The sequence below is a fragment of the Hyperolius riggenbachi genome, chromosome 9 (genome assembly GCF_040937935.1).
Source record: "Hyperolius riggenbachi isolate aHypRig1 chromosome 9, aHypRig1.pri, whole genome shotgun sequence".
NCBI lineage: Eukaryota > Metazoa > Chordata > Amphibia > Anura > Hyperoliidae > Hyperolius > Hyperolius riggenbachi.
In genome coordinates, this window is record NC_090654.1 from 159613612 (window position 1) to 160767044 (window position 1153433).

The following is a 1153433-nucleotide window of genomic DNA, read 5'->3' on the forward strand; positions in this document are numbered from 1 at the left end:
GGAATGTCTTACAAAGTTTTGTTGTAGACAAAAGATTTGTAGATTCCTTATCAGTGGGTGAGCTAATGCTTTCATTAGAACTTTTTCTCTCCACGTCCCTTGGTTTTCAGTCTCTAATGAAAGGAAAAAAATCAACTTTTTTCCTGGAAGCCGCCCTCTAGACAAATCTTCCGCTCCAGGTAATTGCCTTATGTGCTGGTGCCTAGAGGCACCTCGGCTCTGGACATCCCACCAGTCGATTTGCACGAGTGGCAACCGGATAAAATGATGATTGGCCTACCACAGCAGCAAGGGCGACAGAGAATGACTAGATGGCAACCACTGACTGAATAATGTTCATCTCTCTCATCATAATTGTGTCCTGCTCTTAGAAACCACCTAATACGGATAAGTAAACCACTGGGGTACACTCGCCTAAAGGATTTGACCCCCTTTTGCCTTCAGAACTGCCTTAATTCTACGTGGCATTGATTCAACAAGGTGCTGAAAGCATTCTTGGAAATGTTGGCCCATATTGATAGGATAGCATCTTGCAGTTGATGGAGATTTGTGGGATGCACATCCAAGGCACGAAGCTCCTGTTCCATCACATCCTAAAGATGCTCTATTGAGTTGAGATCTGGTGACTGTGGGGGCCATTTTAGTACAGTGAACTCATTGTCATGTTCAAGAAACCAATTTGAAATTATTCGAGCTTTGTGACATAGTGCATTATCCTGCTGGAAGTAGCCCTCAGAGGATGGGTACATGGTGGTCATGATGGGATGGACATGGTCAGAAACAATGCTCAGGTAGCCAGTGGCATTTAAACGATGCCCAGTTGGCACTAAGGGGCCTAAAGTGTGCCAAGAAAACATACCCCACACCATTATACCACCACCACCATTCTGCACAGTGGTAACAAGGCATGATGGATCCATGTTCTCATTCTGTTTATGCCAAATTCTGACTCTATCGAGACTCATCAGACAAGGCAACATTTTTTCAGTCTTCAATTGTCCAATTTTGGTGAGCACGTGCAAATTGCAGCCTCTTTTTCCTATTTGTAGTGGAGATGAGTGGTACCCGGTGGGGTCTTCTGCTGTTGTAGCCCATCTGCCTTAAGGGAGAGTGTGTTGTGGCTTCACAAATGCTTTGCTGCATACCTCGGTTGTAACGAGTGGTTATTTCAGTCAACGTTGCTCTTCTATCAGCTTGAATCAGTCGGCCCATTCTCCTCTGACCTCTAGCATCAACAAGGCATTTTCGCCCACAGGACTGCCGCATACTGGATATTTTTCCCTTTTTACATCATTCTTTATAAACCCTAGAAATGTTTGTAAGTGAAAATCCCAGTATTTGGGCAGATTGTGAAATACTCAGACCGGCCCCTCTGGCACCAACAACCATGCCACGCTCAAAATTTCTTAAATCACCTTTCTTTCCCATTCTGACATTCAGTTTGGAGTTCAGGAGATTGTCTTGACCAGGATCACACCCCTAGATGCATTGAAGCAACTTCCATGTGATTGGTTGATTAGATGACTACATTAATGAGAAATTGAACAGGTGTTCCTAATAATCCTTTAGGTGAGTGTATATTGCATATGATGTTGTGCATAGGCACAGAGACAAGCTTTTATGGGTTCATATTTTTTCACTGTTCACTTTTGCTTCCTCTTTTTATGGATATCTGGATGCCCTGCCTGTGCTTTGTTTGGGTGGAGGGGATATGGGGGGAAATTACACTGCCTAATAAACACATGGGCTGATTAGATGAGACTTCTATTAGGAGACTGCAGTCTACTTATGGAGCCTTGTTCAGATATATCAGTGAATAATCTTTCCCCTTAACTCTATAATGGATATGGGACTGAAACTTTGATTTAACTGGTACTCTTTTACTGGCATACGTGATTGGAACACAACTGGAAGCTCTGCATGACATACCTATGGTGTAGAGGTTATGGACGCGGGTTTGCGAGCTTTAAAATCATCAGCGGTTAATGCTCGAGTCAAGAGATATCGATCTAGCTACTGCCAAGTATGGCCACACATACTTTTGTGGAAGTTCAGCTCTGTAGGGTGGCCCATTGATCTAACTATGCTGGTTCTATAATATTTATATAAGGAATGTACTTGTTAATAATAAAGTGCCACCGAGATCCGGGCAGAAGCTGTTACTTCCGGGTCTCAGCTGGACTTTGACCTCGGATTGTATTTTGACTACACTGCTGTGAATAAGCCTTGCTTGCTTCCTGGATACTCTTCTGTCTGCTATCTGGATTGTCCCTTACCTGGTTACCACTGACTCAGTGGCGTAGCAATGGGGATAGCAGCCATAGTGTTGCTATGGGGCTCCGCGGCAGCCCTACGTCACAGGGGGCCCGCAGCTACCTGAGTGGACTTTTTTTTGTTTATTTTTTTTTTGTTTATTTTTTTTTTCGCCGGCCAGCTGGGGCCCCCCTCCCTCACCTCGGCGCCCCCCCCCCCCCGCTTCACCTGGGGTCCCCCCTCCTTTAATCAGCAGCGAGAGTGCGGCATATACAGAAAGCTCCGGCGGGAGTAATCAGCCCCTAGAGGTTCAGCTGCCTCCGGGCTACGCTGTCTCCTCTGTATTGCTGCTCACACCACTTCCTGGTTTATTGCGAGCAGCAATACAGAGTAGACACCGTAGCCCGGGAGGCAGCTGAACCTCTAGCAGCTGATTACCCCGCCGGCGCTGGAGCTTCCTGTATATGCCGCTCTCTCGCCGCTGATGGAAGGAGGGGGGACCCCAGGTGGGGCAGGGGGATAGGAGTCAGGCCCCTACCCCACTAACTGCTCAGCTACCTCCGGTCCCACCCCGACTACCTAATTGCCCACCCGGCTACCCTCCCAACCGGCTACCTAACTGCCCACTACCTAAATGGCCAGCCTCCCACCCGGCTACCTAACTGGCCACCCTCCCACCCGGCTACCTAACATACCTAACTGGCCACCCTCCCACCCGGCTACCTAACTGGCCACCCTCCCACCTGGCTACCTAACTGGCCACCCTCCCACCCGGCTACCTAACTGCCCACTCTCCCACCCGGCTACCTAACTGCCCACTACCTAACTGGCCACCCTCCCACCTGGCTACCTAACTGGCCACCCTCCCACCCGGCTACCTAACTGGCCACACTCCCACCCAGCTACCTAACTGGCCACCCTCCCACCCGGCTACCTAACTGCCCACTCTCCCACCTGGCTACCTAACTGCACACTACCTAACTGGCCACCATCCCACCCGGCTTCCTAACTGCCCACCCTCCCACCCGGCTACCTAACTGCCCACCCTCCCACCCGGCTACCTAACTGCCCACTCTCCCACCCGGCTACCTAACTACCCACTCTCCCACCCGGCGACCTAACTGCCCACTACCTAACTGCCCACCCTCCCACCCGGCTACCTAACTGCCCACTCTCCCACCCGGCTACCTAACTGCCCACTACCTAACTGGCCACCCTTCCACCCGGCTACCTAACTGCCCACCCAGCTACCTAATTGCCCACCTGGCTACCTAACTGCTCACCATCCGACCCGGCTACCTAACTGCTCACCCTCCCACGCGGCTACCTAACTGCCCACCCTGCCACCCAGCTACCTAACTGCCTACCCTGCCACCCAGCTACATGACTGCCTACCCTGCCACCCAGCTACCTAGCTGCCAACCTGGCTACCTGCCTACCCTGCCACCCAGTTACCTGACTGCCCACCCGGCTACCTAACTGCCCACCTGGATACCTAACTGCGCACCCTCCCACCTGGATACCTAACTGCCCACCCTCCCACCCGGCTATCTAACTGCCCACCCTCCCACCCGGCTATCTAACTGCCCACCCTCCCACTGGGCTATCTAACTGCCCACCCAGCTACCTAGCTGCCCACCTGGCTATGTATCTGCCTACCCTGCCACCCAGCTACCTAACTGCCCACCCAGCTACCTAACTGCCTACCCTGCCACCCAGCTACCTATCTGCCTACCCTGCTACCTATCTGCCTACCCTGCCACCCAGCTACCTAGCTGCCCACCTGGCTACCTATCTGCCTACCCTGCCACCCAGCTACCTAACTGCCCACCCAGCTACCTACCTGCCCACCCTGCCACCCAGCTACCTAACTGCCCACCCAGCTACCTAACTGCCCACCCTGCCACCCAGCTACCTAACTCCCCACCCAGCTACCTAACTGCCCACCCTTCTACCTAACTTCCCACCCGGCTACCTAACTGCCCACCCATCTACCTATCTGCCTACCCTCCCACCCAGCTACCTAACTGCCTACCCAGTGCAGTGCCTGAACCGCAAATAGTGTGCCAGCCTGCCCAACCTCCCTTCCTCCAGGTAATTAATGTTAGCCCACTATAGACCTAACTACATATACTGTATTTTGTGGGGAAATCTGGCGATAATCTGATTGCATTTTGTGGGGAAATTTGGCGACAATCAGATTGCAGTTTGTGGGGAAATCTGCCAACAATCTGGTTGCATTTTGTGGGGAAATCTGCCGCCAATATGGTTGCATTTTGTTGGGAAATCTGCCGACAATCTGGTTGCATATTGTAGGGAAATCTGCCAACAATCTGGTTGCATATTGTAGGGAAATCTGCCAAAAAATCTGGTTGCATATTGTGTGGAAATCTGCCGACAATCTGGTTGTATTTTGTGGGGAAATCTACCGACAATCTGGTTGCATTTTGTGGGGAAATCTGCCGACAATCTGGTTGATTATTGTGTGGAAATCTGCCGCCAATCTGGTTGCATATTGTGTGGAAATCTGCCGACAATCTGGTTGCATATTGTGTGGAAATCTGCCGACAATCTGGTTGCATATTGTGTGGAAATCTGCCGACAATCTGGTTGCATTTTGTTGGGAAATCTGCCGACAATCTGGTCGCATATTGTGTGGAAATCTGCCGACAATCTGGTTGCATATTGTGTGGAAATCTGCCCACAATCTGGTTGCATATTGTGTTGAAATCTGCCCACAATCTGGTTGCATATTGTTGGGAAATCTGCCAACAATCTAGTTGCATTTTGTTGAGAAATCTGCCGACAATCTGGTTGCATATTGTAGGGAAGTCTGCCGACAATCTGGTTGCATTTTGTGGGGAAATCAGATTTCCCCACAAACTGTTTGGGTGGGAGGCCCGAGGTCCGTGGGGTTGGAAGGTCGTGGGGGGCAGCATAATTTTTTTTTGCTATGGGGCCCAGTCATTTCTAGCTACGCCCCTGCACTGACTTTCAACGCTGAGTGCTTCAGTTCCTCTGAGTCCAGGTAATGACCTATGTAATATCCTTGAACTGTTGAACTGTATATGTGATACTGTGGAACTGTGTTACTAGCCTCAGTAGTGACCTCTGGCGGTACTCTGGCTTTCTCATCCTCAGCCACTATATCATGCACCTCCAAGGCCTGGGTGTAACCAAAGTCAGGCAGGTGTTATTTCCTCACCTCCCGTTCAAGCGGAGACATGCCACATAGGGTGAAGAAGGTGATAGATTGGGGCATAGCGGCCGAAAGAAAACAGGAGATCTTCCAGGCATTACAATTTAGATATATGCTATACTAGCACTGTGTGTTTTGCTGTACTTATTATTTCATATTGGAATGTATATACTGTATAAGTGGCATGCTGATGTGTCTGACCCATACCCCGAGGTGATAATATTCGCCCCCATCACTGGGCACCCGAGTTGGGTTGTATATGAACACTAGAGATGGCCCGAACGGTTTGCATGCGAACGGTTCCAGGCAAACTTTCGGTGGTTCGCATTCGCCAGCGAACACAAACTTTTGCAGAAGTTCGATTCATCCCCATAGTGCGCCATTAGGGTCAACTTTGACCCTCTACATCACAGTCAGCAGGCACATTGTAGCCAATTAGGCTACACTCTCTCCTGGAGCCACTCCCCTGCTTATAAAAGGCAGGCAGCCCCGGGCTTTACACTCACTCGTGTGCCTGCATTACTTAAGCTGGCCATAAACTAGGCCGATTCCCCGCCGATCGACAGCAGATTCGATCACTGGGATCGAATCTGCTGTCAAATCGTTAACGTTACCGCTAAATTTCGATCTATTTCGTTCCGAAATAGATCGGTCCCATGCGGGAAATTACCTTCGATCGCCCGCGGGTAGCGATCGCGTCGCTAGCGGCGTTCGAGTGCCCGGCGACCGACGCAATACAGCTTGATACATTACCTGATCTGGCCGGTGCGTATCACCCTGGTCACCGCTGCTCCGTCTCCGCGCTGGGCTCCGGATCCAGCAGGCTTCGCTTCTTCCTGCCCCGGCAGGAAGTTTAAACAGTAGAGGGTTCTCTACTGTTTAAACTTCCCCCAGACAGTGAAGAAGTGAAGCATGCCGGACCCGGAGACCAGACCAGAGCGGAGAAGACAGCGGGGACCTGGGGAGTCGCGCCGGCAGAGCAGGTAGTGTATGCGGGGGCCCGGGGGAGTAGCGGCAGCACCACCACCACAGATTGTGAACGGTTTCAGGCTGAAATCGATTCACAATCTGTTTGCAGTAAAGGCAGCCATACGATCCCTCTCTGATCAGATTCGATCAGAGAGGGATCTATCTGTTGGTCGAATCGGATGGCAAATCGACCAGTGTATGGCTACCTTTAGTGTAGGGACAGCTGCTGGCAGACTCTCATAGGGAAAGATTAGTTAGTTAGCTTGCTCCTGGCTGATTGTTATTGCTAAAATACCACCCCTCAACAGCTCTTTTGAGAGCTAATGTTCTCCTTATGTGTTTTTATTTTGTGTTGCTCACTGACACTGACATTATACAGCCCTATCTGTTGCAGCTGGACCTTGGTAATTGCTATTACTGTGCCAGCCAGGCCCTGCCTAACTACCTATACTGGGGCACCTACCTATGCCTACCTAACTACTGGGGCACCTACTTACCTATATGGGGACACCTACCTATGCCTACCTACCTACACTAGGGCACCTACTTATGCCTACCTACCTATACTGGGTCTCCTACCTATGCCTAGCTAACTACTGGGGCACCTGCCTATGCCTATCTACCTATACTGGGACACCTACCTTTGCCTACCTACCTATACTGGGACTCTTACCTATGCCTAGCTAACTACTGGGGCACCTACCTATGCCTATCTACCTATACTGGGGCACCTACCTATGCCTACCTACCTATACTGGGACTTCTACCTATGCCTAGCTAACTACTGGGGCTCCTACCTATGCCTACCTACCTATACTAGTGCACCTATCTATGCCTACCTACCTATACTGGGACTCCTACCTATGCCTAGCTAACTACTGGGGCACCTACCTATGCCTATCTACCTATACTGGGGCACCTACCTATGCCTACCTACCTATACTGGGACTTCTACCTATGCCTAGCTAACTACTGGGGCTCCTACCTATGCCTACCTACCTATACTAGTGCACCTATCTATGCCTACCTACCTATACTAGGTCTCCTACATAATCCTAGCTAACTACTGGGGCACCTACCTATGCCTACCTACCTATACTGGGACTTCTACCTATGCCTAGCTAACTACTGGGGCTCCTACCTATGCCTACCTACCTATACTAGTGCACCTATATATGCCTACCTACCTATACTGGGTCTCCTACCTATGCCTAGCTAACTAGGCATAGGTAGGAGACCCAGGCACCTACCTATGCCTATCTACCTATACTGGGACTCCTACCTATGCCTACCTACCTATGCCCCCCTCCAATTGTTAGACCCCTTGAAACATATTTTCCATCACTTTTGTGGCCAGCATAACTGTTTCTAGTTTTCAAAGTCTGCATCCCCATTGAAGTCTATTGCGGTTCACGAAAGTTTGCGCAAACTGAACCTTTTGCGGAAGTTCGAACCTAAAATCGGAGGTTCGGGCTAATGGACATATCAGCGTGCTGCTTGTTGCCATCACCGCTGCGTGCTGCACCTCTTAGACCCCATTGTCTTCTGTCGGCGAGGGGTAATCCAGTAATTTCCTACCTAAAGGCCGTACTTATATGGAATGCACCATACACTCGTTCACATAAATAATTGGACACACAAATGATTTAGTTCTGATGATGCTTTGATATTGCATGCTCCAGTAATGAATATATAACTTAGCTCTGGTGAGAAACTACCATTTATTATGTGTGGGTCTTCTGCAATACATATTATAAATGAAAATGTGGATCTATGGTGCACACGCGCTGCGTGTGTAATGTTCTCTGTAGATACTTTATATTAAGAGGTCTTTGAGCCCAGAGAGAAACTTATATTCCCTTTGGTTATTATAACCTATATCCCGCTGAACCTATACCATTGTAATGTCAACTCTATGGACATCTTTTTCCTCCTCCCCTAGAAGGTGTGAGGCATCTTCCATTATTGCACAGAATCACTCCAGTGTGGTGTTACCCAATAAGCGAGACACAGGTTATATAGAAGGTGGTATATGCTCTTTTGTTACCAATTAAGATCAGACACAACTCAATTACTTAGAGTTATTTATTTATTTATTATTTATTTATTGTATTTATAAAGCGCCAACATATTACGCAGCGCTGGACAATAAATAGGGATACATACAATATTTAGGGGTGACATACAGCAAAATGACAATACCTGAATACAAGAAAGATCAGATCATGCAGCACAGTATGAGTACAAGGTAATGCTTAGTCAGTCACTGGATGGAGCATGGAGATTAGGCAAGTTAGGTTCACTCAGATGCCTAGCATGGGTTCACAGTAATGGAGGTGCATGATCAGGTTGGACACAAAAGGAGGAGGACCCTGCCCAAAGGCTTACAATCTAAAGGGAGAGGTAGGGACACGAGAGGTAGGAGACCAGAGTTCAGCTGTCAGTTTAGAGCAATTGTGAGGGGTAGTAGGCCAGAGTGAAAAGGTGAGTTTTGAGGTCTTTCTTGAAGATGTTGAAGGAGGGGGCTGCCCTAATGGGTGGAGGTAGGGAGTTCCATAGTGTTGGAGCAGCTCTTGAGAAGTCCTGGAGGCGTGCATGGGTCTGGGTGATGCGGGAGGCGGTTAGGCGAAGTTCATTGGAAGAGCGGAGTGAGCGGCTAGGTGTGTACCTCTGAGTAAGATCGGAAATGTAGGTTGGACAGGTTTTGTGCACAGGTTTGTAGGTCAGACACAGTATCTTGAATTTGATTCTGGACTCTGGACTGGATAGGAAGCCAGTGGAGGGATTCAAGGAGGGGATCCGCCATGGTGGAGCGATGGGAGCAGTGGATAATTCTGGCTGCTGCATTCATGATGGACTGCAGTGAGGCTGTTCGGGTCATAGGGAGACCAGACAGCAGGGCATTGCAGTAGTCAAGGCGGGAAATTATGAGGACATGGATGAGGAGTTTGGTGGTGGCAGAGGTCAGGAAAGGGCGAATTTTACAGATGTTACGAAGGTGGAAGTTGCAGGACTTTGTGAGGTTTTGGATGTGGGGAGTGAAGGAGAGTGCGGAGTCCAGGGTGACACCCAGACAGCGGGCTTGAGAGGTAGGGTGAATGGTAGTGTGGTTGACAGTGACATGCACATCTGGGAGGTTTATGGATGTCCGGGGTGGGAAGATCATAAATTCTGTTTTGTCTAGGTTTAGTTTCAGGAACCTAGCAGACATCCAGGAGGAGATGGCTGATAGACAGGAGGAGACCTTGGCCATGGTAGTGGTGGATATGTCAGGGGTGTGGAGGTAGATCTGGGTGTCATCTGCATACAGATGATAGTTAAAACCCATGGAGGAGATAGTTCAATAATTATGGGTGGGGGGTGCCTCTGCTGCACTACACGGCAGATCTTGGCGTCTAAATTCCCTCATAGGAGTATCCTGCTTACACAGGACAAAGTTCAGCCAATAGCATATGTTTTAGTGATTCTCTTCATGTTGAAGAATCTGTCTCTGTTCAGAATTGCTATAAATATTCATATCTTTGGTGCTGTTAATATAATTTCGGGGTTTATAATAGATGGGCTATCCTGGCAGTTTAGACAGTGAAGACATCATGACTAGTATGTAAGTCATGTCCATCAATGCTAAAGGCCTCAACATACCTGAAAAGAGAAGGATATTGCTTAGGGATATGTGGGTGCAGAGAGCACAAACTGTATTCATGATCCAAGAAACACACTTTTGAGATACAGACCATCCTGAAATTCGTGACAGACACTTCCCCATATCGTACTATGGCAATTCTCCGCGATCAAAATCTAAAGGGACTGCAATTATTATCAGTGACTTTCTTCCCTTTGTTAAAATAGAGACCAAATCCGACCCACAAGGTAGGTTCTCATCAAATGCTTAATTCAATACTAAAAGTACACTCTAGGCTAGGATCTATTTACGCACCAAATATTGATCAAGATAAATTCCTTCAGAGGGCTCTTTCTGAAATTGATTCCTTCGCTGAGGGAAGCATTATCTTTGGAGGTGATCTTAATGTGGCACTCACACCGAACCTAGATACTTCCCACAGGAAATCTAGCTTAGCGAATGCCAAATTAAAGAAATCAGTAGATGACAGACAATTAGTAGATGTCTGCAGAGTAACGCATCCAACTGTCAAAGACTACACTTACTACTCGGCAGTTCATGGAATATACACTAAAATAGATTACCTATTGGTGTAACATAATCTCCTCTCTGAACATATTTCCACAGATATAGGTTTGATGACGTATTCTGACCACGCTCCAGTGCACCTGACCCTTAACTGTAAATCCAAACGGGACAGGCCCTTTACGTGGAGACTAAATGTTTCTATGCTTCAAGAGAGTTCTACTAGTGAAAAGATAGCAGAACAACTCAGAGTATTTTGAGCTAAATGACAAAGAGGATGTGTCACCCTCTATCTTATCGGAAACTCACAAATGTGTGCTACAGGGATCCCTAATTAAGTTGGGCACACAAATAAAGAAGGAGAGGGGTGAAGCAATTACAAGACTTTCGGGAGAGATTTGCAGCCTGGAGCACAAACATAAACTGCAACCAACGCAAGCCGACCTGCTGACCTTGACTGATACCACAGAAAAACTGAATAAGTTGCTTCAGGACCAGGCCAAACAAGCTGCACATAGGCAACATGCCTTCAGGCCCGTTTCTAGGGCCGTGCGGCCCGTGCGGGCGCCCTGGGTGCCGAAGGAGTTGTGGACGCTGTAATGGAGGGGGGGAGCCGCAGCCACGGGGAGGACAGCCCGACCTCTCCCTCCCTTCCTCTCCGCGGGCCGCCCTCCGTGCTCCCCCCTCCGAGTGTGACTGCAGGGAAGGGAAGCGCTGTGTACAGAGCGCAACTTACCTCCCTGGTTCCAATTGCAGCCGGTCTCCTCTTCTCTTCATAGCCGCTGATACACACGCTGCTTCCTGTTTAGCCGGACGCAGCGTGTGTATCAGCGGCTGTGAGGAGAAGACAGAAGAGGAGACCGGTGGCGATTGGAACCAGGCGAGTGAGTTGCGCTCTGTACGCAGCGGTTCCCTTCCCTGCAGTCACACTCGGAGGGGGGAGCACAGAGGGCAGCCCGCGGAGAGGAAGGGAGGGAGAGGTCGGGCTGCCCTCCCCACGGCTGACTCCCCCCTCCATACTAGGGGGCAGCTACCTAATCTAACCTATACTGGGGGGCACCTACCTAATCTAACCTATACTGGGGGGCACCTACCTAATCTAACCACACGGGGGGGCACCTACCTAATCTAACCTATACTGGGGGGGCACCTACGTAATCTAACCATACTGGGGGGCACCTACCTAAACTAACCACACTGGGGGTGGGCACCTACCTAATCTAACCTATACTGGGGGGCACCTACCTAATCTAACCACACTGGGGGGCACCTACCTAATCTAACCACACTGGGGGGGCACCTACCTAATCTAACCTATACTGGGGGGGCACCTACCTAATCTAACCACACTGGGGGGCACCTACCTAATCTAACCACACTGGGGGGGACCTAACTAATCTAACCTATACTGGGGGGCACCTACCTAATCTAACCACACTGGGGGGCACCTACCTAATCTAACCACACTGGGGGGCACCTACCTAATCTAACCTATACTGGGGGCACCTACCTAATCTAACCACACGGGGGGGGGGCACCTACCTAATCTAACCTATACTGGGGGCACCTACGTAATCTAACCACACTGGGGGGCACCTACCTAATCTAACCACACTGGGGGAGGGGGCACCTACCTAATCTAACCTATACTGGGGGGCACCTACCTAATCTAACCACACTGGGGGGCACCTACCTAATCTAACCACACTGGTGGGGCACCTACCTAATCTGACCTATACTGGGGGGGGGGGGCACCTACCTAATCTAACCACACTGGGGGGCACCTACCTAACCTAACTTATACTGGGGGCACCTACCTAATCTAACCTATACTGGGGGGCACCTACCTAATCTAACCTATACTGGGGGCACCTACCTAATCTAACCTATACTGGAGGGCCCCTACCTATCTAACCTGTATTGGGGGAACCTACCTACCTAGCCTATACTGGTGGCAACTATACTGGCTACCTATATTGGAGGCACCTACCTAACTAACCTATACTTGGTCCACCTACCTATCTAACCTAGGCTGGGGACAACTACTCTGACTCCCTATATTAGAGGCACCCACTTAGCTAACCTGTACGGGGGGGAGCACCTGCCTATCTAACCTATACTGGGGGCAACTATACCGGCTACCTATACTGGAGGCACCTACCTGGCTAACCTATACTGGGGGCAACTATACTGGGGCACCTATGCCTCTCTACCTATACTATGCCCAGTGGCGTAGCTAAGGAGCTGTGGGCCCCAATGCAAGTTTTACATTGGGGCCCCTAAGCACTCTATACATAACAATAGATACGGTGCACCAAAACCTGCCAATTGCAACTACAGTGTCAGAGGTACAAGAAGGGGATGGGGAGCAGTTTGTTAATGATTATTAGTATTCAAAGTATCTATAGAAGTCATTATTATGAGTACAGGACCAATAGAGAGCTAATTCTGCAGTTGAGGGAGGGCCCCATGGGGCCCCTCTAGCCCAAGGGTCCTGATGCGGTCGCAACCTCTGAACCCCCTATTGCTACGCCCCTGACTATGCCTGACTACCTATACTGGGGGGACCTATAGCTGGCTACCTATACTGAGTGCAACTAGACCTGGCTAACCTATACTGCGGGCATGTGAACCTGGCTCCGCGGGGGCGCAATTTTAACACCCTCGCCCTGGGTGCATTTTAGCCTAGAAACTGCCCTGCATGCCTTCTACATGCATCGCAACAAATCAGGAAAACTTTTCATTCAGGCATTTAAGCAGCAACAACAGTGAACTTATACCCCCCTCCGAGTGTGACTGCAGGGAAGGGAAGCGCTGTGTACAGATTGCAACTTACCGCCCTGGTTCCAATTGCAGCCGGTCTCCTCTTCTCTTCATAGCCGCTGATACACACGCTGCTTCCTGTTTAGCCGGACGCAGCGTGTGTATCAGCGGCTGTGAGAAGAAGACAGAAGAGGAGACCGGTGGCGATTGGAACCAGGCAGGTGAGTTGCGCTCTGTACACAGCGGTTCCCTTCCCTGCAGTCACACTCGGAGGGGGGAGCACAGAGGGCAGCCCGCGGAGAGGAAGGGAGGGAGAGGTCGGGCTGCCCTCCCCACGGCTGACTCCCCCCTCCATACTGGGGGGCAGCTACCTAATCTAACCTATACTGGGGGGCACCTACCTAATCTAACCTATACTGGGGGGCACCTACCTAATCTAACCACACTGGGGGGCACCTACCTAATCTAACCACACTGGGGGGCAGCTACCTAATCTAACCTATACTGGGGGGCACCTACCTAATCTAACCTATACTGGGGGGCACCTACCTAATCTAACCACACGGGGGGGGGCACCTACCTAATCTAACCTATCTACAATCAGAGAAAGAACATGTGTGCATCAACCAAGTGAACCTGACAAATCTGGCTTTGCAAATTTGGCCTATTGGCTAATCACGAGACATTGCTCATGCAAATAAGCGTTTGCTTTCGCATGCCTAAATATGCAGGGTCAAAACCAAAGACCGCAAAACAATCGCCCTGCGGGAATTAGTTCATGCTATACAGCACTATCCAGGGGCGCCACGAGGAGGCTTCCCATTGCCCCCATACAACCAGGGGGCCGCGGGGGTCCCAGGCACTCTCACCGCCTGGAACCCACACAGCGGCACCCCGGAGGCGGAGGCTGGGGGGTGCAGGCGATCTCCCCAGCGTGGCCAGCGCCGGGCAGAGCCGCCCGCACTCACCTCCCAAGATTAAAAACAGGCACTTACCTCAACGTCCATTGCGTTCTGCTGTATGCGCATAACCTGGGCGCGACACATAAGGGGCGGACAGGCGCAAATAGCCTGCTCCAGGGCTCTCACCTCCTAAAACAAGCCACTCACTACCTGCCCTCAGAAAAAAGAAATGCAATGCTAACTACAATCAGAGAAAGAACATGTGTGCATCAACCAAGTGAACCTGACAAATCTGGCTTTGCAAATTTGGCCTATTGGCTAATCACGAGACATTGCTCATGCAAATAAGCGTTTGCTTTCGCATGCCTAAATATGCAGGGTCAAAACCAAAGACCGCAAAACAATCGCCCTGCGGGAATTAGTTCATGCTATACAGCACTATCCAGGGGCGCCACGAGGAGGCTTCCCATTGCCCCCATACAACCAGGGGGCCGCGGGGGTCCCAGGCACTCTCACCGCCTGGAACCCACACAGCGGCACCCCGGAGGCGGAGGCTGGGGGGTGCAGGCGATCTCCCCAGCGTGGCCAGCGCCGGGCAGAGCCGCCCGCACTCACCTCCCAAGATTAAAAACAGGCACTTACCTCAACGTCCATTGCGTTCTGCTGTATGCGCATAACCTGGGCGCGACACATAAGGGGCGGACAGGCGCAAATAGCCTGCTCCAGGGCTCTCACCTCCTAAAACAAGCCACTCACTACCTGCCCTCAGAAAAAAGAAATGCAATGCTAACTACAATCAGAGAAAGAACATGTGTGCATCAACCAAGTGAACCTGACAAATCTGGCTTTGCAAATTTGGCCTATTGGCTAATCACGAGACATTGCTCATGCAAATAAGCGTTTGCTTTCGCATGCCTAAATATGCAGGGTCAAAACCAAAGACCGCAAAACAATCGCCCTGCGGGAATTAGTTCATGCTATACAGCACTATCCAGGGGCGCCACGAGGAGGCTTCCCATTGCCCCCATACAACCAGGGGGCCGCGGGGGTCCCAGGCACTCTCACCGCCTGGAACCCACACAGCGGCACCCCGGAGGCGGAGGCTGGGGGGTGCAGGCGATCTCCCCAGCGTGGCCAGCGCCGGGCAGAGCCGCCCGCACTCACCTCCCAAGATTAAAAACAGGCACTTACCTCAACGTCCATTGCGTTCTGCTGTATGCGCATAACCTGGGCGCGACACATAAGGGGCGGACAGGCGCAAATAGCCTGCTCCAGGGCTCTCACCTCCTAAAACAAGCCACTCACTACCTGCCCTCAGAAAAAAGAAATGCAATGCTAACTACAATCAGAGAAAGAACATGTGTGCATCAACCAAGTGAACCTGACAAATCTGGCTTTGCAAATTTGGCCTATTGGCTAATCACGAGACATTGCTCATGCAAATAAGCGTTTGCTTTCGCATGCCTAAATATGCAGGGTCAAAACCAAAGACCGCAAAACAATCGCCCTGCGGGAATTAGTTCATGCTATACAGCACTATCCAGGGGCGCCACGAGGAGGCTTCCCATTGCCCCCATACAACCAGGGGGCCGCGGGGGTCCCAGGCACTCTCACCGCCTGGAACCCACACAGCGGCACCCCGGAGGCGGAGGCTGGGGGGTGCAGGCGATCTCCCCAGCGTGGCCAGCGCCGGGCAGAGCCGCCCGCACTCACCTCCCAAGATTAAAAACAGGCACTTACCTCAACGTCCATTGCGTTCTGCTGTATGCGCATAACCTGGGCGCGACACATAAGGGGCGGACAGGCGCAAATAGCCTGCTCCAGGGCTCTCACCTCCTAAAACAAGCCACTCACTACCTGCCCTCAGAAAAAAGAAATGCAATGCTAACTACAATCAGAGAAAGAACATGTGTGCATCAACCAAGTGAACCTGACAAATCTGGCTTTGCAAATTTGGCCTATTGGCTAATCACGAGACATTGCTCATGCAAATAAGCGTTTGCTTTCGCATGCCTAAATATGCAGGGTCAAAACCAAAGACCGCAAAACAATCGCCCTGCGGGAATTAGTTCATGCTATACAGCACTATCCAGGGGCGCCACGAGGAGGCTTCCCATTGCCCCCATACAACCAGGGGGCCGCGGGGGTCCCAGGCACTCTCACCGCCTGGAACCCACACAGCGGCACCCCGGAGGCGGAGGCTGGGGGGTGCAGGCGATCTCCCCAGCGTGGCCAGCGCCGGGCAGAGCCGCCCGCACTCACCTCCCAAGATTAAAAACAGGCACTTACCTCAACGTCCATTGCGTTCTGCTGTATGCGCATAACCTGGGCGCGACACATAAGGGGCGGACAGGCGCAAATAGCCTGCTCCAGGGCTCTCACCTCCTAAAACAAGCCACTCACTACCTGCCCTCAGAAAAAAGAAATGCAATGCTAACTACAATCAGAGAAAGAACATGTGTGCATCAACCAAGTGAACCTGACAAATCTGGCTTTGCAAATTTGGCCTATTGGCTAATCACGAGACATTGCTCATGCAAATAAGCGTTTGCTTTCGCATGCCTAAATATGCAGGGTCAAAACCAAAGACCGCAAAACAATCGCCCTGCGGGAATTAGTTCATGCTATACAGCACTATCCAGGGGCGCCACGAGGAGGCTTCCCATTGCCCCCATACAACCAGGGGGCCGCGGGGGTCCCAGGCACTCTCACCGCCTGGAACCCACACAGCGGCACCCCGGAGGCGGAGGCTGGGGGGTGCAGGCGATCTCCCCAGCGTGGCCAGCGCCGGGCAGAGCCGCCCGCACTCACCTCCCAAGATTAAAAACAGGCACTTACCTCAACGTCCATTGCGTTCTGCTGTATGCGCATAACCTGGGCGCGACACATAAGGGGCGGACAGGCGCAAATAGCCTGCTCCAGGGCTCTCACCTCCTAAAACAAGCCACTCACTACCTGCCCTCAGAAAAAAGAAATGCAATGCTAACTACAATCAGAGAAAGAACATGTGTGCATCAACCAAGTGAACCTGACAAATCTGGCTTTGCAAATTTGGCCTATTGGCTAATCACGAGACATTGCTCATGCAAATAAGCGTTTGCTTTCGCATGCCTAAATATGCAGGGTCAAAACCAAAGACCGCAAAACAATCGCCCTGCGGGAATTAGTTCATGCTATACAGCACTATCCAGGGGCGCCACGAGGAGGCTTCCCATTGCCCCCATACAACCAGGGGGCCGCGGGGGTCCCAGGCACTCTCACCGCCTGGAACCCACACAGCGGCACCCCGGAGGCGGAGGCTGGGGGGTGCAGGCGATCTCCCCAGCGTGGCCAGCGCCGGGCAGAGCCGCCCGCACTCACCTCCCAAGATTAAAAACAGGCACTTACCTCAACGTCCATTGCGTTCTGCTGTATGCGCATAACCTGGGCGCGACACATAAGGGGCGGACAGGCGCAAATAGCCTGCTCCAGGGCTCTCACCTCCTAAAACAAGCCACTCACTACCTGCCCTCAGAAAAAAGAAATGCAATGCTAACTACAATCAGAGAAAGAACATGTGTGCATCAACCAAGTGAACCTGACAAATCTGGCTTTGCAAATTTGGCCTATTGGCTAATCACGAGACATTGCTCATGCAAATAAGCGTTTGCTTTCGCATGCCTAAATATGCAGGGTCAAAACCAAAGACCGCAAAACAATTGCCCTGCGGGAATTAGTTCATGCTATACAGCACTATCCAGGGGCGCCACGAGGAGGCTTCCCATTGCCCCCATACAACCAGGGGGCCGCGGGGGTCCCAGGCACTCTCACCGCCTGGAACCCACACAGCGGCATGCAGGGCAAACCGCTTTGCGGCATTGGTTCAATGGACCCTGCATTAGTTGGCATGCGAAAGCAAATGCATATTTGCATGAGCATTGCCTCATGAATAGCCAATCAGGCCAAATTTGCTCAGCCAGTTGTGTCAGGTGTTCACTTGGTGTTTAATGCACACATTTAAATTCTCTGTGCAGCGATTTGTGAATTTCTTTCCCTTGGAGGCGGGTGGCGGATGGCTCATTCCAGGTAGTGTGAGTCCTGGAGTGGGCTGTCAGTGCCTGTCCTCCACCCCCCCTTGGAGTGCAGTGTGTGAGCCAGCCCTGAGCTCCAAAGCTCGGTGCGACCCATGCTTCATTCCTTTCCTTTTCAAATGTGTTGCACCCAAGCTATGCTCAGCAGCAGAACGCAATGGACGTCAAGGTAAGTGCCTGTTTTTAAATATTGGGAGGTGAAAGGTGCGGATGGCTCTCCCCGGCGCTGGCCACGCTTGGGGGGGCCGCCTGCGCCACCCAGCCTCCCCCCTCCGGGGTGCTGCTGTGGTTCCCAGGCAGTGAGAGCGCCTGGGACCCCGCGGTCCCCCGGTTGTATGGGGGCATTGGGAAGCCTCCCCGAGGCGCTCCTGGATAGTGCTGTATAGCATGAACTAATTCCCGCAGGGCAAACCGCTTTGCGGCATTGGTTCAATGGACCCTGCATTAGTTGGCATGCGAAAGCAAATGCATATTTGCATGAGCATTGCCTCATGAATAGCCAATCAGGCCAAATTTGCTCAGCCAGTTGTGTCAGGTGTTCACTTGGTGTTTAATGCACACATTTAAATTCTCTGTGCAGCGATTTGTGAATTTCTTTCCCTTGGAGGCGGGTGGCGGATGGCTCATTCCAGGTAGTGTGAGTCCTGGATAGTGTTGGGCGAACATCTAGATGTTCGGGTTCGGGCCGAACAGGCCGAACATGGCCGCGATGTTCGGGTGTTCGACCCGAACTCCGAACATAATGGAAGTCAATGGGGACCCGAACTTTTGTGCTTTGTAAAGCCTCCTTATATGCTACATACCCCAAATTTACAGGGTATGTGCACCTTGGGAGTGGGTACAAGAGGAAAAAAAAATTTAGCAAAAAGAGCTTATAGTTTTTGAGAAAATCGATTTTAAAGTTTCAAAGGGAAAACTGTCTTTTAAATGCGGGAAATGTCTGTTTTCTTTGCACAGGTAACATGCTTTTTGTCGGCATGCAGTCATAAATGTAATACATATAAGAGGTTCCAGGAAAAGGGACCGGTAATGCTAACCCAGCAGCAGCACACGTGATGGAACAGGAGGAGGGTGGCGCAGGAGGAGAAGGCCACGCTTTGAGACACAACAACCCAGGCCTTGCATGAGGACAAGAAGCGTGCGGATAGCATGCTTTGTACCACCATGCAGTCATAAATGTAATAAAGATAAGTGGTTCAATAAACAGGGACCACGCGGCAACGCTAACCCAGCAGCAGCACACGTGATGGAACAGGAGGAGGCGCAGGAGGAGAAGGCCACGCTTTGTGAGACACAACAACCCAGGCCTTGCATGAGGACAAAAAGCGTGCGGATAGCATGCTTTGTACCGCCATGTAGTCATAAATGTAATAAAGATAAGAGGTTCAATAAACAGGGACCACGCGGCAACGCTAACCCAGCAGCAGCAGCAGCAGCAGCACACGTGATGGAACAGGAGGAGGCGCAGGAGGAGAAGGCCACGCTTTGTGAGACACAACAACCCAGGCCTTGCATGAGGACAAAAAGCGTGCGGATAGCATGCTTTGTACCGCCATGTAGTCATAAATGTAATAAAGATAAGAGGTTCAATAAACAGGGACCACGCGGCAACGGTAACCCAGCAGCAGCAGCAGCACACGTGATGGAACAGGAGGAGGCGCAGGAGGAGAAGGCCACGCTTTGTGAGACACAACAACCCAGGCCTTGCATGAGGACAAAAAGCGTGCGGATATAGCAGCAATGCTTTTTGCCGCCATGCAGTCATAAATGTAATACAGATGAGAGGTTCAATAAACAGGGACCGGAAACGCTAAACCATCCCAGATGTTCATCGGTCATGTTACTTGGTTGGGGTCCAGGAGTGTTGCGTAGTCGTTTCCAATCCAGGATTGATTCATTTTAATTTGAGTCAGACGGTCTGCATTTTCTGTGGAGAGGCGGATACGCCGATCTGTGATGATGCCTCCGGCAGCACTGAAACAGCGTTCCGACATAACGCTGGCTGCCGGGCAAGCCAGCACCTCTATTGCGTACATTGCCAGTTCGTGCCAGGTGTCTAGCTTCATGCCCGGTTTCAGGTCCAGCGGTGCCAGCCACAAATCCGTCTGTTCCTTTATTCCCCTCCAAATTTCCTCCCCTGTGTGCTGCTTATCCCCAAGGCAGATCAGCTTCAGCAACGCTTGCTGACGCATGCCAACAGCTGTGCTGCACTGCTTCCACGATCCTACTGCTGCTGGTGCTGGGTTAGCATTTCCGGATGAGGTACAGCTTTGAGATGCGTTGGAGGAGAAGGAGTCAGAGAGGTAGGTGCTGCTGTTGTTATCCAGCTGTTTGCGGCGTGGGCAACACCCGCGCCGTAGCAGGTGAGGAATCGCTGCCAGGCTCCACAAGGTTCACCCAGTGCGCGGTAAGGGAGATGTATCGACCCTGGCCGAACGCACTCGTCCAGGTGTCAGTGGTGAGGTGAACCTTGCAGGCAACGGCATTCTTCAAGCTTCGGGTTATTTAGCTGACCACGTGCTCATGCAACTCAGGCACTGCAGAGCGCGCAAAGTGGTAGCGGCTGGGAACCACGTAACGTGGGATGGCCACTGACATCATGCCCTTGAAGCTGTTTGTCTCCACCACTCGATATGGCAGCATTTCGCAGGCCAGAAGCTTGGCTATGCTGGCTGGCTGTTACTGCCACGGCCCGGGGGTCATTTGCTGGCAATTTCCTCTTGTGCTCAAACATCTCAGAAACAGACAACTCAACCGTAGCGCTGCACACCGAAGGGCTGTTGGTTGTTGTGTTTGATGAACACTGGGAGACCTCAAGAGCACTAGTCCGGAAAGTGACAGTGTCAGCATCGTCTGATGTTTGTGAATGTTGTGAACCACGCAATGGCTGGGCTACTGCTGCTGCTGAGGCGGGTCTGGTGGTGAGTCTGGTGAACCCAAGGGAGGCAGTGTTGCTGGTGGTACCCTGTCCTGCCGCGTTTGCCCACAGAGTGGGATGTTTGGATAGAATGTGGCGGCTCATGCTGGTGGTGGAGAGGTTGTTAATACTTTTCCCCCTGCTCAGGCGGGTCTTGCACACCTTGCAAATCGCCATGGTAACATCCTCAGTGCAGTCTTCAAAGAAAGCCCAGACTTTAACTGGCTGAGGACTCGGACCTCGTGCGTGATGTGCTGGTGCTGCTTAACCCACTGCTGGACGCTTGAGAGGTCATCCAAGTAATTATCTGGTCCTGTTCTTTTGGATCTGTGAGGGTTGTTGTCCTGGACAACATGGGCAGTATTGAGTGGGTTTTCTTGGGTGCTCCCCTGTGGCCTGTACGTGAACCGTCAGGGGAAACACCTCTTCCCTTGCCCCTCCCTCTTTCACCGGATTTCTTCCTCATTTCACTTATCCTTAAAGTACACGCTGACTGGCAGCAGTACAGTGGCAGTACAGAAATGCTATACAGTGGTGGGTGAGCGGTGTACCACTATTGTCAGCAGTGACACAGAGCACAATGCTATACAGTGGCGGGTGAGCGGTGTACTACTGTTCCCAGCAGACACAGAGTGGAAGTAAACACAATGCTATATAGTGTGGCTGAGCCGTGTACACAGAGTGGCATTAAACACAATGCTATATAGTCTGCTATATAGTCACCCCGAACAGGGTGATGTTCTGCAGAACCCAAACAGTGGCAAACACTGTTCGCCCAACACTACTGGGAGGGAACGCAGATTTTAGTACCTAAACACACGATACAACATGTTTTCCGGGGTCGGACTCTGAGGCACATACAGATGGTCCCGATCATCATCCTCATCATACAACTCTTCTCCTGAGTCTGACCCACCCACCACCTCTGCCACCCCAACATCCCCAGACACAGACCCCTCATCGTCCTCAACATTAACTTGGGATGCTGGCCTGAGCCAGACCTCCTCCTCCACATCAGGCCCCATCATCTCCTCAATGGCAGCCCTCATTAATCGCTCTGGCGACGGACTGATGGACACAACGTTCTCCTCCGGGGAGGGCTGCTGCTGACCACTGGCTGCTGGGGTGGATGTTATAGCTTGCGTGGGGCGTTGGCTGTTGCTGTTGTTGGGAGTGCTGCTCACAGCGGAGGTCTCTGGGGAACTCATGTTGAGCTCATATAGTGGTTGACGGTGAGTGGAGTATTACTGATCCCAGCAATATACACACTGACTGGCAGAGTACGCAATGCTATATAGTGTGGCTGAGCGGTGTACACAGAGTGGCAGTAAACACAATGCTATATAGTCTGGCTGAGCGAGCGGTGTACTACTGTTCCCAGCAGAATCAGAGTGGCAGTAAACAATGGTATATAGTCTGGCTGAGCGGTGTACACAGAGTGTCAGTAAACAATGGTATATAGTCTGGCTGAGCGGTGTACACACAATGCTATATAGTCTGCTATATAGTGTCAGTAAACAATGGTATATAGTCTGGCTGAGCGAGCGGTGTACTACTGTTCCCAGCAGAATCAGAGTGGCAGTAAACAATGGTATATAGTCTGGCTGAGCGGTGTACACAGAGTGTCAGTAAACAATGGTATATAGTCTGGCTGAGCGAGCGGTGTACTACTGTTCCCAGCAGAATCAGAGTGGCAGTAAACAATGGTATATAGTCTGGCTGAGCGGTGTACACAGAGTGTCAGTAAACAATGGTATATAGTCTGGCTGAGCGGTGTACACAGAGTGTCAGTAAACAATGGCATATAGTCTGGCTGAGCGGTGTACACACAATGCTATATAGTCTGCTATATAGTGTCAGTAAACAATGGTATATAGTCTGGCTGAGCGAGCGGTGTACTACTGTTCCCAGCAGAATCAGAGTGGCAGTAAACAATGGTATATAGTCTGGCTGAGCGGTGTACACAGAGTGTCAGTAAACAATGGTATATAGTGTGGCTGAGTGGTGTACACAGAGTGTCAGTAAACAATGGTATATAGTCTGGCTGAGCGGTGTACACAGAGTGTCAGTAAACAATGGTATATAGTCTGGCTGAGCGAGCGGTGTACTACTGTTCCCAGCAGAATCAGAGTGGCAGTAAACAATGGTATATAGTCTGGCTGAGCGGTGTACACAGAGTGTCAGTAAACAATGGTATATAGTGTGGCTGAGTGGTGTACACAGAGTGTCAGTAAACAATGGTATATAGTCTGGCTGAGCGGTGTACACAGAGTGGCAGTAAACACAATGCTATATACTCTGGCTGAGCGAGCGGTGTACTACTGTTCCCAGCAGACACAGAACAGTAAACAGAATGCTATATAGTGTGGCTGAGCGAGCGGTGTACCACTATTCCCAGCAGACACAGAACAGTGAACAGAATGCTATATAGTGTGGCTGAGCGAGCGGTGTACCACTATTCCCAGCAGACACAGAGTGGCAGTAAACAGAATGCTATATAGTGTGGCTGAGCGAGGTACACAGAGTGGCAGTAAACAGAATGCTATATAGTGTGGCTGAGCAAGCGGTGTACTACTATTCCCAGCAGACACAGAGTGGCAGTAAACAGAATGCTATATAGTGTGGCTGAGCGAGGTACACAGAGTGGCAGTAAACAGAATGCTGAGCGAGCGGTGTACTACTATTCCCAGCAGCGACACACAATGACTGGGGGGGACCCTGGCTAGCGTGGCTGGAGCGCGAACTACCCTGCCTGCCTACCCAAAGCTAAACCCACAGACAAATGGCGGAGATATGACGTGGTTCGGGTATTTATTTACCCGAACCACGTGACAGTTCGGCCAATCAGAGCGCGTTCGGGTCCGAACCACGTGACCCGTTCGGCCAATCACAGCGCTAGCCGAACGTTCGGGGAACGTTCGGCCATGCGCTCTTAGTTCGGCCATATGGCCGAACGGTTTGGCCGAGCACCGTCAGGTGTTCGGCCGAACTCGAACATCACCCGAACAGGGTGATGTTCTGCAGAACCCGAACAGTGGCGAACACTGTTCGCCCAACACTAGTCCTGGAGTGGGCTGTCAGTGCCTGTCCTCCACCCCCCCTTGGAGTGCAGTGTGTGAGCCAGCCCTGAGCTCCAAAGCTCGGTGCGACCCATGCTTCATTCCTTTCCTTTTCAAATGTGTTGCACCCAAGCTATGCTCAGCAGCAGAACGCAATGGACGTCAAGGTAAGTGCCTGTTTTTAAATATTGGGAGGTGAAAGGTGCGGATGGCTCTCCCCGGCGCTGGCCACGCTTGGGGGGGCCGCCTGCGCCACCCAGCCTCCCCCCTCCGGGGTGCTGCTGTGGTTCCCAGGCAGTGAGAGCGCCTGGGACCCCGTGGTCCCCCGGTTGTATGGGGGCATTGGGAAGCCTCCCCGAGGCGCTCCTGGATAGTGCTGTATAGCATGAACTAATTCCCGCAGGGCAAACCGCTTTGCGGCATTGGTTCAATGGACCCTGCATTAGTTGGCATGCGAAAGCAAATGCATATTTGCATGAGCATTGCCTCATGAATAGCCAATCAGGCCAAATTTGCTCAGCCAGTTGTGTCAGGTGTTCACTTGGTGTTTAATGCACACATTTAAATTCTCTGTGCAGCGACTAATCTAACCTATACTGGGGGGCACCTACGTAATCTAACCACACTGGGGGGCACCTACCTAATCTAACCACACTGGGGGAGGGGGCACCTACCTAATCTAACCTATACTGGGGGGCACCTACCTAATCTAACCACACTGGGGGGCACCTACCTAATCTAACCACACTGGGGGGGCACCTACCTAATCTGACCTATACTGGGGGGGCACCTACCTAATCTAACCACACTGGGGGGCACCTACCTAATCTAACTTATACTGGGGGGCACCTACCTAATCTAACCTATACTGGGGGACACCTACCTAATCTAACCTATACTGGGGGCACCTACCTAATCTAACCTATACTGGAGGGCCCCTACCTATCTAACCTGTATTGGGGGAACTTACCTACCTAGCCTATACTGGTGGCAACTATACTGGCTACCTATATTGGAGGCACCTACCTAACTAACCTATACTTGGTCCACCTACCTATCTAACCTAGGCTGGGGACAACTATTCTGACTCCCTATATTAGAGGCACCCACTTAGCTAACCTGTACGGGGGGGAGCACCTGCCTATCTAACCTATACTGGGGGCAACTATACCGGCTACCTATACTGGAGGCACCTACCTGGCTAACCTATACTGGGGGCAACTATACTGGGGCACCTATGCCTCTCTACCTATACTATGCCCAGTGGCGTAGCTAAGGAGCTGTGGGCCCCAATGCAAGTTTTACATTCGGGCCCCTAAGCACTCTATACATAACAATAGATACGGTGCACCAAAACCTGCCAATTGCAACTACAGTGTCAGAAGTACAAGAAGGGGATGGGGAGCAGTTTGTTAATGATTATTAGTATTCAAAGTATCTATAGAAGTCATTATTATGAGTACAGGACCAATAGAGAGCTAATTCTGCAGTTGAGGGAGGGCCCCACGGGGCCCCTCTGGCCCAAGGGTCCTGATGCGGTCGCAACCTCTGCACCCCCTATTGCTACGCCCCTGACTATGCCCGACTACCTATACTGGGGGGACCTATAGCTGGCTACCTATACTGAGTGCAACTAGACCTGGCTAACCTATACTGCGGGCATGTATACCTGGCTCCGCGGGGGCGCAATTTTAACACCCTCGCCCTGGGTGCATTTTAGCCTAGAAACTGCCCTGCATGCCTTCTACATGCATCGCAACAAATCAGGAAAACTTTTCATTCAGGCATTTAAGCAGCAACAACAGTGAACTTATGTATCACACATAGTTGACCCTGCAGGTAGGAAACATATTAAAAGTGAACCCATTGCCCGTTCATTTAGGGACTTCTATCATAAATATATATAACCTGACACAATTGCCCAATAGTAAGTGCAAAGAACTTTGGCTTTCAGAGATTGAGGACTATATTGCTCAGTCAAGAATTCCAAAGCTGACAGATGATATTAAAGAGGCACCAAAGGTGCCTTTTAAGGAGATTGACTTCAGTGGTTCGCGTTCGCGGTGAACCATGAATTTTTTTCAAAAAAGTTTGTGTTCGCATTTTCCCATTTTAATGCTCGCCGACTTTAGCGGTTAATAGCAAAGTCCCCTTACATAGTAAAAACACCAATTTGCAGGGCAGTGACTATAAGAGTTGTCAATTTATCAAATAGCGCTGCAAAATTATATCAATATCAGGCCATACACTTGAAAGTTCAAACTTAAAAGAAAGTCTCTATGTATGCGCTTTTCTATGGGGTGTGGCAACTCCCTTCTGTAAAGTCTCTTTATGTAGATAGCGCTCCACAGCAATAATCGTTTAGAAGATGGGAGGTCCCCTTTAGGACCGCACTCACCCGCTCAGGTGGACCACTGTCAGACTGGTCATATACGTTTAGACGATCATCCACGTTGCAATCGATGGGATCCTCCGTCCGTTGTCCAGATGCTAGCGTCCCCACTATGATTAGATGGCTCCATCCATATGTAGATTTCCCCAGCGTTCCTCATGGAGGATAAGTGACCTCAGAGTACCTCACAGAGGAAATAAGTAGACCATCGCGTAATTCCGTAAAAAATATTTAACAAATTTATTGCTTAAAACATACTCACAAACATAAGTTTGGTACAGGCGTTTAGAGTGGGTAACGGGCTCTCCCCCGTGCCTCCCGGGTAAGGCCTATAGAGGTTGTCCGTGCCGCTTAAAATCCGCCGACCGTTCCTGCTCCGAGATGTTATTCCTGGTTATCCTGTGGCTCCACCCGACGCGTTTCGTCACACGCGTGACTCATCAGGGGCGTGAGTCACGCGTGTGACGAAATAAAAAAAAAACTATTTCATGCAGCCAACTGAAAGTTGGCTGCATGAAAGCCCACTAGAGGGCGCTCCGGAGGCGTTCTTCCGATCGCCTCCGGCGCCCAGAATAAACAAGGAAGGCCGCAATGAGCGGCCTTCCTTGTTTTGCTTACATCGTCGCCATAGCGACGAGCGGAGTGACGTCATCGACGTCAGCCGACGTCCTGACGTCAGCCGCCTCCGATCCAGCCCTTAGCGCTGGCCGGAACTTTTTGTTCCGGCTACGCTGGGCTCAGGCGGCTGGGGGGACCCTCTTTCGCCGCTGCTCACGGCGGATCGCCGCAGAGCGGCGGCGATCAGGCAGCACACGCGGCTGGCAAAGTGCCGGCTGCATGTGCTGCTTTTTATTTGACGAAAATCGGCCCAGCAGGGCCTGAGCGGCAGCCTCTGGCGGTGTTGGACGAGCTGAGCTCGTCCAGACCGCTCAGCAGGTTAATATTCCCAGTAATTTTGGTGTTTCTAGCTTTTAAAGGGATTTTGCTATTAACCGCTAAAGTGGGCGGACGTTTAATTTTCCCACGGTCAGAAGGAGAATTTTAAAATCGATTTTCTCAAAAACTATAAGGTCTTTTTGAAAATTTGTTTCCCTCTAGTAGTCACTGAAAAAACTCAGGTGTTAGACCCCTGGAAACATCTTTTTCATCCCTTTTCTGGCCAGCATAAATGTTTCTAGTTTTCAAAGTTCGCCTCCCCATTGAAGTCTATTGCGGTTCACAAAAGTTTGTACGAACCGAACTTTTGCGGAAGTTAGCGAACCGAAAAATCGAAGGTTCAGGCCATCTCTATCGACAGGTCATTGCTGGTATCAAATCAGGAAAGGCTCCTAGCCCGGATGGCTTCCCTGTCGAGTACTATAAAAAATTTGGAGGTCTGCTGGCCCCTTACCTATGCAAAATGATTAATGCTCTGGCTGCTTGGGGAGGGACAGTACAGTTACCCACCCAATCATTAGAGTCTCATATCACAGTGATAGCCAAACCACAAAAAGATCCAGCTGCCTGCGGCAGCTACCGCCCAATTTCACTCCTCAAATTAGACTTCAATTTTGTTTTGAAGGTCTTGGCTAACAGGTGTTATAATTTAAGTAGGCCTCAGTTACTTGGCCTGAGTTTTATGTAAAAGGCTTGTCCGCAGTGTATGCCTTTAAAATAGATAGAGGGTTGGTGATGCAGGCAGAGGCATCTCAGGGTCTGCGTGTAGCAGAAGATACACGCAGATACTGAGAACATGTTCCTAACAGAAGGCCATCGGCCACTCTGACCTCAACAGGAACAGAAAACATTGGCCATGTTTACTAAACATCCACGGTCCTGCATCTGGGTCAAGTGCCTCATTGATTATTAATCGAGTAGGCGGGTATGATGACACCACGAGTGGGTCCACCAATAGACTGATATAGGGGGTGGCGAAGATGATGTCATATTTAACTCTTTCCTAGTCGGTATTAAATCTGGAGCGAGCGATGGGGAACTCACTTCTGCTTCTTCCTTCTGCACTAGCTCGCAAGGCCGACTTGGACCTCTAAGCCTGTTATTCCTTTATGTAATCTGATATAATGTTTGCTGTACATAGTTAGTTTAGTGTAACGTAGGTAGGAAGAAGGTACCTGATAGACTTCGGTAGGGAGTCTAATCAAGAGCTTGTAATGCAACATGAAGATTTGCATAGCTAGGATATGATGACTGTATCTATCTGTCTTTCTGTGACTTGAATAAATAACGGAAACATTGGAGAAGCCTGAGAAAGTCTATTTCCTGTTTGCTGTGTGGAGAGTCAAGTGATCTCACAGTCTGTGAGACGATGGTGTCGAAGCAAGGTGATAAGAACAGTTTATAACAACAGGCTTGCAGAATATTATTATTATTATTTATTGTATTTATAAAGCGCCAACATATTACGCAGCGCTGGCATAGGTTAGTTAGTACATTGGGACTAGGTTGGCTTCATCCCGCAAAAAGAGGAATGAGACAACACTATTAGGGCATTGGACCTGCTTCTGCTTGCCTGGTCGAGTCATACCCCTTGCATGCTTCTGTCAACTGATGCTGAAAAGGCCTTCGACCAGGTGGGCTGGAGTTGAATGAAGTCAGTGTTAAAGAGGAGCTGTCAGCAATACTATCTCAGAAAAAAAACACATATATAAGTAGATAGATACTTACTCTACTTACATAACACATGTATTGCACTGTCCACATTTTGATTTTAGTGATTTTTCTATAGTAAAAAAAGAGAAAATCCTTCATAGTATTCTCCATTTTAACTGTGTCTATTTTGAAGCCAATCCTGATGTAATTTCCGCCCTTACTCTCCTCTGCCTGATTGTGTATGCATTGCCCGCCCTCCTCCCAGTCTTCAGACACTCCAACCCAGCTCTGCAGTAGAAAGGGCATTGGGAATCAGAAAGGAGCAGAGGTGTGGGAGGGGAAAACAGGAGGGAAAGTGACTTCAGCCAATCAGACTGCATTAGTTAAGTCTGAGGGAAAAGTAAAGAAGCAAAAAAAGACAACACAGCATGCCCTGCAACTTCCTTTGTGCGGCAGATGTACCAAATAAGAGCCACAGAAACTGGGGAATGTTGTTTTATTGATGAGAAAACAAAGAGTGATTTTTAACTTTTGGATTGCCTGGTTAGCATCCTTATTACTTGTTTACCAGATAAAAATAATGAAATAATGAATTGATTTTTGATTTTATGCCTGACAGTTACACTTTAAGACAGATCAATCTGGGAGAACGCATGACATGTATATCAGTGCACTGTGTACAAAACCCTCAGCAAGAACCAAAGTAAATGGTATATTATCAGACCCTTTGCAGATCACAAATGATACTGGACAGGGTTGCCCTTTATCCCCACTGATTTTTGCCTTGGCATTGGAGCCTTTCTTGTGCCATGTCAGGGATATCAGGGGTATTTAGGGCCTATCTGCAAGTGAAACTGTACATAAAGTGGCAGCATATGCCGACAACCTGCTGTTTGTCCTGACACAACCAGTTACGGCACTACCTAACTTGATTAAAGAATTTGAATGATTTGGGAAACTATCTGTTTTCAAAATAAACTTTGGCAAGTGTGAGGCCTTCAATGTGGGATTGCCCGCAATGGTAGTTGTCCTTCTTAAACATAACTTCCCATTTAGATGGAACGACAAAACATCAAATACTTAGTGGGTAGGGTGGAGGTGCCCAATGTATGTTCTATTTTGGTATTTTTAAATGCAAATAAAAAAATATATAATAAAAAAGAGGTAATTGCTTACCTCTCCAGAAGATATAGAAACCAGTTCAACTGGAAAAAAAAGTTTTTATTCAAAAAACAATCTGACAACGTGTTTCACGGGTCATGGCACGCTTCCTCGGGTCAATACAAAATGCCTAAAACAATATATATATATATATATATATATATATATATATATATATATATATATACCGTCTTTCCCCGAAAATAAGACAGTGTCTTATATTAATTTTTGCACCAAAAGATGTGCTAGGGCTTATTTTCAGGGGATGTCTTATATTTCTATGAACACACACGTTCCTGTGGTGTGTGTCCTCTTGCCTTCATCACTGTGACACCTCTTCCTCTGCTAGATCCATCTCTTGTGTGCCCCTGTGTCCCCTTGTACCTTTAGTGTCCCCTTGTATCCCCCTCTGTACCTGTGTCCTCCTCTACCCCCTGCCCTCCTGTGTCCCATGTCTACTTGCCCGCAAGACTATGGGCTCCAGTAATAACACAAATTTCCATATTTTTCCCCCTTACTGCCACTAGGGCTTACTTTCAGGGTAGGGCTTATATTTCGAGTAGGCTCAAAATTCCTACATACTTTATGTGCACTTCAGTTGCAACATTATGAATGCGTGTAATTAGAAGTAGTAATAACAACTCCACTTGGGATAATTATCTCTGCTGAGATTCAGAATTACCTCTCAGAAGCATGTAATAGATTGTAAATCCTAATTCAAAACAAGATTAGCATAACAAAATAATACAAATACTTTCTCCAACTTTAAGTAATATAATTTACATAATGGTTATTCACCATGCAACCCAACAGCCTAAAATATAACATCATATATCACCTTTATATAACCCTTATAAAAATGGTACATTTAAAAAGTTCCAATTTTAAAGCATTGCTGTGTGCAAATTTATGCAATTTTAAATATTAAAGTGCAGCCTATAACAGATAGCAGCACGATTATATCATGAAAACATTGATTGCAGCAAGTGCTGCTATGTGTCTGTAAAGGCAGAGCCAACATGTAAGCAAAGGATGACTCAACCCAAAGGCTACCATATGTAGGTCATTCCCACATCAAAATACACCATGCTTCCTAAAAGCTATAGATCCTTAATCCACTTTATAAATCCCCTGTAAAAATGGTGCATTTAAAACGTCTATGATATAAAACATAGCTGTGTGCAAATATATGCAATTGTAAACATCAAAGTGCCATATGCAAAAGATAGCAGCATGATTGCATCAAGAAAACACTGATTGCAGCTAATACTGCAAGGTGCCTGTGAGTGCAGAACCAGCATGTGAGCAAAGGAAGACTCAAAACACAAAACTACCAATGCAGGTAATTTCAACATCAAAATACACCATGTATCCAAAAAATATAAAATCATTATTAGTCGCTTTTATACATCCCCTATAAAAATTGTGTATTTAAAAGGTTTCTAATATAAAATGGTACCGTGTGCAAATGTATGCAATTTTAATTGTTAAAGTGCCACGTGCAAGAGATAGTAGCACAACTGCATCGAGAAAATAGATGTGTATTTACAAGGTTTCTAATATAAAACATTACTGTGTGCAAATATATGCAATTATAATAATAAAGTGCCATATGCAGAAAATTGCAGCATGATTGTATCAAGAGAATATAGAAAATGTGTATAAAAAATGTTTTTAATATAAAACATTACTATGTGCAGATATGTGCAATTTTAAACCTTAAAAAACTTTAAAATTCCAGATGCAAAAGATAGCAGCACGATTGCATCAGGAAAATATTGATTGCAGCTAATGCTGTTATGCGCCTTTAAATGCAGAGCCAGCATGTGAGCAGGGGAAGACTCAGCAGAAAGACCCCATATGTAGGTCTTTACTACATAAAAAAAAATTTTTTTTAGTGCAAGCTATAAGGCTGTGGAATGTGAAAATAAAGGTCTTACCTTGATAGCATAGGGGATAGAGTATAGGCGCCTCTAATGTCACTGCTCAGTAAAGCTTGTTCTTATATAAGGGTCTCTGGAGCTTGATTAGACATAGCTCTCCACCCAGCAACTCCAGAGACACATGGGGGCATGACATCATTGTCTAATTATAAAGTATGAAAACATTAGGTACAAGCATTGGGGGCCATTTTGGGTAAGAATTGTGTCTGCCGCTCTGTATAGCGATGGCCATATTCTAGAGGCATTTTTTATGTTCACATTTGTGGGGGCCAATCGGTAGAGTATTTGTTTCTTTTATTCTCTCAGTTTGAAATGCTCTTGGTTTGCTTGGCACTATTATGTTTTTGATCGTCTTAGCTCTTTTAAATGTACATGTGGGTCGGTCTCCAATGATAAATCTTAAAAATAGGTCTGCTCTAATTAGCTGCCAATGTTTATTTAAAATGGTTTTAATCCAATTATGATCTGAAGAGAATCAAATTGAATCAAATTGGGCAAAGGTAGTTTGTCTTCATCATGGGATTCAGTCAATCTTGGTATTATTATACCCTCCTGTTTCATGTTTCGTACTTTATTCTTTGCTCCTTGTATTAATTTCTTTAGGAATTTCTGTTGGGTAAATTTTGTTTGCAATGTTTTTGCTTGTATGTCATAGTTTTTAGTATCAGTACAGTTTTTCCTTATCCTACGGAATTGTCCAAAAAAAAGAATGTTCTCTCCATGGTTTATGGTGACAACTATTAAAGTGAATGTAGGAGTTGGAGTCAACTTTTTTTTTAAATAGTTCATACTTTTAAATGTGTGTTCTTCAATATATATAGTAATAAATATAAAAAGTTGACTTCTTTTGCATCCTGCTTATTGGTAACGCTTAACCCAAAGTGGTTGTTATTCAAATAATTGTTAAAATCTATAATAGTTTCTCCATTGCCCTTCCAAAAAAAAATCATGTCATCAATATATCTCCGATAAAATATAATACTTTTATAAAATGAGGTCTTTTCTGATAACAATCTTTCCTCGAAAAGTCCCGTAACTAGATTGGCATAACTAGGAGCAAAATTTGAACCCATTGCCGTGCCCCTGGTTTGTTTAAAAATCTGTTCATTAAAAGATAAAATATTATGTTTAAGAATAAAGTCTATAGCTTGGATTAAAAAGTTCTTCTGTTTTTCTGGAACTCCTGCATGGGTTGATAAAAAGTGTGAAACAGCTTCAATGCCTATGTTGTGACCAATATTAGAGTACAGGAAATAAACATTGAAAGTGGCCCACCTGTATTCTTCAGACCATTTGTAATCTTTCAGTAGTAATAATAGGTGGGCAGAATCTTTCAAACAGGCTGGCAATTCGAGGACATGTTTTTGTAGGCGTTTGTCAACCAGTTTGGATAGGTGTGAGGTAATGGAGGATATTCCTGCTATGATAGGTCTTCTGTAATGATCTGGGGTCGATTTCCACCGTCAGCGCACACCAAGTGCACTGAAGCAGATGGGAATCCCCACAATCAAAGAAGCAGAGTACCCAGTATATGATGCTATATTTGTAGAGAGGAATTCCAACCAGTAGGCGGAGCTGTGGAGTACAGAGGAACAAGTCCTCTGTACAGCCACAGATGCCAGATTGTAATTGCACGACCTGAAACAGTACTGGTCAATATAAACAAGGTAGCAACTCAAAAGAGAGCAAGAACTGAGACAGACTATTTGAATGTCTACCAATCTAGTCGCCACCCGGCGACGGTAGACATATCACAACAGAACAGACCATTACTATAAGAAACACAAGACTGAGCAAAGACAGAGCATGAATTGAGTAAAGGAAGACACAGCAATAACTACAATCTGAACGCCAAGGGAAATAACAAATGAACTAACTAAACGCGGTCACCGCACGTTATGCGCAATAGTGACAAGCGCGTTAATAGCATTGTCACCGCACGTTAAGCGCAACAGTGACAAAACATACCAACCCTGACTAACACGGAAAACAAAGACAAACAGATAGCGGGAATGCTTGCTAATCGGTTGCCTAACACCAGACAACAGCAAGCATTCATTCCAGACCAAACAGACGAAGGAGTAACCAGTAGCAACCGCTGCCAAGGTTATACTCCAGGACACAGACAAGCAAGATCCACAACCTCTAGAGCTAGGGTGAATGCGATCTAGGAACAGGACTGAGCGATTCACTATCAGCCACCGCAGGAGATAGTGCAATCGCAAGGACAGGACAAAACAAGACAAGACTAGGGAGTACAAATAATACACACAAAACTGACTGCACTAGTAGGAGTGCAAAATGCACTCCCCAAGAATTAACTACGCTAGAATATTTTAGCAACAAGATACCAAGAGGCTGAGGCTCTAAGATTAGTCTCACTAAACAGAAACTATGACGAGCCAGGAATTCTGGGAGGAAGTGACATTTATACTGAAAACCTTCAAAGGAAGCAGACAAGCATATTGCAAGATAAGTGGATGTAAATCAGTCGCTACAGCAGCAAGCCTCCCGAATCCTGCAAACTGACAAAAAGGCCTCTTTTCCCTAAACTGAACTATGCAACCTGCATAGGAAAACAACAAACTGTCCAGGGAATCAAGGCCAGCGGAGCGGATTCTGACATCTTCCTGGGGGGTTTTCTAAGGATTTAGGTATCTTTGGTAAAAAGTAAAAAAAAATGGCATGCTTGGATTTTTATTAAAAACATAGTCTTTCTCATCTTTAGAAAGAATTCCATCTTGATACGCCTCTTCTAAAATATATTTTAATTCCTCCTGGTATTCCTGTGTGACAGGATCTCATAGTATTTTTCATCTTGTAAGATACGTATAGCTTCCTCAAGGTACTGTTCTTTGTCTAAAGGACAATCCTTCCTCCTTTGTCAGCTGATCGAATGACAATATCTTTATCTTTTAGGTTCTTGATGGCCCTTCTTTCCATTTTGGTTAGATAATCTATTTTCGTTATTTGGGGTTCCATATTTCTGAACTCCTCCATCACTAGTACATAATATGTCTCGAGTTGAGATTCCCTATATGATAACGGGTAAAAGTTGGATTTGTTTTTTAATGTTGTATGGATGTATTTTTCCAATTCCAATTCTTCAGGGTTTATTATGACTGTAGGCATATCATCATTTGCTGTAATAATAGGTATTTTATCTTTTCTGTACTCTTCTTTGGCTTTCTTTATTTCCTTGATAGCAAAATACCTCTTTTATGTAAGTTTTCTTATGTAGTGGTTGAGGTATTCGCGAAGAATGTGGTGGAAATCAGAATCAGAATCAGAATCACTTTATTTCGCCAAGTACAGCAGGAGCTGTAATAGGAATTAGTTGTGGTTCACATGGCATAGACAGAGTATAAGAAAGACGCACAGCACATAAAATTAAAAATGCAGAATCAGTTCATATCGTCCATTTCACTGCTGTGCAAATACAGCCCTCTAAATAATAACAATAATAATAATAATGATGGTAATAATAATAAGGGTGCAGTTAGGAGCCCTGAGTTAATCTGGATAGGCCAGGCAGGCAGCAGCGGGGACCGGTTTGATCGACTCAGCTAGAGCGCGATGGTATGCGGGCCCGTCAGGGGGAGGTTGGAGTTCAGTAACCGGACAGCTTGGGGAAAGAAGGTGTTCTTCCGCCTGGTGGTTTTGGATGGTATGGTCCTGTAGCGCCAGCATACCAGACAACGACTGAGGAGCAGAGGATGGATTCAATAGTGGAAGTATAGAAGCTGGTCAGCAGCTCTCTGGGCAATAGACTAGATAAACTCCAAGCAAGAGAAATGTATTGGATTTTTAATTTAAGGACACTCATTCCTGAAGGACTGGGGTTTGTGAAAGCTTTACTCCCAGCTCAAATTCATTGGAAAACAATATGATTGCAGTGCAGTGAAAAATAAAAACAAGCTTTCAGTTTGCCAATCTTTGGTAGCATTGACTTCTGCTTAAAAATCTTTTAAGACTCCTGAAAAAGTATACTACATGGACCCCTAGCCAGAATTTATAATTTAGCTGGTGTTATGCCTCTGGAGATTCAGCTTTTAATGTGAAGCTCTGTTTGCAGCACTAACCTTGGCAAAATCTGCTGAAGGCCGAGGAACCATGCATAGTATGATAGCATCTTGTGTATTGAAGTGACTTTTTGGTATTTGGTATCATGTCTACCACTTCTAAACATATTTATGGTAAACATTACAGAGTAGTATAGTATACAGCAAACAAAGGCTCCAAAAGAATAAAATAGACTAAACAGCTTAAAATTGATCTATAGAGGAGGTAGTGGTGGACTTACCTCCTCCGTGTAGACACAAGGGACAGTTGATTTTGACAGTCAATAACATTTTATTTTACACACTCCAGAAATGGGTGCAACGCATTTCATAGGTGTGACCCTGCTTCATCATGCAATAAGGTAGGAGCATATAACTGCAATATCAGAGACAACAGTATACACTGTATGTATGGGAGAAACCTCCATAGTGGCATGACAGTATGTTAAGAGCATATAGTAAACAGGTATTTTCAAAACAATTTAGAGGTGGCAAATATATCGTGAACAACAGACCATCAGTACCCCTTCTCAAGTATAAGTGTCTACGCATGTGTGTGGATGTGTACACCGACCACACAATTGTGTGTGAGCGTGTGCACATATCTGCAAAAACATAAACCCATATATATATATATATATATATATATATATATATATATATATATATATATATACATATATATATATATATATATATATATATATATATATATATATATATAGATATAGATATATATACTGTATATATATATATATATATATATATATATATATATATATATATATATATATATATATATATATATATATATAAATATATATATATATACATACATACATACATGTAGTCCCCAGTTAACGGACGAGATGGGGACTGTAGATTCGTTCTTAACATGAATCTGTTCTAAAGTTGGAACGTAGTGTCATCTCCCCGGTACTTCCTCTGTGCCCCCCTCCCCCCATGTTTACAGTGTCCCCCTCTGTGTCACATCTGCCCTTTGTACCTGTTTGTACAAGTTTAAAAGCCATTTTTTCTTTGATTTTTTTTTTACGATTTTTTCAAAAATACAAGTCCAAATTGAAAAAAATGTTTTTTGACTTGTTCCCATGGAAACACAGAATCCATGCCGTTCGTATCTGCGGGTCGTTCGTAAGTCGGGCGTTCATAAGTCGGGCATTGTATGTATGTATGTATGTGTATATGTATATATATATATATATATATATATATATATATATATAGTGCTGCCCATAATTATACTTAAAGTTACTTTTATTCAACCAGCAAGTCATTTTTTTGACGGAAAATGACATACCGTAGGTGTCTCCCAAATGATAATACGATTTACATAAGGCATTTTTGTGGGGGAAAAAAGAAAAGAAAATTTCTCAGCTTTTATTTACATTTTAGTAAAAAGTGTCTATCCAGTCCAAAATGATTATACCCTTCTCAATAATCAAAAGAAAAGCCTTTATACAGCAATGAAATGCTTTCTATAATCACAGATACGCTTTTTGCATGTGTCCACAGGTATTTTTGCCCATTCAGCTTCAGCAATGAGCTCCAAATCTTTCAGGTTGCAGGGTCTTCTTGCCATCACCCTGGTCTTTAGCTTCCTCCACATATTCTGAATTGGATTAAAGTTAGGACTCTGGCTGGGCCACTCTAAAACATTAATGTTGTTCTATAGGTAATACAATTAGCGCTGGGTGAAACAGTTAGTAAGCTGCACGTTATATGGGGGAATCCCTTCAACCCCCAAAAAATGTAAAGACTAGTTCAATAATAACATGCGCTCAAAGGCCTCTCTGTCACTCCGGCTTGTTCCGGCGGCATACGCAGGTTCAGTCTGCAGCCACTTGTAAACAAAGACCCAGAAGCTGTGTGGTGACGTCACCCAAAGCGAGACGCTGGCCGGATCAGCTGATCATCTGAGCGGAAGTGCGGCGAGCGAGGTTTGAGTCCTGCAGACTGAACCTGCGTATGCCGCCGGAACAAGCCGGAGTGACAGAGAGGCAGCGAGCAGAGTGAAGGAGCACGTAAGGAGGTCAGAGCGGGGAGTCCTGTTACAGGAATATATCGTTGTGAACAGCGGCTGCTAATTCCCCATCCTAAAGGACACGTGAGTCTAATGGAACTGTAATTCATCAGAAGCACTGGCAACAGTGAGATTTCCGTTATAGAAGGAACTTTAAGGAAAATATTCTGACTGGATCAAGGGAAGAAAGCCATATAGAGGATTAATTGTCCTTTCCTATTTTTTAGAGGAATTTTTATACTGGTGAAATAGGATTGAATAGAGGGGCCCTCTATGGTGTGTATGTGAATGGCTGAATGAGTATTGAGTCACATATGGTGGATTATTGGAAATTGATGCTGTGTATTTTATGTTTTAACCATTGAATAAATAAGTGAAGTACATTAATGTTGTTGTCTGCTAACCATTTCTTCACTGCTTTTGCTGTGTGTTTTGGGTCATGCTGAAATGTCCACTGGTGCCCATGGCCAAGTTTCTCTGCAAGCTGCCTGATGTTGTCGTAGAGAATCTTCATGTATTGCTCTTTTTTACTGGTGTCCTTTACTGTGATTAGGTTCCCCGGTCCATTGGCTGAAAAACACACCCAAAGCATTAGATTCCCACCACCATGTCTGACAGTGGGGATGGTGTTCTTTAGGTTAAAGGCTTCTCCTTTTTTACGCCAAATGAAGGAAATGTCATTGTGACAAAAAAATTTAATTTTTTTTTCATCTGACCATAACACAGAAGACCAGAAGTCTTCTTCTTTGTCCAGATGAGCATTTGCAAAGGCCAAGCAAGCTTTTCTGTGCCATATCTGGAGAAGTGGCATCCTCCTTGGTCTGCATCCATGGAACCTAGCAGTTTGCAGTCTCCGTTGCATTGTCTGCCTTGAGAGATTGCCACCAGCAGAGCTCAGATTCACCAGGATGGCCTTAGTAGTGAACCTTGGATTATTTTTCACCTCTCTCACTTTCCTCCTGGCCAGCACAGGTGTCACTTTTGGCTTCCGACCACGTCCTCTGAGATATTCCACAGTGCGGAACATCTTGCATTTTTTTTAATAATACTTTGCACTGTAGCTACTGGAACTTGAACACATTTAGAAATGGCCTTGTAACCCTTTCCTGACTTCTAATTCTGAGGTATAGGTCTACTTCAGTTTAATTCAAAGCTGGATGGACAGGGTGGTGGGGACTATAATTTAACAATAACTCCATTTAACAATAATTGCAGAAAAAGGTCCAAAGTTCAAACACTTGATAATTGTATTTACATATTTTCATACAACAAAGCAGTTCTTTGATTTACCCAAACAGAAAGACTCAAATGACTTTGCAGAGCTTCCAGGTATAAGAAATTGAAATTAATTCTCCAAACATGGATGAAAAACACCTGGAAAATCTCCAAGAGAGCATAAATTAGATTGGAATGTCATTTTGTGGTTACATTGTTCCAGCCTTCAGGAGAATCTTCTCACCCTTACAGTCAGGATGTCTCTAGTTCATTTCCCCTTGCAAACTATTACGAAAAAGAGCCTGGCTTCAATTCAAACTAAGAAAACTTTGCTGATAGCAGTGTTGGGGGAAGTGCATAATTAATCAGTGGCTGCTACTCCTAAACATAAAGAACACCACATATCAATAACAGGAAACATTCTGAAAATGATCTGTAGATAGCAAGGAAAAGACTGAGGTGCTCTCAGTGTGTGTGTGTGATAATTGAGTAATTGAGTAAGGGGGGGTGAAGTCCTCATAATATCACATTAGATATGCCAGAGGAAACAGAGAAGATATAGAGCTCTCTACTAATCGGAAGGAGAACAGGGGATATTGGATAGTCTATTTTTAACAAGTTTTGGCTCCTGTTTATGTCCATTCTACTTATATTATGACTATATATATATATATATATATATATATACACACAGAGGGGCTGCAACACACAACAAACACAACCCTCTGTATGTATATATTTCTTGTGGGGACTAATTTTTCATTTCCAATGCTGCGTGCATGCTTTGTATAGTATTGCATAAAATTTGGTTTGTGCTGCTCATCCCCTGGTATATATTATTTTCCCCTGTGAGCGTGCATAACCACACCCATCTCTAGCACAGTTAAGCATATAAATGAGCGGAGCTCATAATTCAGTCAGCAGCTAGTCAAAGTTGAGGTGTTTTTAATTTCCTTTCTCCCATTTAGTTGACCATTGGGCTTTTGGCATGGTTCCCACTAGAACGCTGATAAAAACTAGCATTTTTTGCCTGCTTAGAGTAGGACTCACCAGATTGGGGACACTTTGGCGCAGCTGGTGAGCTTAAACGCATTAAAGCATAACGAAGAGCCCCTGCCACTGTTTTCCTGTTGTGTGCTGCAGCCCCTCTGTATTTATATATTTCTTATGGGGACTGGGGATCTCCAGTGCTGTGTGCCTGCTTTACATAGTATTGCAGAGAATTTGGTTCGTGCTGCTCATCCCCTGGTGTATATATATATTTCCCAGAACCTCTCAGGACAGCAACCCTGAGACTTGTCTCCATCCACTACTCACTGAACAGGAACTAGATTAACCCTCCTGGCGGTTAATTTTTTTTGCCATATAGGCAAAAATCCTTTTTTTTTTAATTTATTTTTTTGTTTCATGTAAAGCTACCAGAGTGGTAGCTACATGAAACACCACTAGAGGGCGCATGTGTCCCTCTAGTGCGATCGTCACCGGCATCAATGGCAAACAGGGGAACGCGTATATAACGCGCTCCCCTGTTTGGCTTCTCCTGTCGCCATGGTGACAATCGGAATGACGTCATGGACGTCAGCCGACGTCCTGACGTCAGATGCCTCTGATCCAGCCCATAGCGCTGCCCGGAACTCATTGGTCCGGGCAGCGCAGGGCTCTGGCAGGGGGGCCCTCTTGCGCCGCTGCGTGCTGGCGATCGCCGCAGAGCGGCGGCGATCAAGCTGTACGCGCGGCTAGCAAAGTGCTAGCTGCGCGTACAGCATTTTAAATGGAGCAAATCGCCCCACCAGGGGCTGAGATATCTTCCTGTGCACGACACATTCCATACAGGACTCGACCCTCCAAGGATGTAATATCCAATATTGCGTTTTATTCCATGATAGCGGATATAAAAGTATACAATAATAGCACGACGTTTCGGGCAGTGGCCCTTTCTCAAGTGCTTAAACTTCTGACATGATCATACAACATATATAGACATAAATAACACACCACACCCAAGGCACTGGGGGGCGGGCACATGCTTAAAAGATACTTAACCCTTTCCAGGGCAAAGAGTAGCTATACCTGTCAAAGGAAACATCTGAGACTATAGTCTTCATTGAGGCCATTGGGTGATTGTGTCCCTAGTTGCTCCATCCAAAAAGTTTCTCGTCTGAGGAGGGTGTTCCTATGGGGCCTACCTTCCTGGAATTTAACCACCTCCAATATCTGCCACCTGAGCTGACTGACATTATGTCTATGCTCAAAGAAATGACGTGCAAGGGGGGACACTCTATTGCTATCTAAATCACCTTCTCTAGCTTTCTTGAGTACCTGAATGTTGCTCTTGTGCTCATTGAGCCTGGTTTTGACTTCCCTAGTGGATTGCCCCACATATCCTAGGCCACAAGGGCACTTGATGTAATATACCACACCCTTAGTATCACATGTGGCGTAGTCTTTTAATGAGATGGGAACCCCTGTGCGTGGATGGTGTACTTCAGTCCCTTTAATAATATTATTACAATGTTGACAATGTAAACACGGGAATGTCCCCACCTTGGGTGGCCCCAAAAATCGTTGGGTCAACCCCACGGATTTACCGATATCAGATCTCACAAGGTGGTCCCTAAGGGATTTTTCCTTTCCTGTAAACAAATCTAGGTGGCGCTCTACAGATCGCAGCGACTTGGGGATCAGTCTCAATCACAGGCCAAAACTTCAATATCACGTCTCTTAACAGTGCTGATTCTCTACAATAGGTAGTAATAAAATACACCTCATCAGTTTGATCCTGCTCTGACATCCTATACTCCCTTAATGTTTCCCTGTCTAATTGTGATACCTCAGATGCTAACTCCTCACATCTCTTCCTGCTATATCCTCTTTTCACGAAATCCTCAGTGAGGAGCCGTGCCTGCTTCCGATACAACTCATCGGTGGAGGTAATCCTCCTAGCTCTTACATATTGGCTTTTCGGAAGTCCGTTCACTAATGGTTTAGGGTGACAGCTGCTGGCTAAAAGAAAGCCATTTTTATCTGTATCTTTTCTATATAAATCAGTTTCAAAACCGTGTTCACCTTTCCTAATTTCCACATCCAGAAAATGTATGCTGCGGTCACCATATTCCATCTTGAACTTAAAGTGGATCCGAGATGAACTTTTACTCATTGCATAATTGTGTTCCTTACATATAGTTTATAGGGCATTCCTCAAGCCAAATACTTGTTTTGTTTTGTTTTAATACCCTAATTTCCAATAAACTAAATAAGCCACACCCACAGCTTCTCCAGAGTGCCTTGGCGCTTGCAAGGGATTGTGGGATTTCAGTCTGGGCAGGTGAAAAAGGTGTTACTAGCTATAGATTTCAGAGGCAGAGTTTTCACAATCTGAGAGCTGCAGTGCAGATACAGATCAGTTGCCTTTGTAATGGAGGAGATAAGAGTGGAGTTTTCACAGAATATGCAGATTAGCATTCCTAGATACAGATAAGCTTGCCTGTGTGTGTGATTGTGTAATAATGACAAGCAGAAAACATGTCTGCTCCCATTGTATCACAGGAAAAAATATTAATATACTGTTGAAGCTGTTTGAAGATAGATTTGCTGTGTAAACTATCTAAACTTTAGATAAGATATATAGACAAGTCACTTGTTATGTTTAGTTTTTCATCTCGGATCCGCTTTAAGGGTGTTATGTTTCTGATTGAGAGCATGAAAAAACAAGCCCAGCTCACTCTCTGTCCCTGTCCAACCGAAAAATAAATCATCAATAAATCTACAGTATCCCCGGATGCCGCTGGGGGCCCCCACACCCAAAAAATGTGTGGCTTCGAAGTCAGACATGACAATATTAGCAACTGTAGGGGCATAAAGGGCCCCCATCGGCACCCCGAGGACCTGCAGATAAAAATCATCTCCAAACCTGAAGTATGAGTGCGACAAACTAAATTCAAGCAATGTCATAATATCTTCCTGCGCGGCATAGCCCGAGCTCAGCTCGGGCTTACCGCCAGGAAGGTTAAAATATTTGCATAATTGGCTAGGCAGGGAACACATATGCACAGCGTTCTGTTCTTACCCCATCAGTTGTTTTCCTGTCCAGCAGGATGCTAGATGAGGGCTATGGCTGGCCACTAGAGATGGCCCGAACGGTTCGCCGGCGAACGGTTCCAGGCAAACTTTGGGTGGTTCGTGTTCGCATGCGATCGCAAACTTTCCCGGAAGTTCGGTTCGCCCTCATAATGCTCCATTAGGGTCAACTTTGACCCTCTACATCACAGTCAGCAGCCACATTGCAGCCAATCAGGCTACACTCACTCCTGGAGCCACTCCTCCCCTTATATAAGGCAGGGAGCACCGGCCATTACACTCACTCGTGTGCCTGCTATAGTGAGAGAAGGGCAAGCTGCTGAAGACTGTTTCTCCTAGGGAAAGATTAGTTAGGCTCATGGCTTGTTAGCTTGCTCCTGGCAGATTCTTATTGCTATAATAGCACCCCACAACAGCTTTTTTGAGAGCTAATCTTGTTCTAATGATCTATTTTTTTTCTGTGTGTCCCACTGACACTTGTGTTGCTGTTGCATTATAGACAGCCTTGATAATTCATACTATGTGTGTGCCACTGCCTGGCCCAGCGCATTCAGTGACTATTCAGTGTGATAGGCAGCTGCACATTGTAATACCCATTACTGCATATACCTAGCTGTTGTGTTGAGTGAATCTACCTCATCACTGCATGTGCCTAGCTATTGTGTTGAGTGAACCCACCTCATCCCTGCACATACCTACCTTTTGTATTGAGTGAACCCACCTCACTGCATATGCCTACCTTTTGTGTTGAGTGAACCCACCTCCCTGCATATACCTACCTTTTGTGTTGAGTGAACCCACCTCATCACTGCATATACCTATCTTTTGTGTTGAGTGAACCCACCTCATCACTGCATATACCTACCTTTTGTGTTGAGTGAACCCACCTCATCACTGCATATACCTAGCTGATGTGTTGAGTGAACCTACCTCATCACTGCATATATCTACCTTTTGTGTTCAGTGAACCCACCTCATCACTGCATATACCTACCTTTTGTGTTGAGTGAACCCACCTCATCACTGCATATACCTACGTTTTGTGTTAAGTGAACCCACCTCATCACTGCATATACCTAGCTGTTGTGTTGAGTGAACCTACCTCATCACTGCATATATCTACCTGTTGTGTTGAGTGAACCCACCTCATCACTGCATATACCTACCGTTTGTGTTAAGTGAACCCACCTCATTACAACATATACCTAGCTGTTGTGTTCAGTGAACCCACCTCATCACTGCATATATCTACCTTTTGTCTTGAGTGAACCCACCTCATCACTCCATATACCTAGCTGTTGTGTTTAGTGAACCTACCTCATCACTGCATATATCTACCTGTTGCGTTGAGTGAACCCACCTCATCACTGCATATAACTAGCTGTTGTGTTAAGTGAACCCACCTCATCACTGCATATACCTACCTTTTGTGTTGAGTGAACCCACCTCATCACTCCATATACCTAGCTGCTCTGTTCAGTGAACCCATCTACCTATGTGAGTGAGTGCACGCAGTGTGATATACCACTCCGTGCATACCTGTTAACTGCTGCACCTGTGTGACTGCACTTTGTATTAGTCAAATCAGTGCATACCTTTCACTTCATCCCCCCCGATATGGACAAAATGGACAAAACAGGTAGCGGAAGAGGTAGAGGCAGACCCAGAGGAAGGCCACCTGGCACCGGCAGGTCTGTGCGAGATCGTGTTGATGTGATTTCATGCGGCCCCGGCCCAAAGTACAGTGCTCAGAAGAAGGCACGTCCCATCACCTCCCAAGATTGTTAGGACATGGTTGACTATTTAACACAGAACACCATCTTCCGCAACCACCAGCGCTACTACAAGCACCACATCTGCTGCATTTGACACTTCGCTGGAGTTATTTGGTGGTGAAATCACAGATTCACAGCCACTACTGCTACAACAAGATGAAGGCACTAAGCAAGTTACACCACCTCATATGTCTGAGTTAGGTGGCGACACTATGGACGTAGCGTGTGGGGAAGAGGTTGATGAAGTACCTGCTGTTGGTGCAGTTTTGGAGTTGTCTGAGGCAAGCGAAGCTGGGCAGGATGATTATGATGATTATGATGATACGGATCCCACGTATGTTCCCAATAGAGGAGATGAACAGGGGGACTGTTCAGAGGGGGACTCAGAGAGGAGTAGGAGGAGATGAGTTCCTGAAATAAGCAGGGGGAGCTCGTCCTCAGAAACAGCTGGTGGCAGTGTCCGGCGCCATGTATCGCCACCTATGGACAGCCAGCCAACATGCCCTTCAACGTCAGCTGCTGAGGCCACCATAGTGCCCACACCCCAGGGTGGCTCAGGGTTGTGTGGAAAGTTTTGATGTGTCTGCCTCAGATCGGAGTAAAGCCATCTGTTCTCTCTGTCTCCAAAAATTGAGCCGTGGAAAGGCCAACACTCACGTAGGGACGAAGGCACCTGGAGAAAAGGCACAAACTACAAAGGGAAGAGCACCTGAGCAAAAGCAGTACACAAAAGAAAAACATCCTCCTTCTCCTCTTCCTCCTTCAGGTGCAGCATCTTCAGCCGCTTTCTCCCTTGCCTGCTTTACATAGTATTGCAGAGAATTCGGTTCGTGCTGCTCTTCCCTGGTGTATATATATATATATATTTCCCAGAACCTCTCAGGACAGCAACCCTGAGACTTGTCTCCATCCACTACTCACTGAACAGGAACTAGATTAACCCTCCTGGCGGTTAATGGCAAACAGGGGAACGCGTATATAACGCGCTCCCCTGTTTGGCTTCTCCTGTCACCATGGTGACAATCGGCATAACGTCATGGACGTCAGCTGACGTCCTGACGTCAGATGCCTCCGATCCAGCCCATAGCGCTGCCCGGAACTCATTGGTCCTGGCAGCACAGGGCTCTGGCGGGGGGGCCCTCTTGCACCGCTGCGTGCGGGCGATCGCCGCAGAGCGGCGGCAATCAAGCTGTACGCGCGGCTAGCAAAGTGCTAGCTGCGCGTACAGAATTTTAAATGGAGCAAATCGCCCCACCAGGGGCTGAGATATCTTTCTGCGCGGCATAGCCCGAGCTCAGCTCGGGCTTACCGCCAGGAAGGTTAAAAGATTTGCATAATTGGCTAGGCAGGGAACACATATACACAGCGTTATGTCCTTACCCCGTCAGTTGTTTTCCTGTCCAGCAGGATGCTAGATGAGGGCTATGGCTGGCCACTAGAGATGGCCCGAACGGTTCGCCGGCGAACGGTTCCAGGCAAACTTTGGGTGGTTCGCGTTCGCATGCGATCGCAAACTTTCCCGGAAGTTCGGTTCGCCCTCATAATGCTCCATTAGGGTCAACTTTGACCTTCTACATCACAGTCAGCAGCCACATTGCAGACAATCAGGCTACACTCACTCCTGGAGCCACTCCTCCCCTTATATAAGGCAGGGAGTGCCGGCCATTACACTCACTCGTGTGCCTGCTTTAGTGAGAGAAGGGCAAGCTGCTGCAGACTGTTTCTCCTAGGGAAAGATTAGTTAGGCTCATGGCTTGTTAGCTTGCTCCTGGCTGATTCTTATTGCTATAATAGCACCCCACAACAGCTTTTTTGAGAGCTAATCTTGTTCTAATGATCTATTTTTTTTCTGTGTGTCCCACTGACACTTGTGTTGCTGTTGCATTATAGACAGCCTTGATAATTCATACTATGTGTGTGCCACTGCCTGGCTCAGCACATTCAGTGACTATTCAGTGTGATAGGCAGCTGCACATTGTAATACCCATTACTGCATATACCTAGCTGTTGTGTTGAGTGAATCTACCTCATCACTGCATGTGCCTAGCTATTGTGTTGAGTGAACCCACCTCATCCCTGCACATACCTACCTTTTGTATTGAGTGAACCCACCTCACTGCATATGCCTACCTTTTGTGTTGAGCGAACCCATCTCACTGCATATACCTACCTTTTATGTTGAGTGAACCTACCTCATCACTGCATATATCTACCTTTTGTGTTGAGTGAACCCACCTCATCACTGCATATACCTATCTTTTGTGTTGAGTGAACCCACCTCATCACTGCACATACCTAGCTGATGTGTTGAGTGAACCTACCTCATCACTGCATATATCTACCTGTTGTGTTGAGTGAACCTACCTCATCACTGCATATATCTACCTATTGTGTTCAGCGAACCCACCTCATCACTGCATATACCTACCTTTTGTGTTGAGTGAACCCACTTCACTGCATATACCTACCTTTTGTGTTGAGTGAACCCACCTCATCACTGCATATACCTATCTTTTGTTTTGAGTGAACCCACCTCATCACTGCATATACCTACCTTTTGTGTTGAGTGAACCCACCTCATCACTGCATATACCTAGCTGATGTGTTGAGTGAACCTACCTCATCACTGCATATATCTACCTTTTGTGTTCAGTGAACCCACCTCATCACTGCATATACCTACCTTTTGTGTTGAGTGAACCCACCTCATCACTGCATATAACTACGTTTTGTGTTAAGTGAACCCACCTCATCACTGCATATACCTAGCTGTTGTGTTGAGTGAACCCACCTCATCACTGCATATACCTACCTTTTGTGTTGAGTGAACCCACCTCATCACTGCATATACCTAGCTGTTGTATTGAGTGAACCTACCTCATCACTGCATATATCTACCTGTTGTGTTGAGTGAACCCACCTCATCACTGCATATACCTACCATTTGTGTTAAGTGAACCCACCTCATTACAACATATACCTAGCTGTTGTGTTAAGTGAACCCACCTCATCACTGCATATACCTAGCTGTTGTGTTGAGTGAACCCACCTCATCACTGCATATACCTACCTTTTGTGTTGAGTGAACCCACCTCATCACTGCATATACCTAGCTGTTGTGTTGAGTGAACCTACCTCATCACTGCATATCTCTACCTGTTGTGTTAAGTGAACCCACCTCATCACTGCATATACCTACCGTTTGTGTTAAGTGAACCCAACTCATTACAACATATACCTAGCTGTTGTGTTCAGTGAACCCACCTAATCATTGCATATACCTACGTTTTGTGTTAAGTAAACCCACCTCATCACTGCATATACCTAGCTGTTGTGTTGAGTGAACCCACCTCATCACTGCATATACCTAGCTGTTGTGTTGAGTGAACCTACCTCATCACTGCATATATCTACCTGTTGTGTTGAGTGAACCCACCTCATCACTGCATATACCTACCGTTTGTGTTAAGTGAACCCACCTCATTACAACATATACCTAGCTGTTGTGTTCAGTGAACCCACCTCATCACTGCATATACCTACGTTTTATGTTAAGTGAACCCACCTAATCACTGCATACACCTAGCTGTTGTGTTGAGTGAACCCACCTCATCACTGCATATACCTACCTTTTGTGTTGAGTGAACCCACCTCATCACTGCATATTCCTAGCTGTGGTGTTGAGTGAACCTACCTCATCACTGCATATATCTACCTGTTGTGTTGAGTGAACCCACCTCATCACTGCATATACCTACCGTTTGTGTTAAGTGAACCCACCTCATTACAACATATACCTAGCTGTTGTGTTCAGTGAACCCACCTCATCACTCCATATACCTAGCTGTTGTGTTTAGTGAACCTACCGCATCACTGCATATACCTACCTTTTGTGTTGAGTGAACCCACCTCATCACTGCATATACCTAGCTTTTGTGTTGAGTGAACCCACCTCGTCACTGCATATACCTATGTTTTGTGTTAAGTGAACCCACCTCATCACTGCATATACCTAGCTGTTGTGTGGAGTGAACCCACCTCATCACTGCATATACCTACCTTTTGTGTTGAGTGAACCCACCTCATCACTGCATATACCTAGCTGTTGTGTTGAGTGAACCTACCTCATCACTGCATATCTCTACCTGTAGTGTTGAGTGAACCCACCTCATCACTGCATATACCTACCGTTTGTGTTAAGTGAACCCACCTCATTACAACATATACCTAGCTGTTGTGTTCAGTGAACCCACCTCATCATTGCATATACCTACGTTTTGTGTTAAGTGAACCCACCTCATCACTGCATATACCTAGCTTTTGTGTTGAGTGAACCCACCTCATCACTGCATATACCTACCTTTTGTGTTGAGAGAACCCACCTCATCACTGCATATACCTAGCTGTTGTGTTGAGTGAACCTACCTCATCACTGCATATATCTACCTGTTGTGTTGAGTGAACCCACCTCATCACTGCATATACCTACCGTTTGTGTTAAGTGAACCCACCTCATTACAAAATATACCTAGCTGTTGTGTTCAGTGAACCCACCTCATCACTGCATATATCTACCTTTTGTGTTGAGTGAACCCACCTCATCACTCCATATACCTAGCCGTTGTGTTTAGTGAACCTACCTCATCACTGCATATATCTACCTGTTGTGTTGAGTGAACCCACCTCATCACTGCATATACCTACCGTTTGTGTTAAGTGAACCCACCTCATTACAACATATACCTAGCTGTTGTGTTCAGTGAACCCACCTCATCACTGCATATATCTACCTTTTGTGTTGAGTGAACCCACCTCATCACTCCATATACCTAGCTGCTGTGTTTAGTGAACCCATCTACCTACGTGAGTGAGTGCACGCAGTGTGATATACCACTCCGTGCATACCTGTTAACTGCTGCACCTGTGTGACTGCACTTTGTATTAGTCAAATCAGTGCATACCTTTCACTTCATCCCCCCCCCCCCCCCGATATGGACAAAATGGACAAAACAGGTAGCGGAAGAGGTAGAGGCAGACCCAGAGGAAGGCCACCTGGCACCAGCAGGTCTGTGCGAGATCGTGTTGATGTGATTTCATGCGGCCCTGGCCCAAAGTACAGTGCTCAGAAGAAGGCACGTCCCATCACCTCCCAAGATTGTTAGGACATGGCTGACTATTTAACACAGAACACCATCTTCCGCAACCACCAGCGCTACTACAAGCACCACATCTGCTGCATTTGACACTTCACTGGAGTTATTTGGTGGTGAAATCACAGATTCACAGCCACTACTGCTACAACAAGATGAAGGCGCTAAGCAAGTTACACCACCTCATATGTCTGAGTTAGGTGGCGACACTATGGACGTAGCGTGTGAGGAAGAGGTTGATGAAGTACCTGCTGTTGGTGCAGTTTTGGAGTTGTCTGAGGCAAGCGAAGCTGGGCAGGATGATTATGATGATTATGATGATACGCATCCCACGTATGTTCCTAATAGAGGAGGTGAACAGGGGGACTGTTCAGAGGGGGATTCAGAGAGGAGTAGGAGGAGATGAGTTCCTGAAATAAGCAGGGGGAGCTCGTCCTCAGAAACAGCTGGTGGCAGTGTCCGGCGTCATGTATCGCCACCTATGGACAGCCAGCCAACATGCCTTTCAACGTCAGCTGCTGAGGCCACCATAGTGCCCACACCCCAGGGTGGCTCAGCGGTGTGGAAAGTTTTGATGTGTCTGCCTCAGATCGGAGTAAAGCCATCTGTTCTCTCTGTCTCCAAAAATTGAGCCGTGGAAAGGCCAACACTCACGTAGGGATGAAGGCACCTGGAGAAAAGGCACGAACTGCAAAGGGAAGAGCACCTGAGCAAAAGCAGTACACAAAAGAAAAAACATCCTCCTTCTCCTCTTCCTCCTTCAGGTGCAGCATCTTCAGCCGCTTTCTCCCTTGCCTGCTTTACATAGTATTGCAGAGAATTTGGTTCGTGCTGCTCTTCCCCTGGTGTATATATATATTTCCCAGAACCTCTCAGGACAGCAACCCTGAGACTTGTCTCCATCCACTACTCACTGAACAGGAACTAGATCAACCCTCCTGGCGGTTAATTTTTTTTGCCATATAGGCAAAAATCCTTTTTTTTTTAAAAAAATTTTTTTGTTTCATGTAAAGCTACCAGAGTGGTAGCTACATGAAACACCACTAGAGGGCGCATGTGTCCCTCTAGTGCGATCATCTCCGGCATCAATGGCAAACAGGGGAACACGTATATATTGCGCTCCCCTGTTTGGCTTCTCCTGTCACCATGGTGACAATCGGAATGACGTCATGGACGTCAGCCGACGTCCTGACGTCAGATGCCTCCGATCCAGCCCATAGCGCTGCCTGGAACTCATTGGTCCGGGCAGCGCAGGGCTCTGGTGGGGGGGCCCTCTTTCGCCGCTGCGTGAGGGCGATCGCCGCAGAGCGGCGGCGATCAAGCTGTACGCGCGGCTAGCAAAGTGCTAGCTGCGCGTACAGCATTTTAAATGGAGCAAATCGCCCCACCAGGGGCTGAGATATTTTCCTGCGCGGCATAGCCCGAGCTCAGCTCGGGCTTACCGCCAGGAAGGTTAAAAGATTTGCATAATTGGCTAGGCAGGGAACACATATACACAGCGTTCTGTCCTTACCCCATCAGTTGTTTTCCTGTCCAGCAGGATGCTAGATGAGGGCTATGGCTGGCCACTAGAGATGGCCCGAACGGTTCGCCGGCGAACGGTTCCAGGCAAACTTTGGGTGGTTCGCGTTCGCATGCGATCGCAAACTTTCCCGGAAGTTCGGTTCGCCCTCATAAAGCTCCATTAGGGTCAACTTTGACCCTCTACATCACAGTCAGCAGCCACATTGCAGCCAATCAGGCTACACTCACTCCTGGAGCCACTCCTCCCCTTATATAAGGCAGGGAGCGCCGGCCATTACACTCACTCGTGTGCCTGCTATAGTGAGAGAAGGGCAAGCTGCTGCAGACTGTTTCTCCTAGGGAAAGATTAGTTAGGCTCATGGCTTGTTAGCTTGCTCCTGGCTGATTCTTATTGCTATAATAGCACCCCACAACAGCTTTTTTGAGAGTTAATCTTGTTCTAATGATCTATTTTTTTTCCTGTGTGTCCCACTGACACTTGTGTTGCTGTTGCATTATAGACAGCCTTGATAATTCATACTGTGTGTGTGCCACTGCCTGGCCCAGCGCATTCAGTGACTATTCAGTGTGATAGGCAGCTGCACATTGTAATACCCATTACTCCATATACCTAGCTGTTGTGTTGAGTGAATCTACCTCATCACTGCATGTGCCTAGCTATTGTGTTAAGTGAACCCACCTCATCCCTGCACATACCTACCTTTTGTGTTGAGTGAACCCACCTCACTGCATATGCCTACCTTTTGTGTTGCGTGAACCCATCTCACTGCATATACCTACCTTTTATGTTGAGTGAACCCACCTCATCACTGCATATATCTACCTTTTGTGTTGAGTGAACCCACCTCACTGCATATACCCAGGGGCGTAGCAATAGGGGGTGCAGAGGTAGCGACCGCATCGGGGCCCTTGGGCCAGAGGGGCCCCGAGGGGCCCTCCCTTAACTACAGAATTAGCTCTCTATTGGTCCTATGCTCATAATAATGACTTCTGTAGATACTTTGAATAGTGGTAATCATTAACAAACTGTTCCCCATCCCCTTCTTGCACCTCTGACACTGTAGTTGCCATTGGCAGATTTTGGTGCTCCGTATCAATTGTTATGTATAGAGTGCTTGGGGGGGCCCCATTGTAAAACTTGCATCGGGGCCCACAGCTCCTTAGCTACGCCACTGCATATACCTACCTTTTGTGTTGAGTGAACTCACCTCATCACTGCATATACCTATCTTTTGTGTTGAGTGAACCCACCTCATCACTGCATATACCTACCTTTTGTGTTGAGTGAACCCACCTCATCACTGCATATACCTAGCTGATGTGTTGAGTGAACCTACCTCATCACTGCATATATCTACCTATTGTGTTCAGTGAACCCACCTCATCACTGCATATACCTACCTTTTGTGTTGAGTGAACCCACATCATCACTGCACATACCTACCTTTTGTGTTGAGTGAACCCAGCTCATCACTGCATATACCTAGCTGTTGTGTTGAGTGAACCTTCCTCATCACTGCATATATCTACTTGTTGTGTTGAGTGAACCCACCTCATCACTGCATATACCTACCGTTTGTGTTAAGTGAACCCACCTCATTACAACATATACCTAGCTGTGGTGTTCAGTGAACCCACCTCATCACTGCATATATCTACATTTTGTGTTGAGTGAACCCACCTCATCACTCCATATACCTAGCTGTTGTGTTTAGTGAACCTACCTCATCACTGCATGTGCCTAGCTATTGTGTTGAGTGAACCCACCTCATCCCTGCACATACCTACCTTTTGTGTTGAGTGAACCCACCTCACTGCATATGCCTACCTTTTGTGTTGCGTGAACCCATCTCACTGCATATACCTACCTTTTATGTTGAGTGAACCCAACTCATCACTGCATATATCTACTTTTTGTGTTGAGTGAACCCACCTCACTGCATATACCTACCTTTTGTGTTGAGTGAACCCACCTCATCACTGCATATACCTATCTTTTGTGTTGAGTGAACCCACCTCATCACTGCATATACCTAGCTGATGTGTTGAGTGAACCTACCTCATCACTGGATATATCTACCTGTTGTGTTGAGTGAACCTACCTCATCACTGCATATATCTACCTATTGTGTTCAGTGAACCCACCTCATCACTGCATATACCTACCTTTTGTGTTGAGTGAACCCACCTCACTGCATATACCTACCTTTTGTGTTGAGTGAACCCACCTCATCACTGCATATACCTATCTTTTGTGTTGGGTGAACCCACCTCATCACTGCATATACCTAACTTTTGTGTTGAGTGAACCCACCTCATCACTGCATATACCTAGCCGATGTGTTGAGTGAACCTACCTCATCACTGCATATATCTACCTTTTGTGTTGAGTGAACCCACCTCATCACTGCATATACCTACCTTTTGTGTTGAGTGAACCCACCTCATCACTGCATATACCTAGCTGTTGTATTGAGTGAACCTACCTTATCACTGCATATATCTACCTGTTGTGTTGAGTGAACCCACCTCATCACTGCATATACCTACCGTTTGTGTTAAGTGAACCCACCTCATTACAACATATACCTAGCTGTTGTGTTCAGTGAACCCACCTCATCACTGCATATATCTACCTGTTGTGTTGAGTGAACCCACCTCATCACTGCATATACCTACCGTTTGTGTTAAGTGAACCCACCTCATTACAACATATACCTAGCTGTTGTGTTCAGTGAACCCACCTCATCACTGCATATACCTACGTTTTGTGTTAAGTGAACCCACCTCATCACTGCATATACCTAGCTGTTGTGTTGAGTGAACCCACCTCATCACTGCATATACCTACCTTTTGTGTTGAGTGAACCCACCTCATCACTGCATATACCTAGCTGTTGTGTTGAGTGAACCTACCTCATCACTGCATATCTCTACCTGTTGTGTTGAGTGAACCCACCTCATCACTGCATATACCTACCGTTTGTGTTAACTGAACCCACCTCATTACAACATATACCTAGCTGTTGTGTTCAGTGAACCCACCTCATCATTGCATATACCTACGTTTTGTGTTAAGTAAACCCACCTCATCACTGCATATACCTAGCTGTTGTGTTGAGTGAACCCACCTCATCACTGCATATACCTACCTTTTGTGTTGAGTGAACCCACCTCATCACTGCATATACCTAGCTGTTGTGTTGAGTGAACCTACCTCATCACTGCATATATCTACCTGTTGTGTTGAGTGAACCCACCTCATCACTGCATATACCTACCGTTTGTGTTAAGTGAACCCACCTCATTACAACATATACCTAGCTGTTGTGTTCAGTGAACCCACCTCATCACTGCATATACCTACGTTTTGTGTTAAGTGAACCCACCTAATCACTGCATATACCTAGCTGTTGTGTTGAGTGAACCCACCTCATCACTGCATATACCTACCTTTTGTGTTGAGTGAACCCACCTCATCACTGCATATTCCTAGCTGTGGTGTTGAGTGAACCTACCTCATCACTGCATATATCTACCTGTTGTGTTGAGTGAACCCACCTCATCACTGCATATACCTACCGTTTGTGTTAAGTGAACCCACCTCATTACAACATATACCTAGCTGTTGTGTTCAGTGAACCCACCTCATCACTGCATATATCTACCTTTTGTGTTGAGTGAACCCACCTCATCACTCCATATACCTAGCTGTTGTGTTTAGTGAACCTACCTCATCACTGCATATACCTACCTTTTGTGTTGAGTGAACCCACCTCATCACTGCATATACCTAGCTTTTGTGTTGAGTGAACCCACCTCGTCACTGCATATACCTATGTTTTGTGTTAAGTGAACCCACCTCATCACTGCATATACCTAGCTGTTGTGTTGAGTGAACCCACCTCATCACTGCATATACCTACCTTTTGTGTTGAGTGAACCCACCTCATCACTGCATATACCTAGCTGTTGTGTTGAGTGAACCTACCTCATCACTGCATATCTCTACCTGTAGTGTTGAGTGAACCCACCTCATCACTGCATATACCTACCGTTTGTGTTAAGTGAACCCACCTCATTACAACATATACCTAGCTGTTGTGTTCAGTGAACCCACCTCATCATTGCATATACCTACGTTTTGTGTTAAGTGAACCCACCTCATCACTGCATATACCTAGCTGTTGTGTTGAGTGAACCCACCTCATCACTGCATATACCTACCTTTTGTGTTGAGTGAACCCACCTCATCACTGCATATACCTACCTTTTGTGTTGAGTGAACCCACCTCATCACTGCATATACCTAGCTGTTGTGTTGAGTGAACCTACCTCATCACTGCATATATCTACCTGTTGTGTTGAGTGAACCCACCTCATCACTGCATATACCTACCGTTTGTGTTAAGTGAACCCACCTCATTACAACATATACCTAGCTGTTGTGTTCAGTGAACCCACCTCATCACTGCATATATCTACCTTTTGTGTTGAGTGAACCCACCTCATCACTCCATATACCTAGCTGCTGTGTTTAGTGAACCCATCTACCTACGTGAGTGAGTGCACGCAGTGTGATATACCACTCCGTGCATACCTGTTAACTGCTGCACCTGTGTGACTGCACTTTGTATTAGTCAAATACGTGCATACCTTTCACTTCATCCCCCCCCCGATATGGACAAAATGGACAAAACAGGTAGCGGAAGAGGTAGAGGCAGACCCAGAGGAAGGCCACCTGGCACCAGCAGGTCTGTGCGAGATCGTGTTGATGTGATTTCATGCGGCCCTGGCCCAAAGTACAGTGCTCAGAAGAAGGCACGTCCCATCACCTCCCTAGGTTGTTAGGACATGGTTGACTATTTAACACAGAACACCATCTTCCGCAACCACCAGCGCTACTACAAGCACCACATCTGCTGCATTTGACACTTCGCTGGAGTTATTTGGTGGTGAAATCACAGATTCACAGCCACTACTGCTACAACAAGATGAAGGCACTAAGCAAGTTACACCACCTCATATGTCTGAGTTAGGTGGCGACACTATGGACGTAGCGTGTGGGGAAGAGGTTGATGAAGTACCTGCTGTTGGTGCAGTTTTGGAGTTGTCTGAGGCAAGCGAAGCTGGGCAGGATGATTATGATGATTATGATGATACGGATCCCACATATGTTCCTAATAGAGGAGTTGAACAGGGGGACTGTTCAGAGGGGGATTCAGAGAGGAGTAGGAGGAGATGAGTTCCTGAAATAAGCAGGGGGAGCTCGTCCTCAGAAACAGCTGGTGGCAGTGTCCGGCGTCATGTATCGCCACCTATGGACAGCCAGCCAACATGCCTTTCAACGTCAGCTGCTGAGGCCACCATAGTGCCCACACCCCAGGGTGGCTCAGCGGTGTGGAAAGTTTTGATGTGTCTGCCTTAGATCGGAGTAAAGCCATCTGTTCTCTCTGTCTCCAAAAATTGAGCCGTGGAAAGGCCAACACTCACGTAGGGACGAAGGCACCTGGAGAAAAGGCACAAACTGCAAAGGGAAGAGCACCTGAGCAAAAGCAGTACACAAAAGAAAAAACATCCTCCTTCTCCTCTTCCTCCTTCAGGTGCAGCATCTTCAGCCGCTTTCTCCCTTGCCTGCTTTACATAGTATTGCAGAGAATTTGGTTCGTGCTGCTCTTCCCCTGGTGTATATATATATTTCCCAGAACCTCTCAGGACAGCAACCCTGAGACTTGTCTCCATCCACTACTCACTGAACAGGAACTAGATCAACCCTCCTGGCGGTTAATTTTTTTTGCCATATAGGCAAAAATCCTTTTTTAAAAAAAAAAATGTTTTTGTTTCATGTAAAGCTACCAGAGTGGTAGCTACATGAAACACCACTAGAGGGCGCATGTGTCCCTCTAGTGCGATCGTCGCCGGCATCAATGGCAAACAGGGGAACACGTATATATTGCGCTCCCCTGTTTGGCTTCTCCTGTCGCCATGGTGACAATCGGAATGACGTCATGGACGTCAGCCGACGTCCTGACGTCAGATGCCTCCGATCCAGCCCATAGCGCTGCCCGGAACTCATTGGTCCGGGCAGCGCAGGGCTCTGGTGGGGGGGCCCTCTTGCGCCGCTGCGTGAGGGCGATCGCCGCAGAGCGGCGGCGATCAAGCTGTACGCGCGGCTAGCAAAGTGCTAGCTGCGCGTACAGCATTTTAAATGGAGCAAATCGCCCCACCAGGGGCTGAGATATCTTCCTGCGCGGCATAGCCCGAGCTCAGCTCGGGCTTACCGCCAGGAAGGTTAAAAGATTTACATAATTGGCTAGGCAGGGAACACATATACACAGCGTTCTGTCCTTACCCCATCAGTTGTTTTCCTGTCCAGCAGGATGCTAGATGAGGGCTATGGCTGGCCACTAGAGATGGCCCGAACGGTTCGCCGGCGAACGGTTCCAGGCAAACTTTGGGTGGTTCGCGTTCGCATGCGATCGCAAACTTTCCCGGAAGTTCGGTTCGCCCTCATAATGCTTCATTAGGGTCAACTTTGACCCTCTACATCACAGTCAGCAGCCAAATTGCAGCCAATCAGGCTACACTCACTCCTGGAGCCACTCCTCCCCTTATATAAGGCAGGGAGCGCCGGCCATTACACTCACTCGTGTGCCTGCTATAGTGAGAGAAGGGCAAGCTGCTGCAGACTGTTTCTCCTAGGGAAAGATTAGTTAGGCTCATGGCTTGTTAGCTTGCTCCTGGCTGATTCTTATTGCTATAATAGCACCCCACAACAGCTTTTTTGAGAGTTAATCTTGTTCTAATGATCTATTTTTTTTTCTGTGTGTCCCACTGACACTTGTGTTGCTGTTGCATTATAGACAGCCTTCATAATTCATACTATGTGTGTGCCACTGCCTGGCCCAGCACATTCAGTAACTATTCAGTGTGATAGGCAGCTGCACATTGTAATACCCATTACTGCATATACCTAGCTGTTGTGTTGAGTGAATCTACCTCATCACTGCATGTGCCTAGCTATTGTGTTAAGTGAACCCACCTCATCTCTGCACATACCTACCTTTTGTGTTGAGTGAACCCACCTCACTGCATATGCCTACCTTTTGTGTTGCGTGAACCCATCTCACTGCATATACCTACCTTTTATGTTGAGTGAACCCACCTCATCACTGCATATATCTACCTTTTGTGTTGAGTGAACCCACCTCACTGCATATACCTACCTTTTGTGTTGAGTGAACCCACCTCATCACTGCATATACCTATCTTTTGTGTTGAGTGAACCCACCTCATCACTGCATATACCTACCTTTTGTGTTGAGTGAACCCACCTCATCACTGCTTATACCTACCTTTTGTGTTCAGTGAACCCACATCATCACTGCACATACCTACCTTTTGTGTTGAGTGAACCCAGCTCATCACTGCATATACCTAGCTGTTGTGTTGAGTGAACCCACCTCATCACTGCATATACCTACCGTTTGTGTTAAGTGAACCCACCTCATCACTCCATATACCTAGCTGTTGTGTTTAGTGAACCTACCTCATCACTGCATGTGCCTAGCTATTGTGTTGAGTGAACCCACCTCATCCCTGCACATACCTACCTTTTGTGTTGAGTGAACCCACCTCACTGCATATGCCTACCTTTTGTGTTGCGTGAACCCATCTCACTGCATATACCTACCTTTTATGTTGAGTGAACCCAACTCATCACTGCATATATCTACCTTTTGTGTTGAGTGAACCCACCTCACTGCATATACCTACCTTTTGTGTTGAGTGAACCCACCTCATCACTGCATATACCTATCTTTTGTTTTGAGTGAACCCACCTCATCACTGCATATACCTACCTTTTGTGTTGAGTGAACCCACCTCATCACTGCATATACCTAGCCGATGTGTTGAGTGAACCTACCTCATCACTGCATATATCTACCTGTTGTGTTGAGTGAACCTACCTCATCACTGCATATATCTACCTATTGTGTTCAGTGAACCCACCTCATCACTGCATATACCTACCTTTTGTGTTGAGTGAACCCACCTCACTGCATATACCTACCTTTTGTGTTGCGTGAACCCATCTCACTGCATATACCTACCTTTTATGTTGAGTGAACCCAACTCATCACTGCATATATCTACCTTTTGTGTTGAGTGAACCCACCTCACTGCATATACCTACCTTTTGTGTTGAGTGAACCCACCTCATCACTGCATATACCTATCTTTTGTGTTGGGTGAACCCACCTCATCACTGCATATACCTACCTTTTGTGTTGAGTGAACCCACCTCATCACTGCATATACCTAGCCGATGTGTTGAGTGAACCTACCTCATCACTGCATATATCTACCTTTTGTGTTGAGTGAACCCACCTCATCACTGCATATACCTACCTTTTGTGTTGAGTGAACCCACCTCATCACTGCATATACCTACGTTTTGTGTTAAGTGAACCCACCTCATCACTGCATATACCTAGCTGTTGTGTTGAGTGAACCCACATCATCACTGCATATACCTACCTTTTGTGTTGAGTGAACCCAACTCATCACTGCATATACCTAGCTGTTGTGTTGAGTGAACCTACCTCATCACTGCATATATCTACATGTTGTGTTGAGTGAACCCACCTCATCACTGCATATACCTACCGTTTGTGTTAAGTGAACCCACCTCATTACAACATATACCTAGCTGTTGTGTTCAGTGAACCCACCTCATCACTGCATATATCTACCTTTTGTGTTGAGTGAACCCACCTCATCACTCCATATACCTAGCTGTTGTGTTTAGTGAACCTACCTCATCACTGCATATACCTAGCTGTTGTGTTAAAGCGGAATATAACCCTGCATTTCAACTTTGCTCTAAAACATTATTTACAGTATATTATATGCAACCAGCATTTTTTTTTTTACTAGACCAGCATTGGAAGGGTTACACAGGGCTTTAAAGTCCCTAGAGATTTCTGCAGACGAATCCGAACTTGAGTTAGATACTTTTTGTTTACAAATATGTGTTTATTATGACTCATCTCTCTCACTGAGAAGGAGCTTGGAGGACAGCCAAAGAGATGTATCTATTGATAAACAGTTACATACTAACTAAATAGAATGTAACCATCTGAATGTCTGCACGGAACTTAAAACCTCTGTGTTTAACCCTTCCAATGCTGGTCTAGTAAAAAAAAAATGCTTTTTGCATATAATATGCTGTAAATAATGTTTTAGAGCAAAGTTGAAATGCAGGGTTATATTCCGCTTTAAGTGAACCCACCTCATCACTGCATATACCTACCTTTTGTGTTGAGTGAACACACCTCATCACCCCATATACCTAGCTGCTGTGTTCAGTGAACCCATCTACCTACGTGAGTGAGTGCACGCAGTGTGATATACCACTCCGTGCATACCTGTTTACTGCTGCACCTGTGTGACTGCACTTTGTATTAGTCAAATCAGTGCATACCTTTCACTTCATCCCCCCCGATATGGACAAAATGGACAAAACAGGTAGCGGAAGAGGTAGAGGCAGACCCAGAGGAAGGCCACCTGGCACCAGCAGGTCTGTGCGAGATCGTGTTGATGTGATTTCATGCGGCCCTGGCCCAAAGTACAGTGCTCAGAAGAAGGCACGTACCATCACCTCCCAAGATTGTTAGGACATGGTTGACTATTTAACACAGAACACCATCTTCCGCAACCACCAGCGCTACTACAAGCACCACATCTGCTGCATTTGACACTTCGCTGGAGTTATTTGGTGGTGAAAATACAGATTTACAGCCACTACTGCTACAACAAGATGAAGGCACTAAGCAAGTTACACCACCTCATATGTCTGAGTTAGGTGGCGACACTATGGACGTAGCGTGTGGGGAAGAGGTTGATGAAGTACCTGCTGTTGGTGCAGTTTTGGAGTTGTCTGAGGCAAGCGAAGCTGGGCAGGATGATTATGATGATTATGATGATACGGATCCCACGTATGTTCCCAATAGAGGAGATAAACAGGGGGACTGTTCAGAGGGGGACTCAGAGAGGAGTAGGAGGAGATGAGTTCCTGAAATAAGCAGGGGGAGCTCGTCCTCAGAAACAGCTGGTGGCAGTGTCCAGCGTCATGTATCGCCACCTATGGACAGCCAGCCAACATGCCCTTCAACGTCAGCTGCTGAGGCCACCATAGTGCCCACACCCCAGGGTGGCTCAGCGGTGTGGAAAGTTTTGATGTGTCTGCCTCAGATCGGAGTAAAGGCATCTGTTCTCTCTGTCTCCAAAAATTGAGCCGTGGAAAGGCTAACACTCACGTAGGGACGAAGGCACCTGTAGAAAAGGCACAAACTGCAAAGGGAAGAGCACCTGAGCAAAAGCAGTACACAAAAGAAAAAACATCCTCCTTCTCCTCTTCCTCCTTCAGGTGCAGCATCTTCAGCCGCTTTCTCCCTTGCACCTTCACAGCCACCCTCCTCCACTCCGCCTCTGCCCTTGAGCAGTTCCTGCTCCTCGGCCCACAGCAGCCAGGTGTCCGTGAAGGAAATCTTTGAGCGGAAGAAGCCAATTTCTGCCAGTCACCCCCCTTGCCCAGCGTCTGACAGCTGGCGTGGCGGAACTGTTAGCTCGCCAGCTGTTACCATACAAGCTGGTGGACTCTGAGGCTTTCCGTAAATTTGTGGCCATTGGGACACCCCAGTTTAAGATACCAGGCCGCAATTATTTCTCTAAAAAGGCGATACTCAAACTGTTCCGTGAAGTAGAGAGGCAAGTGGTGTCATCTCTGGTACACAGCGTTGGGTCAAGGGTCCACCTGACCACAGATGCCTGGTCTGCCAAGCACGTCAGGGCCGCTACATTACTTACACAGCCCATTGGGTCAACCTGGTGAACGATGGTAAGCAGGGAGTACGTGGCTGTGCAGCGGACCAACTTCTTGTGACACCACGGCTTTCAGGTAGGCCTCCTGCCACCTTCTCTCCTTCTCCGCCTACTCCTCCTGCTACATCCTCTTCGCTGTCGTCATCCTCCTCCTCCTTGGCTGAGTGGAAGTTCAACTCTACTGGTGCTGCCATCTCCTCTCCAGCTACACAGCCCCATCTCCCCAGAGCCTATGCTGCATGCCAGGTACAACAGTGTCACGCCATCTTAGACATCACGCCATCTTAGATATGCCTTGCCTCAAAGCGAAGAGTCACGCTGAAGCAGCTCTCCTGGCTACTCCTAACAAACAGGTGGATCAGTGGCTGACCCCGCACCAGCTGGAGATCGGCAACGTGGTGTGTGACAATGGCAGCAATCTCCTTTCCACTTTGAATTTGGGAAAGCTGACACATGTACCCTGCATGGCACATGTGTTGAATCTGGTCATTCATAGATTTGTGTCAAAGTACCCTGGCTTAGCGGACATCCTGAAGCAGGTCAGGAAGTTGTGTGGGCATTTCAGGCGGTCTTACACGGCCATGGCATGCTTTGCATTAAGCAGAGAAACAACTTGCCAGTGAGACGCTTGATATGTGATAGCCCGACTCACTGGAATTCGACCCTGCTCATGTTCTCTCGCCTACTAGAACAGGAGAAAGACGTCACCCAGTACCTGTACAATTACAGTAGAAGGACACAATCTGGGTTGATGGGGATGTTCTGGCCACCGAACTGGACACTGATGCGAAATGCATGCAGGCTCATGCAGCCGTTTGAGGAGGTGATCAACCTGGTGAGTCGCAGTGAAGGCATCATCAGCGACTTGATCCCCTTCGCTTACTTCCTGGAGCGTGCCGTGCGTAGAGTGGTGGATCAAGCTGTGGAGGAGCGTGAAGAGGAACAGTTACGGCAGGAAGCGTTGTGGGATCAATTCACGTCAGAACCAGATGTTTTCTCAACACCTGCAGCAGCACAGAGGGGGGAGGAGGAGGAAGAAGAGTCGTGTGGGAAAGAAGAGTCAGACTCGGATGATGAGGAAGGTGTTTCTTTGGAGGAGGAAGAGGTGGTGGCAGAAGAACAACCGCAGCAGGCATCGCAGGGGGCTTGTGCTATTAAATCCCGTGGTATTGTTCGTGGCTGGGGGGAGAAAGAGGACTTCCATGACGTCACTGAGGAAGAGCAAGAGGAGATGGATAGTACGTCTGGATCCAACTTTGTGCAGATGGAATCTTTCATGCTGTCCAGCCTGTTGAGGAACCCCCGTATAAAAAAACTCAAGGGGAATGAGCTATACTGGGTGGCCACGCTACTAGACCCTCGGTATAGGCACAAAGTGGCGGCCATGTTACCAACTCACCTCAAGGCAGAAAGGATGCAGCACATGCAGAACAAGCTGGCAACTATGCTTTACAATGCGTTTAAGGGTGATGTCACACCACAATGCAAAGGTACCACTGCCAGTAATACTCCTGTCCACGCAGGCAAGGACAGGACGCTCCAGCGATCTCATGGTGATGTCAGACATGTGGGCATTCTTTAGTACAATGCCTCGCCTTAGCCATTCTGGATGCACCCTCCACTAAAGCCTGGACTGGCAGGTAGCTGACTACCTGGCTTTAAGTTTGGATGTAGACACTGTGAGCAGCGATGATGAACCCTTGGACTACTGGGTGCGCAGGCTTGACCTGTGGCCAGAGCTGTCCCAATTTGCCATCCAACTTCTGTCTTGCCCTGCCGCAAGCGTCCTGTCAGAAAGGACCTTCAGCGCAGCTGGAGGCATTGTCACTGAGAAGAGAAGTCGCCTAAGTCACAAAAGTATTCAAGTGTTCAGTACCTCACCTTTATCAAAATGAATGAGGCATGGATCCCGGATGGCTACTGCCCGCCCCAAGACTAAGTCAGTCCCCACACACAGCATCTCTGACTGCACGCCATGTGACTGACTGCCTGCCCCAAGACTAAGTCGCTCCCCACACAGCATCTCTGCCCGCAGGCCACTTCACTGCCTTTTCCGCCACCACCAACAGGTGAATTCCTGAATTTTTAAGGCTATACTAATTTTTCTGGTGCGTGTACATGCCTGCCTAATTTTTCTGGCTGCACTGCAGCTGCAACAACAAAAAAAAGGCATGTACATGTGCCAAATTCCCCTTCGTGATCATTACCTTGCCGTGGTGAAGGGGCTTGCATATCACAATGAAGCAATGACCGCCGGCTATATGAGTGTCTCGGGGGGTGGCACACCAAAGATAATAAGGTCGTTGCTTCGTTGTGGTCAGACCAAATTTAATCAGCTGGACAGTCACTGTTCTGTCATTCAGCTACCTCAGCCCGGCGACCAGATGGGCTGGAAAGCCGCCATCACCTGCACTCTCGTCATGGTGCGCAGTAGTCCAGCATGGCTGTCACTACACAAACAGCTGTTTGCAGTGCGTTACACAGTGAATTTGGTGTGTCAGTGTGAAGCAGTACACTAATTACACTACCTGATTGATGTATACACATGCAAGATGTTTTAAAGCACTTTAGGCCTGCTATTTAGCATTCAATGTGATTTCTGCCCATAAAACGCTGCTTTGCATCAAATCCAGATTTTTCCCTGGGACTTTTGGCATGTATCCCACTCTGTCATGCCCCCCTCCAGGTGTTAGACCCCTTGAAACCTCTTTTATATCACTTTTCTGGCCAGCATAATTTTTGCTAGTTTTCCAAGTTTGCCTCCCTATTGAAGTCTATTGCGGTTCGCGAACGTTCGCACGAATCGAACATTTTGCGGAAGTTCGCGAACCCGGTTCGTGAACCGAAAATCAGAGGTTCAGGCCATCTCTAGTCTTGAAACAAGAGCCAACACTGCAAGTGTTGACTCTTTGCATAAATGTGATGTACTTGTTAATAAAAGCCTCAGGAAGCTAAAAAAAAAAGCCCTTGTTATCTCCTCTTCTTTCCCGCCCCCATATTCCTGCTCCTTGCTGATTGGCTGTTGGCAGTTCAGTGTGACACGAGGCTGAGAAGGGAAATGTAAACCACCTCACCCCTGTGCAGTAGCGGCTGAAATCAACCGCTTCTCTGCTCATATGAGTTTATTAAGCAAACTAGATATGACAGTGCAGTTATGCATGCACCGGTTAAAGCAGAAGAGAAAAAGAGTAAGGGAGAAAATGACACTAGGTGTGGCTTCAGTCAGAAGCAGTAAATATAGAAACTGCCTGGAACAGTTTTCTTTTTATTTACTAAATAAAATCCACTGAAATCGACACGTGGACAGTACAATATACTGTATATATATTAAGTAAGTAGAAGAACAAGTATTTACCTACTTATATATGTGTTTTTCTTTCCTGGGATAGTAGTCCTTCTCTAAGTCTGATGTTTCCTGCTGTGTGCCATTATTTTATATGTTACTATGCAATTGACATTTCTAAGGTGCATGACTTTACATTAATCTAGATTAAATTTCATCTGCCATCTGTCTGCCAATATAGCCAGGTTGTTGAGATCCTGTTGTAAAATGTCACTACTCTGCTTAGTGTTGTTAATTTTGCATAATTTTGTATTATCTACAAAGATGGCAACATTACTCTGTATTCCATCTGATAGATTATTAAAAAATAGATTGAAAAGGCTTTGACCCAGTACTTACCCTAGTGGACAAGGCCTCCATCAGGGCAGTACTAATAGTACTGTGCCGTATGGGGCCGAGACAATGGCAGTGCCACACTGGCCCCAGCTGGCAATTACCAATTACCACATGCTTCCATGGCACAACCATTTTAACCTCCTTTGCATTATGCCCGACACTATGTCGGGCATGCCGCTTCAGAGGTTTTGCTGGCCTCAGAAGTCCCCCGCTATAAAACTATTAGTTTCTATGGATGAATAGAGAACACCGGAGCTGTGTGGGGAGGTTGCGCCGATCGCTGGAACCTGGCTGGGTAATATATAAGCAGCTGGATCAGGGGGATCCTGGACAAACGGGGGGTTGTGCACACTTATAGTAGCTAGCCTAGTGCATCTTATTCATCCATAGAAACTAATAGTTTTATAGTGGGGGACTCAGGATAGCAAAACCTCCTGAGCGGCGTAATGCTCAGGAGGTTAAGCCATGGAATCTGTGCTAGGTCTAATCCTGTTGCATGCAACATGTTCAGAGACACACAGCAATGCATGGGGAATATGCGAAGGCGATTCCATCTCTACTGTGGCCCGCCTCCAACCACAAATCTACCAGCCCTGGACAAGTTTCTATTAAGCTGTGCTCCTGGGCCTATATTTGTTAGGCCCCACCCCAACCACACGCCTTTTAGACCCCACCCCCAGTCAAATGTCCATTAGGACTAGTACAGCACAGCGTCTATAAGGCCCTTCCCTTTTGCCACATGTGCATGCCAGGAGCCAAGGAGGGAGGAAGTATATGATCACTTTGTTTAATAAAGAATATATTGAAAGCCACTGACAGTGGGTCTTCTTTGGTGAAGTAAGTCCACACTTCCTTCCAAGTTTTATTAACTTATTTGTTTTTGTTTTGTTTTTTATACGGTTGGCACTTCTGTTAACTGTTTATTGACCATACATTATCCACCTTAACATTCATTGCTCTGAGCACTGCAATGTGAGAAGCTTCACTTCATGCATCATTGCTTTTTTTTTTTTTTCCGCTATGTATAAATAAATATGATTATCGAATTTATGATCATTTTCCCCAAAAAAATATTTATCACATTGATAATAATTATCCATTATTATTTTTTTTTTTTGGTCTTTGTCGTTACTTTTTAGTACCAGCTGTAGTTATTAATAACTTTGAAACTGATGACTGACTATCTGTATGTATTCCAACTGTCTCTATTTTAGCTACCATCCTCTGCTTCCCTCTAGTGGCCTAAATATGTAATTACTGTTTTACTAAAGGAAAATGCTGAATATGGATTATATAATAAAGTGCTTGGTAAACTCTGGGTTGTATGTTTTGTATGTCATGTGACAGCACACTTACACAAAATTGCATAAAAGAATGTTTGCACATCATCACTTCCAACACATGACAATAAAACAATGACAATAGGCAAAGCCATACCAAATACCTTCTATTGTAAAAAAATAAAAAAAATAAAATACAGGCAATGATGTACAGTACTTAAAAAAAAGGGAAAAACACACATATTAATACTTCAGCTAGCTTTGAGCCACCTTAAACTGTGTTTTGTTTATTAATTACCATATTTTTTAACATTTAAGTCACTTTATCTTCCCCAAACCTGGGGGGAAAAGTGGGTGCATCTTATATTCCAAAGATATGGTAACTAGTGGTGCAGATTGCACAGGGAAGCACTTACTGCATCCAGTGCTGCACTCCTCTTCTTCCCTTCTTATACTGCAGCTGCTGGCAATATAGCAGGACACTGTAGCCGACTGCTGATATACAGCTACAGCTCCGTACTTCCAGCTTCTGTACTTCTGGCATTATTGGTTGTTACTTTTACAGCAGCACACCTGGCGCTGGAGTCACACATGACATGGGGATACAGTAAAAAAACATAAATATGGAAGTAGGGAAGCAGGAAGTATGGAAAACCCGGAGACTTATAGCGGCAGGCGGCTGCAGTGTCCTGCTAAATCACCAGCAGCTGCAGGAGGCAAAGGAGAGAAGAGGAGCATGTCTACATAACCAGGACCAGAGTGAGGGGGAGAAGAGCACAGACAGTGGCATAGCTTGGGTATTTGGCAATACGTGCTGATAATTTACAGACATCCCCCCTTCACAAATAAAGAAAGGAGTGAGTGCATCATGCAAACCACACCATTGCAAAAATGGGTGTGCTTGTGGCCATGACATGACATGGTCGAAGCTAACTGTAGTGTAATGGTGTAACTATAAGGCAGTGCCCTGAGTTTCCTCCAAAGACAGTTAGGCAAAGCTACCCTAAAGGTAATTGGACAACGTTCCCCAAACACATAAGAAAGCACTGTTTTCCCCATGATGTGGTGAAATGGGAGATTTGCATCATGGATATGCAGAGGATAAATCTGCAGAAACTGCATGATGCTGTCATGTCAATGTGGACAAAAATCCAAATGCCATAAAGAATAAGGCAGTTTGAAAGGGATCAAACTCAGTACTACAAAGATGTACCAAAATATTTCAATCTTCCTGTAATTGTATTTTTCTGGGTTCATTTCTTAGCATACCATTTAGTAATCATGATCCCCCAAAATGCCGCAACAATAACCCCAAAGTAGCAAATGCAGTCACTATGGCCATCAAATAGATACAGCAAACATATATACTCCGACACAAGCAATGAGGCAAATGTTACCTCTGACACATGAAATGCAGCAAACATAACCACTGAGACCTGAAATGCAGCAAACAATACAGTACCCCCGACAATGCAATGAGGCAAATGTTACATCTGACACATGCAATGAGGCAATACATGAAATTCAGCAAACTTTACCTCCCACACATGCATTGAGGAAAACTTTACCCCCAACACATGAAATGCAACAAACATGAAATGCAGCAAACATTACCTCCCACACATGTTAAAATGCAGTAAACATTACCTTCCACACATGAATTACCCCACATATATGAAATGCAGAAAATGTTACCTCAGACATAATTGCATCAAACGTTCTTCCTTCTGGGTGCTGGTGGGGTGGGTGGAATGGAGCTGCTGGGTGGAGAAAGAGGGTGACATTGGGTGCTACTAGGAGGGTGACACTGACCCTCTTCCTGTGTTCCCTTACAGATGCAGAGTACTTGCACAGTGGCTGTGTTTTGTAAATCCCTCACCTCCTCCACGCATCTACTTTATGTTTCACATGACAGGAAGTAGAGAAGAGATGGCTGCAGTGCAGATGAGACGTGTAGGAGGCGAGGAATTCACAAAATAAGGCTTCTGTTCCAGTACTCTGCATCTGTGAGGTGACACAGGAGGGGGGCCCATGGAGAGGGAGGGAGGAATGATGTTGGCCCCCCTCCCCACATTCCCAGATTATGCACTGCATCAGAGGCTGGTGCTTCAATCATCTCTGTGGTTGCTGGCCGTGACCCCTTCCATGGTGACACCCCAGTGTGGGTCGCACTCCCTGCCCCCTCCCCCTTCAATGCCAATGAGTGCAGGGAGAGGATCAGGTTCAGTAGTATAGTGTTAGTGCATTAAAGTGTAGTATAGTGTAGTGTTAGTGCAATGCAGTGTAGTGTTTGTGCAGTGTAGCTTAGCTGGAGGGGCCACAGGGGTTAGTGTAACGCTGTGTAACTAACTAATGGGTGCTGCAGGGATTAGTGTAGTGTATCTGGACAGTGTAGCTTTGATAGAGTAGCTTAGAGACAGCTTGAGGGGAAAAGGTCCAAAAGACATCCCAACACTATAAATGCAACAGGTTTAGTATTTTTCCTCATTATTTTTTTGCCTCTAAACCTAAGTGTTTCTTATAGTCTGAAGTGTCTTATAGTCCAGAAAATATGTTATATTGCTTGATATAAACTAATTCCCTTCCTCTTCCTGGACACCCTGGCCTAATTCAATGTGTATCCTAGAATTATTAACTAGATCAGTACGGTCATGATCCTCTTTAGAGTTAGGCACCACGGGGTGTGGTGGTTAGGGTTAGGCACCACCAGGGGAGTGGTTAGGCTTAGGCACCACCAGGGGAGAGTTCTGTATGAGAGTAGGGTTGGGTTAAGCTGTATTGTTGAATTATGTAAAGATTTTTAACGTTAATATATTTTCATTATAAACTACCGTTTGTTTTAAGATGGTCTTTATCATTAATCAATTTCGTTAACAATGTTTATCATTATTGAGATTTCATTATCCACCGGCGTCATTTCGTTATCCAGACTTTTTTCCCGGCGCCCTTTTTTCATGCATGCGCCCCTGGTTTTAACCTTCTATATTTGTGAACAATAGCATTAAAGAAAGCGCAGAAATAGAAAGAAGGGGGGGGGGGGGAATCACACCACTAAATGTTAAAATAATTCAGCATCAATACTTATGCTATATTACCGAAAGCATTGGGACACCTGCCTCTTTATTACTGCTGCTGCTGCTGCTGCTGCTGCTACTACTACTACTACTACTACTAATATTACTACTAATAATATTTGTATAGCAATTTTCTCCTGTTGTACTCAAAGCTCTTGAGACAGAGCTGCAGCCACTAAGTGCACGCTCAGTAGTCCACCCTCCAGTGTTAGTGTTGAGTCTTGCTCAATGACTCCGTACTGAATATGTACTGGTTTTAGCCAGGATTTGAACCCAGGTTACCACTTTCTTAACCCTTTTCAATTTAATTTGCTGATCACCCATGCAACCCCCTTCCTGCAAGCACTTACTTTTACATGGCTGCATGGAGGAGACACTGAGTATTTGTGATTGCTACTGCTGGTGGGGTCCCCACCTCTGCACAGTAGTCCAAGGAGACAATATGTCCATCAGCAGGGGGCAGTCCTGGCACCAGCTTGCACACTGTACCTCTGTCCCGCATTGTATGCTCACCAGGAGAATACATAATTACACAGCACTGCGTAGTGCTGAAGGTGATCAAAATGTCGGAGTTAGTAAAACATTTTCATCTGAGTAGTGTAATGATCCGCTCAGCTGTCTGCACAGACAGACAGCTGTTTGACCATTCCTTAAGTCTGAGGGCTGCAGGTCTCTGGAAAAGAGACCTGTCTTTGCTTTGCAAGTTTCAGATTTGCTCTGCTGCTGAGGAATTTGCATACACTTGTCATGCAAATTGCCTAGCTGCCTCCTTTGAAGGCTGGCAGTATAAATACCATGTTCTCCCAGAATCCTTTGCTGGTCATTTTCATGGTTTGTTACTAATAAACTCTCCTAGTGTATCAGCCCTGTTTGTTTGTTAAAGTTTATCTGTTTTGCCTGTGTTGTCTCTGCTGCGATTGTCCTGTCGCCAGCGGCGGTCGACAGGAAATCGTTCTGTCTGTCTGGGGGTGCTAACCAGAGCAGCGGTTGCTACTGGTAGCCCCTTCTGTTTATCTGTCTAGATCACACTTGCCCTAGTGGTAGTGGCAGTGTCTCCTTCTGTATCTCTGCCTTTGGGGTGTTAACCAGAGTAGAGGTTGCTACTGGTAGCCCCTTCTGTTCATCTGTCTGGATCGCACTCGCCCTAGTGGTAGTGGCAGTGCCTCCTTCTGTATACCGCCTCAGGGGTGCTAACCAGAGCAGCGGTTGCTACTGGTAGCCCCATCTGTTTGTCTGTCTGGATCGCACTCTTTCTAGCGGTAGCAGCGGTGGTTCCTTCTGAACTCTGGGAGTGTAGGCCAGATCTGCGGTTGCTGCTGGCCGCTCCTCCTCTCTGTCTTGTTTGATACTATTTCGCGTTTGTCTGTCATTGGTTAGTTAGGGTGGCATGCTTATAACTGGGCGCCTAACGCGCGGTGATCGTGGAGAAACGCGTTCGCTGTTGCGAATGAGTGCGGTGTTCGCGTTTAGCTAGCATTTGTTATTTTCTTTATCTTCTCATAGTTGTTTGCTGTGCCTTTGCTACTCTCGTGCTCTGTTCTGTTCAACCTTGTGTTACTTCTGGCAATCGCCTATCTCTTGCGATTGCGTTCCCGCTTTGTTTTTTGCGAATGTGTGTTCGGCGTCACTGGGTGGCGACTAGATTGGGGAACACACATTTAGTCTGTCTCTGTGCTCTCTCTTTTGGAGGGCTATCGTGCCCTACTTTGCCTTTATCTGTACAATTCCCTTCTGGCATCTGTGGCTGTGCAGAGGCTGTGCTCGTCTGCACTCCACAGCTCCATCTGCTGGTGGGAATTGCCCTCTACCGGTGCATTGCACCTAACTTGGGTGCTATCTATTATACGCTTATGGAGGATTTCCGCTGTGTCAGCGCGCATCTTGTGCGCTGACCATGGATGTAGAAACCCGCAATCGTTACAAGTAGCCTTTACACCATGCCAGTCTAGATTCCATGGTGCCGAAGGCCTAAAATGTGCCCATATAGATGCAACGAGAGTGCCTCTGACGACAACAACATTTCTTCTTGTTGGCGTATGTTCTACATCAGAGCTGGAAGGGAATAATCCAATGTTGGACCAAATCCGAGTTATATAGAACAGGATTAATTAACTGACTTCAATATCAAGTTGGCCCACCGTTTGCAGCTATAACAGCTTTAAAGTGGAACTGAACTCTTTCACAGAACAGAAGGAAAACATGAAAAATGCACCCTGTATGTATTTAAAGAGTTTAGCCTGTATAGTTTCCCCTTATCTGTGTCTAATCACAAGTAATTTGATCTCTCCCCTGTGTCAGCTGACTGCCAATACAGATAAGACAGATAAGTTCATTTAAAAGCACAGAATGTTAACAATATGTCTGCTTCCATGAAAGCAGAAAGTAGAAACACTGAAGCTTTATTGTAGGATTTGTATCAGCTGTAACAACAAAATGTTCTTCTTTAAAGGTTGTTATGCTGTTGTGTATCTTTCAGAGCAGAGAGGAAGTTCTGAGTTCAAGTCCACTTTAACTCTACTGTAAAGGCTCCCCACAAAGTTTATGAGTGTGTTTATAGGAATTTGTGACCATCCTTTATGAGCAGATGAACATTTGTGAGGTTAGATACTGATGTTGGACTGTCTTCCAATCTTTGCTCTACTTGATCTCAAGGGTCTCCTTTTGGGATGCAGTCAGGGCTCTGTTCAGACCAGTCAAGTTCGTTTTAGGGTCACCTCAACTCCAGGCTTGTTCATCCATGTTTGTATGGACCTTGCTTTGTGCACTGTTGCACAGCCATGCATCAATAGGAAGGGACCATCCAAAATTGTTCCTGCAAAGTAAGGAGCTTGAAGTTGTCTAAAATGAGTAAACAAGTTATCACTTTATTACAAATCACAACAAGAATAAAGCACAAAATCACTATAGGGAAAAATGGGGGAAGACAATTAAAAACATCCCCTAAAACTAGGGGTGGGTGGCTGCAAAAATATGTACAGGATCTTCTCAAAAAATTAGCATATTGTGATAAAGTTCATTATTTTCTGTAATGTACTGATAAACATTAGACTTTCATATATTTTAGATTCAAATACACACAACTGAAGTAGTTGAAGTCTTTTATTGTTTTAATATTGATGATTTTGGCATACAGCTCATGAAAACCCACATTTCCTATCTCAAAAAATTAGCATATTTCATCCGACCAAGAAAAGAAACAATAAAAGGCTTGAACTACTTCAGTTGTGTGTATTTGAGTCTAAAATATATGAAAGTCTAATGTTTATCAGTACATTACAGAAAATAATGGACTTTATCGCAATATGCTAATTTTTTGAGAAGATCCTGTATATATGTTGAAAGTGCAGTTAGGGCACATAATAAATAACCATATAATCACTATAGTAGTGAATAATCCAATCCTCTCAAAGACTCTTATTATATACAACTGGTGAAGCAGAAAAATTGGGTTGCACGATTACAAGACTGCATAGAAAAATACAAAGCCTATACAAGCACGTGGCCACCAAAAATATCCAATTATAAAGTGCAAACCATATATATCATATGAAACAAAGTGCTGCTAGTGTAAACCAGGTAGGAAATCCAGTCAGGATGCACAGCGTCTATATGTGTCCATAAATCTTAAGTACAAGCTCCCTCTTCCATGTCTAAACTTCATGTACAGCGCATCCAGTTAAAAATGGCGCAGGGTGAAAAATGGCGCACCGTTCCACCGATAAATGTATCAAAAACGTTATTTACCATTTTAATGTAAATACATTAAAATGATAAATAATATTTTATGAATATGTGTATCAGCGGAACAGTGCGCCATTAAAAAAAAAGGGGGGGGGCTAGTTTTAGGCAGCGGGGTCAGCAGGGGAGAGAGGCAGCGGGACACTGGAGGGAGTAGGATTAGCTGGAGAGAGGATGTGTGCATATGCATACATTACCTAGTCCCGGCCGGTGATCGCTCCTTCACTTCCTAGTTAGTTTGCTGTAATCCTGCAGCCAGCCAATCACCAAGCGTGGACTGAAGCCACATGGTGATTGGCTGGCTGCAGGACTACAGCAAACTAACTGAAGAAGTGAAGGAGTGGAGCGAAGGAGCGATCCCCAGCCGGGACAAGGTAATGTATGCATATGCACACATCCTCCCTCCAGCTAATCCTACTACCTCCAGTGTCCCGCTGCCTCTCTCCCCCGCTGCCTAAAACTAGCCCCCTGCATTTTTTAAGTCTTATTATGCTATTTAGATTTATAAGTTTAATGCACACTGCCTGCACCATTTGTTAACACTTATAATGCTAAATAGCGTTATATAATTGAAGTCAATGAGGTGCCAATTGTATTCTCCCGGCGCTGTGTGCCAGTTTAATCTGATCCGTATACAGCAGCCCCTTTAGTTATATTCAGATCTCTTGAACAGCAGCACCTTATGTCCAATATGTTGCTCCTTATTTGCTCCTTCCATGTCCAGCCGCCCCTTGGCCAGCTGCACCCCAAGGCCCAGCCTTTGTGGGCTTTCTACAAATCTGGCCCTGACCTTAGAGCTAGGTATGATGGAATCTATGAGGGGAGGGGGCTTTTTATGGTGAGAGCCAAGAGACAGAAACACAAACAGTAAAAGTGCCCATACATCTAGCAATGTATGGGCAGATCGACCAAGAGAGAGATCTGTTGACTACCCATGCACTGCAGGCCAATTTCTGATTGATTTCAGTATGAAATCTCTTGGGAATCTGCCTTGTGATGTTCATCCGCCTCCTCCGCCGCTGTCCCCTCAAATGTTAATTTGACCCCTTGGATCCTGTGCATTAAAATCTCTCACCTGTCTGGCTGCCACAAGTCCAGCTGCATCTTCTTTCTCATTCACATACCACGTGCCTGCCGTGCATAGTGCATGGAATAAGATTTTATTTTATACTAACTACACAAAGCAATGCAGCACATTTTGCAGGTATTTCACCAGCTTCTTCAGGCAATTAACAGGAGTAACTGATTATGAGCGCTTAGCAGGCATGTGCACCCCTGTCACAGCCTCCAATTTTAAACAGTTTTCAGTGTATTTTATTCATCCTGGCACCTCTGTTTTTTCCTATTTACTATACAGATCTATATTGTAGCAGAGGCAGAAGTGGTACATTTGGTCAGTCGTTGGCCAATCAAAATTAGATGTGTGTACGCAACCTCAAACAAAATTTAAAATGTAATATGTTAAGTGGAGAAAAATCTTGTTTTATAATTGACTATGTATATAATTCCAAGACTCATGCATGATATCACTACAAAAAATAAAACAGCACTCCTAAACTGTCAGGAATTGTCTATCCCTGCTTTGGACTCAAAACTGCGTGTCCCTCTCTTCTCTTTAATTGTTTCTGATTTAAAGAGACTCTGTAACGTCAAAAAGATCCCCTGGGGGGTACTCACCTCGGGTGGGGGAAGCCTCCGGATCCTAATGAGGCTTCCCACGCCGTCCTCTGTCCCACGGGGGTTTCGCTGCAGCCCTCCGAACAGCCGGCGACAGAGCCGACTGTCAGTTCAATATTTACCTTTGCAGGCTCCAGCGGGGGCGCTGTGGCTGCTCTCGGCTCCGAACTACACGGAAATACCCGATCTCAGTCGGGTCCGCTCTACTGCGCAGGCGCCGGAAACTTGCGCCTGCGCAGTAGAGCAGACCCGACGGCGATCGGGTATTTCCGTGTAGTTCGGAGCCGACAGCCGTCAGAGCGCCTGCGCAGGAGCCAGCAAGGTAAATATTGACATCATTATTCTCGGAGGGCTGCAGCGAGACCCCTGAGGGACGGAGGACGCCGTGGGAAGCCTCATTAGGATCCGGAGGCTTCCCCCACCCGAGGTGAGTACCCCCCAGGGGATCTATTTATGTTACAGATCCTCTTTAAGTATTTTAGATATACCAATCTGCATACATTTATGTATATTTCAACTTAAAAGAAGCTTATATTGTACCAAATGTTATGTCTACCATCTAACTATTGTATTTCTCATTTTCAAATAGTGACTGATCAAAAGTGGTAATGATAGGAAGGATAAAAATGTTTTCTCATTTTGAAGTCTATGTGCTCTGCATTGGTGGAGGTGTTCATGGGTGTTTTGCTCAAGGTTTTTATATTAAAATGTTCCTCTCTCTTATCTCAGAATATTTTAAGGCATGCAAACATAAAGCTGTAAAATAATGACATGTGCAGAACCACTATGAATGTACTGCTTGAACAAACCACTGGATGTCTCTCTAACCTTTTGTAAACGGTGATCATTTGCACTCACGTTTCATTGATTTTCAAGACATAAGTGAAGTCAGTGAGCACTGACATTCTTTTTAACATTATGTACATAATGTATAGTATCCATATATTGCAACACCACTAACTTTAAAACACAATGGTATATAATTTTGTAATAATATCATGCATTTATATAGTACTGACATATATCACAGTGCTTTATAGACACCATAGCCATGTCAGATGTCCATTATAGGCTTTCACAATCTAATCCTTACCGTAGTCATAGTATAGTGTTTTTATTATACTCTAAGGCCAATTTTAGGGGAACCAGTTAACTTTACAGAATGCTTTTGCTATGGGAGAAGAGGGAAGGCCATACAAGGATGGAGACACCCTACAAACGCATACATTTGAAAAAGTTGTGAGTTAATTTAGGCACAACGTTAAAAACCAATATTACTAACAATAACAGTAAATAACAATTTAAGTGCAATGTTAACAACCATAACAAAAAACGGTAATTTAATTGTGGAATTACATTATCGGCAAATTTTCTGATAATGTAGAACTTAACTATAACCTAACTTCTACCTACTCTCACGCAGAACTCTCCTCTGGTGGTGCCTTACCTAAAGACCCCCCTGGAGGTGCCTAACCCTAATCCCCCCTCGTGGTGCCTAACCCCAAGACCCCCTAGTGGTGCCTAACCTTAACACCCCACCATCCCTGATAACAATAAAACAATACATTTTAATTTAATCGCATCTGTCCACTAACTAGCGTAACGGCTATCGATATTACTATAAATGACAATTGCGTCCATGTATTACAATCAATAACAATTACACCAATTTTTGGCTGCAACTTTTTTAACTGCTCCTATACAAACTTCCTACAGATAGTGTTCTGTCCCAGATTTGAATTTGGAACCCTATATGTAATAAATTACCCAGAATACAATTTGTTAAACTATTTAGCGTAACATAATTTAGTGCCATTATGCGTTTGGAAACCAGGCGTGCAGCTTTGACCAGCACCTGATTTATCATGATGCATATCAGGTGCAGGGTTGCCAACAGTTCATAAAATTACTGCTCAATTTGCCCTGTCCATTTTGTCTATATTTGTTTTTGATGTACCTGTGAATAAGAGCTTACCACTGCAGCAGCTAATCACTACTGCACATGTTCAGGAGAGAGACAGACAGTAGCTCCCACACTTTGACAGTCCCTATTCCTCCTTCCTTACCTAGCTGGGAGCCATAGGAAAGAAGAAAGCTCTGAGCGCTTCTCCCTAGCCATTGCCTGACCTGACTCTAATGCTGCTGGAGAGAGCAGAGGAACGGAGAAGAGGAATGAGGGGAACTGCATTGTATAGTAGGCTCCTTTTGGGGCCTGTGGAGTCACAAGGAGATTCAAATCTCCCTCTGGCAGAGCAAAATCTCAACTGATTGGCTGAAGCCTTGTTGTTAGGGCTAGGAAGGGTTGTTTTTGAGTGAGGTTTATCAATCAGCTGGCAGAACAGCTGATTGGCTGAAGGGTAAAAGGTTCGGCAGTTGTCAGGCAGTTTTAATGTTGAAGCAGCGAATAGGTGACAGGTGTAACAAACACGGAAGAGACAGCTGCGGTGAACAGCGATACCAGCGCAGCTGCCTTCATCTCCTTGCCTAGCGATCTGTCTGGTCCTCGGGCGTCTAGCACGCCGAGGACGGATTTGTCAGCAGCACATAAGGTTGCAATGTCGCGTGCGCGCGCGCATAGAAGCGACCTTTGTGCGGGGAGGAGGCGCGTCAGCTGACCGGCTGGTTGGCTGACATCAGAGGAGCCGCTCGCCGCTCCTCATTGGTTGATGAGAGGGGGTCTCCTCTGCTTCTTAAGCTTCTCTGAATCACTCACAACTTGTCTGCTGTTACGAATACTTCGTGTTAGCGCTCAGACCTTAGATAGATCCGGTGTGCTTTGATCCGGGAGGAAACCGGGGATTTCACACAGTGATAGGATTCTTTGATAGCCATAATCATAATTGAATATTGTATTATTTGTGTATGACTCTTGCTTGCTCTGACTATTCTTACTCTCAGTGATTCTGCACTTCTGCCCATCTGATCTTGTTGCTGACTCTGCCTGTTATAACCTTCTTGCCTCTGCCTTCTGACTTTGTACCGCATCTGCCAGTCTGTTGCCAACTCATTTAGTTTGACCACTCTACTCTCACCAGAGGGCCTTGGTCTCTGGTGAGGGGTTTTGTACTGTTAGTGCCCACCAGCTCCACTGGTGTGGCATAGCTAAATCTATCAGTACTACTGTTGCACCAAGCACGTACCTTGCTATCACATTAGCTGGTTGTATACTTGTATTATTGGTGATTCTGCAGATCATCATATAATCAGGTATATATCTGCATTATAGGTGATACTGCAGATCACCTAATAATGAGAATTCTGTTACTTGCTGACACCAATCGTTACAACAGGTAAGGTGTATAAAAAATGGGTCCGTAGCCACCTAACCTGTCAGTTTCCAGAGCGGCCATGGACAAGCTCCCACCCATCCCATATTAATTGAAACCTTGTTGTGGTCATTTTTTAACACAGATAAGTGGGGGTTTGTTGTAGAACAGTGTTTCTCAACATTTTATTGGTATGTACCCCTTATAAAACCCTGTACTCACCAAGTACCGAATCATCAGCAATCAACCCGGAGACAGCAGGAAGTTGCAGGAGGAGGAGAGGAAACGTGGCTGGCCTGGACGAGAGTTTTCCTCTAGTGAAGTCTGGTGATCATTTGACCATCTCTGTGCCCCCACCTCATCCCTGATATCTAGGAGACACGGCAAGCAGAAATCACCAGGAAAATGATGGAGCTGCTAACCGAAGAGGTCCATAACATCCACAGGATCAGGACGGTTACTGGCCATAGCTGTTCCCAGGGTCTCCGGGTTGATTGCTGATGATACGGCTTTTAAGCCTACGTTATACGCCTGCTACATTTTGTATCTAGTAAGTGCAAATTTGTCAGCGCATTGTTTTTATTTATTAAATGGTAATACACTACGGAGCGCCCCTCCGTCTCTTTTTTTCTCATTCTAATCCTAGTCCAGCTGTACAACCCAGCTTGGAGGAGCTGCTAGAGTGTATTACCTGCGATCTGTCTGGCGGACTGTGCAGCGCAAGATTGCCCATCTCTTGCTTACTCACCAAGTACCCCCTGGCATAGTAAATATTATCACAAGTACCCCTTAACAAATACATATTTAATCGTAGTACATGATAATTGGTTCTAAACAATTTCCAAGCATTGCTTTTTAATTAGAAAAAAATACTAATTTGGTGTTTATATAGAATTTATAATTTTCTAAAACTCTAAATTTGTTACTCTTGATCAAGTATCTCAAGCCTGAGTACCCCCTGGAACCATCAGAAGTACCCCCTGGGGTACGCGTACCATATGTTGAGAAACTAGGTTGTAGAAGACTGGTTTAAGATTTGTCTGGGCCATAATGGTCAGATGAGTAAGAGTATGTTGAAGATATGTATGTTTTTTAAAGTTGAAGTAAATTCTAATATAATGATGATCCGGCACCATCAGTAATTTGCTCTTTCACTTTAATGACAAGGTACTGGCATAGTTACAACGTTTCGGAGGACTAACCTCCTTTATCAAGTATTACCAGCATCTGAAGAAACACATAACATGTTGCAATATATATACAGCTTAATCTCAAAATTGGCCAATCAGCTTTGCAAAGTCGCAATTTAGCGACCAATCCCCTTCCGTCCGCCGCGCGGACCTTATGGGGAACTGCTACTTAATATGCACAAGCTTCTGCTCCAATAGCAGAGCACTTACGGACAGTCAGCCGTGCGACGCATGGGGGTGGGGCCCAGGCAGCCGCTCACAAACGCCGACCAATACGGGCGCATATCCCCAGATGACATCACATCAGGTACCGCCCCTAAGAAGAGCGGACCTGATGGGGGACAGCGCTCCGTAAGACGGAAGAAACTCCGCCTATGGGCAGCGTCATGTGACATGCGCGATGGTCGAACTAAGTCCGCCCATCCCACCGTCACCAGGCAACCATCCAGGCGTCCACAGCCAGCGCACACGGCGCTGTCTAACTCAGTTGCAGCACCATATGGCGGAAATCCATCTAAGGAAAAGAGAGAGTATATAATCACTACACCACAGATCAATATATAGCTCAGTGCTATTGGGCATCATATGCAGCAACGCAAAAATAAAATAAGAAAACAGCAAAATTAATAAATATTACTATATAAATGGTATCATATCATATTCCCTATTCATGCCTCTAGGTTCAAGTGTATCAAGTCTGCGTATCCAGATAGCCTCCCTATATAATAATTTTTTAATTCTATCACCCCCACGTCTAGGTGGCTGAACTTGCTCTAATATTTGGAACCTCAGCTGGCTAACAGAATGATTAGCATGACTAAAATGGCAAGGGACTGCCAATTCATTGGCATGATTTCTAATTGTGCTCTTATGTGCTGATAGTCTGATTTTCATGGGTTGTGTGGTCTGCCCAATATAGAGAAGACCACACGGACACTTTAATGCATAAACAACATAACGTGAGTTGCAATCGAACTGTCCACCGATCCCAAACCTAGCACCCGAATGGGGATGTGAAACATAGTCACCTTTAATAACACTATGGCAATGGACACAATTTAAACAGGAATAGGTGCCATTGGGTCGAGCCGACAGAGCACCCCCACCCCTCTGGGTGCCCATATCCGCCCGCACCAATTTATCCCGTAGTGTTGGGGCACGTTTGTATGACATCAGTGGACAGCTCTGAAACTCTTCAATATATGGAAAAGCAGTTTTAAGAATATTCCAATTGCTGCGTATGATGCCCGCCACTGCATCGCTATATACACTGTATTGACTCACAAATGGTACTCTCTTAGAGTTAGTTAGTCTACGACGAACATGTTGACTCCTATTTCTTCCCACATTGGTCCTAGCTCTACTAAGCACTCGTTGTGGATACTGTCTCTTAGCAAACCTGTCCTGCATCTCATCTAATCGTTGTTCTCTAAGTTGTTCATTTTCTACTATCCTACTAATTCTCTGAAACTGACTTACTGGAATAGAACGTTTAGTGGCCGCCGGGTGGAAGCTGTCAAAACACAATGTTGAATTGGTGTCCGTAGGTTTAATATAAAGGTCTGTGCCCAACCTACTCCCTGTGACACACACCATTGTATCCAAAAAGCTCACCTCCCGGCAATCACTATGTATAGTGAGTCTAATGGCTGGACATTGCTCATGAAGGTTATCAACAAATTGTTGTAGGCTCGAATGTGACCCCCTCCACACGCAAAAGACATCATCAATGAAACAAAGCCAACAAAGGGCATTGCTAGTAAATATCTCGCTAGTATAAACGAATGTCTCCTCACAAGTGTTCATGAAGATGTTAGCGTAGGAGGGGGCCACATTCGAGCCCATCGCTGTGCCCCTCAGCTGTAGGTAAAATTGGTCCTCAACCAGGAAATAATTACACGTCAATAACAATTGCAACAAATCACATAGAAATTTAACCTGCTTGTTATCAAAATCAGATGCACACCTAAGGACGGACTCGACTGCCTCTACACCCCCATCGTGAGGGATGGAGGTGTAGAGGCTCTCAACGTCCAATGTGACCAATAAAGCCCCCTCTGGAATATCAGGCAACTTCTTGATAGCATCAATGAATGTGGTCGTATCTCTCAGATATGATTTACCAGACACTTCGTAAGGTCGCAACACAACATCCAAATATCTAGCCATGGGAGAAAATATAGAGTCTATCCCGGCCACAATGGGCCGCCCCGGTGGCCGGGACAGACTCTTATGTATTTTAGGGCAGATGTAGAAGACGGGTATGATTGGACTAGGTTGAATAAGATATTCCTTAAGCTTAATGTCTATGATCTCATCATCAACTGCCTTCGTCAACAGTGTCAGGATCTTATCCTGGAACACCTTGGTCGGATCTTGTTCTAATCTAGCATAAGTTGTTGTATCTGACAGCAATCGATATACTTCATCCCTATAATCAACCAGGTCCATCACCACGACTGCTCCCCCTTTGTCCGCCTGCTTAATTATGATACTTTTATCACTGCTCAGTTCCTGTATAGCTCTCCTTTCTTCCACTGTAAGGTTGTGTTTGACTCGTATCGTTTTGTCCATAGCGGCCGTCTTCAAGAGTTCACTAATCTGATCATTAGTTTTTTTCATAAATTGATCAATTACCTGACATGAAGGGGGATTGAAGCGACTTTTGGTCCTCAGAGAGGTACCATATAGAGACAGTTGGTCACTTTCAGGTGCCTGACTCTGACTAAACATATGCATCTGGGGGCTACCAAAATAATACTTTAGACGTATGGTTCTATAGAACCTCTGCAGGTCTATATCTAGCTCAACCTGTTGGGGCCATGCTGTTGGGGCAAATGACAGTCCTTTCTCCAACAACGACTGCTGAGCAGTAGAAAGTTCCAATGACGAAATGTTAACTACTATGGTCTCCGCTACATGTTGCTGCGTCTGGGCTTCTGCTGTTGTGGCCGATGTCTTAAACGGTCCTTGATGTTTGTGCTTCCTACCCCTCTGCGTGTTCGTCTGCGCTTAGGGGGAGGTCTGATAATGATTGGGAATTTGATGCCAAAAAATCCGATGAATCTTCCACTGGTGGATTTCCACGATTGTCTGCCGGTTTAGGGAGTTGTGGTCTTTTGCGTTTGGTTATAGGCTTCTGCCATGGATATACATATCCTGTTGAATAATCTGTAGCATCTCATTGAAATTTTTCGCGTTTAATGATCTGCAGTTGTTTCTTATGAGCTTCAGTCTTATTAGCAAGTTCAACAGTGTATTTACCACAATCATCTGAACTCATGTTGTCCATCAGTTTACGTTTCAACTCAGTGATCTGGACATCCAACTTTGGTATTTCTTCCATTATACGATCAATTGTTAGGGTCATGGAGTCAAAGGAAGCTTTATTCCAGATTTTTGTCCACGTAAGGCAAAAATTTGTGTCATTAGGAAACATCAAAGGACTAACGTTAGATCTAATGTTGAGAAACTAGGTTGTAGAAGACTGGTTTAAGACTTGTCTGGGCCATAATGGTCAGATGAGTAAGAGTATGTTGAAGATATGTATGTTTTTTAAAGTTGAAGTAAATTCTAATAAAGTTTTAAATAAAATGAGTTTCTTAGTGGTAAATAGTTTATAACCATTAAAAAAGCCACGTCCATTATTGCCAGCTTGGAGTCACCGGCGTAACCACCAGGGATGGGGATGCGACCCCCTCAGCCGCAGTGAAGCACTGCCCCATTACAATTATTTTATAGTGAAACGCTGCCCCATTACAATTATTTGGTACCGGGGGGGGGGGGGGGCATCCAAATTTTCACAGGGGGGCCCAGTGATTTCTAGTTACGCCCCTGCTTGGAGTTTGTGTCTTTATTTATTAATAGTTAAGTAGATTATTGCTATTTGGGTAAAGTAAAGCATACATCCCCATGCATAAAAGCTTTATGGAGATGAAGATTTCATTTTTCAGCCCAACCTGGCACCGGCTCAGAGTGCCAAAACCACTGGTAAATGGTTTACTGACCATGGTATTACTGTGCTCAATTGGCCTGCCAACTCTCCTGACCTGAACCCCATAGAGAATCTGTGGGATATTGTGAAGAGAAGGTTGAGGAACGCAAGACCCAACACTCTGGATGAGCTTAAAGGGATACTGTAGGGGGGTCGGGGGAAAATTAGTTGAACTTACCCGGGGCTTCTAATGGTCCCCCGCAGACATCCTGTACCCACGGAGCCACTCACCGATGCTCCGGCCCCGCCTCCGGTTCACTTCTGGAATTTCAGACTTTAAAGTCTGAAAACCACTGCGCCTGCGCAGCTGCATCCTCGCTCCCGCTGATGTCACCAGGAGAGTATTGCACAAGCCCAGTATGGTCTTTGGTCTGCGCAGTACGCTCCTGGTGCCATCAGCGGGAGCGAGGACACGGCAATGCAGGCGCAGTGGTTTTCTGACTTTAAAGTCAGAAATTCTATAAGTGAACTGGAGGCGGGGCCGGAGCATCGGTGAGTGGCTGCGCGGGCACAGGATGTCTGCGGGGCACCATTAGAAGCGCCGGGTAACTTCAACTTATTTTCCCCCAACCCCCCTGCAGTATCCCTTTAAGGCCGCTATCGAAGCATCCTGGGCCTCCATAACACCTGAGCAATGCCACAGGATGATTGCCTCCATGCCACGCCGCATTGAAGCAGTCATTTCTGCAAAAGGAATCCGGACCAAGTATTGAGTGCATAACTGAACATAATTATTTGAAGGTTGACTTTTTTTGTCTTAAAAACACTTTTCTTTTATTGGTCGGATGAAATATGCTAATTTTTTTGAGATAGGAAATTTAGGTTTTCATGAGCTGTATGCCAAAATCATCAATAAGAAAAACAATAAAAGGCTTGAACTACTTCAGTTGTGTGTATTTGAATGTAAAATATATGAAAGTCTAATGTTTATCAGTACATTACAGAAAATAATGAAATTTATCACAATATACTAATTGTTTTAGAAGATCTTGTATATATTATTACTTCTAATTCATATATTTTATTCAATTGTTTTTGTCATGAATGTATTAAAATCAAAAATGTGTGTGTGTGTGGTACATTGGTTGCAAGAGTCTTCAATATTTATTGGAATATAAGACACTCCGGAATATAACATGCACCTAGGTTTAGAGGATAAAAATAAGGGGGAAAAGATACATTACACCTAGGTGCGTCCATGGTGAAGGAGTGTCTTGTGGCTCTTTCCTCCTCCCCAAGCTCTACTGTATCTAGGCTACACTAAAACCTTGCTACCTCACTAACTACCCTACAGTAACCCCCACTGCCCTATTAGCTACACCAACCCCCTGCCACCCCCACCAGCTCCATTAACCACATTAACCATTAATCAGCACTACTAATCACAGCTACATTAATATCGCTACACCAATCACAATCCGCAACAAAACTACAAGCAGATACAACAATATAAAGCCTTTAAGCCTATCATATTATTAGTGGGTTTGGTTATAGGAAATGGCAGTTGGTGCTGCCTGTTTTTTTCTTTTCTTGTCTGACAGCTGTAAAGATGATTATCTGCAGGCTCAAGGTGAATAAATCAACATGAATGAAATACACGGCAGATATCATTATGTTCTTATATTTTCTAACTCATCACTTTGCAATGTATTGATTTATTTTTCCCTCTACTTCTATCTTTTGGTAAACTTCCTCTTTAAGACACTTTCCACCTAGTCCCAGTAGCCTCTGATGAAGCCACAGCGTAATGTGTAAGGCAGACCTAATCAGGGGCTCTGTGGCAGCACTGTTAGTGATTTAGAATAAGCTGAGCTTTAAGGACCAAAGATCTTGGCTAGTCAGCTTATACACAAGTCAAAACACGTTGTAGTGCCCTGGGCATATCTAGTGCCCTGGGCCTTTCATCATGAGCGCCAGTGCAGGGCATCATAGGAAAGAGACTGTGACAGGCAAGCTAACGAGGAATCCTGGTGACGTAATTGGAAGCTCCACTGTGCACACCCTGCATATGCCTGAGAGGATGGGGGACACAGTCGGCACTTACAGGCCGGTTCAGTCTGGCAGGGGAGAAAGGAAAACATTGCACCACACTGCACACTGAAATTATGCCTGCACCATAATTCTAGCCACAAATGGGGGAGGAGGGACTCAGGGGAGCAGACACAGATGCTCTACATATGCCGGTGGCCACTCAGAGGCATACATATGAAATCGCCACCGGTAGACTTAGGCGCAGGATACAGCCAGTATATGGCTGATCCTGCTTCTGCACAAGTCTGGCCCGTGTTAATTACTATTCCCCCTCCAGACAGCTATGGATAGTGGGGAATGATATAATTTGGCTTCCAGCTATTGCTGGAGGCCGAATTATTGTGCTTTAAAAGCAACTCCGTCTTGTGACGGAGCCGACGTTACTCACTAAGCGCTGCTGTAGAAGCAATTCCTATTCTAGTCTATGGTGGCGCTGGCTGCGCCCAAATCTACCTGCGCTGAAAAGCACTGATCCAACTCAGACATGGACATACACAGCAACTCTGGTACCAATCAACTGAGGGTGATGAGACCGGGAACAGGTCAGAGTAGTGCCACATATAAAATGGGGAGAAAACAGGCTGTGCTTCATGTGATTCTGTTAAAAAAAACAGATTCTTGTTTATGGACAGTAGAAGAAATTACAGCACCAACATCTTCAAAAGACTATGTATTTCCCGATGCATGCAGATATACCTAGACGCAAAGTAAAGATCAGGATGTCCAGGCAGCTGTTTTGGGTTGCTATTCGCATTTGGGACCCCACTGCTTTTGTGTCCAATTGCCTGAAATAGAACTTGCATTGGGAAAGACTCAGGTTAGGGACAACTCATTGTGAAGAACAATGACTGGCCAGAGAAATAGGCTAGAACCAATGACAGAGAAGGGTTTCCTATTACAACGTTAAGCCTCTCAAGGAACTCCCAGGCTACTACTTTCCTACCCTCAGCTTATACTCGAGTCAATCAATTGGTCTTGTTTTAGAAGATAAAAGTTCGGGCCTCAGCCTATACTCAGGTTGGCTTACGGTATACACGAGTATGTATGGGTATGTACTTTTAAATATATTTAATTTACTGTACTTCCAGTACAGTTCAGATAAATTGTCTCCTGCCCCACAATCATTGTTTTTAAAGGACAAATGAAGTTAGAGGGATATGGAGGCTGCCATATTCTTTCCTTGTAAGCAATACCAGTTGATAGCTGATCCTCTACCTCTAATACATTTAGTCATAGACCCTGAACAAGCATATGCAGATCAGATGTTTCTGACATTATTGTCAGATCTGACAAGATTAGCAGCATGCTTGTTTCTGGTGTAATTCGGACGCTACTGCAGCCATATAGATCAGCAGGGTTGCCAGGCACCTGGTATTCTTTAAAAAAAAAAAAAATATGGCAACCTCCATAGCCCTATCTATTCAGTTGTCCTTTAAGGTTTTTTTTATGTGATTTTATGATTTATCGTATACAGTCTCAAAAAAAAAAAAAATCTTTGAAGCTTGGCGCTTTTGTTTTAATTAACCACTTGCCGACCGCCCACTGCACAGAGGCGGCCGGCAAGTGGATCCCGCAAGGACCGCCGCATGTACAATTGGCGGTGGTCCTTGTACGGGCATGGCGGAGCGATCGCATCATTCGTGACACGATCAGCCACCGGCGCCTGGCTCCGCCCCCTTCGCGCTGTAACCCGCCGGCCGTTCGGAAGCGCCGGCGGGTTACTAGCACCCGGATCGCCGCATACAAAGTGTATAATACTTTGTAATGTATACAAAGTGTATTATACAGACTGCCTCCTGCCCTGGTGGTCCCAGTGTTCGAGGGACCACCAGGGCAGGCTGCAGCCACCCTAGTCTGCACCCAAGCACACTGATTTTCATCACCCCCTGCCCCCTGATCGCCCACAGCACCCCTCAGGCCCCCCCTGCCCACCCCCCAGACCACTGTTTGCACCCAATCACCCCCCTAATCACCCATCAATCACTCCCTGTCACTATCTGTAAACACTATTTTTTTTTATTCCCTAAACTGCCACCTGCTCCCTCCTGATCACCCCCCCACCCCTCAGATTCTCCCCAGTCCCCCCCCAGACCCCACCCCCCCTGTGTACTGTATGCATCTATCACCTGTCAATCACCTGTCAATCACCTGTCAATCACCCATCAATCACCCATAAATCACCCCCTGTCATTGCCACCTATCAATCAGCCCTTAACCTGCCCCTTGCGGGCAATCTGATCACCCACCCACACCAATAGATCACCCGCAGATCCGACGTCAGATCACCTCCCAAGTGCAGTGTTTACATCTGTTCTCTACCCTAAACACGCACTAATTACCCATCAATCACCCATCAATCACCCCCTATCACCACCTGTCACTGTTACCCTTCAGATCAGACCCTAATCTGCCCCTTGCGGGCACCCAATCACCCGCCTACGCGCTCAGATTGCCCTCAGACCTCCCCTTATCAATTCGCCAGTGCATTATTTACATCTGTTCTTCCATGTAATAACCCACTAATCACCTGTCAATCACCGGTCAATCACGCATCAATCACCCCCTGTCACTGCCACCCATCAATCACCCCCTGTCACTGCCACCCATCAATCAGCCCCTAACCTGCCCCTTGCGGGCAATCTGATCACCCACCCACACCAATAGATCGCCCGCAGATCCGACGTCAGATCACCTCCCAAGTGCAGTGTTTACATCTGTTCTCTACTCTAAACTCCCACTAATTACCCATCAATCACCCATCAATCACCCCCTATCACCACCTGTCACTGTTACCCATCAGATTAGACCCTAATCTGCCCCTTGCGGGCACCCAATCACCCGCCTGCACATTCAGATTGCCCTCAGACCCCCCCCTTATCAATTCGCCAGTGCATTATTTACATTGTTCCTCCCTGTAATAACCCACTGATCACCTGTCAATCACCTGTCAATCACCCATTAATCACCCCTTGTCACTGCCACCCATCAATCACCCCCTGTCACTGCCACCCATCAATCAGCCCCTAACCTGCCCCTTGCAGGCAATCTGATCACCCACCCACACCAATAGATCGCCCGCAGATCCGACGTCAGATCACCTCCCAAGTGCAGTGTTTACATCTGTTCTCTACCCTAAACACCCACTAATTACCCATCAATCACCCCCTGTCACTGCTACCCATCAGATTAGACCCCTATCTGCCCCTAGGGCACTCAATCACCCGCCCACACCCTCAGAACGCCCTCAGACCCCAGCCCTGATCACCTCGCCAGTGCATTGCTTGCATCTATTCCCCCCTCTAATCACACCTTGAGACACCCATCAATAACCTCCTGTCACCCCCTAGCACACCTACCCATCAGATCAGGCCCTAATTTGCCCCGTGTGGGCTCCTGATCACTCGGCCAAACCCTCAGATCCCCCTCAGACCCCCTTCCGATCACCTCCCCAGTGCATTGATTGCATCTATTTCCCCCTCTAACCACCCCCTGAGACACCCATCAATCACCTCCTGTTACCCCCCTAGCACTCCTATCCATCAGATCAGGCTCAATACAACCTGTCATCTAAAAGGCCACCCTGCTTATGACCGGTTCCACAAAATTCGCCCCCTCATAGACCACCTGTCATCAAAATTTGCAGATGCTTATACCCCTGAACAGTCATTTTGAGACATTTGGTTTCCAGACTACTCACGGTTTTGGGCCCGTAAAATGCCAGGGCGGTATAGGAACCCCACAAGTGACCCCATTTTAGAAAAAAGACACCCCAAGGTATTCTGTTAGGTGTATGACGAGTTCATAGATTTTATTTTTTGTCAAAAGTTAGCGGAAATTGATTTTTATTGTTGTTTTTTTCACAAAGTGTCATTTTTCACTAACTTGTGACAAAAAATAAAATCTTCTATAAACTCACCATACACCTAACGGAATACCTTGGAGTGTCTTCTTTCTAAAATGGGGTCACTTGTGGGGTTACTATACTGCCCTGGCATTTTAGGGGCCCTAAACCGTGAGGAGTAGTCTAGAAAACAAATGCCTCAAAATTACCTGTGAATAGGACGTTGGGCCACTTAGCGCACCTAGGCTGCAAAAAAGTGTCACATGTGGTATCGCCGTACTCAGGAGAAGTAGTATAATGTGTTTTGGGGTGTATTTATACACATACCCATGCTGGGTGGGAGAAATATCTCTGTAAATGACAATTGTTTGATTTTTTTTACACACAATTGTCAAAAAATCAAACAATTGTCATTTACAGAGATATTTCTCCCACTCAGCATGGGTATGTGTAAAAATACACCACAAAACACATTATACTACTTCTCCTGAGTACAGCGATACCACATGTGTGGCACTTTTTTGCACCCTAACTGCGCTAAGGGGCCCAAAGTCCAATGAGTACCTTTAGGATTTCACAGGTCATTTTGCGACATTTGGTTTCAAGACTAGAGTTGGGCCGAACGGTTCACCTGCGAACGGTTCCATGCGAACTTCCGTGGTTCGCGTTCGCGTCCCGCAGGCGAACCTTTGCGGAAGTTCGGTTCGCCCCATAATGCACCATGGAGGGTCAACTTTGACCCTCTACATCACAGTCAGCAGGCACAGTGTAGCCAATTAGGCTACACTAGCCCCTGGAGCCCCACCCCCCTTATATAAGGCAGGCAGCGGCGGCCATTACGGTCACTCGTGTGCCTGCATTAGTGAGAGTAGGGCGAGCTGCTGCACACTCTCTCTCATAGGGAAAGATTAGTTAGGCTTAGCTTGTCCCTGGCTGCATACCTGTTCTGTGAACCCACCACTGCATACCTGTTCTGTGAACCCACCACTGCATACCTGTACTGTGAACCCACCACTGCATACCTGTACTGTGAACCCACCACTGCATACCTGTACTGTGAACCCACCACTGCATACCTGTTCTGTGAACCCACCACTGCATACCTGTACTGTGAACCCACCACTGCATACCTGTTCTGTGAACTCACCACTGCATACCTGTTCTGTGAACCCACCACTGCATACATGTACTGTGATCCCACCACTGCATACCTGTACTGTGAACCCACCACTGCATACCTGTTCTGTGAGCCCACCACTGCATACCTGTACTGTGAACCCACCACTGCATACCTGTTCTGTGAACCCACCACTGCATACCTGTACTGTGAACCCACCACTGCATACCTGTTCTGTGAACCCACCACTGCATACCTGTTCTGTGAACCCACCACTGCATACCTGTTCTGTGAACCCACCACGGCATACCTGTTCTGTGAACCCACCACTGCATACCTGTACTGTGAACCCACTACTGCATACCTGTACTGTGAACCCACCACTGCATACCTGTACTGTGAACCCACCACTGCATACCTGTTCTGTGAACCCACCACTGCATACCTGTACTGTGAACCCACCACTGCATACCTGTTCTGTGAACCCACCACTGCATACCTGTACTGTGAACCCACCACTGCATACCTGTTCAGTGAACCTGCCACTGCATACCTGTACTGTTCAGTGAACCCACCACTGTATACCTGTTCTGTTCAGTGAACCCGCCACTGCATACCTGTTCTGTTCAGTGAACCCGCCACTGTATACCTGTTCTGTTCAGTGAACCCGCCACTGCATACCTGTTCTGTTCAGTGAACCCACCACTGTATACCTGTTCTGTTCAGTGAACCCGCCACTGCATACCTGTTCTGTTCAGTGAACCCGCCACTGCATACCTGTTCTGTTCAGTGAACCCGCCACTGCATACCTGTTCTGTTCAGTGAACCCGCCACTGCATACCTGTTCTGTTCAGTGAACCCGCCACTGCATACCTGTTCTGTTCAGTGAACCCGCCACTGCATACCTGTTCTGTTCAGTGAACAGTTTGGTGTGTCAGTGTGAAGCAGTACCTTAATTACACTACCTGATTGATGTATACACATGCAAGATGTTTTAAAGCACTTTAGGCCTGTCATTTAGCATTCAATATGATTTCTGCCCTTAAAACGCTGCTTTGCGTCAAATCCAGCTTTTTCTTGGGGACTTTTGGCGTGTATCCCACTCCGCCATGCCCCCCTCCAGGTGTTAGACCCCTTGAAACATCTTTTCCATCACTTTTGTGGCCAGCATAAATTTTTTATTTTCAAAGTTCGCATCCCCATTGAAGTCTATTGCGGTTCGCGAACTTTAACGCGAACCGAACCTTCCGCGGAAGTTCGCGAACCCGGTTCGCGAACCTAAAATCGGAGGTTCGGCCCAACTCTTTTCAAGACTACTCCTCACGGTTTAGGGCCCCTAAAATGCCAGGGCAGTATAGGAACCCCACACATAACCCCATTCAAGAAAGAAGACACCCAAAGGTATTCCGTTAGGAGTATGGTGAGTTCATAGAAGATTTTATTTTTTGTCACAAATTAGCGGAAAATGACACTTTGTGAAAAAAAAAACAATTAAAATCAATTTCCGCTAACTTGCGACAATAACATAAAATCATAAAGGTACTCATTGGACTTTTGGCCCTTAGCGCAGTTAGGGTGCAAAAAAGTGCCACACATGTGGTATCGCCGTACTCAGGAAAAGTAGTATAATGTGTTTTGGGGTGTATTTTTACACATACCCATGCTGAGTGGGAGAAATATCTCTGTAAATGGACAATTGTGTGTAAAAAAAAATCAAACAATTGTCATTTATAGAGATATTTCTCCCACCCAGCATGGGTATGTGTAAAAATACACCCCAAAACACATTATACTACTTCTCCTGAGTACTGCAATACCACATGTGTGGCACTTGTTTGCAGCCTAACTGCGCTAAGGGGCCCAAAGTCCAATGAGCACCTTTAGGCTTTACAGGGGTGCTTACAAATTAGCACCCCCCAAAATGCCAGGACAGTAAACACACCCCACAAATGACCCCATTTTGGAAAGTAGACACTTCAAGGTATTCAGAGATGGGCATGGTGAGTCCGTGGCAGATTTCATTTTTTTATTTGTCACAAGTTAGCAGAAATGGAAACTTTTTTTTTCCTTGTCACAAACTGTCATTTTTGATTGTGACAAAAAATAATATCTTCTATGAACTCTCTATGCCTCTCAGTGAATACTTTGGGATGTCTTCTTTCCAAAATGGGGTCATTTGGGGGGTATTTATACTATCCTGGAATTCTAGCCCCTCATGAAACATGACAGGTGGCCAGAAAAGTCATAGATGCTACAAAATGGGAAAATTCACTTTTTGCACCATAGTTTGTAAACGCTATAACTTTTACCCAAACCAATAAATATAGGCTGAATGGGTTTTTTTTTTATCAAAAACATGTTTGTCCACATTTTTCATACTGCATGTATACAGAAATTTTACTTTATTTGAAAAATGTCAGCACAGAAAGTTAAAAAAATATTTTTTTTGCCAAAATTTATGTCTTTTTTGATGAATATAATAAAAAGTTAAAATCGCAGCAGCAATCAAATAGCACCAAAAGAAAGCTTTGTTAGTGACAAGAAAAGGAGACAAAATTCATTTAGGTGGTAGGTTGTATGAGCGAGCAATAAACCGTGAAAGCTGCAGTGGTCTGAATGGAAAAAAAGGGTCTGGTCCTTAAAGAGGAGCTGTTAGGTATAAGGTCTCAGAGAAAATAAACACATAGATCAGTAGCTAAAGATTGGCTGTACTTACATTACATATGCATTTCACTGTCCACGTTTGTACTTCACAGAATTTTTATATAGTATATGCAGAGATTGAAGCTCCTGACAGCTCATGGCAGGTTCCATGTTTTTCTGTCAAATGTGTCGTCATGTCCTGCCTGCTTCCTGATCACAGAAAAGCTCATACTGAATAACACAGTGTGCAGTGAATATTAATGAGCCATGTGGCTAGGAACAATAGCTGACTCCTGCAGTGTACTCGGCCCGGAGATTTATCAGTGCTACGCGCTGGACTGATTACAAGCTGCTGTAACGTCTCATTAGCAGCCGAGGGGAGGGCCCCAGAATGCTTTGCAGTATAGTATGCGGCTTGCGTCCTCTTAGGTCTAACAGCTTTTCTGATAAGCACACATCAAAGGTAACTGAGATTTTTATCTTCACTAATGGCTTTTTGGCTTCCTTCTAAACTGTTTAACACAGGAGAATAGAGGTTTAAATTAGCTTCTGCAGCCTGACAGTTACTCTTTAAGGGGGGTAAAGCCCGTGGTCCTCAAGTGGTTAAAGGACACACTACCCTTTTTTTTTATTTAGTTTCAATGTTTCTGAGGAACTATAACCCCGTCCTCTTTTTAACCTGTAAATCAGATCTGGGAAATAATAGACCTGCAAGCTTAACATCAGTTGTGTGCAAACTGTTTGAAGGGTTACTAAGATATGCTATACAAGACTTCATAGTAGAAAATAATCTTATTTCTCAGCATCAGCATGACTAACATGCTCAGCTTTTATGAGGTAGTGAATGCTTATGTGGATATTGGGAATGCTGTAGATGTGATATACTTGGACTTTGCAAAGGCCTTCAACACTGTTCCTCTCAAAAGTCTGGTGCAAAAGTTGAGGATGCAAGGACTAGGGAAGAGCATGTATGCATGGAACTGGCTAATGGAGAGAAAACAACTGGGTCCAGTGCTCTTCAATTTATTTATTAATGATCTAGAAGATGCAGTAGAAAGCAATGTTGCTATTTTTGCAGATGATACAAAATTGTGCAGAGTCATCAACTCTCAGGAAGATAGTGACATATTGCAACAGGATCTGGATAGGATGGCAATATGGGCACATAAATGGAAGACGAAATTTAATGTTGAAAAATGTAAAGTCTTGCATTTTGGTCAAACCAATGGTTTAGCACCATACAAAATAAACGGGATACAAATAGGGACATCAAACTTGGAGAAGGACTTAGGAGTACTCATCGACAACAAGTTAAATGATAGTATTTAATGCCAAGCCGCTGCAGCTAAAGCTAATAACATTTTGGGATGCATTAAAAGGGAAATAAAAACTCAAGATGCTTGCATAATATTCCCCGTGTTGAACTCTCTAGTAAGGCCACATCTGGAATATGGAATTCAGTTCCGGGCACCTCATTACAGGGAAGATATTGCAGTTTTAGAGCAGGTGCAGAGACGAGCAACAATACTGATATGAGGGATGGAAGGTCTAACTTACCAAGAAAGGTTAGATAAACTGGGTTTATTTAGTCTAGAGAAAAGACGCCTTAGAGGGGATGTAATTAACACGTATAAATACATCAGAGGGCAATATAAAAGCTTGGCGGATGAGCTTTTTGTCCCTAGGCCTTCACAAAGGACTAGAGGACATGATCTGTGCATGGAGGAAAAACGTTTTAGACATTTATTTAGGAAAGGGTTCTTTTTTTTTTTTAACACATTTTTATTGGACTGAAATATAAACAGTACAGTGAAAATGATCAACTAATCACATAGTGCAGGTAATCAAGATATTCCAGCAGTATATACTTGAAGGATATAACAGCGTTGTTTCTTAAAACAGTTAAACTGGTAGGTGGCACTACATGAAGATAATGGTCAGCCCATTTTTATATAATTTTTTCCTTTTAACTAGCCTGCACATAGCAAAGCCTCAACCTGAGGGAGCCATGGCAGGAAACCGTTAGGCTATTTCTAGCCTAATACCGCAGACGTCCTGATCTCCAAGCAAAAGCCCCTGGGAAGACCCAGATAAGACCAAGGCCCCAAATTCCAATAAAGGAATAAATAGATGTTGTTTTTACATCCCCCAAGTGACTTATGTAAAGGTAAGACGGGAGATAGACTGAATCTCAATCTCCTACATCAAATATACCCAGGTTTCCAGCTATACGTCCCAGTAGATACCATCTTGTCCATTTGAATGGTTGCATAATATTATTTAACTGCGTTCTTGGAACATATTTCTTAATAAATTGTCCCCAGAGTTTAAAGAATTTAGCAGTTGCCTTGGTCTTATGTTGCTCTGCATCAAACTTAGATATATACATTAAAGTGTGTAATGTATCCACCAGTTGTTTGTGGGATGGTGGAAGGGAGTGGACCCATTGGCTCATTATGCATTTTTTTGCAGCCACAAGAATAAAATGTTCTATAGGTTTAATATTTCTATCCGCCGTTGTTACTGAAGGGTTACTAGCGTGGAATAGGGCCTCCCAAAAAGTTAAGATTCTTTTCTTTGATGTAGTTATAGAACATATTTGTTCTACCCTTTTCCAAAAACATTGAATCTGGGGACATTTCCATAGTAGGTGGGCCAAATCTGGTAGATGTAAGTTGCATTTTGGGCAGCTAGTAAGATAGGTAGAGTTTGGAGGGAGGTGCTTGAAATTAAAAGCATAGTAGCCTTTTGTCATAATTTTCAACTGCATCTCCCTCCATGTCTCCCCCTTTACCACCCTTCTCATGTCTAACCAACCAAGCTCCATTGCTTTACTTAGTTCATCTATATCACATCCCAAGGAGTCTGCCCAAAACCTTAGATATGTTTTAGCTGGTGATTTGATCCTGAAGGAGCGCAAATCAGAGTATAGCTCAGATATGGACCTATGGTCCTTCAAATTGCCCAAAATTTTCCACAACCCCCTGTGATCTGGCATAGAAGACCCCCCCAGAGCATGAGAGACATAGGTTCTAATCTGATGGTGTAAAAAGTTTTGTGGGTCTGTCAACTTGAATCGGGTTTTTAGCAGATCAAAGTCAAGTATTTTCCCGTTGGGATCTATTACCTGAGACAATTGAGTTATACCCTTAATTTTCCATTCTGTTGCCATAGCATTCCATCTTCCTCCTGGGAAATCGGGAGACGACCAAAGAGGCGCAAGAGGGGATAAAAGGCCTGGGAGACCCAAAAATTTACGAAGTTCTCGCCAGGCGATACATGTATCTCGGAAAATTATATTGTTCTTAATATGCCAGGGGAGGTGTGCTAATTTAATATGTAGGACTCCAGCAAGAGACCATGGTTTAACCATTTCCTCTTCTAAATGGGTATTGGTAACTGATTGCTTATTTCCTAGCCAGTCTCTGACATGTCTTAAAATCGCTGCAAGATTGTAGGCTCGTATATTGGGAAAATTAACTCCTGACTTTTCTATAGGGTTTTGTAGTAATGCTAGAGGAATCCTTGCCTTCTTCCCTTGCCATAGGAATCTCTTGAACGCCCTCATCAGTCTTTGATTATCTTTGTGTTTAATCAGTAAAGGCAATGTTTGTATAGGATATAATAATCTCCCAAAGCTTATCATTTTTATGAGGTGGCTCCGGCCCAGTAGGGAAAGGGGTAATTTCTCCCAGCCCTGTAGCTCTAGTACAACCTTGTCTACTATGGGGGTTATGTTAAGTTTATATAATTGTGTGGGTTCTCTTGGAATTTTTATTCCCAAGTACTGAAAGTAGGTGCGGGCTATATAGATACCTAATGCATTAGCTTTTTCTGGGCCCCTACCAGTACTAATAGAGCCTGAGAGAAACATGATGACCGATTTGGATCTGTTAATGGACAAGCCTGATAATGTGCGAAAGTTATCTAGGAACTTAAAGACTCTGTCCAAATCATAGTCTGGATTGCCTAGATAGAGTAAGATGTCGTCTGCGAAGAGAGAGCATTTAATTTCCTGTGTACCAATGGATATACCCGTAAAAACTTGGCTGGATCTAAGGTACTCAGCCAGTGGCTCTATGGCCAGATTAAATAGGAGGGGTGAGAGGGGGCAGCCCTGTCTTGTCCCCCTTTTCAGAGGGAAAGTAGGTGAGGCTGTGGGTCCTATAACCAAACGGGCAATTGGGGAGGTATACATCAGGTGTACATAATCTAGAAAAGATCCACTGAACCCCATCCGCCGCATCACTAGGTCTAACCACTTCCAGTCTATACTATCAAAGGCCTTCTCGGCGTCCAGGGACAAAATCGCCCCTGAACCCCAAGAAGGCCCCACCAGCCTATGGTTCTCCAACACCGCAAGAACCTTTCTGATGTTCGTTACTGCTGCACGCCCACGTATGAATCCCACCTGTGAGGTTTTAATGATCCTAGGGAGAATATCCGCTAGGCGGTCAGCCAGGATTTTGGACAGAATTTTAAAGTCACAGTTTAAAAGAGAGATGGGGCGGTAGGAGCTGGGATCAAATAAATCCTTATCTTTTTTGGGTATCACCTTTATATAAGCTTCATTACTAGCTGGGGGGAATAGCTTCTTGTCTAAGATAAAATTGTAGAGGGACGTCAAGGTTGGTATTATTTCTGCTTTTAGGCTTTTATAAAACTCCATAGAATATCCATTAGGACCAGGGGCCTTACCATTATAGGAGTTTTTTCACCGACCGAAATGGGGGCATTCAAGATCTTCAACTCATCAGCTGTCAGCTTTGGGAGAGGAATTCCTTGTAGAAAAGCTTGGCCTTTTGCAATGTCAGTGGGTCTGTCTTCATAAAGTTTCAAATAGTATTTTTGAAATATTTTAGCTATTTGGTCAGGGTCTGTCTGGATTGTCCCTTGGCTGTCCTTTAAGTGGGTTATATGATAAATTTTGCGTTTGCCTCTGGCTATATTGGCCAAAAGCCAACCTGCCTTATTTCCGAATTTATAGAAAGTCCAATCCGTCTTTGATCTCCAGAAAGATGCATATCTCTTATAACTAAGATCAAATGCGGCTTTGGCATCTAACCATAACAGTCTTGTCTGTTCGTCCATGCGAGCTACATATTCTAAGTAGGATGTTCGCGCTAAGCTTGCCGTCTTAGTATAGTCATCTAGTGCCTTTTTCTTTCGGTACTTTATATATGAAATTATTTCCCCTCTTAACACCGCCTTGGCCGCCTCCCAATAAAGAATTCGGTCCCTGGAATGTTTCTCATTATTTCTAACATAGTCTAGCCACCAGAGTTTGATTTGCTCCAAAAAATCCTCATCTTGCAATAGTTGGCCCGGGAACCTCCATTGTCGAAAAGTAGGCTTTTGGAAAGGCGTCAGAGCAAGCTGCAAGATAATTGGAGCATGGTCAGATACAACCATGTCTGATATTTCAGTTGCTTTCACCATTTGCATAACTGAGACCGAGCCCAAGAATAGATCGATGCGGGAGAGAGACTGATGGGGTGGAGAGTAAAATGAAAAGTCTCTGTCCAAGGGATGAAGAAACCTCCAAAGATCTGTTAAATTGAGGGAATGGGCAAATGAGGATAAATTCTTATCATTTTCTAGGATTCTTACTTGTTTTTGCATAGCTGTAGTATGGCGTCTATCTTCCTTTGGGTTCAAAACTGAATTAAAGTCACCTCCTATCACATATGGTGTACAATGATCAATGTCAGCTATCAGGGGGGTAAGGTCAGATAAAAATCTCCTATTTGATTCATTCGGGCCATAGATATTAAAGACTATCAGTTGTTTTTACCTTGAAAGTCTAGGGTCAGTTTTACCCATCTTCCACCGACATTGTCTACTACTTGATCAAGTATTCGGCAGTGGAGGGATTTGTGGATTAATATTAAAGAGCCGGCTTTGCCATTAATTGCTGGAGCACCAATGACTTGGCCTACCCAGAGCTTTTGTAGGTACTTAAATTCATCTGAGGTCAGATGGGTCTCTTGAAGAAGAGCTATATCAGCCCTTAATTTATGCAAATGGCGAAGAACTTGAATTCTTTTCTCTCCCGTCCTCAATCCTTTAACATTCCAAGATATTAAACGGATTTCAAGGGGGATGAAATGAAAAAAAGAAAAATTTGTTAGTTTGAACTCTCATCGGTGAAGCCAGATGTGTCCCAGCCGAGCACATCCGCCTTCTTTCTGGTAGGGGCCTAAAGATCTTAAGGACGTCTGCGGTAAAAACAATAACACAATGATCTAACATAACACATAAAGAATAGACAGCTGGCACAGAAGGTATAACCTGATCTCCCAACTGACTTCCTTTTTTCCTCATGGCCATCACAGGAATATCCTTGTCTCTTAAAGTATATAAATGATGGTACTTATACAATTGTGGATATAGCCCATGATGTAAATAGAGGAGAGCTAGAAACAAAAGGCTTGATAGAGGAGTCATCTCCTCCTAGCTTATTCAACCAGACCTTTGAACCATAATTTAGCTCCGCTTCCCCGCCCAAGTGTATAGAAAGAGGGAGAGGGAGCCAAGAGGGGAAGAGAAAGAAAAAAGGGAAAAGGCTAAGGAGGGGAATAAAGTGAAAAAAGAAAAAGAAAGACATATCATAGCTGACTATTACATTCCCTCTGTACCTTAGTCCCCACTGTCACTCCCCCCTCCCTATGCCCTCCACCCCCACCCCCCTTTCCTCAATACTATTACCAGAAATATCACATAATATGGCCACCATGAGTTCCCCCCCCCCCCCCCCCCCCCGATGTTCAACTGTTAAAACATATAGCTAGTAGAAACCTGAAACTGGGAGGTCATAGATAACATATAATTTTCGTATAGAGGTGACGTTCAGGAGAAAATAAGTATGCTTAAAACATAATATAAACAAAATCCATTTAGGGGGATGAAGGTAAGGGCAGATGTCTCCTGAAGAGCCGAGATCTCTTAATCCATTCTCCGTGATTTGAGACAGGTTGGACCTTAGTCCATCCAAGAAAATGTTATAAAGGGGTAACTCACATATCCAAGAGATGGGGTAAACCAGTCAACGCGTAAGGTGATAGAAATAGAAACCTCATGTCCATTCGTTGGCCCCAGCATCTTGGAGGTCCTTCTCCTTCTCAGATTCCTGAGAGTCCTCCAATCTTGGGGTTTTCGATGCAGGCTCCTTACTAGGAGATCCCGGAGGGGATGGAGAGAAGTCGCCATGTTGCGGCGAGCCTTTAGACGAAGTTCTCTCTGTTTGTGGTGACGCAGCGTGAGCATCTCGTGCCGAGTCCGGGTGATCAGTGTCTAAGGTTTTTATATAGTCCATACTGTCAGCCGGGTTTGTGAATGATTGCATTGGTTCATCTGGGATATAGATCCTTAACACTGCCGGGTAGACTAGAGCAAAGCGGATATTTTTCCGGATAAGCAGCTGACACGAGGGAACAAACTCTTTCCTAGCCTTTGAAACCTCCACCGAATAGTCAGAGAACACTAGCAGTTTATGGACTTGGACTTTTAAAGCTTTCTTTGTTCGATAAGCCCTCAAAATTTTGGTTTTGTCAGTGAAATCCAAGTAGCGGGCAATAACTACTCGAGGGCGGTTAATATTTGGACGTATCGGGCCTAATCTATGCGCTCTTTCAACTTTGAGTGGGCCTACAAGGCCTAAGGCTTCTGGTATTAATATTGTGCATAGTTCCATTAGGTCGTCCGGCTTGTACGACTCAGGTAAGCCTACAAATTTTAAGTTGTTGCACCGGGACCTGTTCTCGAGGTCTTCGACCCGGTCCGCCAGTACATACTGCTGCTTGTCATGGAGATCAGACTTCTTTTTAAGTGAAGAGAAATCGTCTTCTAAAGCGCTGACCCGTTTCTGTGTATCATCTATCCGGCGAGAGTGTTGTTGCAGTTGGGCCGTAATCGGGGCGAGATGCGTGTGGAGGGATTTGGAAATAATGTCAGTCACATCTTGCTGTAAGTGCTGTGCTACCTCTGCAGCGAGTTGTTTATAGTCTATAACAAAGGGCCTACCCGAATCCTCGGCCTCCTTCACGCCGTCTGGTTCAACCACCGCCGCCATTTTAGATCTTGTTGTGGCGCCGGTTCTTGTCTTAGGCGTATCTTTGACTCGCGGTGCTTTGGCCACAAACTTGTCCATCCGGACTCTCGGGGTCCCTTCTGATGTCTCCCTCCAAGTTTTGAGGCTAGTCGGAGCGGGGTCTCCGCTCGGTTCAGCGTTTGGAATCTCGGGCGGGGAGCGGAGCTCGTTGTGACACGTCTCCTACATGAGGCGCCGGAACCGGAAGTAGGAAAGGGTTCTTTACAGTAAGAGTGATTAAGATGTGGAATGCATTGTCACAGGCCCCTGATCGAGGTCATGCCCATTTGTTACAGGGCCATGTCCATTCATTACAGGCACCGAAATTGGGCCGCAGCCCGGAGGGTACAGCCACTTAAACACTGGACGAGAATACTCTTCCAGGTAGACATTAGCGGTGCCTATCTGAACGAGAATACTCCGAGCAGTGCCTGTGGGTATGCCTTTAAGCATACCCACAACTAATTAATTATATCCTCACACCTACCGGCATGATGTTTGTAATTATATCCCCCTGGGTTCCTTGTATTTCATTGCATTGCACTGAATGGAGCTTGCGACACTGGGGAAAGTGTCATCCTGCATGCAATCCAAGATGGCGGTCGCTATTTCGAAAATAACAAAAACTAAAAGGCGTAGGGTGGCGGTTTATATATCATTGGAAAGAGGAGAAAGAGAGATTTAAAATGGTAGGCATCTTTCCATAGTTATTGCACTGCTTGGAGTCCCTTTAAGTGGTTAAGAATATTTTTTTCAGACTACCCAGCAAGCTCATGGTGAACCAGAACACATTGGAGTTTATATATTCAGCAATGATGCATGGTGGGAGACAACATAGGCTCACTCCAATCTGAATATTCACAAATACCTTGTGTTTTATGAAGGCAAACTTTTGTTTTTATTTAATTTTAACTCTTTGTGAAAATGGGTAAGGGGTACATCAGTATCCCTTTACTCATTTTACCCAGGGAAGATAAAGGGAAACCTAGATCCAGGCCTCTGTTTGCCACATTGGTCTCTTTTTTGAGCAATTGTGACTCACTCACATTATATACCACATAGAACAATAGATGTACAGAGGCGCCAACAGGATAAAAAGTGCTAAAATGTTTAAAACATTCGGGTGGCGGCAGTGGACCAGCCACTCAAAAATGGACTTGATGCTGTCACTTGAGAAACAAACAATGTATTCACATACTCCACGAACAATATCGCAAAACGTTTCACGGGCACAATCCCGCTTCATTAGGCATTCAACAATGGGAGTATTACACACGTGCAGGTCCAATACATGCTTGACGAATATTAACTTGTCCAGCTATAATCCAAGCAAAACTAAATTAGCTGTTATATCTAAAGGAATCACTTTTTTCCCATCAAAAGATTTGATGAAATCGAATTTTGTAGTGACGTGGAAGAATTTTTTGGGAGGATATGACTAAAGGAATTTTTTTTACAACAGACCTATTTATTCATCATCATATGAAGACACCAAACCTACGAATAGCAAAACCAAAAAGAGCAATGCTTTATATTTTGGATAAATCCAGCTATGTTCAAAGAGCAAACAGACAGCTTTCCAACAACACCTACTACAAAAGACTAGATATAAACCCCACGCTGCAATACACAAGGGAATTGAAGAATATGTTTAATGATCTTTCTTCAAAAACATCTAACATACTTACATTAATACCAGATAATCATAAAATAGGCACCTTCTACATCTTACTAAAAATACACAAAAAAGGAAACCCAGGTCAAGTCGACCTATCATCTCTGGTTTGGGGACACTAACAGGACAAAAAAATCTGGCTGAGTAGAAAACATTCCTAATATTCATAAAGTAGCTGCGCACTAAGATCCTAGCAAGTAGCAACCAGTCCTTCCACACAGCAAGTGGCAACAATGTAAACAAGGTGGTATTCCTCTTCCAAGAGAAAAGGCAGATAATCCAGTTCAGTGAGACACCACCACCACACCCCAAGCAGTGGCCACTCACCGTTAATAAATAACCCTCATTCAGATTGGTCTTCTTCAGCACCTATGGGGTCATCTGGCCGCCCCCTGCCATATAAGGATCTTAGTGTGCAGCTATTTTATGAATATTGTGAACTGGTTGATTGAAGTAGCGCACCACCTGAATTTAATCGCTCATTTATATATCAGCGCAGTATCTTTGGTGTTTTAGAAAACATTCTTAAACCCATTGCAAGGAATACAGCCAGCTACATCCAGGACACCACTGACCTTCTTAACAAATTGCCTGTCATGGGTCCGATTCCAAAGGGTACTATCCTGGCTACAATGGATGTTGAATCCCTTTAAACTAACATTCCACACAAGGACAGATTTGCAGCTTGCCAACATTTCCTTCAGCTGAATAATCTACCAACAGATCCCAAACTACAATGGGCCTGATTCACAAAGCGGTGCTAACAGTTAGCACACTGGTGAAAAGTCCTTTATCATGCCTAAACTCAGTTTAGGCATGATAAGTTTAGGTGTGATAAGTTTAGGTGTGATAAGTTTAGGCATGATAAGTTTAGGTGTGATAAGTTTAGGCATGATAAGTTTAAGCACCAACTGCGTTAGCACCGCATTGCACAGCTGATCAAAAGTTTTGCGCTAGCAAAGTCTGGTGCACTTCGCATAGTGTTTAATGGCGCTGCTTTGCGTGCGGGACTTTGCGTGCTATCTAAACGTATCTAAACTTAGCATGCCTAAACTTATCACACCTAAACTTATCACACCTAAACTGGCTTTTCACCAGAGTGGTGCAATGGTTATCATGCCTAAAGTCTCTAACTGGGTTAGCACCGCTTTGTGAATCGAGCCCTATGTATCAGGTATATACTAACTCATAACTATTTTTCATTTGGAATTGATATATATCTACAGACAATGGGTGGTGCTTTGGAAAGTAGGGTGTCACCCCAATATGCAAATGTATTTATGGCCAGATTGGAGGAAAACTTCCTTTCAACTTGTGAAATTAATCCATAGGCTTCCATCAGATTTATAGACGATATCGTATTAATCTGGACGGCATTACAGGAAAAATTAATCAGATTCCACAAAAACTTCTCAGAGCACCACCAGAACATCAAGTTAACTCTCAACTTTTCATCCTCCCATGTCAGTTTTCTGGATACCACAATTTATATACAAGATAGATTTTTACAAACATCCATATACCGTAAAGCAATGGACTAACACATTTACCTCAAGTGGAATAGTTTTCACCCAGAACACACCCAAAAAATATATTAATTACAGCCAGGCTCTGAGGTATAACCGAATATGTTCTAATTTAAAAGACACAGAGACAGACAACTTATGTCACTACATAATATATTCATATATCTGGGATATCATCCACAAATTGTTGATAATCAAATATACAGAGGAACTATTGAAGTACACCCCAAAGACTGAAAACAAGTCCCAATAGTGGTCACCTACTACTACAACCCAAAATTAAAAATACTGAGGAAGATATTGAAAGCCCTGCAACTGATACTTCAAAAAGACAAAAGCCTGAAGGACATTTTTCCTGATTTACCACTGCTTGCTTTCAGACAACCTACCAGTTTGAGACAAATGATTATCAGAAGTGCATTATCTACACCAGAAACTCCAGGCACATTACCCTGCAATAACATAAGGTGTGAAACCTGCCCTTAAATGTTGTGCATAAGCCAAATACGAATACCAAACTCACAGAAATATAATCAAATACCAGACCAATTTTCCTGTGAGTCATTCAAATATTTTTTATTCAAAGACAATAAAGGTAGAGTTAACAAACATTTCGGGGAGATATCCCAAAGAAATTACAACAGATCAGAATAAATTCCAACTCACACATCTCTACTAAAGTTTTTCTCCATACATTTTTTCCTTTTTACAGAGTCTCTCTTTTTTTTCCCCTTTTCCCCCTTTGTCTCCTTACAACTAACAAACATAACTAGGATATCAAGGTCCTACATAGCATGTTCTCAGTAGAAGCATATCGAAGGGTAAACAATACAGACTTCAAGAAATAACTTTTTGCAATGTCCATAAATCAGGACTGATATCATCAAAACCAAATAAAACTCAATAAACATAATGCAAACCAAAAAAGGAACAGCTTATCAAACCCCCACTAATATAGAGGGTACAGCCTGCTCCTAACATAACTGTTGATAGCTACAGCATTGCATCCTCCAATTTGTGTCATCCAATGTTGTATACATGATACTCTGCATGATATGCCCCTCAAAAGGAATCTATATAGGTGAAACAGGACAAAAACTGTACACTAGAATGAATCGTCACTGATTTAAAATTAATGAGGGTAAAATTGACACACCAGTGGCCCAACTCGTCCGTGAACCAGGACACAGCATGAAAGATCTCAAAGTACTTATTCTTAAGGGTAGCTTCAAAAATGAACAAGCAAGAAAGATTTCGGAGTACAAATTTATGAAAATGTTCAAGACATTAACAGAAAGTTTAAATTGTGGAATGGGATTCATGACTCCTTATGTATCATGATTGACTTGGCTTCATGATCTTTAGAAACCTGCTAGATTTCATGTATGCAGGCTCCAGCCTGCTGATCACCTGACATCTAACTGTTAAACAGTAACCAGCACAACTGCCATCTATGTGTTTACTATTTACCTGCACAAGTGTTTTACTTTCAGCTATTATTTGGAAATATTAGGAAAAGGGGGGGGGGGGGTGTTGCACATCCCTTAAAAACATGCTTAGGCATGCACCACCTCTATTAGGCTTAAAAAAAGCATGCCCTGCGTCCAAAACAAAAGCTACATTTATTAGGCTATGGGGGAACTATAGTTTGCATGCAAAGTATAATATACTGGACATGTAACAATTGGTGTAGCACACAGACGTCTGATTATTGGGTGATCTGCAGAATCACCAATAATACAGACTCTATACCTGATTATGTGGTGATCTGCAGTATCACCAATAACGCAAGTATAGAAGGCTGCGAACAGAGGTGTAACGTGTTTGGTGCAAAAGTAGATTAATTGGATCGATCTCACCAGAGACGCTGGTGAGTACTATCTGAAACAACAGTGCTAGACCTCACCAGGGGAGCTGGTGGGTACTAGCTGCAACAATAGTGCTAGCCCTCACCAGGGGAGCTGGTGGGTACTAGCTGCAACAACAGTAGTATAAATAATAGGTCTTTACCAGAGGAGCTGGTAAAGTACTAACAGCAAGAGTAACAACAAAGTTTGGCTAAACCTTACCAGAGGAGCTGGTAAGATACAACAGCACAAGCGACTGAATAGTTTAACTAGACCTTACCAGAGGAGCTGGTAAGGTACTATCAGTCACAGGAGCTGTATAACTTAAACTAACCTCACCAGAGGAGCTGGTGGGTATTTAATCAAAAGAGCACCTCACCAGTGGCAAGGGCCCACTGGTGAGTAGAGAGGTCAGACAGGCAAGATTTGGCAACTGAGAGGCAATTACAGTACAGAAACGTGAGGCAGAAGAATAGTGAGTTATCAGGCAGAGGTTCAGCAACTAAGGTCTGATAGGCAGAAGTACAGAATCGATAAGCAATAGCAAGGTCAGAGTACAGCCAGAATCATACACAGGCAATCAGCAATACAATATAACAATAGTCCTAGTCTTGTGTGAAATCCCTGGTTTCCTCCCAGATCAAAGCACACCGGATACTAGTCTAAGGTCTGAGCGCTAACACGAGTGTAACAGCAGACAAGTTGCCAATGACCAGTGAAGGCTTAAGAAGCCCGAAGAGAGCTCATAGCCGCGCCCCTTACCAATCAGCCAATCCGAGCGGCATGAGCCACCTCTGACATCAGCCGACCGGCAGGTCAGCTGACGCGCCTTCTTCCAGCATAAAGGTCCTGTCTCCGCGCGCGACCGCGCGATACAGCGACCCTATGAGCACGAGACAGTACCGTTCCCGGCGTGCTAGACGCCGACGGAACGGATGAGGCCTGTGAACAGGGAACAAAGGCGGGTGCGGGTATCCCCTGCATGTTAGCACCCGCCATAGTTGCAGATGTTACAGGACATTTGCACTTAGCTTAGGCCACTTGCCTGGAGGTTTACCTCACCGTGGTGCAAGTGTCCAGCATATTATACTTTGCATGCAAACTATAGTGGAACAGAGATGGCCCGAACCTCCGATTTTAGATTCGCGAACCTCCACAAGTGTTCGCGAACTTGCGAACTTCCACGAACCGCAATAGACTTCAATGGGGAGGCGAACTTTGAAAACTAGAAACATTTATGCGGGCCACAAAAGTGATGGAAAAGATGTTTCAAGGGGTGTAACATCTGAGTTTTTGCATGAATGAGTGGGATAGACGGCAAAAGTCCCTGGGAAAAAAATCTGGATTTGACGCAAAGCAGCGTTTTAAGGGCAGAAATCACATTGCATGTTAAATTTGAGGCCTAAAGTGCTTTAAACCATCTTGCATGTGTATACATCAATCAGGTAGTGTAATTAGTGTACTGCTTCACACTGACAGACCAAACTCACTGTGTAACGCACCGCAAACAGCTGTTTGTGTAGTGACGGTAACAAGGCAGTAAGGTAGCAAGGTAACAATCACGAAGGGGAATTGACACATGTACATGCCTTTTGTTTGGTTATTGCAGCTGCAGTGCAGCCAGAAAAATTAGGCAGGCATGTACACGTAGCAGAAAAATGATTATAGCTGCCGCTGTGTTAGAGGCAGAGCCCTTAACCATTACACTATCCAACCACTCAGCTGGTTAGTGTACCTTATCTGCACAAAGCTACTTAAAGGGGAACTATGGCTAAATTCTTCTTTATAAGTCCCTTTAACATAAATATTTGTATGTGCAGTATTGTTAATAGCATTTATTGTGGCTGTTCAAATTTTTTTTTTACTCTGGCACTACCCATTTATTGTCAAGGAGGCACGTCAGAAGATTTACCTTACTGACGCCAAATCAGCATAATCCATTGAGTGGTAGGAGGCATCTAACTGTGTTCTGTCTTGCCGTTTTTTTCCTCCCCCCTCTGGTTTGCTCAGCGAGGATTATTCCAACTGTAACTGCAGTTACTGAGCTACGTGTACAGCTGCAGCCACCGTACAACGCAGGACGAGATAAAGCAGAACACAGCAATAGCGAGCGTGTCTGCTAGTTGCCGCCGCTGTGTGCGCACTTGAAAAGACTAGAGCTGGTTACCACAGTAACGGGCAACAATAGGTGTCCGTTGCTGTGCCAGCTTCAAAGAAGGGGTCCTCAGCAGGCAGCTCTAGTCTTTTCAAGTGCGCACACAGCGGCGGCAACTAGCAGACACGCTCGCTATTGCTGTGTTCTGCTTTATCTCGTCCTGCGCTGTACGGTGGCTGCAGCTGTACACATAGCTCAGTAACTGCAGTTACAGTTGGAATAATCCTCGCTGAGCAAACCAGAGGGGGGAGGAAAAAACGGCAAGACAGAACACAGTTAGATGCCTCCTACCACTCAATGGATTATGCGGATTTGGCGTCAGTAAGGTAAATCTTCTGACGTGCCTCCTTGACAATTAATGGATAGTGCCAGAGTAAAAAAAAAATTTGAACAGTCACAATAAATGCCATTAACAATGCTGCACATACAAATATTTATGTTAAAGGGACTTATAAAGAAGAATTTAGCCATAGTGCCCCTTTAAAGAGGAATATAACCCTGCATTTCAACTTTGCTCTAAAATATTATTTACAGCATATTATATGCAAAAAGCATTTTTTTTTACTAGACCAGCATTGAAAGGGTTAAACGCAGACGTTTCAAGTTCCGTGGAGAGATATGCAGAAGTTCAGATTGTTACATTCTATGTATCTATTGATAAACAGTTACACACTCTTTGGCAGTCCTCCAAGCTCCTTCTCAGTCAGAGAGATGAGTCACATTCAACAATTAGATACATTTCTGTAAACAAAATGTATCTCTTTTCAGCTTCTGATGCGTCTGCAGAAATCTAAAGGAACTTTAAAGCCCTGTGTAACCCTTCCAATGCTGGTCTAGTAAAAAAAAAAAATGCTGGTTGCATATAATATACTGTAAATAACGTTTTAGAGCAAAGTTGAAATGCAGGGTTATATTCCGCTTTAAGGGGCACTAAGTTCAGATAAGGCACACTAACCTCAGATAAGGCACACTAACCTCAGATAAGGCACACTAACCTCAGATAAGGCACACCAACTCAGATAAGGCACACCAACTCAGATAAGGCACACTAACTCAGATAAGGCACACTAACTCAGATAAGGCACACTAACCTCAGATAAGGCACACTAACTCAGATAAGGCACACTAACCTCAGATAAGGCACACTTACCTCAGATAAGGTTAGTGCTGTAGTTTGTGCCCACTAAGTGATAAGGCACGCTAACCGGCTTAGTGCCGGTTAGTGAATCAAGGCCATTTGTGTTTTTGTTAGTTACCACAACTTTATGATGGGCAAGAAATTAGAACTTGCAATCACTGTGACTGGTCACTGTGTAATCTAGCATTTCAAGTTGTTTTGCTTAAAGGGGACCTAAACTGAGAGGGACATGGATGTTTCCTTTGAAACAATACCAGTTGCCTGGCAGTCCTGCTGATCTCTTTGGCTGCAATAGTGGCTGAATCACAGACCTGAAACAAGCATGCAGTTAATCCAGTCTGACTTCAGTCAGAGCACCTGATCTGCATGCTTGTTCAATGGCTGTGAAAGCATTAGAGACACACGATCAGCAGGAGAGTCAGGCAACTGGTATTCAGTTAAAAGGAAAAATCCATATCATTCTCAGTTTAGGTTCCCTTTAACAAATACTTTTGAACATCATTCATTGCAACGGCTTCAATTGCATCCTGTGTCTTGGTGAACTCTTACTGGTTTCCACCAACAGTGACTACAAATGGGTCACTATATGATCTGTCGTATCTCATTGTTCTTCAAACAACCAGAACCGTGTCTATCCATTATTGCTTTATCTTAGGAAATTGCTCTTGAAAATACTCTGTGGGACCAGAAGTTTACCATAAGAATGGATTTGTGACAATATTATTACCCAGAATAGTTCTATATAATATATTGTATGGAATAAGCATGGCAACACTTTTGATTAATACTGATCAATATTGCTATCCTACATGTGGAGTCTTGTTGATTTAAGAGAGTATTTTGGATCCCTTGTCCTTTTTTTATTTGCCTCTTGATTTTTTATTATATTGAGATTAATAATTTATATGATCTAAGTCTGTTCCTTTCATTTCTAATTAAACTCCAAACTGACCCTCCCACAGAGACTAATTCTTTATAATCATACCCTTCCGGAACTGAGATTCCCAAATATTTTCTAATGCAAATATACACCCCCCTCCCCCACAGCAATTTATAGCCACAAAAGTATTTCTTGAATAACTACACATTTGATCTAACAAATCTATTTCACTCATGAAAAAGCAATTTACAAAAGTTCATGGTATACAAGTTATACAAGATTTCTGAATCTGGTCCCACAAGTGAAAGAGACAGGAAAAAAAGTCATGTTACCTCTTGTATATAAAAGTATAAACCACTATTATTCTGTAATTGTTGCAATGCTGACTTTCTTCATGTTTGTGATTTTCTAAACACTTTAATGTTCAATTATTTCTAAAGAACTGTCAACTTCCTCTACCTCAGCTTGGGAACAAGTGATCAGCGTGATTCATGTCCCCTGCAAAAGAAATTAATTGTTTGCAAAAATCAGCTTAGCCATGGACTAGAATATATTGAGGGTGAAGCAGCACAGGCCTGTGGGACTGTGCCACAGCTGATCTGGTATGCTAGGCACACATCTGTATGCAAATAGTAGCAAACATAGCTAGGACACAATCCCCCTTTGCAAGAATTCTCTGTTCCTTTTTAAGAATGATTTGTTTGATGTTAATCTGTATATATAAATACTGGTATATAAACAAAAAAGGAGAAAAGATGAAGGTGCAATGTAATATTACATAGATTTTATTTATAATGTTTGTGTATGCGCCTGCTGAAAACACAATGTAGGCTTTAAGTAAAGAGAGTAAAAAAAGAAGTAGAGGAGAAAGAAATCTAAAATGGACAAGGGGACATTAAATGGCCAAAAGAGGCCCAATTGGCTATTTTGATAGATAGGGGGAGAGGTTGTTTGTGATTTGTAGCTGACTAATTTTTTCCCCTCTAAACAGGAGAATTTCCCTGTTCTCTGTATTTAGAAAATCCTCTTGCTGGGAGGCTGAACTTTCCCACAGAAACAAAGTGCAAATTGTTTTGTTCGACATTAATCTAGGTTTTAACAGTCACAATACAGGCCATTGCCAGTCTGCTCTACCATGCTTTCAGATATGATGCAAATGAAGCACTCCTCACAGCTGTGCTTGACAACAGGAAGTCTAAAGGAGCTTTTGGAACAAAGGAAGAAAAATGAGCCTTATTTATCCATTCGCGGAGCATGCTCCCCTTGCCTTTTGCATCATGTGGCTGATTTGTAGTCATGGAAATGGCTGCAATGCTTAGTACACACTGTTCCACTCCACAACAGGCAATGTTTTTCGTTAGCTTAATGTAGAAAAAAGGGGGTGATTTGCATAATCCATAATTGAGCAAATAGGCAAAGCAAAAGGAGAGTGTGATTTTTGGTAACGCCAATGGAAAACAACTTGTGTTTCAGGAATTCTATTCTTTGACTAAAAAAAGGACAGACAAAAATGTTAACTTGGAGCATTTGAAATATTGGATCGCTAATTAGGACATTTTATTATCTTTACTGCAAACTTGAGATGAGCAAACTAATTTAGGCAAACAAAGCTTTAACTGACTTTACAAATTCATTCCATTATCTTTAAACCTTTGGCAGTTTATACAAAATAAAATAAATCAAAATGGGAGGAGTCTGTAATGATTATTGAACTTACCGTAACTGTTTTAAGTGCAGATCTATGAACATCACTAGAGGCATCCAGGACAATCTCTGTGAAGTATTTTTGTAGTCATACATAGAACTTCAACAATCATGGCAATCACAGGGATCCTGCCCTTGTTGTTGTCCTCAGTTGGCACCACTGCTGGGTGGGATCTGTGACTTTGCCTGCAGTCTTGAGAACTGTGATTGACACAGCCTCCACTGCTCTTTTCCTGGTATATCAAAATTGCGCTCAGGATAGACCCTAAACCTTGCAAACATGGTTTGAGTTCTCTAATTGCTGTATCAACAATATATAAAAGTTCCGTAAAAAAAAACGCGCTCAAAGCCAGGGTGTAATTGAAACAGTTCATCGCAGTAGTCCAACACAGTTCAGTTCCCTTCACGTATGGTACACACTGTAGTTCAAGGCCACGTTGTTATCAAATATCACATCCAGGCTCACATGTCATATGCAAAGAGAAATAGAAAAAACATATAGTGTATAACTGCGATATTGGTCATTTCCAAAACCTCCCACCTGTATCACTGGCTGTCACCTTTAAACCAGCAACACCAGTGCCAGGACACCCCCCTTGTCCCCGCACTCACCCCGAATAGCTCCTGAATATCCGGATGCAAGAATGACAGCTCTGGGGGTCAGAAAGGTATAATCCACGGCTACGTTTCCGCTTACTCAAAGTGGAACTCTATAAAGTAGCAATCTCAGTGTCTCTAACTTTCTGCACTCCTCTAGTTGGGCCAGTACATCGTTCTACCAGCAGCAATCACAATGAACGCTAGCTCCTGATAGACTTGGCTGAAGCCGTCAAGCCGAGTCTATCAGGAGCTAGTGTTCACTGTGATCGCTGCTGGTAGAACGACGTGCTGGCCTGCCTAGAGGAGTGTAGAAGGTTAGAGACGCTGAGATTGCTACTTTTTATAGTTCCACTTGGAGTAAGTGGAAATGTAGCCGTGGATTATACCTTTCTGACCCCCAGAGCTGTCATTCTCGCCTCCTGATATTCAGGAGGTCTTCGGGGTGAGTGCGGGCACAAGGGGGGTGTCCTGGCACTGGTGTTGCTGGTTCAAAGGTGACAGATAAGGCACAATAACTCAGATAAGGCACACTAACCTCAGATAAGGCACACTAACTCAGATAAGGCACACTAATCTCAGAAAAGGCACACGAACCTTAGATAAGGCACACTAATCTCAGATAAGGTTAGCGCTGTAGTTTGTGCCCACTAAGCTTCAAGGGAAGGTTCAAGCAAAATAAAAAAATGAGTTTCACATACCTGGGGCTTCTACCAGCCCCATGCAGCCATCCTGTGCCCTCGTAGTCACTCACTGCTGCTCCAGTCCCCCGCTGGCAGCTTGCCAACCTCAGAGGTCGGCGGGACGCATTGCGTACATTTTTACACATTCCCGCTAGTGCAGGAACATTAACACATACATTTTTACGCGTTACTGGTTCAATGCGTACATTCTTTTATAAGATGGCCTGAACGGTTCGCCGGCGAACGGGAACCGGCGAACTTCTGTGGTTCGCGATCGCGGAGAACCGCAAACTTTTTCAGAAGTTCGGTCCGCCCCTATACTACATCATTAGGGTCAACTTTGACCCTCTACATCACAGTCAGCAGGCACATTGTAGCCAATCAGGCTACACTCCCTCCTGGAGCCCCACCCCCCTTATAAAAGGCAGGCAGCATCAGGCATTGGACTCACTCGTGTGCCTGCAGTAATTAGAGAAGGGAGAGCTGCTGCAGAGAGAGCTATAGGGAAAGCTTAGTTAGGCTCATGTAGGCTTGTTAGCTTGCTCCTTGCTGATTCTTATTGCTAAAAAAGCACCCCTCAACAGCTCTTTTGAGAGCTAATCTTCATCTTGTGATCTATTTTTTTATTTGTTTTTTGTGGCCCACTTGCATTATACACAGCCCTGTCAGTCAGTAGCAGCTGGCCTTTGGCCCCTTGGTGGTAATTCCTACTGTGCCACTGCCAGGCCCAGCACATTTAGTGACTACCTGTGTGTGTGACAGGCAGCTGCACATTTGTAATCCCAATCACTGCACCTGTTCACTGTTCAGTGCACCTACCTAGCTACCTACCTACATGAGCGCACGCATTGTTAATACCACCAGTCATTGCACCTGTTCATGGTACCTGTGTGTGTGTGTGTGTGTGTGTGTGTGTGTGTGTGTGTGTGTGTGTGTCAGCTGCACATTTGTAATACCAGTCACTGCAGTGCATACTTGTAACCTGATCAGTGGACCTACGTGACCGCAAGCAGTGTAATATACCACCAGTCACTGCACCTGTTCACGGTACCTGTGTGTGACAGCTGCACATTTGTAATACCAATCACTGCACCTGTTCACTGTTCAGTGCACCTACCTACCTACCTACGTGAGTGCACGCATTGTTAATACCACCAGTCATTGCACCTGTTCACGGTACCTGTGTGTGTGTGTGTGTGTGTGACAGCTGCACATTTGTAATACCAATCACTGCAGTGCATACCTGTAACCTGTTCAGTGCACCTATGTGACGGCAAGCAGTGTAATATACCACCAGTCACTGCACCTGTTCATGGTACCTGTGTGTGACAGCTGCAAACTTGTAATACCAATCCCTGCATGCCTGTTCACTGCATCTATGTGACCGCACGCTGTTTAGTATACCAGCCCGTGCATACCTGTTAACTGCACCTGTGTGACAGCTGCACATTGTATTGTAATACCAGTCACTGCATACCTTTCACTGCACCTGTGTGACTTCACATTGTATTAGTCAAGTCAATGCATACCTTTCACTTCATCCCCCCCGATATGGACAAAACAACAGGCAGACCCAGAGGCAGGCCACCTGGCAGGTCTGTTCGAGGTCGTGCTGATGTGATTTCATGTGGCCCTAGACCAAAGTACAGTGCTCAGAAGAAGGCATGTCCCATCAAGTCCCAAGATTTTCAGGACGTGGTTGAATATTTAACACAGAACACCTCATCTTCCGCAGCCACCAGTGCTACTCCAAATACCACATCCGCTACATTTGACACTTCGCAGGAGTTATTTGGTGGGGAAATCACTGATTCACAGCCATTATGCAGGCGCTAAGCCAGTTACACCACCTCATATGTCTGAGTTAGGCGACACTATGGACGTTACGTGTGAGGAGGAGGATGATGATGAAGTACCTGCTGTTGGTGCAGTTTTGGAGGTGTTTGATACAAGTGAAGCTGGGAAGAATGATTATGATGATTATGATGATACGGATGCCACGTGGGATCCTAAGAGACAAGATGACTAAGGGGACAGTTCAGAGGGGGAGTCAGAGAGGAGTAGGAGGAGACGAGTTGCTGAAAGAAGCAGGGGGAGCTCGTCGTCAGAAACAGCTGATGGCAGTGTCCGGCACCATGTATCGCCACCTATGGACAACCAACCAACACAGCCTTCAACGTTAGCTGCTGACGCTACCATAGTGCCCACACCCCAGGGGGGCTCAGCAGTGTGGATATTTTTTAGTGTGTATGCCAAAGATCAGAGCAATGCCATCTGTACTCTCTGCCACCAAAAATTTAGCCTTGGAAAGGCCAACACCCACGTAGGGACAACTGCCTTACGAAGGCACATGCAGAAAAGGCACAAACTGCAATGAAAAGAGCACTTGATCAAAAGCAGCACACAAAAGCAAAGCCACCCTCCTTCTCCTCTTCCTCCTTCAGGTGCATCATCTTCAGCCGCTTTCTCCCTTGCACCTTCACAATCACAGCCAACCTCCTCCACTCCACCTCTCACCTTGAGCGGCTCCTGCTCCTCTGCCCACAGCAGCAGCCAGGTGTACGTGAGGGAAATCTTTGAGCGGAAGAAGCCAATGTCTGCCAATTACCCCATTGCCCGGTGTCTGACAGCTGACTTGGCGGAATTGTTATCCCGCCAGCTGTTACCATACCAGGTGGTGGACTCTGAGGCCTTCCAAAAAATTGTGGCCATTGGGACACCGCAGTGGAAGATACCAGGCTGCAATTATTTCTCAAAAAAGGCGATACCCAAACTGTACCATGAAGTAGAAAGGCAAGTGGTATCATCTCTAGCACACAGAGCGTTGGGTCAAGAGTCCATCTGACCACGGATGCCTGGTCTGCCAAGCACGGTAAGGGCAGGTACATTACTTACACAGCCCAATTGGTCAACCTGGTGACCAATGGCAAACAGGGATTACTTGGCTGTGCAGCGGACCTAGTTGTGACACCTCCACGGCTTGCAGGCAGACCTGCTGCCACCTCCTCTCCTTATCCTCCTACTCCTCCTGCTACATCCTCTTCGCTGTCGTCCTCCTCCTCCTTGGCTGAGTGGAAGCGCAACTCTACTGGTGCTACCATCTCCTTTCCAGCTACACAACCCCAGTTCCCCAGGGCCTATGCTGCATGCCAGGTACGACGGTGTCACGCCATCTTAGACATGTCTTACCTCAAAGCGGAGAGTCACACTGGAACAGCTCTCCTGGCTGCTCTGAACAAACAGGTGGATCAGTGGCTGACCCCGCACCAACTGGAGATCGGCAATGTGGTGTGTGACAACGGCAGCAATCTCATTTCGACTTTGAATTTGGGAAAGTTGACACATGTACCCTGCATGGCACATGTGCTCAATCTCGTAATCCAGAGATTTGTGTGTAAGTACCCAGGCTTACAGGACGTCCTATAGCAGGCCAGGAAGTTGTGTGGGCATTTCAGGCAGTCTTACATGGCCATGGCACGCTTAGCCGATATTCAGCGGAGAAACAACTTGCCGGTGAGGCACTTGATTTGCGATAGCCCGACTCGCTGGAATTCGACCCTCCTGATGCTTGACCGCCTGCTACAACAGGAGAAAGCTGTCACCCAGTATCTCTACAACTACAGTAGAAGGACATTCTCTGGGGAGATGGGGATATTCTGGCCGAAGAACTGGACATTCACGCAAAATGCCTGCAGGCTCATGCGGCCATTTGAGGAAGTGACAAACATGGTGAGTCGCAGTGAAGGGGCCTTCAGCGACTTGATCACGTATGCCTTCTTCCTGGAGCGTGCCGTGCGTAGAGTAGTGGATCAAGCTGTGGATGAGCGTTAACAGGAACAGTTGCAGGAGGAAGCATTGTGGGATCAATTCTCATCAGAACTAGATGTTTTCTCAACACTTGCAGCAGCACAGAGGGGGAAGGAGGAAGAGTGTGGGGAAGAGGAGTCAGATGATGAGGGAGGTGTTTTTTTTTTTTTTGAGGAGGAAGCAGCAAAAGAACAACCGCAGCAGGCATCGCATGGGGCTTGTGCTGCTCAACGCTTCCGTGGTATTGTTCGTGGCCGGGGGGAGGAGGAGAACTTACCTAACATCACTGAGGTAGAGCAAGAGGAGTTTGATAGTACGTCTGGATCCAACTTTGTGCAGATGGCGTCTTTCATGCTGTCCAGCCTGTTGAGGGACCTCCGTATAAAAAAACTCAAGGGGAATGAGCTGTACTGGGTGGCCACGCTACTAGACCCTCGGTATAGGCACAAAGTGGCAGACATGTTACCAACTCCCCTGAAGGCAGAACGGATGCTGCACATGCAGAACAAGCTGGCAACTATGCTTTACAGTGCGTTTAAGGGTGATGTCACAGCACAATGGAATAAAGGTACCACTGCCAGTAAACCTTTTCCCATGTCCACGCAGGCAAGGACAGGACGCTCTAGTGATCTCATGGTGATATCGGACATGCGGACAATCTTTAGTCCAACGCCTCGCCTTAGCGCTTCCAGATCCACCCTCCACTAACGCCTCGATCGGCAGGTAGCCGACTTCCTGGCCTTAAAGAGACACTGAAGCGAGAATTATTCTCGCTTCAGAGCTCATAGTTAGCAGGGGCACGTGTGCCGCTGCTAAAACGCCGCTATCCCGCGGCTAAACGGGGGTCCCTTCACCCCCAACCCCCCCCGCAAAATTAACGACCAAATTGGTCGTAGATTTTGCTGCTGCTGGAGGCAGGGCTAACGGCTGCAGCCCTGCCTCACAGCGCGTCTATCAGCGGCGCATTGCCGCCTCTCCCCCGCCCCTCTCAGTGAAGGAAGTCTGAGAGGGGCGGGGGAGAGGCGGAGATACGGGCTGACAGACGCGCGTGGGGCAGGGCTGCGGCGGTTAGCCCTGCCCCAATGCGGAAGTGCTCCCCCGCTGCACGGAGGGGGATTTGGGGGTGAAGGGACCCCCGTTAAGCCGCGGGATAACGGCGTTTTAGCAGGGGCAAACATGCCCCTGCTATCTATGAGGTCTGAAGCGAGATTTATTCTCGCTTCAGACTCTCTTTAAGTGTGGATGTAGACACTGTGAGCAGCGATGAACCCCTGGACTACTGGGTGCGCAGGCTTGACCTGTGGCCAGAGCTGTCACAATTTGCCATCCAACTTCTGTCTTGCCCTGCCTCAATCGTCCTGCCAGAAAGGACCTTCAGCGCAGCTGGTGGCATTGTCACTGAGAAGAGAAGTCACCTAGGTCACAAAAGTGTTCAGTACCTCACCTTTATCAAAATGAATGAGGCATGGATCCCGGAGGGCTACTGCCCGCCCGAAGACTAAGTCAGTCCCCACACACAGCATCTATACCTGCACGCAGTGTGACTGGTTGCCTCCCCAAGACTAAGTCGGTCCCTACACAGCATCTCTGCCTGCAAATGGTACTAGGAGAAGAAACACAGAGACAACGGGAGCCCAAATTGTGCAGTATGTCACAGATGAATGGGTAGGTAAAGGTGTTCAAAAAAGGGAATACTCACAAAGGTGGTTTGCACACGGGGCAACCAACCACTCAAAGCAGGTGGAGTGTCTTATACCTGACTCCACTCAGGTATGCCAGCAATCCTGCAGATGGTCGCTCTCTTGTTCAAAAACCTCATGCACTCTAAAACTGTGAGGTGGTGTGGGTTCCACCTCTGGTTAGGTGTATGGGACTCCCCTCACCAACCCGTGGTGGGGAGGGGAGGATAACACAGAAGGGGGTAAACAGGCGCCCAATGAAGTATGAAAAGTTGAAAAACACACTTAAAACTAAAGCTTGAGGTGGTTTACCTCATAGAAGACAACTCACTTAGAGTAGAAAATATTTATTAACAAGCACAGGCAATGCGTGTCGTGGGATCTCACCCACTTCCTCAGGCCAAATAAAGTGCTAATGCATTCTAACAGCCGTGTTCGGGGTGCCTCTAGCCCTAGAGGCGACCCGAACACGGCTGTTAGATTGCATTAGCACTCTATTTGGCCTGAGGAAGTGGGTGAGATCCCACGAAGCGCGTTGCCTGTGCTTGTTGAGAAATATTTTCTACTCTAAGTGAGTTGTCTTCTATGAGGTAAGCCACCTCAAGCTTTAGTTTTAAGTGTGTTTTTCAACTTTTTATACTTCATTGGGAGCCTCTTTACCCCCTTCTATCTCTGCCTGCAGGCCACTTGACTGCCACCACCAACAGGGTCCACCAGGACTCCAGGCGGATTCCTGATTTTTTAAGGCCGCTGCTAGCAGCGGCCACTATAATAATTTTTGTGGTGCGTGTACATGCCTGCCTAATTTTTCTGGCTACACTGCAGCTGCAACAAAACAAAAGGGTTGCACATGTGTCAATTCCCCTTCGTGATCGTTACCTTGCCACGGTGAAGGGGCTTGCGTATCACAATGAAGCAATGACCGACCACCGGCTATATGAGTGTGTTGGGGTTGGGGGGCACACCTGACCCAAGAAGATAGATAATAAGGTCATTGCTTTATTGTGGACAGACCAAATTCGATCAGCCGAACACTCAGTCAGTTTTGTTCTGTCATTCAGCTACTTCAGCTCAACCTTGAAAACCGAAAATCGGAGGTTCAGGTAAAGATCCCCAACAAATAATGCAGCACTCGTCGCCACCCCCGTAGTTGGCACTCATATACTAAATTATAGCAAGCCCTGGCATAGCATCTTTAGATGTGCCGCCAGGGCTCTCTATTGGTTCTTTAATGGACCAATGGGAATCCTCCCTGACGAGTTAAGGAACTGTTAAGGGACCAATGGGAAGCCCAGGCAGCACATTTAAACATGCTCTGCTGGGGCTTACTATGCTTAAGTATAGCAGGCCCGGACCCACATTACTGCCGCTGGTACTGGCTGGGCCCCCCAACTGATTCATAGCACCCTCTAAAGCACCCGCCCTCCCACCACCCACAGAACACCTAACACCTAAAAAGCCTGCTGCACCTCTAGCACCCAACGCTCACCCCGACACTCTGCTGGGCTAGTGGAGAACCCCAGCAAGTACATCTTTGACTTTGCCACCCTTAAAAAGGAGGTATTCCTCTGCTTAGTGATATAACTAATGGGAGACCCCAAAGATTTAAAATTGCTCTCTTCCAGATTGCCCCCCCCCCCCCCCTATCATGGACCATATAGGCAGGTATAGCTAGAGGTGCTGGGCCTAACATGGTCTGGGCTCCAAATTCTGACTGTACCAACCTGCATCGTTGACACAGGGTTAAAAAAGCTTGAGAAGGGGGACCCCACAGCAAATACAGTATGTACTCATTGGCTTCTATATAGTTGGGGGCTGTCTTATTCGGTATATTCTTCTACTGTTCCATCTGCTCCTTACTATGCTGAGGTCTACTCACTCATTACTCTGTATCCATTTGGATTGGATTCTACCCGAAAACCAGATAAATCTCCTAAATCCATTTTTTGGATTGGAAAGTTTTTTTTGCATACTTTTGCATTTTGTGATTTATTTTTTTCTGTTTAATCATGTGATGTAATTGTATTATTCATGTGTGATGAGTATAAAGGTGTCACCTGTGTGAGGGGTGGTACTAGAGCTGGATTATCCACAAGGCATCATACAGAAGTACCAAATTCCCAGCATTCCCACATTGGCGTTTTCCACCTATCACAAGATTTAATACCCTCCATCTTCATCCCCCTTAATTATCCACAATAAAACAGTTTAAATCAAGTTCTATATTGTGCCCCTCAGGCTGTAAACACCCCATGCTATAGATCCACCTTGTCTCTCTTCTACATACCTGTCTCACTTTGTCGCAGTTGTGCTGAACTCTAAAATGCTCTGACACAATATGGCCTCTATTCATAAAGCATTCCTGCATGCGGTAATCCTCAAAATAGCTGACTTTACTGACCATTTAGCAAAGAGTCCATTCATAAAATCTGTTTCCGCATGAAAAGCTACAATTCCTGAGCTGTGCGGGAAATTACCGCCTTATGCGGTGATTATCACAATACATGTCACTAATGTCAATTCATAAAGATTAGAACAGGCGGAATGTGAACGGAGAATCCCCACTGTTTAGATAATGTGATAAGCCAGCGGATAATAGCCAAGCTAATAGCGACAGACCTCCCAGACAGCTGCAATAGAGCAGAGCAAAAAATGCATCCCGGAATACCAAGGCTGAGTTTTTTAACCCCTTGGGTACCTGTTTTCAGATAAATTTCACAACAGAAAGCCTGCATGTGTAACATTTCTTGAAGTTCTTCTAAGCTGTAGCAATTACATAGATTGTTTAGAAATACTAATAGACAGATTCAGCGCAGATTCAGAGTAAGGAGAGGCAGTTTAAAAAAAATGTACATGTAAAGGGATGCTGGGGCTGCCTCCTTTATAGTAACTCTGTCTCTGCACAGAGAAAATGTATCAACTTAGCCAGCACTGCTAGTGTAGTAAGGGAATTCCCCAACCTCTCATCGCAAGTGTAAACTTTTTTATGAATTAGCACACAAAAGTCTAAAATACCGATGCAGTGTTTTCCCTCCAAGATTTTTTTTCCGCATATGTTTTATGAATAGAGCCTAATGCCCCCTGAATCCCCTCTTAATGTTTCTAATGTGCTCCTGCACTCTTTTTTTCAGTGTTCTGGTGGTCCTCCCAATATACTGCTTTACACAGCTACACCAAACCATATATACAACTCCTATACTGTTACAAGTAATATTCTAAAAAATGTTTTTGAATTTACGTTTGTTAGTAAGCGATATAACTTCCCACATTCTGCACCCATTAGCCTCCTCACAAGCGGTACACCCTCGACATGGGAAGAAACCTTTCTGCCTCCAAAATGGTTCTATATTGGACTTTGGTCCCTCTACTAGGCTTGGTGCCAAGATTTGTTTCAAAATAGGGGCCCTTCTATATATATATATAAATACTGTGGGCGGTCAGGTAGAACTCTCTGTAGTGTCCTGTCTTTCTTCAACACTTGCCAATGCTTCTTTACAATGGCCTCCATCTGTCTATTTTGGTTAGAAAAAACAATTATAAATGGTATATTTATTTCCTGCCCCCCACCTTGTGTATCCCTTCTAAAGTGTTTCTATCCTTCTTCCCCACTTCAATCATTTCTCTATACAAGTCTTCTTCCTTATATCCCTTCTCTAAAAATCTTTCCACCTGTATATGTGATTGTGCCATATAGTCTTCTGTTCATGTACAATTTCTTCTAATTCGTGTGAATTGTCCCTTTGGTATGGCTTTCAACCATTGTGGATGATGGCAAGTGGATGTTGCCAGATATCCATTTCTGTCCGTACTTTTAAAATAATTCCTAGTGACAAACTTATCTACAACTTTTTTAATTTCAATATCCAAAAAATGAATACAGTGTTTACTACTCTCCATTGTCAGTGCGATATACAAATCATTATCAATAAGGTGCTCCATAAACGTGTCCAATTCCTCTTGTTCCCCATCCCATACTATGAAGAGATCGTCAATAAATCTCCTCCATATTGAGACCCCTTGACTCCGTGCATTTCCCAAAATCTGTGCTTCCCATCTCCCCATAAACAAATTAGTTAGTGACGGTGCAAATCCCGCCCCCATATCACATCCCCTTATTTGAACATAAAAAGATCCCCTATACCAAAAATAATTTCTCTTTGAAGCAAAATTCAATAATAATTTAATTATAAAGGCCACTTGTTGAGGGTTTAAGTCCCCTTCTCTATCCATAAAGGACCTAAATGTTTCTATGGCTGGTGCATGAGGTATGTTTGTATATAAACTTGCCACGTCTGCCGTTACCATAATACTATTTTCCTTTACTCTTTCTCCTTCCAATATCTGTAGCATGTGTGTTGTATCCTTCACAACCTGGGGTAATTTTTGAACCAAGGGCTGTAAAAAATAATCTAAATACTGGCCCAATCTATGGGTAATGGACCCTATTCCCCTAATAATTGGATGGCCAGGAGCGGCAGTGGTGCTCTTGTGTATTTTTGGAATCTGATATATAATTGGTATCCGTGGGGCTGTTGGTAAGAGGTATTCAAATTCTTCGTCATTCACAATTCTCTTGTCTAACCCCTTTCTTAATATGCTTCTAAATTCCTTGGATTGCTTTGTGGGATCCCCCCTCATTTTACTGTATGTATTGGTATCACCCACCAATCTATCCAACTCACTTCTGTACTGTTCCGCATTGAGCACCACTACCCCTCCCCCCTTGTCCGCCGTTCCCATCACCAGCCCCTTATCCTACAGCATTCCCTTAGCTATTTTTGTTACATCAACACTCTTTTTTACTTTTTCCAGATCTCTTTCTATCAATTTGTTAAACACCTCTATACAATTTCCATTTGAGTTGTCCTTAGGATTAAACGTTGACCTGTTTCTCATTCCGGTGTGTTGATATTGGTCCACTGGGTTAATTCTATTGGTAGATCCTTCTTTATTTAAAAAATACTTTTTATATTCAAGATCCTACTGTACTTCTGTAGATCTATATATGTCTGGAACTTAACAATAGATTTGTTTGGAGCATGTTTTAATCCCTTATCAAGTAATTTCATTTCATTGATCCCCTTCAGATAATAGATACCATAGAGGAAGGGATGGTATCTATTATCTGAAGGGGATCACCTGTACCAGGACCCTGAAGCACCGAGGTTCCTAGATTCATGCTTTCTCTGACCAGTCTAACAGTGGTCAGAGACGTCTAGTGAGTGTGTCTTCTACAAGGGTGTATCTGGTGGTGGACCTGAAAAGATTATTGATGATAGCAAGATACAAAAGGCTGAAAATATTTTAATTTTTAACTTTTGGACTGATGTGTTCAAGGACTTAAATAAGCAGATGTGCGCTGCAGTATTGTTGTTTGATATTTGAAGTGGTTATAGCCTAAGACCTGATTGAAGCACACTCTGGAAACGCATTTGGTTCTTAACAATGTTATTCTGCTGGATCGCTTTGATACTGATTAATAATAACTCATAGTCCCAATTTAAATCTTCAGAAGTGCATTTGACACCGGGTACTGTAGAAAGCTGGCTGCTGGCCAAAGATGACGATGGTCTTATACAGAGCCAGATTTAGAGCATAGGAGCCTATAGGCACAGAATTTCTTGCGCCCTAAGCTCCGCCTCTCAACACAGGCCACACCCCCAAGACACCCCCTTTTTGCTATGAAAGAAAACCATGCAAGGTAATGCTTAGGTGCCCATTGAAATGGCGGTATGATCAGGAAATTTAGGCACCCGTGGAGCCCAATAAATAGCAAGGGGGGTGGGGGGTTGTTTGGTGGCTGTCATGGTTAAGCATTAGGTAGGTTGTTTGCGTGAGGGAAGACTGTTATGGTTAGCATCATGTAGAATGTTCCCCAACCCTGTCCTCAAGGCCCACCAACAGTGTATGTTTTGTGGAAATCCACAGAGGTAGTTAATCAGCTCTGCAGAGACACTAATTACCTCACCTGTGCATGTTTGCGGTTTCCTGCAAAACATGCACTGTTGGTGGGCCCTGAGGACAGTGTTGGGGAACACCAATGTAGATTGTTTATGGGGGGGAGGGAGAGCGGTGGGTTTAGCCTCTGGGGGAGGGTTGTGTTCTGAGTAGGGTTAGGTTGAGCTATAGTAAAAGAACGGTATTTAACCAATATTATTTACAGTCCTTCTTTACATTTTAAAAGTATATATTGGTAAATTTACCAATATTCTACTATTGGCCTTCCTGGGCGCCCAAATTTTCAGGCACCCTTTTATTACTTACACCACATACACACAGAGATCAGAGAAACATACACAAAGGTCGCACCCACAGATCTCTCACACGGACACACAGATCACACGCAGACACACAGATCACATGCACAGTACAGACACACACAGTTCAAAGATATCACACGCACAGATCACGCACACACACACACACACACACACACACACACACACACACACACACACACACACACACACACACACACACACACACACACACACACACACACACACACACACACACACAGATCACAGACATGCACAGTTCACACGCACAGATCTCACACACAGATCACACGCAACACAGATCACAGACACGCACAGTTCAAAGATATCACACGCACAGATCTCACACACACTGATAACACGCATCACAGACACATGCAGATATCACACGCACACCAATCACACGCACAAATACCGATCACAGACACACACACTCACAGATCGAACACACACCATCACACGCATCATAAACACACACACACATACACACACACTGATCACATGCACAAATCGCACACGCACACAGACACTCACAGATCAATCACACACACCGATCACACGCACACACCGATCACACGCATCACAAACACACACACAGACCAATCACATGCACAGATCTCACACACACATACCGATCACAGACACACAGATCACAGACACCGATCTCACAGACACAGACACCGATCTCACACACACCGACACTGATCACACAGATCAGACACACTCTCCTTATCCCCACATGCACACACACAAAACAAAACCCTCACTCCCCCTCCCCCAAACAGCTAGCTAACTTTCATTGCAAGAAGTGAATGTACCGTCCACAGCAGAGTAACACTTTTTGTCTGCACTCCCAGCGCTGTCAGCAACCTCCCGGACCTCGAAACTGTGTGTGCCCTCGGCTTGACCCCTTCTCCCTCACAGTCGCAGGTGATGGATGGATGAAGAGGGAGAGGAGGGGGTTGGAGCTGACAGCCAACTCTGGCACCAGTAAGGAGAGTGAGAGCGCACTGGAATACACATGCTGGCTGGTGGCTGCTGTTTTGAACAGGACGAGGGAGAGTTTTTTGCCTACCTTCACCGGATTCGTCTCTCTCCCTCTCCTTTCAGGGTTCTGGGCACAGGCAGGGCACAGGCAGGCTTATTTCACTGGCAGGTAAGCGATGCCTTCCCCGCCCACGTGATTTCGGCAGCAGAGATTGCCTATGCACGCAGCTGCTGCTCTAGGCTTGTTGCAGCGCTGTGTGCACGCATGAATACAGGCAGCGGTGGGCGGAGACTGAGGGAGCGGATTGAGCGTGCAAGAGCTGCTGTCCTGCACACAAGCCACACATCACTGTATGTGTGGAGAGCGAGGCGGCTGCCGGATCCTGATAAAAGTGGGCGGGGCGAGTAGCGCGGTCATGGAGGATCGCACTTCAAAGCTTTTTAAACTTTAAAAGGACAATTAAATACCCGCCTTTTACTTAATCAGGCGCCTGTAGGCACGTGCCTAGAGTGCCTTATGGTAAATCCGGCCCTGGTCTTATATCTAACTTGTACTCTAACTTGATTGTCTACATGTGTTTGTCTCATCTGAGCAGATCCAGGGCATTATGGGAAGACTGGGGCGAAGTAAGAACACTGGAGGAATGGACTGATTTTGCAGATACGTATATGAAAACAGTCATTTGTTCAAGGGATAAATTGATTCAGATATGTTGGTTTCACCAGATTTATTTTACTCCAGTTAAAATTTCTAAATTCTCAAGTGGGGTTAGTGATGTATGTTGGAGATGTGGGCATAGCCCTGGTATCTTTACGCATATGACATGGGACTGTGGGGTAATTCAGGCTTTTTGGAACAGAATAAAATCTTTTATGAGCAATGCTCTGGGGCTTCCTATGATTCTCTCATATAAGGCTTATCTGTTGGGTATGATAGAGGATTAGCCTTTTAGCAAGCATAAACTGATACTTGTTAGACTACTGTTATTTTACGCCAAAAAAACTATCGCCATTGAATGGAAACAAACTGCGAAGCCTCCCATTAGCCTGTGGAAGAAACAAATCAATAGTGCCCTCCCTCTATTTAAATTAACATGGATGGCCAGGGGTTCTCTAAATAAATTCGACAAAATATGGAAAGTTTGGCTAGACACGTCGGAATCAACAGTTGATAACTTAGATATTAATCCACATGTTCTTGATACTATATAAACCTCTTCCTGGATAATGGGATGGTTCCATTTTCTAGTAATGATTTTTCTGACTTCTGCATGTACCTGAATGCCCAAGACATTCACCCCCACTATATGGACTAATACTATGTATTAGTTCTGCCTTTTGATTGACTTTGTCTGTATAATGTATCTCGCAATCTGTATACACAGTTATATAAAGTATATCACTATGCTATATACCCACTTTCCTGGAAGGGGCAGAGCTTTCAGCTGCAGCTCTGCCTCTCCTGACATCAATCGCCGCATGGATCGCCGCCTCTCCCCGCCCCTCTCTGTGAAGGAAGAGTGAGAGGGGCGGGCAGAGGCGGCGATGCGCCGCGATTGTGAAATTCCTTATGCGGCCCAGCCTCATCCTGACTTTGCCTCCTGCGGCCCCCAGGTAAATTGAGTTTGAGACCCCTGATTTAGACAAACTGCTCTACTAAAAAGCCTTTGGCTGGTAGCACACTTGTCTGTCAGTTTTCTGTGCGTGCTTTTCTCATGTATTTTTTACACACGTGTCTGTATGTGGGAAAATGCATGCATTTTTTTCACAGAAGCTACTTTAACTGGTATAGAAAATCCACACTATGCTTCACTGCTGTCAGGTTTTGTTTTGTTTTTCTGGATAGGAAAAACACCTTGAAGTGTGCATTGGCCTGCCATGTATTTACATTGGTTCTCAATTTTCCTGGGCAGAAAACACAGACAAGTGTGCTCCCAGTCTAGAGTTCTGTTTGTGATGTTTACAATTGGTTCCTCCTGTCATTGCTGAACTAATTATCCTTAGTTTAATCCTTAGTTTAATCAGCGAGTTTTACCTGAGCATGGCCATCGATTTTCCCATTCACTTCTATGGAAAATCGATCAGGAAATCGATCAAAATCAGATCGGACATGCTGAAAATAATTGATCTGGCAGAAAATCTGCCTGAAAATCTCATCGTGTTTACTAGGCATTACGTTTTGGCATTACCCGTTTTTGCAGATTGTCCTCAGTGCTTTTGAGTGTCTGTTCTCCATGGCCATAGCCAGGGTTTTCTTATGTGACCCACCTGTGAGACACTGGCTGGGAGAAATTTGGATCTGGTTATCTGGTTACCTCTACTGGGAGGGGGGGGGGGGGTCTTCTGGCTATACATAATGAGTGGATGAGCGAGTATCTGGCTACCTATAATGTGGAAATAGCAGCTTGCCTGAGTGGGAGGACGCCTGGCTACCTGTAAGGGAGGGTGTGGGGGGGGGGGGTCATCTGGCTACCTATACTGGGGGGGTGACAGCTGGCTATATATAGAGATAGCTCGGACTTCCGATTTTAAGTTCGCGAACCTCACGAACTTCCGCAAAAGTTTGCGAACCTGCAAGCTTTTCAAACCACAATAGACTTTAATGGGCAGGCGAACTTTCAAAACTTCAAACATTAATTCTGGCCACAAAAGTGATGGAAAATATGTTTCAAGGGGTCTAACACCTGGAGGGGACGGACTGGGATATACGCGAAAGTCCCGGGAAAATTATGGATTTGATGCAAAGCAGGGTTTTAAAGGACTTACGAGGCCAAAATCACTAAAAAAGTAAAGTACCTGCATGATGTTGAAATGCACAGAGGACGCCATCCGCACCCTTCGTGCACTTCGGCCGGGTCCCCTTAGTGAAATCGCCCCCTTTCCACTCGCAACCCCACAGGCCGGGTCAGGCTCTCCTGCCTCTCTAATATGGCCGCCGGAGCTGGCCGCGGCTGCGCAGTCCGCATTGCCGCGAGTGCGGCTGCGCAGCTCTAGGGCCAACCCCCCGAACCACGTACTGTAGCGTGGATCGGAGGGGAGGCCCTAGAGCTGCGCAGCCGCACTTGCGGCAATGCGGACTGCGCAGCCGCTTCCATATTAGGAGTGGCAGGAGAGCCCGACCCGGCCTGTGGGGTCGCAAGCGGCACGGGGGGCGATTTCACTAAGGAGACCAGGCGGAACTGCACGGAGGGCGCGGATGGCATCCTCCATGCATTTAAACATCATGCAGGTACTTTACTTTTTTAGTGATTTTGGCCTCATAAGTCCTTTAAGGGCAGAAATGAAATTGCATCATGCTAAATTGGAGCCATAAAGTGCTTTAAAACATTGTGCGTTTGTATACATCAATCAGGTAGTGTAATTAGTGTACTGCTTCACACTGACAGACCAAACTCAATGTGTAACGCACCGCAAACAGCTGTTTGTGTAGTGATGGCCGTGCTGGACTGGTGCGCACCATGGCGAGAGTGCAGGCATTGGCGGTTTTCAAGCCCATATGGTCGCCGGGCTGAGGTAGCTCAATGATAAAACAACAGTGACTGTCCAGCTAATCGAATTTGGTCTGTCCACAACGAAGCAACGACCTTATTAACTTGGGTGTGCCCCCAACACACTCATACAGCCGGCGGTCATTGCTTCATTGTGATACGCAAGCCCCTTCGCCGCGGCAAAGTAACGATCACGAAGGGGAATTGACACATGTACATGCCTTTTGTTTTGTTGTTGCAGCCCCAGTGCATACAGAAAAATTAGCAGGCATGTATACGCACCAGAAAAATGATTATTCTTTTTGTTCAGGAATCCACCTGGAGTCCTGGACCCTGTTGGTGGTGGCAGGCAGTCAAGTGGCTTTATGGCAGAGCCGGGACAAGGTTCGCCAGCACCAGAGGCAAAGATTCCAAAGTGCATCCCCCCCCCCTCTTCGCCGTATTCTGTGCTCAGAATCCACCACGCTAATTCCTAGACTCCGCCCCACCGGTATTATCGGCAATGTGACTCATCAGGGGCTTGGGAACATGTGCTGTTAGGGATTCTGCTCCTATCCATAAACATAAATGAATCCTACCAACCTAACTCACACACACTAATCATTTTGCATTACACAGAGAATGATGCATACATGTTAAATACATAGTTCAACATAAGCCGATAGATCAATCAATGTGCTACCATATCACATTGCATACCGACCTTGCAGTCCCCGCGGCTGTGCATCATATCCCACCCCTCTCATAGATCATAATGGCTGCAGATCTTACGATATTTATTGAATACATTCACGCTATTAGATGAGCAGGCATTCTATCCTAGCCCCTCACACACGATGCGCGCACACACACGCACATACATACAGTACACACACACACATATACATACATACATAAAGTACACACACACACACACGCACATACAGCACACACACACACTGTACACACACACACTAGCGTCGTGATGGGGGTGCGGGGGGTGCGAGCCGCACCAGGTGGGGTGACCCCAGCTGCTCTAGAGGGGGTGCGCTGTAATGGAAGGGAGAGCTGCAGCCGCGGGGAGGGCAGCCCTGGGAGAGGAAGGGAGGGAGAGGTCGGGCTGCCCTCCCCGCGGCTGCAGCTCTTCCTTCCATTACAGCGCAATCCCTCTAGGGCGGCTGGGGTCACCCCACCTGCTGCGGCTCGCACCCCCCACACCCCCATCATGTCGCTAGTGTGTGTGTGTACAGTGTGTGTGTGTGCTGTATGTGCGTGTGTGTGTGTACTGTATGTATGTATGTATATGTGTGTGTGTGTGTGTGTGTGTGTGTGTGTTTACAGTGTGTGTGTACTGTATGTATGCACATAAACAAAACAGAGGGAGCACCGTTTCCAAAGAAGAGTATGCAGCGTGCCCAAGGTCTCTCCCCAGTGCCTCCTGGGAAGTGCAGTCCAAATAAAACAGAAAGGACCGGCACCGCTGTCTTGTATCAAAGCTCTTTTAATAGCACCAAAGTGGCAGCAGTGACAGACTGCTGTTTCGGTTTACACCTTTATCAAACTGCTCAAAGCCATAAAAATTGTGACAAGACAAACACCTTTAAATACCCCCTTCCTGTATGGGAGGGGCCCCAGAGCAGACCTGAGAGGGAACTTCAATGGTAATATGCAAATATGCTCATGTTTCATGCACACTGAAAAAAAACGGAAAATTGAATACTTACCTATCGGTAATTTTCCTTTCCATATGTATCCATGGCATGCACAGTCGGGTCAGGTCCCGCCCACTTGACCCCCAGAGGACCAATGTTATAAATGTTTCCCACCAGCCCCCTCTCCCCAGTCTTCGTTACTCGAATCACCGAATCCAAGGGAGGGAGCCCTGTGCTGCCATGGATACATATGGAAAGGAAAATTACCGATAGGTAAGTATTCAATTTTCCGTTTTCCATCTGTCTCCATGGCATGCACAGTCGGGAGTTAACTAGAATAATACTCAGGGAGGGCCGAGGTGATATGCTGAACACACAATTTTAATGTAATTTAGGTAGCAGATAATACAGCAGAACCAAAATGTATTGTAGAGTTGGCTGCTGGATCCACTCTATAGTGTTTCATGAATGTATTAATCGAAGTCAAATTGGCGGCCTGACAGATTTTTTCTGCGGAAACTTTGTTCAATGCGGCCCATGATGCGGCTAGTCCTCGCGTCGAATGTGCCGTTATCTGTTGCGGAGGTGTTAGATTATTAGCCCTGTAGGATGCTTGTATCGTCTTCACCAACCAGCCTGCTATTGTCCTTGACGTAGCCGCCTGGCCCCTTCTGTAGCCTGCTGGTATGACAAAAAGTCTCTCCGTCATACGCAACTCTCTTGTCTTTTCAATGTAATTTTTTAATGTATTCCCTACGTCCAAGGGGTGCGGAGTAGCGTTAGTTTCCTCGTACAGTGTTGGCAAAGTCCACTCCTGATTAAAGTGGTACACTGAGGAGACTTTTGGTATGAAATGCTGTATGGGCCGGAGTACCACTCTGTCTGGGAAAAAGGTTATTGACGGTTCCTCCCAACCCAAGGCCTGCAATTCCGACACTCTTCTTGCCGAGGCTATCGCAACCAGAAAAACCGCCTTATATGTTAACTGTTGTAGTGTGGATTCTTCCGAAGGGAAGTAGGGAGTTCTTGAGAGAGTGTCTAAGACCAACGGTAAATTCCACTTGGGAAATATTGCTTTAACTGGTGGTCTCTCCTTCATCACCCCTCTGAGAAATTGTATTATGAGGGGCTGTAACGCCCACCTCTGATCGGTCAGTGCTGATAGCGCCGACACTTGTACCTTTAAAGAATGGTATCCCAGTCCTTTCTCCAATCCAGTCTGCAGGAAATGAAGGACGTGTGTTATCTGAGGCTCTAACGGATTGAATTGTAAGATCTCGGCAAACTCCTGAAATCTTGACCATATTCTTTGATATGATGAGTTCGTAGTTGGTTTTCGGGCCTTTAGGATGGTATCAATAACCGTAGTCGTACAACCTATTGCTTGCAACTTCCTCCTCTCAACCTCCATACTGCTAATTTTAAAGTAGCTGGATTGGGGTGATATATTGGACCCTGTGTGAGTAGATTGGCCCTCACCGGTAGTCGTATCGGATCTTGTAGCTTGAGGCTCCATAGGAGAGGAAACCAAGGTCTCCTTGGCCAGAACGGAATTACCGCTATTAAGGTTACTTGTTCCTCTACTAGCCTTAACAGTAGCCTGTGGATCAGTGGAACTGGAGGGAAGACATAGGCCATTGAAAAGTCCCAGGGAGCTGTCAGTGCATCCGTCGCTACTGCCCCCGATGATTGGTATCGAGACATGAATGTGTTGCATTTCCTGTTCTGTGCTGTCGCCATCAGATCTAATTGTGGACTTCCCATCTCCCTGCAGATCTCTCGGAATATCTCTGGGTCCAATGACCATTCGTTGTTGTCTATGGTGGTTCTGCTCAAAAAGTCTGCCGTCACATTCTCCCGGCCTGGTAGATATATGGCTGTCAGGCTGTTGAAGCAACGTTCTGCCAACTGAAATATTGGTGCCACCTCTCGCAATAGTGTCTTTGATCTGGTTCCCCCCTGTCTCCTTACATAGGCGACTGCTGTCCGGTTGTCCATCTGCAACGTCACATCTTTCTCTAATAAGTGAACTCTGAAGGTAGACAGTGCAAGGAACGCTGCCCTGATCTCCAATATGTTGGCAGACTCCTGGCCCTGCTGTTGTCTCCACAGTCCTTGGATTGTCTGATCCTCTAGGCAGGCACCCCAACCCCTCTGGCTGGCGTCGGTGGTAACTGTGCTCCTGGACCGTTGCTGGATACTTAACGGTGTTGATAGGTTTTGTTTTTCTGTCCACCAATATAGACTGTCTCTCATTAGCTTTGTTATTAGTATTATCTGTTTCGTATCTTTGGTGACCCATTGAGATAGGAACCCCAGTTGCCAAGGTCTCGTATGCCATTGGGCCCATCTCACCATGGGTATGGTGGACGTCATGGACCCCAACAGACTGAGACACTGTCTTGCCGTGGCACTTGAAGAGCAAATCATGTTCCTTGCTAGCGTCTGTATCCTCAGCTGTTTGTCTTCGGGTAAGCTTACCGTGTTGAGACCGGTCTGCAAACGTGCTCCTAGATATGTGATATCCGTGGTCGGCGTTAACTGACTTTTGGTGTAGTTGATTATCCATCCAAAGTTCTGCAACTCTGTGACAAGGGTCTGTCTGTGTTGAAGAATCGTTTCTCTGTCCTGATGTAGTAGTAACAGGTCGTCCAGATAGTGGTATAGTCTCAAATCCTTGAGTCTCATAACCTCCACTACTGCCAGTAAAACTTTCGTAAACGTCCTTGGGGCCGTGCATATTCCAAATGGGAGGCATCGAAACTGGAAATGACGATCTCCCACCGTGAATCTGAGGAATTTCTGAAACCGAGGATCTATTGGAATGTGGAGATAGGCGTCCTCTAGGTCTATCGAGAGTGCCCAATCTCCTACTAATACTACTTTTAGGATAGTCTGAAGTGTCTCCATCTTGAAATGCTCCAGTTTTATGAAGGAATTGAGTTTTCTCAGGTCCATTACTGGCCTGAGATCTCCTGTCTTTTTCCTTACAAAGAATAAGGCTGAATACACTCCTGATCCCCTCTCCTTCTGTGGAACTTCCACTATGGCTTGTTTGATTATTAGGCCTTCCACGTATTTGATTAGAGTTTCCCTCTTGTCCTGAGCAATTGGAATATTTGTCGCTCTGAAGATGTCGGGTGGTTGTCTTGAAAAAGTCCATCGATGGCCCCGTGTAATGGTCTGGATTACCCACCTGTCCTGTATTGATTCCGCCCAGACCTCCCTGAAAGCTTGGAGTCTTCCTCCTACTGGGACTGCCTGAGCGGGCCGTATATCAAAAGGACTTTTGACCGGTGGATGTCTGTGCTGCCTTCTTCTGTCTATTCAATCTCATCAGTGTTGACTGGGAGCTTTGCCAGCCTCTCTTGAAGTCTCTTCCCGGACGGTATGATCCTGTATTCCTAAATCTAGAAGGAAACGTACTTCTCTGGAATGGACCCTTCTTTGCTCTCCGATCCTGCGGGATGAGACCTGACTTGCCGCCGGTGACACGTCGGATTGCCGTGTCCATCTCGTCTCCGAACAGGTTTTTTCCATCATAAGGTATACGGCACCAATCCTGTTTCGAAGAGGAATCCGCAGACCACGCCTTCAGCCATAGGGCTCTTTTAGCTATTACGGAGTGCAACATTGATTTAGTAGAGTTTCTTATCACATCAACAGCAGCCTCTCCAACGAAATCCGCCGTCAGCTTGATGTCGTCTAAGGCCAAAATGATGGTGTCTCTGTCGGTGTCTGAATTGAGAGCTCCCTCGATATTGTCAATCCATACCCGTAGGGCCTCTGCTACCGATGTGAGTGCGATAGCTGGCTTACATGCACTTCCTGCTGATAAGTAAGATTTCTTAAATTCTGAGTCAATTTTTCGGTCCAGTGGGTCTTTAAATGAAGCAGCGTCTTCTCTTGGCAACGTAATGTGCTTGGCCAATCCCACTACCGATGCGTCCACTTTTGGCGGTTCGTCCAACGCCGTTAGGCTGGATTCCTCCATGGGATATAATTTATTAAGTCTATTGGAAGGGACTGTCTTTTTATCCACCTTCCTCCACTCTTCAAGTATAAGATCATGTATCGTCTTAAATAAAGGGAATGGTTTAACTGTTTTCTTCAAATGCGAATAATACTCGTGTTGGGATGAAGTACTAGCTTCTGACGGCTGTTCCTCCTGCCAGTCTAAGGCTTCTCTTATTGCCGCAATAAACGGTTGCACCAGATTGAAATTAAACCCCACGTCTGGCTGCTCTGGATCTGCGTCCTGAGGTTGTGAGGGACCTGGTTGTGAAGAGGTTGTCTCTGCTCGCGGTGGCGGTAAAGAAGCTATGTAGGTGTTCATTGATTCCTCTACCGCTTTCTTGATCATTACGGAAATGTCTTTTGGCTGTTCGGTCTCTCTTGCCATGGTATCAAAACAAGGCCGACACACTAGTTTCCCGGGCATAACCCGGTCTCCACAAGCCCAACATCCTCTTCTAGAAGAGCTTCTGTGGTAGTGATGCTCTCTACTCGAAGATCGACTGCGACGTCGTCTTTTAAACGATGACCGTCTGTGCGACCTCGATCTAGATCTGCTTCTGGAGCGTGACTGTCTTGAACTTCTCCGTGGGCGAGAATCTGCCCTTGGGTATGATGATCCGGTTGTCTCTGCTCGCGGTGGCGATCTCTCAGTGCGCCGCTCCTCCTGGTCTTCATTCGGGCTGAAAGGAGTAGAATAATTATTTTAAGCTTCGCCTCTGCTAAAAAACAAAAGATACATACCTGAATCGGTGGCTGAAATGGCCACTTACCTAATAATCTCTACCTGATCCTCAATAGGCACGTCCTGCTCCATTCTGCCAGCACCTGCTGCAGAGTAAAACACAACATAAGTAACTGGCAACACCATTAAGGGTGAAAGTAAATACTGCACTGTAACCACTCTACTTACATTGACTATAAGAGAAAGTCCTTTGCCTCCTGAAAGAGCTGCTGCTCGCGCTGACCTCAGAGAGAGAATGATCAGCGCTGAGCCTCCGAGCTCTCTCACTGAAATAGTCCGCCCTCCGCCCTGCACCAATCCCTGGCAGCAGCAAGGGCCGGACCTCCACCTACCAATCAGAATCCAGGAAGCGCCGACCGGAAGTGACACCCAGCGGTGGAACGCATAGTGGAGCGCACGCCGCCCGGCAAGTAGCTGGAGCAGGAAGCCAGTGACCTTTAGCCACCATTGAATCTAGCGAGCAGCCAACGGAGGATTTACCTCACCCAAGCCTCGCACGATCCGCGATCAGCAACGGATCCTCCCGAGCTTCGTGTCCTTTAGACTCCTGCGCTCGGGACTTCATACTGGCGAGGCATCCAGTATGGCAGGTAAGCGGTGCATTTCAGCATAACATCGGTCCTAGGATGAGGTGATGAGAGGACCAAAAAGACTGGGGAGAGGGGGCTGGTGGGAAACATTTATAACATTGGTCCTCTGGGGGTCAAGTGGGCGGGACCTGACCCGACTGTGCATGCCATGGAGACAGATGGAAAGTGTAATACCTGAATTAGCTTGTACACCACACCCCCAAGCTGGGATGGATGGATGATCACTTCCAAAAAAGGGAAACACTTTCTCCTCCTGTCCCTCCTCCAGCCAGCCACTCACAGCTGTGCAGGCAGTGCTCTGACAACTTCCAGGTCAACCCGGAAGTAGTCAACACATTATGGTCATTGGAGTGATCAGGTTGCAGTATTACCAAAAGTGGCCACAAGATGGCTCACAAAGGTCGGTGCGACATTAAAGTTGCACCCTGCAGTAAAAAATGAAAAGTTCAAGATTAAGCCACAAGATGTCAGTGTGTGCAAAAATTCTAATGCAGTCAATAATTCGCATAGACAATGAGTTTAAGTATATTTTAAAGGATACCACAGCCCAAAGGCTGTGGTAAAATCAAAGTTGCAATGTGGAGGGAAAGAAAGATACATACTTACCGCTTCCCTCGTTCCCTGCCGATGGGTCCCGCTCATCTGTTACAGCTCCCGGTACCGACCCGACTCTCCTGACCCTTCACCCGGACATACTGTGCTGCGCATGCGCAGTATGTCACTATACTCTTCGCTTCTGCCGTCGCATCGTGACGGCAGAAGTACGGACACTCCCCCGCCTCCTCCTCTCCCAGCGTGTGCGCTCCAATCTAAAGCTAGCGTGACATGCTAGCTGGAGTTCGCACTGGGACAATCGATGTGGAGAGAGCGGAGGGGGGAATAAGTTAAAAAAAAACACACTGCCGGCTGGAGGGAGCGAGTGAGTGGGCGGGCGAGTGGGCGGGCAGGCAGCGAGTGGGCGGCGAGCAGGCAGCGGCAGTACAGCCCAAGCATTCTGTACATAGATGCAATGACATCTATGGTACAGCAAGAAAATTATCCCCACATTTATCTCTGCATATGTGCATGTATATACATATACATGCACATATGCAGAGATAAATTAGAGTGACCAGACGTCCCGGATTGCCCGGGACACGTCCCGGATTCGGGGTCCGCTGTCCCAGGCTTAATGAGGTCCCGGGAAACGTCCCGCTTTCAGCAGCGGGACGTCCCGGCCTCGGGACTCTGGCCACTCTCTCCTCAATGAACTGGCAGCGGCGTCTATAGACGCCGTGCCAGTTCATTGCCCGCAGCCCCGCTCCAGCCTCCTCTTCCGGTGTCTGTTTCCGACACCGGCAGGCGAGCAGGGCTACGGCAAGATGGCTGCCGAAGCCCTGTACTGGAGACCTATTTGTGTCACTAGTACAGGGCTTCGGGCGCCATCTTGCCGTAGCCCTGTCAGCGCGGGAGAGAAGAGCAGGAGGAGGAAGACGGTCCCGGGACGGAGCAGCGCGCCAGAGGCCGGACACTTCTGCCAGGTGAGTAAATGCTTTCTTTTCCAGGTGAAATGTTTGCCCGCATTGTTTCTTTTCCAGGTGAAATGTTTGCCCGCATTGTTTCTTTTCAGGTGAAATGTTTGCCCGCATTGTTTCTTTTCCAGGTGAAATGTTTGCCCGCATTGTTTCTTTTCCAGGTGAAATGTTTGCCCGCATTGTTTCTTTTCCAGGTGAAATGTTTGCCCGCATTGTTTCTTTTCCAGGTGAAATGTTTGCCCGCATTGTTTCTTTTCTGGCGAAATGTTTGCCCGCAGTGCGTTTCTTTTCTGGCGAAATGTTTGCCGCATTGCGTTTCTTTTCTGGTGAAATGTTTGGCCGCAGTGCGTTTCTTTTCTGGTGAAATGTTTGCCCGCAGTGCGTTTCTTTTCTGGCGAAATGTTTGCCCGCATTGCGTTTCTTTTCTGGCGAAATGTTTGCCCGCAGTGCGTTTCTTTTCTGGCGAAATGTTTGCCCGCATTGCGTTTCTTTTCTGGTGAAATGTTTGGCCGCAGTGCGTTTCTTTTCTGGTGAAATGTTTGCCCGCAGTGCGTTTATTTTGTACTGACATGTTGCCCGCATTGCGTTTATTTTGTACTGACATGTTTGCCCGCATTGCATTTATTTTATACTGACATGTTGCCTATTGCGTTTATTTTCTGGTGTCCGGGGTAACTGTTACTGCATTTATTATTTAATGGTCATAGATGGCTATGTTTGCTGCTTTGTGGTTACGGTATACTATTAGCATCACACAGTTTCTGCACACCCATGATACAAAGTCTCGTTTGTCCACATCATGGCGTAAACACTGCTTTCTTATGCCTCGCTGTTACATCATTACGTTAGCTCCGCCCATACAATGTCATGGCCACGCCCATTTTTTCGGCGCCCCCCTCCCCCAGTCTTCGCCGCTGCGTGCTCCTCACTCCTTCCCACCGCCCCCCCCCCCACGCCCCCCCCACCCCCCACGCCCCCCCCGTCCCAGGTTGGACCCACAAAAATATGGTCACTCTAGATAAATGTGGGGATAATTTTCTTGCTGTACCATAGATGTCATTGCATCTATGTACAGAATGCTTGGGCTGTACTGCCGCTGCCTGCTCGCCGCCCACTCGCTGCCTGCCCGCCCACTCGCCCGCCCACTCACTCGCTCCCTCCCTCCAGCCGGCAGTGTGTTTTTTTTTAACTTATTCCCCCTCCGCTCTCTCCACATCGATTGTCCCAGTGCAAACTCCAGCTAGCATGTCACGCTAGCTTTAGATTGGAGCGCACACGCTGGGAGAGGAGGAGGCGGGGGAGTGTCCGTACTTCTGCCGTCACGATGCAACGGCAGAAGCGAAGAGTATAGTGACATACTGCGCATGCGCAGCACAGTATGTCCGGGTGAAGGGTCAGGAGAGTCGGGTCGGTACCGGGAGCTGTAACAGATGAGCGGGACCCATCGGCAGGGAACGAGGGAAGCGGTAAGTATGTATCTTTCTTTCCCTCCACATTGCAACTTTGATTTTACCACAGCCTTTGGGCTGTGGTATCCTTTAAGTGCGACTAAAACATCGCATCAAGAATACAAAAAGCAGTGTTGTTCTCCTACCTGGTTCGCTGAGGGTGAACATTAAAAGCAAAATCTGGAAAAAGAGCATAAAATAAACATATGAAAACGTGATTAACTCAGGAGGTTCTGATGTCACTAGATACAAAAACTAAGATCATATTCGCGGTTTAAACCACCCACTCCAAAAGTATTCAGTTTCCTGATCCAAAAGGCCTCCTTTTTAAGTAAGGCCTTGTCCCTATCCGAGCCCCTCCAAGTATCCGGGACCCCATCGATTGCCATTATGCGCAATTGTGACACTGCGTGTTTATGAAAATGAAAATGTTGCGCTACCGCCAAAGTACAATTCGGGTCGCGTATATTCGATTTATGCGACGAGAAACGCTCCTTAAGTTGCTGAGTGGTTTTGCCTACATAGCCAAAACCACATGGGCATTTAATCATATATACGACGTACCGAGAGTTACAATCGTATCGGCCACGTATTTTAAAGGGGACACCCGTTGAGGGATGGCAGAAAGTGTCCCCCCTTATAACATGTCCACACATGTGGCATGATAAACAAGGGTACATGCCCCTTCTGCCCGTGTCCCCAACAGGGCCCCCACTCCTAGTAATTTTGTCCCGAACTGTTGGTGCCCTTTTAAAGGACATCAACGGGGGATATCGTAGTTCTGGAATCGATGGGAATCCTTCACTCAAAATGTGCCAATGTTTGCGAATTGTACGTGCAATCATGTTACTGCAGGTATTATATGTGGATACGAAAGGTAACCTAAGGCTTCTCCTTCTACCTATTCTATCACGTTTCTCAGTTTGGAACGTATTTTCAGGGTAACCCCGGGCCCTAAACTTACTCCTCATTTCTTCCTGTCTCCTCTCCCTGACCTCAGTATCTGTGACAATGTCCGCCACTCTCTTAAGCTGCCCTAGTGGTATACTATCTCTGGTGCCGTCGGGGTGGAAACTCCTATAGTGCAACAGGGAGTTCCTATCAGTCTCTTTGACAAATAAATCCCTCTCGAAGTAACCATCTTGCAAAATGACTCGAGTGTCCAAAAAGGAGACACTACTGGGGTCACTATGCGTCGTAAACCGAATATAGGGGCAGGCACTGTGCAGTTGCGATACGAACTAATCCAGGCTCGAACGCGGGCCCCTCCACACGCAAAACATGTCGTCTATAAATTTCCACCAGCACAAAGCGTGCTGGCGGAAAAGACGATTATCATAGACAAATGCCTCCTCATGGAGGGCCATGTATAGATTTGTGTAGGAGGGGGCCACGTTCGAGCCCATTGCCGTGCCCCGCCTCTGCACAAAATACCTGCCCCAAACGTAAAATAGTTGCACTTGAGTACCACCTCCAACAGTCGCACCAGAAATTTCCTCTGCTCGTGTGAATAGTCAGTGCGGGTCATGATGAACCAGTCAATCGCCTCCACACCCCCATCATGCGGGATGGAGGTGTAGAGGCTCTCAACATCTAGTGTAACAAGTAGCACTCCCTCATCGACTTGACCAAGACCTCGTAATTTATCCAAAAACATCCTTGTATCACGAAGATACGATGGTACTTCATGTACAAGAGGCTGGAGCAGGCCATCCAGAAATTTAGCTATTGGTACAAATTGGTGCTACTTGTTACACTAGATGTTGAGAGCCTCTACACCTCCATCCCGCATGATGGGGGTGTGGAGGCGATTGACTGGTTCATCATGACCCGCACTGACTATTCACACTAGCAGAGGAAATTTCTGGTGCGACTGTTGGAGGTGGTACTCAAGTGCAACTATTTTACGTTTGGGGGCAGGTATTTTGTGCAGAGGCGGAGCACGGCAATGGGCTCGAACATGGCCCCCTCCTACGCAAATCTATACATGGCCCTCCATGAGGAGGCATTTGTCTATGATAATCGTCTTTTCCGCCAGCACACTTTGTGCTGGTGGAGATTTATAGACGACATATTTTGCGTGTGGAGGGGCCCGCGTTCGAGCCTGGATGAGTTCGTATCGCAACTGCACAGTGCCTGCCCCTATATTCGGTTTAGGACGCATAGTGACCCCAGTAGCAGTGGTGCTCAAATACCCCTTTTTAAAATTCGAGTTTGGTCGAATTCGAATAGTAAATTATTCGAGGTCAGTTGAATATTCGAGTCGAATAATTTTTACTATTCGATTCGACCTCGGAATTCGAGCTCACTATTCGAGTCGGTATTCGAGCTCATTATTCAAGCTGACTATTCGAATTGGCCTTAAATAGCTTCCAACACTTGTTTTGAGGGTGAATGATGCAAGAAACATCTTTTTTTCCAAGTAACAACAGCAAGTGATTATGTGGGGATGTTCCTTTAAAAAAAAATAGTGAAAAGAGAAGTTGTGTCCAGAATTTTGTTCAGTACTGTATATACTTCTTCTTCTTCTTTATCTTCTATCTTCTTCTTCTTCTATATCTTCTTCTTCTATATCTTCTTCTTCTATATCTTCTTCTATATCTTCTTCTTCTTCTATATTGTCTTCTTCTTCTTCTTCTTCATCTTCTTCTTCTTCATCTTCTTCATCTTCTTCATCATCATCTTCTTCATCTTCTTCATCATCATCTTCTTCTTCTTCATCTTCTTCATCTTCTTCTTCTTCATCTTCTTCTTCTTCATCTTCTTCTTCATCTTCTTCATCTTCTTCTTCTTCATCTTCTTCTTCATCTTCTTCATCTTCTTCTTCTTCTTCATCTTCTTCATCTTCTTCTTCTTCTTCTTCTTCATTTTCTTCATCTTCATCTTCTTCTTCTTCTCCTTCTTCTTCTTCTTCATCTTCTTCTTCTTCATCTTCTTCTTCTTCATCTTCTTCATTTTCTTCTATATCGTCTTCTTCTTCACTTATTTCTCTTTTCAATTTTTTTTTTTTAAGAAATGCAACTATTTTTGAGCGTAACAAATAGCTGGTGGCGCACGCATGTTGGAAGCGCCATTGTATGTGCTCCCTGGCAGTGGAAACACACAGACAGCAGGAGGTAAATTCAGCAGCAGGAGGAGGAGGATGAGTGTGTGGCAGCAGGCAGTCAATGAGGCAGGCAGCGTGACATAATAGCCCTGGTACCTAGCGGTGATACCAGGGCTGTAAATAAACACAACAGGAGGTCCCAGACAGCGGTCGTGCAGCCCACATCGTGTCCAATACACAACTGGGACAACACAGTTTTCAACCCGGGCACCTCAGAAAAATTAAACCTTTTTTTTTTTTTAATGGTTTTTTGGTTTTGTTTGTACAACCAATTACACAGATATATAGCTATTGTTTGACGTAATAGCTGGTGGCAGAAGAATGTAATTCTGTGTACCCTGGCAGTGGGAAACACAGACAGACAGCAGCAGTAGCAGGAGGAATGGAGGAGTAATGTGAGCAGCTATTGTTTGACGTAATAGCTGGTGGCAGTGTGGCAGCAGAAGGTAATTCTGTGTACCCTGGCAGTGGGAAACACAGACAGACAGCAGCAGCAGCAGGAGGAATGGAGGAGTAGTGTGAGTGTGGCAGCAGGCAGGCAGCGTGACATAATAGCCCTGGTACCTAGCGGTGATACCAGGGCTGTAAATAAACACAACAGGAGGTCCCAGACAGCGGTCGTGCAGCCCACATCGTGTCCAATACACAACTGGGACAACACAGTTTTCAACCCGGGCACCTCAGAAAAATTAAACCTTTTTTTTTTTTTTTTAATGGTTTTTTGGTTTTGTTTGTACAACCAATTACACAGATATATAGCTATTGTTTGACGTAATAGCTGGTGGCAGAGTGGCAGCAGAATGTAATTCTGTGTACCCTGGCAGTGGGAAACACAGACCGACAGCAGCAATAGCAGGAGGAATGGAGGAGTAATGTGAGCAGCTATTGTTTGACGTAATAGCTGGTGGCAGTGTGGCAGCAGAAGGTAATTCTGTGTACCCTGGCAGTGGGAAACACAGACAGACAGCAGCAGCAGGAGGAATGGAGGAGTAGTGTGAGTGTGGCAGCAGGCAGGCAGCGTGACATAATAGCCCTGGTACCTTGCGGTGATAACAGGGCTGTAAATAAACACAGCAGGCAGGAGGTCCCAGACAGCGGTCGTGCAGCCCACATCGTGTCCAATACACAACTGGGACAACACAGTTTTCAACCCGGGCACCTCAGAAAAATTAAACCCTTTTTTTTTTTTTTTAATGGTTTTTTGGTTTTGTTTGTACAACCAATTACACAGATATATAGCTATTGTTTGACGTAATAGCTGGTGGCAGAGTGGCAGCAGAATGTAATTCTGTGTACCCTGGCAGTGGGAAACACAGACAGACAGCAGCAGCAGCAGGAGGAATGGAGGAGTAATGTGAGCAGCTATTGTTTGACGTAATAGCTGGTGGCAGTGTGGCAGCAGAAGGTAATTCTGTGTACCCTGGCAGTGGGAAACACAGACAGACAGCAGCAGCAGGAGGAATGGAGGAGTAGTGTGAGTGTGGCAGCAGGCAGGCAGCGTGACATAATAGCCCTGGTACCTAGCGGTGATACCAGGGCTGTAAATAAACACAACAGGAGGTCCCAGACAGCGGTCGTGCAGCCCACATTGTGTCCAATACACAACTGGGACAACACAGTTTTCAACCCGGGCACCTCAGAAAAATTAAACCTTTTTTTTTTTTTTAATGTTTTTTTGGTTTTGTTTGTACAACCAATTACACAGATATATAGCTATTGTTTGACGTAATAGCTGGTGGCAGAGTGGCAGCAGAATGTAATTTTGTGTACCCTGGCAGTGGGAAACACAGACCGACAGCAGCAGTAGCAGGAGGAATGGAGGAGTAATGTGAGCAGCTATTGTTTGACGTAATAGCTGGTGGCAGTGTGGCAGCAGAAGGTAATTCTGTGTACCCTGGCAGTGGGAAACACAGACAGACAGCAGCAGCAGGAGGAATGGAGGAGTAGTGTGAGTGTGGCAGCAGGCAGGCAGCGTGACATAATAGCCCTGGTACCTAGCGGTGATACCAGGGCTGTAAATAAACACAACAGGAGGTCCCAGACAGCGGTCGTGCAGCCCACATCGTGTCCAATACACAACTGGGACAACACAGTTTTCAACCCGGGCACCTCAGAAAAATTAAACCTTTTTTTTTTTTAATGGTTTTTTGGTTTTGTTTGTACAACCAATTACACAGATATATAGCTATTGTTTGACGTAATAGCTGGTGGCAGAGTGGCAGCAGAATGTAATTTTGTGTACCCTGGCAGTGGGAAACACAGACCGACAGCAGCAGTAGCAGGAGGAGTGGAGGAGTAATGTGAGCAGCTATTGTTTGACGTAATAGCTGGTGGCAGTGTGGCAGCAGAAGGTAATTCTGTGTACCCTGGCAGTGGGAAACACAGACAGACAGCAGAAGGGCAGTACACAGCAGCCCACTGTAGGTGTAAAATGTGTGGCTGCAGGCGACGCAATAGTCAAACTGAACCAGGCTGGCTTAGTGAGCAGGAGCCAGGAGGTGGTAAAGGGTGGTAAGGCACATTAACGATGGTTCTTAGCCAGTTCATGTCCCCCTCTCGCCGACAACAGGGGCCAGGAACTCGCCTTCCACCCACGCCTGGTTCATCTTGAGAAACGTCAGTCTGTCCACAGACTTGTGAGACAGACGTGAGCGTTTCTCGGTGACCACGCCACCAGCTGCACTGAAGCAGCGCTCGGACAGCACGCTGGAAGGGGGGCAGGACAGCACTTCCAGGGCGTACTGCGCCAGCTCGCTCCAGATCTCCAGGCGCTTGACCCAATACTCCATGGGATCAACAGGGGCATCGCTGTCAAGCCCGCTGTAGGACCCCATGTAGTCAGCCACCATGCGGGTCAGGCGCTGGCTGTGACCGGAGGAGGATGCTGCTGCATCATGCACCTCCTCTCTAGTCACTGCTGCCGGAGCCTCTACAGTCCTGTAGAGCTCGTGGCTGAGAGACAGCAGGTCTGTGGGGCGCTTGCTGCTGGATGCAGGCACCTGCTGCTGCCTCTGTGCTGGCTGCTGGACAGTGGGGGTGGAAGGCTGGGGGAAGGCTTCCTCCAAGCGCTCAACAAGGGCCTGCTGCAAGCTCCTTATTTGTTGCGCTGGGTCTCCTCCTGCAGGTGGCAGGAACTGGCTCAACTTCCCCTTGAGGCGTGGGTCCAACATCATGCTGATCCAGATGTCCTCCCTCTGCTTCATCTGGATCACCCTGGGGTCCTTGCGCACGCCAGCATGTGCGCTGCCATTGGGAAGAGGCGGGCCACGTCTGCTGGCACATCGACGGCAGTGCTGTCCTCCTCATCCTCCTCCTCTGCCGCCTCATCCTCTCTCCACCCCCGCACCAACTCAGCTGCGCTGTGCTGATCCCCCTCATCAGCAGCAAGGTCAGGGACCTCCACCAAGTCCTCCTCCTCCTCCCCCTCAGAGGTGGACTGTGCAGCTGCTTGCCGCTCCTGCTGGTCCAAGGCTGCCGCTCCCTGTTCCAGCAAAGCATCGAGGGCCCTGTTCAGCAGACAAACCAGGGGCACCCACTCGCAGACCATAGCATGGTCCCTGCTCACCATGTTAGTGGCCTGCAGAAAGGGAGCCAGCACTAAGCACACCTGCTGCATGTGCCTCCAGTCATCATCGGGGACGATGGACGGGATGTTGCTGGTCTTGTCCCTTCTCCGAGCGGCGGAAACAGTGGCCAGGGCAAGGTACTGGTTGACAGCGTGCTTTTGTTCAACCAGACGCTCCAACATCGCCAGGGTGGAGTTCCAGCGAGTCGGAACGTCAAGGATCAGCCGATGGCGTGGCAGATCCAGCTCCTTTTGCACGTCTTCCAGGCTCGCACAGGCTGCAGCCGAGCGCCGGAAGTGACGCACAACATTCCTTGCCGTTTCCAGCAGTTCGCCCATCCCCTGGTAGGTGCGCAAGAACTTTTGCACCACCAGCTTCAGCACGTGGGCAAGACAGGGGATGTGGGTCAGGTTTCCCCTGTCTATTGCGGCAACCAGATTGGCCCCATTGTCGGCCACCACCTCTCCGACTCTGAGGCCTCTGGGGGTCAGCCAAATCCTCTCCTGCTCCTGGAGTTTGGCCAACACATGGGTTGCCGTCAGCTTGGTCTTCCCAAGGCTGACCAAGTGCAGCAGCGCTTGGCAGTGGCGGGCCTTCACGCTGCTGCTGAGGCGGGGGGTTTGGCCAGGTGTGCCGGAGGATGGCAGAGGATCGGAGGAACCTGCTGCAGTTCCCCTGACCCTGCGGGGGGGCACCACCCACTGTGTTGCTGTTGCTGTGCCCGCTGCTGCTCTCCCATCCTCACCCCCTTCCACCAAGCTGACCCAGTGGACAGTGAAAGACAGGTAGCGGCCTGTCCCGAAGCGGCTGCTCCAGGAGTCCATGGTGACGTGGACCCTTTCACCAACCGCGTGCTCCAGCCCTCGCTCCACATTGGCCATCACAAAGCGGTGCAGTGCAGGAATGGCCTTGCGGGCGAAGAAGTGTCTGCTGGGGAGCTGCCAGTCTGGGGCTGCACAAGCAAGCAGCGCCCGTATGTCGCTCCCCTCCTGCACGAGCGTGTACGACAGGAGTTGGGAGCACATGGCCCGTGCCAGCAAGCCGTTCAGCTGCCGCACGCGACGGCTGCTGGGAGGCAGAGCCCTAACCACCCCCTGGAAGGACTCGCTCAAAAGGCTCTGGCGTGGCCTTTTGCTGGCACGGGAATCAGCAGACACAGCAGAGGAGGCCACTGAGGACTGGCTGCCAGAACAGGCCTCAGTGTCGGCGGCAGGAGTTGCAGAGGGGGGAGGAGCAGTGCGTTTCCGCACTCCTGCTGGTGCTGCTGGAGGAGCAGGAGGGCGGGTGGCTGAAGGCTGTGCAGTGATGGGTGTGGTGCCACTGCCAGCACCAGATGCCTTCAGCCTCTGGAACTCCTCATGCTGGTGGAAATGTTTCGCAGCAAGGTGGTTGATGAGCGAGCTGGTGCTGAACTTTAAGGGGTCTGCACCTCTGCTCAACTTCCGCTGACAGTGGTTGCAAGTGGCGTACTTGCTGTACACTGTAGGCATGGTGAAAAAACGCCAGATTGGTGACAAAAACGACCCCCTACGGCATGGAACCGCTGCTGCCTGTCACCCTGTGGTGGTTGGGGGGGGGGGCTTGGGTGCGGCTGGTGGTGGTACTGACAGATGCTGCTGCTGCTGCTGAGCCTGAGACACCAGCAGGCTGTGGGACCTGCCTACTGCTGCCAATGCTTGCAATGATGCGCCTCCTTGCAAGGCCCACAAGCGCATCCTCCTCCTCCTCCTCAGAGCTGCTGAGGACGACATCCCCTGGAGGTGGTGGCACCCAGTCTCTGTCTGTCGCCGTGTCATCATCATCCTCCCCCTCCTGAAACATGTCCTGCTGGGATGATGACCCCCCAAACTCCTCTCCTGATGCATGGATGGGCTGCTTGACTGTCGCCACAGTCTTGCTGTCCAATCCCTCATCCCCCAAAGTGCCCATCAGCATCTCCTCCTCCAAATCGCCAACAACAGCAGACAATACCCTGATGGTGCCTGGGGTAAAAATACTGCTGAGTGACAGGTCGCCAACTTGTGACGGTGAACTGGCCTCCTCCCCAGGCCCTGCTGGGCGGCTGCTGCGAACAGGGGTGGTGGTGGTGGTGAGGGTGGAGGCCTCGGATGCAGAGCTGATGGCGGGCTGCTCATCCTCCGTCATCAGTTGCACCACAGTGTCTGCATCCTTTTCCTCAATGGGACGTTTCCGACCCGGCTGGAGGAAAATCGGACCAGGTGCTACACGCTGCTGCTGCTGTGTCTCTGCAGCGTGAGTTGCAGATGCTCCTGCTGGGTGGCGCCCAAGGCGTCCACGGCCAGTGGCTATGGGAGGAATGTTAGTCACTGACGCTGCTGCTGCTGCGGAACTGTGCATGGTGGCGCGGCCGCGGCTTGCCACAATGCTGCTCCCTCTCCTCCTGATTCCCTTGCTGCCCTTCCCCTTGCCCAAACCGCGCTGGCTGCCACTTCCAGACATCTTCGATGTTTTGGGCGTAAACACAAAAGTTTTTGAAAAGGGCGGGAGAAAAGTGGGGTACTTTAATGGGGTGGGTTGGTGGGTGAGGTGACTGAGTGAGTGTCCCGACTCCCTAGTACAGTAAGTAAGTAGTAACAGTCAGGAAGTACAACTAGCAGCAGTTACAATAATCAGTAGTAATCACAAGGAAATAGAGTGTGTGTACACTACAGACAGTGAGTGCACGCACGCGCAAACACGCGCAGGAGCTGGCCTATGAACAGAGAGTGAGTGAGTGTCCCTAGTACCGTAAGTAAGTAGTAACATTCAGGAAGTACAACTAGCAGCAGTTACAATAATCAGTAGTAATCACAAGGAAATAGAGTGTGTGTACACTACAGACAGTGAGTGCACGCACGCGCAAACACGCGCAGGAGCTGGCCTATGAACAGAGAGTGAGTGAGTGTCCCTAGTACCGTAAGTAAGTAGTAACAGTCAGGAAGTACAACTAGCAGCAGTTAAAATAATCAGTAGTAATCACAAGGAAATAGAGTGTGTGTACACTACAGACAGTGAGTGCACGCACGCGCAAACACGCGCAGGAGCTGGCCTATGAGCAGAGAGTGAGTGAGTGAGTGTCCCTAGTACAGTAAGTAAGTAGTAACAGTCAGGAAGTACAACTAGCAGCAGTTACAATAATCAGTAGTAATCACAAGGAAATAGAGTGTGTGTACACTACAGACAGTGAGTGCACGCACGCGCAAACACGCGCAGGAGCTGGCCTATGAACAGAGAGTGAGTGAGTGTCCCTAGTACCGTAAGTAAGTAGTAACAGTCAGGAAGTACAACTAGCAGCAGTTACAATAATCAGTAGTAATCACAAGGAAATAGAGTGTGTGTACACTACAGACAGTGAGTGCATGCACGCGCAAACACGCGCAGGAGCTGGCCTATGAACAGAGAGTGAGTGAGTGAGTGTCCCTAGTACAGTAAGTAAGTAGTAACAGTCAGGAAGTACAACTAGCAGCAGTTACAATAATCACTATCAGTAGTAATCACAAGGAAATAGAGTGTGTGTACACTACAGACAGTGAGTGCACGCACGCGCAAACACGCGCAGGAGCTGGCCTATGAACAGAGAGTGAGTGAGTGTCCCTAGTACAGTAAGTAAGTAGTAACAGTCAGGAAGTACAACTAGCAGCAGTTACAATAATCAGTAGTAATCACAAGGAAATAGAGTGTGTGTACACTACAGACAGTGAGTGCACGCACGCGCAAACACGCGCAGGAGCTGGCCTATGAACAGAGAGTGAGTGAGTGTCCCTAGTACCGTAAGTAAGTAGTAACAGTCAGGAAGTACAACTAGCAGCAGTTACAATAATCAGTAGTAATCACAAGGAAATAGAGCGTGTGTACACTACAGACAGTGAGTGCACGCACGCGCAAACACGCGCAGGAGCTGGCCTATGAACAGAGAGTGAGTGAGTGAGTGTCCCTAGTACAGTAAGTAAGTAGTAACAGTCAGGAAGTACAACTAGCAGCAGTTACAATAATCAGTAGTAATCACAAGGAAATAGAGTGTGTGTACACTACAGACAGTGAGTGCACGCACACGCAAACACGCGCAGGAGCTGGCCTATGAACAGAGAGTGAGTGAGTGTCCCTAGTACAGTAAGTAAGTAGTAACAGTCAGGAAGTACAACTAGCAGCAGTTACAATAATCACTATCAGTAGTAATCACAAGGAAATAGAGTGTGTGTACACTACAGACAGTGAGTGCACGCACGCGCAAACACGCGCAGGAGCTGGCCTATGAACAGTGACTGAGTGAGTGTCCCTACTACAGTAAGTAAGTAGTAACTGTCAGGAAGTAGAATTTACAATAATCAATCAGTAATCAGAAGGAAATAGAGTGTGTGTACAGTACACAGACAGTGAGTGCACACACACACGCAGGAGTCCGAGCTAGTAGCCTAGTATGAACAGTGACAGTGAGTGTCCTACTACAGTTACAGTAGTATATAACTACAATACAAAATACAATCACTAAGTAGTAAAGGGACAGCAGAAATACTGTCTAATACTGTCTAATACTGTCTAATACTAATGAGAAATAAACTAACAGAGGACAGGAGGACAGCTGCCCACACAGGCAGGCCCTGAGGCCTAAAGCTGTAAGCCTGCAGCAGCTGGCCTGTCTCTATGTAACACAAAAGCTACTAACTAAAATACAATGTCTATCTAACTAACAACAATATAGGTGTGTATAGGAGGTGTATGTGAGCAAAAACGCTAGGTAAATGACCACAATAAAGCTCTTGCTAAGCCAAAGCACAAAGGAGCAACTCTCTCTCTATGCAAGTCTCAGGCAAGGACGGAGAAACGGAACATGGCGGCCGCTATTTATAGGGTAGGGGCTGGCCAGGGTCCCCCTCTGTGATTGGCTGCCGTCAGAGGGCCTGGGAGCCCTCTGATTGGCTCTAAGGACATCAATCTGGGCTATGACGCTATTCGAGCTCGGTATTCGAGCTCGAATAGCGCCGTTTGCTCGAATAGCTCGAATAGTGAATGGGCTATTCGCGTTTACTCGAATAGCCCATTCGAATAGCTGCAGCTATTCGGAGCTCGAATACCGAGCTCGAATAGCTGAAAAAGAGCTCGAATATTCGAGCTACTCGAATATTCGAGCTCTGCTGAGCACCACTGCCCAGTAGTGTCTCCTTTTTGGACACTCGAGTCATTTTGCAAGATGGTCACTTCGATACGGATTTATTTGTCAAAGAGACTGATAGGAACTCCCTGTTGCACTATAGGAGTTTCCACCCTGACGGCACCAGAGATAGTATACCACTAGGGCAGCTTAAGAGAGTGGCGGACATTGTCACAGATACTGAGGTCAGGGAGAGGAGACAGGAAGAAATGAGGAGTAAGTTTAGGGCCCGGGGTTACCCTGAAAATACGTTCCAAACTGAGAAACGTGATAGAATAGGTAGAAGGAGAAGCCTTAGGTTACCTTTCATATCCACATATAATACCTGCAGTAACATGATTGCACGTACAAGTCGCAAACATTGGCACATTTTGAGTGAAGGATTCCCATCGATTCCAGAACTACGATATCCCCCGTTGATGTCCTTTAAAAGGGCACCAACAGTTCGGGACAAAATTACTAGGAGTGGGGGCCCTGTTGGGGACACGGGCAGAAGGGGCATGTACCCTTGTTTATCATGCCACATGTGTGGACATGTTATCAGGGGGGACACTTTCTGCCATCCCTCAACGGGTGTCCCCTTTAAAATACGTGGCCGATACGATTGTAACTCTCGGTACGTCGTATATATGATTAAATGCCCATGTGGTTTTGGCTATGTAGGCAAAACCACTCAGCGACTTAAGGAGCGTTTCTCGTCGCATAAATCGAATATACGCGACCCGAATTGCACTTTGGCGGTAGCGCAACATTTTCATTTGCATAAACACGCAGTGTCACAATTGCGCATAATGGCAATCGATGGGGTCCCGAATACTTGGAGGGGCTCGGATAGGGACAAGGCCTTACTTAAAAAGGAGGCCTTTTGGATCAGGAAACTGAATACTTTTGGAGTGGGTGGTTTAAACCGCGAATATGATCTTAGTTTTTGTATCTAGTGACATCAGAACCTCTTGAGTTAATCACGTTTTCATATGTTTATTTTATGCTCTTTTTCCAGATTTTGCTTTTAATGTTCACCCTCAGCGAACCAGGTAGGAGAACAACACTGCTTTTTGTATTCTTGATGCGACGTTTTTGTCGCACTTAAAATATACTTAGGGCTGGTGCACACCGAGCGGCTTTTTGGGCGTTTTCAGATCCGCTTGCGGCTGCGGATCTGCTTGGTCAATGTATCTCAATGGGGTGGTGCACACCAGAGCGGCAGGCGTTTTGAAGAAACGAAAAATGCCTGGGTGAGGCATTTTTTGGATTGCGGGTGCGTTTCTGCCTCAATGTTAAGTATAGGAAAAACGCAAACCGCTCTGAAAAACGGCACTTCAGAGCGGTTTGCCAGGCGTTTTTTGTTACAGTAGCTGTTCAGTAACAGCTTTACTGTAACAATACAGGAAATCTACTATACCAAAACCGCTAGACAAAACCGCAAAACGCTAGCTGAAACGCTACAGAAAAAGAAGAAAAAGCGTTTCAAAATCTGCTAGCATTTTGCGGATCTGCTAGCAGGTTTTGGTGTGCACCAGCCCTCAAACTCATTGTCTATGCAAATTATTGACTGCATTAGAATTTTTGCACACACTGACATCTTGTGGCTTAATCTTGAACTTTTCATTTTTTACTGCAGGGTGCAACTTTAATGTCGCACCGACCTTTAGTGAGCCATCTTGTGGCCACTTTTGGTAATACTGCAACCTGATCACTCCAATGACCATAATGTGTTGACTACTTCCGGGTTGACCTGGAAGTTGTCAGAGCACTGCCTGCACAGCTGTGAGTGGCTGGCTGGAGGAGGGACAGGAGGAGAAAGTGTTTCCCTTTTTTGGAAGTGATCATCCATCCATCCCAGCTTGGGGGTGTGGTGTACAAGCTAATTCAGGTATTACACTTTTTTTCAGTGTGCATGAAACATGAGCATATTTGCATATTACCATTGAAGTTCCCTCTCAGGTCCGCTCTGGGGCCCCTCCCATACAGGAAGGGGGTATTTAAAGGTGTTTGTCTTGTCACAATTTTTATGGCTTTGAGCAGTTTGATAAAGGTGTAAACCGAAACAGCAGTCTGTCACTGCTGCCACTTTGGTGCTAATAAAAGAGCTTTGATACAAGACAGCGGTGCCGGTCCTTTCTGTTTTATCTGTACTGTATGTATGTGCGTGTGTGTGCGTGCATCGTGCTCCCCCCTCACAACTGCAGAGAGCAATGCGTGCACAGGGAAGCCTGCACCAAACTACTCACCTACCTGGTTCCAATCGCCACTCACTAGCCGCCAGTCTCCTCTCTGCATAGACGCTGATATACATGCTGCTTCCGGCTAAACAGGAAGCAGCATGTGTATCAGCGTATGCAGAGAGGAGACTGGCGGCTAGTGAGCGGCGATTGGAACCAGGTAGATGAGTAGTTTGGTACAGGCTTCCCTGCGCACGCATTGCTCTCTGCAGTTGGGAGGGGGGAGCACGGAGGGCAGTCCTGGGAGAGGTCAGGCTGCCTTCCACACGGCTGAGGCTCACCCCTCCATTAGGGGGGGCACCTACCTAATACTGGGGGGCAGCTACCTATCTAACCTATACTGGGGGGCACCTATCTAATCTAACCTATACTGGGGGGCACCTATCTAATCTAACCTATACTGGGGGGCAGCTACCTATCTAACCTAATACTGGGGGGCAGCTACCTATCTAACCTATACTGGGGGGCAGCTACCTATCTAACTTATACTGGGGGGCAGCTACCTATCTAACCTATACTGGGGGGCAGCTACCTATCTAACCTATACTGGGGGAAACTACCTAATCTAACCTATAATGGGGGGCACCTACCTAATCTAACCTATACCGGGCAGCAGCTACCTATCTAACCTATACTGGGGGGCAGCTACCTATCTAACCTATACTGGGGGGCACCTACCTAATCTAACCTATACTGGGGGGTACCTACCTATCTAACCTATACTGGGGGGCAGCTACCTATCTAACCTATACTGGGGGCAGCTACCTATCTAACCTATAATGGGGGGCACCTACCTAATCTAACCTATACTGGGCAGCAGCTACCTATCTAACCTATACTGGGGGCCAGCTACCTATCTAACCTATACTGGTGGCACCTACCTAATCTAATCTATACTGGGGGGCAGCTACCTATCTAACCTTTGCTGGGGGGGACCTACCTAATCTAACCTATACTGTTGGCAGCTACCTATGTAATCTATACTGGGGCACCTACCTATCTAACCTGTATTAGGGGCACCTACCTACCTAGCTAGCCGATACTGGTGGCAACTATACTGGCTACCTATATTGGAGGCACCTACCTAACTAACCTATACTGGGGGCACCTACCTATCTAACCTATGCTGGGGCAACTATTCTGGCTACCTATATTAGCCCACTGCCTTACTGTTACAGTTACCCCCACCCATGTGATGTCATGTCCACACTCATTTTTTTGCCGCTGCACATTTTTTTTTTTTGGGGGGGGGGGGGTGTTGGTAAATTATCCACACCGGGTGTCAAACACCCTAGCTACGCCACTGCACGCACACACTGTGTACGCTGATATACATGCTTCTTCCGGCTAAACAGGAAGCAGCGTGAGTATCAGCGTATGCAGAGAGGAGACTGGCGGCGAATGAGCGGCGATTGGAACCAGGTAGGTGAGTAGTTTGCTACAGGCTTCCCTGCGCATGCATTGCTCTCTGCAGTTGGGAGGGGGGAGCACGGAGGGCAGCCCTGGGAGAGGTCGGGCTGCCCTCCCCGCGGCTCACCCCTCCATTAGGGGGGCACCTACCTAATACTGGGGGGCAGCTACCTATCTAACCTATACTGGGGGGCACCTACCTAATCTAACCTATACTGGGAGGCACCTACCTAATCTAACCTATACTGGGGGGCAGCTACCTATCTAACCTATACTGGGGGGCACCTACCTAATCTAACCTATACTGGGGGGAAGCTACCTATCTAACCTATACTGGGGGGCAGCTATCTATCTGACCTATACTTGGGGGCAGCTACCTATCTAACCTATACTGGGGGGCACCTACCTAATGTAACCTATACTGGGCAGCAGCTACCTAATCTAACCTATACTGGGGGGCAGCTACCTATCTAACCTATACTGGGGGCACCTACCTAATCTAACCTATACTGGGGGGCAGCTACCTATCTAACCTATACTGGGGGCAGCTACCTATATAACCTATAATGGGGGGCACCTACCTAATCTAACCTATACTGGGCAGCAGCTACCTAATCTAACCTATACTGGGGGGCAGCTACCTATCTAACCTATACTGGGGGCACCTACCTAATCTAACCTATACTCGGGGCCAGCTACCTATCTAACCTATACTGGGGGCACCTACCTAATCTAATCTATACTGGGGGCAGCTACCTATCTAACCTTTGCTGGGGGGGACCTACCTAATCTAACCTATACTGGGGGGCACCTACCTATCTAACCTATACTGGGGGGCAGCTACCTCTCTAACCTACTCTGGAAGCACCTACCAATCTAACCTATACTGTGGGCAGCTACCTATGTAATCTATACTGGGACACCTACCTATCTAACCTGTAATGGGGGCACCTACCTACCTAGCTAGCCGATACTGGTGGCAACTATACTGGCTACCTATATTGGAGGCACCTACCTAACTAACCTATACTGGGGGCACCTACCTTTCTAACCTATGCTGGGGGCAACTATTCTGGCTACCTATATGAGCACACTGCCTTACTGTTACAGTTACCCCCGCCCATGTGATGTCATGTCCACACTCATTTTTTTGCCGCTGCACACTTCGCTTTTGGGGGGGGGGGGGCGGTGTTGGTAAATTTCCAGACCAGACACCCTAGCTACGCCACTGCACACTCACACTGTATACACGCACACACACTCATACAGCACACACACACACACACACACACACACACACACACACACACACACACACACACACACACACACACACACACACACACACACACACACACACACACACACACACACACACACACACACACACACACACACACACACTGTACACACACGCTGTACACACACACACACACACACACACACACACACACACACACATACAGTACACACACACACTGTGTATACACGCACATACAGAGCACACACACACACACACACACACACACACACACACACACACACACACACACACACACACACACACACACACACACACAGTGCACACACACACATATAGTACAGACACACACACTGTATACACACACACACACACACACACTATACATCCACTGTACACACACACACACACATATGATGCATACACACACGCAAACAGTATACACACACATACACACTCTCTGTCTCTTTTTCAAAATCCCACCCCCCTCTTCCATACCTGCTTCCAGGCATCCATGTGACAAACAAAAGCTCTGTCCCTCTCCCCTCAGACATCCAAAGGCATGACGTGACGTTTTACTCACATTACTGCTCTCTTATTGAATACTATCAGGGGGGAAGCCTCCCCCTCCCCGTCCAGATCAGCCACAGCTCAAACGTGCAGCGTGCGTCTTGTAAACAGGCAACTCTACAGGAAGCCGGCACCACTTCCCTTACAACAAAGGCAGCTTCCTGCTGTTGCCTAGCAACACAATGCTATAGCCGTGCCTGTCATCACGCTGTTAATGGGCAGGCAGTGCGCTCTAGAAAGCTGACACAGAAACTAGGGGACAGGAAGAAGAAAGTACACAGCGGCAAGCGCCAGGCACGCGGGAGAGATCCCAGAGAAAGTTGTCAGGGTGGCAGGCAACCAGGAAAAGCGCAAAGCAATGCGGGCGAGCGTGCAGCAAGGAGAGCACACAGGAATGCGTCCTCACCCTACTGTGCCCCGAGGCTGGTGCCTGTCCAGCCTCTGCCTCGGCCCGTCCCTGCTTTATGGGGACTGACTTAGTCTTGGGGCAGGCAGTCACACGGCATGCAGGCAGAGATGCTGTGTGTGTGGGGACTGACTTAGTCTTCGGGCAGGCAGTAGCCCTCCGGGATCCATGCCTCATTCATTTTAAATAAAGGTGAGGTACTGAACACTTTTTTTTGGCGTACGTACAAAAAGGGCGCCCGGACAAAAAGGGCGCGGGGTGTAAACTCTAATTAATAATTAATCATTAATAGCGTTTATAAAAATAGTGTGCTATATTTCGTTTACAAATAATGTTTAACAAAATTATAAATCATGAAATAATGTTTATGAAATCGGAAATTGTGAAAACGTTAATCTTCCCTGTTTCAAAAGTTAAACTTATAATTACGTTTATTAAAAAAACAATAATATATGTTTAATTGTTATAATTGTATATTATTGTGAATAACCTTCATTTATGATTTGTTCTTATAATAAAATCTGAAAATATTCTTTATAACGATGATATAAATATAACTACGTTCGTAATAAGTGTTGTAAAACATTAGTAACTATTACTAAAATTTTACTAAAACTATACCTAAGCCTACTCTAACACAGAACCCTCCCTGTACCTATCCCTAACCCCTAGACCCCCCTGGTGGTGCCTAAACCTAAGACCCCCCTGGTGGTGCCTAAACCTAAGACCCCCCTGTTGGTGCCTAAACCTAAGACCCCCCTGGTGGTGCCTAAACCTAAGACCCCCCCTGGTGGTGCCTAAGCCTAAGACCCCCCTTGTGGTGCCTAAACCTAAGACCCCCCTGGTGGTGCCTAAACCTAAGACCCCCCTGGTGGTGCCTAAACCTAAGACCCCCCTGGTGGTGCCTAAACCTAAGACCCCTCCTGGTGGTGCCTAAACCTAAGACCCTCCTGGTGGTGCCTAAACCTAAGACCCCCCTGGTGGTGCCTAAACCTAAGACCCCCCTGGTGGTGCCTAAACCTAAGACCCCCCTGGTGGTGCCTAAACCTAAGACCCCCCTGTTGGTGCCTAAACCTAAGACCCCCCTGGTGGTGCCTAAACCTAAGACCTCCCTGGTGGTGCCTAAACATAAGACCCCCCTGGTGGTGCCTAAACCTAAGACCCCCCTGGTGGTGCCTAAACCTAAGACTAGGGGTGGGACGACGAATCCGGCGAATCCACGAATCCCTCGAATATTAGGAAATATTCGAGATTCGTGGATTCGAATCCCGACGCCATTTTCCACGATACGAATCCGCCGAATCCCGACGCCGCATTGCCGCAGATCCGCCGCTCGCACTCGTCCTCCTCCGACCTCATCCGACCCCCCCGCGCCTCCTCCGCTCGCCCCCCCTGCCCGCATCCACTCACCTATCCATAGCGGAGTGCAGAGCGGCAGACCTCTCGCTGACTTCCTGGTTACCCCTAGTGACCGGCTCTTACAATGACGTCATCAGTAAGAGCCGGTCCGGCCACTAGAGGGAACAGGGAAGTAACGAAGAGGTCTGCCGCTCTGCGCTCCACGGGAAAGGTGAGTAGATTATTATGCAGGGGTGAGCGGAGGAGGCACTGGGGAAGGAGGGGGCCATGGGGGGGTTGGCGGGGGAGGGGGGTTCTATCTACCTACCTACCTACCTACCGACCTAACACTATCCCTACCTACCTACAGGCCGCTATACCTACCTACCTACAGGCCGCTATACCTACTTACCTACAGGCCCCTATACCTACCTAAAGGCCCCTATACCTACCTACCTAAAGGCCCCTATACCTACCTACCTAATGGCCCCTATACCTAACTACCTACAGGCCACTATACCTACCTACCTAAAGGCCCCCTATACATACCTACCTACCTAAAGGCACCTATACCTACCTACCTACCGGACACTATACCTACCTTCCTACAGGCAACTATACCTACCTACAGACCACTATACCTACCTAGCTACCTACCGGCCACTATCCTTACCTACCTACAGGCTGCTATACCTACCTACCTACCTACCTACAGGCCGCTATACCCACCTACCTAAAGGCCCCCTATACCTACCTAAAGGCCCCCTATACGTACCTACCTACCTACCTAAAGGCCCCTATACCTACCTACCTACCTAAAGGCCCCTATACCTACCTACAGGCCACTATACCTACCTACAGGCCTCAATACCTACCTACCTACCTACAGGCCCCCTATACGTACCTACCTACCTACCTAAAGGCACCTATACCTGCCTACCTGCATACTTACCTATACTTAAGGCCCTATACCCTGCTACCTATACTGAATGTCCCTTTACCTACCTACCTACCTAAAGGCCCCTATACCTACCTACCTACATACCTACCTATACTTAAGGCCCTATACCCTGCTACCTATACTGAAGGTCCCTTTACCTACCTACCTACCTACACTGAAGGCACATGTACCTTACTACCTATACTGAAGGCCCCTATACCTAGCTACCTACCTATACTGAAGGCACATATACCCTGCTACCTATACTGAAGGCCCATATACCCTGCTACCTATACTGAAGGCCCATATACCCTGCTACCTATACTGAAGGCCCATATACCCTGCTACCTATACTGAAGGCCCATATACCCTGCTACCTATACTGAAGGCCCATATACCCTGCTACCTATACTGAAGGCCCATATACCCTGCTACCTATACTGAAGGCCCATATACCCTGCTACCTATACTGAAGGCCCATATACCCTGCTACCTATACTGAAGGCCCATATACCCTGCTACCTATACTGAAGGCCCATATACCCTGCTACCTATACTGAAGGCCCATAAACCCTGCTACCTATACTGAAGGCCCCTATACCTTGCTACCTATACTGAAAGCTACCAATATTGAAGGCACCCATACCTAGCTAGCTATACTGAAGGCATCTTTACCTCGCTACCTATGCCTGGGTACCTATACTGCGGGCAACTATACCACGGATCGCACAATTTTTATGTGCAGGATTCGTTAGATTCGGGATTCGAAAGGTTCGAGATATTCGAGAACCTTTTTAGATTCGGATCCGGATTCGGATTCGAAGAAATTGTGGATTCGTCCCATCCCTACCTAAGACCCCCCCTGGTGGTGCCTAAACCTAAGACCCCCCTTTATTATGTGGATAATAATGTTTTACTAATTGTGGATGCAAAAAATATATTGCAATTTACGTTACGTACTGATCGCTTTATTTTGTGAATAATAATGTTTTACAAACAGTAAGGAATAAAACTTTAAATAATGTTTTAATTAGTTAAATAAGATAAATATGTTTAGTATTTTTATAAACATTATTCGGCACGGGTTCATTTTATAAACCTAAATCACCACAAGCACACTTATAAATCATTAAAAATCTCCGATCGCCGTTTGTAAACGTTATTTATGTCCGGCGCCCTTTTTTCCTGCTCGGCGCCCATTAAACGTTATTTATTATGAGAGTGAATGGCGGCGCCCTTTTTGTCCACTAGCTGCCTGCGCCCTTTTTTCCCGCTTCCCTTTTTTTGACCTAGGCGACTTCTCGTCTCACTGACAATGACTCCATCTGTGCTGAAGGTCCTTTCTAGGACACTTGAGGCAGGGCAAGACAGAAGTTGGATGGCAAATTGTGACAGCTCTGGCCACAGGTCAAGCCTGCGCACCCAGTAGTCCAGGGGTTCATCGTCGATGGTTCTTTCTCTACCATTGTTAAAGAAAGTGTACGGCCAGGGAATCAGGGTTCAATTCTGGTCCGGAGTGGGAGCCTGAGAAACGGCTACCATCACACATCCAAGGAAGGCAGCAGGCACAGCACGCAAATCCCGACTTGGGGAGGTAGTGAAGAAAAATAACAATACAGGACTCTTTTGAGGCCCTGTATAATGATGAGTACACTTGAAATCCTTTAACAGGAATCTGTTATGGAAGGCAAGTCTGCCATTAATTCAACTGTGTGGTCAACTCTCTTTGGTACTTTCTGTACTATGGTGACCACGGGTAATGGCCGGGGAATAAGGGTTCGATTCCAGTCTGGAGTGGGAGCCTAAGAAACGGCTACCACCACACATCCAAGGAAGGACCCATTGTGCTGTATATATAAGTAATGTACCTGCCCTAACCGTGCTTTGCAGACCAGGCATCTGTGGTCAGATGGACCATTGACCCAACGATGTGTGCCAGAGATGACACCACTTGCCTTTAACGAGAATCTGTTATGGAGGGCAAGTCTGCCATCCATTCAAGTGAAAGGTATGCACTGACTCCCAGGTATAATACAATGTGCAGTGACAGATCACTGCATCTTATATGCCAAATACAGGGAGTCATCCTCTGCTTTCCCTGAATAAATGCTAGGAGAGGCAGAACGGCACACCTAATCCACCAGAGGCCGTGGCGATCAGAGACCTCTCCTTCACTGTTCCTCTAGTGCCAGCTTCTGCTGATGACGTGATCTGCAGAAGCCATGTCGTGATCAGCAGAAGCCAGCACTAGGGGAACAATGAGAGATAGAAGAGATCTCAGGGGGCTTTGATGGATTAGGTGAGCTGTGTTGCTGCTGCTGCTTTCATTTATTCAGGGGGAGTGGAGGAGGACACTGAGGAACAGGGGACACATTGGGGACAGAAGAGGACACATTGGGGACAGAAGGGGACAAATGGGGGATAGAAGGGGACACATGGGGACAGAAGGGAAAACAAGGGGGACACATGTGAGATACAGGAAGATACATGGGGACACAAGAGAAATACACGGGGACACAGGAGAACACATAGGGACACAGGAGGACAATTGAGGTACAAGGGGGCACAATTATTGGAGGGACCCTCCTGGACCATGGGCGCGCCAGTTTTTTAATATATTTTTCCCTTGTTTTTGCTCTCTAAACCTAGGTGAATCTTATAGTCCAGTGAGTCTAACATGCCAAAAAATACGGTAATTTTTTTTAAAGCAACTCCTGTAAGGAAACAGGAGATACAACCGACAGGCAAACACACTTTACACGTGTATAGGCGCAGCATGTTTTCGTTCACATATTACCCAGAGCTCCTCTTTAAGTTCATCACTTCTGTACTGTATATTTAAACAGTATACATTTCCCTTTAAAATGCAACGGGAGATCCACTAATAGGCTTTCCCTTTCACTGTTTATGCACCTTAATTTAATTTTAAGAATGAATAGTGCTGTGTGCAAAAAAATGTTGCTAAGTGCTTTACTTGTTATATTTTTATTTAACATCATACATAACACAACACAAGACAACTACCCCTGCAATGAGTTTTATGTCAAAAGCATGAGGTATGTAGAACTGATGCAGAAGGAGTTAATATTCCATGAAAAGCTCAGGGCTGCCTGTGTCCTGGGGATAACTGAGAATTAATATAACTTTAAGGATGAGTGTGTAGTGATTCCATCATGCCTGGCACATTTATGCATGCATGACTTATCAAAACATTTCCTTAAAGATTTGGGCTTCGCTACTGGCTTAGAATGTTAGAAGTCTGGAAGGGTTAGGGGAGGTCAAAAATAGCCCACTTGGAATACTGTGTGTCTCAAACTAGTCCTGGAAAATGATGTTATAAAATTCAAGAAAAGGAATACAAATGCATTAAATGCCTCTTCATTATTCATGAATTTACACAAGCTAAAAAAAGGTATTACATGAGATTCTTTGTATTTTTCTTTTCAGCATCTGATCTTAAGGCTGAAGTATGAAATGAACTGTTATTCCACACAATTGCACACATGAACGTTTTGTATTTAGATGGGGGTTTGACCAGAGCAAACACAAGGAATTGGGGCAATCAATATACTACAGGTAGCAAATAATGCAGCTATTTTTATTCTAGGTAAGAGCCAGAAGAAAAGAGGTCACAATTGTTTGAAAATGTCAGGCTTCCTGGGGTGTGAGATGGTGTCTGGCAGTAACACGTAGTGGATAGGCTTGCAGTTGACAATAGCGTCAGAGTTACACATTGCCAGAAATAACATGCTTTTATATTGTCATTTCTTACAGAGCAATGGTAGTCAAGTCCCCTTACTCATGAAAAGAAACACTCTTGTCTTATTCATCATCGCTGTTCAGAAGATGTTAAACATAGACATGCTGCAGAGCAATAGAAAAGCTTTCAAAATGCTGGAAGTGAAATGTGCTTATAAAGACTTGCCTTGAGGCCGGGGTTAAAGTATCATCTCCCTTATTTGTGAATGCCATTATGGATGGATAACATCCTACTGCGCCTGCGCAGTAAGCTCCTGATGACGTGCGCAGGAGCGAGCATGCGCGCTGCCACAGTCTAATCAGACGGCTGATTAGACCGGGACCGGCGGCGGGGAACAGAGGATCGCAGGAGGACGGCGTGGGACATTTCAGCTGCAGGGGGCTGATAGATGCCCCAGGTAAGTGGCGTTTTTTGTTTACTTAATTACTTAAGGACGCCTCACGCCAATGGGAGTGACCACAACGGCAGCCCCAGGACCGCCTAACACCAATTGGCGGCAAGTCCTGGGGCTGCAGTTTCCCAGGGAACAGCTGCACGCATGCGCGATCATTCCCTGCCGCTTCACGGAACGGAGTTCCGTGAATAGCCTGCTAGCCGCCGATCGCGGCTAGCAGGCTGCTTGTAAACGTAAGGGGAAAGAAATCCCCTTTGTTTACAAGCGTACAGCGCTGCCGGGGGACGCAGCACTGTACGAGATCGGCGATCCCTGGCCTCTGATTGGCCGGGGAGTGCCCTCCTCTAATAGGCTGATGCCTATGAGAGGCGGAACAGGACAGATCACCGTCCTGCTCCAAATTAGACGGAGGGGATGGAGGAAGGAGAGGGAGGGGGACGAGGAGAGAGAGAGCCTCGCTGAGGCATCTGAAAAAAAAAATTAACAAAGCCTGCAGCGATCGGACCCCTCCGGCGGCATGTCCCCTTAGGGACATAAAAAGGAGGTGAGTTCGATCGCTGGGCACCTAAGCTGGGCTGTGCAGGAGGCTGGTCTTTAGGGGGAGTTACCACTGCGGTCGTCAAGTGGTTAAACAGTCCACAGAACTCATTTAAAATATGACTGCCATAACAGGGCCATCGTAAGGAAACCAGGGGACCCGCAGCACTTTTGAGCGCAATGTAAAGATTAAGGAGGTTGGTAAAATTTCAAGTAGCCAATTTCATGTAAACAAAATTGGTAAATGTGGTGGTAAAAATATAAAGTGCATGGTAACCAATGCTCGGAGCCTTGCAAATAAAATAGACAAACTAGAGTTCATTCTGAATGACAAAGGCTATGACATTGTGGGAATAACCGAGACATGGATGGATGAAAGCCATGACTGGATAGCTAATTTAAAAGGATACAATGTGTTTAGGAAGGATAGAACAGGGAAAAAAGGTGGAGGGGTTGGTCTCTTTGTTAAGAATTCTCTTACAGCTGTCCTTAACGATGAGATGGAGGAAGATTGCGAAGATGTGGAGTCCGTTTGGGTAAATATTCATGGTAGAAATAAAAGTTGCCAATTGCTTATTGGGGTATGCTACAGGCCACCTCTTATTAATGAAGCTGCAGAACTGCGATTACTACAGCAGATTGAAAAAGCTGCAGGTAAAAATGAGGTCATAATTATGGGCGACTTCAACTTTCCAGACATTGACTGGAGTATTGAGGCTACCCATTCTGGTAAAAGCAGCAGATATCTGGCAGCACTACAGGACAATTACTTGACTCAAATGGTAACTGAACCAACTAGGGGGCATGCGTTACTGGATCTGATCATTTCTAATAGACCAGATAATGTATCAAATGTGCAGGTTCAAGAACATTTGGGAAATAGTGATCACAACATGATAACGTTTGATCTGGTGACTGATAGGCCACGGGGCAGCGGGACCACTAAAACTATGAATTTTAGAAAAGCAAAGTTCACTCAAATTAGGCAGGCACTAAGTTTGGTGAACTGGGATAATGTACTACAAGGGGAAGACACTGAAGGGAAATGGCAAGCTTTTAAACTTATACTCAATCAATACTGTAGTATGTATATCCCATATGGAAACAAAATGTCTAGGAATAAAAAAAGGCCTCTATGGATGAATAGAAAGGTTAAAGATAAAATAAAGAGGAAAAAGAATGCCTATAAGGTCTTAAAACAGGAGGGGACCGAGGCTGCACTAAGCAATTATAAGGAGTGCAATAAAAATTGTAAAAAAGAAATTAGGCAGGCAAAGATTGAAGCTGAAAAACAAATCGCTAAGGATATCAAATCTAACCCAAAAAAGTTTTACAAGTACATTAACTCTAAAACAAGAAAGGTTGACTGTATAGGACTCCTAAAGGATGAGGATGGGAACTCAATGGTGGATGACCAAGGTAAGGCAGAGTTATTAAATGCTTTCTTTGCTTCTGTCTTCACAAAAGAAACAGCACTGTTGCAAACTGCAGAGGCAGAAGAGTCTCAATCTTCTAACTGTAATATTAAATACTTAACGCAGGAAGAAGTGAAGGCAAGACTAAATAAATTAAAAATAGACAAAGCACCTGGCCCGGATGGCATGCATCCTCGGGTCCTAAGGAAATTAAGTTCAGTTATAGATAAACCCCTTTATCTTATCTTTTGTGACTCTCTTGCAACTGGCAGAGTCCCAGTGGATTGGCGTATAGCCCACGTTTTCCCATTATTTAAGAAGGGCAAAAAATCTGATCCAGGAAATTATAGACCTGTAAGTTTAACATCAGTTGTATGCAAACTATTTGAGGGGTTACTAAGAGATACTATACATGACTTCATAGTAGAAAATAATCTTATTTCTCAGCATCAACATGGGTTTACTAAAGACAGGTCCTGTTTGACTAACATGCTCAGCTTTTATGAGGTAGTGAATGCTAATATGGATATTGGGAATGCTGTAGATGTGATATACTTGGACTTTGCAAAGGCCTTCGACACTGTTCCCCACAAAAGTCTGGTGCAAAAGTTGAGGATGCAAGGACTGGGGAAGAGTCTGTGTTCATGGATAGGGAACTGGCTAATGGACAGAAAACAAAGAGTTGTGGTCAATGGATCGTACTCAAAATGGGAGACTGTTAGCAGTGGGGTCCCACAGGGGTCTGTTCTGGGTCCAGTGCTCTTCAATTTATTTATTAATGACCTAGTAGATGCAGTAGTGAGCAATGTTGCTATTTTTGCAGATGATACAAAATTGTGCAGAATCATCAACTCTCAGGAAGATAGTGTCATATTGCAACAGGACCTGGATAGGATGGCTATATGGGCACATACATGGCAGATGAAATTCAATGTTGACAAATGTAAGGTCATGCATTTTGGACGTACTAATGGTCTAGCACCATACAAAATAAATGGGATACAGTTGGGGACATCAAACGTGGAGAAGGACTTAGGAATACTCATTGACAACAAGTTAAATAATCGTACTCAATGCCAAGCAGCTGCAGCTAAAGCTAACAAAATTTTGGGATGCATTAAAAGGGAAATAAAAACTCGAGATGCTAGCATAATATTGCCCCTGTTTAACTCTCTAGTAAGGCCACATCTGGAATATGGAATTCAGTTCTGGGCACCACATTACAAAAAAGATATTGCAGTTTTAGAGCAGGTGCAGAGACGAGCAACAAAATTGATGCGTGGGATGGAAGGTCTCACTTATCGAGAAAGGTTAGATAAACTGGGGTTATTTAGTCTAGAGAAAAGACGCCTTAGAGGGGATCTAATTAACATGTATAAATACATCAGAGGGCAATATAATACCTTGGCGGATGAGCTTTTTGTCCCTAGGCCTTCTCAAAGGACTAGAGGACATGATCTGCGCATGGAGGAAAAACGTTTTAACCATTTATTTAGGAAAGGGTTCTTTACAGTAAGAGTGATTAAGATGTGGAATGCATTGCCACAGGAAGTCGTTATGGCAAACTCTATACCTGCATTTAAAGGGGGCTTAGATGCTTTCCTTGCGTTGAAAGACATCCATGGCTACAATTACTAGGTAATGCCTAATGATGTTGATCCAGGGATTTTATCTGATTGCCATCTGGAGTCGGGAAGGAATTTTTCCCTTTAGGGGCTAATTGGACCATGCCTTGTAAAGGTTTTTTCGCCTTCCTCTGGATCAACAGGGATATGTGAGGGAGCAGGCTGGTGTTGTACTTTATACTGGTTGAACTCGATGGACGTATGTCTTTTTTCAACCAAAATAACTATGTAACTATGTAACTATGTAACTATGCATATCACAGTTTGAATTTGATGTAGTCACAATAGATAACCAGGACCAGGTGAGCTGGACAAAATAATAGGCATTCATTAAATGTGTATGTAGCAAGGTTAAATGTTGTAGCCACTCATTTAATGTGTTTGACTTATTGTATGAGAGATAGTATGTCTCATTTATTATTGGGTCACAAGCAAGGATCATTGCTCTACATGGTACAAACACAGTTTCTCCTAGGGGGGAAAATACAATATGAAAATTTAAACTGAAAAAAAAGAGCCAACAAGTACAATTAAGGGTTGCAAGGGTTGTTCACGTTCCTCTGAATCAACAGGGATGTGCTGTACCTTATTTTCTGGTTTCAACCCAAATGGCTATGTAACTAATTAAAATATACTGTATACAAACATATAGTGTCTTCCTCTGTTTTGTCTCCAGTTAGTGTATCCTGTTGAAGTGTCTTCTGTTATAGTGCTCCTAGTTATAGTGCTACATTTTGTAATTCCATTCAAGTTTAAATCCTGGTTAGTGCCTTCCAGGCTTCCACTATAGGGTGCTGTTACACTGTTTTAGATTATACAGTATTTCCAACAGCTATATTATATTATATCATAAAGCCTCTAATCTCTGAATGAAAGCCTCTTGTAACCCCTTGCTACTCATGTAGGCTGGTATAGTCAGAATTCTGAGCCAGGACCAAGTGACATTCTGCACCCTGAGCTACACCAGCCCGCATGGTCCATGGTATGGGGGGCTCTAAATGAAAAGCTGCAATGTCTCCGCCTGTGGGCCTGTGGGCAGTGGCTATGGGCCCAGATGCAAGTTTTACATTGGGGCCCCCCGAGCACTCTATGCATAACAATTCTATAATGCTGGGGATCATACTTTCTGACCACAAATACACAACAACTGAACAATACACAATAATAAGAAAAATAACAAATGGCTCAACTAACGGATAAATATATGTTAGCAAGTCTGCATATATATTTATCAAGAACTAGCTAAAGCACAAGTAATAAGGTCGCATAGAACTACAATAACAGAACTATACAGAGTAACAAGCGTACTGACCACTATGACGGGTGGGGTATGAAATTGGAGGCAGACTTTTATGCTGGCATCAGCCAATGGATGCAGGTATTCAAATCTCCACACAGCTGAATGGTAATCACTCAATCCTGAGCTGGCTTGATTACCATTTGCTAGCTGGCTGTGAATGCAAAGGACCCCCATAATAAATACATGCAGTATTATGTAACAACATGCATGCAGGAAATCCAGGGCTATGTGGCCGCAGCTCAGCTGCAACAAGCAATTGGTGGAATGATGACAGCATCCTGAGCTGCCCAGAAATGCAGAGCGATTGCAAATGACAATGGGACCCATTGGAAATGCACAACAGAATGCAAGCATATAAGCCAGAACTGTCAGTTTGCAGCTCCACTGCAACGGACAGAATACGCTACAGGAGGGATCCTTACAAATTCATACCGCACTCCTAAACCTGCCAATGGCAACCACAGTGTCAGAGGTGCAAGAGGGGAATGGGGAGCAGTTTGTTAATGATTGCTACTATTCAAAGTATCTATAGAAGTGATTATTATGAGCACAGGACTAAGAGAGCTAATACTGTAGTTGAGGGAGGGACCTATGGGGCCCCTCCAGCCCAAGGGCACCGATGCAGTTACAATCTGCACCCCCTATTGCTACGCCCCTGCCTGTGGCTGTAGGCCCTGGGGGATTCATGTTGGAATTTGAGGGTCCCCTTTAACAAGAGCACCCCCAAACTTCCTCCCCCTCCCCAGGTGAAATGGGTGTAGGGGCACTGATGTACCCATTACTCAATTCAACATACAGTTAAAACAGAAATAAAAACATAACCATGAAAAAAAGTCCTCTTACTAATCTAAATTAACTTAGCTTTCTTTAATGATCCAATGTAATATTCTTGGAAGTGGTCCTGCACCAATATCCTCTAGTGCCAGGAGTTCCCCCTGATCACGACAAACTCCTGGCACTGAATGGGCAGAGGCAGCCTCTGCTTCTGTATTGCAGTGGCAGGGAACACAAAAATCAACTACAGGAACCCAAATTTTCAGCAGAACAGAGTCTGCCGGTGCCTATAGCGGCGTCATCAAGATGGCCACTGGCCATGTAAAGTCCAAGTACACTGTATCTATTTGCATTCACCATTCCTAAAAGTTTAATACATTGGCTAGACAAGACCCGTCTTTAGTAAAAATCATGCTGATTAACTGAAACCAGATTATTCTTTGCTATATAATTTTGTACCACATCCCATAGAATATCTACATATTGATTAAGGCCTGGTGCACACCAAGACCGGTTCTCAGCATTTTTTTAAACGCTTGCGGGGTGAAAACCGCTTGGCTAATGGATGTGAATGGGATGGTGCACACCAGAGCAGTTTGTTTTTTTCCCCAAAGGCAATCTCGCGGTCCTGCAACATTTTTGCGGATTTCTGATACATTTGTGCCTCAATGTAAAGTATAAGAAAGTGGATAATTGCTCTGAAATGCGCTAGAACAGAGCGATTTTCCAAGAATTTTTGTTACAGAAGCTGTTCAATTACAGACTTACTGTAACAAAATATAAAATCTGTTACACAAAAACGCTCCAAAAAATGCTAGGCATGTTTAGAAAATCATGCTAATCATGCCTAGAATCACTTTGAAAAACCGCTTCAAAAACCGCTTGCATTTGTGGATCTGCTAGCGTTTTTGGTATACACTGGCCCTAACTAAGGTTACAGGTCTATAATGTCCTGGCCCAAATGGCCACACCTCAGAACTATCTAGCTTCTATACAAGGCTTGAGACCTTGCTAGAGCTAATGTCAGCCGCATCAGCCAGGTACCCTTCAACATTGTTAAAAATTTGGCAATCATCCTTGCACTCTTCTTGGCTTAGTTGAGAACACAATTCATCATATTTAAACTGTAAAGAATTATAGAGGATGAGCATTTTTGGCTTATACTTAAATCTTCTGTGATGTAGGCCATCTTACTATCCATTCAGCACAATCAGGTAGGATAGCTTGTTTTATAACCCTTGGATGGAAAGCAGCTGTAATGAAGACCTGAACTGTGGCCTGAGTTAGCAGCTCCCAGTTCAGCTTTTTTTTCTTGTTGTACATGCTTATGTCTAAATAATTGACCTCTTCAACACTACTATGCACAGTAAGTTTAACAACTGTACACTTGCAAATAAGATGCTGTACACATTTTTTTAAGGCTCGATCGAGATTCCCACTTAGGGAAAATGCTGTATAATTTATCAAAACAAAGTATGTGAGATTCCAAAGTCTTGTAAGGGGTTTTTTTTGCCTTCCTCTGGGTCAACTGTAATATGTGAGGGTGCAGGAGAGAAAGGTACTTAATGTTTAATTTATTTATTTGTTTTTGTTATAATTATTATTCTGGTTGGGCTTAATAGACATATGTATTTTTTTGACTAAACTAAATATGTAACTACCTACCATTTTGTTTCTGATTTGTAAGATAATTCTCATGTAATACTACAGCCCCCACAGTCAACACAAACATTATCATATGCATCCAAGATGTTAAATTATGATTTTCTACTTTAGCCTTTTGGACGTAGCGCCTATGTCCACCTATGCATCTTGGACATAGGAGCTATGTCCATGGGAAAAAAAAACAAAAAACGCCATCACGGCCAATCGCTCCTGCACTCATACTCGCCACCGCACGTTAGCCCGGAGCTCCATTGATCTAGGTGCCCGTGTAAATGATGGCGGAATCAATGAGATGCCTGTGTCATTGTTTTGCTTGTAAGTTACACTTACATGCTTTACTTCCTGCTCACGTGCTAAAAGCAGCTACAGGAAGAAAAATGTATGGGGACATCTTGTGGCCAAATAGTAAAATTACACCTACATACACTTTTTTTAATAAACAGACCCAAACTTGCATTTAAAATTAAATCCTTCCCTCCCACACTCTCCAATAGTACCCAAATAAATATTTTGCATAAAAAAGACAATTTAAAAAAATGCATACATAGTTACCTTAGTGAGTGAACTTTTTTAATATGTATGTCAAGTGGGTAATAAAATATTGGCGCCATACATTGTGATAGGGACTTAATTTAAATGGTGTAATAACCGGGACAAATGGGCAAATAAAATACAAAGGTTTTAATTATGGTAGCATGTATTATGTTGAAACTATAATGGCCAAAAACTGAGAAATTATGATTTTTTTCAATTTTTTCTAAATATTCCCATTGAAAGTATACACAAGATTGAAGGAGCACCCTCCGCATAGGTTGGCATGCCCAGCCTCTTGCTCCTGTGTCCCCAGGAGCACACACAGGTATCTTCAAGGAAGAGTCGTCACCACCCAAGTAATTTATAGCTCTTTTAATATATAGGCTGATATGGCAGACTGCTGTTTCGGGCACTAAGCCCTTTTTCAAATTGCAATAGCCGTGACAAGTGAACAACATACAAGTGCACCTTTACATACACATCCCATAGGCTGTCAACCAATCAGACATGCCGTGGGTGGGGCTAAGAGGAGGACCTGATGGGGAACTGCAAAACTGAACAACAGCTTGTGCATAATGCTGTCTAATGGCAATGCATACGCCCACCTGTTGCACTATTGGCTGGATCTCTGACCCTCCTGTACTCTCACAATAACGCCATCTGGATGCATCTATACTTACACATAGCGCATCATTATTATTGCCATCTAGAGTTGGGAAGGATTTTTTTCCCCTTTTGGGGCTAATTGGACCATGCCAAGGATTTTTTGCTTTCCTCTGGATCAACAGGGATATGTGAGGGAGCAGGTTGGTGTTGTACTTTGTTCTCTGGTTGAACTCGATGGACGTATGTCTTTTTTTCAACCCAAATAACTATGTAACTATGTAAGTCTTTTTGGTTATCTGTCCCACGTTTCTGCATGTAGTACACCCACTTATTTTTCTTTTAAGGGTGTGTACTACATGCAGAAACGTGGGACTGCGATAGGATCCAATGTTGCCCCGTCCTATGCAAATTTATTTATGGGTCTCTTTGAGGAGGCATTTGTTTATACCAACAGTTTGTTCTGCCAACACGCGGTTTGTTGGTGGCGATGGACATCCCCAAGTCCAAGAATTTTGTTATCCACCCATTATGTCCTTCAAAAGAGCTCCCACATTGCGGGACAAATTGTTCCACAAAAGGGGCAATAGGGGAACAGTGACTAGATCAGGCATGCACCCCTGCTTAAATTGCCACATGTGTAACAGTGTAATTAGGGGTAGTAATTTCTGTCAATCTACAATGGGTACTTTTTCCATTCGGTGTCACTTCACTTGTGATTCCACATTTGTAGTGTACCTACTCAAATGTCCATGTGGTCTAGCCTATGTGGGCATGACCACACAGAGGCTGAAAGATAAAATCAGCTCACATAAGTCAGCTATTAGGTCCAAAAATTGCAATCAATCAGTGTCAGAACATTATTCTAGGCTTGGGCACGACGTGTCCCAACTTAGGGTCATTGTTATAGATGGGGTACCCAATAATTGGAGAGGCAATAAGGATAAGGAATTGTTAAGAAGGGAGGCTGTAATGATTGGGAAATTATTTCCGTGGTCAGCGCACAAGATGTGCACTGACACTGCGGAAGTACTCCACAAGCGTATAAAACGACAGAACCCAGCTTTGGTGCAATGCACCTGTAGAGGGAAATTCCCACCGGCAGATGGAGCTGTGGAGTGCAGAGGAACCAACCCTCTGCACTGCCACAGATGCCAGTTGGGAATTGTACGAGGTGAAGCTTATACAAGGCAAGATAGCCCTTGGAGAGAGAGAGTGAGCACAGGGACAGAATGTATGTGTCCACCAATCTAGTCGCCACCCGGCGACGGTGAACACACAACAGCGGAAACCAAGTGGGAACGCAATCGCAAGAGTGGCGATTGCCAACAGTGACACAAGACCGAGTAAGACAGAGCACACGTGTAGCAAGAAAGACACAGCAAATAACAATGATCAGAATGCCAAGGAAAATAACAAACGCACTCACTAAGCGTGGTCGCCGCACGAAAAGCGCAACAGCGACAAAGCACGCTAATGGCACGATCTCCGCACGGAAAACGCAACAGAGACAAAACACGCCGACCCAAACTAACCAATGTAACACGCAAAAGAATAGAGAACGCGAACGCTTGCTAAACGGTTACCTCACCGAGCCTACAGCAAGCGTTCGTTCCAGACAGGACAGACAGAAGGAGTAACCAGTAGCAACCGCAGCTCTGGCCTACACTCCCAGACAGAGTACTGAAGGAACCACCACCACTACCGCTAGGGCGGATGCAATCCAGACAGACAGACAGAACGATTTCCTGTCGACCGCCGCTGGCGACAAGACAATCGCAACAGATAGACAGTACAAGGCAATACAGATAATACAACCTGACTACGCTAGAAGGAATACAAGTGCAGTCCCAAGGAATTACTCTAAGATAATCTTAGCAAACAATTAGCAAAGGCTGAGACTCCGGGTAAGTTAGCAGGAACAAACCATCATGACCAGCAAGGGATTCTGGGAGGAAATGGTATTTATACTGCAAGCCATCAAAGGAAGCAGCTAAGCAATTTGCATGCCAAGTGTATGCAAATTCCTCAACAGAACAGCAGCTCAGCAAGTTGCAGTGTGAAGACAGGTCTCCTTACCAGGGACCTGCAGCACTCAGAGCTACAAAATGGTCAAAAAGCTGTCTGCCTGTGCAGACAGCAGAGCAGATCATTACAGAGGCATTTTGGATACGTAAATTGGGGACAATGGGATCTGGAGGACTTAACCGAGATTATGACTTGAATTTTTGTATATAGTGTCATTGTCATTTTTTGATGTAAGTACTGATTTATTTATTATCACATGACATTTTTCTAACTTTGCTCTTTTTATCTTTGCTCTTAGATCACTTTGGGGCTCAGCGGTGGACGTCTGATGGAGGTAGTATTTTTGATTTTTTTTTTGTGCATATTTACTGACTTTTGCACCTGTTTGTTTGTGCAGTCCCTGCTCGTATGGACTGGCTTTTTCTGTCCTCTATGCATTTTTTAGCCCTGCCATGCAACTTATACGTAGGTGCTATTATTATTTATTTTTGCTGTCAGTATTTTTATTTTGTTATGTTGCCTTGGCAACCATTGCCCGGCCTAAGCACTTTTCCATTGGCCAGGATCGTGTCTCAGTGACGTCATTGCACCTCCTGGACATCTGCTCCTCGCTGTGCGCTGGGTACTCTATGATCTCGCGATATTACGCAAGGGACGCATCACTATGTATGTATGCGGTGCGACGTTATAGTCGCACCTGGCGTGATGCTGGTGCTTAATAATGGTGCGCTATGCGGAAGTATAGATGCATCCAGACTGTATTATTGTGAGGGTACAGGAGGGTCAGAGATCCAGCCAATAGTGCAACAGGGCAACAGGTGGGCATATGCATTACTATTAGACAGCATTATGCACAAGCTGTTATTCAGTTTTGCAGTTCCCCATCAGGTCCTCCTCTTAGCCCCACCCACGGCATGTCTGATTGGTTGACAGCCTATGGGATGTGTATGTAAAGGTGCACTTGTATGTTGTTCACTTGTCACGGCTATTGCAATTTGAAAAAGGGCTTAGTGCCCGAAACAGCAGTCTGTCATTGCAGCCTATATATTAAAAGAGCTATAAATTACTTGGATGGTGCCGACTCTTCCTTGAAGATACCTGTGTGTGCTCCTGGGGACACAGGAGCAGGAGTCTGGGCATGCCAATCTTGTGTATACTTTCAATGGTAATATTTAGAAAAAAAAATGAAAAAAAAATCACAATTTCTCAGTTTTTGGCCGTTATAGTTTCAAAATAATACATGCTACCATAATTAAAATCCATGTATTTTTTTTTGCCCATTTGTCCCGGTTATTACACCATTTAAATTAAGTCCATATCACAATGTATCGCGCCAATATTTTATTTTGAAATAATTTTAAAAATTGCTGTAATATACCCACTTGACATACATATTAAAAAAGTTCACTCACTAAGGTAACTATGTATGCATTTTTTTTAATTGTCTTTTTTTATGCAAAATATTCATTTGGGTACCATTAAAAGAGCTATAAATTACTTGGGTGGTGCCAACTATTCCCATTGACATGCATTTACAATAAAATAATTCTTAGCAAAATGTACCACCCAAAGAAAGCTTAATTGTATGTATCACAGAAAACTGTTACCATTAGAGATGGCCTGAACTGTTCGCGCGGCGAATAGTTCATAGTGAACAATGCATGTTCGCGTTTACCCCCTCAGGCAAACACATGGCGTGTTCGACCTGCCCCCTATACATTATTATAGAGCCAAATTTTCACCCCTCTCCCCAGAGTCATCAGAAACATGGCAGCCAATAAGCAATCCCTCCCACTTGGACCCCCCACCTATCAGAAAGCCAGCACAGCAGACATTTTGCAGTCTGTATTTGGCTTCTGTGCTAGGCAGATCAGGGAGAATGTGCGGCAGAAAGCATTTGTTAGGCCTGTTCTCTGTGTCCCCTGTGGTGTTTCTTGCTGCTACAATACCAATTCACTATGTACATAACTAGCCTTCTAAAGGCTCTGTTTTGATCTTGTGATATTGATGTTCAGTGTGTGCACTTTAGCTGTTGCAGACAGGTGCAGTCAATGCTTAGTGCTACAGTAGTTCACGCTTCTGAGGGCTGTTTTTCTTTTTCTTGCTATTGTTATATTGTAATCCTGTGTATCCAGTGCACATGTTAGCTGTTAAAGACAGGTCTGCTGGTCCTAGTAGTACACCGTCCATAACCCAATAATTCTTCACCACCACTACTGGCATCTAGTATCCACTACTGCCCCCTGTATAAGACCTCAGTGCAGAATAAGTGTTTTTTTGGTCACTTACATGTCATTGAACTACCTCAGCCCAACCGTAGGGGCTAGAAAACCACGATCACCTGCACTCCTGCAAACGTGCGCACAAGCACAGCAGCCACTACACACCACTACACAAAGACTGCCACTGAGAGGACTAACATTTATGGCCTGAAGGTGTCAAGTAGTAAAAACAATGATTTGCTTACCTGATGTTATCACTAAAGCTTTTTGCTGTTAGAGATGTTGTGAACCCGCAGATTTTGGTTCGCGAACCAAGAAAGCGAACTTGCGAAAAAGGTTGCGAACCGGCGAACATCCTGAACCGCAATAGACTTAAATGGGCAGGTGAACTTTCAAAACTACAAACACTAATTCTGCCCACAAAAGTGATGGAAAAGATGTTTCAAGGGGTCTGGAGGGGGGCATGATGGAGTGGGATATACGCCAAAAGTCCCTAGGAAAATTATGGATTTGACGCGCAGCAGGGTTTTAAGGGTGGAAATCACATTGCATTGCTAATTTGGAGTCCTAAAGTGCTTTAACCACTTGAGGACCCACCCTTTACCCCCCCTTAAGGACCAGCGCTGTTTGATGGGATCTGTGCTGGGTGGGCTCTGCAGCCCCCAGCACAGATCAGAGGGCACGCAGAGCGATCAGATCGCCCCCCTTTTTTCCCCCCTATGGGGATGATGTGCAGGGGGGGTCTGATCGCTCCTGCTGGTGGCATGTTGCGGGGGGGGGCACCTCAAAGCCCCCCTCCGCGGCGACATTCCCTCCCCCTCCCTCTCCTACCTGTCCCCTCAGTGATCCGGGCTGCACAGGACGCTATCCGTCCTGTGCAGCCAGTGAAAGGACGTCCTCTGTCACATGGCAGCGATCCCCGGCCGCTGATTGGCCGGGGATCGCCGATCTGCCTTACGGCGCTGCTGCGCAGCAGCGCCGTACAATGTAAACAAAGCGGATTATTTCCGCTTGTGTTTACATTTAGCCTGCGAGCCGCCATCGGCGGCCCGCAGGCTATTCACGGAGCCCCCCGCCGTGATTTGACAGGAAGCAGCCGCTCGCGCGAGCGGCTGCTTCCTAATTAATCAGCCTGCAGCTGGCGACGCAGTACTGCGTCGCTGGTCCTGCAGCTGCCACTTTGCCGACGCACGGTATAAGCGTGCGGTCGGCAAGTGGTTAAAGCATCTTGTGTGTGTATACATCAGGTAGTGTAATTAGTGTACTGCTTCACACTGACAGACCAAACTCACTGCAAGCAGCTGTTTGTGTAGTGATGGCCGTGCTCGACTGGTGCGCACAATGGCGACAGTGCAGGCGGTTTTCAAGCCAATATGGTCGGGCTGAGGTAGCTCAATGACAGAACAACAGGCAGTCACACGGCGTGCAGGCAGAGATGCTGTGTGTGGGGACTGACTTAGTCTTCGGGCAGGCAGTAGCACTCCGGGATCCATGCCTCATTCATTTTGATAAAGGTGAGATACTGAACACTTTTTGGACCTAGGCGACTTCTCTTCTCACTGACAATGCCTCCAGCTGCGCTGAAGGTGCTTTCTGACAGGACGCTTGAGGCAGGGCAAGCCAGAAGTTGGATGGCAAATTGTGACAGCTCTGGCCACAGGTCAAGCCTGCGCACCCAGTAGTCCAGGGGTCCAGAGTGGGAGCCTGAGAAATGGGCACCACACATCTAAGGAAGGACCCAATGTGCTGTATAAGCAATGTACTTGCCCTGACCATGCTTTGCAGACCAGGCATCTGTGGTCAGATGGACCCTTGACCCAACACTGTGTGCCAGAGATGACACCACTTGCCTTTCAACATCACGGTACAGTTTGGGTATCACCTTTTTAGAAAATTAATTGCGGCCTGTATCTTCCACTGTGGTGTCCACTGTGGTATGGTAACAGCTGGTGAGCTAACAGTTCCACTAAGTCAGCTCTCAGATACCGGGCAAGGGGATGACTGGCAGACATTGGCTTCTTCCGCTCAAAGATTTCCTTAATGGACACCTGGCTGTTGGCAGAGGAGCAGGAATGGCTACCACCACACATCCAAGGAAGGCAGCAGGCACGGCACACAAGTCCCGACTCAGAGAGGTAGTGCTGAAAAATAACAATAAGGAGGACTCTTTCGAGGCCCTGCTGTATAATGATGAGACGAATACACTTGCCCAGATTTTCGATGAAGGATTTCAAGTCTGCCATCCATTCAAGTGAAAGGTATGCACTGACTGCCAGGTATAATATACAACGTGCAGTCACAGATGCAGTGAAAGGTATTCACTGACTGGATTAATACAGTGTGCAGTCACACAGGTGCAGTGAAAGGTATGCACCGACTGGTATATAAAACAGCATCCGGTCACACAGATGCAGTGAAAAGGTATGCACGGACTGGTATGTAAAACAGTGTGCTGTCACACAGATGCAGTGAAATGTATGCAGTGACTGCTATATAAAACAGCGTGCGTTCACACAGGTGCGGTGAAAGGTATGCATGGACTGGTATATAAAAGGGAGTGCGGCCGCTCACACAGGTGCAGTAAAAGGTATGCAGTGACTGGTATAATGCAGTGTGCAGTCACACAGATGCAGTGAAAGTTATGCAGTGACTGGTATTAGAATACAATGTGCAGCAGTCACACTAGGCACTGAATGTGCTGGGCCTGGCACAGTATAGCAATTAGCAAGGGCCAGCTGCGACAGACAGGGCTGTATATGCAGTGTCAGTGGGCCACAAAAAAAAAACACATCACAAGAACATTAGCTCTCAAAAGAGCTGTTTTTGGGTGCTTTTCACTAACAAATATCAGCAAGGAGCAAGCTAACAGACCTCCTAACTATTGCTTTCCCTATCTCTACAATGTCTCACCCTTCTCTCACTAATACAGCAGCACACAGAGTGAGAAAATGGCCGACGCTGCTGCTTTATTTAAGGGGGGTGAGGGGGGCTTCAGGAGGGAGTGCAGCTTGATTGGCTTCCATGTGTCTGCTGACTTTGATGTAGAGGGTCAAAGTTTAGCCCAATGATGTAGTATAGGGGGTGGGTCGAACCCACATAAAGTTCCCCACCCAATGCAAACGCGAACCCGTGTTGTTCGTGCGAAAAAGTATGCGTGCGAACCGTTCGGTACATCTTTATTTGCGGTTGTTTGCAGTGCGATAAACACGGCATTTCACCTGTCAGTGTGGACCGGGCATAATCCTTAAACTACCTTATCGCCGTGTATGCACACTAGACATTTTTAAGTACTTAATTCCACAAATTTAGGAATGTACTGTGATTTCTGTACACGACTCTGTATCAACTACGTAATTTATGCTGGGACTTTTGCCATGGATCCCCCTCCGGCATACCACAGTCCAGGTGTTAGGCCCCTTGAAACAACTTTTATATCACTTTTGTGGCCAGAAACAGTCCCTTTAGGTTTTAAAATTTGCCTGCCCATTGAAGTCTATGGCATTCATCAGATTCGCCTGTTCACAAACTTTTGCGGAAATTCTCGTTAGAGGGTCGCGAACTGAAAATTTCATGTTGGCTACATCGCTAGTCACCATTCACTTGTATAGAGAGGGATGCAAAGGTTTCTATCTGTCTTCCAGAAAGGAGATAAAAAACCCCATAAATACCGGTAGCCCTGTATAGTGTAGTATCTTATTAGAAGGTAAGATACAAAATAAAAGGAAATAAGAGGTACTCGCAAACCTAGGTTGCATATTCTGCAGCCATGGTAAATTGTTTGTGATTATGAAGGAAGCTTGTCTCCACTCAGGTGTGTGGCGACCTCTGTGGCTATACATGTCCACTCTCCAATTAAAAAAACAAAAACATTTGAATAATCAAGCCCTTATCACAATTGGCTCCCAAATGAAATAAAGACAAAATCAATGGGAGGGTAAAAAAAAAACCCAAAAGAATAAAATATAAAAAAACAGTTTAAAATGAGGGGTGGGTGGGGTGAGTCACTGTCGGGAGTGCAACAGCAGGCAGTAACTCACCTTTGCGGGATCTACACACTGCCTGTATCTGCTTACTCTTAGGCATTTGTTACGTTGTTAACAGTGCCCCCTGTGATGACATTATTCTTACATCAGATGGACACTGTTGCAAATGATAGGGACGCCTAGGAGAAAGAAGATAGAGGCAGCATGTGGATGCCGGAGAGGTGAGTTACTTCTGCCAGGAGTGGGGTGGACCTCTCTGGCTACTTATATACTTGGGAAATGGGCACTCTGGCTACCTATATACTGAAGGAGGAGAGGGAAGAGAGCACTCTGGCTATCTATTTACTGGGGAGATAAAGAGCACCCTAGCTACCTATATACTTTGGGAGCGGACACTCTGCCTATCTACATAATGTGGGAGGGGGAACTCTAGTGACCTATATGCTGTGGGAGGGGGCACGCAGGCTACCTATAAACTATGGGAGGAGGGACTCTGGTTACCTATATGAAGGGGGGTATCTGGTTAACTTTTTGAGATAGGTGAGGAGATATCTGGTTACCTATGGGGGGGGGGGGGCTACTTTCTATCTAGTTATATGGGTGGGGAGGGTGGACTTCATCCAGTCACCTAATACTATATTGGAGGTTGCCCTGCATACCATTACCAGATCATTACAGTGTGCTTAAGTCTAGGGGGAAGCATAATTTTTACACCCTTGGCCTAGGAGCTAAGTAGCCTAGAAACTACCCTGCGTACCTTAAAGTCTAACTGTCGGGCATAAAATCAAAAATGTATTCTTTATTTTTATCTGGTAAACAAGTAATAAGGATGCTAACCAGGCAATCCAAAAGTTAAAATCTCTATTACTTTTCTTGTTTATAAATGATCATTCCCCAGTTTACCTGACTCTTATTTGGTACGTTGCCGCAAAAAGGAAGTTGCAGGGCATGCTGGGTTGTCTTTTTTGCTTCTTTATTTCCCCTCAGACTTAACTAATGTACAGACGCAAAAAAGGACAACCCAGCATGCCCTGCAACTTCCTTTGTGCGGCAACGTACCAAATAAGAGTCAGGTAAACTGGGGAATGATCATTTATAAACAAGAAAAGTAATAGAGATTTTAACATTTGGATTGCCTGGTTAGCATCCTTATTACTTGTTTACCAGATAAAAATGAAGAATTGATTTTTGATTTTATGCTCGAAAGTTACACTTTAATGACGTACAACCATAAAGTATAGTTTACTGAAACACTTAGCCATGTATGCTAAACCTCCAAACACTTACACTGACCTGAGGAAGTGAGAGTGTACCCCTGAAATGCCTAATCTCAAGTGTTTCATTAAACTACCCCCCTTCCCCCATGTATGGTTGTATGTCATTGAGCTAAGCTACACTACACATTTTAGGGTGCCTCCTCCCTCCCATTAATTAATGTTCACTTGTACAACAACATCAAACCAAACATATTCTGTAAACCCTTAATATCTGCATACTGTTCATAACACTGGAAGTTATAAAAACACAAAGGAATAATTGTAATTTGTAGACACAAAAAAGGAAAATGCCATTTTCTGTAGTCCAATTTCTGGGTCATACATCTGGAGGGAAATTGCTTGTTTAAAATGTCAGTGCAATAACTTTCCCTAATATAAATAGGAACTTTCAATGTATTTGTCTGCATGCAGCTCCACTAAGCTTATGTAACAGCACCCAGCTTGCATTAATCATGCTAACAGTGGACCTCCAGATACAGTTTAATATTCCTATGAATTATCTTGGTGTACCTGCTTCTTATGTGCCTTGCAATAATAATAATAATAATAATAATAATAATAATAATAATAATTTTAAAACATTCAAACTAGAATGAAGAAAAAAAAGTATAATGTCATACAAAGAAATTCCTAACTTAACAGGATTTTGTTTTCCTCATTTACAAATGTAATACAGTGGTACCCATTCCCACCCTAAAGTCCACCAACCACATGCAGTCCCATTGTACTGAAAGTATGGTACCTTTCAAGTCAACAGACTCATACCACTCGTTGGCTACAATGTTTCCCACTCCTGAGACTTCGTACATCTTTTCAGTTACCTTCCTTAGCAATACTGTCTCCCTTAAAGTGGACCTAAATTCTGAGCTTCCTCACTGCTTTAAAAAAATAAGCTCCTGCATAGTAACCTTTAACGAAAATAATGTCTTCATTACACCTTTCCTATACAAGTCCTACAATAAGCCTGCAATGTTTACTTCCTGGTACCCTGGGATCACAGAAAGGGTTAACCTCAAGTGTTTACATAGTAGCCCAGAACAATGGTGCACAGCTAACAGCCCTGATTTGTGCTTTCTGATTCCTTGCAGATAAGGGGGGCTTAGACAGGTGGTTCTCTGTAAACACACACAGAGCCAATTTCTCAGAAACAATATGTGTTTAACCTGTCTGTTGTGCAAGAGTTTAGGTTCACTGTAAATGTGCCATGGGATTTTTTGCTTAGCACCTAACCCAAAGGCAGGTTCTATACTTTTTGCTGCCTGAAACCAACTTGTAAGGATGTGCCTCCAGGCCCGTGCATGGGGGGCTGGGGGCTCTGGGTGCTGAAGAATTCCCCTTTCTATGACTCACTAACCTAGGCCCTTCCAAGTAAGGGTGCAGAGAGCAAAAGCTTTCTGCGGTCTGCACAATTGTTCTAATGACTGCATCTGCTTAGCCACTGATAAGGAATCATCCAAAGTTTTTGTAGACTAGCATTTTTGTAGAGAGTCCCTATTCAGTGTGCAACAGGGTCTTGTGTACAGCGCCCTGCCCACAGCTTTTCCACCACCTTCCCAAGTTCTGCTCCATGCTAGGAGGACAGTGAGTGTAATAAGAAGCTGTGTCTGGGAGCCCAGCACACTTGTCTGTCGGTTTTTTGTGTGTGCGTTTTCTACACACCATGGGCTGGAGCTGCGTGCTTAATGAAAGAAGCAGAGCTCAGCACACGCTATGCTGTGGTAGTGCAAGTAGCATGCTCTGGTAACTTATGCACGCTCCTTGTAACTAATGCCCCTCTACTCATCCTGCCCTAAGCCCCGTCGGGTCCAGTGGCTTTATAGGACCTGATCCCCACACATTGATTGGCCCAGTCGGCTGCTTGTCAAGTGATGGGCAGCCTATTGGGCCAATCAAAACGCCGGGATCACGTCCTAGAAAGCCACTGGACATGTGTGCCTGTATATGTGAAAACACACGTTTTATTACAGAAGCCAATATAATTGATAGTGATGGGCCGAATATCAAGTTTTGGGTTCGCAAATTTCGAATCCGAATGTCCGCAAAATTTGCGAATCTGGTGAATCTGCAAATCTCCATAGACTTCAATGGCAAGTGAATGGCTGCCAACTTTAGCGGTTAATAGCAAAGCCCCCTTATGTGCTAGAAATACCAAATTTGCAGCGTATGCGGAGGGGGACAGTGAGTACAAGAGGAAAAAAATAAAAAAGACTTTAAAGTTTTTCAGAAAATAGATTTTAAAATTTCATAGGAAAAAAAGAATACATTTACAATAGCAATAAAAAGTATGTGAACCCTTTGAAATTGTATGGATTTCTGCACAAATTGGTCATAAAATGTGATCTGATCTTCATCTAAGTCACAACAATAGACAATGACAGTCTGCTTAAACTAATACCACACAAATAATTAAATGTTTTCATGTTTTAATTGAATACACCATGTAAACATTCACAGTGCAGGTGGAAAAGGTATGTGAACCCCTAGACTAATGACATCCCCAAGAGCTAATTAGAGTCAGGTGTTAGCCAGCTGGAGTCCAATCAATAAGATAAGATTGGGGGTGTTGGTTACAGCTGCCCTGCCCTATAAAAAGACACCAGTTTTGTTTTTTGTTTTTTCCCAAGAAGCATTTGCCTGATGTGAATGATGCCTCGCACAAAAAAGCTCTCAGAAGACCTACAATTAAAGGAGAACTGTAGTGAGAGGCATATGGACCCTGTCATATTTATTTCCTTTTAAGCAATACCAGTTGCCTGGCTAACCTGCAGATCCTTTGCTTCTAATACTTTTAGCCCTAGACCCTGAACAAGCATGCAGCAGATCAGATGTTTCTGACATTATTGTCAGATCTGACAAGATTAGCTGCATGCTTGTTTCTGGTGTGATTCACACTGCTGCAAGCAAATAGCTCAGCAGGGCTGCCAGGCAACTGGTATTGCTTAACCCCCTTGCCGGTCCAATTCCTGCGGCAAGGGGGCAGCAGAGCACTTTTTTATTTTATTTTTTAAATCATGTATTGAGCCCAGAGCTCGCTACATGATAGCCGCTGAGCAGCGGCATCTCCGCAGCCACTCCGATCGCCTCAGGCGATCAGAGTAAGCAGGAAATCCCGTGCAGAACGGGATTTCCTGCTGGGCTTCCCCGGTCGCCATGCCGACGGGGCGGGATGACGTCACCGACGTCATGGATGTCAGGACATCAGAGGGAATCCCGATCCACCCCTCAGCGCTGCCTGACACTGATTGGCCAGGCTGCGCAAGGGGGCTGGAGGGGGGGGGGCGTCGCGGAGCGGTGGGAAGCGGCGGATCGGTGGGTAGCGGCGGTGATCGGATGTTACAAGCAGCTAGCAAAGTGCTAGCTGCATGTAACAAAAAAAAATGCAAATCAGCCCAGCGGGGTCTGAGAAATCCTCTCGCGCAGGTTACCCCGAGCGGGAATGCAGTGCGGTGATGCAGCGTTTTAGGTAGGGCTAGCATGTTAAACACATTTTTTAAATAAAAAGATGATTTTTATGACACGTCAGTGTCTCTTTAAATAATGCCAGTTGCCTGGCAGCCCTGCTGATCTATTTGGCTGCAGTAGTGTTTGAATTGCACCAGAAACATGCATGCAAATAATGTCAGGTCTGACAATAATGTCACCTGATCTGCTGCATGCTTGTTTAGGGACTGTGTGGCTAAATATATTAGAGGCAGAGGATCGACAGGATAGCCAGGAAACTGGTATTGCTTAAAAGTAAATAAATATGGTAGCCGCCACATACCTCTCGCTACAGTTGTCCTTTAATGGCTTTGTGTTGATGTTATTGCACAGCAAATAACCTTACACTGTTAGAAAAGCTGCACACTGACTGCTTTACATAGAATCACAGTGTCATATCTTCAGTGCTGTCTGTTCCATGAAAAGATGAAATACAATATTTACAAAATAAGTAAGTGGCACACTCACTTTTGTGAGATGCTGTATGCCGGGGAGACATCCTTTCAACAGTGTAGAGGGGTGGGCTAAATTTATTGCTCTGCTTGGGGCCCTGCATGGTCTTAATCCGGCTCTGGGGCACCTATTCTAAGTCACCTATTTCTAGCTAACTTATACTGAGGCAACTTAAAGTGGATCCGAGAAAAACTTTTACTCAATGCATAGTTGTGTTCCTCTCATATAGTTTATAGGGCATTCCTCAAGCCAAATACTTTTTTGTTTGTTAGTTTTAATACTCAAATTTCCTATAAACTAAACAAACCTCGCCCTCAGCTGCTTTTGTGCCTTGGTACTCTTAGAGCCATGTAGCAAGGGCTTATGGGAGCTCCGTCTCGGCAGGAGGAGGAGGTGTTACTAGCCATACATTTCAGAGGCAGAGGGGAGAAGGTAGAAGGAGAGGGGATTGAGCTGAGGGCTGAAGATGCTATCAGCTTGCCTGTGTAATGTGACAAGCAGAACATGGCTGCTGTCATTGTATCACAGGAAGAAATAATCATATACAGTTGAAGCTGTTTGAGCTAGATTTGCTGTGCAAACTATCTAAATTTTAGATAAGATATATAGACAAGTTACTTGTTATACAGTAGTTAGTTTTTCACCTCGGATCCACTTTAACCTGGCTAACCTTGTAATGGGGGACTCCTGCACCTGACTAACACCTGTACCTGGCTAACCTATACTGGGGGATACCTGCAACTGGCTAACACCTGTACCTGGCGAACCTATACTGGGAGACACCTGTAACTGGCTAACCTAAACTGGGGACACTTAATATTGGCTAACCTATACTGGGGGGTTAAATACTGCAACCTTTACACCCTTGCCGTGGGAGCAATTTAGCCTAGAAATTGCCCTGATTGGAAGCTAAAGCTTAGCTTCCAATGCGCACTTCCCATAACGCACATGGGGGAGATGGGGGGTCTTATGCTCGAGTCAGCTTATACTCTCCATTGACGTGCTGATCCCTTGTCGTGTACCTCCCATAGTGACATTTTCCCCAGCGATTAGTGTTGATGACGCCAGGGTCATGCAGGGTCAAACTCATTTTTATTTGTATGGATTTCAATACAATAACATTCAGGGGATTCCGAAGACAGATGGGCACTGCACCTGGAGGTGACACAGGACAGGTAGCGCATAAATGCACACACAGGTGATACATTTATACACTAGGGGGCCCTAGCGCAACAATAGGGGAAGCAGCCCTGCCTCCGCTGGGGCCTGCTCATCGTCATTTTGGGGGGGCAGGAGGGGTCGCAGCATGACATGAGGGGAGAGCTTTGCCCATCAGCGGGGAGGGGGGACAGTAATTACCTCCATTCACCACGGAGGTTGCCGATCTGCAAGGGCTACACATTACTTCCTGTTTTGTTAAAATAGGAAGTAATCTGAAGCCCTTGCAGATCGGAGACCTCCGGTGGTGAATGGAGGTAATTATAGCTGCTGCTGCCGCCGGTGCTGCTGACACTTAGATATATGCAGGAGGGGAGCACAGAGGGGAAAGCCCGAGGTGAGGGAGGCCAGGGACTGTCCCCCCTCCCCGCTGATGTGCAAAGCTCTCCCCTCATGCTGCGACCCCTCCTGCCCCCCCAAAACAGCCATGAGCGGGCCCCAGGGTGGGGGGGGCCTGCTCAAATTCTTGCAGAGGGGCCCACGGACTTCATGCTGAAATCGATCCGGAATCGGCCTGCGATGTATGGGCAGCCGACAGATCTTTCTCTAAGAGAGAGAGAGATTTATCTTTTGTTCAAATCTGTCCATCATCGCTAGATGTATGGCTACCTTTACATTCGTATTACTGCAAGTTGAGCAGCTGCAGCTTAGCAGTGTAAATGAGAGAATTTGGGGAGTAATTCCTGAAATTAAGTTTGGAGTTTGTGTTTTAACCAGTTTCTGCTGGATTTCTGTGCAAAAAGTGATCCAATTAATTTTGATAACCTTTTTTCCTGTGACTTAACAAAATGTGTAAAGGAAGGGTCTAGTAAACATTTTGGGCCATATGCAATTCACTTTTTCAGCTGAGTTTTCTCCTAGGAGATTATTTTTCATCTTCGATTTAAGATAACTTTCCAGCACTTTTCAACTACAAAAGTACCAAAAAGTTGGTGAAAAAGTACTATCAAAATTATTTTGAGTATTTTCTTGCTTTCTGGTTGCTTAAAGAGTAACTGTCAGGCTGCAGAAGCTAATTTAAACCTCTAGTCTCCTGTGTTAAACAGTTTAGAAGGAAGCCAAAAAGACATTACTGAAGATAAAGATCTCTCTTACCTTTGATGTATGCTTATCAGCAAAGCTTAGAGCTAAGCAGGACGCAAGCCGCATAACATACTGCAAAGCATTCTGGGGCCCTCCCCTCGGCTGCTAAGGAGAAGACGGGATCAAGTTTCAGCAGCTTCTAAAACTCAGTCCAGCCACAGCACAGATAAATCTCGGGGCAGCGTACACTGCAGGAGTCCGCTATTGTTCCTAGCCACATGGCTCATTAATATTCACTGCAAACTAGTGTTATTCAGTATGAGCTGTTCTGTGATCAGAAGCAGGCAGGACATGACGACACATTTGGCTTCACAAACATGGAACCTGCCATGAGCTGTCAGGAGCATCATTCTCTGCATATACTATATACAAATTCTGTGAAATCCAAACGTGGACAGTGAAATGCATATGTAATGTAAGTACAGCCAATCTTTAGCTACTGATATATGTGTTTATTTTCTCTGAGACCCTATACCTAACAGCTCCTCTTTAAAAAGCATTTTATTGACAAGTTTAAAATTATCATCTAGGAAAAAACTCGGGTGAAAAGTTGAATTGCATATGGGCCTTTTTGAGTCCAATAAACGTTTGAAACACAAAATCTAAACTAAATTTCAAAATTACTCCCTAAAATCTCTGATCATTTATACTTCCAAGCTGCAGCGGCTCAACCTGCACTAATACAATAGAGATGATGGGCAGATTCGACCAAGAGACAGATCTTTATCTAATCAAATTAGAGAGAGATCGGTCAGCTGTCCATACTCCACAGGCTGATTCCCTAAAAAATCTCAACATGAAATCACTCGGGAATTAGCGGCGCCTGTTGCCTCATCGCTGCGGCCCCCCCGCCAATGTACAAATGTACTCCAGTGTGTGCATTTACAGTATACATTACCTGTCCTGTGCCACCCACCGCATTGTGCCCATCTGTCTTCAGAATCCCCCGCAGATTATTGTAGGTAGGTAGCCAGTAGTGTTGGGCGAACAGTGTTCGCCACTGTTCGGGTTCTGCAGAACATCACCCTGTTCGGGTGATGTTCGAGTTCGGCCGAACATCTGATGGTGTTCGGCCAAACTGTTCGGCCATATGGCCGAACTAAGAGCGCATGGCCGAACGTTCCCCGAACGTTCGGCTAGCGCTGTGATTGGCCGAACGGGTCACGTGTAGTGGTGGGCGAACATCTAGATGTTCGGGTTCGGGCCGAACATGGCCGCGATGTTCGGGTGTTCGAGCCGAACTCCGAACATAATGGAAGTCAATGGGGACCCGAACTTTCGTGCTTTGTAAAGCCTCCTTACATGCTACATACCCCAAATTTACAGGGTATGTGCACCTTGGGAGTGGGTACAAAACAGGTTTTTGTGACCCTAGGCTATGACCTCTTTGGCCTAGGGGCCCGAAACTCACCAGTCATGTTCCCCCTAAGGGTCCCTACAATGCTAAAAAATTTGCCACTGCTGAGCAATTGCCCTTTGAAAAGATGTGAGATTTTGGAAAGTGAAATAGGGAGGCAATGGAAGCCTATGGGGGATTTTACCAATTTTGGACCCCTGTAACTCTGGTTTGCAGAGATGTAGGGACCCCATCTTTGGAATCCAAGTCTAACAATATGTCTTCTACCTGCATGAGACATTTCGTGAAATTCAGACGTTGCTAACGGCCATGGCTGAGATTTATGTACGTCAGCATAACTACCATTGAAATAGCCCAAATAAACATGTTTTTGTGACCCTAGGCTATGACCTCTTTGGCCTAGGGGCCCGAAACTCACCAGTCATGTTCCCCCTAAGGGTCCCTACAATGCTAGAAAATTTGCCACTGCTGAGCAATTGCCCTTTGAAAAGATGTGAGATTTTGGAAAGTGAAATAGGGAGGCAATGGAAGCCTATGGGGGATTTTACCAATTTTGGACCCCTGTAACTCTGGTTTGCAGAGATGTAGGGACCCCATCTTTGGAATCCAAGTCTAACAATATGTCTTCTACCTGCATGAGACATTTCGTGAAATTCAGACGTTGCTAACAGCCATGGCTGAGATTTATGTACGTCAGCATAACTACCATTGAAATAGCCCAAATAAACAGGTTTTTGTGACCCTAGGCTATGACCTCTTTGGCCTAGGGGCCCGAAACTCACCAGTCATGTTCCCCCTAAGGGTCCCTACAATGCTAGAAAATTTGCCACTGCTGAGCAATTGCCCTTTGAAAAGATGTGAGATTTTGGAAAGTGAAATAGGGAGGCAATGGAAGCCTATGGGGGAGTTTACCAATTTTGGACCCCTGTAACTCTGGTTTGCAGAGATGTAGGGACCCCATCTTTGGAATCCAAGTCTAACAATATGTCTTCTACCTGCATGAGACATTTCGTGAAATTCAGACGTTGCTAACGGCCATGGCTGAGATTTATGTACGTCAGCATAACTACCATTGAAATAGCCCAAATAAACAGGTTTTTGTGACCCTAGGCTATGACCTCTTTAGCCTAGGGGCCCGAAACTCACCAGTCATGTTCCCCCTAAGGGTCCCTACAATGCTAGAAAATTTGCCACTGCTGAGCAATTGCCCTTTGAAAAGATGTGAGATTTTGGAACTGTAAATAGGAGGCCCAATGAAAGCCTATGGGGGATTTTACCAAATTTGGAGCCCTGTAACTCTGGTTTGCAGAGATGTAGGGAACCCATCTTTGGAGCCCAAGTCTAACAATATGTCTTCTACCTGCATGAGACATTTCGTGAGATTTAGACGTTGCTAACGGCCATTGCTGCGATTTATGTACGTCAGACTCGCCACCATTGAAATTGCCCAAATAAACAGGTTTTTGTGACCCTAGGCTATGACCTCTTCGGCCTAGGACTGCATTGAACGCGACCCACGCATTGTGCGCATTCTGGACAACACCAATTACTGTTTATTGTTTATTGACCCTCTCATCTGTATTACATTTATGACTGCATGGCGACAAAATGCAAATTGCTATCCGCACGCTTCTTGTCCTCATGCAAAGCCTGGGTTGTTGTGTCTCAAAGCGTGGCCTTCTCCTCCTGCGCCGTCCTCCTCCTGTTCCATCACGTGTGCTGCTGCTGGTGCTGGGTTAGCGTTACCGGTCTCTTTTCCTGGAACCTCTTATCTGTAGTACATTTATGACTGCATGCCGACAAAAAGCATGTTACCTGTGCAAAGAAAACAGACATTTCCCGCATTTAAAAGACAGTTTTCCCTTTGAAACTTTAAAATCTATTTTCTCAAAAACTATAAGCTGTTTTTGCTAAATTTTGTTTCCTCTTGTACCCACTCCCAAGGTGCACATACCCTGTAAATTTGGGGTATGTAGCATGTAAGGAGGCTTTACAAAGCACGAAAGTTCGGGTCCCCATTGACTTCCATTATGTTCGGAGTTCGGCTCGAACACCCGAACATCGCGGCCATGTTCGGCCTGTTCGGCCCGAACCCGAACATCTAGATGTTCGCCCAACACTAGTAGCCAGGTCTAAGTGCAGGTGTCCTCCGGGATAGGCTAATTAGGTACAGGTGTCCCCCAGGATAGGCTAGTTAGGTGCAGGTGTCCCCAGGCCCCAGGATAGCCTGGTTAGGTACAGGTATCCCCCGGGATAGGCTAGTTAGGTGCAGGTGTCCCCCAGTACAGACTAGATAGGTGCCCCCCAGTATAGGCTAGGTAGGTGCCCCCAGTATAGACTGGATAGGTGCCCCTCACTATAGGCTAGATAGGTGCCCTCCCAGTACAGGCTAGATAGGTGCCCCCCAGTACAGGATAGATAGGTGTCCCCAGTATTATTATTATTATTGATTTATAAAGCGGCAACATATTCCGTGACGCTGTACAAAGTAAGATACAAACATGGGGTACATAATACAGACAATGGTGTACACTAATATACAAGATACATATTTAGTGACAAAATACAAAAATTGATACAGCATACAGAATAAAAAATACAGAATTGGTAATGACAGTGATAAAAGTAACATGATGAATAAAATGTATAATAATTTCCAAGACACAAAAGGAGGGGGGGGGGGGGAGAGAGCCCTGCCCTTACGAGCTTACAATCTAAAGGATTGGATATCCACTATAGGGTAGATAGATGCCCCCAAGTATAGGATAGATAGGTGGCCCCCAGTATTGGATAGATATGTGTCCCCCAGTATAGGATAGATAGGTGCCCCCCAGTAGGATGTGTACTGAAGTCATGTGACGTCTGACGTCAGACGTCACATGACTTCAGTACACATCCTCTGCATAACGGAAGATATGCGGAGCTGTGCAGACCGGCTTGGGCGCTCGTTGGAATGAGGCTCAGTATGTATCTAATGGGCAGCGGCTGCATCAGGGGGCATTAGGGGGGGATCGGGGGGTGGGGACACTATGCCTTACGTGTCTAATGCAGCAGATAGTGCCCTTGCACTTAGTTAACTTGTACAGTGGGGCTCCTGTAGCTTGGGAAACCCCCTGAGCAGCATGTCTGACACTAAGTCAGGCATACCACTTTCAGCAAGTTTTCCTTGCCCGAAATAGTGTCGGGCATACCGCTCAGAAGGTTAAGCTTATACTCAAAATGTATACTAGACCCTTGCTTGACACATTTTGGTAAGTTACAGGAAAAAAAAAGGTTATGAATATTAACTGAAGCGTAAGACTTCACATTTATTGGCAGTGTTTAAAGGACAACAAAAAATGTACTTTAAAACTTTGAGGACCAACTGTATTGTTGATGATGACAACACTTTTATTTTAGTAGTGAATGCTGTTACCATCAATATCAGTAATAAATTCATGTTTTTACCTTGTTGGAAATCTGACATGCTCTGGTCATGCCTGCTACCCACCATGGATGATTGCATCTGGACAGGGCATACCCGGTAGAAGGAAACTGCTTGTGCACGGCTGTTTACTCCATGCACAAGTGCTTCATTCTACTACTGAACATTTGTAGACTTTTCTAGCATATTGTAATGATCCACTCAGCTGTCTGCACAGACAGACAGCTGTTTGACCTTTCCTTAAGTCTGAGGGCTGCAGGTCTCTGGAAAAGAGACCTGTCTTAGCTTTGCAAGTGTCAGACCTGCTCTGCTGCTGAGGAATTTGCATACATTCGGTATGCAAATTGCCTACCTGCCTCCTTTGAAGGCTGGCAGTATAAATACCATTTTCTCCCAGAATCCTTGGCTGGTCATCTTAATGGTTTGTTACTGCTAAACACTGCTAGAGTGTCAGCCTTGCCTGTTTGTCAAAGATTATTTTAGAGTAATTCTTGGAACTGTACTAGGCATTCCCTCTAGTGCAGTCAGATTGTATTATCTGTTTTGCCTGTACAGTCTTTGTGTCTCGATTGCCTTGTCGCCAGCGGTGGTCGACAGGGAATTGTTCTGTCTGTCTGGGGGTACTAACCAGAGCAGCAGTTGCTACTGGTAGCTCCTTCTGTTCATCTGTCTGGATTGCATTAGCCCTAATGGTAGTGACAGTGCTTCCTTCTGTGCCTTGATTGCCTTGTCACCAGCGGCGGTCGACAGGGAATCGTTCTGTCTGTATGGGAGTGTAGGCCAGAGCTGCGGTTGCTGCTGGCTGCTCCATCTGTCTGGATCGCACTTGCCCTAGTGGTAGTGGCAGTGCCTCCTTCTGTATCTCAGCCTTTGGGGTGTTAACCAGAGCAGCGGTTGCTACTGGTAGCCCTTCTGTTTATCTGTCTGGATCGCACTTGCCCTAGTGGTAGTGGCAGTGCCTCCTTCTGTATCTCTGCCTTAGGGGTGCTGGCCACAGCAGCGGTTGCTTCTGGCAGCCCCACCTGTCTGTCTGTCTTGTCTGATACAAACCCTTGCTGTAGGCTCAGTGAGGTAACCGTTTAGCAAGCGTTCGCGTTCTCTATTTCGTGTTGGTCTGTCATTGGTCAGTTAGGGTGGCACGCTTATCACTGGGCGCCTAAAGCGCGGTGATCGTGCAGAAACGCGTTTGCTGTTGCGAATGAGTGCGGCGTTCGCGTTTAGCTAGCAGTTGTTTTTTTACTTATCTTCTGATTGTTGTTTGCTGTGCCTTTGCTACTCTCATGCTCTGTCCTTCTCAGTCTAGTATCTGTTGACAATCGCCATTCTTGCGATTGCATTCGCACTTTCTTTCCGTTGATGTGTGTTTATCTTCGCTGGGGGGGGGGCGACTAGTTTGGTGAACACACATTCTGTCTGTCCCTGTGCTATTTCTCTTGAGGGCTATTCAGCCCTGTTTGATCCTCCTCGTACAATTCTCAAATGGCTGCAGAGGCTGTGCTCGTCTGCACTCCACAGCTCCATCTGCTGGTGGGAATTGCCCTCTACTGGTGCATTGCACCTAACCTGGGTTCTCCAAATTACATGTTTGTGGAGGATTTCCGCTGTGTCAGCACGCATCTTGTGCGCTGACCACGGAAACGATTCCGCAAACGTTACACATATGTTGAGTCCAGATCTGCTCCTTCATGGCTGCACTCATGACTCGTATTTGGCAAAGTACGTTGAATTGGTATTTGCATTGGAAAGGTGGGCTGTAGAAGTGTCCAGGAAGCTTCTGAAACCTCTAGAGGTCTCCCACCACTGAGGTACATATACAGTGGGATGAGAAAGTTTGGGCAACCTTGTTAATTGTCATGATTTTCCTGTATATATAAATATATCATATAGGAGACTGTTGTCATTTTATTGATTCCAAAACCTTTAGAACTATTTATTTGAACTCAAATTGGCTTGGTAAGCTCGGTGACCCCTGACCTACATATACAGGTGAATCCAATCATGAGAAAGAGTATATAAGGGGGTCAATTGTAAGTTTACCTCCTTTTTTTATTTCCTCTGAAGAGCAGCAACATGGGGGTCTCAAAACCACTCTCAAATGACCTGAAGACAAAGATTGTTTAGTTTGTTTAGGGGAAGGATACAGAAAGCTGTCTCTGAGATTTCAGCTGTCTGTATCCCAGTTAGGAACATATTGAGGAAAGACCACAGGCTCAGTTCAAGTTAAGGCTCGAAGGGGCAGACCAAGAAAAATCTTGGATAAACAGAAGCGACGAATGGTGTGAACAGTCAGTCAACCCACAGACCAGAACCAAAGACCTACAACATCATCTTGCTGCAGATGAAGTCACTGTGCATCATTCAACCATTATGCACACTTTATACAAGGAGATGCTGTATGCGAAAGTGATGCAGAGGAAGCATTTCCTCCGTCCACAGCACAAACAGAACCACTAAAGCACATTTGGACAAGCCAGCTTCATTTTGGAGTAAGGTGCTGTGGACTAATGAAACTAAAATTGAGTTATGTGGGTGTTATGCATGGAGGAAAAACAGCACAGCATTCTGTGGGGCTGTGCAGCCAGTGCAGGGACTGGGAAGCTTGTCAAAGTTGAGGGACACATGGATTCCACTCAGTATCAGCAGATTCTGGAGACCAATGTCCAGGAATCAGTGACAAAGCTGAAGCTGTGCCAGGGCTGGATCTTTCAACAAGACAACAACTCCACACACTGCTCAAAATCCACTAAGGCATTCATGCAGAGGAACAAGTACAACGTTCCGGAATGGCCATCTCAGTCCCCAGACCTGAATATAATTGAAAACCTGTTTTTGAGTTAAAGAGAGCTGTCCATGCTCAGAAGCCATCAAACCTGAATGACCAGAGATGTTTTGTAAAGAGGAATGGTCCAAACTACCTTCAACCAGAATCCAGACTCTCATTGTAACCTACAGGAAGCGTTTAGAAGCTGTAATTTCTGCAAAAGGATGATCTACTTAATATTGATTTCATTTATTTTTTGTGGTGCCCAAATTTATGCACTTGCCTAATTTTGTCTAAACCATTATTGCACACTTTCTGTAAATCCAATAAACTTTATTTCACTTCTCAAATATCACTGTGTGTGTCTCCTATATGATTTATTTAATTGACATTTTTTATCATAACAACCAATGATTTATACAGGAAAATCATGACGATTAACAAGGTTGCCCAAACTTTCGCATCCCACTGTATGTTCTGTTTTGTTATACTTCACAGGTTTGAAGGTAAAATGTTGTTATTCCTTAAATTGTCATTAACTATATGTAGTCATTATAGGCAAGCCTTGTAAGTGATCACTACATGCAAAAAAGGTCTATCCAATTTAGGTTGAACCCAATTATGTCTAGTAGAATATTCACAAATATTCATTTCTTAAACACCACTACATTCATCTTAATATACTTTGACATTAAAATACTAAATCAGTCAATCAGATTGGAATGTGTCAACCAAGTGATGGACTCTGAATCAATGGAAATAACAGTACAGACAGATATTAAACACTTTATGACAATCAAATCCAAGCCTTAAGCAATGCGTCTATAAATATAAGTAATCTAATTTAAATAAATTAGTCAAAAAAGCATCTCTGTGGTGGGAGGAATTTTAAAGAATTATTTTTATCAAATAATAATGTGTCAACATATTCCATTGTGCTGTACAAATAAATATTTTAACCACTTCCGCTCCCCTGGGATGAGTGACTATGTCCCTGCAAAATGCCATATCTCCTTGCAGGAATGTAGCCACTACGTCCCTTCCTGCTCATCCTCCCCCACCGCTCGCCCTCCACTGTGATCGTTACCACCACCAATCGTTAGCCGGGAAATCAATGAATGGGAAGAAATCAATGAATGGGAACATTCATTGATCTAAGTCGCCGTGTGAATGATCACAGCCCTCTATTAGATGGCACTGCCATTCACAAAAAGCAATACTTACACATCCATGCATTACTTCCTCTTTGCGTAGTAATACTACGCATACAGAAGTTTTGCGCAAGGACATCCATCTTGTGGCGAAATAGTAAAATTACATCTACACACTTTTTTTTTCATTGAAATAAATTTTTTTAACATCTGAAATTAACCCCTTACCTCCCACACTCCCCAATAGTTACCCCTTCCCCCCAAAAAAAAATGTTTGTAAAAAAAATTACAATAAAAAAAAATACACAAATAGTTACTTTAGGGACTGAACTTTTCAATATGTATGTCAAGAGGGTATATTACTGTTATTTTATAAATTACGGGCTTGTAATTAGGGATGGACACAAAACTTAAAAAATGCACCTGTATTTCCAAATAAAATATTGATGCCGTACATTGTACTAGGATAAATGCTGCCGCATTATGTGCATTTTATGAGAAACTCTGCGCTTTATGTGTATTTGGAGGAAATGCAGCCTCATTATGTATATTTTAGGGATACGCTGCTCATTATGTATATTTTGGGCAAAACACTGCCGCTTTATGTGTCTTACTGTCTGAGGTGGTCTGCCTGCTGTCCCTGGGCCTGTGTTGTTTGGTGCCAAAGAGGTATGGCTGCTGCCATTCGCTGTTTTGTGGAGGAGGACATTTCATCACAAACAAAGATTGCCATTTAGTTACTAAGGTTTTCGATTTAAAAAAAAGTATTTTAGTTTGTTGTGCTGCTCAGCTTTATGTTTCTCTTGCTTTATGTTGCTCAATTTTATGTTTATATTTATAAGTACAATGCAGTACTCAAGTAGAATAGTACACAGAATTGTGTGTTATGCCATAATATTCTCCTATTCTTGTCCAGGCCCCTTGATCAAACTTTACCACCCACTCCCCCCTTCCCCATAAAAAAAATACTTTTCTTACATAATTACATAGCTAATTTGGTTGAAAATTACATCAAGTCCAACCTAAATAAGTACAAATAAAGTAAATTTCATGTATATCAGTTGATCCAGAGGAAGGCAAAAGAAAAAAAAAACATGCAAGGCTTGGGCCAATTCACCTTTAACCACTTGAGGACCGTAGGCTTTACCCCCCTTAAGGACCAGACCCTTTTTTTCCATTCAGACCACTGCAGGTTTCACGGTTTATTGCTCGCTCATACAACCTACCACCTAAATGAATTTTGTCTCCTTTTCTTGTCACTAATAAAGCTTTCTTTTGGTGCTATTTGATTGCTGCTGCGATTTTTACTTTTTATTAAATTCATCAAAAAAGACATGAATTTTGTCAAAAAAATGATTTTTTTAACTTTATGTGCTGACATTTTTCAAATAAAGTAAAATTTCTGTATACATGCAGCACAAAAAATGTGGACAAACATGTTTTTGATAAAAAAAAAAACCCATTCAGCCTATATTTATTGGGTTGGGTAAAAGTTATAGCGTTTACAAACTATGGTGCAAAAAGTGAATTTTCCCATTTTGTAGCATCTATGACTTTTCTGACCACCTGTCATGTTTCATGAGGGGCTAGAATTCCAGGATAGTATAAATACCCCCCAAATTACCCCATTTTGGAAATAAGACATCCCAAAGTATTCACTGAGAGGCATAGTGAGTTCATAGAAGATATTATTTTTTGTCACAAGTTAGCGGAAAATGACAGTTTGTGACAAGAAAAAAAAAAGGTTCCATTTCTGCTAACTTGTGACAAAAAAAAAAAATGAAATCTGCCACAGACTCACCATGCCCCTCTCTGAATACCTTGAAGTGTCTACTTTCCAAAATGGGGTCATTTGTGGGGTGTGTTTACTGTCCTGGCATTTTGGGGGGTGCTAATTTGTAAGCACCCCTGTAAAGCCTAAAGGTGCTCATTGGACTTTGGGCCCCTTAGCGCAGTTAGGCTGCAAAAAAGTGCCACACATGTGGTATTGCCGTACTCAGGAGAAGTAGTATAATGTGTTTTGGGGTGTATTTTTACACATACCCATGCTGGGTGGGAGAAATATCTCTGTAAATGACAATTGTTTGATTTTTTTTACACACAATTGTCCATTTACAGAGATATTTCTCCCACTCAGCATGGGTATGTGTAAAAATACACCCCAAAACACATTATACTACTTCTCCTGAGTACGGCGATACCACATGTCTGGCACTTTTTTGCACCCTAACTGCGCTAAGGGGCCCAAAGTCCAATGAGTACCTTTGGGATTTCACAGGTCATTTTTTGTTTCAAGACTACTCCTCACAGTTTAGGGCCCCTAAAATGCCAGGGCAGTATAGGAAGCCCACTATTGACCCCATTTTAGAAAGAAGACACCCCAAGGTATTCTGTTAGGAGTATGGCGAGTTCATCGAAGATTTTATTTTTTGTCGCAAGTTAGCGGAAATTGATTTTAATTGTTTTTTTTCACAAAGTGTCATTTTCCGCTAATTTGTGACAAAAAATAAAATCTTCTATGAACTCACCATACTCCTAACGGAATACCTTTGGGTGTCTTCTTTCTAGAATGGGGTCATTTGTGGGGTTCCTATACTGCCCTGGCATTTTAGGGGCCCTAAACCGTGAGAAGTAGTCTTGAAACTAAATGTCGCAAAATGACCTGTGAAATCCTAAAGGTACTCATTGGACTTTGGGCCCCTTAGCGTACTTAGGGTGTAAAAAAAAGTGCCACACATGTGGTACCGGTGTACTCAGGAGAAGTAGTATAATGAGTTTTTGGGTGTATTTTTACACATACCCATGCTGGGTGGGAGAAATATCTCTGTAAATGACAATTGTTTGATTTTTTTTACACGCAATTGTCCATTTACAGAGAGATTTCTCCCACCCAGCTTGGGTATGTGTAAAAATACACCCCAAAACACATTATACTACTTCTCCTGAGTATGGCGATACCACATGTGTGACACTTTATTGCAGCCTAGGTGCGCTAAGGGGCCCAACGTCCTATTCACAGGTCATTTTGAGGCATTTGTTTTCTAGACTACTCCTCACGGTTTAGGGCCCCTAAAATGCCAGGGCAGTATAGGAACCCCACAAGTGACGCCATTTTAGTAAGAAGACACCCCAAGTTATTCCGTTAGGTGTATGGTGAGTTCATAGAAGATTTTATTTTTTGTCACAAGTTAGTGAAAAATGACACTTTGTGAAAAAAAAAATGAAAATCAATTTTCGCTAACTTTTGACAAAAAATAAAATCTTCTATGAACTCGTCATACACCTAACAGAATACCTTGGGGTGTCTTTTTTCTAAAATGGGGTCACTTGTGGGGTTCCTATACCGCCCTGGCATTTTACGGGCCCAATACTGTGAGTAGTCTGGAAACCAAATGTCTCAAAATGACTGTTCAGGAGTATAAGCATCTGCAAATTTTGATGACAGGTGGTCTATGAGGGGGCGAATTTTGTGGAACCGGTCATAAGCAGGGTGACCTTTTAGATGACAGGTTGTATTGGGCCTGATCTGATGGATAGGAGTGCTAGGGGGGTGACAGGAGGTGATTGATGGGTGTCTCAGGGGGTGGTTAGAGGGGAAAATAGATGCAATCAATGCACTGGGGAGGTGATCGGAAGGGGGTCTGAGGGGGATCTGAGGGTTTGGCCGAGTGATCAGGAGCCCACACGGGGCAAATTAGGGCCTGATCTGATGGGTAGGTGTGCTAGGGGGTGACAGGAGGTGATTGATGGGTGTCTCAAGGTGTGATTAGAGGGGTGAATAGATGCAAGCAATGCACTGGTGAGGTGATCAGGGCTGGGGTCTGAGGGCGTTCTGAGGGTGTGGGCGGGTGATTGAGTGCCCTAGGGGCAGATAGGGGTCTAATCTGATGGGTAGCAGTGACAGGGGGTGATTGATGGGTAATTAGTGGGTGTTTAGAGAAGAGAACAGATGTAAACACTGCACTTGGGAGGTGATCTGATGTCGGATCTGCGGGCGATCTATTGGTGTGGGTGGGTGATCAGATTGCCCGCAAGGGGCAGGTGAGGGGCTGATTGATGGGTGGCAGTGACAGGGGTTGATTGATGGGTGGCAGTGACAGGGGGTGATTGATGGGTGATTGACAGGTGGTTGACAGGTGATCAGTGGGTTATTACAGGGAAGAACAGATGTAAATAATGCACTGGCAAATTGATAAGGGGGTTCTGAGGGCAATCTGAGCGTGTAGGCGGGTGATTGGGTGCCCGCAAGGGGCAGATTAGGGTCTGATTTGATGGGTAACAGTGACAGGTGGTGATAGGGGGTGATTGATGGGTGATTGATGGGTAATTAGTGGGTGTTTAGGGTAGAAGACAGATGTAAACAATGCACTTGGGAGGTGATCTGACGACGGATCTGCGGGCAATCTATTCGTGTGGGTGGGTGATCAGATTGCCCTCAAGGGGCAGGTTAGGGGCTGATTGATGGGTGGCAGTGACAGGGGTGATTGATGGGTGATTGATGGGTGATTGACAGGTGATTGACAGGTGATTGACAGGTGATCAGGGGGGATAGATGCATACAGTACACAGGGGGTGGGGGGTCTGGGGAGAATCTGAGGGGGGGGGGGGGTGATCAGGAGGGAGCAGGGGGCAGTTTAGGGCATAAAAAAATAGCGTTTACAGATAGTGACAGGGAGTGATTGATGGGTGATTAGGGGGGTGATTGTGTGCAAACAGTGTTCTGGGGGGTGGGCAGGGGGGGTCTGAGGGGTGCTGTGGGCGATCAGGGGGCAGGGGGGGGAAATCAGTGTGCTTGGGTGCAGACTAGGGTGGCTGCAGCCTGCCCTGGTGGTCCCTCGGACACTGGGACCACCAGGGCAGGAGGCAGCCTGTATAATACACTTTGGGCCTGATTCACAAAGCGGTCCAAACTTTTCTGCGGACTTTTGCGCGCGCAATTTGCCGCGATTCGCGCGATTCGCGGCAAATTGCGTGCGCAAAAGTCCACGATCGCGCGAATCGCGGCAAATTGCGCGCGCAAAAGTCCGCGAAAAAGTTTGCACCGCTTTGTGAATCAGGCCCTTTGTATACATTACAAAGTGTATTATACACTTTGTATGCGGCGATCCGTGTGCTAGTAACCCGCCGGTGCTTCCGAACGGCCGGCGGGTTACAGCGCGAGGGGGGCGGAGCCAGTCGCCGGTGGCTGATCACGTCACGAATGACGTGATCGCTCCGCCCATGCCCGTACAAGGACCGCCGCCAATTGTGCATGCAGCGGTCCTTGCGGGATCCACTTTCCGGCCGCCCCTGTGCAGTGGGCGGTCGGGAAGTGGTTAAAGGGGAAAAATTACCAGTAAGTATAGCCACGGATGTCCTTCAATGCAACTCTTCCAAGCCTCTTTTAACCACTTAAGCCCACAGGGTTGAAATTTTTTTTACATCCGAACAACTTTCACCTCCCATTCATTTGCCAATAACTTTATCACTACTCATCACAATGAATTGATCTATATCTTGTTTTTTTCCGCCACCAATAAGGCTTTCTGTGGGTGGTACATTTTGCTAAGAGCCACTTTACTGTAAATAAAAACAGGGAACACCAAGAGCCCCAATAGTGTAATTCGTACTGGACAAGGTGGCAATAAGTTTGTATTGCTAAATACTCACAAGTCAGGGTCACCAGCAGGCAACCACTGTAAAGGCAGGTGGGGAGATTGTCCTGACCCCACTCAGGATTAAGAAGTCGCTCTCTGTAGACAGGAAGAAAGGGTAGCAACCCTCCACCAAGGGTGGACTCAAAATTGTATACAATGAACAGAGGCGCCAAAAGTATAAGATTAGATTAAATGAGCTTAAAAACCAACTTAAATGGCAAAATTGAAGGAGGAAGTGGTGGTCTTACCTCCCTCAAGCAGACACGACAACGACTGCGATTCAGACAGTCAAACACATTTATTAGGAACTCCAAAAAGAAATGCAACGCGTTTCGCAGGTTCAACCCCGCTTCATCAGGCAATATAGGGAGGAGTATCAAACAATCTGCACAAGGATTCAAATTAAGCGCCTCTGTGACTTTACTGTAAATGCATTTTAACAGGAAGAATAAGAAAAAAAACTGAAAAAAATCATTATTTCTCAGTTTTCAGCCATTATAGTTTTAAAATAATACATGCCTCCATAATTAACCTCTTGAGGACTGCAGGGCTAAACCCCCCTAGTGACCAGGCAATTTTTAGTTTAAAAGGCCACTGCAGCTTTAAGGCCAAGCTGCAGGGCCGCACAACATAGCACACGAGTGATTCCCCCCCCCCCCCCTTTTCTCCCCACCAACAGAGCTCTCTGTTGGTGGGGTCTGATCGCTCCCCCCATGTTTATTTTTTTTAAATAAATATTTGTGTTGCCGCTTTTTTTTTTAAAAAAAAACCCTCTTCCATTAAATCTCTTCCCTCCCTCGCTCCCTCCCTCCCCACAGCCGGCCAATTATGGCGATCGGCTGTCATAGGCTTCTGCCTATGAGAGCCGATCGCTCTCTTGTCCCCCAGGGGATCGCAGCGCTTCACAGAGTAAATAGACGGCGATCACGCCGTCTAATAGTCTCCCGAGCAGCAATAGCCGCTCGGAGACTGATGGCGGGGCGGAGCTCCGCCCCCCAAGCAGGAGATGCGCGCGCACCCTGCGCGTGATCTCCTGCAAAACAGAACCCCAGGACTTTACGCCAATTGGCGTTAGGCGGTCCTGGGGCTGCCGCCACGGCCACGCCTGCCGGCGTGACGCGGTCGGCAAGAGGTTAAAACTCACGTATTGTATTTGCCCATATGCCCCGGGTATTACACCGTTAAAATTATGTCCCTATCACAATGTATGGCGACAATATTTTATTTGGAAATAAAGGTGCATTTTTTCAATTTGCATCCATCATTATTTAGAAGCCCATAATTTATTAAATCATATTGATATACTCCTTTGACATGCATATTTAAAAAGTTCTGGCCCTTAGGTAACTATTTATGTTTTTTTTTTATTATTGTAATTTTTTTTTTTTTTAATTTAAACTTGTATGTGGGTATTTTTTGGTGTGGAAGGTAAACAGGGTTTTTAATGTATTTAAATGTATTTATTTAATACTGTGTGTTTTTGGTGCAATTTGCTATTTGGCCACAATCAAAAAGTCCTGGGAGCGATCGATCTCGCTCCCAGGCAGAAGAAAGGAGACCAGAGTTCAGAAAAGCCGCAGCGTCTGAAGAGACGCTGTCGGCTTTTCTCCGGGGGGGGTCCGATCAGCGAAAGGGATTTATAATCCCTTTCACTGATCGGTGGGCTAGCGGCCAGCAGCGGGGACGCGCACGGGGGGCCCGCGGGAGTGCGCGCAGCCTAACTGGATGAAAATTTCTGTCCAGTTAGGCTTAAGTGGTTAAATGCAGGAATAGAATTTGCCATAACTATTTCTATGTCCTATGGTAAAATATTTTAACCATTCTAATTGTAAATAAAAGTGCACATTAAGCAGAAAAAGCATATCACAGTGAAACGGTTGTCAGGCCGCGCACCACTGGCATCCACTGCTATCTTAGCACCCCCATTAGCCTTGATGAGTACAATTTCCTTTGTTGTTCATGGACTGTAATGCTTTTTTATGTAACGGTGCTGCCAATAAACACTGTGTAGTGCCAAGCTGCCTATCTACTCCTTCTACTTTTGTCCTCTATATACAGATCAAATCCCCTTTTAAATTGTACAAGCCTAGGGACAAAAAAGCTCATCTGCCAAGCTTATTTTCTTTTTTCAAAATGGTCACAACAATGCTAGACTAATAAAAGTTTTAATGCATAAGGTGCAGTAACCACATGGGGGGAGGGGGAGCACATTTCATAGGAAAAAAGAAAAATGTGAAATTGTATGAGGAAGATAGAGGCTGACTTCAGACTGTAAACTGGCTGCAGCGGTGCGGAGCGTCCCCGCCTTAGTATGCGGTAATACTCGTCTGGCTCTGTTCCAAACACGAAGTGACACTTGCTTGTGATCTTTTTCTGTTTGGAAAATTTGGAAGTGCGTATTGTAAAAGATACGCTTCTGCGCATATGCGCCGCATACTTTTTAAAATGCCTGTGTTGCCATAGACTGACATGCCACCCGCAGGTCATAGCAGAGGTCGTGTGGTAACGTCATTTTGTCCACGCGGTAGATAGGCGACTTCAATCGCACTGCATCACATGTCGTATGAAAGCACCCATACGCTTTCAATAGCATAGCCGTGGGGTGCAGTATAATGATCCACCGCACTGCACCAGTGTGAAAGGGCTCAGAGGAATACTTACTCCCAGTCAACTCATTAGTATCTAGTGAATATAAATTGCCATGTTTAGTTTTTAGTTTACCAAAAAGCTGTATTTGCATGCTACAGTGATAGATCAACATAAAGTTTACAGATATTTGCATATAAATGTGTACAGCACATAAAGATGTTCATGGTGAAGAAATATAAACACCAATACTAAATGATCAAAGTATACCCACTTCCTGCAATAACGTCTGACCATACATCCTTTTTGTTGATGACTAAACATGAAGATTTTGTGTTCACGAACGTGTTTGCGAACATTATCATGAACATTTGTGAACCAATTGTTCGCTGCAAGCCCCATTGACTTTAATGTCAGGCAAACTTCTGAAACCTTCATGGCATCTCTGCAATCACAATTTCTTTAAGAAAGGTGTACAAAGTGTACCAAAACTTGGGCAGTGCAACAATTATATATTTTATGGAGAGGTTTTTTATTCATGCATAAATGCCAAAAAATGTATTTAGTTTCAAGATTTTTCAAATAAAGGTGTTAGTATGGTATGGCCACCGCAGTTTCCTGCTTTAAAAAGTTGTTTTTTGCAGCCACTTTTTGAGACCAGAGATGTGTGTCATTACCAATTTATCTATTACATCTTGAAAGTTTTTGGTACCTAAAATTTCAACATTTCAGGTATTTAAACTGAACGTGCTAAGTTGCCAAAGCCTTCACTCACAGCCACACCATCTTTACTGCCCAATGTAAAAGATCTCCAGTCCTCAGAGAGGCCTGAAGAAAGTGTCATTTCAAAATGATGTATTATATTTTTTTAACTATGTCATCAAAATGCTTACTTTCAAATATGTCATGCCACATGGTGTCTATTACAACACTGTAACGGCATCCATTGTAGGCCTGAAAAAAATGTGTGCCCATCGGAAAAGAATGCCAGTCCTCAGAGAGGCCTGAAATGTGGTTTTGCCAATTTGTCTATGACATTTGTAAACATTTTATGTCATTCAACATTTTTCCACTTTGGGGTGGGGTCCCGATTTTCGCTATCGTTTGAGCTGCCCCTGGACATGTAGCTTCCAGGGGGCGGCCAACCGCGACGGCTAATGTCCCCCTAGGGGAAGAAAAAATGCAACCGCATCGGAACGCGGCGCGAAGGCTACTGAAAGCCTGAATGCGCAGCCGCCGCAACGCACCCAAACGTGACGCAGCACAAACGTCCGTCTGAACCAGCCCTAACTATATGTAACTATGTACCAAAATTCGATTCAGGTACATTCGGGTCCGGGGAAAATTCAGATTTGGATTCAGTTGCGATCGCCGAATTTGGTTCAGATTCATACTCGGTTCGGGGTCGGTGACAACATTCGGGAAAAAATTTGTGTTCGCGAATTCGAATGCATTTTTTTTAAAGGGAAATCACATTTAAGTAGGTGTAATTAAAAAATACAAAAAAAAATGTGATGGTAAACTTTTTTTTTGCATTTCTTGTTTATTCTTCTTCACCGTCTTCACCTTCTTCTTTTTGTTCTCTCCATCTTTTTTTTCACCGTCTTCTTTTTCTGTTTTACCATCTTGTTTCTCTTCATCAATCATTACTATCATCTTCATCATGTTCTTCTTCACTGGCATCTGGTTCTTTAAGTTCTTCCTCTTCTTCACCTGGTTCATCTTCAATTGGTTTTTCATCTTCTACTTCACCTGGTTCTTCTTCGTCTTCTTATTCTCCTTCTTCATCATCATCTGGTTCTTCTTCTTCATCATTTGGTTCTTCTTCTTCTTCTTCTTCATCATCATCTACAGTAGTTCTTCTTCACCTGGTTCTCCATCTTCTTCTTCTTCACTTGGTTCTTCTTCTTCACCTGGTTCTTCTTCTTCACCTGGTTCTTCTTCTTCTTTTTCTTCACCTCTTCTTCACCTGGTTCTTCTTCTTCACCTGGTTCTTCTTCTTCACCTGGTTCTTCTTCTTCTCCTTCACCTGGTTCTTCATCTTCTTCTTTTTCACCTGGTTCTTCTTCTTCTTCTTTTTCTTCACCTGGTTCTTCATCTTCTTCTTCACCTGGTTCTTCATCTTCTTTTTCACCTGGTTCTTCTTCTTCACCTGGTTCTTCTTCATCTTCACCTGGTTCTTCTTCTTCTTCACCTGGTACTTCTTCTTCTTCTTCTTCACCTGGTTATTCTTCTTCTTCTTCACCACCGCCATCTTTTTTTTTGTTTTGTGTTCATATTCTTCCTCTTGAACCCAACTTAATATATTTTCCCTTACAGAACTCTACTGTTGCAAAATTTTATCTTCAACACCAGCATAGCTAAATTTGTGGCATAATAGCTAGTGGCGCATGGCAGCAGGCAATGTATTCTGTGGACCCTGGCGGTGGGAACACACCCAGCAGGAGGATAAATACAGCAGCAGCAGGAGGAGGAGTGACGTTTGCCAGCAGGCAATGTAACGGGTCCATGGTACTTAGCGTTTGTAATGATCTGCGCTGCTGTCTGCACGGGCAGACAGCGGTTTGACCATTTTTTAGGTCTGAGTGCTGCAGGTCTCTGGAAAAGAGACCTGTCTTCACTCTGCAAGTTGCTGAGCTGCTGTTCTGGGGAGGAATTTGCATACACTTGTCATGCAAATTGCTTAGCTGCTTCCTTTGATGGCTTGCAGTATAAATACCATTTCTTCCCAGAATTCCCTGCTGGTCATACTGGTTTGTTTCTGCTTACTGGATACATGAAGGACTTGCTGAAGCTGCACCACACCTCTCACAACCTCAGATCAGCAAGTTCTATAAACTTGGTCACTCCCAGAGTGCACCTCAAAAAATCTGGAGACAGAGCCTTCTGTCATGCTGCCCCTACTCTTTGGAACTCCCTACCACACCCAGTAAAGACAGCACCATCCCTGGAGCTATTCAAATCCAGACTGAAAAGCCACTTGTTTAGCCTGGCATTTCCAGATTTATAAAATTCTTCCTCTGTACCACGATGGTCGGAGCCATGCTTATGCGCTTTGAGTCCCACGGGAGAAAAGCGCTTTACAAATGTTATTTGTTGTTGTTGTTGTTGTTGTACTTACCTGGAGTGTCAGCCTTTGCAAATCGTTTGCTAAGATTATCTTAGAGTAATTCCTTGGGAGTGCACTAGGCATTCCTTCTAGCGTAGTCAGATTGTATTATCTGTTTTGCTTTGTACTGTCTATCTGTTGCGATTGTCTTGTCACCAGCGGTGGTCGACAGGAAATCGTACTGTCTGTTGGGATCGCATTCACCCTAGCGGTAGTGGTGGTGGTTCCTTCTGTCTGGGAGTGTAGGCCAAAGCTGCGGTTGCTACTGGCTACTCCTTCTGTCTGTCTTGTCTGGAGCGAACGCTTGCTGTAGGTTCGGTGAGGCAACTGTTTAGCAAGCGTTCACGTTCTCTTTTCATTTTTGTGTTACATCGGTTAGTTAGGGTTGGCGTGCTTTGTCTCTGTTGTGCTTTTCGTGCAGAGACCGTGCCATTAGCGTGCTTTGTTGCTGTTGCGCTTTTCGCGCGGCGACCGTGCTTAGCGAGTGCGTTTGTTATTTTTCTTGGCGTTCTGATCATTGTTATTTGTTGTGTCTTTCTTGTTACATTTGTGCTCTGTCTTACTCGGTCTTGTGTCACTATTGGCAATCACCACCCTTGCGATTTCATTCCCACTGTGTTTCCGCTGTTGTGTGTTCGCCGTCGCCGGCGACTAGATTGGTGGACACACATACATTCTGTCTCTGTGCTCACTTGCTCTCTACAGGTGCATAGCACCAAAGCTGGGTTCTGTCGTTTTATACGCTTGTGGAGGACTTCCGCAGTGTCAGCGCATATCTTGTGCGCTGACCACAGAGATAATTCCGCAATCGTTACAGAATGACCAGCAAGACCAAAATTCCCAGTGTAGAGGGAATTTCCGATTTGTACGTTTTTGTCGCATATGGATCTTATACCTTTAAGAGCTTTAAAAGACTAGATTCTGAAACCAAAGAGGACTTCCTGTCTGAATGTGTAAGATTCTTTCTGAATCCTACCTTTCAAATTACTGATCCGTCCACATGGGCTCTTCAATTGGCTTGTGTTCTATTGCAGGGGGATCTGTTTTCGTGGGCTTATGAGGTTTTAAAAAATCATTCCTGGAATGATAATCATTATCAGTTTCTTACATTGATTTTTTCCCATTGGTTTAAACTGCCTTGTTTACCCTCTGTCCTTGATAAGTGTGTACCTGCTAATCAGTCAGCTGTTCCATCCCTTCCATGCAAAACCATTCAGTATGACGGTCAGTTTAACGTCCCTGTATCTAAAGCTACGATTCAAGGTCGGCTGGCACAGCATGACAATTGTTTCGGGGCCAACAAGTGATACAAACTACCAACACATATATATACCCAACATTGTTGGGTATATATATGTGTTGGTAGTTTGTATCACTTGTATGTCTGCACTTATCTGATGAAGGGGACCATGCTTGGCCCCGAAAAAATTGTCATGCTGTGCATTCAATAAATTTGCTTGGAAACTGACTTTGGTGTGCCAGCCGACCTTGAATCGTTTGTATTGGATTGATGTTGCTTCTACATCAAGGCTGAGCACCCAATAACCCACGGCAAGGTGTGCCTATCCTAAACCCAATATTGCACTGTATCTAAAGCTACGGAATGTGATAAACCCAGAGAGACTTCTTAGTCTCAGGGTTGGTTGCACCAAGCAAAAACATATGTGGACCCAGTGATAGGCAGAATTATTAAGTATATTAAAGGTGTACGAAAATCTATGCATGTTTCTGATCCCAACCCGTATAAGTGTTTCTTTAATATAGGGTTGTTTGAGCCTCCATTTGCTCCGTGGGAGATTGGGGCTTTGATTGAGGAATTTGAGTTTGATTGGAAGGCATTTTGTGATTTTTACATCACAAAAAGTGAAGTGATAGAATGGATCCCGCAGGGCACACCATCACAAAGATGGGCCGGGTGCTTGATACTGAGACATAGGCTGTGTCTCCAGTAAGTCAGTGTACAAATGTATCAGCACACCGATATAATGTAGTTCACGCTATTTTATTGAGCCATGCGTTCCACAAAGATAAAACCGACAATTGTTTCGGGGGCCACACTAAGTGAAGCAATACAGAATATGACTCTAGAAATATACTCGGATATACATTGTTTAGAACTGTTGTTTTTCCAACAGGTTAATATTTATCTTCATACACATGAACACTCTTCAATTTATTTTTGTCTTGCCGTATATGTTGAACATTGAATATGCCAATATGTATTACATATAAATGTGTAAATGTAATAATTCCCCCTTTTTTATGCTCTATCTTTTTCAGCCATCTCAGAGGTTCCCTGGTCCATCATTCATAAGATTACATCCTGGTGGGTAAGTGTGTCCAGGCGGGGGAGTGCAGGGGCGACACAATGAACAGCCGTTTTATTAATGGGCCAGTGATGTGTTGTTAATATTATCCATGTCACATATGTGAGCATGGCCTTTTGGACACACAGCTGCACAAAAGTGCGATCTGTGTGTTCACCCTCACATTGGGATACGGATCAGCTCAGTTTATGTGGGCTATGATCATATCATCCAATGCACATGTCTCTAAGTGTTGCTTGGCAACAAGCAACACTGTTTATGTGTGACGTTACGTAGGGGCGGACGCTGTCTCTCTGCATGAGAGGCATGGGCGGAAGTTGACATTCCGTCATGCAAGGACGGATACATTGTATCTGTGGATCAGCGCTCCTCTACCAATGAGATGTGAGGGGCGGGGCCTAGCGGCGAGCGTGCGGCAGCAAGCTGGTACTACGCTGAACAGCGTCTCCATAGCTTTTAGCCCCTCTACCAATAGGAAACGAGGGGCGTGTCTGCGCGGCGCGGCGTACGGAGGAACTACCAACCAGGGCTCTGGAAAACGGCTGTGTGTCGCCAGGTGCATTCAAATCGCTGGGGCAATTATCCATACGTAGACTACAGGATGTGAACCGTGAACCCTCTGACAGGTATGAGAATGTAGGCACAGTAGCGCTGAGCGCACTGTACAGTGTCATCATTTTGATAAGTATACTGATTGAGCGATAGGATTAATATTGAGGCATGTTTTGATGTGTAAACAATGGAGATGACATCATTGCTTGATTGCACTATGGGTGTGGTGATTAGGGATTAGGTTGGTATATAAGTTTTTCAAATTTGAATGTGTTTGTAACCACACGCCTTGAAGAAGGGGGACCCTGTGTGGCCCCCGAAACAATTGTCGGTTTTATCTTTGTGGAACGCATGGCTCAATAAAATAGCGTGAACTACATTATATCGGTGTGCTGATACATTTGTACACCAAAAAGTGAAGTGATTCTTAATGCTTGTATTGATTCTATGTACACTTTGATTGGATCTGATGAGTGTGACGAAAGTTTTGTGGATCCGCTGATTTGTGTGTGGCAGACGATTTTGGATGAATTGCACACACACCAACCAATTGACTCCAATAAAGTGACACCGTTATCTGATGACTGTTCCTGTCTTTCTGGGGTAAAGCAAGTGAGTTTAGACACTGTGCGATCTGATGCCTGTTTCTCAGATGTGCCTGCAGATTGTGATTGGCGTGAGTGTGTCAGTTTTGTCAAAGATATAAGGGATCCTTTGTCGTTTAAAAACAGATCTTTTTCTCTCAGTGATCCTTCAAGATCTTCCATCTATGATCCTGCTATGGGAAAAATTCCTAAACCATGCAGCCTCAAGAGTAATGTTAATATGATTAATAAAGTTCCTCATGTTGTTGTCACAACCTCTTCTGCAAATAAATCTATGTGTCGCTCTGTTCACATCTGTAAAGGCACGTTGCCAGATGACAGTTGCTCCAGTGTTTCTGTCTTGAACACTTTGCAGTCTGCTCCACGGATTGCGGAGGCTTGCGCTTCGGAAGCGTCAGTTTCACAACCTAAAGCGATCTTGGATTCGCAAATTTTGCGTTCTGACTCCTCGGATTCGACACTGTTAGCAGAGTCTAAGGGTGAGACAGCGCTTTGGTTTTGCGAATCTGATACTGAGGAAAGTAATGACTTTCCACCCTGTACTCTGGATGAGTAAATATTACCTTGCAATAAGTCTCCTGCAGGGAGCCCAGAGGCTCCTCTAGGTATTGCAGCTAATTTCATCTGTTGTTCTGCCATTTCAGAATTGCAGTCTGGTTTGACTGCTATGAAGGACTCTGCCTGCAGGGAGTCAGTGTTGGTTTCACTAGATATTCCTGTGCATCCTGTTCTTGAAAATGAAATTCAGTCCCAGCGTGTGGTAAAGCCATCCCTGGGACATCTGCCCTGTCCGCAGAAGGTATTTGATGTTCGGCCCTGTAACATGGATAGTTCAGAATCCTTGTCAGAAAACTTGGGAAATGATGCTTCTGAAGTCTTGTTTGAGGTTCTGGAGGTCTCCGAGTTCCTCCCAAAGGGTGCAGAACTTTTAGGAGGTGCCTCCTGCCCCGCAGGGCCGTTTGAGGTTTTGCCTACTTCCGTAGGCATTGCTGCTATACTGACTACCTTTGCAGCTCTTGTGGAGCTCCAGTCATGCGTAGTCAATGATGAGTTCTGGTTGGATACAATTACAGTCATACAGACTTCTAAGTCTGAGCCCAAGTCTTCTTTTGAAAGACCAGTGCTTGTGACCACTTCTCATGTTGATTCTTTGCCCGGTCCTGGTTTTGGTCTTGTCGTGACGGACTCTGAGGTTGGCAGTTCCTCGACGTGTCCTGAGGTTTCTCCTGTGCTAGTGTACCCCGATGCACTCTGTGAGCCAGAATGCCCAAGTGCGTCTCGGTTACCAGCATGCTCAGATACTTCCTCGGTGGAGACATGTTCTGATATTGCCTGCCTGCATGCCCAGAAGTGGTCCCTGAAAGCCCTGATCTTGATGGTTGTCCTGGTAATTCTGAATCCAGAATTGTCATAGGTTCCATAGGGGTTCTTGATAGTTCTCCATGTGAGCCTGGTGAACATTCTGGCCTCTTGGGATCTCTGCGGAGCTTCAAAGTGTTCTGGGAGATCCTAGGAGAAATGTTTCTTGGTACCCTGGATGGGATCAACAGTGGCTTCTTTGTGGAAAGGGACACTTCAAATAGGTATTGTGGCAGGTTTGGTATTTATGGACGGTCCCTGGAAGGTGGTGGGTATGGCTCAGAGAGTGTCGATGGGTTCTTCTCTGGTATTCACAGTTCTGATGGGTGTTTGTAATAGATAGCGGAGATGCCGCCGCATCGGTGAGCGGCATGGCGGCTGTCTCCGCTTCTCAGCCGGCGGCCTTCACCGCGCAGTTACATGGTGGAGTTTTGCCCGGTCATTCAGTTGCACATAGACTGAGGGCTACGCGCGCGCCAGGTGACAGGAGCTTTATGCGAATAGATGGGGAGTCAGCTGATCGGCCGGTCAGCTGACTCCAGCAGTGCTCCTGATTGGCTGAATGACTGGTGCGGCGTTGTGGGGCTCTCAGTATATATAGGACCTGCCTGTCAGTAGCTCCTCGTCTCCTGTTGCAAATGCTACGTGTTAGCACGCAGACCTTAGTCAGATCCCAAAGTGTGCTAGAACCAGCAGGAGCTGGGGATCCACACTTAGTCAGATTCTGTTGATAGCTAAAGTACTAATTTAATGGTATTATTTGTTATGACCTTCTGCTAGCCTTGACTACTCTTCTGTTTACTGATTCTGTGCTTCTGCCTATCTGATCCTGTTGCCGACTCAGCCTGAACACTACTCTGATTTAAGCCTTCTGTCTTTGTACCGTATCTGTCCGTTTGTTGCCAAATCTGCTTGTCTGACTCTCCTGCCCTCACCAGTGAGCCAAGTCCCTGGTGAGGGATTCTCTGTACAGTCTTAATCACCTGCTCCTCAGGTGAACAGTAGCTGCAGTACAGTCTTAATCACCTGCTCCTCAGGTGACTAGTAACTATGGTACTGTCCTCATCACCTGCTCCTCAGGTGATTAGGAGCTGCAGTACAGTCTTGATCTCCTGTCCCTCAGGTGATCACCTGCTGCAGTACAGTCTGAATCACCCGCTCCACGGCTGATCAGTATACGTTGTCTTACTGTGCACCACCCGCTCCTCGGGTGGACTGATTACTAGTTCATCTACATCTCCAGCTTGCTGAAGTGCTGATCCCTGTGTTCTATAGAGATATCTCCCTCTACCAGCTTCTCTGGGGGAGTTGGTATCTCTATCTGTATTACTGTTGCACCAAACACCTATCTTTACATCTGGTTGTCCTTTGTCTCGCTATACTAGCATTATTGGTGATTCTGCAGATCACCACATAATCAGGTATAGTATCTGTATTATTGGTGATACTGCAGATCACCAATAATCAGAAAATCTGTTCTTGCTGACACCAATCGTTACACTTCTATTTTGTATTTAATATTATATTACTATTTGCGGATCAATGAATAATGGCGCACAGCGCCTATGCATTGAAATGGCGCCACATTAAAAAGATACGCTTATCGCTATTTATTGTTAGTACTGCATAATAATGGTGCACAGGGAAAAAAAGAAGAAAAACAGCACACACTAACGTTATTCTTCAATAGTGGCACACACTAACGTTATTTATCAATAGTGCCGTTCATTTGCCAAACAGCAGACGTTATTGCCCACAGTAACGTTATTTATCAATAGCGCCCTACATAAGCCAAACTGCAGACGTTATTTAACTGCAAAACTGTGAATGGATTTAATGTAGCACTGTTAAGGTTAGGGTTAGGCACCACTGGAGGGTGGTTAGGGTTAGGCAACATCAGGGGGGTCTTAGGGTTAGGGACCACCAGGGGGGTCTTAGGGTTAGGCACCACCAGGGGGGTGGTTAGGGTTAGGCACCACCACGGGGGTGGTTAGGATTAGGCACCATCAGGGGGGTCTTAGGGTTAGGCACCACCAGGGGGGTGGTTAGGATTAGGCACCACCAGGGGGATGGTTAGGGTTAGGCACCACCAGGGGGGGTCTTAGGGTTAGGCACCACCAGGGGGGGTTTAGGGGTTAGGGATAGGTACAGAGAGGGTTCTGTGTGTTAACGCTAAATAACAATAAGGCTTTAACGTTAAATAACAATAAGGCTTTAACGTTAAATAGCGATAAACAGCAAACGGATTAGCGGCAACACCGTGCGCCATTATTTGCAGGCGCCATTTTCAAATGGATCCTACTATTTGATATGAAGGGTATTATTATTATATTTATGGTCCTAACTACGCTGAATTTTTATTTTTAGTTTATATTTTTAGTTTTTCGTTTTAGTAATACTAAATTCAACTGGACAATTTTTATTTATAATTGTTTTTTTTTTAAGAGCTATACCATTCCGTTACTAGCATTACGCTTATAATAATAATATATTTTATGAGGTTACAGATACACAAAGGAAGAGGAGGAGAGGAAATATATGATTGAAAAAAACAGATGATGGTTTATTTACCCATTTCATTTTACCTTTATGTTGATTTAATATTTTAATATTTAATATTGTATTTTGGTGTATTGTGCTAAGGAGTGTCTACAATATTCATCTTTTCAGACACTGCTTTATTTGATGTGAGGAAGCGGACTGTGCTCCGCGAAACGCGTTATAATTTTTGTGTCTGATTATTAAAATGTCTTTCCTATATTGGCGTTGCCCCTTCTTGTTAGAGGTAAGCCATTTTATATTTATTACATCCATGGTTATTTTTTGGGGCGCCTTCTCCCTCCCAAAGAGATTCTAGTATACTTCTCCCTTTTTCATAAATGACATGTGAGACCACATCTGGAGTGGGATGCTGTTTTGGGCACCACACTATAAGAAGGACATAAAGACAGGCAACTAAATTAATCAGAGGGGTGGAAGATCTCACTTACCAAGAAAGGTTGGACAAACTGTTGTTATAAGTTGGCAGCTGTATCAGAAGCTGCTTGTACAGAAGGAACACAAAGTGGGCCGCAGCACTTAAAGCATACAATTCATTGCACTCATAGAGACTTACATTTTGAGCACACATTCCTTTCAGCTCAGAACTCAAAGGTAATAAAGACTGCAGTCTGACAATTGTTTTGCTCACCCACTGGCATCTTCAGAAGCTCAGTCAAGGCTCCACAGCAGATAGAATGCTTTCTATCCACTGTGAAGCACTTGTTGAGCCTTTAACCACTTCACCACTGAGGGGTTTTACCCCCTGACCACCAGAGCAATTTTCACCTTTCAGCGCTCCTTCCATTCATTCGTCTATAACTTTATTATTACTTATCCCAATGAAATGAACTATATCTTGTTTTTTTCGCCATCAATTAGGCTTTCTTTAGGTAGGACATTATGCCAAGAATTATTTTATTCTAAATGTGTTTTAATGGGGAAATAGGAAAAAATGTGGGAAAAAATTATAATTTTTAGTTTTCGGCCATTATAGTTTTTAAATAAAGCATGCTACTGTAATTAAAACCCATGAAATGTATTAACCCATTTGTCCCGGTTATAAAACCATTTAAATTATGTCCCTATCACAATGTTTGGCGACAATATTTTATTTGGAAATAAAGGTGCATTTTTTTCAGTTTTGCATCCATCCCTAATTACAAGCCCGCAGTTTATAAAGTAACAGTGTTATACCCTCTTGACATAAATATTTAAAAAGTTCAGTCCCTAAGGTAACCATTTATGTTTTTTTTATTGTATTTTTTTTTTTTAATAAATTACAAAAAAAATAATAAAAATTGGGGAGTGTGGGAGGTAATAAGTTAATTTATTGTGTAAATGTAATGTTTGAATATGTAAAATGCTTTTAGGGTGTAGTTTACTATTTGGCCACAAGATGGCCACAAAGTGTTTGTTTACATGCGACCTGTAAGCGTCCGGAAGGACGCTTACAGGTAGCAGTAGGAGGCTGGGAGACTCACAATGATCTCGCTGTTTCTGAAAGAAGCAGCAGATCATTGCGGGGGCTAGATCAACGAACGGGAATGGATTTTCCCATTCATTGATCTCCGGGCGAACGGGCGGCGGCGTGCACGAGCGGCGGGTGCGCGCGCACGAGCGGCGGGAGCGCAGACAGCGGCGGGAGCGCGGAAGGTACGGATTTCTCCGTCCCTGTTTTTTTAGGGGGGAAAAAAGGGGCGGAGAAATTCGTACCGCTGGGGGTAAAGTGGTTAAGGTGTTTGGGTATATAAAACAATTATGAAGCTGCAGACATAATCATCATTGATGTCCTCAGCTGAACTAATGTCTGATAAAATCAGTTGAAGATGTACGTTTCTGCAAGGCATGGCTATAAAAAGGGCGCCAGTTATAGCCATTATTTAACTTTATCAGCTAGTAAATTGGGCGCCAGGAAATGCCATTGAATATCTGTCATAATACCAATATTCTACAAATCCCCACTATAACCTCTATTTTTGTGTAAAATGGACACCAGGAAAAGTGATAAAATATCTGTAAATGTAACTATATTCTACTACTTCTTTTATATAATAAAACATTGGTACTGACATTTTACTATGACTTAACCTCTCCCCCCCCCTCTCACACAGAACCCTCACCTGGTGGTGCCTAACCTTAACCCTCCGTGCTTGGCATCTAACCTTAACCCCCCCTCCCCCCATGGGCAACTATCCTTAACCCTTTGTGGACAATTATCTTAAACCACATCCCAAAACCCCCTGGACGCCTAACCTTGATCTCTTAAAGCTGCTAAATACTAAAAGGAAGAACTGTAAAGCCGTAACTGCTAATACAAGTCTTTAAAGCTGTTAATTATAACAGCTGTAAAGCCATAACCACTAATTATTACTGTTGTAAAGCTGTAACCGCAAAGTTTTTCCTATGAAGCAAAAATTTAACCAAGGTCCTTAAAGCTGTTAATTAGAACTGCTATAAAGTCGTAACCGCTAAATAAAGTCTTTAAAGCCACTAATTAAAACAGTTGCAAAGCCAAAACCACTAATTAGTACTGTTGTAAAGCTGTAATTGCTATTTAGAAATGTTAATTAACCAGGTGCCCATTTTATACACCTAGCACCATTGAAGAGAATCTGTACTCTAAAATTCTTACAATAAAAAGCATACCATTTTATTCCTTATTTTCTCCTGTGCCCCTCTGTGCTTTTTCTGCCACTCTCTGTTGCAATCCTGGTTTGTAATGAACAGTTTTAGGCAGTGTTTACAAACAAAAGACTGGCTTCTAACCAGAGTATTATAGGCTGAGAACTAGCTTACTTTGTGACTGATGCAGAGCTTGGAGGGGGTGTGTAAAGCTTCTCCCAATGACAAGCAGTGCTGCACATTCCACACATTCCAGCCTCAGCCCGACAGACACGACAGAGGAAAAGAGATAAGATTTATTACAGAGACAGTGCAAGTAGGAAAGACTGCAGTAAGACAGACCACATTAGACCAGTAATAGGAACTTATAAGACAGAAGAAATAAGGCTCAAAATTTTGTTACAGAGGCTCTTTAAAACAAATATTGGCAGTCAGAAATAATGAAATCAAAGCAAAATGGTGTTGTTTTTTCCACTTCATTTTATCTCTAACCTTTCTATTCATCCATAGAGACCTTTTTTTTTTATTCCTAGATGTTTTTCCATATGGGACATATTTATTACAATATTGCTTGAGAATAATTTTAAAAGTTTGCCATTTCCCTTCAGTGTCCTTCCCTTGTAGTACATTATCCTAGTCCACCAAACGTATTGCCTGCCTGAGTTGAACTTTGCAGTTGTCCTGCTGCTCCGCGACCTATCAGTCACCAGATCAAACATTATGTTGTGATCCCTATTTCTCAAATGTTCTTGAACCTGCACATTTGATACATTATCTGGTCTATTTGAAATTATCAAATCCAGTAGTGCATTCCTCCCAGTTGGTTCAGTTACCATTTCAGTCAGGTAACTGTCCTGTAATGTTGCCAGAAATCTACCACTTTTACCAGAATGGGTAGCCTCAATATTCCAGTCAATGTCTGGAAAGTTGAAGTCACCAATAACTATGATGACCTCATTTTTACTTGCAGCTTTTTCAATCTGCTGTGTAATTGCAGTTCTGAAGCTTCATGAATATGTGGTGGCCTGTAGCACACCCCAATAAGCAATTGGCAACAGTTATTTTCACCATGAATATTTACCCAAACTGACTTCTTCACAATCTTTATCCATCTCATCATTTATGGCAGCTGTAAAAGAGTTTTTATCAAATCAGAGAGACAAATCAAGAGAAAAATCCCTCCACCTTTTCTCCCTGCTCTATCCTTACAAACACATTGTATCCTTCTAAATTTGCTATCCAGTCATCGCTTTCATCCATCCATTTCTCTGTTAATCCCTCAATGTCATAACCTTTGTCAATCAGAATGAACTCGAGTTCCTCCGTTTTATTTGCAAGGCTCCTAGCATTGGTTTCCATGCACTTTATATTTTTTCCAACACATTTTCCAGTTTTGGTTACATGAAATGGGCTACTTGAAGAGTTACCCCCCTCCTTACTCTTTACACTGCCCCCCCCTCCACCTCTCTTAATGATAGGTTCCCACTGTCTTTTTTACCTTATCTTGTCCACATATTGGGACTTAACACTCCTGCCTCCCCCTAGATCATAGTTTAAAATCTCCTCCAACCATTTAGCCATCTTCCCCCCCCAATTTAGCTGCAACCTCCCCATTAAGGCGCAGCCCATCCCTACTGTAGAACCTGTAGCCGACTGTAAAGTCTGCCCAGTTCTCCAGGAACCTAAACCCCTCCTTCCAGGGGTGTAACAATAGACCCTGCCAGGGATGCAGCCGCAGGGGGGCCCAGAAGGCACAGGGGGCCCCTTGGGGGAGATGTTTGTTTTCCCTGTCCTAAGATACTGACAGCTAAGGGTACAAAGAGAGAGAAAAAAACTTTCTTCTCCTTGCACAAGTGTTCTAATGACTGCATCTGCTCAGCCACTGATAACAAATCATACAAAGATTTATAGACATAGTTACATAGTTAAGAAGGAGAGGAGGAGAGACCGCTGCACTCACGTGTATGACCAAAGGGGAGCACGGAAATCGATTGCCAAAGTCCACATATAGTCAGAAAAAATCTCGCTGCACCAGTTGGTCGGGTGAAATTAGAAAAATCCTTTATTGATACTCTAATCCATCATCAGTGTTGCAATAAAATAGCTCACGCGTATCGGAGCATAGAATGGCTCCTTAATCATAGCATGTTAACATAAATGTGTTCACAAGTTATATAGTGCATTAGGCCACACCCCTAGAGGTGTGGGCCTTGTACTTAAAGGTATACACAACACAGTTTTAAAAGGTGATGTGTATCACCATAATGCATATATAAAATCCTCATTTAAAAACAATAAATACAGCATAACATCACAACAACCTACCAAAGTATCTACCTGGCATTTAGACAAGATACAATATCATATATGTTAGATGGTGCTCAATGGTATTAATTATAAAAAGTATTTAAATCTAGTCTGGAATTTAATCCTGTAGGGGAACGTGTCCCCAATTTCCAGATCCAGAAAGCTTCTCTTTTTAGGAGCCTCCCATAGATATCCCCTCCCCTCAGGGAATGTGATACCCTTTCTATGCCATGAAATCTGAAGCTTGTCATATTGCCCGAATGGATATGAAGGAAATGCCTGGAAACGCTTGAAGCATGGGTAATATAGGCTGAGTTTTTAAGACATCTCCCTGCCCCGTGATAGTGTTCGGAAATCCTCTGGCGGAGAGGGCGAGTGGTGCACCCCACGTATTGCATCGCACACTCAACACAAGTAACCAGATACACAACATTACAGGTATGGCAATTAATATATTGCCTAATTTCATAGTTAGTGTGTCTGGAAAGTGAGACGGCCTCCCGAGTCTGTTCATGAACACTGCAAAACCTACATGTGCTGTAGCCACATAGTTACATAGTTATTTTGGTTGAAAAAAGACATACGTCCATCGAGTTCAACCAGTATAAAGTACAACACCAGCCTGCTCCCTCACATATCCCTGTTGATCCAGAGGAAGGCGAAAAAACCCTTACAAGGCATGGTTTAATTAGCCCCTAAAGGGAAAAATTCCTTCCCGACTCCAGATGGCAATCAGATAAAATCCCTGGATCAACATCATTAGGCATTACCTAGTAATTGTAGCCATGGATGTCTTTCAACGCAAGGAAAGCATCTAAGCCCCCTTTAAATGCAGGTATAGAGTTTGCCATAACGACTTCCTGTGGCAATGCATTCCACATCTTAATCACTCTTACTGTAAAGAACCCTTTCCTAAATAAATGGTTAAAACGTTTTTCCTCCATGCGCAGATCATGTCCTCTAGTCCTTTGAGAAGGCCTAGGGACAAAAAGCTCATCCGCCAAGGTATTATATTGCCCTCTGATGTATTTATACATGTTAATTAGATCCCCTCTAAGGCGTCTTTTCTCTAGACTAAATAAACCCAGTTTATCTAACCTTTCTCGATAAGTGAGACCTTCCATCCCACGCATCAATTTTGTTGCTCGTCTCTGCACCTGCTCTAAAACTGCAATATCTTTTTTGTAATGTGGTGCCCAGAACTGAATTCCATATTCCAGATGTGGCCTTACTAGAGAGTTAAACAGGGGCAATATTATGCTAGCATCTCGAGTTTTTATTTCCCTTTTAATGCATCCCAAAATTTTGTTAGCTTTAGCTGCAGCTGCTTGGCATTGAGTACGATTATTTAACTTGTTGTCAATGAGTACTCCTAAGTCCTTCTCCAAGTTTGATGTCCCCAACTGTATCCCATTTATTTTGTATGGTGCAAGACCATTAGTACGTCCAAAATGCATGACCTTACATTTGTCAACATTGAATTTCATCTGCCATGTATGTGCCCATATAGCCATCCTATCCAGATCCTGTTGCAATATGACACTATCTTCCTGAGAGTTGATGATTCTGCACAATTTTGTATCATCTGCAAAAATAGCAACATTGCTCACTACTGCATCTACTAGGTCATTAATAAATAAATTGAAGAGCACTGGACCCAGAACAGACCCCTGTGGGACCCCACTGCTAACAGTCTCCCATTTTGAGTACGATCCATTGACCACAACTCTTTGTTTTCTGTCCATTAGCCAGTTCCCTATCCATGAACACAGACTCTTCCCCAGTCCTTGCATCCTCAACTTTTGCACCAGACTTTTGTGGGGAACAGTGTCGAAAGCCTTTGCAAAGTCCAAGTATATCACATCTACAGCATTCCCAATATCCATATTAGCGTTCACTACCTCATAAAAGCTGAGCATGTTAGTCAAACAGGACCTGTCTTTAGTAAACCCATGTTGATGCTGAGAAATAAGATTATTTTCTACTATGAAGTCATGTATAGTATCTCTTAGTAACCCCTCAAATAGTTTGCATACAACTGATGTTAAACTTACAGGTCTATAATTTCCTGGATCAGATTTTTTGCCCTTCTTAAATAATGGGAAAACGTGGGCTGTACGCCAATCCACTGGGACTCTGCCAGTTGCAAGAGAGTCACAAAAGATAAGATAAAGGGGTTTATCTATAACTGAACTTAATTCCCTTAGGACCCGAGGATGCATGCCATCCGGGCCAGGTGCCTTGTCTATTTTTAATTTATTTAGTCTTGCCTTCACTTCTTCCTGCGTTAAGTATTTAATATTACAGTTAGAAGATTTAGACTCTTCTGCCTCTGTAGTTTGCAACAGTGCTGTTTCTTTTGTGAAGACAGAAGCAAAGAAAGCATTTAATAACTCTGCCTTACCTTGGTCATCCACCATCGAGTTCCCATCCTCATCCTTTAGGAGTCCTATACAGTCAACCTTTCTTTTTTTAGAGTTAATGTACTTGTAAAACTTTTTTGGGTTAGATTTGATATCCTTAGCGATTTGTTTTTCAGCTTCAATCTTTGCCTGCCTAATTTCTTTTTTACAATTTTTATTGCACTCCTTATAATTGCTTAGTGCAGCCTTGGTCCCCTCCTGTTTTAAGACCTTATAGGCATTCTTTTTCCTCTTCATTTTATCTTTAACCTTTCTATTCATCCATAGAGGCCTTTTTTTATTCCTAGACATTTTGTTTCCATATGGGATATACATACTACAGTATTGATTGAGTATAAGTTTAAAAGCTTGCCATTTCCCTTCAGTGTCTTCCCCTTGTAGTACATTATCCCAAAGATTTGTAGACAGTCCCTATTCAGTGTGCAGCAGGCTCTCGTGTGCAACACCCTGCCTCTGCCTCTCCACCTCCTCCTAGAGTGTTGTGTACTGTAGTGATGCTGGAGGAGTCTGCAGAGACAATATCTGCATGGGAAAAACACATTCAATTGTGCACTAGCAATTTTATAACATTGGTTCTCAATTTACCTGTGCAGAAAGCGGGGTGGGGGATTGGGGGGAGTGTTAGAGGGCTCCATCCAAAGTTTTGCAGGGGGGCCAGTAATTTCTAGTTACACCCCTGCCTCCTTCCAACACCAATTTCTCAGCCACTTTTTTTTTACTCCCTAAGCTCCCTCTGTCTCTCAGATGTAGTGCGTGGCACTGGTAGTAGTTCAGAAAACACCACCTTGAAAGTTCTTGCTTTAAATTTACCTCCAAGTACCTGAAAATTTTAAAGGACCTTCCATCTCCCACTAACTTTGTCATTGGTACCAATATGTACCATGACAACTGGGTCTTCCCCAGCCCCACCCAATAATCTTTTAATTTGTTCCGCTACATGCTGAACCCAAGCTCCCGGGAGACAACAGACCGTAGAGCATTCACAGTTTCTTTGACAGATTACTCCATTTCTGTATGCCTAATAATTTAATCCCCTACCACCAGTATCTGTCTAGCCTTAGCTGCACTTCTATTCCCATTCTCGTTGCAGCAGACTTTCCCTTGGTTGCTAAGGCACACATCCTGCTGCAGTGTTGCTACTCCAGAATCATCATCCCCAATATTACGCAAACACGCATACTTATTAGCGAGGGACAAATCGGGACTAGCCTCCCTTACACTTTTCCCCCTACCCAACTAGCAGCTACTGTGACCCAACTAGCGGCTACCTCTGCTTCTTGCTCCAGCTGTACTCCACCCACCACATCCTCACAGGTTCCATTCAGTGTCTGGATCGTGAGATCCAAGCTTTTCTCTGTGTTGTCTATGCATCTCAGTGTTGTGAGCAAACTCAAGAACATGGGAGTCTTTATTGGTTGGGAGTGGTAAAAAGAGAAGCAAGAATGATGATCAGAGGCTGGATCTGCATGCAGATTGATAGCCCATGTGAGAGAAGAACATGGCAACAATGCAGTGTTCTTCTCTCACTACCTCTCCCCCAGGACTAGTAACTATGTCCCTGCAAAATGCAATAACTGCTTGCAGGGTCGTTGCTACTACATCCCTCCCTTCCCACTAGCCCCCCTCCCCCCGCGCTCATTACCGCTGCTGATCGGTAGCCGCTAGATCAATGAATACTAACACAATGACCACAGCCGTCAATGAGACGGCGCTGCAATTCACAAAGAATGTCCACGCATCAATTCCTCTATGCGTAGTATTACTATGCATCAGAAAGTGAGCAGCGAGGACATCTTGTGGCCAAAAAGTAAAATTACATCTACTTTTTTTTTTCAATAAAGGACCTATTTTTAATTTGTTTTTACATGTTAAATTAACCCCTGACCTCCCACATAATTACCCCAATTTTTTTATGAAAAAAAATATAAAAAAAACCTTACAAATAAAAAAAAACATAAATAGTTACTTTAGGGACTGAACTTTTTTTTAATATGTATGTAAAGATGGTATATTACTATTACTTTTTAAATTATGGGTTTGTAATTAGGTATGGACGCAAAACTGAAAAAATGCACCTTTATTTCCAAATAAAATATTGGCACCATACATTGTACTAGGGAAAATTTTTAAATGTTGCAATAACCAGGACAAATGGAAAAAAAATGTGTGGGTTTCAATTACGTTAGCAAATATTTAGTTAAAACTATAATGGCTGAAAACTGAGAAATAATGATTTTTTTCAATGTTTTTCTTATTTTTCCCATTGAAACACTTTTATATAAAAAAAATATAATTCTTAGCAAAAAGTACCTCCCAAAGAAAGCCTAATTGGTGGCAAAAAAAAAACCAAGATATAAATTGTTATGTAGTGATAAGTAGTAATAAAGTTATAGGCGAATTAATGGAAGGAGCGTTGACAGGTGAAAATTGCTCTGGTTTTTTAAGGGGGGAAAACCCTACTAGGTGAAGTGGTTAAATTGTTACTATTTTTAAATTCAAATAACGTACAAATAAAAAAGTGTACCTGTTTCCCATAGACTCAATACCCTCATGTTCCCTATATAGGCTGGTACTTTCCAAGGGTTTAAGAGTCCATCAGGCTTGTGATACCTACCCATATGGTCCATAACATTGGCCTCTTCTTTTCAAGTGAGATCAGCAAATCTCACTCCCTTTTGCAGAGCACCGTTGTGAAAAGTTATGATGCCCAGGAGGAGGTGGAGTAGTTTTGGGTGGATTTTAGTTCACACTGGAAGCCCTCTTAAATAATAAGGCAAATAATTAGGCAATCCCTAGATGTTCACCTTCTCTTAGGTAAAATGGGTCATTACTAGGGAATCCAACAGACTTCTTCCTGGTAATTCCAATTTCCAAATGGTATTCTGTGGAATTCCATAGTATTCTGATGGATTCCGCCATTTACATTAAAGTCGATACTGATAAATTATGTGGTTTACAATTTTGATACAATGCTAATATTGATGTTGGTGTTCCAGAAATAGTGATACTTTTCTTGGGAGGGTGACATCCATTTTAAATTGTAATTCTGTCCCACAATTCGCAGTGTGGAAATGTGCTGACCTCTCAGCAAAAGCACAATGGTCCACATATGTCTTAATCCAGTAATCACATAGTACCAAATACATTTTAACAAATACTAATTATTGTTTTAAAGGGCATAGGAAATAGACGGTAGTAGAATATTGGTACATTTACCAATATTTTATTACTTAAAGGGACTCCGAGCACAAAAAAAAAAAGAAAGTTGTACTCACCATGGGCTTTCTCCAGCCCAGTGCTGGTCGGGAGGTCCCACGCCGGCGTCCTGGCTCCTCTCCTTCTCCCCGCTCCGGAATGGCTGGCTGGCCGCAGCCCGGCCGACACTCTCCCGAGTGTCGGGCTTCTTCTTCCGCATATGACGCGGATTACGTCACACGCCGGCCGCCTCGCGTCATCATGGCGGCCGGCGTGAAAGTACTGCGCATGCGCGCTTTGTTCGCGCATGCGCAGTACTTTCACGCCGGCCGCCATGATGACGCGAGGCGGCCGGCGTGTGACGTAATCCGCGTCATATGCGGAAGAAGAAGCCCGACACTCGGGAGAGTGTCGCCCGGGCTGCGGCCTGCCAGCCATTCCGGAGCGGGGAGAAGGAGAGGAGCCAGGACGCCGGCGTGGGACCTCCCGACCAGCACTGGGCTGGAGAAAGCCCATGGTGAGTACAACTTTCTTTTTTTTTTTGAGCTCGGAGTCCCTTTAATTCATATAGTGAAATATTGGTAAAATTGTCCACCTATAGTATATTTAGTGGATTGATACTACTGATTGTTAGTTGGTTGTATGTGAGATTTCACTGGTTACTGAATTTGTTAATTTTAAAGTCAAGGTACTACCAATACCATACTCTACAATATAATTACATACCAGTTATATTGCACAACTGTACATTAAAATCAATTATTTTATGTGTAACTTTGACATTGGACCTCTGAGATGTTTTAAAATCTCTTAAAGATTTTCTCAGACCTTTTGTGACCAAATCTTTTGTTCAATTTCATGTTTAAAGCATAGTTGTAACACTCGAGTATGAATAGCCTAGATTGGTCTCCTAGCAACTACTCCCTCTCTCCTTCTCTCTCTCTCTCCCATATCTATATTCTCACTATAAATACTGTATAGAAGTACAAATAAAATGTGCTTTTATCATGCTCAATGGAAAATCATGTGTAGACCATTAAATGTTGCACTTGTTTAGTGTGTCATGAATCACATTGAATGCTTTGCTGTAACAAGTGTGAAATGCAGAAAACTGAAGCTAAATAAAAAAAATTTTCTACAAAAACCTGAGTCAGAATAGAATTTCTGCTTACCACAGCCACTGCATGAACCTACCTGTGTGAGCAAATAATTTGTGAAAACATAAAACATTTGTTAAAAGGGTTTTAAAGAGAACCCGAGGTGGGTTTGAAGAATATTATCTGCATACAGAGACTGGATCTGCCTATACAGCCCAGCCTCTGTTGCTATCCCAAACCCCCCTAAGGTCCCCCTGCACTCTGCAATCCCTCATAAATCACAGCCACGCTGCTGACAAACAGCTTGTCAGAGCTGGCTGTGTTTATCTCTATAGTGTCATTTTGCTGCTCTCCCCGCCTCCTGCAGAACTCCAGTCCCCGCCTGCATCCCTTCCCTCCCTGCTGATTGGAGGGAAGGGATGGGGGCAGGGACCGGAGCTATGCAGGAGGCGAGGGAGCAGCCGAGACTGACACTACAGATGTAAACACAGCCTCACAGCATGGCTGTGATTTATGGGGGATTGCAGAGTGCAGGGGGACCTTAGGGCGGTTTGGGGTAGCAACAGAGGCTGGGCTGTATAGGCAGATCCAGCCTCTGTATGCAGATAACATTCTTTAAACGCACCTCGGGTTCTCTTTAAATAGAAGGTATATGGTGCCAGCGAAACTGCACACTACATACCCTGATAACCCTGCTGCTTGTTTCCGAGGTTGCCAATGTACTGGTACCATGTACCATATCCGGTGGATAAGTCCCAAGGTGGCATGAATTTGGTCTAAATTAACAAGCATGCTTAACAGGACTCTCTCTATCCTTTCGCAAATGGACCCTTTAATATTTTTACTAGGTCACAAACCAGATGATATTCCTCACGCTTCGCATAAACTGGTTCAATTCACGGCTAGCGCCACAAAGACCTATATAGCATCTCAGTGGTGCCAGTATATGCTCTCTTATAGTTGTGTCCTCGATAGAATGCATGAAAATAAAAGATTAAAGCTAATATTGCGGACAGAGTCCACCATTTCTACAAAGTTTGGCAAACGTGGCTTCAAAATATTACTTCACCGGACATTAGACAAGCTCTATCCCGCTTTTAAGTCCATGCCTACTACCTATCCTCTAATAGGAGTCAATTTAATATCCTGGTTATATATTTTGATACCCTGCATATAGTATATTTTATGTTTGATTGAGTTCACATTTTCTATGGTTATTTACATTTGTAAAACTGTGTTATCTGCTATGCAGTCTTTTTTATGCTGCCACTTCAACTTACTGTTTTCTTATTGAAAGTGGGGAAGTGATTCAATATATTTGTATTGGTGATAGCCAAATAACGTATTTTGGAAACTAAAGGTGCTTACACATGCTGGACTTTTTCAAACTACAGGTCGTCAGACCCGCCCGCGGGGCGGCCGTTTTGACGACAGTTGCACGTGAGTACAAGCCATCGTCAGATGACAGCATGACATCACATATAATTGTCATTTGACAACCCGTAGTTTTAAAAAGTCAGGCGTTAGTATGCGCCGTAAAATACATGATTTACTACATTAACTCTAAAAAAAGAAAGGTTGACTGTATAGGACTCCTAAAGGATGAGGATGGGAACTCAATGGTGGATGACCAAGGTAAGGCAGAGTTATTAAATGCTTTCTTTGCTTCTGTCTTCACAAAAGAAACAGCACTGTTGCAAACTACAGAGGCGGAAGAGTCTCAATCTTCTAACTGTAATATTAAATACTTAACGCAGGAAGCAGTGAAGGCAAGACTAAATAAATTAAAAATAGACAAGGCACCTGGCCCAGATGGCATGCATCCTCGGGTCCTAAGGGAATTAAGTTCAGTTATAGATAAACCCCTTTATCTTATCTTTTGTGACTCTCTTGCAACTGGCAGAGTCCCAGTGGATTGGCGTACAGCCCACGTTTTCCCATTATTTAAGAAGGGCAAAAAATCTGATCCAGGAAATTATAGACCTGTAAGTTTAACATCAGTTGTATGCAAACTATTTGAGGGGTTACTAAGAGATACTATACATGACTTCATAGTAGAAAATAATCTTATTTCTCAGCATCAACATGGGTTTACTAAAGACAGGTCCTGTTTGACTAACATGCTCAGCTTTTATGAGGTAGTGACTGCTAATATGGATATTGGGAATGCTGTAGATGTGATATACTTGGACTTTGCAAAGGCCTTCGACACTGTTCCCCACAAAAGTCTGGTGCAAAAGTTGAGGATGCAAGGACTGGGGAAGAGTCTGTGTTCATGGATAGGGAACTGGCTAATGGACAGAAAACAAAGAGTTGTGTGTCAGGAACCGGCCCGCGGCACGCCTGCGTATACGGTTCCCGACTGCGGGTTTGACCAGATTAAGCGGGGAACAGCCTTATTTAAGCTACAAACAAGGCTGGAACCCCTCAAAACACCTCTCACTGCCACCACTAGCGTTGCTAGACACTTCCACTCTGCTGTCGAGTCCTCAGCGCGCACTCCGCGTTTTCGTATTTGGGTCAGCTTTGCGCTTAGGCCAAATACGGGAACGCCACGCACCCACACACACACACAGTTGCAATCTTACACTGTCGTGAAGCAAAGACCCACTAACAGTCGTTCCGAACGATACTGTTAGCTACTCGCACTGGCGTTGTTCGTACGTTGGGTCAGCTGCGCGCTTAGGCCAACGTATGACAAACGCCCCCACACACAATGCAATTACAATTTCCTACGGTAGTGTTGCTCAAGCGTACAATTAGGCATGAACTTATACACGGTTACACTTCAGTCTCTTCTAGGCTATGAGTGTTAGTTTAGTACGGCAGAAGTCAAGCTTATTAAATAATAATTTAATATTCCAGAAAAACATAGAACAGTGCAGAACTTAATATATACAGAAAAATTACAAAAAACAAAGTAAAAATAGTTACAAGATAAAGTTACAAAGATAACACACAAAGCGATTTTGCTTACCAAAATAAAGGGATCCCGATAGAAGAATCGTGGACTTTGGTGTGGACGGACACAGTCTGGCTAGACCAGGAGTTCACTAGCTTGGGCCAGGAGACCGGCTGCCACTACCGTCAGAAGAGAACTGATTTGAGGTAGCTGTCCCCTGGTTTTTATAATGAAATATTCGCCTCGAGGCTGTAAGCCTGTGTGGACGGGGGGGAAGCTGGATTTAATTACATCCTCAGTCATAATTGGATTTCCAGAGATCCAACATCCACTATAGTCCACACACCCAACAAAAGACTTCCTTAGCCCAATTTCCCCAGGTTACAATGTCTTTACATCAAGAGATTGTTAAATGAGGCTTTTCAACTCCACCAATAATTCAATTTCCACAGGTAGAAAATGGTATCAAAAGGACTTCACCTCTTCAATAATTTCCAGTAGGCTGTCAAATACATTTCAAACATTCAGGTGTCAGCTTCCCCCTGCCCCCAAGACTCTAGCAGGCTTGCCTTGTCCCAATGGCTGACACCAGACTCAAAAGCCATGCCGACCAGCCTATTCTTCCTCAATTGGCAGGTAATTAGCAGTAGACACAGTTTCCCCTGCTGGACAATGGGGCAGAGGTAATGGACATCTACATACAGAATTACATTAGACAGACTTCAGTTTACTCTGGCCAGGTGACCAATTACTCCCAAGCCCAATACACATCTGAGGCATTATTCAGACAACATGGTCTGACCACCTGTATAGGCTTCACAGCAACTGTCTAATTAAGGGTTTCCTCATTAGAAGCAGACAATGATAGGTAATTTACACTTTATACGGAATTCCAGGAAGACTGGCTAACAGACAATCCCATATGTTACAGTCAAAAAATGAAGGAAATATGTTCCTGTTATCCTTAATATCATCAGCACCTCAATATATCTCCACACCTCCGCCGTTAACTTGGTGCAAGGCAGATGATCTTCCCAGATCATCCTGCCTGCACCTACACTGTTGGTTCTGCTTGACGGGACAGCCCATCAGCATTCCCATGATTGCTCCCCTTCCTATGTTGAATGGTGAAGCTATATTGTTGGAGAACTAAGCTCCATCTCAGCAGTTTTCCATTGTCCCCAGAAACCCGATGTAACCAACTAAGAGGGTTGTGGTCGGTTACGACGGTGAATACACGACCGTAGAGATAGTGCTGCAGCTTTTGTAGGGCCCATACAATTGCCAAGCACTCCTTCTCTATGGTGGCGTAAGCTACCTCCCGGGGTAGCAGCTTCCGACTTAAGTACAGAATCGGATGTTCTTCCCCAGTTTGGTTTACCTGGCTTAATACAGCACCTAGGCCAAAGGCTGAGGCGTCCGTCTGGACTACAAACCGTCGGCTGAAGTCTGGCGCTTGCAACACGGGAGGGCTGGCTAGGGCCCTCTTCAGAGCTGTGAATGACTGTTCACATTCTGGTGTCCAGAGAATCTGCTTGGGCAGCTTCTTTTTTGTGAGGTCTGTCAAGGGCTTGGCGAGGGCACTGTAGCTGGGGACAAACTTTCTATAGTACCCCGCAGTCCCTAAGAAGGACTGAATCTGCTTCTTCGTGTGGGGGGTGGGCCAGGACACAATGGCATCTACCTTCCCAGTATCTGGACGAAGCTCTCCCCCCCCCACCACATGTCCCAGGTACTGTACCTGTTTCATGCCTATCTGACACTTGCTAGGCTTGACTGTTAGTCCTGCTGCAGTGATGCGCCCCAAAACCTGTGACAGCTGCGCTAAGTGGTCGTTCCAGTTGGCGCTAAACACGGCGATGTCATCTAGGTAGGCGACAGCGCAGTGTTCCAAACCTTCCAGGAGACCATTTACAACCCTTTGGAAGGTGGCTGGGGCGTTTTTCATCCCAAAAGGCATCACATTAAACTCAAACAGACCTGAGGGGGTGATAAAGGCAGACCTCTCCCGTGCCTCAGCTGTTAGAGGGACCTGCCAGTATCCCCGACTCAAATCCACGATTGTTAGATATTGCGCGCCAGCTAGCTTATCTAACAATTCGTCGACCCTCGGCATTGGGTAAGCATCTGATGCAGTTATCAAATTTAGTTTTCGATAATCTACACAGAACCGAGTGGTCTGGTCCCGTTTGGGTACTAGCACTACAGGTGATGCCCATGCGCTGTGCGACCGTTGGATCACCCCTAGTGACAGCATTTCCTCAATCTCCTTGCTGATGTGGGCCTGAACCTCAGGGGAGACTCTATAGGCTGACTGTCTAACCGGCTTGTTATTTCCGGTGTCAACATGGTGTACAGCCAGGCTGGTCAGACCAGGGCGGGCTGTAAAGGTACCACGGTAAAGGGTCAGCACATCAGATAGCCCAGCCTGCTGCTCTGCTGTCAACTCCGGATTGATCTGCACCTCGGTAACAGAGTCGGTTTCCTGGGTGGATGCCAGGATGTCAACCAGGGCCTCTGCTTCACCGTCCGGTAGCAAACTGCAGACAGGGAGAGCGCAAGCGGTTCTAGCATGATGTTCCTTTAACATATTTACATGGTATGTTTTCAGCTGCTTACCTCGGTCATCCAGCGCGACCACATAGGTCACATCACTAATCTTCCTATGTATGGTATAGGGCCCATCCCAAGCGGCCTGCAGCTTATTCTGTCGCATCGGGTTTAGGACCCATACCTTGCGACCTACCTCATAAACTCTCTCCCTAGCCCCGTGGTCATACCACTGCTTCTGGGTGGCCTGGGCTTGAGTCAGATTCTCTCGCACTAACCCCACCAGGGTGTCCATCTTTTCCCGGAACTTCAGAACGTATTCCACTATGGAGACCCCGGGGCCCATATCCTGCCCCTCCCAGACCTCTCGAATGAGATCGAGGGGTCCGCGTACCCTCCTCCCATATAATAGCTCAAAGGGCGAGAACCCGGTGGATGCCTGGGGCACCTCACGATAAGCAAACAGTAAGTGGGGCAGGTATCGCTCCCAGTCTCTCCCTTGCGATTCAACAAACACCCTTAGCATCTGTTTTAGAGTACCATTAAACCGCTCACATAACCCATTTGTCTGGGGGTGGTAAGGGCTGGCCATGATGTGTTCTACCTGCATCTGCTTACAGAGGCATTCCATTAGGCGCGACATGAATTGCGGGCCGTGATCGGTGAGCATTTCGCGGGGAAAACCGACCCGTGAGAAAATGCGCACCAATGCGTCCGCAACCTTGTCTGCCCGTATGGAGCTCAGGGCTACAGCTTCAGGGTAGCGAGTGGCATAATCTACCACCGTAAGAATGAAACGTTTCCCTGTGCTGCTGGGTACCGCTAGAGGCCCAATTATGTCAACAGCAACCCTTTGGAAGGGCTCCTCTATTATGGGTAAGGGCCTCAGTGGGGCTTTGTCGGTGTCACCTGCTTTGCCGACCCGCTGACAGGCGACACAAGACCGGCAAAAATCAGCAATATCTGTCCCCATGTGGGGCCAATAAAAATTGTGGGCAAGCCGGGATTTGGTCTTGCGGATCCCCAAGTGACCAGCCAGGGGCACCTCATGTGCTATTCTCAATAGCTGCTCCCTGTACCTGTGAGGAACAATCAACTGCCGGTCGGCCTCCTCCACTTCAGACGGCTCAGAGGGAATAACCTCTCTGTACAGTCTGCCGTGTTCCCAGTACACCCTCACTCTGTCGCCCTCCACCGGTGCCCTGTCCGCCAGACTCCTGAGCTCTTCCAGGCTGCTATCAAGTCGCACAGCCTCGGAGAACTCAGCGCTGTCGGCCACAGGCACCAGGGAGGTGGCAAACTGAGAGGCCTCTGGGTTCTCAGAGCCAGGCTCTGAAGTGGAAGAGCCCGACCCAGTGACATCAGCCCCTTCAGTGGACAATTCGTCTGCTGCAGCCCGGTGAGCACTGCGGGTCACCACTGCAGCTGACGGAACGTTCACGGTACACATGTCATTATGCAACACATCACATTTTACATCAACATTATCTGCATTCATGGTAACAACATGTCCTCCTCCAGGCCTGGGTACTGGAGACTCACTAGGGCTGGCTCCTAGTACACAGTCCGTAGCCCCTGGGGCCTCACCAGCACTCCCCGCTTGCACAGCATTATCACACAGTACCTTGCAAGAGTCCTGAACTTCTGCTGGGGGTGCAGGCCCCATGGGGTGTGGAGTAGGCTCATACCGGGCCACTAACCGTCCCAGGTCAGTACCCAACAAAACGTTTGTGGGGATGGCATCCGTTACCCCCACTTCTTTCATTCCGCTGCCGGCCCCCCAATCCAGGTGGACCAAGGCGGTGGGTATGGCGGGGGTGACACCCCCAACTCCTTTGACAGCCATAGTCTTGCCAGGAATGTACTCCTCAGGGTTCACAAGCTGGGGGTGCACTAGAGTCACCTCTGCTCCAGTGTCTCTTAGACCGGTGGTAACCGTATCCCCAACCGTGACAGGTTGCAGATTCTCTGCATAGCTACCTGCATTCCTGGTGGCACACAACGCATTCCGGGCCCCGCCAGAGTTTGGGGCTTCCTTCTTCTTTTCTGGGCACGTAGCACTGATGTGACCCGGTTTGTTACAGGCAAAACATCTCCGAGTGTCAACGGTGGCTGTTCTACCTCCAGGCGGCTGCGGGACCTGGCTTTGCTGGGTGCTCAGAGGAGAAGGTCTCGCAGGCTTTTCTCCCTTCCAGCTGGGCGCCGTAGTCCTCCGAAAATCAGATGCTCGATTGGACGTGTAGGCATCAGCAACTTTCGCGGCCTCATCCACGGTCTTTGGCTCTCGGTCCCGTACAAACTGCCGGACCTCAACAGGGCAAGTGTGGAGGAACTGGTCTTTTACTATCAGTTCCTGCAGGGCATCAAAGGTTTCAACAGCCAGTCCTTTTACCCACTGCTGGAAGGCAGTGCGCAGGTTGCAAGCATGATCCAGGTAACTGTCATTAGGACCTCGCTGCACTGTCCTGAAACGTTTGCGATACACCTCTGGCGTGAGGTGGTATCGCGCAATGATGGCTTTCTTAATTGCCTCAAAGTCTGTTTCTTCCTCCTGGGGGAGACTCACAAACGCCTCCAGGGCCTTGCCTCTCAGCCCTGGTGTGAGGTATCTTGCCCACTGCTCACGGGGCACCCCATACTGCCGACAAGTCCTTTCAAACCCCTGTAGGAAAGTGTCTATGTCAGAGTCCTTGTCCATAGCGGGGAACTTATCCAGGGGGATTCTGTGGACTCGCTCACCTTCGCGTTCTGCGGGTCCAGCAGACCGGTTCTGCTGCTGAAGTTTAGCCAGCTCCAGCTGGTGTTGCCGTTCAGCTCTTCCCTCCTCTGCCCGGAGTCTGTCCCTCTCGGCCTGGAGTCTTTCACTCTCGGCCTGGCGTCGCCGTTCAGCTCTTCCCTCCTCTGCCTGTCGGTGCAGTAGAATCAGCTTTAGGCGCAGTTCAGGATCAGCCGAGTTCAGTAGCTGTAGATCAGCTTCCAGAGATGGCATCTCCCTGCTTGGTGGATCGTCCAGGACATCGTCTCCACTCGCATTCTGTGGCGGGAGCGATTCCTCCTCTGGCGTGTCGTGAGCTGCATCCGCTGACGTTGAAGCACGGGCTCGCTCTGCCTCATCATACTCCTCGAGCGCACGAACTAACTGCTCCTTAGTCTGGCCGCTCACCGTCTCGATGCCTTTGTGCTCACACAGGTTGAGTAGTATCTCTTTGTTTTGCCTTGCATAGCTGGATGCTTTCTGAGCCATCGTGTTGCAAAAAATAAAAAGAAAAAAAAAAGGGGGGAAGGGAAAGCAAATACCAAGTGTGTATCTTTGAACAAAAAAAAAAACGTATATAGATTCTGCACTGAGTAGACTTCTGTAGGCTAGTTGCTTCTAGCAAGCTTCCAGCCTTTAGTACTCAGAATAGCGAGCTAAACTGCGTACTAATGTACTAAACGATCCCACCGCTGCCAGCCAATTATGTCAGGAACCGGCCCGCGGCACGCCTGCGTATACGGTTCCCGACTGCGGGTTTGACCAGATTAAGCGGGGAACAGCCTTATTTAAGCTACAAACAAGGCTGGAACCCCTCAAAACACCTCTCACTGCCACCACTAGCGTTGCTAGACACTTCCACTCTGCTGTCGAGTCCTCAGCGCGCACTCCGCGTTTTCGTATTTGGGTCAGCTTTGCGCTTAGGCCAAATACGGGAACGCCACGCACCCACACACACACACAGTTGCAATCTTACACTGTCGTGAAGCAAAGACCCACTAACAGTCGTTCCGAACGATACTGTTAGCTACTCGCACTGGCGTTGTTCGTACGTTGGGTCAGCTGCGCGCTTAGGCCAACGTATGACAAACGCCCCCACACACAATGCAATTACAATTTCCTACGGTAGTGTTGCTCAAGCGTACAATTAGGCATGAACTTATACACGGTTACACTTCAGTCTCTTCTAGGCTATGAGTGTTAGTTTAGTACGGCAGAAGTCAAGCTTATTAAATAATAATTTAATATTCCAGAAAAACATAGAACAGTGCAGAACTTAATATATACAGAAAAATTACAAAAAACAAAGTAAAAATAGTTACAAGATAAAGTTACAAAGATAACACACAAAGCGATTTTGCTTACCAAAATAAAGGGATCCCGATAGAAGAATCGTGGACTTTGGTGTGGACGGACACAGTCTGGCTAGACCAGGAGTTCACTAGCTTGGGCCAGGAGACCGGCTGCCACTACCGTCAGAAGAGAACTGATTTGAGGTAGCTGTCCCCTGGTTTTTATAATGAAATATTCGCCTCGAGGCTGTAAGCCTGTGTGGACGGGGGGGAAGCTGGATTTAATTACATCCTCAGTCATAATTGGATTTCCAGAGATCCAACATCCACTATAGTCCACACACCCAACAAAAGACTTCCTTAGCCCAATTTCCCCAGGTTACAATGTCTTTACATCAAGAGATTGTTAAATGAGGCTTTTCAACTCCACCAATAATTCAATTTCCACAGGTAGAAAATGGTATCAAAAGGACTTCACCTCTTCAATAATTTCCAGTAGGCTGTCAAATACATTTCAAACATTCAGGTGTCAGCTTCCCCCTGCCCCCAAGACTCTAGCAGGCTTGCCTTGTCCCAATGGCTGACACCAGACTCAAAAGCCATGCCGACCAGCCTATTCTTCCTCAATTGGCAGGTAATTAGCAGCAGACACAGTTTCCCCTGCTGGACAATGGGGCAGAGGTAATGGACATCTACATACAGAATTACATTAGACAGACTTCAGTTTACTCTGGCCAGGTGACCAATTACTCCCAAGCCCAATACACATCTGAGGCATTATTCAGACAACATGGTCTGACCACCTGTATAGGCTTCACAGCAACTGTCTAATTAAGGGTTTCCTCATTAGAAGCAGACAATGATAGGTAATTTACACTTTATACGGAATTCCAGGAAGACTGGCTAACAGACAATCCCATATGTTACAGTCAAAAAATGAAGGAAATATGTTCCTGTTATCCTTAATATCATCAGCACCTCAATATATCTCCACATTGTGGTCAATGGATCATACTCAAAATGGGAGACTGTTAGCAGTGGGGTCCCACAGGGGTCTGTTCTGGGTCCAGTGCTCTTCAATTTATTTATTAATGACCTAGTAGATGCAGTAGTGAGCAATGTTGCTATTTTTGCAGATGATACAAAATTGTGCAGAATCATTAACTCTCAGGAAGATAGTGTCATATTGCAACAGGATCTGGATAGGATGGCTATATGGGCACATACATGGCAGATGAAATTCAATGTTGACAAATGTAAGGTCATGCATTTTGGACGTACTAATGGTCTAGCACCATACAAAATAAATGGGATACAGTTGGGGACATCAAACTTGGAGAAGGACTTAGGAGTACTCATTGACAACAAGTTAAATAATCGTACTCAATGCCAAGCAGCTGCAGCTAAAGCTAACAAAATTTTGGGATGCATTAAAAGGGAAATAAAAACTCGAGATGCTAGCATAATATTGCCCCTGTTTAACTCTCTAGTAAGGCCACATCTGGAATATGGAATTCAGTTCTGGGCACCACATTACAAAAAAGATATTGCAGTTTTAGAGCAGGTGCAGAGACGAGCAACAAAATTGATGCGTGGGATGGAAGGTCTCACTTATCGAGAAAGGTTAGATAAACTGGGTTTATTTAGTCTAGAGAAAAGACGCCTTAGAGGGGATCTAATTAACATGTATAAATACATCAGAGGGCAATATAATACCTTGGCGGATGAGCTTTTTGTCCCTAGGCCTTCTCAAAGGACTAGAGGACATGATCTGCGCATGGAGGAAAAATGTTTTAGCCATTTATTTAGGAAAGGGTTCTTTACAGTAAGAGTGATTAAGATGTGGAATGCATTGCCACAGGAAGTCGATATGGCAAACTCTATACCTGCATTTAAAGGGGGGCTTAGATGCTTTCCTTGCGTTGAAAGACATCCATGGCTACAATTACTAGGTAATGCCTAATGATGTTGATCCAGGGATTTTATCTGATTGCCATCTGGAGTCGGGAAGGAATTTTTCCCTTTAGGGGCTAATTGGACCATGCCTTGTAAGGGTTTTTTCGCCTTCCTCTGGATCAACAGGGATATGTAAAGGAGCAGGCTGGTGTTGTACTTTATACTGGTTGAACTCGATGGACGTATGTCTTTTTTTCAACCAAAATAACTATGTAACTATGTAACTAAGATATTCCCATGCAAATATTACCAATAACAATAAGATAATATTAGCATAAACCAAATTGGTAGTGGACTTAATGGAATGAACTCCTGCAAGGTATCAACCCCACTGTGACACAATGTGCTCAGGACTGTGTAAGATAGATATCAAATGAACAAGTCAGAGTATAGAAGTCTGGCACTATTGTTCTTTTTTTCAAGCATGGTACATACAGTTGCACGTGCATAAGAATTGCCTTCAACATTGATACAATACAAAAGTGTTGCGTGTAGCACTTACTCATGGAGTAAGGGAGTCCAGCAGTAGGTGCTGTAGGATAGTGTTGAGCCGAAATTTGTATAACTTTGCGTTTCCGTAATTACGGACGCAAATTTTGCCGCTACATCGAGAATTCGTAATTTTGTAATTGCCATACAAACCGTAATTTGGAATTCCATAAGCATAATTCCCATCGCGTTATTTCGCGTTTTGGCGCAAATTCAGGTTTAACATGAACTTTCGTCATTTTGGGTTTTCTATGGAAACAGTAATTTTAATTATGAAAATTGACATAATTTTGTTTTTAATAGTAATTATGCAAATGTAAGTAAATACTAAATTGAGGAAAGTCACTCATTGATTGCAATTACTGATTGCAATTACTGATAATGCAAGGGCCCCTGCATGTGCTGTCACTTTAAATGTATTGTGAGGCTCTACCTGCAGACAGGTGCTCATGCAAGCTGAGACACTTGATTTTGGGCCTTGCAATATTTGACAATGCAAAGGTCCCTGCATGTGCTGTCGCTTTAAATGTATCAGGAGGCTCTACCTGCAGCCACTTCTAAGATAGGTGCCCTTTGCCAAAGTGTACTTAGAGGTCATGCAGGCTGAGACAGTTGGTTTTGGGCCTTGTAATATCTGATAATGCAAAGGTCCCTGCACGTGCTGTCGCTTTTAATGTATCAGGAAGCTCTACCTGCAGCCACTTATAAGACAGGTGCTCTTTGCCAAGGTGCACTTAGCGGTCATGCATGCTGAGACACTTAGTTTTGGGTCTTGCAATATCTGATAATGAAAAGGTCCCTGCACGTGTGGTCACTTTAAATGTATCAGGAGGCTCCGGACGGGAACACAATTTCAAGAATGGCTCAATTTCCACGTTAAACACACAATTCCGATTTCGCATAGTTTCGCAAAAATACAAATTATCATTTTGCAAATTACACAAAGTTTTGCGTATTCGTAATTAGGTAATTACGCTCACAACTGCTATTAGATGTACAGCCTTACAACCATTTTGCAGGAAGGGAGGGGGGGGGGGGAGTCACCTAGCTTCTTCTGAGGCTATAAAGTGCACACTGTGTGTTGGTATAAGCAAACCTATGTACATCTCCATAGGTCCATCCGATCCGTGGGTCCGTCCGATCTCTCCCCCTATTCTGAATAACATTGGTGCAGGCACCATCACTCACATAACAGAGCAGTGAGCAGGGCCGGTTCTAGGAAAAACGGGGCCCCCGGGCAAAAATAACCATGGGGCCCCAAACAGACATCCCCCAATCAAAAATTGGCAATAGGGAACCTTTGTTGCAGCCAAATTTCCACCCAAGGACCCTGAGGAAGAGGCTGACTCCAGGTGGTTCACCCGAAGACTCTCCAGAGGCACCTGGGAACAATAGTTAAGTTGGAAGGAGACACCTTGGGGGCCCCTACAGGCTCTGGGGCCCTAGGGCAATTGCCCCCTTTGCCTCTATAGTAACGAAGGCCCTGGCAGTGAGGCAAGCGGGACCCACACCAGATATGTGAGGGATAGTGATGGGAGGCATCCTATTATATTAAAGGTAATGTGGTTGGAGTTTCTTACCTAACATCCACGCAACTATTGCTGCTCGGCAACTCCATCCCCTATTTCTTTGGGATTGATTATCTGGGAAGCTTGAAACCTTTAGAATGGTGGAATCTTGAAGTGCCACCCCTTCCCTTCATGAAACACAGTGGAATACTCACCCCGTCACAAGTCCAGGGTAAGCATGCTGCCACATCGCATGGGGGGCACCCCAGTGGCATAGAGCGACAAGTCACCATGGCACAAAAAAGAGGTGGACTATACGGAGGACAAAGTGGTGCACAGGTATTGATGTGAAAGGGGATAAAAGGGGAAAAGCCGAGTGACGGGATGGGTGAAGAGGGAAATATTGGAGAGGTGAGGAACCCCTGTGAGAAGAGCAGGCCAGAGGAAGGGTTGTGCGGGGTAGGAAAATTTGAATTGTCCACAGACAGTGGATAATAAGGTTGGTGAAAGAGAGAGCAATAGCAAGCCATTTTAACAGCACCATAGTGAGGTATAAGCCACAAGATCACAAAGTAGTTATATTATTATTCTGACATGATGATGTGGGAGGCACTGCCAGTAGTGGATGACCTCAGTGGATGGTCTTAATCTGCTTGCTACTTGAGTTCCTCAAAAAGTATTTTCGCATTTCACCACTCACCTTTTTCTCTTTTTTTCCTCCTTTCTACAACAACACCCGTGTACTTTTGTCTTCCATATCCTTCACCTATCTTTTGTGCCAGGGATGCGGCGATATGCTCGCCCTGGATTTGTGTTACTGGGGTTCACAGGCTCAGCAGTGGCACATTTTCTAGCATTGTAGGGACTCTTAGAGGGATCATGACTGGTGAAAGAAGTCATAGCTTAGGGTCAAAAAAACCTGTTTATTGTGGCAATGTTAATGGTGGTGATTCTGACGAACATAAATCTCAGCCATGGCCGTTAGCAACGTCTGAATCTCACGACATGTCTCATGCAGGTAGAAAGCATATCATTATACTTGAACTCCAATCTTGGGTTCCCTTCATCTCTGCAAACCAGAGTTACGGGGGTGCAAAGGTGCTAAAATCCCCCGTAGGCTTTCATTGGGCCTCCTATTTCACTTTCCAAAATCTCAAATTTTTTCAAAGGGCGATCACTCAGCAGTAGCACATTTTTTAGCATTGTAGGGACTCTTAGGAGGATCATGACTGGTGATTTTCGGGCCCCTAGGCCGAAGAGGTCATAGCCTAGGGTCACAAAAACCTGTTTATTTTGGCAATGTTAATGGTGGCGATTCTGACAAACATAAATTGCTGCCATGGCCGTTAGCAAAGTCTGAATTTCATGACATGTCTCATGCAGGTAGAAGGCAAATTGTTGTACTTGCACTCCAATGTTGGATTCCCTACATCTTTTAAACCAGAGTTACGGGGGTGCAAAAGTGCTAAAATCCCCCATAGGCTTTCATTGGGCCTCCTATTTCACTTTCCAAAATCTCACATTTTTTTCAAAGGGCGATGGCTCAGCAGTGGCACATTTTCTAGCATTGTAGGGACTCTTAGGGGATCATGACTGGTGAGTTTCGGGCCCCTAGGCCAAAGAGGTCATAGCCTAGGGTCACAAAAACCTGTTTATTTTTGCAAAGGTACTGGTGTCGATTCTGACGATCAGAAATCACAGCCATGGCCGTTAGCAAAGTCTGAATCTCGCGACATTTCTCATGCAGGTAGAAGGCAGGAGGTGTCGCGTAAGCTATGGGACCTGGCGGTGGTTCCGTGGCAGTCATTTTGCCACGGCAGGAGGTGTCACGCAAGCTATGGGACCTGATGGTGGTCCCATGGCGGTCGTTTTGGCACCGCAGGTGTTGCGTAAGCTATGGGACCTGGCGGTGGTTCCATGGCGGTTATTTTGGCACCACAGGAGGTGTCGCGTAAGCTATGGGACCTGGTGGTGGTTCCATGGCAGTCATTTTGCCACGGCAATAGGTGTCACGCAAGCTATGGGACCTGGTGGTGGTCCCATGGCGGTCGTTTTGGCACCGCAGGTGTTGCGTAAGCTATGGGACCTGGCGGTGGTTCCATGGCGGTCATTTTGGCACAGCAGGAGGTATCGCGTAAGCTTTGGGACCTGGCGGTGGTTCCATGGTTGTGTTTTTTGCGCCGCAGGAGGTGTCGCGTAAGCTTTGGGACCTGGCGGTGGTTCCATGGCGGTGGTTTTTGCGCCGCAGGAGGTGTTGCTTAAACTTTGGGACCTGGCGGTGGTTCCATGGCGGTGGTTTTTGCGCCGCAGGAGGTGTCACGTAAGCTTTGGGATCTATTCAAAATGGTTGGGATAGGTGAGATAGCTAGGGAGCTGGTTGCTAATATAGGATTGATTGGTTTTTGTTAACACTGTAATTGGTGCTGAAATAATTCCGATTTTCATTCAGAAATCCATTTGGGTGGTTTTTGTAAGCCTCTGATTGGTGCAGAAATTCTGATTTTCATGAAGAAATCCTGTTGTTTTCACTTTAAACTTCTTCTAGGGGCTTCCTTGTGATTGGCTTACAAAATTCCGCATTCCGCCGGAATTACGCATCATTCCGCGGAATTTCCGCAATACCGCTAAGGCAATTCCGTTTGCAGATACAGTGCTATGATTTACATCAAATTGAAGATTCCATAGATATTATTATTAACATAGATGTTATTAATATGGGCAATAAGAGATAATAGACTCCTCACTTCCTTTCCAAAAGAACAGGCAATCATCAATAAATCTTTTCCAAGAAATTAAATCCCCACCCTAAAACTCTTTCTCCCATGCAGACATGTAAAGATTTGCAACGCTGGGAGCATGTTTGGCTCCCATTGCCACACCGCGTTGTTGGACATAAAAATGATCCTCAAACCAAAAATATTTTTTTTGTGTAAGAAAAAAATACATAAATTCTTCATAAAATCAATCTGAGGCTTTAAAAAATTACCACTTTTTTTCCAAATAGTCCTCAATCCCAGATTATTGAGGACCAGTTTATTGCTAAGAGCTATAATCCAATTGCTGTACGCAAAGAACGGGAGAAAGTGTTACATGAAGGGCGTGACAAATAGTAGTAACAACAACATAGGTACTAGAAATGATTTCTCTTTTGTGACCACTTTTTCCACTGATCATCATGCTGTGAAGCATGTGATCAATAAGAATTGGGGTTTTTTGAAAAAAGACCCGATTATTGGCCCTCACCTCCCAAAAAATCCTTGCATTATATGCAGGAGACCACTTAATGTAGGTAGTGCATTAGTGAATAATTCTATTAAGCCCATAAGACCAGTTATGTTTCCAGACCTTATAGTGTATCCGAGGCGAACTTTTACACATTGCATAAGTGTGTTGCTTTCCTATTGTTTATAGGGCATTCCTGAAGCCAAATACTTTTTAGTTTTTGTTTTAATACTCTAATTCCCTATAAACTAAAAAAGCCACGCTCACAGGTTTTCAGAAAGCCTTGGCAGTAGCAAGGGCTCATGGGAGCTCAGTCTGGGCAGGAGGAGGGGGAGGTGTTACTAACCATTGATTTCAGAGGCAGAGGGGAGGAGGGAGGAGGAGAGGGGATTAGGTTGATGGCTCAAAATACAGATACGCCTGCCTCTGTGTAATGTTTACAAACAACATGGCTGCTGTCATTGTATCACAGGAATAAATAATCATATTCTATTAAAACTGTTTGCAGCTGGATTTGCTGTGTAAACCATCTAAACTTTAGATAAGATATATAGACAAGTTACTTGTTATAGTTAGTTTTTCATCTCGGATCCGCTTTAAAGGTTTTTTTCCCCTGCAAGAAGAAACATGTATGAAGGATTTGTGAATTTGGTGGCTCAGTTACTAGGACCTTTGTCTCCCATGCTAACGGTAAAGAGTTCAAGATCAATCATTTTTTTTACCTGCACCACCACAATGGTTGTATATTTAGTTGTCTGTCCGTGCGGTCGGCAGTATGTGGGCCGCATGGGCAGAACAGCAAAGAAAAGATTCTCTGAACACATTTATAATGTTTTGCATCCAGACAAAAAATCTCACAGTATTCCAGAACATTTCTCTAAGGAACATGCATGTTCCCCTGGGGGCATTAAGTGTTTTGTTATTGACGGGATAAAACCACATTGGAGGGGTGGGAATACAATTAAGCGATTGTCCCAGTTGGAGACTCGCTGGATTTACCAGCTTAGCACCCTAAAACCGGCGGTGGCGTGGGGGTGGTTTAAATGTGCACATTTCAGATCTCACCTGTTTTATTAAGGATGAGTAACAATTTTCTTTTTATAGGATTTGCGTTGATGCAATTTTATGCATTTTTACATGTTTTTGCATTATATTGTATTTTTATTGTGTCATTATTTTATTATTTTATTATGGTGTTATTAGATGTAGATAACACTGTATATTATTATTGGTTAGAGTAACCAAGATGCACAAATTGGACATATTGCTTGCAATAATTATGCTTTGTGAGTAGTATTTTGTCTCCTTCTGCTTCCCATACTGTCGGCTGTTGATTGGGGGGGAGGAGTGAATGATTATGTATCTTATATAAGGACTTTATATTTTGTATGCAAACATCCCCTGAGGAAGGCTGCTGGCCAAAATCCGGAACAGGATTTTAATTGTTGTTATGTTAATAAACAAGCATTTGTCAGTAAGTACAATCGTTGTGGGGTCTGTCCAACACTAGGCGCAGTCTGCACTATGGTGTGTCCCCTCTGTGCTTCCATATACAGGAATTGAGCCGACAGCATCCTGCATATCCTTTGGAACGCAGAGCGCAGAGTGTGCAACGTCACTTCTGGTGGAGAGACTCTGCATCCTCAGTCAGATCCAGTACATCCGCGCAAGCAGTATTTGAGCACCTACCACGGAACTTGTGACCACGGAGGACTTCATATTACAGCAGGAGGTATTTCCCTTATACCTATGCTGCTTGCAGGTACTGAGGACTGACCCTGAGATTTCTGACCTAGGCTGCCTTTTTTTCACCAGTGAGCCCACTGCTCTTTTACATTTTTAACAAAACAATGACATGAAGACAATTCAATAACACACTGTTTGACCCCCGTTTGAATAATAAAGGATATTTTTTCTCTACGCACAAAAGGACCGTTGAAATCATTTGGTTGTAAAGCAGTCTTGGCATACCAGTTCACTTAAAGCATATCTTGTCTCGCACATCTATGCCGGTGCATCAGAAGACTAAACTGGACCTCCTGTCTAGGATGCCAGTATACAGAGATCTTGTCATTGTCACTTAATGTTCCTCCATTCATGCTGATACCCAAAGAAGATAGAAAATTTTCGGTACCACCAAAAGTTCAAGAACTTTTTCTGAGGTTGTCAAAGGCATTTTCACTAATCCCACATCACAGACACAGTCATTGTCCTGCCTTAGAGATCCCACTCCCTTTTCTATCTTCTGGTCATCCACCATTGAGTTCCCACCCTCATCCTTTAGGAGTCGTATACAGTCAACCTTTCTTTTTTTTTTAGAGTTGATGTCCTTGTAAAACTTTTTTGGGTTAGATTTGATATCCCTAGCGATTTGATTTTCAGCTTTGATCTTTGCCAGCCTAATTTCTTTTTTTACAATTTTTATTGCACTCCTTATAATTGCTTAGTGCAGCCTCGGTCCCCTCCTGTTTTAGGACCTTATAGGCATTCTTTTTCCTCTTCATTTTATCCCTAACCTTTCTATTCATCCATAGAGGCCTTTTTTATTCCTAGACATTTTGTTTCCATATGGGATATACATACTACAATATTGATTGAGAACAAATTAGGCAGGCACTAAGTTTGGTGAACTGGGATAATGTACTACAAGGGGAGGACACTGAAGGGAAATGGCAAGCTTTTAAACTTATTCTCAATCAATATTGTAGTATGTATATCCCATATGGAAACAAAATGTCTAGGAATAAAAAAAGGCCTCTGTGGATGAATAGAAAGGTTAGGGATAAAATGAAGAGGAAAAGGAATGCCTATAAGGTCCTAAAACAGGAGGGGACCGAGGCTGCACTAAGCAATTATAAGGAGTGCAATAAAAATTGTAAAAAAAGAAATTAGGCTGGCAAAGATCGAAGCTGAAAATCAAATCGCTAGGGATATCAAATCTAACCCAAAAAAGTTTTACAAGTACATCAACTCTAAAAAAAAGAAAGGTTGACTGTATAGGACTTCTAAAGGATGAGGGTGGGAACTCAATGGTGGATGACCAAGGTAAAGCAGAGTTATTAAATGCTTTCTTTGCTTCTGTCTTCACAAAGGAAACAGCACTGTTGCAAATTACAGAGGCAGAAGAGTCTCAATCTTCTAACTATCGGTCAAAACAATTTTATTGGATACTCCAAATAAAGTGCAACGCGTTTCACGGGATACAAACCCGCTTCATCAGGCAATAACAGATAGGAGTAAACAGCATCTGCCAGTATCATCAACACTGAGCGCCTCTGTTCACAGAGGCGCTCAGTGTTGATGATACTGGCAGATGCTGTTTACTCCTATCTGTTATTGCCTGATGAAGCGGGTTTGTATCCCGTGAAACGCGTTGCACTTTATTTGGAGTATCCAATAAAATTGTTTTGACTGAAAATCCACAGTCGTGTGTTCTGCTTGGAGGGGGTGAGTCCACCACTGCCTCCTCTATTACCAAAATGGGTTTTTAAGTTCTTTTAGTGTTTTTTATCCTATTGGCGCCTCTGTTATCCTATTATCTACATCAAGTCCACCCTTGGTGGAGGGTTGTACCCTTCCTTCTTCAACTACAGAGAGCGACTTTTTAATCCTGAGTGGGGTCAGGACAATCTCCCCACCTGCTTTGACAGTGGTTGCCTACTTGGTAACCCTGGTTTGTGAGTATTAAATTAATATTATTACTCTATCAATTATACCTTACCAGTACATACTACACTATATTGGGCTCTTGGTGTTCTCTCTTTTTCTCAATCTTCTAACTGTAATATTAAATACTTAACGCAGGAAGAAGTGAAGGCAAGACTAAATAAATTAAAAATAGACAAGGCACCTGGCCCGGATGGCATGCATCCTCGGGTCCTAAGGGAATTAAGTTCAGTTATAGATAAACCCCTTTATCTTATCTTTTGTGACTCTCTTGCAACTGGCAGAGTCCCAGTGGATTGGCGTACAGCCCACGTTTTCCCATTATTTAAGAAGGGCAAAAAATCAGATCCAGGAAATTATAGACCTGTAAGCTTAACATGAGTTGTATGCAAACTATTTGAGGGGTTACTAAGAGATACTATACATGACTTCATAGTAGAAAATAATCTTATTTCTCAGCATCAACATGGGTTTACTAAAGACAGGTCCTGTTTGACTAACATGCTCAGCTTTTATGAGGTAGTGAATGCTGTAGATGTGATATACTTGGACTTTGCAAAGGCCTTCGACACTGTTCCCCACAAAAGTCTGGTGCAAAAGTTGAGGATGCAAGGACTGGGGAAGAGTCTGTGTGCATGGATAGGGAACTGGCTAATGGACAGAAAACAAAGTTGTGGTCAGTCAATGGATCGTACTCAAAATGGGAGACTGTTAGCAGTGGGATCCCACAGGGGTCTGTTCTGGGTCCAGTGCTCTTCAATTTATTTATTAATGACCTAGTAGATGCAGTAGTGAGCAATGTTGCTATTTTTGCAGATGATACAAAATTGTGCAGAATCATCAACTCTCAGGAAGATAGTGTCATATTGCAATGATCCAGGATCTGGATAGGATGGCTATATGGGCACATACATGGCAGATGAAATTCAGTGTTGAAAAATGTAAAGTCATGCATTTTGGTCGTACCAATGGTCTAGCACCATACAGAATAAATGGGATACAGTTGGGGACATCAAACTTGGAGAAGGACTTAGGAGTACTCATCGACAACAAGTTAAATAATCGTACTCAATGCCAAGCCGCTGCAGCTAAAGCTAACAAAATTTTGGGATGCATTAAAAGGGAAATACAAACTTGAGATGCTAGCATAATATTGCCCCTGTTTAACTCTCTAGTAAGGCCACATCTGGAATATGGAATTCAGTTCTTGGCACCACATTACAAAAAAGATATTGCAGTTTTAGAGCAGGTGCAGAGACAAGCAACAAAATTGATACGTGGGATGGAAGGTCTCGCTTACCAAGAAAGGTTAGATAAACTGGGGTTATTTAGTCTAGAGAAAAGACGCCTTAGAGGATATCTAATTAACATGTATAAATACATCAGAGGGCAATATACTAGCTTGGCAGATGAGCTTTTTGTCCCTAGGCCTTCTCAAAGGACTAGAGGACATGATCTGCGCATGGAAGAAAAACATTTTAGCCATTTATTTAGGAAAGGGTTCTTTACAGTAAGAGTGATTAAGATGTGGAATGCATTGCCACAGGAAGTCGTTATGGCAAACTCTATACCTGCATTTAAAGGGGGCTTAGATGCTTTCCTTGTGTTGAAAGACATCCATGGCTACAATTACTAGGTAATGCCTAATGATGTTGATCCAGGGATTTTATCTGATTGCCATCTGGAGTCGGGAAGGAATTTTTCCCTTTTTGGGCTAATTGGACCATGCCTTGTAAGGGTTTTTTCGCCTTCCTCTGGATCAACAGGGATATGTGAGGGAGCAGGCTGGAGTTGTACTTTGTACTGGTTGAACTCGATGGACGTATGTCTTTTTTCAACCAAAATAACTATGTAACTATGTAATAAGTTTAAAAGCTTGCCATTTCCCTGCAGTGTCCTCCCCTTGTAGTACATTATCCCAGTTCACCAAACGTAGTGCCTGCCTAATTTGATTGAACCTTGCTTTTCTAAAATTCATAGTTTTAGTGGTCCCGCTGCCCCTTGGCCTATCAGTCACCAGATCAAACGTTATCATGCACTATTTTCCAAATGTTCTTGAACCCGCACATTTGATACATTATCTGGTCTATTAGAAATGATCAGATCCAGCAACGCATTCCCCCTAGTTGGTTCCGTTACCATTTGAGTCAAGTAATTGTCCTGTAGTGCTGCCAGAAATCTGCTGCTTTTACCAGAATTGGTAGCCTCAATACCCCAGTCAATGTCTGGAAAGTTGAAGTCGCCCATAACTATGACCTCATTTTTACTTGCAGCTTTTTCAATTTGCTGTAGTAATCGCAGTTCTGAAGCTTCATTAATATGAGGTGGTCTGTAGCATACCCCAATAAGCAATTGGCAACTTTTATTTCCACCATGAATATTTACCCAAATGGACTCCACATCTTCGCAATCTTCCTCCATCTCATCGTTGAGGACAGCTGTAAAAGAATTCTTAACAAAGAGACAAACCCCTCCACCTTTTTTCCCTGTTCTATCCCTCCTAAACACATTGTATCCTTTTAAATTAGCTATCCAGTCATGGCTTTCATCCATCCATGTTTCGGTTATTCCCACAATGTCATAGCCTTTGTCATTCAGAATGAACTCTAGTTCATCTATTTTATTTGCAAGGCTCCAAGCATTAGTTAACATGCACTTTATATTTTTACCACCACATTTACCAATTTTGTTTACATGAAATGGGCTACTTGAAGTTTTAGCAACCTCCTTAATCTTTACACTCAGGGGCGTAGCAATAGGGGGTGCAGAGGTTGCGACCGCATCGGGGCCCTTGGGCCAGAGGGGCCCCGTAGGGCCCTTCCTGAACTGCAGTATTAGCTCTCTATTGGTCCTGTGCTCATAATAATTACTTTGATAGATACTTTGAATAGTGATAATCATTAACAAACTGTTCCCCATCCCCTTCTTGCACCTCTGACACTGTAGTTGCCATTGGCAAGTTTTGGCGCGCTGTATCAATTGTTATGTATAGAGTGCTTGGGGGGGGCCCATGTAAAACTTGCATCGGGGCCCAAAGCTCCTAAGCCACGCCACTGTTTACACTGTCCCCAACCCCCTCTCCACCACCCATAATGTTAGGCTTCCACTGTCTTTTTACCTTATCTTGTCTACATATTGAGACTTTATCCTCCCGCCTCCCCCCAGATCCTAGTTTAAAATCTCCTCCAACCGTTTAGCCATCTTCTCTCCCAATGCAGCTGCACCCTCCCCATTAAGGTGCAGCCCATCCCTGCAGTAGAACCTGTAGCTGACTGCAAAGTCTGCCCAGTTCTCCAGGAACCCAAACCCTTTCTTCTTATACCAATTTCTCAGCCACTTATTTAACTCCCTAAGCTCCCTCTGTCTCTCAGATGTAGCACGTGGCACTGGCAGTATTTCAGAGAACACCACCTTGGAGGTCCTTGCTTTAAGTTTATCTCCAAGTACCTGAAAATCATTTTTGAGGACCTTCCATCTCCCACTAACTTTGTCATTGGTGCCAATGTGTACCATGACAGCTGGGTCATCCCCAGCCCCACCCAATAATCTGTCAATTCTTTCCGCTACATGCCGAGCCCGAGCACCCAGGAGGCAACAGACTGTACGGCATTCACGGTTTCTTTGACAGATTACCGTATCTGTGCGCCTAATAATTGAATCCCCTACCACCAGTACCTGTCTAGCCTTAGCTGCACTCCTATTCCATTTCTCGTTACAGCAGTCTGCCCCTTGGTTGCTAAGGAGCACATCCTGCTGCAGCATTGCTACTCCAGAATCATCCTCCCCAATATTACGCAAACATGCATACTTATTAGTGAGGGACAACTCGGGACTAGCCTCCCTGCCACTTTTTCCCCTACCCCTTCTAACTGTGACCCAACTAGCGGCTACCTCTGCTTCTTGCTCTGGCTTTACTCCACCCACCTCATCTTCACCGGTTCCATCCAGTGTCTGGATCGTGAGATCCAAGCTCATTTCCATGTTGTGTATGCGTCTCAGTGTTGCGAGATGCTTATTTAGCTCTGCGACTTCCGCCTCTAACTGAGCAACATGCACACACCCAGGGCAACAGTAAACACCCTCAATCCGCTGATCAAGGCATGCATACATGTCGCAGGATGTACACTGTACTGCATTGTCCGACATGATGACTATTGTGTGGGGAAAAATTATTTAAAGTAAACTGTGGCGGTAAAAGATGAAACGGGAGAGTGAGTGAAGTTCGGGAGTGAGTGCAGCTGGGGTAGAAGAGAGGGAGGGGTGGAGGGGGATTGAGTGAAGTTGGGGTGGAGTCCTCAAAACTTAAAGACTACACCACAATGTGTTAGCACATTCAAACCAATGCAAAAAAAAGGAATATTGGTTGGAGGGGGAGTGAGTGAGTAAAGTTGGAGGGGAGGAGGGGGAGGGGAGGGGAGGAGGGGGAGGGAGTGAAAAACGCAATATTGGTTGGAGGGGGAGTGAGTGAGTAAAGTTGGAGGGGGAGGGGGGGGAGGAGGGGGAGTGAGTGAAGCTGGGGTGGAGTCCTCAAAACGTAAAGACTACACCACAATGTGTTAGCACATTCAAACCAATGCAAAAAAACGCAATATTGGTTGAAGGTTTTGTTTTTTGTTTTTTAGTCCTTACCTGCTTCCTCTCACCTCTCTCTTTGTGCCTGTGTTGTAACGCCTGTTTTTAACGCCTATGCCACTTGTGTCGAAGCCACTTAGTGAGCATGAGCAAGCCACAGACTGAGCAAGCTCAGTACTGAGTCCTGAAGCTGACCAAATACCTCCTGTTACAGCTAATCCCTCCCCCTAGCTAATTACCTAGCACACTAGAGAAAAAAAATGTACTTTTAAAAATTAACACTTGCTGCTAGATATCTGATGAATCGCAATGCACAAGCCACCAGATATCAAAGCAGCAAAACACACTTTACAAACAACAGCAATATAATATAATTAAGAGCTCACAATTCCCAGCAGTGAAGTGAAGTGAAACCATGCTGCCATGTTCCCCCCTCCCCTTCTCACAGTCCTTATTTACAGAAGTCAGAGATGCTATCTTGACACATTCAGTCTGATAATCTCTTTGAAGAAATTGTCCTAATTACCAAGAAGTACTGTTTACTTCTTGGTAATGACTACAATAAAACAATTAGCTTCCTGAAATCTCTGTGGAACGAATGGACAGGCCTGCTGAAGTAAGCTAATAAAACTTAATTGCTAACCTTTGAATGTAAAATGGAAGTTTATTTTGATAATGAGACATATTGTTAGCATGCATATTTCATGTGCTATTGAGGTGCCCTGAGTGCTAAAAATGGTGTTTGGTTCACTTTAAGTCAAGTGACAGTATTAGTCTCTTTGCTCGCCAATCTTTTAACCAGAGTTATTTTACTTACTGTGTAGTTATAGTGAAGTGAACTAACTGTATTTTCAGTTTGTGCATTGATTAGAGTAGTAGAGTGGTATAGTATACAAGTTTTTTTTTCATTATTATTATTATTTTATCAATAAAAAAAACATAAACAAAACCTTAATCTCTTGTGAGAGAACGCGGAAAAGCCACCGCGTGTGCTGACAGCAAGGCGGCTGATTCCGCGTCCAATGCGGCGGTTTGCACGTGGAAGCGTGCGTCTGGTAACATGGCAGAACGTGGAAAAGCCGTCGCATGTATTGACAGCAAGGCGGCTGGTTCCGCGTCCAGCGCGGCGGTTTGCACGCAGCAGCGTGTGTCTGGTGTGGCTGAGTCTGTTAGTTCACACAGGCTTAGGAATACGCGCGCGCGCACTGAGAGGCAGAACTTTTATGGTAAGCAAGAGGGATCAGCTGACCAAGCCGGTCAGCTGACCCCAGAGCTGGTAACTATTGGTTGATCACTTAGGGGTGGCGCCAGAGAGCACTACTCTATATATAGTTACTGCTGGCCAGTCACAAGTTGTCTGCCGTTGCGAACACTACGTGGAAGCACTCAGACCTTAGTCAAATCCAACAGTGTGTTTGAACCAGGAGGACCTGGGAATTCACACTGAGCCAGATTACTTGTATTATCATTCTGTTATTCTTCAGACTAGTTCCAGGGTGTAAAGACCACGGACCTCACACCCAAGACTAGGGAACTTGTATTATCATTCTGTTATTCTGCAGACTAGTTCCAGGGTGTAGAGACCACGGACCTCACACCCAAGACTAGGGAACTTGTATTATCATTCTGTTATTCTTCAGACTAGTTCCAGGGTGTAGAGACCACGGACCTCACACCCAAGACTAGGGAACTTGTGTTATCATTCTGTTATTCATCAGACTAGTTCCAGGGTGTAGAGACCACGGACCTCACACCCAGACTTGGGAACTTGTGTTATCATTCTGTTATACATTAGACTAGTTCCAGGGTGTAGAGACCACGGACCTCACACCCAGACTAGGGAACTTGTATTACCATTCTGTTATACATCAGACTAGTTCCAGGGTGTAGAGACCACGGAGCTCACACCCAGACTAGGAAACCTGTTATACACCAGACTAGTTCCAGGGTGTAGAGACCACGGACCTCACACCCAGACTAGGCATTGTTTGATATCTTTTATGACTTATTGCTTTCCTGACTACTCCTCTGATCTCTGATTCGGTACCATGCACATCTGATATTCCATTGCCAAACCCTGCTTGCCTTGGATACCGAATCAGCCTTCTGTCTTTGTACCTTGTTTGTCCGTGTGTTGCCGACCTGGCTTGCCCGACCTCGAGAGCTATCTCTCCCCTTAAGAGATAGTCTCCGGATCAGATAGAGACATACACCTTCAGGTGTCACTCACTCTCTGGTCCTTCCTACCACCAGCCTGACTCCACCCCTTGGAGAGTCTCAGGCTGCTGGAAGGTTCCTATACTCTCTAAAAGCAGTATTGCCTATACTGCCAAAGTTCACCTGCTCATCAGGTGTGTTTCTCAAACTATTACTGTTACACCAAACACTCTTATATACATAGGTGTCCAGAGGTTAGTAATATATCTGTATTATCGGTGATTCTGCAGATCATCAATAGTCAGATTCTTTCTGCGTGCTGACACCGATCGTTACATCTCTTTTTGTATCTGTAGTGTAGAAATCTATATTTTTCTTCCCCTATCAGTCATCTAGCTACTGCTAGTTGTGCACATTTCCATGCGTTGGTCATCACTGACCATCAGAAGCTCCGCTTCTTCATCAGTCTATCAGCGGTGATCGCCGCTAGCAGACTATAAGATGGCAAAACCACCGTCTATTTACATTGTACAGTGCTGCGATCTACTGTAGCGCTGTACAGGGGACAGCCATCCCCTTTCATAGGATCGGTGTGATTGGCTGGGGGGGGGGGGGGGGTGGATAGGGGGAGGGAAAAATAAATACAAAAATTTACAATTTTATTTAAAAAAATACAAATAAATTAATAATAAAAACAAAATGCCACCAGCGATCAGAGCCCACCAACCGAAATCTCTGTTGGTGGGCAGAAAAGGGGGGATTCACTTGTGTGCTAAGTTGTATGGCTTTGTAGCGAGCTATGGTTACACATTACAATGCGTGCAGGAGAACGGCTCCTGCATGTGTTGCGCCGTGTCGTCGGGAATCTGCGGTGCGACGCTGAGTAACGGCGGTAGTATTAATTAACCCAACCGGGAAACGCAGATACCCGACGATAAAATGCGCCGGGATGCGTCATACCGTAATGCATCGAAACACAGCGTCGGGTGTGAAAGGTAAAATGAAAGTCTATGGACTTTCCTTTTACCTTGGTTAACGCAAAGTATAGACTTTGCATTAAAAAGCAGAAAAAGGGCTCTGGTGTGAAAGGGCCCTAAAGCTGCAGAACAATAAATTGTAAAAAATAGCCTGGTCACTAGGGGGTGTAAGCCTATGGTCTTGAAGTAGTTAAAAAAAATTTGAGGTGTTTAAATACACATATATGTATGTATGTATGTATGTATGTATGTATATAGTATGTATATAGTATGTATGTATGTATATAGTATATATATATATATATATATATATATATATATATATATATATATATATATATACTGTATACACACACACACACACACACACACACACACACAGACACACATCCAGGGTCGACGATGCCATAGGGCCCTGCCCTCTGCTGAGGCCCCAGCAGCACCGATCCTGCTACAGTCTCCTTTCTCGCACTGCTCCCCGGGCCATGTGTGGGCAGTGAAGTAAGTAACCGAACCTGCTGGCAGAGGGAGAGACATGATCCATATACATACCTCCTCCCAGCGGTTCGATTCCAGCGTCTGTCTCCTCCAAGCGGTTCGGTTACAGCGTCTGTCTCCTACAAACGGTTCGGTTCGATGGTTCAGTTGGAGGAGACAGACGCTGGAATCGAACCGTTTGGAGGAGACCGATGCTGGAACCGAACCGGAGCTGGAGGTATGTATATAGATCCTGTCTCTCCCTCTGCCAGCAGGTTTGGTTACTTCAGGAAGGGGGGGTGTTATAGGGGGGCCCTTTGCATAAGCTTGCCCCAGGGCCCCTTAAACTGGCCCTGTACATATCCTACCTAATAAAAACCCTGTGTCTGCATCCCATGTCCGTGTGTGTGTCCCTGCCTTCTACTGCGCATGTGCCGCAGGGACAGCAGTTAGACGGGAGCAGGACAGGCAGGGGGCCGGGCGCGCGTGTGCACGTGCAGCGGGGTGCGCGCGTGTGTGCGTGCTGATAGGTGGCGGCGGTGATGGCCCTAGCCCGTTATTAAACGTGCTAAGGTGCCTACCTATGTATAAAAGTAATAGCCCATACATACATACATACACAATTATGTACATTATTTTTTATTATAGACACATTATATATATATATGTATTTATATTGCTTTCACACCCCCTAGAAATAAAATACATGTATGTTATATATATATATACATACATGTATTTTATTTCTAGGGGGTGTGAAAGCAATATAAATACAGTCATAATTCCGACTCGCAATTACAGCTACAACGCGTAATTCGGACTCAAATTCGGATTCAATTTGGAACTGCAATTCTATCCGTAATTTTCATTATGTTCGAATCAGAAGCGCATGAGGTCAGATTCAAAACCCTTTGAATTTGAAACGGGGTCCATCTGAGCAACACTAGTCTGGACTAGGGATGAGCAGGCAAAATTCTCCAACTTGATTTCACAGTACATTTGGCAAATTTGTGCTTAGCAAATATTTTATGAAATGATAGCCAAAATTTACTTTATTATTTGCATTGAAGTCTGTGGGCCAGATTTACTCAGTTGATTGCAAAGCCCTCATGCATTTTGACACCAAATTTGGTCTGCATATCAAGGCTAACCCAGGGAAGATATCAAACTTATTTTTGGAAAAGTATAAGACTTTTTTTTAACCCTTGAAAAACACCTGAACAGTCAGGGGTCGTCTTATACGCCAGGTGTCATTGATGCTGGGTGATACGCCCTATCCTGTTACCGACTCTCAGATCTCGGTGCTGAGGACTGTAGTGAAGCGGTGCAGGCACATATGTGCGAGATCTAAGAGGCAGAGAAGGAGATAAATAGGATACAAGGGTGGGCCAGAAGGGTGAAAGAGGCGTGTTTTATGGGCACAGCGCAATCTATTCTTCCATACCACTTTGATAAACAGGTAGACAATGAGAGTTGACCAATACACTTAAAGGGATACTGTAGGGGGGTCGGGGGAAAATGAGCTGAACTTACCCGGGGCTTCTAATGGTCCCCCGCAGACATCCTGTGTTGGCGCAGCCGCTCACCGATGCTCCGGCCCCGCCTCCGGTTCACTTCTGGAATTTCTGACTTTAAAGTCAGAAAACCACTGCGCCTGCGTTGCCGTGTCCTCGCTCCCGCTGATGTCACCAGGAGTGTACTGCGCAGACACAGACCATACTGGGCCTGCGCTGTGCGCTCTTGATGACATCAGCGGGATCGAGGACACAGAAACGCAGGCGCAGTGGTTTTCTGACTATAAAGTCTGATATTCCAGAAGTGAACCGGAGGCGGGGCCGGAGCATCGGTGAGCGGCTGCGAGGGCACAGGATGTCTGCGGGGGACCATTAGAAGCCCCGGGTAAGTTCAGCTCATTTTCCCCCGACCCCCCTACAGTATCCCTTTAAGGAGCAGGAGAGTTGACCAATCAGATAAGAAAATCAATTTCACAGTTTAAAAGGGAAAACTTAAAAGTGATTGCAATGTCATATTGAAGCAAATTTTTGCTTTTTGTAATGTCCCTGTACATGCTATGGTCACCAAATTTGCTATGTATGTCAGGGTCAGTGGGAACTTGACGAAAATTGTGATTTGTAGCTTTTGAGAAAACAAATGTCAAAATTGAGCTATCCTTGATATGCATACCAAATTGGTGTCGATATGTACCGTTTGCAATCACTTGTGAATATAGCCATTACAGACTTTAATGTGGATGTGAAAAATTGTGAACATTTTGCAAAAATGACTGTAATTTTGCAAGAAAATTTGCAAACCTGGTTTAGGAAATTTTGCTGATCCCTAGTCTGGACCGAAAATGCTATTTTTGGTGCATAGCTGCACCAATAATTTGTGCGCCACCATAGGCTGCAATGTGAATTATGGCTATAGCAGCGCTCAGTGACTAATTTGGGCACCAGTGGTTGCCAGAGCTCAAATTAGAAAAAAACAAGGTAATTCGGCCAGTGCCCGAATTATGTGTCCCCCCCTGAGTTGCCACAACTTGGAGGTTTAATAGTATTAACGCCACCCCAGACTTTTTGTAGGGGCAGGGTGATTCGTCTTTTGGCTTCACCCTCTGTGGAAATGTGGCTGCGGTGATTTTAAATGTATGGGTCTGGACACCTTCTAGAACAGGGGTGGCCAAACTACATCAATTTTTTCGGAAAAAAATCTGCACTCTCTGATTGGTCCAATGCTTCTGAGTTCTGTGATTGGGCTAAAATAAATTGTGGCAAATCAGATTTCCGTTTTCCAAGTTCTGATCAGAAGTGCCGATTTCCGATCAGAAAATTGGAAATTTTGATTCTGTGGAATTCGAATGAGCATACCTAGTTATAAGTGGTTTAAAACACTTTGAAAAGAACCAAAAAACATAGTTTATACTACATGTCCAAATCCAATGGGGTCCAAAAAGTAAACAGTTATGGAAGTTTCACCATGTTTAACACAGGTTTCAACTTCCAAACAGAACCTGTTTGTAATGGAACAGAATCTGTTTGTAAGTAATTGACCACCTGTAGTATTTTATCAAAATCATATCTCATATGTAACCTACTTATCCCCTTAAATTTCAAGTACTAAAGTTTGAATTTTGCGCTTTCTCTTCAAAAGAAATACTTAGCGTATTGCCCTTATTTTTATTTTTAACTAGCCACTTTTTTGTAACCTTGACACACGGGCATTCAATGACCAAGTTTATGACCTTTCGGGTTCATGACATTAATAATGTGAAGATGGAGGTAAATTACATTTTCCCATTGAAATCAAGAACACAAAGCTTAATGGATGTTTTTGGCTCCACCCCTTTTTGAATTTGAACCAAAGTCACCCAATGACTGATTGTAGCAGGTTTGAGCCCTCTGCCATTAACAGTGTAAGAATGTCAGTAATTTAAATATTTCCCTTAAAAATCAATAGGGGGATTTTGATTGGCTATTGTAAGCTCCACCCACTTTCCTAAATATTAATCCTAGTCACCCAGTGACCAATTGAGCCAAGTCTGGGAACCCTGCGATTAAGAATAGCTGCAGTATAATTTTCCAATTTAAACTGATTGTCAGCCTTTACATTTTCTTATTGAATCGGAGTGACTGTTTGTTGTCCCACCCAGGTGTGCGTGTAGTGGGTGGGAGGGCCGTGAAACCCCCAGAACAGATCATCTCAGGTAGTAAGTAGTGATGGGCCGAACCTCCGATTTTAGGTTCGCGAACCGGGTTGGCGAACTTCCGCGGAAGGTTCGGTTCGCGGAAAAGTTCGCGAACCGCAATAGACTTCAATGGGGAGGCGAACTTTGAAAAATAGAAAAAATTATGCTGGCCCCAAAAGTGATGGAAAAGATGTTTCAAGGGGTCTGACACCTGGAGGGGGGCATGGCGGAGTGGGATACACGCCAAAAGTCCCGGGGAAAAATCTGGATGTGAAGCAAAACAGCGTTTTAAGGGCAGAAATCACATTGAATGCTAAATTGCAGGCCTAACGTGCTTTCAAACATCTTGCATGTGTATACATCAATCAGGTAGTGTAATTAGAGTACTGCTTCACACTGACGCACCAAACTAACTGTGTAACGCACCGCAAGTTACCAGCTGTTTGTGTAGTGACGGCCATGCTGGACTACTGCGCAACATGGTGAGATTGCTCTTCCTCACTCAGTGATGTCAGGTAATGTGTGACTGCCTTCTCAACTTTCCATGGCATTGTTAAAAAGCTTACGTTTTGTTTTTAAATTACATTTTCTACTTGCTGTGTACTTGTTCAGTACCGCTACAATGAGAATCCTATGGAGGCGGGCAAGTCTGGCATTGTGACCCCGGGTAATGGGCGGGGAATGAGGGATGGAATCCGGTTTGGAGCCTGAGAAACGGCTACCACTACACATCCAAGGAGGGCAGCAGTCAGGCATGCACGCCCGCCCCGATGTAGTGACCAAAAATAACAATACAGGAGGACTATCGAGGGCTTGCTGTATTTGAAATGAATGTACTTTAAATCCTTTAACGAGAACCAGTTATGGCGGGCAAAGATGACACCACATTCCTTTCACGAGAATCATATGGATGCGGGCAAGTCTGCCATTTGTGACCCCGGGTAATGGCCGGGGAATGAGGGATGGAATCCAGTGTGGAGCCTGAGCAACGGCTACCACTACACAGGCAAGGAGGGCAGCAGGCAGGCATGCACGCCCGCCCCGAGGTAGTGACCAAAAATAACAATACAGGACTCAGGAGGACTTTTGAGGCCCTAATTGTAATGAATCAACTTTAAATCCTTTAACGGGAATCCGTTATGGAGGGTAAGTCTGCCATTGTTTGTCACCACGGGTAATGGGCGGAGAATGAAGGTTGGATTCCGGCCCGAAGTGGGAGCCTGCTGAGACCCATGCTGTAGCTGCCCTGACCGTGCTTTGCAGACCAGGCATCTGTGATCAGATGGACCCTTGACCCAGCGGAAGACAAACCAAGTCGAAAGCATTTGCCAAGAATGTTTTACGGAGGGCAAGTTTTCTGCCTTTTTTTTCAATTGTTTGAAACTGTAGATGGTTGTATTTTTAAATTGTTTGAAAATGTAGATGGTTGTATTTTTAAATTGTTTGAAAATGTAGATGGTTGTATTTGTAAATTGTTTGAAAATGTAGATGGTTGTATTTTTAAATTGTTTTAAAATGTAGATGGTTGTACTTTTAAATTGTTTAAAACTGTATCCATTCAAGTGCAAGTTATGCACTGACTGCCAGGTATAATGTGCAGTCACAGATGCAGTGAAAGGTATGCAGTAACTGCAAACAGCCATTTGTGTAGTGACGGGCGTGCTGGACTGGTGCGCACCATGACGAGAGTGCAGGTGACGGTGGCTTTTCAGCCCATATGGTCGCCCGGCTGATGTAGCTGAATGACAGAACAGTGACTGTCCAGCTGATCAAATTTGGTCTGACCACAATGAAACAACAACCTTATTATTTTTGGTGTGCCACCCCCACCCGAGACACTCATATAGCCAGCGGTCATTGCTTCATTGTGATACGCAAAGGAGATTGCTGCCGTTGTCACACACCACGTTGCCGATCTCCAGCTGGTGCGGGGTCAGCCATTGCTCCACCTGTTTGTTAAGAGTGTGCTCCAGTGTGACTCTCTGCTTTGAGGCAAGACATGTCTAAAATTGCGTGACACCGTCGTACCTGGCATGCTCTGGGGAGATGGGGCTGTGTAGCTGGAGAGGAAGAGGAGATGGCAGCACCGCTAGAGTTCAACTGACACTCAGCTGAGGAGGAGGAGGTTGACAGTGAAGAGGATGTAGCTGGAGGAGAAGGAGAGGAGGTGGCAGGAGGCCTGCCTGCAAGCCGTGGAGGTGTGACAAGTCGGTCCGCTGAACAGCCACGTACTTCCTGCTTGCTGCCATCGGTCACCAGGTTGACCCAATGGGCTGTGTATGTAATGTAGCAGCCCTGCCCGTGCTTGGCAGACCAGGCATCCATGGTCAGGTGGACCCTTGACCCAACGCTCTTCGCAATAGATGACACCACTTGCCTCTGAACTGCACGGTACAGTTTGGGTATGGCCTTTCGTGAAAAATAAGTGCGGCCTGGTATCTTCCACTGCGGTGTCCCAATGGCCACAAATTTACGGAAAGCCTCTGACTCCACCAGCTTGTATGGTAATAGCTGGCGAGCTAATAGTTCCGCCACACCAGCTGTCAGACGCCAGGCAAGAGGGTGACTGGCCGAAATTGGCTTCTTCCGCTCAAAGACTTCCTTCACGGACACCTGGCTACTGCTGTGGGCAGAGGAGCAGGAACCACTCAAGGGCAGAGGTGGTGTGAAGAAGGGTGGCTGTGAAGGTTCAAGGGAGAAAGCGGATGAAGACGATGCACCTGAAGGAGGAAGAGGAGAAGGAGGGTGGCTTGTCTTTTGAGGGGTGCTGCTTTTCCTCAGGTGTTCTTCCCATATCTGTTTGTGACTTCTCTCCATGTGCCTTCGTAAGGCACTTGTCCCTACGTGAGAGTTGGCCTTTCCACAGCTCAATTTTTGCTGGCAGAGACAACAGATGGCTTTGCTCCGATTTGAGACACACACGTTAAAAAATGTCCAAACCGCTGAGCCCCCTTGGGGTGATGGCGCTACGGTGGCATCAGCAGCTGACGTTGAAGGGCATGTTGGCTGGCTGGCCATAGCTGGCGATACATGGCGCCGGACACTGCCCCCAGCGGTTTCTGAGGACGAGCTCCCTCTGCTTCTATCATGGAGTCATCTCCTCCTACTCCTCTCTGGCTCCCCCTCTGAACAGTCTCCCTGGTCATCTCCTCTATTGGGAACATACGTGGCATCCGTATAATCGTCATCATAATCCTCCTGCCCAGCTTCGCTTTCCTCAAACAACTCCACAACTGCACCAACTTCAGGTGGTTCATCATGCCCCTCCTCACACATTATGTCCATACTATTGCCACCTAACTCAGACGTATGAGGTGGTGTACCTGCGCCTTCTTCTTGTTGTTGCAGTAGTGGCTGTGAATCAGTGATTTCACCACCACCACCACCAAATAACTCCTGCAAAGTGTCAAATGCAGCGGATGTGGTGCTTGTACTAGCGCTGGTAGCACTGGCTGCGGGAGATGAGGTCTTCTGTGTTAAATACTCAAGCACGTCCTCACAATTTTGGGAAGTGATGGCACGTGCCTTCTTCTGAGCACTGTACTTTGGTCCAGGTCCGCACGAAATCACAGCAACACCACCTCGCACAGACCTGCCAGTGCCAGGTGGCCTTCCTCTGGGTCTTCCTCTAACTCTTCCTCTACCTGGTTTGTCCATTTTGTCCATCTCGGGGGGAAGCTAGGTATATGCAGTGAGGTGAGTTCACTCAACAGAAAAGGTAGATATGCAGTGAGGTGAGTTCGCTCAACCCAAAGGTAGCTATATATGCAGTGAGGTGAGTTCACTCAACCCAAAGGTAGTTATATATGCAGTGAGGTGAGTTCACTGAACACAACAGGTAGTTAGATGCAGTCAGCTGAGTTCACTCAACACAAACGTAGTTATATGCAGTGAGGTGAGTTCACTTAACAGAAAAGGTAGATATGCAGTGAGGTGAGTTCACTCAACCCAAAGGTAGTTATATATGCAGTGAGGTGAGTTCACTGAACAAAAAAGGGGCTTGATTCACAAAGAGGTGCTAACTGTTATCACGCCTGTGAAAACCCCCTTAGCACGTCTAAACAAGCTTTTCGCGCATAAAACTTTACGCGCGCAAAACTTTATGCGCGTAAAAGTTTACGCGCGTACTGCACAGAGCGCAGGGCGCTCCGCGCGAAGTGCCCATTAAAGCCTATGGGACTTAGCGCGCATAAAACTTTGCGCGCGCAAAGTTACTGCGCGATCTGATTGAGAAATCCGGTGCTAACCTACTTAGCACCGTGGTTAGCGCGTCTAAAGACTTTAGACGTGCTAAGTAGGTTAGCACCGCTTTGTGAATCAAGCCCAAGGTAGCTATGTGCAGTGAGGTGAGTTCACTCAACCCAAAGGTAGTTATATATGCAGTGAGGTGAGTTCACTGAACACAACAGGTAGTTAGATGCAGTCAGCTGTGTTCACTCAACACAAACGTAGTTATATGCAGTGAGGTGAGTTCACTCAACAGAAAAGGTAGATATGCAGTGAGGTGAGTTCACTCAACCCAAAGGTAGTTATATATGCAGTGAGGTGAGTTCACTGAACACAACAGGTAGTTAGATGCAGTCAGCTGAGTTCACTCAACACAAAGGTAGTTATATGCAGTGAGGTGAGTTCACTCTACAGAAAAGGTAGATATGCAGTGAGGTGAGTTCACTCAACTTAAAAGGTAGTTATATGCAGTGAGGCAATTTCACTCAACACAAAAGGTAGCTATGTGCAGCGAGGTGGGTTCACTCAACACAAACGTAGGTGTATGCAGTGATGAGGTGGGTTAACTAAACACAACAGGTACTAGTAGTAGTTAAATGCAGTACTGGGTAGGTAGTACAATGTGCAGCTCCCTGTCACACACACAGGTGTCACTGAATGTGCTGCTGAATGCTGGTGGGCTGCTGGCAATGGGACACACACATTATGAATTAGAAATGCTGTCTAAGCAACACAAGTGTCTCACACACACAGGTAGTATTCACTGAATGTGCTGCTGCTGCTGGCAGTGGGACACACAGTATGAATTAGCAATGCTGTCTAAAAAACACAAGTGTCAGTTTCAAACACAGAAAAAAAAAATTGATCACACTGTAACACCTCTGAAATGCTTTAACTGTAAAGAAATCCTCCAGACACCAATCAGGTTCTTTTTAAGAAATATTTGTATTAAATCATATGGATAAAAAAGTTCAGTGACAAAACACATTCATAAACTTCTTCTTAGCAGATGAGTATAGGTAAGCCTCTTGTATACATCCGCCTGCTAGGATCAGGGCTAGCTCAGGAAACATATATGTGATACACTTTATTAGCATTAACTTGCCAGAATTTTCCTCACACAACACTCCGCTGTCTGCAACTTCTTCACAGCTGTCTTTTTAAAGTGGACCTGAATTCTTGCACAGGACAGAAGGAAACGTAGAGAAATGTCTGGCGGTTACCTAGCAACATCCAGGATGGGACAGAATATGTGAAATTGATGATTGTGAATGATCACTTAACATATAAGACGCACTGCTGTCTCCTCTGTATTTTGTCTGCCAGCTGTTATCACAAATCTCTTCAGACACTGCATTGCAGTCTTCACTCCTTTTCTTTAATCCTGTCACTTGTTTCTCTGTCTCACTCTTGTATGCTTTGCTGTCCTGACTCCTGTTGTCTCTGTGTCACTGTAATGTCTCTGCTGTTTTCTGTTCTCTCTCTCTGTTACAGGTACATTTTAATGTCCTTGTCTTTCTTTCTTATTGCTTACTGTTTCTCTTCTGGCTTATCTCTCCAGTATTGCTGCTCTTTACTGGCCTGTAGTTGTGAATGATCTCTCTCCTCTCATGTAATGTCTGCAGCTCTCTTTCTCTTCCTTAGTTTAGTTTTCAGTAGTGCTCACTTGTCTGTGGCTCTGCCTTGCTCAGACTGTCTCACCAATGGCTGGTCTCTTCTTGTGTCTCTCCTCAATTTCCTCGCAAATCAAGCGTATTTCTTGCTGCAGTACAGTGTAGTATCGTGACACAATTTATTTCTGCTGCATCATCAGCTCAGTCTCCACGGCTACTTGGCTCCTCCCCCTCACTAGCCTTCAACTGTCAAACTCAACTGTTACTTCCTCCCTGCACATGCCCAGCTTCTCTCTCCTCTTTCCTGCTCATTGGCTCCCCCTGGCGGCACCTGCAGGCTCCCTTTACAGCAGCACTTTCCACAAAAAGTAAATGCATCTGTAACCCTTGGTGTGTGTGTGTCTGTTGCAATGACACACACACACAGGGTTACATTCACCCCCTTTTTTTCAAATTGTAGTCCCTAAAATTTTTCTTTTAACCAAGTCAAAGTGTCTACATATAATCCAAACTGTTCAGGAAGCGGGGAATGTTGAGTATTTTTCCATTTTGACTCGTGGTCTAGTTCTGTTTGTGTAGAGCACCTTTGCTCTCCCTTCTCTGACTTCTCAAACTCTTTGTCTTGAGCTACCTTGACGTTTGTAAGCTGAATGGTTTCCAATGAACACTGTGTCCGTTTAGAACGCTTGAGCCGTTGAGGTTGTGGCATCGGTTGCCAATACGATTCCACTTCCTTTCTTTGAGAAGTATCTGTTCTATGTTGTAATACTTCATCTCCTACTAAGAAGTCATTAATCATTACTTTCTGACTAGGTCCTGGTATTTCTTTATTTATCCGACTACTTTCTTCAGCCTTCTCATGGCCTAAATCTTCTGGTGCTCTACTCTGAGCATGAATAATAGGTTTCTCTGGAGTCTTATTTTTCTTTCCTTCATTAGTTCCAGCTTCCAGAAATCTTCCAGTATCACTTGTTGTTCTTCCTGGTTGAGGAACAGATGAGTCCTGATCACACCTCTGTCTAAATTCTTCATATAAAGTAGGTTGTACAGGGTATTTTGCTCCTCCTTGTTTCTGGCTGTACAAGAAGCTCTTCACTTGATAATCACCATAGTTTCCCTGAGGCTTATATGGTCTCCAACATCTTGCATCCTTGCTACCTTGAACTGGAGTTCCACCAGGGCCAGTTAAATTAGTGGCTTCTGTACCTTTCCTTCCTTCCACAACGTCAAATTCAACCAATTCTCCATCTCTTACACTGTGAAGATAATGCCTGGGGTTGTTCTTCTCTATGGCAGACCAGTGCACAAACACATCTTCTTTGGTGTCATTCCGATTTAAAAATCCATATCCATTTCGCACATGAAACCATTTGACAATGCCTAGAACTTTGGTTGCGATTACCTTATTTTTTATCTTTAGCTTATCTTCCTTCCATTTCTCTGAGGCCTTCTTGTCTTGTCCTGCCATGCGGACCACCACTGCAGAATTCCTTGATTTTCTCTGAAAGCCTCTTCCACAGTCTCTTGCAGTGTGATCACTATGGTGACAGATCCAACATCCTGATTCCTCTGTGTTTCTATATCTCCACCTTGGATTTTCTGTTCTGAGTTCAGTTTTCTCCATGTTTTGTTTCATTTTGGCTAACTCTTCACTTAGTTCTTTGAGTGTTGTTTTTATTTTTTTAAATTCCCCCTCAGCATTATTGGTTATGAATTCAACTGCTGAATTTTTATGAGTAATCATAGTGGTGTTTTGTTGCAGTGTTCCCAGATGATTGGCTTCTTCCTCCTGACTGAGCTTGATAGCTAAGCTTTGAAGTTTCCGGAAATTCAAACTTGGATAATATTCTACTTTCTGTTTTAAGGATCTTTTAATAAAGTTGCTCCTTAATCCCCATATAAACTGATCTCTCAGCCACACAGCAGAATCTGTGGTAGTTTGTCCTCTTTCCTTTTCCTCTTTTATCTGTAGTCCACTCATTATTTCTTGTAAGGCATTGGCGAACTGAGGAATATTTTCGTTATCCTTCTGAATTCTGTCAACAAATCTCTTTCTCCACAAATGCAGCTCTGTAGGATCTCCATATATGTCTTCCAATACCTCGATAATTTGTTTCAGCGATACTGGTGTGGGCAGTTTAGCATTAATTACTGTTCGTTGAGCATCTCCCTCCAAAGTTATAACCGCTATTTCCATATGCAGCTCTCTGGGCACTTTATAAGCCTGCACAGCACTCTCTATTCTTTCACTCCACTCTCTCAGGGCCATATTATAACCATTGAACCTTGGTAGGTATGCAGCTAACATCCCTATAGCGGTCATGGTAAACACTGATGTGTAGCTTGCTGACCATTCTCCTGCAGCCTGAGTAGCTGAAGCATCATTTCTGGAGGGTAGTGTAGGCTGAGACTCCATCTTCCAGTTTTAAGGCACTTAGGTAATATCCTGCCGACTGTACGCCAAATGTAACACCTCTGAAATGCTTTAACTGTAAAGAAATCCTCCAGACACCAATCAGGTTCTTTTTAAGAAATATTTGTATTAAATCATATGGATAAAAAAGTTCAGTGACAAAACACATTCATAAACTTCTTCTTAGCAGATGAGTATAGGTAAGCCTCTTGTATACATCCGCCTGCTAGGATCAGGGCTAGCTCAGGAAACATATATGTGATACACTTTATTAGCATTAACTTGCCAGAATTTTCCTCACACAACACTCCGCTGTCTGCAACTTCTTCACAGCTGTCTTTTTAAAGTGGACCTGAATTCTTGCACAGGATAGAAGGAAACGTAGAGAAATGTCTGGCGGTTACCTAGCAACATCCAGGATGGGACAGAATATGTGAAATTGATGATTGTGAATGATCACTTAACATATAAGACGCACTGCTGTCTCCTCTGTATTTTGTCTGCCAGCTGTTATCACAAATCTCTTCAGACACTGCATTGCAGTCTTCACTCCTTTTCTTTAATCCTGTCACTTGTTTCTCTGTCTCACTCTTGTATGCTTTGCTGTCCTGACTCCTGTTGTCTCTGTGTCACTGTAATGTCTCTGCTGTTTTCTGTTCTCTCTCTCTGTTACAGGTACATTTTAATGTCCTTGTCTTTCTTTCTTATTGCTTACTGTTTCTCTTCTGGCTTATCTCTCCAGTATTGCTGCTCTTTACTGGCCTGTAGTTGTGAATGATCTCTCTCCTCTCATGTAATGTCTGCAGCTCTCTTTCTCTTCCTTAGTTTAGTTTTCAGTAGTGCTCACTTGTCTGTGGCTCTGCCTTGCTCAGACTGTCTCACCAATGGCTGGTCTCTTCTTGTGTCTCTCCTCAGTTTCCTCGCAAATCAAGCGTATTTCTTGCTGCAGTACAGTGTAGTATCGTGACACAATTTATTTCTGCTGCATCATCAGCTCAGTCTCCACGGCTACTTGGCTCCTCCCCCTCACTAGCCTTCAACTGTCAAACTCAACTGTTACTTCCTCCCTGCACATGCCCAGCTTCTCTCTCCTCTTTCCTGCTCATTGGCTCCCCCTGGCGGCACCTGCAGGCTCCCTTTACAGCAGCACTTTCCACAAAAAGTAAATGCATCTGTAACCCTTGGTGTGTGTGTGTCTGTTGCAATGACACACACACACAGGGTTACAACACGAGCAGGATGAGCTCTGAAAAGAGCTTTTCTGGGGCGCTATTATAGCAATAAGATTCAGCTAAGCAAGCTAAGAAGGCAAGAGCCTGACTAATCTGTCCCTAGGAGAACAAGTCTGCAGCAGCTTTCCCTATCCTGTCTCTAGCAGGCACACGAGTGAGGCTAATGGCCGCCGGAGCCTGCTTTATATAAGGGGAGGGGGGGGGGGGGGGGCTCCAGGGCTTAGTATAGCCGGATTGGCTACAATGTACCTGCTGACTGCGATGCAGAGGGTCAAAGTTGACCCTCATAGAGCATTATGGGGTGAATTGAACTTCCGGGAAAGTTCGCCTTCGCCGGCGAAGGCGAACCACCCGATGTTCGCCTGGAACCGTTCGCCGGTGAACCATTCGGCCCATCTCTAGTTGTAAGGCATCTGTATATAAGTTACACACACACACAATTTTTTATATTACGATATTCTGGTGATTTTTAGCTCATTGGTAGGGGAGATCACAAGCATCAACTTCACAACATATCAGCCAGTGAATCTTCTTAGAGTTTCTTAGGGATAAACCAAAACAATATCACTTTATTTGTCAGTCAAACAATGTCCAAGCAGCAACAAAATACACTACATTAGGTATTAGGTAGGGTTGTAGTCACACACCTATTACAACCGGAAACAGTAAATTCGGGCGCCTGATGCTAGTGGACAAATCGGGCGCCGCCATTCACTCCTATAATAAATATTGTTTAATGGGCGCCCGATAGGAAAAAAGGGCGCCGGTGAAAAATAACGTTTTAAAAGCGGCGCCCGGAGACTTAATGTTTTATTACTGCTTCTCATGATTACACATTATTTAATGATTTATACATTTTTAAATATTATTTTTAAACGAAAAACAGTACAATATTTTTTTTCAAACATTATTTTTAAACGAAAAACAGTACATTTTTTTAACATTATTTTTAAACGAAAAAACCAACAGGGGGGTCTTAGGTTTAGGCACCAACAGGGGGGTCTTAGGTTTAGGCACCAACAGGGGGGGTCTTAGGTTTAGGCACCAACAGGGGGTCTTAGGTTTAGGCACCAAAAGGGGGGTCTTACGTTTAGGCACCAAAAGGGGGGTCTTAGGTTTAGGCACCAACAGGGGGGTCTTAGGTTTAGGCACCAACAGGGGGGTCTTAGGTTTAGGCACCAACAGGGGGGTCTTAGGTTTAGGCACCAACAGGGGGGTCTTAGGTTTAGGCACCAACAGGGGGGTCTTAGGTTTAGGCACTAACAGGGGGGTCTAGGGGTTAGGGGTAGGTACAGGGAGGGTTACTTAGGCACCAACAGGGGGGGTCTTAGGTTTAGGCATCAACAGGGGGGTCTAGGGGTTAGGGGTAGGTACAGGGAGGGTTACTTACTAATTATTTTTTTTTAACGTTATTATACGTTTCAGTATTTAAACGAAAGATTAACGTTTTTACAATTGCCGATTTAATGCACATTATTTAATGATTTATAACTTTAAAAAACATTAATTTTAAACGAAATACAGTACAATACATTTTTAAACGTTATCCATGCTTATCGTTAAAAACCCGGCGCCCTTTTTTCCCAGCGCCCCTTTTTAACGTACGCATTACAACCTTCTGCACTAACTCTAGCTCAGGCTTCTTGCCTTTTGCAGCCATACTGTAGGCACAATACTCTTCTTCTGTGCCAACCCTGATCTTGGGTTATCTTTGGGGTTACTGTAAACCACTCCTGTTTCAATCTATAGCCACACTGGTTCTTCAGTGACACCCTAATGGCGTTCCACAGCCACTCACCTTTTCCAGGCTTCCCCCTGGTTTACAAGTACTGGAGTCCAACTCCCCTCCAGCACTTAACAGCCCAGCAGCTTCCCTGCTGCCCCAGGCCTGTCAGCCTTTCTACTGCACAGCCTTTCAGGAGCCTCTTTGCTCCACACACACAGCCCACTGCATACTGAGAGATGAAGCTACATAAGCAATTCATGGCTGTGAGCCAATTAATCCCCCTCTCTGCCAGACACAGGCCTGGACTTGGTGGAGTGGCGTGCAAGGTCCACCCTTCTCCCAATACACGCCAGTCCTGGATCCCAAACGAATGTGCAGAATAATTTTGTTGCTAATGTGCAACAACTGACAGTATCCAGGTCCATTGTAGCCCCTTACACACTCCTAGGAGTTCTGGTTCACCATGCGCTTGCTGGGCAATCTGCAATTCTGGGTATTTCAAGACCTACCCAACAGAGTCACATTAATCTATGTCATGCACTGATGAGGATCAATCAATCTGAAACAGTCTGCATGCATGTTGGATTATCGTGGCTCTGTAATATTAACAAGCTGACACATCATTGCATTCCTGGAGGAGTGGCTATCTTCCAGGAACAACAATGAGTAATTTCCATATTTTAGCAGTAATGTACTTGGAGACATCTCTGAGCTCACTCCAACCTGAGTTATCACAAATGCTTTTTGTTTTAAGAAAACAAACTTTTGTTTTCTGGGAGTAAAATAAAGTATGTAGAAAGGTGATGCAGTAGATAGTTAGATGTAGGCTGTATACAGCTTTACTATGTATACTGATATACAGTATAGAAATCTGTTTTGTATGGCATTGCAGTTTCACAAAATGTAAATAAGGAAAGACAAAAAAGTACAGAGAATCTCAGTCATAAAGCAGGTTCCTTGACTTATTTGACATATTTAAAGTGTTTAACTAACTGTCTAGCTGCACTACATGGGACACTGTGGTGAGGAGGACATTACATAATGCAAGCTGCAAGTGGAAAAGTGAAGTACCATACATACTTGTGTATTAGCCATCTAACATATAAGATGACCCCCCCCCCCCCCCCACACACACACACGTTTACTTGATTGACTCACCTTTAAGCCGAGGATAGGAAATGCAGCAGATCCTGAGGCCCCATTAGGATTATTTAGGTTCCCTTTAACCACTTGAGGACCCACCCTTTACCCCCCCTTAAGGACCAGCGCTGTTTGTTGGGATCTGTGCTGGGTGGGCAGCCCCCAGCACAGATCAGCGGGCACGCAGAGCGATCAGATCGCCCCCCTTTTTCCCCCCCTATGGGTATGATGTGCAGGGGGGGTCTGATCGCTCCTGCCTGCAGGCATGTTGCGGGGGGGGGCACCTCAAAGCCCCCCTCCGCGGCGAAATTCCCCCCCTCCCTCTCCTACCTGTCATGCCCAGTGATCCGGGCTGCACAGGACGCTATCCGTCCTGTGCAGCCAGTGACAGGACGTCCCCTGTCACATGGCGGCAATCCCCGGCCGCTGATTGGCCGGGGATCGCCGATCTGCCTTACGGCGCTGCTGCGCAACAGCGCCGTACAATGTAAACAAAGCGGATTATTTCCGCTTGTGTTTACATTTAGCCTGCGAGCCGCCATCGGCGGCCCGCAGGCTATTCACGGAGCCCCCCGCCGTGAATTGACAGGAAGCAGCCGCTCGCGCGAGCGGCTGCTTCCTGATTAATCAGCCTGCAGCTGGCGATGCAGTACTGCGTCGCTGGTCCTGCAGCTGCCACTTTGCCGACGCACGGTATAAGCGTGCGGTCGGCAAGTGGTTAAGTAAATTGCTTAGTGCTATTGAGGTAACCAGGGCTGGCCCTAGACTTTTTGCCGCCTGAGGCAAATTTTGAAAAAATTATTGGTGCCGCCGGGGGGGCGCCGCCGAGCTGGATGGGTAGCGGGCAGGATGGGGGTATTGGGCCTAGCGGCGGGGAGGACTCACCTCTTCCTCGTTCCAGGCCAGCGTGCGCTCCACTGACGTCACTTCCTTCAACGCCGCCCACTGTATTGTAAGTGGACGGCGTTGCAAGAAATGACGTCAGTGGAGCGCACGCTGGAACGAGGAAGAGGTCCTCCCCGCCCGTGCCTCTTACGAGTAGCGGCTGCTTCTGAACTATTTAAGGCTGGAGGGGAGCGCAGATCGGAGGACCCAGGCGAGGGAGGGGTGGTCCGCCCCCCCTCCCCGCCGCTAGGCCCAATACCCCCGTCCTGCCCGCTACCCCTCCAGCTCGGCGGCCGGCTCCCCGCACCTACCGACGGGTGGATGCCGCCTCTAGAAATGTGCCGCCTGAGGCAAGAGTTTCACCCCGCCTCATGAGCGGGCCGGCCCTGGAGGTAACAACAACAAAGATAACATTTGTAAAAAGCCTCTCTCGACATGTGATGTCTCCTGACACTGGCACCTGGAACCAGGATATGGTATGGGGGTATGGGAAGCAGTATGAAATTATATTTAATTGGTATCACAAATGTTATTTTTTTAAGTTATTGCATAATCTTTATAAAGCTTTTTTTTTTAGGTGTGTGTGTGTGTGTGTGTGTGTGTGTGTGTGTGGGGGGGGGGGGTAATATGGCCATTTAAATATAAGTAGCTTAATAAATGCCTTAATATTGTAAAGTGCAACTTCAAAAACAATGGAAATACACTGATAGCCAAGCAAATTCTGCCTCTTTGTGTCGAGTAAATCTGCTTCAGCTATAAACCTGCATTAAATGTTGTCATTCAGTAAAGCAAACCTAGAGAAGCCAAAACAAATGAATGTGAGGGGATAGAGGGGGTGCTGCTTGGGGTAGTATTATCAGAGTTGTAAGGGAGCCTGCCAATTTTTAAATGTAGGAAGGTAAAGATAAAGGGGCTTCTCGCCATGTACAGTGCTTTAAAAGTGATTTTAATTGAAGTAAGCTTGCAAATGATAAAACACAGAAATAAAAACAAGATCTGCCAGTGAGTGCTTACACCGCACTAGGAAATTATTTATGCTAGAATAGCAACTCTGTTTCAATTTCAGTCAGTGTTGGCAGGCTTCAGTCACTGAAGAAGACTGCAGCTGAGATTTAAAGTGGCTATACTTGGCTCGATCTTCCCTGTGGCAAGTTTTTTTGGCAACTACTCCACTGAAATAAATAGAGCTTCCAGCACCAGACCTGAATGATAACTATAGTTAATGTAGCACACCAGTCAAAACAGTAACAGTAAATCGCAACAGTAAATCATTCGGGGCATAGATCATCATCATCATCTTTTTACTACTTTGTGGGGGTAAATTCTATACTGTTCCCTTATCTTTGTGGGTGATAATGCCATACAACACTGGATCTGATGTTTTACTTTGAACTTAAAGACCGTATCCACTATGCAATTTTCCCAATGATTTTTTTGACAACCGACGATTTTTCGAGTGACCATTTCCATGATCTTGCAACGTGGGTACAGGCATGTGATCATGCGAACAATGTTAAGATACGTGCAGTGATAACGACTGTCGCAGTGGATCGGATCTTTAACCAGTTCTGGATCCTTGGTACGTATATATACGCCCTTGTGTACTTCACTTGCAGATCAGGGGCGTATAGATCCACACTGTTTACTTACTGCAGCCAACTGCGACCCCCATGCCATTTCCGTTCGCCTTCATCGTATCCCTGTCCTTCTGTGATCGGGGTATGGGAAACAGCTGTTCCCAACCCCGATTGCCGTGCCTGTGATGAATGAGAGCTTGCGGCAGTGTGACACAATTCTCATTCAATACTAAAAGCAAACTGTTACACACACACTAGTTCCTGTCTACTTTAAAAAGCAGATGGAACGAAGTGTAAAAAGTAAGATACACCCAAATACACCATAATACACTTAAACATTCAAAAATTGAATAAATATGTATTTTCTAACCCCTTCCATTCTTACCCCATAGTTACCAAAATAAAACACTTGTAAAACAAAAAAGTTACATCATTAAAAAAAATGCATAAATAGTTATTGTAGGGACTTTTTTTTATATGTACCGTATGTCATGAGGGTATATTACTGTTGCTTTTGTAAATAAAGGCTTGTAATTATTTTTATAGTAAAAAAAAACACTAAACAGAAAAAAAATACACCTTTATTTCCAAATAAAATATTATCACCATACATTGTACTAGGGACATAATTAAAACATTGTAATAACCGGGGCATATGGACAAAAAAATTGTGTCTGTTTTATCTACAATAGCACATTTTATTTTTAAACTACCATGGCTGAAAGCTGAGAAATGTTGAATTTTTGCACGGTTTTTTTCTTCTTCTTCCCCATAAAATGCATATAAAATAAAATAGTTATTTGCAACAAGTACTGCCCAAACAAAGCCTAGTTTGTTCTGCATAAAAATACTATATAGATCATTTCAGTGTGATAAGTAGCGAAAAAAGTATTGGTGAATGAATGGGAGGAGCGTGATGTGAACATTTCTCTTGTCTTGAAGAGGAAAAATAACTGTGGTAGGGAAGTGGTTAAAGTGAACCTGAACTGAGTAAAATTATTTACAATAAACATATGTTGTACCTGCAAATAAATATTATATACATACCTTGCCATCAGTTCCTATCAGAAGCTCACCATTTTCTTTGTACAAAACTTCTTTCCAGTTCTGACAAGATCTGAAATGACAACTGATGAGCAAGGTAATGCCCATGTTTCCCTATGGCTCAAGTGGACAGTATTACAGTTTAGGAGTGTGCTCACCAGGGAGTTGTTATGCTGTAATGGTCATTTTCAAAATGGAGAATGGAAAATTCCATTGATCACAGTGAACTAGCAGAACAGAGAAGAGGTGAAAGAGATTGATGAGTAGACTACACTGGAGGTAAGTATGACCTGTGTATGTTTATTTTTACTTTTATTTTTCAGTTCAGGTTTTCTTTAAGGTTCCCAACAACTCCGCACAAAGTAACGTGATTGCTTGACTTCCCGTTCGCACCCGTCGTGTTCCATCATGTGACCTTGCATGTAACCGCTGGCCAGAAGATGGAACACTCATTGTCAGGAGAACATTGCTGCATCCATCCTCCTTTATCAGGTGATGCGCTTTTAGCTTTACATTTGGATAGAGTGGAAAAAGGCTTTCTCGGTTCTGATAGAAATGTCAGATGGCAAGAAGACCTGAAAAATGTTTTGAACATTTCTCACTCTAATCAAGACTAGGATTGAAGTTAAAAGCTTTGGATGTAAAAGTTACCTAAACTGACATTTGACATGATGAAATAAACCCAGTGTAGAGAAGGAATCGCACACCACCAGTGAGGTGCCGGATCCAAACGTTAGAACATAAAAAATCCAGAAGATCCGCACACTTGATGAACCAAGTCCACTTTTATTTAACCACTTGCCGACCGCACGCTTATACCGTGCGTCGGCAAAGTGGCAGCTGCAGGACCAGCGACGCAGTTCTGCGTCGCCGGCTGCAGGCTAATTAATCAGGAAGCAGCCGCTCGCGCGAGCGGCTGCTTCCTGTCAATTCACGGCGGGGGGCTCCGTGAATAGCCTGCGGACCGCCGATGGCGGCTCGCAGGCTAAATGTAAACACAAGCGGAAATAATCCGCTTTGTTTACATTGTACGGCGCTGCTGCGCAGCAGCGCCGTAAGGCAGATCAGCGATCCCCGGCCAATCAGTGGCCGGGGATCGCCGCCATATGACAGGGGACGTCCTGTCACTGGCTGCACAGGACGGATAGCGTCCTGTGCAGCCCGGATCACTGGGCATGACAGGTAGGAGAGGGAGGGGGCAATTTCGCCGCGGAAGGGGGCTTTGAGGTGCCCCCCCCCGCAACATGCCTGCAGACCGGAGCGATCAGACCCCCCCTGCACATCATCCCCATATGGGGGAAAAAAGGGGGGCGATCTGATCGCTCTGCGTGCCCGCTGATCTGTGCTGGGGGCTGCAGAGCCCACCCAGCACAGATCCCAACAAACAGCGCTGGTCCTTAAGGGGGGGGTAAAGGGTGGGTACTCAAGTGGTTAAGCATAGTGACACAGTTCCATTCCATGGTGATGTCCCCATTCTGTGTTGTTACCTTGACAAAGGGGACCCCACGAGGCCCCGAATCAAATCATTGGTCTATGGAATGGAACTGTGTGTGGATCTTCTGGATTTTTATGATGAAATAAACATCTATGTGTACAGTCTCAATCCCAACTAGAATTAAGCTTTGTATATTTTTTCTTTATTATCATTGTGAGGGTTAACGTGAACCTCCTTAAAGGACCACTGTCACGAAAATCTTAAAATGTAAAATATATGTACAGATATACAGATAAGAAGTATGTTTCCTCTAGAGTAAAATGAGCCATAAATTACTTTTCTCCTATGTTGCTGTCACTTACATTACGTTGTAGAAATCTGACAGAATTGACAGGTTTTGGACTAGCCCATCTCATCATGGGGGGTTCTCTGGGTTTTCTTTATTTTTAAAAGCACTAAGTGAATGACAGTTGCTTCGTCCAACTGCCAAAAAAGTGTTTGGTGAGCAGGGAGGCTGGCCAGCATCTAAATATTTTTCAGGGAGTGTCTTCATAAAAAAATAAAGGCCATGTTGAGAATCCCCTATGAACAGATGGACTAGCTCTAAAGCTGTTGGTAATGTCAGAGTTCTACTACTTACTGTAAGTGACCGCCACATAGGATGAAAAGTAATTTATGGCTCATTTTACTCTGGAAGAAATGTACTTCTTATTTGTATGTGTTTACATGTATTTTAAATTTTACGATTTTCGCAACAGTAATCCTTTAACATCAGAGCCACGCTCCTCTTCTGGCACAAAAATGGGTTGCACCCATGCGAGCATGGCCGTGCCTGCACATTTGCACAGAGCCACTCATGCTTGGGCAGCTTCAGCTTACTGCACAAATATGGCTGTACACATGCAAGCACAGTACAGCAGCGCTTGTGCCTTCCAAAACTTGCACTATAAGAAATCAGGTTAGTCAAGATGACTTGCATTATAGAAGATCAGCCTAATCATAATAAAACTGTCCTAGGTCATCTCTAACATTACTTACCACAAGACACAGAACATTTATATTATGCTTTCCTCCCGGCGGTCTCAAAGCACCAGAGCTGCAGCCACTAGGGCACGCCCAGTAGGCAGTAGCAGTGTTGGGGTTCGTTCACATGAACGCTTGCTGATTTTTTTAAGCGCTGCGCTTGTGTAGTGAATTCCTATGACAGTGTTCACATGTAAGCGTTTTGATTTTCTTGAAATTGCAAACGTGCTAAATGTACCACTTTCTGAGCGCTTTGGCTCAATGGAAGGTATAGGGAAATCGCAAAGCGCTTAAAAAAGCGCTTTGTTTATTTCCAGATCACGTTTATGAATAAATACCTGGTGCTTGATTCACTAAACCGTGATAACTGATACCACGGTTGCGCTAGCATTTTACACGCGTTATAACGCGTGTAACGTTTTCACGTGAAAATTCGCAGTTGCACGTGAAAATGTTACACGCGCTATAACGCGCGTAAAACGCTAGCGTGGCCGTGATATCAGTTATCATGGTTTAGTGAATTAAGCACATTGTATTTATTCATTTCCGGGTTAAAGAGTTCACTTCCTGACTGTCGTCAGGAAGTGAAAAAAAAATCATTGCTGAACAAAAGCACTTAGAAAAGCGCTTTTCTAAGCAAATAACGCTGGTAAAAGCGCTTTAAAAAAGCTCAATAAATCGCTCAGTGCTTGCGATAGCGCTGGCGATTTATAATGTTACCAAAGCCTTAGGGAGTCTTGCTCAAGTTCTCCTTACTTAAAAAGTGCTTGCTTACTGAACAGAAAGAGCCGAGATTGAAACCCTGTGTCAGAGGCAAAGCCCATAATGCCCATTTCTTAGAATAAGGCAATTAGTCAGGATTATTAAACATTTTGTTACTCAGAAAGGACTATTGAATAGGAGCTTCAGACCATAATGTAATGAGGACTGTGTAACATTCTAGATCAGTGACACTATGTATATGATGTAATGACATATATATAAAACCTGTTCCCACATATGATATAATGAGACATACAGTATATAACTTGTACCTATGCACATAGTGTACTAGTGGCGGGCTCTCTACTGTGTTATCTCACAGGCTACATTAACTTATAAATGTATGTATGCCATTATATATTTTTTATCTTGTATGATTCATGTTACCCTCTAAATTTGGGAGATACAAAATAGATGCATGTAAAACCTGTATGCGATCAGCTTGAGTTCAGCACTAGGAATAAATAAGTGAGTTAAACCAAGCTGGAACGCAGAACTGGTTTGGGAACAATAATGTTTTGAAAAAGAAATAAAGTAGAAGACGCAAAAACACCCCTGACCAATCGTGCTTAGGCAGGGGGTATTATAGCAAATTCACGCTGCCGCTTCTCCGTGCCCCTTATGAGTCATGTAATGATGATGATATCGATAGGGTGGAGCAGCAGACGGGGCGTTTGCACCACATGAAGTAGCAAAAGAGGCAGACAGAGGGTCGGCAGCTGGGAACCCAGTTACATAAGCGTTCAGCCTGGGAGACAGCGCGGGGGAGAGCCCGCAGGCAAACGCTATGTGCTTTTAAACACCATAATCATGTGAGTGCAATTTTTAAATACATTTTAGATGGTTTTAAACATATTGTGCAATGAAAGGCTTTTCATTTTTTTGAGGCGAACAAGCTGACATTTAAAGGAACACTGCTGACAATTGGTGGCTGCAGCAAAAGAGAAGGGGATCATGATGCCTTATATAGTAAACGCTGATCAAGTGGGGTTCATAACTGGCAGATATGCAGGGGATAATATATGTAGAGAAATTGATTTGGTCGATTACATAAACTCCAATAGAATCCCGTCTATACTCCTGAGTCTAGATGCAGAAAAGGCATTTGACAGGCTTAACTGAACCTTTATGCTCCAGACTCTAGAGACAATGGGTATTTCTGGTACCTTTATATCAGTTATCCAAAAACTGTATACCAGTTCCAGAGTAGCCCTAAAAATCCCTTATATGAATCCCCATGATTATTTTTCTATTTCCAACGGTACAAGGCAGGGTTGTCCCTTATCCCCATTATTATTTGCTTAATCTATTGAGCCTCTGGCTTCAAGGATAAGGGACAACCCTGACATATTGGGTATCACCATTGGTAAGTCAACCTTTTTTGTATGCAGCCCCGAAATCAGACCAATCAAAAATTGTTCAACGCAGAAACCTGTAAAGGATGTGTCGCTAGCCTACAGCCTAGCAGTTCTTTCTGTTGCTATGGAGAGGGTGGAGGGTCAAGGGTGTGACGCACATCTCTGAGATCATCCACAGATATATGTCCGTCCACCCCCTCCAGTCCTCCAATGATCCCTACCTCAGTTACATAGTTATTTTGGTTGAAAAAAGACATACGTCCATCGAGTTCAACCAGTATAAAGTACAACACCAGCCTGCTCCCTCACATATCCCTGTTGATAAAGAGGAAGGCGAAAAAACACTTACAAGGCATGGTCCAATTAGCCCCAAAGGGGAAAAAAATTCCTTCCCGACTCCAGATGGCAATCAGATAACATCCCTGGATCAACATCATTGGGCATTACCTAGTAATTGTAGCCATGGATGTCTTTCAACACAAGGAAAGCATCTAAGCCCCCTTTAAATGCAGGTATAAAGTTTGCCATAACGACTTCCTGTGGCAATGCATTCCACATCTTAACCACTCTTACTGTAAAGAACCCTTTCCTAAATAAATGGTTAAAATGTTTTTCCTCCAAGCGCAGATCATGTCCTCTAGTCCTCTGAGAAGGCCTAGGGACAAAAAGCTCATCCGCCAAGCAGAGCCGGGACATGGTCCTCCAGCACCCAAGGCTGAGACACCAAAGTACGCCCCTCCATCCCTCCCACCCCAGCCGTCACACACTGATTGCTAATAGACTAATAGATGCCCCAGGGCCCCCAACCTCCCCAACACCTTAATCTCTAGTTATCTGGCTTGCAGTCACTGTCATGTATCCCCTTTTCTTATTTCTTTCTGCTTTTGGGAATGACAGCTGAATGAATTGTGCGCCCCCTCCTACACTGCGCCCTGAGGCTGGAGCCTCTCCAGCCTCTGCCTTGGCCCGGCCCTGCCGCCAAGCTATTATATTGCTTTCTGATGTATTTATACATGTTAATTAGATCCCCTCTAAGGCGTCTTTTCTCTAGACTAAATAAACCCAGTTTATCTAACCTTTCTTGGTAAGTGAGACCTTCCATCCCACGTATCAATTTTGTTGCTCGTCTCTGCGCCTGCTCTAAAACTGCAATATCTTTTTTGTAATGTGGTGCCCAGAACTGAATTCCATATTCCAGATGTGGCCTTACTAGAGAGTTAAACAGGGGCAATATTATGCTAGCATCTCGAGTTTTTATTTCCCTTTAAATGCATCCCAGAATTTTGTTAGCTTTAGCTGCAGCGGCTTGGCATTGAGTACGATTATTTAACTTATTGTCAACTTGTCGATAAGTACTCCTAAGTCCTTCTCCAAGTTTGATGTCGCCAACTGTATTCCATTTATTTTGTATGGTGCTAGACCATTGGTACGACCAAAATGCACGACTTTACATTTTTCAACATTGAATAATTTTCATCTGCCATGTATGTGCCCATATAGCCATCCTATCCAGATCCTGTTGCAATATGACACTATCTTCCTGAGAGTTGATGATTCTGCCCAATTTTGTATCATCTGCAAAAATAGCAACATTGCTCACTACTGAATCTACTAGGTCATTAATAAATAAATTGAAGAGCACTGGACCCAGTACAGATCCCTGTGGGACCCCACTGCTAACAGTCTGCCATTTTTGAGTATGCTCCATTGACCACAACTCTTTGTTTTATGTCCATTAGCCAGTTCCCTATCCATGCACACAGACTCTTCCTCCTTGCATCCTCAACTTTTGCACCAGACTTTTGTGTGGAACAGTGTCGAAGGCCTTTGCAAAGTCCAAGTATATCACATCTACAGCATTCCCAATATCCACATTAGCATTCACTACCTCATAAAAGCTGAGCATGTTAGTCAAACAGGACCTGTCTTTAGTAAACCCATGTTGATGCTGAGAAATAAGATTATTTTCTACTATGAAGTCATGTATAGTATCTCTTAGTAACCCCTCAAATAGTTTGCATACAACTGATGTTAAGCTTACAGGTCTATAATTTCCTGGATTTTTGCCCTTCTTAAATAATGGGAAAACGTGGGCTGTATGCCAATCCACTGGGACTCTGCCAGTTGAAATAGAGTCACAAAAGATAAGATCAAGGGGTTTAGCTATAACTGAACTTAATTCAATTAGGACCCGAGGATGCATGCCATCCAGGCCAGGTGCCATGTCTATTTTTAATTTATTTAGTCATGCCTTCACTTCTTCCTGCGTTAAGTATTTAATATTACAGTTGGAAGATTGAGACTCTTCTGCATCTGTAATTTGCAACAGTGCGGTATCCAAATCCCAAACTGTTTTTCCCACTTAATACAAGATAATGTTACACCCATTATATCCCGGGTAATATCCGATTTAAAAAAATGGGAGAGCTATCATATTTCTTGGTTTGGTCGTATGGCGGCTTTTAAAATGAACTCCCTTCCAAAATGTAATTATGTTTTTTCTGTGCTTACATTCTGGATTCTGAGATAATTTCTATAACCTTTGCAACGGGCAATGTTTCATTTTATTTGGCACGGCCAATCTCCCCACATAGCAAGATCAGTGCTAACTCTGCGAAGACATGTGGGAGGCTTGTCAGTTCCAAACCTATATAATTATTATGCGGCCAGTTAATGAGACAAATGATTGCCTGGGGAGAATGAGGCCCTCATGCAAGATAGGGACAAATAGAATTCTATATGTTTAAGCCGTATCATCCCAGTGCATTATTGTGGGGATTAGATGACAAAAAGGGTATATGTTCGGATTTTCAAATTCTGTTATCAAGTACTTCTAATATACGCCTTTGGCGTTCTCTCAATAAATGGTTTGTCATGTTATCTTCCTCATCAAGCTTTAGTCCCATCTATGGTACCCCAGCATTCTCTCCGGATCTTAATTTCTCATGCTCTTCAATTTGGCACCTCAAACACATCAGATTCATTAGAGACTTATTGGACACATTTACTGGAAAGCTTTACTCATTCAACACTCTCTAAAGGATCACGTTGGTCTTCAAAATACCCATTATCTACAATACCTACAAATCAGGCACTTTATATGTTCTATATCTGCTTCATTTCAGTTTTCTCGCAAGTCTGACTTTAATTCCATCTGGAATGGAGGCCACACTCAGAAAGGTCTCATCTCCATGCTTTACACCTGGTTCAATGATCCAGCTCGTCATAACTCTAATTACTGTCATAAATATATGCTTGACTGGGACCAAGCATTTCAAACTTCTACTACACTTTTAGACCACAATCCTAGTCTAAAAGCAGGAAAAATGCTGCTAAAACCTCTATATGCACACAAACAAAATAAAACATTTATAAAGTTATGATGTTATGGTACAAAACTCAGGTACGTCTTCATAAATGGAATCCATCTATCTCTGCTGAATGCTGGAGGAACTGCGGAGACACAGGCACACTGTCCCATCTAATGTGGAGTTGTCCTAAAATCCAATGCTTCTGGAAAGAGGTACTTTCGTTTATTAAACATCACACAGATATAGATACTCCTTTGGACCCATGGATTTGTATCCTAGCCAAACCAGTGCCAAAATTGAAGAGACCATCCTTAAAGAGAATCTGTACTCTAAAATTCTTACAATAAATAGCATACCATTCTATTCATTATTTTCTCCTGGGCCCCTCTGTGCTGTTTCTGCCACTCCCTGCTGCAAGCCTGGCTTGTAATTGCCAGTTTTAGGCAGTGTTTACAAACAAAAGACATGGCTGCTTACCAGAGTGTGATAGACTGAGAGGAGAGCTTGGAGAGGGTGTGTAAAGCTTCTGCCTATCACAAGCAGTGCTGCACATTCCACACATTCCAGCTTAAGCCCAACATAGCCGACAGAGGAAAGAAGATAAGATTCATTACAGAGACAGTGCAACTAGAAAAGCCTGCAGTATGCCAGAGCACATTAGAACAGGCATAGGAACTTATAGGATAGAAAAAATAAGGCTCAACATTTTGTTACAGAGTCTCTTTAAGACTGATCAATCACTTTCTGTCAGCGGCTTGATGTTTGATTTATAAGCACTGGAAAGACGTCAACCCTCCAACCACTTCAGAACTGCACAATAGATTGAAGTTTGTTTATAATCTAGAATTTCTGACAGCCAGATTACAAGACAAAATGCATATGTTTGAAAAAGTGTGGGGTGCACTCTCTTTTTAATTTTGAAACTTCCAGGCTATTTTCTTGGAACACTAGTATGAATCCATTCCATGACTGGCATTACTTTCCCTCTTTTCTTTTCTTCTTTTCTTCTATTTTCTTGTTCTTCCTTCTTTATTTTCTTTTTTCATTTCCCAATCTTTTTTCTTATCATTCCTCTTCTTACTGGTTCTTAATACACCACTATAAGCATTACTGGATTTACTTACTATGTGAGTTGACACTATGGCCTCGATTCACAAAGGCGTGCTAACTTAGTTAGCATGCCTGAAGGCTTTGGACGTGCAAACTAGGGTGCTAAGTAGTTTGCACGTCTAAAGCTCTTCCTGATCGCACGCTAATTTTAGCGGTGCGCATGAAATGTCGCACTGGGTGAGCTGGAAACGTCGTGCCTGGAAACGTCGCATCAGGTGCGCCCAAAATGCACTGATGCGACGGTTCGGGCGCACCTGATGCAACGTTTTAGACGCATCGGGTGCAACGTTTCCAGCGCACCCAGTGCGAAATTTCGTGCGCACCCCGCACAGCTAAACTTAGTGTGTGAGTGCATATTAGCATGCAAAAAACTACCTTTAGGGGGCTTTTCAAAGGCGTGCTAATACTTGAATCAAGCCCTATGTGTCCTATGTGTCCTAGTAGATACTTCAGTACTGTATCTCTAGAACCATGCATTTGCTTCTATAGGCAATATAAAACGAACTCGCTGAGCCTCATCGGTTTGGTATAATAGTTCAGGTCTACAGTAATGGTGTATTACTCCTCTGTTAAAACCAAAGTGAGATTTTGTATGGTTACTTATATACGTCCACTTGTATCTAACACATTTTTTCAGGTGTCAATGAGCTGGATGTATATTTTTTGAAATTTGTTTAATAAAAAATGTAAATATAAGATGAGAAGGGGATCGATTGGGCAAGGGGAACCTGTGATTGCCCCACATGCGCAGATGACCATTGTAGTTAGTGGTCCAACATAATTGGTGAGTCGCACTCAAATTGGTCCTGGTGGTGGGAAAGTGACTACATGAATTGCAGAACTGATGATATTTGATATACATTTAAAGGGGAAAATACTTGTCCTACGATCATGGTGCAGCTGGAGTCCAATGTGGAACTTGTATTTTGAATTTCAGGAGGATTGAGAAGCACTTGCATCTGTGATCCCATATTTTGTCCTAATTATCACCTAGACTGTATCACACTGTGAAGGGATAGCCTGGCTTGAAGTAGCATAGTTAGCATTGTGGTTTAACAGTAGTGCGGTGAATTATTTATGTTTTTTGTCATTGGTTACAATATTTACTTGCATATCTAAGCACAGTGTGGCACAGTGGCAGCAGTTGATTACTGCAAATAGAAAAGAGAGCCCATAACCAGTACACTATGCAGCCAGTTGCATGTATGCCTACCCAGATGTGGATTTGTATTATCATTAACATTTGTTCACTTTAGGGGATTAAGTGAGCAAGGTTATGGACTCCCTTGCATACAAATTCAAGGATGGTGGTCCCCTTTCAAGTGATGGTATTGTTTTAAAGTGAACCTGAGGTTAGAGTGATATAGAGGCTGACATTTATTTCCTTTTAACCACCCTGACGTTCTATTGAGATCGCCAGGGCGGCTGCGGGAGGGTTTTTTTTTTATTAAAAGAAAACTATTTCATGCAGCCAACTGAAAGTTGGCTGCATGAAAGCTCACTAGAGGGCGCTCCGGAGGCGTTCTTCTGATCGCCTCCGGCAAGCAGAAGTAACAAGGAAGGCTGCAATGAGCAGTCTTCCTTGTTTGGCTTTCTTCGTCGCCATGGCGACCCTCTTTTGCCGCTGCTCGCGGCGGATCGTCGCAGAGCGGCGGCGATCAGGCAGCACACGCGGCTGGCAAAGTGCCGGCTGCGTGTGCTGCTTTTTATTTTATCAAAATCGGCCCAGCAGGGCCTGAGCGGCACCCTCTGGCGGTAATGGACGAGCTGAGCTTGTCTATACCGCTAAGGTGGTTAAGCAATACCAGTTGCCTGGCTGTCCTGCTTATCCGCTGCCTCTAATACTTTTAGTGATAGACCCTGAAGCATCCAGCAGAACAGATGTTTCTGACAATATTGTCAGAACTGACAAGATTAGCTGCATGCTTGTTTCATGTGAACTTCAGACAATATTGCAGCCAAATAGATCAGCAGGGCTGCCAGTCAACTGGTATTGTTTAAAACGAAACAAATACGTAAAGGGTTTCATATTTGTTTCCTTTAAACAATACCAGTCTCAGCTGGGTTAACATTAATTCACATTACCGTGCAACATTCAGATATCTCTGATTCACCATACCCTGATGCTAGTTAATGACTAGTCAAACTTACTGTGCATGAAAGTAATGTTGTGCATCCATAATGCATGGAGACAGCGAGGGTTCCACTCTCCCATGCAATCAAGGATTAGAATAACCACATACTTCCGGGGAACAGGATTCATACCCAAACTGTTATGTTGGTTAAAAGATTCTGAATGTTCTTGCATGGAGGTGGTAGTCCTCCGGTCTTATATTGTAAGAGACTTACCTCCGGGATCCAAAATCTGCCAAGAGCGGGCTGCATCCTTGCACTTCCGCATGTCAGCAGCCGTCCTCCACTGGTGAAGCGCCCACTAGGGATCGCTCTGCGCATACTGGTGGGCAGATGTCTCGATCCTCTCAGCCGCAGTATGGTCTGAGGCGGCGACAGAGGTAGTGTCAGCTGACAGGATAGTCAGGGGTTTATTTAATAAATATAATGGATGCTGACCCTGGCTGAGATTGAACCCTGTTCTATCGCATCGGAGGCGATGCCCTTGACCAGTATGCTATAGCTGACACGCAGACAGGATGTTTTGCTGGTCAGTACTGGTTAGTCAGCTGACATGTATTGCTACCTGTGTCCGCTGATCTCTCTGTCAGCTGACACCTAAACAGGATTATTGCCTGTGTGTGATTGGCTGCTGTGTGCATGTGACCGGCCACTGATTGGATGCTGTCAGTATTTAAATCTTGCTGTCTGGTTTGACCTCGGATCCATTCTTGACCTCTCTTCTGCCTAGCCCTCCTGTACCGCGATATCTCTGTTTACCCGTGTATGAACTTGGACTGTTACTGGACTCTGCTACTCTGTATCCCTGTTTAGGCCTGGAAGTGTATTTGCTCACTCTGCACTCAGCTCCAATACCTTGCACACTAAAGGCCTGGGTGCCACTGAAGTCAGGTAGATGTTGTCTCTCACCTCTCGTTCAAGCTGGGACGCGCCACAAAGGGTGAAGCGGGTGGAAGTAGATTGGGGCATTGGAGCTGATTTGTGAGTGGATATCCCTACAGGCCTGACACATATGCAATCAAGAGTCTCAGTGACCTTGTGTCTCCAAGGGACAAGATGCAAATCATGGTGGTAAGTGAACATGGGAAGGAAGATCACCGTAAAGCCCTGAATACATGGAGTTGGTGCACACCGACGCCATTCTTTTGCATTTAGGTCAAAAAGAGGGACTGAATCACAAACAGTGGCGTAGGGCCCGCGGTCGCAGAGGTCGCACGTGCGACCGGGCTCCGAGGTGGAAGGGCCCCGTGCGTTCCCCAGCCACACGCTTTCTTTCCTCCCCCAAATCCCCGATCTGTCAGGGTAAAGCACATTCCTGTCTGCTTTATGTGTCGGAGCCTCTGCATTTACATGTGACAGTGCAGCGGCTGTGGCTTACTGTGTACAGAAGTCCTCGATTTGCTCTCTTCTTCCAGCTTGAATCGTCCGCGTTTTCTGAGCAACTCCACCCCTCTCTTCAGTGGCATAGTGGAGGGGAGGGGCGGAGTTGCTCAGCAAACGCAAACGATTCAAGCTGGAAGAAGAGAGCAGCAGTGAGGACTTATGTACACAGTAAGCCACAGCCATTGCACTGTCACATGTAAATACAGAGGCTCCGACACATAAAGCAGACAGGAATGTGCTTTACCCTGACACATCGGGGATTTGGGGGAGGAAAGAAAGCGTGTGGCTGGGGAATGCAGCCAGACACATACAAGCTGGCAGGACTGTGCTGGCCACAGTGTGCAAGTTACTGATGCTTCTGTGCAGTTTTGTTAGCAATGGGAAAATAGGTTAGTAACAGGGATACCTGGTGTTTCTATGCTCAGTGCTATCTGCAGCTGCTTCTGGAAATTGTACACAGATCTGATGACCTCAGATTATGGACATTTGTGGAAGGCAGCTGTGCCTCTATCTTCCCCATCAGTATGTATCGGAATACATGTACCAGAGACTTTTTTTTTACAGCAGTAGTATGACATTTCTTCTATTTTTCTTTGTGTCATATTACGTAAACTGTCTGGTATGTTGTAGTTACATATAAGGTATAGCAGAACATAAGTAGAAAATGTCCCCTTCTTCCCCTCTCTGTCTTTCTTTCCTTCCTTCTTACCGTGGATACTAGATGCTGGCCTGAGTACCGAGATGCTCAAATGCACCAAAATATTGACCATCAAATTATTTACTTGCCAGGAATTGTATTAAATACAGTTATATATGTATAATATAGAATGCTCTGCTATGTCATCATATATATTGCAATATATAAATATGCCTTGGGCACGGTGATGCTTGTCACTGTGCCAGAGAACTCTCTCCATCTCTGGTTGTATGTTATTTTGTTGTCTTTTAACAATAACATGATTTGTTAAAAAAGAAATCGTGGGCTCCACAACAAAACTTTACTGTGTTCTCTTCCTTTTCCCATGGCAACTCCTGCAGTTAGGAGGCCCATCCATCAGGAATGGTGCCATTATGAGCACTCTCTAATTGTGTGGCCACCATGACTCCCCTCTTTATACCACAATGGCCACAATCAGGGGCTTAGCAATAGAGGTTGCAACCGCATCAGGGCCCTTGGGCCAGAGGAGCCCCCGAAGGGCCCTTCCTCAACTGCAGTATTAGCTCTCTATTGGTCCTGTGTTCATAATAATCACTTCTACAGATACTTTGAATAGTGGTAATTATTAACACACTGTTCCCCATCCCCTTCTTGCACCTCTGACACTGTAGTTTCGATTGGCAGGTTTTGGTGGGCCGTATCAATTGCTATGTAGAGAGTGCTTGGGGGGGCCCCATTGTAAAACTTGCATCGGGGCCCACAGCTCCTTAGCTACGCCACTGATCACAAACTCAATTCATATGTATGATCTGTCATATTAAAAATGGACTACCATTGATCTATCCATGCATGAAATATAAATATATTCTTGGTGCATGGGGGTGATATGTGTCCCCTATTTCATGAATACTAGAGTGGTCAATAGGCTAGTGTAAAAAAAAAAAACTTGTACCAACTGGAATTGGGAGGTCTCTTTTCAAATTCATGTGGTTCAAACTAGTTTTCAAAGTATATGTGATTTGCCTACTTTCCACTTCTTGAGCTGCATTGCAATGCAATTTCTGTTGGCTTGACAAGGCACTAACTGCTGCAATTCTGGTGTGAATTTAATTCAGTACAATTGAGGGCAGATGCACACTACACGAGAATTTTAAATGCTATAGGTTTTAAAAGCTCTTGTTAATGCAATGCTATGGGAGATTTTTACTAGAGTTGGGCCGAACGGTTCGCCTGCGAACGGTTCCATGCGAACTTCAGTGGTTCGCGTTCGCGTCCCGCAGGCGAACCTTTGCGGAAGTTCGGTTCACCCCATAATGCACATGGAGGGTCAACTTTGACCCTCTACATCACAGTCAGCAGGCCCAGTGTAGCCAATTAGGCTACACTAGCCCCTGGAGCCCCACCCCCCCTTATATAAGGCAGGCAGCGGCGGCCATTACGGTCACTCGCGTTAGTGAGAGTAGGGCGAGCTGCTGCAGACTGTCTCTCAGGGAAAGATTAGTTAGGCTTAACTTGTTCCTGTCTGGCTGCATACCTGTTCTGTGAACCCACCACTGCATACCTGTGCTGTGAACCCACCACTGCATACCTGTGCTGTGAACCCACCACTGCATACCTGTGCTGTGAACCCACCACTGCATACCTGTTCTGTGAACCCACCACTGCATACCTGTGCTGTGAACCCACCACTGCATACCTGTTCAGTGAACCCACCACTGCATACTTGTGCTGTGAACCCACCACTGCATACCTGTTCAGTGAACCTGCCACTGCATACCTGTTCTGTGAACCCACCACTGCATACCTGTTCTGTGAACCCACCACTGCATACCTGTTCTGTGAACCCGCCACTGCATACCTGTTGTGTTCAGTGAACCCGCCACTGCATACCTGTTCTGTTCAGTGGACCCGCCACTGTATACCTGTTTAGTGACCCCGCCACTGCATACCTGTTGTGTTCAGTGAACCTGCCACTGCATACCTGTTCTGTGAACCTGCCACTGTATACCTGTTCTGTTCAGTGAACCCGCCACTGCATACCTGTTCTGTTCAGTGGACCCGCCACTGTATACCTGTTCAGTGAACCCACCACTGCATACCTGTGCTGTGAACCCACCACTGCATACCTGTTCTGTGTACCCACCACTGCATACCTGTTCAGTGAACCCACCACTGCATACCTGTTGTGTTCAGTGAACCCGCCACTGCATACCTGTTCTGTTCAGTGGACCCGCCACTGTATACCTGTTTAGTGACCCCGCCCCTGCATACCTGTTGTGTTCAGTGAACCTGCCACTGTATACCTGTACTGTTCAGTGAACCCGCCACTGCATACCTGTTCTGTGAACCCACCACTGCATACCTGTTCAGTGAACCCACCACTGCATACCTGTTCTGTTCAGTGAACCCGCCACTGTATACCTGTTCAGTGAACCCGCCACTGCATACCTGTTGTGTTCAGTGAACCCGCCACTGTATACCTGTACTGTTTAGTGAACCCGCCACTGCATACCTGTTCTGTTCAGTGAACCCGCCACTGCATACCTGTTCTGTTCAGTGGACCCGCCACTGTATACCTGTTTAGTGAACCCGCCACTGCATACCTGTTGTGTTCAGTGAACCCACCACTGTATACCTGTACTGTTCAGTGAACCCGCCACTGCATACCTGTTGTGTTCAGTGAACCCGCCACTGTATACCTGTACTGTTCAGTGAACCCACCGCATCAGTGCGCATACCTGTGCAGTTAAGTGAACCCACCTACCTACGTGAGTGCACGCAGTGTGATATACCACTCCGTGCATACCCGATATGGACAAAACAGGTAGAGGAAGAGGTAGTGCCAGAGCCAGAGGAAGGCCACCCGGCAGGTCTGCGCGAGGTCGTGTAAATGTAATTTCATGTGGACCTTGCCCACAGTACAGTGCTCGGAAGAAGGCACGTCCAATCACGTCCCAAGATTGTCAGGACGTGGTTGAGTATTTAGCGACACAGAACACCTCATCTTGCTCAGCCACCAGCGCTACTACTAGCACCACTTCCGCTGCATTTGACACTTCGCAAGAATTATTTAGTGGTGAAATCACTGATGCACAGCCATTGTTGTTACAGCCAGATTAATTTTCACCAGCTCATATGTCTGCGTTACGCGGCAACACTATGGATGTAACGTGTAAGGAGGATGAAGGACCTACTGATGGTGCATGTTTGGATTTTCTGAGTCATGCAAAGCTGGGCAGGATGACTACGATGATGACGATGATAGGGATCCTCTGTATGTTCCCAATAGAGGAGATGAAGAGGGGGACAGTTCAGAGGGGGAGTCAGAGAGTAGTAGGAGGAGAGAAGTTGCTGAAATAAGCTGGGGCAGCTCTTCGTCAGAAACAGCTGGTGGCAGAGTCCGGCACCATGTATCGCCACCTATGTACAGCCAGCCAACTTGCACTTCAGCATCAGCTGCTGAGGTCCCCATAGTGCCCACATCCCAGGGTGGCTCAGCGGTGTGGAAATTTTTTAATGTGTGTGCCTCAGATCGGACCAAAGCCATCTGTTCGCTCTGCCAACAAAAATTGAGCCGTGGAAAGGCCAACACTCACGTAGGGACAAGTGCCTTACGAAGGCACCTGGAGAAAAGGCACAAACAGCAATGGGATGGCCACCTGAGCAAAAGCAGCAGCAGCACACAAAAGCAAAGCCACCCTCCTTCTCCTCTTCCTCCTCCATCAGGTTCATTATCTGCTTCTGCCGCTTTCTCCCTTCCACCTTCACAGGCACCCTCCTCCACTCCGCCTCTGCCCTTGAGCGGTTCCTGCTCCTCTGCCCACAGCAGCAGTCAGGTGTCCGTGAAGGAAATGTTTGAGCGGAAGAAGCCAATTTCGGCCAGTCACCCCCTTGCCCGGCGTCTGACAGCTGGCGTGGCGGAACTGTTAGCTCGGCAGCTGTTACCATACCGGCTGGTGGACTCTGAGGCCTTCCGTAAATTTGTGGCCATCGGAACACCGCAGTGGAAGATGCCAGGCCGCACTTATTTTTCGAGAAAGGCCATACCCCAACTGCACCGTGAAGTTGAGAGGCAAGTGGTGTCATCTCTTGCGAAGAGCGTTGGGTCAAGGGTACACCTGACCACGGATGCCTGGTCTGCCAAGCACGGGCAGGGCCGCTACATTACGTACACAGCCCATTGGGTGAACCTGGTGGTGAACGATGGCAAGCAGGGCGCAGCGGACCAAATTGTGACACCTAAACGGCTTGCAGGCAGGCCTCCTGCCACCTCCTCTCCTCCTGCTACATGCTCTTCGCTGTCCTCCTCCTCCTTGGCTGAGTGGCAGTTCTCCTCTCCAGCTACACAGCCCCAGCTCCGCAGGGCCTATGCTGCATGCCAGGTAAGACGGTGTCACGCCATCTTAGACATGTCTTGTCTCAAAGCGGAGAGTCACACTGGAGCAGCTCTCCTGGCTGCTCTTAAGTAGTGTTGGGCGAACAGTGTTCGCCACTGTTCGGGTTCTGCAGAACATCACCCTGTTCGGGTGATGTTCGAGTTCGGCCGAACACCTGATGGTGTTCGGCCTTTTAAGTTCGGGTTCGGCCCGAACTATTGAATGGCCGCCGACAGGGCCGAACAGGGCCCCTGTTCAGCCGAACATGCCGCAATACGGCCCCCCTATGGGGTCGCAGGCATAAGGGGGGAGCATGCCCCGATCGCGGGGGGGGGGGTCGGAAATTCCCCCCACCCCCTCCGCTAGCGCTCCCCCCTCTGCCCGCTTCCCCATACAAAAGTTTAAGGAAAGTACCTGCGGTAGTGGATGGCCTGGGAGTGGCACTGTGGAGTGAGGAGGAGGAGTCCGGAGAGTGACGCGTTGAGGGAGGCCGGGCAGCGGGCGTGAGGTCAGAGAAAGGGCGGAAGTACCACAAGGGTACTACCGCTGAACCGCCCGCTGCCCGGCCTCCCTCAACACGTCACTCTCTGGACTCCTCCTCCTCACTCCACAGTGCCACTGCCAGGCCATCCACTACCACAGGTACTTTCCTGAAACTTTTGTATGGGGAAGCGGGCAGAGGGGGGAGCGCTAGCGGAGGGGGTGGGGGGAATTTCCGACCCCCCCGCGATCGGGGCATGCTCCCCCCTTATGCCTGCGACCCCATAGGGCCCCCAAAAGCGGGATGTTCGGGAAGTTCGGGGTTCGGCCCGAACATGCCGAACATCTCGGCCATGTTCGGCGAACTTTCCCGAACCCGAACATCCAGGTGTTCGCCCATCACTACTCTAAGAAACAGGTGGATGAGTGGCTGACCCCGCACCACCTGGAGATAGGCAACGTGGTGTGCGACAACGGCAGCAATCTGCTTGCCGCTTTGCATATGGGGAAGCTGACACACATACCCTGCATGGCACATGTCATGAATCTAGTGGTTCAAAGATTTGTGGCAAAGTACCCTGGCTTAGCGAATGTCCTGAAGCAGGCCAGGACGTTCTGTGGGCATTTGAAACGGTCTTACACAGCCATGGCATGCTTTGCGGAAATTCAGCGCAAAAACAACATGCCGGTGAGACGCCTCATTTGCGATAGCCCGACTCGCTGGAACTCGACCCTGCTCATGTTCTCCCGCCTGCTAGAACAGAAGAAAGCCGTGACCCACTACCTCTACAACTACAGTAGAATGAAACAGTCTGGGAAGATGGGGATGTTCTGGCCCGACAACTGGACACTGATGAAAAATGCATGCAGGCTCATGCGGACATTTGAGGAGGTGACCAACCTGGTGAGCCGCAGTGAGGGCACCATCAGCGACTTAATTCCCTACGCTTACTTCTTGGAGCGTGCTGTGCGTAGAGTGGCGGATGAAGCTGTGAATGAGCGTGACCAGGAACCGTTACGGCAGGAACAGGCATGGGACCAATTTTCATCAGACCCAGCTGTTTCCTCAACACCTGCGGCAGCACAGAGGGGGGAGGAGGAGGAAAAAGATAAGTTGTGTGCAGAAGACGAGTCAGACTCAGAGGATGATGAGCAAGGTGTTTCTTTGGGGGAGGAGGAGGAGGAGGAGGAGGAGGGGACAGCGGCAGGAGAACAACCGCAGCAGGCGTCGTAAGGGGCTTGTGCTGCTCAACCTTCCCGTGGTATTGTTCGCGGCTGGGGGGAGGAGGTTGACTTACCTGACGTCACTGAGGAAGAGCAAGAGGAGATGGAGGGTACTGGATCCGACTTTGTGCAGATGTCGTCTTTTATGCTGTCCTGCCTGTTGAGGTACCCCCGTATAAAAAACCTCAAGGGGAATGAGCTGTACTGGGTGGCCACACTACTAGACCCTCGGTACAGGCACAAAGTGGCGGACCTGTTACCAACTCACCGGAAGGTGCAGCACATGCAGAACCAGCTGTCAACTATGCTTTACAATGCCTTTAAGGGTGATGTGACAGCACAACGCCAGCAAGGTACCACTGCCACTAATCCTCCTCCCGTGTCCACGCAGTCAAAGACAGGACGCTCCAGCGATCTTATGGTGATGTCGGACATGCGGACGTTCTTTAGTCCAACGCCTCGCCATAGCCCTTCCGGATCCACCCTCCACCAACGCCTGGAACGGCAGGTAGCCGACTACCTGGCCTTAAGTGTGGATGTAGACACTGCTGTGAACAGCGATGAGGAACCCTTGAACTATTGGGTGCGCAGGCTTGACCTGTGGCCAGAGCTGTCCCAATTTGAAATCCAACTTCTCTCCTGCCCTGCCGCAAGCGTCCTGTCAGAAAGGACCTTCAGCGCAGCTGGAGGCATTGTCACAGAGAAGAGAAGTCGTCTAAGTCACAAAAGTGTTAAGTACCTCACCTTTATCAAAATGAATGAGGCATGGATCCCGGAGGGCTGCTGCCCGCCCCAAGACTAAGTCAGTCCCCGCACACACAGCATCTCTGCCTGCACGCCGTGTGACTGGCTGCCTGGCCTGCCCCAAGAAGACTAAGTCGCTCCCAGTCCCTCCACACAGCATGTCTGCCTGCAGGCCGCTTGACTACCTTCTCCGCCACCACCAACAGGGTCCGGGACTCCAGGCGGATTGCTGAATTTTTTAGGCCGCTGCTAGCAGCGGCCGCTGTAATAATTTTTCTGGTGCGTGTACATGACTGCCTAATTTTTCTGGCTGCACTGTGGGCAGCTGCAACAACAAAAGAAAAGGCATGTACATGCGCCCATTCCCCTTCGTGATCATTACCTTGCCGTGGTGAAGGGGCTTGCGTATCACAATGAAGCAATGACCGGCGCCTAGATGAGTGTCTCGGGGGGCACACAAAAGATAATAAGGTCGTTGCTTCATTGTGGTCAGACCAAATTTGATCAGCTGGACAGTCACTGTTCTGTCATTCAGCTACATCAGCCAGGCGACCATATGGGCTGTAAAGCCACCAAAACCTGCACTCTCGTCATGGTGCGCACCAGTCCAGCACGGCCGTCACTACACAAACAGCTGTTTGCGCTGCGTTACACGGTGAGTTTGGTGTGTCAGTGTGAAGCAGTACCTTAATTACACTACCTGATTGATGTATACACATGCAAGATGTTTTAAAGCACTTTAGGCCTGTCATTTAGCATTCAATGTGATTTCTGCCCTTAAAACGCTGCTTTGCGTCAAATCCAGATTTTTCCCGGGGACTTTTGGCATGTATCCCACTCCGCCATGCCCCCCTCCAGGTGTTAGACCCCTTGAAACATCTTTTCCATCACTTTTGTGGCCAGCATAATTATTTTTTTTTTCAAAGTTCGCATCCCCATTGAAGTCTATTGCGGTTCGCGAACTTTAACGCGAACCGAACCTTCCGCGGAAGTTCGCGAACCAGGTTCGTGAACCTAAAATCGGAGGTTCGGCCCAACTCTAATTTTTACAAAATCACATTGCTCCAGTGTGAACACACACATAGGATAACCTTAGCAAGAGCTTTTAAAATCACAAAGTGCTTAGAAAAGCTCTTGTAGTGCACACCCACCCTCTGAAAGAGACTTTTGCACCACAACAATTGCAGAGCAAGTCCATAAGGAAAGCAATTGTGTTCTACAATATGGTATTGAAAATTGCTGTGAGAGAAGGGCAGTTAATCATCACTATATAGAATAAACAATTGTTCAAAAAGGAGGTGCCAGTTAAGGATAAAATAGTTAAAAACCGTTAGAAACTGTTAAAAAAGGGGGAGGTTGTGGTGGACTTACCTCCCACAAGTAGACACACGATCAGTTATTCACCGAAACATATCTTTATTCAAATAGACTCCAGAGGGATAGCAACGCGTTTCCCGCTTCATCAGGCAGTATATGGAGCTTGTAAAGATCCAGACCAGGTATGAGCGGCCCCCTTTACTTTTTTACCCCCTTTTTCTTCTACTTCTACGGAGAGCGACATGTTTAACCCGAGTGGGGTCGGGTCTAATCTCCCCACCTGCCTATTGAGTGGTTACCATAGGTAACCCATCTTTGTGAGTATATTGTCATATATTTACTCTTATGACCAATTGGTTTGACATACTGCACTATTGGCGATGTCAATCTGCTTTGTTTTTCATTGTTTCATCGTGATGTAGAGAGCTGAAATGAATAGAATGATACTTTTTAAACCAAAGTATTTTTTTTTCTTTTCTCATAAAGGACTCCACCATTTCTCTAATTGCTTCAGAGAGTGGCCTAAAGCATTGTATAATTTTCTCATTAGATAACCAAATATTCTGCATGCATACAGCAGTAGAGTGCTGTTACACTCACTGTTACATTTTTATTTTGAAAATGAAGTGGTGCAAAACATTAAAAATCTTTATGAAACATCACTTTGATCAACTTTACACATAATGTAAAATTTGCTTCAGCTGGGTGCATGTTTAGCGTACATGAATACTTCAAAAACCATTTTAGAAAAAATTCAGCTTGACTAATTAAGAGAACTCCTCACATAATGATGTGACAGATAACAGAGCACACCCAGAGTTTTAAACTGACTCTTGTTACTTTCATATTGTGCATTTATGATCCGTAGAAGCAGAAGCTTTTAACTCAAAAAGAGGTCTAACACCCCTGCAAATCCTTTCATCGCAGAGAAACATCACAAAGCCAATCGTCAGTTGATATTCTATCACGTTAACAATCTAAAGCCTGATCCAAACCCTGCAGGGTATGTGACTGTCTGTCATTAGAAATGTAACCTTTTCTATAACTATGCTGAGGAGACTAACCACATACAATCCAAATGAGACCATAAACACTATTGCTGTATCTTCAGTTTCAGGTCATGTTTTGACAAGCGTGTATGTCCTTGCACAGATTTTCTTCCATATAATTTACTTGTCACATTTAGAAATGAGCACGAAAAATTTGCAAACTTGATTTTCGCAAAATAAAAAATGGCTAAATTTTGCTTGGCAAAAATCTTGCAAAATTTTCACATTTGCATTTAAGTCCATAGGGCACATTTTTGCAGTTAAAGTGGATTTATAGCTAAAATTAAGCTACTGGGCAGGGGCATGACTAGAAATCAGTGGGCCACCCAGCAAGTATTTTGATAACCCCCCCCCCGTAACACACACACACACACACACACACACACACACACACAAATTCCTTTTGTGTGTGTCCCCCATTCCCCCTCCCCTTTGCATTTCTTATTATTAGAAACACTCTCAATTAGAGATGTCTCGAACCTCTGATTCTGGGTTTGCAAACCTCGAACGCGAACTTCCGCAAAAGTGAGTGTTCGTGCGAACCATGCGAACCGCAATAGACTTCAATGGGCAGGCGAACTTCAAAAACTACAAACACTGTTTCTGGCCACAAAAGTGTTGGAAAATATGTTTCAAAGAGGTGGAGGGGGTCAGTGACTACAAAAGGAAACCTTTTTTAAAAAGACCTTATACTTTTTGATTTTAAAGATCTCCTGCTAAGTGTGGGAAATGTTCCCACCGACGCTGACTTTAACAGTTAATAGCAAAGCCCTCTTACATAGTAGAAAAAACAAATTTGCAGGATATGTGGAGGGGGTCAGAGGCTACAAGAGGAAAGGGGAAGGTTAATAAGAACATGGGAAAGTGGGAAGGTTAAAGGGAACCTAAACTGAGAAGGATATGGATTTTTCCTTTGAAAATAATGCCTGACTTTCCTGCTAACACTGTGTCTCTAATACTTTCAGCCACAACCCCTCAACAAGCATGCAGATCAGGTGCTCTGACTGAAGTCAGACTGGATTAGCAGCATGCTTGTTTCAGGTGTGTGATTCAGCCACTGTTGCAGTAAAGAGATCAGTAGGACTGCCAGGCAACTGGTATTGTTTAAAAGGAAACATCCATATCCCTCTCAGTTAAGGTTCCCTTTAAGAAGAACAGTGGGAACAAGAGTGTAACGTTCGGTGAAGCACAGAGAGGATCTGATTACCGGTGATCTGCAGTATCACAGGGAATACAGATGTATACCAGATTATACGTGATCTGCAGTATCACCGATAATCCAATATACTAGCTAACCTCTTTTCACCTGAGTAGAGTTTAGTGTTTGGTGTAACAGTAACACTTTGAGGACAAAGCCTCAGCGCAGTCAGGAGTACTGCACGGATTCCTTCCGCAGACCTGAACTCTCCAAGACGGGAGGAGTCAGGCTGACAGTAGGAAGGGAAGGCTGAAAGTAACCCTCAGGAGGAAGGGTCACTAACAGTGCGAGGAACCGCCTCTAACAGCAAGGTCGGTTTTCGAGGTCGGGCAAGCCAGGTCGTACACACACAGACAGATTAAGTACAAGATCAGGAGGCAAAGGCGGAGTCAAAGTACAGGCAGGGTTCGGCAACGGGGTATCAGATAGATCGAGGTACAAAATCAGGAGGCAGAAACAGAGTCTAGAAACGAGCCGGAGTACGGCAACAGAGTATCCGAAATATCGAAGTACAAGATCAGAGTTCAGGAGATTGGTCAGGCAGGCAATAAGTCATAACAGATAATCACAATCAAACTAGTACTTTAGCTATCAACAGAATCTAGCTAAGTGTAGGATTACAGCTCCAGCTGGTCCCGGCACACTTGCGGATCTGACTACGGATCTGGGTGCTCCCACATATGTGAACGCAACGCCAGACACCAGAGGAATGACCAGGCAGCAGTATATATAGCCAGGTGTCCCCCCAGCACCTCCCTAAGTGCTGGACCAATGAGGATTGGAGCTAGAGTCAGCTGACCAGCCTGGTCAGCTGACTCCTTCCTGGGTACCATAAATCTTTTGCCTGAGTGCGCGCGCGCGCGTTACTCTAACATCAGAGGGACTACGAGTCCCAGCCACAGCAGCCCCGCTCTGCGGTGTCTCCGCAGCGGGGATATGCGCGCTAACCGCCGCGTCCAACGCGGCGGTTTCTCCGCTCTGCATGGGTCCCTGCACGGAGACAGCCGCCTCATGCTGAGAGGAGGCGGCTGCCTCTCCGTGTGCAGCAACACCGCGCGCGGAAAGAGCCGCCTGCCGCTGGCTCATGGCGGCGGCTCTTCCGCGTTTACTTACAGTACCCCCCCCCTGAGGAGTGGACTCCGGACAGCTCCTTCTGGGCTTTTCTGGATGTAAAGCATGAAACTCCCTCACTAACTCATCCGCATGCATACGGTTCCCAGGTACCCATTGCCTCTCCTCAATGCCATACCCTTTCCAATGTACGAGATATTGCACAGAGTTTTGTACAAGGCGTGAAACTAAAATCTTTTCTACCTCGTACTCAGGTTGGTCATATACCACCACAGGAGGAGGAGGAGTGGGACCCACATGGACTGCTGGCTTAAGCAGGGACACGTGGAAGGACCTTACCCCACGCATGCTGGCGGGAAGATCAACGGAATACGTAACGTTGTTGATCTTCTTGGCCACTGAAAATGGACCTACAAACCTGGGGCCCGGTTTGGCAGATGGCTGCTTCAGGGTCAATTGACGTGTGGACACCCAGACTAAATCCCCTGGCTGAAACTTCCATTCCACGGACCGTCTCTTATCTGCTTGACCCTTCTGACTCTGGAACGCCTTCTGCAAATTCCCTTTAACAATTCCCCAATTGTCCCTGAGTGACCTCTGCCAATCCTCTAGTGCTGGAAATGGAGACGAGACAACTGGAAAAGGGGAGAATTTGGGTGACCTCCCTGTCGCAATCTGGAATGGAGAAAACCCAGATGAGGAATTCTTCAAATTATTTTGGGCAAATTCCGCGAAGGGCAGAAATTTCACCCAGTCACTCTGTGCCTCCGCAACGTAACATCTTAGGAATTGCTCCAAAGACTGGTTAATACGTTCTGTCTGTCCATTAGTCTGTGGGTGGTAGCCTGACGAGAAAGACAATTTCATGCCCATTTGGTGGCAAAATGCTCTCCAGAATCCAGACACAAATTGGACTCCCCTATCAGACACAATGTCTTCCGGAACGCCATGCAGCCGGAAGACGTGAATGATAAACAATTCGGCCAGTTCTTGAGCCGAGGGGAGTCCTTTCAGGGGCACAAAATGGGCCATTTTGCTAAACCGGTCGACTACCACCCAAATAACAGACATGCCTTCAGACCTGGGCAATTACCCCACAAAATCCATGGACAAGTGGGTCCATGGCTCACTCGGGGTGGGCAAAGGCTGCAACCTTCCTACAGATGGGAGGGTTTACAACCTTCCTACGGGAGGGTTTACTCTTGGCACATACCGCGCACTCCCTGACATACTCCTTGCAATCAGTTGCCAACGAAGGCCACCAAGCACACCTGGCAATCAGATCCTGCGTTCTGGCAGCTCCAGGGTGACCAGCATTCTTATGGGCATGAAAGAGTTGCAGGACTTGTAAACGATATGGCAGAGGAATAAACATTACCCCTTCGGGTTTCCCCTCAGGAACATCCTGCTGGAAGGGACCCAAAATCTCTGTCCAATCCTCCCAAGTCTCCGTGGCGGCTAAGACTAATTTCTGCGGGATGATGGACTCAGGAGCAGGGGGCTGTGCTGTCTCTGGTTCAAAACACCTGGAGAGGGCATCTGCCTTGACGTTTTTGCTGCCTGGAGTGTACGTGATTATAAACCTGAACCTCGTAAAAAATAAGGACCACCGGGCCTGACGGGGACTTAGCCTCTTAGCCCCCTCGATGTATTCCAAGTTCTTGTGGTCGGTGTAAACTGTGATCGTGTGCTCTGCCCCTCTAACCAGTGGCGCCACTCCTCAAATGCCAATTTAATAGCCAGAAGTTCCCGGTTGCCTATATCATAATTTTTTTCTGCAGGTGAAAACCTGCGTGAAAAGTAAGCACACGGGTGTAATCTGCCCTGAAACCCAGACCGTTGAGACAGCACCGCCCCCACCCCAACTTCCGAGGCATCAACCTCTATGATAAAGGGGAAGGACGTGTCCACATGTCTCAAAATTGGTGCTGAGCAAAATAGTTTCTTCAAATGAGCAAATGCCGCCACGGCGTCAGGAGACCAGTGGTTGGTATCCGCCCCTTTTTTAGTAAGACTGGTGAGGGGGGCAACTAACGTGGAATACCCCTTAATGAACCTCCTGTAATAGTTTGCGAACCCTAAAAATCTCTGTAAGGCCTTCAACCCCACTGGCTGCGGCCACTCTAGCACGGCTGTGACCTTGGCAGGATCCATTGAGAGGCCCGAGGTGGAAATTACGTAACCTAGGAACGTAACCGTGGTCACTTCAAAAATACACTTTTCCACCTTAGCGTAAAGCATATTTTGTCTTAGTTTGTTCAGGACAAATTTCACGTGAACTCTGTGCTCGGAGAGGTTATTGGAGTAGATTAGTATATCATCGAGGTATACCAGTACGAACCTACCCAATACCTCCCGGAATACCTCATTGATTAGTTCCTGGAAGACGGCCGGCGCATTGCACAACCCGAAGGGCATCACTAAATACTCGTAATGCCCGTCGGGTGTGTTAAAAGCCGTCTTCCATTCATCGCCCCTTCTAATGCGGATTAAGTTGTACGCCCCCCTCAGATCCAATTTAGAAAAGATCTTTGCAGTTGTGACCTGCGTGAATAAATCGTCTATCAATGGTAACGGATAGCGATTTTTCACCGTGATTTTATTAAGACCCCGGTAATCGATACAAGGTCAAAGACCCCCGTCTTTCTTCTTAACGAAGAAGAAACCGGCCCCAGCAGGCGACCGGGAGGGCCGGATGAACCCCTTGGCCAAGTTGTCACGAATGTATTCCTGCATAGCCATCTTCTCGGGACCAGACAAGTTATACAGGTGACCCCTAGGGGGCATACAACCAGCACGGAGATCAATGGGGCAATCGAACGGGCGATGAGGAGGTAATTGATCAGCAGCCTTGGTGCAAAATACATCAGAAAACTCGGAATAGACCTCGGGAACACCTTTCACGTAAATCTTGGTCTGACCCAATGTCACCTTCCCTAAACACTGTTGGTGACAATGATCGGACCATCTGGTTACCTGACCCGTAGCCCAATCTATTTGTGGAGAGTGGACTTGTAACCATGGCATGCCTAGGATGATAGTGGAGGTTGACATGTGTAACACAAAAAACTGAAGTTGTTTCCCTTGCAGTACCCCTATCGTGACCTTCACCTGCGGGGTCTGTGACAGGGGACGATCCCGTTGCAGAGGGGAATCGTCTACTGCCGTGACCTGAATGGGGGGACTTACTGGAGTGAGAGGAATACCCAACTCCTGAGCAAATTCAACGTTCATAAAATTAGCCGCTGAGCCAGAGTCAATAAAAGCCTCAGTGGTTACAGACTTAGTATCCCATGTAATCGTACAGGGGAGAAGTAACTTCTTCTCTTTTTGGGGTGAGAATGATGTGCCTAGGGTGTCACCCCCCCACTACTCCTAGGCAGACCCGTTTCCCGGCTTGTTAGGGCAGTCTCGCACTCTATGCCCTGTTTCTGCACAATACAGGCACAGTTGTTCTGATATTCTCCGCCTTCGCTCCACCTGGGTCAGTTTTGATCGCCCAATTTGCATTGGCTCGGGTGGAGGCAAGGCCGGAGGAGGTGAGACAGGCGGAGGTGCCATTACTGAGGACGCAGCAGAAGGTGCCGCATACGAAGTCACCCTAGTATGGTGACTGCCCCTAGTCTGCCTCTGATGGCGTAGTCGACGATCGACTCGGATGGCCGATGCTATGGCCTCATCGACTGTCTTGGGCTCGGGTAAGGTTAACATTAAGTCAGAGACCTCTTCCGACAACCCAGACAGGAAATAATCCATCAGAGCAAAATTGTCAAACCTGGCGGTAACAGACCACCTACGAAATTCTGCCGCGTAATCCTCGACTGACCCTTTGCCTTGCCGCAAAAGTTTGAGCTTCCGCTCAGAGGTTGCCACCAGGTCAGGGTCGTCGTATATCACGGCCATAGCCTTAAAAAATTCCTCTACCGAGGTCAGAGCTGTGTCTGTGGGAGGCAGATTATATGCCCAGAACTGGGAATCACCAGTTAATAGTGTTTTAATGAAAATGACCCGTTAGGTCTCAGTCCCCGAGGATCGGGGTCTCAACTCGAAATATGATAACACTCTACTCTATAAATTCCGGAAGTCAGACGTGTGGCCGGAAAATGTGTCTGGTACAGGCATACGTATGTCATCACTAGGAGGGGATCGCACTGAATCAACTGACGTCTGGAGGGTACGCACAGAGCCTGAAAGGGAATCAATTAAAGCTTTGTGCTGGCCCAGTGCTTGATGAATGCTATCCACCGAAGTGGCAAGCACAGTAAGAGGGTCAGGGTGTGCGTCCATCTGTATTTTGGTCTGGCGTTCTGAAACGTTCGGTGAAGCACAGAGAGGATCTGATTACCGGTGATCTGCAGTATCACAGGGAATACAGATGTATACCAGATTATAAGTGATCTGCAGTATCACCGATAATCCAATATACTAGCTAACCTCTGTTCACCTGAGTAGAGTGTAGTGTTTGGTGTAACAGTAACACTTTGAGGACAAAGCCTCAGCGCAGTCAGGAGTACTGCACGGATTCCTTCCGCAGACCTGAACTCTCCAAGACGGGAGGAGTCAGGCTGACAGTAGGAAGGGAAGGCTGAAAGTAACCCTCAGGAGGAAGGGTCACTAACAGTGCGAGGAACTGCCTCTAACAGCAAGGTCGGTTCTTGAGGTCGGGCAAGCCAGGTCGTACACACACAGACAGATTAAGTACAAGATCAGGAGGCAAAGGCGGAGTCAAAGTACAGGCAGGGTTCGGCAACGGGGTATCAGATAGATCGAGGTACAAAATCAGGAGGCAGAAACAGAGTCTAGAAACGAGCCGGGGTACGGCAACAGAGTATCCGAAATATCGAAGTACAAGATCAGAGTTCAGGAGATTGGTCAGGCAGGCAATAAGTCATAACAGATAATCACAATCAAACTAGTACTTTAGCTATCAACAGAATCTAGCTAAGTGTAGGATTACAGCTCCAGCTGGTCCCGGCACACTTGCGGATCTGACTACGGATCTGGGTGCTCCCACATATGTGAACGCAACGCCAGACACCAGAGGAATGACCAGGCAGCAGTATATATAGCCAGGTGTCCCCCCAGCACCTCCCTAAGTGCTGGACCAATGAGGATTGGAGCTAGAGTCAGCTGACCAGCCTGGCCAGCTGACTCCTTCCTGGGTACCATAAATCTTTTGCCTGAGTGCGCGCGCGCGCGTTACTCTAACATCAGAGGGACTACGAGTCCCAGCCACAGCAGCCCCGCTCTGCGGTGTCTCCGCAGCGGGGATATGCGCGCTAACCGCCGCGTCCAACGCGGCGGTTTCTCTGCTCTGCATGGGTCCCTGCACGGAGACAGCCGCCTCATGCTGAGAGGAGGCGGCTGCCTCTCCGTGTGCAGCAACACCGCGCGCGGAAAGAGCCGCCTGCCGCTGGCTCATGGCGGCGGCTCTTCCACGTTTACTTACAAAGAGGAACATTTTTTTTTTGTCAAAAAGACCTTATACTTTTTGAGAAAATCAATTTTAAAAGTTCAAAGAAAAATAGTATACATTTAAATCTATAAATGACATTTCTGCGGGAAACAAATATATGTATAAGTATATATATGTATGTATGTATATATATATATATATGTATATATATATATATATATATATATATATATATATATATATATATATATATATATATATATATATATATGCTAGAATGTCTCTAGCAGTCTCGTAAAACTTTCCTCAAACTTTGAAACTTTGGGTGGTACCCCAAATTTTCACCCAAAGATAATTTGAAAGTCCTATTAAAGTCAATTGGATGACTTAAAAGGTTAACAGCAACGTCCTATTTACATGTTGGAACCACCAAATGTGTTAGGTATGTGTAAGTGAACAGTGGCAATAAGGAGAGAAAAGGTTCCTAAAAACCTTGTGGTTTTCCAGAACATCACAGTAAAACTGACAGCAGTTATATAGGAATCTGGCATGATGGATAGCATACATCAACATTAGGCCATGTAGGTAGGACTTGCGATTGAGAAATGGTGGTGCTACCTGTCCGCTCAACCCAACAGCAGCAGTCTCTGCCATCAAAACAGCAGAAGACCGCATGGCTGGCTGGCATCATGAGCTGGATGACTTCAGGCATTAATGCCACCCATAAAGGTGTTGAGAAGTAGCACAATCATATTAGGCTTTAGGATGAAGGACCTGAGAGAGTGTAAGTCAGTGATAATAGCATTGTGCGGCCTGGCCTGTGCACGGTTATTGCCAGGGAGAACATTGTTAGCTGGCAGCAAGATCTTGCTGGAGTGCATCGGCAACACCACCCAGAAGTGTAAATACTAGTTACATCAAAGGAGTACTGAAAAGCAGTAGCAGGAGGAGGAGATGATGAGCCCTGAGACAGAGTGTGGCCTGCATGAGCTGGCAGCATGAGCTGAGTGGCAAGCATCAGCAATGCCAACCAGAAGTGTTTATGCTAATAGCAAAAATACTTGAATAAATGACCAAGATGGTGTGTGTGTGAGCATTGCTGCTGTAGTCTGTGCTCCAGGAACTGGTAGGGTTGTAGGAACTATTGCTAGTTTGAATCATGAACAGAATGACATGAATGCCACCCATCAATCTTACACTACCCATTGTAAAAATTAGGCAAAGGTACCTATCAGCCGGGTTTCACATTGCCCTGTCTGAAACTAGACTTTTGTGGCCCCCTAGACTATGACACCCCCCCCCCCCCCCCCACACACACTATTGAATGACACTGACAAACAAGTGCAAAAGGAGCACAGGGCATATTCAGTAAATAGAGGTAACTGCATAAGTGCCGTACATAGGAAGCAAAAAAATATATACAGTATATATAGTTACTACACAAGCTGCATGGCATGCGTTACACTAGCAAGATGCACATACTTTTAATACACAACTGGCATGAGTTTTGCTGTATTCATTCACATGGCAATTTTACCAGTATTTAGTAAATATATGGCTCAGATGAGGTCACATTTAACTCTTTCTGGTCTGTATAAAGCCCACAGCCGGGGTACAGAGAGGCACTTTTTCTGTCCTTGTCACCTGTCACGAAGGAAAAACAGCAAGGGAAAACTATGTACGCTGCTCACACTGAAACCGCAGCAGCTACTGCCAGCCCCCCTCCCCTTTCCCTACAACCCCACGGGAGGGAGAAAGGAGTCCGCAGCTGCACATAACACACAGTATGCATTATCATATTACTGTATACAACCACACATTATAACACCAAATAAACAAAACATCATACTCGCCTGGTCAGCGGACTTCCTATACACGACTGCCAGTTCGATCAGCTTTAGCAAATTTTCCCATGGACCTCTGGACTCCCTCCTCGAAGCTGCTGAGTATCCTCCCTCAGCGGATCGACTCCCCTGCAGCATTTGCTAGGCCGGCCTGGGATAGCTTCCAAAACTTGGATCCTGTTTAGGCATGCAACTGCGTGTACGGCGCAGTTGAAATTCAAAGTCCAAGAGTTCCGCCGCTGATTACCTCGAACTGCAGCCCGTGTGCTGGCTCACACAGCCTCCCACACACTCAGCTTACTCGATAAGCCTGTCCACTTGTTTTGCTGTGAAAGTCTCGATAGTCCTTGATAGACTGAAAACCTGCTTAGGCTCGTGGCCACTATCTGCCGTTTTCCGCGAGGCAGCACTTGGGTTTCACGGCACCAACTGTTAGAACTTCACGTTTCACATGTGTATTCCGGCACCAGCAACTCATTAGTAAGAGCTGCAAACACGACTCTTCTCACAGCAACCGCATCAGGCGTCTTCAGAGTTAGGAGTTTATTCAGTAAACAGATATACAGATACAGTTCATTACATCTTAGCGAAGTAGATTCTTCCTTAAGTCCATTTTTGTTACAAACTCTTGACTAACATCCCTCATGAATGTTAGTCAGATTATCTTCTTTCTATACTAAATTACATCTAAACTAAGTATATACAGCATACAAGATAAACTAACGAGACATAAATAAATATATAAGTAAAGATTAAGACCAGCGGTGACAGGGACAGAAAAAGTGCCTCTCTCTACCCCGGCTGTGGGCTTTATACGGACCTGAAAGAGTTAAATGTGACCTCATCTGAGCCATCCCCCCAGAACCTACAATTAGCTCAGACCCCTCGTGGTGTCATAATACCCACCTACTTGATTAATATTCTATGAGCCCCTTGTCCCAGTTGCAAGAATGTTATGTTTTATAAATATGGCAAATGTTGATTGTTCCCGTAGTCTATTTGTCTGGGGCAGTGTATGCCTAAGACCTTGTGCTAAGAACATCTTCTCAGTATCTGCTTGCATCATCTGCTTCAAGCAGACACTGAGATGCCTCTGCTTGCATCACAAGGAACTCTACTTAAAGGTATACTCTGCGAACAAGCCTTTTACCTAAAACTCAGTCCAAATAACTGAGGCCTACTTAAATTATAACATATACCCCATTGTAAGAGTGAACAGAGGCGCCAGCAGGATAAAAGGTTTTAAAAGGCTTAAAATCCCTCAGGAGGTGGTGGTGGACTCGCCTTCCCGAAGCAGACAAGATACCGTCAGTTTTATGACAACAGGTTTATTAATATACTCCAAAACAAACAGTGCAACGCGTTTCACGGGTATGTTACCGCTTCCTCAGGCAATAAACAGATAGGAGTACACAGTATAGTCTCAAGGTCACGAATAGCGCCTCTGTGACCTATTCGTGACCTTGAGACTATACTGTATCTATATCTGTTTATTGCCTGAGGAAGCGGGAACATACCCGTGAAACGCGTTGCACTGTTTGTTTTGGAGTATATTAATAAACCTGTTGTCATAAAACTGACGGTATCTTGTCTGCTTCGGGAAGGCGAGTCCACCACCACCTCCTGAGGGATTTTAATCCTTTTAGAACCTTTTATCCTGCTGGCGCCTCTGTTCACTCTTACATTATCAATATCCACCTCTGGTGGAGGGGTGTTGCCCCTTATTTACTTATCTACAGAGAGCAACTTTTAATCCTTAATGAGGACAGGTCTAATCTCCTCACCTGCCTATACAGTGGTTACCTAGGAGGTAACCCATGTTTGTGAGTATATACATTATATACTTTTCATTTCCAACCCTTTGTTTTGCATACTACACTATATTGGGCTCTCTGTATTTCTTTTGTCTTTATCATATACCCCATTGTGGTTTTGCTTACCCATCTCTCCAGGCACCTCACACTTATAAGCTGTTGTACTTTGTCCCCCTCTCTATTTAACAGTACAGGTTGCTCTGTATCCTAAATTTGGGGCCAACTGTAGACCTGTGGCAAACTTACCATTCCTGTGAAAAGTAATTGAGAAAGCAGTCACTAACCAGCTAGAAGCCAGGCTTACAGATAACAGGACATTTGATACCGTTCAGTCAGGATTCAGGAAAAGGTACAGGACTGAAACAGCACTAGTCCAGGTACTGAATGATTTACTTACAGCAAGTATGTATGTAACTATGTAACTGCATGTAACTATGTAAGAGATGACCATATACAGAACCGTTTAAAGAGGAGCTGTCAGCCATACTATCTCAGACAAAAACACATATATAAGTAGATAAATACTTTCTTTACTTACATAACATATGTATTGCACTGTCCACTGTTTGATTTTAGTGTTTTTTTTCTACAGTAAAAAAAGAGAAAATCCTTCTTAGCATTTCCCATTTTAACTGTGGCTATTTTGAAGCCAATCCTGAAGTCATTTCCTCCCGTACTCTCCTCTGCCTTATTGTGTATGCATTGCTTGCCCTCCGCTAAAGAAAGTGCATTGTCTCAGCATGAGAAATATTGGCCAATCAGAGAGGAACAGAGGTGTGGGAGGGGAAAACAGGAGAAAAAGAGGGTTTAGCCAATCAGGCTGTATTAGTTAAGTCTAAGAGGAAAGTAGAGGAGCAAAAAATGACAACCCAGCATGCCCTGCAACTTCCTTTGTGCATACCAAATTTTGTGTGTACCAAATAAGAATCAGGTAAACTGGGGAATGATAATTTATCAACAAGAAAAGTAATAGTGATTGTAACTTTTGGATTCCCTGGTCTTTGATGTTATGACCAACAGTTTATAACATTTTAAAAAGAAAACAAATTGGCATGAAAGACTACACAGTTGAGTTTATTCGGAACTGTTCAGTTGACCAAAAGCCACGGCCTGGGTTCGCAGCTTAGGTGGGGAGGTGCTGGTGGTGGGGGAAGGGGGGGAATATAGAAGAAGTTTAAAAGGCTGACAACTGAGGGGAAGAAAGAGTTCTGATGTCTAGAGGTCCTGGTAGAGATGGCCAAAAGCCTCCCACCTGATGGTAGCACATTAAAGAAGCGGTGACCTGGGTGGGAGGGGTCACCGGCATTCTTCAGTGCACTAGAGCGCAGTCTGGTGTTGTGTATGAGGGCAAGTGAGGGGAGGGAGCTCCCAATAATTTTCTCCGCCGTCCTGATGACCCTCTGCAGTTTGTTCCTGTTGCTGGCAGTGGTGCTAGCATACCAGACCAAGATGGAGGAGCAGAGGATCGATTAAATCGTGGCAGAGTAGACACTTGTCAAAATCTCTTGGGCCATGCTAAACTTCCTCAGTTGGTAGAGGAAGAAAAGTATCTGCTGGACCTCTGTCAGATGCCAATGTTTCAATACACTGCATTCTAATAAAAGTAAATGAAGATCATTCATTTTGAAAAAAAAAATTCACCTTTCTTTACCTCTTTTAATTGCTGATTGATTCATCCACTATATATATATATATATATATATATATATATATATATATATATATATATATTATTGGTGCCCCAAACTGTCACCTGAACAATCAATGCACAGTAGTTAGGGCACCAGTTGCTGTGCATCTGTGTGCAACTTTATTGTGGGGGAGAAAAAGTGAGGGATGGGTTGAAAGTGCTGTGAAATGAGTGAGAAGTGAGTGTGTGAGAACAAAGGGTGTTGTTGAAGGCTGGATGGGGAGGCTATAAAGGTATACAGGATGTTAAGAGATGTAAGGGCAGAGAGCAGGGCTTAAAAGTTGAACGTTGAAAGGGAGATTTTGATACTAGTAAGGATGCTGGTGGTGGATGGTGAGAGGGCGGTGCTTACTGAGGGTTGGTGGGGAGTAAGGCTAGTGAGGATAATGGGGAGGGGGGGGGGGGTAAATGGGGGAGAAATCTTGGATTACAGATGATTCTGGGGGTGGATGGGGAGAGAGAAGGGCTTACTGAGGGTGCTGGGGAATAGAAGGGTTTTTTTTGGGGGGGGGGGGTGGAGGAGAGAGGGGCTTACCAAGGGTGCTGGGGGAGAGAGGGACTTGCTGAGGATTCTGAGGGGAGTGAGGGGCTTACTAAGAGTGCTGGGAGTTGATGGGGAAGAGAAGGGCTTACTGAGAGTGCTTGGGGATAGAAGGGATTACTGAGGGTTCTGGGGGGTGAATGGGGAGAGAGGGGCTTACCGAAGGTGCTGAGGGAGAGAGGAGCATACTGGGGGAGGGGGGGGGTGGATGAGGAATGATAGGGGCTTACTGAGGGTGCTGGGGAGAGAGTGGATTAGTGTGGGTGCTGAGGGGTGGATGAGGAGAGAGGGAGGTTTACCGAGGGTGATGGGGGGGGGGTGGAGAGGGGCCTACTGCGTGAGCTGGGAGGTCTTGAGGGAGAGAGGGGTTTACTGAGGCTTCTGTGGAGCGAGAAGGCTTACTGATGGTACTTGGGGGAGATGGAGGCTTACTGAGGATGCATGGAGGATAGTGGAGCTCACTGAGGGTGCTGGGTTGAGAGAGAGGCTCACTAAGGGTGCCTGAGGAGAGTGGGACTTACTAAAGAGGCTGGGGGAAAAGAATGGCTTAGTGAGAGTGCTGATGAGTGGATGGGGAGAGAGAGTAATTTAATTTACCTGTCAAATCCCTGCGTTCATATCCCAGGGCTGGAGAGATGGTTACTGGCTAAATACTGGCTCACCAAATCTCAATGCTGCTCCATTAAAAACAGCATATATGGAAATCACAATTCCTCCTAGCAGCTGAGAGCACTTTAAGACTCCAAGCTATCTGATACTCCAAAGGTATATCCCGTATAAACTAAACAAATGCTCCTGCTATAGTGTAATAAACTTTTATTAAAATGGTTAAATCACACTCACATGATCCAAGGGATAAATGTGCATATAGTCATAAGGACAAGGACACTCCCTCCATGTGCCTCCAATAGCTCCCGACCAATGCGTTTTATCACTGGTTGAACAAATCAGAATGACCCTAGCAACCAACAGGAATAAACTGAGCTCCTGGCTTTTTTGGATTAACTCCTTGCTGTTAATCAGTACTGTGAGGAGAGGTTGTGTTGGAGAGAGCAGTGTTGTGTATTTGCAATTTGTGATTGATTAGTGTTAATTTCAGATGCAATGTATGACCTGGGACCCACTTCCTGCCGTTTTCTAAGTGCTTTTGCTAATGTAATGTTAAAGGGGATTCTTAAAAATCACATCTCTCAAGTGGGGTCACACACATAGTATTACATTAGAAAGAGCTTTTCAAATTACAAGCACTTAGAAAAGCCCTTTTAGTAGTTGTGGGCTGAAATTACGCCTATGCGTAATTACATATCATAATCTTAATTAGAGATGGCCCAAACCTCCGATTTTCAGTTCACGAACCGCAAACGCGAACTTGCGAACTTCTGCGAACCGCAATAGACTTTAATGGGGAGGCGAACTTTGAAATCTAGAAACATTTATGCTGGCCACAAACATGATGGAAAAGATGTTTCAAGGGGTCTAACACCGGGGGGGATGGGGGGGCATGGCGGATTGGGATACATGCCAAGATTCCCCTGGAGAAATCAGGATTTGACGCAAAGCAGCGTTTTAAGGGCAGAGATCACATTTTATTGCTAAATTGGAGGCCTAAAGTGCTTTAAAACATCCTGCATGTGTATACATCAATCAGGGAGTGTAATTAGTGTACTGCTTCACACTGACAGATCAAACTCACTGTGTAAAGCACCGCAAACAGCTGTGCGCACCATGGCCAGAGTGCAGGCGATGGCGGTTTTCAAGCCCATATGGTCGGGCTGAGGTAGCTCAATGACAGAACAACAGTGATTGAGTGTCCAGCTGATCGAATTTGGGCTGTCCACAATAAAGCAACAACCTTATTATCTATCTTCTTGGGTCAGGTGTGCCCCCCAACCCCAACACACTCATTTAGCCGGCGGTTATTGCTTCATTGTGATACCCAAGCCCATTCACCGCGGCAAGGTAATGATCACGAAGGGGAATTGACACATGTACATGGCTTTTGTTTTGTTGTTGCAGCTGCAGTGCAGCCAGAAAAATTAGCCAGGCATGTACACGCACCAGAAAAATTATATAGCCTTAAAGGGGAACTGAAGAGAGAGCTGTATGGAGGCTATTATGTTTATTTCCTTTTAATCAATACCAGTTGCCTGGCAGCCCTGCTGGTCTATTTCTCTGCAGTAGTATCTGAATAAAACCAGAAACAAGCATGCAGCTAGTCTTGTCAGATCAGACTTTAAAGTCTGAACCACTGAAACACCTGATCTGCTGAATGCTTGTTCAGGGGCTATGGTTAATAGTATTAGAGGCAGAGGATCAGCAGGGCTGCCAGGTAACTGGTATTGCTTAAAAGGAAATAAACAGGACAGCCTCCATATACCTCTCTCTTCAGTTCCCCTTTAATAATTCAGGAATCCACCTGGAGTATTGGAGGACCCTGTTGGTGGTGGCGGAGAAGGCAGTCAAGCGGCCTGCAGGCAGAGATGCTGTGTGGGGACCGACTTAGTCTTGGGGCAGCCAGCCAGTCACACGGTCTGCAGGCAGAGATGCTGTGTGTGGGGACTGACTTAGTCTTTGGGCGGGCAGTATCCCTCCGGGATCCATGCCTCATTCATTTTGATAAAGGTGAGATACAGAACACTATTGTGAGTTAGGAGACTTCTCTTCTCAGTGACAATGCCTCCAGCTGCGCTGAAGGTCATTTCTGACAGGAGACTTGAGGCAGGGCAAGACAGAAGTTGGATGGCAAATTGGGACAGCTCTGGCTACAGGTCAAGCCTGTACACCCAGTAGTCCAGGGGTTAATCGCTGCTCACAGTATCTACATCCACACTTAAGGCCAGGTAGTCAGTTACCTGCTGGTCGAGGTGATGGTGGAGAGTGGATCTGTAAGCGCTAAGGCGAGGCATTGGACTAAAGAATGTCCGCATGTCCGATATCACCATGAGATCGCTAAAGCGTCCTGTCCTTGCCTGCATGGACATGGGAGAAGGTTTACTGGCAGTGGTACCTTTATTCCGTTGTGCTGTGACCTCACCCGCACTGTAAAGCATAGTTGCCAGCTTGTTCTGCATGTGCAGCATCCTTTCTGCCTTCAGGTGAGATGGTAACATGTCCGCCACTTTGTGCCTATACCGAGGGTCTAGTAGCGTGGCCACCCAGTATACGGTGGTCCTTAAACAGGCTGGACAGCATGAAAGACGCCATCTGAACAAAGTTGGATCCAGACGTACTATCCAACTCCTCTTGCTCTACCTCAGTAATGTCAGGTAAGTTCTCCTCCTCCCCCAGCCACGAACACTACCACAGGAGCGTTGAGCAGCACAAGCCCCCTGCGACACCTGCTGCGGTTGGTATTTCATGAGGGCAGCCATCTTTTTGGTTGAAAGGAGGTGACGGAGCATGAGACACAGTTCCAACTGTCCTGTGTCCTGATCACCCTTCCCGTTGCTAGGCAATGAGAACAACAACATCAAAAATCCCATCATGCTTTGAACAGCATCTGAGGAAAAAAGCCCGGGCAGTTTTCTTTGGTGGGGCGGAGCTTAGCTAAAAATGCTGCTAAAAATGAGACTTCGGTAAAAAAAAAAACAAGGTTCTGATGCTGTGAAACTGCTAAAGAAACACCAAGCCTTTTCAGTGCTGCTGAGTAGATTTTTGTCTGGAGGTTCACTTTAAGTTGATTGAAGAACTCTGCAGTCCGCACACCTGCTGCCACTAAGCTAAGCATCTTTATATATTCCTCCACTATAAATATAGCTGAGAGCTGCACAGAAGAATGGTGTGTCTCTCAGTGGGTGTTCGGAGAGCTTTAATCAAGCTCGTAGAGGATATGGGTGCGGGATCATTTCCTAGGATATTTGCACAGGAATAATTAATTAAAGGTAAGTATTCATGGTTAATTAAGAACAATGTAGGGATAATGGAACAGTGCTGGGTTTATAAGGTCAATCAGTGTTTTATCAATTTCAGAAAAGTGCAGAGATTAATTGATTAAAAGAAGCATAGATTCAAATGCAAATTTAATACAAACATTTGACATAATGCATATAAATGGTACAATTCAATGATTGTTCCTACAGTGCTTTATGGTAATTCAGACCCTGGGCTTGCTGTTATGTTCTGCTCCCAAGTTTCCAAAAGAGTCCTCTCCAATGCAGCAATTCACCCGACCCCATTAACAATAGAGTTGTGTGAGCTTGATGTTATCTTCAGCTCCCATGTTTCCATAAGAGTCCTGCTCAATGTCGCAATTCACCTGCCCCCCCCCCCCCCCCCCCACTAGCAATTGAGTTGTGTGGGCTTGATGTTATGTTCAGCACCATGTTTCCATATGAGTCCTATTCAATGTCGCAATTCACCTGTTCCTCCACTAGCAATAGAGTTCAGTGGGCTTGCCATTATGTTCAGCTCCCAAGTTTTCATAAGAATCCCATTGAGGCAGGGAACACACTTGACTGTTTTCGTACGTGTTTTCTGCACAGAAAAACTGAGAACTCATGTTAATCAATGGGCTAGTACACACTTACTGTGTTGTTCGCACGCAGAAAAAAAACTGACATTCTGCATCCTGAATCTGCACATTTTGGCAGTTTTCTCTATCAATTACATCAGCTGCTGTGAAAAAAAACCCGCGTTTTCCTGCATGGAAGCACACTTGGTGTGCAGAAAAAGTATGCAGGAAAACACGCGCGGAAAACTGAAAGTCAAGTGTGTTCCCTGCCTGAATTCCACAATAGACCTGCCCCCCATTAGCACCTGAGCTGTGTAAGCTTGTCTAAAGATTTTTGTTTTCACGGAGATAAACATTGCATTACCAAAATAGAAATACATTGCCAATAATTAATTATAAGTAATCAAGTGTTCTTTTTTTCCGTGATAACATTTGCTCCCAAATTACTAGCTTCTCTTCAAAGAGTACTTGCTGTGCAGCACATTCACCACTCACCTGTCTCTGGGTTGGCAAACCACTGAGTGATTAGTGTGCTCCAGTGGTGCTCAGCAGAGCTCGAATATTCGAGTAGCTCGAATATTCGAGCTCTTTTTCAGCTATTCGAGCTCGGTATTCGAGCTCCGAATAGCTGCAGCTATTCGAATGGGCTATTCGAGTAAACGCGAATAGCCCATTCACTATTCGAGCTATTCGAGCAAACGGCGCTATTCGAGCTCGGGTACCGAGCTCGAATAGCGTCATAGCCCAGATTGATGTCCTTAGAGCCAATCAGAGGGCTCCCAGGCCCTCTGACGGCAGCCAATCACAGAGGGGGACCCTGGCCAGCCCCTACCCTATAAATAGCGGCCGCCATGTTAGGTTTCTCCGTCCTTCCCTGAGACTTGCATAGAGAGAGAGTTGCTCCTTTGTGCTTTGGCTTAGCAAGAGCTCTATTGTGGTCATTTACCTAGCGTTTTTGCTCACATACACCTCCTATACACACCTATATTGTTGTTCGTTAGATAGACATTGTATTTTAGTTAGTAGCTTTTGTGTTACATAGACAGAGACAGCTGCTGCAGGCAAGCTTACAGCTTTAGGCCTCAGGGCCTGCCTGTGTGGGCAGCTGTTCTCTCCTGTCCTCTGTTAGTATATTTCTCTCATCTATACCAGTATTTCTGCTGTCCTTTACTACTGATTGATTCTGTATTTAGTATTGTAGTTATACTGTACTAGGACACTCACTGTCACTGTTCATAGGCTAAGGCTAAGGCTACTAGCTCCTGCGTGTGTGCACTCACTGTCTTGTACACACACACTCTATTTCCTTCTGATTACTGATTGATTATTGTAATTAGTTGTACTTACTGTTACTACTTACTCTTACTGTACTAGGAGTCTAGGACACTCAGTCACTGTTCATAGGCTACTAGCTCCTGCGTGTGTGCACTCACTCACTGTCTGTGTACTGTAGTGTACACACACACTCTATTTCCTGATTACTGATTGATTATTGTAATTAGTTGTACTTACTGTTACTACTTACTCTTACTGTACTAGGAGTCTAGGACACTCAGTCACTGTTCATAGGCTACTAGCTCCTGCATGTGTGCACTCACTCACTGTCTGTGTACTGTAGTGTACACACACACTCTATTTCCTTCTGATTACTGATTGATTATTGTAATTAGTTGTACTTACTGTTACTACTTACTCTTACTGTACTATAGGAGTCTAGGACACTCAGTCACTGTTCATAGGCTACTAGCTCCTGCGTGTGTGCACTCACTCACTGTCTGTGTACTGTAGTGTACACACACACTCTATTTCCTTCTGATTACTGATTGATTATTGTAATTAGTTGTACTTACTGTTACTACTTACTCTTACTGTACTATAGGAGTCTAGGACACTCAGTCACTGTTCATAGGCTACTAGCTCCTGCGTGTGTGCACTCACTGTCTGTGTACTGTACACACACACTCTATTTCCTTCTGATTACTGATTGATTATTGTAATTAGTTGTACTTACTGTTACTACTTACTCTTACTGTACTATAGGAGTCTAGGACACTCAGTCACTGTTCATAGGCTACTAGCTCCTGCGTGTGTGCACTCACTGTCTGTGTACAACACACTCTATTTCCTTCTGAAGTTCTGATTACTGATTGATTATTGTAATTAGTTGTACTTACTGTTACTACTTACTCTTACTGTACTAGGACACTCAGTCACTGTTCATAGGCTAGCTCCTGCGTGTGTGTGTGCACTCACTGTCTGTGTAGTGTGTACACACTACACACACTCTATTTCCTTCTGATTACTGATTGATTATTGTAATTTCTAGTTGTACTTCCTGACTCTTACTACTTACTTACTGTAGTAGGGACACTCACTCAGTCACTGTTCATAGGCTAGCTCCTGCGCGTGTTTGCGCGTGCGTGCACTCACTGTCTGTAGTGTACACACACTAAATTTACTTGTGATTACTACTGATTATTGTAACTTCTAGTTGTACTTCCTGACTGTTACTACTTACTTACTGTACTAGGGACACTCACTCAGTCACTGTTCATAGGCTAGCTCCTGCGCGTGTTTGCGCGTGCGTGCACTCACTGTCTGTAGTGTACACACACTAAATTTCCTTGTGATTACTACTGATTATAGTAACTTCTAGTTGTACTTCCTGACTGTTACTACTTACTTACTGTACTAGGGACGCTCACTCAGTCACCTCACCCACCAACCCACTCCATTAAAGTACCCCACTTTTAACCCGCCCTTTTAAAAAACTTTTGTCTTTACGCCCAAAACATCGAAGATGTCTGGAAGTGGCAGCCAGCGCGGTTTGGGCAAGGGGAAGGGCAGCAAGGGAATCAGGAGGAGAGGGAGAAGCATTGTGGCAGGCCGCGGCCGCGCCACCATGCACAGTTCCGCAGCAGCAGCAGCAGCGTCAGTGGCTAACATTCCTCCCATAGCCACTGGCCGTGGACGCCTTGGGCGCCGCCCAGCAGGAGCATCTGCAACTCACGCTGCAGAGACACAGCAGCAGCAGCGTGTAGCACCTGCTCCGATTTTCCTCCAGCCGGGTCGGAAACGTCCCATTGAGGAAAAGCATGCAGACACTGTGGTGCAACTCATGACGGAGGATGAGCAGCCCGCCATCAGCTCTGCATCCGAGGCCTCCACCCTCACCACCAGCACCACCACCCCTGTTCGCAGCAGCCGCCCAGCAGGGTCTGGGGAGGAGGCCAGTTCACCGTCACAAGTTGGCGACCTGTCACTCAGCAGTATTTTTACCCCAGGCACCATCAGGGTATTGTCTGCTGTTGTTGGCGATTTGGAGGAGGAGATGCTGATGGGCACTTTGAGGGATGAGGGATTGGACAGCAAGACTGTGGCGACAGTCAAGCAGCCCATCCATGCATCAGGAGAGGAGTTTGGGGGGTCATCATCCCAGCAGGACATGTTTCAGGAGGGGGAGGATGATGATGACCCGGTGACAGACAGAGACTGGGTGCCACCACCTCCAGGGGATGTCGTCCTCAGCAGCTCTGAGGAGGAGGAGGAGGATGCGCTTGTGGGCCTTGCAAGGAGGCGCATCATTGCAAGCATTGGCAGCAGTAGGCAGGTCCCACAGCCTGCTGGTGTCTCAGGCTCAGCAGCAGCAGCAGCAGCATCTGCCAGTACCACCACCAGCCGCACCCAAGCCCCCCCCCCCAACCACCACAGGGAGACAGCCGGCAGCAGTGCTTCCATGCCGTAGGGGGATGTTTCTGTCACCAATCTGGCGATTTTTCACCATGCCCACTGTGTACAGCAAGTACGCCACTTGCAACCACTGTCAGCGGAAGTTGAGCAGAGGTGCAGACCCCTTAAAGTTCAGCACCAGCTCGCTCATCAACCACCTTGCTGCGAAACATTTCCACCAGCATGAGGAGTTCCAGAGGCTGAAGGCATCTGGTGCTGGCAGTGGCACCACACCCATCACTGCACAGCCTTCAGCTGCAGCAGCAGCAGCAACAGCAGCCACCCGCCCTCCTGCTCCTCCAGCAGCACCAGCAGGAGTGCGGAAACGCACTGCTCCTCCCCCCTCTGCAACTCCTGCCGCCGACACTGAGGCCTGTTCTGGCAGCCAGTCCTCAGTGGCCTCCTCCGCTGTGTCTGCTGATTCCCATGCCAGCAAAAGGCCACGCCAGAGCCTTTTGAGCGAGTCCTTCCAGGGGGTGGTTAGGGCTCTGCCTCCCAGCAGCCGTCGCGTGCGGCAGCTGAATGGCTTGCTGGCACGGGCCATGTGCTCCCAACTCCTGCCGTACACGCTCGTGCAGGAGGGGAGCGACATTCGTGCGCTGCTTGCTTGCGCAGCCCCAGACTGGCAGCTCCCCAGCAGACACTTCTTTGCCCGCAAGGCCATTCCTGCACTGCACCGCTTTGTGATGGCCAATGTGGAGCGAGGGCTGGAGCACGCGGTTGGTGAAAGGGTCCACGTCACCATGGACTCCTGGAGCAGCCGCTTCGGGACAGGCCGCTACCTGTCCTTCACTGTCCACTGGGTCAGCTTGGTGGAAGGGGGTGAGGATGGGAGAGCAGCAGCGGGCACAGCAGCAGCAGCAACACAGTGGGTGGTGCCACCCCGCAGGGTCAGGGGAACTGCAGCAGGTTCCTCCGATCCTCTGCCATCCTCCGGCACACCTGGCCAAACCCCCCGCTGCTGCACTTGGTCAGCCTTGGGAAGACCAAGCTGACGGCAACCCATGTGTTGGCCAAACTCCAGGAGCAGGAGAGGATTTGGCTGACCCCCAGAGGCCGCAGAGTCGGAGAGGTGGTGGCCGACAATGGGGCCAATCTGGTTGCCGCAATAGACAGGGGAAACCTGACCCACATCCCCTGTCTTGCCCACATGCTGAACCTGGTGGTGCAGAAGTTCTTGCGCACCTACCAGGGGATGGGCGAACTGCTGGAAACGGCAAGGAACGTTGTGCGTCACTTCCGGCGCTCGGCTGCAGCCTGTGCGTGCCTGGAAGACGTGCAAAAGGAGCTGGATCTGCCACGCCATCGGCTGATCCTTGACGTTCCGACTCGCTGGAACTCCACCCTGGCGATGTTGGAGCGTCTGGTTGAACAGAAGCACGCTGTCAACCAGTACCTTGCCCTGGCCACTGTTTCCGCCGCTCAGAGAAGGGACAAGACCAGCAACATCCCGTCCATCGTCCCCGATGATGACTGGAGGCACATGCAGCAGGTGTGCTTAGTGCTGGCTCCCTTTCTGCAGGCCACTAACATGGTGAGCAGGGACCATGCTACGGTCTGCGAGTGGGTGCCCCTGGTTTGTCTGCTGAACAGGGCCCTCGATGCTTTGCTGGAACAGGGAGCGGCAGCCTTGGACTAGCAGGAGCGGCAAGCAGCTGCACAGTCCACCTCTGAGGGGGAGGAGGAGGAGGACTTGGTGGAGGTCCCTGACCTTGCTGCTGATGAGGGGGAGCAGCACAGTGCAGCTGAGTTGGTGCGGGGGTGGAGAGAGGATGAGGCTGAGGAGGCAGAGGAGGAGGATGAGGACAGCAGCACTGCCGTCGATGTGCCAGCAGACGTGGCCCGCCTCTTCCCAATGGCAGCGCACATGCTGACGTGCCTGCGCAGGGACCCCAGGGTGATCCAGATGAAGCAGAGGGAGGACATCTGGATCAGCATGATGTTGGACCCACGCCTCAAGGGGAAGTTGAGCCAGTTCCTGCCGCCTGCAGGAGGAGACCCAGCGCAACAAATAAGGAGCTTGCAGCAGGCCCTTGTTGAGCGCTTGGAGGAAGCCTTCCCCCAGCCTTCCACCCCCACTGTCCAGCAGCCAGCACAGAGGCAGCAGCAGGTGCCTGCATCCAGCAGCAAGCGCCCCACAGACCTGCTGTCTCTCAGCCACGAGCTCTACAGGACTGTAGAGGCTCCGGCAGCAGTGACTAGAGAGGAGGTGCATGCAGCAGCATCCTCCTCCGGTCACAGCCAGCGCCTGACCCGCATGGTGGCTGACTACATGGGGTCCTACAGCGGGCTTGACAGCGATGCCCCTGTTGATCCCATGGAGTATTGGGTCAAGCGCCTGGAGATCTGGAGCGAGCTGGCGCAGTACGCCCTGGAAGTGCTGTCCTGCCCCCCTTCCAGCGTGCTGTCCGAGCGCTGCTTCAGTGCAGCTGGTGGTGTGGTCACCGAGAAACGCTCACGTCTGTCTCACAAGTCTGTGGACAGACTGACGTTTCTCAAGATGAACCAGGCGTGGGTGGAAGGCGAGTTCCTGGCCCCTGTTGTCGGCGAGAGGGGGACATGAACTGGCTAAGAACCATCGTTAATGTGCCTTACCACCCTTTACCACCTCCTGGCTCCTGCTCACTAAGCCAGCCTGGTTCACTTTGACTATTACGTCGCCTGCAGCCACCCATTTTACACCTACAGTGGGCTGCTGTGTACTGCCCTTCTGCTGTCTGTCTGTGTTTCCCACTGCCAGGGTACACAGATTTACCTTCTGCTGCCACTCTGCCACCAGCTATTACGTCAAACAATAGCTATATATCTGTGTAATTTGTTTTACAAACAAAACCAAAAAACCATTAAAAAAAAGGTTTAATTTTTCTGAGGTGCCCGGGTTGAAAACTGTGTTGTCCCAGTTGTGTATTGGACACGATGTGGGCTGCACGACCGCTGTCTGGGACCTCCTGCCTGCTGTGTTTATTTACAGCCCTGGTATCACCGCTAGGTACCAGGGCTATTATGTCACGCTGCCTGCCTCATTGACTGCCTGCTGCCACACACTCATCCTCCTCCTCCTGCTGCTGAATTTACCTCCTGCTGTCTGTGTGTTTCCACTGCCAGGGAGCACATACAATGGCGCTTCCAACATGCGTGCGCCACCAGCTATTTGTTACGCTCAAAAATAGCTGCATTTCTTTAAAAAAAAATTGAAAAGAGAAATAAGTGAAGAAGAAGACAATATAGAAGAAGATGAAGAAGATGAAGAAGAAGAAGATGAAGAAGAAGAAGAAGAAGATGAAGAAGGAGGAGAAGAAGAAGAAGATGAAGATGAAGAAGAAGAAGATGAAGAAGATGAAGAAGATGAAGAAGAAGATGAAGAAGATGAAGAAGAAGATGAAGAAGATGAAGAAGAAGATGAAGAAGAAGAAGATGAAGAAGAAGAAGATGAAGAAGGAGAAGAAGAAGAAGATGAAGAAGAATAAGATGAAGAAGATGAAGAAGATGAAGAAGAAGATGAAGAAGATGAAGAAGATGAAGAAGAAGATGAAGAAGATGAAGAAGAAGATGAAGAAGATGAAGAAGAAGAAGAAGATGAAGAAGAAGAAGATTAAGAAAAAGAAGATGAAGAAGAAGAAGATGATGATGAAGAAGATGAAGAAGATGAAGAAGAAGAAGAAGACAATATAAAAGAAGAAGAAGAAGATATAGAAGAAGATATAGAAGAAGAAGATATAGAAGAAGAAGATATAGAAGAAGAAGAAGAAGATATAGAAGATAAAGAAGAAGAAGAAGAAGAAGTATATACAGTACTGAACAAAATTCTGGACACAACTTCTCTTTTCACCTTTTTTTTTTAAAGGAACATCCCCACATAATCACTTGCTGTTGTTACTTGGAAAAAAAGATGTTTCTTGCATCATTCACCCTCAAAACAAGTGTAGGAAGCTATTTAAGGCCAATTCGAATAGTCAGCTCGAATAATGAGCTCGAATACCGACTCGAATAGTGAGCTTGAAGTCCGAGGTCGAATCGAATAGTAAAATTTATTCGACTCGAATATTCGACTGACCTCGAATAATTTACTATTCGAATTCGACCAAACTCGAATTTTGAAAAGGGGTATTTGAGCACCACTGGTGTGCTCTGTTGTCAGTACTCTACACGATCTCCCTGGGGGAGCAATATAAGTTTGGGGGGGGTCCTGTAAAATTGTCAATAGATTTAACTTTAAAATCTGTTAAAAAATATATCTGCAGTGTGTGGCAGTGTTAGATCCCTCTCTGAATTTGATCAGAGAAGGGTCTATCCTTTAGCTAAATCGGGTGGCCATAATATAGAGATCTGCCTGTCCTAGGTTTCAGGATTTTTAGATCACTCCGCAGGGTATGTGAAAAAGGCAGACAAGAACCTCTAGGGGCTTAATGTCACATGTGCAAAGAATTCACACACAGGTCACGTTTTCAAGACTAGCATAAAACACAAAGAAAAGTCACAATACAGTTATTCCTGCCAGTGATATTTAAGACTGAGAGTCACAGATCCAGTTCATTGCTGTGCGGATGGTTGCTCCATAATCTGTTTGGATGTCAAAGAAAGATCTTCAGATCTTGTTAGACATACAGTGTTTTGGTTTTGGGGAAGAACTTAATTTGACAGGACAAAGTAAGCAATGAAAGCCCTTGTATGATCTTAGCCATTTTCCCAGCAGTGAACTATACTCCATGTTTGAAAATACATTCTTCATTTTAAATGTAAGGAGCAAACCTGCACCAACTACATAATTTGCAGATCCTTTTCTAAAGCCCACTCCCCTTTCTCCACTCCTCCACAATTCCCACCCTTTCAAGTTATACTGCATTTAAATAATAATAATAATAATAATAATAAAGAGTTTCTTTACTTGAACTTTCTTATACCTCACAGAACTTCTTGAGAACTGTTATACTAGGCAAATGTTCACATTATTAAAAAATGTAGTGATGGACAGAGATTATGCCTAATTATGCTTAATCGCGCATCATTCCCCATTACGCATCGTAATGCAAAATTTGCAGATTGCGCGTACAATTTTTGCATGTAAACATAATCGCTATCCGTAATTACACTTGTAAGTGTAAATATGTTTAATTTCAGTTGCAACCACTTTTCCGCAAATGAACTCATTTTAACATTGAATATTTAAATAGCAGCCATACATCTGCAGTATACTGGTTGATCAATGTGAATTTGCTTTGTATACGAGCACATTTTTCGCATTGAATATTTAAATAATAGCCATGCATGAGCAGTATACTGGCTGATCAATGCAAATTTCCTGTCACATACAAACGTATTTTTCACATTTAACCATTTCAGCCGCCCAAACGTGAAGCTCACATCCGGGCGGCTGCTCAGCTGCGCTCTCCCGCTCCTGCGCACTCCTGCGCGCCCCCGTGTCCCTGCGGTGTCCCCCGGTAGCCCTGGGATCAGTGAAAGGGAGCATGGTTCCCGATCACCGATCCCTTTCCCCCGCAGAAAAAGCAAAGCGATCATCCGTGAGGCTTCGGCTCTTCTGCCCGGACAAATTTCCGCATCCCCCTTGTACTTCTGCTTAGCGAGAAGTACAAGGAGGGAAACCAAAAATGAAGGTGTTTTAAATTATAAGCTTGTAAATAGTGATGGGCGCAAAATGGAAACAATGCACCTTTATTTCCAAATAAAATATTGGCGCCATACATTGTGATAGAGACAGAATTTAAATGGTATAATAACCGAGACATACGGGCAAATAAAATACATAGGTTTTAATTATGGTAGCATGGATTATCTTAAAGCTGTAATGGCCGAAAACTGAGAAATAATGGATTTTTTCTATTTTTTCCTTATTAATCCTGTAATGCATTTACAGTAAAGTGGCTCTTAGCAAAATGTACCACCCACAGAAAGCCCAATTAGTGGCGGAAAAAACAAGATATAGATCAATAAATTGTGATAAGTAGTGATAAAGTTATTAGCGAATGAATGGGAGGTGAAAATTGCTCCAATGCATAAGGTGAAAAATCCCCGCGGGCTGAAATGGTTAATATTGAACTAATAGCCGTGCATGCGCACTATACTGGCTGATCATTGCAATTTTTTTTTGCATATGTATGCGAATTACGTGGAATTGCGTAACTACAGGTGTAATTACAATTCACGTGCATAGTTTGCTGTATGTAACGTAATCGCAAATATACATAGCGTAATTGTGAATAATTGTGCAAAATTTCACATACATGTAATTGACCCATTAAGAGCACCACTATTGTTCAGTCCATCTTCCCAAATAGTGTGCAAGCAAATAGAGGTGATGGCAATCATCTTTGTATAGATCCTTTCCAGCGAGTGCTTTTTCAAAGAATAAAGTAAATACAGAGAATCCCCCTTGAGGAGATGGACTAGTCAAAAACCTGGTAGAATTTTCAGATTATTACTCAGCATTTTACTCTGGTTAGAAATGTACTGGTGTTGGTTGCTCAGTATTAGTATTAACATTGGTGTTCAATTCCGTGAGGATGAACTGAGAAAACCCAAATTCTCCCGCACACCAGCACCCAAAGAAGTGGACAGTGTCACGGGGCTTTCTCTTACTTGCGGTTCATGCTACTCTATTGCTTCCTCCTTCCAAGCCTGTGGCATCAGAGTCACCCAAAGTATGGCATAAACCACAAGTAAGCGAACGTCCTGTGACTCTGTCCTGTTCTTCGGGTGCTGAAGTGTGATGTGCAGGAGAATTTGGGTTTCTGAATTAAATCTCCCAAATTCAAACACCAACACTACTCAGTATTTCAGCTGTTATGTTAACATTTCTCTGACAATGCCGTGCTTAGCTTGTGTCCCACTAAATCCACCTTTATGAACTCTCTATACAATCAGGATTATTTAATAAAATATTAATGAAATTCATTCATTGTTTCAGCTATTTTAGATTGGTGAAAAATGTACCCATAGGTTACCAACTGCAAACAATGAGAATGAAATTACTACATAGCGACCCATATACAACTACATATTTAGTATGCATTAAAATCCTGCTAAGTGCAGCATCACAACAGACAATCCTACTGATCAATGAGTGTTTATTGATTTTAAAAGGATAGAATGAATAATAAATATTTATTTTAGCCTACAGGCACAGTTCGTGTGTTGGCCATCCTTTCGAATGCATACATTATATGAAACTAACATTAGGGAAAGCAATATCCAAACAAAACGTAGCAGAGGTAAAAGTAAATGGAGTCCAACGCTTTTTCCTTCCACACTGAATACTGAACATGTGCTGTTTTAAAATGTAAATAATGAATTATTGCTCCAACATACAAAAATATAAAGCCAATGTGAAAATAAAAAAGGTGTCTTGGTGTGTTTAACAATTGAGCACCTTAGATGCAATCCCCAGATAAGAGAGCGACAGAGTAAGATGGATAGTCTGGAAAAGGGGGGAGGAAGAGGAGGGGGAGTGAACAGGAGGAGGCTGCTATCAGATCACTCCTGAAAATACAGAACATTTGCAAATTATCCATTTTATGGGTAACAGCAACAGGAACATCATTGTTACTGTCCACTATTATCTTCACACTGAAAAAACACTGAGGTAAGTCTGCTATAACATGTACTATTTTGCTCTAATGTGCCAGTGAGATTAGCTGTAGACCAGCATTTCATTAACCTGATCCTTGCATCTTGAATAGCGTAACAGCAGCATAGAAAATCTATAAACACAGGCACATTTTAGTAGCCTGAAACATGCTCAGGGTGAGAGGGATACAGCTTGGGCATGGTGACGTCTTGTGTTGTACGAAGAGGCATGCATAACATAACATAGCAATTATTCTATAAACTTGTGCCTGTGAGACATGCAACAGCACAGCACAACCAAATACATTGTCAGGGTGAATCTCACCACCAGCAACAACAACAAAATCAGAAATGACACATTTTACAATGGATATGATGCATGCTTTTAAATCAATATTATATCATTGCTGCCAAACAGCCAAAAACTCTTTGAGTAGATTCATCATTAATTAGCTAGCAGGCATAGTAGTAGCCTTGAAAGAGAATTTATATTTACTTTGTCATTTTAAATATTTAATTATTTTTAAGACACCTAAGGTTTGCAGTTTGCAAGCGCAGGTTGTCACAGCAATCAGATTGTAAACATGTTTTCTCATCAGCAGGTTGAGCAACAATCATGACAGCTGAAAAGACTATCCCTATAATTAATGGCAAACCTGAGGATGCCCTGGATGCTGAGGCTTCAAGTTCCACTGTGGTCCACAGTAATGACAAGAAAGTCAAAGAAAGGGGCCATTGGAACAACAAGGTGGAATTTGTGCTGTCTGTGGCAGGGGAGATAATCGGGCTTGGAAATGTCTGGAGATTTCCTTACCTTTGTTACAAGAATGGAGGAGGTAAGGTGAAATCCCATTTGGCTAAACAGTCAGGTGCTGGACAGTTCTTGGTTTTAGTTTTTTCTTCATCATCATTTTTATTTTTAGAAAACATTATCAGTGCATTGAATTTAAATATCGGCCCAGTCCAACCATTATCAAGGCATTAATATGTAAACTAGGAATAATAAGTATTGTTATTTTTATGCAGGAAGCCAACAGCCCATGCAAACAAAGCAATGGTTATCTTGTAATTTAATACATGGATTATTCATTCAGGATACACACACACACACACACACACACGCACGCACGCACGCACACACGCATGCACGCACGCACGCAGCAGTACACAACTGAAAAATTGTAACAAGGGCTCTTGGTCAGGCTTTACATCATTAGTAAATGTGCTCAAGCTCACAGATTATGCCACAGTAGCCTCCCATCTGGTGAGTCCTACACTAGTCATGGAAAAACATTGCTGCTTATCTTTTAATGGGGGTGATGCCAACAGGCCAAGAATCAAACACCTCACCTTCCAACTAGCTACTGATTGAGATACTTAGATTAGGACCTCCATATGCCATGTGCATATAATGCTTACATGTGTATGGCTTATGCTTCATATATATATATATATATATATACTTCCTCTGTGGCACTTTACAATAATGAAAGCAAACTATGGAAAGCTAACAAACAATGGAATACAGATAATGCACAACTTGTAAATTGTCTTGTATGTAATTTATATCCCTAGCGTACTTCCTTTTATGAACTACAAAAAAAAGAATACTTATATAAACTGATATTACTTAACTTCTCCATTCACAGAGGCATTTTATTGATGCAAGTTCTCACATTCTAGCATAAGCGTCATATTTGCGTCTGCTCTTAATTTGATTGTAATATGCAAAGGCAGGTGCAACATTTAAGCATCCTCAGGGCATGATGTGGTCTGAGAGTGCCACAAACAGGAATACTAACTTAAGTACTATAGGTAGTTGAGATCCAGTAAGATTGTTAAAACTGGCCAATCTCTTCCTCTCTATCAACCCGTATCCATCTGCTGGCAATGGCAACGAGGATGAGCAGGCAACATTTTTAGCTCACAGAGAATTGGACTGTTTTTGCTGAACAAACTTTTTTTTACAAAATTTCAGCGTATTTCACTCTTAACATTTGCCTTTCACATTTTTTAGCAAATTTCCTGGCAGGTTTTGGGGCAAAATTGTATTGAAGTCAATGGCGGGAGGAGGAGCATTGGATAATCTGGTAATAGGCAATTGTCTATAATATAGCCATGGGCAAGGGCATACATTAAAGAGAAACTCCGACCAAGAATTGAACTTTAGCCCAATCAATAGCTGATAACCCCTTTTACATGAGAAATCTATTCCTTTTCACAAACAGACCATCAGGGGGCGCTGTATGACTGATATTGTGGTGAAACCCCTCTCACAAGAAACTCAGAGGACTGTGGTACTCCTGGCAGTTTCCTGTCTGTAAACCTTGTTGCATTGTGAGAAATAGCTGTTTACAGCTGTTTCCAACTGCCAAAAAAGCATGCAGCAGCTACATCACCTGCCAACAGTAAAAATGTCAGAATGTAAATAAGGGATTTAAAAGATTTTACAATAAGCAAACACTAACTAAATCATTTATATATAATTATTGAAAAAATGAAGCACTTTTTTTTATTACATTATTTTCACTGGAGTTCCTCTTTAAGTAATAGGCAATAGGTTATCAGAAGAGCATTGGAGGATTGGTTATAGGAAATTGGTTATCAGAAGAGCAAAAGGGGATTGTTAACAGATTAGCTGAGCGTCTGGGGGTATGTTAGATGCCAGGTTATCAGAGGAGCACTGAAAGAACAACAAAAGGTTTTCGGTTATCGGAGGAGTGATGGGAGAGCAAAGCTCTGAAGGATAAGTTAGGCACCAGTATATCCATGGAGCAGTGGGGGAGCCAGGTTATATAGGTCAGGGTGCATAGATAAGGAGGGAGGATAGTGTTACAAGTAGGCAGGACAAAGTTAGCGTTAGGCTTAGATAGGGGAGGAGTTATTGTGAGACTAGGGTGGTTATATTGGGGGATAGTAGAATATCGGTATAATTACCGATATTGTTCTATAGGGAATCAGGGGTACTAGAATATTGGTAAAATTACAGATATTTTACTATCAGCATTATCACATGTTAATGTCACCGGGTGCCTTAAATTTACGGAGTTGTAATGTATAAATCATATTATAAGTAACAATAGTTAGACAGCCAGACACAAACTAGACAAAAGGCAACCAAACTAACAAAATAATTGCAAATAATTTTAAAAAGGATGGAAGTGTTGCCTTACCTCCACAGAAGTTCCAACCAATAAAGTAGTAACAAAAAATAACCCTCCTTATTACATTAATGGTTGGTACTTCTGCAAAAGTAAGCCAACATTCACCTATTTTTGAACTGTTTTGAATTATTTTACTGTTATTTTGGGTGTGCCTTGACTAGTTTGTGAATCTCCACATATGTTGGGGGGCTTTTTGGTTTGTTGGTATCCATAACTGTTTCTTTTGTTGGAGCATGACCACCTCCCTGAGTTGATAAGTGATTGCCTTTTATGCACCCCAAGTTTGTGAGTATTATCACCTATGTTATACTGTGCATGACTTTCTTACTGGCATACTACACTATATTAGGCTCTATGTTTTTATTCTGTAAGGTTCAGTGATCTATCCAGGTCATCTCTCAAGTTAGACAGATAGGTAGATAAATACTATCTGTTTGTGTGGTATTCTAAAGATGGCCATACACTTACAGATTTGCAGCAGATTCGACCATCAGATAGATTTCTGTAAGATGCATTTCAAGTCGAATCTGACAGGAATCTATCTGATGTGTGCCACACACTAGAAACAGATTTCTAATATATTTCAGAATGAAATCTATTGGAATTCTATTGGAAATCAATCTAAATGCATTATTAGATCATTAGATCCAATGCAATGCTATGGGCCATCAATCTGCTGCCTGTAAATTTTTGTAATAAAATATAAATTAAAAAAAAAATGTGACTCTCCCCAAATTATTACTAAAGGTGGCCATACACTGGCCCGATTCGCCGCCGTTTCGACAGCAGATTCGATCACTGGGATCGAATCTGCTGCCAATCGTTCGCCCTACACGCCGAATTTCGATCCTTTTCGTCCGATCCCGTCGATCGCTCCGTGTGGAAAATTAGCGTTGATCGCCCGCGGGTAGGGAGCGCGTCGCTAGCGGCGTTCGAGTACCCGACGACCGACGCAATAGAGCCTCATACATTACCTGCTCCGCCGGCACGTCTACGCCCGGTCACCGCTGCTCCGTGTCTGCGCTGGTCTCCGGCATGCTTCAGTTCCTCCTGCCCGGCAGGAAGTTTAAACAGTAGAGGGTGCTCTACTGTTTAAACTTCCTGCCGGGCAGGAAGAAGTAAAGCATGCCGGGGCCGGAGACCAGAGCGTAGATGGAGCAGCGGTGACCTGGGGACTGGAGTCGCGCCGGCGGAGCAGGTAATGTATGAGGGCATGGCGGGGGGAGCGGCGGCAGCACCACCGCCACCACAACAGATTGTGAACGGTTTCAGGCTGAAATCGGTTCACAATCTGTTTGCAGTAAAGGTAGCCATACGATGTCTCTCTGATTAGATTCGATCAGATAGGGATCTGTCACTTGGTCGAATCTGATGGCAAATCGACCAGTGTATGGCTATCTTAACTGATTATTGGATAATATACTGGTAAGACTGTTGCCTTTAACGTGGGATTTGATATAGTATTTGAGCCTTTTGACAGGGGCTCAAGCCAGAACACAAAACAGTAAGGAGTCTTTGGGCAAGGATCCCTAGTGATCCTGGTCACCCGTGGAGCGTGCCTTAAAGAGACGCTGTCAGCCATACTATCTCAGAAAAAAACAAAACACATATATAAGTAGGTTAGACTTGCTCTACTTACATAACATATGTATTGCACTGTGCACATTTTGATTTAATGATTTTTCTATAGTAAAAAAAGAGTAAATCCTTCTTAGGATTCTCCATTTTAACGTTGTCTATGTTGAAACTAATCCTGATGCCATTTACAAAGTAGGGAGTCCTACCTCTTTTGCAAAACACTCTTGGCCTCCTGATGTTAAGTAAAAGGGGTTTTTCCTACCTCTGCTGCCCAACAGTTGGTGTAAGCAGCAGTATGAGCAACTTATGCACTTTAACTTCCCAGGCGGTATGATTATTTCTGGATTTTACATACATATGTCCATCGAGTTCAACCAGAAAATACACCAGCCTGCTCCCTCATATATCCCTGTTGATCCAGAGAAAGGCGAAAAACCCTCACAAGGCATGGTCCAATTAGCCCCAAAAGGGAAAAAAATCCTTCCTGACTCCAGATGGCAATCAGATACAATCTCTGGATCAACACCACTGGGCATTACCTAGTAATTATAGCCATGGTTGTCTTTCATAAAGTGTAGAGAAACCGAGAGGCCAATATACTGTAGTATGTTAAGCATAAATGAAGTAAAGGTTATCGTGAGAAAATTATACTCACAAACATGGGTTACCACAAAGGCAACCACTGTATAGGCAAGTGAGGAGATTAGACCTGTCCTCAGGGATAATAAGTCACTCTCTGTAGATCAGAAATATGGGTAGACCAGGGGTGGACACGATATAGCAGTAGAAGAACAGAGGCGCCAGCAGGATAAAAGCGGATAAAAACTTTAAAATTTGCTGGGAGGAAGTGGTGGACTTACCTCCATAAAGCAGACACGAAAGACTGTCTGAACAGTAGCAATCACATTTATTAAATAGTACCCCAAAAAAGTGCAAAGCGTTTTCGGACAAAACTGAATTTCGGCAATAGCAGGTGTAGCCTGATGAAGCGGGCTGGGCCTGCAAAACGCGTTGCACTTTTTTGGGGTACTATTTAATAAATGTGATTGCTACTATTCAGACAGTCTTTCGTGTCTGCTTTATGGAGGTAAGTCCACCACTTCCTCCCAGCAAATTTAAAAGTTTGTATCCGCTTTTATCCTGCTGGCGTCTCTGTTCTAGTACTGCTATGGTTATCTTTCAACACAAGGAAAGCATCTAAGCCCCCTTTAAAGTCAGATATAGAATTTGCCATAACTACTTTCTGTGGCAATGCATACCACATCACTCTTACTGTAAAGAACCCTTTCCTAAATAAATGTCTAAAACATTTTTCCTCCATGCGCACATCATGTCCTCTAGTCATTTGTGAAAGCCTAGGGACAAAAAGCTCATCCACCAAGCTTTTATATTGCCCTTTGATGTATTTATACATGTTAATTAGATCCCCTCTAAGTTGTCTTTTCTCCAGACTAAATAAACCCAGTTTATCTAACCTTTCTTAGTAAATGAGACCTTCCATCTCTCGTATCAATTTTGTTGCTCGTCTCTACACCTGCTCTAAAACTGCAATATCTTTCCTGTAATCTGATGACCAGAACTGAACTCCACATTCTAGATGTGGCCTTACTAGAGAGTTAAACAGGAACAATATTATGTTAGCATCTCGAGTTTTTATTTCCATTTTAATGCATCCCAACATTTTATTAGCTTTAGCTGCAGCGGCTTGGCGTTGAATACGATTATTTAACGTCTTGTCCTCATCTGTATCCTGTTTATTTTGTATGGTACTAGACCATTGGCATGACAAAATGCATGGCTTTACATTTTTCAACATTGACTTTTAGCTGCCATTTATGTGCCCATATAGCCATCCAATCCAGATCCTGTTGCAATATGTCACTATCTTCCTGTGAGTTGATGATTCTGTACAATTTTGTATCATCTGCAAAAATAGCAACATTGCTTTCTGCTGCATCTACTAGATCATCCTATACAATAAAACCTACCGTAACTGTCCCTGTGTACACTGCTGTCCCTGTGTCCGTGGGTTTGCGCTACTGCGCTTGTGGCACATGGACAGCCGTTGGTACTGGAGGATGGGGCAAGGGAACTAGGCCGGTGCGCAGGCAGACGGATTAGCATGCACACTGACATGCGGCGGTGGCGGCAATGAGAGAGAGAGAGACCTAGAGCCTGTTTTTAAGCGGACTTAAAGAGGAACTGTAACGACAAAACGGCCCCTGGGGGGTACTCACCTCGGGTGGGGGAAGCCTCAGGATCCTAATGAGGCTTCCCACGCCGTCCTGCGTCCCTCGGGGGGTCTCGCTGTAGCCCTCCGTACAGCTGTGACGCAATATTTACCTTCCTGGCTCCTGCGCAGGCGCTCTGATGCCTCTCGGCGCCGAAGTAGGCGGAAATACCCGATCACCGTCGGGTCTGCTCTACTGCGCAGGCGCAAGTTTCCGGCGCCTGCGCAGTAGAGCGGACCCGACGGAGATCGGGTATTTCCGTCTATTTCCGTGCAGAAAGTCGCCACAGCGCCTCCGCTGGAGCCAGCAAAGGTAAATATTGAACTGACAGTCGGCACAGTCGCCGGCTGTTCGGAGGGCTGCGGCGAGACCCCCGTGGGACAGAGGACGGCGTGGGAAGCCTCATTAGGATCCGGAGGCTTCCCCCACCCGAGGTGAGTACCCCCCAGGGGAGATTTTTAATGTTACAGAGTCTCTTTAAGTCTACTAGTTCATAAATAGAGACTTTTTGAGGTGTTTTTAAAATGTTTTCGACATTAAAATCAGGAAAAAAATCATGCCCCCAGAGTCTCTGCAGCAGGCCCTGCTGTCACTTACCTCCCTGGGGTCCAGCACTGCAATTTTACCTCCGCCCTCCGGGTGGCACTGTAACTCTGTAGTGTGATCGATGATGACAATCTTACCAGAGTGATTCAGAGCCTCAGAGGACAGGAAGGAGAATGGCTACCAATGTCTGGATCCCCTGGGAGGTGAGTAAAAGTGCCCGCTGCGCGCTAGCCTCTGCATTGAGTTCCCGGCAGTTAGCCCGAGCTACACTCGGGATTACCGCCCGGGGAGGTTAATAAGACAATCTCAGATATCTACCTTTCTGACCCCAAGTAAAGACATAAAAAGATAAAAGGGTTTAACCCATCTATGACCCCTTATCTATTTACCATAAAAGTTTTTATCATGTAATGACTGCACTACTGGATACTTGTTTCTCCTGATTTGTATTTTTTTCTTCTGTTGTGATGCGTTTATATACTTCTATTTTCTTCTGTAATTTCTTCTGTATTCTTCTTTTTGTAATTCTTTCTTCCTATGTAAATATTTTGTTATCTGCCTTCATCTTTGTTCTTCTTCTCTGGCTCTTGTTTTACCTACCTCCCACTAATGAATAGAGTTGGGCCGAACGGTTCGCCGGCGAACGGTTCCAGGCGAACTTTTGCGGAAGTTCGATTCGCCCCATAAAGCTGTATTGAGCAAAAATTTTCGCCTCCATTTTACTGTCAGCAGACATGTTATTGTGAAACACACTGCTTTCAGTGCTAAAGACCCCACCCACCCTCCCTTCAAGCTAGGTCCTTTTATACCATTTGACTCAGTTGTCTGCCTACACTAATTAGTTATGGGACAGCTGCTACACACTATGCTAGGGAGATTTTAATTGGCCTCCCTCCTCCCACCTCCCCCTTCTACCCTTCTACCCTTCTACCTATTCCATCCTCCCTCCTACCGGAGGGAGGAGGGTCTCTTCTGCCAGGGAATTATACTATTTTAAAAACCAGTATACATCATACCATAGCCGGGAATCGAACCCAGATCTCACTGTGTGGTGGGCACGTCACCCTAAGCACTGTACCACTACAGTAGTAAGTGAAGCTTGCCTAAAATTTAACATTTATGCTCAACGCAATAGAACCATTAGGTTGCTTAAAGGAGAACTGTAGTGAGAGGTATATGGAGGCTGCCATATTGATTTCCTTTTACGCTATACCAGTTGCCTGGCAGCCCTGCTGATCTATTTGGCTGCAGTAGTGTGAATCACACCAGAAACAAGCATGCAGCTAATCTTGTCAGATCTTACAAAAATGTCAAACACCAGATCATACCATAGCTGGGAATCGAACCCAGATCTCACTGTGTGGTGGGCACGTCACCCTAAGCACTGTACCACTACAGAAGTAAGTGAAGCTTGCCTAAAATTTAACATTTATGCTCAACGCAATAGAACCATTAGGTTGCTTAAAGGAGAACTGTAGTGAGAGGTATATGGAGGCTGCCATATTGATTTCCTTTTAAGCTATACCAGTTGCCTGGCAGCCCTGCTGATCTATTTGGCTGCAGTAATAATAATCCAAACATTTGTATAGCGCTTTTCTCCTGTCAGACTCAAAGCGCTCAAGAGCTGCAGCCACAGGGACGCGCTCAAGAGGCCACCCTGCAGTGTTAGGGAGTCTTGCCTTGAACTCCTTACTGAATAGGTACTTGACCTAGCCAGGATTCAAACCCTGGTCTCCCATGTCAAAGGCAGAGCCCTTAACCAGTACACTATCCAGCCACTGTAGTGTGAATCACACCAGAAACAAGCATGCAGCTAATCTTGTCAGATCTTACAAAAATGTCAAACACCAGATCTGCTGCATGCTTGTTCAGGGTCTAGGGCTAAAAGTATTGGAGGCAGAGGATCTGCAGGATAGCCAGGTAACTGGTATTGCTTAAAAGGAAATCAATATGGTAGCCTCCATATACCTTTCACTACAGTTCTCCTTTAAGCAACCTAATGGTTCTATTGCATTGAGCATAAATGTTAAATTTTAGGCAAGCTTCACTTATTTCTGTAGTGGTACAGTGCTTAGGGTGACATGCCCACCACACAGTGAGATCTGGGTTCGATTCCCAGCTATGGTATGATCTGGTGTTTGACATTTTTGTAAGATCTGACAAGATTAGCTGCATGCTTGTTTCTGGTGTGATTCACACTACTGCAGCCAAATAGATCAGCAGGGCTGCCAGGCAACTGGTATAGCTTAAAAGGAAATCAATATGGCAGCCTCCATATACCTCTCACTACAGTTCTCCTTTAAGCAACCTAATGGTTCTATTGCATTGAGCATAAATGTTAAATTTTAGGCAAGCTTCACTTACTTCTGTAGTGGTACAGTGCTTAGGGTGACGTGCCCACCACACAGTGAGATCTGGGTTCGATTCCCAGCTATGGTATGATCTGGTGTTTGACATTTTTGTAAGATCTGACAAGATTAGCTGCATGCTTGTTTCTGGTGTGATTCACACTACTGCAGCCAAATAGATCAGCAGGGCTGCCAGGCAACTGGTATAGCTTAAAAGGAAATCAATATGGCAGCCTCCATATACCTCTCACTACAGTTCTCCTTTAAGCAACTTAATGGTTCTATTGCATTGAGCATAAATGTTAAATTTTAGGCAAGCTTCACTTACTTCTGTAGTGGTACAGTGCTTAGGGTGACGTGCCCACCACACAGTGAGATCTGGGTTTGATTCCCAGCTATGGTATGATGTATACTCATGTATGTATCCCCAGCTATGGTATGATGTATACTCATGTATGTATTCCCAGCTATGGTATGATGTATACTGGTTTTTAAAATAGTATAATTCCCTGGCAGAAGAGACCCTCCTCCCTCCGGTAGGAGGGAGGAGGGAATAAGTAGAAGGGGAGGAGGGAGGAGGGAGGATAAAATCTCCCTAGCAGAGTGTGTAGCAGCTGTCCCATAACTAATTAGTGTAGGTAGGCAAATGGTATAAAGGACCTTGCTTGGAGGAGGGAGGGAGGGTGGGTCCTCCAGCAGTGATGTATATTTCACTCAATTAGGTGTTGCTCCAGGTATTAGAGCTTTTGAAACATGTTTTCTATCATTTTTCCAGCTGATAGAATGTTTTAAAACTTTGAAAGTTCGCCTCCCCATTGAAGTCTATTGCGGTTCACGAACTTTTTTGCAAACCGAACCTTTTGCGACAGTTCGCGAACCTAAAATCGGAGGTTCGGCCCAACTCTACTAATGAATGGAAATATGGTGTTTAGGCATTAAATTCAAATTGATTGGGACTGATTTGAATTTACAAATGATAAGTCCTATTAATCGGTATAAAAATGACAAGCTGTTAGGAAATTAAATGAGGAACAAAAGAAGAAGAAAAGTACAAACATGAAGACAGAAGATTTACAGAAAAAGGAAGAACTACACAGATGAATGAAGAAAAGCCTGAGAAATTAAAGTATGCAGAAGAGGAACAGAAAAATAAATCCTTCCATAGTATCAATTCCACCTTCTACTGGGCACTACATGTGGGGATGAACGTTTTGATGATCCTTGACATCAAGACAAGGGTCTATACAAAGGGATAAGAGCATGTTCCACAACTTCTGAATAACCTAGAATGTGGACTCTGAATTCCCTAGAGTGTACTATATAAGGAATATGGCATTAACCTCCTTGCCGTTCTAAAAAATCCGGCAAGGAGGCAGCGCCGCACTTTTTTTTAATTATTTTTTTTTTTAAATCATGTAGCGAGCCCAGGGCTCGCTACATGATAGCCGCTGAGCGGCGGCATCCCCCCACCCACTTCGATCGCCTTCGGCGATCAGAGTATGCAGGAAATCTCGTTGAGAACGGGATTTCCTGCAGGTCTTCCCCGGTCGCCATGGCGACGGGGCGGGATGACGTCACCGATGTCATGGACGTCGGGACGTCACAGGGAATCCTGAACCGCCCCTCAGCGCTGCCTGGCACTGATTGGCCAGGCTGCGCAGGGGTCTGGGGTGGCTCGGCGCGGCGGGTAGCGGCGAATTGGCGGCGAGCGGCGGTGATCGTGTACTACACGCAGCTAGCAAAGTGCTAGCTGCGTGTAGGAAAAAAAAATTATGCAAATCGGCCCAGCGGGGCCTGAGAAATCCTAATGCGCAGGTTACCCCGCGCTGAGCTCGGGATAACCGGCAAGGAGGTTAATATAAGGTCCTGTTTCCACTAGTAACCACGTGTGGCTGCGAGACGCGCGGTGGCACTTCCAGGTCCGGTTATGCAGACGAATCCCAGAAGCCATGCCATGCAGGGCTATGGGATTTGCTGCCTCCCGCATGGAAACTGATGGCAATGTCGGCCGAATCGCTAGGGCAAGCGATTTGGCCGGCACCATCATTATTTCCTATGGCAGTTTCCCTGTACGAATTGACTGCGGGGAAACTCTGCCGATTTGGCCTGGTTTCCGCGCGAGTGGAAACGGGCCCTTAAGAATGTTTTCTTGACCCCTCCTGTGTCACATTGCAAAGTGTTATCAACAATGGGATCATGCGTAAAGACTAGTGTTGGGCGAACATCTAGATGTTCGGGTTCGGGCCGAACAGGCCGAACATGGCCGCGATGTTCGGGTGTTCGAGCCGAACTCCGAACATAATGGAAGTCAATGGGGACCCGAACGTTCGTGCTTTGTAAAGCCTCCTTACATGCTACATACCCCAAATTTACAGGGTATGTGCACCTTGGGAGTGGGTACAAGAGGAAAAAAAATTAGCAAAAAGAGCTTATAGTTTTTGAGAAAATCGATTTTAAAGTTTCAAAGGGAAAACTGTCTTTTAAATGCGGGAAATGTCTGTTTTCTTTGCACAGGTAACATGCTTTTTTGTCGGCATGCAGTCATAAATGTAATAAAGATAAGAGGTTCCATAAACAGGGACCGGCAACGCTAACCCAGCAGCAGCACACGTGATGGAACAGGAGGAGGGCGGCGCAGGAGGAGAAGGCCACGCTTTGAGACACAACAACCCAGGCCTTGCATCAGGACAAGAAGCGTGCGGATAGCATGCATTTTGCCGCCATGCAGTCATAAATGTAATACAGATAAGAGGTTCCAGGAAAAGGGACCGGTAACGCTAACCCAGCAGCAGCACACGTGATGGAACAGGAGGAGGGTGGCGCAGGAGGAGAAGGCCACGCTTTGAGACACAACAACCCAGGCCTTGCATGAGGACAAGAAGCGTGCGGATAGCAATTTGCATTTTGTCGCCATGCAGTCATAAATGTAATACAGATGAGAGGTTCAATAAACAGTCATTGGTGTTGTCCAGAATGCGCACAATGCGTGGGTCGCGTTCAATGCAGTCCTAGGCCGAAGAGGTCATAGCCTAGGGTCACAAAAACCTGTTTATTTGGGCAATTTCAATGGTGGCGAGTCTGACGTACATAAATCGCAGCAATGGCCGTTAGCAACGTCTGAATCTCACGAAATGTCTCATGCAGGTAGAAGACATATTGTTAGACTTGGGCTCCAAAGATGGGTTCCCTACATCTCTGCAAACCAGAGTTACAGGGTTCCAAATTTGGTAAAATCCCCCATAGGCTTTCATTGGGCCTCCTATTTACAGTTCCAAAATCTCACATCTTTTCAAAGGGCAATTGCTCAGCAGTGGCAAATTTTCTAGCATTGTAGGGACCCTTAGGGGGAACATGACTGGTGAGTTTCGGGCCCCTAGGCCAAAGAGGTCATAGCCTAGGGTCACAAAAACCTGTTTATTTGGGCAATTTCAATGGTAGTTATGCTGACGTACATAAATCTCAGCCATGGCCGTTAGCAACGTCTGAATTTCACGAAATGTCTCATGCAGGGAGAAGACATATTGTTAGACTTGGATTCCAAAGATGGGGTCCCTACATCTCTGCAAACCAGAGTTACAGGGGTCCAAAATTGGTAAAATCCCCCATAGACTTTCATTGCCTCCCTATTTCACTTTCCAAAATCTCACATCTTTTCAAAGGGCAATTGCTCAGCAGTGGCAAATTTTCTAGCATTGTAGGGACCCTTAGGGGGAACATGACTGGTGAGTTTCGGGCCCCTAGGCCAAAGAGGTCATAGCCTAGGGTCACAGAAACCTGTTTATTTGGGCAATTTCAATGGTAGTTATGCTGACGTACATAAATCTCAGCCATGGCTGTTAGCAACGTCTGAATTTCACGAAATGTCCCATGCAGGTAGAAGACATATTGTTAGACTTGGATTCCAAAGATGGGGTCCCTACATCTCTGCAAACCAGAGTTACAGGGGTCCAAAATTGGTAAAATCCCCCATAGGCTTTCATTGCCTCCCTATTTCACTTTCCAAAATCTCACATCTTTTCAAAGGGCAATGGCTCAGCAATACCAAATTTTCTAGCATTGTAGGGACTCTTAGGGGGATCATGACTGGTGAGTTTTGCCACTGCTGAGCCATTGCCCTTTGAAATGGTGTGAGATTTTGGAACGGTAAATAGTAGGCCCAATGAAAGCCTATGGGGGATTTTACCAATTTTGGAGCCCTGTAACTCCGGTTTGCAGAGATGTAGGGACCCCATCTTTGGAATCCAAGTCTAACAATATGTCTTCTACCTGCATGAGACATTTCGTGAAATTCAGACGTTGCTAACGGCCATGGCTGAGATTTATGTACGTCAGCATAACTACCATTGAAATTGCCCAAATACACAGGTTTTTGTGACCCTAGGCTATGACCTCTTTGGCCTAGGGGCCCGAAACTCACCAGTCATGTTCCCCCTAAGGGTCCCTACAATGCTAGAAAAATTGCCACTGCTGAGCAATTGCCCTTTGAGAAGATGTGAGATTTTGGAAAGTGAAATAGGGAGGCAATGAAAGCCTATGGGGGATTTTACCAATTTTGGAGCCCTGTAACTCTGGTTTGCAGAGATGTAGGGACCCCATCTTTGGAATCCAAGTCTAACAATATGTCTTCTACCTACATGAGACATTTCGTGAAATTCAGACGTTGCTAACGGCCATGGCTGAGATTTATGTACGTCAGCATAACTACCATTGAAATTGCCCAAATAAACAGGTTTCTGTGACCCTAGGCTATGACCTCTTTGGCCTAGGGGCCCGAAACTCACCAGTCATGTTCCCCCTAAGGGTCCCTACAATGCTAGAAAATTTGCCACTGCTGAGCAATTGCCCTTTGAAAAGATGTTAGATTTTGGAAAGTGAAATAGGGAGGCAATGAAAGCCTATGGGGGATTTTACCAATTTTGGACCCCTGTAACTCTGGTTTGCAGAGATGTAGGGACCCCATCTTTGGAATCCAAGTCTAACAATATGTCTTCTACCTGCATGAGACATTTCGTGAAATTCAGATGTTGCTAACGGCCATGGCTGAGATTTATGTACGTCAGCATAACTACCATTGAAATTGCCCAAATAAACAGGTTTTTGTGACCCTAGGCTATGACCTCTTTGGCCTAGGGGCCCGAAACTCACCAGTCATGTTCCCCCTAAGGGTCCCTACAATGCTAGAAAATTTGCCACTGCTGAGCAATTGTTCTTTGAAAAGATGTGAGATTTTGGAACTGTAAATAGGAGGCCCAATGAAAGCCTATGGGGGATTTTACCAAATTTGGAGCCCTGTAACTTTGGTTTGCAGAGATGTAGGGAACCCATCTTTGGAACCCAAGTCTAACAATATGTCTTCTACCTGCATGAGACATTTCGTGAGATTCAGACGTTGCTAACGGCCATTGCTGCAATTTATGTACGTCAGACTCGCCACCATTGAAATTGCCCAAATAAACAGGTTTTTGTGACCCTAGGCTATGACCTCTTCGGCCTAGGACTGCATTGAACGCAACCCACGCATTGTGCGCATTCTGGACAACACCAATTACTGTTTATTGTTTATTGAACCTTTCATCTGTATTACATTTATGACTGCATGGCGACAAAATGCAAATTGCTATCCGCACGCTTCTTGTCCTCATGCAAGGCCTGGGTTGTTGTGTCTCAAAGCGTGGCCTTCTCCTCCTGCGCCACCCTCCTCCTGTTCCATCACTGGTGCTGCTGCTGGGTTAGCATTACCGGTCCCTTTTCCTGGAACCTCTTATCTGTATTACATTTATGACTGCATGCCGACAAAAAGCATGTTACCTGTGCAAAGAAAACAGGCATTTCCAGCATTTAAAAGACAGTTTTCCCTTTGAAACTTTAAATCGATTTTCTCAAAAACTAAAAGCTCTTTTTGCTAAAAATGTTTTCCTCTTGTACCCACTCCCAAGGTGCACATTCCCTGTAAATTTGGGGTATGTAGCATGTAAGGAGGCTTTACAAAGCACGAAAGTTCGGGTCCCCATTGACTTCCATTATGTTCGGAGTTCGGCTTGAACACCCGAACATCGCGACCATGTTCGGCCCGAACCCGAACATCTAGATGTTCGCCCAACACTACACGTGACCTGTTCGGCCAATCACAGCGCTAGCCGAACGTTCGGGGAACGTTCGGCCATGCGCTCTTATTTCGGCCATATGGCCGAACAGTTTGGCCGAACACCATCAGATGTTCGGCCGAACTCGAACATCACCCGAACAGGGTGATGTTCTGCAGAACCCGAACAGTGGCGAACACTGTTCGCCCAACACTAGTAGAGACACTGCACTGTCAACACACATTTATTTTATGATATGTGTAAGAGGCCTGTCAAATAAGGAGTGAAATGGCCGGCAATAAATAGGTAAATGTGCTCATGCTTGAATTGTTTCCCTATTAATTTCAATAGAGCTTCATGCAGCTGCATTAGTAGCCAGATATAGCTCTTGATATATACACAGCAGATCATTGGTTGTACATATTGCTTCTGCTTACCTGCTTCTTATGTGGCTGAGGCAGCACTAGAGCAATATGCACTCTTTTTACATTTGTCCCCTGAAAGGTATTAATGATGAATACAAACTACACATACAAGAGTTTACTGAATGCTAACCAACATTTCTCTGTTGGCAAGTCCTAGTAATTATAAATTGTAAAAAAAAAAAAAAGAAAAAAAGTTAATTGGGCTACTACTTACATATTTACAGGGACGGATCTAGGGGGGGCAGGCAGGTCTCTTGCCCCAGGCACAGTTTGTTGAATTCTTAAAAAGGCGGCAAAATGAATGGCAGTTTAGGCGCCATAACCTGAACTTTAGGTGCCAAAACCTGACCTTGCCCCAGGCGCAACTTGGTCTGGATCCGTCCCTGCATATTTAACAATGTTGTATATGCCTTACTCTTGTGTGTATCATCTTTAGATCAGAAGGTTGTCCTCACCACAGAAAAGACTTTATAGCCCACAGCCCAGACCATGGTATCTCTATTATTTTCTGTACCGCTTATGGTGGGCCTGGCTGTCCAATACTATAACTGGGATCGGGTAAGTGTACAATGCATTACTGGCAGAGGTACAGTGCTTTACTCTATGGCAGCCAGATCTAATGGTAGAGATACAACTGTGCACAAACTGCACAGTTCAATAAAAAGGTGCATTATACCTGCTGCAATGTGATTACATGTAAAACAATTGTTCATGCCACTGATATGCCATTGGGTCAAACAATGGTATAATCCTGACTCAAAACGTCCTATGTAAAGCAATGTCACTTCCTAAGTAATGCTTCTAAAATACCATTAACAAAGTTGTAAGAAACTTCTACAAAAGAACACCAATAATTGGATTAGAATGATTAAAAAAATTGGATTGGAATGATTTTTTAAAACTGGCCTTAAAAAAATGTATTGTCAGGTCCCCAATCAATAAATTAGTAGTCACTCTGCTTTGGGGTATCATCATGTGTTCCACGCTAAACATGGGATAGAGAAAGCAAACAGCTTGTATTATAAGTATAAAGTATGTTTATGCAAAGGCTCGAGGACCACCTCCAAGCAGCTTGTTGTACAGTTCAAGGACAACTTTTAAAGAAATACAAGCTGAATTCCAAGGTCAATATCCATCTGTGGAATATGTCACTTTTTAAGAGACCGTGGACTCAATTGAAGAAGATCTAGGAGGACTCCACTGCTTGAAGAAAAAAAAATGGCTTCACTAGAATTAGTATAGCTGAGACACAAATAGAACTTTTAGCAAGTAACTCTAGCTCTGTGTCCACATAAGGAAACATGTTTTCAAAGAACAAAACACAATTTCTACTATGAAACACATATAAGACTTTTTTTTTCCTTGTGAGATTTTGGCTGGGGGAATTCCAGTAACCTTCTAAAGAACTGGAATTACACCCATATCCCTATGTGGTGTATTATGCTGGATATATTGAGAGATTATAGAACAATAAGGCGAAGGGAAATTAACAAACCCAGGCAAGGCAAAAAAAAAAAACAACAACAAAAAACAAATAGAAAAACACTACAAGTGCGTATAGACTGTCACACTACAGAAAGATGCTATTTATGAGAACATAAAAATAATGAAAAAATAAACTAATAGATCATTACACTAGAAGGCCCTAATTGAAGCTAAATAATTCAAAATGTCTTAGGTCTTGTGGGTTCTTTTTTCATGGAGGTATACCCATAAATTGGTACATGGCTGTACCAGAAACAGCAGAGCTGTTACGGTCCTGGCTGTGGGGAAAAAAAGATGCTTCTGTAGGCGATGTTGAGTTTTTAGCCTTCTAACCTAAAGATGTTATACACAGTGGAGGGCTAGATATGTACAGTAATAAACACTAGCCCTAAAAAATATATTTTTAAATTAAGCTTGCACAGGTTTAATGTAAAATTATGTACAGTATTTGTAAAGCATTTCATCCCCTTACAATCAATTCATCACTTACAATAATTTTACACTACAATTCTAGAACTATAAAGGCAATGGAAGGAGCAACAGCATGAAATTCATCAGGTCTGTCTTTGTACCTTAAAGGGATACTTAAGTAAGGGCTGGTTCACACGGGCGTCTGCTGAGCTTTGCTTGGCATTGCGTTCAAACGCCAGCGTTTAAACGCCAGCGTTTAAAAGCTAGCTTTTGAAGGCTTTTGAAAAGCGTTCAAGGCTAGCAGTTCTGGTCTCTGCTATTGTTTCCTCGCGTTTACCGCCTCTGAAAGCAGCATGTTGCTTTTGAGACTAGACGCAACGCTGGGATCTACTGCCAGGCTTTCATGAAAGCCTGCAAAAGCCAGCTCTAAACGCTCCCATTCACTTGCATGGGATGGCAGTAGATCCCAAAAAACGCTGCGTCTGAAACGCTGCGTTAAACGCCACAAAAACGCCCGTCTGAACCAGCCCTAAAAATAAAAAAATTATTTTTACTCACCTGGGGCTTCCCTTAGCCCCCTGCAGCTGTCCGATGCCCTCACAGCCTCGCTCCGATCCTTCTGTCCCCGGCGGCGGCTACTTCCGGGTTCGGCGACAGCCGCCGACAGGCTGAGAACGCGAGTGATTCTTTGTGTTCCCAGCCACAATATATCGCCCCCTATGCTGCTATTGCGGCAAGAAGGCAATAGCAGCATAGGGGGCGATATATTGTGGCTGGGAACGTGAAGAATCACTCGCGTTCCCAGCCTGTCGGGTCCTGACGGCGAAACCGGAAGTAGCCGCCGGTGGGGACGGGAGGATCTGAGAGACATGGTGAGGGCACCGGACAGCTGCAGGGGGCTGAGGGAAGCCCCAGGTGAGTAAAAATCATTTTTTTTATTTTCACTTAAGTATCCCTTTAAGTATCATCTAAGGACGAGGCTGCATATTATGCAGCTGTGATGACATATATAGCCAAAAGTGGGGTCATTTGCAAAATAAAAACAACAAGCTTTGGTGAAATGCACTCTCTGTGGCAAAAAAACGTCCTATTTTTCTTCCCTAATAGCTTGTTCAGCACCTTCAACTCCGTTCTCCATCCCCCTCCTCCCCCTCCTTCATCTTGCTTATCAGCTGAAGAATTTTCAACATACTTCAATGATAAAATTGACAAAATCAGAAGTGAATTCTCCACACAGCCCTCAAATCCCACCTCCACACCTCTCATTGACTGTTCTCTAACTGCCTTCTCTACACTCTCTAAACACTCTCTCCTCTGTAATTGCCAAAGCTAACCTAACCACCTTTGGATCCTATTCCCTCCCATTTCATTCCGCAGCTATCCTCATTTCTCTTGCCAACACTAACAAAGCTATTTAACCTGTCCCTCTCTACTGGTATCTTTCCGTCCCCACTCAAAAAAGCTGTTGTGACACCACAAAATATACTTAAAAAACCTTCTCTAGATCCTACCACACTTGCCAACTACCGCCCAGTGTCACTTCTCCCATTTGCATCCAAACTACTTGAACGCCATATACATGCAGAATTAAGCCATTATTTATCTGCTAACTTCCTACTTTCGCTCTAACCACTCCACGGAAACAGCCCTTACCAAAGTGGCCAATGACCTTCTTACAGCCAAATCCAAAGGTCAATTTTCCATACTCATCCTTCTTGACCTGTCATCAGCATTTGATACTGTCGACCACACCTTACTCCTACAAATACTTTCAAATATAGGTATAAAGGGCCTTGCTCTCACATGGTTATCTTCCTACCTCTTTGGAAGGTCCTTCACAGTCTCCTACTCAGATCAAATCACTTCTCCTCCTTGGTCCTCTCCTCTTTTCCATCTACATGCACAGTCTTGGTGATTTAATCAACTCATTCGGGTTTCAATACCACCTCTATGCAGACGATACACAACTGTACCTCTCTGCCCCAGACCTTAACTCCCTCCTTAAACGTGTTCCTGACTGCTTGTCTGCTATATCCTCCTTCATGTCCCCTCGCTTTCTAAAACTTAATATGAGTAAAACTGAACTTATAATTTTTCCACCGTCTCTGTCCACCTCCCTGCCTGAAGTAACAATAAATGTTAATAACACTCCAATAACTTCAGTTCCCAAAGCTCGGTGCTTGGGGATGATATTCGACTCATCTCTCTCTTTTATTCCTCATGTTCACTCCATAACCAGCTCCTGCCATCTCCAACTCAAAAACATATCTCGCATCCGTACTTTTCTCACTCAAGACGCAACTAAAATGTTAATACATGCTCTTATAATTTCTCGTCTGGACTACTGCAACATACTACTCTGTGGACTACCTTCTAACAGACAGGCCCCGCTCCAGTCGGTACTGAACTCAGCTGCTCGTCTCATTCATCTTTCTTCTCGATCTTCCTCTGCTGACCCTCTTTGTCAAGCTCTTCACTGGCTGCAAATTAACCAGAGGATTCAGTTCAAACTCCTAACCCTAAACTACAATGCTCTCCACAATCTCTCTCCCCGGTACATATCCTCACTAAATTCCAGATACAAACCCAATCGCAATCTCAGATCGGCACATGATCTTCTGCTCTGTCCTCCTCTAGAATCAAATCCTCACATTCACATTTACAAGACTTTGCACGCGCTTCACCCCTCCTCTGGAATGCCCTCCCGCAACACATCCGTCACTCGCCAACCTTTGTTGCCTTTAAACGCTCTCTAAAAACACACTTGTTCCGACAAGCATATGCGCTACCTTAGGCCACTTCCCTTTGTCCTAAGACCAAATTGCACTCCTACTAGGTCTCCTAAAACTTACAGCCTCTATATATTTGCTGCATACTACCCCTCCTCCTGCCCCCCCCCCCCCCATTCCCATTAGATTGTAAGCTCGCAAGGGCAGGGTTCTCTCCCCCTTTTGTGTCTTGGTAACCATTATACATTTTATTCATCATGTTAATTTTATCACTGTCATTACCAATTCTATAATTTGTTTTTGTATCATTCTTTGTATTTTGTCACTAATTATGTATTTTGTATTTTGGTGTACACCATTGTCTGTATTATTATGTTCCCCATGTTTGTTTCTTACTTTGTACAGCGCCACGGAATATGTTGGCACTTTATAAATCAATAATAATAATAAGAAATGAGTGCAGCATAATAGATTGTGAGAGGGACTCTGCACTCTTCACTGGGGGGGGGGGGGGGGGGGGGGCACAAAATATGTCCTGTTTTGGGCCACAAAAACTAGCAGCTGCACAGGGGCTCCGTGACCCCTGGGACCCACCTCTTCACCATTTCTGGGTTCTCTTCTTCCCCACTTTCCAATAATCAGTGAGGAAAAGGTGGAAGACAGGCAGATATAATATGCTACTAAAAAAAATCTGATAGCAGGGCTTATGCTTAATTTTTGTGTTAACCTTGACCACCAAGTGTTTCCAGCATTTGTAAAAGATAACAACAGGGGTGATAAAAATATGGACTGCAGTAAGAAAATAGACAATTAGCATGAAAAATTATCACAAAGTAATACTAAAGTCAGGTTATTTAATGAATATACCTATGAACATACAGATTGCTAGTTTGAGATAAGTTTCCAAATTTCTTGTTATGACACTTGGGGCTTGATTCACAAAAGCGTGATAACTGCTATCACAGCAGTTATCACACGATTTGCCGCACACGAAGGATTGCGCGAGTAAAGGATTACTCTGCGTGATAAACGAACGTGTGCACACGATGACGCAAGTGAAACACATACACGATCGTGCGCAAATGTTTGTTTATCATGCGGAGTAATCCTTTACGTGCGCAAACCTTCGCGCACGGCAGATCGTGTGATAACTGCCGTGATAGCAGTTATTAGGCTTTTGTGAATCAAGCCCTTGTAGTGAATTGTGCTGTATGTCTTTTTCCATAGGAGCATGTGTGACACAGGGACAGGATCAGATTTACCATAGGCACTGTAGGCATTTGCCTACAGGCGCCTGATGATGAAAGGGCAGCTCACTCCCCTCCCCAAGTACCTCCCTTCTTCCCTATGTAGAGTCCTGATGAGAGAATAAATGAAAGGCTACTCACCCTACTCTCAGCTAGTGTTGGGCGAACAGTGTTCGCCACTGTTCGGGTTCCGCAGAACATCACCCTGTTCGGGTGATGTTCGAGTTCGGCTGAACACCTAATGGTGTTCGGCCAAACTGTTCGGGTTCGCCCGAACTGCTCAATGGCCGGCCGAACAGAGCCCTGTTCGGCCAAATACGGCCCCACTATGGGGTCGCAGGCATAAGGGGGGAGCATGCCCCGATCGCGGGGGGGTCGGAAATTCCCCCCACCCCCTCCACTAGCGCTCTCCCCTCTGCCCGCTTCCCCATAAAAAAAGTTTAATGCAAGTTAAATAGTACCGGTGGCTGGTAATGGAGTGAGGAGGAGGAGTCCGAGTAGGAGAGTGACGCGTTGAGGCCGGGCAGCGGGCGGTTCAGCGGTAGTACCCTTGTGGTACTTCTGCCCTTTCTCTGACCTCACGTCCTCTACGAGATGACGCATACGAGGGTACGCGTGACGCGTACCCTCGTATGCAGAGGGCGTGAGGTCAGAGAAAGGGCGGAAGTACCACAAGGGTACTACCGCTGAACCGCCCGCTGCCCGGCCTCAACGCATCACTCTCCTACTCGGACTCCTCCTCCTCACTCCACTGCCAGCCACCGGTACTATTTAACTTGCATTAAACTTTTTTTATGGGGAAGCGGGCAGAGGGGGGAGTGCTAGCGGAGGGGGGGGGGGGAATTTCCGCCCCCCCCCCCGCGATCGGGGCATGCTCCCCCCTTATGCCTGCGACTCCATAGGGCCCCCAAAATGGGCATGTTCGGGGGTCCCATTGACTTCCATTGAGTTCGGGGTTCGGGCCGAACATGCCGAACATCTGGCCCATGTTCGGCCTGTTCGGCCCGAACCCGAACATCCAGGTGTTCGCCCAACACTACTCTCAGCATTCCAGTGACAAGATCTCCCTTCAGTCAGGAGCACTTCTAGCTACTTAATACTGAAGTTCTTCTACTTACCTAATACTCGGAGGCACCTCTAGCTACTTAATATTGAGGGCACTGCTGGCTACCTAATGCTAAGGGGCACCTGTAGTTACCTATGACAGACAAGGTAAGTCAGGGAGAAGTGACAGATGGGACAGCTAGCACACTTGTAGTGCAGTTTGGTGGGAGTTTGTAGGTTCATAGAGGACAAACTCTAAGGTGCCAGAACATCTGTACCTAAAGGCTCCTGTGAGGTAAATCTGGGCCTACCTGCCTAACCATATCTCTGTGTGTAAATTGTTACTGAGAGATGAATGTATCTTATAATTATTAAAGAAATCTTACTAAGTGTTAAAGTACATCGTTTTTGGTGTTGCAATCACTAGTATAAATTAACTGTGATGGAAACTGTGGAGTGGGACTGAGTGTATTGCTGTTAATGTGAACCTGAAGTAATGTAAAAAAAACAAAAAATAAACCCTTTCCTTAGAAAAGAGAAGGCTCTGGATCCCATAGAGCCTTCTCTTTCCACCCGTTTTTTTACCGCCATGCCCTGTTGAAGCTATTCATCCTGCAGATTGAATATCACTTCCAGACTCCTGGTGCAGGCGTTGGAAGTACTCACATCCTTGTATACTTGCGAAGATGAGCAGATCTATACTGCGAATGCGCAAGTCTGGGCTTGCATGCAGTATGGATGCATCCGTCTTTGGAAGCCCCTTCGAGGACACGCCAGCCGGGCTGTATTACCGCTCAAGCAATACAAGCAGTTGATTGAGGTTCCAGTCAGAGTGTAAGGGGCCCCATCAGCATGTTATTTTGCCCTGATATTATACCCTGCTGCTGCTGCACTGTGGTATGAATTTCTCAAATTGCGAGCAAGCAGCTCCTGTTGCCATGGGTTGCCAGTATGGATTACAGTGGTTCAATGGAGACCTGCCATGCAGGACAGGCGGGCTACCACTACTGTTTATGCCTCGTGGCTGTTATTGGATAGGACTGTCCTGTCCTCCAATCAAAGCCTGCCCTGAAGCTGCCTGTTATGTAGTGCATATTCCGGTGGAGTTACTGACAGTCACTACCACTAGTAATAGGATTTGGCTGTATTTGTGAATGTTGACTCCCTTCAGGAAGTCTATCCTAGGTCTGGTATAACGGAGGAACAGTGGAAATCGGTGAGACTGGTATCCATGCCTGTACTAGCACATGGCTTGTGATCAGAGGCAGCCTTTGGGGGGGGCAAGTGGGGCGACCGCCCCAGGCCCCGCACTTCAAGGAGGCACCGCAATCATGCCTTCCATGCCCATTATGCTGGTGGTGCAAAAAAGGGCTACAAAAGTCTAGCTGCTTGTGGTCTGAACAGTAGTAAGTCATTAACAAATTCACAGATCTTCCTATTTTGTTTTATGCACCTTATATTTTGCACCGACCTCCCTTTTATTGCTGAGGTTTTTGTCTTCAGCATTCTTTTTGCATTTTTGTAATGAATTTCTACACTGACATGAAGCTTTCCAAATGTCAGATTAGGTTACGTGCAAGAGCCTCAGCCTAAGGGGCCCAGGGGCTTTTAGGTCAGTCAGTGGAGCATGGCTTGGAGCTGGAGGGGGCTCAGGTGTAACAGTGTTCCACTCTGCACCCTACTACTTAATCAAGCCCTGGGACACACTGAGGAGACTGCCAAGGACTCCCAAAGGTATGTAAATTCAACTGGGCACAGCAAATGGAATGATGGGATGGAGCAAGGACCTTGTAGGCTCTATGGAATTCAGAGCCTTCCTTCTATATTAGGTGAGTATTTAGCCTAAAGCTAGTTTCCTTGCATCAGGTTCACATTAACCACTTGCCGACCGCTTACTTCATATTGGCGGCAGCAAAGTGGTAGCCCCAGGACCACGTAACGCAGAATGGCGTCAGGTCCTGGGGCACTGTTTTGCCGGGGATCGCGCGATGAGATGCGCGCGTATCTGCCGGCAATAGGCTCCGCCCACCCGTGACATCAACCCACCGGCCAATCGGAAGTGACGGCGGGTTGTTAACCCGACGATCGCCGGATAGGAAGCGTATAATACGCTTTGTAATGTTTACAAAGTGTATTATACAGGCTGCCTCCTGCCCTGGTGGTCCCAGTGTCCGAGGGACCACCAGGGCAGGCTGCAGCCACCCTAGTCTGCACCCAAACACACTGATCTGCCCCCCCCCTGCCCTCTGATCGCCCACAGCACCCCTCAGACCCCCCCCTGCCCACCCCCCAGACCACTGTTTGCACACAACCACCCCCCTAATCACCCATCAATCACTCCCTGACACTATCTATCAACGCTATTTTTTTTTTAGTCCCTAAACTGCCCCCTGGGTACTCCTGATCACCCCCCCACCCCTCAGATTCTCCCCAGACCCCCCCCCCCCTGTGTACTGTATGCATCTATCCCCCCTGATCACCTGTCAATCACCTGTCAATCACCTGTCAATCACCTGTCAATCACCCATCAATCACCCCCCGTCACTGCCACCCATCAATCAGCCCCTAATCTGCCCCTTGCGGGCAATCTGATCACCCACCCACACCAATAGATCGCCCACAGATCCGACATCAGATCACCTCTCAAGTGCAGTGTTTACATCTGTTCTCTACTCTAAACACCCACTAATTACCCATCAATCACCCATCAATCACCCCCTATCACCACCCATCAGATTAGACCCTAATCTGCCCCTTGCAGGCACCCAATCACCCGCCCACATGCTCAGATTGCCCTCAGACCCCCCCCTTATCAATTCGCCAGTGCATTATTTACATCCGTTCTTCCCTGTAATAACCCACTGATCACCTGTCAGTCACCCCCTGTCACTGCCACCCATCAATCACCCCCTGTCACTGCCACCCATCAATCAGCTCCTAACCTGCCCCTTGCGGGCAATCTGTTCACCCACCCACACCAATAGATCGCCCGCAGATCCGACGTCAGATCACCTCCCAAGTGCAGTGTTTACATCTATTATCTCCTGTAAACACCCACTAATTACCCATCAATCACCCCCTATCACCACCTGTCACTGTTACCCATCAGAATAGACCCTAATCTGCCCCTTGTGGGCACCCAATCACCCGCCCCACACGCTCAGATTGCCCTCAGACCCCCCCCCCCCTTATCAATTCGCCAGTGCAATATTTACATCTGTTCTTCCCTGTAATGACCCACTGATCACCTGTCAATCACCTGTCAATCACCTATCAATCACCCATCAATCAACCCCTGTCACTGCCACCCATCAATCACCCCCTGTCACTGCCACCCATCAATCAGCCCCTAACCTGCCCCTTGCGGGCAATCTGATCACCCACCCACACCATCAGATTGCCCCAAACCTACCCTCAGATCACCTCCAAAGTGCATTGTTTACATCTGTTCTGCCATCTAATCACCCACTGATCACCCATCAATCAGCCCCTGTCACTGCTACCCATCAGATTAGACCCCTATCTGCCCCTAGGTCACACATGTCATATCGCCGTACTCAGGAGAAGTAGTATAATGTGTTTTGGGGTGTATTTTTACACATACTTATCCTGGGTGGGAGAAATCTCTCTGTAAATGGACAATTGTGTTTAAAAAAAAATAAAAAATGTGTCATTTACAGAGATATTTCTCCCACCCAGCATGGGTATATGTAAAAATACACCACAAAACACATTATACTACTTCTTCTGAGCACGGCAGTACCACATGTGTGGCACTTTTTTGCAGCCTAACTGCGCGAAAGGGCCCAAAGTCCAATGAGTACCTTTAGGATTTCACAGGTCATTTTGCGACATTTGGGTTCAAGACTACTCCTCACGGTTTAGGGCCCCTAAAATGCCAGGGCAGTTTAGGAACCCCACAAGTAACCCCATTTTAGAAAGAAGACACCCCAAGGTATTCCATTAGGAGTATAGTGAGTTCATAGAAGATTTTATTTTTTGTCACAAGTTAGCGGAACTTGATTTATATTGTTTTTTTTTTTCACAAAGTGTCAATTTCCGCTAACTTGTGACAAAAAAAAATCTTCTATGAACTCACCATACTCCTAACAGAATACCTTGGGGTGTCTTCTTTCTAAAATGGGGTCACTTGTGGGGTTCCTATACTGCCCTGGCATTTTAGGGGCCCTAAACCGTGAGAAGTAGTCTAGAATCCAAATGTCTCAAAATGACCTGTGAATAGGACGTTAGGCCCCTTAGCACACCTAGGTTGCAAAAAAGTGCCACACATGTGGTATTGCCCTACTCAGAAGAAGTAGTATAATGTGTTTTGGGGTGTATTTTTACACATACCCATGCTGGGTGGGAGAAATATCTCTGTAAATGACAATTTTTTGATTCTTTTTACACACAATTGTCCATTTACAGAGATATTTCTCCCACTCAGCATGGGTATGTGTAAAAATACACCCCAAAACACATTATACTACTTCTCCTGAGTACGGCGATACCACATGTGTGGCACTTTTTTGCACCCTAACTGCGCTAAGGGGCCCAAAGTCCAATGATTTGGATTTCACAGGTCATTTTGCGACATTTGGTTTCAAGACTACTCCTCACGGTTTAGGGCCCCTAAAATGCCAAGGCAGTATAGGAACCCCACAAATGACCCTATTTTAGAAAGAAGATACCCCGAGGTATTCCGTTAGGAGTATGGTGAGTTCATAGTAGATTTTATTTTTTGTCACAAGTTAGCGGAAAATGACACTTTGTGAAAAAAAAAACAATTAAAATCAATTTCCGCTTATTTGTGACAAAAAATAAAATCTTCTATGAACTCACCATACTCCTAACAGAATATCTTGGGGTGTCTTCTTTCTAAAATGGGGACATTTGTAGGGTTCCTATACTGCCCTGGCATTTTAGGGGCACTAAACCGTGAGGAGTAGTCTTGAAACCAAATGTCGCAAAATGACCTGTGAAATCCTAAAGGTACTCATTGGACGTTGGGCCCCTTAGCGCAGTTATGGTGCAAAAAAGTGCCACACATGTGGTATCGCCATACTCAGGAGAAGTAGTATAATGTGTTTTGGGGTGTATTTTTACACATACCCATGCTGAGTGGGAGAAATATCTCTGTAAATGGACAATTGTGTGTAAAACAAATAAAAAAATTGTCATTTACAGAGATATTTCTCCCGCCCAGCATGGGTATGTGTAAAAATACACCCCAAAACACATTATACTACTTCTCCTGAGTACGGCAATACCACATGTGTGGCACTTTTTTGCAGCCTAACTGCGCTAAGGGGCCCTAAGTCCAATGAGCACCTTTAGGCTTTACAGGGGTGCTTACAATTTAGCACCCCCCAAAATGCCAGGACAGTAAACACACCCCACAAATGACCCCATTTTGGAAAGTAGACACTTCAAGATATTCAGAGAGGGGCATGGTGAGTCCGTGGCAGATTTCATTTTTTTTGTCGCAAGTTAAAAGAAATGGAAACTTTTTTTTCCCCTTTTTTGTCACAAAGTGTCATTTTCCGCTAACTTGTGACAAAAAATAAAATCTTCTATGAACTCACCATGCCTCTCAGTGAATACTTTGGGATGTCTTCTTTCCAAAATGGGTTCATTTGGGGGGTATTTATACTATCCTGGAATTTTAGCACCTCATGAAACATGACAGGGGGTCAGAAAATTTGGAGATGCTTCAAAATGGGAAAATTCACTTTTTGCACCATAGTTTGTAAACGCTATAACTTTTACCCAAACCAATAAATATACACTTAATGGGTTTTTTTTTAATCAAAGACATGTAGCAGAATAACTTTCGCTCTCAAATGTATAGGAAATTTTACTTTATTTGAAACATGTCAGCACAGAAAGTAAAAAAAGTCATTTTTTTGACAAAATTAATGTCTTTTTTGATGAATATAATAAAAAGTAAAACTCACAGCAGCAATCAAATCGCACCAAAAGAAAGCTGTATTAGTGACAAGAAAAGGAGGTAAAATTCATTTAGGTGGTAGGTTGTATGACCGAGCAATAAACCGTTAAAGCTGCAGTGGTCTGAATGGAAAAAAAAGGCTCTGGTCCTTAAAGAGACTCCGTAACAAAAATTGCATCCTGTTTTTTATCATCCTACAAGTTCAAAAAGCTATTCTAATGTGTTCTGGCATACTGCAGCACGTTCTACTATCACCATCTCTGTAATAAATCAACTTGTCTCTCTCTTGTCAGACTTGTCAGCCTGTGTCTGGAAGGCTGTCAAGTTCTTCAGTGTTGTGGTTCTGCTATGAACTCCCCCTTCCAGGCCCCTGTATGCACACTGCCTGTGTGTTATTTAGGATTAGAGCAGCTTCTCTCTTCTCTCTTATCTTTTACAAGCTGGATAAATCGTCCTCTGAGCTGGCTGGGCTTTCACATACTGAAGAATTACAGACAAGGGCAAAGCTGTTTACAGGAAGAAACAAGCAGCCTGAAACTTCAGTGCATGAGAACAGGGGGGGAAGAAACACACAAATGATCTCTTGAGATTCAAAAGGAAGGCTGTATACAGCCTGCTTGTGTATGAATGTATTTTGTATGTGTGGACATACTGTACATCAACCTACTTCCTGTTTTGGTGGCCATTTTGTTTGTTTATAAACAAACTTTTTAAAACTGTTTTTAACCACTTTTAATGCGGCGAGGAGCGGCGAAATTGTGACAGAGGGGAATAGGAGATGTCCCCTAACGCACTGGTATGTTTACTTTTGTGCAATTTTAACAATACAGATTCTCTTTAAGGGGTTTTATGACTGCAGTCCTTAAGTGGTTAAGCTAAACATAAGAAAGATAGTAATTTACTTTTCCAATACTTGGTTAGAAAACCCCATTCACCAACCATTTCCTGCAACACAGGCTTGCAGAGAGGGTCTTTTCAGACAGCACGGTTTCCAATGTGAAATTGATGCTATCTAGCCATGCATCAGCATTTCTGTCCATCTAGTCTTCTGCTTACTCCTTTAGCTGGATGTTCCTGGTCTAATGATATGATAGATAATGTGTTTTTTTTTATCTTCAGATGTCTTGCTTGACAAAATTAAATATTTTTGCACTCTGGTTACTAAGTTGTTAGAATGTTCAGTATACTTGCAACCATGCTCTGAGCTAGGTTGACAATAGAGCTATACTATACTTGGCAAAGTTGAAAACAAAAAAAAAAAGGGATAAGCTTAAATGACTACCGAGGTGACATGTGACATGATGAGATAAACAAGTGTATGTACAGTGTCAAGCACATAAATAACTATGCTGTGTTCCTTTTTTTTTTCTCTTCCTTAAAGAGTTAAACATCAGGTATAAAAGTCACAGTTTCTGTCCACTCTGGACTTGGTCAGAGTATAGCATAAACTTCACTGATAAGGAATTACAGCCATAAAAAGAGCAGGGAAGAGATAGAAAAATGGTCAATAGTTCATAGATTTTAGCTCTGGCATACTTTAATGAATGTGTAATTTAGCAGAGACAATAAAACAGGAAAAACTTAAAAAGTGCATTTAAATATAAAATAAAACTGAATATCTAAAAAGGTCATTTTTAGGAGGAGGAGGAGGATAGATACAATTATGTACCTCAGAGCCATCAGTTTATATTTTACCTCAGAATTCCTTTAAGGAAATGTAACTGTACATAAGATATATATATATATATATATATATATATATATATATATATATATATATATATATATATATATATATATATATATATATATACTAACAAAGCTTCACATTTCTGTGGTTTAGTATGGTGGGGCATTATTATACTTGGAACAGATGACATCACTTTCCGACAACATTCCTGTGAGGCAGACCTTATGCTGTACTGCCTAAGCAGATGGAAGCTATAGGACTACTCTGAGTTAATCTTTCTTGGCACATGATCACTGTTAAGGTACTCATAAATGGTTATATTTTTAAGCACATTTGTTTGGATCTGAAAATCATATTGGAGGGTAATCATTTGCAACATATTTGTATTATCTAGCCACTGTCTATTGTGATGTGGAAGGAACTTCCACATGAAGACTGGATACGTGCCATTCTTCAACACTCCACTTATGCTATTTTATCATGCTTTAAGAAGAAGTGTATTTGATAGAGACAAATTACCTTCATGTCATAAAAATACTCTTCAGATGGTACTGTATATCCAATAAACTTGTCTAATATTTATCACCATTGTGAACCAGCACTTCTCTGGATCCAGTTTATTTTTTACCCGCTTCCCTTGCCTTAATCTGACCCTCTATTGTTCATTATGACAGCATAACTCATGACTGTGATCAGGGCCATTTCTAGCTACTCTGGTGCTCCAAAGAAGGCACAGTTATACTCTTCCAATATTGTCAGTAGGAAGGCTGCAGCATACATTCATCAGTTTTGCAGGAACTAATAAAAACGCAAAGGTTATAACTAGAAATTATGTTGTTTCAGTCTATAAAGGATACACAAATCATTACGAGGCTACAATCACCTCACCTATCCAAACTCCTAGAATGAATATAGCAAACACATAATTGTTATAAGTAGTGGGTAACAATGCATACCAAGCCTATACCAATTACAGTTTAATTAGCACATTAATAGCACCTGTCACATCACTGTTATGTTATTTAGACCTCCTCAGTTATGCTAATCATTATTGGCCATATACAGTAAGTGTTATAATCCTTCCTTTTCTTAATAGAAGTAGAAGTTTTGTATAAGAATTCCATAAAACACAGTGTGCTAAAAATAACTCTATAGTGCCCCTCTTACAGGTTTCATCTTCCAAAAACGGCACAGTCTGTTATCAATTTTCTACAAATTAGGTCTAATAGGTCCCTTTCCTTCATTTATATGATCCCATAAATGATCATCAGACTAAATATGCAGATCGTGCGAGAATGGTTTAATTGTACACAGAGACAAAAGGAGCCCAAATAGCACAATATGCCACTTGTTGTGTGGAGAAACAGAGAAGATGAATGTTGCTCACAAACAAGAGTTCAGCAGGGGCAACCAACTACAACAGGCAGGTGTACCTGGACTTTCTGGGTGTGGTTGCCCTCTATGAAAATATTTGGTGCTTACTTTGTCTAGGCCACCGAGGACCAAATGTCCCTCCACTGGGGTGGGAAGGATATGCAGTAAAGGTGAAGAGGCGCCCAAGTATATAAAACTTTGTTAAAAACAATAACATTTGAAAAAAAGAGGTGGCTTGCCACCTCTCCTTGCCCATTTCCTCAGGCCAATTGAAGTGTCTGTAACTGAACACAGAAAAGCATGGACTGCCTCTCTAATATGCAGATACCAGATCACATATATATGGATAATCCATTGCAGAAGGCAAGAGAGGTAGAGGAAACTAACAGAGAAGCAGGCAGATGTATATCAGTGTTGTGGTACAGTGTCCATGCCATGCCATACTGCTGCTAATAGGAACATTTTATAAAACATTAGGCACTTGGCGGTTCTTACATCCCTTCCCGAGCACATTTACAATGAACTATATTAGTATGATTCATCAGGAGATCATTTTGGGGTCTATGTGACATATTTGTATTTATAGGTATACTGTAGTTATTACTGAAATGTACCTTTTGTTAGGACATGCTGCAAAAGTAGCATACCGAGTGTTACTATAGCAACGCTCATGTTAACTGGGTAACATGGCTGTTTCATGTGGTGTAAATAAAGACAGCACAAATGACTACTGTGCATGAGCCATGTTATTAGCAGAATGACCAGTAACATAAATAACAGTAATTACTGGAAACAGGAAACAGGAAATAAACCCCACAGTCATATATCATAGAGTTGTACTTGCACAAACATAACATCCATAACATCTTCCCCTTTTTAGTGTTAATAAATTAACATTCTAAATTTGAAGAGACATAACAATAATGCATTCTATATTCTATAGATTTAGTCTAATAGGTGGTTTGGAGCATCTGCCACTATGGGTGACAATTGTCTCTGGTACACAGAGTCCTTTAGCCCTCTTGGAAGTTTCTGGGCTCTTCTCATCTCCTGCTGACATGCTCCGTGTTTGACTGCTGGTAGTTGTACTAGCTTGCTCCGGACTGTTAGTACCATTGGTCTGAGGCACCCCTTCTATACATTCCTCACAGTCAAGGGGCACGTTTATCCCTGTTGTACTAAGAGAGTCTGGCTTATCAATAGGGTATTGTGATGTAGGTTTTTCTGCCACTCGTAAATCCACACGATTGCGACGATAAAGAGTTCCGTCAATGTCCACAAGATACAAATGTGGTGCAACGTCTTGCAAACAAGTACCCATTCTTCAACGGCCTGTTCGATCCCCAGGTAAAGGTTTTATATGGATTTGTTCTCCAATATACAACTCCGGCAAATCCCTGGCTGATGTATCATAACGAGCCTTTGACATTTTTCTCTTAAATCGTAACTTTTCTGCAACACCTTGTACGACACAAGGTTCCAAAAGCGTATTTGCTGCCGGTAAGGAGGTCTTTAATCTCCTTGACATCAAGTCTTTGCGCTGGACTACTATCCATGCCTTCGGTTGGAGTGTTTCTCCAATGCAGAATGGCCTTCCACGAGTCTTTACTATCACTGTATGCTTTCTTGCAAAAGTTCTTAACAATCTTTACAGCTGCTTCAGCTTTCCCATTCGCCAATGGATGACGTGGCATTGAAGTAATATGCTCGAACTTCCATTCATTGGCAAATGTTCTAAATTGCAAGCTTGAAAACTGAGGGCCATTATCAGAGATCACTTTATCTGGTTGGCCATAACAGGCAAACTGAGACTTGCACCGCTTAATTGTAGTTTCAGTGGACAAATCGGGAAGATCTATTTCCCAGAAGTCTGAATAATGGTCAACTAATAACAGGTATTCTTTGCCAGCGTAGTTGAACAAGTCCATACTGATGATCTGCCATGGACGTGTCGGAATCTCATGCGACATCATGGTTTCCTTCTGTTGTAAGTGGGCGTATTCATTGCAGGTAGGACAATTACTGACAAAATCTTTGATTTCACCTTGCATGTTAGGCCAGTAAAGCATATCACGAGCTTGTCTGTAGCACGCTTCACCTCCAATGTGGCTGGAGTGTATGCGTAATAACATCTCTGCTCTCAGTGACTTCGGCACTATGACCCTTGTACAAGATACCATTTTGTACGCTGATCTCATCTCTGAAGGACCAATATTCCCGCACAGATGCAGGAACTGCCTCCTTATCATCTGGCCACCCACTCAAGACAACAGACTTTAGAGCTTGTGACATTGCGTCACCGTCAGTGTGCTGTATGAGTTGCTGTAGACGCTGAGCAGTGACATTAAGATAGTCCGCTTGATTGATATCGGCAAAGAAAATTTGCTCATGGGCGCACCAGGTCCCAGCCTAGGTGAGGGTGACAGGTGAAGGCAGGTGGGGAGAGACAGTGGGAGCCGGCAGCTATGCGTCCCAAAGGAGGCATTCTCTGCTATGTGGGGGGCGGTGGAGATCTTCAATCAACTTAATTGAAGGTCGCAAGATAAGAGGATACTGTATTTGTGGGATCATTTACCGAGGATATTGGCGTGGGAATTTTTTTAAAGGTACAGGTAAGTATTTCTGGTTAATTAAGAACATTTAACCCGTTGTGGAAAAGGGTAAGGGGTACTTTGTACCCCTATACTCATTTCTCCAGGGAGGAGGGTGGGCATCTGGGGTCCCCTTCTTAAAAGGGGACTCCCAGATGCCACCATGAACCCTCCTAGGGAGTCGTTGCCCCACCTCCTCCTGGGGCACCAGAGGTGGGGAAGAGCCCCTTGTCCATGGATTGGACAAGGGCTCAGGGGGAGAGGGGAAGGCTTGGCCGCCATTTTGCCATTGGCTTTGAGGGTACAAAAACGCAGGTTTCTGACAAACAGTACGGCTGAGCGGCCCCAAATTTTCCGACTTTGCACGGAGTTTAAGGGGGCTTGGGGCTGGTGAGTTTCAGGCCCTTACCTTGCCGTTCGGCAGAAACCTGCACTTTTGTACCCTCAAAACCTAGGCCCCAATGAAAGCCAATGGCAAAATTCAGCACTTTTGCACCCCCATAACTCTGGTTTGCAGAGATGTAGGGAACCCAACGTTGGAGTGCAAGTACAACAATATGCCTTCTACCTGCATGCGACATGTAGTGAGCTTCAGACTTTGCTAACGGACATGGCGGCGATTTACGTTCGTCACCAGCATTATTGCCAAAACAAACAAGCTTTTGTGACCCTAGACTATGACCTCTTTGGCCTAGGGGCCCCAAACTCACCAGTCCTGAGCCCCCTAAAAGTCCCTACAATGCTAGAAAATTTGCCACTGCTGAGCCAGCATCCTTTGAAAAGATTTGAGATTTTTGAAAGTGAAATAGGGAGCCCAATGAAAGCCAATAGCAAAATTCAGCACTTTTGAACCCCCATTACTCTGGTTTGCAGAGATGTAGGGAACCCAACGTTGGAGTGCAAGTACAACAATATGCCTTCTACCCGCATGCGACATGTAGTAAGCTTCAGACTTTGCTAACCGACATGGTGGCAATTTACGTTCGTCACCGGCATCATTGCCAAAAAAAAACAACAAGCTTTTGTGACCCTAGGCTATGACCTCTTTGGTCTAGGGGCCCCAAACTCACCAGTCCTGAGCCCCCTAAAAGTCCCTACAATGCTAGAAAATTTGCCACTGCTGAGCCATCATCCTTTGAAAAGATTTGAGATTTTTGAAAGTGAAATAGGGAGCCCAATAAAAGCCAATGGCAAAATTCAGCACTTTTGTACCCCTATACATACACAAAGGCCCCTTACATCCTAGCAACATCAAATTTGCAGGATATGTTGAAAAGATAGTAGATTTTTATTATTTTTATGTGCTGAGTGTGGGAAATCTGAAAAAAAATGATGTGGGGTCTCCCCTACCGAACTCTCTGTAACCCCTTGTCCCCCATGCAGGCTGGGATAGCCAGAATGCGGAGCCCCGGCCACATGGGGCTTCGCACTCTGAGCTATACCAGCCTGCATGGTCCATGGTATGGGGGGGGGGCTCTGGGGGAGAGGGGCTGCCAAGCCTTCCCCTCTCCACCGAGCCCTTGTCCAATCCATGGACAAGGGGCTCTTCCCCACCTCTGGTGCCCCAGGAGGAGGTGGAGGCGATGACTCCCTGGGGGATTTAATGGAGGCATCTGGGAGTCCCCTTTAAGAAGTGGACCCAGATGCCCACCTACCTCCCAGGAGAAATGAGTATAGGGGTACAAAGTAACCCTTACCCATTTCCACAAAGGGTTACATTAAATAAAAACACAACGAAGAAAAAAATCCTTTAATGTTCTTAATTAACCAGAAATACTTACCTGTACCTTAAAAAAAAAATTCCCACGCCAATATCCTCGGTAAATGATCCCACGAATACAGTATCCTCTTATCTTGTGATCTTCAATTAAGTTGATTGAAGCTCTCCACCGCCCCCCACATAGCAGAGAATGCCTCCTTTGGGATGCATAGCTGCTGGCTCCCGCTGTCTCTCCCCACCAGCCTTCACCTGTCACCCTCACCTAGGCTGGCACCTGGTGCACCCAATGTTTTTTTTTAACATTGATTTTCTCTTAAAAAACGACATGGTATTTTTGAAATATTTTTTTTCCTATTGTTCCTACTTGTCTGCTTAACATTCCCTGAAAATATGGTGTTTCTAGCATCTATGGGAGCTTTGCTATCAACCTCTAAAGTCGGTGTCCTACCGCATAGCGGTTTCAATGCGAATTTTCGTGGTAATTTATACCAAATTTAACATCGATTTTCTCAAAAACTACAAAGTATTTTCAAAATATTTTTTCCCTCTTGTTCCCATTTGTGTTCTTAACATTCCCTGAAAATTTGGTGTTTCTAGCTCCTATGGGGGCTTTGCTATTAACCTCTAAAGTCGGCATAATACCGCATATCGGTAATGCAAATTTTCTGCATTTTAATTACAGTCTTCAGCAGCCAACTTTGGTGATTAATAGCAATGCCCCCATACGTTCTACAAACACCAAATTTTCAGAGTATGTTAGGCAGAAAAATGGAAACAAGAGAAAAAGAACATTTCAAAAAGACCTTGTAGTTTTTGCGAAAAATGTTAAAATTGGCAGAAATTACAGCGAAAATCGGAACAGCTATGTGGTATGATACCGACTTTAGAGGTTAATAGCAAATCCCCCATAGGTGCTAGAAACACCAAATTTTCAGTAAATGTTAAGCTGAAAAGTAGGAACAAGAGGAAAAAAATCTTTCAAAAAGACATTGTAGTTTTTGAGAAAATTGATGTTAAAGTCGGCGGAAATTTCCTCCATTTTCACGAAAATTTCAGTGAAAATCCGCCTACCGCACTTACATTACCGATTTCCGAATTTCGATACGGAAATGCAATTTCCGATCGGAAATTCAGAAATTTCATTTCTGCAGAATCCGAACGAGCATCCCTACTTACACTCAAGTGGGCAGAAAGAGCCACTGAATCTCATACTCACCCCCTTTTGCCCACCTGATTATAAGCTTGCCGATGCAGAAACCTGGTATTTGGGCTGGCATGAGAGGAGGAGAGGATGTGCCACCATGCAACACTAGCAGATCTGCTGTCTACAATTAGTTACTTTACTATACTATGCAGAGTTGACCAGGTAATCTAGCAATGATCTACCATTCTATTAAAGTGGTCTCTATTTAGGCAGCACTTAATGATATTACCATGATGTATTGTTGGTTTAACCTTCATCTCTGTAGATCATTTTTTATGGAATTTATTAAAAGCTATGTTTTATGAGATGCTACTATACACATTGTAAACTATCATTTGTGATGTTCTGTGTCTAACATTCATACAATCCCCTTTAGTTACTCTGGTATTTTACTATACAAGCAAGGATCTACTACAAATGTGGCCTCTAATTAGAAGTTGAATACCAATTCAGTTTAAACAATCGAACATTTAAAATAGTCAGAATCACTTAAATTAAAGGTTTGACCTCCAAATGCTGTCAGGAGAAACAGAAAAGTGATCTGCCACACATAAATATCTCTCATTTAATCAACCAGCCAGTTCATGCTGCTGGCTGAGATTAGTGCACAGTGTGTTCAAGCACTGCAAGGCTCCTTCCTAAGCAGATCAAATTCCTTGGAGGAATAGGAAGATAGTGATGAAATAAGACTATTAATGATGAACGCTAAAAGGGAAAGAAATGAAAAATTCCCCTGGATAAGTATGTAATGTTTTTTTTTTTAAAAAGGTGCTTTCATTTTCATAGCTTTTTTAATACCTGCAACTACACTACTACTGCAAAAATGTGTATATGCGCTGTAAAACATCAATACACAAAATTGACAAAGGTACAATAGAAGATATTTATATTAGTTTTTGTTTTCATGGACAGGTCTCTGTAATGTGTTTAATAGTGCTACAGCTTATGAATGGAGTTTTTTTTCTTTCTTATATTTGTAATTTCTTTGTTATGGTGTGTTAATAAAATGATTTTGGTAAAAAATAGTTTTTGCTAGAATCGAACACATGAGCACAGCCTAGTAAAGAGTTGCCCAACTGCGTTGGATTTTATTGTACATGTGTGCTATATCCGTGTACTCGCTGGATGATAGGAAACAAACATTACCTTTATATACAGTGGCTTGCTAAAGTGGAAAAAAATCATACAGTGGGTTGCAAAAGTATTCGCCCCCTTGAAGTTTTCCACATTTTGTCATATTACTGCCACAAACATGAATCAATTTTATTGGAATTCCACATGAAAGACCAATACAAAGTGGTGTACACATGAGAAGTGGAACGAAAATCATACATGATTCCAAACATTTTTTACAAATAAATAACTGCAAAGTGGGGTGTGCGTAATTATTCAGCCCCCTGAGTCAATACTTTGTAGAACCACCTTTTACTGCAATTACAGCTGCCAGTCTTTTAGGCTATGTCTCTACCAGCTTTGCACATCTAGAGACTGAAATCCTTGCCCATTCTTCTTTGCAAAACAGCTCCAGCTCAGTCAGATTAGATGGACAGCGTTTGTGAACAGCAGTTTTCAGATCTTGCCACAGATTCTCTATTGGATTTAGATCTGGACTTTGACTGGGCCATTCTAACACATGGATATGTTTTGTTTTAAACCATTCCATTGTTGCCCTGGCTTTATGTTTAGTGTCGTTGTCCTGCTGGAAGGTGAACCTCCGCCCCAGTCTCAAGTCTTTTGCCGACTTCAAGAGGTTTTCTTCCAAGATTGCCCTGTATTTGGCTCCATCCATCTTCCCATCAACTCTGACCAGCTTCCCTGTCCCTGCTGAAGAGAAGCACCCGCAGAGCATGATGCTGCCACCACCATAGTTGACAGTGGGGATGGTGTGTTCAGAGTGATGTGCAGTGTTAGTTTTCCACCACACCTAGCGTTTTGCATTTTGGCCAAAAAGTTCCATTTTGGTCTCATCTGACCAGAGCACCTTCTTCCACATGTTTGCTGTGTCCCCCACATGGCTTGTGCCAAACTGCAAACGGGACTTCTTATGCTTTTCTGTTAACAATGGCTTTCTTCTTGCCACTCTTTCATAAAGGCCAACTTTGTGCAGTGCACGACTAATAGTTGTCCTATGGACAGATTCCCCCACCTGAGCTTTAGATCTCTGCAGCTCCTCCAGAGTCACCATGGGCCTCTTGACTGCATTTCTGATCAGCGCTCTCCTTGTTTGGCCTGTGAGTTTAGGTGGACGGCCTTGTCTTGGTAGGTTTACAGTTGTGCCATACTCCTTCCATTTCTGAATGATCGCTTGAACAGTGCTCCGTGGGATGTTCAAGGCTTTGAAAATCTTTTTGTAGCCTAAGCCTGCTTTAAAGAGGAACTCCAGTGAAAATAATGTAGTAAAAAAAGTGCTTCATTTTTTACCATAATTATGTATAAATGATTTAGTCAGTGTTTGCTCATTGTAAAATCTTTCCTCTCCCCGATTTACATTCTGACATTTGTTACATGGTGACATTTTTACTGTGGGCAGGTTATGTAGCTGCTCCTAGCTGTTTTGGCTGTTAGAGACAGCTGTAAACAGCCATTTCCTGTCTGTGAACATTGTTACATTGTGGCAGTTTGCCCAGAGTACCGCGGTCCCAGAGCTTCTTGTGGGAGGGGTTTCAGCACAAAATCAGTCATACAGCGCCCCCTGATGGTCTGTTTGTGAAAAGCATTATATTTCTCATGTAAAAGGGGTGTCAGCTACTGATTGGGATAAAGTTCAATTCTAGGTTGGAGTTTCTCTTTAAATTTCTCAATAACTTTATCCCTGACCTGTCAGGTGTGTTCTTTAGACTTCATGGTGTTGTTGCTCCCAATATTCTCTTAGACAACCTCTGAGGCCATCACAGAGCAGCTGTATGTGTACTGACATTAGATTACACACAGGTGCACTCTATTTAGTCATTAGCACTCATCAGGCAATGTCTATGAGCAACTCACTGTACTCAGACCAAAGGGGGCTGAATATTTACGCACACCCCACTTTGCAGTTATTTATTTGTAAAAAATGTTTGGAATCATGTATGATTTTCGTTCCAATTCTCACGTGTGCACCACTTTGTGTTGGTCTTTAATTCCATTAAAATTGATTCATGTTTCTGGCAGTAATGTGACAAAATGTGGAAAACTTCAAGAGGGCCGAATACTTTTGCAAGCCACTGTATATGTTACGGTCAGATCCCAAGGTTGGCCATTTTGGGATCTGGACAGCTATTTTGCAAAGTGGACAATTGATGCAGCCAATACATGAATAATTTTCTCTTCATCAGACTTTGGCCAGCCAAAGTGCAAAATGACTGGACCCGGCTGGCCAAATCCCAAAGATAGCTTTCCCAAACAAAATTCAGTGTCATTGTTCCATGTCCTCTCCAAAACTCCACCTAGCAGCACTTTTTTCCCCTCCTTGCTAATGTATAGTGCCATCCATACCCGCCATCTCCCGCTCTGCACTTCCAGGCCTCCACTCCAGTTTGTCTCCAATATGTGTAATATATAGGCTGAATGGATCTGCATCCCTATCTTGTGGTATTATATAATGTTGTACTGGCCGGGGAGCTTCTCTATAATATGCAGCATTTCTCCTAGCTGTGCTACTACATGGAGAGACAGATAGCAGTGGACGGCTGGATGTGCAAAGCAGGAGAAAGAGGATGCGGATGGCACCATAAGTCAGTGTGGAAAGGGAGAAAGAAGCAATGAGGTGTGTGTGTGTGTGTGTGTGGGGGGGGGGGTGTCACAAAAAGTTGAAAGGGAAGAATGTGCAGATGCCATGGGAATCTCTTGCAGGTTAGCTTTCTTTGGAATTTGGCTGGTCAGGTCCCGTAATTTTGCGTATTGTCCGGCCAAAGTCCAATAAAGTAAGAATGTTGTATTTTGACCGTATCACTTGGCCAGTGGCCGTTTTGGGTATTGGCGAGCCAGATCTTTTGGTTCTGGATGTAACATATACATGCACAAATTCTGAAGAGTAACATAACCCATCACCCAACAAGTATCTATTATGGTAAAAAAAAAAAAAATCATATGAACAATCTGTCATTAAGCCAATGGCAGAAGGTTGTCTCATGTCGCTGCATACTATTAGATGCATTCTTTACAGCTGTTTTTTTCCCCCATTAAAGTAATGTACCTAAATTCCTATCCTTAAGCCCAACATGGCTTTGATACAGTGCTGGGCCGAAATTACGCATTAGCGTAATTACGCATCGTAATTCACTACAAATGCACCGAAAGCGTTACGTGTAAGGTTACGGTATTACGCGTAATTAATTACGCGTAGACCGTGGGGTTACGTTTTACGCGTAACAAATTACGCGTAAGACAGTAAGCTCCCATTGAAATTACACAGTCTGCCGTAATCGCGTAATATTACGCTCCCGTATAATATAAAAAAGCCGCCGACTTTAAGGGTTAATAGCAAAGCCCCCTTAAGTGCTAAGAGCCTCAAATTTGGAGAATATATTAAGGAGATCAGAAGGAATAAGAGGAAAAACATTTTTTTCAAAAAGACCTTATAGTTTTTGAGAAAATCGATGTTAAAGTTTCAAAGGAAAAATATATACATTTAAAAACCCGCCGAGTTTAACGGTTAATAGCAAAGCCTGCTTAAAATTTAGGAACACCAAATTCACAGGGTATATTAAGGGGATCAGTGGGAATAAGAGGAAAATTTTTTTTTTCAAAAAGACATTATAGTTTTTGAGAAAATCGATTTTTAAGTTTCAAGGGCAAAAATGTCTTTTAAATGCGGAAAATGTCAGTTTTTTTTGCACAGGTAACAATAGTGTTTTATTTTCATAGATTCCCCCAAGTGGGAAGAGTTTTACTTACTTCGTTCTGAGTGTGGGAAAAATAAAAAAAAAACGACGTGGGGTTCCCCCTCCCAGACCTCTTTAACCCCTTGTCCCCCATGCAGGCTGGGATAGCCAGAATGCGGAGCACCGGCCGCGTGGGGCTCCGCACCCTGACTATACCAGCCAGCATGGTCCATGGATTGGGGGGTCTCGGAAGGGGAGGGGCAGCCAAGCTTTCCCCTCCCCCTCCGAGCCCTTGTCCAATCCAAGGACAAGGGGCTCTTCTCCACCTCCGATGGGCGGTGGAGGTGGAGGCCGCGATTTCCTGGGGAGGGGTTCATGGTGGCATCTGGGAGTCCCCTTTAAAAAGGGGTCCCCCAGATGCCCACCCCCCTCCCAGGAGAAATGAGTATAGAGGTACTTGTAGTACCCCTTACCCATTTCCTTTAAGAGTTAAAAGTAAATAAACACACAAACACATAGAAAAAGTATTTTAATTGAACAAAAAACATAACCACGAAAAAAGTCCTTTAATATTCTTAATTAACCATTAATACTTACCTGTCCCTTTAAAAGCCAGTTCCCACGCAATATCCTCGGAAATATACTAATCAGTTACAATGAAACAAAGTTATTACAATGTAACAACTTTGTTACATTGTAATTACGCCGCACCCGACGTCACTCACCGCCGCCACCGCGTCTGTGCTGCAGGACCCGACAGAGCTCTGAGCTATAGCTCAGAGCTCTCTAAGCATCTTTGTATTTGGGCTCCAAGGAGCCCCATTGGTCCTTAGCAGACCAATGGGGTTCCTTCTGATTTGAAGGAACCCCATTGGTCTGCTAAGGACCAATGGGGCTCCTTGGAGCCCAAATACAAAGATGCTTTCGAGAGCTCTGAGCTAATATAGCTCAGAGCTCTGTCGGGTGAAGGGACGCTAAGTCCCCGCCGGCTCCGCTGCCCTCCCCGCCTCTCCCACATGTCACCTATATACATGCTGGCACCCATGAGTAACAGGTGTGGGCGAAGTGGACGGCGGGAGCCGGCGGGGACTAGCGTGTAGGTAAGTATTAACGGTTAATTAAGAATATTAAAGGACTTTTTTCATGGTTATGTTTTTTGTTCAATTAAAATACTTTTTCTATGTGTTTGTGTGTTTATTTACTTTTAACTCTTAAAGGAAATGGGTAAGGGGTACTACAAGTACCTCTATACTCATTTCTCCTGGGAGGGGGGTGGGCATCTGGGGGACCCCTTTTTAAAGGGGACTCCCAGATGCCACCATGAACCCCTCCCCAGGAAATCGCGGCCTCCACCTCCACCGCCCATCGGAGGTGGAGAAGAGTCCCTTGTCCTTGGATTGGACAAGGGCTCGGAGGGGGAGGGGAAAGCTTGGCTGCCCCTCCCCTTCCGAGACCCCCCAATCCATGGACCATGCGGGCTGGTATAGTCAGGGTGCGGAGACCCACGCGGCCGGTGCTCCGCATTCTGGCTATCCCAGTCTGCATGGGGGACAAGGGGTTAAAGAGGTCTGGGAGGGGGGACCCCACGTCGTTTTTTTTTTATTTTTCCCACACTCAGAACGAAGTAAGTAAAACTCTTCCCACTTGGGGGAATCTATGAAAATAAAACACTATTGTTATCTGTGCAAAAAAAACTGACATTTTCCGCATTTAAAAGACATTTTCGCCCTTGAAACTTAAAAATCGATTTTCTCAAAAACTATAAGGTCTTTTTGAAAAAAAATGTTTTCCTCTTATTCCCACTGATCCCCTTAATATACCCTGTGAATTTGGTGTTCCTAAATTTTAAGCAGGCTTTGCTATTAACCGTTAAAGTCGGCGGGTTTTTAAATGTATATATTTTTCCTTTGAAACTTTAACATCGATTTTCTCAAAAACTATAAGGTCTTTTTGAAAAAAATTTTTTTCCTCTTATTCCTTCTGATCTCCTTAATATATTCTCCAAATTTGAGGCTCTTAGCACTTAAGGGGGCTTTGCTATTAACCCTTAAAGTCAGCGGCTACCTAACATTGATCCATGCGTCAACTTTTCCGCTTGGCAGCATGACCTTACGCATTAATTGCTAGTAAGATTTTACGCGTAAGCCTATAACGTAATAACATGAATTACGGTATACTTACGCGTAATTGCGTAAGTGCTATGCGTAATTATAGACATGTACCGAAATTGAATGTCTATGTCGTAAGCGTAATTTCGTAATGCGTAATAGCGTAAAATTACGCGTAATGATCCGTAAGCGTAGCTTTCTCCATTACGACCAGCACTGCTTTGATATGAATCCTAGTGGTCATAGAACTGGAAATGCGAGACAGCAATAATAAACAAGAGTTCTTACGGTTCCCAGCTCTACAATATTGTTTTATATGCCAGTTTTATGTGAATAACAATTCTTTAAGGTGTAATCTGAGCCATGGGCATCAGTCTGTAAATGGAGGTTTAAAACATTTGGGCCACTGGTAATTATGGGTTATCATTATTATCATCATCAACATTACCACATTTATCACATAACCATTTCAGATTTCCATAGGACTTTACAGATAACATTTAGCAATTCATATTACAAACTACGGTAAGTCTAATGTCACTTTTAATGTTTTTGGGTTGTGAAAATAAACCAGAGTATCCAGAGTATAACCAGAGAAAATGCAGAAATGCAAATTTTGATATTTTACTTAACTTTACTTTGAAGTAACTATACCTTAGTTCTGTTACGCCTAATACATTTCCAAAGATCAGTTCAGATTTGTGATGTGCCTAGGGATTAAAGGGACCCTGAGCAGTGTAGTAAAAAAGAAAACTGGACTTACTTGGGGCTTTCTCAAGTCCACCATTGCCTGCGAGGTCCCCAGCATCCTCCTGGCCCCCTCCACGGTCGCACTGGTGGCTCTGGTAATGTGCAGAACTACTGCACCTGCGCAGTCCGCTCCGGCCCACGTGGCGGTGATTGACAGTGATGCTCGCGCAGGCGCAGTACAGGCCGACCTAGAGGTCGGCCTGACGTCATCGCCGGGGACCGGGACGGAGCTGCGGCAAACGGCTGACTGCAGAGCTGCGGCAAGGGAAATGCTGGGAGCTTGGGGCTGGAGGAAGCCCCGGGTAAGTAGCACTTATTTTCTTTCTTTTCTCCTGATAACTCCTTTAAGGAAGAAATTTACAGATGTCAAAAAAGGATTAATGGTGAGAAGGTTAGATGACTACAAGAGGTTAACATTAAGAGGGATGCTGAGGTTTGACATTAGGAACAGGTTAAAATTAACCATTTGAGCCCGTGGGTTGTTTTCACCTTATGGACCAAAACGATCTATACCTTGTTTTTTTGGCCACCAATTAGGCTTCCGTTGGGTGGTACATTTTGCTATGAATTATTTTATTCTAAATGCATCTTAATGGGAATAATAAGAACAAAATTGAAAAAATTAATTATTTCTCAGGTTTCGGCTATTATAGTTCTAAAATAATACTGTACATGCTACCATAATTAAAATCCACACAATTTATTTGCCCATTTATCCAGGTTTTTGCAACTTTTAAATTATATCCCTAGTACATTGTATGGTGACAACATTTTATTTGGAAATAAAGGTGCCTTTTTTCAGTTTTAAATCCATCATTAATTACAAGCCCATACAATAAATAAATAATAATATACCCTCTTGACATACATATTAAAAAAAATGTTATTCCTTAAAGTCTGTAGGTGTAATTTTACTATTTGGGCACAAGATTTCCTCGCACATTATTTCCTATTTGCGTACAATAAGTATGCTAAATAGGAAGTAATGCGTGTCTATGCTACTTTGGAAGTGACGCAGGCATCTCACTGATGCCTGCGATCACATGGGCCTGAGTAGAGATGATTAATCTAACAATCGGTGGCAGGAGTGGTGGAAACGAGAAAGCGGGAGGCAATACCACCAGAATGAAATGTGAAGTGTACTCTTGTATTCCCTGGTAGTTTGAAGCATCGTCATCTCTGAAAACCACACCAATGCATTCCATCATGTTTCAAATGGCATTACCAAGATATTTGTAATCTTTTATCTGCATAATAAATCTGATCCCTCCTCTCTCTCAATTAATACCCTTTTGTTTAGTTTTTTTCAAACTGAATATGCAGAACAAGTCACCAACATACTGATACTTAAGAGCCACTCTTACACACAGGATAGGTAGGTGTGTGTACTCTCTCCGGGACCTAGGCACCTGCCTTAGTTGCTTAGTGGATGATCTGTCTCTGTGTGCATCCCTCTTTGCCTCCCTCTGTCCCACTGTGCCTCCTTCTGTCCCAGTTTGTGCCTCCCTCTGTCCCCTTGTCCCAATATCTGTTCCCGATCCCTCGTGCACTCTTCCAGTCCAGTGTGTAAAGGCAGAGTATACTGCAGCAGAAGCTGTGCTGTAACCTCCCCTCTGGAGTCCAGTGCTGTGCCTTTGCGACCATCCTGTCTGTTTTCTGCTCCCTCTAGTTCTGGCTCTCCTCGTGCTTCATGATAGGAGATGGATCATGTAGGAGATGCTGGGCACTAGGGTGAGTGGTGAGCGGACAGGTGGAAGCACAGCACTGGACTCCAGCAGAGAGGTGAGAGCATAGCTTCTGCTGCACTATACTCTGCATTTACACACTAAGCTGGGGAAGTGCAGGAAGGATGTGTGCAACAAAATATGCATCAGGATTGGCAGGTTGTTCGTATCTTAGGGACTGTGGTGTTTTTTTTTTGGGGGGGGGGGGGGGGGAGGGGGATGACACAGACAGGACTTCTTGAAATGGCAGATTTGGAGATTTGGGTGCCATAAGCACAAGGGAAGTTTGCGCCTTGCCATTGGCACCCATGCTGATAGGTGCAACAACTATTAGGGAGATTAGGGATTGGTGGGGGGGGGGGGGAGGTGTTAGAGCTAGGGCTCTGCTAAGCTAAGGGCTCTGCCTCTGGCACAGGAGGCCTGGGTTAAAATCTTGGCTCTTCCTGTCCAGTAAGCTAGCACCTATTCAGTAAAAAACCTTGGGCAAGACTACCTAATACTACAACTGTGTATAGAGCTCATCCTAGTGGCTGCAGCTCTGCTGCTTTGAGTCCACCAGGAGAAAGCGTGATATGAATGTTATTTGTTAGGGTTAGGCATAGGCTGGGTGGGTCAGTTAAGGGTAGGCATTGATCGAAGGAGAGTTCAAGTGAGAATGAGGTCAGGTTAGGTAAAAAGTGCTAATATGTTACTAATAGAGATGTCGCGAACCTCCGATTTTTGGTTTGCGAACACCGTTCACGACCTTCCGCGGAAGGTCCGGTTCACGTAAAAGTTCGCGAACTGCAATAGACTTCAATGGGGAGGCGAAGTTTGCAAAATAGAAAAAATTATGCTGGCCACAAAAGTGATGGAAAAGATGTTTCAAGGGGTCTAACACCTGGAGGGGGGCATGGCGGAGTGGGATGCATGCCCAAAGTCCCGGGGAAAAATCTGGATTTGACGCAAAGCAGCGTTTTAAGGGCGGAAATCACATTGAATGCTAAATTGCAGGCCTAAAGTGCTTTCAAACATCTTGCATGTTTATGCAATAATCAGGGAGTGTAATTAGAGTACTGCTTCACATTGACACACCAAACTCACTATGTAACGCACCACAAACAGCTGTTTGCATAGTGACGGCCATGCTGGACTGGTGCGCAACGTGGCCAGAGTGCAGGCCATGGCAGTTTTCCAGCCCATATGGTCGCCGGGCTGTGGTAGCTCAATGATAGAACAGCAGTGACTGTCAAGCTGATCAAATTTTGTCTGTCCACAATGAAGCAACAACCTTATTATCTTCTTGTATGTAGGTAGGCATAGGTAGGAGTCCCAGTATAGGTAGGTAGGTAGGCATAGGTAGGAGTTCCAGTATAGGTAGGTAGGCATAGGTAGGTGCCTCAGTAGTTAGCTAGGCATAGGTAGGAGACCCAGTATAGGTAGGTAGGCATAGGTAGGTGTCCCAGTAGTTAGCTAGGCATAGGTAGGAGACCCAGTATAGGTAGGTAGGCATAGGTAGGTGTCCCAGTAGTTAGCTAGGCATAGGTAGGAGACCCAGTATAGGTAGGTAGGCATAGGTAGGTGTCCCAGTAGTTAGCTAGGCATAGGTAAGAGACCCAGTATAGGTAGGTAGGTGCCTCAGTAGTTAGCTAGGTATAGGTAGGAGACCCAGTATAGGTAGGTAGGCATAGGTAGGTGTCCCCGTAGTTAGCTAGGCATAGGTAGGAGACCCAGTATAGGTAGGTAGGTGCCTCAGTAGTTAGCTAGGCAGAGGTAGGAGACCCAGTATAGGTAGGTAGGTGCTTCAGTAGTTAGCTAGGCATAGGTAGGAGACCCAGTATAGGTAGGTAGGTGCCTCAGTAGTTAGCTAGGCATAGGTAGGAGACCCAGTATAGGTAGGTAGGCATAGGTAGGTGTCCCAGTAGTTAGCTAGGCATAGGTAGGAGACCCAGTATAGGTAGGTAGGCATAGGTAGGTGTCCCAGTAGTTAGCTAGGCATAGGTAAGAGACCCAGTATAGGTAGGTAGGTGCCTCAGTAGTTAGCTAGGTATAGGTAGGAGACCCAGTATAGGTAGGTAGGCATAGGTAGGTGTCCCAGTAGTTAGCTAGGCATAGGTAGGAGACCCAGTATAGGTAGGTAGGTGCCTCAGTAGTTAGCTAGGCAGAGGTAGGAGACCCAGTATAGGTAGGTAGGTGCTTCAGTAGTTAGCTAGGCATAGGTAGGAGACTCAGTATACGTAGGTAGGTGCCTCAGTAGTTAGCTAGGCATAGGTAGGAGACCCAGTATAGGTAGGTAGGCATAGGTAGGTGTCCCAGTAGTTAGCTAGGCATAGGTAGGAGACCCAGTATAGGTAGGTAGGCATAGGTAGGTGTCCCAGTAGTTAGCTAGGCATAGGTAAGAGACCCAGTATAGGTAGGTAGGTGCCTCAGTAGTTAGCTAGGTATAGGTAGGAGACCCAGTATAGGTAGGTAGGCATAGGTAGGTGTCCCAGTAGTTAGCTAGGCATAGGTAGGAGACCCAGTATAGGTAGGTAGGTGCCTCAGTAGTTAGCTAGGCAGAGGTAGGAGACCCAGTATAGGTAGGTAGGTGCTTCAGTAGTTAGCTAGGCATAGGTAGGAGACCCAGTATAGGTAGGTAGGTGCCTCAGTAGTTAGCTAGGCATAGGTAGGAGACCCAGTATAGGTAGGTAGGTGCCTCAGTAGTTAGCTCGGCATAGGTAGGAGACCCAGTATAGGTAGGTAAGCATAGGTAGGTGTCCCAGTACTTATCTAGGCATAGGTAGGAGTCCCAGTATAGGTAGGTAGGCATAGGTAGGTCCCCTAGTATAGGTAGGTAGGTAGGTGTCCCCGTATAGGTAAGTAGGTGCCCCAGTAGTTAGGTAGACATAGGTAGGTGTCCCAGTATAGATAGTCAGGCAGGGCCTGGCTGGCACAGTAATAACAATTACAAGGTCCAGCTGCAACAGATAGGGCTGTATAATGTCAGTGTCAGTGAGCAACACACACAAAAAAAAACACACCAGGAAAACATTAGAGCTCTCAAAAGAGCTGTTGAGGGGTGCTATTTTAGCAATAACAATCAGCCAGGAGCAAGCCAAGAGCCTAACTAATCTTTCCCTTGGAGAAAAAATCTGCAGCAGCTCTCCCTAGTCTGTCTATTTGCAGCAGGCACACGAGTGAGTGTCATGGCCAGCGAGCCTGCCTTATATAAAGGGGGGGGGGGGGCTCCAGGGCTTGGTGTAGCCTGAATGGCTACAATGTGCCTGCTGACTGTGATGCAGAGGGGCAAAGTTGACCCTCATAGTGCATTATGGGCCGAATTGAACTTCCGCAAAAGTTTGCATGGTCCAGGCGAACGCGAACCACCAAAGTTTGCCTGGAACCGTTCGCGACATCTCTAGTTACTAACATAATTACACAAAACCTAATAGTAAAATTGTGTTCATTTTTACAGGCACATTTTATGCATGTATGTGGCAACTTCTTGCCTGTATCCTACTGAAGTACAGTTAGCATCATATCAATTTAAACTTACAATCAGCATTGAAAATGTATGTTTGCAAATTAAAACTAGGATAATTTAAAACACTCTTGAAGAAATAGCTGTCCACCATCTGGCATAGCTCTTAATGCTTTTGTGCATAATTTCATTAGTACAATACAAAATAAATAACTAAGAAATAGCAAAAGGAACCCAAGGTGCGATTGTATAGTTTATATGTTTTGACAGAACAGTCACAGAATGCACAAATTTGCTGATGTTTTTCGCCCTATTTGTGGTCAAAAATCCATTTTCTGGCCCTTAGGTGCGGTTAGCTTCCTTTTACTCAGATGTTTAATTTCACCAACTGTCACTTATAAGTTTAGCCTTCCCATATATGAAGAAGTAGTACGAGGTCAGTGCATTATATGTAACCACCTCTCACATCCAAAAATCATACAAATACTGTATATTCCTGCGTGTAAGACAACTTTTTAACCCTTGAAAATCTTCTAAAAAGTTGGGGGTCGTCTTATACGCCGGGTGTCATTGATGCCGGGTGATACACCCTGTCCTGTTACCACCTCTCAGATTTCGCTGCTGAGGACTGTAGTGAAGCGGCGCAGGTGCACATGTGCGAGATGTGAGAGGCTGAGAAGGAGGTAAATAGGATACGAGGGTGGGCCAGACAGGTGAAAGAGGTGTGTTTTATGGGCACAGCGCGATCTAGTCTTGCATACTGCTCTGATAAACAGGTAGACAAGGAGAGCTGACCAATCCAACCAGTCAATTGACTGTATACTGTTATATACTGGGTACCACAGACAGTACAACACCAGTATCCGTTCATACATAGCACCAGTATATGATTTATTTTTATTTTTATTTGATGTGTGTTGGAAGAGGGCTAGTCTTATATGGCAAGTATATCCCAAACTCTATATTTTAACTGGAAAAGTTAGAGGGTCGTCTTATACGTCCAGTCGTCTTATACGCCGGAATATACGGTAGATTAAAATGTTCACCCTCTCTCCTCCAAAATGGGCCTTAGACTAGGACAGGGACATAAGTCTATGATTGACTATGGTAGGTATTAGGTTGTGAGCTCCTCTGAGGGACAGTTAGGAACATGACTTTATACTACGGATATAAGATACTTAATAAATAATATAGACATACACTTACAGTGGGATGCGAAAGTTTGGGCAACGTTGTTAATCATCATGATTATCCTGCATAAACCGTTGGTTGTTACGATAAAAAATGTCAGTTAAATATCATATAGGAGACACACACAGTGATATTTGAGAAGTGAAATTAAGTTTATTGCATTTACAGAAAGTGTGCAATAATTGTTTAAATAAAAGTAGGCAGGTGCATACATTTGGGCACTGTTGTCATTTTATTGATTCCAAAACCTTTAGAACTAATTATTGGAACTCAAATTGGCATGGTAAGCTCAGTGACCCCTGACCTACATAAACAGGTGAATCCAATTATAAGAAAGAGTACATAAGGGGGTCAATTGTAAGTTTCACCTCCTCTTAAATTTCTCTGAAGAGTAGCAACATTGGGTACTCAAAACAACTCTCAAATGACCTGAAGACAAAGATTGTTCACCATCTTGGTTTAAGAGAAGGATACAGAAGGTTTTCTCAGAGATTTCAGCTGTCTGTTTCCACAGTTAGGAACATATTGAGGAAATGGAAGACCACAGGCTGAGTTCAAGTTAAGGCTCGAAGTGGCAGACCAAGAAAAATCTCGGATAAACAGAAGCAATGAATAATGATAACAGTCAGAATCAACCCACAGACCAGCAACGAAGACCTACAACATCATCTTGCTGCAGATGGAGTCACTGTGCATCGTTCAACCATTCGGCGCTGGATCTTTCAACAAGACAACGACTCTAAACACTGCTCAAAATCCACTAAGGCATTCATGCAGAGGAACAACTTAACAAGTACAATGTTCTGGAATGGCCATCTCAGTCCTCAGACCTGAATATAACTGAAAATCTGTGGTGTGAGTTAAAGAGAGCTGTCCATGCTCAGAAGCCATAAAACCTGAATGAACTAGAGATGTTTTGTAAAGAGGAATGGTCCAAAATATCTTCAACCAGAATCCAGACTCTCATTGGAACCTACAAGAAGCGTTTAGAGGCTGTCATTTCTGCAAAAGGAGGATCTACTAAATATTGATTTTATTTCTTTTTTGTGGTGCCCAAATTTATGCACCTGCCTAATTTTGTTTAAACAATGATTGCACACTTTCTGTAAATCCAATAAACTTCATTTCACTTCTCAAGTATCACTGTGTGTGTCTCCTATATGATATATTTAACTGACATTTTTTAACGTAACAACCAATGATTTATACAGGAAGATCATGACGATTAACAAGGTTGCCCAAACTTTCGCATCCCACTGTAAGTGTATGTCTATATTATTTATTAAGTATCTTATATCCGTAGTATAAAGTCATGTTCCTAACTAAGTACGCTAAGCACGTGAATGGTGTGACGTTTTACGTGCATCGCGCAGTGCTAAACCTTGTGCGCGCAAGCATTTGCGCGCATATTAGCGCGTGAAGCCAATGTTTTTGCATCCTAAGTGTCTTTTTACTGGCGTGCTAACAGCACCCGTTAGTGAATCAAGGCCCATGTGTCTCATAGTCTTCTGTATTTGAGATTGAATTGATACTGTGTGCATATGGGATCCTTGGACCCTTAACCACTTAAGCCTATCTGGACAAACATTCTCGTCCAGATAGGCTGAGTGCGCTCACGCCGGCCGCCCGCGTTCCCGCCACCGTCCGTTAGACCAGCGATCAATGAATGCGATTATAGCTCCCATTCATTGATCGAAGTCCCCCGCAAAAAAAACGACAGCCTCTTATCAGAGGTTTTTCTGAGTTAAAAAAGTTTCCTGTGCTCATTCATGTTCCTGGAAGCGTGATCGTACACTTCCAGGACTTTTTGACTGTGGCCATCTTGTGGCCAAATAGTAAAACTACACCTCATCCATTTTTTATTAAATAAATACATTATTTTACATTTAAAATTAGCTGTTTACCTCCCACACCAAAAATTACCCAAATACAATTTTTAAGAAAAAATATTACAATAAAAAAAACAAACAAACATAAATAGTTACCTAAGGGTCTGAACTTTTTAAATATGTATGTCAAAGGAGTATATTAACCTATTTTGGTTCCTGGACGTAGTTTCTACATCCAGGAACCATGCGCGCTACCGCGCGCCCCCGCGGCCGATCGTGCGCGTGCACGCGCACTCCCGGCCGTGGATTCGGTAGCCAAGGAATCAATGTATCGGGCTATGGAGCCCGATCATTGATTCCTCTCCCCCGCTGAAAAAGCGACAGCTTCTCTCGGAAGCTGAGCTTTTTCTGGCCGTCTCCTTCCCGATGCGTCACTCTAAGCGCGTGCTACGCTTAGAGTGACGTCATGTAAACAAACTCATGGCCGCCATCTTGTGGCCAAAAAGTAATACTACACCTGAAAAAAACAAACAAAAAGAATTAACACACATTTACATTATAAATCTATTGTTTACCTCCCACCCTCCCAAAAGTACCCAAATAAAATGTTTAGTATAAAAAAAACAAAAAACATTACAATAAAAAAACAAAAACATGTAAATATTTACCTAAGGGTCTAAACTTTTTAAATATCAATGTAAAGATGAAATATTTCTATATTTTTTTTTATTTTAAACTTGTAAATAGTGATAGATGCAAAATGGAAAAAATGCACCTTTATTTCCAAATAAAATATTGTCGCCATACATTGTGATAGGGACATAATTTTAATGGTGTAATAACCGGGACATATGGACAAATACAATACGTGAGTTTTAATTATTGAGGCATGTATTATTTTAAAACTATAATAGCTGAAAACTGAGAAATAATGAATTTTTCCATTTTTTCCCTTATTCTTCCTGTTAAAATGCATTTACAGTAAAGTGGCTCAAAATGTACCCCCCAAAGAAAGCCTAATTGGTGGCGGAAAAAACAAGATATAGATCAGCGCATTGTGATAAGTAGTGATAAAGTTATAGGCTAATGAATGGGAGGTGAACATTTCTCACGTGAAAACGACAGAACCTGAATGGGTTAATATAATTTTTTAAATGATGGGCTTGTAAATAGTGGTGGATGCAAATTGAAAAAATACATAAAATATCGGCACCATACATTGTGATAGGGGCATAATTTAAATGGTGTAATAAAGGGGACAAATGGGCAAATAAAATACATGGGTTTTAATTATGGTAGCATGTATTCATTTCAAACTATAATGGCCAAAAACTGAGAATTAATGATTTTTTTCCATTTCTTTCTTAATATTCCTGTTTAAATGGATTCAGAATAAAATAATTCTTAGCAAAATGTATGACCCAAAGAAAACCTAATTGGTGGCGGAAAAAACAAGATATAGATCAATTCATTGTGATGAGTAGTTGGCAAATGAATGGGAGGTGAAAGTTGCTCAGATGCAAAAAATGAACAACCCTGTGGGCTGAAGTAGTTAAAACCTATATTGTCACTTCAGGAAGATAACAGAGGTGCCAGGAAGAGTAAAATACTTTACAACTTCCAAAATGGGGGGTAAAGGATGACTTACCTCCCCAATAAGGACACAATGGTATCAGTTATGAACAATTTATTCTTACTCCAACCATTGTGTCCTTATTGGGGAGGTAAGTCATCCTTTACCCCCCATTTTGGAAGTTTTAAAGTATTTTACTCTTCCTGGCGCCTCTGTAACTGTTATCTTCCTGAATTATTATCCACTTGTTGAATGGGCGTGATCACCTTTTTCTATCTACGGAGAGCGACATCTTAGCCTGAGTGGGGACAGGCCTAACATCCCCTCAAGCGCTATTAGTGGACCATGGTTGCCTATGTCCGGCAACCCATATTTGTGAGTATAATCTTATACAATTTAATTCCCGATTATCAATCAACAATAATACATTATTGGGGCTCTTGATTTTTTTCTTTCTTTTTTCCTATATTGTCACTTGATGAGCATTTGTGATAATTGGATGAGAAAGGCACGGTTCTGCTAATTCACCTTTGGGAAGTACATTTCTGCATTAAAGTATACACGAGGAGACCTAAGAAAGAAAAGTTTTACTCACCTGGGCTTTTTGCAGCCCCTAGAAATCTATCATGTCTACCCTGAAGTTCTGCTGTTCTCCAGGCCACTGCTGCCCCCTCCGTAAGATCGCATACTGTGGCTGGGTCATGGCCTTCTGTGTATGTGCAGCTGCACCACACACTTCTTATGATCGTGCTCCTGTGGCCATGAGTGCACTGCACGTATGCAGTTCAAGACTCTGTGAACTACAAAATCACAGAGCTCTTCCAGTCACGGTGGCACGATCACAAGAGGTGTGTGGTGCTCATGCGCATGTACAGAATACCATGACCCAACCATGGGTTGAGATCTTATGAAGGAGACAGCAGTAGCCTGGAGAACAGCAGAACTTCAGTGTGGGACCTGATAAACTTCTATGGGCTAGAAGAAGCCCCAGGTGAGTAAAACTTTTCTTTCTTAGGTCACCTTATGTATCCTTTAACCCTTTCCCTGCCAAGCACGTATTAGGTACGTTTTGGCAGAGAAGGGCTTTAACTGCCAACAACTACTAGGTACGTTATTTGGCAGTTTGTGCTGCGGGAAGCATTGGGGAGGGGGCTGACATCATTCCTCCCTCCTCATGGGCCCCCCTCATCTCCCTCTTTATAGAATTGGAGAAGTGGTCGGAGTGTAATTACTCACCCAAACGCTCGCTCCATGACACGTGTCCCCCGCCGGCAGCCGTATGGGTCATACAGAGATTGAGCAACCAGAGAGGTCGCTGCTGCAGGAGGGGACACAGCAAAAGCAACAGAAGTGGAAGAGTACCCATGCAAGAGGATATGGGGTGTGTCGTAGCTTTAAGATCACTGTACCGATGATCGAAAGATGCATATTCAGTAATTTAGTTCCTCTTTATTGAAAAAGTCATAGAAAATGACAAGTCATCGCTACAGCCATTTTTATCGATTACTTGTCATTTCTTATGACTTTTCCAATAAAGAGCTATTAAATTACTGAAGGTGGTACCTGCTTAGTTTGGATATGCAGGAGGAGATACCACATGGATGAGGTGAATAATTACATACCACACCGCTGTGCTCCAGCTTTGCAGGGGACCACAGGAGGGGACACCTATATCTGGCTACCTATACTGACTGCACCTATACCTACTACCTATACTGGGGCAACTATACCTGCTACCTATACTGGGGGCACCTTTACCTACTACCTATACTGGGGGCACCTTTACCTACTAACTATATTGGGGTACCTATACCTGCTACCTATACCGGGGCACCTATACCTGCTATCTATACTGGGGCACCTATTCCTGGCTACCTATACTGGCTGCACCTATATCTATCTACTTATACTGGCTGCATGTATACCTGGCTACCTATATTGGGGCACCTATACCTGTCTACCTGTACTGGGGGCATCTAGTCCTGGCTACCCATACTGGCTGCACCTATATCTGGCTACCTGTGCTGGCGGCAGCTACTGTATACTGGCTGCATCTATATCTGGCTACCTGTACTGGCGCACTTTTTCCAGGACAGGAAAAGTGGGATACCATTACATATCTGGTATTGTTGGATTCAGCAGAATCAGGGCTTTTACTAACAGTAACATTTGTTTGTCAGTAAATGTACTTCTTTTTTTGAAAAAAAAAAACACACAAATTATTATTTTTTCACATTTTTCACTCAAAACGTTTGTTATATCTCCAGAAAAAGTACAAAATTTTGTTTTAGTGTTCAAGCCCAATTCAGTATGGAAAATATATATATATATAATATGTCCTATTTCATGTAGGTTTTCTTGTCAAAATGTCTAAAAAATACTTGCCACTGTTGGCAGTAGTTGGTCGTGTTTAGGACAAATCGGCTGGCAGGGAAAGGGTTAAGGAGATATTTTTATGGAAATGCCCTTTAATTTCGCCAAGCAGACACATTGAGAATATACAAACTCCATGTGGATAGTGCCCTGTTAAAGCTTATTTTTTAAATGTTTCTCAGTTTACCTTAGGCCTGGTTCACACCAGTGTTAAATGTGCATTTGTGGTGTTCATTCAAATAAATGGACAATAATTTTTTTAACATTTCCACTGGAACATGGGCGTGGTCATGATGGGTCATGGGCAGACCCAAATGTACATGAAATAAGTAGCGGTGTTAGTCACAGAAAGTGAATCTGCCCAGAAAAACTTTAGATAAACTTTAGATAAAATAATCAAGTAATTACATGCATCATGTTCAGGGCTGTGGAGTTGGTACAAAAATCATCCGACTCTGACTCCACAGTTTATGTCCACTGTCTCCAATTCCAGGTACCCAAAATTTCTCTGACTCCTCAGTCTAATTTTCAGAGTTGTGGAATGGGAACAAAAATCATTCGACTCCTCAGTTTATTGAAACCACTGACTCCGACTCCAGGTACCCAAAATTGTAGTCACATGCTGCTAAATAAAAATATTAAGTAGTCACACACCTCCTAATAACATAATTAAGTAGCTGAGTGCCTTACAATGAACAAATTAAATAGCCAGACAAGATTTAAAATAATTAAGTAACCATGTTCCCCAAAAAACAGAACAGAAGTAGTCATGTGCCCATATACAGTGGTGTGAAAAACTATTTGCCCCCTTCCTGATTTCTTATTCTTTTGCATGTTTGTCACACTTAAATGTTTCTGCTCATCAAAAACTGTTAACTATTAGTCAAAGATAACATAATTGAACACAAAATGCAGTTTTAAATGATGGTTTTTATTATTTAGTGAGAAAAAAAACTCAAAACCTACATGGCCCTGTGTGAAAAAGAAATTGCCCCCTGAACCTAATAACTGGTTGGGCCACCCTTAGCTGCAATAACTGCAATCAAGTGTTTGAGGTAACTTGCAACAAGTCTTTTACAGCGCTCTGGAGGAATATTGGCCCACTCATCTTTGCAGAATTGTTGTAATTCAGCTTTATTTGAGGGTTTTCTAGCATGAACCGCCTTTTTAAGGTCATGCCACAACATCTCAATAGGATTCAGGTCAGGACTTTGACTAGGCCACTCCAAAGTCTTCATTTTGTTTTTCTTCAGCCATTCAGAGGTGGATTTGCTGGTGTGTTTTGGGTCATTGTCTTACTGCAGCACCCAAGATCGCTTCAGCTTGAGTTGACGAACAGATGGCCGGACATTTTCCTTCAGAATTTTTTGGTAGACAGTAGAATTCATGGTTCCTTCTATCACAGCAAGCCTTCCAGGTCCTGAAGCAGCAAAACAACCCCAGACCATCACACTACCACCACCATATTTTACTGTTGGTATGATGTTCTTTTGCTGAAATGCTGTGTTACTTCTAAGCCAGATGTAACGGGACACGCACCTTCCAAAAAGTTCAACTTTTGTCTCGTCGGTCCACAAGGTATTTTACCAAAAGTCTTGGCAATCATTGAGATGTTTTTTAGCAACATTGAGATGAGCCTTAATGTTCTTTTTGCTTAAAAGTGGTTTGCGCCTTGGATATCTGCCATGCAGGCCATTTTTGCCCAGTCTCTTTCTTATGGTGGAGTCGTGAACACTGACCTTAATTGAGGCAAGTGAGGCCTGCAGTTCTTTAGATGTTGTCCTGGGGTCTTTTGTGGCCTCTCGGATGAGTTTTCTCTGCGCTGTGGGGTAATTTTGGTCGGTCGGCCACTCCCGGGAAGGTTCATCACTGTTCCATGTTTTTGCCATTTGTGGATAATTGCTCTCACTATGGTTCGCTGAAGTCCCAAAGCTTTAGAAATGGCTTTATAACCTTTACCAGACTAATAGATCTCAATTACTTTTGTTCTCATCTGTTCCTGAATCTCTTTGGATCTTGGCATGATGACTAGCTTTTGAGGTGCTTTTGGTCTACTTCTCTGTGTCAGATAGCTCCTATTTAAGTGATTTCTTGATTGAAACAGGTGTGGCAGTAATCAGGCCTGGGGGTGACTACAGAAATTGAACTCAGGTGTAATAAACCACAGTAAAGTTATTTTTTAACAAGGGGGGCAATTACTTTTTCACACAGGGCCATGTATATTTGGAGTTTTTTTTCTCACTAAATAATAAAAACCATCATTTAAAACTGCATTTTGTGTTCAATTATGTTATCTTTGACTAATAGTTAACGGTTTTTGATGAGCAGAAACATTTAGGTGTGACAAACATGCAAAAGAATAAGAAATCAGGAAGGGGGCAAATAGTTTTTCACAGCACTGTACAGTATATCAATATTGGGTAGTTAGTGCTGGCTACTTTGCTGGGTGGGTGTTTTGCTGGGTGTTGGACTGGGCGCTGCCTGCTTTGCTGGTTCTTTGCTAGGTGCTGGGCTGGGGTCTTTGCTAGGTACTGGGCTGGAGGCTTTGCTAGCTAGGTGCTGGGCTGGGGGTTTTCCTGGGTGCTGGGCTGGGGGCTTTTCTAGGTCCTGGGCTGCGGCTTTGCAGGGCTGGTGCTGGACCTGGGGCTTTGATGGGTGCTTTGCTAGGCTGGGGCTCTTTGCTGGGTGATTTGCTGGGGACTTTGCTAAGCTGGGGGATTTGCTGGGTGCTTTACTGGGTGCTTTGCTAGGCTGGGGGCTTTGCTAGGCTGGGTGCTTTGCTAGGCTGGGTACTTTGCTGGGCTGGGGGCTGTGCTGGTTTCTTTGCTTGGCAATTTTCTGGCCAATTTGCTAGGCTGAGACTTTACTGGGTGCTTTGCTGAGCTGGGGGCTTTGCTGGACAATTTTCTGGGGGATTCGCTGTGCGCTTTGCTGAGCTGGATGCTTTGCTGGGGGCGTTGCTGTGCTGGGTGCTATGCATAGCTGGGGGCTTTGCTGTGCTGGGGGCTTTGCATAGCTGGGGGCTTTGCTGTGCTGGGTGCTATGCATGACTGGGGGCTTTGCTGTGCTGGGTTCTATGCAGGGCTGGGGGCTTTGTGAGGTGGAGGACTGATTGCTGAACTATCTTACCTCAGATCAGAGGGGGACAATACAGGCAGAGTGGCAGAGCAGGGCGCACACTAACTGCCGGGACCAGTACACTTCACATGCAGGAAGTGACTAATGACGTCACTTCCGCATTTTCAGTGTACGGGTCTGTGGGTAGTGTGCGATCTGCTCTGCCACTCTGCCTCTACTGTATCCCGCTGATCTGAGGTCTGAATGTTAGGCAGCATGGACTGGGAGGCCCCATAAGAGAGCAGCACAGGTGCTATGGCAATTGGCACCGGTGCCATTTTTAAAGCACAAGAAGGCCCTCGGGGATTCTCTCGGCACCCCGGTGGCTCAGTATGAGCCTGCGCACCTCTTACACATGCGTACACCTCTAACATACACATGCACCCCTGACTTAAGCATGCACTTCTGGCAGACACACGCATACACCCATGCACATGCACCCAGCTATGGGTGCTTCTAGGATCTAGTCAGGAAAGTAATGGACTGGGGGCCCTGGAGTAGTGTTGACAGGCTCAAAATTGTTTGAATTGGGAATGTTGTTCTTAATGATTTGGATCAGAACTTGAATCATACACATGTGGACCATGGCAGGGAGTGTTAACTCACCCTTGTTGCCAACTCTGGCCATAGTACTCCATGTCGCATTCCAGCTCTCCAATAGCTGGAATGTAATATGGAGTGCAAAGCCAGAGTCAGTAACAAAGATGAGTTAACATCCTCTGCCGTGGTCCACAAGTGTATGATTCAAGTTCTGATCCAAATCATTCGAAACACCATTCTGAATTTGAATGTGTCAACACTACTCTGGAGCCTGCACACTTTTAAGATATCTGCATATTACAGCACACAGACAGGGCACTCATTTTCACACAGTTTTTATTTATTATTAAAAGCAGTGCTGATTCATTGTGTCTCCCACCTAACCTTCACTTTAACTGTATTCACTGTATCACAAGTATGCTAAAACACTCCTCAACCCCCCCAACTCAGTCTCTACACCAGATGACCCCAAGGGGAAATATGCAGGTAGCAGTTGGCTGGCCAACACAGTACACAGTGAGTCAAATACTCACTGAGACTATCCCTTACTGTCACGGTTGCTGCTTCTCTATCCCTACCACTAGGGTTGACACCCGGCCGGAATCTGCCCGGCCCGGCCAGAAAAACAGCTAAAAATCCGGTGTAATGTCAGATATTGCAGCCCGGAAGCAGCCTTCCTCACTGAGTATTGCGCATGCTCAGTGGGAAGTTAGACATTATTTAACTGAAATATCTCCGCTTCCGCACCATGTACACTCCCGAAATTTTCAGGGGAGGGAGGGGACCCCCAGATGTAGCTCTGTGTCGAATTGCTGCCCCCGAGCCCAGCTAGTTCCCGAGATAGGTTTGTTGCAATCAGTCTCGGGAACCAGCGGGGCTCGGGGGCTGCAATTCGGCACAAAGCTAGATCTGGGGGTCCCCTCCCTCCCCTGAAAATTTCAGGGGTGTACGTGGTGCGGAAGCGGAGATATTTATGACGTTTTACGTGGCTGCACAATTTAATGGGGTGCAGGCTCCAACTGCGCATGCGGGGCTGCAAAACGTGCAGGGCTGCAATTGCTGACATTACACCGGCACCGGTATTTAATTATTTCCAGCATGTCATTTGCCAGAAACAATAGCCCCAGGGTCCAGGCTGATCACCCTGGAAACACAGCTCCCTCCTCTCTTCTCCGATTGGCTGGCCAGGCACTGCCAGTCAATCACCAGAGTAGCTCAGGCTCTATTTGCTGAGCACTGTGGGGGAAGAAGGAGGAGCTGATTGGACACCGGAGAAGAAGAACTGGCTGAGCAGAGCACAGCACATGTCCTTTGTTGCTCAGCTCACACAGAGACAGGCAGCCTGTGACTGTGAGACCAGTCTGTGTGCAGCGCCAGCCACAGGGAGAGAAAGAGAGAGATAGAGGAGAGTCTGTCACTGGAATCTGCTAAACGGGAGAGCCCCCCTCCTCCCAGACCAGGCAGTTCCTGGAGAGAAGCTGCCCAGCCAATCTTTACACAGTGCTGTGTCCTGGTGGGAGCAAGCAGAGGCTCAGCAGCTGAAGTGCTGTGGAAGCAAGCAGGTACACACACAGTCACACTGTCACTCACTTTCATTTACTCACTCACTCACTCTCACTCACTCAAACACTCTCACTCACTCACACTCTCACTCACACTCTCACTCACTCACACCCTCTCTCTCACTCACACCCTCTCTCACTTGCACTCTCTCTCTCGCTCACACACTCTCTCTCGCTCGCACACTCTCTCTCGCTCACTCACACTCTCTCGCTCACTCACACTCTCTCTCGCTCACTCACACTCTCACTCACACTCTCTCTCGCTCCCACACTCTCTCTCGCTCGCACACTCTTTCTCGCTCGCACACTCTCTCTCACTCACACACTCACTCACACACTCTCTCTCACTCTCTCACACTCTCTCTCACTCGCACTCTCTCTCTCACTCACACGCTCTCTCTCACTCACACGCTCTCTCTCACTCACACGCTCTCTCTCTCACTCACACTCTCTCACTCACACTCTCTCACTCACTCGCTCTCTCACTCACTTGCTCTCTCTCTCTCACACGCTCTCTCACTCACATGCTCTCTCTCACCCACACGCTCTCTCTCACTCACACACACTCTCTCACTCATGCAATGTCACTCACCTCACTGACTCACTCTCTCACTCACACATTCACTGTCTCTATCTCCTGTTTTCGCTTTCTCTCTCCAACCCTCCATCAGCTGCTATCCTCTCTTCCAGACTCTTAAGGTGCCCATTAATGATACAATTCTACAGCCGATCAAACGTTTCTGCGGTAATCACAAACGATCGGTCATGCCCATTAATGGCCGGATTCCCGCTAGCCAGTTCAAAGAAATCAATCCGAAAAACAAGTTGATTCCAATAAACTGATAGACTTGACTGCCAGTAATCGGTCGTTAATTGGCACTCTGTTTCCAATCGATACAATGTAATTGGATATGATTAATCAGCCGTGGAATTAAATCATTAGTGGGCACCTTCAAAGTGTACCTGTAGCGAGAAAAGTGCACCTGTGGGTACTTAGGGAGGTGGAAGCTTCTGGATCCTTATGAGAACATCCTCCTCAGCAGAGGGAATCCAGCACTGGCAGCCCCAAAGGTCCACTTGTCTGTGGTGCGTGCAGGTGCAGTGGCGGCTTTCCCTCAGGCTCTGGCAGAAATAGCTGAGCCTGAAGAGGTCCGCTCTGCTGCGTATAGTGGTCATGATCAGGCTCGGCAATTGCCGCTAGAGCCTGTGTGGTATGCCTCTAGTGCACCGGCGCGCACCGGCCACATGTATTTATTTTTTCCAGGACTGCCAGCACTGAATCCCCGATGCTGAGGAGGATGAGGGAAGCCTCATTAGGATCCAGAGGCTTCCCTCTCACTTACAGATATTCTTTAAAGCGGAATTAAACTCAGAACTTCCCCTCTGCTCTAAAAGATACGCAGCAGCAGGATAACCTTTAACCTCCTGAGCGGTATGGACGAGCTCAGCTCGTCCATCACCGCCGGAGGCTGCCGCTCAGGCCCTGCTGGGCCGATTTCCACCAAATAAAGAGCAGCACACGCAGCCGGCACTTTGCCAGCCGCGTGTGCTGCCTGATCGCCGCCGCTCTGCGGCGATTCGCCGCGAGCAGCGGCGAAAGAGGGCCCCCCTAGCCGCCTGAGCCCTGCGCAGCCGGAACAAAAAGTTCCGGCCAGCGCTAAGGGCTGGATCGGAGGCGGCTGACGTCAGGACGTCGGCTGACGTCCATGACGTCACTCCGCTCGTCGCCATGGCGACAATCTAAGCAAAACAAGGAAGGCCGCTCATTGCGGCCTTCCTTGTTTATTATGGGCGCCGGAGGCGATCGGAAGAACGCCTCCGGAGCGCCCTCTAGTGGGCTTTCATGCAGCCAACTTTCAGTTGGCTGCATGAAATAGTTTTTTTTTAATTAAAAAAAAACCCTCCCGCAGCCTCCCTGGCGATCTCAATAGAACGCCGAGGAGGTTAAAGAAAATACATTTCTTTGTTACAGCTGATACAAACCCTGCAATAAATCAGCAGTGTGTCTACTTCCTGCTTTCATGGAAGCAGGCATATTGGTAACATCCTGTGTTTACCAAATACCTCTCTGCAGTGGCAGTCCGCTGACACAGCTGAGGGATCAAATTACAACTTATGCTTAGTCACAGATGAGGGGGAATCAGACAGACTTAACTCTCTAAATACATATAGGGTGTGTTTCTCTTTGTTTTCTTTCTCTCCTGTACAAGAGTTCAGGTCCACTTTAAACTATTTCTGTAAATATGTATCTTTCTTGTACTATTTATGAAAAAAGTTCGTAACAAACCCCTCCCACTTTTAGGCCACACCCAAGAGGCTGTATTTTTTCACTCAAAAGGTGGCAACCCTACCTACCACACCAAACATGATGAAACACTGACCTTTCAAGGCAGGAGACAAATCAAACAGCTGCACCACCCTATCTGCTGCTGAATACTTGGGGAGTAGAACTTCCATGTACAAGTGAAAACTGATCCTGGGAGGAAGTGCATGAGGTGGCCAAATGATGATAAGAGGAAGGCAGCTAGGGGGCAGGGGGGAACTAAATGCAAAGTAGGAAGCCAGGTTTCTGGTGATCTTAGAAAGCCAGGTAATGCACTGGCATTAAATCATTCCGCACCTGCTGTCCCCTGCTTGACTCTGCTGGGTGACATCTGGGGCACCCCAAAATAGATCTGTGGCACATGCTACAGATCTATGGGGCTAGTGATGTGCGGCTGGCTTTGACTGACTACTTGCGAAGTTAGGAGCTTCCCACTGATTTGTGCTGTTTACAAAAGCTTGATCCTAAATCTGGGGCATCACACTGCAGTGTTGCATATTGCAAAAGAAAGGTGAGTTTAGAGTACTGCCCATTTCCTATGTGCAAAATATAATTAACATATAAAGATGATAGTTTAGTTTTCTACAACATTTTGGAATTTTTGGTTCAACATGTCCTACTCTTCATCATCTCAATGTGATGATGCCTAAAACTATTAGAAACCATACTGAGTAAAGAAGCACCAGAAACTTGTTATGTCAAAAAGCCAGTCATAGCATTACTCTCATACCAAAAGTTATGGGTAAACGTTCCATAAAAACAAATAGCTGCAAGGTTTGATGTTTAAGTAGCATTAAAAATCTAGCTAGCTTGTATGCGTTGAATAATAGACAACACAACACATTGTTTATGGAAATCGGGAACCATTGAAAATCTGCCAGTGAGCGGATTATACTTGGTGAAATTTGCCTTCTTAAAATAGAAGGAAACTTGCAATAATTCAACTATAAGTGAAAATTAAAAAATGTAAACAGGTAGATTTGCGCCCACTCAATATAAAATGAATTCAATTGGCTGCAGTCAGTGATAAATGGGGTTACTCACACCCCCACCATTCAAGCATTCATAAAGTTTTAAAAATCACTCATGCGCCTATATATACCACCACATATACAGTTTTATTCAATTCATAAATTCAAATTCATATATATTACATTAATATGCAAGCAAACACTAGCCAACTTTCTCAGTCCCACCTCCCTATGGTAAACAGTCTGGCACACGCCACAACATATACCTATAGATTGATTCGCTGAGTAAACTTCGTTTTCTAGCATAAAATTGCACCAATCCCTATAGCACCTTTCCAATGTTAAAAAGTGTTTTTGCACCTTAAAAATGGCAATAATAGCCTTTCTTGTTCAAAAATCAATAAAATAAAAATAAAAATAACGTCCTGTGAGCTCACAAAGGTATAATTCATAAATCCAACAGGAAAAAGTTCATGTTAAATAGCTTGGATCTCGTCTTGCAAAGCTTTAGGCATACAATTTCATATACATCCACCAGGAGTAAAGTGGCTAATTCCGCATTCCTTGGTATGCAAATTAGATCTTGCAGGATTTTGTATAAGCAGATTGCATTTGCACAGACCTCTAGAAACAAATAGCGTCCTGCAGAACTTTACAAAAGCAGAACTTTTCAAAAACAGATAATGTCCTGGCTAATTCCGCATTCCTTGGTATGCAAATTAGATCTTGCAGGATTTTATATAGGCAGATTGCATTTGCACAGACCTCTAGAAACAAATAGCGTCCTGCAGAACTTTACAAAAGCAGAACTTTTCAAAACTTTTCAAAAACAGATAACGTCCTGCAGACTTTTCAAACTTCCATTTCTTTGCATAACATTCAAGCAAAATAGCGTGCTGCGGGTCCAAAGGACAGTTCAAATAACTCACGCAGCTTAAGGGGTAGATAACTGATTCCTTTATGCTTACGGTTCCGCTATGTCTTCTGGCAGCATGAGCCCCGGCCGGTGGCTCCCGTGTTAACCTGACGTCTGCCGCGGATGTTAAGCACTTTGCTGAAAAATCGTTCCTCAGATTCAATCTGGAACTGTAGAGGTGACGTCACCACTCCGACAACCCAATGCCGACTAGTTTCGGTAGGATACGCCTACCTTCCTCAGGGCGTGTTCTCGTTTGCTTCTCAGCTCTTTTTATGTCATAGCTCCACCCCTGTCTCTATGCTATTTGCTACAAATGCCTGCAGTGTGTTTTTCTCCATAGATCTGCATGAAAACATATAAGAACATTCCTTATGTAAAAGCGAACAGTTCCACATCTAAATTCAATCCCAGCGGAGCCAAACTGTTCAATATATAAATCCAATTGGTTTCTTTTCTTGACATGTTTTGAATAAAGTCTCCTCCCCTCCAATCTTTCTCGACAGTTTGAATTGCATAGAATCTAAAAGTCTGCAGGCTTCCCCCATGACATTCCCAGAAATGTTTGCTTAGTGGCAATTTTTTATTTCTTTTTTTAATACTGTTCACATGCTCTCCAATTCTAGATGAGAGTTTCCTTTTTGTTCTTCCCACGTATTGCTTATTGCAACCGCATTCTATGATATATATTACACCTTTGCTGTTACAGTTTAAATGACCATAAATATCAAATTCTTCCTGGGTCACTGCTGATCTAAATTGTTTTATTGGTGCATTGTACTTGGTGCTTTTGCATGGAACACAAAAACCACACCTCCTAAAAGACCCTTTCTGTTTCTTTACTCTCTTGGTTTCAACAACAGTTGGTGCAATCATATTTTTCAGATTATTTGCTTTACAAAATGTAAACCTTGGTTTTTCGGTTAAAATCCCATTTAGGGTCCTATCCTGTTGGAGAATACCCCAATATTTATCCACCACCCTCTTGATATCTCTAGACTGTTGGTTATATTGCATTTTAATGCTTAATGGTGGAGTCAAATCTTCTTTCCTTCTGCTTTCTAGTACCCTTTCTCTAGGACAATTTCTTACTTCCTTTAAGGCATGTTCAACTAGTTCTTCCTCATACTTTTTTTCTAAAAACCTATCCTTTAAGATGTCTGCCTGCAAATCGAAGTCCTCTAGGTCGGTACAATTCCGCCTAATACGAGTGAATTGATTCTTTGGAATGTTCGTTAGCCATTTCAACATGTGACAGCTGTCCATAAAAATATAACTATTAGTATCCACCTTCTTAAAAAATGTCTTTGTTTTGATTCCCCCTTCTTGAATAAAAATAGTTAAATCTAAAAAATTAACCTGGTTGGTACTAAATTCACTCGTAAAGACCAAATTGTACTCACTCTTTACGTTTAACCAATCTAAAAATATACGCAACTTGTCCTCACCTCCCCTCCAAATAAAAAACGTATCGTCTATGAACCTCCGCCACAGGACGAGGTCCGCACCAGGGCCCCCCGGGCCCCTCAGGACAAACTCCTCCCAATAGGCCATATACAGATTGGCGAACCCCGGTGCGAACCTCGTCCCCATAGCTGTCCCGACCCTCTGTAGATAATAATCAGACCCATAAATAAAATAATTGTGAGTCAAAATGTATAAAATTGATTCCTTAATAAAATCCACCTGGTCCTCAGGGACATTCCCATATCTTTCCAAAAAATAGGAAACCGCCTCAACCCCTTTCTCATGATCTATTATCGTGTATAGTGAACTAATGTCCGCTACACACAATATGTCTCCTTCTTGCCACTCTATTTCCTTTAGTATTTGCAGGATGTGTCCCGTATCCTTGACATAGGACTGTGTTTGAACCACAACTTTTTGCAAAAATGTATCAATATATTCAGATAAATTTGCAGTCAAGGATCCAATCCCGGAGATAATCGGTCTCCCGGGTGGATCCCTGACATTTTTGTGTATTTTTGGAAGGTGATAATACACCGGTAGTCTGGGATTCTTTTGTAGAATATAAAGAGATTCTTTTTTGTTAACAATCCCTCTCTCTTCTCCTTTTCTTACCAATATCTCTAACTCTTTTTGAAATTGTATACAGGGATCTTTTTTCAGCCTCAAATAGGTTCTTTCATCTTTCAGTTGACGTTCTGCTTCCTTATTATAATCATTGATATTCTGGATAACCACCCCCCCTCCTTTGTCAGCTGGTCGGACAATAATATTGGGATCTTCTCGTAGACTTTTTATGGCTCTGCGTTCTTGTGCGGACAAGTTAGAATGGTTTTTTATTTTTATCTTTCTAATATCATTTAATACCATTGTTTCAAATGTGGTCATTGAGTCGCTCATCTCATGGACTGGATTAAATTTTGATTTGTTTTGTAGTTTAGTATGAAGAAAGGGGTAATCTCTTTCTACTGTTTGGGCTGGGGTTTTTTTAATAAAGTATTTTTTCAAACATAATTGTCTCATATATTTTTTTATACCAATAAAGGCATCAAATTTATTAAATTTATTCGTTGGAGCAAATTTTAAACCTTTTTTAAGAACTGACACTTCTGCACAGGTAAGCTTCTTCTCACTTAAATTAAATATCCCCTCGTTTATTTCTCCTGGATCCATACCAGTTTCTAAACTTTTTTCTTTCTTACGGGAATGACCTTTTCCCCTACTTCCCCTATACTTCTTCTTCCCTCTTTGACTAAAAAATGATTGGTGATTTTATTATTATTACTTATATTCTTTTGATTCCTATCTTTCTTCTGATGTGATCGTAATCTCATCCTATCCCTCTCTCTTTCGTCCTCAATTCTCTCATTTCTCTTTTGGTCCAACACAGTCCTATAATCAATAAATTTCTTAGGACGTCGTGGCGCATCAGACAACCTCGTTAATGGATCAAATCGATTATTTGTTGGGATTTGAATAACAACTTCTGCCTCTATTGGTATTGGCACCTTTTTTTAGTGTCTTTTTTGGTGTCTCAAAATCTGGTGCGGAAGTGATTTCATTCCCTCTTTCCTCCTCCAAAATGAACTCATCTTTCCCCTCTATCTTCTCCCCTTCCTGTTCCTTCCCACCTTTCCCTAACTTCAAATCACATCCCCCTCCCTCCTCCCTCTCCTCTATCACCTCCCACCCCTCTCCTCCATCTTTCTTACCCTCTGATACACATTCTTGTGGTACCACATACTCATCCAGGGTAGCAAGACTAATCACATCTAAGTCACTTTCTTCTACCCCAACCCCTTCCTCCACTACATCATTACTAACCATATCCCCTAAAACTTTTAAATCATCACAATTGACCTCATCTCTATTAAATTTCTTTAATTTTCTATGCATAATATCCTCCTCCATCTTCACCAGACGTGCTTGTATACTTTTTTCCAATTCTTTAAACATTTCATTTTCAGCAAAAGGTTCAAGTTTACTGTATACATTTCTCACTTCCTCACTCTGATTAATAATTTGCATTTTTCTTACTTCTGTTATAAACTCCATAACCTGCATTGAAAAAGATCTAAACATTCTCTCCCAGTTCGCTTGAACCTCCTCTGACTGAAGATCAAATGCCAATATTTTTGAAACCACCAATCCAGGGGGACATTTCCCTTGTTCCTTATACTTTTCTAATGCAAAAATCTCCCACATATTTTTCGTTTCTTGAGTCAATAATTTCTCTAATCTACGGCTGTTAAATTTAATAAAATCATGATCTCTAAAATCAGTTTTCTGTTTTGTCTCATGCTGTTGAAAAAATGTCTCGATTCTATTTAATCGATCTTCTCGATATTTCCACAAATCAGTACTTATTTCAAATCTGTTCATAATATTATCCATTGCTTTATTTTTAGTAGGCAGCAAATCCACTCCTGAGTAAATGTAAATAAAACTAAAAAATGTAAACAGGTAGATTTGCGCCCACTCAATATAAAATGAATTCAATTGGCTGCAGTCAGTGATAAATGGGGTTACTCACACCCCCACCATCTAATTTTTTAGATTTAACTATTTTTATTCAAGAAGGGGGAATCAAAACAAAGACATTTTTTAAGAAGGTGGATACTAATAGTTATATTTTTATGGACAGCTGTCACATGTTGAAATGGCTAACGAACATTCCAAAGAATCAATTCACTCGTATTAGGCGGAATTGTACCGACCTAGAGGACTTCGATTTGCAGGCAGACATCTTAAAGGATAGGTTTTTAGAAAAAAAGTATGAGGAAGAACTAGTTGAACATGCCTTAAAGGAAGTAAGAAATTGTCCTAGAGAAAGGGTACTAGAAAGCAGAAGGAAAGAAGATTTGACTCCACCATTAAGCATTAAAATGCAATATAACCAACAGTCTAGAGATATCAAGAGGGTGGTGGATAAATATTGGGGTATTCTCCAACAGGATAGGACCCTAAATGGGATTTTAACCGAAAAACCAAGGTTTACATTTTGTAAAGCAAATAATCTGAAAAATATGATTGCACCAACTGTTGTTGAAACCAAGAGAGTAAAGAAACAGAAAGGGTCTTTTAGGAGGTGTGGTTTTTGTGTTCCATGCAAAAGCACCAAGTACAATGCACCAATAAAACAATTTAGATCAGCAGTGACCCAGGAAGAATTTGATATTTATGGTAATTTAAACTGTAACAGCAAAGGTGTAATATATATCATAGAATGCGGTTGCAATAAGCAATACGTGGGAAGAACAAAAAGGAAACTCTCATCTAGAATTGGAGAGCATGTGAACAGTATTAAAAAAAGAAATAAAAAATTGCCACTAAGCAAACATTTCTGGGAATGTCATGGGGGAAGCCTGCAGACTTTTAGATTCTATGCAATTCAAACTGTCGAGAAAGATTGGAGGGGAGGAGACTTTATTCAAAACATGTCAAGAAAAGAAACCAATTGGATTTATATATTGAACAGTTTGGCTCCGCTGGGATTGAATTTAGATGTGGAACTGTTCGCTTTTACATAAGGAATGTTCTTATATGTTTTCATGCAGTTCTATGGAGAAAAACACACTGCAGGCATTTGTAGCAAATAGCATAGAGACAGGGGTGGAGCTATGACATAAAAAGAGCTGAGAAGCAAACGAGAACACGCCCTGAGGAAGGTAGGCGTATCCTACCGAAACTAGTCAGCATTGGGTTGTCGGAGTGGTGACGTCACCTCTACAGTTCCAGATTGAATCTGAGGAACGATTTTTCAGCAAAGTGCTTAACATCCGCGGCAGACGTCAGGTTAACACGGGAGCCACCGGCCGGGGCTCATGCTGCCAGAAGACATAGCGGAACCGTAAGCATAAAGGAATCAGTTATCTACCCCTTAAGCTGCGTGAGTTATTTGAACTGTCCTTTGGACCCGCAGCACGCTATTTTGCTTGAATGTTATGCAAAGAAATGGAAGTTTGAAAAGTCTGCAGGACGTTATCTGTTTTTGAAAAGTTTTGAAAAGTTCTGCTTTTGTAAAGTTCTGCAGGACGCTATTTGTTTCTAGAGGTCTGTGCAAATGCAATCTGCCTATATAAAATCCTGCAAGATCTAATTTGCATACCAAGGAATGCGGAATTAGCCAGGACATTATCTGTTTTTGAAAAGTTCTGCTTTTGTAAAGTTCTGCAGGACGCTATTTGTTTCTAGAGGTCTGTGCAAATGCAATCTGCTTATACAAAATCCTGCAAGATCTAATTTGCATACCAAGGAATGCGGAATTAGCCACTTTACTCCTGGTGGATGTATATGAAATTGTATGCCTAAAGCTTTGCAAGACGAGATCCAAGCTATTTAACATGAACTTTTTCCTGTTGGATTTATGAATTATACCTTTGTGAGCTCACAGGACGTTATTTTTATTTTTATTTTATTGATTTTTGAACAAGAAAGGCTATTATTGCCATTTTTAAGGTGCAAAAACACTTTTTAACATTGGAAAGGTGCTATAGGGATTGGTGCAATTTTATGCTAGAAAACGAAGTTTACTCAGCGAATCAATCTATAGGTATATGTTGTGGCGTGTGCCAGACTGTTTACCATAGGGAGGTGGGACTGAGAAAGTTGGCTAGTGTTTGCTTGCATATTAATGTAATATATATGAATTTGAATTTATGAATTGAATAAAACTGTATATGTGGTGGTATATATAGACGCATGAGTGATTTTTAAAACTTTATGAATGCTTGAATGGTGGGGGTGTGAGTAACCCCATTTATCACTGACTGCAGCCAATTGAATTCATTTTATATTGAGTGGGCGCAAATCTACCTGTTTACATTTTTTAGTTTTATTTACATTTACTCAGGAGTGGATTTGCTGCCTACTAAAAATAAAGCAATGGATAATATTATGAACAGATTTGAAATAAGTACTGATTTGTGGAAATATCGAGAAGATCGATTAAATAGAATCGAGACATTTTTTCAACAGCATGAGACAAAACAGAAAACTGATTTTAGAGATCATGATTTTATTAAATTTAACAGCCGTAGATTAGAGAAATTATTGACTCAAGAAACGAAAAATATGTGGGAGATTTTTGCATTAGAAAAGTATAAGGAACAAGGGAAATGTCCCCCTGGATTGGTGGTTTCAAAAATATTGGCATTTGATCTTCAGTCAGAGGAGGTTCAAGCGAACTGGGAGAGAATGTTTAGATCTTTTTCAATGCAGGTTATGGAGTTTATAACAGAAGTAAGAAAAATGCAAATTATTAATCAGAGTGAGGAAGTGAGAAATGTATACAGTAAACTTGAACCTTTTGCTGAAAATGAAATGTTTAAAGAATTGGAAAAAAGTATACAAGCACGTCTGGTGAAGATGGAGGAGGATATTATGCATAGAAAATTAAAGAAATTTAATAGAGATGAGGTCAATTGTGATGATTTAAAAGTTTTAGGGGATATGGTTAGTAATGATGTAGTGGAGGAAGGGGTTGGGGTAGAAGAAAGTGACTTAGATGTGATTAGTCTTGCTACCCTGGATGAGTATGTGGTACCACAAGAATGTGTATCAGAGGGTAAGAAAGATGGAGGAGAGGGGTGGGAGGTGATAGAGGAGAGGGAGGAGGGAGGGGGATGTGATTTGAAGTTAGGGAAAGGTGGGAAGGAACAGGAAGGGGAGAAGATAGAGGGGAAAGATGAGTTCATTTTGGAGGAGGAAAGAGGGAATGAAATCACTTCCGCACCAGATTTTGAGACACCAAAAAAGACACTAAAAAAGGTGCCAATACCAATAGAGGCAGAAGTTGTTATTCAAATCCCAACAAATAATCGATTTGATCCATTAACAAGGTTGTCTGATGCGCCACGACGTCCTAAGAAATTTATTGATTATAGGACTGTGTTGGACCAAAAGAGAAATGAGAGAATTGAGGACGAAAGAGAGAGGGATAGGATGAGATTACGATCACATCAGAAGAAAGATAGGAATCAAAAGAATATAAGTAATAATAATAAAATCACCAATCATTTTTTAGTCAAAGAGGGAAGAAGAAGTATAGGGGAAGTAGGGGAAAAGGTCATTCCCGTAAGAAAGAAAAAAGTTTAGAAACTGGTATGGATCCAGGAGAAATAAACGAGGGGATATTTAATTTAAGTGAGAAGAAGCTTACCTGTGCAGAAGTGTCAGTTCTTAAAAAAGGTTTAAAATTTGCTCCAACGAATAAATTTAATAAATTTGATGCCTTTATTGGTATAAAAAAATATATGAGACAATTATGTTTGAAAAAATACTTTATTAAAAAACCCCCAGCCCAAACAGTAGAAAGAGATGACCCCTTTCTTCATACTAAACTACAAAACAAATCAAAATTTAATCCAGTCCATGAGATGAGCGACTCAATGACCACATTTAAAACAATGGTATTAAATGATATTAGAAAGATAAAAATAAAAAACCATTCTAACTTGTCCGCACAAGAACGCAGAGCCATAAAAAGTCTACGAGAAGATCCCAATATTATTGTCCGACCAGCTGACAAAGGAGGGGGGGTGGTTATCCAGAATATCAATGATTATAATAAGGAAGCAGAACGTCAACTGAAAGATGAAAGAACCTATTTGAGGCTGAAAAAAGATCCCTGTATACAATTTCAAAAAGAGTTAGAGATATTGGTAAGAAAAGGAGAAGAGAGAGGGATTGTTAACAAAAAAGAATCTCTTTATATTCTACAAAAGAATCCCAGACTACCGGTGTATTATCACCTTCCAAAAATACACAAAAATGTCAGGGATCCACCCGGGAGACCGATTATCTCCGGGATTGGATCCTTGACTGCAAATTTATCTGAATATATTGATACATTTTTGCAAAAAGTTGTGGTTCAAACACAGTCCTATGTCAAGGATACGGGACACATCCTGCAAATACTAAAGGAAATAGAGTGGCAAGAAGGAGACATATTGTGTGTAGCGGACATTAGTTCACTATACACGATAATAGATCATGAGAAAGGGGTTGAGGCGGTTTCCTATTTTTTGGAAAGATATGGGAATGTCCCTGAGGACCAGGTGGATTTTATTAAGGAATCAATTTTATACATTTTGACTCACAATTATTTTATTTATGGGTCTGATTATTATCTACAGAGGGTCGGGACAGCTATGGGGACGAGGTTCGCACCGGGGTTCGCCAATCTGTATATGGCCTATTGGGAGGAGTTTGTCCTGAGGGGCCCGGGAGGCCCCGGTGCGGACCTCGTCCTGTGGCGGAGGTTCATAGACGATACGTTTTTTATTTGGAGGGGAGGTGAGGACAAGTTGCGTATATTTTTAGATTGGTTAAACGTAAAGAGTGAGTACAATTTGGTCTTTACGAGTGAATTTAGTACCAACCAGGTTAATTTTTTAGATTTAACTATTTTTATTCAAGAAGGGGGAATCAAAACAAAGACATTTTTTAAGAAGGTGGATACTAATAGTTATATTTTTATGGACAGCTGTCACATGTTGAAATGGCTAACGAACATTCCAAAGAATCAATTCACTCGTATTAGGCGGAATTGTACCGACCTAGAGGACTTCGATTTGCAGGCAGACATCTTAAAGGATAGGTTTTTAGAAAAAAAGTATGAGGAAGAACTAGTTGAACATGCCTTAAAGGAAGTAAGAAATTGTCCTAGAGAAAGGGTACTAGAAAGCAGAAGGAAAGAAGATTTGACTCCACCATTAAGCATTAAAATGCAATATAACCAACAGTCTAGAGATATCAAGAGGGTGGTGGATAAATATTGGGGTATTCTTCAACAGGATAGGACCCTAAATGGGATTTTAACCGAAAAAGCAAGGTTTACATTTTGTAAAGCAAATAATCTGAAAAATATGATTGCACCAACTGTTGTTGAAACCAAGAGAGTAAAGAAACAGAAAGGGTCTTTTAGGAGGTGTGGTTTTTGTGTTCCATGCAAAAGCACCAAGTACAATGCACCAATAAAACAATTTAGATCAGCAGTGACCCAGGAAGAATTTGATATTTATGGTAATTTAAACTGTAACAGCAAAGGTGTAATATATATCATAGAATGCGGTTGCAATAAGCAATACGTGGGAAGAACAAAAAGGAAACTCTCATCTAGAATTGGAGAGCATGTGAACAGTATTAAAAAAAGAAATAAAAAATTGCCACTAAGCAAACATTTCTGGGAATGTCATGGGGGAAGCCTGCAGACTTTTAGATTCTATGCAATTCAAACTGTCGAGAAAGATTGGAGGGGAGGAGACTTTATTCAAAACATGTCAAGAAAAGAAACCAATTGGATTTATATATTGAACAGTTTGGCTCCGCTGGGATTGAATTTAGATGTGGAACTGTTCGCTTTTACATAAGGAATGTTCTTATATGTTTTCATGCAGATCTATGGAGAAAAACACACTGCAGGCATTTGTAGCAAATAGCATAGAGACAGGGGTGGAGCTATGACATAAAAAGAGCTGAGAAGCAAACGAGAACACACCCTGAGGAAGGTAGGCGTATCCTACCGAAACTAGTCGGCATTGGGTTGTCGGAGTGGTGACGTCACCTCTACAGTTCCAGATTGAATCTGAGGAACGATTTTTCAGCAAAGTGCTTAACATCCGCGGCAGACGTCAGGTTAACACGGGAGCCTCCGGCCGGGGCTCATGCTGCCAGAAGACATAGCGGAACCGTAAGCATAAAGGAATCAGTTATCTACCCCTTAAGCTGCGTGAGTTATTTGAACTGTCCTTTGGACCCGCAGCACGCTATTTTGCTTGAATGTTATGCAAAGAAATGGAAGTTTGAAAAGTCTGCAGGACGTTATCTGTTTTTGAAAAGTTTTGAAAAGTTCTGCTTTTGTAAAGTTCTGCAGGACGCTATTTGTTTCTAGAGGTCTGTGCAAATGCAATATGCCTATATAAAATCCTGCAAGATCTAATTTGCATACCAAGGAATGCGGAATTAGCCAGGACATTATCTGTTTTTGAAAAGTTCTGCTTTTGTAAAGTTCTGCAGGACGCTATTTGTTTCTAGAGGTCTGTGCAAATGCAATCTGCTTATACAAAATCCTGCAAGATCTAATTTGCATACCAAGGAATGCGGAATTAGCCACTTTACTCCTGGTGGATGTATATGAAATTGTATGCCTAAAGCTTTGCAAGACGAGATCCAAGCTATTTAACATGAACTTTTTCCTGTTGGATTTATGAATTATACCTTTGTGAGCTCACAGAACGTTATTTTTATTTTTATTTTATTGATTTTTGAACAAGAAAGGCTATTATTGCCATTTTTAAGGTGCAAAAACACTTTTTAACATTGGAAAGGTGCTATAGGGATTGGTGCAATTTTATGCTAGAAAACGAAGTTTACTCAGCGAATCAATCTATAGGTATATGTTGTGGCGTGTGCCAGACTGTTTACCATAGGGAGGTGGGACTGAGAAAGTTGGCTAGTGTTTGCTTGCATATTAATGTAATATATATGAATTTGAATTTATGAATTGAATAAAACTGTATATGTGGTGGTATATATAGGCGCATGAGTGATTTTTAAAACTTTATAAGTGAAAATTTGTGGTTACCCACAATGCACCACTACTGAATATGCAAATTATCTCTTTTTGCCCCTAAAAGCCAGGCATGTATCCGGAACCGCTGGTGTATAGCAAGTCTATAGCTTACAGCCACATCAACCTCACATGTAGACAGCCTGTTTCAGGCTTTTGGCCCTCATTAGTACATAATACATGTACTAATGAGTGCCAAAAGCCCAAAACAGGCTGTCTACATGTGGGGTTGATATGACTGTGTAATATTTAAAGCTATAGGCTTGCTATGCTTGCCTGGCGTAAAGGGGCAAAAAAAGATAATTTGCATATTCAGTAGTAGTGCATTGTGGGTAACCACAAATTTTCACTTATAGCTGAATTATTGCAAGTTTCCTTCTGTTTTAAGAAGGCACATTTCACCAAGCATTGCTTATTAGTAGGAGGGCTTTTCGGTCTCTTTTATCCCCCTATACATTCCTAGTGGTTTGGGTCTCCCCGAGCTGCTTGGTTACTCCGAGTAGATTACATGATAAACTATAGTTTACTATTTTGTCATCAAACTGAACTCTCTTTCTTCCTCTGTAGTTATTTTACATAACCCAAGACAATCCTCATATTTTTTTCATGGCCTTCAGCTCAATTGTTAACTAATTTATTAGGTAAACTTGGCTGCCATAACCATTAAGAAGATTTGTTCATGAAGTCATAAATCTAGGAAAACGCCAGCATCTCTCACAAATGAGCTGAGACTGCTTAGCCATGACTTAGCCTCTAAACATAGCCTACAGTACATGGGAACCTGTGTCACAAATAAATGTAAGTCTTTGTTCTGACACAAGTGTCTTGTTTTTCTCTACTTTTGTAGCACCTCAGTTCAGGATTTGTGAGAACACTGCAGGAACTTCATATTAGAATAGACCAGTGGCTAAATTGTAAAGATAAATGCAAAGAAAACTGGAGCAGTTTTACATTGCGAACTGAACCAGAAATCCAGTGAAATTGCTTTATCAAGACAAGGAAACAGAAGGAAAACTGGAGCAAGTGCCTGGAGGCTGGAACAACCAATGAGAGTTCCTGTATCATTTAACAGAATGCCATTGCTCTGGGCATTTACTCAACCTCACTAGGTCTCTAGCTTGGTCTTGCGCTGGAATAAGTCAGCAGCATGCATAGATTGGAACTTGCAGATAGCAGAATCTGGCTTAAGCAACTACATCAAAAGACAAGAGTAAATCAATCAATAATTAATACAAGTGTAATTTCAATAATATAGTTTGTACAACTGTGTAACCAGCTACTCCCACACATATTCTTTGCTAACTGACTTAAATTGCAATATTGATTTTGTTTCTGAAACTGGAAATTGCACCACATTAAGTAACTTTTTTAAAGTCTGACTAAATCCATTTTGGTTAGTGTTGGAGAAAGATAATTTCCTGTCATTTGTGCTAATCCTTTTGGCCGCAATAGTGTCTGAATCACACATTTGAAACAAGCCGGCACCTAATATGGCCTTTCATTGCAGTAGCTGATATTCATCATTCTCATTCTGGGTCAGTGACTGAAAGTATAAGAGACACGGAATCAGTAGGTCATCGGCATTGTTTAATACAAAATCCTTTCTCATAACAAGGTTACTTTAATGAGGAATTTTACTGAAAGATAGTAGGGGGAAGGTTAAAAAATAGACGATAGATCAAGAAAGGCTATGACATTGTGGGAATAATCGAGACATGGATGGATGAAAGCCATGACTGGATAGCTAATTTAAAAGGATACAATGTGTTTAGGAGGGATAGAACAGGGAAAAAGGTGGAGGGGTTTGTCTCTTTGTTGAGAATTCTTTTCCAGCTGTCCTCAACGATGAGATGGAGGAAGATTGCGAAGATGTGGAGTCCGTTTGGGTAAATATTCATGGTGGAAATAAAAGTTGCCAATTGCTTATTGGGGTATGCTACAGACCACCTCTTATTAATGAAGCTGCAGAACTGCGATTACTACAGCAGATTGAAAAAGCTGCAAGTAAAAATGAGGTCATAGTTATGGGTGACTTCAACTTTCCGGACATTGACTGGGGTATTGAGGCTACCCATTCTGGTAAAAGCAGCAGATTTCTGGCAGCACTACAGGACAATTACTTGACTCAAATGGTAACGGAACTAACGAGGGGGAATGCGTTACTGGATCTGATCATTTCTAATAGACCAGATAATGTATCAAATGTGCAGGTTCAAGAACATTTGGAAATAGTGATCACAACATGATAACGTTTGATCTGGTGACTGATAGGCCGTGGGGCAGAGGGACCACTAAGACTATGAATTTTAGAAAAGCAAAGTTCAATCAAATTAGGCAGGCACTAAGTTTGGTGAACTGGGATAATGTACTACAAGGGAAAGACACTGAAGGGAAATGGCAAGCTTTTAAACTTATTCTCAATTAGTGTTGGGCGAACACCTGGATGTTCGGGTTCACGAACGTTCGCCCGAACATGGCCGCGATGTTCGGGTGTTCGCGCCGAACTCCGAACATAATGGAAGTCAATGGGGACCCGAACTTTCGTGCTTTGTAAAGCTCCCTTACATGCTACATACCCCAAATTTGCAGGGTATGTGCACCTTGGGAGTGGGTACAAGAGGAAAAAAATATTTGAAAAAAGAGCTTATAGTTTTTGAGAAAATTGATTGTAAAGTTTCAAAGGAAAAATGTCTTTTAAATGCGGAAAATGTCATTTTTCTTTGCACAGGTAACATGCTTTTTGTCGCCATGCAGTCATAAATGTAATACAGATAAGAGGTTCCAGGAAAAGGGACCGGTAACGCTAACCCAGCAGCAGCACACGTGATGGAACAGGAGGAGGGCGGCACAGGAGGAGAAGGCCACGCTTTGAGACACAACAACCCAGGCCTTGCATGAGGACAAGAAGCGTGCGGATAGCAATGCATTTTGTCGCCATGCAGTCATAAATGTAATACAGATAAGAGGTTCCGTAAAAAGGGACCGGCAACGCTAACCCAGCAGCAGCACACGTGATGGAACAGGAGGAGGCGCAGGAGGAGAAGGCCATGCTTTCAGGCGGAACCCAGGCCTTGCATGAGGACAAGAAGCGTGCGGATAGCAATGCATTTTGTCGCCATGCAGTCATAAATGTAATACAGATGAGAGGTTCAATAAACAGGGACCGGAAACGCTAACCCATCACAGATGTTCATTGTTCATGTTACTTGGTTGGGGTCCGGGAGTGTTGCGTAGTCGTTTCCAATCCAGGATTGATTCATTTTAATTTGAGTCAGACGGTCTGCATTTTCTGTGGAGAGGCGGATACGCCGATCTGTGACGATGCCTCCGGCAGCACTGAAACAGCATTCCGACATAACGCTGGCTGCCGGGCAAGCCAGCACCTCTATTGCGTACATTGCCAGTTCGTGCCAGGTGTCTAGCTTCGATACCCAATAGTTGAAGGGTGCAGATGGATTGTTCAACACAGCTACGCCATCTGACATGTAGTCCATGACCATCTTCTCCAGGCGATCGGTGTTGGAGGTGGATCTGCACGCTTGCTGTTCTGTGGGCTGCTGCATGGGTGTCAGAAAATTTTCCTACTCCAAGGACACTGCCGATACCATTCCCTTTTGGGCACTAGCTGCGGCTTGTGTTGTTTGCTGCCCTCCTGGTCATCATGGGTTTGCGGAAGTCAGTCTGTCGGCGTACAACTGGCTAGAGGAGGGGGAGGATGTCAATCTCCTCTCTAAAGTCTCCACAAGGACCTGCTGGTATTCTTCCATTTTGACCTGTCTGACTCTTTCTTCAAGCAGTTTTGGAACGTTGTGTTTGTACCGTGGATCCAGAAGGGTATAAACCCAGTAATTGGTGTTGTCCAGAATGCGCACAATGCGTGGGTCGCGTTCAATGCAGTCTAGCATGAATTGAGCCATGTGTGCCAGAGTCCTGCCAGAATCCTCATCATCCTCTTGTGAGCGTTGTGATAGTTGTTGTGATCCATCATAGTCGTCACCTTCTTCCTGGTCTGCTTCTGCTGACCATTCGCGCTGAATTGTGGAAGTCCAACGTGCACCGCTCTGGCCCTCGTCAGTGGTGGCATGAAATTCCTGCTCCAACTCCAGCTGTTCCTCCTCCTCTTCTTCGTCATAGCTGCTGGGGCCAGCGTTTCCTAAAGCAGATGGCCTGATGTTGGTATCATCACGCTGATCGTTTTCTCCTTCAGATTCCCCAAGTTGCATCATGACAGCTGTTTCCTTGATTTTCAACATTGACTTCTTCAGTAAACACAGCAGTGGTATGGTAATGCTGACTGAAGAGTTGTCACTGCTCACAAGCAATGTGGATTGCTCAAAATTTTGGAGGACTTGGCAGAGGTCCAACATGTTGGCCCAATTGGATCCACAGAAGCTTGGCAGCTGTCCGGATGCGCCTCGGTACTGCGCCGTCATGTACTGGACCACTGCACTCTTCTGCTCGCAAAAGCGGGCTAGCATGTGCAGCGTAGAATTCCAGCGCGTAGGGACATCACACAGCAAGCGATGGTGGGGGAGATTGAAGCGCTCCTGCATCTTGGCGAGTGCCCCCGAAGCAGTACTGGAATTTCTACAATGTTTAGCCACTCGTCGCACCTTCAACAGAAGATCAGCCACGCCTGGGTATGTCCTCAGGAACCGCTGAACTACTAGGTTCATCACGTGCGCCAGGCAAGGGATGTGTGTCAGCTTAGCCAACCTTAAAGCGCGAATGAGATTACTCCCATTATCACACACAACCATGCCCGGTTTCAGGTCCAGCGGTGCCAGCCACAAATCTGTCTGTTCCTTTATTCCCCTCCAAATTTCCTCCCCTGTGTGCTGCTTATCCCCAAGGCAGATCAGCTTCAGCAACGCCTGCTGACGCATGCCAACAGCTGTGCTGCACTGCTTCCACGATCCTACTGCTGCTGGGTTAGCATTTCCGGATGAGGTACAGCTTTGAGATGCGTTGGAGGAGAAGGAGTCAGAGAGGTAGGTGCTGCTGTTGTTATCCAGTGGGAGGGACGGCGGTGCAGCTGTTTGCGGCATGGGCAACACCCGTGCCGTAGCAGGTGAGGAATCACTGCCAGGCTCCACTGCCAGGGATTTTATCTGATTGCCATCTGGAGACGGGAAGGAATTTTTCCCTCTTGGGGCTAATTGGACCATGCCTTGTAAGGGTTTTTTCGCCTTGCTCTGGATCAACAGTGATATGTGAGGGAGCAGGCTGGTGTTGTACCTTGTACTGGTTGAACTCGATGGACGTATGTCTTTTTTTCAACCAAAGTAACTATGTAACTATGTAACTGTGTGTGTGTGTGTGTGTGTGTGTGTGTGTGTGTGTGTGTGTGTGTATGTGTGTGTGTGTGTGTGTGTGTGTGTGTGTGTGTGTGTGTGTGTGTGTAACTATGTAACTGTGTGTGTGTGAACCACGCAATGGCTGGGCTACTGCTGCTGCTGAGGAGGGTCTGGTGGTGAGTCTGGTGACCCCAAGGGAGGCAGTGTTGCTGGTACCCTGTCCTGCCACGTTTGCCCACAGAGTGGGATGTTTGGATACCATGTGGCGGGTCATGCTGGTGGTGGAGAGGTTGTTAATATTTTTCCCCCTGCTCAGGCGGGTCTTGCACACCTTGCAAATCACCATGGTACCATCCTCACTGCAGTCTTCAAAGAAAGGCCAGACTTTGGAGCACCTGCCTTGCTGGCAATTTCTGTTTGCGCCTCTTTTGCGTCTCACTTGAACTTCCACGCTTGTGGTGCCTGAAATTTCGCGCCGCCTACCTTGTGGCACAAGGCAAACTCGTGCAGCAGTGGGTTCTTCAACAGACTCATCTGTGCTGCTACGACGGCGATGTTCTCCTTCTCATACAAAATCTGGGTCTGTGTCCACATTGTCCAAACCCTCCTCTTCCATCTCCTCAAACTCGTCATATGTGATTGTGGGCCGCCGCCGTGGAGTAGAGCTCCCCAGAACAACCTCTGCGCAGCTCACTCCAACGTCGTCTTCCAGATCTTCTCGGCCAACCTCCTGCAATTGAAACCCCTCCTGCCCAACTTGCTCTGGGATTTGGGTTTCAAAGTCCTCGGACTCGCCTTGCATTTCAGTGCGCGGTGCATTTCCCACAGTAAATGGTTGTGAATCCGGGCACAACATTTCTGACTGTTCCATTGACCTTTGAAAGGTGGAAGTTTGCTGGGCTGGGAATAGCTCCTGCGAATACCCCATTGTGTCCTGAGGAAATTCTTCGGACTGGTTATTTGGCAGTTGTGTGCGTGGTGTCGCTGCCGGTTGTGTCAGCTTTGTGCCCACTGGCTCCTTGTAACTGGCTGAGGACTCAGGCCTTGTGCGTGATGTGCTGGTGCTGCTTAACCCACTGCTGGACGCTTGAGAGGTCATCCAATTAATTATCTGGTCCTGTTCTTTTGGATTTGTGAGGGTTGATTTCCTGGACAACATGGGCGGTATTGAGTGGGTTTTCTTCGGGGCTCCACTGTGGCCTGTACGTGAACCGTCAGGGGAAACACCTCTTCCCTTGCCCCTCCCTCTTTCACAGGATTTCGTCTTCATTTCACTTATCCTTAAAGTACACGCTGACTGGCAGCAGTACAGTGGCAGTACAGAAATGCTATATAGTGGTGGATGAGCGGTGTACTACTATTCCCAGCAGCGACACAGAGCACAATGCTATACAGTGGTGTGTGAGCGGTGTACTACTATTCCCAGCAGCGACACAGAGCACAATGCTATACAGTGGTGGGTGAGCGGTGTACTACTGTTCCCAGCAGCGACACAGAGCACAATGCTATACAGTGGTGGGTGAGCGGTGTACTACTATTCCCAGCAGCGACACAGAGCACAATGCTATACAGTGGTGAGTGAGCGGTGTACTACTATTCCCAGCAGCGACACAGAGCACAATGCTATACAGTGGTGGGTGAGCGGTGTACTACTATTCCCAGCGGCGACACAGAGCACAATGCTATACAGTGGTGGGTGAGCGGTGTACTACTATTCCCAGCAGCGACACAGAGCACAATGCTATACAGTATTGGGTGAGCGGTGTACTACTGTTCCCAGCAGCGACACAGAGCACAATGCTATACTGTGGTGGGTGAGCGGTGTACTACTATTCCCAGCAGCGACACAGAGCACAATGCTGTACAGTGGCGGGTGAGCGATGTACTACTGTTCCCAGCAGAGACACAGAGTGGCAGTAAACACAATGCTATACAGTGGTGGGTGAGCGGTGTACACAGAGTGGCAGTAAACACAATGCTATATAGTGTGGGTGAGCGGTGTACTACTGTTCCCAGCAGCGACACAATGACTGGGGGGACCCTGGCTAGCCTGGCTGGAGAGAGAACTACCCTGCCTGCCTACCCAAAGCTAAACCCACAGACAAATGGCGGAGAAATGACGTGGATCGGGTATTTATTTACCCGAACCATGTGACCCGTTCGGCCAATCAGAGTGCGTTCGGGTCTGAACCACGTGACCCGTTAGGCCAATCACAGCGCTAGCCGAACGTTCGGGGAACGTTCGGCCATGCGCTCTTAGTTCGGCCATATGGCCGAACGGTTTGGCCGAACACCATCAGGTGTTAGGTCGAACTCGAACATCACCCGAACAGGGTGATGTTCTGCAGAACCCGAACAGTGGCGAACATTGTTCGCCCAACACTATTCTCAATCAATATTGTACTATGTATATCCCATATGGAAACAAAATGTCTAGGAATAAAAACGGCCTCTATGGATGAATAGAAAGGTTAGGGATAAAATGAAGAGGAAAAGGAATGCCTATAAGGTCCTAAAACAGGAGGGGACCGAGGCTGCACTAAGCAATTATAAGGAGTGCAATAAAAATTGTAAAAAAGAAATTAGGCTGGCAAAGATCGAAGCTGAAAATCAAATCGCTAGGGATATCAAATCTAACCCAAAAATTTTTTACAAGTACATCAACTCTAAAAAAAGAAAGGTTGACTGTATAGGACTCCTAAAGGATGAGGGTGGGAGCTCAATGGTGGATGACCAAGGTAAGGCAGAGTTATTAAATGCTTTCTTTGCTTCTGTCTTCACAAAGGAAACAGCGCTGTTGCAAATTACAGAGGCAGAAGAGTCTCAATCTTCTAACTGTAATATTAAATACTTAACGCAGGAAGAAGTGAAGGCAAGACTAAATAAATTAAAAATAGACAAGGCACCTGGCCCGGATTGCATGCATCCTCGGGTCTTAAGGGAATTAAGTTCAGTTATAGCTAAACCCCTTTATCTTATCTTTTGTGACTCTTGCAACTGGCAGAGTCCCAGTGGATTGGCGTACAGCCCACGTTTTCCCATTATTTAAGAAGGGCAAAAAATCAGATCCAGGAAATTATAGACCTGTAAGCTTAACATCAGTTGTATGCAAACTATTTGAGGGGTTACTGAGAGATACTATACATGACTTCATAGTAGAAAATAATCTTATTTCTCAGCATCAACATGGGTTTACTAAAGACAGGTCCTGTTTGACTAACATGCTCAGCTTTTATGAGGTAGTGAATGCTAATATGGATATTGGGAATGCTGTAGATGTGATATACTTGGACTTTGCAAAGGCCTTCGACACTGTTCCCCACAAAAGTCTGGTGCAAAAGTTGAGGATGCAAGAACTGGGGAAGAGTCTGTGTGCATGGATAGGGAACTGGCTAATGGACAGAAAACAAAGAGTTGTGGTCAATGGATCGTACTCAAAATGGGAGACTGTTAGCAGTGGGGTCCCACAGGGGTCTGTACTGGGTCCAGTGCTCTTCAATTTATTTATTAATGACCTAGTAGATGCAGTAGTGGGGGCTTAGATGCTTTCCTTGCGTTGAAAGACATCCATGGCTACAATTACTAGGTTATGCCTAATGATGTTGATCCAGGGATTTTATCTGATTGCCATCTGGAGACGGGAAGGAATTTTTCCCTCTTGGGGCTAATTGGACCATGCCTTGTAAGGGTTTTTTCGCCTTCCTCTGGATCAACAGTGATATGTGAGGGAGCAGGCTGGTGTTGTACCTTGTACTGGTTGAACTCGATGGACGTATGTCTTTTTTTCAACCAAAGTAACTATGTAACTGTGTGTGTGTGTGTGTGTGTGTGTGTGTGTGTGTGTGTGTGTGTGTGTGTGTGTGTGTGTGTGTGTGTGTGTGTTTACAGTGGCAGAGTAGAGTATGGCAGCAGTAACTGAGTCTATAAATAGCTTTTATACACAAGTGGACTTCTATGCCATCTACTATATGTACAAAATATACTCGGTGTTAGGAAAGGAACTTTTACGTCTTTGTATATATATGTAGTTTTGAAATGTATGTCTACATTGAAATGATCACTTACAGATCTGACTAAACTTTATGGAAATGCACATTTTTACATGGACTATGTCTATTTTTAAGTAAAAAGGAGCCCATGGTAGTTCACACTTTTTCTTTTTTAATTACTCTTTGTGTTTTTCATTATCAAGGGCTTGCAATATGGACAACCTTGATTTACAAACAAACAAAGAACATTTATATCGCGCTTTTCTCCTGGCGGACTCAAAGCGCCAGAGCTGCAGCCACTAGGACGCGCTCTATAGGCAGTAGCAGTGTTAGGGAGACTTGCCCAAGGCCTCCTTCTGAATAGATGCTGGTTTACTGAACAGGCAGAGCCCTTAACCACAGGGGCGCTGCCAGCATACAGGCGAGGCATGCTTCCGCTTGGGGCCTCACACTGCGGGGGGCCTTGCTCTGCTGCTGGCGGAGGGGCGTGCGGGCACCTGGCGAAGCATCGGGGAGAGAGAAGTTTCCACTTACCTTGCTCAATCCTGACAGCTTCTATCTACTTCCTGTCCCGGCGTCTGTCGCTATGGTAACAGCACCCCCTGTGATGATGTAACCGCATGTCATCACAGGGGGAGCTTACCGATGCAACTCGCGCCGGGAGATGCTGCAGATAGAAGCTCTGTGCAGGATCCAGGCAGGTAAGTGGAAACTTCTTTCTCCACGCTCCCCCTGCCGCTGCGCCAACCCTCCAAGCTACTGGGGGCATATATCAATCTAACCTATACTGGGGGGGCATATACCTATCTAATCTATAGTGGGGGCAAATACCGATCTAACCTATACTGGGAGCATATACAGATTTAACCTATACTGTGGGCATATACCTATCTAATCTATAGTGGGGGCATTTACCTATCTAACCTGTATTGGGGCATATACCAATCTAACCTATACTGGGGACATATACCTATCTAACCTATACTGGGGGCATATACCTATCTAATCTATAGTAGGGGCATATACCTATCTAATCTATAGTGGGGGCATTTACCTATCTAACCTGTATTGGGGCATATACCAATCTAACCTATACTGGGGACATATACCAATCTAACCTATACTGGGGGCATATACCTATCTAACCTATACTGGGGGCATATACCTATCTAACCTATAGTAGGGGCATATACCTATCTAACCTATACTGGGGGCTTATACCTATCTATCCTATACTGGGGGCATATACCTATCTAACCTATATTGGGGCAATTATACTGGCTACCTATATTGGAGGCACCTACCTATCTAAACTATACGGGGTTCCAACCTATCTAACCTATATGGGGGCACCTACCTATATAACCTATACTGGGGCAACTATATAGGCTACCTATACTGGGGGAGACCTATAGCTGGCTACCTATACTGTGGGCACCTATACCTGTCTCCACGTTGGGGACGCATTTTACGCCCTCGCCCTGGGTGCAATTTAACCTAGAAACTGCTAGCATTTGGCTCCACGTACAATTTGGCCACACCCATTTTTTGCTTTCATGGATTGGGGCCTCAAGTTATGGATTGCTTGGGGCCACCAAAACCTTAGCTGCACCCCTGCTTAACCATTACACTATCCAGCCACAGATTTAGATGAGCACTTACTGATCTTATGACCACCAGATGGAGTTTTTTGGAGGAGCTATATCTCATTTAGAAGATTCAAGGTTCAAGCACTTTATTGTTAATGTGAAACACAACAAAATTACTTTTCACAACAGACTCATGGTGCACGTAAAGAACATACGGTAGTAATAGTAACAAAGGTAGAAATATAGGAATTATGCCGTGTATTTCAAATATTTAAAGTGTACCTGAGATGGGATAATTGGGTGCAATTATACTTACCTGGGGCTTCCTCCAGTCCCAAGAGGTACATGGGCTCCCTTGCCATCCTCTCCAACCGATCTGTTCACTGGATGTCCCTTCCTGTAATCTGGCCAGTTGTGCTCTTCTGCACATGAGCGGCCAAGCTACATGTTTGCCCAGCCATACTCTCGTGCCCGGCAGATTCTTTGCCAGCACAGTGCTACTAGGCAGAATGCTCCCAGGCTGCGAGAACACAACAGGGGATGCTCACGTGGCTGTGCCATGTATGCACAGAAGAGCACGGCTGCATAGATTACCGGGGGGGGGGGATATCCAGTGAACCATGTGGCCGGACAAGACGGCGAGGGAGCCCACGCACCTCATAGGGCTAGGGAGAGCCCCAGGAAAGTATAAATGCACCCAATTATCCTGACTCTGATTCCCTTTCAACAATTTGTACACAATGTTCATTATTTCAGAGAAGATTCAGATTTTAACAAGTTTATAGTGGATGGGGAAAAGCTGTTTTTTAGTCTGGTTGTGTGTATATAGATTGACCTAAAACGTCTACCTGATGTAAGGTGTTTCGAGGGTGAGTAACAGTGAGTCTTATACAAGAATCAAATGATGGTAGTTCGGTGCCGATAATGACCTCTGCTGTTTTTGCAGCTGTTGTACCAGGCCACCATGCAATTGGTCAAGACGTTTTTGATCGTGCATCTGTAGAAAATAAACAGCAACTTCTGTGGATGAATAATTCTCCTTGGCTTTCTCAAAAAGTAGAGGCATTGTTCTGCTTTGCCAATTACAGCTTAAGGGTTGTCAGCCCTGGACAGGTCTTCTGTGATGGTGCTCCTAAATACTTAAAGCTGGAAACTCTCTCCACAGCCACTGCATTGATCATTGATAACTTCTTTGGTATTTTTTGCATTTAATACATTTGTTATTGTCAGTCAATCGTATCATCTGCAAATGTAACAATTATATTTGATTTATGGATAGGTTGACAGTTATGGGTGAAAACTGCGTAGAGTAGTGGTCTTAATACACAGCCCTGTGGCATGCCAGTACTCATAGGAAGGGTGGAAGATGTGTGTTTTCCTAACCTGACAGCCTGTGGGCGATTTGTAAGAAAGTCTAATAACCAGTTACACATAGAGGGAGCAAGACCTAGTGCCTAGATTTTGTTGATCAGCTTGCTAGATACGATAGTGTTAAATCCCAATATGTAGTCAACGAAGAGCGTCCTAACATAGGTGTTTGGCTTTTCTAGGTGTGAGAAGGCAGCATGGAGAGCTACACAGATGGCATCCTCAGTCTAACTGTTTGTTCAGTAGAAAACCTGATGTTGATCCAGATTTTCTGCGGTGTAGGCTTTGAAGTATGTGGCTACCAGTTGTTCCAAGCACTTAGCAATGGCAGTGGTGAGAGCATCTAGTCAGTGGTCATTAAGACAGGATATCCTATGTTTTTTTTTTGGAACTGGAACGATGGTTGTGGATATCAGGCCTGACGGGACTACACCCAAGGGGAGAGAGCATGAATATTTGTGTAAATATTTCTGCTAGATGGCCAGCGCAGGCCTGGAGCACTTGTCCTTGCACATCATCAGGACCTGCAGCTTTCCTGGAATCTATATTTGTGAGTGCCTGTCCCACCTCAAGTATGTGAAGGACTAAAGACTGAGAGGCTGTTGTGAGCCCAAAGTTTACTGGAGGCTAATTGATGTCTTTGCCAAATCTAGCAAATAAGTTGTTAAGTTCCTCTGTTAGGCTGGGGTTGTTAATGGCCATTGTGTATAGTGTGTTATTCTTCTTTTTGTAATCTGTGAATAGTTGAATGCTTTGCCACTTCAGCTTTCAGAAAATAGGACTGTCTTCGACTCAAGCAGAGCAGCTCTTCTGCATAGATAACCACTGTACTGGAAACAACATGAGACTCTGTTCTTTGCTACTAATGTTCTATTTCTTTGCTGTACTACACATACAATTCATTATATACTAAGTTTATTTTCACTTCAGATTCCCTTTAAAGGCTGGTTCTATTCCTGATTAGTTGTCTAAGCTTGCCATTTATCCATGACTTCTCATTTAGGTAAACAGTTCTTTTGTTGACAGTGACGGTATCCACACAGTAATTAAGATATGACAATACATGGGTAGAGATGGTCCGAACTTCCGATTTTAAGTTCGTGAACCGAGTTTGTGAACCTTCACAAACGTTTGCGAACTTGCAAACTTTTGCGAACCGCAATAGACTTTAATGGGGAGGCGAACTTTCAAAACTAGAAACATTTATGCTGGCCACAAAAGTGATGGAAAAGATGTTTCAAGGGGTCTAACATCTGAGTTTTTCATGGATGAGTGGGATAGACGCCAAAAGTCCCAGGTAAAAAATTGGATTTGACGCAAAGCAGCAATTTAAGGGCAGAAATCACATTGCATGCTAAATTGGAGGCCTAAAGGGCTTTAAAACATCTTGCATGTGTATACATCAATCAGGGAGTGTAACTTCTTCACACTGACACACCAAACTCACTGTGTAACGCACCGCAAATAGCTGTTTGTGTTGTGACGGCCGTGCTGGACTGGTGCGCACCATGGCGAGAGTGCAGGCGATAACGGTTTTCAAGCCCATATGGTCGCCAGGCTAAGGTAGCTCAATGACAGAACAACAGTGATTGTCCGGCGGATCGAATTTGGTCTGTCCACAATGAATCAACGACCTTATCATCTTTGGTGTGCCACCCCCTGAGACACTCATAAAGCCGGCGGTCATTGCTTCATTGTGATACGTAAGCCCCTTCACCGCGGCAAGGTAACGATCACGAAGGGGAATTGACACATGTACATGCCTTTTGTTTTGTTGTTGCAGCCGCAGTGCAGCCAGAAAAATTAGGCAGGCATGTACAAGCACCAGAAAAAATATTATAGCGGCCGCTGCTAGCAGGGGCCTTAAAAATTCAGAAATCCGCCCTGGACCCTGTTGGTGGTGGTGGAGAAGGCAGTCAAGCGGCCTGCAGGCAGAGATGCTGTGTGGGGAACGACTTAGTCATGGGGCATGGCGTGCAGACAGAGGTGCTGTGTGCGGGGACTGACTTAGTCTTCGGGTGGGAAGTAGCTCTCCTTGATCCATGCCTCATTCATTTTGATAAAGGTGAGGTAAAAGGTGAGGTACTGAACACTTTGACTTAGGCGACTTCTCTTCTCAGTGACAATGCCTCCAGCTGCGCTGAAGGTCCTTTCTGACAGGACGCTTGAGGCAGGGCAAGACAGAAGTTGGATGGCAAATTGGGACAGCTCTGGCCACAGGTCAAGCCTGCGCACCCAGTAGTCCAAGGGTTCATTGCTACATCCACACTTAAGGCCAGGTAGTCGGCTACCTGCCGGTCGAGGCGTTGGTGGAGGGTGGATCCGGAAGCGCTAGGGTGAGATGTTGGACTAAAGAATGTCCGCATGTCTGACATCATCATGAGATCGCTGGAGCATCCTGTCCTTGCCTGCGTGGACATGGGAGAAGGATTACTGGCAGTGGTACCTTTATTGCGTTGTGCTGTGACATCACTCTTAAACGCATTGTAAAGCATAGTTGCCAGCTTGTTCTGCAAGTGCTGCATCCTTTCTGCCTTCTGGTGGTTTGGAAACATCTCCTCCACTTTGTGCCTATACTGAGGGTCTAGTGGCGTGGCCACCCAGTACAGTTCATTCCGCTTGAGTTTTTTTATACGGGGGTCCCTCAACAGGCTGGACAGCATGAAAGACGCCATCTGCACAAAGTTGGATGCAGACGTACTATCCATCTCCTCTTGCTCTTCCTCAGTGATATCAGCTAAGTTCTCCTCCTCCCCCAGCCACAAACAATACCACGGGAAAGTTGAACAGCACAAGCCCCCTGCTACACCTACTGTGGTTGTTCTTCTACCTCCTCCTCCTCCTCCAAAACAACACCTTCCTCATCATCTGACTCCTCTTCCCCAAACTACTCTTCCTCCTCCTCCCCCTCTGTGCTGCCACAGGTGTTGAGGAATCCTCTGCTTCTGCTGAGAATTGATCCCACAACTCTTCCTCCCATTCCTGTTCACGCTCCTCCACTGCTTGATCCACCACTCTACGCATGGCACGCTCCAGGAAGAAGGCATATGGGATCAAGTAGCTGATGGCGCCTTCACTGCGACTCACCAGGTTTGTCACCTCCTCAAATGGCTGCATGAGCCAGCAGGCATTTCGCATCAGTGTCCAGTACTTCGGCCAGAACATCCCCATCTCCCCAGACTGTGTCCTTTGACTTTAGTTGTAGAGATACTGTTTGACGGCTTTCTCCTGTTGTAGCAGGTGGTCGAACATCAGGAGGGTCGAATTCCAACGAGTTGGGCTATCACAAATCAAGTGTCTCACCGGCAAGTTGTTTCTCCGCTGAATATCGGCAAAGCATGCCATGGCCATGTAAGACCGCCTGAAATGCCCACACACCTTCTTGGACTGCTTTAGGATGTCCTGTAAGCCTGGGTACTTAGAAACAAATCTCTGAATTAAGAGATTGAGCACATGTGCCATGCAGGGTACATGAGTCAACTTTCCCAAATTCAAAGCCGAAATGAGATTGCTGCCATTGTCACACACCACGTTGCTGATCTCCAGTTGGTGCGGGGTCAGCCACTGATCCACCTGTTTGTTCAGAGCAGCTAGGAGAGCTGCTCCAGTGTGACTCTCCGCTTTGAGGCAAGACATGTCTAAAATGGCGTGACACTGTCGTACCTGGCATGCAGCATAGGCCCTGGGGAGCTGGGGCTGTGTAGCTGGAGAGGAGATCACAGCACAAGTAGAGTTGCGCTGCCACTCAGCCAAGGAGGAGGAGGAGGACGACAGCGCAGAGGATGTAGCAAGAAGAGAGGAGGTGGCAAGCCATGGAGGTGTCACAAGTAGGTCCGCTGCACAGCCACATACTCCCTGCTTGTCAGCGGTCACCAGGTTGACCCAATGGGCTGTGTAAGTAATGTACCTGCCCTGACCGTGCTTGGCAGACCAGGCATCCGTGGTCAGATGGACCCTTCACCCAACGCTGTGTGCCAGCAATGACACCACTTGCCTCTCAACTTCATGGTACAGTTTGGGTATCGCCTTTTTAGAGAAATAATTGCGGCCTGGTATCTTCCACTGCGGTGTCCCAATGGCCACAAATTTACGGAAGGCCTCAGAGTCCACCAGCTGGTATGGTAACAGCTGGCGAGCTACCAGTGCCGCCAAGCCAGCTGTCAGATGCCGGGCAAGGGGGTGACTGGCAGAAATTGGCTTCTTCCGCTCAAAGATTTCCGTCACAGACACCTGACTGGTGCTGTGGGCAGAGGAGCAGGAACCGCTCAAGGTGAGAGGCGGAATAGAGGAGGGTGGCTGTGATTGTGAAGGTGCAAGGGAGAAAGCGGCTGAAGATGCTGCACCTGAAGGAGGAAGAGAAGAAGGGTGGCTTTTCTTTTGTGTGCTGCTTTTCCTCTGGTGCTCTTCCCATTGCAGTTTGTGCCTTTTCTGCATGTGCCTTCGTAAGGCAGTTGTCCCTATGTGGGTGTTGGCCTTTCCACGGCTCAATTTTTGGAGGCAGAGAGAACAGATTGCATTGCTCTGATCTAAGGCAGACACACTAAAAAATGTCTAAACCGCTGAGCCCCCCTGGGGTGATGGCACTATGGTGGCAACAGCAGCTGACGTTGAAGGGCATGTTGGCTGGCTGTCCATAGGTGCCGATACATGGTGCCGGACACTGCCACCAGCTGTTTCTGATGACGAGCTCCCCCTGCTTCTTTCAGGAATACGTCTCCTCCTACTCCTCTCTGACTCCCCCTCTGAACTGTCCCCTTGGTCACCTTGTCTCTTAGGATCCCACGTGACATCCGTATCATCGTCATCATCATAATCATCCTGCCCAGCTTCACTTGCCTCAGACACCTCATAAACTGCACCAATCGCAGGTACTTCATCATCCTCCTCCTCACACATTACGCCCATAGTGTCGCCTAACTCAGACAGATGAGGTGGCGTAACTTGCTTAGTGCCTTCATCTTGTTGTAACAGTAGTGGCTGTGAATAAGTTAATTCCCCACCAAATAACTCCTGCGAACTGTCAAATGGAACGAACGTGGTGCTAGAAGTAGTGCTGGTGGCTGCGGTAGAGGTGTTCTGTGTTAAATATTTAACCACGTCCTGACAATCTTGGGAGTGGATGGGACGTGCCTTCTTCTGAGCACTGTACTTTGGTCTAGGGCAAAATCACATCAGCACGACCTCGAAAAGACCTGCCAGGTGGTCTTCCTCTGGGTCTTCCTCTGCCTCTGCCTCTACCTGTTTTGTTCATATCAGGAGGGGGGGGATGAAGTGAAAGTTATGCACTGACTTGACTTATACAATGTGCAGTCACACAGGTGCAGTTAACAGGTATGCATGGAGTGGTATATCACACTGTGTGCGCTCACGTAGGTAGGTGGGTGCACTGAACAACAGGTAGGTATATGCAGTGATGGGTATTACAAATGTGCACCTGTCACACACACACATACCGTGAACAGGTACAGTGACTGGTGGTATTATATAGCACACTGCGTGCACTCATGTAGGTAGGTGGGTGCACTGAACAACAGGTAGGTATATGCAGTCAGTGATGGGTATTACAAATGTGCACCTGTCACACACACGTACCGTGAACAGGTACAGTGACTGGTGGTATTAAATAGGACACTGCATGCACTCACGTAGGTAGGTGGGTGCACTGAACAACTAGTAGGTATATGCAGTGCTGCTGGGTATTACAAATGTGCACCTGTCACACACATGTACCGTGAACAGGTACAGTGACTGGTGGTATTAAATATCACACTGAGTGCGCTCACGTGGGTAGGTAGGTGCACTGAACAACAGGTAGGTAGGTATATGCAGTGCTGCTGGGTATTACAAATATGCACCTCACACACACACACATGTACCGTGAACATGTGCAATGACTGGTGGTATTAACAATGCGTGCACTCACGTAGATAGGTAGGTAGGTAGGCGGACTAAACAGTGAACAGGTGAAGTGATTGGGATTGGGATTACAAATGTGCAGCTGCCTGTCACTCACACACACACAGGTAGTCACTGAATGTGCTGGGCCTGGCAGTGGCACAGTAGGAATTAAGGGTCCAAAGGCCAGCTGCGACTGACTGACAGGGCTGTATATAAGTATACTATGTACTATGGGGGCGAATCGAACTTCCGGAAAATTTTCGAAGCGAAGCGTTCGGGCCATCTCTATACATGGGAAGTAAATGTGTCCAGATCTGTTTGATGAAAAATATATTTTGCATGCTGTATGCTCAAAGCAATCTTGGAGCTGAGAGTCAGCTGTCTCAGTCCAGACTTTAAAGTGAACCTGAACATGGACCTGAATTCTTGCACAGGACAGAAGGAAAACAGAGAAATTAACCCTGTATGTATATGGAGAGTTAATGCCCCCTCATCTGTGATTAATCTTTTCCCCTCATCTGTGATTAAACCTTTGCAGCAAAGGGTTACATGGAATAAAAACACAAGGATGAGAAAAGCCCTTTATTATTCTTAATTAACCATAAATACTTACCTCTAGCTTTAACCATTTAATTTTTAATTTATTTATTAATTTATTTATTAATGACCTAGTAGATGCAGTAGTGAGCAATGTTGCTATTTTTGCAGATGATACAAAATTGTGCTGAATCATCAACTCTCAGGAAGATAGTGTCATATTGCAACAGGATCTGGATAGGATGGCTATATGGGCACATACATGGCAGATGAAGTTCAATGTTGACAAATGTAAAGTCATGCATTTTGGTCGTACCAATGGTCTAGCACCATACAAAATAAATGGGATACAGTTGGGGACATCAAACTTGGAGAAGGACTTAGGAGTACTCATCGACAACAAGTTAAATAATTGTACTCAATGCCAAGCCGCTGCAGCTAAAGCGAACAAAATTTTGGGATGCATTAAAAGGGAAATAAAAACTCGAGATGCTAGCATAATATTGCCCCTGCTTAACTCTCTAGTAAGGCCACATCTGGAATATGGAATTCAGTTCTGGGCACCACATTACAAAAAAGATATTGCAGTTTTAGAGCAGGTGCAGAGACGAGCTACAAAATTGATACGTGGCATGGAAGGTCTCGCTGACCAAGAAAGGTTAGATAAACTGGGTTTATTTAGTCTAGAGAAAAGACGCCTTAGAGGGGATCTAATTAACATGTATAAATACATCTGAGGGCAATATAATAGCTTGGCGGATGAGCTTTTTGTCCCTAGGCCTTCTCAAAGGACTAGAGGACATGATCTGCGCATGAAAAACGTTTTAGCCATTTATTTAGGAAAGGGTTCTTTACAGTAAGAGTGATTAAGATGTGGAATGCATTGCCACAGGAAGTCGTTATGGCAAACACTCTACCTGCATTTAAAGGGGGCTTAGATGCTTTCCTTGCGTTGAAAGACATCCATGCAGAGCAGGGACAAGGTCCTCTAGCACCCAAGGCTGAGACACCAAAGTGCGCCCCTCTATCCCTCCCACCTCAGCTGTCACACACTGATTGCTATTAGACTAAGAGGGCCACAGGGCCCACAACCTCCCCAACACCTTAAGATCTAGTTATCTGGCTTGCAGTCACTGCTATGTATCCCCTTTTCTTATTTCTTTCTGCTTCATACACAATTAGGAATGACAGCTGAATGAATTGTGCGCTCCCTCCTACACTGCGCCCTGAGGCTGGAGCCTCTGCAGCCTATGCCTCGGCCCGGCCCTGCATCCATGGCTACAATTACTAGGTTATGCCTAATGATGTTGATCCAGGGATTTTATCTGATTGCCATCTGGAGTCAGGAAGGAATTTTTCCCTTTTGGGGCTTATTGGACCATGCCTTGTGGGGGGGTTTTCGCCGATCAACGGGGATATGTGGGGGACGGGCTGGAGTTGTACTTTGTACTGGTTGAACTCGATGGAAGTATGTCTTTTTTCAACCAAAATAACTATGTAACTATGTAACCAGTTCCCAACCACCTAACTCTGATCCGTGGCAGGAGCATGGCACACACAGGACTGCCTGACCACCGAAAGGCGTCATCTTGCGAGAGGTGAGATTAGCAGGTGACGAGCGCTTGCACGAGTGTGCATTACCTGCAGGGGATACAGGGGGCTGCCGTGACCAGCCTGACAGCCACTATCAGAGCTGGCAGGCTGAAATAAACAATTAAAAAGCCAATATTTATGTGTACATCTAGTGCAGTGCTGTACAGAGAACAACTTTGTCACTTAACTGTCCCTCCCAAAGGCTCACAATCTAATCCCATACATGGGCTGATGCCTTTGTATGGGTAGTGTAGTGTATCCATTGAACACCTATGAAGAGATCTTAAAATTGCTGTTAGGAAAAGGTGCCCTTCCAATAAGAGAGACCTGGAGCAGTTTGCAAAGGAAGAGTGGTCCACAATTCCAGGTGAGAGGTGTAAGAAGTTAATTGATGGTTATAAGAAGCAACTGATTTCAGTTATTTTTATCAAAGGGTGTGCAACCAAATATTACGTTTTTAAGGGTGCTAATAATTTTGTCCAGCCCATTTTTGGAGTTTTGTGACATTATGTCCAATTTGCTTTTTTCCTTTTCTTTTTTTTTTGTTTTGTTCCAAAAGAACAAAGGGAATAAACATGTGTATAGCAAAACTGGTGTTACTGCAATACTTTTCTGTGAGAAATAATTGATTTTCTGGAAAAAAAATTCTGGGTTGCCAACAGTTTCGGCCATGAGTGTATACTATGCTGACCTTTCTCACATCTCAGACTGGTATTACACTAGTTTTTTTGTGTTGCAGTGTGATGTGATGCTCTTGCTGCATTCAACTGTAAAAAAAAAAAAAATACAATCATATGACCTTGCAGCAGAGTGCGCCAGCAGGGTAATATGCACTGCGCTGCTCACTGACATACTCCCTCTGGGCAGGGATAACCGTTGGTTTGCGCATGCGCACCAGGATACACTGAACTCTGTCATCTACACTACCTGTGTCGCCAATAGATTTCCAAGCGCCGTGCATTAAGCGCAGTGCTTGCGGTTATCCGCTGAAGGCTGTGCAGTAATATGCAGTTGAGTGGATACTTTTGGTGCATCGCAACACAACGCGGTAAGTGTGAATGACTTCATTCACTTGCATTGTTGTCACCCTTTGATAAAACAGGGTAATGCAAAACACACTTGCACAGGGCCGGCCCTAGACTTTTTGCCCCTACCACCCCCCCCCCCCCCCCCAGTGGGGGGCCGCCAAGCCGGACGGGTAGCGGGCAGGACGGGGGTATTGGGCCTCCCTCGCCTGGGTCCCCCGATCTGTGCTCCCCTCCAGCTGTATCATGTCCTCTAGTCCTTTGTGAAAGCCTAGGGACAAAAAGCTCATCCGCCAAGCTTTTATATTGCCCTCTGATGTATTTATACATGTTAATTAGATCCCCTCTAAGGCATCTTTTCTCTAGACTAAATAAATCAAGTTTATCTAACCTTTCTTTGTAAGTGAGACCTTCCATCCCTCATATCAATCTTGTTGCTTGTCTCTGCACCTGCTCTAAAACGGCAATATCTTTCCTGTAATGTGGTGCTCAGAACTGAATTCCATATTCCAGATTTGGCCTTACTGGAGAGTTAAACAGGGGCAATATTATGCTAGCATCTCAAGTTTTTATTTCCCTTTTAATGCATCCCAAAATGTTATTAGCTTTATCTGCAGCGGCTTGGCATTGAATACTATTATTTAACTTGTTGTCGATGAGTACTCCTAAGTCCTTCTCCAAGTTTGATGTCCTCATCTTTATTCCCTTTATTTTGTATGGTGCTAGACCATTGGTATGACCAAAATGCATGACTTTACATTTTTCATCATTGAATTTCATCTGCCCTTTATGTGCCCATATAGCCATCCTATCCAGATCATGCTGCAATATGTCACTATCTTCCTGTGAGTTGATGATTCTGCACAATTTTTGTATCATCTGCAAAAATAACAACATTGCCTTCTACTGCATCTACTAGATCAATAAATAATTGAAGATTACTGGACCCAGTACTGACCCCTGTGGGAACACACTGCTAACAGTCACCCATTTTGAATATGATCCATTGACCACAACTCTTTGTTTTCTGTCCATTAGCCAGTTCCCTATCCATGCACACAGACTCTTCCCCAGTCCTTGCATCCTCAACTTTTGCACCAGATTTTTTTTGTATATCACATCAACAGCATTCCCAATACCCACATTGGCATTCACTACCTCATAAAAGCTGAGCATGTTAATCAAACAGGACCTGTCTTTAGTAAACCCATGCTGATGCTGAAATATAAGATTATGTACTATGAAGTCTTGTATAGTGTCTCTCAAATAGTTTGCACAACTGATGGTAAGCTTACAGGTCTATAATTTCCCGGATCTGATTTTTTTGCCCTTCTTAAAAAAATTGGAAAACGTGGGCTGTATGCCAATTTACTGGAACTCTGCCAGTTGAAAGGGCGTACCAAAATATAAGATAAAGAGTTTTATTTGAATACTGAACTTAATTCCTATAGGACCCGATGATGTATGCCATCGGGCCAGGTGCCTTGTCTATTTTTAATTTCTTTAGTTTTGCCTTCACTTCTTTCTACATTAAGTATTCAATATTACAATTGGAAGACCGATACTTTTCTGCATCTGTAATTTGCAACAGTGACGTTTCCCTTGTGAAGACAGAAGCAAAGAAAGCATTTAATAACACACCTTTACCTTGGTCATCCACCATTGAGTGCCCACCTTCATCCTTTAGGAGTCCAATACATTCAACCATTCTTTTTTTAGAGTTGATGTACTTGCAAATGTTCTGTGGGTTAGATTTGATATCCCTAGCGATTTGATTTTCAGCTTCAATCTTTGTCAGTCTAATTTCCTTTTTACAACTTTTATTGCACTCCTTATAATTGCTTAATGCAGCCTCGGTCCCCTCATGTTTTGGGACTTTTTCTTTTTCCACTTCATTCTATCTCTAATCTTTTTATTCATCCACAGAGGCTTTTTTATTCCTAGATGTTTTGTTTCCATATGGGATATACTGTATTTACTACAATATTGATTGAGAACTTTTAAAAGTTTGCCACTTCCCTTCAGTGTCCTTCCCTTGTAGTACATTATCCCAGTTCACCAAACTTTGCCTGCCTGAGTTGATTGAACTTTGCCTTTCTAAAATTCATAGGTTTAGTTGCCCTGATGCTCTGTGACTTATCAGACAACAGATCAAATGTTTTCATGTTGTGATCACTATTTCCCCTAATGCTCTTGAACCTGCACATTTGATACATTATCTGGTCTATTTGAAATGATCAAATTCAGTAACGCATTTTCCCTAGTTGATTCAGTTACCATTTGAGTCAGGTAACTGTCCTGTAGTGTTGCCAGAAATCTGCCGCTTTTACCAGAATGGGTAGCCTCAATACTCCAGTCAATGGGCCTGATGCTATTCAAGGTGATAATAAGTAGCTTGCAGATGCGAGCTACTTATCACCTTGCCATCGCACGAGAATCACTGGCAAATCCTATTACCAGTTTCCCTCGTGCGATGGCGATCGATAGGGAGCATTACTCAGGTGAAAGCCTGAGCGATGCTCCCTTGTCACGGGCGATGGTGAGTGAGGTTTTACTCTGTGGTGCTGTCCATCAGCACCACGGCCTTGCTCCCCAAACATGTGCGCACCCGCCGAACATCCGCCGCTGCATCTGGGGGTCTCCTTTAACAAGGAGACCCCCAGATCTCCCCACCAGCTGCCTCTAGTCTGTGCAACCCCCCACGTAGCTGCAAAGATACTTGAAAGCAATTTCCCTATTGCTGCTCAACACCCACCGCATCTTGCCACAAGTTCCGCCGGGGAATTACAGTGTATGAGTCACTGTAATTACTCTCTCTATAGCAGAGTTCCGGCAAAGCATCTTTGAATCAGCTGCCGGGGCTCCCCATTGGTTTACAGTCTGAGCCATTTTCATTGGTCCAGACTGTGAACCAATAGGAAGCCCTGGCGGCTGATTCAAAGATACTTTGCCGGAACTCTGCTATAGAGAGAGTAATTACAGTGACTCATACACTGTAATTACATGGCGGACCTTTCCGGCGAGATGCGGCGGGTGTAAATCGGCGGTAGAGAAATTGCTTTCAAGTATCTTTGCAGCTACGTGGGGGGTGCACAGACTAGCAGCGACCGGCGGGAAGCTCTGGGGGTCTCCTTATTAAAGGAGACCCCCAGATGCAGTGGTGATGACATGCGTTAGAATGTTTAGACCTGCTTTTTGCAGGTCTAAGCTAACGCTCATGTCTGCTGGGAAGCATTGCTTCCCGGAGGCATGCAAAGTGTAATAGGATAGGATGTAAGGAACTTGCTGGGCGATAATATTGGTAACAGTAAAAAAGGGCGCAGGAGGCTAGTGGACAAATCGGGCGCCGCCATTCACTCCCATAATAAATATCGTTTAATGGGCGCTCGATAGGAAAAAAGGGCGCCGGAGAAAAATAACGTTTTAAAAGCGGCGCCCGGAGACTTAATGTTTTATTACTGCTTCTCATGATTACACATTATTTAATGATTTATACATTTTTTAATATTATTTTTAAACGAAAAACAGTACAATATTTTTTTCAAACATTATTTTTAAACGAAAAACAGTACAATTTTTTTTTTTTTACATTACTTTTAAACGAAAAAACCGCACAATATGTTTTTGAAACTTTATTAATGCTTATCACAGGGGGGTCTTAGGTTTAGGCACCAACAGGGGGGTCTTAGGTTTAGGCACCAACAGGGGGGTCTTAGGTTTAGGCACCAACAGGGGGGTCTTAGGTTTAGGCACCAACAGGGGGGTCTTAGGTTTAGGCACCAACAGGGGGGTCTTAGGTTTAGGCACCACCAGGGGGGTCTTAGGTTTAGGCACCAACAGGGGGTCTTAGGTTTAGGCACCAACAGGGGGTCTTAGGTTTAGGCACCAACAGGGGGTCTTAGGTTTAGGCACCAACAGGGCGGTCTTAGGTTTAGGCACCAACAGGGGGGTCTTAGGTTTAGGCACCAACAGGGGGGTCTTAGGTTTAGGCACCACCAGGGGGGTCTTAGGTTTAGGCACCAACAGGGGGTCTTAGGTTTAGGCACCAACAGGGGGGTCTTAGGTTTAGGCACCAACAGGGGGTCTTAGGTTTAGGCACCAACAGGGGGGTCTTAGGTTTAGGCACCAACAGGGGGGTCTTAGGTTTAGGCACTAACAGGGGGGTCTAGGGGTTAGGGGTAGGTACAGGGAGGGTTACTTAGGCACCAACAGGGGGGGTCTTAGGTTTAGGCATCAACAGGGGGGTCTAGGGGTTAGGGGTAGGTACAGGGAGGGTTACTTAGTAATTATTTTTTTAAACGTTATTATACGTTTCACTATTTAAACGAAAGATTAACGTTTTTACAATTGCCGATTTAATGCACATTATTTAATGATTTATAACTTTATAAAACATTAATTTTAAACGAAATACAGTACAATACATTTTTAAACGTTATCCATGCTTATCGTTTTAAACCCCTCGCCCTTTTTTCCCAGCGCCCCTTTTTAACGTACGCGATAATATTACCCAAGCAAGTTTTTTTAACACCCTGCCTAGGGCTAAATGCAATTGCTTAACGCTGGCAAGTCTGACAATTGCATCAGGCCCAATGTCTGGAAAGTTGAAGTCACATATAACTATGACCTCCCTTTTATTTGCAGCTTTTTCAATCTGCTGTAGTAATTGCAGTTCTGCAGCTGTAGGAATATGTGGTGGCATGTAGCACACCTCAATAAGCAAATGGCAACAGTTATTTCCACCATGAATATTTACCCAACGGACTCCACATCTTCACAATCTTCATTCATCTCATCATTCATGGCAGCTGTAAAAGAGTTCTTAACAAAGAGACAAACCCCTCCACCTTTTATGCCTGCTCTGCCCTTGCTAAACACATTGTATCCCTCTAAATTTGCTATCCAGTCATAGCTTTCATCTATCCATGTCTCTATAATTCCTACAATGTCATAGCCTTTGTCAAACAGAATGAACTCTAGTTCGTCCATTTTATTTGCAAGGTTCCTAGCACTGGTTACTAGAGATGTCGCGAACCCGTAGATTTTGGTTCGTGGACCACAAACGCGAACTTCCGCAAAAGTTTGCAAACCCGCAAACTTTCACGAAATGCAATAGACTTTAAGGGGCAGGTGAACTTTCAAAACTACAAACACTAATTCTGGCCACAAAAGTGATGGAAAAGATGTTTCAAGGGGTCTAACACCTGGAGGGGGACATGGCAGAGTGGGATACATGCCAAAAGTCCCAGGGAAAATTACGGATTTGACGCACAGCAGGGTTTTAGGGGCAGAAATCACAATGCATTGCTAAATTAGAGGCATAAAGTGCTTTAAAACACCTTGCATATGTATACATCAATCAGGTAGTGTAATTAGTGTACTGCTTCACACTGACAGAACAAACACACTGTGTAACGCACCACAAACAGCTGTTTTTCAACGGCGGTTTTCAAGCCCATATGGTTGGGTTGAGGTAGCTCAATGACAGAACAACAGTGACTGAGTGTCCAGATGATCGAATTTGGTCTGTCCACAATGAAGCAACGACCTTATTATCTTGGTATGCTCCCCAACACACTCATTGCTTCATTATGATACGCAAGCCCCTTCACCGCAGCAAGGTAACAATCACGAAGGGGAATTGACACATGCACATGCCTTTTGTTTTGTTGTTGCAGCCGCAGTGCAGCCAGAAAATTTAGGCAGGCATGTACACGCACCAGAAAAATTATTATATTATTATTATATTATAGCAGCCGCAAAATTCAGGAATCCACCTGGAGTCCTGGACCCTGTTGGTGGTGGCGGAGAAGGCAGTCAAGCGGCCTGTATGCAGAGATGCTGTGGGGAGCGACTTAGTCTTGGGGCAGGCTGTCACACGGTATGCAGGCAGAGATGCTGTGTGTGGGGACTGACTTAGACTTCGGGCAGGCCTGACCTGACTTAGACTTCGGGCAGGCCTGACCATGGTTTGCCGACCAGGCATCTGTGGTCAGATGGACCCTTGACTCAACGCTTTGTGCCAGAGAGGACACCACTTGCCTTTCAACATCACGGTACAGTTTGGGTATTGACTTTTTTAAGGAATAATTGCGGCCTGCTATCTTCCACTGTGGTTTGTGGGTTTGCTTTTGTGTGCTGCTTTTCCTCAGGTGGTTATCCAATTGCAGTTTGTGCTTTTTCATCATGTGCCTTTGTAACCTTTGTAAGGAAGTTGTCCCTATGCGGGTCTTGGTCTTTCCATGGCTTAATTTTTGGTGGCAGAGAGTACAGATGGCATCGCTCTTATCTGAGGCAGACACACACAACAATTTCCAAACTGCTGAGCCCTGGGATGATGGCACTTTGGTGATGGCTGCCGATTGAGTGTTAAGTGGGGTGCCAGAATCAGAGCAGGAGAAGTAAGATATGTCACGCTTCCGTGCGGAAGCTGAGGAAGATGAGGTGTTCTGTGTTGAATAATCAACTACATCCTGACAATATTGGGGGTTGATGGCACGTGCCTTCTTCTGAACACTGTACTTTGGTCGAGGGCCGCAAAAAATCACGACAGCACGACTTCGAACAGAACTGCCGGGTGGCCTGCCTCTAGCTCTGCCTCTGCCTGTTGTTTTGTCCATATTGGGGGGATGAAGTGAAAGGTATGCACTGACTTGACTAATACAATGTGCAGTCACACAGATGCAGTGAAAGGTATACACTGACTGCAGTTATAACAATGTGCAGTCACACAGATGCAGTGAAAGGTATGCAGTGATTGCTGTTAGAACAATGTACAGTCACACAGGGGCAGTGAAAGGCATGCAGTGATTGCTGGTAAAACAATGTGCAGTCACACAAATGCAGTGAAAATGGATGCACTGACTGCTGGTATATAAAACAGCGTGCGGTCACACAGATGCAGTGAAATGTATGCAGTGACTGCTATATAAAACATCGTGCAGTGACACAGGTGCAGTGAAAATGGATGCACTGACTGCTGGTATATAAAACAGCATGCAGTCACACAGATGCAGTGAAAGGTATGCAGTGACTGGTATATAAAACAGCGTGCGGTCACACAGATGCAGTGACTGCTATATAAAACAGCATGCGGTCACACAGGTCCAGTGAAAGGTATGCAGTGACTGGTATTATAATACAATGTGCAGCCATCACACTAGGCACTGAATGTGCTGGGCCTGGCACAGTATAGCAATTAGCAAGAACCAGCTGCAACAGACAGGGCTGTATATGCAGTGTCAGTGGGCCACAAAAAAAAAAAAAAAAAAAACACATCACAAGAATATTAGCTCTCGAAAGAGCTGTTTTGGTGGTGCTTTTTTTTTTAGCAACAGATATCAGCAAGGAGCAAGCTTACAAGAGCCTAACTAAGCTTTCACTATCTCTGCAGCAACTTCTCTCACTAAAACAGCAGCAGGCAGGTGAGAAAATGGTCGACGCTGCTGCCTTATATGGGGGGGAGGGGGGCTCCAGGAGGGAGTGCAGCTTTTTTGGCTGCCATGTGTCTGCTGACTGTGATGTAGAGGGTCAAAGTTTAGCCCAATGATGTAGTATATAGGGGGCGGGTCAAACTCGCGTTGTTCGCACAAATAAGTTTGAGTGTGAACTGTTCGGGACATCTCTATTGGTTACCATGCACTTAATATTTTTGGTTACATGAAATGGGCTACTTAAAGTTTTACCAACCTCCTTACTCTTTACACTTCATACTTTACCTTATTCTGGTGGCATGCAGGACCTTATCACCTCCTCTACAGTGTAGATGCGCTTTGTCACCTTGTGGCTCCAGGAGTTGCACGGGTGATAGGCTACACGGTACAGCTACACTGAAGTAAAGAGGTCCTGTCCTGCCGCTAGAACGAGGTATGAAGCAGTGCTGCTGCGCTACTCTGAAAGCTTGTGTGTGTGTGTGTGTGTGTGGGGGGGGGGGGGGTTTAAGAGACATGGAACAGCATCTCAGCAATCCTCTTTGGGTGTGCGGGAACCAACCCCTTGTACCCACAGGGTAAAGATCCGTCTTGTTTGAAGATAATGGTCAGCACCACATCCAAGTATAAATCCGCTTTATTGAAGATGCTTCGGGTTACATTCCCCTTTACAAGCTGCACAGCTGTGTGTGTGTGTGTGTGTGTGTGTGTGTGTGTGTGTGTGTGTGTGTGTGTGTGTGTGTGTGTGTGTGTGTGTGTGTGTGTGTGTGTGTGTGTGTGTGTGTGTGTGGTGGGGAGGGGGGTGCGGTCATTCAGGGGATTCTGACGGGGGGAGGGGTGGGTGCAATTCTTGTGTTTGCCATGTGAGCTATTTTACCTCTGGTTTATATATCTTTAAATTCATGATACGTGCGGTGTGTAAATCTAAGTTTGACATCCCTTCGCCTTTTCTCCTTTAACCACTTCACCACTAAGGGGATTTACCCCTTGAACACCAGAGCAATTTTCACCTTTCAGCGCTCCGTCCATTCATTCGTCTATAACTTTATTATTACTTATCGCAATTAAATGAACTATATCTTGTTTTTTTGCCACCAATTAGGCTTTCTTTAGGTGGGACATTATGCCAAGAATTATTTTATTCTAAATGTGTTTTAATGGGAAAATAGGAAAAAATGTGGGAAAAAATATTATTTTTCAGTTTTCGGCCATTATAGTTTTTAAATAATGCATGCTACTGTAATTAAAACCCATGAAATGTATTTGCCCATTTGTCCCGGTTATAAAACCATTTAAATTATGTCCCTATCACAATGTTTGGCGCCAATATTTTATTTGGAAATAAAGGTGCATTTTTTTCAGTTTTGCGTCCATCCCTAATTACAAGCCCGTAGTTTATAAAGTAACAGTGTTATACCCTCTTGACATAAATATTTAAAAAGTTCAGTCCCTAAGGTAACCATTTATGTTTTTTTTTTTTTTTTTTTTTAATAAATTACAAAAAAAATAATAATTGGGGAGTGTGGGAGGTAATGAGTTAATTTATTGTGTAAAACAATGTATTTGTATGCGTAAAATGCTTTAGGGTGTAGTTTACAATTTGGACACAAGATGGCCACTTTTACTTTATTCACATTTTTGGGGGGCAGGATAATGAGTTGGTCATTTTTGATTAATCCCTCTTTGAACTCCAAGGTTTTTTTATTTTTATGTTGCCTTCTTGTGTATGGCTTTTGTTTATCAAGTTATCAAGTTAATATCGTCTTGAGAAAAGAACCCTACTCTAACAAAAGTGGTGGTACCATATTTTTTAAGTGTATATTGGTATATATATTTTACATTCATGCAGATGCTTACTCTTCTTTGGTGATCTAATGTTTGTACAAATGTATTTGTATGGGAATTTTTGTAGAATGTATATTGACACTTGTCAATACTGCACCTGTGTTATCATTACTATTGTGGCCAATTAGGATACTTGTGCTTTTAATGTGATGGAAAACATGTTTTTTTTTCTAGTTTTCCCCATTTGTGAACTGTTTGTACATGTTTTATACTTCGTATAACCTTTGGATAGAATTTTGTTTTCCTCCCCATAAATGATCCCTTTTCTTATAGTTCTTTTAAACACACTTTAAGTATAAGTACAATAAAACTTAAAGTTTCTGAAAACACATTTTTAACAGGCAAAGTTCACGTTTTTTCTCCCTTTTTACAAAAAAAAGTTACTAATATTTTGACTTCTTTTTATCTCACCCCAGTCCACATGACAATTAAAATGGTCTTGTTTATATTGGCATTAAGAGCTTTTAAATGCAGGATTTGAACTTCAGTATACAATTAAACACAATGCTATACATATTTCTGACTATAATCCTGTGACTGAACTATATGCATTATTGTAGAAATGTAAAAATATGAAATGTATCACTAGAATTATTAGAGCAGGTATGCATATAGACTGGTGTTTACACAGCATCTGAATCTTGCTTGCTCTTAGCTGTGCTCTATGTATCTTATCTTGAGCTATGGATGTATAGTTGTTACATATCTACTCCACAGAGATCACAAAGCCACCAGTATAAGAGCAGACTTTGGGGTTTAGTCACATTTTTAGATTGTTCTGGGTGGGTGTTTGGGTATGAAGGGGTGTCCCTGCACATGTAAAAACAGTGCCACGGTAATTTGGTCAAATAAATAACCACTAGTAGAATATTGGTAAAATTACCAATATTCTACTATGTAATTACCATAGTAAAATATTGGTAATTTTTACCTAACCTGAAAGTATTCTCATTTGGACCCTCCCTTGATGCCTATCTCTAACTAACACCCCCCCCCCCCCCCCCCCAAACTGATGCCTAGCCCTAACCTACCCCTCCAACAGAAGCTTAACCCTAATCAACCCCTATTTGTAGCCGCAATCCGCATAGCAGCCATCCCTAATCTGTTAACACATGTGCTCAAAGTACTGCAGTGCCTCTGGCGCTCAAACTACCTGCCTCAGGGATGTCCAAGGTATATGGCAAATACTTGATTTTTTTAATTTATTTTCATATCTAGGGAGGTCGGACATTCTGATTTCCGATTTTTAAGTTTTCCCATTTTCTTTTTTCCGTTTTTCCGATTTTCCATTTTTCCAATTTTCGACTAGTATTTTATTTGTCATTTTTTGCATCAGAAAATGCAAAATAAAAAAGGACAGAAAAATGGAAATCGGAAAAATTTTGTAATTGTGATTAATTGTGTGAAAAATCTTGTCTTGTGATTGGGCTAACATTAACATTTTGCTGAAAAATTCTGCATTTTTTGATTGGTCCAATGCTTCAGAGTTCTGTGACTGGGCTAAAATTACCAAATTGTGGTAAATTGGATTTCCGTGGAACTCTGATTGCCGATTTCCATTTTCTAATTTCCATTTTCCAATTTCTGAATTCCAATTGGATGTAATACATTCCAATGTATGGTTCTGTCACTTCATACATAATGTCTCTACTAAGTTTTATACAATAGCCTCAGAGAGGATTTGAAAGAGAAATTGTTTTATAGCAGCCTAGCCAGGCAGGCACATCTTGCTATAACAGAAGAAAAGCTACTTTAATGTACTCTGTTATATTATCACATAATGTTTACATTTCCGAGCATATACTGCCTTGTTTAAACCATGCTCATTTTTAACACTATCTCCCAATGTTTTCTGAGGCATGAATATTGTAAAACCAAATTATGCTGTCAGCTCTAGCAATATAACTGCTGTTTGTGTAAGGTGGCACTGATAGGTTATTACTGCTCACACAGTGATTTAACATGATACTAGAAAGTAGAGGGAGGGTGACACAGGGAAATGGAGGGGGTGCTAGTTACAGACAATGGCAGCAAGCCTCCCAGTGTTCAACTCTTCAATTTGCTTTTGTTGTAGCCTGCTGCTTTTAAACAAATGGATTTGAAAATAAACTTGGGCAATGCTTTGCAATGCAAAGTTCATTACATGCTGAGATTACTAATAACATCTTCAACTATAGCCTCTGGTCATTTACAACTACAGTTGTAACTACCCATAATTATTCATATCCCTGGCAAATGTTGGATTAAAGTTACTTTTATTCAACCACCAGTAATTTTTGATGGGAAATTACATAGGTGTCTCCCAAAAGATAATAAGACGATGTTCAGAAGGCATTATTGTGGAAAAAAACATTTCTAAGCTTTTATTTACATTTGAGCAAAAAGTGTCCAGTCCAAAATTATTCATACCCTTCACAAGCTGTCACAGTCTGTGGGAAACTCATTCTAAAGCATCCTAATTACCCTGATTGGAGCAGCTGTTTTAATCAACTCAATAGGTGAAAAACAGCAGCTCCCTGCAGATGGTTTGTGTACAGTCATGGCTAAGACAAAGGAGAACAGTGAGGACCTGCGGTTGCACATTGTGGCTGCTCACAAGTCAAGAAAGGGCTACAAGGCTATTTCTAAATGTTTTTTAAAGTATTATTCAAAAATGCAAGCCGCTCCACACTGTGAAAAATCTCAGAGGACATGGTCGGAAGCCAAAAGTGACACCTGTGCTGGCCAGGAGGATAGTGAGAGAGGTGAAAAAAATCCAAGGATCACCACCAAGGCCATCCTGGTGAATCTGGGCTGTGCTGGTGGCAATGTCTCAAGGCAGACAATCCAACGAACATTGCACACTGCTGGGTTCCATGGATGCAGACCAAGGAGGTCGCCACTTCTCCAGATAAAGCACACAAAAGCTAGCTAAGCCTTTGCAAATGCTCATCTGGACAAAGAAAAAGACAGATTTTCTGTGTTATGGCCAGATGGAACAAAAATTGAATTGTAAGGTCACAATGATGTTTCCTTCATTTGGCGTAAAAAAGGAGAAGCCTTCAACCCAAAGAACACTATCCCCACTGTCAAACATAGTGGTGGGAACTTAATGCATTGGGGGTGTTTTTCAGCCAATGGACCAAGGAACCTAATCACAGTAAATGGCACAATGAAAAAAGAGCAATACATGAGGATTCTCAACGACAACATCAGGAAGTCTGCCGAGAAACTTGGCCTTGGGCACCAGTGGACATTCCAGCATGACAATGACCCAAAACAAACAACAAAAGTGGTGAAGAAATGGTTAGCAGACAACAACATTAACATTTTGGAGTGGCTCAGCCAGAGTCCTGACTTGAATTCAATTGAGAATCTGTGGAGACAGCTAAAGATCAGGGTGGTGACAATAAGACCCTCCAACCTGAAAGATTTGGAGCTCATTGCTAAAAATGAATGGGCAAAAATACCTGTGGAGACATGCAAAAAAGCTGGTCTGCAATTATAGGAAGCATTTGATTGCTGTAATAGCCAATAAAGGCTTTTCTATTCGTTATTGAAAAGGGTATGAATAATTTTGAACTAGACACTTTTTGCTCAAATGTAAATAAAACCTGAGAAATGATTTTCTTTCCCACAATAATGCCTCTTGTACATCGTCTTATTATCTTTTGGGAGACACCTGTGCCATTTCCCATCAAAAAAATTACTTGCTGGCTGAATAAAAGTAACGTTAAGTCATTTGCCAGGGGTATGAATAATTATGGGCAGCACTGTATATCTGGCAATGGTATTATGTTTGCTATTTTTGCACAGTGATTGACCACTTTGGATTATTTGCTTGATAACTTTTATTGGCCAAATTCAGTCAATTGATACAACCCGTTCCTTTACCCATTCCTCTCTACATAGAAAAGTACATTCACACAAAGCCAAGCTGAATGGGCAGGATTTTCAGGGATCACTGGATACAGTAAAAAAGTAGGTGGATTGTGTGCAGGATAAGGGGGAAAGAGTCACTCAGAGAAGATAAAATGCGTTAAAAACAAATAAAATGAATACAAGTGAGGTGGCTTGCCTCACATGTAGACAGATTCACGTATTAAAAGAATTTTATTGCACTGGCAACGCGTTTTGCGGATGCATACCCATTTCCTTAGGCCAAATGGCAGTGCCTAGTTGTGCTTGTAGCCACAAATAATCTGCCATATTTGTGGCTACAAGCACTATTGGGCACTGCTAATTGGCCCGAGAAAGTGGGTATGCATCCACGAAATGCCTTGCCAGTGCAATAAAATTCTATTAATACGTGAATTTGTCTTCATTGAGGTAAGCCACCTCACTTTTTTTTTTCATTTGATTTGTTTTTTAACGCATTTTAAATTCTCTGGGGGCCTCTTCCCCCCTTATCCTGTGCCGTCACCCTCCTTCCGGAGGGGTATCATCCTCTTTGACCAATTTAGGTCATTTGAGGTTTGCTTTTTACCAAGAGTGAGACCATCACCAGCTCCATCTGGTCATCCGACTGGAGTCGGAGTTATACATCTCCACCTGCCTCTAGTGGTCGGTTGCCCTTCTGCAACCCACCTTTGTGAGTAATACCCATCCATATATTTTATATACTTCTAGTACTGTGACATACTGCACCATTTGGGCTGCTGTTGTCTCTGTGTCTTCTTTTTGCAGGGTTCATTTTTTATTATCCCTACTTTTTGTCTGTATGCAGGATGATCAACTTGTCAGATTCCTGTTATAACCAAATTGAAACCCTGCCTTCTATATTCTTTTTAGTCAACTATGATGAGTCAAATACACTCGGCAAAATATATGTACAGTATACATTTTTAAGAATTAGTGTCAGTTGTATGCTAGCTAGAGTTATTCTTTAAACAAGTACAAATAGCAAAATCTTCAGAATATATTTGAAAATAAGCTAATGGGAATTGTTTATAATTTTATGGAGACTTAGATAACAGTTCCAGACAGAGCAAGGTTGCCATGTCTTTCTTTATTTTGGGAACCATATCTTATATTAAAATTAGTGATGACAGCAAACATCATGTTATGGTTATGGTAGTTCATTGTGACTTTTATAAAATGTCAGACAGATAAAGCTTTTTTAATCAAAAGCTTAATATATAATATTCAGGGCTGAGCTCTCGGATTCCGAATTTCGAGTTTGCCATCGGAATTTGGCAGTTCTGAGTAAGCACTCGAAACTCAAAAATTTGGCAATGCCGAGTACCGAATTCGCTTTAACATTGAAGTCAATAGTGCTAAATTCCGTGGTTAATTATGAAGCCACTGTACGTGCTATCAACATCAAATTTGGCATATATGTTAAGCAGATAAGTAGGAACATGGTAAAAAAAATTGTGAAAAGAACTAATAGTTTTTGACAAAATTGATTTTAAAGTGTCATAGGAAAAATTATTTTTAAACTGTGTAAAATGACACTTGCTGCAGAACAGGGCACTGCATTCAGAGTTATTGTATACATTTCATGAAAACAGACAGGGTGGGGTGCCCTGTCTTGAGCCTCCTTAACCCCTTGTCCCCATGCAGGCTGGGATAGCCAGAATGCGGAGCCCCGGCCGCGTGTGCTTTGCAACCTGAGCTATACCAGCCCGCATGGTTCATGGTATGGGGGGGGGCTCTGGAGGGGAGGGGCGACCAAGCCTTCCCCTCTACCCCGGAGCCCTTGTCCAATCCAACGTCCTGGGGGGGGGTTTCATGGTGCCATCCGGGGTCCCCTTTAACAAGCGGATCCCCGGAGGCCTACCCCCTCCCCAGGAGAAATTACTATAGGGGTACACAGTACCCTTTACTCATTTCAGCAGAGAGTTTAAAAAAAAGAAATAAAAACACGACAACAAAAAAAATCCTTTATTGTTCTAAATTAACCAGGGATACTTACCTTGCGATAATCCCACGCCAGTAACCTCAGGAGTGGTCCCACGCCAGTATTCTCTTAGTAGGTTTAAAAACCATTTTTCCTATGAAACTTTAAAATCGATTTTTTCAAAAACTATAAGGTCTTTTCCCAATTTTTTTCTTACTATGTTCCTACTCATCTGCTTAACATACATGCCAAATGGTGATGATAGCATGTAAGGCGGCTTCACAATTGAACGTGGAAGTTGGCATCATTCAATTCAATAGAAATGCATTCGGAACATGAAAATTCCGAACACAAAATTCGTTTTTCGCCTACGGTATACCGAATTTTGGCGAAATCGGAATTCAGCTGTTCCGATCAGCCCTAATAATATTACACTGCCATCTGCCATTTTTTTTTAATCTTGTATAATGTTTATAAAATTAATTATTTCTTCATAAAATAATTATAGAATGAAATTATTTAGATAGCTGATCAGTATACACATTATTTGATTACTTTAGGATAGTATAGTGTTTAAATAAGTATTAATTTACTGTAAGTCTGAATACTGTTGGTTACAGGCCTATGTATTTTGGTGGGCCAAGATGGCCGACGGCATGTCAGAAAGAGATAGGCATACCTCAGGCCAATTAAGACACATACGTCATCATAAGCAAACACATCATGGAACATAGATATGGTAGATGTTTTTAATTCTGGAGACCCAGTGTCACATGACATTTATCTAATATGGAGGTCATGACTTGGTCAAGATGTCTACCTGCGTATGTACCCAATTAATTACGATATCACCCTCATTAATTAAATGTCAGACTTTGTAAATAAGATAAGTCGAATGTTGCACAAAACATTCCAAGATATGGAAAATACGTCAGTGGGAAATTCCGATTTTTAAGCCATTTTGAAAATTGGGTATAAAAATGGAGGAGGATTGGGCAGGTATGTATATAAAAATCCAAACTAAGTGCTTTGAAATTATTCCAAGAGAAACCATCATCTATAACGTTTATTGATGTAGAGGGAAGGAACTCTACTTTACCCAATATTTTTGATCGCAGCGCTGTAGAAGTTACACTTTTTACTGAGTTAGTGATCTTATAGAGGTAGATACCACAAGGTATTTCAACAAACTGTTACTTGGTGTTTTGCTAGAATCCCTGGAAATCCAAGGCTCATTTGAGCACCACATAGTGGAAAATATGTGGTAATCTTGGTTAGAGATGGCCCAAACTGTTCGCCGGTGGATAGTTCCCAGCGAACCAATGTGTGTTCATGTTGGCAGGTGAACACATGGCGTGTCCAACCCGCCCACTATACATCATCATGGAGCCAAACTTTGACCCCTTACCTCAGAGTCAGCAGGAACACGGCAGCTTATAAACGATCCCTCCCTCCCAGGCCCCCCCCCCCTAAAAATGCCAGCATGGCAGGCATTTTACACTCTGCCTGTGTACTGTGAGAAGCAGATTAGGGAGAGAACTGTACTGCTAATAGGGAGAGTGTCCAACAAAAATCGATTACCAGTACTGCTGCATGTGCATCAAAAAGTTTTCAAATTTTATTATGTGACAAGTTCCACAATACAAGTCGGTCAATAGCAACACATTAGAATCAAATGACTAAAAGCATGGACCAGCACAATGAGTGCTCAGATTTTATTCTTTGGGTGGGATTTTAAGTCCCCACATCATCAATTAGTGTTCCCCTTTAAAAAATAATAATGTTGCATGCCTCATTTACCCTAAAAAATGTTTTTAAAGTAATTTAAATGCCACTTCCGGTTTTTCTATCCAGATATCTGAATCCGGCCGGACACTCCGGATACTGAGGTCGGATATCCTACCCGGATCGGATATCTGGGTATCGGGATCCGAATCGGATCTGGATTTTGAAAAGGGGTATCCGAGCACCCCTGAGCACTACTACAACTGTACTGACCCCTCACCTATCATATTCCCTTCTGGCCTGCCTGTATAAAGCCGCACTGTCAGGGGCCCCCTATATATCTCAATGAAGTAATGACCTATATTATTGTATTGGCACACCCAAAACTATAAGGTTATTGCTTTGAGATCAGACTAAATTTGGGAGTCCCAATATAGGTAGGTAGGCATAGGTAGGAGTCCCGGTATAGGTAGGTAGGCATAGGTAGGTGTTCCAGTATAGGTAGATAGGCATAGGTAGGTGCCGTAGTTAGCTAGGCAATGGCATAGGTAGGAGTCCCAGTATAGGTAGATAGGCATAGGTAGGTGTCCCAGTATAGGTAGATAGGCATAGGTAGGAGTCCCAGTATAGGTAGGTAGGCATAGGTAGGAGTCCCAGTATAGGTAGGTAGGCATAGGTAGGTGTCCCAGTATAGGTAGATAGGCATAGGTAGGTGCCCGAGTAGTTAGCTAGGCATAGGTAGGAGTCTCAGTATAGGTAGGTAGGCATAGGTAGGAGTCCCAGTATAGGTAGGTAGGCATAGGTAGGTGTCCCAGTATAGGTAGATAGGCATAGGTAGGTGCCCCAGTAGTTAGCTAGGCATAGGTAGGAGTCCCAGTATAAGTAGGTAGGCATAGGTAGGAGTCCCAGTATAGGTAGGTAGGCATAGGTAGGTATTCCAGTATAGGTAGGTAGGCATAGGTAGGCATAGGTAGGAGTCCCAGTATAAGTAGGTAGGCATAGGTAGGAGTCCCAGTATAGGTAGGTAGGCATAGGTAGGTGTTCCAGTATAGGTAGGTAGGCATAGGTAGAAGTCTCAGTATAGGTAGGTAGGCATAGGTAGGAGTTCCAGTATAGGTAGGTAGGCATAGGTAGATGTCCCAGTATAGGTAGACAGGCATAGGTAGGTGCCCCAGTAGTTAGCTAGGCATAGGTAGGAGTCCCAGTATAAGTAGGTAGGCATAGGTAGGAGTCCCAGTATAGGTAGGTAGGCATAGGTAGGTGTTCCAGTATAGGTAGGTAGGCATAGGTAGGCATAGGTAGGTGCCCTAGTTTAGGTAGATAGGTAGGCATCAGTAGGTGTCCCCATATAGGTAAGTAGGTGCCCCAGTAGTTAGGTAGGCATAGGTAGGAGACTCAGTATAGGTAGGTAGGCATAGGTAGATGCCCTAGTATAGATAGGTAGGCATAGGTAGGTGCCCTAGTATAGGTAGGTAGGCAGGCATAGGTAGGTGTCCCCGTATAGGTAAGTAGGTGCCCCAGTAGTTAGCTAGGCATAGGTAGGAGTCCCAGTATAGGTAGGTAGGTGCCCCAGTAGTTATCTAGGCATAGGTAGGAGTCCCAGTATAGGTAGGTAGGCATAGGTAGGTGCCCCAGTATAGGTAGGTAGGTAGGTGTCCCCGTATAGGTAAGTAGGTGCCCCAGTAGTTAGGAAGGCATAGGTAGGTGTCCCAGTATAAATAGTTAGGCAGGGCCTGGCTGGCACAGTAATAGCAATTACCAAGGTACAGCTGCAACAGATAGGGCTGTATAATGCAGTGTCAGCGGGCAACACACACACACACACAAAAACACATCAGGAGAACATTAGCTCTCAAAAGAGCTGTCGAGGGGAGATATTTTAGCAATAACAATCAGCCAGGAGCAAGCTAACAAGCCTACAACAAGCCAAGCAAATCTTAAGAAGGTATTTCCCAGATTTTATCAGCATGTGGACTGTAAAACCAGAGGAGAAAACACCTTGGATCATGTCTATACAAACATAAAAAGTGCCTATAAGATCACCCAATGCTGCCACTGGGACAGTCTGACCATCTATCTTTGTTTCTTATTCCCGCATACAAAGCCATTATCAACACTGCTAAACCAATTAGCAAGTCTGTTAAAGTCTGGCCTGAGACTGCCGTCTCTCAGCTCCAAGATTGCTTTCAAAATATGGATTGGGATATTTTCTTTCATGAAAGAGACCTGGAGATGAGTACTTCCTCTGTATTGTCATATGTTAATTTCTGTGTGGACACCATCACTGTCAACAAAAGAATTACGGTTTACCCAAATCATAAACCATGGATAACAAAAGAACTCAAGGGACTTCTAAAGAATAGAAACAAAGCTTTTAAAATACAGGATAAAGACGCATATTCTTCAGCCAGAGCAAGTCTGAAAAAGGCATACGAAATGCAAAACTTAAATACAAATAAAGGATTGAGGAAAACTTTGAAAATGACTCAAACCCAAGGAGGATGTGGCAAAGCATTCAACTATTCACAGATTACAAAAAGAAGAATAGCACTCAATATACACTGGACAATAATATCCCCAGCCTAGCAGAGGAACTTAACAACTTCTTTGCTAGATTTGAAAAAGACAACAATCGGCCTCCAGTCAACTTTGGGCCCACTACAGACTCACATCCATTAATCCTTCACATACATGAAGTGCAGCAAGCACTCACAAATATCAACACCAGGAAAGTGTAGGTCCTGATGGTGTGCAAGGACGTGTGCTCCAGGCCTGTGCTGGTCAACTAGCGAAAGTTTTTACACAAATATTCAACCTCTCTCTGTCCTTGGGTGTAGTTCCATCATGCCTTAAATTTACAACCATTGTGCCAGTCCCAAAAAATCCTAGGATAACCTGTCTTAATGATTATCGACCAGTTGCTCTAACCCCTGTCATCGCCAAGTGCTTTGAACGACTGGTAGCCACACACATCAAGGCCTCCATCCCAGCAAATCTAGATCAACACCAGTTTGCTTACCGAACAAATAGATCGACTGAGGATGCCATCTGTGTAGCTCTCCATGCTGCCCTCTCACACCTGGAAAAGCCCAACTCCTATGTTAGGATGCTCTTTGTTGACTACAGCTCAGCATTTAACACCATTGTACCTAGCCAGCTGACCAACAAACTCCATGCACTAGGTCTTGCTCCCTCCATATGTACTTGGTTATTGGACTTCCTTACTAATCGACCTCAAACTGTCAGACTAGGAAAACAGACATCCTCCACCCTTACCCTGAGCACTGGCGTGCCACAGGGCTGTGTATTAAGCCCTCTCCTCTATGCACTTTTCACCCATGACTGCCAGCCTATCCATACCTCAAACGTACTTGTTAAAGGACTTACGAGGCGAAAATCAGAAAAAATGTTAGTTACCTTATTGTAATATCACACCTCAGGGCAGACGATCAGTGCCTCCCCTGTCAGTTTCAGGCGTTCTGTTACCTAAATCCAGGATACATTACAGGCCCCGACCCTCTGCAGGGTCGCCTGAACTGATGAGCTAAGAATTGCCGCTTTAAACAGCAATGTGAGAGTTACTCGTGGCCGCCACATAGCGGCTCCCTCCCCCGCTGTGAGCCGCTGCTAGGAGGGAGCCGCTGCTATAGTAGGCAACCCTGTCCCTGCCGGTATCATCCAGTCACACGCCGCCGCCTCCCTTCCCCAACCCGCCGAGCAGCCAGCACATCTATTCTACCCCCTTTTGCGGAGGAATTGCACGCTGACATGCTGTCACTGAAGAGCCGCTGGCTCATGAGCAGAGAGTCACTGAGCCGGCTGGTGAGCCGGCTCACGTACGAGCGGTGTGCAGATAACAAAGAACCGCTGGTGAATCAGAATATTCTGATTCACCAGCGGTTCTTTGTTATCCGCACACCGCTCGTACGTGAGCCGGCTCACCAGCCGGCTCAGTGACTCTCTGCTCATGAGCCAGCGGCTCTTCAGTGACAGCATGTCAGCGTGCAATTCCTCCGCAAAAGGGGGTAGAATAGATGTGCTGGCTGCTCGGCGGGTTGGGGAAGGGAGGCGGCGGCGTGTGACTGGATGATACCGGCAGGGACAGGGTTGCCTACTATAGCAGCGGCTCCCTCCTAGCAGCGGCTCACAGCGGGGGAGGGAGCCGCTATGTGGCGGCCACGAGTAACTCTCACATTGCTGTTTAAAGCGGCAATTCTTAGCTCATCAGTTCAGGCGACCCTGCAGAGGGTCGGGGCCTGTAATGTATCCTGGATTTAGGTAACAGAACGCCTGAAACTGACAGGGGAGGCACTGATCGTCTGCCCTGAGGTGTGATATTACAATAAGGTAACTAACATTTTTTCTGATTTTCGCCTCGTAAGTCCTTTAAGTTTGCAGATGATACGACATTGGGCTTATATCAGACAATGAGGAAGCTGCATACAGAGAAGAAGTTATGAACCTGACTGCATGGTGCGACATTAACAACCTGTTATTAAATACAAAGAAAACCAAAGAAATTATTCTGGACTTTAGGACCACCAAAAAGACTACTCACCTACCGCTAATGATCAATGCAGAGGCTGTGGAGAGAGTTTCCAGCTTCAAATTTTTGGGAGTCACCATTGCAGAGAACCTGTCCTGGGCTGACAATGCTTTAGCTCCAACTGGCAAAGCACAACGCCTCTACTTTCTGAGAAAACTAAGGAGCGCTAACCTCCCACAGAAGCTGCTGGTTAATTTCTACAGATGCACTATAGAAAGCGTTCTGACCAATTGCATGACGGCCTGGTACAACAGCTGCACGAAGGCTACTAGAGAAGCCCTGCAGCGAGTTGTTAAAACAGCAGAAGCCATTATTGGCACTGAACTACCATCACTGGAACTTTTGTATAATACTCGCAGCTTGAGAAGGGCCAAAAACATTATCAAAGACAACACTCACCTTGGAAATGCCTTGTTTGAGCTCCTTCCATCAGGTAAACGTTTTAGATCAACCCACACACACAAACAGACTGAAAGACAGCTTTTTCCCATCCGCCATAAACTTGATAAACTCTGAATCCTCTCTGAAATAATTAACACTGTGTACAAATTGTTTAAACATCTGTAATACCTGGCATACTTGTATAATTTCTTCTCTTCCTTGTTACTATCACTATGTTCCCTATATGCACCGTGGGGTGGTCATGAAAAGTAATTTCGTTGTGTTACACAATGACAATCAAGTGAATTGAATTGAATTGAATACAAGAGCCTAACTAATCTTTCCCTATGAGAGTCTGCCAGCAGCTGTCCCTTCACTATTTAATGCAGGCACATGAGTGAGTGTAATAGCCAGCGCTGCCTGCCTTTTATAAGGGGGGAGTGGCTCCAGGAGAGAGTGTAGCCTTATTGGCTATAATGTGCCTGTTGACTGTGATGTAGAGGGTCAAAGTTGACCCTAATGGTGCACTATGGGGGCGAACCGAACTTCCGGAAAAGTTTGCGTTCCATAGCGAACGTGAACCACCGGAAGTTCGCCTGGAACCGTTCGCCGGCAAACCATTGAGGCCATCTCTACCCGTAACTTGGTCTAGTGACTCCACTGCTTTTAACACTGTAGTTTTGTTCTTTTGAGTGGTGCTTTGCTCTCAAAAGAAGAAATTCAATTAGACATACATATACACATGGTATGGGCTTATTTTCCCCCATATCTTATAAATGCCACCATGAAGAAAAAGACACACTACACAGGCAAATAAAATATACTGTACATTGCAGATATTCTCTATAAGCTCCCCTTAGGAAACCTTTTTGTATTGGTATCTTTTAGGGCCCTTTTCCACTAGCAATCGCTAGCGTTCACGCTGAACGCTAGCGATTGCTGAATCGCAATTACCGGCGATTCCCCAACGTTCGCGGCCGCGATTTTGCTATGCTATGCACTGCATAGCAAAATCGCGGCAATTATCGCTCCGCCGCGCATCCGCGTTCCCGGCAAAAACGAATCGCGGTAGTGGAAATGACCTACCGCGATTCCTATGTTAAAAAGCAAACCGTAGCGATTGTAAAATCGCTAGCGGTTTGCGTTTTTGCGATTCAGCCAGCGCTGGTGGAAAAGGGCCCTTAGGGACGTGGAAGTGAGACAGCTAATAATTAGGTTTAAATTAGGTTTAAAGGAACTGCTAATAGGTAAAATAAATACAGTAGATGTGTATGGAACTTTGATCAAGTCAGAGAGATGATGGCCCTAATTGTATTCACTTTTCTCCTAAGATTTCTCCTAGGTGATATTTTCACATCTTATCAATAACGTGTTTTAAAGGAAAACTGTAGGGGGTCGGGGGAAAATGAGTTGAACTTTCCCGGGGCATCTAATGGTCCCCCGCAGAGATGCTGTGCCCACGCGGCCACTCACTGATGCTCAGGCCCCGCCTCTGGTTCACTTCTGGAATTTCAGACTTTAAAGTCGTACTACGCTCCTGGTAACATCAGCAGGAGCAAGGACACGGCAACGCAGGCGCAGTGGTTTTCAGACTTAAAAGTCTGAAATTCCAGAAGTGAACCGGAGGCGGGGCCGGAGCATTGGTGAGTGGCTGCGCAGGCACAGAATGTCTGCGGGGGATCATTAGAAACCTTGGGTAAGTTCAACTCATTTTCCCCCGAACCCCCTACAGTATCCCTTTAAGCCACCAGCAAGAAAGAAAATACTCCGAATAATTTTAGAGTACTTTACACCTACTTTTTTCATACTTTTTTCAATTGCAGGGTGCTGAAAAGTTATTTTAAACTGCCCGGCAGGAAGTTTAAACAGTAGAGCGCCCTCTTCTGTTTAAACTTCCTGCCGGGCAGGAATAAGTGAAGGCATGCCGGAGACCAGAGCGGAGAAGAGCGGAGACGAGCGGGGGCAGTCGCGCCGGCGGAGCAGGTAATGTATGCGGCTCTATTGTGTCGGTCGTCGGGCACTCGAACGCCGCTAGCGACGCGCTCCCTACCCGGGGGCGATCGACGGTAATTTTTCGACGGGATCGGACGAAATGAATCGAAATTCGGCGTGTAGCGCAAACGATTGGCAGCAGATTCGATCCCAGTGATCGAATCTGCTGTTGAAACGGCGGTAAATCGGGCCAGTGTATGGCCAGCTTAAGTATGACTGCAGGTAGACCCAGAGATATACTACTACTACTAACATTATGTCCCTCTGATACAGGGGTTCATCCTTTAGATCAGGTGTTTTTTGTGGCTATACTTGTTGTGAGTGGAAAGATCATGATTGCCACTCTTGTTTTATGACCCATACTAGATGGAACCCCAGGCTGTGAGGGTCACTAATGGGAGGAAACAGAAGGGGTGTAAACATTGGTGACCTTCATCAAAGTTTTTTTTTCTGGTGATGTGTGATTATTTTCCTGTTTACAAGATTTCCATCCTAGTCTTGATTCATTGTTTGAAAGGATTAGAATAAAGGGGCCCATACACTCAGCCGATTTTTTGACTGATCGATGGCCGATTTCGATCAATTTCGATGGATTTCCATCGAACTGGCAGGGTGGAAAATTTAGGTTGATCTGATGAGATTGCTTATCAGTTTGCATTGGCCTTAATGGAAATCTGATGGCAAAAAAATGCCATCAGATCGAATTTCAATAGATTTCAAACTGAAATCTATTGGAATTCTATCCTGGTAAAAAATGTTCTAAAAACGCATCAGATAGATCATCAGATGCATTTCTTATCTACTGATGCCGGTGCCTTGTCCCAGCCGGATTGCTCCCACGGCTTTAGGTAGTACCCAAACACACACAAGAGACGGCACACCAATGGCTGCAAACAAATTTGCTGTATTGGATCAAGTACACTACATGTTACGGATCTTTACATCCTTCCTCAGGTGTCAAACAGCAAATGAAACATACACCATTATATATCATCAGGAGAGCAACCACACCCATCATGGCTAACTCCACCCTCTCCCATGATCACCAATGTCCATCTCTCACAAAAGTCTTTGCGGTCATCTGGCACTCCCACAGGCTACCACTAATACATAAACACTGACCGTCATAAAGGCACTTCCACCGATGGACTGCCACTCCTCCACCTAAAAAATGACATACAAAATAGATAACATGTATACTGGCCACATTATAACAGCGTCTTGGAATTGTGCAAACATCTTCTATAAAAAGCATTTGAGAGGTAACCTCTCGTTCATACCTCTCGGGGCTACTACATCCAACATATGTATCCATCTGGATTCCTTTTGTTTTAGTAATTTCTCTAAATCACCCCCTCTATTCGATGGATTTAGTGCCTCAAGAACACACCATCTCAGCTGTGCTGCGTTGTGTCCCATAGCAGCAAAGTGTCTTGCTACCGAGGTGTCATAACTGTTATCTATCTGCTGCCAATCTGACGAGTGTATGGCAGGCATGGTCGGAAGAGCCAATTTCCGATTCCGCGGTAATTCCGCATACCGCCACTACCGAAATTCCGCTTCCGCTACATTCCGGTGGAATTCCGCTACATTCCGCGGAATTCCGCGGTATTCCGCCACGTGCACTTTCCGTATTTTTAAACGGAGTTCCATAATTTTTAAATGGATTTCCGTAAATTTAGGAGGAAACACTCAATCGCTCATTTGAAATATCTATTGTTAATAAAGTTGATTTGTATTTTGTAAATTTGGATAAAAAAAATGTTGAAACCGTTATTTTAGCGCAGTAACTCTCCGCTGATTATGATTGGTCAACTCATTCCGCATCTCCTGATTGGTCAATTCATTCCGATTCCGATTTTGCCGGAATTCCGAATTCCGGATTGCAAATTCCAAATTCCGGATTGCAAATTCCGAATTCCGCGGAACCATGCGGAAACCCCAATTCCGGCGGAATTTCGGAATTTTAGCTTCCGCGGAATTCGGAAGCCCATGCCTGGTGTATGGGCACCTTTAGACAGTCCCCACAGAATGCTGCCTCTATCTCTGAAAGCAAGGCCTTTATCATTGTGTATTGTTATCTTCCAGTGGCAATTATGTAGTTAACATTTTGCCCACCTCACAGGAGGTGTCACATGTCTGGGACTCCAGATCACATGACATGATATGTGATCAGAAGCCAAAGGATGATAGCATTCTGAATGGTTTCTGAAAGGAGGAGGAAACCTGATGCAATGTACAAATCAGGTCAATATTACAGTGCTCCCTGCGCTACTAAGGGAAGAGGAGGGATTAGTGTTAAAATGATAAGCCACCAGGTTGGGGGTGGGGGCAGAGTTAGGTGACTGGGTACACCTGGAGTAGTGGCTTAAAAGATGATTGAGATGCTGGTGCACAATGATAATTTTTCTGTCCCCTGCAAATGTGTGGCTGTGGTACTCTTGTTCATGATAAATCAGCCTCAAGCACTGGCAAGCCAATATCAAAATCGATGGTTGGCAGATTAAGGGATGAGGAATTAAAGCAGTATCGTCACCATAAAAATCAAATTTCAACAGCAACTGGTCTGAGTGTATTAAGTGATAAAGATGCTAAGCCTGCATTCAAAACTTTCAAAACTTTTTCTGCTGTTATGATTTGGAGTTATCACATACTTAAGGAACACTGGCCCTTTAGTAGTCGTGCCAAAGAATTGCATGCTGGGGGTTCTTTGTATCTATAATCTATTCCTCCTCTTCCCTTTATTTCCCTGCCAGCTTCTTATCTGAAACCTAATCCCCTACTCACTTGTGTTTACAAGCAAGGCTGAGGCGACTCAGCGATTGAAGGAGACAAGAAAAAAAGTAAAGGGCAGAAATGACATCACGAGTTAGCCATAACTGTGGGCAAAAGACATGGCCCCCACCAGGAACAGAATTCTCGTAATTTACTATATAAAATTCACTGAAATCAAAACGTGGACAGTATAATACGTGTTAAGTAGATCAAGTATTTATCTACTTCTATATGTGTTTTTTTCCCCTGGCATAGTATGGCTGATCCTACTGCTTTAATATAGCATTACTAATATGCCATTGTGACATTTTAGCCTGATATCAGAAAATATGACATTCATCATGTGTGACTATGGTGATCAGTGAATTTTATGAATTTTCTATCTTATGTTATGCATTTCTTATATCATTACCATAAACTTGTCTCTTGAGCAACAAATTCAAATTATTTCTACAAAGTTTGAACTAAATATTCTCTGTTGAATAAACGTTATTGAGTATTGCTGATACATTAAAGCAAACCTGAAGTGAAAATAAACTTATGTGATAATAAATTGTAGGTGCAGTACAGCTAAGAAAATTAGCATAAGTAGGAAAGAAAAGAGTTTCATATTGTTTTCCAGTACAGGAAGAATTAAGAAACTACAGTTGTTGTCTATGCAAAACAGCTTCTTTGAGCTCATCCACTCAATTTGGGTCAATGACAGTCCAGTTTTCTGAAGCACTTATCTCAACCTGTCTCTAAATGTTTCTTGGTTGTTTAAGGCTTTACTGCAGGAAAGCTCAAAGAGTTATTAGCTCTGCTCTGTTTTATAGTTTAAAATACAGCGTGTGGTTTGTAAACTGTAAATAGGACAGAATAATGATAAAAAAGCAATATAACTGAAAATAAAAATAAGAGATATTTTTATTTGCTACTAATGTTCTATTCCTTATCCGTACAAGACATACAATTTATTTTATCACAAGGTGTTTTTTTTCTGCTTCAGGTTTTCCTTAAAAACAAATGGAGCAATTATGGTCAAGAAATCATAACTACGGGCTTGATTCACAAAGCGATGAAAACCGCTTAGCACTTTTGCGCGTGCAAAGTGCCGCGATTCGCGCGATCACGGAGTTTTGCACGCGCAATTCGCGCGCGCAAAAGTCCGCGATCGAGCGAATCGCGGCACTTTGCGCGCGCATAAGTCCGCGAACGGCACTTCACATGCTAACTGTTTAGCACGCCCGTGCTAAACAGTTTGCACCGCTTTGTGAATCAAGCCCTATGTGTGCTTTAGACTACACGGTGTCTGTTTTTTCAGTTAGCTATGATTTATTACACATTAATTTAGGATCCTATAAAGCTGGTAAATAATCTGCCTTATTTGTCACTGAATGACTAGAATGTACTTATCAGTAATTACCAACATCCCTAATCCACAAGTTCTCAACTTACGGTACATGTTCCTCAAGGCTTATTGATGGGTTAAGAGGGTACTTCTGCTTGTCAAAGTCAATTCATCATATCGAGTTATGTGTTTTATAATGTCACAACAAAATCATAAATAAATCAAGCTGAGGGTATTTTTTTTTCGTGGCATATTGGCATTGTGCAAAGTTTGGAAAACATTTACACAGTAATACACAGGTTCTGCTGAGCAAGATAATATTAAAGAACATTAGCGATTCTCTAATCTAGCACTCTGTATATAAACAATTGCCTGTTATTAAAGGAATACTATCGATTGAAACGACTTTTGTTTTTAATACGCTATATTAGTGTACACATTACCACTAGTGCTAGGGGCACTTTATTTATTCACCCAGGTCTTTCTCTCACTATCCCTGCTTAAAAATTCATTTCTCACACAGCTCATAGTAGTTTGGGTCACCCTGAGCTGCTTGGTTACTCTGTCACACAGCTCACAAATATATTTCACTGTCACTCACAGCATGCAGCAGACATGAGGAGAAATAGGCTGATCTGAGGTGGTAACAGGTAACTAAATGAGCTGTAATATTGCTGGAATATAACTAGCTATAACAATAGTCTGTGTTTACACTAAGACTGGCTGCCTGCTTGTGGTGATTCACTCCAGGCTGCATCCACTTTACAAGCTGCTGAGAGGGGCAGACCACTGTTTACAATTAGCATTATTAGTATCTTTATCAGTCAAGAGAAGCAAAGATCATAAACACACATTGCTAGAATATTTAACCCCTTACCACCATATCAATAAGATTCTTTCAGCAAGGTGATAATTAAACTACAAACTGAGGAGTTGATAGCAACTCCCCTGTGCAGAGATATGGTCTAGCCCTCTGGCAGCAGTCAGTATTAGATACATTTTGTATCCAACACTGACGCCAAAACTGACGGAAGATTTTACAGCTGAGAGGAACAGCTGTGTGAGGAATCAAATTGCTCCTAGTACTTGCCCTAATGAGTGCTACAACATACAGCATTTAAAAATAAATGCATACATCGGTAGTATTCCTTTAAGTGCCACATGTTTACAACCTTTGCTTGAGTCATACTGTGCAGTGGTGATTAGTGACTTAACATTTTTACTAATAGTTCCAGTTCATACAGAGAGTTGAACCACAAGGTCAAAGTAACATTGTAGTAGGAAGAATGTAAAGGCTACCTTTTCCCTCTTAAACTATGCCAATTTTCTCTAATACTTTCAGCCGCAGACCCAGAATGAGTATGTATGAACATTAGGTGCTGTGATTAAAATGTAGCCATATGGTTTTTAATTTAGCTGCTACTGCAGCCAAACAGATTGACAGGATAGCCAGCGTATTGGCACTCTTTAAAGAAAACAAAATGGCCGACGAATGGTATGGGGCTCCAAGGGGTTCTTCCCCACCTCCAGAGCCCAGGAGGAGGTGGTGGCAGCCAATGTCCTGGGAGGTTCATGGTGGCATCTGGGAGTCCCCCTTAAGAAGAGAATCCCCAGATGCCTGCCCCCTCCCCAGGGGGTAAAGTACCCCCCATCTCCAGGGGGTAAAGGGGTACATATGGTGGGCTTTGGGGGAGAGTGGTGGCCAAGCTTCCCCTCCCGCCTTGAGCCCTTGTCCAATCCTGGGGCACCAGAGGTGGGGTCGATGACACCCTGGGCGGGGGTTCATGGTAGTATCTGAGAGTCTCCTTTAAAAAGGGGACCCCCAGATGCCAACCACCTCCCAAGTACTATGTACCCCTTATCCATTCCCACAAAAGGTTAAGTGAAATAAAAATAACGGAAAAAGTTCTTTAATATTCTTAATTAACCAGAAATATTTACCTGTACCTTTAAAAAAATGTTCCCACACCAATATCCTCGGAAATCATCCCACGTCAATATCCTATAACTTGCGATCTTGACTGAAGATTTCCGACGCACCACCACCACACACCACTGCTCCTGCCTGCTTTAGCTATATTTAACCAGAAATATTTACCTGTACCTTTAAAAAAATGTTCCCACACCAATATCCTCAGAAATCATCCCATGTCAATATCCTATAACTTGCGATCTTGACTGAAGATCTCCGACGCACCACCACCACACACCACCGCTCCTGCCTGCTTTAGCTATACTATGTATAGCTAGAGCACAAAAGCATCTTTCAATTTTGTCTCCAAGGCTCCCCATTGGTCTAACAACAGACTAATGGGAGTCAGAAGGTTATTTTAAATTAGAGTATGTCAACTTTTATGAAGCATACTTGCCAGATATTTTCATTGCAGTATAGTCTATGTTTGTGGACATGTGTGTGTGCAGTGCTATTTAAAGAGACACTGAAGCGAGACTAAATCTCGCTTCAGGTCTTATATATAGCAGGGGCACGTGTGCCCCTGCTAAAACGCCGCTATCCCGCGGCTTAACGGGGGTCCCTTCACCCCCAACCCACCCCCCGCAAAAGTTGGTCGTAAAATGGTCGCTGGTAATCTTCTTCCTGGAGGCAGGGCTAACGGCTGCAGCCCTGCCTCCCAGCGCGTCTATCAGACGCGCATCGCCGCCTCTCCCCCGCCCCTCTCAGTGAAGGAAGACTGAGAGGGGCGGGAGAGAGGCGGAGATACGCGTCTGACAGACGCGCATGGGGCAGGGCTGCGGCGGTTAGCCCTGCCCCAACCAGGAAGCGCTGCACGGAGGGGGTTTGGGGGGACAGGGACCCCCGTTAAGCCGCGCTATAGCGGCGTTTTAGCAGGGGCACGCATGCCCCTGCTAGCTATGAGGTCTGAAGTGAGATCTATTCTCGCTTCAGACTCTCTTTAACCTTCCTGGCGGAGCATTTCTGTCTGGAATTATGGGTAAAAAGAGGTACATTGTTTTCAAGAATTTTAGGCCTCCAATTCTTAAGTCTTAACTCACCAAAATATATCAGAATAACGGCCTGGTAGACATGTTGCATATAAATAAAAGACTGGAACACAAAATTGTTGAAATAATTACATTGATCAATAAACTGAAAAAATAGCAAAACTGTAAAAATAAGGCACCAGATTATACAGCACAGTATATACCTAATACACCCCCAGTGTGTGATATCTTAAAACAGGGAACAGCACACAGGGCGACATCACAATCGGGGCAGTAGAATCGTTATTATTTTCTGACTTTTTCCCCCTTCTTGTCAGTCTTGCTGCAGCATACAGCACATGTCCTGGTTAGGACATTGTTTTGGAGAGTTGGGAAAATGTATTTTATGAAGTGACAGCCAGTGAGGCGCTTGTTTTACAATGTAGGAGGCACAGCGCCCAACTCTGGCATCTGCTGCAGTCTGGTATTTGAGACAAATGCACTCACACATCTTCCAGATGAAGTCAGCGTTGGAGATGGCCTGAACGATTCGCCGGTGAACGGTTCCTGTCGAACTTCGGTGGTTCACGTTCGCGGAGAACCGCAAACTTTTCCGGAAGTTCGATTCGCCCCCATAGTGCATCATGAGGGTCAACTTTGACCCTCTAAATCACAGTTAGCAGGCACATTACAGCCAATCAGACTACACTCCCTCCTGGAGCCCCCCCCCTTTATAAAAGGCAGGCAGCGTCAGGCATTGGACTCACTTGTGTGCTTGCAGTAATTAAAGAAGGGAGAGACTTATAGGGAAAGCTTAGTTAGGCTCTTGTAGGCTTCTTAGCTTGCTCCTTGCTGATTCTTATTGCTAAAAAAGCACCCTCAACAGCTCTTTTGAGAGCTAATCTTGTTCTTGTGATCTATTTTTTTTTTTTTGTGTGGCCCACTTGCATTATATAAAGCCCTGTCAGTCAGTCGCAGCTGGCCTTTGGCCCCTTGGTGGTATAATTATTACTACTGTGCCAGGTGCACATTGTAATACCCATCACTGAATATACCTACCTGTTGTTCACAGTGCACCCACCTACCTACGTGAACGCCCGCAGTGTCACTGTGCCTGTCCTGTACCTGTCTGTGTGTGACAGGTGCACATTGTAATACCCATCATTGCATATCCTACCTGTTGTTCACAGTTTACCCACGTGAGCGCACGCAGTGTCACTGTGCCTGTCTGGTACCTTCCTGTGTGTGACAGGTGCACATTGTAATACCCATCACTGCATATACATACCTGTTGTTCACAGTGCACCCACCTACCTACATGAGCACACACAGTGTGATATTTAATATCACCAGTCACTGTACCTGTTCACGGTACATGTGTGTGACAGGTGCACATTTGTAATACCCATCACTGCATATACCTACCTGTAATGTTCAGTGCACCCACTTACCTACGTGAGTGCATGCAGTGTGATATACCACTCTGTGCATACCTGTTAACTGCACCTGTGTGACTGCACATTGTATTAGTCAAGTCAGTGCATACCTTTCACTTCATCCCCCCGATATGGACAAAACAGACAAAACAGGTAGAGGCAGAGGTAGAGGCAGACCCAGAGGAAGGCCACCCAGTAGGTCTGTGCGAGGTCGTGGTGATGTGATTTTGTGCGGCCCTCGACCAAAGTACAGTGCTCAGAAGAAGGCACGTCCCATCAACTCCCAAGATTGTCAGGTCGTGGTTGACTATTTAACACCTCTTCTTCTGCAGCCACCAGCGCTACTACAAGCACTACATCCACTGCATTTGACAGTTCGCAGGAGTTATTTGGTGGGGAAATCACTGATGCACAGCCATTATTGTTACAACCAGATGAAGGCGCTAAGCAAGTTACACCACCTCATATGTCTGAGTTAGGCGACACTATGGACGTAACGTGTGAGGATGATGAAGTACCTGCTGTTGGTGCAGTTTTGGAGGTGTCTGAGGCAAGCGAAGCTGGGCAGGATGTTTATGATGATGACGATGATACGGATGCCACGTGTGTTCCCAAAAGAGGAGATGAACAGGGGGACAGTTCAGAAGGGGAGTCAGAGAGGAGTAGGAGGAGACGAGTTCCTGAAAGAAGCAGGGGGCGCTCGTCATCAGAAACAGCTGGTGGCAGTGTCTGGCACCATGTATCGCCACCTATGGACAACCAACCAACATGCCCTTCAACGTCAGGTGCTGATGCCACCATAGTGCCATCACCCCAGGGGGGCTCAGCGGTTTGGAAATGTTTTAATGTGTCTGCCTCAGATCAGAGCAATGCCATCTGTTCTCTCTGCCTCCAAAATTGAGCCGTGGAAAGGCCAACACCCATGTGGGGACAACTGCCTTACGAAGGCACATGCAGAAAAGGCACAAACTGCAATGGGAAGAGCACCAGAGGAAAAGCAGCACACAAAAGAAAAGCCACCCTCCTTCTCCTCTTCCTCCTTCGGGTGCAGCATCTTCAGCCGCTTTCTCCCTTGCACCTTCACAGACACCCTCCTCCACTCCACCTCTGACATTGAGCGGTTCCTGCTCCTCTGCCCACAGCAGCCAGGTGTCTGTGAAGGAAATCTTTGAGCGGAAGAAGCCAATTTCTGCCAGTCACCCCCTTACCCGGCATCTGACAGCTGGCGTGGTGAAACTGTTAGCTCGCCAGCTGTTATCATACCAGCGGGTGGACTCTGAGGCCCTCCATACATTTGTGGTCATTGGGACACCGCAGTGGAAGATACCAGGCCACAATTATTTCTCTAAAAAGGCGATACCCAAACTGTACCGTGAAGTTGAGAGGCAAGTGGTGTCATCTCTGGCACACAACGTTGGGTCAAGGGTCCACCTGACCACGGATGCCTGGTCTGCCAAGCACAGTCAGGGCAGGCAGGTATATTAATTACACAGCCCATTGGGTCAACTTGGTGACCGATGGCAAGCAGGGAGTATGTGGCTGTGTAGCGGACCAACTTGCGACACCTACACGGCTTGCACGCAGGCCTCCTGCCACCTCCTCTCCTCCTGCTACATCCTCTTCGCTGTCTTCATCCTCCTCCTTCTTGACTGAGTGGCAGTTCAACTCTACTGGTGCTGCAATCTCCTCTCCAGCTACACAGCCCCATCTCCCCAGGGCCTATGCTGCATGCCAGGTACGACGGTGTCACGCCATCTTAGACATGTATTGCCTCAAAGCGGAGAGTCACACTGGAGCAGCTCTCCTGGCTGCTTTTAAAGAGACACTGAAGCGAGAATAAATCTCGTTTCAGTGCTTATATTCAGCAGGGGCATGTGTGCCCCTGCTAAAACGCCGCCATCCCGCGTCTAAACAGGGGTCCCTTACCTCCCAAATACCCACCGTGCAGCGGGGGATTTCTTCCGCATTGAGGCAGGGCTAATGGCCGCAGCCCTGCCTCACGCACGTCTGTCAGCGCGTATCTCCACCTCTCCCCCGCCCCTCTCAGTCTTCCTTTGCTGAGAGGGGCGGGGGAGAGGCGGCGATGCGCCGCTGATAGACGCCGCTGAGAGGCAGGGCTGCAGCCATTAGCCCTGCCTCAACAGCAGCAAAATCTACGACCAAGTTGGTCATAGATTTTGCAGGGGGGGATTTGGGGGGTAAGGGACCCTCATTTAGCCGCGGGATAGCAGCGTTTTAGCAGGGGCACACATGCCCCTGCTGAATATAAGCACTGAAGCGAGATTTATTCTCGCTTCAGTGTCTCTTTAACAAACAGGTGGATCAGTGGCACCATCAGCAACGTGGTGTGTGACAATGGCAGCAATCTCATTTCCGCTTTGAATTTGGGAAAGCTGACACATGTACCCTGCATGGCACTTTTGCTGAATCTAGTCATTCAAAGATTTATGTCAAAGTACCCAGGCTTAGAGGACGTCCTGAAGCAGGCCAGGAAGTTGTGTGTTTATTTCAGGCGGTCTTACACGGCCATGGCAGGCTTTGCCGATATTCAGCGGAGAAACAAGTTGCCGGTGAGATGCTTGATTTGCGATAGCCCTACTCGCTGGAATTCAACCTCCTTATGTTCTCTCGCCTGCTAGAACAGGAGAAAGCCATCACCCAATACCTCTACAACTACAGTAGAAGGACACAGTCTGGGGAGATGAGGCTGTTCTGGTCGAAGTACTGGACACGAAATGCATGCAGGCTCATGCGGCCGTTTGAGGAGGTGACCAACCTGGTGAGTCGCAGTGAAGGCACCATCAGCGACTTGATCCCGTACGCTTACTTCCTGGAGCGTGCCATGCGTAGAGTGGTGGATCAAGCTGTGGAGGAGCGTGAACAGGAACAGTTACGGGAGGAAGCATTGTGGGATCAATTCTCATCAGAACCAGATGTTTCCTCAACACCTGCGGCAGCACAGAGGGGGGAGGAGGAGGAAGAGTCATGTGGGGAAGAGGAGTCAGACTCAGATGTTGAGGAAGGTGTTTCTTTGGTGGAGGATCAGGAGGCGGCAGGAGAAGAACAACCGCAGCAGGCGTCGCAGGGGGCTTGTGCTGCTCAACATTCCCGTGGTATTGTTTGTGGCTGCGGGGAGGAGGAGGACTCACCTGACGACACTGAGGAAGAGCAAGAGGAGATGGATAGTACGTCAGGATCTAACTTTGTGCAGATGGCGTCTTTCATGCTATCCAGCCTGTTGAGGGATCCCTATATAAAAAAACTCAAGAGGAATGAGCTGTACTGGGTGGCCACACTACTAGACCCTCGGTATAGGCACAAAGTGGTGAAGAGGTTTCCAAATCACCAGAAGGCAGAAAGGATGCAGCACTTGCAGAACAAGCTGGCAATTATGCTTTGCAATGCATTTAAGGGTGATGTCACAGCACAATGCAATAAAGGTACCACTGCCAGTAATCCTTCTCCCATGTCCATGCAGGCAAGGACAGGACGCTCCAGCGATCTCATGGTGATGTCGGACATGTGGACATTCTTTAGTCCAACGCCTCGCCGTAGCCCTTCCGGATCCACCCTCCATGAACATCTGGACTGGCAGGTAGCCGACTACCTGGCCTTAATTGTGGATGTAGACACTGTGAGCAGCGATGAACCCTTGGACTGCTGGGTGCGCAGGCTTGACCTGTGGCCAGAGCTGTCCCAATTTGTCATCCAACTTCTGTCTTGCCCTGCCTCAAGCATCCTGTCAGAAAGGACCTTCAGCGCAGCTGGAGGCATTGTCACTGAGAGGGGAAGTCGTCTAAGTCACAAAAGTGTTCTGTACCTCACCTTTATCAAAATGAATGAGGCATGGATCCCGGAGGGATACTGCCCGCCCGAAGACTAAATCAGTCCCCACACACAGCATCTCTGCCTGCACACCGTGTGACTGCCTGCCCCAAGACTAAGTCGCTCCCCACACAGCACCTCTGGCCGCAGGCGAATTGACTGCCTTCTCCACCAACAGGGTCCAGGACTCCAGGTGGATTCCTGAATTTTTAAGGCCGCTGCTAGCAGTGGCCGCTATACTACTTTTTCTGGTGCATGTACATGCCTGCCTAATTTTTCTGGCTGCACTGCAGCTGCAACAACAAAAAAAAAAGGCATGTACATGTGCCAATTCCCCTTCATGATCATTTGCTTGCCGCGGTGAAGGAGCTTGCGTATCACAATGAAGCAAAGACCGACAGCTATATGAGTGCCTCGGGGGGTGGCACACCAAAGATAATAAGGTCGTTGCTTCATTGTGGACAGACCAAATTTGATCAACTGTACAGTCACTGTTGTTCTATTATTGAGCTATCACAACCTGGCGACCATATGGGCTTGAAAACCGCCACGGCCTGCACTCTCGCCATGGTGCGCACCAGTCCAGCACAGCCGTTGCTACACAAACAGCTGTTTGCGGTGCGTTACACAGTGAGTTTAGTGTGTCAGTGTGAAGCAGTACTCTAATTACACTCCCTGATTGATGTATACACATGCAAGATGTTTTAAAGCACTTTAGGACTGCAATTTAGCATTGTGATTTCTGCCCTTAAAACGCTGATTTGCGTCAAATCCAGATTTTTCCCCGGGACTTCTGGCATCTATCCCACTCCTCCATGCAAAAACTCAGATGTTAGACCCCTTGAAACATCTTTTCCATCACTTTTGTGGTCAGCATAAGTGTTTCTAGTTTTCAAAGTTCGCCTCCCTATTGAAGTCTATTGTGATTCGCGAAAGTTCGCGCAAACCAAACTTTTGTGGAAGTTCGCGGTTCGCGAACCGAAAATTGGAGGCTCGGGTCATCTCTAGTCAGCATGTGTTACTGGCCTGTCACTTCGCTGCTTGTGGAGGATGTAGGCGTTCCATAAGCTTTGCTCCAGGAGATGGTAGAATTTTTTTTTTGTAATATTTTTTTTTTGCTGCTTCCTTACTGCAAGGTAAAAAGTCAACGACTGGTCGGCTCTCTCCACACCACGCATGGTGCTGTTGTAGTCCAACATGACCTGAGGTTTTGTTTTTCAATGTCTTTTCCTCTGGCGGTGACAGTTGAGGTGTCATGGACTGTGCTGAGAAGACACACCTCTTTTTTGTCACACCAGTGGAGAGCTGGCATTTTCCCCTTTTGGTAAGCAACTAGTTTTCAGCTTCAGCTTGACAAATGCTGATGGCACCTCCCGCCTGTTAGGCCTAACAGTGCCGTAGGCATCAGTCTTGTGCTTTATGAGGAACTAAAACAGTTCAGGGGAGCTGTAGAAATTGTCAGTATTGACACAATAGCCTTTGTCCAGTAAAGGCTCAACAAGAGACAGTACAGAGGATGTCGCCACTAGGTAGTTGCTGAACCTGGGTGCCTTTTCCGGCATGTATGACTTTACTTCAAAGTAAATATGCTATGTACTGGATCCAACTTAGCCTCCCCTCATAGGTTATCAGGCTCTCGTCCACGCTTATGTGCCTCTGTGGTACGTAAGTGGTCTGGAAGTTGTCAACCACCATCTGATACACTTTCCAGATTTTGGAAAAGCACCCTTGTGGAGCAGGTAGTTGTTGGGTGGCATAGCGGTTAGTCTCCTCTACTATTTTTTCAATAACCTTGTCCATGAAGAAGAGCTGCAGGTAGGCTAGGGGATTTTGCTCACACTCTATCTTCAGGCCAGGCTCCCCAGTAAAATGGAAACATGGGGGTGGTGGCGGAGCCTGGTTAAGGTCTGTGGGGCACATCACGTGGACATCACTGACCTCGGTGGTGATGGAGTCACTGTCGCTACCTGGGTCAGATGACAGATCTTCAGGTGCATCACTGTCACTCAAGTTCATCAGTGACTGCAGATCACTCTCCTCAAACTCCACCAGTGCTTCCACAGTGAGATGCCTTCTGGAGGCTGACACCATAGCAAATGACAGGCAGGCAGAGGTCGGTGCAAATAGCAGGCAAAGAGTTATCAAATCTAGGCCTGATCTGATGGATAGGAGTGCTAGGGGGTGACAAGTGGTGACAGGAGGTGAGTGATGGGTGTCTCAGGGTATGATTAGAGGGGGAATAGATGCAAGCAATGCACTAGGGAGGTGATCAGGGGGGGTCTGAGGGCGATCTGAGGGTGTGGGCAGGTGTTTGGGTGCCCGCAAGGGGCAGATTAGAGTCTGATCTGATGGGTAGCAGTGACAGGGGGTGACGGGGTGATTGATAGGTGATCAGGGTGTGATTAGAGGGGAGAATAGATGCAAGCAATGCACTGGCGAGGTGATCAGGGGGGGGGCGGTCTGAGGGCGATCTGAGGGTGTGGGCGGATGATTGGGTGCCCACAAGGGGCAGATTAGGGTCTGATCTGATGGGTAGCAGTGACAGGTGGTGACGGGGTGACAGGGTGATTGATAGGTGATCAGGGTGTGATTAGAGGGGGGAATAGATGCAAGCAATGCACTGGCGAGGTGATCAGGGGGGGGGGGGGGGTCTGAGTTCGATCTGAGGGTGTGGGCAGGTGATTGGGTGCCCACAAGGGGCAGATTAGGGTCTGATCTGATGGGTAGCAGTGACAGGTGGTGACGAGGTGACAGGGTGATTGATAGGTGATCAGGGTGTGATTAGAGGGGAGAATAGATGCAAGCAATGCACTGGTGAGGTGATCAGGGAGAGGGGGTCTGAGGGGGATCTGAGGGTGTGGGGGGGTAATTGGGTGCCCGCAAGGGGCAGATTAGGGTCTGATCTGATGGGTATGATGGGTAGCAGTGACAGGTGGTGACAGGGGGTGATTGATGGGTGATCAGTTGGTGATTAGAGGGGAGAACAGATGTAAATAATGCACTGGGAGGTGATAAGGGGGGGGTCTAAGGGCAATCTGAGGGTGTGGGCAGGTGTTTGGGTGCCTGCAAGGGGCAGATTAGGGTCAGAGCTGATGGGTAGCAGTGACAGGTGGTGACAGGGGGTGACGGGGGTGATTGATAGGTGATCAGGGTGTGATTAGAGGGGAGAATAGATGCAAGCAATGCACTGGCGAGGTGATCAGGGGGGTCTGAGGGCGATCTGAGGGTGTGGGCGGGTAATTGGGTGCCCGCAAGGGGCAGATCAGGGTCTGATCTGATGGGTAGCAGTGACAGGTGGTGACAGGGGGTGACTGATGGTTGATCAGTGGGTGATTAGAGGGGAGAACAGATGTAAACAATGCACCTGGGAGGTGATCTGAGGGGAGGTCTGCGGGCGATCTGAGGGTGTGGGGGTGGGTGATCAGGTGCCCGCAAGGGGCAGGTTAGGGTCTGAGCTGATGGGTGGCAGTGACAGGTGGTGATAGGGGGTGATTAACAGGTGATTGACAGGTGATCAGTGGGTGATTACAGGGGAGGATAGATGCATACAGTACACTGGGAGGGGGGGGGTGTGTGGGGAGGATCTGAGGGTATGGGGGGTTAACAGGAGCCCCCAGGAGGCAGTTTAGGACCTAATCTAAAATATAGCGCTGACAGATAGTGACAGGGAGTGATTAATGGGTGACTAGGGGGGTGATTGGGTGCAAACAGTGGTCTGAGGGGGAGATCAGGGGGGGTCTGAGGGGTGCTGTGGGCGATCAGGGGGCAGAAGGGGCAGGATCAGTGTTTGTGTGTGATTACTAGGGGGGCTGCCTCCTGCCCTGGTGGTCCCTCGATCACTGGGACCACCAGGGCAGGAGGCAGCCTGTATAATACGCTTTGTATACATTACAAAGCTTATTATACGCTTACTATGCAGCAGATCGGGGGTTAACAACCTGCCGGCACTCCTAATTGGCCGGCAGGTTGATGTCACGGGTGGGCGGAGCCCAATGCCGGTGGATTTGCATGCATCATTGCACACGATCCCCGGCAATTCAGTCCCTCAGGTACCGACGCCTATGGCCGTTACGCGGTCCTGGGGGTGCCACTTTGCCGACGCCCGTAGGTAGCGGGCGTTCGGCATGTGGTTAAGAGACTTCAGTTTAACCACTTCAGCCTACAGTGTTGTTCACCTTATGCATCCAAGCAACTTTCACCTCCCATTCATTCGCCAATAACTTTATAACTACTTATCACAATTAATTGATCCATATCTTGTTTTTTTTCCACCACGAATTAGGCTTTCTTTGGGTGGTACATTTTGCTAAGAATTATTTTTTTCTAAATCCATTTTAACAGGAAGATTAAGAAAGAAATGAAAAAAAATCATTATTTCTCAGATTTTGGCCATTATAGTTTGAAATTAATACATGCTACCGTAATTAAAACTTATGTATTTATTTGACCATTTGTCCCGATGATTACACCCTTTAACCACTTGCCGACCGCACGCTTATACCGTGCGTCGGCAAAGTGGCAGCTGCAGGACCAGCGACGCAGTACTGCGTCGCCAGCTGCAGCTTAATTAATCAAGAAGCAGCCGCTCGCGCGAGCGGCTGCTTCTTGTCAAATCACGGCGGGGGGCTCCGTGAATAGCCTGCGGGCCGCCGATGGCGGCTCGCAGGCTAGATGTAAACACAAGCGGAAATAATCCGCTTTGTTTACATTTGTACGGCGCTGCTGCGCAGCAGCGCCGTAAGGCAGATCGGCGATCCCCGGCCAATCAGCGGCCGGGGATCGCCGCCATGTGACAGAAGACAGCCTGTCACTGGCTGCACAGGACGGATAGCGTCCTGTGCAGCCCAGATCTCCGGGGGGAGCAGGTAGGAGAGGGAGGGGGGAGAATGTCGCCGCGGGGGGGGCTTTGAGGTGCCCCCCCCGCAACATGCCTGCAGGTAGGAGCGATCAGACCCCCCCTGCACATCATCCCCCTAGTGGGGAAAAAAGGGGGGCGATCTGATCGCTCTGTGTGGCCGCGGATCTGTGCTGGGGGCTGCAGAGCCCACCCAGCACAGATCCAAACAAACAGCGCTGGTCCTTAAGGGGGGGTAAAGGGTGGGTCCTCAAGTGGTTAAATGATGTCCCTATCACAATTTATGGTGCGGATATTTTATTTAGAAATAAAGGTGCATTTTTTCAAGTTGCGTCCATCACTATTTATAAGCTTATAATTTTAAAAAATATAATAATACACTCTCTTGACATGCATATTTAAAAAGTTCAGACCCTTAGGTAACTATTTGTGTTGTTTTGTTTTTTTAATGTAATTTTTTTTTTTTAATTAAAAAATTTATTTGGTTTGTTTTTGGCGTGGGAGGTAAACAGCAAATTTTAAATGTAGTATAATGTAATTCTTTAATAAAAAATGTATGCGGTTGTAGTTTACTATTTGGCCACAAGATGACCACAGTCAAATAGTCCTGGAAGCGAACGATCTCGCTTCCAGGAGCAAGAAAGAGGACGGAAAATGTGTTTTTTTCTTTTTTTTTGGCAGAAAGACCGTGGCCTCTGATAAGAGACTGGGCAAGAAATGTGAGCTTGTTCCCACTGGGTTTGTTAGATGAGTGAAAAATCAAATACTGTCTTGTCAGTAAATGTATTCAGCATACCCTACAAAAAGCCTAAAAATTGGTGTTATTCATTTTAAAACAGGCTTTCCTTCATTCTAGTGTGCACGCTCCTGCGGCTACAGATCCGGTTTGATTCTACTGCCGCTCCCCAGCTGCCTCCTGTGCCAGTTCCTTTTTCTCTTTTCCAATTGCATCATGCACTGTTTTAAGAAGCTATAAAACATGCTGATGATGATATAAGAAGACACAGCACACATAGTAGACACACAACATACTGCTACTAGAAAGTACAATAAATGCAGACAATATAAGAAGAACCATGATGGTATAAGACACATTACATACACTAAAGGTACATGCACAATCATTTACAAACACCACATGCTAATTTACCTGTGGTGTTAAACGAAGAAAATTTACCAATATTTATAAACCTAACTGATATAGGGAAATATCTGATATTTCCCTATGACCTAACCTCTCCATACCCTCATACAGAACCCTCCCCCTGGGCAACTAATAACACTTCCCCACAGGCAACTAATAACCTCCCCTCTAGGAAACTAATAACCCTCCCCTGGGCAACTAATAACTAATGATGTAGTGAACATCAAATTTTCCGCTAAAATTTGCAAACAGGCGAACCCGGTAAACCGCCATATACTTCAATGGGAAGGCAAATTTTAAAACCTATAGGGACTGTTTCTGGCTGCAAAAGTGAAGGAAAAGTTGTTTCAAGATGCCTAACACCTGGACTGTGGCATGCCGGAGGGGAATCCATGGAAAAGTCTCACCAAAAATGACGTAGGGTTAGGCCTGGTTCACACTGCCAGATGAAACGCCACATTTAATGCACCATAAAAAACCACAAAGAGCTTTAGTGATAACGTCAGGTGAGAAAATCACTATTTTTGCTAATTGACGCTTAGTAATCTTTGTGTAGTGGTGTGTAATGGACACCGTGCTTGTGCGCACGTTTGCAGAAGTGCAGGTGATTGCGGTTTTCAAGCCCCTATGGTCAGGCTGAGGTAGCTTAATGACAAAAAACACTGATTCTGCACTGAGGCCTTATACAGGGGGCAGCAGTGGATACTAGGTGTCAGTAGTAGTGGTGAAGGATTATTGGATTATGATCTGTGTACTACTAGGACCAGCAGACCTGCCTTCAACAGCTACTGGGTGCACTGGACACACAGAATTGCAATATAACAATATCAAGAAAAAGAAAAACAGCCCTTATAAGGGTGAACTGCTGTAGCACTAAACAGTGACTGCACCTGTCTGCACCTGTCTCTCTCTCTCTCCCCTCTTCTCCTCCTCTTCTCCTCCTACTCCTTCTCCTTCCTCCTCTTCTGTCAGTGGCTGGCTGCAGATTTCACTTCCATCTATGCATCTATCAGCTTTCACCACGAGGGGGGCGCAGCATTCCTCTTCACACTGCTCCCTCTACTCACCAGCTCCAACTGCTTCTTCCAGCCAAAGGTTAGCACTGCCCCCCCAGCCCAGCTCTGTAGGAGGTGGACAAGAAGCCACATGCACTTTGTTTGGTAGCCTTCATCCTCTCTTCAGTTAGGTTCCTGGCTAATTTATGTCTAGCACTGCTGCCCCAATGTAAGGTGATGCATCTTGCTTTGTGTTGCCCCTTTTCCCCCTTTCTGAAAGTTGTTGCAGACTGGTGTTCTTGTGTGCGCCTTCATTTTCATTCTGCCATGCCTGCTGTACCTTCTCTTCCTCCCCAGCCGGCTCTTGACTTGGGTCATGTTCAAATCAGGACACCTGATCTTACATAGTTATATAGTTATTTATGTTGAAAAAAGACATCTGTCCACCAAGTCCAACCAGGATAATAATAACAAAAAAATACATATAAATCTGTTGCCCCTTACCCTGTTATGGTGCCTTTCTTTACCATATCCAGCATGCTCTGACCCTCGTAACAGCTGATCAGGAGAGCTGGTGCTTGTTCCCAGTCAGGTACTTGACTCTGAAATCAGGTGCCACCCGTCAATAACAGATCATTTTTCATAAGTCCAGTAGTACCCAACTGCTGAATTATTTTTATTCTGTAGCATTCATCAGCTTTGGAAGTTCTAAGTAAATGAAGTCCCTCAAGTTCTCAATGGTTTCATCTTAGGTGACTTGCCAGTATTTATTTTTATATGAGAGCAGGAGAGGTGAGGGGGTTCAAACGGTCTTGAAAAAGCCTTTATTGAGGAGCAAAACAATCATCCATCTCCTCTGTACCTCCTTTATGGTAACATGCAGTACAGACCAAAAGTTTGGACACACCTTCACAATCAAAGAGTGTTCTTTATTTTCATGACTATGAACATTGTAGATTCACACTGAAGGCATCCAAACTATGAATTAACACATGTGGAAGTATAGTACATAATCAAAAAGTGTGAAACAACTGAAAATATGTCATATTCTAGGTTCTTCAAAGTAGCCACGTTTTGCTTTGATTACTGCTTTGCACACTCTTGGCATTCTCTTGATGAGCCTCAAGAGGTAGTCACCTGAAATGGTTTTCACTTCACAGGTGTTCCCTGTCAGGTTTAATAAGTGGGATTTCTTGCCTTATAAATGGGGTTGGGACCATCAGTTGCGTTGTGGAGGTGACCGCGGGTAATCAGGTGGCTACACTGCTGATAGTCCTACTGAATAGACTGTTAGAATTTGTATTATGGCAAGAAAAAAGCAGCTAAGTAAAGAAAACTAGTGCCCATCATTACTTTAAGAATTGAAGGTCAGTCAGTCCTAAAAATTGGGAAAACTTTGAAGTGTCCCCAAGTGCAGTCTCAAAAACCATCAAACGCTACAAAGAAACTGGCTCACATGCGGACCGCCCCAGGAAAGGAAGACCAAGAGTCACCTCTGCTGCAGAGGATAAGTTCATCCGAGTTACCTGCCTCAGATATCGCAGGTTAACAGCAGCTCAGATTAGAGACCAGGTCAATGCCACACAGAGTTCTAGCAGCAGACACATCTCTAGAACAACTGTTAAGAGGAGACTGTGTGAATCAGGCCTTCATGGTAGAATATCTGCTAGGAAACCACTGCTAAGGACAGGCAACAAGCAGAATAGACTTGTGTGGGCTAAAGAACACAAGGAATGGACATTAGACCAGTGGAAATCTGTGCTTTTGGTTTGATGAGTCCAAATTTGAGATTTTTGGTTCCAAACACCATGGCTTTGTGCGACGCAGAAAAGGTGAACGGATAGTCTCTACATGCCTGGTTCCCACCGTGAAGCATGGAGGAGGAAGTGTGATGGTGTGGGGGTGCTTTGTTGGTGACACTGTTGGGGATTTATTCAAACTTGAAGGCATACTGAACCAGCATGGCTACCACAGCATCTTGCAACGGCGTGCTATTCCATCTGGTTTACGTTTAGTTGGACTATCATTTATTTTCCAACAGGACAATGACCCCAAACACACTTCCAGGCTGGGTAAGAGCTATTTGACCAGGAAGGAGAGTGATGGGGTGCTGCGCCAGATGACCTGGCCTTCACAGTCACCAGACCTGAACCCAATCGAGGCAGTTTGGGGTGAGCTGGACCGCAGAGTGAAGGCAAAAGGGCCAACAAGTGCTAAATATCTCTGGGAACTCCTTCAAGACTGTTGAAGACCATTTTTGGTAACTACCTCTTGAAGCTCATCAAGATAATGCCAAGAGTGTGCAAAGCAGTAATCAAAGCAAAACGTGGCTACTTTGAAGAACCTAGAATATGACATATTTTCAGTTGTTTCACACTTTTTGGTTATGTACTATACCTCCACATGTGTTAATTCATAGTTTGGATGCCTTCAGTGTGAATCTACAATGTTCATAGCCATGAAAATGAAGAAAACTCTTTGAATGAGAAGGTGTGTCCAAACTTTTGGTCTGTGCTGTATATGTGATTACAATTGGAATCCATGTGTAGTCTGTGTGGGCTAAGCAGCCTTATTCATTTTAAAGTGAGACCTGTGGCCTTGTCCATAGAACAGCTTCTTGGTATGTCCTAGTTCTGCTGACAGAACTGTAGATTTTCTTTCTGAGAGAAAAACCCCTTAAAGGGCAAGTCTGCACCCCAAGCCTTTTTGACTAACTCAGTCCAAATAACTATGGCCTACTTAAATTCTAACAGAGTGGAATAAAATAATGTTTTAAGCCTTCAAGCAATGTGATGCACCTGAACCTTTGTGGAATCAATGCATTGGATGGTGGTAACATCTTTAGTTCTGTCATGTGATCATTACTGACAGTTCAATGCACAGAGGGAGATACTGCTTGCTTGGCAGTTGGAAAAAGCTGTTGTTTCCCACAATGCATGAGGTTCACAGACAGCTAATTGTCAGGACTGTTGTCATGACATCACACTGTGGAAGGGGTTTCACCACAATATCGGCCATACAGATCCCCTTGATTATCTATTTGAGAAAAGGTAAAGATTTCTCAAAGGAAAGGGAGTATCAGCTACTTATTTGAATGAAGTTCAATCCTTGGTTAGAGTTATTCTTTAAGTTTCACTTGTATTAATATTATGTTAGTCACTTTCCTGAACAAAAGGCTCTTCTTCAACATTTCTTTGCATCTAGCAGAGCTTACATGGACTTTGGTGTTAAGAGACAAATCCCTTTTGTCTCCAGCTACCAATAATGTGTGCTGATTCCTGCAGTGGTACCATTGTTCAATGTTCTTTGCCAGGGGCTATGATCTGAAAATGAAATGTACATATCTGCATGATAAGAGACTTTCTACCACCTCCTGTAGTGATACAGGCAGTGCAACTACATCTCCTGTAGGTGAATATCTTGTGGTTTTAAAGTAACTTCAGAAGATGACAAGCACCATGTAGTGCACTTCCTGTGTGTTTTGCATATATTAGTTCACAGTGTTTGCCTGGGACTTGGGAAACAGCCAACATTCTAATTTCTTTTACAGTCACATACATTCCCAACTAGAATTTCACAGTTCCTGTTTTGCTTTTACAGAAGCCATTGACTGTTTTTTTCCCCTTACATTTGCAATTCTTAGATTATTTTATGACGGTTATGGTTATGGATTTTCATGTACTTTTTTGTTACCTATGTGTTACCAAGTTAGGGTGCACATTGCATTGCACAATCAGAAAAATAGGAAGAAGTGGCTCTGGCACTTCACTCTTTTTGTAAACTTTGTTTTCTCATAAACACCTATAAATTGGCAAATCTTAAAGATAACCTGAAGTCAAAAAAAAAATGAGATTAACTCACCTGGGGCTTCCCTCAGCCCCCTGCAGACGATCGGTGCCCTCGTAGCTCCGCTCCGATGGCCCAGGACCCGCCGGCGAACACTTTCGGTTTGGCCGTCACCGGCCGACAGGCATGGGAACGCGAGTGATTCTTCGCGTTCCCAGCCTGTATATCGCCCCCTATGCTGCTATTGCGGCCAGAAGGCCGCAATAGCAGCATAGGGGGCGATATACAGGCTGGGAACGCGAACAATCACTCGCGTTCCCATGCCTGTCGGCCGGTGACGGCGAAACCGGAAGTCGTCGCCGGCGGGTCCAGAAGCATCGGACCGGAGCTGCGAGGGCACCGATCGTCTGCAGGGGGCTGAGGGAAGCCCCAGGTGAGTTAATCTCATTTTTTTTGTTGCCTTTAGGTTCACTTTAAGGGCCCGTTTCCACTAGAGCGAATTTGCATGCGTTGTCTGCATGCTGATTCGCATAACCAATACAAGTGGATGGCCCTGTTTCCACTTGTCAGTTTTTTCCTGCGTTTTTCTGTGCAGGATTTTTATGCACGATAGAACCTGCAGAATTCGCCTGCGTGTGGAATGCAGGCGTTTCGCAGGCTATGTATTTGATAGGGAAAACGCACATGCGTTTTTTTGTCCTAATTTCGCGTGCAAATTCGCATGAAAACTAATGTAAATTGAACCAGGCAGTGACATGGTTAAATTCGCATATACCCTGCCTATGCGAAATCGCTTGCAAAATCGCGGCAAAAAACGCACGCGGAATCGCATCAGCATGCAATTTCGTCAGCGGTGGAATCCCGGTGATTTGCACCGCACTAGTGGAAACGAGCCCTACAGGAATCCATACTAGCTTAAAGGAGTAAGGCCTTGTGTGCTCTATAAGCATACTTGTCTTTTTTGTTTTATTTTTCATAATGTTTCACTGATTCACCATTTTCATAACACATTTAAAAACTTTGGCACAGAACAATGAACAAACAGTGAGTTAATTCCTGCAGTCTTTGAAATAAAAATAAAATCTGTCTGTTTTAAACCACCCAATTTAGGTAACAGAATACTGAATAGATATGGAACTTCCTAAGGGTCCAATTAGCAGAAATGGCAAATAAAGGCTATGTGTATGGTTGGAGGCAAAAATGTAGGAAAGGCAAGCAGGAGCTAGTATTCAACTGTAATACTTAATGTGGAAACGTAAGTGAGATTGATGAAATTCTACTTACTAGATGGCCAGAGGATCTGATGCAAGCACTTGTAAGAAGGACCTTCCTATTTTTTTAATTTTCTATTTTAATTTTGTTTCCTAATGTGAACTAGTGCATGTGTGTCTCATCCAAGGAAATATTCTGAAGAATCTGCATAAGATTGAGTTTTTATGCTTACCCTCTAGAGGAGGGTTTGTGAGGGTAAACGTAAACTAGCTGTATGGTGTTAATAAACAAGATTTTTTAAAATGAATATGGGTATGTCACTATTGTCCTCAATAGTGACGTACATCCCCCAAGTCTGCTTTGAACCCTGCCTTACATAGGTACTGAGCATGAGCATGTCTTCTGCCTACATTAATGAACACATAAACAGTCAGTAGAAGCTTGTTCAATTTTTTTGTGCTAAATTAAGGAATGTTTGTTGTGCTATTATGTTAGAAAACTTTAATTTCAATTAAATAAATTGACCCAGAGTGTCTGCTCCGAGCAACAGCTCCAGTTTTGCTTTAGCTGAGAAAAAAAAAAAAACAACTTGTAGGTGGCACCCAGAATATAACTTGAACTTTAAATCATAGAGTATATAAGTAAATTGGTCTTACCTCCATTAATAAACAAACCATATGGATTGAAATATATTTAATGATGCACAAAAAATAAGACAATGCATTTATTGGGTACTACCCCGCTTCCTTCAGCCAATAACAAAGTGACTAAATCTGCTGCAGTAGCAGGTATGGGCACCACTTGGAAAGTGTCATCAGCAGCATATAAATCATTTTTTTATTCAGTCTGATGAAATTAGAGACCCATCACTTCAGGATAAAACATTTAATTTGTTTAACGACAGGTTCAGCAGTTATCACAAATGATGGGGTAGGGATTAGGAAACCCTATTCCGTAATTTGGGCATTGATGTGTCTGAATATAACTTTAAACATTTCAGACATACTGTAGACCATCATCTTGCATTGGTTCATGGTTAGAAAAACAAGTGATCACAGACAGTATCTAGAAATCACATACTTTATTTTACTGCCTTTTCAACAGACCTTCTGCAATTTTCAAAAAAGTAGCAAAAAGTAGATGAAAAAGTACTGTCAAAATTATTTTGAGTATTGTTTACTCGCTAGTGGTGTAAAATGCATTTTATTTAAAAGTTGTAAAAATATCACCTGGGAGAAAACTCAGGTGAAAAAGTGAATTGCATATGGACCCAAATGTTTTATCCAAAAATTAATCAAAAAATAATGTTTACACTGCTTACATTGCATCAATATGGCACGGAAGGTTATGACAATAAATACTAGATATTAGACAAGATGGCTATATATATCCTTTTATTAGCCATTCTCAGACTTTATTATTTGTCACCAACTATACACTATGGGCCCGATCCAATTCACTTTTCCTCCTTAGTATTCTCCCTATCATATCTTATCAATAAAATGCCTTTTAAGACAAAAGCAAGAAAATACTCAGAATATTTTTGATAGTACTTTTTCGCATACTGGTACTTTTTGCAGAGTGCTGAAGAAAAAAAAATCGGCTCAGGCCCTATATGTGAAAAGATCAAGCCTCAGAGGGCTCCAACATACATTGATAAATTCATGGTGGTCATCTGCAAGAAACAAAAGTGACATAACTGCCTTTTGGTATTTATTTACCAAAACAAACCCCTACATGCTGTTTCAGCCTGCTACAAAGCATTCACAGTCCCTAGCAACCTATGACAAAATAAAAGGACTTGGATGCTGCAACCAAGAGATACTGATGTCTCCATTAATTTATTCTACTTGTCTGATTCAAATTATATTTAAATTACTAAGGAACAGGCGTTAGCTGTTAGTGAAAAGCCCAGCAGATGTCTTCCAAGTTAGAGGATTATAAAATTCCAGTGCTGTTGAATACCAACAACCATCTTTATAACCTTTAGTACTCCAAAATGAGGTATAAGTAATATGGGTGAGGAATTTACAAGCTATCTCCCTGTTGCGTTTTGAAGGGGGTCAAGCAGATAGCAGACCTTCCTTTCAACTGAATGAGTATCAGTACCTCTTCCAAACTATTTACCCTTTCACCGGTGAAGAATAGGCTAGGAGCCAGGACAATCCTAGTTCTTTTTTTTAAAGTTCTTTGAAGATTGTTGGGAATCCTGGTGTCAAGTATTCTTTTTTTTTTTTAAAGCAGCAACATATTCTGTGGTGCTGTACAGAGTGAGAAATAAACATGAGTACATGACAATGGTATGCACAAAATATAGACATTGGTACACAATACAGAATTGGTAGACATAATAATTACTGTGATGAATATAACATGGTGATCAAAATGTAAAGGTATTAGTATACATGCACCAATGTTTCCTCTGTGACACCACTGATGGTTGATGGTGATGACCTGTTACGGTTTGTTATATTCAGTAGTGGCGCATTGTGGGTAACAACATGTTCACTAAAAGCTGAATTATTGTATATTCCTTCTGTTTTAAGAAGGCAAACCAGCCTAAGCATTGCTTTTTACTAGGAGGGCTTTTTGGTCTCTTTTAGTCCCCTATACTTTCCTTGTGGTTTTGCGTCACCCCGAGCTGCTTGGTTACTGTGTTGTACTGGTCCAAGCCCTATCCCATAGAGCCATATCAATCCCTGCCATGCACTGATGAGGACCAAAAGTCTGAAACAGGCTGTCTGCATGTGGGGTTGATATGGCCCTGTAAAATGTAAAGCTATAGGCTTGCTAGACACCAGCAGTTCTGGGTGCTAGCCTGGCTTTCAGGGCATAAAGAGATCATTTGTATATTCAGTAGTGGTGTATTGTGGGTAACCACAGATGTTCACTTAACAACCTAAAGACCACTCCACGCCAAGTGGCGTGGACGCGGCGGCAGCCCCAGGACCACCAAACGCCAATTGGCGTGCAGTCCTGGGGCATTTTGCAGGAGATCACGCATGCCAATGCGCGTGCATCTCCACTTGAATGACAGAGCTCTGCTATCAGATCCTGCGATCTATGGCAGCACTGTACTGGGGACAGCAGTGTGACACAGCTGTCCCCCTGGGCGGCAGGGAAGTGATCCGCTTTCATAGGCTGAAGCCTATGACAGCCGATCGTGCTGATTGGCTAGTGGGGGAAAGGAGGGAGGGAAGGTTAGAAAAAAATGTATTGTTAGAAAAAAAGAAATATTTATAAATAAATAAATAAATAAATAAACATCCTTGGAGCAATCACAGCCCACTACCAGAAAGCTCTGTTAGTGGGCAGAAAAGGGGGAGGGGGATTCACTTGTGTGCTGAGTTGTGCAGCCCTGCAGCAAGGCCTTAAAGCTGCAGTGGCCTAATTAGTAAAAAAAATGGCCTGGTCACTAGGGGGGTTTAAGCCCGTGGTCCTTAAGTGATTAAAGCTCAATTATTGTAAATTTCATTCTGTTTTAAGAAGGCAAACCACCCTAAACATTATATTACTGATGAAGTGTATCAGTTTACTTGGTGGCAGAATTTCCAGCAACAGAACTTTAAAATAAAAGAACAGGGACCTGTGGTTCTGGACCCCTGAAACATGCAATCAAGAAAAGTGGGAAAAGTGAAATTGGTCACATCTTTCATATGTAGTAGTATTCATGATAATAACAATTCTTTATATTTTTTGTGTTTCAGGAGCTTTCCTCATCCCATATGTGGTGTTTTTTATATTCTGTGGCATTCCGGTATTTTTCCTTGAGACTGCACTGGGACAGTTTACAAGTGAAGGTGGAATAACCTGCTGGAGAAAAGTTTGCCCTTTATTTGAAGGTACATCATAACATTACACCTAATATGTTATCCAGTGATGTAAAATATTTGCCTTCATATTGAATTGCTTATATGAAAAGCTGTGAATATTTGTACAATGTTGTAAGCTTAGCGTACTCCCCATAGTGCACAGACTCACCCAAGTGTCCTCTGCTTTGAGAAGTATATGCTGCACTTTTGGACCTAGCCCAGTAGGTCTCCCCCCTTGAGTCTTAGGACTCGAAAGGGTACATATAGTGAAATTAATTTTATTAAAAGAATTAAAAACAATTATTGCTATTACAGCAGCCAGGATAACAAGAACACATAAGCATGGCACTCAATAGCAGAGATGGCTCGAACCTCCGATTTTGGGTTCGCAAACCTTGAACTCGAACTTCCGAAAAAGTTTGCGAACCTGCGAACTTTTCGAACCGCAATAGACTTCAATGGGCAGGCAAACTTTCAAAACTACAAACACTGTTTCTGGCCACAAAAGTGATGGAAAAGATGTTTCAAGGTGTTTAACACCTGGAGGGGGGCATGGCAGAGTGAAATACATGCCAAAAGTCCTGGGGGAAAATTACGGATTTGATGCACAGCAGGGTTATATTCCCTAAAAGGCAGAAATCACATTGCATTGCTAAATTGGAGGCCTAAAGTGCTTGAAAACATCTTGCGTATATATACATCCATCAGGTAGTGTAATTGGTGTACTTCTTCACACTGACAGACCAAACTCACTGTGTAACGCACCGCAAACAGCTGTTTGTGTAGTGATGGCCGTGCTGGACTGATGCGCACCATGGTGCGAGTGCATGCAATGGCAGTTTTCAAGCCCATATGGTCAGGCTGAGAAAGCTCAATGACAGAACAACAGTGACTGTCCAGCTGATCGAATTTGGTCGGTCCACAATGAAGCAATGACCTTACCTTGGGTGTGCCCCCCCAAAACACTCATATAGGTCTTTGCTTTATAGTGATACGCGAGCCCCTTTACCGGAGCAAGGTAACGATCATGAAGGGGAATTGACACATGTACATGCCTTTTGTTTTGTTGTTGCCGCCTGCAGTGCAGCCAGAAAGATGGGCATGTACACGCACCAGAAAAATTATTATTATGTTTGGTAGCAGCTGCTGGTCCTGGACCTGGACCCGGACCAGCAGTCCTGGAAGTCCTGGACCGTGTTGGTGGTGGCGGAGAAGGCAGTCAAGCGGCCTGCAGGCAGAGATGCTGTGTGGGACTGACTTAGTCTTGGGGCAGGCAGCAGCAGCCGGCAGGCAGAGATGCTGTGTGGGGACTGACTTAGTCTTGGGGCAGGCAGTCACACGGCGTACAGGCAGAGATGCTGTGTGTGGGGACTGACATAGTCTTCAGGCAGGCAGTAGCCCTCCGGGATCCATGCCTCATTCATTTTGATAAAGGTGAGGCACTGAACACTTTTTTGACCTGACTGCTGGTGGTATAATACAATGTGCAGTTACACAGGTGCAGTAAAAAGGTATGCACTGACTGCTGCTATAATAAAATTGTGCAGTCACACAGGTACAGTGAAAAAGTATGCAGTGACTGCTGGTGATATAATACAATGTGCAGTTACACAGGTGCAGTGAAAAGGTATGCACTGACTGCTGCTATAATACAATTGTGCAGTCACACAAGTGCAGGGAAAAGGTATGCAGTGACTGCTGTTATAGTACAATTGTGCAGTCACACAGGTGCAGGGAAAAGGTATGCACTGACTGCTGCTGCTATAATACAATTGTGCACACAGGTGCAGGCAAAAGGTATGCACTGACTGGTGGTGGTATTGTATAGTACAAAGTGCCGTCACACAGAGGCAGTGAAAGGTATGCACTGAATGTGCTGGGCCTGGCACAGTACAGCAATTAGCTAGGGACAGCTGTGACAGACAGGGCTGTATATGCAGTGTCAGTGGCACACACACACACACACACACACACACACACACACACACACACACACACACACACACACACACACACACACACACACACACACACACACACACACACACACACACACACACACACACACACACATCAGAAGAACATTAGATCTCAAAAGAGCTGTTTTTGTGGTGTTTTTCATCGATAAATATCAGCAAGGAGCAAGCTAACAGACTTCCTAACTATCGCTTTCCCTATCTCTCCAATGTCCCTTCCTTCTCTCACTAATACAGCAGCACACAGAGTGAGAACATGGCCGACGCTGCTGCCTTTTATAAGGTGGTGGGGGGGGGGGGGGGCTGGAGGGAGTGCAGCCTGCTTGGCTGCCATGTGTCTGCTGACTGTGATGTACAGGGTCAAAGTTTCGCCCAATGATGTAGTATATGGAGCGGGTCGAACGCTCATCAAGTTTGCGGTTCACCATGTAGTTCTCCGGCGAACCGTTTGGGCCATCTCTACTTAACATTGTGTCCAAGGTACACAACTTTCTTTTGACAACCTCTAGTCCACCCGACTTTTGATTAGTTATCAGTGAGAGATACCCTGCAATCAGATTTCCCAACTGCAGATAAAGTGACATGTAGGCAGGGATCACTCTTGCTCTCTTTCGAAGCCATGCAGAACATACTTGCATGGACATCCTATGCCAATAAAACTGGGTGGTTTACATTAACTGCGGCTTTGTGTTCACACTGCAGCTTGCTGCAAGGCATGTGTTGTGTGCAAAATGCACTTAGCAAGTGAAAAAGAAGCAGTTTGTGTTTAAATCTATGAACTCAAAAGTGCAGAAGGAGTAAACACTCAAGTGAAAAGATACCCATTTGTCTGTTTTTCCCTGTAGTACAGGAAAATACAAAGATGATAAATGTGATACCTGCCTTATAGCCAGTGGTGTAGCAATAGGGGATTCAGAGGTTTTGACCCCACTGGGGGCCTTAGGCCATAGGGGCTCTTCCTCAACCACAGTATTAGCTCTCTATTGGTCCTGTGCTGGTAAGAATCACTTCTTTAGATGCTTTGAATAGTAGTAATCAATAACAAACGGTTTCCTAAACGCTTCTTGCACCTCTGACACTGGTTGTCCTTGGCAGGTTTCAGTGTGCTATATAAATTATTATGTATCGAGTACTGGGGAGGGGGGAGCAATGTAAAACTTGCACTGGGCCCATAGCTCCTTAGCTAAGCCTCTGCCTATACCCCTGGATATTTTATGCCCAAAAGGAGTACAGACTAGATCTAAGTAGATTTGGTACAGCACATACATGTTTAGCTCAATATATTACAAGTTATTTTAGGGTTCCTTTAAGAACACTTAATAGTAATATAATACAGGAAACCTGCCATTACATCTGTTACCCATCACACATGGCTAGCAATAGCTGTAGTGGCTTCCATTCCAACATACTTGTTTCTCCATGCTGCTTGTTGTGACTTGATAACTTTGTTGTGGAGCTCTGACTGTGACAAGCAGTGTCTGTCCTCCATGGGTCACCTTTAGATACACTAGAATAGTAAAAGCTTATTGAGATCAAGAACAAACCATTCCTTTCATCTTCAAACATGCACTGGAAAAATGACAACTAGAGTCTGAAAAGATGCTCTGAGCAATACAAGCCTTTCAAACTTTCAAAATGAGATACATTATTCTTTTTACAGTTCATGAATTATAAATACACATTGTATTTCTTTTTTAGGTATTGGATATGCTACCCAGGTTATTGAGGCACATCTAAACGTCTATTACATCATCATATTAGCTTGGGCAATTTTCTATTTATTCAACTGCTTTACTACTGAGCTGCCTTGGGCCACTTGTGGACATAAATGGAATACAGGTAAAACAATTAACTTTTAAAAAGATATATGAGACTTGTCTTTTTTCACTTGTGTTACTTGTGTTTTTTTGGAAGATTATTTTGCATACTGTGGTAGTTTATATCAGAAAGATCCCATAAAACTGCTTAGAACTGGTTTGCAGGCTCAAATGGATAACTGTACCCGAATAAGGGACAAAGGGCTTGATTCATTTAGCTTCACTGCTAAAGCAGTGCACCTTAATGTGAAGGAGCGGCCACTATTCATGCCTAATGGCCCGTACTCACGGGCTGCAAATGTTGCCTGTCGCCAGCACACGTGAGCGTGTGGGCGACAGGCTGGCGACAGCTCCTCGCCAGGTCCCTCCGCGTACACACGCGGAAGAGGGACCAGCGGCGAGGCGGAAGCTGTCGCCGACGTTCCTCCTCCCTCCGCCGGAAGCTCCATATACTTTAATGGAGGTTGCTGTCGCTAGTCCGCGTACTCACGCGGACTAGCGACAGTTGCGGCGGGGGTGCGGCGGCGACTGTCGCCATGCGATTGAAACTTTCAATCGCATGGCGACATGAGCGACGGGCGACAGTTCGGGGTGCGCGCGTGCAACGGCCCATACTCATGGGCGACCTGTCGCCGCAACACGCGTGCGCCGCGTGTTGAGGCGACAAAAGTCCCTCATGAGTATGGGCCATTACATAGCAGTGCTCCCTGCTATGTAAGAAGCATGCCTTCCTTAAATAGGAGCATGCCTTCCTTAGATAGGAGCGTGCCTTCCTTTGGAGCGTGCCTACCTCAGATAGGAGCGTTCCTTCCTACAACAAAGAACAACAGAACAAACAGTTTACTTAAATGACATTTAACAATAAGGGCTATTAACGTGCAGAGAGAAAATACAGCAGCAAATAACGTTACATAATGATAGCTTTCACAATAATGGCTATTAATGTGCAGAGAGAATATAAAAAGTGAATAATGTTAAATAACAGTGGCGCAGGCAGCATTTGCAATGGTGTACGTGTTGGAAAGAAAAGTTAAGGCGCTAGAAGAGGTGCCAATTGCTGATTGCAGGCATAGCCATGAACTGCGCCCATACTACTCAGTCTGCGCCATGATAGGAAGCTGTAGCGGATAATTTCTGTGGTAGTTAAGCAGTGTTAAGCAGCGCACCTCAATGTGATGGCCACTATGCATGCCTTACATAGCAGCGCTCGCAGCTCTGTAAAGAGCATGCCTTTCTTAGGAGCGTGCCTTCCTTAGATAGGGACATGAAGGGAAAAGAGGCGCCCTGGTTGGATAAAAGCTTCTAAACACAGTTTAAAATCGAAAAGGATAATAAGGTGTCTTACCTCAATGACAAAATCTTTGTAACTTACAAAAGATTTTTATTTAGCACAAGCAACGTGTTTCGCGGGTCTGAGCCCGCTTCCTCAGGCCAATAACAATGCCAAATGACAGATATCAATCAGAAAAGGGAGGCTCCCTTAAAACAAACACTGTGCGTACAATATTAGTGTACACTTATTATCCCTTATTGTTTAACCTGCATTACAGATTCATTAGAACTACAATGTATAATTTGTTTATTCAATCTATATTAACCCCATTTCCGCTATTCTTCAACTATCTCATTACAGGTATTTTACAAGTCATATTTATCGTATACTCATATTTATATAATTCATTTCTTTATGCCGCTATTCTACAACTATATGCTTACCACTATTTTACAAGTAATAATTATTGTGAAATACTTTTTTTTATGATGACTTATCACTCTCTTCTAAATATCACTTAATAATCCTTTAAGTTTATCTCTCTTCAGTAATGTATGTGAACTGTATAACCTTAAAGGAAATTGGAGACTAGAAAAACAAAAGTTTTATACATACCTGGGGCTTCCTCCAGCCCCATGGACACGGATCGCTCCCCCGCCATCCTCCGCAGCCTGCATCTCCGGTACTGGGTCCCATAACTTCCTCCAGTCGCAGCCAGTCTGTGCAAGAGGAAGTGCGCTCTGTATGTATCTCTCTGGCAGCCAGCCACCAGAGAGATACGTAGAGGGCGCACTTCTCTTTCGCAGACTGGCCATGACTGGCTGAAGTTATGGGGCCCGGTACCAGAGCTGCCGGCAGCGAAGGACAGCAACGTAGAGCAATCCATGCGCATGGGGCTGGAGGAAGCCCCAGGTATGTATAAAACTTTTCTTTTTCCGTCTCTGGTACACTTTAGAAGAAGATTGTATGAAAAGAAGAAGATTGTATGAAAGATTTTAGAAGAAGTTTGTATGAAAGATTAAGACTGAGCCATAATGGCTATTAATTCACTAGCAGTATATGGGCTTGATTCACAAAGCGGTGCTAACTGTTAGCACGCCTGTGAAAAACCCCTTAGCACGTCTAAACAAGCTTTTCGCGCATAAAACTTTACGCGCGCAAAACTTTATGCGCGTAAAACTTTATGCGCATACTGCACAGAGCGCAGGGCGCTACGCGCAAAGTGCCCATTAAAGCCTATGGGACTTAGCGCACATAAAACTTTGCGCGCATAAAACTTTGCGCGCGCAAAGTTAGCGCGCGATCTGATTGAGAAATCCGGTGCTAACCTACTTAGCACCCTGGTTAGCGCGTCTAAAGACTTTAGACCCGCTAAGTAGGTTAGCACCGCTTTGTGAATCAAGCCCCATGTGTTAAAAGATAATAACCATCTACAAATAATGATTAATAAGGACTATTAAAGTTATTATGGTGTTTAGGGCAGTGCATGTGGTAAAATAGAGATACACCGTAGATAAAGATACACCGGTAATGGACATTGAAAAATAAAAGCTATTAATGTGCCCGCAGTGTGTGAGCTACTAGAAAACATAAAGCGGTAAATAACATCAAATACCATTAGGCACAGGCTGGATTAAATCAGTAAGGCCCCGTTCACACTGCACGCGTTTCCAGCCGCGTTTTGGAAACACGTGCAGGTGGCCGACACGCACGACATCAGACAGTGCATAGAGTGCACTGTCTGATGTTCACTTCACACTACGTGCGTTCCGGACCTGTGCGGTCCGGGAATGCATGCTGCACGCATTTTTTGCCAAAACGCGTGGCTGTCCCATTCACTTTTCAGTGATGGGATCAGCCACGCAACGCACACAAACGCGGATGGCGTGCGTTCGCATGCGTTGCGTTCCGCACGCATGGCCATCCGCGTTTGTGATGTGAACGGGGCCTTATGGTGTTTGAAAAATAAGAGCTATTGATATGTCTGCAATGTATGTGATAAGAGAGAAGAAAAACAAATAAATATTAATTCGGAAAGGGTATGAAACAAATAAACAATGTTAGCTGTGGCAAAATGTGTATATTGTATATTGTGAGTATTAAAATTTACCGGCAGTGAATACTCAAGAGTGTTCATTTAATGATGCCGCATTGATTACTGATATTTCGGTTAACATTTCTTTACGAGCAAATCAGAGTAGGACCTTTAGCTATTTAACTATTTAGCTTATATTACACGATACATACATAGACATATGACTATGGTAAGGATTAGATTGTGAGCTCCTCTGAGGGACAGTTAGTGACGAGCCTATATATACTCTGTAAAGCGCTGCGGAAGATGTTGGCGCTATATAAATACTAAATAATAATAAATAATAATAATATCTATTACTTCAGTTAAGAATTACAAATTCATGTTTCCCCAGTTATCAGAAGTAAGTAGCCATGTGCCCCGAGATATCTGAATTAAATAGCTCTGTGCTCTCTTGATAGTGGAATTAAGAAGCTGCGTCCCTTTACATATAAGATTTAATTTAAAAAAGTTATAGCCCATATACCAGAATTAAGGAGATGTGTGCTCAAGATACCAAAACTAAGTAGCCATGTGCTTCAAACACCAGTATAAAGTAGCCACATGCCCTTCAGATTATATAATTAAATAGTGATGTCACTGTGCCCCCTCCCTTTCCTCCAGATATCAGAATTAAGTAGCCATGTGCCCCCAAATACCTGAGTTAAGTATCCATGTTCTCTCTGATACCAGGATAAAGTAGCCATGGACCTAGATACCAGAACTAGACAGTCATGTACACCCAGTTATTAGAAATAGGAAGCCATGTGCCTCTCCATATACTTGAATTAAGATGTGTGACATCTGGATATCAGAATTAAGAAAACATGAGCATGTTGTCTTGATAATGTTTCATGAGAATGGATGGATAAAATAGCCAATATATTCATGCTTCAGAATATACAATATTTTTTGATGGAACAAGACAGTGGGCTCGATTCACAAAGCGGTGGTAACCCAGTTAGAGACTTTAGGCGTGATAACCATTGCACCACGCTGGTGAAAAGCCAGTTAAGGCATGATAAGTTTAGGTGTGATAAGTTTAGGCATGATAAGTTTAGGCGTGCTAAGTTTAGGCATGATAAGTTTAGGCATGCTAAGTTTAGATAAGTTTAGATCACGCGCAAAGTTCCGCACGCAAAGCAGCGCCATTAAATTCTATGCGAAGTGCACCAGACTTTGCTAGCGCAAAACTTTTGATCAGCTGTGCACTGTGGTGCTAACCCAGTTGGTGCTTAAACTTATCACGCCTAAACTTAACACACCCAAACTTATCATGCCTAAACTTATCACACCTAAACTTATCATGCCTAAACTTATCACACCTAAACTTATCATGCCTAAACTGAGTTTAGGCGTGATAAAGGGCTTTTCACCAGCGTGCTAACTGTTAGCACCGCTTTGTGAATCAGGCCCAGTGTGGTTATCACCTTGGTATAACCAACCCCTAGTCCTCTACCATGTTGTTTAATATTTGATGCACAGATCCCTGGGTTGTGTGACTGACTTCCAAAAAGAATTTCTCTTGGCCAGCTGCATCAAACATGAAAATAATGTGAATAATGACACATCCAAACAAACAAAACATCCAAACAGTTAAACTAGGACTTCATACTTTTTAGACTAGTAGTGTGCAGAAGTTCTGCCTATGTGTAAGTATGCCTCGCAAATCGCAATTACGCATCATAATTGTAATTTGAAATTCGTGTATTATGTGTAAAAAATGTTGCATACAAACTTAATCACTAACTATAATTACGTATAATAGCGTAATTTGTGCGTAATTTCATTCACAAAGTTTTGATGCATATTTTTAACATTAAATATTTAAATAGCCACCAATGTGCAGCGTACTGGCAGATGAAAGCAATTTTTCTTTTGCATACAAACACATTTTTTTGCATTGAATTTTTCAATAAGAGCCACTCATGCGCAAAACACTAACGAAAAGATTCAAATGTTTGTGCGCATTGAATGTGAATTACGCTGAATTACAAACATTATTATGATTCACAAACGTAGTATGCTGTATGTAACGTAATCACAATTACAGAATGCATAATTGAAAAAAAATACGCAAAATATCAGATAATCATAATTGACCCATTATAAGCACCACTATTTTGGACAGTTGAGTCCCCAGAAGGATCGGCACCACACTGATAGTATTTATAGCTCAAGTATTTATTTAGTCATAGAACATGACAGCAATGACAGCCCGCTGTTTCGGCCTGTGTGGCCTTTCTCAAGTTGCTCCAAAAGTCAAATGCCTTGTCATTTGACTTTTGTAGCAACTTGAGTAACACCACACAGGCCGAAACAAGTGTAGTTTGTAAACTGCAAATGTTAGAGAATGAGGCAATATTATTAAAAAACGAGTAGACCTAATCCCGTTTCAAAATGGGCTCTAGGTCTGTATTGAAACCCCACCTCTCTCTCCTCCCCTCCCCTCTCCTTCCTTCCCTCTCATCCTCCCCCGTGACCGCCGTACAGTCACCGCGCATGCGCTTCACGTGCGCACGCTGCTCACCCATCGCTCATCCGCGCACCTGTCCCACGTGCACGCCCCTTCTGGCTCCATCCTCCCTCAGCTCTCCTCAGTCTCTGCGTCCCTCCCTGCACATGCGCAGTAGCGCAAAACACAGGACACACACAGGAAGTGCAGGGATGGGACGCAGAGACAAAGGCAGGGCCGGCGCTATAATAGAGGCAAAGGGGTAAATGCCCCAGGGCTCCGGACCTCTGTAGGGGCCTCGTGCCGCCAACACTGCTAAATTATGCCTGCTCCCCCCGCTCGCACTGCTCCCTGGGGCCCTTGTGTGAAGCTGCATGAAAAGTAGAAGGTGTTGTAGAAGCTGCTCTGCTCCTCCCCTGCCAGCCCCACTCCCTGCCCTCCACGCAAACTCACTCACAGCCTCTCTCAAGCACTTCCAGAGCACATGGTGTCTGTGTGTGCAGCTGTGCCCGCCCCTGCCCCGCCCCCTGCACGAGTGTTTGGAGGCAAGATGAAAGAGCTGCCTGGAGTTCTCTTCTAGAAGGTGTCGCTTCACTGAGCAGCATGCGAGAGGAGACATGGAAGTATGTGAGCTGGAAGGAAGCCAGTGGGGGCAGGAGCAATGCAATCACTGTACAGCAGGGTGACTGATTCACACACCATGCACTGGACATCAGAGCGTGCACAGTCTGTGAATCACGGTCACCCTGCTGTACAGCTACTTTTGCAGTACTTAGTGGTGTGTGATGCTGGGGATTTGGGTGCAGTTGTTAAAGCTCTGCTTTTATTAGCTTATTTTAATGATGTGAAATTAAAAAAAATGTGTCTTTTGTTTGTGACAAACCCTCCCCACCACTGCCTAGCAGTATTTAACCCCTTAACCACCTGGACTAAAAGCTAAGCCATACTTAACCTCCCCTCTACTGGCAACTTTCACTTTACTCTCTATTTCTCTTGTAAAGGGCACCTGCTCTGTCCACTGGTGCACCTTCTTTGTGCCTTAAAATTTAAATTTGGCTCAGTTACCTGCCATGAGCACTAAGACAGATGCTGGCAAGTCCACCCTGCACCTGTACATTCTCCCTGCCTGGCGTGCGTGCATGCGTGCGCGTGTCGTATGTATGTTACCCATACGGCAGCGACCTCTTAACTCCATGTCACCAACTCTGCCCTTTCTTACTCCATACTACCTCCCCATCTTGACTTATCTTTGCTACTAACACACTGTGCATCACATATTTGTAACGTAATGTTTCTGAAGATGTATTCTAATGTGAAGACTGCACTTGGTATGCGAGAAACATCTGTCTGGTCTCATAAGTGGGACATGATACCTGGTCTTGTTCTGTGGGGGACATGATGTCTTGATGAATTTGTTCTGAGAGGGACAATTTGGCAACATATATTATATGGTGCAAGGTTTATATCAAATGGGATATGTTTTATAGTTTATGTGGGAGTATGTATTTGTATGGGGGGGAGTGGTGATACAGGTTCCTTGCCTGGAGTGACAAAAAAGCTAGAAACACTCCTGCCTAGTTTAGGTTTCCTTAAAGTGAACATTAATGTGGCCAGTTACTTACCTGGGGCTTCTTTCAGCCCCTGAAGACTTCCTGCTCCCTTAGAGCCCATTTATACTTAATCAGTTAGTACGTGTTGGTGAGCGTTTTTTCCATAGCAGAGCATTGTGAAAAAGATTTCAGTTAAAACATGTTAAAGAGGAACTCCAGTGAAAATAAAGTAATAAAAAAGTGCTTCATTTTTTACAATAATTATGTATAAATGATTTAGTCAGTGTTTGCCCATTGTACAAATCTTTTAAATCCCTGATTTACATTCTTACATGTATTACATGGTGACATTTTTACTGTTGGCAGGTGATGTAGCTGCTGCATGCTTTTTTGGCAGTTGGAAACAGCTGTAAACAGCTATTTCCCACAATGCAGCAAGGTACAGACAGGAAACTGCAAAGAGTACGTACTTTTCTTGTTTCTTGTGGGAGGGGTTTCACCACAATATCAGCCATACAGCGCCCCCTGATGGTCTGTTTGTGAAAAGGAATAGATTTTTCATGTAAAAGGGGGGGTATCAGCTACTGATTGGGATAAAGTTCAATTCTTGGTCGGAGTTTCTCTTTAAGTGTGAACTGTGCCATAGAAAAACATGGGCATTATTTAAAAAATCAGTTTTCTTTCAGTTATAACTGAGAGCAACTGATTAAGTGTAAAAGGGCCCTCACCATCATTCCACACTGCTCCGTTCTTCCGCTGTCTCCCTCTGAAAGCTGGTTGACTCAGCACAATAGGGGAGGCACGGGGCCAGGCAATGCAGCAGTCAGAGGAGAACAGCGAGGAAATAAAGCAGTGCAGAAGGGACCAAGAGAACTTCAGGGGGCAGGAAGAGGCCTCAGGTAAGTAACTGGCCACAATAATATTCACATAATTATTCCTTTAATGTGTGTGTGTGGGCCAGTGCACACCAAAAACCGATAGCGCATCCGCAAACGCTAATAGTTTTTGAAGAGGTTTTGCAGAGCGATTCTAGGCATGTTTAGAGAGATTTTCTAATCATACATAGCGTTTTCTAGAGGGTTGTTGTGTAGCAAATTTTATATTTTGTTACAGTAAAGCTGTAACTGAACAGCTTCTGTAGCAACAACTTGAAAATTTATCTGATCTAGCGCTTTTCAGAGCGGTTTTCCACTTTCCTATACTCTACATTGAGGATGACTCGCCTCAGAAATCAGCAAAAATGCTGCAGAACCTGGGTTTGCGTTTGGGGAAAAAATGAATTGCTCTGGTGTGCACCATCCTATTGCAATACATTAGCCAAGCGGTTCCCCCCCCCCCCCCCCGTAAGCGTTTTAAAAAACGCTCAGAACCGCTCTTGGTGTACACCAGCCTTCTGTGTTTGTGTGTGTGTGTGTGTGTGTGTTGGGGGGGGGGGGGGGGGGGTAACTTACAGTGTGTGTGGGGGGCCCATAAGGAAACATTTCTATGGGGCCCAGTCATTTCTAGCTACACCCCTGCCCCGGACTGTGTAACCGCCGCTTGCCGGAAAGGAATAGGTTAATTACTGTTGCGGCTTCACACAAGGGCCCCGGGTTGTAGAGAAGAAAGGTAATGCGGGGGGTGTATCAGTCAGGGGCCCCCGATTTAGTTTGCACCAGGGCCCCAGAGACCCTTAAACCGGCCTTGGACAAAGGGGTGTTATTATAGAGGATGCTATATAACTGAAAATAAAAAATAAAAATATAAGACTATTTTCTTTGCTACTAATGTTCTATTAATTATCCAAACTACATATACATTTTTTTATGCTTCAGTGTCATTTTAATCCACCCCTATTCTGTAAAAGGAAAACGATTTTTCTTTCTACTACCTTAATTCTCCAGGCATAAGACCCCTGATTTCTTTTGGTACCTTCGCCTCATCCTTGTAACTCTTGCATAACAAAGCAGAAAGCATACTCTACCATACTTGCATATGCGCCTTCCAAGCTGCTCTGTACACAAAGTCAAAGATTTCAGAGGCCAGCTCTACTAAAACGAATGGGTATTCTATCATGTGTTATGGTTTTCTACCCAATAGCAAGTGGAAGCAATGGGGTTGTATATACATAACATTTGTTCCTACTGCTGTGAGTGCTAGAAGTCTACTAGCTACAGATGTAAGAAGAAGGGTGAAGGCACCTCAAAATAAGTATCTCCCAGAGAATACATTATAAAGACATAAATAAATACATGAGGTATCTTACCTCTCCATATGAACTAACCCAGAAAAACAAGGGTTTAGATCAGGTAAGGTTTATTCAAGCACAATTAAAGAAGATAACGCATTTCTTGGGTCTCTGCCCACTTCCTCACATCAATAAATTGCCTTAGGGAATTCATTTTGCTGCCTGGGCGCCAAGGCTGCAAACTGAATTTTTCTTCATTGCCCACTACACTTCCTTTGGAGGTGTCATTCCCACTAATGTGGTGCCATCACAGCTAGTAAGGACTTACAGGAGAGTGACCACCTGGTTCCAGCAGGACCTGGAGTACCAAGCGGGGATGTTTTTTTCCATGTAGGCGATATATGGTGGTTGCAGGTTCCGCCACCCATCTGTGTAAGTATAACTACCATTGTAATATTGAGCTAATTTTATCCCATAATACTGCACCATTTTTGCTCCTTGTCTCATCTTTGTCACAAAGGCTACAGTGGTTCCCCCACAGTGACCATCCCTACTTCTAGATACCGATGTAGCAGGTGAATTTACTGTCATGAGAAAAAGAAAGCAAGTACACTTTTTTGAAATTATGAGGTTTTGCTAATCAGGACATAATGAAAGTCATTCTTACCAGGTTCTTATCAAGAAAATAGTGTATATATTTCTGAATTCCTTAAAGAGAACCCAAGCTGGGTCTACAAAGTGTACTTGAGGTGAGTAAAACAGAAGAATTTATACTTACCTGGTGCTTCCTCGAGCCCCATCTACTCGAGTCGGTGGGCTCCCTCGCTGTTCTCCTTGGTGGCTTTATTCATATTCAATCTTCTCCATTAGGAAGGCTTCAACCACACCACTCGAGCTGCAGTGCGCATGCATGGCCTGACCGCGCACGTGCTCCCCTATCCTGCGCCTGTTGCCAGGTGTATTCTGTACCTGCACAGTACTACCTGCACAGGCACGGAATTCTCCTGGCGATGGGAGCAGATCGGGGTTGCGTGTGCAACTGGGTTGTGCATGTACAGTGCAGCTTGGCTGGCATGACTGAAGCCTTCCCAATGAGTGAAGATTAAAGAAGAACGGAGCCACCCAAGAGGATGGTGAGGGAGCCCACCGAGTAGATGGGGCTAGAGGAAGCCCCAGGTAAATGTAAATATTTTTGTTTCACTCATCTCAAGTTTCCTTTAAGAGCAGTGTTGCCTGCCGCCTGGCTGGCACGACTGAGGCCTTCCTAACAGAGAAGATTGAAGATGAACGGAGCTGCCTGCAAGGACAGCAAGGGAGCCCACTGAGTACATGGGGCTAGAGGAAGCCCCAGGTAAGTATAAATTATTCTGTTTTACAGATAAATGATCTTTTATATCCTCTTTTGGAAAACAGTAAAATTGAAAAAGGGTGTAACTTATTTTTCTCATGACTGTAGGATGTTTACTTTGTAAGTGTAACCCTCTCTTTCTTACACCATCTGCGACACTTCCAGCTTTCACACTCACTCGACCACCAGCTCCTCCAGCATACACTCCAAGTGGACTGAAAGGGATGACACTCAGGCCTTCTGTGTTTTAAAGCTTTATTGAGCTGGAGTGCACTTGGCTGGAGCCTGTAAGACAACAGGGAAACACTGCCACTATCTGGGATACTGCCAGGCCACCAGCCCACCTTTATATCATAACAGGCAGTCATTATATTACATTCCCACAAACATGTTACAGGATAGATATATACAAAGCATACATGAAAATGAACAAGAGAAAACATTTTACAGAGATTCTGCAGCAGGGTGATGTGAAACACTGCATGTCTCATACAGCAGCCATTTCAGGAAGAGCACATGGCTCTCTAACTTGAATCATCTACTCAGCCTAGCATGTACTGTAGGGCAGGGGTCCCCAACCTTTTCCGGCCCGGGGACCGCTTTCTGAACAAATTTTTCTCCGGGGACCAGGGGGGGGGGGGTGTTAGAGGTACGGGGTGATGAGTGGGGTGCGCGACCTAGTGAACAGTGTCGTGCGCAGCGGGTTACGAGGGGGGGGGGTTCTGGGGTGCAGCTGCATTGCCCCAGTATAGGTAGTTTAGTTGCCCCAGTATGGCTAGTATAGTTACCCCAGTATAGTGCCCCAGTGTAGCTAGTATAGTGACCAGTATAGCTAGTATAATCCCAGTATGGGTAGGTAGTGCCCCAGTATAGTGCCCAGTATAGCTAATAGTGTCCAGTATGGGTAGGTAGTGCCCCAGTACAGCTAGTAAAGTGCCCAGTATAGCTAGTATAGTGCCCCAGTATGGCTAGTATAGTGCCCAGCATGGCTAGTATCGTGCCCCAGTATGGCTAGTATAGTGCCCAGCATGGCTAGTACAGTACCCCAGTATGGCTAGTATAGTGCCTAGCATGGCTAGTATAGTGCCCAGCGTGGCTAGTATAGTGCCCACTGCCCAGTATAGCACCCAGCGTGGCTAGTATAGTGCCCAGCATGGCTAGTATAGTGCCCACTGCCCAGTATAGTGCCCAGCATGGCTAGTATAGTGCCCAGCATGGCTAGTATAGTGCCCACTGCCCAGTATAGCTAGTATAGTGCCCAGCGTGGCTAGTATAGTGCCCAGAATGGCTAGTATAGTGCCCACTGCCCAGTATAGCGCCCAGCATGGCTAGTATAGTGCCCAGCATGGCTAGTATAGTGCCCACTGCCCAGTATAGCTAGTATAGTGCCCAGCGTGGCTAGTATAGTGCCCAGCGTGGCTAGTATAGTGCCCACTGCCCAGTATAGCTAGTATAGTGCCCAGCATGGCTAGTATAGTACCCAGTAAAGCTAGTATAGTGCCCAGTAAAGTGCCCTAGTATGGGTAGGTGGTGCCCCCGCTCCTGTTACCTTATGAGCGAGCGGGCGGTCGCTTCCGGATTCCCCCAGGCGTCGCTCTCCTTCATGCCTCATCTCCGATACCAGCAGCGCGTCTTGCGGAGGAGCGAAGGAGGTGGGGCAGCGGCTTCCTGTAGCGGCGATATGCTACCATGGCAACCGCTGCCCCGCCTTCTTCCCTCCTCCGCAAGACGCGCTGTTAGCGGAGATGCTGCATGAAGAAGAGAGGCGCCTGGGGGAATCCGGAAGCGGCCGCTCGCTCATAAGGTAACATGAGCGGCGGCCGCGGGGGGAGGGGCGAGAGGACAGACCCGCCGCGGCCCAACTGGAAACTGCCAGCGGACCGACAGTGGGCCGCGGCCCGGTGGTTGGGGACCCCTGCTGTAGAGCCTACAGGCTGCTAAAAAGCACACATATAACTCTTTACATTCAACAGAACTAGTATGGATATAGATCATAAATTTTTACAGCAGATAGATTAACTTTAGCTTCAGAGAACATAGACAGAGATTCTACCTCTTCCACAGTCAATCTTTGCACTGAGGAGACCAAACCAACAGGTGGAATACACAAGGGGCTTTCTGGAAGAGTCCATTGCTAAGATTCAGCCTGTAAACACTTTCCTCAGTTTTAGCTAATGACACATTTAAAGAGGTTTATTTTGCCTGTCCTGACACTCTGTTAACAGCTTTTGAACATATTAAACTATATACAACAAGTGTACATTGCTGAAGCTCCTGTATGTTGGTATGACCCTCTTGCAAACCTGCAAGCTGGATACTTGGTGAAACTTCATGTGCCTAAAAATCACTGTGCTACATAAGCACACTTTTGCATTAAAATATAATTTTACCCAGCACTGAATAGTAATCACTAAAGAGCAATATGATCCAAACAGGCTGTAATTACTTGCAGTTGGGAGTGTTACAATGCCATAGCATGGTGCAAAGTCCATGGTATAATTTAGGGAGTGGACACGTCTAAGGATTACTAAATCTTGAAAGCAGAATGAGGCATATGTCAGAGGAACATACACTATGTTTTACAATGATAGGAATCAAGCAGCTTAACCACTACCAGCGGTCTTTGCCCCCTTAAGGACCAAAGACCGCTGGTACAAAAAATGCAGAATTTTCGACAAATAGCCGCACATACCTGCCATCACTGCTGGACGTCGGGAACCTGGGCCACCCACTCTATGACGGCAGAGTCCCTGTGAGCTGGTCAGGATCCACTTTCATTGGCTCCTGACCGTGTTTATCAAAGTAAGCCAATGGGATTTGCTTACATTGATAGACACGGCCAGGAGCCAATGAAATTGGCTCCTGACTGGTTGAGATGTTGCGAACATCAGATTATTGGTTCTCCCACATCTAATCCGAACATATTGGAAAAGTTTGGATTTGCATTAACCTTCATAGACTTCAATGGGCAGGCAAATTTCACAAACTACAAAGACTGTTTCTGGCCACAAAAGTGATGGAAAACTAGTTTCATAGGCTCTAGCACCTGGACAGGGGCATGGCAGAGGGGGATCCACGACAAAAGTTTCATCAAAAATTACGGAGTTGACGCAGAGTCCGTTTTAATCCCAAAAGGCCAGAAATCACAGTACATTCCCACATTTGAGGAAAAGGGCTGCTTTAAAATGTCAAGAGTGGTAATGTAAGGGTTATGGTCGCTTCACACTAACAGACCAAATGCAGCGTTTACCCAGATTGAGCACTAACAGGTCTGTAAGGCCCTTAGGTGTGTGGTCACTGCAGGCGCCCTCAACTGAGGCAGACTGGCTCAGTGTACAGGTGACATTTTTTTCTTGAGCCTATTTGTGAAAGTTATTGATAACAAAGTATTGTGAAAGTTATTTATGTATAGATTTGTTATTTATAACAAATTAAAAAATACAAATTTATTTATAATACATACAAAATCTCAAGGTAATATTTATATAATTTCAATAATAATTTTCAAAAAATGGTAAGTCAGCAAGTGTCAGGCTGGCAGCAGCAGGCCTGCCTGGCTGCCATTCGTGGTGGGGTTGATGTGGTGTCACCCAACTCCAATGCAGAGTCACGCAGTGGAGGCCTGCTGCCAGTTGCCATTGGTGTTCAGTGGGAGGCAGGCTGGCAGCTGGTCTGGCTGCCAGTCGTTGTGGTGGTGGTGTCACAGATTCCACTGCAGTGCAGAGCCACACAGTGGAGGCTTGGAAACAATGAAATGCAGGCTACCTGAAAGTCCATCATGATGTCTGAAGAACTAAGAATGAGAAGGGAGGGCGGTGGGTGGTGTGCTTGTGGCACCCTCTTTTTTTAGTTTGTTTGAAAAAAGATATTTTTGAAAAATTGAAAAATACATACATTTATAACATACTTGTGTTTTTGACATAATCAATTTGAATCCATTTTGAAAACTGAAAAAAAAACTTAATCCTTATAAAATAAAATTCTACGGTGTTTTTTTTTTCTGAAATATTAAGAGAGCAGGTGCAGGAGACTTACAGGCAATGGAATCGCTTATCGGCCTTTTGACTAAGACCAAGTGTAGTATCTGGTTTTTAGCAGTTTCAGGGGACGTTAGCTTTGACACCCCGGAGTGATGAACTGGGGAGGCACCTTGAATGAGTGATCGGGGGAGTAGAGATGCATGCGCCAAGGACAAAGGGGGAGGTTCCCCTCCGGGGGAACAACGGAAAGGGCCCCACTTTGGTGGGGCCACCCATGCACGTTTTGTGGTGGTGGACCACACTGTCACCAACCGCAACCGGGTGGATTTCTTCCTGCTCTCCCACCATCTCAGGTAAGGATGTGGCATTCCCAATCACTATATATGTGTAATGAACACTGTAAACCTCAGCCCTGACCATCCACAAAAAGTTTGACTTTCAAATTGTGCCACATGTACTGGAACTGGCCTGGCTTGGGACTATGCGAGTGCCAGCACCCTGCAAACATGCCCACAAGCTGGTTTTCCTGTCCCGGCAGTTCCTTCACCATGAGCCTTCCATTCAGCTGTGTGATAAGCTCATCTTTCTTCAAGTGTTGGGAACAACGGACATCGTTTTTTGCCCATTGCCCACACAATTACCTTGCTTTGAACAACCTTCCCTTTTGCTTTTATTGTTCTGCCCAGGGATCATGCTCTAGATCTCTTCCAAAACTTATTTAGCTTGAAATAATCTTTCTTTATTTTTTTTATTTTAGGATTATTATTTTTTTTTGGGGGGTAACAAAACACAATAAACCAAACAACAGTTCATGTGTTGAGTGGGAGTATCCCACTCAACCATGCTTGGGCATCACAGTATGCTTACTAAGAGGGGTATACAAACATCAAGGGTTTAAAAGTGGTGAGAGCTCCGTTAACAGTTCCGCCACTTTGTGCTTACAGCAAGGGTCCAGTAGCATTGCCACGCAGTACAAGTCGTTCTCCTTTAACCATTTTTATACAGAGGTCCCTCCCTCAACATGCAGGACAGCATGAAAGACCCCATTTGAACAAGGATGGATCCCAAGATAGCCAGCTCCTCTTCCTCACTGAGGTCACAAAATGTCTCCTCCTCCGCTCAGCCCCTCAGTGACAGTGTTCTGTCTGTGGAGTATTACACAAACACAGAGCTATACAGGAGCTATACAATGATAACAGAGGCCCTGGAGCTCCACCTTGCTAACAAGTTATGCAACCATGCAGTCATGCAAGATTGGGCGGTAACAGGACTGTAAGGCCCTTAGGTGTGTCGGTGCTGCATGCGCGCTCAACTGTACGGACCAGCTTGGGTGTTGTTACTTATAAAAATATATATATATATATTTTTTAAATATCAAATGTCATATATAAAAAAAAAAAAAATTAAGTTAGTGCGTTATGCTCAAGTAAATGGACCAGCGTGGTGCCGCTTCATGATGTCACGTGTACCAGAGGCCTGGATGGGATGGGAAGCTAATTATAGAACTTAATGATGGCAGCAGATTTGCTCACTGTACAACATATTTTCTTTTGTTTTTCTTGCGTTATTATATTTGTGTATATTATATATTTGTGTATATTTTATATTTGTGTGCTGCTTTTATTAATGTGGCTCTGTGCCAGTGTGCTCTGTGCCAGTGTGCTGTCTGTGCACTAACACACAGGCACTGAGAATATGCACCAACACACTAGTGGCTGGATGGTGTACTGGTTAAGGGCTCTGCCTCTGACATGGGAGACTTGGGTTCGAATCTCGGCTCTGCCTGTTCAGTAAGCCAGTAATTCAGTAAGGAGTTCATTGGGCAAGACTCCCTAACACTGCTACTGCCTACTGAGTGCGCTCTAGTGGCTGCCTCGCAAGTGCTTTGAGTCCGCCAGGAGAAAGGCTATACAAATACTGTCATTATTATTAACACTTCAAACACAATTTAGTGATAATAATACCACAGGCCCTGCAGCAGTTGTGGAAAAAAAGGTGCTTTTATATGGCACACAATTCGATGTTAGAGTAAAGGTGGCCACACACCATACAATTTTTTAAATATCTGTTCAATTTAAGAATTGCAATACATTTTTCTGACTGATTGTAACATTTCAAAAAATATGACCAATGTACCACACACATATGTTCAATATTTCCCCAATTATGATAAAAATGATTGGAAACTCTGACAAAATTGCTAGGGTTTGTATATTAAAAATTGACAATCTAATACACACCATACAATCTTTAGAAAGATTGAAGAAAAATATCTGGCATTCCGGATCAAATCCGATTGGATTTTTCAGTCGAAAGAAAAAAAAAAGCTTTCAATTTTTTCGGGAGATCCGATCGTTTTTATCGAATTGCAGTAAAATTGGATCATTTTATTGTATCGTGTGTGGCCACCTTTACATATAACTTTCATTCCAGACTTGAACATTTTATATTTAGTTGTGATAGTGATGTGTGTAGGGTGAGAGGAAGATGTCTACATCACTCTATTTATTTTTTCTGCCTTGTGGCCTTATACTTTCTGCCTTGTGGCCTTATACTTTCATGAAACCGCACCAAGTATGTCAGGCTAACCTTCAGATAAATTTATATTTTTATAGTTCAAGGAGTAGAAAATGTCACTTTTGGAGCCTAGACCAAAAACAATGACCTAGTTAGTACACACAAAACAGCATAAATGTATTTTATCATTATTAAATATGAAAACCCACAGCTCTTTCCACTGCAGCGCTCATCTTGTTTATGGTCCAGTGACTGTAACAACCCATTGCTGAATCATAAACTGTAGCACAGGGAGTTTTCATGGAGAAATTATATGTTTCACTTCAATAAATAGGACGAAATATAAAAATGTAGTAATGCAGAAGGAAAAAATAAATATAAATCTATCTATCTATCTATCTATCTATCTATCTATCTATCTATCTATCTATCTATCTATCTATCTATCTATCTATCTATCTATCTATCTATCTATCTAGCATTGTCAAGCCATCCACTGTATGTATGTGTGTCTAGCCACTCTGGACACACTCCTCAATTTGCCTTGCTGCTGCAATTTGGCTGTGGTGATGATTCTATTGGAACAATTTTTCCTATTGTAAATTTAAATCCATTTTCTACAATGTCTTTTTTATTTTGTTCTCCTTGCTTTCACTATTCTCTTAAACATAAATAAAGTGGTGATTATAACATGTATGGGGGCTTTGCTATTAGCTGCTAAAGTAAGTGCCATTGACTTCAATGCAATTTGCAAAATTGTTTTGGTGAAAAATTGCAGAACCACCTAGAGTTCAAAGAATTTTTTTTTGCAAGACTGCCAGAGGTTTTCCTTATCTAAAGAGTAACATAATTGCTGCTAGCATATACAGTATCCCCTGTTTAACCACTTTACTCCCAGCCGTACAGATTTCTCCGTCCTTTTTCCATCCTTTTACCACCAGGGACGGAGAAATCCGTACTTCCTGCGCTCCCGCCGCTGCCCGCGCTCCTGATCGCTCATGCGCGCACTCCCGCTCGCATGCACGCCCGGGGATCAATGAACGGGAAAATCCATTCCCATTCAATGATCTAAGCCCAGCAATGATCCACTGCTTCTACTAGAAGCAGCTCGGTCATTGTAAAGAAAAAAAAGTTCCCAGCCTCATAGCACTTCCTGCAATGTTACTGTGGCCATCTTGTGGCCAAATAGTAAAACTACACCCTAAAGCATTTTTCACATACAAATACATTACTTTTACACAAAAAATTAACTCATTACCTCCCACACTCCACAATTTCTTTTTTTTGTAATTAAAAAAAAATAAAAAAATTTACAATTAAAAAAAAAATACATAAATAGTTACCTTAGGGACTGAACTGTGAGAAAACACGGAGAAGCCGCCACGTGTACTGGCTGATTCCGCATCCAGCGCAGCGGTTTCCACGCAGCAACGCATGTCTGGGTTAGCTGGGATCAATAGTGCACCTGGATGGAGAGCTGGCGCCAGAAGTCAGGACCTTTATGCCAGCAGGAGATGTGTCAGCTGATCAGGATGATCAGCTGATTCCTGCTGGACTCCTGATTGGCCGAGTGGTTCGGGCGGGGCGGCAGAGTCCTGCAACTACATATACAGCTTGCTTGTCAGTTGCTGGTTGTCTGCCGTTGCGATCACTACGTGGAAGCACTCAGACCTTAGTCAGATCCAACAGTGTGTTTGAACCAGGAGGACCTGGGAATTCACACTAAGCCAGATTACGTGTACTATTATTCTGTTATACTTCAGACTAGTTCCAGGTTGTAGAGACCACGGACCTCACACCCAAGACTAGGCATTGTTTGATATTTGTTATGACCTGTTGCTTTCCTGACTATCCCTCTGCTTTCTGATTCGGTACCACGCATATCTGATATCACGTTGCCAAACCCTGCCTGACTTGGATACCGAATCAGCCTTCTGTCTTTGTACTTTATCTGTCTGTGTGTTGCCGACCTGACTTGCCCGACCTCGAGAGCTATCTCTCTCCACTTAAGAGATAGTCTCCAAGATCAGTCAGTGACATCCACCTTCAGGTGTCACTCACTCTCTTGTCCTTCCTACCTTCAACCTGACTCCACCCCTTGGAGAGTCTCAGGCTGCTGGAAGGTTTCTGTACCCTCCATAGCAGTATCTTCTGTACTGCTTAGGGTCACCTGTTCATCAGGTGGATTGCTCAAAGTCATACTGTTACACCAAACACTCACCATTTATTTAGGAAAGGGTTATTTACGGTAAGAGTGATTAAGATGTGGAATGCATTGCCACAGGAAGTCGTTATGGCAAACTCTATACCTGCATTTAAAGGGGGCTTAGATGCTTTCCTTGTGTTGAAAGACATCCATGGCTACAATTACTAGGTAATGCCTAATGATGTTGATCCAGGGATTTTATCTGATTGCCATCTGGAGTCGGGAAGGAATTTTTCCCTTTAGGGGCTAATTGGACCATGCCTTGTAAGGGTTTTTTCGCCTTCCTCTGGATCAACAGGGATATGTGAGGGAGCAGGCTGGTGTTGTACTTTATACTGGTTGAACTCGATGGACGTATGTCTTTTTTCAACCAAAATAACTATGTAACTATGTAACTATGTATGTATATATATATATCTAGAGGTATCCAGAGGTTAGCACTATATCTGTATTATTGGTGATTCTGCAGATCATCCATAATCAGGTATAGATCTGTATTCTTGGTGATACTGCAGATCACCAATAATCAGATTCTCTCTGCGTGCCGACACCGATCGTTACATGAACTTTTTAAATATTTATGTCAGGAGGGTACAACACTGTTACTTTATAAACTATGGGCTTGTAATTAGGGATGGATGCAAAACTGAAAAAATGCACCTTTATTTCCAAATAAAATATTGGCGCCAAAAATTGTGATAGGGACATAATTTAAACGGTTTTATAACCGGGACAAATGGGCAAATAAATTTCATGGGTTTTAAATACAGTATCATGCATTATTTAAAAACTATAATGGCCGAAAACTGAAAAATAATGAATTTTTTCCCACATTTTTCCTATTTCCCCATTAAACCATATTTAGAATAAAATAATTCTTGGCATAGTGTCCCACCTAAAGAAAGCCTAATTGGTGGCGGAAAAAAACAAGATATAGTTATAGATGAATGAATGGAAGGAGTGCTGAAAGGTGAAAATTGCTCTGGTGCTCAAGGGGTAAAACCCCTCAGTGGTGAAGTGGTTAAAATCACATACATACATGAGTAAAATGGTCTCAGAAAGGTTTCAATACAAATGTTCAATTTCAGTTTCCAAAATGATTATGAGGATTATTATGAGGGTGTCATTGATATTTAACCACTTGCCGACCGCCTACTTCATATTGGCGGCGGCAAAGTGGCAGCCCCAGGACCACGTAACGCAGATTGGCGTCAGGTCCTGGGGCACTCTCTGGCCGGGGATCGCGCGCTGGGATGCGCGCGCATCCACCGGCAATAGGCTCCACCCACCCGCGACATCAACCCGCCGGCCAATCGGAAGCGCCGGCGGGTTGTTAACCCGACGATCGCCGGATAGGAAGCGTATAATACGTTTTGTAATGTTTACAAAGTGTATTATACAGGCTGCCTCCTGCCCTGGTGGTCCCAGTGTCCGAGGGACCACCAGGGCAGGCTGCAGCCACCCTAGTCTGCACCCAAACACACTGATCTGCCCCCCCCTGCCCCCTGATCGCCCACAGTACCCCTCAGACCCCCCCCTGCCCACCCCCCAGACCACCATTTGCACACAATCACCCCTCTAATCACCCATCAATCACTCCCTGTCACTATCTGTCAACGCTATTTTTTTTTTTAGTCCCTAAACTGCCCCCTGCTCCCTCCTGATCACCCCCCACCCCTCAGATTCTCCCCAGACCCCCCCAGACCCCCCCCCCCCTGTGTACTGTATGCATCTATCCCCCCTGATCAACTGTCAATCACCTGTCAATCACCTGTCAATCACCCGTCAATCACCCCCTGTCACTGCCACCCATCAATCAGCCCCTAACCTGCCCCTTGCGGGCAATCTGATCACCCACCCACACCAATAGATCGCCCGCAGATCCGACATCAGATCACCTCCCAAATCCATCGTTTACATCTATTCTCTCCTCTAAACACCCACTAATTACCCATCAATCACCCATCAATCACCCCCTATCACCACCTGTCACCACCTGTCACTGTTACCCATCAGATTAGACCCTTGCGGGCACCCAATCGCCCGCCCACACACTCAGATTGCCCTCAACCCCCCCCTTATCGATTCGCCAGTGCATTATTTACATCCGTTCTTCCCTGTAATAACCCACTGATCACCTGTCAATCACCCCCTGTCACTGCCACCCATCAATCACCCCCTGTCACTGCCACCCATCAATCAGCCCCTAACCTGCCCCTTGTGGGCAATCTGATCACCCACCCACACCAATAGATCGCCCGCAGAGCCGACATCAGATCACCTCCCAAATCCATCGTTTACATCTATTCTCTCCTCTAAACACCCACTAATTACCCATCAATCACCCATCAATCACCCCCTATCACCACCTGTCACTGTTACCCATCAGATTAGACCCTTGCGGGCACCCAATCGCCCGCCCACACGCTCAGATTGCCCTCAAACCCCCCCTTATCGATTCGCCAGTGCATTATTTACATCCGTTCTTCCCTGTAATAACCCACTGATCACCTGTCAATCACCCCCTGTCACTGCCACCCATCAATCACCCCCTGTCACTGCCACCCATCAATCAGCCCCTAACCTGCCCCTTGCGGGCAATCTGATCACCCACCCACACCAATAGATCGCCCGCAGATCCGACATCAGATCACCTCCCAAGCGCAGTGTTTACATCTATTCTCTCCTCTAAACACCCACTAATTACCCATCAATCACCCCCTATCACCACCTGTCACTGTTACCCATCAGATTAGACCCTAATCTGCCCCTTGCGGGCACCCAATCACCCGCCCACACGCTCAGATTGCCCTCAGACCCCTCCCTTATCAATTCGCCAGTGCAATATTTACATCTGTTATTCCCTGTAATAACCCACTGATCACCTGTCAATCACCCATCAATCACCCCCTGTCACTGCCACCCATCAATCACCCCCTGTCACTGCCACCCATCAATCAGCCCCTAACCTGCCCCTTGCGGGCAATCTGATCACCCACCCACACCAATAGATCGCCCGCAGATCCGACATCAGCTCACCTCCCAAGTGCAGTGTTTACATCTCTTCTCTCCTCTAAACACCCACTAATTACCCATCAATCACCCCCTATCACCACCTGTCACTGTTACCCATCAGATTAGACCCTAATCTGCCCCTTGCGGGCACCCAATCACCCGCCCACACCTCAGAACGCCCTCAGACCCCAGCCCTGATCACCTCGCTAGTGCATTGCTTGCATCTATTTCCCCCCTCTAATCACACCTTGAGACACCCATAAATCACCTCCTGTCACCCCCTAGCACACCTACCCATCAGATCAGGCCCTAATTTGTCCCGTGTGGGCTCCTGATCACTCGGCCAAACCCTCAGATCCCCCTCAGACCCCCTTCCGATCACCTCCCGAGTGCATTGATTGCATCTATTTTCCCCTCTAACCGCCCCCCTGAGACACCCATAAATCACCTCCTGTCACCCCCCTAGCACTCCTATCCATCAGATCAGGCCCAATACATCCTGTCATCTAAGAGGCCACCCTGCTTATGACCGTTTCCACAAAATTTGCCCCCTCATAGACCACCTGTCATCAAAATTTGCAGATGCTTATACCCCTGAACAGTCATTTTGAGAAATTTGGTTTCCAGACTACTCACAGTTTTGGGCCCGTAAAATGCCAGGGCAGTATAGGAACCCCACAAGTGACCCCATTTTAGAAAGAAGACACCCCAAGGTATTCTGTTAGGTGTATGATGAGTTCATAGAAGATTTTATTTTTTGTCAAAAGTTAGCGGAAATTGGATTTTTATTGTTTTTTTCACAAAGTGTCATTTTTCACTAACTTGTGACAAAAAATAAAATCTTCTATGAACTCACCATACCCCTAACGGAATACCTTGGGGTGTCGTCTTTCTAAAATGGGGTCACTTGTGGGGTTCCTATACTGTCCTGGCATTTTAGGGGCCCTAAACCGTGGGGAGTAGTCTAGAATCCAAATGCCTCAAAATGACCTGTGAATAGGACGTTAGGCCCCTTAGCGCACCTAGGTTGCAAAAAAGTGTCACACATGTGGTATCGCCGTACTCAGAAGAAGTAGTATAATGTGTTTTGAGGTGTATTTTTATACATACCCATGCTGGGTGGGAGAAATCTCTCTGTAAATGGACAATTGTGTGTAAAAAAAATCAAATAATTGTCATTTACAGAGATATTTCTCCCACCTAGCATCTGTATGTGTAAAAATACACCCCAAAACACATTATACTACTTCTCCTGAGTACGGCGGTACCACATGTGTGGCACTTTTTTGCACCCTAAGTGCGCTAAGGGGCCCAAAGTCCAATGAGTACCTTTAGGATTTCACAGGTCATTTTGCGACATTTGGTTTCAAGACTACTCCTCACGGTTTAGGGCCCCTAAAATGCCAGGGCAGTATAGGAACCCCACAAATGACCCCATTTTAGAAAGAAGACACCCCAAGGTATTCCGTTAGGAGTATGGTGAGTTCATAGAAGATTTTATTTTTGTCACAAGTTAGCAGAAAATGACACTTTGTGAAAAAAAACAATTAAAATCAATTTCCGCTAACTTGTGACAAAAAAAAAAAATCTTCTATGAACTCACCATCCTCCTAATGGAATACCTTGGGGTGTCTTCTTTCTAAAATGGGGTAATTTGTGGGATTCCTATACTGTCCTGGCATTTTAGGGGCCCTAAACCGTGAGGAGCAGTCTTGAAACGAAATTTCTCAAAATGACCTGTGAAATCCTAAAGGTACTCATTGGACTTTGGGCCCCTTAGCGCAGTTAGGGTGCAAAAAAGTGCCACACATGTGGTATCGCCATACTCAGGAGAAGTAGTATAATGTGTTTTGGGGTGTATTTTTCCACATACCCATGCTGAGTGGGAGAAATATCTCTATAAATTGACAATTGTGTGTAAAAAAAATAAAACAATTGTCATTTACGGAGATATTTCTCCCACCCAGCATGGGTATGTGTAAAAATACACCCCAAAACACATTATACTACTTCTCCTGAGTACGGCAATACCACATGTGTGGCACTTTTTTGCAGCCTAACTGCGCTAAGGGGCCCAAAGTCCAATGAGCATCTTTAGGCTTTACAGGGGTGCTTACAATTAGGCACCCCCCAAAATGCCAGGACAGTGAACACACCCCACAAATGACCCCATTTTGGAAAGTAGACACTTCAAGGTATTCAGAGAGTAGCATAGTGAGTCCGTGGCAGATTTCATTTTTTTTGTCGCAAGTTAGAAGAAATGGAAACTTTTTTTTTTTTTTGTTTTGTTACAAAGTGTCATTTTCCGCTAACTTGTGACAAAAAATAAAATCTTCTATGAACTCACCATGCCTCTCACTGAATACTTTGGGATGTCTTCTTTCCAAAATGGGGTCATTTGGGGGGGATTTGTACTATCCTGGAATTTTAGCCCCTCATGAAACCTGACAGGTGCGCAGAAAAGTCAGAGATGCTTGAAAATGGGAAAATTCACTTTTGGCACCATAGTTTGTAAACGCTATAACTTTTACCCAATCCAATAAATATACACTGAATGTTTTTTTTTTAATCAAAGACATGTAGCAGAATAACTTTCGCGCTCAAATGTATAGGAAATTTTACTTTATTTGAAAAATGTCAGCACAGAAAGTTAAAAAAATCATTTTTTTGACAAAATTCATGTCTTTTTTGATGAATATAATAAAAAGTAAAACTCGCAGCAGCAATCAAATAGCACCGAAAGAAAGCTGTATTAGTGACAAGAAAAGGAGGTAAAATTCATTTAGGTGGTAGGTTGTATGACTGAGCAATAAACCGTGAAAGCTGCAGTGGTCCGAATGGAAAAAAAAGCTCTGGTCCTTAAGGGGTTTTATGACTGCAGTCCTTAAGTGGTTAATGATGATATAATATTCATGCTAAAAATGTAAAAATGTGTGTGTGTATGTATGTATGTATATATATATATATATATATATATATATATATATATATATATATATATATATATATATATATATACACTAATAAATGTAAAATTAACAATTTGCCTTCTAGCAATATGTTCTAACAGATAGGTCATAGCATATGAACTCTTATGGCAATAATGGAATACCAACAGCTGCTTGCAAAGGATTGCAATAGAGAATTACAACTCCAAAGTCTCTGGAAAGAGTTTGGCCCAAAGAAGCAGCAGAATATCCACAGATGTTAAATCACAAAAGTGACAGTAAATCATTAAGTGTGCTTTGACAAATGTTTAAACGGTCTGTTATAATAAAACTCAGATAAACATTTAAGCTAATTTCCCTAAAAATTGGCCAATGTTAATCCAAGTAGTAGGCCAGGCCAGCAGTTGGAGCTCCATATATAAAACAGTATTTGTAATCCACAAGAAGCTTCTGTCAGGAGAGCCGCAGCAGGAAGATGACGAAAGCTGGATTATTAGATATTTATGAATGATCATCTTCTGATAGGCCTAGACACCCCAGAGCAGATTGTTAGGTCAATATGACAGTTTTTGTCTCCTGTCCTAACTAGGAACTGTGTTTCATAAGACCCTGGGAGGCCTGATTACGTGAAAATCACAATCAAACAGGAATCACTCACTCAAAGCTGGCTCTTTGAACCTGTTGGACTGTAATGCAGGCAGTTGATAAGACATACCAAGCAACTGGATTTACTATCAGCTGATTACTGTAACAATAACATAGGTTGTTTACCGTTCCTTTAGATGAGGCAGGAAGAAACAGAATCATGTATAGTGGTCTGCAAACATTCCTGTTCAGCTAGAATGCTGTTGCATGTCACTTGAAAAAGAGATTTCACCTCAAAGATAATAGTGGTTATTTGGAAAATACTGGTTATAGGGAAAACTATAGTGGATAAACACATTATAGGGAAAACTGTATTGGATAAATAAGTGAGTAAACTAATGTAAGTGAAAAAAAAGGAAGTTCAGATTTTTGCCAGTAGATACAGTCACTGCTATATTCCAAGTCAAATATGACTGGTTGCATTAGGCTCTGGTTGTCCCAAAAAATACCTGATTAGACCGTACAATTTTGTCCAATTGCATTAAAGTCAATGTTGCTGATATTCATGGTTAAATAACAAAGCCTCCATACATGCTAGAATCACCAAATGTGCCCAGTATATTAAGGAGAATAGTTCTCAAAAAGACCTTGAGAAAATCAGTTTTAAAAAATTAAAAGAAAAAATGGTTCTGAAAACCAGGAAAACAACATTTGCTGTGGTACACTGATGTATACTAGTTTAGAGCTCTATATACAGTAGCAATAAAAACTATGTGAACCCTTTGGAATTATATAGATTTCTGCACAAATTGATCATAAAATGTGATCTGATCCTTATCTAAGTCACAGCAATAGACAATTAGAGATGGCTCGAACCTCCTATTTTAGGTTCGCGAACACCTCGAACACGAACTTCTGCAAAAGTTTGCGAACCGGCGAACTCTGTGAACCGCAATAGACTTCAATGGGCAGGCGAACTTGAAAAACTACAAACACTGTTTCTGGCCACAAAAGTGATAGAAAAGATGTTTCAAGGCGTCTAACACCTGGAGGGGATCAGTGGCTACAAGAGGAAACTTTTTTTTTTCCAAAAAGACCTATACTTTTTAAGAAAATCAATTTTAATATCTCCTGCAGAGTGTGGGAAATGTTTCCACTGCCGTTGACTTTAAAAAGACACTGAAGCGAAAAAAAAATTATGATATTATGATTTGTATGTGTAGTACAGCTAAGAAATAAAACATTAAGATCAGATACATCAGTCTAATTGTTTCCAGTACAGGAAGAGTTGAGAAACTCCAGTTGTTATCTCTATGCAAACAAGCCATTAAGCTCTCCGACTAAGTTAGTCGTGGAGAGGGCTGTTATCTGACTTTTATTATCTCAACTGTAAGTGAACTGTTTACTTTTTCTTTGCTAGAGGAGAGGTCATTACTTCACAGACTGCTCTGAAAGACTCATTTTGAATGCTGAGTGTTGTGTAATCTGCACATATTATAGAATGATGCAATGTTAGAAAAAACACTATATACCTGAAAATAAAAGTATGAGAATATTTTCTTTGCTGCTAATCTTCTAGTAATTATTCATAGTACACAACCAATTCACTATATCATATTTTTTTTTTCGCTTCAGTGTCTCTTTAACAGTTAATAGCAAAGCCCCCTTAAAGCGGAATATAACCCTGCATTTCAACTTTGCTCTAAAACATTATTTACAGCATATTATATGCAGCCAGCATTTTTTTTACTAGACCAGCATTGGAAGGGTTAAACACAGAGGTTTAAAGTTCCATGGAGAGATATGCAGAAGTTCAGATAGATACATTTAACTAAATAGAATGTAACACGTGATAAATGTTACACACTCTTTTGCTGTCCTCCAGCTCCTTCTCACAGAGAGAGTGAGTCACATTCCACACTTAGATACATTTATGTAAACAAAATGTATCTATGTAAGCTTCGGATGCGTCTGCAGTTCTCTCCAGGAATTTTAAAGCTCTGTGTAACCCTTCCAATGCTGGTCTAATAAAAAAAAATGCTGGTTGCATATAATATACTGTAAATAATGTTTTAGACCAAAGTTGAAATGCAGGGTTATATTCCACTTTAAATGCCAGAAACACCAAATTTGCATGGGAATGTTAAGAAGAACAGTGGGAACAAGAGGACATTTTCTTTTCAAAAAGTCCTTATACTTTTTGAGAAAATCGATTTTAAAAGTTCAAAGAAAAAAACCTTACATTTAAATGCCGGTCAATGACAGATCGTGGGAAACAATTCCTGCCGACTTTAGCAGTTAATAGCAAAGGCCCCTTACTTCCTAGCAACATCAAATTTAAAAAAAAAAATAAAAAAGATAGTGGGAAACAATATTTAAAAAAAAAAGATAGTGGGGAACAATATTTAAAAAAATAATAAAAATTGTATTTATTTTTTTTTTATTTAAATTTTTTATATTTTCAGAGTGTGGGCAATTTCCCCCCCAAAACTGACATGGGGTCCCCCCCTTCTGAGCTCTCTGTAACCCCATGTCCCTCATTCAGGCTGGGATAGCCAAAATGCAAAGCCCCGGCCGCATGGGGCTTCGCAGCATGAGTTATACCAGCCCGCATGGTCCATGGTATGGGGGGCTCCGGGGGAGAGGGGCAGCCAAGCCTTCCCCTCTCCCCCGGAGCTCTTGTCCAATCCTCTGATGCCCCAGGAGGAGGTGGGGGCAATGACGAGGTAGGAAAATTTCCCACACTCTGAAAATAATAAAAAAATTAAATAAAACAATAAATAAATAAAATATATATTTTTTAACATTTGTTTCCCACTATATTTTTAACATATCCTGCAAATTTGGTGTTGCTAGGATGTAAGGGGCCTTTGCTATTAACTGCTAAAGTTGGCGGGAATTGTTTCCCACAATCTGTCATTGACCGGCATTTAAATGTAATGTTTTGATTGAAAAATTGATTTTCTCAAAAAGTATAAGGTCTTTTTGAAATGTTTTCCTCTTGTTCCCACTTTTCTTCTTAACATTCCCATGCAAATTTGGTGTTTCTGGCATTTAAGGGGGCTTTGCTATTAACCGTTAAAGTCAGTGGTGGTGGAAATATTTCCCACACTCAGCAGGAGATCTTTAAAATCGATTTTCTCAAAAACTATAAGGTCTTTTTAAAAAATGTTTCCTCTTGTAGTCAGTGACCCCCTCCACGTACCCTGCAAATTTGGTGTTTCTACTATGTAAGGCGGCTTTGCTATTAACCACCCTGGCGTATTTTTTTTGCGGCACTCGGCCGCGGGTGGGTTTTTTTAACCTATTTTTTATGTTGTAGTTAGCCTAGAGCTAGCTACATGATTTCCTCATCCCTGCTCCACCCCTCTCACCCCTGTGATCACCGCCGGTGAGCATACTCAACAGGAAATCCCGCTCTGAACGGGATTTCCTGTTAGGGCTTCCCTCATTGCCATGGCGATGATCGGAATGACGTCAGGGGGAGTCCCGATCCACGGTGATTGGCCAGGCTGCGTTGAGGGTCTGGGGGGGCCCTCTTTCAAGGCGTGTAGCGGCAGATTGGTGGTGAACAGCGGTGATCGATTTAACCACTTCCCGACCGCCTAACGCACAGAGGCGGCCGGGAAGTGTGCCCTGCAAGGACCAGCTCACCCACAGAGGCGGCGGTCCTTGTAAGGGCATGGGCGGAGCGATCGCGTCATCCGCGCTCACCCGCCGCAACATCCCGCCGGCCATACGGAAGCGCCGGCGGGATGTTAACCCCGCGATCGCCGCATACAAAGTGTATAATACACTTTGTGATGTTTACAAAGTGTATTATACAGGCTGCCTCCTGCCCTGGTGGTCCCAGTGTCCGAGGGACCACCAGGGCAGGCTGCAGCCACCCTATGTAGCACCCAAGCACACTGATTTACCCCCCCCTGCCCCAGATAGCCCACAGCACCCCTCAGGACCCCCCCTGCCCACCCCCCAGACCCCTGTTTGCACCCAATCACCCCCCTAATCACCCATCAATCACTTCCTGTCACTATCTGTCAATGCTATTTCCCCCCCCTGCCCCCTGCCCCCTCCTGATCACCCCCCCCACCCCTCAGATTCTCCCCAGACCCCCCCCCCCCCCTGTATACTGTATGCATCTATCCCCTGATCACCTGTCAATCACCTGTCAATCACCTGTCAATCACCCATCAATCACCCCCTGTCACTGCCACCCATCAATCAGCCCCTACCCTGCCCCTTGCGGGCAATCTGATCACCCACCCACACCAATAGATCGCCCGCAGATCCGACATCAGATCACCACCCAAGCGCAGTGTTTACATCTATTCTCTCCTCTAGACACCCACTGATAACCCATCAATCACCCATCAATCACCCCCTATCACCACCTGTCACTGTTACCCATCAGATCAGACCCTAATCTGCCCCTTGCGGGCACCCAATCACCCGCCTACACGCTCAGATTGCCCTCAGACCCCCCTTATCAATTCGCCAGGGCATTATTTACATCTGTCCTTGTCTGTAATAACCCACTGATCACCTGTCAATCACCTGTCAATCACCCATCAATCATCCCCTGTCACTGCCACCCATCAATCACCCCCTGTCACTGCCACCCATCAATCAGCCCCTAACCTGCCCCTTGCGGGCAATCTGATCACCCACCCACACCAATAGATCGCTCGCAGATACGACGTCAGATCACCTCCCAAGTGCAGTGTTTACATCTGTTCTCTACCCTAAACACCCACTAATTACCCATCAATCACCCCCTATCACCACCTGTCACTGTTACCCATCAGATCAGACCCTAATCTGCCCCTTGCGGGCACCCAATCACCCGCCTACACGCTCAGATTGCCCTCAGACCCCCCCTTATCAATTCGCCAGGGCATTATTTACATCTGTCCTTCCCTGTAATAACCCACTGATCACCTGTCAATCACCTGTCAATCACCCATCAATCATCCCCTGTCACTGCCACCCATCAATCACCCCCTGTCACTGCCACCCATCAATCAGCCCCTAACCTGCCCCTTGCGGGCAATCTGATCACCCACCCACACCAATAGATCGCTCGCAGATCCGACGTCAGATCACCTCCCAAGTGCAGTGTTTACATCTGTTCTCTACCCTAAACACCCACTAATTACCCATCAATCACCCCCTATCACCACCTGTCACTGTTACCCATCAGATTAGACCCTAATCTGCCCCTTGCGGGCACCCAATCACCCGCCTACACACTCAGATTGCCCTCAGACCCCCCCTTATCAATTCGCCAGGGCATTATTTACATCTGTCCTTCCCTGTAATAACCCACTGATCACCTGTCAATCACCTGTCAATCACCCATCAATCACCCCCTGTCACTGCCACCCATCAATCAGCCCCTAACCTGCCCCTTGCGGGCAATCTGATCACCCACCCACACTAATAGATCGCCCGCAGATCCGACATCAGATCACCACCCAAGCGCAGTGTTTACATCTATTCTCTCCTCTAAACACCCACTAATTACCCATCAATCACCCCCTATCACCACCTGTCACTGTTACCCATCAGATCAGACCCTAATCTGCCCCTTGCGGGCACCCAGTCACCCGCCTACACGCTCAGATTGCCCTCAGACCCCCCCTTATCAATTCGCCAGTGCAATATTTACATCTCTTCTTCTCTGTAATAACCCACTGATTACCTGTCAATCACCTGTCAATCACCTATCAATCACCCATCAATCACCCCCTGTCACTGCCACCCATCAATCACCCCCTGTCACTGCCACCCATCAATCAGCCCCTAACCCGCCCCTAGCGGGCAATCTGATCACCCACCCACACCAATAGATCGCCCGTAGATCCGACGTCCGATCACCTCCCAAGTGCAGTGTTTACATCTGTTCTCTACCCTAAACACCCACTAATTACCCATCAATCACCCCCTGTCACTGCTACCTATCAGATTAGACCCCTATCTGCCCCTAGGGCACTCAATCACCCGCCCATACCCTTAGAACGCCCTCAGACCCCAGCCCTGATCACCTCGCCAGTGCATTGCTTGCATCTATTCCCCCCTCTAATCACACCTTGAGACACCCATCAATCACCTCCTGTCACCCCCTAGCACACCTACCCATCAGATCAGGCCCTAATTTGCCCCGTGTGGGCTCCTGATCACTCGGCCAAACCCTCAGATCCCCCCTCAGACCCACTTCCGATCACCTCCCCAGTGCATTGATTGCATCTATTTTCCCCTCTAACCACCCCCTGAGACACCCTCAATCACCTCCTGTCACCCCCTAGCACTCCTATCCATCAGATCAGGCCCAATACAACCTGTCATCTAAAAGGCCACCCTGCTTATGACTGGTTCCACAAACTTCGCCCCCTCATAGACCACCTGTCATCAAAATTTGCAGATGCTTATACCCCTGAACAGTCATTTTGAGACATTTGGTTTCCAGACTACTCACGGTTTTAGGCCCGTAAAATGCCAGGGCAGTATAGGAACCCCACAAGTGACCCCATTTTAGAGAAAAGACACCCCAAGGTATTCTGTTAGGTGTATGACAAGTTCATAGATTTTATTTTTTGTCAAAAGTTAGCAGAAATTTATTTTTATTGTTTTTTTTTTCACAAAGTGTCATTTTCACTAACTTGTGACAAAAAATAAAATCTTCTATGAACTCCTACACCTAACGGAATACCTTGGGGTGTCTTCTTTCTAAAATGGGGTCACTTGTGGGGTTCCTATACTGCCCTGGCATTTTAGGGGCCCTAAACCGTGAGGAGTAGTCTAGAAAACAAATGCCTCAAAATGACCTGTGAATAGGACGTTGGGCCCCTTAGCGCACCTAGGCTGCAAAAAAGTGTCACACATGTGGTACCGCCGTACTCAGGAGAAGTAGTATAATGTGTTTTGGGGTGTATTTTTACACATACCCATGCTGGGTGGGAGAAATCTCTCTGTAAATGGACAATTGTGAGTAAAAAAAAATCAAACAATTGTCATTTACAGAGATATTTCTCCCATCCAGCATGGGTATGTGTAAAAATACACCCCAAAACACATTATAATACTTCTCCTGAGTACGGCAGTACCACATGTGGCACTTTTTTACACCCTAAGAACGCTAAGGGGCCCAAAGTCCAATGAGTACCTTTAGGATTTTACAGGTGGTTTTGCGACATTTGGTTTCAAGACTACTCCTCACGGTTTAGGGCCCCTAAAATGCCAGGGCAGTATAGGAACCCCACAAATGACCCCATTCTAGAAAGAAGACACCCAAAGGTACTCCGTTAGGAGTATGGTGAGTTCATAGAAAATTTTAGAAGATTTTATTTTTTGTCACAAGTTAGCGGAAAATGACACTTTGTGAAAAAAAAACAATTAAAATCAATTTCCGCTAACTTGTGACAAAAAAATAAAAACTTCTATGAACTCACCATACTCCTAACGGAATACCTTGGGGTGTCTTCTTTCTAAAAATGACCTGTGAAATCCTAAAGATACTCATTGGACTTTGGGCCCCTTAGCGCAGTTAGGGTGCAAAAAAGTGCCACACATGTGGTATCGTCGGTCATTTTGAGAAATTTTGTTTCAAGACTACTCCTCACGGTTTAGGGCCCCTAAAATGCCAGGACAGTATAGGAACCCCACAAATGACTCCATTTTAGAAAGAAGACACCCCAAGGTATTCTGTTAGTAGTACGGTGAGTTCATAGAAGATTTTATTTTTTGTCACAAGTTAGCGGAAATTGATTTTTATTGGTTTTTTTCACAAAGTGTCATTTTCCGCTAACTTGTGACAAAAAATAAAATCTTCTATGAACTCACCATACTCCTAACGGAATACCTTGGGGTGTCTTCCTTCTAAAATGGGGTCATTTGTGGGGTTCCTATACTGTCCTGGCATTTTAGGGGCCCTAAACCGCGAGGAGTAGTCTTGAAACGAAATTTCTCAAAATGACCGACGATACCACATGTGTGGCACTTTTTTGCACCCTAACTGCGCTAAGGGGCCCAAAGTCCAAATTTCGAAATTTCTCAAAATGACCTGTGAAATCCTAAAGGTACTCATTGGACTTTGGGCCCCTTAGCGCAGTTAGGGTGCAAAAAAGTGCCACACATGTGGTATCGCTGTACTCAGGAGAAGTAGTATAATGTGTTTTGGGGTGTATTTTTACACATACCCATGCTGGGTGGGAGAAATCTCTCTGTAAATGGACAATTGTGTGTAAACAAAATCAAACAATTGTCATTTACAGAGATATTTCTCCCACCTAGCATGGGTATGTGTAAAAATACACCCCAAAACACATTATACTACTTCTCCTGAGTACGGCAATACCACATGTGTGGCACTTTTTTGCAGCCTAACTGCGCTAATGGGCCCAAAGTCCAATGAGCACCTTTGGGCTTTACAGGGGTGCTTACAATTTAGCACCCCCAAAATGTCAGGACAGTAAACACACCCCACAAATGACCCCATTTTGGAAAGTAGACACTTCAAGGTATTCAGAGAGGAGCATAGTGAGTCTTTGGCAGGTTTCATTTTTTTTTGTCGCAAGTTAGAAGAAATGGAAACTTTTTTTTTTTTGTCACAAAGTGTCATTTTCCGCTTACTTGTGACAAAAAATAATATCGTCTATGAACTCACTATGCCTCTCAGTGAATACTTTGGGATGTCCTCTTTCCAAAATAGGGTCATTTGGGTGGTATTTATACTATCCTGGAATTCTAGCCCCTCATGAAACATGACAGGTGGTCAGAAAAGGCAGAGATGCTGGAAAATGGGAAAATTCACTTTTTGCACCATAGTTTGTAAACGCTATAACTTTTACCCAAACCAATAAATATAGGCTGAATGGGTTTTTTTTTATCAAAAACATGTTTGTCCACATTTTTCGCGCTGCATGTATACAGAAATTTTACTTTATTTGAAAAATGTCAGCACAGAAAGTTAAAAAAATCATTTTTTTTGTCAAAATTCATGTCTTTTTTGATGAATATAATAAAAAGTAAAAATCGCATCAGCAATCAAATAGCACCAAAAGAAAGCTTTATTAGTGACAAGAAAAGGAGCCAAAATTCATTTAGGTGGTAGGTTGTATGAGCGAGCAATAAACCATGAAAGCTGCAGTGGTCTGAATGGAAAAAAAGTGGCTGGTCCTTAAGGGGGGTAAAGCCCTAGGTCCTTAAGTGGTTAAACACGCAGCTAGCAAAGTGCTAGCTGCGTGTTTTAAAAAAAAATTGTCAAAAAAGACCCACCAGGGCTGAGATATCCAGCCTGGCAGTAATGGGCAAGCTGACCTTGTCCATACCGCCAAGGTGGTTAAACGTTAAAGTCGGCGCCATTAAAGTCTATGGGAAAAATGCCAACCCAAACTTTTTTGAAAAAAATTTGTGGTTCTCCTCAAACGCGAACCACTGATGTTCGCACAAACAAGTTCACCGGTGAACCGTTTGGGCCATCTCTATAGACAATCACAGTCTCCTTAAAGGGGTTCTGTGAAATCATTCAATAAATATAAACAGACACTTACCTGGGGCTTCTATCAGCCCCCTGTAGCTGTAATGTCCCATGCCGTCCTACTCCGTTCACTCGTTCCCCACCGCCGGTCCTGGTCTGATTACGTGTGTGACACGTCTGCATCTACGCGCCCGTGGCTATCTCCAGGAGCTTACTGTGCAGGTGCAGTACAAGAAAACCTTGCAGTAAGCTCCCGGAGATGCGAGCAAGTGTGCGCATTATTCGTCTTATTAGACGAATAATTGCCTGATGCCGGCGGCAGGGAATGAGTGATCGGAGGAGGGCGGTGCAGGACATAACAGCTACAGGGGACTGATAGAAGCCCCAGGTAAGTGTGTGTTTATGTTTATTGAATTACTTCACAGAACCCCTTTAAACTAACACCACACAAATAATTAAATGTTTCCATGTTTTTATTGAACATACCATGTAAACATTCACAGTGCAGGTGGAAAAGTTATGTGAACCCTTGGATTTAATAACTAGTTGAACCTCCTTTGGCAGCAATAACTTCAACCAAATGTTTCCTGTAGTTGCAGAGCACATGTGCACAATAGTCAGGAGTGATTTTTGACCAATCCTTTTCATAAACTTTCAAATCAGCAATATTCTTGGGAAGTCTGGTGTAAATCGCTTTCTTGGGGTCATGCCACAGCATCTCAATCAGGTTGAGGTCAGAACTCTGACTCGGCAACTCCAGAAGGTGTATTTTTTTCTGTTTAAGCCATTCTGTTGTTGATTTACTTCTATGCTTTGGGTAGATGTCCTGTTGCAACATCCATCTTCTGCTGAGCTTTGGCTGGTGGACAGATGGCCTTAAGTTTTCCTGCTAAATGCTTTGATAAATTTGGGAATTCATTTTTCTTTTTATGATAGCAATCCCTCCAGGCCCTGATGCAGCCCCAAACCATGTTGCCCTCACCACTAGTGTTGGGCGAACAGTGTTCGCCACTGTTCGGGTTCTGCAGAACATCACACCTGATGGTGTTCGGCCAAACCGTTCGGCCACATGGCCGAACTAAGAGCGCATGGCCAAACGTTCCCCGAACGTTCGGCTAGCGCTGTGATTGGCCAAACGGGTCACGTGGTTCGGACCCGAACGCGCTCTGATTGGCCGAACGGTCACGTGGTTCGGGTAAATAAATACCCGAACCACGTCATTTCTCCGCCATTTGTCTGTGGGTTTAGCTTTGGGTAGGCAGGCAGGGTAGTTCTCTCTCCAGCCAGGCTAGCCAGGGTCCCCCCAGTCATTGTGTCGCTGCTGGGAACAGTAGTACACCGCTCCCCCAGCACTGTATAGCATTGTGTTTATTGCCACTCTGTGTACACCGCTCACCCAGCACTATATAGCATTGTGTTTACTGCCACTCTGTGTCTGCTGGGAACAGTAGTACACCGCTCACCCGCCACTGTATAGCATTGTGCTCTGACTCACTGCTGGGAACAGTAGTACACCGCTCACCCACACTATATAGCATTGTGTTTACTGCCACTCTGTGTACACTGCTCACCCAGCACCATATAGCATTGTGTTTACTGCCACTCTGTGTCTGCTGGGAACAGTAGTACACCGCTCACCCGCCACTGTATAGCATTGTTCTTGGCTTCAAAGCTGCAGGGGCCTATTTGGAAATAAATAGCCTGGTCTTTAGGGGGGTTAAACACTGTGGTCCTAAAGTGGTTAAAACAAATAAAAAAATTTGGAAAAAAAATGGGTTTGCATTTTACATTAGTTAATGGCCATCGAATTTAGCGGTTAATAGCAAAGCCTTCTTATGCGCTGGAAACACCAAATTTGCAGGGTATGTGGAGGAGAGCAGCGGAAACAAGAGGAAACTCTTTTTATAGTTTTATCATTTTATAGTTTTTGGAAAAAATAAACGTTAAAATTAGAGGTCAAAAGTTGGGATTTAAATGCAGTAAAATGACAGATAATGTATCAACATGTATATAAATGTATTTATTTTTTTATCAATGTTCTGAGTGTGGAAAATAATACAAAAACGTAACATGGGGTCTCCCCTCCCGAACCCCTTGTCTCCCATGCAGGCTAGGATAGCCAGAATGGCCGCGTGGGACTTTGCAACCTGAGCTATACCAGCCCTCATGGTCCATGGTATGGGGGGTTCTGGGGAGAGGGGCGGCAATGTCTTCCCTTCTCCCCCAGAGCCCTTGTCCAATCCATAGAGGTGGGGCGAAAATATCCTGGGGGATTCATGGTGGCTTCTGGGAGTCCCCTTTAAGAACTTTAAGAAGGTGACCCAGATGCCTGCTCCCTCCCCAGGAGAAATGAGTATAGGGTTAAAGGGATAAACTAAATAAAAACACAACAATGAAAAAAAAATGCTTTATTTTTCTTAATTAACCATAAATATTTACCTATACCTTTAAGAAAATGTTCCCACGCCAATATCCTCGGAAATGGTTCCACACCAATATGCTCTAAAATATTTGATGTTTGCAACATCACTAAGCATCTATAATACATTATAACAAGGATACTCCGTAACAGAGAGTACAGTAATCAAGTGCATATAACCAAGCATTTTTGGTGCTGTTAGGTCTTTTATGTATGTCACATTTTACTTTGAAGTTTTGCAAGAAGAATTCATGATGAAGCACAAAACTGTCACTGATTTATCAGGAGACCTTATTATGCTTGTCTGATTGGGTGTTCATGAATGATCAGCCTAGGATGTAAAATGGATCATCACGTGACTGTGACGAGCCAATCAGAGAACTACAAGTCAGTCACCTTGGAAAAAGATAAGCTGTTCTACAAGCAGTGATCTAATAATCACATAAACGTGATGAGCTAATAAGAGAAGTACAAAGCAGTTGCCTTATAGCAGGGCTGCCCAATAGGTCGATCGCGATCTACCGGTAGATCGCGACCGCCTACTTGGTAGATCGCGGCCTCTTGGCCGCGTCTCATTAAATTTTGCGGCCAGCAGCATGTTTAGCTGCCGGCCAATAAGAATGCAGGGGAGAAGACGCGGCGAGCAGAGAGGGAGGAGAGAGGCGGCGCGGCCGCTACGTCATGGCTGGGGGCGGCGCCGGGCAGCCTGCAACGTGCGTGCTTGTAACATGCCCGGCGCCGCCCCCAGCCATGACGTAGCGGCTGCGCCACCTCTCATCTCCCTCTCTCCTCGCCGCGTCTTGCCATCTTCTCCCCGACGACATTCTTATTGGCCAGCGGACTGCCTGCCGGAGGTCCCAGGAGTCCAGAGGACCCTGGCCAACGCTGCAGGTACATAGACCTGGCTAAGCTACACTGGGGGCTCCTATACTTGGCTAAGCTACACTGGGGGCACCAATACCTGGCTAAGCTACACTGAGGGCCCCTATACTTGGCTAAGCTCCACTGGGGGCACCAATACCTGGCTAACCTACACTGGGGGCACCAATACCTGGCTACGCTACACTGAGGGTACCAATACCTGACTAAGCTATACTGGGGACACCTATACCTGGCTAAGCTACACTGAGGGCACCAATACCTGGCTAAGCTACACTGAGGGCACCAATACCTGGTTAAGCTACACTGGGGGCACCAATACCTGGCTAAGCTACACTGGGGGCACCAATACCTGGCTAAGCTACACTGAGGGCTCCTATACCTGGCTCAGCTACACTGAGGGCTCCTATACTTGGCTAAGCTACACTGAGGGCCCATATACCTGGCTAAGCTACACTGAGGGCTCCTATACCTGGCTAAGCTACACTGAGGGCCCCTATACCTGGCTAAGCTACACTGAGGGCCCCTATACCTGGCTAAGCTACACTGAGGGCCCCTATACCTGGCTAAGCTACACTGAGGGCTCCTATACTTGGCTAAGCTACACTGAGGGCCCCTATACCTGGCTAACCTACAATAGGGGCCCATATACATGGCTAAGCTACACTGAGGGCCCCTATACCTGGCTAAGCTACACTGGGGGGCCCTATACCTGGCTAAGCTACACTGGGGGGCCCTATACCTGGCTAAGCTACACTGGGGGGCCCAAATGCCAGGCTAACCTACACTGGGGGCCCATATGCCTGGCTAACCTACACTGGGGGCCCATATGCCTGGCTAACCTACACTGGGGCCCATATGCCTGGCTAACCTACACTGGGGGCCCATATGCCTGGCTAACCTACACTGGGGGCCCATATGCCTGGCTAACCTATACTGAGGGCCCATATGCCTGGCTAACCTACACTGAGGGCCCATATACCTGGCTAACCTACACTGAGGGCCCATATACCTGGCTAACCTACACCGAGGGCCCATATACCTGGCTAACCTATACTGAGGGCCCATATACCTGGCTAACCTACACTGAGGGCACATAACCTATGCTGCAGGCACATACATCTGGCTAACCTACGTCGGGGGGGGGGGGGGGACGTGCTTAGCATTTGGGACGTTGGTAGATCTCCTGGCCTCGGCAAATTTTAAAGTAGCTCGCGAGCCGAAAAAGTGTGGGCACCCCTGCCTTATAGATTATGTGTTCTAAGAGCATTCATCTAATGAACAAGGCCTGTATATGTAGCAAAGCTTAACTGTAGCAGAATAAGATCTCAGTGTAATATGTAGCTCTTGACTTGCCTCAACAAGTCTACTGATGGTGTTATAGATACATTCTATTTGCAAGCATTCAGCCTTCCTGCAGTGAAAATCAGCCCCTTCCCAAGCCTTTCATGATTAGTGTGAAACAGATTGTTTAAGACTGCAAAAAATAATTGATAAAACTGATAAAGGTATGCATGTATCTGTATGCATCTGCATCAGTGCCACGGAATATGTTGGCACTTTATAAATCAATAACTATAATAATATGTTATATCCTGATATATTGTAGGGATACGTGGCAGAAACAAAATGGGATACAGAACTTTTTTTTTTTACTTTTCAATTTACAGTTTGAATACCAGTTTGGCAAGAAATCTAATAAACGTTAGAAAATCACATGGCTTTAACATGCGTAGTCATGACTCTTTCAGATACTGTACTCCCTGTCAGCTTACAGATCATGCTTCAAATTAGCAGGTTGCCAAATCAAACATATTTTTTTCCCATTATACATATCTTGTCACCTGAAAAAATGAAATTAATCATGGAAATAGCTTATGAAGGTAAAGAAGTTTCAATATTGCTTTTTGTCTGTTTACTTTGAGAAACAATCAAAGTATTAATCATAAATATTTGTGTTTTCAGAGAAATGTGTGGAATTCCAAAAACTTAACATGAGCAATGGAAGTTTTTTATCATATGCAAATGCTACATCTCCAGTGATGGAGTTCTGGGAGTAAGTACAGTTTAAAGGTTATTTTTCATTTTTATAAAAAAAACTGTTCTTGCAATGATGTATGTGGTGGCCAATATTTCCCTATACTTTTGAACTTTATAATAAATTTGGTAGTTAGATGAATGCATTTTTCCAATTTTTTACATGGACAGCAGTTAGCTGAGGGTTAGGCAGTTTGCAGCCTATATTACTGTTCTGTTTTTGTTTTTGTTTTTGTTTTGTTCTTGTGTAATGTAGTCAGAGATATGAGTAGTAAGTAATGATTTAATGAACACAGTTATATATGTGGAAAAAGATGGATTCAGTATGAGTTATCAATACATTTCGGTGTTTGGCACCACATTTATCAGTATATAATGCTTATAATGCTTGATGTAGGTGGATCGTTAATAGCAGGTGCCTGTTGCAGATAAACTGGTGTCATGCAGAAACCCAGCTGCTACAGTTGGGAAATTTGCTACAAGAGACAGGCTAAGGTTAGGTGTTGAAAGGGGTAACATTAGGAAGGTTACAATTATGAATGAGGAAGACAAGACAAATAACATTTATATCGCGCTTTTCTCCTGGCGGACTCAAAGTGCCAGAGCTGCAGCCACTAGGACGCGCTCTATAGGCAGTAGCAGTGTTAGGGAGACTTGCCTAAGGTCTCCTACTGGATAGGTGCTGGTTTACTGAACAGGCAGAGCCATGAGATTTGAACCCTGGTCTCCTGTGTCAGAGGCAGAGCCCTTAACCATTACACCATCCAGCCACAGGAAGCAGTTAAAGAGGAACTCCAGCCTAAACAAACATACTGTCATTAAGTTACATTAGTTATGTTACAGTTTTTTACAATTGCTTAAAGAGGAGCTGTTTGGTATAAGGTCTCAGAGAAAATAAACACATATATCAGTAGCTAAAGATTGGCTGTACTTACATTACATAATGCATTTCACTGTCCACGTTTGTACTTCACAGAATCTTTATATAGTATTTGCAGAGAATGATGCTCCTGACAGCTCATGGCAGGCTCCATGTTTGTCTGTCTCCTATGAAGCCAAATGTGTTGTCATGTCCTGCCTGCTTCCTGATCACAGAAAAGCTCGTACTGAAATAACACTAGTGTGCAGTGAATATTAATTAGCCATGTGGCTAGGAACAATAGCGGACTCCTGCAGTGTACTCTGCCCGAGATTTATTAGTGCTGTGAGCTAGACTGTTACATGCTGTTGAAACTTGAGCCTCACTAGCAGCCAGGGGAGGGCCCCAGAATGCTTTGCAGTATCTGTTATTCGGCTTGCGTCCTCCTTAGGAGCCTGGGAATACGGAGCCTTGCTGTCAGCAAACATCTAAAGTAAGAGAGATTTTTAACTGCAGTATTGCCTTTTTGGCTTCCTTCTAAACTGTTTAACACAGGAGAATAGAGGTTTAAATTAGCTTTTGCAGCCTGACAGTTACTCTTTAAGCACAGTTTTCAAATTTTTTTAAAGATTTTTAAAACACTTCACACAATTTTCACAACACCACACACAAGTAGCACAACACCTCAGATTATGTGCAAATGGACCACATTAGTCAAAACTGTACACTTTCTTGCCAAAACCCTATTTTCTTGTCAAACAGATAAACATGTCATCATATGAGCAGATTCTGTTTAAATCATTTAAACACTCCAGTGTTTAACTTAAAGCACTGTTAGCATTTCCATAGAGAAAGTGTAAAAATACATTCTTCAACACTACATGGTACAAGTTATTCAGACCAATGAAAATTTGTATTGTTTTTCATCTATTCAAGTCCATTTGTGACAAGTTAAAAAAAAAACATTTATTTACAGTAAACAAAAAACTTTTTTACAGTTATCATACTGTATTTGCTGAATATACCTTTGTACTCTTAGGCTAACTGTAAAAACATAAATAATTCAGTTCAGGGCTGACAAAAACAATATAAACTCAGGCAATATAAACTCAGGATGAAGATAGAATATATATATATATATATATATATATATATATATATATATATATATATATATTTATTGAAAAAAAAACGGAATACTAAAGGTGGCCATAGACCTGACAATTATCGACAGATTCCACGTAGGCACACATTTATCTCTGATTGAATCTGATTAGAGATAAATTTGTCTATTCATCGAAGCTGCCCATACACTACAGGCCGATTCTGCGTCCGCACCACTGCTGCCCCCCAATGTATAAATGTAACCACCTTTTCACTCTCAGAATACTGTAGTTATAAATATGCCTTTCTCTTGTGAAGCAGAAAAAATGCATGCAAAAATGTATGCATTTTTATGTGCACAATTTACAGCATTTTGATAATTGTAAAAAAATGAGCATAGACAGGCCATTACTGTAATTTTACAAATTTATTTTATTTCCTTTTTTCATCATTTTTCACTGTAGATCCAAGTTTCTTTGCAGATTCAACTCCCCCCCCCCCCCCCCCCCTCTTTCTCCTTCAACTGCTGATCCAAACATGTATATTACAGTAACAGTAGAGAGAAGGCAGAAGACTAAAGCTAGATACACACATCAGATAAAAGTCTTTGGATAATGAAAGATCACAGACCAATCTTACCACCCTTTATGTAGTATGAGAGCCATACCTACACAGTCTATTCTATTGAGCTGAACTCTCCATCAGATAAAAATCTTAGCAACATGTTGTACACAAAGATGCTGTACACATGCAAAAGATCAGTATCTGCAAAAGATCAGTTCCTGCAAATTGCATTCATCATCTATGATATCTGCAGATCTCATACACACCTTGTTTACTGTAACGGACATTCATCTGCAGATCAGATCCACCAGGATGGATTTTCAGATCTGCAGATGATTGTCTGATCTTCAGATGAATGTCTGTGTGTATGGGATCTGCAGATATCATAGACTATGAATGCAATTAGCAGGAACTGATATTTTGCAGGAATGGATCTTTTGCAGGAATTGATCTTTTGCTTGTGTACCGCATCTTTGTGTACAGCATCTTGCACAGATTTTTATCTGATGGGGAGTTCAGCTCAATAGAATAGACTGTAGATATGCTCTCATACTACATGGTAGGGGCTAAAATTGGTCTGTGATCTTTCATTTCCCACAGACTTTTAACTGATGTGTGTACCCACCTTTGGGCCTGGAACCCACTGCAAAACGCAATCACTAATAGCAAGCGCTAGCATTTTGTATGAGCAGTTTGTAAGCGTTTTAATGAGCGTTTTAGGGAGCGATTTTAAAAAGTGTATCAATTCAATTTGCCAGCGGTTGTGTAGCGATTAGCGATTAGCGTTTTGAAGTCTGATTGGTCCTTTCAATTCATTTAAATTTTGTTACAGTAACTTGAAAACGCTAGCAAAATCGCTTAGTGCAGTTTTTTCTGAGCGATTACGCCAGCGCTGATATACTTTACATTGAAGCACTAACGCTCCCAAAATGCTGCATGTCCTGCGCTTGCAATTTTCAGAATTACATTTGCTCCAGTTGAAGTTGTCCCATCCATTAACAGTAGCTGAGCGTTTTTACAAAACCCGAGCGTTTTCAAACGCTCCAAAAACGCTCTGAAAAGCGCCCTTGTGAGTTCCAGCCCTAACAGTAAAGACCTCGGTGGCGATGGGTTTCTTCAAAATCTAAAAATCCAGTTGCAATTGGACAACCACCCAGTGTGAGTAGTATTGATTTATGTAAAGTATTCACAAAAGGTTCCTACACACACTACTACACTGCTGACAGAAGATAGGTTCCTCACCTGTTCTCTTGACGTAATGCGCAAACTACTGATGCCACTGTGTACCTGCTTAGGTTAGGCTGAACTCTTAACCCAGCCTCCCTCATTGTAAGTCCATGGTTTATTACATGGTCCACAAGCGTAGCAGGAATTTGATTTGAAAGATTTTGTTGCCTTCTTTGTCCACGTCTTATGCCTCCTCCGGGTCTTCCTCTCCCTCTTCCTCTGCCTCCACCTCCGCCTCGTTCTGTCTGGATGCTTCCTCCCATCCGCACTCTCCCTCTTGCTCTGACACCATCCATTTTTGTTGAAGATAAACATCTTGTTGCCTTTTTATAGTGTTTAAAAACGTGATTGGTGTGTGCATAATTATGCACTTGTGTGTGTGCACACCTGGTGACTGTGTTTAACCAATTGGGCTCATGTGAGTGTTCATTTGAGAGCCTTTGCTTTGATATTGCAAGGAAGTGTCTCTATGAATGGTTTTTTAGTCAAATGTACACAAATTGTGTTTAGTGTTTTGAAAATCACTGTGTGTAGCGTTTTGCAAAAAGTGTGAAGCTGACAATGTGCTTATAGTTGTGCCTATTTGAGAATGTATTTTGCTCTTTGAGTGTTAGGTTCTGTAAATTGTGGGAAAGTTGTAATTTTAGTGTGTAAGCATTCGAAAAAAACTGTAATTAAAATAGATAGGTTATATAATCTCTTACCCACACTGTTTTAAAAGAACAGGCAAATGTTTGATTTCATGATGGCATCCATCTTTTTGGTTGAAAGGAGGTGACAGGGAGCATGAGACACAGTTCCAACTGTCCTGTGTCCTGAGCACCTCTCCCAGTTGCTAGGCAACGTGAATAACAACATATGAAATCCCATCGTGCTCTGCACGGCATCAGGGAAAAAAAGCCTGGGCTTTTTTTCTTTGATGGGTGGAGCTTAGCTAAAAATGCAGCTAAAAATTATGCTTTGGTAAGAGAAACAAAGTTCTGATGCTGTGAAACTGTTAAAGAAACACCAAGCCTTTTCAGTTCTGCTGAGTAGATATTCAGTCCGGAGGTTCACTTTAATGTTAAAAGAGAACATTAAAGTTAGGCATTAGGAATGGGTTAATGTTGGAGAAGGTATGATGGATGGTTAGGCATCAGGAAATGACTAAAATTGGTGTGTGTTTGTGTGTGTGTGTGTGTGTGTGTGTGTGCGTGCGTTGTTTTTCTACCATCCAGTAAGTCAGCTGATGATGCCTTAGTAGTTTACTGTAGAGTCACACTTTACTTACGTAGGGCTCTGTAATAGAGGCTTTTCAAGATTTCTTGATAATATTTTCAGCCTGCAGTATTTCTTTAAGGCTTCTGTTCAATCTCCAAATTGTTATTTTTTTTATTTTATGAAGAATTGAAGCTTGGATGAAACAAAAACCAGCCCCTGACAGAAAAAAATGGCTCAGATAAAACTATCTGATATCCATTGTCAGACATAAATTTCTTTGGGTTACCTTCCCTGATGAAACACACATACAATCTCTGTCCATTTACTGCAATAGTTTACATAAGTTATGGTATAGTGGCATTCCATAAATATATGTGAAAGAATATTAAAAACAATGTTTTCCCATGTACAATCAGTGAATGGTTGGAAAGGTTGGACTGATGCACTATGAGTGACTGCATATTTGTTGAGACTCTGACATGTAATGTAGCACAAGACTGAATGGCTGTAATTCGTATGGGCATCAATGCCTGCTCACCAGTATAGCTCCCACCAGGGGCGGACTGACAACTCATGGGGCCCCCAGGCAAAAGGAGATTATGAGGCCCCCATACCAGTGTTTCCCACCGTTCACATTATATTTTTACAGATATAGAAGATATAATTTACTGACAACAGAAAATATTTTATATTGTGATATTTTATACTGAGAAAAACCCCTGCGCCGCGAAAAAAATGGGTGTGGTCACGCAACAGAATGTGGGCATGGTCATGGGTGGGGCAAAATATACATGACCTTAACAGTGGTGTAAAAGGTCTGCTGGGGAAGTTTGAACTCTGCCATAGTGTTTCCCCCCAAAATACATGTAATCTGACAGCATTTCACCAAAAAGCCATGCAATTTGGCATTTTTCCCCTAAAATAGATGTTATCTGGCAGCAGCGGTTCCCCCAAATACACATAATTTGGCAGCGGCTCCCCAAAATATGCGAAATCTGGCAACGGATCACCAAAAATACATGTAGCAGCAGTGGTTCCCCCAAAATACACAGAATCTGGAAGCTGCGGTTCCCCCATTATACACAATCTGGCAGCGGTTCCCCAAAAATACACTTAATCTGGCAGCAGCAGTTCCCCAAAAATAGTTAATCTGGCAGCAGTTCCCCCAAAATAGGTGCCCCCAGTATAGGTAACCAGGTCAAAAGGTATCCCCAGTGGAAATAACCAGGTCTATAGGTTTTCCCAGTGCAGGTATCCGGGTCTATAGGTGTCCCCAGTATAAGTAGCCAGGTCTATAGGTGTCCCCAGTATAAGTAGCCAGGTCTATAGGTGTCCCCAGAATAGATAGCCAGGTCTATAGGTGTCCGCAGAATAGGTAGCCAGGACTATAGGTGTTCCCAGAATAGGTGGCCAGGTCTATGGGTGTCCCCAGTATAAGTAGCCAGGTCCACAGGTATCTCCAGAATAGGTAGCCAGGCCTATAGGTGTTCCCAGTATAGACAGGTCTATAAGTGTCCCCAGTATGTGTAGCCAGGTGGATAGGTGTTCCCAGTATATGTAGCTAGATCTATAGGTGTCCCCAGTATATGTAGCCAGGTGGATAAGTGCCCCCAGTATATGTAGCTAGGTCTATAGGTGTCCCCAGGAGGGGAGGCAGCCAGTGAAAGAGGGCGGTGGGCAGTGGCGGAGAAGGGGGGAAGTCTCCCCCCCTTTCCTCACCTTGGGCCCCCCCCTTCCTGGCTCTCCCCTCCGGAATGTGTAAGTGTCGCACAGCGGCTGACAGCGGGCGGAGACTTACCGCTGTTACAGCCACTGGAGGGAGCGCTGATCTGTGTGCCGCTAGTCTGGTCTACTCAAGACCGTGCCGTGCGTAGAGTGGTGGATCAAGCTGTGGAGGAGCGTGAAGAGGAACCGTTACGGCAGGAACAGTTGTGGGAGCAATTTACATCAGAATTAGATGTTTCCTCAACACCTGCGGCAGCACAGAGGGGGGAGGAGGAGGAAGAGTCATGTGGGGAAGAGGATTCAGACTCGGATGATGAGGAAGGTGTTTCTTTGGAGATGGAGGAGGCGTCGGCAGAAGAACAACCACAGCAGGCGTCGCAGGGGGCTTGTGCTGCTCAAGGTTCCTGTGATATTGTTTGTGGCTGGGGGGGGGGGAGGAGGAGGACTAACCTGACGTCACTGAGGAAGAGCAAGAGGAGATGGATAGTACGTCTGGATCCAACTTTGTGCAGATGGCGTCTTTCATGCTGTCCAGCCGGTTGAGGGACCCCCGTATAAAAAAACTCAAGGGGAATGAGCTGTACTGGCCACGCTACTAGACCCTCGGTATAGGCACAAAGTGGCGGACATGTTACCAACCCTCCTGAAGGCAGAAAGGATGCAGCACTTGCAGAGCAAGCTGGCAGCTATGCTTTACAATGCATTTAAGGGTGATGTCACAGCACAACGCAATAAAAGTACCACTGCCAGTAATTGTTCTCCCATGTCCACGCAGGCAAGGACAGGACGCTCCAGTGATCTCATGGTGATGTCAGACATGCGGACATTCTTTAGTCCAACGCCTCGCCTTAGCACTTCCAGATCCACCCTCCACCAACGCCTGGACTGACAGGTAGCCGACTACCTGGCCTTAAGTGTGGATGTACACACTGTGAACAGCGATGAACCCTTGGACTACTGGGTGCGCAGGCTTCACCTGTGGCCAGAGCTGTCCCAATTTGCCATCCAACTTCTGTCTTGCTCTGCCTCAAGCGTCCTATCACAAAGGACTTTCAGCGCAGCTGGAGGTATTGTCACTGAGAAGAGAAGTCGCCTAAGTCACAAAAGTGTTCAGTACCTCACCTTTATCAAAATGAATGAGGCAATGATCACGGAGGCCTACTGCCCGCCCCAAGACTAAGTCCGTCCCCACACACATCATCTCTGCCTGCACGCTGTGTGACTGCCTGCCCCAAAACTAAGTCACTCCCCACACAGCACCTCTGCTGCAGGTCACTTGACTGCCTTGTCCGCCACCACCAACAGGGTCTCGGACTCCAGGTGGATTCCTGAATTTTTCATGCCGCATGGTGCGTGTACATGCCTGCCTAATTTTTCTGGCTGCACTGCAGCTGCAACAACAACACAAAGGCATGTACATGTGCCAATTCCCCTTTGTGATCATTACCTTGCCGCGGTGAAGGGGCTTGCGTATCACAATGAAGCAATGACCGCCGGCTATTTGAGTGTCACGTGGGGGGGGGGGGGGGCTATTTGAGTGTCACGGGGGGGGGGCTATTTGAGTGTCACGGGGGGGGGGGGGGGGGCACACCCACGATAATAAGGTCGTTGCTTCTTTGTAGACAGACCAAATTTGATCAGCTGGACAGTCACTGTTGTTCTATCATTGAGCTACCACAGCCCGGCGACCATATTGGCTTGAAAACTGCACTCTGGCCATGGTGCGAACCAGTCCAGCACGGCCGTCAATACTCAAACAGCTGTTTGCGGTGCATTACACAGTGAGTTTGGTGTGGCAGTGTGAAGCAGTACTCTAATTACACAATTTTCAGATGTTTTAAAGCAATTTAGGCGTGCAATTTAGCATTCAATGTGATTTCTGCCCTTAAAATGCTGCTTTGCGTCAAATCCAGATTTTTCCCCGGGACTTTTGGCATCTATCCCACTCCGCCATGCCCCCCTCCAGGTGTTAGACCCCTTGAAACATCTTTTCCATCAGTTTTCTGGCCAGCATAAGTGTTTCTAGTTTTCAAAGTTCGCCTCCCCATTGAAGTCTATTGCGGTTCGTGAAAGTTTGCGTGAACCGAACTTTTGCGGAAGTTCGCGAACCGAAAATCAGAGGTTCGGGCCATCTCTAATGCGGATAAGCTCTCCCATGCATACGCAAACCCCCTCACTTTGGAGTAAAAAATAGGCCAACGGCTATGATTCACCAATTGGCCAACCCCCAATATCCTGCCATAGCCCCCCATGTAGAGCACGCATTGGACTGTGTAGGTGAGTGCAGAGTGTGTATTGTAAAATGCGCCACTATGTGTAGCTACCTGTTCTTGTCTAGCTTGCATCCTTTAGTGTCTGATGCAGCTTCTGAACTGGTCACTAAAGCTCCAGGGTCACTGTCATGTAGCCTTAGTGGGCTGCACAGGTCATAGAGGATGCAAGCCAGGGCAAAGTAAGGTAGCTATAAATGCTGAAGCCTGCTACCACCACCACCCCCCCCCCCCCCTCCCATGTCACTCGAGCTACATATCACACAGATAGGTTGATCCTCCCCTTCTCCCACTTGACACCTAAAAGTTGGGTGTCAAAAGGTCAGCCTATCTTCTGTGATTTATAGTACTTTATCAGTATGAAATAATAAGGTATGATGGAGGAGGAGCATTACCTTGTACTCATACTGTGCTGTGTGATCTGGTTTTCTTGTATTCCTGTATTGTCATATTGCTGTATGTCACCCCTAATATTGTCTGTAACCTAAATTAATGTTCAGCGCTGCGTAATATGTTGGCACTGTATAAATACAAAAAGGCAGAAGACTAAAGCTAGATACACACATCAGATAAAAGTCTTTGGATAATGAAAGATCACAGACCAATCTTACCACCCTTTATGTAGTATGAGAGCCATACCTACACAGTCTATTCTATTGAGGTGAACTCTCCATCAGATAAAAATCTTAGCAACATGTTGTACACAAAGATGCTGTACACATGCAAAAGATCAGTATCTGCAAAAGATCAGTTCCTGCAAATTGCATTCATCATCTATGATATCTGCAGATCTCATACACACCTTGTTTACTGTAACGGACATTCATCTGCAGATCAGATCCACCAGGATGGATTTTCAGATCTGCAGATGATTGTCTGATCTGCAGATGAATGTCTGTATGTATGGGATCTGCAGATATCATAGACTATGAATGCAATTAGCAGGAACTGATATTTTGCAGGAATGGATCTTTTGCAGGAATTGATCTTTTGCTTGTGTACCGCATCTTTGTGTACAGCATCTTGCACAGATTTTTATCTGATGGGGAGTTCAGCTCAATAGAATAGACTGTAGATATGCTCTCATACTACATGGTAGGGGCTAAAATTGGTCTGTGATCTTTCATTTCCCACAGACTTTTAACTGATGTGTGTACCCACCTTTGGGCCTGGAACCCACTGCAAAACGCAATCACTAATAGCAAGCGCTAGCATTTTGTATGAGCAGTTTGTAAGCGTTTTAATGAGCGTTTTAGGGAGCGATTTTAAAAAGTGTATCAATTCAATTTGCCAGCGGTTGTGTAGTGATTAGCGTTTTGAAGTCTGATTGGTCCTTTCAATTCATTTAAATTTTGTTACAGTAACTTGAAAACGCTAGCAAAATCGCTTAGTGCAGTTTTTTCTGAGCGATTACGCCAGCGCTGATATACTTTACATTGAAGCGCTAACGCTCCCAAAATGCTGCATGTCCTGCGCTTGCAATTTTCAGAATTACATTTGCTCCAGTTGAAGTTGTCCCATCCATTAACAGTAGCTGAGCGTTTTTACAAAACACGAGCGTTTTCAAACGCTCCAAAAACGCTCTGAAAAGCGCCCTTGTGAGTTCCAGCCCTAACAGTAAAGACCTCGGTGGCGATGGGTTTCTTCAAAATCTAAAAATCCAGTTGCAATTGGACAACCACCCAGTGTGAGTAGTATTGATTTATGTAAAGTATTCACAAAAGGTTCCTACACACACTACTACACTGCTGACAGAAGATAGGTTCCTCACCTGTTCTCTTGACGTAATGCGCAAACTACTGATGCCACTGTGTACCTGCTTAGGTTAGGCTGAACTCTTAACCCAGCCTCCCTCATTGTAAGTCCATGGTTTATTACATGGTCCACAAGCGTAGCAGGAATTTGATTTGAAAGATTTTGTTGCCTTCTTTGTCCACGTCTTATGCCTCCTCCGGGTCTTCCTCTCCCTCTTCCTCCACCTCCGCCTCGTTCTGTCTGGATGCTTCCTCCCATCCGCACTCTCCCTCTTGCTCTGACACCATCCATTTTTGTTGAAGATAAACATCTTGTTGCCTTTTTATAGTGTTTAACCACTTCCGGATTCTCGGAGCGTATATACACGCCCCTGAATCCTGAAGTGTATTCCATGGAAACGGCCGCTCGTATGAGCGGCCGTTCCATGTCAGTTCCCGGAGGTTGTCTCCGTGAACACCCTGCGAGCCGATCGCGGCTCGCAGGGTAAATGTAAACACACGGGGAAGACCTTCCCCGGTGTTTACATGTATACGGCGCTTCTGCGCAGCAGCGCCGTAGAGGAGATCGGTGATCCCCGGCCTCTAATTGGCCGGGGATCACCGGCATCTGATAGGCTAAAGCCTATCCCATCAGGCGCAGGACGGAAATCCGTCCTGCGCCGCTCACAGGGGGAGGGAGAGGGAGGGAAGGGGAAGGAGGCCAGGAAGCGCTGCGGAGGGGGGCTTTGAAGAGCCCCCCCCCCGCAAGCGCAAGCAGCCGGCGGCGATCAGACCCCCCCAGCAGGACATCCCCCTAGTGGGGAAAAAAGGGGGGAAGTCTGATCGGCCTGGCTGCAACCTGATCTGTGCTGTGGGCTGGAGAGCCCACGCAGCACAGATCAGCACAAAATAGCGTGGTAGGGAAGTGGTTAAAACGTGATTGGTGTGTGCATATTTATGCACTTGTGTGTGTGCACACCTGGTGACTGTGTTTAACCAATTGGGCTCATGTGAGTGTTCATTTGAGAGCCTTTGCTTTGATATTGCAAGGAAGTGTCTATATGAATGGTTTTTTAGTCAAATGTACACAAATTGTGTTTAGTGTTTTGAAAATCACTGTGTGTAGCGTTTTGCAAAAAGTGTGAAGCTGACAATGTGCTTATAGTTGTGCCTATTTGAGAATGTATTTTGCTCTTTGAGTGTTAGGTTCTGTAAATTGTGGGAACGTTGTAATTTTAGTGTGTAAGCATTCGAAAAAAACTGTAATTAAAATAGATAGGTTATATAATCTCTTACCCACACTGTTTTAAAAGAACAGGCAAATGTTTGATTTCATGATGGCATCCATCTTTTTGGTTGAAAGGAGGTGACAGGGAGCATGAGACACAGTTCCAACTGTCCTGTGTCCTGAGCACCTCTCCCAGTTGCTAGGCAACGTGAATAACAACATATGAAATCCCATCGTGCTCTGCACGGCATCAGGGAAAAAAAGCCTGGGCTTTTTTTCTTTGATGGGTGGAGCTTAGCTAAAAATGCAGCTAAAAATTATGCTTTGGTAAGAGAAACAAAGTTCTGATGCTGTGAAACTGTTAAAGAAACACCAAGCCTTTTCAGTTCTGCTGAGTAGATATTCAGTCCGGAGGTTCACTTTAATGTTAAAAGAGAACATTAAAGTTAGGCATTAGGAATGGGTTAATGCTGGAGAAGGTATGATGGATGGTTAGGCATCAGGAAATGACTAAAATTGGTGTGTGTTTGTGTGTGTGTGTGTGTGTGTGCGTGCGTTGTTTTTCTACCATCCAGTAAGTCAGCTGATGATGCCTTAGTAGTTTACTGTAGAGTCACACTGATACTGTAGAGACTCTGACATGTAATGTAGCACAAGACTGAATGGCTGTAATTCGTATGGGCATCAATGCCTGCTCACCAGTATAGCTCCCACCAGGGGCGGACTGACAACTCATGGGGCCCCCGGGCAAAAGGAGATTATGGGGCCCCCATACCAGTGTTTCCCACCGTTCACATTATATTTTTACAGATATAGAAGATATAATTTACTGACAACAGAAAATATTTTATATTGTGATATTTTATACTGAGAAAAACCCCTGCGCCGCGAAAAAAATGGGTGTGGTCACGCAACAGAATGTGGGCATGGTCATGGGTGGGGCAAAATATACATGACCTTAACAGTGGTGTAAAAGGTCTGCTGGGGAAGTTTGAACTCTGCCATAGTGTTTCCCCCCAAAATACATGTAATCTGACAGCATTTCACCAAAAAGCCATGCAATTTGGCATTTTTCCCCTAAAATAGATGTTATCTGGCAGCAGCGGTTCCCCCAAATACACATAATTTGGCAGCGGCTCCCCAAAATATGCGAAATCTGGCAACGGATCACCAAAAATACATGTAGCAGCAGTGGTTCCCCCAAAATACACAGAATCTGGAAGCTGCGGTTCCCCCATTATACACAATCTGGCAGCGGTTCCCCAAAAATACACTTAATCTGGCAGCAGCAGTTCCCCAAAAATAGTTAATCTGGCAGCAGTTCCCCCAAAATAGGTGCCCCCAGTATAGGTAACCAGGTCAAAAGGTATCCCCAGTGGAAATAACCAGGTCTATAGGTTTTCCCAGTGCAGGTATCCGGGTCTATAGGTGTCCCCAGTATAAGTAGCCAGGTCTATAGGTGTCCCCAGTATAAGTAGCCAGGTCTATAGGTGTCCCCAGAATAGATAGCCAGGTCTATAGGTGTCCGCAGAATAGGTAGCCAGGACTATAGGTGTTCCCAGAATAGGTGGCCAGGTCTATGGGTGTCCCCAGTATAAGTAGCCAGGTCCACAGGTATCTCCAGAATAGGTAGCCAGGCCTATAGGTGCTCCCAGTATAGACAGGTCTATAAGTGTCCCCAGTATGTGTAGCCAGGTGGATAGGTGTTCCCAGTATATGTAGCTAGATCTATAGGTGTCCCCAGTATATGTAGCCAGGTGGATAAGTGCCCCCAGTATATGTAGCTAGGTCTATAGGTGTCCCCAGGAGGGGAGGCAGCCAGTGAAAGAGGGCGGTGGGCAGTGGCGGAGAAGGGGGGAAGTCTCCCCCCCTTCCCTCACCTTGGGCCCCCCCTTCCTGTCTCTCCCCTCCGGAATGTGTAAGTGTCGCACAGCGGCTGACAGCGGGCGGAGACTTACCGCTGTTACAGCCACTGGAGGGAGCGCTGATCTGTGTGCCGCTAGTCTGGTCTACTCAAGATCGTGCCGTGCGTAGAGTGGTGGATCAAGCTGTGGAGGAGCGTGAAGAGGAACCGTTACGGCAGGAACAGTTGTGGGAGCAATTTACATCAGAATTAGATGTTTCCTCAACACCTGCGGCAGCACAGAGGGGGGAGGAGGAGGAAGAGTCATGTGGGGAAGAGGATTCAGACTCGGATGATGAGGAAGGTGTTTCTTTGGAGACGGAGGAGGCGTCGGCAGAAGAACAACCGCAGCAGGCGTCGCAGGGGGCTTGTGCTGCTCAAGGTTCCTGTGATATTGTTTGTGGCTGGGGGGGGGGGAGGAGGAGGACTAACCTGACGTCACTGAGGAAGAGCAAGAGGAGATGGATAGTACGTCTGGATCCAACTTTGTGCAGATGGCGTCTTTCATGCTGTCCAGCCGGTTGAGGGACCCCCGTATAAAAAAACTCAAGGGGAATGAGCTGTACTGGCCACGCTACTAGACCCTCGGTATAGGCACAAAGTGGCGGACATGTTACCAACCCTCCTGAAGGCAGAAAGGATGCATCATTCTTCTGGGTTGTTTGAATGGGTCATCAATGGCACACAATTTACAATATAAAAAGGAGCGTTTCATTGATTATTAAAAACATACTGAGACAATTGTAACAAGAAATAATAAAATGTGTTCCCAACAAATACCACTCTTTATGAAGTTAACATTGGAATGGATGTAAAGTAGAAGATATGCCCTGGAATAGCCACAAATTTGGAGGAATGTAATTTACCAATCCTCAGATGTGTAAAAAAAATACAGAGGCGCCAATAGAATAAAATTTAGATAAAAAGTTTTAAAACGTTTTGGTGGCGGTGGTGGACCGTCCACACACAAACAGACCAAAATGCTGTTGATTGAAGAAATAACAATTTATTCACATACTCCTAAACAATAACTGCAACGCGTTTCACGGGCAACATCCCGCTTCAACAGGCAATGAACAACCGGAGTATCTCACAGCTCTGAGTCCACTGTGACAGAGCTGCCAAGCTATCATTGGACTCAGAGCTGTGAGATACTCCGGTTGTTCATTGCCTGATGAAGCGGGATGTTGCCCGTGAAACGCATTGCAGTTATTGTTTAGGAGTATGTGAATAAATTGTTATTTCTTCAATCAACAGCATTTTGGTCTGTTTGTGTGTGGACGGTCCACCACCGCCACCAAAACGTTTTTAAACTTTTAATCTAAATTTTATCCTATTGGCGCCTCTGTATTTTTATACATCAAGTTGACCACCCTTGGTGGAAGGGTGACATACTCTCCTTTCTTCTGTCCACAGAGAGCGACATCTTAGTCATGAGTGGGGTCAGGCCTAATCTCCCCACCTGCCTATACAGTGGTTGCCTTAGAGCAACCCAGGTTTGTAAGTACAATACTTACGATTTATATTTCTTCTGTTTTCATATAATATACTACACTATATTGGGCTCTCTGTCTCTATTTCTAATCCTCAGATGTGGGGGGAGGTTCACATACGGTAATCAGTTTATTATCCATACAGTATGTAGGGAAATAAGTAACTGTAAGAAAATAGTAGACCCACACAAAAAAAAAAAAAATAAGAAGCTGTCACACTCACCACTCCGGGGCCCTACGACGTTCCCGCGGCCGTTCCGGGGTGCGCATGCACAGGGGGTCCTTAGGTCTGGTGTGTAGACTTCCTGGTTGGTGGCGCGCGGCGTTGTGCGGTGCGCGCATGCGCAAACTGTGGTGCGCGCGCGTGAAGTCTTGTGCGCACGCACGTTTGCGCGCGACTGTGCGCGGCGCTGCACGTGCGCGCGCATGCGCAATGCATTGCGCGCGCACTGCGCATGCGCAGGGCGTTAATTTCGGCGCCAAAATCCTGTATAAAAGCAGCACTGGCCATTACTCCAGTGCTGCTCGTTCTGACAGCTTGGCGTAAGCCCCGTAGGAACTTTGTTACATTTATCTCTGATTGACTCCTGGATTTGACCCTTGGCTTGTGACCCCGACTCCTGCTGATTGCCGCCTGCCCCGACTTTTGGATTGTGACCTCGTTTCTGCTTGTTCTCCGCCTGCCCCGCCCTCTGGCCTGTGACCCGACCACGCTGCTCTCTCCTGCCCTGGACCTCTGGAAACTGCCTGACCACGTCTGCTTCTTATCACACATTAGCGTCGCTGTTCTCCTGACCACTTGCTGAGGTTATCCCAGTAGTGACCTGGCTGGGCACTAGGCAGCTAAATCCTGCACTCCCCTCAAGGGGGTGTGGGTGAAGACCCGTGGTCGCTTAGATCCACTACTGGGTAACGCCTCTTCCTTCAGTGGAAGGGTCAACAGTGTCCGAAGACTTCAGGTAGAAGATAACAGTAACGAGCAGCCAGGGGCGCCCATTCCTTTTGGGTGGACCTATCCTCTCTTGGAACCAGAGACTCAGGCCCTAAAGGAGTATATTGAGGAGAACCTCCAAAAAGGCTTTATTCATCCCACTACTTCTCCTGCGGGAGCAGGGATTTTCTTTGTGGAGAAGAAGGATGGGTCACTCCGCCCTTGTGTTGACTATCGGGAACTCAACAACATCACCGTGAAGAATCGATATCCCCTTCCTCTCATGCCTGCCCTGTTCCGCAGACTCCGTTCGGCCTGTATCTTCTCCAAGTTGGATCTGCGAGGGGCTTACAATCTGATCCGGATCCGGGGAGGGGATGAGTGGAAGACTGCCTTTCGTTCCCGTTCCGGCCACTACGAATATCTAGTGATGCCTTTTGGCCTCTGCAACGCCCCTGCCACATTCCAGCACTTTGTGAACGATATCTTCAGGGATTTCATTGACGATTTCTTAGTAGTGTATCTGGACGATATCCTTATCTTCTCCGCCTCTCAGGGGTTTACCACCATCCTAGTGGTCGTAGACCGCTTCTCAAAAATGGCTCACTTTCTTCCTTGCAAGGGAGTTCCATCTGCCGCTGAGACAGCTGATCTTTTTCTCAGGGAGATTGTTAGGCTACACGGCTTACCCTTGGACGTGGTTTCTGACCGTGGAGTACAATTCACGTCTCGCTTCTGGCAAGAACTTTGCAAGTGTCTTGGAATCCATTCCTCATTATCTTCGGGGTATCACCCTCAATCAAATGGACAGACAGAGAGGACCAATCAGACCCTCGAACAGTACCTAAGGTGTTTCATCTCGGCTTCACAAGATGACTGGGTCCCTCTGTTGGCTACGGCTGAGTTCGCCTATAACAACTCTATCCATTCAGCTACCCACCAATCTCCTTTCTTTGTGAATTACAGATTTCACCCTTCTTTCCTTCCTGGCATTAACTGTATGGTCACTGTTCCTGGAGTACAAGAGAGAGTGACGGCGATCAAGGACAACTTCAGCACGGTCCAGAGGATTCTTAAACAGACTTTGGAGAAGGGGAAGAGAGCCGCCGACAGATTAAGAAGGGAGGGTCCTGAGTTACGTCCTGGAGACCTGGTCTGGCTATCTACTGCTAACCTAAGATTAAACTGCCCTTCCAAGAAATTAGGGCCCAAATTCATTGGCCCTTTTCCCATACTGACCCGAATTAACCAAGTGGCCTTCAAGCTTTCCCTTCCTACTTCACTTCAAATCCACCCTGTATTCCATATTTCCTGTCTGAAAAAGGTAGTTCCCTGCAACTTCCCTGACCGTACAGTTTCTCCTCCTCCACTAATCGTGGTGGATGGAGCCGAAGAATTGGAAATTGAAAGAATATTAGACAGCAGAAGAGTCAGGAATTCTGTCCAGTACCTGGTCAAATGGAAGGGGTTCAGTATGGAGGAAAACACTTGGGAACCCACCCAGAATGTTCATGCCCCGAGACTGGTCAGACAGTTCCACCAGAGGTTCCCTGAGAAGCCTGCTCCTAGGGGCACCCGGAGGTTGCCCTTAGGGGGGGGGGGGCAATGTCACACTCACCACTCCGGGGCCCTACGGCGTTCCCGTGGCCGTTCCGGGGTGCGCATGCACAGGGGGTCCTTAGGTCTGGTGTGTAGACTTCCTGGTTGGCGGCGTGCGGCGTTGTGCGGTGCGCGCATGCGCGCAAACTGTGGTGCGCGCGCGTGCGCGAAGTCTTGTGCGTTTGCGCGCGACTGTGCGTGGCGCTGCGCGAGCGCACGCATGCACAATGCATTGCGCGCACACTGCGCATGCGCAGGGCGTTAATTTCGGTGCCAAAATCCTGTATAAGAGCAGCACTGGCCATTACTCCAGTGCTGCTCGTTCTGACAGCTTGGCGTAAGCCCCGTAGGAACTTTGTTACATTTATCTCTGATTGACTCCTGGATTTGACCCTTGGCTTGTGACCCCGACTCTTGCTGATTGCCGCCTGCCCCGACTCTTGGATTGTGACCTCGTTTCTGCTTGTTCTCCGCCTGCCCCGCCCTCTGGCCTGTGACCCGACCATGCTGCTCTCTCCTGCCCTGGACCTCTGGAAACTGCCTGACCACGTCTGCTTCTTATCACACATTAGCGTCGCTGTTCTCCTGACCACTTGCTGAGGTTATCCCAGTAGTGACCTGGCTGGGCACTAGGCAGCTAAATCCTGCACTCCCCTCAAGGGGGTGTGGGCGAAGACCCGTGGCCGCTTAGATCCACTACTGGGTAACGCCTCTTCCTTCAGTGGAAGGGTCAACAGTGTCCGAAGACTTCAGGTAGAAGATAACAGAAGCTAAGCGGGACACAGTAATACTTTGTAGACTTTAAAAACATAATAAACAAGCAATACCTAATGCTGAATGAAAAACGAACAATTAAGGGGGAAGTGGGTGTTAATAAAAGAAAAAGGAGGAAAAGTGAAGGAAGGGAGAAAGGAAGGTCAACATTGCAAAAATGGAAAAGAGAAAAAAGAAGAAAACAGAAAGGTGAAAAGGTGTGGAAGAAGGAGCAAAAAAGCAGGGGTGAGGGGGGGGGGGTAAAGAATGGGGAAGCGATAGGAGTAAGGTAAGCAGCAAGAGAGTAGTGGGCAGGGGAAGGAGTGGATAAAAGGAAAGAACAAAGGGATAGTAGTGCAAAGGAGAGGAGTGCGAAAGGGGGAAGTACAGGGATAAAGTGAAGGAAACTGGGAGTGGGGGAAGATGGGGAGCAGGAAAGGGAAGGGAAAAGGAGGTTGGACAAAAATGCAAAAATGGATGAAAGAAAGGATAGACAGACTAAAGAAAAAAGGGGAGAATAAATTAGGAGGAGAAGGGTAAAGGGAGGATAGGAAAGGAGGAAAAGCTGCATGAAAAGCTCCCATAATCCCAGAATCCATACATAGACATGGTGAGAGAGAAAGCGGGGATTCTAAGGTTTTATTACAAGTTTAACCCTAAGGTTTGGGAACATGTTGTTGAATTAAGTCTCTGTGTTACAATAACCACTTAGGGACTACAGGCTTAAACCACCCTAGAGACCAATTTTTTACAATTCTGCACTGCACTTTAATGATGTATTGCTCAGTCATACCACTTACTACCCAAACTAAATTTTACCTCCTTTTCTTCTTACTAATAAAGCTTTCTTTTGGTGCTATTTGATTGCCCCTGCAATTTTTAGTTTCTATTATATTCATAAAAAAAATACAGAAATTTTGTCAAAAAAATAATATTTTTAACTTTCTGTGGCAGGGGCGTAACAATAGGGGCTGCAGCCCCTGCATCCATGGGGGGCCCAAGGCCACTCTGGGGCCCACTCAGGGCCATTTTGGGGGGCAGGAGGGGTCGCAGCATGAAGGGAGAGCTTGGCCACACATCAGAGAGTTGACGAATTATATCAGCTTTGTACATGGCAGTGTATAAAACCACCACTGCTCCCCCTTTGTCCGCAGGATGAATAGTAATAGACTCCATCCTCTGTAGTGAATTTAAGGCTTCTCTTTCTGCAGATGACAAATATGTTCCACTGCAAACTCTCCCTTAATGAATGAAATGTGTTCCAGTTCTCTCAAATCCTGCTGAACACGTGAGATGAATGAGTCCCCCACCGAATGGCCCAATGGAGTAAAAGAACTAGCGTTCCTCAAACCATAAGTAGAGAGTCTGAAAACTCCATCATCCTCTACCTCAGGGGCCGAGAAAGGTGGAATAGAAGAAAAAATTGTTTCAGCTTGACCGAACGAAAAAAACCATGTGTTTCCTGATCGATGAGAAAAAAATCTGGATAATTGGTTGGACAGTACGATAAACCATATTCTAGTACTTTGGTCTCTTCAGAGGACAGTACAAGTACAAGTGAAGAGATATTAATTACCAGAGATTGTGAGGTTATTTTCTCGGTCATAAGACCCTTGGGCTCACTATGTTCTTTCCTCTGTGACCTCTTGAACCCTGCGTCTCCTGCATCTCTGGTATTTGGGGAGTTCTCTCTAGAGGTAACACTTGATGCCTCTGTGGCAGATTCAATCACAGAGGTCGGGGTCCTGGGTTGGGGGTCTTCTACCCCTTGGTGGTCTCTGTCCCCTTGGGGCTGGTCTCCGTTGACTTGGCTGTCTCTGCCAGACATATACATAACCATAAAGATAATCTGAGGCATCACGTAAGTATTTACTACGCTTTTCTTCCTGAACTGATTTCTTGAAAGCACTAATTTTGTTTTTCAATGCTTCCATTAGTTTGTTAAAGTCCTCAGCAGGCAAGGTGGCCTGAATCTGATCCTTCAGAGTAACTCTCTTCTCCTCCAGAGTTGCAATTTCCTGCTGGATTCGCACTATCGTGTGCAGCATAGCGTCATAGGAGACCTTGTTCCAGATTTTGATCCAGACCGCACAAAATGCAGGGTCACCTGGAAACATCACCGGAGCTATATGAGATCTCATAGCTCTAGCAATGCGTCTGTTGTGACAATACTCAGCCAAAGTTGTTGCATGTAAATCCAGGTTAACTTGTTTTTTCATCAAGGTTTCCAGTTCCCTCTGCATAGATTTGGTATCAGGGGTCTGTAGGAAATCCGCCTCCCCTCTAACTGCAGCCAGGATAACCGTAGATTGCTGATTGCAGAGGTGCTCATGTAGAATCACACTGCAGCAGTGAAGGAGCACCCAATGAATGTAGCGGCGTGGTGTACCCCTACCCCAGCACCTCCAGGGGTACACAGTCAAATTCCACACAGAAGGGTCAGCACTGCCAAAGTAAATATAGCTCTTTAATTAGTTAGGCAGCAATTACAGACTGCTGTTTTGGGCAATATTGCCCTTTATCCAATTGCAAATAGCCGTGACAGTTAAAAAAGCATACAACTGTTCCTTAAATACTCAATCCCCATGTGTCAGCGTCAATCAGCGTTTACATGGGTGGGGTGCTGGAGGTGCTGGGGTAGGGGTACAGCACACCGCTACATTCATTGGGTGCTCCTTCACTGCTGCAGTGTGACCCAGCATGGGTATGTGTGGAAAGACACCCCAAAACTCACCATACCCCTCACGAGTTCAAGCAGCAATGCAGTAAATTCATTAACATTAACATTAACTTTGATAAACTTTATTGAACCTTTATTGAACCTTTTTAACCAAACATTAACATTTGGAACTTTTAACTTTTTTGCTTTACTAAACAACCTGTATAATACTATTTCTATTGGCCTAATCGTTATTTTAAAGCCCATCAGCGTTGCTAATTGGCCAGCGGGCTGATGATGGAGGGGGGCACACTGAATGCTGGGCGATGCGCACCCATGCGGGTGCGCAATCTCCCGCAAAACACCACCCCAGGACCTTACACCAATCGGGGTTAGGCTGTCTTGGGGCCGCGGTCATGCCCATTGGGGTGACGCAGTCGCTATCTAGTTAAGAGTCCTTCCTTTTAACAGGGTAGTTGGCTTGAGAATGGGTCTCATTAAAGACATGTCAGATTCACAACCTGTATATTGCTGAGGGTCCCTTGACTACATGTTTTGCCACTGTGACTGCAAATTTGTCTTGTTATTGTCATAGCCTTTATCTGAATTAAACCATGTTCTTTCAGCAGTCTTTTAACCTCTTCAGTACCAGCGGTCTCTGCCACCTTAGAGAACAACTATCAAATAAACAGTTTTTCTGTAAACCCCACATACCTATAGAGCTTTTAGCCAGCAACACTAACATGCTTTTCAGAGGTCTCTCAGCACAGCCTGTGTGAAAAGAAAAGTGCTTACCAGCAGTTTTGTAACAATTTGTGTTGGCATCGGGGGATAGGGGGAGGCAGAGCTGAGCTGTAACCTGGCTGAAAATGTTTTAGTTTACACTGCATGGCAGAGAGAGACACATGCAGACAGGAACACACAGCTTTAGCTGATGATTATTTACACACATTTGAAGTTATATTTCTGCTTCTATCATTCTGAACAGATTCCCATCACAGTATTAGAGCCAGTGAAGATTGTTTCTGTATGCTGGATGTGCTGGGCACAATCCTCCATTGTAATGCCTTTAGTGAAAATTGTTCTCTGTAAATGTAATTTTCTTCATATAAAACATGAAAAGATGAAAACAAGCCTTTGCATTGCTATCTGCTAGTAATTCATGGAAATATATGTGGCATTTAGAATGTTTCTTATTTTTCATAGCTGTCCTTTAAGGACCAGAGATCAATGGTACCAGAAACGGGTGTATAATGATGAATCCCCGCTACCGCCATCCACACTGCGCACCCGTCACCTCAGGCTACCCACCTTGCCGTCTCTATGACGGCAGAACTGGGTGAGCCAGTCAGTAGCCACTTTTATTGGCTCCTGACTGTGTGATCAATGTAAGCTAAAGGGAGTTGTTTACATTGATGGCAGGGTCAGGAGCCAATGAAATCATCTACAGAACGGCTCACAGAGCTCTGTGGTCATAGAGATGGCATCGCGAGTGAGCTGCGGCGGGTGGAGAGTGACACAATCGGCAGGAGCGATAAGAGCGGTGAGAACTAGCAGCGGTGGTGAGGTGAAATCTGTGCCCTGGCAGGAATAACAGCGTCAAAACAGGGTGTAGATTTCAATCTCAGCCATCCAGAAGCGGTTAATGCAAGATGAGTTTATTTTTACTACTAGCTGATCTCTCAGAATTTCATATATAAGATTATATTTTAGATGACAAAATTTGCAGGTTACCACCAGCGCTTCCAGCATTGTTATAAATGACTCAGTTGATTACTATTGTGTTGTTCACATTATTGTAATTTATATAATCCTACCATCACATTTACTTTTGACGTGAGAAATTCTTTAATGTGAATGCTGTGTCATAAGCATCATCTGCTATTTCATCTGCTATTGGCAGTGTGTAGAAAACAATCTGTCCTTCTGCTTCCAGGCAATAAATAAGCAAAGAATACTTTCTGGCAGTAGTTAGCACCTACAGATTAGCAGCATGCATATATTTTCAAACATAAAATCGAAGCAGTAAAAGGCATTGCAAGCCCATCTAGGTGTGAAAGGAAAGGGCAGTCTGTTGCATAGAATGAAGGGACATCCTAGTAATGTTATTAAACAGGTTTATGCAGGCATCCATCAACAGGATGAACAAATCCACAAAGTTTACAGGGATCTCTGCCATACAGATAATTTTGTAGATAATTTAGTAGTGACACCTATAGGTAGTGATGAACACTACAATGGGGGAAAGTTGCCAAACACGGCTTAGACAGCACACAAAGTAAGTACTTTGCAAACTTTGTATGCTTCAAGAAACATGTTAATGCATTTACACTGTTCTTATCTTACTCTTTGAGAAGGAGGCCATGTGCAGCCCCAAAATAGCCATCAATTTTGACCTATGTACCATAAAGAATACGAATGTGTATGCAGGTTTGGCAACTTGAAAGATATTTTTAGGATATGACCCTGCCCTGACAAAGCCCAGGAGTTTATTCACAGCTCCATAAAATCGCAACGCATTTCGCGGTCAACAGTCCTGCTTCATCAGGCAGTACAGGAGCATATAAAGGAGCATATAAAACTAGTTCAGGTCCATAAAGCGTGTGAGCGCCTCTTGGTGTCCTCTGTTTTGTTTTGTTTAAAGAGACACTGAAGCGAAAAAAAATATATGATATAATGAATTGGTTGTGTACTATGAATAATTACTAGAAGATTAGCAGCAAAGAAAATATTCTCATACTTTTATTTTCAGGTATATAGTGTTTTTTCTAACATTGCATTATTCTATAATATGTGCAGATTACACAACACTCAGCATTCAAAATTATTCTTTCAGAGCAGTCTGTGAAGTAATGACCTCTCCTCTAGCAGAGAAAAAGTAAACAGTTCACTTACAGTTGAGATAATAAAAGTCAGATAACAGCCCTCTCCACAACTAACTTAGTCAGAGAGCTTAATGGCTTGTTTGCATAGAGATAACAACTGGAGTTTCTCAACTCTTCCTGTACTGGGAACAATTAGACTGATGTATCTGATCTTAATGTTTTATTTCTTAGCTGTACTACACATACAAATCATAATATCATAATTTTTTTTTTCGCTTCAGTGTCTCTTTAAGATCTGCAGTAAATTTGAGGAGAAAAAAGGCAAATCTGATTTGGACAGATTCACTCATCTCTAGCTACAAATACAGGGGGGAGTATAAAAAAAATGGCCGGCCACAAGCTCAAGTATACAGGCAGATGCTGGCCGTCTCACCCTTATGTACCTCTTACTTGCTCCATGCTGCGTATGTGCTCTCTAGCTTTATTGAAGCTAGACACAGGCTTCAATAAATCTGTGTAATAAACAAAGAGCTTGAAGAGAGTAATAGGCCCACAGGGACAAAAACCCAGAGAGTGGTATGGTGGAGGATTTGTAATGGTTGGTTGTAAAGTTTAATGGCTGCCGAATTAAACAGTTAATAGCAAAGTCCCAGTACATGCTAGAAACACTACATTTTCAGGGTATGTTAGGGAGAACAGTGAGAACAGGAGGAAAGTTTTTTTCAAAAGCACCATGGAGTTTTTGAGAAAATCAATGTAAAGTTAGAGGAAAAAGTCTATATTTAAATGCGGTAAAATGACAGATAATGTCTGAACATGTATATAAATGTATTTATTATTTTTTTATATATATGTTCAGAGTGTAGGAAATTTAAAAAAATGATGTCGGGTCTCCCCTCCCGTGCCTCTTTAACCCCTTGTACCCCCAGCAGGCTGGGATAGCCAGAATGCAGAGCCACAGCTGTGTGGGGCTTGGTCATGGAATGGAGGGGCTCTGGAGTAGAGGGACAGCCAAGCCATCCCTTCTCTGCCAAAGCCCTTGTCCAATCCTCTTCCCCACCTCTCGTGCCCCAGGAGGAAGTGGGGGCTGACAACGCCCGGGGGGTTCATGTTAGGATCTGGGAGTCACCTTTAAGAAGGGAAACTCCCAGATGCCAGGAGGAATGAGTATAGGGGTACGTAGCACGCCTTACCCATTTCCACAAAGGGTTATATGAAATAAAAACACAATTATAAAAAAGTATTTTAATATTCTAAATTAACCCGGAATACTTACCTTTAAAAAAATGTTTCCACACTAATTTCTTCAGAAATCTCCCACGCCGATATCCTCTGTTAACTTGATTGAATATCTCAACGCCCCCGCCGCCACACACACGCCACACACCACTTACTGCCGCAGCTTTAGCTATACTAAGTATAGCTAGAGCCTCAGCATCTTTAATTTTAAATTTATTAGCAGACCAATGGGGGCCCTGTAGAGAAATGTAAAGATGCTTTGAACTCTGCTATACTCAGTATAGCTACAGTATAGCTAGAGCTTCATCCCTGCGGGACTCCCGCTCTCTTCCCCACCCACAGCACCTATCGCACCCACCCATGCCGGCATCCTGGAGCAGCCACAGCACCTGATAATTTTTTCTTCTTGTTCCCACTGTCCTCCTTAAAGGACACCTGAGATGAAAATAAACTAATGAAATAAATGATTGTATCTATCTTCCTTCCCCTAAAAATGAATTTTTAAGATATTCCACAGTTTTATTTTATGTTTAAATCTACTTTGTAAGTTTTAACTGTTTTATTTTTTTGCTCAATGACACATTCATTTAAGTATGTCAGAGCTAAAATCTATGAACTATTGACCCTTTTTATCTCTTTCCTGCTCTCAGAAGCCATTTTCTGCTAGGAAAGTGTTTTATAGTTGGAATTTCTTATCAGTGAGGGACACACTGTAGTCGCTTCCTGTCTGAGTCAGGACTGAGTCAGCCACTTACATACCTGATATTTAACTATTTCAGGCAGTGAAAGAAAAAAAGGAACACAGCGTAGTTATTTATGTGCTAGGCACTGTACATACCCATATCTATCTCATCATGTCACATGTCACCTTGGGTATCCTTTAAAAAACCCTGCAAATCTAGTGTTTCTAGCATGTATGTGGGCTTTGCTATTAACCGCTAAAGTCAGAAGCCATTGACTTTAATGTAAAAAAATGCAAAAAAACCCTGTGACAGACATTTGTGACAATACACCTGTGCTGTTTACTGCCTGCCGTGTGATCAACACATACTTTTAGGGCCCTTTTACATGTAATGCTTTGGTATGTGTTAGTGTGCATTTTTTTTTTCAACCGATAGCAGTGCATTGTAAAAAAACATTCAGTTAAAACACATATAGTGGGAACTAAGCCATAGGAAAACATGGGCATTACTTTGAAATCAGTTGCAACGTCAGTTGCCGTGTCACGTGACTACCACTGCTTCCTCCTTCTGGGTTGAAGGAGGAAGCATGGTAGTGACTTGACGCGTGCTGGAACGCAGTGTGGGATGCGCCATGGGACAGATTAAAGAAGGCAACTGCTGGGTAAGTTTAACTCTCCCTCCCCCACCCGCTCAGGTGCTCTAATTATCAGAATGAATTCAGAATGAAATCCATTCAGAATTCATCCATACCTGCCTACGGGTACATTACACATAACTCCTTAACACTATCAAATAAAAACAAAGGACTACTGATTTAGGCCCCATTCACACCTAAAAACGAAAACGCAGATGCAAGCATTTTGCGTTTTTGTGCGCTGTTTTTTTCCCCCTTCCAGTGCTCCACTACGTGCTGCGTTTGTAAAAAACGCTTTTCTAAGCTTTTTTTCACAGCGGTTTTGTAATTCACTCCCTGACGCAAGTCAGGAAGTGAACTATTTGACCCAGAAAAGAATACATAAAATGTATTTACAATATTACTGGATTTGATCATTTCAAATAGACCAGATAATGTAGCAAATGTGCAGGTTCAAGAACATTTGGGAAATAGTGATTAAAACATGATAACGTTTGATCTGCTGACTTATAGGCCGCGGAGCAGCGAGACCACTAAAACTATGAATTTTAGAAAAGCAAAGTTCAATCAACTCAGGCAGGCACTAAGTTTGGTGAACTGGGATAATGTACTACAAAGGAAGGACACTGAAGGGAAATGGCAAGCTTTTAAAATTATTCTCAATCAATATTGTAGTAAAGATATCCCATATGTAAAAAAAACGTCTAGGAATAAAAAAAAGGCCTCTATGGATGAATAGAAAGGTTAGAGATAAAACAAAGTGGAAAAAGAATGCCTATAAGGTCCTAAAACAGGAGGGGACCGAAGCTGCATTAAGCAATTATAAGGAGTGCAATAAAAGTTGCAAAAAAAAAATAAAATAAGCTGGCAAAGATTGAAGCTGAAAATCAAACTGCTACGGATATCAAATATAAATAACCCGAAGAAGTTTTACAAGTACATAAACTCTAAAAAAAATAAAAAAGTAAAAAAAAATAAAAGGTTGACTGTATTGGACTCCTAAAGGATAAGGGTGGGAACTCAATGGTGGATGACCAAGGTAAGGCGGAGTTATTAAATGCTTTCTTTGTTTCTGTCTTCATGAGGGAAACATCACTGTTGCAAATTACAGATGCAGAAGAGTCTCAATCATCCAATTGTAATATGAAATACTTAACGCAGGAAGAAGTGAAGGCAAGACTAAATAAATTAAAAATAGACAAGGCACCTGGCCCGGATGGCATATATCCTCTGAATTATGTTCAGTTATCGATAATAAACCCCTTTATCTTATTTTTTTTTGACTCTTTTTCAACTGGCAGAGTTCCAGTAGGGTTGCGTATTGCCCACTTTTTCCATTATTCAAGAAGGGCAAAAAATCAGATCCAGGAAATTATAGATCTGTAAGCTTAACATCAGTTGAATGCAAACTATTTGAGGGGTTACTAAGTGATACTATACAAGACTTTATAGTAGAAAATAATCTTGCTGTCAATTTCTCAGCATCAGCACGGGTTTACTAAAGACAAGTCCTGTTTGACTAACATGCTCAGCTTTTATGAGGTAGTGAACACTAATGCGGATATTGGGAATGCTGTAGATGTGCTATACTTGCAAAGGCCTTCAACTCTGTTCACAACAAAAGTCTGGTGCAAAAGTTGAGGATGCAAGGACTGGGTAAGAGTCTGTGTGCATGGATAGGGAACTGGTAAATGGACAGAAAACAAAGAGTTGTGGTCAATGGATCATATTCAAACTGGGTGACTGTTAGCAGTGGGGTCCCACAGGGGTCAGCACTGGTCCAGTGCTCTTCAATGTATTTATTAATGATCTAGTAAATGAAGTAGAAAGCAATGTTGCTATTTTTGCAGATGATACAAAATTGTGCAGAATCATCAACTCTCAGGAAGATAGTGACATATTGCAACAGGATCTGGAAAGGATGGCTATATGGACACATAAATGTAAAGTCATGCATTTTGGTTGTACCAATGGTCTAGCACCATACAAAATAAATGGGATACAGATGGGGACATCAAACTTGGAGGACTTAGGAATACTCATCAACAAGAAGTTAAATAATTGTATTCAATGCCAAGCCGCTGCAGCTAAAGCTAATACAATTTTGGGATGCATTAAGAGGAAAATAAAAACTCAAGAGGCTAGCATAATATTGCACGTGTTTAACTCTCTAGTAAGGCCACATCTGGAATGTGGAATTCAGTTCTGGGCACCACATTACAGGAAAGATATTGCAGGTGCAGAGACGAGCAACTAAATTGGTACGAGGGTTGGAAGGTCTCACTTACCAAGAAACGTTAGATAAACTGGGTTTATTTAGTCTAGAGGTAAGACGCCTTAGAGGGGATCTAATTAACATGTATAAATACATCAAAGGGCAGTATAAAAGCTTGGCAGATGAGCTTTTTGTCCCTAGGCCCTCCAAAAGGACTAGAGGACATGATATGCCTCTGGCAGGGTCCTCCATTCCCTAGTGTAATTGTGAAGGTTAGCAGAGTTACCGCCGCCGCAAGCGGTAGCAGGGCGACGGTTTCTGCGTCTCAGCCGGCGGTTTCCACCGCACAGTCAGTTTGTGACATCTTGCCTCAGGGCAGCAGGGACACCGCTGCCGCGGCCGGCGACATGGTAGTGATTCCCACTACTCAGCCTTCATCTACTAATCTTCTTGCCAACACGGATACTGCACACAGTCTCTCTGTCACTCAGAGGCTGAGGCTTATGCGTGCGCGGGCCAAGCGACAGGACCTTTATGCTAGTAGAAGGGCTGTCAGCTGACCAAGCCGGTCAGCTGACTCCTTCTGCTCTTCTGATTGGAGGAATGACTGGGGCGGAGTTGAGGGACTCTTCCAGTACCTGTCTGCTGTTGCGAATACTATATGTGCTAGCTCTCAGACCTTAGATCCAACAGTGTGCCAGAACCGGCAGGAGCTGGGAATCCACACTGAGTCAGTTTCTTGATAGCTTAAAGTACTAATTGCATTGTTTATCTGTTATGACCTCTTGCTTGCCTGACTACGCTCTAGTCTTCTGACTTTGTACCTTGCCTTTCTGATCTCGTTGCCGAACAATTGCTGATTGCACTACACACTGATCTTGTCTCTCGATTCTGTACTGTCTCTGTCCGTGAGTTGCTGAACCTGCCTGTCTGACTACGCTACCCTCAGTTCTAGGTATCTAGCTTGAGGGGTTCCAGTATTTCCGCTCCTCGGAAATACTGTGCTGCATTAAGGTCTGAATCACCCATTCCCATCTTGGTGTGTTCAGCCTTAAACCGAGGTCTCCTAGCCTTGAGGACTGTCGGTAGCAGCATAGTTGATCACCTCATTCCACCTGGTGATCTCACTACTTTGCAGATTAGGATCGTATTGTCTTTTGATCCTTGCCCGCAGTAGTATCTGTGGCTCATTTGTGTTCCTGGGACTCCTGCTCCTCAGGAATTCCTAATTTGTTACTGTTGCACCAAGCACTCACATTTTAGGTGTCCAGAGGTTAGTTCATACTCGCATTATTGATGATTCTGCAGATCATCCATAATCGTGTATATCTGTATTCTTGACGATTCTGCAGATCGCCAACAATCAGATTCTCTCTGTGGGCTGACACCAATCGTTACAGTAATCTACAGGATCATGTACTCCTGTCCTATGACAGCCTGTACTTGTATTACTGGGCCTACCTAACCAGCCCATATTGCATGATCATGTATTTTGTACAACTTGCATGTATAACTTTGTTCTATGTTGTATAACCTTGTTATGTCTGTCATCCTTGTATCATTGTATATATTTATTGTCCAGCGCTGCGTAATATGTTGGCACTTTATAATTACAATAAATAATAAATAATAATAATGGAGGAAAAACTTTTTAGCCATTTATTTAGGAAAGGGTTCTTTACAGTAAGAGTGATTAAGATGTGGAATGCATTGCCACAGGAAGTAGTTATGGTAAATTCTATATCTCATTTAAAGGCGGCTTAGATGCTTTCCTTGCATTGAAAGACATACATGGCTATAATTACTAGGTAACGCCCAGTGGTGTTGATCCAGGGATTTTGTCTGATTACCATCTGGAGTCAGGAAGGATTTTTTCCCCTTTTTGGGCTAATTGGAGTTGGACCATGTCTTGTAAGCTTTTTTTCGCCTTCCTCTGGATCAACAGGGATATGTGAGGGAGCAACAGGATCAACAAGGATATGTGAGGGAGCAGGCTGGTGTTGTACTTTGTTTTCTGCTTGAACTCGATGGACATATGTCTTTTTTCAACCCAAATAACTATGTAACTATGTATTTATTCTTAAAAACGTGAACGCAATTGCTTCATAAAGCGATTGTGTAAGCATTTTGCATTTTTCCTATGCCGTCATAGCAAAAATGTCCCAAAAATGGTAAAGGCACTGTTTTGCTGAGCGGACCAGAAACAAACCACTCAACTGTGAACTCTCTCATAGGGAGTCATTGCACAAGCGTTTTGTGGGCGATTTTAAAAATTGCCTGTGCTTGCAAAAAGGTGGAAAACACCCCTAGTGTGAACGGGCCCTCACCTTGGAATTTTATAAAGGCTAAATGTAATGAACGAGGCAGCTGCAGCGAACAGCACCGCCGCCACAGCTGCCTCCATGCCGCTGCCCGTCCTTCTGACGTCCAGGACGCCGAGGACGGAACGTATGTTTTCTCAAGGGGTCACCGTCTCGCGCGGGTGCACGAAGAGGAGGCTCGTCAGCTAACCTGCTGGTCGGCTGACGTCAGAGGAGCCTCACGGCGCCCAGGATTGGCTAACTGTTGGGGGGCGTGCCAGTGAGGTCTCTTCTGCTTCTTAAGCCTACGGGCTTCATTCAGACAGTGTCTGCTGTCGTGAATACATCTAGTGTTAGCGCTCAGACCTTAGACTAGATCCCAGGTGTTGAAACCAAGGACTTCACACCTAGACTAGGAGATTATTTATATTGTGATTGATATTCTGTGTTTGACTCTGGCTATACTCTGACTCTGCTCTAAGCTTATCGATTCTGTACCTCTGCCTATCTGCCTACGTTGCTGAACCTCTGCCCGATTTCCGACTACTCTTCTGCCTTACGATTCTGCTCTGATACTGTCCTCTCTGTTGCCAACCCCTGCCTGTCTGACCTTTCTACTCACCAGTGGGCCCACGCCACTGGTGAAGTGTTAGCTTCTCCAGCTCCTCTGGTGAAGTGATTTGCTAGTGACCAATTGCTCCTAGGCTGCAGCACAGTCTGAATCGCCTGCTCCTCAGGTGATCATTAGTTGCAGTACTGTCTGTACCTCCTGCTCCTCAGGCTGCAGTACCGTCTCAATCACCTGCCCCTCAGGTGATCACTAGGCTGCAGTACTGTCTGAATTACTCGCTCCTCGGGAGAATGTATCTCTTCAGTTTCAGTATCTCCAGCTTTCTGGGGTTAGTACTTTATTATACGGTCAGTGTGCTGATAGTACCTCACCAGCCCCTCTGGTGAGGTCTCGCTAAACTATTAAAGTTACTGTACTCTTTTACACGGTCAGTGTACTGATAGTACCTCACCAGCCCCTCTGGTGAGGTCTCGTCAAACTATTAAATTACGGTTGCACCAAGCACTACATTCTCAGCTCCTTGTGCTGCTATACTGGTATTATTGGTGATTCTGCAGATCACACATAATCAGGTATAGCGTCTACATTATTGGTGATTCTGCAGACCACCAAATAATCAGACATCTGAGTTGCGACACCCAACCGTTACAGAACAGCAGACCAGAAAAATATGGAGGCACTCTGCAACCGGGTCGATGTATTAGCCACCACTGTTAATGAACTCATTAAAACAGTTAACGAACAACAGACTCAGATTGAACAACTAACTGAGTCAGTTAACCACTTACTGGACCCTAATACTCGAGTGTAACCCCTTTCTGTGATCGAACCGAGGGTGCCCCCACCTGAGAATTTCTCGGGGCATCGCTCGGATTTTCGTAATTTTAAGCATAGATGTTTATCGTATTTTGAATTACGACCCGTCTCTTCTGGTACAGAAGGTCAGAGGGTCACCTTCATTAAGACATTGTTGTCTGGAGACTCGCAGTCCTGGGCTTATGGTCTTCCTACTGGGCATGAGGCCTTGGTTTCAGTGGAAGAATTATTTAAGGCTATGGCCATGATTTACGATGATCCCGATTGGGCAGTAACTTCTGAAAGGAAGTTAAAGACCCTCAGACAGGGACACAGTCCAGTTGAAGTTTATGCTGCTGAGTTCAGGAGATGGGCGGTGTCAGCCAGGTGGGGGCAGTACGCACTCTTAGACTATTTTTTATCGGGATTGTCTGATGCTGTAGCTGATCTCATGTTGGGTCATCCAGAGCCCAAGACCCTGGATGAGGCCATATCCTTGGCCATCAAAATTGATAGGCGAGTTCGCTATCAAAAGCAAACTCGGGCTAAGGCCCCAGGAAGGTTCTCTTCCTGTACTTTCTCAGCTCCTACGCCTTCTTCTACACCCGCTGACGAGCCAATGCAGATTGGACAGGCCAAGCTTTCAGAGGTCGAGAAAAATAGAAGGCGTGCAGAGAAACTATGTTTGTATTGCGCTGACAAAGGGCATATGGTTTCCGTCTGTCCCAAGAAGGCGGAAAACTCTATCGCCTAGGAGTAGCTGGAGGTACTACCCTAGGCGATCCAGTCTTACCTCTAAATAATAAACGTGTATTGCTTCCGTGTTCTATCACCTGGGAGGGTCAAGTTCACACTACCCAAGCTTTTATAGACTTGGGTTCCGCTGTCAATGTCATGTCTAAAAGATTCGCTGATCAGTTTGGATTTCCTTTAACTCCTGTCGGGGAACAGATTAAGATTACCGCTGTAGACAATTCTCTACTCCCACTCACCATCACTCAGACTCCTGTATGGTTATTCCAGTTTGGGGCCCTGCACAGGGAGCAAATGCAGTTTTTGGTGTTAGAGATGTCCACATCTACGGTCATCCTGGGGATGCCATGGTTAAAAAAGCACTACCCGGACATTGATTGGAGTACCAGACAGTTAATAAGCTGGTCACCATACTGCCATATCCACTGTCTAGAGCAGGTTCCCCTCGCAGCTACTGAAGAACAAGTAGTTGAAACTGTTGAGCAGGATTTAGAACCCTCCAGGGAAACGGTTGAGTTGGATTGGGCATCGGAATTGGCACCTTTTCAACAGGAAATCCCTGAAGGCAAACCAGAAGGGGTTCTTTTTGTACCCCTCCAGTTTAGATTCAAGGTCTTACAGACATTTCATGCCCATAAAAATGCTGGTCACCCTGGGGTGGCTCGTACCCAGGAATTATTAAGTCGATGTGTGTGGTGGCCCTCAATCAGTTCTGATTGCAGAAAGTTTGTGAGAATCTGCACCGTTTGTGTCAGGAGCAAGACATCTAGGCGAGCTCCTGCAGGCACCTTGCAGACTCTTCCAGTACCAGAGGAACCTTGGACCCATGTATCCATGGATTTCGTTGGCAAACTGCCTCCCTCTGAGGGTAAAACGGTCATATGGGTGGTGGTCGACAGGTTTAGTAAGATGGCACACTTCATCCCCTTGAACGGACTCCCCTCTGCCCATGAACTGGCAGAACTGTTCATACTTCACATCTTCAGACTGCATGGAATTCCCAAGGATGTGGTGTCAGATAGGGGAGTCCAGTTCACTTCTCGCTTCTGGAAAGCCTTCTGTCATCAAATGTTGATGAAGTTATAATCGTTTTCCTCCGGCTACCACCCACAGACCAACGGTCAGACTGAGAGGGTGAATCAGGCCCTTGAGCAGTTCCTCAGGTGTTACGTGGCTGATGCCCAGACCGATTGGGTTAAGTTTTTACCCTACGCCGAGTTCACCCAAAATAATCTGAAATGTGTATCTTCAGGCTTTTCCCCATTTCAGATTGTCACGGGGAGGTCACCCAAATTTTCACCACTGCCGGTGGTGACATCACCATTTCCAGCTCTGGATCTCTGGTCTGTGTCCAGTGAAAGATATCTGGAAAAAGGTGAAGGAAAATTTGAGAAAAGCTTTTTTCTTTCAGAAAAAGCATGCTGACAAAAGACGTGCTGTGGAATGGAAGTTTGCACCGGGTGATTTGGTGTGGATTTCCACTCGGCATCTGTCCTTAAGGCAGCCCTCTGTTAAATTAGGTCCCAAATTTATAGGGCCCTATCCTGTTTCTAAGAAAGTGAATAATGTTACCTACATGGTATCGCTCCCACCCAGTTTCAGGGGTGGTAGGACGTTTCACGTGTCACTTTTAAAACCTGCTGTATATGTGGATTCCACTCCCCCCCTCCCCCTGTGGTAGTCAATGGAGAGCCCGAATACGAAATAGAACAGATCTTGGATTCCCGGCGAGTACGTAATTCTTTGCAGTATCTGGTCCACTGGCGAGGGTATGGTGCAGAGGAGAGATCTTGGGTACCACTCTCTCACATGCATGCGGAGGAACTCAGGGAGGAGTTTCATAGGTTACATCCAGATAGGCCGGGTTGAGTCCATGCCTAGAGGGGGGGTACTGTAATGAACGAGGCAGCTGCGGCGAACAGCACCGCCGCCGCAGCTGCCTCCGTGCCGCTGCCTGTCCTCCTGGCGTCCAGGACGCCGACGACAGAACGTTTGTTTGCTCAAGGGGTCACCGTCTTGCGCGGGCGTGCGCACAGACGGGACCTTTATGCGAAGATGATGCTCGTCGGCTGACCTGCTGGTCGGCTGACGTCAGAGGAGCCTCACGGCGTCCAGGATTGGCTGACTGTTGGGGGGCGTGCCAGTGAGGTCTCCTCTTCTACTTAAGCCTACGGGCATCATTCAGACATTGTCTGCTGTCGTGAATACATCTAGTGTTAGCGCTCAGACCTTAGACTAGATCCCAGGTGTTGAAACCAAGGACTTTACACCTAGACTAGGAGATTATTTATATTGTGATTGATATTCTGTGTTTGACTCTGGCTATACTCTGACTCTGCTCTAAGCTTATCGATTCTGTACCTCTGCCTATCTGCCTACGTTGCTGAACCTCTGCCCGATTTCCGACTACTCTTCTGCCTTATGATTCTGCTCTGATTCTGTCCTCTCTGTTGCCAACCCCTGCCTGTCTGACCTTTCTACTCACCAGTGGGCCCATGCCACTGGTGAGGTGTTAGCTTCTCCAGCTCCTCTGGTGAAGTGATTTGCTAGTGACCAATTGCTCCTAGGCTGCAGCACAGTCTGAATCGCCTGCTCCTCAGGTGATCATTAGTTGCAGTACTGTCTGTACCTCCTGTTTCTAGGCTGCAGTACAGTCTGAATCGCCTGCTCCTCAGGTGATCATTAGTTGCAGTACTGTCTGTACCTCCTGCTCCTCAGGCTGCAGTACCGTCTCAATCACCTGCCCCTCAGGTGATCACTAGGCTGCAGTACTGTCTGAATCACTCGCTCCTTGGGAGATTCTATCTCTTCAGTTTCAGTATCTCCAGCTTGCTGGGGTTTGTACTTTATTATACGGTCAGTGTACTGATAGTACCTCACAAGCCCCTATTAAATTACGGTTGCACCAAGCACTACATACTCAGCTCCCTGTGCTGCTATACTGGTATTATTGGTGATTCTGCAGATCACACATAATCAAGTATAGCGTCTGCATTATTGGTGATTCTGCAGATCACCAAATAATCAGACATCTGAGTTGCGACACCCAACCGTTACACTAAAGCAGCCATTTTTCTTTTATTAATAAAATATTATAACAATGTATTAAAAATAATGTTAAACATTAACATCAACCATATTTAGACCAGAGCAAGGGATTACAAGTGTACTGAAAACCATATTTGGCATACAGCCTTGTAACCAGTCCCCAGTCGCGAGCGCCAACTAAAGGTCAGCTGTATGGTATCATTTACCACCATATCTCATTGATGACACCCATCACCATCCGAAACCGGGGCGAATCCTACCATCCTACAATCGCCCTACCATCATAATTTTGACCCAAACTCCGGAGCCCATACCCGCCTACTGCAATGACATAACCACCACCAAATGTTAAAAACAGTGAGAAAACAACAACAACAACAAAAAAAAAATAGGGAGGGTGGGTGTTAATGTCTCTCCTGGAGCGAAACCTCCAGGCCGGGCTGTGACTCCTCCCCTTCCTGTGAGTCATCCTGCTTTCTCCTTCCACCCCACGCTCAGCCTTCCAGCCTCAGGATACCTCCCCCTCCAAGGCTTAACTCCTTCCAACCCCTACCGCTTCAGCTGCCCTATCATGAGGGCCCTCCCCAGCTCACTGTGATCACCCAGTACGGGCCTGGCTGATTAAGTGTAAAAGCACCCTTACTGTGTCCCATCAATACCTGTGTGACTGTACGATGTATGGCTGCCCACCACCATCACTGTGCAAAAGTAATTCAGTGGATGACATTTGTGACACAACACATCCTGTGCTACCTCCACACAGCGTCACAACAACACCCATGTGATCGAACAGTGTTCGTTTTGTGAATTAGCTCCATTTTCACCTAAAAAATCTCTATATGGTTTCGAATTTTTATACAATAACAAGAGTATCTAATAATAGATCAATTCTTTATGACATACATTCTCAAAGCTTCAAAGAATCCTGAACATTTTCAGGTAACTAGCGTGAGAAAATGTAAAGCTACTGGATTTCAGCACAAACCTAAAATCTCATGGTGGAATAGAAGCATAACTCATTTCGATACCCATATGTAACTTAGATCTCCTTTGGCTAAAATATCAACAGTTTTTATTGCATGGCTAAAGTAATTTGACACGTATACATCTTTTGATGCCGGTAAAAGAAAAAAAAATGTTTTCCCTTTGCACTGTGTTGATAGAACAGTTGTTTAGTGTGTAGAAATGTGGAAATCCAATCTGTGAGATATGACCAGAGCCAGAAGTCTAATCTTCATAACAAGCCAGGCTTGGCCGGATTTTAATGGTGACGTCAAAGTGTGGTTCCTTCATGTCTCAGAGCCAATTATAATTATGGAATTCCCCATTCTGAAAATGCTAGGATCTCTCATTTACATTTTACTTGTTAACTGTGAGATAATCTAATAGTACTATTTACAGCTAAGGTTGCTACTATTCTTAAAATAGGAAAAGTGTAAGGAGAATACATAAAAGTAGTGCTAGCAAAATGTAACCTATACTACCAGATTATTTTTTTAAGGAAATGTGTTGTGACAATCAGTGATTGGATTAGGACTGCATACTACTATGTAAAGTACTTTATTTGGTGTCCCATAGAAAGCTCACCTTCAGACATCAGTCAGTCAATAATAGTAATACAAGTACAGTATATTCTGGCGTATAAGACTACTTTTTAACCCATGAAAATCTTCTCGAAAGTCAGGGGTCGTCTTATACGCCGGGTGGCATCTTATAGGGCAGGTACTGAAACTTCCAAGCCGGATTGCATACATTTTATAAAGTGGAGCAGCATACCTCAGTGAGACAGTTAAATATTTAACTATTAGAACCAAAATAAAAATATGTTATTCCTAAAAAGTCACTTTTAGGGGTTCTATAGAGAAAATTGTTACTTTCATCAGTTCATTTCACTACAGTTTCACTTGAGCAGCTCATCAGCGACATGTGCCATGTTTTTTTAAAATGGTTATCACGCTGATAATCACTTTATAGATTGAAAATAGCAAACACTTTTGGTCATTGTGATGAACGCAATAACCTACAATGGAGAACATGATCCAGTTTGAGTCAAACTGGACTACTTACAATGGATGTTTGCTTTAAAGAGACACTGAGGCGAGAATAATTCTCGCTTCAGAGCTCATAGTTAGCAGGGGCACGCCGCTAAACGGGGGTCCCTTCACCCCCAACCCCCCCCAAATTGGTCGTAGATTTTGCTGCCCCTAGAGGCAGGACTGAAGGCTGCAGCCCTGCCTCACAGCGTGTCTATCAGCAGCGCATCGCCGCCTCTTCCCCGCCCCTCTCAGTGAAGGAAGACTGAGAGGGGCAGGGGAGAGGCGGAGATACGCGCTGACAGAGGCGTATGGGGCAGGGCTGCAGCCTCAATCAGGAAGTGATCCCCGGCTTCACGGAAGGGATTTCGGGGGTAAGGGACTCCCGTTTAGCCGCGGGATAGCGGCGTTTTAGCAGGGGCACACATGCCCCTGCTAACTATGAGGTCTGAAGCGAGATTTATTCTCGCTTCAGAGTCTCTTTAAAAAGTGGCAATGAAAGTGTATTGGCCTTGTGCCACTACTTTTTCTAGTAGGTAGTGATGGCTTTATGTGAATGGAGCTACAGATTTCCAGTTTAGGGAATTTATGGTACGGGTTATCAAGCACTGATCATCAGTGATTAAAATATGATCATGCTTTTATAAACATGGTGTTAAAAAAGTGCTGACCATATTTGTGGCGTTAGAGGAAAAACAGTAACAACCCCAGTTTGCCATAAGTAAACCCCTAACTGTAGAATCAGAAAAAGAGGAGAAGGTATTGTCATTTTCAGAATTTGCAAAAAGGCAGGATGGTTGCATAGTTACATAGTTATTTTGGTTGAAAAAAGACATACGTCCATCTAGTTCAACCAGTACAAAGTACAACTCCAGCCCGTCCCCCACATACCCCTGTTGATCCAGAGGAAGGCGAAAAAACCCCCACCAGGCATGGTCCAATTAGCCCCAAAAGGGAAAAATTCCTTCCTGACTCCAGATGGCAATCAGATAAAATCCCTGGATCAACATCATTAGGCATAACCTAGTAATTGTAGCCATGGATGTCTTTCAACGCAAGGAAAGCATCTAAGCCCCCTTTAAATGCAGGTATAGAGTTTGCCATAACAACTTCCTGTGGCAATGCATTCCACATCTTAATCACTCTTACTGTAAAGAACCCTTTCCTAAATAAATGGCTAAAACGTTTTTCTCCATGCGCAGATCATGTCCTCTAGTCCTTTGAGAAGGCCTAGGGACAAAAAGCTCATCCGCCAAGCTATTATATTGCCCTCTGATGTATTTATACATGTTAATTAGATCTCCTCTAAGGCGTCTTTTCTCTAGACTAAATAAACCCAGTTTATCTAACCTTTCTTGGTAAGCGAGACCTTCCATCCCACGTATCAATTTTGTAGCTCGTCTCTGCACCTGCTCTAAAACTGCAATATCTTTTTTGTAATGTGGTGCCCAGAACTGAATTCCATATTCCAGATGTGGCCTTACTAGAGAGTTAAACAGGGGCAATATTATGCTAGCATCTCGAGTTTTTATTTCCCTTTTAATGCATCCCAAAATTTTGTTCGCTTTAGCTGCAGCGGCTTGGCATTGAGTACGATTATTTAACTTGTTGTCTATGAGTACTCCTAAGTCCTTCTCCAAGTTTGATGTCCCCAACTGTATCCCATTTATTTTGTATGGTGCTAGACCATTGGTACGACCAAAATGCATGACTTTACATTTGTCAACATTGAATTTCATCTGCCATGTATGTGCCCATATAGCCATCCTATCCAGATCCTGTTGCAATATGACACTATCTTCCTGAGAGTTGATGATTCTGCACAATTTTGTATCATCTGCAAAAATATGCCCAAACCAAATGTCCCCACCAAACAGAGACAAGTGTGGTGGTGGGTGCACAGAGATCTTCAATCAAGCTCATAGAGGATATTCATGGTTAGTTAAGTTTTTTTTTGTGTGGATGTGGTTCTATTTCTTTTAACCCTTTACTATGTACCCCTATACTCATTCCTCCTGGGGAGGGGGCTGGCATCTGGGGGTCCCCTTCTTAAAGGGGACATCCAGATGTCACTATGAACCCCCCAGGGTGTCATCAGCCACACCTCCTCCGGGGGCACCGGTGTGGGGAAGAGCCCCTTGGCTAGGCCACACCCCTCTCCTCCAGAGCCCCACCCCATACCATGAATTATGTGATCTGGTGTAGCTCAGGGTGCAAAGCCCCACACAGCCGGGGCTCCACATTTTGCCTATCCCAGCCTGCATGGGGACAAGAGGTTTAACCTCCCTGGTGTTCAATTTTCCCAGGTTTTCTGTGCAAAAAGTGATCCAATTAATTTCAAAAAATTTTCCAGCATTTTTTTGTGTACCCGCTTTTTTTAAATTTCATATTGCATTCAATACAGGTTATTGTATTGAATTCAATACAAAAAAAATATATAGATGTTGATGACGCTGCGTGACCCTGGTGTCATCAACACCGATTACCTGGGGACATGTCATCACCAAGGGAGAAGCAAATCCACCGAGGGACATGGAAGAGGACACTAGGCAGGCTATCAGAGGTACACGACGAGGGATCAGCATGTCAATGGTATAAGCCCCAGTTTAGGTTAACCAACTATAGTTCCCCCAGTATAGGTAAGGCAGCTATAGGTGCGACAGTATAGATAAGCCAGGTATGAGAGTTCCCAGTATAGGTAAGGCAGCAATAGGTTCCACAGTAAAGGTAAGCCAGGCATCAGTGTCCACAGTACAGGTGCTGCAGTATACGTAGCCAGGTACATGTGGTGGCCTCAGTATAGGTAGCGAGCTATAGGTGCCGCAGTATAGTTATCCAGGTACATGTGGTGCCCTAATATAGGTAGCAAACTATAGGTGCTGTAGTATAGGTAGCCAAGTACAGGGGGTGCTTCAATATAGGTAGCGAGCTATAGGTGCTGCAGTATAGACAGTATAGGTACCCAGGTACAGATGGTGCTTCAGTATATGTAGTGAGCTATAAGTGCTGAAGTATATAGTAACCAGGTACAGGTTTTGCCTCAGTATAGATCTCTTCTCCTCATGCTTTATCTGTCGGGGTTCCCCAAGGCTCTGTCCTTGCTCCCCTCCTCTTTTCCATCTACATGCACGGCCTTGGTGACTTAATCAACTCATTCAGGTTTCAATACCACCTGTATGCAGATGATACACAACTGTACCTCTCTGCCCCAGACCTTAACTACCTCCTCAAACGTGTTCCTGACTGTTAGTCTGCTATATCCTCCTTCATGTCCTCTCGCTTCCTAAAACTTAATATGAGCAAAACAGAACTAATCATTTTTCCACCGTCTCTGTCCACCTCTCCGCCTGGAGTAACAATAAATGTTAATAACACTCCCATAACTTCAGTTCCCAAGCTCGGTGCTTGGGGGTTATATTCAACTCATCTCTGTCTTTTATTCCTCATCATGTTCACTCCATAACCAGCTCCTGCCATCTCCAGCTCAAAAATATATCTCGCATACGTCTTTTTCTCACTCAAGACACAACTAAATGTTAATACATGCTCTTATAATTTCTCGTCTGGACTACTGCAACATACTACTTTGTGGACTACCTTCTAAAAGACTGGCCCCACTCCAGTCAGTACTGAACTCAGCTGCTCGTCTCATTCATGTTTCTTCTCGACCTTCCTCTGCTGACCCTCTTTGTCAAGCTCTTCACTGGCTGCCAATTAACCAGAGGATTCAGTTCAAACTCCTAATTCTAACCTACAAAGCTCTCCACAATCTCTCTCCCCGGTACATATCCTCACTAATTTCCAGAAACAAACCCAATCGCAATCTCAGATCGCCATGTGATCGTCTGTTGTCCTCCTCTAGAATCACCTCCTCACATTCACATTTACAAGACTTCGCACACACTTCACCCCTCCTCTGGAATTCCCTCCCACAACACATCCGTCACTAGCCAACCTTTGTTACCTCTAAATGCTCTCTAAAAACACATTTGTTCCGACAAGCAAATGCGCTACCTTAGGCCACTTCCCTTTGTCCTAAGACCACTGGCGTAACAATAGGGCCTGCAGCCCCTGCTCCCACGGGACGGGGGGGGGGGGGCGGGCCCCCCCCCCCCTGGGGCCCGCACGGGGCCATTTTGTGGGGGCTGGAGGGGTGGCAGCATGAGGGGAAAGCCGTGGCCACAGTCAGCGGGGAGAGGGGAAGTTCCCCCCCCCTCCCTCACCTCGGGGCTCTCCTCTCTGCACTCCCCTCCAGCTTAAATGTGTGTCCGTGGGCAGCGGCAAGCAGCGGCGGGCAGGAAACAGATACATACCTTCCGTGCGCTCCACCAGCCTGCGTTCCTCTCGCTAGCCTCTGACGCGACTTCCGGTATAACAGGAAGTCGCGTCAGAGGCTAGCGAGAGGAACGCACTGGCTGGAGCGCACGGAAGGTATGTATCTGTTTCCTGCCTGCCGCTGCTCGCGGACAAACAAGCTGGAGGGGAGCGCAGAGGGGAGAGCCCCGAGGTGAGGGAGAGGGGGGGAACTTCCCCTCTCCCCGCCGACTGTGGCCACGGCTTTCCCCTCATGCTGCCACCCCTCCAGCCCCCACAAAACGGCCCTGTGCGGGCCCCAGGGGAGGGCCCGCTCTGAAGATCTGCAGGGGGGCCCGGTGGGGCCTAGTTACGCCCCTGCCTAAGACCAAATTGCACTCCTACTAGGTATCCTAAAACACACTGCCTATATATATATTTGTTGCATACTACCCCTCCTCTTGTCCTCCCCCCCCATTCCCTTTAGATCACATGTGTCGAACTCCAGGCCTGGAGGGCCAGATCCATGCCAGTGTTTAGGATGGACTGAGAAAGAGAGGGATGTGTTCTACCTTATGGACCACACCTTTCCTGATTCAGACCCATCAATTAATTTGAGCTGTGTCAAAAATGTGTGAGGACCTCGGCCCTCATAGGACTGGTGTGACATACCTGCTTTAGATTGTAACCTCGCAAGGGCAGGGCTCTCTCCCCCTTTTGTGTCTTGGAAATCATCATACATTTTCTTCATCATGTTACTTTTATCACTGTCATCACCAATTCTATATTTTGTATTTAGTATCATTCTTTGTATTTTGTCACTAATTATGTATCTTGTATATTGGTGTACACCATTGTCTGTATTATTATGTACCCCATGTTTGTTTCTTACTTTGTACAGTGCCACGGAATATGTTGGCGCTTTATAAATTAATAATAATAATAATATAGGTAGTGAGCTATAGGTGCTGCAGTATATAGGTAACCAGGCACAGGTGGTGCCTTAGTGTAGGTAGTGAGTTATAGGTGCTGCAGTATATAGGTAGCCAGGTACAGATGGCCATCAGAATAGGTAGTGAGCTATAGGTGCAGCAGGATATAGGTAGCCAGGGACAGATGGTGACTTCAGTATAGGTAGTGAGCTATAGGTACAGCCGTATATGTAAGTGGTCAGGTACAGATGGTGACTTCAGTATAGGTAGTAAGCAATAGGTACAGCAGTTTAGGTAGCCAGATACAGGTGGTGCACAGGCAGAATGACTTACCTTGTTCCAACGCAGACTCCTCTCACTGTGCTCTTCTCCTCTTGCCAGACTCTCCAACCCTCCTGCTCTTGCCAGCTCGTTGCATCCATGTTACCTCGACATCACCTCTGACGTTATTAGAGGCGCCGTCAGGTAATCATAGAAACAGGATGACTGCAGCAGTGGCGACAGGAGGATAAAGCGGCCCGGAGACAGGCAGGAGGAGAGCACAGCGAGGAGTCCACGCATGAACGGGATTGCATAAGTATTAAGGGGATCATACGGGGCTGCACAGAGGAGGTCGGCGGCCGCCAGCAACAGAGCGAGGTCCCCCTGTACAGTGAGGCATAAAGAAGGGGTTTGCCTCGCTTGTACGCTGGCAGCGCCCCAGTTGCGCGTCCACCCATCTGCTCCTGCATTGGTTACATCCGCCTGTACACATTGCCGCTAACCTGGCCCACTACCGCTGTTCCATCCATCCCAGAGGCCAGCAGAAGCATGGGGCTCTCCATAGGCTGCAGCAGGCCAAATCTCCCTGACGGAGAATTTTTATTGATCCAACATGCAGCAGTGATGAGTGGTGGGACATGTGAGTAATATGTCACGGCGGTGATCGGGAAGCTATTTGGTTACAATGCTAATACAGTAGAATCCCTTTGTAGTACTCTCCAAGGGACCAGGAAAAGTAGTTCACTATATCAGAATTGGGCATACATTGTATATTTATACAGAGAAATAGGTGCAGCTATTGTGTCTGGGACCTGAGAACTGAGTTTACAATATCCAGAGGTTTACAGTTATTGAAAAAAATGCTGCGCCACCACAATGAAGACAATTAATATGTCGTTACTACAATGAAATCACTAAACACAATACACATAAATGTCCTTAGGTCCAGAGCAATGGTTGGAGTGCGCTGTATTGAATCCTCTAGAAGTGTTTTTACATCAGTAACATCCACTGCACGCTACCATATCTGTAAAACAATCTGACATAGCGTAACCTGCTTTCTTTGCATATAACTACACCCACATCAACCATGTCAATGGTGAGATAGTGCCTGTGCAAAAACTCCCTCCACCTCTAATAACAGAGCAGCTCACCAAATGATGACCACCAATCTACAGGTGGGATTCAAGCTCAGCATGTGGTACTCAGGGGCTCATCAGTAATCCACATCCATGATATCATAAAAAAGGCCTTTATTCCTCAATAAAAAACATAAAAACTTCATTGCGTAACATCCAACTGTCATATAAAACACACTGCGCCTCTCGCGCCCTCTATGAACTTACAAGCTCCAGAGGAAAAGTAGGCATATCACAACGGCAGGGCTGTCCGGCTTCCACTGTTTCACTGCTGGGCCCGTTCGCGGCGTCCCGCTCGTTCCCCTACAATCAGCGGCTTACCCGGACTTCCGTGTTATGCGTCAGGCGTACTGGCTCCGCCCTCCTACTTTTACTCTCTGCCTCCTCCTGCTAATATCGCTACCTTTTAGTACAAGTACTCAATTGATGCAACTTGTATGTACTCTGCTAGGTCCACCTAGCCCACTCTGCCAGCTAGCAATGTGGTATATAGGGCCTACCACCTCCTCCTGCTGCTACCACCTTTCAGTATCAACATTACATTGACACAACTTGTATGTACACCTCTGGGTGGAATTGCTGATGCACTTTACCCTCCTTCTCCTGCTGTTGTTGCTCACTATTACTGTTGTTTCACTATTCCTTTGGTGCAATTTGTATTTACTCTTCTGAGTGTCATTGCCAATGCTCTCCACCCAGCTCATGCTGCCAGCTAGCAATGTGTTATGCCTGGAAATAGCTGACCAGAGGCCAGACAATGCTACTGCTCTCACCGGCGCACACTTTGTCTCAGGTTCTCCAACTTTGGACCTAGTGTCACGACTTTTAAAATCTTCAGCTAGCTACAGAGGTGTATTTAGAGTAAGGAAACAGTTTGTTAGGGATTATCGTTATGCAATGCACACATAGAGGTGTTCATTACCAGCATAGCACCAATTAAAAGCTAAAAAGATGGATGAAGGACCAGGCGCCCAAGTGCACTTGCAGCCTCTGCATCCCCTATTGCTACACCACTGGTTAGCTAACAATGAGTTCTCCTGCTGTTTTGATAGCAGAGACTACTGCTAGTGGGCTGAGCTAACATGTAGCATACCCATTTCTCAATCTCAGATCCCACTTTCATGTCCTGATGTTTCTGTTGCCTTCTGTACACTGTCCATCATCTAAAATTTCTATTTGCCGGCTGTCACTTAAACTGTGATGTTCTGAAAAACTACAGAAAAATGTTCTCATTGTTGCCACTGTTTTCCTTCACATGCTTTTTTTTTTTTTTTTTTTTTTTTTTTTTTTCTTTTTTTTTTTTTTAAACTCAGCACACAGACCCAAGTTCATGGGTAGTCAGTCATATGTGGCATTGGCAATACTCCTTTCTTGCCATGCCCCTAAACTGAGTTGTGTGGTCATCATAGTTTGGTAGTAGCTATTTACAAGCCTCATCGATCTTCCTTTTCCCGCCCTACCTCCCAATGAGCGACTGCTGCTGAGCCTAGTATTTTAACTATCCTTCTCAAAAACACATCCTACACACATGCAACCACACCCTCTTACACATGTCCCTCTCCTCTCCCCAGTCACTCTCTTTCAAATAAACTAACTAAGGTTAGTTGTGAGGCTTCTCCATACTTCTTCAAGATTATCTGCATGCTCCGGCCCCGCATTCTTACACAGTTCATCCATCCCAACAAACCATTCCCTTGTATCCAAAGTGGTCGGGTTTTTCCAGTTATTAGCAATAATACTTTTGGCCACTATTGTGCCGTATTCTTTGATCAGTAAGTGTCCGGGACTTTCTTTTTTTTTTCTTTTTTTTGTGTCTATAAAACTAAAAATTGCTTCTTCTAGTGTAAACTCAAATTTTTCTTTTAGTAATCTCTCAGCCAGGAGGCAAATATCATCCCAGAATTTTTTGACTACCGGGCACCACCACCACATGTGTAGGTTATCTCCATCCCCCTGTCCACATCTCCAGCACAACACCCTGCGTCTTGCAAATTTGCTAATACGATGTGGTGTAATATACCATCTACCAATTGTTTTAAATTGTATCAATTGAAGCCTTGGGTCTTGAATTTTAAAATTATTTGCCCATATTTGTGGCCAAGACCCTTCCAGACTCGACCCCAGCTCTCTTTCCCATTTCTTACAATATGCCGGAAGATCCTGGCCATAATCAGACGCACAGATATCTGAATATAGACTAGAGATTGATTTGTTCATTTTTTTCCCCAAATAAAGATGTTTTTCGAAATTATTCAGTTCCATCCTTTGGGCAGACAGTGAAGTCCATTTTCGAGTAAAACTATGAATCTGGGCAGAGCCCCATAAACTAATCTCATTATTATCTTCAAAAATTGATTTAATTCCCAGCACACGACTACCTCTGATATCAATGAAGCGTGTTTCTCGACTTATATTATGCTTGCCAAACCAGGCTGGGTCAAGACCTGGGGGGAAGTCTGGATTATCTCGCAAGGTTGTCAGGGGAGATAGCCCCATATTCTCCTGCCATTTTTTAATTATCCAGAGCAATGACTTTAGAGTTGGTTTAGTCAGCGGATGTGACGATAAGTTATATACCCTATTAATGTTTTTAGGAATCCAGGTAAAAACAAGATCCAAGTCGGATTCCTCCTCCTCCAGCCGAGGCCAAATCCTATTATTTGTATCAGAGGTAATCTCTATTTTCCATTCTAGGATTCTTGTCAAGTGTATGCTTCTATAGTAATTATATAAATTTGGGGCAGCCAGTCCGCCCTGATCTTTCCTTTTCATAATCAGTTTATAGTTTATTCTACGCTTAGTGTTGCTCCAAATAAAGTTCTGAAATATCTTGTGCCAGTTCTGGAACCATGCAGTAGGGATGGCTATCGGTAAACTCTGCAACAAAAAAATAAGTTTGGGGAGGATCAGCATTTTAATGATTCCGATCCTACCTATTATATTGAAACATGGGCGATCCCAGGATCTCAGTTTATTTTTACTTTCATCTATTATTTTTAAAAAGTTACTCTTAAAAAGTAAGTCCAGGTTACTCGTAAGATTAATGCCTAAATATTTAATCGAGTAATTATTACATCTGAATTCACTAGTTTGTTTTATCTCTTCTATAAGTTTCATAGAGCAACCTATATTTAATATCTCAGTTTTCTCTTTATTCAATTTAAAATTTGAGTATTTTGCAAAAAGACTAAACTTATCCCGACATTTTATAGTCGAGCCAAGTGGATCCGTCAGGGTCAAAAGTAGATCATCGGCATAAGCCAATATCTTCATTTCGCCTTGTTTCGTTTTAATGCCTCTAATTTCATTATCTTGTTGGATGGATTGTATAATTGTTTCAATGCCAAGATTGAATAATGTGGGGGACAGGGGGCATCCCTGTCTAACCCCATTAGAGATAAAAAATGTGTCACTGGTCTGGTTATTTACCTTAACACCTGCACTTTGATTACTATACAGCTTTCTTATATTCCCAATAAATATTGGTCCCAGTCCGAATTCCTCCAGGGCTGCAAAGACAAAACCTCTCGAGATGCGATCAAATGCTTTTTCGGCATCAACTGCGATCACCACTGCCCCTTTCCCTCTTGCTCTACATTTTTTGATCAAACTGATTGCGGTATATATATTATCTTTAGTTTGTTTGTTTTTAATAAAACCTGCTTGTTGATTCCCCAGGACGTTACCAATTATTTTATTTAATCTATTTGATAATATTTTAGCATAAATTTTTACATCACAATTTATGAGGGAAATTGGCCTAAATTGTGCACAGTTTGGGTTTTGTTTATCCCCTTTCGGAATCAGCGTAATAGTTGCTCGGTTTGATTCATTGGAAAAAATTGTACCGTTTTCGCTATTATTCACAAGTTTACAAAATAGGGGTGCTAAAATATCCATAAATGATTGGTAAAACTCGGCATTAAAGCCGTCAGGGCCCGGACATTTTTTTTGGGGCAGTTCCATTACAGTCCTGCAGAACTCGGCCAGGGAGATCGGGGATTCCAGTTCTATTTTATCTTTCAGGCTTATCCTTGGAAGTTTTATTTTATCCAAAAAATCTTTAGGATTTAACAAACCTGACTCATCCATATTATATAGTTCGTTATAGAACTTAAAAAATTCTCTTGAAATCTGATTAGTATCATGAATAATTGTGCCTTTTTATCAACTATGTGATGAATATAATTTGATTTCCCTTTATCTCTTAGGAGGTCCGCCAAGATTTTCCCCGATTTGTTTTTCCCCAACATATATTGTTTCTTCAATTTTTTGTGTTCTAATGAACATTTATTATCCAAAAGGTCATTAAGTTCTATTCTAAGTTCAGTCACTATTGATAAAGTTTTGATTGTTGCGTATTTTTTATGTTCCCCTTCTGCTTGTTGCAGCAATGTTAGTAGATTATTAATCTTGTTATTTTTTTCTTTATTCATTTTACTTTTTATATTAATCAAGGTTCCTCTAATAACGCATTTTAGAGTGTCCCACAGGATACCATACGAGGAGACAGATTTTTCATTCAACTCTATAAAGTCTTTAATAGCGTTCGCAACCTGTTGCATATGATCCATACTATCTAACAAGGAGACATCTAATCTCCATTGTTTATTTATAATAGATCTTTTCCCTAATAATATAGTTATTATCACCGGTGCGTGGTCTGAGAACGTAATTTGTCCTATTTTTACGTCTGCCACTGACAGTATAGTATCCTGCTGGACTAAAAAATAATCAATTCTTGAGTAGCCCTGATGAACATGTGAAAAATAGGTGTAATCTCTTTCATTAGGATTTTTAATCCTCCAAATATCCACCATTCTGTTGTCATTGATAGTTTTTTGAACTTCATCTATTTCATTTTGGGATAGATATGACCTACTCTTTGAAGTATCTTGTTCAGGGTTTAACGGTAAATTAAAGTCACCCCCCAAAATTATAGTCCCTTTTGCTTTATTTTTTACTTTATTAATAAAATTAATTACAGCAGCTGCTTGGCCTCTATTTGGTGCATATAAGTTGGCCAGTGTTACAGATTCCCCCTTCGCCCTCCCCAATACAATAAGTTCCCTGGCTTCATTGTCCTTGTATATTTTATCAACAGAAAAATCAAGACCTGTTCTTATAATAATTGTTACCCCACAGGTTTTTCTGTGGTGATTTGGATTATTGATCCACTCCTTATATCTTTTATCAAAGATTATTGGTGCCTTCCCTAGCTGAAAATGCGTCTCCTGTATAAATGCAATATCAATTTTATTCTTTAACAATACATCAATAATCCTTCCTCTCTTACAGCCTGAATTGGCTCCTTTTACATTCATAGAAAGAATTTTTAATTCACACATCTTTATTTATTTTTAAAAGCAATAGACCTCGGCTGGAGGAGGAAAATGCAAAGTGGAGGGAAAGAGGAGATGCAGACTGGGGGAGGTGCTCCAGGACATAAAGTGTGCATCCATCCTGCCACATACACACTCCAGTCATCCTTAGAACATACATCTTACACAATCAACCAACAATCACTTTTTTGATCTAGTCCTCTCAATCAACCCTGTTGATTTCTTGTGTCAGACTCTTCTAAACCTGTCAAACAAAAGAGTGGTAACAGGGATAGAGCCCCTACTTCCTGGTATAGCACTTATTCCCTCCACCCCCCCATTAATCCCCCCCCTCCCTAAGGCATGTATTAAATCTAAGTGTCTTCCCAACCCGGGATATGTATTGTGGGTAGATTTAATGCCTTTTGGATATTTACTAGAGGTTCTCCATCAGCCAAATTATATGTATTCCCATCTACCGTTGCTCTCAGAGAGAAGGGGTATCCCCAACTATATTGCCCCTCCTTTTTTTTGATTGCCTCCAGTAACGGTTTCAATTGTCTTCTACGATCGATAGTTCGTTTTGAGAGGTCAGGGAAAAGCTCAATTTTCCACCCCTTGAAATCCAGATTGTTCAATGAGCGGGCCTTATATAGGATTTCTTCCTTTTCATGGAAGAAATGAATCCTGCATAAGATATCTGTACTTTTCCCCTTTTTTTGTGATCTTTCTCTGCCGATCCTGTGAATCCTGTCGATCACGATTTTATTTTCAACATCTTTATTCAGGAGGTCTCTAAAAAGTTCTTGTGCAAGTGAGGGTAATTCCTTAGCCGGTATATTTGAAGGGAAGCCTCTAATTTTAATGTTATTTCTACGGCTCCTGTTTTCAAGATCATCTATTTTTAACGTAATTTCTTTTAAGGTTTTTTTCTGTGTTGTTAATTCGTTCGATTGTTTACTAGTGGTTTTAGCCATATCATCCAGATTTTTCTCCAGCCTGTCCATTCTATCCATGAGCTGCTGTAGCTCCTCCTTAATAATTTTAAATTCACTACTCACCGCTTCTTTAATTGTGGATTGCACTGTCTCAACCATAGTCACCTTTATCTTTGTTGAAAATTCTTCCATTAACTCTCTTATATTTATGTCCGGCACATGGCCTTTTTGACAACTGTTTTCACCTGCAGTCTGGTTGGCACCGTTTTCAGATGATTGTGGTGCTATCTGTTGTACTTCTTTTGTATTTACCTGTTCGGTTTCCTTAATATTTTTTTCAGTGTTTTTTTCTCCCCGCCCTTGATTTTCTTTGACTGATTTTTGAACCACCTCGCAAAATTCTGAAATTTTTTTGATGTGTTTGTTAATATCCTGTGGCGTTACCGACCCTTGAGGTGAAAACATGCCTTCAGTTTTCCTGGTCGGGGTTTCTGGTTTACTTGAGGGGTCTTCCCCATTGCCCATTCCCCCTGCGCCAAAGCCAAAATTGTGCAGGCCCTTTTCGAGTTGGTTTCCCTTATTTTTCCTTGTTCCTGTAGCCATAACCGGAGTTAGGTTTTACAGTCTTCCCAACTATTAAACAGCCCACGGTAGGTAGGTAGTTATGTAGGAGAGACAATTTCAGTTGAGGAATAGGTACTCAGGGTGTCTCCAGGTCTAACCTGGGGGGGGGGGGGGCAGAGGTTAGCAGATAGATTAATAAGTTAAAATGGACACAGCAGCCGAGGCAATAGATGTATCAGCAAAAGATACTAGAGTATCCGGATATCATGTTATCCTGTGGTTATCCTGTGATGTTATCAAGGCACTTGCAACCTACATAGATAAGGGCAGCAACAGCCTAGAGTTATCGTTATCGCCAGATCATGTACAGCAGAATCAACTACCGACCTCACAGGCCTCCCTCAGCGGTGGATCTCGTAGCAACTCTCAGTAGGCAACAGCGAGGCAACAGCAAGGTATCACAGTTACAGTTACAGCGATTTAAATCCCAATTGTGTGGCAACAATCAATTGGATAGCAATTGGATAGCAATTAGGTAGCATCAGCGTAATATTATGGCATTGTATAACCCCATGTAGCACTATACAGCAGCATTAACATTAGCAGCATTAGTATATACAGTATATTAGTATAGCACACACAGCATATATATACAGGTCAATACGATACCAGTCCAGTAGCCTCTGGGACATGCAGGTGATGTTGAAAACTCCCTGCTAAGCAGAGAGAACTGAAGAAAACTCCGCCACCGTCCAGGAACGAAAGAGCAGCGATGTAGTATGCTCTAGTATGCTGCAGCTAATAGTGGGTATGACGTGGGTATGATAAATTAACACCAGGCGCAGGGAGCCGGAGGTCCACAACCGCTGACAGTCGGCAGAAATGAGGGCAGAAACAAAGCCACTGGAAGCATGGAAGCGAAGGTGGAGACAGAGGCCGGGAATGGAGGCCCAACTGAGACACAGCAATATACTCGATACACTCGATACGATCGTTGGAGACAGGCAAGGATAGCAGAGCAGAGCAGATAGCAGGTAGCGGAGCAGAGCAGAGCAGGCGGGCAGGCAGACTGGCCGGCGGAGCGAGCGGAGCGGGCAGTGGACAGTAGATAAGCGGGAGACCAGCGGGAGACCAGCGGGGGACAAGCGGGAGCAAGCGGCACCAAACCGGTTCACTGCCCAATTACTCCGCAAGCGGGCATCAGGTGGACATCAGCCGACAAACATCGGGCAGCAGTGCTCAAACATAGCGCGCGCATCATCCTTCCAACCGGAGACGACTGGAGACGCTGAACACCAGTAATGCTAGAGCAGTAGTACGCGGGAGGGCGGGAGCGGAAACGTGTCACAACCAGGAAGCCGGGCAGCAGATCCTCACATCCTCACATCCTATAACCTTACTCCTTCACATGCCTAACACATGCTTAGGGGCTTTCCTATTAACCTTTAAAGTTGGCGTATTGACTTAAATAGAATTTACAAATTAGCTTTGATGAAAATTCATGGTACCAACTGACGTTCGAAGACATTTTTACAAGACCGCAAGAGGCATTCTCACTAATCCGTAGTCACACCATCCAAATTCAACAATTCTATAAAAACAGAGTGAGCAAATATTGTACAATCTAGATGGAAAAAGTACAGACTGAAGGTTGAGATTAAGGTCAAGGCAGTTCTATACATTTTTTCAGGATTTGTATTATATATTTTACTTGGCTGTATAAGCTGCATTTAACAATACAATTAGAAAAATATATATATATATTTTGTGCGAGTGTGGTCATCTTCATTTCATGCTTAAAAGCAACTAAATGTGAATACTTTGAAGGTTGTGATTCCTTTCTATACTCACTATATTTAATCCCCTGCAGACAGAAGCTCCCTGCTGTCAATTCTGATCATCTTCAGTTTGTGCTCCCAGTGATTCTCTGTGTTCCTCCGTGTTACTGACTCACAATACAAGTTGTCTCATGCCCTTATTGCTGAACCTTGCGCACCCACCTACATTCTGCTTGCCACAACTTCTGCCTGCTCATTCACCCCATTCTGACAGCTCACTGAGTGTGTTCTGTCTGCTGCCTGCCACAACCACTGCTTGCCTATACCAGTTGTGTTCTGTCTGATGCCAACCACAAACTCTGAATGCCCAATTTTGCTTGTCCTTATTCCTAGCCACACTGTACAAGGCATACTTTTGCAATTTCTAAGTATCTGTAATTTACATTTGACTTGCACTTCTGAAACACAGTAGTTGGATTTTAAATACAAAGCTTGAAGTTTGAATATGATCCTACACATCAATGTAAAGCAGCATATGTACTTTAGCTTGTCTTGTCTCTCTGACAAGACTGGGAAAACTTATGTAAAACTAAAAATAGTGCAACACTTCAAGAAAAAATTTCTTAAATCTACAATGTCAAATAATATGGGGACTTCATCATCTACAGCAGGGGTTGACAAACCATCAGTTATGACTTATCTGTTCATCATTTGCTTGTCATGAAAAGATTGCATCCCTGTGCTTACCCTCTGTTACAAGTCCTCTCCTGCCTATTGCAAAGGTGCAGACAGACACCAGCTTCCATAGGTTTTGGTATGGCTATAGGGCTTGGGGATAGGGCTATTGGGGATAACGCTAAAGAGATAGAAGATAATATTGGGAAGAAACTCATACCCATACAGAGGGAAATCAAAGAGAGGAAGCTCAATAAATACCTGAGAGGACTTTTTGACCAATCACATCTTTGATTGGTCATAAACAGAATCCAAACCTTAACCCAAACCCATTAAAAAGAGAAAACCACTCAAGCCTAAAAGGGGTACTTGAACCTCTGACTCGGGTTCCGAGTCTGAGGTGGACGGCAAGGGCAAGCAACCCAGATCAATCCCTTTAGGAAGAAAACACGGAGAGGGAGGAGAAAGAGACTAGGAGACATGTGCAAAGAGAGTGTCTTGGAAGGGGCTAGAGTAGATTGAAGACCCTGTATCTGACCAGTTGCAGGTAGTTCAATTGTTGGGAGTGCAGTTGCCAGGACCCTGTCTTGATGTGCTGCGGAAGTGTCTTAATTTTGTAACTACTCAAACTTTTGATACCCGTTCTGAGATTGACCTATATCGGAACATCAGGAAAATGAACATTTATGAACTTTTTGGAGGCGAAAATGCATCACAGAGTGATCACAGAGAGGCGCTCATGCTTGCTACACAGCCATAGCAGTTAAGGCACCTGCTTTTTCACTGACCTGAGAAAGCAGGCAAGCACCCGCGAAATGCATTGTCAGTATTATGTGCTCGCATAAAAGACCTTTTGTAATAAACTGGTCCAAATTCTTTAAGAGAGGTAAGATTATCTCTCTGTTTATAAGATTAACAGCTTATTAGCCTACCTTTTATGCATTGGGTGCCCACACCCTTGTTTTAAGTGTCTTTAACAATAGTATTGCCAATCTACGATCACTGTTGGTCACTGTTGGCTGAGTCCAACAAAGCCACACTAGATAGTAAGAGTAGAGAAAGTGTTCTCTACAAGTATAGGCGTTGTAAATCCATCATCCCCGTCCCACCACTGGTAGACTCAGCCTTGGACATTTTCCAGAGACAGGTCTTGAGGACACAAAGGCATCAATGTATCCAAAGAATATCTCCTTCTGAATGGAAAGACTTTAAGTGGTTAAAATCCCACAAAGATCTTACAATTAAAAAAGCAGAGGGTGGGGTAATATGGTGCTGTTGTCAACAACCAGTTATGTTAGAGAAGACAGGAGACCGTTGAATGATTGTTCTACTTATGTCAAATTGAAGTCTGATCCAAGTTTTTATTTACAGAATGGGTTGTGGAATCTTTTGAGATTCAGGGTTCAGGAGGGCTTCCTGGATGCAAAATTGGGAGAGGACCTTTTTTCCCCATTTCCACAAAAGCCTGTCATTTACTTTATGCTAAAGGTTCACAAGTCCCTGGTGTACCCCCCGGACAGACCCATTGTCTCAGGAAGGGGCTCGGTCCCTGAGCACCTCAAAAAGTACCTGGACCACGTCCTTCGAACCCTCCTAGCCCATATACCATCCTATCTCAAGGACACAACGCATGTGCTTCAAATTGTCGAGCAGATGCGGTGGCACTAGGGTGACAGCCTTGCATTCATTGATGTGGTAAACGTATATAATAGGATACCGCATGAGATGGGTGTAGGAGCTGTGCTTGAATTGCTACATGCGACGCAGCTCGTAGATGGGCCCAGGAATGAATGCCTAGGGGACTGTCTTAGATTTGTACTTGACCACAATGCATTCCAGCTCGGCAGTGAGTGATAAAAGTAAATGGGCATTTCAGTAGCCCCAACTTTCACTAACACTTTCTTGGCAACATGGGAGGCAGAATACATCTATGGGGAAAGAAACCCCTATAGATGTGATCTGAGGGCGTGGTCGAGGTACGTGAGCGAAGTGTTTGTCATTAGGAGGTTCACCATGGACCATTTCAATCAATTCTTAAAGTATTTGGACCAGAACCATATGAATATGTTGTTCACAGGTGAATGGGGAGAATCCATCCTATATTACATTCTTGGATTTATCGACTGAGGTGCATGAAGGTACCTTGATCACCAAGGGACACAGAAAAAGCACAGCTACCAACTCAGTCCTGCATAACTCTAGTTACCACCCAACCCATGTTCAATTGCAATTGTTTACTTTTTGTTAAAAATTATCAATTAGAATTATTTTATTACCTTGAATTTTTTTATTTTGTATAAATAAATTTGTATTTCTTACTCTAAAACTGATCAAAACAGATACTAAAACTTGTATTTGTACACAGCACAAGCTCTTTATGGCACCGTACAGGTCAGCTCCCGTCCCGTTGGCAGGTATTAGCTCTGGAATTACCACAGTTATGAAAGTTATGAAACAGTGTAGAATTTGATAAATAGCTCTTCAATTTTCAATCAATCAATCAAAAAAAAAAAGATCATATTTTTCAATTTTCATCTTTATAGCCTGCACTCTCGCCAACGTGCGCACGAACACGGCCATCATTATACAAACATTGCCGCCCAGAGGCTTGACATCATATGTTCTGGGAGTGTCAACTAATGACAACCCTTTGCGGCTGTTTGCGGTGGTGCGTTAAACAGAGAGTTTGGTCTGTCAGTGTTAACTACTAGTGAGTGTACTACTTACACTACCTGCTGATCCATGTATACACACGCATGATGTTTTCAAGCACTGTATGCCTTATATTTAGGAATGCAATGTGATTTCTCCCTTTTAGGGATTATAACTCTGCTCTGCGTCAAATCCAAATTTTTTCCAGGGACTTTTGGCGTGTATCCCACTCCACCAAGCCCCCCTCCAGGTATTAGTCCCCTTGAAACATCTTTTCCATCATTTTTGTGGCCAGCCCATTGAAGTCTATTGAGGTTCGCCGAGTTCGCCGGTTTGCGGACTTTTGCGGAAGTCCGTGTCCGCGAACCCAAAATCTGAGGTTCGAGCCATCTGTAACTTTAAGCTGTGGATGTGCCTGGATGCCTATCATCTTTATGTGTACAAGTCCTCTATCACAATCCTGCTTTGTTTGCGGTAATAGGAGGAGAGTGAGTAGTTAAAATGAGTGTCCCAGGTTTCATGTACAGTATGTTAGGTTTGCCTCTGCTCTTTTTCTACCTTAACACAAAAAAAAATAATGTTAGTAGCCCTTCAAAGCTATCATTCAGACCTAGCAGAGGTGGAAATGTGTGCTGGGGTTTGTGCACCTAGGTCAAGATGAACAGCTTTTGACAAATGAAGAAGTGTACAGTATGTCTTTGAGCTAATACTTTTCTTGAATAAACAAATGTTTATTTTCAATGAATATGTAATAGGAATATGTCATAACCTTGCCTGCATTTTGTGAAGACGTGTTTCATTAGCAGGTCTTAACTTATTTAAGTTCCTTTGTATTTCTATTGTCAAATTAAATACAGCTTCCAAATAATGTGTGAAAACTGCAAATGTTTGAAATCCCAAGATGTAGTCGGCAAGACGACAACAATCCATATTGCACTGCTTCCTGGATTGTTCAAGAGAAAGCATACTCCTGAGAATCATGGTTTTTATAGTTACAAATGAAAAAGCCATTTAGCGGAGCATTTTTAACAGGAGAAATCTAAGCCCTTTCATGCCACTGGGAACAATATACTGGAGACAGTTTGAGAATAGTACTTGCAGAAAATGAAGTAACAATTTTCTCACATTAATTTTGAGGCAGACATGATATAAACTCAACTGTAGAAAACTATGACTGTTAGTATTACATTTTAAAATGCACACTTTGATCTGGATTGGAAACATTACTTGCAAAATATAAGACAAAGACATAAAGGTAGTTACCAAGATGTTAATGAATGTACCTTTGTTAATTTTAGAAATCAACCAGAATGTCCAGATAGGAAATTCTCAACAGCCATCAAGTTAGGGTGATCCAGAACCACCAATGATTTAAATGGTCAGCTAAAATTAGCCTAAAAGACAACTACATGGAAAGAGAAGCACTGCAAATGACTGCAGTGTACTTATCTTAAAATGTTATATATGCAGAGCTTTGTATGCTCTTCAAGAAAACAATCTCTCCCCCAAAACCCTTGTCCAACCATGGACAAGGGGCTTTTGCCCACCTCTAGCGCTTAGAAGGAGGTGGGGCCCTGGGAGGGTGGGTTTCATGGATGACACCACCATCCGTGGCCTTATCAGCAAAAATGCATACCACAGTAATGCTGGGCATACACGGGTCGTTTTCTGTTATCAATCGAGGCGCTGATGGCTCGATTGATAATATTCAACATGTCCGATGACCCACCGGATCGATTCCGGGCTCGATACCCGCGAGCGGACAATAGCGGAAAACGAGCTGAAGATAAGAGAAGCGCCCGCGGGGACAAGCGGGAATCAATCCAGGCGCGCGCAGGGACGAGCGGGGAAGCTCGAGAGTAGATCCGGCAGCTAATCGAGCCGCAGAAAAGGATCGTGTATGCCCAGCATTAGATTGAGCAGATCTGCAGGTGGTACAGAGATAACAAGCTTTTCCTAAACAAGGCAAAGACTGTGGAACTGATCATAGATATCAGAAGGCACCCTCCAACACTCAACACAGTCTCCATCAATGGCACTGGGATCTCCACTCTCCAAGGTACACAGCGCCTGCCTCCTAGGTACTACCTTCACTGATGACTTGAGATGGGGTGTAAACACAACCATAATGATATTATTTAGAATTATTATAGTGCCAACATCTTACACAGGGCTGTACAGAGTATATTGACTTGTCACTTAACTGTCCCTCAGACGAGCTCACAATCTAATCCCTACCATAGTCACATGTCTATGTATGTATTGTTTAGTGTATGTAATGTAGTCTAGGGCCAATTTAGGGGAAGCCAATTAACTTATCTGTATGTTTTTGGGATGTGTGAGAAAACCGGGGTGCCCGGAGGAAACCTACGCAGACACGGGGAGAACATACAAACTCCGTTCAGATAGTGCCTTGGCTGGGATTTGGGAGTCTAAGCTAACAATGCTCATGGCAGCATGAAAATTACAATTGGATAGCATGTAAAGAACCCACTGGGCGGTTACATTGATCAAGCGGCATTTACCGCCTGGGAGGGCAGCGTCAAGATAAATTGTATTAGGCAATGCTCACATCGTCTAACTTAAGAATGCGCCAGGTGTATAAACAGGAAGTCACGTCAGACACTAGAGGGAGAAGCATCCTCGCTGGAGCGCACGGAAGGTATGTAGCTGCCGCTGCCCGCCATTGCACAGATAAAGGTATTGATGCTGGAGGGGAGCACAGAGGGGAGAGCCTGAGGTGAGGGAAGGGGGGGGAACCGCTCAAGCCCCCCAAAACGGCCTGAGCCGTTCTACTTACATAACAGATGTATTGCACTGCCCCAGGGGGGGCCCGCTCAGAATTTCTGCAGGGGGGCCCGGGGTGACCTAGTTACGCCCCTGATCCAAACATTCAAACTTTCGCATTTATAATATTAGTGAGTTAAGATTGTACAGTGATAAAAGGTTTTGTGGAGAATTGTCCATGTATTTTTCCATGTACAGTATTGCCGATTCTTCAGAATGTCAGTTGATTGTCGAGCAATGCTCCTATTTTGCAGCTGGCTTGTTATACTTATTCAAGGGCAAATAACAGGTTTTAAAGAAGAAAATTCAGATAAAAATAGTAAGCAGTTCAAAGAATATTTAGCATTTTCTGAAGACGAGGAAAAGTAAAGCAAATGATGCTGATTCAGTTGGATACATTTGGTTCCAAGTGACCCTTCTTTGAGCCATAGTCATTGGTGCACAGACTGCTAACTCAACCAGAACTGACATGAACTACATTACAACAGCAATACTAACAGAATAAACTCATCTCTCGGCATGATTGCTGGCTTTTTTCTCTAGCTTTGAAACTCAAAAAATTAAATGCTGCTTTACATTATTTTATTATTTTGCATTTATTTTGATTCATTAAAACATAACTCAAGAACCACTATATATTGCAAAATAAACCCACTACTGCTTAAAGGAATATATATGTATTTTATTATATCTGTTTAAATTTTTTTTGACAGGAAGAAAATGTTATTGCCACTAAAAACATGATTTTTTTTTGGAGCTCCATCCACTGACTTGAGTAGCATGTTTTGCAGCCTCAAAAGATCGTTATTTTACTGCTTTACAGTAAATGCTAGAGATGTCCATAGTGGACAACCAAACCTTACACTCAGGGCCGGGCCGAGGCAGAGGCTGGAGAGGCTCCAGCCTCAGGGCGCAGTGTAGGAGGGGGCGCACAATTCATTCAGTTGTCATTCCCAATTGTGATTGAAGCAGAAAGAAATAGGAAAAGGGGATACATGGCAGTGACTGCAAGCCAGATAACTAGAGATTATGGTGTTGGGGAGGTTGTGGGCCCTGTGGCGCAAGTCAGATAACTAGATATTAAGGTGTTGGGGAGGTTGTGGACCCTGTGGCGCCCTTAGTCTAATAGCAATTAGTGTGTGACGGCTGGGGGGTAGGGATGGAGGGGCGCACTTTGGTGTCTCAGCCTTGGGTGCTGAAGGACCTTGTCCCAGCTCTGCTTACACTAACTCCACTTTAGTACATAACATGTGCAACTGAATATCTTATAAGATATAAACTCTTTTTGCAGCTGCTATTAAAGGGATATGAGCACTTATTGCGAAAATTGTCAGACAAACCTCCCTCTATGGGAAGTTTGTAAACTGTGTGTGCTGTGGGCGATAAAGCAGTATATTTCCAAAAATCATCAAATTGACCTCCCCCTAAGGGAGGTCCCTAAACTGTGTGTGCTGTGGGGGATAATACAGGCATGTACTTACCTAGGGGAGCTGCTCTGTAGTCTCCCCTTGCCTATTTGGACACCTCCATCCATCTACTCCCTCACCTGCCACACAGCTGCAGGTTTGCGCTGGTTTTTTATATGTCCCTGGTCGTGCAATGCATGCCGGGGACCAGCAGTGCATGTTGGGAGGTGTAGTCCCCATTGATCTGGTTACAGAGTCAATAGAAAAGCCCCTATACATTTATGGCCACCTTTAGAGGTTGATCCACTAAGAACAATAGCGCAAGTAACCTCTTTGGGCCAATCAAAGTGCAGGGATCTTGTCCTTTGAAGCCACTGGACCCGAAGGGGCTAAGGACGAGACGAGGAGAGCACCCGTTATGAAGATGTATCCGGCGTAAGTTACTAGCACTCGCTACGCACAGCATAGCGAGCGCTCCTCTGAGAAAACTTAATAAAGCACATTATGCTACCAAAAGCGCGTAGTGGGCAACAAGGTGCGCAGGATTAAAAAGCGTGATTAACAGGAGGTTACTTATGCTATTGTTCTTGGTGAATCAACTCCTATTTATCAAATGTTTTGTGTTATTGGTATCATTTTCTTGTGATTTGTATTATCTCCTTGTCGTCTTTGGTAATATCAGCATATATTTGGTAAATCCTACATGTTGTTGGTAATATCTGCACATTGGGCTTGATTCACTAAACCGTGACAACTCATATCACAGCTGTTTTTGCATGCATTTTTGAGTTGGCACGCGATTGTGAATTTACGTTCGCAAATGCAAATTTTCACACGGAAACAATATCGTTTGCGCACAAAATTTGTGATCGCACGCAAATGCAAAAATGCGTGCGAAAACAGACGTGATATTAGTTATCACGGTTTAGCGAATCAAGCCCATTGATTGTATTCTCTGCTTGTCTTGGGTAATATCGACATTAGCTTGTGTTATTTTATAAGAAAACAACGAATCCAAGAGCCTCACCAGAAGTTAGTACATTTCAATATTTTAATATGCAATGAAGAGGTGCTTAAAGGGGGTGTGGCAAAGCAGTAAAAACAATCAACCCTCTACACATGGTGAGTGTGCAGAGGGCTAATTTTCTTTCCATGAGATGTGTTATTTATTTAAAAAAGGGGGTGAGACTTAAGGTGATGTGACCTGTGTTAAGGGAAAGGGTTTAGGGTGCCAGAGCTTGTGTACCTAAAGGCTCCTGAGCTGTAAATCCGATCCTGCCAGTACACTATCCAGCTATCCATGAGGTATGTGTGGAGGTTTGTGTGCAAAGCAAAGCACACGTGATATTCAGCCCATGTGCAGTGTGGCCAGAAGGTTGGCCTTAGAACTGCACACCATAATTCCTATTGTGGGGCGGGAGGGGATCAGCCAAGTCTCAAACCCTCTATTTAAAGTGTACAAGACTTCTCTGGTGGTGTGACTTTTCTCCCCCAAGGACACCAGTTTCAGCACTGCCAGGCAATGCATTTGCTTGAGGGAGCAGTAGTGGCATTACTGTTTAACCACAGTTTCCTCCACTGCTTGCCTTTCACGAAAAATACTGAAAAGGAAGAAGGTGCTGGTAGAAGGAATGTAGGAGGAGAGAGAGGAGTGGGGTGACTCATGCTTTCCTACCACACCCTTCTGCGGCGGTACCAAGTGCTTTAATGCCTTGTGCAAACTACTGCCCACTGATGTAAGGTTGCTCATTGAGAGGTGGAGGGTGTAAGAAACTATATTCCGGCACCAGCAACTTATTAGTAAGAGCTACAAACATGACTCTCATCACAGCAAACAGTATAGGAGATAGCAGTAGGAGAACAGAGGCGCCAGCAGGATAAAAGTGGATAAAAACTTTAAAATTTGCTGGGAGGAAGTGGTGGACTTCCCTCCATAAAGCAGACACGAAAGACTGTCTGAATAGTAGTCACATTTATTAATTAGTACCCCAAAACAGTGCAACGCGTTTCGCAGGCCCAGCCCGCTTCATCAGGCAATAAAAATGGGGACAAGACTGTAGGCAAGAGACAGTACATTATGCTATAGTAAATTCTGCAAATTTGCATATTAATATATTGCATATCATAAAGCATACCATATGAAATAAATAGCTTCGTGGAGATGGCATAAAAGAGTTGGGTGTGCAAGTAGACAATAGGGGGTAGAGGCTATGGTGCTCGTGACAGTAATGGGCTATGGGGTGTTATTTTACACAGATTTGCAATGAGTGGTATTGGTAATGGAAAAGGGTATATGTCAGCAAGAGTAATGAGTAATAGAGCATTGAGAAGAGAACAGGGGGCCAGAAATACAGGGTAAAGTGTGCAAATAAAATAACATAAAGAACTCACCAGAATTTCAGCAATAGCAGGTGTAGCGCCTCAGTGAAGTGGTGAGGACACTCAGCTCCTTATATATACAGGTTCTTGCTAAAAGGGCCAATTAGATGTATGGGAGGTATTTGGTGGGCGGGGTTAGGGTGAGTGTGCGAGCAGCCAATGGGCTCTCGCCACCTGTGTTCAGTGAATTGGGTTTTTGGGAAGGGTGGGTGGGGTTAGGGCAGGCTTGTGAGTAGCCAATGGGCTCTCGCCACCTGTGTTCGGTGTATTGGGTAGTTGGGGGGTGGATACAGGTATCATGGTTACCAAATGTGCAGCTGAATAGTGTACTAGCTGAATAGAGTACTGGTTAAGGGCACTGCCTTTGACATGGGAGACCAGGGTTCAAATCCCGGCCGGGGCATTATCTACTCATTGGTGTTTGGATGCTGTAAATGGGCAAAAGAATAAATTAAGTAAAAAAGAATATGCAAAGGTCTTTTTCAAGATTTAAATAAATATAATGATTTGATCCAGTGGGAATAAAATTAGTATATTTGACAGAGGGATTGATGTGTAAAAGTATTTAGCTGCCATCTAGTGGACCAAAAAGTTATGACCCGGTCCTAAGACACAAGCATCAATAGACATGTAAGAGCAACATAAAAATTAATAGAATAAATAGACATGTAAAAGCACCATAAAATTAATAGAAACATAAATATAATATAAAAAATAACCAAATATGGATCAACTTAGTAGTCCTGGACAATTGTAGCAACTGGTAAAAAAGCACATAACAATCAAACCAAATTACACTTTTTGACATAAAAATATGTAGAATAATAATCAAGCCAGAGGTGTAGTTGTAAAAATGGACGGTTACACTAAAACTTATTGGGACAAATAAAATAAAATACAATAAATAAAAAGTCATGAAACAACACAAAAAAAGGGTAAAAGAGAGCGGCCAAGATAAAAGAAAAACGGTACAGGAGGTATTTTAGTAATTTTTTTCCAGAACTTCATTCAGACCCTCAGGGCTGAGGGTTCTTATAGTTTGTATCCAGAACATTTCAATTTTTTTTAGTTTTTCGAATGCGTTTGATGAACTTGCATCAATTGAGTCAATTAGTGTAATGTTGAAGAATTGTGGGTTATTGGCGTGGTGAGTGCAGAAGTGCCGTGATACGCTGTGAAGGGGGAATTTTTTAGTGATGTTTCTTTTGTGTTGTCCGATTCTGCTGCGGGCCAACTGTGTAGTCCTCCCCACGTACTGGAGTCGACAGGGACATGAAATGAGGTAGATGACAAATTTAGATTCGCAGGTGAGGTGTTTTTTTATGGGATATTGAATACCGGTACTGGAGGACACAAAGAATGTGCAGGTGTTGATGAATTGACAGGCTGTGCAACGGTTTTTGTTGCAAGGGAAACAACCAGGCTCCTGTGTTTGAAGGGTGGTGGGTTGGTTTGGTATACGTAATTTGCTTGGCGCTAAGAGATTGCGGAGATTTGGTGCTCTCCTATATGTAATTGATGGTGTTGTGGGTAGTATAGGTCGTAGATAGGGGTCTTGCATAAGGATGTCCCATCGGTTTTTTAGGATATTGCGGATGGACAGATGTTGGGCATTGTAACGAGTGATGAATCTGGGGGGGCATGTAGTATTAGTAGGTTGTTTGGTAGTGGTATGAGGGTTGGGATGTTTGGCTCTGTATCTTGCATCTTTGATCAGTTTTTTGGGGTAATGGCGGTCTGTGAATTTTTTGGTAAGGATCTCTGATTGAATGTCAAATTGTGATTGGTCCATGCAGTTCCTATGTATTCTTCTGTATTGACTGTAGGGGGTGTTAGTAATCCAAGGGTGGTGGTGAAAGCTATTGAAATGTATGTAGTTGTTGGCATCGACTGGTTTGAAGTATGTTTTTGTCATAATGTGATTCGATTCTATGTATAAAGTGAGATCAAGGAATTCAATGGAGGAAATGTGGTGGTGGTGTGTGAATTGGAGTCCTGCTGTATTAGAGTTGAGGTAACTGACAAAATGTGGAATGCGTGAAGCGTCGCCTTTCCAGATGAAGATTAGGTCGTCAATATACCGCTTGTATAGTACTATGTTGTCGGAAAACTGATGATGTGTGGATAGTTTAAGTACTTCCAGGAGCCCCATTGTAAGATTGGCATACGAGGGGGCGAACGAGCTCCCCATCGCGGTCCCACTCGTCTGATGGTAAATTTTATCATTAAATGTGAATATGTTGTTTTTTAAGATGAATTCTGCACATTGCAGAAGGAAGGTTTGTTGTGTAGGTGGCATGGAAGAGTTGGTGGCTAAATAATATTGTAAGGCTTGAAGACCGAAGGAATGGGGGATATTGGTATAGAGGGAAGTGACATCGCATGTTAGCCAGACATAATCTGGCTGCCAAGTGATGCCGCGTAGGAGTAGTATGAGCTGTTGTGAATCCTTGAGGAAGGAGGGCAGGGACTGTACGTGTGGCTGTAGGTGTTGGTCCAGGAATCTGGAAAGGTTGCAGGTGATGGAGTTGATACCTGATATAATGGGTCTACCGGGTGGTTTTTGTAAACTTTTATGTATTTTTGGTAAATAGTAGAAGATGGGGGTAATCGGTTGAGCGTTGATAATAAAATTTCTTTCATTTTTGGTGATGATGTTAGACAGGAAGGCATTATTGATAAGGGTTTTTAATGTAATATTTAGAGAGGGAGTTGGATCTGTAGTCAAGGTTTCGTAATGTTTGGGATTGTCGAGGTGCCTGGCTGCTTCCTCTAGGTAGTCTGCGTGATTGAGTATGACAATTCCCCCCCCCTTTATCTGCAGGTTTAATAATCAGGTTATGGTTTTTTTGTAGATTTTTGAGGGCGTGGGATTCACGTGGATTAAGGTTGGATTTGGCGGTGGGTAGGTCGTCCTGTAGCGTTTGTAGGTCTTTAAGAACTAAAGAGTAGAAGGTTTCAATGTAGCAGCCCTTAGAGGCTGCTGGGTAAAAGCGGGATCTCCCTTTTAACTGAGTAGTAATGTATTGCAATGTGCAGAATTCATCTTAAAAAACAACATATTCACATTTAATGATAAAATTTACCATCAGACGAGTGGGACCGCGATGGGGAGCTCGTTCGCCCCCTCGTATGCCAATCTTACAATGGGGCTCCTGGAAGTACTTAAACTATCCACACATCATCAGTTTTCCGACAACATAGTACTATACAAGCGGTATATTGACGACCTAATCTTCATCTGGAAAGGCGACGCTTCACGCATTCCACATTTTGTCAGTTACCTCAACTCTAATACAGCAGGACTCCAATTCACACACCACCACCACATTTCCTCCATTGAATTCCTTGATCTCACTTTATACATAGAATCGAATCACATTATGACAAAAACATACTTTAAACCAGTCGATGCCAACAACTACATACATTTCAATAGCTTTCACCACCACCCTTGGATTACTAACACCCCCTACAGTCAATACAGAAGAATACATAGGAACTGCACGGACCAATCACAATTTGACATTCAATCAGAGATCCTTACCAAAAAATTCACAGACCGCCATTACCCCAAAAAACTGATCAAAGATGCAAGATACAGAGCCAAACATCCCAACCCTCATACCACTACCAAACAACCTACTAATACTACGTGCCCCCCCAGATTCATCACTCGTTACAATGCCCAACATCTGTCCATCCGCAATATCCTAAAAAACCGATGGGACATCCTTATGCAAGACCCCTATCTACGACCTATACTACCCACAACACCATCAATTACATATAGGAGAGCACCAAATCTCCGCAATCTCTTAGCGCCAAGCAAATTACGTATACCAAACCAACCCACCACCCTTCAAACACAGGAGCCTGGTTGTTTCCCTTGCAACAAAAACCGTTGCACAGCCTGTCAATTCATCAACACCTGCACATTCTTTGTGTCCTCCAGTACCGGTATTCAATATCCCATAAAAAAACACCTCACCTGCGAATCTAAATTTGTCATCTACCTCATTTCATGTCCCTGTCGACTCCAGTACGTGGGGAGGACTACACAGTTGGCCCGCAGCAGAATCGGACAACACAAAAGAAACATCACTAAAAAATTCCCCCTTCACAGCGTATCACGGCACTTCTGCACTCACCACGCCAATAACCCACAATTCTTCAACATTACACTAATTGACTCAATTGATGCAAGTTCATCAAACGCATTCGAAAAACTAAAAAAAATTGAAATGTTCTGGATACAAACTATAAGAACCCTCAGCCCTGAGGGTCTGAATGAAGTTCTGGAAAAAAATTACTAAAATACCTCCTGTACCGTTTTTCTTTTATCTTGGCCGCTCTCTTTTACCCTTTTTTTGTGTTGTTTCATGACTTTTTATTTATTGTATTTTATTTTATTTGTCCCAATAAGTTTTAGTGTAACCGTCCATTTTTACAACTACACCTCTGGCTTGATTATTATTCTACATATTTTTATGTCAAAAAGTGTAATTTGGTTTGATTGTTATGTGCTTTTTTACCAGTTGCTACAATTGTCCAGGACTACTAAGTTGATCCATATTTGGTTATTTTTTATATTATATTTATGTTTCTATTAATTTTATGGTGCTTTTACATGTCTATTTATTCTATTAATTTTTATGTTGCTCTTACATGTCTATTGATGCTTGTGTCTTAGGACCGGGTCATAACTTTTTGGTCCACTAGATGGCAGCTAAATACTTTTACACATCAATCCCTCTGTCAAATATACTAATTTTATTCCCACTGGATCAAATCATTATATTTATTTAAATCTTGAAAAAGACCTTTGCATATTCTTTTTTACTTAATTTATTCTTTTGCCCATTTACAGCATCCAAACACCAATGAGTAGATAATGCCCCGGCCGGGATTTGAACCCTGGTCTCCCATGTCAAAGGCAGTGCCCTTAACCAGTACTCTATTCAGCTATTCAGCTGCACATTTGGTAACCATGATACCTGTATCCGCCCCCCAACTACCCAATACACCGAACACAGGTGGCGAGAGCCCATTGGCTACTCACAAGCCCGCCCTAACCCCACCCACCCTTCCCAAAAACCCAATTCACTGAACACAGGTGGCGAGAGCCCATTGGCTGCTCGCACACTCACCCTAACCCCGCCCACCAAATACCTCCCATACATCTAATTGGCCCTTTTAGCAAGAACCTGTATATATAAGGAGCTGAGCATCCTCACCACTTCACTGAGGCGCTACACCTGCTATTGCTGAAATTCTGGTGAGTTCTTTATGTTATTTTATTTGCACACTTTACCCTGTATTTCTGGCCCCCTGTTCTCTTCTCAATGCTCTATTACCCATTACTCTTGCTGACATATACCCTTTTCCATTACCAATACCACTCATTGCAAATCTGTGTAAAATAACACCCCATAGCCCATTACTGTCACGAACACCATAGCCTCTACCCCCTATTGTCTACTTGCACACCCAACTCTTTTATGCCATCTCCACGAAGCTATTTATTTCATATGGTATGCTTTATGATATGCAATATATTAATATGCAAATTTGCAGAATTTACTATAGCATAATGTACTGTCTCTTGTCTACAGTCTTGTCCCCATTTTTATGCCTGATGAAGCGGGCTGGGCCTGCGACACGGGTTGCACTGTTTTGGGGTACTAATTAATAAATGTGACTACTATTCAGACAGTCTTTCGTGTCTGCTTTATGGAGGTAAGTCCACCACTTCCTCCCAGCAAATTTTAAAGTTTTTATCCACTTTTATCCTGCTGGCGCCTCTGTTCTCCTACTGCTATACCGTGTCCACCCCTGGTGGAGGGGTGATCTACCCCCTTTCGCATCTACAGAGAGCGACTTCTTATCCCTGAGTGAGGACAGGTCTAATCTCCTCACCTGCCTATACAGTGGTTGCCTGTGTGGTAACCCATGTTTGTGAGTATAATTTTCTCACGATAACCTTTACTTCATTTATGCTTAACATACTACACTATATTGGGCTCTCGGTTTCTCTACACTTTGTAGTATAGGAGATAGAACTTCTTTAGGTGTCTTCCACGTTTGATGTATTTATTCAGTAAACAGATATACAGATACAGTTTGTTACATCTTAGCAAAGCAGATTCTTCTGTAGTATGTCCGTTGCATTACAGCTCTTGGCTCCAGTCCTGGCAGCCAGGTTCCTCTTATGTCCATACTACGTTACATCTAGACTACATAGGCCCGAGGCCTATCTATTATATACAACATACAGTTATAAAGTAGGACACGACATACATAAAGATAAAGTAAAGGTTGGGGCAGGAGGCAGAAAGTAAGTAAGGCTCTGCAGCCTATATCCTGCCTTAAATATTCATCACTACAGAGTTAAATGTGACATCATATGACCAGGGACGGTCCATACCTCATCGCCTGTCATTGGCTAGGACCCCTCGTGGGGTAATGACAACCATGGACTTTACTGCGCATGGCATGGAAAATCCCATGTTCCATACCAGGTCACGTGGTTCTGTCCTAGGCTACGTGTTTACAGAACAGTAGCTTATATTTATATTGTTCCCCGCCAGCTAGTCTCACCTTGGGAATAGATAGCACCAATAACACCTTGGAAATGTTCAGTACCAGTTCTGCTGAACTGTCTCTTCTCTCTCTAAGAGAAAATCCCCTTAAAGGGCAATCCTGCACACTAGGCTTTTTCACTAACTCAGTTCAAGTAACTGAGGCCTACATAAATTATAACAGAGGACAGGCATCATCCAACTCTGTTCCTGCTTGTAGAGCATTCCGTGGGGATGTGAATTTGACTTGACATGAAGAATTCCAATGCCCAGGAAAGTTTTTCCATAATATACTCATGTAGTCTGGGCACATCTGTGTGAGAGAAGTAAAGCCTGCTTGGTGTGTTCCTCCACCGCTCTGCTAAGGCCATCATTTCTTGTGATAGAACAGAGTCCACATTGCTAAATAGCAGTAGCTGTAAGGCAAGTAGTTTGGCTAGATATGACTTTAGGTCCATGACCTTTGGGTTTCTTGGTGCCAAAGTGAGTTTTCTTGTGCAGATTTCCTGTAGTGTGGGGTGAAAGTGAAGAGAATGGGAGCTAGGGGAACTAATGTGGTCACTGGACTACTCAACTTGAAAAATGCAGCCAATCATGATAAGCCACTGGCATCTGTAATATGAGTGGCTCCGATAGCTCTGCAGGTGGGACATAGCACTCTCCTCTCCACTTTCCGTAGTTTTCAATGAGTAGGCCTGCTCTGGTCTGCACTACAAGTGAATTTAGCCTGTAATACGCTCTACATGCTACCAGAAGCGTCATTGCTAAAAAGGGAAGAGATACCCGGGAGTGCGTACAGTGGGAGAACTGTGATGATACTTTTATCAGTGACTAGCTGATAACCCCGCGTTACCCAGGTATTTATTTGGCTGGTGCTGACTTTTGTGCCCACTTTTTCTAACCCTAACATACAAACACTCAATGACCAAGTTTGTGAGCTTTGGGGTCTTTGGCATCAATCATTTGTATATTCCCATAGAAATTAAACAAATGAGATTGGCTATGTGGGGCTGTGCCCCTCTCCAGCATTTGAACCACAGTCACCCAATGACCATCTGTAGCAGGTTTGAGGCATCTGCTATTAACAGTGTAAAAATGGCAGCAATTTAAATATTCCCCTTGAAAATCAACAGGTGAATTTTGATTGGCTATTATAGGCTACAGCCTCTTCCCTGAATATTAATCTCAGTCACCCAGTGACCATCTGTGCAAAGTTTGAGAACCCTGCCAGTGTAAGAAGGGTTGCAGCTTACATTTTCCCAGTGAAACCTGGACACACAGTCACTCACTGACCAAGTTTGTGAGTTTTGGAGTCCTTGGCATCAAAAATTTGTATTTTCCCAGTGAAACAAAACAAATCTGATTAACTGTTTGTGGCTCCGCCCCCTTTTCTGAATTTGAACCCCAGTGACACAATAACCAACTGAACCAGGTTTGAGGCTTGTGCCATTTACAGTGCAAGAATGTCAACAATTTTAATATGCCCCTTGAAAATCAACAGGTGATTTTTGATTGGCTTTTTTAGGCTACACCCACTTTTCTGAATATTAATCCCAGCCACCCAGTAACCAGCTGTGCAACGTTTGAGAACCCTGCCATTAACAGTGAAGAAGGGCTGCAGTTTACATTATCCCAGGGAAATCTGTTTTTGACTCCACCCACTTTTTGTAACCTTGACACACAGTCACTCAATAATCAAGTTTGTGAGCTTTCGGGTTCCTGGCATCAAAATTGTGTGAATGGAAGCAGTTTATCCAGCAAAGAAATCTGATAGGCTACTTGTGGCTCCACCCCTTTAGTGAAGTTGAACCCCAGGCACTTAATGACTGACTGTAGCAGGTTTGAGGCCACTGCCATTAAAGAGAATCTGAAGTGAGTATAAAACTCGCTTCTTCTCTTATATTCAGCAGGGGCTTGTGTTCCCCTGCTAAACCGCCACTATCGCGCCGCACAACGGGGGTCCCTTACCCCCCAAATCCCCTCGTGTAGTCCCGGGGATCTCTTCTGCATTGAGGCAGGGCTAACCATTGCAGCCCTGTCTGTCAGCACGTATCTCCGCCTCTCCCCCGCCCCTCTCAGTCTTCCTTCACTGAGAGGGGCGGGGGAGAGGCGGCGATGCGCCGCTGATAGACGGCGCTGAGAGGCAGGGCTGCAGCCATTAGCCCTGCCTCTAGGAGCAGCAAAGTCTACGACCAAGTTGGTCGTAGATTTTGCAGGGGGGGGGGGGATTGGGTGGTAAGGGACCCCCGTTGTGAGGCGGGATAGCGGCGGTTTAGCAGGGGCACACATGTCCCTGCTGAATATAAGAGAAGAAGCGAGTTTTTGACTCGCTTCAGTGTCTCTTTAACAGTGGAAGAATGGCAGCAGTTTCAACATTTCCCTTGAAAATCAATAGGTGAATTTTGATTGGTTGTTGTAGGCTCCACCTACTTTTCTGAATATTAATCCCAGTCACCCAGTGACCAACTGTGTCAAGTTTGAGAACCCTGCCATTAACAGTGTAAGAATGGCTGCAGTTTATATTTTCCCATGTAAAAAGTTAGTTGTTTTTGGCCCTGCCCACTAGTTCTAATCTTGACATACAGTCACTCAATGACCAGGTTTATGAGCTTTGGGTCTTTGGCATCAATAAGTTACCTTTTCCCATTGAAATTAAACAAATCTGATTGGTTGTTTTTGGCCTGCCCCCTTTTCAGAATTTACACCCCAGTCTCTCAGTGACTGACTGTAGCAGATTTGAGGCCTCTGCCATTAAGAGTGTATGAATGGCAGCAATGTAAATATTCCTCTTGGAAATCAAATGGTGAATTTTGATTGGCTGCTTTCCAGATTATTAATCCCTGTCATCCACTGACCAACTGTGTCAAGTTTGAGAACCCTGTCAATAACACAATGGCTGAAATCAATCTAACAAATCTGATTGGCTGCTTGTGGCTCCACCCGCTTCAGTGAATTTGGACCCCAGTCACCCAATGACTGACTGTATCAGGTTTGAGGCCTCTGCCATTAACAGTGTAAGAATGGTAGCAAATGAAAATATTGCCCTTGAAAATCAATAGGTGAATTTTGATTGGCTTTTGTAGGCTCAACCCACATTTCTGAATATTAATTCCAGTCACCCAGTGGCTAACTGTGTCAAGTTTAGGGACCCTGCCATGTAAAAAATTAGTTGTTGGCACCGCCCACTTTTTCTAACCTTGACATACAGGCACTCAATTACCATGTTTATGAGCTTTGGGGTCCTTGGTCTCAAATATTTGTATATTCCCACTGAAATTAAAGAAATCTGTTTGGCTGTTTGTGGCTCTGCCCCTTTCTGATTTTGAACCCCATTCACCCAGTGACCGACTGTACCAGGTTTAAGGCATCTGCTATTAACAGTGTAAGAATGACATCAATTTAAATATTCCCCTTGAAAATCAACAGGTGAATTTTGATTGGCTGTTGTAGGCGCCACCCATTTTCCTGAATATTAATCCCAGGCACCCAGTGACTAACTGCGCAAAGTTCGAGAATACTGCCATTAACGGTGCAAGAATGGCTGCAGTTTATATTTTCCCAGTGAAATTTGTTTTTGGCTACACCCACTTTTTGTAACCTTGACACACAGCCAGTCAATGATGACCAAGTTTGTGAGCTTTCAGGTTCCTAGCATCAAAAATGTGTGAATGAAGCAGTTTATCCACCAAAGAAATCTGATTGGCTGATTGTGACCATGCCCCTTTAGTGAATTTGGACCCCAGTCACCCAATGACTGACTGTAGCAAGTTTGAAGCCTCTGCTATTAACAGTGTAAGAATGGCAGCAGTTTAAATATTCCCCTTGAAAATCAATAGGTGAAATTTGATTGGCTGTTGTAGACTCCACCCACTTTCATGAATCTTAATCTCATTCACCAAGTGACCAAGTGAGCCAAGTTTGAAAACCCTGCGACTGACAATGTAAGAATGGCTGCAGTTTATATTTTCCCATTTAAAATGAATGGCTGAAATTTGATTGGCTGTTTAATGCTCCGCCTACTTTCCCTGGATTTTTAACCTCGGTCACCAAGTGACCAACTGAGCCAAGTGTGGGGACTCTGCCTTAATTACTGTGAGAATAGCAGCCTTTTACATTTTTTCCATACACACGCACGCACGCACGCACGCACGCACGCACGCACGCACGCACACACACACACACACACACACACACTTTGATTGCGATCACCGGGTAAAAATTTCGGGTAAAATTTGGGTAAAAACTTGTGTTCGCGAAATCCGGATGCGTTTTTTTTTTTAAGGGAAAACACATTTAACCACTTCAGGACCACAGTCTTTTCGCCCCTTAAGGACCAGAGCCTTTTTCTCCATTCAGACCACTGCAGCTTTCACGGTTTATTGCTCGGTCATACAACCTACCACCTAAATGAATTTTACCTCCTTTTCTTGTCACTAATACAGCTTTCTTTTGCTGCTATTTGATTGCTGCTGCGAGTTTTAGTTTTTATTATATTCATCAAAAAAGACATGAATTTTGGCAAAAAAATGACTTTTTTAACTTGCTGTGCTGACATTTTTCAAATAAAGTAAAATTTCTTATACATTTGAGCGTGAAAGTTATTCTGCTACATGTCTTTGATAAAAAAAAAACATTCAGTGTATATTTATTGGATTGGGTAAAAGTTATAGCGTTTACAAACTATGGTGCCAAAAGTGAATTTTCCCATTTTCAAGCATCTCTGACTTTTCTGCGCACCTGTCAGGTTTCATGAGGGGCTAAAATTCCAGGATAGTACAAATACCCCCCAAATGACCCCATTTTGGAAAGAAGACATCCCAAAGTATTCAGTGAGAGGCATGGTGAGTTCATAGAAGATTTTATTTTTTGTCACAAGTTAGCGGAAAATGACACTTTCTGACAAAAAAAAGAAAAAAAAAAAGTTTCCATTTCTTCTAACTTGCGACAAAAAAAAAATGAAATCTGCCACGGACTCACTATGCTCCTCTCTGAATACCTTGAAGTGTCTACTTTCCAAAATGGGGTCATTTGTGGGGTGTGTTCACTGTCCTGGCATTTTGGAGGGTGCCTAATTGTAAGCACCCCTGTAAAGCCTAAAGATGCTCATTGGACTTTTGGCCCCTTAGCGCAGTTAGGCTGCAAAAAAGTGCCACACATGTGGTATTGCCGTACTCAGGAGAAGTAGTATAATGTGTTTTGGGGTGTATTTTTACACATACCCATGCTGGGTGGGAGAAATATCTCCGTAAATGACAATTGTTTTTTTTTTTTTTTACACACAATTGTCTATTTATAGAGATATTTCTCCCACTCAGCATGGGTATGTGGAAAAATACACCCCAAAACACATTATACTACTTCTCCTGAGTACGGCGATACCACATGTGTGGCACTTTTTTGCACCCTATCTGCGCTAAGGGGCCCAAAGTTCAATGAGTACCTTTAGGATTTCACAGGTCATTTTGAGAAATTTCGTTTCAAGACTACTCCTCACGCTTTAGGGCCCCTAAAATGCCAGGACAGTATAGGAACCCCACAAGTGACCCCATTTTAGAAAGAAGACACCCCAAGGTATTCCGTTAGTGGTATGGTGAGTTCATAGAAGATTTTATTTTTTGTCACAAGTTAGTGAAAAATGACACTTTGTGAAAAAAACAATAAAAATCCAATTTCCACTAACTTTTGACAAAAAATAAAATCTTCTATGAACTCATCATACACCTAACAGAATACCTTGGGGTGTCTTCTTTCTAAAATGGGGTCACTTGTGGGGTTCCTATACTTCCCTGGCATTTTACGGGCCCAAAACTGTGAGTAGTCTGGAAACCAAATTTCTCAAAATGACTGATCAGGGGTATAAGCATCTGCAAATTTTGATGACAGGTGGTCTATGAGGGGACAAATTTTGTGGAACCGGTCATAAGCAGGGTGGCCTCTTAGATGACAGGTTGTATTGGGCCTGATCTGATGGATAGGAGTGCTAGGGGGGTGACAGGAGGTGATTGATGGGTGTCTCAAGGGGCGGTTAGAGGGGAAAATAGATGCAATCAATGCACTGGGGAGGTGATCGGAAGGGGGTCTGAGGGGGATCTGAGGGTTTGGCCGAGTGATCAGGAGCCCACACGGGGCAAATTAGGGCCTGATCTGATGGGTAGGTGTGCTAGGGGGTGACAGGAGGTGATTGATGGGTGTCTCAAGGTGTGATTAGAGGGGAAAAATAGGTGCAAGCAATGCACTAGCGAGGTGATCAGGGCTGGGGTCTGAGGACGTTCTGAGGTGTGGGCGGGTGATTGGGTGCCCGCAAGGGGCAGATTAGGGTCTAATCTGATGGGTAACCGTGACAGGTGGTGATAGGGGGTGATTGATGGGTAATTAGTGGGTGTTTAGAGGAGAGAAGAGATGTAAACACTGCACTTGGGAGGTGATCTGATGTCAGATCTGTGGGCGATCTATTGGTGTGGGTGGGTGATCAGATTGCCCGCAAGGGGCAGGTTAGGGGCTGATTGATGGGTGGCAGTGACAGGGGGTGATTGATGGGTGGCAGTGACAGGGGGTGATTGACAGGTGATTGACAGGTGATCAGTGGGTTATTACAGGGAATAACAGATGTAAATATTGCACTGGCGAATTGATAAAGGGGGGTCTGAGGGCAATCTGAGCGTGTGGGCGGGTGATTGGGTGCCCGCAAGGGGCAGATTAGGGTCTAATCTGATGGGTAACAGTGACAGGTGGCGATAGGGGGTGATTGATGGGTAATTAGTGGGTGTTTAGAGGAGAGAATAGATGTAAACGATGGATTTGGGAGGTGATCTGATGTCGGATCTGCGGGCGATCTATTGGTGTGGGTGGGTGATCAGATTGCCCGCAAGGGGCAGGTTAGGGGCTGATTGATGGGTGGCAGTGACAGGGGGTGATTGATAGGTGATTGACAGGTGATCAGTGGGTTATTACAGGGAATAACAGATGTAAATATTGCACTGGCGAATTGATAAAGGGGGGTCTGAGGGCAATCTGAGCGTGTGGGCGGGTGATTGGATGCCCGCAAGGGGTAGATTAGGGTCTAATCTGATGGGTAACAGTGACAGGTGGTGATAGGGGGTGATTGATGGGTAATTAGTGGGTGTTTAGAGGAGAGAAGAGATGTAAACACTGCACTTGGGAGGTGATCTGATGTCGGATCTGCGGGCGATCTATTGGTGTGGGTGGGTGATCAGATTGCCCGCAAGGGGCAGGTTAGGGGCTGATTGATGGGTAGCAGTGACAGGGGGTGATTGACGGGTGATTGACGGGTGATTGACAGGTGATTGACAGGTGATCAGGGGGGATAGATGCATACAGTACACGGGGGGGGGGGGGGGTCTGGGGTGGGGGTCTGGGGGGGGGGGGTCTGGGGAGAATCTGAGGGGTGGGGGGTGATCAGGAGGGGGCAGTGGGCAGGGGGGGGATAAAAAAAATAGCGTTGACAGATAGTGACAGGGAGTGATTGATGGGTGATTAGGGGGGTGACTGGGTGCAAACAGTGGTCTGGGGGGTGGGCTGGGGGGGGTCTGAGGGGTGCTGTGGGCGATCAGGGGGCAGGGGAGGGGGAAATCAGTGTGCTTTGGTGCAGACTAGGGTGGCTGCAGCCTGCCCTGGTGGTCCCTCGGACACTGGGACCACCAGGGCAGGAGGCAGCCAGTATAATAGGCTTTGTATACATTACAAAGCCTATTATACTATGTACATGCGGCGATCCGGGTGCTAGTAACCCGCCGGCGCTTCCGAACGGCCGGCGGGTTACTACGAGCGGTGGGCGGAGCCAGTCCCCGGCGGCTGATCGCGTCACGAATGACGCGATCGCCGCAAAGCCACTCCCGCAGCCGCCCCCGCCGATGGGCGTATTGCGGTCGTTTGGGCCCAGTCTTTGCCGCCGCCCATCGGCTGGGGGCGGTCCTCAAGTGGTTAAATAGGTGTAAAAAAAAAAAAAGTGGGGGGAAACTTTTTCTGCATTTCTTGTTTATTCTTCTTCACCGTCTTCACTGTCTTCTTTTTGTTCTCTCCATCTTTTTCTTCAAATCAAATCAAAACCAAAATCAAAATCAATTTTATTTTGCCAAGCATGACTGGGTCAAGCCCCGAATTGGGTTTGGCACAATGGAGCAGTACATACAAAGAAAGGCAGGAAAACATTAGAATGACAGTAGTATCTCATACTCAAGTATAAGCATAAACGAATATACAATCAGGGCCGGCCCGCTCATGAGGTGGGGTGAAACTTTTGCGTTGCAGGAAGTGACGTCAGTGAAGCGCACGCTTGGAACGAGGAAGAGGTGAGTCCTACCCGCCCGTGCCTCTTACACATAGCGGCTGCTTGTATTTAAGGCTGGAGGGGAGCGGAGCACGGGGGACCTAGGCGAGGGAGGGGGGGGTACGACCCCCTCCCCGCCGCTAGGCCCAATACCCCCGTCCTGCCAGCTACCCCTCCAGCTCGGCGGCCCCCCAGAGGGGGGGGGGGGGGCGGCAGAAATTTTTTTTTTGCCTCAGGCGGCAAATAGTCTAGGGCCGGCCCTGTATACAATCAACAATTAGATATACACAGCCGAAGGCTGCCGCTCCTATGCAGGTGGTAGGGCGCTGATAGAGGGTGGTAGAATGTTAAGGGAGGCTAACGGCCATCGGGAAGAAAGAGTTCTTGTGTCTGGTGGTCTTGGTGGGGATGGCCCGAAGTCTCCGACCCAATGGAAGAGAGGTGAAAAAACAATGGCCTGGGTGAGAGAGGTCACTTGCAATTCTCAGTGCCCTGGCTTGCAGTCTTGTGTTATACAGGTGGTCAAGTGGGGGCAGAGGTCTCCCAATGATCCTCTCCGCCGACCTAATGATCCTCTGTAATTTGTGCCTGTCACTGGCGGTGGCTCCCACATACCAGACCAAGATGGCGGAGCAGAGGATCGATTCAATGGTGGCAGTGTAAAAGCATGTTAGAATCTCCTGAGCCATGCCGAAATTCCGCAGTTGGCGGAGGAAGAAGAGTCTCTGCTGGGCTTTCCATTGGGTTGACATGATATTGACTCTCCAACTGAGATCGCTGGAGATGGCTGGCCACCTCGGTGCCATCGATGTATATGGGAGGTGGGGGAGGTGCCGACTTCCTAAAGTCAATTATAAGTTCGCCGGTTTTGGCCATGTTGAGCACTAGGCTGTTCTCTTTACACCAGTGGCATAGTCTTTCCACCTGCTGCTAGTACTCCTGGATGTTGTCCTTGGTGACGAGGCCAACAATGGTTGTGTCATCCGCAAATTTTATGACTTTGACAGAGTCTGCCGTTGATCTGCAATCATTTGTGTAAAGGGAGAGGAGCAGCAGGGACAGGACGCAGCCCTGGGGTGCCCCTGTGTTTGTTATCTCTTCTCGTGAGTAGATGTCCCCCAGCCTGACAACTTGGGATCTGTTAGAGAGAAAGTCGGTGATCCATAGCCGTAGGGTGGAGTGGACCCCCAGTGTGGTCAGGGCATTCTGGAGGGTGCGTGGGCATATAGTGTTAAATGCCGAGCTGAAGTCTAGTAGCAGTACTCTGGCATAATCATCCCTCCTGTCTAGATGGTTGTAGATGTATTCCAAACAGATGTTTAGAGCATCATCAGTGGACCTATTCTTCACCGTCTTCTTTTTCTGTTTTACCATCTTTTTTTTCTCGTCATCAATCATTACTATCATCTTCATCACCTTCTTCTTCACTGGCATCTGGTTCTTCAAGTTCTTCTTCTTCTTCACCTGGTTCTTCTTCAATTAGTTTTTCATCTTCTTCTTCACCTGGTTCTTCTGTGTCTTCTTATTATCCTTCTTCATCATCCTCTGGTTCTTCTTCTTCATCATCTGGTTCTTCTTCATCTTCAATCATCTGGTTCTTCTTCTTCTTCTTCTTCATCATCATCTGGTTCTTCTTCTTCAATCATCTGGTTCTTCTTCTTCTTCACCTGGTTTTCCTACACCTGGTTCTTCTTCTTCATCATCTGTTTCTTCTTCTTCTTCATCATCTGGTTCTTCTTCTTCACCTGGTTCTTGTTCTTCTTCTTCACCTGGTTCTTCTTCTTCACCTGGTTTTTCTTCTTATTATTCTTCTTCATCATCTGGTTCTTCTTCTTCACCTGGTTCTTCTTCTTCACCTGGTTCTTCTTCTTCTTCCTCATATGGTTCTTCTTCTTCACCTCGTTCTTCTTATTCTTATTCTTCTTCACCTGGTTCTTCTTCACATGGTTCTTCTTCTTCTTCTTCACCGTCCACCACCATCTTCTTTTTTTTGTGTTCATATTCTTCCTTATGAACCCAACGTAATGTTTTTTCCCTTACAGAAGTGTACTGTTGTAAAATGTTATCTTCAACACCATCATAGCTAAATTTGTGGCGTAATAGCTAGTGGCGCATGGCAGCAGCGCATAATTCTGTGGACCCTGGTGGTGGGAACACAGACAGCAGGAGGATAAATACAGGAGCAGCACAAGCAGAAGGAGGAGTGACGTGTGGCAGCAGGCAATGTAACGGGCCATGGTACTTAGCGTTGGTAGTTTACAACACTATATAGCTATTGTAGTGGCGTAATAGCTAGTGGCTCATGGCAGCGGCGCATAACTCTGTGGACCCTGGCGGTGGGAACACAGACAGGCAGGAGGATACATTCAGCAGCAGGATGAGGAGGAGTGACGAATGGCAGCAGGCAAAGTATTCTGTGGACCCTGGAGGTGGGGACACAGACAGCAGGAGGATAAATACAGCAGCAGATGCAGGAGAAGTGACGTGTGGCAGCAGGCAATGTAACGGGGCCATGGTACTTAGCATTGGTAGTACCATGGCTGTAAATAAAGACAGCAAGATCAGGAGGTTTCGGACGGCAGTCGTGAAGCCCACATTGTGTCCAATGCACAACTGGGACAGCACAGTTTTCAACCCAGACACCTCAGAATTTTTTTTTTACAACAGTATATAGCTATTGTAGTGGCGTAATAGCTAGTGGCGTAATAGCTAGTGGCGCATGGCAGTGGCGCATAACTCTGTGGACCCTGGCGGTGGGAACACAGGCAGGCAGGAGGATAAATTCAGATGGAGGAGGAGTGATGAAATGGCAGCAGGCGATGTATTCTGTGGACCCTGGCGGTGGAAACACAGACAGCAGGAGGATAAATACAGCAGCAGCAGAAGGAGGAGTGACGTGTGGCAGCAGGCAATGTAATGGGGCCATGGTACTTAGTTGGTAGTACCACGGCTGTAAATAAAGACAGCAAGATCAGGAGGTTCTGGACAGCAGTTGCGAAGCCCACATTGTGTCCAATGCACAACTGGGGCAGCACAGTTTTCAACCCAGACACCTCAGAATTTTTTTTTTTTTACAACAGTATACAGCTATTGTAGTGGCGTAATAGCTAGTGGCGTAATAGCTAGTGGCGCATAGCAGCGGCACATAACTCTGTGGACCCTGGCGGTGGGAACACAGACAGGCAGGAGGATAAATTCAGCAGCAGGAGGAAGAGGAGTGACGAATGGCAGCAGGCAATGTATTCTGTGGACCCTGGCGGTGGGGACACAGACAGCAGGAGGATAAATACAGCAGCAGGAGGAGAAGTGACGAATGGCAGCAGGCAATGTAATCCCCCAAACACTAGCAAAAGCATATGTAAAACACTTGCTGGGTCTTCCCATTGATTTCTTACATAGTTTGGTTGCAAAAAGACTTTCAGCCATCCTATCTAACCAGTATAAAAATAAATACATAAGTAAACATTTGGTACCTTTCTCTCCAGCACCCTCACATATCCCAGTTAATCCAGGGGAAGGGAAAATACCCTTACAAGGCTTGGGCCAATTAACCATTAAGGGGAAAAAAATCCTTCCCAACTCCAAGTGGCAGTCAGATAACATACTCTTCTGGGAATAGCTAGTAATCATAGCCGAGGATGTCCTTCAATGCAGGGAAAGCATCCAAACCTATTTTAAATATAGAATTTGTCATAACTACTTCCTGTGGTAAAATATGCCACATTTTAACAATTTTTACTATAAGGAGTTCCTGCCTAAATAGATGGCAAAACCTTTTTTCCCTCCATACATCGCAGTTACTTTACTGGCACCACACCCTGGCGGTAGGACCACTAAAATTGCTGTGGGCTACCTGCACACAGCACAGTTACTAGCCTCTGGTGCGTCAGTGCCATTGTTACATAGCTACATAGTTTGGTTTTGGTTGGGAAAAAAAAAAGATATCTGTCCATCGATTTCAAGAAGGAAAAAAAAAAATATCACAAATACCAGTTAATGATATTTATGAGACATGGATTATTCCAAGGAACATAAAGCAAACCTTTTTTTGTTTTGTTTTATAAAGGAAAATGTTGTTGTTGTTGTTGTTTAACCACTTGTTAACCCCTCCTTGTTTAACCCCCCCTAAAGACCAGGCCATTTTTTGCAGTACTGGGTGTGCAGGCTTTTCAGCCTCCTGCACAGCCCAGCTAAGGAGCCCAGCGATCGGACTCACCTCCTTTTTTGTCCCTAAGGGGACATGCCGCTGGAGGGGTCCGATCGCTGCGACCATTTATTATTTTTTTCCGCAGCCTCTATGAGGCTCTCTCTCCCTCCCTCCTCTGTAATCTTTATGGAACAGGATGGCGATTTGTCCTGTATTGCTTCTCATAGGCATCAGCCTATGAGAGGACGGCGCTCCCCGGCCAATCAGAGGCTGGGGATCGCTGATCTCGTACAGCGCTGCCGGGGACTGCAGCGCTGTACAGTTGTAAACAAAGGGGATTTCTTTACCATTTTGTTTACAAACAGCCTGCTAGCCGTGATCGGCGGCTAGCAGGCTAATCACGGAACTCCGTTCCATGAAGTGGCAGGGAATGCGCGTGGCTGAAACTGCAGCCCCAGGGCTTGACGCCAATTGGCATTAGGCGGTCCTGGGGCTGCCACCGCTGTCATGTCCATTGCCGTGAGGCAGTCTTTAAGTAGTTAAATAATATAATTTTTAAAAGTGGTGGGAGTTGTTTTTACTTTTAACTGTGAGTGAGAATTGGTAAGAGATACTGTTGTACCCATATACCCTCCCCCACTTCAAATGACATGTGGTTTAACAAAACTCACCAAAATAAATAGAAACTGCCCACCATTGACCTCAAATCACCTAACACTTAGGCTGATTGTATTTATACACTAGTCTAACTAGGGTTCACTTAGGCATTGTAAGCCTAAGATTAGCAAGTAAATCAGCTGGTGAAGAACATGTGATGTAGGGCTGCAGTTAACTTATTGGAGGTAAGTGTTTTTATTCGTAGAATTGAACCAGACATAGAGTGTTCTTGCAAACACGGTTCACTTGTCTATAAAAAATAAGGTAGATAAAGGTCTTTTCCAACAACTTAAGTTTATTTTCATTATGATTTTAATTTTGATTATTACAAAATGCTTTATTTTCAACAGGCGCAGAGTGTTGGGCATTTCAGACGGGATTGAGCACATTGGAGACCTCCGCTGGGAATTGGCACTTTGTCTCCTGGCTGCTTGGACTGTTTGCTATTTCTGTATCTGGAAAGGGACAAAATCCACTGGGAAGGTAAGAATGAAATTGACCTTATTTATTTCAATCCAAAACTGCTATCTATACCAAATGTAGAAAGAACCAAAGGTGAAATATGTTAAAGCGGTATACAACTCTAACATAATCTATATATATATAGATATATATAAAATCGGATGTATGTGTCTATGTATGTGTGTGTGTATGTGCCGCGATCACTCGAAAACGCCTTGACTAATTTGAACAAAACTTGGTATACAGATCCCTTACTACCTGGGATGATATGTTCTGGGGGTCTCGCATCCCCCCTGCATAACTTGGCGGAGCTACAAACAGCTAATCAGATTTCACCCATCCATGTCAATGGAAAAATATAAATAGGAAAATATAAACTGCAGCCATTCTTACATTGTTAAGCGCAGGGTTTTCAAACTTGGCACACTTGGTCACTGGGTGAATGAGATTAAGATTCAGGAAAGTGGGTGGAGCCTACAACAGCCAATCAAATCTCACCTTATTGATTTTCAAGGGGAATATTTAAACTGCTGCCATTCTTACACTGTTAATAGCAGAGGCTTCAAACTTGCTACAGTCAGTCATTGGGTGACCGGGGTCCAAATTCACTAAAGGGGCGGGGCCACAAACAGCCTTGGTCATCATTGAGTGACTGTGTGTCCAGGTTACAAAAAGTGGGTGAAGCCAAAAACAAATTTCACTGGGAAAATATAAACTGCAGTCTGTGATGATTTGCTCAGCTGCCTGTGCAGGCAGGCAGCCTTTTGACCATTGTGTAGGTTTGCATGCTGCAGGACTCTGGAAAGAAGAGCTTCTGTCAGTTTTGCAGCTTGTGCTTGCAGAGGAATTTGCATACGTTGTCATGCAAATTGCCTGGCCACATTCATTGGAGGCGTGTACTATAAGTACCATGTCTTTCCCACAATGCTTCGCTGGTCATAAGGATTTCGTCCTATGTAACACTCCTGGTGGGGTGTCAGCCTTACACTCTGTTTGAAGATCAGCTTAAAGTAATTCCTGGAAACTGTGCTAGGCAGATTTCCCTAGGGCAGTTAGGGTTGTTTATCTGTTTTGTTTGTCTGTTGCCATTGTCCTGTCCCAACGGTGGTCGACAGGAAATGGTTCTGATCTCTGTTCTTGGAGTATAGCTGGTGCAGCGGTTGCTACCAGCTATCTCTTCTGTTCTGCCTCTCTGGATCGCGCTAGCCACTTTTTTTCGCTAGCGCTGTGGATCCTTCTGTTCTGTCTCCTGGGATCGCGCTAGCCACTTTTCGCTAGCGCTGTGGATCCTTCTGTTCTGTCTCCTGGGATCGCGCTAGCCACTTTTCGCTAGTGCTATGGATCCTTCTGTTCTGCTACTCTGTACCTGGATCGCGCTAGCCACTTTTCGCTAGTGCTGTGGATCCTATCTCTCGCTTGTCCCTGTTTTCGTGTGTCTGTCTTGTCTGCTACGACCGCTTGCTGGAGGCTCGGTGAGGTAACCGTTAAGCAAGTGTTCGCGTCCCCTGTTTCATGTTTGTCTGTCGATGGTTAGTTAGGCGTGCTTGTCTCTATTGTGCTTATCACGTGGAGACCGCGCATAACCGCGTGCACTTTTGCGAATGAGTGCGGTGTTCACGGTTAGCTAGCGTTTTTTATTTTCCTCATCTTCTCATTGTATTATTTGCTGTGCCTTTGCTACCCTCGTATTCTATTCTCATCTGCCTTGTGTCACGTCTGGCGATCGCACCTCTCGCGATTCTATTCCATATCTGCTGTTGTGTGTGCGTGGTCGCGGGGTGGCGACTGGATTGGCGCACACACATACAACCTGTCCCTTTGCTCGTTCTCATTCGCAATCGCCTCTCTTGCGATTGCGTTCTGCGCTTCGTACAATTCCTGTGTGGCATTTGTGGAGATACAGAGGATTGGTTCCTCTGCACTCCCCAGCGCCATCTGCCGACAAGATTTTCTCTCTACAGGTGCGCAGCACCTTTTGCTGGGTGCCTGCAATTACACGCTTGTGGAGGATTTCCGCCGTGTCAGCGCACGCGTTGTGCGCTGATCACGGAGAAAGTTCCACAATTGTTACACAGCCATTCTTGCACCGTTAATGGCAGTGTTCTCGAACTTTGCACAGTTGGTCACTGGGTGCCTGGGATTAATATTCAGGAAAATGGGTGGCGCCTACAACAGCCAGTCAAAATTCACATGTTGATTTTCAAGGGGAATATTTAAATTGATGCCATTCTTACACTGTTAATAGCAGATGCCTTAAACCTGGTACAGTCGGTCACTGGGTGACTGGGGTTCAAAATCAGAAAGGGCCAGAGTCACAAAAAGCCAATCAGATTTGTTAATTTCAATGGGAATATACAAATTATTGATACCAAGGACCCCAAAGCTCATAAACATGGTAATTGAGTGCCTGTATGTCAAGGTTAGAAAAAGTGGGCGGTGCCAACAACTAATTTTTTACATGGCAGGGTCCCTAAACTTGACACAGTTGGTCACTGGGTGACTGGAATTAATATTCAGAAATGTGGGTGGAGCCTACAACAGCCAATCAAAATTCACCTATTGATTTTCAAGGGAAGTATTGAAATGGCAGAGGCCTCAAATCTGCTACAGTCAGTCATTAAGTGCCTGGGGTTCTAATTCACTTAAGGATGGAGCTTCCATTCACACAATTTTGATGCCAGGAACCCGAAAGCTCACAAACTTGATCATTGAGTGACTGTGTGTCAAGGTTACAAAAAGTGGGTGGAGTCAAAAACAGATTTCCCTGGAATAATGTAAACTGCAGCCATTCTTCACTGTTAATGGCAGGGTCCTCAAACTTTGCACAGCTGGTTACTGGGTGGCTGGGATTAATATTCAGAAAAGTGGGTGTAGCCTAAAAAAGCCAATCAAAAATCACCTGTTGATTTTCAAGGGGCATATTAAAATTGCTGCCATTCTTGCACTGTTAATGGCACAAGCCTCAAACCTGGTACAGTTGGTTATTGTGTCACTGGGGTTCAAATTCAGAAAAGGGGGCGGAGCCACAAACAGACAATCAGATTTGTTTTGTTTCACTGGGAAAATACAAATTTTTGATGCCAAGGACTCCAAAACTCACAAACTTGGTCAGTGAGTGACTGTGTATCCAGGTTTCACTGGGAAAATGTAAACTGCAACCCTTCTTACACTGTTTAGGGCAGGGTTCTCAAACTTTGCACAGATGGTCACTGGGTGACTGAGATTATTATTCAGGGAAGAGGGTGTAGCCTATAATAGCCAATCAAAATTCACCTGTTGATTTTCAAGGGGAATATTTAAATTGCTGCCATTTTTACACTGTTAATAGCAGATGCCTCAAACCTGCTACAGTTGGTCATTGGGTGACTGTGGTTCAAATGCTGGAGAGGGGCACAGCCCCACATAGCCAATCTCATTTGTTTAATTTCTATGGGAATATACAAATTATTGATGCCAAAGACCCCAAAGCTCATAAAGTTGGTCATTGAGTGTTTGTATGTTAGGGTTAGAAAAGTGGGCACAAAAGTCAGCCCCAGCCAAATACATACCCGGGCAAGGCCGGGTCATCAGCTAGTATTCAATAAAAACTTGTTTTCCTACTTTTTATATGCCATACCGTTATCATATTTGCTTTTGTGCATAAGTATTATTATTCATTTAGAAATTATACATTTCCAAAGTACACTTTTTTTTTCTCTGAGAGCTGACTTTGCATTTTATTTATAACTGCTTTATTCATGTTCTAAGGTAAGCATAAATGCTTCCTGATTCTCTAACTTTGTTCAGCAGAGCCTGCAATGTCAGAGAAGTGTTTATTTACATTCCTCACTTAATATAATTGAATACAAGATAACATTATCTGCACTTCGGAACTCCTAATGCTGGGTACACACAATGCGATTTCCCGCTCGATCAGCGGGATCAATCGATTATTTCCAACATGTTCGATCGGGTTTCGATCGATACAGCCGTCGATCTTGCATTCTTAACATGCACAATCGACGGCTGTATCGATCGAAACCTGATCGAATATGTCGGAAATAATCGATCGATCCCGCTAATCGAGCGGTAAATCGTATTGTGTGTACCCAGCATTAGTCCTGTTTGTAACACTTTGAATGCTGTTCTAGTTAAAAAAAATGCTGGTTGTATATAATTTGCTGTAAATAATCTATTAGAACAAAGAAGAAATATTAGGTTTCATTCGGCTTTAATGAGGGCAGGGTTTCCCATTCAGTGCAGTATGTACTTGCCTGCAGGCGTCATAATTTCAGGTTCTTGCCTAGTCACCACACCAGATGTACATAGCAAGGAAATGAGCAGCGCTACTTAAAAACAGACTAGTGCCTACCTGCAAAAGAGTGCAAGCCCCACTTGTGGGGTCGAATACACACCGAGCATACACATGACCTGTCTACCACTGGAGGGTGTTGGTTTCCTGTAACAGCTTGCATGCAACCTATTAAGTACTCATCCCTCCCACTGTGAAGAAGTCAATCCTCCATGGGAGGGGCCTAACACTAACTAGTCCCCTCCCATGGAGGATTGACTTCTTCGCAGTGGGAGGGATGAGTAGTTAATAGGTTGCATGCAGTGGCGGCTCCAGGAAATTTTTTTAGGGGGTGCTATGCAGGTGCTGGACCAATTTCCGGGGGAGCTGACGACCTGTGGCGCGCAAAGCGCGCCGCGGCAAACAATGGGGGTGGCTACAACGCGGCGAAAAAATGGGCGTGGTCATGACCGGATGAGGGCGGGGCTAACTGTAATTTAAAGTGAACCCAGGGTGAGAGTGATATGGTGGCTGCCATATTTATTTCCTTTTAAACAATACTAGTTGCCTGGCAGCCCTGCTGATCTATTTGGCTGTAGTAGTGAACTGAATTACACCAGAAACAAGCCATGCAGCTAATCTTGTCAGTTCTGACAATATTGTCAGAAACCCCTGACCTGCTGCATGCTTGTTCAGGGTCTATGGTTGAAAGAATAAGAGGCAGAGGACCAGCACGGCAGCCAGGCAACTGGTATTGCTTAAAGGGAGATAAATATGGCAGCCTCAATATTATTCTCACCTCGGGTTCCCTTTAAAAGTGCAACGCAAAGACAGAGGGCCCAAGTTTTGGTGACCCTTTTCCCAGAAAATTCACATAATTGTGCAGGTTTTCTCAAGAAAATACACGTAGTGTGAGCAGATTTTAACAAAAAACACGTCCAATGACCCCAATATGCACAATCGTTATCAGATATGGCTCCAATATGCACAGTCGGTAGCAGATATGACCCCAATATGCACAATCGTTATCAGATATGGCCCCAATATGCACAATCGTTATCAGATATGGCCCCAATATGCACAATCGTTATCAGATATGGCCCCAATATGCACAATCGTTATCAGATATGGCCCCAATATGCACAATCGTTATCAGATATGGCCCCAATATGCACAATCGGTAGCAGATATGACCCCAATATGCACAATCGTTATCAGATATGGCCCCAATATGCACAATCGTTATCAGATATGGCCCCAATATGCACAATCGTTATCAGATATGGCCCCAATATGCACAATCGTTATCAGATATGGTCCCAATATGCACAATCGGTAGCAGATATGGTCCCAATATGCACAATCGGTAGCAGATATGGTCCCAATATGCACAATCGGTGGCAGATATGGTCCCAATATGCACAATCGGTGGCAGATATGGTCCCAATATGCACAATCGGTGGCAGATATGGTCCTAATATGCACAATCGGTAGCAGATATGGCCCCAATATGCACAATCGGTAGCAGATATGGCCCCAATATGCACAATCGGTAGCAGATATGACCCCAATATGCACAATCCGTAGCAGAAATGACCCCAATATGCACAATCCGTAGCAGAAATGACCCCAATATGCACAATCTGTAGCAGATATGACCCCAATATGCACAATCTGTAGCAGATATGACCCCAATATGCACAATCGGTAGCAGATATGACCCCAATATGCACAATCGGTAGCAGATATGACCCCAATATGCACAATCGGTAGCAGATATGACCCCAATATGCACAATCGGTAGCAGATATGACTCCAATATGCACAATCCGTAGCAGATATGACCCCAATATGCACAATCGGTAGCAGAAATGACCCCAATATGCACAGTCGGTAGCAGAAATGACCCCAATATGCACAATCGGTAGCAGAAATGACCCCAATATGCACAATCGGTAGCAGAAATGACCCCAATATGCACAATCGGTAGCAGAAATGACCCCAATATGCACAATCCGTAGCAGATATGACCCCAATATGCACAATCCGTAGCAGATATGACCCCAATATGCACAATCCGTAGCAGATATGACCCCAATATGCACAATCAGCATCACCTGAAAAAGAAAAGAAAAACCCATTTACTCACCTACAGCCAGAAGACCTTCTTTCCCGACCTCCTGTCCCGAGTCCCGACCTCATTGTGGCGCGCAGCGCCCGCGCGCCCACGATCCTCTTCCTTCCCGACGTCACGACGAGACTTCCTGCCTGCATGCAGAGAGCAGGGCTACGGGAAAATGGCCGCCCGAAGCCATGCACTGCAGACTCGAAGTCTGCAGAACAGGGCTCCTGGCGGCCATCTTACCGTAGCCCTGCCTGCTGCTCCGTGCTGCCGCTGTGTGAACTGACTTGGCGTCTTTCAGACGCCTGAAGTCAGTTCACTCCAGGGGGTGCTTTGGGGGTGCTTGGACAATTCTAGGGGGTGCTCGAGCACCCCCAAGCACCCCCCTGGCGCCGCCCCTGGTTGCATGCAAGCTGTTACAGGAAACCAACATCCTCCATTGGTAGACAGGTCATGTGTATGCTCGGTGTGTATTCGACCCCACAAGTGGGGCTTGCACTCTTTTGCAGGTAGGCACTAGTCTGTTTTTAAAGCGGAATATAACCCTGCATTTCAACTTTGCTCTAAAACATTATTTACAGCATATTATATGCAAAAAGCATTTTTTTTTACTAGACCAGCATTGGAAGGGTTAAACACAGAGGTTTTAAGTTCCGTGCAGACATTCAGATGGTTACATTCTATTTAGTTAGTGTGTAACTGTTTATCAATAGATACATCTCTTTGGCTGTCCTCCAAGCTCCTTCTCAGTGAGAGAGATGAGTCATAATAAACACATTTGTAAACAAAAAGTATCTAACTCAAGTTCGGATTCGGTTGCAGAAATCTCTAGGGACTTTAAAGCCCTGTGTAACCCTTCCAATGCTGGTCTAGTAAAAAAAAAAATGCTGGTTGCATATAATATACTGTAAATAATGTTTTAGAGCAAAGTTGAAATGCAGGGTTATATTCCGCTTTAAGTAGCGCTGCTCATTTCCTTGCTATGTACTAATTTAATTAGTTTTTGGTCAGCTGCTCCCACTTAACAGCCATGCTTTTGGTGTAAATGCAGAGCTTCTGTTTGGGTTCAAGGTGCGTTTGTAGTTCCTGGGGGGGCTCAGCGCATCTCTGATTGGAGGCCATTCGGAGGCGGCCTGGTGTTGCACTGATCCACCTTTTGCGCAATTTTCGATTACACCAGATGTGTTTTTAGGCATAGACATTCCAGGCCACTGCCTGGAGTGCCATTAGTCCTGGGGGGTGCCATGCCCCTGATTAAGCCACACCCCCAAACAAAAAACCCACCACTGAACAAAGCCATGCCTGTCGAACAAAGCCATGCCCCCCATGGGTATTTGTGTCTCCTGTACCCTTGTGGCTCCATTTGTCCCCTTAGTGCCACCTTCAGTCCCCCTGTGCTACCTTTGCTCACCTTTTTGTGTGTCCCTCTATCCCTCTATGACTCCTTCTGTCTCTATTTGTGCCTTCTTCTGTCTCCTTGTTTCACCTTCAGTTCCCCTGTGCCACCTCTGCCTCCCTGTGCAACCAGAGAGGGATTAACCACTTGAGGACCACAGTCTTTCTACCCCTTAAGGACCAGAGCCTTTTTTTCCATTCAGACCACTGCAGATTTAACGGTTTATTGCTCGGTTATACTACCTACTATCTAAATGAATTTTCCCTCCTTTTCTTGTCACTAATACAGCTTTCTTTTGGTGCTATTTGATTGCTGCTGAGATTTTTAGTTTTTATTATATTCATGAAAAAAATCCATGAATTTTGTCAAAAAAATGATTTTTTTTTAACTTTCTGTGATAAAATTTGTCAAATAAAGTAATATTTCTATATACATTTTTGTCCAAATGTATTGTGCTACATGTCTTTGATAAAAAAAAAAACATTTAGTCTATATTTATTGGTTTGGGTAAAAGTTATAGCGTTTACAAGCTATGGTGCAAACAGTGAATTTTCCCATTTTGAAGCATCTCCAACTTTTCTGAGCACCTGTCATGTTTCATGAGGTGCTAAAATTCCAGGATAGTATAAATACCCCCCAAATGACCCCATTTTGGAAAGAAGACATTCCAAAGTATTCACTGAGAGACATGGTGAGTTCATAGAAGATTTTATTTTTTGTCACAAGTAAGCGGAAAATGACACTTTGAGACCAAAAAAAAAAGTTTCCATTTCTGCTAACTTGTGACAAAAAAAAAAAATGAAATCTGCCACGGACTCACCATGCCCATCTCTGAATACCTTGAAGCGTCTGCTTTCCAAAATGGGGTCATTTGTGGGGTGTGTTTACTGTCCTGGCATTTTGGGGGTTGCTAAATTGTAAGCACCCCTGTAAAGCCTAAAGGTGCTCATTGGACTGTGGGCCCCTTAGCGCAGTTAGGCTGCAAAAAAGTGCCACACATGTGGTATTGCCGTACTCAGGAGAAGTAGTATAATGTGTTTTAGGGTGTATTTTTACACATACCTATGCTGGGTTGGAGAAATATCTCTGTAAATGACAATGTTTTGATTTTTTTTTACACACAATTGTTCATTTACAGAGAGATTTCTCCTACCCAGCATGGGTATGTGTAAAAATACACCCAAAAACACATTATACTACTTCTCCTGAGTACAGCGATACCACATGTGTGGCACTTTTTTGCACCCTAACTGCGCTAAGGGGCCCAAAGTCCAATGAGTACCTTTAGGATTTCACAGGTCGTTTTGAGACATTTGGTTTCAGGACTATGCCTCACGGTTTAGGGCCCCTAAAATGCCAGGGCAGTTTAGGAACCCCACAAGTGACCCCATTTTAGAAAGACAACGCCACAAGGTATTCTGTTAGGAGTATGGTGAGTTCATAGAAGGTTTTTTTTTTGTCACAAGTTAGCGGAAATTGACACTTGATAAAAAAAAACAATAAAAATCAATTTCCGCTAACTTGTGACAAAAAAAAAATCTTCTATGAACTCACCATACCACTAACAGAATACCTTGGGGTGTCTTCTTTCTAAAATGGGGTCACTTGTGGGGTTCATGTACTGCCCTGGCATTTTAGGGGCCCTAAACCGTGAGGAGTAGTCTTGAAACCAAATTTCTCAAAATGACCTGTGAAATCCTAAAGGTACTCATTGGACTTTGGGCCCCTTAGCGCAGTTAGGGTGCAAAAAAGTGCCACATATGTGGCTCTCGTACACCAACATTTCCTCTCTATTCCTCCCCCTAACTGCCCAGAGAGAAACCGAAACTATATACGCTGCTACCAGCATAACACAGAAAGATAACACACAGCTGTAGAAAAAAACACTGTCAATATATAACAGACCACAAACATTGCTACAAAACCAAATAAATGAAACGCTATACTTGCCTGGCTCTACAGACTTGTACCGACTTCCAATCCGATCAGCTGACGGCAAGTTCTTTCCACGAGTCGATGGACCTCGGTGAGCGTTTACTGAGCGTTCTCTCAGCGGATTCTCCGGTCCCGAAGGTAACTTGCTCAAAACCTCTGCCTGGGATACCTCACCACGGAATCCTTTGTTCGGCTAGATTGCGTGTACATTACAATCCAAATAAAACAGGTCCATGACTCGCCGCTGATCATCACTCGTATTGCAGTCCGTGTGTTGGCTTCTCTAGCGGCCTCCCACACACCACCTATTCTCTTGATAAGCTTTCTTTCCAGTCCGCGTCAACTCCGCTTGTGTCGCTGTGGAATATCTTGAAAACTAGATAACAGACTGACATCTGGCCCGGTCCTTGCCTGCCTTTTCTGCTAGACAGCGCAGCTGGGTTCACGGCACCAATTGTAATATCCACCTTTTGCTCCGGCACCAGCAAACTCATCAGCAGGAGTTTGCAAACATGACTCCTCACACAGCAAGCAGGAGATAGACTTTTCTCAGGCTTCTTCAATGTTTACGGAGTTTATTCAGAAAACAGATATACAGATAGATACAGTTCATCTTATCCTAGCAAGCAAAGCAGATCTTCATGTTTCTTGGCGTTACCGCTCTTGCCTAACCCCCTGCGGAAGTTAGTCAGGTATTCTTATATCTACTCTATGTTACACTAGACTACCTATGTACAGCATACATCATATCAGATTACAGAAAGGAATGAACATACTTAGAGAAATAATTGGGTTCCAGTCAGTAGAAGTCAGAGATGGAGGGCTTGAAAGTATGAAGCAGAGTCAGCTCTGATCACCCACCTCCGTTTTAATACCGACTAGGAAAGAGTTAACTGTGACATCATATTCGCCCTCCCCTAGACCAGACTATTGGTTGGGCCACCTCGTGGTGTCATAATACCCACCCACTCGATTAATATTTAATGTCACCTTTCCTTTACTTACTGGAATGTGGATGTTTATTAAATATGGCTGATGTTTATTGTTCCAGTGGCGTACAAGCTGAGGTCAGCGAGACCTGCGGCCTTGTCCACAGAACAGCTTCTTGGTATGTTCTAGGTCTGCTGACAGAACTGCAGATTTTCTCATTAAGAGAAAATCCCTTAGGGCTCTTTCACATTAGGGCAGATTTTCTGCGTTTCAACGCAAAGGGTAAAGTTTGCGTTACCCAAGGTGAAATGAAAGTCCATAGACTTTCATTTTAGCTTTCACATATAACGCAGCCTTTTTGTGCGTTGAGTTACACTGCACCCAGGCGCAGTTTTTCGGCCGACGCTAGCTTTATGCGTTACAATGTTAGTCAATGTAAAACGCACACTATGCGTTTTTAATCCGTTAACGCAGGCAATCAGTGCCAGAATGCAACAGAGGAACAATGTAGAAAGTTGAAAGCTAAAAGAAAAAAAAATTACCTGCATTTTTCTATGTGCTGTAACGCATTGAAAACGGATTAAAAACGCACACTCACTGCAGTGCAACGCATATCAAAACGCATTAAAACGCATACAACAAAAGGTATGCTTTGAGCGTTCTCCAACGCAAGCTCTGATGTGAAAGAGCCCTTAAAGGGCAGGTCTGCTCCTCAAGCCTTTTTGACTAACTCAGTCCAAATAACTGAGGCCTACTTAAATAATAACACTCAGGAGAAGTAGTATAATGTGTTTTGTGGTGTATTTTTACATATACCCACGCTGGGTGGGAGAAATATCTCTGTAAATGACAATTTTTTGATTTTTTTACACACAATTGTCTATTTACAGAGATATTTCTCCCACTCAGCATGGGTATGTGTAAAAATACACCACAAAACACATTATACAACTTCTACTCAGGGCCGGCCCGCTCATGAGGCGGGGTGAAACTTTTGCCTCAGGCGGCAAAGTTCTAGGGGTGGCATCCGCCCGCCCGTGGGTGCGGGGGTGCCGGCCGCCGAGCTGGAGGGGTAGCTGGCAGGACGGGGGTATTGGGCCTAGTGGCGGGAGGGGGGGTCGGACCCCCCCTCCCTCGCCTGGGTCCCCCGATCTGCGCTCCCCTCCAGCTTTAAATGTAGTGTAAGTAGCCGACAGACAGTAAGAGGCACGGGCGGGGGATCACTCCTCGTTCCAGCGTGCGCTCCACTGACGTCACTTCCTTCAACGCCGCCCACAGTATTGTATGTGGCCGGCGTTGCAGGAAGTGACGTCAGTGGAGCGCACGTTGGAATGAGGAAGGTGAGTGATCCCCCGCCCGTGCCTCTTACTGTCTGTCGGCTGCTTACGCTACATTTAACCACCTTAGCGGTATGGACAAGCTCGGCTTGTCCATTACCGCCAGAGGTGCCGCTCAGGCCCTGCTGGGCCGATTTTGATAAAATAAAAAGCAGCACACGTAGCCGGCACTTTGCCAGCCACGTGTGCTGCCTGATCGCCGCCGCTCTGCGGCGATCCGCCGCGAGCAGCGGCGAAAGAGGGTCCCCCCAGCCGCCCGAGCCCTGCGCAGCCGGAACAAATAGTTCCGGCCAGCGCTAAGGGCTGGATCGGAGGCGGCTGACGTCAGGACGTCGGCTGACATCCATGACGTCACTCCGCTTGTCGCCATGGCGACGAGGAAAGCCAAACAAGGAAGGCTGCTCATTGCAGCCTTCCTTGTTACTTATGCTTGCCGGAGGCGATCAGAAGAACGCCTCCGGAGCGCCCTCTAGTGGGCTTTCATGCAGCCAACTTTCAGTTGGCTGCATGAAATAGTTTTTTTTTTATTAAAAAAAAAAACTCCCGCAGCCGCCCTGGTGATCTCAATAGAACGCCAGGGTTGTTAAAGCTGGAGGGGAGCGCAGATCGGGGGACCCAGGCAAGGGAGAGGGGGGTCCGACCCCGCCGCTGGCATATTTTTCAAAACTTGCCTCAGGCGGCAAAACTGCGGTAAGGGGCCCAACATCCTATGAGTACCTTTAGGATTTCACAGGTCATTTTGAGGCATTTGGTTTCTAGACTACTCCTCACGGTTTAGGTCCCCTAAAATGCCAGGGCAGTATAGGAACCCCACAAGTTACCCCAGTGGCTGAATGGAGTAATGGTTAAGGGCTCTGCCTCTGATGCAGGAGACCAGGGTTCGAATCTCGGCTCTGCCTGTTCAGTAAGCCAGCACCTATTCAGTAGGAGACCTTAGGCCAGTCTCCCTAACACTGCTACTGCCTGTAGAGCGCGCCCTAGTGGCTGCAGCTCTGGCGCTTTGAGTCCGCCAGGAGAAAAGCGCGATATAAGTGTTCTGTGCTTGGTTTGTTTGTTTGATTTTAGAAAGAAGACACCCCAAGGTATTCCGTTAGTAGTATGGTGAGTTCACAGAAGATTTTATTTTTTGTCACAAGTTAGCGGAATTTGATTTTTTTTTTTCACAAAGTGTCATTTTCCACTAACTTGTGACAAAAAAAATAAAAACTTCTATGAACTCACCATACTACTAACAGAATACCTTGGGGTGTCTTCTTTCTAAAATGGGGTCACTTGTGGGGTTCCGACACTGCCCTGGCATTTTAGGGGCCCTAAACCGTGAGGAGTAGTCTGGAAAGCAAATACCTCAAAATGACCTGTGAATAGGACGTTGGGCCCCTTAGCGCACCTAGACTGCAAAAGTGTCACACATGTGGTATTGCCGTACTCAGGAGAAGTAGTATAATGTGTTTTGGGGTGTATTTTTACACATACCCATGCTAGGTGGGAGAAATATCTCTGTAAATGGACAATTGTGTGTAAAAAAATCAAAAAAATGTCATTTACAGAGATACTTCTCCCACCCAGCATGGGTATGTGTAAAAATACACCCCAAAACACATTATACTACTTCTCCTGAGTACGGCGATACCACATGTGTGACATTTTTTTGCAGCCTAGGTGCGCTAAGGGGCCCAACGTCCGATTCACGGGTCATTTTGAGGCATTTGGTTTCTAGACTACTCACGGTTTAGGGCCCCTAAAATGCCAGGGCAGTATAGGAACTCACATAAGACACCCCAAGGTATTCCGTTAGGTGTATGGTGAGTTCATAGAAGATTTTATTTTTTGTCGCAAGTTAGTGGAAAATGACACTTTGTGAAAAAACAATAAAAATCAATTTCTGCTAACTTTTGACAAAAAATTAAATCTTCTATGAACTCGTCATACACCTAACGGAATACCTTGGGCTGTCTTTTTTTCTAAAATGGGGTCACTTGTGGGGTTCCTATACTGCCCTGGCATTTTAGGGGCCCAAAACCATGAGGAGTAGTCTTAAAACCAAATGCCTCAAAATGACTGTTCAGGGGTATAAGCATCTGCAAATTTTGATGACAGGTGGTCTATGAGGGGGCGAATTTTGTGGAACCAGTCATAAGCAGGGTGGCCTCTTAGATGACAGGTTGTATTGGGCCTGATCTGATGGATAGGAGTGCTAGGGGGGGTGACGGGAGGTGATTGATGGGTGTCTCAGGGGGTGGTTAGAGGGGAAAATAGATGCAATCAATGCACTGGGGAGGTGATCGGAATGGGGTCTGAGGGGGATCTGAGGGTTTGGCCGAGTGATCAGGAGCCCACACGGGGCAAATTAGGGCCTGATCTGATGGGTAGGTGTGCAGGTGCTGACAGGAGGTGATTGATGGGTGTCTCAAGGTGTGATTAGGGGGGGAATAGATGCAAGAAATGCACTGGCGAGGTGATCAGGGCTGGGGTCAGAGGGCATTCTGAGGGTGTGGGTGGGTGATTGGGTGCCCTAGGGGCAGATAGGGGTCTGATCTGATAGGTAGCAGTGACAGGTGGTGACAGGGGGTGATTGATGGGTAATTAGTGGGTGTTTAGAGGAGAGAACAGATGTAAACAATGCACCAATGCACTTGGGAGGTGATCTGACGGCGGGTCTGCGGGCGATCTGATGGTGTGGGTGGGTGATCAGATTGCCCGCAAGGGGCAGGTTCGGGGCTGATTGATAGGTGGCAGTGACAGGGGGTGATTGATGGGTGATTGACAGGTCATTGACAGGCGATCAGTGGGTTATTACAGGGAAGAACAGATGTAAATAATGCACTGGCAAATTGATATGGGGGGGGGGGGGTCTGAGAGCAATCTGAGCGTGTGGGCGGGTGATTGGGTGCCCGCAAGGGGCAGATTAGGGTCTGATCTGATTGGTAACAGTGACAGGTGGTGAAAGGGGGTGATTGATGGGTGATTGATGGGTAATTAGTGGGTGTTTAGAGGAGAGAACAGATGTAAACAATGCACTTGGGAGGTGATCTGATGGCGGGTCTGCGGGCGATCTGATGGTGTGGGTGGGTGATCAGATTGCACGCAAGGGGCAGGTTAGGGGCTGATTAATGGGTGGCAGTGACAGGGGGTGATTGAAGTGTGATTGACAGGTGATTGACAGGTGATTGACAGGTGATCAGTGGGTTATTACAGGGAAGAACAGATGTAAATAATGCACTGTCGAATTGATAAGGGCGGGGGGGGGGGGGTCTGAGGGCAATCTGAGCATGTGGGTGGTTGATTGGATGCCCGCAAGGGGCAGATTAGGGTCTAATCTGATGGGTAACAGTGACAGGTGGTGATAGGGGGTGATTGATGGGTAATTAGTGGGTGTTTAGAGGAGAGAACAGATGTAATCAATGCACTTGGGAGGTGATCTGACGGCGGGTCTGAGGGTGATCTGATGGTGTGGGTGGGTGATCAGATTGCCCGCAAGGGGCAGGTTAGGGGCTGATTGATGGGTGGCAGTGACAGGGGGTGATTGATGGGTGATTGACAGGTGATTGACCGGTGATCAGTGGGTTATTACAGGGAAGAACAGATGTAAATAATGCACTGGCGAATTGATAAGGGGGGGTCTGAGGGCAATCTAAGCGTGTGGGCGGGTGATTGGGTGCCCGCAAGGGGCAGATTAGGGTCTGATCTGATCGGTAACAGTGACAGGTGGTGAAAGGGGGTGATTGATGGGTGATTGATGGGTAATTAGTGGGTGTTTATAGGAGAGAACAGATGTAAGCAATGCACTTGGGAGGTGATCTGATGGCGGGTCTGCGGGCGATCTGATGGTGTGGGTGGGTGATCAGATTACCCACAAGGGGCAGGTTAGGGGCTGATTGATGGGTGGCAGCGACAGGGGGTGATTGATAGGTTATTGACAGGTGATTGACAGGTGATCAGTGGGTTATTACAGGGGGGATAGATGCATACAGTACACAGGGGGGGGGTCTGGGGAGAATCTGAGGGGTGGGGGGTGATCAGGAGCCCCCAGGGGGCAGTTTAGGGCATAAAAAAATAGCGTTGACAGATAGTGACAGGGAGTGATTGATGGGTGATTAGGGGGGTGATTGGGTGCAAACAGTGGTCTGGGGGTGGGCAGGGGGGGGTCTGAGGGGTGCTGTGGGCGATCAGGGGGCAGGGGGGGGCAGATCAGTGTGTTTGGGTGCAGACTAGGGTGGCTGCAGCCTGCCCTGGTGGTCCCTCGGACACTGGGACCACCAGGGCAGGAGGCAGCCTGTATAATACGCTTTGTATACATTACAAAGCGTATTATACGCTTTGCATGCGGTGATCGTGGGGTTAACAACCCGCTGGCGCCTCCAAATGGCCAGCGAGTTGTCGTCGCGGGTGGGCGGAGCCAGTTGCCGGGGGAAGCGTGCATAACCAGTGACGCGATCGCTCCCCGGGCATACCGAAAGGACGCAAAGTCGATGGGCGTATTGCGGTCCTTTCGGCATCCACTTTGCCGCCGCCCATCGGCTGTGGGCAGTCGGTAAGAGGTTAAAGGAAACCTGAACTGAGTAAAATTATTTAAGACAAACACATGATGTACCTGAAAATAAATATTACACACTTACCTCGCTGTCAATTCCTCTCAGAAGATCAGTATTTTCTACTAACAATGATCTTTTCCAGTTCTGACAAGATTTTGTCAGAACTGAAATATATCAGTTGCTGTCAGTTATATATAATTTACTGTCAGTTATAGATGAAAGGACAACCAATGTGCAAGGTAATGTCCATGTTTCCCTATGGCTCAAGTGGGAGATATTACAGTTTAACAGTGTGGTGGCCAGGAAGCTGTAATAGGGTAATGACCATTTTCAATGGAAGACAGATAATTTTATTGATCACAGTGGACAAACAGGACGTAGGAGAGGAGAAAGAGTTTGAGAAGTAGACTGCATGGGAGGTAAGTATAATGTATGTATGTTTATTTTGACTTTTTCAGTTCAGGCTCTCCTTAAGGTAATATGGTGCCCTAGGAGACTTCGGGGGCACCCCTGATGACCACCTACCTTTATTTGGCATGATTTTGTTGGGGCTAGCATAAACCGCTTTTAAACTCTCTCCGGGCCCTAGGCACTGACCATAATGCCTTGTGGATGATCTGCCTCTGTGTGCTTCACTCTGTGCCTCCCTTTGACCCACTGTGCCTTCTTCTGTCCCCCTTTGTGCATCTTTCTATGCCCCTTTGTGCCTCCTTCTGTCCCCTTGTCCCACTAATCCAAATCCAAATCCAAAAAAGCTTTATTGGCAGGACCAAATACATTTAGCATTGCCAAAGCAAAACAAGACAAAACATTAACATGGGGGGGGGGTTGTGGGAATAGGGAAGGATATAGGGAGTTGGGGTATATAGTCCATAGGTGTGTGGATGATGTAAGGGGCAGCATGGGGGACTGGGATATACAGTCCATAGGGGGGTATTGGGGGGGAATACAGTCCATGTGGTATCATGTTCCTCTCAGTTGGTGGCAGGCTGTGACATATCGGGCAGCTATTTGCACGGTTGTTTCCTCCTCCCCCAGTAGGATGTAGAGTTTCCGCTCCTCATCTGTGGAGGTAAAATCCTGGATGTGGGCGGAGAGTCTCTGGAAGTGGGCGGTCCTCACAGGTGCGTATTTGCTGCAGTGTAGCAGGAAGTGGGCCTCATCCTCCAAGACCTCCTGGTCGCATTGTCTGCACAGTCTCTCCTCCCGGGGCTTCCATGTCTGTCTGTGCCGCCCTGTCTCTATCTCCAGGCTGTGGGCACTCAGACGGTACAAACTCAAGACCTGTCTGTCTTTGTGGTGATGTAGCCTCCCCAGATATGGAGCCATTGTGTACTCCCTCTGTAGTGATTGATAGACAGCGAGTTTCTTGGAATTCTTTATGTCACTTCTCCATTCCTCTATGTATCGTTCCTTGCAGCTTTCTATAGTCTGTTTTATTTGGGCTTTTGTCAGCCTGTGTTGGTGGCCTTGGCTGGGCTGGCTGCTGATGCTTTGCTTGAGAGCGCGTGGTATGGCCTCGCCCCCCTGGCTCAGTGAGGCTTTATGGTGGTAAGTGCTGGGGTTGCTGCTCTGTATATGCGCCCAGTATGAGAGTGCCCTCTGCTGGATAGTAAGCCATAGTGGGAACCTGCCTAGCTCTGCCCGGCAAGCTGAGTTTGAAGTGCTTCGATGGACTTGGAGGAGATACTTGCAGAACTCTAGATGGAAGATTTCTGTTGGGCTGGAGTCCCATTTTGATTGGTCAGGGTAGGTGACCGGGCCCCATACCTCACTGCTATAGAGCAGGATTGGGGTGATGATGCTGTCGAATATCTTTGCCCACACTCTCACTGGTGGTTTTAGGTGGTAAAGCTGTCTTCTGATGGCATAAAATGTTCTGCGGGCTTTGTCTTTCAGGGCCTGTACTGCTGGTTTAAAGCTTCCTGATTGGTTGATCTCCAGCCCCAGGTAGGTGTAGCTGTTAGTGGACACCAGTGGGGAGCCATTTAATATAAATGAGGAGGTAGGGGTTTTATTTCCATTCTTCCTCTGGAACACCATCACTTTTGTCTTCTTTGGGTTGATGGGCAGTGCCCATGTGGTACAGAAAGTCTCCAATACTGACAGGCTGTCCTGTAGTCCTTTCTCTGTTGGGGAGAGCAGCACAAGGTCATCTGCATACAGCAGGAACTTCACCTCACGGTCATGCAGGAGGAGGCCTGGAGCTGGGAAGGATTCCAGGGCTACAGCCAGTTGGTTAATGTATATGTTAAAGAGTGTTGGGCTCAGACTGCAGCCCTGCCTGACTCCTCGACCCTGCTTGAAGAACGCACTTCTCTTCCCATCTACTTTCACACTGCATTGGTTCCCAGTATATGAACTCTTGATGACATCATAGGTTTTTCCTCCTATTCCACTCTCTAGGAGTTTTAGGAAAAGGCCTGGGTGCCACACTGAGTCAAACGCCTTCTTAAAATCAACAAAGCAAGCGTGTATTTTGCCACGTGAGTTGTGGACATGGGTCTTGATGAGGCTGTGCAGTGTGTAGATGTGGTCGGTTGTGCGGTGGTTTGGCATGAACCCGGCTTGGCTTTTGCTGAGTACGTCCTGCTGTGTGAGGAAGGAGAGGATCCTCTTATTGATGATGCTGTTAAACAGTTTCCCCAGTGTGCTGCTGACACAGATTCCTCTGTAGTTTGCTGGATCATATCTGTCTCCATTCTTGTAGATGGGTGTTATGAGGCCTTCACTCCAGGCCTGAGGAAAGGAGCCCGCCCTCAGGATAAGGTTGAATAGTCTTGCGAGTGCCTCATGTATGTCCGGGGGGCTGTATTTGATCATCTCTGGCAGGATGCCATCGGTACCGCTAGCCTTCTTACATTTTATCAGCTTTGTTCTTTCTCTTATTTCCTGCACCGTGATTGGTGTATCCAGAGGGTTTTGAAAGTCCTTGATTGTCTCCTCCATGTCCTTCAGTTTTGCGGCTATTTGTTTCTGCTCCAGGGTTTGGGCATTTTCTGGGATGTCTTTGTAGAGGTTCCTGAAGTAGTGGAGCCAAATGTGGCCATTTTGGATATGAAGAGGGCTTTTTTTAGGCTTTGCACCGATATGGTTCCAGGTCTCCCAGAATGAGTTGTCTTGGAGGGAGTCCTCCAGCTGTTGGAGTTTGTGGGAGATGTGGCTCTGTTTTTTCTGCCTGAGGGTGTCTTTGTATTGTCTCTGTAGGTGGTCATGGGTTTCCCTTAGGTCTCGGTTGTTGGGGTCTCTGTGTTTTTGGTTAGAGGCTGCCCTTAGCGAATTACGTAGAGCCTTGCATTCACTGTCAAACCATTTTTGGGACTGTTTATTTGTGGATCTCTTGAAGTTGGTCTGCTTGAGGCCTGCTTGTACTGCCATGGTATGTAGGATGTTACTGAAGTCCTTCACTGCATGGCTGACACCTTGTTGGTTTGGTTCATATGGGTTGTTATAAAAGTTTGTCAGCAGTTCTTGGATTTTGGCAGTTTTGGTCATGTTGGTGTATTCGGTGGCAGACTGTTTGGGCCATTTGAGGGGTGGTGGCAGCTTGTAGAGACCGGTCTGATGAGGCTGCTGTGTGGTTGGTTTGTCGGTGGATTTCAGGTACAGCAGGATTTGGCTGTGGTCTGACAGGTGTGTTTCAGGGGTGACTATGAGGGCATTGATGTTTATGGGATCTGTGTCTGTGACAGCATAATCTACCACACTGCTGCCTACGTGTGAGTTCATAGTGAATCTCCCAAGAGAGTCACCCCTGGTTCGCCCATTCATTATGTATAGGCCAAGGCTCCGACACAGGTTCAACAGGGCTTTCCCGCTTTTGTTTACTGTCTTGTCATAGCTGTTTCTTGCTGTCTGCATTGGTTCCTGGTAGTAGCTCTCTCCTCCAAGTATGTATGCGTTTCCCTCAGAGGTCAGATAGTCCTTCTCTGTGCCTGTTCTCGCATTAAGGTCTCCATAGATGAGTACTCTGCCCTGAGACTGGAAGTGGCTGGCTTCTCTTTGTAGGACCTCATAGATGTCAGGTTTGTAGTAAGGGGACTCTGTTGGGGGGATATATGCTGCACACAGGTACATGTCAGACTGAGAGGTGAGGATGGAGCTGTTTATTTTGATCCAGATGTGGCTGTCTCCTCGTTTGATAGCTTTAATGTGCTCTGTAAGCTCCTCCTTGTACCAGATTAGTATGCCTCCTGAACGACGACCCTGTTTAACGTTCTTGTTTTTCTGTGAAGATACAGAGAATTCCCTGTATCCCATGGGTGCAAGAGATTCATCCTCTGCCTGGGTCCATGTCTCCAGGAGGATTTGAATATCAATGTTTTCAAGTCTCTTTTTAAAGTCTGGATCATTTGTTTTGCATCCAAAAGCTGAGGCATTCAGCCCTTGAATGTTCCAGCTACTGATAATGAGTGATGTCATTTTAGGTCTGTATACCTTGTAATGAGCAGGGATTGTCATAGGACTCAATATTTTCGGGGTGTCGCATCAGTATACTATATAAAGTGCTACACAAAGTCCTGATTTCCGCCGTGTTTCTGTCCTCCCTTGTTCCGTGTTGCCATTGTGGGTCAGGCGGTTTCCTCCGCATTTGTTGTGTTTGTGGCGTCTCTCTTTGGTAACGCTTTATTGGAGTTTGCCATCTGTGTGTTGGATTAGGTCTATCTTGGGGTCTCTGAGGTCTATCAAGTACCATGTCCTTAAACTCCTTTGCAAGGAGGCTGACTCCTTGTTTGCTAAGGTGCTTGTTGTTGTACAGGTGGTGAGCTGAGATTGTAGGGTGCTGTGCCAGTTGTATGCCTGGTGAGGATCTGAGACTGGAGGTCAGCTTTGCATTGATTTGTTGGATTGTCTGGTGAGAGATATCTTTTCTTGGGAGCAGGGAAGAGAGGATAATCTTTGTATTGGGGAATTTCAGCTGTGCCCTTTTTGCAATTTGTGACAGTTTGTCTGTGATGGTTTCTTGGTCTATGGTGTTTTGTTTAATGTCATTGGTCCCGGTGTGCAGGATGAGATGTTTTGGGTCAGTGAAATGAGGCTCATTAATGACCCCTGCTACTTGTTCAATAGTTGAGCAGGTGATTTTAATGACATTCTTCCCTGGAAAGAGTCTCTTTATGTCTAGGTATGTCCCATTAGAGTCTATAATCAGCACAATGTCAGGACTGTGAGGTCTATAGGAGCCATTTGCTTGGTGTTTAGGCTTAAGCTCTGGAGTGTTGGGTGGGGCAGTCTTGGCAGCATTTGGGGAGGGGTCTTGCTGGCAGTGGCTGGGCTCTGAGGTGTTGGGTGGGCATGTGTTGGTAGCATTTGGGGAGGGGTCTGGCTGGCTGTGGTGGTCTTTGGTGTTTACTGTATCTTGTGTGTGGTGTACAGTGCAGTCCTCAATCAGCGCACAACTTGTGGGAACCTTTGTACATTTTGTTGTCACCTCTTCTTTTGGCTGATTTAATATCTGTATTTTCCGGATCTCCTCCTTAAGCTGTGAATTCTCCTCCTGCAGTTGTTGAAGAGATGCTTTGATTTCACACAGAGCTTCAGTGTGCTCAGATTTCAGCCTGGCTAGTTCTTCTCTCAGTTGGTCATTTGCATTTTTCACACCTTGGCTTCTTTGATATTGTTCTCTGAAGAGGGTGAAGTCTATCTCTAGATTAGACAAACAATCTCTGAGGGTCTCCAGGGAGGGGTGTGATTGAGAGTCTCTGGGGGGCAGTTTTTCTCCCTGTTTTGTAGTTTGAGCCTCACATTTTTGTGTAGCAGGGTTATTTATGGTTTTATAGTTTTCTGCTTTCTCTCTGATATGGGGAAATAGCTTCTCAAATTCCTCCAGTCTGCATTTAGCACCTTGGATCAAGATGGTTCCACTGTTATAAACACTGATGGTTAATGCTGTCTGCTGGGGGGAGTCATCATCCTGAGTTCTTATTTGCCTGCCTGTGTCCCCATCCTGGTTGATGTCCACAATTGTAATATCTTTGTAGTGTACACATATTGCCTTGTGCCATGCGAGGATATGTTCTGTATATAATATTAAATTAGTTATGCTCCCTAGTTTGTTATAATTTGCACATAGAGTTTCTGTATTGTCTTTCAGTATTGCCTTCTTAATTGGCTTCCTTTGATCTTTGTTTGTTCCTTGTGGATATGTTATCCTTAGGATTCCTGACCTCCTGCTGGCTCTGCCTTCTGTCTCTGAGGCTTCAGTCTTGTCTATGCTGCTTTGCCTTTGCATTATCACAGTACTTTTCTTATTTTATATCTTTGTCTTTCTATTATAATGTATTGACAAGTTTATGCAGTTTATGCAGCTGTATGGCAGAAAGCCCTTACCTTGGAGAGGGCTTGTGTTCTGTTCCTCTGGATTTCTGTTATTTCTCTGAGGGCAGGGCAGGGGTCTATTCAGCAGTCTGCTTGTTGTTACTCCATAAGCTTGTTTCTTTTATTTTGTCTGGATGTCCTTGTTTAAAATTGTTTAGTCCATGTCTTTAGTTTTTCATTAGTTTTTCATTCTGTCTGTATGTCTGTTCCTTGCTTTTGTGATGTCCTTCAATTTGCTCAATACAAGGTATAAGTTGTATAGAATCAGGAGCTCATCTTCAGTGCTGCTTACTCTCTCTCATTCTTCCCCCGTTGCCGAGGAATCCCGTCCCCCTCCTGTGCTTCACCAGTGTGTAAAGGCAGAGTATAGTGCAGCAGAAGCTGTGCTCTAACCTCCCCTTAGGAGTACAGTGTTGTGTCTGTGCGACCATCTATTTTTTGCTCCCTCTAGTACTGGCTCTCCTCATGTAGAGTGTAATCACATGCAGTAAGAGATGCTGGGGACTAGGGTGCGTGGAATAGCACTGGACTCCAGCGAAGAGGTGACAGCACAGCTTCTGCTGCACTATATATTTACACACTAAGCTGGGGTAGTGCAGGAAGAGGGTGTGCAAATGGGATAGGATTGGCAGGTTGTTTGTATCTCAGGGTTTCCCTGAATTATGCATCCACCCTATACGGCACATGGTTCATATTCTCTAGAGTGTGTATATATTTTTTTTTGGGGGGGGGGGGGGGTTGGTGACACAGGACTTCTTGCCTGGGTTGACAAAAAAGCTAGAAATGCCCCTGTTGGTCACAATTACTACAGGAGCATGTCTTCACATGACCTTTTACATATTACCACCAGAAACATTTCTACATAAAATGGGACCATGGGTAAAACGTATCATCCCCCCCCCCCCCCAATATAAAGGTATTATTTATCATGCTTCTTTCAATCCCCAATATAGCAGTATTAATTGCTGTTGTACCCCCTTCCCCCCAGACTCACACACCCATATAGGATTTACCTTAGAGTGAGAGCATTGCTGCTGTGCCCATATAGATGTGTTGGTGTTGGGTTGACACCTTTAGAGATGGGCTTGACTTTTGAGTTTCCTTTCTGATTGGATGGAGGAGACAGTAACTGTAGAAGTGCCTCTCCCTGTATCCTTACATATGTGGAAGTAGTTTGACAGACTTGATACAAGAGGTTGCTCCTGGATTGGATAGATGGTGATGGCCAGTGCACTTCAGAGTGATAACTGGAGGATGCATTTAATCCATTCCTAATAATAATGTGGGTGTGGTGTTTCTGTCTGTATTGGGACAAGAGGCAAAAAAAAAACACCTTGGGCATGCTCTGGTGGACACTGGACACCCAGGATTGGTTCAATTATCTGGTCCTCCCCGGAAAAGACTGTGCCTAGTGACAAACCTCTGTGACACACATGTTTGGTTCCACCGATGCCAATCCCATTATTTGGGAAAGGGGAGTTTATAGACAAGTTAACATAATGTAGATCGTTCAGCAGTGACTCATTCCTAGGCTGACGTAATGGCCCATATGCAATTCACTTTTTCACCTAAGTTTTCCCCTAGAAGATAATTTTTCAACTTCGATTTATAATAACTTTTTAGCACTTTGCAATGGAAAAAGTACCAACAAGCACTTGAAAAAGTGCTATCAAAATTATTTCAAGTATATGTTTGCTTGCTGGTGGTTTAAAAGGCATGTTATTGACAAGTTTAAAAATTTGACCTAGGAGAAAACTCAGGTGAAAAAGTGAATTGCATATGGCCCCATGTGTGGTTTTGTTTGCACTATACAGCAGCTGTTTGGTGCACCTTGCACTTTATGTTCTACCCTTGATGAAGTTCTTTCTACAGGATGAAACATGTTGTGTTAGAGTGGTTTGATGCACTTTATATGAGTTTATGTTTAAAGTATAGGCTCTATCATAGAAATACAGGCCCATATGCAAGTTTTCTCCTGGGAGATACATTTACATCGTCTATTCAATAAATAACTTTCCAGCAATTTTAAACTGAAAAATTACTGAAATGTAATTGAAAAAGTACTATTAAAATTATTTTGAGTATTTCCTTGCTTCCTGGTAGCTTAAAAGGCATTTTATTGACAACTTTAAAAATATCACCTATGAGATAACTCAGGGGAAAAAAAACAAGTGCATACTGGCCACAGACAGACCCATATGCAATTTATTTATTTAGTTTTCTTCTAGGTGATATGTTTACATTTGTCAGAAAAATGCCCTTTAAACCACCAAAAAACCAAGAAAATACTCAAAATGTTTTTCTCCCCCCATCCATGTTGAAGTTTGGAGATGGGGTAGGGTTTCACTATATAGCTTGAGCCCTGATTGCTTTGGGCAGTCCTGTGTATATGCACATAGGATTTTTCTTTAACCTTCAGCCTTAAAGCGAACCTTAAGTCAACTAAAAAAAATGAGATGAACTCGCCTGGGGCTTCCCTCAGCCCCCTGCAGCCGATCGTTGCCCTCGCAGCTCCGCTCCGATGTCCCAGGACCCGCCGGCGAGCACTTCCGGCTTGGCCGTCACCGGCCGACAGGCATGGGAACGCGAGTTATTGTTCGCGTTCCCAGCCTGTATATCGCCCCCTATGCTGCTATTGCGGCCTCCTGGCCGCAATAGCAGCATAGGGGGCGATATACAGGCTGTAAACGCGAACAATCACTCGCGTTCCCATGCCTGTCGGCCGGTGACGGCGAAACCGGAAGTCGTCGCCGGCGGGTGCAGAGGCATCGTAGCGGAGCTGCGAGGGCACCGATCGTCTGCTGGGGGCTGAGGGAAGCCCCAGGTGAGTTCATCTCATTTTTTTTAGTTGACTTAAGGTTCGCTTTAAGCAAAATTTAGAGTAGCCGGTGGCTAAAGTTATTTAGCTGCAGAGCTAAAAACGAATGAATGCAGAAATCCAGCAAGCTGACAACACAGTTGAAATCCCTGTTCTTTATTAGTGTAGTGGTATATTAATGTATATCCACATCTAGAAATATGTCCGTCTTGGTAACGTCCACAAAAGAACTACAACGTTGAACTTAAAACAAAACATTTTAGAATCATCCTTGGTTTTAGAAATGGATTCTTGAATTTTCTTTGTGGTACACGATGAAAAATACAGATAAAAGTTAATTGTTTTATAAACAGCACTAGAGAGATAAAATTAGAATTGATTAACATAATAATATACTAATGTAATCAGCTTGCAGCTGAATTATGTATTTCTGAGAGATTAATGAGCTGATGACTGCCGAAGTGTCTGGGAATATTATAGCCAGGAGATATCTTTAGTTGTGCATTCTATTTCCATTTACAAAAGTCGCCAGGATAAAACATGGACTTGACTCTGAAGAATATATTTACCAAATAAATACACATGTATTTAAAATAAATGTGTTCTAGCTAGCCACATATTTGTTCTATTATGACATGAGACTTTGTTAAGTGGCAGTGTTAATAAGAACTGCGAGTGTTTAAGCAGATGAAGAACTTCCCCTCAGACTTCAAGCAGGCCACTGTACTGCCTCTGCTCAAGAAACCCTCCCTCGACCCCTCGCTACCCTCCAACTACCGCCCGATCTCCCTCCTCCCCTTCGCCTCAAAACTCCTTGAGCGTCTGGTTCACAAACGCCTGACCCAGTACCTCAATGCCAACTCACTACTAGACCCACTGCAATCTGGATTTCGGCCTGCCCACTCAACCGAAACGGCTCTCACCAAAGTGGTCAATGACCTTGCCTTAGCTAAAGCTGAAGGTAAATACACCATTCTCCTCCTCCTTGACCTTTCAGCAGCTTTTGATACAGTAGATCATCCCCTACTCCTCCAGTCCCTCCAATCCATGGGCATTCACGATCTCGCCCTGACCTGGCTTTCATCCTACCTCTCCAACCGCTCCTTCACGACCTCCTTCAATGAGTCTTCGTCCACCCCCAACCACCTCTCAGTGGGAGTCCCCCAAGGCTCGGTCCTTGGCCCCCTACTGTTCTCCCTATACACATCCTCCATTGGCAAGGTTATCTCCTCCATGGGTTTTAACTATCATCTGTATGCAGATGACACCCAAATCTATCTCCACACCCCTGACATATCCACCACTACCATGGACAAGGTCTCCTCCTGCCTATCTGCCATCTCCTCCTGGATGTCCGCTAGGTTCCTAAAACTAAATCTAGACAAAACGGAATTTATGATCTTCCCACCCCGGTCATCCCTGGACCTCCCAGATGTGCAGGTCACTGTTAACCACACTACTATTCACCCTACCTCTCAAGCCCGCTGTCTGGGTGTCACCCTGGACTCCGCACTTTCCTTCACTCCCCACATCCAAAACCTCACAAAGTCCTGCAACTTCCACCTTCGTAACATCTGTAAGATTCGCCCTTTCCTGACCCCTGCCACCACCAAACTCCTCATCCATGCCCTCATAATTTCCCGCCTCGACTACTGCAATGCCCTTCTGTCTGGACTCCCTAAGACCCGAATAGCCCCACTGCAGTCCATCATGAATGCGGCTGCCAGAATTATCCACTCCTCCCATCGCTCCACCAGGGCGGCTCCCCTCCGTGAATCCCTCCACTGGCTTCCTATCCAGTCCAGAATCAGATTCAAGATATTGTGTCTGACCTACAAATCCATCCACAAAACCTGTCCAACCTACATTTCTGATCTTACTCAGAGATACACACCAAGCCGCTCACTCCGCTCCTCCAATGAACTTCGCCTGACCGTCCCCCGCATCACCCAGTCCCATGCACGCCTCCAAGACTTCTCAAGAGCCGCTCCGACACTATGGAACTCCCTACCTCCACCCATTAGGGCAGCCCCCTCCTTCAACACCTTCAAGAAGGCCCTCAAAACTCACCTTTTCACTCTTGCCTACCACCCCTCACAATTGCTCTAAACCCACAGCCGAACTCTGGTCCCCTACCTCTCGTGTCCCTACCTCTCCCTCTAGATTGTAAGCCTTTGGGCAGGGTCCTCACTCCTTTTGTGTCCTACCTGATCATGCACCTCTATTACTGTGCACCCATGCTATGCATTTGAGTGAACCTAACTTGCCTAATCTCCATGCTCCCATCCAGTGACTAAGCATTACCTTGTACTCATACTGTGCTGTGTGATCTGGTTTTCTTGTATTCCTGTATTGTCATATTGCTGTTTGTCACCCCTAAATATTGTCTGTAACCTAAATTAATGTCCAGCGCTGCGTAATATGTTGGCGCTTTATAAATACAACAAATAAATAAATAAATAAATAAGTGCATATTGCAGATAATGGATGGATGTGGAATGTTGAACATGATTATTATTCAGTACACAGCTGAATTAAGTTGCTGTGCTGATCAGTGTGGGCAGTGGTTTGGTAATATGACGGTCTTCATGGTACAACTAAAAATGTTTTGGGGAGGTGCAGTTTTATATAATTCTGTACTCAAACCAGAGGTTGGGAGACTAGATAATTCAGGCTGTAGTCATTGGAAACCTCCACAGAGATATGTGGCGAGATAACTACACTGATACCATCATAGGATTATTAGTAAGGTTTCAAACCTAGCAGGTAGGATTTACAGCTGAGCTGCAAGTGCATAACTAAATACACAGGTACACAGGCGTAACAATAGCCCTGTGACCCCTGCAATTGCAGGGGGCCTGGAGGCTTTTGGGCCCTCTCCTCCGTCCATCTGCATCCAGAGTACGCAGAGAGTGTTACATTTACCTGCTTCTAGCGCCATGGATCTCTGTTCATCACAGCAGCAGCACTCTCTGCTGCCATTCGCCGACCTCCCAATCGCATGACTTGCATTCATCATTTGTGATAGCAAGCCGGTGAATGGCAGCAGTTAGGCCTAGTGCACACCAAAAACCGCTAGCAGATCCGCAAAATAATAGCGTTTTTTGAAGCGTTTTTTCTTATTATTATGAAGCGTTTTGTGTAGCGTATTTTACTTAAAGTGAAGCGTTTTGGTAGCGTTTTTGGTAGCGTTTTTGTGTAGCAGATTACAGATATTGTTACAGTAAAGCTGTTACTGAACAGCTACTGTAACAAAAACGCCTGGAAATCTGCTCTGATCTGGCGTTTTATCAAGCGTTTTTGCGTTTTTCCTATACTTAACATTGGAGGCATAAACGCCTCCGAAATCCAAAAAATGCTGCAGCCCGGGAGTTTGCGTTTCAGCTAAAACCGACCCGCTCTGGTGTGCACTAGGCCAGAGAGTGTACTGTGAGGCACAGAGGAGACCCGCAGCACTGGAAGCAGGTAATATTACACTCGCTATCTGCTTCAAGTGCTGCGAGTCATCTTCATGCATCACAGTACACCCCCTCTTCTCTTCTGCCATTCACTGGCTCCTGTGCGAGTCATGTGATAGTAGTGTTGAGCCAAAATTTTCGTAATTTGGTGTTTCCTTAATTACGGACGCAAATTTTGCCGCTACAACACAAATTTGTAGTTTCGTAATTGCCATACAATCGTAATTCGGAATTCCATAAGCAAAATTTCAGTTTCGTAATTTCGCGTTTCGGTGCAAATTTGTGTGTAACACAAAATTTTGTAATGTCATGTTTTCTATAGAAACAGAGTTATTTTAGTTACGAAAATGGACGCAGTTTCATTTCTAATAGTAATTAAGCACATTTAGGTAATAACTAACCTCAGGAAAGTCACTCATTGATTGCAATTACTGATTGTAATGACTGATAATGCAAAGGCCCCTGCACATGCTGTCTATTTAAATGTATCAGGAGGCTCTACCTGCAGCCACTTCTAAGACAGGTGCTCTTTGCCATGGTGCACTTAGCAGTCATGTTGAGACACTTGGTTTTGGGCATTGCAATATCTGATAATGCAGGTTTTGGGCCTTGCAATATCTGATAATGCAAAAGTCCCTGCACATGCTATCACTTTAAATGTATCAGGAGGCTCTACCTGCAGCCACTTCTAAGACAGGTGCTCTTTGTCAAGGTGCACTTAGCAGTCATGTATGCTGAGACACTTGGTTTTGGGCATTGCAATATCTGATAATGCAAAAGTCCCTGCATATGCTATCACTTTAAATGTATCAGGAGGCTCTACCTGCAGCCACTTCTAAGACAGGTGCACTTTGTCAAGGTGCACTTAGCAGTCATGCATGCTGAGACACTTGGTTTTGAGCCTTGCAATATCTGATAATGCAAAGGTACCTGCAAGTGCTGTTGCTATTAATGTATCAGGAGGCTCTGGACTGGAACACAATTTCAAGAACGGATTAATTTCTGAAATTCTGATTTGTTTGTGTTACGCAAACGATCGTAATTGCAAAAAACAATCGTAATTATGAAATTCCCCATGATTGAAAAATGTCATGTAATTTCTTGAAATTTGTGAAATTTCGATTACGGCCATAATCATAATTTTGCTAATTATGCAAAATTCTGTGTAATCATAATTAGGCCATTACGCTCATCACTAGAGAGCTTGGCAAATAGCAGCAGAGAGAACGGCTGCTGGGAGGCACGAAGATCTGCGCCGCTGGTAGCAGGTAAATATAACATTCCCTGTGCTACTCTGCATGATCGGTGGGGGGTGGCAGGGATGTTTGCTTTCAGCTGCTTGCCTGGTCCCTTGTGGGAGGGGCTATGGTCCTAGGGGGCTCCTATGAATGCTTTTTTGCAGGGGACCTCATTCATAGTAGTTACTAGTGATGTCGCGAACCTCTGATTTTCGGTTCGCGAACCTCCGCGGAAAGTTCGGTTTGCAAAAAATTAGCAAACCGCAATAGACTTCAATGGGGAGGCGAACTTAAAAATTTAGAAAAATTTCTACTGGCTGGAAAAATGATAGAAAACCTGTTTCAAGGGTTCTAATACCTGGAGCTCCTCCCTCCTCCTTCTACCTATTCCCTCCTCCCAGAGGGACTCATCTGCCAGGGAATTATAGTATTTCAAAAGCCAGCTTACATACCGTGGTTGGGAATTGAACCCAGGTCTCAGTGTATGGTAGGTAACTAACATATCCATTATACCACCAACACTACTGGCTGAAACGAGCCTAGCATGCACCATTTATGCTCAATCCAAGAGAAAAATTAGACAAGACAAATAACATGTATATCACACTTTTCTCCTGGCGGACTCAAAGCGCCAGAGCTGCAGCCACTAGGGCACGCTCTATAGGCAATAGCAGCATTAGGAATACTTGCCTAAGGTCTCCTACTGAATAGGTGCTGGCTTACTTAACAGACAGAGCAGAGATTTGAACCCTGGTCTCCTGTGTCAGAGGCAGAGCCCTTAACCAATACACCATCCAGCCACTGCTTAAGGATGTGTAACCAGGCATGGCCTTGCCTTTTTTGTTCAACAGTTGTCAAGAGAAAAATTAGACAAGACAAATAACATTTATATCGCGCTTTTCTCCTGGCGGACTCAAAGCGCAGCCACTAGGGCACGCTTTATAGGCAGTAGCAGTGTTAGGAAGACTTGCCTAAGTTCTCCCACTGAATAGGTGCTGGCTTACTGAGCAGACAGAGCCAAGATTTGAACCCTGGTCTCCTGTGCCAGAGGCAGAGCCCTTAACCAATACACCATCCAGCCACTGCTTAAGGCTATGTAGCCAGGCATGGCCTTGCCTTTTGTGTTCAACAGTTGTCAAGAGAAAACTTGGACAAGACAAATAACTTTTATATCGTGCTTTTCTCCTAGCGGACTCAAAGCGCCAGAGCTGCAGCCACTAGGGCACACTCTATAGGCAGTAGCAGTGTTAGGAAGACTTGCCTAAGGTCTCCTACTGAATAGGTGCTGGCTTACTGAGCAGACAGCACCGAGAGTCGAACCCTGGTTTCCTGTGTCAGAGGCAGAGCCCTTAACCATTACACCATCCAGCCACTGCTTAAGGATATGTAGCCAGGCATGGCCTCACCTTTTGTGTTCAACAGTTGTCCAAAGAGAAGCCCAGATAGCCAGGTAGATTCGTCTCTCTCTCTCTCTCTCTCTCTAGTAGGGATGGTCACCGCTTTCTGCGGAATTGTATTTTTGAGCATAAATGGATTGAGCATAACTGGTACATGCTAGGCTGGCTTCAGCATGTAGTGTTGGTGGTACAGTGCCACTGCACTGCACTGAGAGATGAATCTACCTGGCTATCTGGCGTTCTCTTTGAATAACTGTTGAACACAAAAGGCAAGGCAATGCCTGGCTACATATCCTTAAGCAGTGGCCGGTTGGTGTAATGGTTAAGGGCTCTGCCTCTGACACAGGAGACCAGGGTTCGAATCTCAGCTCTGTCTGTTCAGTAAGCCAGCACCTATTCAGTAGGAGACCTTAAACAAGTCTTCTTAACACTGCTACTGCCTATAAAGCGTTCCCTAGTGGCTGCAGCTCTGGCGCTTTGAGTCCGCCAGGAGAAAAGCATGATATAAAGGTTATTTGTCTTGTCTAATTTTTGTTTTGGATTGAGCATAAATGGTACATGCTAGGCTAGCTTCAGCTAGTAGCGTTGGTGGTATAATGGATACGTTAGTTACCTACCATACACTGAGACCTGGGTTCAATCCCCAGCCACGGTATGTAAGCTGGCTTTTGAAATGCTGGAATTCCCTGGCAGATGAGACCCTTCTCCCTCCGGTAGGAAGGAGGAGGGAGGTGAAGCCTATAAGAGGCTAATTAAACTCTCCCTAGCAGAGTGTGTGTAGCAGCTGTCTCTTAACTAATTAGTAAAGGCAGATGAGTGAGTCAAATGGCTCAAGGACTTTGCCTTGTATAAGGGGGGTGGGGCTCCACCAGTGAGTGCAGTGTGATTGGCTACAATGTGCCTGCTGACTGTGATGTAGAGGGTCAAAGTTTTGCTCAATAGAGCATTATGGAGTGAATCGAACTTCTGGGAAAGTTCGCCTTTGGCAGGTGAACGCGAAACACCGAAGTTCGCCGGCGAACCGTTCGGGACATCTCTAGTAGTTACGCCCCTGCACAGGTAAAGTGTGGTGTGTGTAAAATGATTTCCTAATTTTGTTCAGCAAATTCTGTGTTTCAGAAGTAATACAACTAATGACTGCTACCAACACCATGAGATGATATTCACTGGGGATAGACCAACAAATGCACAGGTCAGGAGGATATGCTAATTTGACTGACAGCACCAGAGTATGAATCATCTGGATTCAGAACACACAATCTGAATATTCACTCTTGATCAGGGATTAAAAAATATTTAAAGCATAGGATGAAAAAATGAAAAAGTAGATAGTTACTTACATCAAAAGAGGAAAGCCTATGGATAGTCCAGAGTCTTTCCATATCCTCTTAGACTCCACCGTTACTGGCCAGGACCCTCTTCCTCTTCGTGACCATGCTCCCTTTCATGAACAAGGGCAGCCGTATTGTGCCTTTGTGAGTATGGCTGCTCCTGCACAGTCAGTAGCTTAACCTCCTTGCCGGTCTAAAAAATCCGGCAAGGAGGCAGCGCCGCACATTTTTTTTTTTTTTTTTTTTTAAATCATGTAGCGAGCCAAGGGCTCGCTACATGATAGCCGCTAAGCGGCGGCATCCTCCCACCCACTCCGATCGCCTTCGGCGATCAGAGTATGCAGGGAATCCCGTTGAAAACGGGATTTCCTGCAGGGCTTCCCCGGTCGCCATGGTGACGGGGCGGGATGACGTCACCGACGTCATGGACGTCGGGACGTCATAGGGAATCCCGATCCGCCCCTCAACGCTGCCTGGCACTGATTGGCCAGGCAGCGCAGGGCTCTGGGGCGGGGGGGAGCGACTCGGCGCGGCGGATTGCGGCGGATCGGCGGCGAGCGGCGGCGATCGGAAGTTACAAGCAGCTAGCAAAGTGCTAGCTGCTTGTAACAAAAAAAAAATTATGCAAATCGGCCCAGCGGGGCCTGAGATATCCTCCTGCGCAGGTTACCCCGAGCTGAGCTCGGGATAACCGGCAAGGAGGTTAAAGCCGCTTGTCAATGAGCGGATTCATTCTAATGCTCAGGTGCAGCCGTACTCACGCATGTGAACTGCAGCTGTGCTCATACATGGAGGGGAGTGAGGTAATAAGAACATGTCTAATAATCTCTTGTCTGATATGTGCAGAGTGACCCCACAAGGAAATAATTGGTTCGAGGAGGACATGGGGATATCCAACGTTCCGTAGGCAGGAGCAGCCATACTCACAACCTCAGACAGTATCTACTTTTTAATTAAAAAAAATTCCGCTACAGTCTTTCTTTAAAACAGATGATCAGAGCTACAACCAGGCAATAGGCAATACAATTTGTTAAAAGAAAGTGAGCAATCCACAATTCTCTTGTTTTATTTTATCTGTTTTATTTCACTTAAACCCTTATTTTAAACATATAATGGCCCATATGCAATTCACTTTTTCACCAGAGTTTTCTCCTAGGTGATATTTTTTTATTTGTTGATAAAATGCATTTTAAGCCACCAGAAAGCAAGAAAGTACTCAAAATAAATTTGATATCACTTTTTCATTTACATTTCGGTACTTTTTTAATTGAAAAGTGCTGGAAAGCTATTTTAAATAGAAGGTGAAAAATTATCTCCTAGGTGAAAAAGTGAATTGCATATGGGCCAATGAGTCCGTACATAGTACATAGTTTGGTTGAAAAAAAAAGACATCCGTTCTTGAAGTCCAACCAGGAGAAAAATAAATAAAATTTAGGTTTATTTCTGCGCTGAACCCTCACATATCCCGGTTGGTCAGAAGAAAGTCATAAAACCCTTAGGGGTTGTTCACACTAAGAGCGTTTTTGATTTTTTTTAAAGCGCTGGCGATTTTTAAAATCACTTTAAAAGCACTTGAGCAATGTTGCTCTATGTTAGGCAGGGGTCACACTTGTCTTTCAGTTTCTACACTTTGCAGAAAACTGAAAGACAAGTGTGACCCCTGCCTTACAGCAGCTAATGTAATTTATAGAGAAAACTGACAAATTGCGCAAGATGTCAGTTTTTTTTCTGCATGCGAAATCTGCATTAAAGTGTGACCTTGCTTATTGATTAACCTTCTTGGCGGTAAGCCCAAGCTGAGCTCGGGCTATGCCGCGCAGGAAGATATCTCAGCCCCTGGTGGGGCGATTTGCTCACTTTAAAATGCTGTACGCGCAGCTAGCACTTTGCTAGCCGCGCGTACAGCTAGATCGCTGCCGCTCTGCGACAATCGCCCGCACACAGCGGCGCAAGAGGGCCCCAGCCAGAGACCAATGAGTTCCGGGCAGCGCTGTGGGCTGGATCGGAGGCGTCTGACATCAGGACGTCGCATGACGTCCATGACGTCATTCCGATCGTTGCCATGGCGACAGGAGAAACCAAACAGGGGAGCGCGTTATATACGCGTTCCCCTGTTTGCTTTTGATGCCGGCGACGATTGCACTAGAGGGACACATGCGCCCTCTAGTGGTGTTTCATGTAGCTACCACTCTGGTAGCTTTACATGAAACAAAAACAAAAACAAAAAAAAAGATTTTTGCCTAAGTGGCAAAAAAAATTAACCGCCAGGGAGGTTAACATGAGTTCTCATTTGAAGTCAGTTTTTCTGTGCAGAAAACGCGTACGAAAGCCGGTAAGTGTGACCCCTGCCTGAGTGTTCTCACATGAGCGATGAGCTTTCTTTCCGAGCACAAACGCATGTCCTGCACCATTTCCTGAGCATTTGTTCTTCAATGCAAAGTATAGGGAAATCGCAAAGAGCTTGAAAAAGCGCTTTGAAAAGTAATTTGGTGAGTAATTTAACCTCTTCTGGTCCATAGGCTTACACCCCCTAGTGACCATGCTATTTTTAAAATTTTGGGCTTTGCAGCATTAAGAGCTCACTGCAGAGCCATTCAACCGTGCACCTACAGTATATGAAACCCTTAACCCCTTTTCTGCCCACCAACAGAGCTTTCTGTTGGTGGGCTCTGAAAAAGCTCTGTTGGTGGGCTCTGGTTGCTGCTGGGTTGTTTGTTTATTTTTTTTATTTTTTGGGGTCTTTTTTTTGTGTAATATATTTGACTATTGTTTATTTATTTATTTTTTGCCCGTTCTTCCTCCCTCCTCCCACCAGCCAATCACAGTGATTGGCTGTCATAGGCATCAGCCTATGATGGACGATCGCTCCTGTGCCTCACAGAGGGACAACCGTGTCACATGGCTGTCCCCAGTACATAGCTGCAGTAGATCGCAGCTCTGTACAATGTAAATGGATGGCGGTTTCACCTTCTAACAGTCTCCTAGCAGCAATCGCTGCTAGGAGACTGATGACGGAGCGAAGCTCTGTCATTCAAGCGGGGATTCACGTGCATCGGCGCGCGCAATCCCTGGCAAACACCTCCAGGACTTGACGCCAATCGGCATTAGGCTGTCCTGGGGGAGCCACTGCGTTCACGCCCATCAGGAGTCGTTAGGAGGTTAAAAAAAAAACTTTGTAATTCTTCAGTTCCAGGTCAAAGAATTTACTTACTGATTGATAAAAAAAAAACGCTAGTCGCCACACAAAAGTGCTTAGAAAAGCGCTTTACTAAATCGAAAATCGCCTTGAAAGCGATAGGAAAAGTGCTTACAAAAGCACTCACAAAAGCGTTCAGTGCTTGCGATTGCGCTGGCGATTTATAATGTGAACAAGGCCTCACAGTCCATGCATATAAATTAAAAGTTACATCCTGAAACAGAAACCCTTGAATCTGGAAAATGTAAAATACATATGTACACATACATGCACTTGTGTCAGAGTGAATGCACAATACATTTTCTTACATCCAGTGTAGCTGTCACTTAATCTGAAAGTTCTAACCTCTTTCTAACAGGTTTTTGGATTAGTCCATCTCCTCATAGAGGATTCTTTAAGTTGCCAGCCAGTTGTCTTACTTGTCGAAAATGCAAATTAGTGTCTTTACGCCTTTCCGATTTCTGTGGAATGTCACAGATATCAGAATTTCTGATTTTTTTTATTTCATTAGAATGTTATTTTTTATATATTTATTTTGGGTTTTTTTTGTCAATGAAGTTAGTTCATTGTAAAAATAAAAATAAAAAAGTGTCTTTTTTTTTTTTTTTTGCGGATGTAGCTAATCCACATTTTCGATCTGCAACCTAGATACATTCTGTATACTCTGATTACCCTAATGCTAGCCTAATGCTACCCTAACGCTTCTCTGATCCTCCGATTGGCCTAAAAATTCCACAGTAATCCGATTTCCGCTGCATAATTCTGCATTCTCTGGTTGGTCCAATGATTCCGAGTCTTTTGATTGGCTTAAAATCTCCCAGTCTCGATAATGTAGTATTCAGTGGACCTCCAATTTCCGTATACTGTTTTCTGCTGTACAAAGCCAATTGGAAACTCAGCAATTTGGAAATCCGTGGAATTGAGAAGCTCATCCCTACTAGACAGAACCACTGCCAATCAAGGTTTGCTTCTAAAAGTAAAAGAAATCCTGATAATCTCCCATAACAAGATGGACTAGTCCAAAACCTGCCAGTAAGAGGTTCAGAGATATCACAAATGAGGCAAAATTGCTGCTGCAATTTTACAACAGTTTTTTTTTTTTTTGTGTGTGTGGTACGCCCCTTACACTGATTTTTTTTCTTACCTCTGTACAATCACTTCAAAAAGTACAATGACATTTTACTGTGGCAAATAAATAGCTTTCTGTAAGGCTCTGTTTACACTTAATCAGTTGCTCTCAGTTATAACTGAAAGATAAACTGATTTTGAGGCAGGGAACACACTTGACTGTTTTCGTGCGAGTTTTCTGCACAGAAAAACTGAGAACTCATGTTAATTAATGGGCTAGTACACACTTACTGTGTTGTTCGCACGCAGAAAAAACTGACATTCTGCATGATGACTCTGCACATTTTGTCAGTTTTCTCTATCATTTACATCAGCTGCTGTGAAAAAACGCGCACGTTTTCCTGCATGGAAACATACTTGGTGTGCAGAAAAAGTATGCAGAAAACTGCGCGCAGAAAACTGAAAGTCAAGTGTGTTCCCTGCCTCAAAGTAATGCCCATGTTTTCCTATGGCACAGTTCACAATTAACAAGTTTTAACTGAATTTTTTCCACAATGCATTGCTATGGATAGAAAAAAAAATGTGTGCCAACTGATTACGTGTAAATGGGGGCTAAATGTAGCTTACTGTAGTCTAACTAGTGCTCCTTTCCACATATTCACTCCTCCCCTTTCCAAAGATTAGGCCATCACATTACTGTGTCCTCTCTCAGTGATAGAAATCAGGCACAAAGATCTCCTTAAATGACAACTGAAGAGAGAGGGATATGGAGGCTGCCATGTTGATTTCCTTTTAAGCAATACTAGTTGCCTGGCAACCCTGCTAATCGATTTATCTGCAGTAATAGTGTCTGAATAACACCAGAAACAAGCATGCAGCTAATCTTGTCAGATATGACAATAATGTCAGAAACACCAGATCTGCTTGCCTGTTCAAGGTCTATGGCTAAAAGTATTAGAGTCAGAGGATCAGTAGGGCTGCCAGGCAACTGGTATTGCTTAAAAGGAAATAAATAGGTCAGCCTCCATATACCTCTCACTTCAGTTGTCCTTTAACCAGTTCGGCCTATCTGGACGAGCTTCCTCGTCCAGATAGGCACTGGTGCTGCCGCCGGCTCGTGCGCGCGATCGGGCGCGCCCCCGCGCGCGATCGGGCGCGCCCCCGCGCGCGCTCCCGCTGCCCGCCGCTAGCCCCCCGATCAGTGAATGGGAATATAATTCCCATTCACCGATCTAACTTCCCCGCAGAAATACCGACGCTTTCTCTCCAGAGAGCGCGGTATTTCTGCCCCCAGGAAAGAACTCCTCAGCATTTTAGTTCCTAGATGCGAGCTGGTTCGCATCTAGGATTTTTTTCACTGTGGCCATCTTGTGGCCAAATAGTAAACTGCACCCACATACATTTTTGATTAAAAAAAAACATTATTTTACATTTAAAATTAGCAGTTTCCCTCCCACACCAAAAATTACCCACATACACTTTTTTTATATATAAAAAAAAAAAACAATAAAAAAAAAAAAAAACAACATAAATAGTTACCCAAGGGTCTGAACTTTTTAAATATGCATGTCAAGAGAATATGTTATTATATTATTTAAAATTATAAGCTTATAAATAGTGATGGACGCAAATTGAAAAAATGCACCTTTATTTCTAAATGAAATATCGGCACCATAAATTGTGATAGGGACATCGTTTAAATGGTGTAATAACCGGGACAGATGGGCAAATAAAATACATGCGTTTTAATTACGGTAGCGTATATTAATTTCAAACTATAATGGCCAAAAACTGAGAAATAATGAATTTCTTCCGTTTTTTTCTTATTCTTCCTGTTAAAATGCATTTACAGTAAAGTGGCTCTTAGCAAAATGTAACACCCACAGAAAGCCTAATTGGTGGCGGAAAAAACAAGCTATAGATCAATTCATTGTGATAAGTAGCAATAAAGTTATAGGCGAATGAATGGGAGGTGAACGTTGCTCGGATGCATGAGATTTTTGGCACTGCGGCGCTGAACCGGTTAACTCATTCACCCCTTCAGTCTTTGACATACTGTTATGAACCAGTAAATGTTCAGTAGAGCTCATTCATCTGAACAATGAGAGGCACCTTTTGCCATAGGCAGTACAGGCGGTCACCTGGAGTGCTGTGCCAATCAAAAGGCGGATCTGTAGCCACCTGCCACTACTACCATGTTATTCATTTTTGTCCCAATGTCCCATCCTCCTGTCAGCAGTAGCAGGCAGCTTCCTTCTATGCTACACATGTGTGCAGCATGTAAGGACAGTTACCTCTCCCCTCTGCCCCCTGGTGCTAGCTGGCCAATAGGCAGAGGAGAAAGCTCTGCCCCACGCCTCACCTCCTCTAAACAGCCACAGGTGCAGTGTTTACTGCATGTAACCATGCCAACTAAACCCTGTCCCCACCAATCAAGCCTGGAGTTAGAAGTCAGGCTGGATGCTGCTGACCCTCTGACTTGAAGCTGGCCAGTGTATGCCCCCCTGCATCCCCCCTGAAGCAACAGCAGAGCAGAGAGAGGTGGACAGGCAGGTGGCTCAGCTGCAGGCTGTGCTCACAGAGGAGAAGAGAGAGAGCCAGCTACCAATCAGCAGAACCAGATGAAGTGTGAGGCGGAGCACTGAAGATAGATGGCTGACACATGAGTAGCAGGACAGAACTGTCAGTGACACTGTGTGTGAGGCAGCCCCCCTCTAGTGACAGGAGCAGAGACACAGGCTCTGTAGAAGGTAAATTGCCTTATTTACATAAGGTGTCTTGCATTTGTATACTGTTTCTGACTGCCCTCTGTGATTGCCCTTCTGGACTCCATCCCCCCTCTCTCCCTTCCTCTCTCCTTCTGTATTCTCCCTCCCAGTCGGTCAACATGCTCCCTGTGCGCTCCCTGTCAAACAGGACTACCTGGGGTGAGAGCAGGGACGGATCTAGGGGGGGGGGGCAAGCGGGTATCTTGCCCCAGGCGCAGTTTGTTTAATTCTTAAAAAGGTGGCAAAATGAATGGCAGTTTAGGCGGCAAAGCCTGACCTTTAGGCGCAAAAACCTGACCTTGCCCCAGGCGCAACTTGGTCTTGATCCGTCCCTGGGTGAGAGACATCTGTCTCTTCCACATTCACTCTGACTCTCCTCCATTTCCCAAGATCTCTCCCTCCTATCTACCTATTTTCTTCCCCGCTCTCCTTTTCTTATACCTCCTCTTTTTTGTGACACTCTCCCACTTTCCTGGCCTGTCTCTGTTTATCTCCTACTGTCTCTCTCTCTCTACCTGCCTTCTCTGCAAATTCCAATCAAACAAATATGGGGCTTTGAATGAACAATCCGTCTTTTATCCTTCCGTTAAAGTTTCTTCAAGATTGCGGACAAGCATGCGAACACAATTTCGGAATTCCAAATCACAAAAAGACTACCTGACACGTGTTTCACGGCCAAAGACTGCTTCCTCAGAGGCACACAGTATACACACACATCTGTTAAAAAACATATACAGTATGAATTGTATAAATGGTTACATACCAACCTGCCTTCTCTCACAGTCTGCTGCGTCTTTCTCACTTTCCTCTCTCTCACTCTCTCATTTTTTTTTTTTTTTAACGATAGATTTTTATTGTAATTTTATTTTTCTTTTAAGACAGATATGGTGCAGGAGATACAATAAATGTGTAAAATAGCATACAATAACAAGTTTAGAAAGTAAACCTGTTCGCCACCTCCTTCCATATTTCAGGCTCTTAAGGAGGGTGACCTAGAAAACGAATGAATAAACAGAACAGATACTGAGATAGGGCTTGATTCACTAACTGGTGCAAACCTAGTTAGCACGCCTAAAGAGTTTGGGCGAACTAACTAGGGTGCTAAAAAGTTAGCACGGGCAGAGATCGCGTGGTGTGCAGTGCGCCGAAAAGATCATCTGGTGCGATGTTAACGTTGCACCGCGCGATCTTTTCGGTGCACCGCACACGTTAACGTCACACCCTTCACGTGAAAAAGTGACCTCCGGTGCCCTGTAAACGTTGCACCTAGTGCGACCATAACGCCGTTGTTTCCAGGGTACCGGGGGTCACTTTTCACCCGAAGGGTGCGACGTTAAAGTCGCACCGCGCAATCTTTTCGGCGCACCGCAGAGGCATGTTTGGCGTGAAAAAGCGCTTTTCACAAGCATGCTAACACTTAGCACTGCTTTGTGAATCAAGCCCATATCGACCATTTCATAGATTAAGTATGATAATAACAATCCGGACGTTGCCTAAAGAAGAAGGCAATAAAAAAGTACAAGATATGAGAAAACAAAAGAAATAACATAGAACCAATTGTCCTCAGCTTATAGGAATCAGAGAATTAGTTAGATATACACCAACTTTAGTCCATACTGGATAGTACCAACGGTAAGAACTGTGCTATATACATGGGTAGCATGGGATACCTGACTTTATGTTACTATTTAAAGAGAGAGAGAGAGAATAGCCTAAGGGAGGTTTTACATATATATAGATAGCGAATAACATCCTTTCTCTAGTTGCAAGTAATTAACCTGATGGAAGAAGCACATTGGAGTGCATCTAAAAGTTTATTCTGTGCAAGGGATAGGTGGCCACTGTATTGGGGTACCATAAGAAATAGCAGGTGGGTTAGTTATGGGTTTAAGTTCGAATTCCATAGTTAGGTTAAATTCTACTTCCTGTTGGAGGCAGGTGAAAGATGGTGGTGTGTCTAGACCCCAGTGGGAAGCGATTAAGGTTCTTGCTGTGCTCAACAATTGGGAAATCCCTGGGCTGGTGGGGGTAGGGAACCTATTTAGGCCTATATGCAATAAGACTAATTGGGATGTGATCTTCAAAGGAGATTTGATTATTAACTGAATCGTCTTGGATATATACTCCCAGAGGGGCTGAATCCCTGGACACTCCCAAAATATATGTACAAGAGTACCAGTTTGGAAACACTTCCTCCAGCATAGATCAGATGTGGAAGTAGAAAAAAGAGCTAGCTTTCTGGGGGTGTAGTACCATTTGAGTAAGATTTTATTATAAGTTTCCCAGTGAGCCATACATTTAGAGTATTTGCAAATATCTGCGGAAGCTTTTATTAAATGGTATAGTTGTATTTGTGTGGCATTTGACCATGTCAAGAAGTATCTACAGTGGTGTGAAAAACTATTTGCCCCCTTTCTGATTTCTTATTCTTTTGCATGTTTGTCACACTTAAATGTTTCTGCTCATCAAAAACCGTTAACTATTAGTCAAAGATAACCTAATTAAACACAAAATGCAGTTTTAAATGATGGTTTTTATTATTTAGTGAGAAAAAAACCCTCCAAATCTACATGGCCCTGTGTGAAAAAGTGATTGCCCCCCCTTGTTAAAAAATAACTTAAAGGTGGTTTATTACACCTGAGTTTAATTTCTGTAGTCACCCCCAGGCCTGATTACTGCCACACCTGTTTCAATCAAGAAATCACTTAAATAGGAGCTATCTGACACAGAGAAGTAGACCAAAAGCACCTCAAAAGCTAGACATCATGCCAAGATCCAAAGAAATTCAGGAACAAATGAGAACAAAAGTACTGTAATTGAAATCTATCAGTCTGGTAAAGGTTATAAAGTCATTTCTAAAGCTTTGGGACTCCAGCAAACCACAGTGAGAGCCATTATCCACAAATGGCAAACGCATGGAACAGTGATGAACCTTCCCAGGAGTGGCCGGCCGACCAAAATTACCCCAAGAGCGCAGAGAAAACTCATCCGAGAGGCCACAAAAGACCCCATGACAACATCTAAAGAACTGCAGGCCTCACTTGCCTCAATTAAGGTCAGTGTTCACAACTCCACCATAAGAAAGAGACTGGGCAAAAACGGCCTGCATGGAAAATATCCAAGGCGCAAACCACTTTTAAGCAAAAAGAACATTAAGGCTCGTCTCAATTTTGCTAAAAAAAACATCTCAATGATTGCCAAGACTTTTGGGAAAATACCTTGTGGACCGACGAGACAAAAGTTGAACTTTTTGGAAGGTGCGTGTCCCGTTACATCTGGCGTAGAAGTAACACAGCATTTAAACAGAAGAACATCATACCAACAGTAAAATATGGTGGTGGTAGTGTGATGGTCTGGGGTTGTTTTGCTGCTTCAGGACCTGGAAGGCATGCTGTGATAGATGGAACCATGAATTCTACTGTCTGCCAAAAAATCCTGAAGGAGAATGTCCGGCCATCTGTTCGTCAGCTCAAGCTGAAGCGATCTTGGGTGCTGCAGCAGGACAATGCCCCAAAACACACCAGCAAATTCACCTCTGAATGGCTGAAGAAAAACAAAATGAAGACTTTGGAGAGGCCTAGTCAAAGTCCTGACCTGAATCCTATTGAGATGTTGTGGTATGACCTTAAAAAGGGCGGTCCATGCTAGAAAACCCTCAAATAAAGCTGAATTACAACAATTCTGCAAAGATGAGTGGGCCAAAATTCCTCCAGAGCGCTGTAAAAGACTCGTTGTAAGTTATCGCAAATGCTTGATTGCAGTTATTGCTGCTAAGGGTGGCCCAACCAGTTATTAGGTTCAGGGGGCAATTTCTTTTTCACACAGGTCCATGTAGGTTTTGAGTTTTTTTCCTCACTAAATAATAAAAAACATCATTTAAAACTGCATTTTGTGTTCAATTATGTTATCTTTGACTAATAGTTAACGGTTTTTGATGAGCAGAAACATTTAAGTGTGACAAACATGCAAAAGAATAAGAAATCAGGAAGGGGGCAAATAGTTTTTCACACCACTGTATTTAACTGTTTGTTAGAGTCAGAGGTTAGGGCATTATACCAAATACGAATACCTCCTGGCTTGGGAGGGTGGAGTTAAGATACTTAATTAGTGAGCAAGGGAGCTTGGGGAGAGAAATATTGCGGTGATGGATGGCATGACATATTCTATAATAGGAGAATAACTGATCCTGGGGGAGATTATAAGTTTTCTATAGGGCTTGGAAGGAAAAAGGTTGATCTTGGTGTAGTAGATTATTAAAGAGAACCTGTACTGAGTAAAAATATTTAAAATAAACACATGAGGTAACATTAAATGAACATTACATAGTTACCTTGCCATCAGTTCCTTTCAGAAGCTCACCATTTTCTTCTGACAATAACCCCTTCCAGTTCTGACAATAGTCTGTCAGATCTGAAATATATCAGCTGCTGTCAATAAAATATCAGTTGCTGTCAGTTATAGCTGAGAGGAAAACTGATGTACCAGGTAATGTCCATGTTTCCCTATGGCTCAAGTGGGCGGTGTTACAGTTTAACTGTGTGCTCACCAGAAAGCTGTTATGGGTAATGGCCATTTTCAAAATGGAGGACGGAAAATTCCCTTGATCACAGTGAACAAACAGGACACGGGACAGGAGAAAGACACTGAGGAGTAGACTACATGGAAGGTAAGTATGACTTGTGTATGCTTATTTTGACTTTTAATTTTCAGTTCAGGTTTTCTTTAAGGTGGAAAACTCCTCTTTCATGCCAAACTTTTATTTTATTTATGTCTGGCAAAATAGAGTGTGTGTCTTTTTTCAACCCAAATAACTATGTATGTACATTGCAAACCAAAGATTATTTTTAGAAGTCTCCTCCTAAATAATATACATTTAAAGAATTTAGGTATTTGTTGCTCAACTGCTTCAGAAAATAAGCACAACTCAGCCTGAGCTTCCCCCTAATGTGACAGCTATTCAGTCAGATGCCACATCTTAATATTAACACAGTCTGTGTCCTCAATGTTTTTCTTAAAATGTACTTTTAACTGGCGATACCAAGCCTAATGCAGTCAATGAGGCGCAAGGACACCGAAAGTAACAAATGAATGAAATAAAGAGGTGTTAAGAAAGGCCTTGTGAGGGTGCAGGAAAGGGAACCAAGAAGCAATGATTATATCTTTTGAAGTAGCCTCCGTTTCAGCTTGAAGTGATTGCAAATAATAGCCCTTCAATGCAAGACTTTAATAGTCAACTCAAGATTGATCTCTGCATTCACTGGATAAATCTGGAGCATTCCTGAGTGGAATACAGAGTTGCCACTTTTAAACTTGCTGGGAGAGGTTGTAAAACAGCAAGAGAGGGACATAATTCTGTCTGTCATTCTTTCAGTTCTTTAATAAATTAATTCTGGTTAACCAGGACCTTAATTGTTTTTAGGCTTAACAGAGAGATTGATAAAACAAAACAATGCATCAAAGCAAACCTCCATGTGTTTGTTTTCACAACCAATTTCTGCAAATACAAAACATAGTTGTATACGTTGAAAATAAGTAACATTACTTTCCATGCCTTTATAACACATTGAAACAAGAAAATTGACACTTCTCTATTGTAGAAGAACTCCAGGCAGCCTTCACTTAGTCTAGTGTTCCTGACTTGTGCTGTGAAACATTTACGTGTTGTGGAATCACAAGCAATTTTTACTGTCTTTGAAACCTTTGTCTTCACTCACTAATTCTCATGAAGGGCCCTAAGCATACTGGGATGCACACACAGGAAGACCACAGCAGTACTAACCTAGCAAGGCTACACCAGGTCATAAATCCTAGGCCAGCATTGTTGCACGGTGGTCAAACCCAGGCCACCACCAGTGTCATGTTAGCCAGTCCAAACCTAGCAAAACCAGAGCCGGATTTCTGGGGAGGCCGCAAAGGCCACGGCCTAGGGCGATAAAATCAGATAAGATAAGAAGGGCGGCAGACTTGGAGAGAGAAGAGGTCATATATTAAAGTAAATTATCTCTTCTGGTCCTCAGCGCAGCGCCCTGCTCTGCATTGCTGTCTAAATTCCAGACTTCCCGTACTCCCTGCATATCGGATGATTATCCCGTCCTCCTCTGTATGATGGACATGCTGCTGTGTGAAAAGTGCCAGTTTACAGTAATGCAGACAGAACTGCATTCAGTTTTAATGCACGCATTCAGAGGAATTTCAAGAAGTTTTGAATTAGGATGATACACCGTACAATACTCTACTGCTACAGAGGAATTTCAGCTCTGCTATGTAACGATGGGTGTCAACACGCAGAGAGAATCTGATTATTGGTGAGCTGCAGACTCACCAGTAATGCAGATATACACCAGATTATGAATGATCTGCAGAATCACTAATAATCCAGGTATGTCTAACCTCTGGACACCTGAGGCAACAGTAACACTTTGAGAGAGAACCGCCAGAAGAACTGGAGGCAGAAAGGAGAAGGAGATTCACCCCTGACTGTGGGTGAATCCCCTAGGCCAAAGGCTCTCCAGGAGAGGAGCCTAGGCCTGGTTGCAGGAAACCCTGCTGCTAATAAGAACAGATATGTCCTATCTGGATGAGAGATAGAATCTCTAGTGGCGAGATAATGAAGTACAGGTACACAGTGCTAGTCTTGGGTGTGTGCTCTGTATTTACAACACCCCGGAACTAGTCTATTACATAACATAGTATTGACACAGTATCCTAGTCTTGGGTGTGAGGTCCGTAGTCACAACACCCTGGAACTGGTCTAAAGCATAACATAGAACTGACACAGTATCCTAGTCTTGGGTGTGAGGTCCGTAGTCACAACACCCTGGAACTGGTCTAAAGCATAACATAGAACTGACACAGTATCCTAGTCTTGGGTGTGAGGTCCATAGTCACAACACCCTGGAACTGGTCTAAAGCATAACATAGAACTGACACAGTATCCTAGTCTTGGGTGTGAGGTCCGTAGTCACAACACCCTGGAACTGGTCTAAAGCATAACATAGAACTGACACAGTATCCTAGTCTTGGGTGTGAGGTCCGTAGTCACAACACCCTGGAACTGGTCTAAAGCATAACATAGAACTGACACAGTATCCTAGTCTTGGGTGTGAGGTCCGTAGTCACACCACCCTGGAACTGATCTAAAGCATAACATAGAATAACATAACATGAGAAGGTAATCTAGCTCAGTGTGGATTCCCAGGTCCTTCCTGGTTCAACCACACTGTAGGATCTGACTAAGGTCTGTGTGCTAACACATGAAGCATATGCAACAGCAGACGATGTGAGACTGAGGGACGAGTGGTTATATAGTGCAGCGCTGGCCAGCGCCGCCCAGTCCCTTCCAGCCAATCCGCATCGCTCCTTGGATCAGCTGACTAACGGAGTCAGCTGATCTCTCTCTGCTTCCCAACGGAGTCAGCTGATCCCTCTCTGCTTCTGTTTTGCCGCGCGCGTGTATTCCTCAGCCTATGTGCACAGGAAGGCTGTATCACATCAGACACATGTCGCCGCACGTAAACCACCGGACTGGACGCGGAAACAGCCGCCACGCCGTCAGAGTACGCGGCGGCCATTCCGCAATCCTTCACATGCTAGTTACTTTTCCCTCTCTCCTATAGCTGTCAGAATGACTCCTGTTAAAGACTTTCTCTTATCTATCCTAAATTTATGACTGTTTAGCTAGCCAGGGATGTTTATGGCAGCAGTGATCTCCACTTCAGTTAACTCTTTCCTGACTCATTTTAGGATCTGTCTTTCTGTTTTAAAGGGAACCTAAACTAAGAGGGATATGGATGTTTTCTTTTAAACAATACCAGTTGCCTGGCAGTCCTGCTGAGCTCTTTGGCTGTAGCGGTGGCTGAATCACACACCTGAAACAAGCATTCAGCTAATCCAGTCTGACTTCAGTCAGAGCACCTGATCTGCATGCTTGTTCAGGGGCTGTGGCTAAAAGTATTAGAGACACAGGATCAGCAGGAGAGTCAGGCAACTGGTATTATTTTAAAAGGAAAAAACAATATCCTTCTCAGTTTAGGTTCCCTTTAAGCACTACATTGTCACTGTTTAAAGGACACCTACATCTATGCCATTGTATGTAGTTGAGGATCCTTCTAATTACCTGTAGCAGTTGAGTAATGTACCATATTAGCCCTTAGTGAAGGCAGAAAGTTTTCAATCAGGATATTATCATTTGTTGGCTATTATGGTTAACTTAAAAGAAAAAGAAAATGCTTTCTGCTACTAAGCTGCCTTCTTCCTGTATACTGACAAGATGTTATCTGTTACTTACCTGTTCTCTGTTTTGGGTGGGCTTCTCTCTATTGCGCTGCATTGTCACTTGTCTGTTGCTCTGACTGACAAAGAAGCAGCGCATGCTCTGTCCACTTGTGCTCCTTATATTTTGGCGCTCCTGTCTGGATGTGCACAGGAGGCAAGTGTTATGGGTATGTGTACTTGACAAGTACTGCTCATACACGAGCGTAATTTCTGAAGGATGTATGCCCAGAACAGTATTGGCTGCTGTGCACATTCTGGCAGAAGCGCGGAATTACAGGGAGAACGAGTGGACAGAGCGTGCGCTACTTTTTTGTTGAATAAAGGGCAGAGCAGCACAATGAAAAGGACCCCATTAAAATTAGTGATTACTAGTAAGGTTTTTGGACAGAATAGTGTTGGGGAGGGGCAGTTGGGGGAGAAGTTAGTGACACCTGGCCTTGGGTGCTGAAGAGTACAAATCCGGCCCTGAGCAAATCCAAGCTAACTTCAGCCCCTGGATAGGAGCAGTTAAGCAAAGCCAGGAGACATCATGTCCAAAAGATCTTTTATCTCTTGGAAATTAATCAGTCTCAATATATTACAACCGTCTGGTCATGGTATTTTGTCATGACTTGAAAAGAAAAAACAGACACACAAAAAACATTGATTTTCTCAATTTATATACCATATGTAGTGAAAAAGTGGCTCATGAGGTTGAGTCTCTCACACAACTATTTTACTTTTGGTTGGGATGTAAACCTGTAAAGAATGGGAACCAATGTAGGATCTCCCTTTGCAACGCAATATGCTAACCTGTTTATGGCAAAGTTAGAAAACAATTTCTTTATTAACCTGTACCCACAAGCCCCTTTCCTTCTATTGCTTCAGTGATCATCTGGAATAGGAATGAGGAACAACTAACTGCTCCAGTTCCACAGGGATTTAAATTAATTTCACACCACCATCAAACTAAAAATGAGCCACTCCACCTCCCACATACAGTTTCTAGACACCACCATTCAGATGAAAATCCACTTACCCCACGTATGCGCAGAAGACGCTGACCCATCCGTTAAAAAAAAAATGCATTATGCAGCATAACAATAACAGCTGATTTATTAATAAAATAAACTTTTACTGACAGTGGTGCCGCTCAGACTTGTCTACCATTGTTACAGTCCTGGTGTTGCAGAGACTAGGAATCATGGCACATCTTCTCCTTTTAACACATGTGCTACCATACATTGCTTTTGTTGGGTTAGTATAAAGCAGCATCAATTAGCAGCTTGCTGTCAACAATCTGTGACATCAGCTGTGGGCAGAGCCGGCGCTACCATAGAGGCAAAAGGGGCAAATGCCCTGGGGCCTCTGACCTCTGCTGGGCCCCCCAGGTGGTCTTTCTGACTGCTCCCATATGTCTGCATGTTCAGCTCAGCTGCAGTGGCATGCAGGCATGGACTGGCCAGGGGGGGAAGGGGGGCAATCTCCCCCCAGGCCTCCTTTCATTCAGTGATTTAGGGCTGGTCTGGTGTATTCAGGTTTGTTGTTGTAAGGCAATGTGAAACACTTGGCTAGCTGATAAAAGTGCAATTAGAGGGCAGGCAAGCTGATAAATATACACAACATGATGCAGAGCTTGCCTGGATGGTCCATGGGCAAACATCTTTCTTGTCTCTCCCCACTGTTATAATGACTGCATGTGTGGATAAGGCGTTATACAAGTTGAAAAGACTCCAGGAGGGCTGCTTTCTGACTTGTGTGAGAGACTGGCAAGGACAGGAGTCATATTACAGGCAAGTAGCCTCTGTGTGATGTGAGACTGCAATACAGATAAGCTCTCTGCTCCATCTCAGACTATTCTCAATTTCTCTCCACTCCTCCTCTCTCTGGGCTAGTGCACACCAAAATCGCAATAGCAATGGCTAGCAATTTGTGAGTGCGATTTTGTGAAACGATTTTCAGAGCGATTTATGAATGAATCGCTCAAAAAAATGCTACATGCAGTGTGTTTGTGATTTTGAAAAATCACAACGCTGCTTTGAGAACACCGTCGTAGGGTAACATTAGCCAAGTGCTTTCCAAATCACTGTTGATTTGAAAAACGCTCAGAAGCACTCTTGGTGTCAGGGTTGCCAACCCAATTTCTTATTTTTCCTGGACAAAATGGTCAAAAAAATCTGGACACCCCAAGGTTTGGACGGACAGGGGGTGGAGTCAGGGGGCGGAGTCATTAGCGGGCTTTTTTTTAGGAAACTTGTTAATTTTGAGAGGAGGGAAACATAGCTGAAGCAGGTGATTACTGCATAAGGCTCATGTGAAACAGTCCTACTGAACTGACACACAGTGCCGTCCCTCAGAGGTCTGCCACTTACACAATGCTGCCCTGCAGTGGTCTGCGACACACAATGCTGTCCTGCAGAGGTCTGCCACACACAATGCTGTCCGGCAGAGGTCTGCCACACACAATGCTGTCCGGCAGAGGTCTGCCACACACAGTGCTGTCCAGCAGAGGTCTGCCACACACAATGCTGCCCCGCAGAGAGGTCTGCCACACACAATGCTGCCCCGCAGAGGTCTGCCACTCACAGTGCTGCCCTGCAGAGGTCTGCCACACACAATGCTGCCCCGCAGAGAGGTCTGCCACACACAATGCTGCCCCGCAGAGGTCTGCCACTCACAGTGCTGCCCTGCAGAGGTCTGCCACACACAATGCTGCCCTGCAGAGGTTTGCCACACACCGTGCTGCCACGCAGAGGTCTGCCACACACCGTGCTGCCCCGCAGAGGTCTGTCACACACAATGCTGCCCCTCAGAGGTCTGCCACACACCGTGCTGCCCCGCAGAGGTCTGTCACACACAATGCTGCCCCTCAGAGGTCTGCCACACACAATGCTGCCCCGCAGAGGTCTGTCACACACAATGCTGCCCCTCAGAGGTATGCCACACACCGTGCTGCCCCGCAGAGGTCTGCCACACACAGTGCTGCCCCGCAGAGGTCTGTCACACACAATGCTGCCCCGCAGAGGTCTGCCACACACAATGCTGCCCCGCAGAGGTATGCCACACACCGTGCTGCCCCGCAGAGGTCTGCCACACACAGTGCTGCCCCGCAGAGGTCTGTCACACACAATGCTGCCCCGCAGAGGTCTGCCACACACAATGCTGCCCCTCAGAGGTATGCCACACACCGTGCTGCCCCGCAGAGGTCTGCCACACACAGTGCTGCCCCGCAGAGGTCTGTCACACACAATGCTGCCCCGCAGAGGTCTGCCACACACCGTGCTGCCCCGCAGAGGTCTGTCACACACAATGCTGCCCCGCAGAGAGGTCTGCCACACACAATGCTGCCCCGCAGAGGTCTGCCACACACCGTGCTGCCCCGCAGAGGTCTGTCACACACAATGCTGCCCCTCAGAGGTCTGTCACACACAATGCTGCCCCGCAGAGGTCTGCCACACACAGTGCTGCCCCGCAGAGGTCTGTAACACACAATGCTGCCCCGCAGAGGTCTGCCACACACCGTGCTGCCCCGCAGAGGTCTGTCACACCCAATGTTGCCCCGCAGAGAGGTCTGCCACACACAATGCTGCCCCGCAGAGGTCTGCCACACACCGTGCTGCCCCGCAGAGGTCTGTCACACACAATGCTGCCCCTCAGAGGTCTGCCACACACAATGCTGCCCCTCAGAGGTCTGCCACACACAATGCTGCCCCTCAGAGGTCTGCCACACACAATGCTGCCCCGCAGAGGTCTGCCACACACCGTGCTGCCCCGCAGAGGTCTGCCACACACAATGCTGCCCCGCAGAGGTCTGCCACTCACAGTGCTGCCCTGCAGAGGTCTGCCACACACAATGCTGCCCCGCAGAGGTCTGCCACACACCGTGCTGCCCCGCAGAGGTCTGCCACAAACAATGCTGCCCTGCAGAGGTCTGCCACTCACAGTGCTGCCCTGCAGAGGTCTGCCACACACAATGCTGCCCCGCAGAGGTCTGCCACACACCGTGCTGCCCCGCAGAGGTCTGCCACACACAGTGCTGCCCTGCAGAGGTCTGCCACTCACAGTGCTGCCCTGCAGAGGTCTGCCACACACAATGCTGCCCCGCAGAGAGGTCTGCCACACACAATGCTGCCCCGCAGAGAGGTATGCCACACACCGTCCTGCCCTGCAGAGGTCTGCCACACACCGTGCTGCCCTGCAGAGGTCTGCCACTTATACAATGCTGCCCTGCAGTGGTCTGTGACACACAATGCTGCCCTGCAAAAGGTCTGCCACACACAGTGACCACAAGAAGCTAAATGGAGGGTGAGAGGAGGGGTGGATGATAGCACATGGTACAGAGAGGCGAGGCCACTCCTGGAGGAAAAGTGAGAAACATATAGTAAGGGAGGATGATTTTGCATTGGAATAGGGCACAAACGGTGAGACAACTGCAGAAACTAAGACAGGTGGATTCAATAATGTCCCACTATTTTCAGTAGTGTGGTTCTGATTGTAGGAAGACCACAACATTATGATCAGAGGATCAGATACAGGCACTCAAATCCCAGCCTTTGCAGCACATAGAGGGTAACTGCTTTCCACATCTACCTGGGAGGAGACAGACACAGCAGCAGGAGAGGTGATGTGACTGCACAGCTCTGCACTTTTAAGTTCAGAGACATAGCATGCTGCTTCAAATAAAGCATGTCACTGAGCCTGCACTGCTTGTCTCTCAGCTGCTGCCCATCTGAATGTAAACAACTGTGCATAGCTGAGCTCTATCACCTCTCATGCTGTCTGTCCGTTCCTCCACCCATCTGGAATGTTGCAAGGAGCTAGTTTTCTCTAGTCTTTATATAGTGGTGCTGCTGGTTACCTGCTGTTGCTGTCTGGGGGAGAGCAACTGAGGAGGACAGAGGGTGAATCGGCCATTAATCAGCATCTCTAACCTGACTGGGACTATGATGGATCACTCCTGAAGTTCTGGACCTACGTGGTGCACTGCTCTGAACGGGAGTGTGGGGGGCGGGCTCTCTAGGCTGCTTTTCTCTGTCTCTCTCTCAGTGGCTGGAGAGAGGCAGAAGCACCACAAAGAGCACTGCTGATTGGAGGGAGGGAATAAGGAAATAGAAACCTGGGGCTTCTTACTGAGCTGCCCATGTGCTGTGTGTAGCTGCAGTTGTCGCAGCTGTTTACATTTTAGACGGACACCTTCCTAGAAGTACGGACAAGTACGGACAGGGGAAATTCCCTGTCTGTAGTACGGACTGCCCGTACTTTTACGGACGGTTGGCAACCCTGCTTGGTGTGCACCAGCCCTCCCTCATTCACCTTGGTTTCCCTCTTCCCCTAGTGCTGGGTGTATCTTCTTCTTATACAGAAAAGCTAAATAAAAGTGCAATCCTGGTGATTTTTTTTAAATGTCTGAATAGTTTGTTGGAACATAGCATACGTAGCTTTGTGGGGCATTCTTGGCTGACACTCTTAATTTCTTTACTGATTGATTCTGCTGGTATGTCTCTGTTCTGGTCCAAAGGGGGTGTCCACCAACAAATCTCTGCAGAGGGGCCTGATGTAGTTACACCCCTACCCATCTGCCTTGTAATAACTCACCTGGCCTTGCAGCAGCTCCATCTCGTGCTCCCTCTTCAGCCACGCTGCCTGCCCCTATGACCCTGTGCATGTTATTTACACGTAACATGTGCCCGGATGGAGGAGACACGGGCAGCAGGGCTGAAGGCAAAGCACAGGATGGAGCAGATGAGACAGGTGAGTTATTACAAGGCAGCTGAGCTACACAATGTGCGGGGGCCATGGGAGAAGTCTATGCGAGACCACGAGAGGCAGCAGTCGGTTCGGGGTCTGACTTTGCTGGGGGAGGGGGAGGGCTGTAGAGGGCCCCAAGTTACTTTTACCCCAGGGCCCCTGTGTGGCTTACACCGGCCCTGGCTGTGGGTGGCTCATAGGTTTTAGTAACCCATCTCAGGCAAGCATGCTGGCCATGTTATTGCACACCACATGTCTCGCTATAAAACAGGAGGGTTCAAGCCTTGCCTAAACATCATTTTGTAATGCAGTCAGGATTTCCCAGGTAGTATGATTTTGTTCCTTTAAGGACACTAATTTCAGCACTATGTGGCAAAGCATATGTTTCAGGGATCCACAGCGGGGCTATTTAAAAGCATTCTCTTCTGTATAATATGGCCTTGCTAGAGGAGTGGCAGAAATGGAGGAAGCGATGTAGTTGCCTTTCCCAGAGCACCCAGGATGTGCTTTAAAACAATTTTCCATCGTAAAATCACGATCAGGATCCTTATTTTATCCACAACTATTGCACGTTTCTGAAGCAATTTTGGTGTTTATGGCACACTTTCAATTGAATTGTCAGATCACAAATAAAAAATAAAATAAAAGAATAAATGACATAGAGAACATTTATAATTGGACAAAATCACATTGCAATCTGATCGCACTGATGCAAATGTTCCCACATGATTTCCATCAGTCTTACAGGACTTAGCATTCTTCAAGCAATCAGAATCAAATAGCAAAATGCTGCCAATGGAAAACAGCTCTTACAGTGGCCAGCAGAAGTGTTCCCTGACAGATGTAAAGTCACCCAGAGAGCAGTGACGGTTGGGTAGCAGTTCAGTCCATGCCTTGTTGTCCAGCTTTCCATCGTTACATAAACCCTGCTAGTAAACCTCCTCCTCATTCGTTCAGTCGACTCTGGTTCTTTGTGATGATATGTTCTTATACATGTCAGATGACTATGTCAATTACGGCTTCTTTCAGTTGCATAGACACGTTCATAGCTTCACACATGCTGTCTATTTATATTAGCCTTTGTTGTCCTCTTCTTCTTTTGCCCTCAATTTTTCAAAGCATTAAGGATTTTGCAAAAAAATCCAGTTTTTTTTTCATTATGTGACCAAAGTATTTGAGTTTAAATGGTAGTATTAGTCCGATACTACTATCAAAGTTTTTCTGGTCAAAAACTGATACAGATGGCTAAAGGCATTGGGAACTTTGGTCCCTAAAGGAGTCACTGGAATACTCACCAAGGGGTAACAAACTGTGTCTGATCCCATGGATCCTGCTGCAATGACCTATAACTTCCTTGCTGCAGAGGGCAGACTTGCAGCGGCGGCTGCATCCTGAATAGAGATGTCGCGAACCTTCGATTTTCGGTTCGCAAACCCCGTTCGCAAACCTTCGCGGAAGGTTCGGTTCGCATAAAAGTTCGCGAACCGCAATAGACTTCAATGGGGATGCGAACTTTGAAAAATAGAAAAAATTATGCTGGCCACAAAAGTGATGTAAAAGATGTTTCAAGGGGTCTAACACCTGGAGGAGGGCATGGCGGAGTGGGATACATGCCCAAAGTCTCGGGAAAAAATCTGGATTTGACGCAAAGCAGCGTTTTAAGGGCAGAAATCACATTGAATGCTAAATTGCAGGCCTAAAGTGCTTTCAAACATCTTGCATGGGTATACATCAATCAGGGAGTGTAATTAGAGTTCTGCTTCACACTGACACACCAAACTCACTGTGTAACGCACTGCAAACAGCTGTTTGCGTAGTGACGGCCGTGCTGGACTGGTGCGCACCGTGGCCAGAGTGTAGGCCGTGGCGTTTTTCAAGCCCATATGGTCGCCGGGCTGTGGTAGCCCAATGATAGAACAACAGTGACTGTCCAGCTGATCAAATTTGGTCTGACCACAATGAAGCAACGACCTTATTATCTTTTGTGTGCCACCCCCATCCGAGACACTCAAATAGCCGGCGGTCATTGCTTCATTGTGATACGCAGGCCCCTTCACCGCGGCAAGGTAATGATCACGAAGGGGGATGGGCACATGTACATGCCTTTTGTTTATATGTTGCAGCTGCCCGCAGTGCAGCCAGAAAAATTAGGCAGGCATGTACACGCACCAGAAAAATTAGTGTAGCGGCCGCTGCTAGCAGCGGCCTTAAAAATTCAGGAATCCGCCTAGAGTCCTGGACCCTGTAGGTGGTGGCGGAGAAGGCAAGTGGCCTGCAGGCAGAGATGCTGTGTGTGGGGACTGACTTAGTCTTCGGTCGTGCAATAGCCCTCCGGGATCCATTCCTCATTCATTTTGATAAAGGTCAGGTACTGAACACTGTCGTGACTTAGGCGACTTCTCTTCTCAGTAACTATGCCTCCAGCTGCACTGAAGGTCCTTTCTGACAGGACGCTTGCGGCAGGGCAAGAGAGAAGTTGTATGGCAAATTGGGACAGCTCTGGCCACAGGTCAAGCCTGCGCAACCAGTAGTCCAAGGATTCATCGTCGCTTTTCGCAATGTCTACATCCACACTCAAGGCCAGGTAGTCGGCTATCTGCCGGTCCAGGCGTTGGTGGAGGGTGGATCCAGAAGGACTATGGTGAGGAGTTGGACTAAAGAATGTCCGCATGTCCGAAATCACCCTGAGATCGCTGGAGCATCCTGTCCTTGCCTGCATGGACTTGAGAGGAGGAGGGTTACTGCCAGTGGTACCTTGATTGCGTTGTGCAGCCACATCACCCTTAAACGCATTGTAAAGCATCATCGACAGCTTGTTCTGCAAGTGCTGCATCCTTTCCGCCTTCTGTTGAGTTGGTAACAGGTCCGCCACTTTGTGCCTGTACCGAGGGTCTAGTAGTGTGGCCACCCAGTACAGGTCATTCGCCTAGAGTTTTTTGATACGGGGGTCCCTCAACAGGCTGGACAACATGAAAGAGGACATCTGCACAAAGCTGGATGCAGACGTACTCTCCATCTCCTCTTGCTCTTCCTCAGTGATGGGACGCAACTCCTCTTCCTCCCCCCAGCCACGAACAATACCACAGGAACGTGAAGCATCAGAAGCCCCCTGTGACGGCTGCTGCGGTTGTTCTTCTTCCGCCGCCTCGTCCTCCTCCACAGAAACACCTTCCTCATCACGATCATTAGAGTCTGACTCCTCTCCTTCCCCACACGACTCCTCTTCTTCCTCCTCCTCCTCCCCGCTCTGTGCTGCCGCAGGTGTTGTGGAAGCATCGGGTTCGGATGTAAATCGCTCCCACGACTCCTGCTGCTGTAACTGTTCTCGTTCACGCTCCTCCACAGCTGTATCCACCACTCTACGCACGGCACGCTCCAGGAAGTAGGCGTAGGGGATCAAGTCGCTGATGGTGCCCTCAGCGCGACTCACCAGTTTGGTCACCTCCTCAAAGGGCTCCATGACCCTGCATGCATTTCGCATCAGTGTCCAGTTGTTGGGCCACAACATCCCCATCCTCCTAGATTGTGTCCTTGTACTGTAATGATACAGGTACTGGGTGACGGCTTTCTCCTGGTCTAGCATGTGAGAGAACATCAGCAGGGTGGAATTCCAGCGAGTCGGGCCATCGCAAATCAGGCGTCTCACCGGCAAGTTGTTTCTACGCTGAATGTCCGCAAAGCGTGCCATGGCCTTGTAAGAGCGCCTGAAATGCCCACACAACTTCCTGGCCTGCTCCAGGACGTCCTCTAAGCCTGGGTACTTGGACACAAATCTTTGCACGACCAGATTCAGCACATGTGCCATGCAGGGTATGTGTGTCAGCTATCCCAAATTCAACGCAGCAATGAGATTGCTGCCGTTGTCACACACTAGTGTTGGGCAAACATCTAGATGTTCGGGTTCGGGCCGAACAGGTGTTCGGGTGTTCGAGCCGAACTCCGAACATAATGGAAGTCAATGGGGACCCGAACTTTCGTGCTTTGTAAAGCCTCCTTACATGCTACATACCCCAAATTTACAGGGTATGTGCACCTTGGGAGTGGGTACAAGAGGAAAAAAAATTAGCAAAAAGAGCTTATAGTTTTTGAGAAAATCGATTTTAAAGTTTCAAAGGGAAAACTGTCTTTTAAATGCGGGAAATGTCTGTTTTCTTTGCACAGGTAACATGCTATTTGTCGGCATGCAGTCATAAATGTAATACAGATAGGTTCCAGGAAAAGGGACCGGTAACGCTAACCCAGCAGCAGCACACGTGATGGAACAGGAGGAGGGTGGCGCAGGAGGAGAAGGCCACGCTTTGAGACACAACAACCCAGGCCTTGCATGAGGACAAGAAGCGTGAGGATAGCAATTTGCATTTTGTCGCCATGCAGTCATAAATGTAATACAGATGAGAGGTTCAATAAACAGGGACCGGAAACGCTAACCCATCACAGATGTTCATTGTTCATGTTACTTGGTTGGGGTCCCGGGAGTGTTGCGTAGTCGTTTCCAATCCAGGATTGATTCATTTTAATTTGAGTCAGACGGTCTGCATTTTCTGTGGAGAGGTGGATACGCCGATCTGTGACGATGCCTCCGGCAGCACTGAAACAGCGTTCCGACATAACGCTGGCTGCCGGGGAAGCCAGCACCTCGATTACGTACATTGCTAGTTCGTGCCAGGTGTCTAGCTTCGATACCCAATAGTTGAAGGGTGCAGATGGATTGTTCAACACAGCTATGCCATCTGACATGTAGTCCTTGACCATCTTCTCCAGGCGATCGGTGTTGGAGGTGGATCTGCACGCTTGCTGTTCTGTGTGCTGCTGCATGGGTGTCAGAAAATTTTCCCACTCCAAGGACACTGCCGATACCATTCCCTTTTGGGCACTAGCTGCGGCTTGTGTTGTTTGCTGCCCTCCTGGTCGTCCTGGGTTTGCGGAAGTCAGTCTGTCGGCGTACAACTGTCTAGAGTAGGGGGAGGATGTCAATCTCCTCTCTAAAGTCTCCACAAGGGCCTGCTGGTATTCTTCCATTTTGACCTGTCTGACTCTTTCTTCAAGCAGTTTTGGAACATTGTGTTTGTACCGTGGATCCAGAAGGGTAGAAACCCAGTAATTGGTGTTGTCCAGAATGCACACAATGCGTGGGTCGCATGCAATGCAGTCCTAGGCCGAAGAGGTCATAGCCTAGGGTCACAAAAACCTGTTTATTTGGGCAATTTCAATGGTGGCGAGTCTGACGTACATAAATCGCAGCAATGGCCGTTAGCAACGTCTGAATCTCACGAAATGTCTCATGCAGGTAGAAGACATATTGTGACTTGGGCTCCAAAGATGGGTTCCCTACATCTCTGCAAACCAGAGTTACAGGGCTCCAAATTTGGTAAAATCCCCCATAGGCTTTCATTGGGCCTCCTATTTACAGTTCCAAAATCTCACATCTTTTCAAAGGGCAATTGCGCAGCAGTGGCAAATTTTCTAGCATTGTAGGGACCCTTAGGGGGAACATGACTGGGAAGTTTCGGGCCCCTAGGCCAAAGAGGTCATAGCCTAGGGTCACAAAAACCTGTTTATTTGGGCAATTTCAATGGTAGTGATGCTGACGTACATAAATCTCAGCCATGGCCGTTAGCAACGTCTGAATTTCACAAAATGTCTCATGCAGGTAGAAGACATATTGTTAGACTTGGATTCCAAAAATGGGGTCCCTACATCTCTGCAAACCAGAGTTACAGGGGTGCAAAATTGGTAAAATCCCCCATAGGCTTTCATTGCCTCCCTATTTCACTTTCCAAAATCTCACATCTTTTCAAAAGGCAATTACTCAGCAGTGGCAAATTTTCTAGCATTGTAGGGACCCTTAGGGGGAACATGACTGGTGAGTTTCGGGCCCCTAGGCCAAAGAGGTCATAGCCTAGGGTCACAAAAACCTGTTTATTTAGGCAATTTCAATGGTGGCGAGTCTGACGTACATAAATCGCAGCAATGGCCGTTAGCAACGTCTGAATCTCACGAAATGTCTCATGCAGGTAGAAGACATATTGTGACTTGGGCTCCAAAGATGGGTTCCCTACATCTCTGCAAACCAGAGTTACAGGGCTCCAAATTTGGTAAAATCCCCCATAGGCTTTCATTGGGCCTCCTATTTACAGTTCCAAAATCTCACATCTTTTCAAAGGGCAATTGCGCAGCAGTGGCAAATTTTCTAGCATTGTAGGGACCCTTAGGGGGAACATGACTGGGAAGTTTCGGGCCCCTAGGCCAAAGAGGTCATAGCCTAGGGTCACAAAAACCTGTTTATTTGGGCAATTTCAATGGTAGTGATGCTGACGTACATAAATCTCAGCCATGGCCGTTAGCAACGTCTGAATTTCACAAAATGTCTCATGCAGGTAGAAGACATATTGTTAGACTTGGATTCCAAAAATGGGGTCCCTACATCTCTGCAAACCAGAGTTACAGGGGTGCAAAATTGGTAAAATCCCCCATAGGCTTTCATTGCCTCCCAATTTCACTTTCCAAAATCTCACATCTTTTCAAAAGGCAATTACTCAGCAGTGGCAAATTTTCTAGCATTGTAGGGACCCTTAGGGGGAACATGACTGGTGAGTTTCGGGCCCCTAGGCCAAAGAGGTCATAGCCTAGGGTCACAAAAACCTGTTTATTTAGGCAATTTCAATGGTGGCGAGTCTGACGTACATAAATCGCAGCAATGGCCGTTAGCAACGTCTGAATCTCACGAAATGTCTCATGCAGGTAGAAGACATATTGTTAGACTTGGATTCCAAAGATGGGGTCTCTACATCTCTGCAAACCAGAGTTACAGGGCTCCAAAATTGGTAAAATCCCCCATAGGCTTTCATTGGGCCTACTATTTACCGTTCCAAAATATCACACCATTTCAAAGGGCAATGGCTCAGCAGTGGCAAAACTCACCAGTCATGATCCCCCTAAGAGTCCCTACAATGCTAGAAAATTTGGTCCTGCTGAGCCATTGCCCTTTGAAAAGATGTGAGATTTTGGAAAGTGAAATAGGGAGGCAATGAAAGCCTATGGGGGATTTTACCAATTTTGCACCCCTGTAACTCTGGTTTGCAGAGATGTAGGGACCCCATCTTTGGAATCCAAGTCTAACAATATGTCTTCTACCTGCATGAGACATTTCGTGAAATTCAGACGTTGCTAACGGCCATGGCTGAGATTTATGTACGTCAGCATCACTACCATTGAAATAGCCCAAATAAACAGGTTTTTGTGACCCTAGGCTATGACCTCTTCGGCCTAGGGGCCCGAAACTCACCAGTCATGTTCCCCCTAAGGGTCCCTACAATGCTAGAAAATTTGCCACTGCTGAGCAATTGCCCTTTGAAAAGATGTGAGATTTTGGAAAGTGAAATAGGGAGGCAATGAAAGCCTATGGGGGATTTTACCAATTTTGCACCCCTGTAACTCTGGTTTGCAGAGATGTAGGGAACCCATCTTTGGAGCCCAAGTCTAACAATATGTCTTCTACCTGCAATTCAGACGTTGCTAACGGCCATGGCTGAGATTTATGTACGTTAGCATCACTACCATTGAAATTGCCCAAATAAACAGGTTTTTGTGACCCTAGGCTATGACCTCTTCGGCCTAGGACTGCATTGAACGCGACCCACGCATTGTGCGCATTCTGGACAACACCAATTACTGGGTTTATACCCTTCTGGATCCACGGTACAAACACAATGTTCCAAAACTGCTTGAAGAAAGAGTCAGACAGGTCAAAATGGAAGAATACCAGCAGGCCCTTGTGGAGACTTTAGAGAGGAGATTGACATCCTCCCCCTCCTCTAGCCAGTTGTACGCCGACAGACTGACTTCCGCAAACCCAGGACGACCAGGAGGGCAGCAAACAACACAAGCCGCAGCTAGTGCCCAAAAGGGAATGGTATCGGCAGTGTTCTTGGAGTGGGAAAATTTTCTGACACCCATGCAGCAGCACACAGAACAGCAAGCGTGCAGATCCACCTCCAACACCGATCGCCTGGAGAAGATGGTCAAGGACTACATGTCAAATGGCATAGCTGTGTTGAACAATCCATCTGCACCCTTCAACTATTGGGTATCGAAGCTAGACACCTGGCACGAACTGGCAATGTACGCAATCGAGGTGCTGGCTTCCCCGGCAGCCAGCGTTATGTCGGAATGCTGTTTCAGTGCTGCCGGAGGCATCGTCACAGATCGGCGTATCCGCCTCTCCACAGAAAATGCAGACCGTCTGACTCAAATTAAAATGAATCAATCCTGGATTGGAAACGACTACGCAACACTCCCGGACCCCAACCAAGTAACATGAACAATGAACATCTGTGATGGGTTAGCGTTTCCGGTCCCTGTTTATTGAACCTCTCATCTGTATTACATTTATGACTGCATGGCGACAAAATGCAAATTGCTATCCGCACGCTTCTTGTCCTCATGCAAGGCCTGGGTTGTTGTGTCTCAAAGCGTGGCCTTCTCCTCCTGCGCCGCCCTCCTCCTGTACCGGTCCCTTTTCCTGGAACCTCTTATCTGTATTACATTTATGACTGCATGCCGACAAAAAGCATGTTACCTGTGCAAAGAAAACAGACATTTCCCGCATTTAAAAGACAGTTTTCCCTTTGAAACTTTAAAATCGATTTTCTCAAAAACTATAAGCTCTTTTTGCTAAAAAATTGTTTTCCCCTTGTACCCACTCCCAAGGTGCACATACCCTGTAAATTTGGGGTATGTAGCATGTAAGGAGGCTTTACAAAGCACGAAAGTTCGGGTCCCCATTGACTTCCATTATGTTCGGAGTTCGGCTCGAACACCCGAACATCGCGACCATGTTCGGCCCGAACCTGAACATCTAGATGTTCGCCCAACACTACACGTGACCCGTTCGGCCAATCACAGCGCTAGCCGAACGTTCGGGGAACGTTCGGCCATGCGCTCTTAGTTCGGCCATATGGCCGAACAGTTTGGCCGAACACCATCAGATGTTCGGCCGAACTCGAACATCACCCGAACAGGGTGATGTTCTGCAGAACCCGAACAGTGGCGAACACTGTTCGCCCAACACTATCACACACCACGTTGCCGATCTCAAGCTTGTGTGGGGTCAGCCATTGCTCCACCTGTTTGTTAAGAGCAGCCAGGAGAGCTGCTCCAGTGTGACTCTCCTCTTTCAGGCAAGACATGTCTAACACTGAGTGACACCGTCATACCTGGCATGCAGCATAGGCCCTGGGGTGCTGGGGCTGTGTAGCTGGAGAGGAGATTGCGGCACCAGCCAAGGAGGAGGAGGAGGAAGATGATGACAGCAAAGAGGTGGTAGCAGGTGGAGAGGAGGTGGCTGGAGGCCTGCCTGCAAGCCGTGGAGGTGTGACAAGTCGGTCCGCTGCGCAGCCACGTACTCCCTGCTTGCTGCCATTGGTCACCAAGTTGACCCAATGGGCTGTGTATGTAATGTAGTGGCCCTGCCCGTGCTTGGCAGACCAGGCATCCGTGGTCAGGTGGACCCTTGACCCAACACTCTTCGCAATAGATAACACCACTTGCCTCTCAACTGCACGGTACAGTTTGGGTATGGCCTTTTGTGAAAAATAATTGTGGCCTGGTATCTTCCACTGCGGTGTACCAATGGCCACAAACTTACAGAAAGCCTCCAACTCCACCAGCTTGTATGGTAATAGCTGGCGAGCTAATAGTTCCGCCACGCCAGCTGTCAGACGCCAGGCAAGAGGGTGACTGGCAGACATTTGCTTCTTACGTTCAAATACTTCCTTCACGGACAGCTGGGTACTGCTGTGGGCAGAGGAGAAGGAACCGCTGAAGGGAAGAGGCGGTGTGGAGGAGGGTGGCTGTGAAGGTGCAAGGGAGAAAGCGGATGAAGACGATGCACCTGAAGTAGGAAGAGGAGAAGGAGGGTGGCTTGTCTTTTGTGTGCTGCTTTTCCTCAGGTGTTCTTGTCATAGCTGTTTGTGCCTTCTCTCCAGGTGCCTTCGTAAGGTACTTGTCCCTACGTGAGAGTTGGCCTTTCCACGGCTCAATCTTTGCTGGCAGAGACAACAGATGGCTTTGCTCCGATCTGAGACACACATGTTAAAAAATGTCCAAACCGCTGAGCCCCCCTGGGGTGATGGCGCTACGGTGGCATCATCAGCTGACGTTGAAGGGCATGTTGGCTGGCTGTCCATAGCTGGCGATACATGGCGCCGGACACTGCCCCCAGCTGTTTCTGAGGACGAGCTCCCTCTGCTTCTATTATGGAGTCGTCTCCTCCTACTCCTCTCTGACTCCCCCTCTGAACTGTCCCCATGGTCATCTCCTCTACCGGGAACATACGTGGCATCCGTATAATCGTCATCATAATCCTCCTGCCCAGCTTCACTTTCCTCAGACACCTCCTCAACTGCACCAACTTCAGGTGGTTCATCATCCCCCTCCTCACACGATACGTCCATACTATCGCCACCCAACTCAGACGTATGAGGTGGTGTACCTGCACCTTCTTCTTGTTGTTGCAGTAGTGGCTGGGAATCAGTGATTTCACCACCACCACCAAATAACTCCTGCGAAGTGTCAAATGCAGTGGATGTGGTGCTTGTTGTAGCGCTGGTGGCTGCGGTAGATGAGGTGTTCTGTGTTAAATAGTCAAGCACGTCCTGATCTTGGGAAGTGATGGCACGTGCCTTCTTCTGAGCACTGTATTTTGGGCCAGGTCCACACGAAATCACAGCAACACCACCTCGCACAGACCTGCCGGCGCCTGGTGGCCTACCTCTGGGTCTGCCTCTACCTCTTCCTCTACCTGGTTTGTCCATTTTGTCCATCTCGGGGGGATGCTAGGTATATTCAGTGAGCTGGGTTAACTCAACACAACAGGTAGTTAGATGCAGTGAGCTGGGTTCACTGAACAGTAAAGGTACTTAGATGCAATGAAGTGGGTTCACTCAACACAACAGGTAGTTAGATGCAGTGAGGTGGGTTCACTGAACAGTAAAGGTACTTAGATGCAGTGAGGTGGGTTCACTCAACACAACAGGTAGTTAGATGCAGTGAGGTGGGTTCACTGAACAGTAAAGGTACTTAGATGCAGTGAGGTGGGTTCACTCAACACAACAGGTAGTTAGATGCAGTGAGCTTAGTTTACTGAATAGTAAAGGTACTTAGATGCAGTGAGGTGGCTTCACTCAACACAACAGGTAGTTAGATGCAGTGAGGTGGGTTCATTGAACAGTAGAGGTACTTAGATGCAGTGAGGTGGGTTCACTCAACACAACAGGTAGCTAGATGCAGTGAGCTGGGTTCACTGAACAGTAAAGGTACTTAGATGCAGGGAGGTGGGTTCACTCAACACAACAGGTAGTAAGATGCAGTGAGCTGGGTGCACTGAACCGTAAAGGTACTTAGATGCAGTGAGGTGGGTTCACTCAACACAACAGGTAGTAAGATGCAGTGAGCTGGGTTTACTGAACAGTAAAGGTACTTAGATGCAGGGGGTGGGTTCACTCAACACAACGGGTAGTTAGATGCAGTGAGGTGGGTTCACTGAACAGTAAAGGTACTTAGATGCAGTGAGGTGGGTTCACTCAACACAACAGGTAGTTAGATGCAGTGAGCTGGGTTCACTGAACAGTAAAGGTACTTAGATGCAGTGAGGTGGGTTCACTTAACACAACAGGTAGTTAGATGCAGTGAGCTGGGTTCACTGAACAGTAAAGGTACTTAGATGCAATGAGGTGGGTTCACTGACCACAACAGGTAGTTAGATGCAGTGAGGTGGGTTCACTGAACAGTAAAGGTACTTAGATGCAGTGAGGTGGGTTCACTCAACACAACAGGTAGTTAGATGCAGTGAGGTGGGTTCACTGAACAGTAAAGGTACTTAGATGCAGTGAGGTGGCTTCACTCAACACAACAGGTAGTTAGATGCAGTGAGGTGGGTTCACTGAACAGTAAAGGTACTTAGATGCAGTGAGGTGGGTTCACTCAACACAACAGGTAGTTAGATGCAGTGAGCTGGGTTCACTGAACAGTAAAGGTACTTAGATGCAGTGAGGTGGGTTCACTCAACACAACAGGTAGTAAGATGCAGTGAGCTGGGTGCACTGATGTGATGATCCGCTCAGCTGGCTGCACAGGCAGACAGCTGTTTGTCCATTCCTCTAGTCTGTGGGCTGCAGGTCTCTGGAACAGAGACCTGTCTTTCCATTGCAAGTTTCTGGTCTGTTCTCTTGCTGGGGAATTTGCATACATTCGTTATGCAAATCCCCTACCTGCCTTCTTTGATGACTGGCACTATAAGAGCTTTATGTTTCCCAGAAGGCTTTGCTGGTCATTTCCTTTCCATGGTCTGTTCCTGATGGACACTGCTGGAGTGTCAGCCATTGCTATCTAGTATAGTTAATTCCTGGGGGTTGCTTTAGGCTCCCCTTCTAGCCCAGTCAGGTTGTATTATCTGTATTGCCTGTTCTGTCTTGTCTTGCCTGTTGCCATTGTCCTGTCCCTACTGTGGTTGACAGGAAATGGTTCTGATCTCTGTTCTTGGAGTATAGCTGGTGCAGCGGTTGCTACCAGCTATCTCTTCTGTTCTGTCTCCTGGGATCGCGCTAGCTACATTTCGCTAGCGCTGGGGATCCTTCTGTTCTGCTACTCTGTACCTGGATCACGCTAGCCACTTTTCGCTAGTGGATCCTATCTCTCGTTTGTCCCTGTTTTCGTGTGTCTGTCTTGTCCGCTACGCTTGCTGGAGGCTCGGTGAGGTAACCGTTAAGCAAGCGCTCGCGTCTTCTGTTTCATGTTTGTCTGTTAATGGTTAGTTAGGCGTGCTTGTCTCTATTGTGCTTATCACGTGGAGATCGCGCATAACCGTGTGCACTGTTGCGAATGAGTGCAGTGTTCGCGGTTAGCTAGCGTTTGTTGTTTTCCGTATCTCCTTATTGTATTATTTGCTGTGCCTTTGCTACCCTCGTATTCTATTCTGATCTGCCTTGTGTCACGTCTGGCGAACGCACCTCTCGCGATCGCGTTCCTATTTCGTATCTGCTGTTGTGTGTGTGCGCGGTCACGGGGTGGCCACTGGATTGGCGCACACACATACAACCTGTCCCTTTGCTCAATCTCATTCGCAATCGCCTCTCTTGCGATTGCGTTCTGCGCTTCGTACAATTCCTGTCTGGCACTTGTGGAGGTACAGAGGATTGGTTCCTCTGCACTCCCCAGCGCCATCTGCTGACAGGAATTTCCCTCTACAGGTGCGTAGCACCTTTTGCTGGGTGCCTGCAAATATACGCTTGTGGAGGATTTCCGCCGTGTCAGCGCACGCGTTGTGCGCTGATCACGGAGAAAGTTCCACAATCGTTACAGAATGACCAGCCAAACCCAAAACCCCAGTGTAGACGGAATTTCCGATTTGTACGATTTTGTCGAATATGGCTCTTGTACCTTTAAGAGATTTAAAAAACTTGAACCTGAATCAGCAGACAAATTTTTGTCTGAGTGTACGAAACTGTTAGCGAACCCTGAATTCCAATGCACCCCAGTGTCTACCTGGGCCCCCCAAATGGTTTACATTCTGTTGGGGGGCGAAATGTCAATGTGGGGTTATGATGTGTTAGATCATACCACCCTGAGTCAAAGACCCCTGGAATTCTTGGCCTTTTTAATTCACAATTGGCTGAGATTACCTCAATTACCATACCCCCTTAATGAGTTGTTGTCAGCAGCTCAATCAGCTGTTCCATCTACTCTTTCATCCATAAAGCAGCCATCCAAAGCCTCTAAGTCTAAACGTAAAAGATCTTGGAAGGCTTCCCAGTGGAAAGATCCGTTGCCCATGGCAACCACAGATAGAGAGGTTATTTCTGTCAAGTCTGAAATGGGCAAAACCATGCAGTATGATAATGATGTTTATAATGCATCTGCTGATCAGTTTCCAGGTTTTTTGCCCCAATCCAAAGCTTATGTGGATCCTGCTATAGGTAGGATCGCACACTACATTAAAGCAGTTAAAAATCTGTTCTTGTTCCTGAACTCCACCCCTATGGAGATTATCTGGATACTGGCCTGTTTGAACCCCCATTTGCCTCCTGGGATGTTGGGGCCTTGCTGGAGGAATTCGATTTTGATTGGAAAGCCTTTTGCGATTTTTACATCGCAAAAAGCGAAGATGTCTTGAATGCTTGTCTTGATTCTATGTACCTTCTGATTGATTCCGATGAATGTGACAAGGATGATGTGGATCTGGTGATTTATGTATGGCAAACGATTTTGGATGAGTTGCACACACACCAACCAATTGATTCCAATAAAGAGACATCGTTGTCGGATGATTGTTCCTGCCTTTCTGGGGTAAAGCATGAGAGTCTTGACTTTGTGCAATCTGAAATGAATGAGTGTGCCGCTGTGGTTGATTCCTGTGCGAATCCTGAAGGATTCTCTCCTGACAGTGTGCAGTTTGAATCTGTGCGATCTGATGCCTGTTTCTCGGATGTTCCTGCAGATTGTGATCGGCATGAGTCTGCCGGTTTCCTCAAGGATGTGTGGGATCCTTTGTCATTTAGTAACAGATCTTTGAGATCTTCCGTCTGTGACCCTGCTATGGGGAAAAGTTCTCGACTATGCAGCGTCAAAAGTAAAATTAATATGCCTAATAAAGTTTGTCCAGTTGATGTCACTATTTCTTCTGCAGATGAGTCTCTGTCTCACCCTGTTCACACCTGTAAGGGCCCGTTGCCTGGGGACAGTTGCTCCAGTGTTTCGGTCCTAGATGCCTTGCAGTCTGCTCCGCAGATCGCGGAGGTTTGCGCTATAGAAGCGTCAGTTTCACAACCTAAAGTGAATTTTGATTCACAGGTTTTGCATTCTGATTCCTCGGATTCGACATTGTTAGCCGAATCTAAGAGTGAGACAGCACTTCGGTTTTGCGAATCTGATGCTGCACCCTCTTTGCCTTATTCAGAGACGCTTTCTCTGAACCTGCCCTGTACCATGAATAAAAACATGTTTTCCTTTCACACTGACGTTTGTGAGCCCCTTTCTTGCTCTGAGGGAAGTTCTGACTCTCCACCCTGTACTCTGGATGAGTCAATATTGCCTTGTACAATATCTCCTGCCCTGCCCCTAGAGGCTCGTCTAGGTATTGCTGCTATTTTTACCTGTTTTTCTGCAGTTTTGGAGTTGCAAGCTAGTTTGACTGCTACGCAGAATTCCAGGTGCAGTGAGATTGAAGTTAGGGAGTCAGTGTGTGTTCCAATAAATATTCCTGTACATTCCCCTCATGATGATGAGATCCAGTCTCAGTTTGTGGTGGAATCTTCCCTGGGACATTTGCCCTGTTCACAAAATAAAGTTCCAGTTTTGCCCTGTAACAAGGATAGTACAGAATCCTTCTTAGAAAACTTGAAAAATGATGTTCTGGAGGTCTCCGAGTTCCTGCCAAAGGGTGCAGAACTTGTAGGAGATGTCTCCTGCCCCCCCAAGTCCTTCTGAGGTGTTGCCCTCTTCCGTAGGCATTGCTGCCTTGCTGGCTACCTTTTCAGCTCTGGTGGAGCTTCAGTCAGGTGTAATCAATGATGATATGGCAGTTACAGAAAATTCTGAATTTGAGTTTGAGTCTTCTTTTGAAAGACCAGTACCCGTGACCTTTACTCGTGATGATTTTCTGCCCGGTACTGGTTTTGGTCTTGTCGTGTCGGACTCTGAGGTTGGTAGTTCCCCGACATGTCCTGAGGTTTCTCCTGTACTAGTCAGTGGCGGACATACGGCCGTGCAGGCCGTGCCGCCGCACGAGGGCCCCTGAAGTTCCGTTTTCTTCAGGGGCCCATTAAGTATTTTTTTTTTTAAATTTTTTTTAATTATTTTATTCCCCGGGGGGCCCCCCGATTCCTATCCTCCCTCCCTCCCTCACCTCGGGGGGCCCCCCTCCCGATATGCGCGGCGGGAGAGCGAGCGAGCGAGCGGCAAATGCAGGAAGTCTTCAGGGCTCTCCAGGCATCCGCTAGAAGCCCAGCCGCTTAGTCTCCAATATGTCTCCAGTTGGAGACATATTGGAGACTCAGCGGCTGGGCCTCTAGCGGATGCCTGGAGAGCCCTGAAGACTTCCTGCATTTGCCGCTCGCTCTCCCGCCGCGCATATCGGGAGGGGGCCCCCCGAGGTGAGGAAGGAAGGGAGGGAGGGAGGATAGGAGTCGGGCCCCCCACCCGGATAGCTACCCACCCGGCTACCTAACCACCTACCCACCCGGCTACCTACCTACCCACCCACCAGGCTTCCTACCTACCCACCCGACTACCTAACCACCCACCAGGCTTCCTACCTACCTACCCACCCGGCTACCTACCCACCCACCAGGCTTCCTACCTAACCACCCACCTAACTACCTAACCACCCACCCGGCTACCTACCCACCCACCAGGCTTCCTACCTAACCACCCACCCGGCTACCTACCCACCCGGCTACCTACCCACCCGGCTACCTACCTACCTACCCACCCGGCTACCTACCTACCTAACCACCCACCCGGCTACCTACCTAACCACCCACCCGGCTACTTACCTAACCACCCACCCGGCTACCTACCGGGCTAGTTACCAACCCACCCACCAGGCTACCTACCCACCCACCCGGCTACCTACCTAACCACCCACCCGGCTACCTACCGGGCTAGTTACCAACCCACCCACCAGGCTACCTACCCACCCACCCGGCTACCCACCCACCCACCAGGCTACCTACCTACCTACCCACCCGGCTACCTACCTAACCACCCACCCGGCTACCTACCTAACCACCCACCCGGCTACCTACCGGGATAGTTACCAACCCACCCACCAGGCTACCTACCCACCCACCAGGCTACCTACCTACCCACCCACCCACCAGGCTACCTACCCACCCACCAGGCTACCTACCCACCCACCAGGCTTCCTACCTACCCACCCGGCTACCTACCTAACCACCCACCCGGCTACCTACCTACCCACCCACCCGGCTACCCACCCACCAGGCTTCCTACCTACCTACCCACCCGGCTACCTACCTAACCACCCACCCGGCTACCTACCGGGCTAGTTACCAACCCACCCACCAGGCTACCTACCCACCCACCAGGCTACCTACCCACCCACCAGGCTACCCACCCACCCACCAGGCTACCTACCTAACCACCCACCCGGCTACCTACCTAACCACCCACCCGGCTACCTACCTAACCACCCACCCGGCTACCTACCGGGCTAGTTACCAACCCACCCACCAGGCTACCTACCTAACCACCCACCCGGCTACCTACCGGGCTAGTTACCAACCCACCCACCAGGCTACCTACCCACCCACCAGGCTACCCACCCACCCACCCACCAGGCTACCTACCTAACCACCCACCCGGCTACCTACCGGGCTAGTTACCAACCCACCCACCAGGCTACCTACCTACCCACCCACCGGGCTACCTACCTACCTACCTAGTTACCCACCCACCCACCAGGCTACCTACCTAAACTCACCCACCCACTAACCCACCCACTAGGCTACCTATCCACCCAACCACCCATGGGAGCTGCGCGCCGGATGGAGGCTGGGACAGGAGGTCTGCTGCTGCAGGTGAGTAAATGTTTTTGTTTTATTTATATTAGCAGGTGTATGTTCTGGGCAGGTCTGCCACATGATTGCATGTATTTTCTGGGCATATCTGCCGACATGATTGCACGTATTTTCTGGGCATATCTGCCGACTTGTTTGCACGTATTTTCTGGGCATATCTGCCGACTTGATTGCATGTATTTTCTGGGCATATCTGCCGACTTGTTTGCACGTATTTTCTGGGCATATCTGCCGACTTGATTGCATGTATTTTCTGGGCATATCTGCCGACTTGATTGCACGTATTTTCTGGGCATATCTGCCGACATGATTGCACGTATTTTCTGGGCATATCTGCCGACATGATTGCACGTATTTTCTGGGCATATATGTGTATTTTCTTGAGAAAACCTGCACAATTATGTGAATTTTCTGGGGAAAGGGTCACCAAAACTTGGGCCCACTGTCTTTGCGTTGCACTTTTCAAGGGAACCTGAGGTGAGAATAATATTGAGGCTGACATATTTCTCTCCTTTTAATCAATACCAGTTGCCTGGCTGCCGTGCTGGTCCTCTGCCTCTTATTCTTTCAACCATAGACCCTGAACAAGCATGCAGCAGGTCAGGGGTTTCTGACAATATTGTCAGAACTGAGAAGATTAGCTGCATGCTTGTTGCTGGTGTAATTCAGTTTATTACTGCAGCCAAATAGATCAGCAGGGCCGCCAGGCAACTAGTATTGTTTAAAAGGAAATAAACCCTCACCCCGGGTTCGCTTTAAGTTACAGTTAGCTCCGCCCTCATCCGGTCATTGCCACGCCCATTTTTTGCCGCGCCGCTACGCGCCGCAGGTTCTATCCACAATTTTTTGCGCGCCGCAGGTTGTAGCCACGCCCATATTTTGCCGCGCCGCAGGTCATAGGGGGCCCACAATTACAATTTTGCACAGGGGCCCACTGCTGGCTGTGTCCGCCACTGGTACTAGTGTACCCCGATGTGCTCTGTGACCCAGAAAGCCCAAGTGTGCCTCGGTTACCAGCGTACTCAGATGCTTCCTCAGTGGAGACATGTTCCGATATAGCCTGCCTGCTTGCATGCCCAGAAGTGGTCCCTGAAAGTCCTGATCTTGATGGGTGTCCTGCTAATTTTGAGTCTGGAATGATCATAGGTTCCATAGGGGTTCTTGGTGGTTCTCCATGTGAGCCTGGTGAGCGTTCTGGCTTCTTGGGATCTCTGCGGAGCTTCAAGGCGTTCTGGGAGATTCCGGGAAAGGTTTTGCTTGGTGCCCTGAATACGATCAGCAATGGCTTTGGTGTTGTAAGGGACACTTCGAACAGGTATTGCGGCAGGTTTGGTATTCTTGGACGCTCCTTGGAAGGTGGTGGGTATTGTCTGGAGGGTATCGATGGCTTCTTCTCTGGTGTCCACAGTCCTGATGGGTGTTACGCTGAGACTTGTAGTGCTGATGGGCATGTTTCGGTGGCTTCTGCTTCCAATGAGGTCGGTTTCGGATGGACTGACTCTGGAATTGGGCCTTGTCGGGCTGCCCCGACCTTCATGAGTCTTCAGTTAGAGTTTTGTGATGATACCAGTTTTGAGGGATGTCTGGAATCCATCCTTAGAGGGGGGGGGGGGGGGTACTGTGATGATCCGCTCAGCTGGCTGCACAGGCAGACAGCTGTTTGTCCATTCCTCTAGTCTGTGGGCTGCAGGTCTCTGGAACAGAGACCTGTCTTTCCATTGCAAGTTTCTGGTCTGTTCTCTTGCTGGGGAATTTGCATACATTCGTTATGCAAATCCCCTACCTGCCTTCTTTGATGACTGGCACTATAAGAGCTTTATGTTTCCCAGAAGGCTTTGCTAGTCATTTCCTTTCCATGGTCTGTTCCTGATGGACACTGCTAGAGTGTCAGCCATTGCTAACTAGTATAGTTAATTCCTGGGGGTTGCTTTAGGCTCCCCTTCTAGCCCAGTCAGGTTGTATTATCTGTATTGCCTGTTCTGTCTTGTCTTGCCTGTTGCCATTGTCCTGTCCCTACTGTGGTCGACAGGAAATGGTTCTGATCTCTGTTCTTGGAGTATAGCTGGTGCAGCGGTTGCTGCCAGCTATCTCTTCTGTTCTTTCTCCTGGGATCGCGCTAGCTACTTTTCGCTAGCGCTGGGGATCCTTCTGTTCTGTCTTCTGGGATCGCGCTAGCCACTTTTCGCTAGCGCTGGGGATCCTTCTGTTCTGCTACTCTGTACCTGGATCACGCTAGCCACTTTTCGCTAGTGGATCCTATCTCTCGTTTGTCCCTGTTTTCATGTGTCTGTCTTGTCCGCTACGCTTGCTGGAGGCTCGGTGAGGTAACCGTTAAGCAAGCGCTCGCGTTCTCTGTTTCATGTTTGTCTGTTAATGGTTAGTTAGGCGTGCTTGTCTCTATTGTGCTTATCACGTGGAGATCGCGCATAACCGCGTGCACTGTTGCGAATGAGTGCGGTGTTCGCGGTTAGCTAGCGTTTGTTGTTTTCCGTATCTCCTTATTGTATTATTTGCTGTGCCTTTGCTACCCTCGTATTCTATTCTGATCTGCCTTGTGTCACGTCTGGCGATCGCACCTCTCGCGATCGCGTTCCTATTTCGTATCTGCTGTTGTGTGTGTGCGCGGTCGCGGGGTGGCGACTGGATTGGCGCTCACACATACAACCTGTCCCTTTGCTCAATCTCATTCGCAATCGCCCCTCTTGCGATTGCGTTCTGCGCTTCGTACAATTCCTGTCTGGCACTTGTGGAGGTACAGAGGATTGGTTCCTCTGCACTCCCCAGCGCCATCTGCCGACAGGAATTTCCCTCTACAGGTGCGTAGCACCTTTTGCTGGATGCCTGCAAATATACGCTTGTGGAGGATTTCTGCCGTGTCAGCGCACGCGTTGTGCGCTGATCACGGAGAAAGTTCCACAATCGTTACAACTGAACAGTAAAGGTACTTAGATGCAGTGAGGTGGGTTCACTCAACACAACAGGTAGTTAGATGCAGTGAGCTGGGTTCACTCAACACAAAGCTAGGTATATGCAGTGATGAGGTGGGTTAAGTAAACACAACAGGTACTGGGTATATGCAGTACTGGGTAGTACAATGTGCAGCTCCCTGTCACACACACAGGAAGTCACTGAATGTGCTGGGCTGCTGGCAGTGGCACACCCACTATCAATTAGCAAGGCTGTGCATGCAACAAAAGTGTCAGTTTGACACACAGAAAAAATAAAATAAATAAGTACAGGATGAGCTCTGAATAGAGCTGTTGAGGGGTGCTATAAAAGCAATAATAATCAGCCAGGAGCAAGCTAAGCAGCCAAGAACCTAACTAATCTGTCCCTAGAAGAACAAGTCTGCAGTAGCTGTCCCTAGTCTGTCTCTAGCAGGCACACAAGTGAGGCTAATGGCCGCCACAGCCTGCCTTATATAAGGGGGGGTTAGGGGGGGGGGCTCCAGGGCTTAGTGTAGCCTGAATGGCTACAATGTGCCTGCTGACTGTGATGCAGAGGGTCAAAGTTGACCCTCATAGTGCATTATGGGGCGAATCGAACTTCCGCAAAAGTTTGCCTGGTGCAGGCGAACGCGAACCCCCAAAGTTCGCCTGGAACCGTTCGCAGGCGAACCGTTCGCGACATCTCTAATCCTGAAAACCACTGCCAATGGATATTGAATGTGAAGTAATAGGAAAGTAGGAGGTGGAGCAGCAGAGCTTGGTTTTAGCTGTCCTACTATGGCTTTGGTGCTGCTCCCACTTCACTTTGTGGCTTTATCTCAATTGTGTAAGAGGTGAAGTTGTTTCTTTATGGGAACTAGGCGTATCTCTTCAAATTATTTACCAGTAAAGAGTATACATTGCCACACAATCATCATTTGGCTCAAGAGTAAAAAAAAAAGAGTAAAAAAGGCCCAGACTGAAGAGCTTATGAGCAACCACTCTTCCTTTTCTTTTTTTCCTGCACCGCCTCATCCTTGAGAGTGAAAGTGCAAAGTACATGCACTCCCACCTTTTCCCCCTTTGGCTAGTAGCCACCCTTGAAGTAGCTTGGAATCCACTTTCCTTTCCTCTGTCGCTATCAGACCTGCTACTTCTGGCACTTCTCCTTGGCTGGAGTTTCCAGGTTGCATCTACAACATTATCATCATTGGCATCATCACGACACACTCAGGTTGTCAGTCAATATTCTTGTTGTTTACAGTTGGAGGGAGGGGTCTGTGATTTGTGCCTCATTTTCTGTGCAAAAAGAATGGGCGAAAAGGCATTATTAAGTTATAAAGATACAACAGATAGTCTGTGTAGTCTTAATCCCAGTCTATCCATGTACACAGGGGGTCTGTTTGACACTTATTCTCTCCCTTTCAACTAACTGTCCAAGAAGCCCCAAAACCCACATTTTGTTTGGTCATTTGGTTTAATCTGAAACAGGACAAGTCTGAGCAACACTAATCACCAACTTATCTGATAACCTGTAAAATTAAAGCTACTACTTTCTGGTACACTTCCTAATTTTTGGGATAAGACAGAGGACATACCTCTGCTACTTCTCCACATATATACAATTGTCGGGGGGGGGGGGGGGGGACTTCCTTCCCACCACCAACTTTCTTGTCATCTGACCCATTCCTAGTCAGTGAACATATAAGCTAAAGACTACATTCACCAACCCTCCAGAATCCTCTAGTCCCCACGCTTTCTGCAGCCCAGATAAGCCAAAGCAGGTAATATTGACACCCGTTCTTCTCCTTTAAAATTGGCACAGCATAGAAAATTGCAGCTATGGAAGCACCCAGGGGGGAAGGGGGGGGGGGGTTATTTAGGCACCTACAGCACCCGATAATTATCATTTTAGGGAGCAGAAATATTGGCAGAGAGGTGTTTAGCAACAAATATGGTGCTGATGTTGGCAGATGTTGCCACAGATGGGTCTGTTAGGATTAGGCATCAGTAGGTGGAGAGTTCAAGTGAGACTAGGGTAAGCTTTAGCTATAGTAAAATATAGCAAACATTACCAATATTCTACTATTGTAATACTACCCATTGTTCCATAGTAGAACATCAATACTTTTAAAGAAACACAAAAATGGAGACACTGAGAGCCCAATATAGTGTAGTATGTACTGGTAGAGTGGATATGTAAGGTAAGTATGCAGATATACTCACAAACAAGGGTTACCATACAAGTAACCACTATTGAAGTGTAGCAAGTAGAGTAAAGAAACCGGCACTGCAGATAGTCAGGAAGCATGCATAGAGATAAGTATGAGGTGCTGAGGAATTAGTATCGGGTACTGCTGTTAGTTGCGTGTAGTGTTGGGCGAACAGTGTTCGCCACTGTTCGGGTTCTGCAGAACATCACCCTGTTCGGGTGATGTTCGAGTTCGGCCGAACACCTGACGGTGCTCGGCCAAACCGTTCGGCCATATGGCCGAACTAAGAGCGCATGGCCGAACGTTCCCCGAACGTTCGGCTAGCGCTGTGATTGGCCGAACGGGTCACGTGGTTCGGACCCGAACGCGCTCTGATTGGCCGAACTGTCACGTGGTTCGGGTAAATAAATACCCGAACCACGTCATATCTCCGCCATTTGTCTGTGGGTTTAGCTTTGGGTAGGCAGGCAGGGTAGTTCGCGCTCCAGCCACGCTAGCCAGGGTCCCCCCCAGTCATTGTGTGTCGCTGCTGGGAATAGTAGTACACCGCTCGCTCAGCATTCTGTTTACTGCCACTCTGTGTACCTCGCTCAGCCACACTATATAGCATTCTGTTTACTGCCACTCTGTGTCTGCTGGGAATAGTAGTACACCGCTTGCTCAGCCACACTATATAGCATTCTGTTTACTGCCACTCTGTGTACCTCGCTCAGCCACACTATATAGCATTCTGTTTACTGCCACTCTGTGTCTGCTGGGAATAGTGGTACACCGCTCGCTCAGCCACACTATATAGCATTCTGTTCACTGTTCTGTGTCTGCTTGGAATAGTGGTACACCGCTCGTTCAGCCACACTATATAGCATTCTGTGTACTGTTCTGTGTCTGCTGGGAACAGTAGTACACCGCTCGTTCAGCCACACTATATAGCATTCTGTGTACTGTTCTGTGTCTGCTGGGAACAGTAGTACACCGCTCGCTCAGCCACACTATATAGCATTCTGTTCACTGTTCTGTGTCTGCTGGGAATAGTGGTACACCGCTCGCTCAGCCACACTATATAGCATTCTGTTCACTGTTCTGTGTCTGCTGGGAATAGTGGTACACCGCTCGCTCAGCCACACTATATAGCATTCTGTTTACTGTTCTGTGTCTGCTGGGAATAGTGGTACACCGCTCGCTCATCCACACTATATAGCATTCTGTTCACTGTTCTGTGTCTGCTGGGAATAGTGGTACACCGCTCGCTCAGCCACACTATATAGCATTCTGTTCACTGTTCTGTGTCTGCTGGGAATAGTGGTACACCGCTCGCTCAGCCACACTATATAGCATTCTGTTCACTGTTCTGTGTCTGCTGGGAATAGTGGTACACCGCTCGCTCAGCCACACTATATAGCATTCTGTTTACTGTTCTGTGTCTGCTGGGAACAGTAGTACACCGCTCGCTCAGCCAGAGTATATAGCATTGTGTTTACTGCCACTCTGTGTACACCGCTCAGCCAGACTATATACCATTGTTTACTGACACTCTGTGTACACCACTCAGCCACACTATATACCATTGTTTACTGACACTCTGTGTACACCGCTCAGCCAGACTATATACCATTGTTTACTGCCACTCTGATTCTGCTGGGAACAGTAGTACACCGCTCGCTCAGCCAGACTATATACCATTGTTTACTGACACTCTGTGTACACCGCTCAGCCAGACTATATACCATTGTTTACTGACACTCTGTGTACACCACTCAGCCACACTATATACCATTGTTTACTGACACTCTGTGTACACCGCTCAGCCAGACTATATACCATTGTTTACTGCCACTCTGATTCTGCTGGGAACAGTAGTACACCGCTCGCTCAGCCAGACTATATACCATTGTTTACTGACACTATATAGCAGACTATATAGCATTGTGTGTACACCGCTCAGCCAGACTATATGCCATTGTTTACTGACACTCTGTGTACACCGCTCAGCCAGACTATATACCATTGTTTACTGCCACTCTGATTCTGCTGGGAACAGTAGTACACCGCTCGCTCAGCCAGACTATATACCATTGTTTACTGACACTCTGTGTACACCGCTCAGCCAGACTATATACCATTGTTTACTGCCACTCTGATTCTGCTGGGAACAGTAGTACACCGCTCGCTCAGCCAGACTATATACCATTGTTTACTGACACTATATAGCAGACTATATAGCATTGTGTGTACACCGCTCAGCCAGACTATATACCATTGTTTACTGACACTCTGTGTACACCGCTCAGCCAGACTATATACCATTGTTTACTGCCACTCTGATTCTGCTGGGAACAGTAGTACACCGCTCGCTCAGCCAGACTATATACCATTGTTTACTGACACTATATAGCAGACTATATAGCATTGTGTGTACACCGCTCAGCCAGACTATATACCATTGTTTACTGACACTCTGTGTACACCGCTCAGCCAGACTATATACCATTGTTTACTGCCACTCTGATTCTGCTGGGAACAGTAGTACACCGCTCGCTCAGCCAGACTATATAGCATTGTGTTTACTGCCACTCTGTGTACACCGCTCAGCCACACTATATAGCATTGCGTACTCTGCCAGTCAGTGTGTATATTGCTGGGATCAGTAATACTCCACTCACCGTCAACCACTATATGAGCTCAACATGAGTTCCCCAGAGACCTCCGCTGTGAGCAGCACTCCCAACAACAGCAACAGCCAACGCCCCACGCAAGCTATAACATCCACCCCAGCAGCCAGTGGTCAGCAGCAGCCCTCCCCGGAGGAGAACGTTGTGTCCATCAGTCCGTCGCCAGAGCGATTAATGAGGGCTGCCATTGAGGAGATGATGGGGCCTGATGTGGAGGAGGAGGTCTGGCTCAGGCCAGCATCCCAAGTTAATGTTGAGGACGATGAGGGGTCTGTGTCTGGGGATGTTGGGGTGGCAGAGGTGGTGGGTGGGTCAGACTCAGGAGAAGAGTTGTATGATGAGGATGATGATCGGGACCATCTGTATGTGCCTCAGAGTCCGACCCCGGAAAACATGTTGTATCGTGTGTTTAGGTACTAAAATCTGCGTTCCCTCCCAGTAGTGTTGGGCGAACAGTGTTTGCCACTGTTTGGGTTCTGCAGAACATCACCCTGTTCGGGGTGACTATATAGCAGACTATATAGCATTGTGTTTAATGCCACTCTGTGTACACGGCTCAGCCACACTATATAGCATTGTGTTTACTTCCACTCTGTGTCTGCTGGGAACAGTAGTACACCGCTCACCCGCCACTGTATAGCATTGTGCTCTGTGTCACTGCTGACAATAGTGGTACACCGCTCACCCACCACTGTATAGCATTTCTGTACTGCCACTGTACTGCTGCCAGTCAGCGTGTACTTTAAGGATAAGTGAAATGAGGAAGAAATCCGGTGAAAGAGGGAGGGGCAAGGGAAGAGGTGTTTCCCCTGACGGTTCACGTACAGGCCACAGGGGAGCACCCAAGAAAACCCACTCAATACTGCCCATGTTGTCCAGGACAACAACCCTCACAGATCCAAAAGAACAGGACCAGATAATTACTTGGATGACCTCTCAAGCGTCCAGCAGTGGGTTAAGCAGCACCAGCACATCACGCACGAGGTCCGAGTCCTCAGCCAGTTAAAGTCTGGGCTTTCTTTGAAGACTGCACTGAGGATGTTACCATGGCGATTTGCAAGGTGTGCAAGACCCGCCTGAGCAGGGGGAAAAGTATTAACAACCTCTCCACCACCAGCATGAGCCGCCACATTCTATCCAAACATCCCACTCTGTGGGCAAACGCGGCAGGACAGGGTACCACCAGCAACACTGCCTCCCTTGGGTTCACCAGACTCACCACCAGACCCGCCTCAGCAGCAGCAGTAGCCCAGCCATTGCGTGGTTCACAACATTCACAAACATCAGACGATGCTGACACTGTCACTTTCCGGACTAGTGCTCTTGAGGTCTCCCAGTGTTCATCAAACACAACAACCAACAGCCCTTCGGTGTGCAGCGCTACGGTTGAGTTGTCTGTCTCTGAGATGTTTGAGCACAAGAGGAAATTGCCAGCAAATGACCCCCGGGCCGTGGCAGTAACAGCCAGCCAGCATAGCCAAGCTTCTGGCCTGCGAAATGCTGCCATATCGAGTGGTGGAGACAAACAGCTTCAAGGGCATGATGTCAGTGGCCATCCCACGTTACGTGGTTCCCAGCCGCTACCACTTTGCGCGCTCTGCAGTGCCTGAGTTGCATGAGCACGTGGTCAGCTAAATAACCCGAAGCTTGAAGAATGCCGTTGCCTGCAAGGTTCACCTCACCACTGACACCTGGACGAGTGCGTTCGGCCAGGGTCGATACATCTCCCTTACCGCGCACTGGGTGAACCTTGTGGAGCCTGGCAGCGATTCCTCACCTGCTACGGCGCGGGTGTTGCCCACGCCGCAAACAGCTGGATAACAACAGCAGCACCTACCTCTCTGACTCCTTCTCCTCCAACGCATCTCAAAGCTGTACCTCATCCGGAAATGCTAACCCAGCACCAGCAGCAGTAGGATCGTGGAAGCAGTGCAGCACAGCTGTTGGCATGCGTCAGCAAGCGTTGCTGAAGCTGATCTGCCTTGGGGATAAGCAGCACACAGGGGAGGAAATTTGGAGGGGAATAAAGGAACAGACGGATTTGTGGCTGGCACCGCTGGACCTGAAACCGGGCATGAAGCTAGACACCTGGCACGAACTGGCAATGTACGCAATAGAGGTGCTGGCTTGCCCGGCAGCCAGCGTTATGTCGGAACGCTGTTTCAGTGCTGCCGGAGGCATCATCACAGATCGGCGTATCCGCCTCTCCACAGAAAATGCAGACCGTCTGACTCAAATTAAAATGAATCAATCCTGGATTGGAAACGACTACGCAACACTCCTGGACCCCAACCAAGTAACATGACCGATGAACATCTGGGATGGTTTAGCGTTTCCGGTCCCTGTTTATTGAACCTCTCATCTGTATTACATTTATGACTGCATGGCGGCAAAAAGCATTGCTGCTATATCCGCACGCTTTTTGTCCTCATGCAAGGCCTGGGTTGTTGTGTCTCACAAAGCGTGGCCTTCTCCTCCTGCGCCTCCTCCTGTTCCATCACGTGTGCTGCTGCTGCTGCTGGGTTACCGTTGCCGCGTGGTCCCTGTTTATTGAACCTCTTATCTTTATTACATTTATGACTACATGGCGGTACAAAGCATGCTATCCGCACGCTTTTTGTCCTCATGCAAGGCCTGGGTTGTTGTGTCTCACAAAGCGTGGCCTTCTCCTCCTGCGCCTCCTCCTGTTCCATCACGTGTGCTGCTGCTGCTGCTGCTGCTGGGTTAGCGTTGCCGCGTGGTCCCTGTTTATTGAACCTCTTATCTTTATTACATTTATGACTACATGGCGGTACAAAGCATGCTATCCGCACGCTTTTTGTCCTCATGCAAGGCCTGGGTTGTTGTGTCTCACAAAGCGTGGCCTTCTCCTCCTGCGCCTCCTCCTGTTCCATCACGTGTGCTGCTGCTGGGTTAGCGTTGCCGCGTGGTCCCTGTTTATTGAACCACTTATCTTTATTACATTTATGACTGCATGGTGGTACAAAGCATGCTATCCGCACGCTTCTTGTCCTCATGCAAGGCCTGGGTTGTTGTGTCTCAAAGCGTGGCCTTCTCCTCCTGCGCCACCCTCCTCCTGTTCCATCACGTGTGCTGCTGCTGGGTTAGCATTACCGGTCCCTTTTCCTGGAACCTCTTATATGTATTACATTTATGACTGCATGCCGACAAAAAGCATGTTACCTGTGCAAAGAAAACAGACATTTCCCGCATTTAAAAGACAGTTTTCCCTTTGAAACTTTAAAATCGATTTTCTCAAAAACTATAAGCTCTTTTTGCTAAATTTTTTTTTCCTCTTGTACCCACTCCCAAGGTGCACATACCCTGTAAATTTGGGGTATGTAGCATATAAGGAGGCTTTACAAAGCACAAAAGTTCGGGTCCCCATTGACTTCCATTATGTTCGGAGTTCGGGTCGAACACCCGAACATCGCGGCCATGTTCGGCCTGTTCGGCCCGAACCCGAACATCTAGATGTTCGCCCAACACTAGTTGCGTGCTCAAACTGAGAAACGACAGCAATTTTTAATGTAGCAAACAGTAGAGAAGCAGTTGGCACATGCAGTGTTTACAGCATAAAAAAGCTTTATTCCATTAGGCTTCATGCAAAGTGCTAGGCATACATGTCCATATAAAATTGATCCTACCCGAAACGGTCGTAAGGCGACCCCCACCGCTCCCACCTCACCCCACAGCCATCTAATTATCGGGTAGGATCAATTTTATATGGACATGTATGCCTAGCACTTTGCATGAAGCCTAATGGAATAAAGCTTTTTTATGCTGTAAACACTGCATGTGCCAACTGCTTCTCTACTGTTTGCTACAAGTAACCACTATATCAGCAGGTAGGGAAATTAGACCTGTCCCCACTCAGGATTAATAAGTCACTCTCTGTAGATAGGTAATATGAGGCAACACCCCTCCACCAAGGGTGGACACAGGAACTGTATATGCAGACAGAGGCGCTAAAAGAATAAAATGTACTAAAAATGTTAAAATGAGAGGAGGCAGAGGTGGACTTACCTCCTCCAAACAGACACACAAAGAGACAATTGTATATATTCAAAACAACAAGGGTTTATTTGTATACTCAAAATAAGTACAACTGCAACACGTTTTGCAGGCATAGCCTTTGAGAGGTGCTGAGCTTTGTACCAGACCTGTATGAGTTCATGCTCCATTATTTATTGCCTGATGAAGCAGGAGATGCCTGTGAAAAGTGTTGCACTTGCACTTTTTGGAGTATACAAATAGACCCTTGTTGTTTTGAATATATACAACAGTCTCTTTGTGTGTCTGCTTGGAGGATGTAAGTTCACCTCTGCCTCCTCTCATTTTCTGTCTGCATATACACATCAATACTTTTAATGATATTCTATTAGTGGCTATCGCCCTGGTGCCCAAATTACTGTGGTGTTTTTTTTGTTCAAAAGTATGCGTGTGCAGGCTACGTGTCTTCCAGCCTGAAGCAGTCCTCCAGTTTTCTGGCTCGATGTTGTAAAACCCGTGAAAATGGATTATGTGAGAAAAGTTACAAATGTCAAGTCACATAGAAAGAAATATAGCTACTAGTGACATTTCTAATACGCATGCATAATCTGCTCCTTGCATTTTATCTTTACAGTAATGTTTGTGTATTTTTCCCAAACTTTCAGCATTTATAAACAGGGTGTTTATCTTTGATTCTTAACTGGAAGTAGGACACATATAATTCTCATGTGGGTGGGTTGGCCCTGGCACAGAAACTGTGGGGGTACAGTATATTGCCAGCAGACCTTTTGTATACACTTCAAAGGGCAACATTCAAATTAACTAAGCAAAATTGATTATAAACATTTTTTTTCTAATTAAAAGTGATGAATGTTTATTTTTTTGTGAGTTGCGCAAGGCACCTAATTATTAACTTCATAGTGACTAATGATTTTCGGTAAGCCACAAATGATAGCATTGCTGGCTATGTAACAGTGTACTCAAAATGTCTATTTCTGTATTATTGGATAATGTAAGCAGGGTATCAATAATTTGTTTATTAAAAATAATACACAGCAGCAGCCTTGACTTTTGAGTTTCCAAAAGTCAAACATACCACAACCATCTATGTGTAAATATTTTTTGGAAAAGTATTTAAAGGGGAACTGAAGAGAGAGGTATATGGAGGCTGTCATGTTTATTTCCTTTTAGACAATACCAGTTGCCTGGCAGCCCTGCTGATCCTCTGCCTCTAATACTATTAGCCATAGCCCCTGAACAAGCATGCAGCAGATCAGGTGTTTCAGTGGTTTAGACTTATAAGTCTAATCTGACAAGACTAGCTGCATGCTTGTTTCTGGTTTTAATCAGATACTACTGCAGAGAAATAGACCAGCAGGGCCTCCAGGTAACTGGTATTGATTAAAAGAAAATAAACATGACAGCCTCCATATACCTCTCTCTTCAGTTCCCCTTTAAAGTAACCAGAGATAAGAGAAAAACAAAGTTTTATGCATACCTGGTAACTTCCTCCAATTGCGGCCAGTCTGTGCAAGAGGAAGTGCACTCTCTACGTATCTCTCCAGCCCCCGCCAGAAAAATACATAGAGGGCGCACTTCTCTTCTGCAGACAGCCGCGACTGGAGGAAGTTACGGGACCCAGCACTGGAGCTTCAGGCAGTGGAGGACGGTGACCTGGGTGTAATCCATTTGCCTGGGGCTGCAGGAAGCCCCAGGTATATATAATATTTTTTCGTCTCTGGTACATTAACTTACCTTAAGGCCTCTTTCACACAAAGACGTTGCGTTTTAGGGGACGTTAGGTCGCATAACATGCCCCTAACTCAACGCATGGTGATGTTGAAGTTGGATGTCAGATTGAGCTGCGTTATGAGGCTCTTGGTGCTATCCTGGGAAGTCCGGATCTTTTCAATGATTTGGATGATTCGAATCGGATCATTAAAAAGATCTGGATCTTTGAACCGAATCTTTAAATCATTTTACTAGGGAAGCAGGAAGCAGGGGTGCAGCAGTGTGAGAGGTTCAGGAGAATGAAGGCACACTGAGGGTGCTAATGGGGAAGGGAGAGATGCAGCAGGAAGATTGTGCTTGTGCACAGAAGCTGTGCAGTGATCTGCTCTGCTGTCTGCCTAGGCAGACAGCTTTTTGACCATTTTTTAGGTCTGAGTGCTGCAGGTCTCTGGAAAAGAGACCTGTCTTCACTTTGTGAGTTTCAGAGCTGCTGTTCTGGTGAGGAATTTGCATCCACTTGTCATGCAAATTGCTTAGCTGCTTCCTTTGATGGCTTGCAGTATAAATACCTTTTCCTCCCAGAATTCCCTGCTGGTCATGATGGTTTGTTCCTGCTAACTTGCCTGGAGTCTCAGTCCTCTGCTCATTGTAGGCTATTATTGTTAGCTTAGAGTAGTTACCCTTTGGGAGTGCTCCTTGCATTCCTATTTAGTAAAGTCAGGTTTGTGTTATTATTTGTACTGCTTTTTCTGTCTTGTCTTGTCCTTGCGATTGCACTGTCGCCAGCAGTTGGCGGTAGTGAATCGTTTTGTCTTGCCATTGCAATTATTCTGTCGTCAGCGGTGGCTGACAGAAAATCGCTCTGTCTGTTTGGATTGCACTCGCTCTAGCGTTAGAGGCAGTGGATCTCTCTGTGTTCTGTCTTGGAGTTTAACCTCAGCTGCGGTTGCTGCTGGTGACTCCTTCTGTCTGTCTTGTTGTGCGGATCGCACTCACTCTAGTGGAAGAGCAGTGGATCGTTTCTCTCTCGTTCCTGTTGTCTGTCTATTTGTTGGTCTGGAGTAAACGCTTGCTGTTGCCTGAGGTAAGGCAACCGATTAGCAAGCGTTTCTGTTATTTGTTTGTTTGTTCTTCCTGTGTTCTTTTGTTAGTCAGGGTTGTTTTGTCTCTGTTGCGCTTCTCGTGCGGAGACCGCGCCATTAACGTATTTTGTCGATGTTGCACTTCTCGTGCGGTGATCGCGTTTAGTGAGTGCATTTGTTATTTTCCTTGGCGTTCTGGTTGTTATTGTTTGCTGTGCATTGCTTCCCCTCGTACGATTCCTATCTGGCATCTGTGGCAGTTCAGAGGGGTATTCCTCTGCACTCCACAGCTCCATCTGCTGGTGGGAATTCCCCTCTACTGGTGCGTTGCACCAAAGCTGGGTTCTGTTATTCAGACGCTTGTGGAGGATTTCCGCAGTGTCAGCGCACATCTTGTGCGCTGACCTCGGAGATAATTCCCCAATCGTTACAAGCTGCAGTTCCTGTTTCTTCCAGACCTCCACTGTGAAGCTAATCCTTCATTGTGATGATCCGGATGATTCTACTCACAAAAAAGATCCAAAGATCCGAATTGTTCATGATCTGGACAACACTACAGTGTAGTGAATATTAATTAGCCATGTGGCTAGGAACAATAGCGGACTCTCCCCTTACTGAGCATGTGCAAACAGTCTAACGCAGCTAAAACCACCTATAACGCACAGCATGCTGCACCTCCTTTGAATGTCCAGCGTTACGTGGGCACTGTGGACAGCCCATTGATTTTTCATTACTGTGAGTTGGGCTGCGTTACAGGCTGCTCTAATGTGCGCCTGTAATGTCCCACTGTGAAAGCAGCCTCAAACCTAAAGCCTAAGTATAATCATGCTTTGTGGATAAGGCTGTGGCTCACTCATTCAATAGGAAGGATAGTGAAGCCCACAGCCCCGTGATCCCAGGCTATCCTTGTGAGCTATGCACACAATTATCTAGGTAGGCAGATGTGCTCCCCCAGTATAGGTAGGCAGGTGTGCTCTCCTCTCCCCCCTCCCCCCCCCCCCCACACACTAACTCTTCGACAGTATAGGTAGGCAGACAGATTTGCTCCTATGTCCCCTGTTCACAGTATAGGTACCAGATACGCATCCCCATTGCAGAGCTTAGAGCAGAGCACAGCTGAGATTTTCAGCATGGCAGTTCTCGCTTTGGAGCGCAGGTGAGAAGTTACTTGCCTCTCAGCATTTCAGTGCTGTAAGTTACCTATCATCCACAAATCAGTGTCTCCTTTATGGTTCAGTGATGTCTCCTAAAAGTGACACCACTTTAGCCATGGAGACAGAAGCCTGGATGTGTGGCTGATAGAAAACTTCCGCCACTGGAATGCTGAAAGGTGAAGTGAATAACCTCTCAGCTGTACTTCAAACCTCAGCAACACTGCCAGGCAGCTCTTTTGGAGGCAATATTCAAAGAGTAATTTTCCAAGTTGTTCCCAGCTGTATGTCATTTATGTTTAACGGTGATCTACCATTGGCATGTCCAAGGTGCATGACCTTACATTTCTCAACATATGTGTTTTACTTTCTGCCCTGCAGTGTTCTTTTGTAGAGATGTTCAGAGTTTGTGTATACCACACAATGGGCTTGATTAACTAAAGTGTGTAAAGTGTTAGCACGCCAGTAAAAAAGCCACTTTGCACGTGCTAACATGCTTTGCATGTGCTAACATGCAAAGTATCGCAAACTTCGTGTGCAAAGTATCGTGAACTGCACTGACTTCACGTGATAATGATAGTTAGCATGCAAAGTCAGTGCAGATCATGCAAGCGCAATGTAAAACATCGATTACTACTGTATATACTTCATTATGCGGCGAGCATAAGACTTTGCATGTGCCGATTTACAGTACCGCACATGTTAATGTAACCACCATTCATAATTACATTAACATACTCTACTTTACTGTGTGGGCGAAGCTCCATTGATTTCAAGGCTTTGCATGTGCAAACTACGGTGCTAAGTAGTTTGCATGTGCTAACTACTTAGCATCCTAGTTTGCATGTGCAAAGCTTTTAGGTGTGATAACTGAGTTATCACGCTTTTGTGAATCAAGCCCCATCACTGTAGCATGGTATCTGGGATCAGGGCATGTAAAGTGTGAGCTTGTTGACATATGCAGGACAGTGTCTAACCTTCTGACATCTTTTCTTGTGCAGGTAGTCTATGTCACTGCAACATTCCCCTATGTAATGCTGCTGATTCTCCTAGTCCGTGGGGTGACATTACCTGGAGCATCTCAAGGGATAAAATTTTACTTGTATCCTGACTTGTCTCGACTGTCAGATCCACAGGTGAGAGATCAACTGTCTTCTGTATTTATAATATGATTTCATGCTTGTTAATATATATATATATATATATATATATATATATATATATATATATATATATATATATATATATATACACAACTGCTGATGAGCTTGAACTGAGTATCAGTGGTACTCCATCGCATGCAATTGCTCAAAGGCACACACCTGTGTAGGTAACCAATATTTGTGTTTGAACTCATCATTAGCCTGTAGATTCAAAACTAACTGCACATCCCATCTGTATAGGCTTTCTGGTAAGGTTTGTTTCCCTTTTAAATATCTATTGTCAGTCCATGGGGTAAGAATGAATAACCAAACCAAAACTAATGCCAAAAGTCAGACCACCTTCCGTGCTTTCAATACTTTCATAATGAATATGTATCTGAGAAGTCCTTGAATTCCAGCAATATTTTTGTGAACAACCTCACTTTGCAACTTTGGATGGAATCGTTCCTCATATGTTACTTGGTTCTGCTCCATCTATGTAAGGCTCCAAAGCCAGTATTTCAGCAGTGAGTAGAGGCTTCACTGACTGGTAAATTATTTGAGATGGATCTTATCCCTTTTAGGGTCCAGTTTGAAGACTGAATCATTAAAGATGAGTTCAATGAACCTGAACCCAGAAAAACTATTATAGCAGCTGCTGCTAGCAGCGGCCTTAAAAATTCAGGAATCCGCCTGGTGTCCTGGACCCTGTTGGTGGTGGCGGAGAAGGCAGTCAAGCGGCCTGCTGGCAGAGATGCCGTGTAGGGAGCGACTTAGTCTTGGGGCAGGCAGCCAGTCACATGGCGTGCAGACAGAGATTGTTAAGCTTGGGGGTGTAATCTCCACAGTCAGCATACAACACATAAGCTGACATGAAGGAGGTACACACACCAGCACAAGGGATCAGGATATCCCCAGTTTAGTGGAGGAGAGGGCTGACTCCAATAGGAGATTGTGGTGCACAGAGCCGGTGCAGATCTGAACAGCCACAAACACTTTCGTAATAACGTCTCAGCGCAAGGTAGCGCTGAGCGCATAAACCAGGACTGAGGAGATCAGGACAGGTAGACAGAATGAACGCTTGCTAGCTAGCGATTACTTAGCGACAGCAAGCGTCCAAAACCAGACAGACTGGAATGAGGCTGCCAATGCGTTGCGGCGATGGCGTGCCTCACAAAGACAGGACAGGAGAGACAGGAAATAGCAGGATCGAGATAGATGAACGTAACACAGATAAATATACAATAAGTATGTTTTCCTAGCGTATTACAATTACAGCTATCAATGAAACTATTCGTAACGTCTGACTAACATATGTATATATTGGCAAAGAACCGATATATGACATAAGCAGGAACTCTGACTAAGACTGAAGTAATACAGGGAACAGGACTCAGAAGGATTCGCTATCTCTTCGCAGAGATGAACGCAATCCACAAACAGGACCAGGAACAGGATTCAGAAGGATTCGTTATCTCTTCGCAGAGATGAACGCAATCCACAAACAGGACCAGGAACAGGATAACTAGCTCAGCACGGGTGTTCACGATACGCGCAAACTACCAAAACGTGCTGGAAAACTGACTAGCTGAACACAGGAAATAAACAGTTCGTGTACGTATATATCAGCGACACTGATATATTAACGTAACACGAATACAAGGAAAATAACAAAATGCGCAAGTATGCGTATATATTGGCGATGAACCAATATATGACACAAGACAAGCAAGTAGCAACTTCTAGAACAAGAGCAGAACTAGGAGGACTCGCTGACCCCTTCGCAGGAGTCAGCGCAGTCCACACGGACCAGGAACGAGGTGGGGCACGAGCAGAGTAACAGATAGAGTCTGAAACTATGATAGCCCATGAGGCATTGCAGGAAGCAGTTCTTTATACTGAGGTCATCCAATGGGAGCAGACCTGCAGATTCCCACACAAGTGAATGGTAATTAATCACAGGCTGATAGCAGGAAAAGGCAGACAATGATATGCAGCCTGCAGGAAAGGGACCGCCCCTCCACTGCAGCAGACAATGTTTGTTTACACAAAAGCATATTAAACTGTCATAAACTTCAGAGCGACTGCAGATGGAATCAGCAACTAGTTTAAGTGCAAACCAAACTATGCAAGCAAATGCATGTAATGACATTAGAACTGCTTGGTTTGCAATACCAGTGCAGTCAGCAGTAAACGCTGCAGAAGCGATCATAACAGTACCCCCTCCCTTAAACGCGGCCTCTGGACGCCTATGAAAACTGACATATTTCTCCTGAACCACCCAAACCAAAAAATCAGAAGTGGGAAATCCAGCAAACTGATCTGACTGAAAATTCATGAAGGTCGGATCCGTCCGACAAAACCAAATTCCTGAATCAGTCTCACCAAAACTAGACCAATTGGAACCAGAACCTACCGAACCATGCCCGTCAGCACCACAAGCCTCAGTGTGATACCCATCAGAACCACGACTTCCAGAGAAAAGCCCCCAGAAACTCTCTGAGCGATACCCATCGCCTTCCCGGGACTGTCCAAAAACGCCAAAGCCTTTGCAATGCCCACCGGAACTGTCCCCACCAACACAAAACCCACCGTTGAACCAGTCCAAGGTACCAGGACAAGTTTCCTCAGAGATCTCCCAGAACACTTGGAAGCTCCAAAGAGATCCCCACAGGTCAGAACGCCCCTTAGGCTCACATGGAGAACCATCAAGAACCCCTATGGAACCCAGGGCAACTCTAGAGTCAGGGTCACAAGGACAAACATCAAGATCAGGGTTTTTAGGGACCAGAACCATCTCCGGGCATGCAGGCCAACCGGCAACATCAGAACATGTCTCCACTAGGGAAGCGTGTGAGCACGCCAACACAGACACACTTGGGCACTCTGGCATACGAAGCACATCTGGGCACACCGGCACAAGAGAGACTTCTGGGCATGTCAAGGAACTGCAAACCTCAAAGTCAGTCAAGGTAGGACCGAAACCAGGACTGGGCAAAAAAAAATCATCATGACTAGACTTCACAGTTACTGGATTCTCACTAAAAAATGCAGGATTAGACTTAGATGTCTCTGATTCCAGCAAGGTTATTAACAAATCATGTTCAGGGGCATTTACAAGACAGGACAAATCTTCTGATGTATGCACCGAACTAGACAGGGTTCCCATAACTTCTTCTGGACTAGACAGAGACTCATCAAATACACTGGATTGGAGCTCATGAAGGGCTGCAAAACAAGTCAATATTGCAGCAATCCCCACTGAACTAGGCAAAACTGAGTAACTCACTGGACAGGAAGGGGACTCAGGAACTTCTGCCACACCGGCCAGAGAACCAGAATTTTCCAGGATACAGGGCTGGGTTTCAGAAACACTCATTAACCCGGACTGAAATTCTGAGATTTCTATTATTTTTTCCAGCGAGTCAGAATTATCCATGTTACAGGGCAAGACTTTTGAAACATTCAGAGGACAGGGCTGGAGTTCCTCGGCTGTTACAACACTGGAGAGGGACTCAACAACATTGGTTAAATCAGACTGTGTACAGGGCAAGGTATCTAACACACTTGCTGACGAGGACAATATTTCAATGGCTTCTGCTTTGCTGGGCAGAAATTCATCAAGTTTTATTAGAGCAGACTGTAATTCCAAAACAGCTGCTAGACAAGTGAATATTACTGCAACACCAACTGAGGTAAGCAGTGCTTCAGCCTCCTCTGCTAAAGGGTTTAAAGTATCCAAAGTACTGGGTGAAGCATAAGACTCTGCGACCACAGCTTCACTGGACAGGATCACTGAACAGTCCATATTGCAGGGCAAAACCATGGAAGCACCTGCTGGACAGCATAATGATTCTGTGACCTGAGTTTCATTGGAGAGATCTACTGCACAATTCATGGTACAGGGCAAATTTATTGGAAAATTTTCTGAACAAGGTAATAATTCTGCGATTTCAGGTTCACATAGCAGATGCTCTGAGCTATTCACGAAACTAGAGCGAGGTGTAGAAACAGGAAGATCAAGACACAATGTTTGCGCATCTGAATCACCATTCATTTGTAAAATTGGAAAATTCAGATGCTGGGGTTCTGAGTTTACTAGACAGGATTGCTGGAACTCGGAAACTGATGTAGTGCATCTATTGGCATCTGCTGGATCAGACAGGAGTTGAACTTTATTAACACAGGTAATTTCTGCAGAAGTGTTTGCAGAGACAGGCAAGATTTTTCTGGTGTCTGTTTCACTAAACAAAGAGTCATGAGTACTGGCTAGGCTGGACTCGAAAGTCAGCAGGACCTCTGGGTCCTCTGCTGAGAAATTTGTGCAGGGCAAGATTAAGGAAGTATTAGTAATTTCTGTCTTACTGGGAAGTAACACTGAGTTATCCATGGTACAGGGTGGAATTACAGGAACTTCAATTTCACACAAAAGGAGCTCAGAATCACTCGCTGAATCAGCCAAAGGTGCTGAAGCAGGCGAGTCCTCAGGAACTGAGGAAGTGGAACAATCTCCACTTGACAGTGTGTCTTCCCTGGTATCAACTGATTGAATTGCATAAAAATCGTCCAGAATCATTCTCCACACATCGATCAATGGAGCCACAAAGTCATACCCACACACACCAGTTTTTATTAGGTTATAAGCAGACTTAATGCATGCATTCAATACTAATTCACTTTTTGCACTGTAAAACTGACAAAATGAACTTGCATCTTTCTTCCATTCATAGACCAGAGCTTCCATCTCTCCTTTCTCAAATGGAGGATCCCATGCATATTTAACAGCTGAGCATTCCGGCTGATCATAGTTTGCAAATGTGTTAGTGGCAGAAACATACATTGGGTTATTTAGCAGGTGATTGGCCGATTTCTTATTCCTAAGGATCTCCAATACCTGTAGCAAGTATTGAACTGTAGTGTATGCAAATTTCCCTTGCTGCACGAATAAATTGATCTGTTCAATACTCTGTAATATATCTTCATAATCATATTCAGATAATTCATTTAAACAAGAACCTTTATTTTCCCTGGCTAGCAATGAAAGTTCATTAGTAGTTTCATAGGTCCATTTGACTCCCCTGAATGGTGACTGAATTTCATTATCTGCTAATGGTGGAGTCTCGTTACAGATCTGATGCGCAGTCGCCAAGGGCAACGACTCCGCTGATTGTAACGCTTTTCTTTTGGAGCGTTTACGTTTGGCTTTAGACCCTGCTGTCTTAGCAGAAGAAAAGTTATCAGAACAATTATCTGCTTGCTGATTATTTTTGTAGGCAGTAGAAGGAGCAGCTGATTGACAAGCTGCCAGGAGCTTATCAAAAGGGCTAGGCAAATCGGTTTTGCGCAGCCAGTTATGGATCACAAACGCTAGAAATTCCAGTGGTCTTTCTTTTAAATTGGTATGATCCAAGACATCGTAGGCCCACTGAAACAATCTTCCCTTAAATAAAACATAAACTAGCTGGGGGGCCCACGTTGAAACAGGAGTAGCCTGGAGCTCAGGATTGGCCAGGAACCTGGCACATTCAGAAAAAAACTCATTTTCTGTTTCAGAATTGAGCTTCTCAAATTTCTTAAAGGAACAGGAACCATAACAAACAGTGTCATTTTTGCTGGGAACCCCCCCCACAATGGGGATTGGTAATGGGGCTATCATAATGTTAAGCTTGGGGGTGTAATCTCCACAGTCAGCATACAACACATAAGCTGACGTGAAGGAGGTACACACACCAGCACAAGGGATCAGGATATCCCCAGTTTAGTGGAGGAGAGGGCTGACTCCAATAGGAGATTGTGGTGCACAGAGCCGGTGCAGATCTGAACAGCCACAAACACTTTCGTAATAACGTCTCAGCGCAAGGTAGCGCTGAGCGCATAAACCAGGACTGAGGAGATCAGGACAGGTAGACAGAATGAACGCTTGCTAGCTAGCGATTACTTAGCGACAGCAAGCGTCCAAAACCAGACAGACTGGAATGAGGCTGCCAATGCGTTGCGGCGATGGCGTGCCTCACAAAGACAGGACAGGAGAGACAGGAAATAGCAGGATCGAGATAGATGAACGTAACACAGATAAATATACAATAAGTATGTTTTCCTAGCGTATTACAATTACAGCTATCAATGAAACTATTCGTAACGTCTGACTAACATATGTATATATTGGCAAAGAACCGATATATGACATAAGCAGGAACTCTGACTAAGACTGAAGTAATACAGGGAACAGGACTCAGAAGGATTCGCTATCTCTTCGCAGAGATGAACGCAATCCACAAACAGGACCAGGAACAGGATTCAGAAGGATTCGTTATCTCTTCGCAGAGATGAACGCAATCCACAAACAGGACCAGGAACAGGATAACTAGCTCAGCACGGGTGTTCACGATACGCGCAAACTACCAAAACGTGCTGGAAAACTGACTAGCTGAACACAGGAAATAAACAGTTCGTGTACGTATATATCAGCGACACTGATATATTAACGTAACACGAATACAAGGAAAATAACAAAATGCGCAAGTATGCGTATATATTGGCGATGAACCAATATATGACACAAGACAAGCAAGTAGCAACTTCTAGAACAAGAGCAGAACTAGGAGGACTCGCTGACCCCTTCGCAGGAGTCAGCGCAGTCCACACGGACCAGGAACGAGGTGGGGCACGAGCAGAGTAACAGATAGAGTCTGAAACTATGATAGCCCATGAGGCATTGCAGGAAGCAGTTCTTTATACTGAGGTCATCCAATGGGAGCAGACCTGCAGATTCCCACACAAGTGAATGGTAATTAATCACAGGCTGATAGCAGGAAAAGGCAGACAATGATATGCAGCCTGCAGGAAAGGGACCGCCCCTCCACTGCAGCAGACAATGTTTGTTTACACAAAAGCATATTAAACTGTCATAAACTTCAGAGCGACTGCAGATGGAATCAGCAACTAGTTTAAGTGCAAACCAAACTATGCAAGCAAATGCATGTAATGACATTAGAACTGCTTGGTTTGCAATACCAGTGCAGTCAGCAGTAAACGCTGCAGAAGCGATCATAACAGAGATGCTGTGTGAGGGGACTGACTTAGTCTTCGGTGGGCAGTAGCCCTCCGGGATCCATGCCTCATTAATTCTGATAAAGGTGAGGTACTGAACACTTTTGTGACCTAGGCGACTTCTCTTCTCAGTGACAATGCCTCCAGCTGTGCTGAAGGTCCTTTCTGACAGGTATGCACTGAGTTGACTAATACAATGTGCAGTCACACAGGTGCAGTTAACAGTTATGCACGGAGTGGTATATCACACTGCGTGCGCTCACGTAGGTAGGTGGGTGCACTGAACAACAGGTAGGTAGGTATGTGCAGTGCTGCTGGGTATTACAAATGTGCACCTGTCACACACACATACCGTGAACAGGTACAGTGACTGGTGGTATTAAATATCAGACTGTGTGTGCTCACGTGGGTAGGTGGGTGTACTGAACAACAGGTAGGTAGGTATATGCAGTGCTGCTGCGTATTACAAATGTGCAGTTGTCTCACACACGTACCGTGAACAGGTACAGTGACTGGTGGTATTAAATGTCACACTGCGTGCGCTCACGTGGGTGGGTGGGTGCACTGAACAACAGGTAGGTAGGTATATGCAGTGCTGCTGGGTATTACAAATGTGCACCTGTCTCACACACACACACACACACACACACACACACACACACACACACACACACACACACACACACACACACACACACACACACACACACACACACACACACACGTACCGTGAACAGGTGCAATGGCTGGTGGTATTAACAATGCGTGCGCTTACGTAGGTAGGTAGGTGCACTAAACAGTGAACAGGTGCAGTGATTGGGATTAAAAATGTGCAGCTGCCTGTCACACACACACAGGTAGTCACTGAATGTGCTGGGCCTGGCAGTGGCACAGTAGGAATTACCACCAAGGGGCCAAAGGCCAGCTGCGACTGACTGACAGGGCTGTATATAATGCAAGTGGGCCACACACACACAAAAAAAATAGATCACAAGAACAAGATTAGCTCTCAAAAGAGCTGTTGAGGGGTGCCTTTTTAGCAATAAGAATCAGCAAGGAGCAAGCTAACAAGCCTACAAGAGCCTAACTAAACTTTCCCTATGTGAGTCTGCAGCAGCTCTCCCTTCTCTAATTACTGCAGGCACAAGAGTGAGTAAAATGCCTGACACTGCATGCATTTTATAAGGGGGGAGGGCTTCCAGGAGGGAGGGTAGAGTGATTGGGTACAATGTACCTGCTGACTGTGATGTAGAGGGTCAAAGTTGACCCTAATAAATGATGTACTATGGGGGCGAATCGAACTTCCAGAAAAGTTTGCGGTTCTACGCGATTGTGAACCCCAGAAGCAGTGAACCATTCACCGGCGAACCGTTCGGGCCATCTCTACTCATAAGTGTGCTGAGTGGTGTAGGTTAAATTTTCCACAGTTCAAGTTAGATTTTGTTTGCTTGAATTAGTCCCAAAAATCATCTGTGGGAACCAGGAGTCTGTGAGAACCAAGTTCGAATTTCATTGAAAAAAAAATCTGATTTGTGCTCTGGTTTGTGTTCTGGCTTCTGGAGAACTTGTAATGCAGCAAAGTACAACAAAGGTGTGGAAAGATCACGTGCCACTGTTTGTACCAATATGACAAAATAGTCTCGCTCTCAGCGGTGCCTCCAAAACATGTTGGGCTATTTACTATGTATTTATGATAAAGTCACATAAAGTGTAAGCAAAGGTGCTAAAAAGAATTTAAGTTCCAGCGAAAAGTTGTGGTAGTGGGATTACCCCCCAGGTGCGATCAGGCCACCCTCTTACTTCTCAAGCTTCTCCCGATCAGGACCACTGGGTAAATACAAAAAGTAGAAAAGAGGGGTGCTTTGAGACTCTAAAACAACAACTTCAATCCGTTGCTATTAGACAGGTCTCACCTGGTATTCAAGTGGCTGGCACAGCGTACGCAGCCGAAGTGCGCCTGTTTCCCGCTTAGCCGAGCTGGGGACAGAGCTCTCCAAAATCTCAGCGTCACTCTTCCGGCTCCCTTCTTATGAGCATCATCAAGGATACCAGGACGCCCGCGCTGCACTAGCACAAACAGTACAAAAAGGAGTCCGCAAAAGGAGTCCGCTGCGGTACAGCGGTATATTAGATAGGCAGGGGCAGTAAAGATAAGGTTAAAGGGTTTTATTTAAAATAGACAACGCGTTTCACGGAGGTACACCCTCCATTTTATCAAGTCATTAATCCCTCTGGGGAAGAGTCTGTGTACATGGATAGGAAACTGGCCAATGGACAGAAAACAAAGAGTCGTGGTCAATGGATCATACTCAAAATGGGTGACTGTTAGCAGTGGGGTCCCACAGGGGTCTGTACTGGGTCCAGTGCTCTTTGGTTTGTTTATTGATGACCTGGTGGATGCAGTGGAAAGCGATGTTGCTATTTTTGCAGGTGATACAAAATTATGCAGAATAATCAACTCACAGGATGATAGTGACATATTGCAACAGGATCTGGATAGGATGGCTGTATGGGCACATAAATGGCAGATGAAATTCAATGTTGGTCATGCATTTTGGTTGTACCTATGGTCTAGCACCATACAAAATAAATGGGATACAGTTGGGGACATCAAATTTGGAGAAGGACTTAGGAGTACTCATCGACAACAAGTTCAATAATAGTATTCAATGCCAAGCCACTACAGCTAAAGCTAATAAAATTTTGGGATGCATTAAAAGGGAAATAAAAACTGCTAGCATAATATTGCCCCTGTTTAACTATCTAGTATGGCCACATCTGGAATATGGAATTCAGTTCTGAGCACCACATTACAGGAAAGATATTGCAGTTTTAGAGCAGGTGCAGAGACGAGCATACAAAATTGATATGTGGGATGGAGGGTCTCACTTACCAAGAAAGATTAGATAAACTGTGTTTATTTAGTCTAGAGAAAAGATGCCTTAACCTCCTTGCTGGTCTAAAAAATCCGGCAAGGAGGCAGCGCCGCACTTTTTATTTATTTATTTATTTTTTTAAATTGATAGCCGCTAAGCGGTGGCATCCCCCCACCCACTCCGATCGCCTTCGGCGATCAGAGTATGCAGGGAATCCCGTTGAGAACGGGATTTCCTGCAGGGCTTCCCCGGTCGCCATGGCGACCGGGCGGGATGACGTCACCGACGTCATAGACGTCGTGACGTCAGAGGGAACTCCGATCCGCCCCTTAGCGCTGCCTGGCACTGATTGGCCAGGCTGCGCAGGGGTCTGGGGCGGGGGGGGGGCGGCTCGGCGCGGCGGGTAGCGGCGAATCGGCGGTGAGCGGCGGCGATCGCGACCTACACGCAGCTAGCAAAGTGCTAGCTGCGTGTAGGGAAAAAAAATTATGCAAATCGGCCCAGCGGGGCCTGAGATATCCTCCTGCGCAGGTTACCCCGAGCTGAGCTCGGGATAACCGGCAAGGAGGTTAAAGGGGATCTAATTACCATGTATAAATACATCAGAGGGCACTATAAAAGCTTGGTGGATGAGCTTTTTGTCCCTAGGCCTTCTCAAAGGACTAGAGGACATGATCTGCGCATGGAGGAAAAACGTTTAGTCATTTATGCAGAAAAGGGTTCTTTACAGTAAGAGTAATTAAGATGGGGAATGCATTGCCACAGGAAGTCATTGTGGCAAATTCTATACCTGCATTTAAAGGGGGCTTAGATGCTTTCCTTGCGTTGAAAGACATCCATGGCTACAATTACTAGGTAATGCCCAGTGATGTTGATCCAGGGATTTTATCTGATTGCCATCTGGAGTCGGGAAGTAAATTTTTCCCTTTTGGAGCTAATTGGACCATGCCTTGTAAGGGTTTTTTGCCTTCCTCTGCATTACCAGGGATATGTGAGGGAGCAGGCTGGTGTTGTACTTTGTTCTCTGGTTGAACTCAATGGACGTAGATCTTTTTTAAACCCAAATAACTATGTAACTATGTAACAATTAATACATTTTATTATAAAACATAAAATCCTAAAAGGTTATATTTAAAGAAGAAAACATTATATGTTTTTATTAAACCTACAAACTCTTATAACTAATAGTTCATTATTTGGAAATCCGACAGTACAACACACACATTGTGAGGTTGTTTTCCTTTAGTTAATGTGCTTTACTTTATTTTGAACTATTCACTGAGAATTTAAAGTCTAAAAAGATTCACTGAAATCTTAAAATCTGCACAGATGCTTTGGGATTTATAACTGCACATAGTTTTATTGCCATTTTTTTTTCTTCACAGAGATTGTTTGAGAATAAGCAAAGGAATTTACTGAGACCTGGGCCGATGTGCAATTCACTTTTTCTCTTGAGTCTTCTCCTAGGTTATCATTTTAGATTTAGAATATCTTTTTATCACTTTCCAATGGAAAAAGTACTAAAAAGTAGGTGGAAAACTACTATTAAAATTATTTTTAGTATTTTTTTGCTTGCTTGATGATTTAATAAAGGCATTTTATTGACAAGTTTAAACATATCACCTAGCAGAAAACTCAGGAGAAAAAGTTAATTGCATATGGACCCTGGGCCCATATACAATTATATTCTTCTCCTGAGTTATCTCTTAGAAGATAATTTTGTGTTCTCTTTAAAATAACTTTTTTAGAATTTTACAGCTGAAAAAGCTCCCAAAAGTTAGTGAAAAAGTACTATTACGTTTTTTAAAATATTTCCTTGCTTGCTGGTGGTTTAACCACTTGAGGACCACAGTATTAAATCCCCCTAATGACCAGGCCATTTTATGTAAAATGGGCCACTGCAGCTTTAAGGCCAAGCTGCAGGGCCGCACAACTCAGCACACTAGTGATTCCCCCCCCCCCCTTTTCTCCCCACCAACAGAGCTCTCTGTTGGTGGGGTCTGATCGCCCCCCAGATGTTTGTTTGTTTGTGTGTTTATGTGTTTTTTTTTTATAAAAAAGGGTTTTTTTTTATTATTATTATTGTAAACCCCCTCCCTCCCCCCGCCAGCCAATCCCCGTGATCAGCTGTCATAGGCTTCCGCCTATGACAGCCGATCACCTCTGTACCTCAGAAGGGGACAGCCGTGTGACATATCACAGCACTGTACAATGTAATTAGACGGCGATTGCCGCTCGGAAACTGAAGGCGGAGCTCTGCTCCACCCACTAAGCAGGAGATACGCGCGCTGCGCTCGATCTCCTGCAAAACAGAGCCCCAGGACTTTACGCCGATCGGTCAGCTACAGGTTAATAGGTATTTCATACCAAGGTATGACATTTCAACTAGGAGAAAACTCAGGAGAAAAAGTGAATTGCATAGAGGCCCTGGTATTTTATTTGAATTCACTTAGATTATATCCACAGTTTAGAATTGGTCTGACAACACAACAGACCTTGTCAATAACATCTCAAGGTGTTCACACACATCCCATCTTGATTGGCCAGTATTACCACTTCCATGTAGTTTGAGAACTTACCTACACAATCTGCTCAAAGTATTCAATATCAGTTGAACCTTTACTACATGGAAGTTGTAAAATTGGCATTCAAGATTGGATGTGTATACCAACTTTAATGCAGGGATATTGATCTCCAGTTCTTGAGGGCTATATCCATGCCAGGGGCGGCACCAGATGAAGTGGCTGTGACTGAGCGGGGGGAGCCAGAGCCGCGGTGAGGGCAGCCCGACCTGTCCCTCCCTCTCCCCGGGCCGCCCTCCATGCTCCCCCCTCGGACTTTAGGCAGCAGAGTTAGCGCACAGGGAAGCGCTGCTGTACACAGCCTGTTACTCACCTCCCTGGATCCGATCGCCGCTCCCGCCCTGCTGGTCTCCTCTCTGCAATGTAGCCGCTGCTGATACATTACACACGCTGCGTCCTGTTTACACAGGAAGCAGCCGCGTGTGTATCAGCCGGCTAGGCAGAGAGGAGACCAGCAGGGCGGGAGCGGCGATCGGATCCAGGGAGGTGAGTAACAGGCTGTGTACAGCAGCGCTTCCCTGCGCGCTAACTCTGCTGCCTAAAGTCCGAGGGGGGAGCATGGAGGGCGGCCCGGGGAGAGGGAGGGAGAGGTCGGGCTGCCCTCCCCGCGGCTCCGGCTCCCCCCTCCGCCATTATGAGGGGGCACCTACCTGGGCAAGCTACCTATCTATCCTATACTGGGGGGCACCTACCTAATCTAACCTGTTTTGGGGGCAGCTACCTATCTATCCTATACTGGGGGGCACCTACCTAATCTAACCTGTTTTGGGGGCAGCTACCTATCTATCCTATACTGGGGGGCACCTACCTAATCTAACCTGTTTTGGGGGCAGCTACCTATCTATCCTATACTGGGGGGCACCTACCTAATCTAACCTGTACTAGGGGCAGCTACCTATCTATCCTATACTGGGGGGCACCTACCTAATCTAACCTATACTGGGGGCCAGCTACCTATCTATCCTATACTGGGGGGCAGCTACCTATCTAACCTATACTGGGGGGCAGCTACCTATCTAACCTATACTGGGGGGCAGCTACCTATCTAACCTATACTGGGGGGCAGCTACCTATCTATCCTATACTGGGGGGAAGCTACCTATCTAACCCACACTGGGGGGCAGCTACCTATCTAACCTACACTGGGGGGCAGCTACCTATCTAACCTATACTGGGGGCAGCTACCTATCTATCCTATACTGGGGGGCACCTACCTAATCTAACCTGTACTGGGGGCAGCTACCTATCTATCCTATACTGGGGGGCACCTACCTAATCTAACCTGTACTGGGGGGCAGCTACCTATCTAACCTATACTGGGGGGCAGCTACCTATCTAACCTATACTGGGGGCAGCTACCTGTCTATCCTATACTGGGGGGCACCTACCTAATCTAACCTGTACTGGGGGCAGCTACCTATCTATCCTATACTGGGGGGCACCTACCTAATCTAACCTGTACTGGGGGGCAGCTACCTATCTAACCTATACTGGGGGGCAGCTACCTATCTAACCTATGCTGGGGGGCAGCTACCTGTCTAACCTATGCTGGGGGCAGCTACCTATCTAATCTATACTGGGGGCACCTACCTAATCTAACCTGTACTGGGGGCACCTACCTAATCTAACCTATACTGAAGGGCAGCGACCTAATCTAACCTATACTGGGGGGAAGCTACCTATCTAACCTATACTGGGGGCACTTATCTAACCTGTATTGGGGGCACCTACCTACCTAGCTAGCCTATACAGGTGGCAACTATACTGGCTACCTATACTGGGGGCACCTACCTAGCTAACCTGTACTGGGGGCACCTACTTATCTAACTTATACCGGGGGGGGGTGCCTGCCTATCTAACATACTGGGGGCAACTATACTGGCTACCTATACTGGAGGCAACTACCTGGCTAACCTATACTGGGGGCAACTTTACTGGCTCACCCATGCCTGGCCACCTATACTCGGGGGGGACCTATAGCTGGTTACCTATACCAGGGGGGGGCGCAATTTTTACACCCTCGCCCTGGGTGCATTTTAACCTAGAAACTGCACTGTTGCCGCCGGCCTCCGAGTCCGATGACTCTGAGCTCTGCGGCCTCTCCTGTCTCCTCCAAGGCTGCATGCTGGTGACGCTGCCTAGTGCCTAAGCCTGCTGATTTGATGGCGGCGGCTGCCGCCTGCTCTGCTGCCCTGGCTGCGGCTGATTGTCACGGTCAGTCACTGAGCAGCGAGCGCCGCCGACGTGACGATGATGATGATAAGGCTGGCTGGCTGCCGCCGGCCGCCGCTCATGTTATGTAGAAATATTGGGGGGGGGCGCCTTTACGATCTTTGCCTCAGGCAGCAGAAAGTCCAGGACCGGCCCTGATGTGGTGCATGTATTTAGCGTGTTATGCAATTTGTGTAACTTGCTATGCAAATTGTATTAATGCCAGTAATCTTAAGTGAACCAACCCCTGTATCTCCATTGGAAAGTTTATTTTAGTCTTTGCCAACACAAATATAAAGTGTTTTTTTTTCAATTGGAAATAGGATTTAGATTATTTGCAGATAGATGAGCTTTAAAAGAGGACATACTGTATTGCTATGCATTTCAGAAACTCAGTGCATATTATAATGTTCTCCTAGTCTTAGTTTGTGAGGCTTCCTGATTTAATTTCACTTTAATAACTTGCTTTTCTGGTGGCGGTGGTGTTGCTTACCCGATAAAGAGGTCAATAATGACAGTAATAAATTACCTTTTCTTGTATATTGCCCCATTTTATATTAGGTTCATGGCTCCGGTAAATTATGTGTTATTGAAGAACAGGCATATTCATAATGAATCGGTTGACATTTACTGTGTTTCTATTGAGTGGAACAATATAATATGAAGTGTGAGAGCTCACACTCATCCATCACTGTGACAGCCTTCCTGTAACCATGGATGTGATTTATTTCCTACTTACAGTACCTAATAGATTGTAATTTCAGAGTGGTAAATGGTTACAACTAGGATTTTTGAAAGATGATCTCCAGGCAGTTATAATATCACTAATGTGCAGTTGTTGGTTCATTGTTTCAATAATTAGAGAACAACTGAGCATACATTGTGTACATTTAATGTTTCCATTCCTGAACAGGACACTGATCCTGTGAGTGATGTTTACAATGAAATATACATACTTACCTGCCACAGATTTTATTTTCATCTTAAAGAGGAACTGTAACCAAGGATTGAACATCATCCCAATCAGTAGCAGATACCTTCTCTCCCACAAAAAAATCTTTACCCTTTCTCAAACAAATAATCAGGGGGCTCTGTATGGCTGATACTGTGGTGAAATCCCTCCCACAATGTGATGTCAGCATCTAGATACTGACATCACACTGTGAGAGCCTTGTTGCATTGTGGGAAATAACAGCTGTTTTCAACCGCCAAAAAAATCTCCTTCCACAGACATCACCTTCCAGCAGTAAAGATGTTTCCATGTGATACATTTCAGAACGTAAATCAGAGAGAGGAAAGATTTTACAATGGGTAAATACTGACTAAATAATTTATAATTAATTATTGTAAAAATTAAGCACTTTTTTTCATTAGCTTATTTTCACTGCGGTTCCTCTTTAATGCTGCTACCAATGAACTATCTCAACCTTTTCATCTGTTTTGCTCTGCCTTTCCTTTCTAATGCACCCACCCTCTGCACTGGTACAGATAAGGGTGATCATGCATATTTATGGAGTAGATGCATCACTTGATTGGCCAACCACCAAGCTGCATAACTTTGCATAAAATAAGCAAAAAGTGCATGAATTTAAAGTTAACCTTTAACTTTTAAAAATACAAAAACAGATACTTACCTCGGGAGGAGGGAGCCTCTAGTTCCTAATGAGGCTTCCCCATCCTCCTCAGCCAACCCAATCCAGCGCTGGCACCAGTAGCGTAACTACAAATCATGCCCCACTGGGCCACCCAGTGTTTACACCCTTTTTACCTTGCCTACCGCTGGTGACCTTCACAGTCTGGGGGCCCATCTTGCAAGTGTCATATTATAAGTGTTGACATCATAATCTTCACACCCATAACAAATGTAGACACAAAAACACTTGATCTGAAAAATGGACTCCTTTATTGGAGGGAGTGGAGTACAAGCCTCCCGGCAGTCACAGAGGCTGCTCCCCTTTGGTTACACCCCTGGCTAGCACCCCTGACCAAACCGACACAATATCAATTACCGCACTAACAGCTTTCTGCTCCGGCTCTGGCATAAATAGCTGAGCCCAATTGGGTCTGCTCTACTGCACAAGCAAAGACAAAGTAGAGCAGACCTAATCAGGCTTGCTTTTTTTCCTCCAGAGCTCAAGCAGAAAGCTGCTACTAGGCCTGCCTGGAGCAGTGACAAGTGCCAGCAAGCCTATTTTGGGGGGTCCCACCACTGGATCGCCTATGCTGAGCAGAAATGTTTGTGAATTTCTGCCAAAATCATTTTTGTATTAAAAATGGTATCTTCGTTTTTGAGAAAATATTTGCAAAAATTAAATATATTGTGTTTTTGCAAAATGTATAAAGGAAACAAATTTGTGAAAATTTGTTGAAAACGCAAAAAATCTTTATTTTTACCTTAAAAACTTGTGAAAAACAGAAAAGCACAAAATCATTTATTTTTATTTGTAAAAAATCAAAAAGTTATTACAAAATATTATCAATGGCATTTGAAAGTCAAATTTAACATTATTTTTGTGAAAATGTATGCAAAAAATGTATATACGGTAGCAAACCTGTACCTTTTAGAATTATATGGATTTCTGCACAAATTGGTCATAAAATGTGGTCTGATCTTCATCTCACAAGTCACAACAATAGACAATCACAGCCTGCTTAAACTAATGCCACACAAATCATTAAATGTTTCCATGTTTTATTGCACATACCATGTAAATATTCATAGTAGGTCTTCTGAGAGCTCTTTTGTGTGAGGCATCATTCACATCAGGCAATGCTTCCTGGGAAAAGCAAAACCCCAAACTGGTGTGTGTTTTTATTGGGCAGGGCATCTGTGACTAACACCTCCAATCTCATTGCATTGATTGGACTCCAGATGGCTAACACCTCACTCCAATTAGCTCTTGGAGATGTCATTAGGCTAGGGGTTCACGTACCATTTCCACCTGCACTGTGAATGTTTACATGGTGTGTTTAATAAAAACATGGAATAATTCAATTATTTGTGTGGTGAAGTTTAAGCAGACTGTGATTTTCTATCGCTGTGACTTAAAAGAAGATCAGATCGCAGTTTATAACCAATTTGTTCAGAAATCCATATAATTCCAAAGGGTTCACATACTTTTTCTGCTAAGGAGGACAAGGGAAGCCTCTTTAGGATCCAAGGCTTCCCCCTCCCGAGGTAAATACCCCTCGGGGCTTTTTTTTCCCTTCAGGTTTACTTTAAAAATATTAGCATCCTATTGGCCATCCCTAGCCTTCAGAGGGTGGAAGGAAGTATTCTAAAGTCTTGCAGTCCCAGCCAGGATGTCCCCACATGTGCTGCATACAATGGCACTTAGTTATGTGTCAGTCATGGAGGGATTAGCAGAGGAGCACAGAAACAAAATGAGTGATGGGTGCAGCAGAAGGGGAATTTCAGTAGTGTTTTCCAATATAAAAGAACAGATAGAAAGTTAAGTACAGGCACTACAGTTCTTAAAGTGACACTGAGAGGGGACCACAGGAATGAAATATACATACCTGGGGCTTCCTCCAGCACCCTCCGGCTTGGTCGCTTCCACGCCATCCTCTTCTGACTTCCCGTTCGCCTGCAATTGGCACCGGAAAGTCCTCCTTCTGGGGTTTCTGGGGTTATTCCCTATGGCGACAGGAGCAAGACAGGATAGCACGCCTGGCTGGACTGCGCATGCACCGACTGTCCCTGACTGATGGATTTGGTTGGGCCAGTAGTGGGTGAACGGGCCATCAGAGGAGGAGGGCATGGGAGCGATCAGGCTGGAGGGGGCTGGAGAAAGCCCCAGGTATGTATGTTTTATTCCTGTGGCCCCATCTCAGGTACACTTTAAGCATGCATTGTAGGACTGGACATTCATAGCTTGGCTGTTTTTCTGGGAATGAACAAAATCAGGAATGGTGCTGGTATGATTGTGTAACCTCCAAACTCTTCCCACTGCGTGCTCTGGGATGCAAAACTAAATCAGTTCAATTACATGTACTGTAAAGAAATCACATCATCCTTGCACTGCAGTACATAAAAGTCTTCCTCTTTATTAGTGCTGACAAAGTCTGTGATTCTGCGATTACACAGCTTGAACATGAACACATGGGCTATATAGCCAGGACTGTGGAGGCTGTGGGCAGTGTTTGTCTGTGAAAGCCTACTGTTAAATATTTTGTTTGTCATTCACATGAAAACTCATGAGGCTTCCATACTTACAATTTGGCACAACACCTGAGGAAGCGGGTCAAACCCATGAAACCAGAGATGGATTAAGATGTAGTGGGGCCCTAGGCAAGGTAGTAGATTTGGGGCCCCCTTGTGGTACTTTTGGTAAGCTGAAGTGAAGAGAGGTCAAAGAAAGTGGCAGGAGGAGCCAAGCAATTGGCTAGGCTGCCTGGTGGATAATCCTACTCTGCATGAAAGGTGTTGTTTATGTGCCAATGAAAAGTTCCCATTCTAAACCAAAGATGAGCTTTCAAAATGGGATCAATTCCGAGTAAGAATGTGAATTTCAGAAATTACTCATTTTTAATTTCCAAGTTATCTTCCAACATGTTACATTAAAGGCAATTGCGCTTACTTCTGTGATTGCAAAGCCCCCATACATGCTATTGTCATCAAATTTGTCACGTATGTTAGGAATATTAGTGGGAACATGGTAAAAGACTGTGTCGTTTTTGAGAAAATTGATTTTAATGTTCCACAGGAAAAATGTTTTTTAAACTTTAATATATACTAAATTCTGAGTTCTGTATGCACATTTTAATAAACTGGAAAGCATGTGGTTCTCCCTCGCAAATCTCTTTAAAACTTTGTCAAACCATGCAGGTGGGTATAGCCAGAATTCAGAGCCCATGTTGCATGGGGCTCCACACCCTGAGCCATGCCAGCAAGCCAATTCCATAATGTGGGGGGCTTTGGAAGAGAGGGGTGGCAAAGCCTCCCTCTCTCTCCAAGGCCCTTGTTAATACCATGGACAAGAAGGTTGTTCCCCAGAATCCCCACCTCCGGTGCCCAGAATCTGCTATTAATAAATACAATAATATCTATTTCTCATAAGTTCTATGTGGTCAAGAAATGCACTTCAACAACAGTATAAATAAACTTTAAATTGTACGTGGAATGTGCAATGCATGTGCAAACATTGATGAGCTGCATAAAGCAAGATTTACACAATATTTCAACAACGTAAAAATATAAACCATAGAAAACAATTCTCACAATGAATACATTAATATCTAGCCTTAGTGCAACTTCCCAACGCCTTCTAAAGTACAGCCTACATTACACAGACCCATACCATCTTACCCAGACAGGATCACACCCAGCAAAAGACCTTTTCACCTGGTGCAGAGAGTATATGTTTCCCTTTACTCCACCCCCTCTGGACACCTCACTTGCCTTTTAGGAGCCTCAGTGTCATTGGCTGAAATAACGCTTTCAGCAGATTTTAACTTTAACTGCCTTTAGGTCAGTTAGTCGGAAATTAAGGCTGTTGAATGAGCAACATGTGCTCTAAGAATGGCAGAACAACAGCAAGCTGTGAATCACATGCAGCCCATTTCTTACAATTATACATATGGTTTTCTCTGATGAAAGTAATTAAAAAAATGGTATGGGGACGCCCCTTCAAAGCCTCTTTAAACCCTTGTTACTCATGCAAGCTGGTATAGCCAAAAATGTGGAGCCTGGACAGTGTGGGGCTCCACAGCCTGAGCTATACCAGTCCACATGGTCCATGATATGGAAAACTCTGGAAAAGTAAAAAATGTGGGGACATCCTCTCCCATAGAGCTCTTGACCATACTCATTTTGGCTACACAGAACTTTGAACTCAGTATATATTACAGTGTACCACAACAAACAGTCTTTTTACTATGAAACTTTAAAATCGATTTTCTCAAAAACTATGCAAAACATGTTAATAGTTTTACTTGTTTATTTTGCTGCCTGAAAGAGAGAATTTTTAGGCATGGAAGTGACAGCTTCTCTCTTGTCGATACCTTGTCAGAAATATAGTAAACATCACTGATAAGCAAAGTATAGCCATACAAGTTTTCTTGGTACAATACAACTACAATAGTTCATGTATTTTGTGGCTGGATGATGTAATGGTTAAGGGCTCTGCCTCTAATGCAGGAGACCAGGGTTCGAATCTCGGCTCTGCCTGTTCAGTAAGCCAGCACCTATTCAGTAGGAGACCTTAGGCAAGTCTCCCTAACACTGCTACTGCCTATAGAGCGCGTCCTAGTGGCTGCAGCTCTGGTGCTTTGAGTCCGCCAGGAGAAAAGCGCGATATAAATGTTATTTGTCTTATTTTCCTTTAGGGACACTTAATAGGCTACCAATGAGCAGAGACAACAAAACAGTAATTCTACTTTGTAAATGTTTAAATAGAAAATAAAGCTATGCGATGGCCGATCGTTAGGGAGCATTACTCAGGCAAAAGCCTGAACGATGCTCCCTATTACCGGGTGATGGGGAGCGAGGTTTACCCTGTGGTGCTGTCCATCAGCACCACGGCCTCACTCCCCACACATGCGCACAACCCGCCGAACATCCGCCGCCATCTTCCGCCGCTGCATCTGGGGGTCTCCTTTAATAAGGAGACCCCCAGAGCTCCCCGCCGGCCGCCGCTCGTCTCCGCAACCCCCACAAAGCTAAAGAAGTTAAATGCTTAAATTCCTTACCGCCGCTTTGCACCCGTCAGCCGCCGCATCTCGCCGCAAGTCCCGCTGTGTAATTACAGTGTACGAGTTACTGTAATTACACTCGCTAATAACAGAGTCCCGGCAAAGCATCTTTGAATCAGCCGCCGGGGCTCCCCATTGGTTCACAGGCTGAGCCATTTTCATTGGTCCAGCCTGTGAACCAATGGGGAGCCCCGGCGGCTGAATCAAAGATGCTTTGCCGAGTGTGAGTGTAATTACAGTAACTCGTACACTGTAATTACACAGCGGAGACTTGCGGCGAGATGCGGCGGCCGACGGGTGTAAAGCGGCGGTAAGGAATTTAAGCATTTAACTTTGTAGCTTTGTGGGGGGTTGCGGAGACGAGCTCTGGGGGTCTCCTTATTAAAGGAGACCCCCAGATGCAGCGGCGATGTCGTGCGTTAGCATGTTTAGACCTGCTTTTTGCAGGTCTAAGCTAACGCTCATGTCTGCAGGGAAGCATCGCTTCCTGGAGGCATGCAAGGTGTAATAGGATAGGGTGTAAGGAACTTACTGGGCGATAATATCGCCCAAGCGAGTTCTTTTAGCACCCTGCCTAGGGCTAAATGAAATTGGATCAGGCGACTTTATAGTCGCCTGATTATCGGACTCACCAGCGTTTAACACTGGCGAGTCTGACAATTGCATCAGGCCCTATTACTCTGGGGCAACACCGCTATGGACGGACCTACAGTGGGCCTGGTAACGGGCCTTGAACATATTTGTAGTTTCACCAACGTAAATTCGTTGACAAGGACATACAAGTGCGTATACCAGACCCCTAGTTATAAAATGGATGAACTGTTTTATCCTGCACGTCCGTCCAAAGCGAGTGAAGGTATTTCCCAGTTCCAGAAAATTACAACAGGAGCACCTTTGGCATTTAAAGTTACCCTTCGGGCGATTCAAACCTAGCCAGGACTGAGACTGAGGACTGGTAAACTCACTATGTAATAGTTTGTCCTTTAATTTGGGAAAGTAAAAGAAAAAGAGAGGAGCGCTCTCTGGTGCATTAACTTTTTTAATATCGCTGCTTTGCGCAAGGTTTAAAAAGTAAAACTTACAAGATTACGTATAAAATCAAGCTCATCGCAAATTTTGCATATCACCATGTCCTGTGGATGGAATCACCGGTCTGGTCGCTCCCACACTATGGCCAGTAGTGGTGGTGGTCCAAAGGATCCAATAACGCCAGCGGGGTCAGGGACACGGGAATGTTGGTGGCAGCTGCCCTGCGCCTAATACGTCATTACGCGTTTCGGCGTTTCCACGCCTTCGTCAGAACCTTTAATTTGGGAACCTGCTAGTATGAAACACAAGGTTGAAGTGCACTGTTTGATTTCAACACTTTGTCTTGTTGGATAATCCACCAGTTCTTTCTTATTGCCTGCTTGATGTAGTGAAACATTGGCGAATAAGAGAAGTGCATATAAAATCTCTCTTGGATGTTATTCTGATTCCTCTCTCTATTATGCTTTAACAATGAAACCCTGTCCTTTGCAGCTACCTGTGAAAATGCTTGCTGGACAATATGCAGTTTATAGCCCCTATCTAGTAATCTAGACTTTAGGTCCTCAGACTGTTCAAGGAAGGTCTCCCAGGAGCTAGCATTCCTTCGCAATCTGAGGAATTGCCCATAGGGGACCCCCCTGATAGTGGAGGATGGGTGATAACTTGTTGCACTCAAAAGGGCATTGACGGCCGTTGGTTTTCTGTGAGTTTTAGTTAATGACACCCCCTCTTTGACCTGAATGTCCAAATCTAAAATTTGTAGTTGTTGATCACCCCAAGTGTGAGTAAAGGCCATGTTAACATTATTGAAATAAAGATATTCCATAAAATCTACAAATTTATCCTGTTGCCTCTCCCACACGAACAAAATATCATCAATGTAGCGGGTCCAGAGTTTAATCCGCTCCAGGAACCCATTCCTCGATGAAAAAAATATGATCCGCCTCCCTGTGGCTCATAAAGAGGCCAGCATAGGTGGGGGCTACAGGGCTCCCCATCGCCGTGCCGACCTCCTGATGGTACCACTGGCGGTCAAAGAGGAATGAGTTCCTGGTGAGGACAAACTCCAGACCCACCAGGACAAACCATTGCAAAGCTTCCCCCTCTATCAGTTCAGGTATAAATGATCTAATCGCCTCTAAGCCATCAGTATGACAAATACGACTATAGAGAGAAACTACATCAACCGATGCTAGATGGTACTCAGATTGCCATTCAAAGATACTCAGAATGTTCAGTACTTCTGTAGTGTCCCCTACATATGAAGGCAATGATCTTAAAAGAGGTCTTAATTGGAAGTCCAAAAATTGGGACAAAGACTCTGTTAGTGATCCAATGGCTGAAACAATAGGGTGGCCCGGTGGGTTTTCCAAGGATTTATGTATTTTAGGAATGCAGTACCACATCGGGCTGTGGAGAAATTGGGGAAGCAACTTGTTAGCTACTGTCCTATTATTAGAACCATCCGTGACCCCTTTAAGAAGCAATCTCTTGAGGTCCCCAACATACTGTGTTGTTGGATCAGCACAGTATGTAGCCATTAAAACTGGAAAACATTTAGAAATGTCCTTGTAGCCCTTTCCTGACTTGTGAGCAGCCACAATGTGCAGCCGCAGGTCCTCACTGAGCTCCTTTTTCTTAGCTATGACTGTCCACAAACCAGCTGCAGAGAGCTGCTGTTTTTCACCTGTTCCTAATTAATCAGGGTAATTAGGATGCTTTATAACAGCTTGGACTATTTGGAATGGTATAGAACTTTGGATTTTCCCACAGACTGTGAGAGTTTGTGAAGAGTATGAATAATTTTACATTTGGGCACGTTTTGCTCATATATAAATAAAAACTGAGAAATGTTTTGTTTTTTTTCACAATATTGCCTTTTGTACATTGCCTTATTATCTTTTGGGAGACACCTAGAGTATAACATTTCTCATTAAAAAATGACTTGCTGGTCGAATAAAAATAGCTATAAGTCAAAATTTGCAAGGGGTAGGGGTATGAATAATTATGGGAAGCCCTGTATTTTCCTAATTGCAAAAATAGTGACAATACTTTGTACGGATTTCATTTCTTTGCTTTTTTCAAAACCTTAAAGGAAAGCTTCATTTTCACTTGACCTATGATTTCTGCTGGCTTCTGCTTCCATTAGGAAGCATGTCTGTCAAAAGACGTTCCCCTTTCCAGCAAGTAGTGAATTTCAGAGATGTAATCAGCTGTATCTTATTCAGCATGACAGCGTTGGAACCATTTAAGTCACTGAGGGAAACCAAAATGCAGTTTTAATGCTCTTTTTAAATGGGAAACCACATATATTGTAAAGCAAGGAAAGAGAAAGTTGTTAATAAAACAATGTGCTGCTGCAGTTACCTTGTTAAAAGGATATAGCATAAATGAATGAGAAGAAAGTGGTGTAACTTAAGTTTATCATTATGCACACCTGAAAGGAACCTAAGTAGATGAAAAATACTGTGTGATGCAATGCTGGCAAGTAGCCCTTGAAAAACTATAAGTACAATAAACACCAAGTGGCATAGCGGCCATATGACTAGCACTCTCACTTTGGGGAGCTAGAAACATGGATTTGAATTTTGGCTAGGGCACTAATTGTATGAGGTTTGTATGTTCTCCCCATTCTTGCATACAATTACTCTAGTTTTCTTCTGAATCTCCAAACTAGTACGTTGGCTCCCTTCAAAAATTGGCTTAGAACTAATGGTGGCCACACACAATACAATAAAAAAATTAATTTTACTGCAATTCAATAAAAATGATCAGTTATAGGTAATTGAAAGGGTTCATCCTTTATTCGAGTGAGAAATCTGATCATATTTTCAGTTTTTATAGATAAATGTTCAGTGGGAGTGGCTGATTTTTAGAATATTATAGACCTAATCATTTTTTTTAAACGTTTATTTTTCATAGTTGGGTGTGCATGATACATAGTTCAGATTTTTCAAATGTTACAACCAATCAGGAAAAAAATGATTGCAACTTGAATGAAAAAGATGGGGCATACGAAGTCTGGCTGTGTGCGCTCCCCCATCGTGCTTATACAGCCTGGAGCGTTCTGTGCACAGACGCAGAGCTCTCCCAGCGATGGGAGCGGGATGGCGTAGAGCGCAGCTGGGCCATTCATGTGCAGTAAGCCTCTGACTCCCGAAGTTACCGGGCTGGATTGCGGAGACTGCAGGAGGCGGAGAATGGCGACGAGGGACTTATCAGTGCAAACAGGGCTGGAGAAAGACTTAGGTATGTATAAAACATTTTAAATCCTTGCTCTCATGTTCACTTTAAGGACACCTGGAAATGTTATATAAAGTAAAAAATATCTACAGTGCTGCCAATAATTTCACACCCTTGGCAAATTTTGACTTAGTTACCATATTTTTCGGACTATAAGACGCTCTGGACCATAAAACGCACCTAGGTTTAGAGGACAAAAACCAGGGGAAAAAAATATATACTAAACCTGGTGCGTCCATGGTGCACGGGTGTCTTGTGGAGCTTCTCTCCCCCACCTCCACCCCCAGCTGTCTCTGTAATCCCCTCCCTTACAGTAAATGCCCCCTCCAGTTGCAGTATCCCCCCTCACAGTTACAGTAATCCCCCCCACACACACACACACACACACACACATACACACTTACAGTAATCTCAGCTAGCATCCAGCTTGCAAAGCAATGAGAAGGGCAAAGGACCCTCCATAAGTTTAGCATGTATAAAATACTAGAGTGGTCAGCACTGTATGCAAAAGCAATTGAGCAGATATGAGTTCAACAAGCAATATCATCAGTACAACCAGCAGTGCACAATTAGATGAAGTTGCAAGCAGTTGCCCAGCACATAAAGTGACATATGCTGCAGCTAAAGCAGTCTCATACAGTATATTACCTGACCTTGAATGTTGCATCACTGTGCTGACAAGCCGATGTAAGCACAGCAAGGGGAGATCGTGGAGGGCCGGGGAGTCAAATTTCAAAGGCTTTAGAGAGCTGTCTCTGTCAGACGGCAAAAGCAGGAGACTTGTGTGCGAGCATCAGAGCGTGTCAGCCAGATGCTGAGAGGAAAGCCACGTGGAGGAAGCCAGGAAGCATGTGTACACAGCCGGCAGCATAACTACTCCACTGTGCACAACTGAAACTCTCTCCCTTCGCATCTCCTTGCACACAGCTCGTTGGTGTTTCCGCAGGATCTGCTCACACATCGTGCATGCCAGCGCTATACCAGGAAGAAGCCCGGTGGATTGCACTGCACCATGAGCCTTGCACAGCCCATCCAGAACTCCACACCAGTCCACCGACACGCTAAGCACCCAGACTTCCCGGGGCAACAGCCATTGCGGGTAAGCTTACATGCACAGCAGCTAGCATAACGCCGCTGTGCACACCTTCTAGTACAGCGCTGCTTTAATTCACTGCCAGCTCCTCTCTTCCTTTGCTTCCAGTTCCTCTCCCTTCACACTTTCGGCACGCAGATGTTCTCGGGGGGAAGGCCGGGGAATCAGCAGACAGAGCGCACACAGATCTTCCTGGGGGGTCAGCAGACAGAGCGCACACAGATCTTCCCGGGGGGTCAGCAGACAGAGCGCACACAGATCTTCCCGGGGGGTCAGCAGACGCACACAGCTCACAGCCTTGCTCTGCCATGCTACAATTGCCGCGGGAGTTAATGCGGGGGTGAATGATTAACAAAGGCACTGACCAAATGTAGCATTCGGACTATAAGACGCAGGCACTTTTTCTCCCCACTTTTGGGGGAGAAAAAGTGCGTCTTATAGTCCGAAAAATACGGTACTTTTTTTTCAACCAGCAAGTAATGTGTTGATGGGAAATGACATAGGTGTCTCCTAAAAGATAATAAGATGATGTACAAGAGGCATTATTATGGGGAAAAAAAACTTCTCTCAGCTTTTATTTACGTTTGAGCATAAAGGGTCCAGTCCAAAATTACTTATACCCTGCCCTGCTCAATAATAGAAAAGCCTTTATTGGCTATTACAGCAATCAAATGTTTCCTATAATTGCAGACCAGCTTTTTGCACAGGTATTTTTTGCCCATTCATCTTCAGCAATGAGCTCTAAATCTTTCAGGTTGTAGGGTCTTCTTGCCATCACTCTGATCTAGCTACCTCCACAGATTTTTAATTGGATTCAAGTTAGGACACTGGCTGGGCCACTCCAAAACGTTAATGTTGTTGTCTGCTAATCATTTCTTCACCACTTCTGCTGTGTATTTTGGGTCATTGCCATGCTGAAATGTCCACTGGTGCCGAAGGCCAAGTTTCTCTGCCGACTGATGTATTGCTCTTTTTTCATGGTGCCGTTTACTGTGATTAGTTTCCTTGGTCCATTGGCAGAAAAACAAACCCAAAGTATTAGGTTCCCTCCACCATGTTTGACGGTGGGGAAGGCAGTGCTGGGCCGAAATTACGCATGAGCGTAATTACGCATCGTAATTCAATGCAAATTTACGCGTAAGCGCCACGCATAACTTACGGTCTTACGCGTAATTATTTACGCGTAAATAGTAAAGTGGTATCGTAATTACGCTGTCTACCATAATTGCTAGGTATGCGTAATTTTACGAAGACTTATGCATAATTTTACGCGTAATTACTAACGTAAAAACTCCCCTTTTCTAAGAGTAGCCAATCAGTCAACATCCTAAGCAACCAATAGTATCTTCTCCCGCCCTTCAGTATATAAGCGTACGTTTTGACGCATACGAATGATGTGTACGCAATAGCTGTCACATTGACGGCTATTGCGTACACATCGTCCGTATGCGTCAAAAAGTACGCATTACGGCACTATGCGTAACATCGTAGCGTAAGTGCCTACATTACGGTATCCTTATGCGTAACTGCGTAAGTTAACGCGTAATTACAGTGATGAACCGTAGATAATTTCCTACGCCGTAACCGTAATTGCGTAATGCGTAATAGCGTAACATTACGCGTAATGATCCGTAAGCGTAGATTTTTCCATTATGACCAGCACTGGGGGATGGTGTTCTTTGGGTTGACGGCTTCTAGAGATGGCCTGAACGGTTCACCGGGGAACGGTTCCAGGCGAACTTCCGAGGTTCGCAATCGCGGAGAACCGCAAACTTTTTCGGAACTTCGGTTCGCCCCCATAGTGCATCATGAGGGTCAACTTTGACCCTCTACATCACAGTCAGCAGGCACAATGTAGCCAATTAGGCTACACTCCCACCTGGAGCCCCCCCCCCCCTATAAAAGGCAGGCAGCACCAACATTGGACTCACTTGCGTGCCTGCAGTAATTAGAGAAGGGATAGCTGCTGCAGACTCTCATAGGGAATGCTTAGTTAGGCTCTTGTAGGCTTGTTAGCTTGCTCCTGGCTGATTGTTATTGCTAAAAAATCACCCCTCAACAGCTCTTTTGAGAGCTAATCTTGTTTTTGTGATCTATTTTTTTTTTTGTGTGTGTCCCACTGACTCTTGTGTTGCATAGACAGCCTTGGTAATTCCTACTGTGGTTGCCACTGCCAGGACCAGAACATTCAGTGACTACCTGTGTGTGACAGGGGCACATTGTAATACCCATCACTGCATATACCAACTACCTGTTGTTCACTTTAGTGCACCCACCTACCTACGTGAGCGTACACAGTGTCACTGTGCCTGTTCGGTACCTGTCTGGGTGTGACAGGTGCACATTATAATTCCCATCACTGCATATATGTACCTCACAGTCACTGTTCTTCTGTCATTGAGCTACCACAGCCCAGCGACCATATGGGCTTGAAAACCGCCACGGCCTGCACTCTGGCCATGGTGCGCACTAGTCCAGCACGGCCGTCACTACACAAACAGTCATTTGCAGTGCGTTACACAGTGAGTCTGGTGTGTCAGTGTGAAGCCGTACTCTAATTACACTCCCTGATTGATGTATACACATGCAAGATGTTTAAAGGCCACTTTAGGCCTGCAATTTAGCATTCAATGTGATTTCTTCCCTTAAAACGCTGCTTTGTATTAAATCCAGATTTTTCCCCGGGACTTTTGGCATCTATCCCACTCCCCCATGCCCCCTTCCAGGTGTTAGACCCCTTGAAACATCTTTTTGATCACTTTTCTGGTCAGCATAAGTGTTTCTAGTTTTCAAAGTTCGTCTCCCCATTGAAGTCTATTGCGGTTCGCGAAAGTTCGCGTAAACTGAACTTTTGTGGAAGTTCGCGAACCCGGTTCGTGAACCGAAAATCGGAGGTTCGGGCCATTTCTAACGGCTTCTCCTTTTTTTACACCAAATGAAGGAAACATCATTATGACCAAACAATTCAATTTTTGTTTCATCTGGTCATAACACAGAAGACCAGAAGTGTTCTTCTTTGTCCAGATGAGCATTTGCAAAGGCCAAGCAAGCTTTTGTGTGCCTTATCTGGAGAAGTGGCAACCTGCTTGGTCTGCATCCATGGAACCTAGCAGTGTGCAGTGTCCATTGGATTGTCTGCCTTGAGACATTGCAAACAGCAGAGCCCAGATTCGCCAGGATGGCCTTGGTGGTGATCTTTGGATTCTTTTTCAGCTCTCTCACTATCCTCCTGGCCAGCACAGATGTCACTTTTGGCTTCTGACCACCACGTCCTCTGAGATTTTCCACAGTGTGGAACATCTTGTATTTTTCAGTAATACTTTGCACTGTAGCCACTGGAACTTGAAAACATTTAGAAATGGCCCTGTAGCCCTTTCTAAATGTTTTCAAGTTTCTAAATGAGCAGCCACAATGCACAGCCGCAGGTCCTCACTGAGCTCCTTTGTCTTGGCCATGACTGTCCACAAACCAATCGCAGAGAGCTGCTATTTTCACCTGTTGAGTCGATTAAAACAGCTGTTCCCAATTTATCAGGGTAATTAGTATCAGTGTTGGTTATTTCACATATGCAAAATTTTGCCTCGAAATTTGCATTTACGCATTGTAATTGTAATATGAAATTTAAGGGAAAATTGTAATATATTTCATATGTAATAGTGGTAATAGTGGTATTTCATAATTTCGCATAATTTTTTGCATAATTTTCGTGCCATTTTGTGAAATTTTGTGCCGACTTTAGCAGTTAATAGCAAAGCCCCCCATACATGCTATTGCTACCAAAATTGGTACGTATGTTAAAGAGAATATTGGGTACAAGGCAGAAAAATAATTTGTCAAAAAGATGTTGTTTTTGAGAAAAAAATTTAAATGCAAAGAAAAATGTTTTTTAAACTCATTTTTCGAAGTTTAAAAACCATTTTTCTTTGCATTTTTAAAATCAATTTTCTCAAAAACTATACGGTCTTTTTGGAACATTATTTTTTTCTCTTATACCCACTATTCCCTTTAACATAGGTAGCAATATTGGTGTCAATAGAATGTATGGGAGCTTTGCTATTACCCTCCAAAGTCAGCACAAAATTACGTGAAAATTGCGCACATTTTATGCAAAATTACGAATGACTACGAAATCAATTTAGTTTGCAAATCGTAAATATGTATAGGCATAATTGTGAAAATGTATGCAAAATTTTGCTAAATCATAATTTTGCTGATTACAATCATCACTAATTAGGATGCTTTAGACTATTTGGAATGGTATAGAACTTTGGATTTTCACACAGACTGTGACAGTTTGTGTAGGGTATGAATCATTTTTGGAGTGGACACTTTTTGCTCAAATGTAAATAAAAGCCGATTTTTTTTTTCAACAACAGTTCCTCTTGTACATCATCTTATTAACTTTTGTGAGATACCAATGTCATATACCATCAAAAAATACCTTGCTGATTGAATAAAAGTAACTTTAAAGATAATCTGTACTCTAATATTCTTACACTAAAAAGCATACCATTCTATTCCTTATGTTCTCCTGGGCCCCTCTGTGCTGTTTCTGCCACTCTCTGCTGCAATCCTGGCTTGTAATTAACAGTTTTAGGCAGTGTTTACAAACAAACTAACCAGCTTGTGATAGGCTCACATAAACAGAGTGTGTGAGTCATACAGAGTGTGCAGGGGAATGCAGAGGGTGTGTATCGCTTCTATCCAATCACAAGCAGCCCTGCACATTCCACACATTCAAGCCTTAGCCCGACAGACACGACAGAGGAAAGGAGATAAGATTTATTACAGAGACAGTGTAATTAGGAAAGGCTGCAGTAAGCCAGAGCACATTAGAACAGGCATAGGAACTTATAGGATAGAAGAACTAAGGCTGAAAAATTTGTTACAGAGTCTCTTTAAGTCAAAATTTGCCAGGGGTATGAATATTTATGGGCAGCACTGTATATCACCTGCACTGCCCACTGAGTAAACCTGGTGATGGCTGGTAAGCAGGGTGGCCTGTCTTTAATTTCAAACAAAGTCTGTAACACCTACAAGTTTGTTTGACTAATAAGAGACTTTAGTGACCCACCCCCCTGCTTAATTGTAAGTTGTCTGCCAGGTCATCCTGATTACTCATTTGCTCTGATGCTGTGTGTATATCAGTATCAGGAGGTCTCCTACTTGGTTCAGGCTGACTTCGGTTCATTTTCGAAGGGTGTTGTTTTCTAAGGGTGGAAATTAACTAGAATTCACCAGCAATTCAGAAGAATTCAGCCTAGCATCAAGGTAACTTTCTTTTACTTTTAACCTCACCTGCATTGCTGAACACTATCCAAGCCTTGCACAAATCTTTCTTCCTCTATCCTGCTCCATGCCTCTTCCACTTTCCAGATTGCCACCTCACAATCAACAATACAACCATTCACCCTACCTCCCAGGCCCGCTGTCTGGGTGTCACCCTGGACTCTGACCTCCTCTTCATTAGGGATCATCAGAAGGAGCAAATTCTGTTCCGCCGGAATTCACGGATTCCGCTAGAGCTGAATTCCGTCGCTATGAAAATTCCACTGGATTTTTACAAAATTCCACAGAATTCCGGATTCCGGCAGAAAAATTAAGATAATTGCAAATGGAACCCTGTTTATGCTATCTCATAGACCCTATTGACTGTTCCCTTAGTCCTTTTTCTCCCTCCTCACGAAGGGAGGAGAGCCTCATCTTCCAGGGAAATGTAGGATTTCAAAAGCCAGCTTACATACCTTGGACAGGAATTGAACCCAGGTCTTGGCCGGGAATTGAACCTAGGTTTAGTGCTCGGTAGGTAGCTCTCTTCACCACTATACCACCACCAACACTACATGCTGAAGACTTACTTCCTCCCTCCAAAAGACACACATACATCCCCATAAAAACATTCAACAGCAACTGCATGCACAGTCTTTGTGGTACACAGTCTCTGTGGCACAATTGGTTAGCGCGTTTGGCTGTTCACTGCAAGGTTGGTGGTTCAAGCCCACCCAGGTATGTGGCCTTGCCTTTTGTGGTCAACAGTTGTCTGAAGAGAACCCCAGATAGCCATGTAGATTCATCTCTCTCTCTCTCTAATAGGGATGGTCACCGCTTTCCGTGGAATTGTATGTTCCGCAATTTTAGGCGGAAATTGGTCATTCCATTCCATTTGGGTGGAACGGAATTGCTTTTTTAATCTAAAGGAATTCTGAAATTGCCTGTGAAATTCTGCCGGTATCCGTTGATGGTTTTAAGCTGAAAATTCAGTTCAATGCCATCAAGTCCTAGAGAGGGAGAGAGAGAGCTCATTTTTCTCTTGGGTATATCACAATGGTACATGCTAGGCTGGCTTCAGCATGTAGCATTGTAGTGTGTTGAGTTGGTGATATAATGGTTAGGATAGCAGCCTACAGAGCGTTAGGCCTGGGTTCAATTCCTGGGCCTGGCCAATGTATGTGAGTTGGCTTTTGAAATCCTACAATTCCCTTAGCAAGCTTATTTTTCTCTTGGATATATCACAATGGCACATGCTAGGCTGGCTTCAGCATGTAGCATTGTAGTGTGTTGTGTTGGTGGTATAATGGTTAGGATAGCAGCCTACAGAGCGGTAGGCCTGGGTTCAATTCCTGGGCCTGGCCAATGTATGTGAGCTAGACTATGGTAAAAAACAAGAAAAGGACGGGAAGAGAAGCCGGGAGCCCAATCTGGTGTAGTATGTTGAGTAATGGTGATGGTTCAAAATGTAATTCTATGATGTTATACTCACAAAATTGGGTTGCGAACCAAGCAACCACTTTGTGTGCATGCAGGGAAGTACCGTCCCCGCTCGGTCTTATCCAAATCTGGTCGCAGCTCCTTCAAAAGATCTACTTGCCAAAGTGGTAACCCCTAGCTTAGGGTAAAACATCAGAACAAAAATGAAGTAGGAGGCACCCGTAGTAAATTTGTATTGTGATTTTAAGTTGTAGATAGGTAGCCACACGAGTAGCGGATAGAGATAGTAAAAGCTTATAGTAATAAATAAACAAATAAATAGGATAATGGATGGTCCTACCTTATGAAAGTAGTCACTCCGCTATATTATTATTATTATTTAGTATTTATATAGCGCTGACATATTACGCAGCGCTGTACAGTATATATATATATCTATCTCTTGTCACTAACTGTCCCTCAAAGGAGCTCACAATCTAATCCCTACCATTGCCATATGTCTATATTATGTAGTGTAAGTACTGTAGTCTAGGGCCAATTTTAGTGGGAGCCAATTAACTTATCTGTATGTTTTGGGAATGTGTGAGGAAACCGGAGTGCCCGGAGGAAACCCACGCAGACACGGAGAGAACATACAAACTCTTTGCAGATAGTGCCCTGGCTGGGATTCGAACCAGGGACCCAGAGCTGCAAGGCGAGAGAGCTAACCACTACGCCACCGTCCTGCTATATGGTATAAAAAGTAAAAAACTTTATTGGGCACTTTTTGATTGACAACGCGTTTCGCGGAAAAACCGCTTCCTCAGGTCGAGTACCGTGCCTTTGAAAAAAGCATATAAATATACACAGGGCACTTAGAACAAACTTACTGTTGCATTTACATATTAAAACATGGTGAATAAGAGTGAGCATAAAAAAGGAGCATAGTAAGACATTACAAATATACGAAAACGCATGCATATATTAGTGGCCAATCGGCCAACAAAGAATAATAAATAATTAGGATAATCATCATAAAAAAATATATATAAATCAATAAAAAATCACTATCCTAGTATCAGGCAAAATGGCTGGTATTATCGTGATAAGATTGTCTGCCCTACGATATATTTATAGTGAGGCATGAGTGTACATAGTGACAAGATGAAAGTAGTTTGCAAATAAATATAGACATAACCAATATGTAGAAAAGTATAGAGACTGGCTGGGAGGGACAGGGGGAGAGGTGTAGGTAAAGTAGTATATTAAGGCTGAAAGGGTGCGGGTATAGCAGGGGATGGGATGGATCTGGGTAGTATATGAGGAGCCTGTATGTAGCCTAGCAGGCATAGAAGTCTGCTATGGGCAGAGGCCAGGGAAGTAGAGCAAGGGAGGTTATTTTTGGAGCATAAATAGTTGCACGGGGTACTATATTAGGAGCATAAATAGTTTTTGGGAGACTGCTGAAATATAGAGAGAATGAGATATATGTAATGGGACTCTGAGTGTAAATATAAAGAATATATGTATAGAGGATAAGGATAAAAAGTTCCCTACACGCCATGATAATGGGTAAGGAAGGAGGCTTACCTCGTAGCAATTGTAGGTTATCCTAGGCGCCTGTGAAATGGGCGCTTGTGACGGAGGTAGTTTAAATAACCCTCTGAACATTCCTGACGGTGGGAGGAACTCGGGTGGGTCCGTACAGAGCGCGAGACGTCACCGCGCTAGCCGTAGTGTGTGACGTCACTGGGGGGTCGGGTTGCGTGATGGGGGATGCCAGAACTAGGCACTAGGGCGGCGCTGCGTGATGCGCATGACGTCAACGCGTCAAAAGCGGCACGTGACATCGTGGGGATAGTATAATCGCTTGATGGGGATTGGGACATGCCCAGGAGAGGAGAATAAGGGGCGTCTCCATGGTTGGCTGGCTGGTGACGTAGTCTAACCTGCTGGTGGACGGCAGGGAGCCGGAGGTATAATGTTAATGGTTGTGCGAGGAGGCTAGTTACGCACAGCTTCCATTTTATTGAAGCCTCTTTAGGGAAATAATAAATTTGAATGAGATACAGTAATAATGCAATACCAATTGGAGACATAAATACAAGAAGGAGTTGGATATACACATACATATATACACACACACAAGTACAACAGGTTCTCAATATAAACAGTAGCCTATGTCCTGTCCCATATTGTGGAACAGGTGAAGGGAGAGCAGTGGATACTAGTACATAGGGAGTGTAAAATCTAGACCAGGGTTCCCAGGCCTAAAAAGTTATTAATATCGAGATGACCTGAAGTGTATGTAATCTCTATACAGCAGGGTAGATAACACACGGGGAGGGTAAATGTGTGCAGGCATAGCCTATGGGGATGGAGGAACAGAAAGGGGGAAGGTGGATGAGATCTCCTCAGAGGTTGTGTTCTAGACAGATATTAAGCCCTTCTGGTCGTAAGGTTCCCAATCTGAAGATCCAGTACATCTCTCTGCTTCTTAGTTTGTCTGGGATCTGTTCGATTAGACAGATAGTAGTTCCTTCATGGTTACAGTTGTGTGTTAATTTGAAATGTCTGGACAAACCATGTTTCAGGTATCCGTTTGTAATATTTCTTCTATGTTGGCTCCATCTAGTGCGGAGCTGTTGAGTGGTGCGGCCTATATACTGTAATCCGCAAGGGCATGTAATTAAGTAAATTATAAAGTTGCTGGCACAGTTCATATTTTGGTTGATTGGATGTGTCACTCCGGTGACTCTTGAGCTGAAGCTTGAAGTGTATTGATTGGTTCGTTCACAGCATAGACATCTTGGCTGTTGGCACTGAGTGACACCGCCCTGCATTTGCCCTACTGTTTCTGTTCGTTCTACTGTATCTTCATTGTTTTTTATGCGGCTGGGGGCCAATATATTTTTCAATGTTTTTGCTCTGCGAAAAACTACCCTCGGTTTATCTGTTCTAAGTAAGGGGTCCATTTGTAGCAGTGGCCATGATTTTGTAAGAACTTCTTTGATTTCCTTGTGTTTGCTGGAAAACCTGGTAATAAAACTTGTCCCGTTGTTTCCTTCTTTATTTTTGGATTTATTATCACAGTCTCTTCTATTAATCAGTGTACTTCTATCAGTATGTCTAACTTTTTTCCTCGCTTCCTTTACTAGATTACTGGGGTATTGTCTAGCCGCAAATTTGTTGGTAAGTATTAGTGTTGGGCGAACATCTGGATGTTCGGGTTCGGTGTGGTTCGGCCGAACATGCCCCTGATGTTCGGCATGTTCGAGCCGAACCCCGAACCCAACCTGAACATGTCCCTTTGGGGCCCCTATAGGGTCCCAGCATAAAAGGAGAGCATGCCCCGAGCGCGGGGGGAGGGGCAGAAATGCCCCCACCCCTCCCCGCTAAGCTCTCCCTTCTGCCGGTACCCTATAATTAAATTTAAGTGCCCAAAAGTACCTGAGGAGGAGGAGGAGGGCAGGAAGAGGGAAGCCAGAGTTCTTGGGCACTAGTACCATCTGGTGCTTCCGCCCTCTCTTGACGCACTTCCTGTTTACATTTGAAGTCGTGTCAAGAGGGCGCAGAAGTACCGCAATGACGCGAACGAGGGTACGCGTCATCTACATGATGACACGTACCCTCATACGCGTCATCGCGGTACTTCTGCGCACTCTTGACACGACTTTAAATGTAAACAGGAAGTGCGTCAAGAGAGGGCGGAAGTACCAGATGGTACTAGCGCCCAAGAACTCCGGCTTCCCTCTTCCTGCCCTCCTCCTCCTCAGGTACTTTTGGGCACTTAAATTTAATTATAGGGTACCGGCAGAAGGGAGAGCTTAGCGGGGAGGGGTGGGGGGCATTTCCGAACCCCCCCCCGCGCTCGGGGCATGCTCTCCCTTTATGCTGGGACCCTATAGGGGGCTATGTTCGGCCGGACACGGCTAAGTTCGGCCGAACAAAGAAGGCCTGTTCGGGTTTGGGCAGCGTGCCCGAGCACCCTCCCGAACACCTTGAGGTGTTCGGGGGGTGCCGAACCGAACCCGAACAGGCCAAAATCCGGGCGAACCCGAACAGTGCCGAACACTGTTCGCCCATCACTAGTAAGTATTTTCGCTTGTTGATCGAAAGTTTTGGTATCGCTGCAGTTCTTCCGGATCCTAAGGAACTGGCCATAGGGGATGTTTTTCTTCCACGGTTTATGGTGGCAACTCTTGTAGTGAATATAGGAGTTTTGGCATCAACTGTTTTGAAGAAGTTCCTTGATTTAATTGTTGTTCCTTCATGGTAGAGGGTTAGGTCTAAATATTCAAGCTGACTGCTGCTGTGGTTTGATGTGAACATGAGGCCCCAATCGTTGTTATTCATATATCCACAGAATCTTGTTATAGAGTCTTCATCTCCGTCCCATATTAAGATCAAATCATCAATGTATCTCTTATACATGACGATATTGGTTGTAAAAGGGTTTCCTGGGCCTAGTACAAGTTCCTCAAACAGTCCCATGGTAAGGTTAGCGTAACTTGGAGCATAATTCGTCCCCATCGTGGTTCCTCTTGTTTGCAAATAGATAGTGTCTAGGAATCTGAAATAGTTATGGGTTAATGTGAATGAAATGGCATGAATCAAAAAATATTTTTGTTTGACTGGCATTACTTGATCTTGTAATAGATAGTGTCAAGCTGCTCCTAGTCCCACTTTGTGATGTATATTAGAATACAAGGCCGAGACGTCCAGGGTTAGCCACTTAAAGCTCTCTTGCCACTGGATATTGGTCAGTTCAGAAAGGAGATGAGTGGAGTTCTTTAGGTATGATGGGAGTCTTTTTACATGAGGTTGAAGGTGTTGGTCAATAAGTTCCGATAAATGAGAAGTGAGTGATTCCATTCCAGCTATAATTGGTCGCCCAGGTGGATTTATTAGGGATTTATGAATTTTAGGTAGGCGTTAGAAATAAGCTGTAACCGGGTCGGGGATTAGAATAAAATCCTTTTCTTGTTTACTGATGATATTTTCTTCATAAGCCCATTTAGTAAGATTTGTTAGCCTCTTTATATAATCCTTGGTCGGGTCAGTATATAGTATTCTGTAGTAGTCTTCATCCTCTAGTATTCTTTTTGCTTCTCCAAGGTAGTCAGTTTTGTTCATCAGAACAATTCCCCCTCCTTTGTCTGCTGCTCTTATTATCAGATCCCGATTAGATTCAAGATTTTTCACAGCTAATTCTTCTTTTTTCGTAAGGTTTCTTTTATCGATTTTTGTATCCATATTGTTCAGGTCCTCCATGACCTGTTTGTAGAACGCCTCCACATATGGTCCTTTATGGGTAGTCGGGTAGAACCTGGACTTATTCTTTAAATTCGTATAAATATACTTCTCTAAGGCCAGCTCTTCTTGGTCGATGTAAACGCTAGCAGTTAGTTCTTCAGAGTTGGGTATTATTGGCGAAAGCTGTTGGTCTCGGGTATTTTTCTGTGCCTGCAGTTGTTTAGTAGCGTAATACCTTTTAAGTGTTAGAAAAGCATTGAGGTCGACAAAGAGTTCATATAGATTGGCTTTCTTTGTTGGGCAGAAGGACAATCCTCTTTTAAGTACTTGTTCTTCTACTGCTGTTAGGTTGTGGGTAGATACGTTGAAAATAGACTTGAGTTGTGGTTCCTCGGATGGTAGACTCGGTTCTATAGTGACACTTTTCGATTTCTTCTTTTTGCCGCCTCTACGTCCTCTCTTTCTGAGCTTGAGGCCAGCCTCTTTAGTGGTCTTAGGGGTGAGGAGATTGTCAGTGGGGCGGGTCTGTTTAGAGTGTCTCGGAGTCTGGGGTGTAGTGGCGGCGTCTCCCCCAGGATAGTGGGTAATTCTAAAAAAGACGATGAGGATGTGCCTCCAGTGGAGAGAGATTCTGAGCTGCTTACTTGTTCTTGTGTGGAGCTGAAGAAATCCGTTATCGGTTTATGTTGTTTTTGTTTCCCGATGATTCTTTTGCTTGTTGTAGCTATTTGGGAATCTATGGGCTTCTTCGTAGTCCTCTCAGCGTGTACAGCGTGTACCAGTGATGGTGATTCCGTCTTTTGGTGTTCCACTTCTTTTGAATGTACAGGGTTATCTGATTCTTGTTTGCTTTCATCTTGTGTATTGACATGAACTGTCAGTTCCAGTAGTTCCGGCGGGATAATTGGAGGTGGAGGACTCCAATCATCTCGCTCCGCATATACTATACCTTCATTAAGTGTACATAGGCTACTGTTTTTATTGAGAACCTGTTGTACTTGTGTGTGTGTGTATATGTATGTGTATATCGAACTCCTTCTTGTATTTATGTCTCCAATTGGTATTGCATTATTACTGTATCTCATTCAAATTTATTATTTGCCTAAAGAGGCTTCAATAAAATGGAAGCTGTGCATAGCTAGCCTCCTCGCACAACCATTAACATTATACGTCCGGCTCCCTGCCGTCCACCAGCAGGTTAGACTACGTCACCAGCCAGCCAACCATGGAGACGCCCCTTATTCTCCTCTCCTGGGCATGTCCCAATCCCCATCAAGCGATTATACTATCCCCACGACGTCACGCGCCGCTTTTGACACGTTGACGTCATGCGCATCACGCAGCACCACCCTAGTGCCTAGTTCTGGCATCCCCCATCACGCAACCCGACCCCCTGAGTGACGTCACACACTACGGCTAGCGCGGTGACGTCTCGCGCTCTGTACGTACCCACCCGAGTTCCTCCCACCGTCAGGAATGTTCAGAGGATTATTTAAACTACCTCCGTCACAAGCGCCCGTTTCACAGGCGCCTAGGATAACCTACAATTGCTACGAGGTAAGCCTCCTTCCTTACCCATTATCATGGCGTGTAGGGAACTTTTTATCCTTATCCTCTTATACATATATTCTTTATATTTACACTCAGAGTCCCATTACATATATCTCATTCCCTCTATATTTCAGCAGTCTCCCAAAAACTATTTATGCTCCTAATATAGTACCCCGTGCAACTATTTATGCTCCAAAAATAACCTCCCTTGCTCTACTTCCCTGGCCTCTGCCCATAGCAGACTTCTATGCCTGCTAGGCTACATACAGGCTCCTCATATACTACCCAGATCCATCCCATCCCCTGCTATACCAGCACCCTTTCAGCCCTAATAAACTACTTTACCTACACCTCTCCCCCTGTCCCTCCCAGCCAGTCTCTATACTTTTCTACATATTGGTTATGTCTATATTTATTTGCAAAGTACTTTCATCTTGTCACTATGTACACTCATGCCTCACTATAAATATATCGTAGGGCAGACAATCTTATCACGATAATACCAGCCATTTTGCCTGATACTAGGATAGTGATTTTTATTGATTTATATATATTTTTTTATGATGATTATCCTAATTATTTATTATTCTTTGTTGGCCGATTGGCCACTAATATATGCATGCATTTTCTTATATTTGTAATGTCTTACTATGCTCCTTTTTTATGCTCACTCTTATTCACCATGTTTTAATATGTAAATGCAACAGTAAGTTTGTTCTAAGTGCCCTGTGTATATTTATATGCTTTTTTCAAAGGCACAGTACTCGACCTGAGGAAGCGGTTGTTTTTCCGCGAAACGCGTTGTCAATCAAAAAGTGCCCAATAAAGTTTTTTACTTTTTATACCATATAGCGGAGTGACTACTTTCATAAGGTAGGACCACCCGTTATCCTATTTATTTGTTTATTTATTACTATAAGCTTTTACTATCTCTATCCACTACTCGTGTGGCTACCTATCTACAACTTAAAATCACAATACAAATTTACTACGGGTGCCTCCTACTTCATTTTTGTTCTAATGTATGTGAGCTGGCTTTTGAAATCCTACAATTCCCTAAGCTAGCTCGTTTTTCATAGGCTGGCTTCAGCATGTAGCATTGTAGTGTGTTGTGTTGGTGATATAATGATTAGGATAGCAGCCTACAGAGCGTTAGGCCTGGGTTCAATTCCTGGGCCTGGCCAATGTATGTGAGTTGGCTTTTGAAATCCTACAATTCCCTAAGCAAGCTTATTTTTCTCTTGGATATATCACAATGGCACATGCTAGGCTGGCTTCAGCATGTAGCATTGTAGTGTGTTGTGTTGGTAATATAATGGTTAGGATAACAACCTACAGAGTGGTAGGCCTGGGTTCTGGGCCTGGCCAATGTATGTGAGTTGGCTTTTGAAATCCCACAATACCCTAAGCAAGCTCATTTTTCTATTAGATATATTACACTGGTACATGCTAGGCTGGCTTCAGCATGTAGCATTGTAGTGTGTTGTGTTGGTGGTATAATGGTTAGGATAACAGCCTACAGAGCTGTAGGCCTGGGTTCATGCTAGGCTGGCTTCAGCATGTAGTGTTGGTGGTGGTATAGTGATGAAGAGAGCTACCTACCGAGCACTAGACCTGGGTTCAATTCCCGACCAAGGTATGTAAGTTGGCTTTTGAAAGCCTACAATTCCATGGAAGACGAGACCCTCCTCCCTCCCTCCTGGGAGTGAAGGAGGAAGGGAGTCTATTGAGGAGAAATACTTCTTATTAGGCAGAAATCAGTTAGGGGGAAAGAAATTGAATTCCGTAAAATTCTGTGGAATTTCGTTTTGTTCCGCAGAAATTCTGAATTAGGGCTATAGCAGTTCCGTTCCATTGCTTCGGAACCGGAATCACCAAAATCCATCTGGAATCGTGGAATTGATAATTTCGCAGAATGCAGCGACCATACCTACTCTTCATCCCCCACATCCAAAACGTCACCAGAGCCTGCAATTTCCACCTCTGTAATATCTCCAAGATTCGTCCCTTCTTAACCCCAGACATGACCAAGCTGCTCATTTATGCCTTCATCATCTCCCGCCTTGAATACTGTCTGTAACTCTGTCCTTTCTGGCCTCCCCTTGAAATGCATTGCCCCCCTTCAATCAGTTATGAACACAGCTGCAAGGCTCATCCATTCTTCACACTGCTTCACATCCACATCTCCCTTCTGTAAATCCCTGCGCTGGCTCCCTATATGATTCAGGATAGGTTTCAAGATTATATGCCTGGCGTATAAATCTGTGAAAAAAACCTGCCCTACCTTCATCTAGGAGCTTGTTCACAGGTATAGACTAGGTCACCCCTCCGATCCTCCAATGACCTTCATCTCACCGCCCCACACATTTCCCACTTCCATGCGTGCTTGCAGGATTTCACAAGAGCCGCCCCCACCCTCTGGAATGCCCTTCCAACGGCGTTCCAGAAGCATCGTCCTTTGAAAAGATTTGAGATTTTTGAAAGTGAAATAGAGAGCCCAATGAAAGCCAATGGCAAAATTTAGCACTTTTTCACCCCCATAACTCTGGTTTGCAGAGATGTAGGGAACCCAACGTTGAAGTGCAAGTACAACAATATGCCTTCTACCTGCATGCGACATATCGTGAGCTTCAGACTTTGCTAACGGACATTGCGGCGATTTACGTTAGTCACCCGTACCATTGCAAAAATAAACAGGTTTTTGTGACCCTAGGATATGATCTCTTTGGGTTAGGGGCCCGAAACTCACCAGCCCTGAGCCCCCTTAAACTCCGTACAAAGCCTGAAAATTTGGAGTCGCTCAGCCATACCGTTCGGCAGAAACCTGCGCTTTTGTACCCTAAAAACCTAGGCCCCAATGAAAGCCTATGGGAAATTTTAGCACTTTTGCATGCCAATATCCTCGGTACATGATCCCATGAATACAGTATCCTCTTATCTAGTGATCTTCAATTAAGTTGATTGAAGATCTCTGCCGCCCCCCACATAGTAGAGAATGCGTCCTTTGGGACGCATAGCTGCCGGCTCCCGCTGTCTCTCCCCACCTGCCACCCTCACCTAGACTGGCACTTGGAGGCGGCAGCTATACGTCCTGCACAGGACGCATTCTAAGCTATACTAACTGGTTCATGAATGATCCGGTTCTTTTTAATGAATCTGCTCTTTTTTAATAAATCAGCTCTTTTTTCTTTGAAACTTTAAAATCGATTTTCTCAAAAAGTACAAGGTCTTTTTGAATTTTTTTTTCTTCGTGTTCCCACAGTTTTTCTTAACATTCCCAGCAATTTTGGTGTTTCTATATTTTAAAGGGGCTTTGCTATTAACCGCTAAAATCGCTGGAGGTTTATTTTCCCATGGTCAGAAGGAGAATTTACATTGAAACTTTAAAATCGATTTTTTTTAAAAAACTATGAGGTCTTTTTTTTTTCCTCTTGTAGTCACTGCCCTCCTCTACATACCCTGCAAAATTAGTGTTTTTACTATGTAAGGGGACTTTGCTATTAACCGCTAAAGTCGGCGGGCATTAAAGTCTATGGGAAAAATGCGAACACAAACTTTTTTGAAAAAAAATTGTGGTTCACCGCGAACGCAAACCACCGACGTTCGCCGGGAATCGTTCACCAGCGAACCGTTCGGCCATCTCTAGTTGTAACTACAAAATGGAAATATGAAGGATTTAAATGTGGTGAATATATAAAATGGATTGTTTCACACCTAAAGGTCTCAATATTGAGCTTGACCTAAACAGCTTTATAGATAATAGCTGAGGTTTCTGTCAACATTTTCTGTTAGTAAGATTACTGCCTTGCACTTGATGTACTTGATTTTTGGTTACTGTTGCTTAAGATCTGGTAACATTCATTATGTGATGATGCTTTTTCCGTCTCTATGAACTCATGTTTCTCATGTAAATTATGGAATTTGAAGATTTGTTATGGTGAATTATATTTGGGTAATGTATGGTGCAATTTATTTTTTTGGCCACAAAATGGAAATAAAGAACAGTTTTGAACTGACCTCCATGCTAGGAATGTCTGCAAACCAGAGTTATGGGGGTGCAAAAGTGCTAAAATCCCCCATAGGCTTTCATAAGGGCCCGAAACTCACCAGCCCTGAGCCCCCTTAAACTCCCTACAAAGCCTGAAAATTTGGGGCTGCTCAGCTGTAACGTTCGTCAGAAACCTGTGCTTTTGTACCCTCAAAACCTAGGCCCCAATGAAAGCCTATGGGGGATTTTAGCACATTTGCACCCCCGTAACTCTGGTTTGCAGAAATGTAGGGAACCCAAAATTGGAGTGCAAGTACAACAATATGCTTTCTACCTGCGTGAGACATGTCATGAGATTCAGACTTTGCTAACGGCCATGGCTGCAATTTATGTTCATCAGAATCGCCACCAGTACCATTGGAACAATAAACAGGTTTTTGTGACCCTAGGCTATGACCTCTTCGGCCTAGGGGCCCTAAACTCATCAGTCATGATCCCCCTAGGAGTCCCTACAATACTAGAAAATGTGCCACTGCTGAGCCATCGCCCTTTGAAAAAAAGTGAGATTTTGGAAAGTGAAATAGGAGGCCTAATGAAAGACTATGGAGGTTTTTAGCACTTTTGCACCCCTGTAACTCTGGTTTGCAGAGGTGTAGGGAACCCAAAATTGGAGTGCAAGTACAACAATATGACTTCAACCTGCATGAGACATGTCGTGAGATTCAGACTTTGCTAACGGCCATAGCTGCGATTTATGTTCGTCAGGATCGCCACCATTAACATTGCCAAAATAAACAGGTTTTTGTGACCCTAGGCTATGACCTCTTTGGCCTAGGGGGCCGAAACTCACTAGTCATGAGCCCCCTAAGAGTCCCTACAATGCTAGAAAATTTATCACTGCTGAGCCATCGTCCTTTGAAAAAATGTGAGTTTTTGGAAAGTGAAATAGGAGGCCCAATGAAAGCCTATGGGGGATATTAGCACATTTTCACCCCCGTAACTCTGGTTTGCAGAGATGTAGGGAACTCAACATTGGAATGCAAGTACAACAATATGCCTTCTACCTGCATGAGACATGTCGTGAGATTCAGACTTTGCTAACGGCCATGGCTGCGTTCGTCAGAATCGCCACCAGTACCATTGCAAAAATAAACAGGTTTTTGTGACCCTAGTCTATGACCTCTTTGGCCTAGGGGGCCGAAACTCACTAGTCATGAGCCCCCTAAGAGTCCCTACAATGCTAGAAAATTTATCACTGCTGAGCCATCGTCCTTTGAAAAGATTTGGGATGTTTGAAAGTGAAATAGGGAGCCCAATAAAAGCCAAAGGCAGAATTCAGCACTTTTGCATCCCTATAACTCTGGTTGGTTATCACCCGCCGACTTAAGCTGTTAATAGCAAAGGCCCCTTACATCCTAGCAACACCAAATTTTCAGGATATGTTAAAAAGATAGCAGGAACAATATTTAAAGGACTTCCAAGGCCACAAATGGGAAACAAGTAAAATACCTTTTCATAATCTAGATCCATGGAGGACGTCATCTGCGCCCTCCCGTTCATTCCGCCCTGGCTCCTGCAGTAATACCGGCCCCGGTCGGGTCCCAACCCCTCTGAACGGGTTGGGTTCTCATCTCCCCCTCAATTTTGCTCCCACAAATTGCCGTGGCTGTGCAGTCTGCATAGACGCGACTGTGTCTGCACAGCTCTAGGACCTCCTCCCGATGCGTCTGATGTATGCACGCATATTGATAATGCGGCTGGAGCAGTCCCTAGAGCTGCGCAGTCGCAATCGCGTCTATGCGGACTGCGCAGCCGCGGCAATCTGTGGCGGCCATATTGAGGGTGGAATGAGAACCCAACCGGGGCCGGTATTACTGTGGAAGCCATGGCGGAATGAACAAGAGGGCATGGATGGCATCCTCCATGGAACTAGATTATGAAAAGGTATTTAACTTTTTTCACATTTGTGGCCTCGGAGTCGGAAGTCCTTTAAAAAAATATTTTTTTTTATAATTTTTATGTGCTGAGTGTTGGAAATCTGAAAAAAAAATGGCATGGGGTCCCCCCTCCTGAGCCTCTGTAATCCCTTGTCCCCCATTCAGGCTGGGATAGCCAGAATGGGGAGCCCCGGCCGACTAGGGCTTCGCACCCTGAGCTATACCAGCCAGAATGGTCCATGGTATGGGGGGGGGGGGTCCAGGGGGGAGGGGCGGCCAAGCCTTACCCTCCCCCCCTCGGAGCCCTTGTCCATTCCATGGACAAGGGGCTCTTCCCCACCTCCGGTGCCCCAGGAGGAGGTGGAGGTGACGACTCCCTGGGGGGTTCATGGTGGCATCTGGGAGTCCCTTTTAAGAAGGGGACCCCAGATGCCAACCCCCCTCCCAGGAGAAATGAGTATACGGGTACATAGTACCCCTTACCCATTTCCACAAAGGGTTAAATGAAATAAAAACACAATCACAAAAAAAATCCTTTAATGTTCTTAATTAACCAGAAATACTTATCTGTACCTTTAAAAAAAAATTCCCACGCCAATATCCTCGGTAAACGATCCAACGAAACTAAAGCTCTGCTGCAGCTTCAACAATAAACTAAAGCTCTTTGCAGTGGTTTGTGGTGCGTTAAATGTGGCGTTTTGCCTGTCGGACCTAACCCTTACACTACCTGACCATCGAGTATACACGCCAGGTATTTTAAAGCACTTCATTTCACATATTCAGGAGTAAAATGTGATTTCTGCTTTTTAAACATTAAAACACGACTCTGTGTAAACTACGCAATTTTTCGTGGAACTTTTTCCATGGATCCCCAGTAGCATACCACTGTCCAGGTGTTAGGGCCTTTTAAACAACTTTTCAATTTGTGGCTAGAAACAGTCCCTATACATGTTAGAATTTGCCTGGTCATTGAAGTTTATGGCAGTTCGCCTGTTCGCGAACGTTTGCAAAAGATTCGTGTTTATGTGGGGTAACTGAAAATGTGATGTTCACGACATCACAACTGTTGAATAAAACAAAGATTCTACCTGACTGCTCTACACAGCTGCTGTTATTTCTTTCTAGGTCTTTTTGTACTGGTTTTAAAAATCAATCCCAAGTGTCTGTCTTATGATTTACTCCTAATTTTTTACATAGCAGGAATAAGACTGCTCATAGTATAAGCCAAATTATTCAGTTTGCATAACAGCTACAAATTTTACAATTTTCCTCAGTATTGATCTATTTATTGCTAATATTAAGTTGTTTGCCTAGAGTTTAGTTTTAAACTCTATTTCTGAACAGAAGACACGAGGACAAACATTACAGTTAGGCTACTTTAAACAAAATTAGTTGAAACCTTACCTATTTGTGCTGGCTGTTTCCAAAAATGATTCTGCTCTGGCAATGGCAATATTTATTAGAGAATAGTGATGGTTGGAAATGCTGATAACCCATTCCGACGGTTTTCCACTTTCTGTAAAGTGTCTTTTCCGCATACTGATTTATGGTTTCGGAAGAATGTCATGTTTTTTGTTATGTTGTCAATACAGTTAATTAATTCTACATTTTGCAGATGTACACTGTAATTAGTGTTGGGCGAACAGTGTTCGCCACTGTTCGGGTTCTGCAGAACATCACCCTGTTCGGGTGATGTTCGCGTTCGGCCGAACACCTGATGGTGTTCGGCCTTTTAAGTTCGGATTCGCCCCGAACTACTAAATGGCCGCCGAACAGGGCCGAACAGGGGGTCGTAGGCATAAGGGGGGAGCATGCCCCGATCGCGGGGGGGGGGGGGAATTCCCCCCACCCCCTCCGCTAGCGCTCCCCCCTCTGCCCGCTTCCCCATACAAAAGTTTCAGGAAGTACCGGTCCGGTGGTAGTGGGTGGCTGGCAGTGGGCGGCACTGGGAAGTGAGTGACTGAGGAGGAGGAGTCCGGAGAGTGACGCGTTGAGGGAGGCCAGGCAGCGGGCGGTTCAGCAGTAGTACCGTACTACTGCTGAACCGCCCGCTGCCCGGCCTCCCTCAACGCGTCACTCTCCGGACTCCTCCTCCTCAGTCACTCACTTCACAGTGCCACCCACTGCCAGCCACCCACTACCACCGGACCGGTACTTCCTGAAACTTTTGTATGGGGAAGCGGGCAGAGGGGGGAGCGCTAGCAGAGGGGGTGGGGGGAATTTCCGACCCCCCCCCCGCGATCGGGGCATGCTCCCCCCTTATGCCTGCGACCCCATAGGGCCCTCAAAAGCGGGATGTTCGGGGAGTTCGGGGTTCAGCCCGAACATGCCGAACATTGCGGCCATGTTCGGCGAACTTTCCCGAACCCGAACATCCAGGTGTTCGCCCAACACTAACTGTAATACTGAATCCACATTTCCGATCTGCAACCAAGGTCACATCTGAATTTTCTGGTTGGCCTATTACAATCAAGCTTTCTGATTGGCTTAAAATGTCAGTGGTGATCTGATTTCCATGGTTAAGTTCTGTGTTCTCTGATTTTTCAATTGCTTCTGAATCCTGTGATAAGCCTAACATTTCCGAGACTTAGTAATGCAGCATTTCTGCGGTATTCCGATGACCGCTTACTGATTTTCGATACGGAAAGCCACCTCAGAAATCGTAATTAGGCTGAAATTGGAAGTTTATCTTTATTAGAAAATGAAAATGGCAGCCTCTGTATTGCTCTCACTTCAAGTTTCCTTTAAATCCTTTCTGTTTTAAGGGATCCTCTGGGCCTCAGCATAAATATTTTTATAAACAGCTGCCACAAAATGTTAACTTACGCTTAAAGCTTTCTTTTTTCACTTTAGTGAAAATGAGTGCAGAATGATTTTAGGTCACACTTTTTAAAAGTACAAGGCCATGTAATGTGTTATGCAGCTCACACGTAACGCAGTTTATAGTACCCATTAGCTTTAACTTTGTTGATGGAATGTTTTGTTCAAGTTAAAGGGGCACTACAGCGAAAAACTGTAAAATGTAATATATGTGCAAACATATACAAATAAGAAGTACATTTTTTCCAGAATAAAATGAGACATCAATTACTTTTCTCCTATAATGCTGTCACTTACAGTAGGCAGTAGAAATCTGACAGAAGTGACAGGTTTTGGGCTAGCCCATCTCTTCATAGGGGATTCTCAGCAAGGCTTTAATTCTTTATAAAGATATTCCCGAAAAAAAATTTAAACAATGATGCTAGCCAGCTTCCCTGCTCCCTACACAGTTTTTTGGCAGTTGGACAGAGCAACTGCCATTTACTAAGTGCTTTTGAAAATAAATAGATCCCTGAGAATCCCCTATGAAGAGATGGACTCCTGTCACTTCTGTCAGATTTCTACTACCTACTGTAAGTGACAGCAACATAGGAACAAAGTAATTTATGGGTCATTTTACTCTGGACAAAATGTATTTATTTGTATATGTTTGCACATATTTTAAATTTTACAGTTTTTCGCTGTAGTGCCCCTTTAACTTGAACAAAACATTCCATCAACAAACATATACAAATAAGTACATTTTGTCCAGAGTAAAATGAGCCATAAATTACTTTTCCCCTATGTTGCTGTCACTTACAGTAGGTAGTAGAAATCTGACAGAAGTGACAGGTTTTGGCCTAGTCCATCTCTTTATAGGGTATTCTCAGGGATCTATTTATTTTCAAAAGCACTTAGTGAATGGCAGTTGCTCTGTCCAACTGCCAAAAACTGTGTAGGGAGCAGGGAAGCTGGCCAGCATCATTGTTTAAATTTTGTTTTCGGGAATATCTTTATAAAGAATTAAAGCCTTGCTGAGAATCCCCTATAAAGAGATGGACTAGTCCAAAACCTGTCACTTCTGTCAGATTTCTACTGCCTACTGTAAGTGATGGCATTATAGGAGAAAAGTAATTTATGTCTCATTTTACTCTGGAAAAAATGTACTTCTTATTTGTATATGTTTGCGCATATTTTACATTTTACAGTTTTTCGCTGTAGTTCCCCTTTAAACTGGGTTATATTTTAATAATTTTCATATAGAAACTGTACTTCTATAGCTGTACTTCTATAGATATGTATATATTATGTATTGTTGATTTTTTTTAATTATTTTAGTTTTCAGTTGTGTTTTTTACTTTTTTTTAACAATCACTTTATTTTGTCTTTTTTTATATTTACTTGGTTATCAGGTGTGGGTTGATGCAGGGACCCAGATCTTCTTTTCCTATGCCATATGTCTGGGATGTCTGACTGCTCTGGGAAGTTATAATAACTACAATAACAATTGCTACAGGTATGATTTCAGCTGTTTATGTAGAAGAAGGGTGATTGTATTTTATGTTTTATAGGGAATGTGTTCTCCAACTGAAAAAAAATATATTTGTTTTTAGTCTTTTGTTAAATAAGCTTCTATATGTTCAGCTTACAGTAAGCAACGGACAGAAGCAGTAAAGAAAGATAATGGGGCAGTGAAAGAGAGCTGAGAACTAGTATGAAGAGGTGCAGGAGAAGGGAGGTGGGAAGCAACACAGAACAATCCTATGTCCAAGAGACTAATGTACTGTCTTAGCACCTTAAAATGTTAGTATTCATACTGTAAACAATAGGACCCTGCAGTTGTGAGAGGTCTGCATTAGAGATGGCCCGAACAGTTCACCCGCGGACAGTTCCCAGCAAACTTGGGCTGTTTGCCGCTCGCGTTTAACGCAATTTTAAAGAAAAATTATGTTTACATTAAAGTCAAAGGCCGCTGACTAATAACAAAGCCCCCTTACACGCTAGAAACACCAAATTGCATGGAATGTGAAGGAGGAGAGTGGGAACAAGAGAAAAAAAAATCAATGCCCTTTGGGGGTTCATGGTGGCATTTGGGAGTCCCCCAAATACCAGCCCCCCCCCCCCCCCAGGAGAATTGAGTATACCCATTTCCATAAAGGGTTAAAAGAAATTAAAAACAAGAAAAAAGTCCTTTAATAGCCTTAATTAGCCATAAATTCTTACCTTTAAAACAAAAGCTCCCACGCCATTATCTCCGGAAATGATCCCACGCCAATATCCTCTACCTTGCGACCTTGATTGAAGATCTCCACCAGCTGCCGTAACACATAGTGCCCCCACCGCAGCTCTCAGCTATACTATGTATAGCTAAGAGCCCTTTCCTCTGACTGCTTCATTGCCAGCTCCAGCTGTCCTCCCTGCCCCACACACCTGTCATCCTCACCCATGCTGGCACCTAGTGCACTCATGGGTGCACTAAGAGCTAGCATTGGTAGGTGCGATAGGTGTGGGCAGGTGGGGAGGACAGCGGGAGCTGTACTGATATAGCTGAGAGCAAAGCATCTGTAAATCTCCCTCCAGGGCTCCCCATTGGATCCTTCACAAACCAATGGGGCTTCTCCTGATCTCCTGAGTGTATTCTCTCCAGGACCTGCAGATATGATTTGGGGTAATCACAATCGCTCCTGTGGAATCAGCTCCATTGGCTTTCATTAGCCTTGTGCTTTTGGATTTACCAGCAATTCCAAAAGCATGGCTGGAACAGCCATTTTGTTACAAATACAGGGAGTGCAGAATTATTAGGCAAGTTGTATTTTTGAGGAATAATTTTATTATTGAACAACAACCATGTTCTCAATGAACCCAAAAAACTCATTAATATCAAAGCTTAATATTTTTGAAAGTAGTTTTTAGTTTGTTTTTAGTTTTAGCTATTTTAGGGGGATATCTGTGTTAGAGTTGGGCCGAACCTCCGATTTTAGGTTCGCGAACTTCCGCGGAAGGTTCGGTTCGCGTTAAAGTTCGCGAACCGCAATAGACTTCAATGGGAATGCGAACTTTGAAAAAAAAAAAAATAATTATGCTGGCCACAAAAGTGATGGAAAAGATGTTTCAAGGGGTCTAACACCTGGAGGGGGGCATGGCGGAGTGGGATACACGCCAAAAGTCCCCAGGAAAAATCTGGATTTGACGCAAAGCAGCGTTTTAAGGGCAGAAATCACATTGAATGCTAAATGACAGGCCTAAAGTGCTTTAAAACATCTTGCATGTGTATACATCAATCAGGTAGTGTAATTAAGGTACTGCTTCACACTGACACAACAAACTCACCGTGTAACACACCGCAAACAGCTGTTTGTGTAGTGACGGCCGTGCTGGACTGGTGCGCACCATGGCGAGAGTGCATGTTTTGGTGGCTTTACAGCCCATATGGTCGCCTGGCTGATGTAGCTGAATGACAGAACAGTGACTGTCCAGCTGATCAAATTTGGTCTGACCACAATGAAGCAACGACACTCATCTATGCGCCGGTCATTGCTTAATTGTGATACGCAAGCCCCTTCACCACGGCAAGGTAATGATCACGAAGGGGAATGGGCGCATGTACATGCCTTTTCTTTTGTTGTTGCAGCTGCCCGCAGTGCAGCCAGAAAAATTAGGCAGTCATGTACACGCACCAGAAAAATTATTACAGCGGCCGCTGCTAGCAGCGGCCTAAAAAATTCAGCAATCCGCCTGGAGTCCCGGACCCTGTTGGTGGTGGTGGAGAAGGTAGTCAAGCGGCCTGCAGGCAGACATGCTGTGTGGAGGGACTGGGAGCGACTTAGTTTTCTTGGGGCAGCCCAGGCAGCCAGTCACACGGCGTGCAGGCAGAGATGCTGTGTGTGCGGGGACTGACTTAGTCTTGGGGCGGGCAGCAGCCCTCCGGGATCCATGCCTCATTCATTTTGATAAAGGTGAGGTACTTAACACTTTTGTGACTTAGGCGACTTCTCTTCTCTGTGACAATGCCTCCAGCTGCGCTGAAGGTCCTTTCTGACAGGACGCTTGCGCAGGGCAGGAGAGAAGTTGGATGGCAAATTGGGACAGTTCTGGCCACAGGTCAAGCCTGCGCACCCAGTAGTTCAAGGGTTCCTCATCGCTGTTCACAGCAGTGTCTACATCCACACTTAAGGCCAGGTAGTCGGCTACCTGCCGTTCCAGGCGTTGGTGGAGGGTGGATCCGGAAGGGCTACGGCGAGGCGTTGGACTAAAGAACGTCCGCATGTCCGACATCACCATGAGATTGCTGGAGCGTCCTGTCTTTGACTGCGTGGACACGGGAGGAAGATTAGTGGCAGTGGTACCTTGCTGGCGTTGTGCTGTCACATCACCCTTAAAGGCATTGTAAAGCATAGTTGACAGCTGGTTCTGCATGTGCTGCATCCTTTCCACCTTCCGGTGAGTTGGTAACAGGTCCGCCACTTTGTGCCTGTACCGGGGGTCTAGTAGTGTGGCCACCCAGTACAGCTCATTCCCCTTGAGGTTTTTTATACGGGGGTCCCTCAACAGGCAGGACAGCATAAAAGACATCTGCACAAAGTCGGATCCAGTACCCTCCATCTCCTCTTGCTCTTCCTCAGTGACGTCAGGTAAGTCAACCTCCTCCCCCCAGCCACGAACAATATCACGGGAAGGTTGAGCAGCACAAGCCCCTTGCGACGCCTGCTGCGGTTGTTCTCCTGCCGCTGTCCCCTCCTCCTCCTCCTCCTCCCCCAAAGAAACACCTTGCTCATCATCCTCTGAGTCTGACTCGTCTTCTGCACACGACTTCTCTTCTTCCTCCTCCTCCCCCCTCTGTGCTGCCGCAGGTGTTGAGGAAACAGCTGGGTCTGATGAAAATTGGTCCCATGCCTGTTCCTGCCGTAACGGTTCCTGGTCACGCTCATTCACAGCTTCATCCGCCACTCTACGCACAGCACGCTCCAAGAAGTAAGCGTAGGGAATTAAGTCGCTGATGGTGCCCTCACTGCGGCTCACCAGATTGGTCACCTCCTCAAACGGCGCATGAGCCTGCATGCATTTTTCATCAGTGTCCAGTTGTCGGGCCAGAACATCCCCATCTTCCCAGACTGTTTCATTCTACTGTAGTTGTAGAGGTAGTGGGTCACGGCTTTCTTCTGTTCTAGCAGGCGGGAGAACATGAGCAGGGTCGAGTTCCAGCGAGTCGGGCTATCGCAAATGAGGCGTCTCACCGGCATGTTGTTTTTGCGCTGAATTTCCGCAAAGCGTGCCATGGCTGTGTAAGACCGCCTCAAATGCCCACAGAACTGCCTGGCCTGCTTCAGGACATTCGCTAAGCCAGGGTACTTTGCCACAAATCTTTGAAGCACTAGATTCATGACATGTGCCATGTGTGTCAGCTTCCCCATATGCAAAGCGGCAAGCAGATTGCTGCCGTTGTCGCACACCACGTTGCCTATCTCCAGGTGGTGCGGGGTCAGCCACTCATCCACCTGTTTCTTAAGAGCAGCCAGGAGAGCTGCTCCAGTGTGACTCTCCGCTTTGAGACAAAACATGTCTAAGATGGCGTGACACCGTCTTACCTGGCATGCAGCATAGGCCCTGCGGAGCTGGGGCTGTGTAGCTGGAGCGGAGAACTGCCACTCAGCCAAGGAGGAGGAGGACAGCGAAGAGCATGTAGCAGGAGGAGAGGAGGTGGCAGGAGGCCTGCCTGCAAGCCGTGGAGGTGTCACAATTTGGTCCGCTGCGCCCTGCTTGCCATCGTTCACCACCAGGTTCACCCAATGGGCTGTGTACGTAATGTAGCAGCCCTGCCCGTGCTTGGCAGACCAGGCATCCGTGGTCAGGTGTACCCTTGACCCAACGCTCTTCGCAAGAGATGACACCACTTGCCTCTCAACTTCACGGTGCAGTTGGGGTATGGCCTTTCTCGAAAAATAAGTGCGGCCTGGCATCTTCCACTGCGGTGTTCCGATGGCCACAAATTTACGGAAGGCCTCAGAGTCCACCAGCCGGTATGGTAACAGCTGCCGAGCTAACAGTTCCGCCACGCCAGCTGTCAGACGCCGGGCAAGGGGGTGACTGGCCAAAATTGGCTTCTTCCGCTCAAACATTTCCTTCACGGACACCTGACTGCTGCTGTGGGCAGAGGAGCAGGAACCGCTCAAGGGCAGAGGCGGAGTGGAGGAGGGTGCCTGTGAAGGTGGAAGGGAGAAAGCGGCAGAAGCAGATAATGCACCTGATGGAGGAGGAAGAGGAGAAGGAGGGTGGCTTTGCTTTTGTGTGCTGCTGCTGCTTTTGCTCAGGTGGCCATCCCATTGCTGTTTGTGCCTTTTCTCCAGGTGCCTTCGTAAGGCACTTGTCCCTACGTGAGTGTTGGCCTTTCCACGGCTCAATTTTTGTTGGCAGAGCGAACAGATGGCTTTGGTCCGATCTGAGGCACACACATTAAAAAATTTCCACACCGCTGAGCCACCCTGGGATGTGGGCACTATGGGGACCTCAGCAGCTGATGCTGAAGGGCAAGTTGGCTGGCTGTACATAGGTGGCGATACATGGTGCCGGACACTGCCACCAGCTGTTTCTGACGAAGAGCTGCCCCAGCTTCTTTCAGCAACTTCTCTCCTCCTACTACTCTCTGACCCCCCCCTCTGAACTGTCCCCCTCTTCATCTCCTCTATTGGGAACATACAGAGGATCCCTATCATCGTCATCATCGTAGTCATCCTGCCCAGCTTCGCTTGACTCAGAAAAATCCAAACATGCACCATCAGTAGGTCCTTCATCCTCCTTACACGTTACATCCATAGTGTTGCCGCGTAACGCAGACATATGAGCTGGTGAAAATTCATCTGGCTGTAACAACAATGGCTGTGCATCAGTGATTTCACCACTAAATAATTCTTGTGAAGTGTCAAATGCAGCAGAAGTGGTGCTAGTAGTAGCGCTGGTGGCTGAGCAAGATGAGGTGTTCTGTGTCGCTAAATACTCAACCACGTCCTGACAATCTTGGGACGTGATAGGACGTGCCTTCTTCCGAGCACTGTACTGTGGGCCAGGTCCACACGAAATTACATTTACACGACCTCGCGCAGACCTGCCGGGTGGCCTTCCTCTGGCTCTGGCACTACCTCTTCCTCTACCTGTTTTGTCCATATCGGGTATGCACGGAGTGGTATATCACACTGCGTGCACTCACGTAGGTAGGTGGGTTCACTTAACTGCACAGGTATGCGCACTGATGCGGTGGGTTCACTGAACAGAATAGGTATACAGTGGCGGGTTCACAGAACAGGTATGCAGTGGCAGGTTCACTGAACACAACAGGTATGCAGTGGCGGGTTCACTAAACAGGTATACAGTGGCGGGTCCACTGAACAGAACAGGTATGCAGTGGCGGGTTCACTGAACACAACAGGTATGCAGTGGCGGGTTCACAGAACAGGTATGCAGTGGCAGGTTCACTGAACACAACAGGTATGCAGTGGCGGGTTCACTAAACAGGTATACAGTGGCGGGTCCACTGAACAGAACAGGTATGCAGTGGCGGGTTCACTGAACAGAACAGGTATACAGTGGCAGGTTCACAGAACAGGTATGCAGTGGCAGGTTCACTGAACACAACAGGTATGCAGTGGCGGGGTCACTAAACAGGTATACAGTGGCGGGTCCACTGAACAGAACAGGTATGCAGTGGCGGGTTCACTGAACACAACAGGTATGCAGTGGCGGGTTCACAGAACAGGTATGCAGTGGTGGGTTCACAGAACAGGTATGCAGTGGTGGGTTCACAGCACAGGTATGCAGTGGTGGGTTCACTGAACAGGTATGCAGTGGTGGGTTCACAGCACAGGTATGCAGTGGTGGGTTCACAGCACAGGTATGCAGTGGTGGGTTCACTGAACAGGTATGCAGTGGTGGGTTCACAGAACAGGTATGCAGTGGCAGGTTCACTGAACAGATATGCAGTGGAGGGTTCACTGAACAGGTATGCAGTGGTGGGTTCACTGAACAGGTATGCAGTGGTGGGTTCACAGAACAGGTATGCAGTGGCAGGCTCACTGAACAGGTATGCAGTGGTGGGTTCACAGCACAGGTATGCAGTGGTGGGTTCACTGAACAGGTATGCAGTGGTGGGTTCACAGAACAGGTATGCAGTGGTGGGTTCACAGCACAGGTATGCAGTGGTGGGTTCACAGCACAGGTATGCAGTGGTGGGTTCACTGAACAGGTATGCAGTGGTGGGTTCACAGAACAGGTATGCAGTGGCAGGTTCACTGAACAGGTATGCAGTGGTGGGTTCACTGAACAGGTATGCAGTGGTGGGTTCACTGAACAGGTATGCAGTGGTGGGTTCACAGAACAGGTATGCAGTGGCAGGTTCACTGAACAGGTATGCAGTGGTGGGTTCACAGCACAGGTATGCAGTGGTGGGTTCACTGAACAGGTATGCAGTGGTGGGTTCACAGCACAGGTATGCAGTGGTGGGTTCACAGAACAGGTATGCAGTGGTGGGTTCACAGCACAGGTATGCAGTGGTGGGTTCACAGCACAGGTATGCAGTGGTGGGTTTACAGCACAGGTATGCAGTGGTGGGTTCACAGAACAGGTATGCAGCCAGACAGGAACAAGTTAAGCCTAACTAATCTTTCCCTGAGAGACAGTCTGCAGCAGCTCGCCCTACTCTCACTAACGCAGGCAGCACACGAGTGACCGTAATGGCCGCCGCTGCCTGCCTTATATAAGGGGGGGTGGGGCTCCAGGGGCTAGTGTAGCCTAATTGGCTACACTGGGCCTGCTGACTGTGATGTAGAGGGTCAAAGTTGACCCTCCATGTGCATTATGGGGCGAACCGAACTTCCGCAAAGGTTCGCCTGCGGGACGCGAACGCGAACCACTGAAGTTCGCATGGAACCGTTCGCAGGCGAACCGTTCAGCCCAACTCTAATCTGTGTGTGCAGGTGACTATTACTGTGCATAATTATTAGGCAACTTAACAAAAAACAAATATATACCCATTTCAATTATTTATTTTTACCAGTGAAACCAATATAACATCTCAACATTCAAAAATATACATTTCTGACATTCAAAAACAAAACAAAAACAAATCAGTGACCAATATAGCCACCTTTCTTTGCAAGGACACTCAAAAGCCTGCCATCCACGCATTCTGTCAGTGTTTTGATCTGTTCACCATCAACATTGTGTGCAGCAGCAACCACAGCCTCCCAGACAATGTTTAGAGAGGTGTACTGTTTTCCCTCCTTGTAAATCTCATATTTTATGATGGACCACAGGTTCTCAATGGGGTTCAGATAAGGTGAACAAGGAGGCCATGCAGAGCCGTTCCGAGGCAGAGGCGAGAGAGGCTCCAGCCTCAGGGCGCAGTGTAGGAGGGGGCGCACAACTCACTCTGCTATCATTTCCCTACTGTGTTTGAAGCAGAGAGAAATAAGAAAAGGGATACATGGCACTGACTGCAAGCCAGATAACTAGAGATTAAGGTTTTGAGCTATTGTAGGTAAAATCATCTCACATGTCCTTTGACACATAGGAAAAAAAAAAACAATTAGGAAATGAAAGTTTCCTCAAAGCATGAAATTCAAAAACATAAGTAATTATATTTTCAAGTGGGGACCTCATTGTTAATATGTGAAAAGATCAAAAGAAAATATAAGGGCGTGCAATTGAAACAATCAGCCAGGAAACCGGGCTAGGTGAGGCACCACCATGTCACGGTCAAATAATATAGCACTTCCTGAGATAAACAAAACCAAGAAGACGTATAAAAAAAATGTTATTACTTATAATCAAAAAGAAACTAGTAATAACATGCATATATTACCATGTCACCAGCACCTTAGAGTAGTGGTAGGAATGATTTGTGTGTGTGTGTATGTGTATATATATATATATACATATATATATATATATATATATATATATATATATATATATATATATATACTGTATATATATATATATATATATATATATATATATATATATATATATATATATATATATATATATATACTGTATATATATATATATATATATATATATATATATATATATATATATATATATATATATATATACTCTATATATATATATATATATATATATATATATATATATATATATATATATATAATATTTTCATTTGTTTGTTTGTTTTAACCTTTTGGCACATACATATTAGTGTGTAAATGCTTTCTAACATTCTGTGATGCTTTTTCTTACCATAACTAAAAATACTTAGAGGTTTGTTTGTACAAGATATATATATATATATATATATATATATATATATATATATATATATATATCATTTTTTTTATCTCAACATTTACTAGACTTATTGACTAAGGTTCTAAGATTGACTAAGACAAATTAAAGTAATCCCCTGAGCCCAGCTTATGTATCTCTTGTAGAGTTGAGCCGAAATTTTCGTAATTTCGCATTACTACAATTAAGCATGCGAAATTTGCGATTACGATGCGAAATTACGGTAGCGTAATTGCCATTAAAATCGTAATTGAAAATACCGTAAGCGTAATTTTCAACGCGTAATTTCACGTTTCGTTCATACCGTAATTTCGCATTAAACCATAACGCTCCCGTATAAAAAAGCCGCCGACTTTAAGGGTTAATAGCAAAGCCCCCTTAAATGCTAAGAGCCTCAAATTTGGAGAGTATATTAAGGAGATCAGAAGGAATAAGAGGAAAAAATTTTTTTTCAAAAAGACCTTATAGTTTTTCAGAAAATCGATGTTAAAGTTTCAAAGGAAAAATTTATACATCTAAAAACCCGCCGACTTTAACGGTTAATAGCAAAGCCTGCTTAAAGTTTAGGAACACCAAATTCCCAGGGTATATTAAGGGGATCAGTGGGAATAAGAGGAATTTTTTTTTTTCAAAAAGACCTTATAGTTTTTGAGAAAATTGATTTTTAAGTTTCAAGGGGGAAAATGTCTTTCAAATGCGGAAAATGTCAGTTTTTTTTGCACAGGTAACAATAGTGTATTATTTTCATAGATTCCCCCAAGTGAGAAGAGTTTTACTTACTTCGTTCTGAGTGTGGGAAATATAAAAAAAAAACGACGTGGGGTCCCCCCTCCCAGACCTCTTTAACCCCTTGTCCCCCATGCAGGCTGGGATAGCCAGAATGCGGAGCACCGGCCGCGTGGGGCTCCGCACCCTGACTATACCAGCCCGCATGGTCCATGGATTGGGGGGTCTCAAAAGGGGAGGGGGAGGCCAAGCTTTCCCCTTCCCCTCCGAGCCCTTGTCCAATCCAAGGACAAGGGGCTCTTCTCCACCTCCGATGGGCGGTGGAGGTGGAGGCCGCGATTTCCTGGGGGGGGGGGTTCATGGTGGCATCTGGGAGTCCCCTTTAAAAAGGTGTCCCCCAGATGCCCACCCCCCCTCCCAGGAGAAATTAGTATAGAGGTACTTGTACCCCTTACCCATTTCCTTTAAGAGTTAAAAGTAAATAAACACACAAACACTTAGAAAAAGTATTTTAATTGAACAAAAAACATAACCACGAAAAAAGTCCTTTAATATTCTTAATTAACCATTAATACTTACCTGTCCCTTTAAATAAATGATCCCTCGCAATATCCTCGGAAATTGGCTAATCAGTTACAATGTAACAAAGTTATTACAATGTAACAACTTTGTTACATTGTAACTACGCCGCACCAGACGTCACTCGCCGCTCAGCCGCCGCATAAACTTACTCGTCCGTGCAGGACGCTAAGTCCCAGCCGGCTCCCGGCTGGGACTTAAAGATGTCTGGGAGGGGGGACCCCACGTCGGTTTTCCCACACTCAGAACGAAGTAAGTAAAACTCTATGAATCTATGAATCTATGAAAATAATACACTATTGTTACCTGTGCAAAAAAACCTGACATTTTCCGCATTTGAAAGACATTTTCCCCCTTGAAACTTAAAAATCGATTTTCTCAAAAACTATAAGGTCTTTTTGAAAAAAAAATGTTTCCTCTTATTCCCACTGATCCCCTTAATATACCCTGGGAATTTGGTGTTCCTAAACTTTAAGCAGGTTTGCTATTAACCATTAAAGTCGGCGGGTTTTTAAATGTATACATTTTTCCTTTGAAACTTTAACATCGATTTTCTGAAAAACTATAAGGTCTTTTTGAAAAAAAAAATTCCTCTTATTCCTTCTGATCTCCTTAATATACTCTCCAAATTTGAGGCTCTTAGCATTTAAGGGGGCTTTGCTATTAACCCTTAAAGTCGGCGGCTACCTAACATTGATCCATGCGTCAACTTTTCCGCTTGGGAGCATGGCCATACGCATTAATTTTGTAATACCCACTGTAATGCACAAATTACGCGAAAATTACGCTTACGCGAAATTTCGTGAAATCCTTCTTCATTACGATTATCTACTTACGGCCATAATCGTAATTACACTAATTACGCGAAATTTCGCGAAATCGTAATTACGTCATTACGCTCATCTCTAATCTCTTGGGGTATGCGTACCATGATCTGCTCCAAACCATCTGTATCAGTTGGTATTGCTAACAGCAGTGTGGAGGTTGTTTAATCTGCCACAACTTTCTTTAGGCCCATCCATGTTTTTGCACTGTACATAGTAGACATTTTCTTCACTGCACAATCATCTACAGCACAGTACTATTGAACAACACAATACTGATCCCTCCGGAAGTATATATATATCATAACTTAATTATAATATTAAGTTCTCATAGGAGACACAATTGAATTTAATTATGTCTCCTATGAGAATTTTATATATATTATAATTAAAAGTTACGTATAAATATATATATATATATATATATATATATATATATATATATATATATATATATATATATATATATATATATATATATATATATACACACACTTCCAAAGGGATCAATGTTGTGTTGTTCTATGTTAATCAGGATTTGTGAATGTGAGCACAGTACTATTGACTGAAGATAGTAATTATATGATATATAAACACACACCACCAATTGCTATGATTTCTAGGCACCAAGCATCTACTACTAAAAATCTTCTAGGGATCATGCTGTGTGCAGAGATCCTGAGACTGATAAAAATCCAAATTAACTTGTAGTCAGCACTCTCCAGTTAGTTGCAGTGTACACTTTATTTCATTATGCAAGTGACAATAAACATAGACATTAACCCACTACACAGTTTAGACTAGTCTACATATGGTTTTTAGTCTATTGATGGTTTGGTGTAATGTTTTAGACCTGTTTTTAGACCTGGTCTAACATTCAGTAATTACTCAATTTACAAAGGCAAACAAGGAGTAACCACTTTTTTGACAGAGATTAGACCAGCTGATTTCTGTAGGTAAAGTAATTCTGCGAGGTATTTTAGATGTGAGGATGGAACCTTTTGACTTAGTTATGCAGGAGTTTAATTGTATGCAGAGGAGAGCTCATCAAAGGAGAAGGTTGTCAGTCATAGCTACTTGTTTGTGAATTGCATCTTTTGATCATTTCCCCTGCTTTACCCGCCTAATTACCAAATGGTTTAGACCAGGTCTAAAAACAGGCCTAAAACATTTGGTAATAGTGAATTTCCCTTTGATGCAACTGACCAAACCATCAGTAGGCTAAAAACCCATCAGTAGACTAGTGTAAACTGTTTAGTGAATTAAGGCCATTGTGTTTTGGGTTTGGGGTTCTTGCAAAGTCTACTTTGTCAAAAATGGTTCAGCAGCTAATCTATTCTTTACAAAAGTGACCTTGCATAGCCCTGAAGCATTACAATGATTGTAGCTTGCATGACAAAATAGATTGACACTACAGCCATCAGGGGAGTGTGGACTACTATTTAATTGTTAGTGCAAAAGGGTGGAGGTGAGAAGAGTACCAAGTCCCTTTTTGGTTTAGGCAGAGAGTTCATGGGACCATTTAGAATTTGATTCATTATAAGTACATTTAACATTTAAAGGAGCACTAAAGGGAAATAAGCACTTTTTTTTTAATTTATAGAAATAAACAGATAAAAGTTAGTGGTAAAAGTATTAAAAAAAAGAAATGATAAGGAAATATATACAGACCCTTCACATGCCTCACCTAGTTATTGGGCATCCCATCACTTGTGTAGTTGGTGACTAGAGTTGGGCCGAACCTCCGATTTTAGGTTCGCGAACCTGGTTCGCGAACTTCCGCGGAAGGTTCGGTTCGCGTTAAAGTTCGCGAACCGCAATAGACTTCAATGGGGATGCGAACTTTGAAAAAAAAAATAATTATGCTGGCCACAAAAGTGATGGAAAAGATGTTTCAAGGGGTCTAACACCTGGAGGGGGGCATGGCGGAGTGGGATACATGCCAAAAGTCCCGGGGAAAAATCTGGATTTGACGCAAAGCAGCATTTTAAGGGCAGAAATCACATTGAATGCTAAATGACAGGCCTAAAGTGCTTTCAAACATCTTGCATGTGTATACATCAATCAGGTAGTGTAATTAAGGTACTGCTTCACACTGACACACCAAACTCACCGTGTAACGCACCGCAAACAGCTGTTTGTGTAGTGACGGCCGTGCTGGACTGGTGCGCACCATGGCGAGAGTGCATGTTTTGGTGGCTTTACAGCCCATATGGTCGCCTGGCTGATGTAGCTGAATGACAGAACAGTGACTGTCCAGCTGATCAAATTTGGTCTGACCACAATGAGGCAACGACCTTATTATCGTGGGTGTGCCCCCCGAGACACTCATCTAGGCGCCGGTCATTGCTTCATTGTGATACGCAAGCCCCTTCACCACGGCAAGGTAATGATCACGAAGGGGAATGGGCGCATGTACATGCCTTTTCTTTTGTTGTTGCAGCTGCCCGCAGTGCAGCCAGAAAAATTAGGCAGTCATGTACACGCACCAGAAAAATTATTACAGCGGCCGCTGCTAGCAGCGGCCTAAAAAATTCAGCAATCCGCCTGGAGTCCCGGACCCTGTTGGTTCACTGAACAGAACAGGTATACAGTGGCGGGTTCACAGAACAGGTATGCAGTGGCAGGTTCACTGAACACAACAGGTATGCAGTGGCAGGTTCACTGAACAGGTATACAGTGGCGGGTTCACTGAACAGAACAGGTATGCAGTGGCGGGTTCACTAAACAGAACAGGTATACAGTGGCGGGTTCACTAAACAGAACAGGTATACAGTGGCGGGTTCACAGAACAGGTATGCAGTGGCAGGTTCACTGAACACAACAGGTATGCAGTGGCGGGTTCACTGAGCAGGTATACAGTGGCGGGTCCACTGAACAGAACAGGTATGCAGTGGCAGGTTCACTGAACACAACAGGTATGCAGTGGCGGGTTCACTGAACAGGTATACAGTGGCGGGTCCACTGAACAGAACAGGTATGCAGTGGCGGGTTCACTAAACAGAACAGGTATACAGTGACGGGTTCACAGAACAGGTATGCAGTGGCAGGTTCACTGAACACAACAGGTATGCAGTGGCGGGTTCACTGAACAGAACAGGTATGCAGTGGCGGGTTCACTGAACAGGTATACAGTGGCGGGTCCACTGAACAGAACAGGTATGCAGTGGCGGGTTCACTGAACAGGTATACAGTGGCGGGTCCACTGAACAGAACAGGTATGCAGTGGCAGGTTCACTAAACAGAACAGGTATACAGTGGCGGGTCCACTGAACAGAACAGGTATGCAGTGGCGGGTTCACTAAACAGAACAGGTATACAGTGGCGGGTTCACAGAACAGGTATGCAGTGGCAGGTTCACTGAACACAACAGGTATGCAGTGGCGGGTTCACTGAACAGAACAGGTATGCAGTGGCGGGTTCACTGAACAGGTATACAGTGGCGGGTCCACTGAACAGAACAGGTATGCAGTGGCGGGTTCACTGAACAGGTATACAGTGGCGGGTCCACTGAACAGAACAGGTATGCAGTGGCGGGTCCACTGAACAGAACAGGTATACAGTGGCGGGTCCACTGAACAGAACAGGTATGCAGTGGCGGGTTCACTGAACAGGTATACAGTGGCGGGTCCACTGAACAGAACAGGTATGCAGTGGCGGGTTCACTAAACAGAACAGGTATACAGTGGCGGGTCCACTGAACAGAACAGGTATGCAGTGGCGGGTTCACTAAACAGAACAGGTATACAGTGGCGGGTTCACAGAACAGGTATGCAGTGGCAGGTTCACTGAACACAACAGGTATGCAGTGGCGGGTTCACTGAACAGAACAGGTATGCAGTGGCGGGTTCACTGAACAGGTATACAGTGGCGGGTCCACTGAACAGAACAGGTATGCAGTGGCGGGTTCACTGAACAGGTATACAGTGGCGGGTCCACTGAACAGAACAGGTATGCAGTGGCGGGTTCACTAAACAGAACAGGTATACAGTGGCGGGTCCACTGAACAGAACAGGTATGAAGTGGCGGGTTCACTAAACAGGTATACAGTGGCGGGTCCACTGAACAGAACAGGTATGCAGTGGCGGGTTCACTAAACAGAACAGGTATACAGTGGCGGGTTCACTAAACAGAACAGGTATACAGTGGCGGGTTCACAGAACAGGTATGCAGTGGCAGGTTCACTGAACACAACAGGTATGCAGTGGCGGGTTCACTGAACAGGTATACAGTGGCGGGTCCACTGAACAGAACAGGTATGCAGTGGCGGGTTCACTGAACAGGTATACAGTGGCGGGTCCACTGAACAGAACAGGTATGCAGTGGCGGGTTCACTGAACAGGTATGCAGTGATGGGTTCACAGAACAGGTATGCAGTGGTGGGTTCACAGCACAGGTATGCAGTGGTGGGTTCAATGAACAGGTATACAGTGGCGGGTCCACTGAACAGAACAGGTATGCAGTGGCAGGTTCACTGAACAGGTATGCAGTGGTGGGTTCACAGCACAGGTATGCAGTGGTGGGTTCACAGCACAGGTATGCAGTGGTGGGTTCACAGCACAGGTATGCAGTGGTGGGTTCAATGAACAGGTATACAGTGGCGGGTCCACTGAACAGAACAGGTATGCAGTGGCAGGTTCACTGAACAGGTATGCAGTGGTGGGTTCACAGCACAGGTATGCAGTGGTGGGTTCACTGAACAGGTATGCAGTGGTGGGTTCACAGCACAGGCATGCAGTGGTGGGTTCACAGCACAGGTATGCAGAGGTGGGTTCACAGCACAGGTATGCAGCCAGACAGGAACAAGTTAAGCCTAACTAATCTTTCCCTGAAAGACAGTTTGCAGCAGCTCGCCCTACTCTCACTAACGCAGGCAGCACACGAGTGACCGTAATGGCCGCCGCTGCCTGCCTTATATAAGGGGGGGTGGGGCTCCAGGGGCTAGTGTAGCCTAATTGGCTACACTGGGCCTGCTGACTGTGATGTAGAGGGTCAAAGTTGACCCTCCATGTGCATTATGGGGCGAACCGAACTTCCGCAAAGGTTCGCCTGCGGGACGCGAACGCGAACCACTGAAGTTCGCATGGAATCGTTCGCAGGCGAACCGTTCGGCCCAACTCTATTGGTGACGTGATACCGATCCGCTCATTTACCAGTCTTTTGGTTTTCAGTAGAGATAGCTCGAACCTCAGATTTATGGTTCGCGAACCTCGAATCCGAACTTCCACAAAAGTTCGAATTTGTGCAAGCCGCAATAGACTTCAATGGGCAGGCAAACTTGAAAAATTACAAACACTGTTTCTGGCCACAAAAGTTATGGAAAAGATGTTTCAAGGGGTCTAACACGTGGAGGGGGTCAGTGGCTACAAGAGGAAATGTTTTTTTTCAAAAAGACCTTATACTTTTTAGATCTCGTAATGCTTGTGGGGAATGTTCCAACCGCCACCTACCTTAACAGTTAATAGCAAAGCCCCCTTAAATGCCAGAAACACCAAATTTGTATGGGAATGTTAAGAAGAACAGTAGGATCAATAGGAAAAACATTTTTTCAAAAAGACCTTATGCTTTTTGAGAAAATTGATTTTAAAGTTTCAAAGAAAAATAGTATACATTTAAATGTGTAAATGACAGTTCTTAGGGAAACAATTTCCGCTGACTTTATTTATTTATTTATTGTATTTATAAAGCACCAACATATTACGCAGCGCTGGACATTAGTTTAGGTTACAGACAATATTTAGGGGTGACATACAGCAAAATGACAATACAGGAATACAAGACAGACCAGATCATGCAGCCCAGTATGAGTACAAGGTAATGCTTAGTCACTGGAGGGGAGCATGGAGATTAGGCAAGTTAGGTTCACTCAGATGCATAGCATGGGTTCACAGTAATGGAGGTGCATGATCAGGTAGGACACAAAAGGAGGAGGACCCTGCCCAAAGGCTTACAATCTAGAGGGAGAGGTAAGGACACGAACGGTAGGGGACTAGAGTTCAGCTGTAGGTTTAGAGCACTTGTGAGGGGTAGTAGGCCAGAGTGAAAAGGTGAGTTTTGAGGGCATTCTTGAAGATGTTGAAGGAGGGGGCTGCCCTAATGGGTGGAGGTAGGGAGTTCCATAGTGTTGGAGCAGCTCTTGAGAAGTCCTGGAGGCGTGCATGTGACTGGGTGATGCGGGGGGTGGTTAGGCGAAGTTCATTGGAAGAGCGGAGTGAGCGGCTAGGTGTGTACCTCTGAGTAAGATCGGAAATGTAGGTTGGACAGGTTTTGTGGACGGATTTGTAGGTCAGACACAGTATCTTGAATCTGATTCTGGACTGGATAGGAAGCCAGTGGAGGGATTCTAGGAGAGGATCTGTCGTGGTGGAGCGATGGGAGCAGTGGATAATTCTGGCTGCCACATTCATGATGGACTGCAGTGGGGCTGTTCGGGTCATAGGGAGACCAGACAGCAGGGCATTGCAGTAGTCAAGGCGGGAAATTATGAGGGCATGGATGAGGAGTTTGGTGGTGGCAGAGGTCAGGAAAGGGCGAATCTTACAGATGTTACGAAGGTGGAAGTTGCAGGACTTTGTGAGATTTTGGATGTGGGAAGTGAAGTAGAGTGCGGAGTCCAGGGTGACACTCAGACAGCGGACTTGAGAGGTAGGGCGAATGGTAGTGTGGTTAACAGTGACATGCACATCTGGGAGGTTCGTGGATGGCCGGGGTGGGAAGATCATAAATTCTGTTTTGTCTAGATTTAGTTTCAGGAACCTAGCGGACATCCAGGAGGAGATGGCTGATAGGCAGGAGGAGACCTTGTCCATGGTAGTGGTGGATATGTCAGGGGTGTGGAGGTAGATCTGGGTGTCATCTGCATAAAGATGATAGTTAAAACCCATGGAGGAGATAACCTTGCCAATGGAGGATGTGTATAGGGTGAACAGTAGGGGGCCAAGGACCGAACCTTGGGGGACTCCCACCGAGAGGTGGTTGGGGGTGGACGAGGACTCATTGAAGGCGGTCATGAAGGAGCGGTTGGAGAGGTAGGATGAAAGCCAGGACAGGGCGAGATCGTGAATGCCCAAGGACTGGAGGGACTGGAGGAGTAGGGGGATGATCTACTGTGTCAAAAGCTGCTGACAGGTCAAGGAGGAGGAGAATGGAGTATTTACCTTCAGCTTTAGCTAAGGCAAGGTCATTGACCACTTTGGTGAGAGCAGTTTCGGTTGAGTGGGCAGGCCAAAATCCAGATTGGAATGGGTCTAGCAGTAAGTTGGCATTGAGGTACTGGGTCAGGCGTTTGTGAACCAGACGCTCAAGGAGTTTTGAGGCAAAGGGGAGGAGGGAGATAGGACGGTAGTTGGAGGGAAGCGAGGGGTCGAGTGAGGGTTTCTTGAGCAGGGGTAGTACAGTGGCCTGCTTGAAGTCTGAGGGGAAGGTGCCTGTGGATAGGGAGAGGTTGAATAGGGTAGTGAGGACTGGGGCCAATTCCGTGAAGTGAGGCTGGAGTAAATCAGAAGGGATGGGGTCAAGGGGGGAAGTAGTGGTATGGGAAGTCTGCAGTAGGTGTGAAGGATGTGAGGGGAGCATAGGGTGGAGGAGGAGCTGGTTGGGAGGTGAAGATTGGAGATTGAATATTTCCTGGCGGATGGAGACAATTTTGTTGGTGAAGTGGGTGGCTAAATCTGTGGCAGAGAGGGAGGAAACGGAGGGTGGGGGGGGGTGGGTTTAAGCAGGGAGTTGAAGGTGGCAAAAAGACGCTGGGGGTTGGAAGCTTGTGCTCCGATGAGATTGATAAAGTATTCCTGCTTCGCATGAGCAAGGGCAGTGTGGAACTGCAGCAGGTTGATCTTGTACTGTAGGAAATCCTGGTTAAGTCTAGTTTTTCTCCATTTCCGTTCAGTGGTGCGTGTTTTCCTCTGGAGGATGAGAGTATGGGTAGTGTGCCAGGGCTGGGGGTTAGGGGGTCGGTTGCGGCGAAATATTGGTGGAGCAGCTTTCTCTAGGGCTGATGAGAGAGTTTGGCGATACTGAGCTGCAGCAAGATTAGGACAGGTTAGGGTGGGGAGAGTGGAGGAGAGGGCATGGAGGGGGTCAGCAAGGACACTAGGGTTGAGCTTTCGTAGGTCTCGCTGCCATCGACCAGGTGGGTGGGTGGCTAATTTGGAGGTGCCTTCCGTGAGGAGGTTGAAGGTGAGAAGGTGATGGTCTGAGGGTGGAAAGGGTGCGAAGTCAAGGTCTGCAATGGTGGTGGATTTAGTGAATATAAGGTCGAGAGTGTGACCTGCAGTGTGAGTGGGGGTGTTAGCGTGTTGTACTAGTCCAAGTGAGTTGGCAATAGTGAGTAGCCGGGTCACAGCGGAGCTCTGGGCTTCATCAATGGGAATATTGAAATCCCCAAGGATGATGGTGGGGAGGTCAGAGGAGAGGATGTGAGGGAGCCAGGAGGCAAGGTCATTGAGAAATTGTGGGGTGGAGCCCGGAGGGCGGCATAAGACCGCAACAATGGCAGGGAGGGGGTGGTAGAGGCGGATGGTGTGGGCCTCAAATGATGTGAATTGTAGAGAGGTAGGTGGGGTGAGGACACGGAAGGTGCAGGATGGGGAGAGGAGCAGACCCACCCCTCCCCCGGTCCTGTTGTCTGGTCTGGGGGTATGACTGAGGTGAAGCCCCCCGTAGGAGAGGGCAGCCTCTGCGGCATAGTCAGAGGGGGTGAGCCATGTCTCAGTGAGTGCGAGGATAGTGAGGGATTTGGAGAGGAAGAGGTCGTGGACTGCTGTAAGTTTGTTGCGGACGGATCTGGCATTCCAGAGACCGCAGGGTAGGGGGAGTATGTGTTTGTGAGTGGGATGGATGGAAATAAGGACTTTAGCAGTTAATAGCAAAGGCCCCTTACATCCTATCAACACCAAATTTGCAGGATATGTTAAAAAGATAGTGGGAAACAATATTTAAAAATAAATCAATTTTTTTATGTTCAGATAGTGGGAAATTTCCCCCAAAAAATGGTGTGGGGTCCCCCCTCCCGAGCCTCTGTAACCCCTTGTCTCCCATGCAGGCTGGGATAGCCAGAATGTGGAGCCCCGGCCATGGTATGGGGGACTCCAGGGGAGAGGGACAGCCAAGCCTTCCCCTCTCCGCCCGAGCCCTTGTCCGATCCATGGACAAGGTGCTCTTCCTCACCTCCGGTGCCCCAGGAGGAGGTGGGGGCGACGACCCTGGGGGGTTAATGGTGGCATCTGGGTGTCCCCTTTAAGAAGGGGACCCCAGATGCCCACCTCCCACCCAGGAGAAATTAGTATAGGGGTACAAAGTACCCCTTACCCATTTCCACAAAGGGTTGAATGAAATAAAAACACAACAAACGAAAAAAGTCCTTTAATGTTCTTAAGTAACCAGAAATACTTACCTGTACTTTTAAAAAAAAAGTTCCCACGCCAATATCCTCAGAAATGTCCCACGCCAAGATCCTCTAATCTTGCGATCTTCAATTAAGTTGATTGAAGATCTCCGACGAGCTATACTAATTAGTATAGGATGCAAAGCGCTGGCTCCCACCTTCTCACCTTTCACCCTCACCTAGCCTGGCACCTGGTGCACCAGGTGCCAGGCTAGGTGAGGGTGATAGGTGAAGGAAGGTGGGGAGAGACAGCAAGAGCCGGCAGCTATGCGTCCTCGTGAGACGCATTCTCAGCTATACTCACCGGTTCATCATGATTCAATTCTTTTTAATGAATTGAATCAAATGAGAACCGATTCATGCGATTACATTCATAAAAAAAATAAAATTTGGTGTTTTTCTTGCATTTGAGGGGGCTTTGCTATTAACCGTTAAAGTTGGCGGCGGTTGGAACATTTCCCATACTCAATACGAGATCTTTAAAATTGATTTTCTCAAAAAGTATAAGGTCTTTTTGAAAAAAAGTTTTCTTCTTGTAGTCACTGCCCCCCTCCACGTATCCATGCAAATTTGGTGTTTCTACTATGTAAGGGGACTTTGCTATTAACCGCTAAAGTCGGCGGGCATTTAATTTTCTCACGGTCAGAAGGAGAATTTTAAAATCAATTTTCTCAAAAACTATAAGGTCTTTTTGGAAAAAAAAATGTTTTTCCTCTTATACCCACTAGTGGTGCTCACCGCCAGGTCGTGATCACGCTTACGCGTGGATTCACGACCATTTTGACGCATTCCGCCTCGGACACGAAAATCCGTGAATAGATTTTCAACCACGAAAATCTACTTCGGCTTCGCGTGAATGCGGACAGAAATCCGCATTCACGCTCGTGAAACCCGGGGCTGAAGTCGTGGTTTGCGGAAATGCGTCAAACTATGCGGAAGTGACACATTGCAGGCCAATCAGAGTGCCCCAGCCAGGCCCTAGCAACCAATCACAGGAGGGGAGCTATGCCCTCCCCTCCTGAATATAAAGCGGCGGCCATGATGGAAAAGCTCTGTCCTTGCTACTAGACTGTGGTGCTGAGAGGATTATCTCCAGGCCATTGTTTGAGCAAGTGCATTTATTGTGTTAAAAACAAAGCGTTTTTTTTGCTAACACTGCTCTTATACTGTACACAGTTAGCTAGTCAGTGAGTGATTGCTGTAGTTAGTTGTAGTCAGTGTAGTGTAGTGGGAGTGTGGGAGTCTAGTGATTATTTAACTGTGTGTAGTGCTGTGCAGGCAGGTTCAGTGCTGCAGTGTAGTGGGAGTCAGGATTATCTGTGTGTAGAGTGCAGGCAGGCAGGTTAGTGCAGCTGCAGTGTTCACGTGTATATTCCAGTGACAGTTATACACTTGTACTATTTGCAGGCAGCCAGTCACACCGCCGGCGCCGCCACTCTCTGCCAGCGCTGTTCATTCATTCTGTCAGTGACCTTGTGCCGTGCCCAGTGCCCACTGCTCGCTCGCTCGCTGGCATATGAGCATCTCATTACACAGTGTGACATCCTTGTGTGCCCACTGCATCCTTCAGTGACCTAGTTGTATATCCAGTGCCCACTGCTGTGCCCACTGCATCCTTCAGTGACCTTGTACTGTGGCCACTGCATCCTTCAGTGACCTAGTTGTATATCCAGTGCCCACTGCTGTGCCCACTGCATCCTTCAGTGACCTTGTACTGTGGCCACTGCATCCTTCAGTGACCTAGTTGTATATCCAGTGCCCACTGCATCCTTCAGTGACCTTGTACTGTGGCCACTGCATCCTTCAGTGACCTAGTTGTATATCCAGTGCCCACTGCTGTGCCCACTGCATCCTTCAGTGACCTTGTACTGTGGCCACTGCATCCTTCAGTGACCTTGTACTGTGCCCACTTCATCCTTCAGTGACCTTGTACTGTGCCCACTGCATCCTTCAGTGACCTAGTTGTATATCCAGTGCCCACTGCTGTGCCCACTGCATCCTTCAGTGACCTTGTACTGTGCCCACTGCATCCTTCAGTGACCTAGTTGTATATCCAGTGCCCACTGCTGTGCCCACTGCATCCTTCAGTGACCTTGTACTGTGCCCACTGCATCCTTCAGTGACCTTGTACTGTGCCCACTGCATCCTTCAGTGACCTTGTACTGTGCCCACTGCATCCTTCAGTGAGCTAGTTGTATATCCAGTGCCCACTGCTGTGCCCACTGCATCCTTCAGTGACCTTGTACTGTGGCCACTGCATCCTTTAGTGACCTAGTTGTATATCCAGTGCCCACTGCTGTGCCCACTGCATCCTTCAGTGACCTTGTACTGTGCCCACTGCATCCTTCAGTGACCTTGTACTGTGCCCACTGCATCCTTCAGTGACCTTGTACTGTGCCCACTGCATCCTTCAGTGACCTAGTTGTATATCCAGTGCCCACTGCTGTGCCCACTGCATCCTTCAGTGACCTTGTACTGTGGCCACTGCATCCTTCAGTGACCTAGTTGTATATCCAGTGCCCACTGCTGTGCCCACTGCATCCTTCAGTGACCTTGTACTGTGGCCACTGCATCCTTCAGTGACCTTGTGCTGTGCCCACTGCATCCTTCAGTGACCTTGTACTGTGCCCACTGCATCCAGTGATTCATTACTAGCAACATGTCTGGCAGGGTTTCGCGGGGTGAGAGGAAAGGGAGTTCAATTGCCTCAGCCACTTCTGGGACTGCTCCACGTCCAGGGAGAGGACGCCCAGCTGTACGTGGTCGTGATGCAGCAGAAAAGGGGGCAGCAAAGCCTGGGCCGAGTCAGCGGACGCCATTGTCCAAATATTTTAAAGTTTCTGGTCCCCGTGTGGTGGTTGAGCAAATGGAACCGGACGTACTCATGGACATCATGACTTCCTCCCAGACCTCTACTGTGAGCACCACTCCAAGCAGTAGCAGCAGCAGCCAACATCCCACGCTTGTTGTGACATCCACCCCAGCACCCACTGGTCAGCAGCCCTCCCAGGATGACAGCGTTCTGTCCCTCAGTCCGGCATCTGGGAACCTGCTGATGCAAGAAGCACAGGACTTACTGGGGACTGATGTGGCAGAGATTGAGATCGGGCCACAATCACAAGCGTTGTTGAGTTCTGGTGATGAAGAAGAGGGGTCTGTGTCTGGGGATGTAGGGACAGAAGAGGAAGCGGGGGAGTCAGAGGAAGAGCTGGATTATGATGATGCTGCTGATGATGACGTTGTGGACCCTAACTATGTGCAGCCTGCTGAGTCCGTGGAAGAATGGTCAGAGCAGGATGACGAGTCACCTCGGCCTAGGCAAGGATATCGCCATATGTCAGGCAGGGGCAGGGGCATCGGCAGCAGTGGGCGTGGAGGAAGTAGACAGGACACTGCTTCAGCCGGCACCACCACCATGCAACCCCCGGCAACTACTACCACACATTGCTCCGCTGCACCCTCTGCTAGTGGGGGCCGCAGTAAATTAAAGTCACCAGTGTGGGATTGCTTTGAGGAATGTACTGATGACAAAAGGTATGCGGTGTGCAGGTTATGCAGCAAAAGATTGAGCCGTGGGAAAAGTCTGAGCAAGATGGGTACCTCATCCCTCCAGGGCCACCTGAGAAGCCGCCACTGCCGCGAGTATGCGGACTTTAAGAGGAAGCAGGCACTGCTGGCAGGGGTTCCTGAGAGCAGAAGGCCCACCAGCGCAGCAGCATCCTCCCTCCCTCAGGGTCATGAATCCCCCACAGCAGCAGCAGTAGTAGAACGCAAGCGCTCTTCCACCTCGGCTGCTCAGGACACAGACATTGAGGCTGGCAGCCAGTGTTCGTCTCTCTCCTCTGTCTCCCCTGCATCCCAGCGTCGTCAGACCCTGCTGAGCGACACCTTTCAGGGTCTGACCAAGCCTCTGCCTCCAAGCCACAGGCGGATCCGCAAACTAAATGGCTTGCTGGCCCGGGCCATGGCATCACAGCTGCTTCCCTACTCCCTGGTGCAGGAGGGGAGCGCCATGCGGACGCTGCTCCAATTTGGCATCCCCGAGTGGCAAGTCCCCAGTCGCCACTATTTCAGCAGGAGCGCGATCCCAGCACTCCACAAGTTTGCGGTGGAAAACGTGGCCCGTTCCCTGGACTACTCTGTGGGCAAGCGGGTCCACGTTACCATGGACTCGTGGAGTAGCAGATTTGGGTCAGGTCGCTACCTGTCCTTTACGGCCCACTGGGTGACACTGATGGAAGGGAGGGAGGACAAGAGCGCATCAGTCCAGCTAGTGGTGCCACCACGCGGGATCAGGGGGGATGCAGAAGGGTCCTGTCACGACACTCCCTCAGCACCCGGAAAGCAAGCCCGCCTCGGCAGCAGCAGCGCCAAGCCTCGGCACTGCCAAGCCCTTTTAAAATTGGTGACCCTGGGGAAGGAGAGGCTTACGGCCACCAACGTCCTGGCCGCCCTCAGGAAGCAGGAGCGGAGGTGGCTGACCCCCAGAGGCCTGGAAGTGGGGTATGTGGCAGCCGATAACGGGGCCAACCTGGTGGCAGCAGTGCAGCAGGGAAACCTCCAGCACATCCCCTGCTTGGCCCACGTGCTCAATCTTGTGGTGCAGCGCTTCTTGCGCACCTACCAGGGGATGAGCGAGCTGCTGCAGGATGCCCGGGCGGTGGTACGCTTTTTCCGCCTGTCAGCCACTGCCTCTGCACTCTTGTCCACCTTACAGCAGCAGTATGGAAGGCCACAACACCGGATGATCATCGACATGCCAGTTCGCTGGAATTCGACTCTGGCCATGTTGGAGCGGCTGTGTCAGCACAGGCTGGCTCTTAGGGCCTACATGCTAGACCCAAGTGTCCCCAGCAACCAGCAAGTCCCCATGATTACTGCCACTCAGTGGACACTGATGCAGCAAGTATGCCTGGTGCTGAGTCCCTTCCTGGAGGCAACCAAGATGGTCATTGAGGAGCGGGCCTCTGTGTGCCAGTGGGTGCCCTTGGTTTGTCTACTGGAGCAGGCAATGGACAATTTAATTGAGCGTGGGGATGAAGCCCTGAGGCAGTTGGAAGAACAGGAGCAGATGGCAGCACAGTCCAGCTCAGAGGAGGGCTCACAGCAGGTAGTGGAAGAGTTGGAGGTCCCTAACCTGAATGAGGAGGAGGAGGAGGAGCAGAGTGCAGCAGGCGTTGTACGTGGATGGCGGTTTGAGGAGGACAACGACATGGCACAGGAAGAGGACAGGCATGCGTTATGGGACAATGGCGAGGACGAGGAAGATCTTGCTGGCAGGGCCCACTTGTTTCCCATGGCTGTGCACATGTTGCGCTGCCTTCGCAGGGACCCCCGGGTGATCCAGATGCGTTCAAGGGAGGACATCTGGATTACCTTGATGCTTGATCCCCGTCTGAAGGGGAAGCTGGGAGACTTAATGACGCCATCCACCACCGAGCAACGCACAAGGGAGTTGAAGGAGGCCCTTGTGCGCAGACTACTGGAAGCATTCCCCCAGCATTCCACCCCCACTGTAACTGCTCTGCCAAGCCAGCAAGAGGTGCCTGCCATTGCCACTAGCAGCACAACAACAACCACCAGCAGCAGCAGCAGCAACTGGCGCCCCGGAGACCTGAAGAGCCTAAGCAAGAGCCTGTATGCAGTGCAGCAGCCCAGAACAGAGGTGCCCGCCACAGCATCCACCACCAACCAGCACAAGCAACGACTGACCACCATGGTGTCTGACTATATGGGGTCATCCAGCGGGCTCAATGACACCGACAGCCCCGTGGACCCCTTGGAGTACTGGGTCAAGAGACTGGACATCTGGAGCGAGCTTTCCCAGTACGCCCTGGAACTCCTATCCTGCCCTCCTTCCAGTGTCCTCTCAGAGAGATGCTTTAGTGCGGCCGGTGGCGTGGTCACAGAGAAGCGCTCTCGGCTCTCCCACGCCTCTGTGGACAAACTCACCTTCCTGAAAATCAACCAGGCTTGGGTGGAAGGTGAGTTCCTGGCCCCTATTGTCGGACACAGGGGGACATGAAGTGGCTGCTGCATGTGCTGTTGTTAACTATGCCTGCCTTTATAAAGACATTTACTCCCTGCCTAGTGCCTACCTTGGTTAATTTTTTGGTGTTATGGTACTACTACCAGTAAGTTGCCATGGTCCTCCTTCTGAGCTGCTGAACTGACCGCCCGCTTTGTCCTCCTGACTCAGTCGCTACTACACTCTGCGTTCACACTGCCCGGGTCGCCGGGTGCATTTAATTTTTTGGCCAGCACTATGACGCTGTGCTACTACTACTGTGCTGCTGCTGCTGAACTGACCGCCTGCTTTGTCCTCCTGACTCAGTCGCTACTACACTCTGCGTTCACACTGCCCGGGTCGCCGGGTGCATTTAATTTTTTGGCCAGCACTATGACGCTGTGCTACTACTACTGTGCTGCTGCTGCTGAACTGACCGCCCGCTTTGTCCTCCTGACTCAGTCGCTACTACACTCTGCGTTCACACTGCCCGGGTCGCCGGGTGCATTTAATTTTTTGGCCAGCACTATGACGCTGTGCTACTACTACTGTGCTGCTGCTGCTGAACTGACCGCCCGCTTTGTCCTCCTGACTCAGTCGCTACTACACTCTGCGTTCACACTGCCCGGGTCGCCGGGTGCATTTAATTTTTTGGCCAGCACTATGACGCTGTGCTACTACTACTGTGCTGCTGCTGCTGAACTGACCACCCGCTTTGTCCTGCAGTTGACTGCTTAACGCGTATATCCCTTTTTAAAACCACTTATTACCAATTAATAGCCCCATTTAAAGTGTTGATTTCACTTTAAAATCCATTTTCTCTAGAAAAAATTTTTGGGGGGGAATTTTTTATGTTGAAGTTATGTTGCCCCTTATCACCTCGATAATCCATGCTATTTGGGGGACTGTAGCATGTATGGGGGCTTTGTTATTAACGTTAAAAGAAAATCCACCTCCGGGCGTGAATCCGCGCGTGATTACGCCATTCACGGGAAAAAATCCGCGTGGTTGCGTGGACGCGGACGAAAATCCGCATGCGGCGGGTCGAATGCGGATTTTTTTTTGCAACCACGCGGATTTCCGAATTCGTGGATGAGGCACATCCGAGCATCCCTGATACCCACTGTCCCTATTTACATACCCTGCAAATTTGGTGTTTATAGCATGTAACCATTAAAGTCGGCGCCATTAAAGTCTATGGGAAAAATGCGAACACAAACTTTTTTGAAAAAAAATCGTGTGTTGTGGCGAATGCAAACCGCTGAGATTCGTGCAAACAAGTTCGCCCGCGAACCGTTCGGGCCATCTCTAGTTTTCCGAAGTATTCATCTCCCTATATAGGTAGCAACTCTGCACTAACAGCGTAGAGTCTTAGGCCCCTGGCACTCAAGCAGGCTCTTCTGTGGACACCTATGTGTGTTGTGTGTCCATTCACCTCTTGAGAGTGCAGTGGAAACATATAGGTGTTCACAGAAGAGCCTACTTGAGTTCCAGGCACCTGAGACTTTATGCTGCTAGAGCAGGGTTGCTAGTTTAACATTTTGGGATGCCCAATAGTTAGGTGAGCTATGTAAAGGCTCTGCATATTTTTCCTTATCATTCCTTTTTCTCCCTACTTTTCTGTTTATTTCTATAAATTAAAAAAATGCTTATTTCTCCATAGTGTCCCTTTTAGCTTTAGGATTACTGTCTCATTTAAAAAAAATTATATTCAGTTGTTTATAATTTCATATAGATAAAACATTGCATGAATTTCTCATAGTGTCTGGATATGCATCAAATTCCAGTATTCTAAAATGAGCAGTGTGCTAAATATCCTTGAATGTGTTCTCAATGCTTGGGCACAGCTGCTCATTTTCATGGTCAATTGTCATCAGTCAGTAGAGCTCATTAGAGGAATGTTAGATGCTAAATTAAATTAACAGAAATGTTATTGCACATCCTGCTGATTGGATCATTTATGTTTTGCAGAGACTGCATCTTGCTTTGCTGCCTAAACAGTGGCACCAGCTTTGTGGCTGGTTTTGCTATATTCTCTGTCCTTGGATTCATGGCTTATGAACAAGGTGTTCCAATTGCTGAGGTTGCAGAATCAGGTATGTTTCATCATTGTGTCTTTTGACAAACTATTGTTATGCATTCCAATGTAAAAATGCAGTAACAGTGGAGATCTGTTCCATGCTAGCCACCTACGTTGAGGAAGATAGTTTTGAATTAGGATGATACCATTTATTGGCTAACTACAATTAACATATTAAAATAGTAAGTTTTGGCCCAATAATCCTTTTTTTGTAGACTACAATCTGGTGTATTGCATACCTCCCAACATTTTGACATAAGAAAGAGGGACACTTAGGCCACACCCCTGCCACACCCCTAATCATGCCCCCAACACACCCCTAGTCACCCATACTATAAACATTTTATAGGAAAAAAAATGTTGTTTTAGAATTCAAAACACATTGGTCCTTTCTTTTCTGGTTCATTTTCCTTCATATTAACATTTAACAATAAGAAATATATGAATTTAAAGGATATAAATAACATTTAGAGTATATTAAAGACAGAAAAATACATATGTTTACACAGATCGGTACATCACTCCTGAAAGAGGGACACAGAAACATGGCTACCAAAGAGGGACAGTCCCTCCATAAGAAGGACAGTTGGGAGCTATGGTACTGAATAAAAAAAAGTGTTATTATTTGAACTACTGCGTGAAGCTGCCCCTCTACAATCAGAACAAACACAAATTACACCATCCCCAGATAGCCCATGGTGACCCAGAACCACTAGAAAAGTTCAAGGGGCTAAAAGAGAATGGAAAGCCCTCTTTCTAAAAAGCAATGCATTGCTGAAAATAATTGTGTCTTCTTAAAACAGCAATAAAGTGAGCAACTGTGGTTTACTATGATGCATCACTAACAGATATGCAAGTCATCTCTTTATGCCCCTGAAATCTAGGCACACATACAGAACCGCTGGTGTATAGTGAGCCTATAGTTTATAAACGTTACAGAGCCACATTAATACAACATGCATACAGCCTGTTTGCAGACTTGCTGGTCTTCATCATTGCATGCCACAATCAAAAATGTAATTACATTTAGTTAGTGGTATGTTTGTGCCCATTGGACACCAAAAGGAGGCTCATATATTTTTTGCTAAAATAAATGCATTTTATTTAAGATATATTTTCCAACTGGAAAGCAAATAGGTGCAGGCAGGAATGCTTGCTAGTCATGTAAAGTTATCTGCATCAAAAAGACACATTGGCCTCAATTCTGGTAGGGTTATCAAACAAACAAATTACCTCATGTGAGGTAATTTACCTCATGAGGTAATGATATTTAGCAATTCTGATAGGTTTTAGTCATGTTTTACACCTCATTAGGTAAATTATGAGGTTATTCATGAGGTAATTTACCGAAACTGGCTATTCTCACGGAAATTAGGGGGCATGTTAGCACATAATTTACAGATCAGTATAAGACCTGCTCGTACCTGGAGGTAAAGTCAGTTGTATGCATTTTGCAGTTTTTAGTGGAGTTCCTATTGCTGTTTTAGTGTCGTTCCTGTTCAGGCTGTGTAATAGAAAAGAATAGTGGAAATAAAACTCCAAATATTATATTATTTTTTTAAATAAGGATGCCTATAAATATACTTTTCATAGGTTGCTACATAATCAAATACACCTTCCTCCCTCAAAAAAAAAACATGGGGACGGAGCCTGGACGCGCCGCTGAGAGGACGCATGTAGGATTTGCTCCGTTCATCCAGGCCCTACCGAGCACCCTTGCCTCACGGAAACCTCCTCTTCCTCACTAAATTGGAGCTGAGAAGCTCCCACGCACCTTTGAGATGGGCCCTAAGAAGGCTGGAGCCAATACTGACCCTGGAATTCAGAAATGTTCGCTCGTAAGAGCAAGCCGGGGAACTCCCAAGATGGCGGCCGCCCATCTGGCGATGCAGCTCAGCCTCAAAACAAGGCCTCTCCCACTGCAGGCACAGCGACCGAAGCAGACCTGAAGCAGCTCTACCAAGACATCGAGAAACTGGTAAAGACATCTAACATTACCATGGTTAAGGAAATCAGAGGGGAGATTTCGGCGCTAGGTAAGAGGCTGCACGAGTTAGAGGAGGAGGTGGATGAGGTTAAGGCCTTTTGCACGCAGACAGAACAAGATCGAGCTGAGATCCGCACTGATGTACAGGCCCTTAAAGACGGTCAGGAGGATCAGGAGAACAGAGATAGAGGGGTCCCAGAGTTGATCTCAGAACTAACTCCCTATCTCCAATCCCTCTTTGCCTCCTTGCTGCCCGATCTTCCTCCCGCCGAACTACGGATGGATCGAGCACACAGAGCGCTTAGAGCTAGACCACGGGATGATGAGCCTCCGTGTGATATAATATTGCGGTTCCACTATTACAGCACTCGTGAAGCAATATTATATCACTCACATAACTCGTCTGACCTCACTTTTGGAGATGATCACACCACCTTTTTCCCTGATCTATCCCAGATCACTTTAAAAAGAAGGAAGGAAATGAAGCCCCTAACCTCTCTACTAGTACGCAACAAGATTAAATACAGATGGGGATTTCTGTTCAAACTCATCGTACTACATAACGGCCGGCAGCTTGTGGTTTACGGTCCGCACATGATCCAGGACACGCTTGACAAGCTGGGCATTGAGTCTCCTGAGAGTCAGGCATCATCCGCAACCACTCCCCAAGGCCGGGTGGCTTCTCCTCGGGTCACATGGACAAAGGTGAGATCCAGGAAATCCATGCGAAATGTGAATCAACAGGACCGTCCTGTCAACACCGAATACTGAACTATGACTTTCCTATCAGCCCAACTTACATTTTCTCACTTTGGTTTGCTTGCGAAAAGAAATGTCATTCTGTCTACCCTGTTTGCTACTATAATAGGGCCTATGTCGGACCCAAGGCCTGCGCCACTCGGATTTGGCATCTGAGGCATACCGACCCCCACGGAAGCTGCATATACCACTCACGCAGCTAACTTGAAGTTTATTAGGGTGGTCAAAGATTTGACTCCCTACCTTGCCAAGTCCTCTATGGCAGAGTTATTTTTATGTTATTCATTTATGTTTCTTTATGTTATGTTTACTTGGTTACAGGTTATAATCTCTGTACAAGCGTACAAGCATCAAAATGTATTATATAACTGGTATTCAGTCCTCAATGTTATTATCCCTATGGTGATCTCATTAGTGTATAATTTTGTGATGTCATTATTATACGAAGGCATGGCCACCCCACATTTAATATGAGTCAGTCCTTGACGACAGGTGCCCCACCAAATCCTTTTATCAACGCAGTTACTATTGATCTTAAAATTGTTACTCACAATGTTAAAGGTCTGAATGCACCTCAAAAAAGAAGAATGGTGAGCAATTTTTATAAAAGTCAGAATGCAGACATACTCTGCCTCCAGGAGACTCATTTTAAAAAGGCTCTGAACCAAAATACTGGCACAAAGCCTATCCCCATACTCTTTATGCTTCTGCTCCATCTAAAACATGTGGGGTGGCTGTGCTCTTTAAGAAAAACAACACACTGGAGGTGTCTAAAGTAGTTAGAGACCCTGAGGGTAGATTCCTCATTGTTATAGCCTCTATATCTAGGTGTACATATACTATTGTCAGCATATATGCTCCCTCTGAAGGGTTGGAACATTTCTTAAATACTCTTGCTTCCAAAATTGCATTGCACAGAGAGGGCAAACTCCTCTTAGCCGGAGACTTCAATACAACCTTGGACGCACCTCCTGCTAATTCGACTTTGCGTAGACCTCCTAGTAAAGCCCTTATATCTTTTTTACAAGAGGTTAATGTCTGGGATGCTTGGCGGGCGTCACACCCGGGAGAGAGAGGGCACTCCTTCTATTCGCACCCGCATGGCACGTACTCCAGAATAGATTTTATTTATGGATGCGACCCTTTTAGAGAGGTCTGGCACAATAGATATGTCAGAAATCTCCTGGTCTGACCATGCCTCAGTTAGTGCCCTTATATCCACACGGGGCCCCCCTACACATTTTCAGTGGAGATTAAACAAATCTTTATTAAAAGAACATGAAGTACAGGCAGAGGTCTCTGAATCTCTTAAGCAATATCTCTCTCACAACTCTCCGAACGACACTTCTAGGAATATGCACTGGGCAGCTTTGAAGGCTACAGTCAGAGGTACACTAATTAAAATCTCCTCCCAGAGAAAGAAAGCTAATGAGCTTAGAACCAAAAAAATCCAAGCACAAATTAAAACCTTAGAAAAACTACATGCTGATTCTGGGGGGCAGGATGTCCTGGACCAGCTTCTGGCATTAAGACAAGAGCTTCATGCTATCCTCTTTAAGAGGGCTGAACGCTCTTTAAGACTTACAAATCAAAAGTTTTATGACAAGGCCAATAAGCCTGACACCTTACTAGCAAGCAAATTATCCCAGAGGCTATCCCAGAACAGAATACACCCCATCAGAGACCAGCAAGGGAAGACATCCTACGATCCTTCCCATATCATAGACCTCTTCGCTCAATATTATACAAACCTATATAATGGTACTACGACGGATAAATCTAGGGTGACAGCCCGTTCCATCCTCTAATATTTAGATAAAATTCAAATACCCTCCTTCTCCCAAGAGGATATATCTAAGTTAAATGCTCTCATTTCTCCCAAAGAGGTTGAGCTCACCATCTCATCACTAAAGAATGGTAAAGCTTCTGGACCAGACGGCTATACAGCTCTTTTCTATAAAACATTCAAATCACAACTAGTACCAGTGCTAACCTCTCTTTTTAATACATTATTATTAGGGGAGGAGGATTTATTACCAGAGTTTCTTCAGGCCTCGGTTGTAGTTATCCCCAAACCAGGAAGAGATTGTGCCGAAATCTCAAATTATCATACAATTTCTCTAATAAATTCGGATATTAAAATATTTTCAAAAATATTGGCCGACAGATTAAACAGTTTACTGCCAAAGGTCATCCATCCTGATCAAACGGGATTTGTTATGGGGCGACAGACTACTGACAACATTAGAAGAATGGTGAGCACAATTGAGGTCATGAATCATGCTACAGGGCCTTCTCTGCTCCTATCATTGGATGCAGAGAAGGCCTTCGACAGAGTTGATTGGAGATATCTACGCTTAGTATTGCAGACATTTGGGATTGCTGGGGAATTCTTAATGGAGTACGAAGCCTGTATACACATCCGATGGCATCGGTTTGTAACATGGGGTTGCGATCCAAGCCTTTCCCGATCATGAATGGCACTAGACAGGGGTGCCCTCTCTCTCCCCTCCTCTTCGCCCTGTGCATTGAGCCTTTGGCTCTATTGGCTAGAGGGGATGCCGATATTAGGAGGGGGTGAGGATTGGAGGGGAGGAATTTAAAATTGCATTGTTTGCAGATGATACAGTGTTCACCCTTTCCAGTCCTCACACCTCTTTGCCAGCTTTATTCAAGCTTTTAGATGAGTTTTGTTCTGTATCTGGCTTTAAAATCAATCGCTCTAAGTTGGAAGCAATGGCATTTGTGCTGACACTTTTGCAACAAGAAGCATTGGCCACCTCTTTTAAATTTAAGATTCAAAATAAAGGTCTAAAATATTTAGGGGTTACCTTGACGCCCTCTATTGCGCAACTTTATTCCGTCAACTACACTCCCATTATCTCAAAACTACACACTTTGCTAAATGAGCGGAATCAGTATAATATCTCCCTGACTGGCCACATAAATGCTCTTAAGATGACAGCTTTGCCAAAAATCCTCTACCTTTTTCGAGCTCTCCCCATTAGGATTTCTCTCTCACATATCAAAAAACTACAGTCACACTTCCTGAGATTTTTATGGGTGGGCAAAGCCCCTAGAATAAGTTACCAATATTTAGCTAGAGGAAAAAAACAGGGCGGTCTGGGAGCACCCATGTTACTTAAATACTTTCATGCCTCTAGACTAGCTCAATTAGCACAATGGTCAGCCTCCAAAGGTACAATTAGATGGGTTGACCTGGAGGCAGCCCTATTACATCCTTTCCCTCTGTCATCCCTGCTCTGGACCAAATGCCCTTTTCTGAATAAATCAGGACCTATAGCTGTAATCCTGGAATCCCTATCTATTTGGAAAGGACAACAATCCAGACTTGGGCTCCCTTACAAACGCTCCCCAGACTAATCTATTCTTTTAAATCGGGACTGGAACCCGGGACTGGAAATCCAACCATGGGTAAACTGGTTGAAGTCGGGTCCCTTTACACTCAAATATATAGCTCCTGGAGGTATTATAGCCCCTTGAGAGGAAATCCAGACTAAATTCAAGTTACAGGCACAAGATTTTTTTAGATATCTTCAAGTTAGGCATTTTGTGCAGGGTCGCGCAATGGAGGGTCTCGAGATTTCAATACCCCCTATTGCTAGAGAATTCCACTCCTATAAGCATACTCCTGGTATGATATCACTGTTCTATCACGAAATTTGGTACCAGCATCTGGAAGAGATCTCCTATGCCATGATTAAGTGGCAGGAGAGACTTCAGAAAGTGTGGTCCCTGGACGAATGGGAAACTATCTTCTTGGATCTAGCTAAATCCTCTAGGAACAGCCTAGTCAGGGAAAGAGGGTACAAAATTCTTTATGACTGGTATAGATCTCCTGCACTCCTTTTTAGAAGGGGTATTTCCCCTACAGATATCTGCTTTAGAGGTTGCACACAGCAGGCAGACCATGTGCACTGTTGGTGTTTCTGCAAGATAGTGCAGGATTTCTGGAAATTATGCTTCCAACTGGCTTCTAAAGTCCTGAATGTAGAGATTACTCCTGACCCATGGGTTTCCCTGTTCGGTCACACTGATCCTCTCCTTTCTAACCATAATAATACATTTTTAGTACACTTTTGTAATGCCACAAAGGCTATTATAGCAAAAGAATGGAAATCTTCCCTGACAAAAACTGCTCTTAAGCACAAAATTAGTGAATACTATTGGATGGAGAAGATAACAGCTTCTTTATATGACGAGGAGGATCGATTTGACAAGATATGGTCGCCTTGGGCAGATAGATTTTTGTAAGAATGTCTTATTCAGATGTCTTATATTATTAACCATTTTCTCCCCCCCCCCCTGGCAATTCTTGCGGACATTTTGGGTCATTTGGGTCATAAGCTATTTTATATGTTTTTTTGTTGACATAATGACATGAATAATGACATGAATATTGACTTGACTTTATCTTGTAGTTAATCAATGACTGATACCAAAATGAAACTTTTGCTTGCTGAAACATGTTGTATGTACAAGAAGTTTTTCAATAAAAGTTTTAGTGTTGAAAAAAAAAACAAAAAAAAACATCTGACTATCCTAACTTAAAGAAGACAATTAAAGACAACTATTATTTATTTACTGCATGCTTACCGCTGAAATACCTCATGTTCTACCTCACTTTATGCATTTACCTCATGTTTTACCTCATGTTCGGAAATGGAGAAAAATCTTTTAGAATTGCTATAAAAAGAGGTAAATACCTCATGAGGTATTTTACCTACAAAAACATATTTACCTCACATAGCTAATTAGCTACCAGAATTGAGGTCATTATGTATTGAACATGTCTAAAGACTTCACTGCTAGATGGATCTGGGAACGCTCAGCAACGCGGCCCGACGAACGAGTGTTCCCTGATCCATCTTCCTACTCGCTAGGACATGCAACATTATGCATGCAACCACACACAACAGGCGCAAACGAAAATTCAAACGATTATGGGCACTTTGCGTAGGAGTTGTTAGGGATGAAAGCTAAACACCTCCAAACTGCAGGAATGAAAAGAGGTGTCAGATTGTTAATTGTACAGAGCCACAATAATCCAACATGCATACAGACTGGTTGATCTTTATCAGTGCATGGCATGGATCAATGTGGCTCTATGTGATAAATTTGGTTGACTACTCTCTGTGTGATTTGAAGTTGCCTATTAGTACAGTAACCTGAAGGTCACTCAAACTATGTTTTTTAGAAGAAAAAATGCTCAGGTAATGCAGGTTCAGTTTAATTGTTTTTAATAGTGAATCTGTTTGTGTACATGTAATCATGTAGATTTTGCTTTGTTAATAGGGTTTAGTAGGGATAGAAACATGCTTAGCCACTCCAGCACCTTTATACTCAGTTTCTTTGGTAAGGCAGTGGTCATCTTGGAAGTGTGTTTGGGGTTGTTATCATGTTGGAGTACTGCCCTGTGGTCCCGTTTCAGAGGGGAAGAGATCAAACTCTGCTTCAACATGTCATAGTATATGTTGGCATCTCCAGAACCACTGGAATGCAATGATGTGTCAGCTTGTTATATGTACATATGTACATATGATGTATGCACATCATTGCATTCCAGTGGTTCTGGAGGTGTGGTAAGCTTCCAGGACAACAAATAATTATTTGCATATTCAGCAGTAATGCATCATGGGAAACATCATATGCTTATTCCAACCTGAATTATCACAAATACCTTCTGTTTTAAGAAGGCAAACTTTTGCTTTGCATATCATTTTAGTAAGAGGGCTTTTTGGTCCTTTGTAGCCCCTTACACACTCCTAGGAGTTTTGGTTCACCATGAGATTGCTGGGTAGTCTGTTCCTTCAATAAACTGTATCTCCAAAGTGCTGGCAGCACTCTTGCAGCCCCAAGCCAGGACACTTCTATCACCTTGCTTGCCTGTTGGCAAGACACACTTGTCTTTGTACTCCTCCTCACCTGGTTGCCACCCCCCAGAACTGACACCATCTGCACCAGATAAGTTTATCTTGGTCTCATCAGACTGTAGGACATGGTTCCAGTAATCCATATCGTTAGTCTGCTTGTTGTCTTCAGTAAACTGTTTGCAGGCTTTCTTGTGTCTTTATATCATACCTTATGACTTGCACAGTTTAGTTTTCACTTTTCAGTCTGGGTATCATAGAATCCTTTTTTTAAATTGGTCTATTCTTGCTTTGAACAATAAGTGGCAAAGATACCAATTTGTGGTATAGACATAAAACCATTAGGGTACCTCTGTGCTAAAAAAAAACACTTTGACCCGATATATATTATCATTGCAATGCAACTTTGCCACATCTTGAAAACTATTTTTCTTAGTATATATATATATATATATATATATATATATATATGTGTATATATATATATATATTTGAACATGTTCTATTCTATCTGCTAATCTATAAGAGTTATAGTTATTTCACCATGTATTGTGCATGTCTATTCATAGGCTTTCTTCTTGGAGAACAGTGAATTGACCTGTTAAAACAAGAACTGCAAGAAAAGAAAGTAGTTCACAGCATAAAGCATTTGTCTTTGAACCTATTCCTTGCTTTGAATGGTCACCAGTTTTTTTTTTTCCGTGACCTACAAAAAATGAGTGTACCCACTTTGTCAAAATAAGGGCCAACATAGCATTGCACAGCTTGTCAATCTCTTTTTTTTTCTTTTCTTTTTTTTTTTACTGAAGCAACAAACACTGCTTTTGGATGAAATTGTCTTTATTAAAATCACTAATGAAACTGTTTATAACTGTACTGAAACTAAGTTATTAATATTATAGAATCCAAACTCCTCTATTCCCTACTGGTGAACAGCAAGGCCACCCTGAGCAGCCTCCATGTAACACCTCAATTTTTGCCTTCACCCAGATATATTTAAGGGTCGTCCTCCTTTCTCTGAATGTTTCTATGCATCTTAGTGAGTATATGTGTGCATGCACACAATTATATTATTGTATGTGGCACTCACTGAGACAGATAAGCCAGGGGCACGTTAACCTACAGGTTGAGGAGGATGACTGGGAGGGGTGGGATCTGTGCCATGTGGGGGAAAGGGAACAGGCAAGGGGGTGTAGCCATGAGTGCATTCTACATTGGCTTTTTATGCTGCATTGACTACTGCTGATAGAGAGATCCAAGGAGAAGACCCATAAAGCTAAATTACTTTTATTAAGTAAGCATAAGGGTTATTTTCCTAGGTTTAATGTAGTTTGCATACAATGTGCCAACTTACCAACAAACAAATGTAAGCAGGATGAGTATAGGCATAGAAATCATAGGAGTCAGCGTTTGTATCCTTTATGCCTAGGAAATCTGGAATAGGGAAATATGTACGATATATAAACTGTCATACTTATTTCATTCTAAAAAAAAGAAAAATATCTATCTTGATGGACATTTTGTTCTAATACCAGACAGAAAAGAAAGAGGTAATGAAGTTCTGCCAAGCAAGCAGTGACAGGCCAGTACACCCAGTCCTGAACTTAAAGAGACTCTGTAACAAAAATGTCATCCTGTTTTCTACCATCCTACAAGTTCCTAAACCTATTCTAATGTGCTCTGGCTTACTGCAGCACTTTCTACTATCACAGTCTCTGTAATAAATCAATGTATCTTTCCCCTGTCGGACTTGACACCCTGTGTCTGGAAGGCTGCCAACTCTTCTATCCTGATCTGTCATACACACCCCTCTCCAGGCCCACACTCCCGTGTGTGTTATTTAGATAAGCCAGCAGCGTCTCTGCTCTCAGATATCAGTGAGACAAGAGAGCTAGATAAAAATCCTCCTCTGTTAGGCTGTGAAAGGAGCTGGCTGACACATACTGAGGAATTACAGACACAGGGCAGAGCTGTCTGCAGGAAGAAACGATCAGCCAGTGTACTATTCAGTGCATGAGAGATGCAGGGGACAGAAGGTAAACACACAAATGATCTTTTGAGATTCAAAAGGAAGGCTGTATACAGCCTGCTTGTGTATGGATTTATTTTCTATGTGTGGACATACTGTACATCAACCTACTTCCTGTTTGGGTGGCCATTTTGTTTGTTTATAAACAAACTTTTAAAAACTGTTTTTGACTACTTTTAATGCGGCGGGGAGCAGCGAAATTGTGACAGAGGGGGATAGGAGATGTCCCCTAACGCACTGGTATGTTTACTTTTGTGCGATTTTAACAATACAGATTACAAGTAGCTTCTGCTTGATTTTCCACAGAAGTAAGCATGTATAGATAGAGCAATACTTCAACAGGTCTGTGAAAAAGCTCTAAATAATCTAGTCAGAAGAGACACTGAAGACCATGTACAGGACTCCAGAATCAGGTCTTGATTGGAAGAGTGGAAGATAATGTTCTCCTATCTTTGGCTTTGCTTTCCTCTAGGCACGATGCTGGGGATGGAGTCTGGGATCGCTTGTAACTCAGGGTTGCAAGTTCTTAAGTTGTCAAAAGCCCCAGGCTCTGGAATAGAAGGGAAAGATTGGACTGGCATTTCTAGTCCTCCCCTGGGCTTTTGCGTCTTGAGCCTCAGCTAAACAGATGCCTGTTGCAGGGGATATATTCCTCTGAGCTCTGGGATGGGGTGTGGCGATAGACTGCAGAGTATGTAGGCTCTTCGCTGGACTTCCCAAAGAGCTAGTGGAAGGTATCCCTCTTGCTGTACTAAATATTCCTCAAGTGTGTTGAATTTTAAGATGTCAGTTTACTGAACTTGCTGCTAGTGCTAAGAGAATTTTGGTTTATGCTGAAGAGGAAAAAAAACTGCATTATTTTGGTTTGCTGAAGAGACCATTATTATTTTTTTTCAACTTTAGTTTAATTGACTGTTTTATGATTATAACATAAAAGAAACAAGTCAACTAAAAATTGCAGAGAGGATACAAACAACGTAATGATAACTGTCCAGGAGTGCTAACATGGATTACAGATTAAGCTACCAGGATAGACAATTAGCATCTTTCAGTGAGGTGCTGGATACACAACAGCTATAAGGATTAGGGCTGTTAAGGGATATGGAGTGTTGCCCATTCAGTCCAAGGATCCTAGATTTTTTCAAACAAGGGGGTGGATTCTCTAATTGAAGACGTGATCTTCTCTAGAATATAAATAGAGTGAACTTTGTTTGATTAGTTCAGCCCTTCAGGGTTGTTGGGTTTTCATGTCTTGGCCATAATGGCCAACAGAGCTTTAGAGGCATATCAGATCTGGCCAAGGAATTGGACATGCACTCTCAACACCTCAGAGGTGAAAGAAAAGCAGATTGTCCAGAAGTCGGGTACCACTCGGTAATGTCACCAGCAGTGTACTTGGTCCGTAAGAGTGTGACACCCACTAAAACACAAGTCTGAGGGAATAAGGCCCCATTTAGCCAATTGGGCAGGTGTCCTAAATCATTCATACAGTATCCTGTAACTGCGTTCTTTGGTAATAGTGTTGGCTGAGGAGCTAGCCGGGGCCATAAACAGCAGTTCAAGCATTTTTTATCTGAATAAAGCTACATTTGAATTTAATAAAAAATATAATTGCTTGGTACTTGAAGGTTGTTTGCATTATGTTGATAGTGATCCAAGATCCTTTGACAATGGACACAGCTGTACCACAGACAGAGATAGAAATAGAGCAGCACAACAGTGAATTTATTGTAGACTGTCTGGATGCTTGAACATAAACTATACAAAACTGTTGAAAGTGGTAAAACACCTCCTCTCCTTTTTGCTACAGAAGCTGTTCAGGAACAGCTTTACTGTAACAATATTTGAAATTTGGTACACAAAAATGCTCCAAAAAAATGCTAGGCATGTTTAGAAAACATGCCTAGAATCTCTCTGAAATCTGCTTCAAAAACCAGATCTGGTAGAGGTTTTTGGTGTGCACTGGGCCACAACGGGATCCTGAAGTAACAGGTAACACGATGAGATAAACATATGTACAGTTCCAGTCTAATGCTGGGCATACACGGGTCGATCTGGCGGCCGATTAGCCCCGCTCGTCCGTGCGTGCGCGCATATCGATTCCCGCTCGTCCCCGCCGGCGCTTCTTATCTCCCGTTCGATCCGCCGCTGTTGTCTGCCCGTGGTGATCGAGCGCGGAATCGATCCCCTGCGGTGATCGGACACGTCGGATATTATCAATCGAGCCATCAGGCTCGATTGATAAGCCTCCCCTCGACGCCGTGTATGCCCAGCATTACATAGAGCTAACCTGATTTATTTTTTCTTATTATAAAGGGTTAAGAATCTAGGGCTTTAAATGATAGTTTCTCAGCATTTAGACAGTAGTGATCTTATGAGAGCTAATTAAAGGTCCTAAAACTACAAAATGAATGTAACAAATGTAGATAAACTTGGTGATCTGGAGAACAAATGAAGAAACAACTTAAGAATAGTGATGACCGAACATTGTGAATCTGAATTTTATGAACTAATTGCTTTCTTCGGCAGAAGATCACATATGCCATGGCCATGGGATGATACACTACCTCGGCCCCTGGTATTCATGCCTTTGGGTTTCCTAGTACCTCAGAGGAACATTACAATTTGAAATAGCAGCCACACCAAGCAATGCCCGAAGAATTTAGTTACTACCTGCCAAAACATTTGAAATAGCTGCCACACTAGGCGAGGTCAGAAATATTGATCAGCTACCTGCTTAAATATTTGAAATATCAAGGTGAGGCCTTAAAAATTGAGTAGTTACCTGCCAGATAAATATTTGACTTTCACCCTCTGTATGACACATAGGTGTGTAGTAACTGGCATGTGCCAAGGTGAGAATAATATTTTTTTTTTCGGGGGGGGGGGGGGGGGGAGGATAAAGTCAATTAAAGTAAGGCCAAGCAACATCAGGGCCCCCGACCGCCCCGATTTCGTCGGGTCGATCCCAATTTTGGGGGGCCGTCCCGCGCTGCCCCCCCCTGGTCCCGGCCGCTGGGGAGAGAGGGGGAAAAAAACGATTGATTCACCAGCCCAGGATGCGGCGTGGATGGCTGCCGCCATTACACTTCTCCCTCCCTCCCTCCTAATATGCCCCCCAGTGTCCCCTTCCCCCCGCAGAGTAAAATGAGCAGCGGAGCGGGCTGTAAGTCTTACCACTGCCGTACCGAGATGTCATCTGGCTTTTCTAGGCTTCCTGCTTCCTGTGTAAGACTTACAGCCCGCTCCGCTGCCCCTTTTACTCTGCGGGGGGAAGGGGACATTGGGGGGCATATTAGGAGGGAGGGAGAAGTGTAATGGCGGTGGGCGGCGGCCATCCATGCCGCATCCCGGGCTGGTGCCTCGATCATTTTCTTTTTCCCTCTATCTGCCCACCCACAGCCACCCTCACTCTCCTCCTCCCCCACTGGCACCCTCACCCCCTTTCGGGAGTAATTAACATTATTTGTTATTTAAAAACTTTTTTGTGGGGTGGGCGTGGCTAAGGGGTTGGGGGTGTGGCCAGGGGTGTGGCCTAAGTGTCCCATTTTCTCCCATTAAAATGTTGGGAGGTATGCAACATACTAGGTGGTGGTGGACAGAGCAGGAAAGTTGTGCTGGTGGCCAGGGCGCACATAAGGCCTTTAGTAACAGTAGCATGTGCCAGGATAATAAAAATACAGTAAAACCTGGGAGTAACTTGGTTTAACCACTTAAGGACCATGGTGTTAAATCCCCCTAGTGACCAGGCCATTTTTTACTAAATAGGCCACTGCAGCTTTAAGGCCTCGATACAGGGCCGCACAACTCAGCACACAAGTGACCCCCCCCTTTTCTCCTGACCAACAGAGCTTTCTGTTGGTGGGGTCTGATCCTTCCCGACGTGTTTATTTATTTATTTATATTATTTATTTGGGTTTTTCTTTTTCCTAAAAAATTCTGCTATTTTTTTAATTTATTTTACTATACCCCAGCCTTCCCTCCCCCCGCCAGCCAATCAGCGTGATCTGCTGTTGTAGGCTTCAGCCTATGACAGCGGATCACTTTTTTGCCTCCCTGGGGGACAGTTGCAAAACTCCCCTGCAGCATTAAATACTATTCCCCCTTCCAGTTGTAGCAAATTGGAGGGAGATGTAATTTGGGGTCCGGCAAGCGCTGGAGCCCCGAATTACCCTTATGCACCCCACGCAGCATTACATTGCTGCTATGGGGCTCTTGGTTTTCACCTGCTTCAGGGTAAAACAAATTGAAGTAGGACCAATCAACATACTGGGTGGTGGCAGACGAAGCAGGAAAGCTGTGCCTGTGGCCAAGGCACACATGAGGCCTGGAATAACTGACATGCACCTACCAGGGTAATAATAATATACTTTTGGGGGGAGAAAACCATATTGTAGCAGGACAAAGCAACATACTGGATTGTGGCGGATGGATCAGGAAAACTGTGCCTTTGGCAGTGGGCGCACACGAGGCCTGGAGTAACTGGCATGCATCAGGGTAGTAATAGGTAAAAATCCAAACAAATTAGGACCATATTACATGTCAGTGCTGTAACCCCGTGGTATCTCAAACAGCAGTTTTACGCAATTACGCTTCGCCAAACTACAGCTTCAAAATCAAGTATTCGTTTCATATGCATTGTGTAGACTACGCGTTAAAATACGCAATTACATGTAGTGCGAAGCGTAGTTTATGCGGATGCTTATGCGCGTATGCAGAAAATTTAATGCAGTAATTAGAACTCTTCTATGCGTACATTCCTCTTTCCAATGCGTAAATTTGTAAGCATACATAGACGCGAGTAATGCATTCGTAGTTCACTACGCAATACACTTGTTAACTACGCATAGAGGTCGTAAGCTACGCGTAAATTCGTAAGAGTAACTTCACCTACAAACTACGGTGCGTAGATGCAAACTACGATGTGATTTCTGCATGAAAATTAATTCAGCACCAATTACAATGTTAACAAAAAACAATCAATCCTATGTTAGCAACCAGCTAACTAGCTATCTCACCTATCCCAACCATTTTGTATAGGTCCCATAGCTTACGCGACACCTCCTGCCGTGCAAAAACCACCGCCATGGGACCACCGCCAGGTCCCAAAGCTTACGCGACACCTCCTGCGGCGCCGAAACCACCGGCATGGGATCACCGCCAGGTCCTAAAGCTTACGCGACACCTCCTGCGGTGCCAAAACCACCACCATGGAACTACCGCCAGGTCCCATAGCTTACACAACACCCCCTGCAGTGCCAAAACGACCGCCATGGGACCCCCGCTAAGTCCCATGGCTTAAGCGACACCTCCTGCGGTGCCAAAAACGACCACCATGGGACCACCGCTAGGTCCCATGGCTTAAGCGACACCTCCTGCTGAAAAAAAAAAAATTAAAAATCAACAAAAAAAAATAATAATAAAAAAAAAATAACCGGGGGGACAGCCACTAGGTCCCATGGGCTACCATTTAGCATAAACAAGGTTTCATTTGCGATTACTTTAATTTTTCCGCCGGAATGCGGAATTCCGCGGAAATTCACAAAATTCTGCGGTAATGCAATGGTGACGGAATTTAACGCTGGCGGAATTCCGGCGGAACGGATTTTACTCATTCGGATCATACCTAATATCTGATCATGTGTGCAAAATGCCCCAAAGGCGCTTATGTGGGAGAAACTGGACAAACTCTGCGTAAACGCATGAATGGACACAAGTACACTATTAACGATGCCAAATCTAAACTCCCAGTCCCCACACACTTTTGTTCCCGTGGACACATCTTAAATGATCTTTGAGTTACTGCCCTGAAGGATGGCTTTACATCACAAAATGAGAGACTGATAGCAAAGACAAAAAGTATATGTTGTATTTTAAAACTGTAATGGCCAAGGACCCTGATTGAGAAAGGGGGGGAGGAGCTTACCATGATGGTGTGAGGGAGGAACCTTCGAGCTCCCGATTCAACATCTGGCGGTCCGCATCATGCAGCGCTGGTCTCCCAGGAGTGTCTCCGTCCAGCCCTGGATTTAGAGGCGCAGAGGCGAGGCTCTGGACGGCTTGTATTGGAGCCGTGTGGAGGAGATCGCCAGGCAGCCGTGGGTGCCAGAGAGGAGGAGGAGGAGGCAACCCGGGTGGCGTGGAGGGAGAGCACATCCAGGCGCATCCCCGGGATCCACAGGGCGGTGAGTCTGCTGACGGGGAGAGGAGGAGGGAGCGTGCTGGCGATAGCAGTGGGCGAAACGCCAGAGTACTGCACTGCACTGTGGCCACCCCCGGCTGGGCAGGGGACACAGGAGAGGGGTCCAAGCCCAGGAAGGGGAGCAGGAGTGAAAAACCAACTCTGCAGCTGCGGAGGAAGAAATGTGGAGTGAGACACGCTGCAGCTATAAGGCAGAAGGTGCATTCCCGGAGACCTCTGGTATGTGAAGAAAAAAAAAAAACACAGCGGCCAGAACGGGTAAGAGGAAGCAAATAGACTTTAAGATCGGTATTATTTGGTCAAAGAAAGTTATTGAAAGTAATTAGACTTGCACACAAAAGAGCAATTTACTGTGAGTAAACCAGACCTTAGCCAAAATGGTTAAAGATTAGGAAAAGGAAAAAAAGGGAAAGAATATCACTATAAAAGACCCAGAGACAACTCAGAGATCAGTTAATACGTTTTTCCCACTGGCTGAAAAAAACGACAATAATAGACTCTCCTTAGAAGAAAAAAGTCCAGCCAACAGCACGTTCCCACTTCCCACTATCTAATGCTAGCTCCCCAGATTCTGAAGCCAATCGAGGAAATAGTATGGAGGGAATGTGGAGATGCTTGCAGAGCCTACCCACAAGACAGGATCTGGAGGCCCAGACTGAACGAATAGTAACGTCTGTAAAAGCAGAGATTGCTGAGATAAAAGATGAGATGATTGAGCTACAAGGGAAAATCAAAGCTATGGGAGAGGATGTGACAAATCTACAGATGGTAGTTGAGGTCCTTAAAAAAAGTAGAGAGAAACAAAGAGACATTAATATTAACTTGAAGTATGAGATCGAGGATTTACAAAATCGAGAGAGAAGAAATAACCTAAGGGACAAAGGAGTCTCGGAGACAATCCAAGGGGAAGATATTAATCACTATTTACAATCCTTGTTTAATGAAATACTGGGGCAGCCAAAGGAACATGTGATTAAACTGGATTGGGCCCACAGAATCAGAATCGTTTATTTCGCCAAGCATAATGGGGTTATGCCTGGAATTGGATTTGGCACAATACATAGCTCAGGAAGAAGACATACATAATAGGATCACAAGCATGCAAAGGACATCAAGCAGAGGAACAACAATAACCGTTAACATTGTTCATACATAGCAGATCATTCTGTGGTTTCTGTCCACACACAGATCCAGTCCTACATAGAGTTAGTCAGACCTATGGGCTGGTCAATTGATCGGCAGTGTCACAGCTCAGGCTGTGGACCTTGATGGAGGTGGGAGTGCTGATGGGAGTATTTGGAGGGAGTTAAAAAGGCTGACAGCCGAGGGGAAGAATGAGTTCATGTGTCTGGCAGTCCTTGTTGACATGGCTCAAAGCCTCCAGCCCAATGGGAGCAGGTTAAAATAGCGGTTGCCTGGGTGTGAAAGGTTGTTTGCAATATCCTCAGTGCCCTAGATTGCAGCCTTGTGTTGTATAGGTGGGCAAGTAAAGGGAGGGGTCTCCCAATGATCCTCTCCGCCATCCTGATGACTCTCTGTAGTTTGTACTTGGCATTGTCATTTGCACCATTATGCCAGACCAAGATGGAAGAGCAGAGAATAAATTCAATGGTGGCGGAGTAGAAGCGGCGTTACGCCCCCCCCCCCCCCCCAAGGGAGAAAGAACCCCCCAATAGATATCATCTGTAAATTTTATAATTTCAGGGAAATAGAAGAGGTGACTAAGATAGCAAGACAAAAGGGCCAAATTACATGGAGGGGGGATACAATAAACATCTTTCAGGATCTGTCAACTTCAACATTGATACAAAGAAGAGCGATGAAGCCATTATTGACTATACTACAGCAGAAGGAAATTGCTTATAAGTGGGGGTTCCCATTTGCATTGATAGTAAAAAAGGTGCAACGTCAATTGACACTGCGATACCCAGATGACTTACCAGCGTTCTATAAAGATTTATCCATTACGGAAGTAGAACTGCCTGATTGGAACCCAGAGATGTTGGGGGGCTTCCAGGGGAGATCGAGAAATAATAAGGAATAATTAATTGGTTTAATGAAAATGTGGACTAATAGAAAGGAGATTTTTTAATGGTGGGGGGGGGGGAGAAGTGGGGGAGAGAACTGAGCATAAACTGGTGTGAGGGTTTTTTCTTTTCCCCCTCTCTTCTCTTTTGGTGTGTTTAAGCATATGAGAAATAAGTAGAATTATTCACTACACATCATGAGGTCTTTGAGAGGGAAGGGAGGGGGGAGAGGACATGGGGGGAACCACATTCACCCACACTCGGATGATAGACTTGCGTCTGGTGGTAGACTAATACTTGTTAGGAATAGGGGAAGAAGGTTAATAAATATAAAGAGCACTGTTGAAGTTTTATTAATGCACAGTAACAGATTTGTTAGTTTATAATGAAAATAGAGAATATACACTTTAGGAATTATATTAAATAAATAGTGAAGAGTTTGGACACGAAAAGTGAAGGGGAGACGGATTGGGATAGGAGGAGGGGAGAGTAAAGTCCACCTCATCTCCATATAGAAGGTGTAGAGGGGTATAGATAGAAAAGGGTAGTATTGGTGCTGGTAGAAACAATTTTTTTTCCTCTCTCTACGCTTTAAAACAATGGAGTATTTGAATATATGAGAGACAACCAGATCTGTTCAATAGATATTAAGAGGGTTGAATGGGGCTGAGAGTGGAGGGTGGGGAGAGGAGGGATGGGACACGGGGAGAATTATATTCACCCACACCTGGATGGCAGATTTGAATCTTGAGGTGGACGAGTATTTATTAGGAATAGGGGTGGGTTAAAAAATATAAAGAGCACTGTTGAAGTTCCAGTATTTCATAGTAACAGACCTGGTTGCTCTTCAATGAAAATAGAGAATATACACTTTAAGAATATAGAAGATTAAAGATGAATAAATAGTGGAAAGTTTGGTTACGAATGGTGCGTGAGAGGTGGACGGGAGTAGGAAGGGTGGGAGCAATCTCCCCTCCACATCCATGTAGAAGGTAAAGATAAGAGTATGTTTGTGGGGGGGGGGGGGGGGGAGTTGTTTTTTTGCTTTTTTCTCTCCCCACCTCCTCTCCCTCCTTGTGGGTGTTTGCACTACTTGCTGTAGTCAGAGCCGGGAGGGGGAGGAGATGGACCTCGCCCCAAAAAATAGTAGTTTAGTACCCAATAAGGTGATGCAACCCACCAAGGTAACCAAGGGGTGGTACCCACAGGAATAATTCCTTTTTAAGGGGAAGGGAGGAAGGGCTGGGGCCCAGAACCCGAACGGGGGAGGTTGCATGAAAGGGACTAAAGTAGAAGTATGTGTGTATGGATGGATGGAAAATAGGCCAGGGCTTTGGATAAGAGATGCATGGAGGGTCAGTCTGAGTCATTAGAACGAGCTTAGGAAAAGAGAAGATGGAGGTTAAGGTGTTGTCACTGAATGTTAGAGGGCTCAATACCCCCGAAAAGAGGTCGGCCATACTAAGACTTTGCCACAGGGAGATGGCAAGTGTTGTGTGTCTGCAGGAAACCCATTTTAAGACCCCAAAGTTGCCAAGAATGTATGATAGATACTATAAGACGATCTATGTGAGTGGCCTGCAGGCTACCAAGACTAGGGAATGGCTATCTTGTTGGCTAAAGATATTCCATTTACATTGAAAGATGAGTATGCGGACCCACAGGGTAGATTTAACCACTTCACCACTGAGGGGTTTTACCCCTTGAACACCAGAGCAATTTTCACCTTTCAGTGCTCCTTCCATTCATTCGTCTATAACTTTATTATTACTTATCACAATGAAATAAACTATATCTTGTTTTTTTCGCCACCAATTAGGCTTTCTTTAGGTGGGACATTATGCCAAGAATTATTTTATTCTAAATGTCTTTTAATGGGAAAATAGGAAAAAATGTGGGAACAAATTATTACTTTTCAGTTTCCGGCCATTATAGTTTTTAAATAATGCATGCTACTGTAATTAAAACCCATGAAATGTATTTGCCCATTTGTCCCGATTATAAAACCATTTAAATGATGTCCCTTTCACAATGATTGGCGCCAATATTTTATTTGGAAATAAAGGTGCTGTAATGATCTGCTCAGCTGTCTGCACGGATAGACAGCTGTTTGTCTATTCTTTAGGTCTGAGGGCTGCAGGTCTCTGGAAAAGAGACCTGTCTTCGCTTTGCAAGTTTCAGAGTTGCTCTGCTGGTGAGGAATTTGCATATACTTGGCATGCAAATTGCTTAGCTGCTTCCTTTGATGGCTTGCAGTATAAATACCATTTCCTCCCAGAATCCCTTGCTGGTCATGATGGTTTGTTCCTGCTTACTCTCCTGGAAGTATCAGCCTTGCTATTATTTGCTAAGATTATCTTAGAGTAATTCCTTGGGACTGCACTAGGCATCCCTTCTAGTGCAGTCAGGTTGTATTATCTGTTTTGCCTTGTACTGTCTCTCTGTTGCGATTGTCTTGTCACCAGTGACAGTCAACAGGAAATCGTTTTGTCTGTCTTGGAATGTGGGCCAGAGCTGCGGTTGCTACTGGCTGCTCCATCTGGATGTCTGTCTGGATCGCATCCACTCTAGCGTTAGCAGCGGTGGTTCCTTCTGAGCTCTGTCTGGGAGTGTAGGCAAGAGCTGCGGATGCTGCTGGCTACTCCTTCTCTTTGTCTGGTCTGTTAGTATGTCTTGCTGTAGGCTCGCTGAGGTAACCGTTTAGCAAGCGTTCGCGTTCTGTATTCATGTTTATGTTACTTGGGTAGTTAGGGTGGCACGCTTATCACTGGGTGCCTGGGTGATCGTGTCTTAAACACGTTCGCTGTTGCGAATGAGTGAGGTGTTCGCGTTTAGTTAGCGTTTCTTATTTTCCTTGATGTTCTGATCGTTGTTATTTGCTGTGTCTTTCTTGCTACACTTGTGCTTTGTCTGATTCGGTCTTGTGTCACTATTGGCAATCGCCACTCTTGCAATTGCGTTCCCACTTCGTTTCCGCTGTTGTGTGTTCACCGTCGCTGGGTGGCGACTAGATTGGTGGACACACATACATTCTGTCTCTGTGCTCTCTCTCTTTAAGGGCTATCTTGCCCTGCATTGCTTCAACTCGTACAATTCCCAACTGGCATCTGTGGCAGTGCAGAGGCAGTGTTCCTCTGCACTCCACAGCTCCATCTGCCGGTGGGAATCTCCCTCTACAGGTGCATTGCACCCAAGCTGGGTTCTATCAAATTACATGCTTGTGGAGGATTTCCGCAGTGTCAGTGCGCATCTTGGGTGCTGACCACGGAAATAATCCCGCAATCGTTACAGTTTTTTCAGTTTTGCATCCATCCCTAATTACAAGCCCGTAGTTTATAAAGTAACAGTGTTATACCCTCTTGACATAAATATTTAAAAAGTTCAGTCCCTAAGGTAACTATTTATGTTTTTTCTTATTGTATATATATATATATATATTTTAATTACAAAAAATAAAAATTGGGGAGTGTGGGAGGTAATGAGTTAATTTATTGTGGAAAACTAATGTATTTGTATATGTAAAATGCTTTAGGGTGTGGTTTTACTATCTGGCCACAAGATGGCCACAGTGAGTTTGTTTACATCCGAAGGACGCTTACAGGAAGCAGTACGAGGCTGGGAACATCACAATGATCGCGCTGTTTCTAATAGAAGCAGCGGATCATTGCGGGGGCTTAGATCAATGAACGGGAAAGGCTTTTCCCATTCATTGATCTCCGGGCGAGCGGGTGGCGGCATGCACGAGTGGCGGGAGTGCGTGCATGAGCGGCAGGAGTGCGGACAGCGGCGATAGCGCGGAAGGTACGGATTTTTCCGTCCCTTGGTTTTTTAGGGGGGAAAAAAGGGACGGAGAAATTCGTACCGAGGTGGGTAAAGTGGTTAATACAATAAAGGGACATTTATACAATAGGGCAATAACAGTGGGGTCATACTACGCGCCAAACACAGGACAGATACGATCATTGGAACAGTTTATGAAAAAATTAGAAACCTTCGCAAAAGGAGGAATTATTATTGGAGCGGATATAAATATAGCCCTAGATCCTAAATTGGATACATCGGTTGGAAAATCGACAATCACGAGGGGGATACAAAGGAGGAGTAAGAAAGTATTGCATAATTTGCAATTGGTGGATGTTTGGCACGTATGTAACTTCGGGAGTACACCTTTTACTCACAGGTACAGAAGAGATACACTAAAATAGACTATATATTTGTGTTGCATGACCTGCTTTCCATTTCAAAGTCACCAAATATTGGGTTAATGACGCTATCTGACCATGCACAGATATCGGTGAGTTTGGAGTGGGGAGAGAAAGGGAGGGGTCCTATGATATGGCGACTGAATGACGCCTTGTTAAGGAATGAAGAAGTGGTACAGAAAGTTAAGGTAGAATTGGAAAATTATTTTCTTAATAACAGTAGGAGTGGACGCTCGGATATGACAGTCTGGGAGGCACACGGGTGCTATATTAGAGGTATTTTTATACAAGAGGGGGCGAGGAGAAAGAGGGAAAGAGATAGGGAGATTAGAACTGCATTGTATAATATAGCTAAATTGGAACAGCAACATAAACAGGATAATGATGAGAGTATTATGGAAGAATTAAACAGAGAGAGGGAGAGGCTAAGGGGTATCCTTTTCTATGTGGTTAAATGTATGGCGCTGAGGTGTAAGCATACATTTTATGAATATGGGAATAAATGTACCTCAATGTTGGTGAGAGCAATTAGGAAGCAACAAAAAGAGAATTATATCTCAAGCATTGGTAATACAAGAAGGGAGACCCTTCATAAGTTAGAGGATATTGCTAGAGAATTTAAAGAATATTATAATAAACTATACAACTTAAAGACATCAGCCTCCGAAGATGGAATAGAGGAAAGAAGAAGGGAGATAATAGAATTTTTGGAGAGGAGTGGCCTTCCCAGACTGTCAGAGGGAGAGGTCCAGACCCTAGAATCCCCTATTACTCTGGAAGAACTAAAATTAGCGATTAAGCAGACGCCAAGGGGTAAGGTACCTGGACTCGATGGCATTACAAGCGATTATTATAGTTATAGACCGATTGCATAATTAAAGAGAACCCAAGGTGGGTTTAAAGAATATTATCTGCATACAGAGGCTGGATCTGCCTGTACAGCCCAGCCTCTGTTGCTATCCCAAACCCCCCTAAGGTCCCCCTGCACTCTGCAATCCCTCATAAATCACAGCCATGCTGCTGACAAACAGCTTGTCAGAGCTGGCTGTGTTTATCTCTATAGTGTCAGTCTGCTGCTCTCCCCACCTCCTGCAGAACTCCAGTCCCTTTAAGTGACAATTCTGAGCTTTTTCCAGGCAAAAAAGGGACACATTTTATATTTCAAGACTTCTCTGTGGTGGTCTATTAGAAAAGGAAGAAATATAGTGCAATATGCACAGCATTGGTGCAAAAGAACAGTGAGCTCACAGTGGAAAAATATTATATAAGTTGGGGATCACAAGATGTTTCTTAAACGTGTACAGGCCCTTCAGCTAGTGAGGGTACGCATACCAAGTTTCTTAAAGCACACCTGAGCTAGCACACAAAAATAGATTTTTACTTTGCTGGAGCTCCAGTCGCACCTGCTGTGCATTCTTTCTTTTGAGAACCACAAAAATGCAGTAGGTATGGCTGGAGCCTGGAGAGATATATCAGAGCTGGCAGTGGAGCAACAAAGGGACACTGGGGGATCTGACACACTGCAAGGAGCTGGAATAATAGCCGCGAATCGATTCACGAACATTTTTTCACTACTCGACATCGTGATCCGAATCCGTGATCGCATAGTGATCACAGAATCAGTTCTGAATACACTTGTGATCGTGATCCAAATCCGGCTAGTGATCATGGATTTAGCCGTGATCATAGCCGGGATTAAAACTGCCAAAACACGCAGAATTTAGCAGTTAATAGCAAAGCCCCCTTACATTATATAAACACCAAATTTGCAGGATATGTTAAGCAGAACAGTGGAAACAAGGGGAATTTTTTTTTCCAAAAAGACCTTATAATTTTTTAGAAAATCAACCACTTCAGCCTAACTGGACAAAATTTTTCGTCCAGTTAGGCTGCACGCACTCCCGCGGGTCGCGCATGCTCCCGCGCCCCCCCCCACGTGCGCGCTTCCGCTACTGGCCGTTAACCCAGCGAACAGTTAAAGGGATTATAGATCCCTTTCACTGATCGGACCCCCTGGAGAAAAGCCGACAGCGTCTCTCCAGACGCTGCAGATTTTCTGCATTTCAAAAAGTTCCCCTGCTTCAATCTTCTTCCTGGGAGCGAGCTCGATCGCTCCCAGGACTATTTGACTGTGGCCATCTTGTGGCCAAATAGTAAATCTACACCTACATACATTTTACATTACACAAACATTTTTTCACATTAAAAAATAACTGATTACCTCCCACACCAAAAATTACCCACATACAATGTTTAATTAAAAAAAAAGAAAAATTTTACAATAATAAAAATAAAAAAAAACATAAATAGTTACCTATGGATCTAAACTTTATAAATATGCATGTCAAAGAAGTGTATTAATATATTTTTTTTAAATTATGGGCTTGTAAATAGTGGTGGACGCAAATTGAAAAATTGCACCTTTACTTCCAAATAAAATATTGGCGCCATACATTGTGATAGGGACATAATTTAAATGGTGTAATAAGCGGGACAAATTGGCAAATAAAGTACATGGGTTTTAATTATGGTAGCATGTATGAATTTCAAACTATAATGGCCAAAAGATGAGAAATAATATTTTTTTTTCATTTCTTTCTTAATATTCCTGTTAAAATTGATTTAGAATAAATTAATTTTCAGCAAAATGTATCACCCACAGAAAGCCTAATTGGTGGCGGAAAAAAAACAAGATATAGATCCATTCATTGTGCCAAGTAGTAATAAAGTTATTGGCAAATGAATGGGAGGTGAAAGTTGCCCAGATGCAAAAAAAATGTCAGCCCTGTAGGCTGAAGTGGTTAAAGAGTCAAAGGAAAATAGTATACATTTAAATGTGGTAAATGACAGTTAATTTATTTACCGCATTTACATGTATACTTTTTTCCTTTGAAACTTCCTTTGAAACTTTAAAATCGATTTTCTCAAAAACGATAAGATCTTTTTGAACAACATTTAAGTTGCAGCCACTGATCACCTTTATAATCCATGCAATTTTGGTGATTATTGCTTGTATGGGGGCTTTGCTATTAACGTTAAAGTCAAATCCAAGTCGAATCCGAAACTTCAATTCAAATCCGGATCATGATCACAGCATATCTGGATTTCGATTCTCCCATGGATCAAATTAGTGATTGGGGGGTATCCGAGCAACACTGCTTGGGACATGTATGTTATTTTGTCTATGCCTGTTTTCCTGATCCTCAAGCTAAAAATGGGATAAAACTCTGACATAAAATTCAATGAAAATGTGTTTTCCTACTTTTCATTACCCATACAGTTACTATATTTGCGTTTGTGCGTTTGTGTAATTAATATTGTCTGTTTACAAATTACAAGTTGCAAAAATACAGTTGATCTGCTCTGAAAGCTGCCTTTGCATTTTATTGCATAGCTGTTGTATTTTTATATTAAAATCTATCTAGTGACCACATTTCATCTCTCTCTGAATCTACTATGTGTGCAGTTCAGTTTCACCTCTGCTGCTAATGTTTACTAATTGTAGCTGACAAAGTAATGTAAAAAAAAAAAAGATAACGTTGTCACCTCTTAGGATTCAGCAACAAGCTTTCCACTGAAGAAGAAAGTGTTGTGTTTAACCATTTGAATGCCATTCTGCTGCCTTATTTTTTATTTTTTTTTATTATATTTTTATTATATATATATATATATATATATATATATATATATATATATATATATAATTTTTTTTGTGGTAGTAGGCTTAAGACTGTAAATAATATTTTAGAGCAAAGAAGACATGCTGGATTCCATTTCGCTTTAAGATAGAGAACCTAGATCTGAGAGGTTTGCTCATTTATGATCTGATGTTGCTCTGCATGAGCATGCTCAGGCTTTTCTAACCCCAGTGGCATAGCTAAGGAGCTATGGACCCCAGTGCAAGTTTTAAATGCCCTCCCCCCCCCCCCCCAGCACTCTATACATAACAATTGATATGGCGCAACAAAACCTGCCAAGGATTTTTACGGTGTCAGGTGCAAGTATTATTATTATTATTATATTTTTATAAAGCGCCAACATATTCTGTGGTGCTGTACAATGTAAGAAAACAAACAAGGGATACATAATGATACAGACAATGATATACATCAAATATGAACACTGATACAAGATGCAACACTGCTGATTACAATTTGATTTAACATGATGACTAAAATTAATGTCCACCTAAATTAATGTCCAGCGCTGCGTAATATGTTGGCGCTTTATAAATACAACAAATAAATAAATAAATAAAATGTATAAATGTCTAACAGCGTGCAAGCAATTAAATTAATAACATTCCATGACACAAAAGGGTGAGAGCCCTGCCCTTGCAAGCTTACAATCTAAAGGAATGGGGTGGAAACAAGAGGTGGGGAAGTATACAGTATATGTACAGGCAGTGCGTAATTAGTTTATTTAGTGGGTGCATGGCCTAAGCGAGAGAATATGATTGTCGGAAAAGGTGGGTTTTGAGGGAGCGTTTAAAGATTTCAAAGGAGTGTGAGTGCCGGAGGTGTTGTGGAAGGGCATTCCAGAAGAGGGGTGAGACACGTGAGAAGTCTTGTACACGTGAATGTGAGGAGGTAATTGTAGAAGAGAATAGAAGAAGCTTGTGTGCAGATCTGGGATTGCGGTTGGGTTGGTATCTGGAGACTAGTGAGGAGATGTACAGGGGAGAGAGATTGTGGAGAGCTTTGTAGGTTAGGGTTAAGAGTTTGAACTGAATCCTCTCATTAATTGGTAGCAAGTGAACAGCTTGACAGAGAGGGTCAGCAGAGGTAGAGCGAGAGGAGAGTTGAATGAGTCGAGCAGCAGAGTTCAGTACAGAATTGAGCGGTGCTAGTCGGTTAGTTGGAAGTCCACCAAGCAATATATTGCAATAGTCCAATCAAGATATAATAAGAACATGTACTAACATTTTGGTTGTGTCATGGGAGAGAAAAGGTCGGATACGTGCTATGTTTTTCAGTTGGAAATGGCAGGAGCTGGTTAGGGAGTTAATGTGAGGAGTAAATGAGAGAGAAGAATCAAATATTACCCCCAAGCACCGTGCTTTGGAAACTGATGTTATAGACGTGTTGTTAACATTTATTGTAATATCAGGCAAAGTAGTGGACAGGAATGGTGGAAAGACTATTAGTTCAGTTTTATTCATATTAAGTTTTAAGAAGCGAGAGGACATGAAAGAGGAAATAGAGGACAGGCAGTCGGGAACCCGTGTAGTAGTTTGTTAATGATTACTAACTACTATTTGAAGCATCAATAGAAGTGATTATTACCAGCACAGGGCCAATAGAGAGCTTATATTGTGCTTGAGGGAGGGCCTCTCGGGGCCCGCTGACCCAAGGGCCCCGATGTGGTCACTACCTCTGCAACCCCTATTGCTACGCCACTGTCTAACCCTCTTTCAATGTCCTCAAACCTTTGCCCAATATGGCAGATTTTTCCTCCAGCTCCCTGTGATAAGTGGCCTCGATCCTGCTTACATATTTTTCTAGGTCAGTGATCTGCAAACTTGGCTCTCCAGCTGTTAAGGAACTAGAAGTCCCACAATGCATTTGCATTTATGAATTATGACTGTGGCTGTCAGACTCTCGCAATGCATTGTGGGACTTGTAGTTTCTTAACAGCTGGAGAGCCAAGTTTGCAGATCACTGTTCTAGGTCATCTTTGGTAGGTAAGGTGCTAATATAATTGTGTGAGTTGACCTTAAAAAATACAACAAATTTTGCACTCTCTGAATGGACAGGGTTGGACTGACCTGATGATCTCTGTCCAGTTTGCTTCTCCCAAGGGCTCTGGCTTGCACTTCTTATTAGACTGTTTGGGTGTTTTCTTGGGTCTTGCACTGACAGAGCTCTATCTTGTCAAAGGATGGAGACATTTCCCTGTTTGGGTATTCTGGTTCTGTTTCTGGTTGGAATGTGATTTAGTATGCTTGTTGTTCCCCATAGGTGTATAACAGCAGCATTAGATGTTGTTCATGAGGGCTCAGAAGGTGTCCATTCCTCAGAAGCTCTGTAGATGAGTGACTTTTGTGCAATGAGCAAACCATGCATCTATAATCTTTTATGTCTTTAGCCTTTAGTGTGATACATATTCCTCTAATATATTCTTCATACGCCTTCCAAAGAGAAAATGTATTTATGTATGGTGTGTCATTAATCTGGACGTAATATATAAGTTTTTTCAAGACATTGTGTGGATGTGTGGCTATTAAATAGTCAGTTAGTAATCTTCCATTGGATATTATAGTTGAATTATGTAGTTGTAAGGAACTCACCTGTTAGCAGTTCCAGCGGTGGTGGCTCAGAGAGAGGTGCGCGGCCGCGACCTTCCTCATCCGGCAGCATCCCCGGCATCCCTGCGGTGGTAAATGGGAGTGCGCGCTTCCCCTGTGTCCCTGGGCGGGCACGCGGGGTTCAGAGCAGCTCTTATACGCTCCGACGTCGGAGGATTTAGTGTCATGATTGCTTGCTCTGGGTTGGGCCGGTCCTGGGCGGGGTTTACAGGATTTAAACCCCTGTCTCACTTTTACTCAATGCCCGTGATAGCAATCAGTACGCTGGTGCTGGGCACTCTGTCTCTATGTGAAAATTATTGTATTATTGTATGTTATTAGTCTAGTTGCACTGATAGATATATATGCAGTGTTTGCGATATATATCTATCCTTTAGACTAGTGTTTGTTATTTTATTGATATACTGTGTATGACTCCTGCTACTCCTTGACCTCGACTCTGTCTCAGCCTATTGTACCTCAGCCATCTGACTACCCGTGTATGAACCTAGCCTGTTATCGACCTAGCCTTAGTCTTAGCCCTTTGTACTGCAGCAATCTGATATCTCGTGTATGACCCTAGCTTATGTTTTGACTACGATTTATCTGATACTCTGTGAATACAAACTGAACTGAGCGTGATATATTATCACGGGCCATTATATTATACTATGGAGGAGTTGCAATGTCAGGTTATGCTCTTCACAGGGGCTGTGAATCAGCTTAATCAGACAGTGGTGGCTCAGCAGGAACAGCTGAATCAGTTCGTTAATGCATCTTACCCTGCTGGGTCTTCTCCAGCTCCTAACGAACAACCTGCGTCTCCTCCTGCTCCTTTATTCCATGCTCACATGTAACCCAAGATGCCTCTTCCCGAGAAATTTTCAGGTTCTCGGGCAAGTTTTAGTAACTTTATGAACAGTTGCTTGACATATTTTGAAGTTCAGCATAGGTCCTCAGAGTCTGAGTCACAGAGAGTATCTTTGATCAAGTCCTTGTTACATGGAGATCCACAGACTTGGGCTTAGGGTCTACCTCCTGAACATGAAGCCCTTTCTTCAGTGAAAAGCTTTTTTGAAGCCATGTCTATTATATATTCAGATCCTGATATTACTGCTACGGCAGTTCGTAAATTGAGAGAATTACGACAGGCTCGTCGTTTAGCGGAAGAATACTCTGCTGAATTTCGACGGTGGTCAGTTTCTACTAATTGGGGTCAGGCAGCTCTATTAGACCAATTTCTATCTGGTCTGTCTGACACGATCAATGATACCCTGGTCAGTCATCCTGATCCTAAGACTTTAGAGGACTCCATAACTCTAGCTATTTAAATGGACAGGTGGGTCAGACATCGACGCCAGGGTAAAGCTCACTTACTTCCAGTGGCGTTTACTTCCTCTGGCAGTAATAGTTCACATTCAGGAGAAGAACCTATGCACTTCAGAAAAACTCAGACGGCGCAGTGAAGGTTTAAGTCTGTATTGTGGGGTTAAACGGCATTTTGCAAAAGACTGTCCTGCAAAGAAAAGTCTGGAAAATTCTAGCGCCTAAGTGAGGCTAGGGAACCTTACTTGGGCGATCTGATCCTTCCCCTGAAAGTAAAAAAATATATTGTTACCGGTAACGCTATATTGGAATAACAAAATGTTTCATTGTCAGGCATTCATTGATTCTGGGGCAGCAGGTAATTTCCTTGATTCCTCTTTGGCTGCTGAGCTCGGTATTCCCGCCTTGTCTATGCAAGACAAAATTTATGTGACAGCCATTGATGACTCACCTCTTCAGGCCAACCGACCTATTTCCATCACGCCTAAGATTTCTTTGCAGGTAGGAGCATTGCATCTTGAAAAAATGCAGCTCTACCTGCTCAGAATGCCGTCCAGTCCTTTGGTTCTGGGTCTTCCATGGCTACAGATACACAATCCGCACATCGATTGGTGTACTGGTCAATTGACTAACTGGTCGCTGTTTTTGTGAAAAACATTGTCTTAAATTCCTGCCTTTGCCAACCACTGAAATAAAGATTGTTATTCAGAATTTTTGGAGGTTTTCTCCCCGCAGGCTGCAGATAAACTCCCTCCTCACAGGTCTTATGATTGCCCTATAGACCTGCTGCCTGGTATGATGCCTCCACAAGGGCATTTGTATAACCTCTCAGGCCCAGAAACTCTGACTATGAAGGGGAGTACATTAAGGAGAATCTGAACAAGGGCTTCATCCGTCCTCCTTCTTCTCCTGCTGGAGCTCAGTTCTTTTTTGTACAGAAGAATGGAGGATTACATCCCTGTATAGATTATAGGGGTCTAAACAAGATAACATTGAAAAATAAATATCCATTGCCACTCATAGATGATTTGTTTGCTCAAGTAACAGGGGCTCAAGTGTTCTCTAAATTAGACTTAAAGAGGAACACCAGTGAAAATAATGTAATAAAAAAGTGCTTCATTTTTACAATAATTATGTATAAATGATTTAGTCAGTTTTTGCCCATTGTAAAATCTTTTATATCCCTGATTTACATTCTGACATTTATTACATTACACCCTGATGAAAGTAAAACTTTAAATTTGTTGTCCCGTCATGTCTGGTGGCTGTCTCTGAGGACTGATTGTAAGGTCTTTGTCAAATCTTGTCCAGTCTGTGCCCGAAACAAAACTTCTCATGCTCCTCCCAGAGGTACTCTTCAGCCACTTCCTATTCCTGATAAACCATGGACCCATATCTCCATGGATTTTATTGTGGACTTGCCATGCTTTGAGGGAAATTCTGTAATTTGGGTTGTGGTTGATAGATTTGCCAAGATGGATCATTTTGTTTCTTTGAGTAAATTACCTTCTGCCAAATGTCTAGCCGATTTATTTATTAAACACATCTTGATTGCATGGTATTCCTGACAACATTGTCTCTGACAGAGAAGTTTATTTCACAATTTTGGTGAGCTTATTGTTCATGTCTCGGAATATCTTTGTCATTTTCCCCTGGGTTTCATCCAGAAACTAATGGCTAGACAGAGAGAACAAATGAATCCCTCGAGCAATATCTCTGATGTTTTGTGTCCGATTGTCAGGAACAATGGTCCGAGTTTTTACCTTTTGCAGAGTTTGCATTCAATAATCTTGTCAGTTCATCAACCAACGTGTCCCCTTTTCAAATTGTCACAGGTCAGAACCCCAAGTTCTCGTCTCTTTCCAGTCCAGCATCTAGGTTTCCACTTTTGGAAGACTGGATGTCGCACATGGTGTCTTTGTGGGATCAGGTACAGAAATGTAAAAGATGCAGTCAGACAACAGAAAGTATTTTCTGATAGACATTGGTCTCCTGAGTTTGAATTTTCTCCTGGTAACTTAGTTTGGGTATCTACTCGCAACATTTCTTTACGACAACCTTCTTCCAAGTTGGGCCCCAGATACATTGGGCCTTATCCAGTGGCAGAAAAGATCAATGATGTAACTTATAGAGTAACCCTACCTCATTCTATATGTGGGGTTAATTATTTCCATGTATCTTTGTTGAAACCTGCTGTTAACACATGTCAGGCTGGTTCTTCACCACCTCCAGTCATCATTGATGGGGAACCAGAGTAAGAGATCGAAAGAATTCTTGACTCCCGTAAAGTACGTAATTCTTTACAGTATTTCATTGATTGGAAGGGGTATGGTCCTGAGGAAAGATGTTAAGTTCCGGCACGGCAGGTGCACGTGTATGAATTGCTCCAGGAATGTCATAATAATTATCCTGATAAACCTAGGTTGGAGTGTCCAGAGGCTACATTTGCGATATATATCTATCCTTTAGACTAGTGTTTGTTATTTTATTGATATACTTTGTATGACTCTTGCTACCCCTTGACCTCGACTCTGTCTCAGCCTATTGTGACTCAGCCATCTGACTACCCGTGTATGACTCTAGCCTGTTATCGACCTAGCCTTAGTCTTAGCCCTTTGTACTGCAGTCATCTGATATTTTCGTGTATGACCCTAGCCTGTTATCGACCTAGCCTCCGTCTTAGCCCTTTGTACTGCAGCCATCTGATTTCTTGTGTATGACCCTAGCTTACGTTTTGAGTACGATTTATCTGATCCTCTGTGACTACAACCTGAACCGAGCGTGATAGTAGTTCTCTACTATCAAACAATATGGGCACAGCACACAATTTTTGCACCTAGTACAGACTCAGGGCTGCGATCTGAAATTTCTGGGTCCCTTAATGGGCAAAGCTACTGGACCTCCTCACAAAATTAGCCAGCATTTCCCCCTTAAAATTAGCCAGCCTTTCCCCAACTAAACTAGCCACTGTTCCAAACACATACACACACACACACACACACACACACACACTTAGCTAGCTCTTCACCTGCATAATTAGCCAGTATTTCCTCTCTAAAATTAGCCATTATTTTGCCTAAAAAATGTGAGCCCATCTACACTTATGTGTTGTGGCTTTACCAATGCAGCACATAATCTGCAAGGACATCAGATAGTTCATAGTCTATGATAATTGATAGTGATGCTTGAGATCTCAGCTGTTTTTTACCCCAAAGCTTTCTTTGGTAGCTTGTAGTAATTGTTTTAACATGCTGTTTTTTTGTTTGTTTTGTTTTTCAAGATAATTTCAGATTATTATTATTATATTATTAGGATTATTTCCAGACAGTCCCCTGCTTACAATCAACTCAGGTTACAATGTCTCAGAGATACAATCAGAGATGTATTTTATACAAAGGGCTTGATTCACAAAAGGGTGCTAACTAAGTTAGCATGCCTGAAAGCTTTGGGCGTGCTAACAAGGGTGCTAAGCAGTTAGCATGCCCAAAGCTTTTATTAATCGTGCACAAAGTTTAGCGCTGCACAGTGCGCACAAAACGTCACACCGGGTGCCCCTAAAACGTTGCACCATGAGACGTTTCGGGCGCACCCGGTGCAACGTTTTAGGGGCACCGGGTGCAACGTTTTGTGCGCACCATGCAGCGCTAAACTTTGCGTGTGCTAACTTTGCACACAAAACTTTGCTTGTCTTAAAGGTCTTTAGGCGTGCTAAGGGGCTTTTAGGCATGCTAAGTTAGCATTCTTTTGTGAATCAAGGCCAAAATATATAATACTGCTTTTCATTACATATTTTTTGTTGTTAAATGTTAAAGTATTGTACACATTGTTATAAGTAGTTTAAAATGCTTTCAAAACTCATTGAAAACAACCAAAAACATAGTTTACACTATATGTCCAAATGCAGAGTTGTCCAAAAATAAAGCACATATCCATATTTCCCTATCTATAACATAGGGCTCAACTTACAAGCAAATTCAGCTTACAAACAATCTCCCAGAGTTAAACCTGATTGTAAGTAGGGGTCCACCTAAATATAGCACTGGCAGCTTTACAGAGTATATAGTCTTGTCACTAACTGTCCCTCAAAAGGGTAAACAATTTTTATCCCTACCAGAGTCATATTTCCATCATAGTCTAGGGCCAATTTAGGGGAAGCCAATTCACATATCTGTATGATTTTGGGATGTGACCTATGCAGACACGAGGACAACAACATTAAAAATGTGTGAAGATAGTGCCATGGGGGAAATTCAGACCAGGGACACAGTGCTGCAAGTCAAGAGTGCTATCCACTATGCCACTGTGCCATGATTATTTATTTTTTAATTTATGTTTTGTCCTTCTTGCTCAGGTTTGTGACAGATTTGATTTAATTTGTTGAAATCATCCACTCTTATTGAGATAACTATTGTCTATGTTTTTCAGGTCCTGGCCTTGCATTTATTGCTTACCCAAAAGCTGTTACCATGATGCCTTTGGCCCCATTGTGGGCAGGTTTGTTTTTCATGATGCTTATTTTCCTTGGACTTGACAGCCAGGTATTAAAATAAAATCTATTAATAAACAATTCTACTACCAATTTTACTCTTAAAATGGATAACACTGAATAAACACAGAACTATATCCGTTTTAAGAGTAGAATTGCACTTTTAATATGACAGTAGGTGACAAATGGGTCTCAAATGTCACCACATAATTGTGTTTGTATGTGTTTGTTGTGTTCTCAGAAGTGATGTTTTTTTGTTAGAAAAGTTACAATAATGTTATTTCTTACTGTGCATATGTGTACATTTTACCCCTGAGAACACTGTAAATTGAGAATGAATGTATTATTTTGGCTTTGCTTGCTGTTATGGCTGCAATTCCAGTTTCAGGCTAATTTACACTTGCACATATGTCCAGAAACTTTAAACAATGGTGGTGGTGAGGTGTGTGTGTGTGTGTGTGTGTGTGTGTGTGTGTGTGTGTGTGTGTGTGTGTGTTTGTGTGTGTGTGTGTGTGTGGGGGGGGGGTTAAGGAATCACTTTAAAGTACACATTGGCTCAGAAATGGTGGCATTCCCCTTTAAAATATTGGCATAACACATAGAACACATAAAACACATAAGATCGATATTAGGTTACCAACAAGGCATTTCTGATATTGAAGTATAAAAAAAGCACCATTACACCAATTAGATGCAAGTATTCACATCATAACCTGGAGTTGGGGGAGTGGGGTAGCTAGGAAGCCAGACAGATTAGAGGTAAGTCAGTGGACAATTTGGTGTTGTCACACACTGTCCATCAGTGTACATCCTGTGTTTTCACTGTCGTGATTCAGCACTGTCGCTGCCTGACTTTCTAGTCTATTCAGAAATCCTCAAAAATTTACTGAGGCGCCAAGCAGAATAAAATGTGTTAAAACAGTATAAAATGGGGGGGGGGGGGGGGGGGGGGTATTAGTAGACTTACCTCCCCAAGGAAGACATGACAGTAGTGTATCATAAAAAAAAAAAATTATTCTTACTCCAACAATTCTGCAACGTGTTTCATGGGTCTAAAGCCCACTTCCCCAGGCAAGATACAATAAGGAGCAGCTGAACAATGTCAAAAGTGTGTGTAATGCCTCTGGGTTTTGACATTGTTCAGCTGCTCCTTATTGTACCTTGCCGGAGGAAGCGGGTTTTTGACCCGTGAAACGCATTGCAGAGTTGTTGGAGTGGATGGGTGTGATCACCCTTTTCCTGTCTATGGAGAGTGACTTTTTAGCCTGAGCGGGGACAGGCTTGTATCCCCCCAAGCGCTACTAGTGGTTGCCTAACTCTGGCAACCCATACTTGTAAGTATACCATTGATCTTCAAGTCATTATCCAATTTTTATCAATAATACATTATTGGAGCCCTCAATTTTTTCTTTTGTCTTTACATATTCAGAAATCCTAATCAATTCTGAACCATGGGACATACAGTGGTGTGAAAAACTATTTGCCCCCTTCCTGATTTCTTATTCTTTTGCATGTTTGTCACACTTAAATGTTTCTGCTCATCAAAAACCGTTAACTATTAGTCAAAGATAACATAATTGAACACATGCAGTTTTAAATAACGATTTTTATTATTTAGTGAGAAAAAAAACCTCCAAATCTACATGGCCCTGTGTGAAAAAGTGATTGCCCCCCTTGTTAAAAAATAACTTAACTGTGGTTTATCACACCTGAGTTCAATTTCTGTAGTCACCCCCGGGCCTGATTACTGCCACACCTGTTTCAATCAAGAAATCACTTAAATTGGAGCTATCGGACACAGAGTAGTAGATCAAAAGCACCTCAAAAGCTAGACATGCCAAGATACAAAGAAATTCAATAACACATGAGAACAAAAGTACTGTAATTGAGATCTATCAGTCTGGTAAAGGTTATAAAGCCATTCCTAAAGCTTCGGGACTCCAGCGAACCACAGTGAGAGCCATTATCCACCAATGGCAAAAACATGGAACAGTGATGAACCTTCCCAGGAGTGGCCGGCAGACCAAAATTACCCCAAGAGCGCAGACAAAACTCATCCGAGAGCTCACAAAAGACCCCAGGACAACATCTAAATAACTGCAGGCCTCACTTGCCTCAATTAAGGTCAGTGTTAACGACTCCACCATAAGAAAGAGACTGGGCAAAAAGGCCTGCATGGCAGATATCCAAGGCGCAAACCACTTTTAAGCAAAAAGAACATTAAGGCTCGTCTCAATTTTGCTTAAAAACATCTCAATGATTGCCAAGACTTTTGGGAAAATACCTTGTGGACCTACAAGACAAAAGTTAAACTTTTTGGAAGGTGCGTGTCCCGTGTTACATCTGGCGTAGAAGAAACACAGCATTTCAGCAAAAGAACATCATACCAACAGTAAAATATGGTGGTGGTAGTGTGATGGTCTGGGGTTGTTTTGCTGCTTTACGACCTGGAAGGCTTGCTGTGATAGATGGAACCATGAATTCTACTGTCTACCATAAAAATCCTGAAGGAGAATGTCCGGCCATCTGTTCGTCAACTCAAGCTGAAGCGATCTTGGGTGCTGCAGCAGGACAATGACCCAAAACACACCAGCAAATCCACCTCTGAATAGCTGAAGAAAAACAAAATGAAGACTTTAGAGTGGCCTAGTCAAAGTCCTGACCTGAATACTATTCAGATGTTGTGGCATGACCTTAAAAAGGCGGTTCATGCTAGAAAACCCTCAAATAAAGCTGAATGACAACAATTCTGCAAAGATGAGTGGGCCAAAATTCCTCCAGAGCACTGTAAAAGACTCATTGCAAGTTATCGCAAATGCTTGATTGCAGTTATTGCTGCTAAGGGTGGTCCAACCAGTTATTAGGTTCAGGGGGCAATTTCTTTTTCACACAGGGCCATGTAGGTTTTGAGGTTTTTTTTCTCACTAAATAATAAAAACCATCATTTAAAACTGCATTTTGTGTTCAATTATGTTATCTTTGACTAATAGTTAATGGTTTTTAATGAGCAGAAACATTTAAGTGTGATAAACATGCAAAAAAATAAGAAATCAGGAAGGGGCAAATAGTTTTTCACACCACTGTAAGTTTCTCATCATGCCCATGTGTATAGTAACCCTCTTTTCCACATACAGTTCCTGCTACAACATACCCCATGCCATGATCTGTGTAACCTTTGCAGAAATCCATCCCTGTATTACCTGAAAATTTAATCAGTCATAACTAAGAAACACACATACTGGGGCGTGGCCACGGCGGAGACCAGGAAGGTGGTGTGAAGCCTGAGCTCCCGGTTCGGCTCCTTCTAAAACGGCCCAAAGCAGTGCAAATCTCTAGCAGATCGGCGAAAATGCAGGAGGGAATGGACACCGACACAGGCTCCTCCAACAAGAGGAAACAGGACGCCCTAAAACCAAAGAAACTCACAGATTTCTTCACGGAGTGCCCGCAGCGCTCCACGAGGAGGAACCAAGATGGCGCCGCTCCTCCATCTCAGAATCAGCTCCCGGTGCGCCCGGACAACACAAGGGGAAGCAGATGCAGTGATTCCGTAGAAGGTGACGACTCCTACAACCTCTCCGCGTTACCTCCGGAACACTGCACGGAGGTATCACCGTCCAACAGCCCTGCAAGTTCACGCCTCCGCCTGGATGACGGCGCCCACAGCACAAACAAGGTAGGCCTGAACACGCACTCTCCCTCAGGCACTGTAGCAGCCTCCTCCGACATCTCAGCATTCCCAGCGACAGATCAGCCAGCCTCACAGGAGTACATCAAAGAACTCCTCTTATCCTTCAGATCAGCACTCATGGCAGATCTATCAACCATTCACACATCACTGCAGAAGGACATTGATGATTTAGGTCACAGAGTCGATTTAACAGAAAATAAGATTACTGATATAGTGAGACAGCATAACCTTATGGTAGACACCTCAGAGCAGAACACCAATGACATCAAATGGCTTAAAACTAAAGCATCAGACCTGGAGGACTGTTCCAGATGCAATAATCTTAAACTAAGAGGAATTCCAGAATCCATCTCATCTGGAGAACTGAGAGGTTATGTTACATCTCTGGCAAAAGCAGCACTGCCTTAAGCAACAATGATTGAGCTCACTATAGACAGAGTCCATCGCCTACAAAAACCCGCACATCTCCCAGAAAACATACCTAGAGATGTCATTGTCCGTTTCCTATTTTATCAAATAAAAGAGAACTTAATGATAGCTTTAAGAAAAAATGGCACATTGCCAGACCCCTTTTCTAAAATCTCACTCTACTCAGATCTTTCCCAAATCACTCTGCAGAACAGGAGAGCACTAAAACCTCTCTCAAAAGCCCTGAGAGATGCTCAAATCATCTACAAATGGGGATTCCCCACCAAGCTGATTTTCTCAGTACACAGCAAGCAATATAACATCACTACACCAGAGTCTGGTATGACCCTCCTCAAACAGCTGAAAATCCAGATACAAGGAAATATGACCATCAACACTGAACCCACCTCTCAACAGAAGAATCCCTTCTCCTCCCCAAAAGCTCCTTGATCAAGCACATAAGAAACATGGAGCCGAACCAGGCCACTACTGTTTACTACCAGCCTATACAATATGTGTTTAAGCACTATGCAATACTGCTATTGCGTTGCCCCGATAAATGATGTAGAAGTTGAACTTATTTCTACACTTACTTTACTAAAGTTTTTATGTTATCGTTCATGTGCTGTTTATATGTTGTTGTTCAACTGGTACCTCATCTCACAATTTTGTAATGAAATGCAAAATATTGCTAAACTATATATAGAATCCTGTTATTTAGACCACTATATACTAACATCAAACCTACACTATGATCGAGATGGCCCATGATGCTTCCCTAAAGTTTCAATCAATCAATGTACGGGGTCTAAACTCTGCCTTTAAACGGAGACTAATGTGGTCAGATGCAAAATCACAAGGAATCCATATCCTCATGGCGCAAGAAACTCACTTACTAAATAATGATACTGAATATTGTTTATCCTCCGACTACCCAACTATATTCCATAGTACAATCAACAACAAAAAAAGGGGGGTACTATTAGCATTCCGCAAGGATATTAAAGTAGTACCTGTTTCGGTAACTATTGATGAAGGGGGCAGAAACATAATATTTGTAGGTCAGATTAATGACCAAACCTATACTATAGTATCTCTTTATGCACCCAACACCTCCCAAAAACAATTTTTACAAAAATTACTATCTAAAATGGAGAAAGTCAAACAAGATTATCTTTTGATAGGGGGAGATTTTAATGCCTGTATATCTAAAATAGATTCTTCTGCTAAAAAAACGCTCACCTCATCCTTTTGGAGAAAATCCTGAAATGGAATAACTTATTAGATCCTTGGAGAATCCTCCACAGAACCGAGAAAGACTACTTACACTATTCCTCGGTACATCGAACACATTCACGTATTGACTTCTTTCTTACAGACAAAATTCTTCTACAATCTGTAACAGATACCAAAATAGGCAATATAACGTGGTCAGATCTCTATCAGAAATACTTCCTTTACCAAGAAACCACACTCCTGGAGACAGAATTACTCTATCTTAACTAGCCCCACCTATAAACCCATCTTTGCAAACCACTTACAAGAATACTTTGATAATAACTCTACACCTAACATTAAAAATCACATAATTTGGTCGGCACATAAAGCCTACATGAGGGGCCTGTATATCCAACAATGTGCCAAATTAAAAAGAGAAAGACAACAGACCTACTCAAACTTATTATCTCAGATACAAACACTTGAAAAGTCCCACAAAAAAAACCAAGACTCATCGGTAAATAACCAACTTTACCATCTAAGACAGGAATTGAGAAATCTCCTCTTATACCAATATGAAGCCAATATGAGGAAACTAAACGCTACCAGATACTCTAGCAGTAACAAAGCAGGAAAATCTCTCGCGAGACTCATAAAATACAGAAACGCCAGGTCAATGATACATTCACTAATACATCCAAACACAAAAGCTAAAATCATGAACCCTAAATTTATAGCAAATGCCTTTGCAGATTATTACACCCAACTGTACAACCTCCAAAATGATACTAACACGGCCCAACCGACCCCCACTCTAATCAATGACTTTCTCTCCTCTATAGAACTACCCACACTTAAATCAGATCAAATAGAAGGATTAAACACACCATTCTCCACGCTAGAAATAACTAAAGCTATTAAATCCTTAAAAAAAAATAAAGCCCCAGGCCCAGATGGCTTTATAAATGAATAGTATATGTACTCCCATATACTAACTCCTATTTTAAAAGACCTATTCAACGACTTCATGTCAGGTACCCCTATACCCAAAGAATATTTACAGGCCACAATCACTGTAATACCCAAACCGGGAAAAGACCAACAACATCCCAATAACTATAGACCTATCTCCCTTCTGAACACTGACACGAAATTATACTCCAAACTGATTGCAAATAGATTAATGCATATAACACCAAACTTACTATTACCTGACCAAGTAGGTTTCACGAAGGGTAGACAGGCGCCAGACCGAACAAGGAGAATGTTAAGCTTACTGAGACACATAGAGCTCTGTCGAACGCCTTCAGTGCTCCTCACCTTAGATGCCGAGAAGGCGTTTGACAGAGTTCATTGGGGTTTTTTAAGAGCCACTCTCCACAAATTCGGGTTCCAAGGCCCAATATTAACAGCCATAATGGCACTATACACCAACCCCTCGGCCAGGGTTAACGCTGCAGGTTTTTTATCTGAGATCTTCGATATCTCGAATGGAACCCGCCAAGGATGTCCTCTTTCCCCCATTATATTTGTTCTTTTGATGGAGACCTTAGCACAAAAAATAAGAACTACACCTGAAATACAAGGAATTTCTATAGGAAGCAAATCATACGTGATTAGCCTTTTTGCAGATGATGTTGCTTTGGTAATATCAAATCCTCTAGAATCACTACAACATCTACTCACAGTTCTAACATCTTTCTATGAAGCATCATATTACAAATTGAATCAAACTAAATCATACATCTTAGGATTAAACATACCGCCAAAACTTAGAGACTCCATATCTCGTAGTTTTGTATTTCCCTGGGCGGAAGAATCAGTACAGTACCTGGGGGTCCGTTTGACACCGAAGGTCTCAGATATATTCAAACAAAACTATATACCATTACTTACAACTCTTAGAAATGAACTGAAATCACTCTCCAAATTTTACCTGTCATGGTCAGGTAGATTGGCCTCCTTCAAAATGTTCTCACTACCCAAAATTCTCTATATATTTCGTACACTGCCAGTGCCCATTAAGAATGCATATTTCCTAGACCTAAAGACAACTATAAATAATTTTATCTGGGGAGGACGCAAACCAAGAATTGCCTACAACACTATGACTCTACCTAAACAACAAGGGGGTATTGGTCTCCCAAACCTAGGAATGTACTACCATGCATGTATCCTCGACTTTGCAAAAGCTTGGTGGTCAAACTCTAAAGAAAAAAAATGGGTTTCGCTAGAACAAGGTATAATGAAAGTGTGCCCGAGAGACTTACTCTCTAGCATACTGTTGGGAAATAAACTGCCCAAACACTCCTTTCCAACAGTAGCTGCCACAATACTATCCTGGGAAATCTTCTTAAAATATACTCCACATGAAGGTATTTATACCCAACCCAGAATTCCTATCACAACTTTACAGGTAATGATCCCAGATATCAATACTTTACCTATGAGAGAGGCAGGTCTGATGAATCTAAATTACTTATATAACGAACATAAAATCAAATCCTTTGCAGATCTAAAGACAAAATAAGATCTTCCAGAAACTTACCAATTCACATACCAAATAATTACCAGTTTTCTAAAATCTAACAAAACAATTATCCCAGAAATAAACAGTCAGGTCCTCACAATGCTAAACTCCCCCTTTCCAATGACTGGAGGAATAAAACTATGGTACAACGAACTCATATCCACTAATTTATCTCCCATTGATAAGTACGTCAAAACATGGTCATATGACCTTAATATGACTCTAACCACCACTCAAATAATCTCTTCAATGAAGAGAATAGCACAATTTTCCAAATGTAATTCCCACTGGGAACAATAAATAAAGATACTCACACGTTGGTATATAACACCTAGAAAACTAGCAACATTCACAACCACCTCTTCACCTACATGTTGGAAATGCTCAGCTCACATAGGAACACTAATGCACATGTTATGGGAATGTCCACTCGTTTCTGACCTATGGAAATTGGTAGAACAATACATAAGACAGCAGTTAATACCTTTATTTTCCTTCTCACCACAACTAGCATTATTATGTATAGATATAGATAAAATCGATTCTAAATATCGAATGCAGATCTGTCATATAATCATGGCAACCCAATGCACAATAACGAGCAATTGGAAATCCACGGATAAGTTAGACTTTACCTCTCTCATAGCACTATACAAGCGCAATATAACAATGGAGAAGTATCTTAGACCAGAAATGTTTTATTAGCAGCTAACTACATAAAACTAGTTAAGTAAATAACAAAACAATATAGTGGGAAAAATAATCAACAAGTTATGATAAACAAATGTGTAGATGAGGTCATGTTTTATGGTTTATGTTTATGTCTATAAATGTGTTATAGTTCAATCCAATCCAATATTTCCTTTATGATATAAGAATGCTACAATCCAAATACAAGCGGATCCTCTTATGCGTCTATATACCAAACGTTTCCACACCAAGCATCCAAGGATTACGATGTCACTCTCAACTACATACAACAGGGATTTAAACGATCACCAAATAATCCACAGATTGTCAAAACACTTGATATATCCTCGCCAACACAGACTAAATACAGGACCAAAGTTTGGAACAATAATACTAAACCTAACTGCAGCACCCTCGATTGACAGGTCTATTGACCACTGAGCCGATCAAACACAACAGCTGGGTACTGAGTCACCAACCAGTCAGCCAAACCTGGTTAGCAATTGACTGGATGTGGTCCTCTTGCCTAGCAAGATCCAAACGATAGCACTGATAATGTAAAAGTTTTAACAAATATGGACTAATGTTTTGAATGTAAAAATCCTCAGGAGCACTGTCTGTTTATATAAAAACACTTGGATGATTATACCATACCATTGCAACCTGTTATTATAATATGCTTGTAATACTTTTGAAACAATAAAAATTTATTGTTAAAAAAAAAAAGAAACACACATACTGAATTTTAACTTTTCCAAGGCTACAAACTAAAGCTAATGTCATTTATTATATGTATATTTTTTTCAGTTTGTGTGCGTTGAAAGTTTGGTAACAGCTGTAGTAGACATGTATCCCAAAATTTTCCGAAGAGGCTACAGGAGAGAATTATTGATCCTAGCACTTTCTATTGCATCCTTCCTTATTGGACTTATCATGTTAACCGAGGTGAGATTGTTAAAATGAATGTTTACAGCAGTATCATTTAAACATTTTGTATTTCATGTTGACACAATAAAAGCATCAAAACAAATTGTTAGTGTTCAGAAAATATGTGGGGATGGCCTGTACAGATCTTGCAGGGCTGGATGGCCTAGGCAACTCTCTAGGTATATGTTGAATGCAATTACAGAATATATTTGTTATAACTCAGAAGACTGCTCTCATTGGCAAATGCACCAGTGGTTGGCACAGGCTCTCCCATGGCAAGAAATCTAGGTGGGCACTGTTTTCCACCACAGCACCACCCTCAATGCCTGATAGCCTGATAGAATGACACCCCCGGAGATCGAGAAAACAAGCTAGTCTGCACTTGGCAGTTAACTTCGAGCTGCTGATTAGAAGTGAGAGCTGGCAACTAGGTGAATTCAATAAAAAAGACAAGTGGGAAGAAAGGCTAGGTTGTTAAACAGACTAGGGTCAGTACAGGCAACAGACAAAACAAAGTTAAGATTAAAACTTAGGTTGGTAACAAGGACACAAGGACAAATGAGGTGAAGGCAACCGAGGTCATAGGGAAATTAGAAATTAATCAACAAAGCTTTATAAATGACCAAAACTGGTCAGAACTGTACCACCTGCCACAGAACAGAGTTGGTTTAGCACCACTTCCTGCACATGAGCAATTGGTTATGCATGACATGACAGTCTAACACACTCAAGATATGACACACTTATGATTATAAGTCAGAAAGATTGGCAAATATCACACAGTAAGGTTGATGCACTAAAATGTGGCAGTGTAAAAATAATAATGACACCCATAATGTAAGCTGTGGTAACTATAGGAGGTAAAGTAAAAGGTATGACGTGAGATTAACAATAACTACAATGGGATTATAGTTAATAAGATATAGAAGACCAGAAACGGAAGATGTAGAGTGGGGATGGAGGAGTGGGTGACAAGGAGTGTGAGTGAAGAAAGGAGGGAAGGGAAAGTGAGACAATAAATACATATAAAGACTACACCAAAAAGTGACTAGCACATTCTAACCAATACAGAGAACTCCAATATTGTTGCAAAAAATAAAAAAAATGCCTAGTGTTCTTCCTCCACTTCAGTGATGAGCAAAAATGCAAATATTCTTTTCGCCGAATTTTCGCGAAAATAAATACTATTTTCGTTTCGAAAGGCGAAAATTCGCCGAATATTTTCGCATTAATTTTCGCCTAAAGTCCGTTTTTTTCGTGTTGAATATCTAAGCCTCCTTACAAGCTAGAATCACCAAATTTGCAGGGTATATTAAGGAGATATGTGGGTACAAGAGGAAAAAAGAAATTTTTCAAAAAGACCTTATAGTTTTTGAGAAAATCGATTTTAAAGTGTCAAAGGAAAAAGTATACATTTAAATGCAGTAAATGAGAGTTACTGTAGCAAACCTAGCAGTAGTGTAAATTTACTAATAGCAAAAGAAAGGGCCAAGTGTAAGTGCCATGGGCTAAGTGCAAAGGGCCACGTGCCAAGTGCAAAGGGCCAAGTGCAAAGGGCCAAGTGCAAGTGCAAAGAGCCAAGGGTCAAATGAAAAGGGCCAAGTGCAAAGGGCCAAGAGCGAAGGGCCCTTGGCTCTTGGCCCTTTGCCTTTTCACTTGGTCCTTTTCATTTGAAACTTGGCCCTTTGCACTTGCACTTGGCCCTTTGCACTTGGCCCTTTGCCTTTGCACTTGCACTTGACCCTTTGCACTTGGCCCATTGCACTTGCACTTGGCCCTTTGCACTTGCACTTGGCCCTTTGCCTTTGCACTTGGCTCTTTGCACTTGCAATTGGTCCTTTGCCTTTGCACTTGGCCCTTTGCCTTTGCACTTGGCCCTTTGCACTTGGCCCTTTGCACTTAGCCCTTTGTACTTTATACTGGTTGAACTCGATGGACATATGTCTTTTTTCAACCAAAATAACTATGTAACTATGTAACTTGGCCCTTTGCACTTGGCCCTTTGAACCTGCACTTGGCCCTTTGCACTTGGCCCTTTGCCTTTGCACTAGGTCCTTTGCACTTGGCCCTTTGCACTTGGCCCTTTGCACTCGGCCCTTTGCACTTGCACTTGGCCCTTTGCACTCGGCCCTTTGCACTTGCAATTGGCCCTTTGCACTTGGCCCTTTGCCCTTGGCCCTTTGCCCTTGCACTTGGCCCTTTGCACTTGGCCCTTTGCCCTTGCACTTGGCCCTTTGCACTTGGCACTTGGCAGTTTGCACTTGGCAGTTGGCCCTTTCTTTTGCTATTAGTACATTTACACTACCTCTAGGTTTGCTTAAGTAACTGTCATTTACTGCATTTAAATGTATACTTTTTTCCTTTGAAACTTTAAAATCGATGTTCTCAAAAACTATAAAGTCTTTTTGAAACATTTCTTTTTCCTCTTGTACCCACATATCTCTTTAATATACCCTGCAAATTTGGTGATTCTAGCTTTTAAGGGGGCTTAGATATTCAACGCGAAAAAAACGGACATTAGGCGAAAATTAATGCGAAAATATCATTGCGAAATTTCGTCTTTTGAAGCGAAAATAGTACTTATTTTCGCGAAAATTCGGCGAAATCGAAAATGGGATTTTCGATGCGAAAATGGCTTTGGCGAAAATTCGCAAGCAACACTGCTCCACTTTTGTGCCTGTTTTAATGCCTACTTATAACACCTATGCCACTTGTCTCAAGCCACAGACTGAGCAAGCTCAGAGATTGAATCCGGAAGCAGACTTAATTACACCTGTTCTAGCTAACTTCTCCCACTGATTGTTCCCAGCTGCAATTCAAGTTGGGGGGGAAAAATGTACGTTTAAAAAATGACACCTGCTGATTCTCTGATCCAAGAAGGTAGAATTTAAAAGTATTTCTGCATGACTTTGTTTTTCTAGGCCAGAGCTACATTTTGGGCTATAAAATAGATGCTCATGAGACCAGTAAGCATAATTCTCTGGAGATTGCTACACAGCAAGGGTTACCCTGATCTAATTCAGCATTGCATTCTCCCACCCTGGAATTAGACCTTGCACAAAGGATAAAGTTCTATTTATGTTTTATTCCCTTTTATTTTTATAAGCAAATGTCTTGTGTGTCATTGTCACTTTTACTGTTGTTTTTGTAAATATTATTTTGTATATATTATTTCTGCATTTGTTTCATATTTTTGAAATATGAAATCTTCATTTAATAGGTTAGCCTTCTATGCACTAAACAGAGAATTCGCATCTCCTAGAGAGAGACTGTAGAGTATTGTGTTACAGATCAGTGCCGTATTGAATGTTAAGTTGTTTCATTACTACCTGTTTGAAATTGCATCTTATGTGGGGTTCGCATAGTTTAAGCCTAAAGCTGTAGCTGACCTAAGACAAATGCAGGTGCAGACTGGCCGGGGGGGAGAGGGAAGTTTTCCTTCCAAGCCTCTGCCTTCTTACATAACGAGGGCCGGGGGCAGCACTTCCATTACAGCTGCTGGCCAAGCTGAGATCAATCACAGCACCACGGCCGCTATTAAGCCCCGTCCCCAGCCATTAAGCCCCACCACCAACCATGAGTAGTGGCACTCTTGCTGTTTGAAGGAGTCCAGGATTGGGTAAGAGCTCCTCCCTGCTCCTCCCCAATCCTCCCACCTTTAGGCTTGCCTTTGTCCTGGCTGGCTGATGTCTGTGTGGTCGAAACTCCACCCACCACCCTGGAGCTTTCTGATTGGGCCAGCTGAGGATGCTGTACACAGGCCAGTGCTGGTGAGGAGACCATGGCTGCACCCGTGCAAGGAAAAGAAAAGATGAGAAGGTATTACTGAGTGTGTGCAAGTCTGTGTGTGTGTGTGTTGTGTGTGCGTGTGTGTGTTTGGCTGTGTGGTCGTTAATGATATAATCCAGATAATCCAGTGAAGGATCAATCTGCAGTATAATTAATCAGAAATGATTGGTCATGTCTACTAACAGCCAAAAACTCACTGACCAATGCAATCAGATTGTTGGGATTGATCCATTTTTCAGATAGATCCCATCAATCTGATTTAATTGGTTACAAGATTTTGGCTGTGAGTGGTCACAGACAATAATTTTTAATGGATTGTACCCCCAGAAACGATCAATCCTCTGCTGGATTGTATAGTTAATGGCCATCTTTGAGGTGCCCATTAACAATACAATGCCACAATTTCGATTGGTCTGATTGATTGGAAAAGATCAGTTGGACTCACTAACAGATGAAAAACTGCTAACCAATCCTATCATATTGATGAAAATGATCTGCTTTTTGGATCGATCACATCAATCTAAATGGATAGCAGTTTTCCATTTGTTAGTTGGTCCAACCAATAATTTCCAATCAATCATAACAATCGAATCAGATTATCGATAGTCTTGGGATTCTATCGTTGGGCTCTGTTGTGTGTGTCTCCATGTTTTGGGCAAACTGTAAAAGGGTTGGGGCTGTACATGTGAAAATGGCCACTGAAGACAGCTGTAAGTAGAATTTCGGTAAATTATCAATATTGTACTGGGTAATTACAATAGAAAAAAGAACCCCCCCCCCCGAAACGCGCAAGCCTCTATTAAATGGTGAAACCAAAATGGGGTGCATAATTCTGGGAATATGCATGCACATCAAAAATGTGTATCCAGACTTTGCTTCAAATCACTGTTATTTTGAAAAAACACAGCACTGCATTACCAAAATTGTAAAACTAATTTTGGTATTGCAGTGTTGTGTTTTTTCAAAATAAAAGTAAACGGTCATTTGAAGCAAAGTCTGGATACAATTTTGGGGGGTAATTACAATAGAAGAATATTAATAATCTTTACCAATAGTCTTCCATGGCCTAACCTTGCTGTTACACAAGCCCTCCCACTCAAATACTGAACCCTAACCGACCCCATCCACTGATGTTTAACCCTAAAGAGCGCCCTTCCACCAAAGCCTAACCCTAAGACCCCCACCGATGCACATGGTGATGCCTAACCCTACCCGCCGGGGTAATATGGGCACCCATATTACAGGTAATTTGTACACATGAGGCACCAAAATTACCAGTAGTAGCCGCTAATTGCTGCTAGGTGTGAGTATGCTATACTCCGCGCATCAAACCGGACTACACCTCCCAACATGCATCTCAAGATGTGTGAGCACATGAACCCTACCGGGAAGCTCAGAATTACCATTCAAGCTGTGGTCACTGGTCAGGAGAGAAGATGGAGGCTGCAGACTGGGGCGTGGGCCAGAGGATCGACATCACATAGTTAAGTAATGGTGCTCCCTCTGACCCCCGCATCTCCAGCGGTATGCCACAATACTAACCTTCCTTATGGGAGTTTTAAGAATTAAAGGACTAGTACTCAGTTCCCTTTAAGGCTCGTGCACACGTCCAACAAATCTGCCCGTCTGTTGCCGGAATTTGGTCTGTTGGACGACAATTAGGCATGTGTATGGGTGGGACAAATAGATGAGCGACTGATAACAGGTCGTTTACTCAATCCATCCAACAAATCTACTCACACAACTGTTGGGCTGATATCGTGCAGTTGGACCCGTGTGTACAAGTCATTTGAACAATGTGCGCTTGTATTGAATCTGTCCATGTCATGCAGTCAGTCATTCCACTTTGGCCCACAGTATGCAAATGAGTTGGTCATTTAGTTGGTTGATGCGTGAAAAATACAAGTCGCGAAAACTGTTGGTTGTGGGATTGGTCGTGTTGTGGAGCTGGTTATGCACTTTGTTGGATGTGTGTATGAGCATTTTACAGCATATACATTTGCACACAAGAAAGATTTTGGCTGGGGTTGCCGTGAAAGGGCCTGTAGGTTTTGTTTTCCCCACAGGCCAAAAGGTCCCTCTCCTCTCCTGGATACATAAACACCTGCCTGAGTGCTTGCAACTAGACAACAGTGCATGACATTGTTAATGCCATAGACTGGGACAGATTTCCTTTAAGTGCAGAAATTTGTGTGTGTATGGTGTCTAGCATATTCATTTACAGACAACTGCTAGTGGTGGCTGAGTCTTGTAAGGTGCGGTTAAAGGCAACAGTCTTGCTTTAACCTTAAATAAGGCTGCTCCTTCTCTTTATTTGGTCAAAAACTGTTAGGTTCTGTCTCTGCAGGCTTGCCGTGGTGCCTGGTTGCTGACATATCTTTTCTCCGGCTCAATTTACCTGACTAAATATGTCACCTAAGACATAGGCTGAAGTGTCAATCTGGAATACAAACCATCAGCTGAAGTCCAGAGCCTGCAGTGATGGAAGGCTGGCTAGTGCCCTCTATAAAGCTGTAAATGACTGTTCACATTCAGGCATCCAGATGATCTGCCTGGGCAGCTTCTTTTTTGTGAGATCTGTCAATGGCTTTACCAGGGCACTGTAATTTAGGACAAACTTTCTGTAGTACCCAGCAGTTCCCAGAAGAACTGGATCTGTTTCTTTGTTTTGGGGTTTGGCCTAGACACAATGGCATCCCCTTTCCCAATCTCTGGATTAACTACTCCTCCCCACCACCCCATGCCCTAGGTACTGTACCTGTTTCCTACCTATCTGACATTTATTTGGCTTGACTTTCAGTTCGGCTGTGATAATTTGTCCCAGGACCTGTGAAAGCTGTGCTAAGTGGTCTTCCCAGGTGGCACTGATCATTAGAATGTCACCTATGTTATAAACTGTTCTAATCACCTTTTTCCGGCACCAGCAACTTCTTATAGTTGCGTCTCACAGACTGTGAGATAACTTGACTCTCAACACAGCAAGCAGGAGATAGACTTTCTCAGGCTTCTTCAATATTCACGTTATTTATTCAGGAAACATATATACAGATATAGTCCATCATATCCTGGCAAAGCAGATTACCATGTTGCGTTACAGCTGCGTGAGTACCTTCCTGCTGAAGGTACCCAGGTCTTCTTGTATCTACTCTACGTTACACTAGACTACCTATGTACAGCATACATTATATCAGATTACAGAAAGGAATGAACATACTTAGAGGTCCCAGTCAGCATTGCGAGCTAGTGTGAAAGTAAGGAGCAGAGTGAGCTCCCATCGCTCACTCCTGGTTTAATACCGACTAGGAAAGAGTTAAATATGACATCATCTTCGCCATCCCCTAGATCAGACTATTGGTGGACCCACTTGTGGTGTCATCATACACCCCTACTCGATTAATATTAAATGAGGCATTTGACCTACATGCAGGAATGTGGATATTTACAAAACATGGCTGATGTTTATTGTTCTAGTGGCGGTACATGCCCAGGTCAGGGAGACCTGTGGCCTTGTCCACAGAACAGCTTTTTGGTATGTTCTAGTTCTGCTGACAGAACTGGAGATTCTCTCTCTAAGAGAAAATCCCTTAAAGGGCAGGTTTGCTCCTCAAGCCTTTTTGACTAACTCAGTCCAAATAACTGAGGCCTACTTAAATTGTAACAATCCCCCCCTAAAAAGGCTTGACCCGCAGATCCCAGCTTCTGAACCTAACCGTACCTGGTTTCTTTCCTTTATGTTTCACTTTTCGATGTTCGTGCTCACACAACTTCTCTGCTCTCGGCGGTTATCCCTGGAAGAGAGAGAGCAAGACCTCTTGGTCTTCCTGTAACCAGGCTCTCTGGGGAGGCCCTACTTCTAAATCCCTCTATACCACATGCTCAGCATTTGCGTCACTTGCGTATCACTCACAAACTTGCATGACCACAGAAAAGTGAAACTCGTTTGTTTGTTACTCAATGGAGCAGTGCCAGGTGCCTTCTAAAAGAGCGCCTTTATACAATCAGCTCCATCACCGGTACTACTAAACCTATACCCGTAACCCTGTATATCCCTTAATTTAAAAATATTGGTTCATGAGATTGTTTATGAGGCACCAATCTCTGGACCAGGTTAATTTGTTTTACGTAATTTTAACACGCAACCTCACCTGGATAATGTTGCCTAAAGTTGTCATCTCCATCCAGACGAGCAGTGGGTGTAGAAAGAACTTTGGAACTGCAGAGGCCCAGTCCGAGGGTCCCTGGAACATCGCCGGAACCCTTTTCCACCAGGTCAGACTGGAATTCACCTGCCTATTTTTGTGTTCTACCTCGTTAAGATCACCTGTATCATGGTGAAATCTTACCTCTAACTTAGTGTACTGTTTGTTTAACCGTTGTATCAACGTGTGGTCATCTTGGATCAACCCCTGTTCCCCTTTGTCCCATGTCGTGTTCTCTTTTAGGATGGGAACTACCCGTGAAACTTTGACCTTTAGAGTTCTCTTAACAATTTGAGAAACAACGTCATCCAACCTGGATGACTGGATCCATATGGGATCTCCACTCACACAATATGTTCCCCTTGGAAAATCCCCATTATCGGAACAATTATGAGAATATACCTTGAATGTATCATTAGACACTATGTTAAAAAAACAAGCCTTTCCTTCAGCCACCGGAACTATCGGTTGGGCTTCAGGGTGGATCTTTTGAATGGTAGCCTCGCATTCTGCGTTATGGAGCCTGCAGGCTTCTTCACTAAATTTGACTTGCCCCGGCAAACACAGGTACCTCTGTGAGAATTGCCCGCATGAGGACAACTCTACTCGTTTCACCTCCCCGTCTAGCACCAAAAAAAGTTTGACCTCTCAGGTCATGGTGTAAGACATGTGTTGAGGTGGGAACTAAGGAAGTGGCGGTGCCTAAAGGAATGTTGCACCATTTCCATTTGTTCACCCAAACATCTTGAAGCTTCTATGCAAAAGATCCTTCTCCAGAAAAATCGATATACCTCCCCTTGTCCAATCTCAGTTGGACAGGATCTTTAAGCATCTCCCTGACAAAATATGTCCCCAACTGTCCTGATTGGACCTCTTCCCCCCTTATGTCCTGAGGCACACTATGTACCAGAGGTTGGGAAGACTGTACTCTCTGCAATCTTTCAATTAAGAGTACCTCTTCACTTACCCAACTAGCCTGAGGATAAGCGGCTGCATATGGACTGTGTACTGTAGTCCCCTGCTGTGACCCGTGTAGTGTGAATGGGGTTCCCTGTGTTGGCTTTCCCTCCCCCGGGACCGCTCTCCCCACCCTCTTTGTCACCTGGAAATGTGGCTTGATCTCGATTTTTACTTCTTGTTTCGAGAACCACCAACCCTCGGCTTTCCAGCCTTTACGTGTGTATAGTTGTTTCAGAGGCCCTCTCTGTTGGTAGTTCCAGAGGGTGATGTTGTCCCCTGCATCTCTCTGGTAGGAGAATTGACGCCTCCTGCTCATTCCTCTCCAATCTGGAACCATCTCACTCTGCATAACCAAGACAAGGTACCCCTGAATCACACACTCCACCTTTTGCATGTACCCATTGTACTGCAATGTACCTTTTAACCAAACTTTGGATCGGTGCATCGATTCTGGGAGTGTGGCATTCAATAGCAGATTTACACTGCCATTCAATTCCCACTGCCCGCACACATGACCCTTTAGACCTTTCACCCACATTGTGCCATGAAATTTGTTTTCTCCTGGCACAAGTGCTCTTTTCCTCCATCCCTGCTTGGTCCATCTGTGCCAAGCGGAGGGAGGTGTGAAAGGATTAGTACCTTGGTCACTAAACATTAACATGCTTGGGCCTTGCATTCTCATTAACCCCTTATTATACATAAGAATGTCCTCTCTTCATTCTCCTAGGACGAAATGGCAACCTAGGATCACCATCAGCACGGTACTCTTCATTATAAAAGCACCACCTTGGGATAGAAAAACATTAGCAATTTGCACTATGCTTTGCTCAGTCAGTTTTTTTAGACGTTTTCCGATCTCAGGAATCTCGTGTTTTAGTCTCTTTCCAATTTCAGGAATCTCGTGTTTTAGTCTCTTTCCAATTTCAGGAATCTCGTTGTTCTTCAACCTCAGATTGGCATCTGGAACCTTTCGCTTATCCGACTGACATCTCCATCTTTGCTGCCAGCACTGCAGCTGTCTCGAGTTCATATTGCCAAACTCCTGAAATCGAAATACAAACAAATCAATTCTTATTAATGATTTGGGATTCGCCCTGCGGCTTGTACTCTGTACACTTTAACTTGATCAATATATGCCGTAATTGATCTCGTTGCTTTATGGTTCTCATGAACTCTGTTTACGCTTATTGGTAGATTGGAGTTACAACCTCTCTCCCCTACCTAAGTACTATCCTCAGTACTTACCTGTTTAAATTATGCTCCCGCGGACTTCACCTTTGGAAGCTCTCACCTCATTGCAAGCTCTCACCACCCCCCCCCCCCCTTCTGTACATACGTGGCCGTCGTATGCACAGAGTATGGATGCCACACACCTGTTGCTGCTTTGCAGGTTAGCCTGCAATGCTCTTACTCATTTTCGCATTTACTTACCTAGAACTTCATTGCGATACCAGCTCTGCTAGAAGTTCTGTGTGTTGTACCCTCTGATCAATGTTTGCCGCGCCACTACCCTCATACTACCAAAAAAAAACGGCCGCCTCCCTGTAGGAAGGAGCACTCTGCACTTAAACTACACAGGGTGCAGGGCTAAGCATTCCAGCGTCAAATGCCTGTATACAGATCCCTGAATGCCCACTTGGTAGGTAGTCGCATGGCAGACACCATACTGATACACTGTCACTCTGTAAATGGCAATTCTATCATCTGTATAATTGCCCCATGAACTGCTACCAGTTCTGTTCTGTGCTAAACTGAATCAGAGCTGGAGAAAAGAAGAGAAAGAAAAAAAATATATATATTTTTGACCAATCGGTGGGCGAGGAAAAACGCGCTAACAGCCCAGCAATGACTTCTTTGTCAATCTCTGGTCCTGTCCCTGACACAAAAAACCCCCTGAAAAAAACACTCTGCAGTCGCAGCGAGTACACCTGGATTGGTCAACTCCTATCTTTCTCTCTTTTCCCTTCCCCCTCTCCAACTCTGCAGTCACCACACCCCCCCTTCTGTACATACGCGGGAAAGTGTCTGTACTGTGTTGCTTATGGGATTATTCCTTTAAGTGAGGCACCTTAAAGTGCGGTGCGGCATGTGTTCCCAATAGAGATAGGGGGGACCCCTATCTCTATTGGGAACACATGCCGCACCGCACTTTAAGGTGCCTCACTTAAAGGAATAATCCCATAAGCAACACAGTACAGACACTTTTCTGATCTGCGCTGCACCGTGTCTCCCTGCACCTAGCTGGGAAACACTTCCTATCCGTGACCCTGCAATTTGCTTGGCTCACGTATGCGGACACTCCCTGTGCCCAGACTTCTTCTGAGGAAATCACCTGGAAGCCGAGAAACTCAGTAGAATCTCTCTTCTATCCCCACTCTGAACCCCCCCTCCCACCAGCTGCTTCCGTGCACGGCGCCTTGTGCACAGCTGTGACCTGGGACGTGGGATCCCCCCCAGCACATCCTCCCCCCTGCCATCGGGGTTTCTCGCCCCCTCCCCTCCTGATACATCATGCAGATGGGAGTGGCTTTCTCAGAAACCCGACGCCATGTTGAATCATAGCATGCCAGCCAAGATGGCTGCTATGTCAGTCCCCCATAGCAACCACTTAATCCTATGCACCTTTAGAAAAAAACAGTTAGAACATACAAGGCATATGCACACTAAACATTTCATATATATTTCTCGGATACCTGAAAAAACAGACACAGCAGTGTGTGAAATTTCCTATCTCCTTCCCAGAAAAAAAACGCAAATCATCTTTGACATGTAGATGGAGGAAAAAAAACATGCACCCAACCCCGTGCACTCAAACGCTTCCCACAGAACTTCGATCTTATGACGGCTGCAAAAAAACATCCTGAACAGAAGGAATTATCCACAACTACACCGAAACTTTACTCATATCATAAACCTTTGCCTGGAATGCGGAGTGACAGAACCTGAACAAATCTTCCAGCTGTTAGCAGATATCCGCGGACACAAACCTTAACCGTGCTTCCCCCCAATCTGTAGAGAGGGGGGTGGGAGGATGCACTGTATTGGCCCCCCTTCTCACTAAACCTACGCTCTGCGATCCGCAAGAAAAAACCAATAAAACCCATGACACGGAATTATGCTGAGATTACAGAAACATCACATAGCACTAACTAACTAATAGCACTGACCTGGAACCAGTTTTCCCACTATTCTGGGCTCTCGTTATACCAACTTTTTCTCTTCATTTCACCCTCCACCTGCTCTCCTCACCATCCACCATCTGCGTGACAGAGCACGAGAGAAAAACAAACACCGCTGGCCTCCCTCCCAGCCCAGAACTGCACAGAGAGAAACAGAAACTGTATACGCTATAACTGCTAGCTGCTACCAGCATAACACAGAAAAATAACACACAGCTGGGAAAAAAACACTGTTAACATATAACAGACCACAAACATTGCTACAAAACCAAATAAACAAAACGCTATACTTGCCTGGCTCTACAGACTTGTACCGACTTCCAATCCGATCAGCTGATGGCAAGTTTTTTTCCACGAGTCGATGGACCTCGGTGAGCGTTTACTGAGCGTTCTCTCAGCGGATTCTCCGGTCCCGAAGGTAACTTGCTCAAAAACTCTGCCTGGGATACCTCACCACGGAATCCTTTGTTCAGCTAGATTGCGTGTACATCACAACCCAAATAAAACAGGTCCATGACTCGCCGCTGATCATCATTCGGATTGCAGTCCATGTGTTGGCCACTCTAGCAGCCTCCCACACACCACTTATCCTCTTGATAAGCTTTCCAGTCCGCGTCAACTCCGCTTGTGTCGCTCTGGAATATCTTGAAAACTTCGGCCCCTGGCCCCTGTCTGCCTGTTTTGCAAGGCAGTGAAGGGGGGTTTCAGCACCACTTTTATAAACTGTTCTAATCACCTTTTTCCGGCACCAGCAACTTCTTATAGTTGTGTCTCACAGACTGTGAGATAACTTGACTCTCAACACAGCAAGCAGGAGATCGACTTTCTCAGGCTTCTTCAATATTCACGTTATTTATTCAGGAAACATATATACAGATATAGTCCATCATATCCTGGCAAAGCAGATTACCATGTTGCGTTACAGCTGCGTGAGTACCTTCCTGCTGAAGGTACCCAGGTCTTCTTGTATCTACTCTACGTTACACTAGACTACCTATGTACAGCATACATTATATCAGATTACAGAAAGGAATGAACATACTTAGAGGTCCCAGTCAGCATTGCGAGCTAGTGTGAAAGTAAGGAGCAGAGTGAGCTCCCATCGCTCACTCCCGGTTTAATACCGACTAGGAAAGAGTTAAATATGACATCATCTTCGCCATCCCCTAGATCAGACTATTGGTGGACCCACTTGTGGTGTCATCATACACCCCTACTCGATTAATATTCAATGAGGCATTTGACCTACATGCAGGAATGTGGATATTTACAAAACATGGCTGATGTTTATTGTTCTAGTGGCGGTACATGCCCAGGTCAGGGAGACCTGTGGCCTTGTCCACAGAACAGCTTCTTGGTATGTTCTAGTTCTGCTGACAGAACTGGATATTCTCTCTCTAAGAGAAAATCCCTTAAAGGGCAGGTCTGCTCCTCAAGCCTTTTTGACTAACTCAGTCCAAATAACTGAGGCCTACTTAAATTATAACAACCTAGGTAGGCGACAGTGCAGTGTTACAATCCTTTCAGTAGACCATTTTTAGACCCTTTTGAAAATGGCTGGAGTTGCAGATGAATGTCTGTTAAACAAGGTGTGTATTGAGATCTGCAGATATCATAGACTATGAATGCATTTTGCAGGAACTGACCTTTTGCAGGAACAGATCTTTTGCAGATACTGATCTTTTGAATGTGTACAGCATCTTTGTGCACAGCATCTTGCAAAGATTTTATCTGATGGGGAGTTCAGCTCAATAGAATAGGCTGTGTAGGTATGGCTCTCATACTACATGGTAGGGGCTAAAATTGGTCTGTGATCTTGCCTTTTCCAAACACTTTTATCTCAAGTGTGTATGTTGCATTGCTTTGTACAGTGCCATGGGATGTGTTGGCACATGTGTTATAAATCAATAATAATTTAACTACATTGCTCCCTAGTCCCTAGCAGCTGACCATTTTCCAAGGCAAGATATCTTATTAATCATGGGAGGTTTGGGAAGCATGGGAAATATAAATATACATGTTAAATGCTGTGTTTTGTTTAAACATCATCGAAAAAAAAAACTTGCTTATGCACATATAAGTTGTTACCATTACATTTTTCTTCTTTTTCTTTTTTTCAGGGTGGAATGTATGTCTTTCAGCTTTTTGACTCTTATGCAGCTAGTGGAATGTGCCTTCTATTTGTTGCAGTGTTTGAGTGCATCTGCATAGGATGGATTTATGGTAAGTAAAATTACATGGTCATTTCAGGGGCTTCATTAAAGGATATCCGAGGTGAAAATAAACTGATGAGTAAAACAATTGTATGTATCCTCCTTCTCCTGAAAATGACTTTTTAAGATATCCCACAGTTGTTTTTTGTTTTGTTTTTATATTTAAATCTAGTTTTTAAGTTTTTATTGTTTCATTGTCTCTGCTCAATGACACCTTCATTGAAGTATGCCAGAGCTCAAACCTATGAATTATTGACCCTTTTTATTTCTTTCCTGCTCTCAGAAGCCATTTACTGACAGGAAAGTGTTTTATGGCTGTAATTCCCTATCAATGAGGGTTATGCTATAGTCTGACCCAGTCCGATGCGGTTTTGACCCGGACAGAAACTCTTACTTGCATACCTGAATAGTAACTCTTTCGGGCAGAGAAAGAAAAAAAGGAACACAGCATAGTTATCTGTGTGCTTGGCACTGTACATACACATGTCTATCTCATCATGTTGCATGTCACCTTTGTTGTCCTTTAACCACTTCCCGACCGCCTAACGCACAGAGGCGGCCGGGAAGTGAAGCCCTGAAGGACCGGCTCACCCACAGAGGCGGCGGTCCTTCTAAGGGCATGGGCGGAGCGATCGCGTCATCCGTGACGCGATCCTCCGCCCGGGATCGTTACTCGGGCATTTTGTCTCCGCTCGCCGGCCACTTAGCAGAGCCGGCGAGCGGAGGAATCCGCATAATTGCCCAATCAGGGAGTATAAGGCACTTTGTTAGGTAAACAAAGTGCCTTATACGTGCTTCCTCCTCGCCTCGTGGTCTCATTGTTGCAGAGACCACTAGCGAGGAGGAAGCACATTGTAAGTAGCCAGCACACGTGGTTTTTTTTGCCCACAGAGTCCCTGATCTACCACCCCAGGCCTCATACCCCCCCTGATCACCCCAGCAGACCCCTGCCCAGCACCCTTGCACCCCTGCAAAACCCCCACCCCCCCACCTGCCACTAACTAGCGACGCTGCCCTTTAGTTTAGGTCCCTAACTGCCACCTAATCACCCCTGATCCCCCCCCCCTACCTTTAGATCACCCCCAGACCCCATCCCAGACTACCCCCCTGTATACTGTATACATCTGTATACAGCTACCTTATCCCCTGATCCCCCTCTGATCCCCCTCTGATCACCTGTCTATCACCTGTCCATCACCCCTTAGCACCCCCACCCATCAGAGCAGACCCTAACTGCCCCGCGGGGGTAACCGATCACCTGCCCAGGCCCTCGATTGCCCTCATACCCCCCTTCTGATTACATCCCCTGCTCTTTGTTTACATCTGTCCTCCCCAGCGATCACTAACTGATCTGCGATCAGTAGCCCCCTGTGTCTGCCTCTCATCAGATCAGGACTCAGTCTGCCCCGTGCAGGCTCCTGATCAACCCCCCACCCCCTCAAATTGCCCTCAGACCCCCCCCTAATCACCGTCCAAGTGCATTGTATTTGACTGTGCTGCGCTTGTATTCGATTGTGCTGCGCTTGTATTCGATTGTGCTGTAATTGTATTTGATTGTCCCGTGATCGGCTTCGATTGCCCCGTGATTGTTTGATTGCCTGAGACCCCACTTCCCACCACACCCAACCCCACCCCCCACCCCCCCACCACCTTCCGAGTGCATCAGATTTGCTTGTGCTGTGATTGGAGTCGATTGTGCTGTAATTGTATTTGATTGTCCCGTGATCGACTTCGATTGCCCCGTGATTGTTTGATTGCCTGAGACCCCACTTCCCGCCACACCCAATCCCACCCTCCCCCCATCACCTTCCGAGTGCATCAGATTTGCTTGTGCTGCGCTTGTATTCGATTGTGCTGTAATTGTATTTGATTGTCCCGTGATCGGCTTCGATTGCCCCGTGATTGTTTGATTGCCTGAGACCCCACTTCCCACCACACCCAACCCCACCCTCCCCCCCACCACACCCAACCCCACCCTCCCCCCCCCCACCACCTTCCGAGTGCATCAGATTTGCTTGTGCTGTGATTGGAGTCGATTGTGCTGTAATTGTATTTGATTGTCCCGTGATCGACTTCGATTGCCCCGTGATTGTTTGATTGCCTGAGACCCCACTTCCCGCCACACCCAATCCCACCCTCCCCCCATCACCTTCCGAGTGCATCAGATTTGCTTGTGCTGCGCTTGTATTCGATTGTGCTGTAATTGTATTTGATTGTCCCGTGATCGGCTTCGATTGCCCCGTGATTGTTTGATTGCCTGAGACCCCACTTCCCACCACACCCAACCCCCCCCTCCCCCCCCACCACACCCAACCCCCCCCCCCCCCCACCACCACCTTCCGAGTGCATCAGATTTGCTTGTGCTGTGATTGGAGTCGATTGTGCTGTAATTGTATTTGATTGTCCCGTGATCTACTTCGATTGCCCCGTGATTGTTTGATTGCCTGAGACCCCACTTCCCGCCACACCCAATCCCACCCTCCCCCCATCACCTTCCGAGTGCATCAGATTTGCTTGTGCTGCGCTTGTATTCGATTGTGCTGTAATTGTATTTGATTGTCCCGTGATTGTTTGATTGCCTCTGAAACCCCACTTCCCACCAACCCCAATACCTCTCAAATACTCCCTTTTTGCTAGGTAGGTGCTCTTTTTTTCTGGGTAGTCTCGGAGGAAACCCCCATAAATTTAGTAATCCACAATGGCAAGAAGGGGGCTTTCCGATGACGAGGTATACAGGTACATGGACCAGTCGGATGAGTTCTTTTGGGAAGAATCATCCGTCGAATCTTCCGGGTCCGAATTTGAACCTGTAGAAAGCAGTGGTTCCTTGACCGAAAGTGATGACGAGGCTATGGTCCCGGCTAGAGCCAGGCGTACCAGACCCCAAGTCGTTAGACCGCAGGTGGCGCAGGATCCGCCTCAAGGGCAGCAGGGTGGTGCTAGCGCTGATGATAGTTTTCTTGGTGAGGCAGGCACCAGCAGCGCAGCATCTCCTGGACTTAGTGCCAGTGCTTCCGTAGACCCTGGCGAAGTGGTGAGCGTCAGCATGGAAGTTGAAACTGGTACGGTGGCAAGTGCAGTAGTACCCCCATCGCAGCCACCAATAAGAAGACGGGCCCGTAGTACCCATAGACTCCCAGAGGTGCTGGCACAACCAGATTGGCAATCCCCTGATTCCGCCGCACCCGTAGTGCCCCCTTTCACCGCCCAGTCTGGAGTCCAGGTGGCGACAGCTCATCTAGGAACGGCCCTAGACTTTTTGCAGCTGTTCATCACCCAGGTTCTCCTGGACTTAATTGTGGTTGAGACCAACCGTAACGCCACACAATTCATCACCGAGCACCCGGAGAGCATGTATGCCCAGCCTTTCGGGTGGAAACCAGTCCAAGTTTCCGACATTAAAATCTTTTTGGCCCTTATCCTTCACTTGGGACTAATGAAACAGAATGTACTGCAACAATAATTCTACTTAAGTCTGTTGGAATCTACAGAAAGACAAAGAGAGGATCCAGGGGACGTGGGAAAAGACGTTATTCACTGCAGAACCAAAATAACTCTGTGACAAAATCTACAGAGTACACCCAGCCAACAACCCTAATAGCTCCAGCACAATCCAGCAGAGATGACAGCCACACATCTGGAGACTGTTCCCTCCTGGAGTCCTCAAACTCAGACCTCAGCTCCCAGGGTAGCCCCATCAAGGCTGTCCTCTGCAACGTCAGATCAATAAACAACAAAACAGCAATCATACATGATCTAATAGAGTCTTCTGATCTGGCCTGCCTGACTGAAACCTGGCTTTCTGAACCTGTTGGCCCCACCCTGGAGGCAGCTGTGCCAACAAACTATTCCGTTATATACTGCAACAGGAAAGAACGCAGGGGAGGAGGGGTTGCACTTTGCTTCAGATCAGCTTTGAAAATCAGACCACTTACTGTAGGTTCTACCAACTCGTTTGAATGCTTGGGGGTGCAACTTTCAGCTGAGGAAAACATTAACATATTGCTGATCTACCGCCCACCAGAAAAATACTCAGACTTCCTTGAGGAACTTGTAGACCTCCTATGCAACCTAACACTGGAACACCCCAGATGGATTGTTCTTGGAGATTTCAATACATGGGTGGACGACTCCTCTTCACAATTTGGAAAAAAGCTACCTCGTGCCTTACATGAACTGGGCTTCCTCCAATCAATCAGCTCTGCTACTCACAGGAAAGGTCACACTCTGGACCTTATATTCCATACTGGGCTGTCAATAGCCAATGTGGAAATTAATCCTGTTGCCTGGTCAGACCATCACACTATCCACTTCTCCCTCTCAATACCAGCCGTCAAACACCAGGTCAAGAATCAAATAAAATATCGCCGCTTAAAAGGGCTAACACCTCAACATATCCGAGATAACCTTAGCTTTGATGAATTGACTGACTCCAGCTTGGACCCTGATACTCTGGTGTTTAAATACAACAAATGTGTGTCCTCCACCTTTGAGACCATTGCTCCTCTGCGCACCAAATATCTTACTCCACACCATCATGCACAGTGGTTTGATAACGCTATAAAAGAGCTGAAAAGACAAGGTCGAAAACTTGAGAGGCTGTGGCGCAAATCTCAGTCCCCAGAAGACAAACATGCCTTAATCTTCCACTTGAAGAGCTACCAAAAGGTAATCACGGGAAAAAAATCATCCTTTCTATCACAAGAGATTGCAAATGCAGTTAACAAACCAGCCCAACTGTTCCGCACAGTGGAAAAACTCTGCAACCCAGCATGTCAAAAACTTAATATCGAGTCTTCAAAGGACCTCTGTGACCAATTTGCCCATTTCTTCACAGACAAAGTCTCCGCTATAAGGTCCGCCATCCAACTTACAGCATCTGAGCCTAATATAGCGCCGAAGACCATTAGCAGAGACAACGTAACACCTTGGTCAAACTTCAAAGAAATTGATGAAGAAGTCACATCAAGCATCCTCCTTCACGTCCGCCTAACTACCTGTGACCTGGATCCTGGCCCAACACAGTTCATGTTGAACTGCCCCGACCTGTTCGTACCGGTATTCCTCAAAATTGTTAACTGTTCCTTACAATCAGGGATATTTCCTGCTTTACTGAAGGAAGCAATCATCAGGCCTCTCCTCAAAAAACCCTCCCTGGACCCAGATGCAATGACCAGCTACAGACCTGTCTCTAACCTCCCCTTTCTGGGCAAGCTAATTGAAAAAGCTGTATACCTCCAGCTAGAAGCCAGAATCCTACAAAATAACAGTTATGACCCATTCCAGTCTGGCTTCAGGAAACACCACAGCACTGAAACTGCCCTCATCCAAATATGCAACCACCTGCTCATGGCAAGAGACAGAGGAGAGTGCTCGATCCTCATACTGCTAGACCTTTCTGCAGCCTTTGACACAGTTGACCATGACATCTTGATAAACAGGCTACAGGAATACTGCGGCATTGATGGCATAGTACTTCAGTGGTTTCAATCCTTCTTGAGTGGCAGAACCCACAAAGTGTCTATGGGGCCCTTCCTGTCCACCCCTGTAACACTTAAGTATGGGGTGCCCCAGGGCTCAATCCTCTCTCCCCTGCTTTTCACGATTTACATGCTACCGTTGGGAAAACTAATCCAAAAACATGGCCTGACATACCACTGCTATGCAGACGACACCCAACTATATCTTTCCTTCAAGCCTGGTGTGACAGACCCAACTCTAACTATAAACGCCTGCTTACGTGAACTACAGCAATGGATGAATGACAACTGGCTGAAACTAAATGCAGACAAAACTGAAGTCCTTCTGATTGGAGGGCAGAGCATGATAACAAAACAACTTAACTTGCAGTCTTCACCACTGGGAATAGGAGGCACGGATCTACGCAGCTCTGATCATGTGCGTAGCCTGGGAGTTCTAATTGATGGGGATTTAAACTTCAGAACTCAAATCTCTGCTGTGGTGAAATCATCCTATTTTCACCTGAAGAACATTGCAAAAATCAAGCACCTCATACCCCCAGAAGATCTGCCAACCTTAGTCCACGCCTTCATCACATCCCGACTGGACTACTGCAATGCTCTCTACACTGGCCTTCCAAAAAAGGTCTTGTACCGCCTACAGCTGATACAGAATACTGCTGCCAGACTGCTAACCAACCAACCCCGTCACTGCCACATAATGCCAGTCCTGCATTCCCTTCACTGGCTACCTATAGAATGGAGGGTCCTATTCAAGATCGGCCTACTGACATTTAAATCCCTGAATAATCTAGGCCCTGGATACATGAAAGATATGTTACAGCTGCGTAGCAATCCCCGCATTCTCAGATCCACAGGTTCTAATAATCTAGTCATACCCAGAGTCCACTTGGAAACTTTTGGTCCCAGAGCCTTCTGTCATGCTGCCCCTACGTTTTGGAACTCCTTACCTCAACAGATCAGGACAGCCCCATCCCTGGACGTGTTTAAATCCAGACTGAAAACCCACCTGTTCAGTCTGGCATTTGCAGAAATATAACTTTTGTTGTGTGAATACTTCATCCTACTAATTACTGAATCTGAGAGAGCCTAAGCGCTTTGAGTCCTATGGGAGAAAAGCGCTATAGAAATGTTATTGTATTGTATTGTATTGTACTGCGGTCGTATTGGTCTACGAACCCAGTAAATCATGTTCCCTTGTACCCTGCTGCCATGTCCAGGACACGATTTGAGTCCATCCTGCGCTTCCTGCACTTCAACGACGACAAAACCTGTCATGAAAAGGGCCACCCTGCTTATGACCGGCTCCACAAAATTCGGCCCCTCATAGACCACCTGTCATCAACATTTGCAGATGCTTATATCCCTGAACAGAACATCTGCGTAGACGAGTCCCTCTTACGCTTTACCGGGCGCCTTGGCATCAAACAGTACATCCCAAGCAAGCGCGCCTGGTATGGGGTGAAACTGTATAAGCTCTGTGAAAGGGCCACAGGCTATACATGTCGTTTTAGGGTCTATGAGGGAAAAGACTCAAAATTGGAGCCGGTCGGATGCCCTGACTACCTGGGGAGCAGTGGAAAGGTTGTGAGGGACTTGGTGTCACCCTTGTTCCAGAAGGGGTACCATCTTTTTGTGGACAATTATTACACAAGTGTGGCCCTCTTTCAGCACTTAAAGTTAGAAGGAATCCGATGCTGTGGCACTGCGCGGCCTAGTCGCCAGGGCTTCCCCCAACGGCTCATTACCACCAGACTTCAACGGGGGCAGAGGGCCGCCTTGCGTACTGAAGACCTGCTCGCGGTGAAATGGAGGGACAAGAGGGACGTTTACTTTCTGTCCACCATTCACACAGACACGACAGTCCAAATTCAACGGGCAACTAAGGTCATTGAAAAGCCCCTTGTCGTCCACGAATATAATGTCAACATGGGAGGGGTGGACTTCAATGACCAGAGGTTAGCGCCCTATTTAATTTTCCGGAAAACAAGACGCTGGTATAAGAAAGTGTCTTTTTATCTGATTCAATTGGCAGTTTACAACAGCTTTGTTCTCTACAGTAAGGCTGGGAGAACTGGATCTTTCCTTCAATTTCAGGAACAGATCGTTCTGGACATCCTGTATCCAGGAGGTGCCAGGCCCCCCCCCCCCCCCCCAGATGCAACTAGCCGACTGCATGGAAGGCATTACGCCTATCAGCTTCCGTGTGCCCCAGGTCAACGCATCCGAAGAAAACGTTGCCGTGTCTGCAGCAGGGCTGGAACAAGGACTGACACCGTTTATTATTGTCCCCGCTGTCCTGACCAGCCTGGCCTATGTGTAGGGCCGTGTTTTGAGAGGTACCACGAGCAGGTACACTATTAGAACCTAGGGAACTCCAGACACAGGAGTAGGCACACACTCAGTGGTCTTTCGCACATTGTCGCAGGGAGAGGAGAGATAAGCTTGAAAACCAAACGGGTAAGCATAAAAGTGGCAAGAAGGATCGGTTTCCATGCTTGATATTGCTGATCTGTCCTGGGTTGGCGATATAAGACGGCATGTTTGAATTTCCCTTGAGTGTGGACACCCCCGGTTTATATGTGATTTGGGCCTATGATTATGCTTTAATGCCACACAGAGTCATCTCTATTGGCAGGCATATTGCTGTATCCTACAGGCATAATGCTGTATACTAAAGTTCTGAGGCCCAGTCACATAAGTTGGTGGCTCACCCTGAGTGCAGGGTGGCACGGGGTGTCTCTCTCCTGAGGTTATCACTGCCATTGATGTGGAGGAAGATCTGCCATTGATGTGGAGCAAGGTATGTTTGCCGTTCATTTTTCCTTTCAGCCCAGAGTGCATTACCCGTATACCCAATATAAGGAGTATAGCAGAAACTCCTAATACTGGCCATACATGTAATGATTGCAGAGACCCTAAAATGCCAGGACAGACTTCACAAATGACCCCATTTTGGAAAGAGGACACCCTAAAGTATTATGTGAGGTGCACGGTGAGTTCATAAAAGATTTTAGTTTTTGTCACAAGTTAGCAGAATTTTTTTTTTATTTTTTTTTCTAACAAAGTGTCATTTTCCGTTTACTTGTGACAAAAAATAAGATTTTCAATGACCTCACCATTACCCTCATGGAATACCTTGTTGTGTATTCTTTCCAAAATGGGGTCATTTGTGGGGTTTGTTAACTGTCCTGGCAAGTGGGCGGGGTGCTAAATTGTGAGCACCCCTGTAAAGCCTAAAGGTACTCATTGGACTCTGGGCCCCTTAGCGCAGTTAGGGTGCAAAAAAGTGCCACACATGTGGTATCGCCGTACTCGGGAGAAGTAGTACAATGTGTTTTGGGGTGTATTTTTACACATACCCATGCTGGGTGGGAGAAATACCTCTGTAAATGACAATCTTTTGATTTTTTTACACACAATTGTCCATTTACAGAGGTATTTCTCCCACCCAGCATGGGTATGTGTAAAAATACACCCCAAAACACATTGTACTACTTCTCCCGAGTACGGCAATAGCACATGTGTGGCACTTTTTTGCACCCTAACTGCGCTAAAGGGCCCAAAGTCCAATGAGTACCTTTAGGATTTCACAGGTCATTTTGCGGAATTTGATTTCCAGACTACTCCTCACGGTTTAGGGCCCCTAAAATGCCAGGGCAGTATAGGAACCCCACAAATGACCCCATTTTAGAAAGAAGACACCCCAAGGTATTCCGTTAGGAGTATGGTGAGTTCATAGAAGATTTTATTTTTTGTCACAAGTTAGCGGAAAATTGATTTTTATTGTTTTTTTCACAAAGTGTCATTTTCCACTAACTTGTGACAAAAAAAAAAATCTTCTATGAACTCACCATACTCCTAACGGAATACCTTGGGGTGTCTTCTTTCTAAAATGGGGTCATTTGTGGGGTTCCTATACTGCCCTGGCATTTTAGGGGCCCTAAACCGTGAGGAGTAGTCTGGAAATCAAATTCCGCAAAATGACCTGTGAAATCCTAAAGGTACTCATTGGACTTTGGGCCCTTTAGCGCAGTTAGGGTGCAAAAAAGTGCCACACATGTGGTATCTCCGTACTCGGGAGAAGTAGTACAATGTGTTTTGGGGTGTATTTTTACACATACCCATGCTGGGTGGGAGAAATACCTCTGTAAATGGACAATTGTGTGTAAAAAAATCAAAAGATTGCCATTTACAGAGGTATTTCTCCCACCCAGCATGGGTATGTGTAAAAATACACCCCAAAACACATTGTACTACTTCTCCCGAGTACGGCGATACCACATGTGTGGCACTTTTTTGCACCCTAACTGCGCTAAAGGGCCCAAAGTCCAATGAGTACCTTTAGGATATCACAGGTCATTTTGCGGAATTTGATTTCCAGACTACTCCTCACGGTTTAGGGCCCCTAAAATGCCAGGGCAGTATAGGAACCCCACAAATGACCCCATTTTAGAAAGAAGACACCCCAAGGTGTTCCGTTAGGAGTATGGTGAGTTCATAGAAGATGTTATTGTTTGTCACAAGTTAGTGGAAAATGACACTTTGTGAAAAAAACAATAAAAATCAATTTTCCGCTAACTTGTGACAAAAAATAAAATCTTCTATGAACTCACCATACTCCTAACGGAATACCTTGGGGTGTCTTCTTTCTAAAATGGGGTCATTTGTGGGGTTCCTATACTGCCCTGGCATTTTAGGGGCCCTAAACCGTGAGGAGTAGTCTGGAAATCAAATTCCGCAAAATGACCTGTGAAATCCTAAAGGTACTCATTGGACTTTGGGCCCTTTAGCGCAGTTAGGGTGCAAAAAAAGTGCCACACATGTGGTATCGCCGTACTCAGGAGAAGTAGTATAATGTGTTTTGGGGTGTATTTTTACACATACCCATGCTGAGTGGGAGAAATATCTCTGTAAATGGACAATTGTGTGTAAAAAAAATTAACAAATTGTCATTTACAGAGATATTTCTCCCACCCAGCATGGGTATGTGTAAAAATACACCCCAAAACACATTATACTACTTCTCCTGAGTACGGCAATACCACATGTGTGGCACTTTTTTTGCAGCCTAACTGCGCTAAGGGGTCCAAAGTCCAATGAGCACCTTTAGGCTTTACAGGGGTGCTTACAATTTAGCACCCCCCAAAATGTCAGGACAGTAAACACACCCCACAAATGACCCCATTTTGGAAAGTAGACCCTTCAAGGTATTCAGAGAGGGGTATGGTGAGTCTGTGGCAGATTTCATTTTTTTTGGTGCAAGTTAGAAGAAATGGAAACTTTTTTTTTTTTTTTCTCACAAAGTGTCATTTTCCGCTTACTTGTGACAAAAAATAATATCTTCTATGAACTCACTATGCCTCTCAGTGAATACTTTGGGATGTCTTCTTTCCAAAATGGGGTCATTTGGGGGGTATTTATACTATCCTGGAATTCTAGCCCCTCATGAAACATAACAGGGGGTCAGAAAAGTCATAGATGCTTGAAAATGGGAAAATTCACTTTTTGCACCATAGTTTGTAAACGCCATAACTTTTACCCAAACCAATAAATATACGCTGAATGGGTTTTTTTTTTAATCAAAAACATGTTTGTCCACATTTTTCGCGCTGCATGTATACAGAAATTTTACTTTATTTGAAAACTGTCAGCACAGAAAGTTAAAAAAATCATTTTTTTGCCAAAATTCATGTCTTTTTTGCTGAATATAATAAAAAGTAAAAATCGCAGGAGCAATTAAATAGCACCAAAAGAAAGCTTTATTAGTGACAAGAAAAGGAGCCAAAATTCATTTAGGTGGTAGGTTGTATGAGCGAGCAATAAACCGTGAAAGCTGCAGTGGTCTGAATGGAAAAAAAGTGGCCGGTCCTTAAGGGGTAGAAAGCCCTAGGTCCTCAAGTGGTTAAAGGGAGTTTATAAAGTCCCTAATTATGCATCATCATTTTGCACAAATTGTCTTCTCTTCCTAATTTTGAAATATGCAGTAGAATTTTGAAAGGTAAGAGAATAAAGAAATAATAAAGACACAAACAACAGGGTGTTTGAAAATATACTGTAAATGAATTAAAGAAATACATAACACAAACACTAATAACAGGGTGTTTCCAGATATAAATGACAACATTGAAAACCTGCATCATTATTCTAGTTTATGAAAACTTGGTAACATTCTGGCAAATGAAGAGTTGCTTAGACAATTGAGTATTATATAGCAGTTTCCAAATACACCTGTGTGAGAGCTCATATTATGTGAATATACAGGTAGGTCAGGTTCACAGTTAGAGCTGTACTGCATTCCCTGTAAACACAGGAATGCAACAGAACAGAAAAGTAGCATCACTCATTATGTGACCATTGTGTAGCATACAGTGAAGCATTCAGTCAATTAACAGCATGCATCACAGCCACTGTTACAGTGCATATTATGCAGTAGCTAACTGCATGCACTGTGTTGGAATACTGTGTTCTTATTGCATTTTATACACACTGAAAATTACATACATTTACTATTGCAGTGCATCATTTTGTGTTAAAATGCCTTCATTTTATTGTGCCACCAGGGTTGCTCAGCAGAACCCCGAATGCGAAGTTCCCCCGAAAAATTCGGGTGTTTTTTAGGTTTGCCGCATGTGAACCCGAACCCGAATGCTGCGATCCGAGCCGAACCCGAATACGAAGCCTGCCGAAATGTGCGCGCTCGAATTCGGCCGGATGGAGCTGTGGGTTTGGTTTCGGCTTCGGGATTCGGGGATGATGTGATTGGGCCAATCAGAAGTCCTCCTGCCGAGGACCTGGCAACCCTAGCAACCAATCAGAGGAGGGGAGCCTGGCCCTCCCCTCCTTTATATAAGGCGGCGGCCATTTTGCGGAGCCACGCACTTGTGTGACTGCTGCTGGTACTGAGAGATTCTCCAGTGCTGTGCTGTGTCTGAGCAAGTGCTTTTCACTGCTAAACCTAGCGTTTTGCTTCCTAAACACCTCCTAAACACATTTATTGTTGTCTTATATAGTTAGCTAGTATTTTGATTGTTTTTAGTCAGCTAGTGTATAGTGTATACTGTGCTAGGCTAGTGTTAGTCTGTGAGCAGGCTAGGCCTGCTAGCCTAGGTAGCCTTAGCCTACTACTAGCTTAGGTAGGTTAGGGATTCTAGTTAGTTGTGTACTAGTAGTACTAGTTTAGTTAATTATTACTGCTGTAGTCTGTTACTTTATTAGTTTCAGTACTGTGTTAGTTAGTTACTGACTGTGACAGGTCACCACCAGCATCCATTGTGAGTGACCTGACCTGTGACTGTCTGTCACCTCACCTGCCCGAGCATATTGATTGATTGTGTGACCATTTGTAATTGTCACCGACTGTCTGCCGCACGACTTACTTGTAGCGTAGTACGCTAGGTGTTTCTTAGTTACCTGCGTGCGTGCATACTACTAGTGTCTACTACTATACTACTCGTCTACTAGTACCCGTTCACTTATATTTTTTTTCACTTTTACTGTGTGATTTTATTATCATCCGTAGTGTGTGTGATAAATAAGAGTTACAACACATACAGGCCACCACCAGCATCCGTTGTGAGTGACCTCCTGTGTCTGTCTGTCGCCTGCCCGAGCGTATTGATTGATTGCGTCTGACCGTGTGTGACCATTTGTAATTGTCACCGACTGTCTGCCGCACGACTTACTTGTAGCGTAGTACGCTAGGTGTTTCTTAGTTACCTGCGTGCGTGCATACTACTAGTGTCTACTACTATACTACTAGTCTACTAGTACCCGTTCACTTGTATTTTTTTTCCACTTTTACTGTGTGCTTTTATTATCATCCGTAGTGTGTGTGATAAATAAGAGTTACAAAACATACAGGCCACCACCAGCATCCGTTGTGAGTGACCTCCTGTGTCTGTCTGTCGCCTGCCCGAGCCTATTGATTGTTTGCGTCTGACCGTGTGTGACCATTTGTAATTGTCACCGACTGTCTGCCGCACGACTCACTTGTAGCGTAGTACGCTAGGTGTTTCTTAGCTACCTGCGTGCGTACCACTACTGCCTACTACTACTACTAGTCACCACCAAGTCACCACCAACACAGACTTTATTAAAGTTTACACCCTTTCCCGCCCTCTTCTACTTATTTTTTTTTACTGTATTTGTATAGTGCACAATGACTGGCAGAGGTAGAGGGCGAGGCACCACCAGGAGAGGAAGCGCCATTGCAGGAGCCACTGCCAGCAGCAGCAGGTCTGGGACTGGTCCACCGCCAGCCACTGACCACAGGGAGGAGGGAGCAGAGGTGCAACAGCAGTGTGTTGCGCTCATCTTTGAGACGGGTCGTCACCCACGGCCCATTGGGGAGAGTCAGGTGCAGGCTGTGGTGGAAATGATGGCGGGGCAGGAAGCCACCTTTTCCAGCCAGGCCTCCAGCACCAGCGAGACTAGTGCCACCAGCACCAGCACTACTGTCCGCAGCAGGCCTCCACCAGCGCTTGAGGCCATGGTCACGGTGACCCCATCGACCAGCCTGCCCTCAATGAGCACGCTCTTCTCCCCTGAGACTGTGACCATGTACGGGGATGTTTTGGAGAAGTATGAGTTGGAGATGATGGGGCCATCCAAGGAGGAGGAGGAGGAGTTTGAGGTGCAGAAGTTTGTTGCAGGGGATGTTGGGGTAGAGGAGTTGGTTGAGTCGGGCTCACAGGATTTGTTTGGGGTTGATGATGATGACTTGATAGATCCTTCCTATGTGCCACCAGTACCACCAGCACAGTTGGTTGAAGGCAGCTCATTATCAGAGGAGGAGGCATCTCTGGCGCAGAGGCGCGGCAGCAGCAAGGCGGCCAGCACAGGGCATGGAAGGCAGGAGCCACAGCCTGCTGCTTCAGTCGCTACCACCACCCGCAGCAAACCTCTAACTACAACCAAAAAGGCACAATCCTCCAAGGGCACCCAATAACCCCAGCCCTCAAGCTCAAAGAGCAGGTTGAAGTCCCCAGTCTGGCGGTACTTCACCAAGTGCCCAGTGGACCCGACCCGTGCAATTTGCAACAGTTGCAATCTCAGTCTCAGCAGAAGTTGCGATATCCACAAATTGAGTACCTCGTGCCTGCAGACCCACTTACAGAGCAGACATTTTGAGGACTTTAATGAGTTGGAGAAGCTTATGCAAAGTGGTGCAGGCAGTGGTCAGAGCCAGACAGCCACTGCACAGATTTCAGCAGCAGCAGCCGACCCTACTGCCTATCCAGCAGCAGCAGCAGCAGCAGCAGGAGCACAGCAGCAACTCACTCCCACCCCCCAACCCCCCCCCCCCCTTCGGACAGCCAGTCCTCAGTGGCCTCATAAGCTTCCTCCACAGTGGCCTCCTCATCCTCCCGTGCAGGCAAACGCCGCCAGACCCTGCTCAGCGAAGCATTCCCCGGTGTGACCAAGGTGCTGCCTCCCGCCCACTGGTGCATCCGGTTGCTGAACGGGTTGCTTGCCCGGGCCATGTGCTCCCAGCTCCTGCCATATTCCTTTGTGCAGGAGGGGAGTGACATCAGAGCGCTGATGCAGGTTGGGATCCCGGAGTGGCAAGTCCCCAGCCGCCACTATTTCTCCCGCAGGGCAATCCCAGCACTGCACCGCTCTGCCATGGAGAACGTGGGTCGCGCGCTGGATCACGCTGTCAGTGCGCGGATCCACATAACCATGAATTCCTGGAGCAGCCGGTTTGGGACAGAGCGCTATCTGTCCTTTACGGCCCACTGGGTCAGCCTGGTGGAAAGCCCGAGTGAGGAAGCAGCAGGTCCATCCTCAAGTGCAGCAGCAGCACCAGTCGCCCACTACGTGGTGCCACCGTGCGGGGTCAGGGGAGAAGCAGCAGCTCCCACCGCCCAGCGATATTGTCTCTCCAGCAGCGTGAAGGCCCGCCACTGCCAAGCGCTGCTGGAGATGAAAAGCCTGGGGAAGAACTCCTTGACGGCATCCAACGTGCTCCGGTACCTCAGGGAGCAGGAGAGGACGTGGCTGACCCCCAGAGGCCTCACTGTGGGATTGGTGCTCTGTTGCCAACTCATCCCTTTAATTACTGACACATATGAATTATACAGGTTTCGTGGCTAGGTAGATGCAGTTAAGGCACTGATAATGTGTAAGTAGCCCCAGAACCTGTATAACTTAGATGTGTCAGTAATTAAAGGGATGTGAGTTGGCAACACTGGATTGGTGGTGTCCGACAATGCCGCCAACCTGCTGTCTGCCATCAGCAGTGGAGACTTGCTCCACGTCCCTTGCTTGGCCCACGTCCTGAACCTGGTGGTGCAAAAGTTCATGCGCACCTACCTGGGGATGGAGGAGCTGTTAGAAGCGGCGCGGAAAATTGTGCGCACTTTCCTCCGCTCAGCAGCTGCCGCAGCAAAACTGGCAGACATCCAGCAGCAGGAGGGCCTGCCACGACACCGCCTCATCATAGATGTACCAACTCGCTGGAACTCCACCCTGATGATGTTGGAGCGGCTGGTTGAGCAGAGGAGGGCTGTCAACCGGTACATCTATGATGCCACTGTCGCCGGCACCGGCAGCAGAAGCAGCACCACACTCCAGCTCCTCACCAACGTGCAATGGGGGCAGATGCAGCAGGTCTGCTTGGTGTTGGCTCCCTCTGCCAGTGGGTGCCCTTTGTTTGTCTGCTGGACAGGGCACTTGGCGATTTGGTGGATTTGGGAGAGGAGGCCCTGAAGCAGCTGGAACAGTAGCCGCCTGCGCAGTTCACTGCTCCGCAGGAGTCCCTGGAGGAGGCGGAGTTGGAGGTGCTGGACATTGCTGCTGGGGGGGAACATCGAAGCGCAGCAGCAGTGGTGCGAGGGTGGAGAGAGGAGGAAGAGTCTCAGGGGCAAGAGGAGGAGGAGGACGCTGACCCTGATGTCTCTGTTACACGGTCCACCCTGTTCCCCATGGCAGCGCACATGCTGTGCTGCCTGCGCACAGACCCCAGGTTCAAGCGGATGCAAGCGAGGGAGGACGCCTGCATCAGCATGATTCTGGACCCACGGCTGAGGGGGAGGTGGGATCAGTTTCTGCCTGCCAGAGACCGTGAGCAGCGAGCAAGGGAGTTGCAGGAGATCCTTGTTCGGCGGCTGGAGGAAGCCTTCCCCCCGCCTTCCACTCCCTCTGTCCCTGTCCAGCAGCCAGCAGCACAGCAGCAGGTGCCTGCGGCCAGCAGCAGCGTCAGGCGCCCAGGAGACCTGCTGTCATTGACGCAGGCGTTCTACATGAAGGTACAGCAGCCGAGAGAGGAGGTGCGGGCAGCAGCCACCTTCGGTGAGAGTCACAGCCAGCACATGATCCGGATGGTGGCCGACTACATGGGGTCCTTCAGTGGGCTTGACACCGGCAGCAAAGAGCCTGTGGACCCCATGGAGTACTGGGTGGAGCGCTTGCACATCTGGAGGGAGCTTGCGCAGTACGCCCTCTCGCTCTCGTCTGTCCACAGAGGGCGTGGACAAACTGACATTTTTGAAGATTAACCAGGCCTGAATAGAAGGCACGTTCCTGGCACCTGTTGTCGGCGAAAGGAGGACATGAGGTGCCTGCCTGGGAATTACAATACATTGCCTGCTGCCTGCCATACGTGACGACTCATCCTCCTCCTCCTGCTGGCCTGCTGCATTGATTTACCTATGAATTTATTTATGTATTTATTGTATTTCTACCTGACTCCTCCTGCTGCTGCTGCTGCTGGCCTGCTGCATTGATTTACCTACGAATTTATTTATGTATTTATTGTATTTCTACCTGACTCCTCCTGCTGCTGCTGGCCTGCTGCATTGATTTACCTATGAATTTATTTATGTATTTATTGTATTTCTACCGGACTCCTCCTGCTGCTGCTGGCCTGCTGCATTGATTTACCTACGAATTTATTTATGTATTTATTGTATTTCTACCTGACTCCTCCTGCTGCTGCTGCTGGCCTGCTGCATTGATTTACCTATGAATTTATTTATATATTTATTGTATTTCTACCTGACTCCTCCTGCTGCTGCTGGCCTGCTGCATTGATTTACCTATGAATTTATTTATGTATTTATTGTATTTCTACCGGACTACTCCTGCTGCTGCTGGCCTGCTGCATTGATTTACCTATGAATTTATTTATATATTTATTGTATTTCTACCTGATTCCTCCTGCTGCTGCTGGCCTGCTGCATTGATTTATCTTTGAATTTATTTATGTATTTATTGTATTTATAAAGCGGCAACATATTACACCGCGCTCATTTTCATCCTGCTGCTGTCAGCGGTCCCACCGCCAGAGTCCACACTATGCATTGCCTGCTGTCAGTGCCACACGTCACTCCACCTCCTCCTCCTGCTGCTGTTGTATTTATCCTGCTGCTGTCAGTGGTCCCACTGCCAGAGTCCACGCTATGCATTGCCTTCTGCCAGTGCCACACGCCACTCCTCCTCCTACTGCTGCTTTTGTATTTATCCTGCTGCTGTCAGTGGTCCCACCGCCAGAGTGCACACTATGCATTGCCTGCTGTCAGTGCCACACGTCACTCCACCTCCTCCTCCTGCTGCTGTTGTATTTATCCTGCTGCTGTCAGTGGTCCCACCGCCAGAGTCCACACTATGCATTGCCTGCTGTCAGTGCCACACGTCACTCCACCTCCTCCTTCTGCTGCTGTTGTATTTATCCTGCTGCTGTCAGTGGTCCCACCGCCAGAGTCCACACTATGCATTGCCTGCTGTCAGTGCCACACGTCACTCCACCTCCTCCTCCTGCTGCTGTTGTATTTATCCTGCTGCTGTCAGTGGTCCCACCGCCAGAGTCCACACTATGCATTGCCTTCTGCCAGTGCCACACGCCACTCCTCCTCCTACTGCTGCTGTTGTATTTATCCTGCTGCTGTCAGTGGTCCCACCGCCAGAGTGCACACTATGCATTGCCTGCTATCAGTGCCACACGTCACTCCACCTCCTCTTCCTGCTGCTGTTGTATTTATCCTGCTGCTGTCAGTGGTCCCACCACCAGAGTCCACACTATGCATTGCCTGCTGTTAGTGCCACACGTCACTCCACCTCCTCCTCCTGCTGCTGTTGTATTTATCCTGCTGCTGTCAGTGGTCCCACCGCCACAGTCCACACTATGCATTGCCTGCTGTCAGTGCCACACGTCACTCCTCCTCCTCCTGCTGCTGTTGTATTTATCCTGCTGCTGTCAGTGGTCCCACCGCCAGAGTCCACACTATGCATTGCCTGCTGTCAGTGCCACACGTCACTCCACCTCCTCCTCCTGCTGCTGTTGTATTTATCCTGCTGCTGTCAGTGGTCCCACCGCCAGAGTCCACACTATGCATTGCCTGCTGTCAGTGCCACACGTCACTCCACCTCCTCCTCCTGCTGCTGTTGTATTTATCCTCCTGCTGTCAGTGGTCCCACCGCCAGGGTCAACATAATACATTGCCTGCTGCAAGTGCCACACGACACTCCTCCTCCTGCTGCTGCTGTATTTATCCTCCTGCTGCTGTATTTATCCTCCTGCTGTCAGTGGTCCCACCGCCAGGGTCCACACAATGCATTGCCTGCTGCCAGTGCCACACACACGTCACTCCTCCTCCTCCTCCTCCTGCTGCTGCTGCTGTTGTATTCATCCTCCTGCTGTCAGTGGTCCCACCGCCAGGGTCAACACAATACATTGCCTGCTGCCAGTGCCACACGTCACTCCTCCTCATGCTGCTGCTGTATTTATCCTCCTGCTGCTGTATTTATCCTCCTGCTGTCAGGGTCCACACAATGTATTGCCTGCTGCCAGTGCCACACGTCACGTTTTTAGTTTTGTTTTTTTAAGTACACCTATTTCAATGTGAATTCCATTTAAAAAAACACAAAAAAAACCCTGAATTCGCGAACACGAATTTTTACCGAATTTTGAGCCGTAACCCCCGAACCGAATATAAATTCGAACCGAATTTCGTGGTCGAAGGCGAATTCGAATTTGAATGTCATGCGGACCCGAATTCGAATGTACCCGAACCGAATTTTGGTACATCTGAGCATGCCTGTGTGCCACAACACACCACTCACTAATGAGGAAAAACTTTAGACACTGGACAGACACATTTAAGGGCTTGTTGTCCAAGCCAAATCCTATTCATAGACATTACCATGAATAAACAGAATACATTCTCAAGGAATCTTGAAAAAGAAATAACAAAAGCATGCTGTTTTTGTAAGGCACAGGCAGGTTAATAACTACAAACTTTTCTGAAGAAGTGCATTTGAAAAAAGTCTGTAAAATTGGCGGTGTGTATGAGTATGCATGTCCCAGATTTCTTAAATTCGCACTGCCATGTTGATTCACTCCAGAATTTTGTCTCCTCGACCTCTCTGAGACAGGTGCTCAGGTGAGCAAAGGATTCTACTCCATGATGCCTGTTACTCCTGACAGGATAGCTCAATTGGGAAGTAAAAGCCCAGTCAACCTAGTATGCTTTTGACTGCTGTGGGAAGCGCACAGTGCGCTAGGCTGCAAAAGGTATTGTGCAGGAAAACACTGTTATTTTTTTAGTTGTTCTGGATTCAAAACAGACATTAGGCTTGTATTGTATGGAGAGGACGTGTTTTTTTTTTAAGTTTAGTTAGTAGCCCATCCATCTTTTGTGTATACTTAGTTAATAGTTTGTGCAGTGCAAATAGTGCTTAGTGTTGGTGAACCTCAAAAACTCTCTCACCAGACTTGATTCCAGCAAACAAAAGCACTCACTACCTGTAATGCTAAGATTGCATTATTAGTTCAATATACCATAATTGCTAAGGAAAGCCCACATTTGTTGCAAGAAACTTGAGTTTACTAAAGCAAAATATTTAAGGATAATTCAAAACTAGAGATGGCCCGAGTGGCAATAGGTTCCCGGTGAATTTCGGTGGTTCACGTTCACCCACGAAGGCGAACTTTATGGCGGTTCGATTCGCCTCCTATACTACATCATTAGGGTCAACTTTGACCCTCTACATCCTGGGTTCTCAATGTGTGGTACGCGTACCCCAGGGGGTACTTCTGATGGTTCCAGGGGGTACTTGGGCATGATATTCTTAACCAAGAGTAAGAAATGTAGAGTTTTAGAAAATGATAAATCCAATATAAACAACACCAAATTAGTATTTTAGCTAATTAAAAGCAATAGTAAATGCTTGGAAATTGTTTAGGACCAATTATCATGTACTACGATTAAATACATATTTGTCAAGGGGTACTTGTGATGTTTTCTATGCCAGGGGGTACTTGATGAGTACAGGGTTTTAAAAGGGGTCCATACCAATAAAATGTTGTGAAACACTACTCTACATCACAGTCAGCAGGCCAATCAGGCTACACTCCCTCCTGGAGCCACTCTCTCCCTTATAAAAGGCAGGCAGTGTCAGGCATTGGACTCACTCGCGTGCCTGCATTAATTAGAGAAGGGAAAGCTGCTGCAGACTCTCATAGGGGAAGCTTAGTTAGGCTCTTGCAGGCTTCTTATCTTGCTCCTTGCTGATTCTTATTGCTAAAAAAGCACCTCTCACCAGCTCTTTTGAGAGCTAATCTTGTTCTTGTGATCCAGTTTTTTTTTGTGTGTGTGTGTCCCACTGACACTTGTGTTGCATAGACAGCCTTGGTAATTCCTATTGTGTGTGCCACTGCCAGGCCCAGCAAATTTAGTGACTACCTGTGTGTGTGACAGGTGTACATTGTAATACCTATCACTGTATATACCTACCAGTTGTTCACAGTCCACCCACCTACCTACATGAGCGCACCTCTACAGCTTGATCCACCACTCTACGCATGGCACGCTCCAGGAAGAAAGCATATGGGATCAAGTCGCTGATGGCGCCTTCACTGTGACTCACCAGGTTTGTCACCTCCTCAAACGGATGCATGAGCCTGCAGGCATTTTGCATGAGTGTCCAATACCTCAGCAAGAAAATCCCCTCTCCAGAGTCTGACCTTTGACTGTAGGTGTACAGATAGTCATTGACGGCTTTCTCCTGTTGTAGCAGGCGGTCAAACATGAGGAGCGTTGAATTCCAGTGAGTCGGGCTATCACAAATCAAGCGCCTCACCGGCAAGTTGTTTCTCCACTGAATATCGGCCAAGTGCCCACACAACTTCCTGGACTGCTTCAGGACCTCCTGGCTCCTGTAAGCCTGGGTTCTTAGACACAAATCTTTGGATTATTAGATTCAGCACATGTGCCATGCAGGGTACATGTGTCACCTTTCCCAAACTCAAAGCCGAAATGAGATTGCTGCCATTGTCACACACCACTTTGCCGATCTCCAGTTGGTTCGGGGTCAGCCAATGATCAACCTGTTTGTTCAGAGCAGCCAGTAGAGCTGCTCCGGTGTGACTCTCGGCTTTGAGGCAAGGCATGTCCAAGATGGCATGACACCGTCGTACCTGGCATGCAGCATAGGCTCTGGGGAGCTGGGGGTGTGTAATTGGAGAGGAGATCACAGCACCAGTAGAGTAGCACTGCCACTCAGCTGAGGAGGAGGAGGATGAAAGCAAAGAGGATGTAGCAGGAGAGTAGGAGGAGAAGGAGAGGAGGTGGTAGCAGGCCTACCTGAAAGCCGTGGAGGTGTCACAACTAGGTCCGCTGCACAGCCACGTACTCCCTGTTTACCAGCGGTCACCAGGTTGACCCAATGCACTGTATAAGTAATATTCCTGCCCTGACCGTGCTTTGCAGACCAGGCATCAGTAGTCAGATGGACCCTTGACCCAATGTTGTGTGCCCGAGATGACACCACTTGCCATTCAACATCACGGTACAGTTTGGGTATCGCCTTTTTAGAGAAATAATTGCAGCCTGGTATCTTCCACTGCAGTGTCCCAATCACCACAAATTTAGGGAAGGCCTCGGAGTCAACCAGCTTTCAGGCACTGGGCAAGAAGGTGACTGGCAGACATTGGCTTCTTCCGCTCAAAGATTTTATTCACAGACACCTGTCTGCTGTGGGCAGAGGAGCAGGAACCGGCCAAGGTGAGAGGTGGAGTGGAGGAGGGTAGCTGTGAAGGTGCAAGGGATAAAGCGGCTGAAGATGCTGCACCTGAAGGAGGAAGAGGAGGTGGAGGTTGGCTTTGCTGTTGTGTCTTGCTTTTGCTCAGGTGGTCATCCCATTGCCGTTTGTGCTTTTTCATCATGTGCCTTCGTAAGGCAGTTGTCACTACGCGGGTCTTGGTCTTTCCACGGTTCAATTTTTGGTGGCAGAGCATATAGATGGCATAGTTGTCATCTGACACACAAAAAAAAATTCCACACTGCTGAGCTCTGGGATGATGGTACTTTGGTGGTGGCGGCAGCAGCTGACCTTGAAGGGCATGTTGGCTGGCTGTCCATAGCCACCGGACACTGCCATGAGCTGTTTCTGACGATGAGCTCCCCCTGCTTCTTTCAGCAACTTGTCTCCTGCTACTCCTCTCTGACTCCCCCTCTGAACTGTCCCCCTGGTCATCATGTCTATTGGGATCCCATGTGACATCCATGCCAGTATCATCATCATTGTCATCATCATAATCATCCTCCACAGCTTCACTTGTATCAGACACCTCCAAAACTGCACCAACAACGGGTACTTCATCATCCGCACACCTTACATCCATACTGATGCCTAACTCAGACATATGAGGTGGCGTAACTTGCTGAGCGCCTTCATCTTGTTGTAACAATAATGGCTGTGAATCAATTAATTCCCCACCAAATAACTCCTGCAAAGTGTCAAATAGAGCGGATGTGGTGCTAGTAGTAGCGCTGATGGCTGTGGAAGATGAGGTGTTCTGTGTTAAATAGTCAACTACTTCCTGACAATCTTGGGAGTTGATGACACTTGCCTTCTGAACACTGTACTTTTGTCCAGGGCCGCACAAAATCACGTCAGCACGACCTCGAACAGACCTGCCGGGTGGCCTGCCTCTGGCTCTGCCTCCTTCTCTACCTGTTGTTTTGTCCATATTGGGGGGGATGAAGTGAAAGGTATGCACTGACTTGACTAATACAATGTGCAGTCACACAGATGCAGTGAAAGGTATACACTGACTGCTGGTATAATACAATGTGCAGTCAGTCACACAGGTGCAATGCAAGGTATACACTGACTGCTGGTATAATACAATGTGCAGTCACAGATGCACTGAAAGGTATGCAGTGACTGGTATATAAAACAGTTTGCAGTCAAACAGATGCAGTTAAAGGTATGCAGTGACTGCTAGTATAACAATGTGCAGTCACACAGGTGCAGTGAAAATGGATGCACTGACTGCTGGTATATAAAACAGCGTGCTGTCACACAGATGCAGTAAAAGGTATGCAGTGACTGCTGGTAGAACAATGTGCAGTCAAACAGGTGCAGAGAAAATGGATGTACTGACTGCTGGCAGTGTTGATCGGATACCTCATTATCCTATTCGAGTTTGGTTGAATTCGGATAGTAAACTATCCGATTCACTCGAAGTTCGATATTTGAGTAAATCGAATATCCGATTCGAACTCGGATATCTGACGTCACTATCCGAGTCTGTATTCGAGTAAAATATCCGAGCTGGCCTTAAATAGCTTTTAAAACTTGTATTGGAGGTCAATGATGCATGAAACCACCTTTTTTATGAAGAAAAACATCAAGTGATTATGTGGTGATGTAGTAGTTATAAAAAAAGGTATCAAAAATAGTAAATTAACTTCATGAAAAGTGTTTGCATGAGAAGGTGTGTCCAAAATGGTTGGAAGTCTTCATTTACGTCGTCTTCATCTTCTTCTTCTATATCTTCTTCTTCTATATCTTCTTCTTTTTCTTCTTCATCTTCTACTTCTTGTATCTTCTTCAATTATCTTTTTCTTCTTCTATATCTTCTTCTTCTTCTTCTATTTCTTCTTCTTCTTCTATTTCTTCTTCTGTATCTTCTTCTTCTTCTTCTTCTATATCTTCTTCTTCTTCGTCTTCTTCTTCTATATCTTCTTCTTCGTCCTCTTCTTCTTCTTCTTCTTCTTCTTCTTCTTCTTCTTCTTCTTCTTCTTCTTCTTCTTCTTCTTCTTCTTCTTCTTCTTCTTCTTCTTCTATATCTTCTTCTATATCTTCTTCTTCTTCTATATCTTCTTCTTCTTCGTCTTCTTCTTCTATATCTTCTTCTTCTTCATCTTCTTCTTCTATATCTTCTTCTTCTTCTATATCTTCTTCTTCTTCTTCTATATCGTCTTCTTCTTTCTTCTTCTTATTCTTCTTCCTCTTCTTCTCTATCATTATATTATGTGTCTTGGTTTTCCTTTCTTTTGTAATATTTTTTTTACTTCATTTGTGGAAATATTTTATTTTAATAACACCATAGTTATATTTGTGCTGATGGCATAATAGGTTCTAGTGGCACATTGCAAGCCACAGCGCCTTTTTCTTCTTCTATATCTTTTTCTTTTTCTTCTTCTTCTATATCTTCTTCTACTCAAATCTTCTTCATCTTCTACTTCTTGTATCTTCTTCAATTATCTTTTTCTTCTTCTATATCTTCTTCTTCTTCTTCTTCTATATCTTCTTTTTCTTCTATATCTTCTTCTTCTTCTTCTGTATCTTCTTCTTCTTCTATATCTTCTTCTTCCTCTTCTTCTTCTATATCTTCTTCTTCTTCGTCCTCTTCTTCTTCTTCTATATCTTCTTCTTCTTCTTCTTCTTCTTCTTCTTCTTCTTCTTCTTCTTCTTCTTCTTCTATATCTTCTTCTTCGTCTTCTATATCTTCTTCTTCTTCTTCTTCTTCTTCTTCTTCTTCTTCTTCTTCTTCTTCTTCTTCTTTATCTTCTTCTTCTTTCTTCTTCTTCTCTATCATTATATTATGTGTCTTCGTTTTCCTTTCTTTTGTAAATTTTTTTTTACTTCATTTGTGGAAATATTTTATTTTAATAACACCATAGTTATATTTGTGTTGATGGCATAATAGGTACTAGTGGCCCATTGCAAGCCACAGCGCCTTTTTCTGTGTACCCTGGCGGTGGTAAAACACAGACATCAGCAGAAGGAGAAAGTAGTTCCAGCTATTGTAGTGTGGTAATAGCTGGTAGGAGAGTGGGTGGCAGCAGAAAATAGTTCTTCTTCTGTTCTCCCTGGCAGTGGTAGCAGCACACAGACAGCAGAAGCTCAATGCAGCTACAGGAGGAGGAGTAGTGTGTGTCAGGCAGTGTGATGTGACTGACATAATAGGCCCTGATTCCTAGCGGTGGTACCAGGGCCGTAAATGAACATCATGAGGTTCCAGACAGCGGTCGTGAAGCCCACATTGTGTCCAATACACAATTGGGACAGCACAGTTTTCAACCCGGACACCTCTAAAATAATTTAATTTTTTTTTCAAAATAATGCAGCTATTTGTGAGCGTAAATAGCTGGTGGCGCATGGGCAGCAGCACCTTGTAATGTGTTCCCTGGCAGTGGAAACATACAGACAGCAGGAGGAAATACAGCAGCAGGCAGCGTGAGGAGATTGAGTGTGTGGCAGACTGGCAGCAGGCAGCAGGCAGGAGAGCAGGCAGCGAGACATAATAGGCCCTGGACACCTCTAAAATAATTTAAAAAAAATAAATTTCAAAATAATGCAGCTATTTTTGAGCATAAATAGCTGGTGGCGCATGGCCAGCAGCACCTTGTAATGTGTTCCCTGGCAGTGGAGACACAGACAGCAGGAGGAAATACAATAGCAGGCAGCGTGAGGAGGATGAGTGTGTGGCAGACTGGCAGCAGGCAGCAGGAGGGCAGGCAGCGAGACATAATAGGCTCTGGTTCCTAGCGGTGGTACCAGGGCCGTAAATGAACACCATGAGGTTCCAGACAGTGGTCGTGAAGCCCACATTGTATCCAATACACAATTGGGACAGCACAGTTTTCAACCTGGACACCTCTAAAATAATAAAAAAAAAATTCAAAATAATGCAGCTATTTGTGAGCGTAAATAGCTGGTGGCGCATGGGCAGCAGCACCTTGTAATGTGTTCCCTGGCAGTGGAAACATACAGACAGCAGGAGGAAATAAAGCAGCAGGCAGCGTGAGGAGATTGAGTGTGTGGCAGACTGGCAGCAGGCAGCAGGCAGGAGAGCAGGCAGCGAGACATAATAGGCCCTGGGTCCTAGCGGAGGTTCCATGGCCGTAAATAAACACCATGAGGTTCCAGACAGCGGTCGTGAAGCCCACATTGTGTCCAATACACAATTGGGACAGCACAGTTTTCAACCCGGACACCTCTAAAATTGTTTAATTTTTTTTTTTTTCAAAATAATGCAGCTATTTTTGAGCGTAAATAGCTGGTGGCGCATGGGCAGCAGCACCTTTTAATGTGTTCCCTGGCAGTGGAGACACAGACAGCAGGAAGAAATACAGCAGCAGCAGGTGTAATGTGTGTGTGCCACTTCATGTCCCCCTCTCGCCGACAACAGGGGCCAGGAATTCCCCGTCCACCCAAGCCTGGTTCATTTTGAGAACTGTCAGTCTGTCCACAGACTTGTGAGACAGACGAGATCGCTTCTCAGTGACGACTCCACCGGCTGCACAGAAGCAACGCTCTGACAGTACGCTGGAAGGGGGCAGGAGAGCACTTCCAGGGCGTACTGCGCAAGCTCGCTCCAGATCGGCAGGTGCTTGACCCAATACTCCATGGGATCAACAGGGGCAACGCTGTCAAGCCCGCTGAAGGACCCCATGTAGTCAGCCACCATGCGGGTCAAGCGCTGTCTGTGACTGGAGAAGGATGCTGCTGCAGGCACCTCCTCTCTAGTCCCTGGCAGCTCTACACTCATGTAGAGCTCGTTGGTCAGAGACAGCAGGTCTGTGGTGCGCGTGCGCTTGCTGCTGGTGGATGCAGGCACCTGCTGCTGCCTCTGTGCTGGCTGGACAGTGGGGGTGGATGGCTGAGGGAAGGCTTCCTTCAAGCGCTCAACAAGGGACAGCTGCAAATCCCTCATTTGTTGCGCATGGTCTCCTCCTGCAGGCAGGAACTGGCTGAGCTTCCCCTTCAGACGTGGGTCCAGCATCATGCAGATCCAGATGTCCTCCCTCTGCTTCATCTGGATGACCCATGGGTCCTTGCGCAGGCACCTCAGCATGTGCGCTGCCATTGAGAAGAGTCTGGCCACATCTGCTGGCACATCATCGGCAGCCCCAGAGCCGACAGTGCTGTCCTCCTCATCCTCTGCCTCCTCCACCTCATCCTCTCTCCACCCCGCACCACTCCAGCTGCGCTCTGTTGCTCCCCCTCATCAGCAGCAAAGTCAGGGACCTCCACCAACTCCAAGCCCTCCTCCTCAGAGGTGGCCTGTGAAGCTGCCTGCAGCTCCTGCTGGTCCAAGGCTGCCGCTCCCTCTTCCACCAGTGCATACAGGGCCCTGTCCAGCACACACACCATGGGGACCCACTCGCACACCATTGCATGGTTCCTGCTTACAATGTTGGTGGCCTGCAGGAAGGGTGCCAGCACTGAGCACACCTGCTGCATGTGCCCCCAGTCCTCCGTGGAGATGATGGACGGGAGGTTGGTGGCAGCACGCCCAGTTGCAGTGATGGCGGCAACTGTTGCTCGTGCAACGTACTGGCTGAAAGCCTACCTCTGTTCTACCAGATGCTCCAACATCGCCAGGGTGGAGTTCCAGCGAGTTGGAACATCGATCATGAGCTGGTGCTGTGGCAGGTGCAGCTCCTTCTGCACCTCTTCCAGGCTCGCTACGGCTGCAGCCGAGTGCCGGAAATGGCGCACAACCTTCCTTGCCGCCTCAAGGAGTCGGTCCATCCCCTGGTAGGTCCGCAGGAACTTTTGGACTACCAGGTTCAGGACGTGCGCCAGGCAGGGGATATGGGTCAGGTCTTCCCAGCTGATTGCAGCAACCAGGTTTGCCCCATTGTCGGACACCACCTCTCCGACTCTGAGGCCTCTGGGGGTCAGCCAATTGCTCTCCTGCTCTCGGAGTTTGGCCAGGACATGGTTCGCCGTCAGTTTGGTCTTTCCCAGGCTGACCAATTCCAGCAGCGCTTGGCAGTGGCGGGGCTTCACGCTGCTGCTGAGGCGAGGGGTTTGGGCTGGTGTGCCGGAGGATGGAAGCGGATCAGAGGAACCTGCTGCAATTCCGCTGACCCTGCATGGTTGCACCACCCACTGCGTTGTTGCTGCTGCTGCTGCTCTGACAGTGCCCGATGCTGCTCTCCCCTCCTCACTCCCTTACACCAAGCTGACCCAATACGCGGTGAAGGACAGATAGCGGCCTGTCCCAAACCGGCTGCTCCACGAGTCCACGGTGACGTGGACCCGTTGACCCACCGCGTGATCCAGCCCTCTCCTGACATTGGCCATCACAGAGCGGTGAAGTGCAGGGATGGCCGTGCATGCAAAAAAATGTCGGCTGGGGATTGGCCAATCGGGGGCTGCACACATCAGGAGCGCACGCATGTCGCTCCCCTCCTGCACAAGGGAATAAGGCAGGAGTTGGGAGCACATGGCCCGTGCCAGCAAGCCGTTCAGCTGACGCGCGTGACGGCTGCTGGGAGGCAGAACCCTGACCACACCCTGGAAGGTGTCGCTGAGCAGGGTCTGGCGACGCCTTTTGCTGGCACAGGAATCACTGGAGGGAGCAGAGGAGGCCACTGAGGACTGGCTGCCAGAACAGTGTCGGCGGCAGGAGTTGCAGAGGGAGGAGGAGCAGTGCGTTTCTGATGCACTCCTGCTGGTGCTGCTGGAGGAGGAGGAGGAGGGCGGGTGGCTGCTGCCGACGGCTTCGCAGTGGTGGCAGGTCTGCCGCTGCCAGCTTCCTTCAACTTCATGAACTCCTCATGCTCATGAAAGTATTTCCCTGCCAGATGGTTCACCAGAGAGGTGGTGCCGTACGCAGAGGGCTCCTTCCCTCTGCTGAGCTGCTGGCGGCACTGGTTGCAGGTGGCATACTTGCAATCCACATATGGCAGGGTGAAAACATTCCAAATTGGGAAGGTAAAGTTTCCCCTTCGGCTCGAAGGTGCTGCTGCCGCTGGTCTCCCTGTGGTGGTTGGGGGGGGGGGGGGTTTCTTGGTGCGGCTGGTGGCACTGGCAGAACTCTCCGGATCAGCACGCTGTGTGGCCTGCATACCACGCCCACTTCTGATCCTGCCTATGTCTGTGATGCTGATCCTTCTAGCAAGGCCCACAGACGCATCCTCCTCCTCCTCCTCAGAGCTGATGGCATCCCCAGGATCTGCCACCCAGTCTTTGTCCTTCACCCTGTCATCATCATCCTCCCCCTCCGCAAACATGTTCTGTTGGGATGACCCCACAAACTCCCCTTCTGCATGCATGGGCTGATGGACACTCACCACTGTCTGACTGTCCAAAGCATCAACCCCCAAAGTGCCCATCAGCATTTCTTCCTCCTCCAATTCTGTCACAACAGCACTCCATAGCCTCGCTGTGCTTGGGGATAAGAAGGTGCTGAGTGACAGGGTGCTGGTGTTGCCCACTGGGGCTGGAGAACTGCACTCCTCCTCCTCCTCCCCAGGCAGTGCTGGGCGGCTGCTCTTGCGCACAGGAGTGGTGGCAGGGGTGGAGGACTTGGTTCCAGAGCTAATGGTGGCCTGCTCAGCCACCATCAGTTCCACCACAGAGTCTGCGTCCTTCTCCTCAATAGGATGGCTATGACCTGGCGGTGGGAGGAACATCTGCGCCACACACTGCTGCTGTGTCTCTGCAGCGTGACTCCCAGCTGTTTGGCGGCCAAGGTGTCCAAGGCCAGTGACTAATGGCGGAATAGCCACTGGTGCAGACGCAGAACTGCGCATGGTGGTGGTGGTGGCGCGGCTGCCACGTCCTCCTCTCTTGCCGATGCCCTTGCTGCCCTTGCTGCCCCTGCCCAAACCGCGGCTGCCAGTGCCAGACATTGTATATTTTTAATATTATACAAATGAAAAAAAAAGTTATGTATGTAAAGGCGGGTGGGACAAGTGGGGTACTTTAATGGGGTGGGACTGGTGGTGGTGGGTGTGTGAGGTGACGGACAGGTGTACTCTACAGCAGAGATCGGTGTAGCGCTAACAAGAGAGTGCGCAGTGCGCACACAAAGACCCTAGCTGACGCTGACTGACGGTGTCCCTATACACAGACTACAGTACAGTACAATCCAGCGAATACACAATACAAGTAATATAAACAATAGGACGGGTGTAACACTAACGAGAGGGTGCGGACAGTGCAGATGTGCACTGCGCACACAAAGACCCTAGGTAACGCGGTGACGGACGGACCCTATACACAGACTAGAGTACACTACAGTACTAACTAAACAATAGAAGAATCTAGGTAAACAATAGAACAGGTGTGACTAGATTACAGAGAGCAAATACAGGACAGGTATAGCTGGGCCTTGCTAACTACAAAATAGTACAATAATCTATCTAACACAGAAGTAGTACAGTAGAGTAGGACAGGTGAGAGCACAGGTAACTAGAGACTAGAGCACAGAGCAGGGCAGGCTGCCTTGCCTAGGCACAGGGCCTAGCTGCTGCAGCTGCAGCAGCACCAGTGACAGTCTCCCTCCCTAGTCCCTAATCACACAAACTAAACTGCCTAAAATACAATCTATCTACAATACAAAGCAATACAGGTGAATATCAAGTGTTGGAGTGTAAAAACGCTTGGTGTATTGAACAATAAATGCACTACTTGCACAGACAAAAAGCACTGGAGCAGTCTCTCAGTACAGTCAGTCAGTAAGTCACAAGCAGGACGAGTGAGGCAACATGGCTCCCGCTGTTTATAGAGGGGGGCTTGGCCAGGCTGGGAGCCCTCTGATTTGCTTGTGAGGACTCGAGGTGACGTCACCTGCTGATGACGCTATCCGAGCTCCGTATTCGAACTCGGATAGCTCGGATATCTCCGGATAGCTGATTGCTATCCGAATGCGCTCGGATAGCACAGCCCGGATAGCTAATACTATTCGAGCTCGGTATTCGAGCTCGAATAGTGAAAAAAGAGCTAGGATATCCGAGTATCTCGGATATCCTAGCTCGGATGAGCATCACTAAGTGCTGGTATATAAAACAGCGTGCTGTCACACAGATGTAGTAAAAGGTATGCAGTGACTGCTGGTAGAACAAAGTGCAGTCACACAGGTGCAGTAAAAATGGATGCACTGACTGCTGGTATATAAAACAGCGTGCTGTCACACAGATGCAGTGAAAAGTATGCAGAAACTGCTGGTAGAACACTGTGCAGTCACACAGGTGCATTGAAAACGTATGCAGTAACTGCTGGTATAACAATGTGCAGTCACACAGATGCAGTAAAAATGGATGCACTGACTGCTGGTATATAAAACAGGGTGCTGTCACACAGATGCAGTGACAGGTATGCAGTGACTGCTGGTAGAACAATGTGCAATCACACAGGTGCAGTGAAAGGTATGCAGTGACTGCTGGTAGAACAATGTGCAGTCACACAGGTGCAGTAAAAATGGATGCACTGACTGCTGGTATATAAAACAGCATGCAGTCACACAGATGCAGTGAAAGGTATACAGTGACTGGTATTATAATACAATGTGCAGCAGTTACACAGGTGCAGTGAAAGGTATGCAGTGACTGGGTATATAAAACAGCGTGCTGTCACACAGATGTAGTGAAAGGTATGCAGTGACTGGTATTATAATACAATGTGCAGCAGTCACACAAGTGCAGTGAAAAGGTAGGCACGGGTAGTGCTGGGCCTGGCACAGTATAGCAATTAGCAAGGGTTAGCTGCAACAGACAGGGCTGTATATACAGTGTCAGTGGGCCACACACAAAAAAACACATCACAAGAACATTAGCTCTCAAAAGAGCTGTTTTGGTAGTGCTTTTCAGCAACAAATATCAGCATGGAGCAAGCTAACAAGAGCCTAACTAAGCTTTCCCTATCTCTGCAATGATGTAGTATCGGAGGCGGGTCGAACTCGCATAAAGTTTGCATTATACGCGAATGTGAACTCGCGTTCGAACCGTTTGGGCCATCTCTATAAACAAATGCTCACCTATTTGAAAAAAAAAACCATGTCAATAATTATGTTCTCCTTTTATAACTGACCGATGAGGCATTCATTGTTTCTCTGTCCTTCTTTTGTTTTTCTGCTAAACTAGTCACAGATTCGTTTTCTTATATCTTATTTGTATTATTCAGCTTTTGGTTGCAGGGAGTGATTACTTTCAGCACTGTTCTTTTTGTAAGGAAACTGTCTTTTTTTGCCTTTTCCACCAATCAAATAGGAAATATGTTAGAATTATCTCCAGGGGTGTAGCAACATACAGAGGTTGCAACCGCATCAGGGCCCTTGGGCCAAAGGGGCCCCGAGGGGCCCTCTCTCAATTGCATTGTTAGCTCTCTATTTGTGCTGGTGGTAATCACTTCTATAGATGCTTAGAATAGTGGTAATCATTAACACACTGCTCCACAATCCCCATCCCCTTCTTGCACCTCTGACACTGTAGTAGGCCTTGGTAGGTTTTGTTGCGCCATATCAATTGTTATGTATAGAGTGCTTGGGGCCCCAATGTAAAACTTGCATTGGGGCCCACAGCTCCTTATACTCCACTGATTATCTCTAATAACACAGTGTTTTTTTAAACCATTCTCTGATGGGGTTGAGCATACAGCCAAAGTAGAATACTTACTTCTTTCATTCCTGTTTTGCAAAACATACTGCTAGGGAAATTTCTATAAGAACTTGTACCAATTGTTAATTTTCCCAGGATGCAAATTCCTTATCTTGTTTGTTCCTGCAAAACATGGACCATTCATTTGTAGATGAGGAAGTTTTGCCTTTGGGCTAAATTTACCTCATCTCTGTTTATTAGTTTCTCCTACCAGTGATATGACTAATTATTTTACATTTGCAGGAAGCAACCGATTCTATGACAACATCGAAGATATGATTGGACACCGTCCTTTTTTCTTAATCAAATGGTGTTGGATGCTCTTCACCCCTGGAATTTGCGCTGTAAGTTTAATTTAAAAAAAAATATTAGTATGTCACATAGACACAATAGACAAAAAAATGTGTAAGAGTGTAAGATAAAGAACAGAAATAGATATATACTGTGTATATATATATACAGTATATATATATATACAGTATATATATATATATATATATATATATATATATATATATATATATATATATTCGCAACCAGTGGGCAAAATCTCTTGATTTACCGTGATTTGCGCTTGTGATTCGAGTTCAATAGAGCACGCATGCAGCGCATTTGTGATTGATCATCATTGCAAACGCTGCAGCGAGAATGTATCAGTAGAGATACATTAGCAGCAGTACTTTGCTGATCGCCGGGGGGGAGGGGGGGGGGGCATTTATGGTACATAAAGGAAGAGGGGAGTTACTAGCCACACTTGTAGAAGGGTGGGGCAGGGAGGATAAGCCATGAAAATGGAGAAAAAAGGGGGGAATTGGCTCTTAGGGAGGTGGTCCCATGTTATTTTCACTGGGGTGGTTGTGCATTCTAGTTACACCCCTGGTTGGAAGGCTAGCAGACAGGTATGGATAATTAAAAGCGGCATTTTTTCTGCTGAACATTGACCCACTCACTGCCCTTTTTGTACTTACCACTAGCCCATATGCCATGTCACTTGACTGTGTGGAATTCCTGGAAGGAGGTGTGCTCTCTCTCTCCCTCTCTCTCATTTTTTTATTGAAAAATTGGAATTCTTCTCTAGGACCAGCAGTGCTTTTGTAAACCAATAGATTCATTTCTAGCCTTGCAGCTACAAGTTAGCATTCTAGGAGAATTATGGTCAGGAGAATAGGTATGAGGAGTATAAGGATTGTATGAAGAAGGTTTAGAAAATGTTTTTGACTAGCAGCAGTAATAATTTGGGAGTACACAAACAGAATCTTTTTGTGGAAAATTCGATTTTCTTATTGCTTGTTACAGAAGACAACTACAATGAAAATGCTTTGTAACCAGCTAAAGTAGCACAATAATCTCAAAATGGTGAAAGCTGAAATTGTGAAACAATTTTCTGTTTAATAATTTTCAGTGTTATTAATAATTGCTTTCTTTCATTTCAGAGCATCTTTATATTTTTTTTGGTGAAGTACAAACCTCTTAAGTATAATAATGTATACACATACCCACCTTGGGGCTATGGCATAGGATGGATGATGGCCCTGTCGTCCATGGTGTGTATTCCATTGTGGATAATTGTAAAAGTGTGGAAAACTGAAGGAACAATATCTGAGGTAAGATGCTACTAATACTCCAACTTCTGCTGCTGCTCCTACTACAGGGTGGGCCATTTCAATGGATACACCTTAATAAAACGGAAATGGTTGGTGATATTTACTTCCTGTTTGTGGCACATTAGTATATGTGAGGGGGAAACATTTCAAAATGGGTGGTGACCATGGCAGCCATTTTGAAGTCGGCCATTTTGAATCCAACTTTTGTTTTTTTTAACAGGAAGAGGGTCATGTGACACATCAAACTTATTGGAAATTTCACAAGAAAAACAATAGTGTGCTTGATTTTTAGCATAACTTTATTCTTCCATGAGTTATTTACAAGTTTCTGACCACTTATAAAATGTGTTGGATTGTCAATGCAACCCTCTTCTCCCACTCTTCACTAGAGATGGCCCACACCTCCGATTTTCGGTTCGCAAACCGGGTTCGCAGCGTTTTAAGGGCATAAATCACATTGAATGCTAAATTGCAGGCCTAAAGTGCATTGTGTTGGATTGTCAATGCAACCCTCTTCTCCCACTCTCCACTCTTCACTAGAGATGGCCCACACCTCCGATTTTCGGTTCGCAAACCGGGTTCGCAGTGTTTTAAGGGCATAAATCACATTGAATGCTAAATTGTAGGCCTAAAGTGCTTTCACACCTCTTAATTGTGTATACATCAATCAGGGAGTATAATCCCCCTTCCTCCTCTCTCTCTCTCTCTCTCTCTCTCTCTGATTTTGTCTTCCAGAGATTTGTAGGCTGTCAAAAGCAAGCTCACATACATTGGCCAGGAATCAAACCCAGGTCAACTGCTTGGAAGGCAGCTATGCTCACCACTATACCACCATTGGCCGGCAATCAAACCCATGTCAACTAACATTACAGGCTGAAGCCAGCCATTTCACTCATCTCTTCAACTACAAGAAAGGCCCAGGAGTAGTCTTAGCTACTGTAATATCTATGTTACGGCAGGGCCCTTATTACACTTTCTGTTACAGGGCTATAAATATATATATTTATATATATATTTGGCAACCGTTATATGGGCAACCGTTTTGCCCATGCGATTAAGTGAGGTGCAAAAATTAAATCATGCCTAGCAGAGGATGGTTTCAATCAATCAACCTCTGGGTTATGGGCCCAGCCCACTTCCGCTGCGCCACTCTGCAGTCTGCTTACATTTGTATACAATCTTCAAGTTTAAGAAGGGTACATTAGTTGAAATAGTTACACTACAATCTATGTTACAGCAAGGCCCTAATGACACTTTCTCTTAAGGGGCTATGGCCGCCGATTGGCCCATGTGGTAAAGCAAGGTGTAAAAAACAAAGTACACCTAGCAGAGGATGGTTTCAATCTATCAACCTCTGGGTTACGGGCCCAGTACACTTCCGCTGCTCCACTCTGCTGCCACACAATTCCTGGCAAATGTATGTGAGCTTGCTTTTGACAGCCTACAAATCTCTGGAAGACAAAATCAGAGAGAGGGAAGTAAAAAAAAGCATAAGAACAAGATTATCTGTCAAAAGAGCTGTTGTGGGGTAGAGAGTCAAAGTTGACACTAATGGAGCACTATGGGGGCAAATCGAACTTCCGGAAAAGTTTGTGTTCACATGCGAACGCAAACCACCCAACGTTCACCTGGAACCGTTTGGGCCATCTCTATTCTTCACACACTGATAGCAACACTGCAGGAGAAATGCTAGCACAGGCTTCCAGTATCCGTAGTTTCAGGTGCTGCACATCTCATATCTTCACAGCATAGACAATTGCCTTCAGATGACCCCAAAGATAAAAGTCTAAGGGGGTCAGATCGGGAGACCTTGGGGGCCATTCAACTGGCCCATGATGATCAATCCACTTTCCAGGAAACTGTTAATCTAGAAATGCTCGGATCTGACACCCATAATGTGGTGGTGCACCATCTTGCTGGAAAAACTCAGGGAGTGTGCCAACTTCAGTGCATAGAGAGAGAAACACATCATCGTGTAGCAATTTTGCATATTGTTTTTTCAATAGGAAGAGGGTACGAGATGTGCAGCACCTGAAACTACGGATACTGGAAGCCTGTGCTAGCATTTCTCCTGTGGTGTTGCTATCAGTGTGTGAATGGGAAGCACATTGAACACATTTTATAAGTGGTCAGAAACGTGTAAATAACTCATGAAAGAATAAAGTTACATTAAAACCAAGCACACCATTGTTTTTCTTGTGAAATTCCCAATAAGTTTGATGTGTCACATGACCCTCTTCCTATTGAAAAAACAAAAGTTGGATTCAAAGTGGCCAACTTCACAATGGCCGCCATCTTCACCAACCATCTTGAAAAGTTTCCCCCCTCACATATACTAATGTGCCACAAAATGTGCCACAAACTGGAAGTTAATATCACCAACCATTCCCATTTTAGAGTGTATCCATATAAATAGCCCACCCTGTATACTAAAGAGCAACACATTTTTTTTTGAAGCCAAACTAAAGTAAGGTAAAAAAATAAAAAATAAAAAGCTGGCTCATAGTAAAGACCTAATATTTCATACTATTGTATTGTTATGTATCATATTATTATTATTATTATTATTATTATTATTATTTCTCTGAGTAGTAAGGGTAGGCCCTCAGAAGGGTCCACAGTTCATGATGCTATGTTACTAACACAACAAAAATTGCACACATTGGGACTGATCCAATTTTTTCTCCTAAGTTTTCTCCTAGGAGATAATTTTTCTTCTTGTGTTAAAAATAAGTTTTCAGCACTATGCAATTGAAAATGTACCAAAAAGTTAGAGAAAATGCACTGTCAAAATGATTCTGAGTATTTTCTTGCTTGTTGGTGGCTTGAAAGGCATTTTATTGATAAATGTATCACCTAGGAGAAAGCTCAGGAGAGAAAAGTTAAAGTCATGAAATTATGGAGAAGCCATATTTACCTGCCAAATACACAGAGCCAAATATTGCTGATGTTTGACCTTGTTCTTTTTGGCGAAAGTTGTCATTATTTAGGTTGAATTTGTCAATGACCTGGTATCAAGTAGGGATGCTCATTCGGATTTCACGGAATTAAAATTTTCGATTTCCGAGTTATCGGAAAACGGAACATGTAAATGGGATTCCTGTGGAAATACTGCATTACTGCAATTCGGTAATTTAAGCTCAATCACAGAAGTCAAAATCAATGGACCAATTAGACAACGCAGAAACAACTCGGAAGTATTTAGTCAATCAGAGTGCAAAAAATAACAAAAAAAAAAAAGACAACTCGAAAATCCGAACTCGAAAATCAGATTTCTGTAGAAATACTGCATTACCACAACTCGGTAATTTTAGCCCAATCACAGAACTCAAAAGCATTGGACCAATCAGAGAATGCAGTCAACTCAGAAGTATTTGGCCAATCATAGAACGCAAAAAATGACCCAAAAAAAACACTACTCGGAAATCGGAACTTGGAAATTGGACACCCATCGGAAATCCGTGGAATTGTTTATTGGCATTGACGGAAATCGAAATCAGAAATCAATGTTTCCGATCATCCCTAGTGTCAAGCACCAAGCTAAATTTTTGATATTGTACCTATCTTCTGCTTCCTTGCTTAGCGTTTTGTAATATCCCTATATAGTAATGCAGCCCTAATGTCTTCCATGTACTAATTGTGGCCCACCATCAGATCTCTCCAATAACAAGTACAGCCATCATTCCCCAAATATTCTTTACTGCTTTAATGTCCCTTCTACAACAAGGGCAAAATCCCCCAAAATATGCTTTATAACAGGTGATATAATGTCCTATCTTAATAAGTGCAGCCATAATGTCCCTCACTGATAAAAATTGCAACCATATTTTCTCTCCTATACACAAATATTGTTCACACATACTGTATTTCAAGTGGAGCTATAGCTTTACAATCAGTGAAACTGTAATGCACCCTGTAACAAATGCAGCCATAATATTCTCCATCCACAATCAAAAATTCCACGGCTTATCTTTTAGAAGTCCTATATTTTCAGCCTTCTTTCTTTTTGAATTTATATATTTCTAGAACCCTTTTATATAACTTGATGTCTACCCTAAATTAATTTATTTTACAGTCCAAAACAGTTTCACTTATCCAATTTTTTTTTTATATCTTTCAATCTTGAGCCCATAAAGCTTGTACATTCCGCAATACTAATTAAGAATCTGTTTGGCAGTCGCTATTTACTTTCATTGTCTTTGCACTGTAATTTGCTATCACAATGTTTAAACTGGGCTTTTCTAAAATTCTGAGTTTTAGTTGACCCCTTGCTCACAATTCTGTTAACGGGAACCAAGCACGGATTCATTTTAAAAAAAATTACCGTATTTCGCACCGTATAAGACGCTCCGGAATATAAGACGCACCCAAGTTTAGAGGGCAAAAACCTGGGAAAAAAAATATATATTAAATCTGGTACGTCTATATTCCAGGAGCATCTTTGTACATGTTGTGTCCTCCTGTGTACCTTATCTCTCCACCTGTGTGCCCCATCTGTCCTTCTGTGTGCCCCATCTGTCCGTCTGTGTGCCCCATCTGTCCTTCTGTGTGCCCCATCTGTCCTTCTGTGTGCGCCATCTCCCACATGTGTCCTCCTGTGTCCTCTCACCCATGTGTCCTGTGTGCCCCTTCTCCCCATGTGTCCTCCTGTGTCATGTCTCCCACATGTGTCCTTCTGTGTCCTGTCTCCATGTGTCCTCCTGTGTCCTGTCTCCATGTGTCCTCCTGTGTTCTGGCTCCATGTGTCCTGTCTCCATGTGTCCTCCTGTGTCCTGTCTCCATGTGTCCTTCTGTGTCCTGTCTCCATGTGTCCTCCTGTGTCCTGGCTCCATGTGTCCTCCTGTGTCCTGGCTCCATGTGTCCTCCTGTGTCCTGTCTCCATGTGTCCTCCTGTGTCCTGTGTCCATGTGTCCTCCTGTGTCCTGTCTCCATGTGTCCTTCTGTGTCCTGGCTCCATGTGTCCCCCTGTGTCCTGGCTCCATGTGTCCTCCTATGTCCTGTCTCCATGTGTCCTTCTGTGTCCTGTCTACATGTGTCCTCCTGTGTCCTGTCTCCATGTGTCCTGGCTCCATGTGTCCTCCTGTGTCCTGTCTCCATGTGTCCTGGCTCCATGTGTCCTCCTGTGTCCTGGCTCCATGTGTCCTGTCTCCATGTGTCCTGGCTCCCCCACATGTCCTGGCTCCCCCAAGTGCCTCAGTTCTCCCCCTCTATTTTCCTCCTGCCCCCCTCCACCTCCCCCATGCCTCCGATATGCACCTCCCCCATGCCTCCGATATGCGCCCCCCCATCTCCGATATGCCCACCTCCCCCCCCCCCGTGTCTCTGATATGCCCACCCCCCCCCCCCCCCCCCGTGTCTCCGAGATGCCCACCTCCCCCCCGTGTCTCCGATATGCCCACCTCCCCCCCGTGTCTCCGAGATGCCCACCGTAAATCCTTCCCCCCTCCGGGTCTGCAGCGGCTTACCTGATACATGCCGCTGCGAAGTCTGCAGACACCCGGCTACTCCATATGTTTCCTCTACTGCGCGGCTACTGATGACTCAATCCGTATAAGCCGCGCAGTAGAGGAAACATATGGAGTAGCCGGGTGTCTGCAGACTTCGCGGCGGCATGTATCAGGTAAGCCGCTGCAGCTGCAGACCCGGAGGGGGGAAGGATTTACAGTGGGCATCTCGGAGACACGGGGAGAGGTGGGCATCTCGGAGACACGGGGGGGAGGTGAGCATCTCAGAGACACGTGGGATGTCCGCACATGCAGGAGGAAAATAGAGGGGAAAAGCTGAGGCACGCGGGGGAGCCAGGCACAGTGATCGCCCACACAGGCAGGGAATCCCCAAAGGCGGCGGGTCTGCGGTTTATATCGGCGGGCGTTCGCAAGCTGGGGATTCCCTGCCTTTGCCGTAAAAGACGCAGGGACTTTTTCTCCCCATTTTTTGGGGGGAAAAAGTGTGTCTTATATGGCGGAAAATACGGTAACATCACCATAAGAGAGGTTCTAAACTGACAGTGCCATTGGTGGGGGGCAGGAATTGGGGAACACAATTATTTACCTACAGGGTGTTGCTACTCTGCTCCCCCCTTCTCCATCTTCACTTTACAAAAGCTGCACCAACTGAAATGTGCGTTTCCCGACACTGTTGGGAATGTGTGCATGCACGTGCAATGTGATGAATACTGGGAGATGTAGTCCATGGATGTGAGTACATTCTCTGTATTTGCATCTCCTGGGCTAGATCACTCAGTCAGCTTGCATCATGCGCATATTCACGGTCACAACACTGCCAGGAGATGCAAACAGTGGTTGGTGTGAAGCTAAGATGTAGAGATGGCCCGAACGGTTCGCCGGCGGACAGTTTCCCGTGGATTTCCACTGTGAACATATGGCGTGTCATCATGGATCTAAAGTTTGACCCTATACCTCACAGTCAACAGACACATGGCAGCCAATCAGCTAGCACCCCCTCCTGGACCCCCCACCCCCTATCAAAAAGCAGTTGCGGTGGCCATATTGGATTCATTCTCTGCTGGCTGATGACTGTTAGTGAGAGCAGGGTCAGACTTGCTGCAGATAGGTAGGTAAAGCATTAGCTAGGCCTGTGTTCTTGTTCCTCACTTGCTGTAAAAACACCCCAAACAGCCCTTTTAAGGGCTAGCACATCAGTCTCCTGTTTTTTTTTTGTGTGTGTGCCACTCCACAGCCCACTGACACCCAGAGCTGTGTGCACACTACTGCTATTGTTGTTGTTTCATTAAGTTGCACACACAGAACCACTCCAGTGCACTGTTATTTCACTGTATTCTGATAGTACTATTGCATTTCTCTGTGTGTGACACTCCACAGCCCACTCACACCCGACTTTGCGCCAACTCTGTAATTTTTGGTGGGACTTTTGGCATGGATCCCCCTCTGGCATGCCACTGTCCAGGTGTTAAACCTTTTGAAACAACTTTTCCATCACTTTTGTGGCCATAATCATAAATGGTCTTTGCAGGTTCTAAAATTCGCCTGCCCATTGAAGTTTATGGCGGTTCGCCATGTTCGCCAGAGATGGCCCGAACCTCCAATTTTTGGTTCGCGAACCGGGTTCACGAACCTCCCGCGAAAGTTCGGTTTGCGTGAACTTTCACGAACCGCCATAGACTTCAATGGGGAGGCGACTTTGAAAACTAGAAAAATGTATGCTGGCCACAAAAGTGATGGAAAAGATGTTTCAAGGGGTCTAACACCTGGAGGGGGGCATAGCGGAGTGGCATAGATGCCAAAAGTCCCAGGGAAAAATCTGGATTTGACGCAAAGCAGCGTTTTAAGGGCAGAAATCACATTGAATGCTAATTTGCAGGCCTAAAGTGCTTTAAAACATCTTGCATATGTATACATCAATCAGGGAGTGTAATTAGAGTACTGCTTCACACTGACACACCAAACTCACTATGTAACGCACCGCAAACAGCTGTTTGTGTTGTGACGGCCGTGCTGGACTGGTGTGCACCCTGGCGAGAGTGCAGGCCGTGGCGGTTTTCAAGCCCATATGGTCGTCGGGCTGAGGTAGCTGAATGACAGAACAGTGACTGTCCAGCTGATCAAATTTGGTCTGTCCACAATGAAGCAACAACCTTATTATCGTGGGTGTGCGGCCCCTCCCCCCCTCCCTTGACACACTCATATAGCCGTCGGTCATTGCTTCATTGTGACACGCAAGCCCCTTCACCGAGGCAAGGTAATAATCACAAAGAGGAATTGGCACATGTACATGCCTTTGTTTTGTTGTTGCAGTTGCAGTGCAGCCAGAAAAATTAGGCAGGCATGTACACGCACCAGAAAAATTATTATAGCGGCCACTGCTAGCAGCGCCCTTAAAAATTCAGGAATCCGCCTCGAGTCCTGGACCCTGTTGGTGTTCGTGGAGAAGGCAGTCAAGCGGCCTGCAGGCAGAGATGCTGTGTGGGGACTGACTTAGTCTTGGGGCAGGCAGTCACACGCCTGGCAGGCAGAGATGTTGTGTGTGGGGATTGACTTAGTCTTTGGGCAGGCCTGAGCGTGCTTTGCAGACCAGGTATCCATGGTCATATGGACCCTTGACTCAACGCTGTGTGCCAGAGATGTCACCACTTGCCTTTCAACATCACGGTACAGTTTAGGTATCGCCTTTTTTGAGAAAAAATTGTGGCCTGGTATCTTCCACTGCGGTGTGTGGCTTTGCTTTGGTGTGCTGCTTTTCCTCAGGTGGTCATCCCCCATTGCAGTTTGTGCTTTGTAATCATGTACCTTCATAAGGTAGTTGTCCCTACGTAGGTCTTGGTCTTTCCATGGCTCAATTTTCGGTGGCAGAGAGTACAGATGGCATTGCTCTCATCTGAGGCAGACACACAAAAACATTTCCACACCGCTGAGCCCTGGGGTGATGGCACTTTGGTGGTGGCAGCCGACTGAGTGTTAAGTGGGGTGCCAGAATCGGAGCAGGAGGAGGAAGATATGTCACGCTTCCGTGCAGAAGCTGAGAAAGATGAGGTGTTCTGTGTTAAATAGTCAACTACGTCCTGACAATATTGGGGATTGATGGCACGTGCCTTCTTCTGAACACTGTACTTTGGTCGAGGGCTGCACATAATCATGACAGCGTGACCTCGAACAGACCTGCCAGGTGGCCTGCCTCTGCCTTTTGTTTTGTCCATATTGGGGGGGGGGATGAAGTGAAAGGTATGCACTGACTTGACTAATACATTGTGCAGTCACACAGGTGCAGTTAACAGGTATGCACGGAGTGGTATATCACACTGTGTGCACTCATGTAAGTAGGTGGGTGCACTGAACACAACAGGTAGGTATACGCAGTAATGGGTATTACAATGTGCACCTGTCACACACAGACAGGTAGTGGATAGGCACAGTGACACTGCGTGCGCTCAACTCACGGAGGTAGGTGGGTGCACTGTGAACAACAGGTAGGTAGGTATATGGAGTAATGGGTATTACAATGTGCACCTGTCACACACAGACAGGTAGCGGACAGGCACAGTGACACTGTGTGCGCTCAGCTTACGTAGGTAGGTGGGTGCACTGTGATCAACAGGTAGGTAGGTATATGCAGTAAGTAATGTGTATTACAATGTGCACCTGTCACACACAGACAGGTAGCGGACAGGCACAGTGACACTGCGTGCGCTCACGTAGGTGGGTGGGTGCACAATGAATAACAGGTAGGTATATGCAGTGATGGGTAATGTGCACCTGTCTCACACACACAAGTAGTCACTGAATGGGCTGGGCCTGGCAGTGGCACACACAGTATGAATTATCAAGGCTGTCTATGCAACACAATTGTCAGTGGGACACACAGAAAAAAAAATAGATCACAAGAACAAGATTAGCTCTCAAAAGAGCTGTTGTGGGGTGCTATTTTAGCAATAAGAATCAGCAAGGAGCAAGCTAAGAAGCCTACAAGAGCCTAACTAATCTTTCCCTATGAGAGAGTCTGCAGTAGCTGTCCCTTACTCTATTTACTGCAGGCACACGAGTGAGTAAAATGGCCGGCGATGCCTGCCTTTTATAAGGGGGGAGTGGCTCCAGGAGGGAGTGTAGCCTGATTGGCTACAATGTGCCTGCTGACTGTGATGTAGAGGGTCAAAGTTGACCCTAATGGTGCACTATGGGGGCAAACCAAACTTCCGGAAAAGTTTGCGGTTCTCCGCAATCGCGAACCCCCGGAAGTTCGCCTGGAACCGTTCGTCGGTGAGCTGTTCAGGCCATCTCTAATGTTCGCATGTTTGCGAAGTTCACGTTAACTGTTTGTGAACGGAAAATTCTGTGTTCGTAACATCTCTACTAAGATGGTGACAGTGGGACCAGAGGAGCAGCATCCAGTACGTAAGTAATGGTGCTACTCTTATTACCTCATGATAGTGTTAGTTTAGAACCTCCCTTATGGGGAAGTCAATTTTTTTTTTAATCAGTGCTCGGTTCCCTTTAAATACCAGGAACATTATTACCATATTTTTATCACTATTTCCCAAGTGTTCTCAAATTTGCATGTTACAAATTCACTAACCAGTGTAATACCCCACTACGTACTTTGCACAAATGCTAGTAAAAAAATTATGTATACAATCTACACGCAAAGGTTTACTGAATCCGCACCAATTTCTAGGCAGTTGTTTAATTCAGTTTATCTCCTAAAATTTCTGTTTGATGTTTGAATATTTTTTAAGCATTCTGCAATTAAAAGAATACCAACATAAGCAAAAAAGTACTGTCAAAATATTCAAAATATTTTCTTGTGTGCCAGTGACTTTCAAGGCATTTTATTGATAATGTCTGAAAATATCACCTAGGAAAAAACTTAAAAACTTAATAAAGGCCCTATAAGGCATGAGTGAGCACAGTTTTATGAGAAGTGAAACCATACATGCTGCATGTCTGTGAGGAGGAGGCCACAGCAGAGTGGTCCTCAGCAAGTTACATGTATTACTCTTGCCACTTTGCTGCAGTAATTGTGATTTCTCCATGAAATTTATATGGGATGGCTTTTTACATACACCAAAAAACGTTTGTTATCCATTAATTCCAGTATGTAAACTCTACCCTACCACAATCCACAGCCCTTCTTCATTCAAAACTGTGGTTAAAGAAGTGTTAAAGGAATACTATCGATTCACATATTTTTTTCAATTGACACAGGAATTGTTTGGGAAGTGCTGCTAAGTACTGGTGTATACATTTTAGTAGCAACTTCTTTGTTTACTGTTATCAAAATACATTCAAAGTTTACTGATGCCAAAACTGATGGCTGACTGAGCCATGAGGAGAGGGGAAATTCCCCTCACACTTGATCAGTTAACTCTATGTGTAGCTCTGTGTGTGACAGAGAAGAGCTCCCAACAGCTGCAGCTCCTGTGTCCTGTGTTTCTGACTGACCTGTCTGAAGAGAGCAGAGGAAATGTAACTAATTCTCACAGCTTTTTCATACTGTTTTTGCTTTCAGAGTTTGATATGTTTGATATTTTCTTTCTGTAGTCTGATATGCAACTCTGGCTGTGCATTGAAGCAGACACCCTTTCTGCAATTGATTTGTCCCAATATAGCTAAATCCTACCCTCAATAAATTACAGCTTTTGCCTCTGATATTTAACATGAAAAGTAGGAAAATGTTTACACAGCTACTTAGATATTATTTGCACACTGTCATTTTAGAACACTTGGGTATCGATAGTATTCCTTTAAAGCAAATTTTAAAGCAAATTTTAAGTGAAATACAAGTTAGATACTCACTACTGTAGAGGGAAACCTACAAATGCTCCATAGGCTTCCCCAATCCTCATAAAGCACTCCGCTTGTCGCAGGGACCCTCTTCTTCTTTATGGGATCCTCTTCTTTTTTATGTGTATGAGAATGGCTACACTGCTCAGACATCAGTAGGGGTTGTGTCTGTGTGGTGCATGGAAAAGCTTGTGCTAAAATCATTGCATGAGTGAGCAAGCATTGGGCATATTTTTTACCTGCTCATTGTGGTTGTGGCTCGTACATTGCCGGGAGGGCCATATACACCATTATTGTTTAATATTTTCTAAGGGTCCCAGTGCAGAAATGGAGGATTGTAAGAAGAACGGAAAGCCTCTTGATTATGGCTTTCCTCTACTGAGGTAAGTATCCAACTCCTTTTTTTATTGCTTCAGGTGCATTTTATCAAACAGACAGACCCATCCAGCATTTCTGTTTGACTTGACCTGTCTCTTCTAAATACACCATACCCTAACACCATACCCTTCTAAATGTACTGTCCTCTACGGTGTTACCACAATGTCTAGGTCTTCATTTTTAATTATCAACTGAAGTTCATCAATTTAATTTTTAAGGCCCCTTGCATTGAGTAGCATGCAATATAAGTTTTACCACCAACATTTTACTATTTTAATAAAGTTACAGGAAGCACATTAATGTAACGTTTAGTCACTTCCTTGTTTTTATTTCTGGCCCTGCTGATGATGCAATCTGTCACTTTGCTTAAATTAGAACATTTTAAAAATCAACCATGTCCTCTGAACATCATTGATTTCTTGCCCCGCCATGCAGTCTGGTATTCCCCAGTGACACTGAAGCCCACGATTTCAGCTCTTTCAGGAGTACCACCCACATGGTCCATAACTTTCAGGAATATCTTCCAAAAGAGGGTAATGTCTACAGCAAAGTCCAGGGCCATCTATAAAAAAACAGAGACACCAGGATCCCAATGGTGCAGTATTGTTGAGATGTATAATTTATGTAAGAGAATTGTGATTACTGTATAGTCATAAAAATGTGTTGGAGAACCCTGCAACCACCATATGCGCCTGTGGGAAATGGGTTGTAACTGCTCGGTATTCCAGGGCAACTGGATTTACGGTGGTCACTCTCCTTGGGGTCTTTTAGACTTTTGGGAAAAAACTGAAAAAAAGAATCCTCCAATGAAAGTCTATAGAAAGTAGTATGGGGGTGGAGGTGCTGGTATCTCAATATCCTAGTGAAGATTACCTATAAATTGCTATAATATAAATGACAGGAGATAGAGATGCAAAGCATTACCTTTCTGGAAGGTTTTACACCAGTTTAACTGGAAAAAAAGTGTTTTATTGTTAAGTAGTAGTACAAAAATAAACGCGTTTCATGTTGCGTGCCTGCTTCCTCAGGTCAGTAAAATTTCTTATAACTCACAGGTAAAACATAAGAAAGCTGTTTATACTAGACATCCCAAGAATATTGTTGAACTGGAATGGTTCTGTAAAGAGGAATTGTCTAGAATTACTCCTGACCGTTGTGCATGTCTGATCTGCAACTACAAGAAATGTTTGGTTGAAATTATTGCTGCCAAAGGAGGTTCAACTAGTTATTAAATTAAATTCAAGGGTTCACATGCTTTTTCCACCTGCACTGTGAATTTTTACATAGTGTGTTCAATAAAAACATGGAAACATTTAATTATTTGTTTAGTAGGTAAGGGTTCACATACTTTTTCTTACACGCACGCACGCACGCACACACTCTGTCACTTTGTTTAAATTAGAAAATTTTAAAAATCAACCATGTTCTCTGAACATCATTGATTTATTGCCCCGCCATGCAGTCTGGTATTCCCCAGTGACACTGAAGCCCAAGATTTATGCTCCTTCAGGAGTACCACCCACATGGTCCATAGCTTTCAGGAATGTCTTGATCATATTAGTGTATACACACACACACACACACACACACACACACACACAAATATATATACCGTGTTTTCCAGAAAATAAGACACTGTCTTATTTTCATTTTTGCACCAAAAGATATGCTAGGGCTTATTTTCAGGGGATGTCTTATATTTCTATGAACACAAAAGTTCCTGTGCTGTGTGTCCTCCTCTCTTCCCCACTATGCCACCTCTTCCTCTGCTGGATCCACCTCTTGTTTGCCCCTGTGTCCCCCTTGCCCCTTAGTGCCCTCCTGCTGTCCCCTCTGTAGCTCTGTCCTCCTCTATCCCCTGTCCTCTTGTGTCCCCCTATGTCCTTCTGGTGTCCCCAGTGCCCTCTAATGTCCCTCTGCATCCTCCTCTTACCCCAGCTCCATGCCGCACTATCCCCATACCCTACAGAGTACCCCTGCATCTTCTTTTTTCCCCCAACTCCATGCAGCTGTGTCCCCGGTCTTCAGCCTATTAGGAAGAAGTACAGCAACTTGTGTTTCTACTGGAGCCAATGATCTCTCAGGCAGGACCATGACTCCATTATTAGGCCAATCACTGCACTTGCTGAGTAGCAGCGAGTGCAGCGATTGGCCCAATGATGGAGCTATGGTCCTTCCTACAAGACCATCGGCTCCAGTAGAAACACAAATTTCCATACATATTAAAGTAAATTCAATAAAAACATGGAGACATTTAATTATTTGTGTAGTGTTAGTTTAAGCAGACTGTGATTGTCTATTATTGTGACTTAGATGAAGATCAGATCACATTTTATGACCAATTTGTGCAGAGATCCATATAATTCGAAATGGTTCACATACATTTTACTGCTACTGTAGTTACATTTTCAATCAACTATTTTTCTAATTAATTAAATACTAACTCATTGGTACGCTTCACAGTTATCAGGGAAAGCCTCTAGGTATGACCTTTTCATGCTGAGCCATACTGAGTTTGAAGTAGATGAGACCTGGCCTGAACTTTCTTTTTCAGTGATTGGGTTGCATTAGGACAGTCATGCACTGTATAGGTGCTAACATCACCAAGATTTCTCACACTGATCCTGGTTCTGGTGAATTAGCACATGGGGATTAGAGACAGCCCAAACGCTTCGCCTGCGAGCACTATTCAGCGAAAGATCATGTATACGCGCTCGCCACGAGCATTTTGCTCAACCCGCTATTTGACCCGCCCCCATACATCATCATTGGGCTAAACTTTGACCCCTTACATCACAGACAACAGGCACATGGCAGCCAATCAGCCTTCATTCCCTCACAAACCCCCGCCCACTATAAAAACGCAGCAGCTCCCGCCATGTTCCAGTCTGTCTTTGGCTGGAATAGTGAGAGGAAGGGACAGAGCTTGCTGATGATAGGGAAAGCATTAGCTAGGCTTGCTTATTTTGATCCTCACTGGCTGAGTGATGTTTAATCACCCCAAACAGCCCTTCTGAGGGCCACTTTATCCTTGTGCTGTTTTTTGTGTGTGTGTATGTGTGTGTGTGTGTGTGTGTGTGTGTGTGTGTGTGTGTGTGTGTGTGTGTGTGTGTGTTTGTGCAACACTCCACAGCCCACAGGCATCCACCCAGAGCTGTGCCCATAGTGCCCACTACAATTGTGTGTCACATTAGACACAAGCACAATAGTGCTACAGGGCATCTGTTATTATCACTGTATTGCATTTGAACTGTTGCATTCTCAGTGTCTGTCTGATGTCCACTTATCGTGACATTGAATTGTGTGTCACATGAAAGCACACAAGCAGAGCACTAGCACCACTGCTCCAGGGCCTGTGTTATCACTGTATTGTGTTTGACCTCACCACCTGTTGCATAGTCTTAGTGTCTTAAAGGGACTCAGAGCTGACATTATTAAAAAAGATTTAATACATACCTGGGGCTCCCTCCAGCCCCATCTGCCTGGATCGCTCCCCCGCCGCAGTTCTCTGCTACCCGCAGCTACGAGAACCCATCACTGACGTCCTCGGAGCCAGCCTACGCAGGAGAAGTGAGCCCTCTATGTATCTCCCCAGCGGCTGCTGGAGAGATACGCAAACAGCGCACTTTTTTTACGCTAGACTGGCTCTGACTGCCGGAAGTGCGGGGGCCCGGTTCTTGTAGCTGCTGGCCGCGGAGGACAGCGGCATGGGAGCGATCAAAGCGGATTTAGCTGGAGGAAGCCCCAGGTATGTATAAAATATTTTTAATTTTCAGCTCTGGTACACTTTAAGAAACAACACAGAGCGTCTGCATCACCTGCATATATACTGGGTGTGCTGGGATCAGGAAAACAAATGGAGCATAAGTACAAAAAGGCCCCTTGAGTAAGGTAATATTTAGAGAAAAAATCAATACAAAATATTTATTGCCAATATTGGCATATAGTATAAATAGAAGTAGATATACTCATAGCAATGCAATGTATACAATCACTTAAAAACATGTATTTGTGCACAACCTTGCCATATAATAATATATGCCCATCATACAATAATGATCCATCAATATTTTATAATAGTAGTCAATGCTAACACCATGAGGGGCTCATTATAAAGCCCTCAAGTGGGTTCAGTATACCTGTAAAGTGCAACAGAGTGCAGGAAAAGTATTGCTATCAAAACCCAACATACATTAGTAAGCTGTATGACAAATCTTATAAAATCATTAGAGAAATACAATCCATAAGGCAAACATTAGTTATTATATACCTGTGCTTATTGGAGCAGCCCATAGAAAGAAAGTGCAAAGAGAGGCAAAAGTGTAGGTATACTTAGCCCAGAAGGGCAGTGGCAAGGCAGGCAGAGGGTCCCCTCACAATAGGTGCCACTAGTTCTGCGGGCGTCACCCTGCTTTACCAATGATAGTAGATCGTATGTGCTGTATAGCCACCATTGCAGCGCTTAAATACCAAGAGGAAGGATGGATCACTATCCATCATCGCTACCAACCCCAGAAATGACGTCAGGGAAGCGGAAAGCGGAAGAAAGTAGAACCATCGTGGAGCGCAAGCGTCAGACACTGGAAGTGTCTATAGTGCTATTGATCTACAAGCTCCAGCGGTAAAGGTGACTATAGGGAGGGATGGGGAAGGTGAGGAGAGACAGAGAGAAGAACCATCTCACATAGTGTCGCAATGTAAAAATAAGTGATCACATACACATAAAATAAACATAATGTACAAAAGCAGTCACAAATGTTAACTATATTCCCTATCTACTCATTCATTAAAAGGACCAAAGATCAATTTGAGACAGTAGGACAACTCAATAAATGATGCCCTTATTTCTTAAAGGGCCAGAGTCTAGATTTTTAAAGCACCATAGAAAACCCAAAAATGATAAGGATCTTTGTTGTGCATGTCCATCCACATGAGAGAACAGTTTATACAGCATTAGGAGGCAAGTGTCCCACAAGTAGGTCCAGGTAGTATGAGTCCCCAACTCAGCAAAAAGTTTCCATCAATTATGCATTCCATTCATTCTTAAGTCCATTAAAGCCACTCAGAGTTCATAATGTTATAATTATCAGATTGATCCTAGCCCATACAAGGGAGCATCAGTCCCGTTATATACCTCTATACATCAAAGAGAGAAGAAAATAACATACATTAATAATTGATGGTATACATATTGAAACATTGGATATCTACAGTGCCATTCTTCAAACATATAATGTATTATTAGAGATTAACCCCCAAAAATGGACCAGTCAATCTCTTCATTGATACCTAATGGGCTCATACTTTTGAGTTGATAAATCCATCTAGCTTCTCTACTGAACAAACTATCTGCAATGTTTCTGCCTTTAATACCTAATTTGACCCGTTCCACACCACAGACAGTGGCACCACTGTATGATGCTCCAAGGTGGTGTGAGGGGTTTCCCCTCCTCTGCATCTCTTTTTGGCCAATCTAATCTTAGAAAGATGTTACTGTATTCTTATTTTTAACATATTTTTAGTTTGGCTTACATACATTTTGCCACATGCACAGTTAGTGTAGATCACTCCCTTGCTTTTACAGTTAATATAATATACACTATAGGAAGTATAGGTAATGAAGCTACTGGTGTTCCCATTAATTACTAGAAGGAAACACAATATCAAATATATCAAAGTGGAAATGTATTGAAACCTAAAGCTACATATAAATTATTACAAATGTTAAAAGCAGCATGAGATGGCCATCTCCTAACGCAGACCAACACTACTCATACAACTGGCTAGTAAGTCCTCATATATCAGATCAGCAGGTATGGATTTACACTAAATTGTTGAGCAGCAAGACAAGCAACAATGTGTTAACAAGCTAGCAAAAAGCTCATGGCAACAATAGCAGGCAGAACAGTTTCCAGCAAACAGTTAATATACCCATGAATCTTAAACTTTCCACTCATATGTCCCGCATAACGTGACATATGGAAAAACCCGATGCGCTCGTATGTCCCGCTATGTGGGACATCCCTGCAGCGGCGGTTTGCAGCGCATCGGGACTGCCGCAAACCACCAATCTGTGTGGGCCTATTAGTGGGCATGTAATACTACATGCCCACTCAGTCAGTGCCCCCCAGCCCCATACCCGATGTCCTCCATCAGCGCAAGAAGGAAGTGACATTTAGATTTAAATGTCACTTCCGTTTCTTTCCTTTTTTTTTTTTTTTTAAATAAAAAGTAGTTGCTGATTCATTTTTGCAGATTCCATTCTGCAAATTAAATGAAAAATCCTTGCTGATTAAATTTTATTTTTCCTGCAGATTGCCTGCAAAGTTGTACAGAAAATCAATGGAATCCTATGGGATGGACTCGCGGAGAGTGTAAATAGTAGCCAGTATTTTATTGCTAATATGTCCAATCGAAATACCAAAGATTGCATTGTGTGTAGGGACAGTAAGACATCGGGTGGCGGGCATAAAATCACCTATTATTGCTAAACTTGCTCACGCAGGCAGGCCCGGATTACACCCAGGAAACTGTTTTTCAATTTACCATACCTTGGCTTTCTCCTCTGCTACCAGCCAATATAAGATGCCAAACTGTTCAAACACGGTATCAAATTAAACGTTATAATTTGTTCTTTAAAATAAGATATACCATGTTATGGTGTTATGCTCCATGTTAAAATGAGAGAGAGAGTAAGAGGGAGAGCACATTTCTTAAAAAAAAAAAAACTCCAAGCAGAAACAACTTCCTTTAGGATATTTTAATCATCTGGTCCGCAAGTGAGGATGATCTTCTCCAGTTCCACAGGAACTTCAATGCCTTCCATCCTACAATCAAATTGAAACTTACCTACTCTCACACAGAGATTAACTTTCTGGACACCACCATATACATCAGGGGTAACAACATACAAACCTCTGTGTATCGCAAACCTACAGACCGTCCCACATACCTAAGATATGACAGTTTTCATCCCAAGCACATTAAGAACTCTATAATTTACAGCCAAGCTATAAGGTACAACCGGATTTGTTCTGACAGGATGGACAGAGACAAGCACCTGGATCACCTTAAGAACACTTTCATTAAACAAGGTTACAGTCCTCCCATGGCTGAGGCCCAAATCAGGAAAGCCAGCAACATCCCCAGGACTGAACTCCTGAAATATAAGCAAAACCAGAAAGAGGAACGTGTCCCTTTGGTTGTCACCTACAACCCACATCTGGAAATCTTAAGGAGGATTGCTAAGGAACTTCATCCCATTTTACACAAGGATCACAGACTGAGAACGATATTCCCTAAACCTCCACTCTTGTCATATCGGCAACCACACAATCTAAAACAGATGATTGTCAGGAGCTCTTTGAATAGGCTTCAACAAAACGGAACATCACCCTGCCGACAAAAAATATGTGGGACCTGCAGACACATTTACTCCACTGACAGGGTAACGATACCAGGTTCACAACAGGAGTACAGAGTACAAGGTAAATTTTCTTGTGGGTCCACCAATCTGGTATATCTGATCATGTGTGCTAAATGCCCCAATGTTATGTACGTGGGAGAAACTGGACAAACTCTGCGCAAACGTATGAATGGACACAGGCACACTATTAATGATACCAAATCTGGACTCCCAGTTGCTACACACTTTCGGTCCAACGGACACAGCATGGATGATCTTCGTGTCACTGCCCTGAAGGGCGGCTTCAAAACGTCAAATGACCGATTAATAGCAGAAACAAAATTTATAAATTGTTTCAAAGCTATGCAGAAGGGTTTGAATAAGGACAACAACTTTCTATATTGGTATGAGATTGATGATATATATGAACTGTCTCAGCCACCCTAGCTGAACTTGTGAACTAAGAATTTACGATACCTCTGGGTCAATCCTAATACCAGGTCTGTGAGCAATAAAGTAAACAAGGATCCTTATCTTACCCCATTTAGATGGTCTGTTTGTATTAAGGCATCTTTATGATGTATTTATGCTTAAAAAAATATGTTTTCCCTTTTGATGTTGCATGTATATAAGCTGTCTGTACCACCAGCTTGCAAACTAACAGGATGTAAACCTGACGAAGGCTGCAAGGCCGAAAGCTTGTTCATTCTTATTCATTTGTAGTTAGCCAATAAATGGTATCATCCTGATTTAAAACTTCTTCCTTTAGGAAAGAATTCCGAGTGGAAAGGGTTAAAGGAGTTATGACTCATGGTATCTCAAACTTCTCTACATGGTCACTTAAGATTGCGGACATTACAATCCCCACAGGGGAAACTGCCTTGAAGTGGACCCCTGCATCTCTTGGTACTACTACTCTTAAATAAACTGGAACAAACTTTGTCCTTTAAATTTGGGCATCTTTTAGCTGTAACCGAGGCACTTGGGCTAATAAATTCTGGAATGTCTGCATCAGTACGTAGAGTGGGCCACGTTTTATTCAATATTCGATATAGATCTCTCCATTGATTGTTAAAAGTGGTACTCAATCTTACCCATTGGTATGTGTTCTTAACTGTACTCTGTAATAGACTCTAATGGTCCATGGATTTTGCTCTTTGGAAGGCCTTAGAGATCAAAAAAAGGGTAGGATGTTTTGGAAACAATAGTTAGTTATTGCTCAATGTTTCTTGTTTTTGTGCAGATTGATAGTTTATTATCTAATGCTACGTAGTTAAGGGGTAGTTGAGAGAGTGCAAGGACATCAGAGTTTGACATGGCTGAAGATGCTGCTGGACCAGGAGGAGGAGGGTGGCTTTGCGTTTTTGTGCAGTTTTATCAATGTGTACATACCATTGTTGTTTGTGTTTTGCGATCAGGTACCTTCGCAAAACAGTTGTCCCCCAGTGAGCTCTGTCTGTGCACTATCAGACTATCAGTTTTTGGTTCACTATCAAACAGACACTGAGAATGCAACAGTTCAAACACAATACAGTGATAATAACAGATGCCCTGGAGCACTATTGTGCTTGTGACTAATGTGACACACAATTATAGTGGTTTTGGGTGGCTGCATGTGGGCTGTGGAGTGTTGCACACACACACGAAAAAAAAAAAACAACACAAGCATGAAGTGGCCCTCAGAAGGGCTGTTTGGGGTGATTAAACAGCAATCAGCCAGTGAGGATCAAAATAAACAAGCCTAGCTAACGCTTTCCCTATCTCCAGCAAGCTCTGTCCCTATTCCAGACGACAACAGACTGGAACATGGCGCGTGCTGCGGCATTTGTATAGGGGGTGGGGGGTCCGTGAGGGAGTGCAGGCTGGTTGGCTGCCATGTTCCTGCTGACTGTGATGTAATGGGTCAAAGTTTAACCCAATGATGATGGTTGGGGGCAGGTCGAATAGAGCAGCATACATTCATTGAATGATGTTACACTCTCCAGAAATCCAGAAATCCCACTGCCCACACTACTTAATACTGACATAAATAAGGGGTTAACAATGCTTTGGAAGGGGGTCCTTATGCTGTCCATTTTACTTAAAGAGAATCTGTTCTCTAAAATTCTTACAATAAAAAGCATACCATTCTATTCATTATGTTCTCCTGGGCCCCTCTGTGCTGTTTCAGCCACTCCCTGCTGCAATCCTGGCTTGTAATGGCCAGTTTTAGGCAGTGTTTGCAAACAAAAGACATGGCTGCTAACAGCATGTGATAGGCTGAGAGTAGCTCAGTGTGTGAGTCATACAGAGCTTGGAGGGGGCCTGGAGAGGGTGTGTATAGCTTCTTTCCTATCACAAGCAGACCTGCACATTCCAGCCTGAGTGCCTGAGCCCGACAGAGCAGACAGAGGAAAGAAGATTACATTATATAACAGAGATAACACAGCCACTGTGCAACTAGGAAAGGCTGCAGTAAGCCAGAGCACATTAGAACATGTATAGGAACTTATAGGATAGAAGAAATAAGGCTGAAAATGTTGTTACAGAGTCTCTTTAATGTATAGGGCTTCCATTTTACAGTTAGTAACTAAACGAGCAATTAGATGTCAGGTGATCAGCAGGCTGGAGCCAGTGAGATCATGCACGCATACATGAAATCTAGCAGGTGTCTTATGTTTTTTAAGCTTTCCTAATTTAACTTGATCAGTTAGCTATTAAAATGTATTACTTTTACAAAACTTTGTTTTATCCTACCTACTTAATTTGCTTGGCTGCAGACACTTTTTTTGCTACTAACTATATAAGCAAATTAGATGTGTAAAGTTAACTTTGTGACTTTATTTATTCACCAAAGTTAAATGCCAGGGTCTATGCATTGTTGTAAGCTAATGAATATGCATTGCAATAAACCAGTAGTGCTAACTGAAGAGATACCTATCAGTTGTGGTGACACGTAGTAGAATGCAGTACATTATTCAGGATATGCATCTTTACATGAATGTTCCTTGTTTCAGCATCAGAATTCTTCCTATATCTATATTGCTGTACAATAGTGTGTTGTCACCCCCCCCCCCACACACACACACACACACACACACACACACACACACACACACATACATACAGGTATGTGCCCTTTTTCTCCCAGTGCATTCTGGGAAGCCAGGCCTTTTTTTTCCTTTTTATATTCTATGCAGCTCAAAAAACACAACATTTAATCATTCCTCGGTGATGCACCTTGCCAGCATTAAAACTGTTGCTACATGTGATACATTTCAGAATAAAAATCAGGGCGAGGAAAGATTTCACAATGGGCAAACACTGACTAAATCATTTATAAGTGAATATTGTAAAAAAAAAAAAAAAAAAAAAAAAAAAAAAAGAATAAGCAATTGTAATCATTGTGTTATTTTTTTCTACGATTCCTCTTTAACTTTTGTTGCTGAAACAGTGTATGATGAGAATATCTGATTTTGAACTTAAGGTACTGAAGATGTGGAGTCGTTTGGGTAAATATTCATGGTGGAAATAAAAGTTGCCAATTGCTTATTGGGGTATGCTACAGACCACCTCATATTAATGAAGCTGCAGAACTGCAATTACTACAGCAAATTGAAAAAGCGGCAAGTAAAAATGAGGTCATAGTTATGGGCGACTTCAACTTTCCAGACATTGACTGGGGTATTGAGGCTACCCATTCTGGTAAAAGCAGCAGATTTCTGGCAGCACTACAGGACAATTACATGACTCAAATGGTAACGGAACCAACTAGGGGGAATGCGTTACTGGATCTGATCATTTCGAATAGACCAGATAATGTATCAAATGTGCAGGTTCAAGAACATTTGGGAAATAGTGATCACAACATGATAACGTTTGATCTTGTGACTGATAGGCCACGGGGCAGCGGGACCACTAAAACTATGAATTTTAGAAAAGCAAAGTTCAATCAAATCAGGCAGGCACTAAGTTTGGTGAACTGGGATAATGTACTACAAGGGGAGGACACTGAAGGGAAATGGCAAGCTTTTAAACGTATTCTCAATCAATATTGTAGTATGTATATCCCATATGGAAACAAAATGTCTAGGAATAAAAAAAGGCCTCTATGGATGAATAGAAAGGTTAAAGATAAAATGAAGAGGAAAAAGAATGCCTATAAGGTCCTAAAACAGGAGGGGACCGAGGCTGCACTAAGCAATTATAAGGAGTGCAATAAAAATTGTAAAAAAGAAATTAGGCTGGCAAAGATCGAAGCTGAAAATCAAATCGCTAGGGATATCAAATCTAACCCAAAAAAGTTTTACAAGTACATCAACTCTAAAAAAAGAAAGGTTGACTGTATAGGACTCCTAAAGGATGAGGGTGGGAACTCAATGGTGGATGACCAAGGTAAGGCAGAGTTATTAAATGCTTTCTTTGCTTCTGTCTTTACAAAGGAAACAGCACTGTTGCAAATTACAGAGGCGGAAGAGTCTCAATCTTCTAACTGTAATATTAAATACTTAACGCAGGAAGAAGTAAAGGCAAGACTAAATAAATTAAAAATAGACAAGCACCTGGCCCGGATGGCATGCATCTTCGGGTCCTAAGGGAATTAAGTTCAGTTATAGATAAACCCCTTTATCTTATCTTTTGTGACTCTCTTGCAACTGGCAGAGTCCCAGTGGATTGGCGTACAGCCCACGTTTTCCCATTATTTAAGAAGGGCAAAAAATCAGATCCAGGAAATTATAGACCTGTAAGCTTAACATCAGTTGTATGCAAACTATTTGAGGGGTTACTAAGAGATACTATACATGACTTCATAGTAGAAAATAATCTTATTTCTCAGCATCAACATGGGTTTACTAAAGACAGGTCCTGTTTGACTAACATGCTCAGCTTTTATGAGGTAGTGAATGCTAATATGGATATTGGGAATGCTGTAGATGTGATATACTTAGACTTTGCTAAGGCATTCGACACTGTTCCCCACAAAAGTCTGGTGCAAAAGATGAGGATGCAAGGACTGGGGAAGAGTCTGTGTGCTTGGATAGGGAACTGGCTAATGGACAGAAAACAAAGAGTTGTGGTCAATGGATCATACTCAAAATGGGAGACTGTTAGCAGTGGGGTCCCACAGGGGTCTGTACTGGGTCCAGTGCTCTTCAATTTATTTATTAATGACCTAGTGGATACAGTAGTGAGCAATGTTGCTATTTTTGCAGATGATACAAAATTGTGCAGAATCATCAACTCTAAGGAAGATAGTGTTATATTGCAACAGGATCTGGATAGGATGGCTATATGGGCACATACATGGCAGATGAAATTCAATGTTGACAAATGTAAAGTCATGCATTTTGGTCGTACCAATGGTCTAACACCATACAAAATAAATGGGATACAGTTGGGGACATCAAACTTGGAGAAGGACTTAGGAGTACTCATCGACAACAAGTTAAATAATCGTACTCAATGCCAAGCCGCTGCAGCTAAAGCTAACAAAATTTTGGGATGCATTAAAAGGGAAATAAAAACTCGAGATGCTAGCATAATATTGCCCCTGTTTAACTCTCTAGTAAGGCCACATCTGGAATATGGAATTCAGTTCTGGGCACCACATTACAAAAAAGATATTGCAGTTTTAGAGCAGGTGCAGAGACGAGCTACAAAATTGATACGTGGGATGGAAGGTCTCACTTACCAAGAAAGGTTAGATAAACTGGGTTTATTTAGTCTAGAGAAAAGACGCCTTAGAGGGGATCTAATTAACATGTATAAATACATCAGAGGGCAATATAATAGCTTGGCGGATGAGCTTTTTGTCCCTAGGCCTTCTCAAAGGACTAGAGGACATGATCTGCGCATGGAGGAAAAACGTTTTAGCCATTTATTTAGGAAAGGGTTCTTTACAGTAAGAGTGATTAAGATGTGGAATGCATTGCCACAGGAAGTCGTTATGGCAAACTCTATACCTGCATTTAAAGGGGGCTTAGATGCTTTCCTTGCGTTGAATGACATCCATGGCTACAATTACTAGGTAATGCCAATGATGTTAATCCAGGGATTTTATGATCAACAGGGATATGTGAGGGAGCAGGCTGGAGTTGTACTTTGTACTGGTTGAACTCGATGGACGTATGTCTTTTTTCAACCAAAGTAACTATGTAACTATGTAACTATGTACTGTATATTTTTCTGCCTTATGTACTTTTTCCTTGCAGTTTAACAATAAATACAGATAGATAAAAGGGAACTATGCTATAAACCACTTATAACTATGTTTTACTTGCAAGCGTTGCAGTTATCTATAACTAACTTAAATCATTTTTTTTTCCAGAGATTTAAAAAGTTGATATTACCCAGCCCAGACTTGAAAATGAGGGGGAAACTTGCAGCTGCTGCCTGTGCGAATGTGGTAAATGACTGTGACGGAAAGCTTAAAGGTGATGGAACCATATCGGCCATTACAGAAAAAGAAACTCACTTTTAAGATTAATTTTATTTTCCAATTGTTATTTTGTAAAATAAGAATATGAAAAAGGAGGAGTATTATTTCACAGAGGTAATAGAGGTTTACCTGTTCCGCACAGATTTTAACATGTTTAATTTCAAAGTGCACATTGTATACTGTTTAAAGTGATTTTTAATTATTATTATATAAGTGACCGAATACAAAGCAGTATTGTATGGTCTTTTAGTGCCAAGTTTATGTAATATTGTGATAATGCTCAATGTTTTGTATAGAGCTTTAGACACTTGTATGGTGTGTTGTAAAATTTTTATACTTGGATTTTATGAAGTATGGTGTTTGTATAGGAGTTTCTTCTAATCTACTGTAATCATTTTGACCATTCCAGCTTTTAATGTGTGTCTGTAGACAAGTTCTATTTTATACATTGATACATTTTTGACTATACCCCTTTTGAACATTATTCCTGTGTAGTTAATGGTGGCCTCTTCCAACAACTTAATGTGTTTCTGTCACTGTAAACAGAAAACTTTCAAGGCATGGCTCATTTGTAGTTTGCAATGTTTTAAAATTGTTAAATTCACTTGTGAAAGTTATTTTGAATGGTAAAAATATCTGCCTTGATGAGATTTTTCAACACAGCTAAAAATATGTCACAAAAGTAGCATTACCTGTTAAAAGTGCAAGTGTACTTAAACATGCTTTAAGTGTACCCGAGATGACATGTGACTTGATGAGATAAGCATGTGTATATACAGTGGCAAGAACACAGACACTTATGCTATATGCTCCTTTTATTTTGTCCCTGCCTAAAAGAACTAATATCCAGCTATGCCATTTACAGTTTTTCGCCACTCGGGACCCAGTCATGCTATAGTGTTCCTCACCAATAACAAATTACAGCTGTAAAACACTTTTCTAAGCAGATAAGTGGGCTTCTGACTGCAATAGTTAGATAAAAAGTCAATAGCTCATGGATTTTCTCTGTGGCACTTGAGACACTACAATTGAGCAGAGACAATAAAACATTAACTCTACTTTGTAAATGTTTATACATAAAATTTAAACCATGAGAGGTTTTTTAAAGAAAGTAATTTTTAGGAGTAGGAAGAAAGATTCAATTGTTAAACTCATCAGTTTATTTTCTCCTCAGGTTCACTTTAAAATAGCTTAAAATAATGATCTATTCATTAGTAAAGTGTGTCTTCATTAATGACTTAGTTTTGTTCTAAAATTCCATCTGGTCACTGCCATTGTTTACATTACATAAAGTAGTTTGTATTCCCATTCTTGAGAATGTGCTGATATTGTCAGAATTCCTTAGAATGATGATGATGGGTGTATAAAGTAAATTTATGACTGTATAATCTGTGGTAAATGGTTTAAACCACATTATCAAATCAGAGATAAGCACACGTTGCAGTTTGATAGGTGTCAATATAAGTAAGTGTAAAGCATCTTATATTCTACACGGGGATCGCATGCCTGTATCCTACAATATATATATATATATATATATATAATTAATAATAAATAAATTAATAAAATTATGAATGAATAAATGCAACTTGCAATATTGATTAGGAGCAATTTAAAAAATTTTAAGCACACTTATGTGGAAGTTTACGTTACTAACACTTTATATTATGTATTGCTCCTTCTGGATTGCAATGTTTTTTATTATTGTAGCTTAGTTTATAGACTATAAAGTCTTAGTTTATAGACTCTATGAAGTGCTTCTTTAATAGCTAATTATGTAAAATATAGCATTCTGTAAATCCAGGTATACCATCAGTTATTCCAAGTCAACCATCTTTGAACATTTGATACTGGGCCTACTGGATTTGCCAAACAAACTAATTTATGAATAATTTATGAATAACAGTAAATGCCATCTGTAATGTTGAATACGTGTTGATTTCATAAGCAATTATTTTTAGTTTTTTGCTCATGTTTTTATTAAATATAATCTGAAAGCTGAAAAATAATCTTAAAGCTTTTTAAAAACAGCCCTTGATCAATAAGACATATGTACTGTAGGTCTTAATGGATTTTCATATCCTCATCCTGGAGCAAAATGAATAATACTATATGTTGCAATATTAGCCAGGTGCTACTTTTAAATATTTCTGTCAAAAAATGTTTAAAGTGTACCCAAGGCAAAATGTGACATGAGATAAATATGTGTATGTACTGTGCAAAACATATTAATAACCAAGCAGTTTGTCATGTTTCATTTTGCTGCCTGACATTGCTAATTTTCAGGCATGCAAGTGACAGCTTCTTGCCGCCGGTACCTTGTCAGCAATATAGTAAACATCACTGATAAGCAAATTACATCCATAAAAGATTTCATGGCAAAGTACAACTTCTGAGAGCAGGGAAGAGATAGAAAAAGGTAATCGTTTTTTTCTAATGTATTTTAACGCTGGGACACTAAGTAAACTGCCATTGAACAGAGAGAATAAAACATTCAATCTACTTTGTAAATGTATAAATATAAAATAAAACCATGGAATATCTAAAAAAAAAAAAAAGTAGGAGAATAAATACTATTGTTTATATCTGCAGTTTATTTTCACCTTGGGTTCACTTTAAAGCCCTAGTTCAGGCTTCTGTTTTTAATAGCTGCATTATAGCATGATATCATAAACCTCTTTTGCATTCCTCACTATTTATAAGCTGGCTTGCTGGATTAGCAAAACTGAGTTCCCATATAAATGTTAGATTCAACTTTCACATGACTAGACAGCATTCTGTGCGCTGTCCAAGCTCTTCTTCCATCATCATGAGGTGATAATCAGAGAGGAGCTGGGAGGGAGGAACGGTTGATCTTTTACTGTGAGCACAGAGCTGACCTGGCCCACCTTTCCTTCTGCTGCTGCTGAAAGATAGACTCTTTGTGACCAACACAAAAGGAGCCCTCACACTCCTGGCAATAAGGAGCTACTGGATACTACCAGTCAGGAACATATAATATATGTACTGTGCAAAGTACAGTCGGCAAAGCAATGCATTGCTAGATAGTGCACATGCACTATCATATACATTACAAAGTATGAGGCTAAACCAGAGATGTAAAGCCTCCTACTTTATTGCATGATGATATGGTATTTCCACATCATTTTTCAGGAGAATATGCATGATGCAATATAGTTTTTTTTTTTTTTAAAGAATATTAATTTAAAGAAAACCAAAATGTGTTTTTTTCCCACTGAAGTGGTTCCAGAATTGGATCTTATTTTTAGTTAAGTGGTTTGTTAGAAAAAAAATAACTGGTATAATCCATTAAATGTTACTATTATGTACAGCTATTGTTTCTATAGAGAACCTGCTGCCCAGATTCAATTTCAACCTTCCATGGTTTTTGTAGATGCATATATTTAACTACTTCAATAGTCTAAACTAAAATACAGTATCAACACTGTTACAGCTGTGTTGTGATAAAAATGGTTTATTCTTAAAATGGTTCATAACTGACTGAATGGTGTCCTCTGGTTAATACACTTAAGAGAATTTTCATATTCGGATACTTTTAATGACTAACTAAAGCTTTGTTTCTTGCCAATTTTTAGTGTTAAAGGAATTTTTCATCAGGCCTGATGAAGGTGACATGAGCATCAAAAAATATCAATGAATGCTTATTTTCCAGTGTTTTTTGTTCACTGTCCTGAAGTATATTTCTGGATCCATGTCACCAGAGTAAAAATCTCTATTTATCTAAGTTTATATTTATAACGGAAATCTCTGTTTACATACCTGTCTATAAAGTCCCATAAAGCCTATGTTTTAAATAGATACTGTACCAAAGGCAGTGATAATGATTTATATTATTTTTTTTAGCGATATCACTGTACCGGAGCTAGATAACTAGCATGTTATTTAGCATTCCGAGTGCCCATTATCATTGGAGATCTGTAAAAGCATTTTCAGATTTTTTCCAATGACAGATAACCTGTTATATTTGACCCTTAAATTTACCTCTTATTTTGCAGTACCACTTTATGCCAGGTCACTTAATTGTGGTGGGTTAAATTTTCATTCAAATGAAGGCTGAAATGGGTAGTTGTAGAAGGTTGTACTTTCTGTCGCTTCTGAAGGATTCCAAGATAAATAAAAATCTAGATTTGTGTTAATCAAATCTGTCCTTGGGCGGCATCTAGTGTTTTGGGAAGTCACACTAATAGTTATTATTATTCCAACTTTTTAAATGTGATGACTTGATGACTTACTTGGGAAACAGTGATTTAGAGCAATGTCTCTCAACATTTTAAAAGATGTATCTTTTATAAAGTATTTTTTTTACTAAGTATTACCTAATATGGGTAACATTTTCTCAGATGCACTCGGATACATACACATCTATAGCACTATATCCTAGTTCTGTTTTCTAAACACACCTCAATTTAAATAACCAAAAACCCTAAATATTTTTGTTTGTATGTTATTTACCTGTTTCAAAAACTTAAAAATTGCTATATTGGATCACCCACTGGGTTGGAAATATTTCATTAAAATACTGAGTTGGAAAAGCTTTTTTATATATAAAATGTATTTCTCTTACATTTCTTTTTTTCTGTACTCTTAGGCCATATATATTCAAAGTATTTTGCAGGCAAGGTTCAAAAAAACAACACTGGGAAGTTATGTCTTCACCCATGACAGGGAAAATTTTAATTCTGTCACATAATAGATTGTGTAGACTAACAGAAAAATAATCTCAAAACCAAAAATGTGCTGAGTGAAAGTAGCAAAAGTGCACATGCAAGCTTACGTGTAGATTATTTGATGGACGCTTATTGTTTAGCATTTTATGTAACTTTTTTGATTGAATTACCCTGGCTTGATAAAATTGAGTCTGAGTCAACATTCCATTCAATGCACTAAACACTGATAGTTAGCTCACAATTTGTTGAAAATATCTAAAATGCTTAACCATTTATAGCCTTCACAAAATAGACACTTTTACATTGATTTAATGCCTTCTGAATCTGATTCTTATTTATGTGCATGTATTGTGCTGGAGACACTAAACTAAAATTAAACTACAATTATTTTGACATCTACAGCATATCACAAAATGAAATAACCAAACCTGAATCAAACATATACATTAAGAAAGCTGCTAAATGGGGCATTTGGAGCCATAGGGATCTGATATTTCTGTCATTGTCTGTCACTGTCATTAATAGAAATCATAGTTCCTTCACTTTGACCTGTCCCACTGCTTCCTGTTGCATGCAGCAGGTTCTCTGCATGTGACCAGTCAAAAGGTGCTATAATAACTACATGACCATGGTGGGGCAGCTGGGGTGGGTAAGAGTTTATTAATGTTGATTCTAAAATGGTCAAATATCAGTTGGGATCAGTGAAAGCTGCTATGAACATTTATTTATGTTCGCAGTGGCAGACACAACATTATAACCATCACCCAGTTGCCACATCATTAATTTGTTTTTTCTAATGTGTTGTTTTTTTTTCTAATCTTTGTTCACTTGAAGACTTTATACACACTTTGCTGTTATCAGTTAATGTTGTCTTTTTAAAACTGCATTTTCATAGATTGATATAATATTTTATGTTTTGATTCAGAGCATGCATCTACTGTGACAAGTATTAGTGAATATATTTATGCATCCAAAACTCCATTTTCAGAAAAATCACCAGCTGAGAATCTATAATAGAGTGTGTCAATAACATACTTTTTTATATTGCCAATGAACTTCAAACTGTAAACATTTTATTTTACTATAAGTTTATTTTTTTTTAAACTAACAACATTTGTAGATATAAAATATTTCTACAATTTAATTCTGCAAAGAGTTAAATTATGTACTTGCAAACATAAAATAATTGTCTAAAAATTCTACTAACTTGACTGTTAGCATTTCAAAATAATATTAAGTATGTAATATACCTATTTTATGATGACGAACATAGAGCAATATTATGCATTTATAATAAGTTATAGTTTTTACATGTTTTTAATCCTAAGTAAAAAACAAAAAATGTTTATTAGAAGTCATCACTGTTGTTTTATATTTTTGTTGATATAGCAAACCACAATTATATTAAGAGTATTTTCTACCACAGAAAAAATGCTGTTGTTACATAATGTTAACATAAATCCTCTTATATGTTTTAGCAAGAATATTTAGAGACACGGGGATACATAGATCATGTACATATCATGTACATTTATTTCACAATATATAGAAATAATATCCCATAATATATTTTAAATAAATGGTTTAATGGACTTTATTATCAGGATCATTATATTTATACTTTATTTAAAACAACAAACAGATTTTAGAACAAATTCTTTGATCATTTTTTTTATTTTATTTCAAAATATATTTCTATATACTTATAAGCACAGTGCAAATTATAATGCTTTCTAAGCTGCTACTTAAAGGGGAACTGAAGAGAGAGGTATATGGAGGCTGTCATGTTTATTTCCTTTTAATCAATACCGGTGGCCTGGCAGCCCTGCTGGTCTATTTCTCTGCAGTAGTATCTGATTAAAACCAGAAACAAGCATGCAGCTAGTCTTGTCAGATCAGACTTATAAGTCTGAACCACTGAAACACCTGATCTGCTGCATGCTTGTTCAGGGGCTATGGCTATTAGTATTAGAGGCAGAGGATCAGTAGGGCTGCCAGGCAACTGGTATTGTCTAAAAGGAAATAAACATGACAGCCTCCATATACCTCTCTCTTCCGTTCCCCTTTAACCAAACATGAAATTAGATTTAGAAAAGCAAACTCAAACCTTAATTGTAGACATGCGTTTACAATTTAGCAACTTTTTACTTTAAAGCAGTATCATTTTTCTTTCTCTTCTGGTGACCATCAGTTAAGTCCAAGGTGATATTTATACAAATGACCCATATACATATGAATATGTATATATGAATATATATATATATATATTATATATACAGTGCTCAGCATAAATGAGTACATCCCACTACATTTGTCAGAAAACCTTTAGTTTCCTTTCTATGAGATACTGTACTACAAAATACTCCCACAAATGTGGGCCATTGAGTGCAAACAAGATTTGTTGATTTACACACACACACAAAGTGATTTTATTCAACAACATTCAAGCCCATGTTGCAAAAATTGAGTACACCCCAATTATAGTCTTAGTAAAAAAAGCCACACTTAAGGCTACAAAATTCTAATTAACAGGCATTCAACCACAGGTGAGTCTAATGATTAATTTAAGAGGTGTCCAGCAGACAGGTGACTATAAAAGGGCAATACAAATAAAAGCCCTTCCCATTTCATGCCGTCAGCAATGGCTCTACATGGAAGAGAAATGTCAAAAAATCTGATAAAGGAAATTATTACTTTACACAAAAAAGGTGAGGGCTACAAAAAGATCAGCAAAGCTTTACATCAGTAAATATCAGTCAAAATACTGTAGCAATAGTGATCCAAAAATTTAAGAAGAATGGAAGTGCAGCCATCTTACAGAGATATTTAGGCCATCCGTGGGAGTTAACATCTCGACAGGAGTGTCTACTGATGAGAAGGGATGAAGAAAATCACCATGCATGTCCACTGCAGTTAGCTAAAGCAGTATAAAGCCAAACTGGAGTGACACCATACGGCGTACACTGCAGAGGAATGACATGCATGGGTATTGTCCATGAAGGAAGCCTTTCCATGCACAAAAAAGCACACCTAGAATTTTCTAGGGCCCAAGCTGAAAAAGATGAAGGCTACTGGGACTCTATACTCTGGAGTGATGCGACAAAGTTCACTGTTTTTGGAAAAAATGGTTTTAAAACTGTATTGCACTGTAAAGGTGAGGATTTCAAGGTGCCTACAGTGAAACATGATGGTGGAAGTGTCCTTATATGGGGCTGCATGAATGCTGCTGGTGTTGGGAAGCTGCATTTCATTGATTCATTAACACAATAATGTGCTGCTCTATACTGAAATAGAAGATGCTCCCATCACTCCATGCACTTGGTCATTGTGCACTTTTCCAACATGACAATGATCAAAAACACACATCTAAAGCTACTGTTGCATTTCTGAAGAAGAACAATGTGAAGGTGATTGAATGGCCAAGTAGTCTTCTGATCTGAACCCAATTGATCACTTGTGGGGAATTCTGAAACGACTAGATGAGCATCACTCTCCATCCAGCATCCAGGATCTAAAAGAGGTTATTCTTGAAGAACGGAAAAAGATAGATGTTGTAATATGTTGCCAACATGCCTAGAAGACTTGGTGCTGTCCTTAAAAATTACGGTGGCCATACAAAATACACTAAATGTAGTAGTTTTTGTTGTGGGGTGTATTCATTTTTGCTTCAACCAATTTGAGTAAAACTGAAGATTTTATGATCTAAGTTATATTATTCACCTTAATTTCATGTTATGGAATTAAACAAGTGTTCAATAAAACTCAGCCTTGTGAAAATGTTGGAAATTGTTCTTTTGTTCATGGAGCTACTGATTAAAGGGGGTGTACTAATTTATCTAGTTCATATGCTTGGCTGGCCTTGAATCTTATATCAAATTGTATGTAATAAAAAACTAAGTATATGATTAGAGAGGTTATACTAAAATGTTTAAAATATGAAAATGTAACAGCTGAATGAACAGGCTTTGTAAGTTTACAAAATGGAATCACAACATTTAAATAGATACCTATTATGCTTATTTTTTAATATTCAGCTTGAAATTTAGTATGCTGTATTAATATTGTTCAGGAAATGCTGCATACATGTAGAAGTTAGTATTTTAGAAAATATAGATGAAGGCCATTTAAGACAAAGAAATCTAAATTGCAGGACATTGTTTACTGGTATGTGCAAGCCAGTAGTGATCTAAAATAGTTAGTGCTGCATTACTCCGCTTTTATTACTGTAAGATATCACTGTACAATAGATTTCTTGTCCTGGCAAATACATACCGTTTGAACTTGTTAATGAAAATACACTAAGTTGAAATACCAAGATGAAATTATTTGGCATACATCTCTGGCCTTGTGCCCTTATATTTCACTTCTGCAGATTAAAACAAATGGACTATTTTGAATCAAGTAATTATACTACACTAGGTTAAAACAATTACCATGCATCGACTGTGCCTATGTTTTCTACAGATCACACTTTAAAAAAAGAATATTTATTGACATGTCAGGTAAACTACAGAACAGTTCAAAAGCTGGTTTACAGAGTGTTGTAATGCATTGTTGCAACTTTCAAACACTCCTTTGAGGAAGTTGAAAGTTTTGATTTAGAAGAGCAGACAATCAAAAAACATTTTTCAATCAAAAGCACAAGAAATAATAATATAGCAAAATAGATAGTATGAAGTACAATTTTTCCTTTCAGCCATTGGAAAAACATTGATGATATGCAAATAACCAATAATAACCAATAATAGCCTAGGAAAAGTTATTTTTTTTCATTGATGTCATTACAATTTCTGAATTACATTGAGTTCCTCTAGAACACCCCCCCCCCCTCCCCCAACCACTGATGGCCTTTGTACTACATGCACTAAGTGCAGGTATAATAAGATAATTCCCTGTCATGTAAAGGTAGAAAGCTGTTTACGCAACAGCATTGTAAACCTAGCTGGTATACAACCAAAAAATAGACATTTGCATGCACATTCACTGTAAGGTAGAGACCTGCAAGCATATTTTCATGTAAAATATAGCTAAGCACTCCTAAACAACTTTGTCTTTGTTAGTTTGTAGCATTTTTATGTAGAATGAAAAATAAAGCATGGCTCATGAATTGCAAAGCATTCATTCTCTGTTTTCATAGCTATGCAATTTTAAATTATTTTAGGATACCAATGTAATGGTAACAGTAAACCCTAAAAGCTGGAAAATGTATAACATACATGCAGTATATCATAAATAGTTTTTTTTAATAGTACTAACTTTATTAAATTTAGATGTTAGAAAATGACTTTTTTTCAGCATGCCCTTATGAGCCAAGACATCTTATGTCATAAATTAGGTTTTATTAATACTGTATCTAGAAAAAGGGATAAAAATAAAACAAAATAAAATAAATAAACACACAATTGCACAAACTCTTTTATAAATATGTTTGCAACAGTGTAATTCAGAATTATTAAATATAACATACACTTTTACTGTGTAATACACAATTTCGTAGTATACTAGCAGTCTCAGGAGATACATATTTGCTAACCTGAATTTACAAAGAATATCATTCTCTGATTCTTTTACATTTATATTTTGTTAACATTTTCTGGTTACAAAAATAAGTAGTACATTGTTTTATATTATACTGTATATGAACTATATATGCAGATGCAACGTGTATAAAGATACGTGTTTATGTCCGCAAAAGCCTCCTGCACCAACGGTAAAGCATGCAAGAGTTTGCATAGTGGCACGCCGACTCCAAGATGGCAAAAACAAAACTAGGTGGTAGCGGAGGACCGGAGGAGCCATCGGTGACTGCAAGATCACAGGATGGCTGTGGGGGGCTGGCAGAAGCCCCAGGTAAGTGAAACTAATTTTTTGGGGGTGGGGGGTTAGGTTTTCTTTATATAGAAGAAACAATGTGAGCGCATCCTACTACACATGGTAGTAAAATTAATTTAAATGCAATATTCCACAGCTAACATTTGTGAAAATTTTAGTTCATGGTCTAACCTGCCATAAAATAACCTCTGTAAAGTAGGATGTATAGATCATATCCACTGTGTAATTTCCAGATCAGTACAACAGTATGGCACGTAATACTTCTGTGCATAATATGGGCCTAATTTCTTAAGAGATCCTTAGATCAGAGATCTGCAAACTGATCTGGATGAATTCATAATTATTTACTATGATAATATATTATTATTTATTATTATACGGCAAGGGTTTGTTATTAGTTTACATAAATCAGGTAACATAGTAGCATGGGTTGGTGTAACTAAATTAGCAGGTGTGTCGATACAATTACGTGCATGCAAACAGAACTTTTTTTATGTAATAAATCTAGGATTTTCAGAAGTTCTTTAAAAAAAAGTTCTTACTGTGAGTCCAAGCAATCAACTGTACTCATGTAGCTAAATAATTATCTAGGTTGAAAAAAAAACAACTTTCTTTATCAAATTCAACCTCTTTAGCCTTTTTGTTGTTTAACCCAATATCAGCTTCAAGCAAAATGCTTTGTTTGAAAGTTGCTAGTGCAATGAAAGCCTCTGTCGGCATATCTCGTTTGACTGCCTAGTCTAGCCAAAGTAGTAAGAAGCTATATTTATCTGTTCCAGATGGCTCCTTCTCTTCCTCCACCGGTGGATCTGAACTTCTGGCAGGTCATCTGGGTCCTGATCACATCTGATCACATGATATGGCATGTGATCGGGATACATTAGACTGTGTCAGTGTTACAGTGCCACCCACTGGTGGGAGAAGTGTGATGGAGGAGATGGAAGACACTCTTCCATTACCCCTCTTCCACTATCGGGGTGGTGCTGTAATGCAGACATGGTTTCCTGGATCCTGATCATGTCATATCATGTGATTGGAACCAAGAACACATGTTGGGAGTACATCTCCGCCACAGTGGAGAAAGAAAAAAAACGATCCAGCTGTCCAGAATATGTATGAGAGCTCCTTACTGCTACTCTATCCTGCTGCTGCCACATACCCTGCCATGCCTACCACGCTGGGGACGGTACACTTCCCCAGTGGCAGGGAAAAATTAACCATGCAGCCAAATAAAGTTTTATTTATTTGGCTGCAAAAAAGTTAATCCAGTGAAAGGAAAAAGCCCTAAGAGTCAAAATTTCTCCCTGAATCCAGCACTTTTAAAAGAACACAGCTGTATCCCATTCAGATTAAATATTGACATTCAATTGTATCTGTAATTTTCCTGCCCATGTAGCAATACTATCACAATGTTTTTTAGAATAAATCATGGAAAGATGTGCTCAACGTGGCAGAGAGTGTCACAAATCAGAGAAGATGCACCCAACACTGCAGAGAGTGTCAGAAATCAGCATAGGCTTTATACAAAACATTAAGCATGTGAGTTCTGGCATACCATGTGGGGTGTGAAGTGTCAGCAGTGCGTGAATAGTTTATTAAGTGCCCAGCACCCGCTAACATTACATGCACACACCTCATGGTATGTCCAAACTCTCATGCATAAGCTTTTGTATGAAACCTATGCTAACTTGTGATCTGTGATTCATCTGCAGATTACAACAAATAACCACTTAAAAACAGTTAGACAAATATATTTGTCCAGTATTGTTGTGGAGAGTGCACCACCAGTTTGTTACTAAATGAGGCACATGTTGTATCATTTTAACCGGGACGAGTTGTAGAATACATTTTGGTGTGTCTAAAAGCTCTGACCCACGTCACATGAAAAATAGGTAGGGACAAGCTCAATTTTAAAAAGTCAATGCAAATATGGAGAGGAAAAAACACTAGCACAAAATGCAGCAGATGCAGCAGCAGGGGTGAATACTGCCACACTGGGCTAACCTGCAGCATGCTCCAATGGTAGTCAACAATTTCAATCAGAAGAGAAGAAGGAGATGGGCACAGCTGCTAAAATACCCTTTATTGTGGCGGAGTTGACACAAAACAGCTTACAGCAGTGGGGGGAAGGATAAGTCTGACAGCTGTGTCACAGGGACTAGCCCTGCTTCATCAGAGTCTCTGATGAAGCAGGGCTAGTCCCTGCAAAACAGCTGTCAGACTTATCCTTCCCCCCACTGCTGTAAGCTTTTTCTGTGTCAACCCAGCCACAATAAAGGGTATTTTAGCAGCTCAATGTCACGATTGTGGAACTTTCCCCGTGATCAGCGCACAACGCGTGCGCTGACACGGCGGAGATCCTCCACAAGCGTATAATTAGCAGGAACCCAGCAAAAGGTGCTACGCACCTGTAGAGGGAAATTCCTGTCGGCAGATGGCGCTGGGGAGTGCAGAGGAACCAATCCTCTGTACCTCCACAAGTGCCAGACAGGAATTGTACGAAGCGCAGAACGCAATCACAAGAGAGGCGATTGCGAATGAGATGGAGCAAAAGGGATAGGTTGTATGTGTGTGCGCCAATCCAGTCGCCACTCCGCGACCGCGCACACACAACAGCAGATACGAAATAGGAACGCGATCGCGAGAGGTGCGATCGCGAGACGTGACACAAGGCAGAACAGAATAGAATACGAGGGTAGCAAAGGCACAGCAAATACAATAAGGAGATACGGAAAATAACAACCGCTAGCTAACCGCGAACACCGCACTCATTCGCAACAGTGCACGTGGTTATGCGCGATCTCCACGTGATAAGCACAATAGAGACAAGCACGCCTAACTAACCATAAACAGACAAACATGAAACAGGGGACGCGAGCGCTTGCTTAACGGTTACCTCACCGAGCCTGTAGCAAGCACAGCGGACAAGACAGACACACGAAAAACAAGAACTAGGCAGGAAGGATCCACCGCTCTTCCGCCAGAGCAAGTGTGATCCAAGCAGGAACACAGATCAGAAAGATCCACAGCCGCTAACGCTAGCGGCTAGTGCGATCTCAGCAAGACAGAACGATTCGCTATCAACCGCCGTTGGTGACAGCGCAATTGCGACCGACAAGACAGAACAGAAGGATCCCCAGCGCTCGCACAAAGTAGCTAGCGCGATCCCAAGAAACAGAACAGAAGGATCCCCAGCGCTAGCACAAAGTAGCTAGCGCGATCCCAGGAAACAGAACAGAAGAGATAGCTGGTAGCAACCGCTGCACCAGCTATACTCCAAGAACATAGATCAGAACCATTTCCTGTCAACCACCATAGGGACAGGACAATGGCAAACAGGCAAGGCAATACAGATAATACAACCTGACTGGGCTAGAAGGGGAGCCTAAAGCAACCCCCAGGAATTAACTATACTAGATAGCAATGGCTGACACTCCAGCAGTGTCCATCAGGAACTGAGCATGGAAGGGAAATGACCAGCAAAGCATTCTGGGAAAGATAAAGCTCTTATAGTGCCAGTCATCAAATAAGGCAGGTAGGGGATTTGCATAACGAATGTATGCAAATTCCCCAGCAAGAGAACAGAACAGAAACTTGCAATGAAAAGACAGGTCTCTGTTCCAGAGACCTGCAGCCCACAGACTAGAGGAATGGACAAACAGCTGTCTGCCTGTGCAGCCAGCTGAGCGGATCATCACAGTACCCCCCCTTCTAGGGATGGATTCCAGACATCCCTCAAGACTGGTAACATCACAAAACTCTAACTGAAGACTCATGAAGGTCAGGACAGCCCGACAAGGCCCAATTCCAGAGTCGGTCCATCCGAAACCGACCTCATCAGAAGCAGAAGCCACCGAAACATGCCCATCAGCACTGCAAGTCTCAGCGTAACACCCATCAGGACTGTGGACACCAGAGAAGAAGCCATCGACACCCTCCAGACAATACCCACCACCTTCCAAGGAGCGTCCAAGAATACCAAACCTGCCGCAATACCTGTTCGAAGTGTCCCTTACAACACCAAAGCCATTGCTGATCGTATTCAGGGCACCAAGCAAAACCTTTCCCGGAATCTCCCAGAACGCCTTGAAGCTCCGCAGAGATCCCAAGAAGCCAGAACGCTCACCAGGCTCACATGGAGAACCACCAAGAACCCCTATGGAACCTATGATCATTCCAGACTCAAAATTAGCAGGACACCCATCAAGATCAGGACTTTCAGGGACCACTTCTGGGCATGCAAGCAGGCAGGCTATATCAGAACATGTCTCCACTGAGGAAGCATCTGAGTACGCTGGTAACCGAGGCACACTTGGGCTTTCTGGGTCACAGAGCACATCGGGGTACACTAGTACAGGAGAAACCTCAGGACATGTCGGGGAACTGCCAACCTCAGAGTCCGACACGACAAGACCAAAACCAGTACCGGGCAGAAAATCATCACGAGTAAAGATCACAGGTACTGGTCTTTCAAAAGAAGACTCGGATTCAAATTCAGAATTTTCTGTAACTGTAATATCATCATTGACTACACATGAATGAAGCTCCACAAGAGCTGCAAAAGTAGTCAGCAAGGCAGCAATGCCTATTGAAGTGGGCAACACCTCAGAAGGACCTGGGGGGCAGGAGACATCTCCCACAAGTTCTGCACCCTTTGGGAGGAACTCGGAGACCTTTAGATCATCAAACAAGACCTCAGGAACATAATTTTTCAAGTTGTCTAAGAAGGATTCTGTACTATCCATGTTACAGGGCAAAACTGGAACTTTATTTTGAGAACAGGGCAGATGTCCCAGGGAAGGTTCCACCATAAACTGAGACTGAATTTCATCATCATGAGTGGAACGTACAGGAATATTCACTGGACCACACACTGACTTCCTAACTTTAATCTCGCTGCACCCAGAACTCTGCGTAGTAGTCAAACTAGCTTGCAATTCCAAAACTGCAGAAAGACAGGTAAAAATAGCAGCAATACCTAGACGAGCCTCTAGGGGCAGGGCAGGAGATATTGTACAAGGCAATATTGACTCATCCAGAGTACTGGGTGGAGAGTCAATACTTTCTTCAGAATCAGACTCGCAAGTGTCAATGCAAGTGGACATCATGCCTTCATTCATGGTACAGGGCAGGTTCAGAGAAAGCTTCTCTGGACAAGGCAAAGAAGCTTCAGCATCAGATTCGCAAAACCGAAGCGCTGTCTCACTCTTAGATTCGGCTAACAATGTCGAATCCGAGGAGTCAGAACGCAAAATTTGCGGATCCAAGATCGCTTTAGGTTGCGAAACTGACGCTTCCATATCGCAAACTTCCGCGATCTGCGGAGCAGACTGCAAGGCATCTAGGACAGAAACACTGGAGCAACTGTCATCAGGCAACAGGCCTGCACAGGTGTGAACAGGGTGAGACAGAAACTCATTTGCAGAAGAAATGGCGACATCAACAGGATAAACTTTATTAGGCATAATAATTTTACTTTTGACGCTGCATAGTCGAGAAATTTTCCCCATAGCAGGGTCACAGACGGAAGATCTCAAAGATCTGTTTCTAAATGACAAAGGATCCCACACATCCTTGAGGAAACCGGCAGACTCATGCCGATCACAATCTGCAGGAACATCCGAGAAACAGGCATCAGATCGCACAGATTCAAACTGCACACTGTCAGGAGCGAATCCTTCAGGATTCGCACAGGAATCAACCACAGCGGCACACTCATTCATTTCAGATTGCACAAAGTCAAGACTCACATGCTTTACCCCAGAAAGGCAGGAACAATCATCCGACAACGATGTCTCTTTATTGAAATCAATTGGTTGGTGTGTGTGCAACTCATCCAAAATCGTTTGCCATACATAGATCACCAGATCCACATCATCCTCGTCACATTCATCGGAATCAATCAGAAGGTACATAGAGTCAAGACAAGCATTCAAGACATCTTCGCTTTTTGCGATGTAAAAATCGCAAAAGGCTTTCCAATCAAAATCGAATTCTTCCAGCAAGGCCCCAATATCCCAGGAAGCAAATGGGGGTTCCAACAGGCCAGTATCCAAATAATCTCCATAGGGGTGGAGTTCAGGAACAAGAACAGATTTTTTAACTGCTTTAATGTAGTGTGCGATCCTACCTATAGCAGGATCCACATAAGCTTTGGATTGGGGCAAAAACCCTGGAAACTGATCAGCAGATGCATTATAAACATCATTATCATACTGCATGGTTTTGCCCATTTCAGACTTGACAGAAATAACCTCTTTATTTGTGGTTGCTAGGGGCAACGGATCTTTCCGCTGGGAAGCCTTCCTAGATCTTTTACGTTTAGACTTAGAGGCTTTGGATAGCTGCTTTGTGGATGAAAGAGTAGATGGAACAGCTGATTGAGCTGCTGACAACAACTCATTAAGGGGGTATGGTAATTGAGGTAATCTCAGCCAATTGTGAATTAAAAAGGCCAAGAATTCCAGGGGTCTTTGACTCAGGGTGGTATGATTTAACACATCATAACCCCACATTGACATTTCGCCCCCCAACAGAATGTAGACCATTTGGGGGGCCCAGGTAGACACTGGGGTGCATTGGAATTCAGGGTTCGCTAACAGTTTCGTACACTCAGACAAAAATTCGTCTGCTGATTCAGGTTCAAGTTTTTTAAATCTCTTAAAGGTACAAGAGCCATATTCGACAAAATCGTACAAATCGGAAATTCCGTCTACACTGGGGTTTTGGGTTGGGCTGGTCATTCTGTCACGATTGTGGAACTTTCCCCGTGATCAGCGCACAACGCGTGCGCTGACACGGCGGAGATCCTCCACAAGCGTATAATTAGCAGGAACCCAGCAAAAGGTGCTACGCACCTGTAGAGGGAAATTCCTGTCGGCAGATGGCGCTGGGGAGTGCAGAGGAACCAATCCTCTGTACCTCCACAAGTGCCAGACAGGAATTGTACGAAGCGCAGAACGCAATCGCAAGAGAGGCGATTGCGAATGAGATGGAGCAAAAGGGATAGGTTGTATGTGTGTGCGCCAATCCAGTCGCCACTCCGCGACCGCGCACACACAACAGCAGATACGAAATAGGAACGCGATCGCGAGAGGTGCGATCGCGAGACGTGACACAAGGCAGAACAGAATAGAATACGAGGGTAGCAAAGGCACAGCAAATACAATAAGGAGATACGGAAAATAACAACCGCTAGCTAACCGCGAACACCGCACTCATTCGCAACAGTGCACACGGTTATGCGCGATCTCCACGTGATAAGCACAATAGAGACAAGCACGCCTAACTAACCATAAACAGACAAACATGAAACAGGGGACGCGAGCGCTTGCTTAACGGTTACCTCACCGAGCCTGTAGCAAGCACAGCGGACAAGACAGACACACGAAAAACAAGAACTAGGCAGGAAGGATCCACCGCTCTTCCGCCAGAGCAAGTGTGATCCAAGCAGGAACACAGATCAGAAAGATCCACAGCCGCTAACGCTAGCGGCTAGTGCGATCTCAGCAAGACAGAACGATTCGCTATCAACCGCCGTTGGTGACAGCGCAATCGCGACCGACAAGACAGAACAGAAGGATCCCCAGCGCTCGCACAAAGTAGCTAGCGCGATCCCAAGAAACAGAACAGAAGGATCCCCAGCGCTAGCACAAAGTAGCTAGCGCGATCCCAGGAAACAGAACAGAAGAGATAGCTGGTAGCAACCGCTGCACCAGCTATACTCCAAGAACATAGATCAGAACCATTTCCTGTCAACCACCATAGGGACAGGACAATGGCAAACAGGCAAGGCAAGACAGAACAGGCAATACAGATAATACAACCTGACTGGGCTAGAAGGGGAGCCTAAAGCAACCCCCAGGAATTAACTATACTAGATAGCAATGGCTGACACTCCAGCAGTGTCCATCAGGAACTGAGCATGGAAGGGAAATGACCAGCAAAGCATTCTGGGAAAGATAAAGCTCTTATAGTGCCAGTCATCAAAGAAGGCAGGTAGGGGATTTGCATAACGAATGTATGCAAATTCCCCAGCAAGAGAACAGAACAGAAACTTGCAATGAAAAGACAGGTCTCTGTTCCAGAGACCTGCAGCCCACAAACTAGAGGAATGGACAAACAGCTGTCTGCCTGTGCAGCCAGCTGAGCGGATCATCACACTCAATCATAAAAGTCATTTTCAGAATTATGATTAAACTTGGGAAAGTTTTAGCAACACTAAAAGAAACATATGCGGTATAATTTTAACCGTGATAGGTAGTAGAATAGAGTTTAAAGAGTTTTAGGGTTGAGACGCATGTCTCCTGTATTCTTTTTAGTCACAAACTGAATCAAAAGAAATTAAATTTTTGCATATTCTGTACCAAAATAAAAGACAGGTAAAATGAAAACAAAGTGACAGAATATAAAATAAAAAAACATATATTGTTACCTTAGGAACCTGGCTTTTTAAATATGTATGCCATGAGGGTATATTACTATTATTTTTGAAAATTCGGTCTTGTAATCATCGATAGTGTACAATGAGAAAGCAAAACACAAAAAATGAAAAAAGACACCTTTATTTCCAAATACAATATGGTCACCATACATTGTGCTAGGAACATAATCTAGATGTTGCAATAACCAAGATGAATAAGCGAATACAATTAGTGGCGTAATTTATAGTCAGCACTGTTTAAAGGGAACCTAAACTGAGAAGGATATTGATTTTTCCTTTTAAAATAATACCAGTTGCCTGACTCTCCTGCTGATCCTGTTTCTCTAATACTTTCAGCCATAGCCCCTGAACAAGCATGCAGATCAGGTGCTCTGACTGAAGTCAGACTGGATTAGCTGCATGCTTGTTTCAGGTGTGTGATTCAGCCACTGCTGCAGCCACAGATCAGCAGGGCTGCCAGGCAACTGGTATTGTTTAAAAGGAAAAATTCATATCCCTCTTAGTTTAGGTTCCCTTTAATGTAAAGCTATAATGGATGTAAATGGAGAAATAATTCATTTTTTCTATTATTTCCCTTTTTTCCCATTATAATGCATTGAAAATAAGGTGATTGCTAAACAAAATTATCACACACTAAAAGCCTAATTTGTCCTGAAAAAAACAATATATAGATCATTTAGGTGTGATAAGTAGTAATAAAGTTATTGGCGATTGAATGGGAGCAGCGCCTATATGTGAAAATTGCTCTAGTCCTTAAAGAGAAACTCCGACCAAGAATTGAACTTTATCCCAATCAGTAGCTGATACCCACTTTTACATGAAAAATATAATGATTTTCACAAACAGACCATCAGGGGGCGCTGTATGACTGATTTTGTGCTGAAACCCCTCCCACAAGAGGCTCTGGTACCGTACGGTACTCTGGGCAAACTGCCACAATGTAACAATGACACACACAGGAAATGGCTGTTTATAGCTGTCTGTTAAAGCCAGAACAGCTACATAATCTGCCCACAGTAACAATGTCACCATGTAATACATGTCAGAATGTGAATCTGGGAGAGGAAAGATTTTACAATGAGCAAACTCTGACTAAATCATGTATACATAATTATTGTAAAAATTAAGCACCTTTTTATATTAAATTATTTTCACTGGAGTTCCTCTTTAAGTGGATAAACACCCTTTGCAGTGTGTGGCACATCTTCCCCTGATGATTTCATACAACAAGTGACTTGTGTTCCTTTCACCATAAGCATGCAACAGTGTTATATGCGGATGAGGTTTTGCATTTAAGGTCCCTCCAGTCATTTCCCATGACAGACAGTGCAGACACACTTATTCTCTCTCCTTTTCTGCCATGGTTTTAAGCATGCCTTTATCCAGCTGTGTGCTGTTAATACTAAATTTTGGGTTATTTGTAAAGCTAGCAGCATAACTTTTGTATTTCACAGTCATTATTAAAGAGACTCTGAAGTCTTGTTTTTTACCTTGTTTTTTCATATAATCCTGTTCTACATGAATGCCCCACTAGATTTGCTGCATCCCCGCGGCAGATGAATGATTTATAGCCTTCTAACACCCCTGCAAACATCTTGGACTTCACAGGGCTTTATTTCCTGGAGGGGCAGAGCTCTGAGCTGCAGCTTTGCCTCCTCCGCAGTCAATCCCCACTTATCGCTGCCTCTCTCAGTCTTCCTTCACTGAGAGGGGTGGGGAGGAGACGGAGATTGATTGTGGAGAGGCTGAGCTACAGCTGAAAGCTCAGCCTCTCCAGGAAGAGAAGGCCTGTGTGTCAGGGCAGCATAATCTACGACCAGTCATAGAACTTTGCTGGTCAATTACACATAAATCATTCACACCTGCCACGGGGATGCGGCGAATCTAGTGGGACATTCATGTAGAATAGCATTAAATGAAAAAAAACACGGTAAAAAAACAAGACAGAGTCTCTTTAAATAAAAAAGAATGAGACCCTGTACTGACATTTGTAGCAGGACCCCAATGCTAACAGTTGCTTATTTTGAGTATAATCAATGTACTACTTATTTTTGCCTCCTGTCCTTTAGCTAGTTCTTTATCCATGAATACACATTCTCTTTTACTTCTTTCAACTTTAGCTTCAACACCAGGCTGTGTAGTATTAAAGGATTATGTGAAGATCATATATATATACACACACACACAGTGGCTTGCAAAAGTATTCGGCCCCTTGAAGTTTTCCACATTTTGTCACATTAGTGCACCACTACAAAAACGTTAAGCACGCTGGTTGGACAGGACCTATATTCAATAATTAATTACATTATTCTGTGTATAAAATTATGCATAGCATTTCCTAAGAAATCTTCAAATCTTCAAAATGTTTATTCACAATTGATGTTAAGCTTACACACAAGTTCTGATTTATTAACATTTCAATAACCCTTGCTATGGTTTGATATGAGACAGTAATGGGCTTCGAGTTAATTTCTGCCCCAAACCAGAAAATTTAAAATAACTTCAAGCCAGATTTGCAGGATGACTTATCATTTCCAATGATCTTTAGCTTAGAGCAATCATAAAAAATTCGCCCGTGTGTGTGTGTATGCTAGTATATAAATTAAGAAGATTAATCATTTATATACATCTTGATTTGTTAATTAAAACGTTTATAACTTCAGCAATGTGTCACATTAAAAAAATCACAAACCATGGATTCCATGAATATGTAGTGTGTTCCAGGTAATTTATAAAAATTCATAAATAATGAAACATTTACAATGTTCATTTGTAAACTTTTAAGTACTTATATAGCTCACAGATACAACTACTGATTATAATGCTGATTTAGTTTTTCAGCATAGTTTATAAATTAAGAAAAACTAAGAAAGGGATCTTACTAGCTGGTCAAAGTATTATTTCTATGAAACATGTTAGTAGCCATAAAAAAATAGTCTTTACAATTACTGTACAATTAAATTTGTATGCAATTGCATGTCTGTCAGTAGCAGTTGTAAAACTATGCAGACAACCCCTAAATATCTCAGTATAAAACTATATTGCCAAATTAAGTTTGACACGACAAATCATCTTTAAGCTATCACTTTTTGATATTCTAAAGCAATCTTAGCTGTAGATAGGATGTAACCTTAAGATGGAACATGATACTTACTGTTATACAGTAGAACTGCTTCCATTAGTAAGACATTTGATTAAAAAAAAAAGTCAAATTAATATGACGTATATTAAAAGAGAGCAGCTTCAAGCTTTTCATTTTCTAGATTTCATATTGGTTGAATACAGTGAACATCAACTGAGAAGCCAGCAAACAAGAATCCAATGACCAGCTTTACTTAAAATGTGACAAAGATAATCAAGCTTTTTAAAATCTTGCAAGACCCCTTTGCCAAACACACAAGTCACATAACCAAACTCAGAGTATGTACCCCAATAAAGGCGTCTCAGAAAATTAATGTATACTTGTTTCATATAAAGGGTTCAGAAAATTAATGTATACTTGTACATATGTACATTTTTGCAGACAATTCTCTTTGTAAAAAGACTGCTGAATTATTGGTTGCGCCAAGAGGTTTATGCTGCACCATTGCTATCCTTGTTAAAAAAAAACAACAAAAAAAAAACAACAGATGTTACCATTCATTTTTTTAGAATTACAGCTCATTTTGACCTATTCTTCAGAACAGAAGAAACTTAATTATTTTAACCACATTTTAACTATTGCTTTCTTTCTGAAAAAAAAAATCCAAGTATAATTTCCCACAATGATGAGTTAAATACTGCATACTCTATGCCCAGTGTTGTGTTACACTCATGATTACATTTTGAATATTCTTAACCAGCTTCTTGCAGGTCATGTATGTTATCCTGGTTTTTACTATAGATATGTCTGGTGTGGTCTAAGTATCATACTTACTAACTGTGATATGTGTTGTTCTTGTACATGTGCCAATTCTATGACTTACGTGTTTAACACTTTACTGATGTTTTTTAAAGATTTTTTTTTTTTTTGTAAAATTCCTACTAGAATTTCTTTTTTTTATGCAAAATGTGAAAATATCTTGTCATTGTGAGGACTTTTTGATATGTGGTAGAGACAATAAACTTTCCCTTTTATGATGTATTTGAACAAAATTAAAGAAAACAAGATTGTAAATGTGTGTGTATTTCTATCGTATTTGGTATTATGTATGCAAGTGAATAATTATGATTTTAAATGTATATGAGCTAATGCAATTACAAAAAAAATGGTGGCTAGGCAAATAACAATATATAATACTAAAAAGCATAGCAGCAAAAAAAATAAAATAAAAGATTTAGGCAGGATTCACACTGGGCACATTGCATAATGCATGCATTAAAATGTGTGTGAGCTTCAATGTACACTGCTCGTTATACCATAAATGTTAATTCAAAGCCTGCATACAGCAGGTTAGAATAACATGATCCGTTACAATGCAGAGATGTAAACAGGGGCGGCAGCAACTCTGTTTTTTTAAAGTTAATCCTAATTTTGGCATTATGCAGTTGCTCCTGTTTTTATAAACAGTTATGGTTGACAGTAATTGGTGAGTGAGATAGACAGGTTATTTGGTAGTCAAGAGACGTAAACAGGCCCATAGATCTGTAGAGGCAGTAAGTTGACATGCAGAACCATTCTGCAATGTAACCGATGCAGTGTAAATGCAACCAAGGGCCACAAAAGACAGACAATTGAAATCTAAATTCTGAACTAGTAAAAGTTTATATGCCTTGTACTTTATTTAGCAGTTCTCAAATCTACACGGTGGAGGTAGTTAGTAAGAGCACCTTGGACACATATTATCAAATTAATTAGATAATTAAATGCAATACCTCTTGTCATTTGTTTATAAAACATATCATTATTATATCTGAGTATTTTTTACTTTATATATCAAATAGCACATCTAATGTTTATTTTGGCATATTACATTTACATTTAGGAGCATTGCTTTTTGCCACAGGTTTTCTCGCCTGGAGTGACAAAATGGCTAGAGGCGCCCCTGACATGACCCCATTTAAAACAATCAGAGTTTTTATTTGTATGAAAGATTATCAAGATTAAATGTTTCTTCACATCTGCAGTTTTTTCATTAGCTGCTCATCATGATCATATAATTGGTTCTATTTAGTTACTGTAATGATCGGTGTCAGCACGCATAGAGAATCTGATTATTGGTGATCTGCAGTATCACCAAGAATACAGATATATACCTGATTACTGATGATCTGCAGAATCACCGATAATACAGATATATTGCTAACCTCTGGACACCTGAAGCGTGTAAGTGTTTGGTGTAACAGTAGTAATTGGACCACCGGGGTAGCAGGTGGTCCAATGAGTAGAGACAGACTCTACTACAGTCAAGGACTCCAGGAGAAGGAGACCCTGACTGATTTTTCAGCAGTGCCCCCTCTGAGGAGCAGGGGGCCCCTGCAGGAAGGCTGAGCACCCAAGGGGTGGGTGACAGCCAGAAAGGTCGGGCAGGCCGGGTCGGCAATACACAGTCAGATAAAGTACAAAGACAGGAAGCTGATTCGGTATCCAAGGCAAGCAGGTTTTGGCAACAGGTAATCAGAAATGCAAGGTACCGAATCAGAAAGCGGAGGGAAAGTCAGGAAAGCAATAAGTCATAACAGATATCAAACAATGCCTAGTCTGGGTGTGAGGTCCGTGGTCTCTACACCCTGGAACTAGTCTGATGTATAACAGATTGATAACACAAGTTCCCTAGTCTGGGTGTGAGGTCCGTGATCTCTACACCCTGGAACTAGTCTGATATATAACAGAATGATGACACAGGTTCCCTAATCTGGGTGTGAGGTCCGTGGTCTCTACACCCTGGAACTAGTCTGATATATAACAGAATGATAACACAGTTTCCCTAGTCTGGGTGTGAGGTCCGTGGTCTCTACACCCTGGAACTGGTCTAAGGAATAACACAGATGATACACAGTATTCCTAGTCTGGGGTGTGAGGTCCGTGGTCTCTACACCCTGGAACTGGTCTAAAGAATAACACAGATGATACACAGTAAACTGGCTAAGTGTGGATTCCCAGGTCCACCTGGTTCCACCACACTGAAAGATCTGACTAAGGTCTGAGTGCTAACACATAGGTATTCGCAACGCCAGACAACCAGCAACTGAACAGCAAGAGATATATATAGTAAAGCGCTCCACAGCGTCGCCCAGCTCCCATCAACCAATCACCTGCTGAGCTGGGATCAGCTGACCGCCTCGATCAGCTGACCCTTCTCCTATTGGCACAAAGAGCCTGTCTTGCAGCGCGCGCGCGCGTAGCTCTCCATCTGTGTGCACTACTAGGTCCAGGCAAACCAGAAGTATGTTGCTGCGGGGAAACCGCCGCTCTGTGCACGGATTCCGCCGCCTCACTGTCAGAGCGCGCAATCCGTCACAGTTACATGTAGACTAAAATTAGCTACGCCCTTCATAAGAAAAAACAAACAAAAAAGAAAACAGTTTTTATAAAAATAAAATAATAATGTGGGAATTAAATACATTTTCAAGTTGGGATCATATTTCCTCAAAGTGGTAGTTTGTTAAGCAACCCAACATAATGGCCTCAACTCACTAAGCAGTTTAGACTAGTCTACTGATGGTTTTGAGTCTAATGTTGGTTTGGTATAAATCAGTTGCATCAAAAGGGAATTCACTAATAATTATCAAATGTTTTAGACCTGTTTCTAGACCTGTTCTAAAATATTTGGTAATTAGGTTGGTAGAGCAGGGGAAATGATCAAAAGATGCAATTCACAAACGAGTAGCTATGACTGACATCCTTCTCCTCTGGTGAGCTCTCCTCTGGATACAGTATAATTAATTCAAAAGGTTCTATCCTCACGTCTAAAATACCTCACAGAATTACTTTACTGACAGAAATCAGCTGGTCTAATCTCTGTCAGAAAAAGTCCAAAAACAGGTCCTAAAACAGGTCATAAAACATCAGTAGACTAAAAACCATTAGTAGACTAGTCTAAACTGCTTAGTGAATTGATGCCAATATAGGTTTTCCAAGCAGCTGTCCAACAGTCTCTAACTATCTGACTGTTATGATTATGAAAGTTGTGGATCCCATAATCTCATCTGTAATAAAATAAGGAGGCATCTTTTTTGACAGAAGTTACAGTATGTTTTCTTTTAGGGTATACTTCTTCCATTGAGGGGCTAAGCATTAGTAACAAGTTAGTTAGACACCTGCACTGAATGATTAATCTATTTCTTAATGTGTCTATTATGAATTAATGTTTACTTAGAATATTGATTAGGTATACTTATTTTTGTACATGCAGTACAAAGTTGGTCTTGGCAGCACAAATAATGTTAGACCAGATTTCTCTTTAACCACTTAAGGTCTAGGGGTTTACCCCCCCCCCCCCTTAAGGTCCAGCATGGTTTTTTATGATCTGTGCTGGGTGGGCTCTGCAGCCCCCAGCACAGATCAGGTTGCAGGCAGAGCGATCAGATCGCCCCCCTTTTTCCCCCCTATAGGGATGATGTGCAGGGGGGGTCTGATCGCTCCTGCCTGCCTGAGTGTTGCGGGGGGGGGCACCTCAAAGCCCCCTCCGCAGCGAAATTCCCCCCCTCCCCCCTCTCTCCTCCCTCTCACCCCTTGTGATCGGGCTGCACAGGACACTATCCGTCCTGTGACAGGCTGTCCTCTGTCACATGGCGGCGATCCCCGGCCGCTGATTGGCTGGGGATCGCCGATCTGCCTTACGGCCCTGCTGTAGCAGCAGCGCCGTTCAATGTAAACAAAGGAGACAAACGTCTCCTGCGTTTACATTTAGTCTGCGAGCCGCTCCGTGATCTAACAGGAAACGGCCGCTCGCACGAGCGGCTTTTCCTGATTAATTAGGGAGGCACCTGGCGATGCAGATGTGCGTCGCTGGTCCTCCAGCTACCACTTTGCCGCTGCACGGTACAAGTGTGCGGTCTGCAAGTGGTCAAAGGGACCTTAAACTGTGAATAACCTGGGGCTCCCTACAGCTCCCCATAGCCCACAAGATTCCCTGGTATCCTCCTGGTCCCTTCCGTGGTCCTAATCGTGGCTCTCGAAATCTGTCGACTTCCAGCAAAGTTGCTCAGGAGCACCCCTGCCACGCACACTGTCTTCATGACAGCAGGCGTAAGAGTCCTGCACATGCGCGGTTCAGTCATAGAGAACCGTGCATGCACAGGACACTTACGCCGGCTGGCTTGATGATATGCTGCATGCTAGGTGAGGGAGCACATTAGTGCATGGATTACGAGAGCCGGGACCAGGACCACGGAAGGGACCAGGAGGATGCCGGTGGTCCTTGTGGGCTACAGGAGGGCTGGAGGGAGCCCCAGGTAGTCTAAATTTCATTTTTATTCACATCTCAGGGTCCCTTTAACTGTTGTTTAATATCTACTGGTAGAAAGTAAATGAAGAAGATATTGTTAATTTCCCTAATCTATTGCATAACTGTATAGTGTAACAATAAAAGTGTATAGTGTATAGTGACAATAATGTAAGAAACACCTTATCTGCAAATGCTTCTTCAGCATCTATGGCTAAAAGTGTTGAGGCAGAGAATTAGCAGGACTGCCAGGCAACTGGTATTGCTTAAAAGGAAATAAATATGGCAGCCTCCATATAACAAGCTTTGTACACAAGTACTGGGAATGTCATCTGGCGGGGATCAATATCCAATACCCCAGGCAACTTTGCAGGGCTGACACCATACACACATGTAGCTACCCTGCAGACTAGTGTTGCGTTCTGCTGTTATGCGGGGAGGGTCAACAGAGTGGCATAGGTGTGACATCAAAACAGAGCTGGGTGAGTGGGGAGAGAAATACTCTCAGTCATTGCTCAGCTAAAGCAATCCACTAGACAGATTGCTGACCAAGCAGCATAGGGAGTTGGGGGCTGCTGTACAGATGCTAAATTCTCAGCAGAGGTGGTTGTTATTAGTTGCCTCGGCAAAGTTTCACCCAGCATGCGTACGGAGCTATAGAATGGTTACCTCAGTTACCATTTCAAATAATGTCCAACGCCCCTGAAAATTGTATAGTCACTAAATTTGCTATGACAGTCAGAATACATTAAGAGAATTATGCTATGGACAAAGGGAAGCCCTGACAGGATCTGTGAAGACAACAATAAAAATAATGTAAATCAGGAGCCAATATAGAGTGTATGTTGCGCATAAAGGAAAAATGCTGGTAAGCACAATACTTGGTTGCAAAGCCTGCAGCCACTAATAGCACTTTTAGCAATAATCCCGCTTCAGGTACCTGGAAGACTAGGATGAGATGGCAAGAGGAGTTTCAATTAACTTGAAAAAAAAACTATTGTGAAACATGGGGAAGATAATGGTCTAAAAAAAGCCCCACTGCAATTTTAATCCATGATGAGTTTAAAGATGAATTGCTTCTTCAAAACTACCTTAAAATATGTTTCAAAATACAATTCTTGTGATGTGCTCACACTGGAGGAGATCCTGACATACATAGTTGTGACAATAGCCCATTTGGTGTCATAATATTTCTACTGATTAATCCTTAGCTTACCAAAAGTCTCTGACCCCTTAAGGACCAGAGACTGCTGGTACCAGAAAAAGGCGCCTCCCGATAAATCACTGCACATACCCGCCACTCTCACTGGTCACGGCACTCTCCCATTTCTGCAGGCCGATCTCTCTGCCGTCTCTATGACAGTAGAGCGCTATCAGCCGGTCAGTTCCTGATGCTGTCTATCGATGTAAGCCAGTGTGATTGGCTCACAGTGATCACGTGGTCAGGAGTCAATGTAAGCGGCTCCTGACCTGCTTACAGAGTTTTGTCGTTTTATAGACAGCAAGGCAAGTGAATTGCAGTGCAGAGTGGCAAGATCGGCGGTAGTGGCAGGAACATGCGGCAAGGGAGGTGAAATCTACGTCCTGTCAGAGCCGCACAGCCACCTGCTGGATGTAGATTATCAACGTGGTCTGGAAGTGGTTAAAAACCAGAAATGAAAACAAATAGTTTTTTTTAGTTCTGCTTACAACACTGTACATGCAAAAGTCCAGTATAGGCTAGATAGGTAGGTGCCCCCAGTATGGGTTAGATAGGTAAGTGCCCCCAGTATAAGTTAGATCGGTAGGTGCCCCAGTATAAGTTAGATAGGTAGGTGCCCCCAGTATAGGTTAGATATGTAGGTGCCCCCAGTATAGTTTAGATGGATAGGTGCCCCCAGTATAAGTTGGATAGGTAGGTGCTCCCAGTATAGGCTAGATAGATAGGTGCCCCAGGATAGGTTAGATAGGTAGGTGCCCCCAGTATAAGTTGGATAGGTAGGAGCCTCCAGTACAGGTTAGATAGGTAGGTGCCCCCAGCATAGGCTAGATAGGTAGGTGCCCCCAGTATAAGTTGGATAAGTAGGTGCCCTTAGTATAGGCTAGATAGGTAGGAGCCCCCAGTACAGGTTAGATAGGTAGCTACCCCCAGTATAGGTTAAATAGGTAGGTAGGTACCCGCAATATAGGTTTAGATAGGTAGCTGCCCCCAGTATAGGTTAGATAGGTACTCGCAATACAGGTTAGATAGGTAGGTGCCCCCCCATAATGGAGGGGGGAGTCAGCTGGGGGGAGGGCAGCCCGACTTCTCCCTGGGGTCGCCCTACATGCTCCCCCCTCCACTGCAGAGTGAGTACAGCAGGAAGTGCTGTATACAGCAACTCCCCTCCCTGCGTTTCAATCGCCGATTACTTGCCACTGGTCTCCTCCTCTGTATAGACGCTTATACAAACTCTACTTCCTGTTTAGCAGGAAGTAGAGTGTGTGTATAAGCATCTATGCTGAGGAGGAGACTAGCGGCAAGTGATCACAGCACAGAGGGAGAGGAAGGGATAGAGAGTTTGAGCTGCCTTCCCCACAGCTGCGGCTCCCTCTCCATCAAGGCAGCCCCCCAGCCCTCACGACAGCCACACGGCTGCATGGCCCTAGGAACGGGCCTGGAAGTATGCATAGCTGCTAATGGAGCATGATGCAGCTCCTGAGATATAGAATACCATTGCAACTTTTGAAACTTGCAGCTCCTGCATAATTCTGCATCAAATCCTGTGCTGAGAAATTCAAATTTTTAATCTTTTGGCTTTTCAAATGAGGCCCTCTTCTTTCTGGTAAGATTTGGCACCTTGAAAATCTAGGAGAAGCATCTTATATTAAGATGTACTTGAACTTAACCAGAACTTAGAGTCCTCCTTATTTGCCAGAATTGTTTTTTGTTTTGCTATTTACCATTTGTTCTTGTGTTGTTATTATAATTAACAGAGAATACATAGTTAAATAGTTGGGTTCAAACATATATACTGTACGTCCATAGAGTTCAACCAGAAAATATGGTACAGCAATAGCCTGCACCCTTACATATCTCTGATCTAGAGGAAGGCAGGAAACTTTTTCAAGGCTTGCGCCAATTGGCCTTAAACGGGAAAAAAACACTCCTTCCTAATGCCAAATGGCAATCAGATATACACATCTGGGAATTACCAAGTAATTAAATTCATGGATCACCTTCAATGCAAGGAAAGCATCCAAGCCCTCTGTAGATAGCATACCTACTTTGTGTGGTAATATATTCCACATTTTAACCACTCTTATTGTAAGGAACCCTTTTTAAATAAATGGCATTTATTTTTTCCTCCATGCGCAGATTGTTTCCTCTAGTCCTCTGCACAAGCCTAGGGACAAAATGCTCAACTTCTAAGCTTTCATATTTCCCTCTGATGTATTTATGATACAAACAGAGAAAGTGGTTCTGCGCAAGTTATTTATAGCGTGCGAAAGTCCAGGCAGGGGCGCTCCTGAGCATTGGCAGTACAGCCCTGTGCCTAGAGCGCCAAAAAGGTCAAAGGGCGATGTGTTTTGACCCTTTAATCCTTTCATGACATGGCCCCTTTAAGCCAGGAGAGCTCCTTCGGCGGGGTCTCACGCTGGCTGCAGGTTTCTGCTCTGCTGGGCTGGCTGCGCGTGTGCACACACTTCCCCTCTCAAGCCCACGGATTACCTTTGCAGCTGGCCAATCAGTGAGGAGGGTGGGAAGAGCCTGCAAGATAGTTAGGCTCCGCCCTCTGAACGTGTCGGAGCAGAGCGGGAACTGAAGGATGCTTGTGGAGCACGGAAGGGAGAGAGAGAGAGGAGAGTGGCACTCTGCAGGCATGGCTCAGCCTGGCTCCAGTGACTATACAGTGGAGCTTCCTTCTACCCAGAGAACCTGCAGGGGGGCCCTTTTGATCTGCAGATCATGCCTGCTAAAATCGCCAGTCACGGGCGAAGCCACGCCCCTGCCGCGAAAGCTCCGCCTCCATCCATCTTAGGCTCCGCCTCCACACCTGGTGAAAGCTGTGCCCACACCTGGTAAAAGCCTGCCACAGGAACATTGGAGCTGTATACGTGGGGAAGCCCAGGCAGGTAAGATGGTGCCTCAATGTATCTCCTCTGTATCTCCCTGTGACCGTCTCCCCCACCCCTGACAGCACCCCGTGACCTCTCCTTTCACCCCTGACATCACCCTGTGACCTTCTCCCCAACCCTTGACAGCACCCTGTGACCTTCTCCCCACCCCTGACAGCACCCTGTGACCTTCTCCCCCACCCCTGACAGCACCCTTTGACCTTCTCCCCCACCCCTGACAGCACCCTGTGACCTTCTCCCCCACCCCTGACAGCACCCTTTGACCTTCTCCCCCACCCCTGACAGCACCCTGTGACCTCTCCTTCCACCCCAGACAGCACCCTGTGACCTTCTCCCCCACCCCTGACAGCACCCTGTGACCTTCTCCCCACCCCTGACAGCACCCTGTGACCTTCTCCCCCACCCCTGACAGCACCCTGTGACCTTCTCCCCCACCCCTGACAGCACCCTCTGACCTTCTCCCCCACCCCTGACATTACCCTGTGACCTTCTCTTCCATCCCTGACAGCACCCTTTGACCTTCTCCCCCACCCCTGACAGCACCCTGTGACCTCTCCTTCCACCCCTGAAAGCACCCTGTGACCTTCTCCCCCACCCCTGACAGCACCCTGTGACCTTTTCACCCACCCCTAACATCACCCTGTGACCTTCTCCCCCACCCCTGACAGCACCCTTTGACCTTCTCCCCCACCCCTGACAGCACCCTGTGACCTTCTCCCCCACCCCTGACAGCACCCTGTGACCTCTCCTTCCACCCCTGACAGCACCCTGTGACCTTCTCCCCCACCCCTGACATTACCCTGTGACCTTCTCCCCCACCCCTGACAGCACCCTTTGACCTTCTCCCCCACCCCTGACAGCACCCTGTGACCTTCTCCCCCACCCCTGACAGCACCATTTGACCTTCTCCCCCACCCCTGACAGCACCCTGTGACCTCTCCTTCCACCCCTGACATTACCCTGTGACCTTCTCCCCCACCCCTGACATTACCCTGTGACCTTCTCCCCCACCCCTGACAGCACCCTTTGACCTTCTCCCCCACCCCTGACAGCACCCTGTGACCTTCTCCCCCACCCCTGACATTACCCTGTGACCTTCTCCCCCACCCCTGACAGCACCCTTTGACCTTCTCCCCCACCCCTGACAGCACCCTGTGACCTCTCCTTCCACCCCTGACATTACCCTGTGACCTTCTCCCCCACCCCTGACAGCACCCTGTGACCTCTCCTTCCACCCCTGACAGCACCCTGTGACCTTCTCCCCCACCCCTGACAGCACCCTGTGACCTCTCCTTCCACCCCTTGAAGTACCCTGTGAACTCCCCCCCCCTCCTCCCCACGCACATAGCAGTACCGCATGACCTTCCCCCACTCCCAGGCTGTACCCTGTTATCTCCTCCCTTTACTCAGCAGCACCCAGTGATTTCTACCCTCTTAGCAGCACTCAGTGACCTCCCACTAACCATTGTGGCACCCAGTGACCTCTCTTCTCTACCCGCCAGCAGCACCTACTGATCTCTCCTCCCAGCAGCACCCAGTGTCCTCCCCCACCCCTTGGCAGCACCCAGTGACCTCTTCCTACCTCCAGCAGCATCCAGAGATCCCCCCCCACCACCTCCCAGCAGCACCCAGTGACCACCCACTCCTTGGCATAACCTAGTGACCCCTCCCTCTAGCAGCACTCAGTGACCTCTTTCTATGCCTAGCACTATCCTGTGACCACTCACCCTAACACCCCCCCCCCCCCCCCCCGCAACACCCATTTACTTTTCCCTACACCCTGGAAGCACAAAGTGACCCTTTTCCACTCTTACAGCAACCACATTTACCTCCTCCTACCCACCCCCATCAGCCGCCTCAACCACTCTCTTCCCCCAGTAACAGCCACAATGACCTCTCACACCTCCCGGCAACACGGCAACACCCACAGGTGCACTTTCTCCCCTTGACGCCTCCCACAGGTGACAGGATATCTGCAATTGATCTGTGGGGACATGGTATCTGCATTTGATCTGCGGGGGACATGGTATCTGCATTTGATCTGCGGGGGACATGGTATATGCAATTGATCTATGGGGACAGAATATCTGCATATCTGTGGGGACATGATACCTGCATCTCATCTGTGGGGACATGGTATCTGCATTGGATCTGTGGGGACATGGTATCTGCATTGGATCTGCAGGGGACATGATATCTGCATTTGATCTGCAGGGGACATGATATCTGCATTTGATCTGCAGGGGACATGGTATCTGCATTTGATCTGCAGGGGACATGGTATCTGCATTTGATCTGCAGGGGACATGGTATCTGCATTGGATCTGCGGGGGACATGGTATCTGCATTGGATCTGCGGGGGACATGGTATCTGCATTGTATCTGCGGGGGACATGGTATCTGCATTGGATCTGCGGGGGACATGGTATCTGCATTGGATCTGCGGGGGACATGGTATCTGCATTGTATCTGCGGGGGACATGGTATCTGCATTGTATCTGCGGGGGACATGGTATCTGCATTGGATCTGCGGGTGACATGGTATCTGCATTGGATCTGTGGGGACATGGTATCTGCATTGGATCTGCGGGGGACATGGTATCTAATACCCAAACATGTTTTGAGGTGGCCATGTTATCTGCTGATTTGGCGGTTTTTATTTAATGGCATTATTTTGATGGCATTATATCAAATGGGATGTGTTGTAGTTGATAAAATGCAATAAACGTAATTGCGTATTCTATACTGTTTGGTACTGGGCCATTTAAAAATGGCAGGAAGCGCATTTGATGGACCCAGTTCAAATAAAAAGAACATGGAAAGTAAATGTTAATATTATAGCATTTCAGTGTCATGATACACCCACTCCAGTCCTAGCCTAACAGGCGGTAACATATTTACATATCCCATAATTCTTGTGAAAAAGTATTCTGAAATGAAGACCGTCTTGCTTGATAATCTGATCCTGCAATGTGACTGACATGATACCTTACATTGTTCTCTGGTGACATGATGTCGGGACTTGTAGTGTGGGTGCTGTTTTTATTTGAGGCACATAGTGGCAGCATGTGCTTTATGGCATACAGAGCTGGATCATCCACAAGGCAGCTGCCTAGGGCCTGGTGAGAGTCTAGGGGTCTGGTGGGTGCAAGGTCCCACCAAACCTACCTAAATAAGCCAGGAGACCATCAGTGTAGGACAAAATGTGTTATCTTGCCTAGGGCTCCATTTCATAGTAATCCTTTTCTGATGGTTTATGTTTTACATCATATGCAAAGTGTTCTATAATGTGTGTTATTTATTCATTTATTTTTTATTACGTGTGTGTGTGTGTGGGGGGGGGGGGGCACCAAAGGATTTCTTGCCTGGAGTGACAAAAAGGCTAGAGGCGCCCCTGAGTCCAGGGCAGCCTTCCACAACCTTTTTACTCTGGAGAAACCCTGCAAATAACTTTTGGATCTCAAGTTCCCCTGCAAACAATGTTTTTATCTCAAGGAACCCCTGCATTTATTTTGCAGGAGGCATAGTTTTTAAAAGTAGGTGTGGCTGTTTATTTCACTACCACCTATTACAGTGTCCCTCATTATACTGTCTCATTATCCTAGTGCTTTCTATTAATGTGCTCATTATTATTCTGACCACCAATTTAGTGCTTCTTTTTTTACAGTACCCCTATTATAATGTGCTCTATTATACTTCCCCCACGATGGGAGTAAATGGCAAAAAAACCTGCAGAATACCCAAGGAACCCTGGGGTTCCAGGTTGAGAAAGCCTGGTCTAGGGAACTAAGTATGCAATTATAACACTAAAGAAAAAGAAATCCCTGAAAAAATCTGCACCACTTATATAAATTACCGTATTGGTAATCAATGAATCCCCCTGATCACCTGCAGTTGCAATCAATGGAAACATTTCTTCCTGATGCAAAAAGGATACTGTAAAGTACCTTGTCTATCAATAAGGAATCTAATTGTCACTGAAGTTAGTGCAGACAATATTATGATGATAGTAATAAGACTTAGTGCACACATTAAAAGTGAGCAAGTGAAAAAAGATAACCAAGTGTGAATACAGTGCTTAAATGCAATACATGAATGAAGGGATGCTGATTAGCATAACCCGGAAAATAATGGCCAATATTAGTAATGACTGAGTTAGTGTATAACTTACTGGACTCAGCGGCACAACAAAGTCAAATGATTCCCATATAGTTAGTAATGATCAGTAGTCGGGATGGGAGAGCCAACGCTCTACAACTCCACATGTGGCATGGTTACTAGGGATGATCGGAACCAGCAAATTCCGTTCCGCCGGAATTCACGGATTCCGTCAACGATAAATTCCGTTGCTATGAAAATTCCGCCGGATTTGTATGAAATTCCGCGGAATTCCAGATTCTGTCCTCCTCCTCTCATCCTTGTATCATCCTGTAGGGAATTGCAGTTTTCCAAAACAGCTTACATACCATGGCTGGGATTTGAACCTAGGTCTCAGTGTGTAGTAGGTATCTGTCTTACCCACTAGACCACCAACCACACTACATGCTAAAATCCTTAATCATGCTACTTTTTCTATTTCTATTATTGATCATAATGGTACATGCTAGGCCAGCTTTAGCATGTAGTGTGGTTGGTGGTCTAGGGGGTAAGACAGATACCTACTACACTCTGAGACCTGGGTTCAAATCCAGCCATGGTATGTAAGCTGTTTTGGAAAACTGCAATTCCCTACAGGATGATAGGAGGAGGAGGAGAGAGAGAGATTGAGAGAGAGAGATTTTTTTTGTGTTTTTCCAGAGGAGAGAGAGAGAGAGAGAGAGAGAGAGAGAGATTTTTTTTTGTGTTTTTCCGGAGGAGAGAGAGAGAGAGAGAGATTTTTTTTTGTGTTTTTCCGGAGGTGAGAGAGAGAGAGAGAGAGAGAGAGAGAGATTTTTTTTGTATTTTTCCGGAGGTGAGAGAGAGAGAGAGAGAGAGAGAGAGAGAGAGAGAGATTTTTTTGTGTTTTTCCGGAGGTGAGAGAGAGAGAGAGAGAGAGAGAGAGAGATTTTTTTTGTGTTTTTCCGGAAAATTCCGCTGAAATAATAAAATTTCCGCGGAATTCCGTTTGAGAGGTTTAGCAATTCCGTTCCGACTACCGGAATCGGAATTGATCTAATTCCGGCCGGAATCAACGAATTAACAATTCCGCGGAATCCAGCGAGCATCCCTAATAGTTACTATAACCACTTCATTAGGAACTGGTGGCAAATTTCTTAGAGCCTATATTTATATCCCATGCCAAAGCTGGTGTTCTGGAAGTTCGGGCTGCCAGCATGACTGGAAGGGTATAATGCGCTCCAAAGTGGGGGACTGAGAAATGGCTGTTGGGAGGGAAGTGACGTGGCTGTGCAGGGAGAGCAAATATGCACTCCAGCCCAGAGATGCTGTGTCCCACCACACAATGAGCCACTCAATACTGGAAATGTAAGCCCATCTGACTCACCTATACTGAGAAAGCATGAATGTGCTCAATCTCAGTGAGTACTGCAAACGCCTACTGCCGATAGTGAGTGAGAGCAATGAAACTAGGGATGGTCGGAAATGCTAATTCTGATGCGAAAATGCAATTTCCGTTTAGAAATGTGGAAATTGCATTTCCGAGGAATCCAAATCAGCATCCCTAGTCACTATACTGGAGAATATTTAAAAGAGAAGGGGGGGGGGGAGGGGAATATACAATAACAGTACCAGAGAGTTAATTGACAATAATTAAATTAGTCATAATTTCAATCAATATCATTACATCAGCTCTACATAAAAAAGTGGCCCTAAACCTATACATGAGTTTCTTAAAGGGGCCATGAGCAGCAGTTAATCAGAGCGAAGGCATACATTGCAAAAGTCAAAATCAGAAAATGGTACAAATCAGTGTCACAAGTGTCCATGTGAAATAATCAAAGGATTGATCATTATGATATGCATGGAAATAACATGAAGTAGGACATCCAAAGAGTATGCATGCACAATCACTTCTGGTATGAAGCTGTGTTCATTCATCCAAAGGCAAACGTTTATCCAATAGGTGACAATGAGTAGATGTGACCCATCAACAGGTATTAAGTCCAGAACTTTATTAAGGAGAGGGGGGGAGGGGGGGGGGTTCTCTTAATGCGTTTTCCCAAGGAAGAGTCCATTCTGAGTAAAGAAAAATGATAAATAAATAACCAAAAATAATGATTTGTTTTGCAAAAAAGATGAGGGACCCAATGACACTGAGAAGAGGGGAAGAAAAGGAATGGAGCCAGGAAGGAAGAAGAAGGGGAACCTACTCACTTGGTTCCCATGTCAGTAAAATAGTGTAAATGGGGTGAGAGTGCCTGTCTCCTTTAACTTGTTTTTTCACCTTGTTTTTCTCCAGTCTGTTCATTGGTATTTTTTTGATTCACCCTCTTTTTTGCTATGTTTACTGTATATGTTGAATTAATGGGTAATCTACTTATATATTATCACCTGGGTTCCTGAATGAGCTGGAACCCTCATCCCTTTTACACTATTTTATAGACGCGGGAATCATGTGAGTAGGTTCCCCTTTTTCATATCCTTTTCTGCCTTACTATCTCCATGCCCTTTTGTCTCCTCCTCTCAGTTCTTTGGATGCCCTATTTTATGCTATTTCCATGGATATTGAGATGAACAATCCTTTGATTATCTCAAAAGCATTGGTGGGGTCCCCATTATTCCCCTTCTCTTTTACACTACAAAAGCAGAGTGTACACAAAGCAGAGTCTTATCTAATCCAGGCAGGACACAGGAGGCAACACCATACTCTATGCTCTGGACTTCATCTCTTCCTCATCCCCTGCAGGCAGGGCCGGATTTCTGCAAAGGCCACAGAGGCTACGGCCTAGGGCGGAAAAAAATCCAAAGGATTAAAGGGCCGCAGGACCTGAGAGAGATAAGAGGCTGCATGTCAAAATAAATCATTTCTCCTGCTCTGAAGCCGCCCCGGCTTTGCTGCACACACAGTCAGAATTCCAGAGCTCTGTGTATTTTCCTTACTTCGTGGTGTGCTGGTGTGCGATGATACAAGCTTCAGTTTATTGCCAGGGGTGAGAGAAACATGGATCACAATGTAGACAAAATTTCTGATCCAGTAGGTAACAGAATTATTTCCACTTTACAACTCAAGCTGGGCTAAACAATGTATTGCTGGACTGGTCAGACTCTGTTAATGACTTGAGCCATTCCTTCTCCTCTCTCTCCCCCTGGATTGTAAATCTTAAACAGAAAGATAAGGTGTTTTTTTTTCCTTAGAGAGATTTATGACAGCCCATTCTAAGCTAAATCTTAACCCCTTGCTGGCTCATTTTAAAGGCAGCAGTACTGTCTGCAGTAGTATGAGATAGACAACTTCTCTATAATTATAATTGCAAATGTACTGTTGTATACTTTGGTATTGTTACATTCTGTTTTGTATACCAAAAGTAATAACATACACTAAAAATTAAAAAAATATATATTTGTACAGTGTTGGCAAACAGTAAAAAAAACCACCTGTGAAAGAATCAGTACAATAAATACTATAAAATAGATGCAACAGATCTGTGATTACAGAAGAGCAGAGAGGGAGATGAACGCCGCTCTGCTACTTCATGCCTGGTACACACCATGCAATTTGCCATCAGATAGATGGGTTCGAATTGATTATTTCTGACAGGTCTAATCTGATTTCTGATCATTTTTCTAATCAGCTTTGTATAAGTGATCAGAAAATCGATTCAACCCATCTATCTGGTGCATTAGGCATTAGGGACTCACTGCTCAAACAGGAAAAACAATCATTCATCATTTTTCAGAGAGAAAACATTCATAGGTATACACAAGTCACTAAAACAGGTATTTCCTCCTGCAAACAAGTGATCGTTAAGGCTCATACACACATCAGACTATAGTCTTTGGAAAATGAAAGATCACAGACCAATCTTACCACCCTTCATGTAGTATAAGAGCCATACCTTCACAGTCTTTTCTATGGAGCTGAACTCCCCATCAGAAAAAAAAATCTTTGCAAGATGTTGCACACACAGATGCTGTACAGCCACACAAAAGATCAGTATCTGCAAAAGATCTGTTCCTGCCAATGATCCGTTCCTGCAAATTGCATTCATAGTCTATGAGATCTTCAGATCATCATACACACCTTGTTTAACTGACATTCATCTGCAGATCAGACATTCAGCTGCAGATCTGAAAATCCATCCTGGTGTATCTGATCTGCAGATGAATGTCTGTTAAACAAGGTGTGTATGATGATCTGCAGATATCATAGACTATAAAGGCATTTTGCAGGAACGGATCTTTTGCAGGAACAGATCTTTTGCAGATACTGATCTTTTGAATGTGTACAGCATCTTTGTGTGCAGCATCTTGCAAAGATTTCTGTTTGATGGGGAGTTCAGCTCCATAGAATAGACTGTGTAGGTATGGCTCTCATACTACATGGAATGGGGTAAAATTGGTCTGTGATCTTTCATTTTCCTAAAGGCTCATACACACATCAGACCATAGTCTTTTAAAAAATGAAAGATCACAGACCAATTTTACCCCCTTCCATGTAGTATGAGAGCCATACCTACACAGTCTATTCTATGGAGCTGAACTCCCCATCAGACAGAAATCTTTGCAAGATGCTGCGCACACAGATGCTGTACACATTCAAAAGATCAGTATCTGCAAAAGATCTGTTCCTGCAAAAGATCCGTTCCTGCAAAATGCATTCATAGTCTATGATATCTGCAGATCCTCATACACACCTTGTTTAACAGACATTCATCTGCAGATCAGATCCACCAGGATGGATTTTCAGATCTGCAGATGATTGTCTGATCTGTAGATGAATGTCAGTTAAACAAGGTGTGTATGATGATCTGCAGATCTCATAGACTATGAATGCAATTTGCAGGAATGGATCTTTGGCAGTAACAGATCTTTTGCAGGTACTGATCTTTTGTGCCTGTACAGCATCTTTGTGTGAAGCATCTTGCAAAGATTTCTGTCTGATGGGGAGTTCAGCTCCATAGAATAGACTGTGTAGAGTATGGCTCTCATGCTACATGGAAGGGGGTAAAATTGGTCTGTGATCTTTCATTTTCCAAAGACTATGGTCTGATGTGTGTATGCACCCTGAGTGTGTGTGTGTGGGGGGGGGGGGGGGGGGGGCGGTTGGTGGTACTGGGCCTAGGGCACTGGGAAGTCCAAATCCGGCCCTGCCTGCAGGCATGCATAGGGTCATCATAGCTGGAGAGGAAAGGGGGGGGGAGGCCCCTTGGGGGCCCCTACAGGCTCTAGGGCACTGGGGAGATTGCCCCCTTTGCCTCTATGGCCCTGAACAATAACTCTGCCATTAGTAATATTGACCATTATTTTCTGTTTTGTGCTAATCAGCAGTGGCATAGCTAAGGAGCTGTGGGCCTCGATGCAAGTTTTACAATGGGGTCCCTCAAGCACTCTATACATAACAATTGATACGGCACACCAAAACCTGCCAATGGCAACTACAGCGTCAGAGATGCAAGAAGGGGATGGGGAACAGTTTGTTAATGATTACCACTATTCAAAGTATCTATAGAAGTGATTATTATGAGCACAGGACCAATAGAGAGCTAATACTTTAGTTGAGAGAGGGCCCTTCGGGGCCCCTCTGGCCCAAGGGTCCCGATGCGGTCGCAACCTCTGCACCCCCTATTGCTACGCCCCTGCTAATCAGTATCTCTTTACAAATTTATTGCATTTAAGCACTGTATTCACACTTGGTTTTCTTTTTTCACTTGCTCACTTTTTAATAGACATTAATAGACAAGGTACTTTACAGTATCCAGGTCCTTTTGGCATCAGGGAAACATCTTTCCACTGATTGCAACTGCAACTGATCAGGGGGATTCATTGGTTACCAACAGAGAGATTGCTTGTATTACTTCTTGCCTTCACCATATGGTGTTGTAGATCTTGTTATGTTGTGTGTGTGTTTTTAAATATGATTTTAATCTTTTGTACCAGTGATTGCATATAAAACATTCAAATTTGATAATTTATATTAGTGGTGCAGACTTTTCAGGGATTTCTTGTTATTCTGTGGTATAATGTATTTAAACTAAAATTTAGACTAAATGTGTCCAGTTTATCTAACCTTTTCTGGTAAAGTGAGACCTTTCATCCCAAATTTTATTTGCTTTGGCTGTAGCTGATTGGCATGAATATGATTATTTAACTAGTTCTCTCCAAATCTGATGTCCTCATCTGTATCCCGTTTATTTTCTTTGGTGCTATATTCTAAATGACATGAATGTGTCTAATAATAATGAGCCATATGAGTAATTATCTATTTACAGTGTTTGAATGTCACCTGTCACTCCACTGATGCTGAAGTGTCTAAACATAATTGTTTATTCTACGTACTCAACAACATACATTTTTTTAAAACAGAATTTAAAGGTGACATGATTGAGAGGATTTAACACTTTTCTTACAGTGTTTTTTTTTCTTATCTTAAGTTAAGGATTTCCTGTAATAATAATAACTAATCATAAATAAGTAATAATGTATAACAATGGATCACATATCAGTACTTACACTATTTCTCTGAAAATGTGAAAGGAAAACCATGATGAAAAATACTGCTAACTTTGTAGCTAGTGGCTGGCATGGGCATGGAATCTAAGTAGCCACTGGTCTTCACCAGAGCATCATGCAAGAGTCAATGGGCTGCTAGCCCTATTAATCATCCCATTTTGCTGTTAGTGACTACCAGAGATTATGGATTGTCCCACCTGAGACAGGGAGAACAGGGGACATTGTGACATGGAGGTGGAAAAAGCAAGGCTTGCATGTTACATGTGATTTATACAGAAGAAGTAGTATACTAACTAGAGATGGGCCGAACCTCCGATTTTAGGTTCGCAAACCCTGTTCGCGAACTTCCGCGAAAGGTTCGGTTCGCGAACAAGTTCGCGAACTGCAATAGACTTCAATGGGGGGAGGCGAAAAATGATAGAAAACATGTTTCAAAAGCTCTAATACCTGGAGCCACACCTAATTGAGTGAAATACACATCACTGCTGAAGGATCCACCCACCCTCCCTCCTCCAAGCAAGGTCCTTTATACCATTTGCCTACCTACACTAATTAGTTATGGGACAGCTGCTACACACTCTGCTAGGGAGATTTTAATTGGTCTCCCTCCACCCTCCACCCTATTCCCTCCTCCCTCCTCCCTCCGGCAGGGAATTATACTATTTTAAAAGCCAATATACATCATACCATAGCTGGGAATCGAACCCAGATCTCACTGTGCAGTGGACACGTCACCCTAAGCACTGTACCACTACAGTAGTAAGTGAAGCTAGCCTAAAATGTACCATTAATGCTCAATGCAATAGAACCATTAGGTTGCTTAAAGGAGAACTGTAGTGAGAGGTATATGGAGGCTGCCATATTGATTTCCTTTTAAGCTATACCAGTTGCCTGGCAGCCCTGCTGATCTATTTGGCTGCAGTAATAATAATAATAATCCAAACATTTATATAGCGCTTTTCTCCTGTCAGACTCAAAGCGCTCAAGAGCTGCAGCCACATGGACACGCTCAAGAGGCCACCCTGCAGTGTTAGGGAGTCTTGCTTTGAACTCCTTACTGAATAGGTACTTGACCTAGCCAGGATTCAAACCCTGGTCTCCCATGTCAAAGGCAGAACCCTTAACCAGTACACTATCCAGCCACTGTCGTGTGAATCCCACCACAAACAAGCATGCAGCTAATCTTGTCAGATCTTACAAAAATGTCAAACACCACATCTGCTGCATGCTTGTTCAGGGTCTAGGGCTAAAAGTATTGGAGGCAGAGGATCTGCAGGATAGCCAGGTAACTGGTATTGCTTAAAAGGAAATCAATATGGAAGCCTCCATATACCTTTCACTACAGTTCTCCTTTAAAGGGAACCTTAACTGAGAGTGATATGGATGTTTCCTGTAAACAATACCAGTTGCCTGGCAGTCCAGCTGATCTTTGTGACTGCAATAGTGGCTGAATCACACCCTGAAACAAGCATGCAGCTTGTTTTCAGGCCAGCAATTTCAGGCCAGCAATTTCAGGCCAGCAATTTCAGGCCAGCAATTTCAGGCCAGCAATTTCAGGCCAGCAATTTCAGGCCAGCTTCAGTTGGTATAGTGGATAGTGTGCTTGTCCACCATACAGTGAGACCCAGGTTCAAATCCCAGCCAATGTGAGTTGGCTTTTATGCTACAAATCCTTAAAGGGAACCTAAACGGAGAAGGATATGGATTTTTCCTTTTAAAATAATACCAGTTGCCTGAATCGCCTGCTGATCCTGTGTCTCTAATACTTTTAGCCACAGCCCCTGAACAAGCATGCAGATCAGGTGCTCTGACTGAAGTCAGACTGGATTAGCTGCATGCTTGTTTCAGGGTGTGATTCAGCCACTATTGCAGTCACAAAGATCAGCTGGACTGCCAGGCATCTGGTATTGTTTACAGGAAACAGCCATATCACTCTCAGTTAAGGTTCCCTTTAAAGGAGAACTGTAGTGAAAGGTATATGGAGGCTACCATATTGATTTCCTTTTAAGCAATACCAGTTACCTGGCTATCCTGCAGATCCTCTGCCTCCAATACTTTTAGCCCTAGACCCTGAACAAGCATGCAGCAGATCTGGTGTTTGACATTTTTGTAAGATCTGACAAGATTAGCTGCATGCTTGTTTGTGGTGGGATTCACACGACAGTGGCTGAATAGTGTACTGGTTAAGGGTTCTGCCTTTGACATGGGAGACCAGGGTTCGAATCCTGGCTAGGTCAAGTACCTATTCAGTAAGGAGTTCAAAGCAAGACTCCCTAACACTGCAGGGTGGCCTCTTGAGCGTGTCCCTGTGGCTGCAGCTCTTGAGCGCTTTGAGTCTGACAGGAGAAAAGCGCTATACAAATGTTTGGATTATTATTATTATTACTGCAGCCAAATAGATCAGCAGGGCTGCCAGGCAACTGGTATAGCTTAAAAGGAAATCAATATGGCAGCCTCCATATACCTCTCACTACAGTTCTCCTTTAAGCAACCTAATGGTTCTATTGCATTGAGCATTAATGGTACATTTTAGGCTAGGTTCACTTACTACTGTAGTGGTACAGTGCTTAGGGTGACGTGTCCACTGCACAGTGAGATCTGGGTTCGATTCCCAGCTATGGTATGATGTATACTGGCTTTTAAAATAGTATAATTCCCTGCCAGAAGAGACCCTCCTCCCTCCGGTAGGAGGTAGGAGGGAATAGGTTGAAGGGTTGAAGGGTTGAAGGGAGGAGGGGAGGAGAGAGGTGGGAGACCAATTAAAATCTCCCTAGCAGAGTGTGTAGCAGCTGTCCCATAACTAATTAGTGTAGGCAGACAACTGAGTCAAATGGTATAAAGGACCTAGCTTGAAGGGAGGATGGGCGGGTTCTATAGCATTGAAAGCAGTGTGTTTGACAATAACATGTCTGCTGACAGTGAAATGGAGGGTAAAAATTTTGCTTTATAGAGCGAACCAGGCGAAGCGAACTTCCGCAAACGTTCGCCTGCGACACCCGCACGCGAACCACCGAAGTTTGCACGAACCCCGTTCGCCGGCGAACCGTTCAGCCCAACTCTAATACTAACATCTTGTGTTTTTATTTCTAATTTTTTGGAGTTTTATTTGCTTTAGCTGCTGCTTGGAGTACTTATTGTGGCGGTGCCGCATCACTTGGGTGCCAGCTGATGCCACTGACAGTAAAATATAGATAATTTAAATTTCCAATATTTTATTATGCACTTCCCAGAACTTATTCTAACCTTCACCCTCCTCTTATGTTAGCTTTCTGTTACTATCCATGATGTTAACGGGTCGGTTTTGACCCGTGTCTTAAATCAGCCATAAAATACCCTCTGAACAAATATTTATCATCCAATTTGTTTCTTACCTCTTGGTTACCTTGTTAGGCTTCTTTATCCTTGAAAAGATTGGTTTTAATATTTTTGGTGTGACCCCTTTAACCTTTCTTTTGATAGCATACTTCTCATTTTAAAATTTAAAAAATGGTAAAATAAACCTAAATAGAATATTATAAGTAAATAAAATGTTGTTATGTCACCAGAATGTTGCTGAGGAGTATTTGAACACATCTCTTAAATATTTTTTTTATATTTTTGTTTTTATTTTAATAACATTAACTATAATAACATTGATGGTGTCAGGGTCAATTTTGACCCATATATATTTACTTCAAGAATATAGCCAAAAGTCTTTTTTTTTTTTTTTTTTTTTTTTTTACATAAAACATTCATAAACAATGAAAAGCATGTAATAATACAAAATGTAGACTTGCAAGGTTAAACAAACACACAATCAAGCAAGGCAAACCAATAGAAATCAAGTACTAGTTTCAAAGCATCTTTGTGCAAGAACTTGCATGTGTTTGTGTGGGTGTTTTTAGATGCATGTGTGGCAAAAGCTGACACTTTTAGCATGTTCTTTGCAGATATATTTTTTACAGTGGAAGCATAATGTGTGTGTCTTTCTGTCCTTATTGCTGGGGCAGACATGACACCTCTTTCTTTTAGAATCAGATGGCATCACTGGAGTTGTGGCTGTGCTGGTTGATGTTGTGGCAAGGCTAGATGATGATGAGGATGCTGGCACTGATTCTCTTTGTGTTGTTGATGGTGTGGATGGAGTGCTTGATGAACTCTGCATCTGTCTGATCATGGCTGCAGCGATTGGATCTCGAGACACCCGTTTCCTTTGCTCAATGTGGGCCTTGACAAGGGAACTTCCTAGCTCCTCGAGAAATATTCTCCGCTTGTTATTCTTTTTTGTGTTCCAACCTGGGTGGATGTGGGTCCATAACACAAATGCATTGTATGCAGACACATCTAGGATGTTATAAAGCACAACCATCGGCCATCCGCTGGTCATTCGCTGACAAGTATAGGTAGCAGTCAGCTTGTCCAGGTTGTCCACTCCCCCTTTGTTTTTATTGTAATCCAGAATAATTGTGGGCTTTTTGTCACTTCTTGATGACACAGCTGCATCTTTGTGAAAAGTGGACATAAGTATCACATTTTAATTTTTTTTGGACAATATGAAACAACAGTGGTGGTGCCTGTAAAAGCAAATTTTGAAGAAAGTGGAGCTCTGTCCTTCACTTGCAAAATTTCAGTGTGCAGCTCAGGTTTATTTTTTTTATTGTGCCTACCATGGTAAGTTTCCTCCTGAGAAGTTCTTGTCCAAGGTCATAGCTGGTAAAAAAATTGTCACATGTGATATTGTGACCCCGCAGTCCAGCAGTCATATCAAGGACTACACGTTGTCCTTGTTTTTTCTCAGGGATGCCACTTTCGGGTTTGCCGGTGTAAATCTGTAGGTTCCATGCATAGCTTGTTTTTGCATCACAGGCTGCCCAGATTTTTATGCCGTATTTGCCTGGCTTACTGGGCATATACTGCCGGAAGGGGCAATTTCCACGGAAAGGGATCAAACGTTCATCTACTGTTACCTGAGGCCCAGGGTGAAACATTAGTGGAAGGAGCTGAACCCATTTCTCCCAGACATCCCTTATGGGAGCAAGCTTGTCAGATTTTGCTCTAGTATCTCTGTTTTGGCACTTATTAGTGTTCTATAATCCTATATCATAACTGGGTCAGAATTGACCCTAACACCATAAACGTCATAATTTTCACCACAGTATTTTCTAATTTAGTGAAAAGGATTATTTTTCTATTACATTGTTTAAATAGAGGTTCCTGACAAAGTAAAAAAATATTGATGCAATAAACAAATTTATGTGATACTTATAGACATTCAAAACCTGAAAACGGGTCGGTTCTGACCCTAACATAAGAGGAGGGTTAAAGGGGAACTTCAGCCTAAACAAACATACTGTCATTAAGTTACATTAGTTATGTTAATTAGAATAGATAGGTAATATAATATTTTACCCACCCCGTTTAAAAAGAACAGGCAAATGTTTTTGATTCATGGGGGCTGCCATCGTTGTCATGGGGGCAGCCATCTTTTTGGTTGAAAGGAGGTGACAGGGAGCATGAGACACAGTTCCAACTGTCCTGTGTCCTTATAACCCCTCCCAGCTGCACACGCTAGGCTTCAAATGTCAAATTCAAAATGTAAAAAAAAAAAATGTGCGCCAAAACAGCAGAACGAGAACAACAACATCAGAAATCCCATCATGCTTTGCACAGCATCAGGGGAAAAATGCCCGGGCAGTTTTCTTCTGTGCAGCTAAAAATGAGACTTGTATAAGAGAAACAAATTTCTGATGCTGTGAAACTGTTAAAGAAACACCAGGCCTTTTCAGTGCTGCTGAGTCGATTTTTAGTCTGGAGGTTCACTTTAACCTTCCACTCTAAGTACCTAACTCCCCACTTAATGCCTAACGCTAACCCCCTGTAGGTGCCTAACCTTAACCCCCCACCTTATTCCCAACCCTAAACCCCCAATAAGCCCCTAAAAAGAAGACCCCCCTTCCTAGTGCCTAACTTTCCACCCCCCTCCCTTTCCCTGTAAGCACCTAAAGGGCACTAAACAACCAATAGTTGTAGCCAATCAACTGTGACTGGCTACAGTCATTACATACTATGTAGTAGTTGCAACAGGCACCCAAATGACCACCAGAAAATGAACACAGGCATCCACCAGACGCCTGCCAATTGCGGTGCCCAACTTATTTGATCCATGACAAGTAAGGGAAAGTACCATCTGACGTTAAGACTGGCATAATTATGGCAGTAGTTAAGGTAACAAGCCAAGTTTAAAGCAGACTGACTTCAAGCAGAAAAATAGATGACAGGAAGCATGTGCCAACAGTCCTGTGGCAGAATAGATCACATGCCTTTAACCAGTGTGTGTGTGTGTGTGTGTGTGGGGGGGGGGGGTGGCCTGTCTTACAAAAAAGGACGTACCACAGCAAAAAAAAACATTTTATTAATGTCCCATGTTACTTTGATGTGCACAACAGTCTGGTGCAGAAGTTGAGGATGCAAGGATTTAGAAAGAATCCGTGCGCATGGATAAGAATTTGGCTAATAAACATAAAGCAAAGAGTTGTGGTCATAGTTACATAGTTATTTGAGTTGAAAAAAGACATACTTCCTTCGAGCTCAACCAGAGAACATATTCCAAAAGGATGACTATTAGCAGTGGGGCCCCACAGGGGTCGGTATTAGGTCCTGTACTGTTCAATTCATTTATTAACGACCTAGTCGATGAAGTAAAAAACAGTGTGCTTTTTTTTTTTTTTTAGCAAATGATACAAATTTGCACAGAATTATAAACATACAAGAAGGTAGTGACATATTGCAGACTATGATGCAACTATGATGCAAAATATACCCAAACATCGGATTGCTTCAAAGCTGATAATTCTCTTGGGTGCAGTACCATAGGTAAGCTGAGTTAAAAAAAAAAATATCAACATACAGGAAGGTAGTGACAGATTGCAGAAGGACCTGGTAGGACGGCTATATGGGCATGTAAATGGCAGATGACATTCAGGCCATGTTCACATCACAAACGTGGACGGGCACGCACGCGGAACGCAACGCGTACGAACGCACGCCATCCGCGTTTGTGTGCGTTGTGTGGCTGATCCCATCACTGAAAAGGGAATGGGACAGCCACGCGTTTTTACAAAAAATGCGTGCAGCATGCGTTCCCGGACCGCACAGGTCCGGAACGCATGCAGTGTGAACATCAGACATTGCAATCTATGCAATGTCTTATGTCGTGCGTGTCGGCCACCTGCATGCGTTTCCAAAACGCGGCTGGAAACGCATGCAGTGTGAACGGGGCCTTAATGTTGAAAAATGTAAAGTCATGCATCCTGTTTGCACCAATGGTCTAGCACCATACAAAATGAACTGAATCCAAAAGGGGACATTCAACTTGGAGAGAGACTTAGGAGTAGTCATTGATAGCAAGTTAAATAATTCTGTTCACTCAATTTAAAAGTCCACTGCGCTCTCACTCTTAAATCACTGTTGTTTCAACCTGTAAAATAAACAGACTGCACATTGCGTAATCCTGTTTTGAAAATACAGCTTTCGTGTAGTGTGAACCAAGTGCTGTCACTCATGCCACCATCACCCACAATCAGAGAGGCTCACCGGATTCTAACCACCTTGCTTTCAGGTGGATCTCACGCTCAAATAATGTTTCACCAGGGTACTTCAGGGAATCATATCAGAGAGGTCGGTATAAAACTTTTAATCTTCATTAAAACTTGAATAAAACACAATAAAATCTCATTGCACAAAGCAGCTGTACCAAAACATAAGCTCACAACTGTGCTTCTCGTGCCACTTTCGCCACTTACAGACTCCAGAAGAATAAAAAGCATATCGCAGCAGTGTTCCTAGGGCCCTTTCCGACTCTGCTATGGTTTCCAGGTGGCATCCTGCTCTCCGAATTCCCCGCGCTAATCGGCACCCTTCTACTCTCCACTGCTGACCAAGGATGTGATTGCGTCAGGCGTACTGGCTTCGCCCTGTGGGTTTCGTCATCAAACCAGACTCATCAGGGGCTGATAAAAAAGAACAATAAAAACAAAGGGGAATGTATTCAAAGCAAGGTAATTGTGTGGGTGATGGACAAAAAATGATGCCGGTTGTTCTCAACACTTAAAGAAAGATGAGCTTAACACACAGCTGAATGGAAGGCTCATGGTGAAGGAACTGCCTGGGCAGGAAAGCCAGATTGTGGGCATATTTGCAGGGTGCTGGCACTCGGATGGTCCCAGGCCAGTTCCAGTACATGTCGCACAATGTGAAAGTCAATCTTTGTAGATAGTCAGGGCTGAGGTTTGCAGCGATCACGCTTTGTTTAGCACGTGGATGTATACCTTTACGCGTGCAAACCTTTGTGCGCATCAGATTCACGCTTTTGTGAATTAAGCCCATAGCCCATTCAGTGAGAATGCCACATCCTTACCTGACATGGTGGGAGAACAGGAAGAAATCCATCAAGGTTGCAGTTGGTGATAGTGTGGTCCACCACGGTACCGGGAGCAGGAGTGACAAATGCTCCGGATGCAGAGCAGTACAGATTGGTGCTGATCCTTTTCTGCACTACGATGACAATCATGTGAGGGAAATAATTTTCAAAAGTACCAAAGCAGGTCTGTAACTGCGGGATCTCATAATTCTGCACTGCGCTGAGCTGTCCATCTGACACTCCAGGTTTGTATACCACAATCGGTCACAGATCGGCCACAACGCACAGCTCTAAGCCATCCATAATCTACTGATGTGGAAGCTGAAAGACTACACGGGGGTACCAGCGGGTCAGGCAAGAATCTATGCTGGCCACAAAGCCTGTCACTGAGTGGGAACTCCGGCCGGCATTATGGTAGATCCATTCCGATCACTATCAGATTTTTCAGAGGAATGTCCACTCCCCACAGCTCTCCTCCAAGCTTGCAATTTATCTGCAGCAAAATTTTCTGTTCGATGCTTCTCAGTTTTTTTGGATTAGAGATTGTTTTTACATATACAAATTGAGAAAGCACAGGTGTTTGTAACACAGCACAACTTATTTATGGCACAGTACAGTTCATCTCTGGTTCCTGATATAATGATTAGGAGCAGCTGCACCCTTGCCACCCCTTCTACTAGTGACTTGCGCTGCCTACTGCTAGCCTGCCACCCACTGAACACACCAATGGCAAATGGCAGCAAGCCTCCACTACGTGACTCAGAATTGGAGTTGGTGACACCACCACATCACGCCTACAATGAATGGCAGGCAGGCCTGGTGCCAGCCTGCCACCCACTGAACACCAATTGCAACTGGCTGCAAGCCTCCACTCCGTGACTCTGCATTGGATTTGGGTGACACCACCACATTACCCCCATCATGAATGGAAGGTAGGCCTGCTGCCAGCCTGACACTAGAGATGGCCCAAACAGTTCGCTGATGAGCAGTATTCTGTGAACAGCGAACATTTGGCATGTTTGATTTGCCCCCTGTACATCATCATTGAGCTAAACTTTGACCCCTTACCTCACAGTCAGCACACACATGACAGTCAATCAGCTAGCATCCCTTCCTGGACCCCTGCCCCTATCAATAAGCAGTTGGATTATTGGAGCAATTCTCTGCTGTGCTGAGTGTTAGTGACAGCAGGGTCAGACTTGCTGCAGATAAGTAGGGAAGGCATTAGCTAGGCCTGTGTCCTTGTTCCTCACTAGCAGTGAAAACAAACAGCCCTTTTGAGGGCTTGCACATTGGTCTCCTGTGGTTTTTTTGTGTGTGACACTCCACAGCCCACTGACACCCAGAGCTGTGTGCACACTACTGCTGTTGCCTCATTAAGTTGCAGGCACAGAACCACTCCAGTGCATTATTCACTGTATTCTGATAGTACTATTGCATTTCTCTGTGTGAGACACTCCACAGCCCACAGACACCCAGAGCTGTGCATAATGTGATTTCTGCTCTTTAGAAATTAAAACCTGACTCTGCGTCAACTCCCTGTCCAGGTGTTAGAGCCTTTGAAACAAGTTTTCCATCACGTTTGTGGCCAGAAACAGTCTTTGTAGGTTTTAAAATTTGCCTGCCCATTGAAGTCTATGGCGGTTTGCCAGATTTGCCTGTTTGCGAACATTTTTCAGAAGTTTGCATTCGCCATTCACAAACGGAAAACTCTATGTTCGCGACACCTCTACCTGACATCTGCTGACTTAACATTTTTTGAGAATTATCATTGAAATTATATAAATATTACCTTGAAATTTTGTATTTTTTATAAATAAATTTGTATTTTTTAATTTGTTATAAATAACTTTTCTATACATAAATCATTTTTTATCAATAACTTTCACAAATAGGCCCAAGAAAAAAATTAAAATTCAGCTGTATACTGAGCCAGTCTGCCTCAGTTGAGCACACATGCAGCACCCACACACCTAAGGGCCTTACAGACCTGTTAGCGTTCAATCTCGGTAAACACGGCGTTTGGTCTGTCAGTGTGAAGTGGGTATAACCCTTAAATTACTACTCTGGACATTTTAAAGCAGCACTTTTCCTCAAATTTGTGAATGTACTGTGATTTCTGCCCTTTAGGGATTAAAACCTGACTCTGTGTCAACTCCATATTTTTTGGTGGGACGTTTGACATGGATCCCCCTCCGCCATGCCCCTGTCCACCAGGTGTTAGAGCCTTTGAAACTAGTTTTCCATCACTTTTGTGGCCAGAAACAGTCTTTGTAGTTTGTGAAATTCGACTGCCCATTGAAGTCGATGGAGGTTTGCCCAGTTTGCTCGAATCCAAACTTTTTCCAGATGTTCAGATTCGACGTTCATGAACCTGATGTTAGCAACATCTCTATATATTACCACATGAAGTAGTTGTGGCAAATTAAGTATTTGTGTTTAAGGGGGGCATTGATGTTTTACTTGCATTGAAAGACATTCATGGCTATAAATACTAGGTAATTCCTGGCAATGTTGATCTAGAGATTTTATCTGAATGCCACCTGTATTCAGGAAGGATTTTTTTCCCCTTTTATGCTGGGCATACACAGCACGTTTTATATTATCAATCGAGCCGCTGATGGCTCGATTGATAATATTCAACCTGTCCGATACCCCGCCGGATCGATACTGCGCTCGATACTGGCAGGGAGAACAGTAGAAAGAAATGAGTAGCTAATTAGCAGCGCCCACGGGGACGAGCGGGAATCGATCCGCGCGCACGTGCGGACGAGCGGTGACACGCCGGCATCGAGCCGCTGGCTCGATACAAGCGCACTGCCCGATAGTATGTTGTGTATGCCCAGCATTAGGGCTATTTGGTGCAAGCTTTGTAAGGGTTTTTCACCTTCCTATGGATCAACTGAGATATGTGAGCTTACAGGCTAATGTGCTACCATATTTTCTGGTTAAACTGGATAGATGTAAATATTTTTCAACCCAAATAACCAATTACCTATATGTTTTAAACCAAGTCAATAAATGAGTCTCAGTCAGTCTAATTCTCTTTGTAAAGTCTTCATTTGTAATCTTTAGAATCAAGGAGTTATTCTAATGCTATCCTCCTACCCTACTCTTCTTCCTCACCCTTCCTGATTGGAACTTCTGAGGTCTTTTTCCATAATCATAATATAGAAAAGGAGACAAAAAGAGCACCAGGAGTGCAAATAGCATTTCTGGGAGATGAGAAATGCAAAGCAATAACTACTACTCACAAACGTGGGTTGCTATAGGCAACCACAATTTCAGGCATGTATAAAAAAAGACCATCTCCATGTGGTTTTGATGACTCATTTGGGTCAATGTGGGTTGTGCACCAGAGAAAACAAAGGACCACTGGTTATAGTTGCAGTGGTAAACCCTGAGATGGGGGAGGAGACAATGCAAGATGTGAGGAGAAGGAGATGCCGCCCTCAATTATTATTATTATTATTTATTGTATTTATAAATAGAGATAGCCCGAATGGTTCGCCGGCGAACGGGAACTGGTGAACTTCCGTGGCTCGTGATCGCCAAGAAACGCAAACTTTTTCGGAAGTTTGATTCGCCCTATACTACATCATTATGGTCAACTTTGACCCTTTACATCACTGTCAGCAGACACATTTTAGCCAATAAGGCTACACTCCATCCTGGAGCCCCATCCCCCCTTATAAAATGCAGGCAGCGTCAGGCATTTAACTCACTCGTGTGCCTGCAGTAATTAGAGAAGGGAGAGCGGCTGCTGCTGCAGAGAGAGCTATAGGCAAAGCTTAGTTAGGCTCTTGTAGTCTTGTTAGCTTGCTCCTTGCTGATTCTTATTGCTAAAAAAGCACCCCTCAACAGCTCTTTTGAGAGCTAATCTTGTTCTTGTGATCTATTTTTTTGCATTATATACAGCCTTGTCAGTCAGTCGCAGCTGGCCTTTGGCCCCTTGGTGGTAAATCCTACTGTGCCACTGCCAGGCCCAGCACATTCAGGGACTATCTGTGTGTGTGACAGGCAGCTGCACATTTGTAATCCCAATCACTGCACCTATTCACTGTTCAGTGCACCTACCTACCTACCTATGTGAGGGCATGCATTGTTAATACCACCAGTCATTGCACCTGTTCACGGTACCTGTGTGTGTGTGACAGGCAGCTGCACATTTGTAATCCCAATCACTGCACCTGTTCACTGTGCAGTGCACCTACCTACCTACCTACCTACCTACCTACGTGAGCGCACACATTGTTAATACCACCAGTCATTGCACCTGTTCACTGTACCTGTGTGTGTGTGTGACAGCTGCACATTTTTAATCCCAATCACTGTATACATGTTCACTGAACCTGTGTGACTGCACGTTGTTTTATATACCAGTCCGTGCATACCTGTTAACTGCACCTGTATAACCGCACATTGTTGTAACAGCAGTTAATGCACACTGTTCACTGCACCTGTGTAACTGCACATTGCTTTACCAGCAGTCACTGCAACCTGTTCTCTGCACCTGTGTAACCACACATTGTTGTACCAGCAGTCACTGCAACCTGTTCACTGCACCTGTGTAACCGCACATTGTTGTACCAGCAGTCACTGCAACCTGTTCACTTCACCTGTGTAATGGTACATTGTATTAGTCAAGTCAGTGCATACCTTTCACTTCATCCCCCCCCCAATATGGACAAAACAAAAGGCACAGTCAGAGGCAGGCCACCTGGCAGCTCTGTTCGAGGTCGCGCTGTCGTGATTTTGTGCGGCCCTCGACCAGAGTACAGTGTTCAAAAAAAGGCACGTGCCATCAGCCCCCAATATTGTCAGGACGTAGTTGACTATTTAACACAGAACACCTCATCTTTCTCAGCTTCCGCATGGAAGCGTGACATATCTTCCTCCTCCTGCTCTGATTCTGGCACCCCACTTAACACTCAGTCGGCCGCTACCACCAAAGTGCCATCACCCCAGGGCTCAGCGATGTGGAAATTTGTTTGTGTGTCTGCCTCAGATGAGAGCAATGCCATCTGTACTCTCTGCCATGGAAAATTTAGCCATGGAAAGACCAAGACCCGCGTAGGGACAACTAACTTACAAAGGCACTTGATTACAAAGCACAAACTGCAATGGGATGACCACCTGAGGAAAAACAGCATACAAAAGCAAAGCCACACACCACAGTGGAAGATACTAGGCCACAATTATTTCTCAAAAAAGGCGATACCTAAACTGTACTGTGATGTTGAAAGGCAAGTGGTGACATCTCTGGCACACAGCGTTGGGTCAAGGGTCCATCTGACCATGGATGCCTGGTCTGCAAAGCACGCTCAGGCCTTTCCGAAGACTAAGTCAGTCCCCACACACAGCATCTCTGCCTGCACGCCAAGTGACTGCCTGCCCCAAGACTAAGTCTGTCCCCACACAGCATCTCTGCCTGCAGGCTGCTTGACTGCCTTCTCCGCCACCACCAACAGGGTCCACCAGGACTCCAGGTGGACTCCTGAATTAGCAGCGGCAGCTATAATAATTTTTCTGGTGCGTGTACATGCCTGCCTAATTTTTCTGGCTGCAGCTGCAGTGCAACAACAAAACAAAAGGCATGTACATGTGTCAATTCCCCTTCATGATCGTTACCTTGCCGCAGTGAAGGGGCTCTCGTATCACAATGAAGCAATGATGGCCGGCTATGAGTGTGTTGGGGTTGGGGGGCACACCTGACCCAAGAAGATAGATAATAAGGTTGTTGCTTCATTGTGGACAGACCAAATTCGATCAGCTGGACACTCAGTCACTGCTTGTAACGATCGGTGTAACACAGAGAGGATCTGATTACCGGTGATCTGCAGTATCACTGGCAATACAGATATATACCCGATTATTGATGATCTGCAGTATCACCGATAATCAGATATACAAGCTAACCTCTGGACACCTGAGTAGAGTGTTTGGTGCAAACAGTAATATTGAGAGGACTGTGCCTCAGCGCAGTAAGGAGTACTGCACAATTCCTTCTGGACTCTCCCAGAAGGAGGAGTCAGGCTGAGAGAAGGAATGTCAGAGCGAGAGTGACACTCAAGAGGAAGTGTCACTATCAGGACTGGGAACTGCCTCTAACAGTAAGGTCGGTTCTCGTGGTCGGACAGATCAGGTCGTAACCACACGTACAGACAAGGTACAGAATCAGAAGGCAAAGGCGGAGTCTAAAGTACAGGCAGGGTTCGGCAACAGGGTATCAGAAATATCGAGGTACAAAATCGGGAGGCAGATGCAGAGTCTAAGGATGAGCCGGGGTTCGGCAACAGAGTATCAGAAAGGCAAAGTACAGGATCAGAGTTCAGGAGAATGGTCAGGCAGGCAGAAGGTCATAGCAGATAATCACAATCAAACTAGTACTTTAAACTATCAACAATCTCTAACTAAGTGTAGGATTACAGCTCCAGCTGGTCCCGGCACACTTTCGAATCTGACTCAGGTCTGCGTGCTACCATGTAGTGATCGCAACACCAGACAACCAGCAACTGAACAGCCAGCAGTATATATACACAGACACTCTCCAGGTCCCTCCCTAATTTCTGGACCAATGAGAGTTGTAGAAATTGTCAGCTGACCAGCCTGGTCAGCTGACTAACTTCTGGATGTTATATAAGCTCTGCCTCTGCGCACGCGCGCGTGTCACTGTGAATCTTGGTGGACTATCAGTCCCAGCCACACCAGTACTGTCTTGCAATGTATCCATCGGACCGAGCGTGGGAGCCGCCGCACCGCTCCCTACACCAGCGGTGGCTTCCCCACGCTCAGCCCCCTTGTCAGGGACACTGCCCTGCGGCAAGTCCGCCTCCTCCAATGCGGATTCCTCCACTCCCAATGCGGATTCCGCCGCTCTACATATGCGGCATGCGGCAGTTTTTCCGCGTTGTGATGCCATGCTGGACGCGGAAACAGCCACCTCACCCTGAGAAGCGGCGGCTTTTCCGCGTTTCTTCACACTGCTGTTCTGTCATTCAGCTTCCTCAGCCTGACCATATGGGCTTGAAAACCACCATCGCCTGCACTCTGGCCATGGTGTGCACCAGTCCAGCACGGCCATCACTACACAAACAGCTGTTTGCGGTGCATTACACAGTGAGTTTAGTCTTTCAGTGTGAAGCAGTACACTAATTACACTACCTGATTGATGTATACACATGCAAGATGTTTTAAATCAATTTAGGCCTCCAATTTAGCAATAAAATGTGATTTCTGCCCTTAAACCGCTGCTGTGCATCAAATCCTGATTTTTCCCGGAGAGTTTTGGCGTGTATCCAACTCCGCCATGCCCCCCTCCAGGTGTTAGACCCCTTGAAACATCTTCTTCATCACTTTTCTGGCCAGTATAAAAGTTTCTATTTTTCAAAGTTCACCTCCACATTGAAGTCTATTGCAGTTCATGGAAGATCGCATGTTCGCAAACTTTTGCGTTTGCGGTTCGCGAACCGAAAATCGGAGGTTCGGGCCATCTCTATTTGTAAAGCGCCAACATATTATGCAGCGCTGGAAATAAATACATACAATGAGACAAAGGATGACAGCGGTAATACGGTTTTACAACATAGGACAAAGTTATACAAGGCAAACAGGGTACAAAATAGATGATCATGTGATTTGGGGCTAGTTAGGTAGGCCCAGTAATACAAGTATGAGGTGGTCATAGGATAGGAGCACACAATCATATAATTTACACTAGGGAAGGGAGGACGCTGCCAAAGGTTTTACAATCTAAGGGAAGGGGAGACGGACACACTAGTTGGGCTATAGAATAAGTATTTAGTAGAGAGTTAGTGTGTGGAAGGAGTGGGTAGGCCATTTTGAAGAGGTGGGTTTTAGGGCTTGTTTGAATGTGTTGAAGGAGGGGGAGAAGTCTGATGGGCAGTGAAAGGGAGTTCTAGAGGGTGGGGACAGCGCTTGAGAAATACTGTAGGTGTGCATGGGAGTTGGAAATGCGTAGGGAAGTTAGACAAAGGTAATTGGAAGATCCAAGGGACAGCTTGGTGTATACCTGTGAACAAGCTCCAAGATACGCAGGGCTGGTTTTGTGCATATATTTATAGGCTAGGTATTGAATCTTGAAACTAATCCTGAATCGAATAGGTACCCAGTGCAGAGGTGCCGAGTGTTGTTTGTTTTGCTAGATGCTGTAACTCCTTTTTCTATTGCCTGAGGAAGCGGGCGCTGACCCATGAAATGCGTTTCTTTGTTTTATCGGGAGTTCGTTAATAAATAGACTGAATGCACAGTCGTGTTGTGTCTGCTTGGAGGAGGTAAGTCCACCACTGCCTCCTCTAATTACCAAACATTTTTGGCTTTTAAGCTCCTTTAAAACCCCTTTTATCCTTTTGGCGCCTCTGTTCTCTCCTATATAATATTGTATCCACCCTGGGTGGAGGGTTGCGACCCTTTTCTACTATCTACAGAGAGCGACTTCTTATTCCTGAGTGGGGTCAGGATAATCTCCACACCTGCCTTTACAGTGGTATGCCTATTGGTGACCCATGTTTGTGAGTATAACAACTATTACTCTTTGTCATTATCCCCTTTGTCAATACATACTACACTATTGGGGCTCTTGGTGTTCCTCTGTTTATCTCGTTTGCAAGGGATTTAAAGAGGGAGGATGTGGATGCAGAGTGGTGAGAAGAATGATGAGTCTGGCAGTCCCATTCATAGATGATTGAAGGGGACAATGTTGTCTTAGGAGGCCAGACAGAAGTGAGTTGCAGTAATCAAGGTGGGAGATGATGATGGAGTGGATGAGAAGCTTGGTAGTGTCCAGGGTCAGAAAGCGGTGGATCTTGAAGGCGTTATGGAGTTCACCTGATGTTTTGAATGTGGGAGATGAAGGAAAGGGCAAAATCCAGGGTGACGCCAGGCAGTGGGCCTGGGAGGTAGGGCAGAATGTGACGAATGTGACATAACCCTCTAATTCCTGTTCCTTTTGTCACAGTTTGCCATTCAGCCTCAGACCCTGAGGGAATCCTAAAGGCATTTAGCACTGCAGTAAAAGTAACCTTTTGGATTGGTTGGTACGTTCACACACAGTACAATTTTGAGTATGTACAATTGATACAATCTGCAATCTCATATTCAGATTGGGTCACTGCCACCAATTCACAATAAGTGTTCAAATAAGCAAATCTAACTTTAGCTAAATCCTGTAGGAAAAAAAGGTTAATTCAACGCCCTTTCTAAAGATAGCAAAGTATATCAATATTAATAAAACGGTTATGGTATCGTTTCCCTTAGGAGACAGAGAACTCTTTTCAGAACAAGCACTTAGACAAACTATTTGTAATTGTTTATTATATAATAAAATAATGCATAAACTAAATACAGCAATTGAACAGATTGTTATAGTTAAAATAACAAAGGATTACATATTAAAATAATAACTAGTATAATCAGAGCAGTGGGTCAAGTTACTGTGTCATTTGCAATTGTAAGTCCAAAACAAAAGATATAATAGTCCAATTATGGAAAGCTCAGATCCTTGATGGAATTTGGACTGGCAAAGGAAGGACTCCCTCTGACAGCCTGTGTGTCCAGTAGTTTTAACTCCTTCTACTCTGGAGGGTGAAGATGGTAATGGGAGTTGGGCAGTTATGCTACATGGTCCAGCCAAACCCTCTGTCATGTCAGATAGAAAAGAATATGAAATACCTGAAATGGTCATATCTCAGCATCAGTTGATCAGAACCTGCAGAGAATGATACATGTGTCTTCCTGACATTGGCCTCAATTCACAGAGCTTTATCAAACACTTTATCAAACGTTTGATAATTTTCCTCATGGGTAAAATCTAAGTTTGAATTCACTAAGGTGTTATAGATTTATTGATCATTTAATCGATAAAACATTCGATAAATCTATAACACCTTAGTGAATTCAAAATTAGATTTTACCCATGAGGAAAATTATCAAACGTTTGATAAAGTGTTTGATAAAGCTCTGTGAATTGAGGCCATTCTCTGTTTTATTTGGAGTCTACACACATGTAAATTGAGACATTTAATTTCAGAACAAACTAGATCTCGGTGCAAGAAGATGCTAGACACAGGCTTTGTTGTTCAGACACACCCAGAGCAGATATAATGCATATCTGATAATTTGTATATGCCTGGCAGCTATGGAAAACTGATTAATTTTGTAAAATGACTATTCTTTAATTTTAAGGTTAATTATAAGTCATCCCTTCAATCCATATACATGCGGGAATGTGCCTAGGGTCTGTTTGTTTGGAGGCTTCTGGCCTCTTCCTATCGATATCCTTTGAAAAACATTATCAAAACAAGTGTAAGGTTTGCTGGAAAGAGAACAGAATTGTTTTATGATGGGTCTGAATCTGCTGGGGAGTTTTATGGCACTTCTTTCCAGAGAAGGATAAATAAACAATGCTTCCTATGGAAGGAAGGTCTGGTTCTTGGCAAAACACTAATTTTCTTAAGTCAGATGGAACCTAAAGAGAAACTCTGAATCATGTTTTGTGTACTCAATTTTTGTGTGATTGCGCAGATGGCACCAGCGAATTACAGAAGGATGTGGATGCGGAGTGGTGAGAACAATGGATGAGTCTGACAGCCACATTCATAAATGATTAAGGGGGGCAATGCTGTTCAAGGGGGTGCCAGACAGAAAGGAGTTACAATAATCAAGGTGGGAGATGATGAGGGCATGGATGAGCATCTTGGTAGTGTCCGGGGTCAGAAAGGGGCAGATCTTGAAGATGTTATGGAGATGGAAATGTCAGGCTCCAATGATGTTTTGAATGTAGGGGATGTAGGAAAGTGTAGAGTCCAGGGTGACTCCAGGCAATGGACCTGGGAGGTAGGGTGAAAGATTGTGTTATTGATTGTGAGGGGGAAATTTGTAAGGGTTGCACCAGTTTGGGGTAGAAAGATCAGGAGCTCAGTTTTGTCTTGGTTAAGCTTCAAGAACCTAGCTGACATCCAGGTGTCATCCATAGTTGAAAGGCATGAGAAAACTGTGTCTATGGTGGTGGAGGACAGATCATGGTTCTGGAGATAAATCTGAGTGTTAAGCTTGCAGCCCAGGGAGGAGATGAGTTTGCCAATTGAGGAAGTGTATATTGACTATAGAAGGGGACCCCAACCCCAACAGAGGGGGCAGGGGTTAAGGAGAAGCCATTGAAGGAAGCAATTGAAGAGGTTGGAGGAGATCCAAGCCAAGGCGAGGCGATGGATGCCTAAGGACTGTAGGGATTGGAGGATGAGGGGGTGGTCTACAGTATCAAATACCGAGGAGAGGTCAAGGAGAAGCAGGATGGAGTAACTACCTTTTGGCTCTGGCAAGGGAAAGGTTGTTGACCACCTTGGTGAGGGCTGTTTCTATTGAGTGTACTGTCAGAATCAAGACTTTACAGGGTCAAAGGAAAATGGGTGTTGAAGTATTTGGTAATACATCGTTGGGCCAGATGCTTAAAGAGAATCTGTACTCTAAAATTTTTACAGCAAAACGCATACCATTCTATGCATTATGTTCTCCTGGGCCCCTCTGTGCTGTTTCTGCCACTCTCTGCTGCAATCCTGGCTTGCAATTAACAGTTTTAGGCAGTGTTTACAAACAAACTAACCAGCTTGTGATAGGCTCACATAAGCAGAGTGTGTGAGTCATACAGAGCCTGCAGGAGGCCTGCAGAGGGTGTGTATCGCTTCTATCCAATCACAAGCAGCCCTGCACATTCCACACATTCCAGCGTTAGCCAACAGAGCCGACAGAAGAAAAAAGATTAGATCATATAACAGAGATAACACAGCCACTGTGCAATTAGGAAAGGCTGTAGTAAGCCAGAGCACATTAGAACAGGCAAAAGAACTTATAGGATAGAAGAACTAAGGCTGAAAATTTTGTTACAGAGTCTCTTTAAGGAGTTTATAGGCAAAAGGAAAGATTTTTTTTTTGTATAATTTTGCAAATGTCTGGCAGGGGCAGAGGTAAGAGGGTCAGTGCTATCGCTACCTCCCTGGCTGGTCTGCCATCAGCCAGTGGGCACTCAGCAATGGTGGAGGAAGCTGGGATGAGAGGTGCAGAGGTGCAAGTCATTGCATCATTTTTGCAGGGTCATCACCCCATTGAGGAGAGCCACGTAAAGGAAATTGTGTCGCGGCAGCAGTGTAGCACTACACAATCCTCTACCATGAGTCCTCCTCCTACCAGCCACAGCAGCAGACAACCCCCAAGTGACATCTACTCCAACTGTCCCCAGCTCCCTGGATGAGAGCCTATTGGTTTTCAGCAGAGCCTCAGAGAGTTTGTTGTGGCAAGCTTTTGAGAAAGTTGAGGTGTTCCTGATGCCTGGTGGGCAGAATCTGCAGGGTTTAAATCTGTGGGAGGAGGTACTCGCTGCACATTCTCCTGTGCACAATCTTCTTGGCAAGTTTGGGGGGGGGAACACCTCACCCCCAAACCAGAGTAACAGCTGCATCCCCTTCAAGCCATAAGTGGTTGCTCACAACACCCATGTGGCAGTATTTAGTATGCTGTCACACCTCTTTTTTAGTTTGTCCTAAAGAACATTCGGACTGCAACCAACCAGTTTCTGTTACAGACCTGGAAAACTGAGCGGGGACTGTAAATGTCCCGCCTGCTCTGATGGTGGTTGCAAGGATTTGCAACTGACTTTTGTGAGTATATACATCCTTAGCAATTTGCTTTTCCAGATCTTACACAATTCTGCATTTGCACCATTGGGCTCCTTTTGTCTTTTAGATGAGCCTGGGATTGTTACAACCAGAGAAACTATTGACATTAACGATATTCATAGTGGGAGTGAGGGCTGTGTCTACACCTGCGGAGTAGAGTAACACAGTGCTTGCCTAGCACAGATGCAGAGCACACACAAACGTACAGTTTGACAATGGCATCCTCTCAAAATGCATGTAGGAGTGCATTGCTTGCAATGCACTGTAACACATTGTACATTTGCCATTGACATGTATTGGTGCTCTCTGCGCATCCACTTTGTGATGCACTATGCCAGGTTTGATGTAAACTATCTCTAAGGAATGTAATTTGCTTATTGAGCTATGTAATAAGCCACCACACATAAGGCACTAAGTAAGTACATTTACAGAAGCTGAATGAAAAAACACAATCAAAAAAGGAGAGCTATGCATAATTTCAATTGTCTAGGCATTACCTGGAATAGATAAGATACTAATTCCAGTAAAAATTAGAATTTGATATAGCAGAATAATTACTTGATGATGGCCAAATCTACCAATTTTAGGAATCCAACAGAATTCTGAATTCTTTAAGATGATTCCGATTTCCTAATGGTATTCTGTGGAACTCTGATGGAATTCTGACATTTAAATTATAATGAACTAGCTGATTACTCAGCTTTGCCTGGGAATGTATTTGGCTGCTGTTGGCTCTGCCCACTTTTTCTAACCCCAACAAACAAATACACATTGACCATGTTTGTGAGCTTTGGGGTCCTTGGCATCAATAATTTGTATTTTCCCTTTTAAATGAAACTAATCTGATTGGCTGTTTGTGGCTCCACCCCCTCTTCTGAATTTGAACATCATTCACCCAATGACCAACTGTACCAGGTTTGAGTCTTGTGCCATTGTGCAAGAATGGCAGCAAGTCTTGTGCAAGAATGGTAGCAATTTACTGTAAATATTCCCCTTGAAAATCAATAGGTGAATTTTGATTGGATTTTGTAGGCTCCAAAAAGAAAAAAGGAGGAGCGCTCCGTAGTGCATTAAAAATTTTTAATCATAAAACACGCAAGCTTTTAACAACACTTAGTAGAAAATAGTAGACAACAAGCATATCTTGTGTTGAAACCCAATCGAATAACCATGGGTGGCAACCTGCTCCTCCTCTGTGGCCAGCAGTGGTGAATGTCCCTGGTGGTAGTGGATAATAGGAGCCTCCTCTGGTGACCGTGTCCAGTGACCTCACGATGCATTTCGGCACATCCATGCCTTTGTCAAGTGAGTCACTGCTGTGCACACATAGGATTATATAGCCATAAGGGCTGGGCAGGGAAATAATCAAGTGACCTTGTTGCTATGGGAACTGAAGGTAACACTTCCAGTTCCCAGTGAAAGGGGTTTGCATAAATTGGTAACCATAAGCTGGATGGTACTTACTGAGTGGAGCCCCCCTGGGGGGTGTCCAGCCACATGATCCGTTCTGTCGTTTATCCTGCACTTTGCAGGAATGGACTGGATCGCAGCATGTTGGATCATCCGGCCGTGTCGTCAAATAGGTGGGCGGGGTGCAGTACGTCACATGTGACGTATCACTGCACGATTAGGCCAGTATAAAGTGATGGCAGGTCTGGAGGACAGACATGCTGTGGGCTGTGCCAGAGGAGAATCGTCCCTCTCTCAGCTGGGAAAACTAAGGCTGCCAGCGAGGGGCGGAGCAAGGAGTAACGCTACCCGGTCTGGCTGGTCATGACATACTGCTGCTAGGCAACAGCAACATAAACACCCTGGATAGCGGCTCTCTTAGTGAGATAACTAAGGCTGCCCGCGATGGGCGGGGCTAGGAATGACGGAGCCCTCCAGTAGGGCGATCTGGCTGGTCGTGCTAGGCAGCAGCGATGTAAACTTCCATCAGTCGGCTCCAGTCTACGTAGGAGAAGTTCGCTCTTTGCGTATCTCTCCAGCAGCTGCTGGAGAGATACATAGAGGGTGCTCTTCTCTTATGTCAGACTGGCTCCGACTGATGGAAGTGCGGGGACCCGGCACCAGCACTGCAGAAGACTGAGGACGGCGGCGTGGGAGCGAACGGCGCGTATTGGGCTGGAGGAAGCCCCAGGTATGTATACATTTTTCTATTTTCATAAGCTCCAGGACACTTTAAGGAAACCCAGTTCATTCATTTCACAAACCAATAACAGTTATAGTAAAATAGTATCAAATAAAAATGTAAACAAGACTTTCACCATAACTAACATAATCATTGCTATCTGTTGGCTCACCCCAAACTTTTTTTCACAAGGAAGGAACTTATCCAATGACAGTTACTTTCGAGGATTTCATGGAAATGTGACTTTGCATAGTCTCTACACTTCGATTAAAGACAATTGAGAACAATCCTGCAGCGACAAAGGGAGAGGAACTATCGGCTCGGTTGTGATGATATGATGCATGTATACTTTTTGGGGGGGGGCCTATATCAAGATGTTTGCTTGTATTGCAAAGCACTCTTAAACCAAGTTACTCTCAATCCAAGGCTTGTTATCTTTCATTTTCATACCAAATTTATCGATTACAATACAATAACCAATTATTTAACAAATTATAGTTTCTAAAATGCCATAATTGTTTATAAAACAGTTCCCTATGCTTTTGCAGAAAAAAAAATAGTTTAAAATTCAACTTTTTGTACAAGCAGCTACCGCTATTCTCACCTATGTTACAAATTATCGTTTTTCAACATACTACTTAAACTTATATAGAAACAAAAGTTTATTTTTAATTTTTGACACCTCAATTATTTTTTTTTTATTTCTATATTAGATAAAACCATATAATAATTATTATTACACAAACAAAATGGGAGAATAAGGCTAGGTACCCTCTAGGGGGCTTAGGTCAGGCACCCCTGGGGGGGGGGGGCAGGGTTAGGCAGGCACCACCAGGCAGACTTAGGGGATAATCTACAGAACAAACACCAAGATACCACACTGAGATACCAGAGCATCCAGTGGTTGAACCTGGAGTAGAGAACTGTAACGCTGGGTATTAGACGTAATCACTGAATAGATAAATCGTGGATAGATCGTCAGCTAATGTCATACACGTGTAGTCAGAATTACTGTGGTACAATAGCACTGAGGCAAGGCTAGGTCAATAACAGGCTGATATCATACACAGGTGGTCAGATGGCTAAAGTACAGAAGGTTGAGACAGAGACAAAAACGTTAAACAGGCTGAGGTCATACACTCAGATCAGATGGCTGAGGTACAGACAAGGAGGAGACAGAATCAGAGTGAGGGTTTAGCCGGGTCATACACAGAATAACAATCAGAATCATATACAGTTTACAATATATATAACTGGTCTAACTAGAGTACATATATATCGGGAGTGTCTGCATATATATATATATATATATATATATATATATATATATATATATATATATATATATATAGCTCTGAAAACTAGCTGACTAGGCACAGTAGCAAGACAAGGTCCAGCGCTCAGCGAACTGATAGCTATAATGGACAGCAAATAATTGAATGCCCAGGGCTTATATAGCAGGAATAGAGCACAGACCAAGCCCCTAGGAAAATCAGACCAATCAGCAACATCCCTACAGCAAGTGTCAGCTGACCGCAGGAATCAGCTGACACACCTCAGACACGTCTCCTTAACCTATAAAGGCAGCTCTGAGCTATGCGCGTCCTCCTAGGGAGACTGCCAGAAACAACACGCTGACCCACATCTACAGGGGAGCCGGGGTGCAAACATGCTGACTCATGTCTACAGGGGAGCCAGGGATGCGACTGACCAAAGAGGAAGAGGAAGCTTCCTCCAGCTGCTCAAGACTATCAGAAGTTAGAACAGCCTCCAGAGACAACACAAGATAAGTTTGTTACATTACCCCCGCCCCCCCCTCGAGGGGTGGACTCTGGACACTCCCTACCTGGCTTATCAGGATGTTGACAATGAAATTCCTGAATTAACTCATCGAACTTCAGAGAATCCAAAATTCTTTCTATTTCCTATTCAGGTTCCCCATCCACCTCAATAGGTGGAGGAGGATCAGAAGAAGAAACATTGGCTGCTGGTTTCAATAAAGATACATGGTAAGATCTTACTCCCCTCATAGACTGAGGCAAAGTCACCCAATATACAACATCATTAATTTTCTTAGCAATAGGATACGGGCCAATATATTTGGGACCTAACTTGGCAAATGGCTGACGGAGAGGAATGTTGCAGGTAGACACCCACACCAAATCTCCAGGTGAAAACTCGTACTCAGGGGACCGATGACGATCAGCCTGAGATTTTTGTTGAACAGCCGCTCCATTCAAATTTTCCCTGACCTGAGCCAAGACTGTCTGTATGTGAGAAAGCCATTCCTCCAAGAGTGGATGAGAGGAATGTGAATGGGAGAATGAGGTGAATTTAGGAGTTCGGCCAGTAACTACCTGAAATGTTGATAATTTGGTGGAGGAACTAGAGAGGTTATTAAACTAAACTAATTTTTCCCACCAGAAGTAGGCAAATCGACCACAAAATCCATAGAAATATGGGTCCACGGAACCTGGGGAATGGGTAAGGGCATCAAATTACCTCTAGGAGCATTCCTAGAGACCTTGCTTTTGGCACAGACACTGCAGGTGCCAACAAAAGCCTTACAGTCCTTCCTTATGGTAGGCCACCAAACATGATGTGTTAATAACTCTAGGGTTTTAGTCTCTCCAGGATGTCCTGCCAGTTTGGTATCATGAAATTGTTGAAGCACCTGTAGGCAAAGATGAAGTGGATACATAATACACATCTGCAGGTTTTCCAGGTGGACAGCACTCTTGAAAAGAAGACAATTTTTCCAGACAGGTCAGAAAACTCTTGTGTGTCAGCGGTGGCGACCACACAGTGTGTAGGTATAAAAGAAACAGGGGACTTGGGTTGTGAGACTTCAGAAACAAAACACCTGGATAAAGCATCAGCCTTCACATTTTTACTTCCTGGTTTGTAAGTAATAGTGAAATTGAAACGTGGGAAGAACAATGCCCACCGTGCTTGTCTGGGATTGAGTCTCTTGGCCTTTTCTACATAGTCTACATTTTTGTGGTCAGTGTAAACCGTGACGGGATGTTCAGCACCCTCCAACCAATGCCTCCATTCTTCAAAAGCCATCTTGACTGCCAGGAGTTCCCTGTTCCCTATATCATAGTTACGCTCAGCCGTAGAAAATATCTTAGAAAAGAAAGCACAGGGGTGCAAATGCTCTGGCGGACACAAATATTGTGAAAGAACGGCCCCCACTCCCACCTAAGAGGTGTTAACCTCCACACAGAAAGGCAATGCAACATTAGGGTGTGTTAATATAGGCACAGAACAAAAAGCCATTTTAGTGTGGTAAAAGCGTCACAGGCTGAAACTGGCCAATTAGAAGGGTCCGCCCCTTTTATTGTTAAATCAGTCAGAGGTGCCATTAATGTAAAAAAGTTCCTGATAAATTTACGATAATAATTCGCAAATCCTAAAAAACGTTGTAGGGCCTTCAGGTCTCCGGGCTGTGCCAATCTAAAACTTCGGATACTTTTTTCTTATCCATAGACAAGCCAGAATCAGAAATTATATATCCTAAAAATGGTACCTGAGTAACCTCAAAAAGGCATTTTTCAAGTTTTGCAAATAGGGAATTTTCCCTTAACCTCTGAAGGACCCATTTAACGTGTTCTCGATGTTCTGACAGCAAGTGAGAGTAGATCAAGACATCATCTAAATAAACCACGACATATTTGCCCAGAACATTCCTGAAGACTAGAGATGGCTCGAACCTCCGATTTTTGGTTCGCGAACCTGGTTCGCCAACTTCCGCAAAAGGTTCGGTTCGCGCGAACTTTCGCGAACCGCAATAGACTTCAATGGGGATGCGAACTTTGAAAACTAGAAACATTTATGCTGGCCACAAAAGTAATGGAAAAGATGTTTCAAGGGGTCTAACACCTGGAGGGGGGCATGGATGAGTGGGATAGACACCAAAAGTCCCGGGGGAAAAATCTGGATTTGTCGCAAAGCAGCGTTTTAAGGGCAGAAGTCACATTGAATATTAAATTGCAGAACTAAAGTGCTTTAAAACATCTTGCATGTGTATACATCAATCAGGGAGTGTAATTAGAGTACTGCTTCACACTGACACACCAAACTCACTGTGTAACGCACCGCAAACAGCTGTTTGCATAGTGACGGCCGTGCTGGACTGGTGCGCACCATGGCGATAGCGGTTTTCAAGCCCATATGGTCGCCGGGCTGTGGTAGCTCAATGATAGAACAACAGTGACTGTCCAGTTGATCAAATTTGGTCTGTCCACAATAAAGCAATGACCTTATTATCTTCTTGTATGTAGGTAGGCATAGGTAGGTGCCCCAGTATAGGTAGGTAGGCATAGGTAGGTGCCCCAGTAGTTAGCTAGGCATAGGAAGGAGTCCCAGTATAGGTAGGTAGGCATAGGTAGGTGTCCCAGTATAGGTAGATAGGCATAGGTAGGAGTCCCAGTATAGGTAGGTAGGCATAGGTAGGTGCCCCAGTAGTTAGCTAGGCATAGGTAGAAGTCCCAGTATAGGTAGATAGGCATAGGTAGGTGCCCTAGTATAGGTAGGTAGTAATAGGTAGGTGCCCTAGTATAAGTAGGTAGGTAGGCATCAGTAGGTGTCCCCGTATAGGTAAGTAGGTGCCCCAGTAGTTAGGTAGGAATAGGTAGGAGACCCAGTATAGGTAGGTAGGCATAGGTAGGTGCCCTAGTATAGATAGGTAGGCATAGGTAGGTGCCCTAGTATAGGTAGGTAGGCATAGGTAGGTGCCCTAGTATAGGTAGGTAGGTAGGCATAGGTAGGTGTCCCAGTATGGATAGTTAGGCAGGGCCTGGCTGGCACAATAATAGCAATTACCAAGGTCCAGCTGCAACAGATAGGGCTGTATAATGCAGTGTCAGTGGGCAACACAAAAAAAAAACACATCAGGAGAACATTAGCTCTCAAAAGAGCTGTTGAGTGGTGCTATTTTAGCAATAACAATCAGCCAGGAGCAAGCTAACAAGCCTACAAGAGCTGTCCCTTCACTAATTAATGCAGGCACACGAGTAAGTGTAATGACCAGCGCTGTCTGCCTTTTAAAAGGGGGGGGGGGAGTGGCTCCAGGAGAGAGTGTAGCCTAATTGGCTACAATTTGCCTGCTGACTGTAATGTAGAGGGTCAAAGTTGACCCTAATGGTGCACTATGGGGGCGAAGCAAACTTCCGAAAAAGTTTGCGTTCCATGGCGAACGTTAACCACCAGAAGTTTGCCTGGAACCATTCGCGGGCGAATCGTTCGGGCCATCTCTATTGAAGATGTCATTAACAAAGTCTTGGAAGATGGCTGGAGCATTGCATAGGCCGAAAGGCATTACGAGATACTCGTAATGTCAATCTTGGGTGTTATAAGCCGTCTTCCATTCCTCACCCTGACGTATCCTAATCAAATTATATGCCCCCCTTAAGTCCAATTTGCTGAAAATTCTTGCACCAGATACCTGTGAAAACAAGTCATCAATGAGGGGTAGTGGATATCTGTTTTTTACCATGAGTTTGTTCAAGCTCCAGTAATCAATACATGGACGCAATCCATCATCTTTTTTTTCTACAAAGAAAAAACTCGCCCCAGCTGGGGAGGTCGATGGTCGAATAAAACCCTTATCAAGGTTCTCCTTAATATATTCTTCAGGGTTTTTCAGGGCCAGAGAGATTATATTAATGTCCCCGAGAAGGCATGGTACCTGGCAGCAAATCGATACGACAATCGTATGGCCTATGAGGGGACAACTTGTTAGCAGTCTGAGGAGAAAAAAACATCGGCAAAAGATTTATTTTGATACGGTAACCCGTCAGACACGATTTCTACATTATGTAATAGAATTTTCTTTAAACACTTCTCAGAACGCTGAGAAGACCAATTCATGAGTTGACCAGAGCACCAATCAATGTGAGAATTGTGTGTCTGCAACCACGGGAGACCTAACACCAAGGAACTAGATGGCATTCTGAAAACAAAAAACTGCAGTTTTTTCAAAATGTAACATACCGATCTGTAAAGAAACCTCAGGAGTTAAGGTGATGGGCTTACCACACTGAAGAGGGGAGTCGTCAATGGTCGTAACATACAACTTGTTGAAGCCACATCAGGATTGGCATAAATCACAGCCATTACTTAAAAAAAATGTGTTTACCGATGTAAAAGCTTCATGCTCGGGAGGTAAGCCATATGCCCAAGTTTGTGAGTCACCTTGTAAGAGAGTTTTAATAAGGGCTATTTTCTGGGATTCAGAACCAGATGACCTCGGCCTAACCTCAAAATACGTCAAACATTGATTCATGAAGTTACTAAAGTAGGATCTGGACCCAGAGTATTTTTCAGGCAATGGCATTTTATGCTCAATGATAGGAGGAGCTACTAACTGGTCTCTATGGCCTGCTGAATGTTCAAGTGGAGGTGCGTTTAGCAACTGTGACAACTGTTCTTGCTGAGCAGCAACTGTATTATTAAGCTGATTAACTGTAGTCACGAGTAGCTGAGACTGACGTTGCAACTCCTCCATGATAATACTTTTTGGGTCCGTTATAATGTAACGCTGGGTATTAGACGTAATCACTGAATAGATAAATCGTGGTCAGATCGTCAGCTAAAGTCATACACGTGTAGTCAGAATTATTGCGGTACAATAGGACGGACTGAGGCAAGGCTAGGTCAATAACAGGCTGATATCATACACAGGTGGTCAGATGGCTAAAGTACAGAAGGTTGAGACAGAAACAAAAACGTTAAACAGACTGAGGTCATACACTTAGATAAGATGGCTGAGGTACAGAAAAGGGGAGACAGAATCAGAGTGAGGGTTTAGCCGGGTCATACACAGAATAACATTAAGAATAATATACAATTTACAATATATATATATAAATGGTCTAACTAGAGTACATATATATCGGCAGTGTCTGCATATATATATATATATATATATATATATAGCTCTAAAAACTAGTTGACTAGGCACTGTAGCAAGACAAGGTCCAGCACTCAGCAAACTGATAGCTGTAACGGAAAGCGAGTAACTGAATGCCCAGGGCATATGTGCATAGTGCCATCTGTAGTTTTATGACTATGACTGGTTGATGCATCAACTTTTGTGTACATATGCAGGCATATGGAATTTGTACAGCCATTGTTGATACCTTTCCTCAACCTGTGTCCTTGAGATCACTTATCACTCCACAAGTGCCATGCTCAGTCTGAGTGCTACTTTCACCACAACAGAGTTTTCACCTACCCTTAGTTCCTGCATATTGTAGACTTTTCCAAATCAAAGTGTCACCAGTTCTATGTGAAATTCAGAAGCCATGACCTGTTTGTTATCACAATCAAAGTATCCATTGACTACAAGAAAAATGTAGTATTAGTGCTCATACTTTATTTAGCTGAATTAGTCTGGGAGATAAGTCAAGACCTCTCTCTCAAGAACACCATGCCCATTGCAGTACAGCCTATTTACAAGCAAAGACATAAAGGCAGACGTGGATATGCATGATTATTTTTTGCTGTAAAGTGAGAGACTACACTCGAGCTTTCAAGGGCTTAGAAAATTATCACTCAAGTTGTAAGGGCTATTTTAAGTGAGTTACAAAGAAATAAAAAATCTTTTAAATCTCAATAACACATATAATTTGAGAGATACATGTTTAATATATATGTTAACATTTTTTTAATTTATCACAGGATTCTCCTATCAATTAGGATAGTTTGGCAGGAGGGCAAATTTGCATATTTTTGATAGTAATATTAGAAAAAATAAGGACACATGACAAAAGTCAGACTCCAGTTGTATAAACATACACAAAATCATTTTTTTGCTTTATGTTTTATTGCAATAACACAGTTCAGCCAGTAGGTGTAGCTGCAACATAGTTAAAACACTGCATGCATCAAAATACAATATATTGCACTTGTACAGGTACTGAAAAGCAATTTGCTGCAGTACAGAAATTACAAAATCATGAAATCAGTCAAAGGTGTTCATTTCTTAAATTGCAATATATTTTATCACTAGTTTATCACAGTAGAAGATGACTGTCACACTTGAAATTGCAGCGATGGTTCAATTTAACACGAAATAAATGGTTTTGCATTGAGGTGCTGAAATACATTTAAACTACGTGCAAAATGATGTTGTGGACATATTGCTAGAAGGATCAGTCTGTTTTAGAAGTACTACTGTATGCCCATCCTCTGAATTCTTAATATGCCACATGCAGAAATCAGTATTTTTTTGCCATGAAAAAAATCAGTTCTAGCATACACTCATTCCTTTGATTTGACATACAGTATTGTTATGTAGAAGGTTAATGATAATGGCAACATTTTTCTAATTAATACAGCAAAATATACTTTAGACCGTCAGAAGAAATAAAGAGAAGGAGAGTGTAATTTTTCTATCAGCTTATGAACAGAAGAGAAACCAGTGGGGCATTATGAGACCAGAAAGAGCCCACTATTGGTACTTGTGGCTTAATCACTTAGTAGGAAAATGGGAAACAGTAAATTCGGGCGCCTGAGGCTAGTGGACAAATCGGGCGCCGCCATTCACTCCTATAATAAATATCGTTTAATGGGCGCCCGATAGGAAAAAAGGGCGCCGGAGAAAACTAACATTTTAAAAGCGGCGCCCGGAGACTTAATGTTTTATTACTGTTTCTCATGATTACACATTATTTAATGATTTATACATTTTTAAATATAATTTTTAAACGAAAAACAGTACAATATTTTTTCCAAACATTATTTTTAAACGAAAAACAGTACTTTTTTTTTTTTTTTTTTTTAACATTATTTTTAAACGAAAAAACCAACAGGGGGGTCTTAGGTTTAGGCACCAACAGGGGGGTCTTAGGTTTAGGCACCAACAGGGGGTTTTAGGTTTAGGCACCAACAGGGGGGTCTTAGGTTTAGGCACCAACAGGGGGGTCTTAGGTTTAGGCACTAACAGGGGGGTCTTAGGTTTAGGCACCAACAGGGGGGTCTTAGGTTTAGGCACTAACAGGGGGGTCTAGGGGTTAGGGGTAGGTACAGGGAGGGTTACTTAGTAATTTTTTTTTAAACGTTATTATACGTTTCACTATTTAAACGAAAGATTAACGTTTTTACAATTGCCGATTTAATGCACATTATTTAATGATTTATAACTTTAAAAACCATTAATTTTAAACGAAATACAGTACAATACAATTTTAAACGTTATCCATGCTTATCGTTAAAAACCCGGCGCCCTTTTTTCCCAGCGCCCCTTTTTAACGTACGCAGGAAAATGAGTGGGATAGAGCTGGTCTTGTAAAATAGGAAGGGATTTATAACCCACGCGTTTGTTTATTCAATATCATAATAAAGATTGACATGAGGAGCATAAAATAATTCAATTGTATTTAACATTATGGATAACATTTGATCACCTTAAAAAGCATTGAAGAAACAAATAGAATGAGGACTGTGATTTTCTTCTTTTTAGACACATGAGCGGAACTACATTGAGCATGCCAATATCAGTATTCCCAGTCAGCTCAGTGTGGAAGAAAAGGGTATGTGCATATTTTAACATGCTTCATATGGATGTTGAGCCTATTTAAATAAAGCTGATTTCATGTTATAGCAGTGCCGGGTGTTCATCTACCTTGGACTATTTTTGATGTGAATCTCTATTAGGCCCCGTTCACACTTGCGGTTCTCTGCCAAACGGACCGGATGACCTGACCGGATCCGGACCGGATCCGGATCGGAACCGTACGGTTCTGATCCGGATCCGGTCAGTTTGCATCAGGTGTTCATCAGGATGCGATCCGGATCCGTTTGGCAAAAGATAGTAGAAAAGGAATAAAAATGTTGGGGTCTGGGAGGTCAGCAGAAGGTGGACCTGTGGAATCAGGCCCTCCGCTGTTTAGCACTCACCTCCACCTCCGACATACTGCCAACATCTCCAGCACGTTTAAAATCACTGCTGCTCCACTCCAAAATGCTTGCCCATGTGTCCCCATCCAAAATCGCCGCTACAATACGCATAGGAAGTGTGGTAGAACATCCGGATTTTTAGCCAGTGTGTTGTGCGCTCTCCGGTTCTCATTGGTTTGTATTGGCCGGATGGTGCAGTCCGGCTCCGGTCTGGATACGGCTGCCCGGAGGAGCCGGACCAAAAAAATAGCGCATGTTGGGTCTTATGCCGGAGTCCGGATCCGGTCCGGATCCGGTCCGGACGAAACGGACGCATGTGAACGGACGCATAGGCTTTCATTGCTATGCCGTGCGTCCGTTCCATCCGTTCTGCATGCGGTCCGGCTCCGGCACGGCGATTCCGGACGGCGACCGCTAATGTGAACCGGGCCTTACACCCAGAGAACGCTACACAGGAAGACAGTACCGTTCCCTACATCAATTCTCCATACTTTGTTTTATCAATAAGAACAAAATACACAGTGCCTGCTTCTTTCTTCTTTTCTGCTCAATGTAGAAGAAGCAGAGGAAAGTGGACAATGTGGGTGGTGTTCAGCAATCAAAATACTCCATAGAGCCACATTAATCCATGCCATGCAATGATAAGGATCAACCAATCCGAAACAGTCTGTATGCAGGTTGGATTATTGTGGCTGTGTACAATAAACAAGCTGACACATCATTGCATTCCAGCGGTTCTGGAGGTGTGGCTAGCTTACAGGGACAACAAAGGAAAATTTGCATATTCAGCAGTGATGCATCATGGGAGACATCATATGCTCACTCCAACCTGAATTATCACAAATTTCTTCTGTTTTAAAAGGGCAAACTTTTGTTTTGCTTAACATTTTAGTAAGAGGCCTTTTCGGTCATTTGTAACCCCCTACACGCTCCAATAAGTTCTGGTTCACTATGAGCTTGCTGGGTAGTCTGTTACTTTGGATGTTTCAATTCCTATTCCATTGAGCCACATTAATCTATGCCATGCACTGATGAGGAGCAACCAATCAGCTTGCTGGGTAATCTGTAACTCTAAACAATCAAGTTAAAATTACAGATGAAGCAGAAGAAAGGAAGATTTATTAACAAAAGGCATGGATTATGATATTGTATTTTCCTTAAAGAAAACCCATAAGGGGAAAAAGTGCAGCACCCCCCCCCCCCCCCCCACACACACACACACACTGGGGAAAGCCTCTGAATCTGAAACCCCCATCCTCTTCAGCCTCCTGGTTCCAACTCTGACAGCTGTGAGGCAATATTTACCCCCTGCGCAGGTACAGTATAATCGGGCCCTCTCCACTGCACTGCACAGGTGCAAGTTACCTGCTTCTGCCTGTGCGCAGTAAAGCGGACCCAAACAGGCTCAGCTATTTCTGCCAGAGCCCAAGGGGAAGCTTGTACTTCACCTGCACAGGAGTGCGGATTAGTGAATGTTGCGTGTGCTGATGCACGCTTGTTGCCGGATTTTTGGAGGCTGCCAGCACTGTATCCTTGAGGCTGAAAAGGAAAGGGTAAGGGTCATTAGGATCCAGAGGTTTCCCCCTCCTGAGGTAAGTACACCATAGGGGCACTTTTTTTCCTTACAGGTTTACTTAAAGGGAACCTAAACTGGGAAGGATGTGGATTTTTCCTTTGAAAATAATTCCAGTTGCCTGATGGTCCTGCTGGTCCTGTATCTCTCTAATTCTTTCAGCCACAGCACCTGAACAAACATGCAGATCAGATTCTCTGACTGAAGTCAGACTGGATTAGCTGTCTGTGATTCAGCCACTACTGCAGCCAAATAGATCAGTAGGACTGCCAGGCAACTGGTATTTTTAAACAAGGAAACATCCATATCCCTCAGTTTAGGTTACCTTTCAATATTTTAAAAAACAGTTTGTTTATTTCCTTAATATTTGATCATAGTGGGTTTTTTTTTTGTTTTTTTTAGGTTAACTCTTAACTCTAAGATGGGATATTTAAGTGGCACTAATGTACCCTTCACTCACTCTATGGGATGAGAAAGATATCTGGGATCCTCTTTATTATTAAGGAAGCTCCGAGACTCAATTATAATTGTATTGCCCTCGCCTTATTCTTGGGCACATGGAGGTGAAAAATAAAAACCCTTGCCTACATCAGTTAAACAATGAGACTTTTCACGTGATGGACATTTCAACGCTTTTTTTCAGAGTGACCCGATGGTCTTGTATGTGGGACAATGGCTCCATCTTTGAGTCAATCACTGGAGTGTGTGCAGTGATTGGCCCAATGGCAGAGGCATTGTCCCTCCTCCAAGACCATCAGCCCCAGTCAGAACACCAGGTGACCATGATTGGCTTGCAGTACTCCCCATGATTGGCCGCATTGTGCCTGGAGGCTGACACAACTCCAGATCATCTGTAGCTGAGGTGTAGGAGGGATTGAATAACTGCATGGAGGTCCTAGGGGTCAACAACTGGGACTTTGTTTATCAGTGGCAGATATATAACTTACCAGAAAGGCACGGGAGGGGCAGTGAGACAACGAGGACACTGGGGACACAGGAGGGCACAGGGGAATCTAGACAGAGGGGACACAGGAGAACAAAGGGGGCCAGATGAGACACAGGAGGACACGTGGGACACTGGACAGAGGGGACCCAGGAGGGCACAGGAAGCAGATGAGAAACAGGAGAACACCAGAGACTGGACAGAGGGGACACAGGAGAAAACCATAAACACAGGGGGAAGGAGAAGGAGACAAGGCGGCAAAAGAGGACAGAGGTAACACAAGGGGCCGATGATGAGACACAGGGGGACAGAGAAGGACACGGGGGACATATGAGGACAAGGTGCAAAAGATGACACAAGAGGACAGAGGAGGTTATAAGGAGGGCAAAGGAGGACTCAGAAGGACAGAGAAGACACAAGAGGACATAAGAGGTCATAAGGGTGGCAAAGGAGGACACAGATGGACAGAGGAGGACACAGGAGGAACAGAGGAGGACACAGGAGGAACAAAGAATGACACATGAGGTACAAAGAAGGCACAAGGTGGGTTCAAGGGGACATCATAATTGGGGGATTGAAGGAAGACAATGCCCCTGCACCATGGATGCACCAGGTGTAGAATATTTTTTTTTACCCTGGTTTTTGTCCTCTAAAACCTAGGTACATCTTATGGTCGGAAGTGTCTTATGGTTTGAAAAATACGGTGTGTGTGTATATATATATATATATATATATATATATATATATATATATATAAAGAGAGAGAGAGAGAGAGAGATGATTTAGAATTATATGTTTTATTTTTTAAATATATGTACTATTATTGGAACATTTGAAATACTGTAAATGTCTCCATTTTAATGGTTGTCCTACTACTGTTTTTGGCAAGTTTTGAAGCAAAACTCTGCTCTAGTAAACAGTTCTTTAACATTATAATGACAAAGACTTGGTGGGTAATAAATAAAGGACAACTGTCTTGAGAAGGAAATGAGGGCTGCCACTACAAAGATTTTTTACTTACCCATAAGCACATGTAAGTCCCTCGCTGTCCTTCAAGCGGTTTTCCGTTTAGTGGCAATCAGCTCTGGTAACTGGTTCAGTTGCCCAGAAGAGCCCGACTGGCATGGCTGAGTCGGTTACCGGGGCTGACTGCCGCTGAACGGAGGCACACGGGAGGACAGCGAGGGACTCACACATGCTTATGGGGCTGGAGGAAGCCCTAGGTAAGTAAAAAATCTTTGTAGTGTGCCATCTAATCTGCATGCTTGTTTAGGGTCTATAGCTAAAACTTTTAGAGGCAGAAGATCAGCAGGACAGCCAGGCAATGGGCCTTGTTTAACCTCCCTGGCGGTAAGCCCGACCGCAGGTTGGGCTGCCACGCAGGGGCATTTCTCAGGCCCTGCTGGGCCGATTTGCACCAGGCAGCGCTAAGGGGTGGATCGGGACTCACGATGACGTTGATGACGAAGCCAAACAGGAAATCCCGTTCTGAACGGCGGCGATCGGGAAGTACACGCAGCCAGCTAGATTTAAAAAAAAAAATTAAAAAAAAATGTAAAGTCCTGCGCTGCCCCCTAGCGGTTTTATTAGACCACCAGGGATGTTAAAGGAAAACAAATATGGCAGCCTCCATATCACTATCGGGTCACTTGTCCTTAAAGAGAATCTGTACGCTAAAATTCTTACAATAAAAAGCATACCATTCTATTCCTTGTGTTCTCCTAAGCCCCTCTGTGCTGTTTCTGCCACTCCCTGCTGCAATCCTGGCTTGTAATTGCCATTTTTATGCAGTGTTTACAAACAAAAAACATGGCTTCTAACCAGAGTGAGAACAGCTCACTGTGTGACTCATGCATAGCTTGGAGAGGGTGTGTATAGCTTCTGCCAATGACAAGCAGTGCTGCACATTCCACACAATACAGCCTGAGCCCGACAGAGCCGACAGAGGAAAGAAGATAAGATTTATTACAGAGACAGTGCAACTAGAAAAGGCTGCAGTAAGACAGACCACATTAGAACAGGTATAGGAACTTATAGGATAGAAGAAATAAGGCTCAAAACTTTGTTACAGAGTCTAAGTTCTATTGCTCGCTGTCTTCAGTATCTTCCCTACATTATAAAAAAGAACAATCTTTTCTTATTACAGAAATTAGTTGTAAACCATTGTAAAGCAACAAGTGGAGTACCAAGAAGGAGTGTTAATTAGGGATGCTCATTCGGATTCCATGGAAGTGCAATTTTTGCATTTCCAATCGGTAATCTGTTTTTTTCAGAACACGGAAAAACACAAAAGTCGATAATTGTAAGCCAATTATTATTATTATTATTATTATAATTATTATTGATTTATAAAGCGCCAACATCAAATTGCTTTTTTTTTTTTTTTTTACAATTTAAAAAAACATATTGTCACGGGAGTAGTCCTTAAATTGACTTTTCAACCTTCATCATTCATTGTTGCAGGAAGCAATGTATGTATTGCACTCTACCACCAGGATAAGAGCTATATTTTTCATAGAGTGGATTTTTCTGTAAAACCATCACATGTTTTACTCTCGTATTGTAGCCATATTTCTATAGTCAGAATCACAAAAACATGCTTCCTTTAGGGTGAATAAATTCAGAGCTAGATTAATATGCTTAGTCAATGCATATCCCCAGGGTGCATTTAGGTTGTGTGAATTCACATTGACAGGTTTTGACTCCAATAAAATCTCAGCAAGTAACAATAAGTTTGCTATTTTAAAAGAGCCTCTACTCTAGGTAGCTCCTACAAATATAGCAATATAAATATTCTGAAACATTACACATACCAAAAAATGCTAAAACATAGTTTGACAAATTCAAAATAATAATAATAATAATAATACCTGTAATAATCATACTAATTTTGATTCTTCCTATTTTTTAGGATAATTAATTGTAGCAGGTAGAAATGGGGGTACTTTTTTGTTTTTATATATTTGTATTATTACCTGGTCAGCAGCTTTAAATAAGGTGCTGCTGACACAGGTTTGTAAGTAAGGGCATTTTGCCCTTAGTCAAGATGGCCACTGCCACATGTGTAGGCAGGGCTGATGGCTATGCGGAAAGGGGAGTGAGTGCACGCGTACATATTGACGCATGCACTCCTCCCGGTTGCCCAGACAACCAGGACGCGTCGGGTAAAGCTCTCATGCGTAGAGCCGGCCACGTTCATTACTCGTGTGAGGAGGGAAGGTTGCTAAGCTACCAGACGCGCGCGAGAGAGCCGTTGGAGTTATAACAGCTCTCTAAGGAGACAGTGTGGCACAGTTTGGAGCGGACAGAGGATGAGGAAGGACGCAGCAGGCTGAGCTGAAGAAAAGCAGGCCAAAAGCTGTGACAGACAACATGTTGGGAAGAAAGTAATGCGCTTAGATGATTCTTCAATCCTTCATTGATAGCCATCAGTCCATCAAAGCTGACAAGGAGTGGGGAAGCCAGGAGAGAGAGATTCCAGTCAGAGAAAAGAGCCAGACAGATGTATAGTCAGTGAGTCTTGATATAAAGATGCTGAAAAAGAAACCGTTCAAGATGACACGTATGAACTATGATTAATGTTGTGATAAATCAGCATGTGACAAGAAAGATCCTTGAATATTTTGATTACAGGGAAGTTGGCTCTTTAATATTCCCCACTGCTGAAGCATAGTGTTAGTGAGGATGAGAATTAAGACTGGCCATTCCCATTGGTGAAGATTATAATCTCACTTGTATTTTTATAAGTTTGACTGGATGGTTGTGGAAATGGGAAAACAGTTTTATTATAAAAGTCAAAGAACTGCATATTACCCATATACTGTGCATAAGACTATGAAATAGTGAGATTGAGAAGAGAGTGAATCTGGTTAATGAAATAGACTACTGCCCTGTCCGCTAGAGGCCTACCGGATCCTCTTATAGCCTATTGACTTTACAAAGTAATAAACACCAGAAGACATTTTTGTTTTATTTATTTTTATGTGTGGAGCACAAGACAGTGTGAAGTTATATTGGAGAAATACTTACCTTTGAGAAGATTCGTCTTGCTGGATTCCTGTAAAAGAAAGGAGAAATGATTAATATGTCAATTTACCAGCAACAGTGAAAAATTTGGAATAAGTACCTGTTAATAGACTGTTTTTTTCTGGCAGTAGACTGATCCTGCAAAAGAACAGAGTAATTGCATACAAGAGTTACAGAGTTTGGATCTGAAAAGAAAATATTTTTTTTTGTGTTTTTATATTTTTGGAGCAAGCATATGGAACAGTTTGTTTATGAGAACAAGTGACGGAGTCATTTTTCTTTATATCCATCTAATCCTAGTAACTATATTAATTTACTAACTCTAGTAATTCACTAACCCATTTTTTTATTTTATTAACCAACCATTTTATTAACCTTTTAACCAACCAATTTTTGCATGTACCTGGCTACCATTTTGGATAAATAATAACCAGAATAATTTACCGGTATAGAAACAAAAAGAAAGAATATTCTATTTACTATTTGGTTACTAAGATTTTGCTGATCAGCAAAGTATAGGTGAAATTGATATAGTACGGTACCATTAGTGAGAAGGATTAAAAATTGAAATTATTCTAGCACCCAGGGTTTTAAGAAAAAATAAATAAGGTTCCTGGTCATTAAAGTGGGTGGGTATGCTCAGAAATACTTACCAGGGGGGAAGGTTATGTGTGTTTATTAACCAATTGTTTTCTCCTAGCTACCGAAGGTGTTCTGTGTAAGAAGATCAGAAGATGTTTAGAAGACTGTGATATTATAGATGTCTTGTTTGTAATTCTCATTGGTTACATGGAGCAGAAAGTGTATTTTTTTTTTTTCAATAAACTCTTTGAATTTTTTAACCTGCATTGGTGTTTGTGGAGTTCTCCTTCAGTTGGCAGTTGAAACAGTCTATATATTTTTGGCGTAGTCGGCAGGATGGAGGCGGAGTTAGTCAGAGAGCCAAAGCCCCACTCCAGGAACCAGTGCCGCTGCGGGGGAAAGATCCCATTTAACACCTTCTGCTTATCAGATGACACCTGTTGGGCTTCTGGCCACCTATTTGCCCAAATTTAATGGCAATAATATGTTGCTACAAGATTGGATTGAGCGGATTTGAAGTGCTGTTAAGGCTTATAAATTTCCCGTGGAAATTCAACGAGAAATAGCTATCCTAGCTTTTGAGGGAGAAGCACGCAAGACTATCGTCACCTTTGAACTCCCTGAACCTGCCCCATTAGAGGCAATTATTGAAATTTTGGAGGAGATATATGGAGATCCAGCTGATCTACATATATTGCGTAAATGATTTATTGATCGTATACAAAAGCAAGAGGAGACTATTCCTCAATTTGCAAATGCCCTTAAAGATCTGATGAATGCCCTGACTCAAAAGGAAATAGAAGAGGATGAGATTTCTAATGTAGATGCCGAGGCCTGGTTGGTACACCAGTTTTTGTTGGGTTTGAGGAGTGGAACCATTCGACAACATCTCAAGGAAAAATTAGAAAGAGAACGAAAGATTGGATTTCATAAATTGCAAAATTTAGCTGTGAAATATCAGCAGGAAGAGGAGGCCATGCAGAGTACCCCTTTTCAAAGGAATGTGCAAGTTCCTAACCTACCAGTTATTGATACAAAAGAAGTAAGCAAGAAAGTGACAGAGAGTTTAACTGGAGCGGTACAAAAGTTGACTGAGGAAATTCAACAATTGAGAAAAGAAAGATCTTACCCCAATAGTAATAGATTGCTTTCTGGAACTGGGAATGAAAGAGAGATTCCTTTTGTTTGTTGGAATTGCGGAAAGGCTGGACATATTGCTTGAAACTGCAACAATCGTTGATACTCGGAGCGACGACCATATTTAAACTGAAATATCCTGCAGTGGAGGGTCACACGGTGGGAAGAAATGGAATGACCCCAGAGGAAGAGATAAATCAGCAAATAGTAGGTCAATGTCCAAAAAATTCGTGTTTTATTGGATGATCGTCTCGTTAACTGTTTAATTGACACGGGTTCTCAAGTTACTACAATGGAAGAGGATTTCTTTTATAAAATGTACCCCGAAAAAACGACTGGAATTCAAGACTCTTGGGTATCATTGACTGCCGCTAATCATTTACCTGTACCAGTCAAAGGAATAACTTGGATGACACTGCAGATTGAAGGGGCTCAGTTACCCAAACGGGGAATTTTGATAGTCAAGAATAAGGAAGCCTCAGCTGAACCAGTAATTTTGGGCATGAATATTCTCAAAGATTTAAATGTGCAACTCTTTAATTATTACAATCGAGACCGATTGGGAGTTCTTCCAAAATCACAACCAGAGCGGATGGTATATCAACAGTTGATAAAGATGGGGGAAGGCTCAACAACATGTTGATGGTTGTCACTGAGATTTGGGACTTATACGAACCCCTTATAAACGATCCATAAGAGTCCCTGCCCAGGCTGAAAGAATAATCCAGTTATCAGTGGGAACGCATCAACCCAATACTGGGGTCACAGTTATGATTGAACCTGAGATTAATAGGATCGGAGTCTTGATCGCTCGAACCCTAGCAGTTTTAAAAAAAGGAGCCCTTCCAGTAAGGGTAATGAATTGGAGTACTGAAGAAGTAATAATACCGGCTGGGACCTTAATGGCTAAAGTTTATCTCATTGATGTAGTATCTGCGGGAATCAAAGAGGGTTGTTCTTTGGGGTCTGCCAAGGATTCTACCTGTGCTCAGGATAAGGAACACGCTGCTCCAGAAAGGACTATTCAGGCTATGACTCTTGAATGGGACTCTTTTGATACTGATCAGAAAACTGAAATTATGGCGCTTATTAGTACCAACCTTGAAGTGTTTTCCCAGGGAGAAATGGACCTAGGATGTGCTGATCAGATCTCTCACCGGATAAACACTGAAAATTTGGTTCCTATTCGAGAGCGTTATCGACATCTATCTCCTCTCCTGTATCAGGAGGTTAAAACAAAGCTCCATGAGATGATCCAGACAGGAGTAGTGGAGGAAAGCAAGAGTCCCTGGGCAGCACCGATTGTCCTAGTTAAGAAAAAGGATAGAACCTTGTGTTTCTGTGTGGATTATAGAAAATTAAATGCTGTGACTGTTCGAGATGCTTATCCTCTTCCCCGAATTGATGATTCTTTAATCACACTAGGAAAGGCCCAATATTTTTCCACTCTTGACTTACATAGTGGATATTGGCAGATAGCCATGGACCCAAAAGACAAGGAAAAAACTGCTTTCATCACCCCTATTAGTCTATTTCAATTCAATCGCATGCCGTTCGGATTAACTAATGCTCCTGCCACATTTCAACGAGCAATGGAAGCATGTCTCGGAAATTTTAACTATGAACATTTATTAATCTATTTGGATGATATTATTGTATTTTCCTCTTCTTTCTCTCAGCATATACAACATTTACAATTAGTATTTCAACAGTTACAGCAATTTGGATTCAAACTTAAGCCACAAAAGTGTAATTTATTTAGGCAAACAAACTCCTTTTTGGGACATCAGATTACAAAAGAAGGAGTCCAACCTAGTCCAGATAAAGTGGAGGCCATTCAGAACTGGAAAGGTACGATCCTTTTTAGGAATGGTGAGTTATTATTGGAATTAATTTCGAAATTTGCACAACATGCGGGACCACTGCATTTACTTCTAAAAGGTGCTAAAGCCAAGTCTGGGGAAGAAGTAGTTTCTTGGGGCCAAGAACAAGAAGAAGCATTTGAGTGGTTGAAACAACAAATCACTACACCTCCTATATTGGCCTTTGCAGACTTCAGTGAACCTTTTAGGGTTTATACTGATGCAAGCATGAGAGGGTTGGGAGCTATACTCACACAGATTCAAAACGGAAAAGAACGAGTTATAGCTTTCGCCAGTAGAAGCTTAAGAAACACAGAAAGAAAAATGGAAAATTACAGCTCTTTCAAGTTGGAATTGTTAGCGGTAGTATGGGCTATTACAGAAAAATTTACTGAATATTTGACTGGGGTTAAATTTACTGTGTATACAGATAATAACCCAGTTGCTTATTTACAAACTGCAAAACTAGGAGCTCTCGAACAGAGATGGGTGGCTAGGTTAGCTAAGTTTGATTTTGTGATCAAATACCGTCCAGGGAAGGTGAATGCGTGTGCGGATTCTCTGTCCAGATATCCCTATGAAATTCCAGTTACCGATATAGATTTGGAATTAGAGGAAGTGGAACTGACTCCAATAGGAAGAAAAGCAAAAATCGCAGTGGAAACCTTTCAGCAAGCACAGACTCAGATGGAAGAATATGACTGGGTTAAATTTCAAGAAAGAGATCCCATTTTGAGTCCCCTTAAGAATCGGGTACAAGTTGGCAAGAAACCTTCTCCAAAAGTCCAGAAAACCCTAGATCTAGAGCTTGTAAAACTGTTGCGGCAATGGACTCGTTTAAGCATACATAATAATATCTTGTATCGAAAAGTGAAGCTAAAGCACCAATTACAATCTACTAGACAAGTGGTGTTACCTCAGTCCATAGCTGTCAAAATCTTGCCTAAATTTCATCATCAACTAGACCATTGGGGAACAGAGAGAACATTGCAATTATTTCAGACTAGATTTTATTGTAACAATGCTAGATGGTTTATAGAACAAGTGTGCCAACGTTGTTCCCAGTGTGCAATTAATAAAGGAGCTGAAGCTAAAGTTTCTCCATTGAAGTGGAATACCTCCGCAACACTGGAAGTACTAACTATGGACTTCTTAACTGTTGATGCCTCTATGGATGGGTTTAATCATATCTTAGTCATGGTGGATCACTTTACCAAATTCGCCATAGCTGTACCGAGTCGAAAACAGACTGCAGAGGTGGCGGCCAAATGTATATAGCAAGAAGTTATTCAAAAGTATGGTTGCCCAGAACAAATTCACTCTGATCAGGGACCCTGTTTTGAAAGCCACGTATTGAAAAGTTTATGTAACTTGTACGGAGTGAATCGAACTCATTCATCTCCCTATCACCCTCAAGGAAATGGAGCCTGTGAGCGATTTAATAGGACTTTGATCCAGCTCTTAAGATCATTAGAAGAAGAAAAGAAAAGGAGATGGACTCTATATTTGCAGGAATTAGTTTGGATATACAATCATACTATCCATGAAGGTACTGGGTTCACCCCATATCAAATGTTGTTTGGACGAGATGACGCGGGTCCTATTGATCTCAGGTTCTGTCTTGTGGGAGAACACCGTGACTATACCCCGGAAAATTGGGTCACTAGTTATAGAAGAAAAATGCTGGAAGTACAAGAATTTGTGTTCAAACAGCAACAAAAGGAACAGAAAGGGAAGTTGGATAAGTGCCCTCTGATTATAGTGGGTGATGATGTTTTACTGCGACGTAAGGGAGCTCATCAAAGAGGAACGTTATTATCGTTGTGGCAACCAGAGCAGTGGGTTGTTAGAAAACAATTATTTCCAGATATTCCGGTGTTTGAAATTCAACAGAAGGATGGAACCAGAAAAATTAAACAAATTTATCGTTTCTTGTTGAAGCTGTATAACTCTCCGGAAAAATGTACGGCGGAATTGCCGGAAGGTGATAAACCTGCTTCCTGTGCAGTTAATGAGCCTCGAGCAGAAGAAGTGTTAGAAGCCTGGTGGATTACTCCAAAGAGTGCTGAGTGTTCCACCCCAGAGGGTGGGCCTGTTGACTGTAGCTTCGCCTCCTGTTCCAATGCCGCTTTTGATTCTCCAGAGAGAATCCCAAATTTTGAACAAGAGGAGGTGGATGCTGCTTTGATTGAGGAGAATTCTGTAGATACTGATGAGGAAGGGGTGTGGAATTTAGAACATACTAGAAAATCTGCTCGGACTAACCAAGCAAAATTACCTGATAGGCATATGCACGAAGAATTCCTTTGGTATTGATGTATGATTTTAGTATTGTAGAGGACTGCAATGTTCAAGAAAGGGGGAATTGTAGCAGGTAGAAAAGGGGGTACTTTTTTGTTTTTATATATTTGCATTATTACCTGGTCAGCAGCTTTAAATAAGGTGCTGCTGACACAGGTTTTTAAGTAAGGGCATTTTGCCCTTAGTCAAGATGGCTGCTGCCGCATGTGTAGGCAGGGCTGATGGCTATGCGGAGAGGGGAGTGAGTGCACACGTACATATTGACGCATGCACTCCTCCCAGTTGCCCAGACAACCAGGACGCGTCAGGTAAGGCTCTCATGCATAGAGCCAGCTGCGTTCATTACGCGTGTGAGGAGGGAAGACATGCAGGAAGTAGGCATTCCGCTACATTCCGCTACACCAAGGCTGGGTATAAAACTTTTCTTCAACTTTATTAGCACATCAGTAGAACATGTAAAGGCTGACGCGTATCGGAGCTCTAAGAGGCCCCTTAATCATAGCCGGTTTACACAAACACATCACAGGTTTAAGTAGTCAGAAGCCCGCCCACTAGGGGCGTGGCCATCATTCTTAAAGAGACATACATAAATGTTGCATATAAAAGAGTAGCACATACCAGTACATAAAATGCAATGAGTTAAAAAACCAAAAATGACATGGTTAGGCATCAAGAATATATAAGCTCAACATACACTAAAGTTTTGTACAGCAGAAGGAAATGGCAGCGCTTCCAAACAGACGCTGCACCTGAATTGACTACCTGCACAGGTATGCAGAGCTCAAATAACGGGCAGGTTACACACCTTGCATTCAAAACAGGTACAGTAAAGGGGGGCGTTAGCTTCAGCATAAGTTGTGCACAAATTATCCCTAATAGACTCTCCAACGGCGGTGACGTGCCCCATAGGAGAGAAACTAACCACTAATCTAGCAGTGAAACATATAAAAAAGTGAAGCATGTTCAAACAATGAAAATTGTCCAAAAAAAAAAAAAAAAAAGGTTAAAACCTCAAACTAATGTAACAGTGAAACATATTCAGCAGTGAAACATATCCAACAGTGAACCCTAGCTAGTCTAAAATTAAAATCATAATCCTTACCTGGTGCAGCTAGCCATAAATGGTACACACTTTTGTTCAGAAGACAGCAAGCAATGGGCAGCGCTCACAGGCTGCAAGTGAAGTGAAAGCTCCAGAGATATGCCCAGCCCCTTGGGGCTAAATACACACCTTGAATACAAATCAGATGCAAATTATGTGCTAACACTAATCTAAATTCTAAAATTTGAATGCAAGCTGACACCCCTGGAGGCAGCTAGCCTGAAGTATACTTAAGTTTTGTACAGCAGAAGGAAATGGCAGCGCTTCCAAACAGACGCTGCACCTGAATTGACTACCTGCACAGGTATGCAGAGCTCAAATAACGGGCAGGTTACACACCTTGCATTCAAAACAGGTACAGTAAAGGGGGGCGCTCAACATACACTGCATTCTCCAGTTTCGTGAAAGTTAGTATAGCATGGTGCAAATATCAGACCACATGGACATGAATGACATAAGGGAGGTTTTACTCTCACATCATATGTTAGACTAATATCCATTTTTGAATTTAATCCTAAAGGCAAACATGTGCCCAACATCCATATCCAAAAGGCCTCCCGTTTTAGCAATAGCCTATGTAAATCGCCCCCTCTTGGTGGAAGGGCCACTCTTTCTATACCTTGAAAGGTAAAACTTGTCATTACACCCTGGTGTTCCCTTAAAAAATGCTTTGATGCACTGGAAACCTGTGTGACATACGTTTCATTCCTAAGACACCTCCCAGGTCCATTATAGTGTTCGGAGATACGCTGTCTCAAAGGACGGGTGGTGCACCCCACGTACTGTAAGCCACAAGCAGTACAGGAAATAAGATAGACAATGTTGCTGGTATTACAGTTAATATATTGTTTCATATCAAACCTTTCATTTTTGGAGATAGAAAGGATCTCCCGCGTCTGAGTGTGGACACAACAGTACCTGCAGGTGCTATAACCACACTTAAATGAGCCCTTACAGGACAACCAGGTGGGTCTGGGTCTGGACGAGGCGGAGAAGAAGCTCGGGGAGAGGCGAGTACCCAAAGTAGGGGCGCGACGTGCTGAAAAGGCGCATCCTTCATTCAGGATTGTCTGGAGTTTAGGGTCCGAATGGAGGACAGGCAGATATTTTTTTAATAATATTAACAACCTTATTGTACTCCAGACTGTATGGAGTCGTAAAGGTAACATTTCTTTTTTGCCTAGTCCTGCATCCAGCACCCGCGCCCAGCAAGTCCCGACGGTTCCTCTGCAGCACTTGCTGCCTTGCCTTATTAATCAGCTGGTTATCGTACCCCCGCTCCCGGAGCCTCTCTCCCACCAGATCCAGCTCATGCCCAAGCAAATTAGGGTCAGAACAATTACGAGCCACCCTTACCATCTCTCCATAAGCAACAGCTCTGAGAGTGTGGCCAGGGTGGCAACTGGAGGCCAGCAAAAGTGAATTGCCTGCACATGCTTTCCTGAAAGTCTTAGTGACAACCCTGCCCAGTGTCCAGGACCCACATAACGTAAGATCAAGAAAATCAATTTTAGTGGAATCATGACACATAGTGAAAATCAGGTTAAAGGTGTTGTCGTTGCAGTATGACAGGAAGTCAGGTAGAACGTCCGGGGGACCCCCCCATATTAGCAGCAGATCATCTATATATCTCCCATACCAAAAAATGAACTCAGAAAAGGGGTTCAGTTCCCCAAAGATGCGGAGCTCCTCCCACCATCCCATGAACAAATTTGCCAGGGATGGGGAGAATTTAGCTCCCATAGAAGCTCCGCACCTCTGGAGATAAAAAACCCCATCAAACATAAAATAATTGTGGGTCAACAGATGATCTACCGCCAACATGAGGAGGTCCCTGACTTCGGTGGTAAAGGAACCGTATTTGCGAAAGTAAAAATCCAAAGCCCTAAGGGCTAGAGCATGGGGGATCGAGGAATACAAAGCAGTCACGTCCATTGTGACCCATGTGTATTGTTCTGACCACTGTATAGGCTCCAGGCTATTCAACAAATGGGTGGTATCCCGTATGTAACCCGGCAGCCGCTGAGCCAGCGGCTGAAGGCAACCATCCACCCATTGGCCCAGACGCTCCCCCAAGGAGCCGATACCCGCAACAATGGGTCGGCCCCGTGGGGGAACGTCCGGTTTGTGTACCTTGGGGAGATGATGGAAAATCGGGATCACTGGTGTTTCCACCATAAGATAATCCCTCTCTTTCTCCATGAATACTCCCAAGGAAAGCCCCAAGTTTAACAATTTCCTGAGTTCAGCCTGGAACCGACTTGTGGGGTCCCCTTTAAGAACCTGGTAAGTTTCACTATCCCCCAACTGACGTAGAGCTTCGGCTCTATACTTATCAGAATCCAGGACCACCACTGCTCCCCCTTTGTCCGCATTGCGGATGACAATGGAGTCACCACCCGTCCTTTGAGACAGCATATCTCCGAACACTATAATGGACCTGGGAGGTGTCTTAGGAATGAAACGTATGTCACACAGGTTTCCAGTGTATCAAAGCATTTTTTAAGGGAACACCAGGGTGTAATGACAAGTTTCACCTTTCAAGGTATAGAAAGAGTGGCCCTTCCACCTAGAGGGGGCGATTTACATAGGCTATTGCTAAAACGGGAGGTCTTTTGGATATGGAAGTTGGGCACACGTTTAGGATTGAATTCAAAAATGGATATTGCCTAACCATGTCATTTTTGGCTTTTTAACTCATTGCATTTTATGTACTGGTATGTGCTACTCTTTTATATGCAACATTTATGTATATCTCTTTAAGAATGATGGCCACGCCCCTAGTGGGCGGGCTTCTGACTACTTAAACCTGTGATGTGTTTGTGTAAACCGGCTATGATTAAGGGGCCTCTCTCTCTCTCTCTCTCTCTCTCTCTCTCTCTCTCTCTCTCTCTCTCTCTCTCTCTCTCTCTCTCTCTCTCTCTCTCTCTCTCTCTCTCTCTCTCTCTCTCTCTGATTTTCAAAACAGCTTATATACTATAGCTGGGATTTGAACCCAGGATGCAGTGTGTAGTAGGTACTACCATTATGATCAATTCAATAGAAAAAGTAGCATGATTAAGGATTGGTACTTTTTGAAAAGCATGCTTATATACCATAGCTGGGATTTGAACCTAGGATGCAGTGTGTAGTAGGTATCTGTCTTAACCTCTAGACCATGAACCACACTACATGGTAAAGCTGTCCTAGCATAAACCATACTACCATTATGATCAATTCAATAGAAAAAGTAGCATGATTAAGGATTGGTACTTTTTGAAAAGCATGCTTATATACCATAGCTGGGATTTGAACCCAGGATGCAGTGTGTTGTAGGTAGCTGCTTAGGAATTCCGTCGGAATGAAACGGTAGCGGAATTTCGGTAGTGGCGGGTATGCGGAATTACCGTGGAATCGGAAATTGGCTCTTCCGACCATGCCTGGCTGAGCTGAAGAAAAGCAGGCCAAAAGCTGTGACAGACGACATGTCGGGAAGAAAGTAATGCGCTTAGATGATTCTTCAATCCTCCATTTATAGCCATCCGTCCATCAAAGCTGACAAGGAGTGGGGAAGCCAGGAGAGAGAGATTCCAGTCAGAGAAAAGAGCCAGACAGATGTATAGCCAGTGAGTCTTGATATAAAGATGCTGAAAAAGAAACCGTTCAAGATGACACGTATGAACTATGATTAATGTTGTGATAAATCAGCATGTGACAAGAAAGATCCTTGAATATTTTGATTACAGGGAAGTTGGTTCTTTAATATTTCCCACTGCTGAAGCATAGTGTTAGTGAGGATGAGAATTAAGACTGGCCATTCCCATTGATGATGATTATAATCTCACTTGTATTTTTATAAGTTTGACTGGATGGTTGCGGAAATGGGAAAACAGTTTTATTATAAAAGTCAAAGAACTGCATATTACCCATATACTGTGCATAAGACTATGAAATAGTGAGATTGAGAAGAGAGTGACTCTGGTTAATGAAATAGACTACTGCCCTGTCCGCTAGAGGCCTACCGAATCCTCTTATAGCCTATTGACTTTACAAAGTAATAAACACCAGAAGACATTTTTGTTTTATTTATTTTTATGTGTGGTGCACAAGACAGTGCGAAGTTATATTGGAGAAATACTTACCTTTGAGAAGATTTCGTCTTGCTGGATTCCTGTAAAATAAAGAAAATATGATTAATATGTCAATTTACCAGCAACAGTGAAAGATTTGGAATAAGTACCTGTTAATAGACTGTTTTTTTCTGGCAGTAGACTGATCCTGCAAAAGAACAGAGTAATTGCATACAAGAGTTACAGAGTTTGGACCTGAAAAGAAAATATTTTTTTTGTGTTTCTATATTTTTGGAGCAAGCATGTGGAAGAGTTTGTTTATGAGAACAAGTGACGGAGTCATTTTTCTTTATATCCATCTAATCCTAGTAACTATATTAATTTACTAAATCTAGTAATTCACTAACCCATTTTTTTATTTTATTAACCAACCAATTTATTAACCTTTTAACCAACCAATTTTCGTATGTAGCTGGCTGCCATTTTGGATAAATAATCACCAGAATAATTTACCGGTATAGAAACAAAAAGAAAGAATATTCTATTTACTATTTGGTTACTAAGATTTTGCTGATCAGCAAAGTATAGGTGAAATTGATATAGTACGGTACCATTAGTGAGAAGGATTAAAAATTGAAATTATTCTAGCACCCAGGGTTTTAGGAAAAATTAAATAAGGTTCCTGGTCATTAAAGTGGGTGGGTATGCTCAGAAATACTTACCAGGGGGGAAGGTTATGTGTGCTTAATAACCAATTGTTTTCTCCTAGCTACCGAAGGTGTTCTGTGGAAGAAGATCAGAAGCTGTTTAGAAGACTGATATTATAGATGTCTTGTTTGTAATTCTCATTGGTTACATGGAGTAGAAAGTGTATTTTTATTTTTTTTATTTTTCAATAAACTCTTTGAATTTTATAACCTGCATTGGTGTTTGTGGAGTTCTCCTTCAGTTGGCAGTTGAAACAGTCTACATATGTTTTTGTCTACTATAATGATCCGCTCAGCTGTCTGCACAGACAGACAGCTGTTTGACTATTCCTTACGTCTGAGGGCTGCAGGTCTCTGGAAAAGAGACCTGTCTTTGCTTTGCAAGTTTCAGACTTTCTCTGCTGCTGAGGAATTTGCATATACTTGTTATGCAGATTGCCAAGCTGCCTCCTTTGAAGGCTGGCAGTATAAATACCATGTTCTCCCAGAATCCTTTGCTGGTCATAATGGTTTGTTACTGCTAAACACTCCTAGAGTGTCAGCCTTGCCTGTTTGTTAAAGATTATCTTAGAGTAATTCTTGGGACTGTACTAGAGTAATTCTTGGGATTGTATTATCTGTTTTGCCTGTACAGTCTTTGTGTCTCGATTGCCTTATCGCCAGCAGCGGTCGACAGGGAATCGTTATGTCTGTCAGGGGGTGCTAACCAGAGCAGCGGTTGCTACTGGTAGCCCCTTCTGTTCATCTGTCAGGATCGCACTCGCCCTAGTGGTAGTGGCAGTGCCTCCTTCTGCATTCTGTCTGGGGGTGCTAATCAGAGCAGCGGTTGCTACTGATAGCCCCTTCTGTTCATCTGTCTGGATCGCACTCGCCCTAGTGCTAGTGGCAGTGCCTCCTTCTGTATTCTGTCTTGGGGTGCTAACCAGAGCAGCAGTTGCTACTGGTAGCCCCATCTGTTTGTCTGTCCGGATTGCACTCGCTCTAGCGGAACTCTGTCTGGGAGTGTAGACCAGAGCTGCGGTTGCTGCTGTTCGCTCCTCCTCTCTGTCCTGTCTTGTACGGATGCTTGCTGTAGGCTCGGTGAGGTAACCGTTAGCAAGCGTTCTCGTTCTCTATTTTGTGTTTGTCTGTCATAGGTTAGTTAGGGTGGCACGCTTATCACTGGGCACCTAACGCCTAACGGTGATCATGCTGAAACGCGTTCGCTGTTGCAAATGAGTGCGGTGTTCATGTTTAGCTAGCGTTTGTTATTTTCTTTACCTTCTGATTGTTGTTTGCTGTGCCTTTGCTACTCTCGTGTTCTGTTCTGTTCAGCCTTCTGTCACTTCAGGCAATCGCATCTGCGATTGCATTCCCACTTTTGTTTCTGCTGATGTTTGTTCACCGTCGCTGGGTGGCGACTAGATTGGGGGACACACTTTAATCCTGTCTCTGTGCTCTCTCTCTTTGAGGGCTATTCTGCCCTGCTTGCTCCTGCTCGTGCAGTTCCCGTCTGGCATCTGTGGCCGTGCAGAGGCTGTGCTCGTCTGCACTCCACAGCTTCATCTGCTGGTGGGAATTGCCCTCTACCGGTGCATTGCACCTAACCTGGGTTCTCCAAATTACACGTTTGTGGAGGATTTCCGCAGGGTCAGCGCGCATCTGGTGCGCTGACCACGGAAACTATTCTGCAATTGTTACATCTACTGAATGGGATTGTTGAATAGTTTTGATGCTCTTAATATTTGATGCACTTAGTATTTTAACTTGCTCACATCCAATGCACTAAAGAAGGCAATTGTGGAGTTGTGGAAATGCTTTAAACTCTTTGCTGAACTGTCGTGTTGAGAGACAGAAGAACAGAAAGATTTGATGTTGGCATTAGCGTAAGGGAGAGGACGGGTTTAACATAGGATATTTTGAGATGGCTAGAGAGTAATTCATAAATTATATTTGGCAGCCAAATATCAGGCAACAAAATAGTATTTACCATTGGGGGAACTCTGCTGGGATTAACAGTGAAACTAAGGGTTCACATATTATTATGTTTTCTTTCCAGTGAAAGTATTGGATTGCAGATTATGACCCTTAAAGTATCACACCCATTAACTGCTTGCTGACCTCGCCACGTCGATGGGCGTGGCTGCGGCGGCAGCCCAAGGACCGCCTAACACTGATCGGCGTAAAGTCCTGGGGCTTCAGTTTGCAGGAGATCACGAGCAGGCTGCGCGCACATCTCCTGCTTGGTAGGTGGAGCGGAGCAGAGTCTTCAGTCTGCCAGCGGCAATCGCCGCTTTGAGACTGTTAGATGGCGCAACCCGTGTCTTTTTACTTATTACAGCGCTGCAATCTGCAACATCTATGTACTGGGGACAGCCGTGTGACTTGGCTGTCCAGGGTCGGACTGGGACACCAAGGGCCCACCAAGGAAGTTTCAGCCTGGGGCCCACCCCCCTCTCCTCCTCCTCCTCCCTCCCCCCCCCCCCCTCATTTTGGGCTCACATACACATGTACTTTAGAAATTTTGCATGACTTTATGGTAGGGAATAGATTGTGAGCAATTCTGAGGACAGTCTCCAATAGGGATATGTCTAAATGCGAAACTAAATGGGTGTCACCATGCACTGGAACATCGGCGTGGTCATGATGAGTCATGGGCAGACTTAAAAAAAAAAATACAAAACACAAAATAAGTAGCGGCGTTATTCACAGAGATTAGGTCCGACCAGATACATTGTATATTCAAGTAGTTACATGCCTCATGATAATTCATCAAGTAGTCAAATTGCAGCAGATACCCCCACAAAATGCAATCAGGTTGGTGGCAGATACCCCCACAAAATGCAATCAGGTTGACGGCAGATACCCCCACACAATGCAATCAGGTTAACGGCAGATACCCCCACAAAATGCAATCAGGTTGACGGCAGATACCCCCACAAAATGCAATCAGGATGACGGCAGATACCCCCACAAAATGCAATCAGTTTGGCTGCAGATACCCCCACAAAATGCAATCAGTTTGGCTGCAGATACCCCCACACAATGCAATCAGGTTGGTGGCAGAGATACCCCCACACAATGCAAGTCCCCCCCAGCTTGGAAGGGGGGGCAGAGGGCACAGATCAGCGGGGAAGCCTCCCCCCCTCCCTCACCTCGGGCCCCCCCTTCCGCGCAGCCCCCTCCTCGAGAAGTGCAGCCAGCAGCGAGCGGAGTATAGCTTACCAGCTTCAGATGATGCTATCTCCGCTCCGCATGCCGCTGCTGCCCTGCTGGTCTCTGTCTCCTGTAGTGACGCTGTCCAATCACGCTCTAGCAGGAAGTACTGCGAGAACGTGATTGGACAGCGTCACACACTACAGTCAGAGACCAGCAGGGCAGCGGCATGCGGACTCGGAGCGGAGATAGCATCATCTCTGTAGCTATTCTCCGCTCGCTGCTGGCTGCACTTCTGGAGGAGGGGGGTGCGCGGAAGGGGGGGGGCCCTAGGTGAGGGAGGGGGGGACGCTTCCCCCCCCTCCCCGCCGCTCTGTGCCCAATTCCCCCCCTTCCAAGCTGTGCCCCCCTCCAGTGGCGTAGCTAGGGTGTTTGACACCCGGTGCGGATAATTTACCAACACCCCCCCCCAAAAAAGCAAAGCGCGCAGCGACAAAAAAAATGGGTGTGGACATGACATCACATGGGTGGGGGGTAATTGTAATGTAACTGTAACAGTAAGGCAGTGGGCTAATATAGGTAGCCAGAATAGTTTCCCTCAGCATAGGTTAGATATGACAAATATGACAACATGACAAATTCAGCAATCTTGAGGCCCCCAACAAGACAAATTCAGCAATCATGAGGCCCCCAACAAGACATTCAGTAACCATGAGGCCCCCAACAAGACAAATTCAGTAACCATGAGGCCCCCAACAAGACAAATTCAGCAGTCATGAGGCACATAAATAAACAGCATTTCACATAAATAGGCAGAATGCCCACTTAATATGGTAGACACCTCTCACCTGGCTTCTGAATTCTCCTCTACTGGCTGCTGTGCCAGGCAATACTGTTTTTGGCTGGATTGGGGATGATGTGTGGGCTGAAAGGCCTGGCGGTGATGCTGTGGCCGGCCTGGCGGTGATGCTGGGCTGTACTTGGCTGGTTGAAGTAAATGTTGGCCTGACTGTTGGTGGTGATGCTGTGGCCTTTTTGACAGTGATTCTGGGCTGGTTGGCTGGTGGTGATGCTGGGCTGGCCTGGATAGTTTAGGTAGTGACAGGTGCACCCTAGTTTAGGTAGCACCAGGAGCCTCCCAGCTTAGGTAGTGACAGGACCCCCAAGTTTAGGTAGCGACAGGAGCCCCCCAGTTTAGTTAGTGACAGATACCCCCCAGTTTAGGTAGTGACAGGAGCCCCCAGTGTTTGTAGTGACAGGTGCCCCCCAGTTAAGGTAGTAACAGGTGCCCCCCAGGGTATGTAGTGACAGGAGCCCCCAGTGTTTGTAGTGACAGGTGCCCCCCAGGGTATGTAGTGACAGGAGCCCCCAGTTTAGGTAGTGACAGTGCCCCCCAGTTCAGGTAGTGACAGGTGCCCCCAGTTCAGGTATTGACAGGCGCCCCCCCAGTTCAGTTAGTGACAGGTACCCCCAGTTTAGGTATGACAGGAGCCCCCCAGTGTATGCAGTGACAGGGACCCCCCCCCAGTGTATATAGTGACAGGAGCCCCTAGTTTAGGTAGTGACAGGGCCCCCCAGTATAGATAGACAGGTCTATAGGTGTCCCCAGTTTAAATAGCCAGATCTATAGGTGTCCTCAGTGGCAGCGGAGAGAGAAGAGAAGCGGTGGGGAAGGGAGGACGTTTCCCCCTCCCCCTTCCCTCACCTTGGTGCTCACCCTCTCTCGCTCCCCCCTTTAGAATTAAGTGATGCGGCAGGCAGCGCCGCTGTGCCTGCCGCTTCTTTTCTCTCTCCGCTGCCACCCCAGGGCGGGCGGGCCAGCCACGTCCGGGTAGCTAGGGGGGGGGCAGCAGCTAGCCAGGGGAGTGCGCATGCCCCATTTTGCCCTATGTAGGGACGCCCATGGCATGGTAGGCAGATAGGTAGCCGGGTAGGCAGTTATGTAGCCGGGTGGGAGGGTAGGCAGATAGGTAGCTGGGTGGGCAGTTAGGTAGCCGGGTGGGAGGGTAGGCAGTTAGGTAGCCAGGTGGGCAGATAGGTAGCTGGGTGGGCAGTTAGGTAGCCGGGTGGGCAGTTAGGTAGCCAGGTGGGAGGGTAGGCAGATAGGTAGCTGGGTGGGTAGATAGGTAGCCGGGTGGGCAGATAGGTAGCCGGGTGGGAGGGTAGGCAGATAGGTAGCTGGGTGGGTAGATAGGTAGCCGGGTGGGTAGATAGGTAGCCGGGTGGGCAGTTAGGTAGCCGGGTGGGAGGGTAGGCAGAAGGGTAGCCGGGTGGGAGGGTAGGCAGTTAGGTAGCCGGGTGGGAGGGTAGGCAGTTAGGTAGCCGGGTGGGAGGGTAGGCAGATAGGTAGCTAGGTGGGTAGATAGGTAGCCGGGTGGGCAGCCAGTTAGGTAGCCGGGTGGGTAGATAGGTAGCCGGGTGGGAGGGTAGGCAGTTAGGTAGCCGGGTGGGAGGGTAGGCAGATAGGTAGCTGGGTGGGTAGATAGGTAGCCGGGTGGGCAGTTAGGTAGCCGGGTGGGAGGGTAGGCAGATAGGTAGCTGGGTGGGTAGATAAGTAGCCGGGTGGGCAGCCAGTTAGGTAGCCGGGTGGGTAGATAGGTAGCCGGGTGGGAGGGTAGGCAGTTAGGTAGCCGGGTGGGCAGTTAGGTAGCCGGGTGGGAGGGTAGGCAGAAGGGTGGGAGGGTAGGCAGAAGGGTGGGAGGGTGGGCAGTTAGGTAGCCGGGTGGGTAGCCAGTGGGGGCCCCGACTCCTATGCTCCCCCTCACCTGGGTGTCCCCCCTCCTTACAAGCCGCGGGGAGGGCAGCCCGACTGTTTTTTTTTTTTCCCTTAAAAAAAACTATTTTCCCCGGGGGCCCCCTCCTATCCTCCCCCTCCCTCACCTCGGACTCTCGGAGGGCCCCCTCCTGTTACGAGCGGCGGCTGGCGGGTACAGCAAACTTCCGGGGAGGTATAGCAGAAGATAGAGGTCCAGCTGCCTCCCAGTCGCTGTCTCCTCTATGCCGCTCGCACTAAACCAGGAAGCAGTGCGAGCGGCATAGAGGAGACAGCGTAGCCCGGGAGGCAGCTGGACCTCTATCTTCTGCTATACCTCGCAGGAACTTTGCTGTAACCGCCGCCGCTCGTAACAGGAGGGGGGCCCTCCGAGGTGAGGGAGGGGGAGGATAGGAGGGGCCCCCCCCGGGGAAAATAGTTTTTTTTAAGGGACATAAAAAAAAAAAAAAAAAACAGTCGGGCTGCCCTCCCCGGCTCTCCCATGCAGCGCACGCCTTCTAGGGGCCCCCAGGTCAGGAGGAGGGGCAGTCGGGTCGGGGCCCACCGATGGGACCGTCGGTGGTTTGGCGGCTCTGTCCGAGCCTGTGGCTGTCCCCCTGGGGCACAAGAGAGCGATCAGCTTTCATAGGCTGAAGCCTATGACAGCCGATCGCTATGATTGGCTGGTGGGAGGTGGGAGATAGGCAGAGGGAGAAAAAAAATACGTACATTTATTTAAATAAAAATACAATAAATATTTGTACAAAAAAAATTTACAACTGGGGGACAATCAGACCCCACCAACAGAAATCTCTGTTGGTGAGGAGAAAAGGGAGGGGATCACTAGTGTGCTGTGTTGTGCGGCCCTGCAGCTTGGCCTTAAAGCTGCAGTGGCCCATTTTACAAAAAAATGGCCTGATCTTTAGGGGGGTAAAGCTTGTGTTCCTGAAGAGGACACCCCCTTCCTGTTAAGCTGACTATAGAGACAACATCAAAAGTCCAGAGTCCATTTTAACCCCTCATGGTAATAACTAATTGGGTACTAATCTTAATAGTGTTTACCCACAGGTACCTGACAACAATATCAGGCATTGTTGGTCACATAGATAAACACCATATATTTTCTAGAGCAGGCTTCCCAACCATGTCCTCAAGTACCACCAACAGTTCATGATTTGTGTAAATCCACAAAGGAAGTTTATCAGCTTTGCTGAGACAATAATTACCTCACCTGTGAATGTTTGTGGTTTTCTGCAAAACATGCACTGTTGGTGGTACTTGAAGACAGGGTTGGGAAGCCCTGTTCTGGAGTACATTGCTGAAATAATGCCAACAAACTGATCTGACCAATTTGGTCACTAATCTTACCACCCTCCAACTGACACCCCCAATAAACAATGGTAGAATTCTCACCATTATCTAGAAGGAAAGAGAGAGAAAGATAATGCATTAAGCCTTAATCTACACAAGTAATGCAGGATTAACATCATTACCAAAAACATTTCAGGCTAAACACATCCCCTAGCGGTAATGGTATCCAATTTCCTTGCCCATCTTTCCTATTTCTGCAAAGGCAACCTGTCCTTAACAGCCCCCTCCCCTGGAGTGGTGGAAAGTGGTCCATCACCAGCCTGTGAAGCTGTGCCACTCATGGCCATAATCAAAAATATATTTGGCCACTGGGGTGTCACATGCCTTCACGCCTGGCTTGTAACCTTGGATGTAACCCCTATGTTACTGTATCCTAGATTTCACAGATCTAGTGGTCTTTCCAAAATAAAACAGGCCACAGGCTCATTTCAGTGCATAGACCACATAATCACTGTTGCATGTGTGCATAGACCGGTGGTTTATCTTTCCCCTGTATAAAGGTATTTCTGCACAGATGGAGATTACAAACAGTGAACATATCAGAAGGGAGACTTGCTCTTCCTCCCTCGGAATCACAAAATACGGAATGGTCCCATGCTAAGCCGGAAGGTGAGAAATCCTCTACTGCTAGTGGAGGTACCTGAATAGCTTCAGTGGTCTCATGCCACAAACTTTCCCCCCCAGGCCAGAAGGACTTTCTCCTCGGGTTAGAACCCTTACCCTTTATGGAGGAGAACTTCCTACTAATCCTTCTAAGGATTAGCTTAATGGTCCTCGGACCAATGGTAACACAGAAGCAGAATTACGCATATTACTGTCTTTCTTATATACTTTTGTACTTTGTTCTTTTCTCTCCTTTGTCCTTTTTCCTTCCTTCTACCCTTCTATGGAATGACAAAGGTATAAATTTGATACCCAACAGTTTTTTTTTTATTTTCATTACCAAGGTACTGGTTCATAATGGAATTGAAAATTAATCTCAGTTCATGCAATGTATGTTTATCATTGTTTAAGCCTTTTTATAGCTGGTTTGAAGAGTTGTTCAATACGCTTAACTTGCAGTTAATTAAAATAGTCTACAGTTCTCTTATAAGCAAAATTAGCCTAAAAATGTTACAGTTGCTATACCTAATAAGGCCCCGTTCACACTTGCGGTTTTGTCAAAACCGCACCGGATGTCCGGACCGCACCGGAGCCGGACCGGACCTGATCCGCACGGTTCCTATCCGGATCCGGTCCGGATCCGGTCCGTTTGCATCCGGTTTCCGTGCGGTGTGAACACGGTTGCGGTCCGGATCCGGTTTCTTAAGGAGATACCATCCTGTAAATACCTGGGGTCTGGGAGGTCAGCAGAAGGGTCTGGGGTCATTGTTGGAGACAGGTGGACGTGTGGAGACCATCCGTGGATACAGAGACTGCAGTTGGGACCATGGATCCAGGCATTTTTTACTCGTAAAACTGGGAATTCTCTCCTTCCTGTTGTTCGCCTCCTCGTTATCAGACATCAGACATGTTGCTGCCAAAACGAGCTCCAGCATGAAATCGCTGCTGCCCCACTCTTTGAACGCTGGGCCCATGTGGTCTCCATCCAAAATGCATAGGAAGTGGGGTAGAACGTCCGGTTTTTGTAGCCAGTGTGTTGTGCGCTCTCCGGCTCTCATTGCTTTGTATTGGCCGGATGGTGCAGTCCGGCTCCGCTCCGGATACGGCTGCCGGAGGAGCCGGACCAAAAAATAGCGCATGTTGGAACGGACGCTGGAGTCCGGATCCGGTCCGGATCCGGTCCGGCTCCGGTCCGGCAGAACGGACGCATGTGAACGGACGCATAGGCTTTCATTGCTATTGCCGTGCGTCCGTTCCGTCCGTTCTGCAAGCGGTCCGGCTCCGGCACGGCGATTCTGGACGGCCACCGCTAATGTGAACCGGGCCTTATAGATCACAGACATGACACAAAAATTTAATATATTGTCTGTAAATGTGAGAGGAGTTAATTCTAATAGAAAAAGATATCTGACTAATAAATTAACCAAGGAAGAACAGAAATCCTGTGTCTACAGGAGACACATTTAAACGCCAAAGGGGCGCAAAAATTTAAACTACAAAATTTCAAAACAATTTATCATGCAACATTGCAGGAAAAAAAGAAAAGAGGTGTATGCATAGCTATAAGGGACTCCCTAGGATTCGAAGTTATAGATACATTCAGCAGTACTGATGGAAGAATGGTGGTTATAGTAGGAAAAATAAACTCACAAGATTTCACTATTGTTAACATTTATTCGCCTAATGAACACCAAGCAACCTTTCTCACTAAAAAGTTAAACAAAATTATGAAAATTAAGAAAGGCACATTAATTATAACTGGAGATCTTAACACAATTATGGATCAGTATATAGACTGCTCTTATATCAAACGAAAAAATCCAGCAAACATTCAAACAGCATTAATCAATTTCGAATTATATGACGTATGGAGATGCTTCCATCCTCAAGATAAACAATATACATTCTTTTCCTCGATACACCATTCCTTCACCAGGATTGACTATATCTTGACAGATAAAATTTCACTATTATTATTATCAGATGTAGAGATAGGGGCACGAGCATGGTCTGACCATTCATCTACTTCAGCCAAAATTAGTTTACAAGGCCCCCCTTCTAATTACAGTTGGAAAATGAATAAATTAATCCTTCAATCAGAACAAACTTCAAAAATGTTACGAGAAAACTTAAAGGAGTATTTTAATCTTAACGATTCCACTGAAGTCTCGAGAACCACATTGTGGAACGCTCATAAATGCGAGGCAACTTTATAAAACATAGTGCAATGCTTAAGAAGAAATACAGAGAAAGAACTAATTACTCGATCAAATCAAATCTTTAGAAAAATCGATATTTATGGAAAAAAGAAACGACCTAATCCCAAAGTTAGAACAAACCAGACAAGAGTTTGCCAACAATCTATACGATCAATAAGATAAATGGCAATCCATACTAAAAGAAAATTGGTACTCTGAAAGTAATAAATCTGGAAAATCTATGGCATTAACCACTTGCCGACCGCACGCTTATACCGTGCGTCGGCAAAGTGGCAGCTGCAGGACCAGCGACGCAGTATTGCGTCGCCAGCTGCAGGCTGATTAATCAGGAAGCAGCCGCTCGCGCGAGCGGCTGCTTCCTGTCAATTCACGGCGGGGGGCTCCGTGAATAGCCTGCGGGCCGGCGATGGCGGCTCGCAGGCTAAATGTAAACACAAGCGGAAATAATCCGCTTTGTTTACATTGTACGGCGCTGCTGCGCAGCAGCGCCGTAAGGCAGATCGGCGATCCCCGGCCAATCAGCGGCCGGGGATCGCCGCCATGTGACAGGGGACAGCCTGTCACTGGCTGCACAGGACGGATAGCGTCCTGTGCAGCCCGGTTCACCAGGGGGCCAGGTAGGAGAGGGAGGGGGGGGATTTCGCTGCGGAGGGGGGCTTTGAGGTGCCCCCCCCCGCAACACCCGGCAGGCAGGAGCGATCAGACCCCCCCAGCACATCATCCCCCTAGTGGGGAAAAAAGGGGGGCCATCTGGTCGCTCTGCCTGCACCCTGATCTGTGCTGGGGGCTGCAGAGCCCACCCAGCACAGATCAGCTAAAACAGTGCTGGTCCTTAAGGGGGGGTAAAAGGCGGGTCCTCAAGTGGTTAAAGATACATGGACGCAGAATAAAACAAAGAATTATTAAAATAAAAAATCCCAACACAAATCTAATTGTTCACCACCCTAATGGTATAGCAGACTCTCTGACCTCCTATTATGAAAAGTTATATAATCTTAGTAAAGATCCATCAGTATATTCCCCATCCCTAAAAGATATCGATCAATAACTGGACAAAATCAATTAGCCCAAACTTACTGACAGCCAACTTAAACAAATTAATCTACCAATTAATAATCAAGAAGTAGAAACAGCAATAAAATCACTAAAAAGGGGCAAGGCACCAGGAGTGGATGGCTTCTTAATTGATTACTACAAACAATATGGTGACATCTTATCCAAACCTTTGGTGAATTTTTTTAACGAGGTTACAACTCTTGGTGCCTTCCCCGAAGAATCTTTATCAGCCATAATCTCTACCATCCCTAAAGAGGGGAAAGACCACACAGATCCGGGTAATTATAGGCCTATTTCCTTACTCAATACAGACCTAAAACTTTTTGCTCGTATCATATCAAACAGACTAACACCAATAATACCGCAACTAGTTAACCCTGATCAGGTTGGTTTTATCAAGGGTAGAGGCACTAGCGACAGTACAAGGAAAGTACTTGCACTCATACACCAAGTCAAGCTCTGTCGGACGTCTTCTCTCTTCGTCTCCTTGGACGCGGACAAGGCGTTCGACAGAGTTAACTAGAACTATATGTCAAGAGTGCTGGAGAAATTTGGATGTGTGGGATTTATCCATAAAGCCATAATGTCACTATATACAAAACTCTCAGCTAGAGTAATTTCTTCAGGCACATTATCAGCTTCATTTGATATTACAAATGGAACTAGACAAGGGTGCCCATTATCACCACTGATCTTTGTATTAGCAATGGAACCTCTAGCTCAAAAAATTAGACAGAACAAAAACATCCATGGAATTCAGGTTGGAGAGATGGATAATAAACTAGGCCTGTACGCAGACGATGTCTTGTTGTATCTGAAAAAGCCTAATATATCACTGCAAAACTTGAAATTAGAATTGGAAAACTTCTCAAAAATGTCATACTATAAGTTAAATGAGAGTAAGACTGTCATAATGCCATGTAACATCCATCCTAAAACGATCCAAGAACTCAAGAGATTCTGTTCATACTCCTGGACTAACAAATCAATTAAATATTTGGGAATCTTTCTCACCCCATCCTTAGCACAACTATACAAAGAAAACTTTGATCCCTGGATTAACAAAATTAAACTACAATTGGAATCTTAGCCAAATGTGAATTTTCGTGGCTGGGGAGAACTGCCGCATTTAAAATGATGGTGTTACCACAATTACTGTATTTATTTAGAAACATACCAATCAATATCCCCTAAAAAATCTTCTTAGCTATCCAAAAACTTATCAACAAATTTGTCCTAATGAACAAGTCTCCAAGATTTTCGTATAAAATTCTCACCACACATACCTCAGACTTTGGTGTACCTGATATCGAAAAGTAGTATAAAGCATCTATTCTGGAGCAATCCAGAGCAATATGGTACAAAGATGATTCTAAACAATGGACTAAGATTGAACAATCACAACTTCCTAGCAATAATTACTTATCATTTTTAGAAGCCAGATTGAACTGGAAAATTCCTCCAAAAATATCAAATCCTATCTCCGCTAACACTCTCAGAATCTGGAAAGAAATGGTAAGACTATGTAGCACAGACCCCCTAGCAAAAATCAAGAAAATCCCCATATTCAACTTGAGTATGACATGGAAAGACCTGTCAATGGACGAATGGACTGAGAAAGGAATATTGTGGATAGAGGATTTGATAATAAACACAAAAATTAGATCATTTGAAGATCTGCAATCTACCTACAATATTCCAATATCAGACAGACCAAAATATTTTAAAGTTCATACATTTTTATCCAAATATATTTCTAACCCTATTGTCTTATACCCCCAAATTTATAAATTACTTGACCCACTAAATTACAAAATGAAAGGTACCTCAGTGTTTTATAAAACACTGTTGGACTTAAAAGACGAAACTCCTAGATGGCAGTTAAGGAAGTGGCAGGAGCGCCTGAATGAAGACATAGATCAGGAGGATTGGACTTTGGCATATAAATCTCTTAAAAAAAACACCCATTGTGTTTCTCATCAAGAAAGCTTTATCAAAACTGTGTGGCAGTGGTATCTTACGCCAGAGAAAATTGCGAAATTTGACAGCAAGACATCGCCTATGTGTTGGAGGAATTGTAATAATGTTGGCTCTTTAATCCACATTTTCTGGCACTGTCCAAAAATCGCCAGTCTATGGGAATCTATAGAAAATCTACTTAAGAAACTACCTATGTTCTTGTCAACCATTCAACCTAGTATGGCCTTGCTACATATTAAAACCACGGATTTGCCTATTAGGGAAAGACTGTTATTTAACCACATTAATATTACCGCAAAAATGTGTATAGCAGAAAATTGGAAGTCATCTGTAATTCCCACTCTTGAAGAGATCTTAAAAAGAGTTGAATCAAATCTAATTGCTGAAAGATCTTGGGCAATACGTTGTGGCGATCTGCAGTCATTCCTAAAAAAGGCAAGCCTGTGGCCAGTTCTGTATCCAGATACTAGGTTACTAGACTTCTAAGAATCAATACTCCTTTTTACTCTTCTCACATTTATGGCAAGATAAGATAGAGGGCTAATTCTGCTGTTTTAGATAGTATTAGATACTATTTGATACCTATTCTTATCTGCTTCATGATGTAGTTAGAACCTGATACCTTAAGACAAAGCTCAATATAAGAGATAGTTAGTCCACTCTTTGAGTAGTATAGAGTAGTGTAGAGTAGTGTAGTGTAGTTAGACTAGTGTAAACTAGTTCTGTTAATGTTAATAAAAATACCTGATTGTTACTAATCCTAAAGAAACAATAGTAACAATGTATTGCACATTAGTGACATAACTACAGTGTTGATATCATAAAAATAGGATACACTATATCCTAGTTGTTGCTACAATTGGGCTAGATGAATTATCAGGGATGCGTCTTTCAGGATCTCAGTAGGTAGGTTTTATACCACCATTTCCTGAAAGTACAGCTCCCAGTGATTGGAGCAAATCCAGCAATGACAACAATATTCTACTAAATTACCTGTTTTACCAATGTTTTGTAGGTAAATCCATGTTTTGATACCTTAAAATGTCATCTCTTTTCTACAGACTGTTATTATTATGTACTTTGAAAGCATATGTTAAGAATGCTGTATGTACAAAACTACTTTTCATATGTTATGTCATTAATTTGACTGTTTGTTCATAAAACTGAACATTTTTTCAATCAAAACTATTGAGATTGGTGTCCCTTTTCCTCTTTGTTATCCGCATAATAAAAAGGTACAGGACTTAATCGAATTCCAGAGTATTGGGTTGGTAATTTCCAAAGAAAACAACATTTTAGGTATTGCACTCCTATGGTAATAAGAAATGAAGCAAGCTCCTTATTTAAACAAGGACTGGGTGCAGCATCAGAAATATAATCATACCTTAAAATAATATATGGACACGCACACCATGCGATTCAAATGCACATACATTTGTATTCAAAAAATATATCAGAATGTATACATATATATAGACAATGAGAGATATGGTTGGGACCAATCAGAAATACATCATATGGAAATAAATGGCACACAAATACACAGTAGTCAACCATTAACAAAATGTCTATTTGGTTTAGATCACCTTGGAACCAGTGATGATCGTAATCAGAAAAATTATGATTTTGCAAAATTTCGCATACATTTTCGAAATTAAGCCTATACCTAATTACGATTTACAAACCATTTTTCTTTGCATTTTTAAAATCGATTTTCTCAAAAACTACAATGTCTTTTTGAAAACAATTTTTTTTACTTGTACCCACTATTCTCCTTAACATATATACCAATTTTGGTAGTAATAGCATGTATGGGGGCTTTGATATTATCTGCCAAAGTCGGCACAACATTTCGCGAAATTGCATGAAAATTACGCGAAGAATTATGAGAAATTATGAAATACTACTATTACTTAACAATTACAATTTTCCCTGAAATTTCGCATTACGATTACGATGTGAAAATGCAAATTCCGTTGTGAAATTTTGCACATGCGAAATTTCGGCCCATCACTACTTGGAACCACACTGCCAGTTATGATAACTAGAGTTCATGTTATATCCAGGCATTTGGCCAATAACAGTCCATATGAGTTTAAATGCACTCAGTGTGAACCAAGTAGAAAGTTCATAGAGATTCAATTGCTTTCTTTAAAATCAATTGCTTGTATAGCCATGAAGTAAGGAAAGCAAAGCAATAGGAGGTGCTGGCACCCTCTAATATTACCCAGATGTTGGCATTTCAAATGAAATCCTTTTTCAATGGGATTTGCAGGTTAGCGATAGGCAGACAGCTCACGTGTAGCACAGAGGTAGAGAGGCAGCGTCCTGTTAGTTGTGTGTTTCAGCCCACACTAAATAATCCAAAGGCTGCCCTGGGTAGGGGAAGAGTAGGGGAAGGGGGTATGTCACGATTTACCTGATTCTTATTATCAGTATTGCATATGTTTGCACCCGTATACCTTTTATGCAAATCTGCTCTCCACTAGCATGTACAAACCTTGCAGGGAGCAACTTCTGGTTGCAAAAGTGCATGTGCAAACCACACACATTTTGACATCATTTTGGCCTTTTTTTAGGCGGGGTTTGAAAACTTTGCAGCTTTGCGGTTGTCCTATTTCTTGTGTGACTAGGCTAGTAATTCAACCTTGCTAGATTGCAACCTGTCCCGTTAATTGGCCTGTATCCTAACCGTCGTTCACCCTCAGTTTTCACACATTTAGATATTTGTGCTATTGTTTAGATATTATGCTGAAAATTAACCATTAATTAGGGGACCTCAGAATAAGATGGCATGGTACTAGGTTTAGGGCTTACTTTTATTATATTGATGCATATGTGAAATCAAACTCTGTTTTTTGTGTTTTTTTTTTTTTTTTTGGCATTGTTATGAGTTTTTGCTGGGTTCATGTGTTGAGCTGGGGTTATTTAATACCTGCGGTCTATAATGACCAAACATTTCCACATTTTGCTATGTAGATTATTTTGGCCCTGGCATTGCTGCACGTGAGATTCGTCTTCATTAGCTTCATGCTACTGGAACTGAAAACTGTTCTCTTAATATAGATTTGGATGCTTGTTGCTAAGTATTGTTCATTGTAGTTCATCTTTATTGAACAAGCTCAACTAATTTAGGCAAAGTGCATGACAGAGTTAAAGCTACTGAAAGGTGAAAGAGGTGCTTGGGACAGACCCATATAGCTTTTTGTTATATACTGCCACCCAACTGTCTGAAGAAGCGGGGTCACACCTGGGAAACGTGTTAAAAACAAAGGAGTGTATCAATAAATTTTTCGATTTTTGAACATAAAACACGTTTGTCTTTCATGTCCATAGGAGTAGGTGAATCCACCACTGCCACTCCTTCATTTTAAAAGTTTTATTGCCTTTTATTCTTTTGGCACCTCTGTTCCTTCTCATATTGTCAAGTCCAGCCCTGGTGGAGGGGTGACACACCCCCTTCTTTTTCCTGTCTACAGAGAGCGACTTCTTAATCCTGAGTGGGAACAGGTTAACCTTCCCACCTGCCTGAACAGTGGTTGCCTACTTGGTAACCCCGGTTTGTGAGTATTAATATACTTACCTTTCCATTTTACCTCCTAAGCCCAGTACTTACTACATTATATTGGGCTTTTGATGTCCCTCTGTTTTCTCGTTTGTCACAGGGAAAAGGAACTTATCCCCCATGGGGCCTCCTGCTGCTTCTGGGCCCCCCTGCGGCTGCATACCTTGCAGGGTCTATTGTTACGCCCCTGTATTTAGGAAAAGTGCATGACAGAGTTAAAGCTACTGAAAGGTGACTCAAATTTTCTCTTTTGCTCAGGAGGTCTCTACCAACCATGCTGATTACTGTTCTTTTCAGCTACATGTTTACAGACTACTATATCTTCCCCTGATAAAAGTCTGCAACAGTAACAGCCACTGAGAGGTTAAGCACTTGTAGTTTTGAGTGTAAATCCTGTGCAGGTTTAATGTTGCACGTCAATGCTGCTTTAAAGTGGTCCTGTTTTAGCTTTGATTTCTGCTTTACAAGAACCCTAAAACACATAAACAGCATTGGAAAATGCATTTTTCTTGCTTTCTCTCTCTCTTTTTTTTCTTTCTTTTTACAGTCCCTCCAAATCACTCTAATGGCAGGAAATTTTATGTATAGCACAACTTATTTCTGCACTGCAATCAAGCTGCTTCAATCAATTATGCTCCAAGCATCAGTTGCTCAGCAACGGGAGCAGCGATCGGAGAACTCGTTTCTGGCCTTTTCATGGTGCCAAGCTCAGAAAAAGTCAAACAGAACAATAACCCTTTACAATGCTGAGAGAAATATTGATTTGCCATTATCGTAATGTCACAGGTGCAGCCAAAAAGACATTTATTCTGTGATAAATGTTAATATACTGTAAGATAACATCGATAAGCACAATTATATTTCACATACAAACCATTAAGGGTCACTAATAGGTAAGAAATTCTAATTGTTAAGAAGTATACATGGAAAATCAGTAAGAGTAACATGCAGTTCAACAACAGTTATCAGCCTGAAATGAACTAAAGTTAAAATATTTTATATCAATTTACACCTCTTCTGTGTTTGGAAAATAAAGGCAATATGAGATGTGTATTGAATAATGGAACACAACATTGTTCATTACCCCTAACTACAGGAGATATATTAAAGCTAAACTCCGGGCATGGATCTAAATGTGACACCCGAAGGTTTAGTAAGAAAAAGGCTCAAATGCTATCCATTATGTTAAACATGTCTGCTGAAGGAAATTGTCTCTTTTAACATTTTAGGCATGTCCTTTAAAAGGGGCCCATTTGAAGAAGTTAACAACCGGCTTTGTGAACAGGGTGGATGCTGCATCAACCTCTGCAACAACATGCTTTTAGAGGCAATTAAGAGCTCAGACAAATCTGTGTAAAGATTACAGTCTTCATTTTTAGCAGTCTATGCTAAAATGAAATGGCTGAGTAGAGTTGACATTGGCTAATCATGGAGCATATGCGTAGATTAAAATAAGTACAGTGGCATTTCCACTGCCTTTCTGCTTCTCTACCTGTCTTGAATGTAGCACTTGAGGAGAGCTGGAAGAGGCAGTTGTATTTAGTGGTGCTCAAATACCCCTTTTCAAAATTCGAGTTAGGTCGAATTTGAATAGTAAATTATTCGAGGTCAGTCGAATATTCGAGTCGAATAATTTTTACTATTCGATTCGACCTCGGAATTCGAGCTCACTATTCGAGTCGGTATTCGAGCTCATTATTCGAGCTGACTATTCGAAATGGCCTTAAATAGCTTCCAACACTTGTTTTGAGGGTGAATGATGCAAGAAACCTCTTTTTTTCCAAGTAACAACAGCAAGTGATTATGTGGGGATGTTCCTTTAAAAAAAAAAAGTTGAAAAGAGAAGTTGTGTCCAGAAATTTGTTCAGTACTGTATATACTTCTTCTTCTTCTTCTTTATCTTCTATATCTTCTTCTTCTTCTTCTTCTATATCTTCTTCTTCTATATCTTCTTCTATATCTTCTTCTTCTTTTATATTGTCTTCTTCTTCTTCTTCATCTTCTTCATATTTATCTTCTTCTTCTTCATCTTCTTTTTCTTCATCTTCTTCATCTTCTTCATCTTCTTCTTCATCTTCTTCATCTTCTTCCTCATCTTCTTCATCTTCTTCTTCTTCATCTTCTTCATCTTCTTCATCTTCATCTTCTTCATCTTCTTCATCTTCTTCATCTTCTTCTTCATCTTCTTCATCTTCTTCATCTTCTTCTTCTTCTTCTTCATCTTCTTCTTCTTCTTCATCTTCTTCTTCTTCATCTTCTTCATCTTCTTCTTCATCTTCTTCATCTTCTTCATCTTCTTCTTCATCTTCTTCATCTTCTTCATCTTCTTCTTCTTCTTCATCTTCTTCTTCTTCATCTTCTTCTTCTTCATCTTCTTCATCTTCTTCATCTTCATCTTCTTCATCTTCTTCATCTTCTTCTTCTTCTTCATCTTCATCTTCTTCTTCTTCATCTTCTTCTTCTTCATCTTCTTCTTCTTCATCTTCTTCATCTTCTTCATCTTCATCTTCTTCTTCTTCATCTTCATCTTCTTCTCCTTCTTCTTCTTCTTCTTCTTCTTCTTCTTCTTCATCTTCTTCTTCTTCATCTTCTTCTATATCGTCTTCTTCTTCACTTATTTCTCTTTTCAAATTTTTTTTTTTAAAGAAATGCAGCTATTTTTGAGCGTAACAAATAGCTGGTGGCGCACGCATGTTGGAAGCGCCATTGTATGTGCTCCCTGGCAGTGGAAACACACAGACAGCAGGAGGTAAATTCAGCAGCAGGAGGAGGAGGATGAGTGTGTGGCAGCAGGCAGTCAATGAGGCAGGCAGCGTGACATAATAGCCCTGGTACCTAGCGGTGATACCAGGGCTGTAAATAAACACAGCAGGCAGGAGGTCCCAGACAGCGGTCGTGCAGCCCACATTGTGTCCAATACACAACTGGGACAACACAGTTTTCAACCCGGGCACCTCAGAAAAATTAAACCTTTTTTTTGGGGGGGGGGTTTTGTTTTGTTTTTACAACAAATTACACAGATATAGCTATTTTTTGACGTAATAGCTGGTGGCAGAGTGGCAGCAGAAGGTAAATCTGTGTACCCTGGCAGTGGGAAACACAGACAGACAGCAGCAGCAGCAGGAGGAATGGAGGAGTAATTATGTGTGCAGCTATTGTTTGACGTAATAGCTGGTGGCAGAGTGGCAGCAGAAGGTAAATCTGTGTACCCTGGCAGTGGGAAACACAGACAGACAGCAGCAGCAGCAGGAGGAATGGAGGAGTAATGTGAGCAGCTATTGTTTGACGTAATAGCTGGTGGCAGAGTGGTAGCAGAAGGTAATTCTGTGTACCCTGGCAGTGGGAAACACAGACAGACAGCAGCATCAGCAGGAGGAATGGAGGAGAAGTGTGAGTGTGGCAGCTGGTAGGCAGCGTGACATAATAGCCCTGGTACCTAGCGGTGATACCAGGCCGTAAATGAACACAACAGGAGGTCCCAGACAGCGGTCGTGCAGCCCACATCGTGTCCAATACACAACTGGGACAACACAGTTTTCAACCCGGGCACCTCAGAAAAATTAAACCTTTTTTTTTGTAATGGTTTTGTAGTTTTGGTTTTACAACCAATTACACAGATATAGCTATTTTTTGACGTAATCGCTGGTGGCAGAGTGGCAGCAGAAGGTAAATCTGTGTACCCTGGCGTTGGGAAACACAGACAGACAGCAGCAGCAGCAGGAGGAATGGAGGAGTAATTATGTGTGCAGCTATTGTTTGACGTAATAGCTGGTGGCAGACTGGCAGCAGAAGGTAATTCTGTGTACCCTGGCAGTGGGAAACACAGACAGACAACAGCATCAGCAGGAGGAATGGAGGAGTAGTGTGAGTGTGGCAGCAGGTAGGCAGCGTGACATAATAGCCCTGGTACCTAGCGGTGATACCAGGCCGTAAATGAACACAACAGGAGGTCCCAGACAGCGGTTGTGCAGCCCACATCGTGTCCAATACACAACTGGGACAACACAGTTTTCAACCCGGGCACCTCAGAAAAATTAAACCTTTTTTTTTTGTAATGGTTTTGTAGTTTTGGTTTTACAACCAATTACACAGATATAGCTATTTTTTGACGTAATAGCTGGTGGCAGAGTGGCAGCAGAAGGTAAATCTGTGTACCCTGGCGTTGGGAAACACAGACAGACAGCAGCAGCAGCAGGAGGAATGGAGGAGTAATTATGTGTGCAGCTATTGTTTGACGTAATAGCTGGTGGCAGACTGGCAGCAGAAGGTAATTCTGTGTACCCTGGCAGTGGGAAACACAGACAGACAGCAGCATCAGCAGGAGGAATGGAGGAGTAGTGTGAGTGTGGCAGCAGGTAGGCAGCGTGACATAATAGCCCTGGTACCTAGCGGTGATACCAGGCCGTAAATGAACACAACAGGAGGTCCCAGACAGCGGTCGTGCAGCCCACATCGTGTCCAATACACAACTGGGACAACACAGTTTTCAACCCGGGCACCTCAGAAAAATTAAACCTTTTTTTTTTTTAATGGTTTTTTGGTTTTGTTTGTAAAACAAATTACACAGATATATAGCTATTGTTTGACGTAATAGCTGGTGGCAGAGTGGCAGCAGAAGGTAAATCTGTGTACCCTGGCAGTGGGAAACACAGACAGACAGCAGAAGGGCAGTACACAGCAGCCCACTGTAGGTGTAAAATGTGTGGCTGCAGGCGACGTAATAGTCAAAGTGAACCAGGCTGGCTTAGTGAGCAGGAGCCAGGAGGTGGTAAAGGGTGGTAAGGCACATTAACGATAGTTCTTAGCCAGTTCATGTCCCCCTCTCGCCGACAACAGGGGCCAGGAACTCGCCTTCCACCCACGCCTGGTTCATCTTGAGAAACGTCAGTCTGTCCACAGACTTGTGAGACAGACGTGAGCGTTTCTCAGTGACCACACCACCAGCTGCACTGAAGCAGCGCTCGGACAGCACGCTGGAAGGGGGGCAGGACAGCACTTCCAGGGCGTACTGCGCCAGCTCGCTCCAGATCTCCAGGCGCTTGACCCAATACTCCATGGGATCAACAGGGGCATCGCTGTCAAGCCCGCTGTAGGACCCCATGTAGTCAGCCACCATGCGGGTCAGGCGCTGGCTGTGACCGGTGGAGGATGCTGCTGCATGCACCTCCTCTCTAGTCACTGCTGCCGGAGCCTCTACAGTCCTGTAGAGCTCGTGGCTGAGAGACAGCAGGTCTGTGGGGCGCTTGCTGCTGGATGCAGGCACCTGCTGCTGCCTCTGTGCTGGCTGCTGGACAGTGGGGGTGGAAGGCTGGGGGAAGGCTTCCTCCAAGCGCTCAACAAGGGCCTGCTGCAAGCTCCTTATTTGTTGCGCTGGGTCTCCTCCTGCAGGCGGCAGGAACTGGCTCAACTTCCCCTTGAGGCGTGGGTCCAACATCATGCTGATCCAGATGTCCTCCCTCTGCTTCATCTGGATCACCCTGGGGTCTCTGCGCAGGCACGTCAGCACGTGCGCTGCCATTGGGAAGAGGCGGGCCACGTCTGCTGGCACATCGACGGCAGTGCTGCTGTCCTCATTCTCCTCCTCTGCCTCGTCAGCCTCATCCTCTCTCCACCCCCGCACCAACTCAGCTGCACTGTGCTGCTCCCCCTCATCAGCAGCAAGGTCAGGGACCTCCACCAAGTCCTCCTCCTCCTCCCCCTCAGAGGTGGACTGTGCAGCTGCTTGCCACTCCTGCTGGTCCAAGGCTGCCGCTCCCTGTTCCAGCAAAGCATCGAGGGCCCTGTTCAGCAGACAAACCAGGGGCACCCACTCGCAGACCATAGCATGGTCCCTGCTCACCATGTTAGTGGCCTGCAGAAAGGGAGCCAGCACTAAGCACACCTGCTGCATGTGCCTCCAGTCATCATCGGGGACGATGGACGGGATGTTGCTGGTCTTGTCCCTTCTCTGAGCGGCGGAAACAGTGGCCAGGGCAAGGTACTGTTTGACAGCGCGCTTCTGTTCAACCAGACGCTCCAACATCGCCAGGGTGGAGTTCCAGCGAGTCGGAACGTCAAGGATCAGCCGATGGCGTGGCAGATCCAGCTCCTTTTGCACGTCTTCCAGGCTCGCACAGGCTGCAGCCGAGCGCCGGAAGTGACGCACAACATTCCTTGCCGTTTCCAGCAGTTCGCCCATCCCCCGGTAGGTGCACAAGAACTTCTGCACCACCAGGTTCAGCACGTGGGCAAGACAGGGGATGTGGGTCAGGTTTCCCCTGTCTATTGCGGCAACCAGATTGGCCCCATTGTCGGCCACCACCTCTCCGACTCTGAGGCCTCTGGGGGTCAGCCAAATCCTCTCCTGCTCCTGGAGTTTGGCCAACACATGGGTTGCCGTCAGCTTGGTCTTCCCAAGGCTGACCAAGTGCAGCAGCGCTTGGCAGTGGCGGGCCTTCACGCTGCTGCTGAGGCGGGGGGTTTGGCCAGGTGTGCCGGAGGATGGCAGAGGATCGGAGGAACCTGCTGCAGTTCCCCTGACCCTGCGGGGTGGCACCACCCACTGTGTTGCTGCTGCTGCTGTGCCCGCTGCTGCTCTCCCATCCTCACCCCCTTCCACCAAGCTGACCCAGTGGACAGTGAAGGACAGGTAGCGGCCTGTCCCAAAGCGGCTGCTCCAGGAGTCCATGGTGACGTGGACCCTTTCACCAACCGCGTGCTCCAGCCCTCGCTCCACATTGGCCATCACAAAGCAGTGCAGTGCAGGAATGGCCTTGCGGGCAAAGAAGTGTCTGCTGGGGAGCTGCCAGTCTGGGGCTGCGCAAGCAAGCAGCGCACGAATGTCGCTCCCCTCCTGCACGAGCGTGTACGGCAGGAGTTGGGAGCACATGGCCCGTGCCAGCAAGCCGTTCAGCTGCCGCACGCGACGGCTGCTGGGAGGCAGAGCCCTAACCACCCCCTGGAAGGACTCGCTCAAAAGGCTCTGGCGTGGCCTTTTGCTGGCACGGGAATCAGCAGACACAGCGGAGGAGGCCACTGAGGACTGGCTGCCAGAACAGGCCTCAGTGTCGGCGGCAGGAGTTGCAGAGGGGGGAGGAGCAGTGCGTTTCCGCACTCCTGCTGGTGCTGCTGGAGGAGCAGGAGGGCGGGTGGCTGCTGTTGCTGCTGCTGCTGAAGGCTGTGCAGTGATGGGTGTGGTGCCACTGCCAGCACCAGATGCCTTCAGCTTCTGGAACTCCTCATGCTGGTGGAAATGTTTCGCAGCAAGGTGGTTGATGAGCGAGCTGGTGCTGAACTTCCGCTGACAGTGGTTGCAAGTGGCGTACTTGCTGTACACAGTGGGCATGGTGAAATATCGCCAGATTGGTGACAGAAACATCCCCCTACGGCATGGAAGCACTGCTGCCTGTCTCCCTGTGGTGGTTGGGGGGGGGGCTTGGGTGCGGCTGGTGGTGGTACTGGCAGATGCTGCTGCTGCTGCTGCTGAGCCTGAGACACCAGCAGGCTGTGGGACCTGCCTACTGCTGCCAATGCTTGCAATGATGCGCCTCCTTGCAAGGCCCACAAGCGCATCCTCCTCCTCCTCCTCAGAGCTGCTGAGGACGACATCCCCTGGAGGTGGTGGCACCCAGTCTCTGTCTGTCACCGGGTCATCATCATCTTCCCCCTCCTGAAACATGTCCTGCTGGGATGATGACCCCCCAAACTCCTCTCCTGATGCATGGATGGGCTGCTTGACTGTCGCCACAGTCTTGCTGTCCAATCCCTCATCCCCCAAAGTGCCCATCAGCATCTCCTCCTCCAAATCGCCAACAACAACAGACAATACCCTGATGGTGCCTGGGGTAAAAATACTGCTGAGTGACAGGTCGCCAACTTGTGACGGTGAACTGGCCTCCTCCCCAGACCCTGCTGGGCGGCTGCTGCGAACAGGGGTGGTGGTGGTGGTGGTGGTGAGGGTGGAGGCCTCGGATGCAGAGCTGATGGCGGGCTGCTCATCCTCCGTCATCAGTTGCACCACAGTGGATGCATCCTTTTCCTCAATGGGACGTTTCCGACCCGGCTGGAGGAAAATAGGAGCAGGTGCTACACACTGCTGCTGCTGTGTCTCTGCAGCGTGAGTTGCAGATGCTCCTGCTGGGCGGCGCCCAAGGCGTCCACGGCCAGTGGCTATGGGAGGAATGTTAGCCACTGACGCTGCTGCTGCAGCTGCGGAACTGTGCATGGTGGCGCGGCCGCGGCCTGCCACAATGCTGCTCACTCTCCTCCTGATTCCCTTGCTGCCCTTCCCCTTGCCCAAACCGCGCTGGCTGCCACTTCCAGACATCTTCGATGTTTTGGGCGTAAAGACAAAAGTTTTTGAAAAGGGCGGGAGAAAAGTGGGGTACTTTAATGGAGTGGGTTGGTGGGTGAGGTGACTGAGTGAGTGTCCCGACTCGCTAGTACAGTAAGTAAGTAGTAACAGTCAGGAAGTACAACTAGCAGCAGTTACAATAATCACTATCAGTAGTAATCACAAGGAAATAGAGTGTGTGTACACTACAGACAGTGAGTGCACGCACGCGCAAACATGCGCAGGAGCTGGCCTATGAACAGTGACTGAGTGAGTGTCCCTACTACAGTAAGTAAGTAGTAACTGTCAGGAAGTAGAATTTACAATAATCAATCAGTAATCAGAAGGAAATAGAGTGTGTGTACAGTACACAGACAGTGAGTGCACACACACACGCAGGAGTCCGAGCTAGTAGCCTAGTATGAACAGTGACAGTGAGTGTCCTAGTACAGTTACAGTAGTATATAACAATCACTAAGTAGTAAAGGGACAGCAGAAATACTGTCTAATACTATCTAATACTAATACTGTCTAATACTGTCTAATACTAATGAGAAATAAACTAACAGAGGACAGGAGGACAGCTGCCCACACAGGCAGGCCCTGAGGCCTAAAGCTGTAAGCCTGCAGCAGCTGGCCTGTCTCTATGTAACACAAAAGCTACTAACTAAAATACAATGTCTATCTAACTAACAACAATATAGGTGTGTATAGGAGGTGTATGTGAGCAAAAACGCTAGGTAAATGACCACAATAAAGCTCTTGCTAAGCCAAAGCACAAAGGAGCAACTCTCTCTCTATGCAAGTCTCAGGCAAGGACGGAGAAACGGAACATGGCGGCCGCTATTTATAGGGTAGGGGCTGGCCAGGGTCCCCCTCTGTGATTGGCTGCCGTCAGAGGGCCTGGGAGCCCTCTGATTGGCTCTAAGGACATCAATCTGGGCTATGACGCTATTCGAGCTCGGTATTTGCTCGAATAGCTCGAATAGTGAATGGGCTATTCGCGTTTACTCGAATAGCCCATTCGAATAGCCGCAGCTATTCGGAGCTCGAATACCGAGCTCGAATAGCTGGAAAAGAGCTCGAATATTCGAGCTACTCGAATATTCGAGCTCTGCTGAGCACCACTGGTTGTATTACAATAAATTGTGGCATTTTCAGTTTGGTAACATTAGAGTAGGGGCATTAGACTTTACATAAGGGCATTTCTGAGCACTGCCCAGAAGCTATAGACCGCATTCACCCATTATAGGATACTGCTGAGTTGCATCATCAGTTGAGTGGTGAATGATCGACAATTGCTAGGTGGCAGAACAATGTTAATCATCTCATACTGCCACCCATCTTAACCACTTGCCGACCGCACACTCATAACGTGCGTCGGCAAAGTGGCAGCTGCAGGACCAGCGACGCAGTACTGCGTCGCCAGCTGCAGCCTAATTAATCAGGAAGCAGCCGCTCGTACGAGCGGCTGCTTCCTGTCAAATCACGGCGGGGGGCTCCGTGAATAGCCTGCGGGCCGCCGATGGCGGCTCGCAGGCTAGATGTAAACACAAGCGGAAATAATCCGCTTTGTTTACATTTGTACGGCGCTGCTGCGCAGCAGCGCCGTAAGGCAGATCGGCGATCCCCGGCCAATCAGCGGCCGGGGATCGCCGCCATGTGACAGACCACATCCTGTCACTGGCTGCACAGGACGGATAGCGTCCTGTGCAGCCCGGAACACCAGGGGGAGGCAGCAGGTAGGAGAGGGAGGGAGAATTTCGCCGCGGAGGGGGGCTTTGAGGTGCCCCCCCCGCCACCCACAGCAGGCAGGAGAGATCAGACCCCCCCAGCACATCATCCCCATAGGGGGGAAAAAAGGGGGGCAATCTGATCTCCCTGCCTGCACCCTGATCTGTGCTGGGGGCTGCAGAGCCCACCCAGCACAGATCAATCAAACCAGCGCTGGTCCTTAAGGGGGGGTAAAGGGTGGGTCATCAAGTGGTTAACTTGCCCAGAAACTAGTACTGTCAAAGAGTGCTCAAACATGACTAGAAAAACCTGTGTACCTGGAGTTGGATGTTGTTAATGGGTATCATCAGAAATTACCAGCTGGTGGAAATTGGGGCATAAAATGCTTAAGGGGGTGGTTGAATTATCTTAATGATTTTCAGTTCTAAAAACTAAAAATGGATTAAGTTTTTTCATTATTTTTCTTTGTCTTTATTATAAGTGCGTACTAACATTATTGCATAAAAATTTAATTTAATTTGGCTGAGAGTTGCCTAAGGCAGATTACTTAAAAAACAAACAAACAAATAAATAAATAGGAAAAAGCTATCTTACTACCTACTTTAAGATCAAATTACCTGGAAAAATAGACTAATTACTATTTGATCATTCACCAAATTATAACATTTTACAAACTGAACTGATTGTTTAGAGGCCCCTCCACGCGCTCAGATTCTGATTTGTATTAGTGCTAAGAAAAAACATAAATGTTTGCAGACTGAGCTGTACACTTACTTCAAAGATGTATTGCAAAGTATTATAAAATAAACACAAAATGGGTTTCTAAACATGTAACATTTAAAGTTAAATATTTAAAACATGCCTTGTTAGTACAAGGGCCATACACAGAACAAGGAAACATGAGAGTCTGCATAAGGTAAAGAAAGTTTTACCATAATAAATTAAAAGCGTTTTTGCCAAAATGTCATTAGAGATAGTGCTGCCCACATACCCCTTTTCAAAATCCGGATCCGATTCGGATCCAGATACCTAGATATCCGATCCGGGTCAGATATCTAATTTCAAATTTTTGCGATCCGAATCGGATATCCGACATCAGTATCCGGCGGATTCGGATATCCGCATAGAAAACCGGAAGGGGCCTTTAAATTGCTTCTAAATCATTTCTTAGGGTAAATGAGGCATGTAGCATCATTATTTTTTAAAGGGGAACACTAATTGGTGATGTGGGGACTGAAAATCCCCCCCCCCCCGAAAAAAATGGCTGTCAATTAACATCAGGACTAGGTTCCAGGAAGCGGTCGTACTGCCGCAGTTGGGGCATCCCCACAACTTGGAAAGCACAGACACCTCCAAAAAATTACACAGCAATTGTGTTCAGATAATCGCTATGGCACCTAGTGTTGGTACCACGGCACAGGTAAAACATTAAAAAAGCAGAGGTTCCAGGAAATGGTCGTACTGCCGCAGTTGGGGCCTCCCCACAACTTGGACAGCTCAGACACCTCCAAAAAAATTACACAGCAATTGAGTTCAGATAATAACCATGGCACCTAGTGTTGGTAGTACCACGGCTGTACAAAAAATTTGAACCTGGCTTATCAATGAAGATGGAGTGTTTTGCAGGGCTGGTGGTGGCCTGCTTGTCATCCACCATCAGCTGCATCACAGATGCGGCGTCTTTATCCTCCAATTTGCGCCGCTGGTCCTGCTTGAAAGTGTCCTCTACACTCTGCTGCGTCTCTGCAGCATGACTTCCCCTAACAGCTGGGTTGACATGGACACCAGACTATCCCCAATTCCCCTAAATCATATTATTAGTCTAGCCTTATTGAAAACAGGGATGATCATAGTCAGCCAACTTCGCTACGCTGGAACTACGCGTAGTTTTACGCAATTACGCTTCGCCAAACTACGGCTTCGAAATCAAATATTCACTTCGTATGCATTTTGCAGACTATGCGTTAAAATATTACGCATAATGTGAAGCGTATTGTATGCGGATACTGATGCCCTGATGCAGAAACATTTCCGCATTAATTCCTCTCTAAATGCTTATACTGGGAACTCTTCTAAGCGCACATTCCCCTTTCCAATGCATAATTTTGTACGCATACAACCATACACAGAAAAATAGACGCGAGTAACGCATTCGTAGTTCACTTCTCAATACACATGTTACCTACGCGTAGCGGGCGTAAACTATGTGTAGCGGTACTTCCCTACGTGTAAATTCGTAAGAGTAGTTTTTAAACTTTGCCTACAAACTACGATGCGTAGATGCGAATTACAATGTGTAAATTTGCACTGGCGTAGTTTCTGCTCTTCCCTGATTGAAAAACCCTATCCCTCCAAGCCCACATCCTACAATCTCATCCACTACTGAAGCTTGGAAACTATTTGTTAAACTTAAGCCTCAAGCTTCAGAAAGGATCAAGCCTAAAATTCCCCTATCAGTAATTTAATCTATAATTTCTTATATTTATTTGAAATCTTGGATCGCTTTATGGATCACCCACATTGATGACCTGTTTAGTAGAAATTAATTGCTCTTATTCCCAGAACTGCAACAGACATTTCATTTAAAAGACAACGCTCTACACATACTTACACATAGCCCATCTTCATGCACAAACCCCACTAATACCTCAACTGATCCCTCAATCTTTTTGGAATTACTTTAATGCACCTATCTCGATAGAAGGTGGTATTTCATTGTGGTACAATCAACTCACCCTAACTTCACCATTTCCTCTAGAAAAATATGTCAAAATCTGTGCCTCAGATCTACATCCCCCCCCCAACACTACAAACCTATAAAAAAGCCCTCAAAGGTCTTACAAAAAACTCCAAATGCATCAATCACCTAGAAACATCACAAAAGATCTTATGCAAATGGTACATGACCCCTCCTCCTCCCTCCCAGCGTCCTGGTCCCCATGACTACCATCTTAGAGAACTCCGCTACTCGTCCCCTCCTCTAACCTGCATATGATTATGCTCTCCATCTAATGGGGGACGTTATAGGGTTACCACATTAACATGTGCCCATGCCCACAAGAGAGGCCAGCTCCTCCAATCTATGGAGACCCCAGTTGACCATGCCCCCTTATGTAGCGCCCAGTACTCCTTGACCTACGTCTATGCTACATCACCACACAGGTTGCTGCCCCCCTTGCGCCACCACGTGACCTTCATGAGCGTGCATGAGTATTTCTGCACGCTCACGCCACAATGCAATCGTTTGGCGCCCGGAATCTCTGCTCTTTGCAACAAGGTAAGCCATCCAGCTACCCCCTTTACCTCAGCCACTAGTAGTCATGCTGCTTCCCTAAACCACCCATTTCCCACCCTGCTGGTGCCAGCACTATTAGACGTTTGGCCCCACTTAAGAGCATACCCTCCATCCCGGATAGCATTCCCCTGTTACCATATTTTCTTCCGCAGACCTCCGAAGCATCCTAGAAGTTACACAACTAGTTATTTCTGATCCTCTATCAGCATCATATCTGTTCCTTGCCCCTGGATATTAATCCCACCCACACAAGTTCAATTTCCCCACCAGGTCCTCCAGCCTTACACTCACCATGCATTATTTCTCATTATTGCTGAGCAGAACTGGCCTTCCCTACACACCTCCTTTCCAGAACACCACATAAGCTATAGCAGCTTCTTATTCAGCCACATTCATAAGGCACTCCATCCACCGCATTGATACGCTCCTGAATGTGGTTTTATGTTACATCTAATTGTTTGCCTAATGATTACCTTCACTGCTAAATATGTGTTTTTTTATTTTTTAACTTATCTTTTATGGTTTATATGTATTTAAAATAGGTAGGCAAACACCACTATTCTTATTTATTTATTTGAAAAGTAAGATGTACAATACAAAAGGGCGCCTCCTATTGCTACTGTAACCCAGTTTACCACCCCACTACGTGGGACCTTCACGACCTTTGGAAGTGAGAAATTTTTTCCAAGGAGCAGCGACCAACCCTAAGAAAAGACTGAGTGGGGACGGGACTTCCCCACATGCGCAGTCGAGTGGTTGCCTCATTAAGCAACCCACGTTTGTGAGTAGTATATTCTTACTTTTATTTATCTCTTTAACCTGAGATAATACACTATAAGGGCTCCCGGCGTCCCTGTGGTTTTTTCTTTCTTTACGTCTATACAGCTACTTGACCCCTAGAATGCTCGCCACTATATGCAACAGCTAGAGTTTAGAGATGGCCCGAACCTCCAATTTTCGGTTCGCAAACCTCCTGCGAAAGTTTGGTTCGTGCGAACTTTTGCGGACCGCAATAGACTTCAATGGGGAGGTGATTCGGCGAACTTTGAAAACTAGAAAAAATTATGCTGGCCACAAAAGTGATGGAAAAGTTGTTTCAAGGGGTCGAACACCTGAAGGTGGGCATGTCGGATTGGCATACATGCCAAAAGTCTCGGGGGAAAAATCTGGATTTGATGCAAAGCAGCGTTTTAAGGGAAGAAATCACATTGAATGCTAAATTGCAGGCCTAAAGTGCTTTACAACATCTTGCGTGCGTATACATCAATCAGGGAGTGTAATTAGAGTACTGCTTCACACTGACACACCAAACTCACTGTGTAACGCACTGCAAACAGCTGTTTGCGTAGTGACAGCCGTGCAGGACTGGTGTGCACCATGGCGAGTGTGCAGGCCGTGGCGGTTTTCAAGCCCATATGGTCGCTGGGCTGTGGTAGCTCAATGATAGAACAACAGTGACTGTCCAGCTGATCAAATTTGGTCTGGTCTGTCCACAATGAAGCAATGACCTTATTATCTTTGGTGTGCCACCACCCGAGACATTCATATAGCCGGCGGTCATAGTTTCATTGTGATACGCAAGTCCCTTCACCGCGGCAAGGTAATGATCACGAAGGGGAATGGGCACATGTACATGCCTTTTGTTTTGTTGTTGTAGCTGCAGTGCATCTAGAAAAATTAGGCAGGCATGTACACGCACCAGAAAAATTATTATAGCGGCTGCTGCTAGCAGCGGCCTTAAAAATGTAGGAATCCCCCTGGAGTCCTGGACCCTGTTGGTGGTGGCGGAGAAGGCAAGCGGCCGGCAGGCAGCGATGCTGTGTGGCACTGGGGAGTGACTTAGTCTTGGGGGCAGGCAGCCAGTCACACGGCATGCAGGCAAAGAGATGCTGTGTGTGGGGACTGACTTAGTCTTCGGACGGGCAGTAGCCCTCCGGGATCCATGCCTCATTCATTTTGATAAAGGTCAGGTACTGAACACTTTTGTGACTTAGGCGACTTCTCTTCTCAGTGACAATGCCTCCAGCTGCGCTGAAGGCCCTTTCTGACAGGACGCTTGAGGCAGGGCAAGACAGAAGTTGGATGGCAAATTGGGACATCTCTGGCCACAGGTCAAGCCTGCGCATCCAGTAGTCCAAGGGTTCATCCAAGGGTTCATCGCTGCTCACAGTGTCTACATTCACACTTAAGGCCAGGTAGTCGGCTACCTGCTAGTCCAGGCGTTGGTGGAGGGTGGATCCCGAAGGGCTAAGGCGAGGCATTGGACTAAAGAATGACTGTCTGACATGACATCACCATGAGATTGCTGGAGCGTCCTGTCCTTGCCTGCGTGGACATGGGAGGAGGATTACTGGCAGTGGTACTTTTATTGTGCTGTGACATCACCCTTATACGCATTATAAAACATACTTGCCAGCTTTTTCTGCATGTGCTGCATCCTTTCTGCCTTCAGGTGAGATGGTAACATGTAACATGTCCGCCACTTTGTGCCTATACCGAGGGTCTAGTAGCATTGCCACCCAGTACAGGTCATTCCCCTTGAGTTTTTTTATATGGGGGTCCCTCAACAGGCTGGACAGCATTAAAGCGGTTTAACACCCAGCATTACAACTTTGCTTTAAAAGATTGCTTACAGCTTAGAAATTATTATGCCAGATTTTTTTTAAGCAGAAATTCACTGAATGGGTTAAACATGACATTTTAGTGTTGGATTTAACTAGGAATCCGCATCCGTTCTTATCTTTAGTTACAAATGTATCTTTGTTTTGAATGCAAATAGACCTCTGAAAAGCCTGCCGGGGAAGCCCTCTTTGTTCTCTCAGAGCAGTGTTTGTTTATTACTTTGTAAATAGATACATTTGTAACTAAACCTAAGCACGGAGGAGGATTTCTAGCTAAATGCAGCACTAAAATGTCATGTTTAATCCATTCAGTGAATTTCTGCTAAAAATTTTTTTGGGGCATAATCGTTTCTAAGCTGTAAGCAATCTTTTAAAGCAAAGTTGAAATGCTGGGTGTTAGACCACTTTAAAGACGCCATCTGCACAAAGTTGGATCCAGACTTACTATCCATCTCCTCTTGCTCTTCCTCAGTGACATCAGGTAAGTCCTTCTCCTCCCCCCAGCCACGAACAATACCATGGGAACTTTGAGCAGCACAAGCCCCTGCGATGCCTGCTGCAGTTGTTCTTTTTCCATCACCTCCTCCTCCTCCAAAGAAACACCTTCCTAATCATCCGAGTCTGACTCCTCTTCCCCACACAACTCTTCCTCCTCCTTCCCCTCTGTGCTGCCGCAGGTGTTGAGGAAACATCTGGTTCTGATGAAAATTGCTCCCACAACTGTTCCTGCCATAACTGTTCCTCTTCATGCTCCTCCACAGCTTGATCCACCACTCTAAGCACGACGCGCTCCAGGAAGTAAGCGTACAGGATCAAGTCGCGGATGGTGCCTTCACTGCGACTCTCCAGGTTGGCCACCTCCTCAAACGGCCGCATGAGCCTTCATGCATTTCGCATCAGTGTCCAGTTGTTGGGCCACAACATCCCCATATCCCCAGATTGTGCCCTTTTACTGTAATTGTACAGGTACTGGGTGACGGGTTTCTCCTGTTCTAGCAGGTGAGAGAACATGACCAGGGTCGAATTCCAGCGAGCCAGGCTATCACATAACAGTTCCGCCACGCCAGCTGTCAGACACTGGGCAAGGGGGTGACTGGCAGAAATTGGCTTCTTCCGCTCAAAGATTTCCTTCACGGACACCTGGCTGCTGTGGGAAGAGGAGCAGGAACCGCTCAAGGGCAGAGGCGGAGTGGAGGAGGGTGGCTGTGAAGGTGCAAGGGAGAAAGTGGCTGAAGATGCTGCACCTGAAGGAGGAAGAGGAGAAGAAGGGAGGCTTTTCTTTTGTGTGTTGTTTTTGCTCAGGTGCTCTTCCCATTGCTGTTTGTGCCTTTTCTCCAGGTGCCTTCGTAAGGCACTTGTCCCTATGTGAGTGTTGGCCTTTCCACGGTTCAATTTTTGGAGGCAGAGACAACAGATGGCAATGCTCCGATCTGAGGCAGACACATGAAAACATTTCCAAACTGCTGAGCCCGCCTGGGGTGATGGCACTATGGTGGCCTCTGCAGCTGATGTTGAAGGGCATGTTGGCTGGCTGTAGATAGGTGGCAATACATGGCACCGGACACTGCCACCAGCTGTTTCTAATGACAAGCTCCCCCTGCTTTTTTCAGGAACTCGTCTCCTCCTAGTCCTCTCTGACTCCACCTCTGAACTGTCCCCATGGTCATCTTGTCTCTTAGGAACCCATGTGGGATCCGTATCATCATAATCATCATAATCATCCTGCCCAGCTTCGCATGCTTCAAACACCTCCAAAACTGCACCAACAGCAGGTACTTCATCATCTTCTTCCTCACACATTACGTCCATAGTGTCGCCTAACTCACATATATGAGGTTGTATAACTTGCTTAGCGCCTTCATGTTGTTGTTGCAGTAGTGGCTGTGAATCAGCGATTTCACCACCAAATAACTCCTGCGAAATGTCAAATGCAGCGGATGTTGTGCTTGTAGTAGCGCTGGTGGCTGCGGAAGATGAGGTGTCCTGTGTTAAATAGTCAACCACGTCCTGACAATCAGACCTGCCGGGTGGCCTTCCTCTGGGTCTGTCTCTACCTCTTCCTCTACCGTGTTTTGTCTGTTTTGTACATATTGGGGGGGGGGGAGTGAAAGGTATGCACTGACTTGACTAATACAATGTGCAGTCACACAAGTGCAGTTAACAGGTATGCACAGAGTCGTATATCCCACTGCGTGCACTCACATAGGTAGGTGTATATCACACTGCGTACATTCACGTAGGTAGGTGGGTGCACTGAACACAACAGGTAGGCATATGCAGTGATGAGGTGGGTTCACTGAACACAACAGGTAGGTATATGCAGTGATGAGGTGGGTGCACTGAACACAACAGGTAGGTAAATGCAGTGATGAGGTGGGTTCACTGAACACAACAGGTAGGTATTTGCAGTGATGAGGTGGGTTCACTGAACACAACAGGTAGGTAAATGCAGTGATGAGGTGGGTTCACTGAACACAACAGGTAGGATATGCAGTACGGGGTATTACAATGTGCACCTGTCACACAGGTAGTCACTGAATGTGCTGGGCCTGGCTGGCAGTGGCACACACACAGTATGAATTAGCAAGGCTGTCTATGCAACACAAGTGTCAGTGGGACACATAGAAAAAAAATAGATCACAAGAACAAGATTAGCTCTCAAAATAGCTGTTGTGGGGTGCTATTTTAGCAATAAGAAATCAGCAAGGAGCAAGCTAACAAGCCTACAAGAGCCTAACTAATCTTTCCCTATGAGAGAGTCTACAGCAGCTGTCCCTTCTCTAATTAGTGCAGGCACATGAGTGAGTGTAATGGCTGGCAGTGCCTGCCTTTTATAAGGGGGGGAGTGGCTCCAGGAGGGAGTGTAGCCTGATTGGCTACAATGTGCCTGCTGACTGTGATGTAGAGGGTCAAAATTGACCCTATTGGTGCATTATGGGGGCGAACCGAAAAGTTTGTGGTTCTCTGCTATCGAGAACCCCGGAAGTTCACCTGGTACCGTTTGCCGGCGAACCGCTCATGCCATCTCTACTAAAGTTCTCTATTCTGGAGAAATTGTAATCAGTGTGGAACACTCTTACACATTCTATGGGATTGCCCTCTAGTAAAACCCTTCTGGCTCTTAGTTAAAAATATAATTGATATCATCACACAAATATTCCATTCTCTCAACCCTAATGAGCTCTATTTTTACTAGACATTGATGAATTAACTCTACAACACAGACTCCATAGACCTAATGATTATGGGCAGATTCGACAGAGAGACACATTTATCTCTAAATCTGATTACAGATAAATGTGTCTTTTTGTTGATTCTGCCCATCATCGCGCTACTGGTGCATAGCGTCTGACGTCGGTACATAGCGTTTGACGCCAGACAATATGCGCCAGTAGCATGTACGGAGAGCTGCCCAAAGGTTACGGACACCGCGCAGAGGCTGCAACAGGACAGGTAATGTATGAATGCACACACGTGGGGAACATTTATACATTGTGGCGACAGGGGTTTTGTCGTCTCGTCGCTCATTCCAAAATCGTCCGCCGTACCGCCGCACACTCGACCAACCAACTTCGGCCTGACATCTTGCGGCATGTGCAATAGACCATGAGACCAATTTCCGTCCTGAAATTTGCCGCTTTGATGATCAGGCATGCACTTGGCAGCACCAATTTTCATCCAATTCGATTATAATAATCAAATTGGATGGTCGATTGACTTCCAAGTCGCCTGATGTATGGCCACCTTTAGTTAGTCATCTAAACTGGGTGGCAAGACACCTTATCTTATCCAATTGTAATTCCACTGATATCCCCTCCCTCTCACAATTAATACACTCAGTCAACTTCAATTTGGAAATGGAGAAACTCCTAAGAAGAAAAAACTCCAGAACATCACATTCTTGACATCAATTGGCAAGACAGTCTATTACAGCTTCCCAATTAGGAATATTCTATCTAAAAACTTTAATTTAAACCCTTGACCAACTATGTCTCTCTATAATAACCATCACCTAGACAATCACCCCCCCCCCCCACACACACACACACACACACACACACACTTTCCCCTCTGGTTGATGGGCTCTTTAAAATGGGTTATTTGTACCTGTACAGAGGTATGACTACAGGTCACTTTTCCCCCTCTATGGGTGTTTACTGTACAACTGTGTCTCTTCCTTTCAACCAAAAAGATGGCCGCCCCATGAAAAAGATGGCTGCCCCCATGAAATCACATACATGTGCCTGTTCTTTTGAAACAGGGTGAGTAAGAGATTATATTACCCATCTATTTTAATTAACATAACTAATGTAACTTAATGACAGTATGTTTGTTTAGGCTGAAGTTCACCTTTAACCTCAGTAATGGTAAGCTTTGGTTAGCATAAAATCTAACTGTTTAACTGTACTTCTTATGATACTACTATGTTTCTGATACATGCTACAGTATGTATGCTGTATGGAAACTGTTTTCTCAATTATTTGCTGTATTGTTATTTGTTTCCCTAATATCTCAATAAAAACTATTGAAATGGAAAAAAAAAATGTAATTGTAATTAGTAAAATACAGTCAACACTATTAATATTTCCAACTGGGGCAGCAATGTTTGAAAACTTCTTAACCTTTAATCCATAAATAATATTCCAAAGTACATGATCCTTAAAACCCAGCAACCCCTCCTCCTCTCATGGGAACTTTGCTCTGCAGGAGTAGCAAAGACAGGTGGAGCTGCAAAGGCACAGAATAAATTCCTTGATTTTTGGATCTGTCCTGGATGCGCGTACGTCAAATAAGGGCGTTGGGAAAAAAGGGCGCCTGGTGTAAACCTTATGAGGAAATAACGTTTAACAAAAAATAAAACCTATTTTGACAATTACTATAAAGTTTATTCAAATTAAATCATTAATTTATGTTTATCGGTTCTTATATGGTGGAAACGCTATTTATCGATTGTTGTACTGTTAAAAAGCTATTTGATAATTAAAGTATGTTAAAAAGGGCGACGGGAAAAAAGGGCGCGTGGATTAAACTTTATAATAAACTTTTTTTTTTAAAAAAATTAAATGTTAAAATCATATTTACTTCGATTTAATCATAACTTTAAAAGTAGAAATGATAGATAATTAAATTACTATTTACTGTTCTTATGCACCGGTTACGTTACTGTAGACAATAAGAAGAAGAAGAAACACAGCCTTGCACATAGCAGCAGGTGTTGCTTATACAGCACTGTCTTATGGCATGGTAGTGGCGAGAGCCAAACCAATGAGTACAGATTACTCAGCGTGACATAAGTCAGTACGGTTGTAGGCCACATCTGTTGCTTAAACACTACAGTCTCTTGGCACGTTACTGTAGACAATAATACGAAGAAGAAACACAGCCCTGCACATACCAGCTGGTGTTGCTTATACAACACTGTCTTATGGCATGCTACATCCGAGAAGCACACTAAGGATTAAACAGTTAACATAGTTAGTAAAATTGAGATAGTTTAAAAGAAAAACACCTTCTTATACACTAATCTCTCATAGCATGGTACTGAACATACTAGCCCAAATTAATATTGGCCACAACACTAACATTGAAACTACTAGGGATTTTGAATACTATGTAAATTATTTATTTGAATTGCATGGTGTTTTTAAATGTAGTATTAAAGATGTAAAAGGAGAAAAAAAGGATATATATTAAAGATATATAAGAGAATTCAGTTTATGAGAAATGTTTTTATTTTATTACATCCAGATACTGTATGTGATATAGCAGTTGTATGGAATAGTGATTAAAAGAAAGTAATAAATAAGTAAGTTTAAATAAAGATATTGTACAGAAGTATGTGTTTATTTATAATTCTTGTAGAAATTTTTTTTTTCCAATTACAGTGTAGCCGATTTGAAAAGAAAATATGCAAAAACTGGAAAAAAGGTTTAGTACGTTAACAATAGTAAAATGATAGGAAAAAGCCATAACTCTCTCATGTGTGAGTACACTGTCAACTAGTCAGCTATTGAAGAGCTCATTCCTGAAAGTGAGTCATGTTAGTATTTGGAATATCAGGCCACACATACATAGTTACATTGTCATAGATGTTTAAAGAGACTCCGTAACAAAAATTGCATCCTGTTTTTTATCATCCTACAAGTTCCAAAAGCTATTCTAATGTGTTCTGGCTTACTGCAGCACTTTATACTATCACAGTCTCTGTAATAAATCAATGTATCTTCCCCCTGTCAGACTTGTCGGCCTGTGTCTGGAAGGCTGCCAAGTTCTTCAGTGTTGTGGTTCTGCTATGCACTCCTCCCTCAGGGGGGAAAGAAACACACAAATGATCTCTTGAGATTCAAAAGGAAGGCTGTATACAGCCTGCTTGTGTATGGATGTATTTTCTATGTGTGGACATCCTGTACATCAACCTACTTCCTGTTTTGGTGGCCATTTTGTTTGTTTATAAACAAACTTTTTAAAACTGTTTTAACCATTTTTAATGCGGCGGAGAGCGGCGAAATTGTGACAGAGGGGAATAGGAGATGTCCCCTAACGCACTGGTATGTTTACTTTTGTGCGATTTTAACAATACAGATTCTCTTTAAGTTCTGGGTAACACTGAGAGGAGAATAATGTTAAGGCATAACATCATACAATCTGAACTACACCTGTAGAACACTGTATGATGAGAAAAAAATTATAATTAGAAGTTGAACTACAGGCACGAATTTGCTGTGGCATAAAAAGTATACAGGACAAGGCTTACAAAAGGCAGTGGGAGAAAGGTTAGTAGGACAAAACAGACTGAAAACACAGTTATACAGACATTACATTGTTAAAACCGTGGACAGTATCAAGGATGGATTAAAGGAGGAATACCTTCAAACAGTCTAGAAACAGGAGGTCTTCAGTGAAATTTAAGAAGATGAAGGTAAGCAAAACTATTACAGATGGTTCATTGCAAGTTTGAGTATGAACATTTGACATGAAAAAATTAAAATGGTAAGAGATTACTAGTCGTACCAAACTCAATGTTTAAAGACCTAATTATAGAGAGGGTTAAAAATGTATGTAGATACACATTAGAAGGGCCATTTAATTAAACTGTTTATATTCAACAACATAACTAACGATAATGGTGTGAAACATTGGATAGATAGCTACAAAGACTGTTGCATCACAATACTTTGTATGGTGTGTTATATGAGGTCTATCCCTAGATGTGCTGGATCCATTTGAATAAACAAGAGGGTTTATTTCAAGTGTACACTTGCACTACTCACAAAAGAAATAAAAAATTGAGTGGCGTCTGGTGATCACTCATCTGTACTGTAAAGTTATATGGTTTGTAGTGGAAATCACTGATGTAAAAAAATAATTAAAAGTTGATTGGTAAGCAACAATATGTTGTACACAGTTATGTGGTGTGTACAGGGACAACACATGCAATGAAAATCACATATTGACTCATGTGTAGTGGGACACCACATCCACCAAAAACTTCATTAGTGTACATATTGGTATTAGACACATGGGGCCCGATTCACAAAGCGGTGCAAAGTGTTTGCACGCGAGTGAAAACCCCTTTATCACGCCTAAACTCAGTTTAGGCATGATAAGAAGAAACTCGCGCGAATTTTCCGCGCGCAAAGTTTTGCGCGCGCGCAGCACCCGGCACTTTGCGCGAAGCGCCCATTAAGCCCCATGGGACTTTGCGCGTACGCGCGGTAGCTTCGCGCGAGTTAGAGCACAAAGCGGTGCTAACTCAGCAGTGCAAAGCTTATCACGCCTAAAGTCTTTTAGGCGTGATAACTGAGTTATCACCGCTTTGTGAATCAAGCCCCTGGAGTAAAGTAATTATTTAAAAAACTAGGTTTCAATGTGACACAAAAATGGGAGGTGTACATGTATGCTGTAAAGGGACATATAAGGACATGAATTATAGTAACCAGGAGAAACATACATTACACAATAATAGAGTAAAAAAAATTTATAGAAGGATAAAGCAAATAGTAACAAGTGACACAAGGAGCACAGATGTTTACATAGAAGATGAACACAGAAGAGAACACAACTACAAACAGGGTACTAAGAAACGAGGGAACTAAGGTGAAGTGACATTAGTAAATTGAAACGTTACAAAGCTGCAATACATGAAAAAATGTAAACACGGAAATGAGATCAACAGAGTTAAAGATGAAAATATTTATAACAAGAGTGGAAAATACTAGTGTCACAAGGAGAGTGGGCACAGAAAATTAAAAGTTTAGAAAATATTTTTATCACAACTAATATAGTACCACGTATTTCGGTAATTATATAATATTGGATTTGTAATTTATTAAAACATTTTTGTTTACAAAACTTAGATAATGATTTAGTATAAATTATTCTTTATAAATCGATTAGTAGCTTACAGATGTGAAATAGTGATTTATTTTACATATTTAAAATATAATTAATTGGTGGGCAGATTTTGAAAGTGTTAAAATAATGATTAAACAGAAATAGTATATAAACTTTAAAATAGGTATGTAGTTAAACATATATGTAAATTTGTAATAGAAATTGAGAAATAGGGTGTAAAAATTAATGAAATACAATTTAAGGTTTATTAGTTTTATAAACTTTCTATTAACATCTGCGCCCATTTTTCACGGTTGAAAAAAAAAATTTAAGGTTTATTAAAAAAATGCTTATGAAGTGATTTATAAGGTGTGTTTTAAATCGTTAAATGAATATTTGTTAAAATGCATGTAAAACAGTAATTTATAAGTTTGTACACCTAAAATGAGGATTAGTGTATGTATAAAACCTATATTAACACAGGCGCCCTAATTTCCTGTTAGGCGCCAGATAAACGCAAATTAATATGGCCGTCTATGGTGGCGCCCTTTTTGTCCACTAGCCCCATGCGCCCAAATTTCCCAGCTCCCCTGGATGCAATTATGTGTAAATACCTTCTATTTTAAAAAGGTAATGGTGTACGCTATTGTACTCAGTATTGTGAAAGTCTTTGTTCAAAGAAACCACAGGAAGAACAGCCTCTATATACTGCATAATGAACAAATACGGTTGTCTGAAGCAAACAGAGCTGGAATGTTATTATATTGGTAGAACAGCATTTCAAACGTCAATTAAATGTCATTTAATCAATGTTATATTATTGGAACTTTTATAATGACTGTACAAGGCTCATATTCTGTGCTGAAAACTGAAGATGGGAAAAGAGAAAGGGTAAAAAGCTGAAGCCCAGTATATACTATATTTGGGGTGAAGACAGTGAGTAGTATGTACAAGCCGTCACCTTTTAAGGTTGTTATTGCCAGATAATAATTAAAAAAGGATGTCAAGAAACTGGATCCATGCCCTCTCAGGTGTGTTGCTGGTGTGTTTTTCTAAGCATTATTAATTTCACTCCTTAAAAAAAAAAATCTTTAATGAAAAAAACATTGACTGTACCATGGTGAATAATAATTGTGAGGGGCGGTAGCAGAGCAAGTCTAGGATTCTATGACCACCAAGCATTGGAATGTGTCACCCCGAGTACCCCACTTGCCTGGGCACCCCTGAGTTTGTACAATGTTACTGCTATTAATTAATATCAGCTCTGAAGCAGAGCAATAAAGCCTTTTAGAATCCAGGTCACTGCACCTGCTTTCTTTATATGATTGAATGATGATTGTAACTGATAGGAGGCACTCAAAAGTTAAATATTTAAAAAGATTAAAAGGGAGAATAAGTGTAATGTACCTCTGAAATGTGGAACTACAGTAAAAATGTCCCCCCTCTGTTTCAATAGATTAGACTCTCTATTCTAAGCACAATTTTTTGCTGAAAGGGTTAACAGTTTCATTTTCTCATGCATCCTTATCAGTTTTGTAATCATCCATGAACTTACCAAATCAGCATTCCCTTGATGAGTCCAGCTCAGCCAGTTTGAACAGCCAGCTTCATCTGCAGGCTGGCATGGCATCCCCAGAGACTATAAATGCTTGCATTTGTGCTCAGTAACTATCACTCTAGGCCACAGATGTCAAACTCCAGTCCTGGAGGTCTATATCCACGTCAGCATTTAGGATGGACTGAGAAATGGAGATGTGTGTTCTATTTGAACCTCACCTTTCCTAATTCAGTCCCATACATTTATTTGAGCTGTGCCAAAAATGTGTAAGGACCTCAGCCCTTGAGGATTGAAGTTTGACATCCTTTTTCTAGAAGGCCATGTGCGGCCTTGTGCTCATCTTCTAGCAGCACCACTAGCTGCCAAAAGGAGAGTATTGCAGCGAGGTGTAATAAATGGTCATTATGTTGCTGGGGTCCCACAGGATTGGTCATTTCCCCTATAAAGTCCTGCTTTGTCCAGTGCATTCCCAATCATGATAGCTGCTAGGGTTTGATTCAGATTGACCTGTATGGGGGCTGTGCTATCAACCCCCAAAGTTGGCGCCACTTCAATGCAAAACAATTCAAAATGTTGTGGTGTATTTTTTTAATAGTCAGCAATTCCACAAAAAAGTTTGGTAAAGCAAAATGGCCCGGTTTGCTTGCAAAATCAAACTTTAAAAATGCACCTGCTCATACATGACATGCTTTTTGCTAATGGGGATGGTGGTAAAAGGAACGTTGTCCAGCACACAACAGAGTGGCATGGTTACTAATTAACCCATTCGCGTTCCGTCGTTTTCACGTGAGAAATGTTCACCTCCCATTCATTAGCCTATAACTTTATCACTACTTATCACAATGAACTGATCTATATCTTGTTTTTTCCGCCACCAATTAGGCTTTCTTTGGGGGGTACATTTTGCTAAGAGTCACTTTACTGTAAATGCATTTTAACAGGAAGAATAAGAAAAAAAATGGAAAAATTCATTATTTCTCAGTTTTCAGCCATTATAGTTTTAAAATAATACATGCCTCCATAATTAAAACTCACGTATTGTATTTGCCCATATGTCCCGGTTATTACACCGTTAAAATTATGTCCCTATCACAATGTATGGCGACAATATTTTATTTGGAAATAAAGGTGCACTTTTTCCATTTTGCATCTATCACTATTTACACGTTTAAAATAAAAAAATATATAGAAATATTTCATCTTTACATTGATATTTAAAAAGTTTAGACCCTTAGGTAAATATTTACATGTTTTTTTTTTTTTTTATTGTAATGGTTTTTTTTTATAGTAAACAATTTATTTGGGTAGTTTTGGGAGGGTGGGAGGTAAGCAATAGATTTATAATGTAAATGTGTGTTCATTTTTATTTTTTTCCCTTTCAGTTGTAGTATTACTTTTTGGCCACAAGATGGCGGCCATGAGTTTGTTTACATGACGTCACTCTAAGCGTAACACACGCTTAGAGTGACGCATCGGGGAGGGAACGGCCAGAAAAAGCACAGCTTCCGAGAGAAACCATAGCCCGATACATTGATTCCGTGGCTACCAAATCCGCGGCCGGGAGTGCTCGTGCACGCGCGCGATCGGCCGCGGGAGCGCGCGGTAGCGTGCATGGTTCCTGGACGTAGTTTCTACGTCCAGGAACCAAAATAGGTTAATAAAGGGGGAATGTAACCATTGGTGTCAGCACGAACAGATTTTCTGATTATTGGTGATCTGCAGTATCACCAATAATACAGATACTATACCTGATTATGTGGTGATCTGCAGAATCACCAATAATGCGAGTATAGCGAGACACAGGACAACCAGATGTAAAGATAGGTGTTTGGTGCAACAGTAATACAGATAGAGATACCAACTCCCCCAGAGAAGCTGGTTGTTATGAACCTCACTGACAGCAGAGCTGGTGACCACTCTGTGCAGTACATACAAGAGATGAGACAGCAGATATCGGCAATAATGTTTATTGAGAAGTGCAATAAATATATACAACAGTGAAATGTGGTCAGTAAGAACAATACAACCACAGTGAATAACTCCACACGCACACACCATACAAGACTAACTAGAAGTGACAGGAATATATACACAATATACAGATCCAAGAATGCAGTACCAAATCGTAACCAAGAGCAAGTCGAGACAAAGCACAATATCAAAAACCAGGAGAGCAATGCAGCACAGAATCGGAATCCAAAGACAGGTAAGTAAACAGGCAAGAGGTCAGACCAGGGAGATCAGGAACAGGCAATGGGACCAGGAGTTCAGGCAGCTAGCAGCAAGCAGAGGCCTAAACCTAACTGAAGCTCTGGCAAAGTCTGTAGCAGGATGGAGTCTTCAAATAGGCTCTCTGCAGCTGACTGCATAATTGCAGTGGAAAGTCCCGCTGAGGACATCTGGTGGTAAGTAATAGAAGTACACTGTGCTCCAAGTCCAAAGTGCCATCTACAGGTAAACCAGAGAGTAACAGTCTTCTGTAACTGAATGAAGAGAGCTACCTGCTGGTGAGCAAAAGTCCAACAGTACTTAATGTAAGCTATGCCACCAGCAGGTAAGACAGGGAATAGCAGGTCTCCTAACATTACCCCCCCCCCCCTCCCCCCTTAAGGAGCAGCCTCAGGATGCTGCACACTGCAGCCAACTTTTCATGAGTCAAACCATCCAGGAGTTCCAAAAGGGACAATTTAACACCAGGGCAACTCAAGTTCAAACATGAAATCCCACCACCGGGGTCCTCTGAGCCATCCTGCAGTTTGCACCTAACAGCAGCCAAACAGAAAACCAGGACACCAGAAACAGTGATTGCACAAAGGAGCAAATGACCGTAAACCTTATTAAGGAGCGTAGTCCCTTGACCTGAACTGCAGTCAACTGCATACTCAACCTTTTGAGTGCCAAAGGCATCAGCAACCCCATAGGAGTCTTTACCAATGCCTAAGGACAAAGTAACTCTTCCCAGAAGAGAGAGAAACCCGAAACAGGTTCCCCTCACCCTCAGGGGGTCACAAACTCTGAGGTTAACATGACAGCACAAGCTACAGGTCTCTGGGGCATTTCTTAAGACATTAGCTCTCAGGCAAACAGTGGCGGCTCCAGCTTCAGATTTTTGGGGGGGCTCAAAGGGGGCACAAGGGTTGGCAGGCGGGGCTCATAGAGGGGAATTGGCGGCGCGCAGCGCGCCGCAGCAAAAAAATGGGCGTGGTCATAACATTGTGTGGGCGGGGCTAACTAATGTAGTTGCACCAGCTAATGTAATGTTAGATTAAAAAAAAAATGAAGTAAATGCACATAATGACAGACCACATAATGACAGACAGCGTTTCCCCAGTAATTGCATGTAATGAGAGACAGCCCTTCACCAGTAAATGCACATAATGAGAGACAGCCTTTCACCAGTAAACGCACATAATGACAGACAGATTTTCACCAGTAAATGCAGGTAATGACAGACAGCCTTTCACCAGTAAATGCACATAAGAGACAGCTTTTCACCAGTAAAATGCATGTAATGAGAGACAGCCTTTCACCAGTAAATGCACATAAGAGACAGCCTTTCACCAGTAAATGCACATAATGACAGACAGCATTTCACCCGTAAATGCACATAAGAGACAGCCTTTCACCAGTAAATGCACATAAGAGACAGCTTTTCACCAGTAAAATGCTTGTAATGACAGACAGCCTTTCACCAGTAAATGCACATAATGACAGACAGCGTTCCCCCAGTAAATGCACATAATGACAGACAGCGTTCCCCCAGTAAATGCATGTAATGAGAGACAGCGTTTCACCAGTTAATGCACATAATGACAGACAGCCAGTGTCCCCAGTATAGGTAGCCAGGTGTATAGATGTTCCCAGTATGTAGTCAGGCTGGTGGTGGTAGGCTGGGGGCCCAAGGGCCGCTCAAGCCTGGCTGGTGTTGGGCTGGAGACCTCAGGCTCAGGCCTGGCTGGTGTGGTGGGCTGGGGCAGCTCAGGCCTGGCAGGTGGTGGTGAGCTGGGGCACCTCTGGGCAGCTCAGACATGGCTGGTGGGCTGGGGGCCCCAGGGCAGCTCAGGCCTGGCTGGTGGTGGTGGGCTGGGGCACCTTAGGCCTGGCAGGTGGTGGTGGTGGGCTGGGGGCCCCAGGGCAGCTCAGGGCTGGCTGGTGGTGGTGGGCTGGGGCACCTCAGGCCTGGCAGTTGGTGGTGGTGGGCTGGGGGCCCCAGGGCAGCTCAGGCCTGGCTGGTGGTGGTGGGCTGGGGCACCTCAGGCCTGGCAGGTGGTGGTGGTGGGCTGGGGGCCCCAGGGCAGCTCAGGGCTGGCTGGTGGTGGTGGCTGGGGCACCTCAGGGCAGCTCAGGCCTGGCTGGCAGGTGATGGTGGTGGGCTGGGGGCCCCAGGGCAGCTCAGGGCTGGCTGGTGGTGGGAAGGCCTCAGGTCTGGCTGGTGGTGGGTGGGCTGGGGCCCCCCAAATGGGTGCTCAGAGTCAGGTGTGGTGGATGGGGGTGGTGCCGTGCTGGGCTCAGCTTAGACTCAGGAGGGCAGCTCAGGCCTGGGTGGCTGCCTGGTGCAAAAAAAAAATTTGGCAGTTGGCTGGCTGGAGTGGACAGGACAGGACACCCACCCATGACCCACCTTGAGCTGCCTTGTCGGAGTTCCGAGTCCTGCTGGCTGCTGTGCTGAGCTCTGGGCTGGCTACTGGCAGTGGCTCGGCTCCAGCCTCCAGTCCTGGCCGTGCGCAGTGCTGGCCATCGCGGGTGCCTGGGTCACTGGGTGTGACTTAGTGCTGGCTGGAGAGTGGAGACTGGCTGTCTCCTGTCTGCGGATGGCGGCAACTAGCTGCGCGGGCAGGCGAGGAGAGTGCGCTGCACGTGTCACGTGACGCCAGACGTCGTCACGTGACACACATTTATATTGCAACACGCAAAGTACCCTGCAGGGCGGGCCGCTCTGCGTGGCTGGGCCAGCACCCGGGCTGGGGGGCGGTGACTGATTTCTGGTGGGTGGGTGAGTGACACAGCTAGCGCAAGCCCAGGCCCTCCTCCCAGGCTCGGCACCTTCCTTGTGTGCAGCCAGTAAAGTTCACGGAACTTGCGGCGGCCGGCGGGGGGGCTTTAAGGGGGGCTAATGAGCCACCAGCTGGGGCTGAAGCCTGGGTAAGCCCCAGTGTGGCGCCGCCACTGCAGGCAAACCAATAGGATCTGAGTCAGAACTGATAATTCAACTAGCATAGCTGATAGAGCAGGTAGCAGGAATGACCTCTCTCCCACGAAAGGAACAGAAACCCCAGAGGACATGAATTCCAGAAGAACCCGAGAGACCCCAGGTACCTTAATCACAGGAGACTCCATGTGGTGGTATGGCAGATTCTGAGCCTGAATGGGAAAGTCAGGAGATCCTAGTAGCTACAGAAGTCTGTGGAGGCCGGGCAGAGGCAACAGGAGACTGTGGAGGCTGGGCAGAGGCAACAGGAGTCTGTGAAGGCTGGGCAGAGGCAACAGGAGTCTGTGAAGGCTGGGCAGAGGCAACAGGAGTCTGTGAAGGCTGGGCAGAGGCAACAGGAGTCTGTGAAGGCTGGGCAGAGGCAACAGGAGTATGTGAAGGCTGGGCAGAGGCAACAGGAGTCTGTGAAGGCTGGGCAGAGGCAACAGGAGTCTGTGAAGGCTGGGCAGAGGCAACAGGAGTATGTGAAGGCTGGGCAGAGGCAGCAGGAGTCTGTGAAGGCTGGGCAGAGGCAACAGGAGTCTGTGAAGGCTGGGCAGAGGCAACAGGAGTCTGTGAAGGCTGGGCAGAGGCAACAGGGGTCTGTGAAGGCTGGGCAGAGGCAACAGGAGTCGGTGGAGGCTGGGCAGAGGCAACAGGAGTCTGTGGAGGCTGGGTAGAGGCAACAGGAGTCTGTGGAGGTTGGGCAGAGGCAACAGGAGTCTGTGGAGGCTGGGCAGAGGCAACAGCAGTCTGTGGAGGCCGGGCAGAGGCAACAGGAGTCTGTGGAGGCTGGGCAGAGGCAACAGAAGTCTGTGGAGGCTGGGCAGAGGCAACAAGAGTCTGTGGAGGCTGGGCAGAGGCAACAGGAGTCTGTGAAGGCTGGGCAGAGGCAACAGGAGTCTGTGAAGGCTGGGCAGAGGCAACAGGAGTCTGTGGAGGCTGGGCAGAGGCAACAGTAGTCTGTGGAGGCTGGGCAGAGGCAACAGGAGTCTGTGGAGGCTGTGCAGAGGCAACAGGAATCTGTGGAGGCTGGGCAGAAATGGCAGATGAAGCAGGTATGGGATGACAAAGTCTTTGGAGGCTGTACAGGTATGAGAGATGATAAAGCAGGAAAGGCAGACGACAAAGTCTTTGGAGGCTTTACGAGTATGGCAGATGATGAAGCCTGTGGAAGCTGGGCAGGAATGGCAGATGAAGCAGGTAGGGCAGATGACAAAGTCTTTGGAGGCTGTACAGGTATGGCAGATGATGAAGGCTGTAGAGGCTGTACAGGTATGGCAGATGAAGGCTGTGGAGGCTGTACAGGTATGGCAGATGAAGGCTGTGGAGGCTGTACAGGTATGGCAGATGATGAAGGCTGTGGAGGCTGTACAGGTATGGCAGATGATGAAGGCTATGGAGGCTGTACAGGTATGGCAGATGATGAAGGCTATGGAGGCTGTACAGGTATGGCAGATGATGAAGGCTGTGGAGGCTTCATCATAAAAAAATTTCCGCGGAATTCCGTTTAGGAGGTTTAGCAATTCCGTTCCGACTGCCGGAATCGGAATTGACCTAATTCCGGTCGGAATCACGGAATTAACAATTCCGCGGAATCCAGCGAGCATCCCTACGATCAGCTGACTCTCCTTCTATTCGCATAAAGGTCCTGTCACCTGGCGCTCGTAGTCCTCAGTGTATGTGCAACTGAAGGACCAGGCAAAACTCCACCATGTAACTGCGCGGCGAAGGCCGCTGGCTGAGACGCGGAGACAGCCGCCATGCCGCTCACCTCTGCGGCGTCATCTCCGCTATCTATTACAGGGAAATGCATAGAGTAGCATGGTGGGGTAATTTTATGCAGATATTGAGTGCAGTTCATTGCTTGGTGAGGCTTTTCTATTAATGACTAAAGTAGCTCCATTAACTTGAATGCAATTCACAAAACTGTTAAGCTTAAATTTTGCGGTACCATCCAAAGTTCGAGGACATTTTGGCAAGACTGCCAGAGGCATTCTTTCTCATCCTTAGCCACTGACCTCTAAGCTAGCAACCAGGGCCAAATGTGTACTTCCCAGTGCCCAAGGCCGCTGCCACTATCTGCACCCCCCTCCACTCAATACCGTTCTGTCCAACACCCTTACTAGCAATCACTGGCTTGCAGGAGGAAAAGACAGTTTTATGCCTATACATACAATGCAATACCCAGTCAAATCAGGTAGAATCAATCATTTCCAACAGGTCCAATCTGATTTTTCTGATCAATTTTCTGATCACTTCTATAAAATATCGATTCCACGCATCAATCTGATAGTACATGGTATGTACCAGGCATTAGTGGCCCGTGTAGATGTGTGCATGTTTCCTCTCAGCTGAAAAATGATTGCATTTCCTGTCAGAGCAGTGAGTCTCTTATGCTGGGAATACACCATACAATTGTCTGTTAGATTCTTCTGTTAGATATTGCTGTTAGATTTTCTGTTAGAATGCATAATTAGATTATTTTCTGTAGAGAATGGACATTATCTCTGGTGCATTGTCTTCTGCTTATCTCCTGCTGAGTAAAACAATGCCTAATTGCTCGGCAGATAGATGGTAAAATAGATACATTTCCAACATGTTGAACTTTATCTATCTGGCAGGTAAATCTAACAGAAAATTGTATGGTGTATTCCCAGCATAAGTAGTGAAGTAGCAGAGCTGAAGGCAGATAGAGTAGTATTCATCTCCCTCTCTGACCTACTGTAATCAGAGACCTGTTGCTCAGCTATCAAAAGGCATCAGATAACTGATAAGAACATTGCCTTCATTAGACTCAATTACTGAGGGTGGTTTCACACTGCAAACTGGTGTTGCCATTGTGGTGCATCAAGCCCAATGCATCACCAAAATCACGCTTCATAGGTACGCGTGTTGATGCTCATTTAATGTTATGCAGGGCAGGAAAAAAAACACTATAAGGCCTCTTTCACACTTGCGTTTTGGCAAATAAACGGACCGGATCCTGATCGGATCCTGATCGGATCCTGACCTGATCCTGATCAGAACCATACGGTTCCGATCCGGATCCGGTCTGTTTGTATCAGGCATGCATCAGGCTGCCATCCGGATCCGTGGGCAAAAAATAGCGAAATTTAAAAAAAAAATGTTGGGGTCAGCAGAAGGTACACCTGGTGCACGTGTAGAATCAGGTTCCTCCGCTGTAGGCCTCACCTCCACCTCCGACATTCTGCCAAACAGCTCCAGCACGTCTGTCACTGCTGCTCCACTCCAGACATGCTTGGCCCATGTGTCCCCATCCGAAATGGCCGCTTGCATATGCATAGGAAGTGGGGTAGAACGTCAGGTTTTTGTAGGCAGTGTGTTCTGTGCCTTCCGTTCCCCATTGGTTTCTGTGTTCCTGATGGTGCTGTCAGGCTCAGGTCCGGCTCCGGTCCGGGTGCGTGGGCCGGAGATCCGGACCCAAAAAATAGCGCATGTTGGAAAAGAGTCCGGAGTCCGGATCCGATCCGGCTCCGTACTGTACGGAATGGACACGTGTGAATGTCCGCATAGACTTTGCATTGCTATGCAGAACGTACGTTCCGTTTGTACAGTATGCGGTCCGGTTCAGATCCGAAAAATCCGGATAGCGAACGCTAATGTGAACCGGGCCTAAAACAGGCACTCTAGTGCTCATTTCCTGTGGCAGGAATATGTACTGTATGTTTAAAAGCAGTATGTTTTGTTACAGAGCGCATCTCCTGTATGGAGGATTAGCGATTCTTGTTATTATGTGGCGCATATTTTGCAACAGATATCACGTTATAAGGAGTTGGTGGGTCCATCCCCTCCTCAAGGAGAGGCCAGAAAAGGGGCACTTTGGCACTCTCTTCCTAAATTTATTGAGCAATGCAGACAAGTTTCTCGAATACACCAGGGTGACAATTCCTAAGTAAGTTGAATTTTTTTTTGTTTCATTTTTTATAGTTCATAACATACCTTGTGGACGTTTCATAATGTAAAAAAATCAGACAAAGAAATGTGTTTCAGAAAGTTTATGCTTATTTATAAAGAAAAACACATGACATACATGCCATATAATAAAGCTGCATTACAAGGCATAATGGCCCATATGCAATTAACTTTTTCTCCTGAGTTTTCTCCTAGATGATATTTTTAAACATGTCAATAAAATGCCTTTAAACCACCAGAAAGCAAGAAAATACTAAAAATAATTTTGGTAGTACTTTTTCACTTACTTTTAGAAACCTAAAAAAAAGGTTATGTGCTAGAAAGTCATTTTAAATTTAACCCATTCAGGTTCCGTGGTTTTCACGTGAGAAATGTTCACCTCCCATTCATTAGCCTATAACTTTATCACTACTTATCACAATGAACTGATCTATATCTTGTTTTTTCCACCACCAATTAGGCTTTCTTTGGGGGGTACATTTTGCTAAGAGCCACTTTACTGTAAACGCATTTTAACAGGAAGAATAAGAAAAAAATGGAAAAATTCATTATTTCTCAGTTTTCAGCCATTATAGTTTTAAAATAATACATGCCTCCATAATTAAAACTCACGTATTGTATTTGCCCATATGTCCCGTTTATTACACCATTAAAATTATGTCCCTATCACAATGTATGGCGACAATATTTTATTTGGAAATAAAGGTGCATTTTTTCCATTTTGTATCTATCACCATTAACAAGTTTAAAATAAAAAAAAATATAGAAATATTTCATCTTTACATTGATATTTAAAAAGTTTAGACCCTTAGGTAAATATTTACATGTTTTTTTTTTTTTTTTATTGTAATGTTTTTTTTTTTAATAGTAAACATTTTATTTGGGTAGTTTTGGGAGGGTGGGGGGTAAACAATAGATTTATAATGTAAATGTGTGTTCATTTTAATTTATTTTTATTTTCAGTTGTAGTATTACTTTTTGGCCACAAGATGGCGGCCATGAGTTTGTTTACATGACGTCACTCTAAGCGTAACACACGCTTAGAGTGGCGCATCGGGGAGGGAACGGCCAGAAAAGACGCAGCTTCCGAGAGAAGCTGTCGCTTTTTCAGCGGAGGAGAGGAATTAATGATCGGGCACCATAGCCCGATACATTGGTTCCCTGGCTACCGAATCCGTGGCCGGGAGTGCGCGTGCACGCGCGCGATCGGGCGCGGGGGCGCGCGGTAGCGCGCATGGTTCCTGGACGTAGTTTCTACGTCCAGGAACCAAAATAGGTTAAAGATGAAAAATTATCTCCTAGGAGGAAACTCAGGTGAAAAAGTGAATTGCATATGGCCCAAATATGTGTTAAGTAATTGTAATTTTTCATTTTGCAATTGTTATACAAACAAATATTAGTATTTTTTTTTATATATTTACTTACATTTTTTGAGTTACTCAACCTAATCAAAGTTGATATAACACATGAGGATACACCATTCAGAGGAGATATTATTGGTTACTCTCAGGTATTTTCCATAATTTATAGATGATAAATTACTGTTTCATTAAACATTTTTTTTGCCAGGTGTACCTAATACGGTACATAGTGCTTACATTTTTTACTAGTTTGCCATAATTTAGAACTTTGAACTAAGTTTTTTGGGGTCAAAACATGCCTTAATTATACTCATTTTGTAGACTCATATCGTTTAATTTCTTGGCTTGGAGAATGCCCTGATTTTGTGGTATATCATCTTATTCATATGTTTAAGTACATAATTTTAATCATTTAAGTTTATACTAGTTCTATTAGCAGTGGTGGTTGCCGACTATAATTTTATATATATATAGATGGAGGAGGCTACGAAAGCTGTGACTCATATCTTTTTTCCCATTCTTGCTTAGAATGGTGGACTCAACGTTCCACCTCCCAAACCATGGCCAGGCACTCTGGTCTAGACCGTTATATTACTTTTATAGGCGATGAAGCCTTTGAATTAGCTACACACATAAAGAGGCCCTTCTCCTCTCGCAACCTAACAGGAATGAGAAATATCTTTAATTACACAGGTCTGCGACAAAAAAGCTGTTTGATTATTTTCATCAAATTTCCATGTATTTTGGTGTGCTGAAAACAAATAAAATATTGAAAAAAACTCCTACACGTCATGATTTGCCACAAAAAATGCAAAATTGTCTTAAAATGTATATATTTTTTCATTTTTGGTATTTTTTTTATATTATGGTTTGTTAACCAAACTTAAAGTCCAAATTACTATTAATTAATTCACATAAGTGCATTTAAGATATTAAAAAAAACCTTAAAGGTGGTTGTCTGAGTTAGGTTAAAAAAAATAGCAATGTAAATCTGATGGTCAGCAATGTATAGAGCACATAACCTAAGCAAGTTTTAGGGGAAAAAATATATTTCCTCATTTCTCTAGTTCTCTTCTGGTCCTTTATTGTTATTTGCAGGCAAATAATCTCCTTCCAGCGCACCGCACCTCATCGCAGCTAATATGAATTAAACCATTGACTTTCATTAGGCTAGCGTAAAAAATATGCAACACAGCGTCCCAGTGATGATATTGGTGATGGCTAACATAGTACCATACTCTACCTTTAAAATGAGCCAGCAAAGGGTTAAGATAGAGGTTGCTGCCATAAATACCTCTAGGGGAGAAAAAACATATTATCTCTTTCTATTTAAGATTTATGAGTACAGAGTGGGGAAGGAATGGAGGGCAGGTGACCAGCTATAATCTTTGACAGCTGCAGTTCTTAATAGCTGAAATGCCCATGAATGTGTGCTGTCTGTTCAGGAAAACATTTTATTTAAGAGTCCTGTTTCTACAACCCTGGCACAGTTGCACTAATCACTGTAGCGTTTATATCCCAGGAATCATTCAGCACAGCAGATGCACACCAGGATGTAAGGAAGATGCGCAGAGTTCTGGAATTCAAGCTGTGTTCAGAAAAGCAGGGTGGCTGTGGACCAGGAGAAATTATTTACTTTAACATTTGGCCTCTTATGTCTCACAAGTCCTGCCACCCTTCTGCTCTGTCAGTACCCAAGGCCTTTAAAGAAATCTGGCCCTGCTAGCAACATGTTTGGCCCCAACTATAACCTGAGAATCTGAGTTCTAATCCCTGCGAGCAACAGATATTGGTAGCAGTGGGGTGGACCAGCACCCTATGAGGAGAGGCATGTGCTACAGCAGAGAAACCCTGTAGCCCACCAGGGTCTAATTTAGCAAGAACAAAGTTCCGCAGTACCACGTCAGTGTATTTAATAGCTCTTTATACAACTGTATGGCAACCTCTTTGTTTTTATCCCAATAAAGAGCTATTAAATACACTGATGTGGTGCTGCTGAACTTTGTTCTAGCAACAGAAATTGTGCATGTGTACGCACCTTTAGGCTCTGTTCCCACCTGAGAGAACAGATATTTTTGGTCTGTTCTCCGCTCATCGCTAAACTGACAGTAGTGATGTCGCGAACCTCCGTTTTTTGGTTCGCGAACCCGTTTGCGAACCTTCGCGGAAGGTTCGGTTCGCAGAAATGTTCGCGAACCGCAATAGACTTTAATGGGGAGGCGAACTTTGAAAAATAGAAAAAATTATGCTGGCCACAAAAGTGATGGAAAACATGTTTCAAGGTGTCTAACACCTGGAGAGGGGCATGGCGGAGTGCGATACATGCCCAATGTCCTGGGAAAAAATCTGGATTTGACGCAAAGCAGCGTTTTAAGGGCAGAAATCACATTGAATGCTAAATTGCAGGCCTAAAGTGCTTTAAAATATCTTGCATGTGTATACATCAATCAGGGATTGTAATTCTTCTTCTAATTGCTTCACACTGACACACCAAACTCACTGTGTAACGCACCACAAACAGCTGTTTGCGTAGTGACAGCCGTGTTGGACTGGTGTGCACTGTGACGAGAGTGTAGGCCGTGGCGGTTTTCAAGCCCATATGGTCGCCGGGCTGTGGTAGCTCAATGATAGAACAACAGTGACTGTCCAGCTGATCAAATTTGGTCTGACCACAATAAAGCAACGACCTTATTATCTATTGTGTGCCACCCCCACCCGAAACCCTCAAATAGCCGGCGGTCATTGCTTCATTGTGATACGCAAGTCCCTTCACCGCGGCAAGGTAATGATCACGAAGGGGGATGGGCACATGTACATGCCTTTTGTTTTTTTGTTGCAGCCGCCCGCAGTGCAGCCAGAAAAATTAGGCAGGCATGTACACGCACCAGAAAAATTAGTGTAGCGGCCGCTGCTAGCAGCGGCCTTAAAAATTCAGGAATCCGCCTAGAATCCTCGACCCTGTTGGTGGAGAAGGCAAGTGGCCTGCAGGCAGAGATGCTATGTGTGGGGACTGACTTAGTCTTCGGTCGTGCAGTAGCCCCCCGTGATCCATGCCTCATTCATTTTGATAAAGGTCAGGTACTGAACACTGTCGTGACTTAGGCGACTTCTCTTCTCAGTGACAATGCCTCCAGCTGCACTGAAGGTCCTTTCTGACAGGACGCTTGCGTCAGGGCAAGAGAGAAGTTGTATGGCAAATTGGGACAGCTCTGGCCACAGGTCACGCCTGCGCAACCAGTAGTCCACGGGTTCATCGTCGCTGCTCGCAGTGTCTACATCCACACTCAAGGCCAGGTAGTCGGCTACCTGCCAGTCCAGGCATTGGTGGAGGGTGGATCCAGAAGGACTATGGTGTGGCGTTGGACTAAAGAATGTCCGCATGTCCGACATCACCCTGAGATCGCTGGAGCGTCCTGTCCTTGCCTGCGTGGACTTGGGAGGAGGAGGATTACTGCCAGTGGTACCTTGATTGCGTTGTGCTGCCACATCACCCTTAAACGCATTGTAAAGCATCATTGACAGCTTATTCTGCAAGTGCTGCATCCTTTCCGCTTGTGTTGAGTTGGTAACAGGTCCGCCACTTTGTGCCTGTACCGAGGGTCTAGTAGCTTGGCCACCCAGTACAGGTCATTCACCTTAAGTTTTTTGATACGGGGGTCCCTCAACAGGCTGGACAACATGAAAGAGGCCATCTGCACAAAGCTGGATGCAGATGTACTCTCCATCTCCTCTTGCTCTTCCTCAGTGATGGCACGTAACTCCTCTTCCTCCCCCCAGCCACGAACAATACCACAGGAACGTGGAGCAGCAGAAGCCCCCTGTGACGGCTGCCGCAGTTGTTCTTCTTCCGCCGCCTCTTCCTCCTCCACAGAAACACCTTCCTCATCATCATCATCATCAGAGTCTGACTCCTCTCCTTCCCCACACGACTCCTCTTCTTCCTTCTCCTCCCCCCTCTGTGCTGCCGCAGGTGTTGAGGAAACATCTGGTTCGGATGAAAATCGCTCCCACGACTCCTCCTGCCGTAACCGTTCTCATTCACGCTCCTCCACAGCTGTATCCACCACTCTACGCACGGCACGCTCCAGGAAGTAAGCGTAGGGGATCAAGTCTCTGATGGTGCCCTCAACACGACTCACCAGTTTGGTCACCTCCTCAAAGGGCTCCATGACCCTGCATGCATTTTGCATCAGTGTCCAGTTGTTGGGCCACAACATCCCCATCTTCCCAGATTGTGTCCTTGTACTGTAATTATACAGGTACTGGGTGACGGGTTTCTCCTGGTCTAGCAGGCGAGAGAACATGAGCAGGGTGGAATTCCAGCGAGTCAGGCTATCGCAAATCAGGCGTGTCACCGGCAAGTTGTTTCTACGCTGAATATCCGCAAAGCGTTCCATGGCCGTTTAAGATCGCCTGAAATGCCCACACAACTTCCTGGCCTGCTTCAGGACGTCCTCTAAGCCTGGGTACTTGGACACAAATCTTTGCACGACCAGATTCAGCACATGTGCCATGCAGGGTACATGTGTCAGCTTTCCCAAATTCAACGCGGAAATTAGATTGCTGCCGTTGTCACACACCACGTTGCCGATCTCCAGCTTGTGTGGGGTCAGCCATTGCTCCACCTGTTTGTTAAGAGCAGCCAGGAGAGCTGCTCCAGTGTGACTCTCCGCTTTCAGGCAAGACATGTCTAAGACTGCATGACACCGTCGTACCTGGCATGCAGCATAGGCCCTGGGGTGCGGGGGCTGTGTAGCTGAAGAGGAGATCGTGGCACCAGCCAAGGAGGAGGAGGAGGATGACAACAGCGAAGAGGATGTAGAGGAGGTGGCAGGAGGCCTGCCTGCAAGCCGTGGAGGTGTGACAAGTCGGTTCGCTGCGCAGCCACGTACTCCCTGCTTGCTGCCATCAGTCACCAGGTTGACCCAATGGGCTGTGTATGTAATGTAGCGGCCCTGCCCGTGCTTGGCAGACCAGGCATCCGTGGTCAGGTGGACCCTTGACCCAACGCTCTTCGCAATAGATGACACCACTTGCCTCTCAACTGCACTGTACAGTTGTGGTATGGCCTTTTGTGAAAAATAATTGCGGCCTGGTATCTTCCACTGTGGTGTACCAATGGCCACAAACTTATGGAAATCCTCTGACTTCACCAGCTTGTATGGTAATAGCTGGCGAGCTAATAGTTCCGCCACGCCAGCTGTCAGACGCCGGGCAAGAGGGTGACTGGCAGACATTTGCTTCATACGCTCAAATACTTCCTTTACGGACAGCTGGGTACTGCTGTGGGCAGAGGAGAAGGAACCGCTCAAGGGCAGAGTCGGTGTGGAGGAGGGTGGCTGTGAAGGTGCAAGGAAGAAAGCGGCTGAAGAAGATGATGCACCTGAAGGAGGAAGAGGAGAAGGAGGGTGGCTTGTCCTTTGGGTGCTGCCTTTCCTCTGGTGTTCTTGCCATAGCTGTTTGTGCCTTTTCTCCAGGTGCCTTCGTGAGGCACTTGTCCCTACATGAGAGTTGGCCTTTCCACGGCTCAATTTTTGCTGGCAGAGAGAACAGATGGCTTTGCTCCGATCTGAGACACACATGTTAAAAAATGTCCAAACCGCTGAGCCCCCCTGGGGTGATGGCACTACGGTGGCATCAGCAGCTGACGTTAAAGGGCATGTTGGCTGGCTGTCCATAGCTGGCGATACATGGTGCCGGACACTGCCCCAGCTGTTTCTGAGGACGAGCTCCCTCTGCTTCTATCATGGAGTCGTGCAGGAGATGAGGTGTTCTGTGTTAAATACTCAACCACGTCCTCACAATCTTGGGAAGTGATGGCACGTGCCTTCTTCTGAGCATTGTATTTTGAGCCAGGTCCGCACGAAATCACAGCAACACCACCTCAAACAGACCTGCCAGGTGGCCTTCCTCTGGGTCTGCCTCTATCTCTTCCTCTACCTGGTTAGTCCATTTTGTCCATCTCGGGAGGATGCTAGGTATAGCAGATTCACTCAACACAACAGGTAGTTATATGCACTGAGGTGGGATCACTGAACAGTAAAGGTAGTTAGATGCAGTGAGGTGGGTTCACTCAACAATAAAGGTAGTTAGATGCAGTGAGCTGGGTTCACTCAACACAACAGGTAGTTAGATGCAGTGAGCTGGGTTCATTGAACAATAAAGGCAGTTAGATGCAGTGAGGTGGGTTCACTGAACAGTAAGGGTAGTTAGTTGCAGTGAGGTGGGTTCACTCAACAATAAAGGTAGTTATATGCAGTGAGGTGGGTTCACTGAACAGTAAAGGTAGTTAGATGCAGTGAGGTGGGTTCACTCAACAGTAAAGGTCGTTATATGCAGTGAGGTGGGTTCACTGAACAGTAAAGGTAGCTATATGCAGTGAGGTGGGTTCACTGAACAGTAAAGGTACTTAGATGCAGTGAGCTGGGTTCACTCAACACAACAGGTAGTTATATGCACTGAGGTGGGATCACTGAACAGTAAAGGTAGTTAGATGCAGTGAGGTGGGTTCACTCAACAATAAAGGTAGTTAGATGCAGTGAGCTGGGTTCACTCAACACAACAGGTAGTTAGATGCAGTGAGCTGGGTTCATTGAACAATAAAGGCAGTTAGATGCAGTGAGGTGGGTTCACTGAACAGTAAGGGTAGTTAGTTGCAGTGAGGTGGGTTCACTCAACAATAAAGGTAGTTATATGCAGTGAGGTGGGTTCACTGAACAGTAAAGGTAGTTAGATGCAGTGAGGTGGGTTCACTCAACAGTAAAGGTCGTTATATGCAGTGAGGTGGGTTCACTGAACAGTAAAGGTAGCTATATGCAGTGAGGTGGGTTCACTGAACAGTAAAGGTACTTAGATGCAGTGAGCTGGGTTCACTTAACACAACAGGTAGTTATATGCAGTGAGGTGGGTTCACATAACAATAAAGGTAGTTAGATGCAGTGAGGTGGGTTCAATTAACACAACAGGTAGTTAGATGCAGTGAGGTGGGTTCACTCAACAGTAAAGGTAGTTATATGCAGTGAGGTGGGTTCACTGAACAGTAAAGGTAGTTATATGCAGTGAGGTGGGTTCACTGAACAGTAAAGGTAGTTATATGCAGTGAGGTGGGTTCAGTGAACAGTAAAGGTTATATGCGGTGAGCTGTGTTCACTCAACACAACAGGTAGTTATATGCAGTGAGGTGGGTTCACTGAACAATAAAGGTAGTTATATGCAGTGAGGTGGGTTCACTCAACAGTAAAGGTAGTTATATGCAGTGAGCTGGGTTCACTCAACACAACAGGTAGTTAGATGCAGTGAGCTGGGTTCATTGAACAATAAAGGCAGTTAGATGCAGTGAGGTGGGTTCACATAACAATAAAGGTAGTTAAATGCAGTGAGGTGGGTTCACTCAACACAACAGGTAGTTAGATGCAGTGAGGTGGGTTCACTCAACAGTAAAGGTAGCTATATGCAGTGAGGTGGGTTCACTGAACAGTAAAGGTACTTAGATGCAGTGAGCTGGGTTCACTTAACACAACAGGTAGTTATATGCAGTGAGGTGGGTTCACATAACATAGTTACATAGTTACATAGTTACTTTGGTTGAAAAAAGACATACGTCCATCGAGTTCAACCAGTACAAAGTACAACTCCAGCCTGCTCCCTCACATATCCCTGTTGATCATAAAATCCCTGGATTAACATCATTGGCATTACCTAGTAATTGTAGCCATGGATGTCATTCAACGCAAGGAAAGCATCTAAGCCCCCTTTAAATGCAGGTATAGAGTTTGCCATAACGACTTCCTGTGGCAATGCATTCCACATCTTAATCACTCTTACTGTAAAGAACCCTTTCCTAAATAAATGGCTAAAACGTTTTTCCTCCATGCGCAGATCATGTCCTCTAGTCCTTTGAGAAGGCCTAGGGACAAAAAGCTCATCCGCCAAGCTATTATATTGCCCTCTGATGTATTTATACATGTTAATTAGATCTCCTCTAAGGCGTCTTTTCTCTAGACTAAATAAACCCAGTTTATCTAACCTTTCTTGGTAAGTGAGACCTTCCATCCCACGTATCAATTTTGTTGCTCGTCTCTGCACCTGCTCTAAAACTGCAATATCTTTTTTGTAATGTGGTGCCCAGAACTGAATTCCATATTCCAGATGTGGCCTTACTAGAGAGTTAAACAGGGGCAATATTATGCTAGCATCTCGAGTTTTTATTTCCCTTTTAATGCATCCCAAAATTTTGTTCGCTTTAGCTGCAGCGGCTTGGCATTGAGTACGATTATTTAACTTGTTGTCGATGAGTACTCCTAAGTCCTTCTCCAAGTTTGATGTCCCCAACTGTATCCCATTTATTTTGTATGGTGTTAGACCATTGGTACGACCAAAATGCATGACTTTACATTTGTCAACATTGAATTTCATCTGCCATGTATGTGCCCATATAGCCATCCTATCCAGATCCTGTTGCAATATAACACTATCTTCCTTAGAGTTGATGATTCTGCACAATTTTGTATCATCTGCAAAAATAGCAACATTGCTCACTACTGTATCCACTAGGTCATTAATAAATAAATTGAAGAGCACTGGACCCAGTACAGACCCCTGTGGGACCCCACTGCTAACAGTCTCCCATTTTGAGTATGATCCATTGACCACAACTCTTTGTTTTCTGTCCATTAGCCAGTTCCCTATCCAAGCACACAGACTCTTCCCCAGTCCTTGCATCCTCATCTTTTGCACCAGACTTTTGTGGGGAACAGTGTCGAATGCCTTAGCAAAGTCTAAGTATATCACATCTACAGCATTCCCAATATCCATATTAGCATTCACTACCTCATAAAAGCTGAGCATGTTAGTCAAACAGGACCTGTCTTTAGTAAACCCATGTTGATGCTGAGAAATAAGATTATTTTCTACTATGAAGTCATGTATAGTATCTCTTAGTAACCCCTCAAATAGTTTGCATACAACTGATGTTAAGCTTACAGGTCTATAATTTCCTGGATCTGATTTTTTGCCCTTCTTAAATAATGGGAAAACGTGGGCTGTACGCCAATCCACTGGGACTCTGCCAGTTGCAAGAGAGTCACAAAAGATAAGATAAAGGGGTTTATCTATAACTGAACTTAATTCCCTTAGGACCCGAGGATGCATGCCATCCGGGCCAGGTGCCTTGTCTATTTTTAATTTATTTAGTCTTGCCTTTACTTCTTCCTGCGTTAAGTATTTAATATTACAGTTAGAAGATTGAGACTCTTCCGCCTCTGTAATTTGCAACAGTGCTGTTTCCTTTGTAAAGACAGAAGCAAAGAAAGCATTTAATAACTCTGCCTTACCTTGGTCATCCACCATTGAGTTCCCACCCTCATCCTTTAGGAGTCCTATACAGTCAACCTTTCTTTTTTTAGAGTTGATGTACTTGTAAAACTTTTTTGGGTTAGATTTGATATCCCTAGCGATTTGATTTTCAGCTTCGATCTTTGCCAGCCTAATTTCTTTTTTACAATTTTTATTGCACTCCTTATAATTGCTTAGTGCAGCCTCGGTCCCCTCCTGTTTTAGGACCTTATAGGCATTCTTTTTCCTCTTCATTTTATCTTTAACCTTTCTATTCATCCATAGAGGCCTTTTTTTATTCCTAGACATTTTGTTTCCATATGGGATATACATACTACAATATTGATTGAGAATACGTTTAAAAGCTTGCCATTTCCCTTCAGTGTCCTCCCCTTGTAGTACATTATCCCAGTTCACCAAACTTAGTGCCTGCCTGATTTGATTGAACTTTGCTTTTCTAAAATTCATAGTTTTAGTGGTCCCGCTGCCCCGTGGCCTATCAGTCACCAGATCAAACGTTATCATGTTGTGATCACTATTTCCCAAATGTTCTTGAACCTGCACATTTGATACATTATCTGGTCTATTCGAAATGATCAGATCCAGTAACGCATTCCCCCTAGTTGGTTCCGTTACCATTTGAGTCATGTAATTGTCCTGTAGTGCTGCCAGAAATCTGCTGCTTTTACCAGAATGGGTAGCCTCAATACCCCAGTCAATGTCTGGAAAGTTGAAGTCGCCCATAACTATGACCTCATTTTTACTTGCCGCTTTTTCAATTTGCTGTAGTAATTGCAGTTCTGCAGCTTCATTAATATGAGGTGGTCTGTAGCATACCCCAATAAGCAATTGGCAACTTTTATTTCCACCATGAATATTTACCCAAACGGACTCCACATCTTCGCAATCTTCCTCCATCTCATCGTTGAGGACAGCTGTAAAAGAATTCTTAACAAAGAGACAAACCCCTCCACCTTTTTTCCCTGTTCTATCCCTCCTGAACACATTGTATCCTTTTAAATTGGCTATCCAGTCATGACTTTCATCCATCCATGTCTCGGTTATTCCCACAATGTCATAGCCTTTGTCATTCAGAATGAACTCTAGTTCATCTATTTTATTTGCAAGGCTCCGAGCATTGGTTATCATGCACTTTATATTTTTACCACCACATTTACCAATTTTGTTTACCTGAAATGGGCTACTTGAAGTTTTACCAACCTCCTTAATCTTTACACTGTCCCCACCCCCCTCTCCACCCCCCATAATGTTAGGCTCCCACTGTCTTTTTACCTTATCTTGTCTATATGTTGAGACTTTATCCTCCCGCCTCCCCCCAGATCCTAGTTTAAAATCTCCTCCAACCGTTTAGCCATCTTCTCCCCCAATGCAGCTGCACCCTCCCCATTAAGGTGCAGCCCGTCCCTGCTGTAGAACCTGTAGCCGACTGCAAAGTCTGCCCAGTTCTCCAGGAACCCAAACCCTAACAATAAAGGTAGTTAGATGCAGTGAGGTGGGTTCACTCAACACAACAGGTAGTTAGATGCAGTGAGGTGGGTTCACTCAACAGTAAAGGTAGTTATATGCAGTGAGGTGGGTTCACTGAACAGTAAAGGTAGTTATATGCAGTGAGGTGGGTTCACTGAACAGTAAAGGTAGTTATATGCAGTGAGGTGGGTTCAGTGAACAGTAAAGGTTATATGCGGTGAGCTGGGTTCACTCAACACAACAGGTAGTTAGATGCAGTGAGCTGGGTTCACTCAACAAAACAGGTAGTTAGATGCAGTGAGCTGGGTTCACTCAACACAAAGCTAGGTATATGCAGTGATGAGGTGGGTTAAGTAAACACAACAGGTACTGGGTATATGCAGTACTGGGTAGTACAATGTGCAGCTCCCTGTCACACACACAGGTAGTCACTGAATGTGCTGGGTTGCTGGCAGTGGCACACACAGTATGAATTAGCAAGCCTGTGTCTGCAACAAAAGTGTCAGTTTGACACACACACAAAAAAAAAAAAAAAGGAACAGGATTAGCTCTGAAAAGAGCTGTTGAGGGGTGCTATAAAAACAATAATAATCAGCCAGGAGCAAGCTAAGCAGCCAAGAACCTAACTAATCTGTCCCTTGGAGAACAATCTGCAACAGCTCGCCCTAGTCTGTCTAATAGCAGGCAGACGAGTGACTGTAATGGCCGGCGAGCCTGCCTTATATAAGGGGGGGGGGGGGGGCTCCAGGGCTTAGTGTAGCCTGAATGGCTACAATGTGCCTGCTGACTGTGATGCAGAGGGTCGAAGTTGACCCTCATAGTGCATTATGGGGCGAATCAAACTTCCGCAAAACTTTGCCTGGAACCGTTCGCCGGCGAACCGTTCGCTACACCTCTAACTGACAGTGATTGGCTCCTATATTATAAATAGGAGCTGTTCACACCTGTCACTAAGCAACAAATCCATGAGGTCCATTGCAGTAAGTATGCTGTACTTCTGTGCAGTCCACGATAATCCTGGGCAGGCAGATACATTCCCCCATATAGTCTATGGGGGTAAAGTCTCTGCCTGGGCTCCAGCCGGACCACAGCGGACCATCAGAGTGGACACAAGATTGACTGTCCCGCTGCCCCACATGATATGGCTATTGGCTACAAGTGGAAATACAGTCTTAGTCTGTAGAAGGTCACACCATGCCTTTTAACCACTTGAGGACCCACCCTTTACCCCCCCTTAAGGACCAGCGCTGTTTTAGCTGATCTGTGCTGGGTGGGCTCTGCAGCCCCCAGCACAGATCAGGGTGCAGGCAGAGCGACCAGATCGCCCCCCTTTTTTCCCCACTAGGGGGATGATGTGCTGGGGGGGTCTGATCGCTCCTGCCTGCCGGGTGTTGCGGGGGGGGGGGGCACCTCAAAGCCCCCCTCCGCGGCGAAATCCACCCCCTCCCTCTCCTACCTGGCCCCCCCCTGGTGAACCGGGCTGCACAGGACGCTATCCGTCCTGTGCAGCCAGTGACAGGCTGTCCCCTGTCACATGGCGGCGATCCCCGGCCGCTGATTGGCCGGGGATCGCTGATCTGATCTGCCTTAAGCAGCAGCGCCGTGCAATGTAAACAAAGCGGATTATTTCCGCTTGTGTTTACATTTAGCCTGCGAGCCGCCATCGGCGGCCCGCAGGCTATTCACGGAGCCCCCCGCCGTGAATTGACAGGAAGCAGCCGCTCGCGCGAGCGGCTGCTTCCTGATTAATCAGCCTGCAGCTGGCAACGCAATACTGCGTCGCTGGTCCTGCAGCTGCCACTTTGCCGACGCACGGTATAAGCGTGCGGTCGGCAAGTGGTTAAGATATCAACGACAGTTGTAGCACTACAGAGATAGTTTGGAGGTTATTCCTGCCAGATTAGACATTAGGGTGATTTAAAGCAGGACATTTAACATACAGTATCCTCCATTGTGTATGTACTCCACTCTTTTGCTTACAAATGCTCCTATTGTCACCAGCACTGAATATAGTCACTGCAAAGGTGCATACACACTTTTGATGGATGTCACTCATCAGAGATCAGGACTCATTCCCCTTGGATAACATCACTGGGCTGGCCTGTACAGACACATGTCAGCTGTGTAGCTGACAAGGGGCTTGATTTACAATGCGGTGCTAACCTACTTAGCACGTCTAAAGTCTTAAGGCACGCTAACCAGGGTGCTAAGTAGGTTAGCACCAGTTTTCTCAATCAGATCGTGCGCTAAGTATCGCGCGCAAAGTTTTGCGCGCGCAAAGTCCTATGCGCGCGCTAAGTCCCATAGGCTTTAGTGGGCACTTCGCGCGGAGTGCCCTGCGCTCTGTGCAGTGCGCGCGCAAAACTTTGCACGCGGTAGTTTGCGCACGATCACTACTTCTAACATTTCAACTGAGTTTAGACGTGCTAAGGGCCAGTGCTAAAGTTAGCACCGTTTTGTAAATCAAGCCCAATGTGTTCTGTGCTATGCGGGGTGGCGGAAGGACCATAGAGCGGCATGTGCTTGACATCACATGGAAGGCGGAGGAAGTGTTGGCTGCAGCTCAGTCAAATTGATCCTCCGGGTGGATTGGTTGTGGATCAGTGGTCATGGGCTGCTGTAGACATGCCTATCGGTCGAGGTTAAATAATGAATGATTAGATTTCCCAATATCTTCGCATCCTCACATAGTTTCACTCCTTCTGTTTAAAGGAATCATTAGGGAAAAAATAAAAGCTTTACTCACCTGGGGCTTTCTCCAGCCCCTTGCAGCTGACTGTCTCACTCTGATTTCTCTACTCTCCGCTGCTGTCCCGGGCTCCCCGCACGGCGCAGAGGACGACCTCAAGGTCATCATTACTGCAATAAACAAGGGAGAAGGCACACAAAATGCTTTTCAACTTGCATTTATATAAACTTTAGCAAATACACAACATGTTTCGGGGTTACCCCCTTCATCAGGTGTACATGCTCCCCCCAAAAACACAGTGTTTAACCACCTAAGGACCGGGGCTGCTTTAACAGATCTGTGCTGTGTCTCCAGCCCGCAGCACAGATCAAGAATGAGGCAGGGCGATCAGACTTCCCCTCTTTTTTCCCCACTAGGGGGATGTCCTGCTGGGGGGGGGGTCTGATCGCTGCCGCTCTGTGTGGTCGAGCGTGGGGGGGGGGCTCCTCAAAGCCCCCTTCCACAGCGATTTTCCTCCCTCCGTCTCCCTCCCTACCTCTGGCTCTGGCTGTAAGCGGCTTTAGCCTATCAGACGGCGGCGATCCCCGGCCAATCAGATACATTTAGCCTGCGAGCCGCGATCGAAGGCTCGCAGGCTGTTCACGGAGACACCCCTTCTTGCCTGAAGAAAGGAGGAATGGCCTCCTGAAACTAGTTGTATTTGTTACATTAATTAAAGAATCAGTTACTTCCAGCATGGGTCTCCTGTGCTTTCTTTCAGCCACTTTAGTGCTACTGCTCACCACCCAGCCACTGCTGTGGTGTATCTGAACAGAGCAGTGTGTAGATTGCTAACTTTTCAGGAAGGAGACTCTCCCTGCTAAGGGATAGAGTCTCATACAGCCCACAGGTGCCTGCAGCTCTGGTGTTATAGCCAGTGCTGGGACACCAACAGCTACAAACTAGACAGCTGCTCCTGATATCCTGCTTCAAGCCACAGGATCCCTTTGGACAAAGAGCCTGCTTCTGACCTGGTCTCTGGTCTAAGAGGGACAAAAGCCTGCAAGCTGATAATACCCATAAGGGCATATCAGCCACCACATCAGGTGAGATCTGTCTACGACCGGCTGGTCTCCCTTTTATCATCAGTTTTCTGAGTGCGCTCTTTTTGTGTTTTTTCCCCTACCCCATGTGTTTATAGATTTCTCTGCCACTGCAAGTGGACCACACAGAGCAGCACCGACTTCCATCACCCAACACATCCTCTACATATAGAAGACTAATTTTATCCAGCTCGCTCACCCTGTTCTCATTTCAGCATGGGGGTTATTTAAGTTTACCTATCTGTCTACCCTATTCTTGATCTAAACTGTTTTACTTTTGGCAGTGGCTTTTATCACCAGATGTACTTCGATGGGGGCAGTGTGTGCCCCGGCATATGCCTATCTCCATGTGGGCTTATGGGAGAGGGAATTGGTTAACCCCAATCCCACTGTGGGCAATACCCTCCTTCATGCTGACAGCCATCATCCTCCTTCCCTAATTTGTGGGATTCCATTTGGACAGTTTCCCGGTCTTCAACTAAACTGAGAGATAAAACTTTCAAGCTGCGTGAAAATTGATGTACCAGTTTTTTTATGATAGAGGATAGCCTCGCTCAGTGCTACTCAAGGCTTCAAAGCAGGTCTGGAGTTTTGAATGAGGGAACTTAAATGGTGCCAAGGGAGAAGACATCAGATTAGTCACTGGATATGGGGCCTATTTGGACGGTTTACATGATTTGCTAATGAAACTTTGGCCTATTCTCACATCGTCCTCTGCTGTCGCTGAGATTGTGGACCCCAGGCTCTGTTCATGGCAGAGGTGGGGGCCCAGGTAAAGAAGGGCTTTAGGTCTCTGCTAAGAGAGAAGAACAGCTGCTAAGTCAAATCAACAGATAGTGTTTTCCCCCTCTATCTACCAACAATGACCTCTAGTGACTAAAAGGAGCAACTATCTATCTATGTAAATGTGAGGTGACTTTTGTACCCAGCCTGCTTCAGGCACTGTCTAAAAATGTAAAGTGAAATGAGGTTAGCAGTAACCTTGGAAACATTGTTTTATTTTTGAGTCTTAAACATTTCTCCTGGGTGAGCATGTCATCTCCTATCCTGTATACCTTTCATGCATACATTATATTCTTACTTCTATTTTTCACATCTGATAAACAAAACCTTTCTGAAACATGCAATGTTATTGCAGGAAACTAAACAGTCACTTATAGGTATACAACAGGAGACAATCTTTTTTACTTTGATGTACAGTAATAACCTTTTCCAGGGGCATAGCAATACTGGTTGCAGAGGTTGCGGCCACATCGGGGCCCTTGGGCCAGAGGGGCCCCGAAGGGTCCCCCCTTAACTGCAGTATTAGCTCTCTATTGGTTATGTGCTCATAATAACCACTTCTATAGATACTTTGAATAGTGGTAATTATTAACAAACTGTTTTCCATCCCCTTCTTGCAGCTCTGACACTTTAGTTGCCATTGGCAGGTTTTGGTGCGCTGTATCAATTGGTATGTATAAAGTGCTTGGGGGGCCCCATTGTAAAACTGCATTGGGGCCCACAGCTCCTTAGCTATGTCACTGACCTTTTCCCTGCAAGGGCAGTAGACTATGGCATTGTTGGATCTAAAAACAAGTGTTTCAGGTGTTCAGGCTGTCAAAATGCAAAATATTTGGGAATTGTACATTATTATTACTTTTATGATACAGTAGTTGAAAATTATTATCACTCACATGCACCATAGTTGTATGTAGCCCTATACATGACTACACATACTGGTTATGTTAAGTAAGGTCAATATTACATGAGAATATAACAATGCCATGGAATGAGAAGTCTGCTCATGCTTTTCCCTTTCGTTGTGTGATTTGGTCTTGGGATAAGTCACATGATCCAGATTTGACAAGGATTGAGAAACCTCAGACTCTTTATAGTTGTTTCCTTTGACACCCACAGGTGGTAGAGGTCTATCATTCACAGCAAATTGTGCAGTGTTGCTTTGCACACCAGCCTCTGCTAAGTGGTACCGAAAAGTAAATGGTAGATGGGCTCAAAATGTTCATTGCTTTATTTCAACTGTATTGCTAAACCACCATTTTGTTAAGTGAAATCTCTGCTCAACAAGATGAGAGAATTTTAAACAGCGAAAATTCAAGGAATTATACAAATTGCATTTCATTAAAGCAAAATTGTGGTAAACAATGCTCCAAAAAGAGTGCTAAACAATAGAATGATAACATGTATTTACAACAAACACTCACAAAAATAACTCCCCTTCTCAAAGCCAAACAAGATGTAAATAAACATTTACAGTACGTGCTCGTTTGTAAAACTGAATAACTTAGGGAGGCACATGCGCAGGCTCCACTAAGATGGCCGCTTAAGCCGGGAGCTCCTACTACACCGCCGCTAGCAGAGGCCGCACAGACAGATCCAGGAATAGAGATGGCCCGAACGGGTTGCATGCGAACGTATTCACGCGAACATCGGTGGTTCGTGTTTACGTTGAACTTCAAACTATATGCGAGTTCGATCTGCCCTCTATACTAGATCATTAGGTTAAACATTGACCCTCTACATCCCAGTCAGCAGACACATGGTAGCTAGAGATGTAGCGAACGGTTCGCCGGTGAACGGTTCGCGTTCGCCTGCATCAGGCGAACTTTTTTTCGGAAGTTCAATTTGCCCCATAATGCACTATTAGGGTCAACTTTGACCCTCTGCATCACAGTCAGCAGGCACATTGTAGCCATTCAGGCTACACTAAGCCCTGGAGCCCCCCCTTATATAAGGCAGGCTCACTGGCCATGACACTCACTTGTGTGCCTGCTGCAAATAGACAGACTAGGGAGAGCTGCTGCAGATTTTTTTCTCCTAGGGAAAGATTAGTTAGGGTCTTGGCTTGCTCCTGGCTGATTGTTATTGCTAAAATAGCACCCCTCAACAGCTATTTTGAGAGTGAATGTTTTCCTGATGTGTTTTTGTGTGTGTGTGTGTGTGTGTGTGTGTGTGTGTGTGTGTGTGTTGCTCACTGACACTGACATTATACAGCCCTATCTGTTGCAGCTGGACCTTGGTAATTGGTATTACTGTGCCAGCCAGGCCCTGCCTAACTATCTATACTGGGACACCTACCTATGCCTACCTAACTACTGGGGCACCTACTTACCTATACGGGGACACCTACCTACCTATCTATACTAGAGGACCTACCTATGCCTACCTACCTATAGTGGGTCTCCTACCTATGCCTAGCTAACTACTGGGACACCTACCTATGCCTACCTACCTATACTGGGTCTCCTACCTTTGCCTAGCTAACTACTGAGGCACCTACCTACCTATACTGGGTCTCCTACCTTTGCCTAGCTAACTACTGAGGCACCTACCTACCTATACTGGGTCTCCTACCTATGCCTAGCTAACTACTGAGGCACCTACCTACCTATACTGGGTCTCCTACCTTTGCCTAGCTAACTACTGAGGCACCTACCTACCTATACTGGGTCTCCTACCTTTGCCTAGCTAACTACTGAGGCACCTACCTACCTATACTGGGTCTTCTACCTATGCCTAGCTAACTACTGAGGCACCTACCTACCTATACTGGGTCTCCTACCTTTGCCTAGCTAAGTACTGAGGCACCTACCTACCTATACTGGGTCTCCTACCTATGCCTATCATTGAGCTACCACAGCCCGGCGACCATATGGGCTGGAAAACTGCCACGGCCTGCACTCTGGCCATGTTGCGCATCAGTCCAGCATAGCCGTCACTACGCAAACAGCTGTTTGCGGTGCGTTGCACAGTGAGTTTGGTGTGTCAGTGTGAAGCAGAACTCTAATTACACTCCCTGATTGATGTATACCTATGCAAGATGTTTTAAAGCACTTTAGGCCTGCAATTTAGCATTCAATGTGATTTTTGCCCTTAAAACGCTGCTTTGCGTCAAATCCAGATTTTTCCCCGGGACTTTGGGCATGTATCCCACTCCGCCATGCCCTCCTCCAGGTGTTAGACCCCTTGAAACATCTTTTCCATCACTTTTGTGGCAAGCATAATTTTTTCTATTTTTCAAAGTTCGCATCCCCATTGAAGTCTATTGCGGTTCGCAAACTTTTCCGCGAACCGAACCTTCTGCGAAAGGTTCGCGAACCGAAAATCGAAGGATCGCGACATCTCTAATGGTAGCCAATCAGGCTGCACTTCCTCCTGGAGCCCCCCTCCCCCTTCCTTATATAAGGCAGCTGCATCGGCCATTATCTCACTCGGTCTGGCTGCAGTAATTAGAGAAGGAAGAGAGGTTTTTGCACAGATAAGGGAAATCTTAATTAGGCTCTTGTTAGGCTTGTTAGCTTGCTCCTTGCTGATACTTATTGCTAAAAAGCACCCCACAACAGCTCTTTTGAGAGCTAATGTTGTTCTTGTGAGCTGTTTTTTTTTTTTGTGTGTCTGTGGCCCACTGACACTTGCATATACAGCCCTGTCATTTAGTCGCAGTTGGCCCTTGCTAATGCCTACTGTGCCACTGCCAGGCCCCATCACATTCAGTGCCTACCTTTTCACTGCACGTGTGGGACAGCTGCACATTTGTAATACCAGTCACTGCATACCTGTTCACGGTACCTGTGTGTGTGACAGCTGCACATTGTATGGATACCAGTCATTGCATACCTGTTCATGATATCTGTGTGTGTGACAGCTGCACATTTGTAATACTAGTCACTGCATACCTGTTCACGGTACCTGTGTGTGTGACAGCTGCACATTGTATTGATACCAGTCACTGCATACCTGCTCAGTGCACCTGCGTGACAGCACGCAGTGTTATATTATATACCAGTCACTGCATAACTGTTCACGTAACCAGTGTGTGTGACAACTGCACATTTGTAATACCAGTCACTGCATACAGGTTTACTATACCTGTGTAACCGCACGCAGTGTTATATTATATACCAGTCACTGCACACCAGTTCATGGTACCTGTGTGTGTGACAACTGCACATTGTATTGATACCAGTCACTGCATACCTGTTCACGGTACCTGTGTGTGTGACAACTGCACATTTGTAATACCAGTCACTGCATACCTGTTTACTACACCTGTGTAACCGCACGCAGTGTTATATTATATACCAGTCACTGCACACCTGTTCACAGTACCTGTGTGTGTGACAACTGCACATTGTATTGATACCAGTCAGTGCATACCTGTTCAGTGCACCTGCGTGACAGCACGCAGTGTTATATTATATACCAGTCACTGCATAACTGTTCACGTAACCAGTGTGTGTGACAACTGCACATTTGTAATACCAGTCACTGCATACAGGTTTACTATACCTGTGTAACCGCACGCAGTGTTATATTATATACCAGTCACTGCACACCTGTTCATGGTACCTGTGTGTGTGACAACTGCACATTGTATTGATACCAGTCACTGCATACCTGTAAAGTGCACCTGCGTGGCAGCACCCAGTGTTATATTATATACCAGTCACTGCATAACTGTTCACTGCACCTGTGTGTGTGACAACTGCACATTTGTAATATCAGTCACTGCATACCTGTTCAGTGCACCTGCGTGACAGCTCGCAGTGTTATTTACCAGTCACTGCATAACTGTTCACTGCACCTGTGTGTGTGACAGTTGGACATTTGTAATACCAGTCACAGCATATCTGTTCACTGCACCTGTGTAACCGCACGCTGTTTTATATACCAGTCCATGCATACCTGTTAACTGCAACTTTGTGACAGCTGCACATTGTATTGTAATGCCAGTCACTGCATACCTTTCACTGCACCTGTGTGACTGCACATTGTATTGTCAAAAACAGCAGATAAGCGTTCAAAAGTCCAGTTCTGCAATTATAGGAGGTTAATCCACTCCTTAATGTCTCAGCTAGTCTCACAGAGATGAAATATAAGGTAAATCCAGGGGTGGTTAACACAGCGTTATCTTCCCCCTCCCAATAGATAACGACTCACCAGATGTTGTGGCCTAATAGGGCCTGTCTGTGCAGCAGGGGTATTGGCCACCCCTCAGCCTCTCTGGCAAGTCTCCTCTGCTGGGCTCCTCAGGGAATTGGGTGCACCTCCAGAAAAAATATAAGAGATGCTTCACATAGCGTAAAAGGAGATGATTCCCACGTTTTATTAAAAAGCTTAGGTTAAAAAAAGAGCAATAGCTCATATACAAAACACTAGCGTGGTAAAGGACTGGGTGGTAAGCATGCAGCCAGTGCTTATTCAGCTGCCGCCGGAGTGTTGGAATACAATCTCCGCAGAGCGAAAAAACCTCCGCCGCTAGGTCAAACAGCAAAGATGGCGCCGTCAGCCAATCACCGCGTTCGATGACGTCCGACGTGACACTGCTCCGTAGCTCCGCCCTACGTGTTTCGTCGCTATGACGACTCCTCAGGGGCTACGGAGCCAATAGAGCAGCGTGCTTAAGTAGCGTAATTGATCATGCGCACTAGCGGCTGCCTGCTAAGTCACTCCCCCACCACTTACATCATTTTGAATCCATAAAATACCGATAAACATCAAATTAAGAAATACATTCTGGCCACACATTTAAGCCAGTCAAGCTAATAGACAATACGCTTTAAAACTATATCATTACAGAGTTGAGTGTGAATTATACATAAATACAGCGCAATGGGAAACATTAACCAAGAATGGCCACTAAGGGTCAGTATTAGGTCACATACTGAAACAACTATTTTTCAGCCCACACATATGTAATCAGCTATAGCAATTTGTCGGCAGATAACATAACCCTGGTAAATTCCAGGCCACCCCAAACATCCCCAACAAGCCCCCCCCCCCCCCCCCCCCAAATTCAGCCAGCGACACTAAAATACAATTCAAGGGAAAAATTAACTATTGCTAATATGACAATTTAGGTCAATATCAATATTCATTCCACCTGGTTAAAGAACCCCCATTTTAAATATCCACTGCGTCTCTGTTTTTGAGACCTCACGGGTACGATTGCACCCCCTCCATTGTGTTTTTACCTTCTGAACCCCACACAACCTCAAAGTTTGAGAACAATGGCCATGATGAGTGGAAAAGTGCCTAGGCACACTATGTTGTTGGAACCCTTTCCCAATTTTCTAAATGTGCTCTCCCCATCTTTTGTGTAAGGCCCTAGTGGTCCTTCCAATATATTGGAGGCCACACCCACACCATAATAGGTAAACTGCATAAGAGGTCTTACAGGTCATAAACTCTCTAATCTTAAATTCTCGTCCATTAGCATGGGCTCTAACTGAACTACTTCTAACAGTGAGGCCTTCCCGGCATGCCCGGCAATCCCTGCAGGGATCCGGGTTACGCGGGGGATCCACACAACTGGGTACCAAATGATCTTTGAGATTTCTAGCCCGTCTATAAATAAATTTAGGGCGTGCAGGTAAATGGGCCCTCAACACTGGGTCCTGCTGTAAAATTCCCCAGTGCCGCTTGACTACAGCTTCAACCTCTCTATACTGGCTACTGTACCCCATTAAGAAGGAAAAGTCCATGTTCTGCTGACTCTGGGCCCTTGGTACAAAAGTTTGGGCCATATCCATCTCCCCAATCACAGCTCTTTGCTGATAAATGGTAGCAGGGTCATAGCCCTTCTCAATGAATCGCTGGACCAACACCTCAGATTGACTATCATAGTCCTCCAATCGGGTACAGTTTCTGCGCAATCGCAGAAACTGTCCCCTTGGCACACCCCTGAGCCAGTTAGGGTGATGGCAACTCCCAATCGGGATATAACCATTGCGGTTGGTGTCCTTAAAATGTGTCCTAGTCCATAGGGTTTCCCCTGTTTTAATTATCTACAAATCTAGGAAAACTACTGATTGTTGACTGCTAGTGGCTGTTAGTTCTATGCCAAGGTCATTGATATTTAACTCCCCAATATATTCTTCAAACTCAGCACCAGAGCCCTCCCACAGGATGAGCAAGTCATCTATATAATGGGCCCATTTAAGGACAGGGGGTGAAATAGATCTATTAAGGACTTCCTCCTCCCACACAATCATGAAAATATTGGCAAAAGCCATCTTAAGGAGATCTCTTAATTCATCAGCAAACGCCTGGTGGGGTCCCCACTTGAATTACCCGAGGCCACGGTTCAGGGACGATTTGGAGGAGAGTATCCTAGGAACCTCACCAAAGGCCACAAACAAACGGCGCGCAGAAGAGGGTGCAGAGGGGGGAGAAGAGAAAAAGCCAAGAAACTAATTGGCCAGGGAATCTTTAATATTAGTGGGTGCCCTTTAAATAAAGATGAGATGAAGTTGATTGATAGAGGATTGAAATATGCCCCTTCCTGCCAACTGAACAAGTTTGACACGTTCATTGATGTACATAAATGTATACGCAAAATTAACATTAAGAAATAATTCCTAAAGAAGGAAGGGCCCATCACTAGACTTAACCCCCCGGAAATGTATATACATACCAATTTAAGGAATAAGTCATTATTTAATCCGCAGGACAATAGTACTAATAATACTGTAGATACCTTCAAACAGATGGTGCTTTGTGATCTTGAGAGGATTAATGTACCATTTAACACTAACAATTTGCAGGCTGTAACCAGGAGCCTTTTGGAGGAGAAACAATTGGTGATTCGCCCCGCCGATAAAGGTGGGGGAGTTGTAATCCTAAATAGGGATCAATAAAATGGTGAACTCAATAGGCTAGTTGGTGATGGACTCACTTATTTGAGGCTCCCAGGGGACCCCACCAGGCGTTATGCTGATGAATTAAGAGATCTCCTTAAGATGGGTCTGCGGGAAGGTTTTTTAAATGACAGGGAGTTTGAGCATTTGCTCCCTAGTACACCGCGTGTCCCTGTCATTTATCAAACACCAAAAATTCATAAAAACTTGAATGCACCTCCGGGTCGCCCCATTGTCAGCTAGCCTTGGGTCGATAACCCATAGACTGGGGCAATATCTCGATGACATGCTGCTGCCTGCTGTAGCCCTTATACCCAACCTTTTGCATGACACTAAGCATGCCTTGCAGGTCCTTCAGGGGGTGGTGGTGACAGGTGCGACGTTACTTGGCACTGCTGATGTGTCGTCCCTGTACACCATCATCCCGCATGAGCACGGACTGCGGGCTGCTGATGTGTACTTGGGAAGGACTGATATGAGGCCTGAGCAGCGTGAATTTGTGTTGATCCTTCTGAACTTTGCTTTGACACATAACTATTTCTGGCATGCTGGGGCGTACTACGTACAGAAGCGCGGTTGTGCCCGTTTTTCTCAAACTTTGAGGTTGTGTGGGGTTCAGAAGGTAAAAACACAATGGAGGGGGTGCAATCGTACCCGTGAGGTCTCAAAAATAGAGACGCAGTGGATATTTAAAATGAGGATTCTTGAACCAGGTGTAATGAATATTGATATTGACCTAAATTGTCATATTAGCAATAGTTAATGTTTCCCTTGGATTGTATTTTAGTGTTGCTGGCTGATTTGGGGGGGGGGGGGGGGGGGGGCTTGTTGGGGATGTTTGGGGTGGCCTGGAATTTACCAGGGTTATTTTATCTGCCGACACATTGCTATAGCTGATTACATATGTGTGGGCTGAAAAATAGTTGTTACAGTACGTGACCTAATACTGACCCTTAAGGTAGCCATACACTGGTCGATTTGCCATCAGATTCGACCAACAGATAGATCCTTCTCTGATCGAATCTGATCAGAGAGGGATCGTATGGCTACCTTTACTGCAAACAGATTGTGAACCGATTTCAGCCTGAAACCGTTCACAATCTGTTGTGGTGGTGGTGGTGGTGCTGCCGCCGCTCCCCCCTGCCCGCATACATTACCTGCTCCGCCGGCGCCACTCCAGTCCCCAGGTCACCGCTGCTCCGTCTCCGCTCTGGTCTCTGGCCCCGGCATGCTTTACTTCTTTCTGCCCGGCAGGAAGTGTAAACAGTAGAGCGCCCTCTACTGTTTAAACTTCCTGCCGGGCAGGAGGAACTGAAGCATGCCGGAGACCAGCGTGGACACGGAGCCAGGGGCGGCGCCAGGGGGGTGCAAGGGGGTGCTCGAGCACCCCCTAGAATTGTCCAAGCACCCCCAAAGCACCCCCTGGAGTGAACTGACTTCAGGCGTCTAAAAGACGCCAAGTCAGTTCACACAGCGGCAGCACGGAGCAGCAGGCAGGGCTACGGTAAGATGGCCGCCCGGAGCCCTGTTCTGCAGACTTCGAGTCTGCAGTGCATGGCTTCGGGCGGCCATTTTCCCGTAGCCCTGCTCTCTGCATGCAGGCAGGAAGTCTCGTCGTGACGTCGGGAAGGAAGAGGATCGTGGGCGCGCGGGCGCTGCGCGCCACAATGAGGTCGGGACTCGGGACAGGAGGTCGGGAAAGAAGGTCTTCTGGCTGTAGGTGAGTAAATGGGTTTTTCTTTTCTTTTTCAGGTGATGCTGATTGTGCATATTGGGGTCATATCTGCTACGGATTGTGCATATTGGGGTCATATCTGCTACGGATTGTGCATATTGGGGTCATATCTGCTACGGATTGTGCATATTGGGGTCATATCTGCTACGGATTGTGCATATTGGGGTCATTTCTGCTACCGATTGTGCATATTGGGGTCATTTCTGCTACCGATTGTGCATATTGGGGTCATTTCTGCTACCGATTGTGCATATTGGGGTCATTTCTGCTACCGATTGTGCATATTGGGGTCATTTCTGCTACCGATTGTGCATATTGGGGTCATATCTGCTACGGATTGTGCATATTGGAGTCATATCTGCTACCGATTGTGCATATTGGGGTCATATCTGCTACCGATTGTGCATATTGGGGTCATATCTGCTACCGATTGTGCATATTGGAGCCATATCTGATAACGATTGTGCATATTGGGGTCATTGGACGTGTTTTTTGTTAAAATCTGCTCACATTACGTGTATTTTCTTGAGAAAACCTGCACAATTATGTGAATTTTCTGGGAAAAGGGTCACCAAAACTTGGGCCCTCTGTCTTTGCGTTGCACTTTTAAAGGGAACCCGAGGTGAGAATAATATTGAGGCTGCCATATTTATCTCCCTTTAAGCAATACCAGTTGCCTGGCTGCCGTGCTGGTCCTCTGCCTCTTATTCTTTCAACCATAGACCCTGAACAAGCATGCAGCAGGTCAGGGGTTTCTGACAATATTGTCAGAACTGACAAGATTAGCTGCATGGCTTGTTTCTGGTGTAATTCAGTTCACTACTACAGCCAAATAGATCAGCAGGGCTGCCAGGCAACTAGTATTGTTTAAAAGGAAATAAATATGGCAGCCACCATATCACTCTCACCCTGGGTTCACTTTAAATTACAGTTAGCCCCGCCCTCATCCGGTCATGACCATGCCCATTTTTTCACTGCGGCGCTTCGCGCGCCGCAGGTTGTAGCCACACCCATTTTTTGCCGCGCCGCGCTTAGCGCGCCGCAGGTCGTCAGCTCCCCCGGAAATTGGTCCAGCACCTGCATAGCACCCCCTAAAAAAATTTCCTGGAGCCGCCACTGCACGGAGCAGCGGTGGCCGGGGGTAGTCGCGCCGGCGGAGCAGGTAATGTATTGCCGCTCTATTGCGTCGGTCGTTGGGCACTCGAACACCGCTAGCGACGCGCTCCCTACCCGCGGGCGATCGACGGTAATTTTCCGCACGGAGCGATCGACGGGATCGGACGAAATGGATCGAAATTCGGCATGTAGCGCGAACGATTGGCAGCAGATTCGATCCCAGTGATCGAATCTGCTGTCGAAACGGCGGCAAATCGGGCCAGTGTATGGCCAGCTTAAGTGTCCATTTTTGGTTAGGTTTCCCATTGCGCTGTGTTTATGTATAATTCACGCTCAACTCTGTAATGATATAGTTTTAAAGCATATTGTCTATTAGCTTGACTGGCTTAAATGTGTGGCCAGAATGTATTTCTTAATTTGATGTTTATCGGTATTTTATGGATTCAAAATGATGTAAGTGGTGGGGGAGTGACTTAGCAGGCAGCCGCTAGCGCGCATGATCACTTACGCTACTTAAGCACGCTGCTCTATTGGCTCCGTAGCCCCTGAGGAGTCGTCATAACGACGAAACATGTAGGGCGGGGCTACGGAGCAGTGTCACGTCGGACGTCATCGGACGCGGTGATTGGCTGACGGCGCCATCTTTGCTGTTTGACCTAGCGGTGGGGTTTTTTTCGCTCTGCAGAGATTGTATTCCAACACTCCGGCGGCAGCTGAATAAGCACTGGCTGCATGCTTACCTCCCAGTCCTTTACCACGCTAGTGTTTTGTATATGAGCTAATAGCTCATATATGAGCAATAGCAATAGCAATAGCTCTTTTTTTAACCTTTTTTTAAAGCTTTTTAATAAAACGTGGGGATCATCCCCTTTTACGCTATGTGAAGCGTCTCTTATATTTTTTCTGGAGGTGCACCCAATTCCCTGAGGAGCCCAGCAGAGGAGACTTGCCAGAGAGGCTGAGGGGTGGCCAATACCCCTGCTGCGCAGACGGGCCCTATTAGACCGCAACATCTGGTGAGTCGTTATCTATTGGGAGGGGGAAGATAACACTGTGTTAACCACCCCTGGATTTACCTTATATTTCATCTCTGTGAGACTAGCTGAGACGTTAAGGAGTGGATTAACCTCCTATAATTGCAGGACTGTACTTTTGAGCGCTTATCTGCTGTTTTTGACTGTACTTTAAATTTACTGATAGCGCTCCACTATACTGATAAGTGTACTGTCTGGAAGACCTGATATTATTACTTTTATATAGTCCATTAAGCGCGTATGTACTTTCTTTTTGCTGCACATTGTATTAGTCAAGTCAGTGCATATCTTTCACTTCATTCCCGCCCCCCTAATCCCCCTCTGTTCGAGGTTGTGCTCACACTCTGAGCCTGTCACAGCTGCAGTCATGGAGGTAGCTTTACACAAGCATTACCAAGCAATGTATGACTCCCTACAGGCAATGATTTTAACCAGTGATGTTAATAATTAACTAATTACAATTATGCAAAATTTTGCATACATGTTTGCAATTATGCCAATGTGTAATTACAAATTGTTATTTCATTTGATTTTGAAAAATAATTCGTAATTTTGCATGAATTTACCTGTAATTTTCAAGTAATTTTGTACTGATCACATTGTGAGCCACTCGAGGGGACAGCTTTGTCACTAAGCTGTCCCCTGTAGAGCGCTGCACTAGATCAAAGCACTGTGCAACAGAAAAAAAATGTTTTTTACATTTCGAACAGCCTGCTAGCTGCGATCGCGGGCTAGCAGGCTGATGTCGGAGCTCTGCTCTGTCACTCAGTGGGGATTCGTGCTGGCTTTAGTGGTAAATCAGCAGTTGGCTGATGGTGTAATGGTTAAGGGCTCTGCCTCTGACACAGGAGACCAGGGTTCGAATCTCGGCTCTGCCTGTTCAGTAAGCCAGCACTAATTCAGTAGGAGACCTTTGGCAAGTCTCCCTTACACTGCTACTGCCAATAGAGCGCGCCCTAGTGGCTGCTGCTCTGCTCTGGCGCTTTGAGTCCGCAAGGAGAAAAGCGCAATATAAATGTTATTTGTCTTGTCTTGTCTAAATAGCCCCCATACATGCTATTGTCACCATTTGCTACATATGATAGGAGAATAGTAGGTACAAGTCAAAAAATAATTTTTCTAAATGACTACGTAGTTTTTGAGAAAATCAATTTTAAAATGCAAAGAATACAGGTTTTTAAACTCATAAAAATTATAGTTTAAAAAAACCTTTTTCTTTGCATTATTAAAATAAATTTTTCTCAAAAACTAGAATGTCTTTTTGACTTGTACCCATTATTCTCTTTACCATATGTAGAAATTTTGGTAGCAATAGCTGGTGTGGGGGCTTTGCTATTAACCGCTAAAGTCGGCCAAAATTTACTCAAAAATTAAGCAAGAAATTACGAGAAATTACAAATGATCACAATTACATACAAAAGTAATGATGATTTTCCCTTAAATTTCCCATTGCAATTACGATGCGTAATTGCGAATTACAATGCATAATTATACATAGGCGTTATTTCTACTCATCACTAATTTTAACTGCTGTTAAAGAAAGGTGGAAATTACTGATGCAGGCAATCATACTGAGGCTCCAGAGAATAAGATGGATGCTGTCACTCAGAGACAAAGGACGTGGAAGATAAACAGTGCATTATTGTAGCCCACGAAGACTTTGAGAATAGGGAGGGGCAAAATATTTGTGTGAAAAATGTTTCAATGCAGTGTTGCCAAAGCAGGTTAATAACTATTTATTGGATCTCTTTAAAATAATTGCACCTGTTTTCCTCCCTGACATATGGAGAATGGACAGAGCACACAGAGCTTTAGGGGAAAGACAATCTATGGCAGGCAAAATTAAAGACGTTGTTAGCTGCTTGCATCATTACAAAGCTAAGGAGGCTCTTTGTCAAAGCTATGCAGAAAGTTCACATAACTTTAAGGGGGACTCGTTTTCTGTATACAATGATCTCTCATTGATTACTCTGACCGAGAGCTTTACGACCTGTTACTCAACTGCTGAGGGAGGTGAAAATTCCTTATAAACGTGGCTTTCCCTTTCACTTCATTGTCACCAGGCATTGCGCAGTGTACACCTTATCTGATATTGATGACCCTCCACACAGCCCTATAGTAATGGAAATGAATATTTCTGCATGTTTCATACTTTTTCGACACTATGGAAAATGCAAATCACACCATTTCATTGTAAACTCATAACTTCTTACTGAATGCAAATATGCAATCCATTTATTGATATGTCTTATGGGCATTGAAAGATGAGCATACCAGGTTTTCAGCGAGATCTCTCTTCCTGGATGGGAGCGATTGCCCCTAGCTCCGACTGCAGCAAGGCTGGACTTAGGAACGTAGGTAAAAGGGAATGTGATATGATATTTATTTAATAAGACATTAGTTTATTTATTTATTATTTGTTAGTGTAATGTTCAATGGTACCCTTCTGTGCTGTTATGTCAGTTGCTGCAGGTACTGCATTAGTATGTTATTAGTATTTATTTACAGCTTCTTTTTAATATTTATTTATGTGTTGTATCCCCTTTAATTGCCATTCAGTAACTATGTTATGTGCTTGGCTAGGCACCTGTGACATGTGGTTGGGCTTCTGGGTAAGCGCTGTCTGCTCAGCATGTGGTGGTAGACATGTGGGCGGTTTGTTTACATTCCGCCCGCATGGCCTACTGTGGGCTGGTCCGATAGGGCGGTGCTATGCGCTGCTTGTAGAGGCATAGAGGTTTCCCATCAGGTCCGCTCCATCCAGGGACGTGACTATGATGACATGTACATCTCCTCTTTGTGGCCGGCTCAGCACACTGCAGCTTCGCTGCACACCACGAGGTGTCCATTGGCTGCAAACATTGTGCAAATTAAGTAGAAGTTCCCCATCAGGTCCGACTAGCAGGACGAATAGGGATTGGATACCATAGGCGGAAGTACAACGTGATTGGTCTTTGTCCATGTCAGGAGGGTATGTAAAGTTGAATATGCAGCTGACTTTGTCAGACACATAGCTTGATAAAGGAGGGTTGCCTTCAAAACGCTGCAGATGCTTTATAGTAATATGTCTTTTTGTCTGTAATAAATGAAGAGCTAAATACACATTGATGGTGCTGGTCTCCACTTCCTATACACTTGTTTTGGGCCTGAAGTGCTGTTGGACCCAGCGACCTGGCACATAATCTGATATATATATATATATATATATATATATATATATCAATAAATGACAAATAAATAAAATAAATTCCAAAATAGTTTGTTAAGCACTGGTATTTACAGTATTTCTGTAAAAAAAACATTTATTTCTATAAAGGTGGGGTTACCCTTTAATCTCTACCATCCTTTGCCATGTTAATAATCAATACTTTTTAATATGAATATCATTACTGTGTCTTTGCTGCAGCTTTACAGTCCTGTAGAATTATGTAGATGCTTCCTTCGTGACCTAGAATTACCCCAGAAAAGGAGATTATTCTACTTGAAATTAGTCTAAATTGCTTAACTTCCTCCACTTATCTTACCAGCAGTGTTCAAAACATCTGACACTGCCTGGGTAATGGAAACTTACAATTTACTTGAACTTTTCTTAAAGAGACTCAGAGATGAAAAACTAAAAGGGGCTCCTACAGCCCCATAAACACGCGAGTCCCTTGCCGTCCTCCCGCGGTCTGGCGTTCAGCCCCGCTAACTGGCTCAGTCACTATCAGTCTGGGTCTTCTGCACATGCATGGACCTACTGCTCATAAGCAGTAGACCCGGACTGACGCAGCTTAGCAAGTTACTGGGGCTGATCGCGGCTGAACGGCAGAGGACGGTGAGGGGCTCACACACGTTTATGGGGCTGGAGGAAGCCCCGGGTAAGTATTGATTCTTTTTAGTTTTTCATCTGTAAGTTTGTTTAGCTACCAGTTGACCGCTCCACGGCAATTGGCCCCAGGATCACTCCATGCCGATTGGCGTGAATGGCTTCTTATGGGGCTTACAGGAGAGTGCGCCGATGCGTCTCCCAGTGGCGATCACTGCTCCAAGACTTTTAGATGGCAAAACTGCCATATAATAACTATGTACAGGGCTGAAATCTACAGAAGCGCTGTACTGGGGACAGCCTTGTGACACGGCTGTCCCCCCGGGGGACACAGGAGCGATCCGCTGTGATAGGCTGAAGTCTGTCACAGCCGATCGATGTTATAGGCTGACTGGGGGAGGGAAAAATATAAAAAAAATGCACAATTTTATTAAAGAAAAATAACAAAAATATTTGTAAAAAATAAACATGGGGGAGTGATCAGACCCCACCAACAGAGAGCTCTGTTGGTGGGGAGAAGATGTGGTGGGGGGATCACTTGCGTGCTGACTTGTGCAGCTCTGCAATGAGCCCTTAAGCTCTGCAGTTGAGCCCTTAAAGCTGCATTGGTCCATTTAGTAAAAAATGGCCTGGTCACTAGGGGTTTTAACACCATGGTCCTCAAGCAGTTAAAGCAACTTTTTTATATTTTCCCCACAAAGTATAATTAACCATTTCAGCCCGTGGTGATTTTTCACCTTATGCATCAGAGGAATTTTCACATCCCATTCATTCGCTAATAACTTTATCACTACTTATCACAATTTATTGATCTACATCTTGATTTTTCTGCCACTAATTAGGCTTTTTTTGGGTGGTACATTTTGATAAGAATTATTTTTTTCTAAATGCATTTTAACAGGATTAATAAGAAAAAAAATTGAAAAAATTCATTATTTCTCAGATTTCGACCATTATAGCTTTAAAATAATCCAAGCTACCATAATTAAAACCTATGTATTTTATTTGCCCATTTGTCTAGGTTATTACTCCATTTACATTTTGTCCCTTTCACAATGTAAGGCACCAATATTTTATTTGAAAATAAAGGTGCATTTTGCAGTTTTGCGTCCATCACTATTTACAAGTTTATAATTTAAAAAATGTTTGCTGAGGAAGAGAGACGGATCCTCTCGTAACATGTCAGCGTGATTGGATACAGTGTATGTGACATCACGATACCATCACTTCTGGACTCCGGGGCTGGTTACCATGTTAACTGACTGTAACATCCGGATCCCGGTGGATTAGTGAGAGCTGATGGCCGCAGCTGCTCTTTTCCGTGAGTGCCAGTCCGACTCCTCCCTCAACGCACTGCTCAGTTACATTAGATATATCCACCTAGCAACGGGACTCAGTAGAAAACGCTGATGTCTGGTAAAAATCGTTATCACTACTCATAACAGGAGTTGTGAGTATTCAGCCTTATTGCAACGCTATGCTTTACATTACCAAGAGGATTATTTGAAACATATACTACTGGCATTGATCCTGGAGAATTAATTGTTTTTAGTAAGGGATTTTTTATTGGAATTTTTATTGGATTCTTAATCTGCCATTAAAGTGTTTTCTCACGTATTTTTGCATCCTCAACTGCCGCTCTGGACCATCTGGCTTATTAGCAGGATTCTGCAGAACTTTTCAGTGTAAGAGGTGTGTGAGGTCTCTGCATACCTGCGGATTTGTCTGGATGTGAGTGACGGTGTGGTGCGAATTTAGTTTGCTCACATATTTTTTCATCCTCAACTGCCACTCTGAACCATCAGGCTCATTAGCAGGATCCTGCAGGACTTTTCATTGTGAGAGGCGTGTGAGGTCTATGCTCACCTGTAGATCTGTCTGGATGTGAGTGATGGTGAGGTGCCAAATTAGAGGAGCTACTTGTTTGTGGTATGATCTTTTATTGTTACGTAATTGACGTTATTAAATTGGTTTTAAGTGTGCAGGAGTATTATTGTTTTATTTTTTGTTTGTAATATACCCTCTTCACATGCATATTAAAAAAGTTAAGACCTTTAGGTAAGTATTTATCTATTTCTTTATTTTTTTAATTGTAATTTTTTTTTCCATTAAAAATTTTATTTCGGCAATTTTTGGTGTGGGAAATAAGCAGTTAATTTTAAATTTAATAATGTGTGTTTATTGTAATGAAAAATGTATGTTCCCATTCATTGATCTCCGGGCTACCGGGGGGCTGCACGGGGGCAACCGGGCACGCATCAGCAGCAAAGCAGTCGCCTGGATGTGAGGATCATGTCCAGGCGGCATAAATGGTTAATGCTACACTCCCACTGTCTATTTACCGTAGCTTGTTCACATATTGGGCTTGATTCACAAAAGAGTGCTAACTGTTAGCACGGCATTTTCGCATGAAACGATATCGATTTCGTGGGAAAATTTGCGTTAGCGCGCGAAAACGTTATCGTTTCACGTGAAAATTCGCAATCGTGCGCAATGTGAAAATGGCCGTGCTAACAGTTAGCACTCTTTTGTGAATCAAGCCCATTGAGACTTAACACTCCCTCCTCCCCCAGATTCTAGTTAGGAATCTCCTCCAACCTTCTAACTGTCTTCTCCCAATGCAGTTGCAACCTCCCCATTTAGGTACAACCCATCTCTACTGTAGAATCTGTAGCTGACTGCAAAGTCTGCATAATTCTCCAGAAACCCAAACCCCTCCATTTTGCACCAATTCCTCAGCCTATTTAACTCCCTAAGCTCCCTCTATCGCTCTGGTGGAGCACATAGCACTGGTAATATTTCAGAAAACTTCACCCTGGAGGCCCTTGCTTTTTATTTATCTCCTAGTACCTTGAAATAATATTTGAGGACCTTTTATCTCCCACTAACTTTGTAATTGGTACCAATGTATACAATGACAGCCAGGTCTTCCCCAGCCCCACTCAATAGTCTGTCAATTCAATCTGCTACAGGGCAACACTAATAAAATCTTTCCTGAAATCAGCAGGAATGACCCTGCTTTGTAGTATGAAAACATCACTTATTGCTTCTTCCTCCTGCAGTGATTCTGATTATATTATATTATAGTTTTTTGAGAAAATCGATTTTAAAATTTCAAAGTAAAAAAGTATTTGTGATTAAAAACCCACCAAAAACCACAGACTTTAGCAGTTAATAGCAAATCCCTTTTACATGCTAGAAACACCAAATTTGCCAGTTATGTTAAAGAGACTCCGTAACAAAAATTGCATCCTGTTTTTTATCATCCTACAAGTTCCAAAAGCTATTCTAATGTGTTCTGGCTAACTGCAGCACTTTCTACTAACACAGTCTCTGTAATAAATCAATGTATCTTTCCCCTGTCAGACTTGTCGGCCTGTGTCTGGAAGGCTGCCAAGTTCTTCAGTGTTGTGGTTCTGCTATGAACTCCCCTTTATGCACACTGCCTGTATGTTATTTAGGATTAGAGCAGCTTCTCTCTTCTCTCTCTTATCTTTAACAAGCTGGATAAATCGTCCTCTGAGCTGGCTGGGCTTTCACATACTGAGGAATTACAAACAAGGGCAAAGCTGTTTGCAGGAAGAAAAGAGCAGCCTGAAACTTCAGTGCATGAGAGATGCAGGGGGAAAGAAACACACAATGATCTCTTGAGATTCAAAAGGAAGGCTGTATACAGCCTGCTTGTGTTTGGATGTATTTTCTATGTGTGGACATACTGTACATCAACCTACTTCCTGTTTTGGTGGCCATTTTGTTTGTTTACAAACAAACTTTTAAAAACTGTTTTTAACCACTTTTAATGCGGCGAGGAGCGGCGAAATTGTCACAGAGGGTAATAGGAGATGTCCCCTAACGCACTGGTATGTTTACTTTTGAGCGATTTTAACAATACAGATTCTCTTTAAGAAGAACAGTGGGAAAAAGAGGGAAAAAAAAGAAAGATTTTTTTTTCAAAAAGACCTTATAGTTTTTGAGAAAATCGATTTTAAAGTTTCAAAAAAAAAGTATACATGTAAAAGCGGTAAATACATTAACCACTTGCCGACCGCCCACAGCCAATGGGCTGCGGCAAAGTGGACGCCGAAAGGAGCGCAATACTCCCAAGGGCGTTGCGTCCTTTCGGCATGCCGAGGGAGCGATCACGCCATTGATGATGCGCGCTTCCCCCGGCAACTGGCTCCACCCACCCGTGACGACAACCCGCCGGCCGTTCGGAAGCGCCGGCAGGTTGTTAACCCCGCGATCGCCGCTACAAAGTGTATAATACACTTTGTAATGTATACAAAGTGTATTTTACAGGCTGCCTCCTGCCCTGGCTCCTGCCCTGGTGGTCCCAGTGTCCGAGGGACCACCAGGGCAGGCTGCAGCCACCCTAGTCTGCACCTAAACACACTGATCTGCCCCCCTGCCCCCTGATCGCCCACAGCACCCCTCAGACCCCCCCCCCTGCCCACCCCCCAGACCACTGTTTGCACCCAATCACCTCCCTAATAACCCATCAATCACTCCCTGTCACTATCTGTCAACGTTATTTTTTTTAAAATTCCCCAAACTGCCCCCTGGGGACTCCTGATCACCCCCCACCCCTCAGATTCACCCCAGACCACCCCCCCCTGTGTACTGTATGCATCTATCCCTCCTGATCACCTGTCGATCACCTGTCAATCACCCGTCAATCACCCCCTGTCACTGCCACCCATCAATCAGCCCCTAACCTGCCCCTTGCGGGCAATCTGATCACCCACCCACACCATTAGATCGCCCGCAAATCCGCCGTCAAATCACCTCCCAAGTGTATTGTTTACATCTGTTCTCTTCTCTAAACACCCACTAATTACCCATCAATCACCCCCTATCACCACCTGTCACTGTTACCTATCAGATCAGACCCTAATCTGCCCCTTGCGGGCACCAAATCACCCGCCTACATGCTCAGATTGCCCTCAGACCCCCCCCCCTTATCAATTCGCCAGTGCATTAATTACATCTGTTATTCCCTGTAATTACTCACTGATCACCTGTCAATCGCCTGCCAATCACCTATCACCCATCAATCACCCCCTGTCACTGCCACCCATCAATCAGCCCCTAACCTGCCCCCTGCGGGCAATCTAATCACCCACCCACACCATTAGATCGCCCGCAAACTTGTCGTCAGATCACCTCCCAAGTTCATTGTTTACATCTCTTCTCTTCTCTTCTCTAAACACCCACTAATTACCCATCAATCACCCCCCGTCACCACCTGTCACTGCTACCCATCAGATTAGACCCCTATGTGCCCCTAGGGCACCCAATCACCCGCCCAGTGGCGCCCACACCCTCAAACCCCAGCCCTGATCACCTCGCCAGTGCATTGCTTGCATCTATTCCCCCCACTAATCACACCTTGAGACACCCATCAATCACCTCCTGTCACCACATGTCACCCCCTAGCACACCTACCCATCAGATCAGGCCCTAATGTGCCAAACCCTCAGATCCCCCTCAGACCCCCTTCCGATCACCTCCCCAGTGCATTGATTGCATCTATTTTCCCCTCTAACCACCCCCTGAGACACCCATCAATTACCTCCCGTCACCCCCCTAGCACTCCTATCCATCAGATCAGGCCCAACACAACCTGTCAACCTGTCAGATGCTTATACCCCTGAACAGTCATTTTGAGACATTTGGTTTCCAGACTACTCACGGTTTTGGGCCAGTAAAATGCCAGGGCAGTATAGGAACCCCACAAGTGACCCCTTTTTAGAAAAAAGACACCCCAAGGTATTCTGTTAGATGTATGACGAGTTCAAAGAAGATTTTATTTTTTGTCAAAAGTTAGCGGAAATTGATTTTTATAGTTTTTTCACAAAGTGTCATTTTTCACTAACTTGTGACAAAAAATAAAATCTTCTATGAACTCACCATATACCTAATGGAATACCTTGGGGTGTCTTCTTTCTAAAATGGGGTCACTTGTGGGGTTCCTACATGTGGAACTTTTTTGCACCCTAAGTGCTCTAAGGGGCCCAAAGTCCAATGAGTACCTTTAGGATTTCACAGGTCATTTTGCGACATTTGGTTTCAAGACTACTCCTCACGGTTTAGGGCCCCTAAAATGCCAGGGCAGTGTAGGAACCCCACAAATGACCCCATTTTAGAAAGAAGACACCCAAAGGTATTCCATTAGGAGTATGGTGAGTTCATAGAAGATTTTATTTTTTGTCACAAGTTAGCGGAAAATGCCACTTTGTGAAAAAAAAAAACAATTAAAATCAATTTCCGCTTACTTGTGACAAAAAATAAAATCTTCTATGAACTCACCATACTCCTAACGGAATACCTTGGGGTGTCTCCTTTCTAAAATGGGGTCACTTGTGGGGTTCCTATACTGCCCTGGCATTTTAGGGGCCCTAAACCGGGAGGAGTAGTCTAGAAAACAAATGCCTCAAAATGACCTGTGAATAGGACGTTGGGCTCTTTAGCGCACCTAGGCTGCAAAAAAGTGTTATACATGTGGTATCGCCGTACTCAGGAGAAGTAGTATAATGTGTTTTGGGGTGTATTTTTACACATACCCATGCTGGGTGGGAGAAATCTCTCTGTAAATGGACAATTGTGTGTAAAAAAAAAAAAATTGTCATTTACAGAGATATTACTCCCACCCAGCATGGGTGTGTGTAAAAATACACCACAAAACACATTATACTACTTCTCCTGAGTACAGTGGTACCACATGTGTGGCACTTTTTTGCACCCTAAGTGCGCTAAGGGGCCCAAAGTCCAATGAGTACCTTTAGGATTTCACAGGTCATTTTGCGACATTTGGTTTCAAGACTACTCCTCACGGTTTAGGGCCCCTAAAATGCCAGGGCAGTGTAGGAACCCCACAAATGACCCCATTTTAGAAAGAAGACACCCAAAGGTATTCCGTTAGGAGTATGGTGAGTTCATAGAAGATTTTATTTTTTGTCACAAGTTAGCGGAAAATGACACTTTGTGAAAAAAAAAACAATTAAAATCAATTTCCGCTTACTAGGACAGTAAACACACCCCACAAATGACCCTATTTTGGAAAGTAGACACTTCAAGGTATTCAGAGAGGAGCATGGTGAGTCCATGGCAGATTTCATTTTTTTTTGTCGCAAGTTAGAAGAAATGGAAACTTTTTTCCATTTTTTTTGTCACAAAGTGTCATTTTCCGCTAACTTGTGACAAAAAATAAAATCTTCTATGAACTCACCATGCCTCTCAGTGAATACTTTGGGATGTCTTCTTTCCAAAATGGGGTCATTTGGGGGTTATTTATACTATCCTGGAATTTTAGCACCTCATGAAACATGACAGGTGGTCAGAAAAGTAAGTGATGCTTCAAAATGGGAAAATTCACTTTTGGCACCATAGTTTGTAAACGCTATAACGTTTACCCAATCCAATAAATATACACTGAGTGTTTTTTTTTTTTATTAAAGACATGTACCAGAATGACTTTCGCCCTCAAAATTATAGGAAATGTTACTTTATTTGAAAAATGTCAGCACAGAAAGTTAAAAAAGTCATTTTTTTGACAAAATTCATGTCTTTTTTGATGAATATAATAAAAACTAAAACACGCAGCAGCAATCAAATAGCACCAAAAGAAAGCTGTATTAGTGACAAGAAAAGGAGATAAAATTCATTTAGGTGGTAGGTTGTATGACTGAGCAATAAACCGTGAAAGCTGCAGTGGTCTGAATGGAGAAAAAGGCTCTGGTCCTTAAGGGGTAGAAAGACTGTGGTCCTCAAGTGGTTAACTATCATTTACCGCATTGAAATGTATACTTTTTTCCTTTGAAACTTTAAAATTGATTTTCTCAAAAACTATAAGGTTTTTTTGAAAAAAATGTTTCCTTTTGTTCCCACTGTTCTTCTTAACATATCTGGCAAATTTGGTGTTTCTAGCACCAAACCACAAATTTCCAACACCCTGGAAACCCCGTCATGAAATTCATTGCTCTTTCTTTTGATATATGTAAATTTACACTACCGTTAGGTTTGCTACATTATCTGTCATTTACCACATTTAAATGTATACTTTTTTCCTATTTAAACTTTAAAATCAATTTTCTCACAACTATAAGGTTTTCTTTTTCGCACTGTTCTACTTAACATACTCTGGAAATTTGATGTTTCTAGTATGATGCAAGGGGGCTTTGTTATTAACCACAAAGTTGGTGGGAAATCACACATTTCGACTCAGGATTCTGGGTTCAATGCAGCATTTTTCAGGATCCACTTTTGAAGTGGAGTCCTGGTCTGGACACCGTTGGTGGTGGCTAGTGTTGGGCGAACATCTAGATGTTCGGGTTCGGGCCGAACAGGCCGAACATGGCCGCGATGTTCGGGTGTTCGACCCGAACTCCGAACATAATGGAAGTCAATGGGGACCCGAACTTTTGTGGTTTGTAAAGCCTCCTTGCATGCTACATACCCCAAATTTACAGGGTATGTGCACCTTGGGAGTGGGTACAAGAGGAAAAAAAAATTAGCAAAAAGAGCTTATAGTTTTTGAGAAAATCGATTTTAAAGTTTCAAAGGGAAAACTGTCTTTTAAATGCGGGAAATGTCTGTTTTCTTTGCACAGGTAACATGTTTTTTGTCGGCATGCAGTCATAAATGTAATACATATAAGAGGTTCCAGGAAAAGGGACCGGTAACGCTAACCCAGCAGCAGCACACGTGATGGAACAGGAGGAGGGTGGCGCAGGAGGAGAAGAAGGCCACGCTTTGTGAGACACAACAACCCCGGCCTTGCATGAGGGCAAGAAGCGTGCGGATAGCAGGCTTTGTACCGCCATGCAGTCATAAATGTAATAAAGATAAGTGGTTCAATAAACAGGGACCACGCGGCAACGCTAACCCAGCAGCAGCAGACGTGATGGAACAGGAGCAGGCGCAGGAGGAGAAGGCCACGCTTTGTGAGACACAACAACCCAGGCCTTGCATGAGGACAAAAAGCGTGCGGATAGCATGCTTTGTACCGCCATGTAGTCATAAATGTAATAAAGATAAGAGGTTCCATAAACAGGGACCGGCAACGGTAACCCAGCAGCAGCAGCAGCAGCAGCAGCAGCACACGTGATGGAACAGGAGGAGGCGCAGGAGGAGAAGGCCACGCTTTGTGAGACACAACAACCCAGGCCTTGCATGAGGACAAAAAGCGTGCGGATAGCATGCTTTGTACCGCCATGTAGTCATAAATGTAATAAAGATAAGAGGTTCCATAAACAGGGACCGGCAACGGTAACCCAGCAGCAGCAGCAGCAGCAGCAGCACACGTGATGGAACAGGAGGAGGCGCAGGAGGAGAAGGCCACGCTTTGTGAGACACAACAACCCAGGCCTTGCATGAGGACAAAAAGCGTGCGGATAGCATGCTTTGTACCGCCATGTAGTCACAAATGTAATAAAGATAAGAGGTTCCATAAACAGGGACCGGCAACGGTAACCCAGCAGCAGCAGCAGCAGCAGCAGCACACGTGATGGAACAGGAGGAGGCGCAGGAGGAGAAGGCCACGCTTTGTGAGACACAACAACCCAGGCCTTGCATGAGGACAAAAAGCGTGCGGATAGCATGCTTTGTACCGCCATGTAGTCATAAATGTAATAAAGATAAGAGGTTCCATAAACAGGGACCGGCAACGGTAACCCAGCAGCAGCAGCAGCAGCACACGTGATGGAACAGGAGGAGGCGCAGGAGGAGAAGGCCACGCTTTGTGAGACACAACAACCCAGGCCTTGCATGAGGACAAAAAGCGTGCGGATATAGCAGCAATGCTTTTTGCCGCCATGCAGTCATAAATGTAATACAGATGAGAGGTTCAATAAACAGGGACCGGAAACGCTAAACCATCCCAGATGTTCATCGGTCATGTTACTTGGTTGGGGTCCAGGAGTGTTGCGTAGTCGTTTCCAATCCAGGATTGATTCATTTTAATTTGAGTCAGACGGTCTGCATTTTCTGTGGAGAGGCGGATACGCCGATCTGTGATGATGCCTCCGGCAGCACTGAAACAGCGTTCCGACATAACGCTGGCTGCCGGGCAAGCCAGCACCTCTATTGCGTACATTGCCAGTTCGTGCCAGGTGTCTAGCTTCATGCCCGGTTTCAGGTCCAGCGGTGCCAGCCACAAATCCGTCTGTTCCTTTATTCCCCTCCAAATTTCCTCCCCTGTGTGCTGCTTATCCCCAAGGCAGATCAGCTTCAGCAACGCTTGCTGACGCATGCCAACAGCTGTGCTGCACTGCTTCCACGATCCTACTGCTGCTGGTGCTGGGTTAGCATTTCCGGATGAGGTACAGCTTTGAGATGCGTTGGAGGAGAAGGAGTCAGAGAGGTAGGTGCTGCTGTTGTTATCCAGCTGTTTGCGGCGTGGGCAACACCCGCGCCGTAGCAGGTGAGGAATCGCTGCCAGGCTCCACAAGGTTCACCCAGTGCGCGGTAAGGGAGATGTATCGACCCTGGCCGAACGCACTCGTCCAGGTGTCAGTGGTGAGGTGAACCTTGCAGGCAACGGCATTCTTCAAGCTTCGGGTTATTTAGCTGACCACGTGCTCATGCAACTCAGGCACTGCAGAGCGCGCAAAGTGGTAGCGGCTGGGAACCACGTAACGTGGGATGGCCACTGACATCATGCCCTTGAAGCTGTTTGTCTCCACCACTCGATATGGCAGCATTTCGCAGGCCAGAAGCTTGGCTATGCTGGCTGGCTGTTACTGCCACGGCCCGGGGGTCATTTGCTGGCAATTTCCTCTTGTGCTCAAACATCTCAGAGACAGACAACTCAACCGTAGCGCTGCACACCGAAGGGCTGTTGGTTGTTGTGTTTGATGAACACTGGGAGACCTCAAGAGCACTAGTCCGGAAAGTGACAGTGTCAGCATCGTCTGATGTTTGTGAATGTTGTGAACCACGCAATGGCTGGGCTACTGCTGCTGCTGAGGCGGGTCTGGTGGTGAGTCTGGTGAACCCAAGGGAGGCAGTGTTGCTGGTGGTACCCTGTCCTGCCGCGTTTGCCCACAGAGTGGGATGTTTGGATAGAATGTGGCGGCTCATGCTGGTGGTGGAGAGGTTGTTAATACTTTTCCCCCTGCTCAGGCGGGTCTTGCACACCTTGCAAATCGCCATGGTAACATCCTCAGTGCAGTCTTCAAAGAAAGCCCAGACTTTAACTGGCTGAGGACTCGGACCTCGTGCGTGATGTGCTGGTGCTGCTTAACCCACTGCTGGACGCTTGAGAGGTCATCCAAGTAATTATCTGGTCCTGTTCTTTTGGATCTGTGAGGGTTGTTGTCCTGGACAACATGGGCAGTATTGAGTGGGTTTTCTTGGGTGCTCCCCTGTGGCCTGTACGTGAACCGTCAGGGGAAACACCTCTTCCCTTGCCCCTCCCTCTTTCACCGGATTTCTTCCTCATTTCACTTATCCTTAAAGTACACGCTGACTGGCAGCAGTACAGTGGCAGTACAGAAATGCTATACAGTGGTGGGTGAGCGGTGTACCACTATTGTCAGCAGTGACACAGAGCACAATGCTATACAGTGGCGGGTGAGCGGTGTACTACTGTTCCCAGCAGACACAGAGTGGAAGTAAACACAATGCTATATAGTGTGGCTGAGCCGTGTACACAGAGTGGCATTAAACACAATGCTATATAGTCTGCTATATAGTCACCCCGAACAGGGTGATGTTCTGCAGAACCCAAACAGTGGCAAACACTGTTCGCCCAACACTACTGGGAGGGAACGCAGATTTTAGTACCTAAACACACGATACAACATGTTTTCCGGGGTCGGACTCTGAGGCACATACAGATGGTCCCGATCATCATCCTCATCATACAACTCTTCTCCTGAGTCTGACCCACCCACCACCTCTGCCACCCCAACATCCCCAGACACAGACCCCTCATCGTCCTCAACATTAACTTGGGATGCTGGCCTGAGCCAGACCTCCTCCTCCACATCAGGCCCCATCATCTCCTCAATGGCAGCCCTCATTAATCGCTCTGGCGACGGACTGATGGACACAACGTTCTCCTCCGGGGAGGGCTGCTGCTGACCACTGGCTGCTGGGGTGGATGTTATAGCTTGCGTGGGGCGTTGGCTGTTGCTGTTGTTGGGAGTGCTGCTCACAGCGGAGGTCTCTGGGGAACTCATGTTGAGCTCATATAGTGGTTGACGGTGAGTGGAGTATTACTGATCCCAGCAATATACACACTGACTGGCAGAGTACGCAATGCTATATAGTGTGGCTGAGCGGTGTACACAGAGTGGCAGTAAACACAATGCTATATAGTCTGGCTGAGCGAGCGGTGTACTACTGTTCCCAGCAGAATCAGAGTGGCAGTAAACAATGGTATATAGTCTGGCTGAGCGGTGTACACAGAGTGTCAGTAAACAATGGTATATAGTCTGGCTGAGCGAGCGGTGTACTACTGTTCCCAGCAGAATCAGAGTGGCAGTAAACAATGGTATATAGTCTGGCTGAGCGAGCGGTGTACTACTGTTCCCAGCAGAATCAGAGTGGCAGTAAACAATGGTATATAGTCTGGCTGAGCGGTGTACACAGAGTGTCAGTAAACAATGGTATATAGTCTGGCTGAGCGGTGTACACACAATGCTATATAGTCTGCTATATAGTGTCAGTAAACAATGGTATATAGTCTGGCTGAGCGAGCGGTGTACTACTGTTCCCAGCAGAATCAGAGTGGCAGTAAACAATGGTATATAGTCTGGCTGAGCGGTGTACACAGAGTGTCAGTAAACAATGGTATATAGTCTGGCTGAGCGAGCGGTGTACTACTGTTCCCAGCAGAATCAGAGTGGCAGTAAACAATGGTATATAGTCTGGCTGAGCGAGCGGTGTACTACTGTTCCCAGCAGAATCAGAGTGGCAGTAAACAATGGTATATAGTCTGGCTGAGCGGTGTACACAGAGTGTCAGTAAACAATGGTATATAGTCTGGCTGAGCGAGCGGTGTACTACTGTTCCCAGCAGAATCAGAGTGGCAGTAAACAATGGTATATAGTCTGGCTGAGCGGTGTACACAGAGTGTCAGTAAACAATGGTATATAGTCTGGCTGAGCGGTGTACACACAATGCTATATAGTCTGCTATATAGTGTCAGTAAACAATGGTATATAGTCTGGCTGAGCGAGCGGTGTACTACTGTTCCCAGCAGAATCAGAGTGGCAGTAAACAATGGTATATAGTCTGGCTGAGCGGTGTACACAGAGTTTCAGTAAACAATGGTATATAGTCTGGCTGAGCGGTGTACACAGAGTGTCAGTAAACAATGGTAAATAGTCTGGCTGAGCGGTGTACACAGAGTGGCAGTAAACACAATGCTATATAGTCTGGCTGAGCGAGCGGTGTACTACTGTTCCCAGCAGAATCAGAGTGGCAGTAAACAATGGTATATAGTCTGGCTGAGCGGTGTACACAGAGTGTCAGTAAACAATGGTATATAGTCTGGCTGAGCGGTGTACACAGAGTGTCAGTAAACAATGGTATATAGTCTGGCTGAGCGGTGTACACAGAGTGGCAGTAAACACAATGCTATATACTCTGGCTGAGCGAGCGGTGTACTACTGTTCCCAGCAGACACAGAACAGTAAACAGAATGCTATATAGTGTGGCTGAGCGAGCGGTGTACCACTATTCCCAGCAGACACAGAACAGTAAACAGAATGCTATATAGTGTGGCTGAGCGAGCGGTGTACCACTATTCCCAGCAGACACAGAACAGTAAACAGAATGCTATATAGTGTGGCTGAGCGAGCGGTGTACCACTATTCCAAACAGACACAGAACAGTGAACAGAATGCTATATAGTGTGGCTGAGCGAGCGGTGTACCACTATTCCCAGCAGACACAGAGTGGCAGTAAACAGAATGCTATATAGTGTGGCTGAGCGAGGTACACAGAGTGGCAGTAAACAGAATGCTATATAGTGTGGCTGAGCAAGCGGTGTACTACTATTCCCAGCAGACACAGAGTGGCAGTAAACAGAATGCTATATAGTGTGGCTGAGCGAGGTACACAGAGTGGCAGTAAACAGAATGCTATATAGTGTGGCTGAGCAAGCGGTGTACTACTGTTCCCAGCAGTGACACAATGACAGGGGGGACCCTGGCTAGCGTGGCTGGAGCGCGAACTACCCTGCCTGCCTACCCAAAGCTAAACCCACAGACAAATGGCGGAGATATGACGTGGTTCGGGTATTTATTTACCCGAACCACGTGACAGTTCGGCCAATCAGAGCGCGTTCGGGTCCGAACCACGTGACCCGTTCGGCCAATCACAGCGCTAGCCGAACGTTCGGGGAACGTTCGGCCATGCGCTCTTAGTTCGGCCATATGGCCGAACGGTTTGGCCGAGCACCGTCAGGTGTTCGGCCGAACTCGAACATCACCCGAACAGGGTGATGTTCTGCAGAACCCGAACAGTGGCGAACACTGTTCGCCCAACACTAGTGGTGGCGGAGAAGTCAGTCAGATAGCCGGTCATGCGGCATGTAGAGATGCTGTATGGGGACTGACTTAAAAGTCTTCGGCAGGTAGTAGCCTTCCGGGATCCATGCCTCATTAATTTTTATAAAAGTGAGGCAAGAGAGAAGTTCGACTGCAAGTTGTGAGAGCTCAGGCCACAGGTTAAGCCTATGCACCCAGTAGTATAGGGGTTCATCGATCCTCAGAGTGTCGATATCGGCATTTAAGGCCAGGTAGTCCGCTACCTGGCAGTCGAGGCGTTCTCGGAGGGTGGACCCTGAAGGGCTGTTGCTATGCGTTGGATAATAAAAACTTTGCACATCTGACATCACCATAACATCCAAAGACTGTGCATGGCCGTGGGAGGAGGACTCCGGGCACCTCTTTGCCGTGGTGCTGTGACATCACCCTTGAACGCAGTGTACAGCATACTTTACACCCTGTTGTGCAAATTTTGCATCCCATCCAACTGAGTTGTATTTGGAAAAAGTTCTACCACTTTGTGCTTATACCAAGGGTCCAGTAGCATTGTCACCCAGTACAAGTCCTTGTCCTTCAGGTTTTTTATACGGGGGTCTTTCAACAGGCAGGACAGCATAAAAGACCCCATTTGTACAACGTTGGATACTGAGCTAGACAGCCCCTCTTCCTCTTCATCATTGAGGTCACACAAGGTCCCCTCCTCTTCCTCCCCCCAACCATGAATAACACCACGGGTACTTGAAGAGTGACCACAAGCCCCTCTGGGAAGCCTGCTATGGTTGGTTTTCCACCTCCCCCTCAAAGCCACTTTCCTCCTCTGACTCCTCTTCCTCCTCTGACTCTTCCCTCTGTGTTGCCCCAGGTACAGCAGGTGTCGACGACACTTCCCACAGCTCTTCCTCTTCCTGGTCATGCTCCTCTATGGCCTGATCCAGCCGCGTATGGGATCAGGTCACTGATGGTGCCTTCCCTGTGATTCACCAGGTTTATCACCTCCTCAAACGGACGCATGAGCTTGCAGGCATTGTGCATGAGGCTTCAATGACATGGCAAAAAATCCCCAGACCCCCACGGTCTGTCCTAACACGGTACTTGTATGTACAGATAATGGTTGATGGCTTTTTCTTGTTGGAGCAGGCTATCAAACATCAATAGCGTTGATTTCCAGCGAGTTGGGCTATCGCAAATCAAGTGCCTCACTAGCAGGTTATTTTCCCGCTGAAAGTCTGAAAAGCACGCCTTGGCCATGTAGGAATGCCTGAAATGGCCACATACCCTCCTGGACTGCTGGAGGACCTCCTGTAAGCCTGTGTACTTGTCCAACCTCAACGCAGCCAACAGATTGCTTCCATTGTCAAATACAACTTTGCCAATCTCCAGTTGGTGAAGAGTCAGCCAAAGATCCACTTGTTTGTTCAGAGCGGCCAGGAGTGCTGGTCCAGTGTGACTCTTGGCTTGCAGGCAAGTCATGGCCAGGATGGCATGACATCGTCTTACCTGGGAGGTGGAATAGGCCATGGGGATCTGGGGGAGTGCAGTAATAGTTGTAGACTCAGCCGAGGAGGATAGCGAAGAGGATGGAGGAGTAGGAGAAGAGGAGGTGGCAGCAGGGCTGCCTGCAAGTTGTGGTGGTGTCACCAACTCCAACGCACAGCCATGTATTCCATGTTTGGCAGCCATCAGCAGGTTGGCCCAATGCGCAGTGTATGTGATATACATTACCTGCCGTGACTATGTTTGGTAGACCAGGTATCAGTGGCCATATGGACTCTTGTCCCAACACTGTGCACCAGAGATGTCACCACTTGTCTTTCCACTTGATGGTACAGTTTGGGGATTGCCTTTTTGGAAAAGTAGTTTCAACTCAGTACCTTCCACCATGGTGTCCCAATTGCGACAAATTTCTTGAAGGCCTCAGACTCCACCAGCTTGTACAGTAAAAGCTGACGGGCTAGCCATTCCGGCAAGATGAGCAGGAACTGCTCAAGGTGAGAGGCGGTGGAGTGCAGGGTGCTTGAGAAGAGGCAAGTAAAGCAGAGGTTGACATGTCTGAAGATGCTGCTGGACCAGGAGGAGTAGGGTGACTTTGTGTTTGTGTGCTGCTTTTATTAATGTGTGCATACCATTGTTGTTTGTGTTTTGCGATCAGGTGCCTTCACACAACAGTTGTCCCTAGGTGGGTGCTGGACTTCCCATGACTCAGTTTCTTTTGGCAGAGGTTGCAGATGGCATTGCTGGTATCAGAGGCACACAAACAGAAAAAATGCCAGACTGGTGAGCTTTGGAATGTTGGAATTCTAGTGGTGGCAACAGCAAGCGTTGAAGGGCGTGTTGGCTGGCTGACCCCAGGCGCCAATACATGCTGTCTGACAGTGCCACTAGCTCCTTGTGATGAGCTCCCTCCTGCTAGTTTCAAGAACTCGTCTCCTCCTCCTCTCTGTCTTCCTATCTGAACTGTCCTCCTGATCTTCATGTCCTCTTGCGGGCACCCATGTGATATATATGGACGCATCGTCATCATTATCAAGTGCTTCACTTGTCTCCAACACCTCCAAATAGGCACCACCAATGGGTACTACATCCTTGTCATCCTCCTCACACCTTACATCCTTGTGTATACTAATGCCTGACTGAGTCATATCACGTGGTGTGACATTCTCCTTATCTCCTTTATCTTCTGCCAATAAAGGTTGTGCATCACTAAATGCATCATGTGTGAATAATTCCTCTGACATATAAGGCGGAGCAGCTGAAGTTGTTGTGGGGTGCCTGAAGCAAGACAGTAGGAGGACGGTGCGTCAAGTAGGGTTCTGTATGAAAGCTGTAGAAGATGGGGTGTGCCATGTAAGCAAGTCAACTATGTCCTCTGAACTTTGGGGGTTGAGGGTATGTGCCCTCTGCAGGGATGCTCGGATAGTACTTTTTAAAATCAGAATTGATCCGGCTCCGGATACCTAGATATCCGGATCCGGTTCGGATATCCGAATCCGGCCTTTTAGATATCCGCGTGAACGCGGATATGCGTACGCATTATCCGCGGATATCCGATCTATTCGGATATCTGGATAGAAAAAGCAGAAGTGCCTTTTAAATAGCTTTAAAAGGGGTTTTGAGGGTAAATGAGGCATGTATCATCATTATTTTGCAAAGGGGAACACTAATTGATGATGTGGGGACTTCAAATCCCCCCCCTCCCCAAAAAATGGTTGTCAATTAACATTAGGCCTAGGTTCCAGACAGCGGTCGTGCAACCCACATTGTGTCCAAAGTCCAACCGCACAACTGGGACAAGACAGTTTTCAGCCAAGACACCTCCAAAAAAATTATGCATCAATTGTGTTTTGGGTTAAATATAGGTATCAGTGGCCTGTGGCACCCTGGCCTGGCGGTGGGAGCTGCACAGGCAGCAGGAGCAGGGCAATGCGGCAGCAGCAGGTGTAACGTGTGCCAGGAGCCTGCCGGACATGGCACATGGCACTTGCCATTTGCCAAGTGTCAAGTGGCACGTGTCACATGGCACTTGCCACTTTTCACATGACACTTGCCAAGTGTCACGTAGCACTTGCCAAGTGTCACATAGCACTTTTCACTTGCCACGTGATACGTGGCATGTGACACGTACCAAGTGCCACGTGACATGTGCCAAGTGCCACGTGACACGTGCCAAGTGCCACTGCCAAGTGCCATGTGACACTTGGCAAGTGCCATGTGACACTTGGCAAGTGCCACATGACGCTTGGCAAGTGCCACGTGACACGTGTCAAGTGCCACATGACACTTGGCAAGTGCCGAGTGACAGTCAGACAGCAGAGGAGAAGACACTAGTGCACACTAACACATTAATGAATTAACAATAGTGTAGTGATAGTGAAGGGGTTAATCACTGAGCTTATCACCGTGTACAGCCCTTGGCCCAGCAGCAGCACTGCAGCTGTGCAGCGCACACTCTAACTATCACACTATGAGACATCAATCAAGCTAATTAACGACTACTATAGAGTAGTGAACAGCTTTAGGTTTATAACTGTGTACAGGCAGCCCTTGCTAGACCACCAGCACTGGAGCATGTCTCACAGGAAGCATTCAGCAAGCCAGGACAATCTCTCTCATCAGGTGGGGCTGGCCAGGGTTCCCCTCTGTGATTGGTTGCTAGGGCTTCTGCTGGGAGCCCCTCTGATTGGCTCCAGGATGTCATCACCTTAGTTACAGTATTTCAGATCCGGATATCCGCGGATATCCGGGTCATGCGTCAAACTATCCGCAGATAGCTATCCGGATTTGGGCTCAACTATCTGGAATCCGGATCCGGACGGATAGCGTAAAAATGGTCTGATATCCGGGTTACCCAAATATTCGGAATCTGGATGAGCATCCCTGGCCCACTGAACACTGTGCATTCTTCCAGGGCCACAGGAAATCACAGCAGCACGACCTCGAGGACACTTGGGTGGCCTGGCTCTGCCTCTGCCTGTCATTTTTTTTTTAATTGAGGTACTGTGCCTGCAACAAGTGAAAAGTAATGCAGTGGAGGTGCTACTATGCCTGCAACTGAATGCGGCAACAACAATCGCAGTAGTGCAGTGGCGTTCCTATCATTGGGCGCAGGGAGGCGTGGCGCACCGGGTGATGGACAGGCAAGGGGGTGTCGCCAAGCCCCCCTGGCCCCTACAGTGGCAGAGCAGGAAGAAGGGGGAAGAAACGCTAGAAGGAGAGGCTTGAGGGCAGCGGCGGGGAGGGGGGCCAGAACCCCCCCTCCCTCACCTGGGTCCCCTCCTTCTGCTCTCTCCCCCTCCAGAATAGCGGCAGCAAGGAGGCACGGTGGGCGGACGGAGGATTACTCACCTTACTTCCGTGTTCCAAGCACAGGCAGCGTCCCCTCGTCACAGGTCTCCACCTTCAATGCCGCCCACTGTGCTTCCTTCAATCAGGAAGCACAGTGGGCGGCATTGAAGGCGGAGACCTGTGACGAGGGGACGCTGCGTTCCAGCGCTTGGAACGCGGAAGTGAGGTGAGAAATCCTCCGTCCGCCCACCGCGCCTCCTTGCTGCCGCTATTCTGGAGTGGGAGAGAGCAGAAGGAGGGCACCCAGGTGAGGGAGGGGGGTGTTCTGGCCCCCCTCCCCGCCGCTGCCCTCAAGCCTCTCCTTCTAGCGTTTCTTCCCCTCCTGGAGTCCACTGGGGGCAACTATGCTGGCTACAAATAGGGGGCATCTATGCAGGCTACAAGGGGGGCATCTATGCTGGCTACAAAGGGGGCAACTATGCTGGCTACAAAGGGGGCAACTATGCTGGCTACAAAGGGGGCAACTATGCTGGCTACACTGGGGGCAACTATGCTGGCTACAAAGGGGGCAACTATGCTGGCTACACTGGGGGCAACTATGCTGGCTACACTGGGGGCAACTATGCTGGCTACACTGGGGGCAACTATGCTGGCTACAAAGGGGGCAACTATGCTGGCTACACTGGGGGCAACTATGCTGGCTACACTGGGGGCATCTATGCTGGCTACACTGCGGGCAACTATGCTGGCTACACTGGGGGCAACTATGCTGGCTACACTGGGGGCAACTATGCTGGCTACAAAGGGGGCAACTATGCTAGCTACACTGGGGGCAACTATGCTGGCTACAAAGGGGGCATCTATGCTGGCTACACTGGGGGTAACTATGCTGGCTACAAAGGGGGCAACTATGCTGGCTACACTGGGGGCAACTATGCTGGCTACACTGGGGGCAACTATGCTGGCTACAAAGGGGGCAACTATGCTGGCTACACTGGGGGCAACTATGCTGGCTACACTGGGGGCAACTATGCTGGCTACACTGGGGGCAACTATGTTGGCTACAAAGGGGGCAACTATGTTGGCTACACTGGGGGCAACTATGCTGGCTACACTGGGGGCAACTATGCTGGCTACAAAGGGGGCAACTATGCTGGCTACAAAGGGGGCAACTATGCTGGCTACACTGGGGGCAACTATGCTGGCTACAAAGGGGGCAACTATGCTGGCTACAAAGGGGGCAGCTATGCTGGCTACACTGGGGGCAACTATGCTGGCTACACTGGGGGCAACTATGATAACTACACTGGGGGCAACTATGCTAGCTACACTGGGGGAAGCTATACTGGGGCAACTATACTAGCTACACTGGGGGCAAGTATACTAGGGCAACTATATTACCTATACAGGGCAGCACGGTGGCGTAGTGGTTAGCTCTCTCGCCTTGCAGCGCTGGGTCACTGGTTCGAATCCCAGCCAGGGCACTATCTGCAAAGAGTTTGTATGTTCTCTCCGTGTCTGCGTGGGTTTCCTCCTGGCACTCCGGTTTCCTCCCACATTCCAAAAACATACAGATAAGTCAATTGGCTCCCCCTAAAATTGGCCCTAGACTACAGCACTTACACTACATAATATAGACATATGGCAATGGTAGGGATTAGATTGTGAGCTCCTTTGAGGGACAGTTAGTGACAAGATATATATATATATATATATACACTGTACAGCGCTGCGTAATATGTCGGCGCTATATAAATACTAAATAATAATAATAATAATACTGGGGCAACTATAATAGCTACCTATACTGGGGCAACTATACTACAGGCAACTATACTGGGGTGGGGGCAACTATAATAGCTACCTATACTGGTGACAACTATGCTAGCTAACTATACTTGGGGCAATTTTAATACATATACTGGGGCAACTATATTACCTATAATAGGGGCACCTATAACTGGCATTACCTGCCGTGGCACACGTAGTTTGCTGCACTCGGTCCTTTTTTTTTGGGGGGGGGGGGGTGTCTTGTAATACCCAGCACCGGGTGTCAAATGGCCTAGGTACGCCACTGCAGTAGTGTACACAGCTCTTGTTGTCAGTGGGCTGTGTAGTGTCACACACCGAGATACACAACAGTTTAAACACAATACAATGATAATAACAGATGCCCTGGAGCAGTAGTGGTAAAACTGTGTTTGTGTGGCACAGAATTCAATATCACTAGAAGTGGGCACAGGTGTGGGTCAGTGCCAGTGGGCTCTGTCTGTGAATTATCACGCAGACACTGAGATTATGCAACGGGTGAGGTCAAACACAATACAGTGATAATAAGAGATGCCCTGGAGTACAGTAGTGGAAAAAATGTGCTTGTACAATTCAATATCACTGTATGTGGGCACATGTGTGGCACAGGGCCAGTGTGCTCTGGCTATGCAGATAGACATTGAGAAATGCAGCAACACTTCAAACACAATTTAGTGATAACAGAGGCCCTGCAGCAGTAGTGGAAAAAATGTGCTTTTATGTGGCACACAATTCAAGATCACTGTAAGTGGGCACATATGTGGCCCTGTGCCAGCGTGCTCTATGCACTATCACACAGACACTGGGAATGCTGGAACAGTTCAAACACAATACAGTGATAATAACACAGGCCCTGTAAGGATGGGAGAAGGATGAAGTGGCCCTCAGAAGTGCTGTTTAGGATGATTAAATAGGATATATAGGAAATAAACAAGCCTAGCTAACGCTTTCCCTATCTCCAGCAAGCTCTATCCCTTCCTCTCACTATTCCAGCCAGAGACAGACTGGAACATGGCAGACGCTGAAGCGTTTTTATAGGGGAGGGGGATCCGTGAGGGAGTGCAGGCTGATTGGCTGCCATGTGCCTGCTGACTGTGATGTAAGGGGTCAAAGTTTAGCCCAATGATGTTGAGAGATGTGGAGAGCACAAATACCTGATCTCCGCCAAATAATGCTCGCCAGCGAACTATTTGGGCCATCTCTATTCGGTCACACTCTTCCACCTGCTGCGCCTGACCTGGGTGCTGCCATTGATGTTAATACATCTATGGTCACACAACGGGATTTTTAAATGTAATTTGGATCCAGTGGTCACTGGACCATGAATTACTTCTCCCTCTGAGTTGCTACAGCTCGGAAGGGGAATAGTATTTAATGCCACCCAGTATGTTAGCAGCAGCAGGGTACTGACACGTACGCTAGATTTACCAACCGCCATTAAAAATGCCCTTGAGCAGCAAGTATATGCATGAGAACAGCAGACCATATGCGGAACTATGTGAAGCAGTGCAAGTCAGACCAAGACCACTGAGACTGTTCCAGGAAAAAGGACCGAGGCAAGAGTGCAGCAGAGGTTTGTTACTGTAAGCTATTGTTTGCCCACAACTACTCCCCAGGGATGCTCGGATGTGCCTCATCCACGAATTCGGCAATCCGCGTGGTTGCAAAAAAAAATCCGCATTCGGCCCCGCCGCATGCGGATTTTCGTCCGCGTCCACGCAACCACGCGGATTTTCTGCCGTGAATGGCGTAATCACGCGTGGATTCCCGCCCGGAGGCGGATTTTCTTTTAACGTTAATAACAAAGCCCCCATACATGCTACAATCCCCCAAATTGCATGGATTATCGAGGTGATAAGGGTCAACATAACTTCAACATAAAAAATTCCAAAACATTTTTTTTTTTTAATGGCTTTTAAAGACAAATCACCACTGTAAATGGGGCTATTAATTGGTAATACGTGGTTTTAAAAAGGGATATACGCGTTAAGCAATCAAAGAGATGAAGGCGAGTTCCAACGGCACTTGGCGGCGAAGGTACCGCTGGAGGAGGATGAGTGGCTGACGCCAAAAAGGCCCCAGAGAGGTTTTTGTAATTTTTTTTTTCTGCAGCAATTAGCAATGACATCGCAGCAGAGTTGTCAGTGGACACGGGCAGTGTGACCGCAGAGTGCAGTGGTGGTAGCGACTGAGTCAGGAGAAGGACTATGCAGGCGGTCAGTTCAGCAGCACAGAAGGACCACGGCAACATACTGGTAGTAGTAGTAGCAGCACAGCGTCATAGTGCTGGCTAAAAAATTAAATGCACCCGGTGACCCGGGCAGTGTGAACACAGACAGAGTACATTGGTGGAAGCGAGTGAGTCAGAAGGAGGAGGAAAATGCGGGCGGTCAATTCAGAAGCACAGAAGGACCATGGCAACATACTGGTGGTAGTAGTAGCAGCACAGCGTCATAGTGCTGGCCAAAAAATTAAATGCACCCAGTGACCCGGGCAGTGTGAACACAGAGTGCAGCAGCGGGAAGCGACTGAGTCAGGAGGAGGAGGACAATGCGGGCGGTCAGTTCAGCAGCAGCAGCACAGAAGGACCATGGCAACATACTGGTGGTAGTAGTAGCAGCACAGCGTCATAGTGCTGGCCAAAAATTTAAATGCACCCAGTGACCTGGGCAGTGTGAACGCAGAGTGCAGCAGCGGTAAGCGACTGAGTCAGGAGGAGGAGGACAATGCGGGCGGTCAGTTCAGCAGCAGCAGCACAGAAGGACCATGCCAACATACTGGTGGTAGTAGTAGTAGCACAGCGTCATAGTGCTGGCCAAAAAATTAAATGCACCCGGTGAACCGGGCAGTGTGAACGCAGACAGAGTACATTGGTGGATGCGACTGAGTCAGGAGGAGGAGGACAATGCGGGTGGTCATTTTAGCAGCACAGAAGGACCATGGCAACATACTGGTGGTAGTAGTAGTAGCACAGCGTCATAGTGCTGGCCAAAAAATTAAATGCACCCAGTAACCCGGGCAGTGTGAACGCAGAGTGTAGTAGCGACTGAGTCAGGAGGACAAAGCGGGCGGTCAGTTCAGCAGCTCAGAAGGAGGACCATGGCAACTTACTGGTAGTAGTACCATAACACCAAAAAATTAACCAAGGTAGGCACTAGGCAGGTAGTAACTGTCTTTATAAAGGCAGGCATAGTTAACAACAGCACATGCAGCAGCCACTTCATGTCCCCCTGTGTCCGACAATAGGGGCCAGGAACTCACCTTCCACCCAAGCCTGGTTGATTTTCAGGAAGATGAGTTTGTCCACAGAGGCGTGGGAGAGCCGAGAGCGCTTCTCTGTGACCACGCCACCGGCCACACTAAAGCATCTCTCTGAGAGGACACTGGAAGGAGGGCAGGATAGGAGTTCCAGGGCGTACTGGGAAAGCTCGCTCCAGATGTCCAGTCTCTTGACCTAGTACTCCAAGGGGTCCACGGGGCTGTCGGTGTCATTGAGCCCGCTGGATGACCCCATATAGTCAGACAACATGGTGGTCAGTCGTTGCTTGTGCTGGTTGGTGGTGGATGCTGTGGCGGGCACCTCTGTTCTGGGCTGCTGCACTGCATACAGGCTCTTGCTTAGGCTCTTCAGGTCTCCGGGGCGCCAGTTGCTGCTGCTGCTGCTGGTGCTGGTGGTTGTTGTTGTGCTGCTAGTGGCAATGGCAGGCACCTCTTGCTGGCTTGGCAGAGCAGTTACAGTGGGGGTGGAAGGCTGGGGGAATGCTTCCAGTAGTCTGCGCACAAGGGCCTCCTTCAACTCCCTTGTGCGTTGCTCGGTGGTGGATGGCGTCATTAAGTCTCCCAGCTTCCCCTTCAGACGGGGATCAAGCATCAAGGTAATCCAGATGTCCTTCCTTGAACGCATCTGGATCACCCGGGGTCCCTGCGAAGGCAGCGCAACATGTGCACAGCCATGGGAAACAAGTGGGCCCTGCCAGCAAGATCTTCCTCGTCCTCGCCATTGTTCCATAACGCATGCCTATCCTCTTCCTGTGCCATGTCGTTGTCCTCCTCAAACCGCCATCCACGTACAACGCATGCTGCACTCTGCTCCTCCTCCTCCTCCTCATTCAGGTTAGGGACCTCCAACTCTTCCACTACCTGCTGTGAGCCCTCCTCTGAGCTGGACTGTGCTGCCATCTGCTCCTGTTCTTCCAACTGCCTCAGGGCTTCATCCCCACGCTCAATTAAATTGTCCATTGCCTGCTCCAGTAGACAAACCAAGGGCACCCACTGGCACACAGAGGCCCGCTTCTCACTGACCATCTTGGTTGCCTCCAGGAAGGGACTCAGCACCAGGCATACTTGCTGCATCAGTGTCCACTGAGTGGCAGTAATCATGGGGACTTGCTGGTTGCTGGGGACACTTGGGTCTAGCATGTAGGCCCTAAGAGCCAGCCTGTGCTGACACAGCCGCTCCAACATGGCCAGAGTCGAATTCCAGTGAACTGGCATGTCGATGATCAGCCGGTGTTGTGGCCTTCCATACTGCTGCTGTAAGGTGGACAAGAGTGCAGAGGCAGTGGCTGACAGGCGGAAAAAGCGTACCACCGCCCGGGCATCCTGCAGCAGCTCGCTCATCCCCTGGTAGGTGCGCAAGAAGCACTGCACCACAAGACTGAGCACGTGGGCCAAGCAGGGGATGTGCTGGAGGTTTCCCTGCTGCACTGCTGCCACCAGGTTGGCCCCGTTATCAGCTGCCACATACCCCACTTCCAGTCCTCTGGGGGTCAGCCACCTCCGCTCCTGCTTCCTGAGGGCGGCCAGGACGTTGGTGGCCGTAAGCCTCTCCTTCCCCAGGGTCACCAATTTTAAAAGGGCTTGGCAGTGCCGAGGCTTGGCGCTGCTGCTGCCGAGGCGGGCTTGCTTTCCGGGTGCAGAGGGAGTGTCGTGACAGGACCCTTCTGCAACCCCCCTGATCCCGCGTGGTGGCACCACTAGCTGGGGTGATGCGCTCTTGTCCTCCCTCCCTTCCATCAGTGTCACCCAGTGGGTCGTAAAGGACAGGTAGCGACCTGTCCCAAATCTGCTACTCCACGAGTCCATGGTCATGTGGACCCGCTTGCCCACAGAGTAGTCCAGGGAACGGGCCACGTTTTCCACCGCAAACTTGTGGAGTGCTGGGATCGCTCTCCTGCTGAAATAGTGGCGACTGGGGACTTGCCACTCGGGAATGCCAAATTGGAGCAGCGTTTGCATGGCGCTCCCCTCCTGCACCAGGGAGTAGGGAAGCAGCTGTGATGCCATGGCCCGGGCCAGCAAGCCATTTAGTTTGTGGATCCGCCTGTGGCTTAGAGGCAGAGGCTTGGTCAGACCCTGAAAGGTGTCACTCAGCAGGGTCTGACGACGCTGGGATGCAGGGGAGACAGAGGAGAGAGACGACCACTGGCTGCCACCCTCAATGTCTGTGTCTTGAGTAGCCGAGGTGGAAGAGCGCTTGCGTGCTACTACTGCTGCTGCTGTGGGGGATTCACGACCCTGAGGGAGGGCTGATGCTGCTGCGCTGGTGGGCCTTCTGCTCTCAGGAACCCCTGCCAGCAGTGCCTGCTTCCTCTTAAACTCTGCATACTCGCGGCAGTGGCGGCTTCTCAGGTGGCCCTGGAGGGATGAGATACCCATCTTGCTCAGACTTTTCCCACGGCTCAATCTTTTGCTGCATAACCTGCACACCGCATACCTTTTGTCATCAGTACATTCGTCAAAGCAATCCCACACTTGTGACTTTAATTTACTGCGGCCCCCACTAGCAGAGGGTGCAGCGGAACAATGTGTGGTAGTAGTTGCCGGGGGTTGCATGGTGGTGGTGCCGGCTGAAGCAGTGTCCTGTCTACTTCCTCCACGCCCACTGCTGCCGATGCCCCTGCCCCTGCCTGACATATGGCGATATCCTTGCCTAGGCTGAGGTGACTCGTCATCCTGCTCTGACCATTCTTCCCCGGACTCAGCAGGCTGCGCATAGTTAGGGTCCACAACGTCGTCATCATCATCAGCATCATCATAATCCAGCTCTTCCTCTGACTCCCCCGCCTCCTCTTCTGTTCCTACATCCCCAGACACAGACCCCTCTTCTTCATCACCAGAACTCAACAACGCTTGTGATTGTGGCCCGATCTCAATCTCTGCCACATCAGTCCCCAGTAAGTCCTGAGCTTCTTGCATCAGCAGGTTCCCAGATGCCGGACTGAGGGACAGAACGCTGTCATCCTGGGAGGGCTGCTGACCAGTGGGTGCTGGGGTGGATGTCACAACAAGCGTGGGACGTTGGCTGCTGCTGCTGCTGCTGCTTGGAGTGGTGCTCACAGTAGAGGTCTGGGAGGAAATCATGATGTCCATGAGTACGTCAGGTTCCATTTGCTCAACCACCACACGGGGACCAGAAACTTTAAAATATTTGGACAATGGCGTCCGCTGACTCGGCCCAGGCTTTGCTGCCCCCCTTTCTGCTGCATCACGACCACGTACAGCTGGGCGTCCTCTCCCTGGACGTGGAGCAGTCCCAGAAGTGGCTGAGGCAATTGAACTCCCTTTCCTCTCACCCCGCGAAACCCTGCCAGACATGTTGCTAGTAATGAATCACTGGATGCAGTGGGCACAGTACAAGGTCACTGAAGGATGCACCAGGCACAGTACAACGGCACCGAAGGATGCAGTGGGCACAGTACAAGGTCACTGAAGGATGCAGTGGGCACAGCAGTGGGCACTGGATATACAACTAGATCACTGAAGGATGCAGTGGGCACAGTACAAGGTCACTGAAGGATGCAGTGGGCACAGCAGTGGGCACTGGATATACAAGTAGGTCACTGAAGGATGCAGTGGGCACAGTACAAGGTCACTGAAGGATGCAGTGGGCACAGCAGTGGGCACTGGATATACAACTAGGTCACTGAAGGATGCAGTGGGCACAGTACAAGGTCACTGAAGGATGCAGTGGGCACAGCAGTGGGCACTGGTTATACAACTAGGTCACTGAAGGATGCAGTGGGCACAGTACAAGGTCACTGAAGGATGCAGTGGGCATAGCAGTGGGCACTGGATATACAACTAGGTCACTGAAGGATGCAGTGGGCACAGTACCAGGTCACTGAAGGATGCAGTGGGCACAGCAGTGGGCACTGGATATACAAGTAGGTCACTGAAGGATGCAGTGGGCACAGTACAAGGTCACTGAAGGATGCAGTGGGCACAGCAGTGGGCACTGGATATACAACTAGGTCACTGAAGGATGCAGTGGGCACACAAGGATGTCACACTGTGTAATGAGATGCTTATATGCCAGCGAGCGAGCAGTGGGCACTGGGCACGGCACAAGGTCACTGACAGAATGAATGAACAGCGTTGGCAGAGAGTGGCGGTGCCGGCGGTGTGACTGGCTGCCTGCAAATAGTACAAGTGAAGTGTATAACTGTCACTGAAATAATATACAAGTGTGTAATGAGATGCTTATATGCCAGCGAGCGAGCAGTGGGCACGGCACAAGGTCACTGACAGAATGAATGAACAGCGCTGGCAGAGAGTGGCGGCGCCGGCGGTGTGACTGGCTGCCTGCAAATAGTACAAGTGTATAACTGTCACTGGAATATACAAGTGAACACTGCAGCTGCACTAACCTGCCTGCCTGCACTACACACAGATAATCCCCACTCCCACTACACTGACTACACTGCAGCACTGAACCTGCCTGCACTACACACAGTTAAATAATCACTAGACTCCCACACTCCCACTACACTACACTGACTACAACTAACTACAGCAATCACTCACTGACTAGCTAACTGTGTACAGTATAAGAGCAGTGTTAGCAAAAAAAAACGGTTTGTTTTTAATACAATAAATGCACTTGCTCAAACAACAATGGCCTGGAGATAATCCTCTCAGCACCACAGTCTAGCAAGGACAGAGCTTTTCCATCATGGCCGCCGCTTTATATTCAGGAGGGGAGGGCATAGCTCCCCTCCTGTGATTGGTTGCTAGGGCCTGGCTGGGGCCCTCTGATTGGCCTGCAATGTGTCACTTCCGCATAGTTTGACGCATTTCCGCTAACCACGACTTCAGCGCCGGGTTTCACGAGCGTGAATGCGGATTTCTGTCCGCATTCACGCGAAGCCGAAGCAGATTTTCGTGGTTGAAAATCTATTCACGGCTTAGCGTGTCCGAGGCGGAATGCGTCAAAATGATCGTGAATCCACGCGTAAGCGTGATCACGACCTGGCGGTGAGCACCACTGCTACTCCCAGTGGGAAGTAGTCAAACCACAATATAGTGAGGAAACAGAGGGGGTAAATATGCAGCACACAGGGAAGAAGTTACTGCCATCTAGAAGCTGGGGAGTGAAAATATGCAATATTAACTTGGTTCTTTTTTCAGTTGCTACATCCTCATTTTTGCTTAGAGAAAAGATAAACATTCACTGTATTCACTGCAATATCACATTAGAATATTAAAACCTGTTGCCAAAATAGTCTATACCATAATAATACAGGATGGACATCCCTAATCTCTCTGCATTGTGAATTCCAGCAGTCTGTGCTTTTTTTCTATATTACCATGGTAGCTGTCATGCATTTAAACAATTACATGACTGCACTGATTTGTATGTCAGGCACGCCATCAGTGTAAATATTTGTTCCATGTGCATTGTCAAGTCATTAACTGCTAAACTGACCTTGTCTTCATTAAGCAACCTGTGAAGATTTATTGTCCAGTAGAGAGTTCAGTTGTAAATTGCGCTTATCATAATCTATCCTACGGTGCCATCTACTGTGCATTGGACTCATAAAAACTAAAACATGATACAGTACAGCATGTCATCACCAGCTATTCTGTACTATTCCAACAAGAACTCCAGGGAATATAATGCATATAGGGTTTTCTAAGGAAGATATATATTTGAATGCATAGCAGTTATATTTATGCCCATTGGTATGTCAATATTTGAATGTTTATAGCGACCACAGGGCCTTCATTGTCATTAAAAAAAAAACCTGTGCATAGAGAGATCAGTAGATGTGCCAGTTTACACTTTGTAATCATTACCTAAAAAGAAATCAGGCAATTTTCACAAAAGTTTTTCAATACGTAAAAAACAAAATTTATTTTTAGGAGATTTATTAAAAAATTTCATTAGTCCCCACTGGCACTCAAAAAAGTACACCCTCCCTAACTTTAGCCTTGGCCCTGGAAAATTATATATATGTATATATGAAGTAATATGTATCAACTCTCCTCAGAACTGCAGGCCATTATGCTAATCAGTACCACTGTATATATATGGAGTGGGCCTTCTTAGGTTTGAGTTATAAAAAAATAACTACCTCTGATTAAAGACATCAGGATGTGACATATAAAACAGAATTGTGCCTTCTTAAAACAGAAGGTATTTGCAATTATTCAGGTTGTAGAGAGCATTTGAGGTATCCCACAAGGCATCACTGCTGGATATGCAAATCACCCCTTTGTCGTCTCTGATAGCCAAACATACCTCCTGAACTGCTGGAATGCAATCATGTAGGAATGATGAGCAGGATGAGACAGTAATTCTAGGGATCCAATGTAGATCATTAAGAGTTCACAGACCCTTCTACAGAGGTGTATTAGAAAGGATACTATATGTTAAGTGTATATCACTTGAACTGGTTTTACTCTGGAGGTCAGTGAAGATATTATTATTATAATGATTATTATTATTACTGTACATCAATTTCAAAACTTCAGAGACTCCTTACACCTTTTTAATCACAATCACATCAAATAGAAATGTATAGTGATTCATGGACAGTTGTGTAAGTAGTTAGTAACTATATCTAAATTTGCAGTGCAGTGTTGCAGTGTACTCTATTAAGTAGGGGTTATTGTTAGAAAATTTTAAAAAAAACTAGTACATTTTTTTTTATATATTTACAATTTTTGTTATAGTGTTGGCAGATGATTTATAGTAATATCATCCAATATTAAGGGAATGGAAATGCATGAAGTGGACCATTCAGCAATGGCTCTGTATTTGCTTTTGGTTACAAATAGCAGGAACTTTAGTGTGCATGAACAATGATTTATTTTGTGGTGAATGCGTTGAGAATAAAAATAACAATTTTCTATGATATTGTAAAAAGACACCAGCTGCAATTAAACCTCAATGTAGTAACAAGCCCCTCAGCATTGGACCTTGTTGCAATAAGAAATGGGAAAATAAGTACAACGGAAGGAAAAAATCTTTAGGATCAGCAATGAATATTGTGGTTTGACCTATGAAGGCAATGTTTTTGAAGAAACCATTATCTGAATATCAACTTGCTGCCACATTTGTCTGAACTACAAAAGATTAAAAATATTTTGCCACTCAATTCAACAATCACTTGCACATCATGGGCAGTGCTACACTGGGGCACGGTGGAGTACTGCGAGCGCGCCGTTCGGACTAAATTGATTAAAATTGTATAGCTCCTTTCTCCCATCAAAATATTTATATAAGATGTTGCTAGGTCTAAAAAGACAAAATTCACATTCCCATGTGAGGGCTGGAGAGAGTAAATACCATATCAGTGGCAAATATAGCCATCTTAAATTTCTCCCTGCCAACCCTCAAGCCTGAAATGTCAATAGACGCCCTAATGATGAGGACCAGGGTTCTAAAACCCTAGAACAAAAAGCATTAGAGAGAGAACACACCTCTGTCTGGAAACTTTTTTACTTGGCTCCCTCACCACCTTCTGAACATCACATTTTTCTTAAATAACATGGCTACCTCACATGTCTTAATTAGTAATGGGGTTCAAAACTTTTTTTTTATAATAAGTCTCCTGGATCTTCAAAACATCTGCACCCAAGCTCTTATAAAAAATCGCTTGCTTGCCATTCTCCTTTTTTGTGGGGAGTTCAGCCATTTCACATTTTGGGCCTGATTCACAAAATCGGTGCAAACTTTTTTGCTGACTTTTGCGCGCGCAATTTGCCGCGATTCGCGCGATCGCGGCAAATTGCGCGCGCAAAAGTCCGCGAAAAACTTTGCACCGCTTTGTGAATCAGGCCCTATGGGTAACTATTTTACGACTAAGGGAGGCATTTCCTCCAGGGGTATGGGAGGGCTCAGGAGGTGCACTCACTATGTTACGAGTTGTTTGGGGAGTCCACCAAGGTAGCAGGGTGACCTTGGACACAAGGACCCCCAGGTGACAGGCCTCGATGTTATAGAGATATATTGGCAACAATAAGAACCATATAGGCAGATGCATTGCATACATTCGAAGAAGCAAGTAAAAGAAAAAACTTTCAAACTTAAAACTATAAATGAGAAACATAGAAAATGTAAACAGGTATTCAACTGCACCTTTGCAAGCAGCTCAGGTAGGGGAGGGAAGAACATGCCCCCCTAATATAATGGACAAGAGCTCCAAAGTCTGATTGAAACTTCCATGAAGGTCTCTGTAAACCTGAGACTTGGACCTCAAACCAGAGAACAGCAGACCATATGCGGAACTATGTGAAGCAGTGCAAGTCAGACCACGACCATTGAGGCTGTTCCAGGAAAAAGGACTGAGGCAAGAGTGCAGGAGTGGTTTGTTACTGTAAGCCATTGTTTGCCCACAAGTGCTCCCAGAGGGAAGTGGGTCAAACCACAATATAGTGTGGAAACAGAGGGGGTAAACATGCAGTACACAGGGAAGAAGTTACTACCATCTAGAAGATGGGGAGCTGGTAGAAAGGGAGGGAGATGAGTCCAGTGAATAGAGTCATGCTGGATCCAGCTCATTAGGGCCCTCACCGAGGTAAAGAGATCTCCTGGGCAATGCAGGTTTTCTGGGGCCCACCTTAGTCCATGTATTGTGCAGAGGGGAAAGGCAGCTCTGTGGTGCTAATAGGGAAGCAGCAGAGGCCACTGCTTAAATGAGGCCTAGCTTGATGACAATGTCTCATATCCTTGTGAATGCCATAGGCAACAAGCTGCTGCCCATTATGCATTAAGTTTAAAGGGCAAACCCCACCTGCACTTGATTGAGCATGAGGCTATCATGAATGAAGAGGAGGTCAGAGGGATTCTGTACAGGTGTGAGAATAGCCTCTTTTGTGCTGTAATAGTGCCATCACGTGGCAGTTCTCGATCTCTGGATCTCTGGGTTTGGTCCTAAGGGCCCTGTGAGCCCTATCCATTCATAGCTCATTGATTGGTAGATCAGGTAGCAAAGTAAAGAATAAGGACTCTCGGTAGGGGACAAGATCAGCGAAGGACTAATGGATTCCTCTTACCCTCAGATTACTCAGTCTGTCCCTGTTTTCTTGGTCTTTCTGGGCATCGTTGAGAATCTGTATATCAGTTCTGAACTTTTGATGTCAGCAAAGTCCTGCTCTGACAGTGTGCAGAAGGCCTTTATCTTGTCCAACCCCCCCCCCCCCTCTTCCCCCCCAGGTCATGAATGCGCTGCCAATATCTATGACCTGATCTCTTTAACCGCCATTTTGTTGGTAGTTTTCACCAGCTTTTCAATGTTTTGAAGAAAAAAAAACATTTGAGATCTGACGTAGTTGCTGTGCTGGAGGAGCTTTACTCAGCATTTGTGAGCCTTCCTCAGAGACCTAGGTGCCATCTTGGCTCCCGACTGTCTTGGATTTGTGGGTGAGAAACTCCGGTATCCCCGGGTCTGTATCCATCCCCGCTTGTTTGAGACCCATCCTTGGTGTCTGCTGCAGCTTGGAGTGTGTTTTGTGGGTTTGCCAGAGAAGGTAGGAGCATGGAAAGGAAGCCTAACAGGCCATCTGGAGTCAGAGCTACTCCTCCATGTGTCCATCCCTGGTCCTCCAGTATTTTTCATAGGTTGTGAGGGTCATTAAGAAGGGATAACATTTAAACTGTAGGTTGGATTTTCTTTTTAATAGTAGGTCTACTAACATAATTTAGGTCGTGATAAGTTTTCCAACCAGAAAGTTGCCAGGACATAATGGTCATAATCTGGAAAAAAAAATCCCTATGTGTCCACCACTTTGTAAGTGTTTAAGAAGTCTTATACTAAAGTTGAGTACCCAAACAGTTTTTTGGGTTGTGGGTTCAACTTCAAAATTATTTTAGTGAAAACCATTACCACTGGTGATCTGTTACTCCATTCAAGACAGAGAGTGAAGTTGTGGATCACCAGTTTAGGTGAATTACATTACTATCAATCGTCACTCACAAATGGTCAGCAATGATTAAAGCATGTTCAGCCTATTAGAAAATTAGCATTATAATAGGGTTGAAATGTGACAATAAAATGGACTTTTTGTTCTGCACCATTTTTTTTTTTTTTTACTTTTGATTGTCTGTATAAAGAAACCCTTCGTTAGGCGACTTGTAGCACTGCTATGTATGCAGGAAACATATTTTAGACCTCAAGGTCATTCTAATGTGATAAGAAAAATCTGAAGATTACACACAGGGAAATCAATTTATTAAGTTCTTATAATAGAAATTGATTTAGAAAGAAGGAAAGGCTACTCAGTCATCAATAGCAATTTAAGAAGAAACCGTTTCATGCCTGACAGTTTTAAATGTCTGTTTTTCCTAACATTTATTATCAGTGGCCTTTCTGATGAACATTATATAGTAATATAACATTTATTTACAGATTTTGAGCATATTAAACTGTACAGCCAAAAGGCATCTAATAGTGAAAACTACTGACAACAGCAAGTGTACTTAAAAGAAGCCCTGTCATCCTTAAAGAATACTATAGTGTTTACAATTACTTTGAAGTCTGCAAAACCTTAGCATTGACAAGTATGATTACAGCATTGTTTATTCATTTGTTTTGTACCACAACAGACATGTGATTTGCAAATAATGTAAGTCAATGGAAACACTGAAAAATCACATTTGTTACATTAAAATCACATCTGATTTTTAAGTTTAATTAGATAACAAACAAAATATTGGTGAAAAAAAAAAAATCACAAAACACAGAGTCAAAAATACAAAGAATGCAGAAAAACAGGGCTGAAAATAACATGGATAAGTGTAAAGGCTGCCTGAAGCTGATTTCAAAGCTGGATTAAAAAAAAAAAAGTGTGAAATGAAAAGCTAAGGGTTCTACAAACTATTAATTTTGGATAATGAGGGGTGTCCGGCCAATGAAATTCAGCTGACAAACCTCAGGAATTGGGAAAGGGAAAAGGAAACAGCAAACATGAGGTGCACCAGATAGTGTAATATTTCCAGGCAGTGACAAGAATACTACTTACAAACCTGGGTTGCAGTACATATGGGGAATATTATCCTTTCAATCAATTCATTAATTCATTACAATCCTCTTGTTCAGTTATACAATTGGTTCATTGCATTAATCTATTTATGCATGTATGTTTTAATGAGATTTGATTAATGCTAATCAATTCATCTTATGGTAATACATAAGCTACTATCCATGTACCCTGTTTGGGGCAAATTCCCTTTTCCAAGCACCACTCTGGGCTAATTTAGATGCACCCCATTAAGGGCAAAGTTTTTACTTAAATTAACAATGATTTTAATATTTATTTGTTATTTATGAACAATTACTGAATTATTATTTTTAAGAATGCCACCGTGAGACCTTTTATTTGTTTATTTAGAGACACTGTAGTATAGACCTAAGGAAACCGGCAGGTCCCACGAAACACATTAGGACAGATTTATCAAAGCATTACCAACAGTTTTTACTTCCTTCATTCTAAACAGTAGGAGAACTGTTCTACATGAAAATAAGAAATGTCTTGAATCCTATTTAAAGAGGAACTGTAACATAAAAAGATCCCCTGGGGGGTACTCACCTCGGGTGGGGGAAGCCTCCGGATCCTAATTAGGCTTCCCACGCCGTCCTCCATCCGTCAGGGGTCTCGCTGCAGCCCTCCGTGGAGTCCGGGCAGCGGTGACGTCATTATTTACCTTCCTGGCTCCTGCGCAGGCGCTCTGACGGCTGTCGGCTCCGAACTACACGGAAATACCCGATCGCCGTCGGGTCCGCTCTACTGCGCAGGCGCAAGTTTCCTGCGCCTGCGCAGTAGAGCGGACCCGAATGAGATCGGGTATTTCCGTGTAGTTCGGAATGGAAAGCCGCCACAGCGCCCCCGCTGGAGCCAGCAAAGGTAAATATTGAAATGACAGTCGGCACAGTCGCCGGCTGTTCGGAGGGCTGCGGAGAGACCCCCGTGGGACAGAGGACGGCGTGGGAAGCCTCATTAGGATCCGGAGGCTTCCCCCACCCGAGGTGAGTACCCCCCAGGGGATCTTTTTAATGTTACAGAGTCTCTTTAATAGCGGCAGTTTAGCATGAATTTTTAGAACTGCACTACAGTTAAGAAAAGTGCAAATCCATTGCTAAACTGCTGCAGATTAAGAAGTGCTTAATAGAATTTCTACAGATTGTGCAGTGCAGGCTAGGCAGCATTTGTGAAGTGCACCTCGCCCCTGCTGAATAGATATGGCTCAAACCTCAGATTTTAGATTCGCAAACCTCAAACGCGAACTTCCGGAAAAGTTCAGGTTTGCACGAACTTCGCGAACCGCAATAGATTTCAATGGGGAGGCAGACTTTGAAAACTACAAACATTTATGCTGGCCAGAACAGTGATGGAAAAGATGTTTCAAGGGGTCTTAGGCCCGGTTCACATTAGCGGTGGCCGTCCGGAATCGCCGTGCCGGAGCCGGACCGCTTTCAGAACGGACGGAACGGACGCACGGCATGGCAATGAAAGCCTATTCGTCCGTTCACATGCGTCCGTTCTGCCGGACCGGAGCCGGACCGGATCCGGGCCGGATCCGGACTCCGGCGTCCGTTCCAACATGCGCTATTTTTTGGTCCGGCTCCTCCGGCAGCCGTATCCGGAGCGGAGCCGGACTGCACCATCCGGCCAATACAAAGCAATGAGAGCCGGAGAGCGCACAACACACTGGCTACAAAAACCGGACGTTCTACCCCACTTCCTATGCATTTTGGATGGGGACCACATGGGCCCAGCGAAGAGTGGGGCAGCAGCGATTTCATGCTGGAGCTCTTTTTGCCAGCAACATGTCTGATATGTCTGAAGGAGGCGAACAACAGAGAGAATTCCCAGGTTTACGAGTAAAAAATGCCTGGATCCATGGTCCCAACTGCAGTCTCTGTATCCACGGATGGTCTCCACACGTCCACCTGTCTCCAACAATGACCCCAGACCCTTCTGCTGACCTCCCAGACCCCAGGTAATTAAAAGGATGTTATCTCCTTAAGAAAGCGGATCCGGACCGCAACCGTGTTCACACCGCACGGAAACCGGATGCAAACGGACCGGATCCGGATAGGAACCGTACGGATCAGGTCCGGTCCGGATACGGTGCGGTCCGGACATCCGGCGCGGTTTTTACTAAACCGCAAGTGTGAACGGGGCCTAACACCTGGAGTTTTGCCTGACGGAGTGGTATACATGCCAAAAAACCCGGGGAAAAAGCTGGATTTGACGCACAGCAGCGTTTTAAGGGCAGAAATCACATTGCAATGCTAAACTGGAGGCATAAAGTGCTTTAAAACATCTTGCATGTGTATACATCAATCAGGTAGTGTAATTAGTGTACTGCTTCACACTGACACACCAAACTCACTGTGTAACGCACCGCAAACAGCTGTTTGTGTAGTGATGACCTTGCTGGACTGATGCGCACCACGGCGAGAGTGCAGGCCATGGTGGTTTTCAAGCTCATATGATCCCCGGGCTGTGGTAGCTCAATGACAGAACAACAGTGACTGTTCAGCTGATCAAATTTCGTCTGTCCACAATGAAGCAAAGACCTTATTATCTTTGGTGTGCCCCCCAACACTTTCATATAGTTGGTGGTCATTGCTTAATTGTGATACGCAAGCCCCTTCACCGCAGCAAGGTAACGATCACGAAGGGGAATTGACACATGTACATGCCTTTTGTTTTGTTGTTGCAGCCCAAATGCATCCAGAAAAATTAGGCCGGCATGTACAGGCACCAGAAAAATTAATAAATAATTAGTCCAGGGATTCATCGTTGCTCAGACTGTCGATGGTTCTTTCTCTACCATTGTTAAAGAAAGCGTTAGGCCCCGTTCACACTTGCGGTTTAGTAAAAACCGCACCAGATGTCCGGACCGCACCGTATCCGGACCGGACCTGATCCGTACGGTTCCTATCCGGATCCGGTCCATTTGCATCCGGTTTCCGTGCGGTGTGAACACGGTTGCGGTCCGGATCCGGTTTCTTAAGGAGATAACATCCTTTTAATTACCTGGGGTCTGGGAGGTCAGCAGAAGGGTCTGGGGTCATTGTTGGAGACAGGTGGACGTGTGGAGACCATCCGTGGATACAGAGACTGCAGTTGGGACCATGGATCCAGGCATTTTTTACTCGTAAACCTGGGAATTCTCTCTGTTGTTCGCCTCCTTCAGACATATCAGACATGTTGCTGGCAAAAAGAGCTCCAGCATGAAATCGCTGCTGCCCCACTCTTCGCTGGGCCCATGTGGTCCCCATCCAAAATGCATAGGAAGTGGGGTAGAACGTCCGGTTTTTGTAGCCAGTGTGTTGTGCGCTCTCCGGCTCTCATTGCTTTGTATTGGCCGGATGGTGCAGTCCGGCTCCGCTCCGGATACGGCTGCCGGAGGAGCCGGACCAAAAAATAGCGCATGTTGGAACGGACGCCGGAGTCCGGATCCGGCCCGGATCCGGTCCGGCTCCGGTCCGGCAGAACGGACGCATGTGAACGGACGCATAGGCTTTCATTGCCATGCCGTGCGTCCGTTCCGTCCGTTCTGAAAGCGGTCCGGCTCCGGCACGGCGATTCCGGACGGCCACCGCTAATGTGAACCGGGCCTAAGGCTGGGGAATCAGGGTTTGATTCCGGGCCTGAGATACGGCTACCACCACACATCCAAGGAAGGACACAATGTGCTGTATAAGTAATGTACCTGCCCTGACTGTGCTTTGCAGACCAGGCATCTGTGGTCAGATGCACCCTTCACCCAATGCTGTGTGCCAAAGATGACATCACTTGCCTTTAATGAGAATCTGTTATGGAGGGCAAGTCTGCCATCCATTCAAGTTAAAGGTATGCACTGACTAGTCCCAGGTATAATACAATGTGCAATCACAGATGCAGTGAAAGGTATTCAGTGGCTGGTATCAATACAATGTGCAGCTGTCACACACACAGGTACCGTGAACAGGTATGCAATGACTGGTATATAATATAACACTGCGTGCTGTCACACAGGTGCACTGAACAGGTATGCAGTGATTGGTATCAATACAATGTGCAGATGTCACACACACAGGTACCGTGAACAGGTATGCAGTGACTAGTATCAATACAATGTGCAGATGTCACACACACAGGTACCGTGAACAGGTATGCAGTGACTGGTATTACAAATGTGCAGCTGTCACACACACCCATTACGTGAACAGGTATGCAGTGACTGGTATATAATATAACACTGCATGTTGTCACGCAGTTGCACTGAACAGGTATGCAGTGACTAGTATTACAAATGTGCAGCTGTCCCACACGTGCAGTGAAAAGGTAGGCACTGAATGTGCTGGGCCTGGCAGTGGCACAGCACAGTAGGAATTAGCAAGGGCCAGCTGCGACTGACTGACAAGGCTGTATATGCAAGTGTCAGTGGGCCACACAAAAAAAAAACAGATCACAAGAACAACATTAGCTCTCAAAAGAGCTGTTGTGGGGTGCTTTTTAGCAATAAGTAACAGCAAGGAGCATGCTAACAAGCCTAACAAGAGCCTAACTAAGCTTTCCCTATGTCTACAACAGGTTCCTCTCCCATCTCTAATTACTGCAGCCACACTGAATGAGATAATGGCCGACGCAGCTGCCTTATATAAGGGAAGGGGGGTGGCTCCAGGAGGGAGTGTAGCCTGATTGGCTGACCTGTGTCTACTGACTGTGATGTAGAGGGTCAAAGATGAGCCTAATGATGTAGTATAGGGGGCGGGTCGAACTCGCATAAAGTTCGCAGTTCACCGCGAACGCGAACCACCGAAGTTCGAGCGAATAAGTTCATGGTCGAACCGTTCGGGCCATCTCTTCTGCTGAATTCCTCAGTCAGAGCTCGCTGCCCAGTGTCCTGTGAAGTTGTTCTGTGTTTAACCCTTCCAGTGCTGGACATTGATCCTCTCTCCTAGACTCCTGCATTCATGAGTCCCCAGTGTGCTGTACTTATGTGTGGCTCCTGATCCGCACAGAAGTGTAGTACATTGGGCAGCTCTAAAAAAAAAAGCAGAATAAAGGTGGCCACTAATGGTCCAATTTCTGGCGAAAAATCGTTCGACCGATCAGAAATACTGATCGATTGGTTGAAAATAATCTCAGGTGATGGGCACAATCAATTATGAACGATTATAAAAATATCGTCCGATTGGATTTTGGTCACATCAAAATTTGGATTTTTTTTTGATTGGTTGTGATAGATAGAAAGCAAAGATTGGTTCGTTGATGGTGTAGTGAACAATTTTTCTTCCGATCAGAATTTCTGAGCGCTCAAACGATGTTTCGCTAGATATTGGACCATTGGTGGCCACCTTAAGAGAGAGGAACAATGCCCAGCACTGGAAGGGTTAAGCACCAATCAGCTTCACACGACACTGTGTTGTTGCAGTTTTCAAAACAAATGTGATAAGGCTGGCAGTTGTAGCAGGGAAATGCCCTGTCAGTTCACCTAAAATAATCTACCGAAAATAATATATTTATGCTATTATAATTTATATTTTCTGTATCAATACAGCAGATGTATTGGTTACCTCAGCAACAGCAATTTCCCTCACACACTGCACAGTCTGAGAAACCTTCCTAACTCCTCCCATTTTAGAACAGTTTAAAGCGGACCTGAACTCAAACTTCCTCTCTGCTCTATAAGATAAGCAACAGCATAATAACCATTTATGAAAAACATTTCTTTATTACAGCTGACACAAATTCTGCAATAAATCTGCAGTGTTCTGCTTCATGCTTTCACGGAGGCAGACATATTTTTAACATTCTTTGTTTACCAATTGCCTCTCTGCCATGGTAGTCAGCTGACACAGCTGAGGGATCAAATTACAACTTTGGCTTATTCACAGATGAGGGGGATTTAGACAGGCTAAACTCTCTAAATATATACCGAGTACATTTCTACGTTTTCTTTCTGTCCTGTGCAAGAGTTTAGGTTCACTTTAAGAAGGAAACTGCACTATCTATTGATTTTCTTAGGATGTCTGAGACAGTTCTATGCAGATTTCTGAAAACCTACCAATATTTTGTCTCAGACACTCTTGATAAATGTCCCCCATTTTCTTTTCCTGTGCCCAATAATATTTTTATCTGTAAATAGTGTAGAGCTGAAATTTGTGTTTCCATAATTACGGACGTTAATTTTGCTACTACGTCGCAAATTCGTAATTTCGCAATTGACATACCAACAGTAATTGGAATGGAATGCTGTAAGCAAATTTTTAGTCACGTAATTTTGCGTTTCTGAGCAAATTTGTGTTTAACGCAAAATTTGTCGTGTTTTCTATAGAAACAGTTATTTTAATTACGGAAATGGACATAACTTTGTTTTTTAATAGTAATTATGTATATTTAATGCAAACCTGAACCGAAAAATAAAAATCTAAATAAATATGCACGCATCATACTTACCTCCCATGTAATCTACTCCTAAATCTCATTCTCTTTTCTCTCGTCCGGTTTGTCCACTGTAAACAATGAAATTCTCCTTCCTCCATTTTGAAAATGGCCATTACCCCATAACAGCTTCCTGGTCAGCACATTGTTAAACTGTAATATTGGCCACATGAGCTATAGGGAAACCTGGACACTTCCTTGTACATCAATTGTCCTTTGAGTTATAACTGATAGCAACTGATATATAACTGACAGCAACTGATATATTTCAGTTCTGACAAAATTTTGTCAGAACTGGAAGGAATCGTAAGAAGAAAATGGTGAGCTTCTGAGAGGAACTGGTGGGGAGGTAAGTATGTAATATTCATTTGCAGGTACATCATGTGTGTATTTTAAATAATTTTACTCAGTTCAGGTTCCCTTTATGTAAGTTCTTAACTCAGGAAAGTCACTTATTGATTGCAATATCTGATAATGCAAAGGTCCCTGCATGTGCTGTCGCTTTAAATGTATCAGGAGGCTTCTGCAGCTGCAGCCACTTCTAAGACAGGTGCTCTTTGCCAATGTGCACTTAGTGGTCATGCATGCTGAGACATTTAATTTTGGGCCTTGCAATATCTGATAATGCAAAGGTCTCTGCATGTGTTGTCACTTTAAATGTATTAGGAGGCTCTGGACTGGAACACAATTTCAAGAACGCCTGAATTTCCGTGTTAAACATGAAATTCGGATTTGTTTCTGTTACGAAAAATGATCATAATTACGAAATTCCATATAAATGTGAAATTTTGTGTCATTTCGCAAAAGTACTGATTTTGGATTAAAGCCATAATCAAAATTTCGCGAATGACGCAAAATTGTGCGCAATTGTAATTAGGTCATTACGCTCATCACTATCTGTAAACCTACTTGAGGTAAGATTGCTTCATTACCCAAGTGTACCAATTGCATACAACATTGGGATGCCTCCTTCCATGCTGTGTATTGATTTTGGATGCACCCTTGCCTTTCAAGGAGATAAGGATAATATTTTCCATAGTTTCATCTACTGGCTTAAAAAGATATACTGTGGTCTAATCTTGTGGACATGTTCTAGAAGCCATAACCTGTAAATATGTTATTTTTAAATTTGAACATGGCGAGGAAAGGAACAACGCTACTTAAAAACAGATTGCATCCTTATGACTACCTGCTTGAGAGTGCAAGCCCCACTAGTGGAATAAAATACACACCCAGCATTCAAATAAAATGCACCTGTCTACCATTGGAGGATGTTGGTTTCCGTAATAGCTTGCATGCAACTTATTAAGTACTCGTCCCTCCCACTGCGAAGAAGTCATCCCCCATGGGAGGATGACTTCTTCGCAGTGGGAGGGACGAGCACTTAATAAGTTGCATGCAAGCTATTACGGAAACCAACATCCTCCAATGATAGACAGGTGCATTTTATTTGAATGCTGGGTGTGTATTTTATCCCACTAGTGGGGCTTGCACTCTCAAGCAAGTAGTCATAAGGATGCAATCTGTTTTTAAGTAGCGTTGTTCCTTTCCTCGCCATGTACAAATGTAAGTAACTTTGGTCAGCTGCTCCCATTTAATAGCATTGCTTATTGATGTTTATGCACAGCTTCTGTTTGGTTTCAAGGTGCGTTTGTAGTTTCTTGGGGGGGCTCAGCGCACCTCTGATTGGTGGCCATTTGGAGGCGACCTGGTGATGCGCTGATCCACCTTTGCGCAATTTTTATTTTTAAATTGCCAAAGTAATTTAGATCAATGCTTAACATCTGTTTTCACTGAACACATTTCTGTAGTTTTGTTTTTTGGGTCCCCCCTCCCCCCCCCCCCACACACACACCCACAGACATGCACTAAATCTAATTGCCTATGTTCATCAATGAGCTGCTTCCCATCTAATGCATACTTAAACTCAAATACATGGTGGAATTTTTATATACATTTATATACATTATATAAATATTTTTATATTTTATAGATAGTAATAAAAGGGCTGCTAGCACTATAGATTTAAAATGGGAGATCTATAACTCCATATATGATTTAATTGAATCAGCTTCACACTTGATCAGTCCCAGCACCATAACTAACACTGCAAGTGGACATGTTGTGTATCTTTTAATAACAGCATGTATCCAGGCTCTTTATCTATTAGGGAATGTGTATGCACTGTGCTTTAGAGACAATTGTAGGAAGAATAACAATGATCTTGACAGCAATACAGAGGAAGGAGAAGTGAGTGGCATTACACTGTTCAAACTAATGTTATTTGTGTCCAGTCCTGCCAGGCTGTTCTGCCTCATCCATCATTCTTTACCAATAGAGGGCAGGCACATGGTCATATATGGGGACTGCATTGGGAGCATGTCATGTTAGGAATGCAGATGGGACCAAGAAGGCAGAAGAAGAGAATCAGACACTTTCTAGGCAATGCTAAATGTAATTTTGCCTTCTTAAAACAGGGCATTTGCAAGAATGCAGTTGTAAGTGAGCAACTGTGGTTTCTCATGATGCATCACCCCGAAATATATAAATCATCTCATTATGCCCTTGAAAGCAAAACTGCACATCCAGAACTGCTGGTAAAGTGAGCCTGTAGCTAATACATTTTTCAGAACCACACCAATCCAAGATACATACAGCATGTTTTGGACACATTGGTCCTAATCAGTGCATGGTATGGATTCATATGGTTCAATAAGATACGGCTTGAACAAGTACAAAGGAATAATGAGACAGCTCCTTGTGACCCTCTATTAAAAAGCAATGCTAAATTAAATTTTGCTTCTTAAAACAGAAGGTAGTTGTGATAGGTTAGCTGTAAGTGAGCAGCTGTGGTCCCATGAAGCATCACTCCCGAATATGCACATCATCTCTTTATGCCATTAAAAGCAAGGCTCCACATCCAGTGACACCAGCTGCAGTTTTAAGACCAGGAGGTCAGTGAGTAAAAAATAAGTGAAATATACATTTTAAACAGCAATATGACCACCGACTCCCTCTTTTTAAATGATGATGCCCAATTTTGATACTAGGAAAGCAAATTCAATTCAGTTTAAAATCAAGCTTGTACATTACAATACAGAAAAACTTTAAAAGTTGAATCTAAGGGTTAATTCAGGTTTTGGACTAGTCCATCTGTTCATTTTTTCTGAATTTTCAATAGCACTTACTGATTGGCAGTTACTCTGTCCAACTGCCAAAATAAAGCACAGGTGATTTGGGAGACTGGCTGGCATCTTTTCAAAGGACCACTACCGCGAATCATTTAATTTTCAGCTATCCCACAGTAGATATAACAAGTATATAGCAGCCTTGCTGTGTTTTCTTTTTATATTTTGTGATGGCCCTTTAATGTACCACATATCAATGTAATCTGTGGCCGTCAGTGCCTCACATAATGCTGATGGACTTTTTTAACTAGCAGTCACAGCTGGGAGAGCCTTTTCAGGTTTGGGGGGAAAAAAAACAGGTGGTATAGCCCTGCTTTTACAACTGCCGAAAACTGTAATGCAGGAGCTCACCTACTGCCCATCTTCCCCATTACGAACCATTACAGCAAGGACCCCCGCACTCTGGCATTCCACAGGCTTTAAGGGAGGAAGCTGTCAGCGCAGACTCTGCTGTGCAGTGAGCCGCTCTCCCTCACCATCCATTTGCTGATTGTCTTTTAATGATGACCTGCGGCTAATGAGCCGGCTCTGCTGTCTGTCTCCGCGGCTCTGCCCCATGATGACGTCGGGCTTAATGAGCAGTTTTAAATAAGCCGCTCCTCCCCTCCATTCATTTGCCGACACGCAGCTGTTTTGCACTGGCGCGCAAGCTCCTACTACACTGCGCTTGCGCGCCATTGCAAAACAGCTGAGTGTTGGCAAATGAATGGAGGGGAGGAGCGGCTTATTAAAAACCGTCTCATTAAGCCCAACGTCATCATGGGGCAGAGCCGCGGCGACTGAAAGCAGAGCCGGCTCATTAGCCGCAGGTCATCATTAAAAGACAATCGGCAAATGGATGGTGAGGTAGAGCGGCTCATTGAGCCGCAGAGTCTGCACTGACAGCTGGCTCCCTCAAAGCCTGTGGAATGCCAGAGTGCAGGGGTCCTTGCTGTAATGGTTCATAATGGGGAAGATGGGCAGTAGGTGAGCTCCTGCATTACAGTTTTCGGCAGTTGTAAAAGCAGGGCTATACCATCTGTTTTTTCCCCAAAACCTGAAAAGGCTCCCCCTGCTGTGACTGCTAGTTAAAAAAGTCCGTCAGCGTTATGTGAGGACAAACACTAGGTCCAAAGGGTTATGTGAGGCACTGACGGCCACAGATTACATTGATATGTGGTAAGTTAAAGGGCCATCACAAAATATGTTTAAAAAAAAAACACAGCAAGGCTGCTATATACTTGTTTTATCTACTGTGGGATAGCTGAAAATTAAATGATTTGTGGTAGTAGCCCTTTAAAGATACTTTCCAGGGATGTTTTTGTAAAGAATAAAGGTTCTACTGAGAATCCCCCAAGACGAGATGGACTATTCCAAAACCACGGCTGTCAGACTTTTATTGCTTACTGTTAATAACAGCAACATAGAAGAAAAGTGATTTATAGTGCATCTTACCCTGAGACAAATGTACATCTTATATGTATACATTTCAAATTTTACATTTTTCGTGATAGTGGTGCTTTAAAGAGACCCTGTAACAAAAAAAGTTCCCTGGGAGGTACTCACTTCGATAGGGGGAAGCCTCAGGGTCCCAACGAGGCTTCTTCCTCCCCTGTAGCTGCAGGCAGTCCAGTGCTGGCTCCCCTGAAGTGTTCCGGAATCGTCCCTCGGCAAGGTTGACAAGCGCTGATAAGCGCTGATTTATTTACCTTTCCTGGCTCCAGCGGGGGCACTGTTGCGGCTCTCCGCACGTAGATAGGCGAAAATAGCCGATCTCCATCGGGTTCGCTCTACTACGCAGGAGACTTGCGCCTGCGCAGTAGAGCAGCCCGACAGCGATCGGCTATTCCCGCCTTTCTCCGAGACGAACAGCCGATACTGCACCTGGGAGGTAAATATTTACAACCCCGCCGTTCTGGAAGGGTTTTCTCCGCCGCCGTGGGACCGAGGAGAACGGGGGAAGCCTCAATAGGATCCGGAGGCTTGCCCCACCCGAGGTGAGTACCCCCCAGGGATGTTTTTCTCGTTACAGGTTTTCTTTAAGGGGTATACAATACCTTCTTAACATATGTGGCTTTAGTAATTGTTTTGTCAGTTTTTTGGCATATACTATTGTGTTCCTCCACCTACATTGCATTTCCAACTGCTAGTGAACACTGTGTAATTACTGGAACAAAATATGGTAGTTACCGGTGTTTTATGGTAAACTAGGTGATCTAAGCCCAGTTAAAAACAGGCTCTAGGTCTGTTGCCTCCAAAACATTACAGCGCACCCGCCCGTAGCATGGCGGCGCGCACATGACTGTCGTGCACCAGTGCGCGCACACGCTTGACGCGCGCACACATGTCTGCCTGCCCCTTGGTCCGTCCCGACACGTGCAGTAACGCAGAAGCACTGACACAGGGACATGGGACGCAGGGACACTTGCCTTTTATTAGGTAGGACTAGAAATAAGTCCGCCTGTTTAAAAACGGGCACTAGGGTTCTGATGCAACCCCCCTCATCACGCACGGACCAGCTTCCCGACGCGCACGCATGCTCGCACGCCCCAATGCGTACGCACAGCCACACTCCCGCACACACACACGCCCGCCCCCTGCACCTGTACTCTTGCTGTTCCAAGTCTGCCCGCGTGCCGTGCATGTGTACTAGGCAAAACACACGAACACAGGAGTACACAGGGTTTTTATTATAGGATGTTGTTGGTGGTGGTAATGGGAATCCCCGCTGTTTATGTTCATAAATGTGTGCTAAAAGTCTTATGAATGAAAATGATAGCCTTGACCTTTGATAACCGATAAGCTGCTATAAATGGTAGGCATTGAGATAAAAAAATAAAATAAAAAATAAAGTACTTGTCTAATAATAATTAAAGCAGAATATAACCCTGCATTTCAACTTTGCTCTAAAACATTATTTACAGCATATTATATGCAACCAGCATTTTTTTTTTTTACTAGACCAGCATTGGAAGGGTTACACAGAGCTTTCAGGTTCCTGGAGATTTCTGCAGAGGCATTCGAAGCTGACATGGATACATTTTGTTTACATAAATGTATCTAAGTGTTGAATGTGACTCACCTCTCTGACTGAGAAGGAGCTGGAGGACAGCCAAAGAGTGTGTAACATTTATCAATAGATACATTTAACTAAATAGAATGTATCTATCTGAACTTCTGCATATCTCTCCACAAAACCTCTGTGTTTAACCCTTCCAATGCTGGTCTAGTAAAAAAAAAAATGCTGGTTGCATATAATATGCTGTAAATAATGTTTTAGAGCAAAGTTGAAATGCAGGGTTATATTCCGCTTTAAGAGCATACAAAATAACTTATCAATGGTATCAGTCCATTCACATAAACGCACAAACATACACAGGGAGACATACACACTCATATGATTAAATATTTTTGTGTTGAACAAATAATCTGAATAAAAACATTATATCATGTTTTCAAATCATTAACCCAACCCTTCTTTCCTTTATATCTCAATAAAACAAATTCCCATGGCTTCTCAGAACTGACTGAATAGTAATAGTGTTTTCTGTAGCGGCTGCATTAAAACAGTGACAGATGGCGAGCAAATGAGGGGTAAACTAACCTGCTAAATAATATGACATTAAATTTAGCATTTAAAATCCCATCTGGATTGGCTTTACAGTCAAATGGTCTTTTGGGGTCTGCCTATGATTTTACAAAACATGTCACACATTTCTCAGCCTCTAATGTAATTTGAAGTGCTGCCTGGCAATTGAGCTGGGGCACACTTGAATGCTTTGCTGAAGACAGAACCTTTAGGACCCCATAAGGCAGCAATTATATAGCTTTGCAGGGTGCTCATTGCTTTTGGGCTGTGGGCCTGATTAATGGGAGGCATGATAAAGTCACACTGGTAACACACATTTCAGTATGTCTGTTAGCAGCCAGAGCTGAGGCATGCTAACACTGCTGGGCATTTCAAAGCAAAAAGGCTGACTGTGCATTCTGTTTTATCTGTTTATATGCTCTAAATACTCACCATGCCATTAAGAGAACCAGTCATCACTGACATCTGTTACAAGTGCATTATACTGTAAAGATATTATTTTCCTACTGCCTTAAGTAAACCTCATTATGTTTACCTTATAGTTATATTCTACTTTCATTAAAAAAATGTCTTTAGCATAGCAGTGCTACACACATTTTTTCTTTTTTTGTAAAATAATGTTATTATAATCTTTTTTATTTAAATAAGTTGTTATAAATTAGTGAGCTATAAATGTTTAACATTGCCATAAAACTTAAACAGATTTTTTTTTTCTAATTTGAACTCTTTAGATTATACTGAAACATATGGATGGGCAAACAACCTTGAAAATAGAAGAGACATGTATCAAAAGCCAACAGTGCAATACTTCTTGACAAAGAATAATATGAACATGTTAGAGTACTTACACATCCTGGTTGTCATCAAGTAGATGAGAGAGGGAAATAACCATATCGCCACTTAGATCTGTAATAAGGGTAGAACAGAAGTAACCAATTTTTAGAAGCAATTTCTGATAGCTTATTTCACAGGTCTTCTCTTTAGTGATGGCCGAATATCACAATTTTGTGTTTGTGAAAGCGTTGGTGAACGTTACTGCGAACGTTCGCGAACCAAATTGTTCGTGTTGAGCCCAATTGACTTTTATGGCAGGGGAACCTTCATATCATCTCTGCAGTCACAATTTCTTTAAGAAAGGTGTACAAAGTTTACCAATGCCTGGGCAGTGGCATGGCAGTGGTTAATCAAGGAGGAAATGTTACGTAAAAATTATGTATTTTACGCAAAAGCTTTTTTCATGAGAAATTACCAAAATTCACACGTAGATTTTTCAAATAAAGGCCTCTAGTATGGCCACCTAAAAAATTGTTATTTGCAGCCACTTTTGCAGAAACCAGAAATGTGTGTCATTACAAATGTATCTATTACATTTTGAAGGTTTTTGTGACCTCAAATTTCAATATTTCAAATATTTTAACTGACTGTGCCACATTGCCAAAGACTTCACTCAACAAGCCACACCATCCTTCCTGCCTGATGTAAATAAATCAAAGGAAATAATCCGCTTTGTTTACATTTGTACGGCGCTGCTGCGCAGCAGCGCCGTAAGGCAGATCGGCGATCCCCGGCCAATCAGCGGCCGGGGATCGCCGCCATGTGACAGACCACATCCTTTCACTGGCTGCACAGGACGGATAGCGTCCTGTGCAGCCCGGAACACCAGGGGGAGGCAGCAGGTAGGAGAGGGAGGGGGAATTTCGCCGCGGAGGGGGGCTTTGAGGTGCCCCCCCCGCCACCCACAGCAGGCAGGAGAGATCAGACCCCCCCAGCACATCATCCCCATAGGGGGGAAAAAAGGGGGGCAATCTGATCTCCCTGCCTGCACCCTGATCTGTGCTGGGGGCTGCAGAGCCCACCCAGCACAGATCAATCAAACCAGCGCTGGTCCTTAAGGGGGGGTAAAGGGTGGGTCATCAAGTGGTTAAACACTAATGCTGCTAAATATCATTTTATAATGTAATTCAATGTGGTGCCATTTTTATACTGTCGGTGCTGTGTGCCTTTTTCTATATGACCCCTCCTCCAGCACCCAAGGCTGAGACAACAAAGTGTGCCCCTCCATCCCTCCCACCCTAGCCATCACACAATGATTGCTATTAGACTAAGAGGCTCCTTAGGGCCCCCAACACCTTAATATCTAGTTATCTGGCTTTTAGTTACTGACATGTATTCCCTTTTCTTATTTCTCTCTGCTTCAAACACAACAGGGGAATGATAGATGAGTGTGTTGTGCACCCTACACTGCGCCCTGAGGCTGGAGCCTCTCTTGCCTCTTCCTGGTTGCAGGAAAGCCTCATTGAGCATAAACAGAAAATCAAGGTTACCAAGAAACTGTCATTGTGTGTGTGGTGATGTGCAGTAGCCAGCGACAGTGCTCAGTAGGCCAGCTGTTGGAGGGCGTACATTTAAAAAAGGTGCCACAAAAAAATGGTGCAGAGTGATGGCGAAAATGACAACTTGTTTAAGGTTATTTAATGTTTTATGTCCTAAAACGTTAAATAACCATAATAACTAGATGTCATTACCGGCATCTAGCATACATTACCTTGTTCCAGCGATTGCTCCTTCACTTCCTAGTTAGTTTGCAGGAGTCCTACAGCTAGCCAATCCCCATGCGAGGACTGAAGCCGCATGGTGATAGGCTGGATTCAGGACTAATGCAGACTACTGTTGAAGTGAAGGTAGGAGCAAGGTAATTATGCGCACTCTGAATCCTCCCTCTACCTAATCCCACACCCTCGACCCCCACTGCCCAACACTAGTCCACTCTAGCTCAGATACCTGCTGCCTAACACTCTCCCCCGTCCCCACTGCCTATCCCACGCTACCTTGGACCTCCGCTGCCTAACACTCTCCCCCTGCCCCCCCTGCTTAACACTAACTCCCACTGCCTGAGCATGTACAAGCCACGATTAGCAGCACGGAGGGTGAATTATGGTGCCTGCTATTTATGGGCACTAGGCGCTTGCTATTTATTGAGCGCCATATTTCAACTTCCTTGCAGCTGATCGCAGCTTGTACTATTTTAGCCAATGTGCGATTTTTTTTAACTTTCATAACGCTAAATAGCGTTTTACATAACATGTTAATGCGGCACCATTTTTATACATCGGCACTGTGCACCATTTTTGTCTGATCCTGTCAGAGGGGCACAGAAGTGGATCACAGCGAGGACAGCGAGGAAAATTAATGACAATAGGGGTATGGAAAAAGCCCTAGGTAAGTTAAACTGAACACATTTAGCTCACTTAAAGAAAGAGCTATATAAAGAAATAAAAATGTCTAGTTTTGATCAGTTACACCATTTTCTCTAGTATTCTTGAAGAACTCTCTTGTGTTATCCTGTCACAGTCTGTTGACATAGTGGAACAACTGCTGATGAAAAAAACAACATCTTATAGCATGAAAGCCTAAAAAGCAATTCAACTTATCTCATTCTGCTCTGTGAGCTATTTTTATTGCATTGTCCCCAAATGAGTTTAAAATAAGCAGCGCAAATGTGGTAAAATGCACGACTGGGTTATACAGATAGCTTGGTAAATGAGGGCAGTGATCCAAGGGCACAGATGTTAAAATTACTTTTGAATCACTAGCATTAAAGTGACAGAGTGGAAACATTGCAGTTCAACAGCAATGGGATTGTAAATGTGGAAAGAGAGAAGCAGTTCAGTTTAAATGTAATAATCTATTAAAACATGATCTTCCACCCTCCACTCAAGATTATATTGTGTTCCTGTCACTGTATTTAATTAAAATATACTGTGTAGTGAATAAAAGTGAATTTGAATAGGCAAAGCACTGTAGCAGCACTATTCAAGAGCAATATAATCCATTTAAATGTTCTAAGACTACAACAATTTCTTTGGAAACATAATGTAGGTAGTGGTATGACCACCAGATAGACACTCAGATGCATTTGTTGACCATGAGACTGTGAGCCATTGTAGCATTAGTAAAGGAAAACCACTGTCCAAGTATAGGGCAGGTTCTATCTAGACTTTTGCAGCCTGAAGCAAACTTGTGAGGATGTAGAGTAAATTGCATGGTGAGCTGGCACACATCAGAGGCAGTGCCGGATTTAAGCCAAGGCCACATAGGCCATGGCCTAGGGCACCACAGGATCAAGGGCAGGTGGGCAGCTGGCAATACTAGGGGGAAGGGTCATCTTGCTACCTATACTGGAGGGAGGATCATCTGGCTTCTTATACAAGAGGGAAGGAGGGGAGGGGTCATCAGGATACCTTTACTGGAAGAAAGGGAAGGTCATCAGGCTATCTAAACTGGAGGAGGGGGGGAAGAGTCATCTGGCTACCTATACTGGAGGGAAGGGTCAACGGGCTACCTATACTGGAGGCAGGGGGGAGGGTCATCTGGCTACTTATACTGGAGGGGGAGTCCTCTAGCTATATATACTGAAGGGGGTGTCTGCTGACAGTGGCCTTGGGCAGTAAAGAGTACAAATCCGGCCCTGATCAGATGTACTATATGGCAGGCAACTATTTACAGATGTCCCGGCCCTGCTAGTTCAGAGCTATGTACAGTGTCTTGCACACATTTGACAGACATGCTCAACACATCAATAACACAGCCCCACACCAGAGAGAATAGCCTGGCTGGGTGGGGCAAATTGCTTACTCTCACCCTGGTTCTATAAAAGAACATCCCATAAGGCATGTGACCCACTAGCAGCACTTTTTTTTGAAGCACTTGTGATTTGAAAAGCTGTTACCATGAAACCGAAGAAGATGAAGATAAAGCATAATAACCAATAAGAGTAACCAGGAGGGTCTTTAGTGGTGAACTTATTTGGAGCATTACTTTACTCCGAGTGTATCAAACTTCTTCAAACAGGCTTGAAATATTATATCACCTAAAGAGATGTACCGAACGGTTCGCTGGCAAACGGTTCCAGGCGAACTTTGGGGGTTCGCGTTCGCCTGCACCAGGCGAACTTTTCCAGAAGTTCGATTCGCCCCATAATGCACTATGAGGGTCAACTTTGACCCTCTGCATCACAGTCAGCAGGCACATTGTAGCCATTCAGGCTACACTAAGCCCTGGAGCCCCACCCCCTCTTATATAAAGCAGACTGCGGCGGCCATTAGCCTCACTCGTGTGCCTGCTAGAGACAGACTAGGGACAGCTGCTGCAGACTTGTTCTTCTAGGGACAGATTAGTTAGGTTCTTGGCTGCTTAGCTTGCTCCTGGCTGATTGTTATTGCTTTTATAGCACCCCTCAATAGCTCTTTTCAGAGCTCATCCTGTACTTTTTTTTTATTTTTTTTTCTGTGTGTCAAACTGACACTTTTGTTGCATGCACAGCCTTGCTAATTGATAGTGTGTGTGCCACTGCCAGCAGCCCAGCACATTCAGTGACTACCTGTGTGTGTGACAGGGAGCTGCACATTGCACTGCCCAGTACTGCATATACCCAGTACCTGTTGTGTTTACTTAACCCACCTCATCATTGCATATACCTAGCTTTGTGTTGAGTGAACCCAGCTCACTGCATCTAACTACCTGTTGTGTGCAGTGAACCCACCTCACTTCAACTAAGTACCTTTACTGTTCAGTGAACCCAGCTCACTGCATCTAACTACCTGTTGTGTTGAGTGAACCCACCTCACTGCATCTAAGTACCTTTACTGTTCAGTGAACTCAGCTCACTGCATCTTACTACCTGTTGTGTTCAGTGAACCCAGCTCACTGCATCTAAGTACCTTTACTGTTCAGTGAACCCAGCTCACTGCATCCAACTACCTGTTGTGTTCAGTGAACCCACCTCACTGCATCTAAGTACCTTTAATGTTTAGTGAACCCAGCTCACTGCATCTTACTACCTGTTGTGTTCAGTGAACCCAGCTCACTGCATCTAAATACCTTTACTGTTCAGTGAACCCAGCTCACTGTATCTTACTACCTGTTGTATTCAGTGAACCCAGCTCACTGCATCCAACTACCTGTTGTGTCCAGTGAACCCACCTCACTTCAACTAAGTACCTTTACTGTTCAGTGAACCCATCTCACTGCATCCAACTACCTGTTGTGTTCAGTGAACCCAGCTCACTGCATTTAAATACCTTTACTGTTCAGTGAACCCAGCTCGCTGCATCTTACTACCTGTTGTGTTCAGTGAACCCAGCTCACTGCATCTAAATACCTTTACTGTTCAGTGAACCCAGCTCACTGCATCTTACTACCTGTTGTGTTCAGTGAACCCAGCTCACTGCATCTAAGTACCTTTATTGTTCAGTGAACCCAGCTCACTGCATCCAACTACCTGTTGTGTTCAGTGAACCCACCTCACTGCATCTAAGTACCTTTACTGTTCAGTGAACCCAGCTCACTGCATCTTACTACCTGTTGTATTCAGTGAACCCACCTCACTGCATCTAAGTACCTTTATTGTTCAGTGAACCCAGCTCACTGCATCTTACTACCTGTTGTGTTCAGTGAACCCACCTCACCGCATCTAAGTGCCTTTAATGTTTAGTGAACCCAGCTCACTGCATCTTACTACCTGTTGTGTTCAGTGAACCCAGCTCACTGCATCTAAATACCTTTACTGTTCAGTGAACCCAGCTCACTGCGTCTTACTACCTGTTGTATTCAGTGAACCCAGCTCACTGCATCTAAGTACTTTTATTGTTCAGTGAACCCAGCTCACTGCATCTTACTACCTGCTTTGTTCAGTGAACCAAGCTCACTGCATCTAAGTACCTTTATTGTTCAGTGAACCCACCTCACTGCATCTAAGTACCTTTACTGTTCAGTGAACCCACCTCACTGCATCTAAGTACCTTTACTGTTCAGTGAACCCAGCTCACTGCACCTAACTACCTGTTGTGTTGAGTGAACCCACCTCACTGCATCTAAGTACCTTTACTGTTCAGTGAACCCAGCTCACTGCATCTTACTACCTGTTGTATTCAGTGAACCCACCTCACTGCATCTAAATACCTTTATTGTTCAATGAACCCAGCTCACTGCGTCTTACTACCTGTTGTGTTCAGTGAACCCAGCTCACTGCATCTAAGTATCTTTATTGTTCAGTGAACCCAGCTCACTGCAACTAACTACCTGTTGTGTTGAGTGAACCCAGCTAACTGCATCTAAGTACCTTTATTGTTCAGTGAACCCAGCTCACTGCATCCAACTACCTGTTGTGTTCAGTGAAACCACCTCACTGCATCTAAGTACCTTTACTGTTCAGTGAACCTAGCTCACTGCATCTAACTACCTGTTGTGTTGAGTGAACCCACCTCACTGCATCTAAGTACCTTTACTGTTCAGTGAACCCAGCTCACTGCATCTTACTACCTGTTAAATTCAGTGAACCCAGCTCACTGCATCTTACTACCTGTTGTATTCAGTGAACCCAGCTCACTGCATCTAAGTACCTTTATTGTTCAGTGAACCCAGCTTACTGCATCTTACTACCTGTTTTGTTCAGTGAACCAAGCTCACTGCATCTAAGTACCTTTATTGTTCAGTGAACCCACCTCACTGCATCTAAGTACCTTTACTGTTCAGTGAACCCACCTCACTGCATCTAAGTACCTTTACTGTTCAGTGAACCCAGCTCACTGCACCTAACTACCTGTTGTGTTGAGTGAACCCACCTCACTGCATCTAAGTACCTTTACTGTTCAGTGAACCCAGCTCACTGCATCTTACTACCTGTTGTATTCAGTGAACCCACCTCACTGCATCTAAATACCTTTATTGTTCAATGAACCCAGCTCACTGCGTCTTACTACCTGTTGTGTTCAGTGAACCCAGCTCACTGCATCTAAGTACCTTTATTGTTCAGTGAACCCAGCTCACTGCAACTAACTACCTGTTGTGTTGAGTGAACCCACCTCACTGCATCTAAGTACCTTTACTGTTCAGTGAACCCAGCTCACTGCATCTTACTACCTGTTGTATTCAGTGAACCCAACTCACTGCATCTAAGTACCTTTATTGATCAGTGAACCCAACTCACTGCATCTCACTACTTGTTGTGTTCAGTGAACCCACCTCACTGCATCTAAGTGCCTTTAATGTTTAGTGAACCCAGCTCACTGCATCTTACTACCTGTTGTGTTCAGTGAACCCAGCTCACTGCATCTAAATACCTTTACTGTTCAGTGAACACAGCTCACTGCATCTTACTACCTGTTGTATTCAGTGAACCCAGCTCACTGCATCTAAGTACCTTTATTGTTCAGTGAACCCAGCTCACTGCATCTTACTACCTGTTTTGTTCAGTGAACCAAGCTTACTGCATCTAAGTACCTTTATTGTTCAGTGAACCCACCTCACTGCATCTAAGTACCTTTACTGTTCAGTGAACCCACCTCACTGCATCTAAGTACCTTTACTGTTCAGTGAACTCACCTCACTGCATCTAAGTACCTTTACTGTTCAGTGAACCCAGCTCACTGCATCTTACTACCTGTTGTGTTGAGTGAACCCACCTCACTGCATCTAAGTACCTTTACTGTTCAGTGAACTCACCTCACTGCATCTAAGTACCTTTACTGTTCAGTGAACCCAGCTCACTGCATCTTACTACCTGTTGTGTTCAGTGAACCCACCTCACTGCATCTAAGTACCTTTAAGGTTTAGTGAACCCAGCTCACTGCATCTTACTACCTGTTGTGTTCAGTGAACCCAGCTCACTGCATCTAAATACCTTTACTGTTCAGTGAACCCAGCTCACTGCATCTTACTACCTGTTGTATTCAGTGAACCCAGCTCACTGCATCTAAGTACCTGTGTGCCACTGCCAGCAGCCCAGCACATTCAGTGACTACCTGTGTGTGTGACAGGGAGCTGCACATTGCACTGCCCAGTACTGCATATACCCAGTACCTGTTGTGTTTACTTAACCCACCTCATCATTGCATATACCTAGCTTTGTGTTGAGTGAACCCAGCTCACTGCATCTAACTACCTGTTGTGTGCAGTGAACCCACCTCACTGCATTTAAGTACCTTTACTGTTCAGTGAACCCAGCTCACTGCATCTAACTACCTGTTGTGTTGAGTGAACCCACCTCACTGCATCTAAGTACCTTTACTGTTCAGTGAACCCAGCTCACTGCATCTTACTACCTGTTGTGTTCAGTGAACCCAGCTCACTGCATCTAAGTACCTTTATTGTTCAGTGAACCCAGCTCACTGCATCCAACTGCCTGTTGTGTTCAGTGAACCCACATCACTGCATCTAAGTACCTTTACTGTTCAGTGAACCTAGCTCACTGCATCTAACTACCTGTTGTGTTGAGTGAACCCACCTCACTGCATCTAAGTACCTTTACTGTTCAGTGAACCCAGCTCACTGCATCTTACTACCTGTTGTGTTCAGTGAACCCACCTCACTGCATCTAAGTGCCTTTAATGTTTAGTGAACCCAGCTCACTGCATCTTACTACCTGTTGTGTTCAGTGAACCCAGCTCACTGCATCTAAATACCTTTACTGTTCAGTGAACCCAGCTCACTGCATCTTACTACCTGTTGTATTCAGTGAACCCAGCTCACTGCATCTAAGTACCTTTATTGTTCAGTGAACCCAGCTCACTGCATCTTACTACCTGTTTTGTTCAGTGAACCAAGCTCACTGCATCTAAGTACCTTTATTGTTCAGTGAACCCACCTCACTGCATCTAAGTACCTTTAATGTTCAGTGAACCCACCTCACTGCATCTAAGTACCTTTACTGTTCAGTGAACCCAGCTCACTGCACCCAACTACCTGTTGTGTTGAGTGAACCCAGCTCACTGCATCTAAGTACCTTTATTGTTCAGTGAACCCAGCTCACTGCATCTTACTACCTGTTGTATTCAGTGAACCCACCTCATTGCATCTAAGTACCTTTATTGTTCAGTGAACCCAGCTCACTGCATCCAACTACCTGTTGTGTTCAGTGAACCCACCTCACTGCATCTAAGTACCTTTACTGTTCAGTGAACCTAGCTCACTGCATCTAACTACCTGTTGTGTTGAGTGAACCCACCTCACTGCATCTAAGTACCTTTACTGTTCAGTGAACCCAGCTCACTGCATCTTACTACTTGTTGTATTCAGTGAACCCAGCTCACTGCATCTTACTACCTGTTGTATTCAGTGAACCCAGCTCACTGCATCTAAGTACCTTTATTGTTCAGTGAACCCAGCTCACTGCATCTTACTACCTGTTTTGTTCAGTGAACCCAACTCACTGCATTTAAGTACCTTTATTGTTCAGTGAACCCAGCTCACTGCATCTTACTACTTGTTGTGCTCAGTGAACCCACCTCACTGCATCTAAGTGCCTTTAATGTTTAGTGAACCCAGCTCACTGCATCTTACTACCTGTTGTGTTCAGTGAACCCAGCTCACTGCATCTAAATACCTTTACTGTTCAGTGAACCCAGCTCACTGCATCTTACTACCTGTTGTATTCAGTGAACGCACCTCACTGCATCTAAGTACCTTTATTGTTCAGTGAACCCAGCTCACTGCGTCTTACTACCTGTTGTGATCAGTGAACCCAGCTCACTGCATCTAAGTACCTTTATTGTTCAGTGAACCCAGCTCACTGCATCCAACTACCTGTTGTGTTCAGTGAACCCACCTCACTGCATCTAAGTACCTTTACTGTTCAGTGAACCCAGCTCACTGCATCTAACTACCTGTTGTATTCAGTGAACCCACCTCACTGCATCTAAGTACCTTTACTGTTCAGTGAACCCAGCTCACTGAATCTTACTACCTGTTGTATTCAGTGAACCCAACTCACTGCATCTAAGTACCTTTATTGTTCAGTGAACCCAGCTCACTGCATCTTACTACTTGTTGTGTTCAGTGAACCCACCTCACTGCATCTAAGTGCCTTTAATGTTTAGTGAACACAGCTCACTGCATCTTACTACCTGTTGTGTTCAGTGAACCCAGCTCACTGCATCTAAATACCTTTACTGTTCAGTGAACACAGCTCACTGCATCTTACTACCTGTTGTATTCAGTGAACCCAGCTCACTGCATCTAAGTACCTTTATTGTTCAGTGAACCCAGCTCACTGCATCTTACTACCTGTTTTGTTCAGTGAAACAAGCGCACTGCATCTAAGTACCTTTATTGTTCAGTGAACCCACCTCACTGCATCTAAGTACCTTTACTGTTCAGTGAACCCACCTCACTGCATCTAAGTACCTTTACTGTTCAGTGAACCCAGCTCACTGCATCTTACTACCTGTTGTATTCAGTGAACCCACCTCACTGCATCTAAGTACCTTTATTGTTCAGTGAACCCAGCTCACTGCGTCTTACTACCTGTTGTGTTCAGTGAACCCAGCTCACTGCATCTAAGTACCTTTATTGTTCAGTGAACCCACCTCACTGCATCTAAGTACCTTTACTGTTCAGTAAACTCACCTCACTGCATCTAACTACCTGTTGTGTTGAGTGAACCCACCTCACTGCATCCCCCCGAGATGGACAACATGGACAAACCAGGTAGAGGAAGAGGTAGAGGCAGACCCAGAGAAAGACCACCAGGCACCTGCAGGTCTGTGCGAGGTGGTGTTGCTGTGATTTCGTGCGGACCTAGCCCAAAATACAGTGCTCAGAAGAAGGCACGTGCCATCACTTCCCAAGATCAGGACGTGCTTGACTATTTAACACAGAACACCTCATGTCCCACAGCCACCAGCACTACAACAAGCACCACATCTGCTGCATTTGACATTTCGCAGGAGTTATTTGGTGGTGGTGGTGAAATCACTGATTCACACTCACTACTGCGACAACAAGAAGAAGGCGTAGGTACACCAGCCAGCCAACATGCCCTTCAACGTCAGCTGCTGATGCCACCGTAGCGCCATCACCCCAGGGGGGCTCAGTGGTTTGGAAATGTTTTCACGTGTGTGTCTCAGATCGGAGGAAAGCCATCTGTTGTCTCTGCCAGCAAAAATTGAGACGTGGAAAGGCCAACTCTCACATAGGGACAAGTGCCTTACGAAGGCACCTGGAGAGAAGGCACAAACAGCTATGGCAAGAACACCTGAGGAAAAGCAGCACCCCTCAAAAGACAAGCCACCCTCCTTCTCCTCTTTCTCCTTCAGGTGCATCGTCTTCATCCACTTTCTCCCTTGCACCTTCACAGCCACCCTCCTCCACACCGCCTCTTCCCTTCAGCGGTTCCTTCTCCTCTGCCCACAGCAGTACCCAGCTGTCCGTGAAGGAAGTATTTGAGCGTAAGAAGCAAATGTCTGCCAGTCACCCTCTTGACCGGCGTCTGACAACTGGCGTGGCGGAACTATTAGCTCGCTAGCTATTACCATACAAGCTGGTGGAGTCGGAGGCTTTCCGTAAGTTTGTGGCCATTGGTACACCGCAGTGGAAGATACCAGGCCGCAATTATTTTTCACAAAAGGCCATACCCAAACTGTACCGTGCAGTTGAGAGGCAAGTGGTGTCATCTCTGGCACACAGCGTTGGGTCAAGGGTCCACCTGACCACGGATGCCTGGTCTGCCAAGCACGGGCAGGGCCACTATATTACATACACAGCCCATTGGGTCAACCTGGTGACCGATGGAAGCAAGCAGGGAGTACGTGGCTGCACAGCGGACCGACTTGTCACACCTCCACGGCTTGCAAGTAGGCCTCCAGCCACCTCCTCTCCACCTGCTACCACCGCTTCGCTGTCATCCTCCTCCTCCTCCTCCTTGGCTGGTGCCGCGATCTCCTCTCCAGCTACACAGCCCCAGCACCCCAGGGCCTATGCTGCATGCCAGGTACGACGGTGTCACGCAGTGTTAGACATGTCTTGCCTGAAAGCGGAGAGTCACACTGGAGCAGCTCTCCTGGCTGCTCTTAACAAACAGGTGGAGCAATGGCTGACCCCGCACAAGCTTGAAATTGGCAACGTAGTGTGTGACAACGGCAGCAATCTCATTGCTGCGTTGAATTTGGGAAAGCTGACACACATACCCTGCATGGCACATGTGCTGAATCTGGTCGTGCAAAGATTTGTGTCCAAGTACCCAGGCTTAGAGGACATCCTGAAGCAGGCCAGGAAGTTGTGTGGGCATTTCAGGTGCTCTTACAAGGCCATGGCATGCTTTGCGGACATTCAGCGTAGAAACAACTTGCCGGTGAGACGCCTGATTTGCGATAGCCCGACTCGCTGGAATTCCACCCTGCTGATGTTCTCTCGCCTGCTAGACCAGGAGAAAGCCGTCACCCAGTACCTGTATCATTACAGTACAAGGACACAATCTGGGAGGATGGGGATGTTGTGGCCCAACAACTGGAAACTGATGCCAAATGCATGCAGGGTCATGGAGCCCTTTGAGGAGGTGACCAAACTAGTGAGTCGCGATGAGGGCACCATCAGCGACTTGATCCCCTACGCCTACTTCCTGGAGTGTACCGTGCGTAGAGTGGTGGATACAGCTGTGGAGGAGCGTGAACGAGAAGAGTTACGGCAGCAGGAGTCGTGGGAGCCATTTACACCCGGACCCAATGTTCCCACAACACCCGCGGCAGCACAGAGGGAGGAGGAAGAAGAGGAGTCGTGTGGGGAAGGAGAGGAGTCAGACTCTGATGATGGTGATGATGAGGAAGGTGTTTCTGTGCAGGAGGAAGAGGCGGCGGAAGAAGGACAACAGCGGCAGCCGTCACAGGGGGCTTTTGCTGCTCCACATTCCCGTGGTATTGTTTGTGGCTGGGGGGAGGAAGAGGAGCTGCATCCCATCACTGAGGAAGAGCAAGAGGAGATGGAGAATACATCTGCATCCAGCTTTGTGCAGATTTCCTCTTTCATGTTGTCCAGCCTGTTGAGGGACCCCCGTATCAAAAAACTCAAGGCGAATGACCTGTACTGGGTGGCCACGCTACTAGACCCTCGGTACAGGCACAAAGTGGCAGATCTGTTACCAACTCAACACAAGGCGCAAAGGATGCAGCACTTGCAGAACAAGCTGTCGATGATGCTTTACAATGCGTTTAAGAGTGATGTGGCTGCACAACGCAATCAAGGTACCACTGGCAGTAACCCTCCTCCTCCCAAGTCCATGCAGGCAAGGACAGGATGCTCCAGTGATCTCAGGGTCATGTCGGACATGTGGGCATTTTTTAGTCCAACTCCTCGCCATAGTCCTTCCGGATCCACCCTCCACCAATGCCTGGACCGGCAGGTAGCCGACTACCTGGCCTTGAGTTTGGATGTAGACACTGCGAAAAGCGACGATGAACCCTTGGACTACTGGTTGCGCAGGCTTGACCTGTGGCCAGAGCTGTCCCAATTTGCCATACAACTTCTCTCTTGCCCTGCCGCAAGCCTCCTGTCAGAAAGGACCTTCAGTGCAGCTGGAGGCATAGTTACTGAGAAGAGAATTCGCCTAAGTCACGACAGTGTTCAGTACCTGACCTTTATCAAAATGAATGAGGAATGGATCACGGAGGGCTACTGCACGACCGAAGACTAAGTCAGTCCCCACACACAGCATCTCTGCCTGCAGGCCGCTTGCCTTCTCCGCCACCACCAACAGGGTCCAGGACTCTAGGCGGATTCCTGAATTTTTAAGGCCACTGCTAGCAGCGGCTGCTACACTAATTTTTCTGGTGCGTGTACATGCCTGCCTAATTTTTCTGGCTGCACTGCGGGCGCCTTCAACAAAAAAACAAAAGGCATGTACATGTGCCCATCCCCCTTCGTGATCATTACCTTGCCACGGTGAAGGGGCTTGCGTATCACAATGAAGCAATGACCGCCGGCTATTTGAGTGTCTCGGGTGGGGGTGGCACATAAAGGATAATAAGGTTGTTGCTTTATTGTGGTCAGACCAAATTTGATCAGCTGGACAGTCACTGTTGTTCTATCATTGAGCTACCACAGCCCGACGACCATATAGGCTTGAAAAACGCCACGGCCTACACTCTGGCCATGTTGCGCACCAGTCCAGCACGGCCGTCACTACGCAAACAGCTGTTTGCAGTGCGTTACACAGTGAGTTTGGTGTGTCAGTGTGAAGCAAAACTCTAATTACACTCCCTGATTGATGTATACCCATGCAAGATGTTTGAAAGCACGTTAGGCCTGCAATTTAGCATTCAATGTGATTTCTGCCCTTAAAACGCTGCTTTGCGTCAAATCCAGATTTATCCCTGGACTTTGGGCATGTATCCCACTCCGCCATGCCCCCCTCCAGGTGTTAGACCCCTTGAAACATCTTTTCCATCACTTTTGTGGCCAGCATAATTTTTTCTATTTTTCAAAGTTCGCCTCCCCATTGAAGTCTATTGCGGTTCGCAAACTTTTACGCGAAACGAACCTTCCGTGAAGGTTCACGAATGGGGTTCACGAACCGAAAATCGGAGGTTCGCGACATCTCTAATCACCTACCTAAATTTGATCTGTGTATGATTGATTTCAACAAGTCAGTCTGGAAACTGAATATCAGAGATTTCTATAAGTTAAAAACGGAACAGGACCTCCAACAATTGAATTTCAGTTTAAATTTAGGAAGTCTTAAAGATTAAATCGTGAATTCATGGCAATGTGGCCCCTAAATTTCAACCTGAGGAAATACGAGGCCTTACATGGTCAAAAATCTAGGAATTACCTTGTCATCAAAGAGGCTGGCAAGATGGGGTAACATTGTCATTATGTCACCTAGTCAATATAGAGAAAAAGCCATGAGACAACTAAAAGATCCCTCTATCTACATCCCCTAGATCATGATCCTACTGCATAATTCAATTCCGAACTACAAACATTATTGAGACGGAGTGTGGAGGCAGGTTTCCTCTCTCAGAATATGGTGAGGGGATTCTGCCTCTACACTCACGTAAACCAGTGTGGTATGTATTGCCCAAGCTTTACAACCACAGGACCAGATAGCCGGGATGACCCATCATCTCTGGTCATAGGTCATTGATGGCCAGATCTAGGTACCTGGAGCAGCTCCTGTTGCTGCTACTACCATTGGTCTCCTACTTTCCAGACATGGTAAAAGCATTACAGTCACTTCACAATAGTAGACAGGTATTTGACTTGGCTCTACCCATTTATATTTCAGGTACTTTGTGATATGCTACTTAGGGCTTGATTCACTAACCGGCGCTAAGTGTTAGTGCCGGAGTGAAAAGCCCTTTTTGGCCGCTAGTGTACGCAAAGCTAATTTGCGTGCGGCACTGCGCGCGCAGCGCGGGTGCGCCGGTCTTAGTGAGCGGCGCGAGGATAACGTTGCACCCGCTGGCCTTTAAAAGTCGCACCCGATGCAACAAAAATGACACACCGGGGTTCCCCCTAAGTGGCGCATCATAGCCCTACTTAACGGGCACCCGATGCTAGTGTTGCTCGGATACCTCATTATCCTATTCGAGTTTGGTCGAATTCGGATAGTAAACTATCCGAATTCACTCGAAGTTTGATATTCGAATTAATCAAATATCTGATTCGACCTCGCATATCCAACGTCACTATCCGAGTCTGTATTCGAGTAAAATATTTGAGCTGGCCTTAAATAGCTTTTAAAACTTGTATTGGAGGTCAATGATGCATGAAACCACCTTTTTTATGAAGAAGAACATCAAGTGATTATGTGGTGATGTAGTAGTTATAAAAAAGGTATCAAAAATAGTAAATTAACTTCATGAAAAGTGTTGGCATGAGAAGGTGTGTCCAAAATGGTTGTTGGAAGTCTTCATTTACGTCGTCTTCATCTTCTTCTTCTATATCGTCTTCTTCTTCTATATCTTCTTCTTCTTCTTCTATATCTTCTTCTTCTATATCTTCTTCTTCTATATTTTCTTCTTCTTCAATACCTTCTTCTTCTATATCATCATCTTCTTCTTCTTCTATATCTTCCTCGTCTTCTATATCTTCTTCTTCTATATCTTCTTCTTCTTCTGGATCTTCTTCTATATCTTCTTCTTCTTCTTCTTCTATATCTTCTTCTTCTTCGTCTTCTTCTTCTTCGTTTTCTATATCTTCTTCTTCTTCGTCTTCTTCTTCTATATCCTTCTTCGTCTTCTTCTTCTACTTCTTCTTCTTCTTCTTCTTCTTCTTCTTTGTTTTCTATATCTTCTTCTTCTTCGTCTTCTTCTTCTATATCCTTCTTCGTCTTCTTCTTCTACTTCTTCTTCTTCTTCTTCTTCTTCTATATCTTCTTCTTCTTCTATATCTTCTTCATCTTCTTCTTCCATATCTTCTTCTTCTATAGCATCTTCTTCTCTATCATTATATTATGTGTCTTGGACACCTCTAAATTAAGTACAATTTTTTTTTCAAATTGATGCAGGCAGGAGGCAGCTATTTTTGAGCGTAATAGCTGGTGGCGCATGGGCAGCAGCACCTTGTAATGTGTTCCCTGGCAGTGGAGAGGAGACACAGACAGCAGGAGGAAATATAACAGCAGGCAGCATGAGGAGGATAAGTGTGTGGCAGACTGGCATTTGGCAGCAGGCAGGAGGGCAGGCAGCGAGACATAATAGGCCCTGGGTCCGAGCGGTGGTTCCAGGGCCGTAAATGAACAGCATGAGGTTTCAGACAGCGGTCGTGAAGCCCACATTGTGTCCAATACACAATTGGGACAGCACAGTTTTCAACCCGGACACCTCTAAAATAATTTAATTTTTTTTTCAAAATAATGCAGCTATTGTTGAGCGTAATAGCTGGTGGTGCATGGGCAGCAGCACCTTGTAATGTGTTCCCTGGCAGTGGAGAGGAGACACAGACAGCAGGAGGAAGTATAACAGCAGGAAGCGTGAGGAGGATAAGTGTGTGGCAGACTGGCATTTGGCAGCAGGCAGGAGGGCAGGCAGCGAGACATAGTAGGCCCTGGGTTCTAGCGGTGGTTCCAGGGCCGTAAATGAACAGCATGAGGTTCCAGACAGCGGTCGTGAAGCCCACATTGTGTCCAATACACAATTGGGACAGCACAGTTTTCAACCCGGACACCTCTAAATTAATTACAATTTTTTTTTCAAAATAATGCAGCTATTGTTGAGCGTAATAGCTGGTGGCGCATGGGCAGCAGCACCTTGTAATGTGTTCCCTGGCAGTGGAGACACACAGACAGCAGGGAGAAATACAGCAGCAGCAGCAGGTGTAATGTGTGTGTGCGCCACTTCATGTCCCCCTCTCGCCCACAACAGAGGCCAGGAATTCGCCTTCCACCCAAGCCTGGTTCATTTTGAGAAACGTCAGTCTGTCCACAGACTTGTGAGACAGACGAGATCGCTTCTCAGTGACGACTTCACCGGCTGCACTGAAGCAACGCTCTGACAGTACGCTGGAAAGGGGGCAGGAGAGCACTTCCAGGGTGTACTGCGCAAGCTAGCTCCAGATCGGCAGGTGCTTGACCCAATACTCCATGGGATCAACAGGGGCCACGCTGTCAAGCCCGCTGAAGGACCCCATGTAGTCAACCTTCCTTGCCGCCTCAAGGAGTCGGTCCATCCCCTTGTAGGTCCGTAGGAACTTTTGGACTACCAGGTTTAGGACGTGCGCCAGGCAGGGGATGTGGGTCTGGTCTCCCTTGTTGATGGCAGCAACAAGGTTTGCCCCATTGTCACCACCTCTCTGACTCTGAGGCCTCGGGGGGTCAGCCAATTCCTCTCCTGCTCTCGGAGTTTGGCCAGGACGTGGTTCACCATCAGTTTGGTCTTCCCCAGGCTGACCAATTCCAGCAGCGCTTGGCAGTGCCAGGGCTTCACGCTGCTGCTGAGCCGGGGGGGTTGGGCTGGTGTGCCGGAGGATGGAAGCGGATCAGAGGAACCTGCTGCTGTTCCGCTGACCCTGCATGGTGGCACCACCCACTGCGTAGTTGGTGCTTCTTCTCTGACAGTGCCCGATGCTGCTCCCCCCTCCTCACCCCCTTCCACCAAGCTGACCCAATGCGCGGTGAAGGACAGATAGCGGCCTGTCCCAAACCGGCTGCTCCACGAGTCCATGGTGACGTGGACCCATTGACCCACCACGTGATCCAGCCCTCTCCCGACATTGGCCATCACAGAGCGGTGAAGTGCAGGGATGGCCGTGCGTGCAAAATAATGTCGGCTGGGGATTGGCCAATCGGGGGCAGCACACATCAGGAGCGCACGCATGTCGCTCCCCTCCTGCACAAGGGAATAAGGCAGGAGTTGGGAGCACATGGCCCGTGCCAGCAAGCCGTTCAGCTGACGCACGCGACGGCTGCTGGGAGGCAGAAGCCTGACCACCCCCTGGAAGGTGTCGCTGAGCAGGGTCTGGAGACTCCTTTTGCTGGCATGGGAATCAGTGGAGGGAGCAGAGGAGGCCACTGAGGACTGGCTGCCAGAACAGGCCTCAGTGTCGGCGGCAGGAGTTGCAGAGGGAGGAGGAGCAGTGCGTTGCTGATGCACTCCTGCTGGTGCTGCTGGAGGAGGTGGAGGAGGGCGGGTGGCTGCTGCCGACAGCTTCGCAGTGCCACTGTCAGCTTCCTTCAACTTCACGAACTTCTCATGCTCATGAAAGTGTTTCCCTGCAAGTTGGTTGACCAGAGAGGTGATGCCAAACGCAGAGGGCTCCTTCCCTCTGCTGAGCTGCTTGCGGCACTGGTTGCAGGTGGCATACTTGCACTCCACATATGGCAGGGTGAAAAAATTCCATATTAGGGAGGTGAAGTTGTCCCTTCGGCTGGAAGGTGCTGCTGCCGCTGGTCTCCCTGTGGTGGTTGGGGGGGTTCTTGGTGCAGCTGGTGGTGGCACTGGCAGAACTCGTCTCCAGATCAGCACGCTGTGTGGCCTGCATACCACGCCCACTTGTGATCCTGCCCATGCCTGCGATGCTGATCCTTCTAGCAAGGCCCACAGACGCATCCTCCTTCTCCTCCTCAGAGCTGATGATATCCCCACTCCCAGGACCTGGCACCCAGTGTCTGTCCTTCACCCTGTCATCATCATCCTCCCCCTCCGCAAACATGTCCTGCTGGGATACCCCAAACTCCCCTTCTGCATGCATGGGCGGATGGACAGTCACCACTGTCTGACTGTCCAAAGCATCATCCCCCAAAGTGCCCATGAGCATTCCTTCCTCCTCCAATTCTGCCGCAACAGCACTCCATAGCCCCGCTGTGCTTGGGGATAACAAGAAGGTGCTGCTGAGTGACAGGGTGCTGGTGTTGCCCGCTGGGGCTGGAGAACTGCACTCCTCCTTCTCCCCCCCAGGCAGTGCTGGGCGGCTGCTGCTGCTCTTGCGAACAGGAGTGGTGGCAGGGGTGGAGGACTCGGTTCCAGAGCTAATGGTGGCCTGCTCATTCACCATCAGTTCCACTACAACGTCTGCGTCCTTCTACTCAATAGGACGGCTACGACCTGGCGGTGGGAGGAACCTCTGCGCCACACGCTGCTGCTGCTGCTGTGTCTCTGCAGCGTTACTCCCAGCTGTTGGACGGCCAAGGCATCCACGGCCAGTGGCTAATGGCGGAATAGCCACTGGTGCAGACGCAGAACTGCGCATGGTGGTGGTGGAGCGGCTGCCACGCCCACGACCTCCTCTCTTGGCGATGCCCTTGCTGCCCTTGCTGCCCCTGCCCAACCTGCGGCTGCCAGTGCCAGACATCATATATTTTTAATATTATACAAATGAAAAAAAATGTATGTATGTAAAGGCGGGTGGGACAAGTGGGGTACTTTAATGGGGTGGGACTGGTGGTGGTGGGTATGTGAGGTGACGGACAGGTGTACTCTACAGCAGAGATCGGTGTAGCGCTAACGAGAGAGTGTGCACTGCGCACACAAAGACCCTAGCTGACGCTGACTGACGGTGTCCCTATACACAGACTACAGTACAGTACAAGTCAGCAAATACACAATAGAAGTAATAGAAAAAAAATAGGATGGGTGTAGCACTAACGAGAGGGTGAGGACAGCGCAGACGTGCACTGAGCACACAAAGACCCTAGCTGACGCTGACTAACGGTGTCCCTATACACAGACTACAGTACAATTCAGCGAATACACAATAGAAGTAATATATAAACAATAGGACGGGTGTAGCACTAACGAGAGGGTGCGGACAGCGCAGATGTGCACTGCGCACACAAAGACCCTAGCTGACGCTGACTGACGGTGTCCCTATACACAGACTACAGTACAATTCAGCGAATACACAATAGAAGTAATATATAAACAATAGGACGGGTGTAGCACTAATGAGAGGGTGCGGACAGCGCAGATGTGCATGCGCACACAAACACCCTAGGTAACGCGGTGACGGACGGTCCCTATACACAGACTAGAGTACAGTACACTACAGTACTACTAACTAAGCAATAGAAGAATCTAGCTAAATAATAGAACAGGTGTGATTAGATTACAGAGAGCAGACAGAGCAGGACAGGTATAGCAGTAAAGCTGGGCCTTGCTAACTACAAAATAGTACAATAATCTATCTAACACAGAAGTAGTAGTACAGGAGTAGAGTAGGACAGGTGAGAGCACAGGTAAGGTAGAGACTAGAGCACAGAGCAGGGCAGGCTGCCTTGCCTAGGCACAGGGCCTAGCTGCTGGCTGCAACAGCACCAGTGACAGACTGTCTCCCTCCCTAGTCCCTAGTAATCACACAAACTAAACTGCCTGAAATACAATCTATCTACAATACAAAGCAATACAGTTCAACATCAAGTGTTGGAGTGTAAAAACGCTTGGTTTAGACCAATAGAAATGCACTTGCACACAGACAAAAAGCACTGGAGCAGTCTCTCAGTACATTCAGTCAGTAAGTCGCAAGCAGGACAAGTGAGGCAAGATGGTGTCCGCTATTTATAGAGGGGGGCTTGGCCAGGCTCCCCCTCTGTGATTGGCTGCAGTCAGAGGGCTGGGAGCCTTCTGATTCGCTTGTGAGGACTCAAGGTGACGTCTGTCGTGACGCTATCCGAGCTCGTGACGCTATCCGAGCTCGGATAGCTAGGATAGCTCCGGATAGCTGCTTGCTATCCGAGTGCGCTCGGATAGCACAGCCCAGATAGCTAATACTATTCGAGCTCGGTATTCGAGTTCGAATAGTGAAAAAAGAGCTAGGATATCCGAGTATCTCGGATATCCTAGCTCTGATGAGCACCACTGCCCGATGCATCATTTTCGTCGCATTGGGTGCAACTTTTAAAGGCCAGCAGCGCGCACTATTACCCGTGCAGCGCGCAATGAGCGGGATTGTTTCGACTGTGTGGGTGCAAACCACCTAACGCCATGGTTTGCGCCCACTAACACTTAGGGCACACTAACCGGCTTAGCGCCGGTTAGTGAATCAAGCTCTTAGATTGTTATACCCTCCCTTGTCGATACTACTATATAAGGTAAACTTAATTTCAGTTCAGAGACAGGGGAGGGGCACTAGATCACAAATGGAATCTATAAGGGGTAGGGGGGGTGTTAGCATTAAACATCAAGGAAAGCTATACAAGGGAGGGGAACAACTAAGCCCCACTAAGCCACCATGGGGAGCACAGCACAGGGCTATTACATAAAGGATGCATAGTGCAGTAGCCACCATAAGGAAGAACAACATAGGGGACACTATAGGCAATGCTATAAATGGGAGACCACTATAATGGGACACTTTGAAGTTGGACTGAATAGGGACATATAGATTAGGGGCACACAACTGCATCATAATACAAGTGATACAATAGGAACAAAACATTTTACAATTACAGTGAAAACACTGTTTAGCCACCTCCTATAACCCTACCTACGTTTGAGACTGCATCCCCTATGTAATAAAGCAATTAAGTACACTACTTTTATTCTTCATTCTTACCTTTAAAATGTTTTGGTGTATTTTTCATTTTTGCTTTCATCTTAACCTTTTTAAGTTCATAGGAAATAAAATAAATCCTGAGAAAAATTGCACCCAAAGAAAGTTATGTTGTCATAAGCAGTGTTAAAGTGATTGCTGATTGAATAGGAATATAGTTAATATGACAAAACTGCTGTAGCGCATACGAGAAAACAACTTCTAGATGCAAACTTGTTAAAAAATATATGCAATACTGTGAATAACCAATAAAATAGCTTTGGTAGTTGTAGCAGTAGTACCAGCTGTAGTAGATATTATAATAACAGATTGCATGAATATCTTTGGTTGTCATTGAAATCTTGAGCATTATGGTTGAGCTGTCTTAGACTTGTCTCGTCAGCAATGTCTACTTTTATATAAATAATGCACAAAATATTTTACATTGAAATACACTGAAAAAACTAAAAAAGTAAATCATCATTCCTTGTTCCACCTGAGCAGAGTCTTGTAGCTTGCATATTTTGAAAGTATTCAATTTAAATGTTAATCATGTAAAAGCCAGTGGATGAATAATGTGCATAATTCATTCTAAAAATAGAAAAATAGAAGAGAAGGGTTTTTTTTTTATTAAGGGTTTTTAGTAAAAAGATAAATGTTTGTTATTGACTTTGCAATATTTTCCTAGTAGAGCTATATACTGAATCTCAAATTGGTGCTATAGCTTGATGTTTATGTACTATACACTATAAATCCCTTATGTGACATAACAAAAATGTTAATCACACAACTTTAAAGTAAATGTGAACAAAACTTTCCTTCACCTGGAATGCACAGTACGGCCATGCTCATTCATGGCCACACTCGCACACTGAACGCAGTGGGAGACCCAGAGCTGAAGTTGTACTTTGTAAGAAGATATGGGAAGCCTCTGGACTATACAGAGGCTTCTCACTACTGAGGTAAGTATTTTTCAGACCTTAAAGCGGAACTGTAGATATAAAATAAACACATTGTTTCACTTACCTGGGGCTTCCCCAAGCCCCCAGCAGCCATCCTGTCCCGCGCCACTCCTCAACGAGCCTCCATTCTCCCACGGCCAGCTACTTTCAGTTTCGCCGCCGGGCCACTGCGCCTGCGCGGCTCTGGCCACGGGTATCCTTTCTTCGCATCCCCCGCTATTGCAGAGGGGAACGTGAAGAAAGGATACGCTTGGCAGGGCTGTGCTGGCCTCGACTCGAGGTACGGGACCGAGCGAGCGGCGGCGGGGGAACGGAGACTAGTGGAGATTCGGCGCAGGACAGGACAGCTGCTGGGGGCTTGGGGAAGCCCCAGGTAAGTGAAACAATGTGTTTATTTTATATCTACAGTTCCGCTTTAAGACACTCCTGATCATAAGACACACCTAGATTTAGAAGACAAAAATTGGTTGGGATAATATATAATAAACCCGGTGCGTCCATGGTGCAGGGGCATCTTGTGGACCTTCTGCCCCCAAGCTTTCTCTATGTAAGTGTACAGACCTCATACAAATGGCTGACACCGCCACTCAAGTGAATTTATCAAAAGTATAAAAACTGCTTTTTTAGACATAAATGCTGCAGGACCAACTTTTAAAACCACTGGTACCAATGGCAAAGTTAGTGAGAGCTGGAAGGTCCTCAAAAATGATTTTCAGGTATCAGGAGATAAACGTAAAGGGTTTCCAAGGTGAAAAAATACATGGTGCTTAGTAAAATAAACCCTCGATGGCATACATACTTGGGTGCTAAGGGCATTAAGTTCAGTTATCAATAAACCCCTTTATCTTTTCTTTTGTGTCTTTTTTTCAAATTACATCATTTCAATAAATTGGTGTACAGCCAAAGTTCTCTCATTATTTAGGAGGGGCAAAAAAATCTGATCCAGGAAATTATAGACCTGTAAGCAGCAATTTTGTACAAATTATTTGTGGGGTTCCTAGTAGAAAGAGCTCATAGCAGAGAATACTCTAATTTCTCTGCATCAACATGGGTGTAACGATTGTGGGATATCTCCGTGTTCAGCGCACAAAGATGTGCGCTGACACTGCGGAGGTCCTCCACAAGCGTGTCAAGATACTAGAACCCAGCTTTTGGTGCAAGCACCAGTAGAGGGAAAATTCCTGTCGGCAGATGGCGCTGGGGAGTGCAGAGGAACCAATCCTCTGTACCTCCACAAACGCCAGACAGGAATTTGTACGAAGCGCAGAACGCAATCGCAAGAGAGGCGATTGCGAATGAGATTGAGCAAAGGGATAGGTTGTATGTGTGTGCGCCAATCTAGTCGCCACCCTGCGACCGCGCACACACAACAGCAGATACGAAATAGGAACGCGATCGCGAGAGGTGCGATCGCCAGACGAGACACAAGGCAGAACAGAACAGAATACGAGGTTAGCAAAGGCACAGCAAATAATACAATGAGGAGATACGGAAAATAATAAACGCTAGCTAACCGCGAACACCGCACTCATTCGCAACAGTGCACGCGGTTTATGCGCGGTCTCCACGTGATAAGCACAACAGAGACAAGCACGCCTAACTAACCATAGACAGACAAACATGAAACAGAGGACGCGACGCTTGCTTAACGGTTACCTCACCGGGCCTTCAGCAAGCGGTCGCAACAGACAAGACAGACACACGAAAACAGAAACTAGGCAGAGAGGATCCACCGCTCTTCCGCCAGAGCAAGTGTGATCCGAGCAGGAACACAGATCAGAAGGATCCACAGCCGCTACCGCTAGAGGCCAGTGCGATCCAAACAAGACAGAACGATTCGCTATCAACCGCCGCTGTTGACAGCGCAATCGCGACAGACAAGACAGAACAGAAGGATCCCCGGCGCTAGCAAAAAGTAGCTAGCGCGATCCCAGGAGACAGAACAGAAGGATCCCCGGCACTAGCAAAAAGTAGCTAGCGCGATCCCAGGAGACAGAACAGAAGAGATAGCTGATAGCAACCGCTGCACCAGCTATACTCCAAGAACGGAGATCAGAACCATTTCCTGTCCACCACCATAGGGACAGGACAATGGCAAACAAGCAAGACAAGACAGAACAGGCAATACAGATAATACAACCTGACTGAGCTAGAAGGGGAGCCTAAAGCAACCCCCAGGAATTAACTATACTAAGATAGCAGTGGCTGACACTCCAGGTGAGTCCAGCAGGAACAAACCTCTATGAGCAGCGAAGCATTGCGGGACACACATAGTACTTATAGTACACGCCTCCAATGAATGTGGCCAGGCAATTTGCATGACAACGTATGCAAATTCCTCAGCAAGCACAAGCTGCAAAACTGACAGAAGGACTTCTTTCCAGAGTCCTGCAGCATGCAGACCTGAATAATGATCAAAAGGCTGCCTGCCTGCGCAGGCAGCTGAGCGGATCGTTACAGTACCCCCCCCTCTAGGGACGAATTCCAGACGTCTTTCAAAACTGGCGTTACCAAAAAACTCTAACTGAAGACTCATGAAGGTCGGGGCAGCCCGACAAGGTCCAATTCCAGAGTCAGTCCACCCGAAACCGACCTCATCGGAAACAGAAGCCACCGAAACATGCCCATCAGTACTACCAGTCTTAGCGTAACACCCATCAAGACTGTGAATACCAGAGAAAAAGCCATAGACACCCTCCAGACAATACCCACCACCTTCCAACGAGCGTCCGAAAATACCAAACCTGCCACAATACCTGTTCGAAGTGTCCCTTACAACACAAAAGCCACCGTTGATCTTATCCAGGGGACCAAGCAAAATCTCTCCCGGAATCTCCCAGAACCTTTTGAAGCTCCACAGAGATCCCAAGAGGGCAGAACAATCACCAGGCTCACATGGAGAATTACCAAGAACCCCCATGGAACCAATGACAATTCCGGATTCAGAATTACGAGGACACCCATCAAGATCAAGACTTTCAGGGACCACTTCTGGGCATGCAAGCAGGCAGGCTAAATCAGAGCATGTCTCCACCGAGGAAGCATCTGAGTACGCTGGTAACCGAGGCACACTTGGGCTTTCTGGGTCACAGAGCACACTGGGGTACACCAGCACAGGAGAAACCTCAGTACATGTCGGGGAACTGCCAACCTCAGAGTCCGGCACGACAAGACCAAAACCAGTACCGGACAGAGAATCATCATGAGTGGAGGTCACAGGCACTGTACTTTCACAAGAAGACTCGGATACAAATTCAGAAATTTCTGTGACAACAATATCATCATTGACTACATATGAGTGAATCTCCATCAGAGCTGAAAAGGTAGCCAGCAAGGCAGCAATGCCTACGGAAGAGGGTAACACCTCAGAAGGACTTGGGGGGCAGGAGACATCTCCTACAAGTTCTGCACCCTTTGGGAGGAACTCTGAGACCTCCAGAACATCAAACAAGACCTCAGGAACATCATTTTTCAAGTTTTCTCGGAAGGATTCTGAACTATCCATGTTACAGGGCAAAACTGGAAGTTTATTTTGTGGACAGGGCAGATGTCCCAGGAATGGTTCCACCATAACCTGAGACTGGATCTCATCATCATGAGGGGAATGTACAGGTATATTTACTGGAACACACACTGACTCCCTAACTTCATTCTCACTGTACCCAGAATTCTGTGTGGCAGTCAAACTAGCTTGTAACTCCAAAACTGCAGAAAAACAGGTGAGTATAGTGGCAATACCTAGACGAGCCTCTAGGGACACTGCAGGAGACTCTAAACAAGGCCATCTTAACTCATCCAGAGTACAGGGTGCAGAATCAGCACTTTCTTCAGAACAAGAAAGGGACTCACAAATGTCAGTGTGATTGGACATCATATTGTTATTCATGGTACAGGGCAGGCTCAGAGAAACTTTCTCTGGACCCAGCAAAGATGTTTCAGAGTCAGATTCGCAAAACCGAAGCGCTGTCTCACTCTTAGATTCGGCTAACAATGTCAAATCCGAGGAGCCAGAACGCAAAACCTGCGAATCCAAGATCACTTTAGGTTGTGAAACTGACGCTTCCATAGCGCAAATCTCCGCGATCTGCGGAGCAGACTGCAAGGCATCTAGGGTCGAAACACTGGAGCAATTGTCCCCAGGCAACGGGCCCTTACAGGTGTGAACAGGGTGAGACAGAGACTCATCTGCAGAAGAAATAGCGACATCAACAGAATAAACTTTATTAGGCATATTAATTTCACTTTTGATGCTGCATAGTTTAGGAATTTTTCCCATAGCAGGATCATAGATGGAAGATCTTAAAGATCTGTTCTTAGATGACAAGGGATCCCACATATCTTTGAGAAAACTGGCACATTCATGTTGATCACAATCTGCAGGAACATCTGAGAAACAGGCATTACATCGCATAGATTCAAACTTCACGCAATCAGGAGAGAATCTTTCAAGATTCGCACAAGAATCAACCACAGTAGTGCACCCATTCATGTCAGGTCGCACAATATCTAGACTCACATGCTTTACCCCAGAAAGGCAGGAACAATCATCCGATAACGATGTCTCTTTATTGAAGTCAATTGATTGGTGTGTGTGCAATTCATCCAAAATCGTCTGCCACACATAAGTCACCGGATTCACAAAACATTCGTCACACTCATCAGAGTCAATCAAAGCGTACACCGAATCAAGACAAGCATAAAGAATCTCTGCGCTTTTTGCGATGTAAAAATCGCAAAACGCCTTCCAATCAATCTCGAACTCCTCAATTAATGCTCCAATATCCCATGGAGCAAATGGGGGTTCAAACAACTCGGTTTCCAAGAAACCCTCATAAGGGTTGGGGTCAGGAACATGCAAAGACTTTCTCACTCCTTTAATATAGAAAATAATTCTGCCTATCAAAGGATCCACAAATGCCCTTTCTTGGGGTAATGAAACCTGAGACTGAGAAATTTCAGACTTTACAGAAACAATTTTTTTATTTGTAATTGCTATGGGCAACGGTTTTTTCAGCTGAGAAGTCTTCCTTTTTTTCCTGCTTTTAGTCCTTGCTGCTTTAGGTGGCTGCTGTTTAGACACAGGGGAATAGTTACTGCATTCATTTTCAAACTGAATGGTTTTGCATGAAGTAGGTAGAGCAGCTGACTCATTAGCAACTACACACTCATACAGGGCAGGTGGCAAGCAAGGCAACTCAAACCAGTAGGAGAATGTAAATGTAAGAAACTGATATAGATTATCATTCCAAGAATTGTCTTGCAAGATTTCATGAGCCCATACAAACAGATCATCTTTCAAAAGCACATAAGCTAATTGGAGAGCAGACGTGGACGGATCAGTAATTTGAAAAGTAGGATTCAGACAAAATTTTACGCATTCAGAGAGAAAATCCTCTTTCGTCTCTGAATTTAATATTTTGAAACTCTTAAAGACACAGGAACCATACTCAGCAAAATCGTACAAATCAGAAATTCCCTCTACACTGGGGTTTTGGGTTCGGCTGCTCATAATGTAACGATTGTGGGATATCTCCGTGTTCAGCGCACAAAGATGTGCGCTGACACTGCGGAGGTCCTCCACAAGCGTGTCAAGATACTAGAACCCAGCTTTTGGTGCAAGCACCAGTAGAGGGAAAATTCCTGTCGGCAGATGGCGCTGGGGAGTGCAGAGGAACCAATCCTCTGTACCTCCACAAACGCCAGACAGGAATTTGTACGAAGCGCAGAACGCAATCGCAAGAGAGGCGATTGCGAATGAGATTGAGCAAAGGGATAGGTTGTATGTGTGTGCGCCAATCTAGTCGCCACCCTGCGACCGCGCACACACAACAGCAGATACGAAATAGGAACGCGATCGCGAGAGGTGCGATCGCCAGACGAGACACAAGGCAGAACAGAACAGAATACGAGGTTAGCAAAGGCACAGCAAATAATACAATGAGGAGATACGGAAAATAATAAACGCTAGCTAACCGCGAACACCGCACTCATTCGCAACAGTGCACGCGGTTTATGCGCGGTCTCCACGTGATAAGCACAACAGAGACAAGCACGCCTAACTAACCATAGACAGACAAACATGAAACAGAGGACGCGACGCTTGCTTAACGGTTACCTCACCGGGCCTTCAGCAAGCGGTCGCAACAGACAAGACAGACACACGAAAACAGAAACTAGGCAGAGAGGATCCACCGCTCTTCCGCCAGAGCAAGTGTGATCCGAGCAGGAACACAGATCAGAAGGATCCACAGCCGCTACCGCTAGAGGCCAGTGCGATCCAAACAAGACAGAACGATTCGCTATCAACCGCCGCTGTTGACAGCGCAATCGCGACAGACAAGACAGAACAGAAGGATCCCCGGCGCTAGCAAAAAGTAGCTAGCGCGATCCCAGGAGACAGAACAGAAGGATCCCCGGCACTAGCAAAAAGTAGCTAGCGCGATCCCAGGAGACAGAACAGAAGAGATAGCTGATAGCAACCGCTGCACCAGCTATACTCCAAGAACGGAGATCAGAACCATTTCCTGTCCACCACCATAGGGACAGGACAATGGCAAACAAGCAAGACAAGACAGAACAGGCAATACAGATAATACAACCTGACTGAGCTAGAAGGGGAGCCTAAAGCAACCCCCAGGAATTAACTATACTAAGATAGCAGTGGCTGACACTCCAGGTGAGTCCAGCAGGAACAAACCTCTATGAGCAGCGAAGCATTGCGGGACACACATAGTACTTATAGTACACGCCTCCAATGAATGTGGCCAGGCAATTTGCATGACAACGTATGCAAATTCCTCAGCAAGCACAAGCTGCAAAACTGACAGAAGGACTTCTTTCCAGAGTCCTGCAGCATGCAGACCTGAATAATGATCAAAAGGCTGCCTGCCTGCGCAGGCAGCTGAGCGGATCGTTACAATGGGTTTACTAAGTTCAGGTCTTGTTTGACTAACATGCTCAGCTTTCATGAAGTGGTAAATGCTAGTGTGGATATTGGGAATGCTGTAGGTTCACACCTACACATATACATGGACTTCAATATTATCCCTAACAGCAGTCTGGGGAAAAAATTGAGGATGCAAGGGTTGGGGAAGAATCTGTGTTTATGGAAAGGGAACTGGCTAATGGACAGAAAGCGAAGATCTGTTGTGGTCAATGGATCATAATCAAAATGGGCGACTGCTAGCAGTGGGGTTCCAGAGGGGTCGGTACTGAGACCTGTACTGTTCAATTTATTTATTGATGACTAGCGATGTCACAAACATCAAATTTTGGGTACGCGAACCAGGTGAACCACCATAGACTTCAATGGGCAGACGAATTTTAAAACCTACAGGGACTCTTTCTGGTCACAAAAGTGATGTAAAATGTGTTTCAAGGGGTCCAACACCTGGACTGTGGCATGCCAGAGGGAAATACATGCCAAAAGTCCCACCAAAACCTACATAGTTGACGCAGAGTTGGGTTTTAATCGGTAAAGGGCAGAAATCACAGTACATTCCTTCATTTTTAAAATAATGGGCTGCTTTTAAATGTCTAGAGTGGTAATATAAGGGTTATGCCCACTTCACACTAATAGACCAAATGCTACCGAGATTGGGCGCTAACAGGTCTGTAAGGCCCTTAAGTGTGTGTGGTGCTGCATGTGTGCTCAACTGAACGGACCAGCATTGTTACAAGTTTTACCAGACACACAGGCTCAGTGAACAGCCTAATTTTTTTCTTTTTTTGGCCTATTTGTAAACTCAACCATGCTAACTAGTTACACGACCACGCAGCCATGCGAGATTGAGTGCTAACAGGTCTGTAAAGCCCTTAGGGGTGGGTGGTGCTGCATGTGTGCTCAATTGAACCGACCAGTGTGGGCATGTAGCACAGGCCATGATGGGACGTTATTAATAAATCTCTTCAATTGAACCAGTGTACAACCTAATTATTATATACATATATATTTTTGGGTTTATTTGTGAATTCCTCCATGCTAACTAGTTACGCGATCGTGCATTACCAGATCTGGAATGTGACACTGGTCAGTGACACTGACAAGAGATGTGATGACTTAGCTCTGCACATGTATGTATAGGTTTTGTAATCTGACCCCCCCAAAAAAGAAAAATGTTTTGCAATTGATGTAGCAGAGGCTAGACAATGTCATGTACTTCACATTTTACCCCAAAAATTGAACGTTTTTTAACGTGTCGGTGTCACCACCCCAATGGCGAGCCACGCAGTGGAGGCTTGCCAGTGGTGGTCAGCAGGTGGCAGACTGGCAGCAGGCCTGCCTGCCATTCGTGGTGGTGTCACTGTGACTCCTACACGGTTCCCAAAAAACAGCGTATGTACCATGTGAATCACAAATGCACATTTCATTCATTTCAAATTTTAAATCAGCTTTGTTTCTCCTTCACCAAACAGCTGGAGTCATTAAGGAACCTTTACCCGCAAATATAGGGGATAAAGAGGCGCCCTGGTTGTATAAAAGACATTAAAAACAACTAAAAAGAAACAAGTGAGGGGGCTTACCTCAGAGACGAAATTCTTAAACAAAGAATTTTTAATAACAAAGCACAGGCAATGCGTTTCAGGGGTCTGAGCCCGCTTCGTCAGGCCAATAAAAGTGCCAACAGTCTCTAGGCTCCCTAAGTTAGCGGTCTAGAGACTGTTGGCACTTTTATTCACCTGAGGAAGCGGGCTCAGACCCATGAAACGCACTGCCTGTGATCTGTTATTAAAAATTCTTTGTCTAACAATTTTGTCTCTGAGTTAAGCCACCTCACTTGTTTCTTTTTATTTGTTTTTAATGTCTTTTATACAACCAGGGCACCTCTTTATCCCTTATATGTGCTAAATCCACCAATCAACGTCCCCCGTTGAAGGGGTACAACAAGCATTAGCCACAGTGTCTTTACACGAGCCTAGTGCTTCTTCTTACCAAGGAGAGCGACCAGCCGAGGTCCTGACGGACCATCCCCCGAGTGGAGTCGGGTTCATTGTCTCCACATGCTGCCAGTGTTCAGTTGCCCCTAGCAACCCACCTTTGTGAGTAGACCTTTTGCTTAATTCTTTCCACAAATTGTGTTACTTTGACATACTGCACCATTGGGTTCCCGTTTTCCTCTTTTGCTCCAGGGTGCTCACACACCCCACGCACTTTGTCTTTTCCTGCAAAGGTAATTACAAATCCCTTAGCAGAAGTTCAGAGAAATGACCAAACACCCCTGCTGTGCCACTGGCCATAAATCGTCACTCCACTGTGACAAGATATCGTAAAAACAGAGTCTCTTGAAGAACACTGTCTGTGATATTCTCATGTCCAGAGGAAGCTTTGGACTTCAAAGACCCTTTATCTGATCTGGTAACATCCAGCGGAATTCTACAACTAG

General features: G+C 44.9%; 2 protein-coding genes across 10 annotated transcripts; one reads left to right on the plus strand and one right to left on the minus strand.

Annotated features, from left to right (window-relative positions):
- The first annotated feature begins 127740 nt into the window (after window positions 1–127740).
- On the plus strand, window positions 127741–971684 carry LOC137532765 (sodium- and chloride-dependent GABA transporter 3). 9 transcript variants are annotated; one of them, XM_068253628.1, is made up of 17 exons: window positions 153921–153954; window positions 176001–176036; window positions 276597–276632; window positions 328835–329068; window positions 479350–479484; window positions 483129–483269; window positions 524104–524194; window positions 607667–607799; window positions 696258–696392; window positions 746806–746909; window positions 775182–775306; window positions 810425–810537; window positions 819830–819967; window positions 834197–834299; window positions 867642–867742; window positions 868832–869002; window positions 894348–900208. In XM_068253628.1, the coding sequence occupies exons 4-17, from the start codon at window positions 328849–328851 to the stop codon at window positions 894498–894500; spliced, it is 1863 nt and encodes a 620-aa protein (XP_068109729.1). In that variant the 5' UTR covers window positions 153921–153954; window positions 176001–176036; window positions 276597–276632; window positions 328835–328848; the 3' UTR covers window positions 894501–900208. The 9 variants fall into 9 exon arrangements, with proteins under 9 accessions (XP_068109727.1, XP_068109729.1, XP_068109731.1 ...); XM_068253631.1 differs by lacking the exons at window positions 153921–153954; window positions 176001–176036; window positions 276597–276632 and adding exons at window positions 328161–328248; window positions 969181–969250; window positions 971593–971684 and having other exon boundaries at window positions 328832–329068; window positions 894348–894453; XM_068253626.1 differs by lacking the exons at window positions 153921–153954; window positions 276597–276632 and adding an exon at window positions 127741–127838 and having other exon boundaries at window positions 328832–329068.
- Window positions 220613–236620, minus strand: LOC137533578 (uncharacterized). The gene is made up of 2 exons (XM_068254937.1): window positions 235479–236620; window positions 220613–220790 (listed from the first exon to the last, which is right to left on the minus strand). Exons 1-2 carry the CDS (start codon window positions 236618–236620, stop codon window positions 220613–220615), a joined length of 1320 nt encoding a protein of 439 aa, XP_068111038.1.
- Window positions 971685–1153433: the final 181749 nt, after the last annotated feature.

What these genes read in the sequence shown, in the direction of transcription:
- LOC137533578 (XM_068254937.1), bottom strand. Translation starts at nt 236,620, where the DNA reads ATGGACAAGGACTCTGACATAGACACTTTCCTACAGGGGTTTGAAAGG. An exon ending in GGGGCTACGGACTGTGTACT is followed by an intron (nt 220,791 to 235,478) that starts AGGAGCCAGCCC and finishes AACCAATGCTAG; the next exon opens with GAGCCTTGCAAATAAAACGG.
- LOC137532765 (XM_068253626.1), top strand. Translation starts at nt 328,849, where the DNA reads ATGACAGCTGAAAAGACTATCCCTATAATTAATGGCAAACCTGAGGAT. An exon ending in CCAGTGATGGAGTTCTGGGA is followed by an intron (nt 524,195 to 607,666) that starts GTAAGTACAGTT and finishes TATTTTCAACAG; the next exon opens with GCGCAGAGTGTTGGGCATTT. An exon ending in CTGAAGGAACAATATCTGAG is followed by an intron (nt 869,003 to 894,347) that starts GTAAGATGCTAC and finishes TTTTTTTTCCAG; the next exon opens with AGATTTAAAAAGTTGATATT.